The 1,153,433-nt window shown below is 45.8% G+C and overlaps 9 protein-coding genes and 2 long non-coding RNA genes across 25 annotated transcripts; 6 read left to right on the top strand and 5 right to left on the bottom strand.

Moving 5' to 3' along the window:
• Nucleotides 1-63,869: 63,869 nt before the first annotated feature.
• ABTB3 (ankyrin repeat and BTB domain containing 3) lies at nucleotides 63,870-363,294 on the top strand. Of its 3 annotated transcripts, XM_087868779.1 has the most exons (17): nucleotides 63,870-65,532; nucleotides 239,635-239,784; nucleotides 254,092-254,296; nucleotides 287,436-287,588; nucleotides 315,624-315,789; nucleotides 318,007-318,096; nucleotides 320,007-320,108; nucleotides 322,045-322,138; nucleotides 322,255-322,390; nucleotides 323,106-323,326; nucleotides 324,823-325,001; nucleotides 339,070-339,175; nucleotides 344,004-344,106; nucleotides 346,403-346,484; nucleotides 352,071-352,139; nucleotides 353,920-354,033; nucleotides 361,192-363,294. In XM_087868779.1, exons 1-17 carry the CDS (start codon nucleotides 64,389-64,391, stop codon nucleotides 361,399-361,401), a joined length of 3,324 nt encoding a protein of 1,107 aa, XP_087724905.1. In that variant the 5' UTR covers nucleotides 63,870-64,388; the 3' UTR covers nucleotides 361,402-363,294. The 3 variants fall into 3 exon arrangements, with proteins under 3 accessions (XP_087724905.1, XP_087724906.1, XP_087724907.1); XM_087868780.1 differs by lacking the exon at nucleotides 320,007-320,108; XM_087868781.1 differs by lacking the exons at nucleotides 63,870-65,532; nucleotides 239,635-239,784; nucleotides 254,092-254,296 and adding an exon at nucleotides 286,958-287,328.
• On the bottom strand, nucleotides 327,352-338,147 carry LOC148108630 (uncharacterized). Of its 2 annotated transcripts, XR_015727103.1 has the most exons (4): nucleotides 336,142-338,147; nucleotides 335,798-335,912; nucleotides 333,310-333,482; nucleotides 327,352-328,128 (listed from the first exon to the last, which is right to left on the bottom strand). It is a non-coding gene; the product is annotated as an uncharacterized LOC148108630 (long non-coding RNA). The 2 variants fall into 2 exon arrangements; XR_015727102.1 differs by having other exon boundaries at nucleotides 335,798-338,147.
• A 19,816-nt stretch (nucleotides 363,295-383,110) lies between the features above and the next one.
• On the top strand, nucleotides 383,111-408,589 carry PWP1 (PWP1 homolog, endonuclein). The gene is made up of 15 exons (XM_045779757.2): nucleotides 383,111-383,297; nucleotides 386,217-386,275; nucleotides 386,406-386,590; nucleotides 388,639-388,724; nucleotides 388,823-388,919; nucleotides 390,397-390,507; nucleotides 391,327-391,457; nucleotides 392,041-392,102; nucleotides 398,055-398,151; nucleotides 398,782-398,843; nucleotides 400,234-400,345; nucleotides 401,976-402,066; nucleotides 402,154-402,275; nucleotides 403,287-403,392; nucleotides 404,126-408,589. Exons 1-15 carry the CDS (start codon nucleotides 383,226-383,228, stop codon nucleotides 404,233-404,235), a joined length of 1,503 nt encoding a protein of 500 aa, XP_045635713.1. The 5' UTR covers nucleotides 383,111-383,225; the 3' UTR covers nucleotides 404,236-408,589.
• Nucleotides 408,590-428,717: 20,128 nt separating this feature from the next.
• On the bottom strand, nucleotides 428,718-455,560 carry PRDM4 (PR/SET domain 4). Of its 3 annotated transcripts, none has more exons than XM_045779705.2 (12): nucleotides 455,437-455,560; nucleotides 454,813-455,079; nucleotides 450,799-450,932; nucleotides 448,705-448,890; nucleotides 446,420-447,214; nucleotides 442,604-442,753; nucleotides 441,496-441,614; nucleotides 439,998-440,083; nucleotides 439,020-439,147; nucleotides 438,058-438,372; nucleotides 436,776-436,944; nucleotides 428,718-430,409 (listed from the first exon to the last, which is right to left on the bottom strand). In XM_045779705.2, exons 2-12 carry the CDS (start codon nucleotides 454,821-454,823, stop codon nucleotides 430,097-430,099), a joined length of 2,406 nt encoding a protein of 801 aa, XP_045635661.1. In that variant the 5' UTR covers nucleotides 454,824-455,079; nucleotides 455,437-455,560; the 3' UTR covers nucleotides 428,718-430,096. The 3 variants fall into 3 exon arrangements, with proteins under 3 accessions (XP_045635661.1, XP_045635660.1, XP_045635662.1); XM_045779704.2 differs by lacking the exon at nucleotides 455,437-455,560 and adding an exon at nucleotides 455,269-455,429; XM_045779706.2 differs by lacking the exons at nucleotides 438,058-438,372; nucleotides 455,437-455,560 and adding an exon at nucleotides 455,269-455,429.
• A 15,752-nt stretch (nucleotides 455,561-471,312) lies between these two features.
• On the top strand, nucleotides 471,313-476,787 carry ASCL4 (achaete-scute family bHLH transcription factor 4). The gene has a single exon (XM_087868777.1). The coding sequence runs from the start codon at nucleotides 471,955-471,957 to the stop codon at nucleotides 472,471-472,473; it is 519 nt and encodes a 172-aa protein (XP_087724903.1). The 5' UTR covers nucleotides 471,313-471,954; the 3' UTR covers nucleotides 472,474-476,787.
• Nucleotides 476,788-490,836: 14,049 nt separating this feature from the next.
• RTCB (RNA 2',3'-cyclic phosphate and 5'-OH ligase) lies at nucleotides 490,837-511,607 on the bottom strand. Its single transcript, XM_045779770.2, has 12 exons — nucleotides 511,425-511,607; nucleotides 508,536-508,614; nucleotides 507,356-507,423; nucleotides 505,687-505,786; nucleotides 503,512-503,668; nucleotides 501,794-501,950; nucleotides 500,386-500,545; nucleotides 499,075-499,250; nucleotides 498,145-498,333; nucleotides 497,352-497,462; nucleotides 495,885-496,004; nucleotides 490,837-491,928 (listed from the first exon to the last, which is right to left on the bottom strand). Exons 1-12 carry the CDS (start codon nucleotides 511,515-511,517, stop codon nucleotides 491,821-491,823), a joined length of 1,518 nt encoding a protein of 505 aa, XP_045635726.1. The 5' UTR covers nucleotides 511,518-511,607; the 3' UTR covers nucleotides 490,837-491,820.
• Nucleotides 511,608-513,140: 1,533 nt separating this feature from the next.
• On the bottom strand, nucleotides 513,141-562,887 carry BPIFC (BPI fold containing family C). Of its 3 annotated transcripts, none has more exons than XM_087868776.1 (19): nucleotides 560,917-562,887; nucleotides 560,005-560,129; nucleotides 559,235-559,369; nucleotides 551,098-551,191; nucleotides 544,250-544,373; nucleotides 541,151-541,271; nucleotides 537,410-537,538; nucleotides 536,065-536,220; nucleotides 535,874-535,937; nucleotides 533,721-533,781; nucleotides 532,095-532,186; nucleotides 530,564-530,740; nucleotides 529,347-529,400; nucleotides 528,180-528,350; nucleotides 527,413-527,480; nucleotides 518,070-518,112; nucleotides 515,349-515,412; nucleotides 514,525-514,601; nucleotides 513,141-513,741 (listed from the first exon to the last, which is right to left on the bottom strand). In XM_087868776.1, exons 5-19 carry the CDS (start codon nucleotides 544,371-544,373, stop codon nucleotides 513,619-513,621), a joined length of 1,524 nt encoding a protein of 507 aa, XP_087724902.1. In that variant the 5' UTR covers nucleotides 551,098-551,191; nucleotides 559,235-559,369; nucleotides 560,005-560,129; nucleotides 560,917-562,887; the 3' UTR covers nucleotides 513,141-513,618. The 3 variants fall into 3 exon arrangements, with proteins under 3 accessions (XP_087724902.1, XP_045635937.2, XP_045635938.2); XM_045779981.2 differs by having other exon boundaries at nucleotides 560,017-560,129; XM_045779982.2 differs by having other exon boundaries at nucleotides 551,098-551,188; nucleotides 560,017-560,129.
• Nucleotides 562,888-563,268: 381 nt separating this feature from the next.
• FBXO7 (F-box protein 7) lies at nucleotides 563,269-584,244 on the top strand. Of its 3 annotated transcripts, none has more exons than XM_045779590.2 (9): nucleotides 563,269-563,402; nucleotides 566,837-567,131; nucleotides 571,350-571,577; nucleotides 572,989-573,130; nucleotides 575,275-575,358; nucleotides 578,442-578,537; nucleotides 580,469-580,645; nucleotides 582,565-582,602; nucleotides 583,552-584,244. In XM_045779590.2, exons 1-9 carry the CDS (start codon nucleotides 563,281-563,283, stop codon nucleotides 583,939-583,941), a joined length of 1,572 nt encoding a protein of 523 aa, XP_045635546.1. In that variant the 5' UTR covers nucleotides 563,269-563,280; the 3' UTR covers nucleotides 583,942-584,244. The 3 variants fall into 3 exon arrangements, with proteins under 3 accessions (XP_045635546.1, XP_045635547.1, XP_045635549.1); XM_045779593.2 differs by lacking the exon at nucleotides 563,269-563,402 and adding an exon at nucleotides 563,476-563,629 and having other exon boundaries at nucleotides 566,989-567,131; XM_045779591.2 differs by lacking the exon at nucleotides 571,350-571,577.
• Nucleotides 584,245-584,787: 543 nt separating this feature from the next.
• On the bottom strand, nucleotides 584,788-1,036,542 carry SYN3 (synapsin III). 2 transcript variants are annotated; one of them, XM_087868774.1, is made up of 14 exons: nucleotides 1,036,437-1,036,542; nucleotides 1,001,664-1,002,124; nucleotides 983,279-983,336; nucleotides 951,497-951,588; nucleotides 892,447-892,603; nucleotides 888,922-889,011; nucleotides 662,530-662,592; nucleotides 615,066-615,208; nucleotides 609,884-609,958; nucleotides 605,420-605,522; nucleotides 600,799-600,933; nucleotides 599,835-599,922; nucleotides 594,747-595,038; nucleotides 584,788-590,577 (listed from the first exon to the last, which is right to left on the bottom strand). In XM_087868774.1, the coding sequence occupies exons 2-14, from the start codon at nucleotides 1,001,972-1,001,974 to the stop codon at nucleotides 590,445-590,447; spliced, it is 1,740 nt and encodes a 579-aa protein (XP_087724900.1). In that variant the 5' UTR covers nucleotides 1,001,975-1,002,124; nucleotides 1,036,437-1,036,542; the 3' UTR covers nucleotides 584,788-590,444. The 2 variants fall into 2 exon arrangements, with proteins under 2 accessions (XP_087724900.1, XP_087724901.1); XM_087868775.1 differs by lacking the exon at nucleotides 1,036,437-1,036,542 and adding an exon at nucleotides 1,018,481-1,018,573.
• Nucleotides 828,743-887,043, top strand: TIMP3 (TIMP metallopeptidase inhibitor 3). The gene is made up of 5 exons (XM_045779585.2): nucleotides 828,743-829,165; nucleotides 872,914-872,996; nucleotides 881,123-881,234; nucleotides 881,963-882,084; nucleotides 883,137-887,043. Exons 1-5 carry the CDS (start codon nucleotides 829,045-829,047, stop codon nucleotides 883,332-883,334), a joined length of 636 nt encoding a protein of 211 aa, XP_045635541.1. The 5' UTR covers nucleotides 828,743-829,044; the 3' UTR covers nucleotides 883,335-887,043.
• Nucleotides 1,036,543-1,036,690: 148 nt separating the features above from the next.
• Nucleotides 1,036,691-1,146,052, top strand: LOC123780752 (uncharacterized). Of its 5 annotated transcripts, none has more exons than XR_015727100.1 (9): nucleotides 1,036,691-1,036,917; nucleotides 1,047,204-1,047,344; nucleotides 1,094,537-1,094,701; nucleotides 1,136,974-1,137,071; nucleotides 1,137,406-1,137,644; nucleotides 1,139,331-1,139,515; nucleotides 1,140,328-1,140,604; nucleotides 1,141,205-1,141,249; nucleotides 1,141,618-1,146,052. It is a non-coding gene; the product is annotated as an uncharacterized LOC123780752 (long non-coding RNA). The 5 variants fall into 5 exon arrangements; XR_015727099.1 differs by adding an exon at nucleotides 1,085,381-1,085,494 and having other exon boundaries at nucleotides 1,141,205-1,146,052; XR_006776499.2 differs by having other exon boundaries at nucleotides 1,140,396-1,140,604; nucleotides 1,141,205-1,146,052.
• Nucleotides 1,146,053-1,153,433: the final 7,381 nt, after the last annotated feature.

The raw sequence follows: 1,153,433 nt of genomic DNA, 5'->3' as shown, positions 1-1,153,433 counted from the left end.
CCTCCTCTTCTCCTAAGGATATGAGTTATACTGGAGTAGGATTCACCCCCAACGACCTCCTTGAACCTTAATTACCTCTTTACAGGCCCTCTCTCCAAATTCAGTCACATTCTGAGATACTGGGGTTTAGAAATTCAACATGAAATTTAGGGGGGCACAATTTAGTCCGTAACAGTTGGTTTCCTCGCATTCTCCAAAGATAACCAATGAAGGATTTTTTCCTCCTTAGTATCATTATGAACTTATGGATTTTAACCTATTTGATGTATTTTAACCTATCATAGTTTTTATTCTTATTGATGCTTAAATTGTCCTATTTTTGACTAGTGGGAGACTCTTTTAGACATGGCACAGTTGTTTTTGATAGATTTCATGCTTTCTAGCATTACAAACTGTTCCACGCTCATCTATATATTTCTTCCTCAGACATAGAACCAGCCATTTCTCCAAGTAGACTTGTTCCCATTTCCTGGGAAATGACGATTAGCACCCACAATAGAGGTGTGAGGGATGCTCAATACTACTGGGTTAGTTATGAAATATTTATATTTGTTGAAGTAAAATGCCAGCATATTGATGGGAGGTGATGGTAATGGTACAGTGACCACAAAATTCAAACTCCTAGCAAGGGTGGGAGGTAGTCTCTTACTTACAGACCCACTTCATGGATTCATACTTTTGTAGCTGGCAATTTCATTTAGATTCACATGCATGAACCTAGTGATCACTGTACGTAGGGTACCTGCAGTGTGCAGAGAACCCAAAGTTGAGTAAGTCATGGTTCCCCCACTTCAATTTAGTTTCAGTCTAGGGGATGCACCACATGGCATTATTTCCATTGGGTTGCTTCAGTAACATTCAAGTACTTCAGTATGGGTCTAACATTTCTGGGGCACTTCAAACCTTGGTTCTGCGAATTACTCACAGATCGAAGTGAATTAATCCATATTAAGCACGCAGCCTGGTGCCTTGTTTATGGTAGGGCTCTGTAAGTGTCAGCATTTGCTGGTTAACTGCCTGTTTGCACCCCCATCTGTCCCTGCCCTTCCCGTGCTCTGCTCTGTATTTGAAGGAGCTACATTTCCTGGGCTCTCTGACCCTATAGCTCGCAGGGGGCTTCAGCCATGGCAGTTCTGGTGGAATACTGGGAAGCAGGATTTGGGGAAAGGCCAGGGTGTTTCTTCCCCTTTCTTCTGCATCATGTGGCAGCTCCTCCACGGCTCCAGCTCAGACCCTGCTGTGATTTCCGCTCTTGTGGGACAGCCTCCTGCTGTCCTTCCCAACCTCACAGCATCCCACAGCCACTTCATGGGCACCTGTTTGGTGTCTCAGCCCCATTGTCTCCTGTATTTATTACCTGTTTCCTATATTAAATTCCTTTTGATTAGAAGACCCAGAATGGCTTATGTTTCCTGGTTGGAAGAGCTAGCCACTAATATTAATAGCATTTAACTGTCTAATAACTCTATCAGACAGAGGCTATTAGTATCCTCATTTTATGGATAAGGAGCCTGAGATAGAGGAAGGTTAAAATGCCTTGTCTCTGGCCACAGACTTAGTAAGCGGTGGAGCTGGGATAGGAGCCCAGGTGTCTGTCTTCAGCCTGGATCCTGATTCGCACAGTCAGATGGGACAACCGTCCACCCACTTGCTGTGGTTCAAGAAGCACATTCTGTAGCCAGTTCCTAAGCTGAGGAGGGGTGCCTCTTCATCCCTGCGGGAGTTTTTTGGGCCATTTTGTCGCAAAACTCCTCTCTTTGGGAACTCATGAATGAATAAAATGTCTGTGGTTCCTTTCTGCATTGTCCTGTTTTAGCAATTTATTGATAATTGGAAGGCTTTACTGTCTAAGGTACAGGCATATAACAAACAGTTGATTAAGTGCAGGGTTTGTGGTCGAGTCTATAAAACACAGAGTATCGGCCCTCAGAAGGAATGTAACTCCACATGGTAGGACTGTTTCTCTGGTGTAGCCAGAGTGAAGTGACTTTTCTAAAAAGCCATCCATAAGAGTCCTAGGAATCCCCGTGTTACACAAAAGACGTTCAAAATTTTGAACAGCTGCCTTTGAGTGGGATGAAAAGTGAGAGAAAGCTTTACAAAGTGGAAAATTACTATTGTTCCCTAGAGCCTTGTATGAGAAATGGAACATCATATTAATCTCACACGTGAAATACAAAGTATTAAAAACCCCTGTTGTCCCAGAAAGGCATTAAATATGGACACTGATGAAAGATTACTTTGGTTCAGAGAACCGGGGCCTTTCACTTACAACGGATTTCATTGTTATTACCAAGAAGATATTTTACCTTCTTAATCATGAAGCCACTCTTGGGTTTTGCCAGTTAGGCGAGAGCCCTGTGTCACCTTGGCCAGTCTGGTCAAGCCGGTTATGTAACAGGGTTGCTGGGTTTGTGGATTCTGCCTTCCTAGGCCCCAGCCCTGAGAATCATTTCTGTCCAGCACCTTGAGTATTTGAAGATTGGTAACATATTCCCCTGTTTGGTGTTTCTACTGTAAACAATACTGAAATGAGAGTCTTTAGTGAGGACTTTTGAAACCAGATAGTTTCAACAGAACGCTAGAGAAAGACATCCTTCAAGCTCTTCTCCCTGCCCCAGGAAACTAGCAGATCCTTTCTTTGTGGTCTTTTCCTGTTTCTCAATTCAAAGCATCCTCTGTCCACAATTATGCCAAAGCTGATGAGGCTCAAGGACACACCTAGGTAGTAAGTTTAGAGGAATCATTCTGCAGTTTTAATTCCTTAGTAATTTCTTTCCTGACCACTGTTCATGAGGGCAAGACACTGTAGCCCATTCACTTTCATTCAGAGAGAGAGCTCACCTTCTAAGTCTGTCAAATTCTTTTCTGTGGGAGTTCCAAAGGACCAAATCAAAACCAGTTCAAGCCCCAGTTGAGTCTCATTAAATCCCAGACTCACCAAACTAGAATCATGAGGCTGGGCGTGGTATGCAAGCCCATGCAGGCATGAGGTCTAAGAGGTGGGCTGTGTTGACCTTTCAGATTCTCTGCCTCCTTATCAATAATACAAACTACAGGCCTCACAGCTTAGAGCAGGCACATAGCAGAGAACTCCTAGGGATCAGGATACATCTCTGCTCCTATTCCAGAGAATAAATATGGAGGGGGGCCAGCATGCATCCAGAGAGTAGGCTGCAGCCAGCACCTTGACCGAGGTCCTAAGCCCACCCTGACAAGAGCTGAGGAATAATTAGTGGGGAGCAAAAAGAAGTTATCAGCCTGTTTGCACATTTCACAGTATGACACCATATCAATTTTTAGCACGAAGCAGAGAACTTTTCCTTCTGATCATCAAATTCAGAAGAGAAGAGTCTCCAGGCTTCCAGCTTCCAGTCTCATGCCCCGTGAGACAAATTCTTTTTCTTTTTAAGATTTATTTATTTATTTGAGAGAGAGAGAGAGAGAGAGTGCACGCACAAGAGGGGGGAGGGGCAGACAGAGAAGGAGAGACAGAGAATCTCCAGCTGACTCTCCCCTTAGTGCGGACGCTTATGGGGAGGGGGGGGGGCTCAATCCTGGGACCCTGAGATCATGACCTGAGCCTAAATCAAGACCCAGTTGCTCAACCAACTGAGCCACCCAGGCATCCCCCCAGTGAGCAGAGTTCTTGAGGCCATCTTGGAAACCAGACTTTACTGGAATAGTCAGTGATTTACAGTTGATAACTATAAATCTCCTTTCAAGAGATAAATTCAGAATGAATTAGAATCTTCTAGTACCAATTCTACCCACTCAGGATATGGATTCTCATTGGCTCAGAATGAGTCACATATTCATAGTCGGCCGGTCAACATTGGGTACATGACAGAGGCCTCATAGAATATACATGGTTGCCTGGAGGTCATGGTTGTGGGTGAGGAAGCAGACTAGGGTCCTCATGAGTTGAGCAGAAGCTTCAAACAGCACCTGCTATGATTGTCTTGAGAAGAAAGGTCTGGGTAGCAATTCCTGTTCTTCTTAAAATAGGTCATACTCTAACACTACCCTCCTCCTTAAATTCTCCACTTTCTGATTTAATTGTACTTTAAAAATTCGGGACATCTCCTGTTAGGTGGTCACAGTGCTAAGGATCCCAGATCGTAGTTTTTGAATTTTGCAACATGGCTGCACATTTCTCTCTATCTGTTGCTAGGATCAATATTAGCTAGATCCACCAAAATGATAGCCACATTAGATGAATCACCAAACTGTAATGCATAGTTACTGAGATGGTCCAGACATTTTCAATCTCTCATCCTTTGTTCTTGCTGTCTTCTCAGCTTGGAATAGCCTTACGTAATCCAGCTATTGGAATCCTATTCATTATCCCTTACGGCACAATTCAAATGACAGTTACCCCCTGAAGTCTCCCTTGATCCTCTCAAGTTTAGAGTTGCCAGATTTAGCAAATAAAAATACAGGATATTGAGTTGAATTTGAATTTCAGATGCACGAGAATGATTTATAATACAGGCATGTCTCAGATATTTCATTGGACATACTTAAAATTCATTTGTTGTTTATCTGAAAATAAAATTTAATTGGATATTCTGTATTTTTTTCTGATTTTTTCATTTTATTTTTTTAATTCAATTAATTAACATATAGTGTATTATTGGTTTCAGAGGTAGAGTTTAGGGATTCATCAGTTGCATATAACACCCAGTGCTCATTACATCACCTACCCTCCTTGAGGCCCATCACCCAGTTACCCCATCCCCCACCCACTTCCCCTTCAGTTTGTTTCCTATGATTAAGAGTCTGTCATGGTTTGTCATGGTTATTTTTCCCTCCCTTCCCTTATGATCCTCTGATTTGTTTCTTAAATTCCACATATGAGTGAAACTATATGATCATTGTCTTTCTCTGATTGACTTATTTCACTCAGCATAATACCCTCCAGTTGCATTCATGTCAATGTAAATGGTAAGTATTCATCCTTTCTGATGGCTGAGTAGAATTCCATTGTATATATACCACATCTTCTTTATCCATTCATCTGTCGATGGACATCTGGGCTCTTTCCATAGTTTGGCTATTGTGGACATTGCTGCTATAAACATTGGGGTGCAGGTGCCCCTTCAAATCACTACATTTGTATCCTTTGGGTAAATACCCAGTAGTGCAGTTTCTGGGTAGAGTAGCTCTATCTTTAACTTCTTGAGAAACCTCCATACTGTTTTCCAGAGTGGCTGTACCAGCTTGCATTCCCACCAACAGTTTCCCCTTTCGCTGCATCCTTGCCAACATTTGTTGTTTCCTGACTTGTTAATTTTAGCCATTCTGACTGGTATGAGGTGGTATCTCATTATGGTTTTGATTTGTATTTCCATGATGCTACGTGATGTGTGGAGCATTTTTTCATGTGTCTGTTGGCCATTTGTATGTCTTCTTTGGAGAAATGTCTGTTCATGTCTTCTGCCCATTCCTTGATTGGGTTATTTGTTCTTTGGGTGTTGAGTTTGATAAGTTCTTTATAGATTTTGGGTACTAGCCCTATATCTGATAAGACATTTGCAAATATCTTCTTCCATTTGTCTTTAATATTGTCAGCTGTTTTCTTTAGTGTCAAAAAGCTTTTTATCTTGATGAAGTCCCAGTAGTTCATTTTTGCTTTTGTTTCCCTTGCCTTTGGAGACATGTCTAGTCAGAAGTTGCTGAGGCCAAGGTTGAAGAGATTGCCGCCTATGTTCTCGTCTAAGATTTTGATGGATTCCTGTCTCACGTTTAGGTCTTTCATCCATTCTGAGTCTATTTTTGTGTATGGTGTAAGAAAATGGTCCAGTTTCATTCTTCTACATGTAGCTGTCCAGTTTTCCCAACACCATTTGTTAAAGAGACTGTCTTTTTTCCATCAAAATACCATCAACATTTTTCATAGACCTGGAAAAACTCATCCTAAAATTTGTATGGAACCAGAAAATACCCCAAATAGCCAGAGACATGTTGGAAAAGAAAACCAAAGTTGGTGGCATCACAATTCCGGACTTCAAGCTCTATTATAAAGCTGTAATTACCAAGGCAGTATGGTTCTGGCACAAAAACATAGATCAATGGAACAGAACAGAGAACCCAGAAATGGGCCTTATTCTGTATTTTTATCTCCAATTGGAATAGAGTTGCTCCTAGCAATTTGCCTACACTTTTTTTTTTTTTTTGGCATTTATTGTCTTCTGCCGTGGATTATTTGGTTGTCCCTGTTTCCTTCTTTTTCACTAAATTGTTAAGATACTTGAGTGCAGTATTGTTCCTTTTTTCAAAAAGACCTTATTCTTTTAGACCAGTTTTAGGCTTACCATAAAATCAAGAGTAAAGTACAGAGATTTCCCGTGTAACTCCTGACTTCACACAAGCATACTGTCCCCCATTACCAACATCACTCACCAGAACAGTACATTTTTCACCAAAGATAAACCTACATTGACACATCATTACCATTGTTTACATTATGGTTCACTGTTGGTGTTGTGCATTCTGTGGGTTTAGACAAATGTATAATGACATGTATCCATCATTATAATATCAAACTGTATTTTCACTGCTTCAAAAATCCTCTGATGAGGCGCTTGGGTGACCCAGTGTGTTAAGTGTCCGACTCTTGATTTCAGTTCAGGTCATGATCTCAGGCCCCACATTGGGCTCCATGCTCAGCAGAGATTGCTTCTCTCTCTCTCCCTCTACCCTTCCCCACCCCTCCTCAAATAAATAAATAAGTCTTTTAAAAAAATCCTCTGTGCTCTGCCTATTCGTCCGTCCCCTCCCATCTCCCCCCAGCAACCACTGATCTTTTTACTATCTCCATAGTTTTGCCTTTTCCAGAATTTTTTTAAAAGATTTGATATATTTATTTGTCAGAGAGAGAGAAAGAGAGAGAACACAAGCAGTGGGAGGAAGAGGCAGAGGGAGAAGCAGGCTCCCCGCTGAGCAAGGAGCTGGATGCAGGACTCAATCCCAGGACCCTGGGATCATGACCTGAGCTGAAGTCAGATGCTTAACTGACTGAGCCACTCAGGCATCCCTCCAGAATGTTGTATGGTTGCAATCATACAATATGTAGCCTTTTCAGATCTTTCCCTTAGTTAATACACATTCAAGATTCTCTCATGTTTCTCATGGCTCAATAGATCTTTTCTTTTCAGCACTGAATAATATTCCATAATCTGGATATACACAGTTTATCCGTTCACTTTCTAAAGGTCATCTTGGTTGCTTCCAAGTTTTGGCAATTGTTTATAAAGCTCTGTAAATAACTATATGCAGGTTTTTGTGTGCACATAGATTTTCAACTATTTAGGTAAATTCCAAATGGTGAGATTGCTGGAGCATATGGTAAGAGTGTGTTTAATTTTGTAAAAAAACACCAAATTGTCTTCCAAGGCGGCTATACCATCTTGCATTCCCACCAGCAACGTATGAGAGTTGTTACTTCTCCACATACTCTCCAGCATTTGGTGCTGCCATCGGTATTCTGGATTTTGGCTATTCTAATAGGTGTGTTGTAGTATCTTGTTGTTTTAATTTGCATTTCCCTAATGGTATATGATGTGAAGCATCTTATCATGTGTTTATGTGCCATCTGTCTATCTTTTTTGGTGAGGTGTCTTTTAAGGTCTTTGACCCATTCTTTACTCGGGTTGTTTGCTTGCTTACTGTTGAGTTTTAAGAGTTCTTTGCGTGTTTTGGATAACAGTCCTTTATCAGATGTATCTTTTGCGTATATTTTCTCCAAGTCTGTGGCTTGTCTTCTGATTCTCTTGAGATTGTGTTACAGAGCAGAAGTTTTTAATTTTAATGAAGTCCAGTGGATCAATTATTTCTTTCATGGATCATGTCTTTGGTGTTCTATCTAAAAATGCATCACCACACTCAATGTCATCTAGGTTTTTTCCTATGTTATCTTCTAGGAATTACATATTTTTGCATTCTACATTTAGGTCTGTGATCCACTTTGATTTATTTTTTTGTGAAGGGTGTAAGGTCTGTATCTTTTTTTAAAAGATTTTATTTATTTATTTGAGAAAGAGAGAGCGTGAGAGAGAGAGAGAGAGAGAGATCACAAGCAGAGGGGGAGGAGTAGAAGGAAAGCATACTCCCCACCAAGCAGGCAATGTGGGACTCCATCTCAGGACCCTGGGATCATGACCTGAGCCAGAGGCAGATGCTTAACTGACTGAGCCACCCAGGTGCCCAAGGGTATAAGGTCTGTCTCTAGATTCACTGTTTTGCAATGTAGGTGTCTAGTCCTTCCAGCCTATTTTTTTGGAGACACTGTCTTTACTCCACTGTATTGCTTTTGTTCCTTTGTCAAAGATCAGTTGACTATATTTATAGAGAACTATGTCTGGGTTCTCTATTTTGTTACATTGATCCATTTGTCTATTCTTTCACCAATACCACACTGTTTTGATTACTCTAGCTTTACAGTAAGTCTTGAAGTCTGGTAGCATCAGTCCTCCAACTTTATTTTTCTCCTTTAATTTTGTGTTGGCTATTCTGGGTCTTTTGCCTCTCCACATAAACTTTAGAATCAGTTTGTTGAAATCCATAAATTAACTTGCTGGTATTTTTATTTGGATTGCACTGTATCTATAGATGAAGGTTTTTTTTTCATTTTTTCAAATTTAAATTCAATTAGCCGATATATAGTACATCATTAGTTTTTGATGTAATGTTCAATGATTCATTAGTTGCATATAACACCCAGTGCTTATCACATCACATGCCTTCCTTAATGCCCATCCCCCAGTTACCCCATCCCCCCACCTACCTCCCTTTCCACAACCTTTAGTTTATTTCCCAGAGTCAAGAGTCTTTCATGGTTTTTCTCCCTCTCTGATGACTTCCCATTCTGTTTTCCTTCCCTTCCCCTATGGTCCTCTGCCCTGCTTCTTATATTCCACATATGAGTGAAACTATATGATAATTGTCTTTCTCTGATTGACTTATTTCACTCAGCATAATACCCACCAGTTCCATCCATGTTGATGTAAATGGTAGGTGTTTATCCTTTCTGATGGCTGAGTAATATTCCATTGTATATATAAACCACATCTTCTTTATCCATTCATCTGTTGAAGGGCATCTCGGCTCTTTCCATAGTGTGGCTATTGTGGACATTGCTGCTATGAACATTGGGGTGCAGGTGCCCCTTTGTTTTACTGCATCTGTATCTTTGGGGTAAATACCCAGTAATGAAATTGCTGAGTCATAGGGTAGCTCTATTTTTAGCTACTTGAGGAACCTCCACACTGTTTTCCAGAATGGCTGTACCAGCTTGCATTCCCACCAGCAGTGTAAGAGGGTTCGCCTTTCTCCACATCCTTGCCAACATTTGTTGTTTCCCGGCTTGTTAATTTTAGCCATTCTAACTGAATCAATTTCCCTATGTACATTCTACTTGAAGCCAGAAACTTGCTTTTCCAGGCTTCTTGGTAGCCGAGATACAGTCTACGGGATGCACCTGCTCTAGAAAATGAACTGGAAACTAGCGAAGCAGAAAAGCTGCTTCTGGGTAGAGCCTATTCTGATGAAGATGCTGGCAAACACTTCCATTTATAAGAAGCAGTAGGGACAGAGGTTCCGGCAGTAGCATCTAGTCCCCAACATTGGTGTTGTGAACTAGAGGAGCTATGTCTGGTGGTAGCAGCAGTAGGGGCGTCGTAGATAAATAACCGTCTTTACTCTTCACTCTCTCCCTACAATGGAATTCATGCCTTTGGACATGTGACTTACAGTGCCTCCCATGACAGTAGACAGAGTCTACATTCCAGACCCATTGACCTTGAGCTTGGCTGTAGGATTTATTTCGAGACACAGAAAGTAGACAAAGGGGACAGTGTCTAAGTTTTATCTAGGCAGAGGGCCTAAGAAACATGGCAAGTTTCCATTAGCCCACTGGAGTGTCCACCCTCACTGTGAGAAGAACACGCTCCACATAGCCATTGTCCCTTCAGCCTGGGTGTTAGCATGAAGATACCTGAAATAGACCTGAACCTGGCCCAAACTCTGGACCCAAACCCCAACTAAGCCAAGCTGAGCCCAGGTAAGATGAGCCAAACCACAACTGACCCATGAAGATAAAATAAAATGTCGGTTGTTAAGATTGGAGGATAATCTGTTGTTATGTGGCATACCAAAGAGGAAACCTGATTAATAAATTACAGTATTCCTACTGGAGTGCTTTCGAGTATGATTTGGGTCGGGCTGATGTTCAGTGAGTTCGCCCCAGCACAGCTCTAGAGGTTATTTACCACTTTCCACTGTTCTGATTAATTGGAACCCGTGTCACATGGTTGTCAAATATTTGACAGTTACCCGTAGCTCTGGTTGTCTCTCGCTACATGGCTATCAAACCTGGTTCTGTAGCCTTTTTGGAGATTCTGTGATGAACCTAATATCCTTGAATACATTAATTTTCTGCATAAAATAGGAGTAAATATGTTTCAATTCATAAGTTAAAAGCCTAACTAAAAGAGGGGAGAGTGCCAAGGTCGGGGCCAAGAAGGGGTTTCTCTCTTCCTTCACTGACCACAGTACATTTTCAAATTTGCTTCATAAAAGCATTTCAGTACTTTCTATCTTTGGACTTTGGGGTAAAAATGTAAATAACCTAAGAACTCTGATTCTACGTTTTATAAATTTGGCATCAGTACTTAAGACTCTTCTTCTTGGTACCCCTGGGGCAGATTCTTTTTTCGGTCCAGTGGAAAGAAGACTTGGCCACAATCCAAGAAACCTGGGCTCCAGTCCCAGTTGTGCCAGAAATCTGTGTGACCTTGAGAAAGTGACTTGATTTCTTTGGGTCTTAGTTTTCCTGGATCCAGAATCCCAGGACACTAACATCTGCTTTCCTTTTTATGATGGTGGCCAGGGGAAAAAGAAATGATGGGAACATGTCGTGGAAAGCCACGAGATCTAAATATATGCAAAGTGTATGGCCTACATCTCTGTTTAATATGTAGTCTGGCATTAATTATGTACAAACGTATATATAAGCATACATAAGAGTCTGGAAGGAAATGTGCCAAAATGCTATTTGTGGTTTTCTCAGGGCTCTGAGATTATGGGTGATTTAAATATTCTTTTAAAAATGCCCCTGCATTTTCCACATTTTCTATAATGAGCATTCATTACTTCTATAATGGGAAGATTATTTTTTAAAAGAAAAGAAAGACTCTAATGTACTATGCTAATGTAGAGAATTTTTTATAAGAAGTTCTCTTGAAAGCACTTTGGCTCCAAGAAGGATTTCTCTTCAAGTAAAAGTAAACATAAGAAGAGGCAGGAGAAATGGGGAAGAAATGGTAGGCAGGAGGTGCCCCCACCACAGGGCACTGACCCCTTGTAGGGAGGGAGGTGAGGAGAGGGGTGTGGACTAGGTATCCCCCTTCTAAGCCCAGGGAGCCCCATTGTAATGTGGCCGTCTGAGTCATGGGATCATTCATCACCAGTTAAGCCATGACCAGCAAATGCACAGGAAGTCAAGAAGAAACCTGAGCCCAGCATGAGGCTGTAGGTGAACGTTGTTCCTGTCTCCCCAGCACAGGGCAATCAGGGATCTGATTACACACATCCTCAGGAAATCCTCAGGAAATAATCTGGGCACATGACCTGGTGAAGAGGGGCCAAAAACTTTCTCGGGGCTTTGGGTGTTTTGAAATGCCTGCAGCAATCATCTTCCAAGATTTTCCCATTGTAGATGCGATGCCTAGGGAGATGAGGGAAACTGAGGCTATTGGCTGAGGGCAGGCACAGAGGCCACAGTGGTTGGTTGGGCTGTTTGCTGCCTCCTGACACCACCTCCTGACACCTCCTGACACCACCATCCTTACTGTTTCAAACCCCAACAAGATGACCCTGGCCCTGCCGACAACAAAAATGAGGGAGAAAAATCAGTGATGATCCTGTGGCTTCTCAAGCCTAAATAAAGACCTCTCTCTTCTTCCCCCACCCAATGTATGCTTCCTAAAAGTTGCCAGATTCATTCCACAAACCTTTCTGGAGCACATACTATGTTCCAGGCCCAGTGCAAGGCTATGGGGTATGGGGCAGTGCCCCTAAGATTACAGACTAGTGAGGGAGATAAACAGACACCTGGGTTTCAATACTGACTGGTAGGTCCTCTAAAATAGACAGAATTAATAATGATAATTGATAATATTTATTGAAGGTTTAGTATATACCAGGCACGTGCTAGGCGCCTTATACGGGTAATCTCATTTAAGCTTCACACCAACTATGAAGTAGGTACTATTATTGTTCCCATTTTATGGGTGTGAAAACCACAGCTTGGGGAGCGTAAGTAATTTGCTGAGGTCACACAGATCACTAGCAGAGAAACAAATGTGTGAATCTAACTTGCCTGTCTCCAGGCCCATCTGTTTAATCCTTCCTCTCTACAGCACAGAGAGGGGAGTCAGAGGAGGGGCAGTCCACATGACCCAGGGAAGATCAGGGAAAGCTTCATGGAGAAGGTGACTCTTGAGCTGGGTCTGGAAGGTTGAGCAGGAGTTTGCTTGAGGGACAAGGAGGCAGGAAGGGCATGCTAGGCAGGGGTGGAGGATATTCTGAGGCAAGGGGTAGAGATGCAGCTTGGCTTCTTCTGGAAATACCAACTATTCTGATGCAGCTAGAAGGTAGGGGGCCAGCAAAGGTAGGCTATGAAGGATAGGAGCTTGTTGAGACCCTTGCATCAGTAACTCCCCTACCTGGTGGCTTCTCGTTCGAGTCATCACCGACATGTGGAGACATCAGCAGGCAGGGTGTGAGCCAGCAGTGGCCTCACAGGGCCTGGTGCTCCCAGCCAGGCTGGGGCTCCTTTCCAAGGAGCTGAGTTGAGTTTTTTCCAAGATACTCCCTGGTGGATCTGAAGGCAGCCTGCCTCCGTGCCGGATCACCAGCTGTGTTGGAATGTGAGAGGGAACATTCTGGCAAGGAAGGACAGGAGGGTCTTCCACCTGCAAGGAATGGTGGTCAAGACTGCAGGCTTTGCCTACAGAATGGTGGATTCGAAGCCTCTTCCATTTATCAACTGTGTGACCGTGACCTTGAGCACATCACTGAGCTGCTCTGCGCCTCGTGTGTATCTTGCATGAATCTGGGGACTGTTACACCTATTTCTTAGGCTATTTGTGAAGATTAAATGAAGCAATTCACATCAAGTACTTAGCACAAAGCCTTGCACAGAGTAAACACTCAGTTTATGGTGGTCTTTATTATAAGCAGTTGTGGCTACTTCTTATTCAGTTCATTCAGCAAAGAATTATTTACTGTTTTCTTATACCCAGCATTGGGTTGTAGCCATGAACAGGGAATACAGAGTTCTCACCTACCTGGAGTTTATATTCTAGGGAGGGGGACAAATAATAAATAATTAACATATATAATAATTTCAGATAGTGATGCACAGATAATAAAAGGTTAAAGAGTGAATCGTGTGTGTGTGTGTGTGTGTGTTGTGTGTGTGTATGTGTGTGTGTGTGTGTGTGTGTGAGCTAAGATAATCAGGTAAGGTCTCCTTGACAGGGTGACCTTTGAGCAAAGACCTGAATCGAAGGAAAATGCATCTCATGAAAATCATAGGAAATCTCATGACGACCTCATGAAAATGGTCAGCAAAAATATTTCGGGCAAAGGACACAGCAAGTGTAAAGGTCCAGACAGGACAGAGCTTGACAGATGCAAGAAATTACCAGAAAGCCAATGGCCTGGAAAGGGAGGGTGATAGGACAGGAAGGAGGTGATGGTAATAGTAGCAACAACAACTTGTATTGGACACTGGCTCGGGTAGATAACTCACACTCACCTTCACAACCGCTCTCCGTGGAAGGGGCTATTGGAGTTCCCATTTTACAATTGGGAAATCAAGGCTCAGCAGAGCAAAGGAGCTGGCCCATGGTCACACAGCTAATACAGGACTACAGAGCCCATTCATATCACTGTCTGAGTCCACCTGCCCCAGGAAGGCACTTGAGTGCGAACCCAGCTTTGTGAGTGTCAGAGGGAATGCAAGTGTGTGTGCATGCATGGGAGTGTGGGTGTGCTCAGAGGAGGAGCACAGTGAGAATCGCATGTGTATCTCAGCTGTTAGTTTTGGACAAGAGGAACACACAAGCAAGCACAATGATTAATTCAAGACAACATATTGTTACGAGACAAATTGTGTGGCACTGACCCTGGTGCCTTAGGGACTGTCTAGGGAAGAGGGCACTGAAGAAGGGAAGAGAGGGAGAAGCAGTACAGTTTGGTGATGCACAGTGAAGACCCCAGACTAGACTGCTAGGGCTCAAATCCCACCTGTTCCACCACTCAGCAACGTGATTTGCAAGCAAGTTACTTAGCCTCTCTGTGCCAACTTCCTCATCTGTAAAATGGGAATACTGTAACAACAGTACCTACCTCTCCAAGTTGTTTTGAGGATTAAATGAGCTAATGGACATAAAGCACTTAGAATAGCACTGAGCAGAAGGTGTTAGCCATTATTAAGTTTTTTTCCCCTTTGCCTATTTTGGTTCTAGATTTTTTAAAAATTATTTTCAAAAGATTTATTTATTTTTTTTTAAAGATCTTATTTATTTATTCGACAGAGATGGAGACAGCCAGCGAGAGAGGGAACACAAGCAGGGGGAGTGGGAGAGGAAGAAGCAGGTTCATAGCAGGGGAGCCTGATGTGGGGCTCGATCCCACAACGCCGGGATCACGCCCTGAGCCGAAGGCAGACGCTTAACCGCTGTGCCACCCAGGCGCCCCTATTTATTTATTTTAGAGAGAGAGAGTGCAGGGGAGGGGGCAGAGGGAGAGAGAGAATTTCAAGCAGATCCCCACTGAGTGAGGAGCCTGATGCAGGGCTCGATCTTAGACCCTGAGATCATGACCTGAGCCTAAACTAAGAGTCTGACGCTTAACCAGCTGAGCCACCCAGGTGCCCCTGTTCTAGATTTTTAAAATGACTTCACCAATAAAACACAAATGTTCACTAATGGCCTCCTTATTTATAACCTAGGCATGTACTCCTACTATCTCTCAATGTTACAATTTCAATATAGATGATCCCCCCACCACCTGACACCTTGGTGTCCAGTTCCTTGAACTTCTTCCCACAGTGACCTCGTTCACCCTCTCTCTGTCCTTGTTCCCTCTAGCCACCTCCTAGAACTGGACTCCATACCTAATCTTGATTTCTTGTGTCCACTCTCTAGCGACTGTGGTCTTTCTAAAGTACTCCAGCTCCAGCAATCCTGTCCCCACCAGTTTATCCAGTTTATCGGTCCTACCATGTCACTATCCATGGCCAACCATTATAGTACTATAGTAGATACATAGTAGTATATATATACTATATACCACATATGTATACCATATATATATATATATATATACACACACACACACATATACTATATGTACTATATATTATATATTATATATAACATATTGTATATATTACATACTATATATATATATACACACACACACACACTCTATATATTACATGCTATTGTATATACTACAATCCTAATAGTATACACTGCCTCACTAATATCTCCGATGAACTCGTCCCCTCTAGCTATGTCATCTTCTGTTGGCCAAAAAAAAAAAAAAAAAAAGCAAGCAATCCCTGGTTAAATCCAGCACCACTGACTCCACATCCAAATCTGAGCAGCTGAACACGGCTGGAAAAGCATCACACAAACTCCTTGCTGGTTTCACTTGAAATTCATGACCACCGACTTCACAGGATTATTTCTCCAGTGCATCCATCTCTTACTGTAAATGAACTTCCACTTCTCTCCGAAGGCAATCCCTCCTCCTGCACACAGGATTGCTTTCCTGCTACCAAAGGACATCACCTCAGTGGGCCTCTCCTCTCTCTCCTGGGTTTTTCCCTCTGCAGGGCCCCTCATAACAGCACATGAACCTGTGTTCTTTCTCCTTAAAAAACCTGTGTCTGGCCCCATTGTACTCGTTATCTATCACTGCCTAACAAATTACCTCCCAAACTTAGCAGCTTAAGACAGCAATCACTTACCAGCTCCCCAGTGTTATGGGTCAGGAATCTGCACCTGGTCTCATGGGGCGTCTCTGGCTCAAGCTCCCTCCCAGGGCTGTGGTCAAGGTGTCTTCCAGGAAGGCAGTCATTTCAAGGACATGGTCTACTTCTAAGCACGCTCATGTGGCTGTCGGCAGGCCTCACATGCTTGTCAGCTGTTGGGTAGACACATGGGTTCCTTGCCACATGGGCCTCACAACATGGCACTCTTCTTCCCTTAGAGCTAGCAAACCAAAAACATACCCAAGACAAGTGTTTTTATAACCTAACTTTGGAAGTGACATCCCATCACTTCTGTCTTATTCTATTTGTTAGAAGCAAATCAGTAAGTCAGCCTAGGAGAAATTGTGCAGCACTGGTGGAAATGTAAGCTGGTGCAGCCATTGGGGAAAACAATATGGTGGCTCCTCAAAAAATTAAGAATAGAATCACCATATGATCCAGCAATTCCACTTCTGGGCATATACCAGAAGAATTGAAAGCAGGGACTCAAACACATCTATGTTCATAGCAGCATTATTCATAACAGCCAAAAAGTGTGCAAACAACCCGCATGTCCATTGATGGATGAACAGATAAACAAACGTGGTCTATACATACAATGGAAAATTATTGAGCCTTAAAAAGGAATGAAATTCTGATCTCTGTTATAACGTGGATGAACCTTGAAAGATATTATTATAAATGAAATAAGCCAGTCACAGAAGAACAAATATTGTATGATTCCATTTATATGAGGTACTTGGAATAATCAAATTCATGGGGACAGAAAGAAAGTAGAACAGTGGTTGCCAGGGACTGGTGGGGAGGGAAGAATGGGGAGTTAGTTCTTAATAGTTTCATTTTGGGAAGATGAAAAAGTTCTGGAATTAGTGTTAATGGTTGCACAACAATGTGAATATACTTCATGCCATTGAACCTGACACTTAAGATGGTCAATTTTATGTGAAGTGTAGTTTGCCACAATTTTTTAAATGATAGGAAAAAAAAAGTCAGCCTACCCTCAAGAGAGGGCATGGATGTGTGAACACAAGGGCATGAATAGCAGGACACCGCTCTGATCGGTGTGTGGTTAGGGCTAGGGTGTATATTCTCAGTGGGGACAGTATGCCGTCAACCAGGTAAATTTGATTCTTGATGGGAGGAAGGACTGGAAGCCTGTCACCTGTATTTTATGTATAAAGCACAGATATACACACAGCATATAAGCAGTTGGATAGTATATTCATATTATTAACATTTCATGGGGAATCTATTAGGAAAAAAAAAAGTCTTGAATTCTCCTTGGATAGGGCCATTGTAACCATGGGTTAGGACATAAAGCTGGCCTCTTCTGGCCACAGTGAGGTGGGAGGTGGGTTTGAGGCAATGCAAAATCAATGATGAGACCCCTTTACATTGATCTTTCTCCATAGAATTTACCGAGGGCTTTCATGTATAGGAGGCATTCTTAGCTCTAGACCTGTGGACATTTAAGTGATAATGGATGAGCTTTGGGTGGAGGAATCGTGACCCTCCTGAATTGTAGGCACAACATAGGCACCCTTGTATGAAGAATAGTGAAGCATAGCCATTAAATCACTGAGTTTGAGTCCAATGACCTGGGTTCCGATTCTGACCTTGCTGCTTCCTATGTGACTTGGGCAGGTTAATGAACCTAAATTAGTACCAACCTAGGTTTGCCGTGATGCTTAAATAAATAAAGCTTCTAGATCAGTGATTGGAACATAGTAAGGGTTTAGAAAATGTTAGCTATCATTTTTATGCATATTAATATTTCTGGGAAGAGAGTATATAGATTTCATACAATTCTCCAAGGGGATCCATGATTCCCATAATGCTGGGAATCTCAGCAATGCAGGAGCTATTCTCATCAGAAACTGACAAGGTAATATACAATCTTCACCCTGCTGACCCATATCCAAAGAGCCACCATGATCTGTCTGTTCATTTACTTTCTCTACTATCTTAGCCCAGCCACTCACCATCTTACACATGGACAGCCTCTACAACCACCTCCCCCACACCTCACACCCAGCACTTCATCCCTTTATCTCCCATCTTGCCCTCTTTCAATTATCTGGAATTGTTTTTGTTGTTTGTTGGTTGGATTTTTTAATCTTTCAAGTCCTGTCCCATCTCTCATACTGAAAGTCCTTCAGTGTCTCACCATGATTTTTAGAACCAAGACTAAAATCCTTTGCATGACATTGTTCATGACCTGGACCTGTCCACCTGACTTATGGAGGCCCACTCCCAGCCTCACACTATGCTAGAGCCATCCTGCGCTAACCCCTCGCCTGCCTTCATGCCTTTGTGGATGCTCTCCTGCGTCTGGAATGCCCTTGTCTCTGGCAGCAACTCTCAAGCTCAAAGCATTGCTTGATATTTCCAGACAGACTTATGTGCTTTCTCTATATGCCTCTTGAATTTTAAAACAATTTTTCATTGTTTTCGTAGTTACTTTTTTCCCCCCATTTTTGTCTCCCCAGAAGACTGTGAGGTCCTTAAAGACAAGGATCAAATTCCATCTTTCATCCTTGGGTGCCAAGTTCAGGATCTTCCACTTGAATGAGTGAATGAATGAGTAAATGAAAGAATGAATAAATAGACAGTTTAGTAACTTGCCCAGGCTTACATGTTAGGAAGTGAAACAGCCAAATCTAGAATCCAGTGCATTTAGACTCTGTTTGATCATACGAGACAGTAAAACCCCAAATTGGCCTAGCTTAATCTAAGAGAGCAGTAGGCCCCAAGCTTGGAAGTCCAACGGGTGTGTTTCAGTCTGGGTACAGCTGGCCCCAGGGGTCCCAGCATTCTGTCTCTGCCTCTCTACCCCCCAGCTCTGCTTGCTTCTCAGCTCTTCATTCTTCTGCAGCCTCCATCCACTAAAGATGGCCTCTATCAGCAGTAGGCTAGACCATCCTTAGAGCTCTGTTATTCAAGAAAAAATAGAGAGCAACTCCCTCTCCTAGCAACCATAGGTCAAATTACTTGGAGGGACCCTGTTAGCCTGCTTTGGTCGTGTGTCTCTTCCCCTCCCCCCCATTATACCAACAGTTGTAACTAGCTGGGGTGTTATTGTTGGCCAAACCAGAATCACATATCCACTTCCGTATCAGAGGAAAAGCAAGGCAACATGAGTGACAGCCCACTGACAGCAGAAGAGAGGGAGTTGGTACAGGGACAATGGAAAATAGGGTACAGGGCAGACAGAAGCTGGGTATCTTCATCCCAACCAGCTTTCCCTTCGTTACTCCATGGAGGCTTTCCAGCCCATAGCAGGCAGAGCAAGAAACATTTGTTTTTATTTGCATGGGTTCCTTAAGGGTGTGGTTGAAGGGAATCATGGTCATTGTTCCTTTCAGCCAGTTTTCTTTGTTTAAATGTGACTGGTTTGAGGAGTCTCAGCTCTTTCAGGGAATAAGCACATAATAATTTTATTTATTCTGTTCACTGTCCCCAGCTCTACTGTGTTAAATCTTCTTCCCTACTGGGTAGTAGATCCCTTATCAAGTGCATGAGCTGATCCAGTAATTTTCTTGACACATTGGATGATTGAAATTCTGCTCTGTCCAATTTAAAACTCTTGCTCTGAATGTCCATTTCTGACTCCCTGGCTGCCTCATCCCAGACGGAGGACGATGAGCTGCTGCTCTTCTGTTTTCTTTGCACTGTGGGAATTGTGGCGTGGGGCGGGGGAAAGGGGAGGAGGGCTTGAGCAGCATCTAGTTCACTCCCTTGCCTGCTCTTTTCTGGGACTGTTCCCTGTAGGATATTGAGAATTAGGGAGAAGAGATGAGCTGGTGGGGGCGGGGAGATGCCCTTAGTCTCCTCTGTTTGATGAGGTTCTCTTTGTGTAGATGACATGTACGCTTCTCTAGGGGCCATCCTGAGCTTCACCTAGACCCCTGCTGTCCGTGAGCTTCTAATCCCCTGACCGTGGCTCCTCACTCCTCACTGTCTTTTCCCAGCACCTTGGGCCACCCGCATCTTCTGCACCTTCCTCTGATGCCCTGCTGCCTGACCTGGAGCCCTGGGAATCTCTGACTTCCTCTTTGACACTCTCAGATGACCACAGGGAACTGGGCCAGGGTGAAAGATGCATTATTTTCTTCCTAAGGACATTATCCGTGAGCCTTTTCTCCCTCCTATCAAGACTACCCCAGCCAGCCTCCTGATGTCACAAATCTCCAGATGAGAAGCCCTTGGGTACAGGCACATCCCCAACCCAGAGCTGCCACTAAGTACCCACTGTGCCTTGTGTAGACCATAGAAGGCTCCCTCTTTGAGTCTGCTTCTCCCTCTCCCTCTGCCCCTCCACTTGCTCCTTCTCTCGCTCACTCTCCCACTCACTCTCTCTCTAAATAAATAAATAAAATCTTTTTAAAAAAAGGCACTCTGTTTGAGTAGACAAATTACCCAAAAGTTCCCCTTTCTCACTGCTCCTCAGCCCCTATTCACCCCTTCCACCAGGAATCCTAATGCAGGGCGAAAATGCACAGTCCTGTGCTGTGGCTCTCCCAAATTCCAGGGGACACATGCCAGGTTCACCCTAGAATCCCCTCAGGGTATGTATAGTGGCTGCAGTGCCACAAGCATCTAGAGAGAGAACCAGTCTTCTCTTCTTGCAAGCGCCTCCCTTTCTGGGAGTTTTACCTCTTTCCAGTTGGCTAGGACAGCAGTTCTTACAGTGTGGCCTGTGCACTCCTGGGGGTCTTTAAGACCCTTTCAAGGAAGCCGCAAGGTCAAAATTATTTTCACAATAAAATGTTATTTGCTTTTTTCCCTGTGGTGATATTTGCACTGGTGGTGCAAACGTAATTGGTGGGTAAAATTGCTTAGCACGAATTAAAGCGGTGACACCCAAATTTGCTAGAATGTACTAGCGGTCATTGGATTCTTCACCACCACACACCCACCAGTAGAGACAAGTTCCAGTGTTACTTAGGAATGTCTTGATGAAGCAGTAAAAATGATTAAATTTAGCAAACCTCAACCCTTGATATATGTCTTTATAATAATATTCTGTGTGACAAAGTGGGAAGTTCACACAAAGCCTGTCTGCTACGTGCTGAAGTATGATGGTTGTCTTCATAAAATAACACTTTTGCAACTGAGTCATGAGTTGAACTAGTTCCTCCTTTCGTGGAACACCATTTTTACTTAAAAGAATGACCAACAGGGCGCCCAGGTGACACAGTTGGTTAAGCAACTGACTCTTGGTTTCGGCTCAAATCCTGATCTCAGGATCTTGAGATCAAGCCCCATGTGGGGCTCCACGCTCAGTGCGGAGTCTGCCTGAGATTCTCTCTCCCTCTCCCTCCATCCTTCCCCTCATGCTCGCTCACTCTCTGTAACATAAATAAATCTTTTTTTTTTTTTTTTAATGACTGACATACGAACAATGGTTATCCCAACTTGGGTAGCTCATAGCTCTTGAAAATGTACCAAGAGAGCCAGTCACTTCCAGGAAAAATAGCTGACAGGATTTGTTGCCAGTGACAAAATTTGAGTTTTCAAGCAGAAATTGGAATTTTGCAAGACTTGCATCTGAAACCGTGAGCTTGATTGTTTCTTATATTTAAAGACTTTTCTGATGGCGTTGTGGGTGGTGATAACGAATGTGATTTTTGACTAGTATGATGAATATGTTAATTTGAAATATCTGCTTAACTCAGTGAACTAATATTTCCGAACGGCCAATCAAGGAATGATGTTCTAAGAAATGGGTAAAAGACCCGTTCTGAGTACAAGATGGACTGATGAATTTTAACATAACAAAGTACAAAAAAAATTTTTAAGACTGATTTGGTTTCAGATCCCACATTGCAAATAATCCTTAAGAAATTACCACTTGTTGAGTTTGGGTATAATATCAAAGAAGAATATTCCCAGTTATGTAAAAGGCTATTAGAATATTCCTCTTTTCCGACTGTATAATTGTGTGAGGCCAGATTTTCTTCATGTTCTTCGATTAAAGCAACAGATAGGATGCAGAAGCAGACCTGTCTTCTATTAAATTGTCTTCTATTAAGTTGTACATTAAAGAAGTTTTCAAAAGTGTAGAACACTGGTACTCTTCTCATTAACTTTTTTTTATTTTTGGAAAATATATTTTTCATTAAAATTTTATTTATGCTAATATGTAATGGGCTTATTATTTTTAAATGAATTCATAAGGAAATAACTTAAAAATTTCTAGTTTTAATTTCTGATACTGTGGATGTTCATACATAGAACTTACATAAGCATAAGCTCTTTGGGGTTATCAGTAATTTTTAAAAATATAAAGGGGTCCTGAAACTAAAAAATTAGAGGACTGCTATGCTATGAAATGGGGAAGCACCCCTCCCATCCACTGCAGAAGACAAAGACTCTGACCCCAAATGCAATAGGACCCACTAGGCCTGTGACTACCCAGACCCCGCGCAACCTCTCTTCTCCTGATGCAGAACTAGTGTTTCTGCTGCTCTTATGAAGTACCAGGTGGATGTTTAGCCCAGTTGCTTATGGCTCTATTTAGAAGGTCGGGTATTTGGAACCCTGCTTCTCTCTTAGTTGTCCACTCTGGGAAGCAGGGAATTTCCCATTTACTATCTTGTCATATGGTTAAGTAATTTGACAGTATTTGTTTTGTTTCTCTGTGAGAGAATAGTTACTCTGTTATAAAACAGATTCAATCTTATTTTACAATATTCATTACCATTTTGGTGTGACAATGAAGCAAAGTTGGAAGATAGCGTGGTATTTTGAAAAGAACATGGGCTTTAGGTTAGAATCCCAGCTTTGTCACTTACAGAGTAATTGTGGGCAAATTATATAGCTTTTCTAACCTCTTTTTTCTCTTCTGTAAAATTAGAAGAAAAAGACCTGCCTTTTAGATTGCTTAGAGATAATGTGTACAGCTCATTTGACACATAACAGCCAATCAGATGAACTGTCATCATCATCATCACCATCATCACCATCATCCTCATCATCATGCTAGGACAGGAGTTGGGAGAGTTTCTGTTGAAATCCTGAGACAAACAGCCTAAATCCTTTTTGGTGCCCTTGCTAAATTCTTACTGGCTTCTTAAAGGCCTCTTCCTTTCTCCTGGGAAACTCATGGTTTCTCCCTCAATACCAGGGAACAGCAGATCCAATGGACAAGATGAATACCTGTCACCCTCTTCCTCATTCTGTCTTGACAAAGAGGAATGGTTGCCCCCTGGTTGAAGGTCATTCTCCCTAATGACACTTTTCTTCTTGCCTCCAATGCCGTCCCAGGCGAACACCTTTCTATGGGCTTCTCCTGAAGTCTGGGTCCCAGTGTGAACCACTAGAATGGACCAGAAGAACCCCCCCCCCCCATACCATGGTTGGCCAATAGTGGGAAAAATAAACAGCTGGATACGTTTCATGAGGTGAGATTTGATAAGTAAAAACCTAGGTGTGGCTGCAGAGACCGATTCCTTGAGTATTTTTATTTTTATGTTTCTAGGTAAGTGCTCCAGGAGGGGATTTTTTATGGCATGATGCGTGAAAATGGCGCACTTCCTCATGTGGCTGGAATGGAAGCCGTGGTCTCTTTCCTAGCTCCGGGAGGCAGATGAAGGAGGTGGGGGACGTGGCTGCCGCCTCTCGGCAGCTTGCTCAGTTACCTCTCCTGTTGAAGCTGTTGCCTTGGGCCTCAGAACGCCAGCCTGGTGGAATTCTGACCTTCTAGAAGACGTCGTTCCCTCGCTGAGGCTGCCTACTTAGAGCCGAGATGTGTCCTTCTCGTAGGTAGGTTTGCTGGAAACTGGGTGTGCCGGAGTTGTCCAGCAAGTGCCTTTTTAAAAACAAGGGAAATAAGTGAAATCATGGGGAAGTTAACCAATCAGAAGCTCTGGGAAGAAAAACGATGTCTCTCTGGGGAAAAGATACTATTGCATTTTACTCTAATGAAGCATTTTGGAGGGAAAGGTAGCTTGTCCAGAGAGCCTGGCCAGAAATCATTTGAGTCCAAGTGACAGACAGAAACCCACTCAGAGTAGTTCAAGTAAAATGTGGATTTGATGTAAGGCATGAGGCACACCTAAAAATCCTGTGCCGAATATTAGCAGATCAAATCCAGCCACATCGTTAAAGGATCAGAAGTTGTATCCAAGGTAGATTTACCCCAGTAGCGAATGCTAGATCTAACATTAGAAAAGTAATCATCGTAACTTGCTACATTCACAGAATAAAGATTTTTTCTGTGAAAAATAACAGAAGCATCAAATAGATACCGAGGGGGTCTTTCCTAAAACATCCAGAGTGTCTGGAGGGTTTGTAAGACATGAAGCTGATAGGATTACTTTTTTCTTTTTTTTTTTTTTTTTAAAACCCAACATGGGGCTTGAACTCATGAACCCAAGATTAAGAGTCATAATGCTGGGGGCGCCTGGGTGGCACAGCGGTTAAGCGTCTGCCTTCAGCTCAGGGCGTGATGCCGGCGTTATGGGATCGAGCCCCGCATCAGGCTCCTCTGCTATGAGCCTGCTTCTTCCTCTCCCACTCCCCCTGCTTGTGTTCCCTCTCTCGCTGGCTGTCTCTATCTCTGTCAAATAAATAAATAAAATCTTTAAAAAAAAATAGTCATAATGCTCTACCCACTGAGACAGCCAAGCATCCCCAATTTCTAATATATTCATTAATATTATGCAAAATTACCAGTGCAAGATACAAAAGGCACAGAAGTGAATGTTTATTCGGTATAAGAAATCCCAATAAGTTACAGATTGTAAAAAGCTGATAAATTCCACAGGGTCCTAAAAGCCTGAAGTAATAACAAATTACTTTTATTTCTTAAATGTCTGAACTAACTCTATAATATTTTTCCTTACATTTTTTGGCTGAATAAATCTTCGGTCACTGTTTTTTCTGACAATTATTTTTTGCAATACTTTCTATAGAGAGAATGAAAGATAATCTGGTCTTTTTTCTAGCATGATTTATTTTTTAAATTTTATTAAACATTTAGAAATACATTAGAAAAATATATTTTATCTTCACCCCTTGTTATTGGTAATGAAATGTAAATATTTAGGATTGTTATCAATTTGGGGAAAATCAATCAAATTTTTTTTGTACATGAGCTCTAACATTTCAAAGCCTATAAAATTTTCTTGTGTAGTGGCTATCTGTAAGTACTCTTGGAATTTTGATGACACTCATTAATTAATAGGAGTATTTGTGGAAGTCATTCCTCCAATAGGACCGCGAGCAATAACTTAGCTATTCCAGACATGACTGAAACCTACATAAGTATATCCCACCAAGCACAAAACTAAACGTATTCCCAATTTAGTTTCTCTTTCACCAGATCCACCAAGCTGCTCATGGCCACTTACATGCTACCTGATATAAGCTAGGGTGGAAAACCACAGTGATCTTACCTGACTGTAGTAAGTATATCTTTTTCACATTTAGCAAAATATTTGTTCATGTAAACACAGAGCTAGGGCCTCTCCCAGAGCCTTGAAGAGGGTCCTTGGAGGTGAGGCATCCTAAAGCTGCGGCCTCATGAGCTGTACTAGAAATCTGCTTCTGTACACCTATTCATGTTTAAAACTCTTAGCAAACTAAGGGTAGAAGATGTTTCACCAACTACTGTTAGATAACAACCAACCATATAAAATAATAAGCACTTACTTCTCATTCATACATCTGAGGGTTGAGTGGAGCAGCTATGACTGAAATTACGGGTCCATGCGTTGGCTGGGGTGTGTCTGCTCTTGTCACATTCTATGGCTCGGGCTACCCAGGTATGCTCTTCTCATGGTGGTGGCAGAAGTACAGAAATGCAAGCTCACAGCACAAGCACATCTCAAGCCTCCGACTATGTCACATTCACTAACATCCCATTTGTCAAGGCAACCTACGTGGCCAACCCCAAGCATTCATTTGGTCAACTCTAAATCCAAGAGAGGTAGAAATGCACCCTGCTCTACTCGAGGCAATAGCAAAGGTATGGATTCTACCACATTCATTTGCCACAGGAGTAAATAACTGGGACCATGTATCATGGAAGTTAACATCCCGAATCTGATAAAGATATCTACATAAAAAAAAAAAAAACCTTTCCGCAAGCATTGTACTTAATGATGAAATATTGAAGGCTTTTGCCACTGAGATCAGGAATGAAACAAGGATGTTCCCTATCACTACTCCTATTCAATATATACTACAAGTCTAGTGAAAAAGAAAAAACAAATATACAAAATGAATAGAGAAAAGAAAACAATACATAAAATGTAAGAATTGGGAAGAAATGTCATGTTCATAGACGACAAGATTATGAACATAGAAAGCCTGAAAGAATCCACAGATAACCTCCTGGAATTAACAAATGAATTTAGCAAGTTCATTGAATATAATAAATATAAATATAACATAAGTATAATATAAATTGTATTTCTATATACTGTACTACAGATAAAAATGACTTTTTAAAATTCTCTTTACAATGGAACCAAAATATATCCAATACTAAGGATAAATGGCAGGAAAGAAGTACAAGACCTCTCTGCTGCAAAGTACAAATTGTTACTGAGAGCAAGTAAACAATGCCCCAATAGAAGGATGTTCCCTTTTCATGAATTGGTAAGCTCATTTTTTTTTTTGAAATTTTATCTATTTGAGAGAGAGAATGAGAGTAAGAGCACAAGCAGGGAAGGGGAAGAGGGAGAGGAAGAAGCAGACTCCCCGCTGAGCAGGGAGCCCGGCCCGCCCGACCGCAGGGCTCAATCCCAGGACCCTGAGATCATGACCTGAGCCGAAGGCAGACGCTTCAACAACTGAGCCACCTAGGCGCCCCAGTAGGCTCGTTCTTATAAAGATGCCAGTTCTCTGAAAATCAATCAACAGGGTCAATGCAATCTCAATCAAAACCTCAGTAGGGTATTTTTTTCTCTCTGGAATTTGACAAGCTGACTCTAAAATTTATGTGGAAATGTAAAGTGCTCAGCCTGGCCAAGAAAATCTTGAAGAAGAGCAACAACATTGGTAAATCCAGGCTTGTTATAGAGCTACAGTGGTTAAGACAGTATGGTAATTGGCATAGGGATAGACAAATGAACTGATGAAAGAGAAAAAAATGATCCGGAAACACATCCACACTTGTGTGGGTATTTGATTTATGGTAAGGTGGCATTGCAGAGCAGTGGGGAAAGGAAGAGCTTTTTAATAAATGGTCAAGCTATGTCAAGGAGTTATGCATATAAAAAATCTTGGACTTCCACTTCACACAAAAATCAATTACGAGTGGGTTATAGATCTAAATACAAAAGATAAAACAAAGCTTTTAGGGAATAACGTTCAAGAATATTTTCAGACCTTCGTGGTCTTTATGGACACAGGTTTTTTGAACGGGCACAAAAGGCACTAACCATAAAGGAAAAGATTAATAAATCGAACTATTTTGAAAAAGAATTTTTGTTTATCTAAAGACGCCTTTAGGGGCACCTGGGTGGCACAGCGGTTAAGCGTCTGCCCTTGGCTCAGGACGTGATCCTGGCGTTCTGGGATCGAGCCCCCCATCAGGCTCCCGGGCTATGAGCCTGCTTCTTCCTCTCCCACTCCCCCTGCTTGTGTTCCCTCTCTCTCTGGCTGTCTCTATCTCTGTCGAATAAATAAATAAAATCTTTAAAAATGAATAAATAAATAAATAAATAAATACACCTTTAAGGAGAGTGAAATGCAAGCCAAAGAACAGGAAAAGATATTTCTATTAGATACAACCAACAATGCACTTGTATCTGGGAATATATAAGGAACTACAAATCAAAAAGAAAAATGCACAGAACCCAATTTTTTTAAACTGACGCTTTACAAAAGAAGAGGATATCCAAATAGCTATTGAATATACAAAAACATTATTATTACGTATTTATTAACAATATTAACAGTAGTATTTACAAAGGAAATGGTAATTAAAACCACAACAAAATATCCCTATATACCCACCAAAATGTCTAAAATGAGAAAACCTGATTATATCAAGTAATTGGCAAGAATATGGAGCAATCAGAACCCTCATACATTGCTGTTAAGGATGGAAATTGGTACAACTTCTTGGGAAAACTTTATGCCATATCTGTAAAGCTGAATCTGTACATACCCCAAGACCCTGCAACGCCACTCCTAGAAGTATATACTCAGCATAAATGAGTCTACATGGAAACCAGAAGACATGAACAAGAATAGTCATAGCAGCATTATTCTTAGTATTTCCAAGTGAAAACAATCCAGATGTCCATCAGCAATAGGATGAGCGCAGGGGAGTGGTATATTCATTCAATGGAAATCTAGAGAACAATGAAAATGAATGATCTAGTTCTACATGCAGTAACAGGGATGAATATCATAAAGATAATATCGAGGGAAGGAAGTCAGACATAAAAGAACACATATGATTCCATTTATATAAAGTTCAATAATAGGCAAAAGTAAGACAGAATATTGGTTACCTTTGAGAAGGGTGGAGGGAGTGGTCATTGGAAGGGGGTATAGATGCCGGTAATGTTCTATGTCTTCTTGATCCAGTTGCTTGTTACAAGGATGTGGTCACCCTATGATTGCACACTTCCGTGTATGTTTGTTACACTTCAATAAGAGTTGTCTGTATGTATGTTATGTTTCAATAAGAATTTTATTTTATTTTTTTATTGAAGTATAGTTGGGAATATGGGAAGAATGGAATACTTCAGAAGCTGTTTACGTTAGTTTAACAATTTTATTTTTAAAAGGTTAGCTATCATCATCATCATTATTATAAGGGACTGGTGAAGGAAAGCCGTGAGAAACCAAAGCAGCTTGGGTGGATTCATACCATAGATGTGTTCCCCCAGACCCTCCCCTAATGTTTGAGGGGCCTGGTACAAGGTTGCATATAGAGGCGCAAACACCATTAATATAAATATTTAAAAGTTATAAATCAGTCTAAGAGACAATTAACTAGAATATGTTCTATTTTCTACCTTTATACAGCCTGGAAGCCAGGTTAGAATTTAGAATTCTGCATTCTCTGCAAGCTTAGAACTGTCAAGTAACAGCCTGGAGAGAGTAAGCCCCTCAGCCCCTAGCCACCAGCGTATGGCCCACCCCGCCTCTCTTACCATTTCTGGATCTCTGTGAGGACATCACACGTTCCTGTGGACATGCCAACCTTCATGTGTTTGCTTCTTCCACACCCCTAGCAAACAGCTGCCCCAGGGCCAACCAGAGTGTGGTCCAGCTGAGGGAGGATAGGTCTGGAGGAGAAGACTGCAAGGCTCTGGGAGCGGACTCAGGAACATGGCAGTAGGGGACGTGGGTTGTGGGTAACAAGAGCATGGTGTAGGAGGGCTGCATGAAGCCTCCGAGTGAATGTAGGTTCTTTTTTTTTTTTAATGATTTTTTATTATATTATGTTAGTCACCATACAGTACATCCCCGTGAATGTAGGTTCTTAGCCTCATGGGCTCCTCACTCTGTGTAGACGGGCAGGGGCAGAGGAGGGTCAGAATGGGACCCTCAAAAGTGTGGGCCAAGGGTAGAGTCACCTGTCCAGTTTTAAGGAAAATACTACATTTTCTTTTAAAAAGCCAACTATGCATTTTTCAGCCACTAGAGAGAGAAAGAGAGAGAGAGAGGAAGAGACACAGACCTATTTCTAAGTAGAGTGAGCAATTCCACTCAATGAGCATGTGTCTTCATACAAATCCCCCATCAGGGATGAATGTGGGGATTCTGTTTTGTTTTCCTCACTGCTATACCCCCTGAGCCTAGTGCCTGATAGGTCTCAATATTTGACCAAAAATTCTGTTGTCATCAAAAGCTGCGCACGTCTCCTGGTGTGAGCGTCCTGCTGATGCTGGTGTTGAAAGATACAGCATGTGTGGTTTTGGGTTTTTTTCCCCCCTAGTTTAAACATTGTACTTTGGTGTCTTTTGTTATATCAGGTTAGCCTGTATCTTTTTAAAAAATTTCCTGCTAGTTTCAATTCACTAACCCTATGGGGCATGGTTTCAGCCCAGGAGCGAGAACATCTCACCTCATCAGCAGAGAGACAATCACAACATAGAGGGATGAGAGTTGAGGCCAGACTCTCCTGGGTCATAGAGGAAACAGCTGACCTGCATGGTGCAGTGTTAGTGGCCAAGACGGCTCGGTGGAGGAGTGACTCTAGCTGAATCCTAAAGGAAGAATGGATGTTTTCCAGATGAGCAGGCAGAAGGAAATGAATTTTCACACATATTATGGCATGGAGGTTGGAGTAATATGGTATTTGAGGGGATTATAAGAGTTGAATCTGACTAGAATGTAGACTGCATGAAGAAGGTGTATTTGTCATGGGTCATTAAAATATAAAAATTAGGCATGGCTACCATGGGATGAATATTGCTTAGAATGAATGACCCCCACATTAAGGAAATTCTTAAATCTTCTTGATTTGGAAAATTTTCACTAATTTTAACCAGCTTCTCTTTATTCACTAGACTCTGGATATTCTTGGAGGACAAGAGTGCTTCAAATTTAAAGGAGCACTGGGTGTTATACTCAAATAATTAATCATGGAACACTACATCAAAAACTAAGGATGTACTGTACGATGACTAACATAATAAATTATTAAAATTAAAAAAATTTAAAAATAAAAAATAATAAATTTAACTCATTAAGAGTCACAACTAACAGGGTCTGAATTTTCATAAGTTCTAAATTAGTGTATTTTAAGTAAGCTTTCTAGGTAACCACAGGAGAATCTCAGACTTAGTGAAAGTTATTGAACTGGCCTGTGCAGCATGCTCCTCAGAGTGGAGATGTTTTGTGCAGGTTACAGAGAAAGTATTCTTAGGATCAGCTGTTGATTCTGACACTGTCACAGGGCCTTCAGGATGGTGTGTGGTGGAGTGGAACGTCTGTGGAGGCTGACAGGCCTGGGTTCCGATCCCAGTTTAATCACTTACTAAGCTGAATGCTCACGCGGGTAATGTTGCCTCTTTAAGTCTTGGTAGCCATATTAATAACTGGAAATAATACCTATCTCATTAAATTGTTGTGAGGATTCATTGGGAAAAACGTTTGTGAACAGACTGTCCTAGTAAAGCCTGCTTTTATTATAAGGAACAAGAAACCACTTACTCTGGTTTGGCTGAAATCAAGAAACAGGCAATAAAATAGAGTTTTCAGGAGGAGGAACGAGGAATGGGATTGTCAGAATCCAAGTACATGGTTCATCTCCAGGACCCAACAAATCTGTCAATGGTGGCCCAACGTTTCCTCTGTGCATATTTTCCCCACTCTTTGCTCTCCGTAGCCTGGTTTCCTTAGCTTTCCTCAGTTCCCTTCCATCTCTAATTTTCCTTTGTCTTGACCTTCCTATACTCCAGCTTTGCCTTAGAAAGTCTTGTTCAGTTTTCCTGTGTCCAGTACTGTGTTTCTGCAAGAAAAACTGGATTGACTGAGTTTAGGTCTGGTGTCCACCTTTGATCCAATTATCTGTGACCAAGGTGTGAGCCGTTGGTAGGCATACCTCCTCAGCTCTGGGTGTGAGCCCTTGGTAGGCAGACCCCCTCAGCTCTGTATGGGGTTGATTCCTAGAGCAAGGGCCTGTAGGAGGGCAGACACCAAACATCTCAGTTACAAACACCTGGCACACAGTAGCATAACATCCATCCCTTTTCCTTGTTTTTGTTCTACCAGGGTAGGTTTCCATAGTGAGTCCCACACAAATTCATGATCATCTTTACGTTTTTGCTTTTGCTTGGGCTATACCTCTCAAGAATGTCCTACTTCATCCACCCATCCATCTGTCCGTCCATCCATCATCCATCCGTTCATCCATCTGTCCGTCTCTATCTCCCCTTTTCCGACCTATGTCTTATTCACCCTTGCAACCCCTCTCGATCCTCCTCATTTCTGTCAATTCCTTATAGTCTTTAACACATCATTTAGCACTAAATTATACAATGACTTGGATTTCTCTCTCAATCACTTTGAAGATGTTAATCTTGTTGTTTCAGTTAGATTATAAATTCATTCAGAACAGAGAGCGCCGCCTTGCCAAGCACAGAGAGGGACAAAAAGTATGTGCTGAAGGAGTGGAGAAAATTACAGCACAGTAAGTGTTTCATAGCTGGAAGGGATCACAAAAATAATTGAGTATAATCTCCTTGATTTCAGAACTGAGATCAAAACAGAGGTAGTACTTTTGGTTGATTGAATATAAAGAATAACATGGTGACTAAATATTATTTATGTAACAGAAGAATCCTCTGCAATCATACTGTGGAATAGCATTTGAAGAATCATAATACATTTGACTTGGAAGAGAAGTGAGAAGTGATCTAGGACGTGCCGTTCATGCCCATCAATGAGGAAACTCTTTCATAGGAAAAGGAAGTGATTTGTCCAAGCTCACCTGAGTATTTAGTGGCAGAGCTGGGACCAGGCTCCACATTCTTCAGCTCTTGTGATTTTCCCCTGCACTCCACTGTCATCAAATCTTTGCCTGTGGTCTTAGGGATCTCTGTCCCTTCCCTTGACCACACACCTGGCACCGTGTAATAGCAAGTATCAGGCTCCTTTGCCCTTGACAGCCTTCGTTTTGTATTTCTTGCCCTGGCCCATTGCTTGTACTACATTCCTTTTCAGCCTCTTCTTCCACCTGTCAGTTTTTACTTCTCTCCACTTTGTCATTTTTTTTGCCTTGACTTTCCCTGAGGACTAAATTGTTGACCCTGTCTTCTTGACTATAACTTTGATTCTGCTCCTGACCTCTGGCTGGTGGAAGTACCCTTCCCAGTTCTGCCTGGCCTCAGGAATGGGTACTGCCCACTACTGGCTAATTTATGCATTGATTTAATACACATTTACCATGCATGTCCTCCGTGAAAGGTTCTGAATTCTGAGGGATTCAGAGATGAATAATAAGATCACAGTCACCTCAATAAGCTCACAATCTAGTGGTGAGAGATTGACATTTTAAAACAATATGGCGGATGTATTCATCAAACTGAGCCCAGAGTGGTGGGAAGGTGACAGCCAGGGAAGACTTCCTGGATGAGGTGTTCCTTGAGATGAGGCATTATGGACAGATAATGGATAAGCATTAGCTGATGAAGCAGTGCGGTGGGGGTGAGTGGATATGCTGCAGAAGGAATAACATAATCAAAGGCATAGAAGCAGAAAATTGCAAGAAGTGTGAAAGAAATGACAAGCAACCTGATGTTCTTGGAGGATAGAAAGGAGGGCAGGAGGTAGTGTGGGAAGAGGCTGACAAGGTGGGTAAACCAAATTGGGTTGGCCTTGTCTGTAAGTAAGATAATTCTACTGTTGGGATTTAGGGAGCTAATAGATGACACCCTTGTTCCCTGCCCAGGTTCCTAATTAATTGAGAAAAAACCCCAAGGAGTCAGGCAGATGGAGATAAAAATGTCAGCTTTACTACTGCTAAAACAATAAGCATGGCTTAGATGTGGTCAAATTGCTTGCTAATGCTCCCAGTACTGAACTTAATTCCCCAAACATAGGCCTCTCCTGCAGGGATAGATCTGCTTAGAGCTGATGAGAATGTTTTGTGAGCATCTGGCCCCCAAAGAGAGAGAGAGAGATGAAACTGAAGATGCTCACCTCAGCTTAAATTGACCAATCAGGTAAGGCACTCCTCCTCTGGGGAAAGGGGGCAAAAGTATTACTCTAATGGCGGTCCCTTTACTTGGAAACTTGAAGCAAGGGGGAAAGGAGGTTCCCACCTAACCCTTATCCACCATTCACTGAGCACCTATCCACCATTTACTGAGCCATGCAGAATGCCCTCATTCCACAAGCTGGAACTGGACAGAATCAGAATTGGTTTGCGAAGATTCTGTAGTAGAAATGGTAAAGGACGTGGAAACCCCCACCCTAGAATATCATGACTGAAAGAAACCCTAAAACTCATTGAATCTGGTTCTCCATTAATGCTTGGAAATATCTATAGCATCTTCTTCCTGCCAAATGGCCATTCACTCTCTGCTTGGATATAACATTGAAAAGAAACTCACCATCTCCCGTAGCACAGACACAGCAGAGAAAATGGCCGGCACTGACTTAGATGATATAAAGCTCTCTATGAGATTTTGCTCATACTCTTTGTGTTAATTTTCTATTTTTATATCTTCTCAAACTAGTAGGCACTTGACAGACGTTTGTTGAATGACCACATGAATAAATGAATCTTTCGGTGCTCATATTTGATGTGGCTACAGATATGGGGTGATGGCTTAGTTAATCTGTATTGGTCAGAAATCTTTCCCTGCAAGCAACAGAAACTCATTTCAAACTCATTTAAAAAAAAATTTTTAAGCATGGGTTTGGGGAGGGATATGGAATTTTGGGCCCTGCCTAATCAAGGAGATGGATGGGTTGGCCTTCAGGACATTTGTCATAAGGGACCTCAAATGCTGTCATGTGTCTCTACTCCTTGTTCTGCCATCTCTCCTTGTACGGGCTTTATTCTCTAGTGGGGCAGCTAGCCACCAGCAGCTCCAGGTTCATCCAAATCAATGATTAGAATAGGAGAAGCTGAGTAGTGATTGGTTCAGCTGAGGCCACATGCTTATTCATTGAACCAATTACTATGATCAGAAGAAATTGACTCTCTTATTGGTCCATCTTGTGTGACCTTGGCAACCCCAGAGGCCAGAGTATGGAACATGACTGATAGCATACACCAAGGGGTGGTTCCCCACAAGATGAGAGGAACAGTTACCAGTTGAATAATGGCGAGCTGAGTAGACCCAAAATCCCATCAGATGCCAACTACAGAACTCAGTCTCCAATGTCTAAGTGTTTTTGCTGTAAGGCATCCCTTCCAATTATGAGAGCTCTTTTTTATCATGGAGGCAATAGTTCAGAAATTGGGTGGCTAATTCTTTGCAGGAGCAGAAGTTGACACAATGCATATTAATAAAGACACAGAGAATATGTGCTGGGGCCTGATTCAAAGAGTTCAAAGCTAGGTGGAGAATTCTGAAGGAAGGCAATGGCTGAGTCAGCCTTGATAAGAAGCCTAAGGAAAATGCCAGAAGGGAGGACAACGAATCCGTTTAGTAAGAAAGCAGAAAGACCGGTAGCTGTGATCTTGCTTTTATTCACAAAACTCATCAAGAACAGTAAATCATCAGCTTGTGAGCAGGCTAACGGGCATTGGAGGTGTTTGTACCTATGCAGGTTTTCAAGGTGTCCAAGTCTGGCTGGAATCATTAATCCTCCCTCTAAGAAGTCATTAAGCATTCCTTAAGCCCAACTCCCACCCTATCCCCAAGGAGAAGCCCAAAGAGCTTGAACAATTAGGCCAAGGCCACATAGGATGTGCCTTTGCTTTTAGGCAAATTATTCAAATATCTCTGGCTCTGACAGTGGTTCTTTATGTTGGCAGTTTTCTCCTCAGCTGTCAGCGCATTCAGGCATTATCCCAGCTACAGTGTCACCTTTACCAGGTAATCCACATGCAATGACAGATCCATGTGGGGGATACAAAGTTCTGGTTGTCTTGACCTATCTTGGTATAGCTAGGAAGGCTAGTCTGTATCCAGAACTCCCCCAGGGTTCAGCTGAGGCTGCTGTTGGGTCTGCATCACAGCTCAACTTGTCTGTGCCCAATCTGCTTCTTTTCTTCCCTCTCTCTCACTCTTGAGAGGTCCTAAGGTACTCTTTAGTAAACATCCTTGCATGCAAACCTTCTGGGTTCCTGCTTCCTAGGACCCAGCCTGCCACATCCTGTCTATAAAGCTATGATCCAGCACCGGCCTCCCTCTCTGGTGTCATATCTCATGAATCTCCCTCTTTCCGAGTCCACTTTGGCCACATGGACCTTCTTTTGATGCCTCGGGGTCTTCTCACTTCTGTTTCCTTTGTCTGTGAAGCCTCCCCCCAACCCCCATCCTTCAGGAGCAGCTTAAACAGCACAAATCTGAGCATGATTTTCCATGACTGCCTGCACCACTGTCCAGATGAAAATGGAATTCTCCTTTGTATAAGCCCTTTCACTGTCTTCTGCTTTTCCTTTATGGTGCTTAGACCCTTAAGATGCTTGGGCTGTAATGAACAGAACACCTGACTGAAAGTAACTTAAATAATAGAGTTTTATGAGTCTCATTTCATAGGAGGATTGAAGGCAATTCTAGAGTTGGTGCCATGGCTCAGCTCTGTGGCTGGGATGAGGGAGGGGAGTTTTGTGACCCTTCCTGAAGTTTCCCTCCATGTGGAAGAAGCTCAATTACTGTAACTCCTGGTCTCTTATTTCCCCTTTGCTCTCTCTGTCCCTGAGGAGGAAGAGCAACTTATCTGTTTGGTAAATATGGCCAAGCTTCTCTTGGGGCTGAGTGTGCCACATGTGCAGGACTCAGTCTCTGCTACTGGGGGTGTGATCTGTAACTAGTGCCAAGTTGGGGGCACTGCCTAACTTGGGGGCTCAAACCCAGCTGGCTCTCCCATTAAGTTACATCCCATACCTGGCACTTAGTAGCAGTCAGGAGGATCCCTTCATCTTTCTCCATTATCTGATTTCTCAATCTGTTCAGAACTCAGAATGGGAAAAAGGAAGCTACTCATCGGGCTTCTTGAGAGACTCCAGCAGATGCCATCAGGAACCCAAGTATGGCTGCTCGGCCATCATCCGTGTGTTAACAACGTGTCCCTTAGTATCACAAGATGGCTGCCACACCTGCAAATATCACATTGTCACACAACTGCATCCCAAGCAGGAAGGACAGGGAAAAGGGAAAAAGGGCTGTTCTTTTATCAGGGAGGAAAATATTTTCCAGAAGCCACCAGTAGACTCTCCCTTGCAGCCTATTGGCCAGAACTGGGTCACATGTCCACTCCAGACCAATGAATGGCCGAGGGAAATGGAAGTATCCTGACAGTGTAGTTGAGGCCATCTGCGTTTTGTTGAGTCACCTGGAACTGGGGATGTGGCTCTTCAACAAATTCAGGGCTGGGTTAGCCAAAGAGAGAAGGGGGTTGGTCCGGAATAGGGAGCGAGTAGTGTTTGTTTTGCTGCATTACTTACTGTTCACGATTTGTGGTTGGGGTTTTCTCGGTTTGGTGATTCATTAACAATCGGACTCTCCTTTCCACCTTTTTAATTTAAGTCCCACAAGGCATTGTCTGTGTTGTTCAGTGCTGTGCCCTCAGCACCTACTACAGAGCCTTCTTCAGGGTAGGGGCTCACTTAGTGTTCATGGAAATGTAAGAACAATTGCATGCACAGAATCACGGGGCGCTGTGCTACATCAGAAATGTCAGACACACCCCTGGTTTTCAAAGAGTTTATGGTGCAGATGAGGGAAGCCTAACACATTTAAATCATTCTCTATCAATATGAGACAATGTGTCTTCCTTCTAACAAATAATATTTATTGAGTGCCTACTATGTGCAGACACAATGGTGGGTGCTGGGGATGGGACCAAGACCTGGATCCTGTCCCTAATGGTGAAAGGGAAAACCACCATAATAAAAATAAGTAAGGAGGCCGGTGGGGCAGGGGAGGGGCGTGCTGTGTTTCCTCTTTACACTCAAGTCTGCAGGATCCACCCCAGGGCCTGGAAGCATGTAAACCCTCAAAAAATAGTGGCTGTTGTCTCGGAGAAAAAAATATTTTCTCTCTCTCTCTCTCTCTCTCTCTCTCTCACACACACACACACCCCTTACCAAACATCCAGGGCAGGCACTGTTGGTTCCACTTTGCAGATGAGAAAATTGAGACCCAGAGAAGCAAAGTGACCTCCACAAATGATGAGGGACAGAGCCGGGGCGAGAACCCAGCTCTGCTGATCGCCTGCTCCTTGTTTCTGCCCCTCCCTCCCTTCCAGTGAGGTGACCAGCTGACATCAGATTCTTAGTCTTGGGAATTGTTTTGTGTCTGGTGTCCTCGCTTGACCCACAAACATTTAAATCCATCTCCTCACATGTAGTGCAGAAATCAACATGTCCCTCTTGTCCTTCAGCTAGCAATCCCAGCATAAGCGAATGAAAATAGCCAGTGCTGGGAGACCAAGATCTAAACACATAAGATTTATTTTCTCCTTTTCTTTTAATGATGGTATGTCTTTTGTATTTAAGCACTAATTATAATTAGTCACTTCCTAGAAAGTGTGCAAACATCACAGCCCAGCTGGGAGCCTGCATAATTTAAACATTATTGCTAATTTAACTTCACAGTCTGGGATTGTGTGGGTTTTACAAAGAGCCCTCAAACCCTGCAACGTATGGGGAAAGGTTCTTGATTTTATTATCACCCTCTCTCCCCTACTGCTCTGTGCAGACCTTTGTATGGAACTGTAAAGATTTCACGTGAAAATGTGGTAACCAATGTCCTCAAAATATTGAAATACTATTATTACATGAAGCTTTCAAAGAGCCTTGGTTTGCCAATTCCCAGCTACAATTTTCATAGTTTAATGAGTGCGAATAACTCTTCTCTAACTCCATGTGTAGAAAATAGCATTTTCTTCATTTCCTTTAAATCGTCTTCATTATGATACTAGACCCTTACCCAATGTGGGAAATTTAGTCTCCAACTGGACTGGGGCCTCCTTCAGGACCTGTGGGAGGCTCAACTGGTCAGACGTTCTCACTGGCCCAGTCTGAGGGGACTCTGATGTCCAGAGCTACTTGCTTCTAGGCCATTCACAGGGTTTGGGGATCTTGCTGGATGGACCTAGGGTCTGTCTGTCTGTCTCAGGGACACTGAACAGCTGTCCTCCCTGAAGCTCTTCCATGTTCTCAGACTTGGCCACAGAGCAGCGTGGGGGGCTCGGCTGCCTTCCACAGTCAGTGCTCCTCTTCCTGGCTGGCTAAGTCTTCCTCTCTCAAAAGTCTCTTTTCCCTCCCTTTGTTTTTGGGGGGACAGACATTTTTCCCTTCACATGGCTGAAACTTGAACAAAAGATGGAAAAAACCAGCTCTTGTTGGCTTCAACTCTTCCACCCTGTAAGCAGACCCACGAAGGCCACCCAGCTCCCTGCTCGAGCTGCAGGAAGGGAAAGATTTAGAAGGAACAAATACAAATCAATTTTTTAACTTATTATCCTTCCACATTAGTCAATCCTTACCAACCAGTGGGGTATTTTTTTCAACCCAGAGAGATTAATTTGTAGGAATACCCTCTACATTTATTCAAGCAACATTTATTTCGCATCTCTGATGCACAATGCTGTGTGCCAGCGACTGCAAGTACAGCCGTGTGAAGCACTGCATCGTTCCTGCATCCCTGTGTTTGCACCCTATGCTGTGTGACTTTGCAGGTGCCCTGCAAGAGGCAGAGTGTGTTTTCCCACTCCACTGAGGTCAGGCTTGGCCATGTGGCTCACTTTAGTCCATGGAGTATGGACCAAAGTGGCCAGTTCTACGACTGGGCCTTAAGCAACTTTGCTTTCACTGCTTCTCACACTTCTGTCATTGCCAGGAGAAAAACGTGCTAGAGGCTCTAAAGAATAAGAAACGCTGTCATCTTGGAGTTAACTTCAGTGAAACCCAGCTTCAGACAGCTAAACCCCAGCTGACCTGTGAATATGTAAGCGATAATAAATAATTGTTGTTGAAAGTGGCTAAGTTTGTGTATTGTTGATTACACAGCATTAGCTGGCCGATACAAGTGGAGAACGATAAAACACATGATGATTTTTTTAAGATTAACTTATTTGAGAGAGAGAGAAGGTAGAGGAGGGCTGGAGGGAGAGAATCTTTCAAGCGGACTCCCCGTTGAGCCTGGAGCCCAACGTGGGTCTTGATCCCATCACCCATGAGTTCATGACCTGAGCTGAAACCAAGAGCTGGACACCTAACCAACTGAGCCACCCAGGCACCCCCCCCCCAGAAAAACATAATTTTTGCCTTCATTGAGTTTAGACAGAAAGAGACATTAAACCAATGATTACTCAAGTGATTTTAAAAATTGTAATTTTGACCATGTCATGAGAATGCAGAGTAATTGGACAGTGTGCAACAGGATCACCCGGTCAAGTTGTTTTCTGTTTTTGTCCTTGTTTTTGCTTTTCTTTCTTTCTTTTTTTTTTTTTAAATGGGAAGGTTGTTCTGAAAAGAGTAACAGTGAGGTTTCCTATCTGTAGCTAACTAATTTTACTCTTGAATTCTATCACATAACTAACACTCTCACATTTGTATGAACCTTTAAGCTATCTTCACTCTGAGAAATTAAGCAACCAAAATACCTGAATCAGTGCTGAAAGTATGGAAATATGAGATTCGATGTGCTCTCAAGCTACTGGGGGCAGGGGAAGCAATATACAAGCTAACCAACAAGACGAAGTGGCACACCTTTAACCTGAGAGTGCCCCAGGTAAGCCTTGATGGACAGGTGCGGTACACATCACTTGTGGCCCACTTCTTTTGTTTTTCTGTTCTAGAAGAAAGCCATCTGTGCCTCTTTAGGAAAGTTCAAATATTTAAGAGTTGAGGGCCTTTTAAGGCAAAATCCTACAGGGATATACTGACATTCTCCGGATGCAAGTGGTCTTATGGGAGTGGGCATGTCACATGCATTAATGCTGGCAGTGCAAGACGGAATGGGAGATGCAAAAAGGACCAAGTGGAGCAATGAAAAAGAGGACATCAGGGCCAGGCCAGCCCAGGTTGAGGCCCAGCTTTCCACACAGACCTTCAGCAAGTGATATAACTTCTCAGACTCTTGATTTCCTCGGCAGGGAAATGGGAATGGCTGCTATGGTGCGTGCTGCTTGAGCTCACCGGTATCTGGCTCCCCTCTTCTTCCTGAGCACAATGCCTGACTATATTTGCAGTTAGGTATGGCCACGTGACTGAGGTCTGGTCCATAGAACTGGAGAAGAAAGGATGGGAGCCTCTTCTAGAACCAGTTAATGAACATCTCCCATGCTCAATTCTTGTTCTTTTCCCCCCATCTTCCAGCTTAATAGAGAGAATCTTGAGATCCCAGAGGAGGGTCCAGCCACGAGGTGGAAGGATTCTCGGTCCCCAAAGAACTGCACGGAGCAGAGCTCCCCCCACCTAACCCAAATCACATTGGATTGTGAGGTGAGCAAGAAATAAACTTTCCTTGCATTCAACCACTGGGATTTTTGGGGTTCTCTTATTATGGCTATTAACTTGCCTAGTAATTTGTGCAATTATCTACTTTGTAGGATTGTTGTGACAATTCAGCAAGCTCATTAAATGCCTAGCCTAGGGCCTTAATGCACAATCATTATTACCATCAAGTATTAATAATTCCTAGAAGAATGGTGCAAAACAGATGATCTGGGGCTCTGGGTGAGTGTGGTGGTTTTTTTTTCTGGCCCTCAGCTCTCTGGGTCTGGGCCAAGCTACCGAGGTCGTATGAAGTCTGAAGGGCTGGGAGACCTGGCCTCGGAATTCTCTGATACCCGCCCAGAGGCCAGCAGAGCCATCGGTCAGTGCAAGAGACTGAGGGGAAGTGAGCACAGGCTTGCAAATAGATGCAGTCATAAAAAAAACAGTGTAGTTGTCTCTAGAATACAGACAAGCAGAGAGTTTCGGCTCCCAGAAAGCTCTTCTCTGTTTTCCTTGATGATGACTGATGTTGGAAATGAGATGCCTAGACATGGCAAAGCCACAAAGTGCCTTCTGAATCACCCATGGACCCAGCCTTGAATGCACTGTAAGATGCTCTAATTCTTGGAGAGCCCGCCGCCTTTGACAGGGTATGTTGTATCTGGTAAGTCAATTAACTAGTGTTTTCACTTACACAGAATAGAGCGTTCTCCAGCCCAGAACTTGCAAATTGGCAGCCCCACTGTTAAAAAACTGAGATAGTTGCCAACTTTTAAAAACTGGATGATTTTACATAAATATTTGTATTTCTAGTATCTCTGTGATAATCAAATGACCTGTAATGCTGGGCCCGTATTTCCAACTGCTGCTGATTGCCTGGTGCTGAGTAACAGCTGCCCCCGTTAGCTGTGGCAGACACTATAACTTTCGCCTCTGGACTTCCCCAGGCCTGTTTTACCGTCTACACTCTTGCCTGACCCTGATAGACTTTTGAGTTTGCAACACCTCAGTTAACTAGTATCATATGGTATAACTGTTAGTGATTATGATTTATGGCTATCATCTGTATGCCAGTGACATTTTGGAATATTCTCCTTTATTTGTTAAAAAATGCTAGTTGGGTAGTTTCTGTGTGCAATGCACTGAGCCGAGTATTTATGGTGATACATAGATGAGTTGTGCTCTCAAGTGGTCCTCAGTCCAAGAAGGGAGATATAATATGTGCAAAAATGATACAAAAATGTCCCAAAATATCAATTTCCAGCGAAGGAGAAGAGAAAGATTTATTTCTCCTGAGAAGATAAAATAAAGCTTCGTGGAGGAGGAAGTATTTGTGCTGGGCTGTGAAGATTTGGTGTGATTCAGGTGTGTAAAAAAGGCAGAGATGGAGTGGGAAGGGGGAACAGCCTGAGCAAAGGCATGGAGGTGTTTAAGTATTCAGTATGTACAAGGAATGACTGATGATTAAGTTTGATGGGAGCATAGGATTCATGATTGAGAGTGGTAGGAAATAAAAAAACTGGATAAGACCAGATCATAAAGGTTTGTGAAGCACCTGAGAGAATTTAAACTATTTCTTTGGACAATGGGGAGCCACTGAGAGGTTTGGAGCAAGAGAGAGCCAGGCTCAGGGCCATGATTCAGAGAGTAGAGCCCAGAAATGCTACAGAATGTAAAGAGAGAGACCAGAGATTACCATAATTTTCTAAATCAAAAGTAATAGGTATCAAAACCAAGGTCATAGCGGTCAGAACAACAAGGGGACAATGGAAGTGGGTGATAGTGAGGATGTAAAGTCTCTGATGCTTTATGAGCAGTTGGTTGGTGGGGACCAAGAAACAACTTGAACTGAATGCTTCTGAGAAGTAAGGGCATAAGTGGAGAGTCGGGGAGTGGGAAGCGTCGACAACTGTGAAGAAGGCCGCAGCAGGGGAAGGAGTGGGGAGAGCATAGCAGGAGGAGAGGTGACTTCAGAATAGGGGGGCTTGAGCATGTTTGTATTCTGCTTTGTGTTCTGAGAAGGATACAGGGCCAGGTGGGGCTTTAAGGGGCAAGAGAGAGAGAAATCCATGAGGCAGGGCCTTCTAGGAAAGAGGAGGTGGGATCAGAGCACAGGAGGGGGAACTACCCTCAACTGTTGCCTGACCAGAGAGAGCCACCTTTGCCTGATTCAGCCACTGTTAACCTCAGGACCATGTTTAATAGGTAGGACACCTTGACCATTTATATCCACCAAATGGCACATCCCTGGGCAGTGGCAGCCCCGGAGGCCCCCTCTGGGCTTCTGGTAACACTAGCTTGACTGTTTCTTAACTTCTGGTTATCCTTTTTAATCCATCACCTGAAAAGTAATTTACAACCCAAACGTGTTATGCCCCAGGTAACACCCAAACGTGTTATGCCCCAGATAACACTGTCCTCTGGTCCTTCCCTACAACAGATTCAACTTACTAACCACAGCACACTCAACACTCTGTGAAAGCTCTTCTATCTCTTCCCATGCCATGCTTTCCATTTTCCTTTTCCTTTTATTCTCTCTTCTCCATCCATGAAGATGATGATTATGACTAAGAGTTGCAGAGAGAGTATTTAATATCTGCAAAGTGTTTTCTCACTCGATTCTTCTAACAGTCTTATGGGATAGGTAGAATCATTAAACCCAGCCTACAGATAAGGAAACTGAAACTCAGAGAAGTGAAATATCTTGTGCAAACATTGACAGGCAATAAACAGCAGAGCTGAGATGTGAATCCAAGATTCCTGATGGGAAGGAGCTAAGCCATTCAAACACTGCATCTGAACTATCAATTTTGAGGTTTCAGGAATTTAGATTAAAGCAGTTTGAGTTTGATGTGTATGTCAGTTACCTACTGCCACTGTAATGCTGTGTAACAAACAACCACAAAGCCTCGGTGATCTAGAAGAATAAACATTCATTAGCTCCCAGGTCTGCGTGGTCTGTGTGTTCCGGACTGGGCTGATCTTGGCTGGGCTCACGCCTGTGCCTGTGATCAGTTGTATTTTGGATTATCAGCTCAGCTGATTTACTTCCACTTACCCACAGGTATAGCAGTTGGCTTGTTGTTGGCTGATCCAGGATGGCCTCGAATTACATGGCTGGGTCTCAGCTCTGGTCCATGTCTTTCTTCTTCCAGGGGGGTGGGGCAGATATGTTTTCTGGTGATGGCAGAGAAAGTGGAAACCTACGAGTGCTTTTTCAACTCTCTGCTTGCTTCACATTTGCTTATAGTCCTTTGGCCAAAGTAAGTCACCCATCTAGTCCAGATTCTAGGTGAATCTTTCTTGAGTAGAATTGGAAAAGGGGATGGCAAAGGGCATGGGTGTAGAGAGGGGTGAAGAGTAGGGACCAGCAATGCAGTCAGCCTACCATTTGGAGATGAACTAGAAGGCAATGGTTTTCAACTTCGGTGACTGCCCATGGCACTTAGAGTAAAAACCTAAGCTCCTCCCCATGACTACCAGGCCCTCCATTAGCTGGCCCCTGACAACTTCTTCAAACTGAACTCTGACTGCTCTCTCCATCTCTCCATGCTCTAGCCACAGGAGCCATCTTAGTACCTCCAACAGGCTCAACTTCCCTGTCTCAGGACTTGGCACATGCTGTTTCCTTCACCCGGAACACTTCCTCACCCCTACTCTTCACCTTTTGTTTGGCTGCCTCCTCATCCTTTAGAAGTAGGATTCAATGTCACCTCCTCAGAGGAACCTCCCTGGACCCCCTGACCCAAAGTTTTGTCTCTATCTCAACTTCCTATTTGGACTCCTACTTAACCCTCATCACCTTTTGCAGTAATATTCTTTATTTGTTTGCCTGTCTTCTCCACTGGAATGTAAGGTCCAGAAAGAGAGGAACCATATCCCTCATGTTCACCACTCCATCCCTGCACCCAGCACAGCACTTGACACATGGTGGATACTCAATTCACATATGAATGAATGAATGAATGAATGAATGAATGAATGAATGAATGGGGATCTGGGATAGAGTGTTTTCTTGCAGATAAACTAAAAATAGAGCTCTCTGGACTTGGAATTCTTGGTCTGGAATCCTCAGAGACATCCCATGACCTTAGAATTTCTAGATGGTTGGCTTATTGATAAGAGCAACATCGCAGAATGTTCTTCCTCTTGCTTGGTGGGGCGCGGGTGGTAGGAGCAGGGCAGGATCAGGGAAGCCATCCCAAAGCCTTGGGAGAGCCATGGACTCTGATGGGGGAGAAGTAAGCATCATAGACCACTAGAGATGGATTCAGGGAATTGGGGCTCTAGTCCTGCTCTGCTGCTGTCCTACCATGTATCCTTGGGCAAATTCCCTGGAATCTGTGTGCCTCAGTTTCCTCGTCTGTGAAGGAGATAATGATCTCCAGCTTGCAGGATTGGTGTGTGGGTGAAATGTACATGGCATGAGCACATGTCTTGGAGGACCCAGTGCAGGGTCAGTTCAATAAAGATGGGCTCCCCATTCTTTCCTCTTTCTCAAACAGGGGGCAGGTGCTTCTCTTCCTTCCCACACCCCTCTGGAGTGACCCTGGGCCCATTCCTAGCAGTGCAGGGTTGCCAGACACTCTCATTTGAGACCAGGGGTCTGCATCTAATGTCGAGAGTTGAAATCATTTCTGAACAAGGGTAGGGTGCTACTCAGCATCGTCCCTAAGCCAACGGCCAGACTGGAAGCCGGTGCGGACATAGGCAAACTGGCAAACAAGGCCCTCAACGTCGCTTGACTCATCACATATTCAACAAGCTTGTGGGGGAAAGAGTTCAGCGTATTGAGCACTTGCTGCGGCCTGACCCTCTGCCAGACACTTTCACACACATTTCCTAATGGTGGTCTCACAGTAATCATGGTATTAACCATTTTACAGATCAAGAAACTGAGACTCAGGGACGTGAAGTGTCCTTCGTCAGTGTCTGACTTTTATACAAATGAGCTACTGACAATGTGGGTAAAAGTCCAATATTATAAGGGACAAAGGAGGGGAACCTTCTTTGTTACAAAGAATTTACAGTGGAATTCCTACTTATGCATCGTCTTTGATGATGGGGCTCCTATACTTGGTGCATGTTCTTTCATTTTGTTCTTTTCCTTCACAAATAAATATGATTGGCCAGCTTATATCAATAAGTGTCCAATTCAACCTAAAAATTGAGGAATGTCTGCTCCCTGTTCTCTCTCTTGGTTCTTAACAGTGTTACATTTACGAGAGCTAAATTTCTTAGTACTAATATCAATGTTATCACTTTTCTATTTTCCACTCATTTTTATAGAACAATGAAGGGAAAATGAAATCAAATAGCTAACACTCATTAAGTGCCATACGGTTTGGTGCAGTGCTCATAAAAAATGTGTGGTGCGTTCACAGTCGTGTATGCTGTATAATCAAGTACTTTCCTGAAAAGAGAGAAATTCTGTTTTGATGAGGCATGGATGAGAACCCAATTCTCCACTTAGGAATTTACATGTCTGATGCTTAAAGGAATTTTCCACAGACAGGGTTCTGTTTCCCTACATTGTGAACCTTGTTTCTCCCCCTCCACCCACTCCCTTCCAGAACTAGGCTCTGTGGGACACTCTGACAGCACTGTGCCTTCTCCAGCCCTGCACCTTCAGGAGACAAGGATGGAAGAGTGTCACCGTGGGTTGTAGGAGTGCTCTGGAAGCCATTTCCACAATGGGGCAGCAAGCGATAACCTAACCAGACACATCACTGACTGTGAACAGCATAAATATTCCACTAGATCCAAACTAAATGGATCCTTTTACTTAGCCCAGATCTCCAAAACACCCATGACCATTTCCATACCACTGGACATGAAGAAAACTAGGAGGGAGTGGAAGTATTATTGAAAGATCTTCCTCGGGCAAATGAATTATTGATTGATTGATTCATTCATTCATTTATATGAAGTCCCATCACTAGGGTCCCACCCAGAGCCTTAGAAGAAATGCATTCAAGTGAGCCTACGTAGCTGAAGCCTCAGGAACTTCATGGTAATCCGCCTGAGCTGTCACAGCTCATCTGAAGTCATCTGACTACCCTGACATCTGTATGCCACTGGCAATGGGCATCACAGAGCAGGGGTGGTGGCAAGCACGGGAACGCTAATAGAAGTAAGTGATGATGATGACATGGTGCAGGGGTCAGCAAACGATGGCCGACAGGCAAAGTCAGGCCCACTGCCTGTGTTTGCTAATAAAGTTTTATTGGAACACAGCTGCCCTCACTCATTTACATATGGTCTGTGGCGGGTTTTGCGCTGCAAGGGCAGACTGGAGTAGTAGTTGCCTGGCTCACGAAGCTGAAAATATTTACGATCTGGCCTTGTATAGAAAAAGTTTGGGGAATATTACGAAGGTCTCGAGAAGAGGAAAAATGAGAGGCAAGAAAAAGCTAGTACTAGATCCATACTATTGGGATTTGACTCTGGTTCCATCATTTCCTGACTATGTGCCTTTGAGCAACTCAACTTTTCTGACCTCAACTACCTCACCTGTTTGTTCACGGGGGTATGAGTTCTTCTATCATCAGTTTGCTGTGAGGATTACACGAAATGCTCTGCGTGAAGTGCTGGCACAGTGCCTGACATGAAGCCAGGGCTCGAGACATGTCACAGGCCATCATTACCTGCAGCCACAAAGATAATGGTTTTTTGGTTAAAGTATTGTTGGCTGAGGTAGAAAGATTTTGTGTGTGCCGTGAAACCCTGTGGTTCGATGCTAGTGCTTTGTCCCTGGGACATTCTCATTGTAATCCATGGTGATGCAGCTGGAATAGCCCAGCAGTTTTGATGTGATTGAGGACCTCCCCATTGCCTCTCCAGTGACTCACAGCTCCATATCACAACCAAAGTCTCAAACCTTTTCCTCTTTGTCAGGACACTCACCGTTTTCCCACAGTCAAGTGTGTTCTCTCACTCGGTCACTCATTCACTTGTGTCTGCTTAGAATGTCTGGATTTTCTCAGGAGACATCAGCTGTGGGGACCCCGTTGCTAGGCAGTTGCCACCTCATCTCTCCTTTCTTTTCTCATCCCAGGTCACTCTTCATCTTCTAGTGCATAACATGGGATGGGGTTAGCAGAAGAAACCTTTTCAGAAATAAATCTGAAATCAGTGAAAATACTTGTGGCTGCAAATCAGAGAAAATCCAACTAAACTTGGCTAAAAGATTAAGGACATTTATTCATTCATTAGCTCTCATAACCCTAAATCTAGAAGTAGGGTGGTTCCAGAGTTGGGGACTCGGGTAGGGAGGGAGGGAGAGAGGGAGAGAGGGAGGGAGAGAGGGAGAGAGGGAGGGAGAGAGGGAGAGAGGGAGGGAGAGAGGGAGAGAGGGAGGGAGAGAGGGAGGAAGCGTGATGGGGAGGCCACAACAGTGTCTGTCGACCTCCCCACCCAACATGGCTCTTGTACCAACAGGTGGCCGTTGAGCATGTCCCTCTCAGCCAGACCTGAATTAGACATAGCTGCTTTTTATCACGAAACTTCCCTGTCCCCAAGGCCAGCATGATGTGTGCGGTAGACCGGAGGAAAATAACTCCTCCATTATTGCTGTCCAAAGCTCAGTGTTCGTGGTGAGCCTGTTCTACCGTGAAGTCAACAAAATGCCCCGGTCCCAGGTCTTGTTCTCTGCAGATCACCTGGGCTCGGGGCTGGGCTGCCCTTGGTTTTGATTTTTGTGCATGTGTGAGCCTTGGTGTCCCGTGTCTATTCCAATGTGGCTAATTGCATGTTGCCTATTTAAAATCTCCCCCCACTGTTTCAATTAGATACGAAGTTCTTCATGTTCTGCTTGGCAAATCAGGTTGCAAAGCACTTGGGGTCCTTCCCTCTGGAGGGAAGGTGGGCATCCTTAACTCTGCATGAAGTGTGGCAGGTTGAATAAATCATTTGAGGAACACTGTCATACTCTCGCTGATGATTGGGAAACCAAGGAAATATTTTATGTGACACGAGCCTGGACTCTTGCTGTCCTCTCTCAACTGTTCTCCCAGCTTTCCCTCATGCCCCCTAGCCTTAACTTTTATTCTCTACCCAACACCCAGAGTGATCCTGCTAAGATGCATTTCAGACCATGTCACTTCCATACTCAGAGCCTTCCAAGAGCTAATCAATTACTTCTAGTAAAAGTCTGAGTCCTTACACTGATCTACGCGGCCCTGAATTAGGGTTCTGCAGACCCTGGCCTTCCAGCCAAACCCGGCTACCCGCTGCCTGTTGCAAATAAAGTTTTGGAACCTCCGCGCCCTTTGTTGACATGATGTCTTTGGCTGCTTTCTTGAGCAGTTGAGCAGTTGCAGTGGAGACCTCGGCAGATATCTTGGCTCTTTACAGAAAAAGCTTGCTGACCCCTGCTCTAGATAATCCCTCTCTTCCCCACTGCCACTGTCACCTGTCAGACCCCCTCTCCTCCCACTCTCTTCTTTGCTCACTTTGCTCCCTCCACACTCAGCCCTTCGCTGGCACTGGCTGGTCCCCCAGTGGGAATATTCTCCCCCTCAGTATTTTTTTTGCTCTACTCTATCCCTAGAGCCTAGAATCATCTTGTACATTGTGTCTGCTCAAGAAATGTTTATCAAATGGATACACATAACATTAAAGGCTCGGAATTCTGCTGCCTCACAGAAGACCCAAACAATGTTGGCTGATTCAGGCCAGTAGGGTGGCTCGCAGTACCGTCAGGGCCCCTTGGCTCCTCCAGCTTTCCTCTCTGCCACCTGTGGTGGATGGCTTTCTTTTCCCCTTGGTGTCCTTATGGGTACACAATGTTCACTCCTCCTCTGGCCTCCCTTTCATGTTCTGAGCTGCTAAAAGAAAGAAGTGACGGCGAAGAGGAGGTGACACTCACATCAAGAAAGCAAATCTTTCCCAGAAATGCCTCACAGACTTCTGCTTACATCCCTTAGGCCACAACCAAGCCCCACGGCCACGCTCAGCTGCTGGAAAGGTTAGGAAATGGGGTCTTCTGGGGGGCGCCTGGGTGGCACAGTCATTAAGCGTCTGCCTTCAGCTCAGGGCGTGATCCCGGCGTTCTGGGATCAAGCCCCACATCAGGCTCCTCCGCTGGGAGCCTGCTTCTTCCTCTCCCACTCCCCCACTTGTGTTCCCTCTCTCGCTGGCTGTCTCTCTGTCAAATAAATAAATAAAATCTTTTAAAAAAAAGTAAATAAAATCTTTAAAAAAAAAGGGGGGGGGGCCCTGGGTGGCACAGAGGTTAAGCGTCTGCCGTCTGCTCAGGGCGTGATCCCGGCGTTCTGGGATCGAGCCCCACATCAGGCTCCTCTGCTATGAGCCTGCTTCTTCCTCTCCCACTCCCCCTGCTTGTGTTCCCTCTCTCACTGGCTGTCTCCATCTCTGTAGAATAAATAAATAAAATCTTAAAAAAAAAAAAGGAAATGGGGTCTTCTAGCAAGACATGTGACTCTCTTGAAGAAAATCAAAGTTTTTTTTTTTTAAGATTTTTTATTTATCTGAGAGAAAGAAAGAATGCACACATGAGCAGGGGGATCAGGGGGAGCGGGAGAGGGAGAAGCAGCCTCCCCACTGAGCAGGGAGCCGGATGCAGAGCTCGATCCCAGGACCCTGAGATCATGACCTGAACTGAAGGCAGCTGCTTAACTGACTGAACCACCCAGGCGCCCAGAAATCAAAGTTCTAATGGTAGGAGAAAGGAGAGGTGAATATGGGAGAGGTGACTTACAGCATCTGTCCTAGCTGGCCTTTGATTTTTTTTTTTCCCCTCAGCTGGGAGAAGTATAGAGGGTGAAACTTGGCAGAACTTCCAAGACTTTGGCAAAGTGCCAAGGGCTGATTTTTACTAGAGGTCAGTCCCAATGTTCTCTATCATTTGGCTTCATAGCTCCCTGCACATCCCTTGACATCCATCCCGCTCCTCACAAGGTTGAGCTCATTGCCCACCACTGCTTCTCCATCATTAGCCCTGCGTGCAGCAAATCGCAGATGCTCTGCAACTATTTCTCTGTGAATTAATAAGATAAAAGGGAAATGAACTATGGAGAGTGTATGCACACACACACACTTAGGTACATACACATGGGTGTCTAAAGGCCTATATTCCATTTACTGCAGGCTTCCTCTATACCATCATATACATTCAATTCTGGCAACAATCCTGGAAAACCAATACTAGCATCTCCATCCCATGGTGAGGATTACGGAAGTCTCCCTTCCCAGGCTCAGTGACTTGAAGGAACGCTCACCGCAGCACACAGCTAATACATGGTAGAGGCAAGACTTGACCCCTCGCTTGCCGATTATACAGCCTCTGTGCTCCTGCTCACACTCCTTCACTGAGTCATTCAACAAACATGTACTTAGGCTTCCAGGGTGCTGAGTACTGGTGCAACACTCATGTTTCCTGTGTCGGGAAAATATTTTTCAAATCAAAAGATGTTAATTTTGGCCAGTGAAGGGTAGTACAAAGAGATTAAAATAGATATGACCTTTTTTTTTTTTAATTTGTGTGTTTCCTCTGAAAGTTTCTAGGTAAAGAACTCACCCCAGGGCCTCCAGTGTCACGTAGCTGGCTTATTTTAAATTTCTCAACCAGTTTCATTCACGTGCATCTTATTTGTTTAATGAGATTATAAATTACCTGAGATTAAGGATTAAGGAATATGTCATATTCGTTATTGAGTTTCGATCTTAGGCTTGCCTACAGTTAGGACAATGATGGCCACACTGGGTTCAACAGATTCCTGTGGGATCAAACAGAATTAGTATAAGGCAAGGTTTGGGGCTGCAAGCAAGAGAAACCTGCCCTGGGGGATGTATGCAGGAGAGGGATTCATTGGTGGGATATTGGGAGGGGACAGCTCGCAAAACCAGCTTCACAGCCCAGGCGGGAAGGAAGAAAGGTTGGAAAAAATATAGCCAAGGTCATGGCTTCTTAGGCTGATGACACGGGCACCACCACAACTGGACGCTCCATCTACCCTTGCTAGACTCCTGTGCCAGCAACCCCAACATCTCAATGGCTTAAATGACAAAGTTTCATTTCTCATCCCCATTGCATGTCTACGGTGGTGGGCAGGGTGACTCTGCAAGCATCAGAGTCATTCAGGGTCCCAAGCCAGTGGAGGCCTTGTGCTTCCATGATCGCAGAATCTGGAAAAGAGAAGGATAAGTGCAGCCCATCAATTTAACCAGCTCTTAAAACTTCTTTTTGGTGTGGTGTGTGCTGCTTCCCCTCACATTTCCCTGACCGAAGCAAGGCATATGACCATGCCCAATTTTGGGGGCAGGGGGGTAGGAGAGGGGGGTGGGAAATGCAATTCTGTGAAGTGCCCATAAATAAGAATTTCTATATTTATGATCAGCTTTGCTGACTTCACAAGCTCCAATGCCACTGCCACCACGAATGCTTGCTCACCAGCTCTGTGTTTCGTGTGACTCTTAAAATTCAAAATCCTGGGGCGCCTGGCTGGCTCCGTGAGTATCGCATGTGGGGTTGTAAATTTGAGTCCCATGTTGGGTGTAGAGGTCACTTAAAAAAAAGTTCAAAATCCTGGTGGACGCAACCCTCCAGCCATGTTTAGGTCATGTCCAGCGCTCCATCAAGGGGGCACAGGAGGGAGGTCACATGCTAGTCAGTCAGAGGCCAAAACCATGACAGAATTCTTCCCTATCTTTTTCGGTTGGAATCTATATTGTTGATCCATTAAGCATGCTTCTCTCATGGTGATATGTTCCAAAAGGGATTCTCAGATTTGGGCTAAACTCTTAAGTTCTTCAAGGAGACAGTGCTAGGTTCTCAAAATATATTTGTTTTTTTAGGGCACCTGAGTGGCTCAGGTCATGATCTCAGCATCCTGGGATTGAGCCCTGCATGGGGCTCCCTGATCAGTGGAGAGCCTGCTTCTCCCTCTCCCTCTGCCTGCCGAGCCCCCTCCTGTGTGCACGATCTCTCTTTGAAAAATAAATAAATAAAATCTTTAATATATATGTGTGTGTTTGTGTGTGTGTGTGTGTGTGTGTGTGTATATATTTTAAAAATATATATCCCATTCCCAGTAATCACACCCTTGGGTGTGGGTTGGGTTTATTGACTCACATATAACAGAACATAGCAAAAGTGATGGCACATCAATTCTGATGCTAGGTTATAAAAAAACTGTGGCTTCCGTCTTGTCTTCTCTTGTGGCTGCCTTCTCTTTTCCTTTGGCTCAGAGGGAAACCAGCTGTTATTTTGTGAGCTACCCATGTGACAAGCAGCTGACGTCTCCAGCCAATAATTAGTGAGCACCTGTGGCCACCAACAGCCAAGTGAGTGATCTTGAAAGTGGGTCCTTCCTAAATGAGGCTTGAGATGACTGCAGCGTGTGGGACCCTGAGCCGAGGACCTGCCTTAGCTGGACCTGGATTCCTGACCCACAGAAACTGTGAGGTAATCAGTGTTTGTTGCTTTAAACCACGGATCTTTGGGGTAATTCTTTATCAGCAATAGATATCTAGAACATTCTTCTCATTCAGTAAATATCTAATAGCATTATATGAAGCTCTTGGGACATATTGTGAGCACGGCAGACCTGACTTCTGCCCTTATGGGGTTTAAGTTAATTTAAACATGTTTCTGTGCTGTGGGAAGAGGCAGAGCTTTTAATATGCAAGAGTTCATCCTGAGTCTCTACTGAGAGGGAGAATGGGTCTGTAACTTTTCAACTCTTTTTTTTCCTCTGCATTTCATAGGGCAAATGTTTTATGGAACACACATTGGAAAATTCTCTATTAGCTAAATGAGTAAATGAATTAAAGTTGTAATTTCAAAGGATTAAGCTCCCCTGCAAAAATTTCAGAGTATGCCCCCTTTGTTCATTATAGACTTAATAGCTATTCTTCTTTCCCTGGACCCCATGCACGCTTTGCTAATTTGCTTAGCAAACGTTGACTGATTATCTGCTAAGTTGTAAGGCGCCACAAGCACCAAATTGTTGCTTGGGTGATGGGGTTGCTGTATTTCTAATGAAGTATTTTTGGAAATACGCTAATTGTTTCATTTTGTGAGTAATGGTTTCAGCCACAATATTTGGGCAAAGAGCAAAGGAGAGGAAGAATGGGATTGGCTGATGTTAAAATCAAAGGTCTACTGAAAACACTAATGTGTATTGAAGCAAGGCATTGTCCTCAAGGAGAGGAGACATAATCGTTATTGAAACAGTGCCTGAAACACTTCATCGGACTGTGTTTAAAATGTTTAAAGAACTCTCGGAATAAATAAAGCCCTGAAAAGGTCTTTCAAATTGAAATGAATTCTTGGCATGCTTTTCCCTCAACTACCACTGCTCTCCCCATATAGCCCGCCTCAGAGAAGGCCAGAGAAATAGGGCTTTTGTCTTAACTGTCTAACATGTACCAAGCGTTTCATATTTGGGATGGAAAGCAGGAGGGGGAAAGGGTAGCTCATTTAGGAAACAGACTGAAATGGCAATCCTGTTTTGTCTTTGGTGCCTGTCCCTGAGGAATGCACGTGACCTTTCCAGATTTAATAAAGTAATAAATGGCCCTGGACCAACCTCTCAGCAAACAATGTCGCATTTCTACTCCTGGAAGGTATTTAGGGTCTGCCTTAGAAATAAGGCAGTGCGGGTGTTGGCAAAGGTGCAGAGAAACGAGATGAATTGAGGACTTCAAAGTACAATGTGAAGATACAAGATAAAATATCAGATAATGTTTGTCCTCTAGAAAGTAGGACAGACTTTTCTCCCTTAGCAAACTTAAACAGAAGAATTGACTAATTTAACTATAAGAAGATAAAAATCTTATGCTAGATGGATAAACAAACAGACAAGTAAATAAATAAATTTAAAGGGGAAAATGTCAAGCCGTGGAGAATTACCTGCAATACAGAGAAACTGTTATATTTTTATTTTATAAGTTCTTAAAAATTACTAAGAAAAAGATGAACATCTCAGGACACCACCCCCCCCAAAAGTAAATGATGTAAACAGGATATTCTCACAAGCAAAAATATAAAAGACAAATATGTGAAAAGATTCAGTTTCTGGGCTGATCAAATAAATGTTAGGCACTGTACTGAGAGGTAATAGTATAAGGTAGATCGTGACCCGAATCTCTGGATTCGGGCTCCCCGGGTTGCTGCTCCCTAGCTGTGTGACCTTGGGCAAGCTGCTGAAACTCCCTTTGCTCAGTTTCCTCATCTGCAAAACGAAGGTTATAGGGTAATTACAAGGGCGAGGCAAGTTGATGTATGTCATATTTTTGGAATAGCACCTTGCACGTTAGAAATGACATATAAATGTTAGTTATTATTTCTCTTATTCAGTTGATAAATATAGAAATGATACTAGCAGTGGTTTCAGTGGTGTGGAGATACACTCATACACTGCTGGTGGGCTTAAAGTGGTACAGTCTTCTCCCAGGGCAAGTTAGCATCCTGCATCAGTCTCTTAGAATGCTGCATTGCCTTGGACCAAATTGCACTGTAGGAATTTTTCCCAAGGAAATAAGTCAAATATACTTAAAAAAATAGCTGTCAAGATTTTTTTTTCAGAACTGTGTACAATTATACAATATTGGAAAAAACCTAAATGTCGAAAAATAATAGATTCATTGAACAAACTATTGGACATCCATTCAGTAGAATTCTATGTAGTCATCAGATGATGTAAGGAAACGCCGCTATAAAGGATAATTTGGGGGACAACTGAAATACAAATTGTATGTTAGATAATGTTAATACATCAGTGCTATTTCTTATCATTCTTAGCAAAATGATTTGCTTTGTGGGAGAATGTAGTATATATACTGTGGGATGCGTGCTGAAATGTCACGGTCTTTGCAGCTTACTTTCTTTTTTTTTTATTTTAATGTTTTTTTATTATATTACGTTAGTCACCATACAGTACATCCCTGGTTTCTGATGTAAAGTTCGATGATTCATTAGTTGCGTGTAACACCCAGTGCACCATGCAACACGTGCCCTCCTTACTACCCATCACCAATCTATCCCATTCCCCCACCCCCCCCTGAAGCCCTCAGTTTGTTTCTCAGAGTCCATAGTCTCTCATGCTTCATTCCCCCTTCTGATTACCCCCCCTTTCTTTATCCCTTTCTTCCCCTACCGATCTTCCTAGTTCTTATGTTCCATAGATGAGAGAAACCATATGATAATTGTCTTTCTCTGCTTGACTTATTTCACTTAGCATTATCTCCTCCAGTGCCGTCCATGTTGCAGCAAATGTTGAGAATTCGTTCTTTCTGATAGCTGAGTAATATTCCATCGTATATATGGACCACAACTTCTTAATCCAGTCATCTGTTGAAGGGCATCTCGGTTCCTTCCACGCTTTAGCTATTGTGGACAATGCTGCTATGAACATTGGGGTGCATATGGCCCTTCTCTTCACTACGTCTGTATCTTTGGGGTAAATACCCAGTAGTGCAATGGCTGGGTCATAGGGTAGCTCTATTTATAACTTTTTAAGGGACCTCCACACTGTTTTCCAGAGTGGTGCAGCTTACTTTCAAATAGTTCAGGAAGAAAGGAACATTATATCATATACACACATGCATGTTTGCACAGACACACACACACACCCCCTTCACAGAGAGAGAAAGAGAGAGAGAAAGCAAATGTTAGCAATAGTGAATCTGAGTGAAGGGCGGATGGGGGTGATATCAACTTTTCTGTTTAGAAAATTTCAAAATAGAAAGGTGGGAAAATGTAAAAAACATTTAAGGACAGGGAAAAGAAAAAGTAGTTTACAAATCAATATATACGATATCATCATCATCATCATCATTAGCTAAAAGATTAGGATTACATGACAGTAGCTGGTATTTATTGCATGGAGCCTTTTTATGTGTCAGGTGCTGTGCTAAGTATTTACATGCATTGTTTCATGTAGCTAAAACTCTGTGAAGTTAGGAGGCGCTATGATTTTCCCCACATAAAAAATTAATAGAAACTCAGAAGTTAAAAACTTATCTAGAAACCACACAGCCAACCACTGGTAAACGTGGATCTTTATGACCTCAAGTCTACACTCTTAGCTACTGCTCTTTAGCACAGAGAAAAGAGCAGAAGGCTCTTGCAGCTGCTGACAATGATATCAATAGCTAATAATTTTTGATCAGGGCTGTTTCAAAGAAACAGAGCAAAGAGAAAGGCTAGTTCTATAGGGCAGGACAGGACGAGTGTGGTAGCTCTTACCAAGTGGTAACATTTGAGATGGGCTTTGAAGGATACATAGGAGTCCAATGAGGGGAAAAAAAGAGGGGTATTCAATACAGAGAGAACAGCATGAATGAAGACACACAGCGTATTTAAGAAACTATTATTAATTTGTAGAGAGCGTGGAGGCAGGTAACCAGGGTAGATGGCAGTGAATGAGACTGGACAGCCCCAACAGCAGGTGATGAATTATTTTACCAGGTAAGGACTGTGGGAATGAAGAGGGGACAGAATCAAAGCTTCCACTTCTCCATGTTTGTAGCATTATGTTGGGTCACTCCATCATAGATACATGTCTTGAAATAATCTTCTTATCTTCCTGAACTTGTCCTTTGCTTGGTTCTGCTCATATCCATACCTGCCCTTCTCCTGACCTGCTTTGTCTCCTTTGTATCACAGGAACTACCTTTCCCAGACTCCCTCACCCGCCAGCTTCTTGCTGGGTTTGGCTAATGGAAGGCACTGGCAGAAGATGGGGAGTGGGGGACCATGAAGAGCCTGGAATTTTTCAATCCTTCTCTGTCCAGCTCCGCCTGGCTTCTGAGTTCTGGTAACACCGTCTTCTCCCTGTCCCTCCAGCCCTAGGCTTGGTAGCACCTTCTTGCTGGTGCTGCTTTCCTAGTGGACTCCTTCCTGTCCCATGTAGCTCCTCAGCTCTGCCATTTCTTCTGTAACTGATTCTTTGTATTAGATTTCCTCAGACGGAAGCACCTAGAGTGGTGTCTGTTTCCTGGCTGGATCCCCCACCTGGAGCAGAAGTTCCTAGTGGACAGGGACTGTACTTCTCCATTTTTAGATTTTTTTTTCTTTAAATTTGAGAGGGGGAGAGAGAGAGTGGGGGCGAGGCGGGGCAGAGGGAGAGGGAGAAGCAGACTCTCCACTGAGCAGGGGCCTGACTTGGGGCTTGATCCCAGGACCTCAAGATCATGACTGGAGCCAAATGCAGGTGCCCAACCGACTAAGCTACCCAGGCACCCCTCTCCATTTTTAGAATTCCAAGAAGGGGGGCAACAGGGTGGCTCAGTTGTTAAGCGTCTGCCTTTGGCTCAAATCATGATTCCAGAGTCCTGAGATCGAGGCCCACATCGAGCTCCCTGCTCAGTCGGAAGCCTGCTTCTCCTTCTCCTACTCCCCCTGCTGTGTTCCCTCTCTCACTCTCTGTCAAATAAATAAATAAAATCTTTAAAAAAAATTCGAAGAAGAGGGATATAGCAATCACTCAAGAAAGATTTGATTGATTCCTAGCCTTGGATCCCAATGATAATCTTCATTAACTCCCTTGTGTGGAATTTGAAAGGAGAAAGAGACACAAGGAAGGGAAAGGAACTCTAGTTCCGTCTTCCTGGTACTTTGCTTGGGTTATGGTGCAGTTTCTACCTATCCACCAACCCATGCATTCATTCATTCAACAACCATGTACTGAGTGCCTAGTAAATGCTGGGCACTTTTTTTAGATGATGAGGATATAGCAGTGATCCTTTCTTTTGGAGCTTATATTTTAGTAGAGGACTTTGGTGCAGCAACAAGCCACTGCCCATTTTCCCTAAAGTCACCACCCAGAGATCTCCATCAGATAATGTGGTTAGGAGATGAAGCGTTTCACATGGAAAATAACAACCGTAGTATCACTTGGGGGACTAGGCACTGTTCTAATGATCTCATTTAATCCTCACAGGCAAACACCGAGGCAGGTGGTATTATGATACCCAATTAAAGATGAAAAACTGAGGCACGGAGAGGCTGAGGGATTTGCTCAACGTTACATAGCTAGGAGGTAGGGGAGCCAGCTTTGAATCTAAGTGGCCTTGCTACTCAGGCACAGTAGATGTGTGGGCAGCACGTGATGAAGCACCCAGCATGTGTGAATCCAGCCAAACGAGGCTGGTTCACCTTACAGCTGTTGGGTTAGTTGCTATGCTTGCTGTCTGGTTTCTAGAATGCTAAAGGACAAAGGATTACGTTACTACTTTGATTAACTGGTAGGCTTCAGAATACTAGGCAGAAAACAATTTAATTTTCTTTTGACAGTAGCTTTCTGGACTCTGGCAAAAATGATAGGTATTTCGATATATGTATTATATTGAAGTTCAGAAGTACAGAGAAGGGAGTTAAAAATCATGAGAAAAAAAGGAGAAAAAGAAGGAAAAAAGGGATAGAACGAGAATAAACAAAACTCCTTAAAAAAGAAAAACCCACCAGAAATCCAACAAACTAGTTACAGCTATTATTTCCATCCTTTCAGGCAAATTTACATACTTATATACATATTTAGCTCTACATAAAGCTTTTTACAATTAAATGGGATCATATTACATATGCAATTCCAAAACTTATTTTCAAAAATTTCTTCACTCACCAATATGATGTAGAAATAAAGATCACCACCATTATTCTTTGCAACTGCCTAGTATTCCCTTGCATGAGTTACTATAATACTTTTCATCACACCTAATTGAAAGACATTTAGATTGTTTCCCAATGTATTATGTAAAAACAGTACCAAGAGCATCCTGTATACTTTTGAAAAATTCATAAGAATCACCTTGGGTAATCAGAAGATACATTTTCTGGGAAATCACAAGGAATGCACCTTGACATTTTGCTGTATATTGGCGAACTGCCCTCCCAAAAGATTGCCTCAATTTATGCCGCACCATGACACACATTCATCGTGACTGAATTTATAAATCTTTGCTAATCTGATAGGCAAAATAATGCCAGGAATTTAATTTCGGGAGGGGGGGGTTGTTTATTTTTTAATCTTTAGTATACATTTATTGTCTATCTGAATTTCTTAGAAGATAACATATATAAGACTTCTGGTTTCAAGGAAGAGACTTATTTATACGCACAGCAGTCCATCCCGGCATTATTTATACTGGTTAGAAAACAGAAACAACCAGATGAGGATCCAGTACACCAATTAATATAAACTTACGTGTTGGAATATTTTGTAGCCACACAAAAAAGAGTATTTTGGATAAATATAGCATGTGGAAATGATTATACTATAAAGTTTGAGGAAATTGTTTGAGGAAAGAAATCAAAATGCAAAATAATTTACAGAATAATTCTAACTGTTAAAATATAAGTTTAGAAGAAAAAAGATGGAAAAAATTGAGACTAGAAGGAAATACAAGAAATTGTTCATGTGGATGATCTCTATAAGGAGGGATTTTGAATTATTTAAATTTTCTTCATCATAAATTTTTGCAGACACTGAATTTTCTAGTACAGGGGCTAATTTTTAACATATAGTTGATGTGTTCACTATTCCTAGTGTTTAGAGGTCATTCGCCCACTGATGCATCACATTATCATTAAGGACTTATTTTAGTGAACTAAATGGACATATGTTTTGGTTTATGCATAATACTAAGGAATACCCCATGAGTACTGGCACTGCGCTAGGGGCCAGATCCTGGCTTTCAAGGAGTGTGCCCCCTGGAAGGTGGGAGAAGACCTATGCAAAACATCTACAGCATAAGACAGAAGGGCATGTCTGCTGAGATACAGGAAAACCTTCCAGGGGAGGTACTATTTCAGCCCATCCTGGAAGGAGAAGTTGGATTTTATATGTGACAGTTGTCATTCTCCCCAATGACTCTATAAGAAATAGGTATTTGTTGTAGAGGATAGGAAAATGTATACGATGACAACAGATATTTACAGGGTGATTATCACATGTGGAATGCTGTGTTCAATATTTAGATGGAAAAATCTTACTTAACCCCCAGCAACCTTTTAAAGGTGGCTGTGATTATTTTGTACATTTCAAAGGCAAAGAAAGGAAGAATAAAAGATTAAATGAGTGAACACTGGGTACATGATTGGAGAATTGGCGGAAGCAGTCCTGGAATGCAAGTTGACCTGGTGCTACAGAAGAAAATAAATCAGTGCTAAGCTCATTTTTCAGTCTGCCCCCCCCCCCCCTGCACAAGGCTTTTCCTGGTCCTCTGCACCACTGGGTGCTTTTCTACTCAAGCATTATCAGCACATAGGTGGTAACTGAAAGCATGTGATTGGATGAGATCACCAGGGAAACATGCAAAGGAGAAGAAAAAGGGCCCTGGGAACAAATCCAAGCAACAGAGATGGAGATGCCTTCCCAGGTCTGGGCTGGGTGGAAAGCAGGCCCCACAGGGGAAATTTCTCACTGGTAACAATTTTGGAGCTGAACCTTAGAGGATGAGAAGTTTGCCATTTGGAGTCTATGGAGACAAGTGTCTGGAGCAAAGGGAACAGCATCTGCAAAAGCATATAGGATACAGGGATAACACGGTAACCTGGAAAAACAGCAAGTGATTTTAGTATGGCTAAAGCATAGAGTGTGTGTGTGTCTACGTGAGTGTGAATATATGTTCCGGAGGTTAGCGTGATGATACGTAATCTAGAGAGGAAGGCACGCTTCAGGTCATTAAAGACCACGTGTCAGTTGACTTTCCAGAGAATCAGATATGTATACCCTATTGGTTCTGATTCTCTGGAAAAACAGAGAAAACAAATATAGAGAGATTTATTATGAGGAATTGGCTCATGTGAATTATAGAAGCTGAGAAGTCCCACAGTCTGACGTTTGTGAGCTAGAGACCCAGGAAAGCTGGTGGTATTCAGTCCAAGTCCAAAGACCTGAGAACCAGGGGAGCCAATGGTGTAAATCCCTGGCCAGGGGCTGAAGAAGATGAAGTATGTCCCAGCTCAATCAGTGAGGTGGGGAAGAAACCAATGAATTCCTCCTCCTCCTCCCTTTTCTTCTATTTGGATTGGATGATGCCCAGCCACACTGGGGAGGGCGATCCATGTCCCTGAGTCCACAGATTCAAATTCTGATCTCATCTGAAAAGACCCTCAGAGACATATCCAGAAATGTTTAAAGTGGGCACCTGTGGCCCACTGAAGTTGACACATAAAATTAATCATCACAATCCTTTATTAAAAGATTTGGAATTTTATGGAAAGAGAGTCTGGGAATAGAGTGGAGAGATCCCTGAAGGCCAGCTAATCAGTATAAACTTTATTTATCTGGAAGGCGATGAGGAGCCTTTGAATTTTTTTCAAGAAAGGAATGATAAGATCAGAACTGGGCTTTTTAAGATCCTGAACTGGATGGTTTGGAGAAGGAAGAGGCAGGAGAGAAGGAGAACAGTTGGTGGAATATTATAATAGTCAAAGTGAGAGGTGATGAGCATAAGTACTCACTTGTACTAGGATGGTAGCTACAGAGGGTGGTGGTTTATTGGGGGTGAAGGGATGGGTGGATTTGGGATGACAGATAAGAGAAACATCAGACAATCTGTGGAGTTATCTGGGAAGGTCCATTGTTGAACATTCAAACCAACAGTTCAAAAGCACATCCTTCCTTCAGCTACCCAATGATAGCAAATTATTTACTGAGTGCCTACTCTGTGACATGTCTGTGCACGGTGAACCTCTAGTCCAGTGTGCTATCTAGACACATTATCGTACTGTAGCAGCCTAGTATTACAACAGCCCAGAAATCAATAGCTTCAGAAGGGGGGTGGGTAAATCACCCCGGTAAGTACTGGGGGATCTGGGCTACCTTTCTGTAGGAGGGGACTTCTAAGCTGAAATTTCCTAACCTCAGGGAGAGACTTTGTGTGGGAGCTGGGAACCCCCTGGTGAAAAATGTATGTTTTTTTTTCCCTGGTGGGTGGAGACAAACAAGACAGTGCCATTTGACACAAATGCAGCTAAGTCATGCACATGTTATATCTCTCTTTAGTCAAAAAAGAAAACTCTCCTCCATGCCAAATTTACCCTTTTAAGGCCTAGCTGTCTGGAACTAGGGGCACCAAGATGGCAAAGTGGGACCTTCCAGCAGCACCACCCAGGCCTTTGAAGGATGGGTGCAGGGTAGGTCTTCTGGCTGTTGAAAAGAACCTAGTTAATGTGCCCTGGTGGCAGGTGGCTAATGTCCTGAGATTTCAGCCTTCCAGTGGTGTCCAGCTCCCTGGCCTCTGGGCTCACTGGCCTGGTTTCTAACTTTCCCTTCACGCTTAAGAAAACTAGGGCTGAAAGAGGACCGCCTTAATTGGTTTGGGGACCCGAAGGTGGGGGAAGGGGGAAGGGAGAAAAAACATGCTCTTCGTATTAAAGAAAAAAGGAAAGTGAAATCCGAAACTCAGGGACAGGAAACGACCCCAGACCGACACTTGGTGAGCCATTGGCGGATAGCACACCTGGGTGGGTGGGTGGTCACCTGCTCAACCTACCACCCTCCCATTCTGGTACCAAAGCCAAGAGCCTGAGGGGCAGGGAAGCAGCAGGGAGACAGTAGCCGCGTCTTTACGTTGCTACAGGCCCCCCAATCCCCAGGCCGCTGCCCCCCACTTCCTGCAGTCCTGGTCACCGCCGGGGGCGTGTGTAAGGGGCGGGGCTACGTGGAGCTGAGGAATTAAAAAAAAGAAAAGCGAGGTAATTAGCATCCTCTGATCCCATTGGCTCTCCGCCGGCCCTGCTTTACATAAGCCCGCCCCGCTGGCTGCCCGAGGTTTGCGGGATTCGGCTGGGTTTGCAGCCGCCGCGGTAGCTGCTGCGCTTCAGTGCGGGGCGGGCGCCTAGCGAACCCCGGGCCGGGAGCCCGGAGCCAGCTGCCGGCTGCCGGCAGAGCTGCTGCGGCGGCGGCATCTGAGTCCATTTCCGTCCTACGAACACTGAGACCGGAGGCCGGCGGCTTCTGCGCCCAGCAGGGCCCAGGGAGGAGCGGGTCAGACACTTTTTATTTTATTTTGGAAGAAAGGGGCGAGTCCCGGCGTGAGCTTCCCACCCGGCCTGGCTCGCTCCTCAGTGCTCCCCAGCTCCGGTCCGGGCTCTGGAAGATGACTTCGGGGTCCGCCCAGTGTCTACCAGCGGCTGAGGCTCGGGGAGGCAGCCGAAAGTAGAAACACTTGGTAGTTGCGGCTGGTGGAAAAGTGAGCCGAGGCAGCGCGGACTCGGCTCTCCCCGCGCGCCGGCGCCCGCCGCTCTCGCTGCTCCTTCCCCTTGACTCCCCGGCGGCCGCAGCATGAAGTGGCGCAGCGATGGCCAGGAGAGGTAAGAAGCCTGTGGTGCGGACGCTGGAGGATCTGACGCTGGACTCGGGTTATGGTGGCGCGGCGGACTCGGTGCGCTCCTCCAACTTGTCCCTGTGCTGTTCCGACTCGCACCCGGCGTCCCCGTATGGCGGGAGCTGCTGGCCGCCTCTAGCTGACTCCATGCACAGCCGGCACAACAGCTTTGACACCGTCAACACTGCCCTGGTGGAAGACTCCGAGGGGCTGGACTGCGCCGGCCAGCACTGTTCGCGGCTGCTGCCGGACCTCGACGAGGTCCCCTGGACCCTCCAGGAGCTGGAGGCGCTGCTGCTGCGCTCGCGGGATCCCCGGGCAGGCCTGGCGGCCCCCGGCGGCCTGCCCAAAGACGCGCTGGCCAAGCTGTCGACGCTGGTGAGCCGGGCGCTGGTCCGCATCGCCAAGGAGGCGCAGCGCCTGAGCCTGCGCTTCGCTAAGTGCACGAAGTACGAGATCCAGAGCGCCATGGAGATAGTGCTGTCCTGGGGCCTGGCGGCGCACTGCACCGCGGCCGCGCTGGCCGCGCTGTCCCTCTACAACATGAGCAGTGCCGGCGGCGACCGCCTGGGCCGCGGCAAGTCTGCGCGCTGCGGCCTCACCTTCTCTGTGGGCCGCGTGTACCGCTGGATGGTGGACAGCCGCGTGGCGCTGCGCATCCACGAACACGCCGCCATCTATCTGACAGCCTGCATGGAGAGCCTCTTCCGGGACATCTATTCGCGGGTCGTGGCCTCCGGGCTGCCCCGGAGCTGCAGCGGCCCTGGCCCGGGCTCCAGCTCGGGCTCAGGCCCGGGCTCCGGCCCCGGCACGGCCACCGCGGCGGATAAGGAGCGGGAGGCACCCGGAGGGGGAGCGGCGAGCGGCGGCGCTTGCAGTGCAGCCAGCAGCGCCAGCGGGGGCAGCAGCTGTTGCGCCCCGCCGGCCGCCGCTGCCGCCGCCGCAGCCCCACCGGCCGCCGCTGCCGCCGCCAACCACCACCATCACCACCACCACGCACTCCACGAGGCGCCCAGGTTCACCGTGGAGACGCTGGAGCACACGGTCAACAACGACTCCGAGATCTGGGGGCTCCTGCAGCCCTACCAGCACCTCATCTGCGGGAAGAATGCCAGCGGTAAGTGGCCGCGCGGGTGCCGCCTCCTCCCACCCCACCTGGCCAACTCTGGTTGCAAGTTTGCCTCGCGCCCACCCTCCCGCGTCGTTCCGGCCACCCACCGCCGTCCCAAGCCTCTGAGGGGGCCACGGAGCTGGAGGCGGCCCGAAACTCGCCCGCTCACTCCCGCGCTCATAATCCTCGTACTTTACGCGGCTCCTAAGGTTCCCAAGTCCGGGAGCGCACTGTTCCGCCCCTACTATGTGGCGGGGCGGCGGCGGCTGCCCGCAGACTGTGGGAAGAACGCAAAACCGTTTGGGGACACAGGTTTTATCATTTGCCTTTAGTACATATTTCTGCCAGAGCCCTGTGTTTTGTTTCATTTCGTTTTTTGACCTTGAAGATGCCAAATTCTCGGGCGCACGAGTTTGGCTCCCTGGTGTTCCGGAGGAGGTACATTCCTCCTCCACCGCCCAGTTCGCGTACTTCCCGGCGCCCTCCGGGACAGTGTCCTGGCGCGGGTGCACGAGAGGCCCCGCGGCCGTCAAGGCAGAACGTTTGAGAGCTCGCTTGGCCTAGAAACTGGGGAGATGTGTGTGTGGTGAGAGGGTGGAGTGGGAAGACTTACAGGTCCCAAGTTTTCCCGGGGCAGTGTTTAAAGGCCAGAGCGCGCAGGGGGTGGGTGCTGCGCGATGGACACCCCCTCCCCCCATTTCCGAGCTCCCAGCTCTTGCTTCTCTCGGTTCCCGGTGGCAGGGAGCTGCAGCTGTCACCACTTTGCTGAAGGAGCGCCACTCGGGACCCGGGCAAGATGGGAGTGGGCGGGGTTCTGGAGGGGGCTGTCAGTTAAGGGAGTCGTTTCCAGCAGGTTCTGTCATCCTCTCCCACCCCCACCCCCCGTTTCGAAGGCGGGAGGGTGGGTTTAAACCTGTAGTTCTGGCGGCGGAGGGGGTGGGGGCCAGGGGCTCTTGTTTTCGAGAGCTCGAGCTGGCGGTCCTGCCTGTCTGCGAAAGCCTGAGCTAGACACTTCAAAGCTTCAGTTTTCCACAGGAAATGGTAGAAGCGTAACTGGAGACTCTAAAAGCGAAATAAAACTTTGCTACATATTCGGCGGTTTGGCCGGAGATTGCGTGGTCGGAGCTGAAATGCAGTCTTTCTGGGTAGATTTCATTCATGTTGCTGCCTGTCGGTTTCCCGGGGGCTGAAAGAAAGATGCAGCAGGCGCTGCCCGGCCTCTGGGGGTGCCAAGAGTGTGCAGGTGAAGTGTGCCTGTGAGTGTGCGCAGGAGAGAGCAGGCGCACGAGGCTCCAGCAAAAGCTCTCGGGAAACTGACCCTCCAGCTCTTGGTCCTTTCACCTGGTTTTGATCATCGTTGGGGGAGGAGAAGGAAGGAGCAAAGTGGGCGTGGTGGGGGAGGGGCGGGACCGAGACTTCCGCGTTCATCTGGAGACTCTTGAGGATCTCTTTGCCAGAGACCTTCCCCCTTTGCAGCCAGTCGAGGGCGCAGAGCCTCTGCGAGGCTCCCCATCCCCCATCCGCTATCCCCACCCCCACCCCAAACACACGTGAAATCCTGACCCAGGTGGAAACATCTAGGAGAAAGCGTGGGTCTTTGGATGGGCTTCTTCAGAAGGGGGGGGGGATTCACCTGAAAAACCCAGGAGCTTTGGACTGGACTGCTGTCTGTTCGGAGCCCTGCCCCCACAAAAAGCACAGAAGGGCTTAATTTTCTTCCCACCAGGTGCACCTCACCTCTCCTGTTCTTACCTCTCCCATTACAATCGACCTTTATTTCTTACTGGCTCCCAAACCCTTATCCCCCTGCTGGGACTGGACCCTGCTTTTACTAAGCTCTCGAAGGGGTTCCTTCCAAGGAAGCAGCATTCCCCTTAGGGGGTTACCAGTTTGGGAATCTGGGCGTCCCGCTCCACCTGTGCCTTTGCCATTCTCTGGAACTTAGGGCTTTGGTTGACTCTCCTTCTTGGGCCTCAGTCTCGTCTGTAAATCAAGGGCCTCTTGTAGCTCTGTCTGTATTAGTAGCCTTTAGGTTTTTTCAAATTGGTTTTTTTATGATCCTTAACACCTTTTAAAGACAGTTTTTGTGTTTATCCTTTTTGGAGTAAGTATACCTTAAGGAAGGAGAAGACCACAGAGTTGGTTTTGGGCAGGGTGAATGTGTGGCGGTCGGGGTTTGCTGCCATCCCAACGATTCCCACACCACAGAGCTTTAACTCCTGGGTTTCAGGGCCCTTCAGCCATCTCTTAGTATGAGATATGCTGTAATTTCATTGTGATCTCTCTCTCTCCTTTCCTTGAGCTTGTTTAAAATGGCATGTCATTTATACGGGAGAGTAAGGAATGAGCAATTAATTTCTTAGGCATCTGAAACATACATTAAACATCAAACCTATTAAACTATTTTGCATGGCAGTCTTTCTGATCTGCAAGCCTTATTAAGGAGCCGGTGCCTTACGTGATCGATTTTTTTCCCCTTTAACTCAGCAGTCTCACTTATTCATTTGTGAATTTGTTTATTCATCGATATTTAGCGAGCAGTTAGTAAATTTAAGGAGCGAGCAAGTACTGCGGTCCAGAGGTAATAACCGCTAACGTGCCTCCAACACTACTCTGTATGTTGACCCATTTGATCTTCAGCATTCTCCCTTGGAAAGCTACTACATTAGCCCCATTGTACGGAGGAGGAACTGAGGCACAGGGAACTGAAGTGTTTTGCTCTTTATTGGCAGGAGAATTCCCTGCCTTTAGGCCATCAGCTTGCCCTCCATTACCTACCCAGTTGAACAGAGACCCTTTACAGCCTGACATTCTGTCCCAATTCATACACTTTTTGTTCTTCTCGAACTGCACTGGGCTGTGCTAGATTTTACATTTTTATAGCCTCTGCCCAAGTCTAAGAGAGAGCCTGGTACACTGTTGGAGCTGTTGTGTAATATTATACAATGATGTCCAGAAAGAAGCTATTGATTTTTGAGTCTCTTGAATCATCTTTTCAAATCTTACTACCTTGGTTGCCCCTCTTCCTGCTATCTCTCCACCTGTCCACCCTTCTAATTTGCTGCTGCTAGGCTGCCACGCCCAAGGAATTATGAAACTAATCACATGGCACTCAGTTCAGAAAACAGAAGATAACTGGCTGAGAGCAAGGGCTCGGTGGCTCTCAAAAATAATATGACTGGGTTTAGGGCATGTACTTTGTGGGGACTGTGATATGTTCAGAGGGCCTTTTTCTTCTGTTGATTTTGAGCTGTTTCGAAGAGGTGGGATAAGAGCGAAGAGACACCAGTGAATGTTGGGTTTCTGTGGGGTTTTCGAATCTGGCCTGATTGGTTTTGCGAAAGCTAAATAAGGGGCAGGCAGAAGTGCTTTGGCAAGCCATTGGTGTGTGTTCGTCATTTTCCCTTGAACACTTCAGAGCTGGCCACTTCTCATCCCTGAAGACTTGGTCAAGAATGCTCTTTCCAACACTTCTGTGAGGCCTTCCTTGATGCAGCCCCTTCCCCACCCCTCATACCTGTGCCAGACACGGCCCTTTCCCCTCCCTTGGGACTCCTGACCCTGACCTTGCTTTAAGTGACTCCCCGTCACACCGTGGCACCTCCAGTGCAAGCTTAGTCGCATTCATCTTTGTCTCTCCTTTCATATCACTCAGTACAAAACCTAGCACGTAGCAGATGCCAGGTACGATTTGTCGAATGAATATAAGTGGCCCGTTAAATCTTTGGGATTTAAAATTCACCCACCAACATCTGTCATCAACCTCTCTAAAGGCCTCTGAAGTCAGACCTCCTGGATTTCAATTTCAAGACTGTCATGTTATAGCTGTGTGTTCTTAGACATGTTACCTAACCTCTCTGAGCCCAGTTTCTTCAGCTATAAAATAGGGGTAATAATTAGGATTAAGCAAGATTATGTGTATAAGGGTGTTACAGTCTGCTGCCAGACACACGGTTGGGGCCAAAATGGTGGTGGTAGTTGTGATAATCCAGGTATAAAGGTATCTCACATCTCTGTCTCATCCGGATTAACTCATCTCCACGTGTTCAGTATGGATAGAGCCAGCAGGGTACAGAATTTTACTTGGATCCCCCTTCCCGATATTCCCAAAGTCAGACAATTCAGGGGACTCATCTCAGGAATTGGCTCCATGGGCTCAGCCCCGACTGCTAAGGTCACAAAAAGATTGGGTCAAAGGAAAGTAGTTCATTTTAATTGCTGTATTTTTTATTACAGGCATCCTTAGTGAAGGGGCACTAGGGAACTTTCCAGGGTGATAGGGTTCAGAGGTACATGCATTTGTCAAAATGCGTTGATAGCATTGTAAACTTAAGATGTGTGCGTTTTGCTGTATTTTAAAATGTACCGCAGTGAAAAAAGACATTAAAACAAAGCCATAGGCATTCTTCAATGAAATGTAGTCTTAAATGCAGAAAGAGTGTGAAGGGAAGACTAGAAGAGGCAGTGTGGTGTGATGAAAGGGATAAGGACTTTACACTGGGAAAGATTTAGCCTCATATTTCAGCTCTACTGCTTTCCAGCAAATGACTTAATTTTGCTGAATTTGGTTTTCTCATCTGCGCAGTGAGGATTGCCAAAACAAAACAAAAAGGCATAGAAAAGGAAGAAAATCCAAATCTACCCCATACAGTGATTAAAGGATTAAAGCAGATCAAGTATGCGAAAACACCTGTCACATAGTAGGCACTCAATTATAATGGCTTCCTTCAAACACTGATTATTTAGGCTGGTGATTTTGAATAGTCCCTTTCATTCAGGGATCCTCAGTCACTTTGTAAACATTAATTAAGATGAGCCCTAGCCCCTGGCAGCACTGGCTTGGTGGGTAGGACGGTTTTCAGGTCTTTTTCTTCACTGTTGCCCCCTTAGATTCTGATCTGCGCTAAATGCTTACTCGGCAGTTTTCCGGTCCCCTAGCTGGCCATGCTGTTCCATGGTGTAGTGTTGCTGTGCTGGATAAAAATGTCACAGAAGAAACCTAGCTCCTGACAAAGAATAGGAAAACTATCTCAGGAGTCAGCCACGGTAGTGTCTGTGCTCACAGAGCACGTTTTTAATTAACTGGCTGCGTGTAAATTAAAACTTGGAATTTGGGTCAGTGGAGGGTTATTTGGTTTTCTATGCAGACTTGCCAGTTCAGTGCTGGGGCATTTGCAAGTAGGGTGTTTCATGGAACAGAAAAGAAAAATAACAGCAAAATAAAACAATGAGGTATCCATCTAGAGACCTGGGGTCAGGTGTGGCATGCTGATGGCTTTCGAAAAGGGGGAAGACCTCTACTTCTGGATCTGTTATTATTTGTGACCTCGAGCCAAACTCATCTATAAAATAGGTCTGATTATCATCTACTGAAAGGTAAATATAAAAAAACATTGACCTCGAAGTCAGACACGCCTACAACTTGCAGTTTTCCTATCTGTAAAATGGGTATTATAATAATAGCTACACTTGTATAGTGCTTGTTATATGCCAGGCATTGTTTCTCTGTATTATAACCATTACAATTACATTAGCTGTTATAAAAGCCAACCCCCAAATCTTAGAATTTGAACATAATAGAAGGTTGTTTCTTACTCACTAAAGTCTGATTGGGAGAGGAGTGAGGTGGGGGGCAGCAAGAGGGTCATTTAGGTACTAAGACTGATGGATTTGGCTTTCTTTAGCATCAGTATGTGGCCTGCAGGACAGCCATCCAGCCAATAGGTAGAGGAAGAAGGAGAGGGTAGAAGATCTTACGAGAGCCTGGAAGGGATCTCCATCACTTGTGTCCATATATCCTTGGCCAGATGTCTCACTGGCTCCCTGGCCACCACATATCTCTGTGTGTCCTTCTTCTCTCACACAAAACATGTTCTCCCTTCCCCAAGGGAGGAAACTAACATTCTATGCAATCACCGCTTCCAGGGGAAAGTTCAGGATCTTGGGGTGAAGCTCAGTCCTATCCATTGGATTGTGTGTGGTTTCTCATGGTCTAGGGAGCCCTGAGCCAACAGAGACATGTTATCTGCCACTCTGCGTCCACATGCCATCTCGGAGCAGGGCAGGATAGCCATGGGAAAACTCCCATTAGGGCAAAGCGCAGTCACGGAAGACATACACAAGTGCTGGCCCTTAGGGGTTAGGAAACCTTGGCAGGCAGGTACCGCGTGGCTGTGCCCTGGAAACAGGGGACGTTCCTTGCTTGAACAATGTTCTGGTTTATTATTCTCCAAGCTCCTGGCTCTGCCTTGTGGGAGGATTGGCTTTGTCCATTTTTCTTCTTGGCCACTCCCGAAGTGGCTCTTGAGGAATATGACCCACCGGAGGCTCTAAATCTTTTGTACCCTGGTTCCCACCCTTGAACTTTGAGGGGCCCAAGGATTGTGTTGATGTCGTAACAGTAAGATACTTTTAAAATGCAGGTTTAGCCTGATGGTGGGTATGAAGGAAGGCACGTATTGCATGGAGCACTGGGTGTTATACGCAAACAATGAATCATGGAACACTACATCAAAAACTAAGGATGTACTGTATGGTGACTAACTTAACATAATTAAAAAAAAATAAAAATAAATAAAATGCAGGTTCATAGATTTTGCCAGTGTAGCTCCCTTGACCACTTAGTAGGATTTTCATCTACAGCATCTAGTGTGCCAGTAGCCACACCCATAGTCCTTTCCTAGGGCTGATGATCAAGCCTGGATGATTTCTTCACTTTCTTAACCAGATACCCTTCCTTATCTCTCCATTTAATGACAGCTACCTTGTGGCCGTCAGGGTTAGGCGGGAAGCTTCTACCCTTAAGCTGATCATTTCTTTCACTTCAAAGTCTTCTCGATCTTGACTCTTACCTCTTGACTCTTCCTTTTAGGGTCTAGAAATAGTTGTCCTTCTCAGTTCTCCACGATTCTTTCCCCATTTCACTTGCAAACTGGCTAATTTGTGCCACAGTTCCTCTTTCTTTCAAATGCCTTAACTCCCCACCAGGAGTAACGAGTTCCCGTTATTCCTGTTATTTTTTTTTTTCAAACCTCTTTCTCTAGAGGCTGCAGGTTTGGTTGGCTCACTTTGGGCCTCAGAGTTATCCGAGGCAACAGTTTGAGCAAACATTTTACCACTTTTCCCGGGGTCTACTCTCTTACTTCTAAGCCAAGGCTACATATTTAAGCACCACACTTCTGGTACCAATTTCTTCAGTAGTTGGGGTGATGCTAGCTGTTGCATCAGATAAACCCTCACATCGTAGCGGCTAAACACTATAAAAGTGGTCTGATTGGTGGCAGGGCAGGAAGGCGCTTCGGTCCGTGAATGTTGATGGAGGCTCGGCCATCCGGAACATTCGGCTCTGGGGAACTTCCCTGCTCGGGGTCATCAGGAGGGTGGAAGCCTGTATAGGAAGTTCTTAGAGGACAGTCTGGGTGTGAGTATGTCAACTCTTTCTCCAGTCCAGTGACAGGAACTCAAGTTACATGGCCTCAGCTAGAAGCAAGGCGGCTGGGAATTCTGGTCTCTGGAAGGGCAGCCACTCCCAACTGTAATTCTAGATTAGAAAGCGGAGGAACGGAAAGTTTAAAGAATTTGGGTAAGGTGACATAGCTAACGAGTGGTTGGGTCAGATTTAAACCCAGGCAGTCTGGCTCTGGACCGCCTTGTAGGATATTTGTGAAGATTAAACTAATACAAAAGAAATAATGCAGTGTATACAAAGTATTTTTCCCAGTGTCTCATGTTAAATACACACTTAATACCTATCATCCTTCATGTGTATTATCAATGTTATTGTCATCCTGTTCTGGAAGTGGGGTGCTATCTGGATTCATAGTGAATCAGTATGAAGCTCTCAGGCATGGGTAAGAAATGACTCCCCAAGAGTGGGTGCCCCAGGCAAATTGTATTACGTACCTGTCTTTTCCCGTCTGCCGTGCCCTGCATGGTACCTGCCGAGGTGCCGACACTTGCTGGGCCAGGTACCGCGCTAGAAGGCCTTCCATACATCCTACTTGATTCAGTCTTCACGCTGTTCATGTGAAGTGGGTGTTGCTTATTTCCATTTTATGGGGGAGGAAACCGAGGCTCAGACAGGTTTAGCAGCTGATTGAGTTGCGATAGATACTAAGGGTTAGAATTGACGTTTGGGCTTCACAACCTGTGTTCTGAAGGTGAACTCTGGCTCCGGTGAGCCTCTGAGGGGATCCCAGGAGGACTCCAGTGCAGCCTGAGGGGTGCGTGGAGTGAAGGGCTCCGCTTGCCTGGGTGTGGTGCTCCTGGTCGAGGATCGTCCTTTGTGTAATATGTGGTCACAGCTCTTCTCCTAGCCCTGCTGGCTTTCCCCGTCCTGGCTGCCCTGTGAGGTCACCGTGTAACTCCTGAGCCGAGGCCCTGGGGCAGTGGCTGGCTCTGTGGTCTCGGGGGACAGCGCTGTCCATACTCGGCCTAGCTGGGCAGGCTCAGTGCCAGGAGGCGCGTGGCCTTCTCACTAGAACCGAATGCAGAGATCTGCAGCATGGTGGAGAATTGTCCTGGTCCTCCCTGAGAATCCCAGAGCTGGCGTTTTCCCAGACTTTCGAGTTGGTGGACCAAGGTGTCTGATGACCTTGGGAAAGCCAATGAACCTTCTGAGACTCCGTTTCCTCGTCTGTTAAATGAGGATTGTGGTCGTACTTCCTCAGTGGGGTCCTTAGGAGGGTGAGTGGATTCATGTAAAATCCCTGGAGTATGTAGTATTGGACAGATCATACTTAATGTCTGCTGGTTATTGTTATTATTATTATCATCATCAAATGTTAAAGAAGTGCCAGCTTCCTTGCTTATGGATCTGCTTCATATGGAGTGAAAGGCTCCAAACAGTCTCCCAGTCACCAGACTTCCAGGGTTTGACCACTTACTAGCTGTGCGATATTGGGCAAGTTACCTAACCTCTCTGTGACTCAGTCCTCCCCTTTGTTAAGTGAGAGTAATAATACAACCTAATTCTTAGAGCTGTAGGGAAGTGTCTGACATATAGAAATTGCTGGATAAATGTCGTTTAATGAATGAGTTTTATTATATTCATTGCGACTTTGATTGCAGGCACTGTGTTAGATGTTAAACAACAGGGTCCCTGCCTTCACGGAGCTTGCGGGCCTGTGGTGAACTTATTTTTTTTCATCAAATAATCATGTAAATGTAAATTTACAGCTGTGATGGTTGCTACAAAGGAGAGATTCACGGGGCTGGAAGAGCCTTTTCTGAGGCTCTTGATGCAGTCAGGAGTAAGAGAAGGATTAGACCAGGAAATGTGCCTTGAGTGAAATCGACGAATGACCCATTTGGTTGAAAATGTAGAACAGTACTCCGTGAATGCAAACAGAATGTGCAAAGGGCCTGTGGCAGATGGGAGCCTGGTAAGAAGGAGAGCAGCCAATGTGGCTGGATTGGGAGAACAAAGTGAGGGGACCTGGGTAGGGATGAACCTGGACATCTGCCAGATTAAGGAGTCTGTCTTTTCCTGAGGACACTGGAAAGCTTTTAAAAGCTTTTAAAGAGGGAAATGCTATGTTCAGATTTGTGTTCTAAAAAGCTCATGTAGGCTGCAGTACTCAGAACAAACGGGAAGGAAGGGATGGATGAATGTGGAAAGGCCAGTTAGGTATTGTCATCACCCCCCACCCTGTGCAAGAAGAATCTGAGGCTATGAGACATTTCGTAAGTTGCCCAGAGTTGCTGAGCAATAAATGGCAGAGTGGGGATTTGAGCTTAAGTCTAAGAGACTTCAAATTCTCCCTTTCTCCCACCCGTGCACTGCCCCATCCCTGGGGAGCACTGGTTCAACTCTCACAACTTTACAGGTGGGGAAACTGAGCCTCAGAGTGAGACCCTCCTTGCCCAATGTCACAAGGTCACATGGCAGAGCAGGAACCATACCTAGGTTTCTGGATTCTTAGCCCATCTCCTGTCCTCCGTGATGCATTGTCTCTTCCAAACCAGATCGCTCCTTGGGGGCAGCGAGGGCTGAGAGGCTGTGTTGTCAACGGCAGTTTTGGAGATTAATTTACGACCAGGCCGTAACATCTGTGGTTTTCACTGTACATATCACAGGAAGAGAATGCTAGTGCGGGAACTCGCTAGTGGGGGAGGTCCCCATTAGCTCGTGGCTGCGTCAGTGAAAGCAATTACTGCGAAGATCAGGTGTGTTCAGCACGGAATCATATTAGCAGTTCCCCAGTGCGTTAACATCCAAACGCAAATCAGAGAGGCTGCTTGGATTTAACTGGGGATTTGGGGTGGCGGGTGTCATTGTTTCCTCCTGGTCCCGGCGCACGGCACCCCCGTAAGTCAGGATGTGCATGCGAGCAGGCAGACACGGATCACCTTCTCTCCCCCACCTCTCTCCCTCTCTCCCTCACCATCTCCCTCTCCCTCTCTCTCTTTCGATGGCCTCAGAGGATTTCAAGTACTGGGGAGCATATACAGCTTTCCCTTTCCTCGCCCTCCAGCCTCCGCTCCTTGCAGCCTTATCTTCGCCGACTCTGAAGGCCTGGGGCCTGGACTCACCGCTGTGGGCAACACCGGACAAGGGACCTGCTCTCGTGTAGCTTGCAGGCCTGACGTGGGTTTGGTTGATTCACAGATAATCCCCTGAATGTAAACTGTGCCCGTGGCAGGAGCTCCTTAGAGGCTCACGGCGCCGGTGGGGCGACGTCTGGGGAGGCCCAGCTGCCCCTCCTGTGGGCCTCCGGCCGAGGCTGTGGCCAGCACCAGGACACCAGCCAGTCAGGGGCCCTGGGGGTGGGATGGGGGGTTAAGACTCCCGATTCTCCTTCCCACACTGGAGCCGTGTCATCAGGGCGGCTTCTCCTGATTCTCAATTCTGCGTGTGCCCCTCTCTCTGGAGAAACCTGCTCCCCCATCTCCCTCCATTCTGCAGCCGCCATCTTCAGGGCCAGATGCAGAGTCTCCGGGTACTGCTGCCAGGTGTGGGCACCCCTGCTTCCATTCCCCTCTCAGCCTTCCCCACACCCCTTCCCACGGGGTCCTGCTGCCGTTGCTGACCCTCCTGCTGCTCCAAGTTTCTCTTTCTGTCAGCATGAGAGCTGTGGAGGAAAGCACAGGCCAGGAGCACGCTGGCGGCTTCACGGCCTCTGGTGGTCTCGGCCTGTGGAACTGCTCGCTCGGGGCAGCCGGGAGCCTGCGGGGGCAGGGAGGGCGCAGTAGACTAGGAGGGGGTGCAGAAAGGTGCCCGAACCCTCTAGCAAGGAGGGGGCTTCAGCTCAGGCCTAGCAGGGTGTACACATGCTGGGGGACCTCAGATGCGCCCCTGACCTCTCTGAACCTGTTTCTTATAGGAATGGGAAATAATGATGATACCAGGGTCTGGTATTCATGGAGTCACAAGTGTCAAATGAGACGCCCCTGTGGGAAACTCTAAAGCTCGGCGCTTAGCTAATGGTAAAAGGTACTATTTATTGAGTGTTACCACTGTGTTGGGGTTTTCCAGAGAAACAGAACCAATAGGTTATACAGAGATTATATATGAGGAGATTTGTTGTAGGAATCCGCCCACACGGCTGTGGACGCCAGGAAGTCCCACAATTCGCCATCTGTAAGATGGCGAACCAGGAAAGCAGGTGGTATAATTCAGCCTAAATCCTCAAGCCTGGAAACTGGGGGGCCGCTGGTTAAGTCCTGAGTCTGGAGGCCTGAGAACCAGGATTTGCTGCTCTTGAGCTTCCCAGCGGCCTGTGCAAAAAGAGCAATCGTGAGCAGCGACACAGTTCATAGTACAGTGGGTGAGGCAGAAATCACCCAGCTGCTGTAGCCGTTCCTGTGATGTGGACCTGAACCTGAAAGACATTTGTCAGCAAGGGACTGGAAGCAGTTATGAAGGTGCACTTAGCAACCTCACATTTCAGCCCATGGTTGTTAAGAAAGAACAGAGCTTCCTCTTGATTTCAAAGGGTCTCTCTCTCCCCTCCCTGGAAGGTTCTCCCCTCCCTGGAAGGGTCCCCCCTCCCTCATTCCTTACAGAATGTCCAGTTGTGATATGTGGGGAGACCAAAGGCCGGGGATGGGGCACCTTATCAGTGTCCCTCATTCTGGAGGAGGGCTTTAGGGTCAGAAGTTGGCGTGGAAGCTTATGTCTGGGTCCCATGGTCCCTAGAGACAAGATATGCGTTCACTTGAATAAACGTATATCAGTGCTTCTCTGGGGAAAAAAAAAGCAGCCTGTGCACTATACCTCCAAACACAGTCTTCGGCACAGCTGGGTATGAGTTTGGGGAGGGAGGAGAGAGCTGGATGGGCTCTGGGCCTTGGAGAGATCAGCACCACTGTGGTCAGGTATCATGCTCTTGCGGTTTAAGGACAGGAGAGGGCATGAGGCCCAGTATAGAGCAAGCTGTGTGATTTCAGGCAAGTGATTTAACCTCTCTGGACTTGTTTTCTTATCTGAGAAAGCCTGAGAGAGTTTTGAGACTCAAAGGAATCATCAGATATGAAAGTGATCTGAAAACTGCAAAATAATCATTCGATCATTCATTCATTCAACACACGTTTATCGAGAGCCTACTACATAGAAGACGTGGTTATAGGCCCTTGGCATTGATCAGTGCACAGACAAAAGTCCTTGCCTTCATAGACTGTGAATTCTAATGGGGGGAGACCGTACGCAGTTAACAGAAGTAAGCAAGTACAGGATTTTAGAAAGTGATACCTGCCGTAGGAAAAATAAATCAGACTGAGGGGGACCAGGTGGGCTGAGATGGTGGGTTGTATGTATATAGTGTGGTTAGGGTGGTCTCGCAGAGAAGGTGACATTGGTGTAGAGAGGTGAAGGAGATTGAGGGATTTAACCGAGGGAGGAGTGTTCCTGGCAGAGGGAACCGTCAGTGCAAAGGCCCTGAGGCAGGAATAGCAAAGACACCAGTGTGGTAGAGAAGCGTGAGTGAGCCAGGAGGAATAAGAGGTGAGAGCAGAGAATCACAGAAAGCCAGGTCGGGTAGGTCCTCATCGGCTAGTGTAGATTTTGGCTTTTATTTTTAGTGAACTGGGAAGCCATTACAGGATTTTGAGTAAGGGTTTACAGGTCTGGCTTACGATTTAAAAGGATCACTTTGGCTGCTGGTTGAAAAATGGGCTGTAATCAAGGAAATTCAAATCAAAACCACACTGAGATACCACCTTACGCCAGTTAGAATGGCAAAAATAGACAAGGCAAGAAACAACAATTGTTGGAGAGGATGTGAAGAAAGGGGATCCCTCCTACATTGTTGGTGGGAATGCAAGTTGGTACAGCCACTCTGGAAAACAGTGTGGAGGTCCCTTAAAAAGTTAAAAATTGAGCTACCCTATGACCCAGCCATTGCACTACTGGGTATTTACCCCAAAGATACAGACGTAGTGAAGAGAAGGGCCATATGCACCCCAATGTTCATAGCAGCAATGTCCACAATAGCTAAATCGTGGAAGGAGCCGAGATGCCCTTCAACAGATGACTGGATTAAGAAGTTGTGGTCCATATATACAATGGAATATTACTCAGCTATCAGAAAGAACGAGTTCTCAACATTTGCTACAACATGGACAGCACTGGAGGAGATAATGCTTAGTGAAATAAGTCAAGCAGAGAAAGACAATTATCATATGATTTCTCTCATCTATGGAACATAAGAACTAGGATGATCGGTAGGGGAAGAAAGGGATAAAGAAAGGGGGGTAATCAGAAGGGGGAATGAAGCATGAGAGACTATGGACTCTGAGAAACAAACTGAGGGCTTCAGAGGGGAAGGGGGTGGGGGAATGGGATAGACCGGTGATGGGTAGTAAGGAGGGCACGTATTGCATGGTGCACTGGGTGTTATACACAACTAATGAATCATCGAGCCTTACATCAGAAACCGGGGATGTACTGTATGGTGACTAACATAATATAATAAAAAATCATTAAAAAAAAAAAAAAAAGAAAGAAAAAGAAAAATGGGCTGTAGAGGAGCGAGAGTGAAACCAAGGCCAGTGTGTGGCGGTTCTTAAAATGACCCAGGCAGGAGATGCTTGTGCAGTAGACCACCGTGGGAGCAGAGGAGGTGGGCTAAGAAGTGGTTGGACTGGGGCCGCGACGAAAAGGAAGCGGCAACAAGATGTTGCTGATACACGGGGCGTGGAGTGTCAGGACACGAGAGGAGTCCAAGATGACTCCAGGGTTTTTGGTCTGAACAACTGGAAGGTGCAGTGGCATAAACTGAGCTGGGGAAGCCTGGGGGAAGGAACAGGTTTGCCGATGGCGGAGAGGTTGGGAGTCCAGTTTGGGACATGCTAAGTCTGAGGACCCTTCGAGATCTGTGGGAAGAGGTGTCAACAAGGGGGTTGGATAATCATGGCTGCGTTCAGGAGAGACTGGTTCGGAGGTATAAATGTGGGAGTTGGAAGTATACGGATGGTTTTTAAAGCCATGAGATGGGACCAAGTCACTTAGGGAGTGAATGTAGAAGAGACAGGAGGACCAAGGACTGGGCCCTTCCTTGGGCTAGGCAGAAAAGGAGGAGCCAGCGAAGGAGACCGAGAAAGAACAGTCAGTAGAAAGGGAGAATAGACATGTTCTCACAGTCAACGGGAGAAAGCATCTAGGAGGAGGAAGCGTTCGACTGTGTCACGTGGCCTGCGAGGTAGTTACTACCATCGTGCCCCCGCTGCGGGCGTATTTCTGCCTGCAACCCCTGGGACCACTTTAGGACCAATGGACAAGTAACCTCAAAGTGGCTGATGGGCACACTAACCACACTAACCATAAAGAACCAGGAGGATGTTTGGGACGTTTTCTCAACAGGATGGAGGCAAATGGGTCTCAGGATGTCATCTGTAAACGGAGGGGCTTAGGCCCAATCAGTAACTTCAGACTGGACTCTCATGATCTTAAGGTTCCATAAAGGGCCTCCAGGTAGGGAGGCTTCCTGTCCCCACCCTGCACACACACGTCACCAGGGCTGCTACCCTTCTGTCGGTGCTACACATATTGGACTTTGGCATAACATCATCTGAGAAAGGGATTCTGTTGCCAAGTAGGGTCTGAAAAGCACTGGCCCGGATGATTAGCAAGTCCTTTCGGCTCTGACATCACAGGAGGCTCAGCTACTCAGGGAGCAGGGATGCCTGTGTTTTTTTGTGTTTGGTTGTGGGACCAGCCAGGAGAGAGTGTCCCCCTGAGGCTTGGAGAAGCACCGGGCCAGGCAGGATGGGGAGGGGAGAGGAAGGTAGGTCCTGTGCTTGGAACCGTGTAGAGCTCTAGGACCCCAAAGGGATGGAAAAAAGGGAAGGAGGAGAACCAATATTGGAACAGACCTGGTAGGATGCGGGGTCCAATTAGATGCTTCCAAGCATCCCCTCCTGATTATTTGCAATTCTGCTCTTTTCCTGATGCAAAGCTCTTCTTTTTTATTCCCCCTTCAGTGCTGTCGCCTCTCCTCCCAGGTTCCATTTTTGATACAAGGGAGCAAAGGTGGAACTCATCAAAGCTATCTCTGAACCAAAAATAACCCAGCCAGACACGTCCCGACCTTCCAGGCCAAAGTGCTTGCTTTCGCTTGTCAGAGCTGACACCTTCACCTATGGCTCTCCAAGGTCTGAGGTTCAAAACTGGCTTGCCACTGTATTAAAGAAATATGTATATTTTTTCCCAAGAAGTTTGTGATTAAATCTATTTTACTTCCACAGAAAGGATCAGTCCTGAATGCCTAAACCCCAGTGTAGATGAGGACTTTGGGATGTCGTGGCTTATTTTATTTACTCACTGAAATGTCTCACCTGGCTGATGTTCTGGAGAGAGAGGCTGATATGGTGCTGTATAACCAAGCGTCGGAGGTCAGGCAGCCTGGGTTCACATCCCAGCGTCATCCCTTACTGGCTGGGCTGCCTGGGGTGGGTTCTTCACTCTCTGCCTCATTTTCCCCCTGGTGCATAGGGATGTTTGGGGGCTAAGACAAAATGCCATGATGTGTATCAGCACTTAGTGGGGGGCCGTGAGTGCTCATACATGATAGCTGGTATTGCTGGGGTTCTCATCCCACAGCCCCCAAAACCTCCATCATAGTGCTCATCAGACTGCCTGTTCATCTTTACGGTCCAGACAGTTTCTTCTTCATCTTTGGGTGTCCAGGTGGCACACAGTTGGCACTTCAATGAGTGAATGAGGCCGAAGGCCATAAGCTCCATGCGAGCAGAGTGTTTGTCTGTTTCATTCCCCACTCTCACCCCGAGACTCAGAACAGCGTCCACACATGGTGGGTGCTGAGTAAATACTGGTCATCTGTGAAACGAACCATGAATCAATGAAAATTCGCTAACAGGCAAACCAAGAGCCTAGAGCTAACCACTGGCTAACTGGCTGGGAGTCTCCCACTCTGTTTCCAAATTCCCAGCCCTGAAAAGTTCTCTTTTTCAAAGCTTGCCTCTCTTTGAAGAACAGAAAAAGAGAATGATTGTTCATTATTCCTTTATATCCACTTTCTTCCCGTGAGATGGCACCTCGTGCTAATTCAGAATTGAAAGCTGTGTCTGCATAGATACTCAGATCTTAGAGCTGGAAGAAGCCGGCACGGAGCTCCTGGGGCAGGCCTGCTGCTTTCAGGTTGGGTGTCGGGTGGGTTTTGCGAACCAGACCCCGGAGAGCCAGGGGGCTTTCCTGATGTGCGTGGGGCCGCATGGCTGCTGGCAGAAGAGCGGGTGAGGGAGAGTCCTGAGCTTTCCGAGTGGGAGGGCCTCACTTCTCAGCTAGGTCTGGACCTGAGCTCCCTGAATCCCCAGGTCGGTGTCCACGATGCCAGGCTGCCCCAGGAAGAAAGAAACAAGGCTTTGCTTCCTTTCCTCAGTTGCGATTACCCCTGGGTCCTGCACAGCCTGGGGACCTGACCCAGAGAAGCTGACAAGGCTTATGGACGGCCATGCTGGCTGGGTGCAGGAGCTGGGTGTCCCCCCACCCCCACCCCCGGGCCACCTGGCGTTCCATCAGTGGGCTGTCTGGTGAATTTTGCTGGCTGTCTGCAGCAAGGCTGCAATGTGACCTGACGAAAATTTCTTAAACGTTCTAGTAACCCTAAGACTGTGTCTAGACCATGATGAGGCAGCTGGTCAATTCCACAGGGATTAAAAACATCAGCTATTAGATAGACGATCGATTTAATCAGATCGGCAATGTGGAATTGTGAAGATAAAGCAACCGCGTATCTTGTCCTCCGGCTTGTTGACTCAGCGTTTGTGCTTTTGTTGGTCTCTCTCCATCTCTCCTGGTCTTTCACTTGGGAGGCAATTCAGCGTCCACTAAATACCAGGCACTGGTATCGGTGGAAAAGCACACGCCACTGCCAATATCCAGTCCGGTTTTGTGATTAGAAAGACCGGGACCACTTTTTTCCCAGAACCGTGTGACACGTATTGATTGAAATACTTAATCTGAGCCGGTTTAACCTAATGTTCCTATTGACTCATTCAGGTCTGCCTCTTCTTCCCCCTTCCTCGGGGAACAAACTCACCTGCCAATTGAGTGGAATTGACGCATGGGGACACTGGAAGACAGGAGGAGATGTCTGCTACTTATCAGGCTGCTCTGACAATTGTGAATCCCACAATGCCTTGTTATTATTCGTTCTTTAGGCTTGCACGGTTTACGAAGTTCCATCAATTATTTCTATCAATATTCCTAAAAGCCCTAGGTATCAGGGGGAGTGGTAGGCACTGGGAGCCTGATTTTGCACGAGAGGAAGCTGAGGGTAGGCAGAGGGGACATATTTTGCCCAAAGTCACCAAATAAGTGGCAACACTGGGCAGCTGTTGGACTCCTAGTCCTGTGCTCTTTCTGGGCTTCCCAAGGCCACTCTTTGCATTGTTGGTGCTCAAGTGTTTTGCGAACCTGGATTGACTATCCCAAGATGGGGGTGGGGGGAGGAGGAAGAGTACGAAGGGATCCCATCCGAAGACTAACCAGGAGGTAAAGGTTACCCCAGCTTTGGTCCTCCCAACCTTTGGACGTATGGAGTTACTGTGTCCCTCCCCTGCAGTCTGTTAGGCCTCAGTGGAACCTTGCATCTGATCAGCCCCTACCTTTGCACCGTCAGCCGTGGCGGGGGTGGGGGTGGGGCTGTCATGGGCTCCCTAGAGCATTATGATTTGGGCTCAGATGCTGCTACTTGAAGGTCAGGAAGTCCTTGGAACGCCCACTCAGAAAGGAGGGGTGTTCCTGCTGGGCTCTGCAGAACCCAGATGGTCCCTTAGCCAAATTCCCACTGGCCCAGAAAGAATGGGTTTCTTGAGCCTCTGCACTGGTGGACTTTCTAGAGGAATCTGTGGCCCAGCCTGAGCAGGCTCTTTCTGAAAGAAAACACAAGCGCAGGGGCTCACAAAGCCTCGTGCGCCTCAGCTGAGCTGTAAAATCCACCCTGTTCTTGCATAAAAGAAGAGGTTGCCCTGTGTTGCACTGAGCGCTGGAAAAGAGGGGGTGTGCCCAGTGGGAGACAGGCTTCTAGGCAGGTTTTTTACCTTTGTTTTCTGTTTGCCAGAAGTTTTCCATTGCAAAGACTTGTCACAACTAGAAATCCTTACGTATTCTGTGCGCAGGGTCTCTGTTACGGATCTTAATCATTCATTGTGTTTTCCTTAAAGTAAAATGAGTTTTCTATGAAAGGGGAAGTAGGGGGTTATTGATTGTACCTCGTATATCAAGGAAAGCTTCAGTGTGTTTCCATTTGGAAGAAGTGAGAGCAGATATTTCTTAACTGCAGCAGTACCGGGAAACAGTGCGTGTGTGTGTGTGCGTGCATGTGTGTGTGTGTGTGTGTGCGTGCACGTGTGCACACAGGCCTACATTAGTTCAGCAGGATTGTCAGAAATCAGGCATTTGCCAGGGCTTCTAAGTTTGGGTTGAGTTTTGATAGCTAAGATTTGCAGACTGTCATGTAGGTCGTTTTAACATCTTCCTTATTTCTAGCCTCCCCGTCTTTGGAGGCACCGACCCATACCACACCCAGACAGACCCCAGCAGATTTCTGTTACAGCTAGAAAAAAAACTGTAATGATTTTGCTTTTGGAATTATTTTGCTGTGTGTACATCTCATTTTTTGGTGGGCTCAGATTTCTCAGCTGTTGTCATGCGTCCTCGGGAATTCTTGCAGAGTGAGAAAAATCTAACCAGCCTTCCTCCCCCGCCCCCAAATGTAATGGAATTGTGATGAATGTTGATGTCAACAGTTCATGATGTTGACTTCATGTTACGGCTTTTAGCCGCTTAATTACACAGCTATTAATTATGGCTTTGCAGTTTTCTTTTCATGTTTGGGAGCTGATAGTTTTCACTTTTAAGGCATTGGATAGTTTTGTAGGCCCAAGAAGAGGCCCAGGAACTGAGTCGCCTAGTGGGAAAAAATGATCCCGTGCTTTTGACATCAAGAAACTGAGTTGAGATTGGCCACAGAAAGGTCATTCTGAGAGTTTCAGTGCCCAGCAGAGGCCTCTCACACAGACACACACTCACTCACACATGGTCTCACACACGCACTCACACTCATACTATGATGCAGTTGTTGAGATAGTTAGAATCTAGTGCAAAACCAAAGGGCGATCCCTCTCCAGCCTCTCCCTGCTCCCTGTGGATGGAGCTGTGTGTCGTCTACAAGTCCGGATAGGAAGTTTGGTCCACGGGTGCGTGGGCTCAGACGTGTGGAATGAGACCACAGTTGGTGGCCTGAGGTCTGCTTCCCTGTGTACTCAATTTGCCGGGTCCTTTTCCTGCAGCTGCACGGAGCACTGATGCAGCCCTCAAAGGCTGATTAAGTGGCTAACCTTCCCATTTTAGAGAGAAGGAGAAAAATGAGCACCAGGCAGAAAAACCACTCCTGGGAGGCTCACCAGAGACTTCCCAGGATGGAGCCCTTTCCTAGCTCAGTCTCTGTAACGGTCAGCACGTTCCCAAGTGTGTTTTCAAAGACCTTACCAAAAAAAAAAAATTTTTTTTTTTTTAAATCAGGAATTTGGTAAAGAGAAGCAGAAGGGTGGTGCTGAGTGCTGGAGAGATAGCCGTGAATAGGGTGCACTGGGTACCCCCGAGAAGCTCGTGCTGTGACTCGGGTACAGGATGACGGGAGCTGCTGTGAAGGCTGGAGACAGCTGGCCTTGGGGAGGGCTGGTGTGCAGACTTCCCAGCCCTGCCACAGGTAGCTGGGAACTCGGCGCACAGAGGAGCCGAGGATGCTCTGTTAGCACTTGCCCGAGCTTGGCCCCTGCGTAACTGGGCCACGCTGAGCCACAGGCGTGGCAGGGATTGAGTCACCATGGCTCTGCCGCTGAAAGCCACTTCCAACCACCTTCATTCATGGCTCTGTTTCGAAGGTGTCTATGAAGCGCCTACTTTGTGACCGGCCGGTCTGGTGCTGGGAGCTGAGGGTCGCACAGTGAGTGGGAACAGCATTGCCCCAACCTTGTAAGGCTGTCCTGGAAATGTAAATTCTGACCATGTGATGATAGGATCCATGGGAGTTGTAAGAAAGGGGGTTCAGGGTTCTGTGTGCCTCAGTTCCCTCATCTGTAAGATGATGGTTGTTGGTGGGTTTCAGACTTGGTTTGGAATGCAGCCTTTCTGGGAATCTCAATATATGAAACAAAAAAGCAGAGTTGTTTGGGTCCGATCACTTTCCACTCTGTGAATAGTGAACCCTATTGCCATGTGGAACCCAGTTCGAAAATCGGTGGGCGAGATTATCCCTGAGGGACTTCCCAGGAGCCCATGCAATTCTAGAATTCTGTGGCTTCTTGATGACAGGTGAGGTCCCTTCCATTCCGAGTCATCATGATCCTGGGTCTGGAGTCCTGAACCATCAGTTGGATTGAGGCTATCATCCTTCTCTGCCTCTGGATGCCAGATCCGTGTCCTGCTTTCCATTGGGGGATGGGAGGCGTGTAAATGCCGAGGCTTCCATCCAAGAAGCCTGCCTGCAGGGGAAGAGAGGAGGGATGATGTGAGGTTGGCTTGCTCTGTTCCTCTAGCTGTTCAGAGTATCTCTCAGCTGGGAGGACTGGCTTGTGCCATTGCCACTGTCATTTTATCTGCCACCTGGGCCAGAGCTACTGAACGCCATCCCCACCTGGAATGTCTCAGGACCCTGCACACCACAGTCAGCCTCCTTACTGGACCCTCCTTATTGGAGCCTCACCCTAGGCTCCTCGCCCAGTCCGTTCGTCCTGGGCCCCCAGATCAGCCTCGCTCTGAGTATTAGTGACTGGAGTCCAGTCCAAGCTCCTCCCGTTGGCACCCCTAATCCTGCCTCAGTGGAATCTCTTTGGCTTCCCAGGCTACTCCCACCTTCCCCCAAACACTTTCATTCCTAATTCCAAGCCTCTGCTCATGCAACTTGTCCACCTGGAATGGCTCCTTTCTCCCGGTCCTCTTAGCTGCATGGTTCCAGATCAAGACCTACATCCTTCCTGGGGCTGCCCCAGAATAAGCAGATTTTTCTCTTCTTTGAAATCCCACAGCATTTGCTTGCCATCTGAAATGCTTCAGCTATGGATCACATGGGTCCTTTTGTTGGAAACCTTTTGTGTGGCTGTGACCTGCTTCTCCCATTACCCATAAGCTCTTTGAGGGCAGAGTCTGGGGCTTTCAGTTCTTTTGCCCCTTTTCCTGCCCTGTGTTCAGTGAAGGTATTACTTGATCAGCCCTTCCAGAATTAGAGCACAAACTGTGTTGTCCAATTAGAGCATGCTGATTGTTAAAGGTGGCCTGGGGTGAATTGAAGGTGTCATTCTTGACCAATAAGAACACTTGACTTTAATTGGCCAGTCTGATGTCAGATTGTGTTGGCAGCTATCAGAGACCAAACTAACAGGCTTAAACAAGGCAAGGAGTTGGTTTTCTCTCTTACAACAGCCCAAGGCAAGCAGGCAGCCCAAGGTCACGTGGGTGGTTCTACATCTCAGGCTCCTTTGTCTTTCTGGTCTGTCATCTTATCACATGGTTTGCATTCTTAAGCTACCTCATGGTCCCAAGATGGCTGCTACAGCTCTAGTCATTGCTTCCACATTTTAAGCACGATGAAGAATGAGGAAGGATGGATTAAAGAAAGGGTGCCTGCCAGCGGACTCAGCCCTTCTTTTAAGGAGCCTCGTTGATGCCCCCACCCAATAATTCTGCTTATATCTCTTTGACCAACACTTAGCCCCTCTCGAGCCACTGTTTCTCCAAGGGAGGCTAAGAAATTTAGTTCTTTAGCTGGACATATTTTTCCCACCACGACTACCCAATCCGAGTGCTTTTATTAAGGAAGAGCGCAGGAAGGGATAGTGATTGGGTTGGCGGCCGGCAATGCCTGTTGTAGCTGGTTAATGGCACCTGCTGTTTTTCAGGCTGAGTAGGTACCCATCAAAGAAGGCAACAGATATTTCCAGTTCATGCTTTGCAATTTTCTGCCAGTGAATCCCAGGACTCCAGAGGTCAGGTTTCTCCAAGATCTCATCCTCAGACAAGTATTTCTTGAATGATTCACCCTGAGCCCCCAAAGTCACTGAAGGTAATTGGCTTCATAAAGGGGTATGGCTGACGCCCTTGTCATGGCCGCTCATCCTTTAGCACTGAGGAATGGTCTTGGTGTTCTTGGTCACTTTAAAGATTTGCCAAAGCAAATGTGGAGCCAGGCCATGCCCTCTGTGTTAAAGTCATTGTCCCCGGACTTGATAATGAACAGGATCTTGATTCCACACAACCTTGAGCTTCAATACAGATTTAATTTGTCTGTAGGCTTTAATTGAACAACCTGATTATATAAATAAGAATCAATTCTGATTTTCAAAAATGACTGATTTCCTTTTAAAATCACCCCGGTGCATAATGGCACTCTAAAAGAAATTGCAGTTGGACCAGAAAGTGCTCATGACTTTTTGTTTCTTTCTAATGGAAGACAGTGGTCTTCCAGCCTGGTCTGGTCATTCATCCTGGCTCACCAGGTAAGGCTTCAGCTGGATACCTCTCTTGCTTTTACTGGTGCTTGGGAAGTTCCCTCTGTCTGGAAGGGGAGTCCCTTTTTACCCACCTGTTTTCTGTTTGCAGGGTATTAGGTGTTTGGGGGTGAGTGTGAAGTATCATGTTTGTGAATCACCATGAACTGTCTCAGGGTTGAAAAGATGGGCAGAATCAAGTGTGATGGAGATGGGGGACCCTTTATAAATCAGTAGACACTTGGGTGGGCCTGAAAAATCTATCTTCCTGGTCTTATATGTGGCCTCAAAGATAGATTTTTCAGGCCCGCCTAAGTGTTTACTTATTTATAAAGGGTCCTCTGTCTCCATCACACTTCACTTTGCCCGTCTTTTCAACCCTGAGACAGTCCACACGAGAAGCCGAGCCTCTCTGATTTTAGAACTGTCTGTGAAGGTAGAGTTTTGTGGGATTTGCCCCACAAAGAGAATTAATGGGAGCTTTGATTTTTGTCCGTAGACACAAAGGGCCCGGTATCGGTTTCAAGTGATAAAACATCCAACCCAACGTGAACATCAAGGGGAGGGAAACACTGGCTCATATAAATGAGAAGTCCGGAAACGGGACTGGCTTTGGTTGCTGCCGGAGGACGCCATCATGACCTCGGGTCTCAGCTACCCTTTGCCCTTGTCATCTGTACCTTTCTTCCTGTGTGGGTTTATCTTCAGCTCGGCTTCTTGTGTGCCAGTCATGTTGGCCATCACTCCCCCAGACCTGACTTCCTCAGATTATATCAGGAGAGAAAGAGCTTTCCTTTCCCAGACATCCCCATCCACATGTCCTGTGCACTTTGGTTCTGACCAAATCAGGCTGGGGCCCACCTCCGACCCAGTCACTCTGGTGGGGATTTGCCCATGTCTAAATGAGGCTTCTTCCCAAAGCAGGGTGGTCCCAGAGAGCTGGAGACCGTGCAGTTCCAACGTCCAGAAACTCCGGAGAGTGAAGTTGGGATCTAGAATGGCCAAGAGGGGAAGTTTTACGGGGCTGCTGGGCCTGCAGCAAGAAAGCCATCATTTCCCTAGGCTGAAGCTGATGGATTGTCGAGAGTGTGCTCTGTTCTCATCAGCGACCTTCATTCATTCACCCCACACACCTGTCTCATGCCGTCTTCGTGGGAACCCCATGAGCATCCTTGGCCTGGTTAGACCCAGAGCGGTCATGGGACTTGTCTGAGGTCCCATTGTCTATATAAATGGCAGAATCACGACTCACACCTCGGGCTGGTGAAGTGGCGTTCGCACCTGCTCCCACCCCGCTGCCCTGCACCCTGGACTGAAATGGCCTGTCCGTGTTCTGGAGCAGGGATTTGACTGGGACGTGACCTAGGTGACTCCAAGGTCCCTTTTGGTTCTGAGTTTGTGATTGCAGGAAAGATGGAAGGTCTAGACTTAGGTGGGGGCTCACCTGAGAGGGTTTTGCGGAAGCATTCCCCCTGAGGAAAGTTGGGGGGGGTACATGAAGGGACATCTCAGACCAGAGAATGTCCTTTGTAATGGTCCAGGGAAGGTGTCCCGAAGCCGGATCTCAGCTACAGGACAGATCCTGTCCCTCCTCAGAACAGGAAGCCCTTCACATGGAAGCTGCTCCTGCGTTTTAGCCAATAAAAAGTAAATCGATTTTCACTGGCGACAGAGACCCTGGCTTGCCAGACTCTGCGTCCGAGTGCCTGGGAGTAAATGGCCAAGACCACAGGACCACATCTCTGTTCTGGTCCTTCAGGGAATGGAGAAATACATCAGGGCTTCCTGGCACCAGACACAAAATCGGGAGTATTTTTATGCAATGTTTTTACAGTGACTGTCATAACCGGCGATATTCCTAAAACTTACTAGGGATAATCGTAGTTTTATTTCATGCCTATAAAAGTCTGTTGTTTAGAGTAGCATATAACATTCTATAAATTTCCATATACACTCTACCCTTCCATTTTGCGCGTGGGCCAGCTAGTAGCTTCGGCTGATGACGGAGGACATTCTGGCTTTATTTACTAAAGTAGTCCTTCTAAATTAGGGAAAATTAAATTCATTCTGAGCCAGTTCAACTCAGCTGAATTTTATTGAGCTATGAGCCTTGCACTGTTTTAGATTAGGGGATGTAGAGTTAAATAAAATAGAGTTCCTGTCTTCAAGGATGTTTCAATTAACTATTGCTCAAAACAAACTACCCCAACACTTAGTGACTTAGTGGCTGCAAGCAACCTGTTTATTTTGCTCTCAGTTCTGAGCGTTAGGAGTCTAGAAAGGGCTCAGTCAGGCAGTCCATCTCTGATGCGCATGTCTGGGGTCGTTGAGTCTTAAGAATTCACTCCCGAGATGGCTTCCTTACACATTTGGCGCCTTGACACTTTTCCACCCATCTCTCTCGACATAGCATCTTGTCTTCTGGGGCCTCTCCACATGGCTTGGATTTCATGTGGTATGGAGGTCGTAGGGTAATTGCCCTTCTTCCGCAGTGGCCGGCTTCCAAGAGGTAGAAAGTAGAAGATTCGAGGTCAGTTAATGGCTGTATCCCAAACCAGCATGGCATCACTGTCGCCATTGGCCACAATGGTCAGAAGGCACAAAGCACAGCCCCACAGCCTACTGCCAAGGGAGCAGGAGGAATTCCACCTCCTGGCGGGGGAGTGGCAAGGTCACATTGCAGAAAAGCACGTGCAGCGGACAGATGCAGTCCGCCACGAGGACATCAACATGTGCAGTTGTGAGTAAATTATCATGCAGGGTAATAACCACAACAGTGACAGCACCAGCAAGTCAAAAGAGGGGATGGGGTAACCGGCTCTCCAACAGGGCAGGAAGGGGGACAGGGTCAGAGAACTCTTCTGGGAGAAAGAGGCACCTGAGCTGGGTTTTGAAAGTTGAGTAGTTTGTGCATTTCAGGGAGAGGGAACAGTATGTGTGAAGGCGTGTGGTGGGGTCCTCTGAAGGGTGTGCCCAGAAACACTCCCCCCCACTGCATTACTTGTATTTCATTTTAGTTGGGTTTATGTTTTGTGTCTGTGTGTGTGTGTATTTGGGTATATATATGTGTGTGCATATGTGTTTATGTATATATAAATATATATGCCCATATCCATACATGTATTTATTATTTCCTTTTTATTTTTTTATTTTTTTAAGATTTTATTTATTTATTTGACAGAGATAGAGACAGCCAGCAAGAGAGGGAACACAAGCAGGGGGAGTGGGAGAGGAAGAAGCAGGCTCATAGCGGAGGAGCCCGATGTGGGGCTCGATCCCATAACGCCGGGATCACGCCCTGAGCCGAAGGCAGATGCTTAACTGCTGTGCCACCCACGTGCCCCTATTATTTTCCTTTTAAACAGAGACCTCCGTTCAGTCTTTCACTCAGCAGGTGTGTCCTGAGCACATCACGTATGCCAGACAGCGTTCTAGGTGCTACTCTGTGCTGGAAAAACCAAAGCGCAGAACAAGAGAGACTGTCCGTGAACTTAATTAAGGTCTGTGATGGAGACCAGCTGTAAACTATGAACTTTGCAGTCCTCCGTGTGATTTCAGGTGGAGACCACAGGGGGTGCTGTTTTAGACAGGGCAGCTGGAAGGCCTCTAGGGAGGGGACACTTGAGCAGACATGAGGGGTTTGGGCAGAGAGTTCCAGGCGGAGTGAGCAGCCAGGGACGTGAACCGCTTTGGTGTTTGTCTTCCGCCTCGCACTGTGGTTCTCTCTGCGAGCCCGCCTTCCTGCACCGTTAGCTCTCGAGGTCACGGGGCTGCAGTGGGGGTGGGACCCCCATCCTGTGCTTTCTGCCTGCTCTGAGCTCAGAGGAGGGCGGCCGCAGGTGGGGGATGGTCAGCGTCCAGGCCTTGAGCTCCAGCGCCAGGGTTTCTCAGGATGGCGAGCAGCCTGCTCTGTCCAGCCGCCTTCCCCCCTGCTGTTCCTGGCATCAGGAGATTTGTTTTCACTTAGGGAGAACCTGGCCTCATCCACAGCATCAGTGTTGTTCCCGGGAAGCTGGCCCTTTCCCAAGAAGAGGAATGTGGGGCAGCACTCTCGCTAATAAGGAAGTGTGGCTGGGATTCCGGAGGGAATGATGACTCAGAGTGAGGCGCATAGCGGGTTCCCTGGCTGTTGGTCGTCTGCATACATGCATGCACGCGTGCGTTCATTCATTCCCCAACGTGGCCTGAGCACGTGGCCGGAAGGGTAGAGAAGTACTCCTTCAGCCCTCCCACCATCTAGCTGTGTAATTTCAGCAGGGCGTTTAGTCTCTCTGAGCCTTTGTTTCTTCAACTATAAAGTGGGGAAAATGGGTATGACTTCTCAGCGTCATGTAGATGAGATGAGAAGGAACCTTGGGGTTAGGATTGCCATATTTAGCAGATACAAAGGGTGCCAAGGAAATTTTGAAGGTCAGATAAACACGGAGTATTTTTTGCTGTAAGTTAGGTCCTGAATATTGCATGCTTATCTGACATTCAGTCTTAACTGTGCATGTGCTATTTTAATTGGCAACCCTTACCTGGAGATAAAGATGCAGCAGGTGGGGGGAAATGCCTGACTTTGAGGAGCACCTGCTCATGGTGGGACAGGAAGAACAGAATCACGGTGCAGGGCCATGTGACTCCTGTTGGAGGTATAGACAGTGTGCTCTGGAGACACAGCAGCCCCCTTTGGGCTCTTAAGAAGAAAAATCCAGGCTCTCCCTTGCCAAGTGCCAGCATGCTTATTGAACATACCCAGTGACTGTGGAATTAAAGCCACGAGAGCACAAAATGCAAGCCCATTAGGTGAGGTGGAGAGTTCACATTCGCTTGCCATCCGGTAATCTGGGAAAATAACTCTTTTCTTCCCTCTCAAAGCACAAGGTGATCTTTGTTGATCACGAAACAGACAATCTGTTTCTTCTACTCATTTTCTATAGGCCATTTTGAAATAAAATGAAATTAATTTGGGGGAACAATCCTATTGTTCCCTGACTTTAAGGAATGTGCATCTCGCAGATAAAATGCTAATAATTCATTATTCTGCTTCCCTGGAGATCCAGAGGTAGATTTGCCTCGTGCCACCCAGGGATGTCACAAGAGACACACAATTGGAGTCTTTGCTTCCAAACTAAAATTTACCCAAAGCTGTAAGCATCAAGATATAGGCGGGGAATATTTTTTAAAAGGTGCTATCTGCCAGACACATTCTTGTCTTCCCTTGCAAATGAATGGCCTGGTATTGAGTGTGGTCTGATCTGCATTCCTGAAGGCTCCCTCTTCTTTCCCAGGCATAGAAGGGGATTTTTTAGATTGAGGGGTTGGTTTGAAAGGCCTGAAAGTCTAAAGACTGTTTTGGAGCCCTCTGTTTGCTTTCTGTGGGATTTGAGTTGTCCATCGAGTGAGCGGTGGAAGGGGGTCGGAGGTGAGGGTTTGTGCTGAAGAGATGTGCGGAGGGGAAGACCTGGACCTGGGGCCCAGGTGCCTCACAGAGACAGGAAGCGTTACTCAGTTCCAGGATTCACAGCTCATTCTAACTGATGAGCACGTGCCAGGCCCTGTGCTAAAAGTGCTTTTCACGCTGAATCTCTCCCATCTCTACCCATACCTCATGCAGTATGAGCCCCGGGTTTCCATTTTACAGACTGGAGACCCAACGTGTATGAATTACACCCACCCAAGGCCACACAGCTAGTAAGTAGCCCTAGGCCTTCTGTTCGCAATGCAAAGGCCTGGAGCTGAACCACTGTGTTCCACGGCCTTTTGCCATCAGACTTTCTCCTATAGGAGTGTCCCGTTTGCAGCAGGGACTTCTGTTCTCTGTCTGCTGTCCTGGAGGGAGGGTTGGCCTGACCTCTGATGGCTGCCTGCATGTGAGCTAAGGAAAGTCGTGGGACCTCCCGAATGCATCAGCCTCCTTCCTCCTCAGTAAAATGATGGGTCTGGCCGAGTTAGTAGGAGCCCTGTCCCGAACTGAAATTCTGCGCCCAATGATGGCAAGCCATTTTGTTTCACTCACTCACCTCTTCGTTAGTTGATTAATTCTTTCGATAACTATCTACTCACGCCAAGGATGTGCCCCAGCTGCACTGGTGAGTAAGCAGCAGGCTCCTGTCCTTGCAGAACTTGAGGTCCAGAGGCAGACAGCTGAGTAAATAGGCCCTTCGATACTAGAAGAATATTAGGAGGGAGGCATGTGTTTGGGACGGTGGGGCCAGGGGCGGCTCTGGCGAAGGGAGGGACATCTAAGGTAAGAGCTGAAAGATGTGCAGGAGTTGGCTAGGCTTAGAGGGAACAGTTTGTGCAAAGGGAGGGTGCACACGGAGCGCTTAGGAAATCCAGAGCTGTACCGACTATCTGGATAGAGGGTGGAGTGCAGTGCCGGGGCGGGGGGCGGGGGGTGCCTAGTCTGGAGGGGAAAGAACCTGCAGAAATGGAGCAGAGCCACATTGTGTAGGATCATGGAGGGCGCTGGCAAGAATTTGGTGTTTATTCTCAGGGCAGTGGGCAGACAGTGAAGCTCAGGGTTGCCCGGGTCAGTTACTCAGGTTGTGTCCTGCACAAGGGTGCCAACTAAGGATTGCCTCTCAACTCACCATGGTATGGGCCCCGGTACCTTTTTTTTCATTCTTATCAAGGAGCCTTAAGGGCCGACGCCATCCTTGATATCAGGAGAATGATGTGCTCAGATTCATGTTTTCAAGCCTTTTCTGTGGTTGTGGGATTTTTTGGGTGAAGGATCAGGCCTGGGGAGGAGGTTGGGGGAGGGGGTGGGAGAGGTTGTAAGCAGAAGCAGGACGATGGCAGCTTGGGGAGGCAATTGGAACGGAGAGAAGGGACTGGATTCGAGAGACAGAGGAAGTCTGTGGCCTCTGGGAACGATCGGGTTCTCATTGCCTCCTGTGAGTGAGTGAGGTGAGGAAATTCTTTCAGGAGCAGAAATTCTGAATCTTTGAGGAACGCAGCCAGGAGGCTAAGTGTTTTGCCCCAGGCTACTGAGAGAGCAGAGTTTACGTGTGGTCTCCCGCAGTCCAGCTCAGGCTCAGATATTTGATCCAGCTGCAGGAGGCCCATGGAGTGAGGGCGTGTGGCCTACTGACCAGACTGAAGGCCAAGAGTCAGGAGACCCAGGAATTCACCTCGTCTTAGTCTGCTCGTCTGCATTTCCAAATGGCATTCACCCTGCCTTTCTTTCATCATACCCCAGTCCCCAAACATTTGCAGAGCACGTGTTAAAGTCTTGGCTCTGTGCCCAGCACGGTGGGCGATACAAAGCCCTCAGGCACAGTCTCAGCCCCCAAGGAACTCACCAGTGGGGCAGTAATGAGCAAACAGGCCACCATCGAAGACTACATGAGAGGTGCTCAGAGAATGTTCCAGATGATCAGTGTGTAGGGGTGCAGAGCACAGTGGATATTGATGTGGGATCTGGAGTCAGACAGAACTGTGTTCAAATTCTGAAAACGGGGATCCCAGGCAAGTCACATAACTTCTCTGAGCCTTAGTTTGCCCACCTATAAAATGGGGAGAGTGATACTTAAGTGGTTTGCTTTAAGGATTAAATAATTCAAGTCCTGTAAAGTGCTTAGCATAGGTTCTACTAGCGGGTAACCATTTTTTAAAAAGATTTATTTATTTAGCCTAGAGAGAGAGAGAGTGCGAGAGAGCAGGGGGAGGGGCAGAGGGAGAAAATCTCAAGCAGACTCCTGCTGAGTGCGGGGCCAGATGCGGGACTCGATCTCACAAACCTGAGATCATGACCTGAGCTGAAATCAAGAGTTGGTCGCTTAACCGACAGCCACCAGGCACCCTGAGGGTAACCATTTTTAATATTGATTGGGATAGGCTAATTTATTTTTGCATCTTTGGTGTATAGTGTTGTCAGTTTTGATAAATGCACAGAGTCAGGTAACCGGTACCATGAACATGACATAGACTATTCTCTTAAACAGCCCCCCCTTCCCTTGCCTTATCCCTTTGTAGTCAAGCCTTCCCTGTACTTTTTTTTTTTTTAACTTGTGGTAATTTATTATCTCTTAGTTTTTGTAACAGCTTTTTTGAGGTGCGATTCACATACCCTACAACTCACCTGTTTATACAATTCAGTGGTTTTTAGCGTTCTCACAGAGTTGTTCAGCCGTCACCACGATCAGGTTTAGGACCCTTTCGTCACCCCCAAAGGAAGCCCTGTACCTTTAGAAATCACAGTCCGTTCCCTCTACCTCTGCCCTCCTCTCCTGTCCCAGCCTTCAGCAACCACTCGTCTACTTTCTGTCTCTCTGGATTTGCCTATTCTGGACATTTTGTACAAATAGATGCATATACGACCTGAGCGTTTGTTGACCGGCTTCTTTCGCTGAGCAGCATATTTTCAAGGTCATCTGCTGTAGCATGTATCTGTACTTTATGGTGTTCCATTACGTGGATATGCTGTATTTTGTTAATCCGTCTGTCAGTTGATGGGCATTTGGGTTGTTCCTGCTTTCTGGCTCTCACCAAGAATGCAGCCGTGAACATCGGCATACACGTTTTTGTGTGGACGTACGTTATTGTGTGGAATTCCTGGGTCACAGGGTAATGGTATGGGTAACCTTTCGCGGAACCACCAGACCGTTTTCCACAGTGACAGCACCATTTACAATCCCACGACCAGCGTGTGAGGGCTCCTTTCTGTCCACAGCCTTGCCAACACTTGTTATTATGCATATTTTGATCATAGCCAGCCTAGTGGGTATGAAGTGATATCTCTGTGGATCTCCCCGTACATACCCTTAACCCCTGCAATCACTGGCTGACTCTCTGGCCCTCTCGTTTCACCTTTTCTGGAATGTGTGAGCTGTAACCCTATGTTATGCGGACTTTTGCTCCTGCCTTCTTGCAGCTAGCCTGCTGCCCTTGACATTCAGCCGTGTCACTGTGCTCCTTTTACTGCTGAGCTGTATTCCAGTGCATGGATGTTTCACCCTGGGAGGGGCCCCTGTGCTATGCACAGCAAAGTTTGAGGGACCCCCTGCCCAAATGAATCGAAGACTAAGTCTCTCTCCTTGCCAGGGGCGTTTCTAGTTCGGGAGGCCTTTTCCAAGTACCCCCCCCCCCCCCGGGCTGCCAGTGTCGTAGGAAACCCAGACCGCTCCTCTTACAGATCCCTCTGAGTTGCAGTCCACAGTTAGCCAGCCGGGGCCCCTAGGGAGAGGAGACCCACCGGGATTAGAATCTCTGTGTTGTGACCCTGAACAGGCCATTCGTGGCAAGGAGACTTTGTGTGTGGTCTGTGGGGCCCGGGCCCCTGGACCAGCTGCTGCTCAGTACCCTGGGCCTCCGCTCTCCGCTCTCCGGCTGTCTCCCTTCTCATCAGGGAGCCTCCGCAGCTCCTGGGGCTCATCAGTGAAGCCATTTCTCATTCCCTTATCTGTGTTCATGGCTGGCTCTTGACTCAGGGCTTTGAACACTGGCCACCCTCCCAATCCCCCAGTCCAAGTGCGGCAGTTTTCTGACTGTCTGTTAACAGGCACTGGGAGAATGTGATGTCGTGATAATGAAATCACAATGAATTTGCACCTACAAGGTTAATTATCTCCATCAGAATCCATGAGGTAGACATAATCACTTTACGCAGGAACAAATCAAGGTCCCAGGGGCGTAAAGAGCTCATCCAGAGTCACCCTGCTGGGAAGCGGCAGGACCGGGATTTGAACCCCCATCTGTGCTCTCAGGTGTGTCATTGGCACGCCACCTTTGTGAGTTCCTTCTACCACCTGTGCCTTAGTTGTCTAACATTTTTATTAGAATCAACTTCACACTAACAATTTTTATTTATCAAAAACACGTCCAGGGGCGCCTGGGTGGTTCAGTCGAGTGGCTGCCTTCAGCTCAGGTAGTGATCTCAGGGTCCTGAGATCGAGCCCCACATTGGGCTCCCTGCTCAACAGCGAGTCTGCTTCTCCCTCTGCCTCTGCTGCTCCCCCTGCTTATGCTGTCTTGCTTGGAGTGCTCTCTCTCTCTTTCTCAAATAAATATATAAAATCTTAAAAAAAAAAAAAAAGAACACATCCAGTGCACAAATCATGTGACAGAGAGGATTTGATGTGCTAGCCCTATTTTTAAAATATATATGAAAAAAAACACATAACCCAAGGTAAAACCTAAAACCAGCTCATGTCCACCAGCGACAGGTGGACCACACGGGGGAAGCACCAGCAGGGTGCCGTGACTTGTTTACAGGTCTTTCTCCCCCGGCAGGAAGTTACAAGGAGTGGGCTTGGTTTATCTTGACATCCTCACACCAGGCACTGTAACAGACCCATGAGAGCCACTTGCTAGCATCATAAATGATTCAGTGATGGAAGGAATGAGTGATGAAGGGGACAGCGAAGCATGAGCGGTGTTTCCTGCTTCCTTATGGAGAAGACCAGAAGGAAGCCTCTCTTGCTAACCGCTGAGACAGGAAGGTGGGCAGGGGCGCTGGGGCCTGGCACCAGGGGAGTAAGGGGGTGAAGAAGGAATGATGTCTGCAGCCACCATGGAGATGTTGGGAGGCAGACATTCCCCATGTGAAGTCGAGCCGGCCCTCCTATGCTCTTGGTTTGTGGGGCTGTAGACACTCTCCTCTTATCACCGTCCTTCCAGCCACTTTGATCCCTGAATGTGGGACCATCAGCCCGCTCTGGTTGTTTCTCAAGCCAAAAGGGTCCCCACCCTGTCTGTACTTGCCGCTTTCCTTCTCCTCCACCTCTGTTCGCAAAGTCTGACAACACTGCAGACGGATTCTGCACCATGTCCTCCCGAGCAAAAGGCGGAGCGGCTGTCTTGGAAGCAGTCAAGACCGCGGAGCCAGGTTTCCTATCTGGATAAGTCAGATAATCTCTTCGTGAACCAATCAGTCAGTGTTCATTGAGGACCGACCGTGTGCCAAGCACTGGGCTCAGTCCCCCCGAATTCTCTCATACTTCAGAATCAGACCCTCTGGGCATAGGCACTGAAGCCAGAACTTGATTTCTGAGTTTAAAAGGAAAAACAAATGTTTATTAAAGCCCAGCTGAATGGGGGGGGGGTCTGAATTAAGCCTGGAGAATACAACTATAATAAGTTCCTGCCTTCAAGGAGCTGAGAGGATCCAGAGGACTTGGGAAGTTGCATGTGCATTTGGCAGTGTCTTGAAGTGTCACTGTATTTGTACGTTTAGACAGCCAGCATGTTACGGGTGGGCAGACATCGTTCATGAATTCAGCCAGTATTTATGGGGCATCTTTCACAGGGATGGCAAACGAATGGCCCGCATGTGCTCCCATCCCCACCAGCTCCTCCATGGCAGGTGTCCCGGAGGTGGCCTTGGCGTCCTTCCGTGCCCCGGGACTTCAGAGTTGGGATTTAAAGTGAAATCTACCTCCTCTGCTCTGTTACTTGAAAGGCAATGTGGCTGAAATGTCCTTTCTTGGGGCCCCCGGGTGGCTCTGTCGGTGAAGCATCTGACTTTGGCTCAGGTCGTGACCTCGGGGTCCTGGGATCGAGTCCCGCATCAGGCTCCCTGCTCAGGGGCGAGTTCGTTTCTCCCTCTCCCTCTGCCCCTCCCCCCACTCGTGCTTTCTCCCGCTTTCTCTGAAATAAATAAATAAATAATCTTTAAAAATAAATAAAGAAAACGTCCTTTCTTTCATGAAATGGTGGTATTTGGAGAACCATGTGGTGCCGCGTGGGGTGCTGACCGTTCAGCTCCAGGGCCACCGTTCACCCAGGCAGGCTACCCTGGGCTTGGTGGCTTCTGGTCCACCCTGCAGGGTCCTGATGAGCTAGGAGACGTTAGCTGAAGTTTCTGAGCTTTTAAAGCTCTTACTTGGCAAAATAACAAAGTTGGCGCCCATGTCGTTGATCCACAGCCATTAAAAGAATATTACTTGTCTGTAAAATTCCTTCTTTCCTTGTTTCCTTCTGCCCTCCGCACTGTCTTCATCTGCTTCATCTCCTCCTCCCTCCCCCTCTGCTTTCGTCATTCTCTCTCTTCCTTCCACAAATACTAGATTACCTACAATACACCAGATGCTATTCTGGGATATAGCAGGAAACGAAACCAAGGAAAACCCCTGCCCACAGTCTAGTCAGTGATAGATAAAACCAGTGATATAAAACAAATAGTATGCCATGTGAGAGTAAGTCCTCCAGAGAAAAATACAGCAGGGAAAGCCTCACTGAGAGAGTGACAGTTTAGCAAAGGCCTTCAAAGAAGTTAGGGAAGAGCTATACAGATAACGGAGGAAGAGCTTTCTAGGTAGTGTGGATAGTACGTGCAAAGGCCCCGGGGCAGGAATGTGTTTGGCATGTTTGAAAAATAGTGAGGAGTCTGACTGAAGTCAGTTGAGCAAGGGGAAAGTGTAGATGAGTTCAGACAGGTAATGGGGGGTAGGGGCCAGACCTCGGAAGGTCTCAAATAGTGGTTCTCAAAATGTCGTCTCAGAGCCACCCAGATCTGCTGAATCAGAAACTCTGGGGGTGGGATCCACACCTTTATTTAAACAAGCCCTCCTGGGGGATTCTGATGTGACAGCTACCACTATCAAACATCTAGGCTACGCCTGACCATCCTTGCAGTCTATTTCCCTCTGGTACATGGGCTAAGACAGAAGCGGCAGTCATCATTGACTTGACCTCCTGACCTCAAGAAATGCCATCATCTTAGTGTCTTTAAGTTGACATTCACACTAATAGAAAAGGTCAGATCTGGGCCTGGGCTTACACTGAGGTTGGGTGGCTGTAGGGGACAGAAGGTAGGAGGCAGGGACGCCGGGGCTGATGCCCTGGAGATGGGGTCACTGACGGTCAGAGGAGAGAGGGCCTGAGGGCACCCAATCCTGGCCTCCAATTTGTCAGAGAAGATCAAAGGGGGAAATGACTCCTAATTAGAGACGTGGGGTTCCTGTGGGTCATCTGGACTTCTAGGCACCTGCTCCTTTTCAGATTGTGCCCGCAGGCTCACAGCTTTGTGGTACCCAGAGAACACTGATGCTGGATAGTTATAGAGCACGTTGGTGGCACAGATGTAGGGGGCGTTGTGGCATAGGTAGGTGTAGGGGGGGTGGTGGTGTAGGTAGGCAGGGAGGGCACTGGCAGTGTAGGCAGACATAGGGATGCTGGTGGAATAGGAGAGCATTAGAAAGAGATGGGAGCTGGTTGGAGGAGGGTGGGGAGAAGACACCTCCTCAGGGGCTTTGGGGGACGAGGGTATGGACCATTGGAGGAGTGGCCAGAGTTTTGTTGGTCTGAGGCTGAGCCAGTGGGATAAGTACGAGGCCAGATCAGAAAGGCCTCAGATGCCACACCAAGTCCTTGGGAATTTAACCTTTGGCAGGGAAGCCCCCAAGTCCCAGGCACCCATTTCCTGTTGGGTGTTTCCAGGCTGTTCCAGGCTCCTTGCTTGGATCATCCCCTCCCACCCTTCCCAGCCAACACTGCCAGTCCTGCAAGGGCTCCTGGACCCTACAGAATCCCACCCGGACTTCTTTCAAAACAGTCAGAACAGCCAGATGCTCCATTGGTAAGTCAGGGAAGATGACTATATGAGCGCAGTCGTATGGACCTAACGGCTCTGCTTCCAAAGAGGCAGGAAGCAGAGCTTGCGCCCTTCAAAGGAGTTCTCTCCATCAGCCGTTGTGCGCTGGCTTTTCGAAAAAGGAAAAATACCTTCTTTGCTTATTTTAGAAGAAATACATGTCCATCAGGGAGAAATTAGAGCATTTTTACATAAGCAATAAAAGCAAAAATTGAAATGACCCACCGTCCCACCTTCTAAAGTGCTAACAACTGGTGTATGTTTTCCACATGTTTTTATGCATTTGATATTTTGCTTACAAAATCGTACATGTTGTTCTGGGCTCTCCTTTTTCACTTATCAGATTATGAACATCTGTATATGTCACTGATACTCTTTGACAGCTTCATGTAAATTTGTACTGTGCTCGGTCTTATGGTCAGTTCCCTAATACTGAACATTTAGGTTGTGTCCCATTCTTCGATTCTGTAAACAGCTCTGTAGTGAATTACCCTGTAATAGAACTTTTCACATGTGATTGGTTATATCCTAAGGATACATGGCTAACGTGGGATTGCGGGGCGGGACCAGCCAGCTCACTGAGGTTGGAGGCAATCTTGTAAATGGCACCTCTTTTACTCCTTACAGCTGTTGGAGACAGAATATGCCAGGCAGATGGAGACAAAAACACCCCCTTTTATTACTAATAAAGACTAGTTTGGAGGGGGCACCTGGGTGGCTCAGTCGCTAAGTGTCTGCCTTTGGCTCAGGGCGTGATCCTGGAGTCCTGGGATCGAGCCCCGCACCGGGCTCCACTGGGAGCCTGCTTCTTCCTCTCCCTGCTTGTGTTCCCTCTCTCGCTGGCTATCTCTCTCTCTCTGTCAAATAAATAAATAAAATCTTAAAAAGAAAAAAAAAAAGACTAGTTTGGAGAACATGGCCTGGATATGCAGTAACAATGACCTTCCTAGTACTAGACCCTGCAATGAATCAGGTATAAGTTCCTACTCGGGGGCCATGCTGGAAAACTGCAGCCCTCCCCCTGGAAAGCTATGGCAATGCGGGAGATCAGCAGAATGCTTGCGTCCCGGAGAAGGTGAGCCGAGGGGCTGAGCCATGCCTGCCCAGCTCTCTAGGCAGACTCAGCAACCAGATGAATCATTCCAGCTCCCCAGGGAAGGAGTGAGTAAGGGAGTGAGAAAAACCAGGAGTGTTATACAAATGGATGCCCCCCCCAAGGCAGGAACCAACCATGGAGGGCAATAAGTGTTCTCTAATAATTATTATTAAAATGACAGCTAATTTGTATTGTGCACTATGCTAGGCTTTTTGCATGCATCCATTCCTTTGATCCTTCTAACAATGAAAGAGATATTCTGGCCGTTCCTATCTTGTAAATGAGGTTTAGAGGATTAAGCAGTGTGTCCCAAATCTCCTAGCTGGGAGAGAAGGAGCTGGGATTTGGACCCAGGCAGCCTGACTCCAGAGACCACTCTGTCTCAACTGTTAGTAACCTGTCTCTCACCATCAGCATCATCTGACTTTTGAAAGGTCAACAAGCGCTCCACGTAGGGGAAGAGTCAGCCAAGAGCCATACTGGCTGGCTTGTCAGGGTCCCCAGGTTGAAATGGCACACCCCTTATAGCATTCTGCAGACCTTCTGACCAGCCCTGTTCCCATGAAATTCATTAATTGCTTTGGAAAGAACCACTTAACTGAGTGTCCTAAATTACGACCAGCAGCGATTATGACAACTGCACACAACAGAGGGGACCTTGATAAGTGTCCTTGCTTCAAAGATGACTGGGAGAGACACACTCCAGTTCACGACGTGCAGTTTCTGATGATTCCATTTTATCTGGGGGAATCTTGGCAACTCATTAAGGATTTGCTTTGGTTTAGGAAGAATATAATGAATCTGTTAAAGAAATATTTTTTTTAATTAGGGAAAAACATGTATTTGGGGGGTGGGTGAGAACACTAATTATACTTTTATCTGTGCCTGTGGCCCTTTAGGGTAAACTCTAAGGAATTGGGTAAAGAAAGAGAAACTGAGTTTTTCTTTAAGTGGTTTTCCCTCGTTCCAGGCAATTCTCCAAAGAACAGTCACCTCTGCTGTAACCCATTTTCAGTTTTAACTGCCTTATGAGCAGAAGCTGGCTGGTTTTCTTTTTTCTTCTTTTTTTAAAGCTAGCAATTTTGGTGTTTCTTTAATTATATGTTCTTATAATTCTTTTATTCTTTAAACATTGGCTAAGATATATCAAGAAACTTCCAGAACTTGATGTTTATGCATTAGTATATCTGATTTAAAATGTTAGTGGGGAAATACAGGGTACTGATGAAGAGCATGGAGGCTGGAGTCTCAGTTCCTGAGGTTCACGGTTGGCGCTACCTTTTACTAGCTGTGTGATCTTTGGCAAGTTACCTAGCCCCTCTGTGCTGTAGTCTCCCATCTGTAAAATGGGGATAATAGCACCCGCACCACAGTCCCGACAGGAGGATTCGTTGACTCTATGTCAGAATAGGCTAGCTTATGCTACTAACACTGCAGTAACGGACGGATCCGAAATCTCAGAAGTTTGCTGCAACCGAAGTTTATTTCTTATTCATGCAAAGTCCTCCAAAGAGCTGGGTGATTCCCAGCGCAGCTGGGCTCTGTGTGTTGGCTCAACACACCCGAGACTGCTCCGTTTTACCGCCTCTCTGTATCGGCGTGATTCCATGCTTGCTACGGCGAAGAAGACAGATTCCCGGGAATTACGTACTGGCTCTCCAACGCTTCAACAGATAGCGACACAAATCACTCTGCTTGCATTTCATTGGCCAGAGCAAACTGCATGGTCATGCATAAATTCAAGGTGGCAGAAAGGGCCCAGAAGGCCAGGAATAGGGGTGAGCTGCGCTGTCTGCCACCGTATGTATAGTGCTTGTGAGCAGTGTGCGGCTCGTAGCAAGCTTGAAACAGTGTAAGCTAGTGTTGCTGAAAATACCATTTTGATTGTTATCAAGGCTGTTTTTCTTTTCTTTTTAGATTTGGTCTAAAGAGTAACTTCCACATGTTGGAAGAGGTCCACATAGACTCCCCGGGGAGGCGGTGGGTAGCGTTCCCTGTCCCAGCGGTCGCTCCCGTGCTCTCCCTGGCACTCAGTAGATGGCACTGATTTAGGAGGTGTTCGAGAACACGGGCTTAGAAATCAGATGCGCTTGGGTTTGCATCCCAGACCGATACTTACTGGGTGAGTGCGACCTTGACTGGGTGATTTGACCTTCCCTACGCTCAGTGTCTTCCCAGTTCAAGGGGTCATAATAATGCTGGGAGCTCAGGGTTGCCGTGGTAAGGAAGGCAGGTAATAGACGTACAATGTTTGCAGACCCTGGTGCAAAGTCACTGTGCCTGCCCTTTGTGTCATGATAGCCATGATGATGATTCACAAACCTCCTTGAACCCTTGCCTTGCTCATTGGCAAAATGGGAATAGTAATACTTAGCTTTTAGAGCTTTTCAGATCACATACGTGGACACTTCATACACAGAGTGAACACCAAAAAGCCCTTTCTTTTTTCCTTTTCTCTCCACCTGCTTTGTAATTAGGTCAGATTTGGATCGTGATCTCGCTGTAGGGGAGCCATCTGGGCGACCTCACTCCTTCCCTGACTCCCAAGGTTGTTGAGGTAGGTAAGTGGAGGTAAACATGGTAGCTGCCCAGTAAAGGTTGGTGTCCATCGCCCTCCCCTGGTCCCACCCTGTCCTCTCCTTGATAAAGTGCTCTTCCCCTGATGGGATGGAATTCTGGACACCGGGGAGGGAGATGTTCGGTGATCTTGGGTGGGCCCAGCTGGCCACTGCCCGTTCCACCTGCTGTAGTGAATGGACCCAGCACAAAGTGAAAGGTTAGATTTCACTCACGAAAGAGTAGCAGTCACAGAACGTGACCCCCTGCAAAGGCGTGCTGGCAGTCAACGGCCACCTCATACTGGGGTTGACCGACGGTCGGCTCACGTACCTGCAGGAACCCACAAGCCAGTATAGGGGTTCTGCGTCATGAGAACACGCCACACGTCCCTGAAAACATTGCTGCCACCAACGCCTTTCAGGCCACACTCGCTCTTCTAGATGGCAACTGAGAATGTACCACCTTCTCTTTGGAGCCTTTTCTTCAGCTACCCGGCCAGTTGGCCGCTCCATGCTCTGTGCCCTCTTTGAACCTCTGTCGGTATCTCTGGGTGAGCCTGTGGAAGGGACCTGGACCTCATGCGTCTTGGCACTCCAGACGCCAGCCGCAGAGACAGTTAGCAGATGATTGTTGGATGAGTAATTAAGGGAGGAAATCAGGGACCTTGAAAACAACTATTCTCCAGAGAAAACTTCTTACATAATCTCTTTGGATCTGAGTCTCCTGGGAAGGGAAGAACGAATATTTTTCTCTTCTAATGTCTTTAAAGAAAAAAGAAAGGAAGGAAGTAGGAAAGGAAAAGCCTCCCACCAGGAAGCACCTTAGGGTACCATGGGAGGCGGGGGAAAAGGTTCAGGCTTGGGGGGGGGGGAAGCTCCTGGTGATTGATTAGTCGTGCCTGCTGGGGAGAGGGCTGGGAGAGAGCAGCATTTTCACCTGACAGCGGCCATCTCTCTTAAACACTTAACTAGCCACCAAATTAGTGAAAATGCAACTTAAACAGTGAAGTATGGCCCTTTCTGCAAGCTTTAATTGGGATATTTAGCAAATGTGTTTTACCATTAAAATGAAAATGGGGTGGAAAATAGACTTCATTTCATAATCCATATTGAGTATATAGTGGTATCCTATCAACAAAGTATTTTTTTAATGAATTAGGAGGAAAGCAACCCCCTATATCTGAATAATTGATTATTCTTTCTGGCTAGAAAGGGATTTGATGGCAGTCCTGGGGACAGGGAGAAGGGACATTGCTTGCACACCAAAACCCTCCTAGAGGGGTGGGTCAGGATCCTGGGTAATCCTTGGCTTTAAAATCAGACACCTATGTTTTCCTCCCAGCTTCATTTTAATTGACAATTTTCAAACCTACAGAAAATTTGAAGGAGCAGGAAAATGAATACCTATATACCCTTTATCTTTACCTTGATTCCAGCAGCTGTTAACATTTGGCACCTTGGCATGCCCTCCCTCCCTTGCTCTCTCTTTACACACCCACACACTCTTCTGTTTTGTTGAACCATTTACAAGTAAGTCTCAGCCATCATGATACTTTACCCCTAATCTTTACTCCCGATGTTTCAGTTGCATTTCCTGAGAACATGGACATTCTCCTATGTAATCCCAAGACCATTATCACAATAAAGAGATCTAATAATAGATAATAGTATCAAACCCCCCAAATTAATAGTAATTTAATAATATTAATTTAATAATACCATCTACTGTTCAGTCCTTATGTAATTTGCCTCCAGTGTCCCAAGAATAACTTTTGTAACTTTTTAAAAGTTATGCATTACATTTGACTACTTTATCTCTTTAGTCTCCCTGCCTTTTTTTAGATAGGGAGTAGGGAGGGGCAGAGGGAGAGGGAGAGGGAGAATCTTCGGCAGACTCCATGCCCAGTGTGGAGCCCGAGGTGGGGCTTGATCTCACAACCCTGAGATCATGACCCTGAGATCATGACCTGAGCTGAAATCAAGAGTCAGATGCTTAACCGACTGAGCCACCCAGGCTCCCCTCTTTAGCCCCTTTTAATGCTAGAACAGCTCCCCTGCCTTTCTACGTTTTCATAACTGACTGTTCTTGAAGAAAAACAGACTATGTGTCTTGTAGAATGCCCCACATTCTGGGTTTGTCCGATGGCTTCCCCGTGGTTATAGTAAATGAAAGATGTTCGGTAGGAGTACCCACAGGCCTTACTGTGTACTTGTTAACTGTGCCCCACTGGGAGCTGTGCTACAGTTGGAGACACTGTTAGAGCTCTTGGTTAAAGGTGGCGACTACAAGAGCTCCCCATTGTAAAGACACATTTTCCCTTTGTAGCAATTAAGTCATCCGCGAGTGATACTTGGAGAGCCTGTGAACATCCTGTTCCCCAATCATCTTCCTCCCAGAAGTCTTTGCGTCTGTTGCCGATTCTTACCTGAGCTGACTGTTATGCTGAGGCTTGCAAATTGTTGGTTTTCTAATTCTATTGTTCCTTCCACATTGATTAGCTTGCATTCCCCCAAAGCGTGGGTTGATTACTTACCCTCTTTGAGCTTTATCCTACTTACCTTTATAAAGAGCATAATAAGAGAATTCATATAAAGATTAATCTCAAAAATGAATATGAAAGAACCTTGTATCACACGTTTGATAATTGAAAAGAATTACTGTTATTTACATTCTGGAAGGGGGTGCCTCACCTAAAATGAATGTACTTATCTAGGTTGGTGGTTTCTTGAGGAAAATGAGTAAGAACATATAAACAGTTCCGTTCAACAAATATTTATAAGCTTCTGCTGTGTGCCTGCCACAGTACCAGGCATGGAGATAAATAGCTCAGTGCCTAGGGGGAGAGAGCTCAGACTCAGGTCTGCCTGACTCCAAGCCCGGCCCCTTTGCACGACACCCAGGAGAGAAAATGATGGCAGGGAGCCTCTCTGGTGTGCTGTTTGAGCTGCGCTGTGTTAGTCTGTCAGCGTAGTCCTTGCTGGGATGTGGGTAGCTAGTGGAATTCCAAGCCAGCCAACTCCTGAACCCTACGGCTGCTGGAACCCAGGAAACTCAGGCTGCCAGGAGCACTTGACTGAGCCTTGCATCATCTCCTGCGGGTGTGGACCAAAGCTGGTCATTTGTTCCCGACTCAGATCTTGTCAGGAGCCAGGACTGCCCCCGTCGAGGGAGGACACAGCTGATCAATGCCATTGGCTTGGAGTTTGTCACAGTTGGTGCATTTCCCTTCTTGTTTCTCCAGTCAGGCTGCTTGATGCTCTGTTCCCTCAGAAGGCGTCTTCCCTCAGATGACAGAGAAGCGGGAGATGGGCAGTAGCTGCCGTGGCTGTAATTTATGCCTTTGTACCAAGAAGGTGTGGTAGCTCCAGAGATTGGGAGGTCGATGAGCACTTGGGGAAGTGCTTTTTTATGGCTGTGCAGTGGTCCTCTGTGTGTGCGTGTGCCTGCGTGTGCGTGTGTGTGTGTGTGGTGTGTTATACATCTATAATACAGACACCACTCTTCTTTAGCCGTTCGTCTGTCGATGAACACTTGGGCTGCTTCCATAGCTTGGCTATTGTAAATAATGCTGCAAAAACATAGGGGGCACGTATCTTTTTGAACTAGCATTTTCATTTTCTTTGGGTAAATACCCAGGAGTAGAATTCCGGGATCCTATGGTATTTCTCTTTTTAAATTTTTGAAGAGTCTCCACACTGTTTTCCACAGTGGCTGCACCAGTTTACATTCTCAGCAACAGTGCGGGAGGGTTTCCTAACTATACTTCAATAATGAATGAATGAATGAATGAAAGGAAGGAAGGAAAGAAAGAAAGAAACAAACAAACAAACAGCTTGGTGGGGAAAGGGAAGCACTGTGTCAGTAGAAGACTGATTGGCCTGCAGGATTTAAAATGCATCCCGAAGTCAACCCAGAAGACTTATTTACACTCTTTCCTCTTTCCTTTTCTTTTTGATCTTCAATAGAATAGAGAGTTGAGTTATTCATGCTCGAGGATTCATGGAAGTTTCATTATCCTCAGTGCCAGGCTCTCTCCCGTTTTAGTTCTTAATTTTTTTTCTCTTCCTCTGTGATCTTCCCTCCCCTAAAGGGACCCACCTCAGGTGTTTGATACCCTCGAACAGGTATGTGTCTATAAAACATGTATTGTTGCTGTGTGTGTGTGTGTGTGTGTTACTGGTTTATGGAAATGATATTGCACCTGGGAGCTTCTCTTGTTCTGGCCATTCCGCCACGTTCTCACCATGGTTTTAAGCTCTCTCCCTGCTGTTGGCTGTATATCTGGTTTATTTTCTCTAGCAGCTGCGTAGTTGTATCATTCGAGGTAGGCTAAGTTATTCTGCAGTCACAACACCAAAATCTTAGTGCCTTAAAATAATAGAGGTTTACCGTTTGGCCATATTCCGTGCCCGTCAGGTCAGAAGGAGCTTTGCTTTGCCTCTCACTCGGGGGGCTTAGGCTGATGGAGCCCCAACGTGCCACCATGGCAGAAAGAGGAGAAAGTGGCCACTCACTGGCTCGTCAAGACTGTTCAGAAGGTGGGAAACAGCACCCTGGTCCAGAAGTGGCCTAATGAGCTCACGGATCATTCCCAGCTTCATAAGGAGTGGGAACTGTAATCCTGCCGTGAATCTAGAAGGAGGAAAGCTGAAGGGAATTAGTGAATGGCGCTAACGACTACCACATAGTAGGTACCCACTGTATATTGCATTTATTCATTCTTTAGTGTTAGGCAGCTGGTGGCTCCCAGGTCCCCACCACCATGAATATCCTCCTACTTGTCCCCTTGGGAACCTGTGCGGTCTCTGTCTCTGGGCTTTATCTCCAAGTGTGAGCGTCATGGGTCATAGGATTTATCCGTATTTGGCATCAGTAGTCACGACCCGATAAGTCTCTAGAACAGTTGCACAAATCTCGACCATCCCCAGCGCTGCACGAGGGTTCCTGTTTCCCCGTATCCCCCCCAGCATTCTGTGCAACTCCGCTTACCCGTTTTGCCATCCTGATGTGGCGATAACATTGCAGCTACACCGCCGATATCCTTTTCCGCGCTGCCGTTTCTCTGGTAACTTTGTCCGTGGTGTCTTTTATTGAACAGGATCCCTCAATTTTGTAGGGTTTTTTTTTTTTGTTGTTGTTGTTGTTGTTTTTAAAAGATTTTATTTATTTACTTGACAGAGAGAGAGAGACAGCCAGCGAGAGAGGGAACATAAGCAGGGGGAGTGGGAGAGGAAGAAGCAGGCTCCCAGCGAGGAGCCTGATGTGGGGCTCGATCCCAGAACGCCGGGATCACGCCCTGAGCCGAAGGCAGACGCTCAACGACTGAGCCACCCAGGCGCCCCGGAATCCCTCAATTTTTATGTGATCAAATCTGTCAACATATTCGGCTTTGTGGTCCATGTTTTGGGGGATCTTACTTAAGAGGCTCTTCTATACCCTAAGTTCAGAAAGGGAGCCTCGCACTTTATTCTGTTAGCTTCGGAGTTGGCTTGTCACATTTAGCTTTGTCATCCCTTTGGAGTCTACCTTTATGTATAGTGTACAGGAAGGATCCAAATTCATTTAGTGATCCGGGTTTCTGAACATTACGAGAGAATCATTCCTTTCTCTAGTGGTACAAGGTGCAACCTTTATCGTAAATCGGTTCTTCCATGATGGGTTTGTTTCTGAGATTCTTACTCTCTTCTGAGCGTTCTGAACTTGACCATCCAAAAACTCAGGCCGAAGGAGGCTTTGTTTTGCAGAATTTGTATGGTGCGTCCTGAGTAGGGACGTAATGCTGAGAGGTGGTGAGGCGTAATGAAATAAGCAGCAACCTTGGGGTCAGATGAATCCGCATTCAGTCCTGGCTCCGCCATTTACCAGCCCTGTGAACCTGAGAATCTTCTTCAACCCCTCGGAGCCTCTGTTTCTTCATCTGTAAAACAGGGATGATAACATGCATCTCTTAGGAGTGTCCTAAGAATTAAATGCTACAATATATGTGAGTGCATGCCACTTAATAAATGTTATTTCCTCCTTGATCATCATTATCCGACAGTGATTTTAATGAGGCTGTAAGCCATTTCCCCGGCTTCACCAAGCTGTGGGTACATGTTACCCCAGTCCCCCAAATGTCATTGCCTCTTGCCCCCACCTACTAATCCATGACTTGGATTCAGTTGTTTCTGGCTGTCCCCATGGTGGCCCGTGTGGTTTCGTGAAAGCTTCCCATTGGGCTTCCCACCAGCACACCTGTGGGCACGGCAGGGGTTTCCGTGGGGCACCTGCTTTGTCCAGCTGCACTAGGCTTGGAGACAAGGGCCTGGCCCATGGGGGGTGCTTAGCTAAGTACGTCGAATGAGTCATCAGAATGCTCCTGTTGCCTGGCCATTTCTGTAGATGAGCTTTAGGAAGCTTTAGGAACATGTAGTGTTTCTGCTTTGCCCTCCTTGCCCCCACCTCAGCCCTTTCCCCTGAAATGAAAAATAAAAATAAAAACAAAATAAAGCCAGGTCTCTGGGCCGCCCATATGAAGGAAGTACCGAAGGTTTTACAGCCGGGCTCTGGGGTGGGCAGCCTGGTCGGGCTGCGCAGCCTCTGCTGCTGGAAGTGGTTTGGTTTCAAGTCCGCACAAAGCTGGCTCTGTGAAGGCGCTCTTTTGGCTGCCTTTGAGGAAAAGACTGGAAAAAATTTTTGTAATTGAAGCTTTTGATGCTTTGGTCGTGAATCTGTTCTGTCGCCTTCTTTCCTGAGTCTTGGAGGGCTGTCCCGCTAGGTGAGAGGACAGAGCAGTTCCTCTCGCCGGCACGCTGGCCAGGAAGGGCCACCAGCTCCTCCCAAGATGGCAGCCCTGAGAGGGCGTGAATCCACCTGACCCACCTCCTCTTCTCCTGCCTGATGATTGTGCTTTGAAGCACTGTTGGCACAGCAAATCCAGAACACTCTTTCTTTTTTTTTTCTCCTCTACTTTGTGATATTAATAAAGCAGTTCCATCTCTCTCTGGAGCCTGAGACCTGTGTGCTGCCTTTGACTCCACTGCAGTTTGACTGGCAAGTGGGGAGATCATTCTGGAGCTTTGTTGTGTCAGAGTGAGACTAAATCCCAGCTCTGGGTTTGCTTCTGCCATGCCCACAGGGTTCTTCAAACAGCCTACCGAACGGGTGTGAGCAGGGTCCCCACGAAGGGAGACAGGACGTCCGCCCCAAAAGCTGTTGCCGAACAGGCTCTCAAAGGACTGGGCGGTCGCAGAAGGACATCTTGCCCTCTCTGTCCAGTCCCTGGGAAGGAAGGATTTGACTGGCAAATCTGGTTCTAGGATGAGACTACACCGCTCCCCTGCCAGGCTCCCCAAGATGGCCTTGGTGGAGCTTTGGGGGGAGAGAGTGTGGCAGTGGGTGGGGGAGGGGCCCTCAGCCCAGAGCACTGCCCTGATTCCGAGCCAGCCACCCCCTGATTTCAAGTGGTAAGTCTTTCTCTTGCTTTTCCAGTACTCTTAGAGTTAAGGAGGTAAATAAATACACACTTAGCATTATGAAGTTGAGCTTTTACTACTCCTTCATTTCTATTTTAATAGTGTAACATGGTTACTGTATTTCTATGTTAAACATTAAAAGGAAGGGCATAATTCATTCTTAAAGCTACACATCCACTTAATTGGTCTCTACTTACGCTTGGGGGACAAAGATACTTGGTACATCTACCACGTGGTTTCTTTGTTTATGGCAGACACAATCCATTGAGCATAGCACTTGCTATCACTGAGCTCAGATGGGACGTTCTCCGCAACCACTATTGATCACAGTTGGCATGAGAGAGAAATCTTCATGCTATCCTGTCTTCTACGTAATCCTCCTCTTCATAGTTCTTTGTGAATTCTCCTCAGTTGGGACGCTGAACCTTTTATTACTAATTAGATATATGTTTTAACTTTTCTACTACCCTGTAAGTCGCTTGAGAGAACAATCGGGGCTTGACTCATCTTTGCGTCACCCGCCCTCTAGCCATCTCCAACAACGACTTGTTGGATCAGTGAATGACTGCCTTCCTGTTGAGACTAAAAGGACAGTGTTGAAATTCTCAGACTCAGCTCCAGGTCTCGCTGCCCTCTCCTTGGCGGTGTTTAGCCCATTGTCACGGCAGCCATACTGGTGTAAGACCCAAGAAAACCCATAGAACTGTGGTTTCCCAGTGACCCAGTGAAGAGGTCCTTTCTGCGGACCCAGCAGTGGGAGCGATTGTGAACTTCAGTGTCAGTGGTGGCCCATGACAGGAAGACATATCCTGACGCAACGGGAAGGGACATCAGCAATGCGAGGCCAGGGGGCCAGAAGACAAATATTTCGCAGGCAGTTGATACAGCAAATCTTCATTTGGTAACTACACGGTAGCGGTTTGGCCCCCATGAGCCAGGACCAGGCTTAGGCATTTTCCCTGGGGGACGATACCCTATATTTCCCCCTTCCTATCATCAGAGGGTGTGTCTCTGTTGCATACAGGCATCTGGGTTGGCACCCGTACTAACAGCCCTAACAGTACCAAGTGTCAGAGACTCAGTTATCATTATATTCTCTCCCTCTCTCCTGAAGTGAACGAAAGCCAACCAATAATTATAAAATAAAAAGCTGACAGCACATTTAAACTCATTTCCTGCCCAAAACCAGAACAAAGCGGGGACAATTTGTCTCGTGTAAATTTTGCAGTACAGGAAACCGCCTCCCCTGAGCCAAAATGCAATTCAACTTGGCGTCTTCCTCCGCTTCGTTCCAGCAAATGTGTGGCACGGAGGGGTTGCATACAAGGGCATGAACTGTGTCCTCAGGGAGTGTACCTACCACCTCCGAGAGTATCCACACGGCTGACTAAATTGTCTGAGTACCTTTCTGACCTTGACTCTGACCACTCGATCCGTGCTTACTGCCCTTTGGCCACACAGACCTCCTGCCATCCCTCGAGGATGCCTGTGTGCCCTGCCCAGGACCTTTGCCCAGCACAGCAGGAGGCCCCTGGTTCCCCCCTGCACTTCCCTCTGGTCTCTTCTCAAATGTCCCCTTATGTCCCCAGGGACTCCCTGGTCACTCTCTTTTCTCCTGTCCTACTTTATTTTTCTCCTTAGCACGTAGCACCAACAGACACCTATACGTTTCCTTGTTCTTTATCTGTCCACTCTTCTGGGACCTGAGCTCCAGGGACATTGTCCATTTGGTGCATTGGTGGGTCCCCAGTCCCGGAGCAGGGTTTGTCAACCTCAGCATGACTGACAGTTTGGACCAGATAATTCTCCATAGTGGGGACTTGCTCTGCATTACAAGACAGTGAGAAGCATCCTTGGGCCCTACTCACTTAGATGCCAGGAGCACTGGCCTCCGCACCCCCCCCCATTGCTCCGTGTCCTCTGGTTGAGAACCGCTGGCCTAGAAACACTTAGCACATAGTAAACACAAACTTATGTCAGCCTTTATTCACACTCCTACCATGTGCTGGGCATGGAGGAAGGTTCGCGTCTGTGCGGTCCAAGGTAGAGAATTCCCACCTTGTGGGGCGATTGTCAGCTTAGTGATGATAGCCATACACATCTAAAACAGTTCCAGACACTTAGGACTAGGTGCTTTCATAAATGGCAGTCATGAGGTTATGCAGAGGCCCTGACCTGACCCCCCTACCTTGCCCTTTCAGCCTTATCACCCCATACGCCCATCCCCCAAGAGAACTGAAATGGAGACAGCTGGAGGAATTTGCCCAAGGTCACACAGCCAGGAAGTGACCGAGCCGGCCTTGGGATCCCTGCAGTCCTTGAGAGAGGGCTGATCCTGTAACAGCATCCTTCACAGCCCCCCAGTCCAGCGCCTTATTTATACTCGGTAAATATTTGTGGAGGAATTGAGTTCACAGCCCAGCAAATAAAAGTCAGACGGGGTAAATACTGCAGTGGAGTCCATGTAGAGAACTCAGGGTGCGCGGCAGGGAGACCATTCTGGCAGAGGGGACGTTAGCAGAAGTCTGCCCAGTGAGCCCGAGGGCCAGCCTCTGGTCCCCATGAGTCCCCATGGTGGCAAGGGATGCCCAGCCCCTGCACCACTTAGCCCCCCCCCCCCCGTGTCCGTTGTGGGAGGGGCAGAGGAGGGGGCTGCCGGCCTCTGTGCCCCGCCTCAGCCGGCCTCCCCAGCACCCTTCCTTCTGCTTCATCAGAGGGATTCTTTTTCTCCCCACTGTGCTCCTTTTCCAAATCGGAGGCTTTGAGGCCCGCTTGGTCCTCTGCCTTTTCTACTTCCCAACTCTTCCCGCCCCTGCCTGACTTCCTGGCAGACACAGCCCCGGCTTCAGAACTGTCCTAGATGTCTAACCTACATTTCCTTCTCCTGCTGCTCACGTGGCCGGGCCCCTCCTGCACCTGCGGAGATCTCTCCCCTGCCCTACCGGGCAGGTGGGTTCTGAGGCCTTGCTGCTGCCCTCCCCACCTCCTCACCCTCCCAGGCTGGGACCCTCCCTACCCAAGCCCAAGATCTGGCTTTCAGATCTTTGCCCTTTGGCTGGCCAGGGGGAGGCACTGTTCTCCAGCTGCCGTCCTCCTTGGCCTTTTCCAAAGGAGCTGCGTCCTCTGTCCCCAGCAGTGGCAGCTCCGCCCAGCCTGCCGGTGATGCTTCAGGTACATAAAGGGAGCCCCGGGAGAGCATGTGGTCCGAGGACACAGGGAAACCGTTTAGCAACTGACACCTCAGCTGCCATGACCACGAAACCTCCCCGAAATGTTTCTTGGTACAACCTACATTAGGGTGAGGCTTAAAAACCGAACCCCTACAGCTGTGGCCTGAAGCAAGCCGTTTCCTCCTCGATTCTGGGTGTGCGATAAAGACCACAGCTGCCTTTCACTGGGTGATTACTGTCTGCCGGGCACGTTCGTTGTTTTGGTCAAACCTGCCGGAGCTGATATGCACGATACTCTTAGTGGCCTCATTTTACAGGTGAGGGGCTTAAGGGGTTAAGAACAGGTTCTCCACGGGAGCCCAGGCCAATATCTCAGCCCCAGCCATGTGTTTTCCTGCTCTTCAATGGGTAAAGGAGTCCGAGGCTATTGGGTGGCCTGTCTCGGACACGGAGATGCGCTGCTGGGATCCCCTTCAGGACTGAGGGATGTTCCATGTTGATGGTACAGCCCTCAGTTCCTGTCCTCTTTGGAAATTGCTTCGGTTCAGGAGAGCACTGGGGTGAAGTCACGCCCCCTTCTTAAGCAGCCCACACCCAGTGACCAATAGATATAGGGTATAAAAGCCCACCCCCCCAACTCACCAACTTAGGACAGTTCTGAAGGGTCATCCCAGCTTCTCCCTGTGCCCAGTCCTGCTTCTCACCTTCCCTTACACAGGGGTCAAGCCCAAGAGCTACTCCTTTGAGTGTATATATAGGATATATATGTATATATATGACATATATATGATATATAGGAAATATATATTCTGTATATATATCTATATAGGTCTCTCTGTATAACTGTGTGTTCATATCCATCTCCTCTTCTGCTTCTTGGGGGACCCAGCCTGCCACGTAGACTCCCCCTGCATCCCCTTGGAAGTGTCTTGGGTCTTAGAGGGCCAGCATGTGCTAGTTGAAGGCTTGCAACTGTTCGCTGGTCGCGATGACCAGAGGGAGGGGACTGGCCAGCGTCAGACTTGCGTGGTTCTCGCAGTGGTGCTGAGTTGTGATACGCCACTGCTGAGATGGGTAAGTCTTTGCTGAGCTGCTGTAAAGCCACACCATGGCCTTAGGCAAATGTCTGTTGGAAACTAGAAGGTTTGGGAATGGGAAGGGCAGAAGGGGATTGCCCTTTTAAGATTTCATGCTTCGCCCTCCCAGGCAAGGGAAAGACCTTGTTTTGGGTGGTGGTGGGATACGGCCACACGTAATACGTAATTTATAGTTTATGTCCTGGTTGTTCAATGTTTATGTCTGGTTGCTTCAATTACAGCCCTGTTCTGGACTTCTTTTAATACCCTCCTAGTTTCCAGAGGGACCATAGCATAGAGTGGATGGTCAAGAAGTGTGGAAGAAGATAAAGGAAATCAGCAGGGAAGGAAGTAAAAATGAACCAGGAAGAGGGAGGAAGTAGGGACTATAATCTCATGATGGAGATGATCATTCAGTTGCCTCAGCCGCTTGTAGATTTCTCAGCCATAAGTGGAGTGCAAAACCCATGCCAGGGACTGGAATATCAGATGATTCAGCCAGGTCCCTGCCCAGAAAATGCTGTGACTCAGCCTTGGGCATGTCACTTAACCACTTTCTTTGGCTTGGCTGCATTCAGACACGGTCTGTGAACATTGCGTCACTTGTGGCGGATAGGGGTGGCGTGATGGCTCCCCCTCACATCTTACCTGCTCGTGCCTTTGCCCCCACCCCTTCACTTCACACATCACTTAGCATGGCTACGCTACCACCACCATCAATCACCGTTGCTTAATGAAGCGTTTCCCGGTGCCTAAAGCAATTTATAGACTCCACTTTATTTAACCCTTGTAACAACTCTGTATGTAGGTACTATTCCTAGCCTCATCTTATAGAGGACGAGCTGAGGCTCTGGGAAGATAATTTGTCCAAAGTCTTAGAGAAGTAAGCCGTGGAGCCAGGGCTAGGCAGCCATGCAGCCTGTTCTCCTGGTGGTTCTCCCCCTGGAGATGTCCACCTTCCCACCGTTTTGGCTTTCCATCTTGGCACCTCGACACGCCCGAGAGGCTGGCCTCATTCCCCCTGAGCTTCCTGGTTGTGCCTCCACACACTGGCCCTTCTTCCCTCTGCTTTCTCTTTCTTGTTCTCGACCTGACTGGTAACGCCCAGATGGACAATTGCATTGGCTCCTTCTGCCTTTGGGAGTGAGAGTCTTCTGTCACTTGTGAAAATGCCCCCATGCCAGGGCTTTGGCTGCACACCCTGCCCTGTGGACAGGCATCCAGTTTCTCAGAAGGCTATAAAATGGGGGTCACCAGGATGCTGCCTCCACGGCTGTGCGAGTCGCTCCTGCTTTATGGCAGAGAGGAACAGAAGGTGCGGGGAAGCCTTTAAGAAGTTGATTTCTGCTCCCAGGGGCAGGCAGTGCGGGGCGGTGGTTCAGCACCAGAGCTGTCAAAGTCGACATTCTGGATTTACCACTTACCTGCCCAGTGACCTTGGGCAAGTTCCTGAACCTCTCAGAGCCTCCATTTCCCTTTCTGTGCAATGGGGACAGCCCCAGTGGCTTCCCCACAAGTTGTTGGGGTTGGAGAGTCGATGAGACATTGCATTTAAGGTGGTGGTTGCTCTAGCTGGTACAGAGTAAGGGCTCTGTGACTGTCCTTGTTTTAGCATTGTTCTCAGTATTGGCAGACAAGCCATAAACTGAATTCTCCACTCTTGCCTCCCTCGCTCCCTGCCTGTCTCACTCCCTTTCTTCCTTCCTCACTGTCAGTCATCACCTACTACCTGCAGAGCCTTGTGCCGGGGCACTGGGAGACAGAGGATGGCGGAGAGCGACCAACCTTGAGGAGCTTACAGAGCCTTCCAGAAGAGTGAGCACCACGGGTCAGGCTGCCGGGAAGCCTTGGGCTCCACTCCTAGCCTGTGACTCGGGGACAATTTGATTTCTCTGAGCCCCGGATTCCTTAACCCGACAGCAGGCTCACTCCCGTCCACACGAGCACCTGACAACGCTGATCTGGATGCGGTCCAGAGGGGAAGCGCCCTCCCACCATCTCTGTGCCTGTGGCCACAGAATCCTCAGGCCCCTTGCTGCCAGCTACGGCACGGTGCTGGAGTCATGTGTGACCCTTAATGGGCCTGCCCTAATTCCCGGCGTGCAGAACCACAGAATGGGCTCTCAGCGCCAATGTGTTCCGAACTGAGCACGAGTAAACGGACCTGGGATTTATGAATGGGTGTCACTGGCCTGCTGTTTTGCGTTTTATCACCAAAGATTATGGAAGATTGGGAGCTCTTATTTCAGTGAATGCTTTATGGTTTTCATTACTCTCTTGAATCTCTGCATAATTGGCTCGGGTTGGAGATGGAGTGCCTTTGTTTCCTTGTTTGCATTTTTTTCCCCATCTGTGTAAACCAGTAAAAATCAATAAAAGACGAGCAAAGGAAAGCCCTGCCCACGCCAGAATTCGGCTGCACATCACACTACCGCTGAGTGGGCCCCTTTCCTATTCATGGAGCAGCTCAGTGAACTGCAGCCTGGTCTCTGCCAGGGTAGACTCACGGACGCCCTTGGGGATTCAGACCACACTCTCTATTTACAGGTGGGGAAACTGAGACCAAGAATTAGGAAATGACCTGTCTGAGGCTGACTTACCTAACATCTACTGAACACCACCCCCTGAGTCATTTGACAGATTATTTTTGGGTGCCTGCTGTGTGTAATTAGCTAGGATCACAGAGTAGCCTTGTTTCTTTGTTTGCATTTTTCCTCTTTAACGCTGAGCTGAGCTGACGTTCTGGCACAATAGTCTTTAAATCAGAGTGCGTGCACGAGCGTGTAGGGCGATGCACCAGGGGGAAAGAAGAACATTCTAGAACATCTTTTCCTACTCATTGCTTGCTCATCCTTTTTGTATTTCTATATTTTATGTATATTTTATAGTGAACTGTATAATACAGTAGCACAACAGAGCTTAGGTATGGTGTATAATTAAATGTAGCCGTATATCCATATACTGGGGAGGTATCCCCAAGAATTGTAGGGGTGTGTGATCGGAAAAATTTGGACACTGTGGGTTTAGTGGATGCACAGCCGTCCCTGACCACCCTGTCTAGGATATAGCCCTACCTCATCACCCTTTCCCATTCCTCTGCCTCTGTCTCCTTCATTCTCCAAATGTTACATTGTATTTTTGTTTGCTTCTTGTCTGTCTCCTCCACTAGAAAGCTCTGCATAGTTGGAGACTGATTTGCCTGCTGAAGTGTCTGTCGTGGGCGTGCAGTAAATAATTGCTGAAGCAAATGAATGGGTCTGGACGTGTGTCTCTGCAGACAGGTGAATACACATGCCCATCAGAGTGGACTAGGTACAGGGTTAGGGGAAGTGCAGGGTGTAGAGGAGGCACCGAGGGAGTGTCTGACCCAAGCCTTAGGGGAGGCTTCTATGGCAGGGGCTGGCTGAGCTGGACCCTGAAGGGTAAGGAAGGAGTTGGTCCAGAAAGATGAGAGATCCAGGTGAACAGCAAGGCCAAATGGTGGAGACAAGAGAGGGCAGGGTCTTCCAGAAGGTTCCACAGGGCCAGAACTTATTGTGTGCACAGGGAATGGGGTTAGAAAGGAGATTAGATCAGTCACCAAAGTCTTGCTCATGGTTTTCAGGAGTTGAGGCTGGATCCCGAGGGCAGGGTGGACAGGTTTGTCCTTGGGGTGGTGCAGAGTGAGGACCTAGTGGCCAGGCTGCCTGGATTCGCATCCTGGCTCTGTCATTTCCGAACGTGGTTTCACCCTTCTGCCTCAGCTCCCTCATCTGTAAAATGGGGATGATAATAGGACCAGCCTCCACAGGGTGTTGTGAGGATGAAATGAGCTAATTTATGTAAATCACAGAGATTGTTCCTGGCGTGGGATAACTGCTCAGCAAGTGTTACTTATTATAATTCCTTCAGCAAATATTAATTGTGCATCATGCTGTTCTCCAGGCTGGGGATACAGTCGTGACCAAATCAGACATAAACTGCCCTGGCGTGGGGCTTGCATTCTAATTAGGGGAGAAAAAGAATCAACGATTTAACAAGTTAATAAGAACGAATCATCCAGTGAGAAGGCTAGGAAGTGAATTCGGATAGGGATAGAGAGAGAGGTGCCTGGGACTCCCTCCGGTTGGGCATCCAGGAAGGGCCTCCTAGAGGAGGTGACTCACCTGCTGTGAGACTGGGTGTGTGCAAGGGCCCAGAGAACCAGAGTGTCTGGGTATATCGGGGGCAGGGGGGCTGAGGGGAGGATTTTGGGTAGGTAGCCAAGGACCCAGTCTTGTCAAGGGGTTTGGGTGCAAAGGTGTTTGAGGGTTTAAGCAGTGATGGGATTTGGCTCCTTTTAGAAAGATCCTATGGCCGCCGCCTGATCTCATGGCAAAATGGGAGGAAACGGTGGGATGGAGAAAGAGGGGCTTGTCTGTCTTCCCGTTCTCGAGTCCCTTCACCCCACCTTTGCCTGCCATTGCTACCGGTGACCTCGGTTGTCTCCCTGCCCCGTGTAGCACTCTGATGCCCAGTGAGGCAGAGGTCCAAATGACTGCAGCTAGAGGACTTGGTGGCTCTTGGTTTGGGGGCAGGACCAGCTAGCAAGTGAATGCCACCTTTGGGGTGCGGACCCGCTCCTGAAGTCAGGGCCTGCAGGCCTTCCCCATTCCCCCTGCACATGTGGCGGGCCTGGGACTGTCACCCTCACCGAGGTGTCGCCAACCCACAGCTCTGATTTTGGCATTTGTCCCTGGTGCCTAGTTGACTCCTGGGTTTGGGGAGGCAGCGTGGGGTAGGGATGAAGGAGGCGGCCCCCAGAAGCAGGCTGCGTGCGGCAGGGAACCCTGCTTCTCGGCTCCTGCTCCTATCCGCTCCCTAGATGCTCGTTTCCTCCTCTGTCAAATGAGGATAATAATAGTAATTACCTCACAGCGTTACAAGCGAGTTAATATTTATAAAGCGCTTGAAATAAGGCCCAGCAGAGAATGAAGGATCAATAAGTATTCACTCTTACTCTCAGTATTCTTTTCCTGCCTGTTCCAGGGGAGAGGCCCCTGTTCACTGCCTCCTCTCCAAGATGGCTGTAGCATTAACAGGAATAATGATTGTCGACTGTTTGGAGCCTCGCAGAACAAAGGCCCTGCATAAATACTCAGGATGATTATTGTCATCTTACGCTTTGCCGGGTGGGCCTGTTGTGTGGTCGGTTGATTTATGGAAATGACGTGTCCCTAGTTGATCTGAATCAGTGATAAGCAAGTTTCAGACAGTGTAGATAATCCCCATATCTTCCGTCTGCTCCCGGCCTTCCATTCTGAAAGCTTCTCGAGGGCTAGGTAAGGTGGAAGCAAGGGGGCACCCCTCCGAGGGCGGGCAGGCATGCACCCAGAGGCCCTTCCACCCAGTGCCGAGCTTCCGGCCCGGGCTGTGCTGGGCTTGCTGGGCTGCTGGGCTGCAGTGTGGTGCCTACAGGAGAGACGACGAGTGTGCACCGTGTAAAACCAGCAGTGGCCGAGAGCGAATGTGTCTGGGGCTCTTACAGAGCGCAGGGTCATGTCCTCAAGGCCTCTGTGTATTGACCTCTGTGGTCCTCCACATCCTGGGACACAGAATCCCCTTTTACCAAGGAGGAAACAGAGAAGACTTGCCTTAGGGTCAGGTAGCTAGGGAGGGCGGTGCTGGGATTCGAACTCAGGCAGCACGCCTCCAGAGCCAACAACGTCCTTAACCAGCCTGTGGCCATGTCTAGCCCAGAAGAAGCAGCTCTCCAAGTCTCCATGGGTAGAGAAACAGGATGACTGGAAGCCAATGGCACTGACCCAAAATTGAAATCCTGGTTGGGTTTCCTTGGTTTCCAAAGTGTATCTTGGGAGGTGTCTTAGGATGGGTTGCGTGGAAAAGCAGCTCTAAGATTCGCCAGCTGGAGGATTATTGGAGGGAGCTCCTGGGATCAGCTCTGAGAAGCAGAAGTAGACAGAGGGGGTGATCTGATTGCAGGAGAGGCCTCAGCCAGTGGCATGGGGAGCTCTGAGGCCGGAATGTGCCTTTAGACCTGTCTTCAATTCAGGTGAGGGGGCCAGGCCTATGTACCTCCACGTGGGACCAGCCATTAGATACAACTATCCCTGTGGGATGCGTGACCGGGTCAGGTTCCTGAGAAGGGACTCAGCAGCTGGGGGGCAGGGTGCCTTGAACCAGGAGGCCGTGGGAAAAAGCCCCATAGTGTCTACTACATAAGGCATTGCTGATGTGACCGATTTTATGGGTTTTTTAATCACTCTGAAGTCATGATGGAATCACTGTGAGGTCAGGAGTCATAACAGGAATCTAGGCGATAGAGAGCCAGCACTCGTTTCTTTCTCAGCCCCCACATGGCGTCACCTGTCCTGCTGTTTTTCCTTCTGCATATCTGTGATCGTCCCTGCTTCTCTCGGTTGCTCTCCGGGGTTCAGCACTTCTCCCTGGACTGCATTTAGGCTCCGAACTCACTCACTGGGTGGTGGGAATGAGCCCAGCCTTTCAGGGAGGTGCTGGAGTCAGTGGGATGAGGTGTAAAACTCTGGGCCCAGGCCCTGGCATGTTTAGGAACCCGACACTAGTTCTTCCCTTCCTTGAAGGAGTCCCTCATTCTTCTTCTTTTTTAAAGATTTTGTGTATTTATTTATTTATTTGAGAGAGAGAGTGCAAACAAGGGGAGGGAGAAGTACAAGCAGACTCCCTGCTGAGCACGGAGCCTGATGCAGGGCCCATCTCAAGACCCCGAGATCATAACCTGAACCGAGATCAGAGTCTTCTCAACCGACAGAGCCACCCAGGTGCTCTCGTTCTTCTCCTTGTAACTCATTCCCCCGCTGTTTACTGGGTAAGCGCCAGGTTCCGAGATACCGCAGTGAGAAGGTGGGCGAGGACGGGCTCAGTCCTCACGGAGTGTGCCTTCTCCTGGGCAGACAGACAATGGACAGGTTACCCTACGGGGTGACTTCCGGTAGTGATGAGCGCTGGGATAAAGACACAGCAAGGGATTGAGAGAGCGACTTGGGGCTTCCCAGTAACAGAAAAACGAGCCGGTGACCTCTGCATCTTTGTACCCCCACTTAGAGCATGACGAAGACTAGCTATTTGAGCATAACTGACAGACAGTCTGGCTTAAGGGTCGTTGTCAGGGCTGAGGAGGCTGTCTCTCCTTCCTGCTGGCTAGGGCGGGGCTCTGCTCGGCTTCTCCAGAGGTGTGGTGTCCTCTGCCTGGAAGGGCTGACGTGTTCCTTGGAAAACCTCCCCCTTGGTGCTCGCCCCAGGACCCTAGAGGCGAGGATCAGAGCAGCTCTGGCGTGTGGACAGCTTCCAGGGCCCGATGGCTAACTGCCTGCCCCAAGTCCAAGTCCAGACTCAAGTTGGGCAATCACTTGGTGCCATTTCCTGCCCCTGGATGGCCTGCAAGGCCTGTGGGAACACCCCTGCCCCCACTCTCCTGTCATCTCCACCAACCCGCCCAGCCTGACCTCAGCCAGGACCATGGCAGGGCCTGGGAAGGGGACTCTGGGGACTTTGAAGAGTCCATGGAGTTTCACAAAGCCAGTGTTGAGTCGAAAGTCTGAGTTCTGGGCCTTCCTGGTTCTGCCGTGTGGTTCTCTGGGTCTTAGTCCTTTTTGTATCAGGTAGAGATGTGGTGAATATATTCTTGTTTACCTCTCCGGGTGGTTCTCTTCTGCCTTAGGGCCTTTGCACAGGCTCTTCCCTCTGCTAGAATGCTCTTCTTCAGCCCTTTCCCTTTTACGTAATGGGCTCCACTTTACTTTCAGGTCTCAGTCAGTCATCACACCTGCCGAACCAGGTCAGCTTCCCATTATCCACTCTCCTAGGCCTACTTAGAGCTACCTTTCCTCCGTTTGTCACTGGTCAGTTGTCAGTTGGCATTTGGGGGATTCTCAGACCATTGACATCTTTATATGCCCTGACGAGGGCAGGGATCTTGCCATCTTGTCTGTGGCTGTATCCCCGACACATAGCACAGTGCTTGGCATATAATAGATGCTCGGTAAATTTGTGTTGCTGAATGACTATCCTGATGAGATTCTGTAGGTAAAGACCTTTCTAAATGTTAAGTTCTAAACAAAAAAGGGGGTGTTTTATTATCGGGGGGACAATAGCACTGACCTGGGGGAAGGATCTCAGTTTCTTCAGAGATTTGGGTTAACTTTTCTAGAACCTGAAAGCTCATTTGCCAGCTCCATCTTGAATCAGCCTGTGCCCAGGAAGCCAACAGTCCTGACTGATCATGACTTGGCCTTCGTTGTGAAACAGGCGAGGGTAGGTGTTCCTGAGCCTGTGGCAGATTGGCTTACTCAGCCTCTCCCTGCAGCAGCCACACACAGCTTTCTAATTGTGTCATGTCACAGCGATATCCTTGGCGTGTCACCGCGGCCTAAGCCTCCGCAGGTGGGATGCTGAGAAGTGGAAAGTTTGCGTGTGCGTGTGAATGTCAAGGGGATGGAGTCGATAAGACAGGCAGCTGTATTCAAACCCACTTTAAACATTCACGAGCCTGCTCCTTCAGGTGGGTCCTTCCTGCCCCTCTGGTGACAGTCGGCAGGCTCTGCCCCTCGGTCAGTCTGTCCCTAAGTCAGTGCGTATTTGTTGAACAACCCCTGTGTGCCAAGTGTCAAGCTAGGTGCTGAGGACTCAGTGGTGACAGTAAAGGCGAGGTCCTTGCCAGCTTGCAGGTGACTGTTCAGTGGGGAAACAGCTGTTAAGTGAATCAGCAGGTGTAGTAATGAGAGAGCAGCAAGGGTTCCAGGGGCTGCGAAGAAGGGAGACAGGAGAGATGTTGCACTTCTAAGTCCATTTATTTGTTCAACAGTATCTTGAGGCACCTGCTGTGTGCCAGGCAGGGTGCTAGGTTAATGCACACATTTCCTCGCTGGAACCTTCCTAGACCTCCTGGCCAGAGTGTAGTGACTTTCCTCTGAACAGCCCACAACACCTGCCCCTCCTGTTTGGGACTTGGGGCTTTTGACGTATTCCAGTTAGTTTCAGTTTAGCACCCATATAAACACATATTAAGAACACTCCATCTGTCAGGCTGTCCTCGAGCCCTTGAAGACCCTCCACTGTCCCTGAGCCCTTGAAGACCTGTGCTGGGGAACGTGTGAGTGTCATCTCCGTAGCACCGAAGTGTCTCCTGTGTTGGATGTTCCTGATCTCCCCGCCTCCCGAGCTGGGTCCACCCAAGGCTCTGGTGATCGGAGTAAAGTGCCTGGCACAGAGCCTGGCACATAGTCACTGCTCAAAAGCAGACAATAGTCATGACCACGTTGGTGACATGGTGAGGGTTTATTAGCAAGCTTTCTTCAGTTCTTCCCTGGATACGTTAATTTAACAAGGATCAGATAGGTTTGCTCAGATTTTGTATTCCTTGGAGGAAAAGCATTGGGAGTTTACATTTTCCCATGCTGGAGTGAATCCACATGGAACATCAGAGTTCAGTTTTCTTTCTTTTTCTTTTTTTTTTTTTTCCATTTCCAAAGAAACCGTGTGAGCGGCAGGTGAGTCACCTGTGGTAATTGGAACTGCCCCTCTGCACCTGGGGGACCCCAGGCCAGCTTTGTATGAACGCTTGGGGTTGGAAATGGAGCTGGAGGCTGATGGGATTCACCTTGACACGTTTGCAGCAATATTGGGGGAAAAGGTTTTAATCAAACAAGACTGCAAAGAAGCTGTATCACTCCGACTGTAACTGCTTGTGTCTTCGCCATAATAGCTCAAAACGTTTCATTCTTACTCGTTGGACATTTTGTATCGTTCGTCTCATTTAAGCTCACAGCAACCCCCACAATCCCATTTTACAGTTAAGAAAACAGGTATGAGCGGGGATACACCCAGGGATCACAGAGCTGGTCATTGACGGAACCCAGAGTCACCTGAGGCCACACACTTCCTACAGTGACATCCTGCCCCCAACAAGAACTTGCTGACATTGCAGATTCTGAAATTGGCATGGGAACTTGAACTCCTGGCATGGGTCTCCTCCCATGCTCCTGTTCGGAGTGAACATTTTGGGTATTAATTGCTCTGTCATCAAGCCCCGAAGCACAGGTCTTATCTCCTGGAATTCTGGGTGTTGACTGAGCTCAGTGAGTGGTTCTTCTCTCCAGTGGTGTCAGCTGGGACAACACACAGCTCAGGGCTCTGTTGGACCGGCACATGGAGGATGGCCCGCTGCCATGTCTGATGTCGTGGGAGACGGTTGCATGTCTGAGTCAGGTGGGACAGTGAGACACCTGGGAGCGTGTGTCTGTCCTCCTCGCCTGGTAGAAGACTACCTCCTCGTCGCGTGGCCTTTCCCATCTGTCTCTCCATGTGGTCTCCCCATGTGGTCTTTCCAGCATGATAGCTGGCCTTCTCACATGGAGGCACAGGGACCCCCAAAGCTCAAAAGCAGAAGCTGCCAAGCCATAGTCAGCACGGGAAGAGACTAACCAAAGCACAGCATCGAGGGGGTTGGCCCACTCAGGGCCTCCTCTGGAGGCCAACCACCAGCGAGGCTGGTCAGTGCTGACGGGGTTGGGCCTTGTGAGGATGGAGAGAGAGTCCATGACTGGCCACCTCAGGTGGTCCTTTTAAGGAACCAGAGCTTACACTGGGCCATACGAAGGGATTGGGTTTCGGAAAAAAGTCTGAGTTCTGGGGTGGTCGTCGTTGAACTTTCGTGATGTATACCACGTGTATACACAGGGCACTGCTAGCTTTACATTCGGCCATTTGGCCCTCAAACAACCCAAAGACCTGGGAGCCGTCATTACTGCCACTTTACAGATGAGGAGACCGGGGACCCGAGAAGTGAAGTAACCTGGCCAAGTTACACGGCTCGCAAAGTCACGGAGCTGGACTCAAACCCAAATAAGGGTCCTGATTGTCAGGCTTCACCGCCCCTCCCGAGGGCGGCTGATTTGGAGGGGGCTCTTTGGGGACATAGCAGGGAAACAGTTTGGCCAAAACCTTGAGTGCTTGTAGGGGAGGAACGAGCGTGACAGTAACCGGCGCGTGGGTAGTGCCGGATTAGTCGCCGATTAGCGCTTGTCCCCTCTCCAGGTCCGTGCCCCATGAGGACAGGAGTCCCATCCTTCCATGAACCAGGCCCAGCGTCAGGCCCACGGTAGGCACCAAAGCGCAAAGTGTAGGTCCTGCTGATAACAGAGAAAGGCAGGTCAGAAAGACTTTCTCGGACTTGGGGAAGTTCTGCCCTTACAGGCTCATGGTGGGCAGATCGCTAAAAGGGCCAGAGGAGGAAGGCGGATGGGGAACCACGAGGCGTTTTGGCTCCTTCAGGATGTGGTGTTCAGAGCAAGAACTGTTGGGGGGTGAAGGGGGGCAGCAGGTGTGCGGGCCCTGCCCATCCCGGCCTCGGCGGTGCCTCGCCGGCAGCTGTTGGGGAAGCTGCTGATTGGCGTGCAGGGGACTCAGGAAAGGCTTCCCTGCGGGGCCCCGGCAATGATCAGGCAGTGACAGGAGCTCCCGCTCCGCAAAGTGCCGTCATCACCTCCCGTCTTAAAAATAAATCGTTTGTGGTTTTCTAATGAGGTCACAGGAAGAACACTGTGCTTTCTAGTAAGAAGGGTGGGCAGGGCAGAGGAGAGGCTGTCTGGGTCTCATTGCGCATCTCGGCAGGGGGGCACTGGGTGCAGGGCTGCCAGCAGAGCCAGGGAAATGGAGATCCGTGAGCATCCGGAGCCTCGCTTCCACAGGGGCTTCGTAGCAATGTGGACGGGGGACAAAAAATGATACCGTGGCCCTGAGCTCTAGCATTCACAGTAGCTACCCAGTGGCAGTGAGTACGGCCAAGCACCGTGTGATGCCCTCCCCACAGGTGATGTCATGTAATCTTCGCCACAATTCCCCACCCCCGCCCCCACTTCACAGAGTCATGCCTGTTGTGGTGCTGGGCTCCTAGTAGGCGCTCAGTAAATGTTTGTTGAATGAATGATTAAAAAAAAAAAAAAACAAAGCACAGGGAGGTGAATTCACTCCCCCAAAGCTGCGCAGCTAGCAGGGTCCAGATTCCCAGCGGGGGTTACCAGATTCCAAAGCCAGGGTTCTTAACCATTGCTCCATCGAGCCCTTTTGCATAGAACTGACACAGTGATGCTTCTTGAAGCCTCACAACCCCCCAGACTGGGATTTCTGCAGGCAGCTTGCACCTGTCATCTCACATAATGCTTCCAGTGGATGTTGAACATGTCCCGTGTCGGCCCATTTTTCAGAGGGGGAAACCAAGGCTCAGAGACAATAATCAACTTACCCGGAGTCACAGAGTGATAGATGACAGAGTTCTGGAGTCAAACTAAGAATCAGAAAGACATTTTGTTGGGAAGTTTTCATTCTGTTAGCTTAGTATTTGCTCTGTCCGTTCGGTCCTGGCACCCCTGGCAGCGAGGGGAACAGCATCCCTGCGTGAAGACAACTTTCGGCTCAAAGGAGGAAATGCATGCACACGTGCTTTTGTAAACACTGCAGCGCTGTTGACCTGTGAGCTGGTTTGCGTGGCCTGTTGGGGGATGGGCTTCGCTGCCCAGCTCCCAGGCCAGCAGTGTTACTTCCCCTCTGGGTGCCTCAGTTTCTTCCTCTGCAAGATTTCCCTCGTGGGGTGATTTTACTGTCGAAGGAAGTCAATGCACGTGAAGCACTTAGAACAATGTCGGGCTCCAAGCAAGTTCTTGACACTTCCTAGCTCTTGTCGCTGTCACCATCATTATGATGAGAACCATCAACATTATGAGTATTCTCCCAAAGGGAGGCAGGAGCGGGGCTTCCCGTGGGGTGGCCTGGTGGCTCCCAGCAGGACCATTGCTGCCCTGCGGTCAGCCCTGGAGGGCCGCGCTATGCACAGGTCCTGGAGTTTTTACCAGGGTCCTCATTCTTGTTTTCACATTTTACTCTTTCTTCTCTGGCTTCTCAGTGGAGCTCAGCACACTCCCACCTGCATACCCGTCCTCCCCTGCTGTCTGGCCAAGGGAGCCAGCGTGTTTGCAGCCCACCGCCACCCTCCTCGGCAACTGGCATCGGGCAGTGCTCTTGCCGTGCTCACCTGTCAGACCCGGATCCCCAGCTGCACATGCACAGAGCTTCATTCTCTGCCCCCTGCCACTTGGTTTACCTCTTTCCCAGGATGGGGCTTCTGCCTTGCTTTCCTGATTTGGCATTTAGGTCCCCTGCTTACGCTGTCTGGAGGTCTAGGCTATTTGCCTCTGAGCTTGACACCCCCTCCCTCCCATACACACACCGGTGCTGCTTTTATCCCTATCCTGTTCTGTTAAACATGTTTCTTAGGCACCTGCTCTGTGCACTGTTCCAGACCAGCTGCCCAGGGTGTCCAAGCCTTTTCTTCATTGTACCCCGCTCAACCCTGGTCAGGTGGGTGCTGCCACCCGCCCCATCAGAGGATCCTTCTGTGTATGTCCAGGGCCTTCCAGATCGACCACACTCCCCAGGTGCTGTGGGAGTGCCACCCCCGCCCGAGCAGGGGCCAGCCCTAGTCATATCCCTCACTCTAGCTGCCTCCCCTCCCCCAACCACCATCGCCTAAGTCCCCATTTCTGTACAGGGGAAGTAATTCACAGAAGAATGGTGACCAGAGACAGAGCACCACGTGATGTGTGCCAGGAGGCCGGGCCTAGAAGGATACCCGAGGTGATAGGACCAGGGCCTGGGCACTGTCCCATAGTGGGGAGTAAGCAGGGAAGGCGCAGACCTGGCTAGGGCAAGTATGTGTTTCCTGGTAGCTCCTGACCCCAGCAGGTCCTCCTGGCACCGCCCTGCCTAAACCTGGGAGGTCCAGGGCCAAGTGTGCCCAACCCTTGCATTTCAGACCCTATACAACCCAACCTAGTCTCCCTCTGCCTCTCCTCATTGTCTTCTGCATATTAATAATAATATTTTCCTCATAGGGTCACCATGCTGTTTGAATGAGCTAATCCATATGGAGAATTTAGAACAATGCCTGCAACTCATGCACTCTGCCCCACCTTCTCCCTAAATTCCTGCTTCTCTCGTATGCCCTGAACTTGCCCCACCCGGTGTCCGTAGACCCACGTTCAAAATCTAGTCTTGTAAGCTTGGGCAAGTCGTTTAACCTTTCCAAACCACAATTTTCTCATCTGTACAATGGGGGACTTCTAAAAATGTGAGGACCGAATGAGGTGTAATACATTGGAAAGGTTCATTCATTCGGGACGGGTAGACTGTGGCCAGAACTCTGCGCACTGGCTTTGTAGCAAAAGACAAGGTCCCAAGCTCCACCCTTGGGGGAGGGGTACCCGAAATCAGTAGTGACATAGTTGATTTTTCTCACGTGGTGAATTTTAATTTTGTTTGGGGATTAATGCTCTTTTCAGTAATTAAAAAGGCAGAAAATATACTGCCCCCCCCGAATTAACAGTGGTTGAGAATTTCACATATTTGCATGATTTCCTCAAGTGAGAGAAGGAAAACATTTTAGTTAAAGCTGAAATTCCTCTTGTTAGTCACCCTTGGTCCTTCCTCCTTCCCTAGAGGCTTGGATGCAGGGCAGGTCTTGCCGTCTGTCCTTATATTTTGCTTTCTCTCTGTGTTCATAAGTCACAAATGGTCTTTTTTTTTTTTAAACTTTTATTTACTTATTCGACAGAGATAGAGACAGCCAGCGAGAGAGGGAACACAAGCAGGGGGAGTGGGAGAGGAAGAAGCAGGCTCATAGCAGAGGAGCCTGATGTGGGGCTCGATCCCATCACGCCGGGATCACGCCCTGTGCCGAAGGCAGACGCTTAACCGCTATGCCACCCAGGCGCCCCAACAAATGGTCTTTTTTTTAATGTGACATTTATATACATAGCATCAAACTATGGGTGATATTATGCAACTCGGTTTTGTTTTTTTTTTTTTTTACCCCGTATTGTTTTCCAAATTTATCCACATTGAAACATTGAGTTGACTCATTGATTATGATTGCCACATGCTATTCTGGAAATTCACAGCCTTTGCTGTCCCCCAGGGCTGCAGGGATCCAGCTGGTATCCTCTCCTTGAGCTCCCATGGGAGGTATTCCTAGAAGTAGAATTGCTGAATCATAGGGTGTGTGTGTTTGCAGCTCAGCCGGCTTGTGCCGGCTTGTTTTCCAAAGTGTTTGCTCTGATTTACTCTAGCAACGTTTCAGAGTTCTTGCTTCTCCACATTCTCAACCAATGCTCGGTGTTATTAGACTTTTTAATTTTTGCCAATCTGATTGGATGTGGAATGGCATCTCATAACTTGGCCTCATCTGCCTATCTCTGATCACTAGTGAGTTGAACATTATTCCAGGTTTTTGCAATATTGAGGTCCCCTGTTCAGTAAAATACCTGTTCAAATTCCTTACCCATTTTTTTTCCCTACTGGGATGCTTGCCTTTTATTATCTGTGTGTGTGTGTGTGATTTATTTTTTTTAAGATTTTATTCATTTATTTGAGAGAGAGAAAGAGAGCACAAGTAGGGGGAGGGGCAGAAGGAGAAGGAGACTCCCCGCTGAGTAAGGAGCCAGATGTGGGGCTTGATCCCAGGACCCTGGGACCAGGGCCTGATCCGAAGGCAGACCCTTAACCGACTGAGCCACCCAGCCGCCCTGTGTGTGTAATTTCTTGATGCATCCTGGGGACTTGTTATCTGTTATGTATGTTACAAATGCCTTTCCCCAGTGTATTGCTTATCATTGAGTTTTACTCATTAGGGTTTTGTGTTTTTTTTGGTAATGCAGAAGTTTTAAATTTTGTTATGGTCAAATTGATCAATTTTTTATTATTGTAATTTTCTTATCTTAAGACCTAAGACTGTAAAGAAACTCTCCAAATTTCCTTTCTATAATTTTGAAGTTTGTGTTTCAGCATCACGTGTGGGCAGTTAATTGATTTGGAACTATTTTTGTGTGTGGCATGAGGTAGGGGTCTCATTTAATTTTTTTCCCCTAAGGAAAGCCATTTGTCCCAATACATTGGTTTGAATGGTCCCATCTTTCCCACACTTTTTTTTTTAAAGTTTTTATTCATTTGAGAGAGAGAGAGAGAGAGAGCACGAGCAGGGGGCGGGGCAGAGGGAGAAGCAGGCTTCCTGCTGAGCAGGGAGGCTAACGTGGGACTCAGTTCCAGGACCCCAGCATCATGACCTGAGCCGAAGGCAGACGCTTAACCCACTGAGCCACCCAGGCGCCCCTCCCACACTGTTTTGTAATGCCATTTCTGTTCTATACTGAGTTGACATATATATATGTGGGCCTTTCTCTAGGCTCGTTGTTTTGTTCTGTCTGTGGATATAAATTATTACTTAATCATAATTGTGGTAAATGCTATGCTAGAAAAGCCCAGGATACTATGAGAATTTACAGCGGGGGCATTGGCCAGGCCTTTCATTTCTTTGCTCTGTCTATTCTGCTGCTTTCTTAGCTTTTATATGAATTATGGATTTTTTATTACAGAGCCTAGTCGCCTTGTGTGAACTGTCTGCCCTTGCATTGGGTTGGGGCTGGGGTGGACACCCACTTGGGAGAAGAAAGCCTGACTCATCGAGCAGTGACAGGTGCCACGCCACCCTGGGTGGCTGCGTGCAGGCAAGTCCCAAGTTTGTTTGCGGAAGCTGGTGTTTTTGCACACCTTCCTTCCCTGGGATAGAGTCATTTTTCTGAGCAACCACACCATGGCCGCAGGCCTGTCTGCACAGAGGTTAGGTCATGCATGTGCACAGTAGCACAAGGTGGCTCCCAGAAAAAAAATGCAAGAGTCTCCGAGCCCCTTGGCAGGACAGATTGCATTTTTCAAAGGAAAGAGGAGGCTGGAGGTAAATCCCCAGGATGGGTTCTCCTCGGGCCAGGAGTAGCTCCCTTCCACTGCAAAGCAAGCACCCCGGTTGCCTGGGCCACTCCAAGAGACTGCATTTCATGTTGCCACATCCTTGGGCAGCAGCATTCGCCTGTACTCCAGGGCATTCACAAATGTCTCATCACTTCCCACTTCTGGTTCTTGCCTTGCGGGATGTGGCATTGGCACACAGTTCCCATGCGACTTAGTCTCGCTTTAAAATCCAGTGCATGCAACTTTAGAGACCCGTCAGTTAGGGCTGGGAGGGGGTTGGGAGAGTGGGGTGGTCGTTTACATTTTACACAGAGGGTCTGAACTCACACAGCACAGGACTCGTTTAACAGGGAGTTTCCCAGAGCTCTGTGCGATTGACAAAGCACAGTGTGGCTTCCCGGTACCTTCTAAGAATCAGCACGGTCCCTAAAACATTAACGTGCTGGACTCTGGAGATGGGACTTGGCCTTGAGTTCTATTCTCCCAGACGAGTTATAGTGGAGACCCGTATCACACGGGGAGGGAATGGGGGGGATTAAATCTAACATCAGTGTATTCCGTGAGAGTCAACTTTACGCTGCAAAATGCCTTGCGCTGTCTATCAAGTGTAATGTACAGACAGAAGAGCCTCAGAAGAGGCCCAGCACAGCTAGGTTTTCTGCACCAGATCACCGTTTCTTTGCTTGAGCAACAGACGAAGTAGGTGGCGTGTGTATGTGAGTGTGTGTGTGTAGGGGACACATTTGGAAACCAGTTATCTTTAAACAGAAGCACGGCTGGCTGGGGAGGAGGGGGGCAGAGGTGCCCACTGAGCACATTCTCTGAGAGTGACTCCTTTTCCACCACATTAAGTCGCACGGCCTGTTAAGACTATGAAGACGAAGAAGGGAGCAGTGGGGAGACAGGACCCCGAGAAGCTTCCTCAGCAGGGGCACAGCTCCCCACCCCCAAACCCGTTCCCTCCAGTGTTAGAACCTGGCTCTGCCTCTGTCTTTGAATAGCGGATGCATACTCAGGGCCAGGAGGGGAGACCATTTGGGTTGCTGGGGGCCACCGGAGGAAGCAGCAGACTCAAGATGCCCATCTCCCCTGTTCTCTGAGCATGCACTCATCGATTGAAGAGTGGGTGGAATCACCTGCCCCCAAAATGATAATGATCATTATACCACTAATATTAACGCAGCTGATGCTATGTATCCAGCATTCTAAGTGCTTTATATATATATTGACTTACTTGACAGTGTACGTGTAATGAACACTCCGGTGTGCCCCTGATAAGATCGCCTGGGACATTCACTAACCAGACAGGTTGCCAGGCCTCTCCACCGGATTTCTGATTGAGTAGATCTGGGACAGGGCCCAGGAATCTGTGTTTTTAACAAGCACTCCAGGTAACCCTTACAGACAGATGGGTTTTGGAAATGCAGAATCGTTATTTCTCCTTGTTTCTTTGCTGAGCCGGTACGGTAAAATTTATGTCAGTTTGCATGCACGCATCTACTCCCCTGAACCAAACCTTCCTGAGCCCGAGTCTCCTCTTCTGTGAAAGGGGAATGGTCATGGGACCTACTTCCCAGGGCATGTGAGAATTCAGTGAGATAGAGCATCTGAAGTGGGATGTCTGGTGCCTGGTAAGTGGCCAGTGTTACCATTTTTACTGTTATTACTGTTACTTGGAGGTGCACGGGGCACACGGAGACACTCACACCCCGGCACTCGTGTTCCCCAATGAAATGGCCTTTACCCAGTTGACTGCTGGGAATACACTCAAGCTAATCTCCTTTCGCTGGTTCTTACGTGGAGATCCGGTGCCCAGAGGAAAATGGATTGGCAGAGAAATTGATTACTTCCTGCCTCCCTCAGCAGCCCGGTTTCCAAAGGCCCTGGTCAAATTAAAATGCATTAACTGAGTTTGTCAAGGAGCCATCTGGGAGGGCCCAGCCCCTGCCTCCTGCCCCCATGCGCCAGCCGCCGCCCAGACCACATTCACATGCTGGACCACGCAGCACCAGGCCTGCTCTTGTGGCCGCATCCCGGCTCCCATGGAAACCTGGGGTTTGGTTCTGAGCCTGGAGACAAATGAGGTGGCTGTCTGTACCATGTTCCCAAATGGGTTCTCTTTCATGTCCAATATTTTCTCAGCCTATTGTAGAGACTCAGCCTCAGAAAGCAAAGGCAAAAGCACAAAAAGGCCAAACGGAGAAAGAGACCAACGGAAAGGGAGCCAAGGGGAGGCGGTTACATAACCCCGGCAGCCAGGCTGTCTGCGGGCCCTATGACTTATTTAGCTGTCTGTCTTTGCGGGATGTCGGACTCCATCCTTTCCAGCTGGCTCTCCGCTTCGGTGATTACATTAACACTCAGTAATTATAGGAAATAGACACCTCTCGAGTCACCAGCATTCCCAGTGGCAGGATGGGAGATATTCAATACCAGGAACGCCCCATTGCTGGCCTGCACACTGGTCCCTCCCCAGGTCTCCACCGTCTGTGGCGAAATGAGACAGAAGTAAGGTTCCCCACCCCCCTAGCCCCCTAAAAAAAAAAACCCTGCAAAATCTGTACAGTTTAAAGGCTGGTGCTTGATCTTGAGCTGATGTTAACAACATCCTTTTAAAAATCCAAAATGATGGTGATAATAATTAATGGTTGCTTCTGTCATTTTGCTATAACGCAAAATAGGTCTCTAATATCGCTCTCTCCTTTGGGGAGAAATTCCTGATCTCTGAAATCCTAGAGTCTGAGAACCACCGCTTTATACATAAAGGAATAACATGATACACAAAATAATATGGTCTAGGGGCGCCTGGGTGGCTCAGTCGTTAAGCATCTGCCTTTGGCTCAGGGCGTGATCCTGGCGTTCTGGGATCGAGCCCCACGTCAGGCTCTTTGCTGGGAACCTGCTTCTTCCTCTCCCACTCCCCCTGCCTGTGTTCCCTCTCACTGGCTGTCTCTCTCTCTCTGTCAAATAAATAAAGTCTTTAAATAATAATAATAATAATATGGTCTAAAGGGACTCTCTCTCCTTTTTTAATTCCATGTGCATTGCCTTTTTAGCCTCAGCCTCTGCTTTTTACGCCATAGGTAACAGGGGCTCGGGGATTCCTTGCTGGCTCCACCTGCCTTCCTTCCCCGTCTTCGGTGCTTCCAGAACAGGTCCTTGGAAACCTCCCTGCCCGTCGGCCCCACCCTGTCTCGAGTCTTAAGCCGGTCTCAGTGGAGATGGGAGTAAAAGAGTCACCATAACACAGCTTCCAGCGGCCGCGCCCTTACCGTGGGCTCTAACCACTTGACATACTCCACTGGGACACAGGTGCCAGGGTCAGTAGTGGCATCCCTATCTTACAGTGGGCAAACAGGCTCAGAGAGGTTAAAGCGTTTACCCGAAGCCACACAGCTCTATGGGATATGAACCCAGGCAGCCTGACCCAGAGCCCATGCTGTTAAGTACTAACTACACCGCCTCCCTCGTGAGAAAGCATGGTAGGGAGAAGGGTAGACCTGGATTCCAAGCCCGGCTTTACCACCTTAGGCAGCCCTAAAGCCTCTGCTTTCTCATCTGTAAAGTGGTCCTCGTAACAGCTGCCTCCCACAGACGTGCTGAGGATAAAGTGAGGTAATGGAAGGCCCTTGGGAGGGGTATCTCCTTTTCCTTCTCCTCACCCAGCCACACCCGCTGGGCTCCGAATGGCTCCCTGGGACTTCTTCCTGCTGTGCAGTCCTGCAACTTGCTTCCCACGTTGATTAAACCAAGCTCCAGCTTCCCTGATTCCCCACCCATTGCTTTATTACCTCTCTCGAGTCCTGACCAGCACCCCAAGCTGCTACCTCCGCCCCCAGGATTCTGACTGGTGCCTGGTACCCCCCAACCCTGCTTTCCCTTACTCCAAGGCCTGGTGGACAGAATTCCTAGCTCATGACATCATGCTCCCGCTGCTAAGCCCTAAATACCTCCTCTTCCTGGATTTGCATCTCTAAGTCCAGCCCATGGATTGGAAACACGTAGCCCACAGTTTCTAGGGTGGTGGCTGTGACTCTTCAGTCTCTCCTATGCCATGTTTGCCCCCCTTCCCAGGTTGTGCTGTTGGGGGGTAGGAAGGGGGGTAGACCCCAGCCACAACATGCCTTAGGCGCAGATCCTCGCTCCTTCTTGTCCCCAACTTGTTCCAGATTGCCGAGAGGGCTCCCACAAGCCTTGGAAGCAAGTCACGTGTTCTCCTTACGCGGATGCCCTTTAACGGGACACCTGTGATGTCCCGGGCATGTCCCAGGCATGGTCTGTAGATCACGTATGTAAGCAGATCCTCCCAACTGCTTGTGAGGTGGGTCGCGTTAACTTCCATTTGGTGGATGAGCAAAGCAAGGCCTGGCGAGAGTGAAGGGATGTGCAAATGGTCTGGTACTGACAGATCTGGACTTGCCAAAGCCTTCCTGATCCTAAATATTTCTGTGCCTGGCATGACACAGGCCAGAAATGCAGTGGGTTATTTAAGCAGACTCTGCTTCCAGAATCCATATGGAAGGTTTGGGGGATGGGCACCACCTCCCTACCGGCTACCTCTGCCCAGGTGTGCCTTCACCTCTGCAATGGGCCTTGGTTTTCTCATTCTGCAAGTGGGCCTACAGATACCTAATAACACCTCCCAGAGCTGTAGGGAGAATAAAATGAGGTCATGTCTGCAAAATGCTCACCAACAGTCAGCACTTAATATATGTTATTCCCCTTCCCCTTGACAAAACCCTCCATCAATATAGTTACATTCTTGTTTTGGAAAAAAAAAAATACAGCTCTCTAGAGACATAGACTAGATGGTCAGAGAGTCCTTTGTGATCACGGATCCCAGAGTGCAGACGAAATGCCTGGCAAGGAGCACAGCTCTTCAAAGGGCTGCAGGTTTTGCAGGAACCCTAGATATGTCAGTGAGAGACCACCCTTTCCCAGCCCCCTCCCCAGATCAGAAGGGGCAGAGGGGGCCCAATAAAATGCCCAGAATCTTTGGAATTCATGTGGAAAACAAAGTCAGTGGCAATCAGATTTTATTATAATGATCCATGTCCCATCTGCTGGAAAGAACTTGTTTCTACAGCGAAATCTTTCCATCTCCTCTTGAGCAGAGGGAGAGCGACCAGAGATATTGCAGTTTGGGGGATTGGCCCCGTGAAGACACAGTTTCTGCTCTAGACAGACAGCGTGGCAGCTGTGCCGGGCCCCCCACTACCTCTCACGAGCTACTCCTTGTCACTGCACCCATCTCTTTAAAATGCATAATAGAGACAGATCTGCTCAAGATTGCCTTTGAAAGCAACTCTAGTGTCTTATATAGTATCCGGAAAGATGGAGTATTCTGTGAATAACTTGCTGGATTTGGTTCTCCTGGGACTTCCTCTGGCTTCTAGGAATAATGCATACCCGGTTTTTCTACCAGTTTCGGGAGCACTGATTAATGGTGCCGTGACGCTTATTCGAGGCAGGCGCTTTCTCACTGCCACTGCCAGCCCTGATGGATGGCACAGCCTCTTCCCTGGCTGGGGCAGCCTAGATCAGGGCTCCCTCTCCCTGCTGCAAGCCCTATTCATCACAGTGGCTACAATGTTCCAAGTGCCTGCTGGGTTTGAGGCACTGTTCACATGTCCCACTAAGAAGGCGCTGTTAATTCTTGTCCATTTTGTAGTTCAGGATAGTAAGGTCTGGTGAGAATCAGGAGCTTCCCCAAGCCTTACGTCAGCATGAGATGGCAGATCCAGGGTGCAAACCCAGATTGGTGTGAAACTAGGACTTTGCTGTTTTGGCACGACACTGTGCTTTGGTGAGCAGATCTTGGGGGTGATGTTAGTAGTGGGAGTTAGTGATGGGAGTAGATGACATACTGATTTGATTCATCAGCCTTAGGAGGCACCTCTGTCTGGACCACAGCATATAGTTGGCCAGGTTGTGCACTGCACGACTCTAGAAGGTACCAGTCACAGTAGAGTCTGTGCACATGGTGCCCTCTGGAATTGTGCAGTGCACAAGCTGCACCACCAGAATGTCAGCCTGGGGATTCTAGCTGTAATCAGTGGGAGGGCTCAGGAGAGTATGCACTGCATCATCAGTTCTGAGTTGGACAGCTGGCTCTGCCACTTTTTATTCATGTGACGTAGGGCAAATTCCTTAACCCTTCTGTGCCTCAGTTTTCTCATCTATAAGGTAGGGGATGATAGCATTGTCTTTCTCCAAGGGTTGGTGCAATGATTGGAGGAGTTTATCCATACACAGTGATTGGGACAATCCTGGCCCATAGTCAGCACCCCATGAATGGTGGCCACTCACATTTGCTGCTGTTTTTATGACCCGCACAACCTTACTTCCCACTCTCCCTTTCACCACCCAATACCCCCTTGCCCAGTCAAATGGCTTATCTTTTCCCACACATTTTCGCTCGGGTGCGGCCTCTTCCGAGGGGTCTTCCCTGATTTCCCTGGGAGGGGGTTCCCCCTGCCCTGCTCTGATCTTTCAGAGCATGTTGTTGGCGTCTTGCTGACCGCATCCGCACGACAGCCAGGCCGCTGTGTGAAGTGTCTCCGCGACTACAGGTGGAGGGCGTCACGGGTTCATCTGGCCATGCCTCTTTGTCTGCTTTGCCCGAGGCTTGGCACATAGTAGATCTTCAATAAATGGTTTGTGGTTTTAGTTGAATGAATAAGTTAATGTCCTCCCTAGTGATCACCTAACACCAGGAAATTTGCATATGATTCCCACAACCATACAGCTTTTCCTTTTTTTGTTGTTTTAAAATACAAGCACTCATCATTTATTTATTTGACCTCATTTTCTCTTTCTTTTTTTTTTTTTAGTTTCTTTTTAATTGCTTAAGTGTATGATTCAGTTGTTTTGAGCATATGCACAGAGTTGCCCAGCCAGCACTGTCTCATTCTAGAACATTTCCAAAACCTCAGAAAGAAGCCCTGTACTCATTAGCAGTCTTCACCTCAGCTCGCCCCCAGCCCCTGGCAACCACTTGTCTACTTTCTGTCTCTAGAGGTCTTTCTACTCTGGACATTTTGTGCAGGTGGAATCATCCAGTATGTCACCCCCGGTGTCTGGCTTCTTTTACCCGCTATTCTGTTTCTAAGGCTCATCCAGTTGGTAGCACGTATGAGAACCTCATCCCTTTTTATGGCCGAATGACACTCCATTGTGTGACTAGACTGCAGTTTTGTTTTCTGTTCACTAGCTGATGGACCTTTAGGTTGTCCCCACTTTTTGGCTGCTGTGAAAATGCTGTGTGTATAATCACATGTGAGTTCCTGTGTATCTTCCTCTCTTTTTCGTGCTGCCCCTGATATCTCTGTGCTTTCAGGCAAAGAGTGAGAAAGGGATTGTTGCCGGGGGTGATGAGCAGAATAGGGTTTATGAGTTGAGAGAGGCCGCCGGGCGCCAGGCTCTGACCTAGGGGCTAGGTATCTCACAGAGCTCCGTGAAATCCTCCGAGAGGACAAGAGCCACGCTTAAGGACATGAAACTGGTGGGTAGGATTTGAACCCCCATTTCTGTGACTTTAGAGCCTGCATTCATACCACTGTGCAGTGGTGGTTGCCTCCAGGAAGTGAGTGAATCTGCTTAATCAAAGCCACCCCTTTCTTCTTCCCAAGGAACTCGTGCCTTGCCAGCCTGGCCCCAGACAGTCATGGAATGGGGGTGCTCCCCTACCCTGTGTGTCCCTGGGCCACCCCAGCCAGCATCGTGGGCCTCTCAGACCTGGGCCACCTAACTCAGGGAGGCTGCTTCCTGCCAGTGTCTATGAGGGATCGACATGGGGTGGAAGAAACCAAGGGTCTGTCCCGGGGTGGGGCTGGGCAGGCCCGGCAGGAGGGTCGGCTGAGACCAGGCAAGCAGTGAGGCTGCCGGGCAGGGAGGGCCCACCGCACTCAGCATACACCGTGGCAAGTTTATATGGCCCGCCCCTCGGAAGGAGCGCAGCTGTAGCAGAAACGTGGGCTGGGTGTGGGCCCTTGCCAGAGGGGTTCTCTTTCTTGGCGGGGGGTGACACCAGTTGAGCAGCTGAAGGGGGCTCACTTTTCTCTTCTTTTTAAGGGAGTGAATGGGGCCAGAGGCTGAGATGGTAGCACACTGCGTTGAGGGCCGTCAGGGTCCAGACGAGGACGGGGAGGGGGAGGCAGAGGGGGCCTGGCAGATGGACAATGGCCGACATCAGGGGTATCAGCAGCCCTTCCGAAAGACAGATGCAGAGGGCCACACTGCAGCCGGATCTTCCAGCGGATGGGCAGGCCAGCAGGCCCCTTCCAGAATTCTGATGATTCCTCCAGACAGAGCTAAGCTTCTTGGCCCAGAAAAAGCTTAGGATCACAGCTTCCGAAGGATCCATTTGAAGTTGTGAAGGGAAGGGAGTCTCTTCCCTGGAGGGTAGGAGAACTGGCCCGTAGGGGTATGTGTGTGTGTGTGAGAGAGAGAGAGACAGACAGACAGACAGAGACAGATAGACGGGCTGACCCTAAACTGATTGATGACCATACATGGGCTCTGTTTTGAGACGTCTCAGGCTGTGGCTGAGAGGCCATACTAAGCGCTGATGCTTGTTGATCAGCTACTATGTGACAGTGGCTTGGGAACTGCTCCCTCTCACTCATTCCCTGCGAACAACCTCTCTGGTGTTAATTTTATTTGAGGACGGAGAAAAGTGAAGCCCTGGGCATAACTCTCTAAGGCCACAGCAGCAGAAGCCATGCTGTTGTGATCTGGACCCAGACTCAGTGCCGGATCCCAGCTTCTTGGTCATTAGCCCCTCGTGCCTCCCCCCGGGTACAGCCAGGGCATTGCCAGCCTGCTCTTGGCCCACCTGCCCAGGAGGCAGCCCCGATCTGGTCCTAGCTGGGTTCCTAATGGCTGGGTGACCTCGGGAAGATCACTTTCCCTCTCTGAACCTTGGTTTTCTCATCCGTAAAGTGAGGGCTTGGCACAGAGCAGTGGTTTTCAAAGTAGGTTCCACAGACTGACTGCTGGGGCCCTAGGGGGTGGGGGCTCAGAGGTGCTGATGACAGAACAGTGCCCTTTGTTACTTGTTCTGTTTATCAGATTTCTGTTGGAGACTTTGATTAAAGGCTTCCGGTGGTGATAAATAAACAAGTAATCAGGAAAAAACATTCAAAATAAATACTAAGCAACCTTCCAGCTTTGGCTACCGAAGATTTGGAGAAGCAGCTCTGAACTCCCCACCAGCAAGCCCTAAGAGCGTCTGGGCCTGGATGCTGGGATGTCCTATTCTGAGGGGTCGTATTAGTGTTGGGGTGCAGGGTCCCCCAAAAAGGCCAGCCAGGAGCGGGCTGGGACAGACCAGATCTCAGGATGACCCTGACGAGGCGGAGTCCAGACTGGCCACAATGGACCAGGGCAGTGTTTCCAACAATTTGAGCCCTAAGCCATGGTTTTTGCTGCATCTGTGGTATAGGAGGCAGGAGGGCGGGGTGGTCAGGACTCAGGCTGCCTGGGTCTTCTACTTACTACCTGGTGCCTTGGGCAACGTACTTCATCTCTTTGAGCCTCAGTGTCCTTGTCCGGACAGCGGGGGTGACAGTAGGGCCTGTCCACGGTGTCATTGTGATTTAATAGACCCAGAGCGTTCGGCGCAGTCCCTGGCCCACCGTAAGTGCTGACTCTTACTTCAGCCCTGTGACTTGGGCTCTTCACTTCTGTTTCCACACCTGTTCGATGGCAATAATGTTAACAGCAGCCTATCAAGGTCATCGTAAGGATCGGATAGTAAGTTGTCGTAATGGGTCACAATGGTCGCTATTGCATTTGCTCGTCTTTTTCTTTAAATCTATGCACATCTCCTTTCTAGAGTCTCAACCTTTCTGGAAGGCAGCCACCATCCGAGCAGGGGCAGGCCAGGGGTCCGCGCTGGCTGACACCCCCGGGCCGCCGTGCTAGCCTGGCTGCAGGAGAGCAGAGTTAACGGCAGACACGTGCAATCCTCCAGGCTGGGCCAGAGCCAAGGCGGGCGTCTGACCCGCCAGCGCACACTGGGAAGGGAAGCCAGTCCCTGGGGGGCCGTGCTGTAAACAGACACACGCGCTGGCATGGACCCCGGCCAAGGAAGGCCTCCCCGCCCGCACTCGGTGGAGTCTGCTTCCTCTGTTGCCTGCCCACCCCGGCCGGGCCTACTGTCCGTGTGTCCTGTGAAGCAGAGACTGAACTGGGTGCTTAGAGATTCAGATGCAGGTCCGGCTCCCTGCCTTGGGCATGATGCTTCCACTCCCTGACCTCAGTTTCCCTGTCTGTAAATGAGGGCGTTTTGTAGATGACCTTGGAAATGCTCTTCTCTCCCCACTCTGGTTTGTGTGTGGGGACGGCATAAGGTAGTGGTTAAGTGGGGTGGTTCTGATTCTGGCTATGCCTCTTCTTAGCTGGAGGACAGGTTACTTAACCCCTAGGTCTCAGTCTCCTCATCTGTGAAATGGGCCGGCCGTAGGGTTATGATCGTAACTGTCCGCGGGTGTTGTCTCAAGGATCATGAGTTCATACGTGCAGGGTGCTTGGAGTGGTGCCTGGCACCAGCAGGGCTCCACCAGCAGTGCTTCCCCATCTGCTCCCTGAAGTTGCCCATCATCCCAGGACTCAGGGGCTGGTCGTTGTTCAGCCCAGGAGACTCACCAGCCTTAAGCGAGCTCAGCATGCACGGGGCCGTCTCAGCCAACGCCCAGCCACTCTTCACCGAGCGTTCCTTCCTTCCCTCGTTCTGTGCCGCTCCGTGAGCACCTGTGATGAGCCAGGCGCTGGGCCAGGCACTGGACATAGGTGAGTGACCAAAGCAGGTGGAAATCCCTGTCGTCGGGGAGCGTACAGCCTAGTGGGGGAAGACGGACACTAACCCAGTGGTCAGTGGAGCCTCAGCATGAATCTGCGTATCGCTTTGGAACAACCGTAGGCGACCTTCTGAGTCCCACCACCCCCGTTCCTGGTTGAGACTCGTGGGTCTATAAAGTCCTACTCTATTCCTATAGGAGTTCTGAGTCATGCCCCTGAAACACTCATTGGATCGCTGCTCCAGAAGATAACTTCCTTTTTGTACTCACATTGCCCCAGGGATGTAGTATGGGTTTTCTTCCCGGGAATGTTGTGGAAAGACGGAGGATGGGTGCAGGCAGGCTGGGCTGCAAAGCCCAGGAATGCCTCCCCCCACCCCACCCCTCCATGAAACCTGTCCTTGCAAATAAATAAAACTGTCAGCTGGAAAAATGAGGGGCAAGCCGACCAAATATGATAAACGGTCTCTTGCTGGGTATTGTACTTTCCACAATAAAACCCCAAGTGGATGCTAAAAATGTGTGCAGCTTTGTCAGGAGACAAGCATGCTCTGTGTGGCTGAGATTTTCTGAGAAAGGTAATTTCACTGCAACGCGCATAAAGGAGAGAAATGCAAAGAGCAGTAATTTGGAAATTGTACATCAGGTGTTCTTTTTGTTGTTGTTGTTAAATTGATATTGTTGGTTATTTTTCTTTTATTAAAATCCAGAGTCCAGCGGACTGCTGTCCCATCCTTATCCAGCTCATTCAAGGCATGTGTTGACATTTCTAATTTGCAAATTTAAAGATTGTCGGGAAATGGTTTAAACGCTGGCATGGTTGGGGAGCTCTTTGACTGTTAGTGACAAGGGCTCATCTCCAGGAAGACTGCAGCAGGCAGGGGAGGAGAGCTGGACTGGATTTAGGGAGACCTGGGGAGAGCTAGCATTTCCTGAGCACTGAGCGGCATGGACACTGTTCTAAGTGTTTTACAGTATATTTTATCTTCTGTAAACCTGTGATTTTTATTTTGCAGATGAGGACAGTGAGGTGCTAGGAGGTTAAGTAACTTGCCCAAGGTCCCGCAGTGCCTGAATGGCAAAGCCGGCCTTGGTACCAGGCATTCTAGTCATTTCTCCTGCCTGAGCTTTGGTTGTTTGGTTTTGTGTAGATTTCATGCCTACCTCGTGGGTGGATTACATGGACTAAATGCTGGGATGCCTTGGTGAGTCTCGTTACCCCTCTGGCCCTCGGTTTTCTCACCGGTAGGACTATGAACCTTGGAGCCAGCATCTCAGAGTCGGGGAGCCCACCATCCCAGGGGCCCTAGGGAGCTGTGCAGACTCAGGCTTCCCCTCACTGTGTCCCTCTGCCCAGCAGGACTGATCGGCTGTGCTTTGTGGGCGAGATTTAACTCAATGAGTGGCTGGCATGGTTTGTGAACTTCGGAGCTCCGTCTAGCCATTCTCACCTGGGGTTCTGGGACCGAAACAAGTCCTCTCGTGGCCTGAGCTGTAGAGGCCGTGACTCACTTCGTGCTCACTTCGAGGACTCAAACCCTGACTCCTTGAGAGAGACGAGCAACTTGTGTCATTTGGGACCTGTTGGCCTTATGACAGCAATTGACAGTGTTTATCGGGTGGCCCTCTGTGACTCCCCTTTACTGCTGCCATCAACAGGAGACGTTCATCGACCCTCTTGCAGATGCCAGGCACGGTGCTAACACTCTGTATGCAGTGCTTCATTTTATTTCTGCAGCAGCCCAAGTGCTACGCATGGTAACATTTCTCCCTGTTTTCAGATGAGGAAGCTGAGGTCTGGCCAGTTCAAGTACTATGCTCCAGGCCCCATGGCTCATGGTCTGAGCTTGGCTCAGATGCCTGAGTCCACACACTGCCTATTACGTTTCCAAGCAGGACACAGCCATCTTGCAAGGCTGAAGGAGGCCGTGAAGGGGAGCCATGTGTGCGCTTCAGTTCTTCAGTGACAATGCCATTCATGAAATTGCATTAGCAGAGGAACATGGAGATGTGGAAGGTTTGAGCAGGGCCTCAGAGATCCCCTGGTGATTTTGCAAATGAGAAAAACCAAGGCCCAGAGAGATGGAAGGTGTACCAGATGACACACGCCCCTCCCTGACCGCCCCGTCAAACTGCCTTGTGCCGACAGGGTCCCCCAGCTCAATTAGAGTGCCCTTGCTAGGGGCAGCAGCAAGGGATCGAGAAGCTCTGAATGGAGGGAACTTACCCTCAGTTGGTTGCCCCCATCCTGCACCCTACCTGTCCAGGGCCTGATGGTCTCCAAATTCATACGATCATGATTCCTCTGGGGACCTGTTAGAACCGCAGATTCCCAGGCCACAGCCCTAGAGCTCCAGATGGTATGTCTGGGGTTGCAACTAGGAAATTTAAAGTCCCTACTGATTCTAATGGGCAATCAAATTTGGAAACTGCTACCTTAGTTCAGTGTTCTCGCGTGTTCCGTAGAACACCATCTTAGTTCCGTGGAGACATTAATAGGTGTCATGAAAAAAAAAATTCTCCAGGCCGATAAGTGTGGAAACTGTTGCGTTAGAGGAGAGAATCCCATTGTGGCTACCCATTAGAGTCACCTGGGAAGTCTTGACAGCTCCCAATATGCAGGCTGCACACCTGAGTCCCTCTTTAGGGACAGGGCGCAGGCGTAAGAATTTTGGAGAAGCTCTTCAAGTGATTCTGACTTACGGCCAGGTTGAAAGCCATCAGGCTAGACCGTTAAACAGACTTGTTTTTTCAACCACTGAACTTCTCAGAGCCTTTAAAACACAATGTACATTATGAAATCTCCAAAAAAGAGAAATACATAGATTGTTTTCTTAGCTTGGTGATCGGGTGTACGAGAGGAAAGAAGGCGTGGCTAGCAGAGGAAGGGCATGAGAAATACGGAGTGTGTCCTGGTAAGAGGAGATGGTGGTAGGCAATGTGAAATTCAGAGGCCAGTAGAAGTTTTGAATTCCAAAGAGCATGAATTTTTTTTTTTAGACTGATTTGAGAAATGGAGATAATATGGTAATTGGTAAGAGTTGTAACACCTTTGGGGCTAGGCAAATAGCATTTCTGTAAGCAGTAAAAACAGTGCTACCTGTATTATTGTAACGGGGCCTCTAAACAGCCTGCGTGGGTCATATGGACCGGGGACGTTAGGTCTGCTCTGCAGGGAGTGATGCATCCAAAATATCAATGAGCTCCTGTCCTCCTCTCAGTTAAAGCTCTTTGAAGCCTCACCGTCCCACTGCTCACTCTTTACAAAGCCCTACATTAGCGATGTCTGAACTTTTTTATTGTTTCCCCACCAAAAAAATTTGAGCATGTCCCCTTATTCTGCGCCTGCTCATTTGGAAACTGAGTGTCTGTGCTCCGGGCAGTAATACTGCAAGACTGAGTTTGAGCTCCTTCTATTTTTAGATTCAATTTTAGATTCTATTTTTAGATTCATCTATTTGGTGTAGTTACAAGTTGTCACATTTCTTTCCTGCGCCTCGGTCCATCATCCTGTGTGGCCCTGTTTCGAGCCCCTCCAGGACCTGGTCCCTGCCTCTCTTTCAGTGTCGTCTGCCACCACGCTAAGCCGCACAGAACGCTCCAGCCACACACCTTCCATCCGGGTCTCCAGGCGTGGCTCACCTGTGGGCCTTTGCACCAGCTCTTCCCTCTTCTTGGAATGCTTTTCCTCCTGCTTTTGCATGGCTGGCTTCCTGACCCTCGGGTCTTATTTCAATGTCACCTCCTCCAAGGGCCTCTCCATGGCCACTCTGTCTAAAGCTGCAACTGGCCACTCTCTCTGACACTGACCATTTTCATTGTCTGAGTACCGCTTATCACCGTCGGATATTTTTCTTGTTTGCCACCTGCCTCCTTTGGCAGAGAAGCTGTGCTGGCCACAGTGGGAGACTCAGGAACGAGTTACAGGGTGAACACGCACCCTGAGAGTCAGAACTTAGGGCGCTTGTCTGGGCCATGCTGCCTGTAAATGGTGGAGCGAGGATTTGCTCTTTAACCCTTGTGACCCCGAGTTCAAGGTGCTCTGCTTCATGCCCAGCGGCCTCTTGCCCTCCAGAGGCCGGCCAAGAGGTGTTGGAGTCCAGACTGACGGTTTGAGTTTGAAGTCTGTTATGATGTCAGATGACTATGGAATTTGAAAGAAAAAAAAAAAATGACTGGCATTTTACGCTCTGTTTCACAGCCAGCCAGTAATGGGAGTTTGGAAAAATTCCGGAGTCTGAAATAATTCAGGCAGGCCCAGCTGCAAATTGCGAAAGTCTGTGGTCAGGAACCGCAGTAGGTGAGCGCGGCCTGGAGAAGCGCGTGGCCCACGTGTCATAGCGAAGCCCAGAATCTGAGGAAAGGCGCCGGGGTAGACGTGTTTGTTGTCGTGGGCAGAAAGGCCCTTCATCTTCCCTTCCATCACTTGTGCGGTTTTGAAGCGGATGTCAAGCACTGACACCTGGATCAAGAGATCTAGAATGTCCGACCTCCTTCCTTCTGTTGAGCACCTGCAGGGTGAGAACCTCTTAGCAAATTCAGGAAATCCCGCTAGCTGGGCCTTCCTCTACTTTGAAGGCACCACACGCATCCCTTCGGTCTGGGGAAGGAGATAGGAGAGCTGGGAGTCATCGGAAAAGAGGAACAGCTGGGGCCCCGGGGCCCTTCCGAAGAATAAATCCCTTCATTGTGATGCCTAGTTAGGTACGTTCGTTTAGACACCTGCCACCTCCCTGCGTTACCTCTTTGTCTCCTTCCAGGAGGGACCCCCCATGTTGGAACTGACAAGCATTTGGTTGCCTGGCTCAGGCAGGTGTTTCCATCTTAATTTCGCCCAATGGCCTCTTCGTGCAAGGCCTGCGGGCCCATCTTCCCTTGGTGTTGAGCACAGGCACCCTAATGATGAATTTTTTTTTTTAATTTTTTAAAAAAATTTTTAAAAGATTTTATTTATTTATTTGACAGAGATAGAGACAGCCAGCGAGAGAGGGAACACCAGCAGGGGGAGTGGGAGAGGAAGAAGCAGGCTCATAGCGGAGGAGCCTGATGTGGGGCTCGATCCCATAACGCCGGGATCACGCCCTGAGCCGAAGGCAGACGCTTAACCACTGTGCCACCCAGGGCCCCCCCTAATGATGAATTTGAACAGGCAGATTTAAGGGTGTGAAATGTGACACCTGAAGACAAAGAAATTGGCAATTGATTCTCCCTGCTGGACCCCCTCCTCCCTTCCTGTCACCAAAACAGTACTGATGCCCCGCTGCGAGGCGATTTCCCCCATCCAGCCCCCCAGCTGTGGACGCACTCGTGAGAAGTACTGCCTCTGGGGTCAGACCCACCTCGGCCCTCCCCCTGGCCTTGTGACCTGTGTCGGTGTCCTTGGGCTGCTGGAAGAAATTACTACAAACTTGGAGACCACAGAGCTGCATGGTCTCACGGTTCCGGAGGCCAGATCCCCCACCTCGGAGCCGTGTCAGCCAGGCTGCGCTCTGAGGGAGTAATCCTTCCTCACCTCTTCCAGCTTCTGGTGGCTCCAGTCTCCTGACAGCAGACCTCCAGGCTCTACCTCTGTCTCCACATGGCTGCTTCCTCTTCTGTCCCTAAGGACACTTGTCCTTGGGTTTGGTACCCACCCAGATCCTCCAGAATGACCTCATCTTAAGACCCTTAACCTAATTATCTCTGCAAAGACTCTTTCCACGTTTGTAGATCCCACCACTCAACCCACTGTATGACCGTAGACACGTTATTAAATCTCTGCGTGCCTCAGCGCCTTCGGCCATGAAATGGAGATGCCTCTAGTCTACACCTCACAGGGATAAGGTGTGGGAACCTTTTCAGTGCCCATGCGGAGCTCGTGCTCCGTCAGTGGCAGTTCCTCTAACTCACTGGGCGTCCATCATGTGTTGAGACATTGTGCTGAGCTCACACCGTGTCCCCTGAGAAGTGAGGCCACACCACTTATGATGGAGCCTGCAGAACCCCCCTTTAATTCAAATGCACACCCGAGGCCTGGGAGTGCCCAGCAGCTCTGCAAAACCCAGTTCTCCTGTATATGTGTGGAATGACCCACCAGTAGGGAAAAAATGTGAAGACACTTCTGGAAAGTTGCTCAGCTCATCCTAGGACACCTTTCAGGGGAATGGAGCGAATCAATGCCTGGCTGTTGGAAGGCATTCTGGCCCTACATCCTGTCCCCCACCCAGCCCACCTACCCTAGCCACCATGGCTTTTTCTCAAGGTTTGGAATTGATGAGGACATCATTTCTTATCTCCCCACACAGTAGGCATTCCACGGACGACAGGGGTGTGGACATTCGGAGGGCAGTGAAGGCATGTTACAGCCTTGAAATTGGGCAGCCAGGAAGGGAGGCGGTGTGATGGAGAACTGGCAGGATAGAGAGCTGGCAGGAGTGTTCATCCCTGCCCTTCATTTCCCTCGTATGATGTTGGGCAAGACTCTGAGCTCCCTTAAGACCCAGATATTCAGCTAGAGATCTGTGGGGTTGCTTTTGAGCAGTGGTTCTCCAACTTAAAAAAAGAAGGAAAAAAAAAGCAGTACACGTGTTATAAACCTTTCTCAGGATCCCATTTTGTGTAGCCCAGTGTCCACGGAAGGCTCCTGTCCCCCGTCCTACCCCTGTTCAGGGCCAGTGGCATCCCCGTGATTTCCTCCAAGCATCCACGCTTGTTCCTCACGTGCAAGTACCTCCTCAGTATTAGGATGCAGAACTCACCTCCCTTTCTCTCTCCCAAGAATTTTTATGGACTTCGTGGAAGGTGGAAGGGGGCCACAAGAAGGGGTCACATCCTGGCCCAAGCTGGACTGACACCCTCCAGTTGCCTCAGTCCAGCCCTTTCCTTCTCTCAATACCCTCTCCCAGCACACCACCACATGCCCTGTCCCGACAGCACCGCCTTGCCCCCTCTCAGCGCCCACCAGCACTACCACCATCCTCTCCTCTTTGCTCCCAGGGCAGGCGTCGCCATCCGCACCTTGATCCCAGAGCAGACATGACTAATCCATCGCAGCACTATTCCCCACAGAGCCTGAGCGTGACCACAGCCCCGCGGGCCCTGGAGCTGGCCCTTCCCATTCACGACTGGTGAATCCACAGCCTGTCAGGAGCAGGAGTTCTGCTGGTCATGGGTCATGACCCACAAGTTATGGGTGTTGGCATTACTGGTGCTAATTTAGTGCCTTCTGTCTCATTTTTTCCTTCAGACTATTTTCGCTACCACCACCAGTTATCTTTTTCAAATACAGATCTGGTCATCCCACTCTCCTATCTCACCAGGCTTAAAAATCCCCAGTGCCTCTAGAGCTCATGCCCACATGTCAGGCATGGCCTCAAAGACCTGGAACCTCCCTGGCCCCAACTCCTTTTCAGTGTCCCCTCCAGCATGTACCCTGCACGTACCCTGCGGCCACGTCCCCCACTTGGTTTTCCAAACCCAGCTGTTCCTGTCAGGCCTCTGTGCTTCCGTGCATGCTGTTCTTCCTGCCTGGAACGCCCTTCCCCACTGTATTCGTTTCCTATGGGTGCTGTAACAGATCACCACAAACTCCACAGCTTAACATAACACGAATCTGTTACCTACGATCCTGGAGGACAGAAGTCTGAGTGGGTCTTACTGGGCTAAGATCGAGGTGTCAGCAAGGCTGTGTTCCTCCGCAGACTCCGGGGGAGGATCGGTTTCTTGCCTTTTCCAGCTTTTAGAGGCTCTGACATTCCTTGGCTGGCGGTGCCTCCATCCATCTTCCAAGCCAACCATGATCCACCTACCTTCCTCACGCGGCATCACTCCCACTACTCCTTCCAACATCATCTCTCTCTCTGTGACTCATACCCTCCTGACCTCCTCTTACAAGGACCCTTACGATTATATGGAACTCAGCTGAGTAATTTCTCCATCTCAAGATCCTTCATTTAATCACACCTGCAAAGTCCCTCTTGCCCCGTAAGGTAGCATACCCTAGGTTCCAGGCCTTTGGGCATGGATAGCTTTAGAGGGCCATTATTCCACACACCCCCCCCCCCCCCGCCTTGTGATACATACTGAATTTGTCCTTCGGGGACATTTCAGATATTCCCTCCTGTCCATAGCCTCCCTGTGTTTCCCAGACAGAATTACTCTTCCGTATTCCTTTCTGTCCCTGGCATTTGGGCATCATTCTGTTAACAGTATGCACTACCTGCGGTTATGGTTCTTTGAATATGGTCTTGCTCCCTTGGCAGAACGTGAGCCCCTTGGAAGCAAAATGCTGAGACTTTATTAATCTTTGGGACTCAGCATCTTCTATAGTCAAATATTTGCATTTGTCTTTCCTTCAAGAGGTATCTCAAGTGCCACTCCCTGCTATGCTCTTCTGTTCCCCCTGAAATGACATTTTCCTTTGTAATGAACCCCAGCACTGACGCCATCCTGGTGCAGCGCGGGGGCTCAGTGGTTATGGAAGAGCTGACAGCGCCTTCTAGCCTCCGATCTACATCACGAAGCCAGACCTCACCCAGGTGTTGGGTTCGAAAGTGGTTTCATGGTCGGAATTGCCCTGACAGAGCAGAATCACAGGCGGGGCTTGAGACGCTCACCTCCAAGAGACAACTGAGCCCCCGGGAACCACAGGTTCCCGTTTCCCATCTCTTACCCCTTCCCAGGTGTCTGCACATCAGCCAGAATCGTAGATAAATCTGCCCACACTCTCCAGATTGCTTTCCTCTCTCCGTCCCAGCGGTCGGGCAGGAGTGGTGGGCTGTGCATACGGAAAATGCCTTCAGGAAGAAGCGCCAGGACCTCCCCTGGGTCCTCCACTCCCCCCAACTCGGGCTGCTTCCTCGCTCCTCTGTTCCCAGGTAGCAGATGGCCTGGTAATTTAATGCAGTGAAGGGGAGCAGGTCACTGGAATTTAATTATAAAATAGAACCACTTTGAGAATGCTTATTCTCAGAGACAGATCTGAGGGCTGGGGGAGCAGGGTCACTGGGCTGCCCCGCCCAAGGGGCTGCATGCAGAGCAGAGCCCAGGTGAACGGCGCCCACGGAGCCGTGTGGAGCACAGCCTCTGTGGTTGCATGCCGTGGCCTCTGCAGGAGACAGAGATGTTTGTTCTGGAACTCCCCTCTCTCACTACACTCCTGCAGGCGCTGAGTTGCTTGGGCTGCTTGGACGATTGGTGCAGGCCAGTGGGGCACTTAGAATAAAATGCAGATTCCTTTTTGTGGCTTCAGAGGCCCTCCATGCTCCAGCCCCTGCCCGCCTCTCCAGACCCTCCCAGTACCAGCTTCCCTTCGCTCACCGCATTTCTGTTTCTCCAACATGCGGGGATGGCTCCTGTCACGGGATCTTTGCACTTGCTGGCTCCTTGGCCTGGATTGTTCCTCCCCCAGGGACGTCCGCGACTACCCCCCTGCAGAGCTCAGCTGAAAGGTCACCTACCTCCTTGGAAAGAACTGCCTGGAACACTGTTTCTGTTACTCCCCACGTTGGTCAGCTTGTGCCACCATAACAAAAAACCATAGACGGGGTGGTTTAAACAAGAGAAATTTATTTTCTCACAGTTCTGGAGAATAGCAGTCCAAGATCAAGGCTTCAGGCAGTTTGGTGTTGGTGAGAGCTCCCTTCCTGGTCAGCAGGTGGGCATGGCAGGGAAGAGGAGGAGAGAGCCCACGAGAGAGAGCTCTCCAGCAGCTCTTCTTATAAGGACACTAATCAAATCAGGGCCCCATCTTTATGATCTCACTCAACCTTAATTACCTCTTTAAATGCCCTGTCTCCAGATACACTGGGGTTGGGGCTTCAGCATATGACTTTTGAACATTTAGTCCCTGACACTCCGCCAGCTACCTGACCACCCCCCATCCTGTCACCCTCAGCTCCTTACCCCTTCTGTGCCTTGGCTTCTCTCCTGTGAACGGCTGGTACCTTACCACGTGGGATGGTCATGAGGAGCGGAGGAGTCACTTACTGCACGAGGAATCCTTAGACCAGAGAGGTGCTGGGTAAATGTGAGTTAATATCGTTGTCGCCCTCATTATTTTTGGCCGAGACTTCCTGGCACTCGAGGCCTCAGAGAACTCTCGTTCGCACACATGTTGAAAGAACAGGATACCGATGAAGGAGCAGAGTTGGGGGGAGCTCTGGGAGGAAGGGTGTTCACGGCCGAGGGAACAGCAGGAGCAAAGGCAGGACACAGCATGGTGAGCGGAGAGAGCCTCGCAGAGAGGCAACAAAAGAGTATAATGTTTGAAGAGGGACCGGAGTGGTGAGGGTGGGCTTGTGCGCCAGGTTGGGAGGCTGGCCGAGGCAGACCCGTGAAGGGTTTTCGGCGGAGAATTTGTGGTCAGATTTGCATGTTGGAGAGATCGCCCTGCACCATATTCCCCATGTGAGGAGCAAACCCCAGGCAGGGGTCCCTGTGACTTCACTGAAACTGCTCTGGCAGGGGCCCCGGTGTGCCAACCCCGTGGTGAGGGTTAAGGTGATGTCCTTCCTGATCTTTCTGCTGCACCTGATGGTTGCCCACCCCATCCCTCCTGAGTCTCTGCATCCTCAGCTTCCCTGACACGTTACTAGTGGTCCTGGGAGGCAGCGCAGTGTGCCGGAGAGAGCCCTGATCTTGGTCTTGAGTTGAAACTATGACTCCATTGGGATCTCTGTTGTGGGGCTCAGGCAGAGACCCTGCTTCTCGCCTTCAGAAGCTTCTTCATATTCTGGGGATTAAAAGACCTGGCTGGGAATCGAGGTAAAGGGCATGGCATCCACTCCCCTCCCCCTCCCCTTTCTTCTGTCTCCCACCTTCCATCTCTCCTCCTGCCCCTACATGTAGCAATTCTCCAGTGGAGCCGCCTGAATCACGAATGCTCAGATTACATAAGTCTTGGCTCCCCATTTTTCTTGTCTCTTCCACCAACTTTCTAAGCTATTGTCAAAGACAAGAGAGGTCTCAGAGCCCCTTTCCTGGGGGAAACCCACTGGAGGGTTATTGTCTGAGGTTTACTCGGAGCCTTTTCTTCTCCCCTCCCCACCCAGGTACATCTCTCAATATGCTGAGTCTATGGAGGAAAATTCTGGCTCCAGGAGAAGGTGCAAGAGTAGGCAAAACCACAGTCCTACTGAGAGCTTTTCTAATGAGCCTCACACCCGGATCGATTTTCCCTTCCTGTTTAAACTTAACATCTCCGTGGTTTCAGAGAAATTTGCCAATTTCTCTAAATTGCATTCGGTAAAAGAAAAAGGAGAGATTTGTTGCCAAGTGAGGGCGAGGGAGGGGATTTCCTTTAAACATCCAAAGCACGGGGACCTCTCTGGTTGGGACCTTCCATGGCAGTACTGACCAGATAATAGATCAGTGCTAGAAGACCGTAACCCCTCTGTGCTTCATTAATGACGAGAAAGAGAATCCGCTTAGACTTTACAGAATTTAAGGCAAAGAGAGAGAGCCCACAGAGGTCTTCTGCTAAGAGTAGATGTGACAAGTTCTGGAATGATGTGAGGGACAGGAATCCACTTGCCGGGCTAGCCTTGAAGTCACCCAGGAGACCGTCAGAGCCACGTCTTAACAGCAATACACGATTCCTTCTTCTGTGGAACCCGAGTATTCAAAAATAAAAGTTGAGCGGCTCCATTGAAGGAGGAAGGCAGCTCCAGAGTGCCCCCTGCCCCCACTCAGCCTGAAGACAGAATGCACTTTGAAAACCATAAATGCCGTCGCATCCTTTCCTTCACACGTGGGAAAATGGATGAGCCAAAGAGGCTTCTCATTGTCCAAGGTCATTCGTTACAAGTTCAGCACTCACTCGGGCTCTCAGCAAATATTTATCAGGTGTCTACAATGTGCCAGGCACCGGGCTGGGACCTGTCCTTATGGAACTTACAGTGCAGTGGGGAAGACAGGCAGTGTACAAATGGAAACGCACATGACGTCCGGTAGTAGAGAATGCAGCAGAGTACAGTCAAGTAAGGCCAGGGGGTAAGAGTGAGGGGCGCTTGATGGGATGATCAAGGAAGGCCTCGAAGAGGTGACATTTGAGCAAAGAGAGAGGCAGGAAAATACTGTAAGGAGAGGGTAGCAGACAGAAGGAACAGCAGGTGCAAAGGGTCTAAGGTGAGAAGTATTGGACACAAACAAGGAGGCCAGCCTGGCCAGGGCCAGGGCTCAGAGAGCGAGGAGGGGGTTATGGAAGAGGGGTGAGAGAGGGAGCTGGCCTGATGGAAGGCCTTTGGATTTTATCCAGAGTGGGATGGGAGCCATTGAATAGTTCTGAGCAGAAGAGTGACGTAGTTTGAGTGAGTTTGCAAGAAGATCTTTCTGCTGCTTGTCTGAGGGATGAATCGGCTGTAGAGGAATAAGAAGGGAAACTGTGAAACCAGTAGTGAGAGATATTGTTGGCTTGGACCTTGTAGTTGATGAGAAGTGGTATGATTTGGGATATATTCTGAAGACAGATCCAGCAAGATTTGCTAGTAGATTAAATGAAAGGAGAACTTCTTATACACAGTACAATCGTAGGTTATAGGAGTCAGGACCCTGCAAGTACAAAAGCCCAACTCAGCATAACAGTAGAACAGTATAGCCATGCCTGGGTTTTAGGTATGGCTGGTTCCAGGAGCGCAAATCCTATCCTCAGGCTAGAGTTACTTTCTCTTTTCATATCTTAGTTTGGCTTCATTTCTCACATGGTAGCCTCTAGCAGCCCCAGGCTTACACAAACCATACAGATAGCCTGATGAGAAAAAGGGTATTTGTTCTTTAATGGATTCAATGAGATTGACAATTCACCAACCTTAAATCATCTGTGTATGCCCAATGCAATCACTCTGTCCAAGGAAATAGGATACATTGATTGGCATCCCTTGCCATGTAAACAACTTGGAATCAGGGGTGGTGGCAGGGGAGAAACATACCCCCCCCCACACACAAATATTTGTGCATTGCCAGGAGGATGGAAAGTGGATCCTGTGTAGGCACAAATAACCAATTTATAGTACCTAGGAATCAAATATTTTTTAATAAGTGAGAATTTTTCCTTCTCATTTTTCTTATGTCACACGCTGTGCTTTCCCAGAAACACAAAAAGTCATTGTAGCGACGAAAACTTCAATGTTCTGGATACCCGTTTTCAAAGTACTTCCCTACCCATTACCCAGCTGCAGAGCGTGATATCTCCATGCCAAGAAAAGGAACCTGAACCTGGAAAGCTGGCAGTCACATGTTCTCTAGCCACCTGATGAGCCCAGTGAAAGCAGAAAGCAGCACAATCTTCCCTGTATTCAGAAGGGACAGAAGGCAGTCCTGAGCTATTGTGTAGGGAGAAGGGAGATTCATAATAGCAGCGGGGTGGGCTGGGGGCGGGGCGGGAGGGGAGCTGGCTCAGAGAACAGTCGGGGACCATCACACAGAGCTCCTGAATTTGAGCCAGTGATGCCCAATGACCCTTTGGACATCAGGTTTTTCTGTTAAAAAGAGTGGCTGAGTCACACTGAAGTTGAGTGACAACGTGGTACGGTTCCAAACCTGGTCCTCAGCAGCCCGGGCTGCTTGGCCTTGAGAATGCAAGCTGAACTCGTTTAAAGGCACATTCTGAGAAGATGCTGTTTCTGTTTCATTAAAATAACGGTTCCTCCATCGCCTCTCTTGCTTAGAATGACGCCTAATCACATCCCCCAGTTATTTGCTTTGGGTCGTTTTGCTCTTGCCTGGATTTTGTTTGCCTCCAGGGCTGACTTATTCTTGCCGGTTAGAAGCTTCCTAAAGCCCCTACATTGCCCATGAAATTGTTAACTCGCACCTTGCTGCCCACCATGGCACCATAAGCTGGGCCACGTGACGCGGGAGGGATCAGCTAATGCCATTACCTTGAGAGGCTGGAGTGGGCACTTAAATGCTGTAAAAACACACACACGGTCCCAGCTCTCCACCCGGGGGACGTCTCCCTGGCTACCTTATCTGAGGCCACGGCATCCTCTCCGTGCCGGGGTCTAATTCAAGTTCAGCAGCATCTCTACTATGTCCTGGGGGGTTGTAAGTGTTTACTTGGAAAACAGTGCCCTCCTCCCTCCCTCTCCGCCCCCTGCAGTGGAACATCAAGATGGCAGGATTGCTGCTCTGTGGCACCGTTAGGCCCATATTCCTTCTCCCGGGGAAGCGCTGGGTGAATTTAGAATTTGGGGAGGGGGTGGGAGTTGCAGTGAAAGAATGTAAATGGCCGTTTGGCTTCCTGGAAAGCTCAGAGGCTTTGGAACCAGCCAAACACGGGGTTGAACCCTGGCTCTGGCACTGATCAGCTACGTGGCCCTGGGGGTGTGGCTTGGTCTCTGTGAGTCTCCATTTCCCGGTCTTTAGAATGGGAGCGCACCCCATTCTCTAATGCAGACAGCTGTGAGGAATACCTGGAGCAAGATTCATTAACCTTCTTCAGCCCAGACACCTCTCCTGACCCAGCTGCCACTGCTGGAGGGTCCACCCGAATGACCCACAGAACCCTAAAATTTAACTCACCCACAGCCGGTCACCTCATCTCCCTCATTTCCACCCTCAAGGCATCTCTTCCCTGAACGCATCTGAGACTCCTGTATATCTGTGGCCCTCACATCCAAGGTTGCGGGGGGGTGGGGAGGTTTCGACGGGTCCCTCCTCTGTGTCCCTATGGCTCCTGCCTTAGTCCTGGCACCGTCACCTCCCAGTAACATCCAGTTGGTCTCCCTGCCCCAGTAACATCCAGCTGGTCTCCCTGCTGGTCTACACTGTGGCCAGAACATCTTTCCTGAAATGCAGATCTAGTCCTATGGTACCCTGGCTCGCCTTCTGTGGCTCCCGTTACCCAAGCACAGAGCCCCCTTAAGCTGCTAGGCCCCTTCTACCTTCCAAGTCTCATCTTTTCCTGCCCCGCAGCCCTCTGACCATCCTGACCTCCATGAGGTCCCCAGAAGAGACCCTGTTGTTTCATGCTTCCATGCCTTTGCCAGGATCCCCTCCCTCCCCCTTTGTTTCCCTGGCTTGCACACATCTACTCGTTTTTCAAGATCGGCAAAAGAATCACCTGCCCTATGACTCAGCCATAGAAAGGACTGAAGAGCTGTACGTGAGTAAGACGGGTGAACCTCAAAAACATTACTCGAAGTGAATGATACAGCAGTGGCAGCTGGGTCAGGAGAAGTGTCTGGGCTGAAGAAGGTTAATGAATGCGAAAGGCCACATACCGTATGGACACCGTTTATATGGGATATCCAGAAGAGGGAAACCCGTGAGACAGCAAGCAGATTGGTGGCTGCGAGGGACTCAGGGAGGGGGCAATGGGGGCTGCCCAATGGATCTAAAGCTTCCTTTTGGGGTGATGAAATGTTTTGGAACTACATGGGGGGTTGGTTGCACAGCATTAGGAATATACTAAATGCCATTGAATCGTTCACTTTAAAATGGTTAATTTTATGTTATGTGAGTTTCACCTCAATTAAACAAACAAAAAGAACTGCCTGTTCAAGAAGGCTTCCTGAATCACCTAGGCGGAACAGAGCCCGCTCCCACCGTGGCTCCCATGCCCACATACGCCATCTGGATTTTGATCAGACGTCCCCTGGGACGTGCCGGCACTCGTTTGTCTCCACATCTGTGCCCCCAGCGGCCTGTGAGCTCCTCGAGAGCATCCATCCGGCTCCGTGCAGCCTGCACCCTCCACGGCTTGCGCTGGCCTGGCCTGCAGCGGTATCTCGGAGGGTGCTAACCCTTCCACCCCGCCTTGTCTTCCTGGGAGGGTGTAACCTTTCAAGTCTCCATGTTCTGGAGAAGGGAGGAGGCCTGTGCCCACTGGGGTTTGACCACCCGTCCTTGTTTTATGAGACGCCCGCAATTCAGACTTCCAAGGGTCTATTCTGGGCTGCAGAAGGCATTTGCATTCCTCCCCCGCCTCGCCTGCGGCCTCCTGGCCCAACTCCCTCTCCCCCCAGCCAGGGGGATTCACAGCTCTGGGCATAGTTGCAGAAATGCTGGCATCTCCTTTTCTGCTCCTGTCTCCTGGGTCCTTCCTTTTTATTTACTATCCTCTCCAGATTCGTGCCATTAGCGCTTTGCAGTGGTGCCGTGTCCCTCTTCTCTGGAACAGTTTTGACTGATTAAGGACAGAACCGGGGCCAAGTAGTGGCCCGCTGGCCTCATTGTGTCTGGGAAGAGACTATGGGTGGATGGATGGGGACAAGGACAGGGGAGGGGTGACTCCGAACCTGCAGGGGTGGCTGCCAGCCTGCTGTGAGTCAGTCTGCACCCCATCGGGTGGCCTTCCCCCCATCCCTGGCAGGACATTGTCCTCGAATCCACATGTGGACCAGTTCCAGCCAGAGCCCTGGAGTGGGCTCCAAGCCTGCTGTGGCAGCATCAACTCCAAAGCCAGGAGATGGGGCACTACTGGCCTCTCTTCCTGCCCACCCAACCTGGCTTCTCCTCCCTTCCTTCCCTGGTCACCTGGGCAACATCCCGATGTCCCCTACACCCCCCACATGGCTCTCCTGCACCTCTTACAGTTACAGAGGGCACAAGTCCAAGATGAGATTTACAGAGCTGAAGACCAGGTGTCGGCAAGGCTGGCTCCTTCTGGAGGTTCCATGGGAGAAGCTGTTCCTTGCCTCTTCTGGCTTCTAGAGGCTGCCGGCCTTCCTTGGCTTGTGGCCGTACCCCTCCAGGCTCTGCCTCCATCATAACATTGCCTTCTCTTCTCTGACTTTTGGCCCTCCTTCATCCCTCCCAGAAGGACCTTCAGGATTACATTGGGCCCACCTGGATAATCCAGGATAATCTCCCCATCCCAAGATCCTGAATTTAATCACCTCTACAAAGTCCCTTTTACCCTGCAAGGTAACATATTCCAGAGATGAGGATGGAGGCATCCTTGGTGGGGCACCTTCCTTCAGCCCTCCTCAGTCAGCTTCCTAAATACTCACTGCATCTCTCTGTAGAAATTAAAGATGGTGCCCAGTTGCTTACAGATCAAAGTCGAATTCTGACAGTCACGATGGACTGAGTGTTGACCTTGTGCCTGCATGTCCCCAGCATGTTAGCGCCTTCCCGTAAGAGTAGGATGCCGCCAGGACACCCTTAACCCACTCGGCCCTCCTTGTCTCCACCTCATTTTCTCACAAGTGCCAGGTCTAGCCAGATTACACCACCTGCTGTCTCCCCAACACCATGAAGGTTTCCTTTCCCCTGGTCTTAGCTTGTGCTTAGCTCTGCCTGGAATGCCTCTACCGCTCTTCTCTACCTGTCAAGCCCAACTCCTTCCTCTGACTCTTGCAGCATCTGGCACACAGCCATCAGGAAGGGCTCAATAGATGTTGTGCGAATGGCTGAATAAGGGACGGAGGAGATGAACAAATTAATGTGTACAATAAGGAAGACCAGCTTACCTGAGAAGCCTTGAAATGCCTGGCAGATTTTAGCATAACCAACAAGCAGGGATCTCACTGTCCCACATCCCTTACCCCCTGTAACAGGTGCAGTCAGTGACCCATCCGTGTCGTCGGCCCCCTCCCACAGTGTACTGCTGCGTGTCCGCCCTGCACGTCCTCTCGCCACGGGGGCATTTCAGCTTACACCCAGGCAGGCTGGAAAGCGTTGGGAGCTAACACCCCAGGAGCGACCCTCCACCTCTGAAGGATCGGATCTGGGGGATGAGTACCTGGCGTCCTTGGCTCCTTGGTGGGACAGCTCTGGGTTGTGTTCACAGCCTCTGCGAGGGTTCCCAGCAGGCTGAACCCCAGTCGCTCATAGTGTAACCCTCTCATTAAGGCTTCCTGGGGTTTTCCTCCCTGCTTCCTCGCGGTGCCTCCCGAGCTCACCTCCCAGATCAGCAACTCACACCGAAGTCCCTGCCTGAGGATCTGCTTTTGGAGAATCCGAACTCAAACAGTACTCACCGTGAAGAGGCGGCAGCAGGTTAAAATAATAAAGTCTGACATTGCCAAGCACCTGCTAGGTGCCAGGTGCTGTGTTCAGCCAGCACCCTATGATTTGGTCCTCCCAGCAGCCCTGTGGGGCGGGTGCGGCTGTCAGGCCTCTTTTGGAGATGAGAGAGCCAAGAGGGGTCACGATGTGTTCCCAGTCACATAGCTGCCACCCGCCTCGCTAATTCAGGCAGAGGGAACGAAGTTCCAGGGGAAAGGGAGGGAGGGGAGGCCCGTCCATAAAGGAGGATTTGTTGCCAGAGGTGAGGATGGAAGGAGGTGTGGGGTTGTCTCTAGGTTTAAAGCACAGAATAAGTGCCAGTCTTTTCTCGGCACTGCTGGCAGCTCCACTCCCTTCTCCCCTCTGCATCAGAGCTGAGTCAGCGGCCCCAGCCTGGGCGGTGCCTGTGGCAGGAGCGGGACCAGCTGCTGAGCTGACCCTGGGCTGCACACAACCTCCTCCCACCCCCACAGGGCTCACACTCCCCTCCCGTCCCCTCCCCTTCCCTCCTCTCCACCCGGAGGCCCAGGTCGGTAACCCTCCATCTCCTTCCTCTGTTTGAGACAAGAACCGCTCTGCCGTCAGCCTTGACAACTGGTCGACTACACTTGTCAGCCCACGCCAGTTGTTAAGTTTCCATTCTCATGCTTGGTCTGCCCTCTTCCCCGGGAGGTAGGGACGTGGGGTGGGCGGTGAATCACAGCTGTCTCATCTGCTCACCTGGGCCAAAAGGTTCCTTACCCTGTGGGCTGGGCTCTCTGGCGTCTGTCCTCACCTATCAGGCTCGAACTGCAAGGTCAGCTCCACGGAAACTGCTAATTTCTCAGAACTCCTCAAGCTGCTACAGAGTGAATCAGGTTTATGAGAGATTTGGCCTTTGGTGTAGGTTTTGTCCGGGGCTCAGCGCACAAAACAATCTGTTTCATGATTGTGTAGATCTGGTTTTCCTTCACAGACACCTGGAGTCCAAATTAGCCATGATACTATAAAAAGCTGTTTGCCTCTCACTGGTCCGTGGACAGGCTTTGTCCTTTCTGACATCGGGTGCCCATGGCAGGTATGGCCTTCTGAGATACAAGCACTTTCCTTACTGCTCATTAATGTTGGGTCAAAATCATTTTTAAATAGCACACTGTGTTTTCTAACTACTTATTTTTTTAAAAGATTTTATTTATTTATTTGAGAGAGAGAGAGAGAGCATGGGTGTGTGCACACACAAGCCAGGGGAGGAGTAGAGGGAGAGCGACAAGCAGACTCCGCACTGAGCACAGAGCCCGACAGGGAGCTTGATCTCAGGACCCTGAGCTCATGACCTCAGCTGAAACCAAGAGTCAGACACTTAACCGACTGAGCTACCCAGGCACCCCTAACTACTTAATTTTTTAAAGATTTAAATTTTTAGTAATCTCCACCCAAGATGGGGCTCGAACCCACAACCCTGAGATCAAGAGTCACATGCTCTTCCGACCGAGCCAGCCAGGCACCCCTCTAACTACTTATTAATAAGCACAAAGAAAAGGTAAACAAAAACACCAAGATAATAAGTTTCCACATCTGTGGGAGTCTTTTCTAGTCTGTTTTGCTTATAGCTACAACTTAGAAAATCCAGCTACACGGAGCACGCTGTCGTCATGCCTTCTTTCTAGCAGTAAGCCTTGCTCATCAAAAATATAGTTTTAAAGCACTGTTTTATATTCTACCCATCTTTTAGGGAAATCATTATTTATTTACCCAGTCCCCTTTTGCTGGACATTGAAGTTGTTTCTTCCTTTGTACTTTTATAACCAGCATAATGCTGAACGTGCTCGAACATGACATTTGCCCATGCATCTCTGATTATTTCCTGAAGACACATTTCTAGATGGGCAGTTACTGGATTAAAAGGTGTGTAAAGGCTTTTGCTTTTGATCTTTGTTGTTTAAATTCTACACTTGAAAATGCTGTACAATTTATACTCTACTAGTCAGCGTTCAAGAGCACCCATTTCCTCAGACTTTTGGCTTTCTAGACTGACAGTCCCCACCTGCATATGTTCATGACTTGGGCCCCTTCTCTCCAATATTTGTCTTCCTTCCATCTGTCAATCCGTCCATCATCCATCCATCCTTTCTTCCGGGCATTGGCCAAAACTTCCAGAATACTGTTAGCAAGTAATGGTGGTAGGTTGCATTTTCTTGTGCCAGAATTTAGCGGGAACATCTCAACTCTTATTAAGTATGATGTTGATTACTAGTTAGAGACACATTGCCCACAAGAGTAAGAAAATATCCTGTACTCTTGGTTTTTCAAATCTTAAGAGCAAATTTTGAACTATCTTTTGTCATCTATAGAGAAAATCATTTTTTTATCTCCTAGGATCAATCAGTGTGATCGAACTATATGCTTTTCCTAATATTGACCATATTTTATTACTAGAATAAACTGTTCTTAGTCAAGACCTATTATTATAATTTTTAGGACATACCATTGCATATGGTTTTAAGTTTATGTTAACTTCATAAAATAAATGGAGAAGCTTCCTGGCTCTCCATTCTCGGAAACCCCATAAACACTTGAACACGTACCTGCTTGTTCTCCTGCTGGATATTTCTAGTAAATGAGTCAGGGGCTATATGACCTGGGTGAGTGGAAGGTAGGGGCTCTGGTTCATGTGCTGAAAAAATTACTCACTGGGTTTGATTTCTGTTCTTGTTAAATACTGACCAGCAGGAGGAAAACGCTCATTCCAACTCATAAGCAGGCTTGGCTTAGTCACCTCTGCACACCTGAGATTTCTGGCACATAGTAGGCATTTTAAAAAGTCAACCCAAAGAACTATACATTGTGATTTTTTAAAAGATTTTATTTATTTCTTAGAGAGAGCGTGCGTGTGAGCAGGGGGAGGGGCAGGGGGAGAGCAAGAGAGATAGAATCTTAAGCAGACCCTCCACTGAGCGCAGAGCCCAACTCAGGGCTGGACCTCATGACCCTGAGATCATGACCTGAGCCGAAGCCAACAGTTGGACACTTGACCGAGTGAGCCACCCAGATGCCCCTGAGTTACCAGTCCGTAAGTCAGGTCCGTGTAGCCAGACACAACTGAGATTGTATTATGTCCCTCCACCCACTTCTTCCTCCCTCGTGTAGCTGGGTGGTACTGTGGGGGAGGGGGGGCTGGGGGGGGGGGTGAGAAGCCCTGGAGGTCAAAGGTCACGAGGCTGAGGAGGCTGATGGTGATTGGGAGAGAGGGAAAGAGCCCTTTTTGCCTGTGAGAAAAGGGTAAAGTGTATGAGGGAAGTAGGCTCTGTGCTCATTTCGTGTGTGAGACCCTCGGGTACATTTTAACCTCTTGGCGTCACCATAGAACTATAGAGCCGTCATCGAGGCAGGCCCCTTAGCTCCTGTGGAGACACTGACCGCCCCCCTTACAGTAGGAAGGCCCCGGCATTCTGTAAGTCTTCACAGAGAACCCACTGTGTGTTTAAAGCAGGTTTCCAATGTGCTGAAAGGAGCAGGTAGGGCCCTGTTCTTATTTGGCAAATCTTTTTTTTTTTTTAAAGACTTTATTCACGTATTTGACAGAGAGAAAAAGAGAGTGCACGACTGGGCACAAGCTGGGGGAGCAGCAGGCAGAGGGAGAGGGAGAAGCCGGTTCCCTGCGGAGCAAGGAGCCCGATGCGGGACTCGATCCCAGAACCCTGGGATCATGACCTGTGCCAAAGGCAGACGCTTAACCGACTGAGCCACCCAGGCGCCCCATCATTTGGCAAATCTTTATGGTGGTCCCAGTGCCCCACTTTGTGGCCGGGACAGAGGTGTGCAGTGAGAGACGATGATGGAGGCCTGGATGGGGTGTTACTCTATCCAGGCACCGGGCCAGTGGACACGGGTGCAAGTGAGGAACAAGAGGACTGTGTTTCCGCGTGTGCGCTGGTGGTGGTCCTCTTGTGTCAGAATCCCTTGAGGTGGGGCAGTTGTGAAAAACTTACTCCTGAGCTCTGTCCAGATCTTTGTATCGGAATCTCTGCAAGAGGGGCCCGAGAATGTGCATTGATAACACCCCCCCCCCCCGAGGTTCTGATGCGCTCTTTAATTTGAGGCCCATGCTCTGGGTGATGACGCTTAATGAGATTATGTTATGAAAAGCTTCCTGTTCACAGCCCACTCATTAACAAGCACACCTATTTGCCTCCCTCTTCTTCACGGCAGCAGGGTTAACGCGTGCAAGACAAGAAGAGCAATGGAGGTTTGTTGAAGGTGGCGCTGATGGATTTATCCAAATCACAAAGACGAGTTATAATTAGAATCTGTAATTACCCAAACAGCTGTTGGGGAAATAGTAGAGGAGGACATAGGCAGCCCTGGGAAGGCTCAGCAGGGCTCGCTGGGCAAGGCAGTGCTGGAAACACAGAAAACCTGAGAAGGGAGCAGCCCTGCATGGAAGGACGTCCAATTTGCTGAGTGCCTACTGGGTGCCGCTCTGGGTATGACTGTTCTCCCCTCGAAATCCTCCTACAGCCCCACGTCGGGTGGGTTTCTAACCTAACCTTGTCTTCAGTTGAGTCCCCCAGGAGCCGACTCTGAGCAAGAGTTCGAATGCTAGAAATTTACATGGGAGGTGAAGGTAGAGGAGTGGAGACGTGAGTCGTGGAAGGAAGCAGAACCAAATGAGGGGTGTGTTAGCACGGCAGCTACCCATGGTGACTGCAGCTTCTTCCCAGCCAGCATAGAACACCTGTCTCAGAATCATCCTCCCTGTGGGGCAAGGCAGCTGGGGCATTCAGACCCCAGCTTCCGTCAGCCTCAGAGGCTCCATCCAAAGATACTTAGAGCAGACCCAGGATTCAGATGCTTCATAATTCAATGTGCAAGAACCGGTTCTGCATTAGGAGTAAAGACGGATGGAATCCTGGAAGAGAAAACAATTCGTTCCGCTCAAGGACGGGTAGCCTAGGAGAGGCAAGGTGGCTCTTGAGTGAGACCAGCACCGTCCCTAGGTGGTCACCTTGTCCGCCCTGAACACCTCGGAGTGGCCCTAATTTTGAAACACGTTTTATTTAGCTGAAGTTTCCTTTTTGAAACTGTGAACTCCAACAGCATAAAAGATACAAACCAAAACCATACTTGCTGACTGTTAATTAAACCTGAGGCCTCCGAGCTTTCTTCCAGTTGCCGTTGTTGGATATACACGTTCTTATGGAAACGTAATTGGGGTGCCCTGGCCATCTCTCCAGCCGTTTCCACTCGACGCTTGTGCGCGCGTATTCCAGAGCCCTGACTTTCATCCACGCGTTCTGAGAGAAGCCAGTGTGTCTTCACAGGGTCAGGGACGCCATATGCATGAGAACCCTCTGTTAGCAGCACCCTCCCCCCCACCATCACTGTCTGTGGCTTCAGGATTTTTATATCTTTGATGATACTTAACACATTTCGAAATAATCTTCTTTATTTATTCATGGACCTTTATCATCTGCCTCCCACGCTCTGGAATGAGAACCACAAGGACAGAGATCCTCTCTGCCTCGTTCGGCATCCGTGTCCTCGGCACAGGGCCTGGTGCACAGTAGGCGCTCAATAAATGTTTGTTGAGTGAGTGAGCACGTAACACATGTGAGGGATCATTATTTTTTCCTGCATGTTCCTAGAATTTGTGCAGCCGGTCTCCTGGGTGGGAGCATTTGGGATGTTTCCAACCTTCCCTGGTGTCAAATGGTGCCCTCCGTACAAGATCCTTTGTTCTCCCTTTATTACTTCCTCAGGATATAATTCCTGAAGCGGGAGAGCCCTGTGCCGTCCAAGAGAACTCCCTGCCCGACGGAGAGATTCCGTGTCTGCGCTGTCCAGCCGTTAGTCACGTGTGGCTATTAAGTACTTAAAATGTGGCAGGTGTGACTGAGAAGTTGAATTTTCACTTTTTAAATTATTGACTTAAATTTAAGTAGCCACATGGGGCTAGTGGGTGCCACACTGGACCTTGCACGCGCGGACTGTTTTAAATTCTTTCTGTGTTTCCAGGGCATCCTCCTCAAAATGCAACCAACTCACTTGCCCGAGCACCCAGGTCCCCACATCACCCACGTGGAGTTCTCGTGATTTTCCCTCAGCCGTGGTGGAAGGAACGGGAACAGGGGGACGGTTCACTGACCCGTTTCTTCATTCAGGAAATGCCTCCTGAATGCTCTCCAAGGTGTCAGATGTGGTGCTGAGAGAAGGCCGTTCAGAAGTGAGGCTCGCCTCTGGGGCGCCTGGGTGGCACAGCGGTTAAGCACCTGCCTTCGGCTCAGGGCGTGATCCCGGCGTTATGGGATCGAGCCCCACATCAGGCTCTTCAGCTATGAGCCTGCTTCTTCCTCTCCTGCTCCCCCTGCTTGTGTTCCCTCTCTCGCTGGCTGTCTCTATCTCTGTCAAATAAATAAATAAAATCTTTAAAAAAAAAAAAAAAAAGAAGTGAGGCTCGCCTCTGCCCTCAAGCAGCTTATCAATGAGTAGCCATATTCCTTCCAAGAACGTTGTGACAGGTGCTAAGAGGCCTAATCAAAGGCCGATGGGAGTACTGAGGAGGGGGGGGGATGGGCTGGGCTTGGGGCTCTGAGCGTGGCCTGCAGTTAGCCCTGGGGCTGTCTTTTCTACGCCACTCATGTGATCACATGGTCTAAACTAGGATCTGGGGCCACTTCTGGCTGAGAGGGACGGTCAGGAGTATGGTCGCCATACTAACTTCTGGAACTTGTAAAGGTGTGAGGGCTTTCCGTGGCCACATACTCAAGCCTAGGACTGACTCAGAGCAGGCTGGAGATGTATCCTGCCTGCCACAGCCTTCGAGAGGCAACAGGCAGTCAAGGCTCAAGGGAGTTTGGACCTCATGGGCGGAGACTCCAGGCTTTGAGCTTGTGTCTCTATTTTTTTCCCAGCGTGCAGTGGGAAGTCTACTTGTTCTGCTTGTTCAGCACACAGCTGGGCTCCTGGCGCATAGTGGTTGCTCTATAAATCTTTGCAGAGAGTTTGCAAGGATAAGCGAGTGAATGAGTGATAAGCTGTGTGACCCTGGACTGCTCTGGGCCTTCATGGAGATCTGTGATGTTTGGTACTTCTGGGAGTCTGGCAGAAGCAGACAATTTCCTCCCAACATGCCTGAGCGCCCTGTCACACAGAATTCTGTGGAAGATTTCAGGGGTAGAAAGCCATCCTGGAGCATCTAGGGGTCCGTGGATCCTTCTTGAGAAAGGCAGTGCCCAGCTCCCTTGGGTGACGTCCTCTGATGACGTGTATTAGCTTCCTGTGGCAGCCGTAACACATTACCGCAAGCTGGGTGGCTTGAGACAACAGAAATTTGCTCCCTGACACTTCTGGAGGCCAGGAGTTCAAAGTCAAGGTGTGGGCGGGGCAGCACTCATTCTGGACGTTGTGGGGGAAATCAGGTCTTTGCCTCGTCAGGCTTCTGGCGGCTGAGACATTATTTTCCCTTGCGGCCACGTGGTCCAGTTTGGGCCTCCGTGACCCCAGTACGTCCTCCTCTTCTGTCTATCTCCAGTCTCCCCCCCTGCTTTTCTCTTATCAGGACACTTATCATTGCATTTCAGGCCCACCTGGATAATCCAGGATGATCCCCCATCTCAAGATCCTTAATTTAATCGCATCCCACGTTCACAGGTTCTGGGAATTAGGATGTAGACATATCTTTTCAGGGTGGGGGCGGCACCATTCAGCTGACTACCGTGGGAATGGGGGCTTGTTTGCCTGCTCTTACCATTGTCCCTGTACTACCCCCAGACAGCCTTGACCTTGGTCGGAAGCCGCTCAGTCGGAACCGCAGCTTATCTCTCCCGAGGATATCCTTTAGCGGGAAGGCCATGGAAAGGTGACCCAGAAACTCTGAGTTGCTCTGAGCTTGGCTCTAAGGCACCGATTCTCTCTGGGTTACAGTCACCGCGAACGCTGTGGAATGTTATTTTCCGGAAATGGGAAGGGGGGCTGGGGGGTGGGTGTTACACACAGCTCCCCCTTTTCATGCCTTGGCAGGTGTGGAGGGGGCTGTCTGAGAGCCATTCTCCCGAGGGCGAGAGCCAGCCAATCGTGCCTTTTCAGGCCGCAGAAACGAGTTTGCCTTTTTAAAAAAAAAGTCTTATTCCAACTCTGCGGCATCTCGTGATGGATTCTTTCAGGTGGGAGTGTGGTGCTGAACTCAAATGGAGCTCCGTTTGAACGCTCACATGGAGCCTGCCCTTTTCCTTCTTTGCTTCTGTCTTAGCCTGTCAGAAACTCGCGTGCTGCAGCCTTGAGAGACACACGAGGATGTTCTTTACATGCTCGATGCTTTGTCCTCAGGAAATGCAAAGTATCTGTGCTTCCTGGAAACACATCTTCCAACAGATAAAAGGCATCAGCCCCCTGAGAACTTCTCTGTTTTTCTTTTTTTTTTTTTTAACCGATAAACCACTATCATTGCCCCCACCCCCTCTTGAGTCCTTGGAGTCATTTCACTGAGCGACCCCAAAGTTCTCACCGAAGACCGAGACAAAACAACACATTAGCACCAGGTCCTTCGTAGTGATAATCTTGATGGGAAAAATAAATTCCGGCCTCAGGAGGCTCGAGCTGCTTGCTCTCAGAGGGCACTTGCTCTAGGTGAAATAACTCGGAATGCCAAGCGATCACACTGCCTTTCAAAAAATTCTTATTTAATATCTGTTTAGCTGAAGAAAGCATTCCTGCTTGTGCCAATATTAGGCAATTAGCAGCGGTAATGTGTTTTGCAAACATAAGGCATCCCCCGTTTTATTTTATTCTTGTGGTTGTTAACAGCCACAGAAGTGTGGCTAACATTTGTCTCTTGAAGAACAAACTGTTTGTTGTCTGAACATACAGACAGTCACCCACACACATGAAGTGCTAATAATCGCACATCTTTCGTGGTGCTCTAATTCGTGGATAATAGCACTTCAGATGCCTGTTTTCTCTTCTTCCAGGATTTAACCTTAGCCAGGCATGCCTGGCTTAATAATAAGGTTGGCTGTCTCTGTTTGACACGAGCTGGGTTTGAACTTTAGCTTTGGGAATGTTTGGAATGTGTAAGGAAGCATTCAGACCAATTAGCCTCTCATTTCTCCACTTGGGCCTCTTACCCCCAGAGAGACACCTGCAGGTCAGAAATCTCACCTCTACCTGTCTGGCTGGTTGCCGGCTGGGATGCTCAGGTTACACGTTCCCCTCTGGTGAGCCCATGGGGATGCCAGGGGGCCCGTGGGTGCGCCTCAGGGACCATATAGGCGGGGCTGAGACTACCAACAGGCCCCACCTCTCCTCATCTGCGCGCCCCCATCTCCCCTGGACCAGCACAGAGGCCTCCTCCCTGCCTCCCCTCACACTCTGTCCCCTGCCGTTCAGCCGTGCACAGCAAACAGAATGGGTTTTTAAAATGTCATCCTGCTGGTGTTATTTCCCTGTTGCTTTACCCATCAGTGGCTTCCCGTTGTGCCCAGAATAAAATCTAAACGCCTTCCTGTGACTTATTCGTTGGCATGATATTTGGCTGGTGGTATTCACGGAGGGGGGCGGGGTGCGTACCGTCTATTAGAAGCCTTGTCTGGGTTATGATCTGGGAATCCCTCCACCCCCACAGCTCCTCATAATCCATCAGGGAAGGGTTAACACCTGGCACATTTGGGGGCCTTGAGGCCCTTGCTCAGCACCAGGGTCAGCATCCAGATGCCTTGGAGGCCTGTTAGCTATTCTGCTCACCGCCCAGCCTATACAGCGTCTGGCCTCAGCTTCCCCCTCCGCATTCACCCCCTGGCCTCCTCCATTCGGCCTCACTGACCTCTTTTGGTTCCCAAACACCTCCAGCTCACTCTTGCTTTCCAGAGCACTCTCCACGTTGTTCCCCTGGCCTGGGAGGGAGGCTCCCATCTCCAAGCCCTTCTCATCCTTCCAGCCTACGTGTGTGGCTCTTGCCTCTTCAGAGAGGCCTTTCTTCCAGCATGCTTCCTAGTTCGGCTCCCCCCTTACCCCCTGTTTCTGTGCCTTCTGTGTTTCATTTGTACAGATTAGTGCAGTCTTGAGTACTTCGTCTGTTTGTTCACATGTTATTACCACCTTCCCCTTGAGAATGTCTGTCCCACCAGGCCTGGATCCGTGTTGTAACGAGCACACTCGAACTTCCCAACTGCCTAACACAGCGCTGGGAACCTCCGAGTCACATGATAATGATTTTTCAGACGGAAGAGGGAGAGAAGGGGGTCAGGGAAAGGAAGAAGGGGAAAAAGAGACGGTATAAGTGAGTGGGAGGGGGGGCCCCCACCAGTACGAAACCGGTAAAGATGACAGCTGCGTTGAGTGAATGCTGATGCCATGCTGGACCCTGAGCCAAGGGCATGACATACATAGCCTCCTTTGAATTCTCACAATGACCTGTCCAAGTTTTTAGTATTTCTCCCCTTTTATAGATGAGGAGGCTGAGGCTCTGAATGGGAAGGTGGGCGCCAGAGGGAGACAGAACCCGCCTCTGCTCTGGGGGGGGGGGGATAATGAGCCAGTGCTTCTCAAACTTCAAGTTAAGATTTGAATTCCAATTTCACCCCAGAAGTTCTGATTTCAGTAGCTCTGGAATGGGAGTCCTGGAATTATTATTTTTTTAAACATCTTTGGTCTACACTCTTTTCTTATTCTTGAGGACAGCGAGGGGTCATCCTGTCATTGCATTCCCAGGGTCTGGCATAGATTACAGAGCCGGTGTTCAGTAAACATTAGCTAAATGGATAAGATGAGTGAATGAGTGAAGGTTTTCAATTTAGATCCTTGTTTTCCAATTAAGCTAGAAATTTCTAAAGTAATTCAGGTCCTGTTAGAATTTAATCGAATGTTCGCTCTAGTCACTTTCCTCCTTTCTGGGCTATAACCTAATTTGTGTTTGAAAAGTAGTGAAGACTGTAGATCTCACTTCATTTTTGCCCTTTGAAAGGGCAAAGATTTTTTTTTGGTTGTCATTGAATTGCATACTTCGAACTGGAGAGGATTGATTTTGAAGGCGTGTTTGTTATTTATTTTGCCAGATACCCTAACATCTGCTAGCTTTTCGTCACCAGGCTCCAGTTTTAGGAAGTGGAGTAGCCAGTAAAGAGGTCTATGATGTTTTTTGTTCTTTCTTCCAGGTTTTTCCTCCCTTTCTTTTCCTCCCAGCTGGTAATGGTTCTGGAGAGGTGGTAAGGGACTCATGAAAAGCATAAAGCATGTAAATTCTGTGAGATAATTGTGCGTCCCAGAGGCCCAGGAGGACTCTTAAGTAAAGAGCGTGGAGGAGGTGGGGGTGCCTGGCCTGCTTGGCCGCTCTCAAGTCTTCTCTCCTTTGCTGGGTGGACGTGGTTCCCAGTGCAGCCATGCTTCTATGACAAACCCACAAAAGCGTGGGATGCATGGGGTCAGCAGGAGTTGGAGGAATGAAATGGCATGACTTGTTCCTGTGGGTTTCTCAAGAGCTGAAGGAGATACTTGGGAAGAATGAACAGCAGGCTGGGCGGAGGGACTGGGGTGCCCCACGCTGCCCATCAGGGAGAAACAGGTAGGGGGGGAGCCAGAAACTGGAGGAGTCAGCCAAGGAAGCATGTGACTGGAAGGACAAGCCACTCACTCATTCACTCAGGTGTTCATTCACTAATTCAACAGCTGTTGATCGATGCCCACATGGTTTTGTTCATTGCCCTAGCCTTCGCGCCTAGAAAAGGATGCAGCCATGAACACCGCAAAGCCCCCGTACTTTTGCGAGCTTATATTCCTAGGGGAGGAGACAGAAAATAGATGTGTGCATAAATACATAAATAGGTACTTGGGTAAATAAGTAAAAGGCAGAACATGTTGGATAGTGCTAAGTTTATGGAGAAAAAGCCAGAATGGGTGAGGCAGAGAGTTGCTGGGATAGGGAAGGCACCCAGGAAGGTCTCCTTGAGAAGGTCACATTTGGGCAAAATCCTTGGTGGGGATTGGGTTCTGGAGAAGCCAATCTGAGACAGAGATCTCATGAAGAAGTGTCCCAAATTTAGTGGCTCCAGATAACACTAACTTCGGCTTTTACAGTTCTAGAGGTCGGAAGCCCTAAAATCAGGGTGGAGTTGTGTGCCTTCTGGAGGCCTTGGGGAGAATCTGCTTCTTTCATTTTTCCAGTTTCTGGAGACCACCTGTGTTCCTCGGCTTGCAGCCCCTTCCTCCATCTTGAAGATCAAAGCATAGCGTCTTCATAGCGTCTTCACATCTCTCTGAGACTCTGCTTCTGTCACCCCATCTCCTTCTCTGTGTCTGGCCCGCCTACGTCCCTCTCATAAGGACCCGCGTGATTACGCTGAGCCACCCACGTAATCCAGGATAATCGCTCCATCCTAAGGTTCTTAATTTAATCACATCTGCAGGGTCACTGTTGCCCTGTTAGGTAACATCTTCTTCGGTTCCAGCCCCATCTTTGGGGGCCATTATCCCACCCACCGCAGATGGGAAAGCATTCCAGGCTGGAGAAACTGCTTTAACAAAGGCATGGTGGACACAGCGCCAGTGCCGTGTGAACGCTCAGGAGAAGAATTAGAACCTTTCCGGGTCCCTCCCAGGTGAGAAGTGGTTTTTGGCTCTCTGGAGTTCCTAGAGAGGAGGGCCTGGGGGTTAGTCTGGGTAGAAAGGTGGGGCGGGGGCTTGTCCCAAGGCTACCATATTCCATCCAATCTGCTGTCTTTGTTTGAATGGTGTGTTTATTTGTGGTGGCTCAGGAGGGGAGGACAGTTTGGAGAGAGGGCAGGGCCTTGTACCATGCAGGCTGGGAGGGGGGCCGGGCACATCTTTGGTCGGGTTTTATACATTGTAGAGACTGGAAATCCAATGTGCACTAGAGCGTGGACACCAAACACAATAAATGAGACACCTCAAGGGGAGCCTGGGTGGCTCAGTCGGTTGAGCATCCGACTCATGATTTCAGCTCAGGTCGGGATCTCATGGGTCGTGAGATGGAGCCCCGCATCAGGCTCCGCGCTCAGTGGGGGGTCTGCTTGAGATTCTCTTGAGATTCTCTCTCTCCCTCTGCCCCTTCCCCACTCACGCACGTTCTGTCTCTCTCAAATAAATAAATAAGTCTTTAAAAAAAAAAAGACACCTCAAAAGACTGGGATCATTTCCTCCGCTGTGTCCATCACCATGTGGGCCGGGAGGCAAGCCCCAGGTGACCACATGAAGGTCAGAGAAGTTCCTCAGTCCTTCCTGGGGTTGAAAAAGCTTCAGCCCAGGCTCCGTCAGCCTCTATGTCTGCCCCCAGAGTGACCAGTGATGCCAGTGAAGTCCTTAACCCCAGAGAAAAGAATTGCCTTCCAAAGGCCGACATGGGGTGTCAGGAAGAAAGAGCCTGGATTCAAATTCTGAAGATTTGTGCCCAGATCCTGGCTGTCTTGCTGCCACACTGTGTGGCCCTGGGCAAGTTTACCTAACCTCTCTGAGCCTCAGTTTCCTCATCTAAAAAATGGGGAGAAGAGCTTCTACTCCAGGGGGACTGTGAGATTTGATGATGGAATGCTTTGAAAAGTACCCCCCACATAAGAGCTCTATAATTTTTAGCAGTAGAGTTTTTAGAAGCAGATACTAATTTGTTGAAGCGTGGTCATCCCCTCAGGATCTCATAGCCCTTCTCAGTTAGCTCTTGTTTTCTGGAACAGTCTGTTCCAGAACATTCACAGGAACAGAATGCATGGTCCCAGGCCTCAGCTCCCAGGCTGAGGAGAGGTGGAGGCCCTTAGGTTGACTTTGTAAATCTTCTCTCCGCCTCCCTAAGCCCTGCCTGGTTCTTCATGTTGGTGGTTAGCTGAGAATCCAGGTCCTCCCAAACCCGCACCGGAAGCCAGCGGTTGGGGGTAGGAGTAGTGAGAGAATGAAATGGGCCCCGGCCTGCACACCAGGGTGTTTCTGGCAGCGGGCCACATTTGAAATTTAAATAGCTGCACCGCTTCCCCAGACTGTATTAACTTTCACAATTACCGGCGAGAAAAGCTCACGATGGAACTTGCAGGTCAGCCCAGGTATTGGTTCTGTCTCCATGAATTATGGAGCCCGCCCTGGTCTCCTCTGCTGAGAGAGAGGGAGATCAGAGGCACCAGGCACGGCCTCTTTGTTAAGTCCTCCCGCAAGCTAAAAATGCGATTTTGAACTCGCTTATTAGGAAGGCCAAGAGAGACCTGGAGCCTTGATCTCGGACCCACATTCACGTGGGCCCAATGATGGTGGCCAGGGCACATCCCAGGGGCCCCATGCTTAGCCAACACTCGGGATGTTGTCCTCTCCAAAATATTCATGAAAGAGCTGATAACTAAGCATGGGTGGAGGGCTTCTCCATAACTGCTTTTTTTTTTTAAGATTTTATTTATTTATCTGAGGGGGGGGAGGGAGAAGCAGACTCCCTGGGGAGCAGGAACCCCGACACGGAGCTCGATCCCAGGACCCTGAGATCATAACCTGAGCCAGAGGCAGACACTCAACTCACTGACCCACCCAGGCGCCCCTCCTTAACTAGCTTAAGTGCCCTTCAGAACAACCCTGTAAAAGTGAGTGCCACAGTCCCCATTTTAGAGATTGGAAGAACAAGGCCCAGATGGAAGCAAGTGTCAGACTGACCTGAGTTGGAAACCATCTCCCAAACCAGGCTCTGCCCCTCACGGTGAGCCGCATGACTTCCACAGATTACCGATCCTCTCAGCTTATTCGCCTGCAAAAATGAGGACCGTTGACCGTGGACTGGCTTCAGGGGTTGCTGTGAGGACAAATGAATGAAAGCGTGGAGTTGTGCTGGGAATTCTGTTGAGCGACAGCTGTGTGGTTGGTTGGTTTGCCTACATCCCCTCCGAGGGTTCAGCCTGAGTCTTTGGCCACTAGTTCCACGCTCTGCCCCCAGGGGGCGCCATTCAGAGTCTGAGTTCTGATGCCCACTGAGGTCACTGTAGGTGGCACCCAAAAGAAAGGGAGGGCGGTTTCCAGAGAAATTAGAAGAGGGGGAAACAAGATAATTTAAAAATAAAAGCAGAACTCCAAACTCCAAACATAAAGCAGAACTCCCGAGGCAAGGCCCGCAAAGCACCCACCCTCAGCTACGTCTCTGAACTGGGGCAGAGCCAGGCCTGTGACCTTGGATGAGAATTCATGTGTCTGGGTCTTTAGGTTTCCCACTTGTAAAACTGTAAGTGCCAGAGCTTTTCAAGTCGGCGTGCTAGGCTCCGGGAGGCCCAGGCAGCACCGTAGGAGAGAGGCTCTGCGGTCGGATTTCTCTTCCTCCCGCGCTGGGCCTGTTTCAGAGCACCAACAGGCCCGGTGCGCCCCAGTGAAGCAGCTCTCTTGATACCTAAACTGCCCGCGTCAGCATCCGATGTCCACGTGGCATGTGGGACAAGTAACAAATGGACGTCCCAAAGTGGAGGACGCATGGACCTCTCTTCTGCTTCTCATGGCGCTGCCTGCGTCTTCCTTCCTGGCCCAGGGGCCGCTGAGCTTCTCAAGGGCAGGGCCCCACCTTTCCCGTCTTTGGAATCCTTCCAGGCACCACGCTGTGTTGGCCAGGGAGCAGAATAGCGTCAACAGTCATCATATGCCGTCTGCGTATCCTTCGTGACATCACTTATCTTTCAGTGCACTGTTTGTGCATCTGAAAATGAGGGGAATAAGATGGCCATTTCTGAAGGAACGATGGGAAGTTTAATTGAGATGGCGAATTTAGCGCCGTGCCTGTATGCAGCAGGTGCTCAATGAATGTCAACGTTCTGCTTCCCTTAATAGTGAATCTTTGCTGTCCTAATGATTCATGTATGGTTGCTGGAATTCTGAATCAGAAACAGCCCATGGGGATGGGTAGGAAGTGATTGGAAGCATTTCTTGGGGGTCACTTTTCTCTGGTCTATCTTATTCTTACTGATTTCTCTCCCTCTCTCTCTTCTCCCCTCCCCCTCGTTCTTTCCCACCCTGTTTTCCCTCCCTCCCTCTCTTCCTCCCTCACTTCCTTCTTCCTCCCTCCCTCTTCCTTCCCTCTTTCCTTCCTTCTCTCTTTCTTTCTTTCTTTCTTTCTTTCTTTCTTTCTTTCTTTCTTTCTTTCTTTCTTTCCCACTTCCATCTCTTCCCATAAGAGAGCTGAAGAAAATTTGAATTCCCCCACTGGGTTGAGATACATATAACTTAAAAAAAAAAAAAAAGAGCATGTAAAATGATTCTGAAGATTCTCAGATCAAGGAATTCAACATTAGAAACAAATAGTGCCCTTTCCCAAGGCGGGTGGACCCCATACAGCAGCCCCTAAGATATTACACAACCGCTGTGTAGAGCACGTTTTGCTTTGATAGGTTTGAAAGAAGTGGCATTAAAGAGAGAAGAATATGGCATCATGGAGGATGGATTTTCTTTCTCTTGTTCACAACTTAATTTGGGATGAGGTTGGTGCGCTTTGATATCTCCTTTTGCCCTCTTCCTTGCAAAATGTGAGGTGGAAACCTCATTTCTATTTCAGCTGGAGGCTGAGACTCCAAAGTGAGCCCGTTCACAGCACGTTGAAGGCACGGTTGGCTGCGACACCCTGCCACCCTCCCGCTGCTGTATGTGATACTGAGCCCGTCCAAGGGCTGCATGAAATGGATGGATGAGCTCTCTGGAGTTCAGAAATAACTATCTTTGCCTGGCCCCTTCTAATTCATCCTACGCACAACCACTGCAACGCACCGTCAAACACAGATCGTGTCTTGCTTCAATTCTCCAGGGGTTTCCCACTGCCCCCAAAGCCTGGGCCCCTTAGCATGGCTGATAAGGCTTTCAGGATCTGAGTCCTGCTGCTCCCCTAGCTGCACCCCTCTGTGCTCTCCACCCACCCAGCGCTCCTCCCAGACAGCCGGCCGGGTACACGTGCTCTGTCCTGCTTCCCACGGCCTCTCTGCTGTGACGCCCACCCTCTCTGCTTAAATCCCATTTGCCCCTCAAGACTCTGCTCAACTCTCAACATATTGGGTAATAATGACGATGCAGTAACAATAGCCGACAGGTACTGAGTGTTAACGGCATGCCAGGCCCTGAGCTATACACTTTATATATACTTACACCTGTCGCCAAACTGGAATAGCCAAGCCATTATTAACCCTCGATCCCCCATTTTGGTAAAGATGTGCCTCTTTTGTGCTCCTGCAGCATCCATGGTATAGATTGGATCATAACTGTTGCTTTACTTCTCTGCCTCCAGCCCAGGGCTGTGAGCTCATTCATTCATTCACTCATTCATTCATTTGGCAAGCAAGTCGTGAGCACCGATTATGTGCCAGGCATGGTGTTTGGCACTAGGATTAAGAGTGACTCAGACAGATGAAAAGATCCCTGCCCTCGTGCAGCTTACAGTCTCTGAGGGTGGGTCAGGGAGGGAGATTCTTAAAAATTTAGAAAGATGTATCAACAAAATAATCACCCGTTGTGATAAGTGATGGTTGAAAAAAGCCAAGATGAGATATGGGGCAATAGGGCAGGGCTGAAACACCTTTAGACAGAATGGCAGAGAAGGCTTCTTGGAAGCTGTGATATTTCCATTAAGAACTAAAGGGAAAGAAAGGGACAGTAGGGTTCAGGACCACAGAAAGTGGTCCAGGTCTAGGGAACAGCATGTACAAGGGCCCTGTGGCAGGAAAGAGCTTGCTGTACTCAGGGAATTGAAAGGAAGCTCGGCTGGCTAGATAATCATGAGCAAGGGGGAGTAGCAGAAGGTGGCATTGGGAGACCCTGGGGCTTGAGGCCAAGGTTGGGAGTGGGGATGTTATACTAAGGGCAAAAGGAAGTGACTGGAGGGCTTTAAATGGGGAGTGATATGATTTCTTTACCTGTTAACTCTTCTGGAAGAAGACAGTGAATGGGATAGGGCAAGAATAGAGGTGGGAAGACCAGCTGAGAGCTGTTGGAACCCCCAGATGAGAGGGGAAGGTGGCCTGGAGAAGGGATACCAGTGGGGATAGAGAGACATGCACAGATTGGAGCTCAGTTTTGAAGGTGAAACCCACAGGACTTGCTGTTGTTCTGCATGCAGGGGTGAGGGGGTTAGAGGAATCATAATGACTCCTGGGTTTCCAGCTGGAGAGATTGAGAGGATGGTGGCACTGTTTACTGAGTGGGAGAAGTGCAGGGGCAGGAGGAAGGGAACAGGACTAAGGGGAGTCAAGAGTGCATTCAGGATATGCTGAATTCTTAAAGGTTGTCTTTGTCTCATTCATTGTACATACCCCCAGCCTGGCACACAGTAGGTGCACCCAAATGCTTGTTGAATGAATACATACCCAAGTCTACCTGACGAAAGGGAGCTGCAGCTTTGATCCCTGCTGTTGCAGATCTGATTGGGGTTACCCAAAGGATCCACACTTGGAACAGGCCACAAGCAGGAAAGTCTAAGTGATTTATTTGCAGGCCATGGTGCAAAATGAAAAGGCAGGGCCTCTGGTTAAAAAGTATTAAGAAATTCAAGTCGATGGCAGCAGAGTATCAACCAAGGCTGAGAGCCTGTGCGATGGGAGCTGACCCCGCTCCTAAGTAGGAAGCCTACCTCTTGAAGGCGAATGTGGGTCCACCCCAGGTTTCTGAGATAAAGTCTGAAGAACCTTCCTTCAAGGCATCAGGAGCCCAGATTGGCAAGGAGCACTGTGGGGACAGACTGTGTGCAACCTGCGTGTCTTGGGGAGCAGTTCAGCTGTGAACCTCTCCTGGGGGATGTGTCCTCTCCACCTCTTGGGGCAGGCCCTGGTGCCGTGGGCAGTAGCCAGATTGGAGGAGGGAAGGCAGGCCCTGGTGTGGCTGGTGTCCTTCCTAGGGCAGGAAGAGGCAGCAGCCCTTGACCTCTGAACTCCAGGCCCCGTGCCGGGGGAGGGGATGCATTTTCACTGCCTTCCTTTATTCCCCCCCTTTCCTCTAATATCTGTTATTACTATTTCTCTGTGGAATTTCATTACTTTGAATTATAATAAGTAATAATAACAGATGGCTACTGATTCTTCAGCTCTTGGTAGATGTCCCCTTATCTGCAGGTGGGTTGTATTGAGCCCGAGGTCACACAGTTAGTGAGGGGCAGAAAACCCCACAAAACCTAGTGAGTGGTTTGAACTGCTGTCCCTCTGCTTCTAAAGCTGGGTCGTGGGGCCCCGTGGCTGGGAGAGACACCTGCACCCCTTCTTAACAGAATGGTCTCAGTCAGGTCTCTTCGCCTCCTCACCTCTCTGAAAATCTTACCTCCTTCAGTTGTGGAGATGATGACATGAGTCCATCTAAAGCCAAGCTCCTGCATCTGACACAGAGAAGGTTGTGTGGTACGTGTTCGTCCTCCTCACTGAGGGATGGGATGCTCAGATCCCCTGCTCACTGGAAAATGGCAGTAGGGGAAGAAATGGTTTAACATTTGCATTTGTCTCCAGACCCAAGGAAGAGCCAGGCTCATGGTTCTTCTACACCTCCCGGCATTTGCCCATGCTGGTCTTGCTGCCTGGCGTGCCCTCTCCCTCTCAGTGGGCGATCCCACAAGGCCCTGTTGTGACAGAATTACTTTTTGGTGGTGTTTCTTCTGCTGGACCCCTGGAGGTGTGAGCAGCATTGTACCCGGTTCTCAGTATGCCGTGGGTCCTGTATCAGTTAGGTATTGCTGTGTAACAAACCACCCCAAAACTCAAATGACTTAAACACTAAGCATTTATTAATCCACGTTTGGGGCACAGCTGGATGGTTCTTCTGGTCTCCACTGGGATATCTCATGCATCCTCTGTCAGCTGTACGTTGAGGGAGTCAGTTCTGTTTTCTGGGCTGGACTCCCACAGGTGTAGACATCAGCTGGGTTCTCCTCCACCGTCTGTCACCCTGAAGAAGGCCAGTCAGGTTCATTCCCATGGCTGTGCTTGGGCCCCAAGAGAGGGAAGAGAATTTAACAAGGGATCTCTGGGTCCAGGCTCAAAACCAGAGCACTGTCACGTCCACTGCATTCTTGTGGCCGAACGAAGTCCCCAGGTCCGGCGCACAGTCGGTGTGGAAGGGTACTACAGGAGAGTATGGGTCAGAGAGGTGTGAGAAACTGAGAAACTTTATTTAGCCTCACCCCTTTCGTGGTGGTGTTTGGAGGCAGGACCTTTAGGAGGTCATTATGTCATGAAGATGGAGTCTTCCTGAATGGGATTAGTGCCCTTATAAGAAACCCCAGAGCATTCCCTTGTTCCTTCTGCCACGTGAGCTTAGTAAAAAGCCAGCATAATGTGAGGCAGACACCGAATCTGTCAATACCTTGATCTCGAACCTCCCAGGCTCCGGAACTGTGAGATTTTAAATTTCTGTTGTTCATAAGCCAGCCAGTGTATTAGTACTTAGCTACCGCAGCCCAAACGAAGAGATCAGTATTAATGCACTGAATCCTAACAACAGCCCCCTGAAAGGGTTACTAAGCTTTATCCCCATTTTATATGTGAAGAAACGGAAGCACAGAGAGGTTATGTAACGTACCCAGGTTCACACAGGTAGGGGCGTGGTGGAGCATGGATTTGAATGTGAGCAGTTCGGCTCTGGTAACCATGTCTGTGCCCACTAAGGTAGTCTTACGGACTCTGATTAATCCTGGACACCCTGAATGCTGTTCACAGCCACTTCCGGTGCCTGGCAATTATCGTTGGACAAGCTCATTTTTGATGGCAGTGGTTGTTTTTTTTTTTTTTTAAGATTTTTTATTTATTTATTCGACAGAGATAGAGACAGCCAGCGAGAGAGGGAACACAAGCAGGGGGAGTGGGAGAGGAAGAAGCAGGCTCATAGCGGAGGAGCCTGATGTGGGGCTCGATCCCATAACGCGGGGATCACGCCCTGAGTCGAAGGCAGACGCTTAACCGCTGTGCCACCCAGGCGCCCCGGCAGTGGTTGTTTTAAACCTGAGGGTGTGGAACTTTGAGATATGGACTCACGGCCCATTTAAATACACATGGTTTCAAAGGCTTCCCCAAATGCTGCTGCCTGGCGGCAGAGCCGGCTCACCCAAAGATCGACTCCGAAGTTTTATTAACTGTCACCATGGCAATTTCGGAGACATTGGTTATGCCGAAAGATTTCCTGACACTTCTTATTCATAATGGCGCTGGCGGGTCCCAGGCAGGCTGATCTATGGCTTTTAATCAACTAATGGATGGGGTGACAATGTTCAATCTGGTTAGAGCAGAAAGGCTTCTGTGAGCTCAGAGCTGCCCCCGCTCCCTGCCCGGGAGCAGAGTCTTTCTGGGCAGACAGCGAGAACGTGGCCCGAAGGGCTTGATGAAAAGCTGCAGCGTCAGCCACGGCCCTGGAGACACGGCCTCAGCTGCCTGCCGTGTGCCAGGCCTCCCGCCCTGTTCCTCCGCCGGCACCGTCCTGCTTGGCCGAGTGGGCTGAGGGAACCAGCGGCTCCGTGCTCGCTCCGAGAGAGGCAGGCAGTGCGTCGCAGTAACAACCAAGGCTTTGGCAACAGAAAGAAATGGGTTTGAGTTCCTGCTCTGTCCGTTAGGGCCTGGGTGACCTTAGGCAGCTTGCTTGACTTTGCCAAGCCTCAGTTTCCCATAAAATGGGAATGATAAGGAGATTGAAATGGGAAAGCATTTAACTCTGCACAAGGTTGGATGCGAGAACGTGGTGACTGTTCGCTCCTGCTATCTTCATTCTCTTCCTCTCCCTCGTCTCCCCCTGCCTGCCAGCCTGGGTGAGAAGGCAAGCACTGCGTCCAGAGCCCCTGCTGTGTGCTGGGCACCATTGTGGTTGTTTATGCACGCTCTGTTGTTCCATGGTCACACCCCTCTGTGCGGTGAAGGCTGTGTGTGTGTGTGTGTGTGTGTGTGTGTGTGTGTGTGTGTGTGGTTTGACAGATGAAGAGAATGGGGACAGAGAAATTGAGTGACTTGCATAAGGTCGTGCTCAGCAAGCAGGGGCAGAGCTGGGACTGGAGCCCAGTCGGTGCTAAGACCAAGATCCAACCTCCTTCGGGCAGTTGGCAGGAGGGTTGGACCTGGAACAGCAGCCCCATCAATACTTACCAAATGAGTCTGGATGGAATCTGGCGGGATGGGTCTCCTTCTGGAAGTCCTCAAAGTGGAAACGCGGCATGGTCAGGCCAGCTGGGGACAGAGCCAGAACTTGAACCCCAGATGCCTGAGGGAGCCTCCATGGCCAGGCAAAGGTGACAGAAAGCCAATAGACGACCCACCTCTTCTGGACACGCTCTACCCCCCCAGTCCCCTCTTCACAGAGTTATGTGCTGCTGCCTCTTTTGTGTGGGGCTGTGGAACATGGAACCATCCTTTGTCAGGGGCCCTGGAGAACGAGGCACATTCTCATCATCTGCCGCCCCCTGTAGGCCTACTCTGTGCCAGGCACTGGGATAGATGCTGGTAGCTTGGTGGGTGCCTTGAAATTCTTAAGGCCCCTGAGGACGGGGGGCGTGTCTCCCTCACCTCATTCTCTCCTGCACAACTTTGCAGTGTTCTTTCCCCCAAAATAATAAAAATCCAATAGTCATGATAGCTGCTACAGGCACTCGTATTATCCCCATTTGACAGATGAGAAGACTGCAGCCCAGAGGCATTTAAGGACCGTGCCCAAGGTCCCACCCCAGGCAGTGAGTAGTTAGATTCTAGAGAATCTGAACCCGGAGCCTCACATTTCCGTGCCAAATCTTGTAGTAAATTCACTCATTCACGTATCAGCTTATTTAACAAATATTTACTGAGGTCTGGGTAACATGGCAAACACTAGGGATTCAACAGTGAACAAAACAGATGAAAGTCCCTGTTCTCCTGGACCTCAGGACGTAGAGGGATAGGTTATAACCAAAAATAAAAACGAAAATACATAAGATCTTGAAAAATGGGTGGATTTTAAGAAGGCTGGTCATAGATACCCTCGAGGGTGGGTGAATTTGAGCAGAGCCTGAAGCAAGTGAGGAAGTACCCATGTGCCCATCTGGGGGAAGAGTGTTCTGGGCAGAGAGAACAGCAGGTGCGGCGGCCCCAAGCCAGGTGGGCACACACAGGCTAGGTCTCAAACTCTAGCTTATAGGCCTTGATTAAACAGACTGGGCTCCCTGCCTGCACTTCCCTTGGGCCCAGCCCTGCGCGCTGGGGTGTCTGTCGGCAGGGAGGGCCCTCCGAGCGCCCCCTGCAAGCGTGCTGAGCTCGTCCCTCCCACGCTCCAGACTACTGTCCATAGGTCCCTTTCATCTCCCCTCAGATGGCAAAGCTGCCCTGCGGGTAAAGCCGGAATTAGCACAAGGAGCCTGAGGCGGCAGGAGAGGAGAGCTTATGTCGGGGAACTGCAGGAAGGGAGACCGCCAAACTCTGGCTTCTCTAGATTTTTTTTCTGTTGGGGGAAAATAAGCTGGCTTCTTCCACCCTGGCCAGGGCCCCTGCTACTGTGTTCTGGGGCACTCTCTTACTCCCTCCTGCTTTCTTCAGAACCCCCAACAGGTTTTCAAGCCACCCTTTCTCTCTTGCAAACTCACTAGCCCTGTGTCTTCCCAGATAAGGAAATGGAAAGACAGAAAGAGCCTTGGATTTGGGGGGAGAAGGCCTGGGATCTAGGGCCCACTCTCCACTTAGCAGCTGTGTGACCTTCGGCAAGTGGCCTAACTTCTCTGAGCCGTTTTCTCCTTGGAAGATGAGGAAGCCCAGTCTCCCTCTGTGGTCATTATGAGATCACACTGACACACTGCCTGGGAAAATGGCTTGAAAATTCCACATTCTCCCACGGAGCGGTCACAGTGTTGCTCCCTTTTCTGGACTACCCTGGGGGACTGCGGGCTATGTGAGGCACTGAGAGAGGGTCCCAGTGGGGGAAAGTACTAAATAATTTCTTTAAGCCCTTGCCCCCTGTACTGGGTTAAATACTGTCCCCACCCAAAACCCGTGTCCACCTGGAACCTCAGAAAGTGACCTTAGGGGGCTTTCCAGGTGTAATTAGTTAAGATGAGGTCACACTGGACTTGGGTGGGCACCTAATTCAATATGACCAGTGTCCTTATAAAAAGAAAAGAGGACGCACAGAGAACAGACAAAGGGGAAGAGGCCACGTGAAGACCGAGGCAGAGACGAGGGATACAGCTATAAGCCCCGGAGCTCCAAGGCTGCTGAGAGCCACCAGAAGCTGGGAGAGGCCTGGGATGGATTCTCCCTCCAAGCTTCCGGAGGGAACAACCCGGGGGATGCCTCGATTTCAGGCTTCTGGCCTCCAGGCTAGGAGAAAAGAGATTCCGTTATTTGAAGCCCTTGAGTTTGTGGGGGGTTGTTACAGCGGCTCTGGGAAACAAATACCCACCCCTACCCTTGGCTTTCAAACCCTTGACTCTTACGGCTTCAGAATAATCAACTTTCTACTTTCTATTTGCCTAGAAAAAGAAAGACAGCTTTGAGGGTAGGGAAGCTGGGTTGGTGAAGGACACCAGAAACTCAAACCTCAGAGATTCACAGCACCCCTGAAGCCTCCAGAGAAAGAAAATAAACCAGGCCTAGGGCCGGGAATCTGGGGCGGGGAGCTCTCAGCATAATCAAGTGTTCCCCTCCTGGCATGATTCCAAAGTCAGCTAGACTTAAAGTTGCTAATGAATAAATCAGGGGAGCCAACCGGAGCCAGGGTTTCTCTGGAGAGTTCCATGTGATTTTGCATTGTGGGTTGGGGCAAACAAGAGGGTGTCCCAAGAGAAGATGGTCTGAATGGGAGAAGAGTCGGAACCCTTGCTGTTGGTCATTTCCCTTTGAGGGGGGGAGTGTCCCTGGGGAGAACTGTAAGACTTCCATCGGCTTCAGTTCAGAAATCCCTTCCATAGAGGACTGGGTGGGGTTTTGCAAATCCTGGGAATCTTTGTACATTTTGCACGGACTTTTTATTTGCAGGAAAATCGGAAGTCTTATTTTCATTAATGCCTTTGAAAGAAGTGAGATTTTAATATTAGTTTGTATTAAACTATCTTGAATGCATTCGGGGGCCCTCCTATGATTTCTCTTATGTTTAGAACCAGTTTTGAGAGTGGAGAAATCCTCTGAGCCACGTGTTTTGGGAGAAGCAAAAGCTTCCCTGGGAACCAAGGGGTGGGAACTTGAAAGTCAGTCAACACGGAGATTTGTGGAGCCCTTCTGTGGGCCTGGCATGGTGCCAGACTGCATGAGCACTTCGGAACAAGGAGGATGTGGTAGTGGTCATAATGGTGGTGGTCATGGTCATGGTCATTGATGACGGTGGCGATGGTCACCTTTAGTGAGCACTGGCTATGGGGCTAAGTACTTTGCATACGTGATTTCCTTTCATCTTTGTAAGCTTCCTACGAGGTAGGTTCTGTGATTACCCCCATTTTATGCACAAGATGACGGAGGCACAGAAGGGTTACGTAACTTGCACAGAATCACGCAGCCAGGAAGAACAGATCTGGGACTTGCGCTAACACAGGCAGACTCCAAAGCCTGTACCTAAGCCACATACACATGGTATGAGATAAGGCCTCACAGTAATAATGATAAGAACAGCAGCAACAGATGTGATCTGTTAAGCTGGGGCTTTGCAGCAGGCATGTGCTGGGTGCTTCGTAAACATTCCCATTTAATCTCCCCACCAACCCCACAAGGTGCTTACCCTCATTTTGCAGATAAAGAGCTTGCCCTAATGCTGTGTTAAGGGGCCTCAAGCAATCTCTCTTTCGGTTTTGGCTTCTAGAGAATGCCATTCCTGCCTGGGATCAGAAGAGATGGGGGTTCTGGTCCCTACATTGCCCCTCCAGGAGGATCTCCCCCCATCTCTGGGCCTCTGCCGTTCCCGCTGAAAATAAGGGGGAGACCAGATGATCCCCACAGTGCATCGGAGTCAGCCCAGGGAGGGAAGGGCAGGCTCGAGGGGCTGCTGGAGCCTGGCTTTGCATCTCACCTTGTGTCGGACCCCAGCCTTCTGAGTCGGGCCAGCACGAACTCTGGCCAGATGTAGGTTAGCTACAGGGTGAAGGCTGAAGAGGAGTTTGAGAGCCATGGAGCGTGTGTGTGCACGTGTACGCATTGCATGTTGCAGTGGTCAGAGAAGTCCTCTCGGAGGAGGTGGTGACATCTGAGCGGAGACCTGAGCCGTCTGGTTATCTCAGGGAAGAGCACAGTAGGTGCTAAGACCCTGGGGTCTAAGCAGGCTTATCTGTTTGAGGAGCAGCAAGGAGATCAGTCTGAGCCATCTGGTTATCTCAGGGAAGAGCACAGTAGGTGCTAAGACCCTGGGGTCTAAGCAGGCTTATCTGTTTGAGGAGCAGCAAGGAGATCAGTGTATTGAGAGGGGTGATCCTCACCCCGGGGCCATTTTACCTGCCCAGGGGACAGGTGGAAATATCTGGAAATATTTTTGGATGACAACTGGGTGGGGGGGATGCTACTAAATGTCCTGCAGTCACAGGACAGCCCTTCCCCCACCACACACACCAAAGATGATCTCAATCCCAAGTATCAATAATGCTCAGCGATGGTGAGAAACCCTGGTCTGCAGGGATGATGGGTGGAGGGGGAGGGTGGCGAGGGGTTGTTGAGAGTTGAGGTCAGAGAGGGGCTAGATGGGGCCCAAGGACCATGACAAGGATTGCAGTAGTGTTTGTCACAGTGTAATCGTCATCATCATCAGTGGTGGGATATCAAGCCCCTGGAGAGCAGGCTCCAATCGTGTCGTGTTCTGAAGACTTGGCACATGTTAGCTCATTTAAAACTCGCAGCTCCCCAGTGAGGTCGGCACCATGACTCTCCCCATGTTGGGGATGAAGGACCCCATGCACGGAGGTGCAATGACTTTGACAAGGTCATATGTTTAGGCGGCGGAGCCCAGGATCTGGCTAGGCAGTCCGGCTCCAGAGCACAAGCTCACAGCCACTAGGCTCCACTCCCTGTGTTAGGGTCGTCTGTGTGTGTCTGTGTTCCTCCCCCACACCTGCGAGCCCCTTCCTACCTTTGTATCCCCAGCACCTAATACAGGCATTGGCACATAGTAGGGACTCAATAATGGCTTGTTATATGCAAGTAGGCATGGTGCTCTTAGACTTAAAAACAAACGCAGTCCCTTCTTTCTGAACGTATAGGGATCGACTCAGGGGAGGATAGTGCGGGAGGACAGCCGGCTGAGGTCTGTCCTCATCTACGTACTAGGGAGGAAAGGCACAACCAGATCCACTGCCCTGGGGGCAAGCTCACCACCCAGTCTCTTGATCACTAGGCTGCCCTTGGTGGCTCAAGCCTCAGGCTCTGATCTTATGGCTTTGCCTTGTCTCGTCTCTCACTTCCATATTCCCAGGCCTGACATCCACGACCCCCACTCCCAGAAAATACACACACACATGCATGTGCACACACACACACACACACACACACTCGTCTGCTTATGTCTTCCATGCTCTTATAGGAAATAACTCTTCTCTGCATTTTGTCATGCGTCTCAGGGCTATTCACTTTTCATTCATTTATTCCATAGAATCACTTCTCGAAGCCCTACTATGCACCCAGCATTGTGCTAGAGACAGAGGACATGAGCTGAGCAAAGCAGACCAATGCTGGGAGGACAGACAATAAACGACTGTGATAAGCAGAGCCGGTTTATAATAGGCTATTAAATAACAAATCCCCAGAAGGATGCTGCGTGCTTCGGGGAAAAGTCTGGATGAGCAGCTCTCGGTAGAAGGTGGGAGCCTGAGGCCCCGGGGATGGGGTGGGAGGATGGTAGGAAGGGTCTGCAAGAGGGAAAAGTGGAGGAAACAGGAGTCGGAGTCAGATCTGCTTCTGAGAGGTGGAGCAGAGGTGAGAAGAGAGCAGAGTAGAGGGGATGGGGCGGTGGGGGTGGGGGGGGGTGGGAGATGCCTGTGAGGTGGTGGGAGGCTTGGGACCCTAAGGGTGGAGGAGCAAGACATTGTCCTGTGGGGGACATTTAAGAACAGGACCCTACTTTCAGTTTGAGATGGGCTGTATTCCTACAGTGGCAACATTGCCCCTGTTCCACCCACCCCAAGGCAAATGGCCAGCAAAGGCTGCTCTGTTCGCAGATGCTATGTGGAGTGGGTTGGTGGTGGGAAAGCGCTGGCTACTGTATGAATGAGATGGCCTAGAGGAAGGAGACTGGAGGCCGTGGTGGGCTGCAGACCCTGGGATCTGCAGACAACTTGAGGGAGCCTTTGGGCTTGGGGGTGTGGACTTGGGGGTTGGTGCCTGGCTTGTCCAGATCCCAAAGAGCAGGCAGGGTCGTCCCCTGGCATCTGGCTAAATGCTCAGTGGAAAGTGTTCCTGGAGAGTTAACAAGGAGCCTTGCAGCTCTGAGCAGAGCCAGGAGGGACACAACAGATCATTCTGGGCCCACTGGGGTCAGTATGTGGCTCACCGAGGAAGGGCCATTAGAGCGGCTTCTGTAGGATGAATAGGAGTTGGCCAAACAGTGGGAGGAACTGGGGGCGTCTGAGGCAGTAGGAACAGTATTTGCAAAAACCACAGGAATAAAAGCTCCTGGTGTGTTCTGAAACCTGTGTGGTTGGCTCCTAGGGTAGGAACAAGAGTGCAAACACCACTGGGTCTGGGGAGGGATGCTGGGAGCAGCACCTACAGGCCTTTGCATCCGGGGAGGTAACTCTTCAGAAGTTCCCACATACACGTAAGCAAGGCTGTGCCGCGTGCAGGGGCTAAGAGCTCAGTTCAGGAGCCGGTTGGCCTGGGAATGAAGCCTGCTTCTCCCCAGCTCTGCCTCTGCACGTTTCACTCTCCTCGCCGAACCAGGCTGCATACTCCATTATCTGCAACTCCAAAACCCAGAAAGCTCTGGAAAGAAGAGGGGCTTTTTTTTCCATACACTGGCAGAAATTCATTTGACAGCTCAACCTGGCCCATAGGACGTAGGGTTCTCTATAGTCTTATCATTCCAAGCAAGGGTATTCCTACGAGTTGCTGCAGAAGCGCTAAGATGCTTGAATACGGGCATCTTCCTGGATCCTCTGTGCACGTTAGTAATATACTGAGTATCTGCCATATCCTCTTTCTGAAATTCCAGAATTTCTTCATTCGGAACCACATCTGGCACCATGGGCTTGGGCAAAGGGACTGTGTGTCTGTAACGCAAGCTCATAGGGTTGTCGAGGGGGATCAACACCAGTTTATTCCAGCTAAGCACTTAGAACAGTGCCAGACAGCACATGGTGGACTTTCCGCCGATGGCAGCTGTCCATGCTGTTAGTTGGGGAGCGTGAGTCTTAGCCTGCACTCACTGTCTGCAGACTCGGGGTGCCGTGAACAGAACAGCCAGGTGGGGCAAGAAAGCCATCTGCACGATGGCTGGCCGCGGCTCTGCGGGGACCACATCACAGCAGGTCTTTATGCTGTGCGGTTGTGGAGACCAGCAGCCAAGGCCACTGCTGGCCAGTGCTTCCAGGGGGCATCCCGTGCCCGTGGCAACGCCAGCCTGGCCCGACGTGTGACAGCCAGCCTGTGAGCTCCTGGCAGCCTGGGCTGTCTTGTCACCGTCTTGTCCTCAGTGCCAGCTGGGGCACTCGATAATTGCTCCCTGGGTTGAATCCTATCTATTGATTCTAAGCAGACGCTCGCTGTAGAGCCGCTTGAGATGTTGCATTATCGCGCAGCCCCGAGACCCACCCGCCGCATGCTCGCACGCATGTGCACGCAAACACGTGCCAGGACCCCATCTATATTTTGACCCCCTCGGGGATGGGGAGAAACCAGTTCCTCGAAGTGGCACTCATTTCTCTCCTGCTTTTCCCTATCAGAGGAAGAGACTTGAGGGAACGCCCCCCCCCCCCAGAAAACGCTTTGTTTTACATCAAAGGTTAGCCCACCTTTTGTTTATGAAGAGCTGTTTCCTTGGGCCTTTCCCCCCTTTCTGGAGCCGCTCTGCTGCTGCTGCCCCCAGTAAACAAAGAGCAGAGGCGTGGCTGGCTTCAGGGCATCCAGATGTGGCCAACCTGATCCCTCCAGATGTGATCCCCTTGAAGGGACCAGAAGCGCTCCCACCCCCCATGTGCAGGAAGAAGCAAAAGGAGACGCCTGCAGAGACCCCGGGTCTTCAGTCTTCGCCTTGACTTGAAAGATTCTTGGGCATTGCTCAATGTTGTCCGTGGTCTTTATAACCAGGACATTGCCAAATCCATCCTGTGCCCCCAGATTTTCCCAGATGAATCCTTCCTGCAGGAGCTGAGGTCAGCTGAATTAAAAGCGAAACATGCCTCTCCGAAGGCTGGGCAGCAGGGAACTGGCGTATTAATCAAGCCAAAAAGGGGAAAATCTAAAGCCAAGTGCTCCCTGGCAGCAGCGAAGGGGGCAGTGGGGCCAGCCAGCAGCGTGGGGTGTGCATTTCTCACTTCGGTGGGCCTGGCGGGAGAAAGGGCTTCTTGCCCCATTATGCTGGGAGGGAGAGGAGCTGGCCAGACAGGGGCCTTGTGAGCAGGGAGAGTTTAAGGGGGCGCTGCCTTCTGGCAGGGGGCCACTAGGGCCCTCGAAGTTGCAGAGAGCCAGGGATGTGAGTGGGAGCAACAGGCTGCTGGGGGGCTGCAGGCAGCGGCAGGACACCTTGAGGATGACCGTGAAAAGGCACAGTGCTTCCTCGCAAGTCCCCTGCGGGCGAGGCTGGGAGGGAAAGGATGAAGTGTAAGGAGCGGCAGCTCCGGGGTTGTGGGTTATAAGCTGAGTGTTCTTCATACTCGGGGAAGGGAAAGCAGCCGTCGTTTGTGAATATATAAGACTGTTCAGCAAGGGTTTATTGACCATCTACTATGTGAGGCGCTGTTTTAGGCAAGGGGGATGCAGAGATGAGCAAGATAATGAGGACCCCGCTTCATGGAGCTTACATTTTGATGGGGGCGGAGAATGATAACTAAGTACATAAATACATAAATACTATGACTTCTGATTTAGATAAATGCAGTGGAGAAAAGCAGGACATGGGAGTAGAAGGGGGTCGGTGTTCTTCCTGTTACTCTTGATCTCATCGTTAACACTGAGTGTTAACACCACACGTGTTTCTAGGAGTCTTAAACCTGTGGTTTTGAACATTTAATCCTCATGGCCACTCTGTGATCTGAATGGGGTTGTTCCTGTGACCCCACTGGGGCGGTCGAGGCTTGGAGCCATGAGACCCAGGTGACATCGCTGAAACGTGGTCCAGCGGACATGAGCACGGCCGTCCGACCTCAGAGAACTTCATCCAGGTCACACAAACTTTCCATGCCTCAGCTGCCTCATCTGTGAAATGGGGATGATTAGTGTAGGGACTTTAGGGGTTCAATAAATAACACCTCTCTTCCCAATACTCCTAAATTTGGAATTGACAGAGACAGAGACCCAACTAGGCAGGCAGACAGCGATAACGGTGTCTCCCTTCTGATGGGGGAGGGCTGGGTTGGAGGAGGTGGCTTCCCTGCGGGGCCACAGTGGGCCTTGTTACCAGACCCAAGCCCTCAGCAGCTCTGGACAGACACGGGCCTCCCCCGAAGGCCGGAGCCTGCCTCTGTGAAGTTCTGTATAAAAGGGTCCCACAAGCAGGACGTGTGTCTTCTGTTGGCAGCTGGCTCCCAGAAACGGACAAGAAGGGAGAGAGAAAGAGGCTTAGCTTCTTTCCCACCAACATGATATAGCCTGGTTTCCCACACTGGCTTTGCCCTTTCCTGGGCACATGACCTTGAACAAGTCCTCAACATTCCTGGGACTCATTCTGGTACCCATCCCGTAGGATTCCTGTGAGGAATAAATGAGGTGACACATGTTGGTCACTTAGGACAGGGCCTAACATACCGGGGTGGAGAGAGTGAGGGAACAGGCTGGCTCTGCCCACAGAAGCCCTCTGCTCTGAAGCACAAAGCCAGAGAGAGGAGGTTCCCCCCACCAGCAAGGGGCACCCACCTCAGAGTGTGGCTGTGAAGATTCAGGGGGTTAATATGAGAACAATGCCTGACACATAGAAAGCGCTTGTTAGATAATAATAGTTGAACCCATGAAATTGTCTGTATTCAGTTCTTTTTTGACCTACAGACATGGCAACTTCCTATGATCTGACCCAGTAGTTATTACTATTTCTTAGCAAGGTGCTTGTGGCAGGGGCTCAGTAAATGTTTGGTTCCTTCCTCCTGAAGAATCTGGTTGGACTAAGCCAGCCTGGGAGCCCAGGGAAAGCTGAGCTTCCCACCCCCTCCCCACCTCCTCTTAGGCCCCGTGGCCCTAGGGCTGCTGGGCAGGAGCCTTGGCCCTGGGCTCTGAGGAGCACCTGAGCCGGCCACGCTACCCCCCCCCCCCCCGAGTGCCGTGGTGCCCGAGCAACAGGTGTGAAAAGTGCAGTCACAGGAACCAGCAACTAGCATGGACACGGCCCTTCACAGAACTGGATGCACCCAATTTATCACTAGCAGTCGAGCAGGCTGCCATCTGTGGGGTCACCCCTGGGCCCTGTCACTTAGCGCGTATGCTAATTGAAGACAAGATTAACCGACCCTGGTCTGGTGGCACCTCTCCCAGTGCCTGGCTCTGGCTGGCTGGACCTCAGCCGGGAGGGGCTGTCTCTGCTTCTTGGTTGGGATGGTGGCCAGAGAGGAGGAAACCCACCCAGAATGGAGACGGAGGAGAAGGCGCTGAGCCATCTGGAAAGCTGGAGTTAGCCAGACGCCTCACTGGCCATCTGGGTGAAATGAGAGCTTGGTCTAATGGGGGAGTGGCAGGGGAGGGAGGATGAGCTGTGGAGGTCTTATTCCCCTTGGTATCCCAGCACCTTAGAACAGTCGTTGGGAATTGTTGCTGTCAGAGAACAGATGTGAGGGGTACTGAGCTTGCCAGGCATGAAGGAGGCATTCAGTAAATAATAAATTGTTGAATGGCTTGATGCATAGGTGGATGGACTGTATGTATACAGCTGGTGCTCAGAAAGTTTTTTCACATACATTATAATACAAATCCTTACGTGGTGCATTGAGTCAAATGTTATTCTGAGCATTTATTCATGTATTAATTTACTCAATAGATTCTCATAAGAACTCTGAAAGATATTATCACCTTGTCTTACGGATGTGGAAGCCAAGGCACAGAGAATTCAAGTAACCAGTGTGAAGTCATATGACTGAGGAGTGTAAGGGATAAGAGAAGGGTCACAAGATTGGGGAGGTCTAGAGGGGTTATGTGGGCAAATCTTCTCTTTTTCCAGGGTCTGCTCATCACTTCCCTGGAATCGTAGGATTGGGAACAGAAAGAGGGGCTCCCGCTGCCAGTAATACTAGTAGATATTGAGCCCTCACCGCGTGCCAAGTTCTGTAACGAGCCCCTGAGATGCCTCCTCTTACGTAATCCTTAGAGTAGTGATACTGTGAGGTTTGTTCGAGTCCTGTCCCCAGCATGTAGTCTTTACAAATGGGACCCATTGCAGGTGGCCCTGGAGTCTCTGGGAGGGAGACAGGGCAGCAGCTTCTCCCTCTGTGATCCACCAGGTCAGGCTTTTAGATGGGCCACTGGGGCTCCTGGGTTCGTCCATCCTGAAGCCCGCAGCAGGGTGAGCTCTCCGTGTCTCAGTATCCTTACCTATGAAATGGGACTCAGAGCGCCTCCTTCACAAAGCTGTGAGGCTCGGCGGCATAGTGGATGCCAACTTCCCGCTAGTGCCTGGAATTCTGGGACATTGCTTCCCTTCCCTTAAAGCTTCTAGACAACTGCAGATGGGCTGTAGTCATTGAGGCTCCCAGGCCTTCCTCTTGGACCTGGTTATAACCCCGCCCCCCCGGGAGTAGAGAGAGCTGCTTTTTAGAGCAGGGACTCGGGGTGCATGAACCCAGGGCTCCTGGCCCGGTATAGTTTCTGGGGCTCCTCAACACCTCTTGAACCTAGAGACAGAGTAGCTGGCCATGACCCGGAAGGATACTGGGGACCAAAGAGAAAACACTGAGGGGCTCTTGCACATGTCTGGTTGCACATATCTGGTCTGGTGTGAGCGGCCCCTCCATCCTTCCCTGTTGTTGCTACAGCAAAAACACATCCAGGTTGGAAGGTCCGGAGCAAGGCAGGTACACTGATGAAGGGCTCTGAGTGGCGGCCGGGGATGTGTACAGATAAACCTAAAGGCCTCTCCAGTCTAGGAGGATTAAGGCCAAGAGAGGCTAAGATGGCAGCCTATAAAATGTCGAAGGGAAGGGGTGGGTGGAGCAAACACAGAGCAGTAAACACTAGAAGCCAGGACAAATCAAAGCACAGCTTTAGGGAGAAGGTAAAAACACGGACCCTGGAGCCGGACTGCTCCATTCAAAACCCGGCCCTGCCATTTTCTAGCTGTGTGACCTTAGGCAGTTTGCTCAGCCCCTCTGTTCTTCAGATTACAACTGTGAAATGGGCTAGGAGGTAGAACATGCCTCGCTTGCTGCTCCGATGATTAAATAAGATACTATCTGGAAAGGGCTTCGAACGGCGCCTGGCACAAACATAGTAAAGATTGTACAAACATTGGTTCTTCCTGTTGTCATTATGGCGCCTGGTGGGAACACGGGCTGCTCAGTTCAACAGAAGTTGATCTGATCCTCTCCTTGGGGCTGGGCCCTCATGGTGCAAAGACGAATGGTGCCTGGAGGAACTCACAGGCTGGTGAGACAGGACATGATGACAAAGCGGGGCCCTGAGAGAGGTTTAGCTGAGTCCGGACATGTTCCACGGAGTTACTCGAGGAAGCCAGAGGGATCTGGGATACGACCTCTGCCTTTGGATGTCCCTCAGCGCCATCATCAGAGGCAGTCCCCAGCAGATGCCGGAGGTCTCCACATTCCGGTGCCTTTACCGTGTAGGTGAAGGATGACACTGAGGCCCCCGGAGACCCAGGGATCAAGGTGAGACCACAACAGGCCAGTAGCTGAGTGAGGACAGGGTCCTATGTGGCAATTTTTTGGATCCCTGGTACCCTTCCCCCCCCCCCCCCATTCACAGACATCTCTGGGGCGAGATTGTTTTTATCTTGAAGTGTCACGTACATACAGAAAGCACACACCTCAAAAGTGAACGGCTCCGTGAATTCTCACCACTGGAGCACACCTGTGTCACCAGCCCCCAGACCAAGACTGGGAGCATGGCCACCCCTTCCCTGTCCCCTCCTCCAGTCACTGCCCCTCCCCAGGGCAATGCTCTCCTGACTCCTACAGCATAGATGAGTTCACCTCTCGGTGAGCTTCTCATAAATGCAATCCTACAGTGTGCACCCCTTTGCACCTGGCTCCTCTGGTTCGAGAATATGCTCATTGGCTGCATCCATGTTGGGTGTGTAGCTGTATTTTTTTGGGTGAGGAAACCACACTTTGATCTATCCATTCGAGTACTGGTGGGCATTAGGTTGTTTCCAGGTTGGGGCTACCATGTATGGTACTGCTGCGAACATTCTAGAACCTGTTTTTGGTGGCGGTTTGCCCACAGTCCTGTTGGGCATATTCCTGCAAGTGGGGTGGCTGGTTCCTTTGCGCGGGACCTCTAGCATCCGGCTTGTGAGGAGGGCTTGCGAGCCCACATTTATTGAGCGTGGATTCTGAGCTAAATCCTATGCAGGGCCACCCAGCCAGCCACAGCTGCCAGGCACCATCTCAGCTCACTGTCTCTCTAATGCGGGTGTGACCCTGAGTCAGGCCCCAGGGACAGAGCAGCACACAAGATTTATAACAAGATATCGACACATTTAGGGGAGTACTGCTCTGAACAGCAGGCCGTTTCTGAGTAATTAAAAGCCATGGGAAGCAGGGATGCTTGAGCAAAGATTAAGAAATCAGAGCCTGTTTTCTGAAATGGCTCGGCCTTGGGGCAGATGGTCTGGGACTGTGGACCTGTGGCTGGACCAGTGACGCTGGGAAGGCGGTGGCCAGCCCCACAGGGGAGGCAGGGCATTAGAGAGAAATCAGGGAGGTTTGAGATTAGGATGCCCTTGGTGCTGGAAGGACAGATAAGGAGGGGACAGCCAAACATACATTGAATCAGGGAGGATAATATGAGGAACCCGCAGTTGGTACCGCAGTTTACCAACCACGCAGAGTGCGTGGTTCCCAGCTCCCCCCCGCCCGCCAAGGCTACAGAATGCCCCTGGAGGTGAGTTTAACGCAGAGATCTGATCCACTGCCTTCCAGTGAACCACATTCTCCTGGGCTGGGGCCACGGGAACAATATTCTTATACCAGCCCCAACAGGGATTCTGATGTCCAGCCAGGTCTGGAAACTACTGTTTTAAGGGACCAGTCTCTTTAGCCCACGCTGGGCTCCATCAAAAAGGAACTCGGCTTTCTTGACTCACAATTCACAGCCTCAGCCCACTCCCTGACTTCCCCGACTCTCCCCATGCCAGGTTTCTCAAGGTGATTTTTTCCCCACGCACCTTATCTGGCTGCAGCCTGAACTTTAACCACCCAGCCATGAACGTCCGTCCCAGCTTGACATCCTCAGGCTGCTTTTAAGTAGCACCCCTTCACACTGACCTCCCTCCGGTGCCTTTTGGGAGCCAGTTTTACCCCAGTCCAAGATCAGAAAGGATTCTCTGTGTGCTAATGGGTTCTATAGAAGTCTGACTTGACCTTGAACTTTCTCAGCCTATTTTTCCTTCTTGGTAGCCTGCAAATAATAATAAGGCCTAGATTCATTTGTTGTGATTCCCGAAGGATATGATGGACATAAGATAGATGCCACGCATGACTCAACTGACAAGTTGGGTGCTCAGGGCACCCATAACAGAACCCAAGGGTGAGTGCAAACCATTTTTGTTGCCCAGGGCCTTTTGCACCAGCCTCATGCCTGGGAGCCCTGCTCCAGCCTTGTCTCCTCTGGTCGTTCTCCCAGGATCCTAGCAGAACCCAGGTCTGACCAAACCCTCCTGCGCTGCAACCCCTCGAGAGAATGAGGGTGAGTCCTACAGCATCTCTGCACCAGACCCTGGGATATGAGGACTTTTATGAGCAATTGTATTCCTCCCTGCTAGCAAATCAGATCTGATCCCCGGGCACTATTGTTGTCTTCACTTTCAGAAGTGGGAAACTGAGGCATAGAGAAGTCAGTGATAAAGCTGGGCCTTGCGCTCAGGGCTTCTGACACCAAAACCCGTGTACTTTTCCTTTGAACCGACTTGTTCTTTGGCCTTCCCCTGGCCTCCATGGGTAACCGTCTGACAGCGGAGCAGGCCACGCCAGCTGACGGTTGCAAAATTGAATAGGACTGCCTAGCCTGGCCAGAGAGCGTCTTTACAGCTCCCCAGGCCCCTGGAGCCACTGTGTTGGCATCTGAGATATTGGTTCTTGGTGGCTGGGGATGCAAGCGATTGTATTTCTGTAGGAAGGGGCAGGATGCAAACATTCCTCCAGCAGCTGGGGCACTGATTTGCTTATCCTGCAATATCAAACCACCACTTCCTTCGGTAGACTGGGTGGGGAGAGAGCCAAGCAAAGGAAGGGGCCCCGCTGGGTGAGAGGTAGGGCAGAGGGGGCTGGCTGGCTGGCCGGGGCACCTGGCCGTCCAGGCTGAGCAGCTCAGGGCTGACTCAGGCTGCTCAACCCATTGCCTGCCTCTCCCTGGTGAGGCTTCCTGGTGAGCCAGGTGCAAGCTGGGAGCCACCCAGCTCCCCCCCCCCCCCATGCCCTCCTTCTAAACAGTAGTCCAGAAACTCCAATACCCTGAAAGACCAAGGAACCGGAAGTTGCCAAAGTGGAAAATGAGCGCCTTGGAAATCACCTAATCACCTATTCTTCATCTTCACCTTTGGGTGTCAAGAGGCCTGGATTCATCCTGGCTCCTCCTTTGCCTGGAGGGAAAACCGAGACACATCAGACAGTTTTCCTGGGGTCTCAGTTTTGCCATCTGCAAAATGGAGATAATTACAGCTCCTACGTGGTAAGGTTCCTGGAAGAAGCAAATAACACGTGAAAAGCACTCAGCACCACGCCTGACTCACAGCATCATGCCTGACTCACAAGAACGATAGTCCTGCTTCAGTTCACTGGGGGAAAACAACAACATCATTCACTCACTCAGATACTCACTCACCCGTTCAGTCTTCCATTCTGCAAATTCTTCCCTAGCACAACTAGAGCGACGGGGGTATCCCAGAGCATCGGCACTGTCACTAGACGTATGGGACACCTGGCCTGCCTTGGGGGAGACAGGCTGGAGAGAAGTCAGGACAGGCTTCTTAGAGGAGGTGACGCTTAAGCTCCATTCGAGAGTCTCCGTGAAAACTGATGGAATGTAGAGAGCCAGGATTGTAGGCCAGTGTCTGTCCACCACCCGCCTCAGCTGGACCGTGAGCTCCTTGATGCAGGGAACATACATGGATGAGGGAGTGCGTGAGGTATGTGTGCATGGACCTGCCTGCTTGCTAACTTGCCCATTTGTACATGTATAAACACACATATCTACTCCTTATTCACTTTGTGTCCATAGGCTTGTGCCTAATAGGTTCACATCGCAGGCACTCAATAAATATTGGTTGAATCAAACTAAAGAGAAAGCAGTTTTGTTTTCCAGTTTGGGCGGGGGTCCAGCTTGCAGAGGAAATCCGCATCAGCTGTGCCCCCCGGCCTGCCCGTGCTCCGTGCCGGCTCATGAGCGGAATCAATCAGATCTGCGCTCTGTGTCTGAGCGTGCTGGGCCTTCCTGCTCCAACATCGAGCCTCTAGTGGGACGCCTGGGTGGCTCAGTCAGTTGAGCATCTGACTCTTGATCTCAGCTCAGGTCTTGATCTCAGGGTCATGAGTTCGAGCCCCATGTTGGGCTCCACTCTGGGCATGAAGCCTAATTAAAACAAAACAAACAAACAAAATCGAGACCCTGGCACTCATGCTTTGAAAGATGGCACGAGGCTGCTTCCATCTCTCACTTCTGACCGAAGTAAGGTCAAGGGGGCCTGGGCCTCTCTCCTGCTGTTGCCTTTTGCACGTGTCCATGATCGAGTTCAGTGAGTAGGTCAAGAGACATCACTGTGAAAAATAGAAGAAGGGAAAGCTGACTGCCTCTTAATGCTTGTTAGTGGGAAAATGGTAATGAAAGCTGTTTTTTCTTGGGATGGGAAGGTCATTAGCAGACACACCAGCTCTTCAGCTTGCTTCTGCTTGATGCATCCATTGGGGTGGGAATATCAGTCTACTCTCATATCGATTGGCCTTTGGAAAGAAGATGCTAGAATGTACTTTGTATTTTTTTTCAAAGATTTATTTGTTTGAGAGAGCGAGTGCCCGTGCATGCAAGCATGAGTGGGGGGAGGGACAGAGGGAGAGGGAGAGAGAGAATCTCAAGCAGACGCCTCACTGAGCATGGAGCCTGATGCGGGCTTGATCTCCCGACCCTGAGATCCTGACCTGAGCCGCAACTGAGTGTCAGACACTTAACCGACTGAGCCACCCGGGCGCCCCCAGTATTCTTTGTATTTTAGTGTGAACACCATAGATATGTCATGTTGGTGTATGGGTAGACCTGGAATTTTTCAAAAATTCAAGCTCAACACTGTTACTTTATTTCATTCCATTCCATTTAATTCTATTTTATCTACCAACATGTTCCAGAAAGGATTAAAGTTTGCTTTCAAGGTTATGTAAAGGTAAACGAAATGCGAACTCCATGACAGAAGTGAAAGAAAAATAGAGGTGAAGACGCAAAAAGGAGCCAAAAATGAGACGAATGTAGAAATAAGCGCTCTACCACCCTCTCTCTGCGCTTGCTCTGGTGAGCTAGAAACAGAGCTCTGAGCTTCCAGGAAGGCATTAGGAAAAGGAGAACCTGGTCGGTGACCCGGTGGCCATCAGACAAGACCGTTGATCAGAACAAGCAAAACTATGGCTGATGTTGAGCCCTGAGGGGATTTCCTCTGAGCCCTTTGTGGAGAAGAGTAGCCTCCCTAGAAAAGTCCTCGCGTAGAGCCCGGCCTTGTGTTAAATAGCTTGTCCCCCGTGGTGATAATTCAGCCTAGGCCTCCCTCAAAGCACAGACGTCCAACTCTGCTCCTCCCGCCAATTACATGCGTTGGTTTAGCACAGGGGTTCTTGTCCCAGAGCTGAAACTATACGCAGTGATTTTTAAATTGGCGTTTAGTTATACGTCATACATGTTGGTTTTTTTAAGAAGTCATGATCTTGTTGGAGTTTTGAAAGCTGCGAGCATTGGCTGGAGAGGAGCTGGAAGGGGTGCAGGGCTGGGAGCCCGTGGACCAGGCCCCGTGGTCAGGCATGAAGGGAGGGCCGCGTGGCTCTGGTTTATTTCTGTGCCTCCCGTGCCTCGTCGGGCATCCGGCACACAGTTGGCGCTCGTGGCAGGTGCTTGATGAATGAATGGGGTGGGCTGGGGCTTGAATAAGCAAGTGAGTAAATTGATCCAGGTCAAGACAGTGAGAGCAGACACTGCTGAGCCATTTTTCCTTTTCTGCCATTTGAAGAGTCTGAATAAAGAGACAATGACTTAAATTCAGGAAGGATGGGATCGCAGATAATGATCTAGTCTCATTCCTCCATCTTTATATGTTATGTAACTAATGGGTTTGGGGTGAAGGGGCCTTGAAGTCCCTCCCAGCTCAGGTCTTGGAGAGAGGACTCTAGTCTTCACATCATCTAGAATCAAAGAGTAGTTCCTGCCTTGGCTGCCCCGGATCCCCTAGAGTCTCAGCCTCTGACCCCCCAGAATGTTCTCAGGCCCAGGCGGCTTCTGGGTGTGCCCTAACACACACTGAGCCAGGAGTAATAGCCTTTGAACTACCGGAGACGGCAGAAGTTGGAGGCTAATAAGGGAAATGGGATTTGTTTGAGATTCTTCCTGGAGACGGTCTTTCTAACCGGGCCCCCCAACTTCTTCCCTCCTTCCTACAAAGCACTTTAAAATATTTTGAGAACCAGCAAGTTTGGAAAATTGCGCATACATTTTCTTGGCCCAGGGAATGGCGGACACATCTGGGCTCCAGATGTTCTCTGGGCCTGCTGTGTGGTAGCCAATCCCAGTGGTTGGGGACGGAGCTCAGACTAAACAACAGATCGCCCCGCGTAAAGGCACCTCTTAGATTCCTGTGTGGGCTTTGCCACTGCCTTCTTTGGATTCAGGATGCCCCTTGAAGAGCCACCGGGGTCTCTGTCCCGAGAGATACCACAAACACCCCCACCCCATTAGGGCAAGAGTGTAGAGGGGCTCGAGAACCAGGTGGCCTGGGCTTGAGTCCCAGCTCAGCTGTGTGATCTCAGGCTAGTTACTTGCCCTTTCTGTATTCAGTGTTCACATCTCCCAAAGAGAGCTAATTGTCTCCACCTTTGAGGCTGCAGTGGGAATTACAGAGTAAATTCATGTAAAATGCTTGGGATGGTACCTGGCACATACTCAGCCCAAAGTAGATGTTTGCTGTTATTATTTCTAATTTTCGCCTCCTCTGGAGGCCACTAAGGAATTAGAAGTTGGTCCATGTCCTTTAATTGGTCTTTATCAATTTACCTTAGGCCCCGTGGAAGTCTTTTTTTTCTTGATCTCTCCCCAGGGCCTGCTAATGATGGCAGTGATAGTACTGAAATTTATTCAGTACTTCCTCTGTGCCAGGCACTGTGATATCAGCGTTTGATATATACTTGACATCTATAGCCTGCATGAGACCCTATAGCTTGGCTTAGTGCCTGACACGGTATTTAATGCACACAGTAATTCTTGCAAGGAGGCACTAGGATTAGCTCCATTTTTCAGCTGAGGAGGAGAAGGCCCAGAGAGGAACTGAGAAAGCGAGTGGTGTCTAGGACTTGATCCAGGACAATCAGCCTCAGGGCCCATGCTCTCAGCCACTCCACGGAGGAATGTCCTTGGGCCCGAGGCTGCTGCTGGGGGGTACGGGCAGAACCAATGGGGCCAAGAGCTACAGGAACTTAGGGTGGACACTGCTTGTGTCTTCCTCCCGAAGAGGTGACCTTTGAGCCAGGCCTTAGGATTCCAGGTACAGGAACAGCATGAACAAAGATATAAAAGTGAAAACCTCAGAAAATGTTTAAGCACAGTAGTTAGCTAGGGTAGAAAGTTAGAACAGGACTCCCCTGGATGGCAGAAAGGGATGCTGTCCTCTAGGAAATAGGGAGCCATGGAATGCTTGTGAGCAGAGAGAGCATGCCCATACTTGTGCTGTAGGAAGATTAACCTGGCTTAGAAATGACAGGTGGAATGAACGCGGGCGAGAATGGACACCAGGGGGTCATTGGATTTGATGTGCCTTCTTTTCCTTACAGCCCTAAGCTGGTGAGGTCTTCTCAGTTTTCCAGAACCAAGGTGCAGTGAGGCCAGATGACTTGTCCAAAACCACACAGTTAATTAAGTAATACAGCCCCAACCCCAAAGGTCTCTTATCTCCATATTGTGTTCATTCTGCTCTGTCAGGCAAGGACATGACTGAGCCTGTTAGAAGGTCAGAAAGGGTGAAGTCCCATGAACTCTGGGGATTGTAGCTCCAGCTAGGAGGGGTCTGAGGACTCCGACACCGCAGGCAGAATGGTATGCGTGTCGAGCTTATGCACAGACGGCATCTGACTCGGGAGACGGTCCACTCATCAGCGTCTTAGATGAATGCCTGACCGCAAAAGCAGCGAGGAGCCGCGGGGATGCACCAAGGGTCACACCCAGAGGTGAAGCCCAGAGTTCTGCAGGCACCGTGCCTGGAACGCAAAAGCAGGGGTAAAGAGCAGCACAAGGGAAAGATGGGTTGATTTTGGTGGGAAGAGGGAAGGCTAGAGGTAAAATGAACACTGCAGCTTTAGGAACCAAGAGTTGTCCTCTTGGCTGGACAGCACTCTTTAGAGCAGTGGTTCTCAACCAGGGGAGAATTTGCCTCCCAGGGAACACGTGGCACTATCTGGACACACTGAGCTGTCGTAACCAGGGGAGGTGATGCCATCTCGTGCTTAGAGACCTGGAATGCTGTTCAATACCCTAAAATGCACAGAACAGCCCCCCAACGGCAGAGAATTCTCTGACCTCTAATGTCAGCAGTGCTGAGGATGTAGAACCCTGCTCTAGAGGAGAAGGAAGTCTTGCCTTACAAACACGCCGAAGCTGGGCAGGACCACTGGCTTCCTGCCTTCTGCGGCTCAGCTTCCGGAAGAGGCTGAGGGCCCATTCGCTTTCCATGGAGTGACAGAATTGTGTGTGGTGAGCAGGCACCTGGAAGGCTGTGTGATACCCATTAGCCCTCAGTACAAAAGGGACCATGCAGGACCCGGGCCTGACCCAGGAGGCCCTGCCCAGCACCCACTGGGCCTGGTTCCCTCTGGACACCGGCGTGCATCTCTCCCTCATTAGCAGGAATTCAGGACGTGGGTTGATGGGGGTGGCCCTCTGTGCAGACTCACAGCACAGAGCTGGAGGGGGCCTGGGAGATCACTGAGTCCTCCGCCAGCCCCCCAAGTTGAGCAAAGGCACTGCAGCCCAGGGAGGTGAACTGACTTGCCCAAGCCTGTGGGTGTGTGTCCACACGGGCTCTTCTGCAAGTGGAAATCCTGCTTGGACTAGATGTAGCCAAGTGTCTTCATTCAATAACTGAAGCACCCAGGGGTCTGGCTCAGACACAGCTGGACCCAAGGACACGGACAATGTCATTGGGTTCTTGACTCTGCTGTACTATCCTCAGCTCTGCTCTCCCCCGGGGCATGGCCTCCCTTCTTGGAGGCAAGATAATCACTAGGTTTCCAGGTTCTACCTTCACAGCTTCAAGCAAGGGGGACATAAAGTGCCTCTCTCCCTGTGGTCCCTGAGAGTGCACTTTTGACTCTGAATGAGGGAACGTCTCCACCCCTGATCCAGCCCCCTGTTGCTGGAGGGAAGTGGTGTTCTAAGTGACCAGCCCGGAGCAGAGAGAGAGTCCATGTTGCCTGCACAGTGAGCGAGAGAGCGGAGGTCCTCCACCGGGAATTTGGAGATGTTGTTATGAGAAGCAGGGGGAGGGGACACTGGGTAGCCCAGGTTGACACATGGGCACCACCCCCAGCCAGTAAGTGTCCTGCCCTGTCAGCTCTGCCATGGCCTCCTAAGGCAGAGCTGCTGCCTCCCAAGGTCCCACCCTGGTTTTGACACCTGGCTCAGGGCCGCAAGAGGTAGGGGAGGCTGGGGGAGGATGGTTCAGGGCTGAAAGCTCAGCCCAGTGGCATTGGAGATCCGGCCCTGCTCTCTTTGAGGCCGGGACTTGGGGTAAGGGAGTGGGGGCAGGTGGCTTTGACTGGGCAGGGACTTGGAGATGGAGGACAAGAAGGGCCTGGATCCAGGACTTGGGAAGGGACTTAATCGTCACTTACTACCTTCCCTCCAGGAAATAGGAATAGAGCTGCGGCCTTCTTTATCTTCCACTCCAGGCCTTGGGTCAGGCGTAGGATATCTCCCCCCCCTTCCCCCCCCCCCCGCCCCGCTCCCTTTGATGCTTATTTGAATCCCATTTCGTTGTTTGGACACAGGAGGGAGGATGGCTGTCACCATGTGGATTCCTTGGCCCCTGCTTTTGCCGGGACCAGTGGGTTGTCAGACCCCACGGCATGGCAGACATTCCCTACGCAATTCCGGGCACCCTCAGCCTCTCTCCTTGCCGCCTCCTCCCCTTCTCCAGCAGACCCCTTTACTGGCAGCTCCTTTACAGGCATCAGCTAGAAGCTGAGCGAGCTTGGTTGGTCTGATTCCAAAATGCTTGCCCAAAGCTCTTTCCAGATATAGACAAGATGGCACTGGTTAGATGGGTCCAGGCTGTTTCTTTTTAATCCAGTACAAACTGCGAATATCAAGTATGCCTCTTGTAAAGAAACATCTGGACGTCTTTCCGTGGGTGTCCGTTGAGTGCTTACTCTGTGCCATACAGTATTCTGGGCGCAGGGGATGGAGAAGGAAAACACAAGAGGCCACCATCCCTTCCTTCGAGGAGCTGACCGTGAATACACAAGAGGGCAAGCAGATAGTATGTCAGACTGGAAAAGCTTAGTGCGGAGAAACAGCATGGGTTGGGGGACTGAGAATGCCAGGGGTGGAGGCTGTGGCCAGGTCATGGTCGGGGGACTGATCCGGCTGGGAGGGACATGGCGGATGAGCCCCAGGGATGGAGGATCCAGCCACACGCAGGCATTATAGGGACTTCAACCTTTACCCCAGTGGGGTGGGGGCCACTGGAGACTTTTGAGCAGAGGAGGGACCTGATCCAGCAGGTTTTTTTTAGACGGAATCACCTAGCTGCTGTGTTGAGAATAGACCCGGGTGGGTGGAGGCCGGGTTGGAAGCAGGGAGACTACTCCTGGGGCCATGGCAGTAATCCCAGTCAGAGACAACATGGCGGCATGGGGGTGAGAACAGTGGGTCTGTTGAGAAGTGATGGGCTTCTGAGCTGATTCTGAACAAAAAGAGGCAACAGACAGATTGGATGGGATGTAAGAGGACCGAGGAGTCAAGGTGGGTCCAGGGTTTGGGCCAGAGCACTGGAAGCATGGGGAAGGGGCTGGAGGAGCAGGTTTGGGGACAGCCAGCGGTCACAGGTCAGTGTGGGGTGTGTTCAGTGTGAGATGCCCTTTGACACTGAGGGATGATGTCCGGTGCTCATCCACTGGGATGAAGAAGCCTGAAGGAGACGTGCTCGGGGGGGGGTTACAGAAAGACCTTCACGTGCATTCCTTCCTGAATGTGTATGAGAACCATAGACTGGTAGATTCGATTGTGCCCATTTCAGAGACGAGGAGACTGAGGGTCATAGGGGTGAGTAAGTAATTGGCCCAAAGTCCCAGGGTAATCATACAGCAAAGCAGGCCTAGCCCCTCTGATTTCAAATCCGTTTCCTCTTTCTTCTCCACATGCTGCTCCCCCAGGCTTTCAAGAGATTAAAAAACTGGTGAAGAAAGATAACTGGGAATGCTATCTTCATTGTCCGCACCAAGGGAGGAGAGCCCCATCCGCAGCCCCAGACCCCAGTCTCCACTCCTTCCCTGGCCACCGCTGTGTCCCAGGCGGAAGGGTTATGGATGATGACGATGACATAGGTATCACTCCCAGAATCAGAGCAACAGGGCCATTTGGTTTGTGCAGATGCTTTTTTTTTTTTTTTTAAGATTTATGTATTTATTTTGGAGAGAGCGAGAAAGCACGCACGCACACGCATGAGCAAGGGGAGGGGCAGAGGGCGAGGGAGAGGCAGAGAATCTCAAGCCGACTGCGCTGAGCAGGGAGCCCAAGGTGGGGCTCATCTCACGACCTCCAGATCGTGACCTGAGCCAAAACCAAGGGTCAGACACTCAACCGACTGAGCCACCCAGATGCCCCTGCGCGTTCTTTATGCCTCTTTCTGCTGGGTCTCTGCCCTTTGCTTCCTAAGAGGGAGACTCTGGGTATATCTGTGTGTGTGTATGTGTGTGTGTGTGTGTGTGTGTGTGTGCGTGCTTTTACACATTGTAGGCCAGAGCAGTGAAAATAGCAGAAGGCTTGAACGTGTGAAATGAATAACGACCTTACAAATAAATCAGCTGCTCAGCCAGCCCGAGGGGTTACAGCTGCAGGGCAGTAACTGAGATCATTGCTTTCTTTCTACTTTTTTTTTTTTCATATTCTTTTGACATACAGCACAACTTTCTCTGGAAAGCAGTGTTTCTAGGACTGTACAAAACTATGGTTGAAATTATTTTCATGAAAACAAATACCGGCTCTGTGGTTAATCTGAAGAAATGACCTCATCTATCCATTTAACTCTGCTGAGTGTTTGTCCGATGCACGCTGAGGCGGCAGGGCTTTCCTGACCCCAGCTCCTGCTAGCAGGACACATGAGCTCTGGGGGGCAGAGATGTCTGTGTCTGCGGCAGGAGAGCGAATGGGTGGGGCGTTTGTATGGATGACGTAAAGGTAAGCAAGATCCTTGGAGCCTCAGTAATGTGCTTGACGTGGTTACTTCGCAGCCATTGCCTCATTAAAGCTCACAGCCACCCATTTTACAGGTCAGAAACTGAGGTTCACAGGGGAGCCCAGATCACTCAGCTAGTAAATGGCAGAGCTGGAATTTGACCCTGGCTCCAAAGCCCATGTTCTTTCTACTGCACCACACCTGTTAAGTCTTATCCTGGCCCCACAGACAGTATTTGAAAATTCTACCCAGGTGTGGGGTCGGGGGACACAGCGAGGGCCCACAGACATGGGCAGTAACCCACCGGCCCAGCCTTTCCATGTGGAACCCTGGGGGGGACGCCCATGACCCGACTGGGACATGATGGGGGAGCAGCCGCGTCTGTCCAGCCTCCCTCCTCAAGGCGGCACGCACTGAGGACTTCTGGAAGAGGCAGCCTTCATGCCATCCAGAGCTACCTCTTCTCGAAACTTCATGGCTCCCAGGAATGTCAGCCAGGGAGGGAAGATGTTGGGATGTTTTCTCTGGCATGGGTGGAAATGCGGGTGTGCTGTCTGTGTCGCGCGCGCTCTCTCTCTCTCTCTCACACACACACACACACAGCATAAAGGGATGATTATCTGTGCATTAATTTCCCCTCCAGTTAGTTTTAAGAAGTTTTAAAGAAATGTTTACAACTCTGCTGTGGAAAAGAGCCTGAGGATCCATTTTGCACAAATACAAAAAACAAAAAACGTTAATCTAAAGGAGCATGGCCGGGCCTACTACTGCCATAAATAAGGGTTTGGGTCCCCTTAATCCTCTGACTCAGAGGTTGGCAAACTATGGCCTGAGGGCCAATTTTTGTAAATAAAGCTTTATTGGAACACAGCCATACCCATTCAAAAGCAGAACTGAGTAGTTACCGCAGAGATCATATGGCCCACAGAGCTGAAAATATTTACTGTCTGGCCCTTTCTAGGAAAGGTGGGCCAGCCTGTCACACGCATGCACGCACACGTGCACACACACACATGCACGTTCTATCTAGCAAACTCCTATGCATCCTGCAAGGTCCGCTTACGTAGTCTCTCTACTGAGCAACCTCTTTAGCCATGCAAGCCCAAGACAAAGCCAACCATATCCTCCTCAGGCTCCCCAAGGGGCTCTGAAGAGCTAATAATCGCTGTTGCTCATAGAACAGTGTGTTCCAGACATTGTTCTCCACGTGTCACGTGGATGAACTAATTTAGCCTTCATAACAGCTCTAAGTGGTTTATTATCACCATTTTACAGATGAGGAAACCAAGGCACAGAGAGGTGAAGTGACTTTCCCGTAGTCGCACAGCTGCTAAACATGCCAGCTGGAGTTTGGCCCCCGGGGGTCTGTGATCAGAGGTCAGTGTGTTCACCACTTTGCCACAGGTAGTCACTGTCCCCATCTTACAGATGCGAAACAGACTTATGCAGCACACACGCACAGTTCATCCACGTCTGTCTCGTCCCCGTTTTTCCTCGAGGGCAGAAACACTCTTCCTCACCCCGCACCCCAGCGCCTGGCACATGGTGGATGCTCAGGGGCTAAAGGTTAAGGTCAAGGCCGGGGAGGTCAGCTTATTAATCACTGGAGCTCCAGGGCCCAGCACGGCGCCTGCCTCAAAGAAGTGGGTTCAGCAAGTGGGTGAGGAAGGAGAGAATTTTTCTGGGACTAGGGAGCCTTCATTTTCTGGCTGCTGTGCTCTTTCTTTCCTTCATTCCTCTTGGCTTATTATTTCTGCCTCATATTGGTGCCGGAGACACGAGGCCACTACTTTCCAAATACCGTTAGGCAAAGGCCAAAGCTCTGTGCCAGGGTCTGTTTAACTTGGCCGGGAGGCATTTCCAGGAGAAGGAAAGGATGTTACCTGCCACGTTCACTGGTGTTCAGTGTAACTTGGCCGCCTTTTCAAAGGCCTCACTGATTGCTCGTAAGGCGTAAGGCCCCGTGAATTCTGCCGGCACCAGGAAATATGTCAGCAGATGTCGTTTTACCCCTTTCTTTCCCGTGGGGTGGATCTTTGGGGAAACCCACTGATGGACAAAGACCCCAGCTACATTTGTGCAGTCACAAAAATCACAGTCGTTGCCAGAAAGACTCAGGGATCATCTGGTCCATGAGACGTAAAGGACAATTTTTTTTTAATCCCCAAAATAAAAATGGTATTTGATCACCGTCAATTGAGTATTTGAGCAGAGTCCAAGGGGTGACACAGATCCCAAGGCGATGGGCATTCTGGGGGAGAGCGGCCCCGCCCTTGGGCTGGCTGGGTCAAGGCAGAAAGACTTCCTGGAGGAGAAAAAATTAAAGCCAAGCTTGTAGGACAGGGTGGGATTCGGTCAAGCAGGAGGAGGAGGGACAGCATTCCAGTGCAGAGGTGGGGGGTAGAAGGTATGGTTCAGGTACAGGGGGCTGCCGTCAATGAGACCCTTCTGAACAGTCGTAACTGGAAGGTACTGGGAGATACAGGAGTGACGAGGGGCCAAGAGTTTGGTTCCAGAATCAGACCTGGCATCACTTCTCGGCCGCCTCTTTTGTTAGCTGTATCCCTTGGCTGGCTAAATCTCTTTGTGCTTGGGGGATGGTGGAAATGCGCTCTGACTTGGCTGGGTCTTAGCTACACAAGTTGTACCTTTGTCGAAACTCATCCAGCTGTACACTTGAAAAGGACGTTTTATTGTCGGTAAATTATCCCACAATACAGTTGGTTTTAAAAGGAAAAAATCTCTGTGCCCTGATGTCCTCGTCTGATCATCCCTCTTTCCTAGGAGCAGTGTGAGGCTTGACCAGGACGATGCCTGTAAACCGCTTACCCCGGTACTGGCTCAGCGTCCATCAGGATTACGGTTATGTTACGATCGTGGAGAACTTTAAAAGCAAGGCTGAACACTTTGAACTTGTGTCTGGGAGACACAGGGAGCCCCTGCCGCTCTCTGAGCGGGGAAGCAATCAAAAGGTTTTTTGTTTAATTGCGGACAAATTAACATAACATAGAATTTACCCTTCTAACCATTTTTAAAGGGTACGGATTTGTGGCATTAAGCACATTCACAATGTTGTGCAACCATCACCACCGCAAAATTTTGCTTTTAAGAGAGGAATTGGGCGGGATGACCCAGACGGAGAGACACTCATGGGAGGCCCCCGGAGAGGTCTCTGGAACAGTGCGTGTGGGGGTGTTTGGGGCCTGGACTGAAGATGAATTTACAGGGATGGAAGAAAGATATAAGAGAACTCAGCACAGAAGAAACCATATGATTTGGGGAATGATTGTAATTTGGGTGTGCGAAAGAAAGAAGCGTCAAGGATGGCTGTCATTTCCAAGAAGAAATGAAAGGACATCTCAGGCTCCCTTTGTAATACTTCTATTCACAGCACAGTATTTGGCCAGAGAGTCTGGCCATCCCGGAATAATAGTGAGAGCTGGTAAAAGTACGGGGACGTTGTCACCACTGTCTATCACTTGGGCACAACCTTTAGAAAACTAATTCAGCAATATGGGTCAAAAGTCATTTTTTAAAAAATTGTTCTTACCCTGATCCAGTGTTTTGAATTCCCAGAATCCATTCTCAGAATAATCAAGACTTCAGAGAAAGTGGAGGGGAGGGGGTGCGCGCACACGCACGTGCACGGGCTGATATCCGTGAACCTCAGTTGTTGGCATTTTGGGTAACAGCTCCCAAGTGCAGATCACCTGACTGTCCCCAGTTAATGAAACAGTTCAATAAACCGTGGCTTTGAACCCTTAAAAAAATTTTTTTTAATGTGTTGCAGGCTCCATTGCATAGGGAGGTACCCTGAGGCATGGAAGATATACTTTAACAGAAGTTATATTTATATGCAACAGCTAGGGAATAATTGGCCCATTGTGAAAGTAAGACCCACTCATAGGTATCTGTGTTCAAAGACACCTCCCATCCTGTCTTTCTCCAGCCGCCCTGACCCGCCTGAGAGAGTGACCTCCAGGTTCCAGAACATGCAGGGGGCAGCTTTCCGTAGCCCTCCTCCACCTTCCCGGGGCTGCTTGCGTAAAACGTGGGGTGGCACGTACACATGTCCCCAGTCCCCGCAGCCAGTCAGCGCTCCTGAGACGGAGGGTCTCACAGGCTTGTGGTGGATGGTGACAACCCCGTCCTGGGGGACAGCCCGACTGTCATCGCTTTCATTTTCTTCACCTCTTTACAACAGTCCTGTGAGGAGGCAGGGCAGATATTATTGGCCTCTCTTCACAGAGGGAGAAATTGAGGTGTGGTTGGGCCAAGCGATTTGCTTTCTTGACCTACAGTGAGAATCAGGGGAGAAAGGGTGTTGTCACGTGTTAGCCACACGCAGTGTTTCCAGGACCATGCTAGGAGCTTTTAAATTATCGCCACACTTAAATTCAGTCTTTACAGTCACCCTTGGCCATTGATAGCCCCTTTTGTAAGTCGGGAAAGAGGCTCAGAGAGGCTGAATCACTGGCTAAGACCACACAGTTTGTGAGAGGCAGAGCTGGGATTAGAACTCCCATCTGCCTGGCTCCAAAGCCTGCTGGGGCCACACCTCATAATGTGCCTGTACGTCTGAGGAGGCAGGCTCCTGTGGCCAAGGGATCAGGTGCTCCGAGGCCAAGGAGAAGGAGAAGACCAGCTCTCTGCAGGTCATTCGTTCGTTCGTAATATAACGTGAATAATGGCCCCTTGGCTGCGTGCCTCAGCATCTCGGTGTCCTGTGGACAAGAGCAGGTGCACGCTCCTGGTCTTCACGCTCTGTTTTCCAGGTCTGCTCACAACTTTAATAAACAGGAGGGAACGTGGTAACAGAAGCAGCCTGTTTCCTTTTAAAGGCCTTCATTCCTTCTTTCACCCATTCATTCATTTATTCATTCAACAAACATCAGCAAGGCGTTCCCTTTGTCCCAGCCTTGAGCTAAGAACCAAGCTGAATGGAACCCAGTCCTTGCCCGATGGGTGGGATGGAGGCGTTAACAGTGATAGACCGTTTCATTCAATAACACAATCGTGTCATGGTGCCATCCTGTTGGGGTCCAGGGCCTCTGGGGGGAAAGTGGTAAAAAGGAGAAGACTCTATAAAATTATGTTTCTGAAGCCCTTGGTGGAGAATCGAGACTTTGAGAGTAGAAGGAATCCCCTCTCACCTGCCCCTTTCCTAGAAGCTTCCCTTCACCTCCACCTCCTGACACCTCCTAGTATAATTCACCCACCATGCACCATTTTCTCATCTGAGAAATGGGGGTGATGCTGCCGATCCCAGGGTTTTGCCACATCCCTGGGCGGCATGTGCTAGCCCCCCCCCCATTTTCTAGGTGGGGAGGCTGAGGGTCAGAGACGACAGCACCTTGCTCAAGGTGCCGTTTGGGAAAGCAGAGAAAAGGGCAGAATGTGCACTTGGCTCTTCGGGGCTCCAGAGCGGGCCTGTTCCCCACCAGAGCCCGGTACCTCTCCTAAGGCCGTGGCCTCACCACCCACAATTTAGCAAGATGGACCAAGCCCCACCCGCTCCCTCTTCCATGTCCTCTGCCCCAGCCCCCCCCCCCCCCCGCCACTGTGCTCTCTTCTTCCTCCCTCCTAGATACTTCCCTCTCCCCACAGGGAGGTCTGCCCTGTGCTTCTGAAGGAGGCCAACCAGCCACACTCAACACAACCAAAGAAAACAGTGTCGCAGTTCAAGCTAGCTCCGTTCGGGGACAGCCGCGGGGAGAAACCTTGTGCGGACTTCCTGGCTTACTTCTTAGCTTTGTGCCCTTGGGCTGCCACTCGCTTTCCCAGGAGATAACCCAGCCGAGGCGGGCTGCTGTTGCAGAGACAGCGGAGAATCTAGAAGGAGCTCCCTGCTAGTAATGCCACCTAGCATCCGTGTTTAGTCGCTCTTGTTTTCACGGTGCTGCTGTTAAGATCAAAATGATATTAGAGAAACAGGAAGCAGGCTAACCCCCAGGGCTGGAGAGATGAGCTCTGCTTCCCCAGGACTGAGCAGCAGAGAAAAGAATTCTCTTCCCTGACAGAAAATAGAGGGAACAGGCCAAGCTCCAGCCCAGAGGAATAACCAGGGGCCTGAGGGAGCTCTTTGGGTCTCCCAACGCAGGGTCCCTGCAGGGAAGCCCGAGGTGGCATTGGCCTCTCCCTGTCCCTTTGCCGTCTGGGCAGGTGCAGTCGTCCCGTGGACGGCAGCCTCAGCGTGGAACAAGGAGGTGTTCTCTGGGGCAAGACATCCCTAATGGGAAGGGCAGGCCAGAGCATGAAGACAGACCCCTGACAGCACTTGTGGGCCAGCATTTCCCCACCAAATAGAACTTGCATCCTCGCCAAAGCAGCCCCAGAATGCTGGAAACTTCTCTCAGCCCCTGAGGCTAGCTCCTCTTTTATGGGGAAGGAAAAGGGTCTGGCTTTTCTTAAGCACTTTTTCCAATGCTTGGGATCTTTACATGTGGGTTATGGTTTGAATTGTGTCCCTTCAAAAGTCCTAACCCCCCAGGACTTGAGAAGGTGGCCTTATTTGGAGATAGGTTCGTTGCACATGTAGTTAGCTCAGATGAGGTGATTCTGGAGTGGGGTGGGCTGCTAATCCAACAGGACTGGCGTCCTTGTAAGAAAGGGGGCGTTGGGACACAGATGCCAGTGCACACAGGGATTGCAGATGTGCAGAGGAAGGCAGATTGGGGCGATGATTTCTCCACTCCAAGAATGCCAAGGATCACCAGCAAATCACCCGGAGCTCAGGGAGAAGCGTGGGACAGATTCTCTGTCACTGCTCCCAGAGGGAACCAACCCTGCGAGCGCTTCGATCCCAGATGTCCAGCCTCTAGAATGATGAGACAGTGAATGTGTTGGTGAAGCCAGTAAGTTTGTGGTACTTTGTTATGACAGCCCTGGGAAAGTGAGACAGCACGTTGCCTTCTCAGGCTTCGCAACAAGCCTGCAAAGGGAGCTATTATCCACATTTTACAATGTAGGAATCGAGGCTCAGAGGGGTCCAGTGACTTGTCCAAAGCCACACAGTAATTAAGTAGAGAGGGCAGCGGTGTCTGGGTGTCTCAGTCAGTTAAGCGTCTGACTCTTGGTTTCGGCTCAGGTCATGATCTCAGGGTCGTGGGATGGAGCCCCGCGTTGGGCTCTGCACTCAGCCGGGAGTCTGCTTGAGATTCTCTGCCTCTGCCCCCTTCTCTCAAATAAGAAATAAATCTCTAAAAGAAACAAAGGGAAAAAGGAAGAAAGACAAGACCGCAGATAGGAGCCCAGCTCCCTTCGGCTCCAGGCACATGGACTGTGCGGGAGCCTCTTGAGCATTGAATCCCGGGTTTGGTTGGAAGCAAAAGAGATCTGGGAAGCACTGTGAGATTCCCGGGGAAGCACTAGGCATCTTGGGATCCTGGGCCTACAAATGAGTCCTGCCAGGTCCCTCCTTTCCGTGGTCTCAGGGGCTGGGCCGAAAAGGCAGGACTTGTCCAAAGGGTATCGAGCAGAGTCGCTGGTGAAGTGTCTGGGAAAGTCAGGGATAAGGAGCTAACCAGCAATCAGAGGGAGCCCCACAGCCAGCTGGCCAAAGCCCAGGGGCCAGAAGACTCTCCACCCTAGGCTGGGTGTAGCCAGGAAGCCGAGGGGCCCCAGCTCTAAGGCTCGACCTCACAGGGGCCAGGAGCCAAGAGGTCATTGGAGTGTCCACCAGAGGCCTGAGGAGACCTGCCCCTCCCTCTCTTTAATGGAGACCTGCCCCTCCCTCTCTTTAATGTTCTTCTTCTGCAAGCTTTGAAAGCCTGGGCCCCTCCCCCAGGATTCTAGAATACCACGTTATTCCCCACGGGCCTCCCGCTCCCCGTGCCACCTCCCTCAGGCTTGAGCAGCCGTCCCCAGGCAGCACCTCCATTTCCTGTGGAGGCCCTCGTTCTGCACTGTCGCTCCCCGTCTCCTGTCTCGGGCTCTGTCAGGGGAGTCAGCCTCTCCTACAGCAGGGCCCTGGGATCATTCTTAATCAAGGCATGGAAAGATGGCATCGCAGTCCCCCTGGAGCCTGCAGAACAGGCCTTTTAAGCTCTATCTCCTGCCGGGGAATCATGGGGGACACAGGGGAGCTGTCACTAACAGAGCCAGGGAGACGAACAGATACGGAGCAGGCTGGCAGTCACTTCTCAGGACCCAGGGGAAGGCAGGGGGCAGCCAGGACCCCCACCTGCCCGAGGGTCCTCTCTCAGAAGCATTTGGGACCTGAGGTTTGTGTGTACTTCCAGCTGTCCTCAGGAACGCCACCCCTTCCCCCTCGGTAACTGGGAAGGGGGAGGTGACATGTTTTGCAGAGCTAAATTGCAGTTGGGGTAATTACATTTTGCCTTAGTCATCGCCTCCTGCTGGACCACTTGGCCGGTGTCCAGCCTCGGGGGGAGGTCAGGCCCACTTAGACCGGCTCCTCTGCTCTGTGCTCTGCAGGTACACCAGACCTGAGGCCCAGCCTGCCCCCCACACCCTGGGGATGATGGCCAGGCAGCTGGCACGAGGCCTGCAGAGGGGGCTCCTGGGACCCCGCGCGCTAATCATAGGCCTGGCCTGGGTATGACTAGAACAGAGCGCAGCCATCCCGGGGCCCCATCTCTGGCAGAGGCCAGGTGGGCCTCAGAGAGGCGAGGACTGGCGGCCCCCTCAGTGACCACCTCCACGGCTCCGCCAGGACCCCACAGTCACCTCTCAGGGCCTCTCCTCCATGAGTGCTCCCTGAACTTCGGAGAAGCCCTTCCTCTGTTCAGCTGATGCTGCCTCGTGAGGTACCCGCTTCCCAGCGGGCAAGCCAAGGCAGCCTCTCACTGTGCCCGCGTCCTGGGTGTCTGGGTTCCGGTGCAGCTTTGCGCAGGTCACATCGCTCTTCCCTGACTCTGTTTTCACATCTGTAAAATGGGGATACGAACAGTAGGGACGTCCTCTGGTTCTTGTGTGCATCCCATGAGATAAAACCCCGTATATTTAGAATGACACATAGCAAGTACGGACGACAGTGAATTGTAAGAACGACGGTGCTGGTGACTCAGTCCCCACAGTGCTGCCGTTAGTACTACTGCAGTGCTGATGCTCCTAGGGTTATTACTGCCGCTCTTAATTCCATTAGGGCTGCAACCTCCACTGGGGCGGGACTGAGGCTAAACACCACCCTCTAGGACGTCCATAACAACTACAAGTTTATAAAGCTTTGGAAACTTTAACGGTCTCCCATGGACCTTCTCAAATGTTCTGGTGGCGGTCAAGGCTTTTCATATGTAGTTCTGCCTCCTGCCCCCCACGCTCCTGCCTTATCCTCGGGCACAGCCCGCTGCCCAGAATTTCCACCAGGAGCAGACCCCTCCTACCCCCCTTTCTCCCTCTAGCTGGACCAGTCCCCTCCTCCTCTTTTAATAATGCCTCCCCTTTTTAAAATGGCACATTCCTAAAGTCTCAGCTCAGATGTCACACGAAGTCCTTCTTTGGCGGGGGGAGAGACCAAGATGCAAAACAGGAAACCAAATTGAATCAGAAGTGGGCATTGCAGTGTCCAGGATGGGAAAGACTCCCACATAGATGCTGAAAACTGGTCTTGGGGAGAAGCCAGATAGGAACCTGACGCAACCAAGTCTGCTTCCGAGTCGCTTTGGTGAATTCTGCTGAGCGGGTGACAAGGAACACGGGTTACTGAGCCTCTGCTGTGTGCCATAGGCTGTTCGGTGTAGACACGTATCCCACAGCCCATGACGTTCCTACCACCCCCACCTTAGGGTTGAGGAAGCAGGCACAGAGAGGCTTCTCGATTTTCCCAGAGGGTTAACAGAGTCAATAGGTAGCAGAGCCTGGATTTAGACCCGGGAAGTCTGGCTCTAGAGCCTGTATGCCTGACCACTGCTCCGTCTTACTGTGTCTCGTTAGTGTTTCTATTTGTTTCCCCTCTCCCGTCTTCCCTTCATTCTGCGCCACATGTCCCTGCCCCTCGTTGTGAGCTTAGGGTGGTAGGACCAAGTCATCCTCTACTCATCCCTCCAGCAAGTATTTCATGCCTGCCGCCTGAAGACACAAAATGTGTGAGTATATGGCAAGTACTTAGAACAGTGCCTGGTACCCACTGGGTGTTCTCTCCCACCATCGTCAACAGAAGCATCCCCATCAGCACTGTCACCATGACCATCGGCACCATTAGCACCACTACCACCACCACCATCATCATCCCATCAGCAGCATCATGACTGTCAGACACCATCAGCACCATCACCACCATCATCATCACCATTACCATCAGCACCATCACCACCATCACCATCACCACCATCACCATCAGCAGCATCATGACTGTCAGACACCATCACCGTCACCACCACCATCATCACCATCAGCACCATCAGCACCATCATCATCCCCATCAGCAGCATCATGACTGTCAGACACCATCACGATCACCACCACCATCATCACCATTACCATCAGCACCATCATGACTGTCAGACACCATCACCATCACCACCACCATCATCACCATCATCACCATCATCATCATCACCATCACCATCAGCAGCATCATGACTGTCAGACACCATCAGCACCATCATCATCCCATCAGCAGCATCATGACTGTCAGACACCATCAGCACCATCATCATCCCCATCAGCAGCATCATGACTGTCAGACACCATCATCATCACCACCACCATCATCACCATTACCATCAGCACCATCAGCACCATCATCACCATCATCACCATCACCATCAGCAGCATCATGACTGTCAGACACCATCACCATCACCACCACCATCAGCACCATCAGCACCATCACCATTATCACCATCACCATCAGCAGCATCATGACTGTCAGACACCATCAGCACCATCACCATCGGCACTGTCATCGTGACCTCCAAGCACCACCACCAGCAACAGCACCGCCGCCGTCACTATGATCACCATCACCATCTATGTCCCCTGCACAGAATCTGGCACTAAAAAGACTTTCAGTGAACATTTTGTTGAATGATGAGTGATGAGGCATTTCTCACAGTCACTCATGTTCCCAGGAGGAACAGTTCTTGGTGTCAGACAATTGATGCTCTGATTCTCTGAGCCCCCAGAGAAGCCCTTCGTTGCCCACCTCCCTCTCCTGAGACAGCGGATGCATCCTTCCTTCTCTTGAAAGTGGCTCGGTCCCACCTCAGCTCTCTGGCCTCAGTGGGCCGGAGTGATTCCCCCTCCTCATGCCATAAAATGGAGCCTGGCCCCGTTCCGTAAACCCCTCTTGTTTCCCGCCACGTCAGGAGGGCCTGGAGTCTGAAGCACATCCCCAAAGCAGAAGACTGTCTCAGACACAGAAACTGGGAAATGAGAGGAGGCTGGGGCCGTGGAGAGCAACACGAGCCCCCGAAAAGACATTTCTTCAATGGGCAGCAAGGAACAAACACCAAGACTGTTTCTAAAAATAAAATGACAGAGACAGCGACCTAGAGGCCAAGAGAGATGTGTCTGGAAGAACTGAGAAAGAAAGTTATGAAAAATGGCATTCTTTGGTCATCTCTATTTCTGCATTAAACTCTGGAATTTACCTACAGGGGGAAAAGTCAAAGGCTGTTGGAGGTGTCCTGACTGAACACAGATCCTAAGATTTACGTGATATTAGATGTCTGGGCTTCTAGAAAGATAAGCGATGCTCACTCCAGAACAGCTCCATCAGGCCCCCTGAGGAGCTTTGTAAGGCTCAGCCTAATTGTAGGGAGCCTGCGTCTCCTGTGGACGCCGTGACAAATCACCACAAGCTTAGGAGACACAACGTAACTTACTCTCTTCTGGTTCTGGAGGCCCGAGTCCAAACCAAGTCTCGCTGAGCTAGAATTAAGGTGTCGGCAGGGCTGTGTTCCCTTCCGGAGGCTCTAGGGGAGAGTCCCTTTTCTTGCATTTTCCAGCGTCTAGAGGCTGCCCACTTTCCTTGGCTGGTGGCCCTTTCCATCTTCAAGAGCAGCTGTGGCCAGTTGGGTCTGTCTCACACTGCATCACTGCCACACTGGCTCTTCTGCCTGCCTCTTTCCCATTTGAAGGACCCTCGTGAGTACACTGGGCCCACCAGATAGTCCAGGACAATCTCCTTATCTTGAAGTCAGCTCATGATCAACCTCAGTTCCATCTGTTGCTTTAATGCCCCACCTGCCAACCCCCTTGTAACTTAACATCTACAGGTTCAGGGGATTAGGATGTGAACATCTTGGGGGACCATTCCCTTGCCTACTGCACAGCGTTAGGAATACAGGATGGCATTCCAATTCTTTCAAAATTGGTAATTCATGCCTGGAACTGGAAGTGGCTTTCTATTACCCAGAAATGAGATTAAACCAAGTTAGTGTGACCTCAGGAAAGGTACTTAACCTCTCTGATTAAACCTTTGTTTTCTCGGGGCGCCTGGGTGGCACAGCGGTTGGGCGTCTGCCTTCGGCTCAGGGCGTGATCTCCGCGTTGTGGGATCGAGCCCCACATCGGGCTCTTCTGCTATGAGCCTGCTTCTTCCTCTCCCACTCCCCCTGCTTGTGTTCCCTCTCTCGTTGGCTGTCTCTATCTCTGTCAAATAAATAAATAAAATCTTTAAAAAAAAAAAAAAACTTTGTTTTCTCATCTCCAAAACGATGAGTTTAGCGGTAAATTCTCAGCATGAGCCACCATGGCTCCACCATCTCTCATGCCAAGGGTCTAGCACCTAACAGACACTCAGAAAATATTTGTGCTGACACGGGGCTGGGGCTGGACCTCGTGGTGTCTCAGCCCTCCCAGCTTTCAACGCCCATGATTTCATGACTCACAGTTCTAAACAACAAAACACAAATTTTCAAAATGAGTATTCATATCTGTCAAGAAACTCCTCCTTGGCAGAAAGTGTGTCGTTTTTCTATGTGGCACAAATCTTTGCACTAGAAGGCATTTTTAAAAAAGATTTTATTTAGAGAGAGATAGCACGCTCATGCGCTAGCAGGGGGAGGGGCACAGGGCGAGGGAGAGAGAGAATCTCGAGCAGACTCCCTGCTGAATGCAGAGCCCGATGCGGGGCTCAATCTCACAACCCATGAGACTGTGACCTGAGCCAAAATCAAGAGTCTGATGCTTAACCGACTGAGCCATCCAGACGCCCCCTAGAAGACATTTTGATTACACGCATGTGCGCGCGTGCGCACACACACACACACACACACACACACTAAATGAATGGATGGACAGCTATAAATGTGTGTGTATATGTAGATATGTATACTTATATGTATATACATACAGAGGGTGAAAGTGTGTGTGTGTGTGCGCGCACACACGTGCACACACGCCTTAGTCTAATCTTTAATAATAATAATGCCAACTGCAAAGGGGTGTTGTAAAGATTAAAATAATTAATACATGTATAATGCTTAAAATAATGCCTGGCTCATAGTAAGTGCCACAAAAATCTTAACTATTGTTTTTCATCAGTGTTATTATCTTGACACAACACTCAGTGGGTGTAGAAGTTCCACCAGGCACCCTGCTGTGGGAAGAAGAGGGATCCTAGCCCTTTGGGGAAATCTGGGGCAGCTTGCTGAAGGAAGTCACATTTGAGCTGTGCCTTGAAGTCAGGTAGAATCGCTCCCTGTAAAAAGCCAAGGGGAAGGCATTCTAGATGGGAGGAACCTCGTGAGCAGAGGCGTGGAGGTGGGAAGCCACAGCAAGGGAAGTGAGTCCCTCTGTCACTTTAGAAGCCCTATGACATTTGGTTGGACAGCTAGGTAGGGTTAAGATCGCAGAGGTGTTTAAATGCCTGGCTAAGAACTTTCCATTTTATCCTCCAGGCAGAGGGGAGCCATTGAAAGTTATTGAAATGGAGAAAGGTGGTCATGAGCTCGAAGACTTTGCTCTAAGCAGAAAGAGATTTGAAATCACAGAGAAATCAGTGCATTAAGTAAACCATCACAAACCAGGAGGTGTAAAACAACAGAAATGCCTTCTATCCCGTTCTGGAGGCCAGAAGTCTGAAATCAAGGTGCCTGCAGGGTTAGCTCGTACTGGAGGCTCCGAGGGTCACTCTGCGCCGTGCCCCTGCCAACTTCTGGTGGCTGCCAGCAGCCCTTGCCGTTCCTTGGCTTGTAGGCCCATCGCTCCAGTGTCTGCCTCCTTCTCAGCGTGTCTCTGTGTCTCCGACCCCCCTCTGCCTTTCTCTATAAGAAACACATGTCATTGGATTTAGGGCCCACCCTAAGTTCAACATGAGCTCATCTTGCGATCCTTCATTCCATCTGCAAGACCCTTTTAACAAATACGATCACATGCCAGCTGTTCCGGGGTTAGGACACAGATCTTTTGGGGGCCACCATTCAACCTACTGCCAGTGGCTCTAACAATTGTCTAGCACATGTCTACACTGAAACACCATATTCCTGCAATCAGATGGGATAGAGCGTTCAGAGTGTGAAATGCCATGGAGCTCTGAGTCATTTGGTTTTTTCCCCCCGTGGCTCTTCTCAGGTGTAAAGGTAGATGTGGTAGGAGGAGAGGGGCAGGCTCGGTGCGGGGTGGGGGTGGGGCAGCAATGGTGATTTGACTGAACTCAGAGGTTCTCAGCCTGGATGCGGATTAGAATCACCCAGGAGAATGCTTTATTTTTATTTATTTTTTTTATAATAGTTTTTATTATGTTATGGGATAGGCAGGAGAATGCTTTCAAAACAAAAACGAAAACAAAGAAACAGTGTTTGGTCTCTGTCCCCAGAGATTCTGGTTTAATCGGTCTGGGGTGGGGACCAAGTATAGGTACCCTCTAAAACTCCCCAAGCTGTTCTCATGTGCAGCAAGGGTTAGTGACCTCACAGGTTTACAGGGAGGGCAGTGTAGTGCCCTGGGGGTGAAAATTGGTTCGTCGTGGAGCAAAATAAGGCTTGAGCATTACTCTGGTTTGTGATGTTCCAAAGGGCCGCAGTGTAAGCACACAGTGTATCTATGGCCTTAAAATCCCACGGGGTGGGGTGTTTAAAAACACAGTTAATTGATAGGAAATCTGAGCTCCAGTAAGGTCAACAGATCAGGAGAGAGAGTTTGGAAAGATAGTTTGTGACTCTCAGTTCCCAAGAGAAGGGGTGGGACATGCACACAAGGAGGCACGAGGACAGGTCAGGAGGCAGAGGGAAAGGGGGAATGCGGGCAAAGAAGCCTTTATTGTGGTTTCTGCTGGAAGGAGCTGGTGAGGCAGGGTAAGCAGATTTAGGACTGACTGGTTGGAGTCATTTCAGTGGGCTCTGGGGCACACGAGACTGTCCCTGGTTGTCTAGTACCTGGTCCTGCGGTGATTAGGGCAGGGGGATAGTGACCTGGAGCTTGAGAGCCTGATTAATAAGGAGTGTGGGCCCTGGATGGGTGGGTTCCCATTTGAAAAGCACCCTCATTGGCAAGTTGTTTGCTGTCAAGAACTGGCAAGACCCAGGGAGGGGCAGACCCTCCAGCATCAGCCAGGCCCCAGATGTCAGAGCATCAGAACACCAAAGTAAAAGATGTGGTGAATATGGTAGAAGTCGGGGGGGGGGGGGCGGGCAGGGAGGAAAATGTGCAAAAAGACTTATTGAGGGGAAGGGACCATAATAAATACAGGTGAGAGGATACATCCGGGTTACTTGAGTGAAATCTGGGCGGCTTCACATATTCCTTGATCGACCTCCCAGACCAGGTGCTAGGAGCAGGCATCTCTCCAGAAACATCCTCATCCAGACGGATAGCTGGACGGGGCCCCTCTTCGCCAGCAAGAACTGTGTGCTCACTTCCCCAGGGGCCTATGGCCTCCTTGAAAGTGCAGTACCTTTTAACAGCGGCAACAAAGGAGAATTTAGAGTCCTCTGGTGGTTTATTGTGCTCAGTAATCGGCTGCTGAATTTGGCCTAATGGGATTCTAATGTTTTTAAAAGCCAATTTAGAAATCTTTGTCTTTTGGATGGATTGTGAAAGCCCTATTAGTTATTTATATCAGCGTACACATGCATGGCTGCAGATGGCAGATTTATGCTTTTATGTGCCATTAACATCTACACGATGTTAACAGCAGCAGTTAGCCAGATCTCCAACTGTTGGCCTGATCTCCTCTATGCCTGTAAACACGCACACACCCTATCGTTCCATGTGGTCAGCCATAGGGTATTTCAACTTATTAAACATCCTCCTGACTAGTTCCTCACTATATCATATCAAAGAAGTGATATGTCTGTAGTCACCAGGCTGTTTAATTAAAGATAATCAGTCTTGGAAGACTTAGGATACAATTAGATATACTTAACACTAAAGCTTGGTTGAACATGATTTAATCTTTCTGGGGTGATTCAGGATCTTACAGGCCTTGGGGGCCTTCGTTATGAATATAAATGATCTTCACGCTCTTACTCTGCAGAAGCTCCCTTGGAAAGAGATTTCTAGTTGAAAGGCTGCCAAGTGCGTGGGCTTCCACCGTAGAAGGTACCCTCACAATTACCTGGAAGTACTTTCTAGACATCCCGGGGATAGCAAATCTGTGAATATTTGTCCTTGGCATAAAATGCTCTGACAGCTGGTGTGAAATTCATTTTTCAGCCCCCTTTTATTTCTCTTAACAGGGAGGAATCCTCAATAGGGTGCTAATGTATCATTAACACCTTTCTTTAATTTTTTCTTCTTTTTTTTTTTTTTTACTTAATCTTTCTCTCCCATCAAGAACTCTACCCAGGACTCATTCATTAATTCAACACGTTTAGCTAGCTCGTCCCAGTGAGACACAGTAGAATCAGGGTGTTGGCAACAGGGGGTAAAGCTAAAATTTTTTCAAAGCACGTAATGTATATTCAAATAATCCAGAAGTTGTCATAATCTGATATATACCTCCATACCACCCCAACTCACATCATCTCCTTCCTTCCCTTTCTAGTGTGACCGTCCTCACTAGTTGTTCTGTACTTAGATACTTAAGACGCAGAGTTAAAATTAAAATGGGAAAGAAACAGTTAAAATAGCCTCAACATACCTTTCAAAAAACAAAAGGCAAAAACAGAACTGCAAGGAGAAATAGAGGAATCTACTATTATAGATGGAGATTTTCTATCAGTAATGAACAGATCCAGCAGTAAGGACACAGTCGAACTCAACAGCATCATCAATTAACTGGACAGAAATGGACATCTAAGAACTAATTCACCCAACAGCAATAGAACACACATTCTTTTCAAGCTCACATGGAACATGTACCAAGTGGGACCACATTCTGGGCCATGAAACACACCTTGACAAATTTAAAAGAATAAAAATCATACAATGTTCTCAGACTACAATGGGATTAACTAGAAATCAGTAACAGAAAAGTGGAAAGTCCCAAATACTTGAGGGTTAAGTAACACACTTCTAAATAACATGTGGGTCAAAGAAGATCTCTCAAAAGAAATTTTAAAAATATTTTTAACTACATGACAAGAAAACATAACTTATCAAGATTTGTGGGATGCAAAGAAAGCTGTGCTTAGAGGGAAATTTATTATAGTGAATGCATGTGTTAGAAAAGAAGGATGTAAGATCAATAATCTAAGCTTTTGCATTAGGAAACTGGAAAAAGAAGAGCAAATTAATCCAAAGTAAGCAAAAGAGAAGACATAATTAGAATCAAAGCTGACATAAATGAAATTAAAAACAGGAAATCAATAGAGAAAATCAATAAAACAAATTCTGCTTCTTTGAAAAGGTCGGTAAAGTTGATAAGCCTCTGGCCAGGCTAATGGCTAACTAAGAAAAAAAGAAATTACTAATACTAGCAGTGAAAGAGGGGACATCACTACAGATTCCTTGGACATTAAAGGAATAATACTATGAATAACTCTCTGCCCACAAATTTGATAACCTAGGTGAAATGGATCAGTACCTTGAAAGACCCAGTCTACCAAAATTTACACAAGAAGAAATAGACCATCTGAATAGGACTATATCTATTAAAGAAATTAAATCAACAATAGCCTTCCAAAACAGAAAGCACCAGGCCAGATGTGTTCACTGATGAAATGTACCAAACATTTAAGGAAGAAATCATACCAATTCTCTGCAGTCTTTCTCAGAAAATAGAAGTAGAGAGAATACTTCCTAACTCATTCCACGAGTCTAGCATTACCCTAATACCAAAACCAGACAAAGATATTACAAGAAAACTACAGACAAGAATCTCTCATGAACATAGATTTTAAAAAAAAATCCTCAACAAATACTAGCAAATCAAATCTAATAATGTATTAAAAGAATTATACACCATGACCAAGTGGGATTTACCCAAGGTATGCAAGGCTGGTACAACATTCAAAACTCAATTAATGTAACCCATCACGTTAACAGGCTGGAGAAGAAAAATCACAGAACCATATCAATAGATACAGAAAATCACTTGACAAAATCCAGCACTTATTCATAATAAAAACTCTCAGTAAACTAGGAAAGAAGGGAATTTGCTCAACTTGATAAAAGAATATCTACAAAACTCTATATCTACATCACACTTAATGGTGAAAGGCTCGAATCTCTCCTACTAGGATCAGGAAGAGGGCAAGGATGTGCCCTCTCATCATTGATTTTCAGCATTGTACCGGCAGTCCTAGCTAGTGCAATAAGACAAGAGAAGGAAATAAAAGTTACACAGATTGGGAAGGAAGAAGTACAACTCTTTGTTCATAGATGACGTGATCATCTATGTAGAAAATCCAAAGGAACTGACCAAAAACTCTTGAAGTGTTAAGCAATAATGGCAAGGTTCCAAGATACAAAGTTAATGTGGAATTGATCTCCTTAATATTTACCCAAAGGAATTGAAAATGTATGTCCACATAAAACCTGCAGCTTTATTTATTAATAGCAGCTTTATTCACAATTTATTCCGAAACCTGGAAGCAACCAAGATTTTTTTTTCCAGTAGGTGAATGGATAAATAAACTGCAGTACATCTGGACAGTGGAATATTATTCAGCACTAAAAAGAAATGAGTATCAATCCATGAAAAGACATGGAGGAATTAGGCGAAAGAAGCCAATCTGAAGAAGCTAAATACTGTGTTATTCTGGCAAAGGCAAAACTGCGGAGTTAGTGAAAAGATCAGTGATGGGCAAGAATTTGGAGGCGGGGGGGGAATAGGTGGAGCACAGAGGAATTTTATGGCAGTGAAACTACTGTGTTTGACATCATAATGGTGGATACGTTCATTATGCATTTGTTCAAACCCATAAAATGTGCAAGAGCATGAGTGAACCCCGATGTGCACCGTGGACTTGGAATGATAATGACGTGTCGATGTAGGTTCATCTGTTGTTAACAAATGTACCGCCCTGGTGAGAGATGTTGAGAAAGGGGGAGGCTCTGCAAGAGTGGACATAGGGATATGGGGAAATCTCTGCATCTTACGCTCAATCTTGCTGTGCACTTTTAAAGCTGCTCTGAAAAATACAGTCTGTCAGAAGGGGGGAGTGGTGAGAAAGGAGAAGAAAGAAGAAAAATAGAAATGAATCAGGACCACCTGTGCCTAAATTTAAAACGCCTCACCCCAAACCCGGAACTCAAAGGGAGAAAGGTGATATATTTGTCTGTGCTGAAGGAAAACAATTCTACTTGGAAAAATACTGTAAAAATATTCAACAGCAGATGACAAACTAGGAAAACACATGTGCATGACACATGTCAGGCAAGGGGCTGATTTCCTTAATGTGGAAAGAACTTGTACAAATCAGTAAGAATTTGATATTTCTATCGGAAACCAGGCAGAGGTAGGCAAAGGCACTTCTCAAACAAAGGGAAACAGATGCTAATGACTGTGGTAGGACTGTCTTGCTCATAATGACTTGAAATCAGATTAAATTAGAGACCGTTTTTCAGCTGGCATAATGGTTAGGGTATGGTGTACACGCTTGGGCTCTTTCCTCATGGCGCTTCACACATTGCACTTGTACGTTTATTTGTGTCATTACTTGATGGATGTTGGTTGCCCCAGCCAGGCTTCGAGCTCCGTACAGGTAGGACTTGCGTGTGGTTTTGCTCACACCACCTTTGTGTTGTTTGCAAATTGCACATTCTTTGGACCCAGTAAATATTTGTTGAGTGAAGGAATAAGTCAATAAATGAGAGCAGGTAGAAAATTCTGGAACCTCACACAACCAACAGAGCACAGTGGTGACTATGGGAGAGGACTAGTTGCAGGAGAGGAAAGGAGGTTGCTTTTAGTTTACCAGTTTATCCCCTTCTTACTGTTGAAGTTTTTGAAATGGGCATGTATGGTTTTTTAATTAATGATTTGAAAGTAGCTCACATTTTTTAAATGAATGTGAAAGATGGGAGAGGGTGGTGAAGAGGGGACAGAGGATACATGGAGGTGAACTTTCAACTCACTACATTATCTCAACATGTTGATAAGTAAGCAAAGGGTCAGTCTGGGCTGAACGCTGTCAAGACAGTGCAGAGGGAGCCGGAGATCCAGCCGGGTGCCCTGCTCAGCCACACCACGGGGCTGATTGAGATCTTGAGTCTTGGACAGAGATGGAGAAGGATCAAGTGGCTGTTGAGAGTCCAAGAAACCCAGAGGTTAAATGTGAGACATCCATGGATCCAGAAAAGATCCCCAGGCAGCATTCTGAGTGCAGATGTGAGTGGCAAAGAATGATATGGGGCAACATGTTGGTCTGGGTCTGTTGGCAGCTGGAGTGGAGTGTTACACTCTGCGTCTGTCGTATCTTCCGTTGACTATGGGTGTCGCTGGGTGTTGGGTGGTTATTCTGGACAGAACACCAACAATGAGTCTTGGCCTCGTAGAGGCAACAATTGAGGCATCAGAGTTACCTCACTGGAACTCATTGGCCCCTCTCCTTATGATATGTAAGGCCCTCAGCAAGGCACTCAAGCCCATCCATGATCCAGTCTCCACCCACCTCCCTGGTCACACCCTCACTGTGATTCTTTTCTGTTCGGCTCCCCAGCTTATTAGAGTCCCTGCAACGCACCAGGAGTTTTCCTGCCCCTGTGTCTTTGCTGGTTTCTCTAGTTTGCCCTTCTCTCCTTCACCCCCAGTCCAGTTCACCTAGTGAACAGCCGCTCATCTTTCAATACTGATCCTGGGTCAGCTTGTCTATGAAACCTCTCCTGACACACCACCCAGGTGGACTATCCGATTTCTATTTGTGTCATCTGGGTAGCGCGTACGGGCTTCTCTTACAGCACCTGTGACGTTCATGAGCACGTGGACTTATATCATTAGATTATGAATTTCTTAAGGACAAGGTCTGTGTCTTACTTTTCATTATAATCCCAGTCTGGCAAATTATACGGGATGGGTGGTTGGATGGATAGATGGATGGAAGGAGGGGTACATGGACGAGTAGACAGATGAATAGAAAATCAGCTCCATCAAAATCTAATGATGTACGGTATGGTCACTAACATATTATTAAAAAAAAAGAAAAAAGAAATTCAGCTCCGCAAGAGCAGTTACTTTGTTTTGTTTCCTGCTGTATCTCCGTTGCTTAGCACAATGTGTAGCACATAGTAGATACTCAAAAAAACACTTAATTACCCTTTAATTAATTAAATCGTGATCCATTATGTAAACAGAAGTTTGGATGGATGGATAAATGGGTGGTTGAATGGATAGACTGATGGATGAATTTGCATTGTAAGTATTCAAGAGGAAGATGCATGGCCGCCTTGGTATAAGACAGGAGAGTCTCGATTGTCCAAAACGCCACCTCGTTGTTTTACTCTGGCCTGTTGCCGTGTGTTAATTGACATGTCAGAGACCAATTTTTAACTTAAAACATTCGAACACCGTCTTCCCTGTCAGTCACACCAGCGCTGAGTTTTATCACCACCATGTGACCCTCTCCCCACGAGCATCACTGCTGAATAGTGAGCAAGGGAGATGTATTTCAGGGAACTCCCAAGAAGCCACAGTTCGTCCTCTGGAGGCAAGATGATCTCTAAAATCTGACCAACCTCTGACATTTCCCAGGTATCCAAGACCTAGCTGGAGGTCCAAAATGCCCCTTAGGAGAAGGAGTCAGGGACCAAAGCAGCTACTCACAAGCCCTGCAGGGACCCAGGCACTTGTCACTACCGAGACAAGGACACTGGGAAGATGAGTCTTCTCCTCCTTCGCCCCTGTGAAAGGGACGTAGCTCAGAAGTCAATGCGGGAAGTTGCGAGGATAACGCAATAAAGGGAGAACCCTGGGAGAGGAGGGAAGGCGAAAGCGGCATCCAGTGATCGTGTAAGGATATTGAATAGTGCTGTCTAGTGACAGGGAGAAGAGACGGGGGCGGGGGGGAGCATAAGCCACCATGGGACTGACATGATGAGGCTTTGCGTTGTGGGAGTGACAGCAAGAAAGCCTGCCCAGCATCTCCACTGGGGTGTCCCACAGCTGTCTCAAGTTGAACAGGACCAAAACTGAACTCTTGATCTTTTCCACAAACCTACCCCTCCTACAGTGTTCCCCATTTTAGCAAATGGCAAATCCATCCTTGCAGTTGTATAGACCAGAACCCTTGGAGCTGCTCTCAGCCCCTCTCTTGCTCTTACACCCTACACCCAATTAGCAACTCGTTGACTTTACCTTCACATTTGTATGGACATTCACTTGTGTACCACCTCGACCGTTCCTGCTCCGGTTCTGCCCTGGCCATTCTCTTAAGCCTGTTCCGACCCCCAAGCTGGGGTGACCCTCCAAAAAGCTCAGGGCACATCCCTTCTCTACTCAGAATCCTGCAGTGGCTCCCATCTCACTCCGAGTAAAAACTGAAGTCTAGAGTCGCCCATGAGGCTCCACCGAAACTGCCCTTGCCCCTTCTCCTGCTTGATTGCCGACTCCTTCCTCACCGTCTGTTCCTTCCTCCGCTAAGACAGGCCCACCCCTCTTGGGACCTTTCCCCTTAGGATCCCTTCTGCTGGCCTGCTCTTGCCCCGAGATACTGCCTGGGCTCGCATGCGCACTTCCTTGACATCTCTCTTAGAATGCCCCCTTCTCCATGTGACCTGCTCCCAGACCCAGCATCCCCATCCTCCTTTCCTGCTCTGCCCTTCTCCACGGCACTTACCACCCAACCAGCTATATATTCCGCTTATGCGTTTGGAACAAACGTACCAAGATGGCAAGGGCTTTGAGCATTTGGCTACAGGGTCCCCAGTACCTAGAAGCGCACCCAGCACCTAGGGCGTGCCCAGCTCACCCTCACTGAATGAGCGACCCAACAGAGTATTTTGCTTTTGTTTCTTCATGGTCCTGTAACAGTCGATTTTCTCATTTATGCTATTAGTGTTAGAGCTGCCCCATTGCCCCCCAGTCTCTGTGCGCCCCGTAGCACGTACGGTGCCTTAATAACAGTGTGGCTGCCTCTGTGCCCTGCTGTCAAGGCTCACACACCCACACTCCGATTCTCATTAGCTGCCTTGTTCCTGAGCTGGCTGCTAGGGAAAGCTGGCTGCACCTGGCTCGTAGGGGGAGGGCAGCCTATGGTGTCCCCTTGGGCCACCTCCTCCTCTGTGAGCCTAGCCTGTCCCTGCCTGTCCCTAGCTGAGCAGCGGTAGGCATGCCAGCCCCAGTAAGCTCCAGTCTCCTTATTGTCCCAGGGTGTCCCTCTCTGGACTGGGAGCTTCCTAAAAACAGGGGCTGCAGCCTTTTTGAGTCTTGGGATCTCAAAAGTGACTTTTACATTGGGCCTTGGAGGATAAACTTGAACTTGCTGGGCACTCAGCAAAAAAACAGAGATAACGAGGTATAGAGCCAGTGAGGGTCAGGAAGAAATGCAGATGGTTGGTGCAGACCACTCTTTCTAGGATTTTGGCTGTGAAAGGGAAGAGAGAGAAGCACAGTGGCCAGAAGGTAAAGGTTTAGTTTTTAAGTCCAGACCCTTTTTGGCCCAGTGCCCTCTCTGGTCTCTGCCTCTCAGTCCTGCTGCTCCTCCCTCCTTCTACACCCTCTGTTCCCATCCTGCTGCCTCTTAGATGCGGAGCTGCAGCCACTCTTAGCAGAGCATGTGCCTTTGGGCCTTTGTTCGTCCTTGGAATGTCCTAATAATAATAATAATAATAAGCTATTATAGTGAGCTATTTCTTGAGCTGTTTTTAGGGGCCAAGACTCACATGTGTTTACTTATTGATCATCCAGTGACCCTATGAGGATTGCACTCTGACCATTCCTATGCTCTTCACAAGGAAACTGAGGCACAGGGAGGCTAAACAGCATGCCTCGGCAACATTGGTGTGAAATAGCACAGCTGTGATTCAACCCAAGCATTCATTCGGGTTCCACATTCCACACTCTCAACTCTGCTATAAGGTGTCTGCTTCCCCGGGTCCCAACCCCAGTGTTAAGCTCCCCTGAACCTTCCAGGCCAACTTGGGCTCCCCCCACTGGGCTCCCTAGTGGGACCCTGTGCATACCTCTGCCCTCGTGTGTCTCCTGTAGCATTTCAGTTGGGGTGGCTCTGTCTCCGCTGCCAACCAGGAAGTAGAAATGTGTCCTGGTGCCTGTGGGGTTCAGTGTGTGCGGTTGATCCATCAGTATCTTCATGTTCTTTCAAGGTCAACATGCTTACTCCTCGTAAGTCCTTCAGGCTCCACGGCTGGACCCAATACTGAACCCATTTCTGAAAATTCTCCATCGTTGTGTTTTCTACCTCTTATTTCTTTTGATGGTTTGGCTTCAGAAGTCCTAAGAACGTTCCCTTTGAATATAACTCATTATGAAGGGAAAACGAACCACGGTCTGGGTTTATCCTAATTGGTGTATGGTATGCCTGTCACAGACGAATGGGTTCGCCAAGCCAGCCCTGAATTTGTTTCCCGCTGCCAAGTATCTTAAGCAAGAAGGGGTTTCCAAGCCAGTTGTGCAAATATTTTTAAAAATCTGATAACTTCCCCTCTTGCTCCTTAATAAATTTAGCATAAAGGAAAGCCTTCTGGCGTCATGTTATTGAAAACCTAAATCTTTAGCTTTGAAGAACTTCCCTCGGATTATTAGCAAACGTTTATTGACCCCCTTTTCTGTGCCAGGTTGTCCATATATATATTATCCCATTATGGCTTCCCCACCACACTAGGGGGTAGATAGTGTCAGACATCTTACAGGGGGAGCAACGGAGGCTCAGAAGAGCCAAGTCACAAGCCCCGTGCCACACAGCTGGGGTACAGTCGCACCGGAATCTGAACCCAGCCAGATCTCACTGGTGCGCGTCCAAGGGTTGGTCTGCTGAACGCCAGCTGCTTCCTTCCCATTTCTTAAAGCTGGTACTGGTGCCAGGAGCCTCTACTTTAAATTCCGGGGACAACTGAGCAGTGAACAAGGCCTAGCTTGGCAGGCGAGGCTTGGAGAATTTGTTCTCCCCTCTTGTATCCAGGCAAGCAGGGCAGAACCCAAGCCTGCGTCCTGGATGCCAAGACAGGAAGACAAGCATCATCTCCTTGATCTCCACCACTGACGTCACCATCATCAGTGAGGGGAGAGCGGCTGACGGCTGGTGGCTGTCTTATTGGGTTTTCTCTTGGTGGGTAAATAGCATCCAGGTCCAGTAATAGAACGGAGACTCAGAGAAAAGCTCAGAGGAGAGAAGGGATGGCTGGGCGTTATATTTGCCAAGGGGCTGTCCACTGCATACAGGAACGAGGCAGAGAGGGAGGCAGAAGTGCAGCCCAGATCGTCCCCATTGGAGATGGAATGCCCATGTGGTTGGCCCAGAGGAGCAGTTCTCATAGTTTATATTCTAAGCAACCTAACCAAAAGGTTTGTCTGTCTCCAGTCCCACAAGATTTTGGAAAGATGATCCTCAAGACTGTTTGAATCCAGACATTAAATAAACAAAACTGCACATTTGTGGGAACAGGGTAGTTAGCAGATGCTTACTATAGGCCAGAGGCTTTAAATATCCGTATTATCTTGTGTGATCACAATAAACCGATGAAGGACATATTTTAACCCCTTTTTGCAAACATGCAAGCTGGGGATCTGGAAAGTTCTTTGTCCAGGTTGCATGGGGGCGGCTGGGGGATTGGAGTCCATGGTTCTGCCAAGCCCACGCTGCCCCACCTACAGCCTGTCCCAGAGCAGACAGACCTGGGAGTATGGACACTCAAAGGCATTAATTCATCATCTTTGGGACCCAGAGACCCCTTTGAGAATGCGAATTAACTTCCCCCTTAGACAAATGCACAAGCCACTCCAAAGGAAGAGAATTTCAGGGAGACCATGACCCCTTCACAACTCATGGTTGACGGTGGCTTATGGTCACCTGCTCCCCAGGGAGATTATTCCCTCCAGGTCCGAAGAAATAATATTTGAACCTTGGTTCTCCCTGTCTTTGAACTTGAGTCTTAATCACCAGGCTGTGACTGTCCGTGGCCCTAGTAATGGAAACTGATGAGTAGTCCAAAGGTCAGGCCTGTGTCTGACACTAAAATATGATTCTGGGACCTAGTTGATTTTTATACAAAAAATAAAGAACTCCAATTTCTGTGTATATCCCATACAGAGTCCTCAAAAAGAAAAAAAGGAAAGAAAACCCCGATATATAATCTTCGCATAATAGACCAATTATAGATTTTCCAAATCTCAGTAATCTAGCTTTCAAAGCTTCTTTGAATAATTACATTTTCATTTATATTCCAGAGCCCTCTAAAAGAAGGAGGAAAAGTTCCAAGGGAAATTATTTATTCTTATGATAAAGCATAAAGTAGTCCAAAGCTGGGCTTATACACATTAACTGATTTGCATCTTCGTTAACATATGTTGAGCCCCTATTATTTGCCCAGCACATGCGAAATACTTTAGTATTCCCATTTCGCTGCTCACGCCCAGCAACCCCTTGAGGGAGACAAGGCCATTATTAGGACCTCCATGTCACGGAAGAGAAAACTGAGGGCCAAAGAGGCCCTGTGACCTGCCATGGGCGGGTAGTGGCAGATCCAGGACTGCAGCTCTGGGTTCCAGACCAGCCCACGTGCTTGTACCTCAACCGATGTGGGGAGCAGAGTTTCAGATGTACGCCTGAGATTAGAACTTGCTGTATAATGCAAATACCAAGAAAGGAAGCCTGCGAGTACATGTAAGGGTCACTTGGACAATGAATTAGAAAATTTGTCCTCCCCCATGTTCAGGGCTCATTTATGGGTCTCCTGTGCTGTGAAGCCCCAAGACCACCACTTCCTTCTCCCAGCAGAGGAACTCATACCCTGGATCCTTGGGCCACTTATCACACTGGGTCACGATGATCTGGTGCCATCTGCAGGGAGCCCTCCATGGGTAGTAAATTTCTGAATAAGAGTCAGGGACATCGGGGGCATCCGGTGCGGGATTGGACCACCATTTGTTGCCGTGGCAACGGCTTCTCGACTTGGCCTCTGACCAACGGTCTCAGCAGGTGAGCAAGCAGGAGGAAGCAAGGATGACTCAGGGTGTCCCTGCCTGGACTGAACCGGAGGATGACTCATCTACTTAGGCAAAGGAGGCAGGCAGGAGGCCCGCCTTGGATGTTGGGTATTTCTGTGAAGGTCTTGTCTTCCCTGCAAGACTGAGGGTTTCTGAAATGCAGGGATCACCTCTCAATCATCTCTCCATCCCCCGCGGAGCCTCGTGCAGCACTAGGTAGTGTCCAGTGAATGATGAACCTGTGTTGTCCAGTCAATGCCAAGGTGTGCACTAGTGTCGTCCACACTGTTTTTCAAACTGCTCGTCATGACCCATTAGTGGGTCGTGAAATCACTTTCAGTGCTGCAGACCAGCATTTTTATTAACGAGACAGAAGAGAAGCAAAAAGGAGAAAGAATGAGAATGTATCATAGGTCATAAGGATCAGTATTATTTTACGTGAAATTTTTTTCATGAAACACAGGATAAGTACACGGTGGTGGTGGTAGTGGTGTGTGTGTGTGTGTGTGTACCCTGGGCTGTGATATAAAATACATTTTTATTCTGACTCATGAAGTGTTTGAATAATAGAGAACAATTTTAGAAAGACACTTATGTGGCCAGTTTCCTGATTATAGGAACATGAGAATCTCGTGGTCATTTATTTCCACTGGTGATCCATGTACTCGGTATTCATCCACAAATCATCAGTGGCCATGTCCACTGCATCATCTTGTTCAGTGTCAATGGGAAACATCCAGGAGCAAGTGACTGGCTCAGTGTGGCTGGGCAGGAGGGGCCAGAAGAGCTGTGTGTGACCGGTGCCACCTCAAGTCTGCCCCTCTTCAAAGCAGGACCCTTTGTTTGCTGAGCTTTTGTGGCTCAAGCAAGGAGAGCAGTGGGCTTGAACTGCTGACCTCTACAATCTGTCTGTCCCCACTCACCCTACCAGTTGGCTTAAGTCACTCGGCACCTGTGTATTGATACTATCATATTGTTCCCATGGTTTTTTTTGTTCGTTGGCAGTCTCGTCTCCTCGGTTAGTTTATCCACTACTCGAATATGTCTTCTGCTGCTTTTGCATCTCCAAAATGCCTTGCAGGGTTGAGAACAGAGTAGGCACTCAATAAATGCTTCCTGTGTGTTGACGACTACTCATTGCTCGGGTCCCTGCTAAGACGTCCCTTCATCCCTCCCGTTCTCACACTGTAGAGCACATGGCACATACCATAAGGCTTCATGGTGGTGTGTAGTAACAGTCTTCTTCGCTTAGACTGTGAGCCCACTGTGGACAGGGAGTGTGTCCTCTTTTTTTTTTTTAAGATGTATTTATTTATTCAAGTGGGGGAGGGGCAGAGGGAGAGAATCCCAAGGAGACACCACACCAAGGACAGAGCCTGATGTGAGGCTCAGTCCCACGACCCTGAGATCACGACCTGAGCCAACACCGAGAGTTGGGCGCTCAACCGGCTGAGCCACTCAGGTGCCCCAGGAGAGTGTGGGTTCTACCCATCCCTGTATCCTCAGCCCCTAGCAAGTGCGGTGCCCACCTGCCTTGTTCACTGTGTCCTCCGTGATCGCACTTGCTCGTTGTGTCGGTCACCACCACCATGCTGGGTACCGGACAACCTCCACTATCTCCAAGGCTCACCACATTGGTGTTTGGTTTTGTGGGGCAGCTCTGAGCTACACCGGAGCTGCTCCGTGTGTCTCCTCACCCTCCTTCGATGCACAGGCAAGCCAGGGAATGTTCCTCTTGTGGTGACGGCAGAGGTACGAGAGAGCAAATTCAGCGGTACAAACGCTGTTCAGGCCTTCGGTTCTGTCACGCGCATTAATATACTTTTGGCCAAAGCAAGTCAATCAGCCAAGCCCCAAGTCAAGGAGCAAGAAGGCAGGCTCTGCCTTGGGAGGTTTGGGTGGTCAAGGGAAGCGTGAATATTCCTAACTAACCTCCCTTGCTGTTCTCAGGCTCTTGCTAAATGTTCATGGGAGGGCGAGGAAGGGAGGAAATAATTCGATGCCAGAGGTTTCCCCATAGGTTTTCACTACACAGTTTCAAAGGCCCATGGGGACTCTCCTACCACAGAGAAAGCCAGAGTTTTGTCTCACAAGTAATAGCCCAACCACCCAGAGTTGAGTTCGTGGGGCAAAGAAAGCAAGCCCTCAGAAGCGAGGGCCAGCAGAGACTCTTCCTCTGCTCAGGGACGCTCGGGGTGGCAGCTGCCTCTGGAAGGGAGAATGGGACAGTGACCACTGGCTCCTCAGGAGACGTCTGTACTGGACAGAAGCCAGGCCAGAGGAAGGGGTTCTAGTCTGTGTCCTCTGGCAATGCAATGCATGCATGAATGCCCACACGTTCCTTAAAATCGGCAGGTCAGGATCTTGAGGAAACCTCTTAAAATAGCTCGCCCTCGCTTCTGAAAGGAATTCAGAGCTCTGGTCACCATGTTGGCTTTGCGGTACCAAGCCTGGTGTGGTTTGAGGCGCTGCAAGGTTTTGCGCCCCTCCTTTGGTTACTGAAAACTAACGATCGTTCTCTTTCATTGTCTCTCCCCACCACCCACAGGAGTGCTGTGCCTGCCAGACAGCCTGAACCTTCACAGGGACCCGCAGCGGTCGACCAAGCCGGGGGAGCTGCCCATGTTCAGCCAGTCGGAGTTGAGGACCATCGAGCAGTCCTTGCTGGCCACCCGGGTGGGCAGCATTGCGGAACTGAGTAAGTGGACACTGGTTCTCTGGCCCTCTCTGTGCCCAAGCTGCCACTCCCCTCAGGACAGCGCTTTGTCACCAGCCAGGTGACAGCTTTTCTTGAGCACCTGCTGTGTGCGCAGACCTCTGCCATGATAGCCATAGGGAAGGCAAGGGCTCTGGAGCCAGGCAGGCAGGTGAAACTTCCTGCCACTGTCACTGTTGTAGGTCAAGTTCTTAGCATCTCCTGAGCCTCAGTTTCCTTTTCTATAAAATAGAGAAAATAATAGTAGCTGATTTAAAGTATGATTGTGGTGATTCAACGGGCAATGCCCATAAAGAGGGTTTGCTGTGGTGGCTGACACACGGTAAACGCTCTATAATGGTAGCCACTCATTGTTGATTTCCAATGAGATCCACTTAAAGCATATGTCAGATCACATCTTTCCTCTGTTCAGAATCCTCCACTGGCTTTCCATCTGACCCACAGGAAAAGCAAAAGTCCTCAGAATTGCTTGTAGGCCACCTCACATATCCCTCTTACTCTTCCACTCTCCCCTAAGACGCCTCGAACTCCAGCCACCCTGGCCCCTTGTTTTTCCTTGACTAAGCAGGCATGCCTCAGGACCTTTGCACTTACAATTTCCTCTTCCTCAACCACTCTTCCTCCAGATAGCCACATGGCTGACTCCTCTCATTACCTTCAAGTCTCACCCAAAATTGTAATACGCTTTAGGGACACCTGGGTGGTTCCATCGGTTATGTGTCCAGCTCTTGGTTTCAGCTCGGGTCATGATCTCATGGATCATGAGCCCCGCATTGGGCTCTGCACTCAGAGGGGAGTCTGCTTGAGATTCTCTCCCTCTGCCCCCCCCCCAGATAAATAAATAAATAAATAAATAAATAAATAAATAAATAAATAAATAAATCTTTAAAATCAAAAACAAAATTATAATACCCCCAAGACCTCTTTCCCCCTAAATTTTTTTGTTTTTTTAATAGAAGTTTCACTGAGATATAATTTATATACAGTTCACCTCTTTAAAGTGTACAATTCAGTGGTTTTCAGTTATTTACTGAGGTGTGCCAACCATCAACCACCCTCAGTTTTAGCACACCAATTGTCATCACCCCAACAAGAAACATGGTAGCCGTTAACAGTCATTACCCTTCCCCCTCCACCTAGCCACGCTCTGTATTTTACTCTTTTCTTTTTTTTAAATTGCTTACCTCTCCCTACTAGAATATATTCTCACAGAGAGTAGAGATATTTGCTTTGTTCATTGATGTAACCCCAATGCCAAGAATACTGCCTGGCACATAGTATGTCCTCAGGAGATGTGAAGAGAAGGGGGAAGGACAGGGAGAGAGAGGAAGAGAGAAAGGAGCAGAAAGGTGGAGACAAGGGAGGAATTGTCAAGATGGTTGGGTGTCTCAAGTTTGAGCAGTGATCTGCCATGCTTATGCACCCTGTAATTCAGGGCTGTGCCCTCGGAGTCTGGCCAACCAGAAGAAAATAAAATTGTATTTACGTATGATTCAATTGATTGTCAAATTGCTTGACTGTGTGTTCCTGATGGGACCTGAGCATTGATCTCAAAAATGATGGATTATGTTGAAGTATGAGTTGGTGTGACATTCTAGAAAATTCTGAGCCATAAAAAGGAGTCAGGGTCCAGAAGGTAACTTGTGCTTCTTCCCAAAGGAAGTCCCTATACACACAAGATGGGCATCCTCCATTTAGCACATAGCGCGCTCCTCTGGAAAGGGAAGTCATAGCTGCTTCAGGCTGTGGTGGGCCCTGTGGTCATTAGGGAGCTTCTTCCTGGCAACTGAATTTGGAAATTGCACATCCATTCTCATCAAACCCAGAAGTCACAAGATGCTGCCCATCACAGAGTCTTCCAGCTACCCATCAGCTATACAATTGTTCTTAAACTTTTGGGTTCCATGGACCCCTTTGACAGTCTGGTGAAGCCTATGGACCCTGCCTCAGAATAATATTTTTATTTATTTTTTTTCCTTAAAGCACTGCTTTTTATAGCTTTCTGTATACTGCATACAGTATATAGCTTTTTTTTATAATAATATTTTTTTATTATATTATGTTAGTCACCATACAGTACATCCCTGGTTTCTGATGTAAAGTTCGATGATTCATTAGTTGCATATAACACCCAGTGCACCATGCAATACGTGCCCTCCTTACTACCCATCACCAGTCTATCCCATTCCCCCACCCCCTCCGCTCTGAGGCCCTTGGTTTGTTTTTCAGAGTCCATAGTCTCTCATGCTTCATTCCCCCTTCTGATTACCCCCCTTTCTTTATCCCTTTCTTCTCCTACCGATCTTCCTAGTTCTTATGTTCCATAGATGAGAGAAACCATATGATAATTGTCTTTCTCTGCTTGACTTATTTCACTTAGCATTATCTCCTCCAGTCCCGTCCATATTGCAGCAAATGTTGAGAATCATTCTTTTTGATAGCTAATATTCCGTTGTATATATGGACCACATCTTCTTAATCCAGTCATCTGTTGAAGGGCATCTCGGCTCTTTCCACGATTTGGCTATTGTGGACAATGCTGCTATGAACATTGGGGTGCATATGGCGCTTCTCTTCACTACGTCTGTATCTTTGGGGTAGATACCCAGTAGTGCAATGGCTGGGTCATAGGGTAGCTTAATTTTTAACTTTTTAGGGGACATCCAGACTGTTTTCCAGAGTAGCTGTACCAACTTGCATTCCCACCAACAATGTAGGAGGGATCCCCTTTCTCCACATCCTCTCCAGCAATTGCTGTTTCCTGTCTTGTTGATTTTTGCCATTCTAACTGGCATAAGGTGGTATCTTAGTGTGGTTTTGATTTGAATTTCCCTGATGGCTAATGATTTTGAACATTTTCTCATGTGTCTGTTAGCCATTAGTATGTCTTCATTGGAAAAGTGTCTGTTCATATCTTCAGCCCATTTTATGATTTGTTTATTTGTTTCTTGTGTATTGAGTTTGAGAAGTTCTTTGTAGATCTTGGATACCAGTCTTTTATCTGTAGTGTCATTTGCAGAATATTTTTAAATGCATGAAACAAGCCCATATGTTTACAAAAGAAACCAATTATTTAAAATTCAGTTACTGAAATATTATTTATCAAAATTGCAATGTAGTCATTCTGTACTTTTTAGCAGCACGTTATGTAACAGGATCTAGCAGCAGCTTCCATGACCCCATTATTTGGAGGTCGTGACACGTGTGAACAATATTTTGAAATATCTTCAACAATTGAAAAGAAAATGTCTGCACTTAAACAGCTCCCCAGGGATTTGGATATAGGGGGTCCAGGCAGCACCCTGGGGGGAAACATTGCTCTAAGAAGAAATGCCACGCTGTTTGGGACCTTCCAAATTTCTAAGACATGCCCATGACCCTGGAAATGCAGAATCTGGCTACAGGGCTGGGTCATGTCTGCATGGGCAGGACCTGGGAAGAGCTTCCTCACCAGCTCTCCACTGGGGTCTCAAAGGTTTGTCCTGGGATAACCTTAAGGGTCCCTCTTAGAGTCTAGCACCTGGGCCGGGGCCCTGCTTAATTCGAGCACTCTTCGAAGAAAGGGTTTGCTGAGTAAATCTGTGCTTGGCCAAAGCGGGTGGGCTGCAGCAGCAGCAGCCGCATAAATTGTTTTTAAGGACAATTTGCTCTGTAAATTAGACGCTGTCATTCTCATTGAATGACAATTCACCTATGAATTGTCGGCACACAATGGGTGCTGCTAATTACAAGGGGGATTTGTACATTCATTAAGTCAGCCCCAGAGAAGGTGTGCGCACCAGCACGGTGATAAGCCACCTTGGCAACTGGAGGTAATAAAATTGCCTGCTTTTCTGATCTGACTGTAATTTAGACCGGCTTGCTCTGTGGTCTGAATCAATACGCCCTGCTTTCTCTGTGTACATAGAGAGCTGTTCTTCATATTCAGAGATCACTCTACCAGTGCGGCTTGTAGAAACTACTGTTTTACTGCAAAGGTGAGCTGGAGAGAGTCTGTTCCCAGACATCTGTGTTCTTCTGGGATCAGGCTGTGCAGGGTCAGGAGCAAAGCCCCTGCCCGTGGCCTTCTCAGGACTCAGTCATGATCCGCAGCAGCTGATGTCACGGAACCAGGGAGCTATGATAAATCCACAGGAGTTATTTCCAGTGTAACCGCTGTTGTCCACACCAGCGGGAATGGACGAGAGAGGAGGATGAACGACTTGTCTAAGCTCCATCACACCCGTGAGCTGCAGGAGTTGAGACTGAGTGCAGTTCTCAAGGCAGAGCTTCCATGCCTCGCCCCTAGACTGCCTTCCCTCGGGGAGCAGCCCCACAGATGTTTCTACAGGTTACAGGTGCAGTGAGGGCTGGGTTCCTTCCAGCTCGGGGGATCCGCAGCTCCCGCTGGAGGATGCATCGTGGATACTCCTCTAAACAGAACCGAGTTAAAAAAAATCACCAGCCTGTGTCAGTTTGGGGGCCTCGTGGCACCCTAATTTAGCTTAGCACTCCAGTAGTTTAGGCATACAGAGGCTCAGTTTCATGTCTCTGAGATCAAAAATCCAGTTCCGTAGACTATTTAATATTTGACTGGACTGTCATAAGAGTTCCCCTCCGTGGTGGCATTTTCTCCCAATCTTGTTTCAGAGACTAGCTCACTGTGTGTCACCCCTTTATTCACTGACAAGCACCAGAGATTTCCCAAATTTACACGGCGATGCGCTGAACTTCACGGTTGACCTAGAGACCAGCGGGCAGTCCCTTCAGGCTCTCCTTCCCTGAACCAGGGAGCAGATCCGGGGGGATCGGGTCCACCCAGGCTCTCCCATGGGAAAAACAGAGGCCCTGGCTTTTCTCACTTTTGAACCAACTGGACTCGGCATTGGGTTCCACTCAGTCCCACACTGGTGTCTTCTGAGGTCTTGTCTCGGCTCTTCTGCCTGACGTCCCAGCCTTATCCACAAGCTCCCAGTTGAAACCCCAGTCGGACAGTCATTAATTATAGTGTTTGCTTTCTGTGGTTTAAAGGGGGAAAAATGAGAGCCTCATCGTAACGTGTCCGTTCCTATTCACACTGAACTTTCCACACTCAACTGTGAACTTGTCGTTCCCATTCAATGAGGCAATCAAAATGGGGCCATTAATTTACAATGGTGAGTAAAAAGGTTTTTGGGTTTTTGCTCCTCGCCGTCACCAGAAAGGAAAAAAAAAAACAAAAAACTTAGACCTGCTTGAACAAGAGGGTCTCTCTCCTTGTTTAGAATACATTTGGGCTCTTTTCAGAGAGTCCTGCTGCCTCCAGCCCCTGGGGTGCACCTGTGACCCTCTTCGATGGCAAAACAGTCACTGGCCTCTTGGCGTTTTTCAAATATTCCATTCTACCACAGAGCCTTTGCACTTGCTGCCCCTTCTGCCTGGAGAGCTCTTTCCCTGGTATTCACAAGGCTTCTCTGTCACTTTATTCAGGCCTCTGCTCCAATGTCACCTCCTCAGAGAGGCCCTCCTGTGACCACACCACTCACCCCCTGCCCCACTGCTCTCCATACACTTTCCTGCTTCAGTCTTCTTCATAGCACTTATCACCACCTGACCTGCTGTATGTTTACTTATGTATTATCTATTCACCCCACCAAGACTGTAAACTCGTGACAGATGAAAGCTTTGTTTTTTTTAAAATATCACTATATCCTAAGGGCCTGGGATAATGCTTGTCACATGTGGGACTCAATAAATATTTGATAAATGAATGAATGAATGAATGAATGAATGAATGGTAGGTTTCGTGCTCAGTCCAGAGTTCAGTCTTCCATTGTACCTAATGACTTGGATTACATGTGATCTTTTCATTCTTTCTTTCTCAAGGGAAGGGGTTTTGGTGAGGAAAGTTAAACAGTAGTTTATGATGCAGGAGAACATCTCTGTTTCCTCATCTGTGCTGTGTGATGTAAGGCAAGTGACTTGATCACTCTGATCTCCAGTATCACCATCTATGACAAGAGGGTAATGGTCCTTCCTCCCCCAGGGTTGTAGGAGGTTTTGAAAACATCCTGTAGTAAGTGGCAGCTGACTGTGGACGAGGGAAGGAGGTGAAATTGCTGCCCCTGTTGCCGTCTTTTGGGCAGAAGGAGCCACTGTTGGAATGTGTAGCCCTTTGTCCTGAGCGATCATATCTGGCATGCAGGGGGACGGCTCAGTGGGAGCTGCTCTGACAGCCTGAGTCTGGCAGGTTAGAGCAGCATTTCCCGAGGGCGGGACAGGAGATGATCGTAGGTGATACACAAAACACTTTTTATTTTTAATTGCCATGAATTTTTCATGAGCACTAGAAAAATATTGGTTTTCCATTTATGGCACTGATATGAAGCTTCCTTTTAAAATGAGTGAAAGAATGAGCCAATTTAAAGAAAAATATTAAGTAGATAAATTGTACCTGCAGCCCACAGATAATGAGAGAAGTCCTGATAGTGATTCCCAAGTGGCCGACATTTGGGAAACACGGTTGTAAGCGGATTCTATAAGGTTTCTGGAACCAACTCCAGCTGCTGAAACACACAGCAGCTAGTGACAAGTGGATTTGTCGTTTGGGGTGCATGAAGCAGAAAGGTGAAGCAGCAGATAGCACATACAGAGAGTGGGGCTTGAAATGGAGCTAGTGATTGCAAACCCCCGTGCCAGTTCCATCTCCCGTGGCCAGCCTCCTCAGAGATGTCCTTAGGGCCTCTGGTCAGGAACTGGGCTGCTGCTGATGAAGGTGAAGATTATGCTGGTGGTGATCATGGTGGTGATGGTGGTAGTGGTGATGGTGGTGATGGTGATGGTGGTGGTGACGGTGGGGATGGTGGTGGTGGTGATGGTGGTGATGAAGATGATGGTGATGGTGGTGGTGGTGATGGTGGTGATGAAGATGGTGGTGCTGCTGATGGTGGTGGTGAGATGGTGGTGATGAAGATGGTGGTGCTGATGATGGTGGTGGTGAGGTGGTGGTGATGAAGATGGTGGTGATCATGGTGGTGATGATGATGGTAGTGCTGCTGACGGTGGTGGTAGTGATGGTGGTGATGAAGATGATGGTGGTGGTGGTGATGGTGGTGATGAAGATGGTGGTGCTGATGATGGTGGTGGTGAGGTGGTGGTGATGAAGATGGTGGTGATCATGGTGGTGATGATGATGGTAGTGCTGCTGATGGTGGTGGTGGTGATGGTGATGAAGATGATGGTAATGGTGATGGTGATGATGAAGATGATGATGGTTATGATGGTGACAGTGGTGTTGATGGTGATAGTGAGATGATAATAGTGATGATGATGATGGTAATGGTGATTATGGTGGTGATAATGGTGGTAGTGATGATGATGATGGTGATGAGAAAAAGAAGAAATAAGGCTGAATATTTATTAAGCACTTAGGACATGCTAGACTCCCATGTGTTTTAAGTGACTTATATGCATTACTTCATTTAATATTATGAGGTAGGTACTATTATTATCCACCCAACAAATCCATTAGGTCATAAAAATCCCCATTTACAGAGAGGTTAAATAACGCACCCAAGGTCACACAACTAGTTAGTGGCAGATTGGAGGCTCAGACCAGGCAGCCTGAGTCCAAACAGCATGTTTCTAACCACCACACGCACTGCCCCTCCGGGAACAGGACAGGGAGTAAGGCACGGCTTCTGCCCTTAAGGCTCAGTAGGGGAGAAGCAGCCATGAAACACGACAGAATTAAATGAGTGACATGTTAGACTTTACTAGCAGGTATTGTGGGTACCCAAGGAAGAGCAGATTCTGACTCCGAGCATCCTGGAGAGCTGCATGGAAGAAGTAACACTTGACCACAGCCTTCAAGGTCTTCAGTAATTGGGAGCATGAGGGAAAGGGCCCTCCAAGGTGAGAAGACAGGAGCAAAAGCAGGGAACCTAGAAGTGTAGGTTTACCTGAATGATTCTCAAAGGTGGTGGTTAGCCCAACCAAGGTCAAAGGTGTCCCAGCATCTTGGGGAACTAGAAGGGTGGTGTAGGAGCCTAAAACATGGACCTTCTTCCCTTCTTCACTCCCTTGTGAGTTTTCTTATTCTGAGCTTTTTTTTTTTTAAGATTTATTTATTTATTTTAGAGAGAGAGCGGGCATGCACGTAAGCGGGGGGTGGGGAGAGCAGGGGAGAGGGAGAGAGAGCTCAAGCAGATTCTGCACTGAGCACAGAGCCCAGTGTGGGGCCCAGTCCCACAACCCTGAGATCATGACCTGAGCTAAAATCAAGAGTCGGATGCTCACCCGACTGAGCCACCCAGGTGCCCCTGTTCTGAGCTTTTATACTAGAGCTTAGAGAAAGACGGATGGAAGGATGATACTCCAGCCTGATGTGGATGGACAGGACAAGAAAGAAAACATATCACCTTAGTAAGCTTATAATTCTGATAACGCCAAGTAGTACGTGCCATAATTCAAAATTCAGAAACTACAGACAAGTTGGAAGGGAATACCACCCCCAATCCCCCTAGGCAGAGAAATCCGTAGTCAACATTTTACGGGTTGTTGGGGGGGCAGTTTTGGTACTTACTCAATACAAAGTTTTTAAATAACATAATCCTGACCCACAGTTTGCGACTGTGAATTTTACTTTTTTCGTCTGACCATTTTAACAAGAGGATTTTTTTTCGTGGTGCTGCAGTTCCGTGTAAACATTTTTAATGACTGCATAAGTTTTTTATTTTATCACATGAATGTACCAGAGTGTTTTTAACCATGCTGTTATTTTTAACCGTATATTTCTTTGTAAAATTTTGGATCCCATAAATAAGGATTGGGTGAAAATCCTTGTGCATAAAGATTTGCTAAATTTTGGGTCCTAACATTGGGAAGGATTCCCAGAAATGGAATTACTGAATCAAGGGTAAGGAGCATTCATTAACCCCTTGGCTACATAATGCCAGATTGGACTTGGAGCTGACCGTGGCCGCACTGGGCTGTCTCTAAAGAACGGGTAAGGTGTAGGGTGAAGAGTACAGGCTTTAGAGTCAGATAGACCCCAGTTGGACGCTTGTCTGTGCCTCAGTTTCCTTATCTGTAAAATAAGATATCTCAGCCTTGACATTATTGACATTTGGGGCTAAATTCATTGCTGTGGCGACTGTCCTGTGCATTGTAGGACGTTTAACTGCAGCTCTCATCTCCACCTATGGAATGCCAGTAGCAGGCCCTTGGATATGACAACCAAAAATGGCCCCAACATTTGCCAGGTGTCCTCTGGCAGGCAGAATCCCTTCGGCTGCAGATCGCTGCTGTAGAACTGATTAATACAGCACATGCCTCGCAGAGCTCGTGAGGGTTAGAAACAGTGCACGTAAGGTGCTTACCATCCGTGGCACAGTGTAGGGGCTCAGCGACCGTTACCTGTCACTACTGAGCATAATAATAGCGACAATGACATTTCCTACGGCTGGGTGCTACAGAGATGACGCCTGGGAGGACACAGGGGATCAGCTCAGGGGCCATACCCGGCTCTAGGAGTCTCTGGGTCTTTGGTTCTTTGGCCAAAAGCATCCAGCAGTTTCCCTGTCCGCTCCTTCCAGCGGTCACCGTGCATCCTACTATTTAGGAACAGAATTGCTTCTCAGATTTTCCTGATGGAGGCCTTTCTCCCCTCGCTGTTCCCCCCATGCCCCCCTGCTGTTTGCAACTCAGCTTTCCTCCTGGAGGACTGTGAGTGCTGTGCTGAGTCCGTTACTGGTGCCTCCAGGTCCTCCCCACTGCATGTCCCTGGGGGTGAGGGAGGCCCCCTCAGACCCTGCCCCCTACATGCAAACTCACCAGAAACGCAGCCCCTCTGGAAAGTTCACACAGCAGTTTTTGAGAATTTCCAGGTGGCATCTCATGAGTAGCCATCCCTTCTTCCTGCCCTGCTGGGGCTCAGCCTGCAGTCTTGGCCTCCCGTGATTCTGCACGAAACCTCACACCCTGCCCCTGCCCGTGGCTGGGGCCACCTTTGAGGACCCTGTCATCACAGCCAGGGGCAGCACTGGAAGGTCTGCAGTCCCTTCTAAAGCTGCTGGCCATTGGCCCTGTCTGCCACAGCCTCTGCAGTTTGTCCCCACCCTGTGCCCACCGAGGGTGTGGTTACTGACAGGTGCCAGTTAAAGATGGGCTGAGCTTTTCTGCCTGGACTCTGGGTGTGTCTCTGGAGCTCCTGATGGGCTCTTGCTGCCACCAAGGAATGAAGACCCCTTCTCTCCTGCCCTCGCGGAGGCAGCGTGGGACAGGAGCTAAGACAGCCAAATGGCAGCAGTTGGAAGCCAGGTTATTTCCCTGGATCTCAGTTTCCTCGTCTGTAAAATGGATATGCCACCGGGACCTACCTCACTGGGTTGCATCGCACCAAAGGGGCATAATATATAGAAAGCTCTCAGAAGTGTCCTGCACACGGGAGTGCTAAATGAGCGTCTGCTGTTGCCCACCCTCCTCCCATCGCCCCGAAGCCCAGCTGCTGGGCTCCTCCCCATGTTCACAGCTTTCCCGGAAAAGCTCTTTCAGCTCTGCCAGTGCCCGGGGCCAGAGTTCTGATCTGAGAGACCGGGCTTCTGTCGGTTCCAGAACCAGCTTCCTGCCCATATCATCGCTGGTTAATCGCGTGCCCCTCCAGGCCCCTTCCCTTAGGGCAAGTATCTTCCAAGAGTGTGCACGGCCATCCATGCAGATTGACCCGGCAGCCACCACCCCCTCCTGTAGACAGGTCGGACGCTGAGCCCCCTCAGCCGGAAGCTCCCCTCTAGCAGCAGAGGCGGACCCATCTCCTGAGCCCCCCACCCTGGAATCCACAATGGCATATTTGGGGCAACTGGAGATTTAGGCCTCAAACTCTTCACCAGAGTTTTTCAAAGGCCACACCCTGAGGTGGATTCTAGAAGGAGCTAGGGTGTACTGACTGAGAGCATGAGCTCTGGCAGCCTCGATGGAGCTGCAGCCTGCTCCTTCCTACATGGCACCTGAGCCGGTTGCCCCTTGCCTTGATTTTCCCATCTCTGAAGTGGGTTTATGGCCCCTATGGCTGTTAGAGAATCACCCCGGAAAGTGTATAAACGGCCTGAGACGTGGCAGCTTCTCCATATGTTGTGGTTTCCGCTTCTGCTGCCACCTCCCTCTACTTCCTGTCATCCTCACCAGAAGATTCAAAACCTCGTCATTGTGCCCAGTCCCAGCCCAGACCTGCCACCTTGTTGTCCTCCTCCAGGCTCCTTCTCTGCACTCGCCTGGAGTGCACGGCTTTGTCGCATAGATTCCTAAAAAGGTCAACCCCAGCCCGAAGCAGCAAATCAGGCCCTGCGTCCGGACGCTGGCAGGACTGTCCCCGCGTGTCCCAGGCACCCGACCTCCAGGTCTCCCCATCCAGAGAGAAGGAAGAGTGGGCAGGCCCTGAGCCTAAAGAGCGGCTAATTTCATGCCCACAGGCCCTTCCTCGTTCTGCCCTGAACCCTCACAACCCCCCCGACGGAAGGCGGCTCATTTCCTTGCCTGCGAGGCTGAGCGACTTGCTGGCGTGCGCCGATGAACTGGATTTCCCCATCTCAGTTGAGATTTGAATTCCTTCTCCTGCCTGTGAGCGCCGCTTCTCCGTATTTTCCATCTGCAGGTCTTCTGGGGGGGGGGGGTCTTCCCGGCCCGCCCACCTCCAAGAGAGAATTTCCTTCTCTGATTCTTTTGTGAGTTCCTTGGGCATATGCTCCTGCTGTGGGAAATGGAGCGAGGAGAGGGAGGCTCTGAGCGAGGATGGCGAGATGCAGAGGGGTGCGGGAAAGCCACTCCCCACTGCTCTCTGTTCGGCCCCTGCATTTGCTTGCTGTCCAGATACCAAGCTTCGTGGGTCATACCCTGGTTCGGTTGTCCTGTTAAGGCCTTAGGACTCCGACAGCATGGAAGTTTCCTTTCCTCTGAAAAGTCCTGTGTCAGAAATAGTGGCATTAGGAATCTTGTCTCAAGAAGGATTTAAAGGCGACATCTACACTCAGTGCATAGGAGCTCTGTGATTGATTAACCATGTCTGCCACAGACACGGACTAGAAAGGGGAATATTCGCCATTTCTGCCCTTGGCTGAGACCACATCTCCGTAGTTGATTCCCCTAAGGGGAGGGGCGTGTGAATGACCCCCTTGTCAAACTTCTTTTAAGGAAATGGCCCCACCCTCAGACTAGAAAGTGGGCTGTGGGCCTTCAGAGGAGAAACTTGTGCCTCTCACTGAGCCTCGCTTTCTTGGGTTTGGATTTGAGGTCAGAGTGTCGTGTTAAAAGGTACAGGTGGATGGCAGAGACGAGGTGGGCTCTGCAGGCCTGCAGGTAACTGGGCAGTGAAGGATTGGGAATGGGGGAGACAGTGTCCCTCCCCCTGCCAGGGGCTGCCTGGGGGGGAGGGTAAGGGGGGGCAGTAAATTCCAGCAGGAGTTGATGTTTCAGTCTTGAGCCTGAAGGCAGATTTCCGTCTTCAGCTGTTTGCATGAGGCCCACCCACATTCTGAAAGATAGTCTGCTTTTCCCAAAATCTACTGATTTAAATGTTAAAAGTTAATGTGAAAAATACCTTCACAGCACCCTGTAGACTAGTGTTTAACCTCACAACGGGGCACCATAACCTCACCCAGTTGACACACAAAATTACTCATCCCAACTATCTCAGCTGAGTGTTTCCCAGAGTGTGCAACATATTCCACTGGACAAGTGGGACAGGGCGGCGCATTCAACAGCATTGGTCGTGGAGTGATCCTTTTAAATTCTGTTTTAATGCCGACTGCTTCAAGAAGAAAGGCTCCATGTGACATGAGCCCCTAACACTTCTCTAACACTTGTTACTTAGAACAACAACGACAACAAAACTGGGCCAGAATTCAGCTATAAATTAATTATACTGTTTTGTTTTCATCAAATTACCTCTTACAGTGATCTTCTGTTTATGCAAGTGATACCGATCTTCCATTTATGATAAGTGACAGAACATTTCCTTTTTTGATATCCATACTTTAAAAAAAACTAAATGAATCCATCGAAAGTTAAGTAAATCATGGCACAGATGGGACTCGGATACAGCTGCGCTCGTGAAGGTAGCGTACAAACAACCCAAGTTCGGAAAACGCCAGCTTAGCCTGGAAAAGTCAGGGCCTCCCCACAGGAAGGTCCTCCCTGTGCGGCCAACCTGGGGGCATACATTTGGTTTGATGAAGGAGAAGGCTGGTTTCCTTCAGAGAAAGCAGGAGAAAGACTAGAGTATATTCCCAGGGCTTGCTCATGTGGAGAAGAGTAAGACAGAGGCCCTGTCCTCAAGGACAATGGTCCGGTGTGGAGATTCTGGAGCCAGACTGCCTGGGTTCAAATCCTGGCTCTGCCGCTTATGGCTGCTGCGTGACCTTGAGAAGTTATTTGACCTCTCTCCTCATCCGTAAAATGGGTTTATAAAGGTCCCTACTCTAGGGTGATGAATTGGGGTGCTTAGAACTGTACCAGTACGTAAGTGTCATTTAAGACTGAGTTGTTGCCATTGGGAAGGACCCACAGGGAAATGGCAGCTCTAAGAAGCGCTCTGGCTGCTGTGTTAAGAAAGTGCAGCGTGGGGGCGCCTGGGTGGCACAGCGGTTAATCGTCTGCCTCCGGCTCAGGGCGTGATCCCGGCGTTCTGGGATCGAGCCCCACATCAGGCTCTTCCGCTATGAGCCTGCTTCTTCCTCTCCCACTCCCCCTGCTTGTGTTCCCTCTCTCGCTGGCTGTCTCTATCTCTGTTGAATGAATAAATAAAATAAAATCTTTAAAAAAAAAAAGAAAGAAAGAAAGTGCAGTGTGATACACACGCGAGGGAGTGGAGGAGATGCCAGGAGGATTTCCTGCAGAAATTAATATACCAGCTGATACCTGGATGACAGTAGGAGTCAGCCTGGAGAAGAGGAGAGAGGGAATGTTCTGGATAAAGCCTATGCACAGGCTCAGAGGCAAGAGACAAGAGGCAGTGTTGTCCGTGACTGTGTCCCAAGGGGACGCCCACAGAAGGCTCCCCGTGCCTTGTTAGAAGCCGTGGGTTCCAGAAGGGCAGGACTGTGATTATCTTAGCCGCCCTCTGTGCTTGCAGCCGCAGCTCAAGCCTGGTAAGCAGTGGCAGTCCTACGGTGACTGCACAGGTCCCTTCCTCTCTGCTCGCTGTGGGACCCGGAGGTCCCAGAGGACCGCCCCAGTTGAGTGAGGGAGTCCCAGGATCAGAATGTCTGCAGAGGCCTTCAGCACATCTCTGCAAGTCATAGCTGCCTGAGGGATCTGAAATCTTACCTCTGTCCACAGGTGACCTGGTGTCCCGAGCAATGCATCACCTGCAGCCCCTCAACGCCAAGCACCACGGCAACGGCACCCCCCTGCACCACAAGCAGGGGGCGCTCTACTGGGAGCCGGAGGCCCTGTACACTCTCTGCTATTTCATGCACTGCCCGCAAATGGAATGGGAAAATCCCAACGTGGAGCCTTCCAAAGTCAACCTCCAGGTGGAAAGGTAAGACTTGCCTTGGCTCTGGATGGGCAAAGAAAGGAGCTCCCCTCTGGCCACCACCGCCTTGTCGTGGGTGGGTACTTCCTCCAGGGTGGCACAGGGGTACAGGAGGGGAGCGATGCTGACGTTCAGAGCTGCACGGTTCCCAGAAACTCGCTGGACGGGTCCAGGTGGGAACCTTGTGCCCCGAGGGGGTGTCTGAGACCCAGGTGGGATGGGTTTGTGTAGGGTTGGTCCAGTTTGGGATAAAAACGGCCTGGGTCGGGGAGGTGGGTCTGCAGATTCCGGAGGGGTGAGGGGCTCTGCTGTGCAGGTGGTGTCCTTGTGAAGGCAGCTGTGGGTCATGTCAGCTCCTTGGGTGGGAGGTGTCTTCATTTCCTCCTGGCTGCCCTGGGGACTCCCTCAGGGAACCATAAACACCTGTTTGGCCGAAGTGGCCCTGAAGGTACGGAGGAGACTGGCTTGCTCAAGCAGAATCCTCAAGGGAAAGGGAGGCAGGGAAGGCTTCCTGGGAGAGGACACTCCGTCTGACCCAGCTTCTGTCCCTCCCTAGCACAGTCCCTCCACTTCCCCGTGCCTCAGCTTCCCCATCTGTAAACCAGCAGCTACACTAAGCAGTTCCCCGGTCCCCTTCTGTCTGGTAAATTCCAGGACTCTCTGGGGATGGTTTCACCCTCTCAGAGGCAGGTCGTCAGAAACCAGACGGCCTGGGGGCATGCCCCTCCCCCTGGGAACAGCCCACGGAGTCCGTCTCCCCACAGCACAGCACCTCGCAAATCAGGCCCCGCCTCCACACGGCCCTATTTACTCCAACTGCTATAGCAGCGACCCATTTATCCAAAGACTGGTGAAGAGAGTGGGGTCTGGGATCCAGACTTCTGGCTTTAAATCCCGGCTCTTCCAGTTAAACATCACAGGAGGGCGAGGGCCTTGGGAAAGCGCCTTAACCTCTCCGTGCCTCAGTTTCTTCACCTGCACAATAGGGCTACTGAAAGTAAATCCTGCATAGGGCTGTCGGAAGATTGACTTGAACAGTGCCCAGTGCATAGTAAGTGCTCAGTAAACGTTTGCTCTTGTTTCTGTTGTCGTAGACACTATCTGCCCTTAGGCGAGCAACTCCCAGTTTGGGCTCAATGCGGCTTTCTTTTTTCTATTAAACGGTTCCAAGTGGTCAAGTGGTTTTGAGATGCTCGCTGGCTGCTTTGCTGCTGCAGGGACGGGCTGGGGCTTAACTGGGCTCCCTTCTGAAACCACATCTCCTGGCTTTCATTTCCAGGAAGAGAATGGAGCATGAGTTAGACAAAAGTTGCTGAGGTTTTGTTCTTGTTTTGTTTTTAAGAATCCTGAGTTAGCGTGAAGATTTCAGTCCCGCCTGGCCTCCCGCGATCTAGGCCGAATCAGTGGGTACCCTGTACAGATTTTCACGTGGCAAACATGCCCACACTGGAGAGGTGGCAAAGTGCTCGTTGTCCCTGGGCAGATTATAACCTCCGTCCGAGTCACCAAGAGTGCTCCCTACGAGTGTGCGACCTTAGCGCTGAGTGAACAGAACCCAGCAGCCTCGGCCCGTGGGCTCTTTGCCACCCCCCCCCCAGCCTGTGTGATAGTATCTGACTCACCTCCCGCCAGTGTACACGTGACACCCAGATGACCCCCCCCATCTCCAGCCAGGCAGTGCCTTCTCTGAGCTCCAGAAACTTCTCATCCTACTCAGCCTCAGTTTCCCCATCAAGTCTCACCATCCAGACTGGTTCTTCATCTCATAGCACCTTATTCTTTTCTGCATAACACGTATGCAGTTGGTCATGGTGATTCTGTTATGTGTTCGTTTATTGCCCGTAAGCTTCATGAGGGCAGAGAACACGTCTGTTTTGGCCACACCACACCAAGCCACACCTAACGCCAAGCTTGACACCTGGTGCATGGTGGGGAGTCAGTAAATATTTGTAGAAAGAACGAGCAAACCTGTTGGTCCAGCTGCCTGTGGAACATTGCCATCCATTTGGGTGTGCTCACGACTACCTCAAATCTGAAGTTACCCTCTTTCCCCTAAAACCAGCTGTTCTTTCTCTCTCCCTCATCTCTAAGAATGGCATCACCACCTGTCAGAAACTGGGCCTCGCCCCACACTCCTTCCTGTCCCTCACTTGCTCCTACAGCCGTGGTCAGCAGGTCTTACTGACGTCGCATCTACGACATCTCTCATTTCTCTGTCCATCCCCGCCCCCTCCGATTGCTGCCACTGTGGGGTTGGGCACTTCTGTTACCACATGTGATTTCTAAACGGTCTCTGAGGATGTAAGGCTTAATATCATCTGACCAGCTCCATCCACCTCACGGCCACCAGACAGAAACTTCTAGAATGTGAATCTCATCATGTGATGGACTCCTTGCCCCCCACTCAGCACAGGGACATGGCCCTGTTACATCTTCCATTTCTCGGCTTCCATCTTCCCTTCTGGAATCCCTTTCAGGATTCAGAGTGTAGCTGGAGTGGCTATCAGGCTGGGGAGGCCATCTCAGGTTTCCAGACTTTCTGGGATAAGATGTAAAGACACATGAGCTTTGAGGGAGAGCAGAGTAAAGAGAACACGGCCCCAAATGTGTTGGAGTCAGTTCTGTCTCGATCTTTCCCATCTTCTTTGGTTGATTTTTCAGGGGTCAGCACAAGATGCAAAGTAGAACTTGTCATTTCTGAGTTGTGTTCACTTTGGTCCTCCAAAAAGAGTGTGGATTTGGGAACGAGATTGACCTTTGGCTTTGTATCCCAGCCCTGCTTCTTCTAGCCCTGAGACCTTGAACAAGCCATTCCTCCTCATGGAATCTCTTTTCCTCAACTGTAAAATGACAGTGAGACCAGCCTCGCGGGACTGGTGTAAGCAATGGATTCAATATGGTAGCTAAGCCGCCAGCGCCATGCCTGGCACGAGAGCAGCTCTCCTCCTCACCCCTCAAAAGAGTAGCTGATAGTATTTGTCTTTTTATTTGTCAGGACGGCTCTAAAATGCTGTTATCGTTGTCCCTACAGAAGCCTGTGTGTGTGTTCCTTCTAGACAAAAAGCTATTCCTCCCGTTCCCTGATGGAATAGGCATTGGCGTTTAGCATCTGAAATCACACATGGAAGGGCTTCAGAGGGGAGAGGACTTATGTTTTCAGTCAAGTGTTTACACCAGCTCCCTACCAAAACCTCTGAACAAGAATTTTCCAGTGGGAGGTGGACTCTAATTTGGAGTTGTTTATCTCTCTCTTTCTGTCTCCTCACCCCCAAAATCAAACAACATTTCCTTAACTCTTTTTTTTATTCTGGCAACATCAAGTAGGGCCATGATGCTTATATGGTTTTTCACTAGACTATATTCTTCAGGAAAGGGGCTGAATATCATTTGCCTTTGTCCATGCCCAGCAGAAAGTCTGGAAACATTTGTGGACTGAAATATGGATTGTTTTGTACCTCAAATCGTCTCTGCTTGTCAGAAGAGCCTTCTTCCCTGGCTGGAGTATTTGGAAGTAGGCCTACATGCACTACTTTGCCCTTTTATGTGGGCCCAGCTTGAGAGTTGCTACGTTTATTTTGGATAGTTTCATTTTTCACTGCGGGATTTTGAAGAAGCTCGGTGCCAGTGTGAGATTTCTATAGCTCCAGTTGTTCCCGAACTTTGGCTACTAGTTTTTGAGCTTCTAAAATCTTGCAGAGCAGTTCTTTGGGTCACTGGAAGCATGTACTGGGACCAGGTCCTGTAAAGAACTGGAGCTTCAGAGTGAGAGAGACAGGCATGACCTAGACCCCACGGAGTAGAGACTAAGACTAAAAGGCCAGACTTGGAATCCTATTCAAGTCAGGTGTTTGCAAATTCAACATGGAGAAGAAAGAGGAGGAAAACATTGTTTATCAAGGAGAATCTGATGTGTGATAGAACTGAATCTTCTATGCGCCACAGGCTGGTCACTGGAGACTTATGACGCTCTGCGAAAAACAGTGCTGACCTTGCAAGTCCTCCAGGAAGAGAGTGGCTTCAGATTCCATCGAAAGAAATAAATTGCAATCAATTATGGTACCCAGCCTTTACTCCAGCCCACCCCACTGGTTTGCGACTTGGTTTTTTTTTTTTTTTTAATTCCTTAATTCAATTTATAATAAAGCTCCCTGAGGGCAAAGAGTCTACCTCTTATATGTTTTTCTAGAGTCCAACGTAGTATTTTGGCACATTACACATTACATGTGCTTAACAAGTATTTACTAAGTTAGTTAAAACTAAACACACCCGATGTCATCCGCAAAGCCTGTTTTGTATCGGAGCATCAGATGTTTTACCAAAAGTCTTAGCTCAGATGTCATCCGTATTTCTGACTTTCATTTATCAATATTTCTAAGAAATGTCTGAGAAGCAGGTAATTCTATTTAATTTTTTCCTAGGATAGAACCTTCAATAGTTTAAATTGAATATCAAAATAAATACATATTGTAATATTAATCAATCAATAAAATCTTTCAGGTACTTCAGATATTTTTACTTAAAAAATCTCAGATTTTCTAAGATTTATGATTAGGCAGTATTTCTATTATATATATATTTATATGTAAATAAGTATGATTAGGCAATATTTATTTTGTAAGTTTTATGTTAGGCAATATTTATTTTGGTAATGATAAATGTAAACACCTTAATTTTGATAGTAGGAGCTATATGAGGTTGCTGGATTTAAATAGAATCATCTTCAGTCTATGACAAGATTTTCCTCCCCTATATCATTACTGGAAATATCAGTGATTCCTAGATGTGTTTGGCCATGGATGACTTCAGTAATGACCACAAAAAGAAAAAAGAGTGGGATAAATTGGATTATTTTGTTGCCTGAGGTAGCTGGTAATGCCTGAGAAGATCAGAGATGGGTTTTACCCACAAAACTAAACAATTGGGTAGTTCTGTCCTTCCCCAGTCTCACTGAAAGCAAACAAAAGCATACGTAGGCAGTGGCCCTTGCCACTTGCCCCTTTTACAAGCAGAACTGTATAAACAGATGTGGTGCACTGTCTACCATGGGAAGCTGAACCAAAAACATGAGTATACAATCACCAATCACCAGCTGTTTGGGAGAAATGAAATAAATCTTAAGAAATGGAAGAATTTACACTTGAAGAAACAGAGCTACTAAAGCAAACATAACAGACATGAGAAGTTAATGGTACCCAAATACATGTTCCAAGACACTCACCCTGTCAAACGATCACTCCAACACATCAGTTCTTGATACTTTCTTATCTGTGGCATATGTGACAGGTGATAGTCAAATGTTAACATACATCAATGGACATACTCAGGGTTATGCAAAATTTCCAGCAAGCTGTTATAATTCTTCCTTGTTCCTTCACCCTAAGGAGTGCATATCAGAATGCAAGTGGGCAAAGTTATTCTTTTTTTTTTTTTAAGATTTTATTTATTTATTCGACAGAGATCGAGACAGCCAGCGAGAGAAGGAACACAAGCAGGGGTAGTAGGAGAGGAAGAAGCAGGCTCATAGCGGAAGAGCCCGATGTGGGGCTCGATCCCATAACGCTGGGATCACGCCCTGAGCTGAAGGCAGATGCTTAACCGCTGTGCCACCCAGGCGCCCCAGGCAAAGTTATTCTTGACACAAACAACACTACTAGTAAAAATGCTTAGTTGCAAGGTTAAACCTACTGTGACTGCTTAAAGCAGAAAGAAGACCTCTGGGAGGCCCAGTGTAGGTAGAAGTTTACTAGATCCTTTCCCCTTCTGTGTGAGAATTGGACCTTGGGTTAATTCTCTAGCTCTGTTCTCCTGGAAACATGCTAAAAAAAATTGCAGTATCAACTATGTTACCAAGCAGCATGCTTATGGTCAGAGTAACTCTAGATGGATAAATTTGATTTGGCCTGCTAGTACTGTAAATACTTGATAAATATCCAGAGCTTTGGGCTTCCCTGAATCCACTGGCTCTTGTCATTGGCAGTGTCCTTGCAGGAACCTTGGAAACTATATCCATAGAGTTGCTACAAGAGATATGGGGGTTCATAAACCGGGATAGTTCTCACAGTCACTCAAGTAGATATCATCTTCTTGCACCTAAGTATCACCTGGACAGAAGATAGCTCAAGGATGGCTGGCTGTAAGGACTACCACTGAAAGGAACATCTGATGCTATCCTGCTGGGCCAAGTGTGGCCTGTGATAGTCCCATGAGTCTGAACGTTTAGTAGAGCTTAAAGAGACTTCTGGTGGGTATTAAAGCCAGAGAACCAGGCTTTGGGGATGTACAACCTAGACAGTGTCCAAGTTGCAGCCCAGGACTGCTCTAGCAAAGACCTCACGGCCACCAGGGCTGGGCGCAGACACCTGACTTCACACCACCAATGCTGAGCATTGGATACTCCTAGGAGGACCTCTGCACCATTACCCATGAAAGCTGAATGTCTCTACCAACACCCTAGTCAGCCTCATGTTCCACCTAGGTCACACCACTTGGGTTCAAAGTAGTAGAGCCCAGGTCACATGCCTGCACCCTAGCTGCAAGGGAGTCTGGAAAGGTAAATTTCTACCTTGTGGAACCTTGGACTAATAATATGGGAAATTCTCCAAACACAGTAAGGTCATCAGTGGTTCTGGGCAGGCAAAAAAGTTGACAAAGGTGCACTACGCTCTTCTAATTTACTTGTTTTTAATATCAATAACACACAAGTGAATCACTTTACAGCTCAGTACTTTTGACCATTGTTAGCCACACATCTCACGACGGACGGACTTACACACCACAGCTGAGAACCAAAATACCACCTCAACATAAGCACTCTTTAGACTAACACTCTGGGTACCTGGATAGAAAGGAGGAGGAGGGAGGAAGACTAATCCTGGCATCCTCAGCAGGGATGCAGAATGCCTTTTCCCAGAGGAAGAAGGCTACTTCCTTATCTTCTCAAGCTCAGTGATCACGTCTGGCCGAAAAGACCCGTCATATGCCCAGCCCAGTGCTACAGGGTCCTGGAGAAATCCAGATGTGTAGGAACATGCTAGAGTGAGGGGCCTACAGCTGCAGGGCTGCATGTGGGCATTGGTGAATTGGGCTGGAATCCTAACAACCATATAAACTAGGGGGGAAATGCACGTTGAATTCTAAATAATTAACTTGAGAAACAAAGTTTTAAAACATGATCCATTCATAACTTGAACATGGCTACAATTTATTTCATCTGGCCAAGGTAAAAACAACTCCAATCCCACTGTTTTTCAAACTGTGGGTTACAGCTCATTAATGGGCCATTAAATCAGCGCAGAGCAGAGATTGGCAAACTATACCCCACAGGCCAAATCTGGCCCACTGCCTGTTTTTATAAAGTTTTATTGGAACACAGCCATACCTATTTGTTGATATATTATTTATGGCTGCTTTTGCACTTTTGATTAGCTGTGTCAGAGACCAAATGGCTCACAAAGCTGAAAATACTCTTTGGCACTTTCTGGTAAAAGTTTTCTGAACCCTGATGTTGTGGGTTATAATCTAAATTTTTTAAAAATGAACTAGAATTGAACAGGAAAAAATCCAGGTAGTTTTCATGAGGTAAGGTAAGGATGTTTTGTGAAACTTCTTTTTTTCCCCACTATATGAACTTAACTGGAGTTGATTAATTTGCCCAAGGTCACATAGCTAAAGTTGCAGAATTCGTGTCTGAACGCTTGGAGTCAGGCCCTGGTCTGTGCTCACGTTCATTGGGCCATTCTGCTATCGGTGGGCTGTGATTTCAAAAGAAATAATAATGTTTGAAAGCCTCACCCCTAATCCCTACAATTTATTTTATAATCTTCATGATTGTTGATAGGGTATGAAACTAAGATGTACATGTACTAAATAAAATGTGGTAACTCAAAAAAAATCAAAAAAGAAGACACTTTGAATCACCCGTAAGCACTATGACCATATAGGGCATATATTCTGTCTATGTCACAGTTTTTTGGTTGTTTCACAAAATAAGGACCATGCAATTTTGTTGATCTGTGTCTTTGAGTAGCCTTCAAAAACATGATTTTTCAAGGGACTCTGCCATCATTGGTCATTTAAAGTCAAGAGGGATTTGAAAACAGGCATATTGAACATGTTCCATGATGAAGAAGGTGAAATTGAGCCCTAGAGGGATGAGTGGACTTGAATGGGGTCATAAGTGCTCTTGCAGAGGATTTGCCGGGAAGTACCTCAGGGCCTTTGCACAGGCTTTGCCTTCTTCCTGGAACACTGCCTCCTCTCTACCTGTCTATCATCTGGGTTAGTCAGTTCATCCTCAGGACTGATTGTAGGCATCACCTCTTCCAGGAACCCTTCCCTACCACCTCAGGCTATAGTAAGTGTTGAGGGCATAGCTCAGTGCATAGCATATAGTAAGCACTCAATAAATGCTTACAGAACCGAACAGAGCTGGGTCTGAAACCTGTGTGTGCCAACTCAGGCAGCCCTCAGCTTGGCACCTGCTATGCCGTTCACATGCTCCAGGCCTCGTTTCCTCAACTGTAACCAAGAAATAATAATTCCTACTTTGTGGGGCTGTTCCGGTGACCAGTGAACGTATGCCAGTGCCATACACATTCACTGACACATTGGAGATGATCCCTAAACAGTAGGAATTATTACTCCCTTAACTCAGGTTGACACCTTCTTAGATATGTTCGTATACATAAACCACTTCAAGTCCAGCACACATTAGGCGCTTTATAGATAATGGACTTTGTGATTCTCGTTGTCACAGTGCTTGGAACCTGAACATACACCACAGCAGGACTTCTCAGCCTCTAATCAGGAATGTGCATTTGAATCTCCTGGGATCTCATTAAAATTCAGATTCTATTCATAGGCCTGGGGAGGGGCCCAAGACATTTCCTTTCTAACGAGCTCCCAGGTGAGGTGGTGCTGCTGGCCCATGGACCACACCGTGAATAACAAGACATGGTAGTTTTTTGTGTGCTTGTCATTCCTTTCCCCATCTGACTCCAACCCCCCTTTTTAAGTTACATAAGGGCAAGAAATAAGCTTTTATGGCGATTCTTGTCTCTCTGGTAGAGTTTGGCACATAATAGGCTTTGGGGGCTGGATTGAGCCTCATGAGACGCTGGATCTCTATGTAATTGGACGAAATGAACAGATCCCGGAGGTCAGACCTGGGCAGCCTGCAGAACTTCGGAGCTGCAACAGCCAAGGGAAGACACTGAGTGTCTGAATATAATGATCGTCCTCAGCCTAACAAGGTGTCTTCTCTAGAGCGGCTCAGGGCTAGCAAATTAGCGAGAAGCGTGCAGGGCAAAGGGGAGGCAGGATTTCACAGGTGTCCTGTCTGGAGAGGGGCAGCAGGGCAGATCTGAAAGCTCCCCAGCCTGATTCTGTTGAACACGTCCAGCCTCCAGGCCTCGTTGAATGGCTTTGACTCGGGAGTTCTTTTCCCAGCCAAGGGGCAGAGAGTGCCCCTGACCACAGGTGACAAACTGAGAGGCTCAAGTTCAAGGACAGCCTTCTCTCCCAACATGCAGGTTTAGTCTGACCAGATGCACACACTGCACTCGTTCATCTGAATATCCAGGTCTTCTCTGAGCCCCAGTCAACTGGCTGCCACAGCAGTCTGGTTTGGTGTGACACAGCGACCCTTCATTGTATGGGGAAAGGAAGGCAGACCTCCCCTTCAGGCACAAAGTTGAGGAACGAGCATTGCACCGTCCAGAGTGGTAACCACCAGCCGCGCGTGGCTGTTTGGATTTAAATGAAAACAATAGGGGCACCCGCATGGCTCATTCGGTTAAGTGTCCCACTCTTTTTCTTTTTAAGATTTTATTTATTTATTTGAGAGAGAGAGCACAAGCAGCGAGAGCAGCAGGCAGAGGAAGAAGCACACTCCCCACTGAGCAGGAAGACCAATGCAAGACTCGATCCCAGGACCCTGAGATCATGACCTGACCCTAACCAACTGAGCCACCCAGGCATCCCTAGCGTCCAACTCTTGATCTCAGCTCAGTTCTTGATCTAAGAGTCATGAGTTCAAACCCTGCATTGAGCTCCACAGTGAGCGTGGAGCCTACTTAAAAAAATAATAAAATAAATAAATGAATGTGCGAATAAAAATTAAGCAGAACTAAAGCTTCAATTCCTCAGTACCGACGGTCCTCATTTCAAATTCTCAGTAGCTACATGCCACCAGTGACATCGCACATATAGGATGGTTCCATCATCACAGGAACTTCTATCGGACAGTGCTGACCTGGAGGCTCAGTGCAGGCGGCACCCCCCTTTTAGAAGAACAGCCCATGAAAATCAGCCCTTCCAAAGCAATCCGTAAGGAAGGAGTCATGGTAGAGACCAGGGACCGGCTCACCTGCTGAAGCACGTTCCGTGTCCCCATGTTTGGATGATCTTAGAGCCCAGTATTTCAAAGCAACCGTCGTCATCATCACCCCCAGATTTTACAAGGTATTTGTAACATACAGGTCTCCCTTCCAAGTGCGTTGGCTCGGTGAACCCTCACAAGACTGTCAGGAGTGTGTTCGCACCACCCTACACAACTGCTGTCCCTCCCTTCTCCTGAAGAACATCAGGCTCAGAGAGGTTATGTAGCTTGCCCACGTTACACAGCTCGTCGGGGCAGAGTCGGCTGCAAGGACAGGCAGCTGAGACCAGAGATCGCGCTCTCAACCGTGTGCTGTGCACAGGGCTGGGGAGGATTGTCAGGCTTAAGGGGGAGGACACAGGGTCCCTCTGAAGGGTTAAAAACCTGAACATTTCCAACCAGGAATGTTCTTGCTTTAATACGCTTCCCCCTCCGCTTCCCTTTTCCTTCTAGTATTTTCCCTGTCTTAGGACTTAATAAATATTGCTAATACAGATGAAATAATGATAATGAAATCACTTCATCTGATTAGACAGCAGTTAAACCTCTTTGAGAAACACGCTCGCCTCCTGGAGCGAATTGCTATCAACATAGAGCCTTGCCTCTTCAGTCTCCGCCGCAGAGCTGCTTGAACTTCTCCTTTTTTATTTAATTTTTAAAACTTGTTTATTATTTATTTTATTTATGATTGAACTTCTTATTCCGTTGTGCATTCTTTATTCATTTATTCAGCGAACGTGAATTGAATGCCTGAGCATAGTAATAGAGCTAGTGTCACTCGAATCTTCTCTGTGCATTGCAAGTACTTGGCATGAATTAACTCATTTGTCCCTCAGGATAACCTCATGATGATAGGCCTTCTTGTTGTCACCCCCACTATCTAGATGGGGAAGATGAGGCCGAGAGGTCACAGGGCTCAGAAGCGGCTGCAGGGGGATTGACAGCCGGGCTCCACAGCTCCCTCCCATTACACCTCGCTGCTGGGTGCAAGGCCCTCTGCTGGGGAGGGGCGACCCAGGGGACCTCCCATGGCTCCTGCCCTGTGCAGCTCATTTATCATCAAAGGAAGAAAGGGCGAAGGGTCAGAAGGGGGATACAGATAAACTGCCGCAGGGGACCCGGGAAGGTGGTTTGGGAGGCGGACTGAAACCTGGGTAAGATCAGGCACTCCAGGCGGGCAGAGCCACCGGCCAAGGCTCCAAGGTGGGGGGTCTCCCGTGTACCGTAGACCGGCACGTCCGACTGCCGCAGAGGCCAGGCTGACCTTCAGCTGGCTCACAGAGGAGCAGCTTTTGGCCAGCTGTTCAAATGCTGACATGCTTCCCCACAAGCTTGTAAAGAGCTGCTGGCCCAGATGTCCCCCACCCCACGGCCCTGCCATCAGGACCTGCAGCGAGGCATCCGGGTCTGCAGGGGAGCGGGGAGGGGGTCCTGCCTGCATCAGACCACAGGGCGTAGGTGGTGCCCGAGCCTTACCTGTAGTTAAATATTTCGAATACCGTTGCTGAGCTGAAAGTGTCTGGGAGAAAATGACGTCCTAGAGGTGGTGTTGGGCCTTGGTCCCTTCCATGGGGGGGTGCGGGTGAAGGTTTGGACAAGGGTGACGCCTAAGCAAATGCAGATAAGCTCTCCTCCTTCGAGATACCTGCATCCTCACCACCACCGGGAAGCCTTTGCTGCCCACCGGGCCTCCCACCCCCAGCAGGACAAGGCCTCCCCCATTCTCTCTGAAGCCATCTGTGGAAAATACACTTCATGCCATCGTGGGCCAGGCCCAGGGATGAGCAGACTTTGGGTCACCCAACTTAAGTGTCCCGATCACCCTCTGAGATGGCAGTTCTGCCTAGTTTCAGATGAGGAGGGAGGCTGAGAAAAGTTCAAGGCTTTGCCCAAGGTCACACGGCTAAGCTTGTGAGTGGCCGGGCTGGAGGGTAGGCCCAAGCGCTGTGAGTCTAGAGCCTATTTCCTCCCGACTGTCTGCCGCGTAGCCCGGGCCATTGCTGTGTTACCCTTTGCTTCCATGTCTGAGCTCGTCAGAGGCAGGGACTGGGCTTTGATCAGCTGGTGCTCTCTCTGGCAGCCGGCCAGGGCCTGGCTCAGAGTGGACGGGGACATAAAGACCAGTCTGAGTGCAAGGCAGCAGGAGGATGGAGCCTGGCATGTCGCAGGATCTGGTTGGAAGGTTCCAACAGATGACAAGCGTGTGGCTTGATCGAGTGCCATCTCCCGTAGCCCCCAGTGAGAGAAGTCGCCAACTGGCCTCCTCCCTTGGCCTGCACGGTCCCAAGGGAAGCTTACATTCGCCTCCTTGGATTTTTGCTTCCTTCTCCTTTGCTGGGAACTGTCAGCCCTCCATGTGCCCTGTGTCTGGGTCCATGAATATCCTGCACATGTAGGAAAAATTTTTTTAAAAGAACGTTAGCAAAAATTAGTCCTTGAAGCTGCCCAGTGCAGACCGAGGCCTGGCCCAGCATGGCAAGGGCCAGCAGGAACCCCAGGTGCCCGGGAGCAGAAAGGCCTGTGCAGAGGGAACGCTCCCCGAGGTCAGCCTGCTTTCAAACCATCTGTCCCATGCCAAGTTTCCGCTGTTTTATCCTTCCAGAAACAGCAATATTGACAGCTGCCAGCACATACCTGAGTTTCACACATTATGGAAAACAGCCCAGCCAGTAAATCTGGTCATTTGCCCAGTAGACATAGCATCTGAGTTGATCTTGCATTTTTCAAAGTCTGACTTTCCCTGTGAAACCTACACGTGTCTGTGCGTCTCCTAGTCGACCATTGTCCTAGGTTTTCACTGATTCAATCACATCGTCCCTCCTTCCGTTTTGCTCTCCTCATGGACGGCACCTTTTTACAACTGTAACACAAGGTGCTATAAATTCAAATTTTTATAGTATATATATTTTTTACTGAAAAGTTATATATGCTCCTTTTTTCATTTTGGAAAATACAGGAAAACGTAAGAAAGAAAATTAAAATCATCTACAATTCTGCTATGCAGACGTAGCCAAAATGATTATTTGGTACCTTTTCTCATCTTTGTTTTTAATACAGACAGTGAGGCTTTTTAAAATAGCTGGGCTGTGTATGTGTATCTAATTTTATATCTGCTTTTATTTCACTTAGTATGCCATCAGCGTTTTTCCCAGTACTACTACGGAACATTCATAAACATCATTTTTAATGACTGCAAAATACTCCGTCTTGTGAATGCGCCGTAATTTACCTAATGGTTCCCAGGTTGCTGGTCATTTGGGTTTTTTCCAGTTTGTGAATTGCTGTTCTTTTAAAACCATACACAGTAGCATGACTAAAACATCAATGCAGAGGGAACAGATATAGAAAGAGTAATCTCTTTGGAGTAGAGCAACTGAGGGGTTAACTCATGGGGCTTCTGATGGCCCCTTTGAGTGAGAAATTGCAGAAAGGAGAGCCCTGGGAGGCAAGCTTACCCAGCCCCATCCCGGATCCCACGTGTGGTCATGTTTCGCAGGAAGACGACGTGGGAAATGTAGGAAGCCCAGCTGGCCTGCAAGGTGTCTGGCCACAGTCAATATAAAAATCTAAGTTAGCACTTCATTGTGTCTAGGAGTCTCCCACACATACGGTCTCCCTGCGTTCTGGGAGGGGGAAGACCAGCCAGGGTTGCTTTTCACAACTCTAAAGAGATTGGCTCTAGAAAAGTCATGAGATTTGCCCAAAAGCCATGCAATGAGTGGCCAAATTGAAACCAAAGAGCGGCTCCAGAGATCTCTGGAAATCCCCACCCTGCTTCCTGTCTTGCTTCTAGAATGAAGCAGAGCCTTAACACGGCATCATCAGAAAGCAAGGTTTGAGCAGGTGGCGTGGACAGAGTTCAGGCTGTATGCCGTCGGCGGTGTCCAGAGATTAGGAAGTCTCCACAAATTCCCGGTTTCGTTTGTTGAGTGCTTGTGTTTGTTTATTATTCTGGATTTTTCACTGCTCTGTTTTTGTTTTCCCCGTATATAAGAAACATTGCCCATGAGGGCTTCCTTGGGTCTTTCACACTGGCATGAGGAATTCTGTCAAGATTTAGCCAGTCAGGGTCAGGCAGGCCCGGGACTCGAGGCTGAATGTGCTGGCAAAAGAAGGTGAATATTTTCCCAGGCTTCTGTTTCACTGAAAAGTTCAAACTCCCAGGCTGGAGTGAGTGTTTTTTGGCGGTCTTCTGTCACACTGTCCTTTATTAGATCCTTACATAAAATCTCACCCTTTACTTGGAGACCCTACGGCAGGAGGGTGTGGAAGGAACATTCTGTGAAGAAAAAAAGAAACCAATAAATACGCCAAACCAAGGACCATCTCGTTGAAAACACTAATGGCACGTTCCGCTGTCTCCAAAACCCTCCCTGGAGGTCCTGTCCCTCTTCAGACCCCAGGACACCTTAAAAGAGCATCTCACAAGACACTTTTCACGGTCAGCCTCACACTGTGGTTATCTGTCCTTCCTTCCCTGATGGCTGGCCACCTGATGCTCCAATCCAAAGACTTGATCGAACAGGTACCCAAGGATAATTAAGGACAGTTAAACAGACTTTAGCCCTCAGGGCTGCCCTGGAAAATTGGGGGTGTGCGGCCACACTGAACTGCTCTGCTAGATTGAACACCAGGGGCCAGGTCTTAAATCCTTATGTCTTCCACGAAACTTCCAAAACCCTGCTCCAAGAAGACAGTGAGTAAACGGGAACAGGTTAGGTGATCAGCCTGCTTCGTAAATGGCCCTCCCTGGTGGCGCATATACGATCCCAGATTCATCTCCACAGTGTCTCCTACCCCCTTATCCTCTCAGCTGCTTCAGTCCACAGAGGCCGCTGAATTTGCTCTGCATTTCCTCGACTAACTTCCTCTGCCTGGATTCTTCTCCGAAGCCCTTCTCTCTCTCCACTTCCAGGCTCGGGGTGGCATTTCCCACCACATTCCTACCCCCTCTCACTGCAGCTGATTTTGACTCATTCTTCCAAAAGATTGTGTGCAGAAAGCTTTTCAGATAGCTTCTTTTCTCGTGTTTTTCGCGTGAGACCAAGAGTTTGTTGAAGGCTGGGACCTTTTCCACTATCTCCAAGTGTAGGAGTTGGTACACAGCAGGCGCTCGTTCATTCATTCCTGCATTCAACCACTATAGAGCATCTGCCATATGCCTGATGAGGAACAAATGCATAAATAATAAAGTATCAGTCACAGATAAGTGGTGTAAAGAGAAATAAAACTGGGTACTCAAGTTGTGTACGAGTGATGTAAGCTGCTGTTTCAGGTAGGATGGTCTAGGAAGGTTTTTCTAAGGAGGCTGCCTTTGAGCAGAGATCCAAAGGAAGGGAAGCAGTAAGTCATGTCAATATCTGAGCACAGATCTTGACAGGCAGGAAACAGTAAGTGCAAAGGCCCTGGGACAGGAACATTCTTGGCACATGCAAGATAGAGCAAGGAGGCAAGTGAGCCTGGAACAGAATGAATGGGCAGGGAGAGTGTAGGAGACGAAGTCCAAAGTGGGCAGTCAGATCTCGCAGAGCCTTTTGGGCATGCGGAGTAGATTGATTTCTATTCCATGTGTGTGATGAGCTGCTCATTAAGGTTTGTTCAGTTGAATTATTTGAGTTTAGTTGGATGGAACTGAACCAAATTGGGTTTCACTGAACTGAACAGAATCAGGTCTCATGTTCGTATGGACAGCATACAGTTTCTGGACCATGCAATATCCCGAGTCTGTCCTTGTTACCTATAAATGGAAAAGCACTCTGAACAATCCCATTTAGCAACTTTAAAACCTGTTAGTGTATGAGTTCACCTGTTCTGGGACTGGCACAGCCTTGTTCCAAAAGCCTTATGGACAGTGACACTTTTGCCAACCCCCCCCCAACATGCACTAGTTTCATTGTGGTGGCAGATGGAGTACAGGGAACATCTGAACTCAAGAAGAATGTGGTCCTAATGCCTGCCCAGCATTTATGTTTCATTTCTGACTTTCTTAGAGTCTGAAGTCTTTGAGGGTCACTGGGATTTATTCTGGGCCTTTGGCCAGGGTTCTGGACCTGACTTTTAACATAGTTTTTACCCAAGCCTGGTTCTCATTGAATCTTAATTATGTGGATTCCTACCCTTAACACAACTGAAAATAAACCACAGTTAGCTATTTTTATAATTTTACTTGGTTCTTATAAAAACATTCCAGGGAGCCATCACCCACAGTAAAGTGGGAAACGCACCAGAATTTAAGCTAAGCAAATAACCATTTGTTCATTCATTCAAAGAATGTCGAGGGCCTATGAACCAGCACTATACTAAGTACTGGGGACCCAACAAAGCACAGGGTACGTCCCTGTTCTCATGAAGCTGATGGTCTAATAGAAGAGACAGAACAATCAAGGACACTAATATGAAATGTCATCTTGAGTAGTGGCAAGCGTGACGAGGTGCAAGTTTGGGGGGTACACAGGTGAATCATTCATGCCTCCACAATGTGGTTGGGGTGGTTATAAAGACATAAATTATAACAATGATATAAATTGTATCATGGGATTATGTACAAAGTGCTATATGGAGGTGGAGGGAAACAAGTAGCTAACTGTATTGTATGGGGGGCTCTTGGGGAATATTTCCCAGGGGAGGTGACCTTTGATCACTCTCTTAGGACTTAACTGGACGGAGAGGGTGGAAAGAGGGAGGAAACAAGAGTAGAGCAAGGGCAGAGAGATGAGAGCAAGCATGGGCGTTCCAGAGAACACTGGTCATTTGGTGTGCTGGAACACATTGGGGCTGGACAGGCGTGGAGTGGGAGCACAAGATAATGAAAACATATGTAGGTTGAGGCCAGACCAAGGAATTTATACTTTTATCAGATGACCAGATTTACAGACTTAGCACATTCATCTTGGCAGCAATGTGAAGAGATTGGAGAGAGCAACTAGAATGAGGAAATTATTATGAAAGTAATGCAATGGTCCGATTTTAGAAAGAGTCTGCGCATAAGTGGCCAATTAGCTAAATTTGGAGTGTGGGACTCATAGGGTGTGGAGGGACTGGGAGTCTCTAGTCCAATCACCCATAGGATGTTTGGATCTCCTTCCTAATGGCCTCCCCACGGGATTGTCCAACCAAGGCACCAGTTCTAGAGGCTTCCTTCCCATTCCAGCTTCAGATTGCTGAGACTCTTCTGAGGTCTTACTTATGTGGAGCTGAAGTCCTCCCAGGAGCTACCATGGCTACTCCTTTTGTTCCTTGGGGCTTCTAGAATCAGTCCAATTCCTAATTCAGATGTAACCTTTCACCGTTTAAAAACAGCTGTAATTTACTGAGCACCTTCTGTGTGTCAGGCAAGTCTGCAGAGCCGGTATTACCCCGTCTCCAGATGGGAACTGGGGGCTCATGTGACTTGCTGGGATTTGGCCACTGACCCAGTTAACTGGCAGCACCAGGATAAAAACTCAAAGCTGTCTGACTCCAGAGCCCTGCACTCTTGGAAATAGCTATCAATTAAACTTGGCAAACATTTACTTAGCACCTATTACTATGAAAATCCCTGTTGCTAATATCACAGGGGGAAACCTAAAGTAAATAAGCATAGTTAATAATTTCCAGGGCTCCCCATTCTAGTGGTTTGGACGGTGGAGTCAACACCCGAGCATTGTGATAATGTGTACTTGGCTTTGGCTTGCAGGGTGGCTATTTCAGAAGAAAGTGACTTACATTTCATCCATTGCATGGCCCTGGTTCCTGCTGGTAGCACTCAGGGGAGCCCCCCCACCCCCTCCTCTGAGTCCATGCCTGGGAAAGAAGGCTGTATCCCAGGAAGATACAACAGGGGGATAGACTTATAAAGGTGGAAGGTATAAACCAGTGTGTATAATCAGATTTGAGGAAGATGAAGCTTCAACTTGGACACAACCCAGTGGTGAGCAGAGAGGAATACAGCAAGACTGAGAAGCTGGAAGCAGGATAAGAACAGGTGTAAGGAACGGATGAGAAAAACCGTGAGAAGAGAGCCTGTGCACTGAGCATGTGTGCGGGGGCTCCCCCTCTAGGCAGTTTGAGGTATTGCTAAAGTTTGGGCTGGAGGGCTTGAAGGAAACGGACAGGACCCTGACAAAGTGAGGGGTTTGTGAGCAGACTTAGCTTCCCAGTTGTGTTTTCCTTACCCTGATGTTTAAACTGGTAACAAGTTAAGACTACATGTGTTGGGTCCCTGATGCACATGAAGATGCCTGAATGTATATCTTCCCCATGATCGTGCTTCCACACCTGTGTTACCTGTTGCGCTCTCTGTGGCCCTGCGAGGAAGGACCAGTGGGCGTTATCCTCACTGTCCAGGTGAGAGAGGGATCTAAGGGTTCGGTGACATCTTTGCCTCATCCCCTCGCCGCCGTGCACGCAGCTTCCATTCAGAACCAGCGCCCACACCCCAGCCAAATCCAGACATCCTCACCGGCTTGCCAGCCCGCATCCCTCCACCTCCAAGAAGTGCTGTTCCTGACCTGGCTGGGTCTCCCTTTCCCAGCCCAGGCTCGTCCCTGGATGAGGTTTGCTTTGGTCCCTCTGTTTGGAAATTTCTCTGCCTGCCTTGGGGCTGGCCCTAGAACTCAGTGCCTTCACCTGCTGATTTGGAGAGAGAAGCCGCAGGACCTCTCCCAAGGGGACCGGACAGGATGTGGTAGGTGAGGTGCACATACACCCGGTCTTTTTGCCGCCTAGCAGATGAGCGGCCCTGGATATTCTGCGAGGGCAGGTGGAGAGGCTCACACTGGAGTGCTACCCTGTTCGAGGAGTCCTTTCCTAGGCAGTACCAGAGTCCAACCTGCAAAATAGCCCTTTGGCATTTCCTTTTATTAAAATAAAAAACTCCCTTTCTGGTTTCTGTCATCTCTCACTTCCGCAAAACATAAAATTGGTAACATTTAGTTAGAGAAGTAAATTGCACATAGGTTTTCTTCTCATGCATGTGGAGATCCCATAAATCTGCTAAAGGGCCACATAGTTGTTTCGTATGGGCACCAAAACTGCCTCTTTTTTTACCCTAGTCTTGTCTTCAATTTTTAAGGCTCTCCAGGAAGTTCTCTTTTCCTTCCTTCCTTTCTCCATGTTCCTTTTCTATTCTCTTCTTACTGGGAAATTCTATCCCATTTCCATCCCCTGTCTTTTCAAAGGACCTTCCCATTCTACATGGTGACACTCTCTTTTTTACTTTATCTTTCCAGTTATCCTGGGGGCTTTGTATACTCTGAGACAGATGATGCTTATCTAATAATCATTTATGACTAATCTAACTCTGAAAAGGATTTCAGCTAGATTCACAACATGAGTTAGACATAACAGAACCACAAAACAAGAATAGCAATACAAAAAATAGGCCATTAACACTAAAGTAGACCACTGTACCAGAAAATCTCTCCTAAGGTTTATTACAGCAATTAAGTGCAAAATTGAGCTTTGAGTTTCCTGGCCTCCAAGGCAAAAAAGAAAAGATGCATTATAAAGCTCTCATCATCTAATTTAAACACACACACACAACATAATCTTTACCAAAAAACTGTTCACAGGAGGATCATTTCGGAATTTAGCAAGTTCTATCCAGGGTTAATCCTCGTAGATCCTTCTGGTGAGCTGAGTCACCTGGAGAGTTTTTAAAGACAATCTAGGGGTGCTTGGGTGGCTCAGTCGGTTAAGTGTCCAACTCCTGGTTTCGGCTCAGGTCGTGATCTCAGGGTCGTCAGATCAGCCCCAAGTCAGGTGGAATCTGCTTCAGATTTCCCCTCCCTCCCCCTCTGCCTGTCCCTTTTCTGTCTTGCTTGCACGCTGGTGAGCACACATGCGTGCATGCACTCTCTTTCTCAAATAAATAAATAAATAAAATTTTAAAATAAAACCAATCTATAACATGGTCTAGGGTTACATCTAGGGATATTAGGGACTATGCTCAGGTCAGGGTCTTTTCGAGTCACGTGGCCACACCTGTAAACAATAGCGTTCACTATATAAAATGCCCTCCACCCCGCCCCAGAAGGCAAGTATGAAATCATGATCTTTTCTTACTCCCGCAGATCTTAGAGCTCATTCGGCCAAGCTTCCTCACTTCCCAGATGAGGTACTGAAGCTTCTCAAGGTTCAGTGACTTAGTCAGTGTCGCGCTGTTCTTCCGAGATCCCATATAATAATTAAGCCTGTGGACTTCGGATTCCGGCCAATTTGAAATCAAATTCCAGCTCCAGCCCCATAGCTGCGGGCTTCTATATCCCATCTAAATATGCTATATAAGTTCCTTAAACTCTGAAGTTGCTAAGCCTGTGTTTGCTCACCTATAAATAGGGATGGTAATAATAATTACCTTCCAAAGTTGTTTTTATAATTAAATGCAGTAATACACATCTGAGCTTTCTGCACAGAGCCTGGAACATTGTAAGCACCCAAGAAATGGTGGGTGCTATAAAATCCTGATGATGATGATGATGATGATGATGGATCATGGTAATAGGAAAACTGGATCAAAACTTAGGTTTCCTAATATCTACAGTACATAGCCCTCTTTCCACTACCCCATCCTACCAGGATTCCTCTCTGAAATTATATGGACCTGAAGGACATCCCTTGGAACAGCCCTACCCAATAGGGCAGCTACTAGCCATGCGTGGCTATTTAAAGTTAAATTAATTAAAATTGAATATAATTATAATTTTAGCTGCTTGGTCACACCAGCTGCATTCCAAGTGTTCAGTAGCTGTGTATGGTTGGTGGCTATTGTATTGGACAGGACAGATACAGGATGTTTGCATCACAGCAGAAAGGTCTTCTAGAAGCTGCCTTCATGGCTTTCCCCTGCCCCCTCTCCACTTCCTAATCTCAGTATTTTTGTTATTTACGTATTTATTTCAAAATATTATGCTACTGGGGCTCTGGGTGGCTCAGTTGGTTAAGCATACGACTCTCGATCTCAGCTCAGGTCTTGATCTCGGGTCATGAGTTCAGGTCCCATGTTGGGCTCCATGCTGAATGTGGAGTCTACTTAAAAATATATATATTATGGGGCACCTGGGTGGCACAGCGGTTAAGCGTCTGCCTTCGGCTCAGGGCGTGATCCCGGCATTATGGGATCGAGCCCCACATCGGGCTCCTCCGCTGTGAGCCTGCTTCTTCCTCTCCCACTCCCCCTGCTTCTGTTCCCTCTCTCACTGGCTGTCTCTATCTCTGTCGAATAAATAAATAAAATCTTTAAAAAAAAAAAATATATATATATATATATATATATATATATATATATATATATATATATATATATATATATATATATTATGCTGTTATTTTAGCTAGAAGGAAAGGTTCTTCGGTCTCTTAAGTCCACTGGTGAGTACACTTGAGCTCACAGAGCCTCAAGGATAGACAGATCGCATAGCTGGACAGTAGCAGCATGTTCCAAAACACGCTTCTGACTCAGCGAGTCTAGGCGTGGTTCCAGGAGACCTGGGAAATCAGCTGTCTTAAGTCTGTGTTTCCATAGGGTTCCGACTGATCAGAGCTGGTGTATGAATTTAATCTGTCTTGTCATACTGCCAAATGCAGGGTAATGTGAGTTCAAAGGGTTTATTACAAGAGAACAAGAATATCATTTTCTCGAAGCCACATCCCAGTGGTGCGGACGCCGAGGACGGCATCGGGAGAAACTCTTAGACCATGCTCGGTCTCGCCTTTTTAGCCCCTTTTTTGGTAAGGAAGAAAGAGATGGTGCTTTAAGAGTGATCTGTTAGTGGAATATTATTCAGCCATAAGAAAAAAAGACAATCCTGCCATTTACAACAACATGGATGGACCTTGAGGGCATTATACTAAGTGAAATAAGTCAGACGGAGAGATAAATACTGTATGATCGCACATATATGTGGAATCTAGAACAGCTGAGCTGATAGAAACAGGGTAGAATGGTGGTTGCTGGGGGCTGGGGGAAAGGGGGAGAGGCTAGCTAGTCAAACCTCAGCTGGAAGATGAGTAAGTTCTGGAGATCTAATAATGTGCAACATAGTGACTCTAGTTAACCATACTGTCGTATATACTTGAAAGTCAGTAAGACAGTAGATCTCAAATGTTCTCACCACAGAAACGAAAGGGTACTATTTTGTGAGGTGAGGGATGTGTGAAGTAATCCTACCCTAGCCATCATTTTGCAGTCTCTAAGTGTGTCAGATCATCATGCCACACACCTCACATTTTTTTTTAAAGATTTTATTTATTTATTCGACAGAGATAGAGACAGCCAGCGAGAGAGGGAACTCAAGCAGGGGAGTGGGAGAGGAAGAAGCAGGCTCATAGCGGAGGAGCCCGATGTGGGGCTCGATCCCAGAACGCCGGGATCACGCCCTGAGCCGAAGGCAGACGCTTAACCGCTGGGCCACCCAGGCGCCCCTATACACCTCACATTTATACAATGTTACATGTCAGTAACATCTCAATAAAGCTGGGGGGAAATAGCTAAACTAAAATAAGATTGACTTGCTAATTTTAAATGTATCATGTTTCCTTGCAAGAGAACTTCTGCAAGGATCAAGACTTCCAGATGCGTTTCTAACTTCGAGAGCGTCTGTGTTGTTATTTTTGTTGGTTAGGTTAATTATGATGAGCTCAAAGCCATTTTCAGTCAATGTTCACAAAGTTGGTAAATCAACTCGACCTCTTATGACATAGTTTACACCTTTAAATGAGCAAACGATTCATTGTAACAAATATTTTAATACGTGTAGCTTCGAGGAGCAAATACAGTCTCAAGTTTCCAAGTTCGCAGTCTAGAGAATATCTATTAAAAGGAAAGGTTTTTGCCTCTTTTTGGTAAAGGGAAAAGAAACTCAAATCCATGGTGACACAATAATGGAAAAATACAGATTTAGCTTAAACATTGCAGGAAGTGATATTAGTGTCAGTTAGAATTAGATTTGGCTCTGAGTGATAGAAAACCCAAACAGCAGGTGTTTAAACCAGATAGAAGTTTATTTCTCATATAAACAAAGTCTGGAAGTAAGAATCCAGGAGAGGTATGGCCACTGAAGCAACTGTCAGAAATCCAAGTCCTTCTGCTCTGTCACTGTCCACATGTGGCTTCCACCTCCTTGTCCAATGTGGCTGCTTTAACACCGGCCATCATGTCTACATTTTTGCCAGCGGAATGGAGGAAAACCAGAGAAAGTCAGGCTTCCTCCTTTTAGGGTCCTTCCTAGAAGTCTCACAGGAAACTCACGCGTGTATCATTGTAAGAACCAGTCTCCTAGCTGCAACGGAGACTGAAAAGTGCGTGCTAGGCGGTCATGAGCCCAGCTCACGATTGAGGGTTTTATTACTAAGGAAGAAGAGGAAAACGCATATAGAGGGACACCCAGTCGTCTCTGCCAGAGTGTAAAAGTATTCTCCATTAACTTTCTGAACAGTTACAGTGAACCTTTTGTTTTGCATTTTCAGAGGTGTTTTTGTCAATCCTTTTTTTTTTTGAGATATTTATTTAGAAAGAGTGTGTGAGCAGGGCGGTGGGGGGGCGGGGGACAGAGGACCAGAGGGAAAAGGAGAGGGAGAATCTCAAGCAGACTCCCTGCTGAGCACAGAGCCTGGTCCCACGATTCTGTGATCATGACCTGAGCCAAAATCAAGAGATGGATGCTTAACCCATGGCACCACCCGGGCGCCCCGTGAATCCATTCTTGACGTTTCTTTTCAAATGGTTTTCTGATTTCCTCACTGAGGAAAAATTAAAGTATTAGGAGTTTATACTTTCATTCCAGAAGTGACAAGGCCCTGTATGGTGTTTCCCCCATCTCTCTCCAGTGTTATCCTACCAGTCTACCCCCACCACTGTGCTCTCTTCTCCACCTCAGCCCCAGCGCCATCAAGCTGAATTCCCCCAAAGCGCTATGCCCTCCCTGCCTCTGGGCCTTTGCACGTGCTCTGTCTTCTGCCTGGGAATGATAAAATACATGGCTACTAGCCCTGGCTCTGGGTCTCACTGCCTACGTATATATCCCAATAGTGCTCCTTATAACTGTGTACCCTTAGGCAAGTTATCTAACCTCTCTGTGCTTCCGTTTCACTACCTATAGAATGAAAATAAGAATAGTCCTTACTTTATGGTTCTTGTCATTATCAAATGAGCCAATAAAAGACAAATGCTCAGTCGCAGCTGTCTTTGTTGAGCATTTACTATGTGCTAAGCATCTTACAGAGATTCTCTTAATCTTCACAACAATCCCGTGCGGTGGCCTGACTATTTCTCCCATTTTACATACAAGGAAACTGAGGCACAGAGAAGTTAAGCAACTTGCCCAGGCCCCACAGCTAACAAGTCATGGGCTCAGATGTAGGGCCTTCTGTCATTGGAATGAGTGCCCTTCCCCCCACACCAGCACCACACTAGCAGCGGATTTCCTTTGCAAGGCTGTATGCTGCCTTTTATAGACTTTTATGGTAATCCTTTCAGAAGCAGGGGCAGGCCAGGTGAGCCGTGCAGACCCATCCCCGGCCTCTGCCTCTCCGCCTGTACCAGCCCAGGCCCTGCCCTTGAGGCTGTGAGGCCCTTGCCACCTCTCAAATGTTGGTCTTTTGTGCCCAGGCTGCTAGGAAGGTTCTGTGGCAGCCTCAAACAGAGCCTGTGGCTTCCCCACTTCTGAAGCCCCGGCTTCCCTCCCAGGGCCATTTATATCCCAGGCCCCATCATCATTCCACCCACTTGAGATCAGGTTCCCACCACAGAGCTCTGTGCCCCTAAGCCAGGCCTGGTTCTGGTGCAGCCAGCAGCCCAGAGAGGAGAGGGACAGGCTGGTCTGTTGCCCCTGCGTGGTGTGCGAGGAAGGACCTCAGGGCTGCCAAGCATCCTGCAGCTCGGAGCAGGAATTCTCTAGCCCTGAGGGGCTCGGCTTTTGTGGGCATCAGAAACCCTGCAGGGAATGAACGAGGTGCAGATGCCCAGGGTGGTTGTCTCCGTAATGGTCCCCAAAGATACCAAGTCCTAAACTCTGCAACCTATAGTTTATGAAGAAAAAGGGTCTTTGCAGGTGTGATTTTAGCTAAGGGTCCTAATGTGGGGAGATAATCCTGGATTGTCTGGGTGGGCCCTAAGTCCAATCACACATGTCCTTAGAGGAGAGAGAGAGATGTGACACACAGCTCCGAGGACTAGGTGATGTGAAGACCGGGGCAGAGATGGACAGGTGGAACCGCCAAGGAATGTTGGCAAGCACCAGAAGCTGGAAGAGGTGGGCAGTGAGCTCGCCCCTAGATCCTCCTCCGGAGGGAGCCCGGTCCTGCTGCCACCTTGATCTTGAACTTCTGGCCTCCAGCATTGTGAGAGAATGCACTTCTGTGGTCTAAGCCACCGAGTTTGTGGTACGCTGTGACAGCAACCCCGGGAAACACACCCAGCAAGCAGGGGGGAACGCAGGAATATGCATTTGAACCAGTTCCCTGGGTGATTCTGAGGCTCCAGCACCACCAAAATGAAGAACTAGACAGACTATGTAGTCGGAAACTCTGGGAGAGCTGAGACTTCTTGCTCTCCATCGTTTCTGCTCCTATCCTGCTCAGCCTGTGGGGGACGGGAGCACGTGGGATGCTCAATGCAGGTGGGAACATGCAGAGGAGCGGGGGGGCTGAGTTATGGGGCAGGCAGATAAGTGATGGAGCCTCGTCCCCAGGGGAGCAGAGGGGGGCAGGTGGAGGAGGAACCTTCCTCTCCAGGATGGGAGGGGGGGTGAAGGTGGGGCAAGGGTGCAGGGAGGAAACTGTTGGTACCCGTATATCATATTTGCTCCGCGTGAACCCGCTTGTACCTCAGCCCTCCACTTACAGCCCTCCAACCCCCTCTGTCACCTGCTCCAACACCCCTTGGCCCTTGCCCCATTTTGGGGAATTTATATAATCACCCATTCGTGGGGCTGAGTTTGACACTCAAAGGACTTGCCCTGTTGGTACGAAATGGCTTATTCTGCCCTAGAAGCATTGAGCCTACCCGTAGGGCCTCTGTTTCACTGTCCCCAAACGGTGTGTCTGCACACTCAGGATGTTGGAAAACGGTCCTCCATTTGACCCAGCCCCCAGGCCTCCTCCCCGCCCCGGTGATGGTGTGCAATGGGCCCGATCAGTGCAGAAGGAGGAGGCTGCCGGGCTGATATCACAGCGCAAGTCTCAAGGCCATGAGCCGGCAGAACCCCTGGTGTTCACAGCTCGAAGGCCTCCAGCTGATTGGAAGAGCATCTGCTTTACTCAGAGTCCACTGATCTAAATGTCAATCTCATCTTAAAACACACCTTCCCAGCAACATCCAGACGAGTGTTTGACCACTTGTCTGGGTACTGTGGCCTAGCCAAGTGGACACAACCATCACAAGGTGTATTTTTTTTTTTTTTACATATTTACATTCCAAGATGATGATAAACACCATCCCAAGTACCTATTAGACGACGGAGTGGGTGCTTGGGTCAGAACACACCCCCCGAGGCTGAAAGCTTCTGTTTGGTAAAATCGCTGGGAGACAAAAGGAGAATCCAGGCGGGAGGCAGAAGCCACCTCTCAGGATAAAAGCTGAAATCACCGATGGCTGCTGTCCCCACCTCCCTTGCGGCTTGGGCCGGCTCATGAGCTAGCTTCTCAGGAGCCCAGGAGCTCTGGGTCCAAGTGAGCTCCTCCTTCCCTTCTGTTGTCTCCTGGGCCTCTGCGCCCTCTTGCAACTCTCTCACTTCTGGACTCACTTTCTCTTCTTTAAGCATAAGAGAATTCACCCTCCCTGGCTTCTGGCTTGAGTCATAATACCGCCTTGGGGCCTGGTTACTCAGACTGTGGTCCATACACAGCCTGGAAGCTTGTTGCAAAGGCCGACTCGCAGGCCCTGCCCCAGACCCACTGAATGAAAACCCACATTGTAACAAGATCCCAGGCGATTCCTACGCACATTCGTGTTCAAGAAGCACTGACCTCGGGCACACCCCGTGGCTTCTCTCACCCCAGGCCCTTCTGCAGGAACCACCCCCCTGGGCACAGTAGGGCTCTCACTGTAGTAAACAAGCCACCGATGACCTCTGCATCCCCTTAGCTCTGGCGCCCACAAATATAGTGAGATTACGGTGAATATTGCTATGGAAACCAGCCTTGGATACTGTCTACTCTCAATTTTGCTGGTTTTCCTTCACTCCCTGTATCTCTGGAATTATGAGCTTCCTAAACCACAGTCGAACATCTAAATTCCTCTCCAGCCTGAGACTTCACAAATAACAGAGATGTGAAGTCAAGGCCAGACAATTGATAAAGAAAAGGCATAGCATCTGCAGAGGTTTGCTTTGATTCAAAAAGAGAAGGCAGGAGTGGTGTTCTGTGTAGCCAGGCTTTTCCTCCACCGGCAGAGAGAACACCTGAGTGATGCTGAAAGCCGTGCCAGTGATGCCGACGAGCATAGCTACCACCTGTGGGACAGGGGCAGGTGCCAGGCTACGTACACCATCCCGTTCAATTCGGGCAATAACCCTCTGTATTCTGTATTCGTTTCCCGTGGCTGCTGTTTAAAAAAAAAAAAAAAAAGTTGCCACCAATGTGAAGACTTAACACAAATGTATCTTCTTACAGTTCAGGAGTCCAGAATTAGGAAATCAGTTCCACTAGGCTAAAGGGAAGGTATCAGCAGGGCTGGTGGTTCCTTCTGGAGGCTCCAGGGGAGAATCCCCTTGCCTTTTTTAGCTCCTGGAGGCACCTGCATCCTTCAGCTCATGGCTCCTTTCCCACATTCGTCCAGCTACTTCCGTCTGTTCTCACATCTCCTATTCCCTCCATGGACCTTCCTGCCTCCCTCTGCTGAGGACCCCTGTGATTGCATTTAGGACCCACCCGGATAATCCAGGGAATCTTCCCCTCCCAAGATCTTAACTGAATTACATCAGTCTCTTTTGCCATCAACATTCAGAGGTTCCAGGGAGTAAGACTTGATGTCTTTGGCGGCTATTTTCAGCCTACCACAGTGACCCCTCCTCACTTATGTCCTGGCCACCCCACCTGCCCTGGAGGGCCAGAATAGGACATGATGCACATGAAAGCCCTTGGTGAGCTGCAAAGGATTTTTTTTTTTTTTTTGCCTCAGGACCTTTGCACAGTCTGTTATTGCTGCCTGGAACATCCATCTCTCTACACACACATTCACACATGGCCAATTCCTTCACATCTTTGAGGTTTTGTTACCTTCTCAGGCCTTTCCACCACCCTACCTCAACCCTGTTTATTCTCTATCCCAGCACCCTGACACGATCACTGTTTGTAATTGTTTTATTATTAGTTTATGTGTTCCTTATCTGTGTCCCTGTTAGACTGTTAGTTCTGTGAGAATAAGGACCTGACAAGTCCTGTTCTCTACACTGTCTCCAGCTCCTGGAAGTGTACCTACAACACGGGTGCTCCCTAAAGGATTGTTAGATGAATGAGTGATGTTAACAGATGACATCTCATCAGTTACACACCCGTGGCCCGGTTTGGGTTTTTTTTCTCGAGGTACTACCTCTGGGTGTGCCTGTGGCTCAGTATTCCCCAGATGCAACCAGGACCTCGTTGTGGGAGGGTCCTATTTTCTAATCTCTCCAGAGCTTTCTGTCCCCATCCCTAAGACTTTCATGTACATCTTCCCATCTTCGGGGCTTCTTCCTAAGCCCCCAGGAAGCCAGCTATGTCAATATCCCCAAAGAATTTTAGAGGAGGAGCGAACTAAATAGACCCAGGGTTGGCCAACTATGACCCATTGTGATTTTGTGAATGAAGTTTTCTTGGAACACAGCAAGGTTCTTTCACGTACATGTTGTCTGGGCTGCTTCCCCACTATCATGGCAGAGTTCAGCGGTTGAGACGGAGACTGGATGGCCCGCGAAACCTCACATATTTACTATCCGGCCCTTTACAGAAAAGGCTTGCTGACCAAACAGACCATCTGATCCACGCCCGTCCACTTACAGATTAAGAGCCTAAACATTTGCAGACCAGAGCCAGAGCCCTACTGTGAGCGCTCAGCAGACTCAGGACTGGAATCCAATTCTGCAGAAGCCCAAACAAACCAGGCTTCTCCCACGTACTGTAGCAACCTCCTTGGCACCCAGCCCCTCCCCAGCCGAACTCCCTTTCAATTCTGAGTGGCCACCCGCCACGCAACAGCTTTCTCTTCACTGTTTCCGGAAGGCCCTGCCCGTGTATCTCCCCCTTGAATCTGGGCCCAACAACCTTCCTGAGCTGACTTGCTCTCCTGACTCTGCAAGGAGCCCACCGAGGCTTAGCTCTTCCCTTCTGGAATCCCTGGTCCTAACCCCGCAGACCTCCTGTTTGAACACCACAGCAAAGATTTCAATGGCCACTGTCCTGATAGAGTGGACCGCGTCCCCCTCTCTGTTCACCTCAGGCCACCCAGGTGGGGTTCTCAAGCCCAGCTTTCTCCGGAATTCCTGGAGGAGCTTATTTAGAATGCATATGCCCAGGCCCCACCCCAGACTTGTTGAACCAAAACTCTGGGGGTGACTCAAGACCTTGGGAATTTTCACACACACACACCCCATAATTCTGGCATTGAGCACAGTCTAAGAACCACTTCACGAACCCATGGGCTGCCCAAGTGTCCTCTCGGTGTTAGTCACTGAGGACAACTTCAGAACAAAGTCAGTAGCCAGTGGAACGTTGTCCCATTTAAAAATACATAAGGAGAATGCAATCTTTCTCCTTCAGCTTTCTCCACCCTCTCCTTAACTCAAGGCCCTAGAATTCTTTCCCATCTCCAATGCCTCCAAAAGAAACATCACAAATAACACTTTCTCCCCGCCTCTGAGTAGATGAGATAAGAAGATTTTTAAATGAGTTGCTGGCAAAGAATTCATGAGCTTATAAACTATGGAAGTCAGGGTGATGAAGAGAAGGTGACGTTGAAAGGAGACCGGGTACACAGAAAATTCCAGAGGAGGCTGGAATCCTGGGGTTCAAGGTTTCTTATTCTGGTGCTCGCCAGCTGTCTTGGTACAGGTGTGATCCGGAAGGCAGCAGGGCCTCCTTCTCTCCTCCTCAGTCTTCCTCAGGAGCTGGCGGCATGCCCTGGGCCTCAGCACCTCACAAAAAAGGCAGCAACCGAAGGGTGGGGAAGAGGCACAGCCACCCCAGGGACTGGGAGTTGGGGGCTGTGCTTCGGGGGCACTGAGCTAAGGAAAGACGGGGTGGGGTGGCGGGTGCCACCTCTGAGGAAGAGAATTCCCCCAGAGGAAGGTTCTCTGAGCACTCGGGTCTGGTTTCTACGGTGATGGAGACGTGGCAAAAATAAGTCTTGCTCACCTGAGACAGTAGAATCCAATTCAATTTCAAGTCAGTGTGTGTTTATTGAGTGCCTGATTCGGTTTAGGTGATGGAGAGAATGAGAGAATGAGGGCGACAGCCCAGGCAGCAGGCTGACTCGGCCAGTGGGAGACTGCCCCACAGATCCATGGGGCCAGAAACTCGATTGCATCCATTTCACCCAGTAGAAAATTGGCGAATCTTTGTCTTGTGAACAAATATTTATTAAGTGCCTCCACCCTGCGAGGGCTGTTTTGGGGCTGGGGCTGGATCAGTGAACCCAGCAGATCCAGGTCCCTGCCCCAGTGGACTTTACATTCTACTGGGGCATCGGCAAGGCCAGTGGGGTGGGGTCGCCATGGGAGGGGTCCTCATAGGTTGGGTCATCAGGAGAAACGTTTAGGGTAAGGTAGGATTTGCACTGTGGTTTGAAGGTTAAGTGGGGTGTGGATTTTTAAAGGGTCGGAGGCCTTACAGACGGAACTGAGCTGTGTGGCCAGGAATGGAAATGGAGCGCCAGCAAAGGTCCGTGACCAGATCGGCTGGCTCTGCTGGGGTAACAGGTGCATGCTGGGAAGTTAGACAAGAGAATATCAGTATCACATGGGGTTATGGCACACAGCTATGTACTCCTACATCTCGGATCTGACCCCCACCTCTCGTACTTGCTAACCCTGTGGTCCAGGGCATGCTGCTTACCCTCAGTGAACTTCATTCTCCTGATCTACACAAGAGGCATAATCATAACTAGCTCGTACGTTGGTCCCAAGCATTGGGATGAGATCATGAGTGGGATTAATTGAGAAGAATGTAAATGGCTTATTTAGCTGTTGAATATTAACATTGGAGAAACAGCTCGCTCTCTAGGCAAACCAGAACTCACCACTAAACACTTGGTGGGGAGTTCATGATGCCTGCATACACTGAGGGGTTTGGTGCCTGGTCAACCTTCCCTTTACCTCTGTCCACCCCACAGCAGCCATGCTGGACTGAATGGCGCCACTGGGGTCAAGGTGAGGCAGGGGAGGTGCCTCGAACACATTCGCACGGCCTGGCCTCCTTCAGTTTTGCACCCTAGGCACCCCACTTGCCTCACCCTGGCAGGGCCTCTGCTGAATCCAGGAAACCTTGTTGGTCGACACAGTGCATTTCTCAAAGTGTGTTCCTTGGTCTACTTAAATCAGTATTATAGGGGCCACTTCTTAAAATTATATTCAGGGACCTGACACAGTCAGCATCTCTGGAGATAAGGTCAGGGGATCTGCATTTTCCGCAGCGCGCACGCACACACGCACACACGCACACACGCGCGTGCACACACACACACACGTGATTCCCAGGCCCTCTACCCATACAGTACTTAGCAACAGAAGTTCTGTGAGTGGCCCCAGCCCAGCCGCAGCAGCACGGCCCAGGAACTCATGAGAAATGCAGATTCTTGTCCACCTCCCCAATCTGAAGCAGACACTCTGGGGTGGGGCCCAGGAATCTGTATTTTAACAAGCCCTCCAGATAATTCTGATTCACATTAAATTCACACGGGGGGGTTTCAAAACGACCAATATCCAGCCCGATCCTAGATGAATTAAATCAGAATCCCTTCAAAAGCTCCCCCACAATCCAGTAAACCTCCTGGGAGGACAGAGTTTATAATGGTCACTGTAAGAAACAGGAAGTTGGCACAAATGTATGGCATTACAAAGTATATAGTTCAGCCCCGGGCATGGTCTCATCAGTTAACTCTTGCAACAAGCTGCCCCCTGCTGTGGTCTCATTAGAAGGTGAGGAACCTAAGGCCCCCAGAGTTTCAGGGGGTGGCACGCACCCCCCCACTAGGGTCCCCTCCCCAACTAGGGCAGTTTTGCTGGCCTTGACTGGGCATCCGCCTGGCCAGGCTGTCAGGGAAGACTGCCTGTCCACTTGGCTCTTTGCACCTCTGCCAGGTGCTAAAAAAGCCTCGGGACAGCGCAGTGCCCAGGCAGAGCTGGGGCTGGGAGAGCTCCACAAAGGGAGCATGGGGAGACAGGAAGGGAGAGTTGGAGGACACCTTAGGGTTGGGCCCAGAATAGGGAGCCCCAAGGACTCATCACCCCAGGCGTTTTTTGGGGTTTTCTACCAAGGCCAGCCCCTGTGCTTGGTGCTTTAAGTGAGCCACGTCCTGTGTGTTCACATGATCTCTGAGGGAGATAACACTCGCAGGATCGTCACATGGTATCCCTGCTTTGCAGATGAGGAAACTGAGGCCCAAAGACTCTGGAGAGCCTGCAGCCGGATCACCGGTGGGGTCACCGGTGGGGTCACCCGTGCGATCAGGATGTCTCCGACGGCTCTCCCACCACTCGGGCAATCAGAGGCAGGGTCCCCGGGGAAAGCGGGGGTGGGGACCGGCGAGGAGGGGGTGGGGCTGAGCCGGCAGCCCCCGCACCAGCCGCCCTAACGCTCTCCCGTCCTCCCGCGCAGGCCCTTCCTCGTGCTGCCGCCGCTGATGGAATGGATCCGGGTGGCCGTGGCACACGCCGGCCACCGCCGCAGCTTCTCCATGGACAGCGACGACGTCCGCCAGGCCGCCCGGCTGCTGCTGCCCGGCGTGGACTGCGAGCCGCGCCAGCTCAGGTAGGGCCGGGCCGGGCCGGGGCGCCGCGACCGAGGGGCGCCCCTCCCCGGGGGAGCAGGCCCGCCGGCCGCGTGCGGGGCTCCGGGCTGAGCGCCGCCACCCGCCAGCCCGAGCCCCGCCCCGCGCTTGGCGCCCCGCGGACCGTGCGGGCTGCGCGGGTTGAAGTGACAGACCCGGGCTGGACAAGCCGCGGGTCCCTGGGCTTGCAGGGACCGGGGAGGACAGGAGCAAGCAAAGGCTGTATGGGAATGCTCCCGTTCGATGACCAGATAACCGTGTGCTTCTTTCTGTTCACATTCTTTCTACTCTCATTCCGCTCCTCTCCCTCCCTCCCTCCTTCCCTGTGTCCGCAAGAAAGAAATGCCGGTCTTGCTGTAGTTTCTGACAACACCTTGCAGGGTGCAGTTGCTGGCTGGCTAAGAGCACATCTGCTTTGTCGCATACATGGGGATGGCGTGGCTGTCTGTTTCCTAGGTCTGTATCCCCTGTCTCTCCTCCTTCAGGCTGGGAGTTCTTCTTGGGCCATTCAGGGACCCCATGCACGGGGGACTCATTTTTACCCAAAGCAAAAGAATTACAATGACTCCCTCAGCTGAGTCAAATCCTGGGTCTAAATGCAGAAAGCAGCAAGCTCGGGGCTGTGTGTGCACTGTCTTAACTCGTGCTTTCAGGTGGTCGTGGTCACCACTTCCTTTCCTTTTTCCCCAGCTTTGTGGAGACGTAATTGACATATCACACTGTGGACTTTGGGGTGCACAAGGTGTTGATTTGATACATTTAAGTATTGCACAGTAATTACCACCCCTGCATTAGCTCACACCTCCATCCTATCACACAGTAACCATTTCTTTTTGGTGGGCAGAACATTTAAGACCCCCTCTCTTAGCCACTTTGGTGTATAGGATACAGTATTTTTAGCTATAATCACCATGCTCTACATGAGATCCCCAGAACTTGTTCATCTTGTAACAGGAAGTGTGCACCCTTGAACCAACATCTCTCCATTTCCCCCACCCCTCTGCCCCTGGCCACCACCATTCTACTCTCCGTTTCTCTGAGCTCGATTTAGAGTCCACATATAACTGCGAGCACATGGTACTTGTCTCTGTCTGTCTGCCTTATTTAACTTAACATGATGCCCTCAGGGTCCATCCAAGCTGCTGCAGATGGTAGGGTTTCCTTCTTTCTCATGGCTGAATAATATTCCATTGTGTACGTATGTATTTTTTCACATCTTCTTTTTCTGTTCATCCACTGACAGACTCTTAGGTTGCTTCCATAGCTTAACTATCGTGACTAATGCTGCAGTTGAACGTGGGGGTGCAGATGTGTCTTTGAAATCCTGTTTTTGTTTCCTTTGGAGATAAACCCAGAAGTGGGATTACTGGGTCATAAGGTAGTTCTATTTTTAAATTTTTGAGGAACTTTCATACTGTTTTCTATGGTAGAATGGTGGCTGTACCAATATACCTTTCCACCAACAGTGTACAAGGGCTCCCTTTTCTCCACATCCTCGCCAACACTTGTTATTTCTTTTTTTTTAATGTTATGTTAGTCACCATACAGTACATCGTTAGTTTTTGATGTAGTGTTCCATGATTCATTGTTTGCGTATAACACCCAGTGCTCCATGCAATATGTGCCCTCCTTAATACCCATCACTGGGCTAGCCCATCCCCCCACCCCGCTCCCCTCTAAAACCCTCAGTTTGTTTCCTGGAGTCCATAGTCTCTCATGGTTTGTCTCCGTCTCTGTTGCCCCCCCTTCATTTTTCCCTTCCTTCTCCTAATGTCCTCCCTGCTATTCCTTATGTTCCACATATAAGTGAAACCATATGATAATTGTCTTTCTCTGCTTGACATATTTCACTTAGCATAATCTCCTCCAGTTCCATCCATGTCGATGCAAATGTTGGGTAATCACCCTTTCTGATAGCTGAATAATATTCCATTGTATATATGGACCACATCTTCTTAATCCAGTCATCTGTTGAAGGGCATCTCAGCTCCTTCCACAGTTTGGCTATTGTGGACATTGCTGCCGTGAACATTGGGGTGCATGTGCCCCTTCTTTTCACTACAACTTGTTATTTCTTAGCTTTTTGAGGAGAGCCATCCTAATAGGTGTGATGATAGCTCATTGTGGTTTTGATTTGCATTTCTCAGCATCTGGAGTTTGGGGGGGGGGGTCATTCAGTTTGTGAAGTCTCTGAGTCCCATGAGTGTCTGTGTCCCTGGGTGTGGTGCTTCTGAGCTGTTTGGGGGTCTGTATCCCTGGGTGTGAGATCTTTGAATTGCTGGGAAGTCTGTGTCACAGTGTCTGTGGGCTGTTGGCAGGGCTGTGTTCCCATTTTGAGCTGTCTGGCTACTTGAGGGTCTGTGTCCCAGGTTTGAAGTCTCCCAGCTATTTGGTGGGGTCCATGCAGGGTTGGAAGACCCTAGGTTCCTTGTGGGTTCTGAATCCTAGATTTGTGGTCTCTGAACTCAGAGTACAAGCCCTCTGAGCTGTTCAAAGGGTCTGTATCAACGTGTGAGATCTATTGGCTGGTCGAAGTCTTCATTCTTGGGGACCCTGAACCGGCTGGCTCTTTCCCAGCGTGTGAGGTCTCTGACTATTTGGGAGTTTGTACTCTTGCTGCCTGGTGTACAAGGTAGTTTTGGGTATGTGTCCAAAACAGGTCTGTCCGCAGGTCTCTGCTCTGTTTCTGTAGCTATCTTCAGATTGTGAGGTTCTGGAAGTATTTGGGGAGTCTGTATCCAGAGTATCCCATTCTGAACTCTTGGGTGTCTGTGTTCAGTGGCATGAATCCCTTGAGCCATTTGTGGATCTCCGTTTACAAGCTATGTGGGCATCTCTGTCTAGACTATGAGAGCTCAGAGACGTCTGGGTGTGTGTGTCCAAGGCGCGCGTTGTCTGAGCAGTCGGAGGGTCCTCATCGCAGAGTCTGAGGTCTCCAAGTTTGTTAAATGTTGAATGTCCATCTGCTATTGGGGATTTGTGCTGACGAGTGGGATTTCTGAACTTTTTTGGTGATCTGTGTTTCAAGGTCTGAGTCTAAAATATGTACAGAACTCATACAACTCAATAACAAAAACCCAAACGATCTGATCATAAAATGGGCAGAGGGTCTGAATAGACATTTCCCCCAAAGAAGACACACAGATGGCCAACAAGCGTAGGAAGAGATGTTCAACATCTCTCATCATCAAGAAAGTGCGAGTCGAAACCACAATGAGAGATCACCTCACACCTGTCAGAATGAGTGTTACCAAAAGGACAAGAACCAACAAGTGTTGGCGAGGATGTGGAGAAAGGGTAATGCTCATGCATTGTTGGTGGGAATGCAAACTGGTGCAGCCACTGTGGAAAATAGTATGGAGCTTCCTCAAAAACTTAAAAACAGAGTTACCGTAGGATCCAGCAATTCCATCTGAAGAACACAAAAACACTAGTTGGAAAAGATACATGCACTCCTATGTTTATTGCACATTGTTTACAATGGCTAAGATATGGAAACACCTGTGTCTATCGATGGATGAATGAATAAAGAAGATGTGGGGTGTGTGTGTGTGTGTGTGTGTGTGTGTGTGTGTGTGTTAGTGGAATATTACTTAGCCATAAGAACCAATGAAATCTTGCCATTTACAACAACATGGATGGACCTTGAGGGTATCATGCTAAGTGAAATAAGTCAGACAGAGAAAGACAAATACCACATGATTTCACTCATATATGAAATCTAAAAAAAAAAAAAACAAAACAACAACAAAAACCCAGACTCATAGATACAAAGAACAGATTGGTGGTTGCCAGAGGAGAGGGAAAATGGGGCAATGGACGAAATGGGTGAAGGGGATTAAGAAGTACAGACTTCTAGTTATAAAATAAGTTAGTCATGAGGATAGGGAATATATTCGATAATACTTATTAACTTGTAAGGTGACCGATGGTAACTGGACTTCTGGTGGTGACCATCTCACAGTGTATACAGATGTCAGATCACTGTATTGGGAACATCTAAAACTAATATAATACTATACATCAGTTATGCCTCAATAAATAAAAATAAATTTTTAAGACACCTTAGGACAAACGTCTTCAAAGATTGAAGGGGACCCCCCCCCCGACTAAACATACTCAGGGTACTTGAGACTCAGACTTGGAAACCCACACCCCGAGTGAGTTCAGAGACCTCACACCTTGAATACAGAATCCCAGAGACCATAGATGCAAACTTGGAACGTAGACCCTCAAAGAATTTGGAGACTTCACACCCTGAACACACACTGTGAAAGACTTCCGACTCCTACATAATCACCATTTTTTTTTAATCATCATTTTCAAATCCCCACTGCGCACCGGATGAGGAACTGCCCTTCCTCTGAAATTCATCATGTGACTGGGCTGCAGAGATTTCCACCCTTCCAGGATCTGATTAGGGTCTGCAAGGAAAGGGAGGGTTTGCAGCATAAAACAGAGCCCTCTGAAGACCCAGAGGCCTAGGAACACGTGGGGGACTGATCTAAGTTATCACTGCTGGCCTTTATTGAATGCTTACTGTATGCTGGGCTACTTGAAGTGCTTTACACAGGTCGATTAATGTCTAATCTTTCCCAAACCTTACGAAGGGGATGCTGTTTTTATGCCCACTTTATAGATAAGGAAACCAAGACACAGATAGGTTAAGTAACATGCCCAAGGTCAGCCAGGATATGGATTCAGGTGGCCCAGACCTCCAGGCCCACAGTCCTAACCACTTTCTGTCTAGGCTGTCGAGGCAGTTTCTACCTGCGGTGCCCTCCTTTATACCTTGCCACCTGGAATAACAGCATGTCTCGGGGAGAGGCTAAGGAGCAGCTGTTTAGTGAGCACCTACTGTATGCCAGTTGTCAATTACAACAGCAGATTTACATTCATTGCTTGTTTCCTTTAATCCCTGAGGCCACCTCCTGAGATGAGTATCATCTTCCCATTTTACAGGTTAGGAAGCTGTTGGGGGACAGTTTATAGATGGAGGTACCAGGGATGAGGTCCTTGTGGCTCATACCCACAAGACTCCCCTGCCCCCTGTTTCCCGGGAGGGGCACCTTACCTGCAGGCTCTCTCCCACCACCTCGTCCGCTGTCCCCGGCTCGAATCTGAGCTGTCCTCGAGGCTCCAGCTCTTCTCTTTGGAACAGTCCTGAGTCTGCTGGGTGGCAGGGAAAGTAAGATGTTTCCTTAACTGTCGTTGTCCAAGTACTCCTTCTTGTTTATCATGCTCTCAAGAGACTCCATAGCTGAAAGGTTAGGGGACTGGGCTCCAGAGTCCCATTGTCTAGATCCAAATCCCACCGCCATGATTAATTAGCTGTGCATCTTTGGACAAGCTAGTTACCCTCTCTGGACCTTTGTTTCTCAACCCGTAACATGGCCACTATGAAAGCAGCCCCCCTCAGAGGTTGGTGCAGGCACAAAGCAGGGCCAAGTACGTGAGACACCAGCATAGACAAGGCCCGAAAGGAAGAAATTGCTCACGACATGGTCATTATTAGCTAGCATTGCCCCACGCCTCTACTGTCCCTGGAGATAACAATGGAGACTCATACCTATGTATTGCTTTATAATTCCTTTTTTAAAGATTATATTTATTTATGAGAGAGAGAGAGAGAACAAGCATTGAGGGGAGGAGGAAGTGCGAAGGGAGAGGGAGAAGCAGACTCCCTACCAAGCAGGGAGCCTGATGCTGGAACTTAATCCCAGGACTCCAGGATCATGACCTGAGCTGAAGGCAGACACTTAACCCACTAAGCCATGCAGGTGCCCATATTACTTTATAATTCTTAAAGGCTTCCAACATTTTCTCATGTGAACCTCAAGACAGATACTGTTGTTATCCAAGAAAGTAATGCTGTCCCATTTTACAGAGGAAGAAATGAAGGCCCAGCAAGATTAGGTAACTCTCCCAGCATCACACAGATACTAAGTGACAGGGTTAGGAGCCAGATATGAAACCCAGACTCCCAGAGATACAACCAATTTTTCTGGTTCCTAACCCTAAACCTAGACTCAGCCCTCTTCGAGATGCTTCTCTTCCAGCCCTCTTCAAGGATGCTGACAACCCTCTTCCAGATGCTTCTTGTCCTTGTTGCAATTCGATAGACTGAGCATAAGCTTCCAGGGGCCACTGTGCCTCTCCGTGCCCCTCGTCCAGCACGGAGCTCTTACTGGCATCCAGGACGTGAGCGTGACGCCCCGGCAGGCCAGAATGCACACACCGAGAGCAGGGAGACAAAGGAAGTCAGTTCTGTTCAGTCTCCAGGCTATTTTTAGTCCTTTGGCTCTCAATTCTTGACTCATTTATCTCCAGAATCACAACTGGTGTGTAGAAGATGTACTCACTGACTGTCCCGGCTAAGTGTTCATCAAGTTGGGAAATCATTTTTGAAGAGAAAAAGAAAATACAGTATTCCATTAGCTTTCCTAAACGGTAAGTGTAAGACTCAGAAATTCCATTAACTAGACTAAATTTAGTATATGACGGATGCACCAGTTTAAAAAAAGAAAAAAGACTTTTTTTCAGTCTAGGCAACATACAGACACATCTATGTGTATATTTTCCCACCTCATTTCATGTGACCTGAAGCAGGAATTCCTGTCTCCAACCTGCAGGAAGTTGTGCTCATTCAGATAGCCCACAAATAGGTATTGGACACCTACTCTGTGCCTGGCACTCAGTCTTCATGGCGTGCAGTCCCCAACGATTGTGCAAGGCAGGCTTGATTATCCCATTTTACAGATAGGAAGGCTGAGGCTCACTGAGGCTGTGGAACTTGTCTGAGGTCACACAGCTACTGTGAGGCAGGTGAGTTCTAGAACGGAGGACTTGGCAAGTGGAGGTAACAACACAGTTTCCTTGTCGCCCTCCCCTCGCCCGTCCTAGACATTCTTCCTAGGTGCCAGGTAGGCTCCTGGTTTGAGCCTGGCAGAGCGGAGCTCGCCTCTCTCAATAAACAGCCCTAGAAAGGGGCAGGTCCTTGGATGTTCTAACAGATTTGGGAACTTGGGCTCTTGGTGTTGCCGGCTAGAGTGTCGTGACTATTAGCACATGTAATTACCTACCAGCTGGCCGAGGTGTCCTGGTGGGAGGCAGCCTGGATACCAGCTGGGACAGAGCAAGCAGAGTCAAGGTTTCTCAGGTCTGATGCTAGCGCAGCCATTGATTTTCAGAGTGACCTTGGCCAAATGCAGCCAGAGCCCTTCTTTTGTCTTTCTTCAGCTATGGTAAAGCCTCACCATGGTGACCGGGTTTATTCAAAAGGAACACCATTTGATGTGACTGTAGTTTGTAAGCTGACGGGGTGACCCATTTAGTCTTCCTTAATTAAAGTATCAGATCATCTAAACCTGGGACATTCGGCCTTTTCTTTCTTTTCTTTTTCCTCTCCTTTGGGAGGTGGGGGAGGGGGAGCAGATAGAATAAGGAAAAGAACAAATAATACATCCTGGCAGGGTTTGTGCATTTTCTTATTAATAATGGGCCTTGAAACATTTTAGAAATACAAAGACTAAATACTGTTTATTTCCCCATTTTTGTAAGAGGCAATTTTTCTGCTCCGGAGTGGGCCTGTGTTTAAATAATGATGATAAGGCGCGTTCTCAAATCCCAACTTAGCGGATAAACAGCACCTACAAACAGGATTTGGGGGTTGTTAGAACCACGAGCTCACTCCAGGAAATGGTTACTCTTTTTGCAAAGAATCGTTCTCGAATTCAAACCAGATTTTGAGCCGTCCCAGAATGGATGGGTTTGGGAGTGGTATGGAGCAAAGAGTATCAGGATGGGATACCAGGGTCATTGTGTTCTTTCCTTCGCTCTTTCATTGCATTTATTGAGCACCTACTAGGGGCCAAACCCCACTCTAGATGCTGTCATCTGGGTCTGCTGCTTTGTAACAAGTGACCTTGGGCAAGTCATTTCACCCGTCTCACGGGATGAGATTCATTCCCTATAAAGTTGGGGGCGACAACTGCCTCGTGGGGTGAGGAACCCCGGAAGGGAGCCGAGTATGAATTGAACAAATCGCCCCAGAGCTTGAGCTGCTACTTTTAACCCTTCTCAAGTCTTCTGGACACGTTTTGAGTTTAGCAGGCTTTGTTATTTGTGCAGTTTGGGTCAAACTGGGTTCTAAGGTGAAGGATGCACCACAACTGGACCTCTCCTAAGAGTCTGGTGCCTCCCCCCAGCCCTATGATGACAGCTGGAAGTTTGGGTTTATTTACCAAACAGGTATGGGGTGCTGATGGTCTGCCAGGCCCCGTGGGGGGCATAGGGACACCATGTCAGGGCCACAGCATCTGTGGTCTCCTAGGAGACAGACCTCATGCTGCTGGAGCTGTTGGCTGTCGTTCCTGTCAGAAGAGGATCCGCTGGCTGAGGGGAATTCTGGCCCTTGGTGTCAGAAGGAGAGATGCTCTCCATTGTCCTTCCTGCATCTGTATGGAACCAGGCCATGTTCTGGGCTCAGAGGGGACAGAGACCCAGGCACCACTGGGGAGATGCACAATAAACAATAGTAACAAATGGGCAAGATGATTTCAGAGAAGGTGAGCAGGTGTGGGGCAGACAAGAATTGAGGAGGGAGGGACAGACGATCGGTGGTCGGAGAGCACCTTGGGCTCCAAAGGGGAAAGACGGTGTGACGCTCCTGCCTGAAAGGCACACTTGGTATCATGGGCAGGAGACACTGGAGGAAGGAGGGTAGGGGACCTGGAGCCACATCCACACCAGCCATTTCCCTCGGTCTCTTCCACATCGATCCCTGAATCCAGACCTGGTGCCTCCCCGTTCTCTCCCTCAGAAGGTCACGTGTGGAGGCAGAGCACCTGGGCCCTGGCCTGGCTCCGTGGGCCCTGGAAGGCTCCCCAGCCTCTCACGGAGTCGAGAGCCACTCTCTCTGCTTCCTTGGAATGCCCTTGTCCTTGCCCGGCTCCGGAAAATTCCTGCGGCTCCCCAAGGCCTCGTGGGCTGGGCTGGCCTGAGAGCGCAGCCACAGAATGCCAGCCCCTTCCTCAGCTCCAGGGGGCATGAAATCCGTGCCGCGGGCCCCACGGTGACCCCAGCGGAGCCACCGCTGCCCCCACACTGCAGTGCATTAGTGCCTCCTGGAAGACAGAAAGCTGCCTTCTCCCTGATCCCAGGAGAGTCCCTGTGGGGCTCCGCTGTCCTCCCCTAACAGCGTCAGGGACAGACAACGAAGCCTGCTCCAGGAGCCGAGCGAGCGGGGCAGTCCTGCACTCAGCGGGCACATACCGAACGCCTACTGTGCGGCTGACACACCATGTGTGTCCCCCATCTGGGGGTGGCAGGGGGCAGGACAGAGAGGTCTCCAAGTAATTACAGAAAAATGTGGTAACCATTCTAATACAGGGCGGTCAAGACCGGGCTCCAGGAGGCCGAGAAAGGCAGGAGGTACCCTCCGATGTGAATGCTGCAGAATGAACAGATTGGTCAGGTAGAGAAGGTGACGGGAGGAGAGGAAAGGAAGTCAGTCCACACAGAGGGAAGCACGTACGCCTCAAGCTGGGAGCATGTGTTGGAGGAAACGTAAGGAACTCAGACCATTCCAGCACCACGGCTCTGAGCCGCCTCCTGGGGGCCAGGCCCTGGACCAGGTGTGGGATGTGGGGGAACACGGGGCTGAGCTCAGGGCGGGGGGGGGGGTCTTTCATGCAGAATTCTGACTGCGTATGCAGAAGATGGGTGCCATCGAGGACTTTGAAGCAGGGACACGACATCAGATTTGTATTTTTGTTTAAGATTTATTTGTTTATTTTAGAGAGAGAGCAAGAGAGAATAAGTTGGGGGAGAGGGGCAGAAGAAGAGAGAGAGAGAATTTCAAGCAGACTTCAAGCTGAGCGTGGAGCCCAAGGTGGTGCTCGATCTCAGGCCCCCGAGGTCATGACCTGAGCTAAAATCAGGAGTCAAATGCTTAACCGACAGAGCCACCCAGGAGCCCCCAGATTTGTATTGAGAAAGAGGGGCTGGTGGCCATGTGGATAATGGGCCGAGGCAGGCGGGGGTGGGCTGGGGGTCCAGAAGTTGTTGTAGGAATCCAGATGAGAGCAGCTGACAGCCAGACTGACAGGTGGGGAGGGCCAGAGACAGCGAAGGTGGAAGGGGCAGGACTTGGTGACCCGTGCAGGGGTGAGGGAGTGAGGGGTGTTAGGCATGACCCTGGCTGTGCCCAGGGGAGGGGGGACCTGCTGGGGTGTTAGTGTTTCCTGGGGACAGAGTTCCGATTTGGGAAGATGAAGAAGCTCCCAGGATGAGTGGTGGTGACCGTGGCACAACAGTGGGAATGTACTCAATGCTACGGAACGACCCACTTTAAAATGGTAAATCTGTGTTGCGTATATTTCACCACGCTTTTTCTTAAAAGGCCATGTTACCGGATGGAAAAGACCAGGCAGGATAGTGTGTAAGATGTCAGCTTTGTGTGAAGAACATGCATGTGTTTGCTATCCGTGTCCGGCCATCTCTGGAAGGGTAGATAGGAAACCACTACCCGGGTGGTATTTGTATCCGGGGAGAGGATTGGCACCCTGGATATATGGGTTTCCTGTGCCTGCCGTGGACAGGATGGCTTAGAACAACAGACACGTATGGTCTCACAGTTCTGGAGGCCACAAGTCCAAAATCAAGGTGTCGACAGGGCCATGCTCCTTCCAGATCCTCTAGGAGAGGATCCTTCCTTGCCTCTTCCAGTTTCTAGAAGCCCCGGCTGCTCCTTGGCTTGTGGCAGCATTACCCCGATCTCTGCCTTCTCCTCACGTGGCCTTCTTCTCTCTGTGTCTCCATCCAATTTTCATCTGCTTAGAGGGATGCCAGTCCTCTTGGATTAGGACCCACATCTTAACTTGATTACATCCAGAAAGACCCTATTTCTAAGTAAAGTTACATTCACAGGGAAGGGGGTGGGAGGCTAAGATGCCAACCTACTGATGGGGAACATAATTCAACCCATCACACGGGGGGGGGGGGACAGAGACGGGAGGGAAACTCATTTGACTGTTGGGTTTTTTGCAGCACATGGTACCTATTCCCCTTACCAAATTTTTACGGTAAAAACTCACGCTGGGGTTTCTGTCTTGGGAGAGTGTGTAGCTAGGGATGCTTTTAACAAATACAGGACAAGGACAATATGGGTTCAGTTTTGAAAATGCCAAAGGCAAGTTGCCATCCCAGCTGGTTGTCCATTGAAATGAGAGAGTCCGTGTAAGGCTTTTTCACCAGCGCAGGCTTGCCAGGGAGTCAGGTGCTCGCCAGGCATCCAACAGGGAGGAAGCAGAGGACAGTGGTTAAGAGTGTAGGCTTGCAGCCTGACCACCTGAGTTCCAGTCCTGGCTTGACCACTGACCCTCTATGTGACCTTAGGCCAGCTCCTCACCTCCCTGGGCCTCAGCTTCTATATGTGCAAAATGGGGAATTGCCCACCTCATAAGGTTGTGGGAAGGATCAAATGACATAATATATATTTATGGGGCACCTGGGTGGCTCAGTCCGTTAAGCAGCCAACGCTTGATTTCAGTTCAGGTCGTGATCTCACGGTCGTGAGGTCGAGCCCTGAGTCTGGTTCTGCACTTAGCGCAGAGTCTGCTTATCCCTCTCCCTCCCCCTCTGCCCCTCACCTGCTTGCGCTCTCTCTCTTTCTCCCTCTCTCTCTCCAAAATAAGTAAATAAAATCTTTTTAAAAAATTATATATATTTATTAACACCATGTGGCACACTTGTGTCATGGTAAATGCACATTAAATACTAGTGATTATCCTGATTCTGCCACTCGAGACCATGAAGGTCTGCTCCTCCCTGTTATCAAAAACCATAGCATCAACTTCCTCTGAGAGTTCCTCTGAGAGCGAGAGGAATAAGTATCTTGACGAGATGTGGTGGTATACCACTGGGGACACGGTTTGTGGTCCAGACTGTGGCCAGGCGTGTCTCCACTCTTCTCTCACTACTGCTGAGGCAGCCACCCCAGCATGCAGGAAGAGAATCAACCCAGCCAACTAACCGGGGTGCCCCTCTCCCCACACCCGTGACAAGCAGGAGATTTGGAAGGCCATCACTGGCTACAGTACCCCGCCTCCTCCAAGTAGTCGAGCACCCATCACCAGCTGCATCTGCAACCTTAAGTGGGGTCACTAGTGGGAAGAGGTAGCAGAAGGAAAGGAGGATGTGTGTGGACAAAGGCACGTATGGTTCTTGATTGGCAGGGCTTTGCCACAGGTGAGCAAGAAGTTAGGGAAGAGGTTAGGGGGCATAGAATATTCCAGAAGAAAGGGTCATGCAGCATGGACTTAGACAGCTGCTTATTTATCTTGTCAGAGCTGGGGCAGCCATCAGATACACCTGGATTCTGGGACCTACCACAGAGCCTGGCACGTAGTTGGTTCCAGTAGGTATTTGTGGAAGGAAGGAAGGAGAGTGGCGTTACTGGGTATGTTGGTGCTATTACAAGTAAACGGACAGTTTTCCTGGACTAACGCAGATGCAGAAAGGCTTCACCATGGAGACGTGGGTAGACAAGTGAGAGTCAGGTGCCTCGAAGAGAGGCCTCGACTAAGGAGGCCTTTGTAGGAGACGCTGGCAGACAGGTGACCACGGACGTCTCGGGTGCAGGGGAGCGTGCCCCAGGAAAGGGACTGATGAAGAGGACGCACTGTGACACGAAGGGAGAGAGGCCCTAGGTCAGAGAAGAGCCCGAAGAAGGTGAGGTAGCAGGCGCCAAGGGGACCCAGGCAGAGAGGGGCCCCCGAACCCTAGGCTGCAGCGCCAGCACGGACGGGCCAGCACGGACAGTGCAGCCGGAAGGGGGCCTCTGAGCGGGGCGGGGAGGGAGCACCTCGCCCTCTGCAGCTGAGCTTCCTACACCTCGGCGGGGGCCGAAACCATATTGCAGGCGACAGTTTGCCAACACTTGGAATTTGTTCTGAGCTCTCAGAGTGTTAAAAGCAAAACAGAAACCCATTGGTTGCTCGCAGCAACACAGAGAACTACATCTTAAATGGCATTTGGGGCTCGCTTCCAAATTGAAGCTTCCGATCCAAGCTGGCAGTGGGAGGGTGTGTAGCTGCCATAGGGGATTTGGCTTCCAGGGAACAGGGACCTTTTTTTTTTTTTTTTGGCCTCCTCTTGAGTCTGTTTAATTTCTGCCCAGGGTGCTTATTTACCTACCTGCCAGCAAATCTTTCAAATTCTAGTTTAAAATACTATTTACACAAGAACAGTATCTTCCCTTCGCAATTAGGCAACCAGTACTTATTACAGAGACACGTGCTTAGTACAGAGTACTCAGTACAAAGTACTTAGTTCAGAGCCATGACAACAAAGGGGCTTTGGGTAACAGGGAAGGCGCGGGTCCCCTCCTTCAGCATGTCGGTAGTCTGCACAATGTGCCGTGTGCGAGCGCCATTTTTCCAGAATGAACTTCCCCAATAAATTGCTCTACGAAATGTTAAGAACCACCGGACTCGACGATCTCCAAAGGCCTGTCTAGCCCTGAAGATTATTCCGTCTTGTGGCCTGACGTTAGATGTGCAGATGGGAATGAGACGTTTACCTGTGGGGGAAACTGAGGCACACCAAAATGGAAAGGAATAGGTGGAGCTTCAGCTTATGGCCGCGCCTCTATCTTAGCAGGTGATAGAGGGAACTAATGATGGAGAACCTGCCTGGCGCAGACCCCATCCTGGGCGCTTCTCACGCTCTGCTCCCTTCAGCCATAGGAGGGGGCTTTCCTTTCCTTGGACACCGAGAACACCGAAGCTCCAGGGGGTTGGGAAGCCTGCCCACCATCACATGTAGAATGTGTCCCATCTTGGATTCGAAGCAAGTCTGTCTGACTCCAAAGCCCAGTTCTTTCTGCCAAAGGGGTAGCTCCAGTCAGAGAATCCACATCGGGAAAGGTGAGAGTCACGTTGAACGAGGTCCACAGTTTCATATTGAAAGGCTCAGCCTCCAGCCTTAGCTCCTCTTAGAAATTCGGGTGCACGGCAGCCTCTTGCGCCAACCTAATATAGTCCGCATGGACCAGTGCCAGAGATCCTCGTGAAGACCTAACGTGGAAATACTCTACGAAGTGGCCGGGAGATATATGGGAAGGACTCAACCTCACTAGTCATCCTGAAATGCATTCCCAACCACACCCAGGTACGCCTTTCACACCCATCGGACCAACCAACAAGTTACAGTGTGATGATAGCAGATTTGAGCAGCGATGTGGAACAGGGAGACCGCCTCTGTACCACCGTCGGGCCCTCCGAATCCACTTTCAAGTAAGCTTGGAAACACATTATTCTACTCTTATGTCTATACCCTGGAGAAACTCCTCCGTGTGGAAATAAGGAGGCGTATACAAGGATGTTCATTTTGTAATTATAACAGCAAAATAAAGAAAAAGGAAAAGAAACAAGCTGTCTGCAAGAGAAGGAACGAGTAAATGTTCGTTCAACGGAATACCGAGTAGCAAGGAAAATAAATGAACCACATCTACATGTTATTACACAGCCAAATCCCAGAAACAGTATTGCGTAAAAAAAAGAAAAAAAAAGATCATCGAGGCAGGATTTTGTGTAGTGTGCTAACATTTACATAAAGTTTACCACCATGCAAAATGGACTGTATAGTATCAGGAATTCAGTAAACGTAGTAAAATGTATGAAGCGTGCGTAAGGATGATAAATGTCAGACTGAAGAGGGAAGGTCGTCTCAGGAAGAGGGAAGGTCATCTCAGGAAGGTGGATAGCATCATAGAATCAGGAGGGGCGTGCAGTACTTAGAATGCTTTGTTTGTACTTACAGTGCTCTATTTTTTCCGCCGGGTTGGCTGGTGAGCATATAGGTGGTCATTGTATTACCTTTTTATTTTACATGTGTCCTGAATTAATTTATTAACGATGAAAGTTACTTAGCTAGTGTTTGCAATAGCATATTTAGAAGGCCGGTTCTGGGATGTTAATAAGCATTTGATTTTTTAAAGTGGCAAGTGTTCCAATAAATTTGGGGAACACTGGCCTAAATAAAAATCAAATAGGTTTTTAAAAAACTTTCTCAGTGCTTTTAACATCCTGTGTTTCTTGTAAGTCCCAAAGAGAAGGTTATCCTATTTAAATACTTTACCGTACAGCAAGGGTTGGCAAACTAGAACTGTCTGCCTTCTATTTTTATTTTTGTTTGTTTTGTTTTGTTGTTTAAGATTTTATTTATTTATTTGACAGAGAGAGAGAGCGCGCACATGGGCACAAGCAGGGGGAGAGGCAGGCAGAGGGAGAGAGAGAAGCAGGCTCCCTGCTAAGCAGGCAGCCTGATACGGGGGCTCGATCCCAGGACCCCGAGATCATGACCTGAGCTGAAGGCAGACGCTTCACCAACTGAGCCACCCAGATGCCCGCTGCCTCCTATTTTTATAAATGACATTACCTGGACCACCAGCCACACGCGTTTGCTTATTATGGTCTGTGGCTGCTTTCACACCTTGCTTTCCCCTAGTGGCAGAATTGAGTAGTTACGACAGAGACCGTATGGCCCACAAGGCCTAAAATATTTACTAATCGGCCTTTTGCAGAACACATTTGTGCACCCACTGTAGAGCACCTTATGGGACTGGTGTCCCTGGGAATGTTGGAATTGTCACACTCAAGCTTTGCCCTTATACCACAGCAACTGGTGCGTGTGTGTATTTGTGAAAATTATTATACAGAAGCCACCTAGTTCTTTCTAGACCCCTTGGAGGATGGTGTGTGTACTTTTCTCTTTGAATCTCCAGCACCTAAGCCAGTGGCCGGGATGTACTTGGCACTTCCCATGTGCTTCCCTGAATTGATTTTAATTTAAAACCCCATTTGCGGCATGGATTCATTAGGATACAGATTCATTAGCCATGGCAGATCTGCAAAATACCTGTGGTTTGGATAAGACGGGAGTTTGAAATTCTCCATCATACAACGGTCCAGGCGTGAGCAGTCTGGGGCTGTTATGGCAACGCCGTGCCAGGGACCCAGGCACCTTCCGTCTTGTCGCTCTGCCATCCCATGGGTGATACCTTCCTTTGCATGGCCTGATATGGCTGAGCCCACCCACCGGGACTTCCTCTCTTTAGTGGGAAGAGGGAGAGTAGAAGGATAGAGCAGACCCCAGACACTGCACACATCACTTCCCTTCCCCCTGCTGATGCGCACTTAGTCGTGTGGCCGCATCTGATTGCCAGGGAAACTGGGGGACTGTCATCTTTCTCTGGGCAGCCGTGTGCCCAGCTAAACATTCAGGTCCTACAACGATACGTGAAGGAGATAAAGGACTCTCTGGGGGACAATAACCAGCCTCTGCCAAAAAGGGATACATTAAGGGCTTGCCAGAATTAGGGGTGACTCTTTTCTCTAAAGGATAGGCCTCATTTTCGACTCTTTTAAAATAAGCCATGATGCCAAAGCAAGAGCCGTGTGACGATGCCTCATTATTTTCTACTCAAAATAACACGACAGCACGTTCGGAAATGAGCGCGCGAGTATCATTCTCCTGGGCGTTTGTAGCCCTTGCATCTGAGAGAGATCTTTTTTCACATATTTGAACAGACCCAGAATTTCTATTTTGCGGGAGGGCGAACGCAGTGGGTTTTGCCACTAACTGGCCATCTACTTCGGAGGAGGAGAAAGGTTCCAGGCCCCTGGGGACCTCTCACAAGGCGGAAAAGATTGGCCGCGAGGAGGACGTGGAATCCTACTTCCGTGACCTCATCCGAGGCGGTTAGTGAGCCGGCCCTTCTCTGTACTTTGGCAGCAGCACTAAAGAGCAAATAGACACAATTTTTGGACGAAGGTCTCTCCTAGGAACTTTGCACCATTACATGTCCCATTTGCTGTGATAATACAGTTTTTTTCCTTAGAAAGGTGGGCGGAGATCGTGGTGTGACTTACTTCAGTCTCCATTTGTTCACCTTTCCGCTACCCCAAAGAGAGGAAAAACTCATCAGCTGGGGGCCTGGAAGTATGAAAGGGAATTTGGCTTTTTGGGAAAGTGTGTTGAGCAGGGGGGGCCGGGGGCTTGTATCCAAGTCAGGCCCATCGTCCTCTGAATTGTCATTTCACAATTCATTTCTGAAGGCACCGTTTTATGGTCACGCTTACAGAATCCCGTAATGGGAACTGCTTGGTCTATAAGAGATGATGCAAAAAGATGTGATTACCCTCCACCAGGATTTCTCAACCTCAGCCTCTCTCAACTGTAGACATTTGGGGCTGGATTATTCTTTATTTGGTGGGGGGAGGGGGTGCGGTGTGCATCATAGGCTGTCAGCAGCATCTGTCTACCTGCCAGACACCAGCAGCACGTCCTTACCTGTGACCACCCAGACTGTCTCCAGACGTTTCCAGGTGTCCCTTGGGTGACAGAGGCACCCCTGGTTGAGAATCACTGCTCTACCCAAGTCTAAAGGTATCCGTAGAGAGACTTGCTAAATGACCTTAGAGGAAGACATGGAGTCTGCTCCTCTGGGACCCCTTCAGATTGGTTAATGCTTCCCAGGCCTCTCATATCCTGATCTTAGCAAGGTTAGGACCTGGCCTGAGTGCTCTAGTCCAGCACCGACCTTCTGGGATTCTGCAAGCCAGAAGCTGCTGAGTGGGACTCGTGTCTGCCGGAGGACTTGAAGGAAAGCAGGATACAGGGTGAGGATCTGAGGTGAGGGCACACCACGCGTGCAGGCAAGAAAGCAGGAAGGAGATGTGTGTGTGGCATGGGCAGCGGGCCTCGTTGGCTGGAACGGTGAGGAAGAAGAAATGGTTGGGTGATGGGGAACTCTCCAGAGGGCATTTGCAAGAAGGCCTCGAGGTTGAGGGCTGTGAGTGGGAATTTATGTTTCTTTGGCCCCCGGCCCAGGACGTGGCATCTAGCAGTGAGCCAGGCAGCGTCTGAATAGCATCTAAGGGAACGTGGAAGACCTCCATAGCACAGACAGGCAGGGGGTAGGGGTGGGGGGGGGAAGAGCAGGGCTCCAGCAACAGTCTGCCTGGTTCCAATCTCAGACCTACCATCTGCTGGCTCTGGGACCTGGGTGAGTTTCTTAGCCTCTCTGTGCTGCAGTTTCCTCTTCTGAAAGATGCAGATAAGTTCTGCAGGGTTAAGGGAAGGATTCGACAAGATGGTGTATGTGAATGAGTATATGTGTGTACGTATATCTGTTATAGGTAGATACACACGCCTACTTAATCACGTATCCATTCACAGGTATGTGTAGGATCTGTTTATATCTGCGTGTGTATATACATGTACAGTTAAAATAGTTCCTGGCACACAAGAAATCCTTTATGTGTTTGCTATTACTATTATTATTATTAGGGAAGCAGTAAAATATTTTGAGTACAGAGGCACTGTCTGACACATAATAGGTGATCAGAATGAATTAATGAAGAATTCTTAACATAGGAGTTCCTTAATATCTATCTATGATTCTAGAACTTAACCACATTCATCCTTCGCTACTCCAGGGCCCAAACTCAGAGGCCCAGGGCCAGGCAGGGAACACACGAGTGGACCCAGCGTGACAGAAGACAGCAGAGAGGACTGGGCACGTGTGCGTCCCACATGAAAGTTATTTGCAGCCTGTTTTCAAACTGTGTGCTGGGCAGCAGTATGGGTCTTAGGACTGCCCTGGCCTAGGGTTTGCCCCTCAGCCCCACACCCTGTGTGTCTCCCCGCTCCCTGAAATTCTCTTCCAGTCGGACCTCCTGCACCTCACAACAAGAACAGAATGTGGCCTTCTTCTTGGCTCCTTGAGAACCACGGAGCTGCTTTGTGACAGAAGTGTCAACCAGCACATTCTTGGCCTCGTTCCCCCCGCCTCATCCCAATACACTGGAAAACTAGAGAAGGGCATAGCGGGGACACCTGCAGGCCTGATGCACCCCTCAGGACTCCCCTCCCCCTGCCCGCCCCGGCAGCCTGGCCAGTGCAGCCACAGGCATGCCCAGAGCACACTGTCTGGCTTTTGTCCTGTGGGTCACCAGACCCTTGTGAACAAAACCCAGGAACCTACTCTCCTACATACTTGGTAGGAGTATACCCCTGCCTTGGACCTGCAGACTCTCGTATTCTTATCTAGAGACAAAAGAAGTTAGGAAATGGGAGAACGCAGCCAAATCTGACCCTTTCAATTCTTTCAATTCAAGGTATTTTTCCGTTCTGATGCGTTAGGAGAGTAGCCGTAAGGGGCACTTACTTTCTTAGCTCCTGTATTAGTTAGATGACAAGAGTAACTCAAAGTACAGGGACTGAACTAAAATAGATGTTTCTTTCTCCGTCATGTAATAGATCAGCCAGGGCAGGCTGATGGGGCAACTCTGCTCCACACGATCCCTCAAAGACCCCAGATCCTTCCGTCTTCTTGCTCTGCGGTCCCTTGAGAGCAGGCATCAGCAAACCATGGCCCATGAGTCAGCCTGGGTATTTTTTAATAAAATGTTAGGGGAGCACAGTCACACCCATTTGTCTATGGCTGTCCTCAAGCCCCAACAGAGACCCTCAAGCCTAAAGCCTAAAATAGTGACGACCTCACTCAGTAAGATAAAGTTGGCCAACGCCACCTTAGCGCATTGGGCTCACCTGCGTGGTCAGCGCTCGGATGTTGGCAAGTCTGCTTATCAGCTGGGGAGGGGGATATAGGGCTATTACCCCAGGGCTCGACGTTCCTTTTAAAAGCCGGTGACGTAGACAGTGGTGTGCTGGTGAATGTTCAACAGCAGGACAGCGGGAGCCGTGGCTTGTAGTGCCTGCCGGATTCCATGGGGTAAATACTTCCATGATGGCTGATTTCGGGCTAGCAGGGAGATGTCACCAACAGAGTGGGGAGGAGGCACACAGCCGGTTTCCCAGCCAGTCCGAGCTGGCTCCCGCTCACCACAGGACACGAAAGTTCCTGCATCCCTTCCTCCTCCTGTTTGTTGACTCTAGGCAAATGGCTGTCGCTGGCCACAAGGGGAAATAGAAATTTCTAACCCGACAGCCACGTGCCATGCCAAAACTCAGGGAGGGCCAAAGATTCTGTACTGCTCTAAGGAGAGGGGTGGAGAAGGAATGCTGGGAGATAGCACTCCTTGCCGCACGTGTCTTTCCCAGATGGTCCCCTTGGCCACGTACAAGAGTTTGCGTGACGTAAGAGCAAAGACAGAGAAGCTCAAGTGTTGGGATGGAGGAAGGGAGGAAAGCTGGTGCAAAGTAAGGAATGGTTCATGAGCACCAGAAAACATGGGATCAACTCAGAGAATGTCCATGCTTGGAGGCACCCAAGAGCTTGACTAGCCCCATGCCCCCATTTTATGGATGAGAAAAACGGAGGCTGTTGGAGGAAATGTGATTTATGCAACGTCACACAGCTGTTGGGTGGTTCAGCCATGACTTAAAACCACATTCATCTGAGCCTTTACCCTGGCCCTGTTCCCGCCGTACCAGTTGCTTTCAGAACTGTTTATTGGGGCTTTGTTGTTCCTCTCGCCTGGCTGAGCTGAGAACTGGCCTCAGAACCCTCCTTCACACCATTCTCCCAGCCGCCATACAAATGAATCAGAGTTGGTGTCTGAGATTAACCCTGTTTTCCACACCCTGGCTTAGGTGTTGTCTCATAGCCAACGCATTACCCTCATTCCTGAAGAGGTACTGGGGGTGTTGCGTGTCTGTGATGTTTCTGTTGCATTTCAGATGGCTGACCAATGTCCACATCTTCTAGAAGTTCATAGTCTCTGTCAGCATCACACATCCCACGTTCTCTAGGCATGTGTCCATATGCCACCAGGGATTCCAGAGTAGCCAGAATAGGTTTGTGTGCACTGTCTCCCTTGTTCCCCACAAAATCTAAATGCATTTGTCCTGTTCTCCCCATGTGAGAGATGAGGAGGCGGAAGCCCAGAGAGAGAGGGGGAAACTTGCCCAGGGTTATGCAGCCAGGAACTAGGCTGTGTTGGCATATATATCATCAGTAGTTCTCTCTGCCACCCTTCAGTGAGCTCCCGAGGGTCCAGATAAATGAAATCAGCGTCGTTGTCTCCTTCTCGACATCATAAATCTCTCTGGTATCCCACAGAGGAACATGAAAGGCTGGCTGGCTGAGCCTCAGTTAGGACTTGGAGTTAGGGTTATGCCTCTCATTTTTCTCCCAGACACCTCTGTTTTCCATTACGTGGTCACCCCTGTAGCTAACAGCCCACTTAATGTCCTTCTCTGCGCAGCCTGGGAGGGCAGGGCCCCATCTGGCTCGCGTGCTGCTGGTGAACAGTGCGTGGGAATGCGTGAATCACGACATTGCCCCTAGCCTGGGTTGGAATGGAGGTAGAAGGAGCCAAGTGACTTGAAGGCAGGACACTGAAGGCCTCTCGGTCACTGCGTCCTCCTCTGTATGCTGGGGATCCGGAAGCCTGCCTTGTGGGGTTCCTGGGAGGGTTTAAGCAGGATGTGAGCGTGGGCTCTGAAGTCAGAGCGGCGGGGTTGAACGCCAGCCCTCCCGCCTACGAGCTGTGGGACCTTGGGCAAGTGACAGACGTCCCAGGTCTCGGCTTCTTCACCTGTAAAATAAAGAGGACAGTGGGTTATTTGGAGCTGAGCTGTCACCTGTGAAACGTTCAGCACAGGGACTACCTGTAAATGCCGCTGTTCGTACCCACTGCAGTGTGTTAGGAAAACTGTAAATCTTTACTCTTTCTCTGACTACTGTTAACATCTTTACTCCGTTCCAAGGCAACTAATGTGACTGCCAGCCTTGGAACCATGTTACAAGCCAAATCACGGGTCCTGGGGCCCAGGCAGCAGAGGGGGGCGGTATCACCCCCCCCCCAGAGTCATCTGCTCAGCAGGTAATCACCCCTGCCTGGGCCCCGCGATGGTGGGCACTGGCGTCTTCCATGGGAGCAGGGCAGAGCAGCTCCACCATCCCCCCCACAACCCCTCCCCCAGGCCGACCCCTGGTTGCTGCCTCTGAGAGGGGCCTGGGAAGTTGCCGTCTCCCAGGCTGCCAGCCGGCTGGTAAGACCGAGATGAACAAGAACAAACACGGAAGGGGAAGTGAGAAGCCTCGGGAGCAAGAGCAGAGCTGTCACACACGGGCTCTGCAGACAAGGCCCCGGCGAGGGCCGGGCGCCACGGCAGCTGGAAAGGGCTGTGGCAGCAAGGGAGGACCTGCCCTGGGACTGAAGAAGTGTGTAGTGGGAAGATGGGGGGTGGGGGACCTCCAGATGCCTGGTTAAATCCCTGGAAAGAGGACCTACAATCACAAAGTAGCGTGCATATACGAATACAAATAAGTATGCATCCTGTGTATGGTTATCATCACACACTGCGCTGAGTGGCTCAACAGTATGATTTCTTAATCCCCATCACAGATAGAGGCCTAAGGACTACGATTATCCTCCCTGCTTTGCAGATAGGAAAGGAGAGGCTTAGAGGGGTTAGTTCCCCGCCCAGGGTAGCAGGTATGAAGCAAAAAGGGATGTGAACCCTGCTCCATGGGAGACAAGCTTTAGTGTCGAACACTCAGACCTGTGCCTCAGTTTCCTTGTCCATAGAATGGAAATAATGATAACACTGCCTTCAAGGAGAGGTCGGTTGAAGTGGTAGGAATTGAGCACTCGGTATGGTGTCTGGCTCACAGTGAGCATGCAGTAAGGAATGGCTTCTTTCTTCCTGGTGAGGGGAGGTCATGGTTGTGGGGACTCTTTGGGCCTTTGAGGTTCAGATCCCAGAGTCACGCACGGAAGCCCAGTGATTGCCAGCACATTGCTGAGAACTGGGCTGTACAGAGTGCTTAGTGGGACAGACTCTGGAGCCAGACTGCCCGGGTTTAAATCCTGACTCCTGCTTATTAGCTGTGTGACAACGAGCAGGTTAATTAACCTCTCTATGCCCCATTTTTCTTGTCTGTAAAGTTAATAACAATAATGCCTTCCTCGTGGGGTTATTGTGAGAATTAAACACGTTAATATTTGCAGAAAGTTGTAATATGCCTGGTACATGGTAAGAACTAGTATTTGTTAAATCGGCAAAATGTGTAAAAATGCTAGTGTCCCCATTTTACACGTGAGAAATGGCATGAGATTAAATTACCTGTGCAGGGTTAGGAGCACAGCATAAGCAGTTAGTGAGGTAGAGTCAGGTGACAAACCCAGGCTGTCAGCCTTCTGAGCCCACGCCCCTGGGGATAGGCTTACCAGAGTTAGCCTAGAGTCCAAGCTCACGGAGCCTGGGAACTGCCTGGCACCTTCTAGCATGGCTGGGGGGGGGGGGGGTGTCACGATTGGTCCCGGGGGTAGGGAGAAAAGAAGGCCCGGGAGCCTGGCTGGGCAGGCCCCCAGCATCCTGAGTGGCTCTGCTCTGCGATTTCCTGCCTGTTGAACTGTTCCAGAAACTGTGCTTTCTTCAAGTGTGACCCCCATCCCCCTTCCCTTCCCGACCTCTGTCATCACTTCAGTCTGCTTGCAAAACCGTGCTGAGGCACAGCAGCCTTTCTGGGGGCCAGGGTGTCCCCACTGAGAAAAGGACTGCCTTTATTCTGGTGAAATTTGTTAGATACGGTGTCTGATTTTGAGACCCTAGGAAGTGCTATTACTACAGCGTTCTTCGGTCTCCAAGTCTCTGTATTTGGTCCTTCCAAATACGCTGTGTTCTCTCCGGTCTACGCCTTGCTTTGTGATTTACAATAATGATTATGATGTGAGATCGCTAACATTTCATGAGAGCCATGCGCTAAGCTCTGTCGTCTGGTAGGAAGCTATTCTTACTATAAATTCATTTTACAGATGAGAAAACTGAACAACAGAGAGGTTAAGTGACTTGCTCCAAAACTGCACAGCTGCTAAGTAACAGAACTGGGAGCCAGAGTTCCTGCTCACAACTCCCATGTATGCTAGCTTTAAAAATGAACATATGAATAAAATGTGTCTGAGGCCTCACCTGCTTGCGTTTATCGCTGGGAGTACATCAAGAGATGAGCAGAATGCATCAGCATCCCTCCTCAACGCTGCCTCCTTCCCAGGGGAGAAAGGCAACGAGATTGCTTGCTGCGCTCAGGCCTGCAGGCTTCTTGGCAAACATCTTTCTGAAGTCACATTCTCGAAGGGGTGGAAAATATCGAGCCAATCTCTTGGGGCCCAGGCCCTTGAGAAATCAGAGAAATTGACTACTTCCGTAGCTGACCTCTTAGTTAAATTGATCAGATTTTTTATGGCATTGTTGAAAGCCACTGGAGGGGAAAACCACAGAGTTGATCACTTTCTAGTGAAGCCCCAGGTGACCCGCTTACTAGATTTCTGCATAAATAAGTCCCACCCTTCGGAAGGCGCACGTCTTCACCCAGGCCCCAGGGGGACCTATTGGTCTTCCGTGGCAGATGCTTCCGGGACCTTCCAGAAAGAGTAAATGGAGCTCTGAGTCGTGTTTACAGGAATGCTGCAGGAATTTAAATGTCACAGAGTTAAATTTTCTAACGAACCGGGTTGAACAGAAAGCCATGTTTTCACAAGCCTTTATGGACCATGTTTCTTACCTGCTGTCGCTGGTAACATTCAGTAACCAGAACCATTACTCATTTTGTACGACTGAGAGATTCTTGAAAAACAGGTGTTTCCTGGGGCCTGCTCTCAAAGGGTAGGTGGTGCGTGGCTCCCTCTCAGCTAAGACCCTGTGCTTCAGGCACGTAAGAGGCCACACCAGATAGATGGGGTCCTGCCCCCAGGAGGCTGACAGCAAACAAACGGTAAGATAGACAGAGAGACAGATAGGAAGAATAGAATGGAGTAATCACAGATTGTGAAAGGTGCTAAGAAAGGGAAGGGTGAAATCAGCCAGAGATGGGGCATGTAAAGGCAGGAAAGGGGGGTACCCTCCTTTAGAGAGGGCCTCCTCTGGACATGACATTCAAGCTCATATTTGAGGGCTGAGAAGGAGCCAGCGCTGCAAAGAGCCAGGAGAGGGAAGAGGAAGTATGAAGTCCTCAAGGCAGGAGATACCCTGGCCAGCGGAGGGCAGCACCTGCCGAAGGCCGTGGGGGCGGGCCCCACCCCTGCAGAGCCCGTGGGCCAGGCCCCAGAGCTGAATTCTAGTCTCAGTACCCGGGAAGGCATGGAAAGGTTGTAAGCAGAAGCACCACACGGTCTTACTTACATTTTAAGCTCACTCTTGCGTAAGAGACTGGTTTGGGGGCACCTGGGTGGCTCAGTCGGTTAAGTCTCTGACTCTTGATTTCGGCTCAGGTCATGGTCTCAGGGTCCTGGGATCCAGCCCTGTGTCAGGCTCCCTGCTCAGTGGGGAGTCTGCTTGTCTCCCTCTGCCCCTTCCCCTGCTCATGAGCATGTGCTCTCGCTCTCTCGCTCTCTCTCTGAAATAAATAAATCTTTCGAAAAGAGAGAGAGAGACTGGCTTGTATGGAGAGCGGACTGGAAGCTGACAGACCAGTGGGGAGGCCACCACACTTATCTAGACGAGAGGCCAGTGTTTGGAACCCGTGTGTGGGCCTTGGAGCTAGAGAGCAGTGGATGGGGTTGGGGTTGGGGTGGCAAAATCCAGCTGATGGAATGGCCATGAGCATGGGAGAAGGTTCTGGTCTGAGTACCTGGGTGGACAGGGGTGCCATCCCCAGAGACGGGATGACTGGGGGACGGGTTTGGAGGGTGGGGGCTGGACGTGTTAAGAAAAAGTTGCATTTCGGACATGCTACACGTGAGGGTCCGGGAGACGTCCAAGAGATGTGCTCAAGAAAGCAGGGGTATATGGGCTCACTGCTTACCAGCCCTGTGACATGGGCAGGTTCCCCAACTCTAGAATGGGGCTCCTGTTAGCACCTCCCTTGTGGGCTTCTGGTGAAGCCTGTATGACTTCATACAGGGAAAGAGCTTAGATTTCAATAGTAAGAACTCAATGAACGTTAGCTTCCTATAATAACAATTATTATCATCACCATCTTAGCTACAGTAATTTCCTTCCCATTTGTCTCTTTGTAATTAAAATCAAGGGCCTCTGTAGCTGGTAAACACTTGTGCTGATGTTCTTGGAGTTACTGACTTATGAGTCTGGGCTCTCAGGGAACTCGGGGTGGGGTCTAGCCCCCGATCATGGTGCCCACACATTTCTCCAGTCACGTGGAATTCAACTTGACTCCAGGGGGGGGGGAAATGCTTAATTGAGAAAGTCAGTCAAGCATGGAGGGTAGCAGAAGGGACTTAGACACAGACGGGAGAGAGGAACTGCAAGTTCACTTGACAATGACAATTCATAGCATCTTTGCTCTCAAGAAGGAGGCTCTTGATTTCACAAATCAGCCTCTTCCCAGACTAGATAGTGGTCTGTTAGAAGAAAAGTTTTCCCTACCGTTAGACAAATCTGATACCTCCCCAAGTTCTGTACATACACCCCACCCAATCAGGGGTCCAGACACGTCAACACAACACATGCAGACCCCCACCTTTCCCTCTCCAGAAGCCTCTGTCATGTGCCCCAGAACCTGGCTCTGTTGCTCTCACCCTTTTTTGCTCTGTCCTATTTGGCCTGGACCATCTTTTAGGGAACTTAGATGCAGCCCACTACCACACTGGGAGTTTCCTCTCTTCCCCTGGAGATGCTGGGATCCATGGTCTGTCCTTGTGTTCTTTTCAAATCATGGCAGATGGCTCTGCCCTTTCCCAAATTAAAAAAAAAAAAAAAGTCTAATTTCAATTTCTGATAAACAGCCAAGAGTGTTCTAGTGCAAGTTTGTTCCATGCAGTATTTACTAAAGTACTTTTATTTGCTAAATCTAGCAACCCCCTCACTGTGAGAGTCCCAAGTTCAAGCCCCATGCATCATGCCTCATAGCATAAATCCCATCACGTCTTGGATGCTGAGGCCAAGGGTCCTTTGGTCCTCCCCCCCCCCCCAACACCTGCAGAGCCCTCAATCATCCCTGGAGAGTCCTCCAACAGTGTTGGGTGGTCTTGGCTCCCCTGCCTGCCATGAAAAGGTCTTAATCCTGGAGTTCAGGGTCCTGGTCAACAGTGGGCCTTTCTTGGTCCTTCCCAGTGCTCATACAAATGGGCTCTTGGAGGCCTAGCCCAACACTCAGCTCCTGAGGTGTGCATGCCGATTAGACCCCACATCAACACCAAGCTTTCGTGCTTGTCTCTGGTTTCTGTCTTCGCTGCATCAGCTCCCCCTGGTGGCCAGAAGCAAATTCTTACTGTCTCCTGTCCAGAGCCCCACTATCTCCTACCCTGGGTTCCTATTTCACGGTAGCCTTCTGCCCAAGCAGAGATGAATGATAGATCAGAAACCCAACGAGGAGTCAAGCACAAACCCATCCCACCCACTTCCTGAGGCTGCCTTTGTGGTTCACCCCTCAAGGGCTTTCCCCCAGGTCCTAGCCTTATTGATGAAGAGGAGCCTCGGAGCCATAAACTTTCTGGAAGAGTAGCCCCTCTCATTTCCTCCAACGATAAAAAAGAAGGCAGTTCCCCCATAAACTTACCCTTTTCTTAGGTCACAAAGTGGCTTAGTTAGAAGCAGGAATGGAACCAGGAATTCTGAACACCTGGCTCCTTTCCTTGGTTTCCACCCTCTGAATGAGCAAGGGGAGGGCACAGAGAGGGGTCTGGGACAGTGTCTACTACAGGTTGCTGGCTGTGTGGCCCTGGGCAAGTCCTTTATCTGTGTATTTATCTCCATGGTTAAAAGAGGGGTAATGATAGTACTTGCCCTGTGGGGTTGTATAGGGATTGAACAAAACTAACTCATGTTTAGCAGAGTGCCTACCCCATAGTCAACGTTCAGTGAATATTAGCTCTCGCCATACTTAGCACAGAGGAAGACAGATAAGCGGCAGTTACGAAGGACAAAGGATGAAGACATCCGTATTTTAATTGGAGCCTAGGAACAGGCAGTTGACATGGAAAAATGCAAAGGATCCTTGGTGCTTTCTAGCTCTCCTGGTCCTCAAGGACCACTTCCTGGGGAAGCCACTGCACCCAACTGACCGTCTCTCCCTTCCTTAGGGCCGACGACTGCTTTTGTGCTTCTCGGAAGCTGGATGCAGTGGCCATCGAAGCCAAGTTTAAGCAGGACCTGGGCTTCCGGATGCTGAACTGTGGACGGACTGACCTGGTGAAGCAGGCAGTGTCTCTGCTGGGGCCCGACGGCATCAACACCATGAGCGAACAGGTACAGGGTCTGAGAGTCTGAGCGGACCCCCCCCCCCACCTCCAGCAGGTGCACTGCCCCCTGCCAAGATGGAAGCAGCAGGCCCTGGACACACACTCCCCCTACTGGTGACTTAGGGTGTTTTTTTTAATGTAGTTATAGTCTTAATTTTTAAAATATAAAAATATCCTTGTTCATCTTTATAGAAGTTGCACATGATCATTGCAGCTGAAATGGAAAATAGAGAAAAACAGACCTATTCCAGAAAGGAAATAATGCCATCACCCAGATAGCCATCATTTATATTTAGCATGTGTCCTTCATGTCCTTTTTTGAGCATGGTTAAAATTAGTGCTCTGCCTGCCTTTCTGTTACCGCATCACAGAACAGCTCCAGGAGTATTTTTACCAAACTTTCAGGGTATGTTTAAGATACACAGAAGTCATTCTGGGGAACCCTAGGAGGCACCTCAGAGATAGGCAGCTGCCCCCCGAGCCCCTGAGACTGAGGTATGGTGAGAGGCTGGTGTGTCTACCAATCAAGAGACAGCATGTGGGTGAAGATGTCACGGACAGAGAAAACAAACAGCAGTTTTCAATGTGAGCCCCAGATGGAAAGTCACAAGGGACAGATGGAGCTGTTTTTCATATGGACAGCTCATGCCGTGAGTTCCAGGGGAAGAATAGTAGCTAAGAATCTTCCTGAGCAGCGAGGAGTCCTAACACACACACACACACACACACACACACACACTTCCATTATTTTTTTAAAAGAGATTTATAACGTCTTGCCTTTTCCAATAATTTATATTAAAGGTACTTTGCAGTATCATTAAATACTCTTTTTTTAAATCACTTTTAATGGCTCCATTAAGGGTAATATTATTTATTCAGTTTGCCACCCTCAGTTGTTAGATATTTAGGTTGTTTCTGATTACTTGTATCAACAATGCCGAGTTAAACACACAGCATTTGTTCAAATCCCTGATTATTTCATTAGGGAAGTTTTTTTTTAATTGAAGTATAGTGGACACAATAGTTTCAGGTGTACAGAATCATGATTCTACAATCCTATATGTTATGCTATGCTCATCATTAAGGAAATTCTTGAAAGTGGAAATAGTGGCTCGAACGTATCAACCGTTCTGAAGGTTCTCAATCTCAAATTACTTTCCCAGAGATTTTGTTTCCTTGTACACACCCTCCAACAGTATATGTGTTTCCCTATTCTTTTTTTACTTACCTTTTGCCAGTCTTTCATTGGAGCTTTACTGTCTTCTTCATTTAGAAGAGCTCTTTACATATTAGACGTATAACCCTTTGTTATAGTATGGCAGACGTGTCTCGATTTATTGTCTATCTTTCCATTTTGTTTATGATGTTTTCAATTTCATGTCCTCAACACTGTAATGATTTCTGTCTGTGATTTCTTCCATTACTTTTACACCTTAGAAATAGATCCAATTAAATGTCTTTTATGGTTTTAATTTTTTCTCTATATCTCTAATCAAACTAGAAATTATTTTAGCTTATGGTGTGAGATAAGGCTCTAATTTGCATGTTTTCCCAAATAGCCACCTTTACAGCACTATTTATTGAAAACTCCATCCCTTCCTTCTGTTGGTTGTGGAACTTCAAAATAAACAGGAGTCACAAGCAAATATGGAATTCCTAAAAGCCATTCCTCATTCGCTTGCCTTTTGCTTGTAAATGATAATGTCAGACCCGACGTCAGTGACGGGGGCATGCTCAGAGGCATCCAATTTCCCTTGACACTGACCTGCCGCTTATAGAAAGCAAAGATGACGCTTGTTATACTGTGAAGGAGAAAATGTCAAGGAAACAGTGTTTATGAATTAGGTAGTTTGGAGTGATGTCACAGAATCCAGAAAGTTCCTAAGACCCGTAAGTTGAAATCAGCCACTTGTTTTAGCAAACACTCTTAGGTCTGCTGCACCTTAGGACAGACAAATGAAAACACTCCAACATAAGCAAAGATAATTGTTTAAAAAAAAAAAAAAAACATTCTCCCCCCCCCTTTTTTTTTTTGCTTACATTTTGGTTTTCAAAATATGGAGGATTATGACCTTATGAGTCCTAGGGCGGCATGTTTATTTTTTTAATGCTGGAGTTTGAATGCAAGCGTAGCCACCTACACACAAGTGAGAATTTCCATTTGTTGTGGAGTGACAGCCCCCGTGTAAACCCTCTCCGTTCTCTGGTTTTTAACCCACTGCAGGGCATGACCCCCCTGATGTACGCCTGTGTCCGTGGGGACGAGGCGATGGTTCAGATGCTGCTGGATGCCGGAGCTGACCTGAATGTCGAGGTGAGGGTGCAGAGGGCTGCAGGGCCCCTCGGCCTGGCAGTCCCCCGGGGGAAAGGAGCAAAGAAGAGAGGGGGCTTTTTCTCCCCAGAGCCACCACGAAGGGTGCTCAGTCCAGCAAATAGGTCAGACCAGCTGGTGGATTTCCTGTATCCCAAGGCCCCAGCCCAGCCACACTGCAAGGAACTGCCTGCATGTACATTTCATTTAAAAACAACCTGCAAGCTGCGAGGAGCACCTGCTTTCCTTTGCTTCAGCCGAACTGATCCATTCCTTCGGGGATCGGGGCGGAGAGCGCACTCCTGAGCCATCAGCCCTTTCTGCCTAATACAGAGCTGGTCCATATTCCCTGACCTGAGGTTTAGCTCCCCCAGATCCTCCGCCCTCCCAACCAAACCCTGATTGCTTCACCTGTTGGCTGAGTTGAAGCCACAGGTCTTCAAGCCAATCACAAAGCTTCCTAAAGGCGGTGTGGTGTATAGAGTGGAAAGCGCACCCCCACGGGCTTTAGAATTTGACACTTGGGCTCAAATTCGGGAAATGCTGAGTCTTAGCAACTTGCTTGGGCAGGAGGCTTAACCTTTTGGAGCTCCGCGTCCCCATCCGCAACAGGGAGAGAACAATCACACCCATCTCAGAGGGTCGCTGGAAGAAATAAATGCAAAGGGTACCTAGCATAAGTTCGGGACTCAGTTAATATCGGTTACCCCACAAACACCTCGAGGCTCGTAGTAGGTGAACTCACGCTTTTTGGCCATGTTCTATCCTGTCGTTCTGGCAGCCAGCGATCGGCAGCCCCAGAGGCTGGGAAGGTTGGCATGCTGCAGTCCTAGCTCAGCAACCCTATAAACTTGTTAGTGCAGAATCAGATGTTCTCGTAGTCTTAGTACTGTGCTTTTTTTTTTTTAATTAGTGAATTTGATACTCATCTGAGGAAAACAGGCAGTAGACACAGTTTTGCATCCAGGCCATTTTGGATATTACAAGTCTCAAGTATTGGGGATTTTCTTGCCTGTTATGAATCCCCCACCACCGTGCAGACCCCTGCAAGGGCTCCTCATCTTTGGGTCCTGGTGGGCTTCTCTGGTCCTCTCTAGCCCATCCCAGCTCAAGGCCTTTTCCCAGTCAGGTGATCAGTGAACTCAGCTGCTCTGAATGAAACAGGTATCACAGCTAGATAGATGCCCCCAGGAGTGTTTGGGAGAAAAGCCATGTGTGGGTGCCAGTCCTGCAGGACCCCAAACTTCAGCTGCCCTGCTGCCTCTCTTTTGGCCTAGGGTGTGTCGAGGCCCCCATATTGAAAGACCAAGATCAGATCTCATGGTGTGTCCAGGGAAGGGTTTGTGCCCAGGTTTCCAGCAGCATGAGGGTCCTAGTCTCCTAGGAAGCCAACCGAAGAGTGAAATGAGGACATGGTAGGGTGAGCTGTGACCAGATGGGAATGTCACTCCATCAGACGGGTGGTGGTCTTCCCTGGCTTGAAAGCTCGAAACAGACCTCCCCTTGCCTGAGGTTCGCTGCTGCTGAGAATCTCCCCTAAAGGTGTGGACGTCATGGTCTGGCATCTCACGCTATCTGACGTGCTGCGGCCCTCAGAAGCACTACCTTTCCTTAAGCAGAAAGAGGGGACAGGCTGGGGAGCTGGCCCACGGCCATCACAGCTCCTCCAAGGCACCTTAGAGGAGGTCAGAAATCATCAGCTTAACTCCTTGCAGGTGAGGAGCCAAAAGGAGTCCTTCCGCTGCACAGAGGACTTCAAGTCACTACCCCACTGTCACCAACGTTTCCCAAGACACTTCCAGGATGCCCTTCTGTACATCTCTAGCCCACGTGCCCAGCCACAGATAGGTCCGACTTGCTAGTCTAAATATTGTGAAGGTCACATTTTGAAAATAACTTCAATTTGTTTATAGGTTGTCAGTACTCCTCATAAATATCCATCCGTCCACCCCGAGACCCGCCATTGGACGGCTCTGACTTTTGCTGTGTTGCATGGACATATTCCTGTAGTTCAGGTATTAATGGATTTCCCTATCCACGTCTGACCTTTAATTTTACCTCCTCCATTATGCAAATCTGTACCTCTCCCAGCATGCACATTCCCTGAGGGATTCATATTGGTTAACTGCAATGAAGTATAGCACATTCATATCATATAGATGCAAATATCATATGTAATGATCTATATGGCCTGGCTTTAACCAATATGAAATGATCACAGACCCACACGCAGCCTCACACACACGAGTGGCAAACGGATGAAGCTGTTCCTGGTTGCTCGGGGGTGGGGCCTGAGCTGTGATGTTGCGGATTTGTCCATTTTGCTTGTCGTAACGTGAACGTAAGACTTGGCTGGTGTGAGACCTTGGAACCTCCCCTTAGGTGTGACCCTGGTGCTTGTGTAGAGTCTAGTGGTTTCTAACTAGTGGAAAGAAGCATCCCCAAGTCACCAAGGGAGTGGTTCGAAAAGACACTTGCTGGGATCCCACTTACTAAGAATCTGATCCCAGAGGTCTAGAGGAGGGCCTTTGCACGTGTCTTCTGAAACGGCTCCCCAGGTATGGAGAGATGCCCTTATCCGAGGTCCCTTGGGCATTGAAGTATGTATTGCTTGGGCTTTTTCTGGTTGTTGTACAGTTGGTGTTCAAGGACCAGCCGTCCAGTACATTCTAGATCTTAAACTCGGTCTTCAGTGCATCCGAAAAAAAGAAATCCGCATCCAGGTCCATTACTCCCCCTGGCGTCATCGTGCTGAGCTTTGGGTACATCGGGAACGCTTGCTTTTATGTGGTCCAAGCCTCTTAGAAGTCTGCAGTGCAGGAAGGAATGTTACAGGGAACACGGGGCAATGGTGGAGAGCCACAGGACTCTTTTGGTGTTTCCTCGGCCATGGGACTCCTTCAGGCAGATCCAAAGTCATGTTCCAGGAGGCAGAGTGTATGACGTGTCACGCTGAGAGCTGACTTCTGCGCTGTAGAATGTCATGGCCAGTTCACTCCTGGTAGAGGGATATAGTAAAGGAGAGATGGGGGGGGAGTGGCCTAGTGGACACGAGGCATCCCCAAGCCTTTAAATCAAGAACAGGAGCAGCAGGCAGCCAAGCAAAGCCAAATGAAGTCAGGCCACCTGTCCCCTGCAGGTACACGAGGCATGGAATGCCATCAGCAGCCCTTTCCCGGCTGTGCCCTCAGGGAGCCCTGGGCAGGGAGTAAAGAAGGCAGATCTCTCCCCCTCGTTTTCCATTAGCGGTGCTGAGAGCACATTCACTGTGAGTGAGGCCCAGCATGGACAGCTTCCATTTTTAAGAAGCCCAGGGATCTTCAAGAATATAGCCCAGAACGGAGTACACTCCTCAAAGCTCACTCTGCCACTTAAGTAACTGATCTCGCTGGCCAGGAAACTTAGCATTTGCTAAACTATCCTCAGAGCTACCCAGGGTGTTCTAGAAGGGATGCGTGCCCTGGTTGGCCCAGGTGGTCCCCAAACTCTTTGGAACTCAAGATTCTGTGGTTCTAAGAGACCATTCTGATGCTCTCCGAGGCTTTGTGTACCCAACCCTAAAAAGGGAGTCTTCCAGCACTCTGGCTCCATGAGCGTCTAAGCTTCTAGAAACTTGAACGTACTTATCAATCACCTGGAGATCTTGCTGAAAGGTAAACTCTCATTCAGTTGGTCCAAGGTGGGGCCTGAGAGCCAGCATTTCCAACAAGCTCCCAGGTGATGCCAATGCTGCTTTCTGCGGACCACGCTTGGATAGTCCGAGCTTCTGGGAGATTCAGGAGGCTGTCAGTTCACCCTCCGGCAGACAGCTGCCCTCACCCTGTGCACACGGCCCCTGACCCAGAGGGAGGGCAGGAACATTGGCATCGCAATGACTTCCACCAGCTTTTCCTGATGTGTCCTCACAGTGCGTGTCCTTTAAATGTCTCCGTGGCCACTCTTCCTCCACAGCTGCTCCTGGACGCCGGGGCCAAGGTGGAAGGCTCCGTGGAGCACGGCGAGGAGAACTACTCAGAAACACCCCTCCAGCTGGCCGCCGCCGTAGGTAAGAGCCGCTGAGTCTCGACCCCGCCGAGGGTCTCCACCACCTTGGCCCTCAATGTGTCTGTGACTGTATCTTTGCTTGACTCGCTTATAAAACCCCCTTCTCTGGGCTTGCAGGAAATTTTGAGCTGGTTAGTTTGCTGTTGGAGCGTGGTGCGGATCCCCTGATAGGAACCATGTACAGGAATGGAATTTCTACCACCCCCCAGGGTGATATGAACTCTTTCAGCCAGGCTGCAGCCCACGGACACAGGTAGGCTAGGATGGGCCAAAGCCACAAGGTCCCAAGTGGTGCTTGTTAAAAATGCAGATTCCCAGGCCTACCCCAGACCCACTACATCTCTGGATGTGGGGCCCAGAGGCAGGCCAGAGCCCAGGCCCGGCCAGAGTGGCCTTACCTGCCAGCTTCCTGCTCAGAGCCAACTCCACGCAGCGCACATCTACTCAGACTGCCTCGTTTCGTCCCTTCCCGATCAGCTTTCACCTCACAGAGATGCACTCTTTGCCAGGGTTGGTCAGAGCCCATCACCTCAGCTGCCATTAAGGGAGAAGAATCCATTTTAAAAATAATAAAACCCCTGACGTTTGGTTACTACTTGTCTACATTTCCTTCAGGGTTTACCCTGTCATTTAATTCCACATAACCCAAGTAAAGCCAAGTCACTGGGGGACCCCGTGCAGGCTGATGGTTGAAAGGGCACAGTTGTAGAACCTTCCAGATACTTGAGGAAAGCACTTAGCTCCAGACTGCCTTCAAGGAAACATAGCCAGCCATGCCCCTCCCCCCGTCTCCTCCATCCTTAAAATATAAGCACCCGTGGTCAGGCCTCTGAAACTACCACCCCTGAGTCATTCCCGTCATTCCATTGTCTCACATGAGTGGTGTCCCCACTTCCCACACCCTGTCCCTGCCCCAGCAAAGCCCTTCCATCTCTGAGTGTCTTCCTCTCTGGGTTTATGATTGACAGGAATGTGTTCCGCAAACTGCTCGCTCAGCCAGAGAAGGAGAAGAGTGATATCCTGTCCCTGGAGGAGATTCTGGCCGAGGGGACTGACCTGGCGGAGACAGCCCCGCCTCCCCTGTGTGCCAGCCGCAACAGCAAGGCCAAACTGAGAGCCCTGAGGGAGGCCATGTATCACAGCGCTGAGCATGGCTACGTGGATGTCACAATTGATATCAGGAGCATAGGTCAGTCTGGACACCCTCCACCGCTGGGCACAGCACCCCTGCCCAGCCCTAGGTCACGCACACGCACACGCACACGTGGGCGCGCACACACACCACGGGGCTAGGAAGCTTCCTGTTTGCTGGTTGGAGCACTTTCAGGCTAACACACCCACACAACCCCCAAAGACAGCAGCAACCCGCCAGCCCCAAAGGTCACTTTCTCATGATTCCCCAACTCTGGACCCTGAGAATTTAGGAATTGGAATCACCTGGGAGCTTGTCCGAATACAGATTGCCAGGCCCTACACCCAGAGGCTCTGCTGTCGCGGGTCTGGATGGATAAAGGCCGGAAATCTTTATGTTTAACAATCATCCCAGGTGGCTCCCAGTGGTTGGTGAATCACTGCCTTAGAGCGCCCAGCACCATGAAGCCGCGGCCAGGCTACCAGCTAGGAGGAGGGCATCGCTTTCTTACCGGGCTCGCCCACGGAGCTTCGGGCCGCAAAGCCACTCCCGGGAAAAGCTCGGGGTGGCTCTTTCTGGAGTGAGCTAGCTCAGACCCATCTCCTCCGTGTGCCCAGGGAGCAGGCCCGCCCAGCCTTCCCCGTCTGGGGGCAGCGGCCCTGCCCCGGAACAGCGGGACCTAGCGCGGGCCTTCAACTGACCTGGTACGGCAGGTCGAGGTGGGCGGAGGGCCTGAGGAGAGGCCCCGCTGCCGCCGTTCCGGACGTGGGCCTCTGTCTCAGAGTGACTGTGTAGTATGTGGGACGTTATGCCATTGCCCTGAGGCCCTGTTTGGCAGGATGATGAAGGTCTGCTCTCTGCATGGCCTGCTCCCTGTAAACAGGAGGGAGACACGCTCTTCCTCGGTGGCTCTCCGTGAGCGGGGAGAAGCACAACACAGCAATGAGCTGCTGGACAAGTTTCTGTTACAGGAGGAAGGCCTGATGAAGCACCCACAGATGGAAAAGGCGTTTTGCACGGGGGAGTGGCAGGGGTATCCTCCTGGGTCTTTCTGTGACGCCTGTGTCCGTCCTGGACGGGGCCGTAAATGGTCAAGTCCACCGATGGGTGTCACCAGCTCTGAGCTCTCCTCTGGGCGTGATGTACTGTCTCGTCCCAGGCAAACCCCTTCCCTCCCTGAGCTTCCGTCCCCCCAGCAGGCAGAAGGGGCGAGGTGAGCGGAGGAGTCAGGACCCAGAAGTATGGAGAAGGCATGAGCAGCGTGTGGCAGTTGCATGTTCTCCATGACGGTGATAGCTGGTAAAATGCAGCTCCTGATACTGGGAACAGCATGCACAGAGCTGAGGGAACTCGTTTATCATCTTCTGTTTCGACGTCTGCAAGTCTTTGGGGGAAAAAAAGCAACACTGACCCAAGTCAGGCTCTTGTCTTGGTCTCGTCATTTGGTGCTGTCCTGGGGAGAGGCCAGCTTCCAGATAAAAACACACCTTCCGTTGTGGTTGTTTTCTGCCTTGTCCTCTCCTCCCCTCCATGCCCTCCCTTCCCCCTCCCAGGGGTCCCGTGGACACTGCACACGTGGTTGGAGTCTTTGCGGATCGCCTTCCAGCAACACCGCAGGCCTCTCATCCAGTGCCTGTTGAAGGAGTTCAAGACCATCCAGGAGGAAGAGTACACGGAGGAGCTCATTACCCAAGGCCTGCCCCTGATGTTTGAGATCTTGAAAGCGAGCAAGGTAGGAGAAGTTTAATGCTGTTGCGGTCGGTCGGTAGCAGAGAACAAGGGGGGAGGTTCACGACCTCAGCGGTCCCTTAGCCTGGTCTCGCCCTTCGGGTAGGAATCCCGTGGTCACGGCCGCCGGTGGCACATGTGCCCAGCTGGCTAAAGCTACTTGTGCCGTCATTTGTGGGCCACTGTCTTGCTGAGCACCTGCTGTGTTCCAAAGCCGTTGGGCACATGGGACAAAGTAGAGAGATACCTTCTAACCCAGGGAATTTACAGGAGAGCTGGGGTGCTCATGTGCATACATGTGCCCTGAGGCCATCCGAGGGTTAGGAGACAGTGTTCAGTTGGGTGGCATGGGCTCTGAGAGGTGTGAGTCGGTCAGGGAAGGTGTCACAGAGGTGCTGAGACGTGAGCAGGCCTGGATGCACAGATAGGAATTTGGCGGGAAGAGGGAAATAGTACAGCTCCTCCGATCAACGGGCTACAGACCCTGCAAAGCCAGGCCCTGGAGAAAGTTTTTCAGGTACAGAGTATCCGATGAGTGTCACCCCTTCCTCACACCTCCTAATTCTTGCAACGGGGAAATGCTACAACCCCATAAAAAACATCATTCCAGCCCTTGGGCCATTATGAGATCCATTCTTAAAAATTTCTTTGGGGTCACTTGTTTGGCGATACCATATAGATGTCTGGTCCCAGCCAGTGGGCCACGCGGCATTGTGTGTGTTGCTGGAGAGCTTTGAGGATGGACAGCGGTGGGTGCCCATCCCCCAGCCATCCATCGGGGTGGAGAGCCACGGGCAGGGGGAGACTGTGACAAATGCCCCACCACTGTGGCCACGGAAGCACCGGGGATGACCAGTCTGCCTGAGAGGCTCTGAGGAGTTTGTGCATCAAGGACCACGTACCCTGAGGGCTTCTCAATGGGTCCCAGGGGCCTATGTAGCCCAGTGCTTCAGGGCACGAACTTTGGAGCCAAATTGCAGGGATTCAAACCTCACTGCACCACTTACTAGCCTGATGACCCCAGTCAAGTTACTTAACTTCTGTCTGCCTCAGTTTCCCTACCTGAAAATGGGGACAATCATTCTATTGACCTCTTAGGCTGGTTGTGAAGATAACACGAGTCAGCGCCCTTCAAACTGTCCCTGCAACTTAGTGAGTGCTTTCTAAGTGACCGTCATAAAGATGCCCCCCCAGAGCATGTGGGGCCTCCACTAGTTCCCAAAGGGTGTTCTGTAAAAACCATCCCCTCGAAATAGTTAACACCCCATTGCAGGGCACGTACCAACCAGCCATGAATACCGACCTGAGAACAGGCCGAACGTCCACTCTTTCTGCAAGCTAACATTGGATTACTCCAGTTTCTCTCCTTCAGGGCCTCGCATACCCTCATTCACAAAGGCAATGAGGTGTTTCCCAAACTCATTTGGCCTTGGAACCCTTTTATAATGAACTGTCTCAAGACATAAATGAGGATTTTTTTTTAAGGTAAAATATACAGTTTATATTTACTATATGGCAGGCACCCCTCTAAGCACATTATAAGGATTAACTCAGTCCTCACAAACAACCTTTGAAGGAGGTAATGTTCTTATCCACATTTAACAGATGGGTAAACTGAGGCACAGAGAGGGTGATCACTTGCCCAGGTCACAGAGTTGGTAAGTGGCAGAGCTGGGCTTGAACCCAGGCAGCCTGGCTCTAGCAGCAGCCTCTTACACCTTCTTTCTAGAATTCTGGGGCTCCCTCTCAGATAGTGGAGCCTCTGGAGTCTCAGGGGGAATGGGCCTCTGAACCAAAAGGGCAGCGTGGGTTCCCCTTGACAGGCTGGGCCGACAGGCTGCCCAAAGAGTGAAGAGGGAGCGGAGAGCCACCTTCTCCAGATGGCATGGTTGGCCCAACAGCAAAGCTGCGGCAACACGGCCTGTCTGCTGTCCGAGCCTCGGAGCACCTGGCGTGGTGGGGTCCGAAGCAACTTTCATGAGATATTCTCATCAGCAGCCAGCCTTAGTCCAGAGTCTCAGGGCCCCCCCTGCGGGCTGGATTTGCACCTGATGGAAGCCCCACCAGGACCCAACATGGGAGAGGAGTGCCAGCCCTTGCTTAATGAGCCACAGTGATCGCAGAGAGCAAAACCTGATGAAAGCATTTCAAAACCAACTCTCCCTTCCCCTCACCCTTCACCCCTCCAACTTGAATGAATGAATGAATGAATGAATGAATGAATGAATGAATGAATGGTACTTATGCCTGCAATTACCTAAGAAACCACTTTAGTGAAAAACATTCCTAAGTCTGTTCCCAAGGTTAGGTGTTCTAACTTGTTTTTGATTTCTTGGTTTTTGTTTGTTCCCTTTTTCAAGCTATAGTGGAAATTCCAGAAATTACTGAGGCATCCCATGTACTAAGTAAACCTAATCTATAGGTTTTTAAGTAAACTTTATTTTAGAGTTTTGGAGCATGTCATACATGCAGAAAAGTGCACAGATCACAACTATAGAGCCTAATGAGTTTTCACGAGGTAAACCTACTGTGTGATCAGCACCTAGGCCAAGAAAGAGAACATTACAAGCACCCCAGCAGGCCCCTTATGCCCCACTCAGCTACTACCCACTGAAGGGCAGCCCGTGGCTGGGGGGTGGGAAGAAGGGAGGGACTTTTGCCAGGAGATGTGGACTAGAGCCTGCTCCCCATCAGCCATACCGATCTTCAAGGGTGGAGGGAGCCAGGGATGAGGCAGGAGCAGCTCCTTGTCAGGAGCGGGCAGTCTGGGAAAAATGGTGCCCTCAAGAGTTGGGTTTGCTCTTGTAGGCGTTCAGTGGCGACCCCTACTGGTGGAGTGTGGTATTACATGTGTTGCCGGCCGGAGGAAAGAAGAGTGATCGATTTCCTGTGGCTGTAGTGTGAAGGCAAGCATTCCCCAAGCGTGAGGGATATCACCATGGTCAAAAGAAGACTGGAGAGGGATGAGGGCAGAGAAATTCAGAGAGTTGAGAAAGCGCCACAAAGCTTGCACTCCCATGTATCCTGTTGCAGGGTGGTAGCCACACATCACACAACTGCCTGGTATTGTTCCTTCTTCCATTAGTGGAGTCCTGTTCAGATCGCATCTGCCGTTCTGTGTGGACAGGTATCTGGTTTTATCAGATGGGTAAGAAATAGTGGATAAGGAGATAGAAATCCCAGAAATAAATTCACTTTATGGTCAACTCCCAGAAACACAGCTGCCTTATAAAGTGAAGCAGATGCCTTCCCATCCTGGACTTGTGCTCATTCTTACCTTACTTGAAATCTGGTTGCAGATTTGTTTTGCTCCCTCTTCTAAATTTTACCTTCAAAAGAATTCAGCATCTCTAGATTTTCAGGAACAGGACAATATAGCCATTTCTTAATACACATCTGTTTAAAGAAAGTCCCTGGTCCCTTTCTCCCACGCGTTATTCCCCAGGGCATTGACTCATTCCACAGTCACCAGGTCTCATTATGCTGCAGTGCTGATGGGATAGACACATTCTGGAGCTTGCTATGTCCAGGGAAAGGGCAGACACACAGTAAGCTAAGAAGGGGATCAGCAAAAGAGAGTGAGAGCTTGATACATGCCATGAAAGAAAAATTAGACAATGATATAGTCTCTGGGGGTGGGGCAGGCAAGGCGTAATCTAGACAAGATGTAAGGAAGGTCTCCCTGCGAAGGCAGCATTTGAACCACCACCAAAGGGAGGAAAAGCTCCAGGCATGCAAAGGTCTGGGGCAAAAGCGTTCCAAGTGGGGAGTGCGGGAGCTGAGGCTCTTAATGGAAACGTGCTCAGTGTGTTGAGGCGACAGGAAGAAGAGCAAGGTGACTGAGGCAGTGGGACAAAGAGGTAAGAATCAGATTGCATGGAGTCTTTCTCCGTGGTGAAAAGTGTGGGTGTCCCTCCATGTGCCATGAATAGAGCATCACTGGAGGTTTAAGACAGAGACAAGACCTGATCTGCGAGGATTTTATTTTCTTGTGATTTGTACTTTTTTATTTTTTCTCAATTTTTAATTGAAACATCTTAGTTTTTTAAACTTTTGATTTTGAGATCATTATAGATTCACAGGCAGTTGTAAGAAAAACTATATACTACCATGTACCCTTTACTCAGTTTCCCCCATTGGCAATATCTTACTAGACTACAGTAAAATATCACAGCCATGATATTGATGTGATATGGTCAACATGCAGAAAATTTCCATCACCCACAGAATTCCTTCATGTTGCACTCTCTTAGCCAAACCCATTTCCCTTCTGCCGCCACCCCTGGGAACCACTAACCTATTCTCTACTTCTCTAATTTTATTTTGAGAATGTAATGTCAGGGGCGCCTGGGTGGCACAGTCAGTTAAGCATCCGACTCTTGGTTTTGGCTCAGTGTCATGATCTCAGTGTCATGAGATTGTGCCCCTCATCGGGCTCCACGCTCAGCAGGGAGTCTGCTTGAGATTCTCTCTCCCTCTTCCTTTGCTCTTCCTGGTCATGCTTGCTCTCTCTCTCTCTCTCTCTCTCAAATAAATAAATCTTTTCCAAAAAAAGAATGTAGTTTCAGTGGAATCGTAAGGTATATGACTTTTTAGAATTGGATTTTCTCACTTGGCGTCATTCTCTGAAGATTCATCAGGTTGTTGGCTGTATTCATAGTTTGTTTCTTTCCGTTGCTGAGCGGTACTCCATAGCGTGGACATACCATGGTTGGTACAACCGCTCGCCCACTCAAAGGACAGCTGAATTGTTTCCACCTTCAAGCCATTACAAATACAGCTGTGCTAACCAGTCATGGGCGGGTTTTTGTATGAATGTATGTCTTCATTTCTCTGGGATAAACGCCCAGGAGTGCGATCGCTGGGTTGTATGGTAGCTGCGTGATTCGTTTTTAAAGAAAGTGCTCAACTGTTTTTGAGAGTGGCTGTACTGTTTGACATTCCCACCAGCGAAGTGGGAATGATCCAGTTTCTCCACATCCTCGCAGTTTGGTTTTATTGCTCTCTTTTATTTTAGCCATTCTGATAGATGTGCAAGTGACATCTCGTGGTTTTAATCTCCATTTCCCTAAGTGGCTAATGGTGTTGAACCTAGTTTCATGTGCTTACTTGCCATCTGTATGAGCTCTTCGGTGAAATGTCTCTTTGTGTCTTTGCCTGTGTTCTAATTAAGTTGCTTGCTTTATAGCTGTTGATTTTGAGTGATACTCATCTTTCATCAGATATGTGGTCTGCAAGTATTGTCCTCCATTCTGTAGCTTTTCTTTCTGTCCCCTTGACAGGGTCTTTCACAGAGCAAAAGCTTTCGATTTTGAGGAAATTGAATGGATCAGTTTCCCAAACTCCTCGCCTTGCCCTAAATCATGAATATTTCCTCCTATTTTTTTTCTAGAAATTTTAGTCCTTTGTTTTATACTGAAATCTGTGATTCATTCTGCATTCATTTTTGTATGAGATGTGGAACGTACATCAAGGTTTTTGGTATTTGTGTGTTTCTGTTGGTTGGGGTTGGTTTGCCAGTCAATGTGTAGCGTTCCAGCTCCATTTGTCGGAAAGGCTCTCTCTCCTTCATTGAATTACTTTTGCACATTTGTCAAAAGCGAGTTGGGCATATCTGTGTGGGTCTGTTTCTGGGTCTCCACTCTGCTCCATCCATCCATGTGTCTGTCCCTCCACCCTTACTGTACCATCTCAATTAGTGTAGCTATAAATTAAATCGTGAAGTTAGGTAGACTTATTCTTTCCATTTAATTCTTCTTTCTAAAAATGATTTTAGCCATGTTCTTTGGCTTTCTATATAAATTTTGTGGGTTTTTTTTTTTTCAATTAAACTCCACCCTCGATGTGGGGCTTGAACTCACGGCCCCAAGATCGAGAGTTGCATGCTCTACTGACCGAGCCAGCCAGGCACCCCTGCATATAAATTTTAGAATAAACTTACTGTATCAACAACAACAACAAAATCTTGCTGAGATTTTGATAGGAATTTTGTGAAACCTCTGTGTCAATTCAGTGAGAATTGACATCTTTACTATGTTATATCTTTCAGTTTATGAATTGTATGTCTCTTCATGTACTTAGATTGTCTTTGATTTTTTTTTGAGATTGATTTATTTATTTTAGAGCGAGAGGGAGAGCAGGGAGAGGGGCAGAGGATGAGAGAGAATCCTAAAGCAGACTCCCTGCTGAGCGTGGAACCCAGCGCAGGGCTCCATCTCACAATCCTGAGATCATGACCTGAGCCGAAATCAAAAGTCAGCTGCTTAACCGACTGAGCCACCCAGGAATCCCGATCATCTTTGATTTCTTTCATCAATACTATGGAGTTTGCAGCATACAAGTCCTGTTTTGTTTGATTTATATATATGTATTTCTCCTTTTTTTTGAGCAATTGTAAATATAATATTTTATTTTTTTGTCCATATGTTCATTGCTAGCACAAAGAAATACAATTGATTTTTGTATGTTCATCTTGCATTCTGCAACCTTGCTGAACTCGTTTAGTCTAGGAATTTTTTGTAGATTTACTGGAATTTTCTACTTAGATAATCAAATAAAGACAGTTGTATTTCTTCCTTTGCAATCTGACCCTGAAGATTTCTTTGGGGGGGGAGTTTTTTTAATTATGAATTCAATTTCTGTAATAGCTATATAGCTATTCAAATTATCTACTTAATATTAGGTGAGTCGGGGTACTTTTTTTTCAGGGAATTGGTTCATTTCATCTGCATTGACAGATTTAGGTATGTAGTTATTCGTCATAATTCCCTTATTATCCTTCTGATGTCTACAGTCTAGTGATAGCCCCTGTTTCCTTCCCGATTTTGTTAATATGTGTCCTCTTTTTTTTTTTTTTCCTTTGTCGGTCTTCCTACAGGTTTGTCAATTTTATTCATCTTTTCAAAGAACCAACTCCGTGTTTCATTACTTTCTCTACTGTTTTTCTGTTTTAACTTCCATCGATTGCTGCTCTTATCTTTATTATTTGCTTGCTTTGGGTTTATTTTGCTTTTCTTTTTCCAGGTTCTTGAGTAGAAGCTTAGATTATTGATTTGAGACTTTTTCTCTCCTAGGCATTTGGTACTGTTCGTACCCTTCTCCACACTGCTCTGGCTGTGCACCACAAATTCTGATGTGTCATTTTCATTTTTCATTCAGTTCGGTGTTATTTTTTATTTCCCTTAGAATTTCTTTTTTGACTTATGGATTATTTAGCAGTGTGTTGTTTAGTTACCAAGTGTTTGGAGATTTTCTTATTATCTGTTATTGATTTCCAGTTTGACTCCATTGCGGTTAGAGAATACCTTCTGTATTACTTGATTATTTTAAGTTTTGGAGTTTGGCTTTATGGCCCTAAGTGTGGTCTGTCTTGATATCTTCCACGGACACTTGAAAACACTGCTTTCTGCTATTGTCAAGTGTCAATAAGATTCTGTTGGTTGATGGTGGTGTTGAGTTCTTCCATATCCTACAGATTTTCTCACTATGCTATCAGTTCAGAGAGGGGTGTTGAAGTCTCCAGCTCGAATTGTTTCTCCTTCCAGTTCTGTCAGGTTTTAATCACATAGATGGCAGCTCTGTTGTTTGGCACATGCACATTTAGGACCACATTGTCTCTTGGTGAACTAACCCTTTTATCATTAAGTAATGCGCCTCTCTGCTTCTCTTAATTCTCTTCGCTCTGAATTCTGCTTTCTCTGATATTAACATAACCATTCCTGCTTTCCTTTGATTAATGTTTGCATATTTTTTCAACCCTTTTATTTTCAACCTGCCTTTTTCATTATATTGAAGTGATTTTCTTGTAAACAGCATATAGTTGGGCTTTTCATTCACTCTGCCAATGTCTTTTAATTGGTATATTTAGACCATTTCTATTTTATTGATGCTTTAGGGCTTAAGTCCGCCATCTTATTTTTTGTTTTCTGTTTGGTGTCTCTGCCTTTGCTTCTCTTTTTCCTGCCTTCCTGTGGGCTACTTGAACACTTTTTTGAATTCCATTTTTATTTGTCTGTAATGTTTTCAGTAGCTTTTGTATAGCTTCACATAGCTTTTCTAGTGGTTGCTTGCAGTATTAGATTATATATGTAACAACACGGTCTACTGGTACCGTCATTTTACCAATTCAAGTGACGTCATGTTACCTTACCTCTCTTTATGCCCATTTACCCTCCTCCATTTAAGACATAATCATCTTTAAATATTTCCTCTACATACATTTGGAACCACATCAGTCACTGTTATAATTTTTGCATCAACCATCAAATGTAATTAGGAAACTCAAGAGGAGAAAGAAGGCCTACTATGCTTACCCGTACTGTTGTTTACATGTTCTTCCTTTCTTCCTGAGGCTCCAAGCTTCCTTTTTTATCCTTTTTCTTTCAACTTAGAGAACTTTCTTCGGCCACTCTTTTTGGGGAAGTCTCCTGGTGACAAATTCTCTTTGTTTTCCTTCATCTGAGAATGCCTGATTTCCCTTTCATTTCTAAAATATACTTTCACTGGTTATTATTTGCTTGATACTTCCTTTAAATCAACTTACCATCTGTTAAATGCACTTAGAAAGGAAATACTAAAGTACTACTATAAATAGAAAGCCTGTATCACTTGCCATGAATAGAGGGTACATATCAAGATACATAGGTTCAACTTAAAAGCACTTTACTGTGTGTTCGATTTCATCTTGTACACAATTCCAGTGACAGATATGGGACTGTGTGCTGACCTCGGGGAACTCGATCTGGTGCCCCTCCCATCCCTTTGGTGCGTCTGCCCATACCCTTTCCAGGTGTGTTCCAGCAGAAAGAGGCTCATAGGTCAGCCCAGCATGTTCTACGAGGGAGGGCCCGTCTAGAGACAAACCACTGTTGACGATGGATTGAGGCAGAGAACTCACTGCCATTTTCCCCTGAAAGTAACAGTGTTTCCACCATCTCCTGATTTTGAGATGTGGCTTTTTTCACCTTTTAGCATTTCACAGTTCGAAATGGGTCTTTGGAAATGGCTGTGTGTATTTAATGAAGTGAGGGTTTTGGTTTTTTTCCTCTTCCTGAAAGCTGCCATTAATTGCATGACATTTTAGGATCTAGAAAAAGAGAGATTGGTTTGAATTATAGGAAATTGCTCTTTGTTTGGGGGGTTAAAAAGTGGCCAAATCTCGGCATTTTCCTTTGGTTCAACCTAATGGTACGTTGTGAGGCATTATCTTTTTTAGCTCTCCTAGCAACCTCACCAAGCAGATATTTGTAATCCACTTTGGAAGAGGAGGCCAAGGCGTGGAAAAGCTGAGTCACTTTCCTAAGGTCACAGAGCTGGTGAATGATGAGGCAGGACCAGGACCCAGCCCCATCTGGCCCCACTGTCCATGTTTTTACCATCGTGTAGAACCCCTACCCAACTCGCCCAAAAAGGACCTTGGGGATCCATCCCAGCATTCCTTTCTGAAGAAAAGAAAATGTTTTGGTATCTTCTTAGGAGAGGAGTGAGGGTGCGAGGAAGAGAGGAAAGATGTCATCCCCAAATTCACAGGAGCCCATCTCAGGAGTCGCCTGCCAAGCGTGGCATTAAGAACATCACTCCGTTCCCCTTTTGTTCTGTGTGTAGCCACATGGTTCTGAGTCCTGAGGACCCAAGTTCACCCCATGTGCACATCCAGCATTTTCCATGAGAGACCTGAATGACTGGTACCTAGCAGCATACCAGTAACAACCGCTAACCAGGAGCCGTGTACTCAGCTTGGCCAGATGCCCACTCATCCCCAGCCCACGCCACCTCCTCGGGCTTGCCCTGGCCTCCCAGACTGCCATGCTGTCCCTGAGGGTCAAGCTTTGTGGCGCCTTCGCCTAAAAGCACTTCTGTTAAATATACAACTCAGAGGAGAATATAGGCATCTTCCCAGCACAGCTGCCCCACCTACCCATGCCTCCAAAATAGAGTGAGCTTCAAGTTTGCTTAATTCCTTTCTGTTGCTTTCAGGTTTGAGCCCAGAGTTAACCAAACCCAAAAGATAACCCAGTTCACTGCCCCAAAATGACCATCTAACCCAGCGGGTCTCACCCCACAGGAGCTATTAACTGATACTAATTGCGGTACCCCTTCTTGCTCAGAGGAGCCCTCCTGGAGTCCTGATTCGTTTGGGTGCCGGGGAACCAGAGTGAAGGATACCAACAATCCCTCTAGCTGGAGGAAATGCGCAGAAAAGGGCACAGAGCAGACACCTCAACAAACCCAGATGAATTCAAGGGTAGAGTGGGGAGTTTTCTCTTGAGGCTCTGGTGTCTGGAGGAGAGGTGCCCTGAAAGCCTTGAGAAAGGCAGCATTTTGGGGTCCTGACCTTGGGAGCATCACCGTCAACCTTCACATAGCGTCCGGCACTTAGCAGACGCCCGATAAATACTTGAGAAAAGAATTAATGCGTGAATGGCTACATCGCTTAGCACGTGGCGAATGTTCACATTCGTGAGAACTTTAGGGGATGAATGAATAAAGCCCGGGGAGCTGTCGGTGTCCACTTTGACTCTGGACTCTTCCTCTTTCCCTTTCTCCTGAACTTCTAATACTTTCCTCATAATTACCCTGTTTCCTCATGGGGCAGATTTTTTTCCCAATAATAGACTTCATTTTTTAGAATGGCTTTAGGTTTATAGAAAAAATGAGAAGATAGCACAGAGTTCCCCATACAACCCCTCACCCACATTCCCCTATTATTAACATCTTACGCTGGTATGGTACATTTGTTTTAATTAATTAATTAATTAATTAATTAATAAACATGGGTACATTATTAGCTAAATTCCATACCTTATTCCTATTTCCTTAGTTTTTGTCTAATGTCTTCTTCTGCTCCAGGATCCCATCCAGGACACCACATTACTCCTCTCGGCTGACACCACTTCTCAGACTCAGTTTTGGTGACCTTAACAAATTTTGAAGAGCACTGGTCAGATATACCATAAAGAAGGCCCTCTAGTGGACTCGGCGGTGTTTTTCTCATGGTTAGACTGGGGTTGTGGGTTTAGAGCAGAAGACTACAGAGGTCAAGTGCCATTCCCCCCACATCAAGGGCACACACTCCCAACATGTGTATTCACTGCTGGCACTGACCTGATCACCTGGCTGAGGTTGGCGCCTGTCGAGTTTCTCACCTGCAGACTTACTCTTTTCCCCTTTTGCCAACTGTTCTCCTTGGAACCAAGTCACTGTGTGCAGCCCTCCCTAGGAGTAGGCAGGGATGGTCCTCCCAGGTAACTTGTAAGTATGTGAGGATTGTCCCTTTGGACCAGACACGGCCAGGCCTTACCTTTACTTTCTGGGATGACACAACACACACTGAAGTTAGTCCACCACCACCGCCCATCAGTCCACAGTCAGCCCCCAAAGAAGAGCACCGCCTACTCAGGCCTCTGTCACAGGCCACCAAGTCCAAGAAGTGCATCTTCCTTCCTTCCCCCAAGGTGGTTAGACACAGCCCACTGTAGACGAGTGAGCCCAGCGCCGATCATCACAGTCTGGGCAGCACATTTTGCAGACACGGGCCGCCTCTTTTCTGGGATCCGCAAGTACTCACTGAGCATGCCCAGTGTGCCTGGCAGTCTGGGGTCACAAGGATGATGAAATGCAGTCCCCCTGAGGCCGACTGTAGACTGTAGTGTTCTGTCGCTGCCGGAACGAGTTAGCACAGCATGGAGGCCAAAGACACTTGCTTATTATTCCGTGGTTTCCACGGGTCGGAAACCAGGCACGGGATCTCGCTGTGCTCTCTGCTTAAGGTCTCACAGAGACCCGAAATCAAGGGGTCAACAGGGCTGTGTTCCTTTCTGCAAGCTCCAGGGAAGAATCCACCTGCAAGCTCATTCAGGTTTGGGTAGAACTGAGTTCCTGGTGTTTGTAGGACTAAGCCCCATTTCCTTGCTGGCTGCCAGCTGGGGGGGTCCCAATTTTCTCGCAGAATTGTTGCCCAAATTCCCCCACTCAAGCTTGGCATGTGGTCCCCTCCATCTGGAAGCCAGCGACAGCACATCAAGTCCTTCTCGGGCTTCAAATCCCCGTGACTTCCTCTTCTCCCGCATCCCTTCTGAAGTCCTCTTCTGCCTCTAATTTTAAGGGCTCCTGTGATTACATCGGGCCTGCCCAGGTAATTCAGGATAATACACTTACTTTAAGGTCAATTTAAACCTTAGTTAGTAACTTGAATCACGCTTGCAGGGCCCCTTTTGCTCTGTAATGTAACATTTATAAGCTTGGTATCTCGCGATATTCTCAGTCCCAGGGATTTGGGGGGTACCGTCTTCTAGGGACCATCGTTGTGCCCAGAATACAGCGCTTCTCAAACCTTAGTGTGTGTGGGAATCATCTGCAGAGCGTGGTAATGTGGGTTCTGCGTCAGTGGTCCTGGGGTAGCATCCGCCTTTCTGACAGGCTCGCAGGCCTCCCTGCTGCCGGTGGGCTATGGAACACACCTTGACGGCCGGCTTTACCCCAGGGGAAACAAACGTGCAGCCTCCGGCTCAGGTCCCACTCCGGAGAGAATATCCATCCATACCTGGGGCTCTCAAACCTAAGAGAGCACCAGAAGACGTGTTAGCATACAGATTGCTGGGCCCCAGCCCCAGTGTTTCTGAGTCAGAAGGTCTGGAATGGGACCTGAGAATCTGCATGTCCCACACACCCAGGCGATGCGGATGCTGCCGGTCCGGGGACCACACTTTGAGAACCAGCACAGGAAGCCATGAGACGGGCAATCACTTTGTGAGTGTTGACAGGAGTGTTTAACACCTTTTGGTCACGAGGCCTCACCTCTGAGAGCAGAATTCCTTTGTCCAATATTGATTGCATCCCCGTAGGCCACTCTGCGGACCACGTCCGAGGCAACATGGTGCCTTTAATCAAACGGTCGATTCTCTTTTCATGTGTGGAGCTGTACCCTTCTGCTTCGGGCGCTCGATGAAATAGATCCAAGAATATCTCGAACCTCGGACGTCATCAGTTGTCCCAAACCCATCTTTTAAAGTCAAAAATAATATTTATTGTGTGTATTACAAAAACGATGCTTGTTTGTTGTAGAAAGTGCAGATGAAAAGGGAAGACATCATAAGCCCACCCAAAGGCGGTGACTCTACTTTTCTAGACATTTCCTATACATATCTGTCAATCCAAGTGCGTGTGTGTGTATGTATGTATATATATATATATATATATATATATATATATATATATATATGGAGGGTTTTATTTCCAAAAATAAATGGTACACACTGTGTTGTAACCTACTTTTCCTAATATATTGTAAATGTCTTTCTACCTCATCCCCATTTTCAGCCCCTACTTTCAACCCCCTTCACCCAATAAAAAGCATTGAATGCTGTAATTCGTGGCTTCCCTCCCACACACCTGCAGATGAAGGGACAGTATTGACCAGCACTGGGTCCCAAGGGGAAGAGGCGAAAACATGAAGGACACGGGGCGGTCGGAAACAGGCTCCTTTGTCCCTGAGCGATCAGAGGCAGCTGTGGTCTATATCACAGAACTTGTTTCCCCCCTTTTTTTGGAGAAAGTGATTCAGCTGAGCATTCCTGTTTCCGGATATGCCTCAGCACCAAAATCACAGTGCTACGAAAGCTGAATCAGGAGCATTTGTGTCTGGGTAATGGAGAGCAGTCACGGGATCACAAGGGCTTCCTGCTGCTATTTTCAGGATAATTCACTGCTTCCAGAATTACGGAGTATTGATAAAGGTGTGTTTGGGGTAAAAACTTGTGTTCTACTCTGTGAGCTGTGAACCTTGCTTTCCGATGGGTGGTCAATGACTGGGGCAAGAGAGAAGGACTTAATGGCAAATTAAGCTTTCAGTGGTGAACAGACCAGAAGCAGACAACAGACAAACACAGCAAGCACGTCCCGGGCCTGCTGAGCAAACCGAGTGTATGAGGTCTGGTGGGGGGCGGGGGAGGGGTTCTCTTGGAACCTGCCAGAAATTTGTGGGCCTCTCTCACCTGGGGGCAGGCATTCCTGCTGACGGCTTGGATGAGGCCGTGCAGGGCCCAGCCGTGTGAACTCCACTTTCTTTCCCGCAGAACGAGGTCATCAGCCAGCAGCTCTGCGTCATCTTCACCCACTGCTACGGGCCCTACCCCATCCCCAAGCTCACGGAGATCAAGCGCAAACAGACCTCGCGCCTGGGTGAGTTGTGCTATGGTTTGAGGGCACAGAGGTAGCAGACGCCCCCCAGAGAAGGTAGGTGGTGCTGGAGGGCACGTAAGATGGACACAGCAGTCAGGCAGGTGGAGGTCATGCTATCACTTATCACATGATAGCTGGAGACTAGACCTTGGAAATGTGGACCAGGAGACTGGCTACTGAGGGGCTTTCTCCCCAGACAGCTCTGGGTCCCATGCACTTCTTGCAGGCAGGTGGATTCCCCATACCGAGGGAAGGCTGAGCTGTGCAGGCAGCTGTCCCCCCCATCCCCCAACTTCTCCCCTCTTAGAAGTCCCTCTTCCTCCCTGAGGAGGAGCAAGCAGGGAACAGTGACAGGCCAATGGTGTTCCTCTAATGGAGTCCCTCTGCAGGGACCCAGGAGGAGAGGAAACAAGTACCCCCATACACACAGAGACACACACACACACACATACACGGGGAACATACCTGAGCTGAGGAGACTGGACACTCCGAAATCCCATCCAAGTAGCAGTAATCCCTTTTTCTGCTGCTTGGACACTGCATGGGGCTGGCCCTGGCCTAGCCCTTGACCTACCCCATCTCAGGTAACCCTCAGGCCACCCCAGGAGGTAGGCACTGCGGATCACCCCAATGTCTCAGCCGAAGAAGGGGAAGGTCTGCGCTGCTTGCACGATCACTTCAGGTGGGGCTGGGGCTTCCCAGCTCCTCCCAAAGCCATAACTCCTTCCCTCTGCAGTCCCAGCTTCTGGAATTTTCCAGGGGAAACTTTTCCGTTCAGCGGATCCTGGGGCTGCTGTAAGCTGGCTGATCAGTCTGAGAAAAAAAGCAAAGAAATGCTTGGCTGCCTGAAGCCTGAAACACGAGCCTTCTGTTGCAAGAGCCTTTCTCCTTGCTGCCTGGGGGATGATAAAATATTAAAGATAAAGAGTTCCTTTTCCAATAAGGTTGGGGACCTTCCTACTTCCTATGAACTTTTCCTGTAAAGACTGGGAAACATTTGAGAAATGGGAGCATCTGAATGGGATGTTCGTTAGCAAAACCATTCTGTTTGGAACAGGCGAGCTAGTTAAAATTAGTGAAAAGTCTGAATTCCCGGAACCGCTTTAAAGTAGTTTTGTTTCTGTCATGAAGAACTTGTTAATTTAAATGATACAACTTTTCCCTGAAATGAAAAACTTAGTAGCCAAGTCCCATCTTCTCTGTTTCCCTTTATGCCCATCAGTGTGGGCAAACTACAGTGTACCCAAACCGAAACCATTTCTACCTTGTAGAAAGCAGGTGTTAACTAAAATGTTATCGGGGCAACACATTGCAAAGACCAATCATATTAACAGACTTCAGTGATTGAAGGTTACGTTCCCAAGCCATAGTCATCATGTCTGACATCTCGGTGCCTTTACAGGACACCCTTGTTAGAGCAAACATGTGCAAGGGCCGTTTCAATGACACAGCACAAAATCTGCTTTCCTGGAGTTCCAGGCGAGGCAGGAACATTTTTTCCTCCTGAATGTGCTGAGTTTTCTTTCACTCGCAATTAAAAGGGCTTGGTTTTCAGGCCAAGCACTAGAATTCCAGGGGTTAGCACCAAGAGAAGAAAGGCAGGCCCGAGAGGCTCAAAGCTCACAATATGGGAGAAAGGGGGACAGAATATAATTATGAATAAGTGAAATATGGAATATGTAGAGTTTGGCTCTTCAATAGAGCATTTCCTGCTAGGAAAACTAAAAGTGGCCAAACAGTGGTTCTTCGGGGACCTACTTTAAAGGAAAGATATGAGTGATCAGTGACAAGGGTCCCAAGGAATCTCTAAAGGACCAGGAGGCCATATAAGTGAGTGAAATGGGTTCCGTGTAAGACAGTAGGGAGTGGTGGGGACTGTGGCACACTGATGCCCTACTGTTTGTGATGCATTGTCTTCTTGCCCTCCCTGTGAATTCTGGGAGAGAATGGCTAAAAGAGCCGCAGGTAGGAGACATTAGCAATTTGGGAAACAGGAGTGGGGCTGGTTGGTGGTGGACAGTAAGAGTGAGAGGGAGTGGTTGCTGAGAAGAGGGAGAATGTCACTGCAAACTTTTAGCCTTCAAAGCAAGTGGAGAGGTGAATTTTAGTCAACCCCCAGGACTTTCCTGTGGCCTCTTGTCTCTTCATCTAGGTTATTTAGAAGTGTGTGAGTTTTTTCAAGACAATATTTTAGTGATAGTGGGATTACAAGTGATTTTGACAGTTTTATGCTTTTTTAGTATGTTCTAAGTTAAAACTTTTTTTAACGGGAAGAAGTGAGGTAGCTGTATGTACCGACAGAAATATGATCAGAGGCCCGCCTTCTGGGGCCGCACAGGGGCTGAGGGGCCACCCCACCTTTGAAGGCTGGAAGAGGAGAGTCGGCCAGGAAGGCAAATTCTGGGTCCAAGTTACAGCAGGGTCTGGGCAAAATGGGGCCAGGCCAGGGGTCCAAGATACCACTGTAGGGTGGGCCCAATGGCTGGGATCATGGTCCCCAGGAATCCAGTGGGGTGATCCCCACCCCTAATGGTTAGAATAGGCTAAACCCAGCCAAAGGAAGAAGCTGGAGTTTCAATTCAGGACAGCCCTTTAAGCCCTGGGGAAGGGCCCAGCAACAAGCAAGCAGGTCCCCAGGCTCAGAAGAGGCCTAATGTCCTCCATAGTCTCTCAGAACAAGAATGTGGAACAAGGGTCAAGGCATTCCTCACTCATTCAAAAAAATATTAACGAAGCATCTAGTACGATGGTCATGTTTATTGAGGAATACTGTGTGTCAGCCGTGGTGCTAAGTGCTCTGCAAAAATTCATTCCATGCTCACTGAAACTCGGATGTGGATGTACAATGGGTATGACCATTCCATTAAACAGAAGTGGAGACAGAGGCTCAGAGAGGTTAAACAACTTGCCCAAGGTCACACAGCTGAGATTTCTGGCTTCAGAGCCCTCACCCTTAACTATGTGTTACTACCTTTCTGTTCTAGACACAGAGCAAGGACGTGAAAAGAACAGACAAGGTCCTGACCTCCCAAGCATTCAGGCTCCAGGGAGGCAAAAAAACAGTGGATACACTGTGACAAAAGCACCCATCCCAGGGGCCGGACAGGAGCTGTGAGAGGGCCGATGGGAGATGCTTGGTCGGTCTGAGGAGGGCGGGGGAATCAGGCAAGGCTTAATGATGGAAGGTGTCTGCACCGAAGCTTGAAGACCACATGGGGTGAACCGGGTTTGGAAGGGGTTGGAAGAGTGTTCTGAGTAGAAGGAACGGCAGGTGAAGGGCCAGAGGTGAGAGTGTATAGCCCTGGTATGGCACAGCACACAGACTGGTCGACAGGGGGGTGTGATGGAGGAGAAGGCAGCAGGAGCCCGATCACCAGCAGCCTTGTTAGGAAGCGTGGACTTTACCCTGGGAGAACTGGGGAGCTATGGAAAGATTTATAGCAGAGGAGGGGCGTGATCAAATCCACCTTCAGGAAAGATGACTGTGGTGAGGTGGGCCATTGGGTTGAGGGACCAAGAGTGGAGGCAGAGACCAACAGAGGTTCCTGGGGGTCCCCAGACAAGGGACCACGCGGTGGCCTTAGGGAGGGCCGCGGCATTGGGGATGGAGGGAAATGGGGGAATGGAGAAACACTTAGGAGGAAGAGAGGACGGTGTTTGTGATAGACTGGGTCTGGGTAAGCCCAGGAGAGGAAGGGTCCTGTTGCCTTCAAATCCCTGGCTTGGGCAACGGGTAGATGGTGGAGCCATTCATGGGATCAGAGACACTGGGGGAGGCGCATTTTGCGGAAAGAATCTTCTCACATGAGCTGGGAATGCAGCGCATCCTCAGACTCGGTAGCTTGGGTGCAGACACCCCCAGAGAGGTCATCTTCCATTTAGAGTCTTCTGAAGGTCTCCCTTCGGCACTGCAGCCCAGGTGGGCGCAGGGCGGGTGACCTACTAGGAAGCCCCACCAGAGGCTGGGACCAGACTGACTTAGGACCTGAGCGGGGCGAAGCCAGTCGGTGCAGGGGTGTTAGTGGATGGTCCCAAGCCGCAGAAGCCCTGAGCTGCGGACAGACTGGTACCTTCAGGGGCTCCGGGTCTCCGTGGCTAAAATGACAGGCAAATCAAGGTTGGGGGAAGGGGAGGCGGGGACCCTAGTGCTGAACAATGCAGGCGCTCCAGTCCGCATGCCCGAGTTCAAATCCTGGCTCCTCCACCTGTCACTGGCTTGAACTTCTGTGTGCCCGCTTCCCCAGCTGCACAAGGGACAATGGTCCCTGTCTCCTGGGACTGAGCACTTTTGCGCGTGTGCATGCCAGCTTGCACAGTGCCTGGCACGTCCTAAGTGCTCGGTAAGTATCGGCCAAACCGTCTTTGTTGTTGTTGGAGATGAGAGCAGGGAACTGGTTCGCATGCCTCTGACTCTGGGAGAGAAGGGCTTGGATTTCAAATCCCCTGGAAAACCCCTTTTCCATCGGGCAGAGAGGGCCCTGAGCCCAAGAAGGAGGAGCAAATGGGGGGGGGCATTCTTAAGAGGCAAGGTGGGGCATACCTTACCTTTCACATCCAGAAGTCATCTGCATCCGGCTGGGGGTGTCTCGCCTGAGGAAGTGCTACTTTTAATCACAAATAAGCTATGAAGATTTCCTATGCAAAACTGAATTTCCATGATTTGAGTGTTCCTTTGATTGGTTCTGTCCCCTGTTGGCTCACTGTCTTGCCAACGAGTAGCTTAATCCCATGGTTTCCCTGTTAGCTCTTCTTGGCCCTTTCCAGAAGAGGAATGCAAACTTCACCCTTCTCTCCCCTGAAGCTACCCTTTTTCCCCTTCCTCTTCTAGATCCTCATTTCCTTAACAATAAAGAGATGTCCGATGTTACCTTTCTGGTAGAAGGAAGACCGTTTTATGCCCACAAAGTGCTGTTATTCACGGCCTCTCCCAGGTATGTACTGTCAGGTTTGAAAGCCGCTGAATGTTGAGTGTGGCTGTTGTTATTACCATTCTCTGAAATTCAATTTTGGTGGTCCCTTCCCTGGACGGGAAGATTATCTTTTCAAAATCAGGAATTCGAGAGCAGAGGGCATTCGGGCACCCATGCTCACAGCACCATTCTTCACAGTAGCCAACAGATAGAAGCAACCCAGGTGTCCATCAGTAGATGAATGGATACACGAAATGTGGTATATGCATATTTTCTTTAGCCCTAAAAAGGAAGGCAGTTTTGACAAATGCTACAACATGATGAACTTTGGGGACATTATGCAAAGAAATGAGCCAGTCACGGAAAGATAAATACTGTATGATTCCATTTCTAGGCAGTACCTAGAGTAGTCAGCTTCATAGGGACAGAAAGCAGGATGCTGGTTGCCTGGGGCTGGGGCAGGGGTGGGTGGGGGAGTTGTTTAATGGGTACAAAGTAGGTTCTGGAGATGGGTCGCACAACAGTGTTGAATAGACTTAACATTTCTGTACGCTTAAAATGGTTAAGATGGTGAATTCTCTATTATGGGTTTTTTTACCCCGATTTTAAAGTACAGAGCAGCCAGTAGCATGAAGAGCAATGCTTCTGTGTGACTCGGGCAAGGGCATCCGTTCCTCCGGCCAGATAGAGTGCATACCGGGCACAGAGCTTGGGAGCAGAGTATGGATTGGATTTTAGCTCCCCTGGCCCAGTGCCCGCACGCAGTGTCCCGCCTGAAACGTCTCAGGCCTGCCCTCCAAGTATCCCAGAACTCTGGCACAAGCCACCCCAAATACACAGGTCTTGAACCTGACTTTTCCCTAACTATGGAGTTGACAACGGCGTAGCCCCCTCCCTGCCAGCTTTGTCACTGCCTTTTGTCCTTTCGATTTGAGTTGAAATGCATTGACCATTTAGAACCACATTATCCAAAAACCTGAACTGGGATCAGTGAAGGTGTGCACAGGAGAAGGAGATGCCAGATGAGGGGGCCACTAGGGTGAGCAGAGGGGTGAGGACACGGGGTACCCGGAAATAGACCCCACTTCCAGGATGTTCTCTGGTGAGCATGTGTGACCAACGCTTCCTGGGTTCCTAAAAGCATCCTGGCCTCCCACTGCCTCCCTCCAAAGCCAAATACAGGCCCCAGATGTCTGCTTTGCCACCGTAAGAAGAATACGCTGTGCCTTACATGGTTCTCTGCTATGATGCATGGAAAGCAGGATAGATGTTGTCCCGATGTTCCTGTCTTAGTTTTGACAGCCATGGCTGTGCAGGATGCTAACATCAGGGGAAGCCAGGCAGAGGGCAGATAGGAGCTCTGTACCGTCTTTACGCCTCTTCCACAAATACACCATTATTTCAAAATCAAAAGTTTAAGAAAAGAGACACAGCTTAGCTTATTCCTAAATGTGTTGAGCATCAGTGTGTCCCACGGACTGGGTCTGTACCTGCTAGGAGCTTACAGTTTGGTCGATCACAGGGAAGCGCATCTGAACCCCAGTCAGAAGGCCGTCCGTAGGGAGGCGGTCAGGCAGGCTATAGGTGTGATTAATTACAGCAGATGGAAGCTGGCGTGGGCTCTGGGGATGCGGCAGGGCCGGGATGGCGAAGTCCCCGCCCTCCTGGGGCAAAGGTGGTGTGGGGGGCAGGGTGTACAAGAGGCGGGGAGCTCGGTGAGCACCAGAGGGGCATGAAGCCTGCGCTCAGGAAGGACCCCGTGAAGGAGTCACCCTTTGTGTCCTGCAGGATGGACAGGCAGGCTTTTAAATGGGATTCATTCTCTTCCAGTCACCTGAATGAGAAATAACGGTTCACTTTTTTTTTTTTTTTTTGTAATCTGTCCACCCAACACGGGGCTCGAACTCACCACCCCAAGATCAAGAGTCGCATGCTCTTCTGACTTGAGCCAGCCAGCCACCCCTGAAGTTAAAACTTTAAAGTTAAAAATAGTGGCTTGGGGGCTCCTGCCTGGCTCAAGTCAGAAGAGCATGCGACTCTTGATCTTGGGGTGGTGAGTTCGAGCCCTGCATTGGGTAGAGAGATTACTTAAATAAAAAACTTTTAAAAAAATAATAAAGTTGTAATTTCAAATTCAAGTATGGCATCATACTGGGGTGGTGGTCGCATGAGGACATCCGTGGCTGTATCGTTGATGTATTGCCGAGTGGGGGAAATACAGGATTTTATGTGTCTCTCTCATCAGAGAGTGGAGTTTCTCACACACTGTGGATGTGTTTGTGGGTCTTTTTATCTCTCTTCCTGTGTCCTTGTTCAGGTTCAAAGCGCTTCTGTCCAGCAAACCAACAAATGACAGCACTTGCATAGAGATCGGTTATGTGAAGTACCCCATCTTTCAGGTGAGCCCCGCCGTGGCCTGGAACGTCGTGGGGTGGGCGCGGGGCACGGGGCTTCCCTGCAGTCATCCACCTGCGGATTGGCCACTGCAAAGTCATCAGTCCCCTGCACTCTGGGCCCCTCCTCACACCCCCTCCAGTTTACCATCCTTCTGTCCCTACAACATTCATTGAGCACCTACCGTATGCCTAGCACTCTGCTGGGACCTGGGGGCACAAGGATAAAGGACCTTCCTCCCCTTCTGGGCCTCACAGTCCAGAGGGGGTAACTCTGAGTAATGAATCTCTTACAGTATAACGTGGGGATGGGCAAGAGAGAGAGGGGAGAGCCAATGTGCTCTGGCAACTCAGACTAGGGAAGTCAGAGTTCCTGCTGAGGCATTAGCTGGAATAGTGAAGGCCAAGGAGAAGTTGGGGAACCATGGGAAGGCTTGGGGCTTAGAAAGGGGGTTAGAAGATGCTAGGCAGAGAACACAGGGATGAGGTCCCAGAGCTGTGGTTGAGCCTGGTGTGATCAGAAGGCAGCCGGCCTTTAAAGATGTGCTGTCCTCCCACCGGCGAGGGTTAGTGAGCCGACGACCGACGTGGGGGACCCAGGGCTGGAATCGGGGGGATTCTGAGCAGGACCTCGTTTCCTGCAGTTCAGCTCAGGAAGCACAGCCCTGGGAAGAGCGCACAGGTGGCTGAGGCCCAGGCAGGTCTGCGGGGGACTCCTGCTCCGAGAGGGTTGTTGACACGGCTCAGAGATCATGGGGGGTTGGGAGTGGGGCAGGGGCAAGGCTGGCCGTGACCAGGGCAGCAGGGCAAGGCTCCTGATCTGGACTTGGGAGGACAGAGCTGCAGTCCGGGACTGAAATGCAGCGTTTTCCTGTTTAAAATCAATGTCTATCACGGCGCCTTGGGCAATTCACCAGCCCTTCCAAGGCTCCTTCCTCCTCTGGTGGATGGGGGGGCAGTTACACAGGGGGTGGAAGAGCATAAACAGAGGCACAGTAGTGGGAAGTCATGGGGTGTGTTTGAGGGAAAGTGATTATCAGTCTATTTGGCTGAGTCCTAAGGTATTTTGGAGACTGAAAAGACTCCCTGGGACCACATAGTATGAGCCAAGTCAGGAGAAGGCAGGCCAGATGGTGGTTCTTCCCTCCGCCCTTGACTCTGGTCCCCCAGATCCTGCTGTTCAGAGAGCTGCCAGGAAGCCATCATACCCTCACACTAGCCCCTAAAGCCTATTGAGGTACCTGCATCTCCACCATTAGAGATGAATTTCTTTGGTTATGCTGCAACTTCAAAAGAAATAATCCTTCCCAAGTAACTGTGGGCGAGGCACTCTTCTCTGAGCCTCATTTTCTCCATTTTTATGCACGTTAATCATTATCACCTCTAGGTCATGGGTTCTTGCAGAGATTAGCAAGTAGGACAACACGAGGAAGCATTCAACTTGGCAATTTTTAAGTGGGTTGTTGTTTTTCTGAGCCGTAACTGGTAAACCACCTCCTTATTCAGCACAAGAACCAGTAGAATAGGTTACTTTGGACTGAGCGTGGGGGGAAGGGCAAAAGAGGTTTCCATGGACAAGGCCAGTCTGGGTGAGCCATCCCACCGGGGTAGGAGTGGAAGCGAGGAGGCTGGAGCCCCAGCGTGCGACTAGCACGTTGGCATGCCCCTACACCTAGCCTCTCACCCCAGCCCCTCACCACGTTCCCTGCTGAGAGCAAAGTGGCCACAGCCCTTTCTGGAACAGTGGTGGCTGCAGAGTTTGAAAACTGCTTTACCTTAGGATTCAGGGTGGGAGGACGATGAAGAAACCTCTGTGGGGCCCCAACTATGAAGGGGACACTGACCTCTGCTCGCACGTGGTTATCTGGATTTTTCTTGCCAGCTTTAGAGACGAAGAAACTGAGGCTCAGAAAACTTAAATCCCATGCCCCAAGCCTTAGTGCTGCTTAGTGACAGAGCCAGGACTGGAGCCCAGTCCATCTGGTGCCAACGCCTGGGGACTTGGTTCTGGAACCCCTTTCTAAAGGGGAACAGTGGAAAGAACAGTTCCCATTTCTTGAACCCTAGCCAGGTGTCAGGCTCAAAGCCAGGGCTTCTCAGCCTCTGCTGGACACTGGAGTCACGTGGGGAGCTTTAAAAATTCCCCGCGCCCAGGTTGTCCCATCAGAACCTGGGCTGGGGCCCAGGCATCAGGATGCTGAAGTCTCTGCCTTCCTGCCCTTGTCCCAGCGCACAGCCAAGTGGAGAAGCCGTGCTCCACACTACAGATATGTGAAGTACCCTTCTCCACCCGAGCGGATACCGGAATCTCCGGGGCAGGGGAGGAAGGGGCTTGCTTGAGAAGACACAACACTTGAAATGCAGAGTCCTGGGCCCCTGCCCCCGGAGTTCCAGATTCTGTAGGCCTGGACTGGGGCCCCTAGAATGTATATTCCAGGGGACTCCAATCGAAGGACCACTGCTATAGGTCGCCTCATTGCAGTCCTTCCAGCTGCCCCAGGACACAGACCCAGAGAGGGAAGGAAGTGGCCCAGGCTCAGGCTGCTCATCACAGCCGCACTGAGGTTCGGAGCCAGGCCTGGCGGATGCCCAGACCTGATCTCCTGACTGCCTCCCTACTGTGGGGTCTCCGGCCCTCCCAAAACCTCCCCCAGGCCTGAGGAAAGAATCGTAGGCCCTTTAGAGCCTGAGCATGAACTAAGTGCTGGAAAATTCACACCCACCCGCCTTTCCCCAGTGCCCGTGAAGGGGGCGCTTACGCCGTAAAGCCTGGAACTAAATGGGGAAGTTCCTGTAATTAGAACCTTGTAGCAGGCATTCAATCCATGTTTGCCATGCGGATCCATCGAATGAGAGCCCTACGTGGGAAAGCATGTCCCCAGAGGACTCCCAGGCCTGTAATTGCTTTTGACTGGGGAAGGTTTCCTGGCCACATCAGCCTCGAGTGACTGTAACGAGGAGGGAAGATTTAGCAGGCCCCGGGGGATTCTCTGTGCGCTTGCCCCTTCCCCATAAAAGAAGAAAAGCCTCATTTGTGGCTTGAAATAGGCCAAGGAGGGCTGAATCCGACCCAGAAGGAGGCTCCCAGGGGCCCGTGCACTCACTTCCATGCTGACAGAAGAATTTTAGTAAATGAGCCTACCTTGAGTTTCCTGCCTGCAAGACTGCTCAGCATCAGACACGGGCGAGCACCGGACGCAGCCGGGGCTGCACCTGGAAGTGGGGGCCTCCGGGAGGCCGTGGATGCCCATTAACTCTGGGCTCCGTGCAGGTTTCAGCTGCCAAGAAAAACAACTCCATAAACAGGCCCTTTGGCCTCATCAGGGTTCATTTTGCTCCCTCGCAGAAAAGGCCTGTGTTGGCAGAGTCTGAGGGTGGAAAGGGACAGCCCAGTTTAAATCCCGTTAGCCCCAGGATCCCCATCGGCTGAAGGAGCGGCATTTTCAGTCCACAGCCCAACCCTGAATAAATGAGATGACACAATGGAGCAGTGTCATGGAGAGCCCCTGTGCTCGGGGGAGTTACTGTTACGGCTCTCATGGTGGTGGTGGTGGTTGTTATTGGTTTGGCCATCATACAAGAGAGGCGCTAGGGGAACCCGTTGACGTTCATAAGAACAGGATCCCACCATTCACTGACGTGGTATTTTAGACGCCCGTGACCCACCAGCATGGGGGAGGGGAGGGGACACGAGGCTGTGTGATCCGTTCACAAAGTCTCAGCCACCACCATCAACATACCGCCATCTCTGCGACAGGCGGTCATCACAAAAGCCCAAAGTCAGCACATGGGAGACTCAAACACAAAAGGGAAGGCGAGGGCTCGTGTTTCTGTTCAAGTATGCTTGCTGAGAGCAGGCACTGTGCTAGGCACGGAACGCAGAGAGGGACGGCCCCCGCCTGTGCCCTCGAGCGCTAGCGGGAAGTCACACTGCCGTCGTGGATGAAGTGCTGCCCAGCCTGGGGTTGCAGCTAGGAGATCTGACAAGGCTTCACCGAGGTGACCACTGAGCTAGATCCCAACAGAGGGGGCGAGTTCAACAGGTGTAGAAGAAGGAAAGGGCATCCACGCAGAGGGAACAGGTGGTAGGTTCGGTTAAAGGCAAGTGGTTGGGAGTGGTCAGAGTATAAAAGGCAGATGTTGCCAAGATTAGAAGGAGAGAGAAGGGCAAAATGGCAGATGAGATCTGAAAAACTAAATTGACCCATAGCAGCTGGATTCCTAAGAGCAAAAAAGTGGAAACAATCCCAGTGTCCCTGGGCTGATGAACGGATGCACGAAATGTGGTACATTGTTTGGCAATAAACAAGAATGAGGAGAGATCTGTGACAGCAAGAGTGAACCTTGAAAATAGGACGCAAAGTAACCGCAGCCGGACAAAAGAGCACGTGTTGTAGGATTCCATTCAGATGAAATGTCCAGAGCAGGCACGTCCACTGTGGTTGTCAGGACCTGCCCAGGAGGAGACGGGAACGGTTGGTAGTGGGTACAGGGTTTCTCCTGGGGGTGTTGGAAATGTTCTAAAATTAGACAGTGGTGATGGTCCCACAACATCGTGAATCCACTAAAACGACTGATCCGGACACTTTAAACAGAAGCAGTTTGCATTACGTGAAATGTATCTCAGTAAAGCTGTAAACGTATTTTTAAGACTATGACTTGTAAACACGCATGCAAAAGGTAGACTGAGATCAGTCACAAAGGGCCTCGAATGGCCTGAGTGAAAACATGGCAGTATGTGGCAGAAGCGCTACTGGGAAAAGGTGTTTCCACCTCAGAAAAATCAAAGAGCTAACATCTACTGAGTTCTTGCCACAGCCCAGGCCCTTGCTAGGCCTGTTCCGTGTCGTATAATCCTCATCACATGAGATAGGTAATGTCATCCCCACTCCACAGGTGATGAAACTGAGGCACAGAGAGCCTAACCTAATTCAGGTCACCCAGTGTTTAAGTGGCAGAGCCTGATCGGAAATGGAGGCAGCCCGAGGGCAGGGAGCCCAAAGCTCTGGGACTTGGCACACTGTTCAGGCGTCCTGAATCACGTGAACGGTCCAAGCAGCCTGGTTTGGAAACACTGAAGGAAACACTGAAACCCCAGACCCCTAACGGCTTCATCCCAGATCTTGTTGAGTTGTAAAAAGGAGCAGGTGGTCCCGTGGTAGCCCAGAGTCCCTCTCTGGGATTTAAGTAAGAATCTTCTAGTCAAACTGGACCAAGCTCCCGGAGGGGAAGGGCCGCTGGTATAGGTTCTTTAAGCCCAGGGTTTGGGGGCAGCTGGATGGGGTGGGAAGTGGGAGGGGAAAGCTAAGGTTCCCATCTAATAGACGGAGGGCAGAGCTCAGGATCGTTTCACGCGGCCCTGGGGGCGCACCTGGAACCCAGCAGAACCACGCGGAGACAAATGGCAGCACGCGACAAGGAAAATGATCCAACTAGGAGAAGTGTCCTAGGTGGGACTTCTCCCATAAGGCAGCGATCCAGCGGGAGCAGATGTTCTAGAGGGATGGACAGACTGCCCGGCTCTAGGAGGACTGTGTCTGTGTGCTGGCCGACCCTGGAATGACGCTTTGCTCTCTGTGTCCTTTCTTCCAGCTGGTCATGCAGTATCTCTACTACGGTGGCCCGGAGTCCCTGCTCATTAAAAACAACGAGATAATGGAGGTGAGGCACCTGTCATTTTGTCTGGTGGGTGGCATCTCTGTAAACTCAGGTCGTCGGCATGTGTTGGCGGTGTCTGGGGGGGGCCCTGTGTTGGGTTTTCACTTGGGTGCAGGCTTTGGGGTCCTGCCTGCCTCCTTGGACCTCCCGAGGACTTCTCAGCAGAGCCCCTTCCCGGAGGGCCGGGGTGCTTGCTAGCAGCTCTGCAAATTCCCATTTTACTTGGCTTTGGGGGCGGGGTAAAGGAAGTTTACTGAGGAGGCTGAGGCTAGCTCTAGGCGCAGCTGGGGCGCAGATATCATCAGGAGCTATCCTTGGTGACTTCTGTCACCGGAACACAGTCCTCAAATCACAGTGTGCCCACTGATGCGGATGCCAGGAGCCGATCATAAAGGCTCAGGGTGACCGTCCCTCCTTCCCGAGGCTCCTTGGCTCCCCTCTTCCCATCTGCTGTCTACCTCCCCTCAACCCTGTCCTCCCCTTGAGTCCAGGGACCTTGTTTCTGCTCCCTTCTGCCCCAGAGTCCCTGCTCCTTCCTCAGAGTGGAGCCCTTGTCGGTTTTCCTACTCAAAGCTGGGAGCTTTGAACCAGAAGCCAAAATCACTCCAATAATCCCAAGGAGCCAGGATCCCATTCAGGTGACCGAAGTCCAGGGCGCCTGGTTGATTAGAGATGTCAGGGTGCTGTCAGTCCTTCAAAAGATGACGCCACACAGTGGTTAAAACACAGACTCTAGACCAAAAGGGGTTTCAATCCAGGTTCTGCCCCTCCTGAGCTGTGTGATCTTGGACATTATTTAACCTCTCTGAGCCCCAGTTTCCTTACCTGGAAATGGGAATAACAAGATCTAGCTCACTGGGTTTTTAAGATTGTAAGATTATATAATAAGGTGCCTAGAACAGTGCCTGGCACCTGGGGAGTGGCATAAGGGCTGTGTATTCACTGTGTGACCCATTTATCCTGCCCTTCGGACTCTGCAAACCCTTCCATGGTCATCGCCCCCCACGTACCCACCCACCCACAGTTCCTCTCTCGTCTCTCTGGACCGCACCTCTGACGCTTCTCCCCCTGCAGACCAAGCTACCATCTGAGGACTCGGGGTCTTTTGTCACATTTGTTTTTATTTTAAAATCGAAATAAGGAACACACATGGAACTCATGTAAATAACGCAGGAGAGCTTGTCACCAACAAGCAGCTCACCCCGCCCCCGCCCCCATCCTTTCCCCACAAAGGCAGCCCCCTTTGAACCTCAGGGGCCAGGCTACCGCAGTGATGCGACAGGACAGAGACCCCTGCCCTCGCGGGCTCTCTGAGGGCGACAGGCGTCTGGTGAGAGGAGGGCTCGGAGGGCGACTGAGGCTGGGTAAGGAAGCCAGACGGTGACAGAGGGAGGTGACCCGAGTCGGGGGAGGCGTCTCTCAGGTGACGTTTGTGTGGACACCTGAATGAACAGAGGGAGTGAGCTGCATCCATGTCTGTCTTGCTAACTAATGGCATTCACCCTTATTTCTGGACATAGCAACTGTAAGCATTTTTGCTTGACCTCCCGCTAGAACAGACGGGGGGAATCTGACTCCCTTCAGCCCCCTCCCCTCGGCCATCTTCCCCCACAACAGAGTTCTATCCCTGTGTCTTAGTTTCTAGGGTTTCCTTTGTGCTTTAAAGTGACGGACCCACCCTTCTCCTTGGGCCATCTCTGTGGAGGAGGAGGATTTTCCCCACTACTGTCATCCCTGTATGTCCACCTCCCAACCTCTAACAGGCTCTTTTTATGATTTTTAGCTTCTGTCTGCCGCTAAATTTTTCCAGCTGGAGGCTTTGCAGCGACACTGTGAGATTATCTGCGCAAAGAGCATTAACACTGACAACTGTGTGGATATTTACAATCACGCCAAGGTAACCAATCCCGCCCGCGCTGCCCGGAGCATGCGCCGTGCGTGCACTGATCGGGCTCGGGCTTTTCCTTCAGAGAGTCAGAGCAGAGAGCTGGTGCTGGCGTGCCCACGGGCGGGGCTGCCTGCATTCCCCCCCCCCCCGCCCCCCGCTTGGCCTCCCGCTCTAGAAAAGATGCTTTGCCCTTCAGTTCACCCGTCCAGAATACAGCGAAAGCAGGAGCTCGGAGTTTCAAAGGCAGAGTTGTTTCTCAAACAGTGCCTCCCAAACGCAAACGTGCACTCCAATCACGGTGGGCCCTGGCGTCTGCGTTTCCAACACGCTCCCAGGTGAAGCCTCTGCGGCTTGTCTAAGCTACACCTAGAGTAGCAAGGTTCTGGAATAGTGTTTCTCCGAGTGTGTTCTCCAGTCCAGAAACATCAGCCACTTCAGGGAACTTGTTAGAAATGTATATTCTAGAGCCCCATCCCAGACCTCCCGAACCAGAAACTCGGGGGGGAGAGGCCCACCGTCCATGGCTTTGCAAGTGCTCCAGGTGACTGGTGCGTGCTCAAGGGTGAGCACCATGGTTCTAGAACTGACTACACGTAGAATCACCTGGGCGCCCCCTTAAAATCCCTTTGCCTGGGGCCAAAGACCAATTAAATCTGCCTCTGGGGGTGCAGCCTGGGAAAAGTTATTTTCCAGAGCTTCCCAGGTGATTTCAGATATGGCCAAGGTTGAGAACTGCCCTGGAGGCCCCCAAGGAGGTCCTCCTGGTCAGGTGGACCCAACACCTAATCAGAATCACCTGGGGAGAGTCCTGAGTCCTGAATCTACCCCACCAGGGGTAGAGCCCCCACCCCACCCCCACAATGGTCTCTGCAGTCAGGGGTCAAGAATCTGTATTTTTTTTTTAAGATTTTATTTATTTATTTCAGAGTGAAAGAGCACGTGACTGGGGGGGAGGGGAGGGGGAGAAAGAATCTGAAACAGACTCTGAGCTGAGTGCGGCACCCAATGTGGGGCTCGATCTCATGACCAAGAGATCATGACCTGAGCCAAAATCAAGAGTCGGGCGCTTAACCGAGGGAGCCACCCAGGCACCCCAGGAATCTGTATTTTTAACAAGCTCCTTAGGGTTGCTGTTGTGACTTCAGCCCTAAGGCCTGTCTTGATGCCAGTTTTGGGGGACCACAGACTTCATCCAGTTCATGTCCCATGTGGGGATACTGGAACCAAGAGAATTCAAATACTTTGTCCCCGTGCCACTTCATTTGGTCCCAAGCACTGAGGACAGGCACATTAGCATTTGCTAGGGAGAAACAATGAAATGAGTGGAGATGGGGAATTAAAACAAAAAAGTCTTCTTTTGTGTGACTGGAGCTCAGCACACATCTCCCACATCCACAGCGCTGTAGAGTGACAACTGACATGAATTACGCTCTCACTGCTCATTGTGAAAACTCAGGCTGCCTTTGAGATATCTTCTGTCTTACACCAACACTCAACAGTCCCTTTTAGCGTGCAGGCCCCGTGCTAAGAGCCTTGTCACACCTTCTTTTTTAACCCTCACTGCAACCCCTTTAGATAAAAGCTATCATTAGTCCCATGTCATAATAAGGAAACTGAGGCACAGAGAGGTGAAGTAACTTGCTTAAGGTCACACAGCTATGGAGATATTTTTTTTGTGGTAAATGCACATAACATGAAATTTACCATCTTAACCATTTCTAAGCATACATTTCAGGGGATCGAGCACGTTCACACTGCTAATCAACCGTCAGCACCCTCCATCTCCGGAACTTTTTATCTTCCCAAACTGAAACTCTGTACCTCCAACACACTAACTCCCCATTTCCCTCTCCCCTCAGCCCCTGAAACCACCACGTAACCTTCTCTCTCTATGAATTTGACTCCTCCAGGGACCTTATGTAGGCGAAATCATAGAGTATTGGCCCTTTGTGACTGGCTTATTTCCGTTAGCACGGTGCCCTCAAGGTTCATCCATGCTGTAGCAAGTGTCAGAATTTCATTTATTTTTATTTTTAATTTTTTTAAAGATTTTATTTATTTGAGAGAGCGTGCACACAAGCAGCAGGGGAGGGGAAGAGGGAGAAACAGGCCCCCCGATGTGGGCACTCGATCCCAGGACCCTGGGATCATGACCTGCGCCGAAGGCAGATGCCTAACGACTGAGCCACCCGGGCGCTCCATTTCATTTCTTTTTAAAGCTGAATAATATTTCCTTGTATGGGGAGACCACCTTGTGTCTATCCATTCACCCGTCCATGGACACTGAGGTGGTCTCCACCCTTCGGCTGCTGTGGTTAATGCTGCTGTGAGCATTGGGGGGCGGCAAATACCTGTTCAAGTCTCTGCTTTCAGTTCTTTGGGGTATAGACCCAGAAGTGTAAACCTAGATTTGTCTTACTCCAAAGCACAGGCTCTTAACCTTGTGTTTACTGTCGGGCCTAATAAGTGTTTGAAATATGTGCAACAATTGTTGATACACAGAAAAGATCTTCTGATTGGTAAATCAGAATTGGTAGATCAGTAAATCAACAACTGCAGGCTACTTCCTGCACATGCACACACACGCACACACACACACGCACACGCACACATACACACACGCACACACACACACACACACGTGCGGTATTTTGGTTAAGTGAAGGTTTTACCAAACTCTGGTTTCTCAGGACACAGCACTTTTTTTTTTTTTTTTTTAATCTTAAACTGATGACCTTGCAGGAAAGCATCCAGAGGCTGCTCTCTACCCAAGAGCAGAGCCTGGTTATTATGAGTCTTGTGGTCCTTCCCCCTCCCTTGGCCATGGACGCTCAGAACGCCCTGTGAGCCCAGCATCCACAAGTGGCCTTGCCGTGGCCTGTCATCTTGACAGCGATCCATTTTAATCACACCAGGCTCCTTGGCAGGCGGCTTCCGTAGCTCTCGTATTTAATAATGCAGCCGGATGCGTGTGAGCCCAGGCTGGGAATGGTGCGTGCTACAGGATCGAATGCCTGCGGCGGGGAACTGCCTGCCTGTGTACACACCTTTGCAGCCAGAGCTTTGCCTTTTAGACACCAGCTGCTGCCACGGCCCCCAGGCCACATCCTGGTGTGTTTCCAATGCAAAAGTCTGCCCTTCGTGATATTTGCATGAAGGACACGGCAAAGCCAGCCAGCCCTGCCCTTGCTATGTGCTGCGTCCCCTGTGCTATGCATACTGCACGACCACTAATGATCACAGGCCCTGTGGGTTCTATTCCTGGCAGGCTGTACTGCAAATGGAGGCTAGTTTAGTAAAAGATGGAAAAGAGAGAAACCAACTGTCGGTTCGGAACCCCAGGAAACACAGGCGTTTACACGCTGATAACAATGCCCCAAATGTCAACAAGCCTTTGGCAGCATCACCTCTGTATGACATCGAACTGAGACGGCCGTGGAATTGCATACAGATGAGAAACCCGTCCCATAAATGCATGGCTTAGCCATCTTTTTTCCCCAGCAAAGCTGTTCCAAACTATTCAGTCATGGAAAAGGGGCCCTAGAGGGACGCCTGGGGGGCTCAGTCGGTGAAGCATCTGCCTTCAGCTCAGGTCATGATCCCGGGGTCCTGGGATCGAGCCCTGCATGGGAGCCTGCTTCTCCCTCTGCCTGCCACTCCCCCTGCTTATGCACTCGCGCTCTGACAAATAAATAAACAAAATCTTAAAAACAAAGGGGGCCCTGGAGCTACCGATGGCCCCTTTGAGGTATCTGTCCACCTGGGAAAAAGAATGGACTGGTTCATCGAATTGAATCTAAGCTAGTGCACTAAGCTCAACAGTGCCCTGTGCTAGAAAGAACACAGGTTTGGAAAGCAGGGGATTCGTTCATTACTGTTTATTGAGCGCCCACTGTTTACCAGGAACTGTTGTCATCAGAATATAATAAGAAATTGATAAGACGTAGTCTCTGCCCTTGAAAAATTATAGTCTCGGGACAGGGGTCAGGAAACTTTTTCTGTGGAGGGCCAGGTAAATAGTTCTCCACAAGCCATACGGTTGCTGTCGTACCTCCTCAACTGGGCCGCGGTCCTGCAGAAGCAGCCACAGACAATATGTAAATGATGGATGTGGTTGTGTTCTAATAAAACTTTATTTACAAAAGCAGGTAGGGGGCCAGATTTTGCCCACAGGCCTGCAGTGTGTCAACCATTGGTCTAGGAGATGAGAGTTCCCACCCTAGTTCTGTCAGTAATTAGCCGTGTGGAGGTAGTCAAAGGTCTGACTTGTAGTCACCATTGAATAAATATCACCAAATATAAATGTAAGTATTCATTGTCCTCCACTTACACTGACTTATGATGAGTGACATCCATATACAAAGTGAATGGCCAGGTGTGGTAAAGGGGGGTGGTCTCTGTGTCCACCGAATCAAAGATAGGCAATTCTGAGCCTCAGTTTCCCCACCTGTACAGTGAGGGCTTGTACTCTGTGACTCTAAGGGCAGGGTTCATATTGAAAGAATGAAAGCATTCCTACGCTCTCTCCCAGCCCCAGGATACTGTGTGAACGTTGGGTGGTAACAAGCCCTCTCACCTGATAAGCCTCCCCACATCTTCTGGATCTCTCAGACACCACATAATTACCTGGTGCCTCTGGTTCACTTTCATTTTATAGCTGGGGAAACTGAGGCACAGAAGACTGATTTGACTTGCACAAGGTTGCACTGGGTTTTTATGCATGCAGTGGCCCTTGGCTCAGTGAATTAGCACATAGCATCCGTGAGTTCATGGTTACACGCTTTGTCCTTCTAAGGGCTGGTTAGTTGGGCTAGGTTCTTTTTTTTTTTTTTAACATTTATTTTTATTTATCTGAGAGAGTGGGGGAAGGGGCAGAGGGAGAGAATCTTCAAGCGGGTTCCCCGCTGAGCATGGAGCCTGATGTGGGGCTCAGTCCCACGATGCTGAGATCATGACCTGAGCCAAAACCAAGAGTCAGATGCCCAACCAGCTGAGCCACCCAGGTGCCCCTGGGCTAGTTTCTATAGATACTGTCAGTTCCCTTTATCCCATCCTGGCCACCTACTTTGTCCACGTGGGTCACTGGATACCAGTTGGTGAGAGGGAGAGTGATAATTTACATTTACAGTGATAACTAGCATTGAGTGCTGATTACGATTGACCATTACTCTGATGCTCTGTGCGTTCTCATTTAATTTCAACAACAGACTATAAGGGAGGTATTATCATCCCCATTTTATGGATAGGAATTTCGAGGCAAAGAGAGATGATATACTTGCCCAACAGCTGATGGCGAAAGTCGTAAATCTGAAAAAAGAAAGGAAGGAAGAAAGGGAGCGAGGGAGGAAGGGAAGATCCCAGAGGCCCCTCCCTTAGCTACATTCCTAACCTTCCTCTTCTAAGTGTGACAAATGACGGAATCGTGCCATTAATCATCCCAACAGGTCTGGGATGCAGGTGTCCTAATTCACATGATGAACCCAAGCTAGGGGCCTAGTGACCCAGCCCTGGTCACACATTCGGGAAGGTGGGGGAGCCCCCACTTGAATCCAAGTGTTCCAGCTCATTCTACCAAAACCCTGTTGGCACTGCCTCATGATCATTGCAGCGTCCCACATCTGACAACTGAACGTGCATCTCTAGTTTAAACGACAGGATATTAGGGGGTTCAGAAGGGTGATTCAGCATTTAGATGGTTTAGATAATTCGGCATCTAAATAAAGCACCAGGATGTCATCTCAAAGAGCACATAACAACTTCTTCATTGCGATAGGAAGACTCACAAGCTTTGGGAACTGTAGAAAAGGTCTGAAGACAGCCAACCCACATATCCACATTTACTTCTGTGCCTCAAACACGAGTCCCTCCACCAGGCACACGCAAGAGGCTAGATACTGAGTAATGGTGTCAGGCTGGAGGCAGTGTCTTGGTGGTTAAGCACACAGCCTTAAGGACTTGAATTACCAGGGTCCCGTTCCTGGTTCTGCCCTGGACGCACCGTGTGATTTTTTTGTAAGTTACTCTTGTCTGTTTCCTCGTCTGTAAATTGGAGGTGGTAACACGCCTGCCTCCAGGAAAGTTGAAGATTAAATGAGATGATGCTCTCGGGGCACCTCGCAAGGTTCCTGGTGCGTTGTAAGCTCTCCGTAAATGTTCGCTGTGAGTCCATTACTCTGTTAGTTAACTGTTCGCTCATACATTCAACAAATACTAAGTGTCTGCCATCTGCCAAGCCCCCCGCTTGGCCTCTGAGCTAAGTCACCATAATCCCTTCCCTCTTGGCTTAGTCTGTGAGGAACCCCGTCTCTCGATGGCTTTCTCAACCTCGGCACCGGCGGCTCGAGCTGCAGGATTCTTTGCTGCAGGGGCTGCCTGTGCATCGTGGGAGCTTTCACGGCACCCTGGCCTCCACCCATTAGCTGCCAGTAGTACACACATCACCGCCACCACCCAGTTGTGACAACCAAACTGCCTCCAGGCTTTTCCAGATGTCCCCTGGGAGGCAAAATCACCCCTGGTTGAGAAACCACTGCCCTAAATCCAGGGCATAGGTAGTCAGTGCCCACTCGGGATTGCTGTGAGAATCAAATGGCTTAATCCTCGAAGAGCTTAGAGCCGTGTCTGCAGCCCCATTCATATGCAGTAGCTACAGTACAACAAAGAGACGCAAAACCCAGGGGTTACACCACTAAGCCCTTCTTCGGCACATGGGTCGACGGGACAGCTGGAAGTTGCTTCTGGTCTCCACGGGCCTTGCTTCTGAAGTCAGCTGGCTGGTCAGCTGTGCTTGGCTTTGGTGACCCTGGCTGGGCTCTGTCACTGTCTCCTCTCAGTTTCCTGGAGCCGCTCACCCTTCAGGCAGGCTTGCCTGGGCTTGTTCTCGCGGCAGAGGCTGGGTTCTGAGCAAGAGCTCGAAGTCCACACCTGGCCCCTTAAAGCCAGCTCGGGATTGGCGGCTCTCGCGTCCCCCACCTGCTGTTGGCCTGAGGAAGTCACAAGGCCAAGCAGAAATGAACTCCAGCTCTCTAGGTGAACACAGCCAAGGGCAGAGAATCAGGGCCATTGCTGTCGTCCATCTACCTGCCTGGGTGTTCGCCATTATTAGGTAGGCAGGCAGCCAGGTGCATTTCAGAAACATAACCTTCTGCTTCCTGTCTGTCTCCACAGTTTCTTGGAGTCACAGAGCTCTCAGCATACTGCGAAGGCTACTTTCTCAAAAACATGATGGTCCTCATCGAAAACGAAGCCTTCAGGCAGCTCCTCTATGACAAAAATGGCGAAGGGACGGGCCCGGATGTGCTCCAGGACTTACAGAGGACGTTGGCCATCAGGATTCAGTCAATCCACTTGTCCTCTTCCAAAGGTTCTGTCGTATGAAACGTCCAGGGCAGGGAACGGTCCCCGGGGACTTTCCAGATCCTGCTGCTGCGTTGGCTTCACACGAACACATACCAAGTTCACTGGCGTCTGTTTTTGGCGAGGCCAAGGAGCTGCCTCTACTGCCTCAGCTGCTCTCGAATAAGCAATTTCAGCTCCCGTGCGTTCCTGTTGAAAAACAAAGGACATGCCATTGGTCTGCAGATCACATGGCTGCGGGGTCCAGAGCTCGAAGGTCAACCCGGGGCAGCCAAGCCAAGCCCATAGGAAAGCACCCCTGGGGTGGTCAAACACCCGCCGCCAGGACCCCCGTCCAATGGATGAATTGAGGACTAAAGGTCGTTTGGGTTGCCGGCTGACAGCTGGAGAACGTAGCTGGTCTGACCCTGACGAGCGTCGTGTTCCCATGAAGGACCTTCGTCACTGCAGTTCAGGGAGAGTCAGCCATGGTAGCACATTCGCGAGACTGTTACCAATAGCGAAGAAATAATTCGGCAAATTTTTAGGGGTGGGAACTTTTTAAAATGTTCATAACAAAACAAAAAAACAGGGCAGCCTTGTAGTTTAAAATCTATTTCTAAAAGCTTAACAGTTCATTTTCAATTGAATTGTGTTTAGGAATCTGTGTTTTGAGTTTTGGTTTTTTGTTTTTTTAAAACAGTAAGTTGCAGGTCTATACTGTATAAACACGCATCAGACAAGATATTGCTGATATTCTCTACAAGGTAAAATAATCTTGCCTTAGTGATCATGGTTACACAAATGAGGTGCACTGCCAATAATTATCTCTAACTCGATAGTTGAAAACAACATGCATGCTAATCGTGATTTCGGGGTGAGAATAAAACACCCCTACATAACAAAACGTGCATTTGCATGGGCCCGAACCAGTGAAATGTTACGTTTGTGCTTCGTTTTTGCCAAGGTAAAAATGTTCCATCACTTCCTGCTAAAAATCCATTTGGTGAGAACTGTAACATACTCCTTTCCTTTAACAATGATTCTGAGATGCTTTTGCAGAAATGTGTTCATAGATGATGCTGATGGGGGTGGGGAGGGCGCACGTCAGAGAATTTACTATTCATCCCAAAGTTTTCTCTGTATTCTCAGAAGATGTTAATAGTTTGTTACTAGCCAGAGACTATGACTATGTTAGATTATTTTTAAAGATGAAACATGTATGATAGGAAGGATTCTTTCTGTATTCCGAGAATGTACAGGATTATCTATAATGAAAGTTTATATCGACGGGGTTCCGTGTTGCTCTGCCGTATATTATAAGCAAAAGAGATCGCTGAAGTGCCACAATGTTCCAAGTAATTTTTGAGTTGCTGCCTTTTTTTTTTTTCTTGTCCTTTAATTTGAAACCTAGCTAGAAACGAGAATGACTTTCACCCTTTGGGATTGGCAGTTTCATTGGTAAACCTCTTTCCTAGCATGCCTTTGGGAAGTTGTGCACAGACCCCAGACTCTAGAGGAGCTGCTGTCACCCGTCGTCCTTGCTCCCTGAGCCACCGTCCAGAGGACTAATGCCAAGTTACATGGGTGTGACCCATGGAGCGCTGGGCCGTGTCTGCCTGCAGCCCTGGCCCTGAAGTGATTTGGATTCACGAGGCCTGTCTCCTACTTGGTCATTTGCAAACCTCCCCAGGCCCTGCCATCAGATGGAGGCCACGTTCTAGAAGCTACAGAGCCCGTGCGTGAGTCACCGCCGCCTCCTGCCTCCTCTGTGTCCTCAGAAATGCTTGTGATGTCCCCTTCACCACGACTGATTTCCCTGCGAATGTCTTATGCTAGTTTGGGGCCTCTGGCCTTCGATTTGTACAGTGGCAACTCCCGACCGGCTTCTGTTATGTTCGGTGTGCGCTTTCTGTCATTAAATGATTTTCCCAAGCCGCTCGTCCTGTGTCTGGTACAAGTGAGCTCTGTACCCGGCAGGTGGGGCCTGAGAACTCGTTCAGTTGAAAGACTGGAAAATGTGGCCCCACGGAAAAGTGTCGAGGAAAATGAAGACACCAGGTGAAAGAGGGGCTCGTGTCGTTGGCAGGGGCCGCCACCTGTCTGCTCTGTCGAGCAGCGGTTGACCGCGCAGGCCCGAGTCCCCCTGGTCGGCATACATCTCTGGGTGCCCCCCCCCCTTGGAGGACTCGCCGGCACCACCACCTCGGCCACTGGCCCTAATGCAGCTAATTGGCCCGCAGAGGGTTCAGTTCTGGCTGTCACTTGTGTGCCTTGAGGAAGCTTTCTGGGGGGTGGGGAGATGGAGAAAAAGAAGTTTCCCCCACATGGCCTGTCTCCTCCCGAGGGCCAGCCTGACCTGAAGCTTGTGGGAGGCGGCAGCATTCTTGGGGGGGGGGTCACAGAGGGACAAGTGGCTCTCTTCTGGGGTATCCTCATCGCTGAGATCAAGCCAAGGCCCCACCTGGTCCGCTCTGGCCCAGCCTGGCTCTGGGTGGAGACTGATACCCCCTGGCTCATCCACAAGGCCCACAGGAAGCCAGGGCAAGGGGGCCTGGGCCAGGGAGGCCCGGTAGACAGCCGGCATCCCAGCGCCTCGGCCCTGCTTAGCAGGCAAGCTCTGTTTCTTTAAGGAGCTACCGAAGCGTCTGCGTGCCGGGGGCCGAACTCTGAGCCAGGCCTGGAGAACAGAAGGTCGATTTATTTCTGACTGTGCAGCCTCCTCTGTGTGGCCTCAGGGTGAGTACGCCGTTTGATTTATTCTTCTTGCAAAGATAAAGTGTATGCAACCCGCTTGCCATTTACATCTCTGACTCGGGGGGGTGGGGGGCCGCTTTGTCGTTGGGTCCTTAGCGAAGCCTGGAGCCTCTGAGGCCCTTAGCAGCTTGAGGGGAGAGGGCTGAGCCCACCTGCCTGCCACAAAGCTCCCTCCCCCCCCTGCTTGGAGGAACTGGAAGGAGCGTGTGCAGGCAGCCACCTGAGTAAACACAAAGGCCCCCAAAATGCCCATGTGCGATTGGTCTTATATATCCGGTATTTAAATGTCATCCATGCTTCCCAGAAAAGAGATTCCCACCCAAAATGGGGATCAAGGTGTGAGCTCCCATCACGGGAGGCAGAAGCTGGAAGACCGTGTAGCCACCCCGCAAGGGCTGGGGGGATGGAGGGGCTTCTGAGATTCTTTGGTTCTGTGATTCCATTTCTGCAGCTCGCGTTGTTCTTTCCCGTGAAGCCCGAGGCCCGAGTTGTTAGTGCAGCTGGGCCTTGTTTCATCCCACCTGGTCCGTTACTGCGCCGCCGTGTTGCACGAGCCTCTGGCAGCCGCACAGGCGGGCTGGATAAAGGGGCGAGGATCCCACACAGCCGTTGGAGATAATCTCCTATTTCACTAGGCCTGGGTTCGTGGTCTTCAAATTCCGCGCTCACTCCCTCCACCCCTCACTTTGCAGTCCCTAGCTTGAGTGACAGACAAATGGACGCAGAAGGATCCACACCCCACCGCTCCGACTGGCCCTACCAGACGCCCTGCAAGACGGTTTCTTGGGCTTCTTGGCTTGAGGGTTCAAGCCAGGGAGACACACAGCCATTGCCCGGCTTCGGGCCGCAAGCATGTCTGGAAACTTTCACATATCCGAGCCAATACAGCCCCTGACTAGCCCTGAGACATTGGACAAGTCATTCACAAAATCTAGTTTTCGTTTTTCTCTTCGGCAGAATTGGTGTAAATGTAACTAGCTAATAGCATTGTGGGGAAGATGAAGCAAGGTGTTTTGTACAAGGTCCCACACAGTTAGTAGCAGAGAAAGGCACTTCCAAACTTGTAAGACCAAGCAGTGGGAAGGAGAACCTGACGATTCACACAAGGAAGGGAAGGTTAACAATTCTGCCCTTCACTTTTTTTTATTATAATTATTTTTATTTAAATTCAATTTAGTTAAACATAGTGTATTATTACCTCCAGAGGTACAGTTTAGTGGTTCATCAGTTGCATGTAATACCCAGGGCTCATTACCTCAAGTGCCCTCCTCTGTGCCCATCCCCTACCCTTCATTTCTAGAACTTTCTACCCCAGCCATTCCCAGGGTGGTTTGTGACCTCTAGGGTTGTGCTGCTTGTTCCAGGAGATGTGGAGAAATTCTCCCAAAACGCCCTATTGCAATCCTAGTTCCTAGCGCGGTGTCTCACAGAGTCGGTGATCAAGAAATGTTTAAGTCGGGGCGCCTGGGTGGCTCAGTTGGTTAAGCGACTGCCTCTGGCTCAGGTCATGATCCTGGAGTCCCAGGGTCGAGTCCCATATCGGGCTCCCTGCTCAGCAGGGAGTCTGCTTCTCCCTCTGACCCCCCCCTCTTGTGCTCTCCCTCTCTCACTCTCCCTCAAATAAATAAAATCTTAAAAAATAAAAATAAAAATAAATGTTTAAGTCAATGGAAGCCAAGTTCAACTAGATTTTCCTTCCTAGAAGTACTGTACATATTTCATATAAATACTAAATGTAAGTACTAAAAATACTTTCACGTTATTACTGTATTTGCTAAGTAATAGAGTTGCAGGGATTCGTTCTCCCAAACTCCTCGTCTACTCAGGAACGTGAGACTCACATTTGTGACTCATGACGTTGAGTCCAAGGCCCCACAAATGACCAACCAGGGACAGACCCACTGGGTCGACCCTCAGTCCAGGGCTGGGGTCCATGACTGAAAAGGAGGCAGGTAGTCACAAATCCCCAGGGGAAACAAACACCAAAATTCAACTCCAGAAAATGCCAGGATCGCTGTCCTCAACAAGGTGGCAGCTAGCCCACGTCCTTTCCTGCCACTCGAATGTGTGGACACTCATCCCCCACCCCTCCACCGAGAAATCTCCCTGGTGAAACTTCACCCCACCCGTGTCCCTCCCAACCTGGCCAATGCCATGGGTAAAGCAGCATGTGTCTTTGGACAGGACCATTGGGAAGCTGGTAGGATGCCTATTTTTTCACCCTCTTTAAAAATAAGCCAGCAGATTTTAAACTTCCTGCTTGGTAGGAAAAAATAGAACTCGTACTCAGCAATCACGTTGCACATTAGTTCCCATTACTGATGAGGCAGTAGGGTAATGAGTGCCCTATGAAAGGACATGCCTCCAAGTTTAGCTCCGAATATGAAAAGACAATCTGTCTGCGTGAATAGGCAATTAAAAGAGATGCCCTGATGGCATTGATGCGTTCTTTGGATGTTGCTTTCAGAGTTAACCTCGGATGAGTTCTGAATTTTAATGCCACCTCAAAACTCTGGGATGAAGAGCCGCCAGGAGAATTGGCGGGTGGCAGAATGGAGGGGCTCCAGGCTGGGCACCAGATCCCACCAGGTCCTGTTGCTGCCATCCACTGTCGGTGACCTTGGCCGGGCCCCTTCTCCACTCTGGACCTACTCTAAATGAAAGCCTTTCTGAGCTGCTGTTCTGTGCACGTACACGCAACATGTCACACTCCTCTTGTTACAGTCATGTATTAGAACCTTGCAGTAACACCATTTAGTGCGATAGAACATTCCGGATTGCATCCGGGAGGACTTAGGTAAAGGAACCTCAGTGTACAATGATGTGTTCAGTGAAGGAGGCCAGAAATCAAATAAAAGCCTTACAACAAGGCTCCATGGATGTTTTATGACGAGGCTGTATCTCACCACATCATAGCCTCGTGACCACCATCTCCTTTTCGTTTTGTTCTTTTTGCTTGTCATTTTTAAATACAGATTCACAGGAAGTTGTGAAGATAGTACAGAGAGGTCCTTGTACCCTTCACCCACTTCCCCCCCAGTGGTGGCATCTGAAGTGTCTCTAGTACGGTATCGAAACCAGGAAATTGACATCAGCACAATACGTGTGTCTAGTACGGTGCCATTTTGTCACAGGTAGAGATCTATTTTACCACCACCCCAGTCAGTGCTCCACACCACAAAGGTGTCTGTGTGCACCCCCTTCCTAGCCACTCCCACGCCCTTCCTCCCCTCATACGATCCCAGCCCTGGCAGCCACAGACCTGGGTTCCACCTCTTAGGTTTATCATTCTAAGAACATTCTATGAGTGAAACTGTACAGCAAGTGGCTTGCTTCACTCCGCACAATGCCCTTGAGGTCCGTCCAAGGCTGTTACAGGTATCAAGAGCCTGATCCTTTTCATTGCTGAGTAGTATTCCCTTGTGTCCCGTCTCCTTTTAACCAAACACAGGCGCATGTCGGGAGTATGGCAGGAAGACACTTGGCTCTGACAGCTGGTTCTCTGGTTGTAGCTCCCAGAATACAGTGATGTCTCTTGAGAGCCGGACATGACTTTCTCATCCTGCAGCATCGAGGGGAGACTGTTTTGTGATGTTAGTCCAACACTTTGGGGTTGGTGATAAATCACGGAGGACCACTGCTCTCACTTGGTCTAAATGATCTTTGAGCTGTGCAGTAAGGTTTCTACCATTGACAGACTTCTCAAACATCTCACTGACGGCGTAGGGAATGCTTCTCAGGCTCATATGTGCACATCACTGGGAATCTCGTTGACATGCAGGTTCTGACTACGTAGGGCTGGGTCAGGTTTGAGATTCAGCATTTCGAATAAGCATCTAGGGCACGCTCAAGCCGCCGATCCGGGGAGCACGGCTTGAATAGCAAAGATGTCAGGTATGGAGATCAGAGATGCATCTCCAGCCCTTTCTGCTGCCAGACTATCCCGTGGCTTCTGTCCTGTCACCTGTCTCTCTGCAGTCTCAACCTTGTGGGTTCTTATGAGCCTTTCCTTCTGTCCCAGACCATGAAGACGTTTTAGCCATACATCTGGGCTAATCATTTGAAATTATATTTTCCTAAATGGAGGGTTCAAAGAGTCTAAATTAAGCCCAAGGAATTATTCACCCACAACCCCATTCTACCTTCACTTTTCCTGGTCTGCTTGGAGTCCAGGTGAAATGTATTTGTGGCCCAGGTGTTTACTGATGGCCTAGCATGCATGTGGGACCTGCCTCTGCTATGGCACGAAACACCCATCCTCTCTCACTTTAGTTTTCCATTTTCCTTCAGTGTCGGCAGTAGAAAGAAAGAAGAAAACTCTTATTGTTAGACTGTTTCATGAGACTTCTTTCTGGGCCCACAGAGCCCTCCTGAGAGCGGCAAGAACACTTGGGAGCCCAAGAAGGGAACGATCAAAGACAGCTGTCCCTCCCATCGTCACTAAAATTACTTTGATAGTAGAGCTGGATGAGTGAAGCATCTGGTTCAAAATGGCTGCTGGGTGACCTTGACACTTGTCAGCCGTTTGCTGTGGGGAACGAGTGGGTGGCAAGAAGAAAGAGTGGGAGATTTTATCCATAATTACTCATCACTTTCTTTCCTTGTCAAGCAAATGTCTGAATGTTCAGTGCTCTCATACGTTAAATATTGTGGTTGGGGGTGCTCAGACCTTGTTTTCTGTTGACCCAGTAATAAGAAAGCACATAACGTCCTTTTTTTCTAGAAGTTCCTTGGACCAGGGGATGAATCTCTACCCCTGATATGTGAGACCAGTGAGTTTAATGAGAATCAGTGATATGATACAGTTGCTTAGAAGTTGCTCATTTAGCTGTAGGCTGCATTAATAGAAGTATAATTGCTAGAATGAGGAGGTGAGGAAGCTCCTCTCTGCACTAAGGACATCCCTCCTGGACTCGTGCATTCGGTTCAGGGCCTGCATGAGTCAGGGTTCCTAGCAACAAGCAACTCTGGCTACCTTAAGAAGAAAGGGGATTTATTCAAAGATATTAGACAATTCAAACACTTGTGGATGGGCTAGAGAAGCCATTTAAAGGCAGAGCTTTTAGGGACGACTTACAAACCATGACACAGGAAAGGCCTGATGAAGTCCTTGCTGCCACTGCTGCCACCAAATTACTATCAGTAATGGCAGCTCCCGGTGACGGTGACGGAGAACTGGATTTCCATGACGACAACAGCCACAAGCACCAGTACTACTCCTGCCTCGGGGCATAACCCAGCAGAAAGCTCAATGCCTCTGCCTCCACTTGCCCCAGAAAACAGAAGCTCCCATTCTCTCGTGCTGTCCCCTTCCAAATCAGACTTTACAGCACAGCCGACTGGCACAAACTCGGTCACGTGACTGTGCTCAGCTGTGGGGGATGGGGGGCCAGGAGTTTCAGTTCTTACTGCTCCCTTCAGGGGACAGGACGGATCCCAGGGGATTTCTATGGAGAAAGATGATGGGTGGCGATGAACATGACAGATGTCCCCTGTGCTTAATGAAGGTCACAGACTTACCAGAAGAAAGTAACCAAATGGTGAAAGAGCGGCTGAAGGAACTGGGATGTTTGGTCCATAGAAGGGAAGACTCGGGTGACCATCATGGTTGTCCTCAAATAATGGGAGACATGTTATAGTTAAGAAGAAGTATGGCCACGGGGATTAGAACTATTCTAATCATGGGCTCTTGAAGGATTCCGACTTCACCAAAGTAGGAATAAGAACTTTTAAAAGTCAGAGCAAAGCCTTCCGAAGATGGAATGAGCTGACACGGGGTAGTGAGTTCCCCATCACAGGAAGCATTCAAGAAAATGCTGGTCAACCCCTTGATAGAGATTCAAGCAATAAATGGGGGTAGAATTTAAAGGTCCCTTGCAAATTAGAGATATTGTCATTATCAGTTCTCTCCTTCTGATATTAATCATCTATTTGGCCTCAGAAAACCGATCCATCTTGATCTATCTTATGTACAATTTGTAATGACCTCCCTGCCTTCTTTTTTTGTCAGTGCTGCATTTTATTAAAGCCTGCCACCCCATTTATCCTCATCATTTTAGTGAGGCAGGAGATCAATTCATTACTCTGACTTATCTAATACAGGAGGAAGAGAGATGGTCTACAAAACCTCACCAGCTGGGAAGAGAAAAAGTAGCTAGCAGCAATTCAGTTACTGAAAAATGGGACTTCTTTTTATAAAGGGGGAAAAATGGATTTCAGTAAAGCAATCAAGTGAGGGGAACCATTTCTGAGACTAGCATGAAATCCAGGTCTGGGAAATTGCACATGTCAACACCCCATCACTTGTGCATTTTTAAAACCAGATGCAACAGAGAAAATCCAGGAGTCGTGCGTCAGTGTGGCCATGGGTGCCTGCCAACCTCAGTCTTCCCTCCTGCGTAATGGGGATGCCGCTGCATTGACACAGCAGGCGAGGGAGAGGCATGGTTGGAGCGATGGCGGGAGGGAGGGCTCTGTCACAATGCAGCACACCTTGTCCACCAAGCAGGGGGAAGTGAGAGGGAAGCTGGCTTTGCTCCCACCCGCGTTGCTGAGTGGCTCACCCCACCTGGCCCGCAGCCTCAGGCCCCCGGAGCCAGCAGCGGGTCTGTCAGCATGCTGCCCGGGGCCGCCCACCAGCTCCCCTCCTACCACACTGGTGAGTTCCAGGAGTCGCCCACCGGGGTCCAGTTTCATTCATGACACTCCCTTGACACCTTCACTCCCTGGAGCCCCCAGGAGACCCCAGCCTTGTGTTCACCTCCTGCTCGGAGCTCTCGGGTACAGGCTCTTACTAGGTGACTGTCAGCTGGTTGTCACATTTCATCCCAGAGGCTATGGAAACAACGCCCAAGTCTGCTGCCTCTGCGTGCCGCTTCGAAGATGCTTCCATGGGCTGACATGTCATTCCCAGGGCCCAGGAGAGCGGTGTGTTTCTCCTCCCTCTGTAGCTGGCGTCCCTCTTTTACACCTTCGAGCGCAGAAATTGGCCTGGAAGGACAGGGTCGGTTTTAGAGAATGCTGTCCTGACAGATGAAGGACCGCCACAGCTCCGTCCTGTGCGTACCTGCCGGGGAGAGACACCTGCACAGAAATAGGAAAACAAGTAAAATCCGACATGGCTCTGACTCAACACAGTGAGAGCTGACGTTTATTGAGCATTTATCATGCGGCAGACACCGTACCAAGGGCATCCTCTCCACCCTCACCACGACTCCTACGTGTTGGGGATTTGTATTCCCATTTTACAGATAGGAAGACTGAGGTGCAGACAGCAAGGCTCAAAGTGTGTCCAGCGCTTGAGTGTAGGTGCAGACTTGCTGGGCTGACTTCTAAGCAAGCTCTAACTCTTTGCCACGCTCTTTATTTAAAATATCTCCTTTCAGGGGCGCCTGGGTGGCGCAGTCGTTAAAGCGTCTGCCTTCGGCTCAGGGCGTGATCCCGGCGTTCCGGGATCGAGTCCCATATCGAGCTCCTCCGCTGGGAGCCTGCTTCTTCCTCTCTCACTCGCCTGCTGTGTTCCCTCTCTCGCTGGCTGTCTCTCTGTCACATAAATAAATAAATAAAAAATCTTTAATAAAAAAATAAAATAAAATAAAATACCTCCTTTCAGGGCGCCTGGCTGGCTCAGTCAGCAGAGCATGCAACACTTGATCTCAGGGTTATGGGTTCGAGCCCCACATTGGGTGTACAAATTACTTAAAAATAAAATCTTAAAAAATAAAAAATACTTTTTTAATTAAAAATAAGTAAATAAAATGCCTCCTTTCAAGGGAGGTGGGGGAAAGATCCTTCTCTCTTCTGTTTTTAAAAAATGACCATTCAGGGGCACCTGGGTGGCTCAGTTGTTAAGCGTCTGCCTTTGGCTCAGGTCATGATCCCAGGATGCTTGGATCGAGCCCCGCATCAGGCTCCCTGCTCCACCGGGAGCCTGCTTCTCCCTCTCCCACTCCCCCTGCTTGTGTTCCCTCTCTCGCTGTGTGTCTCTCTGTCAAATAAATAAAATCTTAAAGAAAAAAAAAATGACCAGATAGCTATTCAGAAGAGAAAGAAAAAGCCTTCTGGGGTCAGGCGAAGGTCAGTCATGTGTATCTGTGGTGAGCTGTTACGCCAAGGTTAGCTTCCTCTGGATACAGTTTATTGTATGTGAGTTTTGTTTGGGAGAGACAGGAGTGTTGAGTGGTATAAAGGTTCGGTTCAGATGAACCAGGGTATTGACCGTCTCTGGGGACAGAGGCAAGGAAGCTTCCTGACACACAGACACAGCCTGGGGACAGAGCTGCTGCCAGATCAACTCCTGGTGTGAAGGGACCACCACCCCTACGACACCCCCCCCCCCACCCCACACCTCTTGGGCAGATGGGCCCAAGGTCACACTGAGAATCGAGGTCACACTCAGTGAGGCCATGCGTCAGACAGGAGGCATGGTTGGCCCGTTATGCCTCCGAGCCCATGCCTTTCCCATCTCCGACTTCCGGCTCTTATTGGGCCAAGGTCCCACCCACCTGGTCCTCAGCCTTGCTGATAAGTAGAGAAAGCATGTGGGAGAAGTTTCCTAATGGCTGATGTCACCCCCAAACAGCGACTCAGTGATGGGCATCGCCGACCCAGGGGCACATACCTGAGAGGCCCCCTTGGCTTCCAAGACTTGCGTTCTGTCACTCGGGGGACGCAGGGAGCCGGGTGTGGCTTCTTGCCCTTTCCGGGCCCAGGGAACAATCTGAATTTGGGAGGTTTGGGTCTCAGTCCCTGGTTAGAGCTGAGAAAGATTTCAAAGACTCAACTGCTTCGCAGAGCTTTGTAAAAAAGGAAAGGCCCCCAGAGCGTGTGAAGCAAGGCCTCCATTCCCTTCCGAGGGAGAAGACGGTGAACCCCAGGGCCCGTGCCTGCCGTGCCTTCCCTGCACTGCTTCGTTTGGTCTCCATGTAGAGAACAAGAGGTTCCTTTGCTTTCTGCTGTCAGAGGCACTAAAAAAACAAATTTTGCTTTTAGCTGCAACTTCTCAGAAGCGCCAAAAAATAAGCCACCAGAAACTCCTCAAGCTTACCTGGGCATTCTAGTTCTTTCATGGTTGTTGGGTTCTGTTTTGTTTTTTAAGATGGACTGATTGATTGATTGATTGATTTGAGAGAGAGAGCGTGCACGCATGCCTGCAGAGAGAGAAAGAGACTCTCAAGCAGACTCCCCGCTGAGCACAGAGCCCAATGCAGGGCGCGAACTTACGGCCCTGAGATCATGACCTGAGCCCGAACCAAGAGTCAGACGCTCAATCCACCGTGCCGCCCAGATGCCCCAGGGTGGTGATTTTTTAATGGGCCAGTGTGACCTGCGACCCAGTTCTGTCTGCTCCCATCTCAGACAGTACAGACGGCGTCCTCACCTTCAGAACATCTGTGCTCCAGGGAGCAGAGCCCAGGGGCAAACTGAGAAGCCCAGGACGTGCATGGGTTTTGTTGCCTTGTATAACTACTACTTCTGGGGTTGTCGAGGCAGCAGGAAGTCAGGACATTGAACAACGTATGGTGTGGCCCGTGGGCGCAGGCCGAGCTGGAAGGTGGGTCATCTGCGTGGCTTTCAGGAACACCAGCTTTGAGGAGGGCGGTCTGGGCTTGTTTCGGGTTCGTCGTGTCCATCATCCCGTGTTTGTGTTAAAGCAGAGTCATAGACAGTAGGTAGGATGGGCCACGAACCGGGAGTTTTCTGGTTGAGTAAAGTCCTTAAATTGTCCCTGAGGAGGTTATGGCCCAGCTGCTGCTCCTTCTGGGGCCTCTCCTATTTCGAAGGAGAGAAACAGCACAGCAGAGACTGGAACCCCGGCTCCAGGACCAGAGCGCCAGCCCTGCACTTCCTTCACCCCGCCCCCCCTGTTGTTGGCACCTCCGGGCAAGTCCGGTGCTTCCTCTGCTCCCCTGCCGTTTCTCCACTGCGGGAGGCTTGATAGCTTTTCCTAAAACAAGTGCTCTGTTCCCTTGCTTCCCAAAGTGCGGCCCACAGACAGTCGCATAGAGCTCATGGGGAGTTTGTTGGGAAGGCAGAATCTGACCCCTGACCCCAGACCTAGCACCCTGGAATTGGCATTTTCACCAGAGGCCCAGGGCAATGCCGAGCACCTGGGGTCTGAGAAGGGCAGGCTGACTGCATCAGGCCCTGCTGTCTCGCGAAGGACGCTCCAAACGTGCCTGAAAAGACGATCTGTGGATGGTCAGGACTTGACAGCAGACCGGGGTGGGGTGCGGGAGAAGATCCTTAGGGTGTTTGATTCATTCGGCTGTAATGAGTCACTTGAAGACCGCCACAGTCTCTGAGAGTCTCGGAGAGTCGATTGTGCGTCCTTCTCCTGCCAATAATTTCTCCCCTGACTAGGGGTGGGAGGTTTTCCAGCCTGCTGTGAATGTCTGGTAAATTACCTTACCTGCTTCTTTCCTGCGTCTCTCACCAGGGGGAACATTGTGTCAAAAGCCTTGGAACACTATGTATGCAATCACCCCTTCCAGCCACCTGTTTCCACTGACAACTTTAGGAATTAGCTTCTTTATCAAGCATTAGATAAAAATCATCCCACTCTGGGGAAAAATGACACAGAAAGTTAAGGGCTGTTTATAAAACTACATACACACGCATGAGATTTGCCAAAAGCAGCTTGTGCCCCAGGTGGGGCAGACAGGCCACCACGGGCACGAATGGAGAAGACGATTGAAGGAAAGAATTGTAAGGGCTTGAAAGAGGATGTTTGAGCTCACGGACCCTGTGGCAGTCTGAAACGGCTTCCTTAGAAATGTCTTTGAGAGCCTGAACGTTGTAACAAGAACTGTGATTTTTTTACAGAGTGCCCCAAACTCCTAGGATTTCAGCCCTTTGGGTTATGTCTCTATATCCCTATTAATGAAAAGTGATTTTTCATCCCAGGGAGACCAAGGCTTTGCCTCCAGTGCAGCATGGAGAAGGAGAATGGATCAATTATCTAGATAATTCAAGGACAACCTCCCACGTCAGCTGCTTCTGTGCACAAACCATCATCATGTCATGCCCTTCACCGAGAATCTCTGACCGGGGGCACTAACCCCATGACTGGGACTTGGTTTACAAACCACCTGCCTTGTGACACTTCGCATAGACCGGGGCCTCCGGGAGGCCACAAGAAACCCAGGTCACATCTGTTTTGGAAAAATGGAGAAAGGCAAAAACAAGATGATAAAAATTTCAATTCATTTTAAATATTTGCAAATAAGAAATTAACACTTCTACCCCCAAAGAATGGAATCAATATACTCGTACCAGCCACAATATAACTGCAATATGTATACATTTCATATATTCCTTCATTCCTAGTGCGTTACGGGCATGGTCCTCCGGGACCCAACCCTGAGAGCGCACAGTGAAAGTTTCCTTTCTCGAGTCCTGCCAGTGTGTCTCTGTGACAGCAAATAGGCCTCACTTGGAAACATAGTAAAGATCTAAATGTACAGCTATTTGAGGCAATGTCACAAGGAGTAGCAAAAGTCCAGAGGCAAAAAATAGTAGTTAAAACATAAATACATATTTGTATATGTGTAGAACTATGTATTTGTAGTTAAAACATATCAATATTTATCGGGTGTCCTGGGTAGTATTCTGAGTGTGTGTGTGTGTGTGTGTGTGTGTGCGTACGTGTGCACATACCTATATATACTTACATACACACATACGTGTACACACACACACACACACACACGCATATAATCTCAACCCTTTGTTGTTATTAATCCCATCTGACAGACAGGAAAACCAAAAGAGAGAGAAATGAAGTGATACCCAGGGTCACATACCTTATCAGTAGGTATGTGAATAGAATCAGGTATGTAAGTAAAATCGGGGGGTTTGACTCCAGAGACCACACTTGTAGCTGTCGATCGACAGCCTCTCAAAGGCAGAGACGCAGGTTCCAGAAGATGTGTAGCACCATGAAAGGGCTTTAGAAAGCATCTAGCGGTACAGAGGTACAGAGAAATATCAACAGGACAGGCGTTGGAGTCATACAGACCTGAATTCAAATCCTGATTCAGACCTTCTGTGTGAGGTCTTGGGCTCCTTCCATAATCTAAAGCCACTTTCCTCAGCTGTAATTGGGCCCAGTGGCCCCCACATGCCCAGTGAGGCTGTGTTAGCGTCTGAGCCCAGGGACACAAGGGACACACAGCATTGTCATGATAAAACTGAAGCTCAGAGAGAGCAAGTATGTTGCCCAAGGCCACACAGCAAAGCACTGACAAGCCTCTGGATACCTGGTCGAGTGTTCCTTACGCATCACCCACTCTAAGCCATTTCATCTATCTGGCCCTCTCCACCCCCTAACGGTGTCTTTCTCAAATTGCCCGTTTCTGAATTTGAGATAGGCTTCTCTCACCTACAGGGCTATGCCGCCATACTTGGTGGGCTGTGCCAAACTGGGTGAAGTGGGAATAAGCAATCATAGAAGCTGCACGGTTTAAAGAAAGAGGGGGAAAGGGTTTAAATTCCTAGCATAATCCCGGAGTGTCCACTAGGTGGAGCCACACTTCTGCATTCACGCAGTCCCGAAGTGTTTCTAGATTAGAGGGTGAATTTGGCTTTTAAGTGAGGGACTGAGAAGGTTCACTCACTTAGTCACTCACTCATTTGTTCAATAAATATTTACTAAGCACCTATTCTGTGCACAGCACAATGATACAACAGTAAACACTGTAGTTTCTTGGTTTTTTTTTAATTTAAATTCAAGTTCGTTAACATACAGTGGATAGGGTTGGTTTCCGGAGAACACTGTAGTTATGAACACTGTAATTAGAATCTGCCAACATCTCTGCTTCTGTAATGAACCTCACAGCCAGGCAAGAACTTTATCCTTCCATTCACTCCACCCTCAGTAGGGAGCCAGATTTCTTCCCAAAGTACTTATTTGGCATGTATCTCCCACCAAGCTCTGGGGTCACTAAGAGGGACCAGACACAGTCCAGTGGAGGAGACAAACGTGTGACCAGTGCAGTTGGCCCTCCCTGGGCGGTGACTGCTGCTTGCTCCTGGCTGGAGGAGCCCAGAACTCCTCTTCAGAATCCTTTAACATAAAGCCAAGTCCTTTGTCCTTTGGTGCCTGAAAGGGGAGATCAAAACCTTCACCCCACCCATACTTTCTCTGCTTCTTGCCAACAATTGGCTCCGATTTGCTGTCCCCCCAAAATCTCTGTTAGTGCCACCGAGGTGGGGCTTGAAATGGCAAGAATGAGATTGATTTTTTTTTAAGATTTGTTTGTTTGAGAGAGAAAGAGAGAGCAGGGGGAGGGGCAGAGCGAGAGGGAGAATCTCGAGCAGACTCCTCACTGAGCGAGGACCCCAATGTGGGGCTTGTTCCCACAACCCTGAGATCATGACCTGAGCCGAAACCAAGAGTCGGATGCTCAACCGACTGAGCCACCCAGGCGCCCCAAGATTGATTTCATTATCGGTGGATTAGGCAAAAGCGTTCACTCTTCCCTGGGCACATATTTCTGCCTCCCCTTCCAAGAGAGGCTCTGTGGGTGTAGATGGAACCTCAAGGACTGATATCGGGAGGCCCGGGCTCTGAGCCTAAAATGATGTGTGGTCATGGATCCGTCACATTCTCTTTCTGGCCTCAGTCTTCTCATTTGTGGTAGACTAAATATGGCCACAAATTCTTTACAGACCTTCCCAGCAGGAGATGGTGTCTTTCCCCCACTTCGCTGGATCCCAGAGCCAGCCACCCTCCAATCCACATCACATCATCTCCCCTAGATTAGCCCTAAGGATCCTGCCAGTGGTTCTCCCACAGTCACTCTGCCCCCACATGCATTTCAAACAGGAGATCAAATGACATGAAAACAAGTTAGATCACATCATTCATCTGCTGCACACCCCTAAACACAGCCAGCCTCCCTTCCACAAATTTCAAGACTGGGCACCATCTGGCTCCCTGCCCACTTCTCTGCCTGTCTCCCCCTTTGTTCACACTGCGCCGGCCTCGTGTCTGGGACTGTGACCCCAGGACCACACAGCTGGTCATCTAGAGAAAACCAAGGCAGAAATTGAGCTGGAAAGCATATGGGATTGAAGTTTCACTTTAAGATAAACGAAGTTGCATTTTAAGATAAACCCTCCCTTACTCAGAAGCTAGGGGAGACCAGGAAACTACTCCTTGAACCTGGGGCAGGGGGAAGCTTCTCCAAGAGGAGGAGATGGTGGTGGCATGCAGGAGGACGGGCTTGCAGAAATGCGGTTTCTGGAGGAAGCTAAGGGGTCAGAACCTCGGCTGTCGTCCTGCAGCTGGACAGTGAGCAGGTGAGTGAGTCCCCAGTCAGGGTGCTGCAACCACGTTTGATGCATCTTATTTGGCTTTCCCTTGATTTACAGCTCTGAGCCTCCATTAGAGTAGAAGCTCCTGGGACATGTTCACCTCCATAGCTCCCTTCCCCGCTCTCCCCCACGTGCTCCAGGTAAGGGCCCACTCCCCACCCCCCACCCCAGCTCCAGTGCTGGACACATGGCTCAGGCCCAACCAAGCAAAACATCACTCTCTCCCGACCACACTTACTGGTTCGGGAACGGTCAAGTGACCGTTCCAGGACCGAGGAGTCAAAGGAGACAGAAGTGGGGATAAAGGCAAGTGCTCTTCGGCTAAGGCTGCAAGAAGCAAGGATGCTTCGGGCTTGAAGCTGCTGAAGGCCCAGAATTAGCCAAGGTAGTCGAAGCTGGGGACAAGACGGGAGAGGTCAGATCCTGGGGACGTGTTTTGAGCCCCTGAATCCAGCCGAGTCAGAAGCCATTTGTGTCACTGGATTCTTGAATCATCTGAGCAGATAATTTCCGTTTCTTGTCTTAGGCAATTAGAGTTGAGTTACCTGTCACTTGCATCCAAAAGAGTCCTGACGAATGAATGAATGAATGAATGAATGAATGAATGAATGAATGAATGAATGAATGAACGAATGAATGAGCGAGCCAGAAAACACTGGCATAGAGGAAAGGATTCTGTGCTAGGAGCCAAAACAGTGTCTTGCCATTTACCATGTGACGTTGGGCAAGTTGCCTGATGTCTCTGGACTTCAGTTTAGAGCTCTAATATCATTCATTTATTCAAAATGTATGGGCATTAATCATGCCAGACACCATGCTAGGTGTTGGCTCTTCTATGGTAACAAACCCTCATGGTTCCTGTTCTCATGAAAATGGAAATGAAATTCACTCCTAGAAAAACAAAGGGACATTTCTGCATACCTGATTTTGTCCCTGGAAAATCGGTGGTACACGTCTCCAGCACTTGGTCACTGGTAATGATCTCATTATTCCTTCCACTCCTCATCAGCTACTCTTGGGGTTAGCAGCAGCAGGGGCGGGAAACGGAGCCTCGTATGATCAGGGAGGAGAGTACCCAGACTTCACTTCCTTCCCAGAGCTCCTGGCCAATCACAGCTAATGTTTATGAGCCTAATTATACACAGCACTGAGCTAGAGGGTGTAACAAGAGCCTAGCCTGGGCCCGGGTCTTATCCTTTAGGATCTTTAGCTCTAAGAACAGCCAACATGCAAACAAACATTTTTCTGGCCTCTGGCAAAGAGACTTTTCTGAGTCAAATATGCTCATCAGTGTTCCCAAGAATCAGGCTTAGAAATGGAACTACTTAAGCTCAATCGTCTTGTTATAAAGAATTAATAATGCCAACTGCAGTTGGATTTTTATTTTTAAAGGAATTCAGAACTTGTGTTGAAGTGGCAGAATGTCTGACATAAATAAGCCCAGTATCCAAGTGGAAGCTCAGCAGGCCCCAAATAACCAGAGTTCTAGTCCCCCTTCTAGGATTTAATTTGCTCATTCATTTAACAAATAGTTATCAGGGCGCCTGGGTGGCTCAGTCGGTTAAGCGTCTGCCTTCGACTCAGGTCATGATCCCGGGGTCCTGGGATCAGGCCACATTGGGCTCCCTGCTCACTGGGGAGCCTGCTTCTCCATCTGCCTCTGCCCCTCCACTCACCCCTCTGCTCATGCTCTCTCTCCCTCTCTCTCTCAAACAATTGAACTTTTTAAAAAACTAAGAAAAATGATTAAAATGGTAAATTTTATATGTATTTTGCCTTAATAAAAATATGGGAGAATTAAAAAAACCTTAATGGGGGCACCTGGGTGGTGCAGTCGTTGGGCATCTGCCTTCGGCTCAGGGCGTGATCCCGGCATTATGGGATCGAGCCCCACGTCAGGCTCCTCTGCTGGGAGCCTGCTTCTTCCTCTCCCACTCCCCCTGCTTGTGTTCCCTCTCTCGCTGGCTGTCTCTGTCAAATAAATAAATAAATAAAATCTTTAAAAATAAAATAAAATAAAAAAATAAAAAAACCTTAATGGTTTGAAACAACTATTTAACAAAGCCCACAGATTCTGGGGGTCAGAACTTTGGACACAGTGGGGACAGTTCATTCCTGCTCCATTGTGTCTGGGCCTCAGCTAGGGAGACTCGAAGGCAGGGGTGAACCAGTGTCTGGGTGCTGGCAGCATCTAAAGGCCCTTACATTTACATGCCTGGGCTGACTCAAAAACTAGGACTGCTTATTGGAGCACCCAAATGTGGCCTCTCCGTGTGTGCCTTTCTCACAGCATAGTGGCCTCGGGGTAGTCAAACTTTTTATTTTTATTTTTTTTTTAAGTAGGCTTCACAGGAGCCCAACACAGGGCTTAAACTCACAACCTTGCGATCAAGACCTGAACTGAGATCAAGAATCAGATGTTTAACCGACTGAGCCACCCAGGCACCCCTCGAACTGTTTATATGATTGCTCAGAGCACCTCACATGAGTGTTTCAGAAAAAAAGGGGGGGGAGACAAAATCTGTGTCCCATTTATGGCCTCACCTTGGAAGTGTCACTTCCGTCATATTCTGTTAGAGTAGTCATAAACTTACCCAGATTCAAGTTTAGGGGGTGGGTAGAATTAGACTCAATGTTTTGAGGGGGGGAGTATTAAAATTACGTTGTAGGAAAACCGTGTGAAGGAAGATCTTGTTGCATCCATTTCTGGAAAAACACACTCAGCCATACCACCTTTCTAAATGAGCCAAAAGCCAAGAAACCACAGAAATAGCACTGGAAGAGGCCTTAACGGATACATAATCTGCCCACCCTCAGAATGAGAAACTCCTGAGAGGATCCCTCCTCAGGCAGGTGGAGCGCTAAGGGCATTAGGCCAAGTAGAGAGAGGTGGTGGTGTCTAGTTGGCGTTCTACCAGTTCCCAACTGTTTGTGATCTCAGTAGAAAGGCTTTCCCCACTGGGACTTTTACCTTCCTCATCTTTAAAATGGAGGTTATTTGTTGATCATGTTTCATCAGTGTTGTTCTGAGAACCATGAAAATTTTCTGATGTAAAGACAAATGTGTTGCAAAAATGTCCACAAACTGACCCCACAGGTGGACAGCCCACTCAGGCAATGCAACAGGGGAAGACCAGGTATTTCCCACTTATCTTTGCCACCACTCTTTCCCATTGCAGCCACCCTCCTGGTTTTGCTTGCCTGTCTCAGAGGTAGGAGAGACCAATGGAAGCTCAGAGAGGGCAAATGACCTAGACAGAGTCACACAGCCACGAAAGAAGTCAAAACCCAGATTCTTCTGGGATGTGAAGACTTGCCATTCTCCAGCCCCCCCACCCACTGACATTTTCTCTAATAGGTGACTCTGACCTTAGCTGAAAAGCATGGCAGATTACAGCCAGTTTCTAGGGCTACACTGCCTGGGTTCACATCCTAGCTACACCACTTACCAGCTGGGTGACCTTAGGAAATGATGAGGTCGTGGGATATAGATGAGGTTCAGTGGGGTGGAGTCCGGAGCCCACGACCAGGAAAGAATGCCTGAGACGTCTTTGGTGCAAAACGGTGGTTTATTAAAGCACGAGGACAGGACCCATGGGCAGAAAGAGCTGCTGCCCCGGGTTGTGCGGGGTGGCTGTTATATACCATGGGGTTGGGGGAGGTAAGGAAAAAGGGAGGTTGAGAAAATACTTTCATATGTTAAAGAAGACTCACAAGATACCAGAGGCCTTGCCATTGTCAAGTTAAGGTTGTTTACCCCTCTAGTAAGGCATTTACTTGGAGATAGTTGGGACCTTCCTGGAGGAACATTACACTCTGCCCGCTTCAAGTGTCTGTCTACGAGCTGCGGGTTACAAAGACATTCATTGTATTTACATTTCCTTCCAGAAGCTAGGTTATTGATAGAAATGCTCTGTTCTTGTAGACTGCTAAGACATTTGTAAACTGAGGGAGACTCAAGTCTTGCAGCATTGTAGCCTCTATAGGTTAACTATTTCTTTTTCCTTTAGGGCAGCCAGGAGTGCCTGCAGAATGTCACATACGTCCCATGGGTGGTGAGGGGGGAGGGGTTGAGGGGTGTCAGTTTCTTTTTTTGTCCTTAGCTTGCCTTCTGTTCCCTCATCAGGAAAGATAATTCTCCCCCATGCGTAAAATGGGAAGGCCTCCCACACAGGGTTAAGTAACCAACTTAACATAAGGCATTTAAAACGTGCCTGGCACATAAGGAGCACTTTATGTTTGCTGCTGCTACAACCACTACTGCTACTTAAGTGTTTAATAAGTCCGAGATGTTTTAAGGTGAAGAAGCAACACCCAAGAATATAGTGCAATGTAATGGTGGAAGTATCTCCTTGAAATGACAAATCTATTTCCGAGAAAGCTTTCAAAGCAGAAAACCACAAACCCCTACCATTTGTCAGCGAAAAGTCTATGGAACTGTAGGCAAAATAAAGGTCTCTGAACCCCACAGTTCCAGTTTTATTTATTGCCGCCGTGAAGTCTGCAGAGACTGTCACAGAAGAGCCAGTATTGAAAAGCCCGTTCACATCACCCCCCACAACGTGGTCCAACCCAGGCGGATTCCTAGCCCTGCCGCTTCCGCTTCCAGCCCTTTCCCCACCCCTTTCCCATTCGGCGCCCTGAAATGACGTCAGAAGCGGATGCGCTGAAATGAGCGCCTGCGCGTGCGCTGTGTGCAGGCAGCGGCTCGGGGCTGGTCAGGGAGCCTGGCGGCGGCAAGGTAATCCCACTGCCGCTAGGGCGTGAGGCGTCCCTGAGGTGAGAGGACCATGAACCGCAGTCGGCAGGTGACGTGCGTGGCCTGGGTCCGCTGCGGCGTGGCCAAAGAGACACCAGACAAGGTGAGGCCTGGTCGCCCGGAGGTAGGGGGAGCGGCCTCCTCGCGGCGTCCCCGTCCGGGCCCGCCTGGAGAAGCTGGACGCGCTACAGGCGGCCCTAACACGGCTGTTGAGACTCGCCGGGGTGAGGCCGGCTTTGGCCTAATTGTGGTGAGGGGCGCTGAGGCTCCGAGTCGGGGGCCGCGCCCCCTCACGGTCCCCTCTCCCAAGTCCAGCCCCACCCCCGAATTCGGGCGCACGTGGGCCCGGCGGGCGGGAAGGGGGCGGGGTGCTGCTGGGAGTGGGAAATCTCCCAGAGCCGTATTGACAGCAGCGAAGCTTCATGTAGAGGGAGCACGTGTGTGAAATCACTTTCCACTCCTGTGCTCGGCGTTCGGAGCTGGATGGGAGCTGTGGTGTAGAAAAACTGGTATGCAGACTGATGTCGTGAGGTTGGGAGTTGAATTAGGAATTTCTTGTAGTAAATCCAAGTGAGATGTGTGGCAGTGGGGGATGAGAGGTAAACAGGACACATTAAGAAGGAAAAACCTGGGGCATCTGGGTGGCTCAGTCGTTAAGCGTCTGCCTTCGGCTCAGGTCATGATCCCAGGGTCCTGGGATCCAGCCCCGCATTGGGCTCCCTGCTCAGTGGGAGGCCTGCTTCTCCCTCTCCCTCTGCCCCTCCCCTGTTTGTGTTCCCTCTCTCACTGCCTTTCTGTCAAATAAATAAATAAAATAGTAAAAAAAAAAAAAAGTAAAACCTGCAGAAGTTAGAGAATGGGCTTATAGTAGAGGTGAAGATTATTTAAGTTGTTCAGCTGATATTTACTAAGTGCTTTCTGTGTTTGGGGCATCTTTCAGGGTCCAGGGATAGGCGTAAACAAAACAGAAAAATTCCCTGCCTTTATGGGGTTGACATGTGCACATATGTCAGTGGGAGTAAATGCTGTGAATGAAAGGAAGGGGGTGGCATTGGATTGAATGTAATTGGGCCAGTGATGACAGAGATGAGAAAAGTGATAGGGATGTAAGTGGCTGGGAGGTGAAGTTAACAGGAATGAGGAATTGGAAGAGCCCCTGAAGGTTTAAATTCCACCAGGGCACAGACTGCTTGTTTAATTCACCATTTTCTCCTGGTTTTGGCTCCAGGAGGTACTCATTGCATACATATATAGAGAGAACAGGGCCAGGAAATTATCTCATCAGAAATTATTGAAGGAGGTGGGGCGCCTGGGTGGCTCAGCCGTTAAGCATCTGCCTTCAGCTCAGGTCATGATCCCAGGGTCCTGGGATGGAGCCCCACATCGGGCTCCCTGCTCTGCTGGGAGCCTGCTTCTCCCTCTCCACTCCCCCTGCTTGTGTTCCCTCTCTCGCTGCCTCTGTCAAATAAGTAAAATCTTTAAAAAAAAAAATTATTGAAGGAGGTAGTAGTTGTTATTAAAAAAGGGACATGTAAGCTTTTAAAGGCTATATGAGTTCCAAACGTATCTACACACTGGAACCATTTGGGAAGCTTCAAAAAATACTGATGCCTGGGGCGCCTCACCAGCCTGTTTGGTGGAGCCTGGATCTTGAACTCAGGGTCATGACTTTGAGTGCCACACTCCCTCTGCCCCCCTCGGGCATACAGCTTACTTTAAAAAAAAATACAGTGCCTATGCCCCACATACTGTGATTTAATTGGTCTGGAGTGTGAGAAGATTCCCCCCACATGATTTTAATTGCAGACAAGTTTGGTAACCACTGCTTGAAGAGTTTGAATTTATTCCACAAAATCAAAATAGGAAGAAGAGATTAAGTGTATTCTACAAAATCCCAGAAAAACTGAGATCAATGAGGGTAATTAGAAAAATAAGTATCTTTAAAAAAAGAAATATCTTTTAATTAAACTTAAAAGCCCTTAATTTCTGGAACAATGAAGGTCATCCCTCAAGAGGATTTCCATATTACTAGAGGTGGTTTAGTGCAAACTGAGTGATTGATTCATCGTCTATCATCAAGCATCCATCCCTACCATGGGCTAAGCACTGAATTATGTGTGTAAACCCACAATGACAAGTTGACTTCTGTCTTCAGGGGCTTACAGTTTAGCAGTGATGGGATGTTTTAAAAGGTTTTGAAGATTGATTAGGTGAAGAAATGCCAGTTTTGAAGTAAAGAGAATGATTCCAATGATCTTTTGAACAGGATCTCCCAAGTGGAGAGTCTTAAAGGCAGCTAGAAAGATGAAAGTGGGAGGGGCACCTGGGAGGCTCAGTTGGTTAAGCACCAGACTTGATTTCGGCTCAAGTCTTGATTTCAGCTCAAGTCATGATCTCAGGGTTGTGAGATCGAGTCCTGTGGCATCAGGCTCCAGGCTCAGCAGGGAGTCTGAAAAAAAAAAAAACAAAATGGAAGAAAGAAAGATGAAACTGGAGTTTGGGGCTAGAGAAGGATGAGTTAGGGGTAATCAGTTCAGAGGTGATAGTTTTAGTCTTCAGAATGAATGAGCTTTGTAAGGAAGTGACAGCATGTGACTCATAGTGAATACCTGGCAGTGAGAACCGGGAAAAGAGCAGGGGACCACGGCAGGGGTGGTCTGTTTAGGAATACCCATAGGGAAAATGAGAAGTAGCTGAAAAGAAATCAGAATAATTGAAAGAAAATGAGATGGACTGTCACAGAAGCCAGTTTATACAAGTTAGTCATTTTTGAAAAGTCTGGGATGAAGTAGACTGAGCAGCTTTTTTTTTTTTTTTTTAACAGTTTCAGGTAGGAAATGGATTTAATTATAAAGACCTGTGAAAATTCCATTTACGGTAAATTTAGGGAGTCTGGATTGAAGTTTGATTCTTGATGTCTTTTGGAGTTATATTTTATATTAGTTTGCAAACTTCTTTTTAATTCAGAGATTTATAATGATTTCCTTAACTGTATGGTAATGAAATGTTTGCTGTCTTATAGGTAGAACTTAGTAAAGAAGAAGTAAAACGTCTCATTGCTGAAGCCAAGGAAAAATTACAGTAAGTTTAGGATTGTTGATGTCTAAAGTCAAGTGCAGATGAAATGTAAATTTTAAACAGAGATGACAAGGTGGTCTTATTATCAAATGGTACCATTTGGGTGATTTATCTTTTTTGTTCCTTGGCGTAGAGAAGAAGGGGGCAGTGATGAAGAGGAGACAGGCGATCCTTCAGAAGATGGCATGCAGAGTGCACGTACCCAGGCACGACCACGGGAGCCCCTGGAAGATGGTGACCCAGAGGACGACAGGACGCTGGATGATGATGAGCTGGCTGAGTACAACTTAGATAAATACGATGAGGAAGGTGACCCAGGTTAGAATTCACTCGCTTCTGGTTTTTAATCACAAGCTCAGTGTATTAGATCATGCTTCTATTGTTTCTGAGCTTCTGTTGTCCTTTACGCCAGTTAAATAATCTGGCTCAAGACTGGGGCAGGTAGCATGTTTCCTAAACTAGTTTAGAAAATAAGCATAGATCTAAAAAAGCATAGTATTACATATTTTATTGCAAGTAGTGGGTATGATCTGTTAACTCAGGTTGGGGGATGGGCAAAATGGGTGAAGGGCTGTGGGAGATACACACTTCCAGTTAGGGAATGAGTAAGTCATGGGGATGAAAGCTACAGCACCGGGAATGCAGTCAAAGATGCTGTGATAAGCGCTGTATGGTGACGGCTGGTTGCTCCACTTGTGAGTGTGGCATGATGTGTGAGTGCTGGAAAGTCACTGTGTTGTATACCTGAAACTAGTATTGTCTCAGCTATACCCGAATGAAAAAAAATTTTTTTTAATCTGTAACTTGTGTCTCTTTGCAATAATGAGAGAGGAGTTATTACCCCATTTTACAAAGAAAACTGAGGCTTACAAAGATGAAGTGACTTTACCAGGGCCACACAGCTGGTGCACAGTGGAGCTGAGGGTTGAACATTCTCTTGCTGCAAAGCCTTTACTCTTCCTGTACACTTCATTAGATGCAGAGAATGGTTTTTTCCATTGGACTCTGAGTTGGGTGCCCCTAAACTTGCTACCATCCTGCTAGGGCAGATGCCATGGGAATACAGAGAAAGGAAGAACTAACCCAGCCTGGAGAAATGGCATTCAGAAACAGCTTCTTGGGGCGCCTGGGTGGCTAAGTCGGTTAAGCATCTGACTTCAGCTCAGGTCATGATCCCAGGGTCCTGGGATCATGCCCTGTGTCGGGCTTCCAGCTCAGCAGGGAGTCTGCTTGTCTCTTTCCCTTTGCCTCTCCCCCTGCTTGTGCTCTTTTACTCTCTCTCAAATAAATAAAATCTTAAAAAAAAGAAAGAAAAAGAAATTGCTTCTTAATAATCCCCACACTGTGTGGATTATTGACTGTCTTTCTTATCCAGTTGAAATTCCCATCTCTGTTGCCTGTCAGATGTTTAAGACGGATTAGTCCTGCCTCCTTAAAGTAGCTTTCCCTAACAGAGTATGTTTCTTTTCCTGAGTTTTACGTCATTTGGGGTTTACTCTAGGTCACCCTTGCAGATAAGCCCTAAGAGAATTCCAATTTGAAATAAGTTAAATGAAAAAGGCATAATAGCACCTCTTTCAGAGTCATACAGCAGATTAGTATATCAGCAGTTCTGAGAAATTTTGTAATAAACCCATTTAACTTTGTGAAACCCATCATTTTTTAAATTTGATATGACCAGGCAACCCCTATTCTGTATTGATTCCAGTGTTTCAGGATAATTTTACCTCTTCTTAATAATGACTTTTTAATAATAACTATATATTTGGGGGGGTGCAGAGGGAGAGAGAATCTTAAGCAGACTCCATGCCCAGCACGGAACCCAACTCAGGGCTTGATCTCATAAGCCTGAGATCACAACCTGAGCTGAAATCAAGAGTCAAACACTTAACTGACTGAGCCATCCAGGTTCCCTATAACTATGCTTTTAATAACGACTACAGGGAGCAAGTTAGAGAATCTGAGCAGAGTGCTAATATTTTCTAAGAGCTTCATAGTTTAATTTTATTAGAACATTGTGAATACCAAGACTATCAGGTATGTGTTCCAAGGTCAAATATAAATTTTTTTTTAAGATTTATTTGAGAGCGTGTGTGCGTGTGCGTGTGTTGGGGGAGGGGCGGAGAGAGAGAGGGAGAGAGTCTTAAGCAGACTCCCTGCTGAGCATGGAGCCTGCTACAGACCCTGAGATCCACCCACGCCCCTATAAGTGGCTTTTAAATTCCCTGTGTATTACTCAGTAGTTCCTTTCCTGACTGTGGATGATCTAGTTAATTATGAAATAGATGGTTGGAGCTAAGATGGGCTACCTTAGGAAAATGCTTTTGTCGAAATGACTTTTCATTTCAATTTATGAATTCTTGCAGATACTGAAACTCTTGGTGAATCTCTCTTGGGTCTTACAGTCTATGGAAGTAATGATCAAGATCCTTATGTTACTCTGAAAGATACGGTAAATATTTGCGTGGCTTTTCTAATTATGCTTCTTAAGTGTTTGGAAAACCTTACCAAATACCTGCTTCTAATTAATGACTTATTCTCTCCACTTAGGAGCAATATGAACGTGAAGATTTCTTGATCAAGCCCAGTGACAATCTTATAGTTTGTGGCAGAGCTGAACAAGACCAGTGCAATTTAGAGGTGCATGGTAAGTGGGGGACAGCCCTTACGGAAGGGTTCTCTAAGATGAAAATAATCACTATAATAGTTAGTGTTGTGAATTTTCAGGCACCAGATCCTGCTGGATCTCATTTAAGTTACATTGTTAATTGTACACAGTCTATAGATATGCTGGTCATTGTCCCTGGGCCCGTATGGTCTGATATGTCGCTCATACCTGACTTTTATTTATGGAAGTAGATCTCCTGGAAGGTGCTAAGGGGGGGGGGGGGCGGTGGGTGTGTTAGTCTTTTATTTGAACATTTTTGCCAGTTTTTCACTCCCCCCTCTCCCCATGGAGAAAACCTAGAAGTAAAGCCATATAAAAATACAGGAAACAATTACAGTTCTATTACCCTGAGGTAATTTGTTGCTTTGGTTTTTTACGCCAGTCTCTTTTCTGGGTACTTCTTCATTATGTGGTGGAGATTGTACTCAATAGACAGGTTTTTATTCTGCTTTTTTCCACAGAATCATTTCACATATTTCCCCTTTATTTCTTCACAAAAACTCAATGCAAGGGCTTCCGTTCCTCTGGTCTCCTTTCCCAGTTCAAGGAATATTTGCACACAACCATGCTTTGAATCTGAAGTAGGCATGGATTTGAATTTTTCATTTGGATTTTGAAATCAGATATATTTAATGTTGATATTTATTAGGTCAACAAACATTAATTGAATAACTTTTCTAAAAAAAAAAAAAGACCTTCAAGATGTCTACAGTATTCTGCCTCTAGATTTTCCCTTTTGTTTTTCTTGTCCCTTCTCCTGTGCACATCCTCAGACATGTCTGTCCTTCCTCAACAGTCTACTAGTCGTCTGTCTTTAAAATTTGGGCTCTGTTTTACCAGTGTTTCCTTACCTAATTTTTGAAAGACTTCTTAGTCATTGATGTTAACAGTATTTTTGCTCCTTAACATTATAACTCTGAATGATAAAGAGCCAGTTGTTTTAGTTATCATATTCCAGAAGAGTGTTCACAACAGCTTTATTTACATTGTGGGTCTTTACATATTTAAGAAGTAGTTTTTGACAAGCATTTAGATGTCTAAATGTGAATTATTTCTCTCCAGTGCTATTTTTTGTTTGTTTATTCTTATAGCCAGATAGACCTTTAAAAGGTAATGATGAAGTACTCCCTATGGAGCCGTTATGAACATTTGTTTTCTGTAGTGGGTGGACCAGAAGATCGGACCATTCTAACCAGTGCACATGCAGATGGGGTGTTAGGCAAATGTCAGTTCTCTGTCACTGTTCCTGTTCATTGGAGCACACCAGGTGACAGGAATGTATGAGACCTGCAGAATTTTGGCCAAGCAGTAATGACTTTGGAGGTTCCTTTTGATGCCATCAAATGTGTCTCGCTTTCAGCACATGGGCTCCTATAGGCTTAACAGGGAGAGTCTGTCCTTTTCAGTGGGATGTGATTTCTTATTCTGACTCAAAGTCTTGTCCCAATATTTTCAGTTTATAATCAGGAAGAAGATTCCTTTTATGTGCATCATGATATACTGCTGTCTGCATACCCTCTAAGCGTGGAATGGCTGAATTTTGATCCTAGCCCAGATGATTCTACAGGTAATTAGAAAAGCTAAGATGGCTCAGTGGTTCCTAGTCCTGTATGTTATTCCTAGCCACGTAAGTTATGTATTCTGTATGAATGCTTTCAGAATTTATTTTTTTAATTGTTATTTTATGAAGTTACATAGTCTTAAAACACAGTCACTTAGTGGTTTTGAGTGTGTGTCTCCAGACTTCAGATAAAGAGGTAGCTGCTGTGCTGTGGGCAGAACAGGCTGACAGCATTAGGGGCTGCAAAACCGCGAAGTTCTCATAAAAACCCAGTGTAAAGTAGCACGATGTGTCCGAAGAGTGTAGTGGCATGACCTTCCTTAGAAATCATCAAGTAAAACCAAAATGAAAAGAGAAGTAGGTTCTTGTGTTAAGTCTTTTTAGCCACAGCTACACACTACTAGTTGCCCCACCCTACTCCTTAATAAAGGTAAAATCTGGTAATACTCATACCTGGCGTCTCATTTGCCAAGCGTATTCACACTTCATGATCTGATTCAGTCCTCATCCATCTGTGAAGATGGAAGATGGTTTTTGTTCTCAGGACCTAAGCAGGGACCCTGGGGCCAAAAGACTGAGCCCTTGTTATTCAAATTCTGGTCCAAGGATCGGCAGCACAGTATTGGCATCACCTGGGAACTGGTCAGAAAGGCACATGTAGGGCGCGCTCAAGACCTGAAACAGAATATGCATTTTAACAATATTCAGGTGATAACGCATGCATATCAAAGTTTGAGAGAAAGTGCTCGAAGACATTACTCAATCTACAGTGCAATATTTTTCATTAGAAATTTTTTAAATCAAATACCTCATTTCCTCCTATAGGAAATTATATTGCTGTGGGAAATATGACCCCTGTCATTGAAGTGTGGGACCTTGATATAGTGGACTCTTTAGAACCAGTCTTCACACTTGGAAGTAAGCTATCAAAAAAGAAGAAAAAGAAAGGAAAGAAGGTAAACTTATAATTACTTAAACTCTAATGACAGAGAAGTTTACTGGTGGGGTGGAGGAAGGAGAACATTTCTTCAGTCAGACACTTTGGTGGAACAGGACAGATAGTTATGAAGTTACTGCAGCTTCTAGTTTCAAAAGGCCCATCCAAGGAAAAATTGATCTCTGATTGCACAAAACTTCCATTGCTACATTATTCGTCCTTAGACAAACCATTTACTCTCAGGTTATGATCTTTTTTGATATAGTAGCTATTCATACTAATATTCTTCGCATTTTTGAAAAAATTCTGTTTAGTATGTTGAATTCTAAATATCGACGTATTCCTGTAGTTTTTAAGACTTCACTTTGGGGTGGGGGTTGGTATTTATAGAACTGTACCACCTAGATTAAGAACTACTCTAGTTTCTCTTCTGTAAAGAGTATTTATCATGGATCCCTAAAGTAACAGGAAGACAAGGTATTTCTTTAGGTCTTCAAGCAAGTTAAGATCAAACAGTAATCTTAAGATTTAAAGAATCTTTCAAATTAACATGAGTTACAGGGGTCACTTTAATACAAAAAGTAATGAAACAATTATTACAGAGTTCCTCAGCAGAGGGGCATACCGATGCTGTCCTGGACCTTTCCTGGAATAAGCTGATCAGGTAAAAAGAAATCACATTCGGAGGGTTGTTAGAGACTGTAACCACTGTCATCTTACTCATGCCTACACCTGTCTCTGCGTTGTGTGTTGGGGGTCTCTGTGGCCGTGTCTCATTTCCCTGTCCTGCAGTATATGCCACTTGAAGGCAGGAGCTTTGCTGTCTCTATCCCCCCACATCGCCTGCCAGCTCTCTGCTCTGTAGGGGCTCGTTACGTATTTCGTGACCAAGTGCCCTCCCACTACTACCGGGGGGAAATGTGCCAGTCGTGCCGAATTGTATGTCTTTTCGTGGAAGACATTTCTCTCACTTCATTTAGTTTGCATAAAATCTCATCCAAAAAATTTTTTAAGTGATTTAATTGTAAAATATACATAATATTTACCACTTTATTTTTTATTTTTTTAAAGATTTTATTTATTTATTTGACAGAGAGCCAGAGAGAGAGGGAACACAAGCAGGGGGAGTGGGAGAGGAAGAAGCAGGCTCCCAGTGGAAGAGCCTGATGTGGGGCTCGATCCCATAACACCGGGATCACACCCTGAGCCGAAGGCAGATGCCCAACGACTGAGCCACCCAGGCGCCCCATACCACTTTATTTTCAAGTGTATAGTTCAGTAGACATTGTTATGCAACCATCACCACCAACTCCAGAACTTTTGTCATTTTCCAGAAGTGAAACTATGTATCTATTAATAACTCTCCATTCTTAGCACCCCCAGGCCCTAGTAACCTACTTTGTGTCTCTGTGAATTGACTCTTCCGGTTACCTCATATGGGTAGAATTGTATAGTATCTGCCCTTTTGTGACTGGCTTATTTCACTTGGCACGAGGTCATCCATGTTGTAGCATGTGGCAAGACTGCCTTCCTCTTTAAGGCTGAATAACATTTCATTGTTCGGATAGCCCACATTTTGTTTATCCATCTGTCGACGAACACTGAGGCTGCTTTCACCTCCTGGCTGTTGTGAGTAATGCTGCTTTACGCACACTGATGTGACTAACACGGGTGTACCAATATCGGTCTTAAGTCCCAGCTTTCAGTTCTTTTGAGTATATCCTCAAAAGTGAAATTGCCGGCTCATAGGGCAGGTCTGTGTTTACCATTTTAAGGAGCACTTTTTAGATGCCTTTTGGCCCATTTGTGTAGCTCTTTGGAGATATGTCTGTTTAAGTCCTTTGCCCATTTTTTAATCGAGTTTTTTGGTTTTTCATTGAGTTGTAGTTCTTTATATGTTCCAGATATAATCTCTCATCAGATACGCAATTTGCAAATATTTTCCCATTTGGTGGCTCACCTTCCACTCTTTTGATAGTGTCCTTTGATGCACAAAAGTTTTTGATTTTGATGTAGTCAGTCTATTTTTACTTTTGCTGCCTGTGCATTTAGTGTTATATCCAAGAAACCATTGCCAAATCCTTGTCATGAGGCTCTTCCCTTAAGAGTTTTATAGTCTTAGCTCCTACGTTTAGGTGTTCGGTCCATTTTGAGTTAATTTTTGTACGCATATAAGGTAAGAGTTCCGCTTCATTCTTTCCCATGTGTCCTCCACATACATATTCTTTATACTGATCCTTAAACAACGATTACCCCAGAAGGCCATCTTCCTAATAGCACAGTTTGTTTGAGGGGCTTCTGAGGCAAGGAAGGTAAGCATTAGGTTGAGCTTACCTGAGGGGTAAGAGCAAACTGGATTGCCCAAGGCGCATTTTCTTAACATCGCTGCGACACGGGCTACTTTGTAACTGTGAGCATGCTCGGGAGGATCCCAGAGTGCTGGCCTGCCTAGGGAGATCCCATCTTCCTGTTTGTGTTCAAACCTCTTCAGAGTTAGAACCATTTGGTGAGGGGCACCTGGCTGGCTCATTCAGTAGAGTATGCGACTCTTGATCTCAGGGTTGTGAGTTCAAGCCCCACGTCAGGTGTAGACATTACTTAAAAAAAATCTTTTAAAAAAATAAAATGCAAGTTCCTGGGCTCTAATCCCTTCAAGACTGAGTCACATCTGGAGCAAGAGCCCAGGAATCTGTTGTGTTGTTTTTGAAAGCTTCCTCAGGTTTTATCTGAATTGGGCCCGTTCTAACTAATGGGCGGACAAATAAGAGACCGAATATGAGTGTGCTGTGCTTTTAGGAACCCAGTCGTTTACAAATCTGAACTGTCACGGTGATTACATGTACTAAATTCTTATTATAGAACAGCTGTTAGTTTGAGTAACTGAGTTTGTTCTGATGGAACAACCTCGCATCGGTTCCGGCTGATTCAGCAGTGCCTTTCCCCAGCCACAGGTCCCTAGCTGCCTGTAACACTGCCCGCACTAGTACCCCTGTCCCACCCCGTCTGCACTCACGTCTTCTTGACTGTGGGACCACGTGTGTCTTTGTGTCTTAACTCTTCTACTTTCTCCATCTTATTACAGACCTTGGTTCTTTCCCCTTTCTTTACTGAAAAGGTACAGACTGCTTTTAAATACTTTCCATACATACGCTGGTGCAGAGTTTGGGATCATGGTGAAGACTAACATGTTGAGGGATGCCTGGGTGGCTCAATTGGGTAAGCGTCTGCTTTCAGCTCAGGTTATGATCCCAGGGTCCTGGGATCAAGTCCCGCATCAGGTTCCCTGCTCTGCAGGGAGTCTGCTTCTCCCCCTTCATCTCCCCCTCCCCCTAGCTTGTGCTCTGTCTCTCTCATGCTGTCTCTCTCTCAAAGAGAGAGTTTTGTTTTACTATTTAGTAAAACAAAAAACAAAATCAAAACAAAACAAAAAACCCATGTTGATGTTGTTCCTAGTTGGGGACCTTGGTTTCTATTCTAGTAAAATGCTCCCAGGAATAAAATGCATGTTCTGTGCTCATTCATACTCTTACTGTAGTGCTCTTCTTGGGAGTAGAGCATTCAGAAGTTTGGGGGATAATTTATTTTTAAGGCTCATACAATAAGAATTTTAATATGGAAGGAATCTCGGATGTTCAGAGAAGTACTAAGATGAAAAAGGTACCATGAAATTTTAACTTTTGCTGTTGGCAGGCATTGAATATAAATAAAATATTGGGAATTTAAGTAACATTAAATCTGTGACATGTTAATGACTTGTATATGGGACTTAATAATAGAAGTTTGAAATTCAGTGATTAGAAAAAAAGAATATACATGATCCTCTTAAGAGACCCTACCTGTGTCATTGAAATGTGAGTTACAAAACTGAAAGCAGTTTGTATAATGGAAGTATTTCTTGAGGAAATAATTCCAAAAATGAACCCATCAACATTTTATTTTAACAGCATTTTGGTTTTCTGGACAAATATTACTATCACTAATAACTTAATTCTGTGTTGAGCCATTTCAAGCCAGATATTGAAGAATAAGCTTTCAGTTTCAGGAATATCTGTATTTTTACAAGGAGAAAAGGCAGGCAGCTAACATTTATCAGGGGCCTACTATATTCTGGTCATTCAGCCATGTACTTGAATAGTAACCCTTTGAAGTTCGGTGTAGCGATTCTCATTGGCAGGCAAGGAAGTGAGACTGACTTTTAAGACTTACAACTAATAAATGGCAGCACCAGGAATCATTTCAGGTTTTCTGGGCTCTGAAGCCTGTGTTCTCTTGTAGAACGATGTTATTAGCACTTCATCCCTAAGAGGTAGGCATATTGTTTTTTTCCTATTAATAGCATTTAATGCCCCATTTTTATTTAAAAAAAAGTTGAGATATAAATTCACATATCATAAAATTCAATCTTTAAAGTGTACAATTCAGCGACTTGGGGTATATTCCCAAAATTGTACAAGTATCTCCACTAATTCCATAACATTTTCATCAATCCAGAAAGTCCGTACTGTAAGCAGTCACTCCTCTTCTCCTGTCCTTCCAGCCCCTGGCAACCACTAATCTTCTTTCTGTCTCTCTGGATTTGACTATCTGGACATTCCTAGAAATGGAATCATAAAATATATGGCCTTATGTGTCTGGATTCTGTCACTTTTGTGTAATGTTCTCAATGTCCATCCTATTACAGCATTTATTAGTACATGGTTCCTTTTTATTGCTTTTTATTGCTTGAATGGGTTTACCACGTTTTGTGTATCCACCAATGAAGACATTTGTTTTGTGTTTGTTTTTTGCCTCTTATGAATAATACTGTAAACATTCATGAACAGATTTTTGCACAGACCTGTTTTCATTTTCTAGGATTATACACCTAAGAGTGTAATTGCTAGGCCATATGGTGGTGTCTATACCATTTCCATTCCCACCAGCATGGTAGCTAATTTGTCTGTTCTGCTAGCACTTATTACTGTCTTTTTCATTATAGCTGGCCCGTGAGTATGAAGTGCATCCTATGTTTTCATTTTCATTTCTTTTTTTTTTTTTTTTTTAAAGATTTTATTTATTTATGTGACAGACAGCCAGCGAGAGAGGGAACACAGCAGGGGGAGTGGGAGAGGAAGAAGCAGGCTCACAGCGGAAGAGCCTGATGTGGGACTCGATCCCAGATCGCCAGGATCACGCCCTGAGCCGAAGGCAGACGCTTTAACGACTGCGCCACCCAGGCGCCCCCTCATTTTCATTTCTGTAATGAACAACTTCTCACATGCTCACTGGCTGTTTATAGATCTTCTTTAGAGAAAAGTCCATTCATATTCTTTACCCATCTTCTTAGAGATTGGGGTGTCTTTTTATTATTTGGTTGAGAGTTCTTTATATATTCTCGGATCAAGTCCTTTATCATATATATTACTTACAAATCATTTTCTCCCATTCTGTGGACTGTCTTTTCACTTTCTTGATGATTTCATTGGCTATACAAAAGTTTTTCATGTTGATGATGTCCAGTTCATTTATGTCTCTTGTTGCTTAGGCTTTTCATGTCCTACCTAAGACACCATTGCCTCACCCAGGGTCACAAAGATTTATACCTGTTTTCTTCTGAGAGTTTAATAGTTTTAGCTGTTACATTAGTAGGTTCATGATCTATTTTGAGGTAGTATGAGATAGAGGTCTAACTTCATTCTTTTGCATGAGGATATCCAGTTGTCCCTGAACCATTTGTTGAAAATACTGTTGTTTTCCTCGTTGAACTGTGAATAATCTTAACATCCTTGTCAGAAACAAATGACCATAAATTTTGAGGATTTATTCTTCATTCTCTTCTGTTAACCGGTGTGTCTGTTCTTAAGCCAGTACCACATTGTTAGGATTACTGTGGCTTTTCAGTCCATTTTGAAATCCAAACTGAATTTTCAACTTTGCTCTCTTTTCTAAGATTATTTTGGCTATTCTGAGTCCCTTGCATTTCCATATGAATTTTTTTTTAAGATTTATTTATTTTAGAGCACGCATGAATGGGTGGGACAGGGGGAAAAGGAGAATGAATCCCAAGCAGCTTCACACCAAGCGCAGAGTCCAATGAAGGTCTTGATCCCGTGACCCACGAGGTCACAACCTGAGCGAAAACCAAAAGTCGGATACTCAACTGACTGAGCCACCCAGGCAACCCTCCATATGAATTTTAAAGCCAGCTTGTCCATTCTCCACCAAAAAAAGTCTGCAGGGATTTTGAAAGGGATTGGTTGAATCTACAGTTCAGTCTTAGATGGCAGTATTTTGTCCTAACAACATTAAATCGGAGCACCTGGCTGGCTCAGCCGGTGGAGCACACAACTCAGTCTCAGGGTCGGGAGTCTGAGCCCCACACTGCGTGTAAAGATTACTTCAATAAATAAGTAAATCTTTTTTAAAAGATGAAGTCTTCCAATCCATGAACACGGGATGTCTTTCCATTCATTCAGATACTCTTTCTTTCAATAATCTTTTGTAGTTTTCAATATGTAAACCTTAAATGCGTTTGTTAAAGTATTTATTCCTTTTGTTGTTATTGAAAATGGAATTCTTATATTTGGTGCTCTTGACTTTAAAAACAATTACCTGATTTGTCTCCTCCCTTTCTCAGAAACGTGCTGGCAAGTGCATCAGCTGACAACACTGTAATTCTGTGGGATATGTCCTTAGGGAAACCAGCAGCTAGCCTTGCTGTACACACAGACAAGGTATGGTGATTGAGTGGATAAAAGGGATTCTAAAAAATATGGGACAGATGTTGGCTACAATAATCCCAAGCATTTATATATGGCTTTTTGTGAATTACAAAGTGCTTTGACATGCTGTCTTCCTGGACCTTCACAGAGCCCATCTTAGAGATGCAAATGTGGAGGCAGATGAAGTGACTGGAAACGTTAGTACTCTGCAGCATGATTACAGACCCACAAAGAGACAAGGGTGGGGGTCACCAGAGGAGGTTAAAGAATTTAGCAGATCTGTTATTGCAGAACTCCGGGATCAGGTGTGCTGGTGTACACTGTGGGACTTCAGAGTATGTAGAGTTGTCCAGTGAGTTTGATTGCTCCCTTTTTGTTCTCAGTATATTTAACATTTGAGGGACATAAGTATTCTGCCAAACACAACTTGAGAAATCCTGCATTGTCTTTGAAGTATCCACTTTATTTGAAAATGTTTTGTCCTTTTGATTATGTAGTACATTTGTTTCTTTAAATAGTACTATATTTCAAAGGGAAAAATTTACGGAAACACTGCCAAGTTGATTTTCTTGATAAAGTACTAAGCAGTTTTAACAAAACCAAACAAACACAGATTTGTTCCTTTATGTTTTCTTCTATTAGGTCCAGACTCTGCAGTTCCATCCATTTGAAGCACAGACTCTGATTTCTGGATCCTATGATAAGTAAGAAAACACGGCAGGAATTATCGCTGCTGTTTTTATCCTCTAATTCATTAGTATCACTTGATGCTCAGATAGGATATAATACTGAGTGTTTGAACTTCCAGTAATACTTACTCGTCCTTCTCAACTTTGGTCCTTTCAGTCTGCAAGGGAATGTGGTTCTGTCGTAATAATGTAGCTCCTCACGAGCAACTACTTTGATTTTCAGAGGGCATAGGAGTTAGCCATTGCTATGAAACAGGCTGTCCCAAAATTCAGAGACTTAAAACAGTAATTTCTTATGCCACTGCAAGATTAAGCTAATCTAGGCTAGGTTCACCTGTTAGGTCTGCTGATCTTGGCTTGGCTTGGTGGGGCTTTGGAGATTTGGCGCTCCTTGTTTGACATCCTCATGGGACCAGTGGGCTAGCCCACACATGTCCTCATGGTGAGGTCAGAAGCTTAAGCAGAGAGGGGCGCCTGGGTGGCACAGCGGTTAAGCGTCTGCCTTCGGCTCAGAGCGTGATCCTGGCGTTATGGGATCGGGCCCCACATCAGGCTCTTCCGCTGTGAGCCTGCTTCTTCCTCTCCCACTCCCCCTGCTTGTGTTCCCTCTCTCGCTGGCTGTCTCTATCTCTATTGAATAAATAAATAAAATCTTTAAAAAAAAAAAAAAAAAACTTAAGCAGAGATACCAAACAAAGCCTCTTGAGACCTAGGCTCAGAACTAGAACACTTCTGTCTTACTGGCCTGAAACCGATAACACAGGGCGGGAAACAGACTGCCTTTATGGATGAATTTCTACATTCCTGACAGGGGGTGTGGATTTGGGAGAGGTGAAGAATTAGACCCATTATAGTCTTTCCCAGGGGTTCCAGTCCTGCATGTGCATCTTTTTACAGATCGGGTCTGAAGGTGGGAGAAAGACTAGGAGAAGCAGAAACTAACCTGCAGTCTTTGATTCCTTACTCTTTTAAGGAGTGATAGGTTTATATTTTTTAGTTGGGAATTAAAAAATCTATCCATTGGCTCCCCCAACAAAGTAACGTGCTTGTAGAGAGTAAATGTGGCTAAGACATGAATTATCTGGCACTGAGCACTGCTGGGAACAGAAAATTCGAAGTTGTCCTGGTCTTCTGGAAGTAGAGAGGATTCATCTTGTAAGTGGAGGGCTCAGCCTGGAGATGGTCAAGGCTGCTCTGATACCCAGAGCCACCAGTGCCTTCAGGTGACAGAACCAGAGTCCACCAGTGAGTGAAAGTCAACTCTATTTTAGAACCTTAAAACAGGCTTTAAATAATTGGCTCTTGAGTCCACAGTGTTGTTTTGTTACCATTTCATTATAAATAAACATGAAACACATAGAAGAATTGAACTCCTAAAATCCTAACTTGGCCTGTCTGTGTCCAGGTCAGTGGCTTTGTATGACTGCCGAAGTCCAGATGAAAGCCATCGAATGTGGCGATTCAGCGGGCAGATTGAGAGAGTGACTTGGAATCACTTTTCACCTTGTCACTTTTTGGTGAGACTACGTGCTACTGTTTTGCTTATCTAGGTTACTAATGATTTACTCTAATTCCATGATAGAATCTCTGAGAAGCTTTTTCTAGTGGGTGAGTGGTTGGAGGGGGGTGTTTTCGGGTTGTTTTTGTTGTTGTTGTTTTGAGATCAGGAGTCACATGTTCTACCAACTGAATCATCCAAGTGCCCTGTTTTTTCTGTATTAACATCATGAAATAGATTTTAGGGTTAAAAAAATTTTTTTAAAACAACAATGGATCAGCCACAAATGTAACATGAAAATGATTTTGCTAATTTTCAGCCATTTCAAATTGCCACATTTTAGATACTGATTTTCGTTGTATTATTAATGTGTTTCTTTGAAATATTAAGTATGGCTAATCTGTTTTTTAATGGTTAATTTCATCCAAGAAGATATTCTTTTATTTAAATTAAATGGAGCTACCGTGATGAGAATGCCAGCCTATTTAATTAATATAGCAGTCTCCCAGATAGGAAAAAGTGTTCTTTGTTTAAATATCCTTAATATTTGTAGGATAACAGTGTTCTGTGTAACATCCAAAGATTCCACAGACCTTTCAATACATGGAGAAATAAAATCACAGCTTTCATCCAGAATATTAAAGAAATTGTGATACATCCATATGTTTCCTAACTTTTCTAAAGTAAAATATGTAGTACTTAATGAGGGGAAAACAGCTTCCTTAAAATATGTGGACAGTTTTAATAAGGTTCCTGAAACGACGATTCTGAGCACACTTAATCTCATCTCTGTGTTCAGAGGTGCACTGTTCCCAGCTGTGTGGCCTGAAGCCAGGTTCGTTTTATGGTGATCAGCGGTGAGGTCCCAGTTGTACTTGAATGTTGTGTTGCACTTTGGCTCTCGACCCTCAAGCACACATATTTCCTGAGGTTATTTGCTAACAAGTTTTCATTGGTACTAAGATCACAAATATTTAGGAAAATGGGAAGTGATAAAATGGTTCACCTCCTTCCTTCCAGGCTCCCCAGGATGAGACCTCCGTCCTCTTCTGCTTTTGTTCCCTTCGCAGCCCAGCCGTCAAGACTGTATCACTTGTCCCTTTTTTCCTCCCTGTTTCCTGTCGTGCCTGTTGCCCAAAGCCGGCACACAGGCCCAAGTCTCTCTCCCATCCTTGACTAGGTCTGTCTCTTGGTTCCTTCTTTCCTCCCCTTTCTTGGAAGTGTAACAACCCTCCGTAATCTGCCTGCCTTATCTGATTAAACCTTTCCATAAAGCGCGGTTTCCTTGGCTTCCCTGACCTCCTTTGTTATACTCTCTCTCTCCCTGCTTCCGTGAGCTCCTCCGCAGCCTGTACCTTAAGCGGCTGTGCTGCCCAGGCCTCTGTTTTCTTGGATCTGACCTCTGCTTGCACAGCCCTCACCCACACCACCACCAGAGCTTCCTCCTCAGTCCCACGGCACGGTACACGCACCAGCTGCAGCAGACCGTGCGGGAGCAAACTCCGCCCATGCCTAAGTAAATCTGCCCTGTTCTTTTTTAATAAGTGCCTCAGGTAAATAGGTGGTTTTCACTATAATTTAAACTGTTTACCCACTGCTAAATTTTATTGCCATGTAGCATGACCTTGCCCATCTTTTACTCTTTCCAGGCCAGTACAGATGACGGCTTTGTATATAATTTGGATGCACGTTCAGATAAGCCAATTTTTACACTTAATGCGCACAATGATGAAATCTCTGGTGAGCACAAGTAGTGTTTCATTTCTATTAACTTATGATGAAGTAAATCTGTACTTCAGAGTCTGAACTAATCTTCTCTTCCTTTAGGTCTTGATCTAAGTAGTCAAATCAAGGGATGTCTTGTGACAGCATCAGCAGACAAATATGTGAAGATCTGGGACATATTAGGAGACAGACCAAGTCTGGTTCACTCTAGGGACATGAAAATGGTAAGAATTTCTCTGGACATCTTTCTTTTCTGCTTTTTTGTTTCTGACCTGTATTGTCATCTTTCCCTAGGACTCAGTGCATTAAGGAATGTGGATTTGTTGGGAAGTTCATTTGAGCTTAGTCAAATTTGGTGGGAGGTTTGTGACTTAGTCATTGATTCCTCTAAAACTGTCCTATCTGACATGATGAACAGTTATTTGGTAAGAAGGGTGGAAAGAGGATTTTCTAGGACTTAAGTGGAATGGCCATAGTGTTCTTTAACCCTGAATTGAGAGCCATCCCAGAAAGCTTGGACCTGTAGGACACTGTAGCTATTAGGGTCAGTTTAATCTATCATACCTCTCTCTGCAGGACTAGTTTTGACTGCACTGACATGGATTACTATGTAGTAGCAAAAAATTTTAGAAATAACCAGAATTCATTTAGCAGATATTTACTGAGCACCTACTATATGCCAGGCACTGAGTTAGTATAATTGTAGGGGTAGAACACTGCACATCTCCTTGTACAAATATATGTGGGGAAAGTAAGTTAGATGCAATTATATAATACTATCTCCTGCTTACATTTGTTTAAATTTAGAATATCTTATCCCAAAACATAAACAGTGATTATCTTAGTGATTTTTATACTTTTTCATGTTTATATTTTCTGTAATGCATATATATTAGTAATAAACATAAAAAAAATTAGAAGTTTAAAAAATGACTTAATGGTGACCTGTAGTAGCATCATTGCTTAAAAAGGAAAATAAAAGTTTGTGGGAATACTGAGCAGATTTGAGACCTGAGCAGTCAAGAGTACACACATCCTCACAGAATGGCCATCGTGCTGAACTTATGTGGCTTTGTTTTGTAATATTCCTGCCACCTTGTCTCTGAACTACTTTGCAAGAGGCTTAAAAGAGATACTGGTGAGTTGGTTCAAATTCGTGTAGATAGGAGCAGGGGTTTAGATCGTGGCTTTCTGGAAGGACTGAAATCACTGACCATCTGTTTTCTTCTTCCTAGGGAGTTCTGTTCTGTTCTTCCTGTTGCCCTGATTTGCCATTTATTTATGCCTTTGGAGGTCAGAAGGAAGGGCTTCGGGTCTGGGATATAAGCACAGTCTCATCAGGTAAAAAATCTTAATTGCCTTTTTCTAAACAAGAAAAATGTGTGGTTTGAATACATTAGGTAGAGCTAGTGTTCATCCTGTAATGTAGTCTGCTTGGGGAGATAGACCAGATCACATGTAATGTGGAGATGTTCATGTTCACAAATTTGTCTTCACAATTTAAATGACCATTTTAAAAATATTTATGACAAAATATGAATTTATGGGAAAGCTGGAAGGAAATATAACGTGATCTCTAAGAACTGCCCGCCTTTTCTCAGCTACTTCCTACAAAATCCAGCTTTCCTTGAGGGACCACTCCCCTCCCTTCAAGGGAACCTGGCTGCTTGCTTATTACCTTGAGGTAGTCTGGTTTGTCCTATAAACACGGAAGACCATAGCTCCACTGATTACTGACTCTTCCATGTAGAAAAACGGTTCTAAATCCAAAAAAAGTTTTCTGCTAGTTCTGATACAGAGAAAGATGAAAGAAAAAGTAGTCACTTTATCAAGGGAAATAGTAAATGAAACCGGGACAACACAAAGTTAAATGGTAGACCAATTTAAAACACGATTAACCTCATTCAGAATGTTAATTTGGATTTCTTAGTTGGTCATTTCATTTCCCATTTATAAAGGGTTAAATATATTTTCATAAAATTTCCACACTAGGGCAGAGAACCATACTGTTCATTTCTATATCTTATAGGTTCTTAATTTTCTGATCTGGTAATTTCTTAACTTTATTTTTTAGTAAATGAAGCATTTGGAAGACGAGAGAGGCTTGTTCTTGGCAATACAAGAAGTTCGTCCATTAGTGGCCCTTTTGGGAGCAGGAGCTCAGACACACCAATGGAATCTTAATGCAGAGCATAAAATTTCTGGTTTTTATTACCTTAACTCAGTTTTAAAAAACTGGCCTAGAAGCATCCATGTGTGGCTACAGCCACATAGTGACTGAAACAAACTTCATTTCCTACTGCCAGACATTCCTCTGCAGCTATGGTGGCAGCACAAACAGGGCTGGTGTTTGTGCTTGCCTTTTAAATGTGTGGTGTTTAGGGCTCCTACTGCATTTCTTGAAGAGGATAATAAAGAGGTTTTTAAAAAATAATTCCTTAAATATGCCGTGTGTCATAGGTAACCTACAGGTTTGTAAAATAGGTAGCAATTTATGGAATTTTAGAAAAAGAAAATCCTCTGATCTTAAAAGATGGGTAAACCCAAGCCTAGAAAGCCTGTGATTTGTCCAACATTGTACAGTAACCATAAACAAACAGGGGCTGGTGCCCCAGGAATTGTTCTTTTCTGACTTGACTTGTTTTCCAATTAATGTTCATGATTTTAGAAGTGTTCTCAGTGCTACTCATAAAGTTCAGTAACTAAAAAGTGGCATGTCTCTTTTCCCCCAGCATGGTATTCACTGTTATCAAAGAAAAAAGAGGCATTACATTATAAAGGTTTCAGCCCAACAAGAGGATAGAACATTCATAAATATCATAGGAGCAGCTAAATATATAAAGCCAATGCTAACAGACCTAAAGGGAGAAATAGCAATACAATAACAGTAGTGGACTTTAATACCCCACTTTCATCAATAGACCAGACAGAAAATCAATATGGAAACATTGGCCTTAACAGCCATATACAGAACATTCCTTCTGAAAGCAAAGAACACACATTTTCTCAAGCACACATGGAAAATTCTCCAGGATAGATCACACATACCACAAAGTCTTAATCTTTGCTGACCACAGTGGTATGAAACTAGAAAATTACATGAAGCACACTGGAAGATTTGCAAATACATGGAGATTAAATAACATGCTACTGAACAGCCAATGGGTCAAATAAGAGAAAAAATACCTTGAGACCAGTGGAAACACCACATACGAAAACTTAGAGCAGTCCTAAGAGAAGTTCACTGCATTCAATGCCTGTATCAAGAAACAAGAGCTCTCAACCTAATTTTACACCTCAAGAAACTACAAAACATGAACAAAGCCCAAAGTTAGTGGAAAGAAGGAAATAAAGATCAGCGTGGAAATACATGAAATAGAAGCTAAAATGAATTTTTTTTTTTTTTTAAAGAAAATTGACGACAAACCTTTAGCTAGACTAAGGAAAAAGGATGCAAAATCAAACATGAGAAAGTTGTTGTTACAACTGATAGACCACCAAAATAGATCATAAGAGACTACTATGAACAGAGTACAACAAATCAGATAACTTAGAGGAAATGAAAAATTCCTAAAAATATACTACCTACCAAATCTGAATCATGAAGAAATAGAAAATCTGAAGGGACCAATTACTAGTAAGGAGATTGAATCAGTCATCAAAAACCTCCCAACAAACAGAAGTTAAGGACCAGACAGATTCACTAATTCCACCAAACATCTGAATAATACCTAACCAATCCTTCTCAAACTCTGCAAAAAATTGAAGAGGAGGGAATACTTCAAACTTGTTTTATAAGGCCAGCATTATCCTGATATTAACTAGAAAAGGACACCACACAAAAAAATATAGGCCAGTATCCTGATGAACATAGGTGCAAAAAGCTTCTACAAAATACCACATTCAACAATCAAAGGATCCTATGTCGTAATCAAGTGGGATTTATTCCAGGGATGCAAGGATGGCTCAATACCTGGAAATCAATCATGATACATTTCATTAACAAAGGATAGAAATCATAAGCTCACCTTAATAGATGCAGAAAAAACATCTGACAAAATTGAACATCCACTATAAGAACAAACTGGGTTAGCAGGAATGTACCTCGACATAATAAAGGCCATATATCACAAGTGTACAGCCAACATCTCAGTGAAAAATTGAAAGCTTTTCCTCCTAAGATCAGAAACAAGACAAAGATGCCCACCTCCTTTTATTCAACCTAGTATTGGACGCCCATAGCAATTAGGGTTTGGAAAAGGAAAAAGCATCCAAGTCAGACTCCACCAAAAAACTGTTAAAAATAATAAAATTCAGTAAAGTTCCAGGGTACAAAAATCAATATGCAGAAATCTGTTGTATTTCTACATACTAACAATGAACTATCAGAAATTTCATAATCCCATTTACATTTGCATCAAAAAGAAAATAATAGGAATTTAACCAAAGGGGAAAGACCTGTACCCTGAAAACTGTAAGACACTGGTGAAAAAAATTGAAGTCAAATAGGTATAAAAGCTGATCCATGCTCTTGGAATGGAAGAGTATTGCTAGGATGTCCACACTACTCAAAGTAATCTACAGATTCAGTGTAATCCCTATCTAAATTCCAGTTGCGTTTTTCACAGAAATAACCCTAAAATTTGTGTGGAACCACCAAAGAACCCCAAATAGCCAAAGCAATCTTTTTTTTTTTCCCCTTAAGATTTTATTTTCAAGTAATTGCTACATGCCACATGGGACTCAAACCCACAACCCAGGATTCAAGAGTCACGCACTCTACCAACTAAGCCAGCCAGGCTCCCCTAGCCAAAGCAGTCTTGAAAAAAAACAACAAAGATGAGACATCATGCTTTCTGATTTCAAGCTATGTTACAAAGCTACAGTAATCAAAGTAATATGGTATTGCCATAAAAACAGACACACAGATCAATGGAACAGAATAGCCCAGAAATAAACCCATGCATACATGGTCAACCTATAACAAAGGAACCAAGAATATACAATGGATAAAGGACAGTCTCTCCAATAAATAGTGCTGGTTAAACTGGATGGCTACATGGAAAAGAATGAAACTGGACCACTATCTTACACCATATATAAAAACCAACTCAAAATAGATTAAGGCCTGACCATAAGACCTAAAGCCATAAAACTCCTAGAACATCGGTGATAATCTTGACATTGGTCTTGACAATGATTTTCTATATCTGACAAAAGCAAAAGCAATAGCAACAAAAAATAAGTTGATAGCACCAAATTACGCTTCTGCACAGTGCAGGAAACCAACAAAATGAAAATGCAACTTACAGATGGATGAGAATATTTGCAAATCCTCTGATAAGGCGTTAATACCCAAAATATATAGGAAACTCCTACAACTCAATAGCCAAAAAAAAAGAAAAAAAAATCTGATTAAAAACGAGAGCACTTGAATAGACATTTTTTAAATATGACATACAGATGGCGAGAAGTATGTGAAAAGGTGCCCAACATCACTAATATCAGGGAAATGCAAATCAAAACCACAATGACACAATATCTCATACTCATTAGAATGGCTACTATCAAAAAGACAAGAAATAACAAGTGTTACACAAGTAGAGAAAAGGGAACACTTGCGCACTGTTGGGGAGAAGGTAAACTGGTGCAGCCACTGTGGAAAACAGGATAGAGGATCCTCAAAAAATTACAACTAGAGCTACCATATGATCCAGAAATTTTACTTCTAGGTATTTATCCAAAGAAAACAAAAACTCAAAAAGACATCTACACTGCCATGTTCATTGCAGCTTTGTAACAGCCCTGACAGGGAAACAACCTAAGTGTTCACCAATGGATGAAAAAGAAATTGTGTGTATACAAACACATACACACATAAACATATTGTGGAATGTTATTCAGCCATAAAAAGGAAGGAAATCTTGCCATATGTAAGAACATGGATGGACCTTGAGGGCATAAATTATGCTAAATGAAATGATCATACCATATGATCTCGCTTATATGTATAATTTTTTTTTTAATCTGAGCTCATAGATACAGAGAACAGATGGGTGAAATGGGTGAAGGTGGTCAAAAGGTACAAACTTCCAGTTATAAAATCAGTCATGGGGATGTAATATATAGCATGGTGACTATAACTAATAATATTGTATTGTATATTTGAAAGTTGCTAAGAGTAAATTGTAAAAGTTCTCATCACAAGAAAATTTGTAAGTATGTATGTGGATGGATATTAACTAGAGATGTTGTGAGCATTTCACAATAGATACAAAAATCTTAATGTCATATAACTGAAACCAATATGTTATATGTCAATTATATCTCAATTTTTAAAAAGTAAATGTGAAACACAAAGTAAAGATTGCCCCCTGAGGCAAAAGACAGTGTATCTTAATTGCTTCTGTCATGGCCAAAGTATATTACTTCTCCCAAATGTTCTACTTATCCCAACAGTAATTTCTCTCCCCCAAAAGGAGTTAAATACAACAAAAAAGAAATGATACATGATTATATTAAAAGCAAATTAAACAGACTCGTAAATTTGATTTCCTGGAATTCTGCAGTAGATTAATTGGGAAGTACGCCCAAAGAAAACCTGTAAGGAAATCAGGGAAGCAGAACTGGGCAGAAGGAAAAGGTGAACCATTATGAAGTTTCAGCAGATGTCCCTTTCAGATCTTTAGCTCTAAAGCTGAAATGACCCTCCACAGAAGTCTGGAATTAAGGCACTGTGGTTGAAACGTACACCCACCTCATCTTTTGGTTCAGGCAGTCTGCTGGGAATAAGCAGTCTTTCCAGGCAAGGCAGCTGCCATAAGCGGAGAGCCATTTCCAGAGAAAAAAATTCACTGGGAGCAGTCAGTAGCCAGCACCTCTGGAAAGAGCTGCGTATTCATGAAAGGGATTCTAGGTACATCCCAGCAGCCATTACAGAGCTCAACATCTAGTTCCACAAATGCTGGGCTAGTCCTAGAAAGCCCAGAAGTACTGAGGAATTAAGTCACTGAGGAAATTGTGCACCAATAACCAGGAGAAAACATAAACCCAAAAAGGAACCTGGCATTTGGGACAATTTGTTCCCTAAGAATATGTGTAGATTCCAGAAAGGTGGCTAAAGGCCCAAGAAACTGATCATTGATATTTTTTTTTTTTTAAACCATGCAGTGCTAGTGGGAAACAAAACCGGTATCGAGAAGGATCAAGTAGGTGGTGCTTGAATAACCCCCCAATGCTTTGAGGTGGCCTAGAAATAATGACTAACCAGAAATTTCCTTCCACAAACAGACTGAAGGCCAGTTTTAAATCATCTGAATTATAATTCACTAATGTAATCCAGGATTGCTGATACCCTTAGCTGTCTACCAAAAACACAAATCCTCTCTGGAAGAAGATGATGTCATATTGGATCTCACATTCTTATAATTTTTTAAAGCTTTTTAAAGATTTTATTTATTGACAGAGAGGGGGTAGAGAGCACAAGCAGGGGGACAGCAGGCATAGAGGGAGAAGCGCTGAGCAAGGAGCCTGACGTGGGGCTCCATCCCAGGACTGTGGGATCACGACCCGACTGAAGGCAGATGCTTAACCTACTGAGCCACCCAGGCGCCCCTTTTATTGCAATTTTTGACATGTAAAAATCAGGGCATAAAAATAACCTGGTACATAAGGAAACCAAATGGAATTGAAAACTGAAAAATACAGACAACAGAAGGGAACATAAGATCCAAATAAAGGAGCTATCAGAAATGGATTTTGTAATAACTATCTTTAATATGGGCAAGGAAATTTAAAAATTGAGAATTTGGCCAAAAACTAGAAATTGAATTTAAAATGGAAAACCTGAGGACTCCTGGGTGGCTTAGGTAATGATTCCAGGGTCGAGTCCCGCATTGGGCTGCCAGGGAGCCTGCTTCCCCTCTCCCTCTGCTGTTCCCCCTGCTTGTGCTCTCATTCCTCCCCTACTCCCCTCCCCCCCCCAAATAAAATCTATAAAATGGAAAAGCTGGAACTGAAAGGCATAATAAGAGGTATTACAAACTCGGTAAATGGCTTTAACAGATTAAATAACTGAAAAGTAGAGAAGCAAAATGGCATATAATTCTCTAGAAGGAGAGAAGAAAAAGCTAATAGTATGTGTAATAATATTGGCTAAAAACTTTCCAGAACTAATGACATCAAACAACAGATTTGAAAGCACCACTAACCCCATGCAGAATATACCAAAGAAAACCACATCTAGGCACAATATGGTAAATTGCTGAAAACTAAAGCAAAGGTAAGGCATAGCCATGGCAAGACGGGGGGCAGCATATTATCTAAAAGGACAACAATTCAACTTCTGGATGACTTCTTAATAAAAATAATGGAAGCTGGGGGGCGCCTGGGTGGCACAGCGGTTAAGCGTCTGCCTTCAGCTCAGGGCGTGATCCCGGCGTTGTGGGATCGAGCCCCACATCGGGCTCCTCCACTGTGAGCCTGCTTCTTCCTCTCCCACTCCCCCTGCTTGTGTTCCCTCTCTCGCTGGCTGTCTCTATCTCTGTCAAATAAATAAAATCTTTAAAAAAAAAATAATGGAAGCTGGAAGATAACATGAATATATTCAAAGTACTGAAAAAAATAGCCACATTTGAATACTGTACGTAGCAAAAGTATCCTTTAAGAACAAAAGTGAAAGTTATTTTCAAATAAACAAAATGAGAGTACCTATCAGGAGACCCACACTAGAATAAGTGGAACAGGCAAATACTAAAATATATGAAAGAAGAATGATTCTATGATAAAGAGAAACCTTAATCCAAGAATGTAAATGCTGAGTATACTTGGGCATAAGGTGTTTTCCTGATTACCATGACTTAAAACAAGGGTTCACAAAGTTTCCAAAAAGTAGACATTCCATTTACTTAGCTAGTCGCATCTGTCACAACACTCAACTCTTGTGGCACAAAAATAGCCACAGACAACACATAAATGGCCACTTCGAAAAAAAGAGAAAGAAGAGGCAGACTGGTGGTTCATTCTCAAACACTGAGGGGCTCTCCTGTGCGTAGTGCTGTACGGGGCATGGGAGACCCAGCGTGAATAAGGAAAGCCTTTGCTCTCTACCTAATGGGACAACAATATAATTACAGAATGTGAATTTTAACAAGCAATAAAGATGACCTTCTGAGACCCGTTGTAACTTGGTAGAATAAAAGAGCTATCAGTCCACGAACCATTATTTCCTGTGTAATTCATGAATATGACTTCAAACATTTGAGTGTGAATCCTATGACATGTCGTTCCAAGTCAGACACTGGTATAAAGGTACAGTAACTTGGGTTCACCAAAATCTTCCTAGAAAGGACAGCAGATTGAAGGACAGGGTAACTATTTTGGTTTTCTTTGTTTTGATCTGGCTTTTAATTAGATATCAAAACAAGCCCCAGATCACTAAAAGTTAGTGACAACTGGGAGACCTCTGATAGGTTTAAATTCAATATTTAATTTTATCTCAAATTTGGTGTTTTCGCCTACAAAGAAAGAACAGCTATAAAAAATACATTTTGGGGAGCACCTGGCTGGCTCAGTTTGTAGAACATGGCAATCCTTCATCTCAGGGTCGTGAGTTCAAGCCCCACTGGCTGTAGAGCTTACTTACAAAAAAAAAAAGTCTTTCCTAGACTTCCAGTTCTCAGGAAAAGACTCAGTTATGTATAAAAAATAAGGAACTTTCACTGTTTTATGTTGACATATAGCTCTGCCTAAACATACGCCTAACAATAAGAATTCATATTGAATAGAAAACCATTTTAAATAGTAAAATAGGGCTGACACTTTTCTACTTCCAACTTGAAAGTACGAGGTGTGATGAATGCCGAGCAGGGGGCGCTTAGAGCCAAGAGCATGTGCGTGTGGAGCCCCTGGTAGAGTAGATCTGAGCACCTGGGAGCAGAAGAATGCTGGGTCCGGCTTGCAGCCACTGCTGAAAGCCGGTGCAGGCAGCAGGTGAGACATTAGCAGACAGGCCACAGACGCAGGCAGACATGGGGATTCAAGTTCAAGTCAGGATAATAGATTTCAAAGGAAGCTCAATTGTGCCATATGGATGGAGAGAAGGGTCCCCTGTCACTTCCTGCCATTGGGATACACCACTCTTAGGTGTGAAGAGATCTGAGCCCAAAGATTTGCAACCTTGAGAGAGAATGCCTGTCGCACGGAAAGTGGGAGAACACGATGCAGCATTATTTTCATCGTTGACAGTTTCTTGGTGATTGGTGTTATTAGATAGCATGTGGAGAGGCAATGGGGTTGATCGTGTCTGTCAAAATAAAAAATTAACACCTTTTTTTTTTAAATTGACCTAGATATAGGTAGGCTCCAGATAATGATATCCTGGAACTCAGTTTCACTGAGACCAATTATTTTACAGAGTGAAATAACTTATTTTGGGGGGTGGGGGGTAACAGTATACAGGTGAAATGATAAGGCCTCGACTGTTCATGACAAGCCCAGTTACACGTTACAAAGCTCTTCTCAATAAAGGTGATTATTAAATATACTACATACTTTTTTCCTGGTCTCAAATAAATTAATAAACAGGAAAAAATACCATCAGAGCAAACATTTATAATTTGGGTTCAAAAATAACTTGTTCTATACTGTTTCTAGCTCTGACAGATTAGCTCGTAATGCTCTGCCACTAAAAAGCAGAAAGGCTGAACGAATGCATGCAGCATCAATCTGAAGTCACTGGAGAGTTTCTAAGGCAACTAAGACCCGAGCGGCAAAGATTCTGAGAGAAGGGACATGGAGGAAAGTGACCTAGGCTAGTTGTCCTCTCAGGCATTTACTAACTTTTATGTTGTGTCAGGTGAGAAACTAAAGGGAAAAAGTGCAGCAGAGGGGCGCCTGCGTGGCTCAGTCGGTTACCGAGTCTGCTTCTCCCTCTCACTGCCACCCCCCTGCTTGTGCTCTCTCTCCATCAAATAAATAAAATCTTGAGAGAAAGAGGAAGGGAGGGAGGGAGAGCGAAAGAGGGAGAGAGAGAAAGAAAAAGAAAAAAAGAAAGGAAAGGAAGAAAAGAAAAAGGGGGAGAAAGAGAGGAAGAAAAGGAAGGGAGGGAAGGAGGAAAATGCAGCAGAGCATTCATCGGTCGCACAACACTGGAAAAACAAAACCACCTAAGGACCTCAGGAGGGAGGCCTCTAAGAATACTTCCGGCTCTCATTGTGACCCCTAAAAGGCTATGCCTAGAAGCTGAGGGGAACTACAGGCAGAGCCAACTTTATAACACCTGAAGCCCAGCCATGAAAAAGATCAGTCTTGATTGCAGAGGTGTCCCTGCTCTAGTTATTTGCCAGAGGATATGGTGAATCCTCTCTGGAAGAAGTAATTTCATCCACAGCTTCTGCTGTTCCTCATATACAATCCCCAGTATCTCATCAAAATGTACCCAGCACAGCAGGAGATAGGACCAAAAGGGAAACAGAACTATGGGTGCCTGGGTGGCTCAGCTGCTTAGGCGTCCGACTCTTTATCGGCTCAGGTCATGCTCTCAGGGTCATGAGATTGAGTCCTGTGTCAGGCTCCACACTCAGCATAGAGTCTGCTTGTTCCTCTCCCTCTGCTCCTCTCTCTCTCTCAAACAAAATTTTTTAAAGACCAGATACTACAGAGAAACATACCCACAAGGAATTCACAGAATGGACTCTAACTGAACACGGACTTTGAAATAACCAAGATGAATACTCCAATAAAGTATGAGAAAAGATTGAGTATTATCACCACAGAACTGGAATCTATAAAGAATCAAGAGGGAATTCTAGAACGGATACGCAGAGAACTTTATATATGGGATTATTAAAACCAGACACAGGTAGAGAAAGATTAGTGAGGGTAGGTCAACAGGAACTATCCAGACTAAAGTATAAAAGTATAAAAAAAAAAACCATAAAACACAGACATGGTGCAAAAGTCTAACATACATGTAGGGGCGCCTGGGTGGCACAGCGGTTAAGTGTCTGCCTCCGGCTCAGGGCGTGATCCCGGCGTTACGGGATCGAGCCCCACGTCAGGCTCCTCCCCTATGAGCCTGCTTCTTCCTCTCCCACTCCCCCTGCTTGTGTTCCCTCTCTCGCTGGCTGTCTCTATCTCTGTCAAATAAATAAATTAAAAAAAAAAAAATCTAAAAAAAAAAAAAAAAAGTCTAACATACATGTAATTAGAACCTGAAAATGGATGAGAAAGCAATATTTAAGGAAATTATGGTTAAGAATTTATCCAAAACTGATGAAAGGCATCAATAAAATAAGCACTTTGAGAGAAATGCTCAACATCAGGGAAATGCAAATTAAAACCAAAATAAGATCTATCTTCCCACGCACTAGAAAAGCCATAATCAAAGACACACAGGAACAAGCGCTGGGGAGGTTTGTAGAGATGCTGGACCGTAACGCATTACCGGCAGGAATGTGAAGTGATGCAACCACTTAAGAAAACAGGCAGTTTCTTAAGTTAAAAAATAAATTTACGGGGCGCCTGGGTGGCACAGCGGTTAAGCGCCTGCCTTCGGCTCAGGGCGTGATCCCAGTGTTATGGGATCGAGCCCCACATCAGGCTCCTCCGCTATGAGCCTGCTTCTTCCTCTCCCACTCCCCCTGCTTGTGTTCCCTCTCTCGCTGGCTATCTCTGTTAAATAAATAAATAAAATCTTTAAAAAAAAATAATAAATAAAATAAAATAAATTTACCATATGAACCGGCCATTCCACTTCTAAGTAAACACACAAGAGAAATGAAAACATGTCCACACAAAATTTGTATACAAATGCTCAGCAGCATTATTCATAACAGCCAAAAAGAAGAAACAACCCAAACGTCCATCACCTGGTAAATGAATAGACAAAATGTGGCATAGCCACACAATGGAATTCTATTGTGATAAAGGAGTGAACTGATACACACTGAGCATGACTGGGCCTTTGAAACGTGCTAAATGGAAAAAGCCAGACATAAGAGACCACATATTGTATGATTTCATATACATTACATTTTCAGAAAAGGCAAACCTATGGAGATAGCAAACTACTGATTTCCTGGGACTAGCAGTGAGAGTGGGAAGTGATGGTAAAAGGGCACAAGGGATCTTTCTGGGGTGACAGAAATATTTTAAAATGGATTGTGGTGATGGTTGTACATCTTTGAATATACTAGAAACCACTGAAATGTACAATTCAAATGAGTGAATTTTATGGTTAAGTAAACATCCTCAATGAAGCTGTTTTTTAAAAAGATGAAGCAGACATTTTAAAAAGGAATGTCCTAAAACTAAGAAGATTAATTGTCTTTAGACCTACAGTAAACTTACACGGAATCATAGGTCACCTGGGTGGCTCAGTCAGTTGGGCATCCAACTCTTGATCTTGGCACAGGTCTTGATCTCAGGGTTGTAAGTTCAAGCCCCATGTTGTGCTCTACTCTGGGTGTGGAGCCTACTTAAAATAAATAAGTATATAAATAAATAAATAAATAAATAAATAAGCAGAATGAAAATGATCCCAGATGGGAAGATAGAAATGAGAAAAGGAATAATGATCAAAGTGGGTAAATTTAAGTAAATATTACCCTATAAAACAACGATAATAATTTTGCATAGGATTTAAAATGTCTGTAAAATTAAAATGCCTGACAATAATATAAAAGGCTGGAAAGAGACAAATAGAGGAAGTTCTTCTGTGATACCAACATTATTTTGGAAGGGATACCTGGGGGGCTCAGTCAGTTAAGCGACTGACTCTTGATTTTGGCTCAAGTCATGATTTCAGGGTTGTGAGATCAAGCCCTGTGTTGGGCTCTGCACTGGGCATGAAGCCTACTTAGGATTCTCTCTCTCTCCCTCCGCCCCCTCCTGCCTCCCTCTCCCGCCTCCCTCTCCCTCTCAAAAAAAAAAAAAAAAAAAGCAATGGATATTGCACTCTAATAAATCAAGAATACATGTTGTGATTTGTAGGCGAACTAGTGAAAAAACACAAGCCAAAAGGGAGAAGGGGTGTAAATAATAAATATTTGATTAATCCAAAAGAAGTAAGGAGAGAAAAAGGAATACAGAATGAGTGAAATAAATAGAAAATGAACAATAAGATGGACGATTTAAGCCCAAATATATTCGTAAGCATATTATATGTAAATTATCTAAGCAATTAAAAGGCACATTACTCAAATCTATAGAAGCCAAATAAAACAACTATATGCTGCTTGCAAGAGCCACACATAAACATAAGAATGCTAGAAAATGGGAAGTGAAAGAGTGGGGGAGGCTGGCAGAGTAGGAGGACCGTAAGCTTGCCTCATCTCATGATACAACTAGATAATACTCACATCAGCATAAAAAAACCCAAAAAACAACCCAAAGACTAGCAGAACAAACTCCACAACTAAAGGTAGAGAAGAGGCCACACTGAAAAGGTAGGAAGGGTGAAGATGTGGTTTGGGAACAAAATGGACCATGGTCATCCATACTGGAGAGGAAGCCAGGTTGTGGAGGAGGGCAAGAAACAGACTATATCCCTGGGAAGCCCACACAGGGAAGACAAATCCCCATAACATCTGGCTCTGAAAGCAAGAGTGGTTGAATCCTGTGAGTGCTTACAATCAGTGGGACTTAAAGCCTGGAATTTTAAAATTGGGGGCCTCAGTTTGGAGGATGTTAGGAAGCTGAGTCCCCACCCTTCAACAGCCAGCAGAGATACAGTGTAGAAACAGCAATTTGAAAAATGCCAGGGACGGATGGGAAAGAGTTATTTACTCATCTCAGAGTATATCCTAGAGAGACAGATTGCAGGGAGGCCCGGACCCCAGGAACAAAGGAGCTAGCATGTGACACTTCCTCTCCCACCCCCCAGCATAAACACACGGCCACCTGTAGGAACCAGTTCTGACACTACCTAACTTGCTTGCACCAAGCTCCGCCCCCCTGTACTTTGGCACATCTGCCCCTCCCTGTCATGCTTGCCTCAGTCCCAGTGCTGTGGGCCACCTCCCCCAGAACACAGGTGCAAACCCCACCAACATCTCGCCTCCTGACCCACACCTTTTGCAGGCCTTGGTTCTGGTAGCAGTGGTGGCAGCAGGTCACATTTCACAAGCAGACCAATATACGCCTTGTTAAAGCATCATCCCTCATCCACTGAGGGACCAAACACTGCCCACAACAGGCAAAGAAAGCTACTGCAGACAACTGGACTCAAAGAAAAAGAGGCCAGGACTCAACAGCAGGGCACACACAACACACATATAATAGACACTCCATGAAGTGCCAGGTCCTGGGGAACAGAAGACACTGCATGGCAGGGCACTAGAGGACATCTTCAGAAGCCCATTACCTTCAAAAGCAAAAGACAGAGCTGACTTTCCTAACACACAGAAACAGACAGTCAGACAAAATGAGGAGAAAAAGGAATATGTCCCAAATGAAAGAAAAAGACCAAACCACAGCAAAAGACCTAAGCAAAACAGACAGAAGCTATATGCCTGACAGAGAATTTAAAGTAATGACCATAAAGCTAGTCACTGGACTTGAGAAAAGAGTGGAGGACATCAGTGAGACCCTTAACAAAGAGATAAAAAAAGAACCAATCAGAGATGAAGAAGACAACAAATGAAATTAAAAATACACTTGATGGGGGCACCTGGGTGGCTCAGTCAGTTAAGCATCTGCTTTTGGCTCAGGTCATGATTCCGGGGTCATGGGATCAAGCCCCATGTCAGGCTCCCGCTCAGAGGGCAGTCTGCTTCTCCCCATCGCTCTGCCCTCCCCCTTGCTTGTGCTCTCACACACACTCTCTCTCTTTTGCTCGCTCTCTCAAATAAATAAAATCTTTAAAAATATATACTTGATGGAATAAATAGCAGGCTAGAGGAAGCAGAGAAATTAATTAATGACCTGGAAGACACAGTAATGGAATGCAACCAAGCTGAGCAAATGAAAGAGAGAAAAAAATTATGCAAATTGAGAACAGTTTTAGGATACTCAGTGACTACGTAAAGTGTAATTAATATTCACATTATATGGATTCCAGAAGAAAAAGAGAGAGAAAAGGGGACAGAAAACTTATTTGAAGAGATAATAGCTGAAAACTTTCTTAACCTGGGGAAGGAAACAGATATTCAGATCCATGAGGCACAAAGATTACCCCAAAAAAAATCAACCCAAGGAGGTCCATAACAAGACACATAGTAATTAAAATGGCAAAAAGTAGTGATAAAACTTTTTTAAGGCAGCAGAAGACAGTTACATACAAGGGAAACCCCATAAGTCTATCAGTGGATTTTTCAGCAGAAACTTTACAGGCCAGAAGGGAATGGCATGATAAATTCAAAGTGCTGAAAGGGAAAAAATCTGCAGCCAAGAATACTCTATCCAGCAAGACTACCATTCACAACAGGACAGACTGTTTCTCAAACAAAAACTAAACGAGTTCATGACCACTAAACCAGCCCTATGAGAAATATTAAAGGGGATTCTTTGGAAAGGAAAGACACAAGTGAGAGTATGAAAAGTAAAAAAAAAAAAAAAAAAAAAAAAAAACAAGCAAACAAACAAAAAAAACCCCACAAAAGCAGTAAAAATAAGTATATCTATAAAAATCAGTCAAGAGTTTCACAAAATAAAAGGATAAAAATATGACACCATCTACCTAAAAAACATGGAAGGTGGGGGAGAAGAATAAAGAATGGGTAAACAGGGCACCTGGGTGACTCAGGCAGTTAAGCATCTGACTCTTCAGCCCAGGTCTTGATCTCACGGCTGTGAGTTCAAGCCTCGTGTTGGGTTCTGTGCTGGGTGTGGAGCCTAGTTAAAAAAAAAAAATGGGTTCAAACAACCATCAACTTCATATAGACTACTATATGCAGAAGATGTTATATACAAACCTAATGGTAACCACAAATCAAAAAGCAGTAATACATAAGCAACGAATAAAGAGAAAGAAATCTAAATATATCACTAAAGGAAGCCAACAAACCAAGAAAGAGAACAAGAAAGGATCAGAAAAACACTACAAAACCACCACAAACAAGTAACGAGATGGCAATAAATACGTATCTATCAATAATTACTTCGAGGGGCACCTAGTTGGCTCAGTCAGAACATGTGATTCTTAATCTTGGGGTCATGAGTTCAAGTCTCATGTTGGGCATAGAGCTTACTTTTTAAAAAATTAAAATAGTCAAGAAATAATTACTTTGTTTTTTGTGGTTTTTTTAAAGATTTTATTTATTTATTCGACAGAGAGAGAGAGACAGCCAGCGAGAGAGGGAGGGAACACAAGCAGGGGGAGCGGGAGAGGAAGAAGCAGGCTCCCAGCAGGGGAGCCTGATGTGGGGCTCGATCCTAGAACTCTGGGATCACGCTCTGAGCCGAAGGCAGACACTTAACGACTGAGCCACCCAGGCACCCCAAGAAATAATTACTTTGAATTGAAATGTACTAAACACTCCAAAGAACACGGGGTGACAGAATGGATAAAAAAACAAGACCCAACTATATGTTGCCTATAAGAGACTTATTTCAGACCTAAAGACACCTGCAGATTTAAAGTGAGGAGATGAAGAAACATTATGCAAAAAGATGTCAAAAGAAAGCCAGGTTAGCAATACTTCTATCAGACAAAATAGCCTTTAAAACAAAGACTGTAACAAGAAACAAAAAAGGGCAGTATATAGTAATAGGAGACAATCCAACAAGAAGATATAACAATTGTAAAAATTTATGCACCCAACATGGGAGCACCCAAATACATAAACAGTTAATAACAAACAGAAAGGAACTAATCAATAGTAATACAATAATATTAGGAGATTTTAACACATTGAAGGACAAGTCATCCAAACAGATAATCAATAAAAAAAACAATAGTTTTGAATGACACACTGGATCAGATGGATTTAACAGATATATACAGAACATTCCACTCTAACACAGCAAAATACACATTCTTTTTGAACACACATAGAACATTCCAGAATGGATCACATACTAGGCCATAAAATAAATTCCAATAAATTCAAAAAGATCAAAGTCATACCATGCATCTTTTCTACCACAACGCTATGAAACTAGAAATTAATTACAAGAAAAAATCTGGAAAGAGCAAATACATGGAGGTTAAATAACATGCTACTAAACTATGAATGGATCAACCAAGAAATCAAAGAAGAAATTTTAAAAATCACATGGAAACAAATGAAAATGAAAACACAATGGTCCAAAATCTTTGGGATGCAGAAAAAGTCATTCTAAGTGGGAAGTTTATAGCAATACAAGTCTACCTTGAGAAGTAAGACAAGTCACAAATAAACAACTAACCTTACGCCAAAGGAGCAAGAAAAAGAACAAACAAAAACCCAAACCAGCAGAAAAAAGGAAATAATAAAGATTATGGCAGATATAAATTAAATAGAAACTAAAAAAAAAACCCAAAAAACAAAAAACAACAAAAAAATCAAAACACAAACAACAACAAAACAATAGAACAACAGATCAATGAAACCAGGAGCTGGTTCTTTGAAAAGTTCAACAAAATTGATAAACCTCTAGCCAGACTCGACAAAGAGAGACAGAGAGAGAGACAGAGAGAGAGACAGAGAGAGAGAGGACCCAAATAAACAAAAGCACAAATGAAAGGGGAAATAACAACTAACACTACAGAAATATAAACAACTGTAAGTGAATATTATGAAAAATTATATGCCAACAAACTGGACAACCTAGAAGAAATGGATAAATTTCTAGAAACACATAACATACCAAAACTGAAGCAGGAAGAAATAGAAAATTTGAACAGATCAATTACCAGCAATGAAACTGAATCAATAATCAAAAAACTCCCAAACAAACAAAAGTGTAGGACCAGAGGGCTTCACAGGTGAATTTACCAAATATTTAAAGAAGAGTTAATACCTATTCTTCTCAAACTATCTCATAGAAGAAAAAGGAAAACTTCCAAAAAAGAACTACCCTTTAATCCAGTAATTGCAGTACTGAGTATTTACCAAAAAATACAAAAACACTAATTCAAAGGGTTACATGCACCCCTATGCTTATTGCAGCATTATTTACAATGGCCAAATAATGGAAGCAGCCCAAGTGTCCATCAATAGGTGAATGGATAAAGATGTGATATATACACACATACACACACACGATGTATCATGTATATACGTATATATACACATACACACATATATATACATGATCATGTACACACACACACACAAACGGAATATCATTCAGCCATAAAAAAATAATAAAATCTTCCCATTTTCAACAACATGGATGGTGCTAGAGAGTACAATGCTTAGCAAAATAAGTCAGAGAAAGACAAATACAATATGATTTCACTCATGTATAATTTAAGAAACAAAAGAACAAAGTAAAAAAGAGATAACCCAAAAAACAGACTCTTAACTATAGAGAACAAACTGATGATTATCAGAGGGCAGATGGGGGAGGGGATGGGTGAAACAGGTGTTGGGGATTAAGGAGTGCACTTGTGATGAGCACTGGGTATTGTAGAGAATTATTGAGTCATTACACTGTACACCAGAAACGGATATAACACTATACATTATACTAGAATTAAAATTTAAAACCTAATTTAAAAAGTAAAAGAGTAGAAGAACATATATTATGTAAGTACCAAAATTAATGTGGTGCAGCTATTTTATTATCAAAACAGACTTTATTTAATAAAGGAAAGACACATTGTAAAAACAGCATCCTTTTTTTTTTTTAAGATTTTATTTAGTTATTTGAGAGAGAGAGAGCAATAGCAGGGGGGAAGGTCAGAGGAAGAGGGAGAAACAGACTCCCTGCTAAGCAGGGAGCCTGGTGCGAGGCTTGATTCCAGGACCCCGAGATCATGACCTGAGCCAAAGGCAGACGCTTAACTGACTGAGCCACCCAGGCGCTCCAAAGATACCACCCTTCTTATAACGATTAAAGCATTGATCCCACAAGATATATTTCTAAATTTTTAAACATTCAGAAACATAGCTTTAAAATATCTAAAGCAAAATGACAGAACTAAAAGGAGAAACAGACATAGTACAGAGTGGGAGAATTTAATATACCTTTCTCGGTAACTTATATAAGGAGACAAAATATTCAGTAAGCTGATTATCAGGTTGACTTGTAATTATCAAGTTGACTTAATTATCAAGTTTATTATCAAGTTTGACCTGATTATCAAGTTGACTTAACTGTTATTCATAGAACAATGTACCCCACAATAACAGAATATACATTCTTTTCAAATATACATGGAACACTTTCCAAAACTTACCTGATACAGGGTCATGATGCAAATATCAACAAATTTTAAAGAACTGAAATTATTCAAAGTATGTTATTTGATCATCATGGAATTAACCTAGAAATCAATTCAAAAAGAAAATAGGAAACTTCTGAAAACCTGGAAATTAAGGAATTCATTTATAAATAATCCAAGGGTCAAAGGAGAAAGCACAGCGGAAATTAAAAAATATTTTTAACTGAATAATGAACGTAAGGCTTTAAAATCTTATAGGATGTAACTACAACAGTATCAAAAAGATGATTTATAGTCTTAAATTTAGAAATGAAAATAATTCAGTTACTTAAGGAGCTCTTTTCAGAAAAAGAACAGCAATTTAAACCCAAAAAGGTACACAGAAGGAATTAAGGTAGAATTTAATGTCATAGGAAAAAAACATACGATATAGAAAATGATCAAAGCAAAAAATTGATTCTTTAGGATGCTAAGAAAGTTGATAAGCCAATGAGGAGTACTGATCATAAAAAACCACACACATTATCAACATCAGAAACAAAAAAGGGGACATTACATATGCTATAGACACTGATATAATATAGAACTTTAAGCAACTAAATTTGAACATGTTTACAAAATGGACAAATTCCTAGAAAAGCATAACTTACCAGAACTGGTACAAGAAAAAAATGGAAAACCTTAATTGTGAGGCACACTTCATATTCCTATCCAACTGCCTAACAGACATATAAGCCAGGTCAGAGAACCAGCGAGTATCCATGACTGTCCAGAAAAATATCTTCCCTCTTGTAGCCATAAGGCTGATACAGTGATAAACCAGAAGCAGAGTCTGATCCTGCAGGTTACGGATTTACAACACAGGTTGGACTCGGTTTCTGCAGATTTCTTACATGAGAATTATTATATTGGGGGGCGGGGAGCACAAACCTACAAGATGGAATGGTGATACTTGAGAGGATTCCAATAACTCCAAGCACTCAAAACCCCAAAGATTGCCCTTGTCAACAGAAGCAGCTCCTCCTCCCCTATCTAATGAGGATGGGTGACTTTCTTGAATACCCTCTAATGACCACACCAAAATAAAATTCTAATTCTCATTTACCACTCCTACACCTCTTACTGCCTCTGACCCCTGACTGAACCAAACCCTCAAATTGTCTGTAATTCCAAAGTCAAACCCTGGAAAAGCAGGCTTACATATTAACAGAATTATAAGAATTTCATAACTCTTGAAGAATATATGTTAAAAAAAAAAAAAAAGACAACAACAACCAACTCTGAGGATGCAGAGCCGGGGTAGACGAACATAGCGTAGATCAGCTGAATTTATTGACAAGGGTACATTTCATTGCAAATAATCAAAGGTGAAGCTCTAACCCAGGTTCAACCACAAGTCTGTGTCCCATTCTGCCTTGAAACCCAGCCAGGTCCTATAACTAAACTAAGATCACATTTCCTCAAGGATATGTTTCCTAAAATGTTTCTGAGACCAATTACTTGATCAGCATTTATATTTTCAGACAACAGAATCTCCTCGATCTACTTTAAGCAAAAGGAATTTATTAAGCAGTATCGTAAACTCAGTTATCATTGAAAAGGCCTGAAATGGATTCTAGGCTGAATTCTAGCAATGACTCCCAATCCCATAACCGCAGAAGTGAAATTGCAAGGCACAGCTGCTGTTTTTATGCTTAAGAAGCTACCTGCCACATCAGAAAACCTCCATCATCACAGCCATCAGCTCCAAAATCACATCACCCTTGGTAAGATACAAGCCTGCATTATAAACAGATACTTCAGGCCTTGCTGCTCTCCCCACATAATTCAGTTTTGAATCAAAATCTCATATAAGTGCATCTGATCAGAGAACTTTGGTTTTCTTTGGAATCTTAGCTCTAAAGGAGTCTGGGAAGCACGTTGTAGCTTTCTAGACTCTCTAGCACAGGAAAGTATAAAAGGGAATTGACAACCTATAGTATCTTCTTTGTACAATTCAGGTTACTATATTCTATAGATGTAGATAATAGGTCAGACAACATGCTTTCCCACTTCATATGTTTTGGAGGTAATTCCATGTTAACATATGGATTACCTCATCCTTTTTGATAGCAGTATTGCATTGCTTTGTATGGATGCGCCATAATTTATTCAACATTGCCCTTTTGGAGGACAGATTTCTTCCATCTACACTGTTAAAAACACTGATGTAGTCCTTCGTCCTAACCACACACCTGTAAGAAGGGACTGGGATGCTGTACATACCTTTTTCTTTTTTTCCTTTTTAGAAGCTTGATATTGGATCTCTGAGTCACAAGCCATTACTTTTCTTTACATATGCACCTCTCTCCCTACCACCCTTAAAGTCTGCCATGTTCCTTTCCCAAAGAGAGTATACACTGAAACACTATTTGCATTTCTGGAATTTCAGATGCAAAATAGCCTGGCTCACTTTCTTTTTGCTGCAGCATATCTAGGTCAGGCATCTTGAAAAATTCCATAATAGAGTATTATGTCATCCCCCACGCTTGTGAATAATTCATCCTTCATAGCTGAGTGCCAGTTCTCTAAACCAATTAAGCACAGTGGCCCACAAAGATGTTCTCTGTTTATAAAAATGCATTTCACTACCCCAGGGCAAACATACAACTACTACAGGCAGCAGTGTGATGCACCCTGAAATGAGGTGTCACATCATCCGATTAACATGAAAGAGAACCCAACGTGGGGCTTGAACTCACCACCCTGAGATCATGACCTGAGCCAACATCAAGACTCGGACACTTAACTGACTGAGACACAACCAGGCACCCTGAAGTACATACATCTTAAGAAGTGCTGCTAGGCAGCAAATCGCTGATATAAAACGTAGAAAATCTTAATTTTTCTGAACTTCGTTTTCGCCATCTATAAAATGAGATAAAACCTACTTTCACAATGCTCTAGAAGGACTAAACAAACGTTAAACTAAAATAAACTATCATTCCAGGCTGCAGGTGCAAGTAAATGTGTCAAAAATGCCCTAGACCACGTTAGCTAAGAAGGGCTGGAAGTTGTCTACGGACCAACTTTCCCAACATCACTACCTTTCCCCTTAAGTGATCTTCTCTTACTGTGGCTGTAAACTGACCTTGATGATTGTCCCCAAACAAAGCCCATCTCCAGCCTGTGCCTCAGCAAGGGTGCAGCAGTACAGAAGGGCAGAGCAGGGAACACCAAAACCAAAGCGTACTCGTCATGAGCTCTCTAGTTCATGTCTATAAATATGCTTTGTCTAACAGAATAGCTTAGATTTTATGATTTCCTTTAAAGACGTGTAATGGATATATGCCATGGGGAGATCCCAAATTTAACTGCGCCACTATTGAAGAATCAGTAAAGCTTGGCTGGTGAGGCACAGACTGCTAGCCGGGGAACTCTGTGGCACTTAACTCTCTGCACCTCAGCCTCTTCTCATGTCAAGTAGGGATAATCACAGGTCACCGGTCAACTATGCAGCTTAAATGTTATCTATAAAGCATTTAGAACAATGCCTGCCACAAGTAAACATTATCATTGTAATTAAAAATTACCAAAAACCAAAAATATCTGATTTGGTAAACCAGGTGTTCTAAAATTTTAGTCCTCGATCTCGAATGCATTGCCCCATCTTTATTATATTACAACTTAGATCCAGACTAGTCTTCCCCACTTTTCTTTACTAGTCTTCTCTTAGAACTTTTCCCTCTTGCTCCTGGGTTTTATTAATACTTACACCTGTACACTCACCACGGTCTGGCTTGCGTTAGGTCTAGACGTCTGCACCTGCATCTTCCACGGTCTCCAACAGAAGACTCCGGTGGGCACTGCTTCAGGACCGCCCGGGCCCGGGCAGCGCAGGACACTTATCAGTAGGCCTGGCTGACGTGGACCCCTGGCACTCCTTAGCTCCTTAGGTGATCCAGCTGCACAATCGGGCCTCTGCAAGACTTCGTTTCCAGAGGACAGGGGCAGAGTCCTGGCCACTTATTTTTGTTCCCTTATAATGCTTTACACCGGACCGGCACTTAGACGGTTTTTGAAAAGAAAGCTTTCTCCTTGTCTGAGGACTACACGGGCCTGGGGGCACTTCGTGACTCTCAAGTATGTATATGCAAGAAAAATGAAGGAACAAAAACACAGTTAAGAAGTGATTGTATCCCTTTCAGAAGCACAGAACTCTGCCAGCGACAATACATACCACTATGAACTGTTCCTGCCATTTACGTTGCTCATGAGAATTTGTAAAGCTACGGTTACAATTACAGTCACTATTCTGGAAGCTGCTCCTCATGAAGCAATCATCAGAAAGACGCCACCTTCAGTTGGCCAGCGTGGAGCTTGCTAGGCCCGTCACAATACTGTACCACAGACTGAGTGACTTAACCAACCGAAGTTAGTTTTCTCACAGTTCTGGAGACCAGAGGTCTGAGATCAAGGTGTCAGCGGAGTTGTTTCCTCTGAGGCTTCTTTCCTTGTCTTACAGATGAGCAAGCGATCTTCACCCTGTGTCCAAATTTCCTCTTATTAGACCGGTCATATGGATGAAGGAACTCATTTTTAACTCAATCACTTCTTTGAAGATGTCATCTCCAAATATGCTCACATTCTGAGGTACTAGGGATTAAAACTTCCATACATGAATTTTGGGGGAACACGATTCAACCCCTAAGAGACAGTAATCACTTGAATACCCGAAGAAAGGTCACTTCGGAGTGTCTGACCCTACGATGCAGCTTTGGTGACAGACACTGCAAGTTCACATACCTGATGACAGGCTGACAGCTTCTGACACGCTTACGTTCCTCACGACCCAGCTGAAGGAGCATTTACTAAGAAGTGTGGCTATAGGCCAATGTGCAGAAAAGGCTGAAGGAGACTCTAACTCCTGTCAGTTCTTTGCCCTTTGATGTGCTAAGGACCTCGGCTCAGCACACACAAGGTTATGAACAACTCACCTTTTAAGGAAGGAAACACCAAGCACCATATACTAAACTACAAGAAAACTGCAAACTAGCTTCTAGACTTGGCCTTGAAAACTCAAATCATGAGTCTTTTACTTGTATTAGTAAAACCTGGGGCTTCTTGGGTCACCTACAGACTTTTTTTTTTTTAAAGATTTTATTTATTTATTTGACAGAGATAGAGACAGCCAGCGAGAGAGGGAACACAGGCAGGAGGAGTGGGAGAGGAAGAAGCAGGCTCATAGCGGAGGAGCCTGATGTGGGGCTCAATCCCCTAACGCCGGGATCACGCCCTGAGCCGAAGGCAGACGCTTAACCGCTGTGCCACCCAGGCGCCCCACCTACAGACTTTTTAAGGCTAGAAATCTATGCTGCGCTACCTGAAAACTGAAGATGATTACCTAATACTGTTTACTGTATATGGGGCACTGTGGTAGCCCTTTAATGTATTAATTACCTAACATCAAACAGTGTTATAAATGGGAACTCTTGTTATTCTTTTTCTACAGTTAACAGAAGTACAAAGAGTTCACAAAACTTGGCTAAGGATACAAACCATCCTGCAGCAAAGCCCAGAGTGCAGACATTGAGCAGGGCTCTGGAGCCCACAACTCATGTCCTGCCTCTCAGTGTCACTATTTACCCAACAACAGACTGACCCCAACAGCGGCAGCAGACAACCTGCAATAGGTACAAACGGCTGAGTAAACTCTTGGCAAAAGGTCAGTTACCAACTGATTAATTTCCTGGGAATGACTTAGAATGTGCCATTTAAGTCTCAGATGTAAAACATGAAGAGACAGTTGTAAATAAGCAACAGCTACATGCTCAAACTGTTTCCCAGGCTTCCTGTTTTCCTATGAGACTAACAATCATGGATGGCATCTCAACCAGGGCTGGGAAATGAAGGCATTTAACCCAGCATGAGCTCGTGAGGTGGAGAGAGGGAGCTGGTAGTTCAGCACCAACAGTGTCCTGGCAACAGAGGTGGCCTGCCACCAGGATGCCTTTGGCAAAAGCCTATTTGGAGCTGCCCCAGTCCCACCAGCGCCATCTGACAGAGGCTTCATGACCCAGTATCAGCAGCCAGCTCTAACCACCACCACCTCACCCCACCCCTCCACGGTACACCCACCGAAGTTCTCCAAGAAGGCAGCAGAGTCAAGGCACTCCCTTAGGGAGGACAAGCGCTGGAGAGGAGAATGGGAACCACTGTTATGCAGAAATACATTACAATATTATCCCAAAGTTATGCCACTTAGAAAATACTTCCACCACTTCTAACCATAGAAAACAAAACCATGCTATACCTAATTTTCCCCTAAATGACACATGCTTCTTCTTCCACAAAATGAGATTACGAGAAGCCTGTATTTTAAAAAAGGTTTTTATTTTAATCCTTCCTAGAGGAATACAGATTTGAATGAAATACATTCATTCCATAAATACATTAGCAGCAAAACCCTCCCACCAGAGTCCACTCTTCTCCAGCCCCGAGGCTGCACCTGAGAGCTGGGGCATGTTCCATCAACTGTCATCTCAAGGATGCGTCTGCTTCTTGCTGAAAGCAGGAGACGCATGTGAGACCAGGTGAAAGACTAGATGGATGGATGAATTAACTAAGCTGGGACCCTGAAAACACACCCATGTGGTGACCATCAAGCCTCCTATACCTTAAACATCCATTGGCACCCACCATGCTTAACTGATGAGATCCTTCACCACAGACAACTGAGGTCTAACCTCGCAAATGCACCAATGTGCTTGAAATCATTTGTCATTCCGAGTTGGCAACATTTTAATGGTGTCTTGTTCTTTTTCGTGGGATAAGCCAGATATAAAGGATCATTCCCTCCTTTCCATGGTCCATACCACTGTGCCAGCTGAGTCCACGTGTGCTTCTTGTCAGGAGAAAATCCAGCAGGCATTATGTGATTCATTACACCTCCAGCTCCCCTTTGTCTAAAGGCTTTACTGGAGACAGAGAGAGACATGTCTAAACCTACAAAGATCTCTAAGGAACAATAAGCAGGTGTCTCAACCTGGCTTCCATCAAAGCTAGCTTTTTTGGACACTGGCCCAGATGTCTCTCCTTTTCCTTTCTCCACCATTGCCTGTTGCCTGGCTGGTCCTTTTTTATCTGCCCTCTAGGCATCTGCTGAAATTTTGGGAAGCAAGATCTACCCTAAACTCCCAAGTAGCCAAGAGAGATTAAGGCAGGTGGTGCTTTAAACTTGTCAGCTGAAGTCAAAGTAACAAGCTTACGCTGCTGTGTTCAGTCCATTCCAGGATGACTTAAGTCACAACAGTCTATATAAAACACAACACCAGAACCACAGTCAGCAATCGGGAGGACTGTGAGGCAGGGACCAAGTTTAGAGTGCTACCACATCACAGGGCCAGGAGGAAAATGCAACAACGAAGAATTTAAAATAAATGATTTGTTTGGGTGGAGGACAGCTTTGACTCAGGTATAAACGCATCACCCAGTTTATCATGTAAATAAGGAACGGACTTCAAAAGCTGACACTTTCCTCCCCATACATCACTGAAAATAGTTTACCTGCTCTCTTTTCCCAATCTGCTCTAAAGTGTTTTCATTAGGATACTCTTCTATAAGTGCTTTATCCATCCCCATTCGACTGTTGGCTGGAAGAAAATCAGAAACCATTTTATATAAAAACCATTGTAGTGGATAACTGGCTGTATATTGTTTTTCCCTTTTGCATTTTCCACCCAAAATAGTTGGCTTTTACTTGTGTGCCGAGAGAGACTCATCCGCTGAATACACAGCACTGTTAATCCGACAGTCTTCTGTCCCCACAGAGTCTGCCAGCTCTTCTTCCTCTGAGTCATCCTCCTCCTCCTCCTCTTGTGCTGATGAACTGGAGGTGGGACCTTTGCAGGTTTTTAGGTGGCGGGTGAGATGATATTTGGTAAGATAAGCCTTTGTACATTTTTCACAGACATAATCCCGTTTTCCTTCGTGAGAATTGAGATGTTTCTTCAAGTGATTTGTTCTCAAGAACAGCTTATCACACTTGGGACACTTGATCTGGCGTTCTCTAAGAGGAACACAAGAAAAAACATTTGATTTGGGGTTACAAATGACAACTGAGGCACACACTTTTTCTTCACAACCTCAGGTCTTTGTCAGAGGAGCCCTACCCATCTAGAATCAGACTTGTTGTTGTTGTTGTTGTTGTTTAAAGTAGGCTCCATGCCCAGGATGGAGCCCAACACCAGGGCTTGAACTCACAACCCTGAGATCAAGACCTGAGCTGAGATCAAGAGTCGGATGCTTAACTGACTGAACCATCCAGGTGCCCCCAGGCGATGTATCACATAGAAGAGTCATAAAACATTACAGTTTAAACAGCGTAGACTGAGTTTGCCTATACAGATCACACTGGATGTATCTCCTTTGTGTTTGATGTTATGTAGCCGCAAATTCCAGTAGTTTGTTCCCTTCCACTGCTGTATATACTACTTACAAATATACCACAACTTATCTGTGGTACTGGATTTGTCTTTTGTTTATGGATGTTTTGGTGCCTTTCAATTATTTATCATCACAGGAAAAACCACTATGGATATTTCCATACTTGTATGTTGGTCTGCACATGCATGAGTTTCTCTAGGGCATATAATCAGGGCAGTATAATTAGATCAAAATATATGCACATCTTCAACTTTACTGGATAATGTTAAACTGTTTTCCAATATGGTGATATTTCTTTTAAAATTTTAAGTAATGTCTACACATGGGACTTGAACTTACAATCCCAAGATCAAGAGTCGCATGCTCTACCAACTGAGCCAGCCAGGTGCCCCTCCAATGTGGCAGTATTAATATACATGCCCATCGACAGCCACTTGGGAGTTCCTGTTGCCCCACATTCTCAACAATTGGAAGACTCAAATTTGAACATTTGTGCCAACTGGCCAATACATAATGGGATCTCACTATGGTGTTAACGGTATCCCATATAACAGAAAATTACCCAGCTCAAAATGTCAGTTGTGTCAAGGTTTGAGTAACCCTGGCTTAGAAATTTTAGAGCTGAAAAAAAAAAACAAAAACAAAACCCTAAGAAATCATGTAGACCAGGAATTTTTTAACTCTTTTTTTGAGCAGCTAAACCCTATGTCTTAAAGGCTTAATATGCAAAACAGATAAAAGGAGGTTAAAATCCTTGAAGAAGTGGTAAGGTGCACTGAGAAGTTCTGAAGTCTGGCCTCTTTAGCATTTCTACCCCCTTCTCCCAGCAGGAGAGGGCACTGAGGGATTCTGTGGAGCTACCGGATGTGGAAATCTAAGCGCCTGGCTTCACAGAGCTTATGTTCTAATGGAGGAGTTACACCATAAACAAAAAATATGAAACATCATATCAAATAGTAAAAAGTACCATGAAAAAAAAATGAAGCCAGGTAAGAGTGATGGAGTTCTATTTTAGATAAGGTAGTCAAGGAAGGCCATGTTGAGATGACAACATTTTTGAGCAAAAACCTGAATGAAAGTAGGAAGACAGGGAGATGTCTAGGATAGGGGATGTCTAGGCACAGGCAGTTCAGGGCAAAGGTCCTGAGACTGGAGTTTTCAGTATGCTGAAGTCTCATCAATGTGGCTAAAGCAGAACATGAGGAGAAAGGTAATAAAGACGAAGTGGGAGAGGCAGCCACATACCACTGCCACACCATGAAGGGACTTCCACACTATAGGAAAAACCTTCTAACCCAAGTATGATGGGAAGCCACTGGGGAATGATGAGCAGAGACAAACACAGTCTGACTTATGTTTTAAATGGATCACTCCAGTTATTACGACAGAATACAGTGTTTGTATACTCATTCTGGGCAGAACAGGAGCAGAGCGGCTGGCTGGAAGACTACTGAGATGATCCAAACAAAAGATGCCGGCAGTCTGGACTAGATAAAGCTGAACTAAGAATGGAAGACTGAGTTAAAGATAGCTCTGAGGTGTTTGGCTTGAGCCACTGAGATGAATGGTGGCACCATTTACTGAGCTGGGGAACACTGGGGGAAATTCAAGTTTGTGGAGGTAATATTAAGAGCTGAGTTTTGGACATACCAGGTTTGAGTTGCCTTAGTGGACATCCAAAACCCAGAGATGCTGAGTGAATGGTTAGATATAGAAGGCTGAAGATATAAATCATAAAGATGGTATCTAAAAAGCCATGGGACTAAGAAGATGACCTAGGTAGTAAGCATCCCTGCTCCTGCTCTCCAGTTGCTCTTTCTGAGGGGAAGGGCAAAGTCAGTCTTTGCCACATGCCTCATATTCTCCTCATACTGTGGAAGAGGAACTCCTGCATTTGGCTTTAGGGCTGTAGCTAGGTTTTTTCCTAAGCAGATAAACAAAATGAATTCCAATACTACTATATCCATTTTGAAATGTCTGAAGGTAAAAAATACAAACATCTAAAATTTTACCAATCATCTCCACAGGAAATTTACAGTCTCATTCAAAAATATTTTGACTGGGGGCACCTGGGTACCTCAGTCGGTTAAGTATCTGACTTTTTTTTTAAGATTTTATTTATTTATTTATTTAAGAGAGAGAGTGACAAAGATAGCAGGAGAGCACAAGCAGGGGGAGTGGAAGAGGGAGAGGTAGGCTCCCCACTGAGCAGGGAGCCTGACACGGGGCTTGATCCCAAAACCCTGGGATCACGACCCAAGCAGGAGGCAGACACTTAACCAACTGAGCCACCCAGGCTCCCCAAAGCATCCGACTCTTGATTATGGCTCAGGTCATGATCTCACGGTCATGGGATCAAGCTCTGCATCAGGTTCCACATTCCATGGGGATTCTGCTTGAGATTTTCTCTTCTCTCCCTCCTCTGTCCCTCCCTACCATGTGCACAGATCTCTCTCTCTCTCTGCTTCTCTAAAATAAATAAATCCTTAAAAAAATATTTTGAGTGAGTACTACTTCTTAATTATGAATGACTTACACACTAGGTTAAAGCTTTGATGGTCTAAAAATTTTTTATCCCATGGGAGTGTGGCAAAGAGGATTATGTTACATCATTGTGACAAAGAGTCCAGATCCACACTTAAGAGAATTGTTTTCATTGGTGAATACCTGATTAAGCCAATTCTCAAACCCAATGGAGATAAACAGTTATACCACTAACCTCAGAATAACTTATATTGCATTATGCTGTGAAATGGCTACAGGAAAAGCAAGTGCAAATTTAGGCATCACTTGAAAGAAGAGAAAGTCAAGGTGAAGGAAGAAAATAACTTCATTTATTAATTATAATTTATTTATAAAGCACAGAACAGATCATATCTGGAATACTGTGCTCACTCACTTCTGGGTACCAAATCTGAAACCAGATGATAAAAGGGAAAGCTACAGAAATTAGGGACATTAAGCCTAATGAAAAGAAGGCTTAAAGGGAACACGACAGCAATCATAAGTACAAAAGGCCCTGAGTTTAAAGATATATTAAACCTACATGTATCATTCCAGAGGCAGGTGTAGAGTGAATGGATTAGAAGCTGACATAAGCTGATTCAAGCAAAACTGTTTCTCAAAACTAAATAAATCAGCTGTGTGGTAGGTATTCTAGAAGAAACTATAGTACCACCTGCCAGAGACACTGTGGAAACAAGCCTTTCATGTGGATGAACTCAGTAGCTCTCGACACTGGCTGGACATCAGAGTCACCTGGGGAGCCTTTAAAAATTACCAAGGCCAGGGCTCTACCCTTAACCAGCGAAATTAGAATCCCTGGAGGTAGGGCCCTGGTACCTATTGTTTTTCATGTTTTTCCAAGTGATTATTATTAGTGCTATAGGTTGAATGCTGGTATACCCCATCCCCCAATAAATTCATATGTTGCAGATCTAAACCACGATGTTATGGTATTTGGAGGTGGAACCTACAGGAGGTAATTAGATTTAGATGAGGTAATGAGGATTGGACCCCCCACGATGGGATAAGTGTCAGAAGAAAAGGCAGACAGACCAGAGCTCGTCTGCTCTCTCCCCCATGTGGGGACACAGCAGGAAGGTAGCTTATCTGCAAGCCAGGAGGAAGGCTCTCATGAGAACCCAACTATACTAGCACCCTGATTTTGCATTTCCAGTCTCCAGAAGGTATTTTGTTATGGCAGCTCAAGCTAACATAAGCAGCTGGACTAAATCATCCCAGAGATCTCTTTCAGCTCTAATGATGTAGAATTCTATATAGTATTTGATCATTCGTGTGTCTAATTTCTAAAAGTTCACACTAATAACGAAGCTACTTCATGAAGACTTTGTTTTAAAAAGTCATTTTGAGAGTTACGAATGTAGATCCAAACTTCTTGGATGTTTTAGTGTTTCAGGTTGCATTTTTTTAAAGATTGATTTACTTATTTACTGATTTGAGAGAGAGAAAGGGGGGGCATACACGAGCAGGGGAAGGGGCAGAGGGAGAGCGAGAAGGAGAGAAGCAGGGTCCCTGCTGAGTGCAAAGCCCCACGTGGGGCTCAATCCCACAACCCGTGAGATCATCATCTGAGTTGAAACCAAGAGTTAGACGCTCAACCAACTGAGCCAGGTGCCCCTCAGGCTGCATTTGATTAGGAATCAGAAAAAGAGCTAACACGAAAGCAAAGTACCTAACTAAACCGTACAATAAGAATACCGAGTCTCGGGGCGCCTGGGTGGCTCAGTCAGTTGGGCAACTGCCTTCGGCTCAAGTCTTGACCTCAGGGTCCTGGGATTGAGCCCCACATCAAGGTCTCTGCTCAGCAGGGAGCCTGCTTCTCCCTCTCCCTCTGCCACTCCCCCTGCTTATGCTCTCTCCAAAAAATAAATACATTTTTAAAAATCTTAAAAAAGAAGAATATCAAGTTTCCACTGAACATGACTTTCTAAGCAGTACCTCCATAATACATTCTAATGTTTTCCCCCTTTTCTAACATTTGCTAAAAGCGGGGGGCCACAAAATCTATTCTTTTCTCTTTACCACTACCATAACTAACACAACCCATACATTTAGTACACTTGGATTCATGCAATAAATTCTTAATGAGTCTCCCAATGTTTGACCTTCTTCAGTCATCCTGACCTGCTGCCAGAGTAATCGTTACAAAATGGACGTCTCACCATGTCATCCTCTTCCTTAAAGTCCTTCAACATTTACACAACAGTGTGAATACACTTAACATTACTGAACAGTATACTTAAAAATGGTTAAGATGGTGAGGCTCCCGGGTGGCTCCGTCAGTTTAAGCATTTGATTTTTTTTTTTTTTTAAGATTTTATTTATTTATTCGACAGAGATAGAGACAGCCAGCGAGAGAGGGAACACAAGCAGAGGGAGTGGGAGAGGAAGAAGAAGGCTCATAGCAGAGGAGCCTGATGTGGGGCTCAATCCCATAACGCTGGGATCACGCCCTGAGCCAAAGGCAGACGCTTAACCCTTGTGCCACCCAGGCGCCCCAGGCATCTGACTCTTGATTTCATCCCAGGTCATGATCTTAGGGTTGTGAGATCGAGCCCTGGGTCAGGCTCTGCACTGGGCATGTAGTTTGTTTGAGAGTCTCTCTTTGCCCCTCCCCCATCCACCTTCCCCTCTCTAAAATACAAGTAAATAAAATTTAAAAACAGTTAAGACGGTAACTTTTATGTTATGTGTTTTTTATTGTAATTAAAACACACACCCAGCACAGTGCCTGCTGCATGGGGAGGTAAAATCCTTCAGCGGCTCCCCATAATTTCCAGAAAGAAATTTAATTTTCCTAGTTGGATAAAAGGTTCATGACTTCACTGCCACCTCTCTCTTCATCGTTCTCGCAGGCACACTATGCTCAAACTGTAAAGAACCACTTGCGTTCCACAGTCCTTCTCGTATCTGTGTTTCTAAACATGTCTAGAATAATTCCCACCCCTTACCCTTCTTTGCCTCCCTGAATAATTCTAATTTATCTTCTTTAATACTTAGCTCAGACTACCAGGAAGCTTTTCAGGACACCCTGGCTGGGTCTGGGACCCTCTTCCACAGCCTCTCAGGATCTGCTGCTTACTCTAACTACAACGCGGTATGGTAATGCTTTACTGTTCTGCCTCTCTTACTCGACTCTGAGCTCCTTAAAGACAAAGTCTATGTCTTTCATCTCTGTATTTTCACCACTTGGCATAATGGTGGGCATCAAGGAGGTACTTAAAATTTTTTATTTGTTAAATTAAATGAGATTATGTTAAAAAAAAAATACAGACAGAAGTGAAAAATAAGAAAAATAAAGTAAACAAGTGAACTCTTCCAGAGTACAACCAAAAACTTAGATTTCCAAACTTTGCTCGGCTATGTGAACACAGGGAGCAGCTACCAAGGTAGGAGACAACGAGTCAGCACTTGCAAGCACTCAAGTTCACCACCTGAGAAGAAGGTGGGCTGTGGGGTAACTCACTGTGTGTGGATGAGCACATGCTGCTTGAGGTCCTGCCTCCGCATAAACAACTTGTCACAGTAATCACACTTGAGATTCTTCTCGCCCGTGTGGATAACCATGTGGGACTCTAGGTGAGCCTTCTGGGTGAAAGACTTGTCACACAAAGTACATCTGTAGTTCTTCTGACCTGCACATTAACCCAAATTGCCACACGGTGAACAGAACAATCACTAGCATTCTCGACATGAATAGACACACGTATGGGTATGTGGCAGAGGCAGGAATGAAACAGAACTGGTAACTGGAGGGCTATCTACCTAGAATCAGTCAGAGAACATGAATTTATATTCTGCAACAAAGGCCAGTGAAGCTAGTAAATCTGACCTCCTTCTAGGACCACTTACCTAAATGCCTATACATATTTTCTGTTTATAGCTGGCCCATGATATGAAATCTGAAATTACTTATAATCCTAGCAACCAACCTAACCCAATTATGTTTAAAAAATCCCATGAATTGTAGCATTTGTGTACAGACAGACATACTTTTACAACCTAAATTTATACTTTTCTCTTTTTTAAAACATATGACTTCATAAACCAGGGGTGAAATAAAATCCTTCTAAGAATGCAGCAATAAGATTACTCTAAGTCAGGGACTGGCCAACCTTTTGTAAAGTCTAGTCTGTATCTGGAGCTTTGTGGGCCATATAGTCTCCATCATGACCACTCAGTCTTAAATGCAAAAGGATAAGGAAGAATTTTACTTTCAAAGATTTGGAGAACCAATGACCCAGCCAAGAAAACCGAGACATCATCAGTTACTTTGCAGTATGTATTTAAAAAATACGTGCTAAAAGAAAGGGGTTGGTTTGCACAGCACTTAGTAAACGAAAACTCAAAAAACAAAATTTGGCAGTGCTGACTGAGCAATATTCACAGGAAAGAAACTGGCTCTGGCCAGTGACTAGGAATGAGCTCTACGCGAGGCTCAGAGTGTTTCTACAGAATTCCCTTTGCTTTCAGTCCAAACACGTGCATCAACTTCCTGATGAAGTCCAATTTTTCCAGTCACCTTCAAACCACGGTGGGGGCACTTGGCACGTGAAACATCACAGTAACAGGAGCTAACACTCTCTGAGGAAACGCAATTATCCCACCAAGATTTATCACCCAGTGAAGTCCTGCTGTCAGCTGGACTCTCACGTCTTAACTCCACTTACAAGACTAGCTAGCTGCAATTTACTACGGCAATTTCTAACTGTTGTGAAATTCCGTTTTGATGGTCTAATACGACTTACCTGTATGTATCTTGAGGTGGGTCCGCAGGTTGCTGGGATCACTAAAAGCCTTGCTACAGAAATCACACTTGTGGGGCTTCATACCCATGTGACCCATAAAGTGGACATGAAGTTTGGAAGGAGAGATAAAAGCCTGGGGGCACATTGAGCACTTCCACTTCCTTTCTTTGCTGTGGCTTGGCCCATGGCTGCTGCTGTGGCCCTGGCTATGAAGATGGTTATGGATGTGGCTGGTAAGGTGAGCTTTGAACTCTGTATAGGAATTGCACTCCTTGCCACAGTTACAGAGGTGCACATCTGGGTGTTCAGGAACACCTTCAAAAAAAAAATTACTCAATGTCTCCTCGTACTTAAATTTTAAAACCCGTTCTTGATATTAATAATGTTGCTTACAATTCTCCATTCTACCAAAATTTCCATCTTGCCCACTACCTATAAAACTAAAATGTCTTCTTTAATACTCTATTCCCAGCATCTCACATAGTGTGCTGGGCACAAAGGAAGCACTTACAAATACTGGATTATAATACATCTTTCCTAGGCAAAAAGCTTTTGTTAAAAAAAAGTTTGTAGTACAAACGCTTAAACATTGCTTGTCATCAAGACACAGGGCAAAGAAAAAGACTATGAAGGTTAAATCAATTAAAGGACATTTCCTGTACTTTAAGAACTTAAATTACAATGGTACTGGCTCAAGAAGGCAGCCTCGGGAACTTCAAATACCCCAAACCAAAATCTTAACACAGAAGTTCCTTTCATATGAATACTGCTTATTCAGTAACATTCAGCTTGTGAAGAACCTCACAGATTTCAACACTTCTAACATAGGGGTAAAATCCTGCTTTTATACATACGAATGTGATTTGCTTCAGCAAACATGTAAATCATTACCAAAACTACTTCTGGTCCTTGGTGTTTTTACTACACTAGAATCAGAAGAAATAAGTCTTATAGTAACTTACCAATCTGCTGAGCATAATCCCGGCTGTAATAAAAAAGCAGTTCATTTTCAGGAGGAATATCTTGCGAGGTGCAGAAATAGATTTTTCCATCATGGGGATAAGCCACCAAATTCTGCTCTTCCCGGTTCCTAAGTTATCATATTTAATAGATCAAGCATATTAATTTTGAAATATATACTAAACACATCATATCCCTAAGCAAAATTCTGTTGATATCAAAACTTAGAGATTTTCTTTGGGTCATTTTTCTAATTCCCTATCCTATTAGGAGGGACGTAGAAACAGAATTCTTACTTCTGTACATCAGCTGATTGCCCTTTACAGTCAGAAACACTAGAGAGTTCATTACTGGAAGTATGAAAATTAAATAAAATTTAAGTTTTAAAAAAGCAACAGGATAAAGACACAGAGATAGATAGCTGAACAAGAATTAACTACAACAATGGCCTGAGGGTTGACCAACGACAGACACGGATATAAGGAGCAGGTACCCACTTGCAAATTCAATGATGACTGTATTATTCCTTACTATGCTGGTAGGTTGAATGAACTATTTATTTAAAAAAAGGATAACTTCTGTTTTGATTGATAATCACCATTAGTCAACAACTACTGGAGTGAAAAAGGTAAAAAGCCTTAGGCCTGAACATATGTTTATTTTTTTTTTTTAAAGATTTTATTTATTTATTTGACAGAGATAGAGGCAGCCAGCGAGAGAGGGAACACAAGCAGGGGGAATGGGAGAGGAAGAAGCAGGCTCACAGCGGAGAAGCCTGATGTGGGGCTCGATCCCACAACGCCGGGATCACGCCCTAAGCCGAAGGCAGAAGCCCAACCGCTGTGCCACCCAGGCACCCCTGAACATATGTTTAGACATCAGTATAATCCGGAATTTTTGGCTCTTACCTATTTTATGCAAAGCTTCCTATTGAAAAACATCCAAATCTTAACTCTCTCTTCATCCAAGACTACTCTTACCTGGCTTTGCGCACAAACATCATCCAATTACATTCATTTTCATCAGTTGTAATGATGCAGAATTCTAGGACACCGTTGTGGTACATCTGCCAACAGAAGGCAAACACACATGGCAAATGAACTGACAGGCAATGCAAAGTGCTACCGGACTTAGGCTAGCAACAATCTCATTGATTCTGCAGTAGGCCTCTGCTTTCCTAGTCAGTGTGGAACTCCACAGCTGCCTTCTCACACGTTTGTCATTTCCCCTGCCCCCATTTCCAGCAATGTAATAAAGACCACTGGAGACTGACAGTTAGTGCTCAAGGTATAGAATGATCTTGCTCTTCCATTATTCACATTTTGGCTTGACTGGGGGGGGGGGGACCAAAACCAGTCTATTTGTCTTCATCACCTACCACATAGTGACAAGGAGTGACTAAACAGACATCAAGGTCACAGAACCATCTCTTCTCATTCTTTTTCCAATGGACCTAGCGTTCTTCTGTATTCTTTTTGGATACCAAAATTCATGTCCCCAATGCTGGCAGCACCTTACCTTTCCAATCATCACAAGATCCACTTTCCTCTCACTTCAATTTTACAGGCATCATTCCCAATCTACTGACCACAAGTGAATCTATATAAACATGTTAAAGGAATAGCTGTTTATGTCAAGACCTTGCATTTCCAGGATTCCCATTAGAAAACTAGAGAAATGATCCAGGGCACCTGGGTGGCTCAGTCAGTTGAGCATCTGCTTTCTGCTCAGGTCATGATCCCAGGGTTCTGGGACTGAGCCCAACATCCGGCTCCCTGCTCAGCGGGGAGTCTGCTTCTCCCTCTCCCTCTGCCTCTCCCCATGCTTGTGCTCACTTGCTCTCTCAAAAATAAATAAAATCATAAAAAAGAAAAGAAAAGAAAACTAGAGAAATGCTCTTAGCTTCCAATCCCAGAAATGTTTCCCAAGCTAACTATTTGAGGAATGTTTTAGTTGATTACAAAATAAGACTTTCATCATATAAACGAAGTCCATGTCCTCAGCTCCCTAAAGTAATTAAAATGAAGAATCACTGGATTATCTAATAAAAGGAAGACTGAGAACAGTTTATTTTCTAAATTCAATAGCTGGTGTTTCGCTAAATATTGTAATTTGGCTACAAAGAACAGAAAGGATGGGATATTAAATAAATGACTGACATGTGAATGGCACCATATGAGTCTTGGCCAATTTTGCTTTTACTCTTTTTTTTTTTTTTAAAGATTTTATTTATTTGACAGAGATAGAGACAGCCAGTGAGAGAGGGAACACAAGCAGGGGGAGTGGGAGAGGAAGAAGCAGGCTCCCAGCAGAGGAGCCTGATGTGGGACTCGATCCCACAACGCCGGGATCACGCCCTGAGCCGAAGGCAGACGCTTAACCGCTGTGCCACCCAGGCGCCCCGCTTTTACTCATTTTTAACTACCTCACTACAGTAAAAACATCCAAAAGCCACAGAAAAGCTTCACAAACACTGACCTTCCAGATATGGTTGACTGCCTTGTCTGTCCATTCTGCTACTTCCATGGAGTGGCTCTGTTGGCCAATGAGAGGCCCAAAACAAGTGCGCACAGGAATGGTTTCTCCAGTCCACACACCTATCAGTGAAAAGACACCGACTGCCCAATCAATGATTTAAGCAACTAAAAGGATACGCAAGAGAGGGTGGCTTAGCTCATGTAAAGAATTTTATCTTCAGTGAACCTATGAACTACAGATATTCCAGCACTCCTGTGAGGTCGCTAAGTCTTATGGGTTCTATCCTATAAATATGGAAAATGTAACGAGCAGATTAAATGGGGCTCAGAAGAAACATGGAGGGTGAGAAGCAGTATCAGAAATCCCTAAACCCAGTATAATATACAAGGAACCAAACCAAGTCCCTCCGAGTGTTATTTTGGAAATTAATACCTAAAAAAGACTAGAGAACATTACTCAATTATAAAAATATAAAGCAATTACTACAAAATAAATCAAACTTACAAAATTATCTGTGCTTAAAGCACTGCTCAATATTATCTAAACTATTTTAACGTTTTCAACGGACTCATACCCAAACTACAGCTGAAAAAATAATGAACCTACCTTGATATTTTCAAAGAAATGGTACAGTAATTCAGAAACCATTTGAAATTCAAATATGGGTAACCAAACTCTGGCAATCTATATTTCTTATTCCTTTTTCCTAAGGAGTATTAGACAATTTATGAATATTTGATCTAACTATCTTTTGTGACAAAAGGTTATCAGTGATGAATTTTCCATGTTTTATAAAAGAAACTTAAGTTTCAAGGAATGTTTTGTCATAATTGTTACAGAATGATACAGCCAAGAATAAAAGTTTTCAGACTCAGGCCATAATTCTTTCCTTTATTCGATTCTGATTCTAAGAAAGGGGAACTTTCTCAAGAAAGTTTCAGCTTGATTTATTGCTATCACTGGACAAATATTCCTAGAAGGATAAATCTTAAGCTATAAATTAACTTCTGAATCACCAAATAATGACTGAATTATACATATCCACTTTTACAACTCTACCCTACAAAGGAAGAGAACTGACAGGCTTTTATGGTTCCAAGGTTCTTACCAACTTCTGCTCCCACAACTGACTGCCGGAGAACAAGCTGCTTTGGGAGAGAAAGCCTCGCTCTACTCTCTATTGGAGTGTCAGGAACAAAAGTCACTGGTCCGTGATCAGGGCAGTCTGAGGGATAGGCTCGGTCACAGAGAGTGCACCCTGTGCATAGGAAATTTGAGAGACACAAATGGGGTTAGTTCAAGCAGCCTAAAGTACCACCTGCTTTCTTATTTAAATGCTAATTACTAAAGTATAACCAGTAAGAAGCAAAGTTCTAGTAAAAAATACTCTGATCAGGGGCACCTGGGTGGCTCAGTTGGTTAAGGGTCTGCATTTGGCTCAGGTCATGATCCTGGAGTCTGAGGATTGAGCCCCACATGGGGCTCTGAGCTCAGCTGAGAGGCTGCTTCTCCCTCTCCCTCTGCTCCTCCCCCTGCTAATGCTGTTTCTCTCTCTCTCTCAAATAAATAAAATCTTAAAAAAAAAAAAAAAAACAACGTGATCAAAGAATCACTTTCTTACATTGAGATACATATCCCACTCTTACATCTCTCCCCAGTAAGATCTGATTTTTTTTTTAATCTCGCAGGACAATTTTACTATTCAATCCCTAAGAGACTAACCAAAAAGTAACACTACATTAATTCAAGAATAAAGTACATTGTTTCTTACATAAAGTAGATACATAATACCTTTAGATATGATATCTAAAGTCCCAAGATTCCAATTCTACCAAACTATATGAGGAAACGGGAGTTGAAATGCCATCATGCAAGCCAAAACAGAGATGACAATACAGGTCAACAGAGTCAGAGACAGCTACACCACTGTTCGCTTTTGCTTCACTATAAACAAACCGGTCACCTAGGTTTCAATGATAGATTCTTAAGACAAGAAAAATATAATTGGCAAAAAAATGCTCTTAGGGACAGTAGGTAGAATCTTATTCTTGCAGACATGTTTGCTTAAATTCTCAATTTCTTACTGTTCCTATGTTCTTTTTGCATTGTCAGAAAGGGTGCTGCTCTCTATGGCTACTGTAACTTCACTTTTACAAGCTCACGAGTGTCACTCTCCATAATTCTGTTTCTGTTAAGGAACAGTATACATGACCCTACCCATAGATGATTATGTTTGACTTTCCAAATTCATCTACAAAATAGCTGGAGTACATCAACCGCAGAACCACAGCCACCTGTCTTTTCTTCCTAAGCAATCATTAAACATTTCTCCTTAAAGGACATAAAATAGCAGCAAGTTTTCGTATTTTGGCGAAGCAGAAAAAATATCTTACTTCAACTACTACTTGACTAAAAATTCTTTGAACATCAGATTAAAGATCCCCTACACTTGTCCCCCAACGCTCTTAACAGGAAACCATTCTAAATCTCCACACAAAGGAGATTTGGATTTCGTACTGCAAAAAATGCTTAGAGGTTTCTCTGAAAACACACAAATGGCCAATGAGAACATGGAGAGGTTCAGCCTCGTCACTAGGGAAATGCAAGTCTAAACCACAATGAGATGCCACCTCTCACCCACTTGACAGCCAGTACGGCGGCTCTAACAGAAAGTGTTCAGAAGATGTGGAGAAACTGGAACACTCACACACTGACGCTGGGAATTCAAAATGGTGCAACACTTCAAAAAACAGTCTGGCAGTTTCTCGAGAAGTTAAACACAGAGCAATTCCACTCCTAAATATACATCCAAGAGACTTAAAAACACCGTTCATACAAAAACTTGTACGTAACTGTTCATAGCAGCATTACTCCTAACAGCCACAGAAGAAACAACCCCATGTTCATAACTGAAAGGCAGATAAACAAGATGTGGTAATAGCCACACGACGGAATACTACTCAGCCCTAAAGAGGAAAGTACTGATATGTGCTACAACACAGATGAGCCAGGACACATTAAGACGACACAGAAAGCCACATGTTGTATGTTTCCATTACCTGAAGTGTCCAGAATAGGTGAATCTATAGAAAATAGATTAGTGGTTACCTGAGAATGGTGGTGGGGAGGGAGGGGGTTAGAAGGGCAGGAATGATGAGCGACTGCTAATGGGGTATCTTTACAGGGTGATAAAAACGTTTTGGAGTTAGATAGTGGTGATGCTTGCATAACCTTGTCAATATACTAAAAACTGCTCAACTGTACACTTTAAAATGTATACGTGAATTCTATTTCATTTTTTTAATTTTTTTAAGATTTATGCACATGAGACAGAGAGAGAGAGAGCATGAGCAGAGAGAGGGAGAAGCAGACTCTCTACTGAGCAGGGAGCCCGACGTGAGGTTCGATCCCAGGACCCTGAGATCATGATCACTCACACTAGGAGATAATTTCACCCCACTTCCATGGATATGATTAATGTATTAATGCTCAGGATCCCCGAATATTTGCAGGCAGATCTCTGGGCTCCAGATTAAAATTCTCATTAAACATCTCTCCTGGGTATTTTACAGACACTGAAATCAACATGTCTGAAACCAGACTCATCATCACACCTCAAAAAAAAAAAAAAAAGTAGTCCTCCTCCACCATTCAATATCCTACTGAGTGGTACCAATATCCACCTAGTTTCCCATACCAGAAACCAGGGATATCTCCTTAACCCGTCTTTCCCCCAACTTCAACCCATCAGCAAGCTCTACCAAGTTCTCTTTAAGTATTCCCCACTTTCCTCATCATTACCTCTACTCTAGGTTAGAAAATCACCTTCCACTTAAATTATGGCATCATCTCCCTTACCTACGTACTCGCCTCACACTGCCGAGAGCCCCCATCCCAAACCTCGTACTCCTTAAGACCCTTGACTGGTCTTAGAAGACCCTTTGTATTCTAGCTCCTACTTCTTTCTCATCACCACCATATTATGCTTCAGCAATTCCGAACCACACAAAATTCTTTTAGCTCTAGGCACTTACGGATGCAAACTCCTGTCTGGGACGCTGTTCTTCCTGACACTCAGCTGCCAACATCTTTCTTGTCCTTCAGGTCTGTGCTAACATATGCACTGCCATCCCTGGTAAGTCTTCCTATTCCTTCCATGGCCTGGTTAGATGCTCCCCCTCAGGCTCTTTCAGACCTCACACTTAATCCCATCTTCCCACATCATACTATATTGCAATAGCTTGTTTACTTGCCTATGCTTCCCATCAGACTATAAGCTCTTTTAAGGCAGGTGTTGTTTCTTGCAGACTGTTTCCTACCCTGCATCTACCACAGAGGCTGGCATAGAGTAAGCACTCAACGTTTCCTGCATGAATGAAGCATGTAGTGACACCAACAAATCAACAGATATTGCTTTTTGTTATTGTTGCCCCATAAAAGAACTTTTACATACCCAACTACAGTAATTTATATGCATTCTGAGCAAAAATAAAAATTGCATTTGCATCTTCCTACATTTTTCCATGGGGATAAAAAAGTACACATGATCTAATAAATGTCTTACGGTGAAAAGGCACACAGCATGACATACAGAATACCTCACTGGTTTACTTCTATAATAACTCTATCTGAAACCCAGGGAAATATCCTGAATAATACTAGGCTGACCTTATCTGTAAAATACAGAAGGAAACGACTACAGTTTCCTTACTTCAGAATACTGTAAGAATCAACAAAATGTCTGTATGTCATTAGGCTTACTTGAAGAAAAGGCACATTAACATAAAGGACAATACACAAAGAAAAACTCCGAAGTCTAGTTACTTTCTATACGCCCTTAACGCCTGACTTTGTGACTAAACCTGTTAGAGACGATGGCCCTATCTACCAATATTTCCAAAAGAAAAAGGCTAAACACACTCACAAATTGTAAACAAGGTTGCCATATTTTCCTTGTTTGAATTGGAGTCTTCCATTTGCAGTGAAGGTGGTACAAAAGAAAGACTGTCTGAAGATACATCTACATGACCTGTCCCCATAGCAACCTCCTGGGTGATGGAGGAGACAGCCACAGGTTCTAGGCTTAGGCCAACTTCATGGAGGGAAACAGATTCTAGGGAGGCGAGGTTGTGTGAGGTAGAGAGTGCCACGCTTACAGAGTTGGTGCTCATGGCCACGGTGTGAATGGAGTCACTGAGGGCACTGTCAGACATCCCGTTGACCCGACTTGCAATGTGGTCTGTCTCCATGACCACAGGGAGCTCCAGACCATTCCCATGAATGGGTAGCACACCACCATGTCCTACAGTGTCTGCTGCAAGGTTGTTGCTCACAGAATCTACAGACAGAGGTTCATGACTTCTGGAGCCATTTGGGATTTGGGAATGCTCGCCTGCAACACCATCCATTGTAAGTTCTTCTGCCATTCCATCTGTAGAGATTGGGCTAGTAACCCTAGAGACGTTCTCCATAGTGATTGTTGTGTCCAAGGCCACCTCATGGCCATCACTGGGATGAAGACTTTGGGCACCATGTGTGTTCACAGAACGAGAGTCTATTGAAACAATGCCTGGTTCTAATCCAACATTTCCATTGGACTGATAGGGATCTAGAGTTGAAGCATTATTGGCGATAGATAATGCTGTATTACCATCAACATTTATAGAATTAGGGTGGATATACTGAGGAGGTGGTCTGTCAGCTAAATAAGATAAAATGCCTGAGAAAAGGAAAAGATGAGATATCAGAGACTTTTTAGTACATCGTTAAATACAAGGAATTCCAAATACTAGAAACTATATTCCTTACAAATATAACTGAATTAATCTCTTACCTACTTCTTTGGTTTAACTGAGATATATATATATATTTATTTATTCTATAGAAATAGCAACATAAGTAGACCATAAAATAATCTTTTACCTCCTTATTTGGTTAAATTGACATATATACTTTATAAATAGCAACATACATATACCATAATTTAGTTTTCCCCATGAAACAGAAACTGTAAAAGATTAACTATGTTCCTTTGAAGTCACTGGAAATTAAGCATTTAAATGATGCCTTTAATATATACATAATCGGAATTCCTGAGACCAAAATGCTGAAATTTGTTCTATAAAAGTTAAAAGGTAAAATGATTTAAAAGCAGATCTTCCACATGAGAAATTTAATTAATTTAAGAAAATTTAAATATAACTAAGTTTTAAGTTATTAAACTATCATAGCACATTAGGTTCTATTCAAAACAAAAGTCACAATGGAATCTGCTTTATTAAAACCAAAAGAAACATTTGAATACATGTGCTTATAAGGATGTGGTGAAATGGTTCTTGCTGCATTGCCAGTGGGAGTGTAAATCACTAAAACCTCTTTGGAAAGTATATATATTAAGAACCCCCAAAATATTCATATGCTCTTGCACAAGAAATTCCACTTAGGATAATCTTCCCTAAATGCATTTTATAGATAATATACACAAAGTCATTGCTCTAATAGTAACAAGAACCTAGAAAAACCAAACTGTCCAACAATGAAGATTGATACGTAAATAAACCGTGGAATATCCATTCAGCAGGCTGTAATGCAGCATTAAAAAGAATAGTTATGAAAACCATGCAGCAGTTATGGAAAATAACTAAAAATGCAGAAAAATGTGAAGTGGAAAAACATAAAGATACACAATCGTATAAATAGTATAGTCTTAATTACGAAAAATAGTAAAAATCTATACACCAAGATAAAAGGCAGGAAGGAAGTACACCAAGAAGATGGATGATGGGACTAGGAGTGGTTCTCCTATTTACTACATTTTGTAAAATTAACATACACTTAGAATAAAAAAATCAGTAAACTTGAAAAAAAAACTTTATAATAAACAATGACACTAGCAAGACATGTGGTTGACAAGGAACTGCAGAATTATAAAAAACTGAACCAAGGAACTACTGGAGGAAAAAGGAGAAAAACTGTTTATGTGCTATTAAGAAATTAAATCTAGTTAAACTGATATATTAATAATGTGTTATCTGTACATTCTAAGAGGAAAGGTACAAAAATATATATATATATATTTTTTTTTTCCCACCTAGAGATTAATATCCAATACTGACAAACAGAAAAAAGTGTTATTCAAGTCTTCAAGTAGGGAGGTTAAGAGGAGGCTCTGTTCTTTCTTCTAATGTCCCAAATAACCATAATACTTACCAGGTAGAATGGTTCTGAAGTAACTGCTCTCCAGGTGGGGGTAAGGTGGTGGAGGTAGGGTGTAGTTTCTTTCGGGCAACCCGCACATCACCCCTCGATCCCCAATACCCATTGGGAGCATCAGAGACAAAGCAGAAGGCAAAGAGCTCAGGGAGGGACCCAAATTTGGAATCGCCACTGGCAGGCCTACAAAAAAGTGGGTTTTTTCCTCAATTAAAAGAAAGTAAGTACTTAAAAACTCTCTCTATAATCACTGGCTAAACTCTTAGGAAGGTTTCTTCATATGGGGGGGAAAAAATCTCACCTAATAGCCTTTTATATCCCCAGACAGATAGTATTGTGCATGCGGACATCCACAAATATGTCTTAAAGGTAGTTCTCAAGTTAGTTTTAAAATGGTCAAGTTGATCTTCCAGTTGTCTGTATTCTTTTAAGTATTAAAACATTTAATTATAATTAAAAATCTAGTTTAAATACAATTTAAGAGAACAAATCACATAGAGATAAAATGGGGGAAAACACCAAAGTTCACAGGAGTGGTCTCTAAGTAATGATATTACGAATTTTTTTTTATTATTTATATTTCCCATTTTACATGGTGAGAATGTTTTACTTTTTAAAAATTCTTAGATATGCTTATACTTGGAAGTTAAATGCAAAACTGTACAAATATACTTTCACATAGTCTTTTGTACATGTGCTATATTTTGTGATTAAAAAATTTAAACTTTAGATTATACCTACCTTGGATTATAGCTGCAAGGTATAGAAGTGAATCTTACTATGCCTAAGTATAACAATGAACACTCACTAACTCGAGCAGTGCCAGTTTGCATTATTTTTGCCAGTGGCAGTATTTTTTAATACGCTTTTCCTCCATAACAAGAGTGTTGACTAAAAGGAATGCCTAAGATAATCAAATGACTAAACTACTAATAAAATTTTTTTAATTTCTTTTGTGGACACTGAAAGGAATGTGGAGACCCTAGTTTAGATGAATTTATTTAGCTGCTGCATTTTAGTAATTAAGCAGGTAGTTCCCCTATGGAGAACTATTTAAACAACTTGAAGACTTAAAATACCCTTATTTTTTTAAAAAATTTTATTGTTAAGTAATCTCTACATCCAACGTGGAGCTCAAACTTACAACCCTGAGATCAAGAGTCACATGCTCCACACTGACTGAACCAGCTAGACGTCCGCATTAACTCTCATTTTGATAAAGAAAACCCATTACATTACAATGTCACAAATCATTAAGAATAAATAGCTTGTCTCTTCTATTTCTAAAGAAAAAGAAAATAAAGCAAATAAAAAGGTTTTACCAGTACAGTGATGGGGAGAAATGAGCTTTTTCTATACTATTCCTGAGTACTGAGGCTCATGGGAGTCCCATGTAGGAGCTCCGTCTCTGGTACCTCCTCTTTGAATTCTAAGCCTGGTGCGTTTGTTGCCAGTTTCAGATATAATAAAAAAAATAAAGCTCAATTTCTCTTATTTTCTGGGAACAGTTAGAATAGCTTTCATTCTTTCTATTAACCCAGGGACAGAGTACCAAGGGTGTGAACCAAATGAATGGATAAACATAGATAAAATGCCAAGTCAACTACATCTCTAGATAAAGGTCACCAACCCCACAAGAGGACTAAGCAGAAAAAACTGCTACTCCTAGCCACCAGAACCTCAGTAATCCACAAAAACATTGTTTCCATGATGCTGCCACATGTGGAACTGATGTTCACACCTGCTTGGCTTCTCCTTAACACTCTTAAAGGGGCTCTGTCTCCCTTTAGACTTTACTGTAGAGTTTGTTTTAACTCAAAAGAATTTTTACTAATTCTTTTTACTAAGAGTTACAGTGATACTGGGTCTGAATTAGATTATTAACGGTGTGAAGAAGCACCATATTTCCTCCATGGATTAGATTTTATTAAAATTCTTTATAAAAATCTTAATAATATCTGCCATATAGCAAGGCTCATTATGTAAGCCTTGCTACATACTTTAAAAAAATTTACTTCGTATTCTCTTCCTACTCTCCACTTGATCATGCAATTAAGTGCTGAAATCCAGTCGCTCTCCCTTACTACTCACCCGGGGCAGGGATGGCATTGTGAGTGGGTGAAGCAGCCAACCCTAAATGACTCCCTGAGACTGGCAAGGCATTGCTCACAGAGGATGAAGTCAGCTGCTCCATCCCCACTGGGCTCAGGTTCATTTCATTCATCCTAAGAAAGAGCACATACAACCCGTTAGGCAAAATCCTACCTCAGTGATTCCATTTAAGTTACTGAAGAATCTGAAACGATGGGGGTAGGGAAATGGGAGCTGACCAACTACTACCTCATTTTTATGCTCACAGCTCTCTGAGACAGTGTCCTATTCTTCCTACTAATAAGGAAACTGGGATTCAGAGACATTAACTCAGTCAATGTCACAAAGCAGAAATAGGATTGAACTCAGATGCACTGTTCCAAACCCTATGCACTCTGCCTGAAGCAAACTGCAACCCTCAGAGCACATGGCAGTAAGAGTTTGGTTTTTTTTCAATCATCCAAGTTTTTTCTTTCACAATATTTTCTTCAAACAGCCTCTTATTTCAAACCAGACTTTTGCAGTTTGTTTTAACTCACTCAAAAGAATTTTTACTAATTCTTTTCACTAAGAGTTATGGTGATACTGGGTCTGAATTAGATTATTAACGGTGTGAAGAAACACAATATTTCCTCCACGGGTTAGATTTTGTCAAAATTCTGTATAAAAATCTTAATAATATCTGCCATATAGCGAGGTTCATTATGTAAGCTTTGCTTATATATTTTACTTCATATTCTTTCACCAATTCTTCAAAATAGAGTAAATGAGGAAACTTGGCTCAAAGAAGACATGTCATATGCCTCAAATCCTAGCAATTAGGTAGAAGAGCACAGATCATGCTGCAAAACACTGCCAAAAAGTTTCTCAATACATCAATCCTTTTTTTTTTTTCTTTCTTCTTCTTTTTTTTAATCTACAGACCATTTTTGTCAGGCCAAAAAATCTGAGAATCACCTTTTCTATGCAATCTATCTTAGTTATCATTAACAATGTTATCAGAATACACTGGTTTGAACAAGATGCTTGCTATTGGAGGCCATCAATCACTATTAGTTCCTGTATCAGAATTTAGAGACTGCCATATTATAAACATTATAATGTCAAGAGGCTAGCCAACAGGTTATCCAAAGGTTACTAAAGACCTCCAATCCCAGGGCACCTGGGTGGCTCAATCGGTTAAGTGTCTGCCTTCGGCTCAGGTCATGATCTCAGGGTCCTGGAATAGAGCCCTGCAGCCCTGAGTCAGGCTCCCTGCTCAGTGGGGAGGCTGCTTCTCTCTCCCCCTCTGCCCCTCCCCCCTGCTAGTGCTCACATGTGTGTATGCACGCACCCGAGCGCTCTCTCAAATAAATAAATAAAATCTTAAAAAAAAAAAAAAAAAAGACAGGTGCCTGGGTGGCTCGGTCGGTTAAGCATCTGCCTTTAGCTCAGGTCATGATCCTAGAGTCCTGGGATGGAGTTCCGCATCAGGGTCCCTGCTCAGTAGGGAGCCTGCTTTTACCTCTACCATTCCCCCCTGCTTGTGATCCCTCTCTCTCTCTCTCTCAAATAAATAAAAATCTTTAAAAAAAAAAAAAAAGGACCTCCAATCCTATATTGAGAATAAGTACAGGGAACAGTAATGCAAGTTCGGTGTGTGCCTATCTACATGGGAGGAGTGAAGAAGGAAAGGAGGAATCAAATGGATCTACATATTCCTTAGCAGTGAAAGCAAACCCAAATAGGTTTTAATCTGAAAAAATGGCAGTATCAGCTATCAATAAATCTGAAAATAATAGCTCACACTTATTACTCCCTTACTGTGTGTAAGGCACTGACCTAAGTGATTTACACGTAATTATTTTACCTAATCCTTATAACTGCTGTGACGTAGGTATTATTCTTGATCCCATTTTAGAGATGAGAAAACAGACCCAGAGAGGCTAAAAACTTAACCCAAGATTATATAACAAGTGGCAGAGTTGGGATTTAAATCCAGGTCTGCAAATTTAAGAAACCTAAGCCGAATCATTGTTGTGCACTTGAAACTAATATAACATTGTATGTCGACACCTGAAATTAATAAAGCACTGTATCAACTACAATTAAAAAAATGTTTTTAAGATTTTATTTATTTAAGAGAGAGCAAGAGTGAAGGGGGGTGGGGAAGGGGGAGGGCAGAGGGAGAGTGCGAAGCAGGCTCTCCGCTGAGCTCTCCTGATGCAGGGCTGGATCCCAGGACCCTGAGATCATGACCTGAGCCAAAGGCAGATTCTTAACCAACTGAGACACCTAGATGCCCCTACAAAAAAAAAAAAATTCTAAAAAAGAAACTCAAGCTCTTAACTACAATTAGATAATTACACTAAAAGAAACATTTTGCCTTTTACACAGTTCCAATAATTAGGATCTGTGTATTTATATTGTGGGTTGTGTTTGAAGTCTCACGTAGACCTGTTCCTGCACTATTCTACATCCACAGGCTTTAATCTTACCCCAGGCCACATATCTCATAAAACTAAACTCTCAGACATTAACAAAATGAACAAACCCAATAGTAGAGAATAGGCACTCTGAAATATTTGACTTGGATGGAGCAATGCATTTTCATCCTTACTAGAGAGGCAACTAGAAGCAAATGACAAATGAGGAACAGCTTATGAAGGACAGCACAATTAAGTATAATTATGCTACAAAAGAATGCAAAAAAAAAAAAATCCTTATAGCCTAAAGAAACAATAGCTAACTTAATTTTGCAAGTTTCTAGGCGTGGGTTGGTTTAAAACTTTTCCTGTAACTTTTTATAGCTACAAATTTAACTACAACTTTACAACCACTGGAACAGTCAGTTACAACAAACAGCTTACAATAATTTTTTTAAGTACACCTAAAAGTCTATAGCTTCAAATCCCATTCTAAAAATTCCTGAATATTAATCTGTGTACCGAATCTCCAGATAAAAATCAAAATGGTGTTTCTAGGTTGACTCCTAGGCCTTCTCAAACCAGTTCAAACCAGAGTTTAATGTGAGAGGCTCAGCAGATTGCTGCTTTGTTGTGAGTCACTAAAATGTGATGACCTCAGCAGCCATAAACCAAAGGTACCCAGTATCTCACAGAAAGAAAGCAGATGAAGGGAATTTACAATATGATCCTCATTAAGACCTTCTCATTCTAAAGTGCAATTCTGTTCTACCTACCTTTCTCACAGGAGTTTCTGGGAAGCAATCTTGGAAGAAGGGCCAAAATCACGACACCAACCTCTCTCTTCTTCCCTACTCATTCCTGGTAAAATCATTTCTTTCACACTTCTACACTTTATGTGTGTGTTTCTAACTGACCTAGGAATAAACCATTTGCCAGTTGCTAATCTTAGGACTTTTTATTAGAATCTTGTAACTTTTTCTTAGAATGACATATAAGAAGCTAACTGAAATGCAGCCACTTTGCCAAATGCAATGGACAGTTTCAGCAACTTCATTGAATTTGTTTTATCTTCCTCATCCTAAACATACAGCCTATGAAAGGGCCCCAAAAGAACAGCCAAATATAACTATATCTGGCATACTTCTGGACTGGCATGGTATCATTAAGTACTTGAAACAGCAGGAAATCTGCAAAACTAGTAACTTAATTTCTACCTGCAAAATTAAGAACTTCTCCACATTACCATCCGAGCCATAGGGTAACCAGCAAAATTCAAGGTGAAGCATGGTGATAAACTAAAAATATATCTGGAATCCAGATCAAGATATTAAAAGCTCAAATAACTCAAAGGCATAGGGAAAATGTCAATGAGCCAAGAATCAATGTGTGGCTATTTGGAACTATTCACATTTGGAGTAAATTTGGTTGAATGAGAGTATATTCAACCCAACTCTGGTTTCTTGATCCTTTTGGGACATAAATCCATTTGCAAGCCGTACCTGTAACCTTCCTCCCATGGCACCAAAACCAAACAAAGGCATTCTAAACTCATTTGCCAAATGTTTTCCAAAGATGTCACCTGAGCGGAACCCACCAAGCCACTCACCTGTGATGCATCTGCTTGGGGCCAAGTGTCAGAGAAAAGAACACACAGGTGGCGGGGAACCGGCATCAGGGATTGCGTTCCAGGGTCACGTGCTACCGCATCTTCCTTACAACCGCTGCACAAACACGGCCACTCGGCCCCGCGGCCGCCCGGGGCCGCCCAACTTCTCCCGAGGGCCGGCGGCCGCGCACCCTGCCGCGAGATGGGGCATGACGGGAGTCACCCGGGGCTTTTCCTCCAGAAGCTTCGGGAGGGGGGCTGCCCAACCTGGTAAGAGGGGAGGACAAGGGAGGTCACCAAAACGGGGAAGACGCAGTCCCCGTCCCCTCGCCACTGGAAAGCCCAGGCGCTGCGGACACCGCCTCCCAAGGGCGGCCGGCTGACTCGCCCGCCGGCGTGGGGCCCGCAGGCCCTGCCGCCCTCGCCCCGCCCCGGCCGGGCCCGTGCGCAGCCCACCTGCCGGCCGCGCGGGGGGCGCGCGCGCCTGCCCCACCGCTTTGTTCCTCATCCGGGCAGAGCTCGCCTCGGGCCCTCCCCGCCCGCTCGACCCCCGCGCCCCGGGGGCCGCTGGCCTAACGTTTCCCGCCCGGCCCGGCCCAGCCCGCCGTCTCCTCAGGGCCGCACCCTCCGAGGCGCGTTTCCGGCTCCTCAGCCACTCGGGGCGCCGCCGCTCCGCCCCTCGTGCGAGCGCCCCTCCCCGCCTTGGCCAGCTAGCGCAGCCTGCGTTCCGGCACCCCTCCCCCAGCCGAGCCCCTTCTACGCGTGCGCACCGCGGGGACCCGGGCCTGAGGGTGCCTGGCCGCGAGAGGCTCCGCTGGGAGCGCCGCGTCTCAGGCTGGCTGGATTGCGTCGAGCGCCGAGCTATCGACCCACCGTTGCTACGCAACCAGGGGCTACTGTGCAAGTAGCAAGTGGGTTCTGAGTCCCCTAAATCCTCAGACTCAAGGTTTCGGTCTTCTTAGCATTCTCCTACTAGGGACGCGTGAGTCCACGCAAGTCCCAAAGATTCGAAGTAAGGGACTTAGCCCAAAGATTTTGGCGCTGTTGCCCCGGAGGAATTGGGAGTCTATCTTGAATAGTTTTCACCTTATGTTACACCTGAAGGTTGCCCAGTTTCCCTGCTTCAAGTCATAAATGGTGGTGTGGGATTTGTACAAATTTTCTTCCCCTCATCTCTTTGCCCTTCTTCTCTCCTGTATGCCAAGCACTGTGCTAAACTCTAGGAATACTGAGATGGGATCATCTTTCTCTAAAGTCAAGTTTGTGAGGACTGGACATTAAAACTACAACAACCTGCCTGGTAAATTCCAGACACCAGCAGAACAGCAGAGACCCAGGAATTCCCCCTTTCATTCACAAAACAATTACTGAATTACATCTCAAACATAGAAATACGAAATAACACATAGGTCTTGACCTTGAATATCTTGTAGTCCAGTGGTGAGTTTTGCAAATTCAATCCCAGGTAAACAGGCAAACGCACACACCGTGTTTTGGATGAGAGGTGAGGGTGGTGTTACCCTTCCCTCCTCATAAAAAGAAAGCACATTCCAGATGACGGAACTAATCACTGAACACTGACAGGTCATATTGGTTTTGCTCTCTTGTTGACAACAAATAGAAGTCAAGAAAGTTGTCATATTACAAGTAAATGAGACACAGTATTCCCTAAAATGCCAAATTCAAACCTGGGACCTAGAGAATAATGGTGTGTTTTATAAAACGCTGAATAATTTCACTACAGTTTTCCATTCCTATTCTTTTCGAACAACGTTATTAATTCCAGAGATGTAAAAATCATGTAAAAAAATCATGATTACATAGATTCACGTAAGACCTAAAACTGTAATAAAGAAGAAAATATAGGAGAAAATCTTTGTAACTTTGATAGGACATCAAGAACCACTACAAAATTTACAATTGAACTTCATCAAAATTAAAACTTTTTGTCTTCAAAAGACACTGTTGACAAAATGAAGTCAAGCCAGAAATGGGTATAAAATATTTGCAAAACAAATATCTGACAAAGGACTTTTATCTGGAATATATAAAGAACCCTTTAAATTCAATAATAAGGAGGCAAAGAACCCAAACTTTTTAAATGGGCAAAATATTTGAACTGCCACTTTACGAAAGAAGATACATGGGTGGCAATCAAGTACACAAAAGGATCAGCAACATAATTAGTTATTAGGGAAATGCAAATCAAAACACAATAAGGTAACACTACACACCTACTAGAGTGAGCAAAGTTTAAAAGACTAACAACAACAAGTGTTGGTGCAGATGCAGAACAATTGGAACCCTCCCACTTTGCTGGTGGGAATGCCAAATGCTACAGCCACTTTAGAAAACAGCTTAGCAATTTCTTATACCATACAATTCAGTAATTACATTCGTGGGTATCTACCCAAGAGAAAATAAAAACATATGTACAAAGACTTGTGCAAAATGCTCATAGAAACTGTATTTGTAATAGTGCAAAAATGTAAACAGCCCAACCGGAGAATGAATAAACAAATGGGAGCGCATCTGCACAGTGGAATACCACTCGGCAATAAAAGGGAGCAAGCTAGCGACATCCCTAGCGTGGATGAATGTCATCTTTCATACACAAAAGAATTATATAAAATTCTAGAAAAGGCAAAACTATAGTAATAGAAAGCTGAGAAGTGATGGTCAGGAGTTGGGGATGAGTAGGAGAGATGAGATTGCCTACAAAGAGGCATGGGGAAACTTTTAGGTGTGATGAAAATCATCTTCATTCTGGTAGTGGTTACACAACGGTATACATTTGTTAAAATTCATCGAACAGTACCCTTGAAATTGGTGAGTTTTACTGTATGTAAAAATCTTCAAAAAGTCAATTTAGAGTAGGTCACTGTATGCTCTCTCATCATTCTTAATCTTTATTGTAATTAGTTGGTTAATTTTCTGTCTTCCCAAGTAGAGTTTAAGTTTGGGGAACAAGATCCATGTCTATCTGATTTAATGCTGTATGAGACGGCACAATACCTGACATATACTAGGTGTTCAACAAATATTTGATTAGTAAGTGAAAGTCAAACTGGCATAATTCTAAACTATGCTTATTAACTCACAGATCACTTTTTTAAAGATTTTATTTATTTATTTATTTATTTATTTATTTGAGAGAGAGGCAGCAGAGTGACAGAGAGAGAGAACACGGTGGGGGTGGGGGGGGGAGAGGCAGAGGGAGAGGGAGAAGCAGGCTCCCCCTGATGCGGGGCTTGATCCCAGGACCCTGAGATCATGACCTGAGCCAAAGACAGCCGCTTCACCAACTGAGCCACCCAGGCGCCCTGTATATGGCGTTACTTGGAGACATACAGAGAAATGAACGCCCAAAGGTTGCCTAAGGAGCTGATTTAGGAGGACTCACCACTCTACGGAGACACCAAGCGGCCAATAAAACAATAAAAGCAATGGGAGAGGGGCGCCTGGGTGGCTCAGTCGTTAAGCGGCTGCCTTTGGCTTAGGGCCTGATCCCAGGATCTTGAGATCGAGCCCCACATTGGGGTCCCTGCTCTGCTGGGAGCCTGCTTCTTCCTCTCCCACTCCCCTTGCTTGTGTTCCCTCTCTCACTGGCTGTCTCGCTCTCTGTCAAATAAATAAATAAAATCTTTTAAAAAATTAAAAAAATAAAAGCAATGGGAGAATTACTGACCAATCAGACAAATAGAAATAAAGAGTGTAGCTGTTCCTTTAGGACCCAAGTATTCAAATGACTGTGAAACAGAGATGTTGGTTTGCAACCAAAGAGTGAACCTTAGAGATAAGTGTAGATAAGACAAACCAGATAACAACCATTCACATTTTTGCTGGATGGAAAATTATCTTCCAGCACTAAAGACACGGGCAAGAACGGGTAAATTGGGGCCTAATTTGGGCCGCTCAGGATATCTTTTTTTTTCTTCATTCGACCCTAATTAAGGTATAAAATCCTGCTTTTGATTTCTCATGTTAGGAAGAGTCTGGAAATACGACTTTTTGTGGATAAACCTGTTCTTTGGCATTCTTGAAATTCTCCCCCTAAGCCTGGAACAATTATAATTTATTGCATCAATTCTAACTGACTTGTTTCTTTATAAAATATTTGCAGAAAGGCACGGGAAAACTAGAATTTATTCAATAAATATTTGTTGAGTACCTACTATATGCCAGGTATTGCTCTGGGCACTGGGGATACAGTAGTGAATTAAATGGGCAAAAAACCAAAACAAACAAACAAACAAACAAAAAATGCCAGTCCCTACAGAGCTTACATTATAGTGGAGGAATAGATATAATAAACAAGTAGCTAATTAAAATATATAACATCCAGATGGCAATAAATACCATGAAAAAGTATGGCAGGGAAGAAAGTGCTCAAAGATAGGGCCTGCAATTTAAAATAGGATAGACAAGGAAATCACCATTGGAAAGGTGAAATTTGAACCAAGGAAGTGAGAGAGTGATTCATATGCACATCCGAAGAAGAGAGTTTTAGTCAGAGGTAAGGGAAAGTGCAAAGGTCCTGAGGCAGAAGAATGTCTGGCAGGTTTGAAGACTGGAAAGGAGGCCAATGACAGTAGAATTGTATATTCTAACACAGTAGCCATTAGCCACATGTGGTTATTGAACCTCTAAAATGTGCCTACTTCAAATTGTGGAATTATTTTAGGGCAAGAGAGTAAAATAGAGTGACTGTGTTAATGACTCCAGTTTGGCACTCCTCCGTGTAACCATGCCCTTTGCAAGGTGACTTTACAGTTCATCCCAGTATCACCTAGAGTTCTTTTCTTCTGCCCCTTGATTCTGAGTTGGCCATACTAGACTTTACTAGAGCTCAGCCTAAATCATTGCCCTTCAGACTCAAGAACGAAACAAATACTTCTTGCCTTGAGCAACTGAGTCTTGGGGTAGTACTTGGTGGCCACTCTGAAGGAGGCTGCCTTCCTCTGATTTTCTGCTCAGAGCTTTGGAAACGTTGCACAGGTATGAAAGATTAAGCACCCGTATTTGCAACCTTATTTCTTTAGGGTTAATGTCCAAGAACAGGCATACCTCATTTTATGGCACCCTGCTGATACTACAAATTTCAGTTCGTGGCAACCCTAGGTCACCCAGTCAATTGGTGCCATTTTTCTGACAGCATTTGCTCACTTTATGTCTCTGTGTCACATTTTGGTAATACCCTCAATATTTCAAAAGATTGGGGCACCTGGGTGACTCAGTCAGTTAAGCATCCGACTCTTGATTTCCACTCCGGTCATGATCTCAGGGTTGTGAGATTGAGCCCAATGTCACGCCTGGTGCTGCGCGTGGAACCTGCTTAAGATTCTCCCTCTCGTTCTGTTCCCTCCCCACCTCCTGTGCTTGCTTGTGCTCTCTCTCAAAATAATAATAATAATAATAATAATAATAATAATAATAATAATAATAAATTTTTAAGTTTTCATTATTATTATATTTGTTATGGTGACCTGTGATCTTTTTTTTTTTTTTAAGTAAGCTAACATGCCCAGCATGGAGCCCAACATGGGCCTTGAACTTGCAACTCTGAGATCAACACCTGGGCTGAGATTAAGAGTTTGACGCTTAACCAACTGAGCCACCCAGGCGCCCTGATCAGTGATCTTTGATGTTACTACTGCAGGTTTTTTTGGTGCCACAAAGCTCACCCATGTAAGATGGCAAACTTAATAATTGTGTGAGTTCTGACTGCTCCACCAACTGGTTGTTCCCCCTCTCTCTCCCTCCCCGTGGGCCTCCCTATTTTCTGAGACACAACAATATTGAAATTAGATGAATTAATAACCTCTAAGTGTTCAAGTGAACACTTTAAATCAAAAGCTAGAAACAATTAAACTTAGGAAGGCATGTCAAAAGCTGAGACAGGGCTGAAAGTGAGGCTTCTCGAGCCAAACAGTTAGCCAGGTTGTGAATGCAAAGGAAGAGTTTCTGGAGGAAAGTAAAAATGCTACTCTAGTGAACATACAAATGATAAGAAAGTGGAACAGCCTTATTGCTGATACGGAGAAAGTTGGAGTGGTCTGGATTGAAGATCAAACCAGCCACAACATCCCCTTAAGATAAAGCCTAACCCATGAACTTTACATCAAAAACTAGGGATGTACTGTATGGTGACTAACATAATATAATAAAAAAAGTATTAAAAATAAAAAAGATAAAGCCTAACCCAGAGCGAGGCCCTTGCCCTCTTCAATTCTGTGAAGGCTGAGAGAGGGGAGGCAGCTGCAGAAGAAAAGTTTGAAGCTAGAAGAGGTTGCTTTATGAAGTTGAAGGAGAGAAGGTGTCTCCATAACATACAAGTGCAAGGGGAAGCAGCCAGGGCTGATGGAGAAGCTGCAGCAGGTGACCCGGAAGATCAAGCTAAGATCATTAAGGCTGCGCCAAACAACAGATTCCAGTGTAGATAAAACAGCCTTTTATGGGAAGAAGATGCCATCTGGGACTTTCAGAGCTAGAGAGGAGAAGTCAATGCCTGGCTTCAAAGCTTCAAAGGAGAGGCTGACTCTCTTGCTAGGGGCAAAGCAGCTGCTGACTTTAAGTTGAAGCCAGTGCTCATGTGCCAGTCCAAGAGTCCTAGGGAAGTTAAGAATGCTGCTCTTGGGGCACCTGGGGGGCTCAGTCGTTAAGCGTCTGCCTTCGGCTCAGGGCGTGATCCCGGAGTCCTGGGATCGAGCCCCGCATTGGGCTCCCTGCTCTGCTGGGAGCCTGCTTCTTCCTCTCCCACTCCCCCTGCTTGTGTTCCCTCTCTCGCTGGCTGTCTCTCTGTCAAATAAATAAAACCTTAAAAGAAAAAAAAAAAAAAAGAATGCTGCTGAATCTACTCTGCCTGTGCTCTATGAAGGGAGCAACAAAGCATTGGTTTACAACACGGTGTACTGAATATATTAAGCCCACTGTTGAGAACTACTGCTTAGGGGGAAAAAAAGGCTCCTTTCAAAATATGACTGTTCATTGACAATGCACCTGGTCACCCAGGAGCTCTGATGGAGATGGGCAACCAGATTAATTTTGTTTTCATGCCTGCCAACACCACATCCATTCTGCAGCCCATGGGTCAAGGAGTAATTTCAACTTTCAATTCTTACTATTTAAGAAATACATTTTGGGGGTGCCTGGTGGCTCAGTCGGTTAAGCGTCTGATTCTTTGATCTCACCCCAGGTCTTGATCTCAGGGTCATGAGTTCAAGCCCCCTCCAGTGTGGAGCCTACTTGAAATTAAAAAAAAAAATACTTTTCATAAGGCGATAGCTACCATAAACAGTCATTCCTCTGATGGATCTGGAAAAAGTCAACTGAAACCTTCTGGAAAAGATTCACCATTCTAGATGCCATTAAGAACATTCCTGATTAATTAGAAGAGGTCAAAATAGCACTATGAACGGGAGTTTGGAAGAAGCTGATTCCAACCCTCATGGGTGACTTTGTGAGGTTCAAGACTGGAGTGGAGGAGGTCACTGCGGACGTGGTAGAAACAGCAAGAGAACTAGAATGAGAAGCGGAGCCTGAAGATGGGACTGGATTGCTATAATCTCATGATAAAACTTGAACGGATGAGGAGATATTTCTTATGGATGAACAAAGACAGTGTCTGAGATGGAATCTACTCCTGAAGATGCTGTGAAGATTGTTGAACACGAAGGATTTAGAATATTACATCAACGCACTTGATAAAGCAGCAGCAGGGTTTCGAGAGGATTGACACCAATTTTGAAAGAAATTCTACAATCCTATCAAACGACTTCACGTGCTATAGAGAAATCGTTCATGAAAAGAAGAGTCAATGTGGCATATTGCATTGTTGTCTTATTTTAAGAAATTGCCAGAGCCACCCCAACCTTCAGCAATCACCACCCTGATCAGTCAGCATCCGTCCACATGGAGGCAAGACCCTCCAGCAGCAAAAAGAGGATAATTCACCGAGAGCTCAGATGATGGTTAGCATTTTTTTAGCAATAACATATTTTTTAAAAAGATTTCATTTATTTATTTTAGAGACACAGCAGGGGGAGGGGCAGAGGGAGAGGAAGAGAAAGAATCTCAAGCAGACTCCACACTGAGTGCAGAGCCTGACACTAGGCTCAATCTCATGACCCCGAGATCATGATCCCAGATGAAATCCCAGCTGAGTCGGACATCTCAACCCACGGAGCCACCCCAGGCGCCCTAGCATAATGTATTATTTACTTATTTTTTTAAAAGATTTTATTTATTTGAGAGAGAGAGAGAGCACAAGTGGGGAAAGGAGCAGAGGGACAGAGAGAAGCAGACTCACCACAGGGCAAGGGGTCCAACTTGGGCCTCGATCCCAGGATTCTGGGATCATGGCCTGAGCTGAAGGCAGATGCTTGACCGACTGAGCCACCCAGGCACCACAATAATGTATTTTTTAATTAAGGTATGTACATTGTTTTGTTTTGTTTTTTACATATGATGCTGTTTATTACACACTGAAAAGACTATAGTATAGGGGCACCTGGGTGGCTCAGTCAGTTAAGCGTCTGCCTTCAGCTCAGGTCATGATCCCAGGGTCCTGGGATCGAGCCCCACATCCAGCTCTCTGCTCAGCGGGGAGCCTGCTTCTCCCTCTCCCTCTGTCACTCCCCTTGCCTGTGCTCTCCTGCTCTCTCTCTCTGTCAAATAAATAAATGAAATCTTTAAAAAGAGAGAGAGAGAGACTGTAGTATAGGGTAAATGCAACATTTATATGCACTGAGAAAAATTCATCTGACTCGCTCTATTGTGATGTTCGCCTTATTGTGGTGGTCCGGAATTGATCTGCAATATCTCAGAGGTGTGCTGGACTTGGTTTCACTCCTCTACGAGGTGAAGAATGACTTATTTTCTAAATGTAGTGGGTGCACAACAAGAGCGGACATAATCCTGTGTGTTCTGTTAACTCTTGAGACCCCAGAAGTAGAATACATGTGTCACTGAATGAATTCAATTTCTTAGACTCGAAGGAACCATACTCATTTCAGTGGAGGAGGACCCAAGCTGTAACTGATGAAGGAACCCTGACTCTGCCTAGGCTTTGGAGTAAGACCCTTCAGGCTGAGTCTGAGTGAATTGAGAAATTGGGAGGAAAAGGTACAAATGTAGTGATCCGAAGGGGCATACACACCTCCATGTTTATAGCAGCAGTGTCCACAATAGCCAAACTATGGAAAGAACCCAGATGTCCACTGATAGATGAATGGATAAAGAAGATGTGGTGTATATATACAATGGAATATTACTCAGCCATCAAAAAATAAAATCTTGCCATTTGCAACGACATGGATGGAACTAGAGGGTATTACACTCAGCGAAATAAGTCAATCAGAGAAAGACAATTATCATATGATCTCACTCATATGTGGAATTTAAGAAATAAGGCAGAGGATCATAGGGGAAGAGAGGAAAAAATGAAACAAGATGAAATCAGAGAGGAAGACAAACCATAGAAGACTCTTAATCTTAGGAAACAAACTGAGGGTTGCTGAAGGGAGGGGGGTGAGGGGATGGGGCAAATGGGTGATGGACATTGGGGAGGGTGTGTGTTATTATGAGCACTGAGTGTTATATAAGACAGACCTGTACCCCTGAAACAAATAATATATTATATGTTAATTAATTGAATTTAAATTTTTAAAAAAGGTAGGGGGAGAAATTAGGAGGAATGATCTGTGGAGTTTAACCAAAGACTTTTTCATGTTGTTACCTTCAAATTTGAACCTCTAAGCTAAGGTTATTTAAACTTTGGGTTTTAACTTACAGCAATTTGATAATGGGAGGGGTATTTTTAAATTTGCAGTATTCTTTCGTGATTATTTGATTACATAACCTCCAGCCAGCTATACTGGAACGGTCTTCATTAGAGAAAGGAAAAGAACCGGGAATGAGTTTTTAATCCTAGCCCACCAGGTTCTGGGGTTCATTTAACTAAAGTATCATTCTGATCTATTTTAGAGATTTTTATGGGGCAAAAACTAGACTGTGATTCTAGGATGATACACAAAGGAAGAGTAGTTGCCGTTGAAGGAGGGTGGAAACTGGGGGAGGGGATTGGTAAGAACATTAGTAATGGCCTCCAAAAATTCCAACAGTAATGATAAAATAAATTTTAAAAGTAACTGAAAATTTATCTCTAAAGAAGTTCCATGTGGCTTTTAAGATGGGTTTTTACTAAATCTTCAAGGAATAGATAATTTCTACCTTTTACAAATGGTTCCAGAGCCTAGAAATAGATAGACAGCTACTCAGTTTATTTTTAAGAGTTTGAAATAATCGTAGTACCAGAAAAGGAGAGTACAAGAAATTAAAACTAGGAACCAATGCAACTTGGGACTTTGGAAACAACATTTCTAAATGAAATATTAACAAGTTGAATCAAGCAGTGTACTAAAAGAATTATGACTTCATAGAAAGGTTCAATCCCAGGAATGCAAGACAGCTCAACTACAGCAAATCTATGATCACATTTCACTGCAATACTAAATTAAAGAAGAAAATATACATGATTATTTTCATAGATGCATTTGATAAAACTTAATAGCCATTAAATACTAATAATACCCTTAACAAACTAAGAGTAGGAGAAAATGTCCTTAATTCAATAAAGAATATCTCATCCATGGTGGAATATTAGAAGCTTTCCCGTAAAAAATGCAAGGATGTCAGCTACTCCTGGCACAATTAGCATTGGACTGGGTATCTTAGGCAGTGAAATTTAATAAGGAAAATAAATGAGTTACATTGAAAGGAAGAAACAAAACTATCATTGTTAGTAGACAATATGATTATAGTTATGAAATCCTAGAAAATTGGAGCGCCTGGGTGGCTCAGTCAGTTAAGTGTTTGCCTTTGTGTCAGGTCATGATCTCAGGGTCCTGGGATCAAGTCCCACATCCAGGCTCCCTGCTCAGCGGGGAGTCTGCTTCTCCCTCTCCCTCTGCTGCTCTCTCTCTCTCTCTCAAATAAACGAATAAAATCTTTAAAAAAAAATCCTAGAAAATCATTTTTAGAAAATAACTATTAGAACTATCTTGAGCTAGGTATTATTTCACAAGTGATACATTTGTCAACACTCACTGAATTGTATATATAATATAAGTACATTTCACTCCATGTAGATTTTCTCTCAATTAACAGCCAGTAGGACTAAAAAGACGTCAGTGAAATGACTGGATTAAGGATTAACGTGCATTAAATCAATAGCTTCAAAAACTAGAAAAAATTTCTATTCACAATAGCAACCAGACCTATGAAACGTCTTGAAATAAACGTAAGAGACATGTTAGAAAACACATAATTTCTTAGTGTACTAAGAAATCTGTGAAAACCTCATTAAAGGGCAAGAAAAAAAAAAAAGACCCGAATGAATGAATTCTTCTATGTCTGTACAGGAGAGATTCAATGTTTCAAAAAGTCAACTCTCTCTCCAAATCCATCCATATATTTAACACAATCCCAATTAGAATTCCAAATTTTGTTTGTTTCTTTACAGAAATTAAAAGTGCATGTTACCTTCTCTGCTCTTCTCCAAATTTAGACGTCCTTGTTCAGGAATTGATCCTCCAAATGACATGTGCAGTCAGCCATCCGATCTCCAAGCCCTGAGTTTGGTGCCTTTCTCTAATTCATACCGAGGTGCCAGACACAGGCAAGGAAAAGCCCTTGCAAAACTTGCGGCAGGAAAAGGCAGCCTTATAGAAGAGAGAAAAGACAAAAAGCCACAAGGAAAGGATGAATATATTTGACTACAGCAAAATGTTACATTGTTGTATGACAAAAGACTGCAGAGACAAGGTTAACATGCAAAGAGTGTTTGAGAAGGACAGAAAAGCTAGGAATAAATTGTACCTAAATGTTTGCGGTTCTTTAAATCTTGCTGTAAATTATCTTTCAAATAGAATGGAATGGTGAGGGTAAAGGATTCATGAAGGTTTCACCCTTCAGCATGACAATTTGACCTTCAATTAACTTTCTGTTTTCTGGTCCTCTGAAACCTGATAAAGATAGGATGTCAGTTATGTCATTAGGCAACCTTACTTGTATTAAAGCAATTACCTGATTGGTTGATGGCGTCTGGCACAACTATAAATACCTGATGGGGGAGTGTAGCTTTGGGCTTCACTGAGTGGGAAGACTCTTCCTGGCCCCTGGTAGGGTCCCTGGAAGCTATGCCTGTGGGGTCGTTCCAAGAACGACCTGGCTCCTAAGGGGTAGGAGGGGCATGAGACTGGCTCATGAGGGGAATGAGACTTCTAAGTCAGGACACGTGGGTCTGATGTGAGTCTTCTTTGCACGCACCTGAGCTGTTACTTGGCTACAGGGGGGTTGGGAGAAGCACCTGTGTAGATGCCGCCCAGAGAATTGCAAGGACTCCCGGGAAGGTGGAATGCCTAGTTCAGCCCTGCTCCAAGCATCGTTCTTGATCTATATCCCTCCCGGTGAATCTGACACCTAATGTGGCCCCCAGTAGTCTTACTGAGTCTTAGTATTTAGTTGTACCCCAAAGACCTCGGGGAGATGTTGCACATGGTAATATACCTTATACCTGAGCGAGGTAGAAAAGGACTAACTGAATAGAATAGAATCATATGATTTATTCAGTTTGAAATTTGGTTATCTACACCGGTGAGAAATCTTATTTCTACCATGGGTTGTAACATATGTTTTCCTGTTTCCCCTTATGGCAGCTGATGCAAGAAGCAGATATGGGGACAGACAGATACATATACCTGTGGGCCACCAGCCTGGGAAACCAAAATCTATAATGGGATATCAAACATTTTGGAAGAAGAGCCCATCTAAAGTCTTCATCTCACATGTTTCAAGCAGCTGATGAGGGAACTTGTCTGAGTTTTAGAGGTGGAGGTCTTCCTTAGCCTCAGATATATCTTTGAATCTACTGACCCCGGTCTTCAGTGAATCCCCCTTTCCCCTTTTACAAGCAGATCCAAAAAGGACAACTAAACCTAGTCCCAAGTATCCCTGGAAGTTTAGTGTATCTGTCACTTGTTCTAGACATAATCTGTAACGTATCTAGACCTGATCCAGATGGGAGACATCTTTAAAGTTGGAGAAAACATTTGTTTGGGTCCAAACTGCCCGGAGAAATCAGAAGTCAGATCTCTCTCTTTTTTTTTAATCTCTTATGTGACAAGAACGCGGCCCCTCCCCACTTCACATTATGTAACAAAACAATGCTTCTCTCACTGAAGAAGCTACTTACTCCTAATGCCCTTGCACTTTTAAGAAGCATAAGACTAGGGGCGCCTGGGTGGCACAGCGGTTAAGCGTCTGCCTTTGGCTCAGGGCATGATCCTGGTGTTCTGAGATCGAGCCCCACATCAGGCTCCTCTGCTAGGAGCCTGCTTCTTCCTCTCCCACTACCCCTGCTTGTGTTCCCTCTCTCGCTGGCTGTCTCTATCTCTGTCAACTAAATAAATAAAATCTTAAAAAAAAAAAAAAAGAAGCATAAGACTAGCAACATCCTTTGTAACCATGTAGCTATCTCATAACATTACTTGGACGCTATAAAAAGACCACTAGAGAACCAGGATCTGACCATTTCTGATGAGTCTTAGTAGAAAACAAAACAAAAGTCTTGTAGATATTTACTCCTCAGAGACAGAATTGAAAAGGAGCCAGAAAACCTGGCCCAGGACCTTTACATTATAATGATAAATCTATTGGTTTGGGTCAAATGAGGTTATCATTTGAATTGTCTGTATATTTTGTCTTATTATTTTAAACCTCACTAGATTAAAAAATACAAAAGTGATATGTGCCTTTTGTAACAAATTAAGCAATAGAGAGATCTATAAATAAAAATGAACAATATTCCCTCTCCCCAATGCCACCTTTTTAAGGCAGCCAATGACAGAAACTTACTGTGTGTCTTTCCGCTTCCTTCCCTGTGTTCACATTAACACATATAAAGACATATGGATCCTGTAGAATAGCTTGTTTTAAATTCACACTGCAGGGGCGCCTGGGTGGCACAGTGGTTAAGCATCTGCCTTTGGCTCAGGGCGTGATCCCAGCGTTAGGGGATCGAGCCCCACATCAGGCTCCTCTGCTAGGAGCCTGTTTCTTCCTCTCCCACTCCCCCTGCCTGTGTTCCCTCTCTCGCTGGCTGTCTCTATCTCTGTCAAATAAATAAACAAAATCTTTTTAAAAATAAATAATTAAAGAAATAAAGAAATTCACACTGCAGTTCTGCAAGTTATTACATCTAGCTCTAACTCATTATTTTTAATAACAGCATGATATTCTTAAAGTATTAGCCCTCTATTGATGTGTTCTTTTCTCTATCGATAGGCGTCCTTTTTTACCTTTTAAAAATCACTACAAACGATCCTGCAGGAGATAATGTTGTACATATAAACTCACACTGGTGCATGTATCTATGTAGGAGCTCTGGGTCAAAGGACATGTGACATACACTATTCATTTTAATAGTTACGTTCCCAAAAGCTTGTAGTGATTTATGTTTCTGCCCCTTCCCCAAATTCCTGCCTGCTCTGGATGTTAGCAATTTTTACATTTTCCAATCTGAGGATGAAAAATGGTATCTCTCTCTCTCTCTCTTTTTATTTATTTATTTATTTATTTATTTATTTATTTATTTATTTATTTTTAAAAGATTTTATTTATTCATTTGAGAGAGAGAGAGACAGCCAGTGAGAGAGGGAACACAAGCAGGGGGAGTAGGAGAGGAAGAAGCAGGCTCCTAGCAGAGGAGCCTGATGTGGGGCTCCATCCCAGAACGCCGGGATCATGCCCTGAGCCAAAGGCAGATGCTTAAAGACTGAGCCACCCAGGCGCCCCTCTTTCTCTCTTTTTAAACATTTTATTTATGTATTTGAGGGAGAGAGAGAAAAAGAGAGCATGGGTGGGAGAGGGGCAGAGGTTGAGGGAGAAGCAGACTCCCCACTGAGCAGGGAGCCTGAGGTGGGGCTCAATCCCAGGACCCCAAGATCATGACCCGAGCCAAAGGCAGATGCTTAACCCACCAAGCCACGCAGGCACCCAGAAAAATGGTATCTCTTATCTGTTCTCCCTTTCCCCCCTCTCCAGTCTGCAGATACAGGGATGTTTTTGACAAACAAAATCTTACTTTGTCACCTTTCTGCTTAAAACACCTCATTTATTTCCCATCACTCTTAGAACAAAGGCCAAAATCCTTAACATGGCCCAAAGCACCTGTGGTCTAATAGTCTTTCTTTCTTTCTTTCTTTCTTTTTTTTTAAAGATTTTATTTATTTATTTGACAGAGATAGAGACAGCCAGTGAGAGAGGGAACACAAGCAGGGGGAGTGGGAGAGGAAGAAGCAGGCTCATAGCGGAGGAGCCTGATGTGGGGCTCGATCCCGTAACGCCGGGATCACGCCCTGAGCCGAAGGCAGACGCTTAACCGCTGTGCCACCCAGGCGCCCCTCTAATAGTCTTTCTACCTCTCTGGTTGGCTTGTCTCCCAACTGGAAGGGCTTGCTCTGGATTGTTCTCAACTCTACTGGGAAGTCAAGGTGACACCGTAGGTTGTTTGCTGGTAAAAGCCTCATAGGGAGTTTTTCAAATGTGACTAACTTATGCCTAAAAGGAATAATTATTTCTATTTTATTTGCCTTGATGGAGGTGTTTTTCCAGTTGCTTCCGGCAGATCATTTAGAGTAAACAGGCAAGCGTAGCACTTGTCAAAAAACATGTCAGGGCGACACCCTGGCTCCCGAGGAATAGGTAGAAAGTCTGATCATAAATGTCGGGGGGTTTTGCTTTTCGTTTTTAAATTGGACTCTTAAAAGCAGAAGCTACCTTTAATGTGCTGGGTTTGCAGAACAAGAAATCTGATTTTCAGTGTGATAACACATTTTTTGACATTAACCAGTACTGCTGGATTTTTCATGACACTTTCATCTTCAAAGCCTTTCACCAACACGGATGGATTAATTATTCTTTTTTTTTTTTTTGTGGTGTGTTAAAAAGACAAGTCTTCAAAGCCATCATCCTTTATCCCTGGAACTGGGGCTCTTCACCTTTCAAATGCTGCTTTCCTGCCCCCAAGGGAGAAAATAAATTGCATCTTTAAGACAAAAAGAAGAATACAATAGAAATACACTTTTTGCACTATGGAAAAATGGTTTATATCCTGGGTGGGATTAGGAGAGGTCGGGAAGCAGTGTTTAACCTGTGTTTACAGTAAGCACTGTGAGAAATAACTGGCTAAAAGTGTTTGTTACTGTTCAACCTTTTGATGTGCTCTTAAAAAGTAGCACACACACGAAACGTCCTGCGTTTCACATAAGCAGGAGCGTAGTACTCGGACCCTTACATCCGTTGCTAAGGTATGTCCCTTTCCTCTTCTCTTCGAAAAATGTCTAATTGGGTTTTTAAAAGATTGGGTTTTGGAGAAGAAAACCCTCAAGCGTCCCCTGAGGTTCCCCCTTTGCTTGACACATAACCACAAGGGAGCAGTCTTTCCTTTGATGAGGTCTTCCCTCCAACTCCACAGAAATGGAAGGGCAGGGGTAAGTTTGCAAACAGTCTGAAAGCTCTTTCCATTAGCCCTGGACGCCGGAAACCACAAAGGGCAGTCAAGTTTTGATTTTCAAGGAGAAAGCCTCTGGTAAACTTTCGCTCAGCCGCCAGGTCTGTGGGTTCCTGGGAGGGGCTCTTTTGAAACCTTGAAGATTCCTCCACTCTTGAAGACCCAGAGCGGTGGATTACAGTAATTGAAAAGCTTGGGTGATTTTGAAAGATTACTCTGTTTGGTGTGAGCTCACATTTCCAGGCTAAGGGACCGAGCAGAGGCACCCCTTTTGTTATCTGTTGAAATAAGAAGATCAGAGGGGGAAGACAGGGTTTGAAGTGTGGATTAGGGGGTCCTAAATCTTTGCCTATCACCCCGTCTGGATCTTTATAAATGATCGAGGAGTGCAATGAATTTAAGGAATCATGCATAGGTTCCCTGAAGCCTGTCCTGGAACCAGAAACTTCTTTAAAGACAGACGGGCTGTGCCAGACTGTCTGAATGGACCAGCATCTACGCTTCGAAGATTTTAAGTCTCATCTTCTAAGAGATTAGTCTCTTGGGTGGATCTGTTTGCTTTTCGGCGAGGGATGGAGAAGCGTAAACCGGCCGGCCTGCTGCCCCTGCCGTACCACCTCCGCACAGTGCCCCTGGACCTGCCGGGGACCCTGCCCCGCCTCCCCCTCAGGGACCCCCTGCGGGTCTCCCGGCGTCTGGACGCCGCGTGCTGGGCGCGGGCGCCCGGGGGCTGCGCCGCGAGGCCGCCCTGCCTGCCCCTGCCGCTGGAGTGCGCCTTCGAGCCCGCCTTCCTCCGCAGGCGCAACGAGCGCGAGCGGCAGCGGGTGCGGTGCGTGAACGAGGGCTACGCGCGCCTGCGAGACCACCTGCCCCGCGAGCTGGCGGACAGGCGGCTCAGCAAGGTGGAGACGCTCCGCGCCGCCATCGGCTACATCAAGCACCTCCAGGAGCTGCTGGAGCGCCACGCCCGGGGGCCGGAGGAACCCGCCGGCGCCCGCCCCCCGCGCGCGGCCGAGTGCAACAGCGACGGCGAGTCCAAGGCCTCGTCGGCGCCTTCGCCCTGCAGCGAGCCGGAGGAGGCGGGCAGCTAGCGCTCGCCGGCCCCGGCCCCAGCCCCTCCCGCCCGCCGCGCTGCCCGCGCCCCAGGAGTCTGGCCGAAGAGTCTCTCCCGGGGTGGTTTGCATTTTTGATCTGGGGTTTTTGGTTTTTTTTCCTCCAGGACTAAATCTTAGGAAAAAGAAATGCATGTTTTACGGAGGGAAAGTGTGTCTTAACTTTCTGGTTGCCCTCCTCCCCCCCGCCCCCCTTATTGGTTATGCGCCTGCAAACTCAAAGGTGCTTATTACGGAAACTCTTCCACGGTACCTCTCAAATGCACACCGTACCGGATTCTGGGCACCTCATTCTAAAAACGAGTATTCTAAAAACTCAGAGGGCGGCAACAACAGGAATTTCCCACAGCCCGCGGTGTGGGTACATTATGTTCGTGAATATCGAGTTAAGTTCAACCGAGCCAAAGAAGAAGTTAACAAATAAATAAATAAATGACAGCCCTTAGGACGAGAGGAACGTTTTCCCGCATGCTTTCCTTCGGGAATTGTATTTGAAATTTAATTGACGCGGTCACTTTGGGTGAAGGTGACTCTGAGCTGACGCTGGAGCAAACACGTTTGCCAGCGCCTGCTGCTAGACCAGCGCCTGCTCTCGGATGAGTACGTGCACGGTGGTGCTGGAGAAGACGGGGCTGTATTTTGATACCACCAGCTTTATCCAAAAGTGGCTGTTTGGAAACTTCATAGCATTCAGGAAATAACATACGCTACTGTGCGTGATCTCTTCGAAAGAGAACTCAGATTTGTGTGAAAACTTCTCAGTCGTTTCTGTCCACTGGTTTTTCATTTCCCTTTTCTTTCCATCCCCCTCTGTAGTTCTCCCTCCATCTAACCTTTGGTTAAATTAAAGGGACACCCCTGATTTAAAGGAAAAAAAAAAAAAAGGAAATGCGTAGATGGTTGAACAGGGTGGACTGAAGTTGGTATGTTTTCAAACTTTCATCACCATGAGGTGATGCCTCTAGGTATACTGAAATTATCTAGGGACTTTGGCTTTGTTCTTGGTCTTTGAAAAACATTTAATTTTGGTCAATTTTGTCTTAGAGACAATTATGAAATTCAGTCGATAAGTCAAATGCTTGTTGACATAAGAAGATAAACTTCCTCTCTGTATAGTTGTTTTCTAATATCCTGAACTGACCTTTCCACAGAGGCAGTCCTGATATGGGGGTGGGGAGTGGGGTCAGGACATGGGCAAGGAGAGAAAACTACTCATGGTGAGCCCTTTCAGGGCACGATTTAATCCCCACACTGGCCTCATGAGGTGGGTTTTAGTACCTCCTTTTTACAGATGTGTCAAATGAGGGAAGCGAATATGCGACGACTATCTTTTATGTGCCCTGAATTGTTGTGTGCTTTTTACATTTTGTCCTATTTCATTGTCATTCGACCGTGAGGTGAGTATTACACCTATGTTGTGATTTTAAAAAAAGTGGGGCCTTCCCCAGGTTGGTGTTGCTATGGTTAGCTGAGCTGAGATTTAATCCTGAGTTTGACCCTAAAGCCCAGACTTGCTGTGTCTCTTACCCTGTCCTCCCTTGCTCTCTTACTTGCTAGTCGAGTGACAGAGCAAACATTTCTTAATCGCTCAGCAACTCAGTTTCCTCATTTGTACCCTTTCACAGGAGAAGTGTGGATGAAAGACCATGGTAATCTGCAAGATAGTATCCAATGGTAAATTCCGCGTGTTATCATCCTTTGGAGAAAATACTATTACTCAGTTTTATGGGAAGGAAAGCCTGGTTGAAAATGATCTCTAGGTGGAGTTAGTGTGATGTCTTCAGTGTGTTAGGAGGCCAGAGTAACCACATGGTTTTAGGATTTTACCTTCTATTGTAAGGTTCCAGGGGACATGACTTGACCTGTGGAGGCTGAATCCCTGTTAAGACGTATAATTACTAATATTTGTAACAATGAGTTATAATGGATTCTGGAGGCACAGATAAATGCCTTGCAGTGATTCACAACACATCTTTACTTTTTCTTAGGAACTGGGCAGTCTTTTGGTTTGAAGAAGCAAGATGTAACCTTGCTCTTGCCCATTCCTGGGTTACAGCCTCACAAACACCTATCATGTATCCATTTTGGATACAGGCAGGTTGTAATTCCCTATAAAAGTTTCAGTGAAGCAAATCTCGGTGAGATGTATTTACTGTTAGGGAAAAAAAGGAGAACACCCATGTTACCTCCCTGGCTGCACTGGAGGAGAAGGTAATCCACCACGTTGTTGAGAACCTTGAGAAGCTTTTTAGCGGTCGCCCATAAGCACTAATGACGTTCTCCGTTCCTTTATTCTGCTCCAGCCGTGGCTGGCACCTTGACGTTCTTTTCTACAGTAGGAATAATAATAATAAAAGAATGTATTTTGTTTATATATTGCGGTTGATTTTAAATGCAGGAAAATGAAACAGACTTTTTTCATTTACTTCTCTAAAATAAGTGCCTAAAATGTGTGAATAAATATAATAATACTTTGTGGAGATGAGTGGTTTATAAAGAAAAGGATAAAGGCAGTTTTCAGAGAATTTTATCCCAGGGCACCTGGGCAGCCCAGTCAGTTAAGCGTCCAACTCTTGATTTTGGCTCAGGTCATGATCTCAGGGTCATGAGATCGAGCCCAGACTTGGGCTCTGTGCTCAGCGCTGAGTCTGCTTGGGACTCTCTCACCCTCTCCCTCTGCCCCTCCCCCCAAATAAATAAATAAATAAAATTTTTAAAAGAGAATTTTATTCTGGATAAAAAAATGCCTTAATAGATTTTTCATGTGGTTTTGTTTGAAGCCCTCCTGAGAATAAGGCAATGATTTTGGGAAGCCTTTTGAAAAAAAAAGCAGGCAGTTTTTCTGGAACCTTCCGGATGGCTTACAGGAAGGAGCACTAATTCAGGAATGAGACCTTTTAAAATGTTCAATCTTTGCTTTTCCTGTGGATGGATGCTTAATTAACCATTAGACAATTTGACTCTTGGAAAGAAGAAAATAAATGACCAAAAAGTTATGTAGAAACAATGTGGTGAGCAGAGTTTTGTGGAAACAGTGCATTCATGACAGGAGAAACATTTACTTGTCCTTTAAAATCTTCTCTGGTTTTTTTTTGCCACTCAGCCCAGATTTATCTATCGATTATCCTGTAGTGCTTTTTGGAATATTCCCTGTAGTTCATAACTCTGACGAATGGCTGTGACGCCCCATAGCACGCCACCCCGCGGAGGGGCTGTGATGGGGTGTGCCCTGGATAGGGCCTGGTTCAGCACTGCCTTTCACTGGCCTGGTGACCTTGGGCAGGCCCCCGATTTCTGTGGTCTCGGGCCTCTATGCTAGGACACTTAAAGTTTAGATTGCGTGACCTTTTAGGCTCTTCCAGCTCTAGAACGCCATTCACCTAACACAGGCCCCATCCTGGACTTGAGGAAAACGAATGTCAACAAGACAAGCCTGCTTCCTGCCACGTAGTGCAGCAACTCTGTTTCTCTATCATCTTTTCCCACGGGAAGGATCCAATTCCAGGGCAGGAATTACTTTTTTTTTTTTTTTTTGAGTCCTAGTTGCTGTCGCAATGCCTCATTTGAAAAAAAATGTCTAGGTGGCTCAGTCGGTTAAGCATCTGCCTTCAGCTCAGGTCATGATCCCAGGGTCATGGGATCGAGTCCTGCATCGTGCTCCTTGCTCAGTGGGGAGCCTGCTTCTCCCTCTGCCTCTGTCGCTCCCCCTGCTTGTGCTCTTTCTTTCTGTCTCTCACTCTGTGTCAAAAAATAAATAAAATATTAAAAAAAATAGTTTTAAAAAATGCAAGCTACATAATTTTTTTGTTGAATTTGAAGAACCTTCCAGTCTGGCAGGAAAATTAACCTATTTCACCTCAGTATGCTGAAAAAAGGTATACGTGTTATAACTGATGTCCAAAACAAAAAATGTTATCAGGATACAGAGAAAAGAGGGACTTATTCCAGCTTCAAGTGGGTAGAAAACCAGGAGGAAAGGCTTTCAGAGGTACAGGATTTGGAAGGTGAAATGGCATGAGGGCTACAGGCAAAAGATCCAGGGGCAGGGGAAACAGGTGCCTAGAAGGAAGGAACTATGTTTGGAGAACAGAAGCTGAGTAACGGTAGACTAGAGACTGGCTGAGACAAGATTCTAGAAGGCATTGAAGGCCAGGCTAAAAAACTTGAACTATTGAAAAAAAAAATTTTTTTTTTTTTTTTTGGTTTGGAGAAAGAGTGAACCGTTCAGTGCTGTGGCTGAGGATCAGTCTGGTGGCAGGAAGCAGTGGACCTACAGGGCATTGCAGTAATGAAGAGAGATGAAGAGATAGGGAGGGCGGGCCTCAGCCAAGGCAGTGGCCTTGTGGAAATGGGGAGGAGGGAAGGGCTGGGAGGAGATGTGGGGGTATCACTGACAGGTGTGGCCCTCAGAGGCTGGGGGTGGGGGACGAGGTAGAGGGAAACGTTAAAGACAACTCTCGTGAGTTCCCATCAACTGAAACCAGGAACACAGAAGGAGGAGCAGATTTAAAAGGTAAAAGTCGTGTGTTGGAGATGCTGAATTACAAATATGGAGAGGCTACTGCTGTCCACAAGCAGCTGGAAATGCCAGCGGTCAAGGGGAAGTCAAAGGCAGCGGTAGACTGGGGAGTCACGCACCATTGGGCAGTAACAGGAGTGGCGGACACCTCCCAGGGGAAATCCTGAGGACAAGAGGGGAAAGCTGGGGCAGGCCTCAGTGAAGGAGTGGCAGGAGAAGAAATGGCTTTGAAGAGGACTAAGAAGGAGGGAGAACGAAGCCGCTGTGAGATCATGGCAATTACAAGCAGGCATCATTTTATAGGGAAGAGGGAGTGGATGACAGCATCATATAAATCAGAGATGTCAGGGAGTTTAAGTGTGAGGGGGACCCATTGGATTCGGCCACTGAAAGATCACTAGAAACCTTTGTCAGGCCATAAAAGGGCTCGGAGGAGAAAGCAGAGGTGAGGTTGAAGCCCGTCCTTTCAAGATGCTTGGCAGCGAACGAGCAGGAGAGCTGGCAAGGTGTAAAGGAGAGCCCAGTGGAGGAAAAGATGGCATGTCCAAGGCAGGTCTGAGCCTGAGGTCTTCCAGGCGCAACAGTTCTAGCCGATTCAGAGGCTCACCGGTGACAAGGCTGTGAGGAGTCCGAAGTCAGGTGGAGAGGAGGGTCCTAGGACTTGGGGAGATGAAGGAACTGGAAGGGCAGCGGGTTGGAAGGGCCCTAGTTGAGACTAAGCTAGGTGTTTAAGTCACTGAAGAAGATGGAGCAGGTGTAGACAATGGCAACGAACATGAGAAGAGCACTGTGTGCGAGTGTGACACTGGGTTTGTGTTGTTCCTTAGGTACTGCCTGGCTTCAAAGGCATTGAGTTAATAGTGTTTAACGGCTTGGTTAAAACGTTGCACAAAACGCTCTGTGATGATATCACGCTTTAAATGATATTTGTATTTATTTCATATTTTATCATTTTGTGACCATAAGTAACTCTGGAAAGTTCATAAGCATTTAGTATATGAAATAATGATAATATATACAACATATGTTACCCAAGAGTCTGGCAGCAAAGAATAGATGCTCAATAACTTATTAATTTCCTTTTGTCTGTGGCTTCTGAAGTTAAAAAAAGATACTCTTCTTATGTAGAAAAACATCAGCAGAGAAACCAGTACAGAGTAAATGCAGTGGATCAAGGACTGGAGAGAAAGAGAAAATAATACGTTATTTTCTTCCCTTTGTGGAATTTCCAGGGACAGGGGAAGGAGAATCAAGTAGCCTGGGAAAAGGAACAGGGTTTGGAGAGTAGACATGGGATGCCCTTCCGTCTTCCAGATGTGGATGGATGGCATCTGTTCCTTTGTGAATAGTTTCTGCTCTGTGGGTAACACCACATCAACCCTGGACACCTGAACTTAACTCTCATCCTCTTGACTCCAGGGGTTATAACTCTCAGATGAATTTGAGAGCAAAGTCCCACGAGGCCAAGGAAAGCATTTCACAGGATGAGTCAGTGTTACCCAGCTATAACCAAGCCAACCAAGGTTTCAGATGGTGCCTTTCCAAAAGCTTGTGAGCTGTTTCTGTCTAGACAAAGGTGTTCTTCAAAGCCCCCAAAGTTATCATTGTCATCTCCAAAAATGGGTAGCAATCCCACTTGTCGCCAGGAGAACGAGACTTTTGATGGAAATGTGGACTGGTGGAATCCTTCTCTGCAGAGTGATCACTAAAAAGGCAAAGTCTATCTCTGGGCAAGCTCTCTGGACCCTTCTCTATCAGCACCGCCAACCCTGTCATCTCCTCGTCAGGTGGACAGGCTGCTGGGGGAGAGCAGATGGCCTAGAAGGACTTGATCTCCTGCTTATTGGCCCATGAAACCAGAGAACCATTTACAGCTCTTTGATTCTTGTCGTCGTGTTGTGTGTGTGTGTGTGTGTGTGTGTGTGTGTGTGTGTGTGTATTACTAGCAGGCTCCGTGGGTGGTGAGATGGGTTTTTAATCCTTCCGTGGTTACTTAGCTGCCTCCTTTGGTGCAAACCTGTCAGCAGCCTTTTCATGTTGGGTTACTCACTGCCATTAACCATGGCCAGAATGGACCTACAGGCGCTGGAGAAGTGCGTCCAGACGATAAAACACTCCAAACTGGTTTTTGCCTACAGAGCAAGCCTCGAGGGGGCCACTCCTGAAGACGGTTCTCATTTCCCTGACAGTGGGGAAAAAACATCTCTGAAGGAGGAATCCTATCTCACAGTCAGGGGACTAGAAAGAGCCTTGGAAATTGACCTGACGCAGCCCTGGGGGTTTTAGTGAGGTGAAGGATTAAATTGCGCAGGGTAGAAGCACTTCTCTCCTGAAAGACCTCTAAGGACAGAAATTCTCCACCAGCTAACGTTTCCTGGGAGCCTGCCGGCTGGCAGGTGAGCCTGTCATATGTAGTGTTCCTGCCTGATCACAGCCATCCTGCAAGGCATGTACGTCACTTCTGTTTGAAAGATGACCTGAGGGGCACCTGGGTGGCACAGTGGTTAAGCGTCTGCCTTCGGCTCAGGGCGTGATCCCGGCGTTATGGGATCGAGCCCCACATCAGGCTCCTCCGCTATGAGTCTGCTTCTTCCTCTTCCACTCCCCCTGCTTGTGGAATGTTCCCTCTCTCGCTGGCTGTCTCTATCTCTGTCAAATAAATAAAGAAAATCTTTTAATAAAAAAAAAAGAAAGAAAGATGACCTGAGGCTCAGAGGGGCCGAGTAATGTACACAGATCAGTGGTAGCAAACCGTGTCTGGCTGGTCTTCATCCATCCATTCAATCAGCAACTACTGATTGCCTGAACGGAGCTTAAATTTAGGAAGAGGAAGAGAGTCAACAAGCAAGCATACATATGTGTTTCAGGTGGAGATGAGGGCTAAGGAGAAAAATAAAGCAGAGATTTTTGTCATTCAATTGCTTTTCATCCTATGGTTAAGGAACATCTCTTCTTGCATAGTTCTGAAGCCACGCCGAGCAGATTCAAACGACTGGATAACTTTGAATCCTAACAGCGTATTCGAAGACTGACGTTAAGTAAGCTCTTCTTGTTCGAGACCCACAGTTACCATGCAGCTGAGTATCCATGTTCAAAAAAATGAGGGACAAGTAGAATGAAGTGTATTTGGGGTCCTGGCTGATGAGGGGATCGCAATCAATGTCCCGTTCGCATTCACAGCAAACCAAGCTTGATGCAGGACATTGGAACACTTCCCGGTATCTATTAGTTTGGGATCTGATGGGAGAGCAAGTGTTCTCTACGGAAGCCCCTTGACTTCAGCTGCACCTTGACAAAGTAGAAACAACATGGGAACATGGATTCCAGTCTTAACTTCAGGGCTTATTGGCTGTGTTTCCTTGGGCAAGAGGCATTACCTCTCTGAACCTATTTCCTCGTCTGTAAAATTAAGGACAGTAACACCTGTTCCTTCTCCTAGGGTTGTGATAAAGGGGAAACGAGGCTACCTAAGCCAAAGACTCCTGTAAACTAGAAAGTGCTGTCATCGCTACCCATCTGCACATCAGTTCTCTGGAAGATAGGGATAGCTTTGCAGAGAAGTGCAACTACTCCATCCAACCTGAGGGAAATTCTATTCAATGTGAATTCAGTTGATTAAGTTCTTAAGTAGCATGATGGAAAAAATAACATATATTAGGTTTTCTCATGTTGTGTAATGAGCCGTTCCAAAGCGTCACAACCACAGTTTCTCACAACTGAGACTGTGAGATTGACCGGGAGGCTCACAGTTGCTGTCAGAATGCAGCTAGAATTGCCGGATGGCCCAACATGGCTTCTCTCCATGTCCACTCCTTCATCCTCGAGGAGGTCTGGGCTTCTTTCTACGATGATTTCAGCAAGAGAACAAGAATGGAGGCTGCCAGCCTTTGGAGGCCAAGGCTGGGGAGTCACACAACGTCTGCATTCTTTGGGCCAAAGCAGGTGACCAAGCCAGTGCAGATTCATAGAAGGAAAACAGACTCCACCTCTTGATGGGAGAGACTGCAAAGTGCTATCCAGGACAGGAGAAATTTCTGTGGCTGTGTTGGTAATTGACCTACCGCAAATACTTTCATATGTCATCCTTTGTTCTGAAACAATCTTTTTAAATTAATTAATTGATTAATTTTTTAGAGTGGGATGGGGTGGGGCAGAGGAAGAGACTGAATCTTAGGCTCGATCTCACGACCCTGAGATCATGACCTGAGCTGAAACCAAGAGCTGAACACCTAACTGACTGAGCCACCCAGGCACCCCTGAAGCCATCTATTTTTAAATGACTTCAAACTTACCTTAACATTGCCAGAACAGTACAGAGAACTCTCATACCCCCATTCACCCACATTCCCTGTTTGTTCATAGTCTACTGCGTTTGTTCCTTTGCTCACTCTAAGTACTAATAATCATTTGTCATTTTTGGAATCTTCAAACATGATGTCCCATCACCCTTCAGCACTCCAGTATGTATTTTTCCAACACCACCAAGCAATTCTCCAATTCTCAATGGACGCTAATGCATGTCCTACAATTTAACTCAATTCTGACACGATCTACCTGGAGATGGCCTCAGCCCTACAAGACTGCCCCCAATTCAGACGTCAACTGCAAGTCCACGTTGTTACCTGTGATTCTTGATGTAGTTTTTTCTGGAATGTTGGTGAGGTTGGTGGGGTCCAGAGCCGACGACCAACAGAGAATTCTGGAGATGTCTTCGGTGCAAAAAGGTGGTTTTATTAAAGCACGGGGACCAGACCTGTGGAAGAAAGAGGCACTGCTGTCGCTGCTGCCTCCTGCCCCTGGGTTGTGAGGGGCAAGAGATTATACACCTTGGGAATGGGGCAAGTAGAGATAAGGGAAATTCCAAGAGGACTTTCATATGCTAAAGCGATCCTGGAGGAATGTTATGATTTGCCCTTCTCAAGTATTTGTCAATGGGCTGCAGGTTACAAGGACATTTAATTTTATCTATATTTCCTTCTGCCTTTGTTTCCCACAGCAGTTCTTGACTCTCTCGCGGTAAATCAGAAGTTCCTATGACTCTGCCCCCTTCAGAGAAGGGAACCCCTCCTCTGGTTCAATCAATTTGCTAGAGTGGCTCACAGCACTCCGGAAACTAGTTTACTGATTAGATTACTGATTTATTACAAAGAATTTTAAAGGATACAAATGAAGGGCCTAGGGGCGCCTGGGTGGCACAGCGGTTAAGTGCCTGCCTTCGGCTCAGGGCATGATCCCAGCGTTCTGGGATCGAGTCCCACATCAGGCTCTTCCGCTATGAGCCTGCTTCTTCCTCTCCCACTCCCCCTGCTTGTGTTCCCTCTCTAGCTGGCTGTCTCTATCTCTGTCGAATAAATAAATAAAATCTTAAAAAAAAAAAAAAACAAATGAAGGGCCTGATGAAAAAATTCAGAGAGAGAGGTCTAGAGGGTCCTGAACACAGAAGCTCCTGTCCCGTCCCTGTGGAGTTTTGGGTACACCACCCTCCAGCACGTGGTTGCAAACTGGCTCACCAACCTGGAAGCTCTCTGAACCCTGTCCTTTTGAGCCTTAATGGAGGCTCATAACAGACATGATTGATTAAATCATCAGTCATTGGTGATTGAAGTCCATCTCCAGCTGTTCTCCCTTCCCTGAGATCCGAGGTGGGTCTGAAAGTTACAACCCTCTAAACGCTTGGTTGGTTTCCCGGGCAACCAGCCCCCATCTTTAGGGGCTTTCCAAAGTGCCCGCCTTAACTAATACACTCAGGTGTGGTTGAAAGGGGCTTGTTATGAATAGCAGACACCTTTATCGCTCTTATCTTAGGAAATTCCAAAGGTTTTAGCTTTGTGCCAGAAACCGGGATGTAGACCAAATATATATTTCTTGTTGTAAATCACAATACCACATAAGGATGCTAACATGCACAAACAGGAGATCAAGAAATCAACATTTACACATCACTACCGACCAGTTATAGACTGTTCAAATTTCACCACTGACTCAATGATGTCAGTTTTTCCTTTTTGGTCCAGGATCCCATCCAGGAATATATGTTGCCTTTAGTTGTCATGTTGTTCAGACTCCTTCAGTCTGGAATAGTTTGTCAGCTTTTCCCCTTTCATTCCCTTGACTGTTTTGAGGGTTCATACCTTCATTCTGTAGGAGGCGCCTGAGCCTGGTCCATCTGATGTTTGCTCATGGCCAGACTCTGGCCATGCACTGCTGACAGAACCTCTCAGAGATGGTGCTGTGCCCTTCCCAGGGCCTCACATCAGGAAACATGACTTGTCCCATCATTGGCCACGTTAACCATGACCACCTACTTATGTTGAAGTTTGCCTGGTTTCTCTACCTTAACTTCACCACTTTCCCCTTTGTAGTTAATTAGTATTTGGGGGAGACAGAGGTAGTCCGACATTATGCCAATATTCTTGTTCTTCACCAAGACTTCTACCAACTAGCCTTGACATTCACTGATAATTCCCACCTGCCCCAGTCACCTCCACAGTGGTTGCCAAATGCTGATTCTCTATTTCCATTAGTCCTTCCATACTTAGTAGTTGGCATTCTCCAAACAGAAGGGCTTCCTTGGGGCGCCCAGGTGGCTCAGTTGGTTAAGCACCCGCTCTTGATCTCAGCTCAGATCTTGATCTCAGGGTTGTGAGTTCAAGCCCCATTCTGGGCTCCACACTAGGTGTGGAGCCTACCTTAAAAAAAAAAAAAAAAAGGGCTTTCCTTACTCTCCTCTTAATTTACTCATTTATTTTTATCAGTTTGGACTCATTCCAGTTAGTTGTAACTTATTAATTTTATTTTTGATAAATGTTGTTCTTAATTGTTAAATTTGTTTCTAATTTGACTGGAGGAGGGGAGGAGCCCTTCAAGCTGCTTCTTTTGACATGTCCCATCATTCACTGAGCATTTCATTATTTTCTGGCACAAGATTTCTCTCTCCTCTTTCTCTCTCACACACACATAGACTTAACAGGGATTAACCCCCACAAATGACACGGAAACTTTTGTGTCATTGTACATTTTTCTGGGTAGCCTAGCCTGGCTTTCATCAGATTCTCAGAGACAGTCCCTGACCTCTGAAAGTTTCAGGACCCCGACTAACACCTCAAGGAATTCCTAGCGATTCTTTCAGATCAGTCATTTATCAGGTTCCTTATTACTGGGTAGCTTGGAGGGGCTTTAGCAACTCTTGCTATCTTAATTACTTCCACCCTAAAACAATCTCCAGCTTATGGGAAATGCTCAGTGAATGTTGGCCATTAAGACCGTAAGGGAGGATTCTCAGGCTCAGTGGCTAGACCCTTCCTTCAGCGTCTGGGTCCTGAGTATCGGAGTAGAATTTCCAGTTCAACTGGTTGTAGAACTTACTGAAATAAAGGTAACAACAACAAAAAGGTGTTGCCTTTTGGGCATTGAGGAGGCAGGTGTGGATTCCCGCAGTGCCCCAGGTCTTCTGAGCTGAGCAGTACAGCACCGGGACAGCCCTGGGATGGGAAGACCTACGGTGGAATCATTCAACGGTCCCGTCTGCTTCAGTGTCCTCCCTCCCCACCCCCAGGCTGGCAGTGGTTAGTGTCTTTCAGTTAAGGCGGAAAATCCGTGTTGTTCCAGCCATGTCACACCCGATATGATCTTGCTATTTCCTGAAAGCCCAGAGCATGTGCAGTGTTACCTCTGACACGTGGTGAATTGCTTTGTGGCATTCATTTCCCTTTATCTCACTTTACACAATATTTGCTGGAAGCTTCCTGTAGGCAAGACTAGGAATGTTGCTGCTGTTGTTTTTTTAACTGCAAGACGATGTGAGATGTGGGAAAAGCTCTCAACCAGAAGTGAGAGCCCTTCACTCTGGCCCCAGCTCCGTAGCAACTTGCTGGGCAAGGCTGGACAAGTTACTTGAGGTTTCTGGGCTTTGTTGTCTTATCTGTCACAGGCGGCTGCTGGATGATGGGCTGTCACACTCGGTATTACTAACTCCATTTTATGTAGTTCCTGTAATATTTGATTTTTCATTTGTTTATCCTGTGTCCATGTATAAATGAAGAGCCTCATTTAAACCTGTTTCCCCTTTAAGAGAAGGGACCTTGTCTACCTTTGTTCTCCCAGGACCCCCCGGAAGAGTGCGCCCATGGAGCAGACACAGCGAAGCAGGAAGGCACTGTCCTGCTCTCATGGTGCCCACATTCTTCTGGGGAAGACAAAACAAAGAGAAGTACAAACTCCCACTCAAAAATAAGTAAGTCACAGGGATAAGTGGGGGAGAAGTATGGCAGAGGGAATATAGTCAGTAATATTGTAATAACTTTGTATGGTGACAGATGGGGGCTACATTGATGGGGGTGAGCACTGTGTAATGTATCAATGCATATGACTGTCGAACCAACCACTATGTTGAACATGGAAACTATCACAATACTGTATGTCAACTACACTGCAATTAAAAATACATTGTAATGGCTTTGTAAGGTGACAGATGGTAACTAGACTTAATGGGATCATTTTGTTATGTCTAAAAATATTAGAATCACTGATATACACCTCACACTAATAGGATTTGTATGTCAGTTACACTTCAATTAAAAAAAAAGAAATAGAGGAGTACAAATATTCAAAGAGCATTCTTCAGTTGAAACTGCATTTAGCAAGGTAAGCTTCCTGGGGATTTTTCAGTGGGTCTGTACTGACATGAAATCTGTAAGGGCATAAATCATTTGAGAATCACAGAAGCATTACCTTGAGGATCTTTATAACACACGCTCTTCCAGAAGTTTGGTAGGAGAACATTTACTCTCTCAGGGCAAATGGGTAATAAAATGAGAGTAGTGTGAAAAATGGGAATAATAGTATCTACTTCAGAGAATTGTTCTGAGGTTAAAGTGAGTCACATTACATGAAAGGCTGAGGCCAGTGCCTGGCACACAGTAAATGTTATGTAATGGTGGCTGTTGTTTTGCTATTAAAACAGCCACTTGCCCAAATATCCTATTGAAACTGCACTAGTGATTTGCTGGTCACTAAGTCCAATGGACCTTTCTCAGATTTCCTTTCTCTGAAGAACTCAATGACGTTAATGGAGAAACTTGCTTCTGTTTCTGTGCTCACACTGGTTGATATCCATCTGTTCCCGCTCGGTCGCAGCAGACCGTGAGCCTTGAGGGTAGGGACCGCCAGCATTTAGGACAGAGCCTGGCTCATTGTGGTTCTCAGGAAGTGCTGATGGGCTGACAGTGTGCCACCAAGGAAGACATGGTTCTGCTTGCCCTGCGTCCTGGCCTTGGCTTCTCTTCCCCTTATCAATGAGCAGAGCTGCACCTCAGCCCTCTCCTCATCTCTAACCTGGTTCTCTCGCAAATCTCTTTTCTCTGCAATCTAATCATCTGTTCAGAGTCTCTCTTCTGAGCTCCTGTAACACAACCTCAGTTGCCACCTTGATGTCCCGTAGCACCTTCAGTTCAACAGGGCTAACTCTTCACAGCCCTTTGGAAATCAGTTTCCCCCAGCGCTTCCTGGTTTCTGAGAGGGGAACCACCTGGGTTCAGTACCCCAGGCACAAAATCTTGGGATTCACTGTCAACTCCTCTTTCTAGACGTCCATCATCTTATCGCTATACAAGCTACGGATCTTTTGGTTCCAAGAAAATTCAACTCAAACTGACTTAGGCGCAAATAAAAAAATTTCTTACATAACTGGGAAATCCAAGGATATCCTGCTTCCACGCACAAACGAGTCCAGGAGTTCAAATCCGAAGTCACAGAGACTCTCCTGCTTTTCTCTCCTTCAGCTCTGCTTTCCTTTATGCGGGCTCCTTTCTCAGGCAAGTTTGCTCATGTGGCAAGATGGCTGCCAACAAGTCCAGGCTTATACCATATCCTTAGCAACACCAGGAGCAAGAGAGCACCCTGTTCTCAGGTAATACAGAAAAACTCCCTGGATTAGCCTTTATTCTAACTGGACCAGGTGCCAATTCCTCAGTTTCTGCAGCTGGGTCTTGAGATGGAGGAAGTGATGCCGAGTACGCAGGTCTGGGTCTAGGGGTGGAGTCGATTCACCCCAAGCACATGAACAGAGAATGGGGGTGGAATGGTTGTCTAAGAAATACATGGATTCCATCACCAGGAGAAAAGAGGACCTGCGTAGGGCAGGTATCAGCTAAGAAGACACCTGCCACAGTCTGAGAGATGGCAGATAAGGGTCTGAGCAGGTAAGTGACGTAGGCACAGAAAATGAAGAGAAGCATCTTCAAGGTACCCGGGATTTAGAACTGACAAGACTCATAGGAGAGTGAGAGAGGCAGGAATCCAAGACGACATTAATTTCTGGCTTAGATGATCAGTGCGTGGTAGTGAGAAGAGATTTTAAAGGCGGAAAGGTGATGACCGAGTTTTCAGGCTGAGTTTGAGATGTTTACGGATCCTTAGGTAAAGCTGTCCGGTGGATGCGGGTTGATGAACGTGGGGTCACCAGCCAGAGGTGATGGCTGAAGTCACAGAAATGGGTGAAAATGAGCCATGATGAATGTGCATAGTGAGAAGAGGGACAAGACCTGGCCCAGTGAAAACGTTTTAAGGAGCGTGCCAAGAGTGGTTAATAGCCTCAAATACTGCAGAAGGTAAATAAAAGCTAAATTGGTCCCTCTAATTAGCAACGGCAAAGTAACTGGTGACTGGTGAGTAGCTGCACTGGAATGGTAACGGCACAAGCCAGGACGAAGGAGAATCAAGGATGGGATGGGAGCTGAAGAAGCAGAGGCTTAGGGTGAAGGCATCCCTGTAAAAGAGCTTGGCTGTGATGGAAGACAGGCCCGAATACAGCGACCTTTCCCTAAAGCACGTAGTCTTTGTGCTTATCAGTCAACACCTCAGTTGTTTCAGCAGCTTTTGTTTTAAACATATGCGTGTCTGTTCCACATTCTCAACTACAATCTAAGTTCTTGAAGGCAGCAAATGACTTTATCTGTAAGAACTTCATTAAGACCGAGAACAGTACTCCGCTCACAGTTAGAATAAAATACTTGATTGATAAAACATGGATCTGGAGCTTGAGTAAAGGGTGTCCCTACATCAGCGACCCGGTCAAGCGTCTTGGTGCCTGACTCTCCAGTTGTTCTCCCACTCTGGGAAAGAAACGTGTAACAACTGAGCTGAGGAAAGTCCAGGAGAGCTTCTCAAGCTAACACACTGCAAGTGGGCAAATGGTTCCAGGGTGCCGAGCCCCTGGAGGTCCTTGGTGTTTTGAGGGCTGCCTGTAATTTACTGATTTACGGACTATAAAACAAGGCAAAAGGAGAGGCCTGGTTTACACACATTAATCAAACAGAATAAAACCTTTACAGTTCATCACAGGATCCTTAATGGTGGTCAGAATCCGGCCTGCCTCAGCAAGGCCAAGCAATCCCATCTAAAAGAAATTTTGGTGAGTGCTCCGAGCATTACAAGTTCCAGACTGGACTTGACTGGTTCTTGTAGGAATAGGAAAGCAGCACAAGATGGTTATATGAGGTAACGTGACACCAGGAAAACAGCATTAAACTTGATAGCCAAAAGACCTAGTTCTCTATGCCTCTGTCATTAGTTGGGTGCCCTTGGGCTAGCTGCTGGACCTTTCTGAGGCTGTTATTCTAATTTGTTATGAGGGGATAATACCTACTTTGCCAACCTCATTAAACTCCAGTGAATGGCTCACATACTCCTCCTTCCCTCCTCATTGAGAACTCAAACTGGATGTAAAAACACCTGGTAAACTACAGAGCAGGAATGGTGATTTTTAATGTAAACACCTACTATATGCTTGGCACTTTGTTTATTCACTACATACTCACAAGCTACAACTTAAATCACCACTCACTTTTCTGTGACACGCCCCTCCCCCATAACATTCTCCTCTCCTTGGATCGCTGGTGTTTCAGGTATCACATACCAGTTCTAGGGCAAGAGCTTCTAAAGATCCGGATCTATTAAAACACCTTGGCATACTCCAACGTTCTTGATTGATAATTAATAGCACTGTCATCATCAGCAAATCCCAATGGCCACAATTCATGCTCTCTGGAAATAAAAATCCCAGATAGTCGAGTACTAGAGCAGATGCATAAAGAATGACGTAAGTAAGAAATAAGTATAGAGCGAGCTGCTGTAAGTTGTGTGTTGGAATTCCAAGCACAAAGAATGGTACATTTCTCAGCAACACAGGTGAAGTCTGCAGGGAATTTTCAGAAATGGGAGACAGAAAAACTTTATAATGAACACGAGGAAACTGGCAGTCTCAAGCAGAAAAAAATCGGAAAAGCTAAAAAAAAAATGTTTAGTTACTCTGTGCTTAAGTCTTTGAAGGCTATATGAAGTATAATTTGGAGATTACAATGGGATTTGCAAGATTTAATTCAGTATTTAAACGTTCATTTCCTTGCTGTTCCAGGAAAGTTATCAAATTAGAAAATTAGTGAATATTCATATTTTGCTTACGTCTCATCAACTGGTTTTCCCATCCCTGTGCTGACGACAGGGATGATACAGCTCATCATCAGTGTGAGGTTTTGAGAATATTAATTATAAATGGACTGACTTTAGAGGCCCTAAAAAGGGGCCAAGATGTGCAGCGTTAAGGACTCCTCGTTAGAGGCGCCTGGGTGGCTCAGCCGTTAGCGTCTGCCTTCGGCTCAGGTCATGATCCCAGGGTCCTGGGATCGAGGCCCACATTGGGCTCCCTGCTTGGCAGGAAGCCTTTCTCCCTCTCACGCTCCCCTTGTGTGTGCTCCCTCTCTCACTGTCTCTGTCAAATAAATAAATAAAATCTTAAAAAAAAGAAAAGGCCTCCTCTTTATGCCTGAAGAGCCAGATGGGGCCTTATCAAAGGGTGTTCTAGCTGTGCGTGTGCGCACAGGCCCAGGGGATTGTTACTCGGGGCAATAAAAACAGCCGGTAATGTCTGCTTCATTTGAGCATTTATTATTTAAGTGGCTTTCTGCCTCAAATGGGAAAATAACATCTCTAGAAAAAGGAAAACAATGTTTGAAGCTTTCTTTTTGAACTCAAAATGTTAACCATTACTTCCTACGGTCATTAATAGGGCCGAGCTCACTGCAAATGCTACAGACAAGCTCATAGAGCAGAAACGCCACCACATAAACCACTCTCTTTGTATCTCCTTTTCACCTGCTCCTCCTCATACCTCCCTGGAGTAACTCTCAAAGCTTCTAATAAAACTCAACATATGTATTTAAGATGATGCACAGCGTTTCTTGCACTGACATCAGCTAGTTTTGGGAGGGGACCTTGCTTTGAATTAGTTTCAAATGACACATCACGAAGCAAGCCCAGCTGGCGGGGGGGCTACACTCCAACACTGCTCACCCCTAGAGAACCTAGCGCCTGCCAGAAGTCTGTTCCTCATCTTGAAGTGCCCTCCAGCGTTCACTGGTAACCTGCATCCTTAAGTCATGGGTGCACAACAGGGGCTGGTCTGGTCTGAAGGCATAAGTAGTTTATAATTATTATATTAAGAGTCCTAACTGGTTTGTTGGTTATTTTCAAACTCTACCGTCAAAATATTTAGATGACTGGGTGCTCGGAGTCAAGACATGCTATGTTATCTCATATCAGACATTTTTCAGAGGCGGTCTATCTTCTCCAGCCTTCCGAACAGCAGCATCTAGAAGATACTCTAAGGAGGGTTTTTATTGTAAGTTGAAGGGTAAGTTTTAGGAAAGAATATTTTAGAGGGAGTCACTGAAGGCAACCTGTGAGAAACTCGGGCAACAGCAACGCTAACCGAAGTGAACCAAGCACGTGTCCTCACTGTCCTACGATATAAACTATTAAGCGCGAGATAAAACAACATATTGCAACTTTATTAGATTTTTCTATGTTACTGGCTGTTTGGACTCCACAAAGGCCTTAGTAACCTGTCACTCTTAACATTTTCAGGTGTCACAGTACAGAACACACAATCTGATTAGATGGCACCAGACCAGTCAACCTGTCAAACAGAACAACCGTTAACATCACAGCTGTGGTCATTTAATGTTTTTATAATAATTCAATCACAAACACAAAGATATTCAGTATTATGGGCAGGTTCTTCCTCATCCAGGAACAGTTTACCAGACCAGGCCTAGTTAATGAGAGGTCCCAAAGATGCCACGTGCAGGTAAGGCAAAACTGCCTCATATTTAGAATGAGCAAAGTAGCAAGTCTATGCAAAATTACTTTCTCTTTTGAACCCCTATTCCTACACCTCCCTACGTGTTCCCTCCTCAACGTGTCCCATTATCCATTCATCTAACATCCGGACAGGACTCTGTGGGTACTTTCCCAGTGACAGTGGTGTTTAGGGTTTTGGTGGGTTCAGGGGAAGGGGGTGGATGGGTGGATGAATGGGCAAACTGACAAGAGGAGGAGGGAAAGGAAACATTGAAAAACCTTCTTATTTACTGGAACGCTCTTCATGACACCTCTCAGAATATAAACAGGGCTTGCTGTAAAGAAGTTCATTCTGATGACTACAGACTTCTAGGCCTGAGTTACGCAGTATCTTGATCTATCCCCACCCCCTAGTAGATTTTCCTAAAACCTGTGGGACAATCAGGGAGGAAACACATATATCCCTTTCCAATAAGGGCAATGGGACTCCTCCTGGAAGGTAATGTTAAAACCCTGGCTCCTGAGAGCAGCCGCCGCCCGCCAGCCACTTGGGAACGGGCAGTTACAGCACTTTGGAGCCTGTCGGGTCTCGAGTCTGATGTCTGAGGAGCGTTTCAAGTCCACCTCCATTCCATAAGGGGCAGTGGCATTTGGTAGCTGCGGTCAGTTTTCTATCCTTTGATCACGGCAATCGGTCTCAATTTAATGGCCTTCTTGCTGATTCCAGCATCGTGGCAGGTGTTCACCACATCTGTCACGTTCTTATAGGACTCGGGAGCCTGAAGGGGAGGAGTTAAACATTGTAAAAATCTACTTAAAATGTAATCCTTGAAAGCATTAAACTTCATGTGGGATCAAAGAAATGCACATTAAAATAATACTGCGTTTTCTTTTTGGCGTGTGGATCAAACAAAGATGAAGACTGAACTCAATGTTGGTAAGAGAATAGTAAGATAAACCCTTTCACCTTGTTTTTTTTTTTTTTTTCTGTATGTCTCATAATTTCCCCATAGAACATACATTACTTGTACCACTAGGAAAAGAAGTAAATGTAACTGAATAAAAGACACACACTAATACCCAACAGAAAGGAAATGTACCAAATCATCCTATTAGTGGTAATGATCTTTGGTTGGTAGTCACAGGCCATTCTGATTTTATTTCCACAGTTGTCAAAATTTCTGGAATGCACAGCTGTTACCTTCACAATAAGGGAAAGTTATTCAATGCATCTGTACTACTAACATCGTATGTGTGTGTCTTTATGTGCATACACACGGACACGCACACTGTTATTTGAGTTTCCGGCAAGACCCTCTCACACACACCGTCTCTCCCTGTTCGTGGCAGCACAGCTGCTTGGGCCTCCCAGCGGATTCCCGCAGGGCTCTGTACATTCCCCTTGCTAGCTGATCTCCTATACCCCTCCAATTTCTAACTTTCACGCCGCAGCCTCTGGACTCCTTCCAGTGAGTCATGTGCAGAATCCTCTCCCTGCTCCCTTCAGCTCTGAACATTCCCTTCACCTTCCTGTTCTTGTGGAAACACAGATCTCCTCGAGGAGACCCAATTTTCTGAAGTAGTAGGTATTTTCCCTCCTAAATGGGGTCCTGTCATTAGGCCCTGGAGGGTGACGGTGTCCTTGTCCATCTTGGTTCTTTCCAGACCATTCACCATGCACCCTCCTCGGGAGTCTGGTCATCATGTCTCACTCCCTCTTCTTGTCGCAGTTACTTGCTAGCCCAGGAAGCACTCCCTAGCATTACTTGAAGATTTCTTGCTCCTGGCTCATTATCACTCTGTCCTGCTAGAATTCCAAATGGTTTCAATATCTAGGAAGAGGACCCTTTCAGTATCTTGGCTTCTAGTTCCTTGATTTTTGCTCCTTTAATGCTGACCCTGATCATTCACTCCCAGCCAGGGCCATACCCCAGAACTTGTCATAGTGATTACACCTCCTCCCTAATCTCTGTTTCAAGCATGCCAGGCTGGTGATCGCAGCTAGGTTTCCAGCTCACTCCCTCTGTGCTCCATCTCCAATAATCCTTTAACCCCGCTGGATATATAATCTCTTTGCAACACTCTCAACAACCTTGCTTCTCTTCCACTGCACCATACTTGCAAACCTGGTTAAAGTTAACTCAGCGTCTATCTTATGCCTGCACCTGTACAGCTGAATGTAGCTGAAAAACACCCAATCACTGAATTTAGCTCAAGCAGGCCCTTGCTGCTGTCCTCGCTCCCACTCAAAATCTCACCAGGTTGATTACTCTTTCTCTTAAATGGTTATCTCATACCTTCTCCCGCATTCTCACTCTTAGCTGCTGGTACTACTTTCTATTACACTGAAAAAAGAGAAAAACACCAGAACAGAATCTCCATAAAATCTCACCATCTCTTCCCTGACTACCTGCATCCCACCTTCTCTCCTTTTGTTAAGGATTCATTATCCGAGCTCCTAGCGAAGACCAATCCCATCCACTCTCATCTATCCAAGGACACTGCCCCACTAATTCCCCCTTGTTTCCTGCATCATCAGTTTCTCTTCCAGATTCTTCTCATCAGTGTGCACCAGATCATGTTACTCTTCTGCTCAAAATTCTCCAATGTCCTCCCATCACCTCGCTTACAGTAAGAACAGCAAAAGTCCTTCTATAAAGGAAAGGCAAGGACTCACACAATCCGGCGTTCCTCTCTGTCTGACCTCAGGTCCCTCTTGCTTCCTCTTGTCACAATGGCCTCCTTGCTATTTCTCCAACATCCAAGCATAATCTCGCCTTAGGGTTTCTGCACGCGGCTGTTCTCTCTGCCTGGAAAGCTTGCCCCTAGATACCTACATAGCCCCCTCCCTCATTCCCTTCAGGTCTTCACTCAAATCACCCTAATACACCCTATTTAAAACTGCACCCACTTCCTATCTTTTCCCCACCCCTGTCCCATTTGTACTTTGTAGCACTTAATGTCATCTAACGCACTACATCTTTTACTATGTCCTAAGTTTCACAAGAAAGGGTTTGTTGGTGTTGTTCTCTGCGGTACCCCAAGCACCTAGAACAGCACCTGACTGTAGATGTATAAATACGTTCTGAGTGAATGAAAAAATCATATGTAAAACATGCACATAAAGAAAATACCAAACGTCAATAGAGGTTATCTCTGGTTGGTGGAATTTTAGATGTTTTGCTTTCTTCTTTGCATTTTCCAAAATCTCTTAATGAAACAGATGTTATTCTTTTTTTTTTTTTTTTTAGGGAGGAAAGGGGGAAGAGGCAGGGAGACGGAGAAATAAAGAATCTTTGGCAGGCTCAATCTCACAATCCTGAGATCATGACCTGAGCTGAAACCAAGAGTTGGATGCTTAACCAAATGAGCCACCCAGGCGCCCCATAAACAGTTGTTATTCTTAATATCAGAGAAAAAAATTGTTATTGAGAAATAAGGCTTTGTCTTACTCTGTGACTCAGTAAGTCTACTCTTGGGATTTCATTCTGATTATTAAAAATAGCTGGATGGGGCCCCTTGGTGGTTTAGTCGTTTAAGCGTCTGCCTTCAGCCTTAGGTCACGATCCCAGGGATCAAGCACCACACAGGGCTTCAGCCCTGCATCGGGCTCCCTACTCAGCGGGGAGACTACTTCTCCCTCTCCCTGCTGCTCCCTCTGCTTGTGCTCCCTCTCTGTCAAATAAGTAAAGAAAATCTAAAAAAACACCCCAAAACCAAAAAAAACCCCAAACCAAACCACATCAAAACAAAAAAACAGCTGGGAAAAAGCTTCATGCATGAAGACACACATTACAGCTTAATTTATAGCAGCAAAACTTTGGAAGCCACTTAAACGTCCAATACGGGCAAAAACTTACGGTCCTTAGCTGGTAGAATATTTGGCAATCATTAGAAAGTGACACTTACAAATAATATTACGTAACGTGTTAAATTTAAAAAAAGGGGAGAAAAAAGGAAAAGAAAAAAAGGAAGAAAAAGAAATTCAAAAAAGGACCACAAAATGTTTGTAAACTATGATTACAATTAGTTAAAACAAAAAACAAAAAACAAAACAACAACAACAAAAAACATTCAGGGGAAAAAAAGGAAAAGATAATTAAGTGTCCTAGAAAAGGAGGTAACGGTGTGTTAGGACACTGAGTTTCTGCATGATTTTTTCTTAAACTTTTAAAACAAGTTACGCTGCTTCTAGCTTGAATATGTATATATGTATGATTTAAACAAAATCTTGGCTCCCTTGTGAATCAAACAAAACTGTTGTCTCGCCTTTTCAAATTTGCTTTCAAATTTAGATATATAATAGCTACGCAAAAGAAAGGTTAAAATGAGTCAGCTCAAACAATTTTTAAAGTTTAATATGTAGAAAGGTAAGAACGGGTGGCTCAGTTGGTTAAGTGTCTGCCTTCGGCTCAGGTCATGATCCCAGGGTCCTGGGATCGAGTCCCACTTCAGGCTCCCTACTCAGCGGGGAGCTTGCTTCTCCCTCTCCTCCCTGCTCATTCTCTAATAAATAAATAAAATCTTAAAAAAAAAAAAAGAAAGATAAGAATCATTCTTGTGGACTTGCCTTGTAACTAATCGCCAAACAAAAGACAACAATAAATTATTATTGAGGTTATTTAAAAACAAACAAACAACAGTATCTGATAGCAATACCAAAAATTATGCTCTCTGTGTAGTGGTATAAGTCACCGACAGTTTTATACTGAGTATTTATCAAAATTTCACTTACCTCTTCCATAACCAGTTTGGGTGAGGCAACACGGATTGCGATTCCCATATCTGCCAGTTTGTCCAAGACATCCTGGAAATCTAAATTACGACGAGATTTTGCTCGGGACAATGCACGGCCCTAGATTAGGAAAGGAATGAACTTTACAAATTCTGAGCTACAATTTATGTTCAACTCCAGCAATTATTTAAACCTTTGGGATTATATGCCTTTTCCTTGACTTCTTTAGAGTTAGAAAATAATCTTTTTCTGTTTTATCAACCTTAGTGTCTTTTGTTACAAATCTCATCATACCCTTCGGGAAAACATTTCCATCTATACAAAACATTCAATATTGAAAGACGTAGTTTTGTATTTCTGAGTACTATTAATTATCGATTCAATATAAATAAATTGATTTTAATCATAAACAGGTCTGTCATCACAACAATTTGTGCCTTGTGATTTAAAACAGTTTCTTAACCTTAGCACTACTGACGTTTTGGGCCAGATAATTCTATGTCATGTAGAATGTTCAGCAGCATCCTTAGCCTCTACTAGACGCCAGTAGCAAAACTCCCCTCCCTCACTGTGACAATTAAAAAAAAAAAAAGCCTCCAGGTGTTGCTAATGTGTGTTGTGCGATGTTGTGCTGGTTTTGGTCACTGGCTTAAAATGAGGAGTTGGGAGGCAGTCTGGAAATGATAAAGGATCAGAGAAAAAGGAAGACTCAAATATATTTGTGAGGGTGTGTCCTATGAGAAGGTACTCTAGAGTTTCAATTTTCCACTCCATTGCTAGTTAAGCACTCTCATGGCTCAGAACAGGGGTTGGCAAACTGGTTTGTAGGCCAAATCTGCCCTACCCCGTTTTTGCAAATAAAGTTTTATTGGAACACAGTAATTCCCTTGGTTTATGTATTGTCTATGGCTGCTTTTTCACTACAGTGGTACAACGGAACAGCTACTACAGAGACCAGATGGCCCCAAAGCCTAAAATATCTACCATCTGGTGCTTTACAGAAAAAGTTTGCCAATCCCTGGCTTAGAAGATAAGAGGTGATATGGTGAAACAGGTGTGCAATCTACACCTGGGCTCTGATGTGCAAATCCCCCAAATCTTGAGTGGACCTACCTAGAAAGGAACAAATTATGCAAATAACTAGGTCCAGTGAATCGCTGAGATAAGCTGTGACATGAACTTGCGTCAGTTAAAGTTCTATCCATTATGCCAGTGTGGGAATTTCCCAGTCTGGATTTTGTGGACTTGCAGAGATGGGGAAAAGTCCCTGGCCTTACAAGGTCTCCACTAAAAGATACCAGGTGATCTTAGTCGGTTCACTAAACAGATTGTATATTATAGGAATAAATTCAGGTACAAGACAAGATGGATCCAAACTTCAACTTTGTTGGTGCCCAAATACATTTACCTGTCAAAATGCAAAATGACGATTCAAAGCATTTCTAAGTAAGTTTCTCTTTTCCTTACCGCTCCATGACAAGTTGTTCCAAAGGTCTCAGTCATGCCCTGTTCGGTGCCAGTAAGCACGTAACTACAGGTGCCCATGGTGCCGCCAATGAGCACCGGCTGTCCAGTGAGCTGCGGATGCACACACGAAGCAAACATATTACAATTTAGGAAAGCACGAGCTTTTTATGCCAGAGATTTACACTTCCTCTTGCACTGCAAGACTGTGGGAGAAACCTGGGCCTCTAAACACACTGTCTTCACAACTATTACTATGACATTATTTTAATTCTTGGGTAATCAGGAGGGAAGAGGAAGGGAGTGAAAAATGTGAGGACCAGGAAGGCAGCAGAAGACAGACATTGCAAGGGTAAAGCCAAATTCAAATGTCTGGGGAGCGTCATCAGGAAGACCCATCCCGGGCAAGGCGCCTGACCTCTCCAGGTTCTGGTTTCCTCATCACAGGGAAAACGGAAACAGGCTAAGGGCCCTTCTACCTCTACCACAGCCGCATACCAAGGGAAGAGGAGACATGAACAGACTGAGTTTAATCTTAATCTTGCCTTCCAATCATTCAAAGGCCTTGAAAAGATCACCTTTATGGGGTAAAAGAGTCTCCATGCGGGATGTTTTAGACAGCTCACTGAGGGCGCAGAAGAAGGGGACTCACTGCTTCAGGGAAGACTGGAAATCACTGTTCTCAGGGAGGACAGATTTTTTCCCAACTGCTAACTTTCTGTTTAAATTCACCCATGTTTAGAATGACCCAACTCATGCCCCCACAGCTTAAAACCACAAATGGCTTAGTACATACTTGGTAATCAACAGCAATGAGGGGGTGGTGAGGAGGGAAAGCGCGGGTGGACCCCTTCCTGTGTACCAACAGTGTCCGTTCCTTCCCATCCACCACGTGCTGCTCTACTTTGGCAATATTGTGAGAAACGTCATAGATCACGTGCAGGTCCAAGTCATCAGGGGTTGTGTTGAAGACCTTGGCAAAAGCCTAAGAGGAAAAGCCTAAGTTAAAAGCAGCCAGAACCAGCTCTTCAGAACTCACCTAACTGATTTCAGCTAATCTGTTCCTATAGGGAGTGAGGGATTGAAGAGCTCAAATATAGCAGTATTATTAATCTTCACATAAAAGACTGGTGGACAATCTCCACACAAAAACCATCTTTTACACCTCATCGCAAATTCCACTCCATAAATTCCAACTCTGGTTGAAAAGCTGCTGGGCTACTTTTTTTTTTTTTTTTTTTTTAAGATTTTATTTATTTATTTGACAGAGAGAGAGACAGAGAGAGAGAGGGAGCACAAGCAGGGGAGTGGGAGAGGAAGAAGCAGGCTCCCAGTGGAGCAGGGAGCCTGATGTGGGGCTGGATCCCAGGACCCTGGGATCATGCCCTGAGCTGAAGGCAGACGCTTAACGACTGAGCCACCCAGGTGCCTCTGCTGGGCTACTCTTGATCTCACCCTTCAGAACAGCTTCTTCTTCAGCCTTCTCATCGTCGTGAATGCACTTGTATCCTATCTGCTGCTCGAGGCAAATTCTAGGAATGATTCTGGCTTCTTTTCGTCTCTCACTCCCCATGACTGATACCCTGCTGACTTGGTTTAAGGAGACATCAAGAGCCTGAACACTTTGCCAGTATTTCCAGTATTTATTATAGATTTCGAAACCTGGATTCTATAGGCTCTGTTTTAAACTTCCTCACAAGTAACAGAAAAGCAATTTCCACTGTACCTGACGGGTTAAGAAGGTCATGGAGGAGCGGTTGACCCAGGCATAGTTCCCAGCTGCTGCCATCCCCTTCAGGTAGTCCTGACCCTCTGGGGAAGCGATCCGAGCACAAGCCAACTGCCGGTCATTGACTATAATCTTGTCTCTCTTCATGGCTTTTTCCATAGCTACCAGTGCATCTGGCAAGAGAGAAGCAGGTCTAAAGCGGCCGCTTTTCCCTTTATAATTCAGATTTATTGCAGAAAAATAGGCTACATTCAAACCCATTTTTAAAAAAGCAAATAAAATACAACATTTCCTTTGAAGTGTTTCTAAGTTCATCTATTTGCTTGGTCGAGACATAGTTACTGAGAATCTTCTGTCGTGCTGTGTGACACGAAGCATGTGGGTTACAAAGCTAACACCTTCCCTGCAGGAACTTGGAAAGGGAATGAGGTGTACACAAAGAGCAACAACACGGTCTTCGTTTCTCCTTGTCTGGCATGGGAATGAATGAGTGAAGTAGTAAGATATATTTTATTACCATCATGGTTTTAAAAAATAATCTTTTAGTGACTTAACAGAAAAGAGTTGGAGACAAGTTGCTAGAACAGCAGGAAAATCAGATCCATGGCAAAGTGTAGAGACGTACTTAGTAGAAAGTTCAGAATTACTAGTCAGTGCTCCATATATTTGCTAGATTAAATATTCCAATGGTCAGGCTGGCCCAAATTATTAAATTCCCATAGGATGAAATGTACACACAAGGATGAACTATATCATACACAAAGTTTATGATAATTTCCATGTGTCTGTATACCTTCTCATAAATTCATAAATCCTTTCACACGTCCTATCAATCATCCAAAGTGACCTCGTTGCTAATCCCCTGCCTTCTGCTTTTGCTCATGTTGTCTTTTGGTCATGAATGTCCTTTGTGCGTGACTGCCCAAACTGCAAACACTATGTGTTCACCACGTCACTGCCAAACTCTTTTCCCTAAACACTTTCTATACACTGTTCTATGGTATTTTATCAGGTACTACCTTTTCATTTCAAGAAAGAGACAATTTGAGGGCAGGTCCTTGCCAATTTCATCACTGAATCTACTATAACACTTAATCTTGCAGTACAAGTATGTGAGATACATCTGCATAGGTCGTAAATGTACAAATGAAATAGTATGTGTGAAGTATTTAATCTCCTATGACAAAACCATGTGAAATAGTAAAAACCCATGCAGTATAGATCCCGAGTCTTCTCTCTGAAATTTCTAGTTGGTTCCCCATAAATGCCTGTTTGAGCACTGAGTCAAAAATTAGATCCAGACTATACCTGTGGCTACTTGGTGGCCCAAGCCTCTGCTTCCACTGTGGATCATCACACACACCTGTCCCTTATGGTCGATGCCCATTTTCTTAGCTGCGTACTCATTGAAAATCTCATCCACAACCTGGATTTCTGCATAGTGGTTGCCTGCTCCCAGGGTTCCCAACTGCAAAAGTAAGAATGTCTGATAAAACAGCTTCTATTTGGCTTTTAATGATTTATTGATTGATTTCAGAGTTTACTGATTGATTTCAGAGAGAGAGAAAGAGCGCCAGTGTGCATGCACAAGTGGGGAGAGATGAAGAGGGAGCGAGTCTTCAAGTAAACTCCCCACTGAGTGGGGAGCCTGAGATGGGACTTGATCTCATGACCCATTAGATCGTGACCTGAGCGGAAACCGAGTCGGACACTCAACTGCCTGAGCCACCCAGGCGCCTTGCTTCTATTCCGCTTTTAAAAAATCCAATAAAAAGCAAATTGGTAAAATCAACCGATAACAAAAAATAATCACGGTGTTTTATATAACAAAGAAATTTCTAAGCCTCAGAAATGCTTCATGCATTTAAAGCAATACACAATAAAAACATGGCAGGGTAGCTCCTGCAGTTTATTGTATCATTAGCTGCTTGACGTATATACAAATACATATTAAAAGCTTCATAAACCAAAACTCACACCATTAAATGGCCCAAATAGGACATTTTAAACGTTGTGGACAGAAGGGTCAAATTTTGGGATGAACTCTGGTGAATGCTGACTCTTACACAAGGTCCAAGTTCAAATGATTTTTGAAACATCTATGAGTTCATTGACACCTACCATTATTCACCACTGAAAGAATATGTCCCGTAATTGGAGTTAACAGATGATTTAGGCACCACGGCACAGAAGTGCTGGAAGAGTCTTTAGAGGCTGCCTAGTTTTAACTACTCCGATTTTCGATTAAGAAAACCAGACTCAGAGAGGCAAAAGAGACTTGCCCACAGTCACAGTGGATTAATGGCAAAGCCATCGCCATTAGCTGTAGATTTCAAACATGTGGTATATTCTTATCTCATGGATGCCATGAACTGACAAAGTATGTCTTTTCATCTCAGACTCCAGAAAACTCTGCCAAATCTGTGCACTGTCCAAGTATGTACGTATGTAATTTGGGTGTATATTTTTAAGCCTTATAATAACATCCCATTTTTCTCCCATCCATTTCTAATCCAACACATCTTGTTTTATTTTATTAACATCTACAAGTTCCTAACTGCTTTTTAAAAGAGTAAGAATGAAATATAAACAAATCTGTGTTCTTTTTGATATACTGTGGAAAACCTGAGGATGTATTTGCTACACAGAAGACATTTCCCCCTCAACAGAAACACAGAACCCCACCCATGAACACGTCGCCCCTCCCAAGCATTACCTGAGGAAGGCCTCTTTTCTTAGCCCTTGCGGAGACCTTGTTGGGGTCGGCCTGCAGCATCCTTCCGTACTCCTCACAGTGCTCCTTGTCCTCAGCCCAGGCATAGCCTTCCCTCAGGGACCAGTCCACACCCATCTCCAAGGCCTCCTCCAAGTCTCTGAGGGAATAATAAGGTCCGGTCATCTCACAGCCAAGGCAGAGGAAAAGCTGAGATGACCACATCTCAAAAGGGCAGAGGGAGACAGCCTGTTTACTCTCGCCTGTGTACCAGGCGCTGTGCTAGATGCAAAGTTTATGCTCTCTGCAACTCCAGTTTTTTTGAGGAAAGCAGCTACATAAATTGCGATATAAAAGAGTAAGGACCATATTAGAGATTATTATAGTCCTTTAGACATTTATTCAGTCCCTTGTACTCTTCAAATCTTATTTGCATTAAATTTGCCTCTCTGAATGGCAAAGAAAATTTGTAACTGTCATCAGCTATCACCACCCAGCACTAACTTTACCACAGCTACCCAACTTCAGTCATAATTTATGAAAAATTACAGCCAAACAATAAACCTACGTAAATGCCTTCAGGTGGCACAGGATAAATTTTAAGGTATCTTTGCAGAAATACTATACGGCTTCAGTGCACATGCATTTTGAAGGGGCACATACATTAAATTCCTAGAAGTAAGCAGCCTTGATCTTCATCTAAGGTCCAACCCTCCCAACACACTATCTGGAAGGTTAAATGGTCAATGTCATCTCCTCACTATAACCCATTTCAAACATTATTTATGATACAGGACAGAATTCCTATCTAAAATATTTATGGAGATCTCAGAATTTATGCTTTTCAAACCAGGGTTGCAATGTCAGGGACCACGTAAGTCATAGGTCCTCCAAGTTTATCAGTTTACTCCAAGTTTTTTATTTTTGTATTTTTGCTGGAGGGAAGCCACAGACTAGCTAATGGCTAGAGACATATTGGTATTAACGTATGTACGTGTTTGTAATTAGAATGCAAAAATCATGCGAATTTTAACGATAAAACAGAAGATGCCAAAGAAACATTCTTGTTAAGCACAGGTTCCACAAAGTTTTAGACACACAGCTTTGCAGGAGCCAGGACAGTACTGTCAATGGCCATTGAAAAGGCAGTTATGCTGTGGCCTTCAATTTCATTCTCTACCGCTGAAATACTTAACATCCTCGCTAAATATGCAACATTCAGGGCTACCATTCAAAGAGCAAGGTCGTGGCTAAATACAGGCTCACTGACAAAAGGCGGTTCAGAAGACAGCCTCTGAAGCCAAAGGATCTTTGGTTTGAATCCTGACTTTACTTATTAGCTTACTATTATTTCTTTAAACCTCACTTTCCTTTCTTGTCAATTGGAAATAACATTAGGGTTATTATCGAGATGAAATGACGGGACAGACGTATATTATAGCACAGCGCCTTCCATGTGGGAAGTGCTCAATAACTGTCAGTAGGTATTTCTCTACTATAAATTCTGCCGTGTGTCAAACGTTGTTCTAATGAACATCACTTGACTAATCTCTCTAATCAATGTGGGGGGGGACCTCATGTATAAAAGAACAATTCATTACCACTTCATTAAAGGTGACTGAACAATCCCCATCCCCTAAGCATTCTATATTGGGTATGAATGTGAGGGTCATGTGGTTATTTTCCTTCCCAATCCGTGTACTGGAATCTTGTCCTCTTACTTGGCACTCATGGGGATGACACCTTTTGATCCCACCCCGACAGGAATGTGGTCAAACATAGCTTGGGCAAGCTGCTCCTTCACAGGCTGGACATCGCTTTCGTCCAAATTGGTTCTTAGCAAGCGCACGCCGCAGTTGATGTCAAATCCGACGCCACCTACGGAACAGAGTAGTCACAGATTAGCAAAACCACGTAGCTGGGCAATGTTACCTGTGCTTTCTCACCATTAATACAGGGTTTGAAAGACAGCTCTTCTTTTAAAGATAATTTTTTTAAAGTAGCCCTCAAAGTAGGTAAAGTCTGATGCCATCAACATTTAAAGTAATGTACATACTACAGGTACTTTGTGGGCCACGAAGGCGGTAATGAACGATGGGTATTATCTACATTAGAGATTAAAATGTGAATTATATGCTTCTTTTTTTGTGGATCATTTTTTTAAAGATTTTATTTGACAGAGAGCGAGCCAAGAGCACGAGTGGGGGAGGAAGGGGCGGGGGGGGGGGGGCTGAGTAGGGAGCCCGACAACAGGGGCTTGAACCTAGGAGTCCAAGGTTATGACCTGAGCTGAAGGCAGACACTTAACTGACTTGAGCCACCCAGGCACTCCTTAATTTTGTCTTTTTGGGTTTACTTTGTTTTCTTTCTCTAACTTTGAGATGGATGCACAGATCACTAGTAATTCAGTCTTTCTTCTTTCCTAATTTATTTCAGGCTATATATTCCGATCCAAGTATGGCACTAACAATAACCGACAATTTTTAGACTAATATTTTTTATCATCATCAGTCGCAGTTATTTTCTGTGAGATCAGTTCCCACTATGATCTCTCTTCACCCATGGCTTACACACACACTGCTTAATTTGTAAATATATAAGCTTTCCCCCTAGTTGTTGTTAATGACTTTCCACTTAATTCCACTGTGGTAGATAATACATAACAGTGGTGCTTGAGTGCAGTCCAGAGAGGCTTCCAGGTCTCTAAGACTGACTGTAATAATGCTAATGTATTAGCCTTTCAAATTTACTCTCTCAAGTACACAGTGAAGTTTTCCAAAGGCTACGTGGACATAATGAAACACGTCCCTGCATGTTAGTATTTTAAACATTTCTCGGTCTCGATTTCTGGCAAGGTAAACATTGATAAAAGCCTTTGAGATCGACCCTCAATCCAAAAAGTTTGAAAACTGCTGTTCTGTAATTTCTATGCTTTAAAATTTGAGACCCAATTAATGGCTCTGCAATGTGGTCAATTTTGATATACGTTCTGTGTGCACTTAAAAAAAATGTGTATGCTACAGTTCTTGGATGCACAGTGATGTGTGTGCACACACACCACACATATATATTAGCGATCAAGGTGTTAAATTTGTTAATTTGACATCTTTACTGACCGAAATCTGCCATTACCTCAGGAAAAAACACAGCTAAATGCTGGGCTCATGTATTTGTACTTTTTCTCTGGTCTTTGCCTCATGAATTCTTACTGTTTCAGTAACTTTCCTATGCTTTCAAACAGATGTGTTTCCGTCTTTTGTTTGGTTTTAAAAATTTTATCCAGTCTTTCTTGTTATTCCTGGCAGAGGACTGAGCTGATAAAAGCTTGTCCACCATTGTTAAAGGCAGAACTCTCAAGATATAATTTAGACTTTCATTTCTTTTTCAGACGCTAAAAGCAAAAATACTGCTTTTGGTGTGACATATTTTCAGTGAAAGCAGAAAAGATGTATACAACTAGAAGTTAATTGTAATGATGATAATGAGGGCAATCGCTTATCCAGTACTTCCTAAGTGCCTGCTTCTGTGCTAAGTAACTTTTCATAGCTTAGCTCATTTATTCCTCACAGTAATGCTACGTGGAATTAACATGACTAGCTCCAACATGCCCGAGAATTAACTGGGAAACAGAGAAGACACATAATTTGCCAGCAAAGTGTTTCAGTATGTTTTGTAGTCAATGTCTAAAAAGTGCCTGGCATATAGGAGGAGCCCAAATAATTTTCCATAAATGTATGATTTACTTGATATTTTAATAGCCTCTGAGTGTCCACAATTAATCCTCTCAGTAAACGAGGGAATAAGAAATGACAGACCATGAGACTGAGAGACGTCCATACTCTATTTCAGAAGGACTATGCTTCACACCTGACAGCAGACGTGCACAGTGACCTTACCTGGGGATACCACTGCTTCGGGGTCATTCATATCAAAGGCCGCCATATTCCCAATAGCAAACCCATAACCTGAATGGACATCAGGAAGCCCAATAGATCGCTGAAAGAGAATCAGAAAATGAAATACAGCTTTCTCAACCTGACAAGACCACCTTAATTCTCATATGGGCTGGGGGCCGAAGCCTTCCCCAAATGAAGGTTCTGTTTTTGTGAAACCTTCTCTATTGGTGGAAAGTAAGTATAAAAACTTCTAATCATAAACCTAAAAATAACAGGGGGGAAAAAACCCTTTTAATAAAGTCTGACCATTAACTAAAGAAACGGAAACAGAAAAGCCTCAGTATAACATGCTATAGGAGGGCAACATACTAACTTTAAAGTAGTATTACATTTTAAGTATTTATTGTTTTATTTTTATTTATTTATTTTTTTTTTTTTAAGATTTTATTTATTTATTTGACAGAGAGAGAGACAGCCAGCGAGAGAGGGAACACAAGCAGGGGGAGTGGGAGAGGAAGAAGCAGGCTCATAGCAGAAGAGCCTGATGTGGGGCTCGATCCCAGATCGCCGGGATCACGCCCTGAGCCAAAGGCAGACGCTTAACCGCTGTGCCACCCAGGCGCCCCTAAGTATTTATTGTTTTAAAAAATATTTATTTATTATTTCAGAGACAGTGAGTGAGAGCAGGGTGAGGGTGAAAGAGAGAGAATCTTAAGCAGACTCCCTGTTGAGTGTGGAGCCTAAAGCAGGGCTCCAACCCGTGACCCTGAGATCATGACCTGAGCCAAAATCAAGAGTTGGATACTCAACCAACTGAGCCACCCAGACACCCCGAAGTAGGATTACATTCTAAAGACAATCTTTAGACATGGACGAATTGTGGTCATGTCAGGCTAAGTGAAGGGAAAAAGGTCCTTAGTGTTTAAGCAATCACAGGCAAATGTAATCCATCTGCTGGTATGAATACTGTACACTTTCTACATCTGGGGCCTAAAAAAGGGCCCTGACCAAGGAAGAATGCAGGTCAAATAAGTTTAAGACACATGCAGACACCTAGACACCTAAGAGCTCCCTATGTGCACAAGCCATTTCTCTTCCTTTTCCTCCCAAGTGCCAGCACAATAAATGGTATAAAGACCTCAAAAAATGTCTGTTGTATGGATTTCACACCTTCCTGTGATGGTGGAACCTGAATGTTAGACTGTGGAGGGGGCCTCACTTGCACCTCCCAGGCCTACCTGTTACCACCACCACCCTCCTTTCCCAATCACTCCTACAACACCTGAACTGTCCTTTCTCCCTCCCCACAGATCTAACCCTTAAACTTCTGTCCACTCTTTCTCCAATCATCCTCTTGAATGTGGCCAGAGTGAAACTTTCAACGGTGGTACCCCGTGACCCAGGAATAATGATGTACTGTGATGAAGAAACAAGAAAACAAAACTACTTCAAAGATTTTCAAATGCTTACAGGTTCTAGCAAAAAACAACCAGAAACTGAGATGTTATCCAGACTCAATTACTTTTTTAAGCTCCATGGTTATTTCTAGAAGTTTGAAGGTCACTATCTAAGTGACACCACTGTCAGTTAGGCCTCGTGATTCATCCACTCAGGGAACTTTGAGACTAAGAGAAAATATAAATGATTCAAACTCTGAACGTGGACTCACATGAACAATCCCAGGCAGGGCTGCCACATTGCCAATTTGCTTCATGGCTGGCAGGAAGCCACCAACACCTGAAGACAAAAATTCAGTATTAGAAAAGCGGATGCAGTTGATTTTTAGCATTAAGTATCTTCATATGTTTCTAGCTTGCATTAAATGAAGGGTTAGTGGTCAGAACTACCGGAACAATAAAACAGGAGAGGACATTTGGGGTGGAGTGGGAAGGGAGCTTCATCGAGGCAGCACGTGCACAGGAAGGTAGCGAGGACAACTGGAGTAAACGCAGACATGCTGTCAGCATTCTGTGCATACCACGAGAAAGTTCCCTGCAAACACGGTACTGAGAGATGTGAAACAACTAATAAACGTTATGTTGCTGATGTAAAAAAAAAAAAAAAAATCAACACTGGTTTTACTCTAAGTGACAAAGAAGGGCAATGCAGAAGAGCTGGCCAACACTGCACTGAGAGTCAGGGGATATGGGGTCCTAGCCCCACTCTATCACTCGGTCATGGTGTCATTTTCGGCTAGTCAGGATGTCCTGGTGGGGAGATGGGTGGGAGCTAAAAATAAAAGAGTTAAAACCAGGTTCCATTTTAATACTATCATCACCATTAGAGCATTATATTAGAGCTTTATACACTTACCCTAAACACTGCTGCAGTTCTGCAAGGTAAGTGTAACCAACTCCCCTTTACAGATGAGATTAACTGAAGTTCAGTGAGGCTAATCAGTGTACAGGTTAAGAATATGGACTTCGGAATCAGGCACTCTTGGATGTGCGTTCCACCTCTGTCACTGAGAAGCTATGCAACTGGACAAATTAAAACTACTTAATGTCACTGAGCCTTGCCTTACACATCTGTAAAATGGAGACAACATCTTTGAATTACATGAGATAATCTACGTAAAGCACCTGGCACACAGCAAGTGCACAATAAATAGTAGCTTGTTACTACGTTAGCTGCGAAACCAACCAGGTCCACCCAGCTCCAAAGAGTTTCTAGAAAGCTAAGTGGCTAACCATGTGATCACAAGTAAGTAACAGGTTTTTGGTCTCATTTAAGTCTTGATTATTACCTGGCAATACTTTTGTATTTTTAAATTATAATTGAGTTACCATTGTCATGCCACAGGGAAGATACTATTTATACGGCCACATGTAAAACTCTAATGTACTTACCACCCCCTCGACAGGCATTCCTTAATTCCTCAAACATTAATTTTTCCAGAGCATCATTCACGTAGAAAACTCCTTCAACCTGGTACCAACGAAAAGGAAAAACTATGAGCACATGCCCATGACATATAGACAATGGATAGAATACACATACTGTACATAATATTTTACTTTATTCTTTATGAAACACCTGCTCATTACCTTAAGCAGAAAACTTCCTAACAAAGACTACGAGATGTTCCTATCTCTACATGTCTTAAAAATGTATTTTGCAGTGTTCACAAATTGTTTATGCTTCTACTCTTAAAGCCACATTTAAGAACTGAACAGGAATTTTTTGCATGTGTGATAAAGAAGTCCTGGAGGGCCTGGGTGGCTCAGTCGGTTAGGCATCTGCCTTCAGCTCAGGTCATGATCCCAGGTCCCAGGGATCGAGCCCCTCACCCCACTCATGCTCCCTCTGTCTCTCTTTCTCAAATAAATAAATAAAACTTTAAAAAAATTTAAAGAAAGAAAGGAAGAAAGGTCTTCCAACTATGCTCTCACCAAGGCCAAAAGTCCTACTATTCTTGTGCTTCTAAAAATGAGTGGGTCTTAATAAACAGATGAATCAAAAGATTCTAAACATAAAAATGCAGTTATCTGACCTTAGTGTATTTTTTCTGTTCCTAAGACAAAAGCATATTACACTTTATTGTGTCCTACGCTGACTTACAAATCAATACTTAGGTAAAGAGTTAAAAAAAATTTTAACATGTAGCTACGCAGCTCTGTGCCTAGTTCTAGAATCTATATAATTTTAAGAGGATAAAGGAGCTTGACAAAAAAAATACAAAAGGCAATGGAGGATATAATTATGTAACACCAAAGGCCAGAACATTTTTATCAGATATCAAACATTATGAAGGAGCTGCCCACTGAAGGAGAAGCAAAGACTTTAACACTTATCACCTAGACAAATTTCTTTCTTTTATCAGAAAGGGGACTTCTGCTTGAAAAACAACACCAGTTGAAGGAAAATGTCTCCAGTATAATTTTCTAAGGGCCACATTTTATCAATTGACCAAACATTTACTGAGGACTTATTATGCTTTAGGCACTATACTGGTCACTAGGGGAATGTGTAAGATCCTGTTTTTTTTTTTTTTCTTTTTAAAGATTTCATTCATTTGTCAGAGAGAGGGGAGGGGGCAGGCAGAGGGAGAAGCAGGCTCCCGGCTGAGCAGGGAGCCGGATGTGGGACCTGATCCCAGGGTCCTTGGATTATGACCTGAGCTGAAGGCAGACCACCCAGGCGTCCCTAAGGTCCTGTTTTTGAGGAATTTCCAGCCCAGGATGCAGCCCAGACTAGAAAATTAAGAGTGCAATGAGGCCAGCACTATGATAGGAGTGCTATGGAAGAAACTGAGGAAGTGGCTCAGCGGCTGAGGAGGCTTGACAGACGTTCCCTGTTTGAACCAGCTCATCAAAGACAAGGGACATCACTGGAGCTGCAAGACATTCAGGAGATATACAGGAGACACAAAGATGATATAAAGTTGGGAGGGGAGTGTTTTAGGGAAGAGAAATTTTTAGTGTAGCATGTGAGTCTTACGGGAGGAATGGAGATCAAGGAGGATAGATACAATAATTATTATGAAATTCATTCATCTCTCAAGAATGGGAACACAATTCAAGCTTAGGATAAAGGTCAGTTAACTTTTTAAGAGCAGTACACTGAGATTTCAAGTCTCCACTCTTAGGGGAGAAATGATAGTAAAGTGTCCTACAAATAGTTAAACCATAACTGCCTATTGCCAAGATGAGACTTGCTCCTAGGCAGAACCAGCAGCAGTGTATCAAAAGTGAAGCCAGAATCACTACCAGACACTGACAGTGTATTATCATGACCATCATGTCATGGTTATTTCCTACTCCTTCATTCAGGGAACCAGATTCCATAAACAGAAACCGGCTAAACGGAAAAGAGCAAAAAGGAATCTTACGACCATGGCCTTTTTCTCCTCTGTGTCTAGCTTTGCTCATGGGGACACTCAGGAAGTGTTGATACTGAGTAAAAGAGTGGAGTGGCTATCAGGAACTCTTACCAAGAAAGACTCACAAACCTCCCGTACATTCACTGGGCATCTGAAGAGAGCTCAAAAGGTATTTAACAACATATGCCCCAAACCTTACAAAGGACTGTGTTCTTCACTTTAATGGACGATAACAGGCACAAATGGCAATGAAGCCCAAGAGAAATAGTGAACCCAGACTTTCTCACTCCCTGGTACTGGGTTCCAAGTCTCCATCCGAAATACATTATTCTCTCAGAGGAAAGAGAAGTAAAATGGGTATCAAGTCCTGGCTGAGCTTCTTACTAGATGGCTAGAGGAAGCTGTGTCACCAACCCATCCCTAGCGAAGTGAGTATTAAAAACAAACCACCTTGCCCTGTGAACTCTCTAGACCGCTGCGAGAGACAAAAACGTTTTATTAAACAGTGAATGCTAATAACTTGCTTCAGCAAACAAAGGTCTGTAAACGTCACCCTGATGGCCAGCATGACTCAGGAACGGAGTTCCTGTCCCAGCAACTCCAACCTGGACAGGCTGTGCCACCGTGTAAAAAAACCACTAACGTCTCTAAAGCTCGGGAATGTAACATCTTATGGTGCGTTTTTTGAGACTTCTATGCGAAAACGTTTTGCAAGCGCGAATTTGGCGTTCACTTAGGTTCCGCTTTGGGGACCTTTCCCGCCGGGAGGTGGGGCTGGCTGGAGGGTGGGAGCGGGGACGGTCCCCGCGCTAAGCCAGGGGTTGGGAGGGCGAGGGGGAGGCCGGGCCGGGTGGGCAGGGAGGCGCCGCGGGCCCCCGGGAAGGCCCCGCCACGGGTTCCTGCTTCCCCGCCTCACCTGCATGTTGGGCACGAAGCCCTTCTTGATTCTCCAGCAGTTTTTATTGATCTTTTCCAAGAACTGCAGCTCATCATTATAGCTGCGACTCATGGCGGCGACAACGGTGGCGAAAACTCCCGGCTCCGCTTTGAAGAGACGCTGCCGCGCTGTCCCGCTGCCTGAAGTACCACCTTCCGGAAGACAACGCACAGGCGCGGTAGGCTCCGCAGCTGGATGGGCGACGGCAAGCGCCGAGGCTCGAAACTCCTGACACCAAAATCGCTTTTCTCTCCTTAAGTTAGACTGCCCTCTAGTGTTTAACTTTTTGGATATTTACTTGTCCTCTTCCACGCTTAAAGCTAAACTAAAATCAGTGTTTTTAGTGGGATGTAGTCATCCTTTGTTTTGTAAGTGATTTTCAGCACTTGAAAAACGCACTGAATCTGGATCCGGTCCAGCTGCTGTAGTGAATATCTGCGTGTGATTTGCACAGCAGTGAGGGAAAAAAGATGTGTGTAGCCGAGAAACGGGTTTAAATAAATATAACTGGACATTTGTAGTGTTTCAGAATGAATTTGTGGATGCATATTAAATAACTTTTCTGTCGGAAAAGAACATTCCAAAGAATGAACGTGACAATTTTTTTTAAAAGATTTTTTTATTTATTTATGTGACAGCGAGACAGCCAGCGAGAGAGGGAACACAGCAGGGGGAGTGGGAGAGGAAGAAGCAGGCTCATAGCGGAGGAGCCCGATGTGGGACTCGATCCCACAACGCCCGGAACGCCCGGAACGCCCGGAACGCCGGGATCACGCCCTGAGCCGAAGGCAGACGCTTAACGACTGCGCTACCCAGGCGCCCCTGAACGTGACAGTTTATCATTTATTCCAACAAACACCGATGGGAGTGGTTGTTATGGCCAGATGTGCGCCCTAACGATGAGTAGATCGTAGATCGCAGTCCCTGCGGACAGCGGGGCTTCCCAGGTTTCCCTTCTTGGACCACTAAGGACCTGCGCTCATGCTCGTTTATACGCCTGTCTCTAGGTCACAGTAGTAAGGGATTTTTTACACGATTTCGGCTTCTAGTTCTACCTCATGTAAATAGCAGTGACTTTGGAATCGGTAAGACTTGGATTCCATTTCTACCTCTGCCTTGTACGCAGAGATGCTTTACCAGCCTTGAATGATTCATCTCTCTTCACCTTTGTATCCTCATCTGCAAAATGGGACCACAATTCTTCAGAGTGTCTGTGAACATTAAGTGAGTGACAGTCGTGGAGTGACCAGCACGGAGCTTGGCATCCACTTGCCCACTAGATTGTCAGTGCCATGCAGACAGAGTTTGCGGTTTTTGGTTGTTCTTACATTACCCATACGGGTTCCCCTTTCCTCCTCTTCTGCCCCAATTTCACCCCAATAATTAGATGCTCTAACAACTTAATATCACCAACTACAAATGATCTAGGATTAGTACTCTGCACTGCCATTTCATTTCATTTCATCTGGGAGGGAAAACCCTAAAACTTAAGGGACATAATTTCTAGAGTTTCCTGTGACCACTGTTTCTCACCAGAAACATCTAAAAGGCAAGGTATTCCCTTTTTAAGTCAAGACTTGAAGTCTGCACACCCTCACTTTTTGTCAACCTAAAGATGCTAAATTCTCTCATCTTTGTCCTATTTTGTTAAAAGAAAAATCCGGGGCAGAGAGTTTCTCAAATAAAAAGACAAGGTTGACATTAATAGAAAATAAGTTTAATTAAATACAAGGGACAGTACTGGTAAATATAAAACATAAAATCCAATATGCAGCGAAGTGGGGGAAACCCTGGGTTGCCGAGAGAGCTAACGGGAGCTCCTCTAGTAAGAACTCATGCGCATCTGTACTTCCGAGTTTCTCATGCATCTCCTCAGAGGCACATGGCTAGCTCTTGGCCCCGGCACCTTATAAACACAGGAACACACAAGGTGCATTCAAACGCGAACACACATTGAAACGTCTACCCCTCCACACACACAGACACACACCCCGATTTAGCTCTTTAACTCAGTTTGCCTCCCTCTGTCCCTGAGGGCTTGAGAAAGAAAACTGTCAGTCTAAGCACTTCACAAGGGCTTTACAATCCAGTGTGCACTGTCTTCCCCTTCTGGGCTGACAGTAGCTGCGGCTTAAGGGCCATTTACTTCCTGGAGTGGACTCCAAACGGGTAATCAAGCGGCTGGCTTCCCCCTCCACTGTCCACTTATGAGGTTCAGACCTTCCCAACCGTGGAAACTTGGCTGCTGCTTTAAGGACATTTCATACTTCAGGTCGGTGGAAATCAAAAGGAATCCCTGAAAAGGAGGCAATGGTGAAGACAATGTCACACTTGACATCGGCAGCCATTGGCCTATGGGGTTTGCCAAGGAGTGAGGGAGAGATGGTTTCTTTACCAGGTCCTCTTGGGTCACACCCTCCCCACTGCTGTCCCCTTGTGAGTGCCTCAGACAGGAACAGGCCACTTGAGATCATTGTCTGCTTATGTGACTTCAGCAGCTATAGAAGGGGAGGTGGGGGGGAGCGGAAGGCAGGATAGTGTATGGGATCGGAGAATTCCCTCAGAATCTAATCCCCCCCGCCAAACACCAAAACAGAAGAAAAAAGGTGTTTCTGAAGTTTGTTGATAATGATTAATGAGGAAACAGCTCGCAACAGATCCCTGAACCTCGAGGAGGGTCTTTGGTTCAGACAAAAGTTCACCGAGAGAATCAGAAGAGCCAGGCAGGTCTCAGCCAGGCCTTGCTTTCCTCACTTTAAATGGGACCGCTAATCCCAGCAGGTTGTTTTGCGGAATGAATGAGATTAAGCTCACCACAGCGCACCTTCTCTCCTACTGTGGGGTGAGTAAGTCTGGCTGCGAAGGGAAATCAGACTTTGTCTGATTTTTAAGCTCAAGTTTAAATGCTTTTCATTGTTGACTGCAAACTTTAAGAGCTAAACTGTTTGTCTATAAAATTCCTTGGGCTGGAAAAACACAAAGCAGAACAAAGTAGCATAAAACAGTAAGCAAAACAGGAAGAGGCATATTCTACCATGAAAAGAAATGGGGGCAGTGAAGAGAACATTCACATTCTTACCTCAAAAACTTCAATATCTGAATTGACAAATGAGATTTTGCGTGGGTTGGGCAGGGGAATTCCTTGCTGCAATTTTGCTAAAAAACAGAACAAGGTGTAAGAAAGCTAGGTACAGACACAGAGGTTTTGGCAAACTTTTTAGTAAAAGACGAATAAGCAGTTTTTAAATATATCTTTTCCTTCTTCCTGATTCTGTATTTTCACTCTATGTTCCTTGCATTTTCCTTGACGAATGCGTAATTAACGAAGTGCTCAATAGAAATGCACAAGCCATTATGTACACTTGCATGGCAGAAAAATGCTGGCAACTTGTCCAGTTTGTGTTTTGAAAATACCTTAATTAGTGGGTCTGAGAACATTTTGGTCTCTGATACAAAATGTATTTTAACCAAGCCAAACTCAAGATGCTGCAGTTTATGAATGACTGCATACAGGGAGAGGGCCTAGAATGGTCCTTCATTAAAACTGTCTATTCAGGTGGTGGTCTGTGCATAAGAACCTCAGAGATGCCCTCTAGGGAGATGAATCTCATTTCTGGCCAACTGGAAGAAGACTCTTTACTGCCTAAGGAGAGCGGCTGCAATCTCCTCAACCAGAGTTTAGCTCTTCTTGCTGAGTCTGCAGGTAGTGTTGCTAACAAGGCTTGGACCTGGAATAACTACTTCCGCAACCACATCATTGATGGCACAAACTCTGCGGATTCTGGCATGGGCCTGGATTCACACAGTCACATGCTGGAAGTACAGGCTTTGGGGTGGAAAGTCCCAAACAATCCCCAACATTTAGCTAATGCCAGAGTCACATGTTTCCCAAGAATCCCTTACCGTTGGCCAGTGGGAGGATTCCAAAGTGGAGAATGGAGGACAGAACATTCTCGAACCTCAAGACCTAAAATGAAAAGGGATACTAAATTAGTTCCCAAATCAGGGCATTTTGAAAGTACCAAGCCCAGTCTGAACGTGCACTTTCCCAGACCTTATCACAACAGAGGGCGATAATTAGAATCTCCCTATGGAGATAATCTAGCTTTCCAGACACCGAGAGCTATCTTGCGGGAAACCCTATTACACAGTTTTCCAGTCTTTTTTCCTCCTTGAGGACAGACGTTTCTGCTCCCTGTAGGCTGGATCATGATAACAACAAATGCAGAGGGACCGCATGGTGGCAGCAAACATGGCAGCTTAGACATCTACTAAGACAATCTAAACAATTACTGAGTATTCCAGTTAGTAGTCTTTCCTTAACGGAGGTCCTTTGCATTATGTTATACTCTATAGTCAATGGTATCACCAGAACATCCAATTTATCCGGAATAAATTACAGTAGTTGTTAAATCTTAGCAAAGTGTTAGTTCCTGGGAAGCTTCAGGTATTAAAAACAAATGGACTATGGGGTGCCTGGGTGGCTCAGTCGGTTGAGCACCTGACTCTTGGTTTTGGCTTGGTCATGATCTTGGGGTCATGATCTCAGGGTCGTGGGATCAGCGGGATAAGGCTCCTAGCTCAGTGCAGAGCTTGCTGCAGATTCTCTCTCTCCCTCCACCTCCACTCTGCTCCTCCCCACTAAGCGGCCTGCTTGCGCGCATACTCTCTCTCACACACATAAATAAATATTTTAAAAAATAAATGGACTATGATGAACCTCAGTTCACTCGATGACTATATTTTGAATATCCTACATGCTTAGCAAGCTTAGCAGCTTAGCAAGGAGGGCTCTAAAGCCAACTTCCTAGGTTTAGCTCTTGTTTTTACCACTTCTGTGAAGTTGGGAAAGTTCTTTAATCTCTGTGTGCCCCAGTTTCCTCTATCGTGAAATGAAGATAACGGCACTAATGTCATCGAGTTGGTTTCAGGATTAAACAAGTTAATATTATGTAAAATGCCCAGTATATACCACTGTCATTTTCCCCCCAAAAAATGTCATTATTAGCACACTGTGTTGCTGATACTAAACAGTTTCTTTGAGTCTTCCTGGAAGACTTGGACTCACTTCACCCCCTCTAGGCTCAGGAAATACTATTTATGAGAAAGTCCGCTATGCATTCTCATTGATTATAGTCTGTCATCTACGAAGTGGCTATGCTATGGAGGTGCTAACGCACAGTGCATGAGACAATACGGATATTTTAAATTTCAATATCTGGCATGAAAGATGTAACTTATTTTCCAGCTTGTTGACACTAATGCCACCGGCTTCTAATCTCCCCAACCTGAAAATCAGGATGTACCTATAAAATTAAATAAACAAACAAATATCTTGTTTGGTCTCCCGGATGAATTCTTGGGCTTCTTTGCTATTTTACTCAGATCTGTCCCTCTCTTAATAGCTGCTTCTGTTGAACATGGTAATCAATTCAGTACCATGTCCCAGGACTGCTCTGTGAGAGGTCAAGTGCCCCAACCGAGGCCAGTAAGTGGGAGTTTACTCCTGCAGTCTGGCCTCAGTTTGTGTATTATATGCTATGCTGCCCCTTGACATAGAGGTGGCAATAACTGGAATTAATTTTTATAAAACACTGGCCATCATTTAACACCTACCATGTATTCAATGTGCTAAATAAATTTCATATATAATCCCAGCTAATCGTCTCAACAACCCCAAGGCTGGAATGGCCAGCTCCATCCCTACCTGCACTGCCCATTCTCTTGCTCTGATTTATCTTTCTCTATAATATTTTTCAGTATACAATATATATTTGCTTGTTGTCTGCCACACGCACACACACGCACACACACACACACACACACACGAATAGGAGTGCCCAACGGTGGCACCATTGACATTCTGGGATGGATCCTTCTTTGCTGTGGGGGTTGCGCACTGTGGGAGGGTATGCAGCATCCTTGGTCTCTACCCACTAAGTGCCTATAGCACCTCCCTCCCCCAGATTGTGACAAAGAAAAGTGTCTTCAGACATTGCCAAAACTGGCCCTAGGCGAGAACCACTGCTCTGGAATATAAGTGCCACAAGGATAAGGACACCAATTAGTGATTTGGCTGATCTTCCTGCAGTCTGGGGGGAGGGGTTTGCTTCCAAGTATATCCAAGTTGGGATATACTCTTCCTATCAGGAGATCACCAGGCTGGGGACCCCCAAAAGGTATTTGGACAACCAGCCTTGATGCTATTTTAGGAGATGGCCAGAAAGGCTTCCAAGAGTAAACTTAGTCATGGCCTAATAATTTGCAGATAGCCTCGTCCTTTAGGAGTCTGGATCTTATATTTAAATCTCAAAGATTATTTTATCCAAAAAATAAAATCACCCTAAGAATCTCCCTGAAAATGCCAATATTACATAGGTCTTAGTTTTTAAAAAATTCTTTTAAAAGTCTTTCTGAATAGATAAAAGAGAATTGGAGAGTCCCTGTCCTGTTTAAAAGTTAGGGGGTTGGTGGACAAGCAGCTGACGCAAGGAATTTTAAAATTAAAACCTACCCTCATGGGGAAATCAAGTATCTAGAGGCTTAGAAAACAGTCATCCAGCTACTATATAGGAAAATTGTCATTCTTCCCTTGACAGGAACTCTGAGAGCTCGGATTCCTACCTCAATGTTGCTGCGATTGGACTCTGGCAAAGAGAGGTGGAATCTGAAACAAAACAAAACAACAAACGTCAACATTGGAAAAGTTTAAAGGATGGAAGATTTAAAAACAACCATCTCAATACAAAGGAACAAAAAGGAAAGGGGATTTTTTTTTATAAGATCTGTAAGTCACTATTTTAAAAAACCACACAGACTGGTAAGGTTATAATGTTCTATCACATCTTTAACCCGATATTTGCTGCTTAGGAAGCAGAAGGCTTGGATTTGTAACCAGCATGGGTTCCCCAAGTGCATTTGCTGTATGGGACTTACTGTTGACAACTCGAATGCACAAGAATCTTAAGAAACAGTTTTCAGTCTCCAGCCATACCACCCTGAATGTGCCTGATCTCATTTGGTCTCTGGAGCTAAGCAGGGTGGGGCTTGCTTAGTGCTTGGATGGGAGACATAGTCTGCAGGTCTTCTTGGTCTGAACTCCCAGAATATACACTTGAATTTTCATACATAGTAATAGTAAGATGAAACAGCAGTAATCAACAGGGAGGATCCCTTCTTTTCACAGATGGGGAAACTGAGGTCCAATTAATGGCAGATAAAGGACCAAAACTTAGATCTCTTGATGTCCATCCCAAATCTCCCTTCCACTATAGGGTCTTGCCTCATCTTCCTTTCCCCCTTAGTCTTCCATGGGTCACTTTTGCCCAGGTGTAGAGCTTACTCCTGCACGAGCCTTCTAATGGCTCCCCCGTCTCCAGTCTTGGTCACCAGTCTTGGTCTTCTCCACCCTGTCTTCCACACCATTCCCAGAGTGAACTATATGACAAGCATGTCTGAGGAGGACATGCTGCTGTTCAAAATTCTTTAATGTCCTGAGTCCCAGTCACTTATATGGTGCACAAACCTTTCTGTATTCTCTTGTCCAGTTGCCTGTTTACTCTAACCTCTCTTCATTCTCTACCTTGAATTTTATACTCAAGAACCCTGAACTGCTTAGTGCTATGCTGTTTTATTTATTTATTTATTAATTATTTTATTTTCCTAAGTAGGCTCCACACCCAGCCTGGAGCCCAATGTGGGGCTTGAACTCACGACCTTGAGATCGAGACCTGAGCTGAGATCAAGAATTGGACACTTAAACGACTGAGCCACCTGGACACTGCTTAAGCTGTTTTGTGAATCAGGCACTATATATCTGAGGTTAAAAAAAATGTATGGGCTTCAAAACACATAACAAAAAAATCCTGAAAAATTAAAATTAATACATGCCCACAAGTAACATTATGGTGACTAGTCACTTTAACTCAACTGCACTCATGGTTAAATTTAAATTATATTTAATGTGGAATGCATTTGTATATATGCTATATACTTGCGGCTGGATTCTCCAAAATTAGAGTGGATAAGGTCATAAATTTAGATCGTTAAGACAACTGTAAAGTATTTCCTTGCTTATTCCAGGATACTTCTGGCCTCCATGCTTTTTGCTCATGCTGTTCCCTCTTTCTGAAATTGCTCCTCCCTGTCTTGTTGACTGGCTAACTTCTCTTAATTGTTAAAGATTTACCTCAGGTGTTACCTCTTCCAAGCACCTTTCTGTTACTACGTTTAAGGAGCAGGTAGATATTAATGGAAGAGGTAAGTTTGCTTATTATCAGCCAATATCATGTTAATATGAACTAAGTTTTGAGACTTAATTCATATTAACATGATATTGGCTGATAATAAGCAAACATAAGAATAAAAACCAGAAAGACAGTTATATCTGACAAGGATCAGAGATGGCATCAGTGGCTCAAACTGAGCTCAGTGGAAAGCGAGGACTAGAATCCTTAGGGTATTTTTACAGGAAGTAAGCTGAACAGTTGAACAAACACTTGAAGGTACTGCTGGAGAAATGTGAGGAGGATGCTTCCCCTTGGCCACACTGCCTTTTATTAAAGATTGGTAACCTAGGCCAGTTTAGAAATCCAGGTGGAGCAAAGAGCAAACTCTCGCGGTCCTGGTTCTGAAAAACACGCAAACGCAACTCTGACCACTAGGTGGCGACTGAGTTCAGTCTTTTGACTTTCATCCTGAAACCGAGGCCCTAACCTGTTCTGTTTTTCTTAAAACACAACTATTAGGAACTAATTTTATTACAGAACCACAGAGTTGATGGGGAGAAAAGGAGCTCAAGTAGCCCTACCTTGCAGACATATAAGAGTACAGCTTATTTTAAAAGTTTTGGAGCAGGTTTACTGCCCTGATTGAAAACCAGAACAAAAGTACACTTAAGCATGTCAAATGATGGTGGGGTCATGATCTGGGTCAATATAACAGATACGGCATAATGAAGTTCAAGTGGACCTTGGTCCACGGGCACTCACAATGCCTCTCCTCCAACCCTGTGGCCATAGCAGACGCTGAAAATCAATACTTGCGTTCAATACCGTATAAAAATTGTCTCTTTGTCCTCTGACTATGAATTTGACTGAGTCCAGGGCATGGCACATTTAGGCACTTAGTATTCACTCATTCATCTGTCCAGCAGGTACTTACCGAACACCTAATATATGTCAGCACCTTGCGACAGGTGCTGGAGATCACGATTGTGAGTGAAAACAAACACAGCCACTGTTCACATGGAGCTTAAAGCCTCGTGGGAAGGCACACGTTAATCAAGTAAGCCTACTGATGACGGTTTAATGACAGACTGAGATAAATGTGGCGAAGGAAAGTAAAAGTTCACTGAGGCAAATAAGAGAGGAACCCCATCTAAACTGGCAGGTGCAGGAAGGTGTCCAAGGAAGGGAAATACATCCTTGAGCTGACATATGACGGTGGGCAAGATTAAAAAGGCAAATTGGGGAAGGAAGAGGGAAGGGTCTGGCAGAGTCTGCAAAGGCCCTGTGGAGGGAACAGAGGCCAGGAAGAGTGTGCAGCAAGACGATGCTCGAGAGGCAGACAGTGGTGGACCAGGCTGGGTTTCTCAGGCTGTGTCAAAATTTTGGTATTTATCTTAAGAGCAAGGAACCTATGGAAGGTTTCTAAACAGGGAGATGATGTCTGTGTTTTGTAAAGATCACTCTGGCTGTAGTATGGAGAAAAGATGGGCAGGCCAAGAGGTTTCCTAGATGCCCCTTCTATGCTCAGTATTGCTCTAGGCAATGTGAAGAACTTCAAATATAACTATATCTATGGGCAGCCTGGGTGGCTTAGCCAGTTAAGGGTCTGCCTTTGGCTCAGGTCATGATCCCAGGGTCCTGGGATTGAGTCCTGCATCGGGCTCCCTGCTCAGCAGAGAGTCTGCTTCTCCCTCTACCCCTCCCCTCTTGCTTGTGATCTCTTTCCCTCTCTCTCTCAAATACATAAATACAATCTTTAAAAAATATTTATATTTAAAAATATATTTATGATGGACAAACAGAAACTGTATGTGTAGGAAGGAGTTGGAGAACAATACAAAGCAGCATGTCTTCAGTGCTCCTTTCTGGGTTTACACTGACTTGCTGCAGGAATTCTGAGAACATATGAAAAGGTGAAGAAACCAGTGTGGGTTGGAGGTAGGTGTGTGTGTGTGTGTGTGTGTGTGTGTGTGTGTGTGTGTGTAAGATATGCGGGGAAATAAACTGCCCTTTGAGAGAAGCACTCCACCATTTCCCTTAGCACCCAGTTTTTGCCTTTTAATCTGAGTGTTTCTCTTAGCAGGCTCTGGACCTGGAAGGTAGAAACAGTTGCCCCTCTCTCTACTATCTGTATCAAGAACAGTGTAGAGCACATCATAGGTGCTCAAGAAATTCTCATTGAATGGATTATGGATAAATGAGTAAAGGATGGGTCGGGAAGTGTTTATTGGAATTGGGGTCACTTTGAGGGGGAGCCAGTCTAAAGCAGAATGTTCATTTTAGGGAGTTATGAGGGGTAAGTTTGGCTTGCTTGGAAGGTAGTCAAAGAGCCTGACAACCCCCAGCTCTGGATTTAATCCACGATGAAAGGCTTTTTCTTCCTTCCTTTTCTTTCTTTCCTTTTTTTTTTTTTTAAAGATTTTATTTATTTATTCGACAGAGATAGAGACAGCCAGCGAGAGAGAGAACACAAGCAGGGGGAGTGGGAGAGGAAGAAGCAGGCTCATAGCGGAAGAGCCTGATGTGGGGCTCGATCCCATAACACCGGGATCACGCCCTGAGCCGAAGGCAGACGCTTAACCGCTGTGCCACCCAGGCGCCCCCCTTTTCTTTCTTTCCTTTTTCTTTTTCTCTTTCTTTTCTTTCTTTCTAGATTTATTTATTTTAGAGAGAAAATGAGCAGGAGGGGCAGAGGGAGAGACAATCCCAAGCAGACGCCGTGGTGAGTGTGGAGCCTGTTGTGGGGCTCGATCTCACAACCATGAGGTCACGACCGGAGCCAAAACCAAGTGCATCAGACGCCCAATTGACTGTGCCACCCAGGTGCCCCCAGTGATGAAACGTTTTCATGTGAAGAATTGTTGAGCCCATTCCAGTATTACCCAATGTTTTATCTTCATTGCCTTCTGCAGTCTGGAAATTCCCCCAGCAAGTCTGGGAGAAAGGGAGGAAGTCATTTGGGGTTTCCTCCTCTAATGGGGGCCTTGCACTGTGGCATTCCTCTGCCCTGGCTTCCACAGTAGCTCAGAGGGAGGGTGGAGATAGTGGTCAGCCCAGGTGCCGAGCTCTGACGACCTGTCTAAAGCACTGTTCTGACAGAAACTGAATCCATTCTTCCCAGACCTGTTTTCCTTTCTGGGTTTCTCTCCAGATGGCTCACATTGGGGAATGCTTATTTGCCTAAGCCGCGAGGAGTCGAGTTGGGTGGTGATTCTAACTGCTTGTAGCCAGCTTTCTTTGCATTCTCTGACGGTGTTGCCTGGGAGGGGTTGTAGGGTGCGTGTGTGTGTGTGCGCACGCGGGCACGCGGGCACGGATGTTACTGGTGTGGGGTACAGTTTGGGAGTGTCCAATGCTTCACTCGTGGCAATGTGAAAATTGTTCCAAAGCTCTAAACAGTCCAACAATCCTGTATATTTGATTGCCTTGAGCTTTGCATGCGGTTAAGAAAAAGGGTTAGAATTCAGTCATCTGTATGGCGACCAAAATGGGGAAAGTGTTTTTAATTTGGTCTCAGGAATGCCTACTATGTGGATCAAACTGCATTGGGGGTTCCCTCCCAATAGAACTGTGTTTGGAACAAAAGTCAATTGTAGATAGACCAGTATGAATCTGGTTTATGACTGTGAGGGCCGATTAAGACTGTCCTGACTTGTCATGTCTCTGGGGATCAATTTCTCCCTCTTATTTGGTTAAAATTTGATCCCAGAAGGGGGAAAGAGAATAAAACCCTACTGCTGGTAGTAACTAATATTTCTTGAGCACTGATTATATGCAGAACATTATGCTTTTCAGACATTTCCTCATCTACCCATACAACAGCTCTGTGGATAGGTGCTCTGTTTTCCTGATGATGACATTTAGAGAGGCTGACTGACTTGCCCAGGGTCACATAGCTAGCAAACGACAGAGGTGGAATTCAAAATCAGATATGTCTGACTACAGGGCTGTGCTCTTAATTAGACATACCCACAGAGGTCACCTTGATTACTCGTACTCCCTGCTTTTGCTTTCTTTATTTTTTCCTTTCCTCCATTTTTCAAGGCAGCTGTGTGGAAAGGGCTGTGTGCTTTTTCCACAGCAGGTCACCCACTGCCTGTGGCTTCTCTTCTATCAAATCTTCATGTTGAGAAAGGACATGCTGCCTGCTTCAGTTTCGTGTGACTCCACGCCCATGGTTTTCCTTTTCTGGGCAAGGGTGTTTACTGTCTAACTCTTCTAAGTCTTGGCTATGTTCCACATCAAAGGCAGTTTAATGTCGTAAGTGAACTCTCAAAGCTGTGAAAACCACTCACTCAGGTCCAAGTTCTGGCTCTGCCATTCACTAGCTCTGTGATGCGAGCAAGTTATTCAATCTCTATGAACCATAAAACAGGGATAATAAGCTATGTCCAGGTCTATTCACTCAAGCTACAGACACTGATTGAAGACCTTGCCAGGTCCTGGAGATACAGGGTTGTGCGGTTTAAACGAAGTAATAGATGTAAAGTTCTTGGCACGGGACCAGAAGGCAGCAAAGGTTCAATAATAAAGTAGTCATAAATAGTAGAACAAAAGGCAATTTCTCTAATAGCCATCACTGGGCGGGAGATAGGGGAATGAGGTGTTTCTTGAACAGGGTTTTTCTGAATAGGGGAACTCTTGAAATGATTTTGTATAATGAGCACCTTCTTCCCCTGGATGAGGCCAGCCCCAGATTTTAAATAATAGCCATAGTCAATCTTCTTGAACACTTAACATGCACTTTACATGTGTTAACTCATGTATTCCTTACAATAACCCCCTGAAGTGGATTGTATTATAGCCTCGTTTTATAGAGAAGGAAATGGAGGCCCAGAGAGCTTAAGTAACTTGCCTGAGACCTCACAGCTAATGAATGGCAGGGCAGGGATCTGAACCAGCTAGTCTTGACTCTAACACCTGTGATCTCATTGCCTCTTTAAACTCGCCACACTGGATTTGACTTGATTTCTGTATCTGATGTCTATGTAGCCAGCCGTGAGCAGCTTCAGAAAGAGACACATCCAGGCAGGGGATGTTTGGAAAGGTGTTTGGAGTTAGTATTCTGGGAACCTAATCTGGAGACCCTGTTTCCCAGCGTTTCCTCAAGGATGCTTCACTGATCCCCACTCCCTTTATACCTCTCCCTGCTGCATCTCTCTGACCTCGCCCAAGACCAAAGCAGGCCGTCCATCTGGAAGAGCAGCACTTGTGGAACCAGGAGTGGAGGTGCTGGCTGGGGCTGTAGTGTGGGAGGCGGGGCTGCCATTCCTATGGCCACAGGCGAAGGCGCTCCTTCTGCACAGCCTCTGCTCTTCCGCAGTCTCGCATGGGCCGCCTTGGGACTGAGTGATGCCTGGCCGATCCACCTTGCCCCCCATCCTCCTACTGCCCGAGGTCTGCCATAGCAGCGCCTGCAGGAGCCGCCGCAGACTCTGTGCAGGTGGCCTGTGCAGTGGGACACGGCCTTGCTCAGAAGGGCCCACGCTTGGTTTAATGCTCTGCTGTCTCCATCTTGAAATTCTTCATAAGATTTTGAACAAGGGGTTCCGCATTTTCATTTTGCAGTGGGCCTTGGGAGTTAGGTAGCTGGTCCTGCTCAGACCCTACTGAGGCCTCAGGAAGCCTCCCCAGCATGAGAATCTAAAGGAGACCACAGGGGAACATGGAGGAGACTCCAGGAAGGCAGGGGTCTTAATCTCCGCTTGTGTTCGCCAAGTCAAAGCATGGGCTGTAGGAAGCCGGAGAATGGATCCACGCACTTCTTCGGGTGATGCGAATTGAGCAGGTTGCAATCGTTTTTGCAGTTACTCCCATAAAGAAACCTAACGCCCTCTGAACCTGCAGTATCTTACCGGGAGGATCGCTGGAGAGGAGAGTCCGTGTGATTTAAGCAGAGAGGTGAACCTGGTCTCTGCTCCTTAAGGTCTCTCCTACCGGCCTGCCACGAGCCTGAAGCCCCACCCTTACGAATTCCTTCCTTCCATCCTGCCAGTAAGCCAGAGCCCTGCTCAAGGCACACGTGGTTTCTCCCTTCTCAAGAACTTGCTGCCTCAATCAGCAGCCCTGCTCCCCTTCTCGCCCATCCCTCCAGACTCCTAGCCCCCCTTTCCTGTGGAGGGCTCGCCAGTGCTTGCGGTGGGGCTGCTCAGGCAAATTGCATGACAAAATTCTCTCCTTTCCCTTCTGGCCTCACTCAGATGCTGCCTGTCCCTCGTCTGCCACCCTTCCCCTCCTCCTCTCCTGCTCTCTGGCTTCCATCTTCTCGGCTATTACAACTGGCATCTCCAAGATGACCCATCAAGGTTCAGAGTTTCATCAGCCTTGACCTTGTGGAGGCTGGGTCATGTTATGACTCTGGGAGCCCTTCCTCCATAAAGAAATAGTAAACATTATATTTGAAGACTGTGTTGTTATAAAGATAAGTATAGTCCAGCCTGGATTGTATTCATTTTTAATTCTTATTTTAAAATATATTAAAACGTTTTCGTGGGTCCCTAAATTATCCGTGGGCTCTAGGCTCTGCGTCTACTGAGACTAATGGACAAATCAGTCCTGTGTTGCAGAGCTGGGTAAAATGTAACAAAGGCTTCCTGAAATCTTTTCTCTCTAGGAAACCATACTACCTTTTTTGTTGTTGTTCCTTTTATTGGGAAAACAATATAGTTACAAAGAGAATTTTAAGGAGAAAAACCCACTCAGTCCCACAGCCTAACGTTCTTCATTTGTGATTCACTTCCTCGCCCAGATGGAAAGCTATTTTACACAGCTGACTGCTGTGTTTATGCAGTTTTGCATTCTGTTTGTCCCATTTAATATCATTTTATTGAAAGCACCTTCCACGTTTCTGCAATAGTCTTCATCACCATCTGGCTGACTTATGGTGATTGACTTACTTTTTCCCTCTGTTGGTTTCCTGTTCTTTCCAGACTCTGCTTCCTCTGGCCTTTTTATAGCATTTCTTCCCCCTTCTGTGGGATTCGTCTGGGCCATCTGGTCATTCTGAATATCATTCCCCCTCCCCCCAGGTAGTTTGATTCATGGCTTCAACTGCTGGCTTCACAGGGCCAAGGAAAATGGGCTTTGCAGACAAGAAGGTTCTTCTCAATGGCAATCACTGTCTGACAGTCTACCTATGTGACCTGCCAGATCCCTTTCACAGCGTTCTTTGGAGAGCCACCTAGGCCATGGGGCATGGTTTTGTTAAACTCTATGTGCTAGTAATGGGGTCAGAGTGGTCAGAGCCTGCAGGTACCTCAGCGATGACCCAGTCCAACTTCAGTATTTTACAGACAAGGACAGAGGCACAAAGAGGTTCCCACACTTGATCATGGTTATAGAATCAGTGACCAGGGATGTGACACTTTGTTCCTCGACCTCAAAGTTTCATGCTCTTTCCTCACTAGCATGCTTCCTGGAAGTTATTGAGGAAGATCTTTAATTTATATTCCGGTACCGTTAGAATGTGAATTTATGTTACAGAATTATATTTATACTTATTTGGCTGCTCATTTTATCTGAACATTATCTAATGGGAGGAAAAAAGAAAGGCTCCACAACACAGCTTTGAGTGAAGCCCATACTTTGGAATCATCTGGAACATTACAGAAGGAGTACCTAAGTGATTCATGTTCTATGCGATGGTAACTTCCCCTGCTCTGTTAATATTCACTTTGTCTCTATGGTCTGCTGAATCACTTATTGCTAAGGTTTTCAACAGTCAAATCAGTTAAACTTACCTATTCAGAGATAATGAACAGACCAGTCTTTGTCCCAAAATAACCAGGCCAACACTGGTACTAGCAACCTGCAGACAACAAAAGCATTCATTACTAGGAGGAGTGAATCTGTCTATTTTGGCCACAAATATCCTTTCTTGTACTGGAAATACCATAAGCTCCACTTTCCCTCTCATTGCTAGAGATACTGGAAAGAAATAGCTCTGAAAGTGCTCTCTTGCAGGTAGGGAAACTAACTATGAAGACTTTTTAAGGATCTCCCTTAAATTGTTTTTCTATTTTTTCCTTATCTCTCTTCTCCATGTACTGTATGTGTGTTCGTGTGTGCATGTGTGTATATGTGTCTGCAAGTGTACATATGTGTGTGTATGTGTGTGTGTGTGTGTGTGTGTGACATTTTGCTTAGACTCACTGTATTAGTCCCTTTCCATTGGGTTGCATTTGGCCTTCATCTGCTCAAATAACCTTGAATTCCATCCTGACTGACTTATTTTGGGGAAAAAAAGGAAAGTCTATTATCAATGTAACTGCAGCCAGGGAAAGGGCACGCAGGAAGTGGAAGGAGGGGAGAGCTATTTTACCAGGTGGGGAGTATGAGCACTGGCCTTCCATACTGCCCCCACCCCCGTCTCACCCCTGTCCTCACCACTAATTGATGAATCAGACCTCACACCCCCAGACACTGAGCAGAGCACTGCTGGTCAGTGGCCCACCGCGGGAACAGGACTGGTGTCCCCAGGCTGCCCTCCTGCCCCCACAGGCCTTACAAAGTCCATGGACACGATGGCTTCAGCGGTCGAGTTCTCGGTCTGGGCAAGGAGCACGATGGAGGCAGGGATGTCCAGGGTGAAGTTACCCGGCTGCAAACTGATCACGGGAGGCTCCGTCGCCATGACCCGTACCATGAAGGGCTGGGACAAGATGTAGATCTCTGCGATCTGCAACGTTCGGGAAAAGAAGTGGAGACCAGGGAGGTGAGCTGATGAGGGGAAATCACACACTTGGGGTGGCCTGGATGATTAAACTTTATATCATGCAGTTAGAATTGAAACAAAGCTCTCTGGCAATTATAACACCACCACACACAAGACAAATAATAACAACACCTGTCATTTACTGAACATATCCAGATTATCTGGTTTAATCTTCACAAAAGCCCTTCGGGCAGGTTCTATCAGAATCCCCATTTCACTGCTGAAGACAGTGAATCCTTTGATTAAGAAATTTCCTTCACTTCCAGGTGGATACATTGAGGAACTGGGATTCAAATCTAGGTCTGTCTGACCCCGGATACTTGCTCTAAAACCAGGATGCTCAATGAGCATCCCTCTGTCCTCAAGAGCGAACCTGAGTCTTTCAGGACACTGTGTCCAGTATTCAGGTGCTGTGAAGGCATGGCATTAATAGTTGCTTCACTAAAGGCACAAACCTGGGCCCTCTTCCCCCATTTCCCATTTTAGCTTATTTCAAATGTGTGGTGGAACCTCATGGAAGGAACAGTTGATTTATTTTGTAAACTTTTAATGCTTTAATAGTAACTTGTTTAGTAAATAACTGTGGCTATTTTATTAAAAGAAAAAAAAATCTGGGGGCCCCTGGGTGGCACAGTCAGTTGGGCATCCGACTCTTGGTTTTGGCTCAGGTCGTGATCTCAGGGTGGTGAGACCAAGCCCTGCATCAGGCTGGTGCTCATCTCGAAGTCTGCTTAAGACTCTCTCCCTCTCCCTCTTCCCCTCCCCCCGCTCATGCTCTCTCTCTCTAAAGTAAATAAATAATTCTTAAAAAAAGAAAAAGAAAAAGAAAAAATTCTCTTCAGAATGGAAAGATGAACTCAGGTTTGGACCAAAAAGGAATAGAAAGAACCCACAAATCTTCCAGAAGTAGTTTCAATGAATCCAAATACACTACCGAGGAGTCAAACCCTCAGTACTTACCCGGGAGAGCACGTTGCCAAGGCCTTGAGAGTTTTGAACCAAATGGTTGGATATCTGGAAAATTAAGACCATACATCACTGTAAGATTTTTACCTGGGTTCTCTTTTCAGGGGAAACCTAGCTTTCCTTATATTTTTTATGAATCATGAAGTTGTTACACCAACAACCAATTAGTTTTTGAAGGTGGCCTATCATTTTATAGTCCAACCATAAGAAATCTGAGGCCCAGAGAAGTAAAGTAACTTGCCCAAGGTCACACAGGAAGTACCTTCCTTTTTAGTAAGTGCCTTTTCACTTTGGCAATACTGTGTATGTCCCACATGTATGATCCTTGCGTAACCATCCTATAGTGGTTAACAATAAGTCTTGTATTATTGCCCACCTTTTCAGAGATCACTGACACAAAGGATGCTTATATAATTTATCTTCACAGATGGATGGTTTCCAAATCTGAAGGAGACCTTTCCAATTCTTGGCAGTCTACGGTAGCTGGTGCTGCCACACCTAGTATTTTGAACCCAAGTTTTATAACCACTTGTATAATTAAGACCCATGGAATGAAGAGATTACTAGGGGATGCTTAATAAAAGATGTTGGTTGACTGGCTGGAGAGAGTGTTCTCATCATAAAAGGGAGGAGCATGGCAAAGAGAATCCATGAGTATGTGTTCTATTACCAGCCATTATAGATAAATCAGTTGCAATTACCAACAGGAGAAATATTTTTGTTGGCCTAACACAAGGCATAATGATGATGATGACGATAAGCAACACTTAAAGAACACTTACTCTGTGCTCAGCATTGCTCTGAACGCTCTCTCTATATATTTAAACCTCTCTAATGTCCATACTGACCTTATGAGTATGGAATTATTATCCCCATTTTCTAAATGATGACACTGGCACAGAGAAGTTAAATAAATTGAAGATGCCCAAAGTCCCAGGTCATAAGTGGTGGAGGGGAGTCTTGCATTATTTAAGATCAATCTAGAAGAGTGGCCTGGTATCCTACACAACTGAAATTAGCAGACCTGGAGATGCAACAACCCCCCAGCTACCAACAGCATTCAGTTCACAATCCCTTCATTCGCGTCCTGCTAGGGTTGATAGTCTAAAAAGGCCCAGGAAATAGAAACAATGACATAAAATTCCCATAACAGGCTACTTATAATAAGATGCATGCTGCTGCTGAACGTTCCGTCCATGAACTCTCCTCACCTCTTTCATGGAGAGAGTGACGTTGAAGGCCCCAGCTGTAAAGTAAGCAAAGGACGCAGATTTAAAGAAAAACTCGGAGATTCCAACGTAGAGCATAGAGTCACTGCGTTCCGGCAGCACAAAAGGAACTGGCGAGAAGGGGGGGTCAGTGAGGTTGTCCAGTGGGTAGAACACGCCCTGTGGGAAAACAGAGAGAAAGATCAGTGTATCGGGTCCACACTTGGGTGTACAGCACTAAGAAGGTAGATCTGCTCATGTCAGAATCAGGAAAATACCAGAAACTCAGTAGGGGTTAAAAGATGAAGGGCCTTCTGACTTCTTGACCACTGACTACGGTTTTGCAGCTCTGATGACTTCTTGAGCATACGTGGACGTGTCTGTCCCCCCTGGGGTGTAACCTTCTTTCAGAGGGCAGGTACATTTTAACTGGACACACAGCTTTGCATAGTTCCTGAGGTGCCATGTAGAGATGCCAAACTCTTGACCTTCAAACCCTGTGGCTACTGAGCATCTGGGGTGTCATAGAAAGACTCAGAAGGACCCAGGACTCTCAGTAGGTTAAAGCATTTTCCTGGCATTCCTGATGCTACCCTCAGTGGCTATAGGATGTTATTACAAAATGGTGTCTTGAGTAACATTTAATGTATCTGAATGACTCTAAGTGATTGAAATATAAGTTAGAGGCGCCTGGGTGGCTCAGTAGGTTAAGTGTCTACCTTTGGCTCAGGTCATGCTCCCAGAGTCCTGGGATCGAGCCCCGCATAGGGCTGCCTGCTAAGGAGGGAGTGTGCTTTTCCCTCTCCCCCTTCCCCAGCTCGTGCTCTCTCTCTCTCTCAAATAAATAAATAAAATCTTTTATTTGAGAGAGAGAGAGCGAGCACAGCAGGGGAGCAGCAGGCAGAGGGAGAGCAAGAAGCAGGCTGGCCGATCAGGGAGCTTGATGCGGGGCTTGATCCCGGGGCCCTGGGATCATAACCTGAGCCGAAGGCAGATGCTTAATGACTGAGGCACCCAGGCACCCCTAAATAAATAAAATCTTAAAAAAAAAAAAGAAATATAAGTCAATATGCACTGAAAAAAAAACCAATGATATTAACCTTGGGGCAAAACTGAAATAAAGACAATTAATCTCTTTTCTGGAATCAGCAAAGACCATTTTCATGTGCAAATGGCCCTGGCCGAGGTCAACAGCCCTCAGTTAAATTGGCTAACCTGACAGGAACAGGAGTGTCGATATGTACAACCTATTGATGTGCTAAGTTCCAATACATGCAGAGCTACTCCACCTGCCTCTTTGCCTCAGACCTCTCCGCAGAGACAGAGTCATCATGATACTTTCCTCGAAGAAGGCAGTCATATGCTGGGCAAATCCAAACCATCCTTTACCAATCAATAAGCCCGAGGGAATTGCTTGAAAGGACATTAAATTATTTAAAGGGTATGTAGTGATATTTCCTTCTGCATATAGCATTTGGTCTTCGAATACTGGCTGTCGATAACCAGGGTGAGAATCTGGTGATGATAAAGTTACCTTCAAATTCAGCTCCATATAATTCTCAGTAATTTCTGGAGAACTGATTAGGGAATAATCCAACAGAGTATAGTTGTCAATCTTGGTTAAAACTAAACAACAAACAAATAAAAATCTATATTTATTAAAGATATAGTATAGCATCTGATTATTATCTATGCAGAGTAATATAATTTTACTTGTCTATTATTTAAAATAACAATCACCCTTATTTTGTTAGTAATACATGCTCACTTTTCAAAACCCAGGATAAGTAGGTAAGTCAAAAGAAGAAAGTAAAAACCCTTCTTAATCACATTGTACTGAGGGAAACATTGGCAAAATTTTGTCATATAGCTTTTTATGTACATACACACACACACACAAACACAACACATATAAACTTTTTAAAAAAGCAAATTAGACAAACAAAAGTCACATATTACTATTAAACCACATATATTAGGTTGGCGTAATGAGATATTTTCAAGTTCTATGTGATAGCCTTCTATATAGTTAGAGCTTTAATTTTTTACAATAAGTATGTATCACTGTTGTAATGAGAAATAATTTTTAAAAAGAAATGTCGAGAGAGGCAGATGGGAATAAACGCTTGTGGTTTCCTGTATCTGGAGGGCTCTTCGTCCAGATCTAGGAGTGGCTCACACCTACTCCCTTTAAGTTCTTACTGTAATGTCACCTGCTCAGTGGTGCCTTTCCTGGCCATCCTATTTTAACAGAAATGCCTCCCCAGCTCCTTTGATACTTTATCTTTCTTCTTACCACTTATCATATCAGTATCATAGATTTTACTTATTATCTTGCTTGCTGTCTGTCTCCTCTGACTAGTCCCTGAGGGCAGAGATTTCTGTCTCTTGGGCTTACTGCTGCATTCCCAGCACCAGAAACAGCACCCAGCCTCTTATAGGTTCTCAGCACACTTTAGGTGAATGAATGAATAGAATGTAAAGAGAGAGATCCATCCAAAGTATCATGTGAGCACAGAGGAGGCAAAACTTTGGGGGTGCAGGCTATCAGTAAGACTTCTTGGACAAAACTATGCCTGAGCTGAGACCTAAAACATAATGAGGAGTAGACAGGACAAGGGGTCGCTCAGGGGTAGGAAGTAGAAGGAACTGGACCCCCCACGGCTTACTGCAGTGCTGGCAAAGAAATAGGTATTCAATTAATATCTATGAAATGAATAAACGGGTGGAGGGGAGGGGAAGCTCTTCTAGGCAGGGAGGGCAGCATGAGCCAAGCAAGGGGTGTGGAGGCAGTAGAAGCAGTTTGACTGCTGGAACAGAGAAAGGTGCCAGAGGCAGCCGAGAGAGGTGAGTTGAGCCAGGGCATGGCCAGCAGATCTTGTAGTCCGTGTGAAAGCGTTTGGGCTTGATTCCGAGGCAGCAAGGAGCCACTGAAGGGGTTAGAACGGTGGGAGGAAGGGGTTAACTTGGTTGAGATTAGCATGAATTATCCCGAAGAGGATGGACTGAGTGCCAGAGCTGGCATTTCCCGTGGCTCTGGTTTGTTGAGAGTAAAGCAGGTAGGAGAGCTGGCTATCTCACACTGAAAAGCAAACCTGGCGAGCATCTGAGTTTGCAGGCAGGAAGAGAACCATCCTGAAGAGGCAGTTCCAGGACTCACCCTCCAGCATGCTGAGATTGGCATTCAGGGCTTCCACCTCACTCATGATAATGGGACACAGCTGGCCATGAAAGGAATACAAAAACTGCATGTTATCACATTGCCCTTGAAACTCTATTTAGGGGCCTAGACCCTGCAAACAAAGGCCTTCTGGTTAGGAGCCCTTCTCCCTTTGGTCATCAGGACTTTCCCTGAAATTAGTTGATGCCTACGGGCCCCACATTCTGTACGTATGGGTGATGTGTCATTGAATGCTGGCTAAACTTCAGAGCAACCGGGACTAAACCCAGTTAGCCCTATGAAAGAACGAGCCCTCGGCTTCTCTTTCTGTGGCATGACAGGATATGTGCCCGGGGCATCTGGTGTGGGCACCCCTGAGGACCTGCTGCTGGGCCTTTCCCGGCTGTGGGGACGCCACCGCCTCCCGCCTCCTCTGTCAGCGGTGCCATGCTCTGCTGGGAGAGGTGCAAGCTGGGGCCTTCACAGTCCCACTTGGTGGGCTTGAGAGCCCAGTAGTCAGACATCTGTTTAGATCAGAACCCCTTTTGGAGTTAGAAAATCAATCTTGACTTGGACTTGAGCTTGTCTTTAAGAAGGAGGATGTGTGCCGACGTGGGTGAGCTGCTGTGTGCCAGGCGTGTACTAAGCACTCAGCGTGGTGGTTACTAGCACAGGCTTGGGAGTCGGGCTGCCTCGGGTTGACTCCCTTAGCAAGTGATTTGTACTCTGTTCTCAGTTTTCTCATTTGCAACATGAGAATGATAATTGTACCTACTTCATCATGTTGTTGTGAGTAGAAATAGAAGCAATCCATGTAAAATTGCCTGGCACATAGCAAGCATTCCGTAAATGTCAGTGGTGGTGTTTTAACCCCATTTTGGCCTCACGACGGCACTGAGAGGTGGGCACCACTGTCTGCCCTTCACAGATGGGAAAACTGAAGCTTAGAGAGATTTATTGAGTTGTCTGGACTTCCACAGCTAGGACTTGGAATAGATAGTTGTGGTCTGAGCATTCTTTTCTGTTTTCCCGTGGCACAGAGAGAATACTAGAAGCAAATCAGCCCTGGTCTCTAAGTCCTATACACCCTCCAGGCAAACTTAGCTAGTGGCTTCCTGTCAGAGGCCAAAGAACCACGTTGGTTTCCAGCAGAGAAGCGATGGCGAGTGTGGGGGTCCCTGAGCCGACAGTGCTTTCCCCGTCATTCTCTGACATGCACCTGCACTGGCGCTCAGCCCCTGCCAGGTGAGGATAGAGAAAGCCTGTGCAACCTCGGGGTCCCCCCACCAGCCGGGTAACCTCCCCGGACAAGCTGTTGAATGTGTTTGTGTGTTGATTTCCTCATTGACATTCATCAAGCACCACTGCCTGCGGGTGATAGACACTTCCAGATACTGTTCTTGCCCTTTCGTTTCCCGTCGTCCTCATCCTTCTCCTTGTCTCCCCCAGATATGGCTAAAGTGTCCAGTGATGGTCTGGCCTGGACTGCAAAGAGGGTGCGCAGCCAATTCCACTCCTTCCCTTCCTCAAACACTGATTTCTGGAATCGAGACACTTGTAACTTTGGAAGCTATCTTAACTTACACTGTTTCTGGAAACATCCTTTCTTCCCCCATTCCTTACCTATCAAAATCGTACTTAGACTACAAGGCTCAGTTCAAGTCCTGCATCCTCTAAAAAAATATCTCCCAGGATACTTTCAGACCCTTTTGACTGAATCTTTCCATTTCTCTGAGTCTAATGATCAGGTAATTATGTATTAAATTCAAATACTCATTCAGTTACTGCTCCACAAGTCTGAGTTGGGTTTTCCTAAAAAGATATTAAGTTTATTCCCTTTTTATATCCCCAACAGCCTAGAGTCTAGTGCTGGGCATGCAGAAGTTACACAATAAACTCTTGTTGGTTGTTTGCCCATCCCGTGCTGAGCACTTGAGGGAGGGAACGCTGTTTCATTCATCTCTGCGTCCCCAGCACTTACCACAATGTTGGCACATGGGAGGCACTTGTGAAGGATGATGTGTGTGAAAGTGCCTTGGATGACGCCTAGCATACAACATGTGCTCAGTAAAGGTTTATCGACTCAGAATTAGGTAAAGCATGGCAGAACTGCTGAGCATTTTACTGTGGTTGCGTCACCTCCAAAGACTTACCATTTCATTTAAGTTCTTTAAAATGGGTTTCTCCATGGGTTCAGCAAAGGAGTTGTACAGGACACTGGAGAAAAAAGAGAAAAAATGGGCTTATTCAGGAACCGTATCTGCCAGGCGTGACCCTCCTCAGGCCCTGCCGGAGAATCCAGCCCCAGACTAGCAACTGGCCAGCCAGCATGGTGCTACCGCACCTGAGTTCTCCAGAAAATGACACGTGGGCATGGCTCACTTGGGCGTAACAGTCTTGGAGCTTCAGGATCGGGTGACCAAAGCCATTGCGGGCCAGGATGATGATACCGGTGAAGTAGACCCCAGAGAGAAACAGATCAGCTCCTCCTGTGTCTTGGCTGTGGAGAGAAAAAGTGCAAGGTTACCCAGGCCTGGGCAGGGGTGAGACAGCTCATTTCTCGACTACCCATAGCCTCTGAGCTCCTGGAGGGCAGGAGCTTTGACACCTCGGGATTCCTGGCACCAACAACAGGTAGGAGCAGAGTAGGTGCTGAGCATTTACCAAAGAAAGGAAGCAATGAGTATGTGGATAGGTGAGAGCTTTAGCTTGGCTTTTTTATCCTGAGTGCTCTGGCCCCCATAGTGGCCGAGCACATATTAAGCACTGTTCATATACAATGTTTGTGTGGAGAGAGAACATGGGGTAGCCTTATTTAGGGTGGGCACAAATGGGGACGGGACACTTTGATGCAGTCTGTGAACTCTTTGAGGCCCTGGAGTGTGTGTTATTCATCTGCAGAGCCCCAGCATGAGCACATAGCGTAAGCACTTAGTATGTGGCTGATGGGTTGGCAAAGAAATGAATGAATACCTGAACCTATGTTAATTATGGGAGAATATATCATTTCTCTATAGCGTACAAGACTGGAGTTCTTGAGATGGGGATAAATGGTACTTGTTTGGCACAGCATAAATGGTTGTTGAATGACCAAGTGATGAGCAGATGTGCTTTCTGGGGAACCAGCCAAGGCAGACCTAAACGTTACATCCAGGACACTGACTTGCATGAAGTGGGTGGTCTGTAAGTGTGACTTGAATCTGATCCCTCCTTTCCTAAGAGGGTGCAAAGGCTTTTTGGTAGGGAGAGATCTGGGCTCCAGCTGACTATTATCCTCTAATCTCCTTGTGAGGTAGGAAGACCCCGTTTCCCATCACTGCCCCTGCGGATGGGGAAGTGTGTGGAACGGCCCAAGAGCATACAGTGACTCACTAAAGGCCCAAAATGCTGAGCACGTGTCCATTCCTCCAACAGTCAAGGACTCCCACCTCTTAGGAAATCTTAAATGACATTTTGCTCCGCCTTTAAGGGAAGGATGCTTTTCAGCCCTCCCTCCTCCTCCCCTGCCCAGCCACCAACAAAGATGTCCTGATTTAAATCTCTCCTGGAAAAAAGTGCTCTTAAGAAAGACTGTTAGTGGCTGAGGGAAAAAAGCCTAATGTCAAAAACACCAGCTAATATATGGACTTTCAATTTTGGTTCCATTTCTCCCCAGAACAGCCGCAGACAGCTTTGAGTGGAATACTCACAAGAGGGGAGACCGGATTTCCCAGTCGGTGCTGATGTTGGCAGTGCCGTGGTTGGTCAGGGCCTTGATTCCCACCCCAGGCACAAAGGCCAATGAAGTATTTGGAAATGAAAAGGCATTGATTTTTATGCTGTAAAACAAAAAACAGAGAGGTTAAGCGCATGTCTTCAAGCACATCTCTAAGTAAGGCAAAATCAGAAAGGAGGTTTGTGGAACTCCCAGAAGCAATCATGAATTCCTATGGAGGAAGGAACCTCGGGTCTGAGGTGCTGCCTCTGGGCCCTGCCTTCTAATTCCCATTTAAGCCTTGCCAAGAAGCCCCTGGTGTCTAATTGAGGGGGAAAGGAGCAAGTATAGAGACAAATTTGAAAATAATCAATTTCTTTAGTTTCATTAAAGACAGTATGAGGTACAACTGCCATCATGGTTTTCTTCAGCTGTGCCAGTGTTTCTCAATGGAGGGGAAATTAGTATTTTGGATGGGACAACTATTTTGTGTAGAGGACTGTTCTACACATTGCAGGGTACCTGCCACACATGCCAACTAAATGCCAGCAGCACCCCTGCCCCCAGCATTAGCTCATTTTAATCCTCACAATAATCTCATGAGGTTGTTGTTGGTTCTGCAATCTGCGATTCAGAGATGAGAAGATAAGGGACATGGTTGAAGTCATACGTAAGTGGTAGAACCAGGCCTGGAGCCTTCCTCAATCTGTCCCAGACTGTGTTCTTTGCCAGTAGGCTATGCCACTTCATGTACTGTGCAAGGGCACCTGACTTAGAGCTGTGCTAGCTGTGCAACCTTGGGTAAGACGCGTAACCTCTTTCAGTCAGTCACTCAAAGGAAGGGCTACTCATGGGTAGGTCAAGAAGACAACATGAGATCACCTACGTATAACTGTGGAACGGGAGAAAGGCATTGTTATGAACTAAGATTAGGAAAAATGTAAAACATAAATGTGACAGCTGATAACAAATGCTTATTTACTGTTTCTTCTATTTTGCATCCTTTCCTACATGTCTTTGTCATACACCCTGAGTCCCACTGTGGGAAGAAGATGGTAGAGGTTCATTGAATAGATCTTGGAAATATTTTCAGTCTGATACATACAGGTCTAATGCATTCTTTGTATTCAAGCTATGGACGTATCATTAAGGAAAATCATTTCTTTGCTGCTGGATATCTAGGTCATTTCCAGTTATTTCTGTGTTATAAACAACGCCACACTGAGCATCCTCATACATGCTGTTTACGTGTGTGTCTTTCTAGTGAGGATGCTGGAGGGATCGGTAGGTCAAATGGCATGCATTAAAAAAAAAGTCCTTGTAAATAACCTTCTAAAAGAGCACTAATAGAAATAGAATGTGAGGCACATATATAATTTAAATATTTCTAGTAACCACATTTAAAAAAGGGAAAAGAAACAGGTGAGAGTGATTTTATTAATATTTTTTACTTAATCCAATATATCTAAAATAGTATCATTTCAACACGTAATTGATATAAAAATTATTGATGGGATATTTTGTTTTCCTTTTTTTTTTTTTTAAAGATTTTATTTATTCATTTGACAGAGAGAGAGACAGCCGGAGAGGGAACACAAGCAGGGGGAGTGGGAGAGGAAGAGGCAGGCTCCCAGCGGAGCAGGGAGCCCGATGTGGGGCTCGATCCCAGGACCCTGGGATCATGACCTGAGCCGAAGGCAGACGCTTAACGACTGAACCACCCAGGTGCCCCTGTTTTCCTTTTTTTCAAAATAAGTCTTCAGAATATGGTCTTTTTTTTTTTTTCATTCATAACATGCCTCAATCTGGATATTGAATTTCATCAGAAATACCTGTCCTATATTTAGATTGGATAAAATTTTCAACTGCAAAAGTACACTTCTATACTCAAATTGTTCCATACACACTTAAAAGCTTTTCAGTAATTGACTCAAGTACCATTTATTTTAAAATTAATTAAAATTAAGTAAGTAAAACTTCGGTGCCTTACTTGCAGTAGTCCCATTTCCAGTGCTCAGTAGCCACATGTGGCTTGTGGTCCTGTGCGGGCAGCACAGGTCAAAATGTACCATTCCAGTTTCTCTACTCCCACTAGTAATCTTCACCTGCACTTCATAATATATGTGTAACCCTGGATTTTTCTGCTGGGGTATCATTGTCATTGTAATTAAATAATTCATTTTGTAAACACATAATGTCCATCTCTCTTATTGGACATTAAGGGCAGGGATATCTGTGTCATTTGCTACAAGACCCCCTATGCCTGGGACAAAGCCTTGGCACCTAGTAGGTCCTCAATAAATACTTCTTGAATGGCTGTCTTTATTAACAACTAGAGCATTTGCTAGGAGCTTTTCCTAGATCACCATTCTTCTCCCCACCTTCCCACCCTCCCAAAAAACTCATGGTTTTATAGAATGGTATCCTTGATAGCAGGGAAATTATTACTCCAAAGGGTTACAGCATCAGGGAATTACCACTGGACTCATAAAGCCTTGGGGGCAAATTGTGACTCACAGATAATTCCTTATAAAATCTTGACTTTCTGCTTTACCTTCAAGATTGAGCTCAAGGTGGACAAAGACGTCCTCTCCCTACACTGCCCTTTGGGGCTTTTGTTGGCAACTATGACAGAGGTTGCCAGCTGCTATCTGAACATCCACTTCCCCTTCTTCTTTCCCAAACATCCCTGAATTTGTTCAGGATGACAACGATGTCTGCTTGGAAAATGAATTTTCCAGTCTCCCTTGCTAATAATAATAATAATAATAATAATAATAATAATAATAATAATAAGTATGGTCGCAAGACTAAGATCTGTCCATTATTGTATAGTCAGAGTATTATTAGAGCAGGACTCCAGAAAAAACACTCACTGAAGAGACTAACCCAGCTTACAAGAGTCCTCTTACTCCTTCATGGGCCTAAAATATGAATCTGATGGCTGAGCTGCAGTGGCCATACTGGACCACGAGAAGCTTGAGGACAGAAGCCAGAACTGAGGATGGTGGGCAGAGAAATACAGAAAAGCTGGGTTCAGATAAAATTGTGGGGCTTCCACAGGATCCCTCTCCTCTTTCTTTCTCTTTCCTTCCTTTCTTTCCTTTCCTTTTCTTTTCTTTTCTTTCTTTTCTTTTTTCTTTTTCTTTTTCTTTCTTTTTAATGTGGGGCTTGAACTCATGACCCTGAGATCAAGACCTGAGCAGAGATCAAGAGTCAGACGCTTAACCGACTGAGCTACCCAGGCGCCCCTCTACTCTTTCTTTTGAGCTTCTTATTTGTGGCCCATTTCTATGACATCTGAAATCTCAACTAAACTTCACTAAAGTAGGGGAAGACTTGATGAGGCCAGATTTGTTTCTGAGACTGTGATTGAATCCTGCATTTAGGTATAGGGGGTGGGGTCAGCAATGGGATGGGTAAAAATTTCTCATATTATTCAAGGGGCAAGGAAAGAGGCAAGGACATTGAGACTCTGAGCCAATTCACCAGGTGCACACAACTAGTGTGCAGGAGGGCTTGGACTTGGACCCAGGTGTCTGACCCCAATCTTACACTCTTTGTCAGCTTTATGACCCCTCTTTCTTGAGGTCATTCATCTGATAAGCCCCTGGCCAAAGGTGGGTTAACTTCTACTCTGCAGGTTCCTGGTGTTATACCAGCACACCAGATGGCATATCCACAACCCTAAGGTTTTAAAGAATAATTCCACCGCTAAAAATACTCTTCTACTTACTTCGAAAAATTGTAGTTCACATAATCAACCTTCAGAAATTCCAGAGATTCAGAACCTCTTAGGTCTGGGATTTTTCTTTCCTTAACCATTTGCTCAATCATGTCCATTCCAGCTAGAACACCTGTGAAGGAACCAAAGAGAGCTTTATTGATGATGTCGAAGATGAGAATGGCCTAACATCATGAAACATACACATGAGGTTTACTGAGTAAGGCGTGCTCTTAGAAACTTAGAAAGCAGCAACCCTACAAAGTGGTGTGATTGTTTCTGTTTCATAGAAAAAGACACTGGTCTTCAGAGAGGCTAATGAAGACCCCAGGACCCTATGACTAAGAGCATGAGAGATTCCCATTATGTGGCCAAGGCTAAAGGATACTACTACAGGGCATTGTGATAGGAGAAGTACAAAACGTTATCATCATCCACGTTTTACAGATTGACAAACTGAACCTCAAAGAGATGAATTCTCACCTACGTCACACAGCAAAGAACTAGGGGCCCCATAGTTAAATCTGGGCAATTTGGCTCCAGAATCCATGTCTTATTAGAAAGTTATTCCACATTCTCCCCTTTCCCCTAGATTCTTTATTTTTTTAAAAAAGATTTTATCTATTTATTAGAGAGAGACAGAGAGAGAGGGAGCATGAGTGGGGGGAGGGGCAGAAGGAGAAGCAGACTCCACACTAAGCGGGGAGCCCGATGCCAGGCTCGATCCCAGGACCCTGAGATCACGACCAGAGGTGAAGGCAGACACCCAACTGACTGACCCACACAGGCGCCCCTCCCCTAGATTCTTTAAGCTCAGCAATTTTTGGCCTGAGGTACGGGGACTGTTGGGCACTCCTAATCCTCCTGAAATCCTAGTAAAAGATTGTGAGTAGGATGTGTGCATGTGCATTTGTGTCTCATTTCTCAGGGGAGAGGCTCCACATTTGCATCAGATTCTCAAAGGATCCCAGGACTCCAAAAAGGTTAGCAAGCCCTGCTTTTGTGCAATTCAGGACTAAATCTGTCTTTACATGGTAGCACCACAGGACACAGTTTTCTGAGCTCATGAAGGAAAAGAGCCCTCGTGCACATAAAGAGCTTGAGAAAAGTAACTGACATAGTAATGAAGAATGATCTTTTCATTTTAACCTTCTTAAGGAGGAAGCTTTGCCTTTACCCCTTATTTTGCAGCTTAAGCACATTTCCATTTAGGCTATCCCTGTGGAGAAGAAGAGCAGATCTTATCCTCTGTAATACCACGAATGATATTGTAATATAGGGATGCAGGGATAGGGTGTAAAGGATATAAAGATGGAACCAAAGGCACTATCAGACAGCTTAGTTTCAAATCCCAACACTGTCATGAGATAATAATAATTGTGTGCCAGGACTGTCCACACTCTACATATTCTATCCTTTGATCCTCAGAGCAACCCAGTGACATAGGTATTATTATCCCTATTTCACACAGGAGGCAGTTGAGGCTCAGAGAGGTTCATGGGCTTGCCCGAGAGCTCCCAGCTGCTGGGTGTCATCAGCGAGGCTTTGGAGGAATGGGGAACAGAGAGCAGAACACAGGTTTTGAAATCAGGCAGAGCAGACCTGAGCTCCGATCTTGCCTCGCCCCCGTACTGGTGTGTGATGTGGCAGATTCGGTCCAGCCCCTCTGAGACTCAGGTTCCTCCTCTGTAGAATCACTATCCCTTCTTTGTAGGGTTGTTGTGGGAATCAAATCAACCCAGAGCCCGTAAGGCACATATCAAAGAGTGTGGTCATGGTAGACGCTCAACCAAGACATGGTTCTGACTTTAAGCCTGTCCTTCCCCACCACCCCATGCCGTATCTCTACAGATGATCCCATCTGGTCCTCACATCACGACAGGGGGCACCATTATTGTCATTCTCCTCACCCCGTTTTCCAGATGAGAAAACCCACTGGCCCAACCGTACATATTGAGGAAAGCGGCAGAACTGAGATTCATACCCATGTGAACAGAATAGATCTGTTCTTTTAATTGCTCTTATCTTGAGGGTGGAATAAGCTATTCTTACAACTTTAATACTGTTACAAGATATCTATTTCTGATATGTATTTCTGTGCATATAAGTCTATCAATATAGTAACAAGATACACACACATACACACATGCATATACAAATATGGATACACACGTGCATTCCTGGTATGTGTTTCTCATTAGAGCCAGCTCATATGACAATTGTGCAAGATGGACCAACTTTAGATTCGCTGTGTCAGATGAGGTACTGGGGGAAGGACAAGGAGTTGCCCAAAACTCAATCTTTCCTTCCTCCAGCCCTTCCTTCCCTCCCTCTATGCTTCCTGGTTTTCTTTTTTGGTGTGGCCGGTGAGGCGTTTCCTGGTCACACTTAGGTATTTCTGAGTTAGACTAGCAGTACTTGGGTTGACTGCTTTAGTTAAGAAGGGATCAGAGTGGACCTATCTGCCTGTATTCAGCTAACCTTGGGCCAAGAGTTACAGGAGAGAACCAGGCCCGCACACTTTGATTTCGCAGTTCCTTTCCCGTACACAATCTGGCCTCACCCCAGCTCTGCTCAACATTTTTCTCTCCCTGTGTTTATGAACACATCTAAAGGAGTTTTTCTTAATCTTTCAGTGTCTTAGGCTCCTTTTTTGCATCTAATGAATGTATGGAGCCTCTCTCAAGAAAAATGTGCAATCATCATCTATGTGAAATTTGGCACACCAATTTTAGGGGACTCTAAGTTCCTTTTGGAATCAAGCCCTTTATGAAGTTTTAAGATGTTACTTTTACCCTCACTTCTCCTCTCCCCTATCCTATGATGTAGCCCCCGTTAGAGCAGAGACATGCACTGTAGGTGCATGAGGGGCACAGCTGGCAGGAGGCAGGGAGAGAATGAATATCTGTGGCCGTGTTTGGACAGGCCTACCATCAAGGTGATTGTTTTTTAGACAACACTTCTTTCCCAGCCATCTTAGCAGCCTCCCCATAAGGGGCTGGATCATCCCACAGGACAGCTTGCTTCAGTCATGAGACAGTCCAATATGAGCTTGGGTCATAAACTCCACCTGCGGAGCTGTAGCCTGGTTTCTGGAAGCACTCGACTCACCATAGTCCAGAGCCCGCTGAGTAACCCTGGCCTTGATTCCAGGGTAAATGGTCTGGGCGGATGAGATGTGGAGACTCCACAGGAAGAAACATCCCCAGAGGACTTGGACTGCCTTTGTACGCATCTGCAATTAACCAACATTTATGGTTCCTTTATTATTTTTGACTTTTCTTTGGTCAATTCCAATTTCTTGTTGCATTGCTCACTTCCAGAATTCACTCTATCCACCCATCTGTCCGTATATGCATCCATCCATTCAAGCATCAATCCACCCACCCACCCATCCAGTAATCATTTATTGAGCACACCAGAACATGTGCTAGGTGCTGAGGATGGAGAGATGACCTATGTGTGTCCTTGACTTCTGCTTCTCACAGACTAGTGGGTGAGTCAGACACACACAGATGATTATGACTCAGTACGATACAATGCAATGCAACACAAGAGCCTTACTGTAAATGTAACACTTGTGATATGCCTTGGGAAGGATCAGGGGGTGGGGATGCAGGATTTTTGACAGTTTTAGAACATGAGTTGGTAGTTTAGAAAGGTGGCTTCAGAGAATGTGAGACAATCACTCATTTGCTCAGAGACCCTTAATGGTTCCCCTTTGCCCACAGGACAGGGTTTAAGCTCACAGCCCAGCTGTAAGGCCCTGCCCTGCTCTACACTTCTACTGCCTCGAAGACTTCCTTCCTTAACACACATGCCAAGCTCACCCCAGAATCTAGTAGAATGCCTGGCACACCGTAGATACATACACACAAAATCTTAAATAAACATCTTCAAGGAAAGCGACCACATCTTTTTTTGCTGTTAAATTGCTAGTGCTTGGCATATATTAAATATTCAATGTATATTGTTTAATGAATGGACTCAATAAATTAATGGCAGCCTATTTTCTTTTCTTTTCTTTCTTTTTTTTTTTTTAAGTAGTCTCCGCACCCAGCATGGAGCCCAATGTGGGGCTTGAACTCAAAACCCTGAATTGAGACCTGAGCCAAGATCAAGAGTTGGATACTTAACTGACCGAGCCACCCAGGTGCCCCCCAGCCCATTTTCATGATGAATGAAGCACAGGTTACCAATAGCAACAGTGACATGGGTTTCTTTTAATGACAGCTGAGTGAGTAATACATTCACAGGCCTTGTTCCTAGTTCAGACAGTTTACAATCTGGGTGAGCAACATTGCTGTGTTCATAAGTGACAAAAACCCAGAGATGACAGATACCCACTGAGTTAATATACAAACATGAAACAAATCAGGGAAGCATTTGTGGGGGTGGTCAAGGAAGAGGAAGTTGTGGGAGCCATGCAAAGGGAGAGGTCAGGCCAGGTGTGGCATGGAAGGATTCAAAGAAGGGCTGGGATTCAGGAGCAGCCTGGATGAAGGAAAAGATCATCGCAAGAGGTGTGTATGGGGTGCTTGGCCAAGAAAAGAAAGAGGTTTGATAAATGGGGTTATGTGGGCTTTATGGATAAGGCCATAGAGGTGGGAATGGAATCATGTAGACAAAGGGGTATTCCAGAGAATTTACTTGAGAGGAACAGAACACTGACCAGGGAGAGGAGTATCCATGCAAGGCTGTTGCTAGCCTATCTTGGCCTTTTGTATGGAATGGGAAAAGGTGTCCTTTGGAGTTATGCCAGCATTCTGACACAAAGCGGGGCAAGCAGAAAATGTTTTGGAAAATCCCACACCAGTGTGCCCAGCTTGGTAGGGAGAGCAAGAGCTGCCCTATTTACCCCTTGGGCTAGCATTTTTTTTTTAATTTTTAGATTTTATTTATTTATTTATTTATTTATTTATTTATTTATTTATTTATTTATTTTAGAGAGAGGGGGGCAGAGAGAGAGAGAGAGAGAGAGGGAGAGCAAGCGCGCGAGCATGGAGCCTGACAAGGGACTCGATCCTATGACCCTGAGATCATAGCCTGAGCCAAAGCCAAGAGTAGGACGCTTAACTGAGCCACCCAGGCACCCCATGGGTTGGCATTTTGTCTAGTGTACACGTTGCCCAATTTATACAGGGGATCTACGTTCAGATGAGTGAACATTTATGTGGGTATTTTGCTGGAGGGCCATGAGGTTGAGAACTGGGGTCTTGACCTATCTGTTCTGTGGTGCATACGTCCGCCTTCAGGTGTGAGAAGCGGCTGGCTCAGTCAACTTGCTTACATTTCTCATTTGATCTCCCAGGAGCCCTCTGTCCAGACGAAGCGGATCCCTGGTCCCTAAACACTTACCATGGTTCCTGCCTAATGCCTGTGCTTATGCTGTTCACCTGCACTTAGGCCTGCAGAAACCCTGTACCTCCTTAAGGTTCATTTCAAATACAGCCTTCCTTCTGAAGCCATTTCTGACTTCCCTAAGTTAATCTCATTTCCTCCTGAATCCTTGGTCAAAATAGATATTTATTCATGTGTGTGTCTTTATTTTCTCACATACTGTCTGTCTTCTCTGCGAGAATGTACGTGCCATGAGGGCAGAGACTTCATTTGGTTTGGAGGTCCTAGAGCCTGTCTTAGTGTCTCGGACATGGAGTGACTGATAGGTATTGGCAGAATGAATCAATGAAGTGTAAGTGAAGAGCCCTTACCTCGCTCTGCGTTATATTACAGTTCTTTGCAGAGGTGATTAACAAAGCATTTGTACACTAGTGGAGTGCGTGTACCCATTAGAACAGATGCTGGCCACAGTCCAGGAGCAGGGCTGGAGAGGTTAGGTACTGGATCATGGGGACAGGAGGAATCTTGGGAGGACCGGCCAGTGTGGCAGGGGTACTGGGGGTGGGGTGGGAGACTCAGAGTCGTGACTATTTACTATTAGAAATGGAGGCATTTCAATATTAACACTGCTATGGCCTTAGCATTCAGTGTGATGTTTCAGCCATACACAGCTGGTTTGGGTTGTACGGGACAATGTACAGAAAGAATCTGTGCAGCGGTGCTGGGGGCAGAGCTGTGGAGGGGTGACTTGGGGATGGTTGGGTGCAGAGGACACCAAAGGAAGCACAGAGCAATGACAATACGAGCCAAGGGGGCAGGGCTTGGGTAGGAGACGGGTCTCTGGTCAGGCAGCAAGTGATCTGAGGGTTGGAGGAAATGTGAGGAGTGGGACAAGCAAGCGAGGGGCAGGGTGATATTAACATCGTATACTCAGAATGATGCAGAAGCTAGGGCCAGTTGCCATGTGTGCTAGGCCCTCCTTGATCCTTGTCCGGGCTTGAGGGGGTGGTGGTCAAGGGTTCCTGAAGAAGAGGATGCCCAGAGATGGATGAAACTATGGGAGTGAGGGCAACACTCCTGGGGCTGAGATTAGTGGCTATTCACCAATTGGTATAAAAAGTGTGTCCACATTTTAACAAATGGTGAGGCCATACTGATGTGCAGTCACACTGATGTTGCTGTGGGCAAAGAACTGTAAATGGATGTGTCATGCCAAGGCAGGCATGAGAGAGATTTTTTTTTAAAGAAGAAAACATTTTTATAGCAGTGCAATGCGATGGGAAAAAAAATATTAGACCAAAACTCTATACACATTTGACTGTATATCCAAATTAAGGTTGACATGATCTCTCTGCCTGGCATGTAGGTAGGACCTCAGTAAGTATTTGCTAACCGACTAACTGACTGGGTTACAAGATTCTGGTTAACTGAGAAAGGTTCTAGAAAAGTGTGGGGAAAAAAGGAGAAAACCAAACCATCATCATATAAATAACTCTCCATTTCTACAGTGAAAAAGCATAATAAACAGAATCAGAGCTATTACTTGTTAATGGAATAACAGCTAAAATAATGAATTTGTATGTATATGTTTTTTTACCATTTACAAACTCACAGCCGTTTTTGGAGGCAGATGTTACTAAATCCGAGGCATGTGAACACAGAGACTTGGAGAGTCTGAATGACCTGTCTGAGACCACATGGTAAGTCAGGCACCTGGGAACCACACCTTGCTCTTCTGGTTCCCAATTCTAGTGTTTATGAATTTAATTACTTGATAAGTGCTACATTTTTCATTTCCATCTGGGAACTTTAGGAGATGCTTGATGCCATCTTCTATGTGGGGAAGAAAATCATTAAGCATCTGAAGATTTTCAAGCATCAAAGTGCAAATCCTTTCGTATTTTCTTGGGCACAAATAGAATTTTAAATGCCCCTCCAGCAGTAAAAATCTATCTTCCCTTCTGGGGTAAAGGAAGTTTCTGAAATGGTCTACACTGATGGAGATTCAGGAACTCAAAATTGCACATAGAAAAACATATTTTTCTCTAGAATTTTTATGAGTGAATGAAATTACAGGGCTATAAAAGGATTGTATGTAACTTTCAGTTGAATTGTTTGTTAGGATGATAATTTATGGGCAGAGGAGGGAGGGAACCTTGTCAAGCAAGGAGATGAGTCCTAAAAGGTTAAGTAATTTGGCTGACAAGTAAGGGCAGGATGAGTTGCCTGCTAAAAGAAGGGATCCAAGATGACTTAAAAACCCTGCCAACAAGTTACCTATTTTGTTGCATCTGAGGGATTGTTTTTTTCCATGATTCAAAGCCTCAGAAGTCATTACATTTCCATACCAATAAACGGACAGAATAACACTTCTAAATTAAATGGCTCCACCATAACATTTTTTTAGATATGTCTCTGAGGAAAGGGAAACAAAAGCAAAAATAAATATTGGGGCTTCATCAAAATAAAAAGCTTCTGCACCATGAAGGAAGCAATCAACAAAACTAAAAGGCAGCCTATGGAATGGAAGAAGATATTTGCAAATGACATATGCAATAAAGGGTTAGTATCCAAAATATGTAAAGAACTTAGACAATTCAACACCCCAAAACCTTACAATAATCCAATTAAAAAATGGGCAGAAGACATGGACAGACATTTCTCCACAGAAGACATCCAGATGCCCAAAGAGACACATGGAAAGATGCTCAACATAACTTATCATCAGGGAACTGTAAATCAAAAGTACAGTGAGATATTCCCTCACACCTGTCATAATGGCTAGAATCAATGACACAAGAAACAAGTGTTGGCAAGGAATATGGAGAAAGAAGAAACCTGTGCACTGTTGGTGGGAATGCAAACTGGTGCAGCCGCTGTGGAAAATGGTACGGAGGTCCCTCAAATAGTTAAAAATACAATGACCATATGATTCAGTAATTGTACTACTGGGTATTTACACCAAAAATACAAAAATACTGATTCAAAGAGATACATGCATCCCTGTATTTATAGCAGCATTATTTACAATAGCCAAACTATAGAAGCAGCCGAGTATCCACTGACAGATGATGGATAAAGAAGGTGTGATATACACACATTCAATGCAATTTCGTTTGGCCATAAAAAAGAATGAAATCTTGCCATTTGCAACAATATGGATGGAGCTGGAGAGTATAATGCTAAGTGAAATAAGTTAGAGAAAGACAAATACCATACGATTTCACTCATATGTGGAACTTAAGAAACAAAACAAATGAGCAAGGGAAAAAAGAGAGAGAGGCAAACCAAGAAACAGACTCTTAACTATGGAGAACAAACAAATGGTTACCAGAGGGGAGGTGGGGGGATGGGTGAAACAGGTGATGGGGATTCAGGAGGGCACTTGTCCTGATGAGCACTGGGCGTTGTATGGAAGTGTTGAATCACTATATTATACACCTGAAACTAATATTACACTGTAGGTTAACTAACAAGAATTAAAACAAAAACTTAATAAATAAAAACATAAATATATTAGGTAGCCCTTGCCTGAGCCATTCTGATGACAAGAAATAAGAAAACTCTAGTACAACTTAGGAAATTCCTAAGACAGGTCGACTTGCCATTGGTATTCGCAGAGGGGAGCTTTGACAGACTTTGAGAAAATCAGTTAAAGGAGGCGATAAATGAATGAAATGCAGCCTTTATTTAAAGATTTTATTTATTTATTTGCCAAAGAGAGAGACAGCCAGTGAGAGAGGGAACACAAGCAGGGGGAGTGGGAAAGGAAGAAGCAGGCTCCCAGCAGAGGAGCCCGATGTGGGGCTCGATCCCAGGACCCTGGGATCACGTCCTGGGCCGAAGGCAGACGCTTAAAGACTGAACCACCCAGGTGCCCCAAAATGCAGCCTTTAAAACAGGGCAAAGGTTGAAAAATTAAGTTCAACTGGTTTAAAGAAGCCTGGACTGTCAGAATATTCCAACGTAATGGTTGAGACAAAATGTGTATAAGGAGTCTAAATCAACAGGTATAGTATATGGGCAGAACTGGGGGCTATTTCAAGGGATTCAGCTCACACATCTGATTTTTACCAAGATCTCAAATGACAAGGGCATTGAAAATTTACACCTAGTCTTCCCCAAACTCCATACTTAACACAAACAGGTTAAACAATTCCGGCAAGTGGGAGGGCCCTTTGCTTTGGCAGGATGTAGGTCACTGTTATGGTTTAAGCCCTGGCCCCAAAGCACAGAGATCACAGCAGCCCCTTCTTTCTAAATCCACACTGGTTCAAGTTAGAGACAAGTTAGAATTTTCTGCCACTGAGCTGGGTTCCCCTCTGAAGTGAAGGCAAAAATAAGTCCAGAAGATTGAGTGACTGTCTTAACACTGCTGACTGAGGCAAATGTCAATCACTCGTCCACGCCAACTCTCTTTTCTTTCTTAGACCTGCTCATGGTCTTCTGGGTGGGCACGAGTGACATAAAAGACAAAAACAAAACAGAAAAACCTAGGCAGACAAGGAAGACTCAGGCTACCTGACAGCTGACTGAGCCGGGACCTCACCAGGGAGAGGGTAATCCCCGCTGGGAGATTTTGCGCTGGCAGAGACCAGAAGTTTGTTCATGATTCTTACCTCAAGCAGAGGAAGCGTCCAAAGCCAGGGAGCACCTTCGATTCCTTCTGCCTTTGAAGCTATGTGTTCTCCACTTCAGCCTTGAACTCAGCTGCTGAAAAGACAAGATAATTAAGTCTGAATCATCTGGTGGTGGATTTTTTTAAATGCCTGTTTCAAAATGTGGTACATAATTGCTACACTTCAATTGCCCAATAGCATAAATGAATACTACATCCTCTACCTAGATGAGCAGACAATGCCACCCATGCAATGATTACTCCCTGTAAAACACACACACACACACACACACACACTATTATGACTACGTTACCAGAATGATTAATTGAGATTTCCAATGTACTGAAAAAGGTGTCAAATTGCATTGAATTGGAAGAGGAAGAATTTTCCTTTCTGGGATAATTAGCCAGTTTCTCCTGGTCAGGGTGCCTGCAGCGGATGGCTCCACCACTGCCCCGAATACCTTTGGGACTTTTGGTGGATCCGATTCAGTCTGAAAGCATGAGGCTTGATAACCGGGCTGACCTAGTTACCACCTTTATCTTTCAGGGTAGGAGCAGAGCACAGATGGTGTCTCTAAGTGTCTGCTCCTTCTTGGGTTGTGAGTGCCTTCTGCATTTCTTTGAGGTTCGGTTGAGTGGGTGCACCCTCCTACGTGACTTCACACCGGTAGGTTCTAAACCCTACCCGCCCTCCTGTCCCTCATGTTTCAGTCTTTGCATTTTACACGGCCAGGGAGCCAATTGCATGAAGTATCTAAGGTCTTATTTACAATTTTCTGGGTAAGAGGGTGACCCACTGTCCCGGTTTTCTCAGGATGCAGGATTTTCAGTACTAAACCCAGAACAGTCCTGGGAAAACCCAGGAGATTGGTAAGAAGAACAATAGGCATGCTCACTTGGCATTGTCCGCACTCCTGACAGCTCTTCAGGTCTCTCACCTAGGGCGCCTCCCGTTATATGTACCTATTTAACCTGTGTTTCCTTAGGGACAAAATGGGGATAAAAAATAGTATCTACCTTGATAAGTTCTGGTGGGAAAAAAAAGTGTGTTAACCGCCAGTCTGTTGGGGCCACTATAGTGTATAAACAGCAGACATTTATTGCTCACAGTTCCGGAGGCTGGGAAGGCCAAGATGAAGGAGCCAGCATGATCACATCTTCCTGGTTCACAGCCAGCACCTTCTGGCTGTGTCCTCACATGGTGGACGGAGCCAGGGATCTCTCTGGAGCCTCTTTTATTCGGCATTAGTCCCATTCATGAGGCTCTACCCTCATGACTTGAGCACCTCACAAAGGCCCCACCTACACATACCATCACTTTTGGGGATTAGGATTTCAAACTATGAATTTTGGAGGGATGCAAACATTCAGACCATAGCAATAACCTGTACGAATTTGCTCTTAAAACTGAAAAATGCTGTAAAATTTCATTCATTAGTATGTGGCCTTATCAATGGTGAGACAAGCCTGAAGATACTCTCCTCATTGAATCATTTACTGTCAATCCTCACAGATCCCATTCATTCAATCCACAAATATTGGGCAAGGACCTCTTCAGTAAAAAAGACAGAATCCCTGTCCATATGGAGTTTATTAGATGAAGCTACAAAGCAAACAAGCAAACAGCAAAATAAAAATGTATAGATTATGACTTATGCTCTGAAGGAAATAAGGGAATGTGTTGGTCTTGTAACTGGCAGGGTGCTGTCACTGGGGGAGGCATGCTCGCTTTGTGGGATGGCCCAGGAAGGCTTCTCTGAGGAGGTATACTGGAGCTGAGATCTGAGCTCTGAAGGGAATGGGGGTACAAATGGCCGTACTGTATGAAGGACAGAAACACAGGCATTAGGTATCTGAACAGCAGTGTCCGGTGGGTAGTTGGGAGTTCTGGGGAAAGCTTGGCTGGAAATGTGAATTTCTAAGACATCATGCTGGAGGTGAAATGAAAGCCCAGAAGCAGGCAGGTGCACGTGGGGCAGTTTCCCATGGTGCGAGTGCTACTGAGGGCCACGGGATGATCTCAGGTGCTTGATGGAGAAACACCTGAAATTGTATTGTCATTGAGTTTAGTGTATGAGGAAAAAGAATACACAACCAGACATGGAAGAAGAGGAATGACATCACAGATCACATGGAAAAAATTCATAAAATATCCCAAATATATCTGTCCCTTCCTCAGAATCTTCTCTGGGTGGCAGTACCATTTTCTCCCCACCCCCATCTCTCCTGCCCAGAGCAGCTGCTTGGCCCCACTTTCCTCCCCTGCTCCCCCACTCTCCCCCGCTGCCCCATATCTCTTCTCTGTAAGTTCCCCATCCTGCTCAGCCCTCTAAATGCCTCTCCCATCCATTAACCTTAGCTGCATAGGACTGGCTAGACTTACAGGGAAGCCGATCACTGTAACACAGCTGTATCTTTCCTGATGCAAATATTAATTTTTCCTTTTGTCCTGGAAAACCTGAAAGTCTTGGTAGAAACCTGAATCATTGTTGTCTATCCTGGGGCGTCTGGCACAGGATTTGAGGGGAGTTCTCAGGAAGGGTGGCCTGGAGAAAGTGAACCAGGGACTCAGCCCTGCAGTGCCAGGCTCTCGCCTCACAGGGACCTGCACTGCCCACCCACCTGGGACCCTGGGCAATTTACTCCACTCCTGGGTCTCCACCATCCTTTTCCGAATCATTGAGAGAATTAAACTCAACAAGGTAGCACCACGGTTTTTTGTAATAAGATGCATCATTACGTTTCTCTATTTTTACTTTAAACATACAAAGTTTAGTTTTTGTGATATTTATTTTTCACATTTACCCTCTATTTGGAAATATTTAATAAGTTTTCCTTTTACATAGCTTCCCCTTTTAAACATACGTATGTACAGTTTTTTAAAAAATTATTATTATTATTTTAGAGAGGGAGAGAGAGAAGAGGGAGGGGGGAGAGAGAGAATCTTCAGCACACTCTGCTGAGCGTGGAACCTGACATAGGGCTCAATCTCACAACCCGAGATCATGACCTGAGCCAAAATTAAGAGTTGGACACTTAGGGGCGCCTGGGTGGCACAGCGGTTAAGCGTCTGCCTTCGGCTCAGGGCGTGATCCCGGCATTGTGGGATCGAGCCCCACATCAGGCTCCTCCGCTATGAGCCTGCTTCTTCCTCTCCCACTCCCCCTGCTTGTGTTCCCTCTCTCGCTGGCTGTCTCTATCTCTGTCGAATAAATAAATAAAATCTTTAAAAAAAAAAAAAAAAAAAGAGTTGGACACTTAACCGCCTGAGCCACCCAGGAACCCCTAAACCAATGTACACACAGTTTAAGAAGTGGGCTGATTTATGGGGAAAAGAAAATAATGGTGCGGCTCAGGTGGGACATGGAATAAAGCCTCTAAAAAGAGGCTCAAATAATTCAAGGTTAGGAAACAAAGATCAAAGAAGAGAGGGCAGCTAGTCTGTTTTATTCCATTTAGAAAGGGCCTGAGAAGTCAGCTCCTTAGCCTCCTTTCTGCTCAAGGAGTGGCTTTAAGGCAAATTTGCTGAAATCATCATCACAACAAAAGCCAGTAACACTGTGTCCGGTTTCACTCTTTTTTTTTTTTTTTTTTTTAGTTTTTCAGATTTAACTGAAACTTTGCCGGGAACTCCTGCTTATCCAGCCTACCCATGATGACAATCTAGAAGGCAAGATTAATTATTTCACCTACTAATGGCTGACAGCATGTTAGTCTCTGCACATCAAGGGACACCTTTAATTAAAACTCCAAAGAAACATCATAATTAACTGGGTAGAATAATTGTTCACTAAAGAAAGATTTCAAGATACAGCGTTAAGGAACTGAGCATCCTACTTCTTTGCTTCTAGAACGTCTGTGCTATTCCCATATAGGAAAAAGCTATCTGAATGCCAGACTTTTTTTGAGCTTGGAAGTCAAATTTTACTATTCTTTGCAGGAGAGTAAAGTGAGAGGGGACAGGGATTACCTATATATGGGGGGGGGTGTGAACCAACATTTTGTGTTGGTGAAATCTGGTTAAAAGGACACCCTGAAGAGGGAATAAGAGGTAGGGAAAAATAAGTGCTAACATTTTTTGTTATGCTCTGGACACCAGCCGTATGTTATCTTATTAAATATCCACCAAGACTGTATGAGGTACTAATATTATCTCAATTTTATAGGCAAGAAAACCAAGGGGTTAAGTATATGCCTAAGCTTAGGAGTCACGGCTAAGGTTGTAGAGCCAGGACTCAGGACCCAGGTGTCCTGCTTCCCAGAGTCTGTGCTCTTAACCACTACACCAAACTGCCTCTTCAGGAAGGTCGCTAAAGGGCAACCCACAGCCCAGGGGATGTGGAAGGTGAGCAGAGAAAAGGATGCTGTTGATAGGCAATACATCTGGTTTTCTGAGCCGCTAATTGAATCTGTGAGAGTGACACAGATAGATGTGTTTGTTTGAAGTTGCTGGCTTATTCCAGACCAGAGGAAGCTGTCTGGAATGTGTGTGGCTCTTGAGAGAGATCAGTGACCCTACAGTTCACTCCAGACGGGCTGAGGAGACATCTGGCAGAATCATCCTGTCACCTGGCAGCATCTCCCCCTCTCTTCCCAGCTCTGTCCCAGGCCACCCTCTTCTGATGCCTGTGATGACTGACCCAGACCGTGGCTCTCCCACTAGTCACACTCTGGAACGGTTTATGGCATGGACTCCCTCCTGGTTTTGAAAAGTAAACCCACTTACTTACTTACCTCACTTATTATCAGTTGTCTACAAGGGAGTTACATTTTATTACTTGTAGTTTGAACAAAGTTTAAAGTCATGTTAAATTTGAAATGAACACATATATGTCTTTTATGAGACATGAGAGATATTGTGGAATCAAGCAAACAAGATAATGTGATATAACTTGGAAATATCAGAGAACCACCAGTGTGAGCCCAGTTCAGACAGACAAGAATTTCTCTATCCTCAACGCTAGTGACATTTTGGGCCATGTAATTCTTTGATGTGTGGGCTGTTCTATGCATTGTAGGACATTTAGCAGCAACCCCTGCCTCTACCCTGATATTAGTAGCACCACTTTCTCCTACCCTAGTTGTGACAAAAATGTCTCCAGACTATGGCTAACGTCCTTGGACAGGCCTTGACTGAGAACCAAGAAAATAAAGTACATTCAAGTATTCTATCTAGTCCTTGCTGCAGAAAATGGCACACCTCTGGAGGGTCAGATTCTAATATTCTTAATAATATTTTTCTTAATTGTCCAATACATATTTGAATACATTCTCTTGGTGACAGATTCAAACAACACTGAGGTTTACATACTGAGCTGTGAAAATCCTTGACGCTCCTTCCACCACTTATCCCTGTCTTCTGTATGCGTCCTTCTACTTTGCTTTCCAAGAATATTTTTCTTTCTTTCAATAGATTCCAGACATCTTCATTTGGCCTTTGGATAGGGTTTTAATCATTTCAACAACTTCTGAAGATTCTTTTCCTAACTTGCATGGTTCTAGTTTCATTTCACAACACTTTTTAAGGTCCATTTCAATTGCTCACCAAGCATAGCAGCTACCTCAAAGTGCTTTATGAGTGTTAAGAAAACCCAAAACCACCACAGCAAGACCACATGGTATAGACCAGTGGTTTCCAAAGTGTGGTTTCACAGTAGCATCACCTGGAAATCATTAGAAATGCAAATTCTCAAGCCCTTCTCCAGACCTGCTAAATTAGAAACTCTGTGTAAATTAAAGCTCAACATTCAGGAGAATGGTTTGGATTTAAGTAAACACTCAAACTAAGGCCAACTTGGCTTTCTCTGGTAGAGACAGAATGAAAATCTTACTTTCCAAACATATATCAAGAACTCAGAGATAAGCACGGATATCTTTATATCATTTTAAATTTTGCATAACCAGTCCTAACAAGGGAGGTGGGGACTGAACATTGTGAAGATGGATTAAGACCTTCCTCTTCCCCTTGAGCAGCTCATAACCTAAGACTGGAGAAAGCCTGATGTGCCAATAACTGCACTGTGATGTGATGGATAACATTGAAAAGCATGTTCCAAGTGCTCTTGGAACAAAAGGAAGGAGCAACACAATTTTCTTGGAAGAGGGAAAAGAAAAGTATTCCAGGCAGAAGGATCAGCAAGCGCAAAAGCACAGGAGCACACAAACGTACTTGGTGGGAGAGGATGTAAAGCAGGGAGAGAGGAATTTTGGAGTAGTGCAGTGTGCGTAGTCTACAGGGGTCGTTGGGCAGATTGAAGAAAGGTTTCTAGCTGGACTACGAAGGGTTTTTATCATGCACCGAAATCTGATTTATATTCAGAAAACTAAAGGAAACTCAACAATAAGAAAAAAAGCAGTTAAAAGTGAGCAAGAGATTTGAAGACACCTCACTGAAGAGATCTATAGATGGCAAATAAATATACAGAAAGACGCTCAACATTGTTATTAAGAATTGCAAATTAAAGCAACGAGATACATTTGTTAGAATGACTAAAATTAAAAACAACCTGACAATATAAATCAATGGTGAGGGTGTAGAGAAGCAGGAGCCCTCATTCATTGCTAATGGGAATGCAAAATGGTATAGCCGTATTGGAAAACAGCTTGGCAGTTTCCTACAAAATTAATCCTAGTCTTGCCATACCACCCAGCAATGGTGTTTCTGGGTATTTATCTAACTGATTTGAAAACTTAGGTCCATGTAAAAACCTTCACAAACACAAATGTTTATAGCAGTTTTATTCATAATTGCCCCAAACTAGAAGCATCCAAGATGTCCTTCAATAGGTGGATGGATAAACTGTAGTACATCCATGCAATGGGATGTTATTCAACATTAAAAAGAAATGAGCTAGGAAGCCACAAAAAGACATGGATTAATCTCAACTGCATATGCTAAGTAAAAGAAGTCAGTTGTGAAGCCAGAAAATGCTACACAATGATTCCAATCATATGACATTCTGGGAAAGGCAAAACTAAAGAGATCAGTAATTGCCAGAGGCTGGGGGCAGGTGGTGGTGGAGAAAGTTGAAGCGCAGGGGATTTTTTAGGTTAGTGAAATAAGACATTATGCATTTGTCAAAGCTGGTAGAACTTTACAGGTCAAAGAGTAAATCTTAATGTATGTAAATTCTTAAAAAACCACATAGGAGGTTGAGCTGTCCAAGAAAGAATGCAAAATGTGAGAAAAGAATCTAAATGTATTACAAATGTACGAATCAACCTTGCTGAAGGGGACTGGGGAACAAGGTGCTGACCTGGGAATGAATGGAAGCTGTAAGACGAAGGGCAGCAGGAACTGTTGTTGAAGCACTGTCTTCCAGTTGACCATGTTGTTTTTGACAAGGGTATGGGTTAAGACTCCTGAAACCACTGTACATAGCTGCTGGAAATGAATGATTAAGTAAATGGATGGTGGATGGGGGAGCTGGATTTGTCACAGTTGGTTTGGGAAGTTATAGATAAGCAAGGGAGAAGACCAGAATGATTGTGTGGTAATGGATTAGAGTTGGAAACATCAGAATGAACTCATGCCAGCTTAATATAGATACCGATGGTTATGTATGGAAATAGTGTGTACATACATATATCTCCCTGTGTGTCGGCTGAGAAGGCTTAGAAGCAATAACACCTCAGTAGCAATGAGCACACCTAGCACCCAGATCTTGGTTTCTAATACCACTCTCCAGTAAAAAGAACAAGGCACCTTGGAAAAATGGTCGATTCTAGGGTTGGGGCAGGATATATACAAAATGATCCTAGAGCATCTTATAGTGCCAGAAAATAAGAAACTGCTGAAAAACAGAACAAATGAACAAAAATCTACAATGATGTCAAATGGATACAGTAGCCAACCAAAAGATTTCCCAGTGGCCAAAGCTGGGACAATCTGAGCAACAAAATAAATGAAGCAGTATTGGATTACAAGCCAAAGTATAAAATAAATATAAGTCCACACTGACATAAAGGATTGAATAAATGGAGAACAGACAAATCTCCTGTACAGAAGAAATTAAAATAATTTATATAGATACTCCATCCCTAATAAGGTAGAGCATAACTCCCACTTAAGTGTGGGCTGCATATAGTGACTTTCTTCCAAAGGCTACAACATGAAAAGGAGACAAAACGAGTACCTTCACCATGGAGAAGACAAGCGATCAGGATTAACAGCAACAGTGAGAAGTCATATTGACAGTATATACTGTTGATGTGATGAGAACAGCACCTTGACTTCAGTGGTCTTCTTCCCAGGAGCATGTTACCTTGGTCTAATCATGAGAAAACACCAGAAAATCACAGTTGAGAGATGTTATTATTTGACCAGTAATCATTAAAACTGTCAAGGTCATTAAAAAAAGGAAAGTCTAAGAAACTGTCATAGCTTGGAAGAGCCTAAGGAGACATGATAACTAAATGTAACGTGGGGTCCTAGATGGGATCCTGGAAAAGAAAAAGGACATTAAGAAAAAACTGAGGGAATCTGAATAAAGTATGGACTTTGGTTAATACAAATATATCGACATTAATTCATTAATTGCGATAAATGTTCTACACTCATCTAAGATATTATTGATAGGGATAATTGGGTGTGTGGTATATAAGTCTTTATATCATTCTATAAATCTAAAACAATTCTAAGATAAAATGTTTATTAAAAAGTCTACAGGGAGTGTATGTATTCCCATAGAAAAGTGATATTGTCCCTTTCAGTATTCTATAAAATGGTCCATTAAAAAAAAAAAAGAAATGCAAGTTTCTGAACTCTGAAAATTGCAGTAACTATTGCTTGCAGACATTAAAGTGACATCCTGCAAGAAATTTAAAAAAAATTCTCAAGGAGGGAAAGAGTTGAGAGAAGGGCAATATAACATTGTCATGGATCTTTGAAGTTTTGGAGGCTTACCCTCCAGAGTACCTGAAATCTTGGTGGTGCCTTGAGGATGTTCTGGTTCTCTTCCAGGACCCTTCTAAAGCCCTGTGATTGGATTACTTCTGCCATGCCGATGGTTATACCTAATGGGGAAAGGACTGAGACAAGGATCCCAGTTAGATTAGTTTTCTATTGTTTCAACAAATTATAACAAATTTAGTGATTTACAACAACAACAACAACAACAACAAGTTATTATCTCAATCTTTACAACAGAGCTTTTTTTTATACATTCTTGTTACTATTTTCATTTTTATAGATAGTAACTTATCCAGGTTTACAAGGTACTAAGAGGTAGACCGTGGTAGATGGTCTCTAAAGATGGCCATCATACTAGCCTTGCACTGCTTTCTCCAAGAATGGTATCTCAGAGAGAGATAAACATATCTCGTGTAAGTCACTATTATTTCATATCTCTTAGGGCAGCTGAAACTATATTCTAATTAATAAGGCCTCCAAATATAGCCATTTCCCAAATTCCATTATTTCTACCTCTGTAACATCACCCCTGCCCACCCATCATCTCTATTCTTACTGTCATTCCACTAATTCCTTTCTTCTCTCAGTCACCAAAAGAACCTCCAAACTAAGCTGGTCCCCAATGGTTTTCAAGGCAATTTCACCCTTTAGGGAATATGTGGCAAAATTTGAGGACATCCTTGGTTTTTAAAACTGGGGGAGAGGTTTCTAGTAGCATTTTGTGGATATGCCAGGGATGCTGCTATACATCCCACAGGCACAGGATAGTCCTTCACAACTAAGACTCATGAAACCCCAAGTGTCAACAATGCCAAGGTTGAGGAACCCTGATCTAATATATCCCTTACACTCAACAGGTGATAGATTCACATTTCAGATCTGACCTATGTCCCTTGTGGTGTATACCTGTCAGACTCCTGGCTTCTACCATCTTTTGAATGGCCTTTCTACATTTGGGGACATTTGCCTTCCCAAGGAAGGAGTTCAGACCCCCAGTCTCAGTCTCATTTGCAGCCAGGACTCAGGCATGGGACTCCGTCTCCCTTAGTCAGGTGCATCCCCATGAACCTTTGGTTTAGAAGCGAGCAAGGTGAGGAAACACGCTCCTTCGGAAGTTTGGCATTTTGGTGCAAGAGGCTGCAAAAATGTGTGGCATTTGAAGGTGGCAGCCTTGCCCAGTGGTTCCTGTCAGGGTGACAGAAGTTTCCTCCAGGGCGGGGTAGGGCAGCAGCAGCAATCCCAGTCAGTCAGGATAGTTTCCTCATCAGGCCAGTTCTTCAGCGTGGTTCTGAGTTTCATTCCTGAAATTAGCCTGAAACCACTTCTTTAGTCCTTCCCAGAATTCCCTGAGCTATCCAGTATCCTTTTGAACATGTTCCTTTTTGTCAGCCAGTCTCTTGTTCAGAACTAAGAAACCTGATAAAGAATCCCCTGCTTAGGGGCGCCTGGGTAGCGCAGTCGTTAAGCGTCTGCCTTTGGCTCAGGGCGTGATCCTGGCGTTCCGGGATAGAGTCCCACATCGGGCTCCTCAGCTGGGAGCCTGCTTCTTCCTCTCCCACTCCCCCTGCTTGTGTTCCCTCTCTTGCTGGCTGTCTCTCTCTGTCTAATAAATAAATAAATAAATCTTAAAAAAAAAAAAAAAAAAGAATCCCCTGCTTAAAACTCTCTGTTGGTTTCCCATACATTCTAGAATGTTTCTAAAACTCTTTGCTTAGCTCGAGGATCTTCTTTATCTGAGATGTATCCACTTTGTCCTTCCCTCTGGCCACACTGAGCCGCCCTGGTCCTGCCACCCTTCCTCAATCTCATACTGTTTGCCACTAAAGAATCCTACCGGCACAACCACCCTTCTCTATGTACCCCAGTCCCCAGGATTGTTCTTATCTCTGTCATAAACGAAAAAACTCATTACGCTCTACGACAAGAGTTGATTCACTCAACTGTGAATTCACTCATTCTTTGAGTCCCCAGCAGCTGGAATAATATCTAGCACAGGGCAGGTTTGTTTACCCAGTGAAAGTCAGACTGTGGACAAGTACTGCCACCTACTGGGAGAAACTTCATTCAACTCTTTCATAATGATTTGGGCAATGGCTATCATACAAGGATGAAATACGATTCCCTCTCTCATCTTAGTTATCATCATCATCATCATCATCGTCAGACTCTCTATGGTAGCCGGCCTCCCAGGTGGCTCCCAACCCTATTCATGCCTTTGGGTTGCTCCTCCCACGCTGAAGGGTTGTCTAGAATGGCAGAAGTGATGGTATGTGACTTCTGACAAGAAACACTGTGGCTTCTGATTTGGTCTCTTTGGGACCACATGCTATGAGAGAAGCCAGATGCTAACTCATGGGGACACTCAATTGACCCCATAGTGAGGTCCATGCCGTGAAAAACAGGCCTCCCGCCAACAGTCAGTCATGTGAGTGAGCAATCCAGCAAGCAGGTTCTCCAGCCTGAGTCAAGGCTTCAGATAATTGCGGCCTTGGCCTACATCTTGACTGGAATCTCATGAGAGACCAAGACAGAACCACCCAGCGACGCCATGCCCAAATTCCTGACGTACAGAACCTGTGGGACAAGTAACGTTCGTTGTTTTAAGCTGTTCAACTTTGGGGCGATTGCTATGAAACAGATTACTACTATACTCTCCGACATAGATCAGGGACTACACGCTGTTTCATATTTTGCTGTGACAGGAGGACACTAGCAGAGCCTGGGCTCAAACTAAGGCTTCTCCGAGCAGATGCCTGCGGCTGGAGCTGAGCGCCGCGGAGGAAATGCGGTAAGAACCAGGCACCCCGGGGGCTTGCGGAACGGCGAGTCACATATTCTGCAGCCTCTCTCTCGGCGTTAACGTTCTCCAAGCACGCCTGGAAGGACTCGGCACAGCTGCGGCCGCACAACAGCCGCGACGGCTACCAGAGCCGCGACAACCGCACCCCCGCGGCAGTCTCGGCACCTGCGCACTGTGCGCCTCTCCCTCCTAGGCGGCGCCGTTGCGCGCCGAGTCATCGATCACAAGATGCCCAGTGGTCAGGCTCGGCAGTCGCCCGCCGGAGGGGTGGGCTCTAGGGGGCGCCGTCAAGAGAGGGGCGGGGCGCTCATGTTCTAGAGACCGGCCGGCAGGGGCCGCGGCAGGGCCTTCCGTGCGCTAGTCCTCAATACCCCCGCGGCTCCGGTAGTCGCTGCTCCCGGCCCACCGCCGCGCCGTCGTCATCGTCGCCGCCTCCGGGTCCGGGCCCCCGGGGCCGTCCCGCCGCCGCCATGAAGCTGCGGGTCCGGCTACAGAAGCGGACCGGGCCGCTGGAGATGCCAGACGCGGAGCCGACGCTGGGCCAGCTGCGCGCGCACCTGAGTCAGGCCCTGCTGCCCGCTTGGGGTTTCAGGTAGGCGGCCGCGGCGGGACCGCGCCGCGGGCCCAGGAGCCGTGCGCGGGGGCGCGCGCCCGCCCCGGCGGTCACGTGAGGCCGGGCGGTAGCGGGGCGTCGCGGGTTGGGCGTCCCTGGGACTGTGACGCGCGCAGACCGGGCGCGGGCGCTGGGGCTGTAGTTCGCCGGCTCCCGGCTCGAGGAGGACATGGCCCAGCGTCCCGGGGGCTCCCTTCCCTTGCAGGGTGAGCCTTGGCTTCCGTTTCCGCAGCAGAGGAAACCAGGGACAGGACGGGGCGCAGGGGTTCGGCTGGGGGTAGACCTTTCCAGGCTCTGTGGGATTTAAGTTCACTATCTCCAGCTGTCGCAGTATTCCAGGGAAAAGTCAGGAAAGTTCTAGAAGAAGTTAGAAACTGGCCCTCCATCCGAGGCCACCTGCGAGCGGGCCGCTGCTGGGGCGGCCGTGATCTTGAGGCTGTGTTGAGTGTGCGCGTGCCGGGCCCGCGGGGAGCACTTTGACTTACCGCTGCAGAGTTTTACACAGTACGGGGTGTCGGCGTGCTTCATAGCCTTTTATTTCCCTGGTTGAGCTGTTGCTTTTTTGCTAAAACTAAGATAAACGGTGGCTGTGGGATGACCCTGGAGAGCTTGCAGTTTGGGGGTAATGACGTTGAGAAATAACGGACCAGATTCCGCTGTTAATTTACGGGGCTGCAAATGAGACTGCTTTGTTTCCACAGACAGTATTTTCTGGGGACAGTAATCTGGGGGTAGAGGGACAAAGGTAAGGGTGGACCTGTTCACATACCGAGCTAGCGAATTTGGAATTTGAGTGTGCTAAGAAAACAAAAAAAGGGGGTCTCTGGGGGCTTTTTAAGTGAATTCGTCAAAAGAAGACCTTTCTGTTAATTAAGTGGACCCTTTTTATGAGACTTTTATATACTTTGACTTTAGGGAATAGAGTAAAATGAGACCATATTATGAACTTCTCCCCTTTCATTTTTCAGGTTAAGGCACTATATTAAAAGTAAGCCTGTTTTTCTCCAAATTAAAAATGAGGTATTGACATAACTGTGAAGCGTTGTATTAAGTGATATGCCTGTTGTTATTTCTTGGTGTTAAACCTAAGCATTTTGTATGCTGATGCCATTACCCCACCAGAAATCTTCAAAAGTAACTTATTTTTTAAAGATTTTTTCACACACAGGTATACGTATTTTATTAATATTATTTTTAAAAGTAGGGGCAGTCTTGAAAGGACTTTACAAGAGCCCAAGTTAGTTTCTCCTTTGGGTTTGTTTTTACAGTTGAATCTGGTTAACTGGAAGGAATGTAAGCTTCAGCTTCTGAAAGTAAGTTCATTCTTCTGAAAGTATCTTCACTTTATAAAAATGGGTAGTTTTAAAATGACCATAGGACATTATTATTTTTAAAGTGTCTTCTCTGAGCAAGTGCATCTGGGACTGGCATAAAATATTTTTAAAAGGCCTGGTGTTTCTAAGATGGCATTTTCTGATGAATTAAATTTTTTTTTTCGGTTTCAGAAAACCAGTTTTTAACCCCTCCGCTGAAAAGCTGTATGTACTTTAGGAATTTTCAGCTCTTCCCTTTTTCTACATGGGGAGGGAAGGCCAACATTTTTATTAATGATATAATTCTTTAGCTTTTCTACGGGTAGATGTTTGAATGAACATTCTGTTAGATACTTTTAAAACCAACAAACCTTTTGCTGTGACAGATGATCCATAAACACATAGTACATTTGAGGCTTTTTTCTCTTTTTCTGTTGGGATGGTGGTTTTTTTTTGGCATCTGGCAGATTTTCCACATTTATCAAAGGGTTTGAAAACTGAAGCATAGCTACTCATTTTCTCATAAGCAAAACTTCGGTAATTGCTCTACCAAAGACATTTTAATTGGTAAGACAAAGTGTCTTTACATGTGAAAAAAAATTATTTTGAGCACTTTTGAAAATGCGGCATTGCAAGAATAAACAGAACATGATTTTCAAAGGACTTCATCCTTGGTTAACCTCTCAGAAAGGTAATGAAGTCAGCATTGTTGAGTGTAAATGCCTTATAAAATGTGCAATGGTTTGTTAATTACTCCTCACCCGTATGTGGTGAAATGATGGTTATTCTCTCAAATCAGAGAGCCTGTGATATGGAAGGGAGAGTTCGTTCCTTCAGGCTAATTGGAGCTCTTGACTTGTTTAGCCCTGGGATTTTGGATTTGTGCTGTTTTCATTATAAAAGACATCACACATAACTGGTCATCAGTAAGAAAGGTGACATTGTATTTGACACTGGGAGGGATGAATTTATACTCTGTCCTCTACATACTCATCTTTTTGTGATTGTGAATATTCATCTGGGACATGGATCTAGTATTTTGAAACAGACATAATATGACTATTCTGTAAAGACAATGACTTGGGAGCCCTGATTTCACTTTCAGCTCCCATCTTCCCAACTAATGTCTGTTGGTTGTATTTATTCCACAAATGCTTTTATTTGCCAAGTGCTGGAGATACAGTTTTGAACTGGACAGACAAGATAACCGACCTTATGAAACTTAAAGTGCAGTGGTGAGGGTGGAGAAGAGATGATAAATAAATGTGGAATTTTCAAATAGTGACGTTATAATAAAAATAAAACATGAGAATGGAGTAGAGTGATGGAAGCTAGGCGGAAGGCATCTTGGAAGAAGTGGCATTTGAATTGAGACCTGAATGATGAGAGTCAGTCCTCTGGAGATCTGGAAGAGCAAATGCAGAGGCCCAGAGGCTGCCGTGAGGTTCATCTGTTTTGAGGAAGGGACAGAAAGCTTACATTGATAGAGAACAGTGATTGAGGGGATGGGGTAGATGAGGTAGAAGTGGGTAGGGGTCAGATGGTGGGCATCAGAGTCCATGTTAAAGATTCTGTTCCAAGTTCAAATAGAAGCCATTTGAGGATTTTCAGCAGGTGAATGATGTGACACGGTTTGTATTTTAAAAAGACTCTATTTCATTGACTGAAGATGCTGTCAATCTTAAGATGTGCGTTTTATGTAACACTAAAGGAGAGATTGCTGGCAATTAAGCTGTGTTGTGTCATCAGTTTTAAGAAGCATCCCTGTTTCAAAGATACCAGCATTACAAAAGATGTAGAGTGTGTACCTTAGAATTGGTGAGAACATCGGTTAATGATAGAGAATTACTGTATCCTGCTCCCCAGGCTAGAATTGTGGCCATTAGAAATCTATGACCTAAGCATTCAGTGATAAGAACAAGTAATTTTGATAGTTTTTGCAAAAGTTTGGCTTCCTTTTTATTTTTGTTTTGTTTTCGTTACTTAATTCTTCCAGGATCATACCGTGTACCTTATATATGTTCTAAGTGTATTATTGAAGGTAATGGTAGCAGGTAATGGTAGGTAGCTCTTACTATCCTTATCCATCTTTCTTGGCAGTTCTGATACCCGGTTTGCAATCACATTGAACAACAAGGATGCCCTCACTGGAGATGAAGAGACCTTGGCTTCATATGGGATTGTTTCTGGGGACTTGATATGTTTGATTCTTGAAGATGCCATTCCAGCACCTAACTTACCTTCATCCACAGATTCAGAGCATTCCTCACTCCAGAATAATGACCAACCCTCTTTGGCCGCCAGCTCCAATCAGTCCAGCACACAGGATGAACAGCCCAGTGATGCATTCCAAGGACAGGCAACCCAAACTGATGTCTGGAATGATGACAGTATGGTAGGTATTAATATCAAGATGAGAAATGGGGTAGTTGATAAAGCATACTGAATATCCTGAATGATACAGAATTCAATTGAGGTAATTATTATTAGTAGATTGAAGATTATATTCTTGTTGAAATTTTCAAACTGCTAAATGCCTGGACCAGTACTTACTGGCATTCTGAACAACCCAGTTATTACATATTTTGTTCAGACATTCACTCCTTCAGACAAATTGTCCCTTGGCTCCTGTTGTTGGCTCTAAGCTCGTGATTCCCAGCTTAGCTTCTCTGGTCTGCTCCACTCATTAAGGCTGTATAGAGTTCAGTTACTTCCAAATTATTTGCAGGACATTTATACCTGGGTTTTAAGCATTGCTATCTCACACTCTGTGTCGACGTAAATTTGGAAATGTGAACTCCTGTTCTCTTCCCAAACCAGCTGCCCTTTCTGTTGGTGGCACCACTGTTTTCCTCAGTTTAAAACCCTGGAATGATTTTTGACTTCTTATATCCAGCCACTTAACAAGCCCTGTCAGTTCTTCCTTTCCATTCCAGGCTTCCAGTGTCTGTCCTTCAGTCTGCTCTCTGGGTTCGTCTTTTCCCTATACATTTTCGATTATGTTGTTCCCTTGCTCTTTAGTAACTCTGCGTCATTGATATACCTGTGCTTATAATTTTTGAGCTGAAAAGACCATCTGTCTCTAGTTTAACCCTGTCATGTTACAGAGAACGAAAATGTTGTCTCTCTTCCTATACCTAGTTTTTAAGGCTTTTCAGAGCTAATTTCTCTTCTTCCGTCTAGTAAACTATTCTCTCCAGTCAGACCAGACTCTTTATCATCTTCCCTGTACCAGCCTGCACATTCACATGTTCTCATATGCACACGCACACGCAGTCTACCTCCTGCTCCGTGCCTAGCTCTTGCTGTTCCTCCAGCCTGGAATGCACCGCCTTTCCTCCCTCTCCTGTCTCTGCCCGTCTTCCAAGGCCCTGCCAGCCACAGCCCAATGATTGTCTCTAATTTCTTAGTATCGATTCTCTTTATTGCCTTGTAAAACCTCATTATTTATTATCCTGCCTTTGGTTCCTTGTATGGCACAAATGATCACATATATCACTTAATTTTTTAATACTAATATATATGCCATCGTGTTCGTTGTTTTTTGTGTGTATACATATCACTTCAGCTTAGTTTTTTTCCTCGGGCCTTAAACATTTGTGAGTAAGTACGCATTGTGGCATCAAGTATAGACAGATACTAAGAAATGCTTTTTAAAAGATTCGCAAAGTATGAAAATCATCTATGTTGAGTTTTTTTAGAGAGAGTGCACTCAAGCAGGGGGATGGGGAGGGGCAGAGGGAGAGGGAGAGAGAGAAACTTAGGCTCCACGCCTACTGTGGAGGCCGACTCGGGGCTCGATATCACAACCCTGAGATCATGACCTGAGCTGAAATCAAGAGTCGGATGCTTAACCGACTCAGGCACCCCAGATATTTTTAATAATAGTATCCAAAGAGATTAAGCAGTTTAAAAAAGCCCTTATAAAGCTCAGCATATTTATATGAATTTTTAAAAGTAATTATTATGTATCTCAGTGTTTCTGCTTCAGGGAGGTAATCTAGGGAATAATAGAATATTTAGCCACATATTTAAATTATACTTCTGAATCTTCTTTGCTGATAGACTTATTCAGAGATTCTGGTGGAAGGGTCCAGAATCTTGTAAAATGTACTTGTAAAAATGCCCAGTAAGAACTTTTCATAGTATATGTGACTAGCTTCCTTTTGGAAAATTTTGACAAATTACTACTGCTTCAAGTTAGTCATTTCAGTTCTAAAAGCATGTTGTTTTGTATTGTAAGACTTGTATAGGTGACGGTAAAACATTAGTGTTGAAGGTGAGCTTGGAATCTCATGAGTGTGCTGTAAGCCCTCGCAGCAGTGAGATCTGCTGATTGCAGAACGAAGTATTAGTGAGGGAAAATAGCTGGGTAAAACTGGAAACAATAGGAAAATTTTACTCTTGTAATTACGTGTAAATTAATTTTCTTAGTTCATATATTTGGGAATTCTCCTAGAACCTGTTGAGTCTTTGATGGAGAATGGGGATAACCTGGTATCAGACCCCAATGTTAACCCTAAACTGAATTTTAATTACTTGTTTCTATCATTCGTAAATGGTGTGACAAGTGATCTGTTCAGAGAAGCGGTGCTGAACATTTTTTCCCATTTTCACATGCATGAAGAATATGATAAGTATTCATATCATATCAGAACGGCTCAGAATGTCAGTGGTTCTAATGGAGTGGGAGTAAGGTTTGATAAGTTCACCAGGGAATTCCGATATCTTCCTCCCATGGCATTATCAGTTTTAGGGTGACTCTTTTTAAATATATCCACATGTATTGTCTCGCACGCAACTGTCAGTAAGCAGTAAATAGCCAGAAGTTAGGTAGAGTAGATAAGAAGCAAAGAGCTTTCGTACTTCATAATTTAGGTGTTAAATGGTTTTAATAAGTAGTTTCTGTTTGTTCAGAAATACCATGGAGCCTCCTTTTTAGATAGTGCGAATTGTCATTGGCCTGTAAGTTTTCACAAATGAATTTGGATCTTTTCCATAAGCCAGTAAGGACTAGGTCCTCAGGGATTTCGGAAGAACAGCCTCTTGCTCCCTTATATTTTTCCACCCTTTCGTTCATCCTACGTAATTTCTTATTTCCTCTATCCCTTCTTAATGGAAATATGAACTTAAAGAGAAGAACCATGTGTTTTGCATCAGGAGTTGAGTACATGTGTAGGAAACAAACCTGAGCAAAAGTAATAGGTAACATAGTCTTACTGAAGCAGTGTATTGTATCTGAAAGCCTGAACTGCGAGTCTGGAGATCTTGGTTCATTTCAGGTTTTTATTAGCTGGCAGCCTTGGTTATGTTATTTAATCTGAGTCACAATTAAAACATGTCTAAAAAGGCAGCATCATCTGACTTGCCTGTTTTATAGAATTTGTATGATGTAAACGAGAAGACACAGAAAACAAAACCATTAAGAAATTGTAAGATACTGTCCTTAACATTGGTTCAGCAAGCATTTGTTGAGCACCTACTGTGTGCCAGGTACTGTACTGGGATTATAAAAGTAGGTGAAACGGAGTCTGTTCCTTTCTAAGCTTGCAGTCCTGGTGGGATGTCGATGTGTCATTGGGAAAGTGCGGTGCAGCGTGGTAAAGGGCAGCAGTCAAGGCCTTTGCAAGGCGGGCTGCTGGTTCGTGCTGCCTCTTTGGCAGAGGTGGGAATGCTGGCGTGGGGAGGAGGGACTGGCAGGAAGTGGGCTTAACAGAATCAGGAACCTGAGGAAGTGATGAAGGGCCTTTTATGCTAGGAAGCTTTAGCCATTTGGACTTCATTTTCTAGGCCTGCGTTTCTCAGCATGTTGTCTATGAAACACTTCTTTTCTGAGATCATAAGTAGGTGTTAAGGGGATGCTGAGCACTGAGGAAGGAGGGTGGTGTTTCTTGGCTGAATGTTGTGCACACATTATTGTTATTGGAAATGGCAGAGCTCTGTAATGCCCCAGTGTATTTTGCGAATATGTAGGGTGAGGTTTGGTGGCTATCGCATGTAGTAGTGTTTTCTAAACTTCATGGATTGTAGAACTCTCTTTTCCTGAGGACATTGAGGGTTATGCTCCAAGGCACAATTCAGGGACATGCTGCTATCCGCATTGGGGAAATACTGGGAGGTTTTAAGCTGGGACATGGGACATGGTTGAATTCTTAATCGTCAAAAGCTCTGGCAGCAGGTGGAATGTCTTGGAAAACAAAGGGGAGTCATGGATACTTGGGGAGGCTGTTTCTGGAAGCCAGGAGGTAAAGGAGTCTGAGGTACCCTTGGGGAGCAGTAGGGGCAGATTTTAGGGATATTTAGGAGGTAATTCAGTGGAACTCTGAAGACCCATCACATGGGAGGTGGAGTTTAGGACGGTGGAGGGCGAAGGCTAGGTCGATGCCCAGGTTTTTGGCATACTGGCCAGAACTAATGGAGATGAGGAATTCAGTGTGGAGGAGTAGATTGCCAGCTCCTTTATTTCGGAGGGCTCGCTTAAAATGTGTCCCATTTCTGAAACTAATAATGTGCTTTGGCTTTGAGCACTAATCTGAGTTCACTTTAGGGTACAAAGTAAACTGTAAAAACCAAAGTTTTTTAATGAATTCATGGTTTTTGTTATTTTTTTCAGTCGGGGCCTAGTCAGCCTTTCGAAGCTGGGTCAGTGCAAGATGTTGTGGATATGGAAGAGGGCGCAGGCGTCTTCCCCTCCGAACCGATGCTCTGCAGTGAATCGGAGGAAGGGCAAGTGCCACATTCATTAGAGATCCTGTATCAGTCCGCTGACTGTTCTAACGCCAGTGATGCCTTGATAGTATCGGTACATCTCCTCATGTTGGAGTCAGGTTACATACCTCAGGTAAGACTCCAAGCAGAAATCAAACATCTTGTTAGGGTTTTAGTTTCCCATTGGGAATGGGGACACATTGATAAACATCACTAGGGTAGTTTGGTTTTCTAGATTTCTGTATAAAGATAAAAGATTATGTATGAGAATATGAAGTAAACTGTGGTCAGAAGAGTGGGATGGGTATGTCTAGATGGCTGGGTCACTGGATTTTTATGTTAATGGCTCTGAATTGTCAATAATCTAGTAAGATTCAGTTAGGAAGAGGGGCATTGTTTCTTTCTTTCTTTTCTTTCTTTCTTTCTTTCTTTCATTCATTCATTCATTCATTCATTCATTCATTCATTCATCGGTTGGTAAGTTTTTACCAGTGACAGGTGCAGTGCTTTGTCCCTGCTCTCAGGTTGCTTATAGTCCAGGAGTGGGGGAGAGAGACAGTCTACAGTCCGTCATACTGTACTGGTGAAATTCTAGGAGAGATGTCTATGTATATGGGATGCCAGAGAGTCACGGGGGAGAACGGTTAGAGTTTCTCAAACCTTGATGTGCCTAAGGATACCTGGAGATCTTACTAATGCAGATTCTGACTTATTTATCTATTTAAATATTTTATTTATTTATTTGAGAGAGACCGAGAGCATGAGCGGAGAGGAGAAGCAGACTCCCCACTGAGCAGGGAGCCCGATGCGGGGTTCAGTCCCAGGACCCTGGGATCATGACCTGAGCCAAAGGCAGATGCTTAACCGACTGAGCCACCCAGGCGCCCCTGCACATTCTGATTTAATAAGTCTAGGGTGAAGCCTGAGACTCTGCACGCGCCCACGCAGTAGTCATGCTGCTGGTCCGTGGGCCATGTGAGAGTCACAGAGATGTAGAGCAGTGCAGTGACCATTGCCACCCGCAGGGTGCCGTGCCCTGAGCCAGGAATTTGGGTATAAAGATACCGGGATAAGTCCTTGTCCCCAAGGAGTCCATAAGTCGGGGAGAGAAACAAATAAAAAGAAAATTGTGATGTTTTATCATAGAAGTGTGTAACAGTAGAAATATGAACAGAGTGTTAGGGGATAAAAGAATGACAAGCAGGATTTTTTTGAAAGGCCTCACAAACAAAATGATAACTGAGCTGTGGGTCTTGAATAATGATACGGCTTTGCTGGGCAGAGAAGTGAGTGTTCGAAGAGAGAACTCAATCCCTGTCTCTGATGTTATTATATCTCCTTGAACAAACATTTTGATGGAGGATAATATATTGTAACAGTTTTCTGTTAAAATTTTATTAATGACGATAGTAATGATTTGTCAAGTTTTATTAAGGGGACCATATGGGATGCTTATTTCCAGACAAGTTAGGGGCCTCTTGGATTTTTAGTCTCTTTGAGAGTAACCCTTTTCCTCATTGTTTCTCTTTGATTTCACTCGCCAGGGGACTGAGGCCAAGGCTCTGTCCATGCCGGAGCGCTGGAAGTCGGGCGGTGTGTACAGGCTGCAGTACACGCATCCTCTCTGCGAGGGCGGCTCTGCGGCTCTGACCTGTGTGCCTTTGGGAACCCTGGTCGTCATAAACGGTAATTGCACAGCACAGTCACGGTTGTCAGTTCTCCAGAGCGGACCTGTTCCTCTCCAGACATCGTCTAGCTGCTTCGGTGGTTGGCTCTCATGATCTAGTCGAGTCTTTCCCCTCTCTGCTTAGTCCCTGGGCCACGGATCACATGAGCCGGGAAAGTGACAGACGACGTGGGTTGCTGTTCTGGCGTCAGGCTTCTCTCTTGGGGCAGCCGTACCCTTCAGCTGTCCTCACCTTGGGATGTGTTTGCTCTGGGGCTGTTGTAATCATCGGGGTGAGATGATCTATTACATATGAGCTCTTTGTGCCACAAATGACTTTTTTATGCCTATTTTTTTGACTGAGGTCTGGAACTGAGAGATGGTAAGAGGTGAGATTGAAGTCACTTTTTTGAGGTCACTTTGTATCCCGTTTGGCGTCTCTGAATGGTACTGCATAGACACACGGCTGAGCACTGCCTGCGTGCGTGTGTGCTTGCTCCCCCCCCGGCCCTGGCGCCTGCAGGGAGGTCACTCTGAGTGTTGCTCTGTCTACTTGTCTTTCACAGTGGCAGTTTCACAGGGATGGCAGCTCGTTCCGTTTTTGTATTTCATTTTAGCTCAGATGCCACCCGAAGTCCATACGTCTACTGGTGGTCTGTGGAAGAGTCCCCTAATCACACGTTCTGCAGAGCCCGTGGAGTGACTGGAATCCTCTCTGCTCTGTTGTGATTTTTGAGGTTTATCCCTTTAGCTAGATAAGACCGTACGATGAGCTTGGAATGACTGCACTTTTGATTTTTCAGGACAGCTCGCCTTTTGTGTAGCCAAGGCAGTTGCTGCGATGTGCTCAAGCCCCGAGTCTCAGCAGCTGCTGGCGCTGCCGAGGTGGAGGAGGCTTTCTAGCCCCCGAATCGCCACTTAAACCTGGAGCAGCACCATGTTCGTCTGTTGCGTGTATCGAGGTCCCTTGTAAAATTTTGTTTGAAAAATGTTCTGCAAAAATTTATTTTGAAAACTACCATTCTACCCTGTCTTGTTCTTTGAAATGAAAGGTCGTTCCAGGTCCCCTGTGATGTGATTTCTGCTACTTTCCTTTAATAACTAGATTCTTTGAAATGTTCCTTTCAAGTCTCCCGTTTCACCAGCTTTAACAGCTTTGGTGGTATTCCACGTTTGTCAGGATGTGACTCCCGACGCAGGAGGACTAGCCGTGTCCCCTCAGCGTTCATCCAGTGAGCACGTGACACTTCCAGCGGGGCGTCCATGCACGGGCAGCCGTTTGCCTCACCCGGTGCTCTGCTCCACCACCTTGGAGCTTGCGAGGCCGAAGCCGCCCAGTAGTGACTGTGAGGTGGTCATTTTTGCCTCTGTTTCTTACAAAAGCTCTTTAACAACACGTATCGTAGCCTCTGTTCACTGGTTTCAGGATACACAGCGTAAAGGGAATGGCTGCTACATCTCCCGATGGTTCCTTAGTTTCTGTTCTCTCGTTCTTGTGCTGCTCTCGGCACATCGGCTACTCGCGGACTTGCTGGCAGCCAGCCATTCCAGGCTCGAGTCTTTGCAGAGGAGCAGTGTGTCCTTCGGTCTCTCTGTCACCCAGGACCTCCTGCTCAGCGCGCACGTGCATAAGCACAGCACGGGCTCTCGCATGGAATGGGGTGAAGTGTGCCTTTGTGGTCACGGGTGAAACCAAACCCTCGGACGATGGCAAGAATAGTGGTCCTTTGGGTCTAGAAAGAGCTGATGTTGTGGAAACTAGCAGGATTCGTTTAATAAACAAGGGAAGACTCCTTGCCAAGGGTTAAAAAAAAAAATAAATGGAGTTTTTAGTGGTCTTGTCAGAAATAATGATTTTATTATGTTTAACTGTCTCTTATTACCCTTGCTGCATATCTTTCAATTACTAATAAGCTGCTGTCGGTAATGCCTAGTGGATTTTGTATAAAGCGTGCATACTTTAGTTTTTAAAGGTGTTTTAGAGTGATTTTATTTGATCTGGTGGCAGGTTCACACTTCGCTGCGAGGGAAGGAAATAGCGTAGAGCAGTTTGTGTTCTGCACGTGTCCTTTGTATGTTGGGCAGGGAGATGCAGGCCCGAGCTAAAACACGAAGGCCGTTGCCGAACTGACAGGAGTTGTTTGTCTCTTTTGCTTATTTACAGCTACACTAAAGATCAACAGTGAGCTCAGAAGCGTGAAGAGATTGCAGCTGCTGCCAGAATCATTTATTTGCAAAGCAGAACCAGGTAAGAAAAGCATGATTGAACTTTGGGGATGAAGCTTCGAGAGGTTCACTTTAGGAAAACTGAAAGGTGTAATGTCTGAGAGACTGAAAATTTCTGCATGAGATTAAAGCAAATTTAAGACCCATTGCAGAGTATCTGTTTCTTTCCTGCTTTTCCTAGGGTCTTGGAGTGCCGGATTATGTGTGCACGGCCATTATGGAATGACACTAGCCTGTAATTCATCCCACACTGTACTGCTGCTTCCTAATTTCTGAATTAATCTTTAGATTTTTCCAGCATCGTATTTAACCAGTATGGAGAGGATCTGTGTTTTGTGGAAACCACACGAAGCACCTTCACTATTGAAGATTATCAGAGGAAAAACTACTTGGAATCATTAATTTAAACGACATACATTTGTTGGCTGTTTGATCAGATTGGAAGTACCGGAAGTTTACATTCGAGGCGTGGTTTTGCTTGTATTCTGTAAGATTATTAGTAGGTGCAGAGACAAATTTTCCTTCTTATTTTTTCAGTTAAATCCAAAGTATGAGAAGCAGGTCAGCAGTTGAAGGAGGGGAGATGGGTGGAGAGGGAACTCCTGTCTTTAAGTGCTGGTTCTGTGCTGGACCTGCGCCTTGACAGACACTACTCCATTTCACCCTCCTGGTAAACTTGGGAGGGTTTTACAGTCCAGCTGTGGCGTGGCGTGGCGCCATAGAGCGGTGACATTGACAGCAGTGTCTTTGAGGGAAGGCTACCTAGATCTCCGTCTTTGCTGTGAAGGCCTAGAGACTTACTCTTGTTAGTTCCCTGGAGACATCAGGCCCTGAGTTCCATGAACTTCCATGGACCAAAACTGATGGCAACAGGGGATGTCTGGATACATATTGTATAGTGGTCTCTGAACATTTAACATCACCCTAGACCAGTGTTTTCTCAGCCTTCTTTTCATTATCAACCCCCTGAGGAGCCACTGGAGAAAATTCGTCCCCCACCCATTCTCTCCCATGAAATTTTACTACTGTAGTTATAGTGTATTTTCATTGTGTACTGTGGCCCTTTGGAGGGACACAAACCAATGGTATAGCTAGGGTTTTTGTTCTGTTTGCCCTCTAAGAATTTTGTCCCATTGTGGGCAACACTGCCCCTGTTGAGAGTACACGAACTAGACTGATAAATCTGTAAAGATGGTCTTACCATTGGGACCGGAAAAACTTGAAATTCCTTGGCCACAACACTTCAGTCCTGTTGATACTAGGAAAGACCTGCTATGGGGAGTAGAAATACTCTGCACTCCACAGTACTAGAGGTTATTATGCCCATTTTACAGATTAGGAGACAGGGTCTAGAGAAGGTTAAATTACTTCAAGTTTACAGAGCTAATAAGTGGTGGAATTTAGGATTAGAATAGATTTGATCCTAAGCCTATTTTTTTTTTAAAGATTTATTTATTTGAGGGAGTGAGAGAGAGAGAGCGCGAGAGCATGCACAAGAGGGGGGAGGGTCAGAGGGAGAAGCAGACTCCCCGCTAAGCAGGGAGCCTGACATGGGACTCAATCCCAGGACCCTGGGATCATTACCTGAGCTGAAGGCAGACGCCTAACTGACTGAGCCACCTGGGCACCCTTCCTAAGCCTATTTTTTAAAGACCTCTTTTATATTAATACAGCTTAGATTCATATTTCTTATCTGATTTCTGTTAAATAGAAAGGAAGTAAAAGGGGAGGAAGAAAATTAATACTGTTCTATTATAGTAAGTTTATAGACTGTATTAAATATTTTCAATATAGTACTTTCATGTTGGGTAAAAGTATAGAACACTGCTCATTTGACATTTTAATTACTTTTTACTGTGACTTAGAGTACCTAATATCTACTTATTTATAAGTTTCTGATCACTTTTATAATAGATAAGGAAAAAGCTTTTTTAAAAAAGTCAGTTTTTGCAAATAATGAATCATGGAACATTGCATCAAAAACTGGGGATGTACTGTATGGTGACTAATAACAAAATAAAAATTATTTAAAAAAAAAGTCAGTTTTCATACTTGAAAAAAAGCCTTAAACCAAATTCATTTGTTAAATATCTTGACATTTGATTTCAAGTCAAGACGAAGCTATCAAATTATGAAGGGTGTTTGATTTCTTACAGATAGTGGGGTACCTAGTTACAGAATGGGACGGGAGCACGCATAAACTGATGAGCTGTGATACACCTGGCACCGTGCGTGGAGCTTTGCATTTTAACCACTCTTGGGTGCATTGGTGGTACCTCGTTTCAGTAGGTGAGCAAACAGGCGTGGCTCAGAGGGTTCAGTGCCGGTAAAAGTGTAGCAGAACTGCAGTGGGGACTTGGGTGGCGTTTGGCACAGCTTCCCCTGCTGCAGTCTACATGCAGGTGAATCATCTGGGATCCTGTGAAAATGCAGGTTCCGATTATGAAAATCTAGGTCTGTGGTAGGGCCCGAGATTCCGTCGTGCTAAACAGTGTCCAGGTGATGGCAGCCCACGCTCTGGAGTGGCAGTGTAGTGGCCTAAATGAGTGCGTTGGAGCCAGACTTAGGTTTGAACCCTGCTCTGCCACTTACGGTGAGGCCTTGCATGGGGTTTTAGTATCTGTCCTGTTTTTTTAAAATGGGGTCAGAGTATTTGTCTCCTACTGATGTGAAAGCTTGAAGAGTGCTTGACACAGTTGCCGACAGCTGGTCCTCACGGGACAGATACCGTTCTCCTTCTGCTGGGACCTGAAGAGCGGCCCCCACTTGACACTCCCAGAGCCTGGGCAGCTGGGCAGGTGCTCAGGAAATCATGTTGTGTGCGATTCTCAGCCCACACGGTTCCCACTATAATTGTAGCCTGTGGGCTGTGTCAGTTGCCTACAGCTCAGTCTGAAACCGTGAGATTTTTAGCTTTACATCTGAGATTGAACTTCCAAAGCCACACACTGTTTCTTCATCTGCTAGAGACTTTGGTTCATGTCTGTCTATGTAGGAATTATTTGTGAAAATTTACCGCTTGGATTTGTTAACAGTGGAGGATACCATTTCAGGTTTTGCCACTTGATTTTGTGTTTTGATTTTTCGTTAAAAAATATATTCCAGGGGAAAGTGTAGCCAAGATATACAAAGATCTTCAGAAGCTCTCTCGTCTCTTCAAAGACCAGCTGGTGTATCCTCTTCTGGCTTTTACCCGACAAGGTGAGAGAAGATGAATGATCACAGGCCCGGCGGCCTAGACAGAATAGTAACAGTTCATGTATTATGCTTGTGACTCTGACATGGGACTCTTGCCTCTTTTCTCCTCCTGGTGAAATTCTGATCTTCTGAAACGAAGGTTTACTGTTAATTCCTTACCTGGTACTTACTTCCTCTTTGTGTTTCCTCAGCATTTGGTGCATCTTTATTGTAGCCTCTCCCACTGTATCATATTTGTTGATATAAGTTCTTTCCACCTCAGGTTTTCAAGATCTTGAAAGCAGGGAAGAGGTCTTGTCCACTTTTGTGGTCTCATGGCCTAACACAGGGTCTGGTCCATACTAGGCATTCAATAAGTACATAAATAATGTATAGCCTGTAAATTGGGGCTGAAGTTTTCTTAAAACATGATTTATTGGGGGCTGTCTGCTAGGTACCGTGGGTATTTCACATGCATTCTTTTTTAATGCTAACAACTTTGAAGGAGATTTTATTCTCATTGTATAGATGATGAAACTTAGTACTAAGTTATAATTCAGAATTCTTACATTAACTAGCTCTTATTTATGTTGTAGTAAAAAAATATTTTAAAACCTCTGTGACTTAAAGCAGACACTCTTCTCACTCACGTACTTGTTGTATGGGGGTTAGCTGTGGCTGAGGGAGGAGTGCTTCTCCAGGGCATGCTCTTGTAGTGGAGGAGAAAGAAGGCCAATGGCCCAGCCACATGCTGGATCTTCAAGCTTTTGCTTGGAAGTGATACGCCACTTCCACTCACATTTCATTGGACAAAGCCAATCAAAATGGCCAAGCCTGATGGCAGTGCGGTGGGGAAGTGTAATTAGAGGCTAGAAAATGAGAATCCTGTTCTGCCACAGTCCTTTAGCTGGAAAATAACTGCAGATTTATACAAGTAGATATTTGGCTTTTATTTGCTATCTGTATATTGAGTTATTTTATTGTTTATTTTTTAAAAAAGATTTTTATTTATTTGTCAGAGAGAGCGAGCACAAGCAGGGGGAGCAGCAGGCAGAGGGAGAAGCAGGCTCCCCCTGAGCAAGGAGCCCAATGTGGGACTTGATCCCAGGACCCTGGGATCGTGACCTGAGCTGAAGGCAGATGCTTAACCGACTGAAGCACCTGGGAGTCCCATATTGAGATACTTTAGGTCTCCAGTTGCATGGTCCATGCTGCTGTTATCTTAGTTTTCTTCTTTAGGTGGTGGTAATGGAAGAGAAAAATGTGAATTTTAAAACCCTAATTGGATTTCAGTTATCTTTGCTAGTGGAGAACAGTATCACATCTGTTTAAAGGAGCTAATACTGAATCATTTTCATCTGACTTTGGAAGACGTTGTTTTTATTTTCCCTCCTTGACTTCTGAAATTTATCTCCTTCCCTTTTTTTCCTAGCCTGCTAGACCACAAATAATAGTACTTGCTAACACTTGACTGCACTCTGTGTGTATTCACACATTTAATCTCAACTCAGGGAGGTAGGCAGTACTATTCACCCATCTTACTGATAAGGGAGTTGAATTATAGTTTAACTTGTCCAAAGGCACACAGCTACTAAGTGGCAGCATTGGGAACTAGACATAAAAGCCAGCGAATCACCCGTTTTCTGTAGTTGAATAGAGAAGTTTTTGTGGATTGAATATTGCTCAAAACAAGGGAGGCCATTGTCAAAGTTATTCATTTGGTTTGTATTAAAAAGTTTTTGTCTTTCCACTAAAATATAGAGGCAATAAGGGACTAAGTAGTAGTAGCCAACTGGTCGACCTGGGGTTAAAAGTTTGTTGTACGTGTCACATACTTGGGTAATGGAGACTACCCTCTAATTTGTCATTTAGGAGCAAGTTGGTAACTTCGTTAAATATGTGGGGAAAGCTAGATGTTCTTTACTCAGTGATGCCTGTTCTTTTTTTCTTTACAGCACTGAACCTACCAGATGTATTTGGGTTGGTAGTCCTTCCGTTGGAGCTGAAGCTGCGGATCTTCCGACTTTTGGATGTTCGTTCTGTTCTTTCTTTGTCTGCAGTTTGTCGTGACCTCCTTATTGCTTCAAATGACCAGCTACTGTGGAGATGTTTATATCTGCGGGATTTTCGAGGTGATTGTTGTGATGCCATATTAATCTCTTTCTTACCGAGGTCTTAATTATTTAGCTTGCGAAAAGTTTTTAGTCGTAGGCTCTTTTTTTTTTTTATTAACAGTTGCAAATAATCATAACCTGTAGCCTTGCTGGAAGGAGATTCTAAGCCTCATATACTTTTGCCTGTATCCTGAAAACTCTTCCCAGTCTTTTTTCTGTTCTCCATAACCCAAATAGCATAATAGACGAGGTAGAATATTTCAGGATAGAAAAATTTCAGGTTCATTCTTTCTTTTTAGACCGTCCTCCGTATGTGACTTAGCAGTCTGGTGCATTTCTAAAATCCCATGGTTGTGACCGTGTGTACAAGTTAAGAGAGCCCTGCTTGCTTCTCTCTGGCACATTGCTAGGGAAGCTTTATTTCCATATAGTCCCATTTATGGTGACCTGGTGATCATTGCAGCAGTGATGACTGTGGAACTTGGGGTGGGGAGAAGTCACCCCAAATGTAAAAGTCCTTTGCCTGGTGTATCAAGATTTCCAGATACAGGCCTGGAAGCTTGATTGTGGAATTTCTTTACTGCGTGTCAGCGTTTTTTTTAAATTGGTTTGACCCTGAGGTGGGTCATGAAATCAGTGTCATGGGTCACTAAAAAAAAACCCATATGCATTTTATAAAGTAGCTGTAAACTTCTACTTCATTTTATGTACATATAGGTATATACTGCGTTGCAATGTAAAAAAGTATTTGTGGTTCACGTCAAGAAAGTGTGAGTGACGGTGCTACGTATAATGGACCCTCTTGGCAGCTGTAAAAATCTAGCAGGTGGATCCCCTTCCTTTTCTTTTCGTATTGAGAATATTATGTAGAGTCATTTGGATTGTTAAAAAACTTTTTTTTTTCTTTAAAACCTCAAAACGTAAGAAGTGAATGATCTGGGTTTTCCTTGTCCTTCTCCTTGATTCCCGAGGTCCTTTTTCTACATTATTTATGCCCCTGAATCCAGAGTTCAAAATATCATTTGTTCCAGGAGGCAGCAAGTATCATCTTAAATTTTAAAAAAACAATTATAGTCAAGAAGAAAAGACAGAATGACCAAAGTATGTAGAAGAACTAGCTGAAAAACAGGCTGTGATAAAAAGGGCAAAAAAGCCCTTTTACGTACATATTCAAATTCAGATATAAAATGCAATCAGTCTCTATCTCATTTCCAGATTGTGGTCCATAATCTGGTATCTGTAAGCTGAGGGTTTAGATTTTATAATGAATTTCCCTGTGGGCATAATGTTATGGGACAGGAGATTTTATAAAATCTTCCTTCCATGCCCATAGCTTCCCAAGAAGACATCTCTTTTATCTAAACTCTTCATTAGACTTAAAGTTGAAGGGGTTCCTCTTTCCTCATTTCACATATTTCAAGTAAATAAGTATATTAAATACTTAGTTGTTGTGGTCATACTTCAGCGAGTTGGGAGAAAATAACCCAGACATGGAAGAAAACTTGAAGTCAGCTTCCTCCAGTAATGATGGGCTGCGATGCGCGCCCAGAGTGTCACCCAGTCAGTGTCACAGAAAGTCGGGTTAGAAGCAGCCGCCATGCCCAGATGAGACTGGGGGAGGAGGTGCAGCGAGGGACGCTTGGGCAGGGAGAGCGGCCGGAGGGCCTCCGTGTTCCCTAGGGCATCTGCACATGGACTTCCCGCGAGCACGGAATGGCGACAGTTGCCTTCAGCCAGAGAGAGAGGTCTGAGTCAGGTGCCAGGTGCGGGTCCTGCGGGGTGTGGTAAACAAATGATTTGTGTTCCTTTTTGTGCTTTGTGTGTAAGCTTCAGTTTCCTTAGGACAAACGAAAAAGTGCTGTTTAATGCTGGACGTATGAAGCATTTTAAATCCTTATTTTTTGTTTCTGGTTTTTTTTTTTTTTTTTTTTTTGTAGATGGTACTGTTAGAGCTCGGGACACAGATTGGAAAGAAGTAGGTATTAATATCAAAGTTAATGTTAATATAAGCACAGAAATAACTAGTGAGTTAATACGTTAAAGGCATATTATCACTTTTGTTATGTATGAAATCTGTTTTTATTGAATTTATTGCTAATTTTCAGTAAATGAAAGTGTTTTTAACTTTTATCTTAGACTTTGTCATTTTCTTAATTACATAGGAAGAAGAAATATTACTGCAATGATTGTTTTTCACCTTTACTTGATATAAAACATTCTCTCTTCCTCTGTTGCAAAAAAATCTGGAGTTTCTGTGTGGGAGTGGTCCAGCGGTTCAGCTCATTAGACTAGTATGTTATGAAGAGAATAAATGTCGTACATGCAGACGCCTACTGTACGAGACATTGGCAGGACTGAGAGAAACGGGGGGGGGGGCAGCTAGAGAAGAGTCTTCCACTGTGTTCTCCGCTCGCAGCACTGCTCTTTAGGAAGATGGGCCAGCCTCTGAAATTGGCATCTCTTTTTTGTTGTGGTTTAAGTTGAGATCCATTAGGAACATGATTTAGGTGAAAAAGTGAATTTAAATGCTGTCCCCCCTCCCCCCAGGACCTTAACTTTATATTTTGCGGTATGATATTCTCAGTAGATATTTACATTTTCTACTTTCAAGAAAAGCTGACCTAAAATTGCATATTCGTTCGAGAGCTCTAGCTTGCAGTCGTGGAAGGACATGTCACTCAGTTATCCTTGCTTGGGAGTCAGTGTTTCTCCAAAGCGGCGCAGTTGCTCAGTTGCAGTGGTGGTTAAAGAGCAGTTCGTTCGGCCTTGTCCTTACAGCTACTGCCTTACGCGTGCAGATGGAAACCGGGCCCTCTGCTCCAGAGTGTGGGAAAAGGAAAGCGTAGAGAGGGCAGTGGAAGCAAATTGGAACTTTGGGGAAACATCCAGATCACTTACCATATCTCGTGCTTGTGTTTCTACAGCTGTACAGGAAGAGGTACAAACAAAGAAAAGAAGCTCAGAGAGGGCGCCACGTGTTGTTCCCGCCATCGTCGCCCCACCCCATCCCGTTCTGCCCCAGCCCCTGGCACCCCAGGCCTTTTCCTCCCAGCTCTCTCCTTCCTCCAGGAATTATTGGTGGAGAATATGATGAAAGATTAACACTTCCCTTTGTTGGGGACCCCATCAATTCACTCATCCCTGGGCCCGGGGAGACACCAGGCCAGTTCCCTCCACTCAGACCACGTTTTGATCCAATTGGCCCGCTTCCGGGACCTAACCCCACCTTGCCAGGGCGCGGAGGCCCGAGTGACAGATTTCCCCTAAGGCCCAGCAGGGGTTGGCCAACTGACGGCCGGCTACCTTTCATGTGATTGATTTGTAATCTCACTTCTGGAGCTTGTTTGGTTTTTCTTTTTTAAAACCACAGATGTCATCTTGTTGGAGTGCTGATCTCTAGGGTTTTCTGATTGTGATGGTGAAGAATGTACTCACAGTGGCCTTCCAGTAGATAGACTTAAAGCTCCAGGGGTGGTAGGGCCCAGAGGGTCCTGTATGACCGAGTTGGCCTTGGAAATAGTTGGCTACTGACCTCCCCACTCTGAGTTCCCCTCCCGAGTGAAGGTTGTTCACTGATAAATGTTCTGCACCAGATTAAAAAAATTAAGTATCAATCATATGGCAGTCTTGATTTTTATTACAGAAAGATAGAGGATAAATACTCAGAAGAGCTTTACCACATTACTTGGAGGTTTCTACATGATCAGAGAACCTATTCAGTGTCATCAGATTGTTGCGGGGGATTCTGTAAAAGTTAGTGTTTAGTGGCACCCTTTCTTCAAACAAACGGTTTGCAGAAGCCTGATTTAGAAAACGAGTAAAAGCCAAGCTAGTTCGGTTGAACTGGACCTGGGGCGGGTGCTTTGGACACCTGCCTGCTCAGTCCACCTGCTCTCTGCAGCTCTTTTTCAGGCTCTGTGGTGAAACTTCTGGGCTCTGCAGCAGCATTTTCTGACAACCGTTGGGTTACAGGGACTCTTGTTTCTGGCTTCTTCTGGAGTGGAGTTAACGATTTTTTTCCTTGTGTTTGGAACAGTTGGTGCCTAATTTGTAATCTGAGTAGAGGACATCTTTTAACATCAGTTTTACTGCTTTAAGTGCTGGTCAAGTACTTGTTTTCAAAGAGAGCCTCTTATTATAAGAACATTTTGCTTTTAAGATTTAAAATACACAAAATTCAGAATTTATTCGTCTTACAAGAAAAAGGCCAAACACAAATGTCTTATCATACAACTATAGAAACATGCTGTAGTGACAAATGAAAATCTGAATCACAACACAGGAATAAAACACTATTAGTATTTGCAGACAATAGGAATATTGTCAGTGTCTTCCTGCTTTTTAAAAAATCTGTTTTGCATATAAGGAAATGGCTTGGAATGTTCTATGCTGCAAGAATATTTTGAGTCCTACATACATGTGAAAATATTTTTTTGCTACGCATATAGTTTTTATTTCCATCACAGTGAAAAAAATGCAGTCAATAATAGGATTTTTCTAGAGGCCATGCCACCTTTTAGTAGCTTAATGTATATAGGCAAAAGATTGGGGCTTTGACGTTTCTTTCTGTGGTATTTTGTGATATCTGAGCTATAGAACAATTTTTTTAAAAAATAAGTGTCCACTACATGCAATGTGGCTTTAATTGGGTCTGGGCTAAAGAATTACCTGAAGCTTTGGTGGGTCCAAGTACACCCTTCTCTATCTCTACACCTCTTGTGGCCATCTGTGGTGGTAGGCTGCTGTGTGTGTGTGTGTCTGTGTGTGTGTGTGTGTGTGTGTGTGTGTGTGTGTAGCGGGAGGACATAGTGATGACCAGAAGCACCAAATACTGTAAAACAACGAGTTTGCAAAATGCAGTCATTTTTGAAGGGTCCTTGAGAGGTCCACGAATGGTGCTGGTGTCACCCGGATGCAGGGGCTTCTCTCTCTCCGACACCTCACCTCGGACTTCCTGGCCAACGTGACCAATCTCTTAGTTGAGGATGTTGGCGGTGTGTCATATGCCTAAATTTGCAGTCCTCGAACAGTGGTTTGTTCTAAAGTCTTAAGCCAGCCTCAAAGCTCTTCTCTTGAATAGCTAAATTTATGGTTAGAAGCTTGTAAAATCCTACATTCTTTGCATTCGGCTGACACTGTGGAGCTCTGTGTATTGCTGGTGGGTCATGAGAGTGAGATCATGGTTTGGCGGCAGCACCCACACTGCGATCTTACTGGAACGGAGGCAAGATAGCGTGGAGCGCCACGGGAAGATGCGGTCCTTCAGTAGCTTGGAGCCTCAACCACTTTCCATGGCCCTGTATTTTCCCCTACCGTTAATTTTACTAACGGGAGCTCACTCTTTCTCTCCCCTTCTCTCTCTCTCTTTTAACAGTTTAATTTTTTTTTTAAAGATTTTATTTATCCATTTGAGAGAGAGAGACCGAGCACAAGCAGAGGGAGGGGCAGAGGGGAAGGGAGAAGCAGGCTCCCCGCTGAGCAGGGAGCCCGATGTGGGGCTCAATCCCAGGATGCAGGATCATGACCCCAGCCGAAGGCAGACACTTAACGAACTGAGCCACCCAGGTGTCCCCTCCTTTTCTTTATAAATGGAAGATAGGGCTTGGCATGGCTGGACATCAAATCATGGGAGGTACCCTTTCCTTCCAATGTAAGGTTTTGCGATTCCCTCTGTAAAAATGGTTGAATTTTGTCCTCTTTCACTCTTGCCTGGAGCTCCAGTTCCTGAGATGGCTGCTCAGCCTCCTCTCTCCGTAATTCTTGTGCTGACGGAGCCCGGCTCTCCTGCCTTTGCTCCCGATGCTTGGGGCCTCCTTCCCTGGGCGGCGGCTCCAAGGGCTAACTTGCTTCTGCTCTAGGCTCAATGGAAGACCACAGAGAGCAGATACTTGCACTACGAGAGTTTGGAAATGGGAATCACAGGAGGGAGGAGCAGCTGGAACACAAACGATGGAAGGCAAAGCGGAGCTGGAAGGGCTCACACACATGCGTTGTAGAAGGAACGTTTGGTGTTTGGTTTTCGCTTAAAAGAACACCCCCCCCCCCCCCCGATTCAGAAATCACGTCCTGGCCATTCTCCTCCTCCTGGCTGGTCGAGAGAGCTCTGAACCCAGCATCTAAGAGTCTGGGTCTCCTCTGTTTTGGCTGTGTGTTTTGTCTGCGGAAACACAAGGGAGCCTCTGTGCCCTTTCTGCACTGTTTGGTTAATGGACCGATGTGACTTGCTTGTTGCCCAAACTTCCAATTCGTCTCCAATCAGACCCCAAATGCTGCTTTCTCTTAGCGTCCAAATATTAGACGGAACCTCTGAATTTTATCAGTGACTGCGTGGGAGTCAGGGACAGCTTTGGACACTTGTCGGTACAGTTAGTCCCCAGCCGGCGTGCTCTCCAGGGTGAAGAAGAACGCGCGATACCAGACAAGGGCACTCAGGCCCTGAGCTCCTGAGTCAGCCACTGCTTGCGTCCGCCAGCCTGACTCAACCGCTTCGACGCTAACCCTGACCTGCGGCCTGGCATCGGTGCTAAACTCATAAAGCAGAACGAGCCACTGACCCGTTCCATGAAGCTGAATAAAGCACAAGCTGTCTGCCCCCTGGCTCTGGGAGGGGTGGGTTCCAGAGGGACACGAGGTGCCTGCGGGGTGCCCCCGGTTGGGGCCGGGCTGTCTGGGAGGCGCTGCTGTGTGCTGTGTGGTCTGCACGGGGCCCCTTGGTCCTGCTCTCTGCTGTACGAGCCTTGGTATCATCCTGGTCTGCTCGCCACAGCCTCTTGTGACTGGTGCTGATGTCGGCACTGTGTCCCTCTGGCTCCTGGCCCTGGTGGCCCTGTGGCTACTTCTCCCCACTGGCCATGTGCACCATGGGGGATGCCTCCTGGCCCCCCGACTCTGCTCCCATTCCTTTCCAGACTCTGATTCTGTTCCTGGGCACGTGACTTCCTCATACTGAGATTCATTTAAAGACAGCCTTTTTCTCCAATCTTCATACTTGGTGTACATTTTACTAGTTTCCTAGTTTTCTAAAACGTGTCCTGAACACCTGTGTGCCAAGCAATGTGCCCTGTTCTCGACTCATGCCAGCTTGCTTTCCCTGCGGGCTCCTTCCCCTGCAAACTCCAAAGGGAACTTCAGGAGGCAGCTCCCGCCCGGGGTTTGCTACGGTATTTGTTACCAGCGAGTGAAGGCCCATCCTCCCTGCCTCCTTGGCAGGCCTGACGTTTGGACGGAGTGCAGTAATGAGGAGGACAGCGAGGCATAATGGAAGAGAGAGGGTATGTATATTCAGTTTCCCTGGAAAGCTGACTTTATACCTAGCTAGGCTACAGTACCATGTTACCATGGTGACAGGAGGAAGACTAGGGTATTTTCTCGTGCTGGTGGCAGTGTCCCCTGAGGCTACATCCATCCACCCCATTCACTGTGCTCCACCTCGGCACAAACCAAATGGCTCTTGGCCATGTTTCAGCCTCACCAGGTTAGCCTGGAAGGGACAATGCTAGCCCTTGTTCGGGTCCAAGTTTGAAGCAAAGCAAAAAACAACAGACCACCTTTTAAAACCTCTACAGAGTGACTCCCTTCCTTACTTCTTTTTGTCCTTTCCCATCAAAAATGTCACAGCTATTAAAGGTGAAATGTTTGGAAGGAACATGGGCTAGCCCATGTGAGAAAACAGTCCATTTTGGGGGTCTGTGCTCTCTGCAAGACCATTCTTGGTCTCTACGCTCATATACAGACCGTGGGAAAATGTCTCCCAATGTGCTGGTTATAGTGTTATGTCATGATGATGTATGTGTGCGTGGTTCTAGAAATCAGGATGTCTGGCCTGATAAAAAAAAGTTTGTGCTACTGTGGCTGGAGTATCTGGGAGATCGAGCTTGAGTGTTGCGATGTTTTTAGGGACAAGGGACAGATTATAGGGAAGTGGGACCATTTCAGCCACGCAGTCTCTGTTTATGGAGCCACTAGTGTTGCTCACCCAAGGAGTGGGGCCCTGGCTGTAAAGCATCCGTACCAGTACTGTTCCCATGGCCTTCCCACCCCGCTCAGTGCAGGGCTGCTGGTCTGACTTCCATATGCACGCAAAATACTTGGGAAGACTGACCAACATACTGGTCTGGGCCTTATGACCAGAAATCTGGACTCCTTTGGTCTGAAATGAAGCTAGCTGTGCCCACACTTTGAGAAACTTTGTTGGGTCTATGACTACTCTGTTGTGTGTTTTGAGTTGCATTTTATTACTAAGTGAGAATCAAGGGAGATTGACCTTTTCGGATCTCAATCTCCCATGCAGAAGAGTGATGATGGCCTTCAGTGTTTTCTGTGTTCTTGATCTCCCCAAACACGTGGGCCTCATGGCATTACACCCTGTCCTACAAGCTTTCTCTCCTCTACTTAGAATGTAGCTCCAGGCCAAGGACATGGTCACTGTGAACCTCCCTCTCCTCTGTTGACAGGGAGGGGAAGACATGTGTCAAGTCACAAAGCAGGTTGTAAGGGGAGGGTGTGATGGCTATGTTCTAACGTCCTGGGCTCTTTTTGAGCCCAGGCGACTGGTTCTGGCACCTACAATGTTTCTAGCACCGGGTGCATGGTGACTCGGGGCAGCCCTGCAACCCCACCTGATCACGGGAGGCAGTCTGATGTAGGGAAAGAGCTTTGGAAAGGGAGTTGGGACATTTGCCAGCTCTTTTGTCAAATAAGTTTGGGGTAAGCAAGGTGAAAGCTCATTTCTTTACCGCAGGAAGCCGAGGGCCTTTGACATGTAACATGTACTACCAGCCTCAAACCAAGAAATAGAAACAGTGTTTCCTAAACATGTTTGACCATGGGACCCTCTTATAACTGAGTAACCTACCCGCATCTTGCTGGCAGCAGTCCGTGCCATGGCAGCCAAGAAGTTCCTGTCACGGTGCTTTCTCAGCCTGTGCCATTGATCCGCGGACTCTCTCTGGTTCCTCCTCTATCCTGGAGGAGGGACAGCATTCCTGGCGGGAATTCAGAGTTCCTGGTGGTGTGACACAGAAGGGGGAGACGAGCCCGAACCTGACTCCTTCCTGGGGAAGTTGAGGGCATCCTCCTCCTCTGGGAACTAGTGATGATTCGTCGAAGAACCAGTGGTCTGCTCTTGGCTGTCCAACCTGGACGTGAGCAGCACTTCAAGACTTCTCCTCCATTTCTGTTGTGTTCTGGAAGGCCCCACTTGTCACACAGGATCTGATTTCTTTCCACAGTTCTCAAGATCCCACCGGTGGCCACCTGGGATGGGACTTCGCCTGTCTGGTCTGAGGGGTGATCTCGAGCCTGGATGGAGCTAGCATGGGTAGGCAGTAGGTTCCTCTGGCTGGGCTTTTTTCCTTCTGTTTGCAAAACACTGTCAAGAGATTATTGCCTCCAATGTTGCTGAGGTCCCAGCGCCTGCACCCGATGGAGGGGAGGCAAGGCCTAGAGGGGGTCTTCACCTGAAGGCAAGCAAAACACTAACAAGAAATGTGAAAACTAGCAACACACAGACATTTCACTTGGTTATCTGAGGCAGGGGAGCAAGCATCTGGGTGGGAAGGGTGATGTGATGCCTTAGGGCCTGGTTTGAGGAACCTGGAGGCTCTCAAAGGCCCACCACTGAGTTGGATGGTGCTGGAATGTCATGGTAAAGGGGGAGGGGACATGTATAGATACTCAGTTCCTGGGTCAAAGGCATTTAGAGAATATATTCTCAGGCCCTCCATTCTGTTCCCATTGGGAACCAAGGCTGAGAAGGAAGATGAGGCAGGAGAAGGGAGAGTGGAACCGAGCCCTCCCTCTCCCAGCCCGGGCCAGCTTAGTCAGAGAACAGGCTGGCAAAGGACTTCCTCAGGTTGCGGATGGTTTCGGCCTTGGCCTCGTCCTCACTTGGGGTCCCACGCTGGGAGGCATCGGATGTGCTGAGGCTGTTGGTCAGGGATTGGGATTTGCTGAAACAGAAAGGAAAGGGGGTTGGGGGTGGCAGGGTCAGGGACATGAGTCACAGGGGCTTGCCTGGATAGTCATCACGAGGATGTGGTGACCGGAAACCAGGCGCCCCAACACTTACATGATGCTAAATGCATCACACACAATCTTTTTTTTTTTTTTAAATAATGATTTTTTTATTATATTATGTTAGTCACCATACAGTACATCCCCGGTTTTCGATGTAAGGCTCGATGATTCATTAGTTGTGTATAACACCCAGTGCACCATGCAATATGTGCCCTCCTTACTACCCATCACTGGTCTATCCCATTCCCCCACCCCCCTCCCATCTGTAGCCCTCAGTTTGTTTCTCATAGTCCATAGTCTCTCATGTTTCATTCCCCCTTCTGATTACCCCCCCTTTCTTTATCCCTTTCTTCCCCTACTGATCATTCTAGTTCTTATGTTCCATAGATGAGAGAAATCATATGATAGTTGTCTTTCTCTGCTTGACTTATTTCACTAAGCATTATCTCCTCCAGTGCTGTCCATGTTGTAGCAAATGTTGAGAACTCATTCTTTCTGATTGCTGAGTAATATTCCATTGTATATATGGACCACAACTTCTTAATCCAGTCATCTGTTGCAGGGCATCTCGGCTCCTTCCACGATTTAGCTATTGTGGACATTGCTGCTATGAACATTGGGGTGCATATGGCCCTTCTCTTCACTACGTCTGTATCTTTGGGGTAAATACCAAGTAGTGCAATGGCTGGGTCATAGGATAGCTCAATTTTTAACTTTTTAAGGGACCTCCACACGGTTTTCCAGAGTGGCTGTACCAACTTGCATTCCCACCAACAATGTAGGAGGGATCCCCTTTCTCCACATCCTCTCCAACAATTGTTGTTTCTTGCCTTGTCTATTTTTGCCATTCTAACTGGCGTAAGGTGGTATCTCAGTGTGGTTTTGATTTGAATTTCCTTGATGGCTAATGATTTTGAACATTTTTTCATGGCATCACACACAATCTTGAACCTGCACGGCAGTTATCGGTATCTGCCATTTTTAGGTGCAGAAATCGGGGCTCACGCCAAGGAATGGGAGTGCTGGAGGCTGACATTCTTCCCACAAAGCCAGGCTGCTCAGAGGGTGGGCGTTACTAGCCGTCAGCTTGACCAGTCCCCCCACCTCAGTGCACAGACCCGTGCGGCCAACTGGGAAGTGCTCGATCAGCAGCAGCTTGTGATGCCCCTCTTACACTTCCCGGCACTAGTCTGGGAATCAGGAGGCCCCTGTTCTGGAGCCCGCTCTGCCGTGTGCCCCGTCTGGCCTCGGCAAGGGGCCTACGGCTCAGGGCCTCCTTCACCTCATCGGTAGGAGGGAGGGCCGGTCTAGCTCACCCTCAGGCCTCTTCTCTCCCACTCTGGGCTTCCGTTCCCACCTCTTCCCTGAAGCCTCTCCTACTGATTCCAGCCTGCCTCGGGATTCTCAGGGTGCCCACTGTTTGAGCCTTGGTGCCGGCCTAGTGCTAGGTGACGGGGCCGTGGAGATGAGCGTAACTGGGGCCTTGCTCACAGGAGGCTCACACTCTAGTGGAGTGACAGACACAGGAAGAGATGCTGTAAAAAGGCCACAAAGTGTAAGAAAGCCCCACACAGTCCTGTCCTCCCCATAACCCAAATCCTCTCCCAGACAGGGACCATCTTGGACCCCTTGCTTATTCCGCACGGGCCTTATCCAGGACTGGGTGAAGACTGGGTATTTGATAAATACCTGCTGACTTGAACCATTTAATACTTTAAAGCACTCGGTCAGGAGATTTATGTGTTTCTAGCTGGATTACTATAGGGTCAGTACTTACTATCCAAAATACCAAAGCCCTCGCCTGTCCTGGGATGAGCTGGGCTGCACCTCTTCACATGGGGAGAGGCTGTCTCAGATGCCCCTATAAATTGCTACCAGCCTTCTAAGCACCAACTGTGCATAAACTCATTTTAATCCTCATAATAAACCTGTGGGGTAAGTACTACTGTCCCCATTTCACATGTGAGGAAGTGGGAGCACAGAGAGGTTGAGTCCTGTTTCTGAGGTCATGCAGCTTTCAAGTGGGAGAGCTGGGATGTGAAACCAGGTGGTCTGACTCTCGAGCCCATGCTGTCAACACGGCGCCATATTGCCCAGAGGACCTCTTGCGAATACCTGTCAAATTCAAAATGCCTTTCTCCTTGGATCCCGCAACACCCTTGCTGGCATCTTCTCTACAGCTGATCCTGTACATGTGAGAAACAGTGCATGTGCAAGGCTGTTCTCCGCAGCCTTCTTTGCAAGAGAAAACCGAATCTCTGTTTGTGGCAGATGAGTTAGATTATTGTACAACTATACAAGTGGAATATGATACAGCTGTGAAAAGGAGAAAGTTTCAGTGAACTGATGGAAGAGCTTTAAGATTTATTGTTAAATGTAAAAAGCAAGGAGAATGGGGTGGGTAGTAAGGACTACCATTTGTGAAAAGCGGGGGGAAGGAACGGACATATATTTTTATGTTTGCGCGAGGAAACACTGGAGGCCCGCACAAGGAACTAACCAGAGCGGTCTCCTCTCCGGAGCAGGGGCAGGAAGACCCTGGATGGCAATGAGGTGAGAGGAAGGTTTTTCATTGTGTACCTTTGATGTCGTTGGTATCTTTTAGATCTCTGAGCCACGTGAATGGTGACCCATTCAAACACATTATGGTTAGCCTGATCCGGGGACCGGACGCCCCGTGCTCAATCCTAGCTTTTCCACTCACTGACAGTGGGAACTTCGGCAAGTTACTCATCTCATTGTAAAATATGGATAATAATAGTTACTAACTCCTAAGCTTGTGAGAATTGAAGAAAAACCCCAACTGGGTGAAGTGCTTGGCGCTGCTAAGTGGACAAGGGATGCTGGGAGTGAGGCTATGCTTATCGACATTAGTGCTCGGCATTGAGGGAGGGAGGGGCTTTCCCAAGAGAACACATCTGGGACCTCTCTGACCTCAAACCGAGAGATGGGCTTGAGAGGAAAGGGGACGAGTATGTGTGTGGTGATGGCTCATTCACAAACATGGCATGACAGCCACAGTTCCTCCCGTGCCTGGGGTCTGGCCGTTTGCAATGTGGCTTTGCAGGTCCTCCAACCAAGGGTCTCTTTGGCCATGTGAGTTGTTTTGACCAAAAGCATGTGGTGGGATGAAATGACCTTGTGTGCCTTCAAAGCTGGGCCTCAAGAGGGTTTGAAGCTTCTACTTGTGCTCTTTGGGGATGGAATTCTATCAGGTAAGGAGGTGGGCCCCAGCCTGCTGGATGTCGTGGCCCATAGAGAGAGAGGCCCAGCTGACAGCCGGTGTATGTTTAAGGCCCTCTTGGACCATCCAGCCCCAGTGAAGATGCCAGATGCCTGCAGCCCTATGAATGATCCCAGGAGAGTAGGGTTGCTAGATTCAGTAAATAAAAATACAGTATACCCAGTTAAATCTGAATTTCAGATGAAAAACAAATACTTTTTTTTAGTATAAGTATAGCCCATGCAATATTTGAGGATATACTTTTTTTTTTAAAGATTTTATTTATTTATTCGACAGAGAGAGAGAGACAGCCAGCGAGAAAGGGAACACAAGCAGGGGGAGTGGGAGAGGAAGAAGCAGGCTCACAGCGGAGGAGCCTGATGTGGGGCTCGATCCCAGAACGCCGGGATCACGCCCTGAGCCGAAGGCAGACGCTTAACCGCTGTGCCACCCAGGCGCCCCTGAGGATATACTTCTACTCAGAATTATTCATCACTTGTTTGAAATGCAAATCTAACTGGGCATCCTGTATTTTATCTGGCAACTCTATAGGAGAGACCCGCAAAGGCATCTCCCAGTTGAGTCAGATTCAGAATAAATTGCTGAACCAAAAAATTATGAACAAAGAAAATGGCTGTTTTCTTAAGCTACTGTTCTGGGGAGGTTTGCTATGCAGCAAGAAATAACTGGCGTGTGTGTATCTGGAGGACGGTGGTGGGAGCTCTGCTATACTCTGACCTCCTGGGCCTGCCGCTGGCCATCCAAGTTCCCTCCTCTAGGCCTCCTATCCATTTAAAATCTGGGTGAGGCCCTGAGTCAGCCCAGCTCTGCCCACAGCCCAACCCCACCCTCGACCCTGCCCAATTCCAGAGCACTTACTTGAGATGAGGGTGGGGCGGTGCTGGCTTCTTGGACTCTTCCCCCTGTTGGGAAGCACTTCGGCCTTGAACGGGGGGCCGGGACTGGGAGGCGAGGGGGGCACCTGGCTTGGAGGCCTGGTTTGGAGAGCTGCCACTGGACGCCCGGGACAGCTGCGGAGATCCTGGGGATCTCTGCTGCTGCGGAGATCCTGATGGGGGGCTCAGCGGCTGCTGGCCTTGCGGGGAGAGCCTCTGCTGAGAGGGGCTTCCAGAGCGCGCGGGCTGCTGAGCCGGAGTTTGGCGAGGGCCCCCTACAAGGGAAAGAAATGATCACGTCCAAGTTTTTCTGAAGATAAACATGCTTGTGCACCAATACTGCTTCAAGGATGTTCATTGTGGTGTTTTTTATAACAGTGAAAAGCTGAAAACAATATAAATGCCCAGTTGTGGAACTGATCGGGAACGTTAAGATACATCCGTATAATGGAATATGCTGTGGCCATCATATATGATGTGGCCGAGTCACAGTAAATGACAGAATATTGTTGATAATATGTGTTAAGTATATACTGCTGAACAAAAAGGCAGCTTACAAAATAGCACGTACAGGTTTATTCCATGTTAGCACATACATACATAGCTATGTAAGACATAAACTGGAAAGTTGTCCCCTTGAACCAGTGTGTCTCTAATTTTAATGTGCACACGAATCACTGGGGCATCTTGTCAAAATAAAGATTCTGATACAGTAGAGAGTTGTGGACTGAACTATGTCCCCCCACCATTCATATTTTGAAGTCCTTACCCTCCAGGTGACTGTATTTGGAGACAGGGCCCTAAAGGAACTAATTATTGTTAAATGATGTCATAAGGGTGGGGCCCTAATCCAACAGGACTGGAGTCCTTAAGAGAGAGAGAGAGTGAGAGACAGAGAGCAAGAGAGAGGCACCAGGGGCCACACAGGGGAAAGGCCACGTGAAGACACAGTGAGAAGGTGCTGTCCACAAGACATGGGGAAAACTTTCAGTCCTTTTGGGACCTTGACCTTGGACTTCCAGCCTCCAGAATGGAGAGAGGATGTCTTTTGTCGAAGCCACTCCGTCTACGGTATTTTGTTATGGCCGTCCATGCAGACTGCTACCAGCGGGCTCTGGGGATTTGTGTCTCTAACAAGTTCCCAGGTGATCCTTCTGCTCTCCACACTTTGAGTAATGAGCCACGGCTCAATGATTACAAAAGCGGTGGGGTTATCCACACTGAAGATGTATTACTTTTGAAACAATGGATTATCCCTTACTTTTCAAAAGCTTCTTGAACTTTTCTAAGAACTTTCAAAGGCATGTATGTCATTTGCTCTAGAGAGGGGCTGGTAGGGAAGATGCCATCCTTCTCGTCATGGAGATGTGCACACCGAGCCTCCCCAAGGTCTCCCAACTAGAAGGGTAGCCGCAGGAAGCTCAGGGGTCTTGGCTTCTCCCTCTCACTGCACAGAGCATGTGGGCCTTCACCAACAAGCAAAGGGGCGTCATAAGCTTGGGGACATTTTAGCCACCCAGAAATGACTTTGAGTACAACTCCAAGGCCCCAAGGAAGCAAGGTGCTCTCTCCTCACCCTCAAAGCCTGAGTGTCGGGGCTGCTGGCTGTGAATTGCATTTTGCCCAAACAGACGGGGCCCTGCTCGCGGGAGAGCGGGCTGCACCACGGCTGTCCTCGCCTGGCTGTGTTGAGATCACTTCAGGTGGGTGAAGAGACTGGGAGTTGAACGGGGCTGGGGCCCATCTCCAGGGCCCTTTCATAACTCGGCTTCCGCTCATCCGCCCTCCCTGGGTCTTACTGAGCACACTACACCCCAGCCTAGGGCTGGGCAGCCTGGCAGTAGTGCTGTGGGTTAGGATGATCCCCACAAATGTCCCCATTTTTCCAAAGAGGCTGAGTCCCAGATACACTGTGACTTGCTGAAGCTGTCAGTTCTAATAAGAGGAAGAGCCAACATTCAAACCTACATCTCTTTGACTCAAAAGCTCTGTTTCGTTTTTCTTCCTTAAAAAGGCAAACAAAAAACAAACCCCCAAAACTATGCTATGCTGGGCTGCCCGGGTGGCGGCTTTGAGCCAGGTGCAAGAGGAGCTGTGCTGAAGCTTCAGATGACCTTTGCCCTCCCACATCATCCTAGCTGGCACCTTTGCAGAGGGCGCGACCTGCATGTCTGGTGGCGGTGACACCATCCTGGCACCAGGAGCCCCAGGTCTTAACTCCAGTCTTGCGTTAACTTGCTATGTGGCCATGAGCAAGTCATTTTCCTCTGGGTTTCTGGGCCCTCGTCTGTAAAATGAGGCCCTCAGAGCAGCCACTCGATATCCTTCCAGTGTGGACCTTCTTGGGAGCCCGTGCAGCACTTTCTACGCTGGACTGAATGACCGCAAAGATTTAGCAAATGATTGCACGTGGCCTTGATTTGCTGTGCACTGCCTTCGTCACCGTCTGTCCCAGTGGCTCAGAGCGCCCAGTGATCTCAAACCCGAACACCTAAATTAATGAAGCAGGCAAGTGTCCAAAACATCATGGCAGCCAAGCAGACTGCTACTTTAAAAAATTAAAAAAAAATTTCCCTTGAGATAAAACATAGTTTGAAGAACTCTTTTTCTAAGGAGATGCAAGCTAAAGGAAATAAGGAGCACCACTACATCGCTGTGAAGGTGACAATAGGGGGGAGCAGGGTGTGAGGCAAACAGCAGAGTCCCGCCATCCCAGGGAGCCGGTGGGACTAAACGGTCAGGGGACACTTGCGAGGAGGAAGCCAGGCCCCTGGCTTCCACACCTTCTGCTCTATCCAGAGAACCAGAAATCAAGGTATTTGTGCAAAAGCTCCTGATTTCTAAATGCTGGCTTACTCTTGTATGTTTTAAACCCACTTCCGGTCAAAGAAAATCTCTGTTTTCTCCTTTTATCTCGTCTTCCCATCCCCACCCCTACCCTGGGGCCAATAATATCTTGGAAAAATCTGGATCCTCATTCATTCATTTATTTATTAACTATTTGTCAAATCCCTCTTAGACACCTGGGCTTCCTCAGAAGACACTCATTTCCTTCAGTGTCTTGGCAAAGCAAACAATTTAGTATTTTTAATTTCAGCACATACAAAAACCCATTAACTTATATATAGAAAGTATTTGCCCAAGCACAGGATTGGTGCTAAAAAATTATGAGGTTCGTTAAAAGAAAACTTCACTTTTTTACGGTAAGTTCAAACAAGTTAATAATGTGATCCTGTTATTTTGGGAACTCAATGAAAGCATTGTTTTTCAATTAGCCTTGTTATTTTTAATCTGAATGTTAATTCAATGAGCACTTGCTTTAATTACCTTAATTGGTTTTAAATTGATTGTTTTTCAACTCACTAAAAGTGTGTTTAGCCCCATGTCCCTTAAAATAATATCTCTTTATCAAGCATGTCTGTACTCTGGGCTGGAGAGGAAACCAGAATACAGTAGCTCTCTGTTTTAAAAGTGCTCTGTTCAAATGTGTTTTAAAAAGTAAGTCCTGGGGCAGAGCGGGAAAGGAGAGAGCAGGGCAGAGGCACAGCCAGGAGCCTGGCAGGGGAATGAATAAATCATTTTTGAACATTTATAATGATAGAATTACCACTAGGCAGGAGGGCACTGGGGCTGCTTTACTTCTAAAGATGGTTAACGGTAATGAGCATTAAGAACAACATGGATATTTTAATTGTTAATAAGACACATGTTATTGATAGTAAGTTTTTAACAGTGAAAGTTATATAGATCGTTATTCCTAGTAAACTATTAGTAGTAAGAGCTAACACGTCCTGGGCGTCACCCCTGCGCCGGGCGCCTTGCTAGTGGCCTCACCCGTGCTGCCCACGGAAGCTCCCCATAACTACCCAGGGCTGCGGTTCTATCACTGGGGAGACTGAGGCTCGGAAAAACGACGTGACTTGCCTAAGACTTAAGACTACTGAGACATGGAGGAGGATTCAAAAGCACGTCTATCTGCCTCAAGAAGAATCCCGACGTCCATGCACACGGTTATAGAAGTTACGCAATTTCCCTTTTCTTAAATACTTAAATACAGAGACGCAGACACGAGAAAGATGGTCAGGGCACTTTATCTGAGACCTGTGGAAGAGGAAGCTGTTTAATGACCAGGGCCGATTTTTCCCAAGAAACAATGAATATGTCGCTTTAATCAAAGCAACTGGAAAGGCCACAACGTTGAGAGTAATGCTTTTCCTTTCTGAGAGGTTCTAAGCAGATTCTTATAAAGATTGTTGTGAAAATGCCCGGCAGGGCCTCTTGACGCAGAGCTGCGAGGAAGCCCCAAGAGGGCGCTAGGGCAGTGAGCACGCCTGGAAGGTTCTGGTTTCGAGTGAGGCTCTGGCTGCGAGCAAGGCGGCGAGGCACCGGTGTCCCCCTGCCAGGCTGCGCAGGAGAACACGCCCCGGGCGGCGACATTCCACGAGAAAGTTATTGCCTAGGGTACATCCTGTCATCACTAGTTTATCCATTCTCTACTAAGTGGCGGCCTTTACACGGTAATGCTGGAATATTTTTTGAGGGAGCATTTCCATTGACAAAGTCAAATAACACGTTCCGTGTTTCCTTCTCTCTCACTCTGGCTGGCTGGCTGATACATCTATCATCAGACACCACTACTGGCTAAGAAACAGACACTTTGGCAAAGATCTGAAAGGCTAGACTTAGAAACCGGCATTTTCTCGTTGTGTTTCCTTGAGTAAAGCCCCACATCATCTCTGGAAAAAGGAAATACTGATGTTTTCACTGGGGAGTGCTAGGGAGACAAGAAAAAAAGGGGGGGATAGATGAGAAAGTCCCTCTTCCGGTGCCTGGCACATCTGAGGTACTCAGCAAATTCACCTGTCTCCCCATCCTTCCCGCCTGAGTTACAGGGGGTGACAGACATCAGCGTCTCATTCATTCCGCACACATAATGAGCGCATGTATTCTGTGCAAACAGTATCAAGATGGATTTTTCCAGAGGGCCTTCTGGAGACCACACATGGACCCCTCAGGGCATGTCAACATCCTCCCTGTATAATTTCCCTTGGTGACCTCTCGTGGCTCTTACCTTGTGTGGGCGGGCGTGGCTGGGGCTGTCCAAGCTGAGGCCCCAGCTGGGCTGGCCCGGGGGATTTCGCTGGTTTTGTCTGTGGAGCCTAGAGCGGGAAAGAATCCTGTGGTGATTGCTACAGCCCTCTGCTTCCTGGGTGGGAGGGCAGGACTTATAAAGATTTTATTATTGCTGAGATAAAACTTACACAAGGCACACAGTTCTTAAGAGTACACCATCGTGACTTTTTACATGTGTATACATCTGTGTAGCCACACCCGGATCAGGACAGAACATTCCAGTGGAGAAGGCTGCCCCACGCCCCTTCCCGGCCAGCAACCCCCTCAAGTATAACCATCATTCCAACAGCTATTATCATAGATCTGTTCTTGTGGGGGGTGGGGGGGGGAGCAGGTTTTGAGACTTGCTTTTCCAGAAAGCTGAGAGCTAGCAAATTCTTTGGAGAATGATCTGGTAATCTGTGGAGAGGACCGCGGAAGGGAGGAGCTATGTGGGAGCTTGTTGAGGTTGGGGGATGGAGAAACAGAAGACACAATAGTCTCTATTGACTGGTACCCTGGGAACACACAAAGGGCATGTGTGTACACATGTCCATGCGTGTGTGCTCACAACCATACACACACACCCACACGCACCTGCTGCTCCCTGCTCGGGTCCAGGATGGAGGGCACAGGAGGGACAACTGAGTTTTCACATTAACATCTCTGCCTGCAGGTGCCGTCGAGACAAGGTTGTTGTCCCTCATGATGGTGGAAGGAGGAAGGTCTCAGAGCCTCCCAAACTCCCCCTTCTGGAGCAGGGGTGCAAGCTTGCCTGCCCAGCCTCCATCCACACCCCAGTCCTTTCTCCCCAGGCTGGTTCCATTCTAGGACTATCTCCTTTGGATCCAGGGGCTCCCCAGTCCCAGACATCCCAGCATTTCTCACGGGTACAAAGTCTCCTGTGCTCCTGAGAACCTTACCCAAGGCCTCAGAGGTGAGGGCACTGTGCCCCCTGGTATCAGGAGTTGGCTCATTTTGGAGACAACGAGGTCGGCCATCAGCTGTCTGTCCTCTTCCACGTGCTCTCCAATCAAGGGCATTGAGCTGTCCATCACCTGTGGGAGAGAAAGGAGGCCTGAGGCAACCCCATGCCGGGGTAGCCAGGGTAGCCAGGCAGCCCGGCAGCGCGTCCCAGGAGGGCCGGCTCAGGGCTCAGGACAGAAGTGACCACTAGATGGCGATGTTCTCCCAGCAAACACCCAGTCCCGTGCCTCCAGCTGGGAATGATTCCCAAGGAGACACCCAGATCCCTGCAGTTCAGTCTAAAACAACTCTCTGGATTCAGTTCAATTCAGCCTACATTTGCTGGGCTACAGAAATGTGACCACGGGCCAGGGAGCCTTTGCTGACCTTTACTGCTCTTTTCTTTGGGGAGCCAGTCTCCGCCCCCTCCTTTCCCACCTTGGCTCCTGCCCAGGCTTGGGGCCACCTCCTGAACTTTGGCCCAAGGTCAAGGCTTTCCACAAAGCCGGAAGCGGAAGCAGTGAAGGTGGGGGCTCAATTAAGACCAAAAAATGACATGGGCCGGAGGTGACCCCGGGTTCAGACAGAAGAGGGATGAGGAAAGGCCTATTCTCAGGCGCTCTGGCAAAACATGTGCTTGGAGAGAAACACATTCCACAAGGAATGGCCAGCTTCTCAGAGGAGGCAAAGTGCTTCTATTGGAAGGGGTCCTGAGAGATCACATCTCTTCATCCCACTCTTTTTGCAGATAGGGAAACTGAGGCCTAGAGATGGGAAAGGACTTGGCCAAAGTCACACAGGCCAACCACGCAGGTGATTTCCTCAGGCGCGGGCAGCTGTGGAAGGTCTGGAAGGGGAGTGAGGCCTAGGCAGGCACTCTCTCCCCTCCTCCACTGTAGGAATCGGGCCTGTTCATCCACCCCACGGCCATCAAACTCACGGCCTTGTTTCCCCTTTTCCCAAGCTCCCGACTCACCAGGTTCTCTCTTCCAACCAGGCCCTTATCTATGCCCGTTCTCTCTGCTCATTCTTCACTTAACTCCCTCTCATCCTTCCCAGAACATGCGGCTAAGCCTGTCCTCTCTGACGGAGCAACTTCTACCCAGCTGCTCTTCTACACTCTCGCTGTCCTCACGTCGGCTGTCCCATTGGAGAGCTTACCCACAGTCCTGACATCTCCTGTTACCTGTGTCTCTCCAACCAGACTGTGTGAGTCCCTGAGGTCAGAGATGGGCCCTGGGTCCTGATCAAAAGATATGCCCTCAATAGCTCCTACGATGAAGAAATGAAAGTTCCTTGCAGTAAGTCCTGCTCATGATGATAAAGATACTAGTGCAGGTGCCATGTTTTATTAAGCACTTACTATGTGCCAGGCACTGTTCCAAGCACTGGGCGTGGATGATCTCCTACAGATCTCAGAACAGCTCTCTCGGAGGCAGGGAATGCTGTCATCTTCATCATAATGATGAGGAAACTGAGCGTCAAACAAGTAGTAAGTTTGAGGACACGTTACTAGCAAGCCACAGTCCTTCCATTTCTCACCGAGGACTGAAACAGCTCTTTGTGGTGAAAACTCGGAACGGGAACCTGGAATCCAAGCCTAGTTTTGCTGCAGACTTGCTGTGTGATCTCGGGCAGGTAACATTTCCTCTGTGGGCCTATGTTTTCCTCAACTGTAAATTGAGGGGTTTGGGCAGCTGTGAAGACCCTTCCAGGTGGGGCCTTTAGGGGTCTGTGTGTTTAAAGCACCCACTGTTGTTGGGAGGCTGAAAAGTAAGCTCAAGGATGTGAATGTTGATTCTAGCATGGTCCTGAGAACTGTCCTCGAATTGAGCTCCTTGTGGGTTGGGCTGGAGTCCTTGGTGTCCCAGATCTCAGTGCCCGGCACACGGACAGCCTCTTGGTCTATGTGGGCTGAACTGACTTATAACTGTGGAGTCTGTCTGGATGGACACAGGTCTGTCCTTCCTCCTCCTGACCCTACCCATCGTTTTTTCTTCTGGTTTCTGTTTCCTACACTCCCTGCAGTGGAAAATAGCCACCACAAGGAACCTGAGGTCAGAGCATTTTGGAATCCCCGTGGTGGACAAAGCCAAAGGAAGTGGATGCTCTGGTCTCCCCAAGGAAACATTTTTCCAGTGAGCAATATCATTCCCTGGACAGGCCACAGAGGACAAGTTCAAGGGTCTTTCCCCTGAGTATTCTACTGTGAGGATCTTCACAAAACATGTCATAAATTTTATGTTCTCACCACAGAGGTGGCTGAAGAAAACAGTATTTTTGGATCTCTTCTGCCTTTTTTTCCTGATTGGGGAAAAATACCTTTTATCTTCCTGGTAGCAAGTTCCCCATCTCCCTTGACCCCACTGTAAACCCCAAAGCAAGTGAAACAACTCTGCAATGTTTCTGAGAGAATAAACAATCTGAAAAGTCATCTTTTTTTTTTTCTGGAACATTCTGAGAAGTTGTTTTCTTGTTTTTTAAAGTCCAAACCCACTAATTTTGCTTAAAAAAAAAATGTAAGAGGTCTTTCATCCCTGACCCTCTGAATGTCTGGAGGCAGCGAGCCTGGGCCCACGAGTACAGGCTTTTGTTTCCTCAGAAAAAATGTTGAGAAAACTCAAATAGGCAGGAGCTCTTGGGGCAGAGAGAATGCAAGGGAGAAGGGGCTAAAACTCACTGGAAGGCGGGGAAGGGGAGTCAAGGAGCCTTTCCCCCATGATTGCAGTCACCTCTCTGGATGGAAGCCCCAGGACGAAGGGTCCCTGCCGCCATGGTCGCTGCTATATCCCCCTCACCTGGCTTGGTGCCTGGCACCCAGCACAGGAGCTCGTTAGTGAAGGACGGATGACTGCGTGTGTGCCACAGCTGAGCTCGTGTCTGGGGGTCTCTGTGAGGAGATGCAGACGCAGTAGGGCTGAGAGGGGTCTCAAGAGATGCAAAGCTTCGGGCAGGAGGGCCCTTGGTCCATCCCTGGTCCAAAGCTCCCAGGGCATGCTCAGGAGGGCGGGGCACTTGTGCCTCCAGGAGGCAGCCTGGCTCAGAAGCTAGTGTGCAGGCCAGTACTGCTCCTAGCCCCTCCAATACCACCTCTGAGAACAGGTTAGTTGGGGTGGGGGGCGGTTTCAGCTATGGTGGCAGTCAGAGGGAAAGTGCCTCCCAGACTTGAGAGGAAAGCTGTTTTCCAGAGCAGGACAGAACCTGCAAATACAGAGGCAACTCATCCTCAGAGTTTTCTGGCCTCTCCCGGGAGGATGGAGGGACGGTGTCCATCCAAGGGTGGCTACTCCTCGGGCAGGGGGCCGATGCCCTCCAGGTATGGCTGGCAGGTAGAGCAGGGCTCCCACCCGTGGAGTCACCTGGCCTTGCCGCGCTGTGGCTCCTGGGGAGCGGCGCAGGCACGCGGGCCTGGAGGACGAGCTGGCTCCTGTGGTCAGCCAGCCATGTGCTTGCCATTAGCTGCCCACAAGCCGGGGAGGGGGTGGCCGCAGGGCTCTCCCTCACGTGTCTTGGCCTTGTGTCAGCACCGCCCATCTGCTGTGGTTTGAGAAGGCCACGGAAGGGGAGCCCTGCAAGGGGCTGTGGGGGGTGTGAACTCGGAGATGTGCAGCTGGGGAGAGAAGGGAGAACTCTGAGGCCAGGGGGCATTTTCAGGGAATAGCTGTGGAGAGCCAGAGCTGTGTGTGTGTGTGTGTGTGTGTGTGTGTGGTGGGGGGGACAGGGCAGGGGAGAGCAGTTGGGGTGCAGAGGAGGACTGTGGGACGAGGAGGGATGGTGGGGGGGCAGTTCTGGAGGAGAGAGGGGGAAAGTGGGATTGGGAGAAGCACAGAGGGGAGCTGTGGGGGGAGAGGGGGACTGAAGGACCGGAGAGGACAGAGGGAGTCCTGGAGGAGACAGGGGGACCGTGGATGGGGGGAAGCACGGACAGGAAGTGAGCAGGGGAAGGAGAGTGTGGGATTGGAGGTCTATGGGTAGGTGACTGGCCTGGAGGACGGCAGGGGCCTGTGGGCCTGGGAGAGGCACGGGCTGTAGGAGGGTTGTGGATTCTCTCTTACAATTCTATTTCCATCTTTCCTTCCATTCACACCCCTGCAGCGCTGTGTTGCCTGTGTTCAGTGTCCTCCATGACTTGTTTATCAACCTCCTTCTTCACCAGCCTGCACACCCCATGTCTGGCTGGGTCACAGCTCTGTCCCCAGAGCCACACCCATGCCTAGCCCTGGAGAGCCTCTAAGGACAAGTGTGTTGAATGGACAGAGGACGGAATCTCTGCGTGGTGACTAGGGAAGCATGCCCTGTTTACACGTTTGGACACAGAACATTTCAGAGGCCCAATGGCACACAGTCTTGCTGACTTGTGGCCTGATGTGCCCCCCCTCCCCTTAGGCCCAGGGGTCGCCAAACTTCATGTCTGGAGCACAGAGGCTTGAGATGCTGCCAAGGGTCGGGATGGGGTGTGTGAGGCCGGTGGGTGAGAAGCCTCTGGGAGCCACATGTGCCCAGGCCACAGGCTAGGACAGAGCCGACCACACTGGAGACCACACGAGGATTCTGTCCCCCTGGCACGCCTGTCCTCACCTCAATGATGTAATCTCTGCCGTCCTTGCTGTGGACGGCCTTGACAGCGCAGATGTCCAGGCCGCCAAACATTTCTGAGCAGCTGTCCACCCATAGCCTGTACCTGCAGGGACGGACAGACAGACAGTCAGCATCGGGGGAGGGAGCAGGAAGGGGGAGCAGAGGGAGAGAGAGAGGCAGAGACAGAGAGACACGGAGAGACACGCGGACAAATAGGCCACAGGTACGGTGACACGTGCATGCATTCAGAGACGGAGAGAGGTGGTCAGAAATAACAAGAGACAGAGATGCAGTGAGAAGGAGACACAGAAGGAGACGGAGAAGCAGTGGGAGAGACAGAACGGGCGTACAAAGGCAGAGACACAGATGGACAGAGAGAGAGACAGAGAAAGGAAAGGGACTAGAAGGGGAGCCAGGAAGCAAGAGAGAGAGAGGAAGGATGGGGGGGGGAGGAATGAGAGGTGGGAGAGGTCTCTGAGGCCCTGTGCCTCCCTCCCCCCGCCCCCAAGCCCCTAGGACCCAGCTGGCTCTGCAGCAGTGGGGAGTGTGTCCTGCCTGCATCCGGAGCCATCCTGGACACCCGGCCACTCCTGCGGTCCTTTTCCCTTGGGAAAGCTGCTTGAAGGGCTCAGAAATCCCTCCCAGGCCGCCCTCCGAGCCCCAGCGACCATGTTAGATGAGAGCCTGTGGGGGACAAAGGGTGCATTCTGCCCTGAGCCTGGGGCGGGCGGGCAAGGGAGCCTGGCAGGCTGCTCTCCCGCCCAGGGCCTGGCCTGCTGGACCCAGAGCTTTTGTTCCCTTTCCAGATACTTGATGGCTGCAAGGTCAGTTTGCTTTGCAGGGGAAAGATCTCAACGCTGGACTTTGACCCTGCAACAAGGGGATGGTTGTATCTGGAGAAGTCTTCCCGGGCCTGCACTTGGCTTCCCCTGTGGTGGCTGGATTCGGGAGTCACAGGGGACTTTGTATCAACGGTCTTGCTTCTCTCCTCACTCTCCAGGGTCACACGGGGCACGCCTGCTCTGAGATCTATTTGTGTCTCTGAGCCATAAGGCCTGGAATGAGGAGAGAGCATGGCCGAAGTTCTCTTAGAACCAACTCTCTCGTCTTAATTGCCAAGGCCCACTGAGGCCCAGAGAGGGAGAGTGGCTTGGCCAGGTCACACAGCAAGACAGTAACAGAGCCAGGATTACACAGATCTCCTGGCTCCTCACTCAGTTTTTTCATTCAACTGTAGCAAGGAGTGTGTGAGATCACAGAAGGAAAAGGAAGGATGAAAACTCATGCCTTTTTAGCTCCTGGTAGGTACCAGCCTGTCTGTGGGGGCTGACCCTTCATTCTCTAACCCCCACCACAACTCTGTCAGGAAGGTTGAACACATCTTTCTGATGAGGAGACTGAGGCTCGGAGAGCTTAATCAGCCACTGTGCTGGCTTCCACACCTAGATTCTGTCTGATTCTACAGGGCAAGCAAGCCACGCTTCCTCTCAGTTGGGACACACTGCAGCCGGTTCTCCCTCGGCATGGGAGACCAGTGACCTGGAGTCTTGCTGTTCATTTACTCAATAATTTCGGGTAGGCCTCTTCTTCTTAAAGCCTCAGTTTCCTTGTTTGAAAAATGGGAAGGCCTAGGATGATTCTAGTTGTGTGTCAGAATCACCAGGAGAGTGGAGCCTCTAAACATTCAGACCTGGGGGCCCTGCTGTACGTTAGATGCTCTCTCTGTTTTTAAAGCTTCTCATGGGATCCTCATAGGCAGCCACAGTGGAGGACAACCTTTGGTCCTCAGAGCTCTAAGAGTCCCCGGGGCTCTCTGACCAGGGTCCCTGTAGTTGGCAGTAGTGGCTGACTGGGGGGGGCACCTTCAGTTTAGGGAGACCTGTGCCCTGAGACACATAAATCAGGTTTCTTCTCAATGAAAGATGGAAGTCTGGACCAAGACTCAGAGAAAACTGGTTTCTGGAGGCTGTTTTCCAATGATGAACTTCTGGAATACCTATTGGCTGCATCCCACAGGGCATAGCCCCCCCCCCCACCCTGTTCCTAGGGCCAAGGAAGGGGCTTCATGGGTGGGGCAGTGTGGGAGAGACTGGAGACCATGGGTCCATGCCCCCCTCCAGCTGGTTGGGACTAGCACTGACCAAGCCACATTGCTGGTTTTGCCAAGGAGGAATCAGGGTACCTGGCAAACAGGTAAGCCAGGTAGAAAGAGGAGCCAAGGCCTGTTTATGGGCCCCCAGAGATTTCCCCCTCTGGAGGTGGGATTGGGGAGCTCTGTCCCAGGCTTTGGGAGTATTGCCTGTGACTCTACAGAAGGGAAAGTGAGATTCCAGGCCTAAGCGGACCCGTGCCTAAGGTAGGCTCTTGCAGGAATGGCCAACGTGGCCTGGAACTGTGCAGAGCTAGGGATATGGTGGCCTGCTGGGGCCATTTGTGAGCAACTCACGGGGCATCGAAGAAGGCTGGGCTCACATTCTGGAAAGGCCATGGAGAAAAGGACCAAGATGTCCTGTGGATGCTCAGTGGGGGAAGGAAATGACTGCCTCCGACCAGATGATTCGGGTGGGCAAGGTCATGAGCACACCGCCCTGAGACTAGCTGGCATAGGTGGGCTCCCAGAGTGAGGGCCGCAGCTGCCCCTGGGGCTGATGGGAAGGGAAGGCAGCCCCTCCTTGCCAGGGCCACTACTGGGTGAGGTACTGAACCTCCCTCTCCTGATCAGCGCTCTGGCTGATCACCTTCAATTAACAGCTGGAGCAGTTCACAAAGGTTAGTTAACTTGCCCCAAGTAACCCAGCCTGGAAGGGACAGGACCACTAGCTTTTGCTCACATCCGGCTTCTTAGAGCCCCTGAGCCATCAGTTCCAGGTAAGCAGGGACCATGTCCGTCTTGTTTGCCACCATTTCCCCAAGGCCTCACTCAACACCTGGCTCCCAGCTCGTGCTCAGCAGATGACCAACAAGGAAATGTAGGAATGCCTCCCAACTCCTACTCATTCTTTACAAGGGGACTTTGGCACCACCTCCTTCTGGAAGTCTTCCCTGACCTCACCCCTCCCTAGTCTGCATTGGGTGCCCCTTCTCTGTGCTCTCTCTGCAAGCACCCACAGCTCACTGCCACCCCAACATACCACTCTTCGTCTCCTACGTTGACTGGGTTATTCGGAGTGGACCTCTGTAGTTTTAGTCTGCGCAACATTGGTTTTTCCCTCCTATCCTTCTTGACGTTCTGTGGCATCAGAACCCTCCCCATCCCCCTCCGTCATTGCTGCCACAGTGGCTGCTCCCACCGCAGTCTCCAGGGGTGGAGACGTGACCCAGGCCAGTGCCGCTTCTGGGCCATAGTGATTGGCTCAGGGATGGTCATGTGACCCAAGGCAGGCCAATCCGCAAAGAAGGCTCACTTGCTGTCTTTGGTTGAGATGGCTGGGAAAGAGTAGTTTTGTCCTGAGGGCCTTGACACCGTCAGGATGGAAACCTGGAGCCACTGGGCGCCACCAGATGAGCGCGTTGGTCCGAATGAAGCCAACGCAAGAGAAAGTGAACTGAGGTGTGTGGGGATGAGCCCTGAACTCCTACCTAGAGCTGCACTTCTGGCATTTTCATTGCCACAAGCCAACCAACACCCCTTTTGTCCCTGACCAATGAGATTTCTGTTCTGATGCTTGCAACAGACACAGAGTCTGTGAAGGGAAGGGCTGGATGTTTTCATCTTGGCCCCTTTGGTGCTTGGCACAACATGGCATGTGGTAGGCACGCAGTGAATGTTCACTAGCAGATCTTTCTGACCCCAAAGCCCACACTCTATCCACTCTCACTGCATGCCTGCACGTAGAGGTCACGGGGCCTGCAGGAAAGAATGTGTGTGCGCTGCTGGCCCCGGGAGCAGGTGACTGGCCCTTCTTCAGGTGAAGAGAGCTAGCATCAGTGCTTAAAGGCAGAAGACCTGAGGGACCTTCAGCCAAAGTGCACATACCACATTCATGACTCAGTGGAAATAACCTCTCTGTCCTGACACTGAGCTGAAAAAATAAGCACGAGAGAGGAACGGACATTCCAGGAGCCCTGGTGTCCTAATAAGGATACTTTTGTGTACCTGTCAGAGCAGGTGAGGACTCCCTGTTCTCTCTGCAGTAGCTGGGCAGGGCTGGAAAGACCCCTCGACTTGGAGTTAAGACATCAGTGATCTACTGTCAGCTTTGTCATTGATCAGCTCCATGACCCTGGACAAGTCACTTTCCCTCTCCGAACTTGCTTCTGCCATCTGTAAAGTGGGATTATAATAACATCTAACCTGCAGGGGGTTGGGCAATAAACGGTTGCCGTGTCTAGGAAAGTGCTCTGTGGGTGGTGAGGCCCTGGCACGAGGGTGAGGCGGCACTGTTTACAGGCCTCTTGTTGTATCCGTCCCCTACCTCCTACTGGGGCTGCTCCACGCCCTATTACACCTCTTCTGTCTCTTACCTCTCCGTCATGGCTACCTGCTCCAGCATGGCAGAGCCTGTGTTGGCCTTCCAGTTTCCAGAGATGGAGGTTCTCCTGTATCAGAAAAATAACACCGACGGCATTAGGACTGCTGTCACTGCTCTGTTTTCCTTCTTTGCTTTGGCTGTTAGGAGGCTCCAATTCAAATATCTGGCTCACATTCTGGCATGTATCGTTAGAGACACATCTTGCCCCCAGCTTTATTTGCCTGTTTTTATTTTCCTTTATGCTGATTGTCTTATTTACTTGTTGGATCTTATGTATCTTTTTCTAGGCCACCTTTGAAATCCAAAGATTATTGTTTTTTTCATTAAAAATTTTTTTTAATTTAAAATTTTACGTAAATTTTTAATTTTTAATTCAAATTCAATCAGCCAACATATAGTATATCATTAGTTTCAGGTGTAGAGTTCAGTGATTCATCAGTTGCATATAATAGCCAGTGCTCATCACATCATGTGCCCTCCTTAATGCTTGTCAACTAGTTACCCCATCCCCGCACCCACCTCCCCTCCAGCAACCCTCAGTTTGTTTCCTAGAGTTAAGAGTCTCTTATAGTTTTGTCTCCCTCTCTGATTTCTTTCCATTCCATTTTCCCTCCCCTATGATCCTCTGCGCTGTTTCTTATATTTCACATATGAGCGAAACCATATGATAATTGTCTTTCTCTGATTGACTTATGTCGCTCAGCATAATACCCTCCAGTTCCATCCATGTTGATGTAAATGTTAGGTATTCATCCTTTCTGATGGCTGAGTATATTCCATTGTGTATTTAGATCACATCTTCTTTATCCATTCATCTGTCGTTGGACATCATGGCTCCTTCCACAGTTTGGCTATTGTGGACACTGCTGCTATAAACATGGGGGTGCAGGTGCCTCTAAAGACTAAATTAAAAGAAATCTACACCATCAGATGAAATCCCCCAAACCTTGGCCTCTTGTTTTTGAAAAGGAGAACTAGGGCAGTAGAGCCACTAGTGATTCTGGAATTTCTCGAGGGCTCCAAAATGTAGGAAAAATGATCCATGGAGAGAAGTGGTCACTTTTTCATGGTGAAGGGCAGGAGGCACTTCTGGCCTCGACACCCTCTCTGTTCATTTGCCTTTTCTGCTCCAGCAGCACCAACCTCCTTTGCAGTGCTCCAGTGCCATGGCTTTCTCCTAGGTTGAGGCTTCCCTTTGCCTGATCCAGTCTTTGTCCCCATCTTTGCCTCCCTAAGGACCACTCATCCTTCACTTTTCATATGAGATGTGACTTGCCAATAGCACCCCCACAACAAGAGTAGACACCCCTAAACCAATGTTTAGTCATGCTAATCTCACTTGGAATGACTGCTTTAGTGTCCAGTCTTTCCCAAGGGCAGGTGACATGTCTGACTCGTCCCCTATCCCCCCAGTGTCCAGTGGGACCTGGCATGTAGAAGGTACCCAGTAACTAACTCCTGGGTAAGGGGCTGTGAATATTGGGGAAGAATCAAGACAAATGATCTCTGGTGGCATATCTGGACTCAGCAAATACTGAGTGTAAGCAAAATGGCAGAGGTAAAGCTTTTTGTTTTATGGCCAAGGGAAGGCTTGTGGTTGAGATTAAAGGGTGAAGTGGGAGGAGGAATTGCTACACAAATATACCCTTCTGAAACAGAATAGAACATGTATCCAAAGAAAACAGATGCTGAGAATTGCTGATGAGCAACAGGGGTTAGAATTGTCAAGGGGTGTAGTGACATTGATAAGTGCTATGTGCGTTCAGTTCAGCCCAACTCAATTCAGTTCAATTCGGCAAACACTCACTGGGCCACTCTATGTCCTGGGTACTAGGCTTGTTTCGGTGTGCAGAGATGACCTCGTCCTAAGGTTGCTCACGACCTGGAAGGGTGGATCAGTTTAAAACCAAAGTAGAGGCAAGATAAGTTTAGCAGCATACTTGAGTAGTGAAGAGCAAGGAAAGCAGAGGAGAAACCAGAGTCATTCAATGTGACCCCAGGTAACCACTGAATGTGCCTTGGAGGGTGGTAGGGTTGGTATAGTGGGATCTGCATGGTGGCAAGAGAAGGGAAGAACTGACTTGAGTCAGACAGATGTAAGGTTCAATCTTGGTTCCAGCATTTTCTGGCTGTATAACCACAGACACCATCTCAGAGTCTTTATTTTTTTCATTGGTAAAATGGGAATGATCTCCATCCTTATATATTACATAGACTAAAGGAAATATTCCCATAAAAGTCTTAGTCCAATGGGCACTGCCATTATTTGTCAGTCAGTGGAGACAAGAAAAGAAGGCATTGCATTGCCAGAAGCAGCAGGAACACAAGCCAGATTGCTCTCCTGCCAAGAAAATAATAATGGTGTGAGTTGCTGTTCAATGGGTGCTTTCTCTGTCTGAGACATGGGTCTAAGGGCTCTATACACATGGCTCATTCAGGTTCACAGAACCTAATGAGACAGATATTACCATTATTATTACCATTCCCTCTGAGTAGCAAAAGCTACCAATCCATATCTGAGAAACTCCATGCTCTTAATCACGACTCTCCATGGCAGAGCCCGTCGCAGGCTTGGGGGAAAGAGTCACTTGGCCCGAATGTGATGCAGCTGCTGGAATGGAGGATAGAATGCAGACTGTGACAGAGGAGTCGACCTATATTACAAATGTATGATGTTGACTTTCTTGCTGAAGAGGGTGGGGGTGAGTGGTAAGGTATGGACCCAAGTAAACTTGGACGAGAGTGGGGGCTGTCGGACTAACTATAAGGGGAGCTGTACCTGAGCACTGCACTGCAGTGGGTAAAGCTCTTTCCCATGGGGCTCCAAGTTCATGGTTCTGCAGCTGGACTGGGACTGAACAAATAAGTAAATGGATGGCGGCTGGTAGGAGCCAGGATTTTCCCTGTTGGAGTGGGAAGTTATAGATAAGCAATCTGGGAAGGCTGAAATGAATCATGTGGTACTAGAGGGAAGTCGGAGACGTCACTATGAACCTTCTCTAGCTCTAGAGAGAGCTGGATATATATAGAAATAATTACAGTTACGTGTGCACGCATGGGTTAAGGTACACCCATGTATTTCCTAGCTCTATCTGCTGAGAGGCCTGAGTAACAATGACACCCCAATAGCAACAAGCACAGAGGAATGAGTGTAGGGCAGGAAGTGGGTCAGAAAGGAGGTTGAATGGTCGGGAGGCGGAGAGGATGCTCTACATTGAGGTCTGACACGAACCCGCCTCCCTCGGACAGGGGCCAACCCAGGGTCCAGGAAAAGCCATAACTAATGACAAACTGGAGCTGCCAGGGCACAAAGGCTTAGCATAAAGAATGCGGCAATGAGCTAATCTTCAAGAAGAGAAACTGGGACAAGGTGTCGTCAAATGTCAAGTGGAAACACGAACAATGAGGAGAGGAGGGAAATGATATCATGACGGATGGTGGAGACCTCAGGAATGCACTGGACTGCTGCACTGGAATGTTCCCCAACTCAGAGGGGGCAGGGAAGAGCCGATCTTATCACCCTGAGGGCATCTGAAAGCAGTGACAGATCTGGGCTGGCTCATGGGTGGAAGAGAGCAATTGGCAAGACATGGCAGAAGTCTTCCTTGAGAACTGGCTCTATCCCTTTCCTGGGAATCTTTCCTTAGAGGTCAACTGCCTGTCTCTTCTCCAGCTCCCCAGGCAATTGCAGAGTGGAGTAGTTGCAGTGAAAACTGTGGGGCCTACAAAGCCTAAAATGCCCATCTGGTCCTTTATGGAAAAAGTCTGCTGAGCCCCAGTTTAGGCAATCCAGGTAGTGCATAAGCAACCCGAGATAATGCACAAATGGGTGTGTCTGGCTGTGGTCGATAAAACTGTATTTACAGAAACAGGTGGCAGCTGGATTGAGCCTGTGGGTGGTGGTTTGCTGATCCTGACCTACAGCGCAAGCTCCACTGCGCATAAGGAACAGACAGAGATTTACAACTGTCCAAGCCAGCCATGGCAGCCCTCGGATAGGGAGGTGTGCGCATGGCCAGGGTTCCAGGAATGTTTGGCAGCCAGGCACTGGTTAGCTCTCTGGAGTCTTTTTGTTTCAAGGGGAACCAATAACAACATTCCAAAGTGAGACACAGAGAGGCCTTGGAGCAGATAAGACCTCCCACCTTTTCAAGAAGTCCCGTTCTCATGACTGAAGCAGCTCAAGTGTGAGTCACCCTCTGCCAGAACCAGCCCTGGGCTGAATGAGGGTTGAATTTTCTGGTATTCATTCCTCGACCCTTTGTCACAGCACCTCTATTCCCACTGGGGGATGACCCCACCCATATTCATATCATCTTGGTGGAACTCTCCATACTGGTCTTCTGCCCTTCTCTAACCAGTAAGCCTGTGATCCAAGTTGGATCAATCAGGAGTTTCCACGGAATCACAACCTTGAGTTAAGCACCGAAGATGACTCGGGCAGATTCATTTTCCAATGGGGGTGCCATGAAGATTGTCTGTTGCTCTGGTCACCCAGATTCCTGCAGCTGCCTTGGATCCTAATAGTTCTGAAATTGACAGTTGAGTGGTTTGTTTTTAGGGTTTCTGATCCTTCATGGCTTTCTAATAAATTCTCTTTTGCAAACTCCATCAAAGCAGTCAGATGTGGTTTCGGTTGCTTGCAGCCGGAGAAATCTGATGTCATCTCCTAATTGGTCTTACTAGTTCCAGAGAAACCCCTTTGCAGCTCATGGCCCCAGAGCCAGCTTTTTATAAATGCAGGTCAGATCATGCCACTTCTCTGCTCCAAAGAGAACAGAACAGAACCCCAAACCCACAGCAAAGCATTCAACGTCCTCCTTGATTTGTCCCCCTAGTTTCTCTTTCAGTCTGGTCTCCTGCGGTATACATCTCATACATACTTGAAGTCCCCCCAAACATGCCAAGTATCTTTCTTCCTCTGGGAGAAGCAGCTCTCTTTGGGTAGACAGATTTCTATCCTGGGGTAAGCTGTGAGAAAGCATCAGCACTTAGCTGTACTGAACAGAGAAGAAGGGCAGTCAGCGGACATAAAGGGAGAATGATGAGGTGCTGAAGGGTCTCTGCCCTGGGGTGGAGGACACAGGGCTGGACCTACATCTCTAATCGTTGTTCCTCCTACACTCTCCTCCCAGCCTGCCTCCCAGCAACCCAGCCCCTGCCCAGGGACTCACATGTAAGCCTTGTAGTTGGATCCAATTTTCTGGATGCGGATGTCGTACTTGGAGTCAATGAAGGCCTCAGTGGTGGCATAGGTTTTGGCCATAGCCACCATGCTGGTGATGTCCTGGTAGTCATGCTGGTTTTCTACTTTGATCTGTGGGGAGGATCATGGGGTGAGTGCCAGCCAGCCAGCCACCGTTCACAGAGCACCTACCCAATGCCAGGACCCAGTGTTCTATATATATAGTGACCTTTAGAAAGTCACCTGCCTAGCAGGGGAGACAGACACAGGAAACAAGTCATTCCACTGCATACCTGTAGATGAGGACAGGAACATTCCATTGGGGTTGTCAAGAGAACCTTTATAGAACAGGTGAGCTCCGAACAGCGTTAAGAAGAATAAGGACAATTTTCAGCAGGGGCGTTTCTCTGGAGAATGGTGGGATGGGCAAAGCAGAGGCCAGAGGCGCCACGCGGGGACAGGGAGTGCGCAAGTGATTCAGACTGGCCGATGAGGCTGGAGGATGAGGGATGGTTGAAGTGGGTTGTCAGGGAACAGACCTCAGGGGACCTCAATCTCTTTGGTAAGAGGTTAGAATGTTAGGGTGAAGGGTCTGGAAAACCACTGGAAGAAGTGGAGGAGTTTAAACAAGAAAGTAGCCGAATTTGTATTTTAGAAAAATCCCTCGTGCACTGGGTGTTACATGCAACTAATGAATCATTGAACACTACATCAAAAACTAATGATGTATTATATGTTGGCAAATTGAATTAAAAAAAAATCCCTCAAGTAGTTGGATGGCTGGTTGGATGGTGGGTTGTATGCCGGGTAGAATGTGACATAGGGTAGAGACCAGTTGGAAAAAAGGGAGTGTGTGTATATGTGTGTGTATGTATATGTTGGGTGTGTGCATGTGGGTTGTATATATGTGAGTTTGTGGGGGGACATGTGTGTGGTGGGGAGTGCATGTGTGTGTCATATGTGTGTCATATGTTACATGCGTCATGTATTTTATGTGGTGCTTGTGTGTGCAAGCAGTGTGTGTGTGCACGCGCACATGTGCATACACACTGGGCAAGGCTGGTTGTGCTCCACCCAAGGCCTGGGGGAGAAACTCACACTGCTTACTGGGCCGAGGCCAGGAACATGAAGCAGTGCCTTGAGGTCAAGGAGAGGTCCCAGGAAAACTTCCAAGGCCAAATGCAGGGGCCAAGGCCAAGGCTCTGTGACCATGATCTCAAGACAGAACACAAGCTGACTGCCACTGGCTGTGGCCAGCTGGGAGTCCTGCTCCCTCCCCTGTCACCCTCACCTGGACAGCGGAGGGGTCTGATATTGGGCCAGAGGTGCGCAGAGCCCAGATCCCCTGGGGTGGGGTTGGGCAGGTGCTGAGCCTCTCGTGTGGGAGGCTGTCGGGTCCTACAATCTCTCCTAGCCCTCTCTGGTCTCCCTCGGAGCCTCACCAGTGCCCTGAACACTCCATCCCTGCAGGATGATGTGCACCCACAACTCACAACTCACAAAGAAGCTTCAGAACTCTCTCATGGGACACAAAACAGGATTGCAATGTGGGCAGTGTGGGCATTATTATGGTCATTTAACAGATGCAGAAACATATTTCTTGCCCTGTCCAAGGCCATATGGCAGCTAAGCACAGAGCTGGGAAGGAAGCTCTGGACTCCAAGAGCACAGCTGTTCTCCAAACCATCTTCAGGGTATCTACAAGTGCACGCCTGCTGTTCCACCCGAACAGATGGGAAACAATGATGGGGAGCGAGGCTTGGCACACCTTCTCTCTTCTTGGCTCTCTCAGAGTCCCAGCCTCTCAGGGATGATGCTGAGTTCCACTTTGCAGAGAAAATAAAAGTGACCAAGCAAGAGTTCCCTATTTGCCATCCCTTTCCAAGCTTACCAGCTTTCCCACTTCATCTTCCAGGTGGCAGCGTGCCAGCTCCCACTCATGGCCGAACCTGCCCTTTGTTCTAGGTCTTCTGAGACTGAATGCTCACTGCCCCCTCGTCCTTCAGTAATAGGACCCTTAAGTTTTATCTGGGCATCTAGTCTCTCAGCTAAAGATTGCTTTGTCCCAGTCTCCCTCCTAGGTAGATGTGGCCAAGTCTCAGAAGCTGGTCAATGAACACGGGAGTGGATGTGCTATGAGCAACCTCTGGGTGGTCATCTTGATGACAAAGGGAATCTTCCCGGTCTCTTTTCCCTCTGCCACCTGGCTGGGATCTCGGACCCCAGGACGGAAACCACATGTTGAGGAGGGCTGTAGTAGTAAGGTGGATGGAACCTGATTCCCAACACCATGGAGTTCCCAATCCGCCCTCAACTGTGCATGTTCAGACTTTCACATGAGAAAGAAGGAAACTTTAATCTTGTTTAAGTCACTCTTATTTATGGTCTTTGTTAAAGCAGTCAAACTATATTTCTGCCTCGTATTTTTTGTATTTTGCTCTCTGTTGATTCTTTATCCTTTGGGTCAACATGATCATGGGTCCTCCATTCTCCTCAAATTGTTCCTGCTTTTCAATACTCCAGGTACTCCCTGCTCTCTGTCTCTACCTCCTCATTTTCCACTCACCCCTAAACCCACTGTCTTCGAATGTCACTCCCCACCACTCCACTGAAACCGATTTGGCGAAAGTGACCTGTCACCTTCTCACTGGCAAATCTGATAGCGTTCTTTTGATTGGCATCCTGTTTGGCATTCCATGACATCTGAAATTGCTGAGCTTTTTGAAACTTGGTTTCTACACCACTACTCTCTTCTGGTTCTCTTTTTTCCTGCCAACTTCTTCACTTTATTGCCTCCCATTCCTCCAACTTCCGCTCTAATGATCAGATTGTTTCATCTTCAGCCAACATTTGGGGTCCGGTGGAGAGAGTTAGAGTTCCCAAAATGAAAGAATGGGTGGTGGTGTGGGGGAAGCTAGTAGGGACAGCTTGTCTAATTCAGTTTTATCCCTGGGTGGCTCTGGAAAGGACCAGAACATCTTCTGCACCTCAGTTTCTTAGCACAGCATACATAGCAGGATGACTTGGACACTTCCGGCTGTCCGCAACATCCGTTCTCTTCCACAGTCATGAAGCACCCTGATCTGGGGGCACATGACCTCCCACAGAATAAATATCATATTTCCCCATCTCTCTGGCACCTGTATGCCCATGTGACCATGTTTTCTGCTTCTGCGAGCAGAAGTGGAGTCTGAACTTCCAGGCCTACTATTAAAGGGAAGGGGAGGGCTTTTGTGCTTCCTGCTAGCTGGAGTGTGGACCATCTTTGACCTTGTGGCTGAAGAGCAACACCCCAGGAATGCATGCTCAACAAGATGGAAGGAGCTTGGGTCCTTAAAACCAAGGAAGTTCTGTGAGAGCCCTGGGCTGCTTTCTCCCAGACCACTGCATGTGAGAGAAGTCCCGACTTATTTAAGCCACCTTAGGTCTTTTGTTACACAGCTGGACTTTGTCCCAGTTATTATAGGAGCCCTAAGTAAGTGTTGTTGAATGCATCATGCATGCATTCATCTCATCACAGGATAGACAAAAGAGAGCAAAAAGAGACAGTGTAGACATAGAGGTTTAATGTGTTAATTAATCAGTGGTCAGCCCAACCTCTCCTTGTGCACCTTTTCTGGGTGGTTTGGGGTGGGGGTGCTCATCCTGCCCTCTCCAGGAGTGAGGATATAATCCCGGTTTTTTGTATATGGACTCTTCTAAAACCCCAGGACCAGCCCTGGACTATGTCCCTGGCAACTTTAAGGTCTTTTCCTTACAGAGGACCTTCAAATTGTGCACATTTGGGTTCCGTAGAGCTCAGCTCCAGCCCTGGCTCCACCGCTGTCTTCCTCCCATTAGACAGTCAGCTTCTCGGGGTTAGACAATGCGTCTCCCCCACAAGTCGTAACACAGGTGCCTGGCACAGATGCGCCCAACAAGTTTGCTGGATTGAATTTAAGAAGACTGGATAAAAATCCACTCGTAACTTGGGAGGGGGCAGGGGAATGGGAGGAATTTGGGAAAAGGCAAAGAAAATGTGTCTCTGGAAAACTTGTCTTTTACAAGGTGAATTTTTCTGTAACTGCTTGGGCTAGATTCTGCACTCTCAGAGGTTTATCTTCCTATCGTGAGAACCCGATCAAGTCAGGCATTGCGGAGAAGCGGGCAGGGGCCTGGGGCAGGGTGTGGTGGGTGCTGGAGGGGACTCTGGCATGGTCCTTAGGCAAAAGGATAGGCGGAGTCAGAGGGCGCCGAGGCTGGGCAGCCACAGGGATGAAGTGGCTGCTGGCCCAGGGAGGGAGTCTTGGCACTCCGCTTTATGTACTAGCTGGAAACCCCTCCAAATGTTCACAGAGACAAGCTGAAAACAGGAAGCCCTATGTGATGAGCTGTGATTCAAGATTACCCATTTGCTGCTCTGGGGACCTGCAATGGAGTCATTATGGACTCCCTGACTCCGAAGCCTCACTTCCACGTCCCTGCCTCCCTCTCCCCTCCTCTCCCTTCCCTGTCTCTTCTCTTCTTTTTTCCCTCTTTCTCTGTCTTCCTTGTCTTCTCTCCCTCTCCCCTACACTGCTCTACTTGGCTCTTGTGTGTTTGTGTGCATGCGTGTGCTTCATCCTGAGGGTGAGCAAGGTGGGAGCATGGAGACAGAGAGGGCAGAAAGGGAGAGAAGCGGGAGAGAGGGGTCAGGGTACAGTTCTGAATCTCCTTGATGGGGTTCACCTCAGAGGTCTCCTATTCCAGCCTGAGATGGGAGAGTCATCTGCTCCATCTTTGGTAGATTGTCTGCATTTGCTTGAACACCTCCGAGAACAGGGGGCTCACTACTGGGCAAGGAAGTTAATTGCCCTTTGGGAAACTTGTTCTGCTGTATATTACACTCAGAGTGAATGAATGGTCCCAGTTACCGATCACTCAAGGGAATTCTCTGCCCTCAGCCTTGTGTCTGCTCTTCACGAACTCGAGGAGAGCCAGCCAGGTACACCTAAGTCACTCTGTTCTTTAACCCCACCCTAGCATGAGCAGGTTCCAGACCCTTTACTACCTTGAAATGCATATAACAATCTCCTAAACTATGTGGTGCCAGGAATCACACCCGGCTCCAGATGTGGGTTCACCAGCCGAGATTGGAGAAGACTGTCGCCTCCCTCTACATGGACTACATCTGGCAGACTCCTGCTTCAGAGCCTTTGCACTCGCTGTTCCTTGCTTGCAAGGCCCACACCCTCACGTCATTGAGGTCTCTGCTCAGAGTGGTCTTCCCTGATCCCCAGATGTGCCAGACTCTTCCGACCCGGCACTCCTCACCCACCGTACCCCACTTAATTTTTCTCCATGGCAATCCCCCCACCCCCACTTCACACCATTATCATCTCTCTTCCCTACCACTCTACTAGAACGGAGGCTCTGCAAGACCACTGCTGGATTTCAAGCACCGATAACAGCACTCAAGGAGCAACAAGGACCCAAAAGATTTGGTTAATGATTGAATAAATATATCTAAGTGTTGCCAGGTATGTACCGAGTGCTCATTATACCCAGATAATTACTGACTGTTTTTCCAGATACTATGCTGGAGGCCGGGGATGCAATAGGGAAAAAGAGATTTATGATTTTAATCCAAATGGAGCTTTGAGCCTATTCATTACTTGCTCCTATTAATGTGGCTTAATACAATGGTAGTTTTTCTAAGATCCATATGGAGCTTGTTCTAAGCTAATGCCTCCAGGTCATTTTGAAACACAAGATCCTGACAATTCACATCTCTCCGAGCGTGACCTTGAGTGCATTCAGTCCCAGAGCAGGACTTTACACTTCCCCCTGTAAATGTTAAAGCTCTCATGTTTTCATCTGTCCCTTCATCTTCCAATATTGACTCTGTCATCTAACCTGTTAACTACCCCTCTCAGCTCTGTATCAGTCATGATTTTGGTGCCCCCTTCCCATACTTAATTCCAGCTGTTTGACCCGATTTAAGTCACTTCTCTGGGTTTTAGTTTCCTTATCTGTTACATGAGATAACAACTGCCGTGTAGGATTATTATGATTCTTAAAAAATATTTTATTGATTGATTTATTTACTTATTTATTTTAGAGAGAGGGAGAGAGAGCATGTGTACAAGTGGGGGGGGAGGGGCAGGGTAGAGGTAAAGAGAGAATCTCAAGCAGACTCCCCGCTGAGCATGGAGCCTGACCGTGGGGCTCAATCTCAGGACCCTGAGATCATGACCTGAGCCGAAATCAAGAGTTGGGTGCTTAATCAACTGAGCCACCCAGGTGCCATGATTATTATGATTTTTAAATGAAATTATAATGAATGTCAAAGGACCTACTTAGCATGGTGTCTGGCACCTAGTAGATACTCAGTGAAAGTTGGTTCTCTTTAATTAAATAATTGTGATTCTTTGTTGACATTTAACCATCAATAAACACTTTTTATACAGTTATTTACTTAATTATTCATCTAGCTACAATATCTACCTCCTGTATAATCACCCAAATTGATGAGGAAAGTTCTTTTTAGATCGACTGCAACTAATTAATGCAGAAGGAGTAAGAGAACTAGGACATCATCCTCCTGCAATGATCTCCCTAGTGCAAGAATGGATCTAGGCAACAGTGATGAATGTAAGACCCGTGGGAAAGGCTAATGGGGAACTTCCGAATGTGTGGGTCAGGCAGACAACACCTGAACTCACAGATCAGTCTTAAATCTCAAAAGACAGTCAGACATGACTGTGTCTACAGATGTGCAAGGGAAGCACCCACTACCAACTGGAAATTATTCTTGCCAAAACCCAGAATCTGAATCACGTCAAGTCTCTATATTCAACCACCAGTTTATAGGACATACAGGCAATAAGAGAACACCATGGATCTGTAATCAGGCAAATTCAGGCTGTAGAAAATTCTGCAGGGAAATGACCTTTCCCCCCTTCTAACAAATAAGTGACAAACAAACCAACCACAGGAAAAGGAACTGTTATAGATCAAAAGAGACTCATGTCATACCACACTCACGTCAGGTGTGAAGGCCTTTGTTTGGATACAATGAGAATAAACCAATTAACAGGAGACTATTGAACACTGACTATGTATTAGATGATATTAAAGAATTATTATTAATTTTTTGTATCATAATGGTATTTGTTTATGTTAAAGGAAAGAAAAGGAGTCCTTATGTATTACAAATACATACTGAAATATTTATAGGTGAAATTATGTGATATCTGAGATTTGCTTTAAAATAATCTGGGGATCCAGAGACAGAAAGTAGATGAGAGGTTGCCAGGAGCTTAGGTGAAAGGAGAATGGGGAATGACTTCTGCTGGGTAGAGGGTGAAAAACATATCTTGGAATTATGTAATGGTGATGGCTTCACCTTGTGAATATACTTAAAAATCACTGAATTGTACACTTTAGAAGGATGAATTTTATAGAATGAGAATGATATTTCATCTTAAAAAATGAAAAAGTATCCAATGGTGTTTGAGGGGAAGTGTGGAGGGGTATGTAGAACAAAACCAACCATCAGTGAATAATGGCTGAAGTTGGGTGATTGGTACATGGGGATACATTTTACTGTTTTCTCTTCTGCTGTGTATATTTGAAAATTTCCATAATAAAAGGTTAAAAAAAAGCAGGACTAAAAGAGAAAGACAAATAAGAGTGAGAATGTAAAACTGTGCTTCAAATGAGGTTAAAAACCCATATGGTAATATCTGGCTAGGGGTGTGACCCCATTTGGTTGTGTTCATTGCAGGAAATTTGGTCAGTAACACAATTCAGTCTCCCTAAGAGGAAATGCAACCAGGTGCCTAAGAGAATTACAATCATTCTTTTCCTTCTTTCTTTTTTTCTTTCTTTCTTTCTTTCTTTCTTTCTTTCTTTCTTTCTTTCTTTCTTTCTTTCTTCTTTTGAGAGAGAGAGCGTACATGTGCACGATCGATGGGAGAGGGGCAGAGGGAGAGGAAGAGAGAAAGAATCTCAAGTAGACTCCCTGCTGAGCATGGAGCCTGATGCGGGGCTCAATCTCACAACACTGAGATCATGACTTGAGCCAAAATCAAGAGTCAGACACTTAACCAACTGAGCCACTCAGGTGCCCCACAACCATTCTTGGAATTAAAATCCATGTGACAGCTCCTGAGCTCCTCTTATAGAGGACACTGATGAGTAACAAATGTCAACAACGCTCTCTGATGTTTGATGTTTCTTATAATACCCTTTAGTGTAGGCTCATGTACTCATGTCATTTCCTTTTTTTATATTTAGATTTTATTTATTTATTTGACAGAGAAAGAGAGAGAGCACAAGCAGGAGGAGCAGCAGGCAGAGGGAGAGGGAGAAGCAGGCTCCCTACTGAGCAGGAAGCCTGATGCAGGGCTCAATCCCAAGACCTTGGGATCATGACCTGAGTCAAAGGCAGACGCTTAACCGACTGAGCTCCCCAGGCGTCCCTCGTGTCATCTTGTTAAGATTTGAAGAAAGCAGTTTTGCAGATGGCCAATAAATGCAACCCAGTGAGTGATCACTTTGATCCATTTGTTACAGTTTATTTTTTATGTGAAAAATGAATTCATACACACATAGCAAAAAAAGAAAAAGGAAAAAGGAAAAGAATAGTAAAAAATATAAAAACAAAATCTGGGAAAAAAATAAGTATGTCTTTTACTCTAAACCCCAAGCCCCCTGGTGAAAAGATTTCTTTGTACTCTTCTGGAAATATTCTGTGAATATAGTAGTGTAAGAGGATGTAAAATGAGTTTCTTCTTGTCTGTGATGATTAATTTTATGTGTCAAATTGGTTGGATCATGGTACTCAGATATTTGGTCAAATAGTATTCTGGATGTTTCTGTGAGGGGGTTTGGTTGAGATTTGCATTTAAATCATTGGACTTTTGAGTAAAGCAGATTGCCCTCCATAATCTGAGTGGGTCTCATCCAATCAGTTGAAACCTGAATAGATCAAAATTCAGCATCTTCAGCCTACCAGCCTACTCTGCAGACTTGCCTGGCCCCCGATAATCATGTGAGCCAATTTCTTAAAATAAATCTCTTTATCTCTCTCTATACACTTCCTATGGCTTCTGTTTCTTTGGACAACCCTGACAAGTGCACTGTTTCAGTGACAGCTGAAGCAAGAAGACAAAGGTACCACACCTTCCAAAGTAAGCTGTGACAGAGAACACTGTGGCCAAGAACGGGTAGACTCACCCACACTGGTATAACAAGGTTGGGTGGCAGGACATTCGAGATTCTGAGGTGATGATTTCTTTGGAAAAAGTTGTGCCAGCCACTACTACTCTTGCTACATCTGGTAAGAGCATCAGCGTGACTAGACTGATGGGTGTCTGAGCAGCAAGGCAGAGCTTAGCTGACGTGCTCCCAAGCCATCTGCATCTCAGCACCCCAGACTTTGGTCTCTCCAGGCTAAAAATGTGGGTGCTTCCTGTAAAACACCAGTGGGCTGTGTGGAAGAGATGCCAGCCTCCAGCCATTTAAAATCCCACACGAAGGGCCACCCCCCTGGCCAAGCCACCATCATACCTCATTGGACCACTGCAACCATCTCCTTTTAAAATTCCTCTTGCCCAAGCCAGACCTTAGACTGATTTCCTTAGGATCTCTGGGGGTGTGGGCCAAGGCATCAGTATTTTTAGAAGCTCCCCAGGGAGTTGTGTCACAAAACATGACCCTATGTGGTCTGGGTCCTGCTTATCTCTCTTTCACACTCAGCCAAACATGTCCCTGCCTCACTGCCTCTGGACTTGCTAGTCCCTCTGCTTGGAACAATTTTCCTGAATACCTTCCCATGGCCTGCTTCTTCAAGTCCCAGCCCAGATAACTCCTTAGGGGAGGCCTTTCCAACTATCTGATGTAGAGTAGCTATCCTTCCTTGCTCGCTCTGCAAAATCTCAACTGAATTACCCTGGTTTATTATTATTACTTCTGTTCCTACCATCTTTGACTATCTGAAATTACTTATCTGCTAATGTACTTACGGTCTCTCTCCTCCAAAAAAACGTAAGCCAACAAGACCAGGGGCCTTCTGCATCTTGCCATAGAGACAATATAACAGTGTTTGAGAATGTAAGCTCAAATCCCAGCTCCGTCACCTACAAGCTGTGTGACCTTGATGGAAGTTACTTAACCTCTCTGAGTCTCACTTTCCCTATCAGAAAAACATTGGGTAACTTGGTGCTGTAAAATAGCCACTCCACATCAAATGTGGACAACTTGCTGGATTACTATTGAACGTCATTGGATTGTCATCGAGCATTAAATAAGATATTACATGTAAATGGTCTGGAAGAGGACTTGGCTCATCACAAGCATTCAGTAAATGTTAACTGTTATGATTATTGTCATCCCCTCCTATACCCTGAACACCCAGTATAGTGCTTGGCACACAGGAGGAAAGAGTGTATGAAGGGCCCAGTCGTGGCAATAGCTGAGTGCAGAGAGTCTAGACAGGAGGAAAAGCAGGTGCAATGGCCCTGAGGCTCATGGTACCTATGGAAAAGAGACTCACAAACAACAGATAATTGAATCTTAACACCTTCTCGTGGAAGCTGAGCATGAATAGTATTTAATACTTGAACAGAGGCAACCCTATCTCCCCATACAGAGGAACACAGAGAATGGGGCCAAGATCCTTCCCAGAAAATGGCCTGGAATCAACCCAATACAGAGACCCATGAGCGACTGAAGTTCACTGCTCAATTTCAATAGCTTAGGAAACATTTCAGGCGAATGTGACCAGCGGCTCACCCTGGCCACATCCATCACGTTCTTATAGAAGGCCCAGTGTGGAGCATGCTCCTTCCTGGCACGATGGCCCAGCCCAACTTGTTTTTTTTCAAACAAAGATAACGAACTGGATGAGGCAATTTACTGAAGCAGGTTATTTATGAATAAGCTAAAAGCTGGGAGGACAGCTACCAACGATAATAACTGTAGCTTCAGAGCACTTGCTCTGTGGTCTTTCTGGCAGGAATCAGCTCGCAGGGCCAGCTGGAGATTCAGGCCACTCCCAGCTTGAGATATTAAACCGTAACCCTGGCCCACAAATGGATGCTTGTTTTTCTGTTTTTATAACAGGAAGGCGTGCATCCAGCTCATTCCAGAGCCGCATTCGCTCTTTAAGAAACTAGTTAGATGGGGTGAAGAGGGACGGGCTGCATCTCTGTTTTCCCTCCCAGTAAATTTTTCTTGCAGCTCCCAGACTCTCGAGGCAGGACTAAGTATAGGTTCTGTGTGTATGTCATTAATGTCAAGCCATGCTTACAGCGTAGCTCAGAATTAATTCCTGAGGTCAGCATCAAAAGCCTGAAAGAGGTAAGTGGGAGTTGCTCTAACCTAATGGAGAAGTTCCCAGACTTTCTTGGGTTCATGGCTTCCATCTTAGGAGTTATTTCACGGCATTTCTAGGCCAAAAGAAATACTGAGCAGTTTCATTTATTAAGCACTTAGAGCGAAACAGCTTACAAAGTACTTATGTTCTAACAACTTGGTAATTGAAAAAAATATGCATCATGTTTTTACTTCCTTTAAAATAACTACAATTAACTTATTAATGCGATACATGTGTGCTTGTTGGGCTCTGCACAAATACCCGAACCTTGGGATCGGATAGGACACCATCGCCCTCGTTTCCTGTTCCACACTGATTTTCACAGGGAACTTGCTTAATTTTTAGCGCAACCACCACCAAAACCCCAGCTTTGCAAAGACGTGACATCACTGAAAGGAACATGTTGTAATGTGATGTTGAAACTGCGAACTACCTCGTTTAGCAATTTGCACGGTGTCTGACAGATGTCTAGAATTGCCGTTCCCTTGAAAATTCAAAATATACCATGCTGCCCCCAGGGCATCCGAATGCAGGGTTTGGGAACCATGGGCCTGATGTTATTACTTTTGGCATTCTCCCCAGCAGTAAAGAACACACATCTCTGGTGCAATAGCCCTGGTGAAAAGCCTGCCTGCTCCTCATGGAAAACGGAGGTCTGAGAAAGCCATGGGGGTGGAAGTCTCCAATGAACCGATCTATACTTCAAACCAGGCCACACGCTAGGAAAATTAAAAGGATATTACACTTTTAAAGATGATGTAGTGGTTCGAAAGGACCATGTTCTTAGTGCAAAGGTGGTTTAGAGTCAGCTTGGTATTTAGAAGAGTCCTTAGGGGCGCCTGGGTGGCTCAGTCGGTTAGGCATCTGCCTTCAGCTCCCGTGGTGATCCCAGGGTTCTGGGATCGAGTCCCGCCTTGGGCTCCTTGCTCAGTGGGGAGCCTGCTTCTCCCTCTGCCTGCTCTGCCTGCTGCTCCCCCTGCTTGTGCTCACTCTCTCTGACAAATAAATAAATAAAATCTTAAAAAAAAAAGAGTTCTTAAACATTCCTGAAATAAAATAAAATGTCATCCAAGGGGCTGGATTAAACAGATAGTTAAGGTGAAACTTGACCACTCCCTCACACCATACACAAAGATAAACTCCAAATGGATGAAAGACGTCAATGTGAGACAGGAATCCATCAAAATCCTAGAGGAGAGCATAGGCAGCAACCTCTATGACATTGGCCACAGCAACTTTTTTCATGACACATCTCCAAAGGCAAGAGAAACAAAAGATAAAATGAACTTGTGGGACTTCATCAAGATAAAAAGATTCTGTACAGCCAAGGAAACAGTCAAAAAAACTAAGAGGCAGCCCATGGAATGGGAGAATATATTTGCAAATGACACTACAGATAAAAGACTGGTATCCAAGATCTACAAAGAACTTCTCAAACTCAATATACAAGAAACAAATAAACAAATCATAAAATGGGCAGAAGATATGAACAGACACTTTTCCAACGAAGACATACTAAAGGCTCACAGACACATGAAAAAATGTTCAAAATCATTAGCCATCAGGGAAATTCAAATCAAAACCACACTGAGATACCACCTTACGCCAGTTAGAATGGCAAAAATTGACAAGGCAAGAAACAACAATTGTTGGAGAGGATGTGGAGAAAGGGGATTCCTCCTACATTGTTGGTGGGAATGCAAGTTGGTTACAGCCACTCTGAAAAACAGTGTGGCAGTCCCTTAAAAAGTTAAAAATTGAGCTACCCTGTGACCCAGCAATTGTAAACTGGGTATTTACCCCAAAGATACAGACGTAGTGAAGAGAAGGGCCATATGCACCCCAGTGTTCATAGCAGCATTGTCCACAATAGCTAAATCATGGAAGGAGCCGAGATGCCCTTCAACAGATGACTGGATTAAGAAGATATGGTCCATATATACAATGGAATATTACTCAGCTATCAAAAAGAACGATTTCTCAACATTTGCTGCAGCATGGATGGTACGGAGGAGATAATGCTAAGTGAAATAAGTCAAGCAGAGAAAGACAATTATCATATGGTTTCACTCATTTATGGAACATAAGAAGTAGGAAGATCGGTAGGAAAAGAAAGGGATAAAGAAAGGGGGGGTAATCAGAAGGGGGAATGAAGCATGAGAGATTATGGGCTCTGGGAAACAAACTGAGGGCTTCAGAGGGGAGGGTGGTATGGGAATGGGATAGGCTGGTGATGGGTAGTAAGGAGGGCACGTATTGCATGGTGCACTGGGTGTTATACGCAACTAATGAATCATGGAACTTTACATCAAAAATCAGGGATGTACTGTATGGTGATTAACATAATATGATAAAAAATATTATTATAAAAAATAAACAGATACTTAAGGTCCAGTCACCGTCATTGAGGAGCTCACAGCCCATGGAAGAGACAGATACTGGGACAGAGCTTTCAACAGAGGGCTGCCCTCAGCAAGCAGCAGAGGGACCCTAAGGCCTGCGGGGTGGGTGGGGCAGGGAAGGGTTCTCAGATCCACCCAACTTCCTTTGTAACGATCTTGGGGAGAAGGATGAGTTTAAATTCAAAGTTCTGTCTTCTTTCTGAAATGGCAATATAACAATTCACAGTCAGATCGTTATGGAGCTTTACTTATCTCAATATTTTCACACAGTCTTTCAAGACTTCTGATCTGTTTTTTAATGAGCATGCGCTGTGTGCCAGGAACGGTACTACACAGGTTACACGTAGCATCTCATTTAAGCTGGGAAAACAGCCCTATGAGCTGCTGGCCATGATGTAGCTACACAAGTCCTATCTCTGTAAACCACCAGAAGACCAGAAAAGCTTTACAAGGCGACTATTCGAGGCAGTGGGAGCAGGTCCTGCAAGGCCACGAGCCGTCAGGGAAGGGAAATTCAGAAGGTGCACCCCGTGTTCACCTGGCCTCTTTCCCGCCACATCTGTCACTTTTTCTTGGCCGGTGACGCTCAGACACAGGGTCTCCTGTACCTCCTAAATGTTTCCTGACTCTGGGCTTTTGCATATGTAGTTCTCTCTCCCTGGAAGTTTCTTCCCTCATGTGGCTCACATGGCTGACTCGCTGCCATTCTTCTCATCCTTGTCTCAGTGGCACCACCTTAGTTTCTCTGATAGTTCCACCACGTGGTTTTCTCTTTTAACAGCCTCTTCTTCTTCTTCTTCTTTTTTTATAATTGGGTATTATCTGCTCATTTATACACTACCTGCTTCTCCTACTAGCTCGTGACTTCTATACTGAGTGCCTAACACTGCACCTGGAAGGCAGCAGGTACTCAATAAAGAGCTCATGAATGAAAGAAGGAAGGGGGCGCCTGGGTGGCTCAGTTGGTTAAGCGTCTGACTTTCAATTTTGGCTCAGGTCATGATCTCAGGATCCTGGGATCGAGGCCCTCGTGGGTTCCACGCTCAGTGCGGAGTCTGCTTGTCCCTCTCCCTCTGCCCCTCCCTATGCTCTCTCTTTCTCTCTTTCAAATAAATAAATAAAAATAAAATCTTAAAAAAAAAAGAAGGAAGGACGGACACATCAGATTGTCCTCTCCCCTTCCTGGTGGGGGGTGGGAGAAGGGGGAGTTAAGAGGGAAATGAAGAGACAGGTAATTCCTCCTCTCCTTTTACAAAAGTTACTGAAACATGTTCATGAAAGACTTGGGACTTGAGGACAGCCTATGTCCACTGTGTATCCTCCCAGGAACCCTGAGAGGGAGATGCTGTCCTCCTCATTTCACAGATGAGGTTCAGAGAAGTGAGCAACTTGTCCAGTATCTCCCAGCCAGTCAGTGGAGGGACAGAGACTCACATCCAGGCCTGGTGAGTTCAGAGCCCTGTGATCTGTTAATGACACTGCCCTGCCCTGTTTAATGGCAAAGAATTGAAGTGACTTTTCTCTTTTCCTACTTTTTCCTTTCCCCACTTATCCTTGTCTGGCTCTCTTTCAAGCTCTACTGACAGATGGACTTGGGCTGGCCAAGTGCAGTTTCTGAGAGCACAATGGGGCAGGTGCCCAGTCTCTTCCTGGAAGAACCCAGGGAGGGTGAGCTCTACCGGCCAAACTCCACAGCCAAGGTATCCCCCAGCTGGAATCATGGCTCTGATGATTCAACCCAAGGGCCCCTTGGCCAAGGCCACCCATGCCAGGGGACCCCGGTGTGGCTGAGGCTCAGGGCTGAGTCACAGGGCAGGCTGCCACCACCTGAATCACCCCGCTCCACCTCTGGCTGGAAAGAAGAGGCTGGGGGGCTGGGGTGGGGCACTGGGCTGGAACCGTGTGTCTCATCCTGTGAGTACATAATAACGATGATTGTAGTAACAACAATGATGGGCAATGACAGCTACCTTTAATGAGTGCTTTTTATATGCCAGGTGCTATTCTAACAACTATAGATTAATTCACTTGGTTTTTATTACAATCCTATGCAGTAAGTACAATTGTTTTCCCATTTCACACATGATAAAACCATGGCCCAGCAAAGTTATATAATTGGCTGCAGGGCCCAGGACTGGCATATGGAACAGCTGAGATCTAACCAAGGTCTGTCTGATTCCAAAGCCTAGCTATTCACTTGACAAGTGTTTATGGAGCCCTTACCATAAGCCAGGCACTGTTGTAGGCACCAGGGATACAATGGTGGGGTTGGGTGCGAAATTAATAGACAAATCCATGACATATTAGGTGGAGACAAGTGTTACGTGGAAAATAAACTAAGCTAAGGTGGGTAGGGCTTACAGGAGGTTAGGGTGGGGATGTTATTTCACACAGAGTTTTTTTGAGTCCTCCCTAATAAGGTGGCATTGAGCAGAGACCTGAAGGAGGTGAAGGAACGAGTTCCAGGCTTCCCCCGGACACAGACGGGCAAGCACCGAGACTGTGTGTACTTGACGAGTCACAGGGAGACAGGGGTGCTTGTAGCCAAGTGAACTGAGGCCAGGTGGTGGATGGAGGTCAGGCAGTGGGGTAGGGATGCAAGCACATAGGTGTCAGAGCCAACATGGAGACTTCTGTTGGCGTTGAGTGACAAGGGGAGCCACGGAGGGTTTTGGGTAGGGAAAGGACATGATCTGACTTACGGTGTGAAAGGATCACTTTGCTAAGAGGAGACCAAAGCGAGGGCTAAAAAGGCAAGAGACCTGTTGAAAGGCTAGTTTAATAACATAAGTGAGTGATGACAGTGGCTTGAACCAGGGTGGTTGATTCTAGAATGAGTTTGAAGGCAGAGTGGAAAGGATTTGTTGATGGGTATGATGCCAGAAAAATGTAGGGCTGAAGAATGGCTTCAAGGGTTTGGGTTGGAGCAGTTGGAAACATGGATCCCCCCTCCCTTTGTTCCCTTCTCAAATGGGAAAGGCTGTGGAAAACCCAAGTGCCCAGTTGTGTCCGCCGTCAGACGTCCTAGTGGACATTTCTGCAAACAAGTCTGGAGTTCAGAAGGGAAGACCCACCTGGGGATTTAATTTCAGGAGTCATGGATGTGCAGGTGGTACAGAAAGCCACAGAACTGAGTGAAACAGCCTATGGAAGGGGATCCAGAGGTTAGAGGTGAGGTACATCAGAGGGAACTAGCAGAGGGGACTGAGCGAGGCATGGCCAAGGGGTAGGAGGAGAACCGGTGGAGTCCGAGTGCTTGGTCTCCGCAGCACCATCCTGTTTGGAAAGCCAAACAGAACTTGTAACTTCTGTCCAGAAGAATGAGTGTGGGTGGTCACTCAGGGGCCGCATGTTTGCTCATCAGCTCTCTCCTCAACCTAAAGGTGAATCTAGGCCCTTCCCTCCCCGTCTTTCCCCCTCTCTCCTCCCTGCCTTGCTTCTTGCCTGACTTCACCAAACACAGACTTACACCTTCTCTCAGGCCTGCTCGTGCCTCCTCCATGTCAGGTGCCATGTTCGGTGTGGGCATGAACGTAGCTGAGGCAAGGGGCAGACCAAAACAACTAACTGAAATCAGATAGGATAAGAATCATAAGAAAGTATTCCAGAAGCTCAGAATTTCTTGTGCTTCTGTGGTTTACAAAGCACCTTCAAAGCACTGTTCAATTCTCTCCTGTGGTGGCTGAGGGGAAGCCCAGGGTGTTCACAGCAGGGCATCAGGGAGGGACTGCCATGTCATCCCAGGACTCCACCTTGTGTTCCCAGCTGGGATAGAGCGAGGCCAAGACAGGTCCTCCAAGATGGTTGCCCTTCCACAGTGGAGGCTGTGGTGTGCCACCTGGACCCCACCCCCTCCAAGAGGGAAGTGCTCATTCCCCCAGCTGTCTGGTGTGGTGGTGGCTGATGGCTTATGGCTGAGTGACTTTCCAGGAATCGCCCTCAGCTAAGGGGGCAAGGCCTTGCCCAAGTTTATACCACATTACTAGGGCAGCCCATGTCCAATGACCAATTGGTGCAGGGGTTCAAAGGCTTGGCTTTCTTGCCATGGTGTGTGACCACTCTGAAGGGCCTTCTTAGCTCTAGGGCTCCCCGTGGGATCAACTGAGGTCCCTCTTGTAACTACCTTGTAGTTCACCCCTCCCCCACATTCTACTTTCCTCACTTCTCAAGTTGGTGTTCCCAGGTGCAGACCGTTCCCTGAGTAGACCAATAAACACCCTGGATCAAATCCCCGCCCCCTCAGGGGCGCCTGGGTGGCTCAGTCCGTTAAGCGTCAGCCTTCGGCTCAGTCATGATCCCAGGGTCCTGGGATCAAGCCCTGCATCGGGCTCCCTGCTTGGCGGGAAGCCTGCTTCTCCCTCTCCCACTCCCCTTGCTTGTGTTCTCTCTCTCTCTGTCAAATAAATAAATAAAATCTTTAAAAAAAAATCCCCCCCTCAGATTCTACCCACCATCCATTTCCTCACTTTCCCCATGGGAAAATAGAACTCTGATTTTGTTGAGGTTTCTACCCCCTCCACCCAGCCATGGGCTTCAGCGGAACTGACCCCATTCCCAACACAAAAGGTAGATACTGATTACCTTAAGTCACTTAGAACACAGCACTCCTCTCTCTGGGGCCCGGGGATGGACACGTGAATAAATGGTCCCAATCAGATGCAAGAGAACATCTCACTCCATGATGGATGTGAGCAGGGAAGCATGAAACATATAACCCAGAATGCCACAGGCAGTCTGCACAGCACAGAGGAAATGTCCAAGAATGAAGCTGAGCCTGAGGCTGGCCAGCACAGACAGAAGGAGCCTAGGACCTTGATGACTTCACCGAGATGCTGATCCCCAGGTCTTCAGTGTTGCAGCCAGACTGAGGTGGATTTTCTGTTACTTGCAGCCAAAATGATCCTGATGCAGAGTGGAGGCATTTGTTGGCTACCGGCCGCCCAAACCTACTTTGCTGGCCCGTGGATGTGTCTGCGGGAAGGTCTTCTTACCAAGGCTCTTGTCTGAGGCAGATGTTTTCACTCTGAAGGGACCTGGGACCCCTGAGTCCTTTTCTTCAGAGCAGAATAACTTTAAGTTGGGGGAAAGCTATTGGGGAAAATCTCTTCTTTCCAAGTTCTTGCAGTTTCCTTCCATGTGGGGGGAGCAACACCCCTGGGCTGTCTGCTCCTGGTCATTCACTCCTCAGATGGAATTACATGCTTCGATCAGAGGGTTTGGAGGAGAAATGGGGCAAACACAGTAAGTAGCCGAGCCCATTCTCCTCTTCTTTCTCTTTGGGCGCTGTCTTTCCTACAAACAGCATGTAATCTGCTCTGCTTCCCAGATTACACGTTTTTCAGGTCAGGCCCCGATGTGGGGAAGCCTGAGGCAGCCCAACACTCTCTGTTTTTGATGGGTAAGTCTAATTCTGGGGTTCAGTAATGAGAAACCCATTTGCCTGCACACCTAAGCCACATTCTTTGATATCTGTATTTGTACTAAGGTGTTATATTTTATTTTTCCAATTCCCTACTATACGCCAACACCTCACACAGAGCCTGCAACATGGCTGACTGGTTATAGGGGCAAAGTCAAGCATGAGGTGGGCCAATGACCTTTAATGCTTCTTCCAGTCTGAGACCCAAAGATTCTATTATCTGACAAAGGGAAGCGTGCCAGTTCTGCTGAACAGACAACTTTTTTTTTGGTCCCCCAACACTTAATTCCGAAAGGCATTTATTCAATGGTTTCTCATAAGAGAACTTGCACAATGAATAACCGATAGCGCCATTACCAGTGGTTTTAGAAAAGTTGCCGGAACTTCTCCCTGCTCGACTGGAATCTCCTGACTTTCTGACCTTCCTTGCTTGCCTCTCTTTGTGGGCTGAGGAGAGGGCAGCAGGGTCCTCTCTCCAAGAACTCTTTTAAGGTCTGATTTTTTCTTGCCTAATGTGATCCTTAGTAAATCCTCCTTTCGGGGCCTGAGGACTCGACCTTCAGGCAAGGCCCCATCTCAGTTGGCTTGGAGGGGCATTACTCACTGTGAAATGATCGCCCCTGAGTGACAGGCCCTGACAAAGAGCGTCCCCTCCCTCCCCTGGGGTCTCTGCCTAGCACCCCCTCTGTCTGAGCTTCCACAGGGAGTGCCCTGACCCTGGACTTGACCGGTTCCACCTCCCTGTCAGCACGTCTCAGCTAAGGTGCTCCACCCTACTCTCTTTTCTGCCCTACAGCAGAAGAAAGGAAGCCTCCAGGGCCTCCCAGGCGGGATCGGATTCCAGATTGTTTGTAATGAAAACACACCAAGCCAAGCAAACAAAGCAGATGCTCCCTTGGCTGTGCTTACTCTCAGTCTCACTGTGGACATTTCATTGCTTTGGGCCACCACTGCCTGTGAGCACCCAGTGCCCAGGGGCCTTCCTGCCTGTTGTTGGGGTGCATCAGCCTGGGCTTTCGTGGCAAGGACACAGGACCAAACGAAAAATGAGAAAAAGAACACTGAGTGCCGTGAGGCTCAGACTCCACTTCTGGCCAGGAAGAGACCTGGGTGACCTTGGACGAGTAATTTTCCCTCTCTGAACACCTGGCTTCAAAAATTAACCATGCTAGCTTAGGTTATAAAAGCAAATCAGCCGGGCCACCACCACTATATCTTATGAAAAAAAGAAAAAAAGCAAATCGAAGGCAGCATTACTCACCATAGCCAAGACATGGAAGCAACCTAAGTGTCCATCCTCGGATGAATGGATAAAGATGTTTTATGCGTGCGCGCACACACGCGCACACACACACATTAGAGCTAGGAGAAAGAAGGACATCCTGCCCTTTGTGACACCAGGGATGGACCTTGAGAGCATTACGCTAAGTGAGATAAGCCAGACAGAAAGACAAATACAGGATGATCTCACTTATACATAGGATCTTAAAAAGCTGAACTCATACGAGGAAATAGAGTATAGAATGGTGGTTACCAGGGGGCCTGGAGTGGTGTGGGGGAGAGATATTGCTCAAGGGTACACATATGCAAGTAGAAGATGAACAACTTCTGGAGATTTAATGCACAACATAGTGATTATAGTCAACAATACTGTATTAGGTACTTTAAAGTTGCAAATAGTAGATCTTAAACGTTCTCACCACAAGAGCGAAATGATAATTATGTGATGTGCTGGAGGTTTTTAGCTATTCTGTGGTGGCAATTATATTGCAATACATAAATGTTCAAATCAACACATTATATACCTTAAACTTACACAATGTTACATATCAATTATATCGCAATTAAAAAATACATTGAGGTGAAGAGTGTGGTCTCTGAAGCAAGATCACTTGGCTTTGAACTCTGGCTCACCAAATACTTGAGGAGTTTACTACATTTCTTTGTCTTCTAGTTCCCTGAACTGTAAGATGGTCATTAATATCCAACTCAGAAGTGCTATAGGTAAGGGGAGCAAGTTAACTGTGTTTAGTCCTCAGACACTGCTGGCACAGAGGGAGAGGGAGAGAGAATCTTAAGAACACCCCATGCTGAACTCGGAGCCTGACGCAGGGCTCGATCTCACGACCCTAAGATCACAACCTAAGCTGAAACCAAGTCAGATGCTTAACCAGCTGTGCCACTGAGGCGCCCCATGGGTCAGCAGAATTCTATATGAGCACAACAGGGGCACAAAGGCTGAGGGGGGTGCCACATCCACTGAGGAGTTGAGGAGAAGTTCAGGAAACTCTTGAATTTAAGCTAAGTCTAGTGTTGATGGGCCCAACACAGGTATGGGGCACTCATGGAAGATGAAAGAAGGAGAGCAAGGCAGAGAGGCCTGGAACAGCCTAGAATGTTTGGGAATTGGAGAGGGTCTGGGTGTGGCCAGAGCCCTGGGTTTGAGGGGGTTCTGTGCTGAGAGAGGACCTGGAGGATCTGGTAGGCCCTGGTGGATCTTGTAGGCTTTACCTGTGGACAACATGGAGCCACTGTTGGGTTTCAAGCCAGGAGTGGTGTGGCCTAAGATTTAGGACCGGTGCTTTAGCCGCCATGGTGGAAAATGGACCTGCCAGGAGGCTAGAGATCACATAGACAGTGACTGCTGCAGATGAGACCAGGAGAAAGGGAGAGCTGACCTGAGGCAGTGGGAAGAGAGAGGAGAAGGGAGATGTAGGAGAAGCATGTGGTGGACGTGAGGGGCTGTGAGGGGCCACGAGCGCGCCAAACCACAGAACTGACTGCTGAATGCTGCCCACCCGGCAGCCCAGGCTGGGAATCCTTCACACTGGGACTCCTGCCATCTTCCAGATGGGGAACCCTCAGCCCAGGGAGGGTTGAGTAATTTCAAGGCCGCACGGCTAGTGAGCAAAGGAGGATGTCTGTCCAGCAGTCTGGCTTTAGAGCTCTCAGCTGTAAATACTGCGCAGGGCTGCCTCTCTGTGAGAAGAAATAACTTCTATCCAGTGCTTTTCATATGTAGGCATTGTTCTGAGGACCTTGCCTAAGGTGATTCAGCTAGTAAGTGGCAGAGCTGTGATTCAAACCCCATCATGGAGCTCTTGGACTGCACTCTGTATCACTATGCTGAATGGATCTGGGTGGCCCTGTGATACAGATGGGACCACGGGAGTGGATGTGACTGTCAAAGGCATTGCTGTCCCCAGAGCCACATGAGTAATTCTACATTTTTCTAGTAGCCACATTAAAAAGGAAAACAAAAAAAGTAGATGAAATTAATTTTAAGGATACATTTTATTTAACCTAATACATAAATTTTTTAATCATTTCCGTGTGTCATTTTCATAAAAAATTAGGAATGAGATATATTATGCTCTCCTTTTCTGTACTCAGGTCTTTGGAATTAGATGTGTGTGATGGGAATGGTTCTCTCCATACTCTCAGTTGGTTCTTAACATAGAAGGGCAAGAGAAGTGTTATGTGTTGGGGCTCAGTGTGATTGATATAAAATTGGGATGTACTGAAGTTGAACATTTCACGTGTGGAGTTGACGTGGTCACTCTGTGACCAGGGGAGCAGGTGGCTGCTCTGGACAGTGGGTACTGATCCTAAAGTCACGGAGGCAGGGATTGCCATCTCCAGATCCCCAGGTGGGACCGATGAGCTACAGAGAGGGCAGGTGAGAGGCTTGAGGTCACACGGCCAATAAGTGGGAAGACTGTCTGGGCCCAGAGTCTGCTGCTTTTACTTCTCCGTATTCCCAAACTGATGAAGCCCCAGGAAGAACAGGTTTGTTCAGCCTCTTGCTGACCTGGGTTCCCTGTTCCCTCCTTCCTCCTTTGCCAACTTGGTTTGGGCCAGAGCCATGACCATTTAATACACAGATGGAGGTGGGGTGGGGGTAGCTCACTAATGAGGGTGATCCCTAGTTCCAGAGGGGACTAGACAGCCATAGGTAAATGAAGTCCTTTGGATCATTCAAGCTCCTCATTGAGGGCAAGGCTGTGAGGGTCTTCCTGGGGTTCCCAGGACAGAAGCATCGTCAGACTTTGCTTCCAGCTGCTCTGAGACACTTCTGTCTCAAGGTCCTAGATGATGACAGTCTGCTCTCTCTGTGCTTTTGCTCTGGTTTCTTTCCCTCCTGCAATGCTCTCCTTGCTCCTCTACCTAATGTTTACTCATCCATCAAAGCCCTAAAACCCACCTCCGTCTCCAGGAAGCCTTTCTGGTCCACTCTAACTCATAGGGGTTTCTTTTTCCTCCTCTGAACTCCCACAGGGCTCTATGCCACTTGGGTGTTTATAGTCATTCAATTCTGAGCATGTGGTCATTCACTCATTCCACAAATACTTATTGAGGGCACTGTGCTAGGCACTGGAATACAGTCATAAGTAAGACAGATACAAGGGAACATTTTAGTTGGGGGTAAAGACTAAATAAGCAGATAAAGAGGTGGTTCGATAGATGGTTAGATAGTCAGGAAATAAACAGGTAAGAAGCAGCTAGTGGGTAAGGGCTTTGAAGACACAAGCCAGAAATTGATAGAAGATGTATGTACAACTGTGCATTGATTGAATTTTTAGGGACCTCCTGAAACTGATCATTCAGGCCAGGTTCGCAGAATTTCATTTAATAGTATCTGGGCTCTACTATACCATGCCTTTTGTTTTGTTTTGTTTTTTTCTTATAAAAGTCACAAAGTTGTTAGAAAAATCAGATGAAATTCTGCAGGCAGTACAGTGAAGGCCCCAAACTATGGGGTCAGGCTGATCTGGGTTTAAAATCCTGGCTTGAGCACTTACAAATGCCATAACCTGGAACAAGCTCTGAAATCTTTCTGGGGCTCGATTTCCTCATGTAAAAATGGACGTGATAATATCTATATTCATTCTCACAGGATTGGGAGGATTAGAAATTATATCTCTATATCTGTCTGTCTAATCTATCAATCTATAATCTATCTATTTCTCTAAATGATGGTTATTATGACATGTGTAGAGTACTAAAAAATACAAAATGACCCACAAACGGAAGGTATTGCTTCAAGCCTGGGTCTAGGAATCAGGCTTTACCATTTACTAGCTGTGTGACCTTGGAAAATTTCTTATATTCCCTAAGCTCCCATTTTCTCGTCTGTAAAATGGGGTTTATAATAATACACGCCTCACAGAGTTACTACAAACATTTAGTGAAATAAACAACGTACCCGATTTCAGCAGGGCCTGGCACAAAGCAATGGATATAGGCTGCTTGTCATTAAGTCTAAGTACTTCTCTGGGTAATAACATATCTGGAGATGTCATAAAATCTGAGATACACGACAGAATTCAAGCTCTTTTCCTTACTTTTCTGGACCTGGTGGCTCCTATTTTCTGGGTGTGGAGGCCTCTCTGCCAGCCGTCTCTACAGAGTCTTTACCAGGGCCTGTGCTGAAGGCGTGTTAGGTGTAGGGACGCCATAGCCCATCTTGCTCATATGCAGGCTCTGTGGTCAATTACCCACGGTATTCAACTCCCCTCCCTCCACACACTGCCCTTTTAGGGAGGGTTTGAAACGTGCTGACTTTCCTGAAGGGCTTGGGGGTGTCTATCTACAGCCAGACAGTGGAGGAGGATGCTGAGTGTGGGGGTCCTGCCTGGGAATGGCTAGACTCCTTGTCTGTCTGGCTCCCTTGTGAAAGATTTGAGATATTTAAGGTCATTGTAAACATTTTTCAAAAACAGGAAAGAGATTTCTTTTGTGTGGGTTGGGATGTGCCCCCTGACAAAGGGTATCACTTACTTCACCAAATTTAAAGTGTGTAAGTGGGCTGTGCTGAGGTTTGGCAAAACTGGAGTGTTTTTCTTCTAATTTAACAACTTAATTTTAATTTGGGAGTTGGATCTGTGCAGGCTTATCCCCCATGCAGATTGGCCTTACAGTAGGGAAAGGGGGTATAACAGGGTGATGGGGAGAATGTTCAGAAGGAGGGGAGGGGGCAGGGTGCTGAGCACTCCGTCCTTGGTGTGTCATCTTCAGTGACTCTACCCTTCTAGAATGAATAATGCAGAGCCTCAGAGTGTGAAGGGACGAGAGACGGCATCTGGTCAATTCTTCATTATTTTTTTTAATTAAAAATTTTTTTTAAAGGATTGTCTTTATTTGAGAGAGAGAGGGGGAGAGAGCGTGCATGAGTAGGGGGAGGGGCAGAGGGACAAGCAGACTCCCCACTGAGCAGGGAGCCCAATGCCGGGCTGGATCCTAGGACCTCGAGATCATGACCTAAGTGGAAGGCAGATGCTTAACTGACTGAGCCACCCAGACGTCCCTGGCCAACTCTGATTTCACAGATGAACAGTGGACACCCAGGGACGAATGGGTAATTTGCCCACAGTTGCTCATAAATCAAAGATCAAGACTGGCTCCGAGTCTGTTCAGTGACAGGGGTGCTGACTTCTCTTTACTAGTCCAGTCACAGAGCCGTGTGCATGACACTGGCGGTCCACAGGATGACTTAGAGGGTACACAGATGAACACTTAAGTTTTAACAGCTATTTATTTCAACGTGTATTAGGAAAAATTATCTAGCCCGTAAAACTTGCAATCTGTGATAGTCATATAAAATGTCATTTAAAAATACATTTATTTCAGTAAAGAGAAAGAGAGAGTATGTGTGTGTGGGGGGGATTGTTTTTTAAAATGTTGGATAAAGAACAGAACCGGTAACCTGCAGGGTTGTTATAAATCGTGACCACAGTCCCCTATCTTTAGGGCTTGGTGCTGCAGGGAGAAGACTGGGAGGTCCTTTTTAGATCTCCTAGAATTTGGTATTTTTAGTCTGTGTAGGAGCAAACCTCTGCTCCCGCCCCCACCCCTATATTCCCTTCTCCACCACCTCATCCTATCATTATATTTTCCTCTCTCTTAACTTCTGTCTTCTTTCTTCTGAAACCCAGAATAACCAGTGAGTAGTGAGAATGACCGGTCCTGGGCTAATCAGTGAGATTTTCCCATCCCAGGAGCTGGGATTCCTACAGGACCCTGGCTGCCGGGGGGCAGAGCCTTGGGACTTTTTCTCATCCTGTCTCCAGGAATTTCAAGCTCACCCCATCTATTCATTTTCTTGCCAGAGTTGCCTAACCGGTGAGACAACTCAGCCTAAAGTATTACAGGGGTTCCAGTAGAAAAATACAGAACCAGCGTATGGAATGTACCATGATGATGGTACATTAATAGGCCTTCAGATATCCCAAAGTCATAATAAAAAATAAAATCAAAAGACTATAAGGCTACAATGACATATCATTATCACCCAGAGTCCGCAGTTTATATTAGAGCTCACTAATTCGTTGGTTCACTCTATGGGTTTTGACAAATGAATGATATGTATTCATTGTTACAGAATCATACAGAAAACTTCACTACCGTAAAAATCCTCTGTGCTCTGCCTATTCATCCCTAGCCCCTGCCTCCATGATCTTTTACTGTCTCTATGGTTCTGCCTTCTACAGAATGTCATCTAGTTGGAATCAGATAATATGTAGTCTTACCAGATTGGCTTTCACTTAGTAATATGCATGGACGTTTCTTCCATGTCTTTTCATGGCTCGATAGCTCATTTCTTTTTAGCACTGAATAAAATTCACCAATTGTAACAAATGTACCACTCTGGTGGGGGATGTTGATAGTGGGGGAAACTATGCATGTGTGGGGGAAGAAGGTACATGGGAAATCTGTATCTTCTGCTATCTTTTGCTGTGAATTTAAAACTATTCTAAAAAATAAAGACTATTTTTAAAAAGACTATGAAAGGTGACCCTATTTATGTGACAGTTCTGTGCTGGGGTTAAAATAAAATAAATGAAATCCCTCCTCTCCTAGTGTTCCTATGAGCAGTGATCATAGGGGATTTTGAGAAAATATGTGTATGTTGAGTGTCTTCTGGAATTAAAACACTCATAAAGGCAAGGACTTTGATTTGTTCTCCACTGAGAGAACACCGAGTGACCAGAACACTGCTTAGCACATAGAAGGGGCTCAATTAATATTTACTGAGTACATTAGCAAAAAAAGCAGGCCCCATGATTGGGGCTCCAATCATGGTTTCTGCTCTCAAGGTCTAGACTAGAAGGCTGACAAGGTCTGGCCTAGCACATTTACTGTAGGACAGTAAGATGGTGCAATGGCAGAGAGCTGTGTCAGGTTCAGAGCTGGCTCAGAGGAGGGCAGAAGGACAGAAGTCATCATGCTTGAGCAAGACAGAGATGTAAAATAGGTGAAGTTGCTTTAGCCAAGTCTAGAAGGATGACTCCCAAGGGGGAGATAGCTCAATGTATGATTTCAAATGTAGTAAGTGCAGGTGAGTTTGGGAGGACTTGACTTAAGGAGGTGTCACCCTGCCTGTCCCTGGGGTCGCACTCAGATCATTTCTGAAAATAAACTAGTCCCTGGACCTAAGTACTCCAACTTCCTTTGCTCTTCACCCTACTCTAGCTGCTCCTCCCTGGCTCCAGTCCAAGGCCTCGGGTATTGTGTGTCACTGTAGGTGTCTATATTGGTGTCTATTTTGGGGTGATGGCATTCAAGGGGGCTCTACCCAGAAACACCAACTATGTGCAAGAGCTGGGAGTGGTGGTGTCCTGGAGCTGACTCATATTGGCTATTTTTCAGTGTTCCATGGAAGGATCTGGAGTGTTGCAATAAACGTTGGATTACTGTTTTGTTAAAATAAAATATTTAAAAGCTTGGTTTTAAAGCATGCAAACACTTGAATGTTTAATGTACATTTACTTGGGCAATTATGTTTTGTGAAGCCCTCAGAGTAAGACTTCTCCTTCCGTCTTGGTTTATTTGGAAAGTCACCAGAGATTGCAGAGCAAGCTGGTAAAATACTGGTGATTTTTTCAAAGTTGTGCTCTGCAAGGACACAAAACATAAGGTAATTTGGATGCCAAGGCTGATATAGACCAAGTTCATCAGAAGACCTTCAGTGTTCTCCTGATGGACGTGTTGATAGATGTTTTAAATTAAAAGTTAAACAGAATAAAATTATAGCTAGTACAATACTACTTTTGTGTCTGTCATAATTTCAAGCTCCATTGTAGGATTTCACTGGAAAAGGAGGGTTCTGACGTCTCCCAGTCAATTCATGTTACAGAAGAGAAAACTGAAGGCCCCCAGAGGGACGAGGTCGCTTCTGGTGGTGTAGATTCTGGAAAGGAAATGGAAGAGAGGAAAACCTGGAAGGGAGGAAATGGATTTTCTAAGTTAGGACTCCCAGGTCCCCCATCCATTATCTTTGCAATATGACAAAGGCATGTGTCCAAATTTCATGATTTCAGCAGTGAACCACATCACCATCATGGTGGGTGCCAGAAACATCTAAAGTAAACCCATGCCTGCACCTAGAAGAGCCAACGTGCCTTGGCCCTGTTGACCTCTCTGACCTCATCTCCTGTCACCTGCCTCCTGACTCTTTCAGTTCCTAGAACTTGCAGAACTCAGGGCTGCCTCAGGGTCTTCATCCTTGTTATTCCCTCCACTAGCAAAGCCCTTTCTGCAGATCCTCACATAGCTGGCTCCTTCTCATCGAGTCTGTTCTGTTGTCACCTCCTCAGAGAGGCGTCTTTTGATCATCTGATCTGAAACAGCTCTTCCACTCCCTCGTCATACTCTATTACATCATCCTGGCTTGGTTCTTGCATTTATCATGGTCTCAAGTTATCTTGTAGTTGCCTATATCCCCTATAAAAATATAAAGCTCTGAAAGAGTGGGGACTTGTTTCTTAGATTCACTACTGTGTCCCTTGTTCCTTGCACATAGTAGGTGTTTGGGAACTATTTTCTGAATGGATAAATGAACGAATGGATGGTCACTGGGCGCTCTTTTGACCTAAGGGAGTGGTTTTCAAATCGGACACCATGGAGAAGCTTTGGGGTGGCCCTTCTTTGGGGGATGGGCCCATGCAAGTAGACCAGTTGAGAGGGACTCTAGACACCCTCCCTTCCTCTACTGGCTCCACATGGATATGGTTTATATATTGAGTGTTTTCATCATCCACTGGACAGAAAGCTCAGAGACCAAAGAACAAGGCCAGGTTACTGGGGAGGTACCACTGGATGGAAGCTTGGGCTCCACACTATCGACCCGATACTTAGGGGCTCATGAATGAGACACAGGGGCAATATGGAGGGGTGCTAGCCGGAAGAGCAGGGCATGGCAGACATATTGTCTGGGGGTCCCAGGAATGAGGATGAGGTCTCTGGGAGAGGGGCGACCTGATTCTAAGGTACTCTTCTAGCTGTCTCAGATCTTTGCCCCTGAGTCACAAACTAGTGATAGGCTTTTTGCTGAGGCCACAGCATTTTCCAACCACGACTTTAAACATAATGTTTGCTGCTGCCCTTACCAAGAAAGCAACAGCCTTGCTCTCGGTGGCCTCATTAAATGGGATTCTATTTTCACAGCACATTTTGAGAACATTCTTATTTGCTGTTCCAGGCTCTCGGAGAGACAGCCCAAGAGACTCTGCTGATAAAATGACTCTGGGCACGACAGAGATGGGGAGATGCCGAAATGAATAGCAGCTTTGTTTATTTGGCATTGGAACAGGCGAGAGGAGCTATATTAAAAAAGTAAATAAAATTCCCCTTCTCTCCGCAAGAAAAAAACCTTCTCTGGTTGCATGGCCAGCCACACGATTTCCCTCACAGAACAGAACAAATGTGAGTAGATGGAGTTTAACTTCTGGAGAAGAAATGTAAAAAATAAAATAATTATGGGGTGGGCGTGGGATAGAGCTTGAGAATGAGTAAGATCAAGAAGCATCTCAGATGCCTAATTAAAGAGCCAAAAATAAAAAGCAGTAACAGACTGGGTATGGGTCGAGCGATATATATACACACACACGAAGGCATTTATATACACGTCTATATATACACAGGGCTCTGAAATACGACTGGCTCCCCTTTTCTGCAGACTTGACCCACGTTTCCTTCCCACGGTGGAGAGAAGATATTAAGAATTGGCTAGAGTGACGACTTCTGAGCACGCACCATGTGCCCAGCTCCGTGCGAAATGGCACATGCCCACAATCACAGATAGCATCCTTCTTCCCACAGACCTAGTTTCTCTGAGCTTCAGGGTTCCCTCCTGCAAAATGAAGATAATTGCACTGCCCACCTCCTAGAGCTGTTGCAACAATTACGCATGACACGCGTGTAAAACCCAGGGCCTGGCACCTCGCAAGGCCTCAGTGAATGGTTCTTGATTATTCTTACGGTTGTTTGTTTCCACGGGTACCTCAGACTCAAAGTGTTGAAAACTGAGCTCATTATCTTCCCCCTCAAACCTGTCCTTGCTGATTTCACATTTCAGGGAACGGAATCATCATGTTCTCAATTTTCTTCTCCTGCCCGAGCATACAGACACTCACTGAGTTCTTCCAATCTGCTTTTCCCATATCTCTTGATGACATCCTTATCTCATTGCTCACTGCCTTGTTCCTGCCTGGTTTAAACCTTAATTTCTTCTCTGCACTGCTACGGTTTCTTCCTAATGGGTTCAAGGGGTGCTAATCTCCCCCTCTTGGTCCCCTACTCCTCTCTGTTCTCACACTGCTGCCTTATGAATCCAAACATGCCCATTCTTTGCTTCCAGCCCACCAGTGACTCTCTCTCTTAGCAAGAAGATAAAGTGCAAATTGTAGAGTGCAGCGTATAAGTCAAGCAGAGAAAGACAATTATCATATGATTTCTCTCATCTATGGAACATAAGAACTAGGATGATCGGTAGGGGAAGAAAGGGAAGAAGAAAGGAGGGGTAATCAGAAGGGGGAATGAAGCATGAGAGACTATGGACTCTGGGAAACAAACTGAGGGCTTCAGAGGGGAGGGGGTGGGGGAATGGGATAGGCCTGTGATGCGTATTAAAGAGGGCACGTATTGCATGGTGCACTGGGTGTTATATGCAAGTAATGAATCATGGAACTTTACATCCTAAAAAAAAAAAAAAGTATCTAGGATCTGGCCCTGTCCCCTCCCCAGCCTCACCTACTCTTCCAGGTCTAACTCTGGCTCAGAGCTCTGGAATACTGGCTTCATGTTAGCATGACCTCAGATCAAAAAAATGCCAGTGCCTGGGCCCTCTGCCAGCCAATCACGACAGAGTCTCTGAGGGTGGGCCCCAGGCAGGGGTATAATTTCTGGGTGCTTCTGAGGCGCTGTTAAGCCTGACAACCACTATCTCCACCACACCTGACAGCTTGCAATGCTCTCTTGGGCCTTTACACCGCGTGTGTGTGTGTGTGTGTGTGTGTGTGTGTGTGTGTGTATGTGTGTGTGTCCTGCTGCCTGGAATGCTTTTCTCAGCCTGCAGTATGTGTCCCTATTGTTCCCTATTGTTAGAGATGCAGCTAAAGCTCCTGCCTCCCGGAAGTCTCCCTGGTACCCCGTGAAGATGCTTCCACTCCCCCTGACATTTCCCGCTATTACGACTTCATTAATTTCTCCCTCTTCCTTTATTCAGTTTTATCTGGACTCCCTTCTTAGCGCTCGGCTGGTATTTCTGCTGCAAGGTTTACTTCATTTGGCTTGGATTGTAGTCAGCTGTCTACATGATCTTCTACCACCTCTCCCTAACTCTCTGGCCTTATTTCCTGCCTCTTGTCACCTCCAGCACTCACTGTAGCCCTGCGGGCCCTCTGCCCACTCCTGGACCACACAGAGGCCCTGCCTCAGGGCCTTTGTATGTGCTCTTCCTTGACTGTCATGTTCTTCCTCCATATGTCCACATGCTCATTCTTTCCTTCTTTCACGTGTCGACTCAGAAAGGCTTTCTTACTTATATCCCCATCATGCTGTGTTCCTTATCCTGTTTCTTTTGATCTCAGAGTCCTTCTCATCACTGACATATCACAGTTATTTGTTTATTCTTTCTTCGTCTGCCTCTCACCATTGGATGTAATCTCCATGAGGACAGGGACTCTGTGGTGTTCATTACTGCATCTCCAGTGTACTTGGCACTCCATAAATATTTCTCAAATAAATGAATGAGTAAACGTGTTGTGCTTTCTAGTGAACCAGGATTTTTTTAAACGGGGGGTTTGAAATAGGTCATGAAATCAATTTAATGGGTCACGACCAACATTTTGACAAATGAAAGACTGGAACAATGCATATCAGAATGCCTTGCACATAGAAAAGGCAAGTTTTATTCTTTCAAACTTACCACAATATATATTTCATACCTGGGAATCAGCTGGCAAGACACAGTCTAGTACTTACTGTGGTTTGCTATACAGATTTTTGGAAAAGCTTTACACTAGACCAGGAATTGGCAAACATTTTCTGCAAAGAGTACAATGACAAATATTTTAGGCTTTGCAGACCATAAAAACTATTCAACTCTGATGTTGTCCCATGAAAGCAGCCATAGATGGTACGCACAAATGGACAAGGACTGTTACAATAAAACTTTATTAACAAGACCAGGTCAGGGGTTGGATTTGGCTTCTGGGTAGTAGTTTGCCAAGCCCTGTACCAGATTGTAGTCTAATGTGAGCCTATGTGTTTTGTGTATAAATTTCCTGCATTCAGAAGCCATGTCTTTTTTCACCTCTTTTTTTAAAATTTATTTATTTTTAAAATTTTACTTACTTTATTTTTTTTAAACAAAATTTTAATTCCAGTATAGTTAACATACAGGGTTATTATTATTTTTTTTCTGGTTCAGGCTTCAATTCTTTTTTTTTTTTTAATGATTTTTTATTATATTATGTTAGTCACCATACAGTACATCCCCGGTTTCCGATGTAAAGTTCGATGATTCATTAGTTGCGTATAACACCCAGTGCACCATGCAATACATGCCCTCCTTACTACCCATCACCGGCCTATCCCATTCCCCCACCCCCCTCCCCTCTGAGGCCCTCAGTTTGTTTCTCAGAGTCCATAGTCTCTCATGTTTCATTCCCCCTTCTAATTACCCCCCTTTCTTTATCCCTTTCTTCCCCTACCGATCATCCTATTTCTTATGTTCCATAGATGAGAGAAATCATATGATATTTGTCTTTCTCTGCTTGACTTATTTCACTTAGCATTATCTCCTCCAGTGCCGTCCATGTTGCAGCAAATGTTGAGAATTCGTTCTTTCTGATAGCTGAGTAATATTCCATTGTATACATGGACCACAACTTCTTAATCCAGTCATCTGTTGAAGGGCATCTTGGCTCCTTCCACGATTTAGCTATTGTGGACAATGCTGCTATGAACATTGGGGTGCATATGGCCCATACAGGGTTATTTTAATTTTACCTCTGGATCTTAACCAAGAATCCTCTATTCCGGAGCCTAGCCCACTCTTTGCACATAACAAATGTTCATAAATATTTGCCAAAATATTCAATAAACATTTACTGAGTCCCCAACTCAGAACGGCTGGGCACCAAATCCACTAGCATTTGTTGAATGACTACAAGAGCCCTTGGCCTTAGATTTTCAAAAAGCTCTGCCCCTCCTCCAGTCCTTCTGAAGGCTGAGACCCAGAGCCCAAAGGATGTCCTCACCCCAGCTGGCTTGGTCATGTGTTGCCAAGGGTCAGAAGGAGTGGTGGGAAGTGATGGGAACAAGGAGTCTGATGGACAGCTTAGGGAACTGCCTAATTATCCTGCTTATCAGTTCGCTGGTTCCTTTCCTTTGCTCTTCCCCATAATAAATCAAAACTCCTTCTGTTGTTCTTGAGTTCCCAGGTCACTGATTCTTTTGCCTGCATGTTTATAGAGTTACAGTGTGACCATGAGATTGAATGGAAGGGAAGGGAGGCACCTGACAAGTGTCAGCTCTGCAAGGCAACACCTCAGCTTCCCAGGCCGCCGTGCATTGTGCAGGGTGAAGGAAGGGGCTTGCCAGGGCCTGGCTTGCTGTCTGGGGCCTGGCCTCGGCCGGGAAAAGAGGTGGAGTCGGTAGGCACAGCTCGTGCACCCAGCAAATATATATCCCAGCAGGGGAGGCTGACTTGGTTCAGATTTGAAGATGCCCCAGAGCAGGGCTCTGCAAACTACAGCCTGAAGGCTACTGCCAATTTTGTGCAGCCCATGAGTTAAGAATAGTTTTTAAATGGTTGGGGGGAAAAAAATCAAACGGCGAGTGATATTCCATGACACGTGAAGATGACATGAAATTGAAATTTCAATGTCCATAAATAAAGTTGTATTGGAACAGGGACACACTCATTCATGTCCGTATTGTCTAGGGCTGCTTTCATCCTACAAGAGCAGAGTGGAGTAGACACCACAGGCCATATGGCCTGAAAGCCTAAAATATTTACCATCTGGCTCTGTATGGAAAAAGTTTGCGGATCCCTGACTAGCATCACTAGTTGACATGGACTAGCAGCACGGCTATCACCTGGGAGCTTGTTAGACTCGCAGGTGGGTCCCCCTCCCCCCAGGCCCTAGTGAATCAGAATCTGCATTTTGGTCAGGTCTGCAAGTGATCTGTAAGCAGCTGAAAATGTAGGAAGCACTTAGGTTCTAGGGGGAGTGAATCAATATCTCTTATGTATCTACACATTTTTACAAGTGCTTTATCTCAATCAGTCAGCAGGGCATCCCCACACCCACCATGCCATTGGACAGATAAGAACAGGAAGACTCCAAGTTAAGTGTTCGACCAAAGTAACACATCCAAGAAGTGGCTGCACTGGGATTTGAACTTCTGGGTCTACTGCATACCCCGTGGCCCTGACCGTGAGGCTCCATGGCCCCCTGGGAAGAGAGGGCAAGCCCACACTCATGATCTGAAGTTGGAGGCCCCCAACTGGTGCCCCAAGGGTGTTCAGTGGCCAAAGTTATGCTTTATTTGGCCTATGTGTTCTGAATATGTTCTGAATATGTTAAAATTAGTTGCCAATATTTTAAAATCAGGGGAGTTCGTATCAGAGACCCAGAGAACTGGCTTCGTATGAAAGAATCAGATGATCAGGCTGCATGGGTCTCAGGGCTTTGTCCCTCTGTGGTGTGGATGTCCACACAGGCCGGCCCGGCCTCTCTGGGGCCTTATGGTCCCCACCTGGCCTCCCGACTCGTTCCAGGGACTACCTGGATGCAGTGGGCATCTGAGTTCGCATCCTTTGGGTGTGCTGAGCAGCTGTGGATCATTGAGTTGTTACAACACTGAATCTGACTCAACAGGTCTGGGACAGGCCCGTGTTCTGCTTTGAAGGGGTTCCCAAGGGATGCCGAGGCTGCCAGTCCTTCCACAGAGGCCCTTTGAGGCTGTTGAGGAGCTCAGACCTGTCTGACTTCAGGGCTACAAGCACTTGGTCCATCACCCAGAGCATCTCAATAGGTGCCCTTGCTTCGGTTCCCCTACCCCTTGGGGTGGCTAGAGGCCCCTAGCCCTTTTCATTAGGTGCCAGCAGCCTACTCCATTGACCCCGCTGAATCCTCTAAACACAGCCATTTTCTATGAGTGTCATGACACGAAAAGGCCTGAACAGCATTCACTGCCCTAACTACACGGCCTCCTTAGCATCTTCTGGCCTTGATCCTGGAGGATGGGGCATTGGTATGGAGGTTTCTGAGAACTGGAGGCCAGGAGTTGAGGCAAGAGAACAGGGTCTGCCAATAGCGTCTCATTTGTCCAGAGGCTTCGTAGAGACTGCTGATAATTGTGTTGAAGAATATGCTCACCCCGGGGCGCCTGGGTGGCTCAGTCCGTTAAGCGTCTGCCTTTGGCTCAGGTCATGATCTCAGGGTCCTGGGATCGAGCCCCGCATCGGGCTCCCTGGTTAGCGGAGAGCCTGTTTCTCCCTCTCCCTCTGCCTGCCGCTCTGCCTACTTGTGCTTTCTCTCTATCTCTCTGTCAAATAAATAAATAAAATCTTAAAAAAAAAAAAAGCTGGAAAAAAAAAGAATCTGTTCACCCTGTCCCAAACATGCGCGCACACACACACACACACACACACACACACACGAGCAACACGCACATGTGCATACACACATGTGCATGCTCCCAAATGTAATCAGCTCTCTGTTTACCTCCTTCCCTGGCTTTCCCTCACAAACAGCCCCACTGCTATCACCTGTCAGCAGCAGAGCCAGATGCCCCTAAATGGACCGACGTCCAAGAAGGCAGAGATGTGGCTGGTTTCACTTCCAGGCATCTTGGTGGGAGGCTGCCCCGTGCCGGAGCCTCAGCGAGGCAGGCAGCCTCTGCTTGCTTCGATGTTGCTTCTCTTGCCTGCCAACAGTAAGAAGGAGCCGCACCTGCACATTTTGGCTGAGGACGGCCTCCGTGGACATGCAGGCCGTGCTCCTAATGGACCTGTCTGGAGGTGGCCCTCCTCTTGGCACGGGTGCCAGGACCAAAGGAAAGAGTGTGCAGCCTTCCCGGCATGCTGTGTGCAACCTTGGGCAAGTCATTTTACCTCCTTGAGCTCTGCTTGTCTCATCTGAAAAATGGGCATCATGGTAGCGTTATGCACCTTAAAGGACGGCCGGAGATTGACTAGGCCTCCATTGTGGATGTGACTGTCTAAGGCTGGGAGAAAAGTAAGGAGCCAGTAATCAGACCTCACAGGTGACACGTGCGCCCTCCTCCTTCTGAGGGGCTCCTAAGGGAATGAAGTCTCTGGCCTTTGTTATATACAATACCAAGATGGGTCGATAGACATTACCGGGAAAACAGAGAAGAGAAAAAAAAGGAAATCTTGCTGCTTTTCAATGTCTGTCTGTTCAAAATATTCTGCTTTTCATGGAAAAGTTGTGTGGTGAGTGCACACAAAAGCAGGTAATTGATTCTTTCCAGATCAATCTGTTCTTGGGCTTCTGTCCCTCTTGACAAAATGGGTCTTGTAGGGGGTGAGGGTGCACACGGTCTTAAAAACCCAGTGCCAGGAGGAAGAGTTTTCTTTTTCTCCTTCTCATTGTCTTGCATCAGTGTCTCGGTCCTGGCTTCGGGCCTGGGGTGAGATCAGTCCACCAGCCAAGAGCAGTTCATATGAAAAGGTCAGTGCTGGTCTCCAAGGTACTGACATGTTTTTTGGGTGGAGCCCTGTGAAATTCTTTACAAATCAACTCTCCAATGAAGTTGGCGGGTCGCCTTATCAAGGGAAGAAATGATTCCACCAGCCCGTTCCCAAGTGTCCCAGGCAGCCTGGAGCAAAGGGCAGAAGGACCTGCTGACCTTGATTCGAATCCTGCTTCCAGCACTTACCCATGACCTTGGGAAAAACAAATCTTGGAACCTCTGCAAAGCTGGGATCAGAGGAGATGTTGAAGGCACGTATCCTGGCTCAAGGGTGCTCAGAATTGTTAATACCCTCTCTCTTTTCCTTGTTCGTCCTCCCGTCTAGTCTGCTTTGAGTGATCCCAGAGAAGTCGAATAATTTTTTTTTTTTTTATTTATTCGACAGAGATAGAGACAGCCAGCGAAAGAGGGAACACAAGCAGGGGGAGTGGGAGAGGAAGAAGCAGGCTCATAGCGGAGGAGCCTGATGTGGGGCTCGATCCCAGAACTCCGGGATCACGCCCTGAGCCGAAGGCAGACGCTTAACCGCTGTGCCACCCAGGCGCCCCAGAAGTCGAATAATTTGCTCAAGGTCACAATACTGGCAAATGGCAGAGTCAAGATGAGAATCCAAAGAGGTCTAAGTTCGAAGCCCATATTCTCCTTTACTTATCTCCCGATCTCACACTTATTTCTAACACTTCCACTCACTATTTTTCTGAGTGATCGGGTGAGGAAAATCATGACTATTTGACATATTTGACACACAGCACTCATGTGTTTAAGTGACTTGCCCAGGTAGATACTGCTGGCCTGGGAGGTGTGGGACTGACAAGGAGGACCCAGGTCTTCTGAACCCAGGCCAACTAAGAGCAATGCAAGGATGTGGGAACTGGCAGAGGAAGTGCCACCACTAGAGATCTAAGCCTGAAGCCCTCTTAAGAAAAATGAGTGGGTGGTCCAGGTGACTGCGCCTTCACTATGGCAAACATCAGAGTAGATAGACTCATAAAATGACTGTTTTAGTTTCCTTCTGTTTGTGCTCAGAATCTTGGCATTTTGGCATCCAAAGGAAGAAAGACATCTTTAGGACCCTACAGAATATATGTGCATGTGTGTGTGCGTGCACGTGTGTGATATACACAAATATGTACAAATACCACACACGCACACACACACACACACACGGGTGCACAGAGTTGAACCTCATTATTTGCGGTAGTTATGTTCTATAACATTTCAATTGGTTCTATAACCAATTTAGTGACTACTGAACCATTGCTCCTAGGGGAAATACAGGGTTTCTGGAAGCCTCTGGTCACAAACATTCTCATCAACAGATCAATACATAACCTTGTTTTATGTGTGCTTCCGTTTCAAGCCATCCTATTGAATATATATTGTTAATTCATTAACATCGAACTAGTAGCCAACAGCACTATAACTCATGCCTGAACAAAGCTTACCCAACACATATTTTCCCCCCATGGGAAACATCACAGCCTTCTTGCATGTAGGACTTCTTGCACTAACAGCACTTCAACACGACACTTGTGTGTGGAGGGGAGGGCATTTTAAACAATGAAATCACCACGAGCAAGTGCAAGAATGTGTGAGTGTCTCTACATGGATGGAGAAGAGGACACGTGTTTACAGAATGAAAGCTGAAACAAGAAGGCAGAACGTTGCCTTGCTTGACCTCAGCTGGGAACGTGCACATTATTGGCTGCTCTGCACATGTCTGTGAATGAGGGCAAAAGTGCCATAAGAATTGATTTGGGGGTGCCTGAGTGGCTCAGCCGTTAAGCGTCTGCCTTCGGCTCGGATCATGACCCCAGGGTCCTGGGATCAAGCCCTGCATCGGGCTCCCTGCTCAGCAGAAAGCCTGATTCTCCCTCTCACACTCCCCCTGCTTGTGTTCCTTCTCTCGCTGTCTCTCTCTCTGTTTCAAAAAAAAAAAAAGAAGAATTGATCTGGGGATTACAAATAAATTTTAGTGAGTAGTTGAATTTGTACACACGGAAGCCATAAATAATGAGAATGGATGGTTATATTGTGCTTGTAGAGAGGACAACTCCAGGCCAGAGGTTCTAAGAAGGAGAGCACAGTGCTTAAAATTTTCACTAAGGTTTTGTAAAGGACTGATACATCCTCCGCTAAGGGTCCATTTTACTCAAGAGAAGCAGAGAATACATGAGGCCGGTGGTCATCTCAAGGGAGTGGCAGGGTAGGTGAGAGAGGACATGAGGGGAGGGAGGAGTTGAGAGGGAGGGCAGTGGAGTTGGTGAGGGTCCCTCCCTGTCTTCCTTCACAGTCTGGCAGGGACCTTGAACGTTCCTCCCCTGGAACACCTTGCTGGCTGTCTCCCCTCCGCTGCTCTCACCTAACTTGGCTTCTGCTGAGCTCTCTGGCGGTCTCCCAGGTGCTAGGGAACCCTCTGTTTCTTAACTGCTCCCCTGGGTTCCATTTGTCCATTTGCTCATTCCTCGTTCTCCCTCCTCCACTACCGTGTTCTTGGGCCATGAATCCTACTTAAAAAGTGGACGGTGCTGGGAAAATCTCCCTCAATGAGTCAGTCCAAGAGATGATACCAGAGTTCAGGTTGCTCAGAGCTGGTGACAGCAGCAGCCCTGGCCCAGTGCGGTGTGCAAGACGCCTGGGCTGCTGGAAATGTCAAGTTGAGGAGCTGCCACCTCGACCCTCCAGACCAGATGCAGGGACACCTGAACCCTGTCACTCACTACTCCAGCTTCAGAAGGACAGCAAACCCTGGCCCACAGGGGGAAGTGTTACCATATCTTATCAGTCTGTGACCACGTCAGTGTCCTTCACCTCTGTGAGCTCAGGCACTGGAACTAGACTGTCTGGGGTTGGACCCCAACTCCACCACCTACTCCCTGTGCCTCAGTTTCCTCATCTGTAAAGTGGGGGTACCAACTGTACCTACCTCGTAGGGTAGTTATAAAGATTGAACTCAATGAGTGAATATATTTCAAGCACTTAGAACAGTGCCCGCAGAGAGTAAACTCTATTAAGCATTAGCTTTTATTATTATTGTGGTTATTACATTACTGTTATTATTACTGTTCTTATCTCGAAAGTATGGAATGGAGTCAGATAATCTCAAAGGTCTTTCTTTCCCTTCCTGCTCTGTTATTGGGGATGCTCTCTCTCTGTGTGGCCTTGGGCAAGAGCTGCTCCTCTCTGGGGCCTCACGTTCTTATCTTCTAGACGAGGTGCCAGGACTCAAGCCCTGAGAGTCTGTGAATCTATGAAATAAGGAGAAGGCACCTCCCAGGGTGGAGTTAACTTGTTATTTTGGCCTCTCCTGGGGATGTTGCCGAGACAAGCAGTTAAGTAATCAGAATAACAGTTTACATTTGTAGTGGGTTTTTAAAGTTCCCATTCACTGAGTGTTTACCAGGCATCCTCCCAAGGCTCGAGTGATTTATTCTATCTTCATTACAACCTGAGGAGGGCGATATTGTCCCCATATTGGAGATGAGGAAATTGAGGCACAGAGATATTAAACAACATCCCTTAGGACACACAGCCAGGAAATGGTCAGTCTAGACCTAAACCCCAAAGCCCTGATTCCAGATGCCATAAATGTTACCAGCCTACCCCCAACCCCCCGCCCCGGTATACTGGCAGTTGGCCTTTAACTTGACTTCTAATCCTCTGATAGTAACATGATATCGTGCCATTCTTTTCAATGGACTGTTTGTACTATTGAAAATAACCACAGATTCTCATCATTGGGAGATATGTAGGAGTGTCTCTAGGGTGTCTTAACCTATGGAAGGGTCACAGGCCCCTGTCAGAAGCTGAAAGAAGCTATGTACCTCTTCCCATCCAGAAAGTTCGTACCATATCTGCACATAAACACACACGCACCTCAAAAACATACACACAGATTTGTCCCAATTTCAGGGGTTTCAAACATCTCAGGCTAAGAGCTCATGCAATGCTTAAATTCTCTTGAAACTTTCCAGTAAGTATTCATCTTTGTTCCAACTCTGCATTGATGAGAACTTCTTCCCTAAAGGACTGTCTATTCCATTAATGTTCCCCTCCAATTGTTAGAAATTTGTGCTATTGACATAACTGACATTTGTACATTTCCTCCCAACTTTGGTTCCAGCTTTGCCTGTTAGATATTATTTCAAATTTGTTCCATCCATCTGCCCGTGACAATTCTCCACGTTTCTGCAGAGGCTGGCGACGCTGTCTCTAGCAGATGCCTCTTCCCTTCTCTGCTCAGTTAATCTTCCCTAGGACATACTCATTTGTCAATGGCTCTCTCAAACACCCAGAATGGATGTACAGCCCAGAACCCAAAACAATCTTCTGGCCACGGACTGACCAATGCAGCGCAGGCCTCTCACTGTATTCTGGATATCAGATCTCCATTAATATGTCCTAAGAGTGGATTACATTTTTTAAAACCTTATTTTACTTTGAACTATAACACATACACAGAGAATTGCATAGTCCAAAAACAACTGTTCAACGAGCTATCACAAAGCAAACATCCACATCAACACCATCCAAGTCAAGAACTAGAACTTGGCTCACTCCTGCCTCTTCCCCATGATCACTCCTCTGTTCTCCACAAAGGCAACTTCTACTCTTTTACGGTAATAACGTTCTTGTTTTCCTTAAACTTTTTATCATCTAAATGCATATCCCATTTCATGCTACGGTTTAGTTTCCCTGGTTTTTGAGTTTTATAGAAATGGAATCATTAAAATAGGCATTCTCTTGTATGTGGCTTATTTCACTCAATGAAATAAGCGAATGAGATGCGTGCATGTTGTTATATATAATTGTAGTTCATTCATTCTCATCGCTGGAAGTTTCCCACTTGTCTGAATATACTGTACTTTATTTATCTAATCTATTATTAATGGATACATGGGCTTTGCCTGGGTTTTGGCAATGATGAACAAGCTGCTATAAACACTGGTGTGCACATGTATGCATTTAGGCTGGCTATCCCTAAGAGAACTTCCGTGTAACTTCCCAGTGGATAATATCAACCTGTCTTCCAAAGCAGTTCTATCGATTCATACTTTCAGTAGTTGTGTGTGTGTGTGTGTTCCGATTCTTCCATGTCCTTGCCAACACTTAGCATTATTAATCTTTTTAATTTTAGCTCTTTTGGTGGTTATAGAGTGGCATCTCATTGTGGCTTTAATTTGCATTTCCCTAATGACTAAGGAGGGTGAGCCCATTTCATCTATTTATTGCATATTTATGGATTAGAGGCTTGGCAACTCCTTACTCATCTGACTCATACTGAAATTACAGCCAAATGAAATAGAGTCTCTGACAGATGATGCTGTTTAGTCATATCTCCTTTACTGAGTTCAATTTTGGATTTTAGGTCCCCAGAGCATGTCTGAACATTATTTTTTAAAATTAATTAATTAATTAATTAATTTTTAAAGGTAATCTCTACACCCATTGTGGAGCTCGAACTCACCACCCCGAGATCAAGAGTCACGTGCTCCATCATCTGAGCCAGCCCAGAGCCCCTGAACATTGTTAATACTCATGACAGCTGGTATTTATTGAGTGCCCACTGTGTTCCAGGCATTGAGCTATGTGCTTGATGTACATCACGTCTCCTAATCCTCACAACCAGTTTATGAGGTTGCTACTGTGATTATCTGCATTGTACATATGAAGAAACTGAGGTGGGGGAGGCTACGTAACTTACTTGTTAGATTCAATCAACACCCTCAGCCACTCAGGCACTATATACTGCCTCCCAAAGATGGAAATACTTGACTACATTAAAGAAAAACCTTTAAAAATGCTTAAAAACAGAATAATAAAATGGACATGTAACTGTCAAATGGAGAAAAAGAGTTGCAAAGTATGACAGGGGTTTAATGTGCTTAATATGGAAAGAGTTCTTACAAATTAATAAAAGGACACAATAAAAAAATGGCTTAAGGTTTCTGTGGTCAGGTAAGTCTGGGGAATTCTGCACACCTTTCATGTTCTTTTACCCCAACAGTGTATCTAAGCAAATTTATGACTCTTAAGTTCCATACTAAGAACTTACTTTAGAAAGGGGAGTCCTCTTACACTGTTGGTGGGAATACAAGCTGGTACAGCCACTCTGGAAAACCGTAGGTAGGTTCCTCAAAAAGTTGAAAATAGAGATACCCAGCAATTGCACTACAAGGTGTTTAACCCAAAGATCCAAATGTAGTGATCCTAAGGGGCACCTGCACCCCAAAGTTCGAAGCAGCAATGTCCACAATAGCCAAACTATGGAAAGAGCCCAGATATTCATTGATAGATGAATGGATAAAGAAGACTGTGGTATATATATACAATGGAATACTACTCAGCCATCAGAAAAAAATGAAATCTTGCCATTTGCAACGGCATGGATGGAACCAGAGAGTATTATGCTAAATGAAATAAATCAATCAGAGAAAGACAATTATCATATGATCTCACTCCTATGTGGAATTTAAGAAACAAAACAGAGGATCATAGGGGAAGGGAGGGAAAAATAAAACAAGACAAAATCAGAGAGGGAGACAAACCATAAAAGACTCTTAATCATAGGAAACAAACTGAGGGTTGCTGGAGGGCAGGAGGGGGATGGAGTAAGTGGGTGATGGACATTAAGGAGGACACACGATGTAATGAGCACTGGGTGTTACAGAAAACTGATGAATCACTGAAATCTACCTCTGAAACTAATCATACACTACATGCTAATTAATTGAATTTAAATAAGAAAATAAAAAAGATATTAAAGAAATAAAATAAAAATTTACTTTAATGTAGCATTTTCCAAACCTATTTGACCAACATAGGCTTTAGCATCTGAATAATTATAATTCTTTGGAACAGACTTTGAAGCATGTTGAACTCTATAATAACCACTGCTTCCTCTGGTTTCTGGACTGGTAAAACTTTCAACAAAGGAAATGAAATTAGTTTTGTCCCGGGTTTCTCAACCTAGACACTATTGACATTTGGGTCTGTATAATTCTTTGTTGTGGGGTTGTCTTAGGCATCGTGGGCTGTTCAGCAGCATCCTTGGTCTCCACTCAGTAGATGCCAGATGCCAGTAGTACCAACCCCAAACCCAGCTGTGACAACCAAAATTGCCCTGTGGAGGCAAAATTCCCCTCCCCCCATAAGAACCACTGGTCTAGCCGGACTAATTTCTAAAGAACCCATGGTGCTCCCCATGATTACCTCCTACCTAAGTGCTCCCCAAGCTGCATAGTGTCTCACTATATTTTGATTTCTATGCCTTGTGACAGCCTCTATTCTTTGTGAAGAGAGTATCAGCCCATCTCTTTTGTCTTTGGGTTTTTCTTGTTTGCTAGAACTTCTACCTCCAGGCACGGCGAACCATGTACAGTACCCCAGACACGGAACTTCTTTCCACCCCTCTATCCTCTAGGTGGAATTAAGCTCTTTCCTTCAATCGCCGTACTCACTGCAAACCCTCCTATCAGACCCCCGGTACACATTATACCTATTTATGTGCTTGACTCTCCATTTCCTTGACAGCAGAAACCGGGTCCTATTTATCTTCTGATTCTCAGCACCAAGTAGGCACTAATCAATATATACGAACAAACGAGCAAAATATAATCGATGATGGGTCAGGGGGACCTAGGTGGATTTCTACCAACACTGAGTCCATTGGCAACCTTTTCACCAGTTTCCTCCTAATGTTCTCTTTGCTGGTCTCCAGGAAGACGATCTTCCCTCCCGAGAGAAGTAGAAGTACCACAGAAGGTACTAATTTTGTTTTTCTCCCTCTCAGACATGAATATGACATCATCTGCTCAGTCGGCATGTCCAGGCCTTTCCCGATGGCTTTCTCATCCCAAACTGAAGGAGAAGAGCCCTTTTCCCTTGATGTCAGCATTTCTGCAAACCCTAGTTATTCCAGCCAGTGACACTTTTTATCCTTGGATATGTGTCCTCCTTTCCATGCTTTGGGAGTCCCCTTTGGGCCTGAGTTTCTCAGAGCACCCCCTCCCCCGAGCATTGATTGCATCAGTCTCTTTAAGTATTTCCCGTCTGGGATAATCTGAAGCTTGAGAAACAGAATTTAATTCTTGGGAATTCTTTAGCTTTACCACAGTTGTCCAAGATGGTGGCAGTGGGCAGAAAGAAAGGGACAGCTTTGAGCAATGTTAACAAAGGCAAGTGACAAGACTTGACGACCTGTTGGACGTGGAGGAGGGAGATGACTCCCAGATTTCTGTTTTGAAAAAATGGAGGGACTGGCGGTTCCTGCTGCAGAGAGGACGGCCACAGAAGGAGGTGGAGGAGGGGAAGGCGAGGTGGGGGAGCAGGCTGTCTGGGATGGTTGGAGTCTGAGGTTTCCATGGGAGACGGGGAGGGGGGGTTGGGGGGTCGTGTAGAGGAGGGAGTTGGATATAAGAGCTGAGGCTCCGGTTGGGAAATGCAACCCAGGGGCTGTTGGCATGCAGGTGACCGTAGGAGCTGAGAGCGTAGGTGAGTGTTCAGGTTGCTTGTGCTGTTGGCACACACACTTATTAAAGACGGTGCAGCAAGAAAACGACACGAAGGAGACTGTGAAGGAGTGGCAGAGACAGAGGAGAGCCAGGAGAGGTGCATGAGTCAAAGGCCACTGAAGAAAGAGTTTCGGGCAGCAGGGATGGCCAGCAGCTTTAAGAGATACAGGGAGGTCAGCGCCCATCTGGACAGAAAAGTGCCTGCTGACTCAGGAGCAGAGGGTTGCCGGGACTAAGGCAAAGGCAGCCTCATCGGAGTGGAGGGGCTGGAGCCCGGGGGCAGAGGAGCAGGGGGGCTCGGCAGAAGGGGCAGCGGGGCACTGACACAGGAACATGTCATTCATCCATCCGCTCACCCAACAAGCCGAGGGGCTACTGGGCCCCAAGGATATGGCCGTGGACAAATAGGCAAGACCCCTGCCCTCACAGTGTGCCCTTTCCGTTAGATGTAGTATTTTAGAGGGAGGATTTCTTTTAAAGACGGTTGTTAGAATCATCACCATTTGACAGAGAAGGCCAAGAGAGGTCAGATGGCAACTTGTTCAAGTTCACACGAATGTCTGAGCTGTGGGTCATGCCCTGACCCGTCTGGCCCTTTCCACCCTTTGCTGCCTGAAGGGGATGGAGTTTAGGTGGGAACAGATGACACAGAAAGCTGAACAGGGTGAGGAAGAATAAAGGTGCCAGGTGCAGGATTATTTATGGCTGGGCTGGGCCTACTCAGATCAAGCTTTCTATGTATTTCAGCCAGAGGCTTGAGACGTGGCCTGTGGTGGCCCCCACCCTTCCCCACACTCCCACCCCTCTTATTCAGGAGTCGATCTCCCTTTCCTGTGAGCACCCCCATCCACCCGGTTCCACTGGGGCTGCGTCCTTCGCCACATGCGCTGGTTAGGGGGTGGGCACAGGAACCCAAGCAAGGCTGATCAGCATCCCCCCATGGGATTTATATAGAGGCGCTGGAAAGAGACATGGTCTTTCTTCCTCTGCAACACTGAGCCTGGGGACCAGGGTAGGTCACCCACAGCCATCTTGACTATCTGAAGAAAACACCAAGCAGAGATAAACAGCGTCAAGAAATAGAGAAGACTGAGTTCTGATGGCGTTGCTTGGGCTCCTGGATCCAGCTCTGCCCAGACCTATCAAGAACTCTCCCAGACTTCCTGGTGGCTTGAACCAGTGGATTCTCTTTTGCTTCCTGATTTGAGTTGCATTTCTGCCCCCACAATGGAAAGGATCTGACCGATTATGACAAATATGTCAGCTGTGACAGTGTAAAATGTATGATTTACTCTTGCAGAAGCTAACTGACTCCAGGGGCTTCCTCCCCGGAGCCATATGTATGTGTGTCCTTCTAGGTACTGGTCCTACAGGTGGCGGGAAGATGAGTAAGACAAGAACTTAGAGAGCAGCCGTGGAAATGATGATGGGAACAAAAGAATCACCGTCTATAAAATGCTTTACATTCATTGCTCTGAATCCACAATCACAGGAAACAATTAGCTAGCAACTCCAGGCAGGGTTCAGTGGGTGCAGACCGAGCTGGAGAGACGCTCCATGCTATGGGCGCTTAGAAGAAGAGGGGGTGGGGAGGACAGGGTGCATCATGCATCCTGGGCTCCTCTAACAATGCACCCTGTCCTCCCCTGACACTGTTCTGGGTGGCTGAGCCAAGGTGGGGCTGGCGGAGGACAGAGAAGAGAAGGGAACAGGTAGTCTGGGGGAGGCTGTGTGGGTATGAACGCGAGTGTAAGAGCTGCTTCTCATACCTTTCCCATCCCGGCGTGGGCGTGTCCCAGCTTGACGACCACGGGGAAGTGTGGTGCTGTGAGCTGTAAGAGACGAGAGGAAACCACTCGTTAGCATCCCAGAGCAGTGCCACGGAGAGCGACCTTGGGCACCACGTGTTCTGTAGAAAGATTCAGTCATCTGGTATTACCCAGAATTCCCACAAGAACGCTTTGCCAGATGGTCATCCTGATGCAGCTCGAACACCCAAAATGCCAGCGTTTTGGGCCTCCAAAGGAAGCCCTTGAGCTCTTAAAAGCAGCCTGCCTGGGGCACCCACCGAGAGCCAGCAGGGAGGAACAAAGAGGCTGGTTTCCGATCCCGGCTTTACTGCTTGTGCAACCTCAGGCAAGCTCTACATGGATCTGTGGCTGAGTTTGCTCATCTAGCCATCCCATAGGATTGCTGTGAGGATCAAAGAAATTATTACACAGGAAGTCTTTATGTTCTAAGGACCCAATGAACGACAGCTTCGTGACTCCCATCATTGTTCTGCCTTACGTTATCGCCTCCCCCAAGTCCTCTCCAGGCCACCCTATGAGGTTTTTTAATAATGGTGGTCATGTCCACCAAGGGCACAAACATTTATTGGCCGCACCGTGTTGGGCACTGTTCTGAGCGACTGCCCTGTATCATCTCCCTTCAAGAGCCATGCTACTTGTCTTGTTGGTTCCCTATGGCATCCTCAGCTCCAAGAACACTGCGTGACCCAGAGAACGTGCTTGATAATGGAGTCTGTGCTTCATTCAACCAGTCTTCTCAGCAACATCTAGGAGGCATGCATGCTTCTCCTTATGACAGAGGAGGAGAGGGGGCTCAAAAGATCAGGTGCTCACCCATGTCCATGGTCACTCAGCTAGAAGTGAGGGCACCAGGTTCAAGCCTAGGCTATCCACTTCCTCCTTCATTCTGTTCATATGTTGTCTGAGATGTGTTTGCTGCAAGTCTGTTTGGAGGTGCTTGAGGGTAAATGTTAACCCTTCTAGCTATTTAGTAATAACATCAGTCCCCCTACTTGGATCAGCCCAGCCAGGGGTAATCATGTCCTATTCTCTGTGCTGTCTATCCTGGTCCTTGTCACTCGGTCCTGGATTGTCTCCTGACAGTGCTGTCTGTCCTGACTGTCTGGCTGCCTTGGGAGGAAGAGCCGGGCTCTTCTCTCTTGGTGCCCAGAGTCTAGTCTGACAGGGAGGCATTGCTGTAGATGCTTTGGAAGGGTCTGCTGGGGGTCACGGAGCCATTCGATGGGCCTCATCTCATTGTACCCACGCAGTGGCTCCATGAAGCAAGCAGGGAGGGTTTTTAATCACCATTTCACAGATAGGAACACTGAAACTCAAGGCAGGTGCTGGGAAGGGGTGGAATTGGGACTTGAATGTGGGCCGGTCAGACTCTAAACCTGATGTGAAAGGTTTCCCCTAAGATCTAGCTCAGGGCTTTCTGCAGTACATGCGGAATAAAAAAATTTTCCCTTATTCAGGCTAAATCTTTTTTTAAAGATTTATTTATTTATCTGAGAGAGAGAGACAGAGAGAAAATGAGTGCACATGTGGGGGTAGGGGCAGAGGGAGAGAATCTTCAAGCAGATGCCCGGCTGAGCATAGAACCTGACGTGGGCCTCAATCCCATGACCCATGAGGTCATGACTGGAGCCGAAACCCAGAGTCAGATGCTCAACTGACTGAGCCACCCAGGTGCCCCAGGGCTAAAATTTACCACAGCTTGGTGCCTAGAGAGAACAAATGCATCTTTTTAAAAAAGGGCAATATTTGATTTTGATTTCAAAAGCAGTATGTACTTACTACATAAAAAGCTTGGAAAATGTAATAAAGTGCTATGTTGTTATTACACAGAAGACAATAAAGATCACCCTCAGACTTTCAACAGTTTTGCTGTATTATCTGCTGGTATTCTTCTTCTTTTCATTTGTTCTACATTGGGAGTACACTGAATATCAACTTCTGCTTCCTGCTCTTTCCACTTACTGTTCTGTGGTGAGCATCTTCCTGGTGGTGATTACTTGTCCATTTAATAGTTGTTACAAAATATTGCACATATGAAAAAAGACTTAAAGAGTGCTCTCATGGATATCACCCCACTTGAGAAATAAACCACTGCCCACATAGACAAAGTCCCTGATAGACTGTCTCACAGCACTCCCTTCCCTCCCACCCAGAGGTAATCATCATGATATGAATTGTACTTATTACCTCACATTTATTCATATTTTAACTATTACATATGGTTCTCAAACAATATACATTCCACATTTTTAAACTTTGTCAGTGGTATCAAAAGAATCTATTCTTGACGATATCTTTAAGCACATTACGTTTGTGAGATTCATGCGGGCTCCTCTGTACAGCTTGGGTTCATTTTTACGGCTGCACAGTATTCTATTATATGAACATATTACCATTTGTCCACTTCCTGCTGATGCACAGTTAGGAGATTTCTATTTTTCCAATGGTAAACAATTCTAGAGCATCCCCCCTGCACCTGCAGGGAGTTTCTCCAGGGCACATGCACAGGAGCAGAATTGCTGGGGCCAGGCAATGCTCTTCTCAGTTTTGCCAGATATTGCTAGATTTGCCCCCAAAATGGTTGTACCGACTTTCACTCTCACAGGCAGAGAAAGAGCTCCTGACACGTGAGGTTGAAAGACTTAAATTTTACCAACCCAAGGGATGTGAAGTGGAATGAATGGGTGCATTTTCACCAAGTGGCTTTTGTTCCCCCAGCAGAGTCATCACACCTGGCCATCTAGTCACAGACCCTGGACACCTCCAGCAGTCCAAAACCTGCCCGGGTCACTACTGGGGCTTTATCTCCATCTCATTTTAAGCTGGAGCACGAGGGGAGGGGGAATGGGTGTGCTCTGTCTTCCCCTCCACTTCTCCTGGCCTCATTACCTCCCCACATGCTGACAGGTACTGGAAAGAACGTGGATGGTGGAGTTAAACTTACTCTTTCATCTGGAGCTAGATATTTAACCTCTTCAAAACTGAGTTCTTGGATCCGCAAAATGGGAATGATACTGCCTAACTTATTTTATGGTTGGGGGAGAAAGAAATGAACTAAGGAATGTCAAACTGCTTAGCACCCAGGGGAGAGTCAAACTCAAAGTGTAAAGTAGGACTGAGGGGAGGAAGGAGCTAACACTGGTTTCATGGGGGTGAGGACAGATGTGAAGGAAGGCTGGATGAAGGAGGAAGGAGAGCAGAGGGTGCTGCTTGGCAGTATGTGCTAGTATGGCAGGGTGTGAAATGCAGTCCAACAAAGGGAATCTCGAGGAACTTAGCAATTATCTTGCCTAGTCCCCATGTTGCCATGTGATGGTAGGTAGAATTTCTAGGAATGCTCCCCAAGGTGTCCCACTTATTCTCTGGAGGCTGCAAATGTGACAAGATTATCATACAAAGTCATGCAAGGATTGTTTTATATTATATGGCACATGTGACCCTAAAATATGGAGATATCTGGGAGGATCTAATCAAATCACATGAGCCCTTACGAGCAGAGAACCATCTCAGGCTGGTGGCAGAAGAGGGAAGCGGAGAGAGTCAAAGCTGGAGAGAGACTCAGCACACTATTCTTGTTTGAGATGGGGGTGGTTACTTGAGAAGGAATGTGGGTAGCCTCCCAGAGGCGAAGGTGGCCCCTGGCTGATAGCTGACAAGGAAATGGGGACCCAAGGTGTACCTCACTGCAAAGAACTGAATTCTGCCCTAACAGTCATGAGTTTGGAAGGGAATCTTGAGCTCCTGAGGAACATGCAGCATGCTGCTACTTTAATTTCAGCTTTATGAGACCCTAAGCAGAGCACCTTGACATTGACATGCCAGATCTACAGATCTGTGAGATAATATAGAGGTGTTCTTTTTGGTGGAATGTCTCGTAACAGCCAGGGATGGTACTAGGCACTTTACATATGGTAGCATCTTCCCCTCCCCATGAGACAGATAAGAGACCAGAGGCAAGCCATTCGCCTTAGGTCAGACGGGTGAGGAATGGTGGAGCTTCTCTTCCCTTTCAAGCTCTTTCCCTTCCTGGGCTGTTCAAATAGGTTCCAGAGGCCATTCCCATTTCCACTTATTTGCAACATGCCAGCCCCTCCCCTAACACAGACAGGGCTCAAAGGACAAAAAACATCTTGTCGGCTATTTTCTCTCTTCTCTTCCCAACAACAGCTTTATTTAGTCCCCTTGGGGATGGGAGGCCTCACCAGCCTCTGGCAGGCTCCTCGTCCCTGCTTACATGCCCTGGGGGGCTCAAGAGTTCAGCACTGCCCAATAGCGTGAGAGGCCTGACATCCTGTTAGAGGGGACAGATCAATTTTTGAAACCAGAGATCCCCACCCTGATAAGGGCCCTATTCAAAAGTCTCCGAAGAAGCCGAAATAAGTGGGGGTGGCTCAGTGCTCATGCTGGCTGTTCTTTTGGGGGGGGGGGTTGGAGTCAGAGCAGCAGGAGAAGCCCAGATCAGCACTGTAGCAACCTCCTCTCTAAGCCATAGAATTGGAGAACTGGGCTCGGAGGGGCCAGTGCAGCTTCCCCAAGAAGGAGGCAATTCCCTCTGCATTCATGAGTCTCCGGAGATTTCAACGCCTTCAGTGCCTGGTCCTGGCTAAGTATGGAGAAAACAAGGCCAGGAAGAGTCTGGAAGAGGAAAGAAATCAAAGACGAAAGAAGTCTGGGAAGATTTCCCTGGGGCTCCTTTCCATGCCTGTGAGCCTCTGCCTCATCTAGCTCTTGCTTCCTTCTTCTTTTTCGTCTTCTGTAGCTCCCTCCTACCCACCCCAAACTCTGCCTACCAGTTATGTACCAACCCACAGGACTTTCAGTTCTTTACTGAATGGGCCACACTCCCTCCGGCCACAGGGCCTTTCCACATGCTGATCTCTTTCTCTGAAAGATTCTGCCTAATGATCAATAATATAATATTAAATCAAATCAATTCAGTGGGCACTAGTTGAGTGAGACCCATGTGGCTGGCACTGTGCTTTGTGCTGGGCAGGGCACACATAAGATTGAGACAAGGCCCTTTCCATACTTGGCGTCTCAGTTGAAATGCTCTGTCCCCAGAGTGTTCCCCTGGCCACTGGTCTAAAGTCAGTGCTTCCTATAGTCTTTGCTATCACACTCTGAACTTTCCCTTCATAGCGCTAGGCACCAACTGTAATTATATGCTCATTTCCTTTGTGTCCATCTCTCCACTCCCCCGCAGGTCTCTCACAAAACAAGGTGATTAGCTTGTTTGTTTGTTTATTTATTATTAGTTTCAGAGGTAGAATTTTGTGATTCATCAGTTACATATAACACCTTGTTCTTATCACATCACGTGGCCTAAATGCCCGTCACCCAGTTACCCCATCCCCCCACCCACCTCCCCTTCAGCAACCCTCAGTTTGTTTCGTAGAGTTAAGAGTCTCTTAGGGTTTGTTTACCACTGTATCTCCAGGCTCCACACAAGGACTGGATATAGTAGACGCTGTGTATGCAGTATATTGTCGGATGGGTATTAGAGAAACCTCCCCTGGCAGGAAGAGATGTCATGTGCTAACAGGCAGAATCAGAAAGAATTTAGGGACAACCTTTTGATACAGTTCGTTTGAGCAGATGTTTGCTGGGGGAGCAGTGTGAACTAGGGTGGAAATATGGGAAGTGGCAAAGCTTGGGGGATACTTGCACCAGAGGTAGAAGTTCGGGATGCATTCTGCAGGCACTGGGCAGCCCTTGAGGGTTTGTGTGCAGAGGGTAGATATATATAAACCAGGTTTAGGAAGATTCTTCTGGAAGCTGTGGTAACAACAGTTCCCGTTTCTTAGACTGTAGCTGGCATGGTGCTAAGCCCTTTACATATACCACCTCATTTAAATCCCTTGACACTACTATGAGATAGCTTCTATTTTTACCCCCATTTTACAAACAAGGAAATGAGGGCCAACAGAAGGGAAGTTTCTTGCCTAGAATCACTCAGTAAGAAAGTGGGGGAGCTAGGATTTGGCCAGAGTCCACTGCCCTGCTTCCACACGGTGCTGCTTCTGGATAACCATTCTATGCACCATCAAGTGCTTCCCCTGTTCATAGAAATGGTGTCCACTCATTTGATTTGATTGGGTAGGTGGGTGGAGGCCAGCAGACTCATTAGGACAAGGCTGGCTACTGTAATAACCAAGCAGTTCAGGGCATGGCAGGAATAGCATGAACTTTGGAGCCAGAGGGACCCCCCCCAGAGTTCACACCTAGCTCCAACACCTATGGTTATGAGCCCTTGGGTAAGTCACTGACCACTCTGTGACTCAGTTTCTTCATTTGTCAAACAGGAGATTCTTGAAGAATCAACATTATAGTAGATGTGAGTCACTAAATGCTCACTGCCAGTGAAGAGGCTTAAATTGAGTTAGGAGATGTCCAACGTGGCACGTAGTAGGACGGCAATCCACACTAGTTCCCATTCCCTTCACATCTGGGATCTTGGGGCCTCAGGTAGGGGGGACATTAAAGGCTGATCAACAGGACTCATTCAGTCCTCAGATACAGGAAGGGGAGAAAAGAGGGGAAGGAAGCCTGATGCCCGGGTTGTGAACAGGGAGCATGATGAAGCCTTTGACAGAAAGGGGGCAGTCCAGAAACGGGGTTTGTTTTGGGCATTTCAAAGAGACTCATTCAGAAGAGAGAATAGAAATACCCCAACAGCTGCTTGATAAACCTTAACGTCGTTATGCAGTGTCTGACAGAATCTCCTTGGAAAGCACTTCACACAAAGACACTCCCGTCTGGAGGGAGGAGAATGGATAAAATGACCTTTGACAGTCCTTTCCAATTCTATACTGTTGTGACAAACCCATAAATTCCCATCTAGACGACCAAAACAAGTTGAGACAACAGCTTACAGGGCTCTGTGTGACCTGGTCCCTGCTTTCTTTCCCACCCCCATCTCACCCATGTTCCCCCATCAGCTTCTCTGTCCCAGCCTTACTGCATTTCTTTCTGGCCCTGATATTAGCTTTGCTCCCTCCAGCCACAGGGCCTTTGCACGTGCTATTCTCATTGCCTGGAGCACTGTCCCTGCTCCTCCTAGATATGCTTCAGATCTCAGCTGTAATGTTGCTTCCTCAAAAAGCTGGCTCTCACCTCCTGGCTTAGGTCATGGCCTGCTCACCTCTGTCTCCTTCCTAGCACTTCTGCCATTTTTAATTTATCTGTGTGATTGCTGGACATACGTCTAACTCCCTCACTGGACTGTAAGCTCCATAAGGAGCTGTGGATCTGTGTCTGTTGTTGCTTATCATTGAATTCTTGGGGCCTCTCCTGAATTATAAATCTGCCTCCAGAACCCAGACCCGAGGTAGTCTCATAGGCACCTCCACTCAACATTTCCAAGCAACCTCATGAACCTCCCTTCCAAAATGCTCTCTCCTCCTCCAGTATCCTAACCTCAGTCACCGGCCCTCCACCCACCCAGGTGCCCAAGATAGAGACCTCGCCTGCCTTCTTCATTCTCGAAACTACCCTAGACCCAGGGAGGGGCCCAGGAAATGTTTGCTGAGTGAGGTCCGTGGTTTCACCAGCCAGCTTAACGCTCTCTGCCCTTGGAATCCCACCTCTGAACCCTCTGCATCACCTCCTCCTACATTTAGTGTGTCTTGGAAAAATACTGGTGGCATATTTAGAAAAATTAAACTAAACCTGCCCTACCAAAATACAAACATTCCTTTCTCTTACATTTCCTGTTTCCCTGAGAAACGGAATAGTCAAAAATAAACAAAGCGATAGGATGGCAATATTTGTCCACAGATATGCTTTCCTTGCTCTCACCGTGGGGTTTATGGCACAGAACAGGCTCGGGCTGCCAGACTGTCTCCCATGAGGATTCTCCTGGGTGCTGCTCACGGTTCAGACAGCATCTTCTGTGAAACTGCAGCTCTGGGATCATCTGAATGACTCGAAGCGTCTACCAGCTCTCTGAATCCCGGAGAGACGTGCCGCCATGGCATTTCCAACAGCCTGGGTTTTCCATGTAAATTTCTGCTACTCGCGGGCTGTTCAGTTCCATTTCCCAGGGGGAAAACCCCTGTTATCAGTCCGATGAGCTCTAACATCGTTCCTCTGCTTAGTGACTTCAGAAGATAGCTAAAGAATAACCACACTGCCTTGGTGTAGGTTATGTTCCAGTGTAATGTCTTAAGATTAAAGATAAATCTGAAGTTTTGGTTAAAGGTTAAAGGTACACCCGGTGGTGGTGGCCAGAGTGAGCACTGCTTACTTGGGGCTAGGAGTTAAGGGACAGACCATCTTCTCTGGGCGGGGGGAGGCTGTATGGGGGGAATGCCACAGCATGGGGAAGAAGAGCAAATGCAGGCTTTGAAGCCAGGCAGACTGGAGATTTAAATACTGTTGGTGTTGCTTCCTACAGGTGCACCCGGGGGCAAGTCTAGCCTCTCGGGTCTTGGCTCCTTTTTCTGTAAATGGGAAAAGGCACAGCAGCAATTCAAGTGATTGTGAAGATTTGAGTTCGTGTGTCAAGTACTTGCTACCTACAGCTGGACCCCAGGCTGGAATTCTCTGGGGATCATTTGAACCAGCATTTTCACTTCCTAGAAAAGCACCCCTCATTACCACCTTATGAACATTTCTTTTGACATTTTCATTTCGGTACTAATGTAAAAATGTGCTTTGAAATTCCTCAAAAATTATCATTAAGTTGATTAATGGATTGATCTGATCTTTCTTACATACAGAATGACACTATGTACTTATTTTCTTGTACAGAAATGTACCAACCTTTGAGGATGGCAAGCTGCCTGGTTTTTATCCTGTAAATCTTGCATAACCTTTCATTTAATACAGTGAGATCTGACCCATCATAGCTGCAGTGATAGTGCCTGACTTTTTTTTTTTTTTTTTTTAGAAAAAGACTTTATTTATTTACTTCAGAGAGGGAGAGAGCTCAAGCGTACAAGCAGGGGGGTTGGGGAGAGGGAGAAGCATACCCCCCACTGAGCAGGGACCCTGATATGGGGCTCAATCCCAGGACCCTGAGATCATGACCTGAGCCGAAGACAGACGCTTAACCAATTGAGCCATCTAGGCGCCCTGACTTTTTTTTTTAATAACAGCTTTATTGAGGTACAATTTCTATACCATGAAATTCGCCTTTTTATAGTATATAATTCAGTGTAGGATATTCACAAAACTGTGCAAATATTATCACTATGATCTAATTCCAGAACATTCTCATCACTCAGAAAGAAACCCCATGCCCATTTGCAGTCACTCCCCAGTCACCCCTCCCTCCAGACCCTGGCAGCCAATGCTCTACTTTCTGTCTCTGTCAACTGCATATTCTGGAAATGTCATATAAATGGAATCATTCAGCACGTGACCTTTTGCGACTGGCTTCTTTCACCAAGCATAATGTTTTCCAGGTTCGTCTATGCTGTAGCAGGTGTCAGCACTTCATTCCTTTTTATTGCCAAATAATATTCCATTGTGTGGATGGTGACTGATTTTTAAATACATCTTGGAATGGCCTGGATGTGTATTTCCAGTGACTGCAAACCACAGAGGCGAACGAATGTCTTAGCAAGTTTCAGTGAACAAGGATAATATTTTTGGATCAGAAAGAATTATAATAGCCAGGGGGGCATCTCACAAATGTATAATATTTGGGAGGGAAGAGGATTTTTTACCGGTAAACCAACACTGGCTTGCAGGTATCTGCATCTCATGTGTATCAAACCTTGTCTGCTCTACTCTGCACTGTTTCTTCAGCCCTTGCAAGCAGAGGGCCTGAGCCAGATCACTAGTCCAAATATCGGAGCGAGCAAGACCTCAGCTTCTAGCCACATTCTTAGAGACTTTGTCATCCCATAAACAAGTTGATAAAGAGAAGGGCTAAGAAAGAAGGATGTTTAGGAGCCAAAGAAGGAAGTTTCAAGAAATGTTGGTATGGGGTATCCATGACCAGAATAAAAGAGAGAAAATTATCTCTGGTTCTCCCTTCCCCTTACAAGACCATTATCCCTTCCCTTCTGAAAATCACCTTAATTTTCCAAATGCTCATGGCTAACTCTGAAGCCATTCAGAGAGGAGGCTTTGAGGTGTGGATTTTATAATCCTACCAAGAACGCTAAAATTGTGATTGCCCCTATATGTTTATTTTCATGTTTATTTGTTGAATTCCATGAGGGCAAGGCCACTATTCATTTTGTTCATTGTTCGCCCAACACACAGCAGGTGTCCAGTATTTGTTGATGGAAGTCACCGAATGAACTATAAAAACAGAGTGCTGAGAGGTGTATAAATATGAGGTGCTATCATTATCACCACCATCATCATTATCAGCATGTACTGACCGTGCTTTTAGAGATGCCCTCTCCCCCACATGGAACCTCCTGTCATTCCAGGCGCCCAGTATTCTCTTGGTACCTCTGTCCTTATTCGGGCCCCACCAGGGCACCCACCCTTCCGTTAGCTTCCTCTTCCCGCTTCCTTCCATCTATGGAGGAGGCTGCAAAGCATAGTGAGTGCTTGAGTGTAGCTTGCCTGGGCTGAGCACTGGGCTCTACCACTGCCGAGCTGTGTGTCCTTGGGCAAGTTACTTCACTTTTCTGTGCCTCAATCTCTGCACTGATATATAGGGTTAAAAAAACTATGTTCCACATAGGTTGCCTCCGGGTTTAAAATGAGTTAATACACAGACAGCACTCAGCTGTGCATGTGGCGAGGGCTAGACCCACGCTCGCTGTCAGTATTACCGTTAACCCTTTGCTGTTCTCCAACTGCTGCTAAGCCAACCTGTCTCACCGCTCTAGGCTCTCCAAGGTGACACCTGCCAAGAGGACTCTGGGCTTCCATGTTAAAGGCTGGCAAGGGTTTATTGGGTCACCCGTGTGGCCAAAGATCTGCAGTCGATGGATGTGTGTTGGCAACCGGGAAGGCTGTCCTGAGGTGAAGAATCTGAGCCCGAAGAGAGAGATGGGTGAGGGTCATTCTAGCTCTTTCCTGGCCTAGAGTCAGGAGTTCTGTTTGGACACCGTGGAGGGATCTGATAGCCCTTGAGGGTCACCCCAGCTACCAAAATGCCCAGTCTTCCTCATTGCGCTGTATCAGTGTCTCCTGCCTCATCTGACAGTAAGGTGAGCCTTATCCTACCCGAGGGGGGTCAGATGTGAGAAGGGACCAATCAGCACAACAGAGCTCCTTCACAATATGAGGAAACAGGTCAGAGAGGCAGAGATCCTGTTCAGGGTCACACCTTCAGCTAACACCCTCCAGTCCCTGCTTTGCTTTGCCTTTGTGGTTATTATTATTATTTTTTAAGATTTTATTTATTAATTTGAGAGAGCACAAGCAGGGGGAGCAGCAGGCAGATATAGAGGGAGAAACAGGCTCCCTGCTTGGCAGGGAGCCCGATATGGGGCTTGACTCCAGGACCCTGGGATCATGACCTGAGCCTAAGGCAGACACTTAACTGACTGAGCCACCCAGGAGCCCTGCCTCTCTGGTTATGAATAAGATGTAAGAGAGGGAAGGCATTGCCTTTGCTTTATCAATAAGGAAGCTGAGATGTAGGAAGGTAATTGCCCAAGGATACAAAATGAAACTGCGAAACCAAGCCTTAAACTCTGGGGTGAGGTCCCCTTGCCAATTCAGAAGTATTTCTTCCCCAGCCCCTCCCTTCTCCACTTTTTAAATTTCTTTTATGGAACACATGCTGTTCCTGCCCCATGGAAGCAGCCCCTTGCCTCCAAGGAGGCTTTTATTCTGCAAGTTTCAGACAAATGTTGAAAAAAAAAATACTGCTCCCTGAGGAAGAATGGTGGGAAGCTTTACAACTGTGCCTAACTTTTATTGGAGCCTGCCTGAGACAGATGCTCTGCTCAGTGCTGATGCGCATTTTCCACTGGGGCCGAACAAACCCTCGGAAACGTGCAGACGGACAGGGAAGGGTGAGAGGCAGGAGACGGCAGACAACAGTCACAGCCGCAGCGATCAAGGCCACGGTTCCATCCCGGCTCTGCCTGTTCTAGAGGAAGTGAGAACAGCTACCAGGTGGAAACGCTGCTCTCAGTTTGGGGAGTGTGATGTAGGGGAACGCTCACTCGGATAAAGGAAGGATCTTGGTCTCAAAAGCTGGCCATGAGGCAGTGTTAAACCCAGATAACGTCACCCCAGCATTCAGAGAAGATAGCAGGCAGACTCTCCACCTCCACTTGCCTGCAGGAGCGGAGATGTGGAGAGAGGAGGGCCGGTCTGGGGCTTGTTCTCACCCTCCCTTCCATGTCTATCTGGTTGGCCAGAGAAGGCACCCCTGGCACCCCTGGGAGAAGGGGTGGGTGCCCAGGCAGGACGGGGACAGCATCTCAACAATGGTCAGGGGAGTGCAATGGGGCCTAGAGTCTCTGTAAGCTTCTCTGTTGAAGGTGTGCAAGTGGATGCAGCTGACGGAAAAGCTGTGAGACCTACCCAGGGTCACAACTGTCTGCAAGACGGCCGTTCCTGGGACCTGATGTTTCCAGGGAGTGATGGATGACACGGGTTCTGGGCGAGCCGGAGAAGAGGGGAGGTGCAGGGGGAGCAACACTGCCCTGTGTCTATGGAGGGGACCCTGAGAGAAAGGGGCAGGGTTCCCAGGACTGGCTTTCCGGCGTGGAGAGACAGAACACGAGGGGCGAGCGGAGCCCAGGGCAGCACTGCAGAGAGCTGTTACGAAGCCCTTCCCTGCAGGGTTTGCAGCTCAGGATGAGTGGGAAAATGTCCACCATCTCTCCCAGAGGGTAAAACTATCAGGTCCTGAGCAGACACTGGGGCCTTATGCCGAAGGGCGAGACATGTCTCTGGATTAGGGCTCCCTTTAAGGAAGGAGTCATGCTGGCCACCGGTGATAGAGGCCAACAATTATTCAGTGTCTACACGAGGCAGGCTCCACAGCAGCTGAATGGACCCCTCTTATTTCATCCTCCTGAGAGTCCTGTCCGAGTGCTGCTGTGATCCCTAATTTGTAAGTGACAAATCCAAGACTGAATTAAACATCTTCCCCAGGTTGGTGGAGGCCAGAGTCCATGATTTGGGACCACTCTGCCCCTCACAGAGAAGACGCAGGCCCTACCCTCAGGGGGCTCAAAGGCTATTATAAGATCTATAAATGAATGACTTCAACTCAACAATGTAAACATTCAAGAAAATTATGAAGAAAATCCTGTAGAAGCAAAGAAGAGCGAGTGTCATCTGTGAGGGAGAGGGATTGTTGGAAGAAGTCTCACGGATGTGGGGACATTTGCACTGGGCTTTGCCAGTTAAATAGGAGTTTGCCAAGTGGAGAAAAGGGCTTTCCAGACAGAGTGTCTGTCCATAAGGAAAAAGGCATAAGGGTGTAAAAAATTCTTGGAGGACTCAGGAAACATCAGGGCAACCACAGGGGTAGAAGGTCAATGGAGGGTGATCCTGGGAGAGCAGGGCTGGCCAGGGCTTCGCATTTAAGAAGGCCCTCAAATTTGGGCTCTTTAATGTTTTTTCCATATGAGGATGTAGACACAGTCATTGCTCTGTGTGTGTGTGTGTGTGTGTGTGTGTGTGTGTGTGTTAAAAACAATGGTTTGTCAGATGTACAAATTAACACTGTACCACAAATTTGGTTACCCTGCTCTAGAATTTCAAAAAAATAAACCTAGGTCTCAAAAAACTGAAGGACTGTCTTTGTCTTTCAGAAACACACACCGAAGTATTTTCAGATGAAAGGATTAGATTTGCTTTAAAATAATCCGATGTGGGTTGGGGGTGTCAAGGTGACAAGAGTAGGCGTGCACTGAAGTGATGGGGCATGGATGTTCATCATCTTTCTCTACTTTGAACATTTCCACAATAAAACATGTTTTAGAGAGGCTACCCTTACTCTGAGTGGCTTTGGAGGGTCCTAGGATGTCCTTCGTTGCGAGAGAGGATGAATGAAGAGGAAGGGGGGACACGGGCTGAAAAGTAGATTGGAGCCAAATTGTGAAAAGCCTTGTAAACTATTCTGAGAGGTTTGGACTTAATCCTGCAAATGACAGGGAGCCCAGGAGAAATCTGTAGCAGGAGACTGACACCATTAGATTCGCATTTGGGAAAGCTGGCCTCTGGAAGATGGAAGGGGTATGAGAGTGTTTGGGGAGAAGCGATGGGGGCAGGTGGAAGACCTAGGCCAAGGCCTACAGACAGCAGGTCTGCTTCTAGTCCACATTATCCCTAGGCCGGGCCACCAGGGAGGACCCAAGCTAAGTCAGTGGGCACGGGACAGAAAAGAGGGAGAGATGTGAGCAATATCTCCTTCATCTTCGTTTTCCCAGCATCAGGCTCTATGATGGCTCCTTGTCACAACAAGTAATTCCTTATTGCAATATGTCAATAAGAATTACTTACTGTCTCTCTGGCTAGACTAGGTGTGGCCCGACCATGCCCATCTTCCTCCCTCCTCATCCCCAGAGCTGGCCCGATGCCTGGAAATAGCCAACTGTTGAATGAATGGGTGAATGTACAGCACGGGGCCATCTCTGATCGCGAAATCTTGGAGGAAGCACCTGACAGCACCTGACACATCGTAGCCCCTCGAAAAAATGTCTGTGGGTTGGTCTGAGCTGATGTGAATTTGCAGAACACCGGTGCTGGAGGTGGGTAAGGAGGGTTCGGATCTCCCCTTCGGAAAAAGCAATTTCCTCTCAGCACAAGAGCTTCCAAAAAGGCCATGGTTTCTGAGCTGAAAGGGGATGGGAAAAAACAGACCAGGCACAGGGTTTGTCCATTAATATGTCAGCCCTTGAAACTTATGTCTCCATCTCTCTCTTGGCTCCTTGATGAGATGCTTCCTCCATTTCAGATGGATGATGTTTTTCCCCCTTCTAAAAAAAGCTTCTTGATGCTTTTAAATTAGGCAAATGAGCAAGGGCAATGTTCATTTTTTCCTCCTTTCATTTTGCAAATGCGTGGCGTGCCAAAAGGCCGTTGGACGGAATGTTCAGAGGCCACATAATAGAACAACAGAGGCTGCCAAGCTCCTAAATCACTAACCAGACAGGACAATCCCAGCTATTGGGACTTAGAGACCCCTGGGCCAGTACCACGAATCCCCAACAAGTGAAAAGATGGCCCACAGCCCGAGGTTGCAGCCGGGAAGAATACCCCTACATCGAGGAACTGGAAATTCAAAGTGGTCTACGGCTCCTTGCGCTCACTTCTCTGACAGCTGTTTACTGATGGAGGAAAGTGGGTCCTCTTCTGCAAAATTTCAGGGAGCTGGTCCAATGCCAATACCTCCTTTCTAACTGCAGTTTACTTATTGGTAAAATGGGTCGAAGGGAAGGCATACAAAAGAATAAAGAGGATCTAAACGCAGGTGTCTACCTACAATCTCCTCTCTCTGCAATCTGTGGTATGTTGAGCTTTGGTACCCTAAGTGGGGTTCTGGAACCAGTGGCATCAGTGCCACCTGGGCTCTTGTCAGAAATGCGAAACCCCAGCCCCACCCCAGACCTATTGCTCAGATACTGCCTTTGGACAAGGTGCTCAGGTAATTTGTGTACATGTTAAGGTTTGAGAAACAATGGTTTCTTTGACCTTATGATCTTGGCTAAGTCACTTTACCTCTTAACTCTATTCATTTATAAAATAAAAGGTATTACTTTAGATAGCTTCTAGAGCTGAAGTCCTATAAGGTTCAAGGCCTGCTAATAAATACCAGCCTTTGATCCCAAAATGTACACAGGAGTTCCATCCCTGTTTAAAATGTCAGGTTTCGAAGTAGTCAGATCATCAGTGAACGTGTGTTGAGGGGAGGTCACTGGGCCAGGCTGTGTTAGGATAGTGTGGAGGTGCAAGTATGACTGTGCCTCCTAGATAGCCCCACTTGAAAATATTGTGTCACATGATCAACCCTTAAACCCCACATTTTGTTTAGAAAACATAGGCTACAGCAGCATTAGACACAGTCCCAACTCATGGTAGATCGCTTGCTCTGATGTTCCCAATTACTGGCTTCCCTGCATCCACGTCGCTTGCAATGTGACTTTACAGGTCCTTCCAACCAGAGATGGAGTCTGTTTTCCCTACCCCTCAAATGTGGGATGGCCTTGTGACTTTCTTTGGCCGGGACAGTGCAGCAAAAGTGACTCTGGGTTCTGAGCCTGGTGTGCTTGGGGACAGCATGAAAGCAGCAGGGCAGTTCCTGGAGATTAAAGGGCAGGGGCTGCCCCCTTTCGGATAGTGAGGCAGGACAGCACCATCTTGAAGGGGAGGTAGGGCTGGGTCCTGGCTTTAGTCTTTTTCTGCCTCCTTCTTAGGGCAGGGAAGAACCAGGAACTCCAGGTGAAAACACCTTTCTCCAATTTTAACCCTTGATAGGCATTTTAAAAGAGGGTCGATGACTTTGCTAAACGACCGGAGCTCTAACAGAAAAAAATCTCAGCCCAAGGGCCAGCAGGATAGCTGGGTTTTGCGGTTGCTGTTTGCACACAGCTGTGTGGGTGGTGGTATGCACCAGGGTGCCTGGCCGAGGGCTAGGGGGGTGAGAATGGGCACTCATTTGCTGAGCCATACATGCACATGGGGCTGGGGACTGCTTTTCAGCTTGAAGGGATGCAGCCCCTTCCAAGTCACCCCCCTCAGAGGGGGTACCTCTTTCCTAATTCACTCAAGGTCTCCACGTATGTTAGTGTCTCCTGCAGAGAGAAGGATAAAGGAGCTATGGGGGTGGCCAAGAGAGGCCAATTCTGGGCTGAGCACTGCCTATAGGATTTTCACTTTTATTTCTCATTTATCCTGCCCTGAAACTCTACCAGGTACAAATTATTGTGGCCATTTTGCAGACAGGAACACTGAGTCTCAGAGAGATGACGAAGCACCCCTAGGTTTACCCAGCAGACAGGAAGGGGGGCAGGCATCCTGACTCCGATCTGTATGACCATCCTGATGCTCAGGGTTTGAGAGTGATGACAGGTAGGGATGCATCCTGGACTCAGATTCAACTTTACCTGCCTGACCTTGACACCTCATTGCCTTCCCTGAGGGAAGGATGGAGTGAGCTCTGGAAGTACAAGCTAAGAAGGGGTGTTCTGAACCTCCCCAAAAGGCCCTGTTTACTTATCATCTCACAGATGGGCTGGATTAGTCCAACTTCGGAAATAGCTTTCAAAAATCAGCGGGCTGGAAAAGTCCCATTTGTCTCGGAGAATGCACTGAGGCCCCACCCATACTCGTCAGGGTCCCCGGCCCTGTATCCCCATGCCCGACCTCTCTATTTTGTGGCCCATCTCCACCTCCTTCTCTGGGCCTTGATCAAAAAAAGTCTCAGCTTTTTTTTCCCTCCTCCATGCCCACCTTTGTCAAACTCTTGAAAGACCAAATTGGAAGGAGAAGCAGAGTAGAGGAAATTCCTTTTAGGCTGAGCTGCCTGGAGTTCCTTTCGCTTCCTGCCTCATTTCCGTGAGGCCTACATTTATTGAGCTGAGGCGTGGGTCTTGAGGAAGCTAGGGGCTGTGGTTGGGGCCATTAGTGAAGCCCAGGTTCCTTCATCCCTGAGGGGCAGCTCAGAGTGGGGGCTTGAGGTGACCCGGGAGAAGGGCAGCTGGAATGTGTTTTCTCACAGCCACACTTGGGTTAACATTCCAGAAAGTCAGGGTCGCGAGGGACTTACAGCTCAGCAAGTCCAAAAGGCTCTGACCCTGGGCTCCTTCACCAGCTGCAAGGGGGCTGTGGACCTCCAGAAACTAGGTGCAAAAATGTTCCTCTCTATGTGTGAGGAACTGTATTTTACAAGGAGAGACTCCATGGGCTTCTTCTGTTTCTAAAAGGGGGCTGAGACACTGCCCTCTAAAAGTTAAGTATGTAGAACACTCCTACTTTTGTTTGTAGAAGGGGAAACTGAGGCCAGAAAGGAGAAGTGTCATGTTCTAGGTCATTGAAGTGATTGAGCTCAGATTACAGCCCAGCAGAAGTATAATTAAGGATAGGTGGTGGGGAGATTTGCCCAAAGTGTTGCCTTATCAATAGTGTTTAACCACAAAGTGTTGACCAGATAGCTCTAAGAGTAAACTTAAAGAATTTAGCAAAGTGCAAAGACAAGATCTATGATCCAGGGGAAGGAGGGAGTCAAAAGTTGTCAAAGGATAGGTCCTTGAAAATATATAACACACACCTGCACCAATCAATGGCAACTCCCCTCCTCCCCCTACCTGCCTGCCCAAGCCCAGCTGTTGAACCTGGATATGCTCCCCCCACCCCCACCCTGACACCTGGAATCCAGGAACACACTTCCCAATTCACTGCTCTTTCCTCCTTGCCATTCATTCAGCCAATACTGATTGATTTCTTAACTCCATACCAGATGCCAGGATACAGTAGTGAACAAGGTCTCTGCCTTCATGGAACTTATTCAAATTGAGAAAACTGGTGACATCTTTATAATAATAAGAGGGGACTCTGGCCCAGGGTGGGGTGGTACAACTCTGTTGGAAAAAGGCTCCTCCTTGAGCTTTGAGGTGCCCCCTCCCTCCCCAAGAGAGGGTTCTGACAGGAAGAGATGGCACTAATAGTCATTTGTTTAAGATTCGACATCCTCCATCTCAAAAGGGTCCCCAAGGTTTTCCTGACTCCAAGGACACTGCGGATTCCCACCTCATAATAAATGATGCTCTTGAGCATGCCAGCCCTTTCTTTCTATGAGGCAATCCTTGGAGGCCTTTGCCAAGATAAACTGTTTGGCCTTCTGCCTTGAAAGTTGATCCTCTTCCGAGTCTGATTATTGCTTTTCTGAAACACAGGGACAATGACATCATTGCTCCCTCCCTGGCTTGGGGATTTGATGGTCAGCATGAAGTCAGGGTTTGGAATGGTGCCTGCTCTTTGCCAATGCCCAGGGAGGCCTGGGGTGGGGGCCCTGGAGTGAAGCAAGCTTGTGAGGGAGGAGTGGGCTCCATGAGGTCCCCAAAGGCTGGGAGGAGGGTTCGCTTTCCAATCTGTCGCCAGCATCTGGGTCTGCCTTGCTGTACACAGGAAGGGCAGCATTCTGACGAGGGCTGAGTATGTATCAGTGGATATGCACCTGCCTGGCTATACCAGTTGTTCAAATATTGGAATACTTTCATTTCCATTGGTAATCATTTGCTGGGGTGCCTTCCTGCCATTCCAGCTGCCTTGGCTTCTCCCCTGGGCCAACTCCTCATAATTCCTACCACTGAGCCCCTTCAGGCTCTGTCCAGCAGCCCTCTGATGGTTGATGACTGCGCCATACTTCCAATTAAGTGTGGCTACTACTCGAAAAAGGATGTAAGGACTGTGGCTGGCCCGTTGGTGGCCAGACACCTGCAGGAAGGCATGGCCCTGTGAGGTTGGGGCAAGGCCTGGGCACTGCTGACAGGAATTCCCTCTGCCACCGTGTGGAGCCCAGTCCTCGTGTAATCAAGGGTGAACACTTCCTTTGCCAGGGGCTGGAAGGCACCTCAGAGATGCTCTACTCCAGTCTGCTCAATGTGCAGAGGAGAACCTGCAGCTCAGAAAAGGGAAGTCAGTTGTTCAAGTCATAGCAAGGTGGTGACTGATCCAAGCCTTCTGTCTGTCTTTTTGGTTATGATACCCAAAAGGGCCTGAACTTGGGGGGAAAGATCACAGGTACGAGGTGGTCTATATATTCCCTTTAGAGCACAACTTTCCCCCAAACAAAAAGAAAGATGGCACCACGTAGTGAGAAAACTCTAGGCCAGGGGAAAGCAAACCTGCGTGCTCAGAGGGGCTGGTCAGTGACTAATGCCCATGGGAGGGAGGGGATAGCATCGTCATGGCACCCCAGGTGAACAAAGATCTTGGCTTCAAGGAGCATGAAGACATTCCGGACATTCTTCTACCCCTCATTGACTCCCTTTCTGCACCCATGGTCGGTTTAGCAGAACAGGAGACATTTTCTCTAGTGTGAGTGGGTGTCAGACTTCGCCTCAGCAGGGAGTCTGTCACAATCACGTTACTCAGTAAACTTGGCATGGATCTTAGCAGTGGTCTCGATTTGGCAGTGCATGAGTTGAATGTGGCCTGCAAATATATTTCTTTGGGCCTACCCGGTGTTGTTGATTTTTTTTTAATTAAATAAGTTGCCAACACTTATAAAGTAGGAGATTTTATATAAAAAACTTGGATTTAAAGCTTTTCTGGAATAATTGTTAGGGATCTGGCCAGTGACGTGCCCATGTTTCTGGAGGCACAGCCAGCTCCTTTTGGTTGGGACATGTAATTCCGTTTGTCACCACCCACTCCCATGTCTCCGGCTGGCTCCAGGCATTTGCTGGCCCAGAGGTGCTCAAGGTTGCCACCCTTGGCCCCCACCCCTGGCCCAGAGTCTTCTCGCCACATGACACTTCCTTGCTTTTTGTTTTGGAAAAGCTGTGATCTGGATGGAATACATAGGCCACTTCGGCATTCACCAACTTTCTCCCCAGTTTCAGGCCCTTTTGGGTATGGGAGGTATTGAAGGTCTCAGGCCCAACACAGGGACAGTAATTAGTTGTTTCCTCTCTGCCCACCTCCTTCCCCAGCAATGCCATTCTTTCCACCTGGGATACCCAGCTCCTGACATTCCGTGGCTGAGGGCCACACCCAGACCACTGCACTGTGCAGACATTTGTTGAACATCCATCATAGGTCCTGCATGGGGATTCAAGCATGAGAAAGACACATTTCCTGACCTTTAGTTTCAAGGATCTCAGTCATGTTGCGGGCAGTAGACAAAGACACAGATGACCAAAGTAAAGGCCAAATATGTGCATCATAGGAAAGGTTTCAAAAAAGGACAGCTCCCAAGGGGCGCCTGGGTGGCGCAGTCGTTGGGCGTCTGCCTTTGGCTCAGGGGGTGATCCCAGTGTTCTGGGATCGAGCCCCACATTGGGCTCCTCCACTGGGAGCCTGCTTCTTCCTCTCCCACTCCCCCTGCTTGTATTCCCTCTCTCGCTGGCTGTCTCTGTCAAATAAATAAAATAAAATCTTAAAAAAAAAAAAAAAAAAAAAAAGGACAGCTCCCATCTCCCCGGGAAGGGACAGGAAGAATCAAGAAAGGCCTGATGAAAGACAAGGAGTTTGAGATGGGCCTTGAAAGATGACTAGGATCTCAAAAGATGGGAATTGGCTGGGGTGTGGAGGAAAGAGTGTTCCAGGCAGTTAGAGGGAATGGCTTGAGAAGAGGCCAGGGCGGGGAGGAGGGCATGCATGTAGCAGAGTGTGGTTGGGTGCATAGGCAGGTGGGAGATGATGTGGGGCCCAAGATTGGAGAGATGGGTAGAGCCAGGCCTGAGAGGGCTTTGACTGCCCCGGGAGGAGCTGGGATGAGATGAAGGCTGGGAACCCCATGAAAGCATAGACAAGAGAGAGGAGTGATTTATACCTCTGAGTGAGGGACTGACAGCTTGTTTTGCAGGGGGAAGGAAAGAAGGGAGGAAAGTCGATGAACATTTCGGCAGAGGTGGGAGGGAAGGGGACACTTGACCTGCTCCAAGCAGGGAACGGTGAAGGGAGAAGCAGCATGGGAGCCCAGAGTCACCAAGTTGCCCTACTAAGAATCATCTGGAAGAGGCTTGGGAAGTGTCCAGCTCAACCTTCTCATGTTACATTGGACGCTGAGAGGCCCCGAGGAGGGGGCAGCAGGAGATGCCAATCCTGGGAGGCCATAGCTGAGTAAGTAGTTGTACCTTTCACAGTGTCTGACACATAGTAGGGGTTCAGTAAATGTGTGTTGCAATGATTAAAATGTTGATTTCTGCCTGGAACTGACATGGTAAGCTGGAAAGTTAGGTCTCTGGACACCTGGTTAGTAATCATTTCCATGTGTCTTCCCTCCCACCACTCCCAGGGAGCCCTCCTCTTCGGAGGAAGACCCCAGGGATACTTGTGCCCCCACGTGGGCTGTCAGGTCCCTTGTGGGGCCCAATGCTGGCTCAGGAGTTGGGGTGCTGTGAGCTATGCGCCCCTCCCTCCTGCCTGCTCCCCTCCCAGGAGGCTTATGTAAGTGGGTGGTGGTGGCCCAGCAGGCTGGTGGCTTCCTGCAGCAGCGGCAGGGCTGGGCATCCGAGCTGGCACCGCGTGAGCTCACCGCAGCATTCTGAACATTTGGGAACACAGGAAGGGCTGCGCTTTTTAAGCTCCCTTTGTTTTCAAGTGGGGTCTGGAGCCCACGGGGAGGAGAAAAACAAAACCAGGAAAACAGATGGCTTGCTCTGCAGAGACAGCATGTGTACTTGCTGTGGCTTCTGTAAGCCCTCATGTACCCTGTCCCTGTACCCATGCGTGTACCTGCACATCCAGACACACACACACGTCCCTTTGCTTATACCTTCTTTAGGCACACAGAGACACAGACATCCCAGAAGTTGAGACTTCTGGTGGAGACACTACTCAAATCTCACAACAGAGGGACAGCCACACGTGCACATGGCAGACGAAAACATACACACATCTATCTAGAAACGTGGAGGTCCCTATGCCCCGAGACACACAGCAGATATACATCATCACACCAAGACATCCGGACACATGGGCACACAGAGACACCCTTGGAAACTCTGAGATAGCCGTTCTCACAGAAAAATTCCCAGACTGAACATACACACATGTACTCATCTCTTCTTACCCCCAGGGTTCCCCTCCCCTGTACAAACACAGAGGAGTATTTTCCCAAGGGGCCAGGGGGCCCGCTGGCCCCTCGGAAACCTCTGTATCTTTAAAGAAGACCCACAGCTCCTGCCCCAGCACGCTTGCTGCCCACTCGGCCTTGGACCTCAGCCGTCTGGAGAGAGTGGGCAGGCAAGATCAAGTTTTAAAAGGTTCCATGGTGCAGGGAGCAAGTCCTTTTGCCTTTCTCCCTTTCCCTGTGGTGTTTGTGTTTCTATAATGTTCCAGGTAGTGTCCTCATATAATTTACAAGTCTGAACTCTTCTTTCACAAAGTAAACTCTTTATGAATAAGGAGAAGTGAGGGGAGATAGGCGGGGGCGGGGGTGGGGGGGGAGGCCTCAGGAGGAGACATCTGGGGCTGGTCGAGTCATCCGCCCTGCCCTGGGGGACTCATGCACATTTCTCATTGTGCTGATCAAATGTAGCCCAAAAGGCTGGAGGGAGGGGCTCATAGCTCTTGAAGAGAACACTTAAGGGGTGGGCTCCATAATTCCTCTGACAACAAAACGAGAAAAGAAAATGAAAAGCCGCTCGAATCTCTATCTACCACCTGAAAGATGCCTGATTCTCCCTTCTACAACCTGTGTTGTCCCTGGAATGTTTGCTTCCGTGCTGTGTTCAGTTTCCCTATTGAAATGGGAAAGTGAGGGCCTTTCTCTGGAGGCAGAGACTCCTCTCTCCCTGAGGAGAGGCCCAGAGGAGCTGTGGGGCCCTCCGGAGGAGTGAGACACAGATGGCTCCCCACACCTGGGGACTGAGGCGTTGCTCTGCCTGTTAGATAGAAAGGGAATCTGGAGCTCGCCAGGAAATCCAGGGAGGTAAAGGGGCTTGGAGCCTGGGAGATGGATGCTGAAGTCTCCATTGAGCCTTTCCATTGTGCCCCCCAAATTGTTGGTGAAATCTGGTATCCTCAGGAATTGCTTCGGGTTCCAGTGAGGGCCTGGGTTCAGTGACAGCAGAACGGCACCGCTGGTCCTCCATGAATTGGCATAAATCTCTTGGGAGGTGGTGTGGATGAAGGTTCAAGAAAATGAGATCGAGATCTCAGAGAGACAAGGAGAGAGGCCCAACGGACATCTGGGTAGCTGGGTAGCACGCATAGCAGCATCTATAAACTCGAAAGCGCCGTGCAATGCAAAGAAGCATTTGCTATTCTCTTTAACATAGGCAAGAACCATCCTCAAAAGGTTTGTGTTTAGTGATTGATGATTACGAAGGGAACTAGAAAAGAGGCTGGAAAGGCAGCTACCCCCGCCCCCCGCCCCGGGGTAGGATCCCGGGACAGGCAGCCCCGCTTGCTTAAGCAGGCAGAATGGTGGTGGTGGTGGGGGGGGGTATACTGGCCAATGGGAGTTCGCGTCTTCCTTGAGCAGCTAACCACCCCCTACCGGCCTGGCTCCAAACAGCTCCCCCTTCTCTTACTATCTTTACTGTCATCCACAGGTTTATTTGAACACTTTCTAAGTGTTTTTTGGTATATTTTGCTAGAGTCACTCTCTGGGAGTCTCTGTTGCAATCTTCTTTCTTGACCAGCTTTTCAGTTTAAGTATCTCTTGGCAGGTTCTCCTTCAAAGCTCCTCTGACCCCATATTTGTATGATCCTGCCTCACTTGCCTCCCCCTAATCCTGGCCCTTCGTGGATTTGAGTCTTGGCTTTGTCTCTTAACAGCTGGGCACACATTTTTTTTTTTTTTTAAGTTGATGACAAACCATAAGAGACTCTTCACTCTATGAAACAAACTGAGGGTTGCTGGAGGGGAGGAGGACAGGGGGATGGGGTAACAGGGTGATGGACATTAGGGAGATCACATGATGGAATGAGCACTGGGTGTTATATGCAACTGATGCATCACTAAATTCTACCTCTGAAACTAACAATACACTATGTGTTAATTAATTGAATTTGAAGAAAATAAAATTTAAAAAAGTTGCTGTATAGTTTACTTACAGTAAAATGAATATAGCTGAAGAGTGCGGCTCAGCTCTGTAACGGTTTACACATGCACACAGAAAGTTCCCTCTTAGAATACCCTTTCTTGCTTAAAACGCTTCAGTAGGTTTTTACTGTTGCCCTGGTAAAGATCAGACCCTTTGCCCTGGCTCCTTCCTGGGCTGCAGGTGTGTCCCCTGCCTTCCCGTCTGAAGCCAGATACCAGTGTTTTTCACCCAAACACTCTAGTCTGTCTAGCAAACACTGCTGAGACTCTCAAGGCCAAACTTGACCCTGAATTCAATAGCAGCACTGATCCCAACCCTAACTCTAACCCTAGCTGGAGGGGCATTTTAAGATGCCTTCAAAGGCCAGATGATGTTTGAGGTGTCATTTTTGGCACCTATTTTGAAATCCTCAGCTTTCTGGGCCCTGAAGTGACTCTAGGGGCAAGGAGAAGAGAATTAAAATCTACCTGGAGTCAAAGAAGTCACAGATCCTTAGAGCAGAAAGGGCCATTGCAAATCACCTAACACAACCCCAGGCTTTCAGAGATGGGCAATCTTAGAGGTGCTATGTCTTTCCTAAGGTTCAGAAGTAATTACACTTTTTCTCGAACAGCTACTATGTGCCAGGCATCAAAGTGCTTTATATTCATTATCTCATTTAATCTTCCTACCACCCTATGAGGTGGGCACTGTTAAGATTTTTGTTCTATGGCTGAAGACGCTGAGGCCCAGAAAGGGTAAGTGAATTGCCTAAGGTCACACATCAACAAAAGGTGATACAATGTTTGAACCCAGAGCAATCAGACTCCAGCACCTCCACTCTCAAGTCCACTTTGCCCAAGCCGAAGCCCTTTTTATGCCACCAAAGGCAGGGAATGAATAGTCTAGGAAGCAAGGAATTTGTTTTTGGCTCTTATTTTTACTTCTTACAAAAACAAGTCAGATAGCGAAGGGCCAGGATCATGTCGCCCCTTCTGTTGGTTCTCCAGGCGCCAGAGAGACGTTACAGATTGGCAGATGGGGGCTGACTCAGGCAGATAAAGGTATTACAGCATCGCTTGGATGGGTGGGTTCAGTGCACAATGCAGAAGCATTGGGGTATGTAGTGGGAGTGCTCCCATATCACAAGGCACATCATGGAGCCTGGGTGTTGCAGCACTGGCTTCTGGGGAGTGATAGGAATAGGGAGTGATGATCTCTCAGGACACTGGAGGTGGCAGCTTGGTGTTAAGAAGAGACTGGAAATCACGACTTGGACATGGGGTTTTGCCAGCATCCCCCTGCCCTGACCCCCGGCCCCAAGTAGTGTGCCAGGGTGGCTGGAGCACTGGTCTGGGCATCGGGAATCTCAGATCTGACATTCTGCAGCCATGTGACCTAGGGCAAATTATTTCCTGTTTCAGAGTCTTGGGGTCTCATCCGTAAATGTGACTGTATTTGTGAGCGTGCAGTATTTGCAAAGTCCCAAATTAGTAGGAAATAAACACTGTGACCTTGGGCAAGATACCTTCCCTTCGAGGCCTTAGCTTTTTTATCTGTGATCAGGGAAAGGTCACATGATCTCCAAAGTTCCTTCCTGCCCTAGGATTTTATGACTGTGAATGTGTAGTCCTGTGCTCAGGGGCTTGGGGCAGGAAGCTCAGTGCTGGGGCAGTAGCCTTCTCAAGCCCTTCAACAGCTGTCTGGCAAAACCCCTCCTTAACCTTCTTCCTATTTATTTCTCAGTTTGGCTTAAGGGTTGATTTTATTACTGATAGAGAAACAAACCAAAAGGCCAAGGCAATCACTGCTTCACTGTGTTTTCTTAATCTCATTTTCTATTTATGAAATGCACAAGAGTAAGGGACTGCCGTGGATGTCTTTGGCACTCGCTTCCATTAGTTCATTGGGGCATTAGGGATAATAATATAAAGCCCGTCGCCTGGCCAGCACTTGACAGTTTATACAGTGGTCAAGAGTGTTGGCTGTGAGGCTACGACCCTCTGGTTCTATTCCAGTTCCTCCACGTACAGGTGTATGACTTCAGGCAAATTACTGCTTCCACTCTGTACCTCTGTTGCTTTGTCTGTGAAATGGGAGCAAAAATAGCACATAGGCCTGCTGAGGCTTAATGGATGTGACATTGTGAAGCATTTAGCATCAGGCCCATGGTAATCTCTAACATATTGTTTATTATTTGTACAAAGCCCTTTCTGTTCATTTTCTCTTTTTTTAAAAAAAGATTTTATTTTTAAGTAATCGCTACAGCCAATGTGGGGCTTGAACTTATAACCCTGAGATCGATCAAGAGTCATACATTCTACCAACTGAGCCAGCCAGGCGCCCCTTCATATTCGTTCTCTGATTTGACACACCTATCAACTCCATCAAGCTGGTATGATTTTATTTCCCCTGTTCTTGGCTCAGACAGTTAGTAAGGGGCAGAGCCTGTGGTTTCTATCCCACAGGTTCTGAAACCAAGGCCAGGCCATTTTCACTGTCCCCCAAGGCCCTGACCTCTCTGTGGAACAATAAGGCGGTACTGGATGAAGTGTCCCCCAAAGCAAGGTTGGTCTCAAGTGCTTAGGCTTTAAGAAAAGAGGGAGGATCCTAGAGGCTGGGCAAGGCCTTTGGTGGGATTCTGAGGACAGGAGGTTTGGACACCTGTGGTGGAAGGAGAGGAAAAGGCAGTGTGGGAGGGAACGGACATTGGTGAATGTCAGTTCAAGAATGACTTAACCTATTTAGAGGACAGTCAAGGCGCTGCCCTGCCCCCCCCCCGGGGGGGGCAGAGCGTTCTGGGAGGAAGGTTGTAGGAGATAAGAACGGAAGTAATAGTTGCTAATTTACTGAATGCTTATAAGGCACTGTTCCTGAACACTCCATAGGTAATTACTTCTGAAATTCTCACAATCACCGTATCAAGTAGGGATCAATATTATCCCTGTTTCACAGATATGGAAATCAAGGCACAGAGAGGTTAGGTAACTTGCCTGAGGTCACAAAACTGATCAATAGTGGAGCAGGATTCAAATCTGGATGGGCAGTCTAGCACCAGAATCTATGTTCTTAATCACTATGCTACGTAGCCCAACTCAACAGGAGCATGGTTATCCAAATAAATTCATGACTCTCAGCATCTCCTGCTACACGCTATGGAATTGAGTAAAAATACTGGCTCCTCTGTTCACAGAGGAGACACAGGTAGTGCCTCATGGACCAGGGTGTTGAAGCATCCCTGACAAGGATTTTTAGCTAGGCTCTGGAATACAGATTTGACCACTTCACTCCCTTGTTAAATTCACTTCACTCCCTTGTTAAATTCACTCCCTTGTTAAATTCACTTCATTCCCTTGTTAAATTCAGGCAGCCTCCAAGTCAAGTGTTGGTGATTTCTTTACCCGAAGGGGTTTCACAGCTGCTCATGCTGTTGCTCGCCTGTTCTCCTTTTACCCTTTTCCTCATCTAACTTCTACTCATCGTTCAGGACTGCCCCCAGGCATTGCCTCCTCCCTAGGAAGCCCTCCATAATTTCCCCGTGTTGGGTTCCATGGTCTCTATCCTGCCATTGAACCCTCTGCCCACCTTTACCCTACACTTCGGGCAGAAAAGATGTTGAGAGGGAGAACTCACATGTTCTCAACTCTGTGCTCCTTATTTATCCATCATCCATTCATTCATCATCTGTCTACCTATCTATTTTCTATCTTCCATCTTTTTTATTTTTATCCTCAGAACCTGGTACTGTATTTGGCATACATTTGGGGGCTCCATTGATGTTGGCTGAAACAAATGGATCAGGATTCCCAGTGACTCTGGTAAGAGGGAGATATTTATTCATAACTGATACTGCATCACCCCACTGACTTCATTTTCTCAAGCCTTCCCTCTTATCACTAGGCCAACGTTAGCTGCCTCCTCTGCCCATACTCCCAGGTATGAACTTCTGGCATCACAAATTTATCACCTATATTGTTATTTGGCCCCCTACTAGACTGCAAGACCCTTGGGAACTTTTTTTTTTTTTTTTGATGTGCCCAGAATCTACTACAGAGCCTGGTACAAGGCAGCTGTTTAGAAATGTTTGGTGAATTAATGAAATGGTTATCTCATTTAGATTAAAACCTCCCTGAGGGATGACTTAGAATTCCTAGACCAGTGGTTTTCAAACCGTGTTCCTCAGAGCACTAGGGGTTCCACTAAGTGACTGGGGGGGGGGCACTGTTGGGACAGGGAAGGGGTTAAACAGGTAGGACTCCAGACCCTAGCCCCTCAGTCTCCATAAATGTACTCAATACTTGTCAGAGCACATGGGTTCATCCTTGAGTGAGAGAACAGAGTCAGAAGAGGTATTATGAAAAAGCGGCCGGCGAAGTCCTGGTTTGTGCTGCAGCTTACAGCCGGGTGCACTTGGGCGTCGGCTCCTCTGTCTCTTCACAGCAATATGGGGGCAATCGGTCTCTCAGACCGGCTGTGAGGATTCAGTGTGGTTTCACGGCATCATCACATAAGAGAAAAGTGGAAATAAATCGTGCACAAATGTTGTCGAGCGGTGATTTAAAACACGGGCCATCAGGCAGGGTGAGCTTCCTTCTGCCTTGTGATCTGAGTCGTGGGGCTCATGTGTTTACTGGTTCTGAAGCTTCAGTGCACTTCGAGAATCCCGGGGAGCGTGTGAAACTGTGCGCTCTGGGCCTCTTCCCAGGGTCTGACACAGAGGTTCCGGAGGCCCAAGAATGTGCATTTTAAAGTGCACTTAACCCAACAATTCCCCTCCCGGGTATCTGCCCAAAAGATATAAAAACATATGTCCATACAAAAAAACCGTATGCAAGTGTTTACAGCATCATTTTTCATATTAGCCCAAAGGTGGACAGAGCCTAAATGTCCATTAACTGACAAATGGACAAATCAAATGTTGTATGTCCACACAAAGGAATTTTATTCTGCCCTGAAAAAGAATGGAGTTCTGACACCTGCTACAACACAGATGAACCTTGAAAAGGTTATAAGTGAAAAAAAAAAAAAAAAAGCCAAGCACACGAGGCCAACTATTGTCTGATTCCATTTATAGGAACTGTCCATCCAGAATTGGCAAATCTTCGGAGGCAGCAGACTGGCGGCTGCTTAGGGCTGGGCAGTGGGGGAGAGGAGGGAGTGTGCCGTGACCCTTTCATGGCTATGAGGCTTCTTTTCGGGGGGAGGAAACCTTTCTAAGGTGAAGGTGGTGATGGTTGTACAGATCTGTGAATATCCTAAAAGCCACTGCCTTGCATGCTTTAAACAGGTAAAGCGTATGGTATGCGAATGATATCTCAATAAAGTTGTTAGAAGAAGAGCCAAACAAGTGCCCTCTGAGGGCGGTGGGGGGGACCCCACTGTCTGAGAAACCCTTTTCTGGTTTCCCAAATTAAGCAGTGCTGGATTCACAGGGGTGCCGACTGATCCTCCTTGACTTCTGAAGACGGGAGCCCCCATTTCCAGTGCATTTCCTCTGGAAAGCTTCTCACTGTGCTTCTGGTTAAGCATTCCCTCCCTCTTCCAGAAGGGTGCTGTGAGGGGTCTGGAACATGGTCAGTGTCTCTTCTGGAGGTTTTTGATCAGATGCCCAATGAAAACAATTTGCAGATACATCTCAACGTATGACGTTATTTGTGTTTATCTATTTAAAAATTATACTTGTATTACTATGCAGATCCATTATGGGCATGATCAAATATGCATGCAATTTACATTTTACAAGATGAGCTTAAAAAGAAGGAACAGGGAAATCTTCTTTGAGGGGGTGATGTTTGAGTAGAAAGCTGCATGAAGCTTATGCTCACACTTTCTTCTTGTTGCCTAATCTCATCCCAGAGATTGGAGGCCCAGTGTGTCCTTGAAATCAATAGTCAAGGTGTGTAAGAATATTTAGGAGGGGAATTAGAGATGTACGTGTGGGTAGGCAGAGCAGGCTCATGAAAGGAGGACAACTGGAGAAGAGAGGAGGGACTGAGGCGGAGAGCTCTCCTGGAAATCAGAAGGACCTATGTTCAAACCCCAGTGTTTCAAAGGACAATAGTTTACTAGCTGGGCAAAGTGGACCTTGAGTTTAGCCTTCTCATTTGTAAAATGGAGATAACAGTACTGACCTTATAGGATTGTTCAGAGCATTAACTGGGAGAATGTGGTTAAGGAAAGAGATAATATAGATGGTGGGAGGAAAGAAAGGGAGGGAGGTGGGAGACAGAGTTCAGTTCCTCAAACATACATTGCGCACCTACGGTGTGCCAGAACCTACTCTGTGCCCAAACTGGATATGGAGGGGAATTTGAATGAATTGCTACCCTTCAGGGAGCCCACAGTTTACTGGGGAGACAAGACACATAAAGAGAGAGTCATGCGAGGCCATACATACAGGGCCGATGCTGACAGAAGAGGGAGGAGGAGGGGAGAGAGGCACCTCTTCCACTCCCAGAAGCTACAACTAAGAATAAAGATCCTTCTTCCGGGTGCCAGGTGGCAGCTGTCCTGCCAGGTGAGTGTCGGGTGCCCCGGGGGTGCCTTTGCAGCAGGCCCTGGCTCCATTTAACGTTCCCAAATGAATCCTTTCCAGCCCAAACAAGCAAGGAGCTGGCTAGGCCAGCAAACAGACACACACAGACACATGCACAGGAAGTAGAGTGAACTGCTGGGCAGATTATTTTTGTTTTCCCCTCACCACCACCACGGAGCAATCAATGGCATTCCTTTCTCGCCTAAACAAACACGTTTGCGTCCTGGAGCCTGCCAGGAAGTGAAGAAATCCCCTTAGAAATAGCCTCTTTCCACCTCTGGCCTCCTCCCTCCTTTCATTCTTGGGGAGGCTGCATAGGGGCTCGAAGCCTCAAGGACTTCTCCTCTCTCTTGCTGTTCTCCAAAAGCGGATGCAGTAGAAGAGAACCTGGTTCAAGTCTCCGGAATCACTGAGTCTCTACACCTCTGTGCCTCCCAACTCAGACCCTGGCTTAATTCTTTTTTTTTTAAAGATTTTATTTATTTATTTGAGAGAGAGACAGAGAGAGCATGAGTCAGGGGAGGGACAGAGGGAGAGGGAGAGGCAGACTCCCCGCTGAGTGTGTGGGACTTGATCCCTGGACCCCGAGATCATAACCTGAGCTGAAGGCAGATGCTGAACTGATTAAGCCACCTAGGCGCCCCCCAGCTCGATTCTTGAGAATGATTTCCAATGTCAAGATGTGAAATCATTAGGGAGTAGGAGGATGGCAAGGTGGGGTGGGGAAGAAGAGGTTTCCAGTTCTAAGAAAATACAGATGGTGCAGAACTGGGAGAGGACTCAGGGGTAAAAAGGGTGTTTTAACAGTGACATTCCTTCCTCCGGAACATTTTTCTTAGAAATTAAAAAAGTCACGTAAAAGGGACGCAGCATCCTTTCTAAAGCCAAAGAATAGTTAAAAGAGAGCAAAGAAGGGCACCTGGGTGGCTCAGTCGATTAAGGGTCTGACTTTGGCTCAGGTCATGATCTCGGGGTCCTGGGATCAAGCCCCATGTGGGGCTCCCTGCTCAGTGGGCAGTCTGCTTCTCCCTCTCCCTCTGCCCTTCCCCCTGTTTGTGCTCTCTCTCTCAAATAAATAAATAAATAAATAAATAAATAAATAAATAAATAAATAAAATCTTTTTAAAAAAGAGAGAGCAAAGGGTGTAGGAACACCAGAAAAATACCTCCTTGTAGCTTAAACTTGGCTGCTTTAACTATGTGCTCTAAAAGTAACATGTGCTTTCATGTTTGTTTAATGTTTGTGAGGCTGGATAATGTTTCTGAAAAATTAACTGATAATTTTTTTTTTTTCCCTCTGGTTTGTCCTTTTGCTGTTGAGAATCTCTCTGATTTGAGACATTCGGCTGTTCTGTGGTCACTGCCTCAGGAAAGGGACGTGACAGTAAAACACGGAGAAAAAAAGGAAGTATCTCCTGGCTTTTAAGTTTCAAACACTAAGTCCTTAGGAAAACCCAAACCCCTCTTGGCATAGCAGGCCATAGATTAGGGGGAGCTAAGCCTCTCACCTCTGAGAGGAGAAAAAGAATTCCTCTGTCTGGGAGAAAGGGGGAGATGAGAAGGTGAAACCATAAACGTGGATATTTTTGTGGGGAGGGAATAGGGAGCTCTATCCTGCTTCCAGAGCGTGGGCCCTGGGGGTAGGTGGCAAATCCCAAGGAAGTTTTGGGGGATTCGGGTGCAGAGGGGACCTGTACACTCTCTTCTTTCTTTCTTTCTTTCTTTTTTTTAAAAGATATTATTTATTTATTTGACAGAGAAAAAGACAGCCCGCGAGAGAGGGAACACGAACAGGGGGAGTGGGAGAGGAAGAAGCAGGCTCCCAGCGGAGCAGGGAGCCCGAAGCAGGGCTTGATCCCAGGACCCTGGGATAGTGACCTGAGCCAAAGGCAGACGCGTAACGACTGAGCCACCCAGGCGCCCATGTACAGTCTTTTCTGGCAGAATGTCCTCACTGGGGAGGCAGAAAGGCTCTAGAGAAAAAATGGTTGCATGAAATGTCTAGATGGATGGAGCCTCCAGCAGAAATTCCCATGCCTAACGGGAGGCCTAAGAAGAGCAGAAAGATTCCTGTGCATCCCAGAGGGACACAGAAGCAGCAGAGGAACCAGAAAGGGACCACAGGTGATGGACATCCCAGTGGATACCAGTTGGACCAATGACACTAACACTGACTGTTCCCTCCCAATACCTTGGAACTAAGTGAAATTCCCAAACTTGGGCACAACTCTAGAAGAAGGGGAGGGAACCCCAAATTGACTGGGTTTTGCCCATGCCAGTGCTTGAAATAGAAAAGCAGTTGAACTCTAGAAAAATCCAGTTTTGTTTCTTAGGTCACACTCATTCTGGGATGGCGGTGGACTGAGATTCCTACTCACATGCTTGCTTGGTGTTGGCAGTTGTAATAAAGAAACGTTTATGTCTGAGTTTTAAACATTTCTTGAGTACTTCTCTGCACTGATGTTTTTGGGATAATAGATGAATAAAGACAGAGCAGAATGTATTATAAGAGGTGCTCCAGGAGGGTACCAAGGCAGTGTTACGGACGCAGGGAGACCTTCTCAAGGTGTCCCCAGGCTCTGCAAACTCCAGGTGAGTTTTCCCAGGTTGAAGTAAAGGGCTGAGGCACTTCTGATGGGACTGCCTTTGTGGGCAGAGTCTGAGAAACAAAGATAACCGTGGAAAAAACAGAGGTGGATGTTGCAGGAATACAGGGACAGCACATAACACATGAGTCCCTTTCTCTTTGTGGTTCTGTTTCAGAGGAGACAGGCTAATGGTGGGTATTTCAGCTGGAGCAGGTGGTGTGAGTGGAGATTTGCTGGGCTTCCGGGAGGGATTTTTTTGTGAGCAGTTCTGCACAGACAGTAAGAAGCCATCAGGGTAAAAGACAAGGCTAACTCCCCACAAGCCCCTGCTCAATGTGGCTGGGCAACCAAGTGGACCTCTCCTGGACGTGAATCAGCTCAGGTGTGTATATCCTTGTGACCACTACAAGCTCGTGGCTGGTCTGGTCACCTGTTTTGCCTGCCTGGGTTTTCTCTCCTCCCCTTATTCTCTATGGCATGAGGAAACCGGCCTTTGCCTTTGGAAGATGCCATCAAGAAGGCCCACTCTCCAGGTCTATGAAGACCAAACCCAAGGTCAGCAGGAGAGGGATCAAAGGATCTCCAGGATCTACCTCTTGGTGGTCTTTTTCTGAACCTGCTGAGGGGTCTTCCTTTAAGGTGGCAGGCATAGGAGGCTGGGCTGGAGTTCCTGGTGGTCCCTGCAAGGATATCGGTGATGCTTAGATGTAGCACCTAATAGACTGGAGTACATCATGAGAAGGTTACTCTCTTTCAAAGTTACTGTCCAGCCTTCAGATTCCATCAAGGAGAGTCTTCGCTTGGTGCTCTATCACCTCCCCACACCTGCCAACTTCTAACTCGCTCTTGGAGCTCACAGCAGACAAGGGTCTCTAGCTCGAATTTCATAATTTTGCTTTCTTTTTGTAAACCTTTTTGTGGTTACCTATTTTTGTTTATGGCAGGAGACGTTGGTTTTCCATTTATGGTAGTCATATAGAATTTCTTTAAAAATACATTTAAGTTGAAATTGATCAAATATATATATATATGTATGTATGTATGTATTTTAAGATTTTATTTATTTATTTGAGAGAGAAAGTGAGCACAGAGGGAGAGTGAGAGGGAGAAGCAGATACCCCACTGAGCAGGGAGCCTGACTTGGGCCTAAATTCCAGGGCCCTGAGATCATGGTCTGAGCCGAAGGCAGACGCTTAATCGACTGAGCCACCCAGGTGCCTCCAAATGGATCAAATTTAAAGAATACTCAATAATTATATGAATTACAGTTATAGATAGTACATGAATATGGTAAAAACTGTATAGGCTGTGACTGATGATTGAAGTCTGGGGACATTCAGACTTGAAGTTTTGTCCCCAGTCAGAACTCTGCCCTCAAGCGTATATTGGGAAGAACACAGCATTGGTGAAATACAGATGCACTTGATAGTTGACTTTGTAAGGCCCTCTTTGGGCTTTGACGTTGGGAAGGTTGATTAACTTCTCAAAGCTTTGGTTTCTTAAGCTATAAAATGAGAATGGGGTAACTGGGTGATGGGCATTAAGGAGGGCACTTGAGGTAATGAGCACTGGGTGTTATATGCAACTGATGAATCACTAAGCTCTACCTCTGAAATTAATACTATACTATGTGTTAATTAATTGATTTTAAATAAATAAAAAAGAAAAAGAACAAAAATGAGGATGTACTACCTCATGGGGTTGCAATAAGGATTAAATGACGTAATGCACACAGAGTAGAGGTTGAACACAGAGCCTGCTGCACAGTAAATACTAAGGTGAACAATTCTGATTGTTGTTAGAAAAGTACCCTTTGAATACTGAGGTGCTATCCAACCTTTACTGGTCGCTTATATGATGAGCTTGTGAATTTTACATTCTTTCCTCACACTGAGTTTTTTTTTTTTAAACGTCTTTTAAAAAAAATTGAAGTATAGTTGACATACAATGTTATATTAGTTTCGGGTGTGCAATAAGGTGATTCAACAATTCTATATGTTACACAATAGCTACCACAATGTGTTGTCACCATATAATATTACTACAATATTATTGACTATATTGCCCATGCTGCACTTTTCATCTCTGTGACTTATTTATTTTATAACTACATGTCTGTACTGCTCAGTCCCCTTCACTTATTTCGCCCCCTCACAGTGAGTTTGGATGAGCATGAAGTGAAACCAAGAGGCCCTGGGTGGGGCGGGGGGCAGTTGGAAGCAAGAAAACAAGTATGTCCTGACCATATATCGTTGGTAAGTGCATCATTGTTACGAATTCTTCACCCCTCTCTGTATCCCACCTTCTTGCCGGGTGCCTTGGAGTTTCTTCCAAGGAGGACTATACATCCTTTGCCCTTAATTTTGGACTTGGCCATGTGACTTGCTTTGGCCAACAGAACACTAGCAGGCAGGAGGCAAACATCGGGGGCAGCATGCGCTTGTGCACTTGGGCGGGGTCCTCCTGTCCCTTGCACTTGCCCTGCTGTGGACTGCCCAGCCAGCTCGCTAGTCCATGCAGAGCCAAGCCCCACTAGGCCCGGTCTGCATCAGCTAATTCCCACCCAATGGCTGTTTTTCCAGCTGCTGAGTTGTGGGTTGTCTTTTCATGCACGATAATTGTGTTGATAGATGTTGATGACCCTTACTATGTACCTGCACAGGTGCTTTTTCTTAGCTGTTGAATTTGGTCCTCAAACATCCCCATTTACTAAGACTTGGAGAAATCCAAGGAAACGGACTTGGAGAAAGCCCTCCCGGTCCACAGTTGTGCAGGGGAAAGAGCAGAGCTTAGAGGTAACCAAGACTCCCAGAACGTGATCTTTCCACTACATAATGGAAGAATGGGGTGGTGGGAGGTGGAACACCATGTGACTGGTTTCACAGCTGGGGCTAAGGCCGGTCCCATCTATAGTCATCCCCAAGACCACGTTGGCCAACATCATAAATCTAGGACTGTGACATCACAGGATGACTCAGACAGGAGGGGGCAGGACAGGGAAGCCCTGGAGAAGGGCTGGGCAGTTATAAAACCTCAGTCTAAATAGGGACAGGGTGGTAACATTAGTAGACAGGGCTGGGTCACAGAATCGGGTGGTTTGGGTCAAATGATGACTGAAATTTATTTTGGAAAATATTTTCCCAAGTGTCTCACTGAGCCTTGTGGGAATGAGAAATTGATGGGGAAAGCCAAGAGGGAAAGCTGACAAGATTGAGGAGGCATGACGAGCAGGGCTTGATTTCATAAAATTCAGGGCATCAGATGTTCCTGGGGGCAAACTCTCGCTCATCCTTTAGAACTCTTCTCCTGTTCCCCTGCCCTGAGATCTGTCCCTGTCATAAGCAGATTCAATCCCAAATCCCTCAATCCTTCAGTGATTAAGTAACAGCTGACATTTACTGAGCAAGTACTAAGTGCCAGACACTGTTCTCAGCACTTTACATCTTTGCTTACGCTCTCAATCTCCACCACAACCCTAATAGGAATAGGAGATATTCCTATTACTCCCATCTTACAAATGAAGGAGGAAAAGGTGCAGGGCAGTGAAGTGAAAAACCCAAGCTCATACAGCTATTAAGAGACTGAGATTTGAACGCTAGACAGTATGGTCTGAATTACTCTGCCGCGTGTTTACTGCACAGCACTGTAATGATCCTATTCTATTATTAAATGAAATAATGCACATCAGGCACTTAGTTCATTGCCTAACATTAGGGAGAGCTCCCAAAATATTATTATTAATACCAAATCCAACTACATTGGTATGAATTTATTTATTACCTTCTAATAGTTGTTTTGACAGTTCTCTTTAGGGAGGGAAGATTTTATGGGGGAAAATACTTTGGTGAGTGGTTGGGATGGAAGGTGAACGTCCTAAGGGCCTGGCGTCAGCAGAGCCAAGGCCTCATGGGTGCCAGGGAATGCCCTGCACAGGAAAATGAATTTTGGAGATTTGGTGAACTGGGAGGGAGTTGAGAATAAAGATGGGAGGGCAAGGAAGACTCTGTGTCATGAGATGAGACCCCTTCCTGGGACCTGATTATGGTTGCCAGTGCACTCACTAAATACACCATGTCTAGTGGGAGAGATTGCTGTTTGTGGTGGGAGTGGGAGAAGCAGCCGAACTTGATGTTATGGTTGATGTGCTACGGGATGATGGCCTGGGGGATGCCAGTGCCCCCAAAACTGTGTGTACTGGAGCGGATGAGCCCACCAGGGATTAGCAAAAATCCAAGGGAGGCCAAGGAATTTCCCTTAGATCCTAAAGGATCAGGAGATCTCCATCTGACATCAGTGTAAGGCTGTTATTACCAATGCCATTATTAACATTCCTTTCTCCCTCTACAGAATGCACGCTCCTGGAAGGCACTGCTCATTCATCTTGGCTTCCCAGGGCCAGCTCAGTGTTTGGAACTGAGCAGACCTTTGACACATGGTTCTTGAGTGAATGAATGAAAAGACTGTGAACTAAGGGTCAACAGTGCCTGCTCAGATGTATGCCAACTCAGCCATTCTGTGTGTGTGTGTGTGTGTGTGTGTGTGTGTGCATGTGTGTGTTTAAGTAGGCTCTATGCCCAACGTCAGGCTTGAACTCAGGACCCCAAGATCAAAAGCCACATACTCTATCAGCTGGGCCAGCCAGGCACCCCATCAACTTAGCCCTTCTTAACATCTCATCACAAGGGTGCTCTGAATATCGTAGTTTGTTCTAATCTGAAATTATGGACCTGCTTGCCATGTTTCTGACCTGCTCCATGCTTTCCTAACTGCTACTGAGGCCACACCCAACTATATCTCTGAACTCATTCCTTAGACTTGAATTTGAGTACAGTGTCGTATGGGCCTTGTGGCTGCCATTTTCTCCTACTGTGGGCTGACATTAGAACAGTGGTTCTCACCTGGAGACAATCTTCCCCTTCAGCAGACATTTAGCAATATCCAGATATATTTTTAGTTGTCACAACTAGAGAGACTGATACTGGCATTTTATGGGTAGAGGCCAGGGATGTTTCTAAGCATTCTACAATGCAAAGGACAGTCCCCTGTCTCGGTCAGCCAGAGCTGCTATAACAAAATGTCATAGACTGCATGGCTTAAGTGACAGACAATTATTTCTCACAGTCCTGCAGTGTGGGAAGTCCAAGATCTAGGTGCTGGCAGATTCAGTTCCTGGTGAGAGCCTTCTTCCCTGGTTCGTAGATAGCTGCCTTCTTGCTGTGTGCTCATGTGGCCTTTCCTAGGTGTGTGAATGTGAACAGAGAGAAATCTCTCTTTTCCTCCTCTTTTAAGGGCACTAATTGCATCCCAGCCTCCTCACCTAACTAAACCTAATTATCTCATAAAGCCCAGATGCCATGTCCAAATACCATCACATTGGAGGTTAGGGCTTCAACATATGAATTTTGGGGAGACACAAACGTTGAGTCCATAACACTCCCACAACAAAGGAGTTACTTAGTCTACAATATTAATGATGCTGAGGTTGAGAGACCCTGCATTAGAGTGCTATGATTAAGAGTCTACTTATTGGTGGGGCGCCTGGGTGGCACAGCGGTTAGGCGTCTGCCTTCGGCTCAGGGCGTGATCCCGGTGTTATGGGATCGAGCCCCACATCAGGGTCCTCCGCTATGAGCCTGCTTCTTCCTCTCCCACTCCCCCTGCTTGTGTTCCCTCTCTCACTGGCTGTCTCTATCTCTGTCGAATAAATAAATAAAATCTTTAAAAAAAAAAAAGAGTCTACTTATTGGAATGTAGATGAACTGGTTTGGGGCCAGCCTCCGCCAGTTACTTTAAGACAGAGATGAAAATGGTATCTACCTTTAGAGTCAAGAGGATCAAATTGGGTCTACCAACAGGTAGCTCTTGCTGTGTAGTCCCCACCCCAACACACACATGTAAAGTAGCATGGACAGCCCGATTTCTCCACTGCCCAGGGACAGACCTCATGTGGGTTCGAGTGCCTCCAGGTCCTTGTGTTACTAGTTCAGAGGCCAAGCCTGGAGAAGCTAGTTCTTTGTCACAGGAACCATGATGTGCTTCCATCTTTCTGTGTCTGGGGAGTGAGCACCATTGCTGGAAGTAACTAATTGTTTATCTTTAATTGTCTTATATCCTGGGGAGTTAGTTTTGGGGCATAACATAATTGTGAATTCAAATGGATATATGCAACCAGGCAAGTGAGATTTATATAAAAATCTGGTTTTACTAAAGGAACCCCCTTTTTGGGTGGGGGTGGGGGGCACAGGCAGCTCTATCCTAAGAGCAGTAGCTCAGTCTCAAGATTTATGCTACGAGAATTTACTGCACATTGACAGAATGTCAGAGCAGGAAGTGATGTCAGAGACCATCTTGTCAAACCCCCTCACTTTACATTTGAGAAACTGAGACCCAAAAGGGGATAGAAATGGCCTTAGGATCACATCCTAGTTAGTGACAGAGAAGTCACAACCGAGGGCTCCTCACCTCCTGTCCAGGCTGGTGTTACCCCACCATGCTGCCTCTTGCTAAAGGGAGTCCCCTATCCAATTAGATGTCAAGGAAGAGATGATTTCCCCCTAAGTATTAAGATACAGATTCATGTTAAACAAGAATTTGATTTTCAGAATCTCTCCTGCAATGGGGGTTTATTTGAATTTCTCTTGGCCTAGAGGCGACATTGAAGCAATTCCCTCTGTGGGTGCCTCACTTCATATGTAAACACATGTCTACCATATATACACAGGCACACACATTTGTCATTCCTTCCCAGAATGACTTAATGATTTCCATGTAACCAATATGTTGCAGCTGTTGGCTTCCTTCAGGCTGAAGCACTCAGAAAATCATCAGTTATCAAGTTGCCTTCCCGTCACTGCTTTTTCCCAGCCCCGAATATTTTCTCCCTCTTTTCTTTAAAAAACAAGGTAAGAAAAAAGAATAAGAAGGTAAGAAAACAAGTTAGGACAAAAATATTGGGGCCCTACTTTCAACCAAATCCAGGCACAGGTCTGCAGAGACCGGGCTGATAACTATGTTTTTGTGGGAAGGCTTTCAGTAGGAGATAATTTAAGTTTGCTCCTCCATGGAGACAGCTTCAAATCAGGAGACCCAAGAGGAGAAAGGTTGGGGGTCAGGAGGTGGGTTGCATGCTTTGGAGAAGACAGTGTACTGAGTGAATGTGGTAAGAAAGACTGGGGTGCACATTCTTACTTTGCCATTTGCTAGCTTTGTGACTTTGAGAAAATTTGCTCAATGTCTCTGAGCCTCACTTTCTTTAATCTGCAAATAGTACTTGAAGATTAGAGTGAGTGCTCAGGAAACATATCTGTCTCCATCTCCCGGCTTCCTTTCCCACCCTTTGCTCTCTGGCCCATGGAATGTAACAGAGAGGTATTTTCTGTGAACAGGTAACATTGACCTTCGGTACGTGCCTGGCTTCGCCCATGACTTCTTCCAGAAACTGTTTACCAGGACAGGTGCAGAGGACCTTCCTGTCCTGGCTTTAATGCCAGCTCCTGGGATCTGCATGGGGCGGGGGGGTTACAGTGCCCAGATGTCTCCTGCTGGGCCCATGCCTGAGAGATGAGAGTGGTCGCAGCAACCAGGTAGGTCTGTTAGGAGCAGCCTGGACCGGCCAGGTTGCCTAAAGCTTACTGTCTGTTTCATAACCTTCACGCACCTTACCATTCTACTCCTCTCCATCCTGACCATTTTTTGTCTGGACTCTACTTCTAGCTTCAGCTCCATCCTGCTCACTCTACTACCTTCTCACCTTCTCAAAGGTGAGACTGACTCCAGTCTTACCTGATTTAAAAAATGAATCTGTCATTGGCAACCTCCGCAAGCGACCCTCAAATCAAGTTCCTTGACTCCATAATCAATGCCTCCAACGATCTGGCCCCAGCCTTATCTTCCCCTGGTCCCCTTCATGTTCCCCATATGCCATCCAAACAGAACAACTTGCCCTCCCGTCTTTGAGACTTTGCCCTGCCGTGTCACTCTTGGAAGGGATCCTCTCCCGGTCGTAGGTCAATATCTAGCTTAAAGCCTGCTGCCCCAAGCTGCCGGGCCTAGCTGTCTCCTACCTGTTCACCTGTTTGCTTCTCTGTGCTGGGGGTGGGGTCCACACCTTGGAACTTCTCCGTGCCTGTCCCTTATGTCTCTTGGCATTTACCACTTTCTACCTCATATTGTAGTTAGTTGTGTATAAGTTGCTTTTTAGGCTGAACCATAAGGGCAAATGCCCATGGGAGGAAGACATGATGTAGGGAATTCCAGAGAGGAAGGAGAACAAAGTTGGCCTTCTCCACCTCAAGGGACTGTGAGAGGAGGACAGGGAGAGAGAGAAAATCAGAGGGAGGGGCTGGTGAGAAGCTGAGTGCTGGCATCACCTCTGAGTTGAAGTGCCATCTCTGAGGACCTCTCTGGGTTGAGGAGAAAGCTGATGAAGAAGGTGTGTGTGTGGGGTTTCTGCCTGATTCGCGTTTGGACTTCTGGGAAGAGACCCCCCTCAAAGCCATCCTCCCTGCCTTCACCTCCCTGCGCTCTGTCAGCCTCAGCCCGCGAGAGCCTGAGTCTGCACTCCGGAGACACCTTCAATTCTCCTGTGACATGGAAAGGAGCCAGAGGCCTCCATAAGTGCCTGACGGGGAGTTAGAAGTCAGTGGAGAGCTGACTGGGGCTCTTGCCAAGAAAGGTTGCTGCCGCCAGGGCCAAGTGACCCTTCAGCCAGGGGCCACTCACATACAGTTAGAGACTGGTCTGACCCAGGCCGACCTCGGTGGGGTTGGCAGTGCTAGTGAGAGTGGCAAGCATGAATACATGAAAGAATGTAGGACTGGTTGTAAGACTGTTTCTCAGTTCCTGCTAAATACCTGTTTTAAATCTTTTATAGGGTCTTAGGAACAAACAAAATACACCCAACCAGAACACAAATGATTTGTATTAGAAAACCACATGCTCTAGAGCACTAGCCAATATATAATGTTACACAGTAGACTAATAGTAATATTAAGTATGGAGTGAACTGTGTATTCAGTAATAGATAGGCACTATATTTGGGACAGTTTCTGACAACTCCCTCATATGACATCTAATTTTTAAGTTCATTACTAAACTTTAGAGTCCACAATGGGGCGCCTGGGTAGCGCAGTCGTTAAAGCGTCTGCCTTCGGCTCAGGGCGTGATCCTGGCGATCCGGGATCGAGTCCCACATCAGGCTCCTCCGCTGGGAGCCTGCTTCTTCCTCTCCCACTCCCCCTGCTGTGTTCCCTCTCTCGCTGGCTGTCTCTCTGTCACATAAATAAATAAAATCTTAAAAAAAAAAAAATAGAGTCCACTAACAGTCGTCTGTGATCCCAGGGAACACGATTTAATGAGGAAGTAGAAAAGAAGTGTCACAGCCTCCTCAGCATTTAGCCCCATGTCTTTGCCAGGCACAAGGGAGGGTGGGGGAAACCAGGGACATGTGCAAAGGTGAGATAATTAATTTCTTCTGCAGGGGCTATGAGAGGCAGCAGAGGGGGACTTTGAGCTGAACCTTGAAGAATGAGCTGTTGTCCATCTGAGAAAGAAGGTAGGGGTGGGCATTCCAGGTATAGGGAACAGCATGTGCAAAGAGATGGAAGCAGGAGGAAGCATAGTGGATTTAGTGGTGACACTTGGTGATATCTGGGAGGACAGATTCGACTGTTAATGACAGTTATCTATAATGAGTGCTCACAGATTAGATGTTTTACATTAACCCATCTACCCTATGAGCTAGACACTATTGTTCCCACTCTATAGATGAGGAAACTGGGTAACAGAGAAGTAATATGCTCAGGGTCACATAGCTAGGAAGTGATGGAATCAGGAATCAAACCTAAGTAGTATGTCGTACTAGGGTAAACATCTCTCCATATTATTTCATTTAATCATTCCCAGAGTGATGCCCTGAGGTGCAGATACTGACAACACAGAGGCACAGAGATGTTTGTTAACATGACCACGATCACACCGCTGGGAAGTGGAGGGACAGAGATTCTAACTCAGGCAGAATCTGGAGCCCACTCCTAATCTTGCACCCATTGGCCTCCAGGGCACTGGCTGAATTATATTGAAGTTACCAGTTCATAGCCAGCTGATTCCCCCTTGAGAGGTCGGGATACGTGAGGGCAGGGACCATGCATAATTGTTGCCACTGTATCCCCAGCATCTAGCACGGTGTCCAGTACACAACGAGTGCCCCATCCATAGAGTATTTTAAGCCATTAGGAGGCCACACAGTGAAGTCACTAAGAGCCCAAACTCCAAAGGCAGCCTCTCTGGGCTCACATCGCAGCTCATCCACTTCTAGCTGTGTAATCTTATGCCAGTTTCTTCACTCTCTGTACCTGTTTCTTTTTCACTAAAATGACGATAATAATAGCACTAACTTCATTGGGTTGTTGTACTGAGTCAGCGCACAGAAAGCATCTAGGTGAAACTCTCATGTGTAATGCACTCTTTGTAAGTTTTTGCTAGCATTCTTGGTGCCGCCCAGTTCCCCGGTGTCTGGTTTAGGGAACAGGGAGACTTCATATAACTCAAATGATAGATCTGTAGTTCTTTCCAGCAAGTTCGGGGCTAAAGAATATGGGAGAAATTCAGTGATCTTGGGCATATGTGATGACAGTTGACAAAGACAATATCTGACCCGACACTGCCTTCAGAATGCTTATCCCTGGGCTCTGGATCCCCCTTATCAGTGTATTTCATGCATCTCTCTTACTTTGCCGTGTGTTACAGGAAGGCATGGTTTAGGGAAATGATGCAGGTTTTAAATTTTATCTTTGCCAGTAAGTAGTGGTGTACCTTCGGGTAAATTCCCTAATCCCAGCTGTGTCTGCAATGAAGAGGGGATTATGTAATAAAACCTACCCCAAAGGGTGCAAATTCAGGGGAGTAACCTAAGTATCTGACATGGTGCTGGCATTGAGCAGACCCTCAACACATGTTTGCCGCCCCCTCCCCTCCCCTTAGCCCAGTTTGCATCTTCTTCATCACTGAAATCTCCCACAATGCCTTGCAGAGAGTAAGTGCTTCACACAATGCTTGATGAGACCATGAAGGAAGGCTTGTTAAAGGCCCTGAGATGGCATCAAGGACTTTAAAACAAACTGTGGGGGAGGGAAGGAGGGAGGAACAAGGGAGAATGAGTGGGGAGCCAGGAGGGAACCTTTCCATTTTATGGTAAACACAGCAAAATTAACTTTTTAAAGTTAAGGCAGAGACTTACTGGGGAGATGAGGGCAGCCAGGTTGGCTCCCAGAGTCTGGGGGAAACTGGAAGAAGGAGGTGGGTGAGGAGCTGGCTTTTGTGCTAACAGCCAGCACCTGCCTTCCCTGGATGGGTGGGCCAGGAGCTGCCAGCGCCTGGCAATCAAACATGGGTAAGCAGGGCTGCAGAGGGAGCTGGTGTGTATGAGAGGGAGGGGGCGCTGCTGGAGGCTGGGTCTTGGGTCACCACAGCAAGAGACAGGCTAGCCCTGCCCTGGCAGGTCAGAAGCCCAGCAGCTGGCATTCCTTCTCAAATTGCAAAAATACACACCTCTCATGCTTGTCAAGGGCTTTGTAATTTGCACAGCTTGTAGGATGTCTATGGAGTTACCCATCTGATCCATGAGGCATCATGATCCATAGATGCCATTACCCCATGTGATTGATGGGGAGTTTCTGGGTGTCAATGGGATTTCTGATGAACCTGCAGTAGGGTGTATACAAAGATGAGGGTGCAATTAACTTCATCTGTGGCTAAAAAGGGCACAATGAGTTGGTTTTAAAGGATGAACTGTTGTCCATCTGTCCACCTATGCTTTTCAGGCATAGGGAATAGAATGTGCAAAGGAATGGGAGCGTGAGGAAGCATGGTGGATTTAGTGAAAATAATAGTAACTATCCCTAACCTATATTGACAACATACATGTGCTAGGCACTGTTTAGAGGCTTCACATGCAGAGCTCAATTGATTCTCACAATGGCCCAGTCTGGTAGATACTACTGGGATCTCCATTTTACAGATGAGGAAATGGAGGCACGGAGAATTAAGTGATTTCTTTAAGGTTCCAGTGGTAACGAGTGGTGAGTCTAGGCCTGGAACCCACTCACAACAGGCAAGCAATGTGATCAAGGTGTGAAGGGCTAGGTGGTAAGGGATGAAACATATGGCTCGAGAGGTGGAATGGGCCAGATGAAAAAGGAAGCCAAAGGTATTTGGATTCCATTTTGTTGGCAATGGGGAGCCACGGATGATCTAAGCAGGGGATTGCTAGAAAAATCATTGTGGTGCAGGACAGAGGGTGAACTGGAGAGACTGAGGTTATTGGGGGTGTGTTGGGGAGATAGCCAGATCCTTTGTTCTTACATGTGGGCCAGGATGCTCTTTCAATCTGGATAACCATCACCCACTCTGAAACTCAAGTTCATATACCATCAGGACATGGGTTCTGTTATTTCATGAGCTCTCCTGGGAGACAAGGGCCCCACGTGGCCCCTACAATATGGCTGTGGCACCTTCTGCATCACATTCTCTGTGTCCAGTGACTGCATTTCAACTATTTCTATATTCCTTGGATTGCCAGACATCCTTTACCTCTATATTTAGCACACTAGCTAGATTCCTTATTTCCCCAGGAGCACAGGCCAGTATTAGAGTCCTTGTGAAGACACTTCAGAAATTCTCACTGGAAAGCTCTTCCACCAAGTATAACTCTAGACAAGTACCTGCTCTAAACAGATATGGTTTGCTTTGTTCCTCATGTAAGTGTGGGCTGACCCTGCCAGGTAACCATAGTGGCAAGTCGGGTGACATGCCCACCAGTCCCAGCTCTGAAACTAGCTGTGTGACCTTGGGCAAATCATTGTACCTTTCTGTGCTGCACCCAAGAAAGAGGAGGTTCTACTAGACAATATAGACAATGTCTCTATTCTCCTGCAGCAAACAATGTTTGTTGTTTCTAGAACTTTACTTTCAAGTGTCTGATTTCATTGATTCGTGTAACATATTTTTGTAGATCCAGGCACTGTGCTAGGTGCTAGGGACACAGTGGTACAAGGCAGAGAGAGCCCTTGCTATCATTCTGGCTGACTGTTTACAGTAACTGATTCCATCTAACGTCCGTGTGCTGAGCACTTATTACTTTCCTTATCTTCTGGTAGATGTTGTGAGAGACATAGACAAGATGAAGATATGGTGCCTGTTCTAAAGAAGCTTTTTGTCCAAAACCACCTCTTTAAGAGGAGACCAGCTCCAGCTAAATGTGGACAAAGGGACTTCTTCAAAGGTGTTGCTTTTACCCTTCACCTGTAACTACAATCAGATAAGTAGCCATGCCAGACCCTGTTTCTTTTGGGCATTGCTTCTAAGCCATCTCTGATAAGGGCCCCAGGAGCATAGAGTTGTAAAATGAACATGGCGCATCCTGACCTCATCTCCAGGGTTCAGTGCTTTTACCCTTCACCTGTAACTACAATCAGATAAGTAGCCATGCCAGACCCTGTTTCTTTTGGGCATTGCTTCTAAGCCATCTCTGATAAGGGCCCCAGGAGCATAGAGTTGTAAAATGAACATGGCGCATCCTGCCCACAAGATGGCGGCATTCTAGTATATTCCCGAACAGCAAAGGTCATTGGGAAACAGTGCCCTCTGTTGGCATGGAGGAGAGAGACCACTTCATGTCTTAGAAGGGCTGAGAGTAGGTCTCATCTCCAGGGTTCAGTGAAGGTACTGACCTTCTGGAAAGTCCTGGGGGGATGGGGGGCAATGGAGGTTGGACAACAGGAAAGGGTACTAAATGTCACCTTATTCGATCCAACAAATCTTTCTGGATGCCTTCCTTAAGCTCCCCCATCCCCAAGCTTGTGTTTGATGATCTCCTCTGGGCCCCTCCACCAGAGCACCTGTCATATTGAATTTGCATTGTTGATTTATCAGTCTTTCTTTTCTATCCAGCTAAGACCATGTCCATTTCCTCTCAGAATCCCTGATGCTTACACAGAATCTAGCTCAAAGTGAGCACAAAGCTCTTTGTTGAATGAATGAAGTTTATCCTAAGGAAGAACTTGAAACAGACTCTTGCTTGAATACTATCACCCAGGTGAGGGCATCTCGGGACATTAATATCCTCGTCCTCAAAAATGGAAGATGGAAAGATGGGAGATCAAGAGATGTAGTCCAAAACACCCTAATGTGAGTTGTTGGAGGAATGGCCAGGATCAACTTTACATCTACCTCTGCCCAGAAGAGATCAGCCTTGTCCACCTAGCCAGAGAATCAAGGTAGAGAAGATGGAAAATCCAGATCTGGCTGAGTCTGGTGCCCACTAGAGAAAACTGTGGCCTTTAATCTGGGTTTTTACTTCACTTCCATCTCTAACCAGGGAGGGAGGCATGGGTTTTAGCACTGGAAGAGGGTCCATCAGTTGGAACAAGCAGGTTCAACCTGCTCCTCTGCTACCTTCCACTGAGGCCCCCCATCCTGCTGCCTGGCACCTCCACCTCTGCTGCCGGAGCTCCAGCAAAGAGGAAAGCAGTCAGAGGCGCTCTGAAGGGCCCAACCTCCTCGCATTCCAGCCCCAGCCAAAGCCGGCCCGGGGAACAAGTGGAGAGCCCCTCTTGGAGGAAGTGATTCAGAAACCGCGATGGCCTGGCGGCCCGCCGTGACTCACAGCACATCAATGGGGGAATTGTCTGTGGAGGCTGAGAATACCAAAGCTCTTTTCTTTCCTTCCTTTCTCTTTTTTTTTCTTTTCTTTTTTGCCCTCCCCTTGGCGGCACTGCGCAACACCAGGGCTGCCCAGAAACATGTGTTTCTCATCATTGGCTCCAACAGCCGCCTTGGAGGACCGGGGAGCAAACAAGACCGAGAGGGAACAAGCCCCATGGGGCAGCTGCAGCAGTTAAAGGGGGCCCTTCTCTTTCCCTGCGCCTGAGTCCTATTTCACCTTCCTCATCCACACCAGCATCCCCCAAAGAGCATATGGAATGGAGGAGAACAGAATTCTGATCTGGGAAAAAACTTAGGAGTATGTCTCTTCCAATACCTTTGTCTACTGATGAGGAAGCTGATGCCCTAAGCAGGGAAGTAAGTGGCTTGCCAAATGCCCCACAGTCAAGTTACAGCTGACGTCTTGCTGCACTGACTGCATTTTCCTGTACCCCGAATCAGGAAACGTAGTTGACAAAGGATGAATTTTTTTTTTTTCACGAATAGCGAAAACTGAGAAGTTGCACTAAGTTTCATTATAAATCTATCAATTGTCCCTTTCCCCTTATCTACCAGTCTCAGGAAACTGGTCGGCACAAGGTCACTTGTGAGGTCATCTGCAAAACCTACAGGCCGTTTTGCAGTCCTCATCTGACCGGCTGTCTCTGTAACATGTGGCATTCGTGCTCACTTTTACCTCCCAACCTCTCTAGATTTTCCTTGTCGGCATCCTTTGCTCCCCATCTGGCCCTCAAACGTCCAAGCTGCAGAGGGTTCTGTCTTAGGCCCATATCCACGTTCATGGTTTCAGTGCCTAAAAATTAGCTGACAACTCCCAGATCTTCACTGTAGCTGTTCATCTTTTCTGGGCTATAAACATGTATATACAGCTGCCTTCTCAGCATCTTCTTTGGATGCCCCAAACGGAACTCACCCTTTCCCTCCAAAGCTCTCTGCTTCGACTTGATTGCCAAACAATGATGGGAAGAGGATAGCTAATGTTTCAAAGTATGTGCTTTGGAATCTCATAGGCCTGGGCTCGACTCCCAGATATGCCACTTAACTAGCTACGGGGCCTGACCAAGTTACTTAACCTTCCAATTTCCCCATCTGTAAAATGGGGATAAGAGAAATACCTCCTTCATAAGACTGTCATTAAGAGGAAATGGGTTAATTCAATAGCATCAGCACAATGCCTGGCACATAGTAAATGCTCAATACATGTGAGCTATTATTTTTATTATGCATCTCAGCACCCTCCCCACTTGAGCCACACTGAATTCTTACCATTACTTAAAGACAAAAGGCTCTTTCATTACTTCAGGCCATTCTCCTCATTTAGGATGCTATTCATACTCTTCTCTGAGGCAAACTCCTACTCACCCATCAGACTGAGTCCAACTGTCATTGCCCTTATAAGAAATTAGCAGCTCATTCTTTTGTTCTTATAGAGCACTTTGTTCCACTGTCGTAGCATTTATTAGCTACGACTAATTAGCTCCCTCTCCAGCCTCATCTCGCACTGCCTCTCCCATTACACTTGGCTCCAGCAGTATACAAGTATACAAGTGCCCAAGATAACCACATTCTTGCATATCTTGAGGCCTTCCCATATGCGGTTTGCTCTGCTTGGAAAGCCCTTCTTTTCAGGACACATTTTCCTCTAAGAAGATACCTCTTCTGAGCAACCATCCTGGAAGCCTGAGGCTGGGTTAGCTGTTCTTTCTTTGTGTCTCCATAGGGCCTTCGATGAATTTCTATAATACAACTCACTGGACTCCATTTTCAATGCTGAATTATTTGCCTTCTCCATTAGACTTTACTGTGTCTTACTCATGACAAACACTCATCAAACATGTGATGTGTGCCAGGCACTGTGTTTGCCACCGTATGGCATGAACAGATGAATGAATTTTCTGTTTCAATGTCTATTCTCCCTCCAGACTGTGAGCTTCTGAAGATGCTGAATGGATAAAATGAGAGGAGATGGGAACTGTCAAGGAAAACATCCCCTAGTGGTCATGGGCTAGGTATTAGAGAATGACTTGTTCTTACAGTAATACTCATCCCACAAACATCTGATGTGTACTACTATGCATCATGCACTGGGCTAGGTACTGGTATTATAACTCAGCCAAATGCCTTGCAGTCTCATGGGGAAGACAGCCAAGGCACAGCAAGCCTCATGGGCATGTGACCTGTGCCATGATGATGTTTGTAGAGGGAGACTGACAGTAGGGTGGGCTTCCTGGGTGCGTGTCCTGGGCAGGTGCACAGAGCCCCACACTCAGAAGGGCTCCATGCTTGGTTTAAGTCTCTGTTGTGGCCACTTTGAAGTTCTTAATAATCTCACCTTTGAGCTTGTGTAGAGTAAGTGGTGACAATGGAGCATGTACATGAGCAAAGGGGCCTATGTGCAATGTGCATGTCCACTGCTGTTCCTTGCCATCCCCTTCGCAGATAGCCTCCTTGATGCTGCTTGAGAACGGAATCCCAGTGGACCTGTGATGCATGGGACTTCAGTGAAACTCAAAGCGAGTACAAGCTAGGTGTGTGGCATGTACAGCTGAATAAGCAGGGAGGGCTGACAGCCTTGAGAGTCCATGCTTGCTATATGAACCGGCACTTGCTTCCAATGCAGAAAGAAGACAATGGTGTTCTAAGAAAAACAACCAAGAAATCCTCTCATCATCTTTTCTACTGGCCAATAACTTCTGCTGAAAATGATAACACAGAAGGAAAGGAAAAGATAAGGCAATCCATCCTTTTTCTAGTCCTTCCTTACTCATCCAGTCAGCCAAAAGTAGAGAATCTTGGTAGAATGCACACATATCGAGAAGTGGAATTAAACAGTTGAGTTAGTTTTGTGCTACATTTCCACTATTCATCCACATATACATATGCATATGTGAGCTATGAAATATGAATTGTGTCATTTCATTGATTCTGCATATGAGCTAAATGCTCTTGTATTTTCATATAAAGTTTGCATTGCACAATCTAAAAGCAAGTGGTAAAATTCATGTTAATAATTTAAAAATTTGTTTATTAACATTTGTAGTTAGAATATTAAATAGCAAAAAACAAAACAAAACAAAACAAAACGGCAAGTTAAAGAGACCATGGGAGAAAGGAAAAGTTTTATGTTTTAGTACCTTCAATGGTACATTTTTCCTGCATTTTGAACAAGGTAAATGGTCCTGTAAATTATGTAGCCAGCCTGTACTGAGAGAGAAGGAAGTGTCTTTGAATTATAGCTTTGAATAGAGGATATGAAAAGCAACTCAGTGGTCCCCTGGTTAGGCCTCCTCTGCTCATCACCCGCCATATTGCATTTGAAGAAGCTGAGAGCTAGAGGTGGTGTCAAGGTCACCCAAGATGCAAATGGGTAAGCCAGGGATAGCACTCAGGTCACTTGACCCCATTCTTAAGTCTAGTGTTCTGCACATGATATGTGCTCTTCCTTCTGTCAGGAATCGTACCTTAGGACTTGGAAATAAGAAATTCCTATGGAAGTGAAATCATCTACTCAGTACATGGGGGCTGATATGCTAAGTGGTATGGTTTCCATCCAAGGCCAGGGAGGCTTGACCAACACTTGGTTAAAATGCTAAGCAAAATAAGTCAAGCAGAGAAAGACAATTATCATATGGTTTCACTCACTTATGGAACATAAGTAGGAAGATAGGTAGGAGAAGAAAGGAAAGAAAGCGAGGGGTAAACAGAAAGGGGAATGAACCATGAGAGACTATGGACTCTGGGAAACAAACTGAGGGCTTCAGAGGGGAGGGGAGTGGGGGAATGGGATAGGCCGGTGGTGGGTATTAAGGAGGGTATGTATTGCATGGTGCACTGGGTGTTATACACAAGTAATGAATCATGGAACTTTACATCAAAAACTAGTGATGTACTGTATGGTGACTAACATAATATAATAAAAACTTATTATTTAAAAAAAAGTAATACATTGTGTTCCAGGGAAAATCAAGTGGGCAGTGTTTTAGTCCTCATCTTTCTTGACTTAGCAGCAATAGTCAAACACTTGCTTTGCTTGGCCTCCCACATTCCACCTCCCCTAGTCTCTACCTTCCTGACTTAGTAACATTAAAGTATCTCAGGGGTCAGTTCTCTGACCTCTTCTCATTTTCTGTCCATGCTCATTCCTTGAGTGATCTCATCTAGTCTAATGGGTCTTAAAACAATCTACATGCTAATGACTCATCTATTTATATTTCTAGCCCTGACCTCTCCCTGAATTCCTTCTAACGTATCTGATGGCCTACTGGACATCTCTACTCCAGTGTTTAATAGAATCACACATTTAAGATCCAAAATTCTGCCCAAAAGTGCTCCCCACCTCTGTTAATGGCAGCTTAATCACACTAGTTGCTCAGGTCAAAACCTTACAGTTGCCTGACTCCTTATCTTTCACATTTTGTGTCCAATCCGTGGGTAAATGATAAAGCCTCTGCCTTTATAAAATATATCCAGAATCTGACCATTTTCTACCACCCTACTGCTTTGCTTTGGTCCAAGTCACTATTATCACTCACTAGGATTATTCCTATAACTTCTGGACTGGTCTCCCCATTTTGGCCCTCATCTCTTTCAGCCAGAATGATCTCCTTAAACTGTATGTGAGACCATGTCACCCTCTGCTCAAAACCTCCCAATGGTTTCTCAGCTAACACTGAAAAGCATCCCAAACCTTATAAATGGCTGCAGAGCCTTCCAGCATCCAGTCCTGGAGCCTCTAAGACCTTAGCCTTCACTTGTCCCCCTCACTTGCTGGCTTTACTCCAGTCATGTGATCTCCTTGCTCTTCCTCCAATTCACCAGAGTCTCTCCCACCTTCAGGCCTTTCTCCTTCTGTACTCTCTCTGTGGAATGCTCTTTCCCCAGAAATCTGCAAGGTTCACTCCCTCACCCCCTACAGGTCGTTTTTAAATGTCATCTTCTCATGAGGGCTTCCCTGGTCACCTATTGAAGACTGTCACCTGTTCCTTTTCCCAGGCACATTCTCTGTTCCTTTTCTCTGATCTTTATTCCCACCATTTATTATGTCATGTAGTTGGCTTTGTGTTCTGTTGATTGTTTTCTCCCATTAGAATGTAACTGCTTGGGGCGTCTGGGTGGCTCAGTTGGTTAAGGGTCTGCCTTCCGCTCAGGTCATGATCCCAGGGTCCTGGGATAGAGCCCTGCGTTGGGCTCCCTGCTCAGTGGGGTGTCTGCCCCCCCAATTGTGCTCTCTCTCTCTTAAAAAAAAAAAGAATGTAACTGCTTATCTGTATGTTTTTGTGCATTTTACTCAAGTGCCTGAGTCTGCCATGAGAGCTAAGGCATAGATGACCTATGGCCAATGATCTGTCCAGATATAATGGACCACTCAGCCATGCCCCATGAGCCTCTTTGACTTCATATTCTAGCCTCTGCCTGAAATGTGCTTTGCCCATTTATCTGGGTTGAAAAATCAGGCCATCTTTCAAGGCTTGGTTTAATAGTCATATCCTCCTAGAAGTCTTCCCTGACCTTCACCTTCCCTCACCTTGATTGACCTACTCTCTTCCAGAAAACTAAACAAAATAAAGAACAAGTTAGAGCCTTTATATGACTTCTCATGGGGAAGAAAGTGAATACACACCACAGTACACACTGTTATAAATCTGGGAGGCAACTGGCCATTTAACAAATTAAAATGTATATACCCTTTGACCCAGCAATGCACTTCGAGGAAATTATCTTACAAAAATCCTGAGCAAGTATACATAGATATGTGTGCCAAGACTTCGTAGCACTTTTGTACTGTTAGCATGGGCTGGTTTAATAAACTTCAGTTCTATAGACTACTCCATGCCGATGAAAAAATATGTCAAGATTATTTGTTAGGGGAAAACTGACAAATAGTATGCAAGGCATTATCTCATTGGTATTAAAGAAAGAATGAAGGAAGAAAGAAAAGAAGAAAGGAAGGGAGGGCATGAGGAGTGAAGGAAGCAGGGAAGGAAGGACAGAAGAAAGAGAGGAAGGGGTTGTATATTGTCAGAATTTGGTTCTAAGGTATGAGAATAAGACCAAAATGAGGCATGTGGTGAAAATTACCCCGGAGAACCCTTAATATCACTTGTAAGATACAATATAAAAGTTCTATCATCTCTCAATGTTTTCCTCCAATATTGGAACAAATTTCTTGTCTTTCCATTGACCACCAGATAAAATAACTATTAGGCTATATTTGGGGCTATGTTGCATGAGAACTACCCACTGTATTGTAAAATGCTAAATGTCCTTCAATTGTTATCAGTTCCTGTGGGAAGAGAAGGGGATGCATCTCTCTTCTTGGGCCTCCTCTTGAGTGTTTGTTCATCGAGGAGAAAGCAGGGAGGAACTTCCTACACTATTTAAATTGCTTGTCTCTGTCTCTCTCCACTTCTCTTTCCTCTGAGCCTATTAAATGTGTTTGGTGTGACTCTACTGTGTGTATGTATGTGCCATTTACTTTTTACTTTTATTCTTTTTTAGTGTTTGAATTCTATATGAGCATGTATCACTTTTAAAATGAAAATAATGAGATAAGTGTTTGAAAAATCACCTTGTAGATGCAGAAAATAAATTAGCTTTTTTTTTTGAATAATCAATTGTGTACTGTGGGAAAAAAGGGACACTGTGGAAGTGGAATTGTTAATTGTTATTGTTTTTTCAATGAAAATGACAATTGGCTTTGTCTCTTCTCCCTCCCTCATTCCTTCTTTCCTCTCTGTGGCTTTTGGTGTTGCTGGAAGCTGCTGATATTTCAAGGAGACAGCAAGACCCTTGCACAACTGATGTAAAGGGACTCCCTGGGCATGGAATTAAGACCATCCCAACGTAATGCACGGTGCAAAAAAACGGTTTAGGTGATCTATTTAGGAGGAGGGCAGGGAAGAGAAAAAGGTAGTAGGGTATTTTGTTTCCCACAACCCCTCTGCCTTCTAGGATCTTGTTCTCTGCTCCACAAAAGGCCTCAGTGCTCAGATGATGCTGCCAATTGCCCCCACTGAATCCAGAGTGGGTCCAAGCTCATGGTGCCTATGTTTCCAGGAACCACATAACTACAGGGACACACTCTTGTGTTTCCCACACTCTTAGCACAGTCCTGACACCTATTAGGCACTTGATAAAATAGCTGGCATTTATTATTTTTTAAAAAAGATTTTATTTATTTGACAGAGAGAGAATGCACAAGCAGGAGGAGCAGCAGGCAGAGGGAGAGGGAGAAGCAGCGTCCCCATTGAGTGGTGAGGTGGATATGGGGCTTGATACCAGGACCCTGAGATCATGACCTGAGCTGAAGGCAGACGCTTAACTGACTGAGCCCTCAGGCACCCCTAGCTGTATTTACTGAGCTCTTAACTATTTACATGTCTGACCTGGGTTACCTGTTACAATTTCTCAAAAATCCTATAAGACAGGTACAGAAATCTCTATTTTTCAGATAAGGATACCAAGTCATAGAAAGGTTAAGTAATTTCTCCAGGCTTGTAGATCTGGGATTTGAAATCAGGTAGTTAGACTCTAGGGCTAGCCCTTTTAACCACCATCCTGCCTCCAAAAACTATGTGTTGAATAAATAAATGCTTGATGATTGGATCAGATCTGTCCTTATGAACGTCCTGTCAGAAGATATTTCTCTAATAAAATGGGGGTGGGAGTAGCATGAGTAGGAACTGAGTCATTCACACTTTCTAGCTTGTCATCTCTTGTGAGCCAGCAGGCTGGCTAGGGTTAGGGCCAAAATTCTTTGGGAAAGAGACAAAGTGAACCATAGGTTCTGTTCCAGAATTTTCTAACAGATCCATTTGGCCCCAACCTCCAAGTGAGGTTCATTCTACTCTCCCCATCTCTGCAAACCACTAGTTTGGAGTCATAAACATTAAGTACAAAGAAGACAGTGGGGAAAGGAGAACAGGTTCTGAGAAAACCACCCTTTCCACTTGCAACAGTTGGAGTAACCACTAGAAAAATGGCAGAACTGTTAAAAGTAAAAATGAAAACATTGTTTTCTAATATTCAGTCTCCTTTTCCTCCATGGTTAAAGAACTATTAATTTATAGTTGTATATATGACTTCCCAGACTCACAGATACATTTCCTAGGCGCTTTTCAAATTAGATATGGCCAGATGACTATGTTCTGGCAAGCGAGATTTAAGTGGAAGTGTCATATGACAGCCTCTGAGAAACTTCCTTAAGGGGAGATGACACAAATATTTTTTCCCTCTTCAGCCTGCTGGCTGAAATGCAGATGTGAGGGCAGAGACAGAAGCAGCTATCTTGGGCCATAATACATCAATATCCACAATTTGCAGATAAGGAAACTAAGAAGGGAGTGAAGGCCATAAGCCAGAAGGAGTTGAGTACTCAGTTCTTCATAGAGCAGGGCCATCCAGACGTGGACTGCCTACTTTTGGACTTGATTGCACAAGAAAGTTAAACCTTCATCATATTTTAAGGCATAAAGTTTTGGCTCTCTGTTACTCATACCAGTTAATAGATAGCATCATGGTTTCTTTGAAAAAGTCAAAATTGGTAGTCAGAAGACTTGTTTTATTTCCACTTTTGCCTCTGTTTTATTTCCACTTTTGCCTCTGTTTTATTATATGCTTCTAAGTTCTCCGGTTCTTAACCTAGAAGTTAGAATTAAATACAGCTCTTTCATATGCATTGATTTTTTTATAGTAAAATACAATTAATTAAAAGGAGAATAGAGATTTGGGAAGTAAATACCAAAAAGGTTGAAGGGATATGGTTACACTGTTGTTCTTTGGTTTTGGGTTCCCAGGGGGAAGAGATCTCACCTTAATCAATTAATTAAAGTTGAAAGGAGAGTGTACTGGTTCACACAATCCAAGAGAAGGTTAAGCATTCAAGTTACAGAATGCCCAAAGATGAAACTGGGCCTTAGGAAAGCTGGAAACAGCGTTTTTCCATGTCTCTTAACCCTACTTCTCTGTATTTCAGATTCTATTTTTTTTTAAAGATTTTATTTATTCATTTGACAGAGAGAGAGTGAGCACAAGCAGAGGGAGAGGCAGAGGGAAAAGGAGAAGCAGGCTCCCAGCAGGGAGCCTGACGCGGGGCTCGATCCCAGGACCCTGGGATCATGACCTGAACTGAAGGCAGACGCCCAACCTTCTGAGCCACCCAGGCACCCCTGTATTTCAGATTCAATCTCTTGCCATAGACTGACTCTTAACACAAGTTTCACAGCTTAGAGCAGAAAGGGATGGCTCTCTTTTTCCATTTTTTTTAAAGATTTTATTTATTTGACAGAGAGAGACACAGCGAGAGAAGGAACACAAGCAGAGGGAGAGGGAGAAGCAGGCTTCCCGCTGAGCACGGAGCCTGATGCGGGGCTCGATCCCAGGACCATGGGATCATGACCCGAGCCAAAGGCAGACTCTTAACGACTGAGCCACCCAGGTGCCCCTCTCTTTCTCCATTCTGTTGTCAGTACTCTCAGGGAAGAACCTGACTGGCCCATCTTGATTCAGCTGCTCTCCCTGGAGACCAATCAGTTATTGCCAGAAAGCATGCTGTGTAAGAGAACTGGTCCTGCAGAATGTGTATGTGTGGATTTCCTACCATGTGGAGACTGAATTGTATACAACTGGGTATGTGTTAATATCATAATGAATGATGAACTAAATATTTGGAGCAATGAGATAAGTGTAGGGAGTGGGGAGTAGGAGAGCATAAGTGAGTGAGCACACATTCTAAAAAGATGAACCTGGACAGAATACCCCTTATGCGAACACTACAGATGTTCAAGAATGGAGAGAGTAATTCTGCTGGTAATGGAGCAAAGCATGGTGGACCAGTGGAAGCCAGGAGACCTGGTTTCTAGCCCTGACAATATAAAACTCTTTGGCACATCCCTTTCTTCACAGGTCACAGTTTCCACATTTGTAGAGTGATGAGGTTAAGTTAGCTTGAATTTGCTCCACTGTTTTCAAAGTTTTTTTAAATTTACAGAGGTTCCTGGGGTATTGGTTAGGGTGTTGGGGATCCTCACTAGGTCTTATTTCCATTCCCTACAAAAACAAACATCCTCATACCCATATACACATTGACACATTCACTCACATGTACTTACTCTCACACACCTTACACCTCCACTCCCACACATACACTCACACACATATGGTGGACCATGAATCATCAGTTTGCTGGATTGGATGATCTCTTGTGTCCCTTACAAGTTCTAAATGTCCATGAGTCTATACAAATTGGGAACTGTCTCAAGCTTTGAGCCTAAAATGCTAGAGAACAGCAATTGATACAGAGAAAAGTAATGATGATGAAGGTCCAAACAAATGTCTAGGATTTTCTACTCTCCTTTGCTTTCGCTGTCCCATTAGCCATAGCCTGTGTCTTCTGGTGGCCAAAGGCAAAGTGCAATCTGTAGACCCCTGAGGTGCTGTACTTATGAATAAAAGTCTGCATAAGCCCTATTAAACACAGTATCTTGCCCATCTATGGGGACCTCTATCTCTGCCTCTATCTTTAAATATATGTAGATTAGGAACAACATAAAGATGTATGGTATTTTTTTAGTTTGAGGCTATTTTCTGAATGAACACTTTATAAAGTAGAGAAACTCCGGTGTGTGGGGTTCGAGAGACATTTTGGTTGTGTTGGAGAAGACTGGGAAGAGCCCTTCTCAGAGCTATGCTTTAGGTCACGAGCCTTCTCCCCTTAAAAGCAGTTATGTGTTTGGTATATCCAGTTTGTTGCTTGGGGCAGGGATGGCCCCATCATCCTCACTGGTCCTTCTGATCCCTCCACAGGACATGATTTCCTTCTGCCTGGTAAGAAGACAGATTCTGTCAAGCACAAAGCCACGCTGTCTCGAGCTGGCACCTTCCTGCGTGGGAACTCAAAGCCACTCTCAAGAGCCCTTTTCTTTCTCTCTGCAGCTTGTGAGCCAGGGAGGCGGCCAGCTGGGTGGTTCCCACATTGAGAAACTGGGTGGGGCCTGGGGAACCCTTTGGCCTTGGTTGAGGAGCCAGACCGAGGCCCCTCCCTGGGAATTCTATATAATGCAGAAATGGCCAGAGAAAGAGAGCTTTGTAGAGAGGGTCGCCTCCCATCAGGCCAAGACTGGTTGGTCCCTGACACTACTGTGGGCAGAGAAAAGTGGCTGGCTGTTTTATCACTTGGCTAGGCTGGGGTCCAGTCCCTTTTTGCGGGCCCCAAATGGAGTGTAAGTGGGGTAAATGGACCTTCATGGATAGTCTGATGTGGATCCCCTGTTGGGTGATGTAAAAAAACAAAACAAAAACACTCCTGTTTCCTCCAGGGAAGTAGAGGAACTTCAGCAAGACAAACAAAATCTCTTGGGATTGAAGGTGGGTGGGATGTTCTTTGGCAAAGTGAAGGTCATGTTTCGGAAAGGGGGGGGTGCTCTATGGAGAGCTGGTGAAGGAGAGAGAAGAGAGGTCTCTATACATACATAGGACACTGTCAGAAATGGAGAGGAATGAGCCAGGTGGTTTTTCCTTCATCATTGTCCCCTCCTCCTGAAAGGGACCCAGTAGCATGAGTCAAGGGTTGCTCACCACCATGGGCCTTGATGCAAAGCACTGGGTGTTTTGTCATTGCACATGGATGAAATGACTGAATCTGTATTCTATGTTCCAGACACAATACAGGAGAGAGAGAGATTTCCCCTGAATTAAGGAGTTCCCCATCTAGTAGGGAAAGCAGATGATCCAACAGGCAAATATAATACAGCACCATGACAGAGGGGTACAGGGGCTGTGCAGATCCTGGCAGGTGAGCCTCTTTAGGACTTGAGGATCCAGGGAGGCTTTCTGGAGGAAGCAATGTTTCAGCTGAGAGTTCAAGGATAAGGTGGGATTAGTCAGATGAACAAGGGGTGGGGGTGTCCTAGAAAGAAGGAATTGCACATGCAAAAGCTTGGTGGTGAGAGAAAGAAGTTGAGCTCCAGGAGCTCAATATGGCTAAAGATTTTTCTCTATGTAAGTTGAGGAGAGATGGTATCCTAGAGAAATGAGCCTGGGCCTTATCAGGCAGGATGGCACCAAGGAGTTTGAACATCATCCCAGGGGGCATGGAGGAGCCGCTGATGAGTACCGAGCCCAGATGGCAAGATCAGATATGAGCTTTGGAAGGCTTGCTGTGGCTACCTATGGACACTGGATTTGGAGAGGATAAGACTAAAAAGGCTGAAAGACTATCGCTGAAACCCAGGCAAGAGATGGTGAGGACATGAGGGCCAATCTCTGTCTGGCATCGGCTCATGATCATTTTATCATTGCCCTCTCTCCTGGTTGATGCTGGGTAGTGCAACAGCAACACCAGAACTATGGAAGCTGTCAGGAGCCATATCATCATGTCCTCACCATTTCTTGCCTGTGTTTCAGCAATGGCCTTTAGTCTTATCCCTTTCGAATAGGTAGCCACAGTGAGCTTGCCAAAGCTCATGTCTGACCATGCCACTTGAGCTCAGACCTCATCCCAGGTTTACAAAAACTGTTAGTGGCAGTGGGATTTGGATGCTGGGTGAGAGGGGAGGCTGGCTCTGGGGGGATGATGGGAAGGGAGAAAGGGGAGCAAAGGTGATGCCAGGTTTCTGGCTCAGTAGAGTTTGAGCTGTGAAATGTACTCTTAGAGCTCTGATGAAGCCAGCTCCACAGCCCATCTGTCCCTAGGGAATGGTTCGGCAGCTGGGGGTGGGGGGCAGGGGATGTTCCCGTAAAGAGAGTGGTCCTAAAAGAAAGACTAGACTATGGTTTGCATATTTATCATCTGTCTTCCCCACCAGAATGTTCTCACTATGACTGTAGACTTTGTTTGTATTGTTTTCTGTTGTTTCCCAGTTGCTAGAATAACGCCTGGCACACAGGAGACTCACAAAAAAAATTTTGTTTAGTGGAAAATGATGGAGGCTACAGATACAGGGTCAGGGAATTTGCCATTCCAAGGAGTGGAAGGAAATTACTGGACCCCTTTGAGATATCACAGCAATGTCATAAGATGATTCTGGTTTCATCATTCTCTTTTATCAAAGGGTGGCTAGGATGGTGGAAATGAACTGGATGAGGAGAAGGATGGTGGGATTTGTATGCACATATGAGTATATGCAGTACATAGCCTAGGTAATCAATAAGTAAATTCACACACGGTAATAGCTGAGTAACAGTTTCATTGCCATCATCAGCATTAACACCATCCCCAGCTTTGACTGAGACCTCCCTGTGCATCAGGAACCAAACCCATAGGTGCTTTATATACATTATCTTAATTGTCACAAAAGCTCTAGGGAGTAGATCCTGCTATGAACACAGGTCTCTCTGACTCCTAAGGCCACCTTTCCTCTATTCCAAGCTCCCATCTCAGGCAAGAAATTAAAAAAAAAATGGTTGCAACAGAGACTGTGGGCAGAGAAAAAAAAAACCCTGATATGCCTTAAGAGACCTCTAGGTTTGCTAGAGTCTGAATGGGCTGGAGACATCTGCTTGGGCCCTGACCCAGCTGGGCAGTTAGTGGAAAGTAGTATCTTGTTGGCTGGTTACTTTATTAAGAAATTATATGTAGGCCTTGTCATATAGTTTCCAGACCTGACAAAACCTCACCTCACAAGAAACCCTCACCTAGCACAATGCTTAGTTTCTCTCTGAAAGCATCCTAATGCCCAGGGCCTGATCTCCCACTGGGGAGAGCCAGGAGCAGGTGCCTGCGATGTTCCCTGCAGGGATCACAGGGTGACCTCTTGGAATTGTCCATCGGTTGAGGCCGGGATGATTCTGGGGCCAAATTATGGCTGGTGTCTGGTATGCCGGGTAGACACTGGGGATGTTATAAACAGTGTGCTTCATGCAACTCTGCACCCTCACCCTGACCCCAGAACATCAAATTTCTTCTCTTGCACCCAAGGACACCCTCTGCAGAGATGAGTCACAGCTTTGAGTGAAGGAGGTTGCTATGGAACCCGAGATCAAAGGTGCCACATTTATGAGTATTAAGCTAAAAGATGGCTAAGTTAAGTGAAGGCTGACATATTCACTTGCCTGTTTGTGTTCTTTTTATTCTTACTGCAGACTTGATGAAAACCTTCCTGTGACAGTGATGAGGGCAGAAGCGAGACCACAGACAGGGACCAAGTGATGGGGCAGAAGCTTCCTCTGACGCTGGAAGTCCCATGAAAAGCCAGAAGCTGAGTCAGTGTTCAGGTAACCTGATCTTGCTGTCCCATGAGGACCCAGGTGGATTGTCTAGCAGAAGGAAATATTTGTCCCCGAGTTGTTGTTCAGCTCTTATCCAAATTGCCATTGTGTGATCAATCTCTATTCAGTGATCCAGGACATTCTTAAGCCCCCAGAATAGACTCAGAGGAAGAGGTGGAGTGAAACAGGCAAAGAAAAAGGGAAAGTCCCACCTGGATCAATACCTGACAGGTTTCTTAGATGACACCAGCCAAAGATCTCCCCTGAGGATCCCTCCCCAGCTCTTGCCCCAGTTGCATCTGTATCAGAAACAATATTCATTGCCCCTCATCAAGCCTTCCACCTTCACGGCACAGTGTGTTGGCTTGGAGAGAAGTTTTGGGTAATGTCCACGATGCTTGTCCATCAAGGTGTGTCATGGGGATTGGAAACCAGTCATCTCCACCTGGGTACTTAGTGATTTGGTATTTAGAAGAATGGGTAGAGGCAACAGGTCCCAGACAGCTTGGCACCTGTAAGATTTATCTGGGCATTTGTCAGGGAAATGTCAGCTTGTTCTAGGGAGTTTCCCTATCTGCAAAGCCTGGAGGTGTGTGGAAAGGGCCCAGTGCCAACTCAGTCTCAATCTGGCCTCCTTCTTCAAGGACAATCATAGCATCCGTTTTTTAACACCACCCATATGCCAGGCTGAGTGCTACGTGATCTCATTTTATCCTTCCAGCAACTATACACAGTTGGGGATTATTTTCCCCCTTTACACAGATGAGAAAACTAAGATCAGAGGCTAAGTGACACAGTTAGTAAATGACAGAACCATGGTGATTCAAACTCTAGCCAGTCTGGTTTCAAAAGCCCCAATTCCTTGCAATTTAATTCAACAAGATATTTATCAACCACATATCTTGCGGCAGGCACTGTGCTAGACTCAGGGGATTCAGAGATAAATAGCACTGTCCCAGCACTCAAGGAGCTTCCTGTCAAATACACTTACTAGAAATTTCAACATACTCCTGAAAGCGCTATAGCAGAGATATAAGCATATAGGATTAGGAGGATAGAGGAACAGGGATTCATTCTTTCTGGGTAATCAGTGATGCTTTTTTTCAGAAGCAGAGATCCTTGAAGTGAATTTTGATCAATGACTAGAAGTGTGCCAGGAAAATCAGAACCTTCCAAATGTACTGGTATATAAGACATACATTCTAGGATGTACCCTTGTTCACAGAAGATTTGGGAGGCTTGTTGGTAGCAGAATGGTCGAATAAACTGTGGTCCAATCACACCAAGGAATATTTTGAAACCATTAAAAGGAGCGGATTAGAGTTGTATCAAAATGACATAAGATCTGTTTAGTGAAGAGAAAGTTGCAGGGGCGCCTGGGTGGCTCAGTCGTTAAGCGTCTGCCTTTGGCTCAGGGCCTGATCCCAGAGTCCTGGGATCGAGCCCCACATCAGGCTCATCCGCTGGGAGCCTGCTTCTTCCTCTCCCACTCCCCCTGCCTGTGTTCCCTCTCTCGCTGGCTGTCTCTCTCTCTGTCAAATAAATAAATAAAATCTTAAAAAGAAAAAAAGAAAGTTGCAGAAGTGTTTTGCATGTGTGTGCATCTATGCACATGCACATATCCATACACACACCTTGCAGAAGACACAGTATGGTCAAAGTCAAGGAGAGGTAAACCACTGTTAGGGGAATGACCAAGAGCTCAGTTCTGCTCTACTGTCATAAGGAAGGCGAGCCCTCAGAGGGAAGCAGGAGGTTCCCAGGAGTTGAAAAGCAGGTGTGGTTGGAGTGAGGGTTTACTTTGGCAATTGGACAGTCATCTTCTGGTGTTGGCCCAAGCTGAGGGGACTCAAGGCTGCGTTCCAACAGGGATTTGCTGTTGCAATGGTCAGTTGTAAAGAGAGGGTCGAAACTGAATTTGGACCTAGAATGGGAGGTGGTGTGGTGGTGAAGTAGGGGAAATGTCCAGGGTGTCTAGGCATTTGTGGCTCAGTCCAGTCTAGGACAGACTCACTGGGGACTTCCAGAGTCCCTTCCCCTCTCTAGACTTTTCCTGTCTATTCCCAAATCTCTCAAAGTGTGGGGTGTCAGATCCCACATGATACCCATGCCATATCCAGGAAAGATCCTTTAAAAATTAGCCCAGGCAAGACAATGAGCTCTAAGACATCTCTGTCCCTACTGTTCCACTGAAAGAGCTCTTGGTAAGATCATCAGTGTCTCCCAAAGACCTTCTCTTCTTCCTTCTTCCCTCAAAAGCATTTTGACTCAGGGGCCATGACCTCCTTCACGAAAATGCTTTGAACTCTTGATTTGCATGACAGGATACTTCCCCTGGATTTTCTTCTCCCACACTGGCCTTGATCTTCTTTGCTAGTTTTTCTTTCTTTATCTGAAATCTTAATGCTGGCAGCTTTAGATGTGATCATGAGCCCTCTCCCCTCTCCCCAGATGATCCTATCTTCCTATCTAGTCTTTTGTGAGAAGGGCCAAAGAATGTTCTTCTTTATTTGCAGTTCCAGGAAGAGGAAAATTTCTGGAATATTCTGAGCTTCTTCCTCCACTTTTACCAAAATGCTACTTGGAGAGCTTGGGTGAGGAACTAAGCCTCCACATTCGTTTTCTTGATGCCTATTGCTCTCTGACATTATCTTGTTCATTTGTCCACATCTTTTTTTTCTGTCTCTTCTGCTAGTATATAAGCTCCATGAGGGCAGGGTCCTAGTCTGTTTTATTCATCACTATATCCTTAGCACCCCAATGCTTATACATAAGAGAGGTTCAGTAAATATTCTATAATTGAACGAATGAAAACATGACCCTTGAGCTCTATGTTTGAAGGGAGGTGTCAGGATTACTTACTTCTAAACCACAGCTCCCTGTGATTCCTTGGATAAATCTCTCATCCCAGTCAAGTCCTCAGATATTTCTCCTGCTTTTCTGTGGCTCCAGCTCAAATACAATCTTATCTGTGCAGTCTTCTTTAATTCTTCACAGCAGAATTGTTCACTCCCTTCCCCACGTTCCTGGAGCAATTTGCCTCTGCCTGAATTCTTGCACTTCTTTTTAATTCTATGTGATAGTAGAATGTGTTATTTTCTTGTTTGTCTTCTCCCCCAGATTGTAAACTTCATTAGGACATAGGACATGTTTTACTTTTTTCTTTATCCTCCCAACACCCAGCTCATTGTGTATTTCAATTCAGTATACCTTGTTGAATGGGATGGAATCTGGCTGATGGCACTCTCACAGCATTGCTTGCATAGACTGGCCAACTTGTTCACCTGCTTTGCCCAATAAAGCCTCTTTAGGTCAAGGTTGACTCCCTGTTTCAGAAGGCTGTCATTCTACTCAACTTGCTATATGGTTTTCATCCTTTTGGATTCAGATTTTCCTATTTATTCAGAGTTGTAAATTTCAATGTCCAAACTACAAATCCAACTCCATTCATTGCTCTCTTTTGGTTCACGGTATATTTCAAAACCAACATCTGAAGTCAAGAATTGAAGGGTTTCCAAATATAATTTTCCTCTCTTCAGGTTCCTTCCGTATATCAGTTAGGCTATCACTAACATGCATAATGAGCACTGGGTGTTATATGCAACTGATAAATTACTGAAGTCTACATCTGAAACTAATGATACACTATATGCTAACTAATTGAGTATAAATAAAATAACTGAAAAGAAATCCCAGTTCCAGACATGTAAGCTGGGCAAAATAACTCCTTCCATTTCTAGAAGAAAGTTGTGACGCTCAGCAAATATGGTTCTTCCCCTTCTCCACACATCTTCACTCATTAAATTCTATTCATTCTGTAGGGCTCAGCACAATGCAGTTGTTTCCGTGTTTCACTTACCACTTTTGTCATAATAATCTTAGCAATAATTGAGCACCTACTATGTGCCTGGCCTTGTCCTAAAGGCTTTCATCTGTATAATCTCTGATCTTCCCAATAGCCGTGGAATTTAAATATCATCCCATTTGTCATATGAGAAAACCAAGACTCACAAAAGGAGAGATACTTGTCCATGGTTACCCAACTAGTAGGTGACCAGGGCAAGACTGAAGTTCAACTCTGCCTGACTGGGAAGATTACACTTTTCCTGTCACAGCTGCTGACTCAGTTCACCATTTCAGTGGCACATCACTTTATTCAACAAATATTTATTGAACACCTCCTATGTGCCAGGAACTGCTCTAAGGAGTCAACACACAAGTGAATGTAGCAAAAGCCCCTGCCTTCGTGGAAGTTATATTCTTTTGGAGGGAGATACATAAAAATGATAAAACAATAAAAAAGATATGAAGTAGGAAAGTAGTAAGTGGTATGGAAAAAAATAGCAGTGTGAGGGGGATAGAGAGTCCTGAGATCATGTGGTAATAAATACAGTTTCAAAACACAGCTGTTGAAGAGTCACACTGAGACAGCTATGTTTAAGCAAATATTTGAAAGAGGTAAGAGAGTTAGTCCTGTGAGATTGGGGAAAGAATCTGGGGAACTTAGTGTGGGGAAAGAGCATCCCAAACAGACAGCTGATATGAAGGCTCTGGAGTGGGAGCCTGCCAGATGATTCAAGGAATGGCAAGAAGGCCAATGTAGCTTGGTGGAGTGCGGGAGGAGAAGGTATAGGAGAAAAGGTCAGAGAGTTTGCAGATATGTGGAATGGTGGTTCTCAATCAGGGATGATACTGACCCCGGCGGGGCAGGGGGAGTATTTGGCAATGTCTGGAAACATTTTTGATTGTCACAATGTTGGAGGGGTAGATGTTACTGGCATCCAGTGAATAAAGGCCAACGATGTTGCTAAACATCCTATAATGCATGGTAAAGCCCCCCCACAAAAAAAAGAATTCTCCTGCCCCAAATATCAATAGTGTTGAGACTGAGAAACTCTGGTGTAGAGCCTTATAGGACTTACAGGGCTTTTGCTGTAAGTCAGATGAAGTATCTTTTGAGGATCTTGAACAGAGGAGTAACATCTGCTTTATACTTTGAAAGGAGGGGCTGTATTGAGAATAAATAGACTGTGGGGAAGAGGCAAGAGAGGAAGAAGGGAGACCACCCTGGAGGTGACCACCATACCCCAGATATGAGATATGGGGAAACTTATCCCCCTCTAGGGTAGCAGGTCTTGGAAGCCAGGTAAGAAGGGAAATAACATTACTGAGAGCCTAGAGGGTGCCAGGCTTTCATGCTCATTATCTCTTTAGACTGTATCTGATCTTTATTAGCTTCAACACTTAGATTGGAGTTAAGTAGCATGACATCCTTGAATGCACAAAGGTTTCAGTAAAAAGAAAAGAATGCTTTTATTTTACATTTGCTGACCATTCAGAAGATTTGTTCTGGATGATGTTATTTCCAAGAGAGTAGAAGCCTAGCTGCAGGTTAGGCACATGCCCTTCCAGAAGCACGTGAAGAAACCTGTTGGAGACGCCCAGGTAGAACTCTCCTGTGGTCCCTTATGTTATCGTTTAGTAAACATGCCTTTGGGAGGTGTCTTGATGAGGCTATTACACATTCTGCTAAGAATAGACACTTGCACCGGCCACATAAAGGAGTTGATGCCATTCTTCCTGGCAGAGCCAAGCCCTTGAAAATGTCTATATTAGGGTCTTTTGTCCAAAGACTGGAAGGTCATCCATACAAGACCAGACAAGCAGATATAAGGGGGGCAGGCCATTACAGGAGAGCAAGAAGGTGAGCCAATAAAATTCCAGAATGGTGACTCATACTAAGTGGCGATGAAAAGCGAACTTGTCTCAGTCATGCCAGTGGAATAATTGATGGTCACATCAATACTGTGGTCCTGCTCTGCCTCTTCTGGGGAGAGCACTAATTCAGTGGATGTTGCTGATGCAACTTTTCTTCATCTTTATCACCTTGCACAGCCTAGAGTAGGTGATTGGGCTGACCAAGCCCCTGCTTCCTGGAATGCTTTTGTCTCAAGGCTTCTATGGCCATACTTTTTATCCCTTCAGCCATTACTGAAGTCATTTCTTCTGCTTAGAATTATTATATTAGATTCCTGGTGCTGCCGTAACAGATTAGGTGGCTTAAAAGAGCAAAAATTTATGGTCTCATAGTTCTGGAGGCCAGAATTCTGAAATCAAGGTATTGTCAGGGTCACGTTCCCTCTGAAATCTGTAGGAGAATCCTTTCTTGCTCTTCCGAGCTTCTGGTGGTTTGTCAGCAATCTTGGGTGTTCTTAGCTTGCAGTTATAGTACTTCAAGCTCTCTGCCTCTGTCATCAGATGGTGTTCTTCCCATTTCTCTGTGTTCACATGGCCATCTTATAACAACACCAGTCATATTGGAGTAGGGGCCCACCCTACTCCAGTATGACCTCATCTTAATCAATTACATCTGCAATGATCCTATTTCCAAATAAAGTCACATTTTGAGGTACTGGGGGTTAGGACTTCAACATATCTTTTTGGGAGGACACAATTCAATTCATAATAATGTCCTTCTCCATAGTGGCCTTTGGGTAACTATTATTCATTCCCAAGAAGAATAACTCCTTTCCCACCCCATATGATCCTAATGGAGCATCAGGCATGACGGTAGATTTCCTGACAACAGTGGTCAATCAGAATGTTGCATGCCCCTGGGCATAATAATTGATCCAATGGTGGGCACATGACCTAAAAAGGACAATCAGAGTCCTTCTATGAAAATTTGAAATATGGTGTCAAGAGGAACTCCCCCCCCCTTTTTTTTTAACACAGTTTGGCCTGGCAGAGGACTCCTTGTTTTCCCCATAAAGACTGATGCAGGGACAAGAGCAGAGAGAAGAGAAAGTGACAGGATCCTTGTGACATCATTTCTAGTCCTGGATCCAGCTGCACATGAAGCCATTGCCCCTGGGCTTCTGAGATACAACGACCAATGAATTTCCTTTTTCTCTTAACTACCTGGAGTTGAATATTTGTTTTGAAAGAGTTTATTGGGCACTGGTGGCTCAGTTGGTTAAACGTCTGCCTTTGGCTCAGGTCATGATCTCAGGGTCCTGGGATCGAGCCCCGCATCAGGCTCCCTGCTCAGCAGGGAGTCTGCTTCTCCCTCTTTCTGCTCATGCTCTCTCCCCCTGTCTTTCTCAAATAAATAAAGAAAGTGTTAAAAAAAGAGTTTATTAATTCTGCTGCCTTCCATCATCATCAAGCTTTTTTCAAAAAGAAGCACATCATCTTTAAATATTGCCATTAGGACTCACTCTTCATAGCATATGGCCCTTTACAAAGAACTTTCCTGCACTTTAATGCACTGAATTATGGTCCCTGAACTCTGAGTCCTCAAGCAGACTATGCCTTTGAGTGTGACAGGACCTTTGGGCACTGGGTGAGAGGCAGAGCCCAGTCTCTCCAAAGTGGCAGTTACCATTCAACTCTGGCTCACTGTCACCACATGGGGATCTGATTCAGACCCAGTGTTGTGGATCTTCTTTTTTCTCAAGAAAAGCCAGAAATCTGGATTGTGATGGGAATTTACCAATGATTAAAATCTCTGTGGGCCCAATAAAACACCCCGGTGGCTTGAATCTAGTCCCCAAGCTACCCATTTAAAATGCCTGCTATAAAACCATGAAATGTTAGAGCTGGAAAAGACAGTTGCAGGTAATCTAGTCTAACTGCTACATATGACTTTGATATTGTGAAGTGACTTACCCGGGATCACCTAAGTAAATACCAGCAGAGCCAGAACTAGAGCAAAGGGATTCTGATTCTCAGACCATGCCATTGCCAAACTGGGATATTCCCCACCATCCTTGGCTTCCTCCAGCTTTCCCCAACTCGGGAACTGGTGCTAGCATCCCATCACGTACCCAGGCCAGAAGGCTGGGTGTTATCCTTGGCCGATCAAACATGAAGACCTATTAAGTCTACCTCTGGAATACATCTTGTATCCATCCTGTTTGTCTTCCTCTCCTTCACTACCACCAGTCCCAGCTCACTGCAATAGCTTCCTAACTACTCTCTAATTTTATTGCTCTTCTGCCTTCCAAGTTTTATAAGACCCTGTAAGGCCCGACCCGCCTCTCTGACCTCATCCTGCATCTCTCTCCTCCAGCTTTTCAGTTCCATTTAACCCACCATTTTCCTCTCTTCTGAAGGCTTCTGCCCACCTCATTCCACGTGTCTGGAATTCTCTCTCCCATGTCTCTTCTTGGTGTTAATCCCAACTAACCTTCCAGGTCTCTGAACAGTGCCGGCCCATCCTAAGTACTATATAAGTAACAGCTATTGTGATTTTCATTATCATCACCTCAAGTCAAATGGCATCTTTTTGAGGACTCCTTCCCAGGTCAGTCCGTCCTGTGATTCACCTTCACAGCACTCAGCACAATCATAGCTCCATAACAAACTGCCTTTGCTCATTTCATATCTACCTGCTTCATGAGGCTTCAGGGCACCCCCAGCACAAAGAATGTGTCTCGTTCACCTGTTTATATCCCAGTGACTGTCAGAGGGCATCATATAGCCCTCAATAAATATTTACTCACTGATACTGAGTAAATACTTGCTTATATTTGTACACCTCTAACTATCAGAACATCTGGTGGAGCTTTCAATGCCACTTCCATGTTGGCCATTTTACAGATGAGGAAACTGAGGATCAGTGGGGCCAGTAAATGACTCCATGGTCTGTGGCACATGGGAACATAAAACCCCCATCCCTAAGCTCCCAGCCTAGTGTCTTGTCCTATGCCTCTGGCTCTGATAGCTAGATGGATATTTGACTTCAGCTGTGTCCTGATTCAGAATTGGGGTGTGTGTGTGTGTGTGTGTGTGTGTGTGTGTGTGTGTGTGTATTTATTTATTTATTTATTTATCTATTTATCTATTTATTTATTTATTTATTTTCCCCCCCAGTGGCAGGAAGTCTTGTCCTGGGGAAATGCTACTTGTTTAGCATTTGGGGAAAGAGAAATATTTTTCTCTTTGTTAGCTAGCTCTGGGCAGCCTGAAAACTCTTGATCCCCACTGTCTGCTGCTTTGAATGTAATGACCTGCTTTCAATCCTGTTTAATTATGGGATTTCTGATAGGAATTTGGAAAACAACTCCTAAATCCTGAGGCTTGGATGGTAGCCCATGTTTTATCTCCAAGTCTCTGTACCCAGTTTTTCAGAGACTTTTTATACCTGGCCCTCAGGCAGAGGCTTATCCCTCATTGCCCCCATTCCTCCCCAGTTCACCGCCTGGGGACTGTCTAACCATGCTTGCTTCCCAATTTACTCACTGGATGGAAGTCTCCCTTTGCTTCCATGCTGGGCTTTGCCTCTGTATTTTCAGTCCCGTGTGTATCCTGAGGCAGTCCTCAGCAGGCAAAGTACCTGGGCTGGTGTCCCATAAAAGGCAGCCTCAGATAATGGTCTGGGAGTGAGCAAAGCCAGCTTTGAGTCTTTGCTTTTCCTTGTGTTAATGCTGGGGTCTTGGGCAAACCTCAATTTCCTTAACTGTAAAGTGAGAATAATAATATCTCATTTAGGGTTAGTTGTAGAAAAACCCAGCAAATAATAGGCACTAAAAAAAAAATGATTTTCTTTCCTTCTCTAGCTTTTGGTAGGGCTGGGATTGGTGGGGGCTGGAGACAGAAGATAAGAGACATGGGTTAGGGAAGAGAGGGTCTCTGCTAAGACTGGGCAGCTCTGAAAGGTCTAGTCTAGGGAAGTGGCAAAGGCACCCTTGTTGGGTGTTAAGATGAGGGACAGTGAGGGACAGAAAGTGAATGGCCTCTGGGCTATAGAACTAGACAGACCTGGTTCAAATCCCAGTTCTGCCACCTAATAGCTGGGTGACTGGGTGACAACTGATCTGAGTCTCAGTTGATGCATCTGTAAAATAGGAACAATGACTTCCATGTCAAGGGGCATCATGGTGACTGGAGCAAATATACAGTTAATATACAGGAAGCCATTCACCCTGCCCAGTGACTCTTGCTCTGGTGTCTTTGCCCACCTAAAGGCCTGGGGGCCACCTGGTTCTGAGTTTGCTTCAGGGCATCTCCCTGACAAGGCACAAATAGGAACTGGGATCCATACTTGCATTCTCTCTTTCCTAAATAACAAATATTATAGCAGCTACCTTTTATTGAGTTCCAACTGTTCTTAGTTCTTTTTGTAGGGCAGAAAACTCAAACTTGGAGGTTGTCACTTGCCCAAGGTCACCAAGCAGGTCGATGAGGGAGCTGACGGTCTGGCTTTCCCCCCACACAAACCTCCTGTCTGACCCCCTTCTCACTGCTCTGGACTTCCTGGATTCCTGGGGCTCAGATGGGTTCGGGCCAGCTGTTATGACCTTATTTGGATTCCAGCCGCTCACAAAGGGAGCAGCAGTTTCACCATGTTCCTGCCCTTGTAAGCCCCTTCCGGTTCCCAGTGTCCTAGATTCACTCTGCACTGTCCCCAGCATGTCAAGTAGGGATTTGGAGGGGAGGATCCTCCACCTGTCCTGCATCCCTCCATCAGGTGGGAGCTCTGGCAAGCAGAGGAGGGTCAGGTGCCCTCAGGAAGGCAGGGAGTGAGAAGTTGCAGATTATTAGGGAAGGGCACCAAGGAAGGTTCTGACTTCAGGACAGAGGCCACTTGACCTTTGTTTCCTCTGCCCATGGGGGAGGATTCACGTGGCCACTCCCTCCAAAGGCGAGAGAGAAGCCCCTGTGTACATCACTAGAGAGACAGAAGGCTGGACTACCAGCAAAGAGGAGGAGGCAGAATGGGGAAGATGTGTGCTCAGACTGCAGGGAAAGGCAAAATGGTGATGGAGTGGGAGCTTCGGGTTGGTGCACTAGTGGGATGAACCCCTCCTTAACATTTGGTTTCTCAGCCATGGCTGTGCCCTCTTCTCTCTCCTCCAGAAATTCCCCCCCCTTCCTGAAGTCTCACAGAGTCTGACCAGGGGGGCCTTGCTGGGGGCTCCAGTCCCCAAACTCATATTCTAGACTCTGTGGAACATGCACATGGCTCGATTCAAAATCAGGGGGGAAAAAAAAAACAAACCTCTTCTTGCCTTCCCTTCAGAAACTGCTGTGCCCCCCTGCTTGCTCCTGGGTGTGGCAGGATGGTGCAACTAGGGGTACAGGGAAGCCTTGAGAACCCACCTCTGCATTCCTGCCCTCCTGTCAGAGCTCAGAGGATGGCCAGCCTCCACCTCTCCATAGAAGTGGTCCCTTCTTTCTGTTGCTTTCTTTTGAAACTTTGCGGGGATTGTTAATTAGCATGCATCTAGGCCTGGGGAGGAGCAGACCCTAGCTCTGACCCACACACAGTATGCTCCCACCACTCCAGGAGAATTCCTCATTTGTGAAAAATACGTGTACTTCTCTGTCTCTGCAGCTTCTGCCTTGCTTGATCTGTACTCAAAAAATGATGGCCGTTCTTTAAGGCTCCAGTCACAGGTCATCTACTTTCTGAAGCCTTTTCCAGCACCTCAGGCATAATTAGTTCCCTCCCTCCTGTCAACTCCCAAAGCCCTTTGTACCTTCTGCCATGATGACATTTCTCATATTGCATTCTACTTGATTTTAAGTTACATTTTAAAACACAGACCTAACACATGTTTTCTGTATAAAGAGAAGAATAAAATCCTCCCCTGCCCCCACCCATCCTTCAAGCACAGTCCCCTAAAGCTAATCCCTATTAGCAATTTCTTTGGAGGGCTTCCAGAAATTTCTATAAGTAAGCATATATGCGGATGTGGTTATGTACAGTCAGTTATTTGATCCAAAATGGGTCATATAAAGTTATTGCTCTGCAACTTGCACTTTTCCCTTGTTGGACATCTTAATTTTTGCGAACAGTTTATATTAATGCTCTATCGGATATATTTGACCTAAAATCCATCACCTTATTTTATTTTTTTAATAAAATGTTTACTTTGTTTTCCATTTTTTTGCTATGTAATTTCTTCCTTGTTCTTCTTTTCTCCCTCCCTTCTTCTTCTCCCTCTTCTCCTCCTCTCTCTGACCCTCCTTATTCGTTTTATTTGTGAGATTTCTTTTTTTACACCCTCTTTTCTTCTAATGGCTTGGAAGGTTTATAGTCTGTTTTTAATCCTTGAAGTCATCCCCCTTATAACTTTAAACAGTACCCATAAACATCTGGATTTATCAATTTTATTCCATATTCAATCCACAGACCCTCCATCACCAAAGATATACAAATTGGGGCATGTACACATCCCCACATCCTTCCTCTGCCATTGCTGTTGGCTACGCCTCTGTATACTGCTGTGGTTGGAACACTTACATTCTGTGCTGTGACAGCTGTTCAGCCTTCGTTCTATATTTAAACGAATATAATGTTCACCACCAACTCACGCATTTTATAGTTTCTCCATTCCTAAGATGGTAATTTTGATGTATTTGCGGGGGGGGACTAGGTTTTATTATCAAGTTCCCCATCCCCTGACTTTCCCTATAAACTTGAGTGCTATGTGCCATTTTCTGAGTCTGCTGGTGAATGTCCTTCAGCTACTTTTTTTCCTTTTTTTAAAATTAAAATTTAATTTAATTAACATACAGTGTATTATTAGTTTCTGTTGCATATTACACCCATTCATTCACCCATGCTCATTATATCACGTGCCCTTCTTATGCACGTCACCCAGTTACCCCATCCCTCTACCCCCCTCTCCTCCAGCAACACTCAAACAATAGCTTGTTCCCTATATTTAAGAATCTCTTATGGTTTGCTTTCCTCTCTGTTTTCATCTTATTTTTCCTTTCCTTCCCCTATGTTTATCTGTTTTGTTTCTTAAATTCATATATGAATAAAATCATATGATATTTGTCTTTCTCTAATTGACTTATTTTGCTTAGCATAATACTCTCTAGTTCCTTCCACGTCGGTGCAAATGGCAAGATTTCATTCTTTTTGATGGCTGATCCATCAGCCATCATCCAAAATATATATACACGTCCATTGTATTTATATACCATATCTTCTTTATCCATTCAGCTACTTTTATACATGAAAGACAACCAGACTGGCTACCAAATTTGAGAATACACTGGTTACCTTCAGAATTTTGTGCCCATTGCTACCATGTCTTTTGGCACTAAAGGGTAAAGTCACAGGTCAGCCTGAATTTTCCTTTAGAATATTTCCTAATTTTACTACCTGAATATTCTCCATCAAAATTTCACTGACATATTAAGGTTGTTTTTGTTTTTTATTCTGTAGTTTAAGGCATTTCTTTAGTTCAGAAGTTTTCTTCTACAATATCTTTGAATATGTTTGTGGCCCATTGTTCTGTTCTTTTCTTCAGGAATGCCCAATATGCATATTTGAATATCTTCTGTATTTTATAAGTATTCCTTTCTATTTTATTTCATTGTCTTTATTATTTTCCCCTTTCTTCCATTTTTAAATCCCTATTCTCTATATTATTGGCTCTTCTCTCAACTAAATGAATTCCACATCTTGCTGATGCTATTTTTTTCCCTCCATAAGAGTTCTATTATTTAAAAAAATTTTTTTTCACATTAGATCCTGTCTGCTTATTTGTAGTTTTACTTTGGAAATGTTTTACTCTGGTCTGTTATTTTCTCAGGGATATAATGTGGTGCAATGGGAAAGGGCTGGGACTGCCAGCAAATTACCTTTGAGTTTCTTATCTCAGAATCTGTTACCAAATACGCTCTGCTTGGGAGTGCATCTTTCCTGGGTTTTCCAGCTTCCCTCCATGGATGAGGTCAGTGTGGATCACAAGGAAGATGCAAAGCTGAAGGGTCCTCTGGTCATTTAATGTTTATGCATCTCTTCTGGTGATTCGCTGCGTCTAATTGTTGTTTCCTTCTCTCTCTTCTACACCTCTAGGTAGGTGTAGGATATTTAAGGGATGGGAATCAGGGATGAAGGAATAATACTAGCTACCTACGTAGTGCCTCCTTTGGCTGTCTCCCTTACCGTCCGACCTTGTGGACCTGAATCACTACAGGGGACCTCACCCTTCCATGGCCCATCCACACCTCTGCTCCTTTGCTCTCCAGCAAATGATCATTTATTTGGCTTTTAGGGATCCTCTTTCTTACTTTCAAAGAAATTTGACTACATATGTGACTCCTTTCGTTGTCTTCCTTTGATGAATTCCAAGCTTTGCTGAATGTGGCAGATATGGGTTTTAGACCATTTTATTTAGAATAACATTAGCTTCTCTAACAATAACATTACCCCCAATTTTTAGTGGTTTAGCATGATATAAGTTCATTTCTCATTTACATAAGGGTCCGATACAGATGTTCCTGGTCAGTGGGCAGCCTGCTACATGGTGATTCAGGGGTCTGCGCTCCTTCTATTTTGTGGGGTCTTAGAAGCCCCTCTATCCAGCAAGAGGAAGGAGAGAGAGAGGGAGGTGAGAGAGATGAAGGAGAAGAGAAGGAATCTTAACCGTCCCTTATCCACCTTGGCCTAGAAGTGACATAGATCACTTTTATTCACACTCCAACTATGAGAACTAGTCACATGGCTCAATGAAATGCAATGGAAAGGCTGGGAAATGTGGTCTCTGCCTGGGCGGATGGATGCTCCCTACCCACTCCTCTCTATTATGGAAAGACAAGAATGAACTCTGGCAAGCAATTAATCATCTCAGCCTCATAGTGATTTCCTAATTGAAGATGGAATTTTCTTTACTATTTTCACTCTTCATTCTTTGTGTTTCAGAGAAGGGAGTATAGTAAACATCTTGTAACTTGTTCACACGTCTGTCTCTCCTATACTATTCTCTGGTCTCCTCTAAATGAGGGCCATGACTTAACCTTTTGATATTTTCCAGCACCCAGCATGATGGCTGACATGGAATAGATGCTCAATAAATGCTTCTTGGATGAAAGAATGAATGAATTTCTGTCTGGGTGAAAAATGCTCTTCCCACCTTCCTCATTCTCAACTTAATCTTTCTATACCCTCTCTGTTCTCAGGGCTGCTCCATTCTCTCATCTCCACTTTCTCTTCCCTTCATGGTTTGGCTCAAGGCTTGTGTCTTCTATCTCCCTGGACTGATTCAGCCCTCTCCTAGGTGAGGTCTGGTTAGAGCCTGGCCTGTGGCTCAGCAGGCTTCTTGCTGCCAAGGCAACATTTACCAATGTGTCTCCTTGCAGCTTGGCTGTAATATTTGACACTGGGGAAAGAAAATCTCTGTCTGGGGAAATAGAACTCACTGGAGAGGATACCAGGTGTGCTACTACTCCAGCTGGTGTTTAAAGTCATGGACATTAAGTGGGACTAGGGTGTGGATCAAACACATGTGAGGGAGAAAAAGACTGACCAAGGAAATTACTCTTCCCTGCTTTAAATGCCCTGACTGGGTACTATATTCAAATCCACTTCTTATGGCAAGTTCCTTTTTCAAAGTGGACAGTCCCCAGAAAGGGGAATCAATAGAAAAATAGTAGAATAGACTAGCTAAGAGCTTGATCATTAGAATCCAGTACACCTATGTTTAAGTCCTGCTCTGCCATTTACTGACTGTATGACCTTGGACAAATTATTTAAGCAATTTGAGATTCAGTTTCTTCATCTATAACTGATAAAATAATATCTATCTTGCTGGGTTGTTATGAAGATGAATTGAGTTTAATCTTAGTCATGAAAGAGATATTCAATATGTGTTGAATGAATAAATACCAAATGTACATAAAGTACTATGTACTTAACATAGTACCTGGCACATTATAAACAATGATAGGCATCAGTAATGATAGGCTAGGTTTGCTAGGTTTACTGCAGTAACAAAACCCCAACATCTCATATCTTTAAAAAAACAAGACTTATTTCTTGCTTATGCTACATGTCCACAGAGGGTCAGGTGGAGATTCTGCTCCAAGTAATCCTCAGTGGAACAGCAACCATGTGAAATTCTGTCACTCACTATCCATTAATAGGCAAATAATATTTCCCAATCCTTTATTCTGAGTTTGGTCATCTAACTTACTCTGGCCAATGGGATTTTAAGAACCTCGAAGCAATTAGAAACTTGAACAAGCATTTGTATATTTCTACCTGAGCTCTTATAACTCTGCCATCAACACGAGAACATGCCTGAATTAGCTGCTGAAGCAAGAGAGATATGTAGAGTAGAGCCAAGATGTCCCGGTTGTTACTCAGTCACAGCTACCCTAAATCAGCCTACACCTAGCTGACCCCGGACATGTGAGCAAGACCAGACAAGATCAAAAGGGCCTCTTAGCCAACCCCAGCTGATGCCAGATTGATGAGCAATAAACAATTGCTCTTGTATATTGAAGTTTAGGGGTTGTTTGTTACACACCATTATTGCAGCAATGGATAACTGATATACCCTGTGTTGGCCTCAAGCTCTCCAGTATATAGGACTCTTCACATTCCTCAGAGATAGAATAATATGGTAGATTTTACTGAGGACTTCAAAGGAAAGTCTAAAGTGAGTCTGACATCATGTAACATCATGAGTTTCCACTTAATATGGCTTCTTTACTGTTTCTTTGGCTGAAATGCTAACCAAAGTTTCCTTTACTCTTACTTCACATGGGACATTATTCTGCCAGCTTATATCTGTTCTTTTCCCCATCTGTCCATCCCCTCTATAAAATCTCATTCTTCCTTCCATAGAACAATTAAGATTTGTCCCAGATATTCAAGACCCAAGTACTTGGCAAAGTCCTTCTGTTTGTGAGAACTATCCTCCTTAGAAGCCAGTGGGCTATAAATAATAATAATCTTTGTTTTTCTTCATCACTCAAGGGAAGCCCCTTGAGGGCAATGATGATGCATTATTAGTTCTGTTATCCTTAGTAAAGCTAAGTGAAGCTTAGTAAAGTTTAGTCAAGTTCCTGGATCATTTTAGGCAGTTAGTAAATGGGTTTGGAAATAATGTTACTGGAAGAATTTTAGAGCATCCGTACCCTTAATACTTCTCTTTAATGGGTAACTGAGAGCTAACTATAAAGAGTAAACATTATTTATCCTATCTGTACATGAGGAAAATATGAGATATAAGACTTATGTAAATACTCAGTGACATAAGATGGGAGAATGTGGATAATGTGCTCCAAGATGACAAGGTAACATTGTATCCATTTTATCCACACATGGTCATGAGGCCCCAACAGGTCATTGAGGTCCAAGGTCAGAAAGCTAAGAAGAGGTCAACTGTAGAGAAGCTTCTGGACCTCTTACTTTCTCCACTGAACCAGACATTGAGCCTTGGCGCTGGACACTCTGAAACTTGGCCTGCCTTCACACAAAGCTTGGCCCAGGGTCTCCAGTGGCTCCACTGAGCTTGGCGGGGCACACTGACAGAGTTGGCCCAGAAAGGCTCCAGGACAACACACAAACTCAGCAGTGCCCCCACCACAGAACACTTGTTTTGGGGGCTTTACCTGACAGAAAGCAGTGCATGGACAGCCTCTGGCATGTGCACTGAACTTGGTTCTGACAACCCAGGGCTGCACATGGGCCGGTGGCTTCCCCTGAGCCAAGGCCCGCTGGGCTCAGTTCAGGAGAGAGAAGCTATTGCCAATGGGCAGGGAGATTTAGCATTCCACCCCTGCTCTTTTAATCCCCTATGTGAAGGAATGTTCCACTGCAGAGACAGCAGAGCTTGCAGAGACAGGAGGTGTGCCAAAAGGGAGGGGGTGAGGGAGAAACAGCTTTGTGGGGTTTAGGGGAGGCGAAGGGTAGCTGGGTTAGGTTCAATCATGGACTGACTGTGTGACCTTGGACGACAAGTCACATCCCCTCTTGGGACCCCATTTCTTCATCTTAATATATATTCATCATATATAATTCATATATATATGAATGATTTATCTCAGGATAAAGTTCTAGGATTCTAAGAGCTATTTTGGTTGTGTAGTCTTAGGTGAGATTTTTGTTTTTAATTTACAAGACCTCTCCAGATTTTTATATAAGCACATTTGCAGGACAGTCCACCCCTCAATTCAATTCTAGGATTTTAAGCACCTTGAGGCAAGGCCTATGATTCATACTGCCCAGCACATAGAATTCTTCTAATGTCAGAAATGGAGGGTCACTTAGAGGTCATCTAGTTCAATCTTCCCAGTTTTAGATGAGGAAACTGGAGACCAGAGGCAGGAAATCATTTTCTCAGTACCATGCAAGGAATCTCAGACCCAGAATTCAGAATCTCTCATCCCCAAATAAAACTGTTTTTAATACTTAAAATTTTCTGCAATTTCAAGTCTAAAATCCAAGGCTTTCTGATCTTTTAAAACAGGTTTGCCTCTTTCCTCCTTTGAGCAACTTTCAGGGTTAACTCAGATTGCCCAAGGAGACTGTGAGAGTCTTAGGCTTATGTAAAATCTGTGAAATCCAAAGGCATAAGTGTCCCTTGGGTCTTCTGAAGATTTCCCCCAAGCAGCCCAAGCCTTGGACAGCATCCACCCTGGAAAGAATGTGGCCTCCTGCATAGCTGGTCCCAACTTCAGCTCCAGGATGGGACATGAGACCCAAGTTGACATGACACAAGCCCTATTATGAACAAGGGAGTCACGACCCTCTACTGATGACTAACATGCTAATTTGAAAAGTCTGCCTGCAACCAGAAAAACAAACAAGAACAATGAAACTTAAGGCAGCCTTTTAGACAACCAGGAGGCAATGGGAAGCTCAAAGCATGAAAGAAGGAGTCCCTGACTGTCATTGTCCCTTTTACAAACACCAACTAAGCCTTACCATGTGCAGCCAATGTGCCAGGCACTTTGGGGGATACATAAGAGAAAACAAACCAAGCCTGACCCCTAAAACCTCATAATTTAAGGGGATTAGACAAACACTTCTATGGCTGATGCTTCCAGGCACTAAGTGAAAAACATCTCATCCATCCTCTATAGCTTTAAATACTATATAATATTAAGCAGCTCCAGCCTAGATCCCTCTTTTGAGCTCCAGACCAGAATTCTACACAGCATCACTGCTTGAATGTCTCACAGACAAAATAACTTTTTCAAACAGAACTCATGGTCTTTCAACCCAAATTTTCATTGTTCTATTTGAGTATATAACATTATAATTTACTCAGCTGCTTATTCCAGAAATGGGAGTCATCCTTGATAATTACTTCTCCCTCATCAACCCCTCACATTTAATCAATCACTGAGTCTTGTAAATTCAAAACATTTTAAATATGACTCTATTTGTCCCATCTTAACTGCTGCTTCCCTGAATATCAACAGAATCTCTTGCCTCAACAGACCCAGAACTGCCCATCTACAACCCACTATCACTTCCATTCTCCACAGAGCTGTGAGACTGATTTTTTTTTTTAAATACACATTTGATTTGGTCACACTCCTGCTTAAAAAGTCTCAGTGGAGACCTGTGATTCCACCTATGACAGGTTTAACTGTTATAGAAATTGCCCTAGCACCATAAACAAGTAGAAAACTGGGCAAAACATATAAAACAATGGCTTTCAGACACTGGACAATAGGCAGCACAGGACTGTGATCCCTGAGAAAAAAAGCTGCAAACAGGGTGAGCCCTATGATTGTCCCAGCTTGTTGGTTGGAGCCAGTTCCCAGGCCACAGTATAGGAATTGAAACAGAACCTGACTGAGTTAAGGAGACAGAGAGTGAAGTTAGGGGATGCTGAGGCTAGAATTTATGGGCAGGACACTTGAAGAAGAGGGCACTGTACACACACACACACACACACACACACAGAGAGAGAGAGAGAGAGAGAGAGAGAGAGAGGGAGAGAGAGGGAGAGAGAAACAGAGAGAATCCCCAGATCTTCAGAAGAATCCCTTGAGTCTTTGACTGAATACTGACCTGAGCACACATGAGAGGAAGCTACCAGATACTTGGGGTGGGGGGGATACTGGAAAGCAGCAGGTCAAACAATTCCTAGAGCTCACACAAGGATGGGACTAGTTTGTGTTCTGAACAGCCCAAAGCAGAGAATACTTGTAATTCAGAGGCAATGAATGGAGTCCTTAAAGGTATAATATCTTACTAATGAAGACTAAATTAGTCCCCAAATAAAGGCTGATATGCCATAACAAAGCTTAAAAGAAATTTGCTGAAAGATAAAACTGACCCTAAGTTATTTAATTGCTCACCAGCACAAAATCCAATGCTCTTGAAATACGTACAACAAAATCCAGCACCCAATAACATAAAATTCACAATATCTGTTATCCAATAAAAAATTACCAGATAACCAAAGAGGCAGGATAACATGAACGATACCCAGGAGAAAAACCAATCAATACAATCAGATCTAGAAATGATAGAGATGTTTGAATTAGTAGACAAGGAATGCTAAAAAGCTATTATAAGTTATATATTTATATCTATATCTATATCTATATCTCCAAGGATACAAAGAAAAACACGAATGTGATGAAGAAATAAGTGGAAGATGTAAATAGGATGTACTTGGAACTTCTAGAATGAAAAATACAATATCTGAAACAAAAAAATACATTAAATAAGATTAAGAGCAGATTATAACCACAGAAGATTAGTGAACTTGAAGATGCAGCAACAGAATCTATCCAGTTTAAAGCACAGAGAGAAAAAGAAGACAGCAGTGCCCCAGTAAGCCATGAGACAATATCATGCAGTCCAATGTATGTGTAATTGGAATCCCTGAAGAGACGAGTACAGGAAAATTTTTGAAAATCAGTAGTCAAGAAACTTTCCAAATTTGATGGAAATTTTAAATACAAGAAGCCCAATGAACTTCAAATAGAAAAAAAACCCCATAAAGACAACCATACTGAGGAACTTAAAATCAAATTGCAGAAAACCAGTGAAAAAGAGGAAATTTAAGAAGCAGAGAAGAAAGCCAATGATGTACTATACCTTGGCTAATTGAATTTAAACTAAAAAAAAAAAAAAAAAAAAAGAAGAAGCAGAGAAGAAAGACAGCTTCAGTACAGAGGGACAAAAAGCAGAATGACAGCAGAAGCCACGTGGGCTGCAAGTAGAGTGGAACAATGTTTTTAAAGTGCTGAAACAGAAAATGGTCAAATTAGGTTTCAGCACACAACAAAAATATCTTTGAAAAATTAAGGCAAAATGAAGACTTTCATGCATCAACTAAAGCTGAGACAATTCATTGCCAGCAGATCTGTATGAAAGGAAATGGTAAAAAGTTCTGGCTGAAGTGGGAGTCTTAAGAGGTGAAGAAGAGACTGAAGGGAAGAGATGGGGCCAGGGGAAAAGGTATAGGATCTGAGGAGGGAGACTGAGAAGGAGTTAATTTGCAGCAATTTGACATTCGTTTATCTCACTGACTTAGAGCCCTTTGGTGCTGAGGCTCTCTTTGGCCTTTGACCAGTCATTCTTATCACAGCCCCACTGTTTGCTTTTGCCCTTTCTCCAGGAGAGTCCTGAATCTTGTCTCTCCCCTGCAAAATCACTCACTTCATAGCTCTATTGGCCCTTGACCGTCTCCCCTGGCCCCTGTTACTTCCATGGAACACTTCTCCTGGCCTCCCTGACTCTCTTCTCCAACAGACCATCTTCCTCCTGCTGCTTCCTGTGCCATGCACACATATTGGGATGCTCACTCTCCCTTTAAGATGATCTCCTTCTATGACTTGCTTTTTGCTGTCCTCCCTTCAGTATCTTTACTATCTAATATGAGCATATGTTACTATAAAAACAACAACAACAACAACAACAACAACAACGATAAAAACCCATGACGGGTAATGAACTCATGGGACAATGAATGAGGATTCTCAGTCCCAGAATTCCTCAAATGATGCAAGCTTAGGATCCGTGAGCAGATGCAGACATGTCTTTCTGCCTCCCCAGGAGCTGTGGGCACTTGCCACGCAGTTGATCAGGGACTCTCAGTAGTTTAAGTCGGGAAAAACCCAAGCCATATGGAGAAAACCTGAGTCATCCCTTTTGCCCCTAGACCTCAACTCAGAACCACTATGATTCTGAGAAGCATGGGACTCAACATTCCTTTTTCCAAATACTCCCTCCTTAGAAGCTCAGAATCTTCACTCTTTTCAGTTAACCATGCTGTCAGGCTCTCCCTTTGCTCAAGGCCGCTGGGATCAGAGGGAGATGTAGGGCATTAGTCTCACATTGACCAGGGTTCACTTTTGGGCTCTGTCTCTTATTTGTCCGTTTGCCTTCAGGTAAGTAAACCTTATCTTCCAGAGACTTGGTATCCTTTCCTATGAACTGGGGAGAACAGACCTGCCTCGGAGGCTTCTCTGATCCCCAAATGAGATAAGTGGAAGGGTCCTATAGGAAATAGGAGCATTTCCCCTTTCTCTTCTCTTTACCAAGTAGCTCCAAGTGCTATGGTTGTTTTGCTCTCTCCTTACTGATAATCTTTGGGGACAATGCCTTAAGCCCTGGGCTCCACAGAGAGCTGGTGGAGAAGCAGCTTGGAAGCACTGTGTCTAATTTCCATAGATGCCCATGGGCTGGTATCCTTATCTATAAAATTGGCAGAATTGCCCCTACCTCAAAGGGCCACGTGAGCTTTAGGAGGGGTTATGCCTGTGGAAACACTGTACATTGCCAGTGCTCTGCAACATAGGTGAGAAACTAACATTTAGAACCATTAGATGATCTTCTCCCCATCTATTATATGATAGCTTTGGACTCACATCTGAAAAAAAGGATTATTACTGTATACGAATGAGAGCCAATTACATATACTTGCTCCTAACATCTCGTATCTGTCATTCATGGAGTATGCCATCTGTGGCAGGTTGTGGTGTGCCCAGGTCTGGGGTGACTGAAGCCGTCAACAGGGATGATGCAGAGTACTTATCACTGACGTTCTGAGATACGTTGATGGGTGGGGATCATAAGAGACAGACCAGAGTTTAGTCACCTTTATAATGGCTTGTAAGTTATCTACAAGCAGTGTAGCGCCTTTTAGCCTACACCCCAGGTGGACCATTCCCACTGTTCTTGGAGCTCCACTGGTGGCAGGCTGTGTGGCAGATGATTCCAGAAAGATGATTTCATTTAATATTCATGCCAACCCTGGGAGAGAGGTATGCTTCTCCTCTGCTTATTCACAACTACGAAAACTGAGGTGCAGCTGAAGACCCTTTCCCAAGGTCACCCACCTAGTGGCTCCAGGCAACACAGCTCTAAAGCCATCCAAGCTGAGGCTTTGATGGTCTCAAGGAGAGCACAAAGGGTCCTACCAGGGCCCTTTGAGGACATTGTCCAGAGGCTGGGTGAGTGTGCTGCCCAGCCTACCTCATGGAAGCAGCTTGTCTGAGGCAAGAACTGACCTTAACCATGTTTGTATCCCTCTGCTTCCAAAAGTCTTCCACAGAGCCAGGGTGCCCACCTTTAAAAAAGCATTAAAATGGACCAGGGTGAAGATTTTGTTGGTGAGGAGATCTGGTCACCACTCGCGCCCTCCTCAAGTAAGCCATGTCCTTGCGTGAGCAGCTCTGGCTGAAGGATGACCTCATGCTGCAGGAATTTCACCATGGGTTGTACAGTCCATATCAAGCTGCTTTTGGGTGACCGTGCATGGGTCCGGCCTGGAAGAGGGAAGCCCCCAGGCTCTGCTGGGCAGTAGAGGCCAGCTCCTGCCTTGTGGGAGCAAGCAGAGGGTAAGAGATGTGGTGACGCCAAGGTCCCGGGGCAGCACGGCTCTGGCCACATTGTGGTCAGGGTCAATAGGGCTCCTGGAAATGTCCCAGCTGTGGCTTTGTTCTGTGCCCTTGGGAAATGGCTGCTTGAAGGCCCTTCCAGGCTGAGAGACATGGCAATTTTCTGGATAATTCAGGCTTCCAAATCTCTCTCTGCCTTCATCCCAATTATTGAGGGTTCTTGTGGGAATTCTGAGGAATGACTTGAACCGCATAAACTGTGAACCAAGAATAGGAAACAACCACTTGACTGGTTGAATCCTTAACCAAACCCCAATATTAATTTTCTATAAATGCAATTCAGATGGAATCAACTTTGTTTTTGTTTTTAAAACAAAACCAAACGCAACTGGATCAGTTGGAACCTGAATCAAGCCTCTATGTGTTCTAAAATTAATGGACCAGAACAAAATCGGAAAATAAAAACATCTTTGAGTGAAAACACCATTTCATCAGATTTGCTGGACCAGGATGTTTTATGTTTTTTAAAAATGGGAAAAAATCCAAATATGGAAATAATAATTATGCATTGAAAAAACATTCAGAAAAAGTGAAACAGTTTAAAGATGACTATCATCTGCAATCTCACCACTGGGATATTTCCATAACTTTTTTCAATGCGCTTTCCCCCCTTTTCTACATAAATGTGATTATTTATGGAATAATAAATATTTGATCATCTCCTTTTTGTTAAGAATATCTCATAGAAAAATTCCACATCAACATTTAGAAAGCCACATCATTGTTTTTAATGGTTGCAAAGTATTCATTGGATATATCTTGGTTTATTTCCCTAATTCTCTATTGGTAGTTAACTCAGGCTACTTCCACTATTTCACTTTTACAAATAATGCTTCAATGAATGGCTTTGTTCATGAATCTTTGCACTTTGGGCTGATCATTTTGGAGAAATCATTGAAGGGTTTCTAAGTCAAAGAATATACGTATTTTTTACTTTTCATACATATATCCAGATTTTCCCCCAGAAAGGTCATAACAATTTTCACTCCCACCATCAGTGGGTTAAAAAAATGCTGATTTCCTCATACCCTGCCCACCACTGACATGCTGAAGATGTCTGTTACTCTATCTGTCCTTCCAGGACTCCAGAGGGGACTATCCCACCCACAACCATAGGGTGACTAACTGTCCCAGTTTGTTCAGAACTGAGGAGGGTCCTGAGACATAACTCAGTTTTAAAACCTGGAAAGTCCCGAGTGAACTGGGATGAGTAGGTCACTGTACACTGGGAGCTGTGCAGCCAGGACTTTTATGAGAGCCCCACATGCTCCAGTGCTGAGTTTAGCTATAGCTGATTGGAAACCAAAGTGGACACCTGGGCCAAGGGTCTCCAATCACTTGGCATGAAGGATTCAACTGAAGCCAATCAGACTTCTTTTGGGAATTTGCTTTGGGAATGGGGAAGGAATATATCAATGAGCAGTGGGAAATAGGTCTGAAAGTTCGTTAACTAAAGAATGGACAACAGGGGTCAGTTAGCCAAGCACCAGCCGAAGTAATGAGGGAGGGAAAAGTAGGAGTAAGGAACTGGTTGTAAGAAGCACAGAGAGGAGCTGAGTAACTATATTGTGTTAACAGAGAAACAAGATTCTTCAATGTTCTTGCACTTCCCAAGGGTGTTCTTGTTCTTCTCTAGGTTCCTGTGCAAGTGTCCTCAAAAATAATAACTTATGCCTTCTTAGAAACTCCCTTGAAGGAATCTCAGTTCTTTGCAAGTCAAGAGGCTTGTTCAATACCCCTGGATATTACCCATTATTTTCATCTTCAATCAACCTGATTGGCGAAAATAGACTTCTCATTTAATCTCATTAAAACTTGCGTATCTTGCATAAGACCAAGTTTGAACATCATCTTGGAAATTCATGTTTCCAGGATTTAGTCTTTGGGCCAGGGGCAAGTGAAGAATAAGGTACAGAGCAAGAATTGCTGGATCCTCTGATGGGGTATCCCATGATGGCTCTTCAGTTTGGCAACCTGCCTCCCCTTTCCAGCACGGATTCTGGCCTGGTAACCTGTGGTCATATGGGTTCCCACTCTACCTCCTGGTCCTTCTGGCTTTTTAACCCCAGTCAGATAATCTAACCCAGAATAGCCCTTGCTCTTTCTTCTGTCCTGACTAGCTCACTTGATGTGACTTTCTCCTCCCCTACCTCCCCGTACACTCTTCATAATATGAGTTTTATTTTCTGCATAGAACTTACCACAATTTCATATTATATGATTGATTTTTATTGTTTTTCTCCCCCACTAGATGTAAGCTCCTTGGAACTTGTCTACTATGTTTCGCTCACGGTAGTCTCACTATCAAGGACAATGCCTTCCAGGTGAGCAGGTACTGACTGAGTTAATTAATTCATCATGGGAAGAAAAGTCACTGCAGCAAAGATGGGTTGGTCTTACCATGGTCAGCCTGAGGGGGACAGGTGGGAGCTCCTTAGTTTATAAGACTGTGACCTGGGGTTTTGATATATTTCCTAGGACATCTGGTTTGGTTTGAAACCCTCCAGGGTCTTCCCACTGCACTTGGAACACTCTTAGTTGATAAGGTTAACTCTTCTAGGTGGAAAAGTAACCAACCCTCAGTTATCCAAAATAAGTCTGGGTTTTAATTGACATAATCTCTTTTAGGCAGTGAGTTCTGAAGATCCTTCAGTGGAAAGGGAATCACCCGGGGGCCAAGAAGCTCAGGCACTGGTCTGACGTTCTGCAACTGACTGCTGTGTGACTCTGGACAGGCCACTTCCCCTTTGTGGGGCTTAGTTTCCCTGTCCTTAAAATGAAAGTTAATCTAGCTGGTCTCTAAGGGCCTTTCTATATCATTTTCAGTAGCTCTCAATCCTGGCTTCACGTTAGAATTGCCCTGTGAGTGTTGAGCTCAGGTACCAGCATCTTTTCTTAAGTGCCCTGGAGATTCTGAAATCTGTGATTTTCTGCAGTGTCAGCCCACGGCAGATGGCAAGTAGGAAGAAGACAAGATGTGGGCCAGCTGAGATTTTGAGAAACTTTTCTGTTATTTTCTAGAAGTGTTGTTGGCAATTCTGGATGACTAGATTCTAAGTATAGCTCATGACCTGTCTACCAGTCATTTAACAAACCCTTCTAAAATTACTTAAATCTTGTTGCAGATACTCCTTCATTAGACATTGTAATCCCTGATTGAGATGGGCTTTTGCTGCCACTTCCTGGTGGTATGAAGTTGGGAAAATTCTTTGATCTTTTGTTTCCTCATTTGCAAAATGTGGGCAATATTTATAGCTCCAGTGTTGTTGTAGGGATTAAATGAGATAATGTACATAAAGCACCAACATCTTGCTGAGCACACAGCAGAAGCTCAATTAATGTAAGTTCCTCTGAATCATCTCCCTTGGCATTAGGTTAAAGTATCTTTGCATAGGACAACTTCCCCCATAAAATATTCTGTGGAACACTACTTCCCCCACAATGCTTCCCACCAGAGGACAAAGGAATATTATGGTCAAATACATTAGGAAAACCTGCATGCGTAGTCTCTTCCTGAAGTAGTATTTAGTAATGTGCTGGTAAGCCAGCTCTCTGAAAGAAAAACAAAACCCCAGATTTGTAGTGTTTGCTGATTTCTGTGGTGTAAATACTCCCACCATGGCCAATTTAAGTTACCAATGTTGCATCATTGACTGTGAAATTGGGAAGAGATGTGAGGAATTGGCTCCCCTGAGCTGGTAAGAGCTGGCCCCAACACAGTACTAAAATAATTGTTAGCATGTTATAGTCTCTGATATGTCCTATAATAAACCTGTTTAACCTTACTTAGCTCAGCGTTTCCCAAATATATTAGACTATGGAACCCTATTTTCTCATACTACCTCTAGATATCCCATGGAACTGGTGTTCCTGGGAACACATTTTGGGAACTACTAGAGTGAGTAAGTGTGTGTGTGTGTGTGTGTGTGTGTGTATGTTTTCAAAAAATTCATCAATATGCCATCATTTAAAGAAGTATAAGTGAGGTCTGCTCAATTAGGGGTAGTGTGCAAGGAGAGGAGTGCAGAGAAGAAAAGCCACAGCTCCCATCTTTAGAGAGGAGATACACATAAAGTAACTGGTGAACAACAGCTGAGCCAGAGCTGAGGAATACATTGAGGCTTTGATGCTCAATGCAAAGAATGGTCCCTCACGAGGGTGGAGAAGCAGGGAGGGCCATCTGGTACAGAGGTAGCCTTTAGCCAAGGCTGAGAGCATAGGAGGGCTTGGGGGGGCTTTGGAGAGGATCAGAGAGAGGCTACTCCAAGCAGGCAGAGCCTGAACCAAGGCCTGGGCAATGTAATGAGCATGTGGTGGTCACCCTGCCCCCATCTCAACCAATTTCCTTCAGAGTCCTCCCTGGAGCACCCATCTCCAGAGACCAAAGTTCCTTCTTAGATTACCTCATCCCTTTGCAGCCCTTCCTTGTCTGCCTCTTTTGGCATATTTCTATGTGTCCATCTCTTTGATATGCCTGTGTGTATGTGTGTCCAAGTGTCTGAAATTCAAAGGGTTCCCTAGGTAGCCAAGTTTCTTAGTGGAACTCCTGGAAGTCTCGAGAGTTTAATTTTCTTTGGTGTGAGAAGGTGCTGGAGCCCAACGAGGAACCTAAACTCCATATTGGAGGAGAAGGCTGTTCCTCCTTCCCAGGGGCAAAGATACCATGTTTACCTTGGAACTCCATGAGGAGCTGAAGGTAGCCCTATCAAGTAATAATAACAGCTGTTACTTTATTTAAAAAATTATGGTAACATATACATATATAAAATTTACCATTTTAACCATTTTTAAGTGTACAATTCAGTGGCCTTAAGTACATTCACCTTGTTGTGTAACCATCACCATTATCCATCTTTAGGGCTTTTTCATCTCCCCAAACTGAAACTCTGTTCCTGTTAACTACTTACTCCCCTTTGGCCTCTCCTGATATTACTTATTGACAACTCCTTAGATCCAAGGCACTGTTCTAAGAAACTGACATGTATCAACTCATTTAATCCTAATATAACCTTACAAAGTAACTATCTTCACTCTACATACTGAACGAAAAGATAAAGAAATGGTTAAGCAATCTGCCCAAGGCCATAGCGCTAGGAACAGCAAAGCCAGTATGTGAAGTCAGCAAGATCCAACCCCTGAACCCATGATGTGATACCTCCTACTTACCTTAGGCCTAAGGCGGCACTCATTCCAAACTCAGTAAGAGAAAAGACCCCTGTAAGGGCCCTGAGGCTTCTGAGTGCATGAGGGCTAGAACCCTTCAGCTTTTGGGGGACCAGCACCTGACATCATCCATTCCTCCCATATCAGATGATCAGGCCCCCAGCAGAGTAGATCTGGGGTATTCAGAACACCCTGAGGAGTGAGGGCTGCGCATATGGCCGAGAGGGATTCTGCCTCTCTGAGAGTTGTCAGCTAGAAATGTCTGGGACAGAGTGGGACTAGGTCTGGCAGTCACAGCCTCTGAGGTGGCTCTTTATTCTGGGGGCCTTGGTGGGGGGTTAAGGGTGATGTCAGGCTTGGACGAGCTGAGGGCCAGGGCCAAGGAAGTGACTGGCAGGACAAGCTCTTGGCAGAGATGGCTCACTCTGCACTTTGAAAACAGCCACCTCTGAGCCGCCTGCAATGCACAAGAATAGTCAAGAAGGAGAGTGGGGACAGAGATGAAGGATTCTTGGCTGTGGAGACAGATTTTTGGAATCTGAGTGACAAGACCTGTCAAATACCCTCCACTGGGGATCTGACTTGAAATTGAAGCCTTGGTCTCAGTTTCTGTGTGGAGGCCTGTATGGCCTTACCCCCTGGTGCCCTCGTTTTAAACCTTCCTGTTTGTGCATGCATACATGTGAGTATCTTTGTGGGTTCAAAATGTCTAATAATGAGGCTCTCTGTAGCTATTTCAGACCCAATCACGTCAAGCCCAGACAGAGATCTAAGACAACTAGCTTGTGTTGTTTCCTGTCAAATTCCTTGGCCTTCTTGGAATTAGACTCATAAGGTTAGTTTACACAGCCAGGATGTCTTTCCCAGCTGGAGCAGGGTGGAGGGGAAAGTGATTGATGCTGTACTACTCCCAGTCTGGCTGGTAGGCAATGACTATGGAGGGGGCCTAGGCTGGAAGGTCCACACCCTTGTCACCCACATTCTTCCACATCCCCTTCTGAAACCCTTCTTGCTGTCCTACTCTCTCCGTCAGAATCTCCCCAGATTCTGCCCCACGAAATACGTCCATCATGTTCACCATGCCCTTTGGAGTAACACTGCTCTGCCCTCAAAAGTCTGCCAAGGAAAAGACTCTAGGATGTTTCTTTGAGCAAGAGGTGATCACTGACAGACACCTGACCCAAAGGCAGCCAAGCATTTTAGGAGGCAAGACTAAAAGACCGAACAAACAAAAGGTAGGCAATATAAGCAGATCCATAGAAGATTCATATATTGGTGTTACCAGCCACAGACTGGGAAATAACTGATTCGTATGTTAAGAAAATGGAGGAAGAGGGGGAGCCTGGATGGCTCAGTCGGTTAAGCCTCAGACTCTTGATCTCAGCTCAGGTCTTGATCTCAGGGTCATGACTTCAAGCCCCATGTTGGGCTCCATGCTGGGCGTGAAGCCCATTTAAAAAACAAAAAAGAAAGAAAATAGAAGATGAAAAATTCTTACTGAGAAATGAAACTGACAAAAAATCAACTGGAAATTCTAGAACTGAAAGAGGAAATAACCCATTTTAAGTATCCAAAAGATAGGGTTACCATCAATTTAGACACAGCTGAAGAAAGGATTAGTGATGATGAAGACAGGTAAGTAAAATATGTGTGAGATTCATCCCACACTCTTTCTTAAAGACTCCCCTATGACTCTTCATTACATATGTACTGGCACCCAGAGATTCTATAATACTCTCCAGTCTCATTTCTCCCATGTTCACCTTGTTCTTTACCTACATAGGAATGTATACTCTGCATTCCCAAACATGCTGTGAATATTTTTGCTGATGCTTCTTCTTCTTCTTCTTTTTTTGTGTGTGCATATTTTTCCTTCTATGACTAATCTTACTCCAGGAAGTATCTCCCTACATTTCTGTCTGGTGAATTCATCCTTATCTTTCAAGGACAAGCTGAGATGTTATCTTCTCTGTGAAGCCTTCCTCAGGCTTATCCTCGTTCTTCCCTCATCGCCTCTTTAAGACAGTGGGGGGAAATTCCTCCAAAATAGTTCTTAGCACCATGAATTGCAATTATTTAATATTTATATCTCTCCTTCTAGCATAGAATTCCACCAAAGGCAAGACACATGTGTTATTCATCTTTTTGATCTCAGTTCCCAGCATAATGCCTGGTACATAGTTTGTGTTAAATATTATAATGAATAATGCAAGAACTACATTGTTTCAGGACCCCACAAATAAGTATCTTACTAATCTTTAATGAACTAATGCCAGCAAAACTGTGACTTGATGTTTAATATTTTTATTTGTCCATTTGTTCATTTTATCTGCCCCTCTTTCAGAATATAACCTCCATGAGGACAGAGATTTTTCTTTTTTTGTTCTGTTCACTGTTGTGTCTCAAATGCCTAGCATATAGTAAGTGTTCAGGAAACATTTGTTGAATGAGTGAAATACTCCTTCTAATATCTTGAAGAGTAAGGCAGGCAAAAGGGACAAGCTAGCGATCTGGATTGGGAACTTTGTGCCCACTGAAGATTGGACATAGGTTGGGCTCCCAGAGGCAGGCAGTCACCCAGAGGAAACGGAAGAAGGCTACAAGGGAGAGGCTTTGAAGAAGAGGCGAGTGACTTAGCATATATTCTGGAGTCCAACCTTCTCTAAGTCCTGGTTCTAGCTATTTTGGGAAAACAGTAGTACCTGCCTCACATGTTGTTTTGGAGAGACTAAGATTCTGAGCATACAGCATGGGATATTGCACTCAACCATTGTTACTTTTATTGTATTGTTTGGCCATGGGTTCAGCCTGGATTTGTCTTCTGAATTGGCCACAGATTTCCCTGTTCCTTCTAAGGCCTCTGGACAAAAAAGTTTCCATCCTTGTCCTTAAGTACCTACCTAGTATAGTAGTTTATGTGTCTCTTCTCCTTTAACTCTCACCCCATGCTCATGAGGTTGATATTATTGGTGCTAGTTACAGATGAGAAGACAGGCTCAGAGATGGCAAGTGACTTGCCCAAGCACTACCAGCAAAATGAGGGAAAGAACCAGAATTTGAACTTAGCTCCACCCCTTTTTTTAATTGTCCAAGACTTACTGTCCCAGCCTGCATTGCCGAAAGTCACACACCCAGCAGAACTGAGGCTAGAACCCAGGTCTTCTGGGCCTCAACCTGTTATTTTCACTGCATGATGGACAGCAATTTTGGGATTCTTAGTGATCACCACCAGTGTGCTCATTGTTCAGCTGAGAAGACTAAGGCCCAGAGTCTATTGATCAGGTTTTGTGGCCTCGAAGCCAATGGCCTTCCCACTGGGCTACCCTGTAGCTGGCACCTTGGCAGCCCCGAGAACAAGGAAGCTATTGTTCTTGTTAAGTGTTGTCCAACTTGGCTTCCAGACCTAAAAACCCCAAACAAACAAACAAACAAACAAACAAACCTCAGAATGATTGGGAGGTCCACAGTTCAGAAGCCCTCCTCCTGAGGGCCCCTCTCAAGCACTTATATGTGGACTCTGCTCTTACCCTGATCCCCACCTCTCAACAGCTTCTTTCCTCTGTGGCTGAGACAGCTGAATGGCCCTAGAGAGAGGGAGAGGAAAAGGCTCTGCAGTGCAGACGTACATATCCAGGTTCTTGGGGGCTTTCCTTTGCCTCTTGGGTTCTCAGGGCTGTGGCCGGAGCCAGAAAATCTGTTTCTCATTAGCTGTACTTTTGCTGTGAAATGAAGTGCTCTTTGAACCTGTGGGAGCAGGAAAGCCATTTACACCCCTAAGAGGACAGGGACGCCAGCCTTGCCAGCACATTCCTTTGGTTCCTTTTATCTCCTGGGCGGAGCTCTGGGCAGGCGGCTGCTGCTGCTGCCATCTTCCCAGTGCAGCCATGAGGAAAGGTGGTCTGCAGGGTGAGTAAGAAAGGATGGAGGGGATCATACCCCTCTCTCAATTGGCGTAGGAGAAGCAAACTCCCAATGGAGTTACCTGCCCTCTTTTTCTTTTTTTTCTTTTTTTAAAGATTTTATTCACCTATTCGACAGAGATAGAGACAGCCAGCGAGAGAGGGAACACAAGCAGGGGGAGTGGGAGAGGAAGAAGCAGGCTCATAGCGGAAGAGCCCGATGTGGGGCTCGATCCCAGAACGCTGGGATCACGCCCTGAGCTGAAGGCAGACGCTTAACTGCTGTGCCACCAGGCGCCCCACCTGCCCTCTTTTTCTGTCCCCATCTTCTTCCTGATACTTCCTTTGTCCTGGGTGGTTTCAATAAGACCCCAGAAATCATTCATCTGTCAGTCCGTCTGTCCATCATCCAATCATTCATCCATCCATCCATCCATCCATCATCCATCTATATATCCATTCATCTACCACCCATCACCCATGCATCCCAATGGGAACTTGAGAGACCAGGAGAATCCTTTCAAATGACTGGTCTCCTTCTCCTTCACTTTACTGATGGGAAAACTGAAACCGAGAGTGTTAACTTGCTCCAGGTCACACAGCAAGTTCTTAGATTCATTCAACAAATATTTATTGAGTCTTTTTCATGTGTCAGATTCTCACTCCCACTCCCACTGGAGGTACACTGTGGGTACAACAGCAAAAAAAAAAAAAAGCACATGTCTTAGCCTTGCTGATCATTCTAGCAATGGGGGAAGATGGTAAATGATTGAACAAATAAACACAATAATGTCAGATGATAGTAAATGCTCTAACAAAACCAACAGAGGTATCTCTCTGAGAGGAGTGGTTGGGCAGCAGGAAATACATTTAAACAAGGTAGTTGGGGAAGTCTCTCTAAGAAGTTGGCATTTAAATTGAAATCTAGGTGATGACAAAGAGCCAGTCACAGAGGCATGTGAGGGCACAGCATTATAGGCAGAGGAACTGTTGATGCAAATGTCCCGAGGTGGGAATGAGTTTGGCTCATTTGAGAAACAGAAAGGACAGTGTGGCAGGAGCAAATGAACAAGAAGAGGGAGAGTGGTACAAGATGAGGCCAGACAGTTAAGTATCTCCCAAAGGGCCTAGAAATCATGTAAGAAGTTTAATTTTTGACTACGTAAGCCATAGGGGAACTCTAAGCATAGGGCTGACAGGAAGTGTTTTGTGTTCCCAAAAGACCCTTCTGGCTGTGTCAAGAAAGAGGCAGGGGGCAAGGTGTACACAGGGAGGCTTGTTGGAGGTTACTGGGGTAGACCAAGTACGAGATGGAGAGAGATCACCATCTCTCCCCTGGCTCATGGTGGTGGCAGCATGATGGACAGGAGAGGGCAGAGTCAGGAAACATTGGGGACTAGAGCTGAAGAGTCAACTTAATTTGCTCATAGACTCGGTATGGGCTATAAAAGAGGAAGAGGGCTAGAAGGTGTTAGCCTGAGCAATCTGTGTAGATGGTTGTAGCACTTATCGAGATGGAGATCAGGAGAGCAAGTTTCAAGAGGGAACTCAAGAGTTCTGTTTGGGTGGATTAAATTGGAGATGCCTCTTAGACAGAAGGCAGATGGATAGATGTCTGCAGTCAGTGGCCAAGGCTGGTCATACAGACACCCACATGCAGATGCCTGCACATAAGCTCACAGGGTGGGGGGAGACGCCTGGCCCTCACTGGGCTGTAGGCTCTGACTCAGGGCTGCTGAGAAGGCACTGCCCCCCTCCCACATCCAGGCCAGGGAGGAGGCCTTGGAACTGCTGGGATGTCAACTGGGCCTTCCTCCTGGAGTCCCTCCCAAGTGAAAGCAGCCCTATGTGAGGGTGGGAGTGGAGGAAAGGGTGGGTAGATTCTATGGGAATAACAACAATAGTAAAAGTCTCTGCTGGGAGACTGCTTATCTTGTTCTTGAGCTTCTTGATGAATAACCATCACCTCAAATTCCTCACAGACTCTAGGAGATTAGCAGCCTGGGGCCAATGGCCCCATTTTATAGATGAGGAAATTGAAGCTCCAAAGAACTCAGTGACAACTCCAAGAACACCTAGATTCGAGTCCTAGGTCCAGGACTCGAACCTACACATTCTGAGACTGATTCAACTGCATTCTTCCCTATATTAACCTGCACCTCTGGAAAGGTCTTATTTTGAGAGAGCTAGCAGGGTGGACTTTGGGCTAAACCGCCAGGGTTCAAATTCTGACTTGTCAACCCTACTTCTGTTTCCTATATGTAAAATAAGGACAGTAAGAGTGACCACTTAGGAGGGTTATTATGAGTACAAAGAGAAACGATATTTAATAAAATGCTTAGAGCAGCACAGAAAGTTCTATAGAAGTGTTGCCTGCTACTGTTAAAATTACCTTAATCTATACTAAACAGTCTAACCAAGATACCTGGGAGTGTCTAGAACCTATAGAGAGGAATCAAGTCCCTCATGTAACAGATATGGGAACTGAGGACCAGAGAAGGGAAGAGAGCAGCCACCTAAGCAAACTGGGCCCATGAATCCGGCTAGTGGAAAAACTCTCTTTACTCTCTGAAAGTCACCACCCACAAGGCTATTTTTTTTCTCCAGGAGACAGACTTCCAAGCTTTCTATACCCTTAATTCAAGTGGAATTTCTGCTCTGGGCTTGGCTCCCAGGAGGAGCCCCTCCACCCCTTTATGAAAATAGAGTGGAGTCATTCAGCAAAACCTCAGCCTAATGCTTTTAAGGAACTGGCAGGTTGAAGTAGGAAACTGTTCTAAGTAGAAACCACAGAAACAGCACATGCTTGCGGCTGCCGGCTGCTGCCTGCATCCTTGCCCAAGGCCTGGGGGATGGGGGAGCTGTTGGCCACGCCACGTGAAGGGGCCTCAGGAGCCTGGCCCTGGTGCTGCTGGCCATATGTGGCCATGTGACAGTATATGCCACGTCTTGTGGGCATGATATTTTCAGGTCAAATCAAGGTGAGGTGGTCAGATGGGCTACCAGCATTAGAAATATGGAAGGCTAGTGTTAGAGCAAACCTGCTCATTTCTGTGCGAGCCCCTCATGTTGTATCTGTTGAAACAGAGGCCCAGAGAAGGGAAGCAACTTTCTTAAGTCACCCAGCAAGGAGTGGTGAATCAGGGAAAGAGCCTATATCTTCTAGTATCTAATTCACTGCTCTTGAGCAATACTCATTCACATCTTCGGAGAAGAGTGAGCGGGCGAACATTTGTCAAACACCTGTTATGTGTATAGATCAGAACCCAGGTCCAGGGGCTTCTTTCCACTGCAACTGTTTTTTTGTTTTGTTTTGTTTTGTTTTGTTTTTGTTGCTTTTGAGTATGATGCCAGTAGAACATATCTTGGTTTCCCAGGAGTGGGGACACATTGCACAGACCTATCCCTACTCTTTTGCCTGCCACCTTGACTGTCTGGCTGGTGCTGGGATGCCAACTGAGGCCAAAACAAGAATTTATTTCTTATGAAACTCAGCACAAAATTTAGGTTCCAATTCTACATCTTAAAACACACTTACTTAGTATGGTAGACAGAACAATGCCCCCCCTCCCCTCCAAGATGTCCACACACAAATCCTCAGAACCTGTGATTATATTCTTACACGCCCAAATGGACTTTGCAGGGGGATTAAGTTTAAAGATCTTGGGATGGAGAGATTACTACGGATTATGGGTCCAATGTAATAAGGATCCTCATAAGAGGGAACAGGGGGATCAGAGTCAGAAGCAGAGACTGACGGATGATGGAAGTAGAGAGGTTGGGTAATGTGAGGAAGAGGCCATAAGCCAAGGAATCCAGGCTGCCTCCAGTAACTGGAAAAGATAAGGAAAGGGATTTTCCCTTAGAGCTTTCAGAAGAAATAGCCCTGCAGACCTATTTTAGAATTCTGACCTCCCAAACTGCAAGACAATAAACTTGTGTTGGCTTGAGCCACTAAGTTGGTGGTAATCTGTTACAACAGCCACAAGAAACTCATACACATAGTCAACTTTTGCCCTGGCTCTGCTTTAATCTGACCCTGGCCATCTCAGCCCTGTGCTTTGTTATGTGTGGTTTGGGTCTTATTTTAGCAAAACCCCTCAAAAAACAAGGGCTCCTGAGAATGACATAAAAGGCCCTGCCTGAAATACAAATCAAAACCACCATGAGATACCACCTCACACCAGTAAGAATGGCTAAAATCAACAAGTCAGAAAACAACAAATGTTGGTGAGGATACGGAGGAGGCAAACCCTCTTACACTGTTAGTGGGAATGCAAGCTGGAATGCCATTCTGTAAAACAGTATGGAGGTTCCTCAAGAAGTTAAAAACAGAGCTACCCTATGACCCAGCAGTGGCACAACTAGGTATTTATCCCAATGATACAAATGTAGTGATCCGAAGGGGCACCTGCACCCCAATGTTCATAGCAGCAATGTCCACAATAGCCAAACTATGGAAAAAGCCCAGATGTCCATTGACAGATGAATGGATAAAGAAGATGTGGTGTATATACACAATGGAATATTACTCGGCCATCAAAAGGATGAAATCTTAGCATTTACATTGACGTGGATAAAACTGGAGGGTATTATGCTAAGTGAAATAAGTCAATCAGAGAAAGATAATTATCATATGGTTTCACTCATATATGGAACACAAGAAATAGCACAGAGGATCATAGGGAAGGGAGGGAAAATGAAATGGGAAGAAATCAGAAAGGGAGACAAATTATGAGACGCTCTAGAAAACAAACTGAGGGTTGCTGGAGGGGAGGTGGGTGGGGTGATGGGGTAACTGTGTGATGGGCATTAAGGAGGGCATGTGATATGATGAGCACTGGGTGTTATATGCAAGTGGTGAATTACTGAACTCTATATCTGAAACTACTGATATACTATATGTTGGCTAATTGAATTTAAATTAAAAAAAAGAAGAAGAAGAAAAAAGGCTCAGCTTGATCCGGCTCCTCCCTGACACTCACCTCCTTTTCACCTCTCTCTTATCCCAGGAGACGGTCTTGGGGAAAACAGGAATACATAGGTGTGCAATGTGAGCTTTCTTCTCCACCCCTATGAGATACTCAATAAAGTCTAGATTTCTAATAACGCCACGTGGATTCTTTGGGAATATTCAGAGGGGCTCTGAATTCTGTATCTATGTTGACCTTAGTGTCATGTGGCATTTGCTGTCACATGGCTGTTTACGGCAGCCATGATAGCAGAGTGTGTGACACAGGACTTGGAGGAAAGGTAGGCAACACTCGGGTAGGCAATACACAAGCACTGTGGTTTGGCTGTTGTTGATACAGCTCACATTTCTCTCCCCCACCATATACACCTCTGTCAGTCTGTGTTTTCATATATGGGAGCTCATGTTTTGCAAGGTGGAGGGTGCTGGGAGGATGCCTTGCTTAGGAAAACAGAAGATCAAAGGGCATCAAGGCTTGTCTGGTCTCTGTCTTGCATCCTCAAAGGAGAGGGGGCGTTAGAGGCAAAACCCAATGGAACCATTTAAGGGCGATTCTGCAACTCTGGTCGCAGCAGAACTAGCCTCTAAAGTAGCTGTGGCTTCCATTCATACCATCCCACAACCTCTTCTCAACAACGCACCAGGAAGAATCTTCTAAAAATGTAAATCAGGTGGGGTTCCTCCCCTGCTTACTACTCTCCAATGCTTCCATTAAACTTGGAATGATATCCAGGCTCCCTGCCATGGCCTGCCATTCCCTACCTCTCCAACTTCATTTCCTACCAGCTCTTATCTGTCCCTGTGCTCAGGCCACACAAGTTGTCTCTGTAACCTGAGTTCACCAGCTCCTTCATGCCTTAGAGCTTTGGCTCCAGCTCCTCCCTCTCCCTAGAAAATTCTCTCCTCCAGATCTTGACATCTTAAGTACTTCACATAATTTGGGTCTCAGCTCAAACATCACTTTCTCAGTGACGCCATCCTTGAATGAATAGCTCAGTCTGGGTTCCCTACAACCAGACACTAAAACAGACTTGATATAGGTGACTTATTTGTGAAGTGATCTCAGAAAGCACAGTGAGGGAGCGGGAACAGTGTAACAGAGGTGGTTGTGTTAGGGTGTGTTACTGAGTTGGTTACTGCTGCAGGAAACCAAGGATCAGTCTCACTGGGGACCTCTGAGATATCATGTAGAACATGTCTCAGAACTGACCCACCAAGACAGGGAGAAGTTGGGTATTCATTCACTGCTTTTGCCCTCCTTGGTTAAAGATTGGCCTGAAGGTAGTCAATCTTTTTGTGTGGCTGGAACACAATCCTGTGGTATCAGAAAATGCCTCAGAAGGAGAGATGGAGAGAGGCAAGTGGGATGATGTCTGTGTGCCTGGGAACCGACCACTGCAGTTGCCAGTGAAGTCAAAGGTGGGACAAGGAGATGTGGGGTGGGGCTTCCATGGTGTCTTCTATACTGTCCTATCTAGTGCTTCTCCACCCTGGCAGTCTTATTTTCATTATATTTCTTATCTCCATTTAAAATTTCTTATTTATTCAGCTACCCATTTGTTAATTGTTTATTCTTCACACCCCCAACTAGAATATCAGCTACACAAGAGCAGGGACCTATCAGTCGTATTCACCATTCTCTACCCAGGCTTGAGAACAGTGCCTGGCACAAACTAGGCCATCAATAAATATTAGTTGAATGAATGAATGAATGTACGAGTAAATGAATGTGCCACTTCATGACCTAGGTACAACAGCATGGCCTCTATTTAGTGGGAGGTTGATTCTAGGTGTCCATGTGGATGATGGACATAAACAAGTGGAAGGTAGAGATCATGAAAGAGAAAAAGGTGACTGGTACTCTAGGCTGTTTTATGGGTAGATGTGAGGCATCTTTGGGGGACTCTAGAATAATTGGGGACTACGCTGATGGGGACTACCAAGTGTTTGGGAACTTCCAAGCCAGCAGTCATCATATTAATAACATTACCAATGTTTATGTTTGTATGAACACTTCCTCTTTCAATAAATTAAAGTAGGTTCAAGGTTATCCCTATAATGACATCATTCTCACTGACTTGGAATCCAATCTACTTTCCTGAGTGGGAGAGAAGAGGCTGGATTTACAGCATATGCACTTGCTGCATGATCCATTTTATCTGTGTGACCGAGTGGCAGTGTGTTGAATGCAACTGGAATTTCTTCCCTTCCTTTTTTTTTTTTTAAGAGCTTATTTATTTATTTGACAGAGAGAGAGCCAGCTAGCGAGAGAGGGAACACAAGCAAGGGGAGTGGGACAGGAAGAAGCAGGCTCCCATGCAGCAGGGAGCCTGATGCGGGGCTCAATCCCAGGACTCTGGGATCACACGCTGAGCCGAAGGCAGACGCTTAATGACTGAGCCACTCAGGCGCCCCTGGAATTCCTTCTCTTCCATTCACTTGGTGGCCTTGGGCAAACTACACCACCTTTTTGAGCCTCAGTTTCTTCTTTCTTCATCTGCATGTTGAGAGCGAGAACAACTACCCAGTGAGGTTGTTGTGAAGATTTAATCAGTAGCGCTTAAGAGCGTGTCCTAAACATAGGCAGGAGTCCCTAGATAATGACTGCTTTCCATAATATTACTACTAACGATGATGATGGTGATAGCAAATGCTTCTATCGTTCAGAAGGGCAATGTGCTCAGGCTCTAGACTATACCCCAGAATAAGCAATAGTTGCTGTTGGAATCACAGCACATCACCACTGTAAGAGAACTTGGAAGTTACTTAGTTTAATGTCCTTGGACAGTGACATTAAGACAAAGAATAGTCATTGTCATAGTGGCTGCCATTTACTGAGGGTGTATACCTCAAAAATGTCCCATCCCATTGGCCCAGCTGAACCTACTGTAAAGTGGCTGCAACAGGTTGTCTTAGTCTGGTTCTGTCAAATTGATTCCCATCACTCTGATACTTCTAAGGGACTTACTGAACAGCCACCTGAGTATGTTGTGGCTTCCCACATGTTTCTGCTTACAGAGAATGGCCCAGACATGAAGATTCCAGGATCTTCTTATTTCAGCAGGCTTTGTCATTATGAATTAATAGGTTGTCATTCTGATTGCAATTCGATTTCCTACATATCTTGGTGGAAGGTGACAAACTGATGATGTCTTCAAGGGTGTTCTGATCTAAGTGTTAACTATATGGTTCTCATTTTACTTTTATATAATCATGTTGTGAGTTCGGTTAACATGTACCCACCCCTGAATAATGTATTTGCTCAGGATTTGCTGATAAATTTGGGTTCTGATGCCTCCTGACCCACAGAAACCGATGTAATAAGTGGGTGTCATCTTAAGCTGATAAATGAGTGGTAATTTGTTAGGCAGCATAGAAAACTAATATAGACCTCAAAGGCCTCCTCATCTTGCCTGTACCTACCCACCAGTCACATCTCTTGCCATGGTCCCTTTTACTGTATTTCAGTTTCTTTAATGAACTTCTCTCTGGTTGTACATGCAGTATCTCTGCCTAGAGCACCTCTCTCTCCTCTTCACCTAAAACAACCTTCCTCATCCTGTGTGTCACCATAAACATCACTTTCAACAGTGGTCTCTTCTGATCCCCTGCACAAGGTATGTCTCCTGATGTGTGGTCCCTGAGCCCTCTGTGCTGTTCTCTTCCTAACATTCATCATAGTTGTAATTGCTTGTTAACCAGGTCTCTTCCTTGCTGGCCTTTGAGCTCTGTAATGGCAGGAATTGCATCTGCCTTATCCACCTTGCTATTCCTAGTGCCTACTGAGGCACATAGTAGGTGATCAATAAATACCTGTTCAGTAAAAGAATGAATGCTGCTCCATGCAGGGAGACGGTCTTGGATTAAGTCAGAAACAGAGACTTCCTGTCTAATCTCTGCTGCCCCTAGTGGTGCAGTTTGAGGTCTCTGGCCATTAACACTGCAGATGACATTTTGGGACTGGGATTCACATCTCTGTACCCACCTGTACTAGGACACCTTGAAAAGGTCACTTCCTCTTTCTGGAGGCTCTAGCTCCACAATCTATAAATCTAGGATGAGGCTGCCAGCCACAGTTTCTGGGGAAGTGGATAGAGGACAAGTGAGGTAATGCCCAGGAAGTTCTGAGCAAGATACAGCTTCATAAAAGCCTATGGTCAGGCTTTTAGATTCAGGACACAACCCAGGCTCTTGGCTTGGCCAGCAGTGATGTAAAGACCAGCAGTGAGGTAACCGCCAAGGCTGGGAGGCGTCGCCAGTAAATGCCATGGCGCTCTGCTCCCCAGCCCTTTAGCTGAGCATCTGTCTTTATGTCTAAAGTAGGTATAGGATCAAGGCCAGGCTTGACTAGACGATGGAGGCTTGTGAGCTAAATTCCCCACACTTAATGATAAAGCCCTTTACAAGACTTCCAGATGTTTCTAAATATATTCCTGAGATACAAGTAACCAGAAGCAGCAGTAAGATGAAGTGGAAGCCATATGGTGTGATACTTAGGACTGGAGGCTCTGAAGGCAGACCACCTATGCTTGAAAACCACCTCCATTGGTCAACTGGCTAATTAACAACTCTCCGGGCCTCAGTTTTTTCCTGTGTAAAATGGGAACCAATTATGATGCCTCTATGCAATGTTTTGAGGAGACTGCTGTAAAAAATCCACACGAAGAGCTTAAAATAGTGCCTTGCACAGAGAAAATGCTTAATATATGGTACCTGATATTATTATTGTTGTTGTTTTGTTTTAATCAAGTCTCTGTAGAGTTTCAAGCACTTTCACTTGCTTAATACTAATGACAAACTTCTGTTTGGGAAGTACTTCCAAGTACATGATCTCATTCTCTCATTAAACAGCAGGGCAGGGACCTGATCCGAGACCAGCTTATGTCTGTTGTTCAAAGCTTCATCCCCAGCACCTAGGACAGTGCTTGGAACACTGCAGGCTTCCAACAACCACTTGTTGAACCAATGGATCTAGTGAGATCTATATAGGACCTCTCAGGCAGAGGTTATTACTGGCAGTATTTTGCCAATAAGGAAAACGGAATGATCCGCCCCCAGCCACCATCATTGTGAAGTCAGATTTCAACCTTCCTGACTCCAAATTTGACTCTCTTTCCACTACCTTCTGCTTCCTGGTGACTCCTCACAATCATTTAGCTCAGCAAGATGATGCAGGTAGCACAGTGGAGTGGCAAGAACATGGGCTCTGGGGCTAGGAGGTGGTTCGAATCCCAGCTCTACTACTTCCCAGCTCTATGATCACAGATGAGATATTCAATCTCTCTGTGCCTCATCATCTTATCAGTAAAGTGGGGGTTAACAATGCCTACACATCCTGTGGGGCAGATCTTATTGCCCAATTTACAGATTACAATTACACAGGTAGGCCTACTCACCCTTATTTATGATAAAGAACCACCAATCTTTATGATAAAGACCCTAAATTTCTTGAAGGTGGGGGCCGTGTCCATTTATTTCATGAGAACCTGCCTAGAACCTATAAATGGGAACTATATTTATTGAGCATGTGGTAGGTGTCAGGTAAAGCTCTAGGGACTACATATGCTGTTTCATTTAATCTGGACATCAACCCTATGAAGCTGTTCCGTAAGTCTTATTTAACACATTGGACAAAACCAAAACAAAATGAAACAAAATCCTGAGGTTCCGAGGTTAAGAAAATTGTCCAAGCCTTCATGGCTGGTAAGTGATTCAAACTCAGGGCAGTTAAACTTCAGAAGCTGTGCCTTCTTCTTACATCACAATGCTTTTAAATGGAATCAATCCCTTTACGTGGTGGCAGAAAGTAGGGGGTGAGATCGATGGAAGGAAGTGGCCCCCAGATTTCTAGCTCTTTGGAAGACCAAATCAAAGGCCACTGAAGGAAGCTTGATTGATGGTGGCCACAGCAGCCAGCGCATCAAGAGAACTTTATCTTGCCTGACCAGGATATGTCAAGGGGTGGGGCGGAAAGAGGGCAGCCATATTACACAATTATGATGACGCACAGACCTTTCTTGGGCCTAAAAGACTTCCCAAGTCCCGAGGGGAATAGCATGAATACCTCATTGTACCCATGGAGGAGGAACTAACAAAGACTTCTTATCTTCCAGCTTCTTATGCCAGGATCAGAATTATCTCTGACATTCTGGGCTGTTTTGAGTTCTCCTTTGGCTCTCTGGGCCTAGGAGAGTGGCTCCTTGCAGATGGCTCTTGGTCGCTATCCAATGTTTAACGTGGCCAGTGCCCGCTGGAGCTCCACCTTTGCCATATCTGTCGTCTCCTTAAAGGCAACAGCCTTACAGTCTTCATTTCTGTGTCCCATTGTCTGGCACAAGGTTTGGTGTAGATTTCAAACTCACAGATTGCTGAACCAAAGCCCAAGAGTTTGGCCAAATACAAATGGCCAAAGCCCATGGGATGTTCTTGAGGTCTTTAACCTAGGCATCTCAGATTGGCACAGCCAGGTTGCTGGACAGCAAGAGCTGGAGGTTAGTTTAAGGGAGTGGGTAAAGGCTTTCCTGAGGACACTCTGGACATGGAGGGACACTATAAGATCACAAAGCCAAGCCTAGTCAAAGCCTGGCTGAGCGAACAGAGATGTACAATGTGGAAACCAAGAACCGACAGTTAGTCTAAAGGGCCAGAAGCCAGGATTGAGCTGAGCAAAGAGCCAAGACTCTAGAGGAGATGTCATCTGAGTGAGAAAAGGTCCAGAAATAAACGTAGATTGTCTAGGGCTATTGCTGCCATGGTCCGTGGGTGTACACAGGGTGGCTGAATCTGCTGCCTTAAAGGGCCTGAGCTGGGTGAATAGATGTAATCCTTTGTCTAGTGTCCAAATGTTAACAGTCTGGAGGCATCTTTTCACATAGGAGCAATCTGAAAAATTGCTGAGCCTTGATTAAGCCAGTGAATGGTGTATAGTGGATATATGTATATAAGATATATTTTGGGGAGTGTTCTTAGCCTATGGACCAACAACTCTCCCCTCCCATCATCTTAACTGCCCACCTTTATCTCCAATGGCAGGGGATGGGTGGGGAGAGAAGATGAGCACCTGCTGTTTTGTATAATATATTCCCAGCTATTCCAGCCTTCATACATATGACCAGGGCAGGCACTGACTCAAGCCCAACCAAATCTATACCCTGGGTACTTGGAATTGGTGGAAGGAGAGAGAAGGAGATTGACAATTTCTCTGCGAGGCTGGCCTTGCAAGGGCAGCCATGCTTCCTGCTGTGTGGATCTGAAAAGTAGAGGGATCTTGTCTTCAAGGTAGGAGAAGGATAAGGCAGATGCACAGAGCAGGGCTGAGGCCAGAGGTGACAGTGTTTCCTGGTTCCAGATCATTTCTGGACTTATTGTTGTCTTTGGATGCCGTGAGATATTCCCTATAGGTCTTAGGTTAAATCTCTGTTTAAGCATGCTTCCTAACATTGGTTTCTGCTATTTCTTATCCAAGAGTCCCACCTAATACTCCATGCATACCCTCCATGGCCTTTTGACTCCTAGCTCTCCAAGTTGACTCTCAGGATAAATATGGTCTTTAGTACCCATTCCACTTTCCTTCTAATGTGTCTGCCTATTCTGAAAGAATCAGGAAAAGCTAAAACTACATCCCTAGACTTATTTAGACCTCGGGCTTACGCGTGGTTTGGGTCTCCCTGATTACGTTCACCTGTGCAAGATTTGGGAGGCAGAAGTGGGGAAAGGCTACATTCCTGTGGCCTCTGCTCTGCCACTGGATTCTTCTGTGGAAGTGTTCACAGAGAACTCTGGTTCTGGTAACTCATTTTGTGTATGTTGAGGGGCAGGACACCAAGGCATCTGCTTTCTGCAGGCTCTGGTATAAGATGAACTAGGTTTAAATCCCAAATCTGCCACTTATAGCTGTGGGACCTTGAGCAAGTTACTTAACTTCTCTGTGCCCTGACCCAAAACCTGACCCAATTTCCTAACCAGCAAAATGAGGATAATGATGGTATCTATATCACATAATTGTTATATAAATTAGTTGAGATAATGAACATAAAGTCCTTTAAGAAGTGCCTGGCACATAGTAAATCCTCAATTAATGCTAGCTGTTATTACTATTTCTACGATTAGCAGTTAAACCCTTAATGTCACAGTGGGAAGCAAAATAATTTGTGTAGTACAGGCTCAAACATTCCTATCTCCTTTCCGGCTTCCCTCCATATCTAGTCCTGGAATTGGTGGCTCCGATTAGCTAAAGGGGGCTCTGTCTTATTCTTGACATAGTTGCTAATGATTAGAAAAAGAAGGCCAGACCCTGAAGCGTCACCTTCAGCTGACTCCCTTGCTGCCTCCCACGCTGGCTTGTGAATCATGGTCAGCCGACCCTAGCAGCCAGAAGGGTCACTGTGTCCCCCAGCCCAGTGGTGAGTGGGGCGCTGCCAACATTGTCATCCCCATTATGAGCTAATAACTGGGGCTCCCACTCATGTCTAGAGCCTTACACCCCTCCAGCCTGCATCCTTATCTTGGTTTACTGACACAGCTGAGAGCTACATTTGGCTGGCTTGAGGGCAGAAAATGGGACCAGGATATTCAGAGATGGGGCTGAGGCCCAGAGGAAGGGAAGACAGAGAAAAAGGGCTCCTGGTCTGCAAGTCCTATTTGGTGGGGGGAGCAGGGGCCATACCTGGCAGGATCTCCTGGAAGTGGACTTAGAATTCATCTAGTCCAACCCTTTAATTTTTGTCATTTTAATTTTTAAATCTACTTTGAAGAAGTATAACTTACATGTGACAAAAGCATTGATTTTAAGTATTCAGGTCCATGAGTGTTGACAAATGGGTACACCCATGTAACTATTCTCACAATCAAGATATAGAACATTTCCAATACTCATGGGGAGCCTGGGTGGCTCAGTCGGTTACACATCTGACTTGATTTCAGCTCAGGTCATGATCTCAGGGTCATGAGATTGAGCCCCACGTTGGGCTCTGCATTGGGCATGCAGCCTGCTTGTTTCTCTCTCTGCCCCTCCCTCCCTAATAAAACAAACAAACAAACAAACAAACAAAGAAATAAAATAGAACATTTCCATTACCCACAAATTCCATTGTGTCCCTTTTACAGTGTGGCCCCCTATTAGTCAGGGTTTTCCAGAGAAACAGAACCAATAGGATATATACAGATAGACATAAGAGGAGATTCATTATAGGAACTGGCTCATGCAGTTATGGATGCAGGAACTCTCATAAACTTCCGTCTGCAAGCTGGAGGCGTAGGACAGCCAGTGGTGTTTAGCCCAAGTCCAAAGACCTAAGAGCTTGGGGAGTTGATGGTGTGTGAGTCCTGATCCAAGTCTGGAAGTCCCAGAACCTGGAGTGCCAAAGGAGGGCAGGAGAGGATGTATGTCCCAGCTCAAGCAAAGGGAACAAATTCACCCTTCCTCTGTCTTTTTGTGCTATCTTCTCTATCCAGTCTACTGATTCAAATGCTAATCTCTTCTAGAAAGATCTTCACAGACATACCCAAAAAGAGTGTTTTGCCAGCTATCTGGGCATCCCTTGGCCCAGCTGAGTTGACATGTAACATTAATCATCACAGACCCCATACTCCAGGCCTTAAGCACTTATCTGGTTTTTCTACCACTACAGATTGGTTTAGTCTTTTCTAGAGTTTCATAAAAATGGAATTATATTGTTTGTACTTTTGCATCTGGCTTCTTTTGCTCAGCACAGTTTTTGAAACTCATTTATACTGTTGCATGTATCAATAGTTCACTCTCTTTTGTTACTGTGTAGTGTTCTGTAATATAGAATAGCTACCCTTTTATTTCAATACTATTTCTCAACATTATTGGATACACGTGAAACACAGTGCTAATGATTTGTACAAATTTTCTCCCCAAGTCCCCACAACAATCTTGTAAGGTAAGTACTATTAGTATGCTCTTTTCATGGGCAGGAAATCTGAGGCTCAAGTGAGATAATGTAATTGTCCCCAAAGACATAGTGAGTACAAGTTAGAACAAATATTTGAACCAGGGCAGTCTGACTCTAGAATCTATGTCCTGAGAATCATGCTCTACTGTGTCCCATTTTACAGATGGAGAAACAGAGGCAGGATGGAAGCAGTTTGATCAGCATAACATAGCAAGTCAGAAGCAGAATATTTAAAATTGGGGGGAATCCAAGGACCCAGATTTCTAGCATATCATGTAGCCTCCTTTGAAGGAGGCTTAAAAACCCAGCTGGCCCCTTTCTTACTGGCTTGAAGCCCGTGCATTCTTCAATGCCAAACTCAAACATGTACAGATTACCAGATGAGGGCCAAGCAACGTGTTAGGCCCTGGTCACACCATTAAGCAAGCAGGCACAGATCTCTGAAATAAATCAATGGATCCAAAAAACCAACTACAGAAGCAAAGAAAGAGAATCGCAAACAACAGTTCAGGGGTCTTGTGTACCGTAAATTTGATAGGTGAGGGGGAGTCAATGATGTTATAGAACCAAAAAGCCAGAGCTCCAGACCCAACTAATATTTTTATAGGGCAGTCATAATAGGTCCTATATATTGTCATATTCATCACCCCCCCAAAAAAAATTCATCATGAGGTAGGTACTCTTAGTATTTTCCATTTTGCCAAAGAGGAAACTAAGGATTAGTGGGGCTAAGTAATATGACTGAGAATAAGCCCTTCCAATCTTCTCTATACATGGTCTCATTGTTCCCAAATCCTTTTTGTATTTTTTTTTGTTTTTTTAAAATTTTATTATGTTATGTTAGTCACCATACAGTACATCATTAGTTTTTGATGTAGTGTTCCATGATTCATTCTTTGCGTATAGCACCCAGTGCTCCATGCGATACGTGCCCTCCTTAATACCCATCACTGGGCTAACCTATCCCCCTCCCCCCCTCCCCTTTGAAACCCTCAGTTTGTTTCCCAGAGTGCATAGTCTCTCATGGTTTGTCTCCCCCTCAGATGTCCCCCCCTTCATTTTTCCCTTCCTTCTCCTAATGTCCTCCCTGCTATTCCTTATGTTCCACAAATAAGTGAAACCATATGATAATTGTATTTCTCTGCTTGACTTATTTCACTTAGCATAATCTCCTCCTGTTCCATCCAAGTCGATGCATATGGTGGGTATTCATCCTTTCTGATGGCTGAGTAATATTCCATTGTATATATGGACCACATCTTCTTTATCCATTTGTCTGTTGAAGGGCATCTCGGCTCTTTCCATAGTTTAGCTATTATGGACAATGCTGTTATGAACATTGGGGTGCATGTGCCTCTTCTTTTCACTACATCTGTATCTTTAGGGTAAATACCCAGTAGTGCAATTGCTGGGTTATAGGGTAGCTTTATTTTTAAATTTTTGAGGAACATCCACACTGTTTTCCAAAGTGGCTGTACCAACTTCATTCCCACCAACCATGTAAGAGGGTTCCTCTTTCTCCACACCCTCTCCAACATTTGTTGTTTCCTGCCTTGTCAATTTTTGCCATTCTAACTGGTCTAAGGTAGTATCCCAATGTGTTTTGATTTGAATTTCCCTGATGCCTAATGATGTTGAACATTTTTTCATGTGTCTGTTAGCTATTTGCATGTCTTCTTGAACGGACACTTCTCCAAAGAAGACATATGAATGGCTAACAGACACAAATCCTTTTGAAATGGGGTGAGAAAACAAACCTATTCCTACCCACCTGAATAATTATGGCAGAGATGGTATTAATTATCAAATACCCCAGTGCTCCCCACATTTCCCATCCTCGCCTGAAGTCAGGCTTGGGTCCTTTGACCAGTTCTGGCCAATGGACTATGTGCAAAGGGGTTGGGGCATCACTTCCAGGTGGAGGCAGTTAAGAGCTGATGTACCTTCTCCATCTTTCTCTTCTTTCCTGTTGTGGTGACTGTGGAGGCCACATGTTCCATATGGTGTAGCTACAAGATGGGGAGAAATGCTTGACCCACATCAGATATCACACGAACAAGAAATTAGTCTTTATTGTGGTAAGCCACAGAGATGTTAAGTGTTTGCCTGTTGTAGCATTTGAACATTCCTTATCTTGACTAATACAGTAATGATAACCACAACTACTGACATTTATTTAATGTTTACTCTGTTCTAGGCACTGTGCGCTAAGCACTCTACATCTGATAATTCCTTAAATTTCTTACCTTTCTAGCTTACCTACAGACTTAAGAGATATGCGGGCTACAGTGATCTCTGTATTTGTTAACAACCTACGAGAAAAAAGACTTCCTTCGAGGCAGAATTCTCAGGCCTAAGCTAAATTCCTTATCAGAGATAATACAAACATTTGAACGAGCCTGGAAAAAATGCCTGCTCTCATGACTGTGGACACTATGTCACTAAGTAGAATCCACACTTCCTTCATCTAGGAGCAAGAAACGCAGGACTCAAGTGGGAAACAGAAATTGAAAATCCTTTAAGTGTACTGGAAGGGAGAAGAAAAGGGCCCCAAAGGAGACTTCCTTTCCACCTCCCCACTGGTAAATGCAGAGTGCCAAAATGAAGCTCTTGCTGCATGATGATGAATATGAAGAAAGTTCTTTCTGAAATCTGATTTCCTACAAAAACAAATCCCATCAGGTTATTCTGAATAGTTTGCTCCCAATTGCCCTCAGGATTAAGCATGGCGTCCAGAGCCCCCAATTTAAGTTTATAGGTAGGGTTAGGCTTTGGAGGAGGGGACACATAAGCTAGTATTAATAAACGAATAGGAGTTTGTCATCCAGAGAAGTGAAGACAGAGCGTTCCATGAAGAACAGCTGGCAAAGCATGGGGTTATGGGAGGGCTTGGCATGTTTAGAGACTGTCAGAGAGCTCAGTGTGGCTGGAACATGAGTTATGACAGAGGCAAGGCTGGAGTCTTAGGTGGTGACTGGACTGTGGGGGAGGCTGAACCTGGTCCAGTGCAGCTTGTAACCTTGAAGGTGAGTAGGTCTAATTCTGGGTTCAGTGAGGAGCCAGCTTACCTGCAGATACAAGCCCAACCTTCCAATCTTTCTCAGGTAGTAAAGGTGATATTTTCATTCCCATATGCTCATTCTTTTTCCTTATTCCTTCATTACTTTGATTTTATCAGGAAAGAAGGGTGTTACTTTTTGTGTCCCTTCAGAGACCCCAACAACAGGTATTACTTCCAAGTCCCTATCACAGATGAAGAAATCAAGGCTCAGAGCACTGAAGTCCCTTGAATCTGGTTATACCCAGGACTCCTAGTCACCTGGTACAGGCAGGTATGGCTGAACTGGCTATTAAATTATTCAGATGTTTCTGTAGTGGTTGTTAATTAGCTACCACTCTGACTGCCTCCTTTCCACTCCAATCCCATGGTCCAAACACTAAAGGGATAATACCAGGCACAGCAGAGTTTGCTGACTTTTCTATAAAGCTATAGTTGACCGGTCAATTCCTGGGCCATGGCAGTTGTTAAATATTTTGAGCATCACCCCTGGTTACATGGCTAGTGGATGCCAAAGGTAAAGTTTGAACCCATGTCCAGCTGGTTCTAATGCCTGTATTCTTTCACGCTATGAGCCACTTCATACCCAGATCATGTGGGGGCAATCCTGCCACTTGCTGCACATGCCAGGCCACCATAGGGCCTAGGGTTCAGCTTTGGAAGATATATATTAGGAAAGACATGAAAGACCTGGAATTTGTCCAGGAGAGAGTGAGAGGGCTGAAGGGGGACATGAAGCCACACCATATAAAGAAAGGCTGGCAGCACTGGAGAGGTCAGTTTAGAAAAGAGTAGATTTCCAGGGACCCGAAGGACTGTCTTCACATATTTGAAGGGCAACTATTTTGAAGAGGGATGGAGTTTGCATCAATGGGTGGAATTACCAGCCAATCCTGTCCTCATGTGTTCACTGGGTAAATAGTTTCCACACCTCTTCTTTGCTGGTGTTAAATTGAAGGGAGGGTACAATGTGGAAAATAATTAAGAGGTTGCCAGTAGTTGGGGAGACAAACATGTAAACAGAAATGCTGGAGAAATTTGGAGAATGGAATCCTGAAACCCTGAAGCCCTTTGGGGGGCTGGCAAGGCTCTTGAAGGAGACAGGTTTTGATCAGAGTCAGAGAATGTGGGGAGGTTGTCAGTCAGAGAAGGGGAGAGGGAATGGCACACACAAAGTAATGGCACTGGAAAACAGTGAACATTTACAAATGAGACCTGGATTGTGGCTGGAATCTAAGACTTGTGGAAGAGGGGTGCCACTGTAGACAACGTGAAGGAGTCTTGGGAATTTGGACACAGTCCGAAGGACAATGAGGGAAGAGCAGGATATGACAAATTCTTGTCATAGAAAGCACTTGAGGACTGATGGGTGGGGGGCTTTGAAGGGAGGTTAGCAAACAGAACCCAGTAACCAAAGTGGTCACACGAGATGACCTTGATAATTCACTGTAACCTTGGGCTTTTCTGAGAGCTAAAGATAACAGTCCCGCAGAGGGGCAGCAAAGGATGGAAGGAGAAGGTCTGGGACCCACTCGGGTGGGTGCTGTAAATAAATGTTCCCATTTAGGCTTCAGCTAACTTTATTTCCAGGTGGCTGAGAACAAAGAAGACTCTGGCTCTCTATTCTGGGCATCAAGAATAGGTTCCAAATGTCTTTCACCAAAACAATGGGGAGGAGGGGTGTGGAGAAGAGGTGACAATGATGCGCTGGTACGCACGTGGGAACAGTTCTTAGCATTTTATATTGGTCAACTCATTCAGCCCCACACTGAAGTTGTACCTATTTTACAGATGAGGAAACTGAGGCACGGGGAAGTCATGCAACTTGCAGAAAGTACCAGAGCTTGGATTCAAACCCAAGGATTCTAACTCTAGAGCTCAGTTCTTTTTTTTCTAAGATTTTATCTATTTATTTGACAGAGAGACAGAGATAGCCAGCGAGAGAGGGAACACAGGCAAGGGGGAGTGGGAGAGGAAGAAGCAGTCTCCCAGCAGAGGAGCCCCACGTGGGGCTCGATCCCAGGACTCTGGGATCACACCCTGAGCCAAAGGCAGACACTTAATGACTGAGGCACCCAGGCGCCCCTAGAGCTCTTTTTTTTTTCCCTAAAGATTTTATTTATTTATTTTACAGAGATAGAGACAGCCAGCGAGAGAGGGAACACAAGCAGGGGGAGTGGGAGAGGAAGAAGCAGGCTCATAGCGGAGGAGCCTGATGTGGGCCTTGATCCCATAACGCCAAGATCACGCCCTGAGCCGAAGGCAGACGCTTAACTGCTGTGCCACCCAGGCACCCCCCTAGAGCTCATTTCTTAACCATCATACCAGCATAACATGTGCCCTTCCCTTGTGGGACAGGCTTCTATTTTTTATTATTAAAGAGAACTCTCAGCATTAGTACAGACCTTTATTTGCCAACAGATAAATTAGCAGGAAACAGTATTCACTTTATGGGTGGATTTCTCCTAGGGTCTCTTTATGGAACATCTTCCCCAAGGTCTGCTATTGACCAGATTATAGCAGTGTCCCTAGCCAAAGGGCTCCAAACTCTTACTCGATAAATAAGATAAACCAAACATGAAATTAGTTTTCTAACCCACATAATTATCTTGCTAGTTTAAAACTTCCTATTTTACCAGACAGGAAGTTAAAGCTCTGGCACTTGGCCACACGTCTCACAATGGCTCCCAGGCCTTGGTTTGGGCTCTCATGGGGTCTTACAGAAAGTTTCAGAAAAGCAGTGCACTGAAGTGCAGAAGACCTGGTTCAAGGCAAACTGCCTGGCTAGCTGAGCAGTTAAGGCAAAGGAAGAAAGTTCGGGGGGGTGGGGGGTGGGAAAGGGATGTGATAATTGTCACCATGGAAGCTGTTGTTTGAATGCTACTCCTGGTCTAAGCAGAGCCATGTTCTATAAGGGCACAGAGGCTCACAGAAGAAAAGTAAACCACCCACGGTTGCCAGTAAAGAAGCAGGTGAGCTGGAATTAGAATATAGCTCTACCTGAGTCCAAACCCATATCACCTCCTTGGGCTGATTTTCTCATCTGCAAAATGAGCAGTCTACATTACTGACAACTCTCCCAGAATGCATGGTGTGCTTTAAGATATTCTATCTACTCATGACATTAATAGCAATGCTAATCACAAAAATAGCTAACAATGAAAAGTTACCAGGTCCCTGGAAGTGTTCTAAGCATTTGATAAGTATTAGTTTATTTGATCCTCACAAGGACCCTGTGAAGTATGATAACTTCCATTTATAGAGGAGGAATCAGAGACATAAGTAACTTAACCCAAAGTAACACAGCTATTTGCCTATTAAATAATAATGAATAACTGCAAGTCAATAAAACCCTTTGGATTAATAAAAGACCTCTACAATTATCCACCAGTTGATCAATATGAGATAATCAGTATTTTTAACGCTAGCTATTTCAGTAAACCCCTGCATGAGTATCATGGTATGACTTCCATGTGGCTTTGGGAAATATAGGAAATTACTGATGGATTCCTATGGTACTGGTGGAGGGTGTGGTGGGGCTGGAGCCCACGCTGGAAGTCACAGTGGTCTAATGCTTAATATTCTGGCTCTGATTCTGAACAATCTCATCAGCAGGACAGGACTTATGGAACAATCTTTCGCTGGCCTCTGCAGATAACCCTGAGCCATCCTGGTGCCCCAATCCAGCTAGTAATCTGGATCCCCTTCTAACCAGGGTCAGTGCACACAGGGAGGCAAGACTGAAGGCAGAGGAGAGGGAGGGAGCATTAGGGGAAGAAAGGGACAGAAGAGAGAGGTTGGTGGCTGAACCAGCTACTGTTGCCAGCTGCTGCCAACCTGTTTGGGAAGATGCAAATCTCATGGGTTCCATGAATTTCACCAAAGTGCTTATATGTTTGAAAATGTGAGCTGCCGAGATAAACCACTTTCCCATCTCAGGCAAAAAAAGGGCTGTCAGCATCTCTGGGTTTCAGGTGATAAAACTCTTCAGCTACCCCTCATCATGGGTTCCAATGAGCACAGGTGAACTTGAAGGCCCAGCTGGGCTGTCAACCTTTCCCACCCCTGCCCTGTTCCTTTCCTCTTGGAGACTAAGCAACCTGATGTATCCCCGAGGTGGGTTAGTTGGTCTACTTGGGGTCCAAACCTCCCCTTTGGGGTTCCTTTTCTACTGGGTGGCATCCAGTGGCAGCAGGTATCATGAAGAACCCAGCTCTGAGGTCAGACATACAGAGATTGGAATCCTGACTCACTAGCTGGGACCTTGAATTGTGTGGTCTTGAGTACCACCAGTTGTGTGATCTTGAGCAAGTGACCTTCTCGGTGAGAATAGGTTATACTTTGCCAGTTTGGTGAAGGGATTATTAATGAGGTGACCCATTTCTTGTCCTCCCAGGCCACTCCTTACTCTCACTCTTTTTCCTCTGTCCAAACCTACTGTTGGAGAGTGGCTTATATATTATCTACTCTCAGAAGTTAGGGACCAACAAGCCCAGAAACTACCTCCTCTCATTTTAATAGGGAACAAGCAACTCTATGAACATGTTTACAAGAAGTTTAAGTAAATCCCTTTCCTTCTTCAGGCTCTCATCATTCCCTTCTAAATGCAGAAATGGGTACCAGACCTAGCTGCTTCCTGAAATCATTCTGAGTTTGAGGGTATGAGCACTCCCAGCAGCCCCCGTCCATGCTAAACAGTAATAGAACAGTCACCATGGGAAACCACTGATCTGGGACAGCTGCCCCATTCCCTCCATCTCTACTTACTGAATGCCTGGCACTTGACACGCAGGACTGTGCTAGGTACCGAGGGAGCTAAAAATGCCATGTAATAATAGCTACAAGTCAGATCCCTGATTCCTGGAGGGCTTGCTGTGTGCCTGCTGTGCTAAGGTGTTAATCTTCAGAATCCAATCCAGCTTTCATGATGCCCATTTTGTAGGTTACGTCATTGCCCGGGCACATGACTAATAAGTAGAGAAGGTCAAACCCCAGCCTGGACCTAGCTGACCCTAAAGTCCATGCTTTCACCACTGCTCTGTGGGGAGTGCCTCCCTGTCAGCACTGTTAACAAGACGTGATGCCCCCTGTGTTGGCGAGGAAACAAGGTGCCAGCAGAAAACAGTCCAAGGACCAAAACCAACAATGGGAATCACAGTAATGATGATGATGGGCTGGCTACTGCTCATGCTGCAGTGAGGCGGTCTGGGGGAGGCCTGCTGGGCATATAGATCAACAAAGAGCTGGAGGGAGCAGAGAGCGGAAGTGCAGTGGGATTTGGGCTTGTCCAGGAAGACTTTCTGGAAGGTGGAGGAAAGGACCAGTGTGCACTGAGTGCCCAGCAACTGCCACACTAGGTACTTTATTTTATTTTTTAAAGATTTTATTAATTTATTTGAGAGAGAGAGAGAGAAAGATTGAGAGAATGAGTGGGAGGAGGGGTAGAGGGAGAATCAGAGAGCCCGACTTGGGACTTGATCTCAGGACCCTGGGATCATGACCTGAGCTGAAGGCAGATGCTTAACTGACTGAGTCACCCATGCGCCCTGCACTAGGTATTTTAGAGAAGTGACTGCTATAGTCATTCTGGGAGGGAAGAATGACAGTTCTCACCAGGCAGGTAAGGAATTAAGAGCCAGGGAAAGACATGGGAGGAGCCAAGATTGGAACCAGTTGGGGGGATCAGGGAGGGGCACCTTGGATTCTATTCTTCTTCCTCTAAACCCCAAGCTCCCAGTGCCCAGCTCCCCATCCAGAGCAGATAGACAGCCTGGACTTTGCTTTTTACTAACATTGACTTCCATTCCCCTTGCTTAGGCTGGCTGTGAAGACACTGCCTTTTCCTGCAAACTGCTGCACATCTGGAGGGGTGGACTCCACCCTTCCTCAAACCAGAAGCTGGGGGAGGGCCTGGAAGGGGGACTGTTGCTGACTGATGCCTCCTGTTTGTCTCTTCTCTGGAGCTCCTCTTTCGTTTCTTGCCAAGAGAATGTGCAGCTTTGGGCAGGGGCTTTGTCAGATTTCTTGGCAGCTTCCCCTCCCACTGGCCCAGAAACTGGAAGCTGGGAACCCAGAGAGGTCTGCAATAAGGCAGCCACTGTGCAGCCCTGGGCTAGTCAGAGCAAAGCTGTGTGGTACCTCTGAGTACTTGCATAGCCTTCCTGTGGAGGCGAAGGGACAGGGAGGAGAGAAAAGAGAGACAGAGACAGACATACATACACACACACATCAGAGAAAGACAGAGATGGAGCAGAGGCAGATGGAAAAAAAGACAGAAGCAGAGACACACAGAAAAGAGAGAGAGAGAAGGGATGGAGAGAGCAGGGGAGAGAGACAGAGAGGGAGATAGAGACAGGGAAGAGAGAGGGAAAGAGAAATAGAAGGGAAGGAGAAGAGAATAGGACAGAAAGAGAGTGACAGAGAGAAGAATTGGAGAGAGAGACTGAGAGAGACACACAGAGAGAGGGACAGTGAGCTAGGAGAGAGGGATGAGGAGACAGACAGGACCAAAGGGCAGAAAGAACAGAACCAGTCCAGAGACCACACTCAGCCACATGCCAACCAGTGATTTCTGCCTCCTAGAAGGCAATGTTATAAAAGAACAAGAAAGGAGAAAAGAGGAGAGTGCAAGGAAATAGTCACAAACTTCTTACTAATAAAATGGATTTAGCAGTTGGAAGTCAAATCATGATGTTGACTAAGTGTTCCCTAACTTCTTTTTTTTTAATAATGATTTTTTATTATGTTATGTTAGTCACCATACAGTACATCCTTAGTTTTTGATGTAGTGTTCCATGATTCATTATTTGCGTTTAACACCCAGTGCTCCATGCAATATGTGCCCTCCTTAATACCCATCACCAGCCTATCCCTAACTTCTGAAGTCAATTTCCCAGCTCCCCAATCACATGTCCAGCCTCAGTTTCCTTATCTGTAAAAAATGTTCAATGATAGTGGCTTCAGCTGGAGGACTCAGAGGCATATGATAGGCTGTGTAAACTGTAAAGTGCTGGGCAAGGACAGTGGGCAGAAGAAAAGGGAGCTTTAAAAATCCCTCTCTGGATTTATTTTCAAGAGCAGTTGATGTCCTTTTCCAGGGAGTTGGTCTGATTGGAAATGGGTGCTCAAGGAGAGACAGTGATCTTCACATAAAAGCTGCCCAATGTGTCCTGCAGACCTAGCTGGGTGACCTGAGAAAGCCACGTCAGCTCTCTGGGCCTCTTTATGATGACAGATGAACAGGCCTCTTTATAAAGCGTCCTCTAGCTTAGAGTGTTGACAAATCTGTGACCACCAAGGCAAGGAAGTGCTACTGTGGTGAAGGCTTCACTCATGACCGGGTGGGGGTCCGGCTCCTGTCGCATGCCTCCCTCCTCCGGGAAGCCTTCTCTGGTTCTCCCAAATCATGGACAGTGCCTTCCTCTGGGCTCCTGGTCATAATGCTAGCCTATCCTATGATCTTCGTCTGTGATGTGACTGTTTCCCCACTAGAGTATGAGCTTCTGAAGGCAGAGGCCATCCTGCTCAGCTCCTGGATCCTCAGTGCCCAGGGCCTGGCACAGAGCAGACACTCAATAGATGCTTGTGGATATGAATGAGACTCAACTGCCAGCCCACATTCCTTCCCATTAGGCCAGATATTTTCAAGGAGGAAGGGCTGGGGCCAGGCTTAGCTGCCGGAGGCTTTGGAAGCAACCTTTGGACAATTTGTGCTGTGCTCTGAATCCTTTCTGGGAGCCAACCGAGATTCCAGAGCAGCTGAGAGCCAAAAAGGGTGGGAGGTAGACTTGCTGGCTGGGGAGAGCCTGGGTGGGGTGGGGGACAAGGAAGAAAAACCATCTTAACACAATGGCTAACATTTCTCCAGCATTTTACGCTTTACATAACATTTCCACATTCACTATTTTGTTTAAACCTCACGGGAATCCTACGGCTAAGTAGGGCAGGTTCACCACTTCTCTTTTCTGGATGAGTAGAAAAGGCTGAGAGGTGAGGTGGCCACACAGCCAGATCTAAAGTTGGATCTTTGGACTCTGGATCCAGTGTTCTTCTAAGACCAATATAAAGGTGGGAGATGATATCTGAGAGAGCTCTAGGTTATTTTCCTGTACACTTGGCTTAATGAATTGTTCTGTTTTTCTTAACCCATGTGTACTAAAAAGTGAAAGTGGGACTGTCACTGATGAACATTGCTAGAGTGCTTTGTTGCAAGCACATTATCAACGCTATCTCATTTAATCTGATCTGTAACCCTATGAGATAGGTTCTACTATTAACTTCATTCTACAGATGAGGAAAGTGAAGCTCAGAAGGAATGAGGAACCAAACGAAGACCATACAGCCAGTGAGTAGCCCAGATTTGAACCCAAGAACTCAGATTCTAGAGCCTGATCTCGTAAGAACTCAGATTCTAGAGCCTGAGCTCGTAATCACCTACTATACTGCTAAGATTTAATCCTCGGCACCTACGCAGGAATTGTGCAGTAATTAGCTCCAAGAGCCCGGGAGCCATTGTCAGAGGAGAGGCATGCTGCTGGCTCTGTTTCCCCAGACAGAGAGACTGACCTGTTCTGGACTTGCCCTGGTTACTGATTCCTGTGACTCTTCCTGGGACCCTGGGCAAGATGAGGGGTACAGTGGCCACAGTTTGCAGAGCTGAGACTGCATGAAGCCAACAGGTACAAGGAAGAAGTAACAGCCTGTGCCCATCACCAGGAGTCAACCAGCCTGACCACTGCCTTGCATCCTGGGCATTGTGGTGCAGTGGAATGAGCTTAAGGTTGGAGTCAAAGCCAGGTTCCAATCCAGCTCTTAAACTTAGCTGCTGGATGAACTTGGGCAAGGTGGGTAAACTTACTGAACCCTGGTTCCCCATTTGTAAAAAGGGATAATGTGGGTCTCATAATATGGAGATTAAACAGAGCAAACCACCTGAGGTGTCTTAACGCAGTAGCCTGCACATAGTGGATACTCAATAATTCCTTATTCAAGAGAGGGTGGCCCGGGAGAAAGAGCATGGGGCTTGGGGTTAGACAGCTCTGGTTTCAAATGCTGGTTCTGCCAGTGATAAGCTGTGTAACCTTAGGCAGATGACATCTGCTCTGAACTTCAGTCTTCTCATGAAAAAACAAGGCTGACAGCAACTACCTTTGAAAGGTCTGTTGTGAAAAGAGGAACTACTGGGGGTACAATCAGGTTTCAATGAAGAGGATCTAACATCAACAGTAATAAAGTTGATTCTCTTACTCCCTTCTTTGGAGCGGGGAATAGGTGTATCTATTCATTCACTCATTGATTCATACATTCAACATTTAGGAATGCTGTCTATACTACAGCCCCTAGGTGTATTCCTGGGGATACCAAAAAGAGCCCTGGGGCTCACTAACTTTCCAGGGGAGACTGACTGCCATCTAGCTATAATCATGATACAACTTGGAAGGTGCTTAGACTGTCTGAGCTGTGTGCAAAGTACCCTTGCCAAGCAAGAAACACAGAGCAGCTGTGGGCAAGCAGACCCATGCCGTATCCTCCACCAGCACAGAGGCAGCCCCTAGATGGCATGGGGCCACCTCAGATGGAACATTAGGAGCCTCTGCTCTTTGACTCAGATGCTCCCCAGGAACACTTATAGCCCCTGTCTCCCTTGGCCCTCTTGAGCCATCCCATGACATTGCTATGGCTTAGTGGATGACCAGAATTCTATTATGGTGACACTCTTGGGTTCCCTTTCCTGGGCTTCTCTGCACTGTGGTTTATTGACACCTCTGGGACATTTTGCCCTTTCCACTTAATTCCCTCTCCAAATAGCTGTCCCTGCTTATCTCTCTTGGACTATGTCCCTTTAGCTTTATCTAGAGATCCCTGCTTTGCAAATACTAGGCCTAACCCCCAATCTAGCCTCTCTCTGGAAAGCTTTAATTTGGTAGGGTTTGAAACTTGGTTGGAGACAGGAGCAAAGTGACTGGTCCCAGGTCAAACTTGGGATGTCAAGCTTTTCTAGAGGGCAACTAGTCAGGGCCAAATAGGCATCTATTTAAATGAGAGTCTGAGGACTTCACTAGGCACAATAAAAATCAATATACACAAGTGAGTTCAAGGCAGTGAACCAGGATCAGAGGAGCTGGGAATGGAGTCAATAGGCTGACTGGTATCTTTCACAAACTCATTCTTTAAACACCTACTATGTGCTGGCTTTGTTCTAGGTGCTGGGGATACAGTGATGAAGAAGGTAGATGAGATGGGAGAGAAATAATAGACATAAAAATATGTCATTATATAGTGTGCTAGTGGGGATACAAACTATAGAGAAAACTAAAGTGGAGAAAGGCGATAGAAAATGCCATGGATTGGGATGATAGCAAGTTAAAATTGTGTGACTGGGGAAGGTCTTGAGAAAGAGACATTTGAATCAAAATCTGAACTAGGTGAGGGACAGAGACACGTGGGTATCTGGGAAAAGATCATTCCAAGTAGGGGAGAATAGGGCCATGATCCTGAAATTAGAGCACATCTCTTGTGTTCAAACTACAGCTGGTGTCTGGACTCCTACTGCTCTAAATCCTTTTCACATAGTGGGGATGAGGTCAAAGAAATAACAGAGTGGTGTAGAAATAACAGGAGGTATAGGCAGTGGGGCCTGGCTCTATGTGAGATGGGAGCCACTGGGGGTTTGGAGCAGTGGAAGGGTGAACCCACATTTGTCGGGGCCATTCAGATCTGCTGAAAATATACTGAATGTCAGCAAGGGCAGAAGCAGAAAAACCAGTTAGAAGGGGACTGCAATAGCCAGATAAGAGATGGTAGGATTCTGGATTCTGGATAGACTTTGACAGTAAGGATTATAGATTTTCTGATGGATTCGATTAGAAGGGAGAAGGGGTAGTGAGAGGAGCACTCGAAGACTCCAAGGTTTCAGGCCAAAGACAGAGTTGCCTAAGTTAAATGGGGGAATGATGAAGGGAAGCAGATTTGGGGAAGAAGATCAGGAGTTCAGTTTTGGACATGTGAACTTGAATGCCTGGTGAATGTCCTGAGGAGACATCTAATGCATAGCAGTCTTGGATACATGAATCTGGTATTCCAGCTTTTAGAATCATGACACTAGGTGAGGTCGATAAAGGAATAAAGGCATGGGTGCAGGTAGAGAAGAGAGGAGGACAGCACTGACCCCTGATCCCAGACCCCAGACAGTGTGAAGGAATGAGTAGAGGAGACCAAGAAGGAAGAGCCAGGGAGGCAAGGTGTAAACATGGTCAGCGTCCAAAAGACATATCTAATGAAGGACTGTTACCACAAAAGGGAAGAACTCTGAAAACTCAACAGTAAGCAAACAAACAACCTAGTCAAAAAATGGGCCAAAGACCTTAACAGACACTTTACCAAAAAAGATAGATAGGCGGCAAATAATCATATTAAAAGATGCCCCACATTATATGTCATCAAGGAAATGTACTCAAAACAACAATGAAATAGCACTACACACTTATTAGAATAGTGAAAATCTGGAACACTGACACCGCTAAATGCCGACAAGGATGTGGAGCAACAAGAATGCTCATTCATGGCTGGTGGGAATGCAGAACTGTACTGCCACTTTGGAAGACAGTTTGGTGGTTTCTTACAAAAGTAAACATAGTCTCATCATATGATCCAGCAATCATGCTCCTTGGTATTTACCCAAAGGAGTTGAAAACTTATGTCTACCCTCAAACCTGCACAGATAGTAGCTTTATTTATACTGGCTGTATACTCAGTGCCAGGCCTGTCCCTCTGTCACGCTGGGACTGCTGTTCCTAGGTCACTGACTCAGGTTAGAACACTCCTTCCCCCTTCCTCACCAAGAAGTTGTCCTCCACACTTCCAGAATGTTGCTCAGTTATGAACTCCCCTCTATGGCACTATCTCTGAATGATCTCCTATATTTTTGGATCCAGCCTCCCTCTAGTTTCCTCAGGACAACGGTGTGGGTCTGAACTGCCCAAGCACAGTTCCTTAAGTTTCTTTGTGTGCCTACCTTTTTCTTTCTTTAGTGCATCTAACTCTACATCAATAAATTATAAAAACCACCGCTACTAATGCTGCTGTTGTTACTGCCACCACCACAACTACTACCACCACCACCATCATTGCTGCTACTACTACTACCACAACCACTGCTATTACTACTACTACCACCATTACTGGTACTAGTACTACTACCATCACCACTGCTGCTACTACTACCACCATCACTGTTACTACTACTACTACCACCATCACTGTTACTACTATGACTACTACTACTACTACTATCACAATCACTGCTACTACTACTACCACCATCACTACTGCTACTACTACTGCTACCATCGCTGCTACTACTATTACTACCACCATTACTGCTGCTGCTACTACTACTATTTCTACTTTTACTAATATTACTATTATTACTACCTGTCTTTTTGCTGAGTGCTTGCCATGTGCCCCTCTGCTATCCCTTTCCAGGCCTCCTCTCAATCCTCATGGCAACCTTCAGAAGGGCCCTATTATTCCTATCTTACAGACAACAAGCAGTCTGTACCTTTGCTCAATAATTTATATTCCCTCTGGAGTCCTGCTTCCTTTGTTAGTCTCTTCTGCATCCACGGCAGGCTCTGAGACAGAGATGACATGGGTGTGGCTGAAGCGCCAGGGGTGGTGCAGGCCATGTTTTGCCGCAGGGAGTGCATGAGTTGGCTTTGCTAACAGAGGAGTAGAAGGGGGAGCAGACAAATGAAGGGAGGTGAGTCAAAGCCCCAGGACTCATCAAGGGAGAAGTTGAGGACTCTGGGGAAAGTTATGGCCTCCCCCAGAATCAGGGCTATTTAAGCCATGAGAAGGGTCAGGGGTTGGCCCTGAACGACATGGATTTCCTTGTGGTGGGGAGCCTAGCCCCAGAACCTCTAGCTGAGGCCAATGGGAGCCTCTGCAGCCCTGAGTAAGACATGCTACAGAGGGCAATACTGAGCCCTCCCCTCTCCAAGCAAACCAAACATTAGAGCCAGGCAGGGTCAATAGATCAGGGTGCACAGAAGGGTGAAAGGTTTTGGGTCCTGTGGGTCTGTGACATTTAAGTCAGGCAGGCGGATGCTTCTTCTGAGTCCCGGGGCCAACCCCAGGGGTCAGTATTTGATCACATTCAGAAATTCCCAATTCCTGACTCAGGCTGTCTCCAGAGGAGCTTCCGGAAGACCCTGAATGCCCTGTGACAGTGACTCATGGGAAGCTTCCTGAGGGAAGGGTCTTGAAGAGGTTTGGCTCCACCTCAGAAGGGCCTTAGGCACAGTCGGACTGCCCAGCAGGTGCTTATACCTGGTGACCTTGGGGCCCACCAGACACTTCATTGCCCCTACGGCTTACTGAAAAGGTCTGAACTGCTGGCATCCAAGGTCCTCAACACCTTACCATTCTCGCCTACAACCTATGCTCTATGATCCCAACTTCAATGACATCTTTATTCTTGAGCATCTACTTTATGCCGATACTTCATGGGCATTGTGTCCTTTATCCATTCAGCAAACACAGACTGAGGGATCACCCGGGTCAGTCATTGTTCTAGGCCTTGGGCAAACAAGAGAGACAGGGCACCTGTCCTCACAGAGCTTACACTCTGATGAGGAATCATCCCCATTTTACAGATGAGAAACTGAGGCTCAGAGAGGTGAATGGCCACAGAGCAGTGACTTGAACATAGTCATGTCTAACACCAACACAATTCTTTCCATCCCTACACTTTCCTGCAATCACTTGAAGCCCCAGACTGTGGTTGTGGGCCATGCCTCTGGGCCTTGGTCCACATCCATGCCTGGAGTCACTCATGCCCTTCTTTGACTGTTGGTCTCCACTGGAAGGTGGGTCCCTGTGGACAGCAGTGTGTCCCCTCAGGTCTGAGTCACCAATGTCCAATGTGATATAGGGTCAGAGGCCCAGGGCCTGTCGGTTCAACCTCCCCTTTGTCCTAAGATGCTTCCCCAGGGCATGGTGTAGCTGGCAAACCACTTCCCTAGAAGAAAGTTTTGATGCCTGTTGAGATAAAGTGACTTCTAGAAGAGCTGGCTTGAATCACTTGCACCTCCATGGATACAAGTCTTCCAGAGCTGGCTTGGGAAAGGAGGAGCTCCCATCTGAAGGTCTTGCTACCAAGGATGCCCTACAGGGGGAACTGTGGGAGACGGGCTGTTCCTGGCAGGTACTTATGTTTCCTCCCGCTTCCCTACACCTTGGTTGTCCTCCCAGTCCTGGACTAGTGAACATTCCCAAAGCCACTGAGCCATCCTCTGCTGCCACAGACCTCCTGCCATCCTGCCATCCTGCCATATGAAGACTCCAGCCCTGTCTTAGCTCCTCCACTGGAATTCCCCTTCCCTCACTTGGCTCTACATTATGAATTCCATCAGGTTCTCAAAGATTCTCTGAGCATACCATACAGTTTTACACCTTGAAGCCTTTGCACCCTGAGCACTGGCTGAAAGGGAGGTGAGAGTCTCCATTTCCCATCAGTCAAGACCTTGTCCAGAATCTTCAGGCTGAAAAACTACTTTCCTCTGCTTTTCCCAGTGGGTGGGGTCTTGGGCCAGGGCCAGAGGGACTCCAGAAATTCTCCCTATCTTAGTCATTTTCCTCCCCATGGACCCCACAGCTGGCCAGAGAGGGAAGTGGAAACTCCCTAGTGTGGGGGGACTTCTAACCTTTGCTCTCCATGTGAGGACAAGGTGGAGACTCAGCACGACTCCACTTCCTTCCTTCCCCAACCCTGTCCTGGGATGGAAGAGCCAGGAGAGCAGAGCAGGGGGCAGAGGTTGTGAACTGATCTGGGGAGCTTGAGGAAAGTCCACACCGAGGAAGGTTGGAGGAAGGGAACTGACATGTAACATTTACAGAGAACTACTGAGCTCCAACATCCTTTGCAGACTTTGTTACTCCCCAAAATGCCATCACAACCCCCAAAAGGTAAGACCATTCTAATTCCCATTTTACTGAGGCTAAAACTAAAAGTCAGAGAAATAAAATGTCATACGTTATTTTGGCATTTCCCAAAGGTGGCATATCCAGGTTCAAACTGGGTGGACGCTCTTTTCACTTCCTCACTCCAGACCCATTGTACTGATCCACTGTTCCAGAAGCATAAGGAATCTTGAGAGCTCTCGAAGACTGATCCTGGAACCACGGAATGTTATACCACAAGATCGCCTCATTCTGGTTCAAGGCCCTCCCTCTATCATGTAGGAACAAAGAGAGGTTTTGCCCAGTTTCATCTTCAGGAACTATCAGAGCCAAGATTCAAATTCCTGTCTTTTGACACCAATCTCTGCCCTTTCCATTCAGTTATTTACTTTAATGACAAACAGCTTTTGTGGCCAGGTAATCATGCCCACGTCTACTCTAAGTCCTGGAAGCACAGCTGCCACTCTGTCCTCAACAGAGAGACAGAGCAACGAGAAAGAGCTCATTGCCCCAGGTGACCCTTCTCTTACTACAGCACCCCACCCCCACCTTCTCACACCCATGCTCCTTTCTTTCATAAATATCATGTAATGCCCTTAAACTCTGTTGAAATGAAATTCCTGGTTAACCTACATGCACAATTTTAAAAAATTAATAGGGTGCCCTAAATGTAATATAAAAATCAGGTAGAAGTAATTTCCAATAAAAACTAAATTAAAATAACTTATAATAAAATAACGTGTTTCCACTTACAAACACTTGCCCATGACTACACTGGAAGACATAATGAAATAGTCCGACGCTTGTATTTATGCATAAAACAGCCAAGAATTTAACATCTACAAATGTGGACTGATTTGGACTTTTATCAGCAACTCAAAGGCCAGGAATGCGGTTGCCATTGGTGATATGATTTGTTGAAACTCTTGTTAAGGTTCCAACAACACAAAGTGGAATCTGCCCTGAATTTACATGGTGGTTGCATTAGGGGGTGGGTGGGTATATCGTAAAACAGTTCCCTGTTCAAATGCTCTGTGTGCAAAATAATGTGGAATTAGGTCCTAGGTTTGGATATTACAAATGGATTTTCATCTGTGTGATGTCTGGTGGGATGGTCAACTGCACTACATGCTGCAGGATTGCCCCATGCACATCCTTGCCCCCCTTCCAGTAAGTGTCTGTTGCTTGTGATGACAACCAAAAGTCTTCCCACCAGTTTCCAAAGTGTACCCCAAGGGACAGAATTGCCCTAAGGAGAACCACTGATCACATTTTTAAGCCTTACTTAAAGATTATGTTCCGACCTCTTAATATCTTTCTAAGTTATTCAAGCCCTGGATTTAGTTGTGGCATCTGGATGGAAAAGGCAATAAGCAAGAGGAGGTGGAAAGATCCAGAATCCAGAAAGATCCAGGTTACACCGCTTACTGCTGTATTTCCAGGTTACCTGGCACATAATAGGTGCTCAACAAATATTTGTGCAATGAAATTATTAGCTGTGTGCCTTTGGAAAAATTATTTAACTTTCTGGAACCTCGATTCCCTCACAGTGAAATGGTGATCATACTATGGAGGCTTTGATTTGAGAAGATTAAGTGACCAAATACGCGAAAGCCTGGAGATGTGTAGAATGAGCTCAACAACAATGAGTTGACAATGAAAATCAAGGTCCTGCTATGATCTAGCTGGGATGAAATTCTGGATCATGGAACAGCTAACAGAAGAGTGTTTTCAAATCAGCCTCTGACTAGACTGCTTGACCTTTCGGAAAGGTGGTTCCTTTCAACCTTGAGACTCAGCTGTTCTGAGGCCCTTGTCTAGACAGAGGTGGTGATGAGGAACCACGTTCCCGCCCACACTTGCCCACCACAGGCCAGTGCCTTGCACATCCCTGAGGCCCTCCAAACATTCCAGGAGAGTGAACTCCCCCCATGCTGCTCCTCCACCCTGTCATTCAGGTGAAGGGCAGAAGCAAACATTTATTGAGCACATCCTACATACCAGAAGCTTTATTTTTTCCCTAAGCTATGCTGTAAATCTCCACAAGTTGGGAGGAGGTGGGAAGCAATATCCCACACATGAGGGAACAAGGCTCAGGGACAGCCAGTGACTTACTTAGGGTCTCAGAGTGAGCTTGGGGCAGTGCCTCCTGGGGCTGGCCTTCCTTCCACCACAGTGGGGCAGCTTGTCAGAGACACATGCAGAGCACCATGGATATGTCCACCACAGCCTGCTTCCCACTACCCAGGTCCTGGGATTCACCAGGCACAGAGTGGGTGGGGTTCCTCTGCTCCCACCACTGGTTCAGAGAGGCAGGGTTAAGATGGATTGGGAGAGAAGATGAAGAACATGTTGGGAGGCCTTGAATGCTAGGGATATTGGGGATGGACTGGGACTGAGGTAATGGAAGGATTTCGAGCAGGACAAGAGATGCTCAGTGAGATGCTTTAAGAAGATACTACCCACAGTGATGGACTGGGAGGCTTCAAAACTGGTCAGGTGGCTGCATGGGTTCTCTCCTTGAAAATTTCTCTCAATCTCTCATTTCCCTGCACTTTCATTCTAGCAGGGGAGCCCCCAGGGCACAGGGAGGCCCAGGGAGCTCTCACATTCAGAAAACGGTGGCTCTGCCAGCCTCTGTGTGTTGGGGTCCACTGACTCTCTGTCTTCTATTTCTACTTTGATTTTGCATAAAGGTGCTACGGGTCCCAGGGTCAGCTGCTGCTGCTCTCCTGGCCCCAGTCTCCATGTCAGCAAGATGATAGGATTGGACTAGGATTGGACTAGTTGATTATCAAGAGCTCTCCTTTTATCTTCATGGGGGTGGGAGGAGCCCAGAAAAGTAATAGGACTTGAGCAAGAGACAAGGGGTGGATGGTGGAAGCCATGCACACAAGTCACCAGAAGAGGTGCTGACCCCCAAAGGAAGAATAGCACATTCACAGGATATCAGGTCCCAAGGGGAGGTCACTCCCGGTTCTTCTCCCACCTCATGGGGGAGGGTGGACAACAGCAAGGTCAGCCCACCCAGAGGCCCTGGGACACAGCTAGCTTGCCCTTGAGGGTTGGCATCTCAGTTGTGAGCACGGCTGAGAGGGGTTGGGCAAGATCTTCTCTGGTAGGGGTGCCTCTGAAACCCTAGGATGAAGTATAGTCCCACAGAGGCCAGGTCTTTCAGATTCCTTTGATGATGACAGATGCTTTGTTTTTTTGGAGAAGCAACAGAATTCCTTTTGAGCAAGATTTCCTTCCTTCATTTATTTATTTACTTTTTGCCCAGTGATTCAGCGAAACAACCTCAAAACCAGTCTCCAATGGGAGGCAGGAAGAAGCAAACCCTCAAACATCAGTGATCCTGTGAGGTTTGCCTTGTGGAACTTTCCTTAAAATAACTGCATCAGGAGATTGTCCAGGTGGGGGTGGAGGAGGAGGAAGACCTGAAAGCCGAGTCTTGGGGGCTCCTGAAGGATTCGGGTAACTGGAGGGAGTACTCTCAACAGCTGCCCCAGTCCCTTTTCTCCACAGTGAGGGCTTAGATGGGAGTCTTAGCATTGGTTCCCCCACCTTGCAGATTCCAGAGGGTGCCATCTTTTTGAAGAAGGCATGGGTCAGGGTCTGAACTCTATAGTGTAAGACAAGTGACTTACGTGACAGGTACTATGGTTATAGAAGTGGAATATGAATTGGAACCTTCTTGTCCTGTGTCCATCTGTTCTTCACCCATGCTATAATATATCCCAATTCCTGATGCAATGCTTTGGTTCCTTTAATTAAGTGGGAAAAACAAGAAGGTCTTTAATGCATCTAAATTGGAATCAGGCCAACAAGATAAAAGGTTGTGGCGGAAATAGTGCCAGACTGGAAATTCAGGAGACGTGGGTCCTATTTCAGCTTTGGTTTATTAAGCCGTGGGACCTTGCGTAGGTCGCTTCCCGAAGGACACAGAAATGCCCGGGGTCAGGGGAACCTGGTATTTGTAAGCAGGAAGTCGGGACCGATCTGAGAATAGAGTTGCTGATGGGCAGAGCGAGCTGGGGTGGAAGTCCTCGCCTGAGAGTCACGTGGACTTAAGGGTATGTTCTGGTTCTCCACTATGGGCCGCACAATCTAGAGCAAGTCTCTGTGTCTCTGAGCCTCAGCTTTTGCATCTTTAAAATGGGGAAATATAGTAAGCCATCTCAAAAGGCTATTGTGATAAGTGAAAGTGAGAGGATGCATGAGGAAGCGCTTGGTAAACGGGAAAGCACAGGACAAATATGAGATATCATTACTCTAATAACTTAGGGGGAATGAATATTAGTCTTCAGAGGGCCTGAGGTTAAATAATAGCAGCTACTATAACAACTATCATTACTGAGTGTTTACTATCTGCCACACTGAGTCAAATGTATAAACTTAGTGTATAAATTCATTTGATCTTTTTTTTAAGTATGACACATATACAGTAAGTCAATAGAGAGCGCTAATCTTAAGAGTACTGCTTGATGAATTTTTTCATTTGTATATACATCACGGAACTCACTGAATCTTCATCAAGAGCCCTATAGTACTTATTCCTATTTTACAGATGTGGAAACTGAGGCACAACTGGGTTGCAAACCCAGTCTGTCTGCATGCTGTTAGCCACGTGGTACTGCTCAGGGATCCAGTACCTCAAGAGAATGGCTGGAGTCACCAGTGGCTGGGAGACCGAGAGGTCTCTAAGAGGCCATTGGAAGATTCTGTCCCAGGTGGAACCTGTTACTTGCCCAGGTGAGGAAAGCCCAGGGTCTGAAACAGAGGGCAAGGAAGTGAATGCAGCTAAAATGGGAGAGAGAACAAGGCATAGAAAAGCAAGTTCAAGCAGCAGGAGCAGACTTTGAAGGAAGGGGACAGTCGCTGCTGATAACCAGGGAGGGTTTTTGATTATTGTTGCCTCTAAAATTTGGTGTAGAAGATCCCGTTCTTGTTCAACTTTCCTGGTGAATTGGCAGAGACAAAGATCAAGTTCAGAAATGGAATTTGTCCCTAAGTGCTCACAGCTCCCCAGGTGGAACCCACAGGAGGTGATGCTCATTTCCCCGGGGTTAGCACTTCCTCCCAGAGCTTCCATTACACCCTCAGTTAAGAGCCAGGCCAAGGCTGTGCCAAGAAAGCAAGTTTGGGAGGGAGGTACCCCATCGCCCCAACGCTGATGGTGACAGAGGAATGGGCGATCTGCTCCCAAATGATAGGAAATGAACAGAACCACAGCTGAAGGTAGCTTGGTGCCTGAAAGAACTTCGAGCTGGAGGGCAGGAGGCCCTGGTTCAAGTCTCGGTCCCAGTTCTGGTTTCACATAACCTTGTACTCACTCCCGACCTTGGGGAAGTCATGTCTTATCTCTGGGCCTTGGTTCACCCCACTGTGGAATTAGAGGCATGACGAAGATGACATCTATTTCTTCCACTTTAAAACTCAATGAAATGTTTATGTCATGATTGGAGAACACAGTGAGACTCTGCAAGCGGCCACTCCAGGAGGCCCAGGTTCACCTGCTGCATAAATACTGAACGGAGCCGGGTGGTGGTGGAGCAATGGCAGGCATCCATCTGTCTGTCCTCATTTGTGTTCCTGCTCCTTGGTCCTCTCTCTTAAAGGTTTTGAGAAGGTCCTGTGCTCGTGACCAGTACGATAACATCATCTCCTTATTTGGGAGGCAGGAAGTTGTTCCCCACCCCCACCCTCTTTTGTCCTTCCAGGATTCCCACTCCACGCCCCCTCTCTTCAGTTTCCTGCTTCCTGAGGGTCTTCGAGCTGGTGGGGGACCTGGATTACAATTACTCCTCACTGATTTGAGAGCCAGCAAGAGAGTGCAGCTTGTGTGAGCCAGCGGGCCGGAATGAATATGCCGAGCAAAGGGGAAAGGCGGGGGCCAGGGTCACTTAGAACAAGCCAGTCCCAAGAACCTAAAATTAGCTCTGGGAACTGGAATGTTAGGGCTCCAGGGAACCACAGCTGTGAAAAGAAAGCACAAGACAAGGAAGGAAAATGCACCCCGCCCACACCCACCACAAATGACTCGCCCACTCCCTTTGCCCTGGGGTCTCCACAGCTTTTAACCCACCCCCAGAATATCTCTGGCCAAGCTCACCAGGCCACTCAGTGGGAATCCCCCCTCTGCTCGCAGGCTGTCATTCTCTCTGGAGACTGCAGAATAGTGTGGTCTAGGATTCCTGATAGGACAAGGTTTAATTGGAAACAGGAAAGAGGAAGACAAGTTCGGGTCTAGGGTGATGACCATAATGAGAAAATGACAGCCCATTGAAGTGAGAGGGTGACAGCGCAGGAGGGTCACATGGCAAGGGGGGCACGCCACACGAGGGAAGGCCCCCTGGCAGGGCTGGGCACATGGGAGATAGACAGCAGGCACACCGACCAGGGGAAGCAGACTGGAAAAGGGCCTGAGGAAGGAGAGCTGGGGGGAAGCTGGGGGCTGGAAACCCCTTCGCACACAAAGATTGGGTGTTTTTTAAAAAAAGACCACACACTACTGAGTGTGTGATCCTGTGTTTTCAAGTGACTAGAGCTCATGCATGAAACACAGGCCATGGGGAAGAACGTTAGGGAGAGGCGAGAAGCCAAACCTGAGACAGGGAACCTATGGAGAGTGATCCTTTACAAGACGCGTTTGAAATTTCGGTCCTGGAAATAGGTGTAGGGGGAGTGAGTGGAGGGGGTGGATGCAAGCACTAGGCTTCCTCCTCCAGCTCCTTGTCCAAAGGGGAGAGCCTGGTTTCCAAGGATTTTTGCTAAAAATCAGCGAAGGTTGCATCTTTGTGGAATGGGGACTGGGGGAAGGTATTTAGAGCCATACAGTTAGTTCTGCCCACTGTGGGGAGAAGGGCTGAGGTATGGGTGGGTGATGGGGCCTTTGTGAAAGCCACTTTGGGAAGGGATAGGATGGAAGTGATATCTATTGAGCACCTTTTGCTCTTTTCATGCCAAAGGCTCTATGATTGTTCTTCTCACAGTCACCTAGAATGGAAACTCCAGGAAGGAGAAATATGGATTTTTTTTCCCCTTTTTACCAAGGAATCCCAGCCTTGGGAACAATGCCGGGCACATAGTGGACCCTCTGCAACAACCTGTTGAATGGATGTGATATTCCAAAAACTCTGCAAAGTCTATATGATCCTCTTTTATAGATAAGGAAGCAGATGCTCCAAGAAGTGGAATCACTCCCTCAAGCTCCCACAGTGAATGAGAGCCACGATTTGAATCTCTGCAGCTCATAAGGCCATGAAGAGTACATCAGGTAGCCAGCCTCATCCTTATGCATTGCTGTTTTATGAAGTTATCTGATTTTGTCCTAGGTTCCCATCTCAGCCTCCATGGGGCTCTCCACACTTTTGCCCTGCCACTAAGAACCAGATGTCTTGATGCTTTTCCCCAAGTGCCCAGTCCATGACTTTCAGATATGCTTTAATTAATCCTTCCTCAAACAATTCTCAGTCCTGGGGCACCTGGGTGGCTCAGTCGTTAAGCATCTGCCTTCGGCTCAGGGAGTGATCCCAGAGTCCTGGGATGGAGCCCTGCATCGGGCTCCCTGCTCCACTGGGAAGCCTGCTTCTTCCTCTCCCACTCCCCCTGCTGTGTTCCCTCTCTCTCTGGCTGTCTCTCTGTCAAATAAATACATAAAATCTTTAAAAACAAAACAAAACAAAACAATGATCAGTCCTTTGTACCCTTCATTCAGAGGTCACTCCAGCTATGTGTCTATGAGTAATAATAGATCCCAGTTGAATGATGCACCAACTGGGTTACACGCCTAGATTACAGAATCAAATACACTCATATAAGATATATGCTTTATGTATGCAATTCTTTTTAAAGATTTTTTATTTTTAAGTAACACCCAACGTGGGGCTTGAACTCACGACCTCAAGATCAAGAGTTGTATGCTCTTCCGACTGAGCCAGCTAGGTTCCCTTATGCATGCAATTCTGATAGATCTTTGGGTATCTGTAGAAAACAGTTTCCTGAACCTCTCTCCCCACCCCTACCCTTTCTTCCTTCTCTCCTTCTGACCATTCCAATATTTCTCCCTCCTTCCTAAATCCAAGCTAGTCAAAGGCCTGTGCCTTCCATAATATGAAGGGATCCTATTCTCAAATCATTAGCAATGACTTAGTCCCTACCGTGTCTGTCACGTGTTTGTACACCTTCCTCCTCTGCCTGCTCATAACTCCTTTTCCTCTACCTACAAACATGCTTGAGCTTTGCTTTCATAAATGAAGTCAAGTATTCTTTTGATCCCTTAAGTAATCTTCCCTTATCGTTTTATCTCCACACTTCTTCAGTGAGTATTCTCTCCCTATTGCTTTTACAACTCCCTGCAACCCAGTTTCTGCTTCCACTACTTTCCAAGGATCGCTCCCTCAAAGATTGCTGGTGACTTTTTAAAAAACTACACACACACAAGCGCGTGCGTGCACACACACACACACACACACACACACAATTTACTTGTATGGTTTGTCTTTCCTCATTTTGAGATCTTTGTTCTGGTTGAATTTTTTCATTTCACTAGAGTACATCCCTGAGTCATTCCCTCTGAAAGAGTATATGGGTGGTATACTTTGAGTCCTTGCATATAGAGCCCCTCTAAAATCAACGACATTTTAGCTGGGTAAGGGAATCCTGTATAATTTACATTTCTCTCAATCTGAAAAATTGTTCCACTGTCTTTGAGATTCCAGTATCGCAGATGATGTTTTCAGGAAAACCATGCTTCATTCAATTTTTCAGCTCATTTCTCTGCCTTTTTGGATGGATCCTTTCTTCTTTCCACCCCCTAAAATGGAGGTGTTTCCCAAGTTTATGCTCTTCTCTTTTACTTCCTTTCTTGGACATCCTGCCTACTTTCTCAGTTTCAACGACTCCCTCTTTGCTGATGACTCTGCTTTTATCCCAGACCTCGTGAACTCCAGATCACACATAAAATCTACTGCCTCCTGGCCATCTAATCCTGTAGGCACTCAAACATGTGTTCAAAACTATCTTTCCTTCCTACTACACATGTCATTCTGTTTCATCTTATTTTGCCTTCAGCTGCAAAGGTGATCAGAATATACCACATCTGAACATGTCTGGAGAGGAACATGACCATTATCTTGAGGACTCAGGACTGCTCTGTCATCGTAGTATACTCAGCACATTCACTCTCCCATTCTTTTAGGCAACTATTTCACATTCACTTTCTTCTCACACTTTTAATACATCCTCCCCTCTAGATTCTCAGTGATGAAGACCTTGCTTCACCTGAGAAGCAACCCATTAGTGACCTGCCAAAGCTCTCACTACCACATGTACTCTTCCATTATCTGTCACAATACACCATGCCTTCCCTCATGTTCCTCTGGATGAACTCTGCTCCTACCCATGGGGACCTTTCACTCGTGCTCCAGATATCACTCTCTTTCACCAATTTCAGGACATACTTCACAAGTTTCTCCTCTCTCTCTTGTATCAACTTTTCTTTTATGGTTGGAACATTCCCTTTGTCATTCAAACGTGCTATTGTAATATCCCCCTTAAAAGTAAAGCTCTTTTCTTGACCTTATATTCTCCTCCAATTACCACCCAATTTTTCTATTCACCTTTATAGCAAAAAGTCTATACTTTCGCTTCCCCATTCCCATTCTCTTCTGAACTCACTCCCATCCCTCCACAGGTCAAGGTCTTCAATGATCTCCACAATGCTGAATATAATGACCAAATTTCAACTCTTATTTTACTTTACCAAGCAGTTGCATTTGACATAGTTGATCACTCTACCTTCCTGAAACACTTTCCTCACTAGGCTCCTGAGACACTGTCTCAATTCTCACTCACTGCTTGAACTCAGTCGCCTTTGCTGATTCCTCATCTTTCTAACCTCGAACTTTTTAAGAAGATTTATTTTATTTTTTTAAAAGATTTTATTTATTTTGAGAGAGAGAGAGAGCATGCACAAGAGAGCACGAGTGGTGGGGGAGGGAGAGGGAGAAGCAGACTCCCCACTGGGCAGGGAGCCTGATATGGGGCTCAATCCCAGGACTCTGGAATCATGACCTGAGCCGAAGGCAGATGCTTAACTGACTGAGCCACCCAAGTGCACCTTAATTTATTTATTTGAGAGAGAGAGAGCACGTCTGCACGTGTGCGTGCATTGGGGGAGGGGCAGAGGAGAGAACCTTCAAGCAGACTCCCCACTGAATGGAGTGTGATGTGGGGCTAGATCTCATGACCCATAAGATCATGACCTGAGCTGAAACCAAGACAACACTCAACCGACTGAGCCCCCAGAAGCCCCCTGACCTCTAAATTTTAAAGCACTGTGGTCTGTACTCTTTTCTATCCGCACTGCCTCCCATAGTGATCTTGGTTAGTCTCGTGACTTTGAATATTGTCTACATAATAAAGACTCCCAAATTTATATCCCCAGATAATCCTCTTCCTCTACTCCTGATTCAACTTCTTCATCTCCACTTGGATGCCTAATAGGCATCGCTAGTAAAATATGCCAGCAGCCAACTCCTCTGACTGCTTGACATGCAGACTTCCCCATCTCAGTGAATGGCAATTCCTTTTATTTGATCAGCCCCAAAGCCTTGGTGTTACCCTTAGCTTTCTCTTTCTCATTTATCCCACATCTAATCCACTGGCAAATTCTGTAAGCCACACCTTTAAAATAAAATCAGAATTGACCACATTCTACCGTGTCTATTACAACGCCCCTGGACCAAGTGTCACTACCATTTTTCTCCTGGATCATTGCAATCACTTCCATCCGCTCTCTCTGTTTCTGCCCTTGCCCCCACCATCTCTTCTCATCTCAGGCAATGACCCTCCCTTTCCCTTCCCTTCCCTCCCCTCCTTTCCCCTCCCTTCCCTCCATTCCTCCCTTCCCTTCCCTCCCCTCCCCTCCCTCCTTTCCTCCCTTCCTTTCTTTCTTTGCTGGAGGTTAAAAACACATTTATAGGGTTGAATACCAATTGGACATCACACTCTATATATTTTTTGCTCACACTCTATACATTTATTACTCAAATTCCTATACAAATACACAGCATTCAAATAAGTATTTACAAATAAGCTTGAAAGAATGAAAATCAGTATTTCACAATCTTTTCAGAGGATTCTCATTTCTGGCCTCCCACTTCCCCTCAGACTGGCATTCTCCAACAAAAGGGATTTAGATTATGTCTTTTTCATCCAGTTAGGGAAAATGGAAAGGGAAAACACAAACTTAGCTCACCCTGCATAAGAAAGCAAGGCCAAACCAACCCACACTCCCTTCCCTACCATCCTGTGCCACCAGGTGGAGAAGAACCTTATTCTTATGTGATGACTGCCTTGTCCAGGGATTGATGTTCAGAAGTGCCCTGAAATCGAAAGATGCCCTCCTACCTAAGACTCACACCCAGAGCTAGCTCCTGACCCTCTAACACTTGTGACCACCAGATGCTCCAGGCCTGCCCTCTGAGGTTGGGGCTGCCATGACTGACCCACTCTGCCTGGAACCATCCTTACAGTATCAGAAAGGACCCACGCTGGTGAGAAACACCCCCCAGATGCCCTGAAGGTAATGTGGCCCTCCATCTTTCCCAATAGGTTACTTGCTGGCATTCCTGTTCAATAAGCTGGTGTTTGCTCATAAGAGAAGAACACCTTGACTAGCCTTGTTTGTTTGGCAAGAGGGACTATGGGGAAGGGATGGGGGTCTAGGGCCCGGGGCCTGGCCACAGAGTCAGACAGGCCAGCAGAAGAGAACTACGGGAGAACACACAGGAGAAGGCTGCCTTGTGACCATCAAAGTTGTGAACTCAGGCAAATGAAAGAAAAATATTTTGTGTGTAGACTATTTTTTTTAAAGTAACTTAGAAGCCCCCTGGTGCTTTCAAACTTTAAGTTGAATGCCATTCTTCTGCTCAAAGCCCTGCAATGACTTCCCATCTCACTCTGAACAAAAGCGAAATTCTTTAGGGTGAGCAACAAGGTCCTGCAGGATCTGACCCTCCCCACTCCTACCCTATCTCTGATCTCACTCCTGCCCCTCCGTCTCACTCCCTCTGCTCACTTGTGGCTACTTGAACACACCAAGGACACCGTCATCTCAAAGTCTTTCCACCTGATATTCCCTTAGTCTAAAAACTCTTCTCCTAGATATTCACATCTCTCTCTCTCTTTCTTCCTTTATTTATGTGTCAGCCTCATCAGACAGACCTTCCCTCACCCACCTACATAATATAGCAACTGCCTTATTCTTGACACTCCGTATTCCCCAAATAATATGTGTGTCACCCGAATCAAGGTTCTTAAGTGTTCTGTGTCTCAGTTTTCTCCTCTGTAAGGTGGCTATAATCAGAGCACCCATAAGAATGCTCTGAGGATTAAATGAATTAATCCATGTAAAGCGTATAGAATAGTGCCTGGCACAGAGTGAGCGTTTGATTAAATGATGGCTATTATTATTATTATTTTATGCAACTAGTCTGGCATCCTGAGGTTGTTCCCCGCATAGAAGCTAAAATTCTGAGAACTGAGTACCAGAGAGAAAGTTCACCCATACAATTAGTTATGGCGAAGACACCAGAAGCAGCCTTCTAACTCCCAAGTCAGGCCACCTCCTAGGACACCGTCCATACTGCCTGTTATACAGTGGACCCTGCCCAAGTCAGCAGAAACAATACTAAGTGCGAAATGAGCTCCAGAACCAAGTCTGCCACCCACAGATGTTAGACCAGTTACCTGACCTTTCTGACTTCAGTTTCCCTTCTGTGAACTGAAAATAATAGCACCTGTCTGCTCCCCTCGCAGAGGACGGTCACATGACATACTGATCCCCAGAACTCTGATGCCCCTACTTGGCGTACTTGATTAGCCATTTCAAATACCACACCAAAAGATGGACAACGTCCTTTGTTCATTTTCAGGCCTGTAGAGTGTACAAAAGGATGCTGAGTCCTCATGGAGCAGAACCTGTGGGCTTGTGTGGTATTTATTCATTCCTACAGCAAACATTCATTGATCACCATGTTTGTGCTAGTTTTACCAGCCAAGGAGGGCACCTGGAAACGAACATATCTCTGTTTCCACGATCAGACTCTGAAAAGGGAGGCAGAGTGTATTTCTTAGCGAGCTGCTGCTTGGGACAGTTCACCTTGGGAAGTGTGGCTGTTTGCTAGGAAGGATGGAATAGGATGTCCAGACAGCAGTTTCAGCCAAGAGGGTTGGAGCAAAATCCTCCTAGGGCATCTAGAAAGGCCATCGAGACTGCAAAATAAGGTAAAGAAAGGGTCCCACACAAGAAAACGGAACTTGTAGGCTGAAAACCTCTCTTATTCTTTCTGTCCCTGAAGACAGTGCAGGGCCACAGGGGAGATAAAAGTAGGACCAGAAGGTCAAAAAATGTTGCAGATGTTGGTGTTGTTTTATTATTACTTTTTTGCAAGGGGCAGGGGGCAGGGATGAAGAAAACATGGGCTGTCCTAGCAAGTGTTTAACAAAATGAAGAATCCTGGTGTGGCCCAGATACAGATGGAGAATGAGACACGGGGCCTCCAGAAGGTAGATCAGAGGGTGGGAGCTGACCAGTCTGGGAGTGGCTTCCCTATCCTTCTAGAACAGGGTCAGCATACTTTGTAAAGGGCCACGTGATAGGCTGAAAAATGGTCTCCCAAAGATACCCACTTCCTAATCCCTGAAATTTGTAAATGTTTTCTTATTTGGAAAAAGGGTTTTTGCAGATGTGATTAAGTTAAGGATCCTGAGACAGGGAGGTTATCCTAGATTATCTGGGTGGGCCCTAAACACCATCACGTGTATCCTTATTAGAGGAAGGCAGAGGGAGAATTAACACATACACGTAAGCATGTGTGTGTGTGCATTTGCTCCTGGGCACCACCCCCAGAAGGCCATGTGAAGATGGAAACAGAAGTTGGGGAGATGTAGCCACAAGCCAAGAAATGCTGGCAACAACCAGGAACTGGAAGAGGCAAGGGAAGGATTCTCCCCTAGAGTCTCTAGAGGGAGGCTCAGCCTTGCAGGCACCTTGGTTCTAGCCCATGGATACTGATTTTGGACTTCTGGCCTTCAGAAATGTGAGAGAACAAATTTCTGTTGTTTGAAGACACCAATCTGTGGTATTTTGTTATGGGAGCTCTAGGAAATGAACATACTCATTACCTTAATAAATCCTCAAAGTAACCACAAGGAAATGAAATCTGATCACTGGCTATGTGCCAGATAGTTTTCATTCATATTCACAACAGCCCAGGGAGGCAGATATTGCTAAATTTCCATTTTACAGATGAGAAAACTGCAGCCCAGAGAAGACATCTAACTCTCCTAAGGTCACCCAGCTGGCACCTTGTTGAGCTGGCCTTTGAACACAGGAATCTGGCTCCAAGTTCCATGTCCTGGGCCACTTTGAGGTGAGCTCCCTGCCCACAGTGGTGCTCCTTCTACTGAGCCACATGGCGTTGAGCGTTTGGCTCCCACCTTCCCTCTATACTACCCTAAGTGGCCTCCTCTGGGATCCTGTGGGGATCAGATGGGACAGAGGACATGAAAAGTGTTTAGTAAACTGTGAAGTGCAGTCCTAGAGGGAGGCATAAAAACCCAGAGTGGAAGCAAATCTGCTTACCTGGCTGGGTATGAGAAGGCCGCCCTGACCACTGTTCTGAGGTCAGTGGGGGTCCCAGCAGTAGAAGCCACCCCATTACCCCCCAGCACATGCACAGGGAAGTGTCTAGATCCAGAAATGCCCACGGGTGATCTCACAGATGTCACTACCCAGAGCCACCCAGGATGCCGACTGCACAGGTGATCACTGGATGTCAAGGTGTCAGTTTCTCAAGCCTGAGTCTGGCCTTGCCGTAGCTCATCAGCACCTCCTCCCACCTGCCTTCCCTCTACATTTCAAATTCAGACCAAACCCTCCCAGAATCATAGAATTTCTTTTGCTGTAATGACTCCTTTAGTCCCCAGAGAAGTAGACACGAAGTGACTGATCTGAGGCCACACAGCTAGTATGTTCTGTCCAAAGTGCCTGTGGATTTCGGTATTCTAGGCTCCTCCTTCATTCCAGGCAGCTGGGAATTCTGTCCAGTGGGGAGAATCCGAGAGGGGGGAAGCTGGCATCTGGGCACGTTAGCTTTCATTTCATGGCCTGGAACCAGGCCAACCCTCCTTTTACTGGTTGTCATCACACAGAAATACCATTGCTCCCAATGCCCTGGGAAGACCCCAACCTCCGTGAATTTGTTGGCGCCCAAGATGCCAGGTCTGTCCCGCCATTCAGTCACCCATGCATCCCACATTCACCGAATTTGTTGAGCTCCTATGTGTCAGGGACTGTGCTAGTGCCTGAGGTAAAAAGAATAAAAGACAGTCTCTCTCCCAAAGAAACTCACAAATTAATGGGAAGAAAGACAAGAAAATAAATAATTGCAGCATTCCTGAAACTCATGCATTAGCTGTTCACACTCGTTTCTGCCATTTTCTTGTAACAGTTTACTATTAATATTCACTTAGTATTTTCTTTGCAAAGACTTTTTTTTTTTTCTTGTAAGTGCCAGCTTTGGGTTTATCTCAGCAATAATACCCATGAATTTGTGGATTTAATTTACTAGTTAAATTTTTTACAGTACATCATATACTGAAAATTAACTGTTAGATAAAAAGTTCATGGAGAAGCTGCCTGAAACCTGTGGGAAACACTAAATTATTGCAAGGGAAAATATGTGCGCTAGTAGAGGTCTGCAGGCTGCCAGATCAAGAGGAAAATGCTTTTCTCCCTTTTCTCCTATCAGGTCCTGGCTGGTCAAGACACATTAGGGTTAACAGTTTGATAAGCAGCATCTCAAGGCAGGAAGTTTTATGGCAGGAAGCAGATAATTCTGTGCTTTCAGCCTAGGATCTCAGAAGCATTAACTTCTCAACGTTCACGCCATCTGAGGGAGAGACAGGCCATTCTTGTCTCCAATTTTCTAGACCAATTTTCTAGAGACTACAAGCAAAGGGGATCTGTGATGTAAGACCACATTTTTCAACCCTCTGCTTCCATCAGATGCAATGACAAATGACATTCCTGCGGGAGACATTCTCATGGGTTCACGCTGGGTGGAATGTAATCCCCAGGGCTTGCATTTAACCGTGGCCCCACCCAAGAAAGCCTGCCAAAAAAATGTAAAAGAGGATGACACCATTAGAAAGATAATCTTGAGCATGCATATTTCTTAAAAAGGAAGTAATAAACAAACTCTGGGACTTTTCACTATTAATAACAAAAACTCATTTGTAACACGCCCTTGAAAACAAATTGAATACAGCAGTGTATTGGGGTACTAATTTCCTTAATTAATTTACTCCACAAATGTTTACTGAGCACCTATTATGTACCAAGCCTGTGTCAGGCAGTGGGGTTACAGTGGTGGCCCAAGACAGACAGTCTCTGTCTCCCTGTGGCTAGTGAAGGAGGCTGATGTTAATTAAATAATCATCCAGATAAGTGGACAATGTGATGTGTACTACAAAGAACTGATACACGGTGCTGGCTTGTAGATTCTGATCTGGTCCTGGAGGTCAGGGAGGCTGCCCTAAGAGAATGACAATGGCAGAGAACTAGGGATGTGAGGCAAGGAATTACTAGTCACTCCTCATTAAGTTTCTCCCATAAACTGGGTGCTGTCCTAGTTAATCTTCATGGTGACTCTCTGAAGTGGGCCTTATTATTCCCACTTGGCAAGAGAGGGAACCCTGACACAGAGAAGCACAATGACTTACCCAAGGACACACAACTGGCTGGTGGCAGAGCTGGGAATCAAACCCAGGCCTGTAGACACTCACACTGTGCCCCCCCCCCCCGCCCCCGGCCCCTAAGACATACTGCCTCTCAAGGAAATGCATTAAATAGGAAAAATATTACCAACTGTATTGCCAGCTATAATTTTGCAGATTAGAGTTGTTATGTCATCTGTATAACCCCTTCAGTCCTCAGTCCTGGTATGATACAGATTGGCAGATAATGGTGGCTCCATTTTGCAAGGGGAGAACCAGGACAGAGGAGCAAAGCAAGGCAGAGGGAGCCGGAACCAAGAGCTCCCTCTTAAGGTCAGGCTGTGCAAACCTCTGCTTTCTGTTGGCAGCATCACTGAGTCCAACACCGGAATGGGGTGCCCTCACCGAACTCCTGAAGCTTTCTGCTTCGAATTCTGTTTTCCTTTGCCTACCTGCTGGGGACAAATTAAGCAGCTGCCAACTCACGTATAGGACACTGCAACTGGTTTGTGCTTTGCTGAGCTGGGCTGACATTGCGTGGGCTCCAGTTGGTCCCAGGGGGATAAGGAAGCGAGAGACGGGAGTCTCAAGAGTGTGTCCTGGGGAGTAAAAGCCACAGATGACCAGCCTATTGCTGTACAAGATGGACCCATGCCTGAGAGGACATGGCCACTAAAGGGCCTCTGAACAGTGTGCCGCCGGCTGCTTGGGTTTCTGTGTCACATCTCCGCATGCCTTGGTATTTTTCACCTAAGTGTTCGCTAAGAATCACCGGCTCAGTCTCGCCAGAAATCGCCGGAAATTTCTGTCCCCATCTCCACCCTTGGAAACCTCAATGCAAAGAGTTTTGTAATCTACCAAGTACTCTGCAAATGGGAGGAATTACACCTTGATCTCAAATATTTACTGTTTTCATTACCGGCTAAGAGTCTGGGCGCTACAATTACACTGCCTGGTCAGAATCCTGGCTCTCCCAACTTACCGGTATCATGACATTGGACAAGCTACTGAACTTCCTGTGCCTCAGTTTCTTTATCCTTCAAATGGAAGTAATAATATTAACCACACTATAAGGGCATTATTATGAGGATTAAACGATATAATGTGGGTAAAGCCCTTGGCAGTATCTGGCAAGTGATTGATAAGAGCTTGCTGCTATTCTAATTATTAGTTATTGCTTTATCTTTTCTTCCTCCCTCCCTCCCTTTTCTTCTCCCTCTCTCCCTCCTTCCATAAACTGTCTTTTAATTGTACAAGGCACTGGAACTACCAAGACCTTTAAGATCCAGTTGCTCACAGTCTTGCCTGAGTTCCCAAAGCCAGAAAATGGACTAGCTTGGAAGACTCAACTAGGGTCTTGCTCTTTCCTCAAGCCTCCCTCCTCTCCCCACCCTGGTACCTAGCATGATGCCTTTCCCATGCACCTGCTCAATAAGTCCTTGAGGGTCCAACTAGGTCATGGTTAAGAGCACAAGTCTCACAGCAAGACTACAAGGGTTGGCATCCTGGCTCTGCCACTGATGGGCTGTGTGGCTTTGGGCAAGTTACCTAACCTCTCTGGGTTTCAGTTTCCCTACTTATCAAAGGGGATTAGGATAATGTGTTTGCCCCACAGGGCTGGACTGAGCTTTAACAAATCAGTAATAAAGTACTTCTAGTACTTCATTTAGGACCTGGCACATAGCAAGTGCTACATAAGTGTTAGCTACCATTGTCATTGATGGGTTGAGGTGGGTGAAGGCACAACTGCTATTTGAGGGTTTCCCAGCTACTTCTCTGATGCATTTTCCTTTCTCCAGGGGCTGCCTTGGGATTCTTGGGCAGAGATTTAAAGTTCTGAATAGATCTGCAGCAGAATATGCTTTCCTCCCTCCTTTTCCTTTTCATTCTTTTGAAGACTAGCTTTTTTTATTTTTTATTTTTTCAATATTTTTTATTATATTACGTTAGTCACCATACAGTACATCCCTAGTTTTTGATGTAAAGTTCCATGATTCATTACTTGCATAATAACACCCAGTGCTCCATGCAATACGTGCCCTCCTTAATACCCATCACTAACCTATCCCATTCCCCCACCCCCATCCCCTCTGAAGCCCTCAGTTTGTTTCCCAGCATCCATAGTCTCTCATGGTTCATTCCCCCTTCTGTTTACCCCCCCTTTCTTCTTCCCTTTCTTCTCCTACCGATCTTCCTACTTCTTATGTTCCATAAATGAGTAAAACCATATGATAATTGTCTTTCTCTGCTTGACTTATTTCGCTTAGCATTATCTCCTCCAGTCCTGTCCATGTTGCAGCAAATGTTGAGAAATCGTTCTTTCTGATGGCTGAGTAATATTCCATTGTATATATGGACCACATCTTCTTAATCCAGTCATCTGTTGAAGGGCATCTCGACTCCTTCCACGATTTCGCTATTGTGGACAATGCTGCTATGAACATTGGGGTGCATGTGGCCCTTCTCTTTACTATGTCTGTATCTTTGGGGTAAATACCCAGTAGTGCAATTGCTGGATCATAGGGTAGCTCAATTTTTAACTTTTTAAGGGACCTCCACACTGTTTTCCAAAGTGGCTGTACCAGCTTGCATTCCCACCAACAATGTAGGAGGGATTCCCTTTCTCCGCATCCTCTCCAACATTTGTTGTTTCCTGCCTTGTCAATTTTTCCCATTCTAACTGGCGTACGGTGGTATCTCTATGTGGTTTTGATTTGAATTTCCCTGTTGGCTAATGATTTTGAACATTTTTTCATGTATCTAGCTTTCTTTTTAAAACAGAAAAAAGCATCAGCAAAAAACTCTACCTCACAGCGAAGCTTTTCCTCCATGAGTCCTCCCCTTTCTATTTTCTCAAAGGTTGGATTTTTTTTTTTTGCCCCTTTAAAATCATTTCTGAAGGCAAATTCCCTGATAAGAAGGAAGACAAATGGGTTTTCAGGTCTTGTAGTTCTAACAAAAAATCTGGCTTCCCTTAGTCTATGGATCTGGGCTCCAAAAGATGTTTAGGAGTTAGTTGGCTCTGTTCTCCAGGATCTCACTAGATCCTCCAAGGACCAATGGGACCAGAACTGTCTTTCCCAGTGAGGTGAGGAGCTTGGTCTCGGTTCCCAGCAGAGGCTGAGCCCCTGATACTTTTGTCCTCTGGCTCACTTCCTGTGTTTGCTGAGCTTCTCACATGGTCACTAGCTCCTCCTTTGCTTCCTCCTGTGACCATGGTTTGTATGGCCTGAATGCCTGGCCTACGAGTTTATGGTGCCGTCTGGGGCCTTGAAACTGGCCAGTATGAGAAGTAACAGACTTACAGCCTCAGTTGAAGAGACAACAGGGAGTGGTGGGGATCGTGGTGTGCGGGAGCACATTTGCCTAGCTTAACCAGGACAGGCACTCCTCAGCACCTGCTAACTATGCCCTGGTAATATGGACTCAGAGCTTCTAATTTTTCAGGAGAAGCTGGAAATCTAAATTTTCCTGAAAGTTTGCAGATTATGTTAAAAAAAAAAAAAAGGAAAACAAAAGTGCTGCATAAACCAAAAAAAAAAAAAAGCCATCGGTGGATGAAATCTGGCCTTGAGGTTGCAGTTTAAAAATCTTCTTTAATCCTCTGATTTAAAGAGAGCTTAAAGGATGTCTTGCCCAGCATTCTTTACTATGCAGGAATCCTCTCCACACCATCTCTGAGATATGGCTGGGCAGCCTTCAGTTGAAACACCTCTCACTCCCCCATGACATGGAGCTCAAACTTCATCAGAACCCACAGATTTACTGCTCTTTATCATCATAAACCCCAAATCTACCACCTAATAGCTTTTAGCCTTTGGTCCTAGAGTCTTTTGGGGGGAACTCAACCTCATCTTCTGACTGACAATCCTTACTAGGCATGAACCCTGGAAGCAGACTGCTTGGTTTCAACTTCCAGCAATACTATTCAAGAGCTGTGTCACTTTGGCATGTTGCTTGAACTATCTGTGCCTCAGTTTTCCTACCTGTAAAATGGGGATAACAGTATCTACCTTATAGGGTTGTATGAGGGTTAAGTGAGCTGATCTATGAAAAGTCCTCAGTGTTTGTCAATATTATTTTCTTCTTTCTCAGGTTAAACATTTCAAGTGCTTTCAACTGTTCTTTGTACCCATGATTTCCAGGGCTTTCAACACTCTGTCTGATCACTCTGTTTGGAGGGTGAGCCAATGTGGTTCCCATGATCCCCTCCTCCTGGTATTCCCATTCTTGCATAATCCCTCCCCACCCCTGAGTGTGGGCAGGGTCTATGAAAAGCTTTCCACCAATGGAATATGGCAAAGGTGACTGGATGTATGTTTTTATGTCTATGTGACCATATTGTATAAGACTGTAATGTCTGTCTTGGGAGGAGATGCTTTCCTGATGGCTTTGAAGAAACAAGCTGTAGTATAGGAAGCTGCCTATGGAGTCACATGGCAAGGACCTGAGGGTGAATTCTAGCCCATAGCCAGAGAGAAACTGGAAACTGAATGTTGCCAATAGTCATATGAGCAAAGGAGTAGATTCTTCCTCAGTGGAGTCCCAGGTGAAATTGCAGCCCCACCTAACATCTTGAGTGTGGCCTTGCAGAGGACCCAGGGAAGCCAGGCCTGGACTCCTGACCCACAGAATCCATGAGATAACAAATGTGTGTTGTTTGAAGTGAGCCACTAAGTGTGGGATAATATCATCATGCAGCAACAGATAACTAACGGTCAACCAGCCACCATAGTACCTCTCCCACATTCACCCTACTTTGGAAACTTGAATATGTCAGTGGCCTACTGGAAACAGGAGTTCCTGAAACTGAACAGCAGATCACAGAAGGCATTATTTGCATGCTATATGAGGTGTGGCTGTGAAATAATGTCAGGGCTCTTCTAATTGGTGTTAGAGAACGAAGGCACCTGTTCATATGAGAGCAGGGCTGGAGCCCCTACAGATGCGCACAAAGTACTGGGCTGGATGTCATGAGGCAGAGTCATGTCTCCCTTCTGTGCTGCCCTCTGAGGCAAACCCACTCTCCGGCTCCAGGAATGCCTACTTGGGGGGGGGGTGATGCCTGCAGCTCATCTGTGTTCCTCCTAATTTTCTTTCCTCTTTGTGTTACTTTTCTCCATTAAAGAGGAGTCAGAGGAAGAAAAAAAAAAAACCCAACAGGTGAGCTGACCTCTTACAGCTGGAGGGGATGCGAGGGAGCAGCCAGTACCACTGCATGTAATGGACGGTTCTACCGAGACTGCATGCCTCATATGTAGCAGAGCCAGGGCTGGAAGCATGCCTTCCAACGCCAGTGCAGCACTCTTCCCTCTAATTAAAACCTGCCATTTTTGTACTTGGGAGTAGTAAGAGGTTGCCATTGAGGAGTTTTGGAGCTACATGCTGTCAGAGGTTCCCCTCATGTTCTCTTTACTTTTGGGCAAATGAACTTGCTTCTCTGAACCTCAGTCCCCTCATCTGTTAAATGAGGTGAATGACACCTGCTTCACAAGTTCAGGAAGGCTGATGGGATAATATATGGAAAGTGCATGGATCCAAATAGATGGTAGAGAAGGGCATGCTCCCATCATTGTGCACTTATGGGAGGATTTAAAACTCTCACGCAGTCTATCTTATATTCAGTCATGAGGAGAACATTTATTGAGCAATGAAATTGTGTCTGACATTTTCCCAGGAGGCACTTTCTTAGATTAAAAGTATCTAGCTGAAGTTTTATCACATCAGAGAAGTCTTCTCTGGTTACCCTGACTAAAGGAGTTTCCCGCATGCTCGCTGGCTCCCAGTCACTCGGCTTTACCTTCTTCATGGCACTTACGACTGAAATGGTTCATCTATTTGTTTCATGTCTGCTGTCTGTCTCCACCATGGAAATATGGGCTCCAAGGCTAGGGACTGCACCTGCCTTGTTTGCTGCTGACTACCCAGAGCAGGGTCAGACCTGGCATGGGTGCTCAGTAAATAAGGGGTGAATCAGTGACTGAACCTATCTTGCTATTTTTATGAGAATTGGCCTGAAGGAGAAGGAGAAATCCAAGGAATCCAAACAACTTCAAAGAAGAAAAAACCCAAAGCATTCTAGCAAAACACCACCCCATTTACTTACTATGCACTTTTAATCCCATGTTCCAAGCACAGTGCTGATTCCTCAGAATGGGTTATCTCATGAATTCTCCCATTGGCCTTATGAGTTAGGTGCTCTTAGTGTCCCCCATTTATAGATCAGGAAGCTGAAGTCCCAAGAAGTGAAATCTTCTGCATAAATGCATACAGTTAGTAACAGGTAGAGTTGAGGTTTGGAATGCAAGCCCCAGGGGCTGACGTCCAGGGGCTAACTTGCTCTGGACTTCAAGGCTGATAGTGCCCTTGCATTTAGAGAATCAACACTGAAATATTTAGAGGTAAAGAGGCATCATCTCTGCAGCTTACTCTTAAGTTGTGTATGGGTGTGTGTGTGTGTGTGTGTGTGTGTGTGTGTCTAAGTGTGTGTGAGAGAGAGGGGAGGGAGAACTGAAGGAGGGAAAGAGGAAATGCAATATATGTTAACACTTGGGGAATCTGGGTGAAAGTTCTCTGGTAATTCTTTGAACTATTCTTGCAACCTTTCTGTGAGTTGGAATTATATCAAAATAGAAAGGCTTTGAAAAAGCCAATGGCGGGACGAAGATGCAACTTGTGTCAGGATGAGGAAGGTACCGATCCTGTTTACTGAGAATGAAGTCCGAGTGGGAGTGAGGCTGGGGCAGACCCTGAGGCTGAAAAGGCCAGGCTGGACAGTCAGGCTTTCTCAGGGAGGCAGTGCTTGAACAGAGATAGGAGCAGTGGGGGCATCCTCAGTTAGCCATGTTTGTCCATCCTCCAATACCCCTGAAGGCTTTAAAAGCTAGTTTCTCAATCCAGCTGCTTATTCCTGAAGTTACCTCCAGGCAGGCACATGCCCATGGTCAGGGACAGCGAGTGTCTTTTCCCCAAGATACAGCTTCCACTCCAAGGATCCATGGGCACACCAGCCTCACCATCCCAGGGCAGGAGAGAGACTCGGGAGTGCTGGGACTTCACACACTGTCATGTAATTGTCTCCTGGGGAAGCAGAAGCAGAACCTCTCTGCACATGCCAAACGGCACCCAGAGAGGATATTGAACTCATCCAAAGTCACACAGGTGGCAGGACTTAGAACCAGTATCATGAGTTCCCATCAAGAACTTACAGTCTTAATTCTTTTTTTTTTTTAAGATTTTATTTATTTATTCGACAGAGATAGAGACAGCCAGCGAGAGGGAACAGAGCAGGGGGAGTGGGAGAGGAAGAAGCAGGCTCATAGCGGAGGAGCCTGATGTGGGGCTCGATCCCATGATGCCGGGATCACGCCCTGAGCCGAAGGCAGACGCTTAACCGCTGTGCCACCCAGGCGCCCCTACAGTCTTAATTCTTGGTGCTACTGCCATTATATGACTAAATGGCTAATAGTCAGCCTTGAGTCCTGGTTCCTTCTCTTGATATACAGACATCATCTTTCCACTATTTTCTAAAGTAGATGTCCATGGGGGAATGTTGTGCATACTTATCCCAAAACATGGATTTTGCAGTTAGATCTTGGTGACATCAGTTCCTAGGGGATGACCTTGGGCAAATGACTTAATCTCCTTAAACTTCGGTTTTTGCATCTGGAATATGAGGACAATGACAATGACATCTAGCTTGCTGAGTTGTTGCAAAGATCCATTATCTTGATAGATATTTACTAAACACAGATCTAGGTGTTACAGATACAGCAGCGAACAAGACCTATGAGGGTCCTACCCTCAAGGAATTTCCATTCTAGTTGGAAAAGACAATGAGTAAACATATAAACAAACAAGGTTTTTCCAGATAGTGATAAGTACTGAAAAAAAATAAATCTGAAAAATGGGATGATGGGAGCCATGAGTGACTGGGGATGGTTGTGCTACTTGCCATGGCAGACATTTCTGAGAAGGTGACGAACATCTGAGCCGGAAGCTGAATAAGAAGGAGCTGGTGTTGGCAAGACATGGGGGAGGCCTAGGGAGGAAGCAGGGTAGCTGGACTGAGCTCAGCGTGGTGAGAGGATGTTCCCAGTAAGCTTGAGGGGGAGTGGGGGATATAACGGCGGTGAGAGCAGGGACTAAAGCACACTGGGTATGAAAGGGTGAGGCATTTGGAATTCATTTTAAATGCACTAGGGATCTATAAAGATTTTTAAGCATTAGAATGACATGTGATTGGTGTGTATGTGTGAAGGCAGATAATACATGTGATGCTATTAGTTTGGGACCTGGCACAGTGTAGATATTTAATAAAAGATGGGTTCATCATTGTTTATCATTCCTAGGCAGCACCACTAATCATTATAGACTTCTAGAAGGTGGGTGGTCCATGCATATCTTCATTCTAGAGGCAGTGCACCTGGATTCACCTGCCCAGAGGAGGGGGAGAATAGTGGGAGCTACTCCTAGCTGCATTGACTTCCTCCCTCCTCCCTGCCACCTCCTCCACCCCAAGGCAGATGTCAGCCACCTCTGCCAGGCCAAGGGGCAGCCAGGGCAGGATCACTGGGCCCCCCTCCATCTGGCTCTAGCTCCAGGCCTCCAAGCCGCCTTCACGTTGCTGTAAAAATGCAAAGCATTCCAGCCATTTTAATTACTGGGCGTTGCATAAGCCAGCAACCAGTTCATACAAAGGAACAACAGACAAAAAATGATTTTTCAACATGCCTTCAGCCTCTCCCCTCATTTCCCCCTGAAATTGCCTCCAATCACTGGCTCCCAGGCCTTGGAAAGCACTCCAGGTATGTGCAATCTCTTTCAGAGTTTGTTGATGTGACATCAAGATCTTTTTTTTTCTCTAAATACTTGAGGCAGAGGCAGTTCCAGCTACCTTCAAGACGTTTGGAAAGTTACTGGTCATATCCCTACTTGACACACTAAGGCTGGCATAGGGGCGCCATAGCATATACACTGAAAGCTTCGTTATAAAACAGAGTTCAGTGTGTGGTGGGTCTCTCTGGGCACCAAGTCAGGGGGCCTTTAGTTTTTAAAATTCTAAAATGACCTATTATAAGGTACTCCCAAGGCATGAACCCTAAACAGAAATATTCCAGTAATGCTTCGATGTGAAGAAGAGTTTCTTAAAAGTTTGTAATGTGAGTAGAGAAGCTTCCAAGTTTCCTAATTCTTTCAGTGATCTTTTTCAGTACTTCTGAACTCTCCCTTCACTAATAATTCAATCTAACAGTTTTATGGAGGACCTACTGAGTGTCAGGCATTGGACTAAGTGCTCAGAAGAGAAAACTCAATTCCCCTCTGTCATTATTAGCTCACTTTCTAAAAAGGGAAAATGCCACGGAAACAGACAATCCCAAAGTAGTGTGGTGAATATCAAGTCAGAGCTCATCCTTGATGGGTGGCACCCAGCTTGGGTGGAAGGAAAGGCCACTGGTAGGAGATGATGCCTAATAATAATACTGTCTTAATATTAATATTGACAGTGGCCATTCATTGATGGCTGACTCTGTGCCAGGTGTTCTGCTAAATCCTTTCCACGTATCATCTTGTTTATTCCTCACAATTCTGTGAGATAGACACCAAATGCTGTCGTTATTTTATTAGATGGGAAAATTGAGGCACAGGAAGATTCCTTGTCCAAGATCACACAGTTAAGAAATCGCAGCAGTGTGTGGGTGAATATTTACCAGCAGCTCTCCAGGACAAAAAGCCTAACTTGTGGTATCTGCCAATTGCTGTGGTATAAATACTCCCATCATGGTCAATTTAAAGTTACCAGCGGATGTCACTGGTAGCAGCCACAATGATACAATACTTCCACTGCACTGACGCAATAGCCGGACATCTCCTCAAGACCACAGATGAGAGTATAATGTATTGAAATAATTAGGAAGTGATGAGTTTTAAGTATTCATTACCACATTTTTAATATAATTCATTTGATTATAAGTTGATATAATTAAATTTTTAATAATGCCTATGTTTAACAACTGACTCAAAAGATTCCAGGAAATCTAACCACCAGGCTCTCATAAGCCAGTGTGAGCTGGTTCCATCACGCCTGTGAGTGCTTCAAAGCCCGCTCTTCAGTCCTCTGGACAAGAAAGAGATAGCCAGGCGAGAGGAGAAAAGGCAGTCCAGGGCAAGGAACCAGCAGAACAAAGATCTAAGACATGGTTATGAAAACAGAGCAACAATACCATTTAGTGTTTACAAAATGTTTTCAACCCATTAGAGTATAGAGAGGTGATGAGATGCCCAGCATTGGAGTCTGAACTTAGAATTCTGGTTACACCACTTACTAATTGTGTGGTGGAACGTGTGGAAGTTGTGTTAAATGTGTGGTGGAATTATGTGTGGAAGTTGCTAAACCTCTCTGTGCCTCGGCTTTCCTTTCTGTAAAATGGGCATGATAATAACAGCCCCTACATCACAGAGTTGTGGAAGTTAAATAGATTTATATCTGTCAAGTACATAGAACAGGGCCTGGCACATAGTAAGTGCTCAGTGTTAGTTATTTATGATTTAATCCTTGAAAATAGCTCTGTGAATTAGATGTTTGTCTTCCCTTTATAGAGTGTAAGTATAAGCTAGAGAGAAATTTAGTAGATGGACCAGATGGGACTTGAACAAGTGTTCTGATTCACCAGCTTCCGTGCTCATCCTGAGGGCTGGAAATCACACTGAACTCACTGAGTATTATTCTCCAGGAGGGCCTGCGGAGGTGCTCCCTGCCCTACTAAGTGTCCCTTCTGATCGGGACCACATCTCATTCATGTTCTCACACCCCTAGATCTGTGGATAGGAGGCATTTTGGAAAAACAAGACCCACTGGTGACAGGCACTGGGCATCTGCCACTTTGTATCCTTGTTACTTTCTGCGTGCTCACCTTCCCTGGGAAAAAGCAGGCTGGTGGGGTGGTTAAGAGCGTGGGCTCTTGGGCCAGACTGTTCTGGTGTCCAATTCCAGCACTGCAGCATCCTGACCATGTTGCCCTGAGCAAGTTATATAAGCTCTCTGTACCTTTGTTTCAGTATCTGAAGAAAACAGGGATTGTGAGGATAATTCCACCTACCTCAGTTTTTGCTATGAATTAATATATGCAAACTGCTTAGAAGAACACCTAGCACCCAGTAGGTACTCTGTAAGAATTCACTATTACTACCATCTTTTTGTTTGTTTGTTTGTTTTCTTTTCTTCTTCCTTTTACCCCATCCCTTCTTTGGGTATTACTTACATGGTCAAAGGGGATATGGGAACACACTCATCCTTAATCAACAGATCTTTAGACTACAGGTTACTTGAAGGCAGAGGCCTCATTCATCCCTATACCTGTAGGGTCACATCCTGGTGCACATAGGTTCTCAGCAAGAATTTATCATGTGCCAGGCACTGTGCCAAGTGCCTTACTCACCACACCTCATTGATCTTCATGAAAGTCCTAGGAGGTATGAATCTCTCCTCTATTTTACCACTAGATATCTGAGGCTCAGAGAGGTTAAGGAACTTGTTCAAGGTCATTGTGAAAAAGTGAAGGATTAAAACCCAGTTTTACTGATGTAAAACTTGACCCTTTTGTCAGTCTCCTTCCAAAATATTCCACTGAGGAGTTTTGAGAGATCATAAAGTCCAACCCCTTGGTTTTACATTTGAAGAAAAGGGGTTCATTGATTTACTTACAGTCACCCAGATTTTGTGTGTGGTAGAACTGGAAGGAAAACCTGGTACATTGCCTCAATCTCATGTTTGAAATTTCAAGAGGATACGAAGCCATATTCAATGGCTGTTAAAAATGTACTGATCAGTATTCTATCAGTTTGCTTCTGGATTCGGGCCTTTCTTTGTAATGCAAATGTAATGTTCCTGTGGCATCCATCCAAATTCTGAGTAAGAAAGGGCACACCTACACCCCCAGAAATTGCCTGCTCTGTGATTGCTCCTGCCTTCTCTCCACTGCTAACCAGGCAAAACAAGAGATGCATCTCACCTGCCTGGTGATACAAGTCCCTCTCCAGCCCTCAGTGGGAGGTACTGTGACTCCCTCTGCTTGGTTCCAACAATGATCAAGAGCTCTGAGCCCTCAAAGAGAACCCAGAAGACAAAGAGGAAATCATTAGCTCTTCCAATGTCCTGGTGACCCTGAGGGTATATATAGTGATTTTCAGGTTCCAGAAGTAGCATTGGTTTGGAAAGAGACCCCTGGGTCTGAATCACAGCTCTGCCTCTATCTTGCTTGTAAGAAACCGAACATGCAACTTAACTTCTTTGTGCCTCAGTTTTCTGTTTTTTCTTTTACCTTGTGACTCCCTTCACCCATTCCCTGCCCCCGCCCCCGTATCTATGTCCTATTCCCTGTATCGATGAACTGGTTTTTTGTTTTGTTTGTTTTTAAATTTCACATATAAGAGAGATCATATGGCATGTGTCTTTCTCTGACTTGTTTCACTCAGCACAATACCCTTGGGATCCATCTGTGTTGTTGCAAATGGCAACATTTCTTTCTTTTTTATGGCTGAATAATATTCCCTTATATGTATATGTGTGTGTGTGTGTGTGTGTGTATTACAATTAATTTATCCACTTATCCATCAATGGGCACTTAGGTTGTTTCCACATCTTGGCTCTTGTAACTAATATGACAGTGAACACAGGAGTGCACATATTTTTTTGAGTTACTGTTTTTGTCTCGGTTTTCTTAACCATAAAACAGACATAAAATAATACTTATTATCAAAGGTTGTGAGGATTGAAGAAAATACTGTACTGGAAAGGACTTATCCATAGTTGGTACTCAACTAATGTGAGTCCCCTTCTCTTTTTCTTGTCTTACAAATCTTTTTCAGCTTACCATACTACAGCTAATGCATATTACAGGGCAGGGAAATAATTATTTACACTCAATTAGAGAAGCCTGGATTGATGGGAAGATGATTTAGTACTAAAGGGTCTGATTTCTTGTCTTGCTTTTGCCAATAATCCTATGTGACCATATAAAAGCCCACCTCTCTGGGGCTTTTTCTATATCTGTAAAATAAGAGGGTTGGATTTGGTGACCTACAGTTCTCTCCTAGCTCTTACCATCATATGGGTTCCCAAACACCTTCCCATTCCCTCGTTGGGTGATCCGGTACTGTGATCTCACAGCACACTTGATCCTCCTGTTGTAGTCTGTACCACCCACTCTTGTTTTCATGTCTTTCTCTCCCACGGACAGGAACTCTTTTGAGGGCAGGTCTGTGCCTTGTTCACTGTTAGATCTCCAGTGTCTAGCATGTAGCAGTGGATGCTTAATTAGTGTTTGGGGAATATCTGGAGGAAGCAGGGATGAAAGGAGAGTATCCTGTCCCTTTCCTCCAAAGAGCTGGTAATCACACTGTGACAAACAAGTTGTGAGGCAAACAGAGATTGTCGGTGGAGCAATGATAACGAAAAGTCCACCCACAACTTGGAAAGAAGGCTATTTGTCTTCTTATCTCTGAAGCCATAAACTCACACACCACACATGTACTTGACCATCTGTGGCAGCAAATCAAGACACAGAAAGGGAAGCATTCAAAATCTAGAACCCAAATTAGTTGACTTGAAGGAATCATTGAATGGTGACTGTAATCTAAAACACAGAAACCAAATGGATTGTAATATTCCCAGTGCAGAAAAAGTCTGGGTGAAAGAAGGGAAGAGTGGCAAGTTTGGAGCAGAGAAATGGGAAGACCAAAGAGTCCAAAGTTGGCAATGTGTGTCCGGCATTGTCAACTTCCAGCAAGAGGGATTCTTGCCAGTGGGTGTGAATATTGTCACTCCCATGGCAAAGCTTTCACCTCAGTTCAGTGAGGAGAATTCCACAGTATCTCAGCTGAAAAACCCTTCTTACAATGACCTTAATCCCTGTGTTCTGACTCCGTACACAACAAAGCAACCTTCTGATGAGAAACTAGGCTCACACAAAGTTCCCTGATTCTAAGGAGGAAAATATGGAGGTCACATTGATATGAGTGTCCTAACCTATGTGACAATTAAATATTTTATTGGAAGCAAAGACAATGGAATTGTGGTTAGCTTGCTGGTCTCTTATGAATCATAGTATCCCTGGGACTGATCAAGTCTGAAAACTGAACCTGGAGGAGTTTCTTGACTTAAGAAGCTAGATTCTAGAACCTCTGTAATGGTGAATTTGTGACGGTAATACTCTGATCACCTCTCTCTTTTTTTTCCTGCCACTCATTGGTTAATTTATTCTTTTAGTATTTGGTAAGTACCTATGATGTGCAGATTCTGTGCTAGACTTTTGAGATGCTGTCTAGAGGAGAGAAAGACCCATCAACCACTGGGGGCAACAGATTATGGGAAGCACTGGGTGGAAATCTGGAGTGTACGGTGTGTGTGTGAAAGGAATGAGGGAAGAGAGGCCAAGGAGGGGAGGTCAATTCTGTTGAGGAACAGAGAGGCTCAGGGAAACATCCATGAGGTGGTGACTCTAGCTGAATCCTGAAAGATAAGAGAATCCTTACAGATGAGATGGAGGAGGGTGGAGGGTGGATTCCAGGCAGAGTATATAGTGTGAATAAGCCTTAGAGGCAGGAAACTGACATCTGGAACTTCATGTTGGGTTAGAAGATGGGAATGAGGGCATAGGTTTGGAGAGATAAGCTAGGACAGGGCCTACTGTTGCATAACTACAGGGGGAGCAATCACAATGTATTCTACGGCAATGGCCCCCCAAGGTAGGGCCCTGGGAAGAACCAGATCACAGCACAGGGCCTTGTATGCCTTTCTTTGGAGTTTAAGACTTTGTTCAGAAAGCCATGGAGGACAAATGAATCATTTTAATCAAAGGACAGCATGATTTCAGATTTATATCTGAAAACCTTTACATAAGCAGCAGGGTAAAAGTTGCATTTGACAGAGACAGACTCTGGACAGGGTGACCAATTATGTGACTATTGAAATTGTCAGGAAAGAAGCTACATGGGCCTGATCCAAGGCAGAAATAGTGGGAATGGGGAGAAAGGGAGGGTAAGAAGAGATGTGTGGAGTGAGAATCTATAGGACTTGGTGAAAGGTGGTGCCCTGGGCGGGGATGGGTAACACCGCATCAGGGGAAAGACAGCGGAGTCTGAGGAGGCGACGGGACCTCCAGGTGGAATTATCCAAGAGGAAGCTGCCTATAGAAGGGAGCTCAGAGGGATAGTGCTGCTTGCAGTGCCCATTCCTATGCACACAGCAGAGTGGTAGTTAGAACCAGGGTAGAGAATTAGCCAGGAGTGTGTGGAGGCTAAAAGGGAAGAAGCAGCCAGGGACAGAAAATTGGGAAACACCTACATTTTAGTGACAAGAAGAGTCCAAAGAGTCTGCCAAGAAGACTGAGAAGGTACAGTTGGAGAGGTGGAAATTGAAAACCCAGAGAGAGGAGTCTCAGCAGCCAAGTTTGAAGAAGGATGTGGTCAACGGTGTCAAATGCTCTTTGGACCATCCCCATCACACAGGACAGGTCAGTTTCAGTTCCATGAGGTTCTGTTGAAGGGAGCTCAAGCGCCTTGCCAGAAACAGAATCTCCAGTCCCATCAGACAGGAGACTGGCCATACCGTCCATCTCATTCCCTCCCAAGCCACGAGAGCACCCAGCAGAGACACTCACATGTGTCTTCTCTGCAAAGCTGCACGTGCAACCTTCAAAGAAACCACGAAGCAGCTACTCATTTTTAAAGGAAAAACACATGAACTTCACCAGCATAAGGAAGGCATTAAGACAGGGTTGAGGAAGAGAAGGTCTCCCTCCACCTAATATTACTGTTCACGGAAATAATTGATTGACTGAGCACATAAGTCACTGAGTACATAGTCAAAAATTAATAAATAAATAATACGTTTTTTTTTTTTTTTAAAGCAAGAGCTGAAGTATTAACTCTGTTTCCCATCTCTCACCACCAGAAAACATGGGGCACAACATGTCTCTACCACACATGTGTGTTTTCTGGCTTAAAAATCCCTGGGAGTAGTTGGGGGTGGAAGGAAATGTGAAAAGCTCAGGATTCAGGTGAATGCAGCCATAGACTCTTACTGAGGGGTCTTCACTCCATGGCAGGACTAGTGGGGAGCTGGGGCAAGAGACGCTCTGCGATTTTACTGCCATGAAATTGGCTCCAGATGGAAGTGAGAAAAGGTGTTTACTCCTTGCTGGTGCCAGACACACAGAGAACCAGAAGTGCTTACCATCTCAGGTTCATAATTCCCAGGGCTGGGCAGCAACCCCACTGAGGGTCTGGCCAGGGCTCATGGTGATGGGTGGACCAGGGCTGTCTGTTGCTTGGAAAAGGCTATTTTGAATGTAATGACTTTCAGATGAGGACTGTGGGTTTGGGGGAAGGCATTGTGGCTAGGGTCTAGAGGGGAAAGGGAAGGGAAGTAAAGAGGTGTTTCCCTACGAGGCAACGGAACCAACACATGTCTTGTCATCACCTTCTCCTGGTTTAATTTCCAGAGACCAGCTCTGCCCTGAAAGAGTGGGATCACAGCATTGTCTGCTGTGTTCCCAGATCTCCCCGATCCCCCCACACCCATGATTCACAAGTATGTAGCTTCCTGAGAGCGTGTCTCCCCTTGGGTTGACATGTGGCCAGCTTGGGGGTGGAGGAGCTGGGCAGCTGCGGACCCAGACGGGATGCTAACGGACAGCTTTGTGGCCATTGCAGACGGGAGGGGTTAGTTTCACCCACTCAAACTGGGTGAGTTGTGTGGAACTGCTTCTCCCGCCTTCTCAGTGAGACTGGCGGAGACTGCAGGCTGAGGGAATGGGTGTTCTCTGGCTTATAGCGCCCCCTAGCACCGGCCAGAGGGATAGGGCTCTGTGAGCTCTCCAAGGAGCTACCACCTGCCTATCTGAATAGTGGGAAGGGGTTGGTTGGACCAATCAATTTGACTCATTCAACCAATACCTGCTGACTTCTTAGTTACCAACACTGTCTTCAAGGGGCTTCCTCTATCCAGGAAGGAAAACTGAGGGATAAACAATCACATTATTGTCTGCTAAGTGGTATGAAAGAAAGGATCACAGGGTGCTGGGGGATACACCTGCAGGTGACTGATGAACACTGGGGAGGGGAATGAGAGAAGGCTTTCTGGAGGAGGTGACATTTAAACTGCAACAGTAGTCCAATGAATTTTGAAAATATGACATAGAGACAACAAAAGACATACTTCCTGACCTTTCAGTGCTTATGACCCAAGAAGTAAACAGACAGATAAACAAGTAATTTAAACAGGGCTCTATCAGAAACGAGAGTTTCAGTCTCTCCTAAAACTTCACCATCACAATCTTTGTTTTCAGCCTGAGTCTTAGAGGAGAGAACAGAATAGGAACTCAATAAGTGTTGATTGAGAGATTGATGGATGTGCTTCAGTCCTGGGCACATTCGATTTGTCTCAAACCTGTTTAAATGGCAAGATCTATCTTCCCTTCCTTGTCCTTGAGAGTTTCCCATGGAATCTTATGACTTTTTGAGCCAAGGGGGCTCTTGGAGACCATTAAATTATAGCTTTCATCCAATAACACAGAAATTGAGGTCTGGACAGGTGAGGTGACTTGTCCACAGACACAACTGTTCTTCTGCAGCAACATTTGGAACCAACCTCAGGTCTTTTGCTTCCCCCCGACACCCCAGCCCCCTTTCGTCCCCCAGAAATAAAGTTTCATGCACTTCTTTGCAGTAATGTTTGGAATGTTTTCAAAAAGTATTAAATACTAATTTAGAAAGGGAAAAAATAAACACACAAGAGATAAACCTGAGGAGAACAGAGCGGTATTTGTTCTGATTGGCTCAGAGGTGATTATTATCATGATGGAGAACTTTTTAGCTAGGGCAGGTGGCAGGCAGGACTGTCCATGTGTTACACACTGAACAAAGAGACTGAAACTCATCTGCAGATCTGAAATGCAGATTCAGGAGCACGAGTGGCTGGAGTTTCTATCACTAGGGTGCAAGCATTAGGTCATGTGCTGCAGCTGGGGAAACTGAGGTCCACGAGTGCGTGGGAGAGAGCCAGATAAGGAATCAGCAGCTGCAAAGCAATCCTGGCTCAGCCACTAGCTGACTGTGAATGGCAATTTTCTCACCTGTCTGAACCTTATCTTTCCCACCTATAAAATTAGGATGGGTAGTCTCTGAGGTCCTTTTAAAGGACCTCTAAATGTCTATGAGAGACTTCTCATAAATTCCAGCATCCTGTGACTTGATATGAAGGGGACATGAACTCACCTTCCCTAGAAAAGTTACAGGAAAGGGGACACCAGGTCAGCCTGGGTTGGTTTGAGGGTAGCCCAGAGAGATTTTAAAACCCTGCAGTTCTTCTGAGGTTTACAAATCTATCCTTGTTCCTAGCTGTCAAGAGAAAGTGGGAGAGCTGGTATAGTCCTTCTTACCATTGGCCGCAGGTCCACTCCATCTAGCTTATAAAATCGTCTTGAAAAAGTAAGTCTTATATATTTTAGGTCTAAGGACACCATGACATCCAGATTGAGGCCTGGGAGGTCTGCTTGCTGTAGAGGCTGACCCTGGCAGTTGGGCTCTCCTTCACAAGGATTTGTGGAACTTGTTCCTTCTCTTCCTCAGGGAGAGGACCAAGCTGAATTCTCATGGGTGGGCAGAGGGGAGTCCCCTTGGGTTAGATATTAGGGAGAACTTCCCAAATGAAAGGGAAGCTAAACTCCAAAGGTACCTTGTGGACCAGCTTAGGATGGGGAGGGAGAGGAAATAAACCAAAAGGCAATTTCATTACCTTTCAGCTGGAAAAACAATCAGATTACTCTTGGTGCTTTTACGTAATTAAATAGTTGCCATAATCAAATGCTTCAGATGCTTTCTATAAGGAACCTGCTGCTTGAAGTTCAGCAAAAGTTGCCTGTCTGATACTCCTGTTGTAGGCAAGCCTTCCTTTGGAGAAAATATTGGCATTTTGGACAAAATCATAAAGTGAAAAGAAAAAAAAAAGAGAGAAGAGAGGGCCTTTATCACATAAGATGCTTAACCAAAGTGGACTTGGTCTGGAAAGGCTTATAAAACCTGCCACATGACTGGCACCATGCAAGGATAAGCAAAACTCTCAAATCCCACCGAGTATGCCCTCATTCAACCTGGATCCTTAGAGTGGCCTCTGGAGTGTCCATTGTTCCAGACTCTATGGGCTGTTGGCCATACCCACACCCAAGTCTCCTGGGACCCTATTTTGTATTCAGAGGGCTAAAAAAGCAGTGTGGCCAAATATCTCAGGTCTCAAAGTATTTCTAGTATGGTTGGGGAAATGATACAATTATATTCCATGAAACAGTGAGCTAAGTGCTGAAGTAAACATTGAAAGAGGGAAAGATCTATCTGGGGCCAGGCTATAGTTAGAGTTAAGGTGGAAAGGGGCTTAAAAGTTGGGAAGGGGATAGGGCAGAAAAATGTGGAAACTTGATTCCTTCCTTACAGCTACAATTCTTAAGGAGGGGGACGGCAAAGGACTTTAAAAAATGTTCTTGGAAATACCATTTCAATGAAATTTTCTGCTTCTGCCATCCCAGTGTCACTTCTCTGAGGTGTAAATAGAGTTTCTGAGAAAGAAATTGAGCTTGCATTTCTGAGGAGTATGTTGTTCCAAACTTTCTGCATTTCTATAGCCAAAACATTCAAGCCTCTTTCTAAACAGAATGAGTTAGGAGAGAAAGGGAAAGAGACACAAGAATAGAAAGACAGAAGACTCCAGCTGCAAAAGGGCATCTGCACGGTGACAGCTAATTACTGCTGAAGTCCAGGGAAATAAAATCTTTCTTCCGGTGCAAATGAGTGAATGGAGTTTCTGGCTGCTTGCCAAATCATGCCACCTTTCTGTGCCAGTTTCCTCATCTGGAAAGTGTGAATAGTACTTTGTGTTTTTCCTATCGAAAAATTTTTTTGTGAGATATAATGAGGTGTGGCATGGAAACTATAAGGCAGAATCAAGATGTTACTTAATAATAAGGAGAGTCATAGTATTAGTTATTAGCAATTATCCATTACAGCTAGTAGTCTAAGATCTGGGTAGTTCTCCAGAATCCGGTGTAAGTTGCCCCAGTTTTGGATCAATTCACCCCCAAATTCCTTGCTGAAGGATGAAGACTTGTCTGGCCTTGGTGGGGTTACCATTTCCTCTTGCCCTTTCTACTCATTGTTTTTCAAATAAGCTCTGGGCCTTTGCACTTGCATTCTTCCTGACTGGTGTTCTCTCCTCCCAGATTTCCACATGATTTCCTCCTGCTCCTCCTTGCTCACCTTTCAGCTAGAATGTCACCTCTTTAGAGAGACCTTCTCTCACTATCCCATAGAAAGCAGTGACAGCCCCCTCCCCCCCCCCCCCCAGTGATTTCTAACCCATCACTAAGTTTTGTTTCTTCATGGTACTATCACCACAGAGAATTACCCGATGTATTGGTGAATTCGCTGATGCATTGCCTTCAACTTTCATGGAAGCAAGGGCTTTGTTTTGCTCAATCCAACATCTGAAACAGTGTTTGTTGAATGACTTCACAGTTTACTCTGGGTGAGCCCGCGGAAACAACAGTCCATTATAGTCAGCTCCCAAGAGCAGATGGCGTCCTCACATCCAGGACAGTCGGGGGTGGGTGTGTAGGTTGTCAGTTGGTCCTTTCCCCTCTGACTCCGCTCTTTCCAGAGAAGGTAGAGAGTTATTAGCCTTTTTCCCTAACCTTTCCACCAGGCGCAGTCAGGGTCTCCAGGACCAGGGCGGCCTGTGACCCGAGGACGGACTGGTGTTGTGGTGGGTGGCAGTTGATTCTGGTTCGGGTCTGAAGAGCTCAGAGAGAAGGGTCGGTGTGTGGTCAGGGTACTGGCGAGGTGGGGCACGCGGGCGCCGCTCCGGGGACCACTCGGCAAGCGTAGGTCCGAGGCGCGTTCCGGTTCACGCACTCCGGTGCCCACAGCCGCATTATTCCCTATAAGGATCTGAACGGTCTGGGCCGGCCCCGCCCCGTCGGCCCGCGCCCCCGGCCCCGCCCCTTTCGGAGGGCCGATGAGGTAATGCGGCTCTGCCATTGGTCGCAGGGGGCGGGCCCCGAGTGCCCGAGAGGGGGTGCCCGGGGGACCCGCACTATATCACTCAGCCGCCCGGCAGCGGCGCAGAGCCGGCAGCAGGCGGGCGCTCAGACGGCTTCTCCTCCTTCTGCTCCTCCTGCTCCGCCCCAGCTCCCGCTCCTTCGCCCGGAGAGACCGCCGGCCCGCAGAGTCTTGCGCCAGCGCCGAGGCATTCTCGCTGCGCCCCATCCCGTCCCGCTGGGCACTCCCAGGGCAGCGCGCCCGAGGCCAAAGTTGCCCCGCACAGCCGGGCAGGCGAGCTCGGGTTGCAGCGGCCCCTCCAGCGGCGCGCACGATAACTTTGGAGAGGCGAGCAGCAGCCTCAGCAGCGGCAGCAGCAATGACTCCCTGGCTCGGGCTAGTCGTGCTCCTGGGCAGCTGGAGCCTGGGGGACTGGGGCGCCGAGGCGTGCACATGCTCGCCCAGCCACCCCCAGGACGCCTTCTGCAACTCTGACATCGGTAAGCGCTCCGGGTGTCCCCGCCAGAGCCCCCGCTGTGCCCGCTCTTGCGCTGCCGCCCGGACTGGGGCGCAGCTCCGGGTGGCATGGCGAGCCCCGCTCCTTTTCTCTGTCTGAGCTTGGGGTGGGGTGGCGAAACTCAGTTTCTTCCGTGGGAGGATCTGGCATAGCTGAGGGGGCAGATGCCCTGCAGAGAAAACCCACAGTGGCTGAGTGAACCCCTTGCAGCCTTTGCTCTCCTTTTAGGCCGTGAGGTCCCTCTTGGTCCTTTTGACATCTGGGAAATTTCCCTTTTCACTATCACGAGAGGAAGGGCTGGGGGAAAAGGGTGGGAGAGGATTCCTAAAACTTGGAATGCCAACTAACCAAAGTACTGGGATGCTCAATAGTTTTAAAAAAGTTGCCAGCCATGTGCACAAAGTTGCAGGAGAATCTTGAAGTTTTCTGAGTTTGCATTTTCTCCTGCACCCATGGAGTTCATTCTTTTTATTGAGACCCAACCCAGCCTCCCACTTCCCAGGCAAGGGCTAGGCGAGCTTCTTGGACTGCCAAGTTTGAGTGGATTTAAGGGGAAAAATGAGAAGAAAGCTGTGGGGTTGACCCTTTCCCGGAGGAACTGCATTTGAGAGTGTTGATAGCAAGCAGGAGGTGGCGTGTGTGAGGGATCACTTATCACATAGCTGTGAGAATTCACAGGAAGGCTATTTTTTTTCTTGAATGTGTGTGGGGAGGGGGAGAATGAGCAGTGGAAAACAGATTTGTCACCAAAAGAACAAAGATGCCAAGGGTCACATCATGGTGACAATTCCAAACTGGACTTAGTGTCTTGATTAGAGACTCAGTAAGAGGTAGAACCAGTTTTTATCCAGGGCCTTGCAAGTATCCTGGGAGAACTTGTTTGGGAGTGTTCGGAACACTTGTGTTTGGATGGCCAGAGGTGGAGAAGCAGCTGGAAAACATCTTTCCTCTCCTTTCCAGCTCATAAAGCACGCAAGTCCAGTGGCCCCTGCTCTCTCTCTCTCTCTCTCTCTCTCTCTCTCTCTCTGTGTGTGTGTGTGTGTGTGTGTGTGTGTGTGTGTACTTGGGCTGAGGTGGGGTGGGGCACAGTCTAGCTGCCCTCTGCCTGTGTCGATTCAGAGGTGAAGAATGGAGCGTGTGTGTTTTAAGTCATAAAGAAGAAGGAAAATTTTCCACTGGGTCCTGGGTGAGGGCCTCCACAAGTGTGCTGCAGGGGAGGAGGGGGAGGAGACAGGAGCCTGGCAGGGGAGGCAGCTGAAGTTGGGAGGGGCACTGCTGGTGGGCTCTGCTGAACCTAAGAGAAGTCAGGGAGGTGGCTGTGGTGACCAGAAGGTCAGTCCAGTTGGCAGGCGTGGGTGTTTATGTGACCTGGGGTCACCCTTGTTAGAGGTTTCCTGGGGCCCGTGCTGTGCACCCGTCCCTTTCCCTGGGGGAATCCGGCTGGCCCCTCGGCTTGTGGATTGCCTGAAGGATTCTTTTGGGCTGCCTGACGCCTAGAAAGTTTTCTTCCTTCTCCTCTCACTGCTTCTACCCCAAATCCACTTGGCCTGTCCCTCCTCACCCCATTGGTGGCATTCCCACCTAAGTAGTGTTGGTCGCTGCTGCAGCTGCTGGTGGGCTCTGGTTTTGCTCAGTGAGGAGGCCAGGAGGCTGACAGGTGGAGTCAGGGCACCCTCTTGGGCTGGACAATGGCTTGGGTGTGTTCGCTCAGATTTTTTTGGTGTGTGGGGAGAGGGAGATCTCATGACTCCCCCTTGCCTTTGGCTTTTGGATTTTCACCCTGGAAGCTCACCAGAGAACAGTGGAAACAGCAGCAAGGAGACCCTGCTTTTAATGGTGGCACTGATTGACTCTTAGGTTTCCTGCCATGGGTCTGGGTTGATGCAGAAAGTTTCTTGTAATTTCTCTGGATTTATTCAACAAATCCCCACCCTCGATAAACTGCCCAGAGAAAAGCTAAGTTACCAGGAAGTACCTGAAGACCAGAACATTGTGGCAGTGAAAATAAAAAGGAAACAAAAAAATTTTCGATACGCTGGCACCAATCCAAAACTGCTCTGCCTGGGTTTGGTGCACTGCACTAGTGGTAGGGATGAGATAATGCTTTTAAAAATGGGAGGTGTGGATGTGGGCTGCTTGCTTGTTGACCTCCGCTGCCTTAGAGTACCCCGCTGGTGTCCAGTAGGTGGCTCCCAGTTTTCCTTGCTGATAGAGCCTTTCTGGTTTCCAGTCTAGGTTGAAGCTCTGCCTGTCCTCTCCCTAAAGGAAATGTGTAGGGGCTCCCCATTCTCCTTGACCCTTATGACCCCACCAATCAACACTGTAGCCCATTAAAGATGCTCAAGCCAGACCACCAGCTTCTCTTCTAGAACCTTCCTGGCTGTTTTCTCTTTGTGGCTGAGTGCCATGTTGCTGGGCAAAGGGCACTGTATGCCTGACTTGGCCCTGTCTAAAGAACCCCCATGGCTTCCCTCTCCTTTCTCCTCATCCACAGGTGTCTCTTTTTGCCTTTCTCCCCCCAAACCCAGGGGATTGGCACTGCTTTCTGGGTGGGGAGGAGTTAAAAGGTGTTTCTATGGCAACTCCAGGCCCTGCACCCTAGTGAAGTGTTTAGGAGAAGAATAAACTACATGCCGGCTTATAAAACATACTGTGGGGGAAAGAAAAGGACTTGGCAGCAGCCAGGATGTCTGTGGCCCCCTCCCCACCAGTCAGTGCCCCTGAAACTCCTGACAAAACCTTGACTCTGGAGGAGGGAAGGGAGGGGGCTGGGAATGAAGGAGGCAGCCTTGGCTGGGTAGATCCTGCTCCAGCAGCTCTGTCCAGCTCAGGAAGGGGTAGGCAGTGCCAAGAGCCTTCTGAAAATTGGTGTGTGTGTGTGTGTGTGTGTGTGTGTGTGTGTGTGTGTGGTTTCTGCAGGAGGCAGGCAGCAGAGAGAGAGAATTTTGCTTCAGAATGCCAAGCCCTTCTCTCCAGCCTCCTTTGCATAGAGGAATGGGGCTGTGCCATGGAGTGCTGGGGGCCTGCCTCCTGAGCCTGTTGGGAATTCAAGAGTGGGGCTCAGCTTGGGGGCCCGCTGCCAGCCCTGGAGGACAGTCTCTGGATATCTCCGAATTGTTTTGACAGGGACCAGTGCCAGCAGATTCTTTCGGTATCAGATCTGAGGTTGTGGTTTTAGCAAAGAAGCCATTTTCAAAGAAGCCAGACCCATTCCCACACACACACATACACACACACACACACAATTACACTCCACACTGGGCTTTGTGACCAAAGGAAAATAAAAAGGATCAGACTTCAGAGAGGAGCCAGGCACTTGGGGAGGGGACCCAGGCTGTCTGAATCTTGAGAACCCTGGAAAGAGGAGAGCTGCTCTACATAGAGGGAAGGGACATCTCTCAGACTCTTACTGGGCACAAGCACTTCACAGATCCCATGTCCTTCATCCACCCAGCAACCTTAAGAGTAGGTATCACACCCATTTTTTCAGATGGAAAACATCAAGTCTAGGAAAGGTTGTGCTTCCCCGAGGTCATCCAGCTACCAAATGGTAAGGCGAATTCATTCTTAGTTATGCAATTCTTCAAAACATTTTCAACTTTCATTTACCCTTGATATTCTAAGGCAAATGACCCTTCCTTGGACTGAAAGGTAACAGAGCATTAACATTCAAAGCATTTACTTATTGATTCGGGAAAGTTTTCGTTAAAAATATGAAGAGAGCCAAAATGACCTGAGGTTTTAAGTAAATATCATCTTATGGGAGGGAGAAATAATAATAATAATAATAATAATAATAATAATAATTATTATTATTATTAGTTTAGGGTATAAAGAGAAAAATAAAGGAAAATTTTAATGTTCTTTGGCTATTAGAGCTGAAAGAGACCCTCAAAACCACCAAGACAAAGTAAAATAATGACTCAGTTTATCACACTGAAACCCAGGGAGAAGTAAAGCTAATGGAGACAAGACACCTTGGATTTCAAGACTCTTCCCCTTCTAGATGGGGATGAGTTGGGGCTGTCCAGGGCAAGATGCCCAGTCTACATAGAGGGCTGGTGTGGTGGCAGGAAGATCAGAGACTGGGTCCCGGCTGGCTGGAGAAGGTGCCTCTCCCACAGTTCTGTGTCCTTTTCACAATCCCTGGATAGATAAGGCTAGAAGAGTGGCCACAGAAGTGGCTTGGGTGGAGGGACTTTTGTTTGTTTTGCAGGAACAGCAGGAACCATTCAGCTCCACTGCTGAATGGCACATTCCAACAGGTTCATTAATTAAAAACAAAAACAACAACACAATTCTCCATTGCATTTGGCTTTTACCATTCCAGCCAGTATGTACAAGGAGGCCCCTTCTTTTAGCTTTTGTCATCATCAACTCCTGGGTGGCCTTGAGAGGCAGCGTGGGGTGGTGGAAAGGCCGTGGGGTGGGCAGAGCTGGGCTTAAATCTTTCCTCTGGGGCCTGTTGGCGATGTGCACTTAGGCACCTTATTGGATGTCTTTAAGCTTTGGTTTCCTCATTTATAAAAAGGGAATAATAATTTGCAATACCTTGGCCCTTTAAGTTTTCTCCATATTTTAAAAATCACAAGTATTCTATGAATACATTCTACATCCATGTGTGTATGTAACTGTGTGTACATGTGTATCCATCAATCATCTATCTATCTATCTATCTATCTATCTATCTATCTATCTATCTATCTATCTATCTAAAATTAGATAGGGCTATTGTCCTTTTTGACCACTTCCTCTAATTCTAGCTTCTTCTCCAGGTCCTTTCCTCCCTATGCATTTACATACATAGGTACCCAAAGGAAATTTATAGTAGTTTTTCCCTTAGACACATGAATGATACAATACCCTAAATAGTGGAATACCACATGCTTCTGTAACTGAACAATGTGTATTAGGGCTTGTTCTCATATATATTCACTTCATTCTACGTATAGTATTCCATGGGATTATAATTTTAAAAAGCTAACAGGTATAAAGTGGTTATTCTGTGCCAGGCACCATTCTAAATAGTTAACGTGCATTAACTCATTTAATTCTCTCAATAGTCCTATGAGGCAAGCATGCTACTGTCATTCTCACTTTACAGATGAGGAAACTGAGGCTTAAAAGAATTAGATAACTTGAGTTCAAGATTACAGCAGAGCCTGTATTTAAACCCCACTGGGCTGGTTCTAAAATATAATCAACTGATATGCTAGATGTTAATTGCCTTATACTATATAATATTATATATTACTCTATACTATTATAGTACTATAATATGTATCCCTGTAAGTATAGAATGTGTTTATTTAGCCATTTCCCTATTGATAGGCGTCTAGGTTTCTAATAGCTTTTCCTGTTTACGAAGAGCACGACAATAAATAGTTGTCTGTTTCTCTTTTTAACGTGTGCAAATATTTCTTAATAGCAAATATACAGCTGGAATTCCTGGACATAAGTAGGTATATTTTTCATTTTAACAGCACCTGCCAGTTTGCCCTCCAGAGTGGCTCTGTTCACATAGTTCTTTTCAGATGCAACATGAAGGAAACGGAGGGACTATTACAGCCCAGTGCCGGAGGGACGTCCATGCCTCTCTCAAATGGGAAAACAGTTTATACTTTTTATTGATTTTCTGAGGTTTTTTCTTGTTGCTCACCCTTTTTGTACCTCTGAAAGCAAACTTAGGGCCACTTAGATTAAGTTGATGGGAGTATTTTTATAGGGAGAGAGAGGCTTAAAGTGCCTGGAAAGCCATGGCTCTTGACTTGATGCAGTCTGGGAGTCATTCAGCTGAAGATGGATTTATTTTTTTGCTTTCATAATAAGCAAGGGGACTTTCATTACCTTAAGTTACTTGACTCTGGGGTTTGCCATGAGCTCATGTTTAGGCACAAGTGGCTGTATATTGAAGACATCTGCGCAGGGTTTTATTTGCTGACTCAAAGATGTCCCCTCATTGACTGGCCCTACCCAGACTGATGATGACAGTGAGGGGACTCATCCTTTTGTTTCCCTACTGCCCTTGCTGTTGCATTTGGATGGTGCTTGGATGGGAATGGTGGGAGGCCATGGGGAATGGAGATGGAATGTGGAGAGGAAAGTGTGGTGGGTTCTAGCCAAGAAAGATGCTGGGGTCATTATGGGAGCTAAAAGGGCTGGTTTAAGAGAGAATTTCACTGTCTGGATTAAAACCCTTCATTGAACTCTTGGGATGAAGTGTCATAAAATGGCTCTAATGAGCACCAGTCTGACCGCTGCCTCCTCCTTCATCATCCTCTCATCACTATCCCTTCCAGCTCCTGCTGTTCAGATACTCTGGGTCTTGGCCCATGCTGTCCCCTAGGTTTTGAACACCCTCATCAACTTCCCATTCTTCAGGTCTCATTTCCCTGCCCACCTCCCTGGCATTGGTGTAGAATAGTCACACCTTGCCCAAAGTTCGAACGTTGCAAAAACAAAACACTATCTTTACTAAAAACCCAATTCTCCAAAGCTGCATGGGAAATTCCCAGAGGGGGTCATTTTTGGGTGGGGAGAGACCTAAGAGCTGTATTCCACCCAGAGGGACGCATCTAACCCCTCTGAGAGGGGAAGCACCTGTTCTGCTGTCTGCATTACTTGGTCAGTCCAGTCCCATCTTAGGGCCATAATACACCATTCATATTCCCAGAGAAAAAAGCTTGGAGATTTCTAAATGCCACTCCAGCAGGGGGTCACCAAAAATGATAACTACCTTTCCCTGAGGTGTATTTATTGTGCTCCAGGCACTGTACCAAAATCTTTGCTTGCCTATCTCTCACCCTGTGAGGTAGACATGACCCATCCTAGCTGCCTGGTGAGTGATCTGAGGCTAGAGGGGTGAAATTGCTTGTCCAAGACCCACCTCTAAGAAACAGAATCTACACTTGCTTTGTCTATCCAAAAGTTGCATTCCAAATCAGAACAGACCAAGGGCTAGGACTCTTTAGCCACGGAAGATGCTACCCATTTTGCAACTTCCTCCACATTGGTTTTTTGACTCCCTACTGCCAGGGTTCCCCTCAGTATGCTTCTCTTTGATTTTCTTCCATAGCCCGCCTCTCCAGCTCCGGCCTCCCCTGTCGACCCCAATTTTATTGCCGTGTGGTTCCAACGAAACCAAGCCTTGAACCCTATTTCTAATCCTTATCGTGGTGCTCCTTCCCCTGAACCAGCTTTTCAATGCTGAGGACTATTTTTTTTTTTATCAGTTTTCTCTCAATGTTGGGAAAAACCACCCGCCACATTTTGTGTGTCAATGATTTTTCCATGAAAACCAGTTAAAATATATTAATAATGGCTGATAATAGCCATTTTTTTTCTGACATGATCAGCTAATACACAAACTAATTGCAGTCAAAAGCAATGAAACTTGGTGTCTTCTTAAGCCTGAGAAGCTTTCTCATGGGTTATTGGATGGTTTATTGTACGATCTGGGTTGGCTTACTGAAGTGCTAAAGATAGTGAGCTATATACTAGACCCAGGGTAGATCACTGTTCTTCACTCCTCCGAGAGCTGTTCTTTAGTTTTACACCAGTTTACCATCCCTTCTCCATGTGTGCAGGCCCACACATTTACAACTCTTACCATCTTTCTGTTTACCCACAGTGCTAAGAACGGGCTGGTAGAGCTAGCAGGTAACCAATATGTCCTGGTTAAGTTGCATACCCTTCCAGAGGAGGTGCCATGGGTTCGGGTGTTTGTTTTCCTGTGTTAATCTCTGACAGGCTGGAGTAGACACGTATGCATTGATTCTAGCTAAAGGGACTCACTAAATAGAGTTTGACAGGAAGTCACAAGGTGTCCATCCCAGTCGCAGTGGAACTAAGAGAAGTTTTCGCTCAGTTGCTAAAAAATTAGTGTCTAGAGAAGGGGAGGGGGCCTAGAGAAAATGTTCTGATTCATTTATAGGCATTTGTGAGCCTGGGATGGTTTGGCTGCCACAGAAGGAATGGCCCATGCTGCCCAACACCCAGTTCTGATTTGTGTTCATGTAAACCGTATCACCTAACAGTGGCATTCATGGCACAGAGCGGAGAGATGCTAAGTATCCCCAGGCCTACGGCCACCTGGCTGTTTGTGGGGGTGGGGAAGGGAAGGAAAGCTGTGAGATTTGGCTTCAGAGAGCCCAAGGTAAAGTTCAGCTAGTGGAAAAACAGAGCCCCAGAATAACAGGGGGTGGATGGAGGGAGGAAGTGGAAGTCCTGAGCAGATCAGAGCCATTCTAGAACCAGAGACCTTAAATATCGCATGGCAATTATCCCCTCACCTCTTCTCATCTTTGATCCCTCTCAGAATGAGGGCACCAGGCATCTGAGAGCCAAGTTGCCTGTAGAGAAGGACCGTTGCATTGAGAAATTCAGGGCTCCTGCAATCCCCCAGATCAAGGCATGGGAAGGTGAACCTTGCAACCTGGTCAGAGCTTGTGAGGACAGTGTTAAAAGAGCACCAGTGTTTGGCTGACGTGCTTGTGATTCATGAGTTAGGAGGGATTTCTTTTTGACCTGGACTTGATCATCATGAATAGACTCATAGCCTTTGAGATTTGGAAACATAGTAGCTCTTATGAGCTCTGCTGTTCATGAGCTTGGGTAAGTTCTCTGGCCTCAATTTGCTCATCTGCAAAATGAGGGGGAATGATAGTACCACACTGAGTTGGTGAGTAAGTGAAATAACTGAAGGAAAATGTTTAGCACAGAGTCTACCACATACTAAAAGCTTAAGAAATAATAGCTTTCAGTTGTGGTGTTATATTATATGGCAGAATGTGTATTCTCACTTTATTTTTGGTTAGGAAAATGGGGCTCTGAGAGATGCGATGTCTTCCAGGGCCACATACAGAAGGCTGAGTTTCAAAATTATGGTTGTTTGACCCCTCTCCCTCAGTCTAATGCTTTCCCACTAACCACACTGCCTCCCACAAAACTGTGAAACCAATAACCAAGTTCCCCAATTTAGAGTCTTAAGTCCACTTGATCTTATTCGATGATCACAACATCCCACGGAGGAAAGCAGGATGGGGAGAGTCATTGTTCCCATTAAACAGATGTGGATAGTAAAAAGTATGATTCCAGAGCTCGGTCCCACAGCCCACATGTGGAATTGGGAAGCCAAGTCCTATACTTCTAGACTCTGACAGGCACAGGTAGAAGATGCTGGGGTAGCTATTGGGAGGGCCTGGGGAAAGGATCAGTGACACTGAACTTGGATGTCAAGTCCATATCCCCTGTCCCTATCTACCGCCATCTATCCGGGGTTGTGAGATGTGCAGCGTACTGGACTGAGCACCAGGCTGGAGTTAGGACACCTGAGTTCTAGATCTTAGTCACCACCTGACTTTGGAAATACCTTGCTGATGTCAACTTCTCCGGATTTCGGGCTTTTATCTGTAAAATAGCAGGACTGGCTCTATGTGGTGTGTATGCACCTTTTTCACATATACTTCTGGTAACAGCATTTTCTTGAACGCTTACTGTGTGTCAAGTTCTCTTCAAAGGTGCTCTCTAGTCTAGCAGAATAATTGAGCACCTAAATCTATCAACGACACCTTTTAGGAGGTAACTTCTTTAGAAATATGGTCTATTAAGATAAGAGCCAGGATCTCTGTGGTTGTAAAAGCGGATGAGGGCTTCAACTGAACAAAACCGCTAATGAGCTGACATACTTTATCGGATGACATATTTGACCACCAAACTTCCTGTTGGAGAAGAGCTGATTTGCCAAAAAGATAGCAACCCTGCAGACCTAGTTGATGGCTAGAATTTAAAGTCAAGGTCACTTTGGTGTCTGTCATTGATGGCTAGAGAGCTTGGTAAAAATTCTTCTGATCCCCATTAATACCACCACTGAAGCTGATGGGTAAGAGGTGTGATTTAGACTCATTATTCATCAAAACAAGGTCTTCCTGATCCACTGTCTATCTGAGCAGTCCCTTGCTCCAGGAAATGTGGCTAATGGCTTGGCTCAAACCTATGAGAAGACCTCTCTTGTGAAAGCCTGGCTCAGAAGAAAACCTGTGATTAAATGTGTGTGATCTGATGGAACCTGGCTCACATGAATGAAGAGGGAGTTTAGAAGACCCAGAGCAAACATGTGCCCTATTGGGCAATCACAGTCCACTCCCCTCCCCAACAATAGGACAGAAACCCCCAAGTTCCCGTGACTGTAGCTTCTTGAAACAAATGTTTACCAGAAGGACGGCAAGATGCAAGAGAATCCCAACATTCATATTGTGCTCAGGGTACATTTCTGAGCAAATGAATACAATGCAAAGAGGCTGCACTTGAAACAGGCAAGTGTAGGTGTGAGTTCCAGTTTGTTCTTTGATTGATTCTCTCTTGGCCTGAGTTTTCTTACCTCTCACTTTGGTCAGATCACAAACCCTAATGCCTAAAGAGGTCATCACAGAAGCTGGATGCTTGCCTATGAAACATATGGAAACATTACTCGTTTCCACCAAAGAAATATATATGTGGTTACCTAATCTTTTGTTTTCCCACTGTGGAGGGATAAATGTGTACTAAAAATATTTCTTTATTCTAAGACAAACAACAAAACAAGGGGCACATGTGATATTAAGTAGCAGCTCATCTTTGACCTTGGAGTGGGGAGGCAACAGAACATGGTAGCAACTGTGTGAGCTGAAGCACCCATGTGCCTTCTCTAGGAAACAGCGAGGACTCAGCTCCAGGCTCTCAGAATGGAGCCTAGTAGTATTACCAGATTTCCAGTCTCTTAGGAGAAGCTAGGTATCCAAAATTTTAATATGAAATCTTCTGATTTTTAAATGCTGGCACAATTAAAGAGAAACACACATGTGTGTGCGGGCCAGACAAAACATGTTCTTGGGCCAGATTCAGCCCTGTGACTTACCAGTTTTGTGACCCTGAGCCTAGATGGTCTGAATTTCCCCAAGCTGTAGGATCTCTAGGTGAGTAAGATCAACTGCTTTTTCAGGCAAAATGAGGTACCTTGTTCTTTGTTTTACCAGAGAATACTGCTTATATGTTTGTTATCACACTCTCCATAGTTCCTGAGGAGGTTCAGAGCAAGGTTCTGGAGTTAGGCTGCCTGCCTTGTTCAAACCTTGGCTCCATCAACAGCTAGCTATATATTCTGGGCAAGTCAATCTTTCTCAGCCTCATTTTTCTTATCTGAAAAAGAGACTACACCATAACAGTCCTCTTAATCTCACAGAGGTGTGGGAGAATACATTGAGATAATAATGGAAGTCCCAGGCTTGGCCCACTGCCTGGCATGTAGTGAGGGTTTGATTAATGTCAGCCATCATATTATTACTACTTGGTGCCTCTCCCTAGATGGTGAGCCAGCTGGAGTATGGAGTCACATCTTACCAGCTCATTGCCTAATGCATAGTAGGCATGAGATAAAAGTATCTTGAATGAAGGAGGACCCTTGAGAAAGATACCATTGCAGCCTTCCCAGGCAATACTGCACTTAGCTCTGTGTGTGTGTGTGTGTGTGTCTCTCTCTCTCTCTCTCTCTCTCACACACACACACACACACACACACACAGAGGGAGAGAGAGAGGGAGAGAGAGACAAAAGAAATCAGTTTTCACATGTTCAGCACTGACTAGCTCCATAAGAAAAAGCTGTCTTAAGCTGCTAGGATAGCATGCTACATGGTGGCAATTATCTTGGAAAATGAAACCAAAGCCGTTGGCCATCCTTTTCCAACAGAGAAGACAAGAACTGGCTGGGGCAACCAGAGTGCAGATGTCAAAGCACAGGTGCTCACGAGTGTGCTAACATCATGGGATGCTTTGGCGGCTTGACTGATTTTTATTTCAGGGCCCCTTTAAGCCAGAGTAGATTCCCGGAGGCTCTTAAAATTTAATGCCCCACCTGAATAGTCAACATCTGTGTTTTATTTTGTTTAAAAAAGTTAACCCCAAATAGTTCAAATTCCTTCTCTATGCCTTGGAGAAGAGTTTCTTATCGGGAGACTCACAAGCAGGGAGACAGAAAGGCCAAGGTTAGACCAGTACAGACCAGGAGAAATAATATAGAGAGCCGCAAACACAGGCCATGCATGTAATTTTAAATTTGCTCACAGCTGCATTAGAAAAAGGAAAAAAAATTGGTGAAATGAATTTTAATACTATCTTAACTCAGGATTATCCAAAATATCATTTCAACATGTAGTCAATTCCAAAATGATTAGTAAAGTTTTAAAATCTTTACATTTTTGAAATTCAGTATGTATTTTACACTCATAGCACATCTAAGTTTGTACGAGGTGCATTTCAAATGCTTAACAGCCACCTGTGGTTAACAGCCACCACATGAATAGGATGGTGCGGATCAAGAGAATGTGTGCAAATGCAAAGCATCTTTTTTTCTCCTTTCAGTTGTTTAATGAGCTGTGCACAGAAATCTAGGGAAACTGGAGGTGCACTGGGCCAATCAAGGCTCCGAGATTCCTGACTCAGCTTTGTGGCAAGTGACTTTCAGGCCATGTGGGTCCCAGTGCAGGAAACCCCTGTGCTCTGATACTATATGTGCCATGTGACCTAGTGCTCTCACTTGACAGATGAGGAAACTGAGATCCAGAGAGGTGGAGTAGTTTGGCCTAAGAGACAGAGATGGAAAGAGAATAAAAATAATATTTGATAACATCTAACATTTATGGAGTTATTTTTATGTTACGTGACCTTTCCATGCATTATCTCCTTAAACTCTCATAACCCCCTGATGAGAAGGCTCTCTGATCTCTATTTTGCTGATGAAGAAATCTGGCCTCAGAGGAATGAAATACTAAAGCAGCTAATATTTATTGACAGCGATTCTAAGAACTTCACATGCATATATATTAACTCTACTATTTTCTGTAAACCTACACATTGGAAATTATTGTCATTATTGTCACCATCATTCCACTTTACAGATGGGGAAAAGAGGCTGAGAGAGGCTACGTCGCTTGCCTAAAATGCAGCTAGTACATGATGGAGCCAGGCTTTGAGCCCGGGCTGCTAGACTCGAGTCCATTACAAAGCATGCCCAAAGTCAGCCAGCCATGCAATGGCAAAGCTGGTATTAGAGCTGGTACATCTGTTCCCTGGTCCAGGGTCTTCCTTCACCAACCCGCTTTGTTGCCTGCATCATACTCCTCCTGACTTCTAGCACTTTCTATATCACTGTGCTGCCAGTAAGAACCAGACCAGGGAGGCTGTGGACTCCAGCACTAATTGAAGGGTCCAGGCAAAGCAGGCACATCTCTGGCTTGGCTGATTCCCAGGCTGCCTGAGCCCCTGAAGGCCAAATTCCTGGCCCAGTGCAAGAGGGTGAGAAGAACACTTGTCCAATTCTGCCTTCCTAGTTGGGTGAGGTCGGTGTACCAGGTTGGAAAATGGTGAGTCTAATTGCAGGGGGGAGAGCCTGCGAGGATTAGCACTCTTTAAATAGACACCAGAAAACTAAGAATAGCCTTGCTGCCTGGAAATTGATGGGTATTCCTGACCACAGGCCATCCCACTTAGTAGGTGCTCAATAAATGAAGGTAAACTACAGGAATAAACAAATACTGAAAATGGGTCACTAGGGGGCCCTCAGCCAGTGAGACTGTGCTCTATATAAAAAGAACGTCAGACTTAGGTTATTTGTGTCTCCCTGCAGGCTGGAGGCCTGTGTTACTTTTACTTGTCTACTTTTGCTGTCTTGAGCTCAATGTCTTTTATTTTGGGGCCAGGTGAACAACAGGCAATTAGAATGTCAGAGAAAGACAAATTTGGTTTGCTTGTTGCCTGCTATCCTACCGGGCTAGAAAGATGGGAATTACTTCCTTTTGTTCTATTATCATGACTTTGGTGTTCTCTACAACACTTTGCAGATTCTAGTTCCTTGGAGTCTTAAGATAGGAACCTCCAAATCTGTCTTGAGACTTTTATCCATTCTCCAATACTGAGTTCCTGGGTCCTTCCTGAAGGCTACCTCATTGTCTGGCTCAGAAGAATCGAGGTTGCCTTCCTGGCAGAAATTTAGCACCGCCACTTCTTGTAATTTATCAGGTGAGTTGTGAGGATAGGGGCAAGGAAGATTTCCATGTACTGTGGGAAAGCCTAAAGCAGTGTTTCTCAGGATATGATCTTCCGAACACCAGTCCTAAGAAATGTTCCTTCAGCCAACATGTTTAGGAAAACTGTTTATTGTATTACCCTCTTGGAGATGCACAATGACCATCAGCACAGTAAAGGCTCTGAGAAGTCCTGCTGTGTGGTAACCTGTTTAGTTCTGTTTAATCCAGCATTTCCTTGATCAAACAATCAATTTTTCCCAGAAATGTCTCTAAGCCCTACTGGTGAGATGCTGCCCATGTGAAGATTCTGAAAACTACTTTTGCCCACTTGCCTGTACTGTGATTGCTGAGGAGGGAAGGAAAGAGTAAGATATACTATCTGCACTGCATAGGGAAGTTGCTCATCTGGGGCTGCCAAACAGAATGGCTGCATCAGAGTGGGCACTTTATGGGGCTGGAACAAAAAGGAGGAAGGGAGGTGTGACCTTCAAGGCCAAGCACTGGCCAGATTTAATGATCCAGCCTCTGTCCATGACTTGTGTTACAATCTTACTTGGCTCCCTCAGTTCTGGGCACACATCAGATTTTTAAAATTCTGGTATCCTGGGGCGCCTGGGTGGCTCAGTCGTTACGTGTCTGCCTTCGGCTCAGGGCGTGATCCCAGAGTCCTGGGATCGAGCCCCACATCAGGCTCCTTCACTGGGAGCCTGCTTCTTCCTCTCACACTCCCCCTGCTTGTGTTCCCTCTCTCGCTGGCTGTCTCTCTCTCTGTCAAATAAATAAATAAAATCTTAAAAAAAAATAAAAAAATATCCTGGTATCCGGTTGATACCATTAGAGACTTGACGGGAGGGTACTGTGGCTGGCTCGAATGTGACGTGTTTAAGACTTGAAAGTCCAGGGGACAAGTATTGTGGAGAGGAAGTAGCAGAGGGGCTATACCTACCCCTGGTCCTGCCCTGGTCTTAGCTGGAGCTCTCACCTCTCTGGTCTATGCTTCTCTTAGATGAACATCTTCATCAGTTCATAGATGGGAGCATCCCTGAGAATCTGACTAAAACTATACACACACATTTCTAGAGTTTCTGACACCTTCCTGAAGGCCATTTATAATCATCCCCCATCCACCCAATTCAGAACACTTGTCTTAGAGAATCACTGAGTTGATGATGATGTGTTAAAACAAAGTAAGAAACAAACGAGACAAAACAAGAATAACCTAACTTAATCCAAAACTGTCTCAAAGTTAGTGGCACTGCAAATTCGGCAGTCGCTTGGAATGGTTTGGTGCATGACCTCATAGCTGAATATTTTGCCTCAGTCTACACAGGATCTGAGGTAGCCAACTGGGATTTCATCTCCTAGTTCATGGCTCAGGGATAAGCAGGTATGGACACTCCCACCCTATGCAGTATATCAAGTATGTTCACATTTTACCATAAGAATTGTAGCTAGCTGGGATCCCAGGAGGATAGCATGGGGATATAGAATAGGGGTTGGTGTCCCTAAAAGATAGGGCCCCAGGCCTGGCTCTGCTCCTTCTGGCTGTGTGATTGTGGGGGAGTCTCCTCCATTTCGAGGCCCCTTGATGCAGTTAGTGAGAAGTCTTGGGTCTGAAGCCTTGACTATTCAGACTCCTGCTTTCAAGGTATGTAAACAAGAGAGGAAAGGAAAGAAAGCAGGGTGGGGCTGTTGGAGGTGAAAGGCTGGGTGTTTGCCTACCCCACCACCAGGGCTGGGCCTCCTGCCCAAACCCCAGCTCCTGTACCCTTAACTCCAGTTGGAAAAGCCCACGTGACTGTGGCCAGACTGAGGAGAAGCCTCAGGACCAAACTGCTTCCACCTGGGCCTGGGAAAGGGGAAGTGGCTGGCCAGAGAGAAGCAGGTAGGGCTCTGGGGCCAGGAGGAATGTGGGCTGGGGAAGAATCCCTGTCATGGGGCTCTGACGCCACAGGCCAGGCAGGCGGAGGATCCAAGCCAGCGGGGTCACTTGGCCCCTGCTACTCCTCCTTGCCCCCTCCTTCATAATTTCCTATTTCCTGCCTCCTTCTCCTCTGACACAGTTATAAATAACCTCCGAGGCTGCCCTCTGGGCTTAAGCATAGGTGAGCCAGAGGAAAGTGGAGGGGACTAAGGTGGAACTGGGTCCTGCCACTTAGCCAGAGGGTCACAAGGTTTCAGGTTGCTCAGGGGAATTTTGTTTTCTTGTTTTTTCCACTAGGGAGTGAGGTAGTGAAAGAGGAAATAATCTGTGTTGGCTTGAAGAGTCCTGACCTCCCCCTTGGGCCAGTGCTGGGTTACGCCTGCAAGGAGCTGCCTCTCTGCCGGCTGTAGATCCCGGGGCCACAGGGCTGGAGAGGCTTAAAGAGAAGGCATCTCAGGATACTCAGAAGGCTGGGTGCCATGTTGGCAGGACCTGTGGCCTCCTTCCCAAGCCCGGCCTGGCCCCATGTGGGAGGCCAAACACGCAGAAATCTATGTTCCAATTTCTACCTCTTCCTCAACCACCAGCCACGTGGTTCACTGTGACCACCAAGCATGGGCCTTGATCACCATCATTTCCCAATCTGGCTGCCTCCCGCCCAGCTGGGCACATGGCTTCCCTCACTGTGTAAAGATCCCATGAGTACATTTGCTCTGGGCCCATCAGTTCCTTGAACAAAGATTTATTGAACATCTGCTATGTTCCAGGCACTGGGAGAGGTGCTGGGGTCACAAAGGTGAATAGGCCATGGCCCCTACTCTCAAAGCTGCTGCTCAGCCTGTCTCCTCTTTGCTATGGCTCTGCCCTCTCTTCTCTGTAGTTCCAGCTTGGACAATTGAGGATATGTAGGAAGCACACTCAAGGGCCCCCATTTCCCACCACATCTTTGGTTTTCAAAGATTCAGAAAACAAAAAAAAGGGGATTCTGGAAAAGCCAATGTACCAATTCTCTTGTAGCCCACTCATTGCCCGATTTTCTCTTCTGCCCATGGGCCCATGGGAAGTTTTCTCTGGTACCCATCCTACCTCATGGCTTCCTTGGAAACCCATCAACTTTTTTTTTTTTTTTTCTGGAGCCCAAGAGCACTGGACCTTAGAGGTACTTTTCTGTGCAGTGTGTGATGCAGGCTGCTAACACCTAGCGGGGGTGCCTTTTTCTGATTCACATGAGGTGCAGGGTAAGTGTTGCTCCTGGCCCAGCAAGAGCAGTGAATCAGACCTCTCTCCGGGACTGGCCCTCTCTGAGGCTCTAGGCCCAAGGCCATCCTCATTCCCTCTGAGCATGACCATAGGTCATTCCCCAATCTTCTCTTCTTTCTCCACTGTGTGTGTGTGTGTGTGTGTGTGTGTGTGTGTGCTTTGCCTGTCAACCCATTCTACTGCAGCCCCTGGCACTACCTGGGGACCTGAAAAAGCTGAGCCTGAGGACATGGCCTGGCATCAGGGACCAATGGGCACCCAACTCATTGGCTTTTTTTTTTTTTTTAAACCCCATTTACTTTTAGAATGAGAGACGGACTTCAGAGTAAGTCTGAGATTTTTCCTGACTCATTTTTCATTGGAACATCTTGATTCTGCAACATACTTGCACAGGGATGGGCACAGCCTCAGAGAATTCAAGTCCTGGGGTCACCAGGCCCTAGCTACCACTAGGTGCCGGCAAGCACCCGGGACCAGGGTGGGAGTGAATTTTGGGGTTTGGGTTATGTTCTGGGGGTAGAAATCACAGAAGCTTGCTCACACCTATTTGTAATCCAGGGCTGCAGATGTTGGTTCTTAGAAGGAGGAAAGGACACTTACTGCTTGCTTACTGGATGGGAAGTACTGTATGAATGTTTAAGAGGCTGAGCAGGTTTTGCCAGATACTGCTAATTAATTCTCTCCCTGCTCATTTTATAGATGATAAAAGTTAGGGAGAGACATGTTAATTGGCTTCAAGGTCCCGAGCCAAGCATGACCAATCTGAGAAATCCAGGTGACTTCATGCTTTTCCAACTCTCAGCCCTGCACTACAGCATTTCACATTTCTGAGCATGAAGTAGCCTTCCATTGGGCTGGTTGGACAGACAGTGGAAGGCTTAGAAAGAGACGGAGCTTGAAGTCAAACAGGCTTGAGGTTGAATCTCAACTCTGCCTTTTACTCATGGGCTAAGTTTGACTAAAGTGTGAATTCTGAGTCTTGGTTTTCCCAACTGCAAATGGGAAGAGCCCCATTGATAATGTAGGGCCAATGGGAAGATGGGTGAGCCCTGTCAGCAGCGCCTGGGCTCTCGCAAATGCTGAGCTAAAGCTGAATTTGAAAAGCATGTTCTTTACTTTCCAGTGAAGAGCTGCTCTCTCTCTCCTGCAAACCACTAAGATATCATCAGTGCTATGCTAATAAAAACAGAAGCTAAAAAAGGTTGGTGTGGTTCTTCATGGAGGTAGTTTATATAAATGGATATAATGGAGAGATCAAAGGCAAATGACTCGGTGAATGGAGAGAAGATGGGGTGGAGACCTCCGCTCTAGTCTTAAGACTGGTTCTGAGATCAAAGAATTAAGACTGTCCGACAGATCAGATGGGAGAAATAGAGGCCCTTCCCCAGGGTCACACAGCTGGTTAGGGAGAGGGGGAGGCAGCTTCTAGTGACTGCATTTCTGGGCTGGGCATCATCACTGCCCCATGGAGCCCCTCTTGCTGCCCTAGGCCCCACTCAGTGGAGGGACACTTTGGGGAGACAAAGGGAGCCTCACGTGGCCCCCCAGACTTATTGGAATCCCTCCCATCTGTCCTTTCCCTAACTGCCAGTACCTAGTTTTTTCCTGTGCTAATGCCTTTGGGGATTTCCAGATAGTGTCCCTGGACTGGGTGGAGTGGTGCGGGGAATGCAGGCACCTGCATTTTCCATCCTCACAGAGTTTGGTCTCTCGCCTACACAGATTGCTGATGGGAAAAGCAATTGGTGTAGCCTATCTGGTGGACAGCATGGCCCTGAGAATCAAGAGTCCCAAAATTGTACATACCCTTTAAACTGCAATCTCATTTCTAGAGATTTAGTCCAAAGGAATAATAAAGCAATGGAATCCATGGCTGCATTGTTCATAATCACACACATACACACACAAAGGATTAACCTCAATGTCTATCACAATAGATTGCTTTAAATTATGGTGCATTCATGCAGTGGACAACTGAGTAGTCATAAAAGAGCTTGAACAGTCTCTAAATATTGATGTGGGAATATTCCCATGTTGTACTTTTGGATAACAGAAGACAGTTTGTAAAAAAGATAAAAAGTATGAATATGTATTAGTTGCTTAAAGGAAAGTCTGAATGTCTAGATACCAAATATCAGTACTAGTTACCTCTGGGTTGCAGGATTTGGGGTGATTTTCATTTTGACCAGTATTTTCAGGAAAATGAAATTTCACAATGGTGACACATTATTTTTAGAATCAGATAAAAGAACAATGGTGGGAAAGTAAGGACCCAGCCGATCCCCTGGATTGGGTCTAGAGTACTACTGTGGGAAGCCAATAGCAGCCTGGCCCTTTCCTGGGCGCTCACCTTTGGCTCCTGGGAGTGAGGGGCTACTATGTCCTCTGGTGGGTTCCCTGGGAACCTCTAGTGCCCATCTGCCCTGCTCTTGAGGACCTGTGCTAGATTTCCTCTCATCTCTAGGGGACCTGCAGTGGGTGGGGGAGAGCTGCTGGCACTTGCCATAGGGGATGCAGAAAGGGGGTGTTCCCATTGTGGGCTGTGGGCGGGGTGGGTTTCCTCTGCTTCTCTTCTAAATAGATACACCAGATTTGCACCTGGGGGTTGCCAGACAGTCAACGTCTGAGAAACCAGGATGCAGTTGGCCCTCCCTGTCCCAGCCTAGAAATAGCCAGGGTGTCAAGGATGGGCATAGGGTGCCAAGGATGGCTAGGGGTGGAAGGGTGTGGTCTGGAGCTGGCTGAGTGAGCACCAGCAGAAAGAACAGTTGGAGGAAAGGAGAAGCATCACCAAGAGGAACCTGGGTCATGAGGACTGGGCTTTAGACATGGAGCCTGGTGACCAGCTGAGGCCAAAAGGGACTTCACGGACTTTCAGGGTCAGGGAGGGAATGGTGCACTCAGAGTGAAAAGACCTGGGTTGCAGTTATCATGAAACCCTCCATCATCCATGCGATCTTGGGCAAGTCACCTTACCTTGGAGCCCCCATCTCTGTGCCCAGAAAATTGGTGTCCCTATAGCCCTGTGGGCAAGGTTATTGTAGGGGAAGGTCTTTTGGTACCTAGGATATCAAGGCAATGGAGGGACGCCTTAGGAAGTCCCCACATAGAAAAGCAAAGAGCCACATTTACAAAGTCAGGGAGCCCTGAAATCCCTCTAAAACACAGTGACATCTCTCCATAATTCCACCTGAGCCAGGTCTTTCTTCGCCATTGGTACAAATTGCTGTTCGGCCTTGGAGGAGCTGGGTTGTTTCTGGGGGGATGGGAGGGAAGGGCACAACCAAGACAATCACATGTTGTATCTTTGAACCCCTTAGCCATACAGGGACTGACACGACTGAGACTACAGACCCCTGGCCAAACTCACTCAGAAACTGGGGTGGGAGGAAATGGCCAGACCTTTTAAAATTTAGAATGAATATATATATATATTTTACAATTATATATATATATATAATATATATATAATATATATATAATATATATATAATATATATATAATATATATAATATATATAATATATATATAATATATATATATTATATATATATATATATATATATATAAAATTTTTTTACAATAAAATATACTTAGGTTATACCTAACAGAATCACTGAGCTCAGACTGGCTAGAGGTGTGCATGTATGGTGTAAATTCCCCGTACGCATTTAGAAGGAAGTTACTTATATAAGCTGAATGTGTTGTTTTTATAGCTCTTTTCATGAAAAAACATTCTGATCTGTTTCTCTCTCCTTTCGATGTCATTCTTTTGCTTCAGGACCAGAGTTGGAGGCAAATGCCTATGAAACTAAGCAAAGAGAGGGGAAGGCAGTTTGCATTCACTCTTTGATGCAAAGGGATGCTCCCTACCCGTGCAGCATACTAAAACTGCCCATTACAAGCGAGAGCTTTTATAAGTAGAAAGGGGCACACAGAGGCAGGAAGAGACCTTGTTTGGGGAGGTGGCTGTGACTACTGACTTTACGACATAAAAGACTGAGCTCCTCTTGGCCCTGCCTGCCCTGGGATGTTCACTCAGACCCTGTAAAACATTTGAAATGGCAGCCTGGATCCTATGAGGCAGAAAAGGGATGGAACTCAGGCAGACAGAATTTCTTTTAGGCTTTATCACCAGCTGGCTGTGGTAGGGTAGGGACAGGAGCTGGTGTGGGACGATGGGGGTGGGGAGGTAGTAGTGAGTTGTAGGAAACTGTGCCCAATGCTTCTTTAGCTCTGCTCAGTGCAAAACTTAGGTGTTTGCAGAGTACCTGGCTCATAAGTAGGAAGGGTCTGCTGACTTGGATTCAATTAATACGAAAATGACAGGTTTAAAAAGAGTTGATAATTCTAGATCCATAGGAAATCATCAGGCAAGTATGCTAAGATGTATGTACGGACATGTATACGTGTTTTTGTATATGTATGTCTATGAACATTTATATATGTGTACATATACATAAACACACAAGGATGTTTATCATGGAGTTGTTTATAAAAATGTCTAACAAACTGTTGTATACCTATGCAAATGAAAACGACACAGCTATTTCAAAGGAATGAAGCAGAAATATATGGACTGACATATTAGGATTGAAAAAACCCAGTATCATCAACAAGTATGTTCTATATGATCCTATTATAGATTATGGAGAGAAACATAACAGGTTTATATAAGCATAGGAAAAGGTCACGTGATATTTTGAGCACTGGGTGTTATATGCAACTGATAAATTATTGAACACTACATCTGAAACTAATGATGTACTAGGAGTTGGCTAATTGAATTTAAATAAAAAGGAAAAAAGGAAAAGGTCTTGAAGGCAACAGATGAGTTTGAAGCATAGTTACAACTGGATAGTGGGAATTTAGGTAATTTAAACAATTTTTACTTATTTATTTGAGAGAGAGAGAACATGAGCTGGGGGAGGGGCAGAGGGAGAGGGAGAAGCCAACTCCCTGCTGAGCTCAGAGCCTGACGAGGGGCTCAATCCCAGGACCCTAGGATCACGACCTGAGCCGAAGGCAGACACTTAACTGACTGAGCCACCCAGGCACCCCTAATGGAAACAATTTTTTAAAAATATAGTTTTCTTTTTTCTTACCACTTTTTTCTCCCAACTTACTTTTCTTAAGTTGTATTACTTGTATAAAAAAGAAGTAACACAAGAAGATAAAAAGCGTAGAAAAAGTCCCAGAAAATAAACAGGTAGACTGTGGACCAGGAACTGCAATAAGAAAAGACACTTTGATCTCATTTTGTCAAGTTCCAGCTCTGAGGCCTTGGGAGATTTCAGTGTCCCTACTGTAGAGGGTGCACAGGGAATTGACGTTCTGAGAGGTTAACAATTTTTTAAAAATTTGATACTCAGTACATGTCATCCTGTTAATTATTCTCTTCTGTGAACTTCCTGGCAGTTTAGATGGTATTCCATTTTAGCTGGAATACAACTCATTATGCATCTTCAGATTCCCCAGTCACTGACTAAGCACCAGGCTATTCGCTCTTCAGCCCAAAGCCTGTCACCTGGAGGAAGTCTGTGAGTGAGTGAGTGAGTGAGTGAGTGAGTGAGTGAGTGAGTGAGTGAATGAAGCCAGGCACTTGGCCAGGCGTTTTCATGTTTGCTTTCCCACCCGATCCCAGCAACAGCCTTGAGAGGTTGCTGCTGCTGTCCATCTCTTAACTACATCTGAGGAAACCTAGAGGCAGAGATGGGATTTGAACCCACACCTCTGGCTTCCAAGCTGGTGCCCCAATCCCCAGCAGAAGGAAGAGGGCTGGAACCCTTGATGCTTTCAAGCCCTGCTGCTCTGAGCACTGGGATGCATTCTCTTGGGGCTTGGCTGATCGTGATCTTTGCAAGGGGCCACTCTGACATTAAATCCCTAAGTGAACAAATCTCCATTTCTTTTGCTCTTTCCCTCCCAGCCTCGAAAAGTGAGGCTAGGAGAGATGAGCTTTTGCCAGGAATTCAGCGAGTGAGTTTGCGTGGAGTGTCAGCTTCTCCACATTGCTGGGTATTAGCTTACTGCCGACCGGCACCAGCAGCAAGAGCGGAGCCAGGCGTGGCTCCCAGTTTAAATATGTGAATTCATCTGGGCCCGGACAGCTGCATAGCTCAGGCAGGGCAGAATCTGCCGCCCTACCCTGTTTCCTTGAAATCCATACAGGAACACAGTTCCAAATAGCTGGTGCCAGGCTCTGCAAGCTCCTACTTGTAAAAATGGATTTAAAAACACGTGAGGATACATACCTCTGCCTGTGCCTCTGGACTTTTCTAGGTGTCAGCATGAATCTCATGGGAATCTTATAGTAACCCTGGGTGGTGGGCAGGGAAGGGGTGGTTATGACTATTATGATTTCCCTTGCTTTCACTCCATTCAGCCAGTTTCCCAAATGTAGCCAGACCGACCATTTAAAAATGTCATTCAGATCTCAGCCATGCCCTTCTCAAAGGCTTCCAGTGGATTCTCAACTCCTTAAACAAGTTCTAGAAGGCTCTATGGGATCTGGCCTCTGTCTCCCCTTGTCTTCCTGTGGCCACATTGGCCTTCTAGCTGTTCCTTGAGTGCTCTATGCTCCAAATTTGTCCCCATCTCACAGCCTTTGAAATGGCTGCCCCCCTCCCTGGAACACATTGTCCCCAGATTTTCATTCATTGGCTCCTGGTCATCATAAAGTTGTCAACTTGACTATCACCTTCCCAGAGAGGCTTTCCCTGGCTTCCCTATCTTAAATGTCACTGCCCTCCACCACCATTCTCTATCCTTTTTCTCCTAGCACCTGACATCAGATTATTGTTTTGTCTGTCTTCTACATCATTATTTAAACATTCAAGAGAGTAAAGACCTCATTTGCTTATTCAGTGCTTAGAACATATTTGAAACATATTTATTTGTTATCTGCATGAATGAATACCCTTTGATAGACAGAGGAATTGAGTCTCAGACCACTGAAGTGTCTTGTCCCAGTTTACCCAGCTAGTGACTAGCAATACTGGACTCCAACTTAGCTCCTATGCTCCAGCCTAGAGTGGGTGAAACTCATGAAGGAAAGTTCTTACAGGGCCACTTAGGAGCAGACAGCAACATTCTTTTATGTTGATGTGAAGCAGCAAATCTTTCAGGGATACAAGCCTCTCGGAGATTCTGCCATCTGTCGGCTGATGTGTTAGAGAACCTCAGAAGGAGGTCAGCAATCCAGCCACTTGCCAAATGGTGCCCACCCAGGAAGGAAGGACCAGAATTTAAAAAAAGCTTTTATATGGCAGGCCCATCTAGATGAGCTTTCTTGACTACAGGCAGGGCCATATGGACTCACAGACTTTTAAGGACTTTTATTCAAGGTCTTTGCTTCCCAGTGATGGGGAAGCAACTTGCCCAAAAGGCTACCTCATGACTTAGTGGTCCAGGTGGCTAGAACCAATGGTTCCCAGCTCAGCCAGAGTTCTTGTCTACCCACTGCAGACTCGCTGGGACTGGCCCTGGGAGAGAGTACATCACCCTTCCATACACATTGCTTCTATGTGTTTGGCTCATCAGCACACTGGTTTGAGCCTTCCCAGATTCCACACTGGGGCCAGCAGAGGGGAGTGGTGTTGGGGTGAAACAGTCCATTGGCCAAGCTGGGGGGAAATTCACACTCTTCCTATCTTATTAGGGGTCCCCATGATGGGGAAGTGGAGGAAAAAACAAGGATCTCTGAGGCAAATCGCTCCTTACCTGCCCACTGCCCCAGAGGTAGCCTTGGGGGTGGGAGGAGACCATCAGCTTGCTCGCTATAGTAGACTTGAACTTGGCACAAGGGACTAGCTGAAACTGGCACTGTTTCCACCTGCCAGAGTACACTGCTGAAGAAGAGGGGGCAGGGATAAAAAAGGAACCGCTAAATTCAGCTCGGCACTTCTTAGCAGCCCCCACCGCCAATGCTGACTCCACTCCCAAGCCAGAGAGGCATGAGTTGTGTTGAACATTAAAACTGGTACCCTCTTTGATCTGAACCTTCCTTTCTTGATCACCTTTAGTAGTTCAAAGAATGTCCCCAGCTTACTGTTCCTGGTGGTGCTGAAAGAATACCCATAATTGTTACCAAACAGCGGATAGAGCAAGGAAACATGCCCTTTGCCCAGCTGGCTCCCAATTGGCACTTCATTACAAGCAGAGATGGAGGGGTAGGCGGGTGCCCTTGGCACTTCATTTGTACCGCATGGAGGTTTGCTGCTTGACCTGGGGATTGACGGGTGCTAGATGCTCCCTCTAGCCAGCATGCCCACCATGGCAGGGCTGCCCACGTCCCGTTTCGTGAAAACCAGCCCTGGTTTCCATCATACCCTAACTGCTCTGCATCTGGCCTTCATGCTACCATGGCCTGCCCATAGAATGCTGGCTTCTGGCTGTTAGCTACTCTGGCCAGAACAGTGCTGGGCTCTGGCCACTGACCCAGGCCCGAGCAGGCCTGCCAGCTCCATGGCTCTCAATCCTCACTCTGCACATCAGGGCTGGCTTCCCACAGCCATGGCTTCTCCGCATGGAAGATTACAGAGGGTTACCCACACGCTCTGACAGACCACTTTGGGCCCATGCAACTCCCCTTGTTCCTGGGTAGAAAGGGGACCAAGATGTGATCCTGAAAGGCTTAATTACTTATAAGCATTTCTAGCAATGCCTCCTCTCCCTGTCTCTTGCACTGCTCTGGGGTGTTCATTCCACTTGGACTGATACCAGCTAATGTCCTTCGCTTCAACCTGACCTGAAATTGCAATGTCCTGAACGAGAGTAAGTGGGGCAGCCGACATTTCACGAGGGGAAGGTGGCAGCCAGGCTGTGAGCTTGCAATGCCCCATATGGGTCCCAGCTAGTATTTTGCATTTTCTTTTCTCTCTTCTTGGAACTGCTTTGTTCTTTCTCCTACTACCCTCTAGCCTCTTCACCGCCTTGGGAAAAGGGAGCTATCGTGAAATCATCATCATCACCACTGTTTATTGAGAGTTTACTGTGTGCCCAGCGCTGGGCTGAGTTCTGAAGGTTTGGGTGTCTCACTTCAACCTCACAACCTTCTGAGGCAGGCTTGATGGCATCTCCACTCTCAAGCCTAATAGGGTTAAATGATTTGCCTGAGCGTCTACAGCTTGTAATAGTTGGAGCTGGGATTCACTTCCAGCTTCTTTGGTGCCCACTCCTCATGCTCATGACCACTGCATGGTGCATCCCTCTTTCAAGAAAACATGGCTTGGCTATACCCTGGAACAGAAGACCCTTGGGCAGCTGCCTTTGACCCTTCTTATTGGGTCCCCTCAGCACAGGTCATGCACAAACCGATGGGAACAGATATGCAAGTCAAAGGAATTCCCAATGGAAAACACCAGAGGGATCTGCAAGGCCCCCCACAGCTGTGTGTTTGCCCTCCCAATGCCTGGAATCCCGTAGCCATTTCCTGTACCCGGCCTGGAAAGCCAGTTACACAGACCAAGAGTGTATCTGCCTTGCACTTCTCGGTGGCCTCTGCTTCTCCCAGTGGATTCTGCAAGGTGTTTCCTGTAGATCTTGCTGACAGTCTTTGCTGGCACGTAGCAAAATCCGCCCAGAACATCACGATCTGCTGGCCTCAGCCTGGACTGAGTTTTGTTTTTGTTTGGCCTTGAAAAAAATCCTTTTTTTTCCCAACCAGGGGCATGGGGACAGGAGGGAGGAGGAGAGAGATGAAGGTAAAAATATTGACAGAGTGAAAAATATTGAACATTATTTCTGTTTCAAAGATAGAAACCTCTGGGGCTGGGACGCAGCTTGGTGAGTTCAGGTTGGACTGCGGTTGAAGTTTGGATCAAGGTGGCAGCTTGGCCTTTATGACTCAAAGTACAACCTTCAGGGGACAGGGGGAGCCAGCCTGGGTATAAAGGAGAGCTCCCTCCTGTTTTAAAAACAGCTTTTTCTGTGGAGTTCAAGGAGCATTTGAAATAAGCCATCCAGGGATGATGGGGGCAGATGGTGTCCTGTCCCACTCTACAGGGAACTGGAGGTGAATTGTTCCAGGTTACCCAGAGCATTGGATGGGCTGGAGAATCAAGATATCTCTTCCATCACTGTCTTAGCTACTGTTAAACTAAATCATCAGGGCAAGGGTGGCTGAATTTTATCTTCAAGCATATAGCATAACCCCACTTGGTATGTGTGAGGTTATTAGAGCATAGCCTCCATGGAGATGCCATCCTGGAAGCATTTTTATTACCTCAGATAATTGGGGGCATTAAAGACAAAAGCCCTCTCCTCAGCAGTCTTTAGAATCTGTCTGACGGCAGATATGGGGACACTCAAAGCAAGAGACCCTACCTGACATTAATGTCAGGATCCAACTAACCCTACTTGGCATTAATGTTTTGTGCTCCCCTAATGTACTTTAACCACTGAGACTACGCCAGGTTTGTTTAAATTCGGGGAAACAAACTCTCTGCTGGACTGTCAGCTTAGATAATAGGATGACTGCTGCAGAAACAATAGCAACAAGAACAGACAGTGGCTGATAAAACAGGTTGGTGAGGGCCACTCAAACTGTGTAGTTGGTGGACCAGGTAGAGTGACTTAGGAGCCAGTTTCATACTTGGACACTGTCGCCAGTTTTGGCCACAGCAAATGGTCCAGACAGATACCAGGCGAAGGAAGACTTTTAAGACACGGGCAGAATAGGTGCCTGAAGCATCTTAATTACTTATTTAGGTTTGATTAACTTTTCAGAGATGTGATTCTGGACCCAGAACACAGGGAGGATATGGCATCTGGGATCATTACTGATGAAAAGAAAGTAGAACTCAGGAGACAAGTGTGAATTAGAAGGGGATGGTAAAATAACCCGAGACCTCTAGGTCGTAAGGAATCCTCGAATACGTCCATTCCAACTTTTCCCTTCTGCAGAATAAAAAACTAGGGCTCTAAGAGGGAAGTGATTTGTCAGATTCATAGCAAATGGATAGAAGAACCAGAAAGACAACTTCGCTCCCAACTCCTGGCCCAGAATTCTTCCTACTACTCAATACTTTCTATATAATAAGACCCTACTTCCTAAAAAAACAAAAAGATTCCTTTTCCTTCCAAGCCCAAATAAGTAGTTACTTAGTGGAGTAGGTAATTTATTAAATCATGTTGATTTGGAAGACAGTATCTGTTCTGAAAATACTAGGAGTTTTTCATGGATGGTGGTGGAGTCTTAGCCTGCCTTGTCAGCAGTGAAAGGATTCAGAGTGAGGGAGGTGCCTCTCTTTGAACTTTGTACACTGGGCAGCAACTCCTGGGAAATGTGCATTCACCCCTGCACCAACAAATTAGACAGATAAAGGCCCCGAGTGAGACGGAGATGGAGACTTGGAACCACATCACAGGTGGGGAAGAGCCATCGAGATCGATGAAAATATTTATTCTGCAGATGATTTAGGGAATATGACCATGCTGCTCAAACACCTTCTTTTGTGTAAGTCTAAAATGTCACCCAGTTGGGGGAAGGCCACAGAGAGACAGTATAAGGAATTTTGGTATAGTCAAAATATGGCTCAACATGGCATAAACTGACCTAGCTCATAGATGTTTGCATAGTTGCCAAATTAATCCTGGGATGAGACTGTAGAGAAATTCAGAGGAGGTTACACTGAGTGATTGTGAACTCAACCTAGAGTCTCCGGCCTGTGAAATGTGCCTGTCCCCTGCACTGTGGGCAAACGTGTGCTCTGGAAGGGAGGTATGACCCCGTGGCGAAAAGCAGCAGCTCCAAGAGGCAGGCTCCCGGGGACTGGCATGCTGGGGCCACCTCTTCCTAGTTACATGATCTTGGAAAGTCACTTATTCTCTACCAGCCTCAGTTTCTATGAAATGGGGCTAAGGACAGCACTTACTTTATAAGGTCTTAATGAGACTCAAATGGAATAATCCATGTAAAGCATTTAGCACTGAATATGCATAGTAAGTGCTTGATAGATGATGACACCTATGATAATTAATGACAGTCTTATAATTAGCATTGTAATGAATGACAACAGTATTTTTATCAGTAGGCAAAAGTGGCACTGTCCCAGTGAACATTCTGCTTCTTGTGGCAGTGTCTGGCCAAACTTGTGTTCATCTCTGATATTCTCATTTCTCACTCTCTGAGAGCACTGGCAGATCATGGATACCGTGCCCCTGTTGGCTCTGTGGTAGCCCAGCCAGGAACATTTGTGAGCACTGGTTGGGGGTTGCTTCAGACACTTTTTTTTTTTTTTTAATTATATTATGTTAGTCACCATACACTTCAGACACTATCTTAGCCCACCTTTTAGTGTGAGCGTTCCATGGACAGAGTAGGAAGGAAGCCCTGCCAGCCCTCAGATGTGTGGCAGAGGTGGTCAGGGGAGGTCATTTGTGTTAGGGATGCTCTGCAGATGCTCTGCGGCATGGGAACTGGCCTCGAGGGCCGCCCAGAATCCAGCAACAGGGCTAGCTGTGGTCACGCCCATGCAGTGTTTATCAGACCAGCTCTCTTCAGAGGAGGAGACATGTGGAGTGCAGCCGGACCCCTGTTGTTGGGAGAGGAGCATTCTGGGGGGATCCACAGAACCAGGTCTGGTCTGGTACAGGGTGCCATCCCAGCAGCTGCAGAGGAATCCCCATGAGATCTGGAAACCACCTTTGAGGTTATCTATGTTCCTAACATTCAGCGTTCCCATTGGGTTCATGTGCAACTCTGTTGGGAGGGAATGAGCCTGCACATTGGGGAGTAACTGGGGGCGGGGTGGGGGAAGAGGGAGCTTGGGTTTATTTTGAAAAACTTGTGCCAGCTGGTTTCCATCTTCATTATTTTTCATCCTCACAAATATAATAGTCACCTGTCTTCAGGATGAGGAAAATTAGGCTTGAAGAGTTTATGCATCTTGCCCAGCTGGAACGAGTCAGTGGGCTGGGTTCAGAAGTCCATTCTCCAAGACAGCCACAAGCCTGAGCATGGCCAGTGAAAGGTTATCAGAACTGCACCAGGTGGGGTCTTGGGGGGCAGAGGATTCCGGGTACAGAGAAGCAGCACTGTCTACAGACCCAGATTGTGGGACAGTCCTGAAAAGTCCCCCATTCAAGCTCCTATCACCCAGGGAACTTGGCATTTGTTTAGGGTCTTCCCACTGTCTAGAATATCCCTCTTCTTTTCTATGTTCAAAACTCAACACATTTCTTCTTGGTCAGCTCATGGCAGTGGAATTGGCCTTGGACAGTTGCAGCCAGATAACGGTGGGTGAAACAGTCGTATAGTAGAGGAAGACGGAGTGGGAGGCTTTCGGGAAGCAATCAATAGATGCCAGGATGGAAAAGGCATCTTCCTTCACCCAGTACCTATTTACTGAGTAGCTACTTGTTCCAGGCACTGTGTGAGATATTGGGGATATAGTGATGAGCAAAACAAGTCATGATCTGAATTTGGTGTGTAATGCTGGGAAATGAGATATTCAAATGAATTCCCAAACAAATTTACTACCTGAGGAATATGCGAATATTGAGCAGGAGTCTTGTTTTAGTCTGATGTTGAGGGAGGAGTCAGGGAAAGCTTCCTCTGAGGAAGTGTCCTTTGAGTTGAAATATGAAGGATGAATAGGAGTTGCTAGATAAAGGGGAGCAGAAGAAGGTCTTATGCAGAGGGAATGGCATGTACAAAGGTCCTGAGGCCCTTGCACCTGGGCACGGTCAGACCAGGGTTGCCAATCAGGTGTCCACTAAAGTTCACGTGTCTCCTTCTTGCCACTCTCCTTGGTCCTAAGGCCTGTGTTCCCCTCCCCCAAACCATGGGGCTTTAGGCTGATTACTGGACTTCTCTGTTTTAGGGAGTTAACCCCACCCCAAGGTTCTCACCATCTATGGCTAATGTGAGTCCTCTGATAATTAAGCCTTGAGAATTTCCCTTTACTCTGCATGCCTGATGCATTTGACTTGGCTGATTATTTCAGATTTGTGAAATGTCAAGCAGTAGAAAGATGAGTTTTGCTGGCAGGCATATGTGGATTTAATTTCTGGCTGCGTGACCTCCGACACATTTCTTATCTATTCTGTGTCTTGTTTTCTTGATCTACCCAATGGAATAATGCTCTTGCAAGTTAGTTTTAAGGATTAGCTATAATATTGGTAAGGAGTGTCTGTTTTGTTCACTGTGTATTTCTGCCACCTGACACAGTGCCTGGCACATAGTAGCCACTCAGGAAATACTTACTGAATGCACAAAAGGCTCAGGCACTATGCACTGCACTCAGAAGGTATTCGATGGGTGGGTAGTCTTTTATTTCTTTTACCATTGACACCATTTCCTATCGCACTGTCAGGCTAGGGCAGGCTGTGTGCAAAGATAGCAGGGACAGGCTTTATCATTCTGCTGTTACCCACTTTGACCAAAGAGGGCAGCCTTAAGCATTCTTTACTTATTTATTTTCTTTAAAACAAAGGTTGGCTTCCTTAAAAGGCACTTGTATTTAATCTCCAGCCATTCCCCCACACTCTCAACATTAGTTACCTTTGATAACTGTCTTGGGGCTTGAAGATCTATAGTCTGGCCTTGTTTTTCTTCATACCTGTTTCTGCCTGTGTGCCCACTACCTGGATCCTGAGCTGGTTAGAAGGTTCTGAGTAAGTTGGGCAGGGGAGCACCTGCTTTCAATGGGACCCCCTGTGCTATGTCCACCTGGTGTCCAGTCTTCCTGGCTGAAGTTAGGGAAGTTAAAGAGAGAAAGGGGGAAGACTTGACTGTTTTAAAAGCTACCCAAAGGGTAAGTTATAAATGTACCACATTCTTTTTGGCATCTGTGCTACATAATCCCCCGAGACAGAGCGGGGAGTAGACATTGCTTCTTACTCAAATCACAACAAAGTCTCCCATCCATCCTCGCTGCATTTTGAGAACAGATTCACTGTCTGTCTGCAAAGACACATCTGCAGGTCGGCTGTACAAACGAGGGAGGTCCCTTTGCCTCACAGTTCCTTGGCTTTCCTACTCGTGGACCTATCCTGGAGTCCCTCCGCTCTCCTAGTGAACAAAATCCCAATTAGCAGAAAAATAAAATACTATAGACAGCTCCTGAGATGCTGCCAGGCTTTCTGGTCTTACAAAAATGACCTGACCTGAAAGCTCTAAGTTCTGAGAACCATTCGTCGGCACGGTATTTTTCTGGGCACTGCTTCAAAGGGGCCATGGTTGAAGACCAGGCTGCTTTTCTGGTGGCCTCTTGTGTGGGATAAAGTTTCCCATGGGCCCCTGGGGAGGGCTTGAGCACTCGGCAGGGGGGTGTTCTGAGCACCCCTGACCTGTGTGTCTGCACGACAGTGAGCAGGTCAGTCCTCTGAACAAAGTGGGCTAGAGCTTTCTAGAGGTAGGTCAGCATGCCTCCTAGGTTCTGGCACACACTGAGCTGAGCCAGCCCAGGTAAGACCACTGGGAGAAGTTAAGGGGCTTGCAGACAAGGCCTGAACTTGTTTCTAGGGGTTTCTTGAAGCTTTGGGGCCCTCTGATCAGCTGACCTTTCAGGCACCCATTGGGCACATATCCTAAGAGCTGCTGGCAGGGACGAAGTGATGTCTCTATCACTGCCCACCTGAGAAATGACATGTGTTGGAGCAAGACCCAGCCTATACAAAGCTGGGCATTCCTGCCTATCTCTTGGCTTCCACCGTCCCCTGCCCCTTGTCACACACACTGCTTTCTGTCACTCCTATGGGCTAGGCTCTCCAGCCCCCAGGCCTTCACCTCTGCTCCCTCCTCCACCTGAAAGCCTTTTCTTTTCTTTTTTTTTTTTTTTAAAGATTTTATTTATTTATTTGACAGAGATAGAGACAGTGAGAGAGGGAACACAAGCAGGGGGAGTGGGAGAGGAAGAAGCAGGCTCCTAGCGGAGGAGCCTGATGTGGGGCTCGATCCCATTACGCCGGGATCACGCCCTGAGCCAAAGGCAGACGCCCAACTGCTGTGCCATCCAGGCGCCCCTTGAAAGCCTTTTCATTCTCTTTCCCTTGGCGACTCCTGCTGATTTCTCAGATCTTGGCTCAGGCAGGATGTTTCCCCCACAACATGCATCCATAGCACTACCAGAGTCTTACCTAGGGAGTGAGGATCACCTTAGAAGGGAGATGGTATTTCAGTGATCTGGGATTCTAAATGGCTAGTAAGGCAACTACCCCGAAGTGTTCACCAAGCATGATTAGAATGGCTGAGGCTTTTGCTCTACAAAGGGTGACCAGGAGGGGAATGTCAATACCCCAAAGCACAGAAATTGCCTAGCTTGGCTGGGTGTGTCTGATATGTGCTCCTGCGGCTCCCTGGGCTATAACATACACTTATCTTCTTGTCTCAAGACAGAAATCAGCTTCTTGAAAGTAGGACCTTGTCTACCTGCTGACTGCTGAATCCCCACGGCATAGCAGAGGATCCAAGGCATATAGTCAAACACTTCTGAAATAGTGAACGAGTGAATTAATTTCAAGTACTCATGTTAGAAGGAAGAGAAGGATGAGGAGGAAAGGGAAGGGAGGAGGAAGGAAGAGAAGGAGGAGGAGGAGAGGGGGAAGGAGGAGGAGAAAACAGGAGGAGGAGGAGAGGGAGGAGGGAGGAGAATGAGGAGGTGGCACCACTGACCTCTGATGTTAAGCCTTGGGTTTCTCATCTGTCGGTGGAGTTTGGGTGCTGTCCCCCCACAGGGATTTGTTAACTGAGGCCTCTTGTAATAGGACCCCGTGACTCACCTGTTTTTAGATATAAATCTTCAGCATTTGGAGATAAGGGTCCCATTTTAGCTTCTCAGATCACACTTGTACCTGCCTCCCTCTCTTCTTTTCTGGGTGACCTTTAGGAACTCAGACTCTTGACCCACACTGCAAGAGCCTGAACCCAAAGTCATCTCTGTCTCCTTTTTTGTATTACCTTTGATTCCCTCCTGTAGCCTCATTCTTTATTCAACAAATATCTGGGGAAGCCTTGCCATATTCTAGGCACCTTGTCAGGTGCTGGAGCCACAGATGCCGGCCTATTATCTAGTAATTCAGGCTAATGAGTGCCAAGCAACTGACCATTAAGGTAGAACATATTTGGGAAGAAAGGAAGCCAAGAAGACAGGAGGGATTTAGTGTGGCCTGGGGTGGGCAGAAGGCTTCCTGGAGGAGGTGACGTTTCAGCTAGGTGGGTCTTGCAGGGAAACAGACATGTAAGCAGATGACTGGGGAGAAGTCATTCTCACTGAGACAACAGGCATCACAGGACAGGTCAGTGTAGTGGGGTGGGGATGGGGAAAGTGATAGGGGGTGCTGGAGGCTTTGCAGTGGCAGGACTTGAGATGAGGCCCAAACCCCAGAGAGCCCTGTATACATCGCTGTGTTATTCAAAATAATCTTGTTATCTTGCAAAACCAATGGGGGCTTGGGGGATTGTTGCTCCCATCTGTTCCTGGGAGAATGGGGAGTCTATGGGGGAAGGATCTTCCTTCCTACTTTCTCTGCTTTGGAGTGCTGACATTCCCCCTCTGGCCACCCTTTGCAGGATGAAAGCCTCAGCAATTCTAATGCTTGGTGAACACTCTGGGGCAGTCACCTTAGCAGCCTTTTAGAAACTCAGATCATGGGAATACCACCTCCCTTCTCAGATGGTCCTCACCGCCCAAGTAAGTCAGCCCTGAATCCAGGAACCAGCCAGTCCTAGGACTTTTACCCTATCCCGAGCCAAATGATCCATGCCTTTCTCCCGAATTGGCTGTGGCTACAGGAAGAAATTGAGGGTAGGTGACTTAAGTAGTTACACTGCAAATGAAATGTATTAATGCCAAGTCCAGACATAAGCCTAGGTGGTGACTCTTAAATCTTGTCTTTAAATAGTTTAAAATTGAGATCGCCACTTAAAACATGAAAGCTGGAGTAAGATGCAGATTTTGCTTGTGTTCCTTTTGGATAATCCCAAAGTTCCAGGCAACTTGACCTTTCTGGGCCTGCGTTCCCTTTGCTTGCCTCTCTGGGCCCCTTCATTTCATATACAACCGACGTCAGCTGAGGCCCCAGCATGTTTCCCGGACTGCTCAAGCAGAAACCCACACTGCTTCCAAGGTGAGGAGAGCGAGGAGCCAGCACGTGCCCCTCCCCCTGCTTTGCCAGGAGGCCCAGGACAGGGCATCCCCGGGACAGCCTTGCCTGGAGGACCCTAGAATACAAGGCAGGCACTGAGAAAAGAGGCTCTGTGCAGAGAGGTTTTAATATCCTCCCGCTTTTAATAGCTTTCCCTGAGATGGAAACTTGGGTTGAAATGATTTGCAGCTCTCCAGATTTTTCTGAGTGTGTGTGTGTATTTGGGTTTATTTTTAGCCACAGGGGTTCATTCTGTGCCAAAAAAACCTGCTTAAATAAAACCAAGATTAATATTTTTACTTAACGGAAAGAGTTAGTCAGGACAGGCTTTGAACTGGAGACTCCCTATCTTGATTGGGAGTGCATCTTAACTGTCTGGTCGTGGCTTTGACATCAACAGAAGAGGCCTTTGAAACTGACAGAGGGAAGTGCCCTCAGGGGACCACAGTAGGAAGCCGGAAGAGCCTATTGTGAGACTTCTCCAAGGGGCAATCTTCCTCACGTGGGGCTGCCCCTCCCTGTAGCCCTCCTGTTCTCCAGGGCCATCTTCCTGGAAAGGCGGTAAGTCCGTCCTGGCTCTGCTGAGAGCCTGGCTGGGATTCCGCCTCTCTTCCAACTCCTCCCTTAGACCCCCGCCCACCAGATCTGGTCCAGGCTTCTGCTTCCTCTGGATTTAGATAAAGCAAACTGAGTCCTTGCTTCGGGATGGGCTAAGGTCTAGATCCGCTGTTGCCTCTAGGGAGCTCCAGATGCCCCTCCCCTTGGCCAGACTTTACCCCTCTTTGTGCCATGCCAGCTCTTTGTTCTTGCTCATACTGCTGTGTTTGCTCTACTTGAATATCATTTACCTGTTTCTTTGCGGTCTTTTTAAACTTGGCCCCTGAATTCCTCAGGGCCTCATTTATCTCCTTGTCCCTGTGAGCCTAGCACAGTACTCTATAAATGATTGTTGAACAGATGTTTATCGGCCCTATGAACTGAGAACTACTATTAACCCCTTCTGATGGAATAAGGCTCAGAAAGACTCGGTCATAGGCCAAAGCTTAACCAGAGGAGTTATCTTTTTTTTTTTTTTTAATCACCCTTCATGTATGTGGCCCTTTTAGCTTCATGTACTCAGCAGATACATAGTAGGAACTTGTCAACCTGCCAGATTCTCCTCTTGTTGCTCAGGCTACAGTAGTTAGTAAAGCAAAGAACCTGCCCTCTCGTGAGGCTCGCATTTGAGGGAACGGCACATGGACACAGACTATGTCAGCTGGTGGCCAGTGCTGTGGAGCACAGTGAGGCTGGCCAGGGCGACAGGGAATGCATGAGGGAAGATTATGGGGGATCGTGGAGGCCCCCTGACCAGGTGATACTCGAAGTAGGTGAGGGAGGGAGCCATGTGGCTACGGAAGAAGAGTGTTCCAGCAGAGGGAACTGCAAGGGCAGAGGCCCTGAGGTGGTGTTTGGGGTGGTGAACAAGGAGTAGGGGGCTGGGGGCCAGAGTGGAGCAGGTTGCCAAAGATGAAGAAGGTAAAGGGACCATGGGTGAGTGAGGGGCATTTTCAGGAGCTTAGTTTTGGATGGGTTGAGTTGGAGATGTCTTTTTAGACCTCCGAGTATAAATGTACACTAAATGTAGACTCATGTTGTAGGGTTCCGGGTTGGAGATTGCAAAAATGCGAGCTGCCAGTGGTACAGGTTGTACAAAGCCATGAGCTGGGTGGAAATGAGAAGGGGACAAGGAACCCACCACTGCCCGGATTGAGCACCCTGGAGGTCACCGGTGACCTTGGAGAGAACTGCTTTGGTGAAGTAAAAGAGGGAGCTTAGGTCATGGCAAGAACCTTTCAAGGTTGGTAATCATCATCCTGACCTAGAAGCCAGGATGGAAAGTGACTTGCCCAGTGTTACACAGTGACAGGGCCGTGACTGCATCCAGGCCCACGTGTTCTGTGCCTGCTCATTCCAGTGTCTCACAGCCACTTCTCCAGGGGTTTTCCTGATCTGAACTTTCAGCCTCCAAGTCTTTGTAGAGAGGGGCTTTTGGAGTTTGGGATGTGGTGACATAGGGGCTGGAAACCACAAGGATCTGGATAGGGCAGGTCTTCAGGTGTCTGCCTTCCACCCTTCATTCTCCTAAGGCCCTTTCCTCAAACCTGGACATCATCAAAGTGTCCCCAAAGAAGCAGCAGATAATTGTGAAGAGCTCTGGCAAGGGTCATTGGAGGTGGATACCAAAGATCCTCGGGGGATGAGGAAACGCTGGAGCAGGTCTCTCGCTGTCTTCCTCTGATTTGCACATTTCAGAACCTTCAAGTAATCACTGTCAGCAACATAACAGTATATCATCTGTTTAGCTTCAGGGTTACAAAGTGCCTTTTTACATATACATTGTCTCATCTAATTAATCAGCCTAATTAACGTCAGACCCATAGTGCTGTGAGAAACCTCAGGGAACATCAGGTTTTGTGGTTTCTAAGTTATTTTATTTTCTTCCTTAAAAGCCTTGCTGGAAAGCACAGTATGCTGAACAGATGACAGTCTGTTCTACTGCTGATGGTGATTACTCGTAGATTCTTATTACCAATCAGAGGGCACGTGTGTGTGAGTAACTGGGACAGAGTGGTAGGGTGGTCAAAGGGATGAGGGTCACTGGGGGCTTATCAGGGAGGCCTTCCTCCTAGGGACCAATCCACCTCTCTGATCCTTAGCAGAACAGACAGTGGGGGTGGGAAGGTGCAGAAAATTATGAAATGTTCTGCCATCAGTACAAATCCCATGAAAAGGCTTCAGGAAGTCTGCTTTCTTGGGGGAACCACCAAGTTTTGTTCCGCTGGGATGCAAAACCACACTGAGCGTATCTGATCTTCTTTGTAGTTGGAAAATAGGGACAATAATAGCCATCTCATAGAGTTATTATGAGAATAGAGCAAGATAGCATTCATGCACTGCTTGGCATGTGGGAGGGGCTTAATAAATAGTAGCTGTTCCTATCAGTGTGTTCTAGTCCCTCCCTCTCCTCTAGACTTATTGATGTGATGTAATGAAATGTAGGGAGCTGATGGTTAATGAATGGGTGGGCAGCTGGAGGAGTAAGGGAGCCTGGCTTTGCCCTTTTTGGATAGACTAAAATGCAGGATCTCCATGGGGCACAAGACCAGGGAATTGCCTAATAGGCAGAGCCAGATGGGCTTGGGCCTGCCTTGCTCTGGGCCCCTTGGTTACTGTCTTTGTCATGAGCTCTTGGCCTCAGAAAGGCCCGTGTGGATGGCAACCAGGAAATAAACATCAAGTGACTATCGGATACTTCCTGACCCCTCTTTTCCTCCAAGTTCAAGTCCAGGAAGACAGGTGAGCCCACAGTCCAGGCCTTTCTGCTCATCTAGATCCTGCCTGCTACGGTCCCGTCAGAAGAACATTCCACTCCCTTGGGTGGACACTAACAGTGACTTCTGCTTTTGGAGAAACTCATCCTACCTGCTGGCCAGGTGTGCCTTACCTAACCTCACTGTCCTCCTAAAAACCATACCTTAAGTCAGCAAAATCATTCTAAAGGGCCTTCAGAGAGGCAGGAATGGGACAGAGTGTGTGTGTGTGTGTGGAGGGGGGCATGAGTGTGGTACTGAAAGTATCTCATTCACTAGACAGCTGAATCAACTTCTCTACCATGAGGAGGATCTGCAGTGCTCTCAACAGGATCCTAAGATCTAAGATGGGTAGAATCCATGGTCTTAAGTTGGTATACATTAATTTATTTAAGGGGTCCTTAATCCAAAACCCAGCCAAACTTTGCCTTCCAACCTACTAGCAGGAAAGTCCAACCATCAGAACAGGGTGGAAAGGTCTGGATTTGATTGAAGGTGGTTGTATGGGAGGTGGCAGGAGAAGGTGAGAGGCAAGGTCTTTGTCATGGGCACCTTGTCCCCCTCTCCATATGCTGACGAATAGCAGATGTACAACTTCTGGACACAGCAGTAAGCTACACTGGAAGCTGAATTGTGTTTGCCCCTGGAATTGTTTTTGTTCAAAACTTGTGCTGCTTGTGATCTACATTACTATGGATGGAGGTGGGGACAGGCAGCACACAATTATATTTCTGGAAGGGATGGGCCTTGTTTCTCTTGTTTTTTGCAAGCTCTTACTAGCCCACCCCACAAAAATTATTTAAAGAGAGAAAATTATATAGAGATGTACCTTTACACCTGGATCCTCAGGTGTATGATATATTTAAGAGGGCCCTACATATATTTACAGGTCTGTGTGCCAATTACACAAGCACACATAGCCTGGTCAGTTTCTTCTTACAGACTTTTAAGTTAAAATACTGTTTACTCTGTTTTCCTTTGACCTCCATACCCCTGGAAGCCCAGGTTCCTTTCTCAGGAGCATAAGAGGCTCCAAGACTGACATTCAAGCTGTTCGTCATTGCCCCTTTCTCTGACTGGTGCTTTCAGACCTTGGAGATCAGCCCTCTAGCCATGAACTTTTAAACTTTGTCTTCCCATTAGACTGTGCTCTGTGGAGGTAGGAAATGGGACTTCTATTTCTCGTCATCACCCCCACCAGCACACCAACCCAGCTCACACCCATATTGGTTTAGCTGCTGTGGGACACTGGGTAGACAGTGTGGGGCCACGTTCCAGCATGAAGGAGAATAAAGAAAACCTTTGTCTCGCCCAGCCCATCTGTAAAGCTGGCTTCTAGCCACTACACCAAGGTGGCGGGAACAGCCCACATGCTGCCAGCTCTAAGTTTGGAAACTGTCTTCTGTTGTTGTTGGAGAACTGTGACCTTCCATACCTCCCCTGTCCACCGTGGCCCCCAGGCCAGCAAACACTCAGGAGCACCCTTATTGCCAAACAAGAAAGTACAAAATAGCACACATTTGCATTGCAGAGGAGAAACCGAAGCAAATAAAGACATATTAATTCACAGACCTAATGGGCAGATTTGAGGTTGGCTGGTGTTTTTACTCTGGAAGGACTTTGTGAATCTCTTTGAAAGAGCAGAATATTGCCTAGTTTTAGTTCAGTTTAGTGCAGTTTTGTTTTTATAAAGAAAACACTGGTGTGGCCTCCACGCTGGCCCTTCTCTGCCAGCCTTTCTGGACCATAACCATGTGATCGAGTTTGGTCCTGGTGGGCTGCTCTTGGGTCACTTGTGGGTGATGAGCTAGGACAGGTCCCTGTGATGAGGTGGGTGCTCCAGACTTAAAAACACCTCGTATGTTTGTTCTGACCAGTTTATGTGTGCTCCCCCACCTCTCCCTGAAATTCTGCATGGCCAGATATTTTGAGGAGCTGGCCTTTCTTCCCATCCTAGAGAGAACCCCCAGGCCTTAGCTTATGGTGTATGTTAGAAGATAAAGATGCTCAGATAGACAAATAATAATAGAGGTCATGGGTAGGGGTGGTGACAGCAAACACACCGTTATCAGTGCCTGTCCATAACCCTCACAGCCTGATGGTTAGGAGGAATTGCAATAGATTAGGAAATTAAGACACGGAAGGGTTTAATGACCTCCCTAAGGTCAGGCAGCACCACTGCTGGGATTTGAACCCAGGCAGTCAGGCTCCAGAGCCCTGGCTCTTCCATGCTCTGCCATGTTGCTGCTCCACTAGAATTAGGACATTGCTTGTAAGCCACAAGGTGGGCCTTGGGCCAAGACAATCAGAAAGATTTAGGAGAAAGGAGGTTGGGGACACAGGGGTTTGTCTGAGGCCACGTGGTAATGGTGGAACTGAAACTCAAATGTGGCTTCCTGACTACAGAAACTTACTCCCTTTTCACTGAACTATTCTCAGATGAAAAGGTTCCAAGCTCAGGCCATTTCAGGGTAGGGAAGGAATTGGCTCACTGTGTATGCAGAAGCTTCCAGAAGTACCTAGCTTTATGGGACAGGTTTACTTATGACATATTATGTCTAAATGAAGTCAAGCCATTTTTGAGCCAGGAAAGGGTAGAAGTTGTTATTTAAAGAAATCCCTTTTGTGATTTCTTCCCCCCCTAAGGCAAAGACTCACTTGCTAGTTTACCTTCTGTGTTAATGAAGCAGCAGAGGATGGAGCCAAATCAATCCAGGAAGAATCAATAGTAAAGTCCTGGCAGATATGCTCCCTGCCCAACAGTTAAGCTGTTACAACCTGACTGTGGGAGTTACTAGTAGAGGAAATAGTCCCTGGGCCTCTGGGAAGCTGGCTCCCTGCCGAGGATGCTGCTACAAAGTTAGACACAGAGATGGAGGCAGAATCTTGAGGGAGCTTGGCCTGGAATGTTGCCAACCTCTCGTTTTTGCAGCGGACTTGGAAACAACCACTCACCCCCTCCCAATCTGAGCTGAGTCTGCTAAATTGCTAACTTCGCCAATGGGTTCTGTGTTTTACCCTCCCTGGCAAGAAGGTCTGGAGGGGCTGTTGATTCATCTGGGTCTTGACTTCATGTCTGACTGGAAGAGTAGGATCCAAACTTGTTTGGGGAGGAACAGGACAGAATCCAGTTGGGATGGCAGATATTGGTTCCTAATAAAGGTTTTGTTTTGTTTTATTTTGTTTTGTTTTAATTTAAGAGATGAGAGTCAATGGATTGAGAAACATGGTGAGACATCCAAAATGGGGAAGGATAATAGAGCTACCATGATGGACAGATGTGTGTGTGTGTGTGTGTGTGTGTGTGTGTGGTGTATTCTGTTTAACAGACATTTATTGAATGTCTTTTTAGGGGCTAAGTACAACTGGAGGTAAGAAAGAGTGACAGGATCTTAGAGCTGGAAGAGTTCACTTTGTGACTCAAAGCATGGCTGCTATACATGCAAAATCCATTCCATTCTGGGCAAGGTCCTAGCGTGAGAGCTTTCAGACCCCCTTGATGGAGACACTCTCTGTCCCTATGGCAGCCCCTCCTCTTTTCTTACCAGTTTTTGTTATTAGATGACTTTTTTTGGGTTGTGCCAATGAACACAACTTCTCTGTAATTTCTGAATTGTCTTTAAGATCTGTCCATTACTCCTCCATGTGTGAGTTCTATAAATACCTGGACAGCTACTGGGTGCTTCTTCTTCACATAAAATACAAGAAGAACGCATAGCCTCTTATAATCTCAAAGTAAATCCCTCCTTTCTCTGTGTTCTCACTGCATGTAGTAAATTCATGTCTTCCAGTCTTCCTCATACTGGGTCTAATAGTTTTCCTGTTCATAGTCAATTGATATTTACTGAGCAACTCCTTTCTGCCAGATGATGTACTAAGAAATTTCATAAGATCTTTTGTTTAATCTTCATTCCAATTCTTTGATGTAGGTAGAGTTACACCCTCTTTACAGAGGAGAAAACTGAGATTCAGAAGAGGAAGTGGCTTCGCTTCTCTGTCAGTTTCCTTGTCTGTATAATGTAGATGGTGATCCTGCTCTTGTAAGCAGTCTTGAGGAGTAAATAAATGAGATGTACTGCTGCACACAGTTGGCATGTGATAAATGGGAGCTACTTTTAATGGCAGCAATCCTTCCATGGTCAGCCCATGCCATTTTTGGTGATATGATGATGATGATGATGATGATGATGATGATGATGATATCAATAATGTTTATGTAACATATACTATGTTGGAGACATGGTGCTGAGTTTCACACGCATTATCTTACCTAATCCTTTCAATTCAAGAGATTGGTACCATTATTATCCTGGCTTTACAGAAGAGGAAATTGGAGGCCGAAACAAAGTTCCTTGCCCACAGTCATAATAGCCATAAAGAGCAGAGCTGGGGTTAAAACAGTTCATTCAGTTGGCTCCTGAGCGCCTACTCCCAACTGCTCCCTCCTCCACCACATTCTAATTGAGCTACACTTTACTGCATACCTTGTCATCTAAGTGCTGGGTACCAAGGCCCTATCAGAATGCTGACTGGCCATGGAGAGAGGCTGGGATGCATTGCAGTCCTGCAGGCATGTCAGGACTCAGTGAATGTATGCATGCAAAGGAGAGCCCCAAATGAAGCAGCATTCAGGAAGAGCTCCTGGTGGAAAGAGAATAGGTCTGGGAGACCATGCAATTGTCAGATAGACAATGGAGGCATGGCAAGAGGCTCTAACAAGAGCAGTAGATTGTGGATTATGGTGAAACCACAGAGTCAAGAAACTCCTCCAGGGATGGATGCAGCCTAGGAATTTCCAGGGTCGACAATTGTGAACATTTGGGATAATTAACTTGAGTGATGACTGCCTGCTTTCTTTCCTCCATTCCTCTCCTACCCCCCAGTGTCTCTCCTCTGAATTCTTGCTTTTATAAACACAATCATCTATTCAAGCTGGCCCAGAGGTAAGAAAGTAATTCCAGGCATCCATCCTGAGATGTGGTTCCCTGATGTGGTTCAAGCCTTCTTAACCTCCTTCCTGTCTGTATCTTGCCTTTTTCTGCAGTGATCCGGGCCAAGGTGGTGGGAAAGAAGCTGGTGAAGGAGGGGCCCTTTGGCACACTGGTCTACACCATCAAGCAAATGAAGGTGAGTGACAGAAGCCCACTACAGAAGAGCTCTCGGGTCTTTTGGAGTAGAGTCCTGGCCAGGGGAGGCAAGGTGGGTGGGCGTAGCCCTTCCCCACTGCTGGAGAGGGTGTTGCTGAGGCAGAAGAAAGGGATGGCAGGGAGTGTGGGGAAAGTGGCTGCTTCACCCTAGAGCCAGCGTGGATGGAGTCCCTCAGGGGCCATTGTTAAGAGGCTCAACTCTGGAACCAGATGGCAGACAGCCTTGCTCCCTGGTAACTGAGAGATCTTGGCAAAGTCACTGCCCCGCTCTGGGTGTCAGTCTTCCCATCTGCAAAATGAGGGGATGGGACTAGTTTGTCTTACAGGCTCTTCTGGGCTCTCAATTTTGAGTTTCAAGAGTGCCTACTGGTCTTATGCAGTTGCTGAGGTTACAATTTATGTTTAACTCCTTGAATCTTTACACCGAACTTTGGCTGATCACAGGAACCTTATCTTGGAGTAAGAACTGCACCCTCTTTCCCTGTTTTCCCAGATCTTGCATCCCGGCTGGTTAGCACTGTTTACTAAGCATATTCGTATAACTGAACATATTCCTGAGCATGTGAACATTATGAAGCACACTAAGGAAGTCCACCTTAACAAAAAGAATATCAGATTTGAAACCTACAGAACCTGCTTCCTTGTCTTATCTCCACTCCCAAATAGCCTGCTTACCTTGGAATCCCCCCTTTCCTGGGCCTCAGTTTTGCCACCTGTTAACAGTGCAGGGTTGGGTTTAGTACCCCTAAGAGCCCTCCCAGCTCAGGCATTTCAAGATTCTAAGTGCCCTGGGACACGTGTGGTGTTACTTGTAAGCAAGAGCTGCTTTGGGTCCCAGAAAGAGGTACTTATGTTTGTCTTAGTGGAGAGGGCTGTACTCACCCTGAATAGCTCAGCAGCTGGCCCATCACCCCACCTTTGTAAGTACCTCCCTATGCGCAGCATGCCGTGCCAGGAGCCATGGAAGCCATGAGAAAGATGGGGTTCCGATGTTAGGAAGTATAGTCAGGCTGGGAAAGAAGACCCAAGGCACATGTGCACGACTAATCAGAAGTTCAAGATGGGCTGTGCTCAGGGCCAAGTGGACGGCCAGCCCTTTTACTCACTGCCCATATTTGCATCCCCAGAAACTAGAGTAGGACCTGGCTCACAACAGGGACTTGAGGGATGTTTATCCATCTAATGGAGAAATGAGGGTGAGACCCTACTGGCCTGAAAACTCCCCAGAGGAGACAAGCCTTGACACCCAGGTGGAACTGAATGGGGGTAGTAATAGCCCATGGGTGGTATCCAACCATCCGGGAGGCAGACGTCCAGGCCTCATTATTCCTGCATCCTGAGGCCTGAGGTTTGATGGATTAAGTTTGTGGAACCTGTTGCTTTGGATTCAACTTTGGAAACATCCACAGCCTTCTGGTTATGTAATGTCCACAGTCAGCCCTGGCTAGGTGCCCTTGGCTGCCCAAGCCTGATCATGGGACCAGCTTATGTCTTCAGACAGCCATGGGGAGAGAAGAGTGTGGAGGGAGGAACCAAGAAGATCAACAACAACCAAAGAAACCCCTACTGTACAGCCTCTGGCAGCCAGAGAGCAAATGCCAGAGCATGTTAGACAAAGCAGAGGTTCAGACAACACTCCCCTCCTGCTCTGGAAGGACCCATCACGTTATGGACACTCTGGCCAGCAGATCTGAGGGGAGAGCTGGGAGACAGTTGTTCCTAAGCTTGCCTAGCATCCCCGCTTCCTTTGGGGCATGGACACCAGGGTGACCAGAATGTCCCATTCCCCCCTCACTGGTGTCAGGCCAGCCTCTCGGGGTGGGGGTGGGGGGTGTTTGGAGGCCAAATTACATTTGTTCACCCATCAGCTTCAGAGCACACATACCCACTCCCAGGCTGGTGGCCTCACACTAACCATTTGCTGTCTCTCACCCGGGCTCATGGAACCAAGGTGCTGGGCACTGGAAAGTAAAATTCCTTGTTTTACTTCTGACACAGGTTCAAAGGGGAAATGACCTGCCCAGTCATGCATTTAATTAAAGACAGATCTGGTTCCCAAGCTAAGGTGCTGGGATTCCTTTCCAATCCTGTGTGTTCTTTACATGGCTCCCCAAATCTCCCTGCCATCCTGCTTTGATCATCAATCACTATGTAATGCTTTTTTATTAACTCTGCCCCTCCTACCAGCCCAATATTAGATAACTTGTAGAAGGGTCATTGCCCTTCTGTCCTGAGAGGCCACTAAATTCTGCTGGTCTCCAGGGAACAGTCTGCTAATCAGGTATGGGGTATGGGGATTGGAGGAGTAGTTCATCCAACCGTCCCCCTCCCTTCCTCCCTCCTTCTTTCTCATTCTCTCTGTGCTGAGCACTGTGCTTCAGGCTGGGGATATCAAGATAATATTTGTTATAATGAATATAAGACTCTATTCAAGTGACATGTACTGAGCATTTACCATGTACCAGGTATTCTGCTAAGCCTTTGCGTGGATCAGTCCTCATAACAACCCTATGAAGTAGATACACATTATCCTCTATTTTACAGGTGAGGAAGCCGGAAAGGTCATGTAACAGTCAAGTTCATAGAACGAGATAGTGGCAGATGCCAGGGAAACTACAGAGCCTTTGCCAATGGGAAATTACAGAGCAGTGGAGCTACAGGCTGATTCATCATTCCTGCCCTCTTGGGGGCCTACTGCACCCCATCTGTATGTAGTTCCCCCAGGGAACAAAAAGAGGTTAGCTTGGGTTTGTCCATTTGTCATCCAGCAGTGTAGCTCTTGACTTGCAACATCCTGCAAAGGGTGCATTGAAAACTCTTTGTAGGAGGGAAGGAGGAGAGGCCAGAGAGGCGAGCCTGCGTGAGTTTTGGCACTGGTCCCTAGGTGGCTTTGTTCTGGTGGATTAGAGTCTACCCCAGAGAGTCAGACGGGGTGAGCAAGGGCTCCCTTAGACCAGAACTAAAGGAGCTCGGAGAATGTGAGAATTTGAGCCGCCCTGTCTCACCTCTCTCTTCTGTCTCAGAGTTCCCACCTCCTCCCCTCGAACTTCTCCCCCAGATGAAAGGCAGGCAGACCCTCTCCCATATGCTAATTCCAGAACCTCTAATACACGATACACATTACAGGCCTATCTTGAGTCTGCAGACACCCACAGGTGTGTGTGTGGGGGGGGAGTGTACGAATGTTAAGGGAGCTTATTGCAAACTCAAACTTGGAGACAGCTGAAGCAGTTGCCAGAATTGGTCACTCTAATCTATCGGGACCTTATCTCCTATCTGGACCATGAGAAAGCAGTCTGCTCTGCCAGGAGCTGCAGTTTGTGCAGCGGAGACATGCTCCCAGGCTAGCGCGGCAGGGGACAACACGTGGGGAACATTATGTCCCAGCTGGTCCTGGGGGGGGGAGGGTTCCAGGGGGAGGCCCACTGGTCATGTGCTTTGCATGTCCTGACTCTGGGCAGGACAGATTTGCTGGGCAATCGGAATGCTTGGCCCCTGGGGACTTCCTTCCTTCAGTGGTTTGTCTAATCAAATGAGCACTATTGCAAGGTCTCGCCTTTGAAGCTCCAGCTGGAAGCCTCTCTGACCCTCCAGCCCACAGGGAGCCATTCTCCTCCCTCTCAATGCCTGTAACTCTTTCTGGTCTGCGTCTCTCAGCTAGCGCTCAACAGAGACAGCCTGCATTTTCATGCGCTCTGCCTCCGGTGCTAGACAGCCCAGCCCGTTCTATAAGAGAAAGACTTCTCTCTTATAGAGAAAGAAAGACTTTGGATACACTTGGTATCTCAGTCAAGTATCTGATGTTGCTTGGTCTGCAAATGAAAATAAGTTGTGGGTTTAAAGGAGTTCGTGACGTAAAGCAGCATCCAGCACAGTGCTCATCTCCAGGCACACCGGACAGGTTTGACATGGCCGTGATATTGCATGCTGTCAATGCAGAGCGAAAACCAGGCATTGCGTAAGAAATATTCAAAATCCCCAGATTCAGAAATTTCTTCTTACATTATTTGTCCTTTCACCCCAAGGGAAGCTAATTTCTTCGAACTCTTGTGTGCATACTACCAAGAGGGGAGGCCCAGAGGCTTATAGAGTCCAATGTGGTGTGTGTCTACACATGATAGACCATTATTCAGCCTTAAAAAAGAAGGACATCTTGTCATTTGTGACAACATAGATGAACCTGGAGGACATTATGCTAAGTGAAATAAGCCAGACACAAAAAGACAAATACAGCATAAGCTCACTTTTATGTGGAATCTAAAAAAGTTGAACTCACCATTGAACTTCTCACAGAAGCAGAGTAGGATGATGGTCACTAGGGGCTGGGAGGTGGTGGAAATGGGGAGATGGTGGTCAAAGAGTAAAACTTTCCAGTTCTACAGAACTAGGATGAGTAAGGTCTGGAGATCTAATGACAGCATACCGTTAATAATACCATATTGAATACAAGAAATTTGCTAAGAGAATATCACACACACACACACACACACACACACACACACACACACACACACCCTGTAACTCTGGGAGGGATGGATGTGTTATTTGATTGTGGTGACCATTTCACAATGTATGCATTTTTATTTGTCAATCATACCTCAATAAGCTGGAGAGAGAGAGAGAGAGAAAGAGAGAGAGAGAAAGAGAGAGACAGAACACAACCCTCTTAGTCTGAAGTTCCAAACCAGCTTTAAATCCCTGTATTAGGAGATAAGGTTGGGCAAAGAGATGTAGAAAGAAGAGGACCAAACCTTTCCCTCTGTCAATATGAATTCTGGTAGAACTAGTTTAAAGATAACTTTTACTGAGTGTTGCTCACCAAGTACTATTCTAAGTCATTTAATTTTCAAAAACACCTTATGAAGTAAATACTTTGCCCCATTTTACAGGTGAAGAAACTGAGACCCAAAGAGCTTAAGTGACTAATAAGTGGCAGAGACAATGTTCAGACTGGCTGGCTGTCTCTAGAACCTGAGGTGACCATTAATCCTTCAATGCTTTGACTGGATTAGATTACCTTTAATGTCTTTTTCAATTCTGAGAGTCTATGATTCTCTGATGTCAGGGCATTACAAACCTACCACAACCCTCCTAAATTTGTCAAATCAATTCTCAGTCTCTATGAATATAGACCTAATGATACTTCCAGGGTCGATATCTAAGTCAAGATGGGATTATTATTAAGAAAAGATAACGAAATGAGTACAATTTGCCTTTACCATATTGTTAAATTCAGAATTGACCCTAAAAGGCAGCACGGTGCTTGTCAGATCTCATCATTCACAACGCATTAAAGTTTGGCAAACTGAGGGCTTCAGGGGGTGGGGGAATGGGATAGGCTGGTGATGGGTATTAAGAAGGGCACATATTGCATGGTGCACTGGGTGTTATACGCAGCTAATGAATCATGGAACTTTATATCAAAAACCAGGGATGTACTGTATGGTGACTAACATAATATAATACAAAAATATTATTAGAAAAAAAAATAAAGAGCACACTTACCATGATAAAAAAAAAATAAAGTTTGATTCTGCATATAAGTGCTACAAACCATGTTGAAATCAAGATTCCTTCAAATTCAAAGGAGTGAGAACTCACCTAAGCAGCTGAAGTCACTGGACCCTAGACAGGGCCCTGATCCTCACTCATAAAGCAGAGAGGACATGAAGGGAAAGACTGACAAGGTTGTACTGAGGCTCTAATGGCCTGGGTCCGAAAGAGCTCAAGTGAGGACCGAGCTGAAACATTTGCCAGGAACTCAAGGAACAGCCACACCAGAAGAGAAGCTGCTGGGGATAGGAGGGAGTGTAGGGAATGTTCTTTGAAAGCCACATTTGATGGCACGCACACAGCAGTGCTCTTCAGCATGGTTCCTGTTAAAGCCAGAGAGGCACCATCCATCACTGAGGAAGTGGGGGGTACGATGTGACCCGCCCCTGCTCCCCCACGGCATAATTGAAAGCCGAGTGTGGACAGTAATTCTCATAGCACTTGGCTGCGTTTCCTCATTCGGCTGGTGAGCCTCTCAGGAGAAGAGGGTTAAAGAGAGGCCAGGTAAATGAAAACCATCTGCACTGATGGTTGCACACAATGAGAACAGCGTTGCCTTTAAAAAGGCAGAGGCTCCCAAACTCTGTGGGTCCAACAGACCCTTTATGATGGCGGAGGTCCTTGTGGACCACCTACCCCCCACCAGCCAGTCTCCACTTAAAAGAAAATAAGGAGAAAACCCAGCCCGTTAGTGCAAATGGGAGGCACTTAGATGAGATACCAATGAGATGATGTCTGGCTTTTTATTAATTACCATAAGTAATTAATAACGCATGCCAGGAACTAAGGGAGAGCCATTGTCCTGTTGTAAACCCTTGGAGACCACCAGCCATTCAGGCCCGTGTGCTCTGAGAACCAGGGGGTTAATGGGATTGGGCCACACCTTGGTGCCCCCTCCTACCTTCGCCAGCTCACACAGTTAACAGAATTTTCTCAACAGATCTGAACCCGTGTGAGACTCGTGGTCTTGACCTGGACTCACCAAGTGGGTTCAGCCTCATTATGTCCACACCAGTGGCTCTGGCACATGCAGATAAAGGAGGCACAACAGCCATAAATAGCATTTGCCTGTATCAGAGGCCCTTGGGAATGAACTTGTGAGGCCACAGTGAGAGACAGCAGAGGATAACAGTTAAGAGCATGGACTCCGGAGCAGAGTCTCCTGCCTGGAATCCCACCTTTGCCAACTGCCAACCGTATGGCCTTGGATAAACCACTTTACCTGTGTGGAGCTCAGGCTCCTCATCTATTAAATGGGCAAAAATAGTTCCTGTCTCGTGGGGTTGTCATGGGTATTAAGTAGGTTAATATTCGAGAAGGATTTCTCATCTTTGGTGCTGACATTTGGGGCCAGATAATTCTTTGCTGTCGGGCTGTCCCATGCATCACAGGATATTTTTAAAAATTTTTTATAATAATTTTTATTATGTTATGTTAGTCACCATACAGTACATCCCTAGTTTTTGATGTAAAGTTCCATGATTCATTAGTTGTGTATAACACCCAGTGCACCATGCAATACGTGCCCTCCTTAATACCCATCACCGGTCTATCCCATTCCCCCACCCCCCTCCCCTCTGAAGCCCTCAGTTTGTTTCCCAGAGTCCACAGTCTCTCATGGTTCATTCCCCCTTCTGTTTACTGTCTGATTTTAGGTGGCTCTTTCCACTTCCCATAACCTTCCCACCATCACAGGATATTTAACAGCATCCCTAGCCTCTTCCCACAGATGCCAGTAGAAACCACCGCCGCCCCCATCTGTGACAATCAAAAATGTCTCCAGACATTGCCAAATGTCTCCTGGGGTAGGGGTAAAATGGTCTCCAGTTGAGAACCACTGTCTTAGATTTTGTTGTAGATAAAAATGGCCAAATGTCAGCGTTTTTATACAGTGTAACTTAATGATTATAAAGTGTTTAGTTAAAAATCTAGAAATTTTGTATATGTGTTTATATGCTTTATCTGGGGTAAAGGAATCTTTCAACAGATGCTCAGAAAAATAAAAGCATGGGAATCCTGGCCTGAGTTCAACTTTCACCAACCAAACAGAATTTTTGAGTCCTTGTGTGTAAAATGGGTACAATAATACCTCCTTCCTTGGGTTTTTGGGAGGATACAGCGAGGGGAATGTAAGTGGAATGCTTTTATACACTGAGAAATGTCACAGTGATGTCATTAGAATGCTGGCCAGCTGCCTTCTTGGAACTTGGGGGCCAAGGTTGGTAAGGCAGGCAGGACCCCTTTCACAGCAAATTCTTTGGATTTCTGAAAAGGTGTTGGGATAGGAGAAGAGTATATATCTGGTACAGTGTTGTGGAGGTGTTGGAATGGGTGATGTGATTGGCTGGATGGGAAGGTTTCTCTGGAAAGGCACCAACCATGGCCCAGACAAGAGGTGAATAGGTGGCTTTATCTGGAATGAAGGCCCTAGGGTGGATAGGTCAGTGATTGGCCACAGGATGGTGGATTAGGCATACCGGATCCCCACAGAACAAATGACAGCATGCTTTCTGAGCCCTGGTCCTCCTCTCATGACATCCCTTCTGCCCACAGATGTACCGAGGCTTCACCAAGATGCCCCACGTGCAGTACATCCACACAGAAGCTTCTGAAAGTCTCTGCGGCCTGAAGCTAGAAGTCAACAAGTACCAGTACCTGCTGACAGGTAACGGCCAGCTCTAGCATCTAGGCCAGGGTTTGGCCAAGGTCCACCAGTCCTTTACTTCAGAAGGATAGAGAAGCAGTAGTTGACCCAGAAGTGTCCTTAGGACCTTGGCCACACGCCCAGTGAATTGTAAGGAGTATCTCGTGTAGAGGACATCTTGCTTGGACTGTGGTGGGAACCTGAGTTCTACATGGAGGCTGGATTTTAGTCTCAGCTCCACCACCAGCCCCGTGGAGGAAATGTAGTTTTGCCTAGTTTTGCAGTTTCTCAGCTTTACTATGTCATATGAATAAAAAAGGATTGCTAGTACCTGTTTCTCTGTACCTCACGGTCAATTGATTTATTGGGTCTATCTGAAAGCTGCCCACCTTCAGGCAGTCAATGTGGGAAAGGAAAAAATAAGGTCAAAACCAAGAAACCACTGATGAGGGAAGGGACGAGTTGGCCTTAGTCCCAGCTCCAGCACTTCATGGGTTTAAGACCTTCTAAAGGTAAATCACTTCTTAAGGTACATCACTTAACCTCTCCAAGCTTTGTTTTCCCCACCTGGAAAATGGGGACACAGTTTGGCCTCAAAGGTGTTGGGAAAGATGAAATAAAATCAGAGGACTAGAAAGTACTTAGCACAGTACCTGGTCTAAGGTGGCTATGCAAGGGGTGAGAATTCTTTCGCCTGTGGCTGGGCTCTAGACAGAACAACTCTCCCCTTGTTTTCTTTCCTCCTCTAGGCCGCGTCTATGATGGTAAGGTGTACACAGGACTGTGCAACTTTGTGGAGAGGTGGGACCAGCTCACCCTCTCCCAGCGCAAGGGGCTTAACTACCGGTATCACCTGGGCTGTAACTGCAAGGTAAGCCCTGGAGAGGGCAGGCGGAGAGCTGGCTCACAGCTCCAGAAACGTCATTTCTGCGGTACTGGGCACTTGGCCCTTGTGATGAGAAGGGCATGCATGTCAGGCCAGGGCAGCAGGGCAGGTCTGAACAGGGGCGGTAAGGAATGTTGCCACCAGGCTGAGCAATGAAGAAGGTGGGGGAAGAATGCCTTTCTGCTGTCATCTGCTGCCTCCATGCTGGCCACTTGGCAGCTGCCCGGGCACAATGACTCTTCAGCATCCCTCCCGTGGTTCAAGGTTGTGGCAGGTACAAGATCCTTATGCTGACAGGTCCTGTCGAGCAGTCCCAAGTGGGCTCACCAGGGCAGCTGCCTCATTGGTTGCCCCTGCCTCAGCTGGGTGAGCTGGCACAGGACTGCTGATACCAAATGCTGCAGAAGGTCACTCTTCAATCTGGCTCAATTCCTTGATTCAAGCACAGGGCCACGGCACACAGCCTTCCTGCTGCAGGAGGGGGCTGCGCTGTTCTCTTACTGATTCTCACAACAACTCCGTGTAGTTTTAATTACTACTATGCTCATTTTGCAGATGAGAAAACAGAGGCTCAGAGAGCTCAAGTAACTAGCTCCAGGTCACACAGCTCACAGAATCAGATTTCTCTCCTAGGGCAGCTGGACGCCCAAGTTTACACTTTAATCTTTTTAATTCCTCAATTCCCACGACAGCTGAGATCACTCATGCTTGCCTGTTGCCCTTTGAGAAGGAAAAGCTCTCTCGAATATCTAATACCACGGCTTTTGGACGGTGTAACCTGGAGCAAGTTACTTAACCTCTCTGAGCCTCTATTTCCTTATCTGTAAAGGGAGATAAATCTGTTATGAGAACTAAAGAACACAGAAGCACTGAGCAGAATATCTGGTACACAGTGATGCTTAGTAAGAGTTAGTTTCACGAAGGGGCTGATGTGGCTGGGCTCCACCTACAGTGGTGTGCATCTAGACTTGAGGAAGCGTCAGGACTGGGTCCATCATGACAGAGCCCACCAACCTCTGGCTGTTATCTAATTGCAGATCAAATCCTGCTACTACCTGCCTTGCTTTGTGACCTCCAAGAACGAGTGCCTCTGGACCGACATGCTTTCCAATTTTGGCTACCCTGGCTACCAGTCCAAACACTACGCCTGCATCCGGCAGAAGGGTGGCTACTGCAGCTGGTACCGAGGATGGGCGCCCCCGGACAAAAGCATCATCAATGCCACAGACCCCTGAGCACCAGACCCTGCCCCACCTCACCTCCCTCCCTTCCCGCTGAGCTTCCCTCGGACACTAACTCTTCCCAGATGATGACAATGACATTAGTGCCTGTTTTCTTGCAAATTTAGCACTTCGAACACTTAAGGAAAAGTCTATGCTGTCATATGGAGTTTATTTGGAACCATCCTCCTGGCCCCACCCTATCCCTTCTTTTTGGCCTTGACATCACCCATTTCCAAGCAGGAATTTTTGGTGCCATGCCAGAAAGAATGAGGAATGTATACTCCTCTTCTTCGTGATAATATAATCTATTTTTTTAGGAAAACAAAAATCGAAAAACTACCCCATTTGGGCATTGTAACACCTACCCCTCTCTCTTCTTCCCCACCTCACCATCTCCCAGACCCTTTTCCCTTGGCCCTTCTCCTCCACCCCAGTACATAAAAGACACAGACAAGGAAGTTGCTGAAAGGTCAACTGTTTCAGGATCAGTCCAGGGCAGCGAGCAGATAGACTCAAGGTACGCAGAAGATCTTATACACCAAGGAGATGCTACTGCATGTCCCAACCAGACTGTGTCTGTCTGTGTCTGCACGTAAGAGTGAGGGAGGGAAGGAAGAGACGGCAGGAGAGGGTCTGAGAGGATGCAGCACACACAGTTCCCCCAGGCCAGTGCCGCTGGGGTTGACCAGATGTTTCTGAGTCTGGAGCAAGCAGCCAGGCCAGAATAACAGAACTTTCTTAGTTGATGAAGACTTAAACATCTGCCTGAGGTCAGGAGGCAATTTGCCTGCCTTATACAAAAGCTCAGGTGAAAGACTGAGATGAATGTCTTTCCTCTCTCTATCTCCCACAAGACTTCCTCCTGGAAAACTCTTTGGTAGATTTGGCCAGGAGCTTGCCTTTATGTAAATTAGAGGAATACACACACCGTACACTATCCACAGATATAGCCAAGTAGATTTGGGTAGAGAATACTATTTCCAGAGTAGGGTTTAGCTCACCTAGGGGGATGTGTTTGTATACACATTTGCATATACCCACACGGGGACATAAGCTAATTTTTTACAGGACACAGAATTCTGTTCAATGCTGTTAAATATGCCAGTAGTATAATCTCTTCTATTTTGTTGTCATTGCTTGTTTGAAGAAAATCATGACATTCCAAGTTGAGTTTTTTTTTTCATTTTAATTAAAATTTGAAATTCTGAACACCCTCGACATCCCTCTAACTGGGGTCATCTGACCTCTGTCCCTCTCCTTTTATCCTGCTTCATGTTTGGGGCCTTCATTTAACTGCCTTACTGGCTTGGCTCAGGTGGGAGATGATTTAGTGTGGGTCAGGGGCCTGGCACAGGAGGGAAAGCTGCGAAGTGTCCTGCCTCACCTAGATGGCCACTTTCCTGGGTTTCAAGACAGCCTGCTCTTCTTCTCCCAGCTCACTGGTGGGTGAACACCATCTCCTGAGGTCCTCACCTCATGGGATTAAAATCAGTGGTCACTGCACTCAGCTATAGGGGTTTTGTTGTGTTTTTTGAAATAAAACTATAATATAAGTTCTCTGATTAAATACAATTATTTTAAGTTTAAGTATTGAAAGTGAGATGCCAAGAGTAGGTGATAATGTATATTTTACAGTGTTGGGGGTGGTAGGATGGTGACATTTAACATGATTGCTCTCTTTTTTCAGATTATAGGTATTTATCCTCTTAGTATTTATACCTTCAGTTCATTCCACTTTAGGAAACAGAGCTGCCAATTGAAACAGGAGAAAAAAAAGCAGACAATACATTGTAATGTCTTGCGCGCGTGTACACACACACACACACACACACACACACACACACACACACAAATGCCCAGGCAAGGTGTTTGGCAGAACTCCTCAGTGGGAAGGCAGTACAGGCATCTGGCTTCTGTGGGATCCATTTTCTTATCTTATATCTTTCACCTTATGGTCATGCCATCTGGCAAGTGGGAAATGGGAGGCTTTGCCCTCTCAATGCAGCAGTATAAGCAAAAGGAGATGAGGTCAGCTGGCCAGTGGTTCTTAAGAAGTAAGCCCCAGCCCTGGTGGTCTGAGATTTTCTTGATTTCAACCTCAAAGTCTTCTAAGGTGGAACCCCTGACCCAACTCACACAAGTGCCCTCCCACAAATGGACATCAGCATCCCATCTATGAAGCATTGGTGATTCTTGGTCCCTGGTGGGGCCACCTCCACTCACACAACGCAGGACCTGGGGTGAGGCCTGAGCATGAGTCATCTTAAGTTCCCCTGCAGAAATGTTGGTGGAACCACAGTCCCATCTGTCAGGCCCTGGCGAAGAGAATAGCAGGTCTTGGGCAAAGAAGGGTCCTTTGCAAAGCGATATTGGCAGAGGGCGGTTTTTGAGCTTTCTATAAGCTATAGCTTTGTTTATTTCACCTGTTCACTTACTGTATAATTTAAAGTCATTTATGTAGCTGAGACACTTCCATATTTCAATCATATCGTGAACGTTTTATTTTGCTAAATCTTGTGTCATGTGTAGGCTTTAATATGTGTACATTGTGTTTAAGAGAAAAAAAATGAAACCCACATGCCGCCATTTTCCTGAATCAAATTCTACAGTGGAATGGAGGGTAAAATACTTCTACTGTGCGGGCAGCTCGACTGGCGAACTGGAGAAATGAGAAGGAACTAGCACTTGAGACTCATCCATCCTCCTCCCTTTATCGGCATCCCAGTGCTTTCTGCAGTAGAAAGGAGGAGGGGGAAATAGCAAGTACATTCATGTCCTTGCTCTGTATCAACTGGCACTGTGCTGGTCATTCCCATTCTTTTTCCCCTTGATCTCTGACCACCCAATTGGGAAGCCATGATTTCTCCTAAAAATTCAGGGCCATGGGAGCTGTGATTTTAAGACCGCTTGGCCTCATCTGGCCCTCTCTTCTGCCTCCCTATCCAGAAAGCACTACACCCAGCCTCTCTCCTCTCAGCCCTGTGCTCCATCTGGTTGGGTAGATAATACTGGAGACACTTGTCCTTTACCGTCACCCAGCTCCAGACCTACATCATGGCAGCTGAGGTACAGCCCACGAGCAACATTTTTCATATGATGGTTCTTGAACAATTAAAGAAACAAACGACTTATTGGAGCAACTCTGTCTCAGAGACACTATGGCCCCTTGGGAGACAGTACCCTCCCCTGCCCTGGCCTTTCATCTTGTGTTTAATGGTCACCAATATGGATTACCCCAAGATGGCACCCAAGTGTTTGGCTCCTGGCTACCAAAAGTAAAAATATCACGACAAGAGTTTTACACAAGAAAAACACTTTAAAAATCTGATAACAGAAGCAAAACAAAATGTGGGAGTGTAGGGGAAATGGATATCAACAGCCTCCAAATTGGCTTTTGGGAGGTGTGAGGAGGGGAAGAACTTAAAGACCAGTTCATGCTCTGAGGGGAGGGGCTTCATAGATTCTCCCAGGCCCTCACCTTTCCCTTTAGCCAGTCTGCTGTCCTGAGACCCAGAAGTGATGGAGAGAAACCAACCAGAGAAAACCCTGTCTGGAAGGAATGTATTTGTTGCTAAATTTTGTAGCACTGTTTACAGTTTTCTCCATGTTATTTATGAATTTTATATTCCGTGAATGTATATTGTCTGTAATGTTGCATAATGTTCACTTTTTATAGTGTGTCCTTTATTCTAAACAGTAAAATGGTTTTATTTCTATCACACACCTTCAGTCTCTTGCCTCCTTATATCCTGACCACCACTGGGGGTAATATAGACAGCAGAGGGCCTTGGAAGCTGGTCCTGCCTATCCTGGCTGCAGGTCCATGCATGTTCCCCTCCATTCATTCACTTCAACAGCTTGAACCCACCCTGCTCTAGTCCTTTCCCAAGGCAGGAAAAATTTCAGGAGAGGCATTCTAGATTTCCATCTGACTACTAATCCTGCCCTGAGCTTGCTCCCTGATTCCATGGCCAGGGTTCTCCATAGTTCTACAGAATCTGGATCTCTATCTAATTAACTATTAGCAAATGGTACAGGAATTCCCAGACTGGAGCCCTGACATGGCTTTCCCTGTTTGCTTCTTAAGAATCTCACATCATGGAAGTGAGAGGAGAAGGCTGTAAACATCAGTGTCTGATGCCAAATGCCTGCCTAAAATTCCAAGTATGGCTCAGCCTAGTTGGGAATGCCAGGAACTCAAGAAGTCCCACTAGCTGGTGAGCTCTTCCCAGAGCTTACAGCTGGATCTGCTGTCCTCAGTGGGCTGACTGCAGACCCCTCACCCAACTTTCATCCCATTGTTGACAGTGTTCCACGGTATAGCTTTTGCCCCTATTTTAAGCTACTCTGCTTTGATCACCTATCATATATCGGGCACAGCACTCTATACACATGATTACATTAAACTTCAACAACCCAATAAGGTTGCCCCACTGTCCTCCATAGTTTCCAGCTAAGGAAGCCAAGACTTGGGTTAATTCATTGTTCAAGACCTAGTACACTGGAAGGCTAGGATTCAAACTCATTCTGGCTTGATGATAAACCTTGACTTTTCTCTACTCTGTTCACGCTTTGTTGGAATATGCCAGGTTCCCCAAACCCTTCTTATTCCAAGCAGCATATCCTGGATTCTACGACTCTTACTAGATCAGATAAAAAGGGAAAGATAATCAATGGAAACCTCTCTGCCTGTTTAGACTGCTCATCTTTGGAGCCTGCCATCCTTCCCATCAGTGTCTCCAAACAGAATCGTCCAGGTCAGCAGCCTGAGCTAGGGATTCTACAGCCAGGGTGCAGTCCCCAGCTGGGACATTTGGATACCCTATTAACTACCCTGTTCCCCAAGTTTCACATTCCTTATGTGGCAAGCATGGGGCCATGGCCCTGCATTCCTTTGACCAGTTTAAGAAGACCACCAACCACACAAGCAGACATATCACAGTCTATCTCCAGCTGTGCAGAACTCTTCCACCCAACTTCTTCTGGCTGTGGGATGGAGAGCTCTCTACCCTATTCAGAAAGATGTTAACCTTCCCACCCAGCTGTCCTCCAAATGAGAGGCTCTACCATGTGCTTCAAGCTAAGCTCCAACCACTTCCCAGAGATGACCTCAGGTACATCCAAAAGTCAAAATGCAAAGAGAACATACAAAGAAACTGCCCTTCAATGATCAATGCAAATAAAATATTACTGCTTTTATTAAAATAAGAGTTGAAACCAGATTCTGCTCAAGGGAAACCACTTCCAACTTTTGAAACATCTTTTATCTTTATTATCAACCTCCGGCTCCAAAATGCCAGCTCAATTTGTCCCCAGATTTGCTGAAAATTCCCAATGTCCCAAGGAATGTCATCCAACTTAGTCATTTGCCTTGCTACCTGAAACTTTACCTGAAGAGTTGATTCTTTCCCTAAGAAAGCCAGGCATTCCCACAGGCCATCACAACTCTTCCTTAGAGCCCAGGTGGTCAAGGAATGGCCCCTCAGCCCACTCCTCCAACCAAAGGGATGGAAAACATGGACATCTGAGTTTGTTTCATATCAGAATATGATAATCAGATTATCAGAATCAGATAATCAGAATAAAAAAGGGCACTCACCATTGGCTTATGGTTGGGGAAGAATGTTTGTTCCACAAGTGGGAACTTCTCAGGACCCAGGGAATGGAAGATCTTAATGAGTTGAGAGAACTAGGAGAGAAGAAGAAAGAGCATTGGTCGATCATTGTTATCCAGTACGGCAGAACCTCCCACCTGATCCCAGGCCTCAAGTATCTGACCATTCTGAGCGGAGCTGCAGTAGCTAGTCCCTGTTTACAGGATAGAAACCAGATTCTCTGGCTGGAAATTCATCCTCTCAATCATCTGGATGCATCACCCCTTCATTCCTGCCAGGCCACTGAGTTCAGCTCAATTACATTTAATGAGCATTCACTACACCCTCAACATTTCACATAAGCACAACCTGCTGACATTCATGCCACATCCCCAGCCTGCAAAGCCTTTCTTTTTAGAGAGGTAGTACTACATAACAGTTTATGATATAGACTCTGGATTCAAATTTTCCACCCCTTACTAACTGCGTAGCCTGCAAAGTCACTCCATTTGTAAATGGAGAAAACAAAGAATCCAATAATACACGATGTATGAAAAGCTATGCCTGGTCCTTAGGAGCATTCGAATATTAGATCCCAGCTAACATGTTGAACAACATGGGTTTGAACTGCACAGGTCCACTTATATGCAGATTCTTTTCAGTAAATACAGTCCAGTGCTGTAAATGTATTTTCTCTTTCTTATGATTTTCTTAATAACATTTTCTTTTCCCTAGATTACTTTATTGTAAGAAAACAGCATGTAATACATATAACATATGAAATTGTGTTAATTGTTTATATTATTGGTAAAACTTCAAATCAACAGTCAGCATTCAGTAGTTAGGTCCTGGGGGAGTCAAACGTTATACACAGATTTTCAACTGCACGGGTTATTAGCACCCCAACACCTGCACTGTTCAAGGGTCAACTCTATTTTTTCTGCTTTTACAACCACACCCATTTCCAACTGCTTGAGCTGCATCCTGTCCACACCTGGCTCCTCTTGCTTCAGCACAGCCTTGTTTTGCCATAGAAGATAGTTACCATCTCTAGAGCTGGAGGGTAAGCTCCTGGGAGCCTCCTGGACTTACATTTTCCTCCATTACCCCACACCACTCAGCACCCTTGGGAGCTCACTTTGTGCTTGGCACTGTGTTTTAATATTGGGATAACAAGCTGAGCATGGGAGACCAGGCCTTGAGGGGAGACAGTGTGGGCAGAGGGCTGAAATAATGATGTTTTGCTGGAGGAAAGCAAGGGGATTGAGGGGCCTGGAAGAGGGACAGAACTGGGGTCAGGGTGACTCCCTGGAGCAGATGACACAAGAGAAGATCTAAGGGTACTCCAGGTGTGCAGTGAGACGAGGGCCCTGGAGACACTCAGCGGCTATCATAGCTGTGGCCTCAGGTACAGGGGACAGTGAGAGAGGATGACAGAGGGTGATCCATGACAGACCACTGGGAGCCTTAAAGGCTGGAACAAGGAGCTTAGAATTCACCCAGAAAGTAAAAGGGAACTCCTGGTGGTCATATGTGGAAAGAGTGTGGTAAATTCTGAACAGGAAGAGGAGTAAGCTACAATTTGTGGCCTAAGGTGGATGCCCAATGGCTAGAAGGGGCACTAAGTCTTGCATCAAACTGACTTGGAAGTAACTCAACACTAATGGCTCATACAGAGAGAACGAGTAACTTAAGAACTGTTTGCATCACACGAGAACTGGTCTGCAAACTCTTGGGGTATAGTCTGCAGATGTGGTACTATATGGAGTCCACTTAGAAGGTTTGAGGGACCTCAGAAATACGGGAAATGATGGGGGATCCCTCAGTTTACAGATAAGGATGCTGAAGTCCAAAGAGAGAGAGAGAGTAAGTCTATGATCAAGCACACGAGTTTTGGAGATGCCCACCTCCAGCTTCCTCATCTGTACAATGGAGATATTAGTTAACAATATGTACTTGTCAGGGTGGTTCTGAAGATCAAATACAATATGTACATTAGGGGCTCAGCACATTACACAGTGCTGATGAATGGTAGCTGCTGCCATCAAGATGTCTGTGTGGAAAAACAAGAGGGTTGGGCTAATACTATCTAAGACACTTTCCAGACAGTGGCATCAAATCTGGGATGCCATATGCCAAAAATCTCAGGGTACAATGAGAAGGAGACCAGAGCCATGATAATAGTGGTTAAAAACTATCCATATCTACTAAATTAATGTATATATTCATTCAATAAATATTGAGGGCCCACTCTATAGAGACCTTGATTATTCAATGAATATAATAATTGTCACCATGTTATTAAGTGTATACTTTGCGCCAACCAAATATATTCACTCATAACCCTACCAGGATGACCCTATTATTATCATCATTTTACAAATATGGAAAATAAACTCAGAGAGGTTAAGCAAGTTGCTCAAGATGACACGGCTCATAAATTGAGGCTCCTAGAAGTAGGCAGTCTGGCTCTATAGCTCATGGTCTCAACCACTGTCCTACCACCAAGAGACCAAGCAGAGGGAAACAAGAGACAAGATGGCTAGAGCGCCACAGAAAACACTGTACATATCTCTAGCCTCCACATTTCCTATCTCCCTTCCCTGCTTTATTTTCTCTCTTGGTGCTTATATGACATATTACATATTTGGCATATTTATTAATATACTGCATGTGCCCCTGCTCACTAGAATATAAGATGTATGGGGCAGGGACTTTGATCTGATTTGCTCACTGCCATGTTCCCAGGACTTAAAACAGTACCTGGAACATAGTAGGTGCTGAATAAATATTTGTTGCATGAATGAATGACTTCTAGTGGGGAAGACAGACAATACACAAAAGAATGGATAAATATATCCTTCTAGATGGAGATAGGTATTGGGGGAAACATAAAGCAGAGTAAGGGATTTGACAGTACCGGGGGGAATGGAGGGGTGGTATCCTAGGAAAAGCCTCTCTTACAGGTAACATTTGAATGGAGACTCAAATATCAAGGGGTGAATGAAATTAATGAATACAAAGCAGGGAAAATAAAGTCTCGGGGGTTGGGGAGATACGGCTTCAAGTTCTGGTTTCAGCCCTCATGGTATACATGACCCTGGGTGAGTTCCTTAGCTGCTCTGAAGCTGAGCTTCTTTTTCTGTTAAATAGAGTAATGATGTCCACTTCACATGATAGCAATAGTTTGAGCACCAGGCAGCATGATTTTCTGGTACACAGTAAGTGCTCAACAAATAGTGCCCACTGTTAACAAAAATGATATAATTTAATATTAGTAAGAATAGTACCCCCTCTTACCACTAATGTTATTATAAGATAACATTATATCATACTATGTTCATACTGTTGTTGTATGGTATTTGTTGGGCAATAATTACCAGAGGGGCCTGGGGTCCAATCTGCTTAATCAGTTGCTTAAGAAAGATCCATTACTGAGGCCTCCATGCTGGAGGATGGGGCCATTTCAGGGCTGGGAGGCCACCCACTGCTGCCCCCCTCACTCTAGATCAGCCTGGCCCATCACCTACCACCCAGGGCTTGCTGCAGAAGTTGTAGACAGAGTAGAGGGAGTTGACAGCAGGCAACCCTCCGTACTGGAGGCCGATGACCAGGCTTCGGTAGTCTTCACCCAGAGCCATGCTGTAAGCGTGCTGACGGACTAGGATGAAGTCCGGCTTGAAGGATCTGCAAAGAGAGGGGATGGCAGCAGTGTTACCACATGGGGCATTGGGCCACAGCCTGCAGGGACAGCACTGACCTGGCATGGGTGCTGCCAGCCCGGGGCCCTCAGTTCAGAATGGGGATAGGGTAGGGGAGTGTGGATGGGGACAGCTGGATACAAACACACAGCAGCTACAAAATAAAAGGGCTGAAAACAACTCATATTTTATTCATTTTCTTTTTTAGGTGGTTTTTTAGATTTTCTACATTGAACAAATATTCATTTACAACCAGAGGAAAAGGTATGAAATAACTCAGTGAATGCACCTCCGTTTTTATTAGGCAGTACCTATTACCTTACTGAATTCTCGTAACTGCCCAAGGACGGGGCCAATGCTGCCGGCAGCTCCATTTTACAGAGAAGCACTGATAAAGGAAATTTTCAGCTTTTAACAGTTTGTGGGCCCTGCTCCTCGGCTCCCAGGGAAGCTATACTGCAACATTTACCAAGGTCAAAATGACTCGGCAAAACCTCAAAGCATGGGCTCTATGTCTGCCCCAAGCGCACGTGGTGTACATCTGCTTTGTTAAATAACCAAAAAGGACCATTATGAACACAAAAGATAAGAAAAAGTAAGAAACTTCCCTGATTCCCATAAGACTCAAGTCATACAGCCTTGCAAATATTAGAAACTGAAGTTATGGCCTGCAACTTTCTGAAATGTTCTTTGTCTAATAATCTGCAACTTTTTATGCAAAATATGTATATAAATCTACATCAAATGTTCCCTTACCAGAACACTCTCTTCTTTGTGAAGATTGTGTAACCCCAGCGCTGTCCTAACTTGGGCTTGAATAACTTTTTTTTTTTTAAGAAATTGCAAAATTTGTTCATTTTGTGTCAATGGCACCCCAAGGCTCACAAAGATTAAGTCACTTGCTCAAAAAGACAAGCTGCAGGTACACGGCAGGGTCAGATACATGTAGCCTCATGGCCCTAGTTCTCAACTACCATGCAGCATGGTATGTATTATACTTACATATACATACATAATACTATACATTCATATATAACTTGTATATTTCAAACATGTCTTGTCCCTTTCAGTAGCAACCTCTGGCAAGCAGTAAGAACATTAATGTGATGGCCAAGAACATGGCAGGCTCTTTGCTGGGCCCCTTTGGAGACATGATCCTGATTAGTGTTCACAAGCAGACCTGGGTAAGGTCAGGACTATTTCCCCACTTTATAGATGGGAACATGCAGCTCAGAGAAGTTATGAACTTCCCCAAGTCACAGAGCTGGGAAGTCGGAGAGCCATGTGTGAACTCAGGTGATCTCACTCCAAGTCCGTATGCTCTTCCCTCCATCACATGGCTCCAGGTCAATTCACACACTGTTTGCCTCACTGTGCCAAGGATCCATCTATTCCTAGATTCCTCACTTCTAGGTCACACAAGAAAATCAGCTTCACAGTGCGTAGGTGGTTTACACTCAAAATGGTATGATCCACTTGGCTCATCCAGAGTTATACACTTAGCTTCAAATAAACTGTTTCTCTTTAAAATAATTCAAATGTAAGTTAGAATAACTGTCAAATGCAAAGGACTTGCCCCAGTGGTGACAGAAGGAAAGAATGAGCTGCAGGTGCAGACACTTCTCAAATTGTTCTGAGCTTAGGTCTCCTTGTACACCCCAGGGCCTGGCACCAGGGGAGCAGGGGCATAATAAGTACATGTTGAAGGAATAAATGATGTACATGAACATCACCCCCTCGTCCCTAAAAGAAATGGCAAAGGTCTCCCCCATGGAGTTGTAACTCATCCCAGGGAGCCAGGTGGATGGTGACGTCTTGGGTATGGCTGACATTGTGCTCACGGAAATGGTCAATCATGTCACTCTGTAGTTAGGGTCAGAGCTGGGTTAGAAGCTTGGAATTATTATGTCTATATCCTTATTGCATTCTTAGAGTTGAACCAGTCCAACTAATGTATTTTACAGATGGGGAAACTGAGGCCCACAGCAAGGCATTGATGTGTCCCAGGTCACATGAGACCTATAGCAAGACAGTGATGTGTCCCAGGCAAAACCATGCCAGAGCAGTAGGTCACACCCAGGTCTCTCCTCTGGCTTTCCTGCTTTTTGTGCTCCACTTGCTGGCTCTTACAGCAATAGAGGAGGAAGGTAAGAAAGGGAGAGTGGTGGGTCTCTAATAGGGATCTGATGACAATAGACAGCACTCACAAAATATAACAATTTTGTGCTTTTATCTGACTTTAAAAGTAACATATGTTCATCGTATAAAAGAAAAAAAACCTTCGAAAACACAAAGAAGTAAAAAAAAATTACCTGCAATTCTCAACTCAGAGAAAATCCCTAATAACTTTTTGTCTCCTTATATGTACACTACAATCCAATTATCTCTTTTTAATTTTGCATATGCATTCATACTCATAACTGATTTCATGCTTTCTATGAATTATTATTATTTTTCTATTTTCCACATAATAGTATAGTGTGAGCATTTCTTCTACTAACAAAATATCTTCAAAAATATCATTTCTAACAGCCACCTAACAGTCTACTGAATGGATATACCATAATGAAGTCAACTTATCATCCACTATTATCAAGTAGGCTGTTTCCAACACTTCACACATGTACATGTTTGCACACAAATCAATGCCTTCCTTTTTAACTATTTCCCTAAGATAGATTTTAAGAAGTGGGATTACTGGCTTAAGGGGTATGAATTTTTTTAAGTACGCGAACGTGCCCTCTTTCTAAAGGCGTAAGCCACCAATTGCACATGACAGTGTCCATATCACTACAGCTTCACCAGCATAGCAGTTTTTGAAAAATACATTTTTAAAATTTGATAAGCAACTTCCTCCAAGATACCCTGTATTCCCACTGCTATTTTAGTTTGCATTTCTGTGACTTTAGTGAGTTTGAGTACTTGCATTAACTGTGTGCATTTTCTTTTCTGTAAAAGTCTGCTCACAGAGCTTTGCGTATAGGATGCTGCCCTTTATCTTATCACATTGTCCTGTGTGGAAATATTTTTACTAGTTGTTCACTTGTCTTTTTTTTTTTATGGCTGTGCATCTTCAAAAAACCGTATAAACGCATTTTCCATTCCCTCCTAGTCAAATCTATCAGTCTTTCTTTTTTTATTTCTCTCTCTGCTTTGATGATCAGAGGGTCCTCCAGGGCCCTGGTTCTCACAATGAGACACCCCTTACTCCCAGCAGTGTGGCTTTCCCCACAGACAACAGCAGAGGCAAATCTGGTGTCTCACTGGGGGTAACTCCACTCTGCCCCAGGAGGAAATAATTAAAGGTCTCATGCTAGCTAGCCTGCCAGGTTTTCACTGTTTGTGGAGAACTCATAAGAAAGACACAGCCTGGGGGGGGGGGGCGGGGGCAATGTGGCTATCTAGAAAAAGAAGGTGCCCTTCCAAGATCATCTTCCAAGAGGAGTATTCAAGGGCCTGGGATGGCCCCATTTAGTCCCAGATATTGTATTGTGCTCTCTCTCCAGTACTTCTAGAACTCACCTCTAAATTGGAATCTTTCTGATTCTTTGAAATAAAATTAGTGGTCACTTCCTCTTTGTCTTTAAGGATTTGGAAAACTACCTCAAGATGCTATATTCAAAGTGCTCTTTCCAAATTATACAGCCCTTCCCCACTTAAAAGCCCTCCGAAGGCTTCCTCTTTCTGATAGCAGATCCTAGGCTCCTTACCATGGCAACAGGACCCCTGGCCACCTCTTCATCCTCACTTTGTACCTTTCTCCCTCCCTCATCTCCACTGAGGCACAATGACACCTTCTCTTCCTCTCTCTCCCTGGATGCTCTTCCCCAAATGGTGCCCAGGGGGCCTCGTTCTCATCACTCATTCATCAGCTTGGGTTCATTTCCACAAAGATACCTGTCCTGCTCACTCTACTGAAATTTGCCCCAATCCCATATTGCCCTATTTTCCTTTCTTCACAACTCTTGAGGCAATTTTATTTCTCCTATTTATCAGTTTAGTTTTTTATTGTCTGTCTCTTCCCTCTAAAGATGACAGCTCAATGAGAACAGATCGCCTGCCTGTCTTGAACGAAATAGACCATACCAGTGTTTTTAAATGAATGACCGAGTTAATGAATGCATGTGTAAATGAGGGAATAAATGAATGGGCATGAAGTGAAATGACCACTGGAAAAGGGAGGGACCTCTTTACTTGTACTCCTAGAGAAGAGAACTGGTGCTGATAGCCAGAGTTGCCAGGATGTAGCACGTGGCCCGTAACAGCTAGGTACTACTTTACAAGGGAACATGCTCTGTATTCCTGGAGATTTGTTAGCATCATAAAGAAAGTTTCAACCATAGGGAATTCAAGATGGATCCCATGACCTCTTCCCATTCTCAAGTATAATATGTGAAAAAATAAAACACTTCCTGTGAGTGATACATCTGGGCATGTATTACAGTTCAAATGCTGCCATTCACAGCTGCAGAGAATGCATGGGGTCCTTCCTGACAGCCTGCGGTGTGAGGATTTGCAAGGAATGCAGAGAAATTCGTGACTTGAGCCAGGCGAGCTGTAGCATGAAGTTCCTCCCTCCATACCCAGCACCCCAGCTCCTCTATTCAGTCAGGGAATGGCCAAGTCCTGATATCACTCCAACATCCAAGGATGTGGCCACCAGCAATTCTCAGGCCCTGACAGTGGGCCAAGCACCCTGGTAGACCCTGGAGACTATGAGATGACAGGGACATGATCCCTGTTTTCAGGACACCCACAATCCAAGAGGAGTCAGGTGCAATTCTAAAGGACTAGGACTCATGAAGTGCACCAGTAAGTAAGTAAGTAAGTAAGTGAAATAATATAAGCATGTACAGGGTATGAAGGTGGACCAAAGATGTACTCAACTCTGTCTGGGGGTGGGGATGGGTCAGCGTGTACCAGAAGGCTTGGGTCTTGAAGGAAGAGTAGCAGTTCATCATGTGGGTAAGGTTTTGCAGGTGTTCCAGGTAGAGGGAACGGTCCCTGTACCCAACTTTTTCTTCTGAGTTATATGATCTATTAAGTTGTCTACACTAGTGAATTGGGTCAGTTGTATGCCATCACTCTTGCTCTAATGGATATTGGGAGGAAGTGGAAAAGTTTGCAGCTGGTTACATGGCTGGAGTATAAGGTCTGATGAGGTGTTGGCAAAAGATGAGGCTGGGTAAGAAGTCCTAACAGCTCTCATAAGCCCCTTCCTTCTTGTCTCCACAGTCCCACTGGTTGCAAGCCCTGCATCTTTCATGCCTGGCCAAGAAGGCTGCCTTCAATACTACACATTCTGGCTGGAGCCTATACCTGGGTTTTCTTGTTCTTTCAGCTTTAGACTTAATATATGCTATATTATTTGGGTTCCTGATTGCAGATCTTTCTCAGAAGTGGCTGTCAGCATTGGAGAGGAAGTCAAGGACAACATACAGTTAAATGGTACAGAGGGGACAGGTGATGCAGTGCCGGGAGATTATGGGGTGCTTCAGGCAATGTCAAGAGGCAGGGGGCCAAAGGCTGAGTGACTTTCGACCGTCAGAGAAATGTAATGATTCCCTCAAATATGCAGAAGCCTGTGATGGCAAGAACAGATCTTGACTAGGCTTTGCCTGGGACCTAAGTTAATAAGCAGAAGTCTCATTATTCTCAGCCACCTGACGGCAATTTTGTTGTGGTCCATTGTTCCCTAAGTGTCAGAATGACAACGGATGGGGATGCTGCTGATTTTGGTCACATGCTGACCCATCACACCCAGATCTGACCCCAGCTGTGCCTGGGAAGCTCCAGACTTTCTGACATTGGTGTCCACCAGCAGAGAGTCTTCTGGTTCCCTCTGAAGCATCTCCACACTCCTCGATCCTTCTCCATCCCCCTCCACATCTGAAAATTCAAACTTGGGTACAGAATCTGGAGAAAGGAGACCAAGAGAACTGAGCACACCAGCAAAAACAGGTGTCCTGAGAAGAATGGAGATCAAAACACTGCAATGGTCATGCTCCTGAAGGCTTATGGACCACTGTTCTGCGACAAGGATAGAACAGAGGAGATTGTGCACACTTTGCAGACAGAGGGCCACATGTAAGGGCTTTGGGAATTAGGGATGCTTCCCGCCAGCCTGAGGACTGCAAGAAATTAGTCCAGGCTGAAAAGAAATTAGGTGGCAGCCAACCAAGAGTCTGGCAAGGAGCAGACAACAGGATGCTGCAGCGAGGCCTGTGAAGCTCACACGGCAGCTGCCAGCTGCATGGCATAAAGACGGTGGGGAAGGGGCCCCATGGGGCGTATGGACGGCTGGGTTCTCTGATGAATCCCGGGGCCCCCTTTGTGAACCATCGGGAGGTTAATAAAACACAGACGTGACTTTCTGGAGGAGGGAGGCTTCTTCATCATCTCCCTTCTCAAGCCTCAAGAATCTCTGTCTCTCTGTCCTGGCCTCTTCCTTCCCTTTTATTTCAGAGAAGGAGTCCTCACTGCTCTAGCCTTGCTCCATCCTCCTCCTCCATCACTCTGGGGATCCCACATGTTATGAGTTACACTGTGTTCCCCAAAAAGGGACACTGAAGTTCCTACTCCCTGTCACTGGCGAATATGACCTCATTTGGAAATAGGTCTTTGCAGATGTAATCAAGTCAAGATGAGATCATACTGGAGTAGACTGGGCCCTCATCCCATGACTGGTGTCTTCAGAAGAAAAGGGAAATTTTGACACAGACACACAGGAAGAGTAGAATGCCATGTGATGAAAGAATCAAAGATTGGAGTGATATATGTCTAAACCCCAAGGAATGCCAAGAACTGCTGGCAACCACAAGAAGCTGGGAAGAAGCAAGGAAGGACCCTCACCTGCACCCTTGAGAAGGCAGCATGGCCCTGCCCATGCCTTGATCACAGACTCGCAGCCCCCAGAACTGTGCAAGACTCCATTTCTGTTGCTTGAGTCACCCAGCCTGTGGTGCTTGGCCACAGCAGCCTCGGGACACAGGTACACAGCACACCTAGCCAGCATTTCCCCCTCCCAGCTGCTTTCAGAGCTTCCCGGCTTCCTTTGCTCTTGTGTGTGGCCACCCACAGCTGCCTCCCCACTTCCCAAGACAACAATCCCAATCCCAACAATAAGAAACTTCTGCTTTAAGGCTCAAAATGAACTGACAGTTAAGGAATGTTCCTATTTACATGAAAGAATTAACAAATCAACACATCGATAAATGCACAGAGATTAGCTTGGAAGGATGTTTACCAAAATGCTAACCTGGTTATCTCTGAAGCGTGGGATGCAAAATGGGGGTTATTATATTCTTCAGATTTTTTGGTACTATCTGCATTAAAAAAAAGGGGGGAGCACACAGCATTTTTACAACCAGGAAAAAACAATGAGGTTATCTTCATTTTGGAAAAAAATGATAAATATAACAATGATGTAATATCATGGAAAATGCTTATGGGACAATTTCATGTGACATAAAACAATAGAAAAGGGAACACAGTAGAAACGATGGTCCTGCAAGAGGTTATGGAAAATTCCTAATTTGTTAAGGTGGTGAGGCTGCGGGTGATTTCTTTTGTTTTGAAAATTTCCATTGACCAAGTTGACCCTTGAACAGCATGGGTTTAAACTGCTCGGGTCCACTTATATGCAGATTTTTTTAATATAAATACAGTACAATAATGTAAATGTATTTTCTCTTCCTTAGGATTTCCTTAATAACATTTTCTTTTCTCTAGCTTACTTTATTGTAAGAATACAGTATAGAATACATATAGCACACAAAATAGGTGTTATTTGACTGTTTTTGTAACTATTATTGTTAAGGCTTCTGGTCAACAGTAGGCTATTAATACTTAAATTTGGGGGGACCCCGAAGTTATACACAGATTTTTGACTGTGCAGGGGATCAGTGCCCCTAACACCTGCTATGTTCAAGGGTCAACTATAATATGGTTCAGGCATTAACCAAAACTTTAGGTTGGCATAGATAAATAAATGAATGCGAAGCAAGCCCTTCCACTTGGCCTGGTGCACGTATAATTAGCCACTTCTTCTTTCCATTGCTACAACTGTTGGACAGGGCAGTCTAGGCCTGCTAGCCCTAATTCCCATGTACTCATCTCCACAACCCTCTGCATCTGGCTCAGCCTCCTCTCCACCTCTATGAAATCACATTGAATTCATTCCAAAATGCCAAACCAAAATGTAATGGCCTCTGCTATGCCCTCACTTTCCCTGATTTCTGATAATAGCTAACAAACAAACTGAGGGTTTTAGAGGGGAAGAGGGTGGAGGGATGGGCTAGCCCAGTGATAGGTATTAAGAAGGGCACGTATTGCATGGAGCACTGGGTGTTATACGCAAACAATGCAACATGGAACACTACATCAAAAACTAATGATGTACTGTACGGTGACTAACATATCATAACAAAAAAAAAATAGCTAACGTACCATGAGACTCTATTCCAAGCCCTCTGTATATCTTCATTCATTTAAGTTTGACAGCAGGTGTTATCCCCATTTTCCAGATAAGGAAACTTGAGACACAAAGTGGTTAAGAAACTTGCCAAGGTCACACATCTGTTGGTGGTGTAACCAGGAGTCAAATCCATTAGGCTCTACAGAAGGGTTTCCCAACCTCTGCATCACTGATATTTAGAGCTGGATATTTCTTTGTTGTGGGGGGCTGTCCTGTGCATTGCACAGTGTCAGGAACATCCCTGGCCACTACCCACTAGGTGCAATAGCACCCCCATGCCCAGTTGTGAGAACCAAAAATGTCTGGAGACATTGTCAAGAGTCCTCTGGGATGCAAATTTCCCCCAGTGGTGAACCCCTGCTGTAAAGCTTCTCCTTGGCCTCTGTAGCATGATCTTTGTTCTCCCCTCCCAAACCTTTCCTCCCTGCCTCAAAGACACCCTCTTCCCTTGTTCCCCAGCTGCTTCTTCCTGGCTCCTCACTTCACCATTTTCTCCCTTCCTTCTCCAAGACTCCATGTTAGTTCTTTGCCTATGGAATCATCTCTGTTCAGGAGGTTCTCCACCTTGTCCTCACAGGCAATAGTGAAAATGACTCAGATTTATGGAGCACTTCCTCTGTGCCAGGAGTCATTTTTAAGCTTTTAATTATGCTATCTTTAATCCTCACCACGATCCTGCATGGAGGGGAGTATTTTCAACGAACTAAGGCATGGAGAGATTAAGCAAAGCAAGAACAAGGTCCACATGAGACCCAAGTGATTCAAATCCAACGTGTGTAACCACAATGCAACCAGCACTGTTCACCCACCTGAATACTCAGCACTTCAAACTCCCCGTGCCTGGGGCCCAAGTTATCAGCCTCCCTCAGAGTGGATCTCTTGACTTCTCTTGTTCATCACGCTCCCGGGAGCCCAGGATCTGTCACCCTGAAGTCATCTGCAATTCTTCTCTCTGACACTAACGGTGTAAGGAGCCACCAATGTTGCTGATTCTCCCCTCCAGAAGTATCCCCCCTCTTACTCTCATTTCCCTCCCACTGCCTCATTCTCAGGACATCTCAATAGACTCTCAGCTCCTAGTCCCTGGGGTCACAGTCCCTTATCTTATTCCCCTCTGTAGCACAGGGCCCAGCTCAGAATCCAGACAGCTGAGTGTTACACAATTTCCCTGCCTCTACCCCAGGGACTCTCAAGCTAAATGCCACAGGGGCCAAGCAGATGACCTCAGGGCTGGATGAAGTGGGCTAGCCTTTTCTAGTAGCATCTTCAGTGGTATCCTTCTAACACACACTCTCTTTGTTTCCGTACATAGAAATACTCTTAATTTCCACAATGCACTCTCTGGCCTTTTTGGCACACACCTTGCTCCATCTTTCATTTTCCCACTTTTGATAATGACTTGAGTACAAGAAACATTTCATTCTTCTGTAGGCAAACATAACCTCTTTGATAAATGGCAGCTAACACAGGCCTCTGCAGAGAGCAAGGGGGATGGAGGGGGCTGGTGAATGGGAGAACGGCCTAAGCTCTGCTGTTATGGCCATGTAGGAATGAGGTCCCAGGTGGCCCTAATGACTTTTTGTTAAAGCCCAAATCTGGTTATTTACATGAAATCCTCAAAAACTTAAGTTGATGACTCATTCAAAAGAAGTTTTAAAAATCACTGTGCAGACGGGCACCAAAAATAAATAAAGCAGGATTTCCATGGGAAAACTCAGGAAACTCAAAACTGCACCTAAAGGGGACCCAACTCCAGCAGACAGTGGCCATGTGGAAATACTTGGGTCTGGTCTTACCAAATCCACTATTTTTCAAATGAAGCCAGAAACCTGCCTTTTATGAGATCTTTTGCATGAAATCTTCCCTTTTTAAAAGTGCTAGACCACACTGGGTGGGCAAACGCAACTTGCCTGGACAGGGCATGCAGCCTGGAAGTGGTCAGTGCATGATCTGGAACTTGGGGAGCTAACTCTCCCACCACCAACCTCTTCTGCATTCCACTCCCGGACTGATCTTCAAATCCTGCTTTCTTCATGCTACTCTGCTGCTCAAAACCCTTCAGGAGCCTCTCCTGCTTACAGGTGTGAGATTCTACTTCTTCACCTGGTACTCAGTGCTCCCCAGAAAGCAGCCAAGGTCTTCTCTCAGCTGCATCTCCTCTGCCTGGCCCCTGGCTCTGCTGTCCTCCACATCCACCTTCTATCCACTCACGATGCGCTCTGTCCGTGCCACTCCACATGCTTAGGAAGCTGCCCCTCGAAAACTACAACTCAAATGCCACTTTCTCAGCGATTTCTCCTTATCCTCCATTCCCATCACCCTCAGTTGTGTCTTTGTCCTGTGGAAATTATCCATAGGACGTCTTCTGACAGCTCACAAGGTGTGGCCTCCTACTTAACTCTTCACCTGTTCGAGAGTATCTCTTTCTGGGCACAGAGGTCTTGCCTTGACCCTTAAGTCTCCTCTTCACACTGCCCAGAGAGATCCTTGTAGGACCCATATCTGAGCATGTCACTGTCCTGGACAGAGGGTTTTGGATGCTGCCCATTGTTTGCAGATCGAAGACCAAATACTTTTGAATGGTACACAAAGTCTCGCACCCAGTATGGTTCTGGTCTACTTCTCAAGGTCCACTGTGGCCATCCCCCAGGATATGCTCTATAATCCAACCACATGGAACTACAGCTGTCTCCCAGAAGCCATGATCTGCCTCATGTTTGTAACTCCGTACAGACTTGGGCAAAATGCAAGGGATATCAAAGGACCATTCAGAGAGAGCACTGTGGAAATTAAGAATATTCCTAAGTGTTTAATATGGAAACACAGTGAGTCCAGAAATATCCTTACCCACCTGCCTGCTCCTAGTAGTCTTTAAAAACTTGCTCTTAATAATACCTCCCCTATAGAATGGGCTGGTATTATTCACTTCTTGGGAAAGCTAGCATTAAGTAACCAAGACCCACATCCACCCACACACCCACCCACACACTATGAAAATGGTGAAGCTCTCTGCAACAACAAGCAGTTGATATGTACGTTTGTGGATCCTTCCCTGAGTGCCTAGCAGGTGTCCAGTACACAGTAGGTGCTATGAGATCCAACTGGAAAAGGAGCGCGTTCTGGCTTCACTTCTCAGTGTCCTAGGCCATCTAAACTCAACACTTCAACAACTAGCAGGAAAAAGAGGATCTGAAGATAGCAAAATGGCAGGTGGAGTGAGGGGGAAAAAAAGCAAGTCATCAGCTAGTCCAGCTCTGCCCCTGACTTGCCAGGGGTCTCTGAGACGGCTGCTTCTCTCTGGGCCTCAGCTCCTCACTGGGACAAAGAAAGTTGGGCTAAGTGACCTCTGAGGGCCCCTTCCTGGGATGACTGCCTCCAATTCCAGACTCGGAACCAAGGCTTTCAACACCCACCTCTCTGTTGTGTCTGTCCGAGTTCCCTTGACATTCTGTCACGTAGCAGTAGTTCATAAGAATCAAGATTACCAGCTACTGAGTACTTGCCGAGTGCCAGGCACCCACAAGGGGCTTTTCAAGCCTTATCTTTTTGAATCCTCACATAAAGCCCCTGTGAAGTAGGTACTTATCTAGGGCTGGGTCCCCTCAAAGTCAAGCCCAAAACAAGCTTCCAAAAAGCTGTGATTCCCAGAGGGAGGACATGCTCTTGAGGAAAAGCCAGAAGGGGGTGAAGAAAGCAGGATAGGAAGGGGTGCAGTTGTGAGTAAAGCCTAGTCTTGGCCTGATCTACAGGGTTGGCTCTGAAGTTGTCCCACCCTGAGGAAAGAGGCCTGTGTTTTTACATCCCCAATATCACTCAGTTACCAACTCCCCTGACCAAAAGGGGAAGGGTGACAGAGGGCGTTAGCCTCTGAGTTATCTCAGGGATGCTGTTGCCATCAGCCCATCAGCCAAAGGCTCTGAAGAAGCTGGAGGTACAACTGTTACTGGGGCACTCGCAGTTCCGGGGGATGGGTGCAGTGGCTGGCAAAGGGGACTGGAGCAGAGAACCACAGCCATCTCTACAACACTACAATTAGCCCATTCTGCAGATGTGGAAAACTGAGACCTGGAGTGATTCAACATGCAGTATGGAGGTTTGTACAAATAGGTACAAATCGCATCTCCCATAAACAGGCCCCAACCCTGAAGGCCTCACATGCCTGTGCTTTCCCCTGCACCCAGAACGGTGACTGGGGACTGAGATGTGCTTGGAACGGCTGAGTCTGTGAGCTGCTGCTTGCTAGGGCAGGGGGACGGGGGGCCTCGGGGTGGCATGTCTCTGTGAGGCAGGGGGGTCAGTCCTCCCCCCATGCGGGGGCCCGGGGGCCGCCCCGCTCTCCGACAGCTGCCTGGGCTCCAAGGGCTGTCAGCGGCCTGCTCCATACAGGGCGGGCCTCCTGCCAGGCTGCAGCTCAGGGAAGAGGAACATTATTCATCAGGGAGATAAGGCAGCTGATGAGAGACGGACCTCAGAGCAGCTGTTCCTCAGCAGCGGCTGGAACGGATGTTGGAGAAGCGGAGGGGAGGGGAAGATGGGGGACAGCCCATTTTGAGATAAAAGATGATGGTACTGCTGGGAGGTGACGGGAGAACACATTTCCAACCCAGGCTGGGCGGTAGTATATACTTGTACCCAAGGCTTCCTCACAAATATCCCTGCCTGACAAGCCACATATGTGCTTCTGTCAGGCTAACTATCGAACAAGTCAGGGGGTCCTCTTATCAGCTCACTCAGCATGAATATCCACCTGGTGGGGTACACAGTTCCCAGGAAGACTCCTTCCCCAAGCTAATTGCTCAGTGCAAGCATCTTGTGGTCCAGGGAAGCTAAATGCTCCTGGCTGGGCTACAGCCTTAAATCACTCATTTCCTGCCTCTGGGGCCCTCAGGTGGCAATGACTTCAGGGAGGCTAAGCCCCTTCCTGCTGCTCCCGTGGGTCTCCCCTCTTTTCTCAAAGCTAGCCCATACATGGTGGAATTTTCCAGATTGGGGAGCAAGTGTAGGTGAGGTTTCTTAATTTTTGGGTTTTTTGTTGTTGTTGATGTTTTGAAGGGAGCCATTAAAAGAGACCCTGAGGGTTTCCTGGCAGGGGAGAGCTGGATGTGAGGTCTGTGAAAGGAAATGGGCTCCCAGGTAGGGTTCATGGACAGAGTCTAAGTTCTTGGTGGTCTTCCCTGACGTGCCCTGGCCATCTCTCCAGTCTCCTCCCCTGCCCGTAGGTCACCTTCCTTTCTGACCACACTGAAGGGTTTCCTCAGAAGCCTGGGGCTCCCCTGCTCTGTGCCCTGCAGTGGACTTTCCCACACTGACCTCTGGCTAACTTTATTCTATCTTAGCAGTCAGAACGGGGGTGGAGTGTGGTGTACAGAGGGCTCTTTAAAAGTATGTGTAATAGGATACTCTATTTATAAAAAATATCTAAAACAAATGCAGCAGAATGTTAAGATTCAACAAGCAGGGTCATGAGCACACAGGTAACAGTTAGTGTTTATGAAGCACGTAGTCTGTATGAGGACATTTTGTCTTTCTAAAAGATTTACTTTAATTAATCCTGACAATTACCTCTTGAGGTAGGTATTTGGTTTAAAAAATAAGAAGACAGAGGCACAGAGAGGTTAAGTAACTTCTCTAATGTCACACTGCAGAGGCAGGTAGCCTGGCTCCAGAGTGGGAGCTCAACCACCTCAGTATGTGTTTGTTATAGTAGTCTCTGTACTTCTTCTATGCATGGAACAGTTTAGAATTGTTTTTTTTTTTTTTTAAGGCTCTGAAGTACATTACTCAGCCATCAAAAAAATATGAAATCTTGCCATTTCCAACGACGTAGATGGAACTGGAGAGTACTATGCTAAGTGACATAAATCAATCAGAGAAAGACAATTATTATAGGATCTCACTGATATGTGGAATTTAAGAAACAAAACAGGAGATCATAAGGGAAGAGAGAAAAAAATGAAAGAAGACAAAACCAGAGAAGGAGACAAACCGTAAGAGACTCTTAATCTTAGGAAACAAACTGAGGGCTGCTGGAGGGGAGGAGGGGGATGGGGTAACTGGGTGATGGGCATGGGGGAGGGTATGTGTTGTAATGAGCACTGGGTATTACAAAAGACTGATGAATCACAGACCTGTACCCCTGAAACAAATAATACATTATATGTTAATTTAAAAAATAAAAAATAAAGGCTCTGAAGTAAGCATGGCAAAATGTATTTGTTAAATTGACGTGTTCAACTACACGTTTAAAATTATTCCAAACTTTAAAAAATATATATGAATATTTCAAAAGAAAAAGAAAAAAAATCCTCAGTGTTGTTGCCACTTCTTCTCAGAAGCCTTCTGGAGCCTCCTCAATTCCCCTCCTCACCCGCCTCCTCTAAGGTCTCTCTCCTCTGTACTATTCTCATGGCCCTTATCACACCACAACCTAGCTGTAGATTTATGTCCCATTTCTCCCTCTGGGCTCTGAACTCCACCAGGGAGGGGTGATGTTGGATTTATATCTGTATTTCCAGGGCCTGGCCTATTGCAAGAAATCTAGATCCTTCATAAAATTGTTAAACTAAATGGAGCCACTCCAGTGGCCCCCATGGGTGAAGACTGAGTACCTGATGGAGGCGAGGCTGTGGAGGGAGGAGGAAACAAACGTGGACCCTGCCCTCCTTCCTAGAAACATATGGCAGTAATTTTTAGGACTATCACCCAGTCAGGGTTTCCAGCATAAATGCTTCCAGCTGTACCTTTCGCTGTGCACAGGAACTTCTTAAGACAGGATCTTGGCTGCTCCCAGCTCGGCTCACATGCCCATCAAAGATGTACAGGGTAGAGGCATCTTTCGAGGAAGCCATCTGTGCTTTGCCCGTTGTATCTCAAACTGTGACTCTGCTGGTTTGGCTTCTTCCTTCTAGCTTAGGGGCCCTCCAACTTGGCAGCACACTGGAATCACTTGGGGAGCTCTCAACACTACTGACACCTCGACGTGCCCCCCCCCCCCCCGCCTTCAGCTATTCTGATGTGATTGGCTTGAGGCTGGGGATTTTTAGAAGCTCTCCAGGTGATTATAATGGACAGCCAAGGCTGAGAACTTCTGTTAGGTGCTCTTTGCAAAAAAGTTACCACCAGGTGAACTGTGATGGCATCTTCATTCAATGCCCTGTTATTAAGCATCTATTATATAACAGGCACTGGGAAAGGAAGAAGTTTGAGATCTCTGTCCCATGGAGCAGCTAAATTGAGCAGAAGAATTATTCAGCTGGTTTTGAGGTGCATATCACATAGCCAGACTGGGAATGGTCAGGTCTTAGTACCTCCTAAGACCACGTCAGATACCACTGATTGACCACAGAGTAGTGCCTAGTGCAGAGTGATTGTCAATAAATGGCTGTTGAACAAGAAAGCAAGGTGGTAACTCCATGTACAACACTTAGGTATGTTTCCTCAAGGTTCAGCAAGGACATGGGTTTATTCTTTTCTCTGCTTGGTGCGACTTCATATACTCAATGCCATCCAAGAGACATGTCAGCGTGCGGTGATCACATAAAGCCAAGTCTAGCTGAACCTGGGCAATGTATCTAAGGATTTAAATAGACTTCTAACAAATTTTTAACACTGCTGGTGCACGGACTGTTCTGAGAATGACTGGCTAAGGCAAACACTGACCAAGTACACATGAGTTCATTTAATCTTTCCAATAACCCTAGAGGTCAATTAGTGGAGTGTTCTGGGCATGGACTTTAGGCTCAATTCCTGCTTCTATACCACTTAACAACTATGTGATCCTGAAACAGTAGTTAACATTTTGATGCCTCAGTTTACCTGGCTGTAAAAACTAGGATGGTAACAATAACATGCAGCTCATAGCGTTGCTACAAGGATCAAATGAGCCAATCCAGATAGAGTTGAGGCTGGCATCTGGCACCTAGAGAGTCCTGGATTAATATTATATTAGCTAAATATTGATGCTGACAGGTAGGTAGCATTTATTGGTGACAGTTATCAGAGTTTCTATGAATATGATTTTTTAAAAAATTTCTTCAGACCTTAAAAATAAGGAATTCATGTACATGAGATCACATACAGCAGCCCTGCTGTATGCCCACCTGATCCCTGCTGCTTTCCCCCAAGAAGCAGATCTTGCCAGCTGTTTCCATATTTTAGCTCCACCAGTGGGTTCCACAGATTTCCTGCTGTTGATAGCAACAAGCTTCTCACAGTGCCATTATCTCTTCATGTCCTCATTGGTCCCATCCCTGGTGAAAATTCTGCTTAGGGTCTTGTGTCCAGCTTCCCAGTTCCTTGCCTGTACCACCACAATCCTGGCAATGAACTTCAGATGCTTTTCCATGACCATGGACTTCAAAGTCTTCTGTATAGTGTTCTGACTCTTATTTTTCTACATAGCAGCACATCTTGGAACTCTTTTCTTATCAGTACAAATGCAGATACTTCTTTATTTTTAACTGTGTCTCATTATATGGATTTTTCTTAATTTATTTATCCAATCTCAGTTGGACAGTTAGGTTGTTTCTAATCGGTAGCTATCAACAAACGCTTCGGAGAATGAAACTAATCTTGGCACATACAACATCAATTACCTGCCATACAACTTTGAATGTAATGTAGTACCAACAGGTATTTATAAGAATGTTATGTGGCATGGAGCTGGGTGCAAAAAAAGATGTTTGACAGTCTCTGCTTTTATCTTCTGTATGCAAGATGATTTGGGCTACAAATAACAGTGATGACTAAATCAATAAAGAAAGTGTATTACTTCTATCACTGAGATGGAGGAGTCACAGGGGCGAGTACATCAGGGGCTCAACATCATCCTCAAGGACCTAAGTGCTTTGTATCCTTCTGACTCTTATTCTCAGGGATGGGCTTTTGTCCTCATTGTGTTATCAGCGAGCCCCCAAGCTCCCTGGGTCATACCCTCATACCTTCCGGAAAGGGGCCCCCTTCTTGTGTTACTTTTAAGAAGCTTGGTAGACTTCCCAGAATCCCCCAGTAGATGCCTCTCAGACCTCACTGGTCAGAACTGTGTCTCAGGCTCTTACCTAAAAACATATATCAGTGGGAACAGAATGACTACAACTAGCTGAAAGGAACCTAGATTCATCCCCTGGCACCAGAGAGGGATCTATGTTTCCCTGAAGCCTATGGCCACCAAACATCTGAATAGGCTCAGGATTTGAGAGGGAAGAAAGAAGGTAAGCAACCAACAGTACACAGCATACCTTCTGAAACCTTTGTTTTCATGGATGATCATATGCTCTTCTCAAAGAATTGGCTCATAGAATTGTGTGTTTTAAGAGAACAATATTGTTAAGTGTATTTTAATGACACATATGGATAAATTTAAAAATGCATTAATAACTCTTAAAATCTGCTGCAAGTCTTTAATGGAGTCTGGCAGACCTAGCGGTACAAAGAACTCTTGACTTGGAATCAGAAAACACAAGCTTGAGACTCTGTGTCACTCTAAGCAAGGCCTAGGGGATGTTTCTTTATCCTTCCAAGCCTCTGCAGCTTGAAGGAAAATAAGATGTTATGGATAGAGAAAAAGGGAATGGATTTTGCAGTTAGACCTGGCTTAGAATTCCAGCTCCACCAGCTATGTGACTATGCAAAAGTTCGGAACCTCAGTTTCCTCATAGGTAAATGGTGATAAAAATATGAAATTCATAAGGCCACTAAAAATATACTTGACAGAGGGATAATTTGCATAAAATAAAATGTATGTATTTAAAATGTACAGTTTGATGAGCTCTGACCAATGTATATGCCCATCTAAGCATCCCGCAGTCAAGAGCACTACTTTGTATCACCCGAAAACTTGCCTTGTGCCCTCTATAGCGAACCCCCTCCATTCCCTTGTTCCCTAGGCAAACACTGATCTCTCAGTGACTATAGATTACTTTGGCTTGTTCTAGAATTTCATACGAATGAAATTTTAAATTATGTACTCTTTTGTGTCCAGCTTCTTTTGCTCAACATAGTATTTTTGAGACTCTGTGTTGTGTGTTATGGAGGTTGGACTGGAAGGTAGCCCAACATGACTCCTGCCTCCTGTGTTCGTACACTTATATGACCCCCTCCTCTAAATATGGGTAGGATCCATGACTTGTTCCTAGAGTACAGCAAAGGTGAATGGGCTATCACTCTCCTGATCACATTACATTATATAAGTCTCTGTCTTGCCAGCAGACTCGATCTCTTTTTCCCTTGCTTTGAAGGAGCGAGCTACCATGTTGTGCAAGGGCTTATGGAAAGGGCCATGTGACAAGAAAGGGTGGGTAGCCTAAAAGATCTGAGGGTGGCCTCAGCTGATGACCAGCAAAAAGCCTTGGTTTTAAAACATGAGGAAAAGAATTCTGCCAAAAACCTGCATGAACTTGGAAGTGGTTCCATTGCCAGTCAAGCCTCCAGAGAAGAACCAAGGCCTGGATGACATCTTCATTGCAGTCTTACAGAAGACATGGCTAAACTGTGCCCAGACTTCTGACCCACAGAAACTGTGAGATGATAAATATGTGTTATCTTAAGTCAATATATGTGTGGGGATTTGTTACTCAGCATAGAAAACTAATATATATCTCTCAATGATTTGTTCCTTTTTGTCACTGAGAAGCATTCCATTATGTGGATGTATCATATTTTGTTTCTCTATCCACCAATTGATGGACATTTGGGTTGTTTCCAGTTTGGGGTTACTATGAATACAGTTGCTATGAAACTTCTTGTATGAGTCATTTAGTAGACATGTTTCATTTCTCTTTGGGGAAAAATCTAGTAGGAGAATGGACGGATTATAATGAAACATATAGTTACCTTTGTAAGAAACTGCCAAACTATTTTTGCAAAGAGGCAGTACCATTTCACACTCCTACTAGCTGTGTCTGAGAGTTCCAGTTGCTCCATATCCTCGCTAACAGTTTGCATTGTCAGTCTATTTAATTTGATATCTCACTATAGTATTTATCTGCATTTTCCTGGTAGTTTATGATGTCTGGAGTCACTGCACAGGCTTATTGGAATTTTTTTATATATCTTCTTTTGTCAAGTACCTGTTTAAATCTCAAGATGTTGCCATCCCAATATCTTACTTTAAGAAAGCAATACACATATAATGTAATTGGTGTTTAATACACACCAAATTAAAAAAAAGCTATTATGCCTTATACTATTTTTAAGTCACTTAAGAGATAAAGTTCTATGATTCTATAAAGGGCCCACAAAATATGCTTTTTTTTTTTTTTTTGAGCCCACTGCAGGGATTGAATTCTTGATCCTGAGATCATGACCCGAGCTGAAATCAAGAGTTAGACACAAAACCAACTGAGTCACCCAGGCGCCCCCACAAAGTATACTTTTAATAATATATTCTAAATCCTTGTCCTGAAAAAGGGAAAGAGGAGAAAGAGTCAGAGAAGTTAAGTAACAGTGGGGGTGGAGCAGGAATGCCAGAGTCCCCAGGATTTGAGCTGGATGACTTCATGGGCAGGAAGTATTGCCCAGTGTAGGGATGGTGGGAAGTTCTGTGTTAGAGAGGTTGGAGAAGGGAAAGCTGGCATCCCAGGGGCTTCATTGCAGAGCCTCAAACTAGGGTGAGTGCTGAGGACCCCAGCTCTGCCAGACCTGACTTCCAAAGGGTGCCAAACACCCATTTAAAGTAGCAGAGATTTTGATCATTTTGTTACAATCTAAAGTCTATTACTGCCTGTGTTAGCCCCGCAGTCATTGGGGAGGGGGCTGGAGGACAGAGCTAAGCACTTGTGAGGGGAAATCACAGGAATCCTGGAAAAATTCTCTAAAAAAGATACTAAAATTAGCACATCTCCATCCTCACCGCTCCTCCTGCCCCAACTCTAATTAATCCCATGGTCCCAAGCTCCATGTCTCAGATCTAAACACCCTTACTTCAAGGGGCCTCAAAAGGTTGATTTCCTAAAGCATCTGGAAAAGGAAAAAGGCAGTGACTGTGCCTAATAAGCTTCTCAAGCCCAAATTTTCTCTCAAAGGGGGAAAAAGTTTTATAGGGATTTTTCTATTAATAAATGTGACATGTGCGTAAAGAAAAAAAAAACACAGCACAGCAACATATAAGGAACACAGTAAAAGTATACAGTAGTCCCAAGATTCAGAGGCAATGTTGACTTTCCGAAGTATTTCCCCCATATTTTCAATATGTAAACATACATATAAATGCACATATTTCTAGATAAGATGGAATTACACAAACATGCCATCTCCTAATCCTTTTTTTGCACTTAAGATTTCACAGAGATCTTTGCATGCCAAAATGTAAACATCTAAACCTTTTTGTTAGCTACACAGTATATTTGGTGCCCATTTAGATTTTTAAAAATTATTACAACAGGGCACCTGGGTGGCTCAGTCATTAGGCGTCTGCCTTTGGCTCAGGTCATGATCCCAGGGTCCTGGGATCGAGGCCCGCATTGGGCTCCCTGCTCAGTGGGAAGCCTGCTTCTCCCTCTCCCACTCCCCCTGCTTGTGTTCCCTCTCTCACTGTGTCTCTGTCAAATAAATAAAATCTTAAAAAAAAAAATCTGTCTTAAAAAAAAATATTACAACAAAAGTCCTGGGAAGAATGCTTCTACTACTCTCTTTGGACTTTCTAACTTTTTCCTTACCAAAGGTCTTTAGTAGGGAACTTACAGGGTCAAAGAACATTTAAATTTACACTGCCCTCTTGAAAACTTCATTTATACAAATAGTTAATTGGAAGACCAGTTTCGTCTACTCTCAGCAACATAAAATCAATCTTTTTAATCTTTTTGAATCTGAAAAAATGTCTCCTGGTTTCCTTCATGTTTTCTTTGGTAATTATTGAGATTTAGCATCTTTTTACCTATTTGTTCACACGCTATTCTTTTTAATGAATTAGGTTTATACTTACTGCTTATTTTTATAGTGGGATATTCATCTTTATTAAGTTATAAGGATTATTTAAATATGAGGGTAGTGATCCTTTGTTGCAGTTTGCAGTATTTTCTTCTAATCTGTCATTTCTCTGAATAGGCTTTTTTCTCCCAAGGGAGCTACGGGGTTGAGGTTACAGAGAGGCGAATGGTAGCAGGCCAGGAGGCATTCTAGCTTTCCTGGCTCTTACTGTCCCACTGGTGTGAGATGTATCAAAGCTTCTCTGTGCCTCCTGCGGTAGATACTCACACAACCTGCAATCTACCCTCCTGCTAGTGTATCTTCTTATTCTGCAGAGGATAAAACGCTGGGAACTTCATTCCCAGACTCTCTTGTGGCTAAGATTCTGAATATTAATCAGATTTCGCCAACTGGAAGCACTTGCTGAACTTCAGAGAGCAGAAGTGAGGTGGTGATCATCTTCCTGCCCCCTCTGTCTATTCCCTGCTGGCAAATGAGTTCCTGGAGGCATGAGTATGGTTTCTCCGGGGCCCTGCTTCAGCTTCTTGGGTGCTGAAAGGCCGTTGAGATGGTAGATGCTTCCAGATTCTGGCTTTCTGAATCCCAGTGACATCAGAATGCTCTTGAACTGAAACATCTGGTGGGGCATTTCTGTGGTACTCCAGAAGCTTCCTGGAGGCCCAGCCTGGAGTCTACTTCTCTAGCCCTTTCAATGGCAGTCTAGATACCTAAACCCCTATAGTAAGTTCCTTTCTGCTTAAAAATTCCTACAATATATTCTGTCGCCAGCACTGAATTCCCATGGATTTTTCTAGTATCTCCCATGGCTTCTAAATTCTGCCACTTCTTTGTACTTGCTCAGGTTTTTTCTCACCCCTCCTCTCTGCAGGTGTTCACTGCAATGTCTCAAGCATCCTTTAAGGCTTAATGTCATTCTTTATATGCAGATTTCCTTGCAAATGATATAACAGAAATGGATGAGTTTGCTGTCTTTCTTGGGTTCATATCCTGGCTCAGCCATTCCTGCTTAAGCAAGTTGCTTAGCTTCTCTGTGCCTCAGTTGGCTTATCTCTAAAACTCATACCATTGGGATGACAATGCCTGATACAGGGGACTGTTCTCAGGGCCATGCAGGCTCAGACAAACAGCAGATGCTCAATACTTACTTCCGTATAATGCACTGAGTGGCCTTTGCTTGTATTAGCATGATTTGGGGCAGGTTACTAAGCTCTCTGAGACTCACTTTTCTTCCATGCAAACTAGGGACCCTAATAACCACCTCACAGAATTACTGCGAAGATCAGAGGAAATAGTACAATTGGAAATAAATTCTAGGTCTACATAAAAGGTATTAGATGAAGACCAGGCATTGCCTGAAGACTACTTTTTAGCTAAGAACAAAAGCTATACTATACACAATCATTTTCTTATTCAACAAAGATTTGCCGTGCACCTATTATGTGCCAGGAACTCTGCTGGGAGCTGAGGATATGGAGGTCAACAGGATAGATGTGGTCCCTGCTCTTATGCAGTAGTGGGTAGATAGACAAAACTCAGGTAACACACACATAGAGTTATAAATTGTGCTGAGTGCTATGAAGGAACTAGTCAGAGGTCTATAAGAAGTGAAAACAGATGCTCACACAGGGGTGGGAAAACTTTCAGTTATAAGACAATTAAGTTCTGGGGATGCCGTGGATGGCATGGTGACTATAGTTAACAATATTGTACTGTATACTTGAAAGTTGCTGAGAGAGTAGATCTTAAGTATTCTCACCACACACACACACACACACACACACACACACACAAAAACACACACACACACACAAATAGTAACTATGTAAGGTGATGGACATGTTAACTGACCTTACTGTGGTGATCATTTCACAATATACATGGATATCAAATAATCACACTGTATACCTTAAACTCGCACTATACTGTCTGTCAATCATATTTCACCAAATCTGGAAAGAATGGGGAAAAAAAGCAGTGGTCTAGGAATTCATTTCTGAGAACTGGACATTTAGGCTCATTTGTCACAGCCACCCTAAGCCCTCAGAATCACCTCCTGTCCCATCTCCCATATTTATCCTTCTGATTAGAGTTTCAGAAAGGGGAAATGCAGGTCTTGGCCAGGAAGATGATGAAGAGTTCTTTGCTCTCAAATTATCCAGATGCTTCAGGAATGCCAGCTTGTTATAGGCTGGAGAATATCTGGAACAGCTGCCCACTTGTGGAGTGGAAGTGGGGGTGGGCGGATGGCTGAGTAGTCAGAACTCAAGAGAGGTGCGTTTCAGGAAAAGGGACAGGAGAAGCTTAGAGAACAGGAGAAACAGGAATTTAGAGAGAAGTGTGGGAAAAGGTGTAGCTGTTTGGGATACTAGGAAATGGCCAGGAATTCTGATAATCTGGAATCTATTCCTGGTCTTTCCAAAATGAAAAAATGGGCCCTACTTCCTTCTGGAGGCAGCATGGTGAAATAGAAAAAACTGGATCAGCCGACCTAGGTTCTAGAGCCACTGGGTCACTTACTGCCTGTGAGACCATGGGCCTGATGCTCTGAACCTCAGCTCCTTCAACTGTACGTGGGAATATATGTGTCTGCTGTGCCCACCTCCAGGGCTTGCCCATTCTCCTCATTCCTCAGCTACTTATCAGCTCATGACTGGTACCAGACATAGTGCCGGGCACTGGGCTGTGGAGATGAACGAGGCACAGACTTTGCTCTCGGGGCATATGGAGCTGATAAAGAAATGGCAGAGATAACACAGGAGCATAGAGAAGGGAAGCCTACGTCAGCCAGGAAGAGTTTCCTGGAGGAGTCGATCTTTGAGTAAGCAGAGTCTTAAAAATTGGGTGAGTTGGGTGCTTAAATGCAGGAGACTGGAAACTAAGGCACTGTAGGGAGAGAATCCTTGTGTAAGCACTTTGTAGCTTCATGATTACACATACATGTGTGGGGAAGGAGCATTTTCACTCCAGAGTCAGGGAAATCTGACAGGTTCACACCACACTGCACATGCTGCTACCCTGTCCTGGGATGGCCTTCTCTGCCTAGTCTGCTTGACAAATACCTACTTATCCTTTCAGACTTGGCTCAAATATCACCTTCTTGGTAATGAAAGCCTTTCCTGAGCCCTTCAGGGGAGCTGGCCTCTCTCTGCTGTGCCCCACTGAATCTCATACACTTCTCTCTCATCGCCCTCAGCCCCCCAATGGCGCACATTTGTTTTGCAACTTGGTTTTCCACCAGTTGGGAACACATCCAGGGCACAGACAGTACCTTCTCTTTTGCAACATTATCACAGCCTATCACTGTGACAGTCAGATAGTAGGCGGTCAGTAAGTATTTGTTCAACTGGACAAGTCTTGTTCTAGAGGGGGACTAGATCCTGGGCCCCTGTCACTGGCCTGATTATGTGTATTTTATCCTCTGAATGTTCTACCTTGTAACAAACACTTATAGGCTGGGAACTAGGGGCTGGTGAATCACTGCTGAGAAACAGAAATTGAAAGAATTGTGGAGTGAAGGCTTCAGACACAAAATTGTAGTCTAGAGAATAAATGGTTATTCTCCTTTAGATATTATAGAAAGGGGAAAACAGTCCAGGGTCCTACTTCAAATTTTCTATTATCGATCCTATGCCCTTACACAGGTCGCCATGATAGATGCAAGTGGATGGTTAACCCAGCAATTCATCCTTCTCTTTTGGCCTTCTCTTGTTGAGGCTGAAAAGTCAGATACTCGATTTTCCCAACCTCCCTTATATCTAGTTCTAGCCATGTGACCCAGTTCTAGCCAATGAAGCAAAAGCAGAAATCTGGGATGGACTTCTGGGTATGTTTCTACTTCCCTTAAACAGAAGTGGCATAAGAGGAAAAGAGCCACCTGGGACCTCTTCTTCCTGACCCAAACATCGACATGATTCCTTCAACTACGGCAGCCAAGTTGGGACAAGTTATGACAGTTAGTTTTATGTGTCAATTTGACTGGGACATGGGGTGCCAGATATCTAGTTAAACAGTATTTTGGGGTATGTGTGTGAAGGTGTTTCTGGATGAGATTAACTTTTCAATCCATAAACTACGTAAAGTAGATTGCCCTCCCCAATGTGGGTGGGCTTCATTCACTCTGTTGAAGGCCTGAATAGAAGAAAAGGCTAAATAAGAAACAATGCTTTTTCTCTGCCTGACTTTGAGCTGGGACACCAGTCTCCTTTTGCCTTTGGACTTAAACTTGGAACTGGAATTTTTAGCATTTTTACCATCAGCTCTCCTGCTTCTCACACGTTCGGACGTGGGTTGGAACTACATCATCAGCTCTCCTGGGTCTCTAGCTTGATGACTGCAGACCTTAGACTTCTTGAACTCCATAATCATGTGAATTAACTCCTTGTAATCTATACATATAAGTACATAATATATGTGTGTAACATATTTTATACATATTTATATATTGCTCCTATTGGTTCTGTTTCTCTGGAGAACCTAGACTAATACAGACATTGAGGTGTTCAGCATGAGAATAAAAAGCCAACATGCCAAGGATGGCAGGGTAGAAAGACAAGAAGCACCTGGATCCTTGACAGCAAAATCTCTCACTGCACCCAGTCTGGAAACACCTCCATCTAGACTCTTACTATGTGAGAAAAAGCAACGTTTTCATTGCCTATGCTGTTACACGTCAGGTCTTCTCTTATGTGTGGTGGAAACAATCCTGACCCACCCAATCACCTCACATCTCTGAGCCTCATTTCCTCAGCTACACACTCTGTCTTCCCCTTACAAGTAAGACAGGGGAAGGGAATGGCCTTAAGTGAAACCCATGGCATTTTCCAGTGCATCCCGATGCAGGTTCTGAGCAAGGGGCTTCAAGGAAGCAGCAGAATTAGTGTAAAAGAGTTGGGATTCTGGGGCCAGATCTCCTGGCTTGGAAGTGTAGCTCCACCATCCATTACACGCATTACTTAGTCTCTATGGGTACCAATTTCCTTGCTAGTAGAGTAAGGATCATAATAGAATTGCTTAATGGGGCTGGTGGGAGGATTCGATGAATTCATGGAAAGCACCTGGAACAGTGCCTGGCACACAGAAGAAAGATCAATAAATGCTAATCATAGCTAAGAATTAAACACGGGTCAGACCCTTGAGGGTTTAGAGTCTAGCTGGGAAGTCAAGAAACACAAGCACATACAAATATGGCACTGAAACTTTAAAGATGAACATCCACAATTGAAAAAAGGGAGAATCCCTTTACTTTTTCCATTCTAAAGCAAATTTAGCGGTTCATTTTTCTGAGAGAGAAGAGGCTAAAAATTTAACTCAAACTTCAAGGAAGATTCTGAAAAACTTGTGGATGACAAAACCATTATTATGTGTTAACAAAAGAAATGAGGCATGTGGGGATAATCTCAGGATTTGATATTAATTGCGATAATGTAAAATAGCAAAAGATAACCATTTTATAGCATTTTTTTTTACAGTTTTTCAAGTATTGTCATGAATTTGAACAATTTTGTGAGGAAAGGGCAAATACTATGTGAAATTCTTTCCAAACCTGGTCTCATTTTGATCCTCACTACATTACATAATGAACATAATTCTCATTTCACAGATGAAAGACCATGGACATATCGTGAAGATCACATGGGATGTGGCAAGAGTAAATACACGGTCTAACTTTTCTAAAACAGTTTTTAAAAAATGTGTGAGGTTATCACTATGTGGTGGCTCAGAAATCATATATTCTCTGGTGGTGTTTAGGAGCCTGTACTCCCACCCCCACTGCAGTCCCCTGGAAGGGGCCCATACCCCTCCTGAGGGCCCTGTTTCACACACTTCTCTCTCAGAGAACTCTCTCTGGTTCTCTTTGGGTCTCCAAACTCTCTGTCCTTGGGGCCAGGCAGGCTGTGAAGGAGCTGCTCCGGCCCCACCTCAGCCAAGCTGCCTGCCCAACTGCTGAGCATCTGTGTCCCTCAGGAATGTGAGTGCCTGCGCCCGGCGCCTGCCAGTGTGAGGTAAAGGTACACTGGCGGCAGGAACATTGCTTCCCTTTCCGCTGAGGTCTCCGATTCCTGAAGCATGAATCTCTCTCTAATCACCTGAGATCGGAGGCTCACTCTTGGGGAGCACCACTTATTCAAGGAGGTGCTTCACGGACCAAGCTGGGCTGTAGGATGGTGTTTTGGAGCTGTCTCTGCCTGGTCAGGGCATCCTTGCTTTGCAGGAGTAGGGCTCTCAGTCATGATAATTACACAGTGACACTCAGAGGGGTCCCAGGATGCCCAGAAGGGCAGGGACTCTGAACCTGCTTCTAGCTCCCTCCTGCAGAAATGGCAGCAGTGGAGTGTGTCAGATCTGGATTTAAATGGTTGAGAATGTAGGCTCTGGAGCCAGACTATCTGGGTTCAAATCCCCACTCAGCCACTTCCAAGCCCTGCAATCTTTCATGCTCTGTGACTCAGGTCCCTTTGGAAAACGAAGAGAATAACAGTACTTCATAGAGTTGTAAAGAGGATTTAAGTGAGTTCATGAAAAATGCCTGGCATGTAGTAAGCACACATGATGAATTTCAGCTATTTTTGTTATTTCTCCTGTGATTTTGAGCAGGTCTTTAACTGAGCCTCAGTTTCCTTATCTGAAATCATTCTGTTTTCTCCCTTTGGTAGTACTCATCACACTTGTAATTACTCATGTGATGTCTGTCCCCATCTCTGCTACCTACGCCTGCAGCAGGGCTTACTAGAGTGCCTAGCACATAGTAGGTGCTCAATATTCATTTGATGGAGGAATGATACCACTGTCAGGACTGAAAGAAACAATGAAAGACAGTTTGCTTTGACAAAGAATGCTGAATTCACTGTGTGTGTGGGTATAAGTCTCTGTGTGTGTCTTGAAGAGGGATTTGGGCTGGCAAGAAACTTGGACTTAGTCCTTCTTGCTTATGTGACCATAGGCAAGTAGCTGACCTGGCCGAATTTCAGTGTCCTCGACTATAAAATGAAGACAGTGGTACTGATCTGGTTAGGAAGATCAACCAAGACAGATGTGGTAAGTATCTAGTCCTGCACCCCCTTCATAGCTGGTGGCCTACAAGCAGCAGGCCCCTTCTCCACTCTTCTCATTTGTATGGTCTAAGCCAAATCCACAATAAAAATTCTAACAATGAACATGTATTGAGCACTTACTGTGTGCCAGGCACTATGTTAAGAGCTTTACTTATATTACCTACAGTGCACTGGTTTTGAAGTGAGACTTAGGAGAAGAAATCTTTGTATAAGCAGGAACAGGATTAGGGCATCGAGGCAGCATTCACGTGAACCCTCAGAAGACAGAGAAAATGTTAACTGTGTCTATCGAAGAAGGAGTGTACTTGTAGAGAGGGAAAAGCTGGTCCGTGATGGAGATTATGGGAACACCACTGGCCCTCCATGTGGCTTTGTCCAGGGCAGCTCTGCATTTATCCACATAAGCTTTTACTTAGAAAAAACAAAGTTCTGTTGCTTATAATAAAAATAAATAAATAAATAAATTTAAAAGGCTTGGAAACCCCTCACATAATGAAAAGAACATAGGCCTGGAGTTAAAAACCTGCTTCCTGTCCTGGCCCTGTCACTACCCAGCCCAGGACCTTGAACAAGGCAGCTCCCCTCTTGAGCCTCAGCCCCTTTATGGGTAAAATGAGGAAGTTAGAACAACTTCTGCAGCCTTTTCCAGCTCAAACAGCCTGAGAGAGTGTGACCTTCTGGCTCTTTCTCTGATGGAACTTTTCAATTGAAACTAAGACAAACACATAAAGATGGACTTGAGTCAAGAGAAGATTGAAATAGAATAGATCTTAAGATGCCACTCAGCCTAGGACCATCTTCTAGATCCTTGTTCATAGATCCTTCCATCCTTTAGCCCTGATGGAATCCCTTACATCTTGGTCACTGCCAAGTTCCAGGCAAATTTCCTGACAAACTTCTATTTATCCTTCAAAACCCAGTGTAGATATTATGGTCATTTATCCATTCAGTGACTATTTACTGAATACCTACTATATGCCAGGCACTCTTCTAAAGGATATACAGTGAACAAAATAAAATCTATGCCCTATGATTTTTTTTTAAGATTTTATTTATTTATTTGACAGAGATAGAGACAGCCAGCGAGAGAGGGAACACAAGCAGGGGGAGTGGGAGAGGAAGAAGCAGGCTCCCAGCAGAGGAGCCTGATGTGGGGCTCGATCCCAGAACGCCGGGATCACGCCCTGAGCCGAAGGCAGGCACTTAACCGCTGTGCCACCCAGGCGCCCCCCCCCCTTTTTTTAAAGATTTCATTATGCCCTATGATTTTAATGTGGAAAGTATTTTCTACCCAACTCTTTGCACAGACTTCTATAATTGTATTAATAGGCTTTAAATCACATGTCAGCCTTCCTATTACACTGTACACTCTGAGGACAATGGCTATATATACTTATCTCATCCCTAGTTCTCCATTGGAATGCCTGGCAGATAGCGTACATTCAATACATTTTTTAAAAGATTTTATTTATTTTAGAGAGAGAGAGAGAGAGTGTGGGAGGGTTGGGGGGGCAAAGGGAGAGGGAGAGAGAGAAATCCCAAGCAGACTCCAAGCTAAGCATGGAGCCTGACATGCACTAAGTGTGGAGCCTGATGAGGGGCTTGATCCCAAGACCCTGAGATCATGACCTAAGCTGAAATCAAGAGTCAGATGCTTAACCGACTGAGCCACCCAGGTGCCCCCAATACATTTTTTTCCTGATGATATAAAGACCCAGGAGTATATATTGCCATCATTATTACCCCAACCCAAACGAACTGACATTTATTAAGTATTGAGAATCATTTCTGGACAAGACTCAGTAACCCTACTTAGATTCTAATATGGCACATTTGATTTTTTGATTAATATCTTCCCTTTGCCCATCACATTCTAAGCTACATAAGGGCAAGAAATCTGTCTGTCTAGTTTGCTGATAGAGCAACAGCATCTGATATATGTATTTAGCACATAGCACTCAAAAATGCCGAATGAATGAGTACTAGAGAATGGAGAGGCAAATGCAGGAGATGCAAAATGATACAAGTTGCAGAGTGCAGTGCTCATCAGTCTAGGTGGGTACTGGAAGCACAGCAGATGTCATGTGCTTAGTAGAGGCACTTATGAACGGGAGTTGGTCTTCCACTACAGTAACAAGTACCTGACAGTCAACTAAAACAGAGCTGGGAACAACAAAGGGCTGCATTCCTGCTACGTATAAGTGTTAGAAAATGGGCTTCAGAGCCAATAAGATCTGGGTTCAAATCCAAGTTCTGCTACTTCCTAGCTGAGTCTTTGGGTGATACTTAACCCACCTGAACACCTGTTTCCTCATTGGGAATATGAGCCCTGAATGAGCAAATGCACGGTAAGCACGTATGTAGTCCAGTGTCTGGCTTTGAGTCGAAACTGCACAAGTGTTAGCTCTTACTGTTTCCTGCCATTAAAGCAGACTCTTTCCATCCTCCAGCCCTGAGTCAGGTTCCTTAGTCTCAGCAAATCTTTTTTTTTTTCCTTTTTATCATCACACAGCTCCCATTCATCTGTCCCTACTTTTTGCTTCTCTCACAGGGACTGATCACGTACCCTGCTCTTCCTGCTTAGATTTTTATTTAACAAGTAAATATTTTTATGATACTCATTATGTACCATTTCCTATTATAAATGCTTAAGAGACTTTTTTCCAGGTTTATCGAGATATAACTGACGTTCAGCACTGCGTAAGTTTAAGATGTACAGCATAATGACTTGATTTACATATATCATGAAATGATAACTACAGTAAGTTCAGTTAACACCCATCATTTCGTATAAATACAAAATGTTTTCTTCCTTGTGATGAGAATTCTTAGGGTCTACTCTCTTAACTTGCATACACAGGACATAACAGTGGTAACTATAGTCCTCAGGCTGTACATTATATCCCTAGTCCTTATTTATCTTATCACTGGAAGTTTGCAGATTTTAATTCCTTAGTCCCCAGGACAACCCTCTGAAATCAGTTACCATTTTTCAGATGAGAAAACTGAGGCCAGGAGATTTCAGTAACTTGCTGAGGGCACTCAGCTGGGAAGGGGCCCTGCCAGGATTCAAACCCAGGCGTGTATGGTTCTGAATGCTGCGTTCTTCAACCCAAGGACCACACTGACTTTCTGTCTCACAGTGTCCACCAATCATTCTCTGAGCCAGGCGCAGCCTTGGCAGCTAGAGCTGAAATCGCTTGAGGGAGGGACAACCAGGCTCCGGCCTCCCGGCATCTTTGTTTATCTGAGGAGAGGAGCGCCATGTAGACCCAGAGATCCCTGTAAGAACTGAGAGGTTGCACAGCTGAGTCGGGGAGGATATTCCAACTCTAATCCAAATTCCCCGCCAACAGGAAGGGAACGGAGTTATATCCCATGCCACCCCCTGGTTTGTCGTGGTTTCCAACACACGTTTCTTTTGCATGAACATCGGGTGTGGTACTAGACTAGAGATAAATTCTTGAGCAAGACGTTTGCAGCCCTTGAGTCTGGCATGGTGTTGGGAGACAAGCAAAGACATAGGCCATTTCAAAACAATGTTGTGAGGGTAGCCCATGCAGCCCCAAATCCCAGGCTGGGCTGACTGAGGGACAACCTAGCCGGTGAGGGCTTCTAAACACAAGTAGTATTAAAAGGGAATGAGCAAGATAGGTGGGAGTCGGCCACGCCAAGGATATTCTCTGAAGGTGAGATGGCAAAACAGGTTTTTCAGGCAAGATGGGCCAACCCCTCCAGACCACAACCTTATGGAAAATAGTTTTTATTAGCCCATTTTTCAGATGAGAAAATGAAGGCTCAAGAAGTACCTTGCTTGAAGTAGCCCTGCAAGTAAGTGGTTGTTCCAACACATCCACACCAGGTTCTGGGAACAGAGGCTTTTATAAAACATGCACATCAAAGGATGATGCAGCTGGTGGGCAGATTTATAGACCCAACTCTCATGGATGGTCTGGTACTGTCACTGGCCATGGGAAAAGTTACTTGAACTTTCTGAGCTCCAATTTCTACATCTGTTTTCATCTGCCAGAGGGTCCTTTTCACTCCTATCGGTAAATGGAGCAGATCTGAATATGCCTCAAGTCAGAAGTTGCACATTAGCAGACTGGATTAAATACAGCCCATGGAGGGCACAGAGAACCAGTGATTTTAGACAGACTTTACAGATGAGGTTTAGAGTGGTTTATTACTTGCCCAAGTTTACATAGCTGAAATGTGGCAGAGCCAGGATTTAAACTATAATGGTCTGGACTCAGCATCCAGGGTCTTAAAGCAGCACACTCTGGACTATTGTTTTGTACAGAGAAATGGCAATGGGTACTCAGCCTCTGTTTGGGAGACGTTAGGGAGTAATGGGGACTACAGTGAACTACAGAGTCTGTGCCTTGACTAAAGGAATGCTTCTGTGATTGATCCTGGGTAAGGCCGGTGAATGTTTTGTGTCTCATTTTTCTCTTCTGTAAAATTGGCATAATAATTACGCCTATTTCATGCGGTTATCTTGGAGACTAAGTTAACATGACCAGCACACAGTAAACATTATATAAGTGTAAGCTGTTACTATTGTTGCTATTTGAGGGGTGACTTTCATCTTAAACACCCATAATACCCACTTACATATGGTATGGTGAGCTAGGTACACCCTGATGATCAAGTTCTGACAGCATCTCTGGGTCCTTTTCCTCCTCCTTCTGAGCAACAATGGGGTTCATGGAGGAATCGGGGAAAAGAACCAAGGGCTCCAGGCCACAAGCCACGAGCTTCATGCATTAGCAGCAGCCCTCGTAGCTGGCTGCGGAAGCCCCTCAGTGAGCTCATGGTTACCACCGGCCGCTAGGCTGAAAAGAATGTGAGGTGCCACGGGCAGCCTTCCAGGGACCCAAGAAGGGAGGCCTCATCCTTTCAGGATGTCTCAGGCTTCAGATAAAACCCTTCCTGTGTTCCAGCTTATAGCTGGCAGGGGCAATCGGCAGTGACTGATTGCAATGGGTGAGTTGTCGAAAAGACGTGTGTGTGTGAATCAAATGCCAGCTAGCGGAGGCAAAGCATGCATTCGGGAGGCTGGTGGGAAGACCATCAAGTGCCCAATGGTTTGTTTTGCACCTACTATATACTCAGTTCTCAGCCAGGCATTCAGGAGGTAATGAAGTTCACCTGTATGGACTCCTTCTGAACACTATGACAGTCATTACCTCTCTTGATCCTTGGCACAATCCTAAACTGCAAGCAGGCCTTATTTCCTGGGTTTAAAGATGGGTAATAACAGAAAGTCTCTTTGAAATTACAAAGCGTAGCAGGAACTAGATACCCGTTGGCCAAACTCGTTTCCTTTTCCACCTGGGTACCCAGCTGGACTACATTTCCCAGCAGCCCTTACGGCTGGGGTCAGCCATGCGACTGAGTTCTGGCCACTGGAAGGAATGAAATGCTGGTGAGAATGATGAATGGGCCTGGCCCATAAAAATCTTTCCACGCAGTCCTCTTTCCTCTCTTTCTCATTGGCTAGCAGATGCAGACAGCCTGTGGAGGATTTTGCAGACCGAAGGATGATGGAGCCACAAGACGCAAGAGGCCTTCCGGGGCACCTGAGTAATGGACAGAGTTCTGCCACAATGAACTCTTGAGCAAGAAATGGTCTTCTTTTGCAGTAGGCCACCTAGTTTGTTTTCCCCCAACAACTGGCCTACCCTAATATACACAGTAAGACAAGAACATGGGTTTTAGAGGCATTTTGCCTCTATATCTGGAAGTTTTTCCACCCTCTTCCAAATAAACAGACAAATCCCTTTATGTTTGTAGGGTCTCTGGATTTTACAAAGCATTTGGACAAGCAATGGGACAGTCTCTTCCTTCCACACCAAAAACCACTGGGCTGTGACTCTCATCCACTGTGGGAAGCTTTCAGATGGGGTAAGGTGTCTGGGCTAGCCACAGCTCTGGTACCCATTACACAATAGCAGGTACCCTTCTCAACCAGGTCTGGGAGAAAAGTAAGCCCCCAGTCCAAAGGCATCCCTTGTATGTGATGAACAAACTTCTCTCCTGTCCATCTATAATGGTATGAGTTATGTACCATGCCTGGAAGAACTGTGAAAACAGACACTCACATAGTTTTCTGTGTTCTGTGGTTCAGAGGAAGATCTCCCAACTGCAAGCCACTTCCCTTCTCTGAGTTTTGGTTTTCTCATCTGTAACCCCACAGGGTGGAATCAGATGAACTTGAGAGTTTCTTGCCAGCTATAATATCATTCAAAAAAGCAATATTTTGGTTCCAGGATGGGTCAGACATTTTCCTACATTATTTCATTTAGTCACAAAATGAAGAGGAATAGATTTTTGGGGAGAAATAAAACAGCAATTGGAATTCCTCACTGTTAGTTGCTTTTCACAAAAAGTTGTTATTCAGTATACTTTAGGTGGGTGGCAAACTGCTGTAGAATATCGTGTTAGCTTGTGCCTTCACTGGGCCTCCAACCTAGTTGGGAAGACAAGAACCACACACACAAAACCATGAAACCTCCTAGAGAGCGGGGCACGGAGTCTAGATGGTCAGTTAGCATAGAGAAAAGCTCAACCTTACCTGCCCCCCCTGCCACACCCACCTCCAATTACTGATTCTCTACAGACACAATTACACTCTGAGCACTTGCTGCATGCCAGACACTAACTGGATGCTTTGCCTTCATATTTCAACTCATGCTCACAGGAGCTCGGTCAGGAGGGCATGAATGTCCTTGTTCAAAGAAGAGGGACACAAGAGGCACATGGATATTAAGTTACTGATCCAAGGCCCCCACACGGGTCATCTGAAGCAGGTCTGTGTGGTTGGCAGAGCCTGTATCCCTTCCTTTGCCTCTGTTCTACTCTAGGCACAGCTCTGTCCCAACCTTCTAGTTGTTCCTGCTTCCCCAGTTCTTGAAGAAGAGATTCTGGCATCCTGCCCTTTGACAGTCAAGAATGACAGAGTCAGATCGTTGGGGACACCTCAGCTTGAAGGCCCCCCCCCCCCGGCAGAGAGGTTCCACATTCAGCTGAGGGGTGCAGCAGGGTAGGCATCATCAGCAGAGCCCTCCACACACTAGCCGACAAGTCCTGGAGACAAGACAGCCAGAGGTTTGCACAGCTGGAGGCCTTGGGGAAAGGCCTGGGAGCAGCTGAAATGAACTGACCCCATCTGGAAGCAGAGCCCCCTCCAGGGACAAGGAGGGAGGAAAGGAGACAGGAAGTGGCTGATCTGCCTGTTCTCAGGAAGCTGCAAGGCCTGAGAGAAGTGATTCCCTGGAAACCGAAGATCTGGCATTTCTCAACGTGTGCTCCTGGGACCCCCTGCATCACACGCACCTGGCATGTTAGAAAAGGGGATTCTCAGGCCACAAACATAATGAATCCAAATCCCCGGGAGGGGAGAACAGGAATCTGCATGTTAGAATAGCTCATTAGACAGTTCTGAGGCTCACCAAGGTTTAACAATTAAAACCCCACTTCTCTGAAATAATTACACCCAGTTCTTCCTTAGATGCACCCCTCATGTCTGCCATTCTGCCCATCAGTGATCCTTAACCCCAGGAGAAAAATAACAAAAAGGTTAATATCTCTTGAGTGTTCACCATCTGTCCCATACTCTTCTAAACACTAGATAGATCAACTCATTTAAAATCCTCATGGCATCCTTATAAGATAGCTACTACCATTAGCTTCATAGTACATGTAAAGAAACTGAGGCATAGAGAGGCTAAGAAACTTTAAACCTCACACAGTAAGTGGCTCATCCAAATATGGACCCAGGCCATCTGACTCCCAAACTCAAGCTCTTAATCCCTATGACACACAAACACTGTGGGAGGTTCCATTTATGGAAGACCTACTGGGAGCCAGACCCCCTGCCCAGGCACTTCAGGCATTAAACACACATTAACTGAATGTCTTCTATGTGCCAGGAACTGTTCTAAGTAAGCTCTGGCCAGGCTGGGACTAGGATGAGGTAAGTAAAGCATTCGACTTGGGCATAAAATTTGACGGAGAGGGGCCCCAAAATTCAGTAATCAAGATAAATAATATTTAAAGAAACCAAATCATCAAGCTATGGTCTATGGGCTGGCCACCTGTTTTTGTAAATAAAGTTTTATTAGAGGGCAATAATATAAGAACAAAACTCTCAAAAACGCATGCCCTAATGGAGTTCACAATAACAGTTTCATCTAATCCTTAGCACAATGGCCCCCAAGGGCAGGTATTAATACCATTACTGTTTCACAGACACTAATCTTCCAATGGGTGGCTAATGATTATGAAGGCTGACAACATACCAGACACTGTTTTATACGTACCTTACAAATATTATTTTATTTCTCACAATCTCCTTGTAAGGAAAGGATCGTCATCATTCCCATTTTACATATGGTAAAACTTAAGCACAAATTAGTTTTATAATTTGTCCAAGGTCAACACAACCAGTCTAAGAGGCAGAGCTAAAATCTGAACCCAGGCTGCCATACTCCAAAGGCCATACTCTTTTAACCAGAAGAGTATATATGGACGTAAACTACAACCCATAGGCCAAATCTGGCCAAATCCAGCCCACCACCTGTTTTTGTAAATAAAGTTTAATTGGCACACAGCTATACTCATCCACTTATGCATTATGTGGGTCTACTTTCACACCACCATGACAAAGTGGAGTAGTGGTGACAGAGACCATATGGGCTGCAAAGCTGAAAATATTTGCTATTTGGCCCTTAACAGACAAAGTTTGATAACCCCAGACCTTAACCACTGTGAAATACCCGGTGGTCAGCACAGAAACTCATAGTCAGAAGGGAACAGAGATGGGATAGGAACCCAGGCGTGTCTCTGAAGACCATTACTTTTCAACTCTGCCTGGCTACAGACCCCCCCGATGAATGCCAATGCCTCCTTGTTTCCCAGAGTTTAGCACAATGCCTGGCCCAGGGAAGGTGCTTCATAAATGTTCTTTGAATGAATGAATGGTCAAGCCTTAGCATATCATATTGTGATCAAACTTAGAGAAACAATTTGACGGGCCCTACCTGGGAATGTCCAGCCTTTCTGTTATATCCATTACAAGCCAAGATGCACAGGATCTTGTTGCTATGGTAACCTACCCTAATAGCCTAAATTGACTGATAGACTTAAAACGTTCTGAGGATGTCTTAATTATCTGTACCTAGTATGCTGCTCATCCCAGATTAGAGAATCTTAATGGTCTCCATCTAAATCCAAAGATTAGTCTAAACATTCAACCTAAATTGCTTTGCCCTTGACACTAGAGGTCAGGGTTTTAGTCTTTGGCCCTAGTCTAAATCAAGAATGGGGATTTGGGAGTTGGAGAAACCTGGTTAAATCCTGGCTCCTCACCCATCAGCTGTGTGACCTTGAATGAGTTCCTTCACCTCTCTGAACTTCAGCCTCCTAACCTATGCCATACAATCTACTGCAGGGAAAGGATCTATGCATAGCTAGCAAGCACAGGTCACTAAGCAGTCCTCAGTGGATGGCTGCAATTCTTTGTTATGATGGAGACAGTTTAGGAGAGCTGTCTGCTGAAAGACCCCAAATCCATTATGCATGTTTTATCTTTGTGCTCCCAGGGTCTTGAATAAACAATGTCTTCATCCAGTTTTTTAAAAGACACTAATTCCGCCTCAGAATAACCACCCCCTCCCACCCCAGCTGAAATTTGGCCGGCTCTGTGCCTGGCGGCTGGCCTGAATTTCCAAACACTGTTGGTTTAGCATTTCTCAAATGTATCCCATTAACACTATGAACCTGTCAGCCCTCCCTCCTCTCTGAGCTCAGGTTTGACCTGCACAGCGAGAGATGGAGCCAGCAGTGTGAAGTCAGCCTCCTGGACTTGCCTTTGAGAAGCAGGGTGGTGCCAGGGTCAGTCTGCCTGGGACTGGGGGCACCTGTCAGCATTTGCAAGAGGGGGTGCCCCCAGGTCAGATGCAGACATACGCGGTGTGCTCAGAGACTGGGAGGAAAAGTGTTGGTATGAGGGCCTCTGGGAAATGTGAGCCAAATACATTCTCCAGGTTGCCACTTGAGGGGAAAAAACAAGACCCTGGAAGAAGCTTAGCAAAAAACAAGACCCCAAAAGAGGCTTAGCAAAAAGCCACTGCTCTAGAAATCAAGAAATAGCTCTGCCCTGGCATGGTCTTCAACTCACTCGCTGTGCATCTTTGAGCAAGGTACTTGCCCTCTCTATGGCTCATTTACTTAAAAATGAATGGGTTAAGGTGGGCCATGTGTTTTTAAACTCTTGCTTGGCAGCAGAGCTCTTTCTCAAACAAATTTTTACTTGGAATTTTAATATATAAATAGGTGAAAGTGGAACTGATTCTCTGGGTAAAGATGGTGGGGGTGGGAAGGGGGGAGAGGGAATCCTGTCCACTCAGTCCCCAGACCCAACAATCTGAAAGAGACCAGGAGGTACCTTTGTGGAACGGGGTTCAAGAACCACATGACATGACAGCTGATCTATAGAATCTCATGCCCTGGAAGCCTCTGATCGTGGTAGCTGCAGCTGCCATTGCTGATAAAGTAATGGCTTTTATTTATTGAGAACTTTCTTTGTGCCAGGGGCTGGAATCTGCTTCCACATGCTTTACTTTGAGAGTCAGTAGAGAGCCATAATTTAAATCCCAGCTTCACCAGTTTAGCAGCTGTGTGACCTTGGGCAAGTTAGGTAATCTCTCTATGCCTCAGATTATTCATCTGGAAAATAGGTTGTTCAGGAGATTAAATAAATTGATCTCTATAAAAGTGCCTATAACAGAGGCAGGCACACTGTAAGCAACTGATGTTTGTCATTTCTTTAAAAAAGATTGTATTTATTTGAGAGAGAGAATGAGCACAAGCAGGGGGGAGGGGTAGAGGGAGAAGCAGACTCCCCACCAAGCAGGGAGCCCGACTTGGGACTTGATCCCAGGACCTTGGGATCATGACCTGAGCCAAAGGCAGATGCTTAACTGACTGAGCCACCCAGGTTCCCTAATGTTAGCCATTTTTATCATGACTGCATAAATTACATATCTAATATTTGTAAGCACAACTCTGTTTCACAGGTGAGGAACTAAGGCATGGAGAGGTGAACTGAGTGCCCCTAAGTCACACAGCTGGTAAATGGTGGACGGAGGACCTGAATCCAAGTTTGCTCAACTGCACAGACTATGGTCTTAATACAGGGGAAACTGTTTTGCTGTTGACCCCAGAGGTAAGGGTCTTGGTCACAGTAATTTGCTTAAGGAGGTCTAACCCTAGATGGAAGGGAAGTTAATGATGACTACAGTAATTTATGCCTACATGAATTTTGGTATCACAGGCTCTGGAGTCTGGGCATCTTCGTGCATGCGGGTCCCAAGCAGAGACTGGGAGGTGTGTGGTTAGCAAAGCCCAAGTCTATCTGACAGTTTTTTTCCCAAGCCACATTCTCCAGCCTTTCCTGCTGACCCATAAGACATCTTCATGTAAATTAGAAAAAGGGCAGAGGCACAGGTGAACAGAGAATAGGCAGACTCTCAGCTCCCACTTGGAGGGTAGCTTATGCCTTTGAGCAGTGCACAAGCTGCACAACCTTACACAACGACTCTTACTCTTCTCCTGCCTTAGTGTTTGGTAGAGAGAAGCACAGGAAGAGCATAAATTTGGGTGGATGAAAGGAAAAGAATGGTCTCAGCCTTGCCCTGATGCCTGTGGTAGCCCTGGATGAGAGGAGGGAGCATAGAGACTGTGTAGTCAGGAAGCTCTGCATGATCCCGATCGCCCAAAGCAAAGGCAAGCCACACAGTTACTTTATTTCTTTATGTTTCTTTCTCTCAACATGGAGGGTGGTAATAAAAGATGGCTGTATGGCTCTCTCTGGGGAGCTGAATGGGAGCCAAACCGTCATATGCTGAACAAATGCTCCAATTGCCCAACTGCAGAGCTGCTGCTGCATGTTATTAAAATGGCAACAACCTCTCCCCTGACCCCTGACCCATGGAAATGGGTAGTCACCAGCCCACCCACCCAGAAAGCCCCTGTGCCCTGCCACCAACGGAGGCCCAAACACTGGCTCTAGCATTTAGAAAAAGCAGGGGGTGTGGTACAGTTGTAAGAACATAGTTTTTACATTCAGCCAGAGCTGGATTCAAATACCAACTCTACCCCTTGTGATTTGCTGGACATTGGGTAAGACACTGAACCTTTCTAAGCCTCAATTTTCCAAGTATAAAATACAGCTTATCATACTGACCATGCAGGGAGGATGTAAGAATTAGAAATAACAAATGCAAAGTGACAGCATAGTGCCTAAGACATAGTAAATGCTTAAAACAGCTGCACAAATAGGTCCTTTCACGTCAATCAATGAAGAATGACTATAAGCCCATTGAGGACCAGGTGCGATGAATATCATATAGGAGGGTTTCAGTGGTTTCTCTAGGGGAGTGACACTTGAGCAGAGAGATCTGAAAGATGAGCAGGAATTTTCTAGGTGAAATAGGGAGGAACCAACTTTCTAGGCAGAGGAAACAGCATATATGGAGACCTGTGGTCAGAAAGAATGGATAGTAGACCTGAGAAAAAGCTGATGTAGCTGATGCAGAGAGGGAGGTGGGCAGGGACTGGAGCACCCAAGCCCTCATGAAAGGGTTTTAACTGATGGAGTGACATGATCAAATCGGAGTATTAAAAAGCTCATTCTAAAAAGGATACACATTGCATGATTCTAACTATACAATATTCTGCAAAAGGCAAAACTATAGAGACAGTAAAAAGATCAGTGGCTGGTAGGGGATTGGGGGGAGGACTGGGTGGGGAGGAAGGAAGGAGTAGGCAGAGCACATGGGATCTTTAGGGCAGTGAAACTCTTCTCTATGATACATGATAGATACACGCCATGATACATTTGTCAAAATCTATCCATTGTGCAACACGGAGAGTCAACTCTAATGTAAACTATGGACTTTGGATAATTATGATGTGTCAATGTAGGTTCATGAACTATAATAAATGTACCACTCTGGTAGTGGATGGTGATAGTGGCAGAGGCTGTGCATGTGTGGGTATTTGGGAAATCTCTGTACCTTCTGCTCAATTCTGCCGTGAGCCTGAAAAACCTCTTTAAAAAAGTAAAGTCTATTGGAAAGGAAAGGAAAGGAAAGGAAAGGAAAGGAAAGGAAAGGAAAGGAAAGGAAAGGAAAGGAAAGGAGGAAACGAAGAATGGCAAGAAAGAAAGGAAAAGAAAGGAAGAAAAGAGAAAACTCACCCTGGCTTCTGTGTAAAGAACAAATTGGAGGTGGACAGGCAGAATGGGGAGGACCAGATAGGTTTTTCTGTTTTCCTGCTGAGCTCCTTGGGGCAAGTTACCTAAGCTCTGAGAGCTTCGATTTTTTCATCTGTGATATGGGGACAAGCATATAAAGTGACACGGTGCATAGGAAATGCCTTGCGGAAAAACTGGCACCAGACAGGCAGTCAGTTCACACTGGCTGAATGAGAAAGAATGAGTGTGACAATGTGAAGAATGGCAAAGCACATAGGATACAAAAGCTCTTTCTGTGGGGATAGTGGACATCCTGTGATGGTGAAACACAGGTAGCTTCATAGCAGGTGAAAAACCTTACTGTTTATTAGCAGAGGCAAAAGTATTTATCAGAGTGCGTGCCCCAGGGCTTAAGCTGTGTTTTGTGCTTTGGGGGAAATCAGTAGCAATCATTGCTAAGATTTATTGAATATTAACTATGTGGCAGGTACTGTTGTAAGTACTTTATGTGAATAAGCCCATTTCATTTCCTCAACCAGGCCTTCCACTGAGTACTGTAATTACCTCTGTTTTGTATCTGGGGAAACCAAGGCACAGAAAAATTCATCAGCCTGCCCAATGTAAGTGACAGAACTGGCTTAAAAGAGGATTGAAAGATACAAACCTGAGTTAACGGGGAAACAGGCTGTGCCAGCACAGGACAGTTATAAGATGGCACAAAGCAGACCAGCCATGATCAAGGATTACATCACATGGAAAGCAGTATGGTAGAGCTGTTAAGAGCAGACATTAGAATTAGCCTGGGTTTGAATCCTGGCTCTTCCACCTTCTGTGTGACCTTGGGCAAGCTATATAGCTACTCTTTGACTCAGTTTTCACATCTGTAATAGGGGGATTGTAACAGGCCACACCATACGTAGTTGTGTTGTGAATAAATGATAAGATGCATGTAACTCACTACCTTATCACATTATATGGAAAATAATAAGAGCTCAATATACATTTCAGAGCAAAGGAGGACAACAGGAATTTCTGAAAGCATAAGCCTGGGGCTTCAAACAAAGGTTGGGGCTCAAACCCAATGAACACCCAGCTAATGGTTATCAAGTATGATGCTAGGTGCCAGCTGGGTACAGCGATGAGAGCAACATGACATCTGCCCTTGAAGACCTCTCAGTCTGGAGGCGGGGAGGTAGGCTCAAATGCAGAAAATAAAACAAAAGGCAGGATACAAAAATCAGTCACTCACACAACCAAAATAGTGCCGGCCACCATTCTAAACTCTAGGGATATAGTGACTTGCCAAACAGATGAGATCCTTGTACTCAAAGAGCTTGTATTTTCATGCTGGAGACAGGCAAGGAACACCTTCCATACGGGCCTTGCAGACCATGGTTAGGACTGTGAATTTCACTCTAAGAGGGATGGGAAATCCCTGCTGGATTTTAAACATGGGCTTGGTATCTGATTAAATTTTAGAAGAATCTGGTTGCTGTTCGGAGAACGGATTGAAGGGGGATTAATATGTCCTCAAATTCTCTGTTGCTCCTTTCATCAAGAAGTGGGGTCCCTTTAAATCCAGTCTTCCCCTGTGCCTGTCTCTGGCCACTAGAATGTGGCAGAAGTCATGCTGTGTGGCCACATTAACTCTGGCCTTTAAGACACTGACACCTTCCACCCCTCCTGTAACCTGCCCTCTTGAAAACCAGCTGCCATATGAGAAGTCCGGCTCTCCTGAGACTGCACTGCTATGAGGAAGTCTAACAGTCACGTGGAGAAGGGATCATGTGGAGGGGCGCAGAGGCACCAGGCATGAGTGTGAAGCCTACTCGGGCCTTCCAGCCCAGCCAGGCCACAAGCTGCCTGCTAGCCTAGCCAACACCGCATGCAGCCCAAGTACTGCCTAACCAAGTCCTGCCCAGATTCCTGACCCACAGATTGCAAGTAAATAAAATGGTTGTGGTTTTAAGCCACTAAGTTCTGGGGAACTTCGTTACATAGGAATTGAGATGTGGGTGATGGCAAAGCAAGGAGACCGGGGAGGAGGGTACTGTAGAAATCCAGGAGAGAGAGAGAGGTGACTTGGCCTATGGTAGGAATGGTGGTAGAGAATCAGAAAATGCTAACAAGAGAAAGTTGCACACACACCATCATCATCATCGGTGGGAGAAACTCAGAGGTCTGGAGACTCTATACACCCCACTGCTTTGGCACTGGTTCCCTCTCTGAGGCTAACTCTTTCAATGAGGGACTGGCTGTCCGAGGGTTGACTTTGTTGTCAGACACTTCACTGCCATCAGGATAAACGCTACAGAAGACACATCCTAGACTGCCAGAAAATAGGCTTAAGGCACAGGAATATTGTTTAGCAAAATGAAAAAATGTCCCAGAAAAAAACTGCTTGATATAACACCTAATATTTATATATGACTTCACAGTTTATCAAGCATGCTCAGACATATGACCTCTGATTCTACCAACTGTCCATCCTCATTTACAAATGAGGAAACAAGCGCAGAGAGGAAACAGTTACTGTTCTAAAGTCCCATAGGCGTTAAGTGCTAGAGCTAGACTCGAACCTATAACTTCTCTCAGTAAGTTCAAATATTTTTTTAGTATAAGTCACTAAAATTTCCACGTTTATTTTAAAACTACATAGGATAATGTAGTTAAACAAATTTCCACATTTGTTTAAAAGTACATAGAGTAAAATCATGTAGTACCCTGCATTGCAGTTGTCTGCCTCCTGCTCCTTTCCATAGGCTAGTTGTGCAACAGTTTTTAAAGTGGGGTCCAAGGAATTGGCATTGAAATCTTGTGGAGAGAGCTTGACAAAAGGCAGACTCCCGGGCTTTCTGGTAACGGGGCCTGAGCACCTGCATTTTAGTAAGCAGGGCAGGAGGTTCCTAAATTCTTCGCCTTCATGGGAAATTTTGGAAGTCACTGAATTGGTGGATCCACATGCTCTCAGGAAGCAGATGGATTTGGTTAAATGAAGAGAGAGTCAGAAAACAGTTTAGCAAAGTAAATGGATCACTGCATCCCTATTCTGGAGCTCTTCTCACTCTACCGTGTTGCCTGCATTGGGGAGGGGGTTCTAGATAGTCTCCTCCTCCCCTTCCCCCTTCCGGCCAGGCAGGGAAGAGTGTGTAAGATGAGTGCTGGGGTAGCAGGTCGAGGAAGGAGCAGAGTGCACATCTGAAGAGCAGACACTGTTTCAGGCACTGGCCAACATTCCCTGTTTTAGTCCTCTAAGGAGGCATTATTTCCATTTTCCAGTTGAAAAACCTGGGAATCAGAAGGTGTGGTCATTTGTACAGCCGCACAAACAGCAAGTGTGGAGTCAAGATTGGAACCCAGAACTGCCTGACTGCAACCCTAGTATTCTTCCCAGTATCAAGCTGAGAATCAGGTAGCAATCAGGTAGAAGGATAGTGTGATATGAAATCACAGTAGTTTGAACCCTACTCCTCTACTCATTAGCTACGTGGCCTCGACGAGGCATTGCCCTTCTTGGAAAGTGTCCATTTCTTTCAAAAGGGGATGAAATTACCTGCCATTGAGAAGTACCTCGTACCCAGTAGCCTTTTAGTAAGAAGTAATTGCTTAGGAATGACAAAAGACCAGAACTCCAAAGCCAAAGGGTGAAGTGACCATAATGGCAATTTCTTTCTTTTTTTTTTAGAGAGAGAGAAAGAGAGACAATGAGAACGAGTGTGGGCGAGGAGCAGAGGGAGAGGAAGAGAGAGAATTCCAAGCAGGCTCTGGTCCCAGCGAGGAGCCCGATGTGGGGCTTAATCTCATGACCCTGAGATCATGACCTGAGCCAAAATCAAGAATTGGACTCTTAACCAACTGAACCACCCAGGCGCCTCATGGGCCATTTCTCTCCTCCAGTGGACTGCGTTAGGTTGGGGGCGGGTCCCCCAAGGGAACATGAAATGGGACCCAGCTCCGGAGCCATTCCCAGCAGTGGTTATAGCATGTGGGAAGGTGCAGAAGGCTGCAGGGGCTGGCTGGTGGCCTTGCAGGTCTCTCCCAGCCCCAATTTCTATGATTCTGGGAATCCGGAGCCACACTGTTTTTCTCTGTCAGAGCGCCGCTCCTTCTCCTGGGGGAGTTGGCAGACCTGCCGCTGGCCCGTTGGCTGGAGACGCATGGGCAGCAGAGCCTGGCATTTCTTTACAGACTCTCACTGTCTCTTTCTTGTGCGGCTTTCTTCCCGTTCCCACGCCCCACCTCTGCGAGTCCCCAGGGATCCTGCTTTCTCCTGCAGCGGTGAGGGCAAAGGCCCTGGGCGAAGAGATAGATCGGGGTCTTCCCCCTCCAAGGCTGCTCTGCTGGGACCTCAATGATTCATTGTCCCTGGCCTCCCAGACCCCATCCCCTCCCAGGGAGAGGAGGCGGTGGCGGTGTGCCGGTCAGTAAGTCCGCGCCTGGTGCAAGCTACGGCTTTACTTTGCAAAGTTGTGGGATTCTTATTCATTCAAAGAGTCGGCTGGTCCTGAATGCTTTCAGCAAAGATTTAGGCACTGTGCCAGGCACTGGGGGTACAATTCAGAAAAACAGTCCTTAACCTGATCCTCAAGGAAGGTCCAGTCCAGTGGGAGACATGAGAAGGAAACAATAATGATCAGTTGAAGGCTGGTTCATTCCTTCACTCACTGAACAAGTAGTTACTGAGAACTTTATATGTGGCAGGCACTGTTCTGGGGCCTGAGAATACAGTGGCAACAAAACAAAGTCCCTGCCTACCTCCGCAGTCTTCTGTTAGAAAATAATACAATAAAATCAATTACATCTTATGTATATTACATTAGCTATCTATTATCTAGCTAGCTTGTTATCTACCTACCAATCATCTATTTATAATTTCAAAGAGTGATAAAGGCTTAAAGAAAAGCGTGCTCAGTTGGGCCTCGAGAGCACAGATAGTATGTTCTGGCAGGATTTGATCAGAAATTTGAAAGGAAGTGAGAGGGTGAGGCATGTGTTTCAGGATGAGGGAAGCAATTGCAAAGACTGTATAAGACACTCCTCTCCCTACTTTATACAAATCACTCTAGAAGTAAGGACCACTTCTTCCCTCTTCACAGATGGGGAAACCAACAGCTAGAGAAAGGTGGAGAGACTCATCCAGGGCCTTGAGGCTTGGGGAAGGTGGGGTTTGCACCCACCCCAGGCAGCTGTCCCTCACCTGTGTGCCTATCTGCCTCCAAGAGAAGCTCCTTCCCCAAATCCATAGGGCTTACTCTGCTCACTTTATTTAAATTTCTATTTAAGTCACCTTCCCTGCCTCACACTTTCTCAAATACCAGTCCCTATGTCTTCTTTGGCTTCAACTATTTCTCGTGACCTGCCATTAGAATGCGTATTTGTTTGTTTGTTTTCCACTTTCTGCAATCCGCTCCATGAGGGCTAGTGTCGATTTTGCTCACTGCTGTATGCTTTATGGCTGGCACATCTTTAATGGGTAAATGAAAGGAAAGCAGGCAAAGCTCAGTGGGTGTGTAACCATTTAGGAAAGTTAAAGGGAGCACTTTTTCAAATACACACAGGCACTGGGGTGAGAACAGAAACTGCACTCTACGTAGTACTTGCTGGATGTGCCTGGCACTCTGAATTTGCTCAGTAAATATGTGTTGAGTGAATGAATATCTGGAATTTTAAATTTTAGGTTCATGAAGCTCAAAATCTAGGCAATTATGTGTGAAATAAAAAGTCAAGAATCCTTACTTTGTAATGTGCTCTGATGGGATGCTTGAGAGTTCCTAGAACAGAGACAGTGAAGTTGAAAGCTGATCGTGGCTCAGGAGCTAATGTGGTAGGAGATTTGAACAACTCACCACTTCCCTCCCTCCCTGGCTACCGTTTGCCCATCTGTAAAATGGGGACACACAGAAAAGGGACGAGGGATTCTTCTAACTCTGGACCTCTAAGATTTTATAAAATGTCCTCTTCTCTGGGATGGGTCCACACATCTCTGTCTTGCCCCAAACATCTTCCCTGGAAACAGTAAGACTGGGGTGGGTACCGGGGGAATATCTGAGTCTTTGATGCCTTTCCTCAAGGTCTTGTGTTACTTATGCTTTCTGGCTCCCTCTCTTCCACCCTCTCTGAGGTCTGACCTTCTAATGAGCGGATGCACATTATCAGCCGCTGTGGTTTGAACGGCTGCCTGTAATTTAGTGTTGCCTAATGCTGGAAACTGAGAGCAGAGCTTGTGTAATTAGGCTGGGGCCTCATTAACGTCTGCCTCCTTGGGTATTTTTCATTCCTGATTTCTCCTGTCCTGTATTTTGAATCCCATCTGTCTGTATAGGCACGGCTGCCCTTTTTTATCACTCCATTGTGGAGCCAGTCTTGAATGTGGGCCCAGAACGGCCATGGCCATCACAAAGCATGAATCTTAACATGCCCTGGGATGGCCCCTGCTCTGCTTTCTAAATAGAATTTTGCAACTTTACTGAGAACCTGGATGTCTGGGTTGCTCTTAAGCACCTCAGGCTGCCTGGCAGCGCACCCTTAGTTTGGGAATTTGACAGAAACCAGAGTAAGGGACTCTATCGTTTTAATTGCTATAATTACTGATGATTTAACCAACTTGTGTGCAATACTTTGCTATTTATAAAACACTACTAAAATCTGACCTTGAACAGAGACTTGCTCTGCTTTGTTCACTGGTGATTTCCTAAGAGAGTTATTCTCTTTTTGTGCCTCCTGCCCCCATTCTGTGGGGCATCTGTGGAAGGTATCAACCTGGCTCTCTTACTCACTGGTCTCTGCTTAGCTTTGGCCAAAATGAGGCCCCAGCAGGAGCCTGGAGGGCAGGGGAGGGAAGGATGGTGGTGTTTGTTTCTCATGCCCACCCTGCTTCAGTACCACGACTCTGGAGGTAGCTGAGTTCTTCCACCATTGCTGGTTCAAGTGCGGGACTCTCCCGCTCAAGTCTAGGTGGAACCTACTAGATTAAAACTATTAGTTCTATTTCCTCTCCTGCCCCTTCACCCCTGGGGATGATAATTGCTTCCTGCTGTTGTTAGATTCTGGATGCATCATGTTCCCTCAGCCCCACATGCTCCTCTGTAAGTGGTTCCTTCATTACAATCTTTATATAACCCACTTGGGGGTGAATTCTGTTTTCTGCCCAGCCTCTGTCTGATACAATGCCCAATATCTGGAATACAGCCTGCAACTTAGCAGGCCTTTAATAAATATTTATGGAAAAAATGAGCAAACTTTTCAACAAAACTATGTAAAATAATATGATTACCTTTTACAGATAAAGAAATGAAGGCTCAGAGAGGTAGATTCTCAGATCTGAGCAACACATTTCTAAGGGAGAGCAACACACACACCGTATACCCTGGCTGAGCCTGCACCACACGCGATGTCCTGGAGAAATCTCTAAGTCCTGCTGCTTTCTGTATAGACTCAGAGTTCATGCATGCCAGCCTGGGGTTGGCTCCAAAGGGCCAGAGGCCATGGAGTGGACAGGGGTAAGGCAGGGAACAGAATAATAAAACCTCAGGATTTAAAGATACTTGGAAATTCACTTGGCATAGAACCAGAAACTGGGGCTCACATCCAAGTACTGCCACTTCCTTTTTCCCCAGCCTTATTGAAGTGTGACTGACCAATGAAAATTGCATATATTTAAGGTATACAACACGTTTGGATATATGTATACATTATGAAATGATTACAACAACCACATTAATTAACATACCCATCACCTAACATAGTTCCTTCCTGCTAAGAGCACTTGAAATCTACTCTCTCAGCAAATTTCAAGTATACATTATCAACTATAGTCATGATGCTGTACATTGCCTCTAGACCTTATTCATCTTATAACTGTAAGTGTGTACCCTTTGACCAACATCTTCCATTCTCCCAAATCTGCCAGCCCCTAATAACCACCATTCTATTCTTTGTTGCTATGGGTTCAGCTTTTTCAGACTGCAAATACAAGTGAGATCATGTGTATTTTCCTTGTGTGTCTGGCTTAATTCACTTAGCATAATGTCTTCCAGGTTTATCCATGTTGTTACAAATGGCAGGTTTCCTGCTTTCTTAAGGCTGAATAATATTCCATTGTATATATACCACATTTTCTTTACCAATTCATCCACTGACAAATATGCAGGTTGTCTCCACATCTTGGCTACTGCGAATAATGCTGCAATAAACATGGGGTGTAGATATCTCTTCAAAATAGTGATTTTATTTTCTTTGAATATATACCCAGAAGTGGGATTGCTGAATCATATGATAGCTCTATTTTTTATTAAAAGTTTAACCTCCATACTGTTTTCCACAGTGCTTACACCAATTTGCATTCCCATCAGTAGTGCATGAGGATTCCCTTTTCCCCACATCTTGACCAACACTTGCTATCCTTTGCCTTTTTGTTAATAGCCATCCTAACAGGTACACAATGATATCTCACTGTAGTTTTGATTTTTTTAATTAAGTTCAATCAGCCAACATATAGTACATTATTAGCTTTTGATGTAATGTTCAATGATTCATTAGTTGCAGAGTAGTTGCACTGTAGTTTTGAGTTGCATTTCCCTGATTAGTGATGTTAGGCCTCCTTTCATGTGCTGGTTGACCGTTTGTATGTTTTCTTTGGAAAAATGTCTACTCGGGTCCTTTGCCCATTAAAAAAATTTGGATATTGCTCTGAGTTATATGGGTTCCTTATATATTTTGGATATTAACCCCTTATCAGATAGATGGTTCACAAATATTTTCCCCATTCTGAACACTGTCTTTTAATTTTATGGATTGTTTCCTTTGCTGTGCAGAATTTTTTTAGTTTTACTCCTGATATTTTTTTTCTAGTTTAATACAATTGTGGTCTAAAAAGATACTTGATATTATTTCAATCTTCTTAAATTTGCTAAAACTTATTTTGTAACTTATCATATAATCCATCCTGGAGAATGTTCATTGTGCACTTGAGAAGAATGTGTATTCTGTTGCAATTGGATGCAATGTTCTGTGTATGTGTAGGTCTGTTAGGTCCATCTGATCTAAAGTGTAGTTCAAGTCCAATGTTATCTTACTGATTTTGTGTCTCAATGATGTAACCGTTGTTGAAAGTGGGGTACTGAAGTTCTCTACTATTAATCTATTGCTGTTATTTTTCTTCCTTCAGACTTGTTAATACTTGCTTTATATATTTAGGTGTTCTGATGTTGGGTGCATAGATATAATTACAATTACTATATTCTCTTGATGAACTGACCCCTTTATCATTACATAATGTCCTTTGTTGTTTCTTGTTACAGTTTTTGGCTTAAAGTCTACTTTGTCTGATATAAGTATAGTGACCCTGCTCTCTGTTGGTTTCTATTAGCATGGAATATCCTTTTCCATCCCTTCACTTTCAGCCTATGTGTGTCTTTAAAGTGTTTTTAAAGTCTCCTGCAGGCAGCATATTGCTAGATCTTTTTTTTTTTTTTAATTCATTTAGCCACTCTGTGTCTTTTGATTGGAGAATTTACTCCATTTACTTTTTTTTTTTTTTTAAGATTTTATTTACTTATTTGACAGAGAGAGAGCAGGACAGCACAGGCAGGGGGAGTGGCAGAGGGAGAGGGAGAAGCAGGCTCCCTGCTGAGCAGGGAGCCCGATGTGGGGCTCTATCCCAGGACCCTGGGATCATGACCTGAGCCAAAGGCAGTCACTTAACCAACTGAGCCACCCAGGTGCCCCTCCATTTACTTTTAAAGTAGTTATTAATAGGTAAGGACTTACTATTGCCATTTTGTTAGTTGTTTTCTGGCTGATTTGTAGTTCTTTATTCCTTCTTCTCTTGCTGTGTTCCTTTGTGTTCTGATAATTTTCTGTGGTGGTATGCTTTGAATCCTTTCTTTTTGTTTTATGTATCTACTATAGGTTTTTACCATGAGGCTTACATAAACATCTTATAGTTATAATAGTCTATTTTATCAGGTTAACTACTTAACTTCAATCACATACAGATTCTCTTTTATTTTCCCCTTCCTACATTTTATGTTTTTGATGTCGCAATTCACGTCTTTTTATATTGTGTATTCATTAACAAATCATTACAGCTATAGTTATTTTATAGTTATATAGTTATTTAAAAGATAATACTTTTTTAAAAAAGACAAAATACTTTTGTCTTTTAACCTTTATACTAGAGTTAAAAGTGATTTACACACCATCATTTCATTATTAGAGTATTCTGCATCTGACCAAATACTTAAACTTTATTGATGAACTTTACACTTTCTTACGTTTTCATGTTACTAATTAGTGTCCTTTCATTTCAGTAAATTCCCGCTGACTAAAAGTCAGGTGCTTGGATCCCCACAATATTTGCCTACCAAATGGCTGTGGTACTTTTGCATATCACTCGTAAGGAGGAACTTACTACTTCTTTAAGCAGCTCTGACTATGAAGCTGTCTCCTCCTTGTTGAACAGGTGGTCCAGGGCAATGGTGCCCCACACATGCTCTGAGGTCAGACTGCCTAGGTGTAAATACTAGCTTTGCCACTTACCAGCTGGAGGCCTTGATTCCACTACCCAACTCATTGGTGCTTCAGCCTTCTTATCTAGAAACTGTGGATTATAATAGTACATACCTTATAGAGTTGCTGAAAGGATGAAATGTTAAGTGCTTGGCACAGTGCCTAGCACGTAGGAAATGCTATAAAGCGTTTGTTAAATAAATAAAAATTCATGAATTTTGTATGTGTAATTCAAGCTGGCTTAGTCAAAAAGGGATTTTTTTTTTTTTTTTTGGCTAAGGTTTGGAGATGAATCAATCTGGATTCAGGGCCCTGAATAACATCATCAGGTCATTCACTCTCTGTCTCTCCCTTGGCTGTATTTTCCTTTGCCTTGGCTTCAACCTCAGCAAAGCCTTTCCTCAAGGGAAAAAAGAGATGGCCACCAGCAGTTCCAGGTATCCATCCCACCAGATCAGCAGCCCGAGCAGAATGTACACATGTCTCCCACCCAAGGGTTCCAGTAAAAGTCTCACAATGGATTCTCATTGGCTTGGCTTAGATCCCATTACAATATTTGGATTCAGTCTGACACCAGCTGACGTCAGCTCTAGACACCACACAGACTATAAGTTGGGGAGGGGTCACCCAAATGGAAAATCTAAGTGCTGTTCCCCAAAGGAGAAAGAATGGATGCTGGAGAAAACCAGCTGTGGTCTGCTCTACTACCCATCCTGGTCAACTTTTCTGAAGGTACTTCCTATGAACATGACTTCAGAAGATGTAGGCCTTGCTCATATTACACACTTGAAAGTGTTTAAAGGCATTTTCAGTGCAACACTTAAGTCTCTTTGAAAGCATATACTGCAAGTCAACAGCACTGCTCAACATTCCTACTTTGGGAGATCACAGTTAGGGCTTGAAAGAGCACTATGTGGCTGAGGAAGATTCTTACTGACTCCCTGCCTGCAGGACACACTGTGAGTTGGGCTGGGGCTACCTGATTTTTGTGCATATTCTTCCAGGTCTGTAACTTGTGACTTGCCGAAACAAGATGTCTAGCTGAGACTGTAAGTACCATCCTGGGTTTGGACAGAATAAATCTTCATAGCCCCATGGACCCCTGAACCCAGGGCTTTGGCCATATTGGCACTGCGCCACAGCTCTGGCTACTTAAGGTATGGTCTTCTACCAGCAGCAGCAGCAGCAGCAGCAGCAGCAGCTAGAAGCTTGTCCAAACCCTTGCTGCTCAAACTGAGGCTGCAAATCTGGCAGGTCTCATCTGGGAGCTATAGGTAATTCGGAATCTCAGGTCCTACTTGAAGACCTAATGAATGAGAATCAGTATTTTATCAAGATCTTTAGGGGGTTGATATGCACTTAAAATTTGAAAAGCGCTACTGTATTTGTTTTCTAGGGCTGCGTAGAGAGTACTACAAACTGGACGGCTTAAAACAACAGAAAAGTATTCTCTCACAGTTCTGGAGGCTAAAAATCTGAAATCAAAGTGTTGGCAGGATTGGTTTCTTCTGAGGGCTGAGAGAGAATCTTTTCCATGCCTGTCTCCTCCCTTAGGGTGACTGACAGCAATCACAGGCATTCCTTGGCTTGTAGAGACATCCCTTTAATCTGCTTTCATCATCACATGGCCCTTTTCCCTGTGTCTCTGTGTCAGGCAGCACACCCAGCCCCTGCTGATGCGGCCCCAGTGCAGAGCCGATGTGAGAGCTATCTGGGGAGGTTCTCCAACAGGCTACCCGTTGAAATCACCCAGGGAGCATTAAAACTACAGATGCCCAAATCCGACCTTGAGAGATTGTAGTGAACTTGGTCTGGCATACTGCCTGGCCATCAGGATTTTAAAAACATTTCCCAGGTGATTATAATCTGTAGCCAAATTTGAGAACTAATGGGATGGACGTTCTTGTTTCTATATATTACAAAATGAGACAATTCAGTTCCTTTTCCAGATAGGGAAGCAGGGCATAAGCACAAATAAATTTGATAATTTCTGAAGTATAGTTTGAGGCATTTTCGTTTGGTGCTCATAAATTTAAAATTACTGTCTCTTATCTTCATCATAATGAATTACTTCCTTTGCCTTTGAAAGTAACACTTTTCACCTGGAGTCTATTTTCCCCCCTGATATTAGTACAGCTACATCAGCTAGCTTTCTTTTGACCAGTTAAACTATATATATATATTTTTTTTCCCATCCTTTAACTGTCAAACTTTCTATATTCTTATGTTTTAGATGAATATCTTGAATGGAATATAGCTGGATTTTAAAAATCTACTTTGCAAATTTTTATGTAGATTCTCCATAAACTAGAGCATTCAGTCCTTTTACACTTAATGCAATTAATAATATATACTGGTGATAATAAATATTGAACAACTCATGCAATACTTTGTGGAGGTTGTAGTTCTCTCAAGTGACCATGAGAGGGCGACTCCAGTGGACTCATAGGCATTTACAGCCTTGAGGGGAAAGAGGAAATCAGGTATTTTCTCTCTGGGGTTCCGCCACTGCTTCCAAGGGTGTGCCTTCTCTATAATGTTTAGGCATCCTCTGACCACGGGAAGAACAAGGATATGAGCTGGGGGACAAAAGTATGGTGAACTGGGGGACAAAAGAGCAGTCCAATGGTCTGCCCACCCATGGGGTAAGTGTAGCTGAAGACATTTATTAGGCTGAGGGCAGAAACTATTTACCAACTTGTATAGAAAGTTTTCAATATTTTAATAATGAGCACTGTTGTTCAAGCCATTTAGAATAATATCAGTCTGCTTATATATTTGGATTTAAATCCACCATCTTATTTTATTTATAATACACATTCTATGTTGGTTTTTCTCTCACGTCTTCTTTTACTATTTCTTCTATTCCCTCTCTTGTAGCTTTATATTTTTTTTTTGTTTATTTGAGAGAGAACAGGTGGTGGGGTGGGGGAGGAGCAGAGGGAGAGGCACAAGCAGACTCCATGCTGAGTGCAGAGCCCAATGCAGGGCCCAATCCTGTGACCCTGAGATCATGACCTGAGCTGATATCAAGAGTCAGACACTTAACTGACTGAGCCACCCAGCCGCCACTCCCTCTCTTACAGCTTTTAAGTTTTACTACATTCTTTTCTTTTCTTTTCTTTTTTAGGTAATTACCCTGGCAAATAACCTTATGCATCTATGACTTTTCCAAGCCTGTTATTAATACATTTACTTACCTCCCTGACAATACAAGGGCCTCAGAACACCTGAATTCCATTTCCTCCCAGCCCATACTATCTTACTGTCATGTATTTTAATTCTTTGTGTATTTTTTAAATCTATAAGACATGATTATTATTATTTGAAGACAATATTTATTAACATTTCCCACCCTCTTTGTTGTATATATCTTCTTGCAGCTCCACGTTATTCTGGGATCCTCTTCTTTTTGCCTAAAGCATGTTCTTTACAATCTTCCTTAGTGAGGGTATTCTTTTTGTAAATGTTTTTATTTTGCCTTTATTCATAAAAAATGTTTCCCTGAAGATGGAAGAGCTTGGCAATTATTTTCTTTTGGCACCCTGAAGATGTCGTTCTTCTGCTGCTGCCTGGGAGATGTCAGTCTGTTACTTCAATAAAGTAATCTGCCTTTTCCTCTCTGGCTGTCTTTAAGATGCTTTTCTTCATCTTTCTGCATTTAACTATTATGTGTTGGTGTATAATTCTTTTTATTGATCCTGCTTGAAAGGTGTTGAGCTTCTGGTTTTGGTGGTTTGGTATCTTTCTGAAAGGTTCTCAACCATCATTTCTTAAAATTCTTTTTTTGAGATTCTGTTTAAATGAGAGACTTTCTCACAAAATCTAATCAACTTTTCCGCATTTCCCATCTTTTTCTTTCTGTGCTTCCTTAGGATAATTTCTTCAACTCTACCTTTCACTTATTAGCACCTTTTCAATGGTGTGTAATATGCTGCTAGACACATAACATCCTATAATTTTGGTTATTGTAGTTTTCATTTCTAGAAATTGTATTTGTTTTTTTTTTTAAATCATCTGTGTCACCTTTTATTGTTGTTTTCTATTTCTGGAAGATATCTTCAAACCTGATTTTTTTCAACTTGGTAAGTTTTTTTTTTTTTTTTTTTAAGACCTGCTGTTTGATAAGTCCAATATCTGATGTCTTTCAGGGTCTCTTTCTGTTGTCTATTGTTTCTGTTTCTTCTCATTCATGGTGTCTGTGTCTGGTTATCTTTGACTCTGTGCTATCTATTGTATAAAAAATTATCTGAATAATTATTTGAAGCCTAGGATGAAAGTACCTTCCTCCACATACAATTCGCTTTTACTTCTGACATGTTTGGGATCACCGTAAACCAAGTTTAAGGTTCCCTGGAAGACCAATCAAACTGCAATTCAAGCTGCAATTACTTATAATTCACATTCACCTTGAAGATGTGGTCCTTTTGGGTCTCAGCTTATTGTGGGGAGGGCCTATCATTACATTCCCCACCTTGAGTGGCCTTGGACATTGATTTCTATCTCCCTTGTTCCTGCTAGGCTATCAAAACCAATTTTCAAATTTGCCAGACTTAGCAAATACCCTGGAAAAAGGTAACTTTTGTACTCATTCATCTCTCTGACTTTCCTTTTCCCCATCATTCTCTTCTTGGTAATTTCTTAATGTCTTGCCAACTCTGTGAAGGCTTTCAAGATGATCACTATTTATTTATTTATTTATTTATTTATTTTTAAAGATTTTATCTATTTATTTGACAGAGATAGAGACAGCCAGTGAGGGAGGGAACACAAGCAGGGGGAGTGGGAGAGGAAGAAGCAGGCTCCCAGAGGAGTAGGGAGCCCAATGTGGAACTCGATCCCAGGACTCTGGGACCACACCCGGAGCCGAAGGCAGATGCTTAACGACTGAGCCACCCAGGCACCCCAAGATGATCACTATTTAAAACTAGTTTTTTTTTTTTAAAAGATTTTATTTATTTATTTGACAGAGATAGAGACAGCCAGCGAGAGAGGGAACTCAAGCAGGGGGAGTGGGAGAGGAAGAAGCAGGCTCATAGCGGAGGAGCCTGATGTGGGGCTCGATCCCAGACTGCCGGGATCACGCCCTGAGCTGAAGGCAGACGCTTAACCGCTGTGCCACCCAGGCGCCCCTAAAACTAGTTTTTAAAGTTGTTTTCAATGGAAAAGTTGGTCCAAATAATCTAGCGCATCATTATTAGAAATGGAAAGCCAAATAATGTCTTTCTTGGCACATGGTAGGCTCTCAGTAAATGATGGCTGAATTATTTGAATTATCATAATTACCCAAACATGGTCTCTTTTTTTACACTTACAAAGACTGTTCCCTACCCTTACGACGCAGAGAATGCCCATATTCTACCACCGACAAGGCTTAGAATCGATGCCACCTCTTCCTCAAAGTTCTTCCTATTTTCTCTATTTCCTCAAATCTGAATCCTATTTCTTCACCAGCTAAACCTTCATGAGACCTGGTCTGTATTATTCTGGTTGCTTAATATTAATATTAGAAATATAGGTAGAAATGTATTAATAGGTAGAAATATATTAGTACAACTCTTTATCTCTTCTGTAGGTTTGTGCTTTCTTGACTCTTCTGGGCTTCTGAAGAATTCCCTCACTTCCCCTCAAACTCAGCATACATTATAAACAGATTCTTTGGAAAATGGCATACCGAGTACTTTTAGGTTTGATGTCTTGGGAGGGGATTTTTTTTTTTTTAATGATTTTTTATTGTATTATGTTAGTCACCATACAGTACATCCCCGGTTTCCGATGTAAGGCTCGATGATTCATTAGTTGTGTATAACACCCAGTGCACCATGCAATACGTGCCCTCCTTACTACCCATCACCGGTCTATCCCATTCCCCCACCCCCCTCCCCTCTGAAGTCCTCAGTTTGTTTCTCATAGTCCATAATCTCTCATGTTTCATTCCCCCTTCTGATTACCCCCCCTTTCTTTATCCCTTTCTTCCCCTACCGATCATCCTAGTTCTTATGTTCCATAGATGAGAGAAATCATATGATAGTTGTCTTTCTCTGCTTGACTTATTTCACTTAGCATTATCTCCTCCAGTGCTGTCCATGTTGTAGCAAATGTTGAGAACTCGTTCTTTCTGATAGCTGAGTAATATTCCATTGTATATATGGACCACAACTTCTTAATCCAGTCATCTGTTGAAGGGCATCTCGGCTTGGGAGGGGATTTTTTTTGAGCATTTAGATGTCATAGGCTGGAAGCAGACCGTAGCTCATTCTAATAAACCCTTACATTTGTACTATACTTTAGAATGAATGGGGCACTCTCACATACATGTCTCTTACCTGAGTGTTGCAATCATCATGCTGCAGATGGGAATCAGAGGGTAAGAGAGACTATATAATACACCTGAATAGAGTCACAAAGCAGAAATGGAATCCAGTCTTTTCTCTGCAAGCCCAGGGCTCGTTTCAGCACACAACCATTGCTTCCCTAGATTATTTGTGTTGCTAGTCATTCCTGTAGCAACAACACCTAAAACTCTTTGGAATTAACACACAGTACATGTGGTGCAGAAGTCAGGTCAGAGGCAGCAGACAGAGGGGTTAGCTCTATGAGGTATCCCACACATGCCTCTCAAATGAAGGTTTTCTGTATCTCAGTCCTCCTTACCTTACAACCTTGGTCCCATTTCTCATGACTTGCATGTCCACCATACAGCCTCCAGTAACATAGGCAGCTAGGTTCAACTCTGAGAATTCAGCCTGAAGGAGAAAGCAAAACACAAAAGGAATCATCAAAAACTAATGATGCTAAAAACTACTAACATTTATTGGGTACTTGTATGTGCCAAGCACACATTTATGCCTCACCTGAAACTTAGGAAGTTGGTAATATTATTTACTTCCCTTTCTGAAACATGAGACATCTGAGGTGCAGAGGCATGGTGCCATGTCCAGGGTCAGATAATTAATAAAAGGCAAAGTTAGATTGAAACCCACACGTCTCTGATTCAAGGACCCATACTTTTAACCACTATTAATTTCTATTTCTCTGAAAGTGGAAGAAGCAACTCTAGCTTCAGGACGAGGCCACAGGCTGTTCAATATAACATTTTCCCTGTTTCTCGAGCTTCAGGTTATGCAGTGGCAGGGCATCACAGCTTAGTGATCGCTATCCCTATTAATGGAGTCCTCCTCGTCATCTGCCCACTGCTCCCTCTTTTGGTCATGGCCCCTCCCCTTCAACCACCTACACGGTTACAGTAGAAGCACCATGTCTGTGCACTGAAATACTGCTCTCTCTGTCACCGCGGATGGGGTTGGCACACCCCCCCCCAATCACACAAGGTGCCCTTGTATTAGAACTTGAAACTGCTGAGTGATTCATGCAATTTCTTTCTGGGGCTGTATTTAATACACAAAATGTAAGTATAATTGAAGACCATGTTTTCTGCCATCTGGATTGGGAAAGCACAGAAAATAAGGGGGCGGAGGGAGAAATGTCACAGTCACTAAGAAAGGGGCAGAGGCAAGAGGTGAGGAGTACTCTTGATGTTTATGTGCCAGCTACAATCCTGCCCTTGGGTTTTATACAATACCTCTGGATCTTTAGAAGTTTATCTTTTTGCTTTCTTATTTGTTTAAGCAAGATCTCCTGAATTTCTGTTGCTTGTGACCAAAGCCTAAGGAATACATCCCTCCTATCAGATTATACACTCCCTGGGGACAGTGATTCCATGTTATTACAACCATCTGTCTAAAGACGTTTCCTAAGGTAGCCATAACAAAGTACCACCACTAGGTGGCTTAAACAGCAGAAATTTCTTTTCCCACAGTTCTGGAGGCTAGAAGTCCAAAAATAAGGTGTTGGCAGGGTTGGTTCCTTTTGAGGGCTGTGAGGGAAAAATCTGTTTCAGGTTTCTCTCCTTGGCTTGTAGATGGCCACCTTCTGCCTTCTCATCACACTGTCTTCCTTCTATACATGTCTCTGTATCCATCCAAAGACCCCTTTTTTATAAGGACACTAGTCACACTGCATTAGGGCCCACCCTAAGGGCCTCACTTTAACTCTAGAAAGATCCTATCTCCAAATGAGGTCACATTCTGGGGTACTGGGGCTTAGAACTTCAACATGTGAATTTTGGGGGGAGACAGTTCAACCTGTAACCCCATCCTAGAAAATTCATAGTACCAAAATGTGCCTTATACACAGTAGATGCCAAAAGCTATTTCTCAGGATTAAATGAATAAAAATAGCTTCTCATACATATGAAAAACTCACTATGTGCCAGATACTGTCCTAAGCATTTTACATGTATGAATTCATTTAATCCTCACACTTATCCAGAGGAAAAAACCAAGGCAAAGAGAGATTAAATAACTCGCAAAATGTACACATTAAGTAGACAGAGCCAGGATTTAACCCCAGGCAGTCTGACTCCAGCCTATGCTTTTAACTGCTACACCCCACTACCCCCACTGCTAAGCTGAATAAGGCACTGGGTGGATTACAACTGGGAATTTTAGGGACCTAAAAATAGCCCATTTGAAGAGAAAACCAAGTTTATATTGAAGGGAAATATCATTTCACAGTGATTTAAATGTATCCCCTTGGAAACATTTAACAGAATTATGACCAAAGACCTAGTCATCTCCCCAGATGGCATTAAAGGAAACCCAAAGTGCTTATGTCTCTTGCTTTAATTAATAGCCCCATTATGGTGTGGCAAGGTAAAAAGCAAAGAGCTCTGTTAATGAGTTCAGGTTAGTAAATAGTGATAATGACCTGTTTATTAAGTCCAATGCCCTAAAAATTCAGTCCCATCATGTTTAAGATACTTCACTGGCGAGATTACAAAGAAGAATTAGCAATAAAAGTTGTTGCATGAGTGTGCGGAGAAAAAGAAGTTAGAAGAAAGTTGCAACAAAGAACGGTGGGGTATCAAAAATTTGAAGAAAGGGAGTAAATCAGAATCTTGAATGATAGAATCTCCTACTCGAAGGTGGCAAAGCCCAGAGGCCGTCTTGCTGCCCAAATGGAAAGAGATATCTGGATAAAAGACACACTCAGGCTTGGATATACAAGTTAGAAGTTCATTGTATTCAGCTCAAGGTTTCTAGAATTATTTCCCAGTTATGGTTTATGAATAATTATAGGAGGTAAATGCCTGCATTGTTAGGGTAGCAAGTCTGTTGGAACAAGCATAGAGAGTTGGGGTAGTGAAGAGAGGGCACCCTTCTGTATTTTACTTTTTAAAAACTTCAACAAACAAAACTTGGAAATGAACACAGAAGTATCCAAGCACTTCTCCTTCAAGACAGCATGATGGCCCTCTTGGTAGAATCTCAAAGAGCACCTATTTTTGAAGAGCCTCAGAGATCACATAGAAACTGTAGTGGGTTGAACTGTCTCCCCCAAAAGTTATGTCCACACCTAACCCCTGATACCCACAAATGTGACCTTTTTTAGAAACAGGGTCTTTGCACATTTATATCTGTAATCCATCTAGAAATAATGTTTTGTATAAGAGCCGATGTAAGACTCAAGGTTCAATTTTTCCATATGGTTATTCAAATACTTTGACACTATTTATTAAAAAGACTATTCTTTCCCAATAGAATTGTATCGGTGCCTTTGCCAAACATCAAGTCCCTTCATATGTGATCTATTTGTTTATCCTTGAGTCTGCTCCCAGTTGTCTCAATTACTGCAGCTTTACAGTGAGTCCTGATATCAAGTAGTACAATATTCTAAGAGGGAAGCAGCCCAAATAGGGCCCAGTGATAACAGGTCCAAAGACAAAGCAGGATGACCAACCCTCTGATCAGATAAAAAGTCTTCCTACTCACCTGCTGATCAGATAAAAAGTCTTCCTACTCACCCACTCCAAAATACGGTCAGTGGGCAACCAGATGACCTCAAAGGCTCTATCCTGAATAAACCAGTTGAAAGTTTCCCTAGTGGTATGATTGGCTGAAAGGAATGTGTTCTATTTTCTGATTCACACTGCAACCCACCACTGTGGCCAGACCTCTCAAAGAACTCCTCAGGGGATCCCCACCTCTGTAAAGTTTAAAAATAAAAAATATAATAATAAATCAAGATCTCAGCCCCTTCGGCTCTTTTAGTGTGGTAGGCCAGCTGAGAGGTTAGTAAAGTCAAGAACGGCTACGACTTTGAGTCTTGCCTGTACTGAGGAATGGTGCCTGTGGCACTCCCACTATTGCCATGCTCACCCACTCCTACAAATTTCCCTTTGCTTTATAAAGGAATTTTCAGGTTTCAGCACAGGTCTGAACATGCTCTGTTATTCGAGCTTCCCTACGCCTTACTGAAAGCTTGAGCCCACTCTCTCAATTGCATTACTTTTTCCCTATCTGCTATAAGGAGCATTTTAAAGAATTTCTTTCCCTTATTTTTAACAGAAAAAAAATAACACCATAATGTATGGCTTTGGAAAATGAAGAAGGCTATGTATAATTTTGATTGTCCAGATTTTGTTTTGAAAGGGAAAATAGTCATGTTACACATTTATGGGAGATTGTCTCTAGACATCATTAAAGACAGGCAGATTTTTGCAGTATTAGGCACATACAGGGATTTTGTATTTTGTTACTCTTGTTAAAACCTGGTGTGGGAAGTTTTTGACACTGATCTCAATTATACCTGAAAGTACTACATTATCTGAGTTTTCCTGTTTGTGACTTTTAAAAACATGTACATGGAGGAATCAAAGAATAATGGGAAAGGAATTGGACTTGATGTCTGGGGACCAGGGATCTAAATCTTGGCTTTGACAATGACTCAATGACAATGACTGCAGGCAAACCCCTCATTCTCCACTGTAATACTCTTCATCTTTAAAATGAAAGAGTTATAGGGTGTCTGGGTGGCTCAGTCACTTAAGCGTCCGCCTTCAGCTCAGGTCATGATCCCAGGGTGCTGGGATCAAGTCCCACATCGGACTCCCTGCTCAGTGGGGAGTCTGCTTCTCCCTCTACCCCTCCCCCCTGCTCATGATCTCTCTTGGATAAATAAATAGAATCTTTAAAAGAAATAAAATAAAATGAAAGAGTTATAATCAACTGAGTCAATTAGATCTACAGTGCCTTTCATTTTTATAGATCTTTCTCGACTAGTGTCTCCCAATTATCACCGAAGGAAAAATCTATTATCACATCACATCTTACGAAAAAGGAATGCCAAGCAATAATATTTTTATTAGAAGGCTGTTCACTGCCTTATACCCAGCTTCAGGCACACAGTAGGTATCCAAAAATGCTTGTTGGATAAAGTGTTATTTTTATTTTTGATGAGCAGATACGTATGCATGCTATGTAGCTTGCCTTCTGAAACTCTGTCCATTGCCAGATCCAACAGATCATAACACTGCAGAGGGGGTATCCAGTCAGAAAGGAGAGAAAGGCCTAATCTAAGTTTCTAGTAACAAAAGCACAAGTAAGAACACAGGGCTATCAGGTCAATGTAATGGTAAGATGACTTTGTAGCTCGGGCATGGAGTTTATAGAGGAACATAATAGAAAACAGCGCTAGAAAGGTAGGTCAGAGACCAGTACAGAAGGATCTTGAACTCCCTGTGAAGGAACCTGAATATCACTGCACAGTGCATTCACCTTCCCTTACGAATATTTCTGTTACTTCATAACAAATTACCACAAAGTAAACAACTTCAAACAACACAAGTTTGTTATCTCACTGCTCTATAGGTCAGAAGCCCATGTTAGTTTGGCTGGTTTCCCTGTTCTGGACTTCACAAAGCCCAAATCAAGGTGTCAATCATCTGGGATTTTATAAGAAGACTGGGAAAAAGTGCTTCCAAGCTCATTCGGGTGGTTGGCAGAATTCAGCTCTCTGTGGCTGTAGGACTGAGGTCCGCTTCCTTGCTGGTGTCAGCTGGGAGCCTCTCCCAGCCGGTCAAGGCCACCTGCATTGTGTACCTCATAGCACTCTCCAGCCTCAAACTAGTAATGGCACATTGAGTCCTTCTTACTCTTAGACATTTTTTTTAACTTCCGCATCTGCCACACTTCTGTCTCCAGCTGGAGTAAATTGTTTTTAAGGGCTTGTGTGGGCTCACCTGGATAAGAGTCACTCCCGTATCTTAAGGTCCATAACTATAATCACATCTGCAAAGTCCCTTTTGAATATCATTTTCACTAGTTCCAGGGAGCAGGGCATTCACATTTTTGGGGGGTCACTGGGAAACAGTAGTGGCTGCAGAGGAGGGGAGTGGTTACATATTTAACAACAAATATGACACAGAATTCTCTAGTCCCCAAGCTCTATTACAGGTACTAGATATGGCTGGACTCCTATCCACTAACAAAATCTCTTATATAGCTCCCTAGATCAGAAGGCAATATAAGCACCTTTTTATAACTAAACTTACATCCAGTTCTGAAACACACATGCACATGGGTGCATGCACACATGCACATGTGCCCCCCCCCCCCACGTATGGGAATAAGATGGAATGCATTCAGTTTCCTGTAGGGTCTTTGGCTGCATTCTCACTGGCACCTGGCAAGCATGTGATGCCAAGTAGATAATATTACTGAAAGCATGGGGTATTCAAGGCTGGTTACTAATAATTGCTTTTGTGATGATAATGATGTTGATGACAGAACGGAAACAGTGATTGCAATCATCACGGTTAGGTTGAAGGATGCTATTAGGCCAATAGATCAATGCGACAGAAACTGAAAGTGTGACTTGGAATTGGATGACTGATAGGAATGTGCACAAGAAACCAAGAATGTGTGGGAATGTGAAGGTGGCAGCTATCGGCCTTGACCACGAAGCCTGACTGAAGGAGGATTTCTACACAAAAAGATGTTGTCCAGAGTTCCCAAGAGGCAAGAAGCTGGCAGACAGACTGTTCTGGAATCCAAGGGTGGCCGATAAGATACTAGAAATTCCTGAAAGTTTGTGAAGACCTATCTGGTCCAGACTGTACCCCTAAACCCTTAGAATGTGCCCCTTTCCACAGCCTTAGGCATTCCATAGATTTTTCAGGAGGAGAAAGAGACAGACAGACAGACAAGGAGTTGATAGGAGAAGGTGGGCAGCCTCCGGTACCTTTTCTAATGCGATGTTGGTCAACCTCTGACCCTCGGCCCCATTCTCCAACATTTCCCATTATACCCCATGCAGAGGAACTGTTAATCTGCGGGTCAGGACATCATCATGCTACAGCTGACAGCAGGCAAGGTCATTGCTGGGTTGAAAAGCCAGGCAACCACATGTGATTCTGGCTTCTCTGCAGCTGAGTGCCTGCTGATCTGGGTGGTCATCATGCCGATTCCTCCCTCCTGCCTGTAGCTCCTCAAAGGTGCTCACCTCAGCACCCATCTTTCCCTCTGCTGCTCTCCCTACCATGAGGTGGCAGCAGGAAACTCTGATTCCCAGAAGTCCCAGAGGTCCTGCTCCCTTTTTTCCTAATTGTGTTTGTCGTACCTTGGGCCTATTTAGTAATAACAGCCACATGCTTAATAAGTAACATCCACAAATGATCTGGAGCCTAACTGCAGGACTCGCACCAGCTTTAGCAGAGAGCCCTGCACTGGGGTTGGGGGGCGTCAGCCGGCTAACACTTATTGGTATTTCGACTCTTATTTGCTATTCCTCCCTGTGTATTTGGCTACCTTAGGAACCTAGAACAGGGGTGGTGGTGGTGATTTTCAAGGTAGGATTAGGGCATTCCTGCATCCTCTAGCAAGTTATCATCAAAATTCCACTCTAATCCCTAACAGATTGTTATGTTTACTTTTGGGAACAAAACTGTGTCATTAACAAATTCTTTTAAAAAAATAAGCATTCTGCGTGTACTGTGATCTTCTTCAGGTCTTAAGTTCTTTCACAGAGTCTCACAAGGTCTAAAAGACTCATTAGAAGGACACACAACAACAACAATAATAAAGTAGCACTAAATACAGAAAACCCAAGCCTTACCTGGTCTCTGTCCCACACGACACTGACAACTGATGACCTCCTTGACATTGCCTTCCATCATTCCCTGTTCCCCACTTCCGGCTCACTCTGCCTTTGCCACACTGGTCTACTTTCCATTGCCAAGCATGCTGAGCCAGCTCCAGGTTCTAGTCCCCCAACTCCTAGAGCTTCCTGGAGATGGCAGCAAGGCCACCTTCCTCACTCCACTCTCACCTCTGCTCAGTGGCGCCCCCAGAGGCACCTCCCTGCAAAGCACCTGCTGTACTCCATGCCCCCTTTCCTTGCTAGAACTCACCCTATTACGCTCATCCCCTACTGACATAATTGTACACGTATCCCCATCTGACATGATTTACATCCATCCCAAATTTAATATTCAATTCTCCATCTCTCTCACCAGAGAAGTTCCAGGGATCAGGGAGGTCTGTTTCATCCATGGCTCTATCCCAGCACCCAAACCAGTAGCTGGCATACAGCACAATGCTCAAATAAATATCCCTGAATAAATGAATGTCTATTTTGTAGATGTCAAAGGTGAGGCCCAGGGAGGTAAAGTGACTTTTCCCAAAGTTACAACCCAATAGTTACACCACCTGGGACCCAAACCCAGGCCAACATCCTTGACACTGCACCAAGTGGCTCAGCAGAGGTGACTTGTGTTCTACTGCACAGAGCTGGGTCAGTTAAAGGGCTGCTTGGCTGGCTTTGGGCTTTGCTTGTGCATGTGCATGTGGCCGCCTTCACTTTCATACCTTCCCATGTCGGCAAAGCCCACGGGCCCCTGCCCCTCCTTCACCAATCTGCCTCTTCCAACTGCCCCGCTCCTGCAAACACTTGGCAGGTGGCCCAAGGCCTGCTGTCGGCAAGAACTGCTTCCTGTAGATTTCCCGGCACAGGCTGTTTTTAGTTCTGAGGGCCCAGTGGGTTCAGTGACTTCCTTGACTGGCATCTGAAGTCTTTTCCACCAATTCAGATTCACCTTTAGACAAAAGAGGCTCTGAGAGTCTGCAGACTCTCTCAGTGGCCCATTCCAGATGAGGAACTCTCACTCGGGAGCAGCGCCTGGCCTCTCAGGGAAGGCCCAGGCCACCGGGTCAGGGTATGCGGATGCCAAGCACCGAGCTACGTGGGTAGATGCAAAGGCACCTTCTGCTCATCAAAACATCATAATACTGCTGTGTGTATGTGTGTGTGCGTGGAGAAGGCCGGGCAGGCAGCAACAAATACATAAAAACATGTCAAAATAAATATAAAAATACAGAAAAAATTAAAATGACAAAACCTACATTCTTAAATGTTCAAGTAATGGAAAATCCAAAATTAGGTGGGGTTAGCCACATTTTAGAAACAAAACAAAAAAATCAACAACAGTGATTTGCAGTTTACAAAGTGTTTGGTATAGAGTGGTTTTCAGAATCAGACAGTGAGTTTGAGTGTGAGCTCTACACCTTACTTGCTGTACAACTCGAGGCAGGCTAGCTTTTCTATACTTCAATCCCTCATCTGTAAAATGAGCCTCTCTACGGTGGTTGTGTGCACTAAATGAACTGATACAAGCCCTTGGCAAGGTGCGTAAGTGAAAATAAGTGCATAATGAACGTGAGCTATCATGGTTATGTTATTTAATTGGATCATTACAACAACCTCTTGATGTGAGGGTAAGTATTAGCATCGCCCCTAACCGATGAGAAAACTTAAGAGCAGAGAGAACAAATGACTCAGCCACGATCATGAGGTTATGGAGCAAGAGAGCTACAACTCTGACTCCATCCATTCATCCATTCATGCACTTAACAGCTACTATGCCGAAGATAGTGTCTGATGACATAGCAACAAAAGGAACAACATTCCCTGTTCTCGTGGAACTGGTATCTAGTGGGGGCAAGAGGCCATTAACAATAAACAATATGTCAGGGAAGGAAACACAGATTCTGGTAAGAGGACAGAGTGCTGGGAGGTGAGTGTTATGTCAAATAAGGGGGGGTCAGAGGACGGTGGCACTTGATCAGTGAAATAAGCAAAATGAGGGGGCAAATCCTACAATAAGAGGGGAAAGGGCTTTGCAGGCAGAGAGAACAGCAAGGAGGAAGGCCCCGAGGCTGGAGCTTATGTGCAGGGCTCAAGGAACGGCAAAGAAGGCGGTGTGGCCAAAACGGAGCTAGTGAGGGAATGAGTGGAAGGAGAAGAGGTCGGAGGCAATAGTGGATCAATCCCGGTCAGGATTTTATTCTGGATGACAGGGTTAAGATGTTAGCACCATCGCCATCCTCATGAACAACATCATCTTCACATTGTCAATGAAGATAATGATGAAGATTCAACATCACCACCACCACCACCACCACCACCACCGCCACATTTGGCAATGCAAGAACCCAAGAAGTCCAGTTTGAAAAAAAATCACCAATAAATGTGGCACCACTCTGATTTTTTAAGGAATTTTTTTTTAATGGCCCAGTTTTGTTCTCCAGAGTTCAGATGTACGTTTCATAGAGATTAAGGTGGGGTTCTGGTGGATGGCAGCCAGAGCACCTGGGCATGCTCTAGTTCTGTTCTGCCATTCACCCCTTCCTGATTAGGTGCCCAAGAAAGCTGTACCCACAAGAAACGACAGCAACTAAGAATCAAAGAAAAACATCCATTGTACACATCGCCCTTTGCCTTTGCCAGGTCAGCTTCAGGGGTGAGGAGAGGTTTTGATAATGTCTTCAGGGAAGGAAGGAAGGAAGGAAAGGAAGAAGAAGGGGAGGAGGAGGGGCAGAGAAAGTAGGGGAAGGGGGATGGGAGAGGGGGGATGAAGAGGAGGAGGGGGAGGGGAAGCCTTTAGGGGGACAGAGTGGTGGGACCAACCCAGCCTCCAGAGCTTTTAAAGTTGAGAGACCTAGAAAAGAACATTGCCCACTGCCACAAACTTTTGCTACCTACAACAGGTCAGGCAAATATTCAGAAATGTTAAGTCCACAGCTTAACTATGCCGAAGAGAATGATGGTTAATGTCGCCTTGAGATCTACTTCTCCTTGTTGCCAAGCTGGCTCCACATGTTCAAACACTATTCTGCTGACTGTTCAGAAAAGTGTATGTATAGGATTAAGCAAGCCACGTGTGAAAGTCTCCCCACATTTCCCCAGAGGGGCAATGCACGACTTGGGGACTTGGAGACCGGGAGGTGGAAGCAAAGGCCCCAACTGCGCTCGGTCGTATCATAGGTGCATGCGACACTGGGGGGCTGGAGCTCTGGGAGGAGCTGCCTGGGGTGAGAAGAGCTGAGATGTAGTTGTGCACATGACCCTGCCATGTATGCTGAGGGGAGACACTGACAGAGCTTGAATAGGCTGATGACATTTAATTTCTGTAGAATTTCTTTCTCCATTGAAGCTCTGAGAATTCAAATGCTCTATCCTACCTTAACATACTTTTTATTTTTTCATTTTGAAGGTCCAAACCCCTTTTCGGGGTTGTAGAAATGATAAGAGCATTCAATCCTCCTTTCCTACCCCCTGCTACCCATAGCGTGGACCTCCCCTTCTCTTCCCAGAGCTGCCTCCCAGCTGTCTCTTTGTGTCTCACCTTCTCTCCGTTTAATTCCATCTGCTTCCTGAGATGAGGACCTGCCACTTCCTCCCACTGGGGCCTCTGGAAACATGGTGTGGTTTGAACCCCAGACACTGAGGCCCTACTGTTCTATGGTAGCTCCAGCTTGGCACCAGATACTTTGGAAAGACTAGCATTTTAGGACTCAGGGTGCTAAATTCTACGAAGGAAAATGAAGCAGGTGAAGTGAGTGTCTGAGGAATGTACATGAGAGGAGTGTCATTTCAGAGAGAGTAGCCAAGCATCTCTGAGGAGGCGACACTGGCACAAAGAACCTCAGTGAGGATACTTTGGGGAAGGGGGTTCCAGGCAAAAACAACAGCAAGAGCAAAGGCCCTGAGGCACAGTGTGCTCACTTGTTTTTTAAAGTTTGTTTTCATTGTGGTAAAATACACCCAACATAAAATTCACCATTTTAACTGTTTTCTAAGTGTATAGTTCAGTGGCATTAAGTATACTCACACTGTCGTGCAACTGTCACCACCATCTATCCCCAGAACTTTTTCATCATTACCAACAGAAACTGTGTACCCATGAAACCCTAGCTCCCCATTCCCCCCGGGGCCCTGGTAACTACTGTTCTAATTTCTGTCTCTATGAGTCTGACTCCTCTAGGGACCTCCTATAAGTGGAATCATACAGTAGTTGTCCTTTTATGTTTGGCTTATTTCACTTCACATGTTTTCAAGGTTTGTCCATGTTGTAGCATTTGTCAGAATTTCCTTCCTTTTTAAGGCTGAATAATATCTCACTGTATGGATAGACCCTATTTTGTTTACACATTCATCTGTCAGTGAACACTTAGGTTACTTTTACCTGTTGGCTATTGTGAATAATGCTGCTATGACCATGGATTTAAAAACATCTGCTTGAGTCCCTGCCTTCAGTTCTTTGGGGGTATATACCCAGAAGTGGAATTGCTCAGTCATATGGTAATTCTATGTTTAACTTTTTGAGGAATTGTTATACTGTTCTCCACAGTGGCTGCACCATTTCACATTCCTTCCAGCAATTCACAAGGGTTCCAATTTCTCCACATCCTCACCAACACTTGTTTTCTGTCACTTGATTTTAAAGAACAGTGACAGTCCAGCATGCCTGGATCAGAGTAAGCAAGAAAGACGAGGCAAGAGAGGGCAGGAAGAATACCAGAGAAGTCTAGCCATGAAGGGCCTATAGCTGTGAGAAGGACTCTGGCTAATACTTGGAGTGAGACTGGGAGCCTTTGGAGAGATGTGAACCATGAAGGGCCATAATCCCATTGATAATAAGGAAGGTAAACCTAATGCTCCCAGCTGCAGAAGCCTGGGGCCTCCAAGGATAGCACAATCCTCTTTTCTCCCAAGCTGCCAAAGGGTTAAGTAAATGCAAACACGGATAAAGGCAGTGAAAGGAGATACTTCCTTCCCCTGGCTGACACACCTGATGCAGGAAGCAGACTTGTGCTCCCTGGGAATGAGAGGCCTGGCAGACTGGTGCTTCGAGGAGAAAATGAACGTCGCCTGGACACAAGATGGCTTAGCACTTCCCATGTTCGTTTCTGAGAGCTACTGAACAGCCTGAGGCCCCATCTGTTTTCAATCTTGTTAAAAGGGCCTCGTGTGCTGGCGCCTATTTAAAATAATGCACACATGGAGTTTCTAAAATGAAGAAGAAAAAGGGCCCATGCTTTCCCGGCCGGCACAGCTTATGTGTTTATTTTGGAGCAGGCTTTGGGAGTTCTGAGACAAGACATACTAATTTCTCTTCCCGAGGTTGATTTGCAAGTCCCCATAGGCTTCTACTCCAAGCATTTAAGGCAGCTTGGTATGAACCAGCCACCCCTTCAAAAGCCCACTGTGAAATATCTCCAAATTAGGGCTGGGCTCAAGAAAAGGGGAGACCAAGGGCCACTTTCCTCCTTGCAAAGGAGCTGTTCCTCGATTCCTTTTCCTCAATAGGGATTCTTGTTTCTAAAGGCCAAGTTCTTCTTCTCAGATGCTCATTTTCTTCCCAAGGGGCCAAAGTAGTTCCAAGACAGCATGATCCAGATCAGGCTCAGAGCCAACCTGAACTGAATCCCCAAATAAGGACTTCAAGGGACAGGGAAAAAGAGCCACCTGCGATCAATGCACTCACACGTCAAGAAGCCAAGGCAAGGAGGGTCTTCTGTCCTCTTAAGGGGAGCAGGGTGACCTTCTGTGCTGCCGACTCACAATGGCACTCGTACTTCCAATGTCACAAAGAATTGTAGTGGGTCCTTTCTGACCTTGTAGGCTCAGAGAAAACACCTCATCAGTTTAGAATCACATACACAGCCTCATCAATGATGGCCCACGTCTGGGGACTTCATAAATAACTTCCCCTAAACCCTGAGCAAGCGGAATGCAAAAAGGGTATAAGAGAGACAGGATGAGTGTGTCAGTGGTGGCCCAGCAGTGATGGCTCATGTCTTCTTTCGCACCTTCACACCTGCTTTCACTCTAAGGACCTGGCTGACATTATTTTCACTCGGTGGTAGTGATGTCCAAGGGCAGTGGTGGCAGTGGTGATCCCATTCGGAACAATAGTAAGAGAAGCAGCAGCAATGGAGGCAAAAGTAGGAGAAGCAGTGGTTGTAGCCTTTGGAGAAGCAGAAACAAACGTAGTGGTACTACTGACTAGCTGTAATAGGACGAGAGGTAGCTATATGGATACCATGGGTATTTCCAGTGGCAATGTATTTATAATTTCATATCATAAATTATATTTATATTAGGATTAAAATGTATAATAGTTTTTAAGCACTTACTATGTGCCAGGCACTGGTCTAAGGATAGTAACCGCCTGAGGTAGTCTTCTTCTTATTATGCTTTACAGCTGCGAGTACTATGGTACAATGAGATTACATTTATTTCCCAAGGGAGGTTACAGACCAAGTGAACACAAGCAGTCTGGCTCTGGGGTCTCTGCTCTTAGCTACTCTACCAGGCTTCTTGCAACCCGAGGCAAGGGGAGCAGCAGCCTAGAGGTGGTAGTAGGATTACAGCAGAATTACCTCTGAAGAGGCAGTCTAAGGAGGGGCCTTAGTCACTTTCTGGAGGTTCAAAGGATTCAGGGTTTTCCAAATATGAATCAAACAGAGCAGTAATTGTTATTTTTTAATTTACTTAAATTTGGGGGTTTTATATAAGATTTAATTGGAAATAAAAGAGTACTGTTTCAAAAGACTGTTAAAAAGCTGCAGTATGGTGAGGTTTTAGATTTTAGACAGGTGTATTAACCATGTCTTATTTTCTGTATTCTGATGTTTTGACATTTTGAGACCTTGCTGACCCTGGAAAGCCTGCCTCTCAGAATTCTAGCCAATTCCTAGAGATGGTAAATAACTCGCCATAGAGAGTGCCTTTCAAATGCAAGCCATAACCAATCCAGAGCCCATGTGCCGACCACCTGCTCTGTGGGGCTCTCACACTCCAGGCTACTATCCCCTGCCCTAAGACCCCAGGGCCAGGTACCAGACAACCAGGGACAGCCCCCTATACCCCAGAGCCTGCTGAAATTATTCCAACTAGCCAGTCCTAAGGCTGCTTACCCTGCTTGCCCTTTCCTTCCCAAAAAGCCATAATAAAGGCTCTTGCCTACATTTTCCCCTAGCTTCCTCTGCCTCCTGACTGGCCATGGTGCTCATGTGGTCCTCCAACGTGGGGTGCCATCCCTCCTACTTTTAGGGGACTATGAATACAATGAACTTATCTTTCATGTCAGTCATTTCCATGCATCCCACCATACTTAACTAAAACAAATCCTGGGTACTTGTACAAAAGGCTTGGTCCAGCCCTTCAGGATTTCAACAGACTCTAGGCCTCTGCTGAGCTACTGGGTACAAGCCAGGGGACACATTATTATGTGGGATTGTGTTGCAAAATCACCCAGCATGGGCTAAGATAGATCCAGGTTTCAATTCCATTCTTGGAACTTCCTAGCTGTGTGATCTTGGGGAAATCAGAGGAATTTCTGCCTCACTGTCTTTATCAGGTAATAATGGGGGAGAAGGTCCCTCCCCTGTCCTCATCCCAAGGCTACTATGCTGACTGAAAGGAAGTGTGAAGGTGAAGTTTCTTTGGAAAGGTCTGGTCTGGGAAGCCCTCACCATCATAAACTATACTACCATCACCTATCTTTAGGGAAACACAGGACTCCCCACACAAAAGGTGTCATCTTTGAGTTGTTTCTGTCTAGAATAGGGTTTCTCAGCTTTGGCACATTGACATTTTGAGCTGGATAATTCTTTGCTGCGGGAGGCTAGCTTGTGTATTTTAAGGTGTTTAGCAGCATCTCTGGCCTTTACCCATAGATGTCAGTAGCATTTCCCTGTTGTGACAACCAAAACTGTTTCCAGCCATTGCTAAATGTCCCCTGGAGGGCAAAATCTCCCCTGGTTGTGAATTACTGATAGAGAAGAAGGGATGAGTTAAGCTCTCTCTCCCCTTTCCCTCCCTCCCTCCCTCCCTCCCTCCCTCCCTCCCTTCCTTCCTTCTCTTCCTCCCTCCCTTCCTTCTCTTCCTTTCTTTCTTCCCCCTCCCTTTCCCTCTTCCTTCCCTCTTCTTTCTCTCCCTCTCCCCAAGCCTTTCCAAAGATGCTCAGTAGTCTGCAACTCCAGGTACCCCCGTGGAACACCACGGCTCTAAGGGGTACAACTGGAAAACAGCTGCCCTAGCAGACAACTCCAGGTTACAGATCACCAGAATAGAATTCAGAGGCCTGTTTTCAGAGTTCTTAGTTTCGTTCCCTTTATATATTTATTAACTGAGCTCATCTTTCAGGATCCAACCACCTTATCCATAATTTGTCATCCTTTTTAAACAGGCTTGGATTAAACCCACAGAATGTGAGAACTGAAAGTTCCTTTGGGGTCACCCAATGGGTTTCATTTTACTGCCAGCTCTGGCTGCTGTGTGGAGAATAATGAGGCTGCCCTAAGCTCTGCTGGGAAGCGTGCCTTCATTGAGCAGTTGTATCTGTTGTGGCTGGGGGAGGGCTGGCAGGTAGAAAGTGTTCCATGCATTTGCCAGTTCCTCCTTTTACAAATGATCAACCTAGATCCAGGATCCCCTCTGATAATGAAAATGGACCAAATTCTTACCGTGTGTTGAACATAGTAGTATTGCTATTACCATCACCCTTTTGTGGATAAAGAAACTGAAATTTAGAACATAGAGTCACATGCCCAAAGTCCCACAGGTAATAAGAGGCAGTGTCAGGATTCGATCCCTTGCTCTTCTGATCCAAGGCACAGTTTTGCCCATCATGCCAAACTGTCTCAAAATATCTCTTCTTTCTTCTGAGGCGACAAAAAATTTTCCTCCACACAAGTAAAATATAGAGTAGTAAGAAGAATTAGTAAAAATGAGCCTGTTTACTTTCAGAATCTCAATGTCATTTCCCAATAAGGATATGCAAAGGGCACTGAAAGCAAGGGTTAGAAGAAACCAGAATGGGCAGTAGATGCATATCCCAGGAATGGGGGGGAGTTAGCAGCGGGAGTTAGGAGAATACAGTGCTTTATAGAGTATGGGCTGCTGGGGAGCCAGGGTTCAAATCATGACTCTTCCAACTGAAAGCTGCTTTGCTGGACCTGTGATAGTAATACATAACTTACAAGGCCACTGTGAGGATAAAATGAGGGTATGTATAATAAACTCCTAGTGGAGTATCAGGCATCTGTGTGTGTGTGTGTGTGTGTGTGTGTGTGTGTGTGTGCACGGCGAGTGCTTAACATATGGGAGTCCTTATATTATCACTGTGACTGGTACTATGAAACACTAAATTTTGTGAAGGTGTTTAGGGGAAAGAAGGCTAGTTCTAAACTGCTTAGAGACTACAAAAAAGGAGTGGAGGGAGACCTAGGTTTTAGAGGGAAAGCGAACACATAAACAAATAGGTATATGGATGGAAGAAAAGGCAGATGAATAGATATTCATAGAAATAACACTTTTGGAAACTGAGATGAAGAACCTAAGGGAAAGTTGCTATAAACATGAGACCATCTAAATTAGATATTGGCTCCTCTGATGACTCTCGGGGGCACCCCGAGCAGAAAGAGGAAAAGAGAAGTGGTGAGAAAGGCACGCTGGTGCCTGGTTGGGAAGAGCATTGGTGCTGCTTAAGGACTTTGGCCTCCATCCCACAGACATGGAGGAGCCTGGACCATGGAGAGCAAAGGGAGCCAGAGAGAGACCAAAGCGGCTCTGCAGGAATAAGCAAATGAAGACAAATGATCAAAACCTGGTTCTGTCTAATGAATGCAAAGTTGGGGTCCCTGGTATGTGGCTGGCCCAGCCATGGGAAGCTCACCCCTCTGTCTCCCTGGCTTTTCCTGGAAGCCAGAGGGGTGGGCTGCCGGTCTCCTCCCTGTCTGGACAGAATGTAGGCCCTGAGGTGGGGTGGGTGGGAGGTCATCTGGTTCAATTCCATCTTAAACAGGCTGAGAACCCACCCATAAGCTCATGAAGGGAATTTCAGGGTTGTTGCTCAGGGAGCAGAGAAAGGTTCCAGCAACACAGATAGAGGGAGGTCAGAAAACCCAGATGGGTTGTCTGTGGTCTCCGAGAAAATCAATCTGAAAAACTGTGTTAGGCCAGACAAAGCAAGACTTTTTTCCAGGTCTGGCTGGGCAACAGGTGAGTTAAGGGGAAAATTATGGGCTTTCAAAACAGGCAGATATAGGTTCCAGTCACAATTCTGCCACTAACACCTACTTTGCCTCTCCTGGCCTGATTCCTCATGTGGACCATCATGAGACTCACGCCCCAGGTGTTGCGGAAGGACTGAGTACAGCAACAGGCGAGAAGCAGTAGGCTGATGGAGAGCACGCAGCTGACCTGCAATAGCTAATCCCCCTTCTTTCCTTTAACATGCACCCGGAACCCCCAAAGCGTCACCCCGTATGCCCCGAGATGAGGTTCAGTGCTGCCTCCTGTCTGCTGCTACCTTCTTATCACTGCCAAGGTCATCCCTTTGGAACTCCAGCGCCAGACCTGGCCAAGAGGAGACAGGGCGGGGGGTAGTTGGGCTCTACTATCTCCAGCACCACAACCTTGAGCGAGGAAGTACGCCATGATGAGCCCCAGTTCTATAGAAGGGTGCAACGCAGTAAGATGTGGGGTCAGCGGTGTGGGCTCCAGGGCATCTTTGGAGGCTCCACATCTCCCCTCTCCCACCTCCCAGCTGTGGGGCTGAGGGCAGATTACTTAACCTGCTGAGTCTTACCTCCATCCGTATTTCTCTGGTGGGGTTGTGGTGAGTGAGAGTAAATGAATATACAGATAAAGTCTTAGACAGTGGCTGGCACACTGTGCTCACTTAATGTCAAGCATTGCCTTCCCTGTATGTGTGTATCATTGCTTTACCCGTATCACTGACGTCAGACTAGTGCTTGACCTGTGTCTTTACCAGGCAAAAGAATATTTGGGTGAGGCTATCTCCTAGGAAGTTCTTATGGTAGATCCAATATTTTCTCTGTCGCTTTTTCATTTTTCCCTACTGCAGATAAGTTAGAGAGATACCAAGCGGGCACAAACTATGTATCTGGGTACTTGGAGCACCTACTAAGTATGTGAATAAGGGCCCAGTGGTAGCCTACCCACCACATACTACTGCAACACTGTGTATCTTTCTTTCACAGCTCCTAACCAGCTTGTAATTATGGGATGTGTGTGTGTCTGGGTGAGTAAGAGAGAGAGAGACTGATTATGCAATTGATATCTGTCTCCTCCACATTAGATTTTAAGCTCTATCCAATAGAGACAATATCTGTTTTTAGTCACCATTGTAGCCCTGGCACATAGTAAGCACTCAATAAATATTTGTAGGATGAATAAAGATGCCGTCGTGTTCTCTGTAAGCCTGGAGTCTAAAGGGAGTGATATGCAGGTGGACTGGTAATTTCAAAGCAATCTGGTAAGTGTAATGGTAGAAATATGCATGAGGTGTATGAGAGCATGGATCAGGGGCAACTCGCCCTGCCTCCCCTGGGTAGTCAGGGGAAGCAGAATAGAAATAATGCCAGGGCTAAATCTTGATATGGCAAAACTTGGGAAAGGATGTCCCAGGAGAAGAGATTTCCATGAACAAAGGCATGGATGGGGATGTAAACACAAGATGGTATTAAGACAGGAGGGGAGCCACAAGCTGTTTGCTAGGACTACAATCTAAGCTAGATAATGGAGGGGATGAGGAAGGAAAGGCAGGCAGCGGCTAGCTCACAGAGGACCTTGGAGGCCAAGCTTGCATCCATGGACCAAGTCTCATGCACAAGCCAGCCCTTTACACGAGAAGAAATTCACCAAGTTGTGCCTGGATTTTGCTTCCCTGGAATACACCTTATCCCCTAAACAGCATCTGGAGTTAGACTGTGAATTCCGGCTCTGCCACCTGTAAGCTGTGCAGCCTTATAGCCCCTCTTAGCCTTCATTTCCTCACTGGGAGAATGGGGAACCATAGAATACCTACTCTTACCAGGATCACGAAAAGGAATGAAATGAACTAATCCACATGAAGGGCTCAGTGTGTGCACAGCACATAAGCATGTGATTAGACAGTGGCTATTATCATCAGACCCTTCCAAGCCCAGGACAACAGCAGCCATGGAAATTCTGTTGTCACTCTCTAAACTTCCTGAGAGAAGTGGTCCCCGTCAGGTTCAGCCTAGGCTGAATTCTAAAGTAAGCAGTGCCTTAGAAAAGCTCCTATGTGATCTTAAAGGTAAACACCTTAGGACATACAAACTTATTCTCAGATACCAGCCTCCCCTCTCTTTCCCAGCGACTGGAAAATGCAGCCAGTGTGGGTAGGATCCAAAAGGATCCATTTCAAAGCATAAGTCCTATTTATGTGCGGGCCTGACTCCCCTCCTGAGGAGATTCTGGTCAGGGTGGGCTGGGAGATTCCTTAGACAATCTAATAGATTAGTTTCCAGTTTAGCATAACAGCTAGACAGATTTTTGTGGTGAAGTCATCCCAGTCAATTAAAAGGCATTTTCCCCTGCTGTGAGTTCAGAAGTCCCTTTGGTTTGTTCCAGCTTTCTGGGATGTTTCATAATAGGCTCCACCCTGGGTTAATTAATAACTTTGATTCCTACTGAAATGCAAAGGCTGAAATCCTGTGTGTAAGCACATCCGGGCAGGGGCTGTTGGCAGAGCCAGGGTGAAGCCAGTGGGAGCTCCTCTCATCAGGGAGTGAGCCAGACCCCAAATGGCAGAGATGACAACAGAGCTGGCAGTAAACGTAAAGGGTGGCCAAGTGGAAGCTGAAGGTCAAAGCCGGAGAGGGTCTGAGGAGGGGCAGAGTGGGGAGGAGTGGGCAGAGGAGGGATATCATAAGCAGTGGAAGGCACTACAAGGCCAGAGATTAGGTAGATTGGGAGTAAGCTGGAATGTGGGGGGTGAACTGGGTCAGGGCAAGTGGCCGGACAACGGTGGTGAATAAGAAGCGGTTGACAGCGGTTGCTTTGATGGGCCAGCTCAAACACGTCATGTGGCCCTGGTTCCATTGTCTCTGCTTTAAAGAAAAATAGGTCACCTCTTCCCTTTTCAAATGCAAGTTGCAGGTACAGAAGGAAGCTAAAGACCGTGTGGCAGGGATTTACACGCAATCGCTGGAGAATTACCAAGTTCTTTAGCTGAACCCCAGCCCCAAGCACAGTACTCAAGGTTAAGATGCATTTTTCACCCAATCCAGAGCAGAGTTTCTCTGCTTTGAATCTCCGGCCACCACTCCTACCCACCAGTCTTCTAAATCTCTATTAGCATGTGCATCCTAAAATGAAAACAGGATCACATCACTCCACAGCTTAAAAATCTGTTATGTCCCCACTGCCTCTACGACACAATTTCCAGCTGCCTGCCTTGACACACAAAGCCCACCTTGAAGAGACTGCCTTCTCTTCCAGCTTTATCTTCCACCCCCCTTTCTCATGTATCCTATACGCTGGTCATTTTCCCCATATGTAACAAGCTGAGATTTAAAGCACACCCTTTAGCTGGGAGACCTGATATGCACATCTGCCTCCTTCACAGCCTGATGTCAAGCTAGTTCTTTTCCCCAGACCCCCACCACGCATTAACCTCTCTGTGAAGCCTTTCCTAAGTATGTCCCAAGGCAAGGGTGGCGATCCCTCTTCTCTGCTTACTAGGGTTTGCACAGGTCCCTAATGCATTATAGTCACTGCCCCCAAATGTCTATCTTTCCACCAGAAGGAGAACACTGTGAGAGTGGAAGGCTCTGCCATTAAGGCCAAGGACGAGCAGGTGCTCAGTAAGTGTTTCTTGAATTAAGGAGTGGGTTGAGATAAGTCAAATTCTGTTTATTTTTTTAATACACATCCTTCAAGGAGTTAAAGGGCTTATTAAGTTCTTCTTCAGAACTGCTGTTTAATTTCCACTGGCGTCCCATTTAGCTATGATACTACCAGGGGGCAGACCACATATTGATGGAGGGAGGTGGCAGCAAGGATGGGAAAATTACCAAACATTTTTGGCAGAGGCTATGGCACTATGAGCCGGATTTCCCAGTACAAGAAGATGGATTTGCTCTCATTCTCATGGCTCCTTTCTTCTCATCTTTGATTAAGGGGCTAATGAGTAGTATAGCTAACTCAGGGAGGTGGGCGGCAAAGAACCTTCCACCCGACAAAGCTGTCTTGTTGCATTTAGAATCAGCAGGGCTCATCCAACCACGGTCTCAAGATTCCCCCAGCCCTCATGATTTGGAGCTTGCCTCTGGCCATCCGCTGTGGCTCAGAATCTATCCTAGACACCCCCGCCCCCCACAAGAAGAAGACCTCTTGCAGGTAAATGTGGAAAACATGGACTTCCTGACTACAGAATGAGATTAACTTGTTTGCTACCAAAACCATCAGAAGGGACAAATGGCTTCTTAAATGGAGAAGATAAAAGATAACATTGGCAGGTGGAGAGATGTAGTAGGAAAGATGGTGACATGGGAGATGGGAGCCTAGGGTTTCTACGCTGGACTCCAACAATAACCTGATGTGTGTGCTAGGTCTAGTCACTTCCCTGCTCTGAACCTCAGCTGTTAAACAAGCAGGTTGCATTAGATGATCTCGAAGGTCCCTTTCTAGCCCCACCCTACTATGATTGTACCGAACCATCCATTCACTCACACGTTCATTCAATAAACATTTATTGAACACCTTGACCAGGACTTGTGCTATCTGCTCTCAAGGAAGGGTTAGAAGTTTGCACCAGATGCCGGTTGAACGCCATATATATTTGGGGAAATATGATTGGATATATATGTAAATGATAAACACACACACATAAACATGAATGTTTTATAGTTCTTATCCCCCCACCAACTACAATACAGCAAACTTATTTAAGCATGGATTATATCCTTTCCATTTCTGAATAATCCCAGAGACTGGCACCTAGAAATTACTCATGTGACATGTGTTTAGCAATGTGAAGGGGACTGTAAAACTAGCTACTAACACTTACTGAGCACTTTCTATATGCCAGGCTCTGCTTTGAACGCCTTGCATGTGGTAATTTACTTCATTCATGCAACCCTGTAGGTATATCTTGTGATTACTATTATTAATGTTATTATTTTCATCTTACGTTTGAGGACACTGAAGCACAGAGAAGTCATGTTACTTGCTCAAGGTCACTTAGGGAGTGACAGAGCTGGGATTCAAATCCAGGTGGTCTGGCTCCAGAGTCAGAACTATTACAGTCTTCATGTCGTCTGAAGTGTACAACTATACTTAGAAACAAACAGTAAACATTTACTCTTGGAGGAAAACAAAGAACAAACAGAATTGTTAATAGAAGGACTATCCAGCAATAAGCCAGAAACATCAAATGATGAGTAAGAGCCACCAGGTTAGTGAGGAAAGGAGGAGTGTTTTGCTGGAAGGACAGAATTTGTAATTTATCCAGTAGATGAAAAGAGTAAGGTGGGGGCGCCTGGGTGGCACAGCGGTTAAGCGTCTGCCTTCGGCTCAGGGCGTGATTCCGGCGTTATGAGATCGAGCCCCACATCAGGCTCCTCTTCTATAAGTCTGCGTCTTCCTCTCCCACTCCCCCTGCTTGTGTTCCCTCTCTCACTGGCTATCTCTATCTCTGTCAAATAAATAAATAAAATCTTTAAAAAAAAAAAAAAGAAAGAAAAGAGTAAGGTGAAATAGGAAGGGACGGTGGGATTATGTGCTTGAGGAACCTAAGCCAAGAGGGGAAATGCAAAAAAGCCTGATGAAGACAAATTCAAGACCCAACACATACTCTGGTAGATCTTAAGCAGGCCCCTGACATCGGCTGGACCTAAGGTTCAGATCCCAGTGGCATCACATTCTTACCAGCTGTGTGACCCTGGCTGGGCGATTTATTCAAGATCTCTGAGCCTCAGTTTCCTCAGCAACAGGTACATTGTGTGGGAGGAGGTAAGGCACAGGAAGCACTTAACATGGCACCCAATATACAGAAAATGTTCAATCAAAGTTAAACACCATCACCATTACTATTGTTTCTCCATTTCTCTGTTGTCCTCAATTGGTGAGCCTAAAAATGGAGGCAGGATGGTGATAAACTCCCCCACATTAATAATGCCACGGTTAAGAAGAGACACACTTGCTCCTCTAACGAGTTATGTTTCAGCTAATACGCCCTAGTGTCCCACCTGCTTTTTTCATTCCCCCAGCTGGTTCTTAGATTTGAAAAGAAAAAGGCCTCCATGGAGACCTGCACGCTTTTAAAAATAATATAAAACAGAACGTCTGAGGTCAGGGTAAGCCAAGCCAAACAAATAAATCTTGCAGGATTGTGTTAACAAAACAAGGCTTAGTGGATCAGAGCGGGTAGAGTTCTGCCGGACTCAGCCCTGCAGAGAAACGCCAAGCTCTGGTGAATTTCAAACACAAGGAGGTCAAATAGGAAGAGCAAATTATGGAGCACTTCAGAGTTCAGCATCAGTGCTTGGGCTGAACCAGGAGAACGTTCTGTGCACGATGGACACCAGAACCCATGGGTCAATTACAGTCCTAGAAATCCACATCAGAAGGGTCTTATAGATCATCTATACAACCTCTACGGAGGGCAATCTGGCAATATCTATCAGAATTATAAATGTATACTTATAATGGGAAGTATACTCTGAGACAGACATCCGCCTGTGAGAGGTTCATCAGGGAGCGCTCCGGGAATAAATATTACTGGATGGGAAAAAAAGGAAGGAAGCAGCACTGGGCAGCAGGAGAAGTTGGGCTACACCACCATCTCAGCAAAGGCCTCTGTCAACTCCACAAAGAGCTCTAAAGCTGGGATGGCCCTTCGGAGTTGTCCCAGATTGGGGTAAATGGGTAAGGTCTTTGTACCGCCCAGTCGCTGAATGTAGTTGCTGTCAGGAAAAGAGATGTGAGCTCAGGCAAGGCAGCTGTCCTCACCTGGGGCACTTCCAGAAGAGGGCTGACTGCTGAGGGCTGCCTTCTGGTAGCAGTGCCAGCAGCTGGGGGAAGTCCTTTATTCCTCCAGTTGCGTTATAGCACTCACGGCATGTGATGCTCTTGGACCCAGTGGTTCTTTTTCTAGGAAGGAATCCTATGGATATGCTAACAAACATTTGCAATGACATAGGTTTGGCATTACTTGTAATCCTGAAATAATGGAATATAAATTACTGGATATCCATATGACGGCACTCTAGGCAACCATTAACAAGAATGAGGCAGCTCTGTACGTACGCTCATGAAATAAACAACCAGTATGTTAAGTGAGAAGTCAGGATGCACAACAGTACAGATAAGTAGAAGGGTATGTGTGGACCTTGAACAGCTAAAGGGATGGACTGTGCTGCTCACTGTCTATGGCCCCGCAGCCCCACACCCATCCTTCTCTCCTGCATGATGGGGGCTGAAAGCCTACATCTACGCTTCCCAGATTCTTTTGCCACATGGTTCTAGTTAATTTCTACCAACGGGAGCCATTTATGCAAGAGTTGAAGTCAGGAAGGAGGCAGCAATCATTCTGCTTCTGGTGGCAGCTACGGAAGCTTCCTTGACAGCATCAGCAGATACAGCGGGCTGGTGGCACTTCCCGCAGTGTCGGTGGGAGTGCAGACTCATGGTGCTCTACTGGCCATGGTGGTAGTAATCACAGCAGCAGGGGATGTAGGGCTGCTGTGGCTCTGGGTAATAGGATTTTCCCTTTTGAACCATTTGTAATCAATCCTCCACTAAATCTTCTTCTGAAATACCTACAATGGTTTATGTTTTTTGAACCAACTGCTATTTATGAAAAATAAGGGCAAATACACATGTATGTATATTTGATAGTTGCATTTAAAATCTCTCTAGAAAGTTGCCCAAGGAACTAGTGATAATGGTTAAATGAACTAGTTAATGGATGGTTAAAGAAAATAGATTAATTGGGGCAAAGTTGGAGGTCGACTTTTCATCAGATACCATTTTTTACCTTTTCAATTTTTGGCTATCTGTATACATTATCTTTACCCCAAAAATACATAAAAGAGAAAAATAATAAAGGTTATCTCCGCTGAGGTACCTAAATTTCCTGTGAAATATTCACCACATTCACCACCCAGTTTCTGCTGGAACTCCCCACCTACTGAAGGGGCATGGCCCATTCATCATTGTTCAGTACTGCTTCATAGTTTCTGTTCATAACAAGTTGGAATCCATGTTCTTGCAGGATAATACTATTAGCCTGAACTCCTACCCCAGTGAGGCAATCTGGGGTGGTTTTTGAGCACCCCTGCACACGAAACCTTTATCATTCATTTCAGATAGGGTACGGAACCTTTCTGAGCCTCATTTTCTTCTTCTGTCAAACGGGGAGCATCACAGCAGCCATCTCAAAGGGTTGTGGTGAGGTTGAAATATGATTATGCACATGAAGTGACTTAACCAACACATCTGGTTATTGCTTTTGATATCTGCACCACTGGCAGAAAAATGCAGTGGATAATAGGAGGGACCTGAAATCAGACTGCCTGGGTTCAAAGACAAGTTCCTGCCAATTCTAAGTCGGCCAACCTTGGGAAAGTCACTTAACTCCCTGAGTCTCAGATCTGTAAGATGGAGGCAATGCCAGTGCTCATCCCAACAATGAAAAGCATTCAGCCTGACCTTGTAAGTACTCAACATATGGTAACCGTTACCATTTTCACCTACTCACTCAGGTGGTAGACACTCTGCAGGGAGTATATGGGATCCTAGGAAGGGCCTCTCTGTCTTTGGACTAAACATCTCCAGTTCCTTATGCCGATCCTCTTTGCTCACAGATGTCAGACTCCATTGACTCCAATCACTCTCTTCACAAGGTATTCCATGGAATATCCCCTTGTGGTGTGACACCAAAATTGGATCTGTCTCTAGAGTCTGAGCAGCATAGTACGTGTGTGTGTGTGTGTGTGTGTGTGAAAGATACGTGTGTGCATGCATGTGTGTGTGTGATAGAGTGTATGAGACAAAGACAGTGTGTGCATGTGCATGCATGCATGTATGTGTGTGTGTGTGCACACTGCACACGCGCATGAGTGTTTATGTACCATCAACTTCCTGGATTCTAAATGCTGTACTTTGATAATGCAGCCTGAAGAGGCATCAGGTTTTGGGGGAGTAGCAACCATAACTACAGTTTATTGAGCACCTAATATATGTGCCAGAAACCATGCTAAGCATATAACTTACACTGACTCATATAATCCATACAAGTACTCTAGGGGGTAGAAATTATTATCCTCATTTTTCAGATGAGGAAGCATGCATAGAAATATTATAAATAGAAGGTCAACACAAAAAACATGGTAGAGCTGAGATCCATCTCCAGTCCCTCCTACTCTGAAGCCATAATCTTAACCTCCACACTAGACTTCCTCCACAAATATTAAGAATTTGTTCAAATATTAGGTCTTCTCTTTCCTCATGTGATTTTAATAAGCTAAGTCTCCCTAATCTTGCTCCTCTTCAGCTGAGTTTTTCCATAGGGCCTTATATTGTATGTCCCTTCAATTTGATTGTTTCAGATTTAATGTAGTATATTCTCTCTCTCATTCAGCTTCAAGTCATCAGCAAACATAACTTGACAAGTCTCTATTAAGGAAAAGAATAAAGCCAAGGGCTCTGCCATTTACACGTATTTCTCTCAAGGTGTATCTCTATCGAGTAACCATTTCCTAGTGGGGGTAATGTTCAACCTGCTACCAATCCACCGATCTGAATTAATATCTAACTTCCATTTCTCTATCTTGTTGTTAAGTATCTCTTGAAATATCACACTGTCTTTATGGTCAATATAATATCTACAGCAAAGATCCATTCTAAGAAAGGTTGATCCATCAAGAACTGTGGATGGAAGGCTGAAGTAGGCATGCAAAATATATACATCATGGTCTTGACTGTTTAAACTATTCATTTATTTTTTATTCAAATTCAATTAGCCGACATATAGTATATCAGTAATTTCAGATGTAGAGTTCAGTAATTCATCAGTTGCATATAACACCCAGTGCTCATCATATCACGTGCCCTCCTTAATGCCCGTCACCCAGTTACCCCATCCCCCCACCCCCCTCCCCTCCAGTAACACTCAGTTTGTTTCCTATAGTGAAGAGTCTCTCATGGTTTGTCTCTCTGATTTCTTCCCATTCAATTGCACTACTAGGGATTTACCCTAAAGATATAAATGTAGTGATCCGAAGGGGGACGTGCACCCCAATGTTTATAGCAGCAATGTCCGTGATAGCCAAACTATGGAAAGAGTGTTTAAACTATTTTAAGAGAAAAATCCCCATCTTTGCTTCCCTAAGACATTTGACTTGAGGAAACACATAAAGGGCAGAAGATAAACAGCACTTGAATCAAGAGCCTTTCCTGGCATCCACAGACATCTACCTAACCCCATCCCAAATCTAGTATCACAGGAGGGCAGGACTCAAAGGGAGACACTGGCATTCATATGTAAATCTGTGGCTTGTCCAGCTTCCTTCATTGGAGTCAAGAGCAGATTCTTCACCTTCTCTTGTCTTTCCATCTGTTAGAGCAAGACATTGTCATTGCTTATGCCTTGGTACCTCTATTATCACTGAGGAAACACTGACCATTGTAACTGCAGCCTTTTTTATCAGAGAGGAAAGAAGCCCAAGGCACTGTCCCACCAAGTCCTAGTCTGTTCATTTCTCAGAATTGAGTCTATTTGAGATTAATCCATTCATCAAACTCATTGCTTAGTCCCACAGAGGGGTGACTTGCACCTGTGGAGAAAAAGAACTTTTGCCTCAAATATAAATAGAGGCGAGCTTGACAGGCCAACGACCCTGGCTGGAACATCTCAGACCCTTCAAGGACACTGCTGTGAGGCCCCACAGAGGCAATAGGGCATTCTGGGTAATGGAATGCAACATGATGTAGTCCCCACCACCCTCACCTCCCTGGACTCCCCAGGGTTTCTTGGTTCCTGGCTCTGCAACAGCTGAGGCAAGCAGTTTCTGAACTTGGGGGGGAAGAGGGTGGAGAGAAGGGGCGGAGGCTTCCTCTAGGCCAACCACAACTAACTCATTCGCTCTGTCCAGCAAAACCCAGACAGTGCAATTATCTGGTTAATTTGGCCCTTAGTTGGGAGACAGACTTCCAAAATGTGAGACCAGCTCAGACTAAACAGTGGCTTCCATCCTAAGACTTTTCCCAAGTGTGAGAGGATACATGTGAGATTCCTGGGGGGGTGCTTATGTGACCCACCCATTCATCCAGATGGGAAAAGGCAAACAATTCAGACTCTAAGATGGGTTTAGGAAGGCATGTCTTTCAGGGAAAAATGCCCAAATAACCTGCTATTTGGTCTCCCGGCTAATTTGCCTTCTGGCTTCTATGGGGGGGAATGGCTGGAAATCAGGATGACTCTAAATTAGCCAATGTTTCCCAGTATGATTGCAGCCTTTATAGATTGGCTGAGTGTCCCCACAGCCCCTGGGTGAGTTACTCTTAGGGCAATTCCCGATGATGCTCCTATTCATAGATTTTATAAGTTGGGCCAGGGGCATCACTGAGAGAAACGGGTAAAATTAAAACATGCCTCTGGGGTTTTCACAAATGGGATGAGATAGGGCTAGCTAAATTGGCAACTGAGCATTTACCAGATGGTTTATGGAAAAACCAGATTTTTGAGGGGATTAAGAAGCAGTGATTTATCTCCCTTGGAAACTGACAAGCAGCCTGGAATCTGTGGAATCTATCAGTTATTCATTCTGCTAGTATTTCTTTAGTTCTAGCATGTGCCAGGTCCTGTGCTACTTAACAAAGTGAGATCCAAATAGCCATGGCTCATGCAAATAATCCCACACCTATATATATATGGATAAGAGCGAGGAAGGACAAGTTCAGTGTTATGATAGGAATAACCAGGTTAGCTGATTTAGATCAAGGTGTGAGAAGAGGAGTCTTTGAGGAAGGGATTTAAAAGCTAACACTTTGGGATGCCTGGGTGCCTCAGTTGGTTAAGCGTCTGCCTACAGCTCGGGTCATGATCCCAGGGTCCTGGGATCAAGTCCCATAGCAGGCTCCTTGCTCAGCAGGTAGCCTGCTTCTCCCTCTGCCTGCCACTCTCTCCCCCTGCTTGTGCTGCTCTCTGTCTCTCTTCTGACAAATAAATAAATAAAATATTTTTAAAAATAAATAAATAAAAGCTAACACTTTAGGTGCGCCTGGGTAGCTCAGTGGGTTGTCTGCCTTTGGCTGGGGTCATGATCTCAGGGTCCTGGGATCAAGCCCCACATGGAGCCCCCGGGTCAGTGGGGACTCTGTTTCTCCCCCTCCCTCTGCCCCTCCCCCCGCTCATCCTTTCTCTCTCAAATAGATAAATTAAAAAAAAAATGCTAACACTTTAAAGAACCTATATGCTTTTTTAGAAAGATCACTCCAGCTTTAGTAGTAAAAATAAATTGGAAGTGGGTAAAAAGATAGAGTTAGAAGGCTGTTGATGAGGAAGACCAGATGAAAGCTGATGATGGTTCAGCTAAGGATCTGGCAATAAGTATGGAGAGAAGTGGTTGGACTGGAGACATGGGATGTGGAGTCAAACAGTTTCTGGTAGCTGAATGGGTGTAGTGGTAGAGGGAGGGGAGGCATCCGGAGCCTAGGCAGGTTTCTGGCTAACATGGAAGGTAGAGGGTTATACTGTTTATTGAGAGAGGGAACTTGGGAGGACAAGTAGGTTGGGGCTAGGGGAAAATGATGTGTCCTATTTTGGACTCAACCAAATGGGACTCCCACCATTCCATACCTTATACTTCTAGCCCCCTTATCTTTGCTCACACTGCTTCCATCTCATTACTCTTCATGTTGCCACACACACTTGTTGAAATCCTACCCATCCTTCAAGATGGCCTTCTAATACCAACCTCCCCTTGGAGCCATTCTTGCTCCCTTAATTAGTTGTGGCCTCTGCTGCCTTTAGCAGTAAGTTTGGACCTCTCTTTCCTGGACTCCACCTGTACTGAGGTTCTGTTAAGACTTATCTTGCCTCCCTTCCTATTCCACAAACTTTTTGGGACAGAGCCTCTGCTTCTATATCCTCCTTCCCCACATGTTAGTGAGTTAGCATAGTAGACGTTTGACAAATATTTGTTAAGTGAACAAAAATAACCTACTCTTTGCCATGGAAGGAAAACCAGTAGACATTGGACTGACTTGAAAGCCACAGGATCAAACTGAAATTCAAGTTTAAGGTGTTTTAATATTAAGCCAACTCAAATTGGATGCTCAGAAGGGCTTTCTGTTCCTCCAACACACCAAACTCAAAGAATGCTGAAAAAGTCACACCCTCTATTTTCTTACTGCACTTTTCTGAGTTCGTCTTATAGTAGGGGCCTTGTCTATCTTATTAACTCTTTGTCTTTGATGATGATGATGGTGATGATGATGATGACAAATGACTAACATTTACTAAGTGCCTGGTATGTGCCAGGAGCTGCTCCAAGTACTTGGAGACTAACTCATTTGATCCTAATAGCCACCCAATGAAACTGATGCTATTAATTACCCAGTTGTACAGATGAAGAAACCGAGCTGCAAAGAGCTTAGTACTGCTCAACTAAAGTCGCACAGTTAGTAAGGAGTGGCACTGGGATTCAGACCTAAAGTCTGGCTCCAGAGCCCAAGGTTTGATGTGCTCTCCTAAGGCTGAGCACCATGCTTGGCATTTAGTAGGTCCCTAACAAGTATTCACTGAATGAGTGGGAGGAGCCCTAGATCTGGAGGTCACAAGTTCTAGTCCTCATTCTGCCACTGACTTCCTATGTAGCCTTGAGCAAGTCCGTGTTTCTTTCCCCATAAATTGAGGTGCCTGGCTGTTGATATTAGCAGTAATAACAAGAGCCAGTGTTCATAGTTCTAGTCTCATCTGCGGTTTTAAATCATTTAATCCCACCAACAATGATACAAGGAAATTGAAGCACAGAGTGATTGAGTACCTGCCCCATACCTATTAAATGAGAGAGTCAAGATTCAAACCCACTGTGCTGCCTAGCCCAAGTAGTTCCAAGGAGATGCCTTGGGGGCCATGAGGGGAATGGGGAAAAGGTAGAACAGGATGGGGCAGATACACTTTTGGGTTCCCCATGCCCATTTTATCAGTTCTCTTTTCTCTATTTGTCTCTGTTTTGTACAATGGGCTCCTACTTGAGATTTCCTTTGAAGAAAGTTTCTGCTGCTAAAACAAAAACCATTAAACTAAATAATTCTGGAATTTAATAAAACTCCCAGGTATAAGCCAGGATTTTCTGTAATCTTGGCACATGGTAGCCACATAAGATAAGGACCAAGGCTGCTCCTGGGAATGGCTCTAGCTGTGAAAAACATCAAGGTGACAGCACGAAGGACCCAGCTCCAACCTACCTGCTCCACTCGGATCTCAATCTCTCCATTCACCTTCTTTCCATGAAAATACTTGGTCCTGTGAAAAAAAGGAAGACAGCTACTGAGTAAGGGTGCAGACCGCTTTACTGTTTTCCTCCTTCTCCCAAAGGCCTTACCCCCCAGAGGTGCATGTCAGACACATCTGTAACTTCACGCTCTCTCCTCCCACTTTAACTGCTGTTTTTCTCATTTTTTGTATGTACTGTGCAGCAGAGGGGAAGGAATACTGGATGGGAAGATTGGAGACTCAGGTTCTGGTTCTGCCAAGTGGCTCAACCTCTCTGTGTCTCAATTTTATAATCTGTAAAAGGAAGATATTAATACCTGCATGATATATTTCTAAGGGTTATTTTAAGGATCAAATGAGATAAAGAATCTTACATAAATAAATAATACAGAATTATTTATTTTTATTATTTATAGTTACACTCTATATACTCCATAAATTATCTATCCACCCACCCAATCCTCCATTTGTCCATCTGTCCAATGAAGCAGCCCTCATCTATCCCTTTATCCATCCTCCCTTCTTTAACTTCCTTCCATCCATCCATCATCTTTCCTCTACACACTAACTGCTATCTTCTCAGCAAATGGCATCCCATCCACCCATTGCTCAAGGCAGAAACATAGACATCATTCTTATCTCTTTCTCTCTCCCCACTGATTCTACATTCTAATTATTTCCCAAATCCATCCACTTGCCAATTTTCTCTATAAGCACCCTAATTTTGGCCCCCCATCTCTCTTCTCCTATAGAGTCTCTTTTCATACTCTTCTTTCATAGTACTTATTACAATTATAATTAGTTATAATCAGAAACTGTGTTTAAGCCTGTGTCTCATTAAACTATAACACAGCTCCTTGAAGTAAGAAACAAATACTCCCAACACCTACCAGAGTGCTTAACACACAGTAGGAGCTCAACTAATATTTGTCAAATGAATAAATGAGCGAAGAGATAGATGGGAAAAAACTCACTTGTTGAGTATTTACTCTGTGCCAGAAACTGTGCTGTATGCTTTAACCTATACAGCCTCTCATGTAATGCTTCCAACCACCACCATGAAGAAGGCATTATTATTTCCATCCTATAAAAAAGAAAACTGAAACCCAGAGAGACGAAATATTTTGCCTAAGGGACTTGAATCCTGGCCTTCTAATTCCACTTCTATGTTTTTGTTCAACCCTGAAAAATAGCAGCAAATGTTGGGGTACTCTGGGTTTAGATGTCCTCCCACACACAAGGCAAAAGTAATAAAAGTTTCCATTTGCTCTTTTGGATTTTGGTATGAAGAAACTAACAGTTCTTAGTCACTTGCTGTAAACTGAGCACTGCGTTAAGCATTTACATAAGCCTTTCTGGGGTAGAGACAGCTCTTTGTTCCAATACTCATTCTTCTCTTCGCCGCAGTAAGAGAGTTTACAGATTGGCACATGCATACAAAAGAATGAAGATCCCAACTCTCCATTCAGCTAGATTTGGCCACATGATTGAATTCTAATCAATAATTTGTAAGTAGTACATCCAAGAATCCTTAGTTTCTTCTTCTATTCTTTCTCCCGGAACATTCATGTTGCCATGTATTTTTTTCAACCTGCATTTGTGAAAGAAAGAATCCTTTCTACAAATTCTCTGACCAAGCTTCAGTCTGTCTGCTTCCAAAGAGTTTTCTCTACACATAGCCAATGCCAGTGGAGTTCATCTCTTTCCAAGACTGCCCAAATCACTGACTGATAGCTCTAATATTAATATTCCCTTTTCTTACAATGTTGACAGGCTTAGCTCTCAACTAGGCAAAACTTTAGTGGGATAGGAGCTGTTATTGTGACATGAAAGAAAGATCTGCTTTTTCTTCCAGGCATGGTGTTTGACAAAACGTGTGTGCAGTGAGGTTCCTGCAAAGGGGACCTTCCACATAGTTTGTGAATTTTACCACAAATCTTTAAAGTTAGCGTCAGCAAACTACAGACACTGGGATAAGTTCACCTCTAATATTTGTGGGTCCTGGGGCAAAAGAACAAATAGAGGCCTATGTATCATATGTCTAATATTTATAATTGATAAATAAAGGCAGCAAATATTTAAATAAAACATGTCTGTCTTCCTTCCTCGACAAATACCACTTCATATGACCTGGAAGTATCAGAATTTAGACTTCTTGGCATTCTTAGAGTTTACCCAGAACAAGGCAACGTGAGGATTGCCATATCTTGGTCTCTACAGTGCTCCCTAATTCTTCACCCACCCTCCTCTCTGTCTTGCACCACCCAGGCTCCTTGTGCAGGCTCATGGATGGCCCAGCCCATGTGCCATGCTTTATTTCTTCACTCATGGCCCCATCAACAGTTCTCTGGTTATGCCTTGGGAGGATGGACCAGGGAACCGGCTTAAACGGCATGGAATTGGGCCAGGGTCCCTTTGGGCAGGGAATTCTAGGGTTCTGTGTAACCAATGCACGGTCTAAGGGTACAATTTGCAGGGTCCTGGTGCAGGGCCCTCCTCTGCTATCAGAAGGGGTACAGTTAGTAAGGGCTGAAGCAGGACTTAGGGCAAGGTTCCCTCTAGCTTGGGTTTAAAAGAAGTGCTGGATAGGCCTGGAACCCCAGAACGGTAACTAATGAGAACAATCACCAGTACACTGGAAAAAGCATGGCTTGGGCAAAATTTGAGCTCTACAACTCACTCACCACATGTTTTAAGCCAAGGTACTTAACCCCTCTAGGTCATGGTTTTCTTATTTGTCAAGGGTGATAACATCTACAGCCAAGGCTGTAGGGATAAATTCACCTGATCCTCTGTGCAACAAGGCAGTAGAGTGGACTCAAGGCAATCACATGAATGCAATCCCAGCTCTGCCACTCACTGTGCAACCTTGGGTAACTCACTCAACTTCCATGTGCTTCAGTTTCCAAATTTGGGAAGTGGGGTTGATACTAGTAACTACCTCACAGGGTTGTTGTAAAGATTAACCAAGATAAGATGTATAAAGCACTCAGAACAGTTCCTGCACATAGTAAGCTCCAAAGTACACAGCCCAGGGCCTAACACAGAATCAACAACAAAGAACTATTGAGTGTTTTCTCTGTGCCTGTGGGTGTCATGTGGTGGGGATCCACAAATAAAACATGATCTTGCCCTCACAGAGGTTACAAAACAGGAATGTGATTCACCTCACTTTGATCTGTTCCACCAGTGCAAAAAGTGATGGGTGTTGATAATAATAATAAATAGACGCCGTTGGTATATAAGGCTTGTATGTACCTTCACATCCATCCTCCTATTTGACCCTAAGGTCAACCCTGAGAGTAGGCAGGGTGGGGATCAGTCCCCACACATTCCAGATGGAGAAGTCCCTGTTCAAAGACACATAAACCTCTAAGTGGCACCAGTGAATTAGACCTTGAACTTCAAGATTTTTGGGAATCAGTTCAGACCCTCTGTGTCCTTCCTAATGTGGATCCTGCTGACCATGACCCATTTCTCCTCTGGTTTTCTGCCCACCTCACAGACACATGCAACTTCCTGTGATTCCCTAGCCTTGTCCTACACTTTATGCCTCTGAGCATTCGCACAGGCTATTCTCTCTGCTTAGGTTAGCTACTTGCTTTTCTCTGCCTGGCTGCCTCCAAGATCTTCACTCGCCTCCTCTATCAAGTTTTCCTTGAAAGTGCCCCCCCCCCATGAAGCTGGGTTAGGTGTTCCTCCTTGGGGTTCCCACAGCATCCTATACTAACAACCATAAAACACATATCACTCCATGTTGTAATCCCTTGATGTTTGTCTCTACCTTGCCCCTATACACCTAGTCTGAGAGCTCCTGGAAACTTGAAACTGTGTCTCAACACTGACTGAATCCAGTACTGGCACAAAGTGCCAGGGCACAAGGCACATGTTTAACAAATGTTTGCTCACTGGCTAAATGAATAATGTCTTCCAGGGATAAGCCCTAGCGTATCCTGTCCTCGAGACACTTTACTGTCATCTACTGGTACAACATTGTAATACACTTAGAAATATGCACTGATTAGATGTGGGGTCCTTGTACAGTGTCCAATCTGAAAGACTGGTAGCCCTCAACGCGATTCTAACCAGAACGCGGAGCACTTTACTCTACACCAATACCACCCAAGCAGCTCTGGCCTTCACAGGGCCTCACCTTCCTAGGAGAAACCCTTGTTTTGCCCATCTCTGGAATGTTTACTGCAGAGCCTGGCAGACGGACTCAGGCTGAAGCTGAGGGTCAGGCAGTCCATCCCCCTGCCTGGCTGGGAGTCAGAAGTCTGTCTCCTGACAGGCCACACAGACTGCTGCCTCCTTGCCGGGGGCTCATTCAGGCTTGAGCTGCCTCTGAACAGTCCTGTCTGGCAGAGGGAAGGGTAGGGATGGTCTGGAATTTTAGATGCCTTGGGGGCTGGGGTTGCCGCCTTTGTAATTGCCTGGCTGTTTGACCTCAGGCAAAACGGACGGCCTCACTGTGCCCGAGGGCTGTCTCCCTAATGCAGACCTCTTCCCAATGCCCTAATATGTTTATTCTCGTAATGAGCTCCCTGAATATCCCAGCCAATCACTCAAGGCCTTGGCCTTGGGAAGGGGGTGGGGGAAACTCTTGATTCCAGGAAGCTTCCTTCTCTGTGGGTGGTCTCATATTTTACTGCCACATCAGAGGCACCAGGAAGGAGAATATTATAAAACCAGCGCTGCCTGGGGTGGGAAATCCCAAGTTTGGGGAGGCGGGATGTGGTGTGTGAGAGAGATTTATGAGGAGCGGGTACTGAGTTCTTTCATGGCAACATCAGGGGCAGAAGGAAGAGAAGAATTAGCGCAAACAGGATCCACCTGTGTCCAAGCGGCACCCTCCTAATAAATGTGTCTGGGACGTAGAATCAATGTGGCTGGGCCTTGGCTATGCCCTTCCCAGGGAGGAGGGGTCAGGAATGTTCTGTCCCAGGCACAGTCCTCTTCCCACAGGTGGCCACTGTAGGGGGTGGGAGGGCAGGGATACAGGGATCTGGCCCCAGGAGGGAAGTCTCGTGTTTCTGATGCAACATATTCTTTGCTTATTTGTGGCCTAGACTTAAGCAGGGGGAGATGGAGTACAGACCATGCAGGAAACCATCGAAGGTAGACATGCTCAAGGCTTTCCCAGTCAGTTAAGATGAGGAGAGTCACATGGCACCTTGGCTGGATGGAGGTGTGGCAAAAGCAGGACGTTTGAACACAGAGGTCCAATTCAGAGATCCCATTCTAGCTCCATTATTTACTCGAAAATATAGCTAACCTGCCCGGCCCCTTTCCACTGCCAGAGAGGATCCTCCAGTAATGGGGCAGCCTCTCCATTCCACCTTGCAATTAGGGAACTCCAGTGAGTCAGGCAGGGGAGGGACCCTCTGAGGGTGGCCAGGCCCTCTGCATCCATACGGGGATCTGTGGAGGTAAGAAACTAGAGCCCCAAGCCACAGGATGTGACAAATGTCCCCTCATTGGTTTCTGACAGCAACACGAAAGGAGATTTTCATGGGTAGGTCTGGTCACCATTCACTCCCTTATGTAACCACTATCTACTGAGCCTTATACGGACCACGTACCCTGGAAAAAGGCTGATGTGGTGCCTGCTCTTGGGGAGCTCATGCTCCCAGAAAAGGCAGAAAACTAACCAGGTGAAAAAGAATTGGTGGCTAACGAGAATAAAATGCACAAAGAGAGGGAGGATAAGATGTGGAGAGCAGGGGAGATCTGACTCAGGTTGTCATGGAAGCCTTCTTCAGAAGACGCTGAACACATGTTTATTGATCATCCACTCTGGGCCAGGGCCTGCAGGCTCTAAGGAAGTAGTTCTTGGCCTCAGGGGGGCTTACCACCTAACAGGAGGGAGAGACTCATAAATGGACAATGACCACACAGGGCATTAGCCCAAAGATCCAGGTCAGCCCACAAAAGGCACACCCAGCCTAGTCTAAGGGCCAGGGGCCACTTCCCTGGAGAGTGGCCCAGTTTATCCATCCATGTACCCAATATTTGGGGCCTTTTCTGTGCCGGGCCAAGGGCTACCAAGATGAATGTGAGAGGGTCTGGATGTATATGTGTGAAAGGCACAGACAAGGGCAAACGAGCTGAGCAGGTGCTGGGGGTGCTCAGGGAGGTGATAAATTCTCCCTGGGCATATCCTAAACGTGCAGGAAAAATGGGCAATAGGCATGAAGCAGAAGACCCAGATTTGAGCTGGCAGCTGGGGCACCTGCTACATGATTCTGGACAAGCCCTTACCTCTTCATCTGTAGAATAGGGCACAGGAAGACTACCCACAGGGTTAGCATGAGGCTTAAATGAGAATGCAGATTTGGAGGACTCTGGGAGCCTGCCAAAAATGTGCTAGTAAGTGTGCTGCTCACTGGTGGGCTGCAAAGGTGGAACTTCTCTCCAGGTAAAGAGGTCAATGGGCACTGCTAGCATCGGAGACAGACTCAGGTCCCGTACAGCTCTGCTTTTTCTTTCCTGGTGCTGCCTCAGACAGACATCAACCTTCCCAAGCCTGTTTCATTTGTAAGTGCTCATGAATGCTATTCCTGACACATCCTGACACATGGCAGGTGTTTAATGTTCATCTCTTTCCCTCCTGACCTTCACCAGGATGGGGAGAAGGCTGAGGTCAGTTGGGTGTGTCCCTGGGGAAGTGACCTGTCATTTCCTCTCTCCAAGAGGAGGAAGGTGGCAGTATCTTCCTTGCTCTAAATGGAACTCCCGGGGCGCCTGGGTGGCTCAGTCGTTAAGTGTCTGCCTGCGGCTCAGGGTGTGATCCCAGCGTTCTGGGATCGAGCCCCACATTGGGCTCCTCTGCTGGAAGCCTGCTTCTTCCTCTCCCACTCCCCCTGCTTGTGGTCCCTCTCTTGCTGGCTGTCTCTCTCTCTAACAAATAAATAAAATCTTTAAAAAAAAAATGGAACTCCTCCTTCATGTCTAGCATAATGGAAACCTGCCTGGACTGCTCCCTGGGATCTCCTCTTCCTCCCCAGTACAGGCCTTTAGGGCAAACAAAGTCATCAGCCACCCACTCACCATGACTGCAGAAATCAGGCTAGAATGTCATCTCAGTCCTTACCCCTTTCCTTACCAAAGACACTACACCGTGTCACCCTCATTTCTATTGATATCTGAAAGTCCACAATCTTTATTACACAAAGAGAATTTGTTAACATTTAGAAGACTAAGCCATTCCCTCAGCAAACAAACATTTAATGAGCATCCTCTAAGAGCTCATCTGGGGAAATGCCCACGGGAAAGGTAATACACTGAAAGGCAATTCATACCAAGGTGCAAATGACTAATACCTGATCATTCCAGAAAAGGGATTTAAATGGTATAAGGAGGATGAGAAGGGGACCATGAGAATATTAAGTGTTTGATTTAGAAAGGGGGTGTGGGGCCTGTCAAGGTGTGAAGGGCAGGGCTCAGAAGGAAAAGACTAAGAAAAGTTATTTTCTATCCTTCCTCCCTTCCTCCCTTCCTCCCTTCCTCCCTTCCTCCCTTCCTTCCTTCCTTCCTTCCTTCCTTCCTTCCTTCCATCCATCCATCCATCCATCCATCCAAGGTTCACTATGTGCCCAGCATTGTGCTAGACCCTAGGTATTGCACTAAACAAAACAGTCCTCCTGCCATCATGGTGCATACAGTCTAGCTGGGAGACAGACCCAGAAGAAGAGCTAGACTGCATATTTATCTTCACTCCTGTCTTCTTTATCATAAGTTACCAATTGATAAACTTCATGAAGTCCACAGTCTTATTTTGGACTTAAATTGTGTGTTTACAATTTTAAAATAGAAAATTCATATAAAAAATTCAGATTTCTGACTTCCCCTGAAAAATCAATGACTTGGCAACACCAGCCCCATATTCCTGCATGGTAACAACTGGGTGAGTGAACAGCAGGTGCTTCCTTCAGAAGGGACACCAGTTCTCATGCCCAACACAGTCCCCAATGTTCCGTCGTCTTGCTGAAGCTGAAAGCAAGTGGCAGATACCATTTGTCATAAAGCATGTGCTGTTTTTTCCTTATAGCAGGGAAATATTTTTCTATGCTTGTTCCTTTTCCTACCGTCTGCCCCTTCACTCACCGACCATCTTGTCTCCTGTAAGCAGCTGCACAGGCAACCCCTAATTTAGCTAATTCCATTCTGAAGATGACAATCAGCTCAGTGCAAATCTTCAGGAAACCTGCACCCTTACCCTTCCTGAAGATCCAGGGTGGGAGGTCAGGAAAATGGACATAAAGCACTATCCTCTCTCTTGCCATCACAGACAGCCTCCCTCCTGCCAAGGAAACACATCCCAGGCAGGCTTCCACAGGCCCCAGGAGAAGAGACGTTCTGTAATGAGGCTGGCATCTGCCCAGTGACCTGCCTCCCCCAGGGCAAGGCTGTAACCGGGCGGGGTGAAGTCTGTAGACTCCGGCACTGGAACAACTATTGCTAAGAAAGCCATGGCATCTGAGGGACTCCACTTATAAGGTCATTCAGCGGACCTGGGCAAGAAAACCACGCTTTGGAGGAAGAGGAGAGACTCATAAGGTAAACAGCTGACTTCTTCGGAGAAAAGCAAGGCAAGGCAGAGAAGTGACCAAGACAAAAAGTCACAGAGGAAAAAACACAAAGCTTTAGGCTCAAGACTCCTGTGAGGGCTTACGGGCCAACCCTTTTATAGTTGGGGCCTCTTCTGCACCATGCTTCCCCAATGGCCAGCCCAGTTGTGCCTGAACACCTGCAAGTGATGGGGAGCTCACTATGTCACCGGGCAGCCCACTTGATCTTTGGATGACTTCGCCATTCTATATATGGGCTGAACTAGATCTCCTGCTTAAGTGGCCTCACTGTTTTCAGCTCTACCAGTTGGAAGCTACATGAAAGAAGTTCTCTAACTCAATGGTTGTTAAACTTGGCTCATCGTCCTTTTAAAAAATACAGTTTCCCAGCTCCACTATAGATTTCTGATTCAGTAGTTCTAAGGGCACATTGCCGTGCGACCAGTCCTGCACCCATTTGAACTTCCAGCAACAGGACCTCCATCTGCATTTGCATTGAAGGAACCAAGCAGCTCTCTTGCACACGGTCTTGGTGGGACTGTCCCAGGACAAACTGTGGAACCAGCCAGGTTTGTTCCTGCCCAGGAGTTTGATTTGAGAGTAGAGAGGCACATGGCTGGAGGGAAACAGGAGCTGACTTCTCTAGAGAAAGCTGCCCAGAAGTCCCAGCCCCCTAGATTCCAGTGGATCCCTGGGTCCTGGTCTCTCCAAGACTTGGGTCTGCATTATTTTCTTTTGATTCTGCCTCCCACACCAATTATTTTCTTTTGATTCTGCCTCCCACAGCAATACATCCCCACTTTGACTAAGTTAGCCAAAGTCTATTTCTTTTTCTTGAAAACAAAGAACTCTAACTATTACAGAAGGTGTAGGCTGGTGCCTGGGAATCTGAATGTTGTTCTGATAGAAATGGTATTTTGGGGAACGTGATCTTAGTCTATCATCGTTTGACTTAAGAGGAAACTAACGCCCAGAGAGAACAGTGGCTCCACTATGATCCCATAGCATCAGCAGAGAAGGGAGTAATCCAGAAGAAACAGCATCTATCAGATTTCTCCCCACATTCCCTTCTGCTCAAAGACATTTCCCCCAGATTTTCTAGCCAGTTTCAGAGGGTGAAGACTCTACCAGGCGAGAGACAGCTCTTCACTGTTTTCCCCCTCCCTCTCTCTCTCCCTGAAAGAGCTGGGTAGGAAGCAGCAGGGGCACCAGGCCTCAGGATTGGACAGCAGGAAGACCTCACGGAGAGAGGTCAGCACTTGAAAAATTCCTCAAGTCAAAGGGCTTGGGGCTTGGGTGCCACACAAGGCCCTCACTGTGTGCGCACATTGTCTCCCTGATAAAAGGGGCCGGGCCTGGGAAAACGGAGCCTGTCTCCAGGCGACTAGGCAGGCTGCTGGGGAATGCCCAAGGCCCCTCCCCTCCCCCAGGCACCAGGGCCAGGGCCAGGGAGGCAAGGGGGAGGGGCAGGATTGCGGGGCAGGTGCCCAGAGTGGGAGGGATGAGTCCAGAAGTCCAGAGACACTCTAGGTGGTGTTGGGTGGCCTGTGTGAGTTGATGAATGAAGTGAGGAGGAAGGTGACATGAGGCCTTTCCTTTCTCCCTCTCCCTTCCATCCCTGCATTTCCCCACTGCCAACAACCAAGGCCTGCCTTATTGAAGAAGAGGTTTAAGGGTAGAAGAAGTGGTGGGGGCAGATGTAAGGATTCTGTTTCCCAGAGCCATATCTCTTCAGCAGAAAGGTACGTGTCTCCACTGTGAGCACCCCAAGCAAGTCTAGGAGGAGGGGTCCAACCCAGGCCTCCATCTTCTCATCCTCACTGTAGAGTGTCTGCCAGTTTACCAGCATCCAGACACCCCTCCTCCAGGGCTTCTGGAAGACAGCCCTTGAGCCTATCCAGCTGAACTGAGAAGCATGCCAAGTGGCTTCCTTCCCCTTGGCTTCCAGCACCATTATATTCATCAGCAATTAGTAATTGCAATTAATTGTTAATACAGTTACCATTTCGGTGCCTGTTATGACAAGTTAAGCCCTGTACTGGCCCCACCCATGCCATCATCTCTAATCTTTGCAATGACCCTTCACAAAAGATCCACCATGGTCCTGCCTCACAGCTGAGGAATATCAAGTTCCGAGGTCAGACTTCCCAAGGTCACGTAAGTGAGAGGGAGAAGGGACCCAGGCAGTCTGCCTTGGGACTGTACTAGTTTTGCTCCCTCCCTACTGGTGCCTGACAATCCTCAGTCATTGTCACAGGCAGGGAAAGCTGCTCTTTGAGAATGGGGTCAATTGGGGGACTTGCTTTGGTTCTCCAACCAGAAAGCAAGGAAGTACAATGGCTAGACTCTCACTGGGCCTGTGTTAGCAGGGCTGAGATGGTAGCAACTGTCTATCATTGCCATCCCCCATAAACAGGTTATCTAGATAAAATACAGGTTAACCAGTTCAATTTGAATTTTGGATAAACAACCAACAATTCTATATGTATAAGTATATATTTAAGGTATAAGTCTATACCAAATACTGCAGGAGACAAATGGATTCATTATTTATCTAAGTATTAACTGAGGGTCCTGTATTTTTATTTGCTGAATCCAACAACCCTACCCCAAAGCCACTGCTGGTGGTGCCAGCTCTGAGTTCAAATCCCCCCTGTAGGTGGCACAGTGGGAAGCAGAATATCCTGGTCACCATGGGGCCAATTAGGCCCACTGCGAGGCTTCAAGGGGCCTGCCAAGATGCCCTGCAGTCCTCATGCCTTCAGTCAAAGCACGCTGAAGCAGTTCAGCCCCTCAAGTGGAGGCTGGAGCCTTTGACTAGCCAGCTGAACAAAATGGAGGGGGAGCCTTGGGCATAGCATGGACATCAGGTACTCTTCCAGAATTCCAGCGCAGCTGAGTGTTTTCTGAGAAAGACTCTCCCCAGGGCATCCTCGATCCTGAACTCTCCCTAACAGTAATACCAGACTTTGGCAAGAGCATCTATTTGTTCATTGAATAAAGCATCGTGTATCCTGTCTTACCTTGTGCCAGGTACTGGGCTGGCCTCCAACAATATGGTATTCAAACATAGGAGGCCTAAGCCCTACCCTCCTGGAGCTTATGCTCTGGTGTAGGACCAAGCACAGGTAAACAAACTGGACACATGGAACAACGCTGTGAGGGACGAACAATAGGCTCTCACTGGAGCCTTTCACATTCCTGCGAGCTTAGTCGTGTGGTGACAGTGGTGGCATTCTGGTCCCCACTTTACAGATAAGGGAACCAAGGCCCAGAAAGGTAAAGCAGCTTGGCCAAGACCACAAAGCTGGTGAGTGGCAGAGCTGGGACTTCAGTTCCTATCTGCCACCTGCCAGCCCTGAGTTCCCTGCATTTTATCTTTCTTCCCATTTTAACTCTCTTGAGAAACATGTCTGACATGTGTTAGGAAATCACATATTTAATATCAAAACACAGGGGGAAAGAGCAGAAAAGATCCTTCTGGAGCCTTAAGATGAGGAAAATAGCCCAAAGGCAATTTCTACGAAGGATCCAATTCCCAAACCTGAGATCACGAGTGTCTGGATGGCTGCAGGAACCCCTTTTCCTCCTGGCACCTTATCGTTCCAGCTGCCCACAGGGCTCCAACAGGGTGGGGCTGCCTGGCTTGAGGTGGGGCCCTTTCCTCTGAGGGTGAGGTCACCGGGATCCTGTGCTTGGCTGCAGTGCTGTTACATGGAGTCCTGCCACCCTGTCCCCTCCCACTGCTCTCAGACACTGGGTGTGTGCGGGTGTGTGTACACGTGTGAGCCTCCCGAGCAGGCTCCACAGGCCAGTGCCCTCACACACAGCATAGGAGGGCTTGTGCTCAGGTGGGAGTGGGAAGAATGCTGAGAAAACAGGGGTGTCCAGAATGGTCTGAGCTGGATCCCAGATGCCACTGACATCCGTTTTGATTTTGGGCTCAGAGCCTCAGTTTTCCTTATTTATAAAATGAGAATAGTAAAAGTACTCCATACAGTTGTTGGGAGGATTGAATTAGAAAACTATGAAAACTATTTAGCACAATGTCTGGTGGTGGAAGTACACAAATGTCTGCCACATGACAATGATGAAGACATTACCCCACCCCCAAAGAGTTCATAGTTTATTCATTTGTGCGTTCGTTCATTTTTTGACCAAGACTTTTCAGCATTTACCTCTTGCCAAGCATTGCAGTCCTGCGCAGGGGTCAGCAGGAGTTGTGGTGTCATCAGAAATGCCTTCTAAGAAGTCAGTCCTGTTCCATTCCCAGCCTCGCTACCCACCCGTTCCTCGTTCCTTGAGCAGGTGCATGGTCTCTGTGTTCTGCTTCCTCACCTGTATCATACCCCCTGGGCAACTCAGGAAGTACCTACGACCAGAGCTGTACTAGCAAATGATTAATAACCAGCTCTGTGAGGAGAACTAAAAGCCCTGTTTTGTAGCATTTGCCAGTTTCTGTGGTGTAAATGCTCTCATGTGACTACTCTGACTTTCTGTTGGAATGAGTATGAGATGAGAGGGGAAGAAGAGGATTTCAGAATGTCACCAAAGTCACTCTTCAGTTTCACTGTCACCATCCCCACCTGTCATTACCAATAACTCATCACCTCCAAAGTCACTCATTCAATTAACAGACATTTCCTAATTAACTGCCTGCCCTGTTGTAGGCGCTGAGATACAAAGACACCATCTGGGAGTGGGTGGGGTGGTGTGGTGGTGGGGACATAAATTATCATACAGCATCTCTTGGTGAATCTAGAAATGCACGAGGTGCTTTAATGGGTATCACCAATCATTATTTAGTAGGACAGTGTAGCCTGATACACTCTAGGCTGGAAGGATAGTAGCAGAAGGGTGTTTCAAACCAAGAATCCTTTTTCATTTCCTCCCCAACAAATAAAAGAAAAAAGAAACATAGGGAAGGGTGGAGAATTGAAGGGAAGGTAACAATAGATCATTGTTGAAATGGAATAGCAGACATTCTGGGAACAAGGCCATGGGTGAGGTAAGAGGAGAGGAGAGCCAGAGTTCCACAGGCCATTGGAAGGAGGGGTTGGGGGCAAAAGCTTAGCTCTTTCTATCCCCTCACCCCAACACCCTGCTCCTCAACTTCATCCAGGCTCTGGAGATCTTATAGGCAAAACCATGAGCAGGGTTTTGCTTGCTAAACCTAAGCCCGATTATGAGCAATCTTTTTTTTTTTTTTTTTTGGGTCACATTCAATGTTTTGATTTTGAAATCAAACCTGGGGTTCTGATATAGTCTGCGGGCAATAATAAAACTTTGTGCAAACTTTCTTTTAACAATCTCAAATAGCAGCCTTACATTTAGCCTCCCATACTGGAAAATACAGAGCCAAGATTTTATACATAGGTGAGTAAAAACAGAAACCTCTGCACTATATGTATTATATCGCTGACTCCTAAGGTAAGGTGCGTTTTGGGCCCCGTTATGCTCATTAAAAGTTATCCTCATTGGACTGGAGTGGGAGCAATGACATACGCTAATTGAACACTGACTGTGTTGAGTACTAGGGATATAAGGAAGAACAAGACACAGGCCTTGTTTTGGCAGAAAAGACAGCCAGCCACCTAACAGCCAATGATAATACAGTGTGAAATTACTGTAGCACAATGAAATATGCTTTAAGTTATATAAAGGAGGTGCTTGTTAGCACTGTTGGCAAGGTGGGGTGTGTCAAGAGAAGACTTCACAAAAGAGGTGACACCTGAGCAGGCTTTTAAGGGTGAATGGAAATTGGACAAATGAATAAGATAGGGAAAGGCATTCCAGGTAGCAGGGAGCAGAATGTGCTAAGGCAAATGTATTTGAGAACTACAGGTTGTTTGTTATTCCTGCAGAATAAATAGTACCACAGGAAGTGGAGCTAGAGACAGAATTAGAGAGAGGCAGGCAAGCTGATGACTGAATTTGAACTTCAGGGCAATTATGCACCAACAGAGGATTATAATAGGGGATGCACAGTAGGAGCAACCTGATCAAGACTGTGTTTCAAAAAAATGACCCTTTGGTGGTAACATGGAAGGTAACCAGGAGGTCAAGACTGGAGGCCTGAGATGAGTGAGGCTGCTGAAGATTCTAGGCGAAAGAATGAGTGGACAGGTAGTAGGGCTGAAGAATACTAAGCCTGAAATCCATTTATTTTATTTCTCCTTTCCCTTGTGGTTCTCAAGAATGACTGATCTCCCCTCATCCCAGAAGACAGCACGAACTTGAGTTCAGACCTACTACTGAACTGGCCCAAAGTTCCCCAAACACCACTGCCTGAGGTAGGCTCACCTCTAGGGACAACTCCAAAAGGTGGTAGAATCTTACAAAGCTCAGCTATGAATTGTTTTTCCCAGCAAAGGTGGCTTTGGAGCCCTCTGTTTCTCGTCCAAGGATAAAAAGCCCTTCCCCCCAGGTCACTGGGCAGGTATCAGATAGGCCTTGGGGGGCCTAAGCTGGTTCAAGAGTATCTGCAAGCTGGCCTCCACCAGGAGGGGGAGAATGGGGGTTTCCTGCAAACTCCCTCACTACAAGGAAACCTGATTCTGCAGGAAGGCCCAAGACCAAGAATGGGAAGACAGAGGATGTAGAGCTGAGAAGGGAGAAAAGGAAGTGGCATTGTTCCTGGTGGGTTCACTCTCAGTCCAGACAGTAGCTATCTCCCCCTTCATTATCATCTCAAAGGGGGGGATAAAAGGGGCCCTGTGAGCTGGCTTCTCCCCTTTAACAACTTCTTCCTCTCAGGAGACAGTTTGCACAATGAAGGAGGGGCTAGGCAGGGGCTGACCCAGGCAGCCCAGGCTCTGCCAAGGCCACCCAGGACAGTGGGGCTGGCTCGCCACCTGCTGGCCGCTCCTGGTTGCGGGGGACAGGCATCCTTCAGGAACTCTGCAGAGGAGGACTGGGATTCCCAGGCAGCCTGCATCGATCTGGAGAAAGCTGGGAATGTATTGAGATTCAGAGAGAATAGGAAGTTGAAGAAGAATCTAGGATGGAGTTCTGCAAGAAAAGCTGATGTGTCTGCAGGCAGGAAGTCTCTATCACAAATGTCCAATGAATGCAGAACCAGGTTCCAGTTAAGTTAATGAGTGTCAGTTTCTCCCTTTTTCCCTTTATTACCCACTGAGGGGCAAGAAAAAGATTGCTGTTTTTGAGATCTAATTAAAGTGTGAGTATAACAGGCGTGACTGAAATAGACTGGGAGACATTGCTCTGGCCAAAATTGTGTCTCCCATCAGTATGCACAGCCTACAATTCACTCATTAGTCATGCCTGTGGATTAGAGAGATGGAAGACCAAAGTCAAAATTTAAATGTTACTTGGATGGGTGAAATAGGCGATGGGATTAAGGAGTGCGCTTGTTGTGATGAGCACAGAATGATGTATGGAAGTGTTGAATCACTATATTTTACACCTGAAACTAATATAACACTGTATGTTAACTGGAATTTAAATGAAAACTTAAAATAATAATAAAAATTTTACTTAGGTGAGGCCATTCATTCCATTTCAACCTCATTCACTGTGCCCTGACACTATACTACTTACCCCATGGACACCAGGAGGACAGAGATGAATAAGACCCAACTTTATCACTCAGGAGCTAACAGGCATGAGTGACTAATAGAAAACTCTGTACAATGGGATAAATCCTAATCCACTCTGTCCATTAATGGGGATGAAGAGATTAAATAAACATACCTATGAGGGGCTGCCATCAAGATGACTAATGTTGCACAGAAGGTCACAAATAGTCTGCAACAGCAACATACACCTAAGTAGCACCTACGGTCTACCAGACACATCCTAAGCACTTTTATATTAACTCAGATTTTAATCCAATTACATACAGTAACTCTACAAGGCAGATACTATTTTATTCACATTTAGGTGCAGTAACTTGCAAAGGTCGTTCAGCTACTACAGGGTAGAGATGGGATCTGAACCCAGACAGCTTAACTCTGTGTTCCTCACCATTGTACTGTGCTGTCATTTATCAGTTCAACCTCCATACAGAAAGTAACTTTCCTGACAAACAGGTTTTTTAAATAAGCCCCGACCACTGCCATATCATGGCAAACCCTAACTGAGCCAGAGATAACACAGCCAACAGAGAATGCTCAAAATCAAGGTCAAGCACTGGGTTAAAAAGAAACAGAGGACTGCAAAGGCCATGCAGGCATTTTGGTTCTGGGCAGACAGGCAGCAGGATTGTACAGGCAAGAGTGCCTGGAAGCAACATCTCTGCAGAAATCAACCACTAAGCTCAGAACCTAAAGATGGTGCTTTTACATAAGCGCGTAAACAGATAAACAAGGCTTCATGATGACAGGCTTCAAGCAAGCGGCGATAGCGAAGATAATGCAGACTGCATCAGAACAGAGGCCATGCACATGACCATCTTCCTTAAAGACGAACTGATTTCTTAGCAAGAAAGTAAAGATTGCTGTCTACACCTGCTGAACACCCTTCCATATTGACTGTACTGAATATGTATTATACACTATAAATATCTCCTACTCCAAAGCACAGGCTCAATCATTCCCAGCCTGAGCTAACTTCTCAAGGAATGAATTTGAGTACACACATGCATGTGAGAACAGCAGGGCCTCTGGCATGCTCAGTGAACTGAATGCATTAATTTATTCACCCAAGACGTTAACTACCGAGAGCCTACGACATGGCAGCCTTTCGAGACACATGCATGCAACCTTGCTCTCCAGCACCATGACCATGTATGGGTCTACTGTCAGAAATGCCCTGGATGGAGTTCTTCCATGTCTCCACATTTGGACTTATTTCCTGGACTGCAAATTCTATGTCTCAAACTAGGACTGATAATATGTATCACGCATCTCTACCAAAAACTTGCAACTGCCCAGATCCCTGTGAACAGGGTCTGTTCACCACTTACCCAAATACCTAAGATGGTGACTTACACTCAACTGGTGCTCAGGAACTACCTGTGGAACAACTGCTGCAATGACCTTGACACATGTGCCCAATCTCTGCCTCTGGAGAGCTCACCATTTATTGGCACACCTAACAAGAGGCTGGAAGGCACATCGTTTCTGCCCACACTTGGTGTGAAGAGAACAGGTTCTGGAGCCAGACTGCCAGTATGTGAAAGAGCTGGGATATAAACTCAGGCACTCTGGTCCCAAGGGTGTTAGATAAGGACCACGGGCCTGTGTTGGTTTCTTTTACCCTCACAGAAACCTAGATGAATGGACGGAGGATGGCTGAGGCTGAACGATATTAAGCAACTTGCCAGAGTTATTTCAGATTTTTAAAGTTTTCCATTTTTAGGAAGGTAATACGGCACACATACCATATATTATGTAATACTTCCGGTGAGCTCTGGGCAGCACCCCCACAGCAAACGTATCAAGATGTAAACCAAGATTGCAGTAGATCATATGGTCAAGCACAGTGAGTGGTATAACAAAGACTATTACAGTCTCACTTTCCCTCAGACCAGGCTTTGCTGCCAAATGGATTATAAAATATTTTTCAGTTTTCAGAGCTTTCTGGATTTTGGACTTACAGGCAAGGGATTGGGACCTGTCAATGTAAAGCACAAAGCAGGTGCCATGGTGTCTGGCATGCAGTAGCCACATGGTACATGTAGTTTCCTTCCCTCGGGCCAGTCTCTGATACCACCAAGCCTCTCAGCTTTCCCCTCTCCCCTACTGCCCCCCCCCACCCCAGGACTGAGATAAGCCCCATCTCCTCTCTTGCCTCCAGGCGGAAGCACCTACAGATTCTGGCTTACCAATCTGTGTGGGCATCATCGATCACCAATAGGATCCTGGGCCTTTGAACAATGGGAACGGAGGGACCTGGAGGCTCCATCAGCCCTGAGGGGGCTTGTGAGGTCTGCTTCATGGCACTGGAGAAGGAGCTAAAGAGGCTGGATCCTGGAGAGGAGAAGGAGGCTGCCAGGGGCTGGGGGTGCCTCCTCTCCATGGCTGGGGAAGCAGGGGAGCTGGTGGAGCTATCTGGGCGCTGCAGGTCTGTCATGTAGCCATTAGGCAGGTTGGCCACGAAACTGCTGTCGGAGAGGCGCCGCCGGAGGAAATTCATGGCTATGGATGGAAGAGATGGCTTGTTCCTACTCAGACTTGTCTAGGTGAGGCCCAGAACACAGGCTGCCAGGGAGAGGAGGTGGTGGGGTCTTGAGCCAGAAGAGCCAGGGGAATCCTGCACAAGTCGGCTTCAGCTGTCTTTGCTAACCTGGTGGAAACAAGCCAACACACACATTAGTGGAAATGACCTCCACCCCTTAAGAGCAAACAGATATGGCACCTTCCTGCCCCACTGTTGGGGGTAATATAAAGTGGGACATCCTTTTGGAAAGGAATTTGGCAACATGTAATTATACCATAACCTTTAACCTACAATTTCCATTTTCTGGAATTCTATCCCAAGAAACGAATCTCAGTTACAAAAAAAGCGTCTTGCACAAATATATTTTTCACAGCATTATTTACACTAGCAAAATATTGGAAAGAATTCCAACCTTCAGTTACAAAGTAACGAATAAATAAACTACAGCACAGTCACTTAGTTGTAAACTTTTGTAGCTATTAAAACAGGGTACATATAAAGAGATTTTAGTACCATAGAAAACATTTCATTTGTAGTTAAGAAGATCATGCTACAAGTTTATTGGGACAGAACGACTATAACCACATAAAGGAAGAAATAACACAACTATGGGAAGCAAATACACTGGAATGTTAACTGTAACTATATTTGGGTAATGTGATTACATGGCTTTTTTTTTTTCTTTTTCTTTCCACTTACCTGTATTTTCCAGATTTTCTAGGATATATATTGCTGTGGACTGAATTGTATCCCCCAAAATCATGCGTTGAAGCCCTAACTCCCAATGTACTGGTAACTGGAGATGGTGCCTTTGGGAGGTAATGGAAGTTAGATGAGGTCATGAGATGCGGCCTCATGATGGGATTCGTGGCTTTATAAAATGAGACAACAGCGAGCTTGGTCTCCCTCCACCAGGTGAGGACACAGGGAGAAGGAAGATGTCTGCAGGCCAGGAAGAGAACCTCACCAGAAACCAGCCATGGTGGGACCCTGATCTCAGACATCGAGCCTCCAGAACTGTGAGAAAATAAATTTCTGTTGTTTAAGCCACACAGTCTGTAGTATTTTGTGATGGTAACCCAGGCAGACTAATAAACATATGTATTGCTTTTCTGAACAGAAGAAAGTAAGTTCAAAAAAACCAGATTATTCACTTGAGATCTAGATATCCCATTGAGAAAAGTGATTATTTAAACAATGGAATTAGACCCCTCATAGTTTTTTGTGATTATTTTATATTTTTATTGAAGTAAAATTTACTTCCACTGAGATGAACAGCTCTCAAGTGTACAATTCTTTGAGTTTTGACATACACTGATATAAGATTTATTATATTTATGTGGCCTCAGGAAGTGCTCTTGTGTCCCTTTCTGGGAGCCCACACGTTCTCATAGGCAAACACTCTTCTGATGTCTGTCACCGTATATTAATTTTATCTCTTTTTAAGCTTCATATAAATGTAATCATATGTATTAATCTTTTGTGAAGGGCTTCCTGCCCTCAACAGAGTGGTTTTGAGACTCATCTAGGCTACATGTATCAACAATCATTCTGTTTTTCAATTTCCGAGTAGCACTCCACTGGATGAATAAACCATAAATTTTTACATCCTTTCCTGTTGATGGACATTTGAAATGTTTCCAGTTTGAGGGTATTATGAACAGGATTGTTATAAGGATTTTTTATTTTAGCATTTTTTGTGGGAAAAGGAAGAAAGAGAGAGTAAAAGAGAGACTTTTCTTTGGGAAAATATCTAGAAGCAAATTTATTGGATCATAGGGCAGAAATATGTTTACCTTCTTAAGAAACTGTCAAAAAGTTTCCCGTAGTGGTTGTGCTATTTTGCATATTTCACTTGAGTGTTCTGGTTGCTTTACATCCTTAACAACATTTGGTTGTTGTCAGTCTTTAATTTTAGCCATTCCAATGGGTGTAAAATAGTGTCTAATTGTATTTTTAATTATTTTCTCTGATACAGAAGGAGGTTCAGCAATTTCCATGGGTTTACTGGCCATTAATATATCTTCTTTGGTGAAGTGTCTGTTCAAGTCTTTGGCCCATTTTTAAAATGTGGGTTGTTTATATTTTTATTAGTGATTTGTATTATTTGTGATTTCTTTATACATTCTGGATATAAGTCCTTTGTCAGATATGCATACTGTGAACATTTTCTCTGTCTTTGGTTTGCCATTTCATGTCCTTCATGAACATTAGTTTGATAGACTAAAAAAACTCTTACAAAAAGTTGTTCACTTAAAATAAAAACATTCTAACGAGAAAAAAAAATTTATACCATAGGATGAGACTCTTCCATATTTTGGTTATTAGGAGTATTTTATATGTACATACAAAAATGTATATACACACACATAAGTATACATATTTATATGTACATATGTGAAATGTAACATAAATCTGTAGATGTTTTGATAAACAAAAGTTCAAAATTTTATGAAGTCCAAGTTACTAGATTTTCCATGTGATTAGACCTTTCTGTATCTGCTTTTAAAAATCTTTGCCAACCCCAAGATCATGATGATATTGTCTTCTAATCTCTTACAGAAACTGTATAGTTTTAACTTTTCTATTTAGGTCTATAATTCATCCAAACTTGATTTTCTGAGTGGTGTGAGGTGGGGTTCATTTATCCAGTTTTCCAGCACCATTTATGAAAATATTTTTTCCCCAATGAATTCCTTTAGTGGCTTTCTTGGCACCAATGAATTGTATATGTATGGGTCTATCTCTGGACTCTTTATTATGCTCCATTGATCAGTCTGTCCTTACACAGTCTTGATTACTGTGGCTTTACAGAAAGGCTTAAAATTGTGGAAGGAGCAGAGATGCCCTTCAACAGACAAATGGATAAAGAAGATGTGGTCCATGTATACAATGGAATACTACTCAGCCATCAGAAAGAACAATTACCCAACATTTGCAGCAACATGGACGGGACTGGAAGAGATTATGCTAAGTGAAATAAGTCAAGCAGAGAAAGACAATTATCATATGGTTTCACTCATTTATGGAACATAAGAAATAGCAGGGAGATCGGTAGGAGAAGGAAGAGAAGAATGAAGAGGGGGGTAAACAGAAGGGGGAATGAACCACGAGAGACTATGGACTCTGGGAAACAAACTGAGGGCTTCAGAGGGGAGGTGGGTGGGGGACTGGGATAGGCCGGTGATGGGTATTAAGGAGGGCACATATTGCATGGAGCACTGGGTGTTATATGCAAACAATGACTCATGGAACACTACATCAAACACTAAGGATGTACTGTATGGTGACTAACATAACATAATAAAAAAATTTTTTAAAAAAGGCTTAAAATCAGACAAAATGAGTTCTCCAACTTAGATTTTCTTTCTCAAGATTATTTGAAGTATTCTAGGTCCTATTTTCATATGCATTTTAAAATCAACTTGTATAAAAAAGTGGTGGGATATGGTTTGGGATTATATAGAATCTACAGCTCAGTTTGGGTAGAAATAACATCTCAACACTATCGAATGTTTTATTTTTTGAACATAGTAGAGCACTCTACTTACTAAATATTCTTTCGTTTCTCCCAGAAATGTTTTGTGATTTTCAATATAGAAGTATTGTATGTATTTTGTTAAACAGATTCCTAATAGTTCTTCTGTTTTTTTTTTTTTTTTTTTTTTTTTTGGGCGGCAGGGGAGGGGGCAGCGACGGTATTTTAAAAGACTCAGTTCTCTAAGTTTCATCTTCCATTTGCTTGCTGCTAGTATAATATATTTGCCAATTGTTGTCAGTATATTGACATGATAAATTCAATTATTGTTTCTAATGGTTGTTTATATATTTCCTAAGATTTTCTATTTAAGCAATCCTGTCATCTACAAATGGAGACATCTTTACGTCTCCTTTTCCAACCTTAATGCCTTTCTTTTTTTCACCTCTTTTATTACAGTGCCTAGGACCTCCACCACTGAATAGAAATGATGAAAGTGGACACCTACCTTTTCCCAATCTTAGGGGGAAAATGTTCACTATCTCACATTACTAAGATGTTAGCTATAATTTTTTATAAATGCACTTTATCAGACTGAGACAGTTCCCTAGTAGTCTTAGTTGCCTGAGATTTTTATCATGAACGGATGTTGAATTTGCCAAGTGATTTTTAATTGAGAAGAACTACAGTTTTTAAAATCACTTATTTACTTAATGTGGTGACTGATTGATTGATTTTCCAATGTTAAACCAAACTTGCATTCCTAAGATAAATCCTACTTGGTTATAGTGAATTACCAATTTTACATATTGCTGTATTCAATCTGATAATATTTTGTGGAGGATTTTTGCATCCATGTTGATGAAAAATATTGGTCTGTAATTTCCTTTTCTGGTAATATCTTTAATAGATTTTGGGACAAGGGTAATGTTGAGCTCACAAAATATGTTGGGAAATGTTCCTGCCTTTTCTCTTTTCTGAAAGAGTTTATGTAATATTGGTATTATCTTTTTTCTTAAATTATTGGAAGAATTCAACAGTGAGGCCATCTGGGGCTGATGTTTTCTTCACGGAAAATTTTTTAATAATGAACTCAATCTGCTTTATAAATTTATTCATATTCTCTGTTTCTTATTTCGGTGTTCGCAATATGTGATTTCAAGCAATTTGTCCATTCTTAGTTGTGAAATCTGCTGGCATGAAGTTATTCATAATATTTTTTTTATTATCCTTTCACATTCTGTAGGATCTGCAGTGATTTTCCCTGATATTCTTGACATTGGTGATTTGCTGTCTCTCTCTTTTGGACTAATCTGTGTTGCTAGGAATTTATAAATTTTATTAATCTTTTAAAGAACCAATTTGCAGCTTTTCCAATATTCTCCACTGTTTGTTTTCTATTTCACTTGTATCTGCCCTTTATTACTTCCTCTCTTCTTACTTTGGGTTTAAGGGTTTGATTTTTTTCCCCTAGACTCTTAAAATAGAAATGTAAATCACTAATTTGAAACCTTTCATCTCTTCTAATATAAGCGTTTAAAGCAATCCATTTCCCTCTATGCACTGCTTTAGCTGCATCTCAGAAAATTGGCATTTCGTTATTTTCATTATTCAATTCAAATTATTCTTAATTTCTTTGTGATTCTTTTTTGACTCATGTATTATTTAAACATCTTTAATTTTCAAATTCCACTACTCTTTCAGATAATTTATTATTGTTGTTTTTAATATGACTCATTTGTGAGCAATGAACATAGTCTATAAGGTTTTAATCCTTTGACATCTCTGACATTCATTGAAATTCATGTTATGGCTCAGTAGGCTCTATCTTCATGAATGTTCCATTTGCACTTGAAAAGAATGGGTATTCTGCAGTTGTTCAGTGTAATGTTCTATAAATATCAACTGGATTGTTGCAACTCAGGTTCCTCAGCCAGGGAGGACGATTCTGCTATGTGATTTGCAAACAGGAAGTTTATTGGAGAGTGCTCCCAAGATTAACAACTGCAGGCAAGTAGGAAAAACAGAAATGAATTGAACTGCAATACAGTTTTAACAGAGGCGTCAGTCAATCTTATTGAGGATGGAGCCGGGCATCTCTTTAGCTTTCCTCATTTTCTAGCCACTTTGTTAACCTATACTCTGTCTGCTGACTTGTCAAACCAATACAACTGCAGCTTTCTGCTTTGGTTTAGCTGCTCCATGCCACGTGGACTGGGGAACGCTTTCAGGAAGAGTCACATAAATGTATATCTCGCTTAGTGGGTATGATTCTCTTCTTTCAAGGGTCAAATCCCATCCAGATTCTACCTACTTTTTGTTTCTCTCCAGAAACCTCAAATAGTTTCTTTTAAATATTTTATTCAAAGTTTATAATTATCATCTATGAGAGAATTAGTCCAACACGAGCTGCTGAGTTATTACTCAGTCTGAACCTCTTCCATTTTTAAACTACTGGATAGGAAAGGAAAGTTAATATAATACTAGATTGACAGGACTTCAAAGATTAATTAACAGCCGATTCTGGGAGGAAGAGAAGGACACGAAGTCTCTCCGGAACAGAATGGAGTAGAGCAGGGTAATACTCAGCCCTATGCTGCCCCACAAATGGCCACTAGAGGGCAGGAGTGGCCACACCAGAAAGACCAAAAACAAACCAAAAAAACAACAAAAAAACCCCACAACTTTGCAAGCTGACTTCTTGGAGGCTGTGGCAGGAAGGCAGACTTTACTGGGAAGGGTAAAAAAAAGGTTGAAGACTTCTCAGAATTGTTGGTTGACCCATAAGACAGAAGTAAGTTGTAAATCATAGGGGCACAAGTTTTTCATCGAAGTGGGAAAGATGGGGCACTAGGGTGGCTCAGGGGCACCAGGGTAGCTCAGTCAAGCATCCAACTCTTGATTTCGGCTTGGGTCATGATCTTGGGGTTATGAGAATGAGCCCTGTGTCAGGCTCCCCATTCAGCAGGTAGTCTGCTTGAGATTCTTTCTCCATCTCCCTCTGAACCCCACCACCTGCTCACACTCTCTAAATAAGTAAGGGGCACTAGGGTGGCTCAGGGGCACCAGGGTAGCTCAGTCAAGCATCCAACTCTTGATTTCGGCTTGGGTCATGATCTTGGGGTTATGAGAATGAGCCCTGTGTCAGGCTCCCCATTCAGCAGGTAGTCTGCTTGAGATTCTCTCTCCATCTCCCTCTGAACCCCACCACCTGCTCACACTCTCTAAATAAGTAAGTAAATAAATAAATAAATAAAATCTTAAAAAAAAAAAAAAGTGGGAAAGACTCCATAAGAATGAGAGCTGCCCAACAATAGTAACACCGGCTGCTTTGGGAAAAGATGAACAACCGATCAGCCTAGACCGGAGAGTGAATATCTCTGCTCAGATGTCTCCCAGACACCCCAGATTCACTTCCTTGCTCATTCTCAAATAAGTTTATGCACTTGGGCCCCCCCACTTCCCACTATCTGTCCACTCACTCAGGCCAGAAACTGGACACTCACACTTCGCTCCTTCATGACCCTCACCATTTCAGCCGCTCAGTCACCAGGCCCTGTCAATGCTGTCTCTCCCAGCACCTTTAATATCATCCACTCCTCTCCATCATTCCTACCATAGACTTGGCTCACACACTGATAAATTAAAAAATGAGACAAAGACCTTAACAGACATCTCACCAAGGAAGATAAGACAGATGGCAAATAAATATATGAAAAGATGTTCCACATCGAATGTCATCACGAAAATGCAAATTAAAACAACAACAAGATACTACTATACACCTATAAGAATGGAACACTGACAGCACCAAATGTGGGTGAGGATGTGGAGCAACAGATGGCTGATGGGAATGCAAAATGGTAAATCCACTTTGGAAGACAGTATGGTGGTTTCTTATAAAACTAAACATCCACTTACCATACTATCCAGCAATCATGCTTCTTGGTATTCACCCAATGGAGCTGAAAACTTATGATCACTCAAAAACCCACCAATTTTGTTTATATTACCATGTTTACTCATAATTGCCAAAACTTAGAAGCAAACAAGATGTCCTTCAGTAATGACTGAATAAATAAACTGTCGTAATCCAGACAATGGAATATTATTCAGTGGAAAAAAGAAATGAGCTATCAACTCATGCAAATACATGGGAAAACCTACATGTGCATTACTAAGTGAAAGAAGCAAGTCTGAAACACTACATACAGTATAATTATAACTCCAACTATATCACATTCTAGAAAAGGCAAAATTATGAAGACAATAAAATGATCAATGGTTGCCTGGAGTTGCTGGGGCTAGGGGGTGGGTACTGAATAGGCAGAGCATAGAGGATTTTTAGAACAGCATATATATTCTGCATGATACCATACTGATGGATACATGTTACTATACATTTGTCCAAACCCACAGAATATACAACACCAAAAGTGAACCATAAAGTAAACTACAGAGTTTGGAATGATTATGATGTGTCAGTGTAGATTCATCAATTGTAACAAATGTACCACTCAGTTGGATAAGTTGATAGTGGGGAAGGCTATGCCTGTGTGTGAGTAGGGGATATATGAGAAATCTCTGTATCTTCCCCTTAGTTTGTTGTGAACCTTAAACTAAAAAAAAAAGCCTTTCTGTAAAAAAAGGAGGGGGGGGCTTCTTAAGTGCAAGACCTCTACCAAACCCAGGCTAAAGACTATCACGGCCTCAGCATTCTGGTGCTGAACACAACAGGACAGAGGTTAAGCTCACGGACCCTGGAGAGAGCTGGCCTGTGTTCTAATCACAGCTCTGCTACCTACTCCCTACACAGCCTCAGGCAAATTTCTTAACCTCTCTGTGCCTCAGTTTTCTCACCTGTATGGTGGGGATAGTCTAATAGTATCTAGAACATATCTAAAATATATCTAGAACAGTACCGGCATATGATGAGCAATCTGTGTTAGGTGCTGTTATTATTCTGATTTTTCTTTAGACAATGTGCATGTCCCATTGCCTGAAGGTCTAAACAGTGTGGTCAGCATTAGTCTGGGAGACAATGTGGCAGGGACTGCAGTATTCACATGAGAACTGGCTTTGGAAAGGATCTGATTTTGAGACCCAGCTTTGTCTCTCGCAGCTAAGTAACCTCTGGGCCACAGGTTCTTGATCTGCAAAGCAGGGCTACTAATCCCTACCCTTCCTACTTCACAGGTCTTGGAGCAGACCAAAAGAAAATGCATTAAGTTGCTTTTCAAAATATTTACTTTTTAAGCTAACAGAGTAAAACAGACTTTCTGGTGTAGAGTTCTATGGATTTTAATGCATTTATGTAACCACTGCCACAACCAGGGTACAGAACAGTTCCATCGCCCCACATGGAATTGCTTTCTAACCTTTAAAGTGCTCTGCAAATGTCAATGGCACAATGTTTCATGGGCTATTACCTGGATCTCCTACAATGGGACGTTAGTTAAGGAACATTCGAGGCCCGACATATATCTTAGAAAATAAAGGAAGATGAATTCCAACGATTGACCTTCCTGCTCACCAGCTGCCTTTGCCCTGGCTGTTCCTTCACCTGGAACGCTCTTTCTGCAGAAACCTGCATGTCTCACCCTCTCATGTCATTCAGATCTTTGCTCAAATGTACCTTCTCAGCGAGGCCTCCTCCTGACCACCCAATGTTAAACCGTCTGGTACTTTGGATCTCTCCTTCCCCATTCCACTTGTTTTTTCCATAGCATGCACTGCCTCCATAAAACTATATACTTGTTGGGGCGCCTGGGTGGCTCAGCCAGTTAAGTGCCTCACTCTTGATTTCAGCTCAGGTCATGATCTCATGATTGTGAGATCGAGCCCTGTGTCAGGATCCTCACTCAGCAGGGAATCTGCTTGAGATTCTCTCTCTCCCTCTGTCTCTCCCCACCTCCATGTGGGCTACTCTCTCTCTCAAATAAGTAAATCTTTAAAAAAAAACAACAACAACTATATACTTATTTATTTTGCTTATTGTTGATTCTCTGCTCCCTCTGATAGAAAGTCCCCCAAGTACAGAGATTATTGTCTGATTTGTTCACTGTTGTATCCCAAGCACTTAGAAAAGTATCCAGCATGTCATAGGGGATCAATAAATACTTGTTGAGTGAATCTGTTTAAAATAACATTATGAAATTAAACCACACTCACCTTTTGCTTGTGAAGACTACAAGTGTGATTATATACAAGGAAAGTACCCATCACAGCGTCTGACACATAAGCCTAAACTGAACCACAACTGGAATAATGCAAAGGAATATTTGATTTAATTTTTAGTGCCCTCCTCCCTTATGTAAACACACCAAGTCTCAAAAATTCTCTCTCCATCTTCTGTTTGGCAAACGCTGACAGATTTTCTTCTTCCTTCCCCATTAGGAACCAGCATTTGAGTAATTAAGAGCTGCTAATACCCTTTCTGCTGAAAGTTTAAAAATTCATGGAGACAACATGGGCTTAGCTTCATCAATATACTGAAGAACACATGCAGTGTGGGAGCCTACGGTGAGCCTGAGAATCCAGAGGCTGTGCCACTCAGGCTGCAAAACTAAGAGACACTTAATTTCCTGAAGAAAGGTCAAACTTTCATCTGCCAAGGGAGCAGCTCCATCTCCACATACAGACAGACCTGCAGGGTCTTTCATCTGCAGAGCTCTGTTCCAGCCACACCTACAGGAAAGCATGTGCTGTCATTGATGAGTTCCAATCCACTCACACAGGCCTTGATCTCCTGTGAGTGGCAACACTCTTTTTCCCACAGGTGGGACACTGAGGGTCCCCAGCCAAGAGGATTCAGGCTTTAGAGCTAGGATACGTGGGTAAGAGAAGCTTCTGCACCAATAACTCCCTCCCCTTGTTGGAGAGCACGCTGGGGTGTCAGGAAATTTTATGGAAGAGAGTCTCCCAGGGATCAAGAGAAGTGAGAGTCTTCCATTTATTTGAGACTACCCACCCCAATCCAAAATATATTCAAATAAATAAATGCCAAAACAGGGTCACAAAAAAATATGCATGTACAAGAGCATTTATATCAAACAAGTTCAAGTTTTTAACCTAAAATTATAAAGCAACTATAACCCACAAAATAACCACAGGATTCATTTACAGATAGAATTTATAAAGCTTTCCATGCAGCACCAGATAGGATTGGGACACAAGCTTAGTGTTACCTGACAGTCACACTGGCTTGTCTCTGATTGAGCCAGACCTTCATCTGAGGGTCATGACAAAAATCTAAAAAGAGGCCCTTGATCACTTGAGGTCTGGAGCCAAATGGCCATCTTGGGCTCCCTCTGTGATTGCTGCCCATGATGGGTCCTTAAAATAAATAAAGGTGACTTTTAGCAATGTTACCTTATTAAAAAAAATAAACCATATGTACTTTGGGGGTATGTTCCACAATATTATTTCCAGAGATTTTCATTCTAAACTGGGGCCAGAGAGCTCCCCACTTTGGTGATCATCTGGAATGCAGGCCCCTCTGGGCAAGCCCCACTCCTGAGGGCGAACAGCTCTGCTTCCGTCACCACTTCATAGTCACTCCAGTCAGGCTCAACTCCCAAAGATACCTCTTTGATTCTCCTGCTGTTGCTTCTCCAGTGTTCCATGGATTCTGTCTCTAAATGACTCTGGCTTCCAATCTCATCTCTCTCCTCCCTGCAGGGCCGGGCCACCCTCATCTCTCTCGGGTGCAAGTGTGACAGCCTACACACCTGTTTCCACTTCTAGCCCCTTGCCTACATGGAAGCCAACTGACCTCTTGGACTAGACATGATCATGCCACCTCCTGCAGAAAATTTTTCTGTGGTTGCCATGGCCTCCAAGATAAGCCTCACATTCAGGCTGGAAACTCCAGCCCTCTCACCTCCAGCTTGGATCAGACCACTCCTGCCCCCCCACCTTTCCTTTCTCTGGCTCAGTCTTATCTGTTAACTCACTCTTTAAGATGCCTTCCCTGATCCTCTGCTCCACATGTGCTAACCATAGGGCTCCCTGAACATGGCAGGTCCATCTCAAGGACAGCTCTCCCACACACAGTGACCTCTGCCTGGCACAGCCTTCTCTGCACATCATGGTTAAGTGTCCCCTTCCTTCAGCGCTCATCTCCTGCACCACTCATTCGGGACGGCTTTCCTGACCATCCCCAGCATGTTCCAGGCTGGGTAAGAGGGGTGTTCCATTGTTTTTGGAAACCACTCTTGGATTTCTTTCCATCAGAGATTGATTGCTCTGTTGGCTTACAAGTCTCAAACTCCACTATGCACCCATATCACCTGGAGCTCTTAACAATACAAATTCCCAGGCTTTACCCTCAGAGGCTCTGATTTTGCAGGCTGGAAAAATAGCCCAGAATGTGCATTTAACAAGCTCTCCAAATGATCCAAATGATTTGCTGCAGTTGGTGTATGTGCCACATTTTGAGAAATACTTCTCTGGACCAGAATCTCCAAAATGGGAAGTGCATCCCCGAGGGTTTTTCAAAATGATGCACTGGAGTGCAGGAAAAAAAAATATTGGAACTTTTTATTTCTAAATTTTCAATCTAAATTGTTTTTTGTGTGTACATTTATGGTTATAGTATATTAGTAAAGTACTCATGATTTATACATAGATGAACACACCTACGTTGGGATGGGCAATTTTATAGTTTGAATTATTAGTTACAATTTTGTACTCCTCCCAGAATCTACACAGTTTGTCAAGTGACTTTGCAGTTCTTTCCACTAGAAGCTGAGTGACTCCTTGCCCACTGACTTTGGGCTCAGCCATGTGACTAGTTCTGGCTGATATGACAGTATACCAGTTCTGAGCCATAGACCTGTGAGACACCATGTGTTTCCACTTGCCCTCTGGTACCTCTGCCAATGCCCTGAGATCATGTCCCATGGATCCAAGGAGGAACAGAGACACTTAGAGAAGACCTAGACTCAAGCAGGACCTTAGAGCTGCCTAGACGAGTCCAACCAAGATCAGTCAGCTCCCCGTCAACTGGAAGATGCATGAGTAAAAAAAATGCTTATCATCTACACCACTGAGTTTGTGATTATTTGTCATAGAAGTGGCTCCTAATACAGCAATGACTGGCTTAGGTCTCAGGATCACTGAGGGCAGAGTCTGTGTTTCAGCTCTGTATCCACAGCACCTTGAACAACCTCAGTAGATAATAGAATTAATTAATTGATTGATTGATTCTTTCTCTATTTCCTGAGAAAATTCTAATCTATACTCTCTATGGCCCTGTTTGAAAGGATTTAGGATTAACTCACTTTTCTAAAACCAACTATAAGGGCTGGGGCTTCTCGGGTCCCCAGATCACCTTTTCTGCCAGTCACGTGCTGAGCTTGTCCAAGAGTACCCAAGGCTCCTGTATAATCCTGAGGTTAACATACCACTGCCTATTACCCCTAACATTAAATCTCTGAGTGACCCAAGGGCTGACCTTGCTTAGGTTTTTTCTTTTCTGTGGTCTGTTGGGCTCTCTGGTTCACTAGCCACCAGTAATCCAGCAAGACTGCAGTATCCAATCTCTGCCTTGAATCAATGACTGGGGTCCTGAAGCCCTCCTTCAAGGACTGGCCCTGATGGGGTCGTGTTCCCCCAGGGGTGACTACTTCCCAACTCCTGGAAGAACATCTGCAAATGCTAGAGCTATGGCTGCCATGCCCATCTACCTGGTTAGAAACACAAGTGCTAGCCACTTCTTCCAGGCTCAGAGCTGTGAATGCTCTGCTCCCTCAATCCCTGCCAATGAAAACACAGAAAACCTCTCTGTCCTGATTTTGTTGAGGAAACCTGGCTATGGTATACAATGGGAAAACTCAGTATCCAAGGGAACATCCAAGTCTCTGGAAACATCACTGTGGGTCTGTGTTCCCCAATGCGCATGCCCTTGGAGCAGCACCTGTCTGAAGGTCCTCTTGCCCACACCTCATTTTGCAGCAACAGGCCCGGAAAAAGAACATTTGGATTATCTCTATATGAAGTCAGGAAGGTTTGAGGTTTGGGAATGCCAGTGGGGTGCAGAGTGTGGTTCGGAGCAGGGGAATGCAGGAGGGAATCACCCTTGATGATTCCCTCAGCAGAGCTCCTGGTGCCTCATCTTGCATGTGGGCCTGCTCAGAAAATGCAAGTGGGGCAGCATCAGCTCCGTCATTTTTGTCTTTGTCCCATTTACAAAGAGTGCTTCCAAGGAGGTTCCTTCTTAGAATCTGGGCTTTCTTTCTTTTCCTCTTCCCTCTCTCTTCTTCTTTCCTTCTTTTCTTTTCTTCCTTCTTAATTCTTTGTCTTCTATTTCTCCATTAAATCAGAGCTGCTTTTTCAGGAACTAATTTTGAATTTGAAAGGGACTTGGAAGTTGATACTATTTCTTTAATCCATACAGAACTCCCTTCTATAGGGTCTACAATGTAAAACTAACTGCTATCATTTACTTAGCATCTATGAAATGCCAAACACTGCGCTATCGTGAGCAGGATGGATAGATAGACAGATCGATCAATCGATTGATCGATCCTGCTCAGGAAGTGCCATCACCCCCACTTTATAGAGGAAGAAACTGAGAACTAGAGATGATAAGTAATCTACATGGTCACTCAACTTGTGAATCATCATTACAGTCCTGTCAGGCATTGTTCTAAGTACTAGACACACATTAACTCATGCCATCCTTCCTCTAGCGTATGAGGTAGGTGTGCTATTATCACCTGCACGTTATAGTTGTGGACACTGAGGCCCAAAGTTACCCTGCTAAGTGGCAGAGCTTCAATTCAAAACCAGGCAACCTGGCTCCACTGGGCATGATACTAATCACTAGGCAGCACTGCCCCTCCATGGTATTAGGATTCAAACGCAGGGCTTTCTGGGGCCAGGCCCTATTGATTTTCTCTCACATCATGGTACCTTGGGCCTCCGTAAGCCTGGAATCTGGCTTCTTGGGTGCCATAAACATAGCTTAGTAGCTCTACAGAGCTGCTCAGAGTTCCTGGTCATCTACACCCTGGCCCCCACACAATGGTTTCACATCTCTGTTCCCTCTGCCTGCCATGACCTTTCTTTGCTCTCCTGTGTTTCTTAGCTGGTTACTTCTGATGCAGCTCATTCCCTTCTCCCTTAGGGAGGCTTCCCTGACTATTCTCACCAACCAATAGAGATTAAAAGAGCTGCTCTGTGTCCCTGCAAAGCCCTGTGCACACCTGTCCCTGTGGTTTTGGGGGAGGGACCATGTCTGGCTATGGACTCACTGAGTTAGAGACAGTAGCAGGCACAGCTGGGAACCCAGAGTCAAGGAGAGATGCCAGCATTGCCAAGGTCCAGGAACCAGACATGGTGTTTCCTTCTGTCAGATCAGAAAACACACAGAACCAAGTAAGTAACCTTCTTCCTAGAGACACAGGAGCCTTTTGAGAGGCACACTTGGGCAAAAGAAGAAGGACTGAAATGTGGGGAAATACCAGCTTTACCTGGAACATCTGAATGAAGCTACTGACAAGTGAGAAAGAAAGAAAGAGACAGATAGAGACACAAACACATACAGACACAAAGAGAGACAGGGAGAGATAGACACACATACACAGATACACAAAGAGAGACAGGGAGAGATAGAGAGACAAAGAAGCACACAGAGAGAGACAGGGAGACAGAGAAGGACATAGAGAGAGACACAGAGAGAGAGACATACAGAGACACAGAGAGGCAGGGAGAAATAGAGAGATGCAGAGAGACAGGGAGAGACAGAGACAGAAAGACAAAGAGACAGAGAAAGAGAGGCAGGGAAACACAGAGACAGAGGACATAGAGAGAGACAGATAGAGACAGAGAGAGTGAGAGAGACAGGGAGACAGAGACAGAAGTAGAGAAAGAGAGAGAGAGACAGGGAGAGAGCACACCCCTGAGGAGAGCAGATTGAGTACTGCACATCCAATCCTATCACCTTCAGGTGTCCGCAGCCTCCTGCCTAAGCTTGGCAGGCAGATGGCCAGCCTGGCACTGCTTCTGGCAGGCAGGTGCCACCCTAATGAGTAATTTAGCAAGTTTACTCTGGAGAGCAGCAAAAGCATGCTATTAGGCATCTTAAATTTAACACGTCCCAAACAGAACTCCATATCCTGCCATCTCCACCACCCCAAACTGCCCTCTTTTCATCTTCCAATCTCAGTAAATACCACACTTGGTTGTTTAAGATAGAAATATGGGGAGATCCCACAATTCTTCTCTCTCCAGCTGTCCCCCACAGGCCATCATCAACCCTCCTCCCTAACACAGCCTCTGAATGCATCTACTTCTTCCACTTCCATGGCCACCACCAGGGTCTGAGCCGCTGACATCCTTACCTGGACCCACAAGGAAGCTCCCCTCTGCCCTCCCGGCCCTCCTGCACCCTGCACCTGCTCCCCTGCCATGGCCCCCACTGTGGTCTGGATGGCACTCAAGCTTCTTTCACAGCCTGCAGGGGGCGGGGGGGAACACACATCATCTAGACTCCCTTCCCTTCCCTTCACTCATTGTCTACGTCCAATCTAAACTGGCCCTTCTATTTCTCAAACAAGCTGGCCTCACTCTCCAGCACCCCTGCCCCACTGCCCTCAGGCCTCAGCACTTGCTCTTCCCTCTGCCTGGTATGTTCTTCCGTCTGTCTTCCCCTTGCTCCTTCCTTGCCATTCAGGTCCCACCTCCAATGTCACTTCCTCCACGTCCTTCCCTGACCGCTCCATTTAATGTTGACCCTAGTGTCCTTCACCAACCACAGAAGGCCCCGCTTATCCACGGGGGATATGTTCTCAGACACCCCATGGGTGCCTGAAACCGCAGATGGTACCAAACCCTCTCTGTGTTGTTTTCTTCCTATGAGAAAGTTTAATTTACAGATTATGCACTATAAGAGATTAGCAACAATAGCTAATAATAAAATAAAGCAATTATTACCATATACTATAATAATAGTTATATTAATGTGGTCTCTCTCTCAGAATATCTTGTGCTGTACTCACCCTTCTCGTGATGATGTGAGATGGTAAAATGCCTACGTGATGAGATGAAGTGAGGTGGATGACGGGGGTATGGGGACGCAGCGTAAAGGCTGCTATGACCTTCTGACGATACCCCAGGATACCATCTGCTTCCAGATGGAGGTTGACCACAGGTAGCTGAACCTGCAGGAAGTGAAACCACGGATAAGGGGGGCCCACTGTGCATCTTCTTCCATTATCCAGCAGGGGTTTCCTGATATTAAGAATGGGTTCACGTCCTGCCAGATTCCCCTGTGACCCCGCCCACTCCATCCTCATCCTGGCACCACACACAGCACTCGGACGCAGGACTGGCACACTGGGAACTTGGGAAGCATCTGGTGAAGAATTCTGGGATTCCAGGGGGGCGTGGGCTGTGCCCTGGCAGAGACTGTTACCTGGTGGGGCTGGACCTGGAGGGGACCCCTGTGAAACACACAGAACTATACAGTGTGGCAGCTGATGGGGAGATGGGGATGACGATGGGGAGACAATGCACAAAGGAAGTGACTTGTCCAGGGCCACTCAATGAAGTAGAGGCCAGGCCAGGCCCAGAACACAGGTCTCCTGAGTCTTCAGCTAGTGTTTTTTTTCTGACTCCAAAATTACCACAATTAAAATACAAGATTCTCTGGATGTCAGTGTATAGTTGCTAGACATACACTTCACTCCCTCCAGACAGGGAGCACTTTTCTCTTAAAGAGCAGAAAGTAATAGCTACCATGTGGCCCACTGCTTACTAGCACTGAGCTTATGACAAGTATCATCTCATTAATCCTCACAGACCCCTGTAAAGCAAATACTACCATTAACCCCACTTTACAGATGAGAAACTGAGGCTGAAGGGGGTGAAGTGACCTGCAGAGCAGATACATGGCAAAATTCAGTCTTGCCTCCACATCAGTTTAGTCCATCTCCAAATGCAGCCCTTCAACCACTGTGCCACCCTGGCTTGCTGGCCACCCTCCCCCCAACTCTCCTGGTGCTAAACATCAGTGGGATACTCCCTGTAACCTGACACCTATTGGCAGCCCTGTGACAGACTCTGCAGTGCCCTTCACCTCAGAGAGCCTGAATCCAGGCACTGGTTCAAAAGGTTCTGGGAACAGCTCAATAACGCGGGCTCAGCTACAATTATGGGGACACAGCTCCCTCTTGTAGGCTAGGAAAGCTGGCAGCCTCACCGTTCGTGCAAAGGGGCAGGTGTGGGCAAGGCTAGCATACATATTTCCACTAAAGGACGGGGGTGGCGACCACCACCACTGGCCCACTGTGTGACCCTAACAATAGTGATGATGATGATAATAGTAATACTAGTAACAGTAATAATAGCACCTAATATTTATATAATGTTTCCTATGTGCTAGGTAGTGTTTTAAGCCCTGTTCATATATTAAACCAATTAGTCCTAACAGTAATCCCTTGTTATTTTTCACTTTACATACAGAGGAAACTGAGGCCCAGAAAGGTAGAGTACAAGTTTCACAGTTGCCACCACGATTCTTTGTGGAGTAAGGACTCAACTCAGATGGTTTTCTCCACTCTATCCCTAGGCATCCCCAAGGCAAGTCAGCCCTCTGCCCATCGGCTTCTTTGCTTATCTATAAAATGAAGGGTTCAGACCTGAGGAACTCTGTGGCATATCTTTGATTCTTACTTTCAGGGGCAAGAACCAGACACAGAAAAGTGGTTTTCTCTCTCTCCCTTCCTTTATCCTGATACCTAATAATATTTTTCAGACTATATTAATAACAACATTGCCTGAATTCTTGCTACATGCCAGGCACTCCACTAAGCATGCTACCTGCACTCCCTCCTGTACTAGCAATCCTAGGAAGAAGGTTCTAGTACTCTCATTGAGAGATAAAGCATCTGACGCTCAGAAAGGTTCAGTAACTTGCCCAAGATAACACATGGAGGAAGTGGTGAACTCTAACCAGGTTTGTCTGACTCCAGAGTCTAGGCCGTTTGCTGCAGGCTTTGCCTGTTTATTTCCCCTCCTCCCTCTTCCTGCAGCAGCTGAGCTCCTGAGTGCAGGGAAGGTGTTATCGGTGCCCTGGGCTAGCATGCGCAGAGAACATGCTTAATGGATTGCTAATGAAACAAATGAGTTAGTAGTTGAAAAGAAGAAAAGAAGGGTGAAGAAAAAGAAAGATCTAAGAAGAAAATGAGGATGGAAGGAAGAAGAAGAAAAAAGAAGGGGGGGTAGATGAATAAAATAATGAAACTGAATAAAGAAAAAAAGAACAAGAAAACAGAAGACTCAGACAATGAAAAAAGGAATAGATTAGAGGAATGCCAACCTATGCTGTGCCCTCGCTCACTCCCCTGCTCAGCAGTGGCTTGCTGCCCCCAGACCGTCCCCCAAGAGCAGCCTTGGGAAGTAGCTAGCCTTAGCCAAGCGGCAGTAATGCCCCCTCGGGCAGGCACCATGATACCAATGGTTGATGACATGCGACAGGCAGAAGGAAGCGCCCACGGGAAGCAGAGCTTTCATATCCTAGATTTCCACCCAAAGATCCCCAGCAGCTGCTGCTGACTCCTTCCAGAGAGCAGCCCTCTCCTCTGTCACTTGCAGGCAAGGAAGGGCTTTTTCACAGCCTGGATGGGAATGGCGGCTTTGGCACCCGCCTCCTCTAGCCCCCGCAGAAAACAACCATTTCTGTTGTGCTCACCGGTAAAACTGCTGAAAAAAAGCCAGACTCGCCTTCACACCCATCAATTTTCACCTCCATTATTTCTTTAAAGCACAAAAAGCTTCTCTCAGATCCTTTCCTGGGGGTTGGGACCTGCGTAGGGACAGAATCCTTCCCAAGATGCATGGAGACTTCCAAGGACCACAGAACCTGGTATGACACTGGGCCTCGGGGCTCTCCTGTCCTCTTTACTGAAAAGGCTGTTCTGGGACTTTTGCCTCCCTGCCCCCAAGGGCCCACGACTCAGTTCTGCAGAGCCTGCAACAGCACAGTAGAGAGCCCTAGTCAGGAAATCCTGTTTCAAAACCCCCTGGTGCACCTCCCAGGGCCCTTTTCCTTGCTGATGCCCCACCAGAATCATCCCCCCAAGATTATGAATATATACCATACAATGAGCATTTTCAATGTGACAGGCTCAGCACTAAGCAAGAAGCATCTCTTCTCATCCTCACAGCAATCCTGGGAGATAAATGTCACCAATCCCATTTTAGGGATAAGGAAATCCATGGTCAGGGAGGTGAAATAATATGTCTAAGGTCACCCAGCCAGTATGGTATGGAGCTAGGATTCAAATTTAGGTCTTCCTTTCCCCAAAGGTCGTGTTCAAAGTTGTTATACCATGATGCCTCTAGATAGGTATTTTAGTCTCTATATTTGTGTATTTAGGATACCATTCCCTTTCCCCTTTTAGCTCTTTATTCAAATGTTACCTTTTAAAAAATTGCAGCCCCTCCTTCAACGCCCCTCTCCCCCTTCCCTCTTTTCTCTGTAATACCCCCTACCATGTAACATATATCTTACCTTTGTAGCGCCTCCTTTCTCTGCTCCCTCCAACTTGAATGTGATCCCCATGAGGACAGGAATTATGTTGATTTTTTTCACTGTCATATCTCAAGCACCAACCAGAAAGGGTTGGCACATAGTAAACATTTAAAAGATATTTGTGAATCAAAGAAATTTGGTGAATCCATCTCTTGCATTGCCAATGGTTTCTTAGATGTCTCTATATTATAAGCTTTTTGAGGACAGGGGTCACATCAAATTCACCTTCAGACAGCCCCATAACAGAGAAAAGGTAGTTAGGTAGTTATTCTGGGCATGGGGCTCAATAAAAGGGAAGCTGTGACACTCCCTTCATCTCTCTCAACTTCTAGCTCAGTCATGCATAATCTCTTGCGTGGACCACTGCAGAACCTTCCTTCCTGGTCTCCCTGCATACAATTAGGTCTCCTTCAAATGTTCCACAGCATAGACTGTCGGAGACATTCTTTAAAAACAAAAATCTGACCACATCACTTAAACACGGCAGCTGCTCCTTGACGTCAGCCCAAGGCCTTCCATGCAGCACCGAGGCCCTTTCTGATCTGTGCCAGCTTTGTCTCCAGCTTCTTCTGGAACCATTACAATCAGTAGCACATACCTACTTACCTGCCATGTGGTCTTACACCTTTGCACATGCTGTTCCTGCCTCTTGGAATAGCATCCAATTTTATTCTTCTCTAAGCCCCCTCCCCCCCCCACACTGGATTAGTGAACTCCATTCATCTTTCGAAACTCAGCTCTAGGCTCAGGAAACCTCCCTAGAACTCCTGCTCTCCCTCTTCCAAGGGAACTTCAAAACTCTCTCCCAGATCACATTGTACTCCTTCTGCACTGTCTGGAGGTCTCTTGCATAGCAAATTCAACTACCCAACTGCTATGGACTGAATGTTTGTGTCCCCCACAAGTTCCTATGTTGGACCCTTAATTCCCAGTATGATGGTATTTGGAGATGAGGCCTCTGGGAGATAATTAGGTCATGAAGAGACAAACAGAGAGCTCACATCCTCTCTCCCTGCTCTCCACGATGTCAGGACACAGTAAAAAGATGGCCATCTGTGAACCAGGAAGGCCCTCACCAGAACCCAATACACTGACACCCTGATCCTAGACTTCACAGCTTCTAGAACTGTGAGAAATAAATATCTGTTGTTTAAGCACCCAGTCTACAGAAATCTGTTATAGCAGAATAGTTGACAACCTTGAAATAAGGCGGGAAAGGCCTCCAGACCCACCAGTCTACAGCACCTCTCTCTGAACTTTACAAAAAAAGGACAAGAGCCTATTGATTCTTCCTTAGGAAACAATGCACGTATATTTGGTCGTTTGCCTTCCCTGACTTCAGCCAAAGAGACGTGGTAAATCAGAAAGAATTTTGCTGGAGGAAAATACACTAGCTGCTTGAAGACAGATTTAGAAGAACTCTAAAACATAATAACCTGGGGCCATTTAGTATACAGGCAAACAGTTCCACATATAACAACAACTTTTAGGAGCATCACGATACTACAACCAATACCTTATGTTGCTATTTCAAACCTCACAGTTGATATACCATATTGTTATTAACTAGACAAGAAAGAATAAAAATAGCAAGTTTTAACCCAAAAGCTAAAACCAAAAAAGAAAAATCTTTTAACATTAAAGAGTATTACTGAAATAGTCCCTACAGGGAATAACCCGTGAATGCCACACAACAGTGACTGGGCTGCAGTAAGGTACAGTGTGTGTGTTACTGCTGCCACTCTGGCTTCTCGATCCCTCTCATCCTCCACAGATGCCCCTAGAGGGCGTATGCGACATAACAGTTAAAAGCCTGGGCTCTGAAATAAAAACTCCCTGGGTTAATATGCCAGTTCTTCTACTTTGTAGCACTGTGCCCTTGAGCCAAGTCATTCATCTTTCACTATCTCGGTTGCTCATCATAAAACAGAAATAACCGTTCCACCTCATCCACAGGCTTGTTGAGAGAATTAAATGGGTTAATCCATGTAAAGTGCTTTGAACTATGCCTGGCACACAGTGAGTAGTAGTTACGCCACAGCAAGATGTGGCTCAGCATCCTTGGGAAGTAGGCAAGATCATGTGTGAATGGGAGATGCAGAGTCTGTAAGCTTCAAGGAAGGCCCAAAGTGGTCCTAGGGACAGGGCATCCTTCTGCAAACCTCTGCACGCAGTATAGCCGACTAATTCCCTCCTCAAAGACACTTGGTCACATGAGACTTTGAAAGCACAACAGCCACTCTGCACACCGAGCATTGGACTGCCTGGTACATTTCACCACGGCGGGCCCCTTGTTAGTACCTGGGGAGCTGCTGGGTGGTGGCAACCACTTTAGACTCACTGAGCACAGGGAGTCCCATGACTCATCACTAACTCCGAGACATGCGCTCTCTGGTCAACAGTCATCATCATCACCCCACCTACACTACTCTATGATCCAGCCAGTCTCTCTCACTCTTGCAAGCTTTTGCTTTTGCTTTTGCTCTTCCCTCACAAAAGCTATACCATGCCTGGCTGCCCTTTCCACAGCTTTCTCCAAGTCAGAATTCCCACTGAACACTGAAAGTCGACCTCAGACATCACCTCTTCTCTGAAGTCCCCTCAGTTCCCCCACGGGTTTCTCATAATGGTCAACCAATCACCTACACAGAATGATCCGTGGTGTTGCTAACCATAGGCCTCTTACTCTTGGGGCAGGAGCATAGCCAGCTGCATTTTTAATAACCTTCTCCCCTGATTCTTACACACACTGAAGTTTGAGAGTGGCAGTCCAGAGAGCTGGCCTCGCAAATCTTACACTTAGTAAATTTTCCATCACCTGTGCTCCCCCAGTTCTTTTCACATGACCTCTGTGAGCACAGAGGTTGTATTCCAGGTGAACTGCTTACAGTAAGTCTCCTCTTACTAGACTGAGAGCTTCTTGAGAGCAGACACCATACCTGAATTATATTTAATTTTTAGCTCCTCCAGCACTATGGTCATCCTTGACACCTCTTTCCCCTCACATTCCGCATTGCACCCATCATCACTCCTTATGGACTACTGCAATGGTCTGCTGCTGATCCTTCTGCTTCCACCACTCCCCACTACAGCTTTCCTCCCACACAGAATTCAGAATGATTCCTTAAAAACAAATTAAATATTTATAGATCACATATTCGAGAAAACACTGATACAGAAGATATAAAGAATACTCAAAACTTAGCAGTAAGAAACACAAAAGCAATTTAAAACATGGGTAACAGACATGAACAGACAACTCACTAAAGACAATATAAGGATGGCAAATAAACATGTGAAAAGATATTCAGTATCATTGGCTACTAGGTAAATGGAAATTAAAACCATGAAAATATACAATTAAACTATTGGAATGGCTAAAATAAAAAATACTGGCAATGACACGTGCTGACAAGAATGCAGAGTAAGTAGAACTTTCACACATCGCTGATGGAAATGCAAAATGGTAAAGCCACACTGGAAATCGTTTGTCAGTTTCTTGTAAAGTTAAGTGTAAATTTATTGTTATGTCCCAGCAATCCAACAGTTGGGTATTTACCCTAGAGACCCAAAAATGTGAGTTCATACAAAAACCTGAGCACAAATGTTTATAGCAGCTCTATTCATAACTGCCAAAACCTGGAAAAGACCCAATTGTCCTTCAAGGGTAAATGAGTGGACAAACTGTGGTACGTCCACACAATGGAATTCTAGCCAGCAATAAAAATGAACAAACTATTGACACTTGCAACAACACGGATGAATCTCAAAGGCATTGTGCCCAGGGAAAGAAGTCAGCCTCAGAAGGTTATATACTGTATGATTCCACTGACATCACATCCTAAGAAAGACAAAACGGTCATGATGGAAAGTAGAGTTGTTGTTGCCAAATGTTAGAGATGGGGAGTTTGTGGCTGCAAAGGGGCATTAGGAGGGAGGTTTCTGGGTGATGAAACTGTTCTGTGTCCTCATGATGATGTTGGTACTTCCATGAATCCACACGTGTGCCTACACATGTGGTGAAAGTCATAGAACTAAACACCAAAACAACATCAACTTCACCATTTGGCAATTTAAAAAACAAAACCAATTAAAAGAATAAGTCAAACCATGTAACCTCCTTACTCAAAACCTCTAGTTAAGAGTAGAGTCCAAATCTCTCTCTACAGCTCATGAGTTCCCACCAGACTTGGTTTTGGGCACCTCTCTAGTTACACCTTCTCAAACTCTCCCCCTGCTGAAATAGCAACTCCTCAAAGATCTTTAATGGACTTTTCTATAAGGGCCTCTTCCTATGCCCTTACATATTTCTTTTTCTTCACAGCCCTTGCCACTTAACTGACATACCACACCGTAACTGTTTTGTGGTTATTTTCAATTCTCCCATCAGAACATAAGATCCACAAAGGTAGGGATCTCATCTGTATTGTTCATTGATCTACCCTCAGCACCTAGGATGCTGCCTATCACAGTATAAGAACTCCGTAAATATTTGTTAAATGGATGAATACATAAGCCCAAGGGATGAAAATTCAATGATGAAATCCCCAATGCTTTGAATTTGGAGCCATACTTTGGCTTCTGTAGCACCCCTCAAATAGCCTGGCCACTTGGCCCCTGAGTACACATCCCAGCCCAGAATATTTAAATCAGCTACTGGGGTTTTAAAAATGTACTAGGCACATTTCCCTTGTGAGCAGCTTTCTGATGTTTGGTTAGGTGACTGCCATGAAGATGAGCTAGGAGGGGACAAGGCTGCAAGCAAATGCACTCTTAGAATAATGTCACATGAGGTTTCCTGAAAGTTTGTACAAAACTATAAAGAAATGCTACTAATGTGGGCAAAGAAGTTTGAGGTGAGCGTGAAGGGAAAAAAAAATTCAACACCTCTCTGTAACATCTTTCAGTTGAGAACAAATAGAGTAGCCATTTATAGAACACCTACTCTATATATGTTCAGACACTCTCTAAAGGTTCTCATTTAAGCCCCCAGCCACCCTTCAAGGTCTTCACAAGTGAAAAAAAAAAACAAACAAACACATGGAGAGGTTAAGTAACATGGCCAATGACACACAATGATAGGTAATGGCTAATGTTTTGAATTCAGGTCTGTGAAGCTTCCAAACTCATTCTTTTTTCCACTTTGGATTTTAGAAACAGTATTCAGGGGCAAGAGGGTAAACACTGTGCAGAGAAGCCAAATAAAACAGGCTTCAAATATGAAATGCCAGCCTGGATACAGGTGGTCAGGTTCTTCTCTAAAATTTTTCAAAGACCAGCATAGAGAAGTATGCTAAAACAAGATGCTTATTTCCTTTCAGTAAAATTATACAGAGCATCTACTCTGTAACAGTTCCTGGGTTCGAAGTTTCCACATATATTATCTCATTTAATTTTCATTATCATTAAAAACAAACCGTTAAACACATTTAATGGTATTAGAGACTGTATATCCAAACAGAATAGCATTATACTTACAAGCAAGCAAGGACACTTGAGATTTCTCCATCCCCTACCCCATGCAAGTGAGAAATTTTATAGTACCTTAAAGACGGAACAGTAGGAAGACCCAAACAACTACAGATAGGTTTTATGTTGCTACTTCTCCTAGTCTAAATCAGTGTTTTACACGCTAGTTAGCATATGAATTACCGTTCAGGGTTGCATACACAAAAACCACATGTAATATAATTTTCTGGCAATTAAAATATTTTCAATGGTTATTTTGGCTATAAATGATTTCCACCCCATACTATGGCTCTGGACCCTAAAGACTAAGATGCAGCTCTGCTATACTCCAGGCCTCTTCTCATTTATTCCTGCTTGATAGCTCATCAAGAAATCTTAGGTCTACAAGGAGCATTAAAACTACCAAGTGCTACTCTTTGCTGGGGCAGTAATCCCTGAGGGTTACTACCCTCTTCTGATGACAAGGGTGTGGAAGGTGGACTTACTCATTAGACAGCTCCCTCCATCAGTACACTTTTCCTCTATTTATCTGCTATCTGCTCCCCTCCAACTTTCACCCATTGCTGCTAGCTTTGCTCTTCAGCCCTGCAGAATAATTATAACCCCTCTTTCCTATGATAATCATTAGGATGTTTGAAGCCTGGTGTTACGATGACTCTTTCTTAACGTTATGGTGATCAAGGAAGGAGTCAAGTATCTGCATTGAGGTTTTTAATAATTACTTGATGGTTTTTATTTCTGGGCGTACATCTCAGCACATCTAAGATATTGACACCCACCTCCCCATTAGGCAGCTGCAGTGATTAATTAAGTTCCACATTCTGGGAAACATGCAGCTTAGTTGGAAAGACAAAGAACAGAGACCACATGTCATGCAGCAAGTATTCTTATAGTGGTAGAAATTAGGTGCCAGCTACACACAGAGAAAAAGGGGCAGGGTCGTACTCAGCTCATCCACTAAGAAAGATCGCTGACCTGTGAGTTAGACTCTCATGAAATACAGTTTGCATCGTTAGGCTCCTGAAAGAAGCTGACCAGGTCTCATACTCAGCTTGCTTACCACCCTCCTTTCATGTTTCAGACACCTGCCACAATGCCAAGTGCAGGTTAAGTGTTCAGTGATTCTTACTTCAACCCTTTGGCACTTCAAAGGGCCTGATGTGAATAGACAACGGTGATAATAGCTAAATTCAAATGATCTCAAATTTCTCAGATGAAAGGTATTTTTAAAAAACTCATTAATAACAATATGCCCTCAAACACCTAAATCAAGGAGTCTTGGTCTCCATCCATGCCATCTATTTACTCACTGAGTGACAGGAAACACGTCACCTAACTTCTCTAGACCTCCATTTTCTCAGCTATAAATTGAGGGGCCTGGTCCAAAGGACCGTAAGGTCCCTTTCAGACCCAGGATCCCCTACTTTTCTGCTGTCCCAGATATTAAACTGGATAGTCCACATTAATCTGGCTGAACAAGTCAATCTTAAAATCAGTACCTGATTTGTAGCAGAAAGAAGAGCATGCATGAAAGCAAAGGAAGGTAAGGATTCCAGCTCCAGCCCTTCCATTATCCTGACATGTACCACCATCCCAGTATGGTCACAGGCACAAATACCAGTCTCAACGTTTACTGTATGATGATCTTGGGTAATTTCATATCTGTAGAATGGGGTTAATTCCATCTACTCCCAGAGCTACTGAGGGAGTGAAATTGAGTTAAACATGTGTACAGCCCTGCACTTAGAGGACTCATGCTGCATGTTCCTTTGTTCAAAGATTCTTCACCTATCCAACCCACTTAATCAACAGCCTCAGATTACCAACGCTTTTTGCAATCCAAAGCACAGACAGCCAGAGCTATGAGGGCTCTAAGAGTCAGCTAGTCCAACTCCCTCCTTCCCCTGTGATTGACAAATGCAGAAAACAAGGCTCAGAGAGGCACACTGACTTGCCCAAGAGCCCATATGTTCCTCAGCAGCAAAGCCTGACCCATAATACAGGGCAGCAGAAGCCAAGGGTCATACGAGACACAGAGAGAACACTTTGCAAGCTCTACTCTCCCTAAAGAAATTGGTAACTCTCCACACACAACTAAATTCTGAAAAATAAAAATGATAGAACTTTTTATTTATGTATTTTTTGGAGTGTTGAAAGAGGGAAGTGTTCCAAGCATCATAGCTTGTCTGTAAAATGCAGACTTTCTTGTATTACCTATGAAATGAAGGTCAGAGTTTCTTATCATCAGCCTTTTCCAGTTATTCTGTTCCCCTCTCCCCATCCCACCCCATTTCCACTTTTTTTTTTTTTTTTTTTTTTTTTAATTTACACCTTGAGGCTGACGTGCTTGCATTAGGACCTCTTTGGGGAAGGTGAAAAGTTTCAGGTTGGGGCAATAATGCATGCCCCACTAAAAACACACCAGAAAACTGTCATAGCTAATCTATCCAATAATGCAAAAATAATCCTTCTCCCACCTTAGGAGCCCCAGCATGGGACAATTAGAAAAGCCAAATTCATTAAGGTGCACTGATAACTCAAGGGTTAGGAACCCAAAGGTCCCCTCAAAGGACACGATTAAAATCCCTGAGACCATTCAGGTGTTTCTGGAGAAACCTCAGCCCAGAGTCTACCAAGGGCTACTCGGCCGAGTGGGAGCACTGAAGAGAGAGTCCAGACAATATGAGGAGGGGCCTCGGTTATAGCTGGCTCCAGGGAGACACTCCTCACCTGAAACTCCCCTGTTGCCCAAGATTCCCGGAGCAAAGCATTTATCTACAGAAATCATTTGACAGAAAGCTACACCAAGAGCATGCCTGTTTATAGCTTCTGGTCAGCACACTCCCCGGCCAGTGTCTCCCAGAATTCAGAGGGCCCTAATCCAATCCTCACACCATACACTTGAGCAAACAGACCCAAAGAAGGAAACTGTCCTGCCCAAGCTCACACTGCATGCCAGGGCTATGGGATGGAGCCTATGCTTGACCTTCAGTCTAGAGCTGTTCCCTCTCTCTAGACCTCCAGTCTAGAGCTCCTCTCTGCTAGGCCCACTCCCTTTTCCAAAACCCTGGGCTCACCTCCCGGTTCTGAGGATCCCGCCAGGTTGAACAATGCTCAGAAGCAGGTGGCAGTTTAGCAATTCATCCAGTGGGACATTTGTAGGCCAGAGCAGCAAGGGCTATGCCCATCCCCAGTGGCAAGGAGAGACTGCCGCGTGGAACTTTGAAAGGGTTCTCTCTTCCCTAAATCCTGATCCTCCTCTTCCTCCTCCTCCTCCCCTTCTCCCTCCTCCTCCTCTTCCTCTGTAGTACTACGGAGACATGTGCTCTGCTTGGGAGGAGGTAAAGAGGAAGAAGCAGCTGTTTATTGGAAGGAGAAGGGCAACAATCTGCTGAGCTGGGCTATACACTCACACCTAGCAGAAGAGGAATGGGGGAAAAATAGCTCTATTTGCTGCCACAGAATTATTAACCCTTGGGCTCCAGCTTTGCTCCTCACACAGCTGAAGCAGCGAGAGAAACAATACACTTAACCAATGGAGTGCCAGCCAAAGACATTACATCATCGGTCAGCACTATCATTGGCTAATAATTCCTAGAAGGCAAAATTCTGCTTTTAGATGCTTAACCCTTTCATATTCATTACAGCAATGACTCAAGTATGTGGTCAAGCCAATGATCCCTGGACTTGCTTTTATCAGGATTATGTGGGCTGCTTTCTAAACATACAGAATGCTGTGCTGAATCCCGAACCATCAAAGACTTCAGAGGGAAGATGTGTATCTGTATTTTAAATAGCATACAGAGGGGCGCCTGGGTGGCTCAGTCGTTAAGCATCTGCCTTCGGCTCAGGGCGTGATCCCAGCGTTCTGGGATCGAGCCCCACATCAGGCTCCTCCACTGGAGCCTGCTTCTTCCTCTCCCACTCCCCCTGACTGTGTTCCCTCTCTCGCTGGCTGTTTCTCTCTCTGTCAAATAAATAAATAAAATCTTTAAAAAAATAAAATAAAATAAATAGCGTACAGAGTGTGAGGACTTCTAGTCTTTTCAGAAACTCTTCCTCTCCAAAAGATAAAAGAGATATCATTTTTCTGAGCATTTATTATGTACCTAATACTTTACTGTGTCATTTCATTAATTTCCTACATTAAGCAATGCACATTATTGGCTCCATTCCACAGGTATAAAAAGTAAGGTTCAGAGAGAATAAGTCAATTGCTCACGAGATGGAGCCTGGCTTTGAAAACCAGGCTGTTTGCACTCTATCTGGCTACCCCTCTGAGGCTCCCACTTGAAACCAAACTAAGCCACTTGTCTGCTTATTGCCTCCAGAGTTATAGAAAACACATAAAACCCTCTCAGTAAATTGGAAAATGCCAGTAACCTGTGAAGAACTGGGGAATGAAGAAAATGGCGAATTCCCATAGCAGGTGTTCAGGGATCATGAACCCTCCAGAGAATCATCTCTTTCTCAGGCTCCACCTTTCTGCTTCTGCCGAGAATCTCAGCTTAGCTGTCATCTTCTCCAGGAAGCCTCCTCCTCCTCCCAAACCTGGGGTAGATGCTCCTGCTTCAGGCTCCTAAGGTCCCCTGTATCAGTGGACTGCAGCTGCTTGTTTACTGCATAAACTCCACAAATAGAGCTGTTTCTACTTTCTCCACCAACATATGCCCAGCACAGTCCCTGCCACATGTGAGTACTCAGTTAGGAAGGGGAGAGGAGGAGGGGAGGGAAGGCCCTTGCTAAAGTTCTAAATGGCATCATGCTCAGATGGGAATGAATGGCAAAGCACTGGAAGCCAGAAGATGCACATGAACAAAATGTCTGACCTTGGGCAAGTTCATGTGAGGGCCAGGGGAGGGGGGTTAGTTTCCTCATCTGAAAATGAAGACAACAGCACCTCCCTCACAGATAGGTATGAAGATCAAATTAAAGAATGATCCAGACTGTGATATGCTCCTTTACACTGTCTCTCCCTAGATCTCATCCATTTTGTTGGCTGACATCTAAGTGCTGACAACTCCCATATTTTTATCTCCAGCCCAGACCTTCCCCCAGGCTCCATGTGGATGTCTCACGGGTATCTCTAAGACAGCACGTGAATTCCACAACCTGCTCCCCACCCAGTCTCCTCCACTCTGTTAGTGGTGCTCCCACCCATCCAATCTTTTTTTTTTTTTTTTTTTGGTAATTGAGATGAAATTCACAGAACATAAAATTAACCATTTTAAGTGTACAATTCAGTGGCATTTAGTACATTCATAATGTTGTGCAACTACCACCTCTATCTAGTTCTAAAACATTTTCATCAACTCAAAAGGGAACTGTTTACCCTTTAAGCAGTTATGCCTCATTTACCCTTTTTCCCCAAGTCCCTGGCAAACAGCAATCTGCTTTCTGTCTCTATGGATTTATCTACTCTAGACATTTTATATAAATGAAATCATACAACATGTGACCTTTTTTGTCTGTCTTCTTTCACTTAGCATGTTTTTGAGGTTCATTCACATTGTAGCATATAGGAGTACTTCACTCCTTTTTATGGCTGAGTAATATTCTACTGTCAGTATATACTACATTTTGTTTATCCATTCACCTGTTGATGGACATTTGGCATCCCCCCAATCTTAAACCATAAACCTACAGGTCACCCTTCATTCTTCCCTTTCCTCTATTCCCAACATTTAATGTATCAGCAAGTCCTTGTCCATATTACAACCAAATATAACTCTAATCCTTCTACTTTTCTCCAATACCACTGCTGTTCTGTACCCAAGACACCAACATCTCTCTCACCTAACTCTGAATTTGTGACAAAATCCCATTCCTCTCCCTCCTCCATTTTTCACTTGGTAGCTATATGAACCAGATCATCCATTAACTCTAGCAATATTTATTGAACGCTTTTCTTCATGGAGCTTGCCCTCCTAGAGGCATCACAGACAACGAACAAATATATGTTACAACCTTAAGTCATTATTAGACTTAAAATCCCTCAGTGACCTTTCACTGCACTTTGAATAAAATCCAAGCTCAGCATGGCCTTCAAGGACACATCTACTTCTCCAAATTCATCTCAGGCTGTTCCCCAATACACTGGGCTCCATTCCTTGATCCTTGAACAAGCTGCTCTCTCTGCCTCTTGATCTTGGCATTGCTTGGCACTGCTGGGTCCTTCTCATGCCTTAGATCTCAATATAAATATCACTCCTCAATATGACCTTCCCTAACTACTCTGTTAAGCAGATCCATGCCTCATTCATTTCACTCTTCAAGAAATCTGTGCTAATCACTGTGCTGGGATCTTGAGATAAAGCAATATGTGACCTCCTGAAGCCTTCAGTCTAGTGGGGAGGACCACCAACAAGGAAATAAATAAAATGAAGGAACAAGTACTATGATAGGAGAGTAAAAGGGAGGGGACCTGCCTTACACAGGATAGTCCAAGGGGCCTTTCTGAGGAGGTTATACTACAGCTGAGGAATGAGAAAGTCAATTGGGAAAAGGAACTATAACTCTCTATCACTTCTTGGCTATGCAATGGGATGTTCTATCTTTCAATGTTTGCTCCTGAAGAATCAAAGCATTTAATGTCTGTCTCTCCCCTGATAGGCTCCACTGCACTCCCAGGACCTAGGACAGCACCCTGCCATTTAGGAAGCACTCAATGCACATTGTTGAATTAATAATTGATAAATAAATTATTTAATCAAACCACCAATGAAATCACTTCATAGAGTGTAACAAATCATATTGTTTTGATTGCTGCTGTTGTTATTGCTATTATTTTATTGCAAAAGGACACATACTTTGTTGGGTTTTGGAAAAGACAGGGTTGACTATAAAACAAGAGTAAAAGTTCCAAACTCAGAACATTACTAGACAACTAGGAGAGAATGCATATAGATAATAGGCACTCAGTAATGGGAAATGGTAGTCATTGTGGCTATTATTATTATTAAAGTCCTTTCCTCTAAAAAGCCTATTTACCCAACTCTAACTTCTCAATCCACTTTCAGATGCAGTCAAGAAGTTTAAAGGCGAGAGAAATGAACCCTTTTTAAATGCCTGTTCTGCACTGGATGCAGTGCCAACCAGTTTCTGTCAAGTTACATTTACTTCCCAAGGCCATCCTGCGAGGTGGCTGCTGTGGTACAACTCTCAATCCCCCTCCAAGCAAGGCACTCCTTACTCCAGTGTGCCCTGCTGCCAGGAGTGTTGGTTGAGTCCTTCTTCAGGAACTGTCTTGCTGAAGGGACAACCAAAGTTATGCCCCCCCAAGCCCCGCATCTACTAGCTGGTCAACATGGGGCTTCAAAGGCTTAGCCCCCATGCCTCAGGGGATCAACTGAGGCTTCTTTTGCACTGCATCACAGGTCCACTTTTCCCTCTGCCCAGTCCTGTTTTCCTCACCTGTCACCCCCTTGGACAGTGAAACCACTCCCCCAAAGTCCCCCTATACACAAACCTCAGAATCTCTGAGCCTTTTTCCAGGGAACCTGACCTAATAAAGGTAGTTATGATATTTCCTTTTAAATCAGAAAACTGAAATTCAGAAAGGTTGATTACAACCCCCAGGCACATAGCTAAAGTGACTTTCTGATCTGACTCCCAAGTGACACCTTGCTTTTTAACTACAGCCTCTAACAGCTAAGACTGTGCCTCTGTAAGACAGAAAGAGAAGGGAAGAGGTACCCTTCCCAATCCTCCAGGGTCCATCCCTGATGACAAGGTTGATGTCAAACAATGTAAAATGTAAGAAACAATGTAAAAATGGCCCACAGGTTGCAGAAGCAAGTGTCACGTGGGCGACATCTCCTGGCCCAAATCCATGCCCAGAGGCCAGGGAGCAGGGCTCCTGGGCCGTTAGGGCTGCCTTCTGGAACCAGAGTATTCACAGCCAAGTCTGAACAGCAACTACAACTTACCAGCTCTCTGCTGCTCCCGTCTCCATCCATTTTCCACAGAGCTGCCAGAGTGACCTGGTCACTGGCCAGAATTCCTCCACTGCACTCCATCCCAGGACAAAATTCGAGATAGTCTAAGGCTGCATTTTAAGGCCAGAGCGTGGTTTAGCCCCCTGCCATGCTGATAGCTCATTTCCCACCCCCAGTAAGCCCTGGTCCTACGTGATTACTTGCTGGACTTTTTCAGCTTCCTTACCCTCTCACAAGGAAAACCATCTGGAATTCCCGCTATCCCACCAGCCCTCCCCCTGCACCCCCTCTCCACCAGCTCTCGGCGGGGCTAACCCTACGACTCCTCCAGTCCCCACTCAGTGGTCACCTCCGCTCCGAAGCCCTCCCGGTTCCCTCACTCCCGCTCTCCACCTCGCGTCCCCTGTACTACAGTGTTCGGTAACTGTTCCTCCTACTGTCCTTCTTGGCCCCAAGATACCCTCCAAAGCCCATCTTCGTGCGCCAGGGCTCAGCACAGTGCCTGGCACACAACGGAGGGAGCCGGGTGAATGCTGAACAAACACACGGGGCGCGGTATCCAGGGCCAGTCTCCGCTCCGAGCTCGGCCAGGGAGCCGCTCGGAGACCTCCTCCTGCGCCTCAGGGCGGCTGGAAATAGGAAATGGCGTGACAAATCTGACTCCCTGCCCCAGGCCAACAGGTCCTGAGGGGTCTGAAGACCTGCGCCGAGCGGAGGTCCGGCCGGGAGCCAGCGTCCCGCGCCCCAGGCATTTCCCGCGCGGACCTGTCCGTCGCAGGGTCGGGCCCGGGCCGGGCTGGGGCAGCCTGTGGAGGGAGCGTGGCGCGGCGGCTCGTCGCCTCCCTCCCGGGCCCTCCGCGCGCCCGCATCTCGCGGGCACAGGGCCGGCGCGCCGGGGACGCGGCCGGGCGCGAGGACGCCACCAGCAGCCCCGTCTGAGGGGCCGAGGGCGGGAGGGGGCTCCCAGTTTCCGGAAACCCCACAAAGTCTACTTCGCGGCGGCGCTCCGCTTACCGTGCGAGCCGCCTGGAAACCGGCGCCCGGGGCGTGGGGGCGTGGGGAGGTGGGTTGCCTCAGCCGTGGCGCCCGCCTGCGGATGCGCTCCGGGTCCGCGAGCTCAGCCTCCGCACCCGACCGCGCTCGAGCGTCTCCCCTCAGCCGCCTGGCCTCCCCGCCGCGCCGGGCCGCCCCATTGGCTCGGGAAGCCAGGCCCCGCCCCCAGAGGCCCCGCCCCCGCCGCCCCTCCCCTCCCCTCCCCCCACCGCGCTCTTCACCTCTCCACGCGGGAAAGTTGCTCCCAGACTCTGAGCTCTAACCCGGGCTCAGGCAACTGAGTGCGGTGATCATACTCGTTCCCAAGAGCGTCTGGACGCCCCTTGGGGAGTGCGAAGAGTGCAGCGTCTTTGGAAGCCAGCTTTGAGAAAGTCACCTGACCTCCTAAGACTTCAGGAGGCGCCTCAGACAAACCCGGCCGCACCGTCGGCGCGCTTCTCAGGTAGTGTGGTGGGCACTCGGGGCCCGGGTGCAAAAGAAACAAGACGAAGTCTGTCGCCCTCCTGTAGTTTGCATGGGGTCGGGGTGGCGGCAGGTTAAATGCAGAGAAACAAAGAAGATAATGTCAGATTATTATGGGAGGGAAAGGTGATTTTAAATAAGGAAGGGAGTCAGGGAAGCTGTGAATAAGATGGTTTCCTGTGGCCACTTGAGGCGATAATTGATCTGAGAGTTGAAAGATAAAAGGGATTCCAAGGCTGGAGAAAGAGTATGGCCGGCAGGGGGCACCAGGTGCGCGGTGGTTCTGCGGCCAGAACCGGACACTAGACTGGCCCAGAGCGCAGAGCAAGGGAAGGGTGCGCCAGGCTGGAGAGGTGGCTGGGCCGAATTCCCCACAACCCGGTGGGCTACCCTGAAGAGCTTCGGTTTTTTGTAAGGACAAAAATAAGGCACTGAAGAGGTTTTTTTTTGGGGGGGAGGCTATGCATGTTTAAAACACCACTCTTGCTCTTTGTGGGGAATCGATTTTGGAAGAGAAAGAATGACAAAGCAGGGAGACCAGTTAGGAGGTGTCTTAGTCTGCTCACGCTGCCATAACAAAATACCATAGACTGGTTGGCTTAAACAACAGAGATTTATTTCTTCATAGTTCTAGAGGTGAAGATCAAGGTGCCAGTGGGGTCTGTTTCTGACAAGAGCTCTCTTCCTGGCTTGTAGATGGCTGCCTTCTCCCTGTGTCCTGACGTGGCAGGGAGAAAGAAAGAGAGCAAGTTCTCTCGTGTCTTTTCGTATAAGAACACTAACCCCGTCATGAGGTCCCACCCTCATGACATCATCCAAATCTAGTTACCCCCCAAAGGCTCCATCTCTAAAAGCCATGCCTTTGTGGGTTAGAGCTTCAACATATGAATGGGGGGGGGGGCATAGTTCAGTGTGTAACAGGAGGATACTGCAGAAGCCCAGGCAAGAGACGATGGTGACTTAGACCAAGGTGGTGACAGCAGAGATGGGAAGAGTAGGCCAACTGAAATACATTTTTAGAGTATCACGGATAGGCTTGATGATGAATTGGATTTAGGGAATGAGGAAAACAGATGACGAAGAATGACTCCCAGGTGTTCAGCTCGAGTCACCCATGGGATAATGGTGCTATTACCCACATGGGAAGACTAGGAAAGAGCAGGTTGGAGGCAGAAGGAAATTAAAGGCTTCATCGTGAACATTCTAGAGACCCATAAGACAACTTACAACAACAGTGCCGGGTTCTCTTCAAATATACTGATTATATATATAATTCTCATAATACGTGTATGGTAGAAAAGTACTCTTACTGTCCCCATATCACGGATGAGGAAATGAGGGCACTGAAAGGTTTAAGCAACTTGCCCAAAGTGAGGGCTGGATGGCCAAGTGTAGAGCACAGTTGTGAGTCTGGGGCTAGAGATGTGCCCTGGGGAGTGTTCTGACCTGGAGCTGTATGAGACCACCTAGTGTGAGACAAGAGCCAAGGACTGAGCCCTTGGAAGTTTGTCTTCCAACATCTCTACTTACTGCAGGACACTTAGTAAGTGACCTCAGTCAATAGGAGGGAGTGACCCAACTAAAGTAACTAAAGGGCTAGCTCAGGAATCCTAAACTTTGGGGACAGGCAGTAATGTAACAAGTGAAGTTGGCAGAGTGTGATAGAACAGGGAGGGGTGGACATGGTGGCATACTGGGGTGTGCATAGCTGCCTTAGGGGGTAGCTTGTTACTCAGCGACAACTCATTTTTGCCATATAGCAGTCGGGACCTTGAGTTGCCAGATGATCTGATTTTTATTAAAGGGTCAGAAATTGAGATTATGTTAAATCTCCAGGTTTTTACATGTTGGCAGTTAATTTTTAAAAATTTTGAAGGACTGTGTGAGCCAAGAATGTTGAGCAAAATCAAACCCATATACAGGCGGGATGTGCCCCTTTGGCTACTTTCCACCTCTGGATTAGGCAGTACCTCAGATCCTTCTTAAGTTTCTGTTCAGACCCAGATAATGACAGTAATGGACATAAGAGGATCAAGGAAATAGTAACTCAGAAACCTAGCATAGTCTTTGATGGCATTAGGCTCGTCTCTGCCTCTACCCAGCTGGCATATCCTTTCTAAACTTCTGTTTCCCTACCTGTGAAATGAGGTCAGAGCAGAGCTCCCTAAGACGCCTCCCAACTTTAAGATTTGGGCTTATATGTAGTTTTCAAAAAAAAAAAAAAAACTATTGGCTTTCAAATGTGCACAGGAGAGTTGCTTGGAGAAAAATAGAATGGGTGTTCTTGTCTTGGTCTATAAATTCAAAAAGCTTCACTAGTATCAGTTTTAAACAAAGAAAAGAGGGAACAGGGAGTGGGATAGAAGTGTAGATGAAAAACCAGGCAAATTATGGCATGGAAAATTATTTTTTTATTGCACTATGAATAAGAAAAGAAAAGGCAGTTAGGTGCTGAAGTGCTTAATGGTTTCTATTGAAAATTCAGTGTATCATAGCCAGTTCTCTGTATTTATCACCAAGGGTTTTGCAGTAATGAGATTCTCCCATCATGTATTGGAGGTCAGCTGCATTCCAACATTATTTATTCTTATGTGCTGAGCTTATGTAATAAAGAGTCTGAAATCAGATAATGACTCTCCATCGTCAATCCCTTTGTCCCCACCTGAGATATTGTTTAAAGCAGGAGAAACAGCTTCTGACTTTAAAAATTGCTGGGTTTTGTGTAAGAGAGTGAATGTGGGGTTGGAAACCAGAACACTTGACACACAGTCATTGAACAACCTCTCTGAACCTTCTTCATCAATGAAATGAGAGCTGGGCCAAAGGTGGCTTCCTGGAAGATATTTGCATTTATACCTCCACATCTCTTTGGGGGAGTTTTTCATTGTGTGGGGACCTGGCAATTCCCAGGGCCAGATCCTTCCACAATTTGCTTTCTCCCAGTCCCCAAAAATACTTGAGGTAGGGATGTCACTTAAGTTGGGCCAATTAGATGCTCACTCCTGGGACTTTGTCTCTCCAGAAAATGGCGAGGATGGAGAGACAGAGATTGGCCGTGAGATTGATCAGACTGATGATGGCAGCAGCATTAGCATCCTAAAGAGGCTGGACCAGTAGTTGCTCCTTGGTCATGAATCTTATTGGCCAACCTCCAGATTCCTTTGATTTCTGCCTGTTTCCCAAGCTTGATCCTTCATGCTATCCTGTCCCCCATCCAATTTTATTTTGTGAATGTTCCATCTCTGTTAAATCCCCTTCTCGTGTTAATAACCTACATTATTTCTCTCTCTTTTAACCAAGAATCCTGATGGGTCCAGGAGGGAAAGAAACATGTTACGTCATAGGATCCTTTCTCTGGGGAACAATTCAGCTCAGGAATTTGCATACATATGGATGCACCCACAGTGACAGGTGTACACATTGTCTCACCACTCACTAAGAAATCCAACCCCACAGGATGGTGGCGGTGGTGGTGGTTAAAAAAGATATTTATTTTTGATAAGAACCCACATCTGCTATTCTTATCTGATCTAAAAAAAAAAGTGAGCAAGTCCTCATAATAACAAAACAACTGTAGAAATAAGCCCCCTTATATGTAAATTTTATAGTTTGCAATGTCCCTCATTTCATGTGCCCTCCTGTGAGGTAGGCAGATTAGATAGTATTCATTAGAGTAATAATGCTATCATTTATTGAACATGTTTTGTGTACCAGGCACTGTGCTAAATACTTTACATACCCATGGACCAACAACTCTGTTAAGGAGATATTATCTCCATTTCATAGGGAAAGAAACAGACTTGCACAAAGTCACTTAGCACATAGTTGAGGTGAGAACTCAAAACGCTGTCTGACAATGAAGGCCATTGTGTGTGTGTGTGTGTGTGTGTGTACTTTTAACACACACAGGTTGTTATTGTGTAACACAGCTAGTGAGTGACAGAGCTGCAGCTGGAAACCCAGGTCCCAGGTCAGGAAAGTTCCACTCTATTCAGCTATGGCTTGTTCATACTTGCCAACAAGGGCAGAGTTAATTTTGTTATCCATCCATAGCGATATTTTTTTTTTAAGATTTTATTTATTTATGTTAGAGAGGGAGTATGTGCCCATGCACACGCATGTGCGCCAGCAGGGGGAGGGGCAGAGGGAGAGGTAGAGAGAGAATCCCAAGCAGGCTGTGGCACTGAGTGGAAGCCCAAGGTGGGGCTGGATCTCATGACCCTGGGATCATGACCTGAACTGAAACCAAGAGTTGGGCACTTAACTGACTGTGCCACCCAGGAGCCCCATGGTGAGTTTTTTAAGATGACAAGAAAGATCTTTCAGTATTTCCTCCTCTCTACCTATCAGGATGCCTAAAATCTGCACAAAGATGAATTGCTATAATTAAAGATTGATTGGGGGTACAAAATTCAAATAAGCCTGTGAGAGTTAAAAAGCAAAGGCTTATCACATGCAGGAGTAGAAGGGCTCTGGAGTCTCTCCAAAGAGAGTTGATGTAGTAATCATTTCTCTATGTATATGAAAATAATCATGTTGTATGCCTTAAATAGGTACAATTTTTATTTTAAAGTATATTAATTAAAAAGCATAAAAATACATTCAACTTATAAAAAGTAAAAAAGGTAACAGTGAGAACTTTTTGAATTTCTCCTGTTTTCTCTTTGGATTAAAAAATATCTCAGGAAGATGGGGAGGTGAGATATGGAATAAAAGCAAATCTGAAAATATTAATGTACTCCCTGACATGAGGCAATTTATTTTATCTCTGAGCCCTAGTAACATGAGGGGAGGGTTTAGAAGGTCCTAACATCTACAGTTCTTTTCTAGAATCCCTAGGTAAAAGCTTAGAGGGGGAATGGCATGGTCTGGAGCTGAGACGAATTCTGAGCTAAAGATTTTGAGTGGTTTTATGGTTGCTTGTTTGTAACACAGAGCATTTTTGCTGAGGTTGCAAAAGATTGTCATGGCAACCAGAAAAATAAATTTCCAAATCCCCGGAGTCCCCCTTAAGGGGAGGCAGATGTCAGTGGGTGTTCCTTTGTAATTAAGGGTGCTTGAAGGTTTTAGCTGATCAGTCACTTTCAAGATAATGTTCTAATACATCTGCCTTCACGACTTACCAGGAAGCAGCTTCACTGAGGCAGAAAGAAGACCTGCTCTGGTGGGATGGGCCATGAAAATACCTAGGCAGTGCACACCGCTGGTATATGTTTTGGTATCTATTTTCACCAGTAGGTATGTATTTTGTCAGCATCCCAGGTGACATCATTGTATAGTCAAGGTTGAGCACGGCTGAGCTGATTTTGAGACCCAGGCCCACAGCTTCCTGTCTGGCTGTGAGGTCCTGGGCTGGCCTCTTCACTTCTCCAAGCTTTGGGTGCTTCAGCCATAAAATAAGGTATTATAACTAGCTGTGTAGGACTGTTGTGAAGCTTAACCATGGAAGTGCCTGGCCATTACTTCAATAGTAGTTGCATTTGACTTAGGACCAGCATGGGACTGGGAAACCCACTTTTTTGGGGGGATTAAAAGCTCCTTGCTTTCCAGTTCCACCACTTTGAGTGTCTGGAGTCTGTCAGCACAGGAACACAACAAAGAAGCTACCCCTTCCATGTAATTTTCCTTCCTTCCTAAACCCCACATAATAATGACTCTGTATAGGTTGGCCTCTATATAGACCCCCATCATTTCAGCCAAGCTCAATCGCCAGAGGACTAGCCAGGCAGGATGGAGAATGGATTTTTTTTTTCCTTCGACAACATGGAGAGCCAATAACTGTAGCTGTTGAGAACATGAAAGTTGGAACTAGACTGTGTTTGAATCCTTGCTCTGCTACTTCTTAGATTTTGACTCTGGGCAAGCTGTTTGCCTAGGCTCCTTATCTACACAAAGAGGGTGATAAGTTTACCTTCAGGATTTGCAAGAGGGTGAAATCTATTAAAACATATAAACTTAGGGCAGTACCTGGCGCATAATAAGTGCTCTTCAAGTGTTCCCCATTTTATTTGCTTTGAAATGATCAAATCCAAGATTTCCCTAAAATGAACCACATAAATCTCATCATTTAGAGCTCAGGCAATGAGCAGACCCCTTGATCCCTGGGTTATGAGGGAGTGTGACCCCAGAGGTGTGGAGCCTAACATTAAGCACACTGGCTTCTATCTTATTTGTCCCAGACTACAAGTATTTTATTGGACCATGGGTTTTGCAACAGCATCAACCCCATCTGGCATCTGCTCATGTTCCCTACCCTCTTGGAGCCAGCTACGAAGACAGTAAAGTGTGTTCCTTTTGCCCCTTCCTCTTTCACTTTCTCTTTCCTCTGACCCCGAGAGATTTGGGGCTGACTGTGGCATTCCACGTAGGCCCACCTTCCCTGGCAGGTACCCACACTGCAGGCAGGCCTCTGGAAGAATAATAAGGATCATGGTGATTGTCATCATCATTGTGGCAGCTGCCAAGGAGGCACCGTGCTAAGCATTCTGCAGTCATATGCTTATTGAATTATCCCAACAACTCTGAGAGATGAGCATATACATGATTCCCATTTTACAGATTATGAAAACTGAAGCCTACAATAGTAAACGAACTTGCTAAGATCACATATCTCATACATAAGGGATCAGGGACCTAAGCAAATGGTTCAGTGCCCTTTGCCATCATGCCCTTGGGCTGGCTCCACTGCACTGGGGGATGGGGCTCCCTCTCCTGACTTTCAAGCTCCCGGGAGAAGAGTGGAGTTTAACTTCCAGAGGCAGATAATTGCTTTCTCCGGAATGATCTCCATCTATACATCAGAGAAGTGAGAGGGTGCTTGCAAAAGCACTGCTTGGTCTCAAAACTGCTGTGTAAGGGTTAGTATCATCTTTAACACCCTCACATAGCAGCTCATAAGTATTTGTTGAAAGAATGCATGCTTATGGCTTTTCCTTTCAAAGAAGGAATGAAATGATGACAGAAGTCGGCCTGGGCATTACTAGAGACCTGTATTCAAACCCCAGTTTTATCATTTAAGTGGCATGTGACCCTAAGCAATAATAATAATAATGATAAAAATTGTGCATGTATGCATCAGCATCTGGGCTTGTGCTTCAGCCTCTATTATCTTAGTAAGTTCTTTCAGTGACACATAGGTATTAATATCCCCAATTTACAGGTGGAGAAACTAAGGCTTAGAGAAGCTAAGAAGCTAACTCAAAATTGCACAGTTTACAAGTGGCAAAGCCAGGAATTGAACCCAGGTTCTACATTATTTGAGACACATTGCTCTTAACTTTTTAAAAGATTTCCCAATTGGGGCGCCTGGGTAGCACAGTTGTTAAGTGTCTGCCTTCGGCTCAGGGCGTGATCCCGGCGTTCCAGGATCGAGTCCCACATCGGGCTCCTCCGCTGGGAGCCTGCTTCTTCCTCTCCCACTCCCCTGCTGTGTTCCCACTCTCGCTGGCTGTCTCTCTGTCAAATAAATAAATAAAATCTTTAAAAAAAAAAAAGAAGATTTCCCAATCTGTTGAGCTTCAGTTCTGCCTCTTTTTCAGAGTGATCATAGGGATCAATTCCAATTTATATGACCTGCCCAGTAATCCAGAACCTGGATTTAAAGGCAGAATGGAACGCAGGAAACAGTAGTCTTTTACATGGAAGAGAGCAGAGGGAGATCTTTTATTAGCAATACTAAAACACACTTCTGTGCTTGTGATTTTTGTGATAGAGTCACCTTCTTACGGGCAGATAGGATTGTGCATAAGGATTTTTGCCACCTCCAGATTCCCCATTAGGCTGCTGTACCAGCATTATATGAAAAACATTCCAGACAGGTGGAGTTACGAAATCTGCAATGTGCTGCTCTGGCTGTGGCCACAGCTCCTAGTGTGAAGATCTCTGCTCATTCATTCATTTCTCCTCTGGGAACTGGCAGTCTCCATCACTGTGTTACCAGGCAACCAAAACAGCACCTGCACCAGGAGGTGAACAAACCAATCAGGTCAGTCAGAGGAGGAGCTTTACCTGGTTGGCCTCAGTGATGGAAAGAGGGCTCTCTGGGTTCACTCAGGACTGGCTGCTGGAATCAGCATCAGAGCTGAAGGGAACTCAGGAAATCCGAAACCTCCCATTTTAGAGAGCTAAATGGGGACCTGGTTGCGTGGGAGTGAAGTCTTCAAGGTCACACAGCAACTCAAAGGCAAAATCAAGAGGATAAGTCATATCTGATCCCTAACTGAGTGTCCCATTCTTTGTATTTCACTGTCATCATTTTAAGAAATCACATATTTGGTACTCTGCTTGGTGGTGTGCGGGGTGCCGAAAGCATGTAGACCATTCCTCATTCAGTCATCTAATGGTTATTTATTATGCTTCCGTGTTTGGGGCCGTATAGCATGGTGGTTAAGGGCACAGGTCTCCACAGTCAGATGGAGCATAAAAGTCAGCTCAGGTGCTTACCATTTATGGGAGAATTCAGGTTACTTAACCTTCCTGTGCTTCAAGTTTTCTCAAATAAAATGGTGCTAAGGACGAGATAAAAGAAATGACTTACCGTGTTTTTGTTATGCCAGTTCAAAGGAAGGTTCCACCAGTGTCGGTCATCCTTGGTAATAACACGTGGGGCACTGCCTGGACTCTGGAACCAGGCGGACTGAGTTCAAGTGTTGACTCTGCCTTGCACTCATTACATGATCATTGCCGGGTTACTTAAAATTTCTATGTTTTAGTTTGCTTATCTGTAGATGAGTGTAATAATAGAACCTCATAAGTTCATTATGGAGCTAAATTAATAAACATAAAGTATTTAGAAGAGTTTCTGGCCCATGAGAAGTGCTCTGGAAAGTTTAGCTAATATGATTCATCAACAAATATTTATTGAGCTCTTAGGATGTACCAGGTGCTGTCCTAGGAGCTGAGAGATATAAAAATGAACAGAATACACAAGTCTCTCTCAACCTTCATAGAACTGTGGTTATCATTACATTCATAATCATGTCTGTTTGCTTCTCGATCCCTGCAGCTTAAAGGCAGGGGCAAGTGTTTTGTTCCCATTGTATTCCCTGTGCCTGGCACAGGGTCTGACAAGTAGTACATGTTCAGTAAATATTTGGTTAATGAATGCCAGGCACTGCACTAGATATAGGATGGTGATTCTCAGCTAGGGATGGTTTTGTTCCCCCAGGAAATATCGGACAATGTCTGGAGACATCTTCAAGTCTTGCATCTGAAGGGGGGTGGGTGAGGTGATGGTAGCGCTACTGGCATCTGGTGGGATGCTGCTAACACCCTACCATGCACAGGACAGCCTCTCACAACAAAGCCTCATGTATCCCCAATGTCAAGTGTGTCAAGAGAAACTCTGGTGTAGCAGAGCAGAGATAAAGCCTCATACAGACACCTTCCCTCCAAAAGCTCACAGTCTAGCGGGGCTATGGTAACACAGCGCACCGAGTGCTCTGCGGGAATTGTGAGAGAGCACTCTGAACACATACAGAAGAAGCACCCAACAGCAGAAGCTTCTGGTGGGGCTGATGTCTGAGCTGATTCTTCAAGGACATGTATCCTCTTCAGGCAAATTCTCTGTGTGTTGGAGGATGTTCTGGCGCTTGAAGAATGTGTGTGTGTGTTGTGGGGCAGGCAATGTGAGCAAAGGCTTGGAAGTAAGAAGGAGTTTGGTTTTGTTAAAGTGCAAGAACTGAGGGAGCCTGGGTGGCTCAGTCATTAAGCGTCTGCCTTCTGCTTAGGGCGTGATCCCAGGGTCCTGGGATCAAGCCCCACATCGGGCTCCCTGCTCTGCTGGGAGCCTGCTTCTTCCTCTCCCTGCTTGTGTTCCCTCTCTTGCTGGCTGTCTCTCTCTCTGTGTGTGTCAAATAAATAAATAAAATCTTTAAAAAAAAAAAAAGTGCAAGAACCGGAGTGGGAAGCAGAGGCTTGGGCAGGAGAGCATGGGGGACCCTATGACGTGTAATATGAATGTTGGGCACGTTGTGGTAAGCCAGAGTTTTCCAAAGTCTGTTCTCTAAGTGCTAGTTATTGAAGATGTGCCCCCAAACTGCCACAGTCAAATAAGAATGAGAAGGTGCTGAATACCACTCCTTCCTTTTTTTTTTTTTTTTTTTTTTTTTTTACTTACCTCCCCCCGTCCTACCTTTTGGAGATTTACAAGGCTCATTGGTATCACACAATTTCTGACAAATCCTGCATTGCAGAAACTTGGTTCATTTCAATTAATTTTTCCCAGAGTCTTCCACAATTATTTGACCATAGAAACTTCTTTTCCAGACATCTATCTACATGGCGTCTACAGACCCTCTTTGGGAAGAAGAGTCATAGGAGAACTATTGACTGTCTTTAAGCAATATCACGGCTGGATTTGTGTTTTAGGATAATCTCCCTGGCTCCTGTGTGGGGTGGATTCGGAAGGTAAGAAATGTCTATGTATATTGTTTAAACACTTGTCATGTTGATGTGACTCATTGACCCTTGGGCTGTCTCCCCCACTAGACTCGATATAGGGAGCATACTTATTAATCTTTGCGTCTTAGTGCCTAACTCAGTTTGGAAGAAAGTAAGCACTTACTGCATTTTTTTGAATGGATGGATATTGTTTTTAGGCACTGTACTAGACACTGAGGCAGATGCCATTCCTGTTCTCATGCAGTTAGCAGACTAGTGAGCATAAATGAGTGCCATAAATAAGACAGAGAGCAGCAAGGATCACAAATGGGGTGGGGCCTGGGAATCTGTATTTTAAACTAGTTCCTTGGGTACTTCTGATGTCCAGGGGCTGGTATTTGGGAAGCACTGTGCTGTCAATCACAGATAATATGTCTTCGATCTGCCAACTGACATCAAGGCCCCAACCTTCATACCTTGTCTGTTCCTGACTCTTGCCTCTTGGGGCCTTGGAGCCCCTGGTCTCACTGTGCCTGAGCCACCACCCTACCTTTCTTAATCCTGCTAGAATCCTCTGAATTGAGCTTGCAGTGCTATGGGGCCCTTATAGCACAAATCCTAGTGGAACCCATCTCTGCTTGACACTGAGTGAGATGTTTGCTTCTTGGTCCCACCTCTCAGCACTCCTTATGAAACACTCATGACCCGCTCTTGCATTCCTGAGTCTACAAGATCGTCTCTCAAGAGCTGCTGGAAGACAGTTATGTTTCAAAGCCCATTTATGTTTTGATGTAGGCTATGTACGCATTAAAGCTCTGTTATGTGTTTGGTGTGAAATTAAAAAGAAGAAGGAGAAGGAGGAGGGGATGTAGGAGGAGGAAAAGGATGGAGGGAGGAAGGGAAGAAGGAGGAGGAGGAGAGGAGAGGAGGAAGAGAAGAAGATTGCATGGTCGTTTAAGAGAGGTTATGAGACTTTTCTTCATTTTCTCCTGAAAAGAGTTTACTATGGAAATGGAAAAAAAAAGTCCCTAATTGACTAGTTTGTGACAAGTGAAATCATTGCTTTAATGGTATGGTTAGAAAGGGAATAGTTGTGATTGCCTCAGCTGGCAGCTCTGAAGTTGTGGCATGTGAATAAGCTTCGCCAGAATTAAGTGAGAAGCTTATGAAAGAGTCATGCCCAGGCCTCATCTGAGATCTCCTGAATCAGGGTCTCCACAGGTAAGGTGTGGGAATGTGTATTTCTAAAGATAGTCCCTGGAGATTTTGACGTATAGTCTGACTGGCAGGTGCTGGGCTAACATTTAGTGGGTGATGGACCACTTTCCAGCCTGGCACAACCTCATCCTCTCAGTAAGCCAGCCCTAACTTTCTCTGTCCCAGATCTAAGTCCCAGCCCAGTGCCGCCCACCCTAGACCACAGGGTGGTCTTATCAATTCCTTCTTAATCAATTCTTGGGCCCTGTTTATACCAATGGAGGCTGTTTACGGTCCTGGTTGTCAAACGCTGGTCTAGGAAACCCCAGGGCTGGTTCCTGTTCCAGCTGCACTCCTTGTGAGTCCCCGGCACAGACATTTCTGAGCAATTTTTCTTGCAGCTGTCTCAAGGGATATACGTTTCCTATTTTTAGAGTTGTTAATTTCCCTGATGATGTGAGCATCCTGTCAGCTCCCATCCAATTTAAACAGGTCATCTATTGACTGGCTTTTCTTCCCCATAGGGGTTAGAGGTGGTAGTGAAATGCCTCCTACTTCTGCTCAAGAAAAGACTGAGGATTTTGTTTTATCGCCTTTAAACTTTATTCCCAAAGTTTAAATAAAACTTGTTGATATTTTCTCATTTTCTTTCACCAACAATTCTTTAGAAGAGCACAGTGGTTTGCCTTTGATAGGATAAAGGGGCCTGTGTGTCCCAATCCATGTCTTTAGTGAATAGGAGTGAAGTTCTAGACATCAGTGTGCACATGTATAACCCTGATTACTGGACCCTGGGTCAGTCTCTAAATATAAAGTCTAATCTGTAAAAGTCCAATCTAGCGGTCAAAAGGAATTTTAAACTCTACTTGAAGATCAATAAAAGGTGTTGATTTTACAACCTAGAATGACTCTCTAAAATCCCCTTTAATCCTCTCTGTTCTGTCCCACGCCCCATGGGTGCTCCAGAACCCATCCTCATGAAATCCCTCATACTCTAACACCCCAACCCTGCAGCTTTTATTGTTTTGTTTTCTCTTCTCCTTTCTTTTTGATCTCCAGACCTGTCTCCATTCACATTCTTCCTATTCTTTTGAACTTGTGTCATAAAACCCTAACAACTGGAATAGCAGGCCAAAACTCTACTAATAGCTGAATAAATAAGAAAAATTGTCTTAATGGGAGAACATAGAGGATATAGAGGCTGGGAACATGGACACACTAATAAATCTTGTGTCCTTTATGTGTTTGGGGGTATCATCTGTTATTACAAATCACAGTCTGTAGACAGCCACTGTAATGATATTCCTATAGTATTCCTATAATCCTCCCACAGTAGCATGAGGGTGTTCAGACCTCCTGTCTCCTAACTAGAGGCTTCCTTCCTGCATCTCTCTCCCCTTCTCATCTTAAGCTCTTCCAGGTCCATTATCTGCTCATTCTAGTGATTCCTATTATGTTTCTATGCTCTGGACTCATGTCAACAGGAAGGCATGGCAAGCTGGCTGAATCGACAGAGGTCTAGGTTAGCATTTGTAAATGTTAGGAGAAGAGCACAAAGCTTAGTTCCTGCCTTCTTCTCTTTATTTTATAACCTGGGTCTCCTGCTCCTTCACTCAGACCCCTCTCCACTTCTCCTTTACTTCCATAGAATTCACTTCTTCATACATTATTGTGATGTAGAGTAAAATATCTTTGATGTAACACCCCCCATAGTCATGATCACAATTATCATCAGCCAAGCAAAGAATGGCCTTAAGAAAAATAAATAAATGAAAAAAAAGATACGATTTCATAATAAGCAGATCTGCAGAGGAGGAAAGATCCTCTGTCTTTAGTCTTCTGTCTGGGAAGTAAGTAAAGGGGGTACCTACCCAAAGGGCCTGGACTACTTTATGTCTGGTTGGTATGTTCTCTGTATTGTGACATTTATTGAGTCCTTATTTGTCAGATACTCTTCTAAGTGCTTTATACCTATTAGCATTTTTAATAGCATAACATCCTCATGAGATGGTTTTGATACTATCCCCATTTTACTGATGAGGAAATCCAGGCTCAGAGGGATTAAGAAACTTGCTCAAAGTTACTCAGTTTGTAAGTGGTAGAATCAGAATTTAAGCCAAATCAGTGCTAGAGCCTGCCCTTTTATCCACCTTTTAATCCAAGTAGCTAGCTGGACTCATATTCTTATTATTTTAAAGATTTTATTTTTAAGTAATCTCTATACCCAATGTGGGGCTCAAACTCACAACCCTGAGATCAAGAATTGCATGTTCTTCCAACTGAGCCAGCCAGGTGCCCCCTAGCTGGATCCTTTACCAATATATAACGGTAACTGTATTCCAGTGAAATAATTTTATTTTAGTAGCCTGAAGAACTAAAAATTGGGGAAGAAGGGAGGTATAGTAGCTATTCTGTGCTAGAAATGAGGTTTGAGGCCAGTTCTCTTCAAATCTCATGGCTTTTTAACATTTGGATAGTTGAAGAAATTTATTGGCAGTAAAAAGGAAAATCCTTCTACCAGTCTTTAGGGGGATATCCTTCATTCTTTTTCTGAAAAAACTGTATGTCAGCCCCCTTAGGTGAGTCAGTCGCCTGTGCCCCATATCCTCTGCTTTTGCTTGCCACTGTTTTACACCATGCGGTGGCAAACTATCTTATTATTCCTCACAGGGCCCCAGTGAGGAATCATAAGTCAAACAGTCCTCATTATACAGAAGAAGTGACCGAGACTCAGAGGACTTCAGTAACTTTCCATGATTACATGCTAGTACTTGAATAATTGTCGAAAGGATCTCAGAGGAGAAAGATTTAGGGTGATCCTTATTTATATCAACAGAGACTCCTTGAAGCTTTGCACTGACTATTATAATGAATGTAGTCTTGAGTGATTAAATCTATAATTTTATATTCCTTCACAGTATCACATTCTTTTCCCTTTCAGCCTCTCATAGCTACTTTAATGGAATGGGATTAGTGAAGCACAGCAAATGGAAAGTTTTTCTTTCATGAGCTCTGGGAACTATACGCCTAAAATGTATCTTCCAGACAAGATGATGTCACCCAGATTAGACATGTCCTTAGGAACTGATAACACACTTACTGGGAGTGAGTCACCTTCCTTTGGGACATCAGAATTAGGCAGCATCAAATCTAATAAACATTGATAGGCCGGAAAGAATTCTAATGTGCTCAATGATGTCAAAGAAATGCAGTGTCTGAGGCAGGGTCAGTAGTAACTTGTATCTGTTTCTCCTCTAATGAACCTTGAAACTTCTTTCCATCCATGCTTTCAAATATATTAGGAAGTATACAGGGAATAGGAAATAATAGTTAATAATATTAGGAAATGAATCTTCCTAACTGAATAAGGATTCCTCTGGAGCTTAAACCTGAGTACTTGACTTCTTCCTCGATTCCTATTTAAGGAATTGTCACCGTATGCCACATCCATGTCACTGAATATATACACAGTTCTGCTTAGTGATGACAACACACTTGAGATTAATTGTAACTAGACTAGTTCTAGGAACTTTGTTCTTGGCTTCCCATGTATGGCCTTGTGGATGCACATTTCCCTCTCTGTTACGGGGACTTGTGTTTGGTCAATCTAGGATTCTTCCTAAGATCTTTTTGAATACATAGTGTGTGTGTGTGTGTGTGTGTGTGTGTGTGTGTGTGTGTGTTCTGAAGTATCAAATCTTCATGAATTCTGAGAAGAAAACTTCATATATCTTCCTAATGCTTGTAGTTTTTGTCTGCTGTCCCTGGTGCTGAATTGTACAAGACATTAGGTTTCCAAAGGTGGATACTTCCAGCTGTTAGGGGAAAGGTAAAAGAAACAAAACCAAATGTTTAGACTTTGTAAAGAGCTATAGACCTGGAAAATAGTATTTATCCATATGAACAAAATGAACATGGACAAGCTTAAAAGAAACAGTACATCTATAGAAATATGTATTAAATATATTAAATATTTGTGAGGGGAAGACCCTGTGTCTCTCTTTGTTTAGTTACATATCTCAAAGTAGGTTGGTACTTAGCCCCAAGTATGTTCTCAGTGAATATTTTTTGAGTGAATGGTGAATATATTCAGGCAAGTGCTCAAAAGAAATGAATATAGAGTTAATGCTCAGAAGTGACAGTTCTAAAATCAGACTGTCAGGGTTCACACCCTCATGTGCTACTCACTAGCTGTGTGACCCCTGGACAGATCATTTCACCTCTATCTGATAGGACTACCTTAAAGAGTTATTTTGAGGATCAAAAGAGTTAACATGCAAAAACTGCTCAAAACTGAACCTGCAACATTGAAAGGGCTATGCATTACTGTTGTTGTTATACTTTTTCTTTCTTTCTTTTTTTTAAATAATATTTTTTATTATATTGTGTTAGTCACCATACAGTACATCCCTAGTTTTTGACATACTTTTTCTTTCTATGCCTTTTGTTAAGGATATTTATGAATAATATATTCAAGATGCATAATAACGATTAAAATTTATTGGGAGATTATTATGTAAGAGACATATTAATTTACTATTTCCTTGCAACAATATCACAATCTAGGTGCTACTATTATCTCCATTATAAAGTGAGGAACCTCATAGACAGAGAGCCTAGGTAACTTCCCAGGGCCACATGGCAGGTTTAAAACTCAGATTTCGGGGTGCCTGGGTGGCTCAGTCAGTTAAGCATCTGACTCTTGGCTTTGGCTCAGGTCATGCTCTCAGGGTCGTGAGATCGAGCTCCTCATCAGGCTCCATGCTCAGCATGGAGTCTGCTTGAGTTTCTCTCCCTCTGCCCCTCCCCCTGCTCACTTTCTCTCTCTAAAATAAATAAATAAATCTTAAAAAAAAAAAAACAAAAATTAAGATTTGAACCTAGGCTATCTAGATCCAAAATCTGGATTCTTAAACACAACACTACTGTTCCTCAATATTCTTGATTCCCCATGTTGGTAAATGGAGATCAGTCTGGTCCTAGAAGCAGCATTTTCTGTAGATGAGAAGGTGGTGGCTCAGAGGGTTTGCAGGCTCAAAGAGGATTTTTACATTGAAAATCTTCCTTCAGCATTGAGCCATAATAGCCACATAGAGAACATGATGAATTTCCAACATTTCTTTTTCCTTGAGGGGTTAGGAAAGGAAGGGGTATTTTTTCCATTCCTTTTCCAGTAAGCACAATGGAAAATATACATGCTGTGTATATTTTGTCTGGGAATATTGACACAGAGATTGGGACATGTTATCCTTTTCAGTTTACTGTCTTTACCTCTAATCCAGTTATTAAAATAATTTTGATGATCCGCTGTGAGTTTATTGGGTTAATAGTCTAAACTTGAATACTGAACATTCTTCGCCTGAAATTCCACAGGCACGCTGAATATAATAAATTGTTGTTCATGTCCAATCAGGATGGATGTGCTTATACACCATTGTTGTGTTTCCATTTCTTTTCAAAGCCAGGCTTCTCTTCAGAGATATCTGAATTGAATGTACTATTTTCAATTTGCAGTAAGAGACTGGCATATAAAAGCAATAATGAAAGCTACATTATTATGGTCCCAGAAGATAACTGGTAATGGTGTAATCAATTTTCTCAGGGTTATTTCTTTTTCCCCATTTTTGACTGCTCAACCTCCATCCATCTGAATGGAAAAATGTTAAGCATGTGCTGATTGCTGTTGGGCACGCACTAAATTGCTAGAGTACAGCAGCTTTACAGATAGATTGGCTTACACCTCTCAGTCTGCCAAGTTGTCATCATTTAGCCTTATTTGTCTGAGCTATTTTCTCATTAGTCAGTGATAGGCATAGCTATAATGCACCTTCAGTGTGAAATGTACCAGGTTGCTCAAGCAGAAGGAACTAACATTTATTGAGCATACATTCATTAACTTACTGTGTTCCAGGACCCAGGCTAAGTTCTTTGCTACATCATTTCATTTAATCCATGTAGTGACCTATGGAGGTTTGTACTATTATTCTCCCTGTTGTATAGACGCACAAACTGAGGCACCAAAAAAAAATAAATAAAAATTCCCCTGGTCATACCTGTGAGTTATGAAAATTGACGGCTGGTATTTGAAACTAAGCAGTCTGACTCCAGAGTCTATATTTATATTCTGTGTTGGTATGTCTACTGTCTAATATGTACTCATGGTTCTCAAATCTTTGCACATCAATTCAATAACAATAAATTAGCCTTTATTTTGTGCCAGGCACTATGTCAGATACCAAAGATGCTAAGATTATGAAGCTGTAGTCTCTGCCCCTAAGGCACTCATGGCTTAGTGTGAAATTTGTTGTAATAAAGGCAGGGTCACAGAAGAGAAAGTGACAGCCTCAAAGGGGAGGATGGGAGAAGTCAGGACAAGCTCCACAGTGAGATGATCCTGGATGTAAGTTTTAAAAATTCAGAGGAAACAGCACAGGCAAAGGCAGGGAAGTATGAGACAGACGAGAGTACCCCATGGTGATTAGACGCACAGACCCTGGAGCCCAAATGCTTGGATTTGAATCCTGGCTCTATCTCGTGACTTGTAGCAAGCTCCTGAGCTTCTTTGTGCCTCAGTTTCTCATTCGTACAATGAGGATGGTAAAAGTAATAACTCCCTGATAGTGCAGTGAGGATTAAGTAGGTTAAGGCCCACATATCCCTCTGAGCAGGGCCTGGCGTATTTACTAAAAGCATACCACAGTAGCTAGTTATCACTCTTATTACCCACAACCTTTATTATTTTCGATGCCTATTAATTCCTCATTGTTGCATTAGAGATCCTATGGACTAGACTGGACCACACACTATCATTTCTTTCAAGCTTGTCCCAGCTTTCCAGAAGCATCAACACCGTTACCAAAGCCAGTTGCCTCACAAAACGGATTGACAAGAAGTGGCCTTATCCTTCTTTCAAACCTTGAACTGTCCCTTCTGCTGAGAATATCCCAGCTAACTAGTGCTGCCTGGAGATTTTCCCTCAAGGCACAATTTCCCTCTGGGTCCTGAGGAAAGGAAAAGAAATGATCGGAAGTATGTTCTGCTGAGGGAGAAACCCACGGCAGTGGGTCTCTGCCCTTCTCCCCAAACTGAAATCGTTGACCAGGGTGACCCGGCTCTTGCATGAGCTCAGGAACTTGTCTTCAGGAACCGTCATCCTCCCGCTATTGGGTTTCTTAGAACCAGAGGCACCTGGTAAGTGCGGGCAAGACTTCTGTTTATCCTTTCGCTTCTTCCTCTGAAGTGTTCTTTTGTAGATTGTGGAATAACAAACTGTAGTGAAAATCACATCATAATCCTAGTCAGAAAACCTGAGTTCCAGTCCTAGGTTCAACCTTAACTGAGTAATAATAATAATAATAATAATAATAAGCATTTATGTAGTACTTACCATGTGCCAAACACTGTTCTACACGTGATACTTTCATCAACTCATTTAATCCTCACAAGAGCTCGGTGATTTGGTATATATATTAGTCAGGCTAAGCTAGGTAATGCTGTGATAGCAAATAAAACTCAGTGGTTTGTTTCTAATTCACACTATATGTTCATTGTAGGTCCATGGGAATTCTGTTCCACACCATATTTACCCCAGGATTGGGGCTAATAAAGAAATCTCCATCTGGAATGTTTCACATTTCATACCAGGGAAAAGAAAAGGACAGACCACACATCAGCTCTTTAAAACCTCCATGTAGAAATGTCACAGTTACGCAATTCACAGTTCATGGCCAAAGCTAACTTCAAGTGGGCATGGAAGAGATGTCTTACTATGTGCCTGAAAGAAGAGAACCAGACTGTTGGTGAACAGATCTAAGGCTACTGTAATACACTAATATTATCAGCATTTTACAGATGAGAAAGTTGAAGAACAGAAAGGTTAACTGAGTTGCTCAAAGTTACCTAGTTTTTAAGTGGCAAAGCTGGGATTTCAACTCTAGTGGTCAGCTCCAGAGAATGCTCTTATTAACCGTGCATAGACCTTTTCCAAGGCACTGAATCTATCTAAATTTGTTTCTTCATCTGTAAAAATGGGGAAAAAGGATTTCTTCCATATCTTACAAGGATACACTCAGAAGTCATCCAACCATCCATCCAAGCATCCAGGCATCCATCCATCCATCTTGCAGTAATTGGCATGCCCACTATGTGCCAATTATTGTTCTAATGGCTGTGAGTCAGTGGTGAATAAGGCTAAGTTCCTGTGTTTGGGAGGGTACATTTCTCTACACCCTGTGAGGCATTGGGTAAAGAATAAAATTAGGGAATGAACAATGTAAGGATAAAGGCTCTGAAGCCAATAAAATGTAATGATATTGATATGGTTTGTGTCCCCCTAAAATTCATATAGTGAAGCTCTAACTCACAATGTGATAGTATTTGGTGATGGGGCCTTTGGGAAATAATTCGGTTGAGATGAGGTCATGAGGGTGGGTCCTTCATGATGGGATTAGTGGTTTATAAGAAGAGGAAATGAGAGATTACTCTTTCTTCACCATGGAGGACACAGTGAGAAGGCAGCCATCAGCAAACCTTGGGTTCTTTCCAGAAACTGAATCAGCCAGCACCTTGATCTTGGACTTCCCAAACTCCAGAACTATGAGAAATAAATGTCTGTTGTTTAAGCCCCCCAGTCTATGCAGCAGTCTATATCCTTCCTGCATAGACTAATTATACATGTGATAGAAAGGGGCAGGGTGGGGGGCACTTTAGATTGGGAGATCAGGGAAGGACCATCTCAAGAAGTAATATTTGAGCTGAGTTTATCATGTGAGCATCTACAGAGCATAGAGAATTACAAGCAAAAGGTTCTGAGGCCACAATGAGCATGGCATGTTTGAAGAACAGAGAGAGGGTTAGAGTAGCTTGAGTATAATGAATGAGGAGGAAAATGGTAGGTAATGAAGGTACAGAGGGAGGCAGGAACCAGACCATAAAAGAAAGATATAGACCAGTGATTTTTATTTTATTTCTTTTAAAGATTTTATTCATTTGGGGGCGCCTGGGTGGCGCAGTCGTTAGGCGTCTGCCTTCGGCTTAGGGCGTGATCCTGGCGTTCTGGGATCGAGCCCCACATCAGGCTCCTCTGCTGGGAGCCTGCTTCTTCCTCTCCCACTCCCCCTGCTTGTGTTCCCTCTCTTGCTGGCTCTCTCTCTCTGTCAAATAAATAAATAAATAAAATCTTTTAAAAATAAAATAAAATAAACCTTATTTTTGGGTTAAAAACCCCCTTGAGAATCTGCTGAAAACCGTAGACATGCTCACCAGAAAAGACAACATTCATAGAGCATTTTACACAGCTCCTAGCTGTCAGGTCTATCCAGGCCACAGGTTGGGAACTTGTGGAAAATACAACGACTTTTTGAACAGTATGTAGGGAAAGAGAAGGGAGAAAGAAACTGACATTGTTTGCAAGCTTTCTCTGTGCCAGAAACTTTGCCAGTTGTGATATCTTATTTATTTAACGTATTTTTCAAAGTCTTATTTGATAAATGATGAAACCAAGTATCGGGGAGGCTAAGCAACATGTTGTAGGCTAAACAGGTAGTAAATGACAAAGAATTTGAATCAGGGTTGGCTTCACTACAGAGATATTACTATTGCTAGATGTGGGGTCTGGTTTCATTCTACCAAGGGTATTTTTACTATTAGGTGAAGGGTCTTTATTTTCAACCAGCTGAGGCAGTATCCATTTCCTTTTCAACTGGCTCTAGTTGAATAGCAGAACAGCTCAGATTCTGTTTCCATTTCTTTACTGCTACTCTGATTATAATGTCAGTCTTTATTACTCCCAGCAGAACAGTGAAATATAAGCCCTACACCACTACCAATTAAGGCAGCACCGACTCTATCCACATATGCTGTCTCTGTGTGGATGCCAGAAGACCTGCTCCAAGACTTGTCCAGTGGTTTAGTATTCTGCTCAAAAAAGTCATTTGCTGAGCATCATCTTTCTTAATTAGGAACCTAATGTATTGCAGCCAATCCTTTGAACAAGAGGAGGATGGTGCCCTAAAAAGGAGGCATGACCATTCATTTCAAGATAACCAGCTTTGAAGCTGCTTGACATTAGATATTGATTTCTAGTGCCTGTAAAACCTCCTGAGAGAGGTTTCTGGTCTCAGCAGCCCGAGCAATCTATGCATCTTCTTATTCACTCACCATACAGGGTCAGGAAATGGCCTATAATGCGATGAGCAAAGAAGCTACCTTCTCTGAAAAGCCGAGTGCATGAGAATGATTGGAATGATCCTCCTAGACCAAAATGAAGGCGGAATAGTTGGCAACAGGCAAGCAAACCATTCACTCCATTTTCTTCCCTTCACCATCTTCTATTGAAGCTAATACTAGCTATCCTTTATAGAACACACTCGAAATATGTTATTTCCAATGTCAAAACACTGCTGGTTTTATCACCCATTTTTCAGGACGAAGAAATTGAGCTCAGCGGTGTGTTTCTTTGCATAGTATCACACAGCTAATAAAAAAAGCCTGAGCTGAGAGTTGAAACCTATGTCAATCTGAGTCTAAAGCCTTTTTTCTTCCACTACACTAGGCTGCCTCATTTTTCTAGATATACATTTTCCTCCCTTGACTTTCCACTTGCCATCGTTAATTTTTTGAGCCAGTTAAGTCAGCATCATTCAGAAATAATGACACCCTATTGGTGGACTTGGGCTTCTTTAGTCTTATACGAGTGTATACGAGACGGCAATAGAGCTAGGTTGCAATACTGCATGTGTCCAGTAGCTGCCACCGTCTTATCTAATGTGCTGTATATTCAAAACTGTTTACTGAATACCTACTGTATGAAGGGCTCTGTTACAGGTGCTGGGATACAGTCATGAACAAGACAGAGTCTCTGCCTCTTGAAACTTACATTCCAGTGGGGAAATCTGAAACATAAACAAATATATAACATTATATCAGACAGTGATCAGTGGCATAAGTAAATGCTGAAATGTAAGGCTTCAGGCTCTGAAAACATCAGCTGTGCGAGTTAGAAATATGTTATATGAGGAAAGCCTGAATCTAGTGACATGAAACCAGCTGCCTATAAGAGTTCATCTCTCAGGAAAGGTCCCTGCACTTGACACTGTTCAATCAACCAGTGAAAATGGACAATGCACTCACTCCTCCCCAGAGAAACATATTAGGAAAGAGAAACCTGGAACTAGAGTTTACAGAGTTTATTGGTGGAGTGTACCATCACCTACAAATAAGTACCAATCCAAGGCTCTGCTAAGCCCATGATGATCCAACTGACCTCTCTGGCCTGATCTCTGGCTACACCCTTCTCACATTTTACACCCTCAGAAGCCATTTTGCTTTTCATTCCCCACACGAGTGTACTATTTTACCCCTTCAAGCCTTTGCCGATAATAAATGCTCCATTGGAAAGCCATTTTTTTCTCATTTATATAATCCCTAGTCCTCTTTTAAAGGTCATATCCAGTTATCACCTCCTCCAAGAAATCGTCCTTGTTTTCCTCAATCTAAGTTAGGGGCTCTCCCTGTTACAGTCTTCCACATCTTTAGGAGTCTATCACTTGACTTCATACTGTTTTCCCATGAGATGTCTCTGTGCTTCCTTTTCTTTTCGAGGGAAGGAACTAGGTCTTATTCACCTCTATATCCTCTTTCCCTAACTCAGCACTGTCCAATCGAAATATAATGTAAGCCACATATGTAATTTAAAATTTACGAGTAGCCACATTAAAAAGTAAAAAGAAACAGATGAAATTCATTTTCATAATGTGTTTTACTTTACCCAATATATTCAAAACATTACCATCTCAACACATAATTGGTGTAGAAAATAATCATCGAGCTATTTCACATTCTGTTTATCACATTAAGTCTTCAAAATCTGGTATTTTGTGCTTACAGCCATGTCAACGCAGAAACTAAATTTTCATCCAAATTACTTGATCTATGTTTAGATATTACAAAATTTATTCTCAGAAAAGTATAAGCACATACTCAAACTGTTCCAAACATACTTAAAAGTTTTCTAAAAACTGATATAAATACAAAAATATTATTTTCCAGGGTGCCTGGGTGGTTCAGTTGGTTAAGGGTCTGACTCTTGATTTCAGCTCAGGTCATAATCTCAGGGTCCTGGGATCAGGCCCCACATAAGGCTCCAGGCTCAGTGGGGAGCTGCTTGAGGATTGTCTCTCCCTTTCCCTCTGCCCTCCCCTGCTCTCATTCTCTCTCTCTGTCTCCCTCTGTCTCTCAAATAAATAAATAAATCTTTTTAAAAATATATCATTTCCTTTAATATTCAAATCCACATTGACGAAAGTGGCTCATCATTTTTAGAACAATTAATTTGACTTTCAAGCTAAAACATGTCCATTTCAAAACTATGTCCACAATAGATTCACCAACTCTTCTGTCAGCTCAGTGTTAGCATTGGGTTCAAAAGATATTGTGTAAATTGAAAAGGAGTTCTAAATTTACCAGTAACATAAAAAAAATCCCTTCAAATTTCTCTTGTCATTTTTGCAGCCAAAGTACATAATTTTGTTAATTGCACTGACAATTTTCTGCACACTGATGCCCATTAGAAAAAGGCATAAAATTATTGTTGTTCTGTGTAATGGGATTTTTAATTTAAGCAAATTCTCCCACTGGTTTTGCTGGGTCACAAATAAGCTTTTCTTCTCCACAAAACTTCAAATTTAGCCTGTTCTTTTGTAGTGTGATATTGTATCACACTGACGTTTTTTGCCCTGACTTACTCAATTGATTTTTCAAGAAAATCTTGAGTTAAAGTTAACAACATAGGGACGCTTGGGTGGCTCAGTCGGTTAAGCATCTGCCTTGGGCTCAGGTCATGATCCCAGGGTCCTGGGATGGAGTCCTGCATTGGGCTCCCTCCCTGCTCAGCGGGGAGCCTTCTTCTCCCTCTGCTTGTCGCTCCCTCAGCTTGTGCTCTGTCTCTCTCTCTGACAAATAAGAAAATAAGATCTTTAAAAAAATAGAGTTAACAATACAGTAAATTTTTACAAAACAGCTCAACTGATAAGTACTGGCAAAAAATCCCAACAGATCATTGACTTCATTGCTCTTCTGTTTTGTTCAACAGATCTGTAAACTGGCAATGATTCACCACATTTACATATACATACTAAAGAATTTTAGCAACTGCAAACATGACACTTTTCACATAGCATGCTTCAGAAGCTTTGTCCAAATATTTTCAATATATATCATAGAGTGAAAAAAATAAAATATCAGTCTGTTGTTCAAAATTCCAAAAAATCAAAATTATTTTTTAAATCTAACGTAGCTAGAGCATCATCCATCATGATAGGAACTTTTTTTTACATCTAACTAAAATTCTTCTTTGGCAGATATAATGATTTAAAAATACCTATGCCACAAGTTCCGTATTTTAGGTTACGTATTGACAATACTTATTGTAAATTTGAGACAACATGTATGCAAAGTATTAATTAGGCAGTATCTCTTATATTTACCAACTCATTTAAAGCTGAAAAAAATACTTGAAGTTTTTCAAATTTGGATTAATTGATCTTTGATATTGTTAGAAAGGTCTTACAGTCTGTGGGCAATTGTTTGGTGTGTTAATTGAAGATCTTCCACTTTTGTTAAGTTTCATTTTTAGTATTTTCCTCATCATTTTCTAAAACAATTTTCATAAGTGCAATAATAATTCATTTTACTATCTATAGAAAAATGGTTCTGTGTATGTATATGTAAGAATTTGTCTTGTATATGAGGCGCCTGAGTGGCTCAGTCGGTTAAGTGTCCAACTCTTGGTTTCAGCTCAGGTCATGATCTCAGGGTTGTGAGATCGAGGCCTGTACTCGGTGGGAGGCTCCTAGAGATTATCTTCCTCTCCCTGTGCCCCCCTCCACTCTCTCTCGTTCCCTCTCTCTTTCTTTCTCTCAAATAAATAAATAAATCTTTTAAAAAATTTGTCTTGTATAGCTGGCCAGAATTACAAGCTCAGATTCTGTTAAAAATCTTTAAGATGTTTTGATTAATGCTTGGTTCTGATATTAGGTGATTAATTTAGTCAATTATATTTTGACTATCAAGAAGAAACATCTTATCAAATTAACCATATTGCTGTAAATGTTCCTAATATTGTCTACTATTTTTTATTAGCAAAACAGAGAGCTTTTTTGTTTTAGTCTGCTGCAATAAACTGCAGTAGCCATGCATTGTAAAATTTTCTTCTAATCTTTTATTTCTTTTTCTATTCTGATCATATTAGCTTCTGCATTTCCACTTAATTCTGCACCAGTATGTTTTTGTTTTGAAATTTTAAAATTTGTCCATACTTATTCTCTATATTTAAAAAATCTAATGGTATTATAATTAAAATAGTAGCAAGTATTTCAATTTAATTGTCAGTTAAAATTCACATAGTTATCACAGTAGCTGGAACTGTCAGCATAAAATATTCTAAGAAACACGTTGTAGGGGCGCCTGGGTGGCTCAGTCATTAAGTGTCTGCCTTCGGCTCAGGGTGTGGTCCCAGCATTCTGGGATCAAGCCCCACATCAGGCTCCTCCACTGGGAACCTGCTTCTTCCTCTCCCACTCCCCTTGCTTGTGTTCCCTCTCTCGCTGGCTGTCTCTCTCTCTCTGTCAAATAAATAAATAAAAATCTTTTTAAAAAACAGAAAAGAGGGGCGCCTGGGTGGCACAGCAGTTAGGCATCTGCCTTCGGCTCAGGGCGTGATCCCGGCGTTATGGGATCGAGCCCCACATCAGGCTCCTCTGCTATGAACCTGCTTCTTCCTCTCCCACTCCCCCTGCTTGTGTTCCCTCTCTCGCTGGCTGTCTCTGTTGAATAAATGAATAAAATCTTTAAAAAAAAAAAAAGAAAAGAAACACATTATAATATTGCATGTATAGAAAAAACCTTTTTTTTTTCTAGAAACATCAACTTTAACTAGATCAGTGATGTGTTTATCTGTGTTAGTGGAAACAGTCCATGTACCCGATAAATACATTACTATACAGCAGTATTGTCTTATGCAATGCAAAAGCTAAAGTAGAGTGTTCTTTTACCGAAACAAAGCTGTGTTTAATAGAAAGTATTTTACGTTGTTTCCATTTTCAAATTAAAATTTAAAGTAATACAAATTAAATAATCTTAAAAATTTAGTTCCTCAGTGACATTAGCCCATTAGTATCAACTGCTCAAAAATTACATGTGGCGGGGCGCCTGGGTGGCACAGCGGTTAAGCGTCTGCCTTCGGCTCAGGGCGTGATCCCGGCGTTGTGGGATCGAGCCCCATATCAGGCTCCTCTGCTATGAGCCTGCTTCTTCCTCTCCCACTCCCCCTGCTTGTGTTCCCTCTCTCGCTGGCTGTCTCTATCTCTGTTGAATAAATAAGTAAAATCTTTAAAAAAAAAAAAAATTACATGTGGCCAGAGGCTCCTGCACAGGACAGCATAGACCTAACACATTGTATGCAATCAACAGCCCTCTCTAGAATTAGCTGACTCAGGTATACATCTTTCCCCAGCTTTACATTTGAACCCAGGAAATTAAGACCTAAATATACTTGTATCATTCTCAACTCCTCTCTAATTTAAGATCAATGGTACAGAGACAATGTCTAAGTTTTAATAGACTACGGGGGATTCTAGAGGTTGGAGTAGTATAGATAGATAACCATGTGTAGTTGAAGGCAGCATGATGTGGTAGAGAAAATCATCTGACCCTAGGCTAAATGACTAGGTTGTAGTCTTCGCTCTGTAGGTCCTTTGATTTCTCCTCGTTAAAAGAAACTGCTTATTGGGACACCTGGTTGGCCATTTAAGTATCTGACTCTTGATCTCAGCTTGGGTCTTGATCTCAGGGTCATGAGTTCAAGCCCCATGCTGGGCTCCATGCTAGGCATGGAGCCTACTAAAAAAAAAAAAAAAAAAGACTGCTTCCAATACTTCACATATTTGCTGTGAGGATCAAATAAAAATATTTCTATTTATAAGTTTTAAAACACTGTCCAAATGTTAGTGTTTTTGTCTTGTCAATGCCAGTGGGAAATCTGTCTCAGGCTGAATGCCACACCAATCAGAAAGTATCCATGTCGTATGGAGAAAGCAGGACAGCTTTGTTAAGCAGCTAGGGAAACCCATGTTGCTGGCAGAATGTGTATAGGCACAGTTGATACCAGAGAGGGGTCTTACTATTAACTTGTCGTGGTGACACATAAAATTCAGAGACTAGTACTTAAATTGTTTATTTTTTCAAGCAGTGGAAAATAGTTAAGAGTCCAGGCTCCTGAACCATACTACTCAGCTGCTGGGGGATTTAAGATTTAGGATTTAGGGGGCGCCTGGGTGGTTCAGTCATTAAGTGTCTGCCTTCGGCTCAGGGCGTGATCCCAGAATCCTGGGATCGAGCCCCGCATCGAGCCCCGCATCAGGCTCCCTGCTCTCTAGTGGGAGCCTGCTTCTTCCTCTCCCACTCCCCCTGCTTGTGTTCCCTCTCGCTGGCTGTGTCTCTGTCTGTCAAATAAATAAATAAAATCTTAAAAAAAAAAAAAAAGATTTAGGATTTAGCATCTATATGACTTTGGGGACATTAATTAATTTGCCATGCATCATTTTTGTCATCGATAAAATGGGGATAATATATAATAGGGCCTATCTCCTAGGGTTGATTAAAGAGTTTGATAACCCTTAAAAATTGTTTTAAAGAATGCCTGGCACATACTAAGTTCTCAGTAAATGGTTAATGATGGTTGTCATCCATGCTGAGTGTACCATGGATGAACATCTAGGAATTTCCTTCTTTTTCTTTTTTTTTTTTAAGATTTTATTTATTTATTTATTTGTTTATTTATTTAGAGTGCAAGTGGGGAGAGGGGTAGCAGGAGAGGGAGAGAACAGACTCTGCACTGATTGTGGAACCTGATGTGGGGCTCGATCTCATGACCCTGAGATCATGACCAGCGCAGAAATCAAGAGTTGGATGCTTAATCAACGGAGCCACCCAGGCACGCCCTTTTTCTTTTTTATTGAAGTATATATAATAAAGATACACTGTTATATTGCTTTCAGGCGTACAACATATTGATTCAACAATTCCATACATTACTCATTGCTCACCACAGTAAGTGTAATTACCATCTGTTGCCATACAATATTATTACAGTATTAATGACTAGGTACCCTATGCTGTACTCTTCATGTCCATGACTTATTTATTTTATAACTAGAAGTTTGTACCTTTTAATCCCCTTTATCTGTTTCACCCATCCCCCTACTTACCTTCCTCTGGCAACCACCAGTTTATTCTCTGTGTTTAACAGTCCATTTTTTGGTTGGTTTGTTTATTCATTTGTTTTGTTTTTTAGGTTCCACATATAAGTGAAATCATATGGTATTTGTCTTCCTCTGACTGACTTATTTCACTTAGCATAATACCCTCTAGCTCCATTCATGTTGTTGCAAATGGCAATATCTCATTCTTTTTTATGGTTGAATAATATTCTATTGTGTATATAGACCAGATTTTTATCCACTCATCTATTGATGGACACTTGGGCTGCTCCCATAACTTGCCTATTATAAATAGTGCTGCAGTAAAATAAGGGTGCCTATATCTTTTCAAATTAGTATTTTTTGTTTTCTTTGTATAAATACCCAGTGGTGGGATTACTGGATCACAGGATATTTCTATTTTTAATTTTTTGAGGAACCTCCATACTCTTCTCCACAGTGGCTTCACCAATTTACATTCCCAACAACAGTGCACAAGGGTTCCTTTTCCTCCACATCCTCACCAACAGTTGATATTTTTTGTCCTTTTGATTCTAGCCATTTTGACAGGTGAGAGGTGGTGTCTCATTGTGATTCTTGATTTGCATTTCCCTGATGAGTAGTGATGTTGAGCACCTTTTCATGTGTCTGTTGGGCATCTCAGTATCTGCTTTAGAAAAATGTCTATTTATGTCCTCTGCCTGTTTTAATCAGATTATCTGTTTTTTGGGTGTTGAGTTATGTAAGTGCTTTATGTATTTTGGATATTAACCCCTTCTTGGATATGCCATTTGCAAATATCTTCTTCCATTTAGTAGGTTGTGTTTTTCTTTTGTTGATGGTTTCCTTTGCTGTGCAAAAGCTTTTTATTTTGGTGTAGTGCCAATAGTTTAATTTTGCTTTTGTTTCCCTTGCCTGAGGAGACATATCTAGAAAAATGTTGGTAAGGCTGATATCAAAGAGATTATTGCCTATGTTTTCTTCTAGAAATTTTATGAGTTTCGGTCTCACATTTAGGTCTTTAATCCATTTTGAGTTTATTTTTGTTTATGATGTAAGAAAGTACATCTTTTGCATGTAGCTGTCCAATTTTCCCAACAGCATTTATTGAAGAGACTGTCTTTTCCAGGAATTTCCTTCTTTTTATGATTTCTCTCCATCTACCTCCTCCCTGATCACTCTGTCCTCCACACAGTGTCCTGGTTCTAACTTAAGAAATCATAAGTCCTTAAGATCCAGCTCATCATTGGAGGAGAAAATAAGTCTTTCATTTTCTGCAGGATAGAATATCTGTTAAATCTTCCTACTGACTTTGACCATATTTCATAGCTGAATTTAGCTGTGTTACCTCATTAGGCAATTTCTGCCTTTTAATAGGCTTGCCAAAGAATCTCCTCCCAAGAGGCAGAAAGTGAGAATGAAAGGAAAATCTCATTCATTCATTCCAAAAATATTTATTAAGTACTTACTTAAGTGTCAGACACCGTTTATGTGCTTGGAGGTCCACTGTAAACAAAATGGTAAAGAAAAAAAAATTCCTGCCTCCCTGGAGCTTGTGTCCTAGTGAAGGGACATGGGCAATAAATAATAGCATACAAGTAAGCAAAATATTCAGTATGTTAGAATATTATGGACACTGTGGAAAAAAATTGAACAAACTAGGGGAAATTGGAGCTGTGAGATAGAGGTGGGAAATAATTTTAAGCAAAATTCTCAGGTTGGGTCTCATTGAGAATAGGGGTTTGGGGTAAATAACTTGAAGGAGGCGAGAGAAATAAGCACAGAGTTATTTGGGAGAAGAGTATGCTAGGAAATGGAACAACCACTGGAAAGGTCCTGAGGAGGGAGTGCGCTTGGTCTATTCAGAGCACAGTAAAGAGGCCAGAGTGTCTGGAATGGAGTGACAGAGGTGGGGCCATAGCACATGGGGCCTTGTAGGACACTGTGAAGACTGTGGCCTGATGTTACTAATTGCATAAGTGATTTCGAGTCAGCTTGGGCACTGAGAGTATAAGTAGACTGCAAAATTGAATTCTCTGGGCTATCAGAGAACTTTAAGGGAACTGAGATTTCTTGCCTGTCAATCTGCGAATTCCTTCCACAGCATTGCTACCATAGAGTCATCTTGCCTTTTCTTGGACACCCTGGTGACAGAGCACTCTCATCTTCCCAAAGTAACCCATCTTTCTAGTTTTGCCGGTGGAAGAGTCTCTCTTTCATCGAGCTGACGTCTGACTGCCTGTCACTGCCATCCATCACCTTTATTTCTACCCCCTGAAGGCCTTTCAGACTATAAGTCTAATTTTTCTTCCTCATGACAGCCCTTCAAATATTTGAAGACAGCTGCCACATCCCTAGAGTTTTCTCTTCCCCAAGCCAATATCCAGTTCCTGCTGTCATTTCTCATATGACAAATACATGCAATTTCTACTCTTTCTCCTCTGACTCTGCTCCAACTCTATTTACTTCATGGCCAGAAGGGAGCCTGGATGTGCCTGGCTGGAGAAGACCAGGCCAGAGCCCTCCCATCCTTGGCTTGGGCCTTGGCCTGCATCCTGGTGATCATGTAGTGATGGAGAAAGACTTTGAAATTGGTAGGCATGGGTTCAGATCCCGCCACTGTCTCTTCATTGTTGTGTGGCTCTGGGGAGTGGTTTAGTCTCTCTGAACTTTTGTTTTTCTATCTGTGAAGTGAAGATGGTAATTCCAACCTTGGAGCTGTGTTGCAAGAATTTAGTGGTTTGATGAGTTTATAGTTGCTTGGCACCTTGTAAGGGTTTGAAGTTGATTTTTGAAAATCTCTTCTGTACCTTTGACAACATTTTCCTCCCCACATCCTCTGTAGCATTTTATTTGCAGAGTCAGATCTCACAAAATACGGCCTCCTAAGTCCCTAACAGAAATATTCTCTTTAAAAAAATATTCTTTTATTTATTTTAAAGATTTTATTTATTTGAGAGAAAGAGTGAGCAAGAGAAAGCACAAGCAGGGGGAGAGGGAGAGGGAGAGGGAGAGGGAGAGGGAGAGGGAGAGGGAGAGCAGGCTTCCCACTGAGCAGGGACCCTGATGCAGGACTTGATCCCAGTACCCTGGGACCATGACTCAAGCTGAAGGCCTAAGCTTAACTGACTGAGCCACCCAGGTGCCCCCAGAAACACTCTTTATGCTCTTCTTCTAATTCCTTAAGAGGAGATAAGTAGAGTCTGTAGAATTTTTTCCCTCCTATTTGCTTCAACGAATTAATATAGTGAAGTAGTTTCATTGGTCCAATGTCTAGCTCCTCAGAGGCTGTAGAGGTGGTTTAGAGTTATTCTAGTGGGTCATGCACGGGCAAGTATTGTGGAAAGGAGTGGATGGAGTGATCCACTTACATTTTGGCTGCCTAACCTTGTAAACAAAGTGTGCTTTTATTCTAAATCCAGGAGAGCAGGCTCTTCCCTTTTAATATGGTATAAAGGATGTAACTAGAACTCTCTTTCTCATCATGACACAGCTCTGCAATGAATATGACTTTCATTGAGCATCTGAGGCCAAGGGATAAGGGCAGACACTGTCCCTCAAGGGTTGTAGCCATTCTGGTGTGGGAGATGGGGAGTTGGGGAAAAGGCGGCGGCATATCTGGACCAATATGAGAACTGGTTATTTAGCCAAATTGAGCCCTTCTCTCTGCCATCCTGGTTGAGAGACCTCCTCATCTCTTGCTTGGACTATATTGTACTTAGCAGGGCCCTGCCTCCAGTCTCAGCTCCACTTCTCCCTGTGATCGGATTATGACATCACTCTCAGTGGCTCTCCTGGCAATCAGGAGGCTCCTGCATACTTCACTGTCTGCTTTCAGTGGAACTTCCCAGGCACCTCACATCCAGCCCACTCTTAGCTATGGTCTTTCTTTTTTTCTTCCCTTTTTTTTTTTTTTAAGAGAGAGAGAGAAAGAGAGCATGCACGTAGGTGCGCGAGGAGAGGGGAAAGACAGAGGGAGAGGAGAGAGAGAGAATCCTAAGCGGACTCCACTCTCAGCGCGGAGCCCAGTGCGGGGCTCAGTCTCACAACCCTGAGATCATGACCTGAGCCGCGATCAAGAGTTAAATGCTTAACTGACTGAGCCACTCAGGCGCCCCATTAGCTGTGGTCTTTCAAAATTATTTGCCATCTCTTAAAATTACTGTTCAAGTCCAGCCTCCAATATCCTCTGTATGTGCTGTCTACTCTGCTTGAAATAACCTTCTCCAGTTTTTTTTTTCTTAATGAATTCTCATCCATTTTTCAAGATCCTATTCAAATATCACTTTATTTATGAGGACTTCCTGGGTCCTTCAGGAAGAGTTTATTACTCCCTCCCGCATGCTCTTAAAACACTTTGCACAGAGCTCCATTGCATTATAATTGGTGTATTGTATTGCAATGATCTCTTCTTGTCTCCTCCACTAGAGTATGAATGGACTCAGTGTATTATTTTCCTAGGACTGCCATAACAAAGTACCACATACTGGTTTAAAACAAGAGAAATGTGTTCTGTCACAGTTCTGGAGGTTTGAAGTCTGAAATCAAGGTGTCTGCAGGGCCATGATCCCTCTGAAGGCTCTAGAGAAGGATTGTTCCTTGACTTTTCCTAGCTCCTGGTGATTGCTGGCGATCCTTGACATTCCTTGGTTTGCAGGTGTATCCCTTCAACCTCTGCCTCTGTTGTCACATGGCCTTCTTCCCTGTGACTCTGTCCAAATCTCCCTCTCCTTTCTCTTATAAAGATAGCAGTCACAGGATTAGGGTCCACCCTATGCAATATGGCCTCATTTTAACTTCATTACATCTGCAACGACCCTGTTTCCAAATAAGGTCACATTTGCAGGTTGGGGAGGGTTAGTACTTAAAAATATCTTATTTGGGGGACACAATTCAACCTACAACACTAGTTTTTTATATATTTGTGTATTGGCATTGCCTGGCATATAAGAGGTACATAAAAATGCTTACTAAATGGTGAGGGCATAAATGATGAGTGAAAGGAAGAATAAGTTATCTCAATACACACTTATTCACTGTGCCTTCATCTATGCTAGTCCTATGCTAGGTGCTGAGGTTACAGAGGAGAACAAGATGTGGCTTCAGCCCTCATTTCCTCCCCCATGAAGTGTCTGAGCTTCCCAGCCCTGTGTCTTTTACAATCCTGAGCTCACCCCAAGTAAGAACTTTAAATAGCTTTAAATAGACCTACCAATGTTTCTGATGCCAGAGTGCTCATGACTAATTCAGGACCTCCCTGGGAGTAAGTTCAGGGGCATGGGCATCCAGCTGGGACCCCTAATATCCAGCGGTCCTGCTCCCATTCAGCAATGGTGAGAGTTTTACCCTCTGCATCTGCACAGAGAATAGACCTGTAGGATCTTTTGAAGCAAGTCCCTGCCTCCCACTCCTGTTCTGCTCTGAGTGTTATTTCTTCACTTGTGAAATGAGGATAAGACCCAGGCTTGAGGTTGCTGAGATAGGGGATACAGAAGTAATTTATTAGTTATTTAGTATTCAGAAAGTATTTTGGGGGCACCTGGGTCGCTCAGTCGTTAAGCGTCTGCCTTCGGCTCAGGGCGTGATCCCGGTGGTCTGGGATCGAGCCCCACATCAGGCTCCTCTGCTGGGAGCCTGCTTCTTCCTCTCCCACTCCCTCTGCTTGTGTTCCTCTCTCGCTGGCTGTCTCTCTCTCTGTGTCAAATAAATAAATAAAATCTTAAAAAAAAAAAAAAGAAAGTATTTTGACACACATTCTTCCTATCCCAGTATTCTCACTCCTTTGCAAGATGACCTTTCAGTTCCTCCCATCAAGAGGTAGAGACCATTTGCTTCTTGAACATAGCCTTGACCATGTGATTCACATTGATTGAGACAGTAGCAAATAGGATGCAAGCACTTGGTCGAAAAGTATTTGAATATTGGTACTTGCTCTTGTGACTCTTGGTAGTCTTTAAAATATTTCCTTGGAACTCTGAAAGATGGCAGACCTTGCTTTCCTTCTGGACAGTCCCCAGGGCTCAGACATGCTCTTGGAGTCCAGTAACTTCAGATATCCTGAATCTCATCCTTAGTGCCATACCCACTTGTTAATGAGTCTCTTTCTTTACGCTATGTTCACTACTGAGCAAATAAAAAACTGGTCTTGGCTTCTGGGAACACTTGGTCTAAGACCAGGTGGGTACACTTTGCATAGTCTGCAAAGAGAGCCTGAAGCAGTGCCAAATATGTATATTAATTAAGTATCTCAAAATAAGTGCCATTCTTATAAATTGATCCTCACTTAGAAAGGGATTTTACAATTATTTCAGCTGACCTTTATAACAGTCCTGTGAGCCAGGATGGTGATTCTTTTATTTATAAAGAATCTCAGGCCTAGAGAGTACATGTCTTCCTCAAGTCATATAGCTAGTGTATCAGTTAGTGTTTGCTGCATAACAGCCATTGTAATAATTAGTGGTTTAAGACAACACTCATTTATTAGCTGATGTTCTTGTGGGTTGGCAATCTTACTTAAGATTGCTTGGGCAGTTCTTCTGCTGGTCAGGCTTGGGCTCATTTCTGCAGCCAAGAACTGGTTGTTTTAGGATATAGTCTCATTCAGGTGCTGGCCTGTTGGTGCTGGTTGTTAGCTGGGGTGATGGAGATGATTGTGTCATGTCTCCAGTAGACTAGCCTGGGCTTATTCACATAGCAGCTGTCACAGAGTTTCCAAGAGCCACAAGGGAAGAACTAGCGTTCATGTGTTTTACAACCTGTGCTTGTATCGTGTTTACTACTATCTCATTGGTCAGTTCAAATCACATGGTCAAAGTTATATTCAAGGAGTCAGGAAAGAGCACCCACCTTTTGAGGAGAGGAGCTTCAAGGTCACTTTACAAAGGGGCAAGAATATAGTGATAGGAAGATTTGTGTTTATCTTTATAATTTACTACAGCTAGTAAGTGGTAGATATAGGATAGGAACTAAATATTATTCAGTATTCCTCCTGCTCTGGCAGGGACCAAAGAATGTGACCAAATAATGCTCATCTGATCAATGTCTTTTTTTGTTTGTTTTACTTAGTAAATTATAATTATGTTCCTGCCCTATATGTATGGCACATTATAATTTTTCAAACAGATATATGTCCTAAAACAAAGACCAGCAAATAAATGAGGGCTGGTTGTGAATAGGGAACATGAGAAATACAAGCTGAGAGAAGGTGTCAATGGCACCTTCAATTTCAATTTAAGTCAGTATTTTTTATTCAGCATCTATTATGTCTGACACTGTGTTAAGTTCATGAATACAAAAGTGGATAAGTCCTGGTCCAATTGCTCAAGGAACTCTCAGAAGTGTAGTGAAAGAGATGAACATAGGACAGAAATTAATTATAACACAGTGGGGAAAGTTCCATTAAAGAAGTTTTATGTATAGTGCTTTGGGGAGCACACAGGGAACAATTAATTCTGTCTCAGAGATTCAGAGATGTGGTCAGAGATGGCTGCAGAGAGAAAGGTACTGGTGACAGGTACAGTTTTACCAATGCAAAGGCACAGAGGTGTCAGCTTGCATGGAATAGTTTGGGGACAGCAAGACCACAGAACATGGAGGGGAGAGGTGGGCGCAATGGCCAGAGATGGAGACTGGGAAGGTTATAAGTGACTTTGAATGCCATGCTAAAGGATTTGAAATTCATCCTGAGAGTTACAGGGTGACATGGAAGACTTTTAAACTGATAGGGTGAGGGCAGAGAGACAGTTTTATATCTGTAGAGTAGGATGATTGCAAGCTACACTTAGAAAGGAAAAACCAGGGGTGCCTGGGTGGCTCAGGCAGTCAAGTGTCCAACTCTTGATTTCAGCTCAGGTCATGATCTCAGTCGTGAGATCTAGCCCTATATCAGGCTCTGCTTAAGACTCTCTCTCTCCCTCTGCCCCTCCCCCCTGCTCACATACTCTCTTTCTCTCCCTCTCTCTGTCTCTTAAAAGAAAGAAAGAAAGAGAAAGAGAGAGAGAGAGAGAGAAAAGAAAGAAAGAAAGAGAGAAAGAGCGAGCCAGAGAGTGGAGACCAACTCAGAGGCTTTTGCCAAGTAAGAATTGGTGATAGATTGACTCAAGGAACTACAAGTAGGTTTGAAGAGGAGAGGATGAGCTCTAAAAACTATTTGGGAGGAAAGTTTAATGAATGGTTGTGTGGGGGAGATGAAAAAGAGCAACTAGGTGAGTAGGAGCTGGGACAATAAAGACTGACACAGAAGCAGGTCATAGGGCGTGAGTGAGAAAGGCCAAAGGGCAGGGGAGTAGGGATGGCAGGTTCAGCCGGGACCTGTAAGGATCTCCAGAGAAGAATCCAGATAAGTTGGTCACTGAATACCCAAGTCTGAAGCTCCAGAAAGAGACATAGGTAGGAGATGTCCAGTTGTTGGTCATCTCCATATAGATGGAAAATTTGTTAGAATTCGTTTGATGGTAATGGATAGAAAGTGCAGTTCAAGCCACCTTAAAACAAAACGGTAAAAATGATGGAGGTTTGAATTCTATTAAGAATATCTTTGAATTCTTTTAAGAATAGTCTTGCTTCAAGCATGGCTGGATCAAGGGTCCCAGTGACGCTACATTATCTCGCCTCTCTCTCTTTGCTCTGCTTCCTTCTGTATGTTAGTCTTATTCCAGGCATGGTTTTTTTTTTTTTTCTAAATGGCAGCAGCATGCTGTCAATCAGTCATTTATTTGTGATATTTTACCAGTCCATTGAGACTCAGAGGACACAGTTTTAGAACCTGCTGGGCAAGGCCAGGGCATCCCTAAGGAACTCTCCAGAGGCTTTTGGGCTCATTTGGTTTGCAGTCTTCTGGAAGTTCTGCAGGGTTTTGAAAGTATCTGAGTCCATTCAGTGGGGTGACTGGCCATATTCAGACCACAGTTCTTTTTCTGGAGCCAACTGATTCTAGTTCTGTTCTGGGCAAGGCTGGGGCACCTCAGGAACAACCACATTTAAGGGGTCAGCAAAGAAAGAAATAATAGTGAAAGAAATTGAGAGAGGTCAGTGCGTTTGAAGGAGAACCAGGAAAAAGCTACTTCATTTATCCTCCTTCCCGAGGAACACCAGAATTATCAGACATCCTATCTATCTATCTCTTGCTTTTCTGTCTCTGGAGTCCTCTTCACCAGACAGCTAATTTCTTTAGAATGTTAAGCACTTCACCAGTTGCTGTAAACAGCCCCACGGTGCACATCCAACACTTATCATGAAGATTAAACTATTAATATGGAGGAAGGGGGCAGCTAAAGAGATAATCAAATTTAATTCGATTTTTTCCCCAAGAAAAGCATAAGTCAGGACAGAGTGCTGTATCTTAATAGCCTCTAAAGACACCTCTATCCAAGAGAATTAGCTCATTTTCTTTGAATCTTAGCATTAGAAGCTCCAGTGCCTCCTACAAGAAAATCTTCTGGTATCTTTTGAATAGCTAACTCAAAAATTAAAAGAGTTTAGGTCAAGTGAGAGGAAGGTGGGTACACTTATTCTGTCAGTCTCATCATCTGAAATAATACCACTGCTCTGTCAGAGTTACTGTAAAAATTACATGACATAATGTTTGTCAAGTGCTTCAAATGGTCATGCCATATAGTGGCAAATTTAATCATATGGTAGCAGTTAATAGATAACTAGTTACATGAAACCCTTCAAATGTATTTTTTTGTTTTTCTATCCCTAGCACTAGTGCCTTCATGAAGCTTTTGTTGAAGTGAGACCATACACAAATAAGCAAGTAAAATATAAAGTATGTGTAAGGGATCAAAATATGCCATCCCCAAATAAGCCACTTTGGCATAAGGATTATTTTGAACTGGAGGCAAATGAGAACCAACAGATTCAGAAAGACACCTTCCAGGAGCTTCCCTTATCAGACCAAAGGCAGAAGCTTCTGAGAAATGAGGACTACCATAAATCCCCCCTCCCAGCAAAGTTTCAGTCATGAGAAAGACAGAAAGTCAGCAATGAGATGGATGTGGAAAAAACCCTCCTCCATTAGTTTCCTCACATATTTACCTTCCCTAGCTTGCCACCCTTGGAAATCTAAAGCCTTCTTCTTTGTCTTTTCACTTCTGCACCTTTATTGTTCTTTGCTAAGTTGCTTTCTAAGCCCAAGTTCTAATCACCCCTTTGAGTTACTCATCACCAGCTTTCTCCTGTCTGTATGCATTTGCTTCATGTGTGAATACAATCTTTTTCTCTTGCTAATCTCTCTTTTGTTAGTTTAATATGCAAATCTTCAGCAGGACCTCCTAGAAAACATAGAGAGTAGAAGAAAAAGGTTTTCTTCCTCCCCTACATGTATCAAATGGTAATAAATGGTACAGAGAAAAATAAGGCATGAAAGGTCTATAGGAGCATGAAGGAGGAGTGTGGTGATTTAAAATTGGAAGGTATGCAAAGGTATACAAGAGGTATTTTGAGAATATTTTTTTCCTGTCACTTAGAGCTGAGGGCATCCTGAGAGCTATAGCAAGACTTGGCTGTTGTCTTCGGAGAGCTTGTGTTTGGCAGCTAATACAGATGAGCAACCAGAAGATGATACTATGTATGTGAGTGTAGAATGCACAGACAGCTGAAGAAACACATGGGTGTGTCAGATAGGCAGCAAGGTCAGTCAGATCACAGAAAGCCTTCTGTACTGTGATTCCTGGCCTCCTTGAATACTCTGACCCAAGCCAAGAGGAGACACAAAGTGCTCCGCTGTAGTCCCTGACATGGCTCTTTCAAGATGAGGCTCTTTTAATGAGACTTTATAAAGGGCTATTGTATCAATAAACCTGGGAAATAAACCTGGGGGAACAATAAGTCTACAATCTGCACTGCTCAATAAGGTAACCACTAGCCACGTGTGGCTCTTTAAATTTATCAAAATTACATAAAATGAAAAATGTACTTGTTTAATCATGCTAGCCACATATGGCTACTGGACAGTGCAGATATAGGACTTTCCCATCACTGCAGGAAGTTTAGTCTGCTGCACGGGCCTCAGTAATGTGGCTCAAGCCATATGCTGCTCAGACTTGAATGTGCTTAGAGATCACGTAGGGATCTTTTTTAAAAGCAGATTTTGATTCATTAGGTCTGGAGGTGGCACCTAAGAATACGCATTTCTACTAAGCTTCCTGGTGATGCTGATGCTGATGGTTCACCAGCCTAGCAGGGACTTAGAAGTGACGGCATGTTCTCCGGTACTCACAGGAAAGAGTTGGTGCCCAGGGGCCTTCTGCATTAACTCCTTCCACACCCATCCTGGGTCTTATTTCTCCCTTCAAGGTAAATGACATGTAGTTTATTAATCCCACTGTCCCTTACTAGAAGCTCATGGCTTATGGACGAGTGCATGGATTAAAGAATCAGAATGCCTATGTTAAGTTCCTGGCTTTAGAATCTACTAGCTGTGTGAACTTGAGCAAATTACTTAGCCTCTTGGTGCCTCAGTTTCTATCATCAAAGTAGAATAATAATATCTTATAATGTCTGAAACTTTGGAAGTGTCTTATAAGTGTTACCGATTTTTTTTTATTAATCAAATAGGTTTTGTTGCAAGGCGTATTTTTTCATATATCTACTCTGTGCTAGGGCCTAGGAAACACAGTGATGGTTTTTACCTAGAAGGGCTCCCAGGTAGAACTGCAGATGTCTGGCATCAGTATAGGTATTTGGGAATAAGATATTATGTATTTTGTTGAATAAGAAAAAGGTGTGTCACCATGGCACATTTCTATGAAAATCTATGCTTTTATTCTGCTGCTCAGTATTTTTGTTGACATTATAGGGCAGCCATGCTTGTAGCTTAACCAGTAAGATAAAGTTCCTACATATGTAATTGGAAGATATTTCACCAGGCCCAGTCTCTGCACAGAGTCATATTCAAAGAAAGACAGTACAATACTAACATTAAAAGCAAATTTATGTTTTACTGTCTTCTCTTTGGAAAAAAAAGGCCTTTATTTGAGAGAGAGAAAGAGCATGAGTACGGGGAAGGGGCAGAGGGAGAGGGAAAAAGTAGTCTCCCCACTGAGCAGGGAGCCCAATACGGAGCTTGATCCCAGGACCCCGGGACCCTGGGACCACAACCTGAGCCGAAGGCAGATGGTTGACTGAGCCACCCAGGTGCCCCTTAACTGGCTTCTCTAAAAGAGTGTCTCAGAGGATGTAATTTATAACTCAGAGTAGTGCTTCTTAGGATCTTTTTTTCCCTGTTCCTCCCGTTTTCCTTTCTCATTCTCATCTTCCCACCAAATCTTTACCTGAAACCAAGCCCATGATTCTTTCCTGCCTCTTTCTCCCTGTTTCCCACTCATCTAGTGGGCCCAGACCTTGCCTCTCCCACCTGCCCATTCCTCACTCATCAGCTGTTTCCTATGACATCCTCCTCCTCCAGTCTTGATGTTCACACTCCCACTTCCTTTCAGAAATCTTATGCTCCTGGCCTTCTCCACATCTTGCTGCCTGTTGGGAGAGGAAGTATGGCTGTAGTTTTCATTGCTTCTGGGTGGAAATCTGCCCAGTTCTCAGGTTCCAGAGGAGAGCTCAGAAACTGACCCTGAAAACAAAACTCCTTCCTCCATAGAAAAGAGCGTGGAGGTTATGGTGGACAGAATTCTAAGATGTTCCCTAAGATCCCCACCTCCTGGGGTACACACCCTGCATTATGTCCAGGACTATGAACATGCTAGATTTTACTTCTGTAGTTAGGTTGTGTTACATGCTTATTGACTTTAAGAAAAGGGGATCAATCAAGGGGAGCTTGAACTAATCAAGTGAGCACTTTAAGAGCCCAAGGGTTTTCACAAATATGACATTGACATAGCTATGGACTAACTTATCAGTCAGTGGAACAGAATGTAGAATCCTAAAGTAGGTCCTAACATATATGATAATTTAATATTTGACTAAAGTTGTGATTTTACCGGATGAAAAATTGTGGGTAATTTAATACATGATGATGACAACTAGCTTCCAAATGGAAGAAAACAAAATTGGATCCTGCCCTTAAACGATTAAAAGATACCTTCTAGATATATTGTACTCATAAATGTAGTAATAATAAAATTGTTTTACGGTATAATCTAAGAGACTTTGTGCATAATCTCAAGCAGGGGAGATCTTAACCAATATTGGAAACCCAGAAGTTATTAACAACATGTAGGTATATTTGATGTCAATAAAACCAAAGATAAGTTGGAAAAAATGGCCATATAATGATACTTCGGTGATTAATATCTACAGTTAAAAAAAAAAGAGAGAGCTCTAACAAGTAGGCAAGAAAAGATAAATAACCCAAAAGAAAAATGTGTAAAAAAAAAATGAACAGGCAATTTAAATAAGTGCAGATAACCATGTGAAAATGATAAATTTCACAGTAAAATGAAAATGCATATTAAAATAATAATACAGTCACTTTTCTCCAAACAAAACATTTAAAATCCTTATCTTCAGTCGTTAGTATGGATGTGGGGAGTTGCCTATACTCTCAAACATTGCTAATGGTGATAGCGATTGCTATAACCTTTTTAGAAACAAAGCACTGAATAACTGTTACATTAAATGTATATACGTAATTTGTAATTTTTAAATTGTAATGTTTATAAGTGTATAATGTGTATTTGTTTATAATTATAATGTTCATTCATAAAAAAAATAATAAACTACACGGCAAAGCAAACAAAACAAAACAAACAGACAGTAGCAGAGAGTTTTCTCCACTTGGTCACCAGAGAGTCTGCTCCAGACTGCCTATCCGGATCCCCTTCCTTTGCTGCAGATGGTCCCGACGACCCCCTGCACAGGTCATGTACTTCCAACACCTCCGGGAATTTGCGTGTGCCCCTCCACCAGCTCTAACTCCCTCTCCTCTTCCCTACTTGTCTTTCAGGACCCAGCTCAAGGCTCCCCTCTTGCACTCCCAACTTGCCAGTCTCAGAAAGGTTGATCCCAAACTCAAGGTTTTATAGCTCATTAATGGAAGCAGGGCCTCCCAACAGCCTTGCTCATTCCACTCTTCCACATTCCATGAAGAAAGGAAAGAAACTCTTTGCTAGGTCAATAATCAACCTCAAATTCGTCCCTTTTGCCTGATTCTCATCTCCAGATGGCAGGTTTTCTTAAAGCAGGCACACTGTAACCTGGCCAGGCTGACAGCCCTAATTCTATAGGAGCCTCTGGCTGTGGATTTCTAACGAAACTGGAGCTGCGAGGTGCTGCCGGAGGCCCCCAGTGAGAACCGGAGGGCCCTGGGCTCTTCCCACAGGATCCCTGATCATGTTCTCATTTCCTCCTCCAGAAAGTGGGGCTAAAATAAGCCCAGGGGCTGAGGAAGGGGTGAGTCAGAGCTCTCAGAGTGAACAATCACTGCACTGCAGCTCCTTGTAAGAAACATCCCCCGTGGGCCCCGGGTTGTTTATGCCAAGAGCTGTTAAGTCTGAAAAATGAGCTCTCCTAAGAGAGGGTGGCAGCAAGCTTCCCTTCCTGGAGATGGCAGGGTGCTTCATAGCGTGGAAACTTTCTGTGCTAGTATAAAGGAAGGGCACGCACCCCTCTGAGCTGGGGAAGCATGGTGACAGGGAGGAGGAGCCTGGGCTGGAAGCCAGGTAACATGACGTTTAGTCCCAGCTTCCCTGCTGACCAGCTGTGTCAAATCAGGTAATACCCTTTACCCCTTTGGGTCTCTTTTTGCTCAGTTGCAAGATAAAAACTTAAGTCCAGATGATTTTCAGGTTTCCCTCTGGCTCTGGAATTCTTTTCAGTTTATCTGAGCATCTTCCCAAGTGCCAGGTCTCCTGGTTCACTGTCAGGTCCTAGACTGGCGTGGAATGTTAAATGCAGAGAGAGGAATGACGACGTGGCCCGAGGCAGACCTCGCTCCCATGAACCAGGCTCAATCGGCCCCCACTGATTAGGTGCCTCTATTGTGCCAGGCATCTGGGAGACAGCTGGGGATGAGAGGGGGAAGGGAGAGGCTCCCTCACAAGCTCCCTGTCCAGCAGACAAGAGTGTGCCCAGAGATATGGACAACAAGAAGGTGACCAGTAGCACCAATGGCTTTGCTAAGCCCTGCTAAAAGATACACACAAGGACCTCAGAATCAGGAACAGTCCAAAGGAGTCCAAGTGGAAGAGGGCTTCAGTCTGTTACTAGATTTTCCCCACCTCAACCAAAAGTTTTGATATGAGAGAGAGGTCAGTATGAAATGACCAGAGAGGTCAAAAATTCATTTTCCTCAGATGATCCAACATTTTAATATCCATATAGTTTTCTCCAGACAGCCAAAATAGTTCAGGATGGTTTTCATCCCTGAGTATCTCCATAATTGAGAGAAAAATCATTCACATGTGGTGATGGGGGCCACTCAACTGAGAAAGCTCTTTTTTTTTTTTTTTTTTGAGAGAGAGAGAGAGAATGCGCACACGCACACACACGGGGCAGAGGGGGGGGTGGAGGGGACAGAGAGAGACAATCCCAAACAGGCTTCCATGCCCAGCACAGGTAGCCGGACACTGGACTCGACCTCACAACCCCGAGATCATAACCTGAGCCGATATCAAGAGTCTGACGCTTGATCAACTGAGCCACCCAGGTGCCCCTCAACTGAGAAAACTTTTAATCCCAAGAATAAGAGACTGAATAATGCCTAAGAGTGAAGAGTCTAGTCCTATTATACTCATCATCCAATATATTTACCGCAGCTAGCGCTTCCAGTATGCCTTTCAGTCATTTTAAACATTTATTTAGGACATTGCATCTTAAACCACATTTAAAGCAAATATTAACATTTAATTACATATTTTAATATTCCAAATACCATGAGGTTTCATTTAATTTTGTGATTTTCTCATTAATGAGATTTTTTGCCTTCAAGTTTTTGTTTCGATGCTTTAAAAATTAAGTAAATTTTGAGATACACACATGGAAAATGAATAAAATATACATACAGAGGACGAATAAAATATGTATGCATACATATATTGCAAATAAATAAATAACCACCAGTCAGATCGTATCGTCTTATAGATTCCCCTCCTTTTCCTAAGTTTGTCTAAATCACACGTTTCTCATTTGTAACCACAGCTGTAATGCAGCATGGGAAGTACCTAGGGTGGCACCTTGTGCACAGTCAGTACTCAATAGGTGTTCATCCTAATTGTGATTTAGTGATTTGTTCAACAAACATCTACGAGCTTGTATCACGTGCCAGCTCCGTGTCAAGCATGGAAGGAAGATGGCTGGCACGTGGTGTCCCGTCCCAGGACCAAGAGGGAGACAGGTATGTGAACAGATGAAACAGATCAATTACAGTCTCTGCTAATGGACAGCTCTGCCCACTGGTTCCAGGACACAGAGGAAGGAGTGATTCATTTGAAGAAGTGGATGGAGTTTGTCATTCAGTGGGGTGGGAGGGGAAGTGATTGTTCCCCCACAAGGAACAACTTGAGTGGACCCTGCAGGCTCTGGTGAGCAGGCTTGTTGCCATGCACCCTGGTGAGGGCAGAATCCGGGAAGGACCTGGACTTTTCCCTTGGGGGACAGGAGAACCATCAGTCCTATAAGCTCATCAAATTTAGGGAGATGGTTGACTGAACAATCAGTAAATATTTTCTAAAGTAATGAATCAAAAAAAATTTAGGGGGATGATTGTTACAGTGGAGTGGAAGTTTTGGGATTACATAGAAATATCTTTCATAACCACATGTGACAAATAATAATTCATAATATTTATAGAGCCTTCTGAGCACTGTACATTCATCATTTAATCACCACAAAAATCACCTGAGATAGATACTGTGACTACTGAGAGGTAGTATAATTTAATTATGATGAAGCCAAGCTTTGAAGCTAAACTGTTGGTGTTAAAATCCTGACTCCACACTTATTAAATGTGTCCTTTTAGGCACGTAACTTTCCATACCTCAGTTTTCTTCCTTTTATAATGGGGTTATAAAAGGGCCATGATGATGGGGTTGTGGGAAGGATTAAATGAGGTTCTACTGTACATTGTTTAGAACAATGCCTGTCCAAAGCATGACGTTTAATGGGTGTTAACCCACTATTGACCCATTTCACCTAGGAGGAAATTGAGGTTTGTAGAGAGAGAGTCATGTTTCCAAGGTCACATGGTCAGGAAGTCGCAGATCCTGGGTTCAAATGGGAATGTTAATCTACTTGGTCATTGTTACCTTCAAGACCCTGGTAATTAATTAATGGAGACATCAAACACTTATTCACTCATTAAGCCCCTACTAAAGGTCAAGCATGGTGTTTTGTCATTTCACATGAACTACCTCAGGCGCTGTCCACCACACAACGTGTATCGCTGTTCCAGTTTTGTAAGGGAGAGCATCCACGATCAGGGGAGTTGAGTCACTTGTCCAAGACCACAGCATTGCTGTTGACGTCCCAACGTCCAGCCCACACCATCTGCAGGGTCAGGGCTTGATTAGCCTCAGCTAATCATGGAAATCAAATCCCAGTCTCCAGCCGGAGAACCCAGGCCTAAGCCAATTAGCGCAGAGCATTCTGTTGGCCACAGGATTAACTCAGAAATGAGTGTAAATTTGGATCAAAAAGGTACAAGGGAAAATCTTCTGCAGCTTCTGCAAATATTGCCTTCAGTCTTTAGAGAAGTCCTCAGCAGGAGACTGTCCTGTCCTCTGACATTGTGTGTGGGTCTGAGGTCTGGCAGTGCAGTAGACTTCTTGCCATCAGTGTGAGGATGCCCATGTGTGCAGGGGGTGGGCATGGCCAGGAGAATCAGAGACCACTGGATTAAGCTAACCCTGAAGCTTCCATCTATGTGGGCCAGTGGATGTCCTTATTGTTGCAAACAGTCAGACGAAGGATTTCTGCATAGCCAGCAAAACAGAGAGCTGGGGTCCAAGTCCAAGTCTGAACCAAGGCGACTCCCCAGTCCGTGCCTTCCTGCAGTGCTTGGCTGCAGACATGGCTCTTCTACCCAAGTTGTTTACCATCTGGCAGAAGGCTTTTGGCATTCTGCTATAGCGGCAGATTTGATCATCAGTCACAATGCCAAAGTAATGGTGGTTTGAGTCATTGTTTATCTGTTGGTCTAATTCTTCCATAATAAATATGCATTGCTTAGATAATAAAAACAACAAAGGGGAAAATTCCATGTGAGGCAGAGATAAAAAAGCTCTGCTAAAAAAGAAGGCTTATATAAAGATAAAGCTGTATGATGTACGTCTGGCATGTTATAAAAAATGCTAAACTGAATTGGGCCAAAGACAGAGCAAGGCGCCGGGCCTTTTATCACACACTAGGCACCAGTTCCCTTGGAGACCTGATTATTAATTAGGAGGAGCTGATGGTAGCTATTATCAAACTTCCCTGATTTCCCCCTTTCAGTAGAGGACCTTACAGAGAAATGCCCTAATCAAGACAGCTTCTGAAGACAATGGGTCCAGCCAAGAGAGATTTTAGAACTTTAATGAGAGGTCCTACAAGTTCATGTAATTCTCAGACAGAGAAAGCCAAAGAGGATACCTGCTATCCATTAGAAGTTTGGTTTAATGCTGTGTTTTTGTGTGAATATGTCCACTTCCCTCGCTCCACAGTGAGATCTTCAGGGACAAAGAAGCTCTCTCTCCACGAGGAAGGGAGCCCCTAACACCCAAGGGTAGGCTCAGTGTTTGTGAGGTTGTACCGTATTAACAGACAGTGATAGAGGGGTGTTGAAGCCAGGAGAAGACAGACAGCCTTCTGAGGGGGTAGAAGACCCTGCCCAGTGCCAATCAGCACTAGCTGCAAAATGGGGAGGAGTCATTTCTAGAGAGAAACACCAAATGAATGAAGGTTTATCGGGAAGCAGATGGAGTTTGTCCATTGTGGGGTCCTAGTACAGTTGTTCTAACGCCTTCTTTAACGTTAGGCCTTCTGACTTTGGTTCCTCACCTCAAACATATTAAATTGCCTCCACATCCCACATTAAATGGAATTTATCTATGATAAATTAGAAAATTACGTTATTAAAGTTTAAAAATTATAAAAATTGATTTGATACATTTTGTAGACACACTAACCAAAACATTTATTAATTTAAATTCTACCACTTTCATATTTCAGAGCCTATAATTTTGTATCTAAGGTCTCAAGGATTTCCCTAGGCCCTTGGAAAGGTTGTAGGCCCCAGCTCCTGTTACCGTGGAACAAGGTGGTAATAGATGAAACAGTCCTAGTGGATGAGAAGGACAGTTGTCCATCTGTTGGGCTGGTAGGCAATGAGCGGTTACATGCATCTCTGTTTTTCTCAGTGCATGGCAAATAACAGGCACTCAGTGGTTGCAAGCAGATTGACACCGAGACAGGAGAGGAGGGGACTCAGATCAAGGTTATTCAGGCAAGTTAGGTGCAGGTGTAGGCCAAAAGCTCTGGGCATTCTGTCCTACACAGTAATCTGATGTCTTTTCTCAATTCTCTGGGTGTCGGACAGTGGCAGCATATAGATAAGTTAAAGAAAAACCAAAAACCTGTCTGTGTGCCAGGCACTGTGCTAGTCCTGCTTACATATAATGATTTCAAGGAAATCACAACAACCCTGTGCAGTAGTAGTACTTGTATTATATTTTACAGACGAAGAAACTGAAGCTGGATGGGTCATGAGAAAGTCCCACAACAGAGCAAGAACTCCAAGTTTTGTGAGACACTGAGGACCCACCCTTCCCTAGAGAGTTTTCAAATAAGTAGGTGAGTGCAGGGCCGGGGAGGGGTGAGGGAGAAGTGTCAAGAACCTCTGGAGCCGACTTCTAGAACCCTGGTTTCCTGGGATCCCTGCCTCCCTGGCAAATTTCCTTTCTGCTCTCCTGTAAGTGCCCTGTTCAGTCTCTGGCTTCCTAGAATTGACCTCAGCTACCCCTTCCTTGCTAAGAACAGATCATCTTGCTGGGCTTTGCCAAGGGCATTAATAAAACAGCTCCTGTCATTGTAGCCACACAAAGGTAGACAAGGAAATTACTCTCAGTCAAAAAGCAGAAACCCAGTCTCCAGCTGGAGCTCAATTCCTGACCTTCCCAGCCCCAGGGGCATAGGTTAAGATGCCTTTTCTTTTCCTTTATTAGATTAGTTTCATCCTCATAGACAATCCCTCCCTCCAGCCGTACCCGTGTTTACCTGCTGTTGTTTCTAACCTCGACAAACGTCATGGCAACAAAGCTCAGAGGAAAGATCAGTGTCTGGAGGCAGACAGGCATGAGCTGGCTTGCTAGAACTCAGATTTTGAGCAGGTCGCTTGAGGTCAGCTTCCTCATCTGTAGAGGATTGAGGATGAATTAAACGATGCAGTAGAAATCTGGCCAATGCATTAAATTACCTGGGAATTCCTGTACTTTTGGAGGAAGTATGAAGCAGAGAAGCAAGAGAGATGCCTTTATTTTCTCCCAGGGATGAGGGTGGAAGGCAAGGGACACTTTTTGAGCTGAGGGCACAGACCGTGCAAAGCCTAGGGACAAATGAAATCTAATAGAGCTGGATCATAGACTCTGGGGAAGGGACAAGGGGAAGTAAATTAAGGCTCAAGAGCTCAAGCTAATCCAGGTAGTCCAAAGCCATATAAGGACATAGCGTATTATAAGAAAATGAGGAGACACTGAAGGGTTTTAAACAAGGGAGCAACATGGCTCATTTATGTTTTTGTAACTTCACCTTACCGAAGTAGAAAATGGATTGTGGAGGGTCGAGGCTGGAGACAGGCAACTCAGTTAGGAGGCTGATGAACCAGTCAGGTGATGGAGTGGCAGGCTTGATCTGGAGGTGGAGGCGGGTATAGAGGAAAGTGGAAGACTGTGTGTCACTTGCTTGTTCTTCTGTTTTCAACCATTTATAGAGGATAGTAATAGTATACTCATCCCAGAGTTGTTAGGGGACTCACTGAGATCATGCACGCAGAGTATGTAGCACAGCGTCTGCCACATAGAGAGTGGAAGCAGTTGTCATCGTTAGTGGTGGCAGCCGTGGTCACAGGATGCACTCAGAAAATGTAACACATGCAACCAATGAATGAGTAGAAGAAAAAACCCTTTGGAAAATGAAATCCTGGTTAAAAGGTATGAATGGTCTGGTGAGACAAAGTGGAGAGGTGGGGAGAGCTGCTGTCTAAGAAGGTCAATGTGCCTGGATGGTGAGCTCTCCTGAGAAGTAGGACATGGAGAGGAGGTGTCCAAAATGTGTTATCATATGGTTTCACTCATTTATGGAACATAAGAAATAGGAAGATCGGTAGGAGAAGAAAAGGAAGAATGAAGGGGGGGTAAACAGAAGGGGGAATGAACCATGAGAGACTATGGACTCTGGGAAACAAACTGAGGGCTTCAGAGGGGAGGGGGGTGGGGGATTGGGATAGGCTGGTGATGGGTATTAAGGAGGGCACGTATTGCATGGTGCACTGGGTGTTATACGCAACTGATGAATCATGGAACATTGCATCAAAAACTAGGGATGTACTGTATGGTGACTAACATAACATAATAAAAAATTATTATTAAAAAAAAGGTGACAGGAAACGAGGTCAGAATACAAAAATAAGTTGTATTTCTATATAATAGCAAGCAATTAGAAATTTTAAAGTAAACACGTTGTCTTCAAAAATATTAACTACTTAAGCATAAGTTTATAAAACATGTACAAGACCTATATACTGAAAACTATAAACTCTGCTGAAAAATTAAAGAGCTAAATAAATGGTGAGACAAAAAAAAAATGTGGCAGGTGGGGTAGGCAGGCTGGAATCCCTTGGAAGAGGGTCTAGAAACAGAAACAGTCAGGTTGGTAGGAAGGCTATTTTTAGTTTGGTAAAAAGCAGTCTACAGAAGAAATATAACCTGTGACCAGAGTCCTCTTTGCCTCTGTCCTCCCTGCCAGGAAAATTAATCATTGAGGCAGGAGAGTGGGAGCTAACATTGGTTGGAGGAAATAAAAAATGTTGAGAGAGTGTCTTGTTCTGTTAAATGCATTCAAGTCTCATCGTTTAGACATTCATTTCAAACTGGGAATGTCTTTATTGTCTTTGCTGATTTTGAAGGAATGTATGCTCATTGTAAAACTCTCAAGCTATCAATAGGGACTATTTTGAGCACTAACTTTGTGGCAGGAAGTTGGCATAGGGCCTTATTCGTATTTATGTCATTTAATTATCACGCCAGGGGCTCCTGGGTGGCTCAGTCAGTTGAGTGTCCGACTCTGGATTTCAGCTCAGGCCTTGATCTTGGGAGATCAAGCCCCCCTGCCCCCCAGGCAGCCTGCTTAGGATTCTCTCTCCTCCTCGGCCTCTCCCCCACCTCACAGGTTTGCACTCACGCCATCTCTCTAATAAATAAATAAATAAATAAATAAATAAATAAATAAATAAATAAATAAATAAAATTATCACCCCAAACTTATTGTGCTGATAGTGTTTACCCATTTTACAGCTAAAGAAGCTGAGGCCAAGAGAGGATAGGCAACTAGTGCACAGTCGTCCAGCTATGTCCACACCTTGCTAGTTTAGGAAAGTTACTTAACCTCCTCCCTAAGCCTTGGTTGTTTTCACTTGTTTAGGGAGGATAATAACCAGACCGTACACTCCAACACAGAAGCCATGCTCTGGTTTGAAACCTGCTTCTCCAACTTAATAACTTCATGTCTTTGGGACAGTCCCATAACCATGTGCCTCAGTGCCTCCTCTGTAAAATGGGAATATGAATAGTACCCATGGTTGTTGTGAGGATCCAATTAGCTAATACATGTTACAGGCTTAGAACTGTACCTGGTATGTAGTGACTGTTAACTGATCTTAACATTATTGGTAGTAGTCGCGTTCTTATGCTCTTTTGCTAGAAGAATGTCAGTTATCCGGGCAAGGTTCATTAGAGGGAAAAGAATGGGATTTTAAGGTCAGGCAGATCTATTTTGAAGAATAAAGGAGCTAACACCTGTGAAACGCTCAGCACAGTGTGTGGAAAATAGTAAGTGTGGTGTCCATTATTTATTATCTATAAATTCCAGAACTGCTATTTGCGGCTTCTTCACACTACATTAGGACGGCTAACATCTTATTATTCAGAGGCAGACCTGTTAATAGCTTCTCTCCCATCTTTCCATACTTTTGAAACAATCACATAAACTTGTTCCTGTGTGATTTTCACTTTTAACTATGGGTTAAATGTAGTGGATATGAATTCTGGCTTTGGTCCATAGTACTGCATGACCTTAGGGAGGCTACTTGCCTCAATCTTAGTTTCTTCACCTGCAAAATGGGGATAACAACATCCATCTCTTAAATGGTAGTAAGGACAAATTCAATAATTTAAGACACTTATAACTGAACCTGGTCACATGGGTTTAAAAAAGACTTAGTGGTTTAAAACAGATATTCCATACAATAGCCAGATTAATCCTCATAAATCAGATCGTGTTGTTTTCCCATTGCATGAAGTGTTCCCATTCTTATGCCCTACCTTGGTCTATGTGAGGGTTTTCGGTGGCCTGGAAAATGTTATTTTCATTCTCCGCCTGAGTTCCGGACTGAGGAAGCCATACATAAGTATTTTTCACACATTTGTTTGGAGTATATGGCATAAGTCTTTGGAGAAATAGGTTGAAAGGGTCGCCTGGGTGACGCAGTCGGTTAAGTGTATGGCTTTGGCTCAGGTCATGGTCCCAGGGTCCTGGGATCGAGGCTCAAGTTGGGCTCCCTTCTCAGTGGGGAGCCTGCTTCTCCCTTTCCTCCCAGCTTGTGTTTTCTCTGTCACTATCTCTGTCTCTCAAATAAATAAATAAAATCTTTAAAAAAAAAAAAAAGAAATACGTTGAAATCTGAGGGAATTACAGACCGAGTTGTGTTCCTCCCAATTCATATGTTCAAGCCCTGACTCTCAGTGTGACTGTATTTGGAGATAGGATTGTTAAAGAGGTAAATAAGGTTAAGTGAGTTCATAAGGGTGGGGCCCTAATCCAACAGGACTGATGTCCTTATAAAGAAGAAGAGAGGGGGACACGAGCATGCACAGAGGAAAGACTGTATAAACACACTCATACAGAAGGCTATCTGCAAACCAAAGGTTCACTGGAACCCTACCATATTGATGTGGAATTTCCAGCTTCCAGAACTGTGAGAAATAAATTTCTGTTGTTGAAGCCACCCAGTCTGTGATAGTGTTATGGTGGCCCTAGCAAACTAATACAGGAGTCTTGCTAAGACAGCACCCAAGAAATAGTCTGATTACAGGTTCATAGGTAGATGTGGACAACCTCAGGCTTCCTCCCAAAGGGCTTGACCATGTAAAATTTATGGCAAAGAGGAACAGAGAATATCTGCCTCCTTTAGGTACCTTGGATGATAAAGAGGAGAGGAGAGGAGAGGATTCATTTTCTGAAAGTCACACATTGGATAAATCATTCCTCCTGCTAAGGAAGAGTGGGTGAAGGATGAGGACTCCAGAACTATTTCTCCAGTTGCATTCTATGGAGGCATGAAGAGTGGAGGATGGAATGTCCCTAGTAAGAACCTACAAGACCTGGCATGATTGGCCTCTTGACTCTTTGTCTTATTTGGTCTTACCTTCTTCTTGCTGGCCATATTCCAGGCACACGATCTCCTTTCCGTTCCTGAGTTCCCCCAAGCCCTTTGCCTGCTCCGGGTTCTTTGCACTTGCTATTCCCTCTGCCTGAAACATCTCCCTCATGCTCATGCTTCATGTCTCAGTCCATATGTCGCCTTCCCAATGAGTCTTTCCCTAACCATCTTACTGAAAGTGGACACCAGAAGTTACTTGCTAATTGAAGGTCATGCTATTTATTTCTTCCTGTATAGAACTTAACCAAATCTGTAATGACCTATTACATTTTATTGGTGTACATTATATGTCTCTCTCAAGAATGTCAATAACCCAGAGTACCTGGAACATCGTTGGTGTTTAATAAACATTAGTTGAGTGCATGTTGAGAAAAAGAAAAGCAATTCCTGACATTGAGGAGCTGGCCTGCTGCTGGTAGAGAGGTCCTGGTGTTCTAGGAGCCAGACTGGAACTCACAGCTAGGTCTGTTGAACTCAATTTCGTAGAAATGCCAGTAGTAGGCGAAGTCACTCTATCATGGAACAAGATAAAAGCATGACCACAAAAATAAGCAAATATCCTGAGTAATATGAGTGACTTCTTCAGCCTGTCTTCCCTCCCTATAGGTAAGATTTATTAAGATATCCAAGGAGAAAATAACCCCTGCTTCTTGACAATCTCCAATCCAGAGCAAAGCCCACTTCCTTATATCTTTCCCCAAATCACACAACCAAAGCCAAATCCTATAAATCCTTTCTAAAACCCTTTTGCTGAAACAGGCTACTGTTCCCCTGTCCCTCCTTTCCTACTGCAGTAATCAGTAACCCCAACTTGTTCAACTACAGGTGTGTCACTGGGGATCTTTGGCCAGAGGGCATTGACAATATAAACTAGAAGACCCAGGACACATCTGGCTTCAGAATCATCTGGATTTAGGAGCTCCCATAATGTCAGGACACTTTCTTTCCATATTTTAGGCCCATCTTCCTCTTGTGTTGGCTTCATCTTCTTTTTTTTTTTTTTTAAGATTTTATTTATTCGACAGAGATAGAGACAGCCAGCGAGAGAGGGAACACAAGCAGGAGGAGTGGGAGAGAAAGAAGCAGGCTCATAGCAAAGGAGCCTGATGTGGGGCTCGATCCCACAACGTCAGGATCACGCCCTGAGCCAAAGGCAGACGCTTAACCGCTGTGCCACCCAGGCGCCCCTCATCTTCTGGTCGGATCTTTTTTGGAAGCAGGTCAGATAGCCACTGGCACTCCTAGCCCTACATCCTTACAGTCCATTATGCAGAAGAGGGGAAATCTGTTTTCCAGTGACCTAACAGCAAAACTTAAAATACACTTTTGATTTCCTCTGCTTGGTTTAGATGCTTATCCCTCGGTCAATCACTGTACTAGAGGATGGGGTACATGGCCAGTCTGAGGCACGTACCTGTTCTTGGGGTAGGAAAAAAAAAAAGTTACCTTGATTGTCAGTCCCGTAAGGTTCACATAGAGTGGAGGTGGATTGCTTCCTTTATCAGAATTTGGTTAGAAAAGAAAACACTCCCTATTTTGTAAGCAGTAAGGGATTCTATATAGAAAATTAGTTGCTTATAAAAGTACAGTAAGAGCCAGAGGGGAAAAAAGCCAAGGAAGGTGGCAGCTGGTTTTCAGTTATGCTGCTAGTTTTCAAGCAATCAGGAAGGCGAAGGACCTCAGCAGGAAGCTGCTGGCAGTAACTACAAACATCTTCCATGCTGTGGTGGGTGAATCACAAGAGAATGCCTGGAGGCTACTCAAAAGCTCACATCTGCTGCAGCCCACAGATCATCTGTTTCCAAAGAAGCAGTGACTGTCTATGATCGATCAGCAAATCAATCTATCCATCCATCCATCTATCCACCCATCCATCCATCCCGGTCTTCCAAAATTTGTGAAAATTCCTCATACTGGCAAACTAGTTGTGAGGGACTCTGGGATATGTGGTCGGCCTTCACAGTTTTCTGGCTGCTGTGACACAGAGATGAGCACAGAGGGCACATGGTGGGGAATGGCATTGAGTTGTCAGCAGATAGTCTGGTACAGATATGCAGAGTAGAGGATGTTGGACAAATGACACAAATGCTGCCCTCAGTCATACTATTGTAAATACTTTTCTCAGCTTATACCCCTGCCCTTTCTAAAATTAATATGCAGGTGTTCAAAAGAAGCTTAATTTGTTTGAACAGCTTTAGGGGTCCTAGAGGTATTGAGACTGGATATGTGTCCATTTCCAAGTACAGGAGGAAAATGGAAGTCATGAACAATAGTTGGTGAGCTTGATGGAAAATTCTAGGAGAGTGAGTTTCTAGGTAAGAATATGAAGAAGATAGCACATGAAGACTCAGAAAATAAAAGTGATTACAAAGAAACATCAGAAGTTTACTAAGAACAAATCATACCCAACTCACCTTGTTTGTTTGCTCATAAATGAATTACTGAGGGGATTCCTAGGGTCACAGGACATGTGGGTTTTAGTGTGGCATTTACCAAAATCTCCTTATGCCTCTCTGAACAAATGATGGCATTACCACTGAGTGGAATGATAGCTGAATGGCTGTGGCCTGAGAATGCTCACTAATGGGTCAATGTCAACCTAGGAAACCGGTCTCTGTGAAGGAGCTCCAGGTTTGGTGGTTGTTCTTGTCCGGTTCAACATTTTTATCATTGTTTCATATGACAAGATTGATGGCCCTCTAATCAAATCTCAGGATGCACCGAGGCTGAGGGGAAGAACAAATGGATTGTATAATAGAATTGGGATTCACAAAACTATCAGTAGCCTGGCTTGAAGGGAAGAAAAGAGCAAGTTGAATTGCACTGGAAATAAATCTAAAACATTGTCTCTAGACCTCCAAACACTGTCATGAAAGTAAGTGAGAGGGATGGCTTCATCAAGGACTCTTGGAAAAAAAGTCTCATGTCTTATCTTTACTGGAAAAAACCTAGACTGCTGGATCATATTAAATAGTCAAAATAATGAAGTGACATGTTGGGTTGCATTTATAGGTTATTATTTTTTTTTTTATTTTTGTGGTTTGCTTTATTTTGTTGTCTGGGAATAGTGCTATATTAATTGAGAGAAATAGGACAGACCACAAGCCTTTATATGTATAATTAATATTTTGGTAATGTGATTTTGCCCCAAGCTTTATTTATAGGCCTCAGTTTACAGCCATAGAAAATTAACATTTTATTTTATTTTATTTTTTTATTATGTTAGTCACAGTTCATTAGTTTTTGATGTAGTGTTCCATGCTTCATTGTTTGCATATAACACCCAGTGCTCCTTGCAATATGTGCCCTCCTTAATACCCATCACCAGGCTAGCCCATGTCCCCAACCTCCTCCCTTCTGAAACCCTCAGTTTGTTTCCTGGAGTCCATAGTCTCTCATGGTTCATCCCTCCCTCTGATTTCCGCTCCCTTCATTTTTCCCTTCCTTCTCCTAATGTCCTCTGTGCTATTCCTTATGTTCCACATATAAGTGAAACCATATTAATTGTCTTTCTCTGCTTGACTTATTTCACTTAGCATAATCCCCTCCTGTTCCATCCATGTTGATGCAAATGGTGGGTATTCATCCTTTCTGATGGCCGAGTAATATTCCATTATATATATGGACCACATCTTTATCCATTTATCTGTTGAAGGGCACCTTGGCTCCTTCTACAGTTTGGCTATTGTGGACATTACTGCTATGAGCATTGGGGTGCATGTGCCCCTTCTTTTCACAACCTCTGTATCTTTGGGTTAAGTACCCAGTAGTGCAATTGCTGGGTCATAGGGTAGCTCTATTTTTAACTTTTTGAGGAACCTCCATACTGTTTTCCAAAGTGGCTGTACCAACTTCATTCCCACCAACAATGTAGGAGGGTTCCCCTTACTCCACGTCCTCTCCAACATTTGTTGTTTCCTGCCTTGTTATTCAGTTATTTTGAATTGAATAATGCCACACACATAGTATAGGCTCAGCAGATTACCATTTAAAATAATTCCTGATTTAACGTTTTTTTCTGGAACACTATGTTGAGTTATTCACGCATTCATTCAGCAGATATTTCTTGGGAACTAGAGCCAGGCTCTGGGTAGGTGCTGAGAACACATCAGTGAACAAAATAGATAAAATCTTTGCCATGAGAGAACTGAAACATTTATTGAGCATCCAATATGTTCCAGATACTGTGTGAAGGCTGTCAAGATGAATATAGTTCCTGCCTTCAAATTCTTGTTAAAGAAACAGATGTGGAGATAGAATGACAACCCAGAAATGCTACATGCCACTCAAGCTCTGAGAAGGACACAACAAATCAGAGGGAAACAGTTGCAGTGGACGGGACAGAGGTGAGTTGTTTTATGTGTGTGTGATGAATAGATATTTGCTCATTCTTGATACCACCTTGATAAATGTGTCTGAATAAGGCAACTAGAATAGTGGGTAAACATCAAACCCGTACCATGTAGGGCAATAGAGATGGAACTTGGATTTTATTTATTAACCTGGAGATGAGACATCCTAGGGGTAGGGCCAGCTCCATGGGCATGCAACATGTGAAATGTTGCTGTGTAAAATGGAGAATGGCCTTGTACTGTGTGGCTGCAAAGGATGGCTTTAGGAGATAGCTGGACATTTCAGAGCAGCAGACCTGGGGTCACACGAGGAAAATTTTTCTGATGGAGTAGTTCATCAGTGGAAGGATGTATTTGTGAAGTAGCAGATTCCTTCTCATTAGTCATCCAGGCAGAAGCTTGGGGAGGCCCTTGAAATGCATGACAAAGACGGACTCACTGATTTGTGTTTTGGACTGAACGGCCTCTGAGGTCAGGTGGCCCTGAGATTCTCCTGCTTTTAGATCGTCCATATGCTGCATTTAAAATTCTGTATCATGGGGCGCCTGGGTGGCGCAGTCGTTAAAGCGTCTGCCTCCGGCTCAGGGCATGATCCCGGCGTTCCGGGATCGAGTCCCACATCAGGCTCCTCCGCTGGGAGCCTGCTTCTTCCTCTCTCACTCACCTGCTGTGTTCCCTCTCTTGCTGGCTGTCTCTCTGTCACATAAATAAATAAAATCTTTAAAAAAAAAAATTCTGTATCATGCGGAGGCGCCTGGGTGGCACAGCAGTTAAGCGTCTGCCTTCAGCTCAGGGCGTGATCCCGGCGTTGTGGGATCGAGCCCCACATCAGGCTCTTCCGCTGTGAGCCTGCTTCTTCCTCTCCCACTCCCCCTGCTTGCGTTCCCTCTCTCGCTGGCTGTCTCTATCTCTGTCAAATAAATAAATAAAATCTTTAAAAATAAAAAAAAATAAAATTCTGTATCATACGTTGCTATCTTGCATTCTCTGTGTAAATCATTGCTTACTTAACTCAATTATGGACTTCTTGAGAGGTCTTGAGAAAAGGGCTGGAGAGTGTATTGGAGAAGCTGTAGATTTGAAATTTGTTCCAGTACCAAAAAGCGGTGTTCCTTTTGGGCAGCGTATTCGCCTTCTCTGCAACTGAACTTCCACATCTATACAGTGCATGAAATAAAACTCATCCTGTCCTGTTGCTGTGAGGATAAGATAGAGTGTGTGGGTAAAACATCTTGAACAGAGTAACACACGAAATGGATGTACATTTAATGATCGTTATATTTATTCCATTCTTGCATACTGCTATCCCTCTGGTGTCTGGCATTGAGGAATGTACAGATCAGTTCTGTCTCCAAAGATACTTGTTGGGTGAAGGCCAAGTGCTCATTGAAATGCTGTGGACCAACAAACCGGAGAACCAATGGTCACTGATTCTTTCCCCAAAGGGAGGAGGATTCTGCTCTATTTTCTTTTTTTCTTTTTCCTTTTTTTTTTTTTTTTAGCTCTCTCAGCTCCTTCTTGGTGTTATTCTTGCTCTGGCTCTTCGGTGCTCTTCACTTGCTTCTGAAGCTGCTGCTGCCTAGATCCGTGGATTCCCAGCACCCTCTAGAGACAGAAGAGGGATTTGTCTCACTTGAGAGAAGATAGATTTTTCTTATTATGCAGCTGCTGGTGCAAAGGAATGTGCCAGGAGTGAGGTGTGGAGAGAGGGAACAAAGAAGGGAGGCTCCAGCTGTTCTTAACCCACCTGTCCCTATCAGTGCACTTTTCTGATTGCCTTCTCTTAGATGTCCAATCCCCAGGTGGATCTGAAGACAGTGAGCCACGTGGGATGCAGAAAAAGTTTCCCTTCTATTCTTGAGCACAGGTAGTCAGTTGAGAGCGTTTCAATGGGGCCATAACTGAATCTCTAGTGAATTCCGAACAGGCCAGTGACTCAGATCTAGGGTTAAATATGTGCCTGAATGACCTCCTCTGGCTGCCCTGGCAACATGTCCTGCTCAACCACCAGAAGAAGGGAGGGAATAACTCATTCAAACACAATGAACCACAGAAAACAATTTTAATTATAAAATGTACCTCCAAATATTTAGTCTCCAGTTCTTTCTCATACTCAACTCTTCAATTTCCACATCACTCTTATCCCTCAATAAACTTAAAGAACAACAACTTTCCTGTCGTGAATATAGAGGGGCAGAGAGGTGAGGGGAGAGAGGGGACTGGGGTGGTCATAACGGGGAGGGTATGGTAAGACCCACTTCAGGATTGTTATGCCTTGGATAATGAGCAGAAGTAACTGACTGACTAATTGAAAAATCAGAACGCTTAAATAGGCAAACCTCAGAGATATTGCAGGTTCAGTTCCAGACAACCACAATAAAGCAAATATTTTAATGAAGTGAATGTCGTAATAAGGCAAGTTGATGAATTTTATGTTTTCCCAGTACATATAAAAGTTATGTTTACACTATACTGTAGTCTTTCAAGTGTACAATAGCATTATGTTTAAAAATACAAAGTATATACCTTAATTAAAACATCCTTTATTGCTAAAAAAAATACTAACCATCATTTGAGTTTTCAGGAGTTGTAATCTTTTTGCTGGTGGGAGATCTTGCCTTGAAGTTGATGGCTGCTGACCAGTCAGGGTGGTAGTTGCTAAAGGTTGGGGTGGTGGTGCAATGTCTTAACACAACAATGAAGTTTCCTGCGTCGGTGGACTCCTCCTTTCATGAACGATTTCTCTGTAGCATGTGATGCTGTTTGATAGAATTGTAGAACTTCCTTCAAAATTGGAGTCAATCTTCTCAAACGCTGCTATTTTATCAACTCAGTTTATGTAATATTTTAAATTCTTTGTTGTCATTTCAACAATCTTCACAGCATCTCTACCAGGAATCGATTCCATCTCAAGGAACCACTTTCTTTGCTTATCTGTAAGAAGCAACTCCCCATCCATTCAAGTTTTTTTTATGAGATTGCAGCAATGCAATCCATCTTCAGGCTCCACTTCTCATTCTAGTTCTCTTGCTGTTTCCACTGTCTCCAGATACATCTTCCACTCAAGTCTTGAACCTCACAAAGTCATCCATGAGGGTTGGAATCACTTTCTTCCAAACTCCTGTTTACATATGACCTCTTCCCATATATCACAAGTGTTCTTAATGACATCAAGACTGGTGAAATCTCTCCAGAAGGTTTTCAGTTTACTTTGCTTAGATTCATCAAAAGAATCACTATCTATGACAGCTATAGCCTTGCAAAATGTATTTCTTAAATAATAAGACTTGAAAGTCAAAATTACTCCTTGAACCATGAGCGGCAGAATGGATGTTGTGGTTAGCGGGCATGAAAACAACATTCATCTCATATATACCTCCATTAGGGCTCTTGAGTGACCAGGTCCAATGTCAAATGAGTGGTAATGATTTGAAAGGAATCTTTTTTTCTGAGCAGTGTCAACAGTGGGCTTAAAATAGTCCATAAGCCTTGTTATAAACAGATGTGCTGTCATCTAGACTATGTTGCTCCGTTTCTAGAGTACAGGCAGAGCAGATTCAGCATAATTCTGAAGGCTCTAGGATTTTTAGAATGAGAGATGAGCGTTAGCTTCAACTTAAAGTCATCAGCTGCTTTGCCCCTAACAAGAGAGTCAGTATGCCCTTTGAAGTTTCGAAGCCAGGCATTGACTTCTCCTATCTCTGAAAGTCCCGGATGGCATCTTCTTCCCATAAAAGGCTGTTTTATCTACACTGGAATCTGTTGTTTGGCGCAGCCTTAATGATCTTAGCTTGATCTTCCGGGTCACCTGCTGCAGCTTCTCCATCAGCCCTGGCTGCTTCCCCTCGCACTTGTATGTTACGGAGACAGCTTCTGTCCTTCAACTTCATAAACCAACCTCTTCTAGCTTCAAACTTTTCTTCTGCAGCTGCCTCCCCTCTCTTAGCCTTCACAGAATTGAAGAGAGCGAGGGCCTCGCTCTGGGTTAGGCTTTATCTTAAGGGGATGTTGTGGCTGGTTTGATCTTCAATCCAGACCACTCCAGCTTTCTCCGTATCAGCAATAAGGCTGTTCCACTTTCTTATCATCCCTGTGTTCACTAGAGTAGCATTTTTACTTTCCTCCAGAAACTCTTCCTTTGCATTCACAACCTGGCTAACTGTTTGGCTCGAGAAGCCTCACTTTCATCCCTATCTCAGCTTTTGACATGCCTTCCTCACTAACCTTCATCATTTCTAGTTTTTTTTTATTTAAAGTGAGGGATGTGCAACTCATCTTTTCACTTGAACACTTAGAGGTTATTAATTGGCCTAATTTCAACATTGTTGTGTCTCAGGGAATAAGGAGGCCCAAGGAGAGGGAGAGAGAAGGGGGAACAGCCAGCTGGTGGAGCAGTCAGAACACACACAGTATTTATTGATTAAGTTCTCTGTTGTATATGGGCACAGTTCAGGGCACCCCTAAACAATTACAATAGGAACATGAAAAATTGTTGATCACAGATCACCATAACAAATACAATAATAATAATAAAAAGTTTGAGATAAAAGTTTGAAATACTGGTAGTAGGGAGGGCACGTATTGCATGGTGCACTGGGTGTTATACGCAACTAATGAATCATTGAGCCTTACATCGGAAACCGGGGATGTACTGTATGGTGACTAACATAATATAATGAATTTTAGCACCCTAAAAAAAAAAAAAAGTTTGAAATACTGTGAGAATTACCAAAATGTGACACAGAGACACAAAGTGAGCAAATGCTGTTGGAAAAATGGTGCCAGTAGACCTGCTTGATGTAGGGTTGTCACAAACCCTCAATTTGTTAAAAAAAAGAAAATTGCAATATCTGTGAAGCACAATAAAATGAGATATGCCTGTGCTTGGTGGGTTACAAGAGAAAATTACCTTTTGCCCTTCAGTCTTCAAACAAGTGCTATTGGCTCTTCCTTCCCTGCTCCTGTGTGGCATATTGGGCAGATCTCACAGCTTTCCAGACGCTTGCTGATGTTAAAATATCCAGCCCCATTAGCCCAGTTTAAAATCTTATTCTTTTTTTTTTTATTTTAATGTTTTTTTTATTATATTATGTTAGTCACCATACAGTACATCCCCGGTTTCCGATGTAAAGTTCGATGATTCATTAGTCGCGTATAACACCCAGTGCACCATGCAATATGTGCCCTCCTTACTACCCATCACCAGTCTATCCCATTCCCCCACCCCCCTCCCCTCTGAGGCCCTCAGTTTGTTTCTCATAGTCCATAGTATCTCATGCTTCATTCCCCCTTCTGATTACCCCCCCTTCTTTATCCCTTTCTTCCCCTACCGATCTTCCTAGTTCTTATGTTCCATAGATGAGAGAAATCATATGATAATTGTCTTTCTCTGCTTGACTTATTTCACTTAGCATTATCTCCTCCAGTGCCGTCCATGTTGCAGCAAATGTTGAGAATTTGTTCTTTCTGATAGCTGAGTAATATTCCATTGTATACATGAACCACAACTTCTTAATCCAGTCACCTGTTGAAGGGCATCTTGTTTCCTTCCATGCTTTGGCTATTGTGGACAAGGCTGCTATGAACATTGGGATGCATATGGCCCTTCTCTTCACTACGTCTGTATCTTTGGGGTAAATACCCAGTAGTGCAATGGCTGGGTCATAGGGTAGCTCAATTTTTAACTTTTTAAGGGACCTCCACACTGTTTTCCAGAGTGGCTGTACCGACTTGCATTCCCACCAACAATGAAGGAGGGATTCCCTTTCTCCACATCCTCTCCAGCAATTGTTTCTTGCCTTGTCAATTTTTGCCATTCTAACTGGCGTAAGGTGGTATCTTAGTGTGGTTTTGATTTGAATTTCCCTGATGGCTAATGATTTTGAACATTAAAATCTTATTCTTATATCCAATTCAAAGTGTCTCCCATTTCCACCAGCCCAGACCTGCCTTGTACACTGGGGACTGGACCCTTTCGCTTTCACTTCTCCTTCATGCATCTTCCCCCTTTCTTCTGATGCTTTGGACCTCTCCAAGATCACAATCTGAAAGGCGGAATTAGAGGAAAGTGGTAAAATCATTTTTTCTTGGCAGGTTCAGTTGATGGTTCTTCCCTGGCTGTGGTGGACTTCCATTGAGTTGCATATTTCAGAGGTTCTGCAAGACCCTAGGGTTCCCCACTGCATGATTCCTGGATGTGGGAGAACCTTTTGACTTGACCTCCTCCAAACAGCCACCTCCCTCCTGCCCCAGGGGATACATTCCAGAGTACCTTATTACTATGGTAGCCTCACCTGTGGGCCAGGATCCATGCAGGTGGGAAGGTGGTGTTGCTAGCAAGATAAGCTCAGCTCTTATTTCACTTAGCATAATCCCCTCCAGTTCCATCCATGTCAATGCAAATGGTGGGTATTCATCCTTTCTGATGGCTGAGTAATATTCCATTGTATATATGGACCCCCATCTTCTTTATCCATTCATCTGTTGAAGGGCATCTTGGCTCCTTCCACAGTTTAGCTATTGTGGACATTGCTGCTATGAACATTGGGGTGCATATGCCCCTTCTTTTCACTACATCTGTATCTTTGGAGTAAATACCTAGTACTGCAATTGCTGGGTCATCGGGTAGCTCTATTTTTAACTTTTTGAGTAACCTCCATACTGTTTTCCAAAATAAGTCAAGCAGAGAAAGACAATTATCATATGGTTTCACTCATATGTGGAACATAAGGAATAGCATGGAGGACATTAGGGGAAGGAAGGCAAAACTGAAGGAGGGGAAATCAGAGGGATGGGCGAACCATGAGAGACTGTGGACTCCGGGAAACAATCTGAGGGTTTCAGAAGGAAGAGGGTGGAGAGATAAGCTAGCCTGGTGATGGGTATTAAGGAGGGCACGTATTCTAATGAGCACTGGGTGTTATATGCAAATAATGAATCATGAAACACTACATCAAAAACTAATGATGTACTGTATGGTGACTGACATAACATAATGAAAAAATTAAAATTAAAAAAGATAAGCTCTGCTCTGACCAAGTCTTGATTTCCAGGTGACCCACACCAGGAAGTGAGGATGTAGTCTGCTCCGCTACCAGCTCCTCTCTTCGCCCTGCCACCGGCTCATTCTTTTCCTTCCCCCTTACTCAGATATACACAGAGGAGGGAAACGGGGAGAAGTTGGCCAGGGGTACAAAGTTTCATTTCTGTAGGATGAATAATTTCTGGAGATCTAATGTACAGCATAGTGACGATAGTTAACAGTACTGTATTATCTACTTGAAATTTCCTAAAAGGGTAGATCTTAAGGGTTCTCACCACACATACAACACAGAAACAGAAGCAAGGGAGGGAGGTGGGAGGGAGGAAGGGAAGGAAATGGTAACTATGTACAGTGATAGCTGTGCTAATTAGCTTGATTGTGGGCATCATTTCACAATGTATACATATATCAAAATATCAAGTTGTGTACCTTAAATATGCACAATACCTGTTTGTCCTCATTATACCTCATTATACCTTTATTATACCTCAGTAAACCTGGGGGAAAAAACAGACACGGAGGGAAGATGGCAAAGCCACTGCTCCAGCAGATGTCCACAGGGCAATGGGATGCTGGGCTTCCATCCTGCAGGCCCACGCAAGCTCTACAAGCGGTCCTTTCAGAGCACCCCCCAATTTGACTTGGGTGGGGAAAGAACACCATAAAGAGGAGAAGGGATAGGGGAAAAATATAGCTTTTCTCCCCTAAAAGCAATGACTCCATATTCTAATAAATTTCAGTTAGTTGAGGCAATCATTGTCAAATTTCTAGTCTTTTCTTTCTACAGACAGAAGATATGGATGTGTGTTGGTCATCGTGCTGGAGGGGCCTCGTCATAATAAGCACGGAGAGGAGTCCTGTGCACACAACGCACGATGCTCCGTGCTCATTGCGCTCAGTTTTAGGGCCTTAGCTTGTGGTTTCTGTTATATCTGTTCAGATGCAGATGATCTAGAAAAAAAGAAAGGGTGAGGATCTTAGAAATGGCCAAAAAAATGAGATCCAAGGAAATGTGGCAAAACGTGTTGAACGGGCTGGAAAGATCTCCCTCGATATTTCATTCCAGGAAAATAAGGATATGTCTGTCCCTTCCTCCCGCATGGGCGTTTGAGGATTCAAGCAATCCGGCACTTTGAAGCTGCATAGGCTCCTTAGTTAGCAGGTAATGTGGTGACTACACCATCTTTATTCTTCTTAGTTATTCCTTGTAGTAGTTCTTTGTAGTGTCAGAAACATCGTTACTCTTTGTACTGCATTCCAAGCTTTCCTAGCGTGATGGCCATTGGAAGCCTATGAGCATCCTTCTGGAAACCTAATGGCAGAGAACATATGCCAAAAAGACCACTGTGTACCCAGTCACCTCTTTTCCTTTACAGTTTCCATTTTGTAACTGCCTTTCTATGACTCTTTTCCACAACCCCAGCTTTCCAGAGCTGACACCTACATAGGTAGCAGATGGAATCTAGAGTAATTTGCCTCCCCCACTAGCACTCTTCAGAGCCCTAGAGTGTTATGTAACCCATACAGGATGTGACATAAAATGAGTGCTTAGCAGATGTCTTTCAAGTTGAATTCAAACATAGGAAAATGTGATGGTGTGGGGGTCAAGTCCACTGACTTTCCTCTGTTCTGTTTTGCTCATAAAAGCAAGTTCCCACAGTACATTTCACTAATGACTCAGTGGATGAATGTTTGCTTTACATGCAATGTCGGGATCCACAAGAAGAGCCTGCAGCAGTGGTTCTCAAACTTAACCTTGGCTCTACATTTAAAACACCTGGGGAGCTTTCACACCAGACCCATTTACACAAAGGAGCTTGAGAGTGAGACCCAGGCTTCAGGGTTTTTTTTTTTTTTTTTTAAAGGTTTTTCAGAAGTTTCTGGTTATGCAGCCGAAGTTGAGAAACACTATTGTAAAGTACTCCAGAACTGTGTGCTCCAAATTCAGAAGTCTGTCCGTTTCCCTTTCCCATTAACTCCTTCTCATCCTTGGTCCCTGACCCCACCCCAAACCTCCACAGCCCTCCACAGGACCAGCAGTGTCCTGATCCTCTTTTCCCCTCTGCATCACAGCCCTAGTGAAGATGGAAGGCTGGGTGGCACAAGGCTGACATCTAGTGGTAAAAATAAGTAAGTCAATTGTCCCATTTCCTGGAAAATTACAAGAGAAAGTCACCAGTGGAACCCAGTCTGCGTGCATCTTTGCATTGGCTATACCGTGGTTTTCTGTCCCTGACGTTCCGGGAAGATAGCCAGGCTGAACCGCATTTTTGAAAACCACAAAGGGGAGGTTTTGGTCTTTGATGAACTCAGTCTTCACCTTCAGGGTGCTTTGCCTGCCCTGCCGACAGACCCATTCCCAGACCTTAGATTACTCACAGGCATAGCCTGATTGCCCCTTGCCTCAAGCCTGGCACGCACACCATGCATGCTTTCCCTGTTTCCCCCTCGTTCCCACTGAGCAACTCCCAGGGCTTGTGTGCACGCTGGCTCACCTGGCTAGGCCCCTCAGGTGGCAGGCAGAGGGGAGGCGTGTTCTCTGATTTTTCAAGTGCTCACAGGCCCTCCTCATGCTGTGTCTCCTTCCACTGATAGCTCTGCTGCTCCCCCCAAATGTAAAGGAGTTGATGCCCATGGGCATTTTATTAGGTTGCCAGGGCTGCCGTAACAAAGGACCACAGACGGGGTGGCTTAAGCAACATAAATTTATTTTCTCACACTTTTGGAGGCTGGAAGTCTTGATCAAGGTGTAGGCTGTCTGTTTCTTCTGAGTCTTTTCTCCTTGGCTTGTAGATGGCTGTCTTCTTCCTGTGTCTTTATATGGTCTCTGCTCTGTCTGTGTCTGTGTCCTAATCTCTTCTTATAAGAATACCAGTCATACTGGATTAGGGCCTCATTTTAACATCATCACCTTTTAAAGGCCTTATGTCCAAATATAGTCATTTTGAGGTACTTGGGGTTAGGGCTGCAACAGATGAATTTAAGTGGGGGGACACAGTTCAGCCAGTAACAGGCATGTTTGGCTAATAATGTGAGATGGACTCCAGTAGACACATTCTTCTCCCTTTTCCCCTTTTTTTCCCATTGGAGACACAGTAATTTTAGGAAGCCTCTCTGGGCATGACCTTGGAGACCAAGTAACCTCTTGGCCCTTTAAAAAGCTGTGGCCAGCTCTCTTGTCCTTCCTGACCACACAGCCCCATTTCCCTCACTCCCTTGAGATAATGCTCCCTAGTGAAGTGTTCACATGTAAGATTTTCCTTCTGGTCCTATATTCCAGTGGTCCCCATCTTTCATATGCATTTCTCTGGGTTCACCAAGCTTAGGCACAATGAGAAGTTTCTGGGCATTGATGCTATGATTTGTCTTCCTTCTGTTGTGTAAGATCAATTCCATGCAGCCAACCTAAAATACCTAGTCTGTACAAGATAATATAGAAACATAAAAACAAATGAGACATGGTACTTGTGATAGATAATACAGGGCTTTTAGAAGAGGCATAGGTAAAAATGATTTTAACACAGCGGGAAATTATTTTTAAATTCTTAAAGATAGATTCTTAAAAACTCAAAATAGTAAGAGTTCTGGAAGGGGTAAACTCTGAGCTGCCTGTACCAGATGTAAGCTTAGGACCTCACTCAAGTTTTTCTGAATTAAAATCTCTAGTATTTGTGGCAAGAAATCTGCATCGTTAACAATCTCCCCGGGAGAATTTGGTGTGTGCCAAGCAGTGAGAAATTTTTTTAAAGCGATGCTGTCCAAATAGTTAGTATAGTGCTTTGCACTGAGCAGGGGCCCAAAAGCATTGCCTAAGTCAGTGAACAAAAGTATGAGCCAATAGGGCATTTATTTGGGAAGGGACCCCACACCTTCCATAGTCTTCTGGATTCCAAATCCAGTGCTGTTTTCCTAAACCCCATTGCACAGCACCATTTAGGATTCCTTAAGTTAAGGAGGCATTAAGCCATTGTCAGAAATGGCCCTCTGCCTATCTTGATTCTGGAGGCTTTTTCTTAAAGCTGCCAGAACTGAGATCCCATGCCTGCTGAATTTATTGCTCAGCCTGTCCACAGAGCAGGTAGTTGGCCTGATGCTTGGAGAGGCAGTTGAGATCAAACTCCCCACCGTCACCAGGGACAGTTGTTCCCAATAACATCTTTCATAAAATATCTGAAATGCTCCCATTCAAAATAGTCTTTGTCCTGAGAAGAGAAAAAAAACTTTATGATTACTTTCTAATAAAAGTCTGCAGTAAGCTTGATTTCCACGGAGCACGCTAGGATCATCCAACTGGTGGTAGATTTGATTCAACCCTGAATTCCACTACCATGGGCTCTGGGGAGAACCGCTAACCTCTCTTAATGGAAAGGGACAAAGAAAGGCCATTTTTGGATTTGTGAGGTCACGCACGGCTTGGGCAGCATGGAATTTATTGAGTTTGCTGCCAGCTCCAAGCTGTTTTCTCAAAATGACTATCTCTCTAGGGAAAGATATTATGCTAATATTGTTACAGGCTCCGAGGTGAGGTTATAACACAATATTTATCTGCTCTTTTGTCAGCTTTATTTTTCATTTTGTTTTCATGGGTTGTTTAAAATGTGGAAAAATCAAGGGAGAAGAAAAATCGCACCAAATAAAAGGACTAAAGAAAGAAAGTGGGGGGGGGAGTGGACAGTCAGCAAAGAGAAAGTGAGCGGACCAAATCGATGGGTGAAAAAGGTGGTCGAGGGAGAGAGGAAAAAAATTTAGGTCCTGCCTCCCTCCTTTATCATTTGAAGAGAGCATGGGTGTAAGCTTCTCACTGTCCTGAAGCCCCCCCCCCGCCCCCCCCCCCACAATTGTCAGTGACCCTGTTTCTTCTTGCCTCGGGGCCTGAAACAGGTATTGAGGGATAATCTTAGAGCGTTTTAAATTGCCTGAGCATGGCACTGAGGCTGTCCAGAGACCACTGTAAGTCTAATGCTGTTTAGCAGAGGGTGAGCCGCAAAAAAAGAGTAAATCTCTGGCTTGGCGCCTTTTCCCAGCCCATGCTGGCTGCCCTCCTCTGTGTCTCACCATCTCCCAGAAAAGCTTTCAGCTGAATCCTTCATGCTTGCTCTCTTAGAAATACAGCTGCATGTAATCCCTTGCTTTTTAGGGGCCAGAGCTACCTGGCCTTGTGTGGGGAGAACAAGGATTCTGGACTCTGATCTGCCCCATTCTCCTCTCTCCCACTCCCAAAAGAGGGAGACACTGAAAAAGTGGAAGGTCAGGCAGGACCTCCCATGGGACCGCTAGGTTTCTGCTTCCTGCCACACACCCCTAGAAGTATGGGACATCCTCTCACTGTTAGGAAATGTATCACAAATGAAATGGGCATCTCTCATCTGCCCAATACTTTGTCCTTGATAAGCGAAAGAGTGAAGAACAAAAAGGAATTAATTGAAAAGGTGATTTCAACATACAATTCTGGTTACACATATTATGTTGTTCACATGGCTAGCAGTGTCAATTGTAGACAGCCAGGGGATGTGGCTATGTCTTCTCTTCTTTTATATTCTCACTCTCCCTCCCCTGCCAGTCTTGCCATTCTCTTGCGAGCAGCTACCTGCTGAATGAAGGTCAGGACATAATTTTGAAGTAAAAATTTTGCTCCTTCTTTGTATTAAAAAATGAAAAAAATGTTAGTTATGAAAGATTAATTCGATATAGTCCTGCTTGGTTCTTTTTGCTTTTGTTGCCCTTACTTTTGGTGTCAAGTTCCGAAAATTATATTGCCAAGACCAACATCAAGGAGCTGACCCTTTATGTTTTCTTCTAGGAGTTTTATGGTTTCAGATCTTACATTTAAGACTTAAATCCATTTTGAGCTGATTTGTGTGTATGGTGTAACATAGCGATCCTATTTCATTCTTTTGCATGTGGACATCCAGTTTCCCCAACACCATTTATTGAAGAGACTGTCCTTTCCCCGTTGTGCATTCTTGGTGCCTTTGTCATAAATTAATTCACCATATGTGTATGCATGGGTTTATTTCTGGGCTCTCGATTCTCTTCCACTGGTCTATGTGTCTGGTTTTATGCCAACGCCATACTCTTTTGATTACTATGGCTTTGTAATATAGTTTGAAATATGGAAGCGTGATGACTCCAGCTTTGTTCTTCTTTCTCAAGGTGCTTTGGGTGTTCAGGGCCTTTGGGGACTGGCTTTTCTTTTTCTATGAAAAATGCAGTTGCAATCTTGAAAGGGATTACATGGGGTCTCCACATCACTCTGCATAGTAGGAACATTCAAGTAACATTCCTGAGCTTTTTCCCCACAGAAGGCAAAATGACTTATTATGGAGTTTTCAGACCCTCCCTCTCTCAGCTCTTGGGGATCTGCCCACATTGCATACTTTCATCTGCTCTCTGCAGCCCCTATCCGGGGGAGGCATGTGAGAATTTGTGCCAGTGTCAGGATGAATAAGCATGTCTTACTCAGGGTTAATTAGCAAGACCTGGTCCATTTTACTCCAGCTTCATCAGTAATAAGGGTGATATTTTTATCTCTATCTACCTGACGTGTCTGCCCATCTCTCAGGTGGAGAAAGTAGACTCAATCACTTCCTAAAATGTTGGAATGATCAATGTCAAAAAGGCAAGGCAGAGCCATGAGCAGAAAATGGGCCCAGAATTTTGATGGTAGACAAAAATCCAGATCAAGAGGAACCGGATGCCCAGTGTGAGACCACTTGGGCATTTGCCAGAGGCGCCCCTTCCTTAAGACATTTCACTTCCATCTACTGGAAAATGGCCACAATATGCTGATTTGGATAGAATGTGATCGTTTGCTATCATCTTCTGGAAATTGCCACAATCTGGGTACAAACGGACAATGCCTAAGATGAGACTGGCACCATCCAGAGTTGTACAATCTGTCCTGCAGTCAGAGACAGTAAGTGCTGGTGTCCTGCCCCATATTAGGGGGAAGGAGGACACCCATAGACCAAGTTCCTTCTTCCCTCACTCAGTGGAAGCAGCCCTCATATAAATCGGTCCAGTCCCTCAGAGGCTACTTACTGGATTGACCTTGCCCTGCCTGTGACTCAGTTTGGGCTCCAGGAACCATACTTGTGATAGCTATCTGAAGATGTCCGAGTTCTGCACAGATCAGCCTCTAATGTTATCTTGTTATACCAGATCTTTCTCAGAACTACCAACCACCTGACCCTACAGCTTGTTATTATAAATACCAGTCACCCAATCCCCAAACAGTTTGCTAATGCTTACACAGCCCAGCCATGGGTCAGGATCCATGTACAACCGCCACTCAATACTCCCCATCTCTGCAACAGCCTAGCATAGTGGGTGGTCCAAAAGCTGGTGAATGAATGGATAAAAGAATAAATACCCCACATGTGTACATAATGCAGTGTCCTCCCTGAGTCACATTTGTCCAAAATTTATTCATTCATATATCACCTTTGTGCCTTTTTCCACACGCATGTTGTTCCAGAACTTTTATATTGGTAATATCTTTAAACTGACTTATTTTTTTCCTTAAATGTTTTGACTACAAATCCTAACTGAATAAAAAAACAGTATCTTGGTATCTTTGTACTACAGTAAAATGTTCGCACCTCACACCACGGAACAGCATGTCATATATTAACTGTTGTGCAAATATCACACATCAGGGAGCATCGCCCTCAGTCCTGGGGTCCACCATGAGCTGAATCAAGATCCAACCAACTCCCTGGTGACAGCTTGAATAATGCCATCTGTACGGCCTTGTCTAAGGCTGTACAAAATCGTGACACCTGTTACCAAGAGGACAGGGAGAGCTGGTGTCTGGAACGACTAGGAAAGCTAGGCCACAGGCTCACAGGCTCACAAGCTGTCGACCCCATCCAAAGACAGAGCCCCACCTGCCAGCCGGAGGAAATGAATCAGAACAATTATTCAGAGTCATTTGTCTGAAAGGGGGAAGAGACTTTTCTCTTCTGCAGGAAATGCTTAGGTAAGCGTGACCCCTGCTGGGTGGGCTAGTACCTGCCAAGTCATTGTCAGGAAACCCGGGTAATTCCACACTCCGCACTTCCTGATGAAGTCCCCTTGGCATTGGTTGTCAGGGCCGTCCCAGGCTCTGAGAAAGCTTCTGCTCAGCATCCTGACAGAAGATCCGGCTTTCCTACATCTGCTGGGTTGTCAGGGAACAGGTGTCCCCGGGAGGTAAAGCCATGGGCGTGATAAAGACCAGCCAGGAGAGGCAGCTGAGACTGACTTGCTTAGCAACGCTGTGGAGGCCACTCTGGGCTGGGAGCAGGGCTAGAGAAGCTGCCATCCTCTTGGTTCTGATTGTGCGGAGCCGTGGGCATACCTTAGTCCACAAAAAATCAGAAAAACAAGGGGAAGGAGATGTGCTAGGCACTGCTGGCTGATTAAGGGTAGACATTGGATATCCATCTTTTACAAAACTTCAGAGTAAGCCTTTATTTGTACATAACCAAATAATAGAAGCACTCATTCTGAGCTTGCTGGGAGGCCAGGCATTTTCTAGGCATTTCTGAGAGTTCCCAAAGACTGCTTTATGTTCCAAAAATTCATTTTCCTTCCCCTGGACTGCTTTCTGAACTCAAGTTCATTCACATTGGCTGCCTCAAAATCACATCTCTGTGGTCCAGCCTCTCAACCGCTTTGCACATTGCCACACACACCTCACCCCCAGAGTAGATACAGGCTCCTTCTCAAAGCCCCGAAGCACAGCAGACACAAGATTGCTGTGTCAAATGTGTTTGGCTCAAGTGTAAGAATAACGTGAGGACGCTACATTGCAAGTGGACATCTGTTGTCACCGTTTCTAAACAAATCAGCCCTGCCCCTTCTGCAGGTGCCAATTCCTGTCACTGGGACCCCTTGCTGCTGACCTCAAGCCAAGACATGGGGGCTCATTTATCTAGTCAGACAAAAATCCTCTTTTAAAAGTCCTGTATTTGCCATTCCAGCCCCCTTCTCTTTTTCCTCATCCTCAGGGCCTTGCAAAAGGAAGCAATTTTTTTAAAAGGTAAAAGCAACTCACTGGAGATATATCACCCATGATGAAGATAGCCTTGTAATTACTAAACAGAAAGTTTGACCATCCAGTCTAAAGTATATGCATTTGAAACTTGTCATTTGCTTTTACCTCCAAATAACTAAATTATGTGTGTGTTTGTGTATTCATGTAGCAGACCTGCATAACACCTACTGAGTGCCAGGCACTGTGCTGTGCAAATATTAGTTCATTTAATCCTTATAACAGCCATAAGAGGTAGCGTCTACTTTTACTCCCATTTGACAAATGAGGGCACTGAGGCACAGAGAGACTGGATGACTTGTCTGACATCACACAGCCAGCAAGTAGCAGAGCAGGATTTAACCCAGGTTGGTTGACTCTGTAGTTAGTGCTCTTAACTACTTGGCCACATTTCACTGAAGTGGTCCCCATCCACACAGAGGGAGACCTACTCCCAAAGACAAACCCAAGCTTACACAGTGGAGCATAAGAGAAGAAATGCTGTCCAGTGTGTCCCCTCTTCCCATCATCAAGGGTTCAGAAATACTGTCTTAAAGCCCCTCTCCCAGTTACATTATCCAAATGGGTCTTCATAACAACCCTGCCAGTTGTATGTTCTCTCAATTTTACAATTGGGAAAACTGAGGCACAGTGATCACTGGAGCTTGGATTTGACCCCCTACCTGTCTGAATCTTAAAAAATCCATTCTCTCCACTATACAGAGCACTGTCTCTACATGGTGTTGCCAAAGATAGTTTTTTTTTTTTAATTTGCTTCATTTTAAACCTTTTATCTGCAATACTAAGTAAGCTTTGAAAAGTTCAGAAGGAGAAAAACTAGATTTCAAAGAAAAGCTTATGCAATGATCAATTGCATAAGTAGTGTGTTTGAGCCACGTGTGAAGGGAAAAGCAATATGCCACAGTTAGAATGTTAAGTCTTTGGGCCAGGCACATTCCTACACAGCTTTCTTATGCTTTCTGCCTCCATGTTCTCTTGCCCATCAATCTCCCCTTCACTCACAGTCAGTGAGGATCTCTTTCAAATGCATTCATCTTCTTCAGATATGGTGATGACTATAGTAATAATAATAATAGTAATAATAGTTATTATAGTAATAATAATACCTTTGACATAGTCCTGTTCATCCAATGTATATTTATTTAGTTGTTCACTGAAGGTGCTCATCCCAATTATGGGCCCACCCCCTATTAGTTCTGTGACCATCAGCAAGTTATTTAACCTCTTTATGCCTCAATTCTTTGTTGTGACAATGAAATGGAATGTGAAGTGTTAATAGCAGTGCCCGGCTCATAGGTCGGAGCTCAATAAATGTTAGTTGTTGTTATTATCATTTGCCAACCTTAACAGTAGGTACTGGCTATACAGAGAAAAGATAAATGTAGTGTGGTGCAACTCAAATTAAATCATTATAATCTAGATGGAGCTCATCTTTACCACGACTGTACTTGGTTAAGCAAACATCACGTGGGAGTAGAAATTTGCCCAACACAGTTGTTCTGTTTCTTGACCAGTGCCTCAAAATCAGAGGGATGCTATGGAAGCAATTCTGAAGTTATCTGCATAGTTTTTCAATCTTGGCTTTATGTGAAAATTAAGAATCCATGATGTTGGGAGAGGGCAACTTCTGACAATATGTCAGACTGAGCTCATGTTGCAGGACTTCCCTAGTGCCACAAATACTAGCTAAATTAGAACTAGAAAAAAATGAACATATAGTTTCTTAAATATATACTTTCTCTCTCATACCAGCCACGTATTTGGCCTTATGTTTGCACTCTAAAGGAATCAAAGGAAATACTTGGGTGCTAGAAACAAAACAAGAAATTGAAGTAAAAGTGTTAAGTAAGGGATGATGCTGTACTGGTCCACAGGATTACTGGTCTTATATATAGGTCATATGAACCAGTGATTGAAACTTTTACAACCACACAAGGGCAAGATACTTGACTTTGGAGAGAGAGAGAGCAAGACTGAGCTGTAACTGAGCCCCATGCATAAGGCTGAGAGCTTTGAATACTATTCTATAAAAATGAATATTAAAAGAATCCATGAAAAGGAGGTAAAACTTCAGTCTCCAGCTCACAGAAGTTTCTATATAACTGGGTGAGAAAACAAAGTCACCATAAGAAATAGAAATGTTGAGCCCAGGGACACCTGGGTAGCTAAGTTGGTTAAGTGTCTGACTCTTGGTTTTGGCTCACGTCACGTTCTCAGGGTTGTGGGATTGAGCCCCATGTCAGACTCCATGTTCAGTGGGGAGTCTGCTTGAGATTCTCTCCCTCTGCCCCTCCCCCTGGTTGCACACACTCTCTCTCTTTCTAAAATAAGTAAATAAGTAAATAAATAAATAAATAAATAAATAAATAAATAAATAAATTTTAAAAAAGAAATGTTGAGCCTGAAGCAAAAGTGGTAGATGATCTGAGTTCACATTATTATCATAATTCAGAAAACTTCCAAATAGAAAATAGAGGCAAAGTTTGTTTTGGAATTAGTGTGACCACAAGGATTTTAGCAGCTAAAAATTCAGAACTACTCTGCAAGAATATTTCCAGGATACATGGACCTACCACAGGGGGAAAAATTTCTGAACATGAGTTCCCAATTAAATAATAAGTTAAAAATCAAAGTTATCATAGGGAAATTCAGCAGGTAATAAAAAGAAAAATTAACACACACAACATGGAAAAAAGAAAACAAGCTGACAAAAAATAAAAAGATAATATGTAAAATAGAGACAAAAATGATAAAATAGAAATCGTATTAAAAATAAGGAGTATGGGGACGCCTGGGTGGCTCAGTCCATTAAGCGTCTGCCTTCAGCACAAGTCATGATCCCAGGGTCCAGGGATTGAGTCCCACATCAGGCTCCTTTCTCAGCAGGGAGCCTGCTTCTCCCTCTGCCTACTCCTCCCTCTGCTTGTGCACATGCTGTCTCCCTCTCTGACAAATAAATAAAATCTTTAAAAAAATAAGGGGTGTGAACAAAATAATATGCATATTTGAAAAATAAGCAAATAAAACTTTGAAGAATAAAAAAAATTGAAAACAGCATGCTGGATTTAAATAGAAGGTTAGATATAGCTGCAAAGAGAATCAATAAATTGGAAGATAAACCTCAGGAAATAAAGTAGATTATGTCACAGAGAAATAAATTTATGAGTTATTTTTAAATGAGGACATAAGAAGGTTTAAGTGTACATGTAATAGATATTTCAGAAAGAATGAATATAAAGATTTCAGAAGGAAAGAATTGAAAGGATGAGAGAGAAGCAATATATGAAGATAATGGTTGAAAATTTTCCTAAAATAAACAAAGATAGTTTGAAACACAAACTGAGTCCTGAGAAGAGAAAATAAAAACCATCCCATACCTTGACACATCACAGTAAAGCTACTGAACCTTAAAAGCAATGAGAGAGAAAAAAAAGATTACCCTACAAAAGAATTACGATTAGATTGACTACAGCAATAGAGCAATAAACAGCAATAGAGACCAAAGAACTGTAAAATGGTATCCTCAAAGTTCTTAGTAAAATAACTGCCATCTTGGGATTCAATGCCAGCTCTCATATTCAAGAGCAATGGTGAAACACTACATTGGTGAACATCCTAGAGTGATTAGATCCAGGCACTGTTCCCATGGAGCAGCAAATTAAAAGGACACTGGAAATCACTGTAAACCAGTATTTATGGACTTAGAATTCCCCCAAAGAAAACAAAACCATCTTTTTCTTTCTAGAAAAAGAATGGAAACCCATGGCAGATATGTCAGGACTGATTTTAGGTTCTTAACCTACTTCAGCCTCTCAGAGCAAATCTCTTCTTGGAGAAACGCTGGGTTCATATTATAGGCAGGTGATTGAACTGGCCTGAGAATCCCTGGTGGAAGATGGACATAGTGTCTGGATTGATCAGGAAAACTATGCAATTGTCACAGTCTCAAAGAGCTTATAAGATACTGAATGAAATAGGTAAGTTTATAATCATTATAAAGAGTTGGTATGCTCTAAAGGAGGGAAGTGGGGTGCCATGGCCATTCAGAGAAGAGATGTCCAAACCTCATTGTCTGTAAGTTCAGACTTAGCTTGACATTCTATGTCTTTCACCATCATGTCCCATCATAACTTCTCCAAGATAATCTTTCACTACTCCCCAAACTAACACTCTCCTCCAAATGGTTGGACTGTTCACTAATCCTTGAAAACAAGTCCCATTTTAAAAACTACATATTAAGTAAATATGGGTTGTTTGTTGGTTGATTAGTTGACTGGTTGAATAAACAAAACCAATTTATATCTCCTTATGTCTTAGCATCTCAGTTGTGCTAAATTGCTGTGGATAGATTATAAACCAGGTTGTACAGAAAGAGAGATCTCCATTATACAAGCCATGTGACATAACCTCCACATTGTGACAACTTTCATTAAGGCATATATGGTATAGTACAGAAGTTTAGAGGCAGGTTTCCTGAGATCTAATTCTGATTCTACCATTAGCTCTGTGACCTTGGGTAAGATATTTAATTTCTTTGTGTCTCAAGACCAAACCATAGGAATAAAATTTAGGCATTACTCATACAGTACTTGCAAGAATTTAATGAAGCAATATATGTAAAATTAAAATGTGCCTGATACGTGGCACATACTCAATATAAATTAGCATGCATTGCTATTATTTTTGTTAACACTTAACACAGAATGAGGAAAAAAACATCTGCTATTCCATTTACATATTATTGCAGGTAAGAGAAGGGCATCTAAATGAAGATTTGGAGAGGACCATACAATCTTCCAATTTTCTATAATTCTACACCAACTCACAAAATATAGAGAAACTGCCAAGACTAGATACAAGGTCTCTTGATTCTCAATCTCGCATTCATTCTGTCAGCTCTATCACTGGTATAATCCAAGTCTCCTGGCTCATAACCAAACCAGCACTTTCACACTTTATTATTATTATTACAATAACAGCCTCTGATAATGCTTACCTGACAACCACTGCTATTATTGCCTCTATTACCACAACCATAACTAATTCCACTGTTGTGTTATCCTCACTACGTCCCCACTGGGACCATTTATGATGTATCAGCCTTGTGCCAGACACTTTAAAAAAGTACTTTCTCAAAAAAAAAGTACAATCTCTAATCATTACAGCAACTCTGCAAGAATTGTACTCATCTCCCCATTTTACAGATGAGAAAATTGTTAAGTAGCTTGCTCGCCACTCACAGCCAGTGGGCAGAAGGGTCAGGATTCATACCTAGATCCTGCTTGCTCTCAAGACCATACCTTTTCTAATTCACCAATCTGCCTCTCTACCTAAAATGTATTTGAGTACAATAGAACAGATTTTTACCAGTTTTACAGCTGTTTCTCTCAGCCTGCAAAACAGATTGCTCCCAGTTGCTGAGCCTGATGATCGGTGCCAATTTGTCAAAATGCCAGTGGCGTTTTAATGATTTAGAAAAAGCACAGGCTGACGGCTTTTTCTACACCCAGCAGATGCCTCTGTTCCAAGAACTGTAACAGCATCAAAGAGGAGTGCTCCCACTGACTTGCAATGTTTCCTGCAAATGACAAGTCTGTGGACGTCATCTGGGGACCAAGGGCAAGGATGAGCTCTGTCATGCTCATCTGCCGGGAAAAGGGGAACAAAAAAATGAACCAAGATAAAACCACCATGGGGCTGGGAATCTGGCAGAAGATGGCCTGAAGATCAGTTTTAGATAAGTCCTGTCTTCCTCCTGGTATTTGGAAAGCCTTGAAACTTCAGCTTTCTCACTTTGGCTCCTCTGTTCCAACTCTTGGCACAATTATTTTGATGAAGTGCATCCTGAGATGATGGCCTCACTGAAGTCTATTTGACAAGAACGCAAAGCAGCAATGGGGAGGAGAAAGCTGTGCAGCATGGAAGCCACAGATAAATGGGGCCTATTCACAAGGCAGTGTGAAAAACGGGAGAGTGATGGTAGCCATTTTGCAAGGTGTGGGACTTATAGACTCATATGTCTTTTAGAACTTGGTGATTGTGCTTCAAAATGATAGAGAAAAATGAGCAAGTGACTGCACGCCAAACATAACCCACCTTTCTGAGAGCAGGAAGCAGAAGCCCATGCTCATGCCTCGTGTGGCATTTCTGTGCACCATTTGTCATCTGGGCTGGGGAAATTCACATGCTTTGGAAACCTCTGCAGAGTTTCAAAGGTAGGATGTGCTTTGAATTCTGAGTTATTACAATTCATTCAAATTCTCATTTTCCAGAGGTTTGCTAAATCTTATCGGGAGTTGATTTTCTAAGGCAGGTCCAGCATCTGAGCATCCAAGGGAGCAGGGAGGAATTACGAGAGGCTCTAGGAAAAAAGAGCATAATGAAGGTGTAGGAGTGGTAAACTTCCAGGTAGAGGGAGTTGCCTATATCAGGTTGTTAGCAGCTTATGTGGTGGTAGTGGGTGGTGCTGATGATGATGACAACAATGATACCATAAAAGCTCCTCACACATGCAAAGCATTTAGTCTATGTCAGATCCACACTAAGAACTTTCATATACAACAGGTGTCCTATGTCTACAGGGGTCATAAGTTTTCTCCTCCCTCTGGCATCCCACCTACTTGTTTTTAGTCCCCTACCTCTTTTTTTTATTTTAGGCCTCAGGACTGAGAAGTCTGGGTTGTGGGAGGCTCAGACCATGGAGAACACATGATCAGGTTTTCTGAGATAGAGGTATGGTTGCAGATGAGAAAAAAGTTCCCAGACTAGGGTGAAAGGAGAGTATCAGAGGGGACACAAAGCTTTGGTATTGATGAGGGTCTCTAAGAAAAGAATCTCCTAGCTGGACACCCTGAGAGCTGGCTGCATTAGTTTTTTGACTGTCCTAACAAAATACCATGGGGGTGCTTAAACAACAGAATTTTTTTTCTAATCATTCTAGAGTCTAGAAGTCCAAGATCAAGGTATCAATAGGGTATGTTTCTTCTGAAGCCACTCTTCTTGACTTGCAGATGGCTGTCTTCTCCCTCTGTGTGTGTCTGTTGTCCTAATTTCCTCTTCTAATAAGGATACCAGTCATTTTGGATTAGCCTCTACCCTAATGACCTCACTTGAACTTAAGTATCTCTTTAAAAACTCTATCTCCAAATACAGTCACCTTCCAGTGTCCTGGGGGTTAGTGCTTTTACATATGAACTTATGTGGGCAAATTATTTAGCCCGTAAAAGTGGCCCAAGGGACAAGGAGCATAATAAAACCATAGGTAGTTTAAGGAAAGAGAGGGACGTACAGAGGATTTGCTGGGTCCTCTTTCCCAAATAGTATAGCAAAGCAAGAAGATCCCAGTGGCTATGTGTTGTATCTATGCAGGAAAGCATGAGCTCACCTCACAAAATTTGTCAAATTCAGAGTGGCCAAGCCCTTTGTACCTAAGAGCAGGTCAGATAAAGCACAGATAGGTGGAGGCTCTAAAAAACTGTGTCATCAGGAAAAAGAGAAAATGAAACAATGGCATTCTACCTAAGATATGAACAAGGACATCTCAGAGAATGTCAACATGTATAGATGTGATAACCAGCCTTGCATTTATGTAACACTTACTATACGCCAGGTGCTGTTATAGGTTATAGCTTCATTTGAATCAGATCATTTAATTCTACCATCAACCCTCCAAAAGAGCTATTATTATTCCCCCATTTCACAGATGAGAAAATTGAGTCATAAGGAGAACATGCCCTAGGTTACAGGCAAGGAAGTGGCAGAAGCAGATTTCAAGGCATAGGCCAAGGTCTTAAATGGAGCTAGTATTAATCACTACCCATCAATATGCCCGCACTGGTGATAAAAATATCAAATGCTTCTATAACTGTTGGCATACAACCAGTAGTCCAACTCTCCTTAATACCCTCTTGCTGCCCTGTCCCCCAAGGCCCCTCCCCTAGGAGCCCTAGCTCAGAATCCACACACTGAGGGTTGATTCCAGGGTCTGCCAGGTTCCTATTCCAGCTCTGCAGGTCCCACCATTCAGACTGGTGAGAGTCTGTACCGTAGTGGTTGTTAAATATCTTGAACATTATTCCTGCCTTATACTCCTGTATCATGTTGCCTCTCATGGGCCAGAATGTCCCCCCATGCCTTGGCGCTAAGAAACACACTACGTCATTTAGGATCAGCTGTAGCTACAGCCCCCATAGCCAGTGTGTTCATCCAAAAAGTCTTGGTCATGCTACATGTCCAACATGTGTCAGCAAAAAGTCTCTGATCATCATAGTCACTCAGGGCCCCAGTTGATGAAGCCTCTATCCTAAGGTGTGTGTACACAATTACCAAGGGAGAACAAGGCTGTGGCATATCATATGCTGACTCTTTTTTTTTTTAAAAGATTTTATTTATTTATTTAACAGAGAGAGAGAGACAGCCAGCAAGAGAGGGAACACAAGCAGGGCAGTGGGAGATGAAGAAGCAGGCTCCCAGCGGAGGAGCCCGATGTGGGGCTCGATCCCAGGACCCTGGGATCACACCCTGAGCCAGAGGCAGACGCTTAACGACTGAGCCACCCAGGCGCCCCTCAAATGCTGACTCTTAATTCCCCTACCAGGAAGTGACATATGCCACGTCCACATGCATTTTATTGGACAATGTGAATCACAGGGTCATGCCTGTCTTCAAAGGGGCCAATCCTACCATGTGTCTAAAAGACAGAAAGTAGAAATGTTTGGCAAGGAGCACTGGTGAACTTCTCACAGCATGATGGTGGGGTTCCAACAGGGGATGTCCAAGACCAGCAGAAAACAGAAACTAGCTTGAGTTTAGCACAGAATCACATCCACAATATTCTAGTAGTTGAAGCAATGACAAGGCCTGGCCAGATTCAAGAGGGTTGAACTGGGTTCAATAGCGTCCCCCAAACTCATGTCCATGCAGAATCTCAGGAATGTAACCTTATCTTGTAGGGTCTTTGCTGATGTGCTAAGTTAAAATGAGGTCCTCCTGGATTGAGGTGGGCCCTAAATCCAATGACTGGCATCCCTGCGGAAGAGGAGAGACACAGAGACAGAGATGCAGGGAAGAAACTCATGTGGTAACAGAGGCAGAGGTGGGGGTGATGTATGGCGAAGCCAAGAAACACCAAGGATTGCCAGCAACCGCCAGAAGCTGGGAGAGGCAGGGGACATCCTCCCTGAGTCCCCAGAAGGAACTGACCCTGCAGACACTTTGACTTAGGACTTCTGGTCTCCAGAATTGTAAGAAAATAAATTTCTATTGTCTTAAGCCTTTCAATTTGTGGTAATTTGTTACAGCAGCCTTAGAAAACTAATAGGGGGAGAAATAAACTCCACTTCTTGGTGAGTGTGAAGGTCATATTGCAGAAGAGAAAACCAATGAAGACAGACATAGTCAGGGCCACGTTTGGAAAAACACAACCTGCTACCAGTAGTGTTCATACCCCACACAGTAATAGCCGTGGGAGCAATAGTTTGGTTTCCTCTTCCTTTAATAATTCATACGTTCTATTTTTATTTATGAGCCAGTGTGTGTGTGTGTGTGTGTGTGTGTGTGTGTGTGTGTGTGTGTGTGTGTTCCTTGCTATAAGGCTCCCAGCATCTTCTTTGGCAAGTGTTGGGGTGTGAACAAACCAACAACATCTTTTGCCCTGGGTTAAGGCTACAGCTTACACCTCAACCTTCAAGTTTCACTGTCTTTTCTGCCAGACTGAATTTCAAACTTTTTCTCAGGAGGATGTAAAGATTGAGCTACAGTTTTGACAGCTTCTGAGCTCCTGCTGCGGCTGAGATCAAGGAACCATAATTAATCACCAAGGGGTTGGTGGATGCTGCTGCCACTTCTCTGCACAAAGCACCAGGGCCAGTCCAGCCCAAAGCTGGAAGACCACAGGAAATGGGCATATGCGACAGCTACCCATGGGTCTCAAGAGTTGGAGTGTGTTCCAAGCACTGAAGAGGCTTCTATAAGTCTCCTCAGCCTTCTGAACATGCCTCAGGAAGCTGTTCTCCTGCCTTTTACCAGGAATCTGAGATTTAAGGCTTGAAGCTTAAAGACCATGGAATTACTGGCATCTCATTGCTAACTGAGACAGTGGATGTGGCTAAGCTTTGAAAGATGTAACAAATAAAAGCAGAGATTTTCATGGATGTTGAGCGTTGGACCATGATAGACTCCAGCTCCTAACAAATCCTTCCACCATATACCTCCACTAACAGGTAACTTACAACCATAGATATGTGTTACGGACCCAGCTGTCAGTGGTGAGGAAGTGTGCTGTCTGTCCAGATAATTTAGTGGCAGGCAGAGGAGGTGGAGAGAAAGTCATCCATGAGATGACAAAAGTCCATGCCCTTGCCATGCATGGATGTAAGAACTAAACCTGCATGATGAGAAGCCCTAGTTGAAAATCCAAAAATAAAATTAGCCCAAGATGCTTGAAACCACAGGACAGGTTTCGAACAGGATTAAATGTAAAAGTATCCTGAGGGAACATTTTCACAATTAAGTGGTCATGGCTCCCTCTTCCCATTTCCAAACAGAAAGGAAATATGAAAAATTCTGCCAATGTTGAGTTTACTAGGGAAAAAATTACAAAATACATGAGCAAATGAACCTTCATGAGAACATGAAGCAAATGATCCTTCGTGAGAACATGTGATGACTGGAAAATTATCTGCCCCCCTCTGTTAAACTGGAACTAATATAGTAAATCTAAAAGAGCTGTAAGTATATTTAAAATGAACAAAGTAATATAAAATAAGAATACTGATAGATGGGAGACTGGGGGGGAGGCTCTTTAGAGTTTTTGAAAATAGCAACAAATAGAACTTTAAGAAGTGAAAATAGAACCATTGAAATGAAAAACCCAGTGGTTAGGTTAAAATTAAATTAGGTACAGCTAAAGAGAGAACAAGTAAACTGGGAAAATTACCCAGAATGCAACAAAAGAATATGGAGAAAAAAATGCGAAATAGAAGACATTGAGGGTAGAATAAGGGTCCAAAATAGACCAACCTGTTAGTGGCTAAAACAAAGAACTTCAAAGTATGTTAAGCAAAAATTGACATAATTACAAAGAAAAAGTGACAAATCTACAATCACAAAAAACATATTCTAAGATAGCTCTATTAGAAACTGATAGATTGAGGAGACCAAATAGTAGTAGTAGTTAGAACATTTAAAAAATCTAATAAGCAAACTTGAGCTAATGGACAAATAGAGAAATTAACCACCACAGAGAAGACAATTGTTTTCTGGCTTATGGGAAACCAGTGCAAAAACTGACCACAAAATAGCCCTCAAGTAAAATCTTGGCAGATACAAAAGAATAAATATTTTGCAGTGCCATAAAATTAGAAATCAGTAACAAAAATAGCATTTGCTAAAGCCACACTTGGTAACTGAGGATACACACCTTTATAACTAATGGTCTGAAGAAGAAATTACAATGGGAATTAGAAAATATCTAGAGTTGTTTAACAATGAAACCAGTGTATATAGAAGACCTTATGACATTGCTAATGTAGCACTCTGTGGGAAATTTATAACTTTTAAATGTGTATATTGAAAAACAAGGAATTCTGAAAATAACATAGGAAGCTGTTACAATAAAGAAGATAAAGAGAAACAACAGAATAATCCCAAAAGGAAATAGAATGAAAGAAATAGTAAGAGTGAGAGTCAAAATTAATAAAATGGAAAACAAGGAAACAATAAGACCAACCGAATCAAAGTTCTCTTCAAAAGACCAATTAATTAAACAAAAGATCACTTTAAAAAAAAAGAGAAGACAAAAATTAACCTGATTCGGAATGAAAAGAGAGGCAATGGACAGATCTGCAGATTTTTTTAAACCAGAAAACACCAACTAATGCATCGTTGAACACTACATCAAAAACTAATGATGTACTATATGTTGGCTAACTGAACGTAATAAAAATAAATAAATTTTAAAAAAGAAAAAATGGGAAAAAATAAACCATAAAACACCATGCTGTATTGAACATTATTGGTAGTTTATTCGTGCCAGAATTTGGGGGAAGGGGTATATACCTAGTAAAATTGCTGGGTCAAAGTTTACCTTCTACTTAAATACATATTGCCAACCAGCTTTAAAAAAAGAGCAATGTACACTCCCACCAGCAGTGATTTATAGCACTCACTTATCTAGAGGCTTGCCAGCATTTAGTATCAACAGGTTATTTATTATTTTTGTTCTGGTTTGGTTTTTTTGCAACTGGATAAGCATGAAGTGGTATATCATAGTGGTTTCAATTTGAATTTTCCTGGTTATTAGTAAGTTGACAATATTTCCATGTATTCTCTTCTGTGAATTGCCCTCATATTTTTTGCACATTTTACTATTATATTGTTTACATTTTTCTTTTAGATTTGTAGGAGCTCATTATAAACTCTAGATACTAATCTTAGGGCAGTTAAATGCATAGCAAATTTCTCTGATACAGGAGAAATTGCAAGCCATTTTGCGAACGTATGTTTTCATTTCTAGAAAATAGATGCCTGGGAGTGGAAAGTCTGGATCAAAATGTAGAGATGCATTCAATGTTATGAGAAACTGCCAAACCATTCTCCAAAATGGTAGTATCATTTTACACTCCTACCAGCAATGTATGAGAGTTCCTACTGCTCTATGTCCTCATCAACATTTGATTTTGTCTGTCCTTTTTACTTTAGTCTTAATAAAGGGTATGAAATATCTCTTGCCGTTTTAATTTAAATTTTCCTCAAGATTAATATTTGCATACTGCCATTCATAAATCATTCCTTAAGTGTCACTTCAAGTCTTTGCCCATTTTTATTGGGTATTTGCCTTTTTATCATTGATTTGAAGGATTTCTTCATATTCTTATATATTGGGTATGAATCCTTTGCCATTCGTTTTTCCAAAATAATATTCAGTTTTCTTGTACCATTTGTTAAAAAGACCTCCCATCCTTGTTTGATTGACTTTGTGCCTTGGCCAAAAGTCAATTGACCTTATAAGAGTGGGTATATCTCTGGACTCTTTACTTCCATTGATCTGTTTGTCTCTCCTCATGTCAATAACACTCTGTCTTGATCTTGTAAGTCTTGAAATCAAGTTGTATAAGTCCTCCAACTTTTTCCTTAGTTTTCAATATTGCTTTGGCTCTTCAAAATTCCTTGTAGTTCCATGTAAATTTTAGAATAAGCTTGTCAGGGGGTTTTTGGTTGGTACTGAGTTGCACTTATGGATCAATTTGGGGAGAATTTGTTCTTATATCTTGATCATAAAGCCACCAACTTTGGTGAACTCTTTCTTGTCCATTGCTAACTCTAGGTCTAGGCACTACTTATTTTCTTCTTCTGTGTTTGAGCTCCCTATACTCTTCACTTTGCCATCCAGTTAAACTCAGTTTGTACCAGTACTATCTCTTCCTTTGATGCCTCTATTCTCCTCAAATTACCAATCCGAAACTTATCTAAGTTCATGGCTTGTCTCCTTCCTTGGTGAGTGTTGCTCAGATAATGTACTCAGTACTATGACCTCTCTGTTTTGGCAACAAGGCACTCTCATTTCCAGCTTCCATGGGATGCCTTGTACCCCTGGGAGTACAGATTAATGTGGCATACAAACCCTCACATGGTCAAGCTCCTTCATACCTCTCTGGCCTCATCACTTAAATTCACTATCTTGTGCTCTTCCCTCAGCCATAATAAGCCACTAGTGGTTCCTCAAACACACATGCTCTCTCACATCTGGACCTTTGCATATCCTGTACCTATCTCCTGAAACAATACGTGCCTCTCCCCAGACATACCCACTCCCATCCCATTAGCTTAGAAACCTTCCCTGATTCTTCTAGGTGGGTTTAGATGCCCTTCTCAGAGCTCTCATAAAATAGTGGGCAATTCCTCATAGCAGCCCTATTGCACTGTGCCCCTTGAAGGCAGGGACTGGGTCTTTCTCACTGTTGAATTTCCAACATCTAGCACATTGCCAGGCACATACAAATCTCTCCGTCAATATTTGTTAAATGTATGGAGAAATTAAAGAATTTGTAAGTAGACATTGTCAGTATGTCAGTGTATTCTATTCTCCTAGGGGATGGGAACCCTGACTCACTAAAGACATCATGGCATTTATGTACCTGTGGTGGAGACAGATGACTCATTCTGCTCCCAGCACTTGTTAAAAATATCCCTTATCCATATTCAATTTATATGCACTGATCAGTCTTCTAATCTTAATGCACTTCCCAAGTAGATTTCTTAAACTGGGATGGAAATGTGTTGGCTGGTGGATACATTCTCAGCCTATTGGCAGAGAGATTGCACATTGTAAATGTGTATTTTGGCTCTCTGTTTTTTAAAACAATCATGTTATTTTGGTTGACACGGATACAATCTTAGAACTCCTGCTGGGAACTGAAAGAACTGTTTTTCTTTCCCTTTTTTTCATATATATGTTCCCCATAGAGGGCAGTTCTTATTTCCTGTGTTTTCCCGCAGGGCCTAAGACAGTGTAGAATACCTTGATGTCGTTCAATAAACATAAGTTAGATTTAACAATTAACAAGGCTGAAAACTAAACTCTAGGGACATGTATTAGTTTACTATAGCTTTCCTAACAAAGTATCAGAAATGGGGTGGCATATCAACAAGAATATATTGTTTCACAATTCTGGAGGCTAGAAGTCTGAAAATATCTGCGGAGTTGGCTTGTTCTGAGGGTTGTGAGGAAGAATCTGCTCCATGCCTTTCTTTTAGGCTACGGTGGTTTGCTGGCAATCTTTGGCATTCCTTGGTTTCTACAAGCATCATGCTGATCTCTCTGCTTTCATCTTCACGTAGTGTTCTCCTCATGTGTCCAAATCCCCCCCTTTCATTTGTTTATTTATTTGAGAGAGCATGAGCAGGGGAAGGGGCAGAGGGAGAGGGAGAAGCAGATTCCCACTGATGCAGGAGCTCGATCCCAGGACCCCGAGATCATAACCTGAGCTGAAGGCAGATGCTTCACCCACTGAGCCACCCAGGCACCCCAACACATCACAGCTCAAGACCATGTCCTCAGAGCAGTCTCTTGGAGCAAGAAAGCCAGGTGGATCCCATGTTCCAAGGATAGGGGAAGGGGTGAAAAGCCTCAAAGTGCCAGGGTCCACTGGTCACAGGTCAACTGGTGGTGACATCTTTTCAGTGACCTTCCCCAAAATTTTATTTCTGAGTAGTATCTGATTCTGTGAACATACCAGAATTTCTTTATCCATTCATTACTTGATGGACAATTGGGTGGTTTCCAGTTTTAGGCTTTCCTGAATAAAACTGCTATAAGCATTCATATACCAGTCTTTTTTGTAGATACATGTTTTCATTTCTCTTAGGTAAATATTTAAGAATGGAAGTGTTGGGTCATTCAAAACCAGTTTTGAGGTCACCTTTCTCGATTCTGTAAGAAGCAAGTAAGTAGCAAAGTGAGCCAAGTACTTCCCTGATGTCGGCAGATACCTGTGGAGCGCATTCATTTGCCCACTCTAGATAAGATTGCCAACAATCACCCCAGGTGAAAATTTAGATATCATCATTGCAATATTATATGCTTATAGCAGTTTGAATTTGCATGGCGGTCTTTAGTTTTCAAACCCTCCAAACACATGACCTAATTCCATTCTTGTCACAAACTCCAAGACTCTAAGACAAAGGTGACCACCCCCAACTTACAGATGGGGAAATTGAGTCTTAAAGAGGCAAAGTGACTCTCCAGAGGAGAACTGGAACATGAAACCACGCTTTCTGATCCATCATGCTGTTCTCCCTCAGCTCCATCTTCTAGTGCCTTTTTATCCAAAGTCTACTTTGTTTGAGTCGAAGTGGAAGAGAGTTACTGAAGGAGGCACTTTTCAGCACAACCTCAGGCCCTCAGAACATGAGCACTGGGTCTGTTTTGAGGATTTCAGGAAATAGATACATAGTAGTCTCTTCAGGCAGATAGAAATCAAATAATCAAAGGGTCCCATCCTTGACCTGCCATAGTTAAGGATCTTTCACCGGTGGCCTGGACCATCGTGTCTTACATGATGATGCATTAGTTAAATAATCAGAGAAACAATATAGAAGTGGTAGAGCTATTGTGGCCACCTGAATGCTTTCAATCATGGAGTGTGGGGGGGAAGGAGGAAGTGAATAACAGCTATTCCACAACAGTGGCAAAAACAACTTCCCTCAAAAAATTCCACCAAATCCTCAATTTCCTATTTTGCAAGTCGATGAAATCTGCAAAATGGCATCATTTGGCCAGGTCTGTCAGTAGACCTGGGAGGTCTGTCAGTAGACCTATGTACAGAAAATTAAGTTCTCTCCAAGCAGCTGATCATAAAAAGGGAGGTGGTAGGGTACTCAGGCTTTGACATTGACCAGAACTCCATCTCTCAGAGCTGTGGTATCTTGTGAATTTCCTTAATCTCACAAACCTTTAGTTTACCTATATTTAAAATAGATAATAATGCTGTATTAGTTTCCTATTGCCACCAATTTTGTGACTTAAAACAACACAAATTTTTTACTGTTGAAGGAGGTCATCAAGAGGACATGATCCTCAGTTGACCTGCAAGCTCAACCCTAATGATCAGTCTTCTCACTCCTTCCTCTGTCCTTGGAATATATGTTCTGCCCATCATTCCCATACCAGGAGCCGTTTTCAAGGACATAGTCTGGAGAGAGTAGGTGTTATTGAGATCATCTGGACTGAATATAACACTGACCTCAATTAAGGCCTCTATAGAAACTTCTAAAATTCTGGCAGGTGGTTGAAGAGATTACCCTCTTGTGGCTGCCCAGGACAAGCCTTGTAAGTAAGTTTTCTTGCTTCTTAGAACTGCCACCTATCAATCTGATGTAGTCTGACTCTTTATTCAGTCACTTGCCTTCTGTGTGGGGGTACCAATTTTTAAACCAACAATTACCTTTCAGTTATGGAGGTAAGAAGTCCAAAATGGGTCTCACTGGACTAATTAGCAAAGTGGCCTTCTGGAAGGCCTTCTGGAAGCTCTAGGAGATAAACCATTTTCTTGCCTTGCTCAGCTTTTTTTTTTTTTTTAAAGATTTTATTTATTTATTCGACAGGATAGAGACAGCCAGCGAGAGAGGGAACACAAGCAGGGGGAGTGGGAGAGGAAGAAGCAGGCTCATGGTGGAGGAGCCTGATGTGGGCCTCGATCCCATAACGCCAGGATCACGCCCTGAGCCGAAGGCAGGCGCTTAACCGCTGTGCCACCCAGGCGCCCCTGCCTTGCTCAGCTTTTAGAGGCCACCTGCATTTCTCGACTTGCAGCTCCTCCATCTTCAAAGCCAGTAATGGCCCATCCGGCCTTTCTCACATCATATCACTCTGAGACTCTCTCTTCTACCTCCCTCTTTCACTTATAAGGACCTTTGTGATTATATTGGGTCCACTCAGATAATCCATCTCAAAGTCAGCTGGTTAGCAATCTTCATTCCTTCTGCAGCTTCAATCCCCCTTTGCTATGTAACATAACATAATCATAGGTCCCAGGAACTGGGATGTGGATGTCTTTAGGGGGCCATGATTCTGCCTACCACAAATATCTTGCCTGTCAACCAGGTTCTAAAGATTAAATGAATTAACATATTATGGAGTTTGACACAGTACCTAGCCTATGGTAAACTCTCTGATCTGTTGGTTTATCTCAAGGAAATTCTTGATTGACGTGAACTAGTCAAAAACCATATCTTTTTTTTTTTTAAAGATGTTATTTATTTATTTAACAGAGAGAGAGACAGCCAGCAAGAGAGGGAACACAAGCAGGGGGAGTGGGAGAGGAAGTAGGCTTCTAGCGGAGCAGAGAGCCCGATGTGGGGCTCAATCCCAGAGCCCTGGGATCATGCCCTGAGCCGAAGGCAGATGCTTAACAACTGAACCACCCAGGTGCCCCCAGAAACCATATCTTATTCACCTTTGTTTTCCTAGGGCTTTCTTATGATTTGCATTAGTAGGGTCAATACATTTTTTGGTGCATAAGTGAAGAAATGAATGAATAAATGAAAACTCCTTATTCTTTTTTTTCTTTTAAAGATTTTATTTATTTATTTGACAGAGATAGAGACAGCCAGCGAGAGAGGGAACACAAGCAGGGGAAGTGGGAGAGGAAGAAGCAGGCTCATAGCGGAGGAGCCTGATGTGGGGCTCGATCCCATAACGTCGGGATCACGCCCTGAGCCAAAGGCAGACGCTTAACCACTGTGCCACCCAGGTGCCCCGAAAACTCCTTATTCTTGACAGTGACTTACAAATTCAACACTCACTTCCTATTCTATTGATGCATTGGAACTTCATTTAGAAAAAGCTTGGGTAGCCCTGGCGTAACACATGGTCATCAAAGAATTCACTATCATAGACTCAGAATTGGGAAGGACAATGAAAGTAACTGGATTCCCCCTCAACCTCAGTAATCATTAAGGAAATGCTAATTAAACCATGATGAAATAGCACCCCATACCCATAACAATGAGTGTTATCAAAGAAACAGAAAATAAAGTGTTGAGGTAGTTGTGGAAAAATTAGAACTCTTGTGCACTGTTGGTGGGAAAGTAAAATGGTAAGACTGCCATGGAAAAAATTAAAAATAGAATTACCATATGATCCAGCAATTCCACTTCTGGGTATATACCCAAAAGAACTGAAAGGAGGGCCTCAAAGACAGATATAGATATATATATATCAACAAAGACTGTTGAACTTTTTAGAAAAAGCCTACACAGGATTTTGTCATTTCCTCCTAATACATTAACAAACCCAATAATAAGGAGGAAAGAAACACTTTTAAAACAGTATTGCTCCAATTTGTCTGTGGTTATAGGATTTAAAATATTCCCGTTCTATTGAGGTAAAAGCTGCAAACTTTGGTAAACTTAAAAAAATCAACAAATCATTCCAAAAAATACAAAACCAAAAAAAGAAAAACAAAAAACAAAAACAAAACCAAACCCTAAGTTATAGCTTTCTTGGTACATATACAATAACTACAAAGATAAATATATGTGTGTGTGTGTATGATTTTATTTATTTTAGAGAGAGAGAAAGAGCGAACTCGAGTAGGGGGAGGAGCAGAGGGAGAGAATCTCAAGCACACTCCATGCTGGGTGTGGAGCCTGATGGAGGGCTTGATCTCATGACCCTGAGATCACAATCTGAGCTGAAATCAAGAACCAGATGCTGAACTGACTGAGCCACCAGGCACCCCTATCCACTCATCTTCATACCAACATTGTTCACAATAGCCAAAAGGTAGAAGCAACCCAAATATCCATCGATGGATGAGAGGATGTATAGAATGTGGTATATACATACAATGGAATATCATTCAGTCTTAAAAAGGAAGAAAATACTGACACATGCTACGACATGGATGAACCTTCAGGACAGTATGCTACATGAAATAAACCAGTCACAAAAAGACAAATACTGTGTGATTCCACTTACATGAGATACCTAGAGTAGTCAAACTTATAAAAACAAGAAGTGGAATGGTGGTTGCCTGGGGCTGGGTGGGGGGAACTGGGGAGTTGTTGTTTAATGAATATAGAGTTTCATTTCTGCAAGATGACAAAATTCTGGAGATCTGTTGCATAGCGATGTGAGCGTACTTAACATTACTGAACTGTACACTTAATATGGTTAAGATGGTAAATTTACGTTTTGTGTATTTTACCACAATTAAAATTTTTTTAAGTGATTGGATCCCTACTCCCACCAACTTCAAGAATTCTTTTCCAGCATCTCTGATAGGTGATTATTCTCTTTTGCTCTAAAACATCCAGTGACAAGAAGCCCCAGAGATAATACATGCCATGATGGGCAGTTCTACTTGATTTAAAAAAAAGTTTTCCTATTTGGAGCTAAAATTACCTTCGCTATAGGTTGTTAGATACAGATTGGTTCACTGAAGTAATAGAGTAATTCGACTCCATGTATATGACACACTTTTAAGGATTTAAAGAAATTTAGATCTTTCCTAAAGTAAATATGCAGGACATAGTTTCCAAACCATTTGGAAGAAGATAATTTGGGTGTAGATATAGATATTTACCACTTGTAAATGATGAGATTTTTAGCATCTCAAACACTCTGCACCTCAATCTTATTCATTCTTTCATTTAGCCAATCTTTATCAAGCTCTATTTCTTTTAACCAAATACTGTCCAAGGTACTAGGAATATAACATTGAACAAAACAGACATAGTCACTCCTGCATAAAGCAGGTAATCCGGTGAGGAGTAAAGATAATTAAAGATAAGTAAAGATAATTAAACAAGTATTAACACGAAATTGAGACATGGGCCCGGAGATGGGAATTACAGAATTAAATGGGAGCATGGAACAGAATCATCGAACCTCGCTTCAGGACTAGGGTTAGACTTCCCCTGAGAAGTAACACTAAATATAAGCCCTTAAGAATATACAGCAATTTGCCACGTGAGGAGCATCTAGAACCAAGCTTATGTGGTGATCAGGAAGATTAAACTGGATAAAATAATTTAGAAAAATGTTATCCTCGTGCTCTCATGTACCCATATGGATTCAACTCCTTTAGAGTCTATGTCATTTATGGTGCTGCTGTGTGCTCTGTGCTGGCTTCCCATATCTCATCTCATTTATTTATGACAGCCTCGTGAAGATGACTCAAAGTGCTGTCATTTTTTAAATAAAGTGACAAGAACTGTCCCATTTTGGATGAAATTATGCAGAGGGCAATGGGAAAACACAAAGACAATGAAATACTTTTGCTAATAGTATATTACGAAATGATAATGCATTATGATTACCGTTACTTTCTTACATATTTCTGTCTGGACACAATGATTACTGTAGCTTGCGGTTTCATTAATATTCTAGAGGCTGAATTGGGGCTGTTGAATTTGTGGTCCTGCAAATATCTTCTCTTTTGTTCTTACAAGAATTCTGTCCATTTAGGTCTCCTTCCCATCTGCATTTATGCAACTGATTTTTGGAAATTAAAGGACACATTCCGTGTTACCCTATAAATTTCTACTTCGTTGGCTTGGACACTTCATTCTAGTCTGTCAGGATAATCTTGAGTTCTGCTTTTGTCATTCACATTAGCTCTTTTTCATTAGATTTGATCTCTTCCCTTCTGAGGTGTGAGATTCAGCAACTAAGGTAATAGCCCTCCTTTATTTCCTTTGCTTCTGCTGACTCCAGGTTGAGCAAAATGGAGCCACTGTCAGCTCTCTCCTGTCTTAAGCTCCTATGAAGATACAGGCTGAAGCGAGATTCAGTAAGCTTCTCCCATCCCTTCTCATTGGTGGGGTAGATTGTTAAATCTTACTCTCACACTCTGGGATTTGATGGCCCAGTCATACCTTTTGGGTACTTCCTTCTGCTCCTGATTATGTGGGCAGCCTTAAGATGACATGCAGACATGCCCCTTTCATAGCACATCACATTCCATATCCTGACCTCCCCAACCCCTCACACTATCACTTCCCTCTCTGTGTGCTAAGAGTATACTCCCCACCACAAATAGTTAATGCTTTGCAAGTGGCTTGGCAGAGGGGGACAAAAAAGCAAGGAAATCATTTTGTTCATATATTTGACATGAATTATAATTACTTATGCTTTTTATAGAAATCTCATTGTTTCTTAAAATCATTGCATTCATTAAAAATTTTATGCATGCCACACATGGCCATAGTATAATACTTCACATCATTTACATCATCAGTGTACTTGTTTTCATTTATTAAAGCTTCATTTTTCAGTATTACTCCACTGTGTTACCTTATGTTCCAAAATGTTCTTTAAAAAATGTATCATTGCCTCCAAGTAGTTCTTTGAAATGCAAAAGTAATGAAAATAGGAATGATACTATAAATGCAAACTGTGGAAAGGTCTCCATACAATGCAGAGTGAAGAGAAATTTAAAATAATATTACAAATTATGGAAAAGTCTTCATAGAACACAAAGTGATGAGTAAATCTCCAGCCAAAAAAAATGTAAACGTAAAATGTAATAATACATATCTGAAAATGTATTTCACTGGGCTTGCAATCCATTCGCTTCTGCTGCCCCAGGAACTGTCAGTTTTAAATCCTTGCAAATACTACCAGATAGCCAAAGAAATGCACCATTTTCAAATAAAATAGGAACCTCTTTGGTAATCCAGTCACTATTCCCCCCCGTCCTTGCACCAAATAGTATTTGCTAGTATGATTCAAGTGAATTGTATATCCGAATGTAGAAGAGAGTCCAAAACTCCAGAGGCATTATTCAAAATATGTACAGATCACACCATAGCTGAAAAACCTGTTAAGCTAGTCAAAAAAGTAATGAAAACTGCAAAATTCCTTAATTCAATAACACTTTTGGATACTACATATTATCAATGGTAAAAAAAAAAAAAAAAAGTGAAGAGAAATTACCAGGTGTGAATTTCTAGCATCTAGTTTGCTTTCCATGTAAATCAAACCACTGGTTTGCAGAGTATAAATCAATACGTGCAGGGCATATATGACAGAGCCGTGTTCAGCAGCTCATTATCTCTGAAAACCTGTGCCATAAGCAGACTTTTTTCATTTAAGAGAAAATTATTTTGTGAGCCAAGAGGAGGACAGTACAAATACACTGGGACCCATACCAACAGTGCACACATATTTTCTTGAATATTTTATTCACAGAAACTAATCAGTAGCCAACAATATGCCTCTCAATTTTGATCCAAGGTTGAAAATACTGGGGAAATTTTTACTGTGACTGAATCATAGCCAATATATGTACATCTTTTCACCGCGACATGTTGAGAAATGGTTGGTGAATACAAAACTCTATTTTTTTCATACTGACACAAAGTGGTTGATAAAAAACAAAAATGGGTTTTTTAAAGATAGGAATAAAAAAGCATTTCTTTGTGACTTGATCATTTCAATTACTTAGAATGAACTAATATATTTCAAAATTGGAGTCAGTATCTTGAATAAAGTGAATCCATCATTTCAGGGCTAAAGATTATAATTTCAAATGTTTGGGACACAATGTTAGAATTTCTTAAGAAGAACAAACTGTGAAGAAATCCTTCAATCCTTATGGCTAATAATTTTCTTCCACTGTCAGAGAAAGAAACTGATGATATATTATTGATAATGTTTGAAAAATCACATCCCAATGCTGCCACAAACCGTTTAGAAATATATTCCAGGGACACAGTCAACCAAAGAATGATCTTTCAAGCTGAAAGTTAAAACTTTGCTTATGATGTATTTATGCCTAATGGAACATGAAAAGCAATCTTCAGTGATAAATCTATTCTTTCTCAGTCAATGTTTTATTTGAATATCCAGAATTATCTAAATATCCTTTTAATTGTGAATTGGAATCTTCCAACTTAGAAGGAATAAAGAGTAGGAAATATGGTTGTGGGACCGGAGACATGTCTCCAGCTACTCATTATCAAGCTGGATATAAGATAAAATTAGTGTCTGCTTGCAACAAATGAAGTGCTCTGCAAATGCTGAGAAATTCAGGCTCGTGCTGGAAATTCTGACCAGGTTCAGAAAGCCCTGCACGCCCAGATCAGGGAATTACCCTGAATCACAGACTGTTGACTAAGTGAACTTCAGTCCTCAGTTTTGCCATTTCTCTCTTCCCAAGATTAGAGCCTCATCATTGATTTTGACCCATGACTCAACCTGACTGCTTACTGCTGCTCACTTCCTAGGCCCTTGATACCCTACTTCCCCCACCATGTTGAATATCCTAGAGCCAACCGCTCGAATTTTGGCAGTAAGACGGACTACTGTGTTCCTTTGAATATGAATCACTTGTGTGCTCCTTCTGGAGCTCATTGAAAAAGACCTTCTTCTCTTTCACTGCTGATGGTCCTTCCATGTGGAGGTACCACAGCTAGTGAAACACACTTGGCCTCAACTATCCTCACTTATCAGATTTGTGAGTTTTGAAGGAGAAAAAGGGCATGAGTAACCCAGTGCTCTCCTCCTGTTTCCGCTTGGGATCATGCCAAACATAGAACAGGGGCTGCTGTCACTTGGCAGCCTGGCAAATGTCCATCACCACCTGTTGACAAGGTGGATGGACCTGTCTACCCTAGGGTTCAGTATCCGGATCAGCTGGCCTGCAGATGTGTCACATTTACAAACATCAACTTTTCTTGGTAGTCAAAGTGGCACTTCGGCTCTCTTTGCCTATTCACATCTCTCACCCAACTCAAAGGGTTAGAAAAGAAGGCGCTAGTACTTAGCTTTGTTCAAATTCTAATACCAGCCCCTATTGCTAGATCGGTTTCCTCCACTGTTGTCCCACCTTGGCGACAGAAGGAACCTGCACTCTTTCAGCTCACTTCTTCTCCCCACCTGCTGGGAAACACAATGCCTGCGTCTCAGAGAAGCCCTAACTATGGTAAGACTGACAGGTATAGTCAGTAGCCTCTGCCTATGGTCATTTAGCCAGTTTGGGAACACTTAGCACCGTACCGACCAGTCCAGATATCCCTGTCTCGTCTGTAAGCTATTGGAGTCCATTTCAAAAGGCTTGCTGAAATCTGAACGCATCCCTATGGTCCACCAACCTGGTAAGTAAAGTATCAAGAAAGAAAGTGAAGCTAGTTTGTTCTGAATTTTTGTTAGTTAATGCTATTAGCTTGGTGGTAAAGCCAACTTTTCTATAGTTTTATGACCTCTGTGTCTGGCGTGTCTTGCACACTCAACAAATGTTTTGAGAAATGAATTAATTAATTAGTCATGTAAACCATGCTAACTCCTAATAATTATCTTTTTAAGTTATTAAGTGTTCACAAACTGTCTTTTTAATGATAATTCTTTCAGTTTTTTCTTGTTCTAATTTCAAACTCCATGTATAAAAGGAGGGATCTCCTTTTTACCTTGTTGGTAAAACAGAACAATATTTACCTTCCCCCAGCCTTCCAGCCTAGCTGTCTTTTCCAATAATTTCTTAGCAGAAATGTTGATGCATCAGCATAGACACATTAATACATCCTGTGCCCTGAGATAGAATTATTTTGGTCGTGAGAATTTGAATTCATTTAAAGCATATTAAATCCTCTCTTATTATCATCTTTCATCTTCTGAGAAGTATCTGGTTAAAAATAACTTTTCTACCATTTATTGTTAGAATTATTCCCATTGGCAAGGAAGGCAAGTAGGAACTGAGTCATTTGCTTCTCTTTCATGTGTTAACATTCTAATATCTTCCCTAAGAACGGAGTTTCTACCTTTGTCTCCTTTGTAGTATTATTTACAACTTTACCACCCTCTGCTCTTCCTGGCAATATTCTTTCAGGTTCCATAATTTGTTGTCGTTAGGCTATGATTCCCTTCTATATTTTGTACATATATTTCTATCCAAATGACAGCCTACGGGACACTTGTTGAGGTCACTGCCTTTCTCTGAGAGCCCATTGCCAGATTTAAGGTTCGCGAGAAGGCCATCATCTTCCTTGACCAAAGTTGATTGGACAAAGAATGGACACCTGGGAAACCAGACTCTCTGGTTTCTGAACCAGAACTTCAGAGCTGGGATAGGGTTGCTATTTGAATCTAGGTTGGCCACTTGAGTGGAGAGATTAGGACCTCAGAAGTTATGAAATGGAGCCTAGTCGGATGGTACACCATCAATTAATGAGAGAAGAATGGACAGATGTATAGAATGAAGCAGAGACAGTACGCCAAGGAGATGAGCTCCGGATGGCTTTCCAGGTCCTAGCAAATCATGGCAGGATAATTTCTGGAAATTTCTATTTGTATTCTTGCTCCTCCCTACTCCCATTATGAGGCAGGGACTAGACTCTTGCTACTCCCTTGACTGTCCATGTGACAGGGCAGAAAGCAAACACAGTCTCACAGCAACACAGAGAAGCAGTGTAAGACTGCGGGTAAGAGCAAGAGTCTCGAGCCAGGCCATCTGGTTTGGAAGAATCTGTCACCTCCTGGCTATGACAACCTAGGCAAATGACTTAATCACCCTGCTGTCCCATCTCTAGAATAAGGATAATGCTGCCTACCGTGTAGGATTATCATGACAATTAACTAAAAATGTAACATCCTTAGAACTATTACCATCACATCACAAAAGAACAAATACGTGCAAGGTATTTTTATGATCTGTTTGTTCTTGTTTTTGTTTTTGTTTTCCAAAGCCCGAAACTATTTCAAGAGCAGTGCTACATGTCCTAGAGGGTGAAACAGCAAGGAGCACCTCTGAGGACCTGGGCTGTGTTGGGAGGAAGCCGACCAGGTAGAGTGGAGATTAGAATGGCCTGGAAGAGCATGGGTTCCCCTAACATTCTGACACAGTGTCTGACAATGGGGCTGGACCTCAGATAGGAGGGCTGCCTCGTGAGTCTGAGAAAGCAGGACCCCGCTCCTAGATCTCACCAGAGGTCCCCACGTCCAGAGGTTGGCATGGAGGACAGACTGCCAGCTGCTTCCCAATTCTATTCTTCCCTTATTCCTGCTCATTTTTACCTGGCCACTCATGTCAAAGTGGCTGGATCATGTTTGTATGAGAGGGAAAGAGACTTCTCTCTTAATCAGGCCTTTGCTATTTTGTTTTTAATTTTTGTATGCAGCCAGATTGAATCCTGTCTGATTCTGCACGAAAGTGACAGAACTTCCGGACGTGAATGACCAATTAAGACAATGGGAAAAATGGAACAATGGGTGGAAACTCACAATTGCTGACCAAAAACTGGAGAGGCCTCTTCTGTTCTTTGGTGCCCCCTCGGACAAAGGCGGGCAAGGATGTCCCCCAGATAGCGAAGATTTTATATCCTTCCAACCTGGCAAGATGGGAGAAGCAAAACCAGATGTAAGTTGATGTAATATTTCTTATCTGAGTTTATTGTTTGAGATTTAAGAGGCTTAGCCGCTTGGATTTTGTGATTTATCCTAGAACACTTTAAATAGATTCCTCTTTATTTGATTTTTTAAACTTAATTCCAAGTGATTTTTTATTTTTTATTCGTACTCAGAAGGACCCTATTTAAGACACAGACCCTACCTGTGCAAACGCATTAATTTCTCAAGGTGTCTCTTCCATCTCTGGCAAGAAATACTTCAAATTATATTGTCAGATTTCATTTTTTGGCTTCTTCTAAAGGTGTTTTGCTTTTGTGAAGAGTCAGTTGCTGGGAGCCTGTTCATTTTTTGCCTCACATTTGACATCTGCATTATCAAAGTTCCAGGCCTGGAGGGGGGAGGGGCTCCCTCCCTTCACCCCATGCTGACCTGTTTCTCTTACTTCATTGTCATTTCCAGACAAGCAGTCAGTTGTTCCTTATTGATCTCAAACAAGTCTAGCCTGGCAGTTCTCACTGCTTCCTCCCCCAGCTGGGCAGGGAACTGTCAGCAAGGCAGGCCAAGAATTTATCCGCGGTAATTCTTTCGGCTGAATTAATCTACCTAAAGACAAGGCACAGCTCCTTGACTCTTTCAAAGTGGTTTTTACACGTGTGGAGGGCTACAAAAGAGATTCTTAGGCATAGTGTGGACCACACCTATGGGGAATGCCTTTGTTATTTAAACCATCCACAGATGCCCTGCATTCTTTGAAATTGATTGACCTTGGAAATACACTGAAGCCAAACACTGGGAAGAAGTAGGTGGAAAGAACACAGAGGGAAACAGGCAAAAGCAAAACTCCTGTGTGAAATGCAAACCCCCTGCTTTGCCACTCATTTTCTCTGTGATCCTGTTCAAGCCACTCGAACTTAGTGGGGTTTACTCTTTCCATCTATAAGATGGGATAATAATCTCTCTTCTGGAGAGCTCACAGAATTGTCTGGTACAGTGTTTGGAAACAAATTCTGTTAAATGTATAGTATTGTGGGGGCGCCTGGGGGGGGCGCAGTTGAGCGTCTGGCTCTTGGTTTCAGCTCAGGTGGTAATCTCAAGGTCGTGATCTCAGGGTCCTGGGATCTAGCCCTGAATCCGCTCCGTGCTCAGCGGGGAGTCTGCTTAAAGACTCTTTCTCCCCGGGGGCCTGGGAGACTCAGTCGCAAGTTAAGTGTATGCCTTTGGCTCAGGTCATGATCCCAGAGTTCTGGGATGGAGTCCCACACACATCGGGCTCCCTGCTTAGTGGGGAGCCTGCTTCTCCCTCTCCCTCTGCCTGTGGCTCCCCCTGCTTGTGCTATCAAATAAGTAAATAAAATCTTAAAAAAAAAAACAAACTCTCCCTCTGCTCCTTCCCTCCCCATACTCCTCCCCCAGCTCTCACACATGTGCTCTCTCTCAAATTAATTAATCTTAAAAAAAATAATAAATGCTCGGTATTGTTATGATCTTAACGTGCCCCAAATCCCAGCCTCCCATCTCTATATTAATTACCGTTCCAGCCAGGCATAAGGAAAGAGAGGAAAGGAGACCAGCATGTGCTGGGTACCAAAAAAACACCAAATGCTACGCTAAGGATATTACAGGTGTGTTTTCTTTTAACCTTTGTGCCAGGCCAATGCGGTGCATAGTAACACATATTTCTGTGTTCACTTTGCAGACAAGGTTCTGGGAATTGAAGTGATCACTTGCTCCGAGTCTCATAGTGATAACTTTTAGAGACGAAATTCAAGTTCTAGGTGTACTCCGAAGCTGGTGTGTGTTTGCGTATACTATACACACGGAGGCCATTGGAAAGGCAATAGCGAAGGAGAGGCTGGAATTCCAAGGCTGTATTTTTCTAAGGTATGTATTGTGTTTATTTGTTTTCTTCAGTAAGGACAATATCTTTATGGCATGACACGAAGTTATGGAAATAGAACTCCAGGGAATGTTCCTGTAGGGAACATAAGCTCCATTTACAATAGCTGATCTGTTCACTGCCATCCAGGAACCCAGTTACGTCCTAAATTCACATCACCGCTCTGCTCAGAGCCCTTGGGTGGTTTGTCATCTCACTCTGAGTAAAAGCCAGAGTCTTACAATGGCCCACCAGACCCTATGTGTTCTGTCTCCTCCTGTCCTTACTTCTGGGCCCTCACTGCTTCTGCTCCTTCCCCAGCTCACTCTGCTCCAGTAATCCTTGCATTCTTATCCTACCAGGGATTCTCCTGCGTCAGGGCCTTTGCATCAGCTGTTTTGTTCTACCTGACTACTCTTTTCGTAGATACACCCACATGTCTCACTCTTACTGCCTTTAAGTCTCTGATCTAATCAGTGAGGTTTTTTCTGGCCACACGTTAACACTGCAAGTCCCCTCCTCCCCTGTAGCCTCCCTACATATTAAAGAAGCCCCTTCCTTCTTGCCATGAGGAGAAAACAGACCTCGCTAGGAAATAACAGTTTTCCCCATGGGACACAGAACAGCCCTTAACAGCATAGAAACAGGAAAGGCTTTAGAAATCCTTGCAATCAGTTCTTCCATTTCACAGATGAAGAAAGGAAGACTCAGAGAGGGAGAGTGACTTGCTTAGGAATGCAAAGCTGTGTAGAGATGGGTCTGGGAAGAGAATCCAAGTTCATTTATTTATTGAGTCATTTAGCAAACATCTATTTAGGACCCACTACCTGTGAGGGTCTGGAGCTCCTCCGTGAATAAACCAGTTTCAGCTCTTCCTACCTCAAGCTCCTCCAGCCTTATCAGAGAGAGACTCGCTGAACGAATCACTGCATAACAACTGCGAGATTCAGCCGCCACAGGTCTCACGAAGGCGGCCTTGGTGCTGGGACAGCCGAGTTTGAGGTGTTGACTTGCATGGAGAGACCATCGCACGCTCCTCGGCTAGAGCTGATGACGGGACAATGATGGACAGCTGCTGGATGAGGGAGCAAAGGGTGAGATGACTTAGAAATGGAGGTAGGGGTTGGAGTCTGTGGCTCCCTATAAGCCGTGATAAGAAATTCTATCCTCATCCTAGGAAATGCTGAAAGCTTTATCTGACTCCTATTTCCATTCCTTACCTTTAAGCACACTGACAAATAATGTTAAGGATAAGTAATGGAGGAGGCAGATTCAACTTCTATTTATATCCATGAACCATCCAAAGGGCGAAAAAATAACTTGGAAACACATTCCTTCAGGCCCTTGTCGCATCATACTTTCCTGGCCACCTGGGCAGTCGAATGTCTTCTGTTTCTCTGCAAGCCTGATTTGTGCGTGCACAGCACACACACACACACACACACACATACACACTTTACATGTACTTCTTCATTTTAGCAAACAATGTCTTGACATTCCTGATACAGGAATAACAGAGCTTATTCTGATTAATCTCATTTAATTCCAATTAGTTTATCCACTTGGGTCATTTGGTCTGTGATTACTTGCTGTCAGGGTGCTGAAAATAATGCCCATCCTTACTTCTCTGAATGGTGGCAATTCAATGGAGAGGTCTCTCCTGCTGTTAACAGAGTTCCGCTCTCTGGTTCCAGAACACAGAGGAGACCCCGGAGCACCATTATGAGCCACCATGGAAGGTTTGTGATGTCTTTTTGCCTGGTTGAATGTTGCTTTTCTGCAAGAACCATGTGTTTCTGACCTCTGGGCCCTTGCCAACCCTGGAGAGACTGTCCCTCCCATGGCTGGCCTTCCAGATGCAAAGCAACCAACACCAACATTTTGGGCCACACCCCTGCTTCAGTCACCAGAGGGCTGGGTCCCAGACAACTCCAGACAGCTCTAACCCCAGAGCCCACTGAAGTTACACAAACGAGCCAACCCTAAGCCCCCTTCCCCTGCCTCACCTGTTCCCTCCCTGGAAACCACAATATCGGCTCTTACCAACCTTTTTCTCCACCACCTCTGCCTCCTACTGATCCTGGTGTCTCCCCACGAGGCCCTGCAGGATGTGGCCCAGCCCCTCCTCTTGGAAACCGCGAGTAACCAGCTACCTTGTCTCCTCCCGATCTGTTGGCCTCATCGTATCTGAATAAAAAGAAGCCTACCTTTTCAGACCTCTTCCTCAGACCCTCTTCTTTCATTCCCTCTGAGGAGTCCCATGTGAAATCCCTCTGCACCCCTCCCCTGCCCTACAAGCTAGCGGAAAGGCATGGATTTCAGAGCCTGGCGGATCTGAGTCCCTGGTCCTGCTGACCCGGGTACCAGCTGCAAGACTGTGGGCCTTTTGCTTCACCTCCCTGGCCCTCACTCCCCCGCGCACAGAACTGAGGACCACAGCAGCCATCCCGCCGGGCTGCCTGAGGCTTAAATGAGATCGCGCAGGCCGGGCATCTAGCACCTAGGACATGGGGGCGGATGAACGCAAGCTGGCTCCCCCTCCCTCCAGTGATCTGGGAGCCTCCTTTGCTGTCTGTTTTCTGCCTGCCAGTTTCACTGTTCAGTCAACCGGGAATCTTGAAGAAAATCCACGGATGATTTATTGTAAGCTTTTCAACTTTGCTTCCTTTATCTGTTAACCTTCAGCCAACCAGAGCCTTTTATTTTCCCCTCCATGAGCCCCCGGCAGAGTCTGACAGGTTCTGAGGGGGGTTGGGGATGAGCTGCGAGGACCCTGAGCTCTCTCTCGCCGAGCCTGTCAACAGAGGGCTCCCGCGAGCACAGAACTGGGAGTCCGGCCCGAGCTCCAGCTGTGACGCTGCTTCTGCGTGCCTGGGGGCACGTGGGTGAACCGCTCCAAGCTTCCACGCCCTCATTTGTAAAATCAGGATAAAAACGCGCAGGTTGCCTCTATCTTAGGACTGTTTTGTGAAGCAGATGGGACACCTTGGATGAGGAGGGTAACGTGAGAAGTGATCTAACACTAGCGAGAACTATCATGAAAAACACGAGAGGCACTTGGGGTCGACCCTCTGTTTTTCCTCTTCTGTGTATCTTGACCTGCCCTCTCTCCTTCCTGGTGTAGGAAGTATATCCTGCCCCCCACCATCCAGGCCTCCCACTGCCCATCACCACCCCACTGGGGGCTGGGAGTCCAGCCTGAAAGGCCTTCCTTTCTCCCTTATCTCAAGGATTCTAGAGGGAACGTCTGTGAAAGAGGCAGAGAAAACCACAGGAAGATAAAGAATCAACTTTGTGTGTGCACGCGTGTGCGTGTGTGCGTGTGTGCATGCACACTTATTTTGTCCCATGTGCTGTCCCATGTAAACCTCTTAGCCCTGGAAAATGGGGCTCCTCAGTGTCATCACCTCACAAATGAAGAAATGGAGACACAGAGAAGTGTGTGGGAAGTGGCCCCTCCTGAATTCAAAATGAGGACTTTTTTGAGTCTGATTTCTTGACTATTAGGATATCTTGCTCCCTAGGCACAACACGAGGTGCAGGGCACATAGTTTCTTTCTAAAGGACCACCCTCAGGTCATGTTATACAAATGATCCCACCCAGCCAATCACAGGAAGGAAACCCCTCCCTTGGAGTTGTGGCTGTTCCTAGGGTTCATTTCTGTTCCCCTACCCGACTCCGGTGGTTTCTGTGTGTTCGTCTTTTGCACTGAACAGTGAGCCTCTTCTCCGAGTCCTTTCAGTGCCCGTGGGGCTGAAGCCAGCACACACAAAAGTTCTCACGATGTTTGCTGCGTTAAATTAAAAAGGAACATCCTTGTCCCACCCTAGGAAGAGAATGAACACAAGAGGACGGAGAGAAAAATGATAATGAAGGAGTCACCAGGGAGTAAATCTCCAAAGAATGGAGGGATTTCTCCTTTTGCATGTCAGTGTTTTCAAATGAGATGTTAGTGTCCTGTGCGTGTTGGTGCCACACCTGGCATCGCCCAGAGTAAGAGCGGTATGGTCTCTGTGGCCTCTGACAGTTCACACTGAGCAGGACCCTTTGAGGACAAAGTGCCAGTCACAGGACAGAGCGGCAGCCCTTTCTGTCAAGGGGCGCACGGCCTGGCCCGAACAGAGGAGAGCGATGTGATGGCTGAGTCGTGCCAGCTAGAGGTTTCTCCACAGGATGTTGTAATTGATGCTCAGAGTTTTTCTTTGGATTTATCTGCTCTCGCAAGTTTTGCAATGTTTCAACATCCAGAGAAAAATGGCAAGTGGGATTTTGGGGGTTCTGTCTCGGGCTCTTGGCTCTTCTTTACCTATGCTTGCTCCTGAGATGACCTGAGATGCAAGCATTGCCTGAAGGCATTGGGACCATTTTCCTGTGTCCCAAATTCAAACTGATTCAAAGTGGCTCTCTGAAGGAGAATGTGTGAAAAGGTGTTTTCCTTTACAAAAAGGAAAAAAATGAACCAAGAGCAAGATGTAATACAAAACAAAACAAAAGAAGAAAAGATCCAACAAACCCAGAGCCAAAGGCAGACCCAGACAAACACTCAAACCTGTAGTTGATTCTAGAACTCCAGTGAGGTGCTTCCTCAGTGTGTTGAAGAGGAAAGGAAATGTGTCTGAAATCAGAAGACTGTGTCTGTCCTGCCATGAGTTTGGGAATCAATTCATTTTGTTTTAGCCTCAGGTTCTTCATCCCAAAAATGATGTATTCTCTCCCCAGAGAATCAAACTGTGTGGCAACCCGCGGCCACATGGGCTGTGGCCTTTCCTCCCAGCGCTTCAGACAAATGCCCCCGGGGAATCTCTGTTTCAGGGATGTTCATGATAACTCCCCTCCTGGCCCCCTTTTCCCACTCAAAGAAGCACAGGTGCTGAACAGGAAAAGAAATGCAGGAAGAGTTGTTGAGCAAACAGTTCTTTGTATGGATGGGGTGCTTTCAGTGTAAAACATATCCACTCACGTTAACGCCTTCAATCTTCACAAAAATCATAAGAGACAGGCAGGATTTTTCACAGTTGAGTGAACCTGGGGGCAGAGACGCAAGCTGACTTCACCCTCACCTGGCTGTTAAGTGGTCTGGGAGAGACAGGAGCTCATGTCGGTCTGACCTCAAGTACAGAGCTCCAATGACCAGGCCACAGCTGCCTCTGGACCAGGCCATTCTAAAAAAAATTCTGGAAATTCTCCCTCCTCCTTTGCTTTTGGTCAAACCCTTCCTGGAGCACAGGGAATAGCCAGGAGAGTCACGTTGTTTTTGATTAAGGCCTGTAGTCCCTCATTGCTTGTGTCACCTCTGGTTCTTCTGCAATGAGGAGACACAGGCCATCCCGCCTCCCCACTGCCTGGTTCCTCTGCAGGAAGGCTTTTGGTCCTACCCACCTCTCAATGTTCAGGTCAGGTATAACCTCCTTAGGAAGCCTAACTGAAGCCCAACCTGTGGTGGGCCCCGCTCCATGCTCCCGCAGAACTCTGTGCCTTTCAGTTACGATGATAACAGATGGCTTCCTTTTCCCTCAAGGGCAATGGGCTCACTCTGCAGAAATCCTTTTGGCCACAAACTCATATCAGAACCCACTCCCCGCCCCCACCGTGGCAGGCAGAATTCTAAGGAGGGCCTGACGATTTTCATCTCCTGGTGAGCATGCCCTGTAGAACTCCACCCTGCCCCGAGTGTGGGCAAGACCTGGGGATGTGATGAGGTATCACTCCCATGATTCCGTTACCTATGGTAGACTCTGGCTTAGCAGGCTAGAGGGAGAGCTTCTCCTGCTGGCTTTGAAGAAGGAAACCAGCAGGTCCAAGAGGACCACTTGGCAGGGATTGATGGGTGTCCTCTAATTGCTGAGAGTGGTCATGGCCAACAACCAGCCAGAAAGCAGGGCTCTTGCAGCACAATTTATGATAGTCACGATACAGAAGCAGCCCAAGTGTCCATCGATGGATGAATAGATAAAGAAGATGTGGTGTATATATACACAATGGACTATTACTCGGCCATAAGAAAGAACAAGATTTTGCCATTTGCAACAACATGGATGGACTTAGAGGGTATTATGCTAAGTGAAATCCATCAGAGAAAGACAAATACCGTATGATTTCACTTATATGTAGAACTTAAAAAACAAAATAAATAAAAAAACAGACTCTTAAATATAGAGAACTGGTAGTCTCCAGAGGGCAGGTGGGTGGGGGATGGGTGAAATAGAAAAAGGGGATTAAGAACAGAGTTACTGTGCAGAACACCAGGTAATGTATAGAAATGTCGAATCATTATTGTACACCCGAAACTAATATAACACTGTATGTTAGTTACGCTTCAATTAAAAAAATAAAAATAAATAAAAGAAGAAAGTGGGGCTCTCAGTCTTAGAACCAAGAAACTGAATTCTTCCAACAAACAGCGAACTCGAAAGAGGACCCTGAGCTCCAGATGAGAACCATACCATGGCTGACTTCTCTGTCACAGCCTGGCAAGACCCTGATCAGAGGACCCAGCCAGCCCATATCTGGACTCCTGAACCTCGGGAACAATTAAATAATAAAGGTGTGTTGTTTTAAGTCACCTAGTCTGTGGCGCTTTTTTACACAGCAATAGAAAAAAGATACGCCCCACAAAAATATAAAGAGCACAACGAGGGATAGCTGTTATAATTGAATGCTATTTCTTCCCCCGTCAGGGAGGCGGTAGGACATAGTGGTTAGGAATGTCAACTCTGGAGCCAACCTGCCTTGGTTCAAATCCCAGCTCCGCTACTTACTGTGTAAAGTAAGTAATGGGCAAACCACTTAACTTCTCTGTGCCTCAGTTTGCCCCTTTGTGAGATAGGTCTGGTAACAGTACCTACCTTAGGTTACTACTTAAACTAACTTCTTATTGAAATTTCTAAATGTAAGATGCTTAGAACTGGGACTGATACATAGCAAGTAGTACCCAAGAGTTTCCTAAAATCATTAGCAAATCAAGGGGTGCCTGGGTGGCCCAGTTGTTAAGCGTCTGCCTTTGGCTCAGGGCGTGATCCTGGAGTCCTGGGATCGAGCCCCCCCATCAGGCTCCTCCACTGGGAGACTGCTTCTTCCTCTCCCACTCCCCCTGCCTGTGTTCCCTCTCTCGCTGGCTGTCTCTCTGTTAAATGAATAAATAAAATATTTAATAAATAAATGAATAAAATAAAATCATTAGCAAATCAAAAATAAAACAGAGAACAGAATTTGTATTAAAAAATGCACACACCCAATGGCCTCATCTTAGAGACATAGAAACTGAGCTCCAGAGATGTCTTGTTCAAGGTCAGAGGGATGGTTTGAAATTCATGAAGTACATTCAATCCTGAAGGTAAGGCTCTTGGAGTCCACAGGATAACATCATATTGTAATCTGTTCATGCGGAAATCAGGCCTGAGTCAGGGTGAAGAAAAATGAGGCAGTTTCCAGCCTTTACCTGCTGGGCAGGCCGCTTAAATTAGGTTTGCCTCCTTGTTCTTCAGGCCCATGACTGTCCTCTGTCAGGTGTGACAAAGACTCTCTCCTCGGCCAAACTCTGTACAGACTCCTCTGAGCCCTCTGTGGGACATGGTTCCCTCCTGGTGTTTGGTGAGCCCAGCCCATTGTAGCAAAGAATCCTAAGTCAGTTTAGTAAGAACCCCCTACCTTTGATAGCTGATCACCCTTGACATCTGATCAAGTTCTTCACCCCCACCTTTGATGCCTAAGTCTTAGACCTGCCCTCAGCAAGAATACTGTTAACTCGGTTTAGCAAGAAAGCTTTGAGGTCTCTTCTTCATTATCTCACATCCACCAATCCCCCCAGTTGGCTCGTTGTCTACAAATCTCCCCTGTATTCAGAGCTGAGTCTAGTTTCTCTCCCCTACTGCAATAGTCTTGACACTTGAATAAAGCCATCCTTACCATTTTAATGGGCGTCAATCAGTAATTTTTCTTTAATAGGCATCATCTGTCTTGAGAGGCTTCCAGGAGCCCAGCCTGGAGTGAGCCCCGTTCTGCCAAGCTCCCATAGCACCCTCGGCCCCTCTCCTGCTACTTCCCCATATGTCACTCTTCATACACCTGTCTGTCTTCTTACGGGGGTTGAGGGGGGTGGGTTCCATGAGCTCGAGGACTGTGTCTAATTCATCTTTGGATTATCACCACCTGGCACTGTTGCTGAACCCTAGTAACTATTTTTTGAAAATGAACCAATCAATCTCCTGAACAGCGATTTTCCAAGGTGGCTAGTGATGCCTGCTAGACATGCTGTCAGAGCTCCACAAAGATTTGGAAAGAAGCTGAGAGTCTTAAGGGTATGAAGAGACCATCTTACGTGTGTGGACCAGCAGCCTCCGCACCACATGGGAGTTTGGTTGAAATGCAGAGTCTCGGGCTGCATGCACAGAATCAGCTTTTAATGAGATCCTCACAAAGGATTCCCAAGCACATTAAAGTTGGAGAAGCACTAGTTGTAGGCCAAAGAAGAGACATACCCTGCTGATGACTAGGCTTATTCTCACTACTAAGGTCCTTTGAAAAACAAAGATTCTATAACCTTGTGTTGGCTGAATCCCTGGCAAACAGGGCAGACAGTTGGAAACATCGAGTTTTGGAGCACATAGATCTGGGTTCAATTGTAATGGCTCTTATTTAACCTCTCTGAACTTCTGTTTCCTTACCTTTAAAATGGAGATAGTACTACATTATACCTTCTATTGCTGGTTAAATAAGATAATGCAGATTGTGTATTAGCCAGCAAATTTCTGTGCCATTCCCTTCCTTCCCAGGTCTGACCATCCTTGCTTGCATCATTCAGAATGGTTCATGACACCCAAGCCGCGGTAGAAGAGGACCTAGACTCTTAGGGAGGGAGACCATGAGGTCTAGCTTTTTCTACGGTGGGTTTGGGAATGCTGCAGGAGACCAGCAGACAGACTCCTGTCCACTGATTCGCCCCATTGTCCCTGTATCCCATACTCATTTCACTTCCATACACCAAAATCGTGGAGTTAGAAAAATAGGGTTTGGTTGGTGGCCCCCTCCAGGACTTCATCCCACTGAGCCTCGGTTTCCCCATCTATGAAAATAATAATCCCTCCTCTCATGGGATTCCTGTAGACAACAGGAGCAAGGATTTAGCACAGCAGCACATAAATGCTGCATAAAGATAGCTGGGATTGACTACAGGTAGCTCTGAGCAATATTAGAATGTTCAAAGTGGACCTGTTGGAAGTCATGATTAACGAAGGGTCTTCCATCAGTCTTTTCTGCTGGATCCAACATAGGTTTTCATATTCAAATAACTCAGAGTTGACGAAAAGCCCAAGCTCAGAGTTGCCACACTGAGGCATATGCCCCAGCCATGCCAGACTGCATGCAGGGTGCGTCACTCATGCAGATGAGTGGGACTTCGGAATCTGAGCGTGACTAGCTTGGTGTACCATGGTGACCATGGACAAGCAGGGAAACAGGCATTTCTGAGTGGGGCTTTTCGTTTTGAGGCCATATTACTAAGCCAGTGTACACAAAGAAGCTCATTGTCTTTCCACGTCATTTCCACTGTTAATAGCAGCAGGTGAGACAGCTTTCCCTCACCTACTTAGAAGACGTTTCTGATCTTCTAAAGGTCAGAATATTAGATGCTGATCTTAATATTCCTGGGGAAGGAAACCAAGTTGCTCAGTTCTACCTAAGTATTAAATAATCTTTGGGGAGGTTGGAAATATTAATGAACTGGTTAATGTGGGTCCATACATAACGAAGTTGGGGGAAGGTTAGACTTCTTGCATTGTTATCTTTTTTCCTTGTAGCTCTGAGAAACTGAACTAAGAATGTCCACGTCTATATCCGCATGTAATATACATTCATCCTAACACAAAGCAGCTCCGCTAACGAATGTATCTTAAAAGTTGCTACGAAACTTTCAAGTAAGTAGAAAATGATCACTTTCATTGTCTGGTGATAAGACAAATAAGTGGGGTTAGCAATGTGTCCCCATGATAGTATGTCCTGCCTGCTGTTGGGTCCCACCTATTGGACCATCCCACCAAGGCACATGCATCCACATGGACGGCGATCCTTCTGAGGACTGGCTTAACACTATCTGCCATACAATTTTATGTTACATAATATGTCATATAATAATAATGAATTTAGAAAGTCACACATACATACATATTTTATGAATTGCCTTGTGTGTGTGTACCTATTTCTCATTCAAAACACTAAACTAGCAAACCGACTATCTGTGCTTTTCAAGAATGTCATTGCCATAAAGTGCAAAGCACTAAGGAATTGTTCCTCATTAGAGACTGTAGGCAACTGTGCAATGTGTCTCAGACTGGATTGGACCCTGGAGTCGGGGGTGGGATGGCTGTGGTTCCTGTTACACAGAAATTATTACAGCAACTGGCAAACTTTGAAGGTAGACTGTGTATTAGATGATCGTATGGTAGCAAAAATTTCTTCAATTTCACTATTGCATCGTGGTTATATAAGAACATCCTTTTAAAAAAAAATACATGCTAACTTATTCAGACTTAAAGGGACATGATATCTACAATCTACTCTTAAAGGTTCCAGAAAAAAAATATTATAGGCAGATATAAAGCATAGGTGGCCAAGTGTTAACAATCAGTGCATCTAAATGGAGGGTCTACAGAAGTTCATTGTATTACTCTTTCAACTCTTCTGTATGCGAGCTTAAAAATAAAAATAAACTAGGGGCATCTGGGTGGCACAGTCGGTTGAGCATCTGACTGTTGGTTTCGGCTCAGGTCGTGATCTCAGGGTCGTGAGATCGAGCCCCGAGTCGGGCTCCCCGCTCTGCCTGGAGTCTGCTTGAGATTCTCTGTCTCCCACTGTCCCTCTTGGTCATGCTCTTTCTCTGTGTCTCAAATAAATCTTTAAAAAAAGTAAAAATAAACTAAAATTGTATACATGAATGTGATAGAAAGACACCTGTCGTAGCATTATGTGTACTTTTCAGCTTTCCAGGTAACTGTGTATGAAAGCTGCCTGTTCTTGGTCGGCTGCCGTATGCACAGTGCCCATCACAGAGTGGGTGCTCTATCAGTGGTAGTGGAACGCAGAAGGAAGTCACAGGGAGTCCAGTGAAATTATTCTCACCACTGCAGCCCTTTCTTTCTTCCTTTAGAATCTCAGCAGCATGACCTACCCAGGAATCTGCTGAAGACTTTTGCTCTGGGCAAGCTCTGTCAATTATTTTGTGACATCGTCCCAGTCTCACTGGCTCCAAACCTTGGGAAACACTTTCCCCAAACTGACCCACCTTCTTTCATTCCAGAAAATACGGTCTCTCAGGATGAACTGAAGGTGTTGGAACAAACCAAGAACCAACTCTGTCAAATAGTCACCATCAGAAGCCCTCCACGTTTGTGATGCCCCTGTCATCTTTCAGATATCACCAAGAATTCCTTGAAATTCAAGGGTACTAAGAACATTTTTGTTCAATGAAGACAGAAACCATGGTATCTACGATGTTAGATTCTATGGGTCTGAAACTTCTTAGAATGCACTTAGCAGATAACTGACATTATCTTTAGTGGCATTAAACTGGAAAATAAAGAGGATTGAAAAAGCAAGGGGGGGAATGCATGTCTCCCCACGAACTCCACGGCCATGTGGCCGCATAAGCCTCCAGCCACGCTGACTTCAGTGTCGTACGGGGAGACAGCAGCACAGGGTGGAAAGACATGGGTTTCTGAAGTGAGCCAGATTTTGGCTCAAATTCCAGCACCTCCATGAACAACCTGGTGATTTGGGGCAACTCACATAATTTCTCAGAGGGCTGGTTCCATTAGCTAAAGAACAGGGATAGTAATACCGTCCTTATATTATGATGCCGTGTGAAGACTCATCATTGCCCACTACCATAGACGTCTCAGTTCGGTAAATGGGCAGCTCTTATTGTCTTCCCTAAAAGGGTGCAGGAGCCGTGTCTGAGGGGATTTTAATCACGTTTCTTCCACTAAACACAGAGCTCCCTAAAGGCCTGGTGACCACAAATGAAGCCTTAACTCAAAGACAGTAGAGTCTTTGAAAGGAACAGAATTAAAGTAGGGTCTGTCCTTTCATGATGGGGTACAAAGAAGCTATTAGTCAACTCAGCAAATATGTGCTTTGTAAATCAGCTCAACACATTCAGAGACACCACTTTGAAGCAGCAAGCAGCTGAGTTCAGGTGCAAGTGGGAGCTTAAAACAGTGTCCCTACCTGTGCCATGTAACCCAGGAGAAGCCCTCAGGAAATCAATGACTGCCCCCTACAGTGGATCCCAGCCGTCTAACCAGCAGTCAGTCTGTCGACTGCCAGGTCTATTTCAAATGATTTTTCAGGAAGTCCATGGGCATAGCCAGATTTGGAGCATCTAGGAGAGGTTGCTGTCTGGGCTGTGTTACTGGATGGATGTGGAAGGAGGAAGACTAGAAATCTAATACTCTTCCTATATAGGTTCAAATCCTCTCATCTGCCAGTATTTCATACAATTCCTTCTTACTGGGGAAAGGAGCAGCATTGCAGGTTATGTGGTTTGGGATCCATCCAAGTAGGCATGGGTTTAAATTCTGGGTCTGCTATATAATGACAATGTGAATTTCAGGAAGTTAATTTCCCAGAGCTCACTCGGTTTCCTCATCTATAAACAGTTTCATTTTGCAGTTTTGCTGCACGGATTCAATGAGCAAATGCACGCAAAAGGCCCTTTTACATAGTGGTTACTCAGTGACTCTCAGCTCTCCCAGACACTGAATATTATGGGGGCTAAGTGAGAGAAACCTTTCTTTCCTCCCAGCTGAAAGCCAAGATCGTATTGGCTTATTGAAGCATGAAAACACCAGGGTGACCCATTTATAAGCTTGGCTTGCCCTGGGGCACTGAGACTAAGGAATCACCATGTGTAGTAACTGCCTCGGCCCAGAGGGCTGCAGTTCCCCCCTGCTCCCCCACCCATGAACTGGGGCCGACAGGGAGCTACTGCTCCCAGTGTAGTTCTGGAAATTCATTCCGTGGGCTCTGCAGACCTCAGCCTCCACTGGGTTGCCAGCCCGTGTGTTGAACTTGGGCATTAGCCAGCATCTGAGCTCTCGTCTCAAGTGAGACTGGCTTCATTGTGTCAGGCACCTGTCTTTGGGGAAATAGGATTTTCTCCTGTTGGTGTGGAGAGTCAGTCTCTGGCTTTAATAAATTCAGGGCAGGGGCGCCTGGGTGGCTCAGTGGGTTAAGCGTCAGCCTTCGTTTCATGTCATGATCCAAGAGTTCTGGGATCAAGTCCTGCGTCGGGCTCCTTGCTCAGCAGGGAGCCTGCTTCTCCCTCCGCCTGCCGCTCTTCCTGCTTGTGCTCTCTCTCTGGCAAAAAAATAAAATCTAAAAAAATAAAAAATAAATAAATTCAGGGTACGTGAGGCTACATCGTCCTCCAATGTATACCTGTTGTCTTAAGATACTTAGCACCTGCTCTTATTCTCAGAGGTGACCCAGTCTGTACGGTAAGTTATATGGTCACGACTCTGCCCATAGAAAGGCAAGTGAAAGCAAGGTGGCTGGGTGGGATTCAGGGGCTGTAAAACATGTAAAAAACAAAAGGCTTTAGGGAATTAAAAATTGATTTTTAACATCAAGGAACCAGTACTACTAGTACATTTCCACTTGGCTCAAGTAGCTGGTAGTGATTAAAAGTTACATCTATTAACAATGGTCTTCTCTAGGAAAGATGATTTTTGAGTGTGTGTGTGTGTGTGTGTGTGTGCACATAGGGAAGAGAAAAAGGCATTGGTGTGCTGGTAAATGTTTGACAACCAGCTCTTGGGGTGATGAGGGTGCCCTGATTTGTGGTTTTCTGATTGCCATGGCGTAAATACTTCCATCGTGGCCAATTTCAATGTACGAATGTGAAGCACAGAGCACGAGACTACGAAAGA

The sequence above is a fragment of the Ursus americanus genome, chromosome 17 (genome assembly GCF_024610735.1).
Source record: "Ursus americanus isolate L20-20 chromosome 17, mUrsAme1.1.p, whole genome shotgun sequence".
Classification (NCBI taxonomy): domain Eukaryota; kingdom Metazoa; phylum Chordata; class Mammalia; order Carnivora; family Ursidae; genus Ursus; species Ursus americanus.
This window is presented reverse-complemented; position numbering and strand designations above follow the sequence as displayed.

Excerpts from the sequence above, each read along its gene's own strand:
- ABTB3 (XM_087868779.1), top strand. The coding sequence starts at position 64,389 with ATGGCCAGGAGAGGTAAGAAGCCTGTGGTGCGGACGCTGGAGGATCTG. Across the intron at positions 287,589-315,623 it reads TGCGAGCCGCGCCAGCTCAG|GGCCGACGACTGCTTTTGTG; the intron begins GTAGGGCCGGGC and ends TCCCTTCCTTAG. Across the intron at positions 352,140-353,919 it reads AAAACAACGAGATAATGGAG|CTTCTGTCTGCCGCTAAATT; the intron begins GTGAGGCACCTG and ends TATGATTTTTAG.
- PWP1 (XM_045779757.2), top strand. The coding sequence starts at position 383,226 with ATGAACCGCAGTCGGCAGGTGACGTGCGTGGCCTGGGTCCGCTGCGGC. Across the intron at positions 392,103-398,054 it reads TCCTGGAATAAGCTGATCAG|AAACGTGCTGGCAAGTGCAT; the intron begins GTAAAAAGAAAT and ends TCCCTTTCTCAG. Across the intron at positions 398,152-398,781 it reads TTGCTGTACACACAGACAAG|GTCCAGACTCTGCAGTTCCA; the intron begins GTATGGTGATTG and ends TTCTTCTATTAG.
- PRDM4 (XM_045779705.2), bottom strand. Across the intron at positions 448,891-450,798 it reads CAATGCCATCCCTGCCCCGG|GCCTGCCAGTGGCGATTCCA; the intron begins GTGAGTAGTAAG and ends ACTTTTTTGTAG. Across the intron at positions 438,373-439,019 it reads GGATTATGCTCAGCAGATTG|GTGTTCCTGAACACCCAGAT; the intron begins GTAAGTTACTAT and ends TTTTTTTTGAAG.
- ASCL4 (XM_087868777.1), top strand. The coding sequence starts at position 471,955 with ATGGAGAAGCGTAAACCGGCCGGCCTGCTGCCCCTGCCGTACCACCTC.
- RTCB (XM_045779770.2), bottom strand. The coding sequence starts at position 511,517 with ATGAGTCGCAGCTATAATGATGAGCTGCAGTTCTTGGAAAAGATCAAT. Across the intron at positions 501,951-503,511 it reads GTCATCCCCATGAGTGCCAA|AGACTTGGAGGAGGCCTTGG; the intron begins GTAAGAGGACAA and ends TTATTCCCTCAG. Across the intron at positions 500,546-501,793 it reads AGAAAAGAGGCCTTCCTCAG|TTGGGAACCCTGGGAGCAGG; the intron begins GTAATGCTTGGG and ends TTACTTTTGCAG.
- BPIFC (XM_087868776.1), bottom strand. The coding sequence starts at position 544,373 with ATGCGTACAAAGGCAGTCCAAGTCCTCTGGGGATGTTTCTTCCTGTGG. Across the intron at positions 536,221-537,409 it reads GAAATCCGGTCTCCCCTCTT|CCAAGACACAGGAGGAGCTG; the intron begins GTGAGTATTCCA and ends TTCTCTCCACAG. Across the intron at positions 528,351-529,346 it reads TTGGCAACGTGCTCTCCCGG|ATCGCAGAGATCTACATCTT; the intron begins GTAAGTACTGAG and ends CGAACGTTGCAG.
- FBXO7 (XM_045779590.2), top strand. The coding sequence starts at position 563,281 with ATGAAGCTGCGGGTCCGGCTACAGAAGCGGACCGGGCCGCTGGAGATG. Across the intron at positions 573,131-575,274 it reads AACCCTGGTCGTCATAAACG|CTACACTAAAGATCAACAGT; the intron begins GTAATTGCACAG and ends GCTTATTTACAG. Across the intron at positions 580,646-582,564 it reads ATATCTGCGGGATTTTCGAG|ATGGTACTGTTAGAGCTCGG; the intron begins GTGATTGTTGTG and ends TTTTTTTTGTAG.
- TIMP3 (XM_045779585.2), top strand. The coding sequence starts at position 829,045 with ATGACTCCCTGGCTCGGGCTAGTCGTGCTCCTGGGCAGCTGGAGCCTG. Across the intron at positions 829,166-872,913 it reads CTTCTGCAACTCTGACATCG|TGATCCGGGCCAAGGTGGTG; the intron begins GTAAGCGCTCCG and ends CTTTTTCTGCAG. Across the intron at positions 881,235-881,962 it reads GTACCAGTACCTGCTGACAG|GCCGCGTCTATGATGGTAAG; the intron begins GTAACGGCCAGC and ends TTCCTCCTCTAG.
- SYN3 (XM_087868774.1), bottom strand. The coding sequence starts at position 1,001,974 with ATGAATTTCCTCCGGCGGCGCCTCTCCGACAGCAGTTTCGTGGCCAAC. Across the intron at positions 662,593-888,921 it reads TCCCCAACCATAAGCCAATG|CTCACAGCACCACACTTCCC; the intron begins GTGAGTGCCCTT and ends CGTCTCTTACAG. Across the intron at positions 600,934-605,419 it reads GCAGAGATTACATCATTGAG|GTGATGGACAGCTCAATGCC; the intron begins GTGAGGACAGGC and ends TCTCTCCCACAG.